At 45.5% G+C, this 1153433-nt stretch overlaps 1 protein-coding gene across 1 annotated transcript; it reads left to right on the forward strand.

Annotated features, from left to right (window-relative positions):
• Positions 1 to 66958: 66958 nt before the first annotated feature.
• PRKCH (protein kinase C eta) lies at positions 66959 to 962383 on the forward strand. The gene is made up of 14 exons (XM_069638927.1): positions 66959 to 67964; positions 276600 to 276663; positions 446837 to 446990; positions 473716 to 473750; positions 520995 to 521080; positions 545453 to 545582; positions 592502 to 592629; positions 644767 to 644889; positions 664892 to 665065; positions 704584 to 704738; positions 831475 to 831613; positions 839606 to 839794; positions 957745 to 957888; positions 960980 to 962383. Exons 1-14 carry the CDS (start codon positions 67590 to 67592, stop codon positions 961115 to 961117), a joined length of 2034 nt encoding a protein of 677 aa, XP_069495028.1. The 5' UTR covers positions 66959 to 67589; the 3' UTR covers positions 961118 to 962383.
• Positions 962384 to 1153433: the final 191050 nt, after the last annotated feature.

Below are 1153433 nucleotides of genomic sequence, written 5' to 3' on the forward strand. Positions count from 1 at the left end.
AAATGCGCCCAGATGCCTTTGGGCCAGGCGTGCTATACAAATAAACAAAATGCAAATACAAACGGGTGTGGCGGTGGAGGGGGCGCTGGCTTTTTCTGAGAATACTCTCATGGATGTATCCCCTTGGAAGGTGGCAATCCAAGTTGTGGCCTCAGGAGAGAAGTTAGCAGAGGTGGATAGGTGCGAGCCAAGATTGTGTGATCCATCAGGTCGAACACAGCTGATAGATAAAGGAGTAGCAGCAGGGGCAGTTTGCCTTCATCCCTGATTTCGTCAATCTGAATCTTTAAGTCAAGTAATACTGATGATTACTGTCATGTGGCCTAGGCAGAACCCTGACTGGTGTATGCACAAGATGTGGTTGGCTTGTAGGTGTCGCTGGATTTGCAGATAAACTGCTCTGTCTAGGATTTTTAGCAAGAAAGGGACAGTTGTGATTGGGCAGTAGTTGGTAGGGATTGTGGGATCTAAAGCATGTGTTTTAATAAGAGGGAGCACCCAGGCTTCCTTGAGGCTGGTGGGGACTTTGCTAGTGGAGGAGGAGGCATTGATGAAGGAGGCACTTGGCCCGGACGGCCTCGACAACAGTATGCTTAAGAAGCACCCTGACATATGGATCTTCACTCAGGTGATGGAGTCAGGTACAATACCATTGTCTTGGAAATGGTCACTCATAATACCACTGTTTAAAAAAGGTAACAGACTGGAGCCATGTTCTTACAGGCCGATAGCTCTTTTGGATTGTCCGGGTAAAATTTGTGCACGCTTGATCGTAAGAAATTTTAACCAATGGCGTCAAACAAGAAGCTAAGAGACCCCTATCAAACAGGTTTCCTAGCTGGGCTTGGCACCAGCATTAATTTACTTACCATAAACGCGATCATAGTGAAACATCAGCTGATTAAGCAACCATTACACATCGCCTTCATCGATTTTAGAACTACATTCGACTCGGTCCCAAGAGAGTTGCTCTTCCAAAAATGACTGAACCAGAATTGCCCATGGCACATATTAAAGTGGCTGATTGAACTTCATAAGGATACTGTAGTTCAAATAAGATTGGATCAAGAAGGTGCATTGTCAGATCCAATGCAACATCAAGAGGGCTGAAGCAAGGCTGTATACTTGGTTCAGCCCTCTTTAACCACTTTATACCAGACTTGGGTGTGGGTTTCACAAACAGTATAGCAGACTCTCCTAAGTTAGAAGGGCAGGCAGTAAAAATGGACACTCTATGCAGACAACCTTCTATTGATATCTAAATCCCCCATGGGGCTGATAAACAGCCTTAAAATATTGGAAAGGTATGCTAGTGATAACAAGATCTCAATAAACATAAGCTAAACACAGATAATGCAATTTGGCAATCTAAAGCAACTAAACTTTCCTAACATCTGGCAAATTGAAAATATGAGATTGCAAATAGTTACAGAATACATTTACTTAGGGATAAGTGTGAATAACCATCCGAAGGATCTGCCATATGACACAAGTCTAAAATTAAAACTATCTGCACTACTGGCGCAAGCGAAGATCATACTTGGCAAATATTGCACATTTTCAATTTACCCACTCCTGGTATACTATAGACAGAAAGTTTTACCAATTGTATTGTATGGCTCGTAATCTAAAAAGTGTAAAGATGCTCAATTCTGGAATTTGTTGGAAGCTACATTTTGAAGATCCATATTCAACCTGCCATAATCGGTTCCAATATCTATACTTATGCACGAATTGGGGCTAATCTCGATGAATGCAAACTATAAATGGAAAATATGTGCGTTGTTTTGCAAATGCATTCTAGATAATCATGAAAATGGTTTAGTTACAATTCTGTCAAGCTATGTAAAAAACTCTAATGATGAAATTGAAGGCACAGGAATTCTTGCACAATGCGGATATAACAGAGGAGCTACTTGTTCAAAATCCTGAGAAAGCTAAAAATAAAATGTGGGAAATTGATTAGATTCAAAATAGAGAACAATGTACCAAATACAAAGTTTTTGTCCAGGATCCATTTTCACCCAAACGCTGTGGAATAGTAGAACCCTACCTTCTGAAGGTGCCAAACCCTCAGCATCGTGCAGATCTCCTGCGTCTTAGATTCAACCTCTGGAAAACATGCAACATCATAGCAAAGTGGCATCCTCTTGGACAAGTAAACCCAGTGTGTCGTTTTTGTCAAAAAACAAAAGAAACTCTAAAGCACATTGTGGTTGAATGTGAAAAAATTCTAACTTTACGTCTCAAGTATTATTGCTTGACTATGTACCCAATGCAGATACGCAGAAACTATGGAAATATATCGTTCTTATCTATTGCAAATCTTTAGGCTATACCACTGTTAACCACTTGCAAACATTGAAATGAGAAAATACTGAATGTAATGAAATATGTATTGTACATGGTGCATTGAATAAATGAACTAAGAATACTTTTACTGTATTATGCTTTTAAATTCCCAGAATTTTGTGGGATATTTTATCCAGAGATGGTTTAATTTTGTTTTAGTTTATCGTTGATCTTTTGTAATGTTAAACATAATATGATTGAACTATGTACATATTCTTACATTTGTGTTATTTTGTATAAATGTGTTGAAAGGGTGAATGTTTCAGCCAAATCAATAATATATATATATATATATATATATATATATATATATATATATATATATATATATATATATATATATATAATAGATCTATAGGTTTCAGATACCTACTAGGAGGAAATGATAATCCTTTTTTCAAAATAGTTAGGTCTGTCTCATGTAGCACTTTCAAAGACAGATTGATAACTGCGTTATCTGTGGTTAGGCATTTCATGTCTGTTGCAATGTTGATGTTGTGATGACACTTTTTTCGTTTTCTTTGAATGTGTTCAAAGAAAACAAAACTTGAACTTTTGCCTTCAGTCCCTCCTTTTCTCTACTGGGCACAGTGGAGATTCTATTAAAGATACTTGCCCTGTGCTTCCTGTTGATGAAGACACTTTTACAGGAATTGGATGAATCTTTTTCATGACTATTTTTCAATCAGACACTTCCGTCACCTGGATTGGATTAATATTTGGTTGAACAAACAAAAATATTAACAAACAAAAGGGATATGGGGAAGCACCACTATAATGTTTTGAAGCATAATGAAGCATCTGATTGAAAAATAGTAATGAAAAAGATTGCTCCAGTTCCTGTGAGAGTATTCAGATGAAGAATATCTATATTTGTATGGGATCCATTGAATGACATTGAATGCTATGTTTGCTCCTGATGAAGGCCACTCTTAGAATGAATACATGGGACATATTTTGATTGTGTACCTGATCAAATTGTCCAAAACATTGAGTGTTGAAAGCATGTTTTCATGTCAAGTTGGCACAACTGCCAACGAAAAGAGAACTTTTACCCCCTCATGGTATACATGAGACTGTGAGCAAATACAGACTGATGTCATTGTAAAAATGTTTAACATAAGGAAGACAAAGCAGGTTCTGACATTGTTGCACATCAATGAAATAAAAGGGTAGGTTGTCTTGCTCAGATTTGTGGAACTATGAGGCAATATAAATGTGTTTACACATTTGTTACTAACCGCACAGCAATTTCTAATTTTCAGTGTTGTTAAACCATAGTATTGTAATAAAAGCAATGTTATTGTATTGATATGGCATGAGTGATACTGTTCAAGGATCCAGTATTTAATCAAAGTACCATGTACTTAAGATATACTACCCCCACTATTGATTGGTCCAACTGCCTTAATTTTGAATTGAGTGTATATTTTGTGTGGACGGTAAAATAGAACTTTAGATCACTCCCAAAGCAATGCGATGAGCTTTTGAAAGACTTGAAACCAGGATTTGATGTCACTGATTTCCCCACATTCCTGTTGATATTAGGATGGATACCATGCAGCAAGAAAGTACACTTCCCAAGATGCACTGCACTGAGCCACTGAAAAACCAGAACTGGAATCTGCACTTTTTAAGCCTCCTGATGCTGTCATGATGAATGCCATTAAGCCAGAAATTGCATCTCCCAAGCGGCACTGTCCTGAAGTAGTAGAAGAAACATAACAAGATCCTACACTATTAAACCTTCCTGATGTCATCATACAGGAAAGAATCCAGACAGACATTGTGTATCCAAAGATCCACTGTGCTGAACTACTGGAAGGCTTGGGACTGGCATAGCCACTTAATCACATTTCCAGAAACTACGTACCACAAGGTGAATTTGCTGAGCTTCTAGAAGGCAACAAGCTGAAAAGCATACTAACATTATTATACTTAATTTACTTACAATCTTTTTACTTCTTACAGTCATTTTCATTAAACAATCCTTATTTCATTTGTACCTTGGTTTTGCTGTTTTTTTATTGCAACAAAGGATATACATCTGTCTGCAACTAAAACAGCAACCCACTATGTGGCTGCATCTATGCTGCTTAGCAACATTAAACCTCAGCTACCTCTGGGCATGAAAACAACAGAGCCTGGGAGGGATCACCCTTGCTAAATGGCACACATAACAAAGTGTTGGAGATCAATCCGATACAAGTATCATAATTACAGAGAGTGCTTGTTGTACATACTGCAAAGATTGTCATCAGTTATTTTTGGTTGTGGTACATTTCTATACCCAAACCACCAAAACATGTCCAAAACCATTACCACAGAGAAGAATGAGGGGAAAGGGGTTTTAAGAAGTGGAATATCTGGTTAGCATAGTAAATGGCAATGCTTTGGCATTAATTCACGGAACCACTAAATGTTATTTCTTGTTTCATTCTGCTACCTAATCCAAGATGGGCTTATTTAACTCTGTTCTCCCAGTCATAAACTATGAAGTGTGAGGCTGCATGCCTGGGCTTTCTTGTGGGACGGGGCCATGTTAAGTATTCTTATTTTCTTTCTTTGTCTACCATTGCAGAGGTCCAGCTACAGCCCCTGGACAGGTACAGCCCCTCCACTATTTCCCATCCCCCCCAATTCCCTAAATCACTGTAAACAACAGCTCTGTGATGTGGTGCTAAGCAGCAACCTCAACAAGACACAGGCTGCTGTTTTGTTCTTTTTTAAACCCACTACCCTACCACCAGAAGCACTGTGGTGGGAATCTGGGCCCCATACATGTTCTGTCTCTCCTTGTCTGACAACACTTCACGCTCCTGTCACCACTCGCTCACATGTCCTGTTCTGCTTGTTTTTTGGGTGTCTCACCATGCCCTCCCGTGCCCCACCTTGCCCTCAAGCACGCTACCTCACCCAACTATACCATATCCCCCACTCTACCCCTACCTCATTCTAACATCCCACTCTAACCCCACCCACCTCTACTCCTACCCTGATCATTCCCCCAAACTACACCCTCAACTATACTACCCCATCCCACTACTCAAAACCACCAATCTACGCAAAAAACACTACTCTACCATTAAACCCCGCCCACTCTGCCTCAATCTCAACCCATGTCAACAAACGAATGAGCAAGGTCAGGACGATCTCTGCTGAAGAGTAACCACTGCTACACCCTGAGTGGGTAACCGCTTGTGTGGGTGGTCACAGAATTCTCATGAAACTGCTCTTCTGCACAAAAGTGTTTTATTTTGAAGTGCAGTGGTGTAGTAATACACTGGTATTTTTCAAAAACATAGGACATTCACAATTGAGGACATCCAAAGTGTAGTACCTAAGTACGAATGATCAAGTAGTCAATATTTGAGACATCTACATGTACAGTTTGTTCATTCTCTATAGGTTCCTCGGGAAGGAAGCTTAGAGAATTCAGTGGAATCATAGACAGGAAGGGGGCCCTTAGAGTGTGGGCACAATCAAGAGTTGAACAACAACATATAATATATGTCAACACGACAGTGTTTCGGCCATTTTGCATGGAGCTAGGTGAGCTCCAATGGTGTAGGCCTTCATCAGGACAGGAGTGTCTTTACGAGTGGAGGGTCCTATGTGGTCTGTAGGAGTGAAACAGACAAAGAACATGTCAGGATGCACGTGGTCAGCAAAGGATCTAGCAGAGAGAAGTTATGAATACTATGTAAGGCGGATGCCAGTGTTTACCGAATCCTAGGAGCTTAGTGGCTCAGATTTAGAGGTGGAAGGATCCACTTCTTTAGGATGTAGTCAGCATTTTGTCAACAGGCACGGTCACGCCTGTCAGGGGATAAGGAGGTAGGATTACTAAATGGCGCCCCAAGGGTGCGGTTCCTCTCTAGCCCATAGTTAGTGTGTGACTAGGTGGTGGTGTAGGTCTTAACAGATTTGGTGAGAGTAGACCTAGTGGTGGTCACACTAACGTGGAGTGCGCTTAAATGGGATAAAAAGGGCTTCTGTGGAATCACAAATGCCATTTATCAAGTGCACAGAGAAATTAGTGCAAATCTGTATTTAATACAATGTGATTAGAAAAGAGTACCCCTTCTCAACGGTCCTGGGGGAAGGGTGGACCGTGATCTATGTGGGCTGTGCAAGTTCTGTATTACGGTGCCACAACACGTGTCATGCAGCCTATGGTGTAGGTGGCACGAAGGTCTATGGGCGTTTAAACGTGCAGAGTCATACTGTTTGGAGATTCCTTACAGTGAGGGTAATTGCAATCCATCTCTACCAGACCCCACTCTACCCCAATACATCCCACAGGATCCCACCACTTTACCCCACACAACTCTATGCCACCCGACTAACCTACACTACATCTCTTCTCTACCATCACACAAAACCATAACAATACCCCAATTTTCTAACACAATAAAATACTCTAGGCAAGCCTACCCCTCTACCCGCCCAACTACACTACTTATACCCTCACCCACTCTACCCAAATTCACTCCCTTCTATCCCCAGCCCACTCCACCCCTTGCCCCCACCTAATTCTACTGTACCCAAAGTCTATCCCAAAGTCTATCCCAACTACTATACCCAACCCTCTAGCCCCCACCATTCTACACAATACGCTACTCTACCACACTACATCATTTTACCTTAGCCACTCTACCCCAAACTCAAATCACCCCACCTCGCTTCCCTCTGCTCCACTGTATCCCCCTCTATTCCACATTTCCCAACCCACTCTACCCAAACCCCACTACTCTACCCCACCACTCTTTCATCCCCACTTCTCTTCCCTTCTCTATCAGTCTATCCCACAACTTTACACCTGACCGCTACTCTACCCTCTCTGCTCTCACCCTCTTTACTCCATGCCACTACTCCACCCACCAATATGCTACACCTCATTACTACTCTACACCTTCCTACCCTACCTGACTGAACTACTCTATTTCCACTCCACTACTCTACTCACTCTAATACATCCACTGTGCCCCACCACACTCTGTTGCACCCTTGCCCCACCCACCCAGTTTTCAACCCCACCTGTTACCCTACCACAGCCGTCTATCACTCTATCATGCCGCACATCCCTATTACATGCACATCACCCTACCCTATCTCACATTACTCTACCCCACCTTACACCTTTGACAGGGTCATCACCTTGACGGGGGTTGAAGGAGTTGGGGGGCCTGGTCTATTTCCTGCTTAGTGTACATTGCATGCGACTGATGGCACCGCTGTTCCTTCCACAATGCGTGCAGCCTCTCTTCTGCCCAGAGTTCTCTTTTGTCTTTTTCTGAAGCACAGCTCCCAGAATGTTCCTGGGTGCAACCAAGAAACCCCAGGCTGGAAGCAGAGAAAGGGGAATGGAGAACCAACATGGAATGAACTGTGCTGGTTCCTGCTGAACAGGAATGAGAAATCCAACACCCAATCTACCAACACCAGACAGAACCCAGGAGCATGGTGGAACAACGGAAAACAGTAAGAAGGGACTGCAGATCAGCAGGGGAGACAAGAAAATCCTCCCCAAACCCAAGTGGAAACAAAACTCACCAGCACTAGAACATAGTCGCCAAGAAACGAGCATCCTGAGCACATGGCTGCCACCCCAAAAAAATGGAGATTGAAAAGGGGAAGGCTAAATTCCTTCTTAAAGCCTTCTAGAGGAATTCACAAACCCCAGATGACTAGCTTAGCCAGAGATTGGCCAAGGGGAGCATGTTGCCAGGGAGGCGGGAAGCGTGTTAGAAGGAGGTAGTCTGGGGAGAAATCAGGTGGATAAGCAATGGGCAGAGAGACCAGGTGGAGGCATGATGGTGGAGCAGAGTGCTGAGGAAACTATGGTGGTGTTTCGTGAGAGTGCATGGAAGGTATTGTGTGTAAGAGAGGGTGGTACCAGTTGTGTGTAGTGTGGTAAGAGGTGTGTGAAAGATGAGATAAAGAAATAGGGACAGAGAGAAGTGTAGGTCGATATTAGAGATGGCGTGAGAGTGAGTGTAAGTGATAGAGAGTGTGTATGGTAGAACAGTGATAAGAGAGTGCAAGGCAGTAGTGGGAGTAGTGGTGAGGGCAGAAAGATTCAGGAAAGAAGGTAACAGGGGGAGATAGGCAAATAGGGTGTGACAAGATTAGGACACAGGCGTTGATAGGAGGATTTAGAGTAGAGCTAGCAAGAGGAGAGAAGAGCGGGGTAGTGGGGAGCATAGAGAGAAATAGAGGAGAAGAGATGGGGAGAAGAGCAAAGGCAGGAAAAGAGAGTGAAGGAGTGGAGCTATAGCTAGAGACAGAGGAAGGGGGTGAGAGTAGGAAGATTCTGGAGGTATGAGAGTGGAGATAGATACAGAAGGAGGAATAGAGGGTAGAGGTTGAGCGATAGAGAGAGAGAGAGAGAGAGAGAGACAGACTGACAGACAGAAAGACAGACAGAGAGAGACCATGGTGACATTGGACAATACAAACAGACCAAAAGTATTCTTTAGAAAGATCACAAAGGGAGATAAATAGAAAAGGCTGTGTGGCCTTTAGGTTTCTCTCCCAGAATAGATAAGACTTAAAGAGTAGTTCAGTCAGAACAGATGTTTTATTCACCCAATCGATCGGGCATGTATTTCCGAGAGTACATCTATCGTTCTGAAAAGAAATTCCATTGCAACTTACTTACTTACATTTACTTACTTTTTTTGCAAACGACATGTCAGGTACTGTCATCTTGTGCTAATCGTATCTGTTGATCCTTCGCCCTAAGTTCAAGTGCCCTTGCAGCAGTAATTCAGATCACCCGCCCATAAAGCTGACATCACTGGACGCTCACGATGAGCTCCACCTATTTTAATGATGTTAGTGGGCAGCATAGCCAAACTCACCCTGTCATCACCTACGACATAACGTCAGAACCAGGAACATAAATACACACATCAACAACAATAAAAAACTTCTTTTTCTTCACAAAAATGATAAAAACAGTTTATTTTGAAGAAAACATCAATAGTCGGGAGCATAGTAAGTACTTTTCATTTTGACATAACTCAGAAAAGTTAATTAAGTACACAAAAACATGGGTAGCTTTTTCCATTAGAGCTTATAGCTAGCGAACATTGCATGGTTCTCATTTTTTGTTTAACTGTGAACAGTGATTTTATAATGCCGATTCCGTTCATCGGTCGATTAATCCCAGTCCTGGCATTGGTCACAGAAATGCTGTTATCTTCAATCCTAGATTTTTGATCGATTCACGTGGCGTTGTAATAGTTTCACATCCGCACGTTTTCGGAACCTATAGGCTGCCATGTTGCTCCTTAATTGCTACAACCGGAAAAGGAAAGATTGGTATATGCCGATCGTCCCAGATAATGGTTATCACAGATGCGTTGTTGATGATTATTGTCCAATTACAGTTGAAGAAGTCGTCAACTGGTAGACTGTACCCATGACAGGAGCACATCTGTATAATATAACTTGTGAATGAAAAAAGATATTTCAGTACCCACTTTATAATTGAGTATACACAGTACATATTTATGTTAACTATCAATGTAAGTTACAATTAACATGTACAATGTCTATTCTTTGCATCAAATTGGACATTCATCTGTCACAACGTACAGTACACTTTCCATCCTCATTTGCATAAATATTATGTATAACTTTGCTTACATTGGTCCGCATCACTAGTTCGGCTGTAACCCTTAAAAGTGGCAGTAACGTAATTAGCACTGCCAATACCGCCCTGCCGGATCACGAGCAGGTGCAAATACTGCAGACTGTAAAAGCAGCCAGCGCTATTACAGCCAGCCACACAAGGCGCAAGCACAGCTGCATCACAAATCCATGTCTGATGCTAATAGCACTGAAAACACTGCACAGGAGGCAGAGATCAGGGTTTAGGTCTATTTGACAGAAAGAATTGACCTTTCCTGAATTTACCTAATTTAATTTGTTTCTTATTGTGTTTGAAAATGCGGGTGGAGACCCCCCACACTTTAACCTATTTCCTTACCCCAACCCACCCCACATCTATATTTAATTAAAACTGACCGAAAAATGAACAGAAAAATTCGATCAATTTGGAAAAGGTCAATTGGGCCGTGATCAAGTATGCTAATAACAGAAATCAAGGCACAGGTGCAACCGTACAGCTGTTCCCTCAATGCTGAAGCTAGTGTCAGTACTACAATTCCTAGGTACAGGCACATTCCAGCACTCTGTGGCCATGATGCACAGCATGGCACAGCCCACATTCTGTGCAGTGTTGGGCCATATGATGGATGCCCTCCTGCGTCATGTACAACACCACATCACACTGCCCACCACCCAGCCCAGCTGAATGCCATCAAGGCACGCTTCTATGCCATAGCACACATACCTAATGTGATAGCAGCCCTGGACTGCACCCATGTGGTGTTGGTGGCACCCCTGGCCCATGAAGCAGTGTACAGAAACTGCAAACACTACCACTACCTTAATGTGCAGGAGACCTGTGACCCTGGCCTCATTATCACCCACTGCTGTGCCCACTACCCAGGTTCCACCCATGATTCCATGGTGCTATGGAACAGCACACTCCCAGGATACAAAGAGAGGCACTGCGGAACACGGACATGGATTGTGAGTGAGTACGACTGGTCGCATGCATATGCTGCGGAGCACCTGACCAAATGGGGGTGGGGGTTGTGGACGTGAACACTGACACAAAGCATTGCATGACAAATGTCTGCAAGAGTTTGACTTGTCCACCTCCCATACCAGCCTCACAGTACAGCCCAGGGAGCATGCACATGTTGCGCCCAACATGAGGAATGAGCCCATGTCCACATGTAGTAGGAATTGTAAACACCAACATGCTTACAGATACCAGAATGCAACATGCAAAAACAGCAGACTACTACAAAAGTGCCACATTGAACCTTGCAACAGCAACCCTGCCAGTTGCACCCATGTACACATACCCCCCAATGACGACCCACTGCATGCAGAAGTGTACAGATTGCTGATAGTAAACCCAACATGCCCCATACACCAGACAAATACACCCACACAGGACTACCATCATGTTGACATCACATATCACCGGCTGACACAGCACGTAACACCAGCTTGTAAGGAACAGGGTGCATATGAATTGAAAACCATGCTTCACACGAGTGATACGGTATGCACAGACATAGGACAGACACATTCCATGGATTGATGCTGCATATACCGCAGGACGATGTCCATTTCCATGACACTGTAAAAGTCCACCCCCCCCCCCCCCCACGTTACACAGTGGCCATGTCTCTCCCCATACAGGTGACTCCAGATATCTGTGGCTGCCTTGGCTTAGACCCATATGCGTGATCCAGAAACACTGCAAGAGACAACGTATAATCACTCACAGCAGGACCTGCATATGCATTGAGCGCACCTTTGGCCTGCTGAAGGCACGTTTCTGCTGCCTTGATCACACTGGGGGGTGCACTGATGTACACCACCGAAAAAGTTGCCCGAATTGCGCTACTGTGTTGCATGTTGCAAATATCTGCATGTGGTGAAATTTACCACTACCCCTGAGGTAGACATGCCACCCCCAGAGGATGAGGATGCTGATCATGATGCAGGTCCTGCAGTACGCATCAACAGAGATGATGGCAGAGATGGCAGAGTTGCACGCCAGGACCTAATGGACAATTTTTTGTAACACATATACATGGCACAAGACATTTACCACTGAGCGAGACCCACTATTACAGGGGTGCACAACTGATTTTGACAGAGGGCCGAAAGTACCTTACATGAGGGCTACAATGGGCCGAAAATTAAATGTGGGCGGGGCGGTAGGCGGGGCGTGGCAGGAGGCTTTTTAAACCCCCAATTTGTACTAAACACATGGAAAAAGAATGTTTTTGAGGGGTAACGATTTTTATTTGCATTTCAAACTTACATTTTGTACTACACATTTTCCATTGTTATAATTTATTTCTATTTAGTTATTCTATCTCGCCTGTTTAATTAACTTATATATATTTTATTGACCCTAGATACACTATGCCCCATGGCACCCTCACCTCCAACCAAACACTATGCCCCATGGCCCCCTTACCCCCAACCAAACATTATGCCCCATGGCCCCCTCACCCCCAACCAAACACTATGCCCCATGGCCCCCTCACCCCCAACCAAACACTATGCCCCATATGTCCCTCACCCCCAACCAAACACTATGCCCCATGGCCTCCTCACCCCCAACCAAACACTATGCCCCATGGTCTCCTCACCCCCAACCAAACCCCCCAACCCATGGCCCCCTCACCCCCAACCAAACCCCCCAGCCCATGGCCCCCTCACCCCCAACCAAACCCCCCAACTCAGCACACACACAAAACATGCACCAATACAGACCCGAACCCCCACCCCCCAACTCAGCACACACACAAACATGCACCTATAAAGAACCGAACCCCCAACCCCCAACTCCAAACCCCCCACCCCCCAACTCAGCACACACACTCTCAAGCATGCACCCATACAGACCCGAACCCCCCACCCCCCAACTGAGCACACACACAAACATGCACCCATACAGACCCGAACCCCCCACCCCCCAACTCAGCACACAAACATGCACCCATACAGACCGGAACCCCCCACCCCCCAAACTCAGCACACAAACATGCACCCATACAGACCCAAACCCCCCACCCCACAACTCAGCACACACACAAACATGCACCCATACAGACCCAAACCCCCCACCCCCCAAATCAGCACACAAACAAACATGCACCCATAAAGACCCGAACCCCCCACTCCCTCCCAACTCCAAACCCCCCACCCCCAACTCAGCACACACTCAAGCATGCACCCATACAGACCCGAACCCCCACCCCCCAACTCAGCACACACACAAACATGCACCCATACAGACCCGAACCCCCCAAAATCAGCACACACACAAACATGCACCCATAAAGACCCGAACCCCCCACCCCCCAACTCCAAACCCCCCACCCCTAACTCATGCACCCATACAGACCCAAACCCCCCACCCCCCCAACTCAGCACACACACAAACATGCACCCATACAGACCCGAAACCCCCACCCCCCCAAATCAGCAAACTCTCAAACAAGCACCCATACAGACCCGAACCCCCACCCTCCAACTCAGCACACACACACAAACATGCACCCATACAGACCCGAACCCCCACCCCCCAACTCAGCACACACACACAAACATGCACCCATACAGACCTGCACCCCCACCCCCCAACTCAGCACACAAAAAACATTCAAATCAAAACATTCATACACATCCGACACCCCCCCACCCCCGCATCTCAACATACACACAAAATACATTCAAATACAAACATTCACACACCCCCCCGCATCTCAACATAGACACAAAATACATTCAAATACAAACATTCATACACATCCGACACCCCCCCACCCCCGCATCTCAACATACACACAAAATACATTCAAATACAAACATTCATACACATCCGACACCCCCCCACCCCCGCATCTCAACATACACACAAAATACATTCAAATACAAACATTCATACACATCCGACACCCCCCCACCCCCGCATCTCAACATACACACAAAATACATTCAAATACAAACATTCACACACCCCCCCGCATCTCAACATACACACAACATACATTCAAATACAAATATTCATACACATCCGACACACCCCCCCACCCCTGCATCTCAACATACACACAAAAAACATTAAAATCCAAACATTCATACACATCCGACACCCCCCCCCCCAACATACACACACAAACATAAAGCAAAACAAACCCGACACACAAACACAAACAGACCACTTACCGGAGACGTGCTGGAAGGCAGGCAGGTAAGCGGCAGGAAAAATGGAACGCTGGAATCGTACTACGGCTGGCGTGGTCCAAGGCTGAAATGCCTTCCGGCATCAAGCCTCATGGACCACGCCAGCCGTAGTGCTGGCCCTCCATTGGTGCAGCACACACGCATTACGTGGCTCATAGGAGCGACGTGATGCGTGTGTGTGCTGAGCCAATGAGGACCAGTGTTTTCACCGGCCCGGAATACAACAAAGACTTTCCTAATGGAGGGCGGCTGCGGGCCGCCCTCCATTAGGAAAGTCTTTGTGCCTCGCGGGCCGGTCAAAAGGGCATGGCGGGCCGCAACTGGCCCGCGGGCCGTATGTTGTGCACCCATGCACTATTGTGAATAAACAGAGCTTTGACACAATCAACAATGTCCTTGCATTGATGCAGTACAACCAATATACTGGTACCAACTTCCCAGCACACTATCCCCCCTCCCACCACCAACTCCCCAGCACACTATCCCCCTCCCACCACCAACTCCCCAGCATACTATACCCACTTCCCCCTCCCACCACCAACTCCCCAGAACACTATCTGCTCCCCCCTCCTACCAACAACACCCCAGCACACTACCCCCCTACCCCATCCCACCACCAACTCCCCAGCATGGCCACTCATGGCGGCCAGTGTCCCAGAGTCATTCACAGTCAGGGCCTCTTCTCCCCTGCCTGCCCCTGGTGACTGCGCAAAGAAGGCACTGGGACTGACTTTGTGGCATGCCCTGCTGTGAACCCTCTGTGGTATTGTGGAGGTGCATGGGACCGAGCCTGTCACCAGGTTCTGCTGCTGCTGAAACCCATTACCCTGCCGGATGGCTTCCACTAGGGCAGAGACACCCTCCGTCATCTCCCGGATATATTGTGCATAAAGTGTCAGGGAGGAGGTGTTGGCACTCATCTCAGCCCTGTTCGGTACCATTTGACGCACAACCCTGCGGTGGCTCCCTGGACACTCTCCCTGATGGACTGCAGGTGGCCGGAGTGAGTATACCCAATGGCCTCCATCTCACGCTTTCTGTGCTGCAGGTTTTTCAGCATTTGCAGCACCACGTTGTGTGACAACCTATGCGGTTGGGGAGGTGGGCTCTGCATTGGGCTAGGGCTGTACGTGGGTGAGCCATAGGATGGAGTGTCCTCATCCAGCTTTGGTGTTGCTTGGCGCTGATGGTGTGGAAGGTTTGCTGGGGAGTGTAGGCCTTGGTCAGGCATAGACTCTGGGCTGGTGTCCCCCTGTGGCTCCTCAGTTTACATTGGCAGCAGGTGTCGGCTCTGTGTCCATGCATTCGGCTGCCGGTATGGTTGCATCCTGGCCTGCACTGCTCCAGGTGGCCGCTGGTGTTGACACAGGGCCTGCGGTGCCACCGTCAGGCTTGGACTTGCTGGCTGCAGATGTTAGACAGTGGTCCAAGCACCGAGGCAAGGTTAGTGGGTCCCCTTTGTGGGGTGGTGGTGGCAGGCCTTGAGGGTCTTGTTGGAGCCACTCCTTGATGGGCCTGCGACATCTGAGGTCCGTGGCAATGTGTGAGTGCCTATAGGGGACATAGGAAGTGTCATCAGGTATGGTTTACCCAAATGTGTTGGCATGCAATACACAATTGCAATGGTACAGAGTGCGACCCCACACATATGGGCAGATGGGCATGGTTGGCCTTGGGAGTATGCATGTGAGACCACCTTCATGGGGTTGCTTGTGGCGAGGGCCCGTTGGTCATTGGCCTGTGTTTTTATAGGGCAGGGTGTCCATGCTGGGCTAGCTTATGTCCCATATGTATGCTTGTGAACCTTCATGGCCCCACATCCCCTCCATGGGTGGCACTGACATGGTGGGTTTGGGAGGTGGCTTATTCCATGGCAATGTCATGGCTCCATGGGGCAATGCTGTGCTGCCAGCAGGGCTGTACTGTGGTGCACGGTTATTGGCAGACTGTGCACACATGTCTCTGTGTGGGACATGCACTTCCCTGTGGCTTGTCCGGCATGCACTCATGGCTCAGGCCTACTGGGACAGCTTCTTGCTGTGCTGACTGCTGTATGGTGTCATGGTCATTCACGCACATCATTCACGCTGGCAGAGGGTATGCCAGTAGGGGTGTGGTGCGATTGACATTTGTTATGTTCACTTGCTTGCCCTTCCCGCTGCTGTGACACTCAGGGGTGCCCTTGGTGCCATGCCCCATGGCTGAGGTGGAGGGTGGCTGATGTGCCAACCCGTCACTCTGCCCTGTCAGTGTGCTCAGCTTTGGGGTATACTGGCTTGTGAACCTGTCCACTGGGGCTTCTTATTCTGGGTTGTCATTTATGCATGCATTTGCGGGGGGTCACTCACCTCCTGCCTCCTGGCTGCTGGCTCCCGCCTCCACACTGCTGACTACCTCTATCACTTCGAGGTCCAGCACTGTGCTGCATTTCTCCTCCCAGGCGTTGAGGGCCAGTGGCTCGATAGTACCTCCTCTTGTCGCCAGGGACTCAGGGCGGTGTTGCGACAGCAGTCCCCTTACCCTCAGGTCGTTCCACGTTTTGCAGCAGTCCTCACCATCACAGGGTACACTGGCAACTACTGACACTTTTAATGGTGTTCCAAGTTGCTGTACACTGCTGGCCACTGGTCTTCCTCTGCCGGCTTCCGTACAGTTCCTCACAGTGGGACACCACCTCATCTGTGAGGGCCACAAGCTCCCCCTCACTAAGTTTTTGCTTTCTCAGACGATGTTCAGCCCCCTTGCCTCGTAGCCTCTCCTGTGACATATCTGCAAGTTTGCAGGACCGGATGGCTGTAGGTTGTGGAGATATTCAATGTATTGTGTTTTTCAAAATGGCCACCGCGATGCTTCCACTTCCGGCGATGATGCAATTTCCGCCAGTGCTAATAGCACCGGGATTTCTGGCGGTAGCGCTATTAGTACTGGTTTTCTGGCGGTAGCCCTTATTTTGGTGCAATTACCCCCAGGCACTAATAGCGCTACCACCGGATTTAGGGGCAGGTGCATGCTAGGTTGTGATATGGTGCTAATTGCGCCACACGACCCTACGGTAGTGCTATTTGCGCCTGGCGGTAATAGTGCAGATTTACCGCTGACCTTGTGATGGGGCTCATTGTGTCTTGAGTTTCCATTCTGCATATATGATGAATGACCAAGCACTTTCGAAAGACATATCTCAGTAACATAAACTTAACTTTCCAAAGTAAGCTTTCAATGTAATGAATCTTATCAATTATTTGTGGATATTCCAAACATGTTGGCCTTCAAATTGTTAGCAAAACAAAAGAGTTGATGGCTGGAAGGTTTAGAATAAATCTTGACCTCTGGCATTGCTCTGGGCAACCCTCCAGACCATCGTTCTTCGCCTGCCAAGCCATTACAAAAGGGGAAAAACCATATGCAAATCAGGCTTGGTCCCACCCCCAAAGGGGTAGTCCAGCCCGAACTGCTAGGTCACATCCCTTTTGCACGAGACCACAAGCATCCCCAGACATGTTTCAGCCTTGTTGGGCATCATCAGTGAGGAGTAGCTTGGGTCTCTAGGCCCAGCAGGCAAGGGACCCACGTCTGGGCATACCCTTCCCACTCGGGGTGACAATAGCAAAACAAAAGAGTTGATGGCTGGAAGGTTTAGAATACATCTTGACCTCTGCCATTGCTCTGGGCAACCCTCCAGACCATCGTTCTTCGCCTGCCAAGCCATTACAAAAGGCGAAAAACCATATGCAAATCAGGCTTGGTCCCACCCCCAAAGGGGTAGTCCAGCCCGAACTGCTAGGTCACATCCCTTTTGCACGAGACCACAAGCATCCCCAGACATGTTTCAGCCTTGTTGGGCGTCATCAGTGAGGAGTAGCTTGGGTCTCTAGGCCCAGTAAGCAAGGGACCCTCGTGTGGGCATACCCTTCCCACTCGGGGTGACAATAGCAAAACAAAAGAGTTGATGGCTGGAAGGTTTAGAATAAATCTTGACCTCTGGCATTGCTCTGGGCAACCCTCCAGACCATCGTTCTTCGCCTGCCAAGCCATTACAAAAGGGGAAAAACCATATGCAAATCAGGCTTGGTCTCACCCCCAAAGGGGTAGTCCAGCCTTAACCAGTGGTTAAGATTCATTCTAATCCTTCCAGCCATCACCTCTTTGTTTTTTCTTTGTCACCCCGAGTGGGACGGGTATGCCCAGACGTGGGTCCCGTGCCTGCTGGGCCTAGAGACCCAAGCTACTCCTCACTGATGAGCCCCAACAAGGGCGAAACATGTTTGGGGATGCTTGTGGTCTCGTGCAGAAGGGATGTGGCCTAGCAGTTTGGGCTGTACTGCCCCCTTTGGGGTGGGGCTAAGCCTGATTTGCATATGGTCTTTCCCCTTCTGTAATGGCTTGGCAGGCGAAGAACGGTGGTTTGGAGGGTTGCCCAGAGCATTGCCAGTGGTTAAGATTCATTCTAAACCTTATTTATTTATTTATTTATTTATTCGCATTTGTTTAGCGCACAGGCAGCCCAGTGGGCATTGTGGCGCTTGTTACAGGAAAAGAAAATGACTTATTTTACATACATTACAGTCATTACTTGGTTGCACGAGCAGAAAACAGAGGATATTCAGATGACTAGTTGTACATACATTGAAATGAATTTCTTAGTTGCAAGAGAAGAGACATGTCTACAGGGGGGGAAGAGGAGGTAGGAGGGGAGGAGGAGATAGTAAACAACATGAGGAGAGGGAGTTAGTTAAACAAGATGGTTTTCAGCTTTTTTCGGAAGGCAGAGAGAGAGGTTTCTGCTCTCAGTGTGCTAGGTAGAGAGTTCCATAGCTTAGGGGCAATGTAGGGAAAACTAATTCCACCTGCTCTAGCTCGATTGATGCGTGGGACCTTAAGTTGGTTGGAGTGGCATTGCCTGGTTGGTCTGGAGGAGTGAGACTTAGTTAGTGTATCAGACAGGTATGATGGTGCGGAGAGGTTGATACATTTGTGTGCGGTGGTAAGTATTTTGAATGTAATGCGCTCTTTGACCGGAAGCCAGTGTGCTGCCTTTCTGGCTAGCGCGATGTGGTCCCTTTTAGGTATATTGAGGGCTGCTCTTAGAGCATTATTCTGTGTGGTTTGGAGTTTATTGAGATTGGAGTTAGAGGTGCCAGCCAGTAGCGCATTACAATAATCTAATTTGGCTCCGATGGTGGCTCTGGCGATAGAGAGGCAATTATCTCTGGTTAGGAAAGGTTTGATGGCATTGATGAGTTTGGTGCTCAGGGCGGAGGCTGAGACAATGGAGTTGACTTGTTTGTCCATAGTAAGAGAGGCGTCGATGTGGACTCCTAGTGTTTTTACAGAAGGTAGAACTGTGATGACACAATTGTCAATGCAGAAATTGGTGTAGAGTGGGTCGAGTTTAGAGAGAGTGGGTTTTTGCCCCAAGATGAGAATTTCAGTCTTGTCTCCGTTGAGACATAAGCCGTTAGTGGCCATCCATGCTTGGATGGTGGCGTATATGTTCTGGAGGGTGGCTGCGTCCTGATGGTATAGTCCTGTGAGCGGGAGGAGTACTTGGGTATCGTCCGCGTAGTTGGTGTATGCGATCCCAAGTGCGTCTAGTTTGTCAAAGAGTGGTTTGGTAAACAGATTATAGAGGGTAGGAGCCGTGCATGAGCCCTGGGGGACTCCATGCCTGATGGTCGTAGGCTCTGCGTTAGCTATATTGGAGAATACTTTCATTACTCTTCCTTCGAGGAAGGAAGTGATCCATTTTGTGGCTTGTTTGGAGAAATGTGCGGCCTGTGTGAGATGGTTGGTAAGGATGGCATGATCGACTAAATCAAAAGCTGCAGAGAGGTCTAGAAGGAGCAGTAGGGCCGGCTTGCCTTTGTCTAGAATTAGCGTAATTTGGTTCTTCAGATCTAGTAGAGCGGTTTCAGTGCCATGACCTTTGCGGAAACCAGACTGCCTTTTTCCTAGGATAGAATAGTTTTCAAGGTAGGACTGTATCTGCACGTGGGCTGCCTTATCTAGGATTTTCAAAAGAAATGGGACCGTAGTAATGGGCCGGTAGTTGTTCGGTTGGGTCGGATCAAGGGTAGGTTTCTTTAAGAGCGGACGCACCCATGCCTCTTTAAGGCTGTCGGGAACTAGGCCCGTCTTGAATGAGGCGTTAATGAATGCTGTGATGATCGGTGTGAGGGGTGCCGCACACTCTTTAATGATGTTGGGGGGGCATATATCGCCTTTGCATTGGGATGGTTTAAGCTGCTTGAGGATGTGGAGAGCATCTGCTTCTGTGATTGGAGAAAAATTGAATTGGGGGGTGTTCTTGCTTTTAGTGGTATTGGCGGGGTGGGTCTGTTGGGGGGGGAGAGCCTTAAAGTGTTCTGCTATTTTGTTTTGAAGAAGGTCTATTTTATTTAGCAACCTTCCAGCCATCACCTCTTTGTTTTTGCTTCAAATTGTTAGTGCAGTGAATTTAAGGACATAAAACAATGGGACCCTTCATCCAGCGTTCACAGTGTGCTAGAGTGAGTAGTGCAGTGCAAAACAACAAAATATTTCAAGTATCCCACATATAAAAATATTTACTTCCATTTTAACGGTATCAACGCACCTGGCCACATGACATTTACGTATTCTTTCAAAGATGGCCCTATGCAAGGTGCAGACAAATGTGCAAAGACCAAAGGGCTATGTTCATAGTGCACATTTGCAAGTCATATTCCTTCGTCAGTTATTTCAATGTTGGCTAACACTGTGGCACATAAACCTTTGGTCTACTGCAATCTGGAGACACCTATGATTCTTACGTTCCAGCGAGTTTAGACTTCATTAATTTTATTTATTTATTAGTGATTTATAAAGCGGCTATACATCAAATGGTGTTTCAAAGCGCCTTAAGACAAAAAAGTGGGGGGCAAGGAAGAAAAAGCAATGACGGTCCTACTAGGCCTTGTGCCATTCGGATCATGCAAGTGCATTAACAAGAAGTGCAGGTGAGAGGGAGTGGGAAGGGGGAGGTGTAGTTCGGGCAGAAGGGAAAATTCTATGGCGGGAGGGAGGTGGGGGCAAAAGGAGATATACAAGTGCAGGCGGTAGGAGGGGAAGAAGAGGGCCAAAGGAGCTAGGCAAGTGCTAAGGGGAGGCCAGGTGGGCAAGTGCCAGGGGAAGCAGGGAGTGAGGACCAATGCAAAGTGCAAGGACGGGCCAGACCAGGGTCAGTAGGGATGCACACCCCACCAGGCTTGTCAGGGGAAAGGGGCCGGGATGGGCAAGTTCAGGTTGTCGGCAGGGGACATGTAGACAGGGTGCTGGGTTATACGGTTCCACGTCTTAAAATCATGCCAAAAATGGCCGTGAATACAAAATATTGTGGCAAAAATGCTGTGGCTTTGCTGCCACAATCCTGTAAAGGATGCAGGGGACAACCCCGCAACCCCCAAACCCATTATACCATTTAAGGGGAGCGTGGGACACCCCTGCAACCCCCGCTCCCGTTAAATGGTATAATGGGGTACACCTTTGCCGGGTCAAACCACAGCATTTTTGCTGCAATTTATTTTACCAGCGACATTTTTGCTGCAATTTTATTGCCTGATACCGGTTATACTGCGCAAGGAAGGTCTGGTGCCCTGTGGAGCTCAGAAAGGACTGGGCAGCCAGTCAATATGACAGAGGGGGTCATTAGCAGGGGTGGGCGGGTGGAGATAGGAAAGGAGGAACTTGAGAAGCTTTCCGAACTTTAAGAGACCAGGCGAAGCCGGAGAGGGACAGGGAGGCCATTACAGAGGGAGGCCCCTGCAGAGGAAAGAGATCTACCCCACACTCTCTGCTTAGAATGGTGTCTGATCTGAATAGAATTGCAGCTAGATGACCAAAGGTCTCTAAGTGGGAGGAATTTATGTAAAGTGTCGGATATAGTGGGGTCTCTGGCCCCAGAAAGCCTTGTGCATGATGCAGAAGATTTTGAACTTGATCCTGGCAGCCACCGGGAGCCAGTGGGGGTATTTCTGGGCTGGAGAGATGCGGTCCCTGGGCTTCAGGCCAAGGATTATTCTTGCAGCCCTGTTCTGTATTAGTTGAAGGGGACGAAGGGAGGATAAGGCAGATTGAGGAAGAGGCTGTTGCAGTAGTCCAGCCTCGAGAGGACCAGAACTCTGGAGACATTGAGTTTCTGTATTCCTGCTGCTCCAGTTTTCGTCTTAGATTCTTCAAATATTGTTAGTTCATTACAAACAGGGCTCGAAATTAGGATTGGATAAACAGGAGTTACAAGCACCACCTGGGTATCCAGCAGTAACCAGTCACCAGGAGCTACCACTAGGGAACAAGGAGCTAGTTTATAGTTTTACATTAGTTGGGCGGGGGAGCCAAAAGTAGCTACTAGTAACTGTTGGCTTTGAGCTCACCAGGCCCTTTTACATCTGATTTGAGTCACATACTTGAAATAATCAGACTGACATGTATTGTTGTAATATAAATCAATTATTTTAATGGTAATAAATACAAAAAGCAACAAAAAATAGAAATGTTAAGGCCTATCTAGTGGCATTACTTCACAAACAGAAATTAATTAACAACAAATGATTTAACAATTACATCTCAAGTCACTTACTAATCATTTTTTGTACAATTAAAACTGTGTCTAAACACTGTGCAAAAGCTTGAAACTGACATTGTTGAACATTTGTTTTAATTTATATTCAGTTCCAGAAGAACGTTTACAAATCACAAAATCACCAAACTACCTTAAAATCAATCAAACCTATCGAACAAACAAATCGAACTATACAAAGGTTATCACACTTCATTACCTCTTATTTAGACACTCCTATTCAATTCATGGCATTACGTGTAAAATTCTCACAACTAGTGCAACTGCAAACCAACTAAAATCACTATCATTCTTACATATACATTGTATAATGTATATAGATTGTGACTGTAAAACATTACATAATCAAATAGTAATTAAAATTACATTAAAACAGACTAAATTACATTAAAATAGACAAAGTTAGCTCATCATGTACTGACCTCATAAAATCAATTAATATTAGGCAGGCGTTTATTGATGATACACCATAGCTGGTACAAGGCAATGTGCACCCGTTTGGTCTCAGTATTGAGACAGTAGTTACAACATTCTTCCTGCTTTATTGACTCATAATTGTGTACAAATCTGCCCAAGATGGTCATTTATGCGGTGCCCATAGTTGGACTTTCTGCGAAAAGGTGCTTTGCCATCTCCAATATGCCAGGCAATTTACATATATGACAACCCCTATCATGGACGGGTAACCCAAGTTGAGCACCACATAAAATAAACAATGGCAACTGGTTTATCCGAAGCATCACTAGGTGTAAAGACTGGAGGGGGTATCTGTACTCCTGCTCTCTATATCAGCCCTAGATTTATCCTCAAAGTCTAACTCCCTGGCTTCACAAGCACTGTGGAGAGCCTCTAAGCTCATCCTAGTCAATTTACCGTTTGCAATAGATTCCATTGCTTGTAATGTAGTTATCTAGTACACAACTAAACCTCAATTTAACAAAGTGTAGATATTTTGTAACTGGCAAGGTTACACACTGATTCTTAAAACCATAATCATCCCACCGCCGCAACCAGTGTAACAACTGGAGGGGAGTATCTGTGCTCCTGCTCTCTATATGGCAGCGTAGAAGCACAGAACAACCCAGCCAAGATTCTCTATGCGGTAGCGAAGGACGAGCAATCAAGGCTTAAGCTCTCAGGAGGTGATGCATGCTGGTTCTTAAGTACAGTGTAGTCCCCAAGCACCCACAAAGGAATGTCCACACAATACGTTAGTGAAAACACAGTTCTTTATATAAATAGGCTCAAGTTATGTTCACAAACACAAAAACACACTTTGTGCTCAAGTTAATCTAAAATGGTAAATATATACAGTTTCTATGTGGTACCACAAAAACATTTCGATTCCATTAAAATGCATTAACTCTACTCAGTTCAAATGTCATACAAACCAGTAAATAATGTGAACCAACAATAGACATAGGAGGAAAGCAGGTTGGTTAAAACAATAGGCAGAATACTTGCCCCTACCAATAGACACCGTTCTGTGTGAGGATCTCCCCACCTGGGCAACCTGTAAATAAAGATATAATACAAGCCCAGTCCATACATTGTTTATATGAGACTTATTTCCCTCTAAAAAGGTTCTACCGCCCCAGTGTACCTGGAATAGCAGAGTTCGATGTCGGGTACTTGACGGATCCTTCTTGAGCGGCTCCCTTTAAGGCAGGAGCCATGGATCGTCAACCACTCAAAGAAATGATGAACAAAGACGTCGAGGCAGCAGCTTCGGTCCTGGCGGTGCTTGTTGGTGATCAGTCGTTGATGTCTTGCGAAGATGAGGCGTGCGGTGCACCTCGTCGATGATAGTTCGTTGCCACAAAGAGTCACTGAAGAACTTTGGCCCAGCAAGGGCATCGAGTCGTCGGCATTTCTGCGGTCTTTGGGTAGCGGGAAACCCACCAGCGGATGCTCCTCGGTGCGTCAGCGGCCTTGACTTTCTCTGGCGGGATAAAGCGGTCGGCGGTGCTGGCGAGAGCGGCCTTGATTTCAAAGTGTCTTAATCAATGGAGCGTTGCGGCTCTGGTCGTCGGCAGCTCGGCGTCAAGCGGTTCCCACTTCTGGGTAACACAGTTTCAACGGGCCTCCAGCAGTTATAGCAAACCTGTGAACCCTGGTGATGACTTTGGACAGCTGTCCGGTGCTTCTCTTCGTTCTCCTCGGATTTCCCCGTCTTCGGTTGACAGTCTCTCGAAAGCTGACTTCTATGGCCCAGTGGCGAAGATTAGTGGTACACGATGGTCCCTCGTAGCTCGGGAAGAGGTTTCCTAGCCAGGTCCTCTCTTGGATCAGTTTCAATGGCACAACAGCTTTCGGATTACGGTGAAGGTAACAGTAATCAACATTCTTCTTCGGGCTCGGCTTCGAGATTAAGCATCAGTTTCGACTTCAGCTTCTGAACCATTCCCATCAGTGAGAGGTCCCCAGATATACTGTTTGGTGTCTCATTCACTCTGCTGGGTCACACTCAGGCAACCAATCACTCAGAAGGGCATTCATGCAGGCAGGCAGCCAATCAGGCTCACAGTACATTCAGGCCATTCTCCTCCCTCCAGACATTCCCAACAAGGAATGTGTATTGGGACAAGTACCGAGCCATTCAGCACTCCACACTGCATTCATACCAGTTTCGGGCAGGGCTGTCTCAGTCTTTGTGTCACATACCAGAAACCAGACACCCATAACAAGAAGTGCATATTGGTCACACACTCCATTCACCCAGGTCCCACCCCAAGGGTGTACCCACAACATACAGTCACTGGGAAGGCTCCAGCCAGTCTGGCCTGGACTTCCCCCACAATACCATATATGGAACTTCCACCCAACAGCCAGTCGGGGCTTCCCAGGACTTTGGGAAAGCAAGGTAACAGTCAATAGAAGGCAAGAGGCCACAGGGGCCATCTTGTCTCCTATCAGGAATCAACTGATACCAATGGCAGGGCCTGCGTATCCCAAAATGGAGGATACTCAGAGCACCTGTCAAATTCAGCATGGAGCTGCCACCAGCCCATACCCTGCTATGTGTGCCACACACAGGTGCCCAAAAACATACACTAGGGGCACAGGGTTGTGCCCCCACCCATGGGTGCCATAAGGGCATGCCAAGGGTCTGTACACCAAACCAAAAAGAGGAAGAGCTGCACTGCCAGGAGTCCCACATGGACTCCTGGGCAGAAAACAGTACAGAACATACATGAAAAAGGACTACAGAACAAGGACAGGGAGGCCCTGTCCCTCCAATGCATTTCCAGCATCACAGTCGCCCCCCCCCCCACAGACTGAAGTTAGGGTGGCCTAATCTCCCACGAGACTGACACCCACAACCAGACCGTCAACATACCTTCTGGAAAGGCCATCTGCATTATCATGACTCTTCCTTGGTCTATGCTCAATGGTGAAGTCTAGCCCTTGCAGGATAATGGACCACCTGAGCAGTTCCAGGTTTTCACCTTTCATCTGCATAAGCAATTTTAAGGGTGTATGGTCTGTTTGGACCTTCAAGGTAGACCCTGTAAGGTAGGGCCTAAAATGCCTAAAGCACCAAACTATACTGAAACATTCCTTTTAAACAGTAGCCCACCTAAGTTCTCTACCCTTGAGTTGTCTACTGATGAATATGATCGGATGTTCTCTCCCTTCTTTATCTAACTGGGACAAGACATCTCCAATTCCGGTGTTGCAGGCATCAGTCTGAACGATAAAGGGTTTGCTGTAGGCAGGCACACACAACACAGGTGCCCTATACAGACTCTCCTTTAAGCCATCAAAGGCCTTCTGGCAGTCTTCGGTCCAATTAACCTTCCTTGGTTGTTTGGGCAAGGTCAGAGCTGTCAAAGGGGCAGCTCTGGTTCCATAGTCCGCCATGAGGTTTCGATAATACCCAGTGAGGCCCAAAAAGGCTCTTACCTGGTTTTGAGTAGTGGGAGTCTCCCAGTCCTGTACATCCTGTACCTTACTGGGAAGAGGTTGAATTTGACCCCCTCCTACCTCATGACCAAGATATGTGACTTTCCCCTGAGCTATCTGGCACTTGGTGGCCTTGATAGTGAGGTTAGCCCTTTTCAAGGCCTGCAACACCTTACCCAGATGTGTCAAATGCTCTTCCCAAGTGGAACTGTAGACGGCAATGTCGTCTAAATAAGCCACACAAAAGGATTCCAGCCCACTGAGAGCATGATTGACCAATCTCTGGAAGGTGGCAGGGGCATTCTTCAACCCAAAAGGCATGACCCTAAACTGGTAGAGTCCCTCTGGTGTTGAGAATGCCGTCTTTTCCTTAGCATGGTCAGTCAGAGCTATTTTCCAATAGCCTGAGGTGAGGTCAAAAGTGCTCCCAAATTCGGCAGCTCCTATGGTGTCCACGAGTTCATCAGCCCTGGGCAATGGGTGCGTGTCAGTTTTGGTGACGGCAGTGACTCCTCGGTAGTCCACACAGAACCTCCAATCCTTGGTACCTGCCTGGGAACTTGCCTTGGGGACAAGGACCACAGGACTGGACCAGGGACTGGTTGAGGGTTCAATAACACCCAGATCCAACATCTTGGCGACCTCAGCCTGGATGTGGTTCTTAACAGTATCTGACATACGGTAGCTCCTGCTCTTGACAGGCACGCTGTCACCAGTCAATCTCGTGCTTACACCACGGTGTAAGGCCTGGCGTCAGCGAAAACAGAGAGGCATACTGCTGGAGCAAAGTCCTGCAGGCCCTCTGCTGTTCTGTTGCCAAATCTGGAGAGAGATGCACTCCCTTCACTGAGCCATCCTGAGGGTTGCTATACAGCAAATCAGGAAGGGGCTCACTCTCATCCTCTTCTTGCTCTGAAGCCAGCAAGAGACATGAGACTTCGGCTCGCCTGTGGAAAGGCTTGAGCGTATTAACATGGAATACCTGAGGGGCTACCCCTGGGATTCCCATGTCAACCAGATAACTGACCTCGGCCATCTTGGAGATTATCCTGAAGGGTCCAGTCCATTTATCTGCCAATGCCGGAGGCTTGGTAGGCTCCATTACAAGGACCTCCTGTCCCGGAGTCCAATCCACTTGCGATGCTTTAAGTTCATGCCAGTATTTGTTCAATTCCTGGCTGGCCTTGAGATTCGCTGTTGCCTGACCCATCATTTGTGTCATCCTCCGTCTGAGGCCTAACACATAGTCCCCCACTTGCTTGGCGGGACCTGGAGGGGTGGCTTCCAAACCTTCTCTGATCAAGGCAAGGGGCCCCCTCACGGGATGTCCAAAGAGTAACTCAAAGGGGCTGAAACCAACAACCTCTTGAGGTACCTCTCTGTAAGCAAACAGCAGGCATGGTAGGAGGAGATCCCATGTCCTCCTTAGGGGCTCTTCCAAAGCACCTATCATGCCCTTGAGAGTTTTATTAAATCTCTCAACCAGACCATTGGTCTGGGGATGGTAAGAGGTGGAGAACTTATAGGTTACTCCGCACTCTTTCCACATGGTCCACATGTAACTAGTCATGAAGTTGGATCCTCTGTCAGAGACAACCTCCTTGGGGAATCCAACACGGGTGAAAATGCCCAGGAGAGCCCTGGCAACCACCTTGGCAGTTACAGTCCGAAGGGGTATAGCCTCAGGGTACCTGGTGGCATGATCTACCAAAACCAGGATGAACCTATGTCCATCTGAAGGGGGAGGGTCCAGGGGACCGACAATGTCGATGCCCACCCTCTCAAATGGTGTGCCAACCACTGGCAATGGCTGCAGTGGGGCAATGACACTGCCTCCAGTCTTGCCAGACAACTGACAAGTTGGGCAGGTCCTGCAGTGGGACTCCACTTCTACTCCCATCCGAGGCCAGTAGAAATGGGCAGAGAGCCTCTGCTTAGTCTTCTTGGTACCAAGATGGCCAGCTAAGGGCACCTCATGCGCCAACTGCAGTAGGAAGGGCCTGTAAAGCTGGGGTACCACCAACCTCTTGAGGGCACCAGATTCAGGCTTAGTGGGCTCACTAACAAGGAGCTCACCCTCCCAATAAATCCGGAATGTCCTAGGCACTTCTCCTCGTGCCTGGGACAGGGCCTGTTTCCTCAGACCCTCGAGAGAGTGGCACTCTCTCTGTCCTTTACAGAAGTCTGCCCGGGAGGGTCCCCCTTCAGCTAACAAGCATTGAAGATCGGGATGATCCTCTGGGTTGAGAATCTCTCCCACAGGAGGGTCTTCTGGCTCTACTTCCACCATAGTTGAGACGGGGTTGACCACTGGACCCAACCCGTCCGGAGCATGGATCCCAATGGGTGCTGTAGGAACAGCAGGAAGAGAAGGAGCTCCCTCAACAGAGGTGGCCTTCTTGTTCTTCCTCTGTCTTGCCTTAGGCTGCGCCTTTGGCTTGGGTACCTGACTCACAGCCAGACCCGGGGTCACCTGTGACCTAGTGACCGCAGTAGCAGTCATGGGAAGACCATCCAAGATCAATCCCAACTCTACTAGATCATTACCTAACAGAATGTTAGCAGGGACATTGCCCTGAACCAGGACAGGAAGCTTTGCCGTCTTGTCTCCAATTACGAGTGTGACTAAGGCTACAGGCGATAATTTGGGAGGCCCACCAGCTAACCTGGTTGTTCTCAGAGGAGCACCTCCATAGTCCTCTGGCTTGAGCAGGGTCCTGTCCACCACTGTCATGCTTGCCCCAGTGTCTCTCAAACCAGTAGAAGGCTGGCCATTCAGGAGGACACTTCTCAAAAATCTACGGGTGTTCTGTGGGATAGTCGCCAGTACTTCCGCGCACTGGTCCCAGGCCCCAAGGGACACTAAGGAAATCTCTACAGGAGCACCAAATGTGATCCCTGTAGAGGAGGGGAGGACAGTGGCCTCAACCTCAGACATGGGGTAAGGGTAGGTCAGGCTGACAGCCTGTACTCCAAGTGCCTTACCTTTACACTTGGAGTCACCCCTCTTGTGATCCAGAGCCCCACAATCCCAACAAGTGCCAGGAGTGTGGGGTACGGTACTGGAACCACTGGGAGCCTGCTTTGCAGCAGGTGGACCACTACTCTTATTCCCACCCACAGATGACTTATCCCCACTAGATTTTTGGGTCTTCGGAGAGGAGGGTTTAGATTTACTCAACTGTGACTGCTTTTGGGACTCCTCAGCTTTCTGAGAGGCCCCCTTTTCTTTGTCCTTGTCCTTCCCACTGGAGTCCTTAGGGGACACCCGGTGGGAGACCCACTTGTCAGCCAGCCTAGCCAGCTTAAATGGATCCAAAATGTTCTGGTCAGCAACATACTGACGCAGCTCCGGTGAACAGGCTTCAGAAAAATGCTCAAAAAACAACAGGTGGGACAATTCAACAAAAGTTTTCACCTTGTAACCATCAATCCACCCCATCATGTTCATGTGCGCAGTACTCACCCAGTCAACCCAAGAAACATTGCCTCTTTTCTTAAAATCCCTGAACCTTTTAAGGTATTGGGTAGGTGTCTTGCCAAACTTGGCAATTAAAGCAGACTTTATCCACTCATACCGACCCCTGTCTTCCACACTCAGTTTCAGAATACAGTCATACTCAGTCTGAGGCACTCTGCTTAACAAACACTTAGCCCAATCTCTTTTGTCAACATCATGAATTGCACAAGCCATTTCAAACGCTTCAATCCACTGGAGGATATCAGAACCCTCCATAACAACACAAACCAAATCTTTCATAAATTTGGTGGCTGGGGACCTGCCACTCTCAACTGGTTTAGCTGAAGTCTCCACTCTAGCTTTCTCTAGCTGGATTCTTTGGTGCTCAGTGTCCCTATCTTTGAGTATCACTTGCTGTGCCAACTCCTCTTTCTTCAACTCAGCTTCGGTTGCCAACTTTTTTGTATTGAAAGGCTAACTGTTCCCGTTGTAGCTCCAATTTTAAAAGTTCAATCTTCAGGAATTCCCCCTGAAGAGCAGTGCTGGGGTTCGGAACAGAGGCAGCACGAATGGTGGCATTCCCAGAAACAGATTCAGTAGAACCCCCAGGGGCAGAGTCCTCATTGGTTGCATTCCCCCCCTCATCAAGAGTTTCACCATCAGTCTGGTAGTCCACCAGGGCAGCAATCAGCTCAGCCCTAGACTTATCCCCAAAGTCTAACTCCCTGGCTTCAGATGCACTCTGGAGATCCTCTAAGCTCATCCTAGTCAATTTACCATTGGCAATAGACTCCATCGCTTGTAATGCAGTTATTTTGTACACAGCCAAACCTTGATTTAATAAAGTGCAGATATTTTGTAAGTGGCACGGTTACACACTGATTCTTAAAACCATAAGCGTCCCACCGCTGCTACCAGTGTAAAGACTGGAGTGGGGTGTCTGTACTTCCGCTTTCTATATGGTAGAGGAGAGGCACAGAGGACCCCAGCCAAGATTCTCTATTATTGGTAACGTAGTCGAGCAATCAAGGCCTAGCTTCTCAGGAGGTGATGCAGGCTGGTTCCTAAGTACAGTGTAGTCCCTGAACCCCCACAAAGGAATGTCCACACACTGTATTACTGAAAACACAGTCTTTATATAATTAATATTCAAAGGTATGTACACAATCACAATAACGCACTTTGTACTCGGAAATCAACAATGATAAATATATACACTTCTAAAGTGGTACCACCAATGTTATCGAATCTCATTAAAGTGCATCAACAGTACGGTTAAAATGTCACACAGATCAATAACACGGAAACCAGCAATAGAGATAGGAAGGAAAGCAAGATGGTTGAAACGGTAGGCAGAATACTGGCCCCTACCACTAGGTACAGTTCTGTGTGGAGATCCCCCCACCTGGGCAACCTGTAAAATAAAGATATATAGCACAAGCCCAGTCCATATATTGTTCAATGGCCTTATTTCCTCCTATTAAGGTTTTACCCCCCCCAATGTACCTGGTGGAGTAGAGTTCTTCGAAAACGCGTCGAAGGATCCGTCTTGAGTGACTCCCTTTAAAGCAGGAGCCACGGATTGTCGAGAGGCGTCGAAGATGGTGAACTTGTCGTCGACGGCGGCGATGAGAAGTTCAAGGGTGCCGAGACCCCGATGTCGATCCAGGCGGTGCTCGTCAGCGACGTCCTGCAAGGATGAGGTGTGTGGGGCACCTCGGCGACGGATTGTTCAGGACCTCAAAGAGTTTCAGAAGAACTGTGCCCCAACAAGGGCGTCAAGTCATCGAAGTCTTTGTGGCCTTCAGGTGGCGGGAAACCCACCGGCGGATTCTCCTCGGCGCGTTGGTCGTCCTCGACTTTCTCCGGCGGGACAAAGCGGTCAACGTTGCAGGTAAGGGAGTCCTTGGATTCAAATGTTCTTAGGCAAAGGAGCGGGTGGCTCCGGTTGTCGGTGGCACGGCGTCAAGTGGTCCCACGGCTGGGCAACACAACTTCGACGGGCCTCCAGCGGTTACACAAACCTGCGAACCGTGGTCGACGGCAATAGACTTCGACAGCGGCGAAGTCCAGGTGCTTTGCTTCGTTCTCCTCAGCGGTCCCGTCTCGGGTCGGCAGCCTTTCGAGGGTCTGACTTCTAGGGAGCTTTGGCAAAGGTTAGCGGTACTCGATGGTCCCTCGGAGCACGGGAAGAGGGCGCCTTACCAGGTCCTCTCTCGGATCAGTCCTTGACGAGTTCGGCAGCTTTCAGATCAGGTCGAACCCTGTTGCAAATGCAACAGCAAATCTTCTTCTTCCAGCTGGGCGTCGAGGATCAGCAGTTCCAGTTACTCTTCAAGTGTAGACACAGCTTCTGAACAATTTCCAGTGGTGGGAGGTCCCCAGATATACTATCTTGTCTCTCATCCACACTGCTGGGTCACTCTCAGTAGCCAATCATACAGAAGGGCATTCATGCAGTCAGTCAGCCAATCAGGCACACAGTGCATTCAGGCCATCCTCCTCCCTCTCAGACACTCACAACAAGGAATGCAGATTGAGACAAGTACCCAGCCATTCAACACTACACACTGCATTCAGGCCAGTTTCGGGCAGGGCTGTCTCAGTCTTTGTCTCTCATACCAGAAACCAGACAGCCACAACAAGAGGTGTATATTGGTCACACACTCCATTCACCCAGGTCCGACCCACAGGGCGTACCGACAACATACAGTCACTGGGAAGGATCCAGTCAGTCTGGACTGGACTTCACAACAACACCATATATGGAACTTCCACCCAACAGCCAGTCAGGGGGAAGGGACAGAGTCAGGGCTTCCCAGGACTTTGGGAAAACAAGGTAACAGGTAATAGAAAGCAAGAGGCCACAGGGGCCATCTTGTTTTCCATCAGGAATCAATTGATTCCAATGGCAGGGCCTGGGGATCCCAAAATGGAGGATACTCAGTGCACCTGTCAAAGTCAGCATGGAGCTGCCACCAGCCCATACCCTGCTCTGCGGGCCACCCACAGGTGCCCAAAAACATACACTAGGGGCACAGGGTTGTACCCCCACCCAGGGGTGCCGTAAGGGTATCCCATGGGTCTGTTCACCAAACCAAAAGAGAGAGAGCTGCACCGCCAGGAGTCCCACATGAACTCCTGCGCAGAAAATATGGCAGAACACACGATAAAAAGGCAGTAAAGGACAAGGATACAGAGTCCCTGTCCCTCCGATGCATTTCCAGCATCACAGTTACCCAGCTTTAAAAGCCTCAGTTTGCTTTAGTCCAGGGCTGGTCATTGTTGCAGTGTTCCCGTTTGTGACCAATCCCTTGTTCCTGGTTGTTATGCATAGTGTCTAGTTCCTAGTTTCTTACTTCTTGTTTGTGGATTTCGAAATTAGTGTACTTATTAGTGTTCTGCTTCCTGAATTCCCTCTCTGTCGTCCTCTGTTTTGCAGTCAACACTTTCCAGTGCTTGTCTTTTCCTGTGCAGCCCAGTTTGTCTGTGTTCTTTATTACTTTGCCTTTGCCCTTTTCTGCAGTGTAACCTTGATCCTTTAGACACCCTTCATTTATTTTTTTATTTTTTATTTATTTATTTTTTTTTTTAAAATGTTTTGTTTGACTTATCAAACTTTTCATTTTTTTTTTTTTTCCCTTTTTCCTTATTCTTACCACTACATTTCATTCTACTTTTTGTTTTACAATTCTTTGTTGATTTCGTTCCAGAACTTGATTACTGTTATGATCAACCACTGGTTGTTTCCTTGGAGCAGCGTTGCCCATCGCTCTTCTGTTGTCATATGTTGGTTTGAGATTTTAAAGAAGTCTCTAAATAAGTCACGTTTACTTTTTAGCTCTGGGCACACCATGATTAGATGGAATAATGTTTCTTGCTCCATAGGATCTTTGCAGTATCGACAGATTGACGAAATACTATGTGTTCGATCTATTAATGACAAGTATTCACGCGTAGGTAGGATGTTCAAACGAAAGCGCAGAAACAAGTCACGAATTTTCTCGCTAGGGAATTGGATTAAATACGAATGCATCTCGTTAATAGCTCTTACTTCCATGTCGGCATATAGGTGTCTTTTACATTTTTTCTGATCTTCTATTGTTCTTATCCAGTCATTTTTCTGAATTTTTTGTTTAGCACATTGAGGTCTGTTTCTCAACATTTCCTCTGTGATTTCTTCTTGTTGCATTTTGTGTTTGATTTCGGTTGTCCACTTCGTTAAAGCTGTGACTTGGAATGCATGTTTTTTAGCTTTCAGGATTTCCAGTGTAGGGATTTTTTCCTCCGAGATAATTTTTCTATATAGGTCCGTTTGTTTCCACATTACAATGGATTGAATAGATTGGGAATATCGAATTCTAGAGATTGGGAAGGATTTTGGTAGAGCAAGAGTTTTTCTCCAGAATATAGCTTCATATCTTGGCCATTTCAATAGATGTTGATTTATCAAAGCTTCGCTCGCATAAGTCAGAATTGGAATGACTTTCTGTTTATAGAGTAGAGTTGTAGGTTTTACCGTACATGCACCATATTTGCAGTGAAAGAAACGACCTTGTCTTGACAACGATATTGCTTTTTCTTCGATATTTTCTTGCCATTCTTTTTCGTTCTTAGATGTGTTAATTATTACCCCTAAATATTTTATGGATTTGGTTGCCACGATGTTTTTTTGTTCCAGATAGAATTTTGGCGATCCTTGCTTCTTCGAGTTAACAGTTGTAAGTTTCATCATTCTGGTTTTGTCTGTGTTAATTTGTAAATCATTTTCCTTCATGAAAGTTTGCGTTTTGTTCAGTGTTCTTTGTAAACCTTTCACCGTTTTGTCCATGATAATAATGTCATCAGCGTAAATTAGGGTTTGAACAGATTCGCTATTTATCTTCGGTGGGTTCGCCATAGTATGTTTAATTTTTTGTTCAAACTCGTGGGTGAAAAGATTGTAAAGGCAAGCAGCTAAGGGACAGCCCTGTTTAAGCCCATTCCATGTAAGAATTGGTGCTGTTGCCTTTCCGTCATTTGAAAGTCGGACTCTGATTGACGTATTCGAATATAGCTGTTGGATTGGATTCAGAATAGTCGATGGGCAGCCCCAGGCGGCCAGTTTGGACCAGAGAAGTTGTCGGTTGACTGAGTCGAAGGCCATTTTTAAATCTATAAAGATTGCGTATACCTGCTGTACTTTTGTGAACGCTTCGTATTTTATCATATTCATCAACAGAAGATTAACGTTCGTACTTATTTTTGTCACAAAACCAGTCTGTCTTTTTGCTTGTTTACCATGGTGTATAGCCCATATAGTTAATTTTTTTTCAAGGTAGCCTGCAAAAAGTTTACCCAACGGATCCAATAAGGCTATTGGTCTGTAATTGGCTGGGTTTTTTCTGTCTCCTGCCTTATAGATTGGTATCAACACGGCTACTGACCATGTACGAGGAATCTCTTTCGACTTTTCTATCAGATGTAAGAGATGTGAGAAGAAATTGGCCCAGTGTTCTGGATTTGCTTTGAGGTTGCTGTTGGCCAGTCCATCTGGTCCAGGGGCCCTAGATTAATTCAGACTCCTCATAGTGTTGGTAATATCATCTATGTCCCATTTTAGGGTCCATGGGTCCGTATCTACTTGCAGCACTGATGTTGGTTCGAATATCGGTTTCTTATATAGGTTTTGGAAATGTTTAACCCATATATGTGATTCCACTTCTTGAATCAGAGTTTGGTTTTTCGATGTTTTATTCATTAGAGACCACAACTGCCGCGTGTTTTTTCCATTTAGCGCTTTCAAAAGTTCTTCAGCATCATGTTGTTTCATTGTCATTTTATATGATTTCATTATATTGGAGAATTTTTGTTTTTCCTTTTTTATATCAATTTGATGATCTCCTTTATTTTTCTTTATTTGTCGTAGTCGTTTGTAATGTTTCTTTTTTTCTAGAAAGATTTGTAGATTGAAATAATGAGTATGCGGCTGTTTGACTCTTTGTTGATTTCTAATTGTGGATTGTTGGTACTTCTCCAAGATCCAGCCATAATTTAATTTAACTTGGTCCTTCAGCGATGTGTCTTTAAATAGGGTAGTTAAATCTTGTATTTGGTGATCTTTGATTCGCAGCCGGTTCAACCCGTTGTTTATTTCAAGATCAGGAAGATTCAAACATTGTTCGCTTGAAGGTTCAGCTGGCCAGGAGATAAAAATTTGACGATGATCACTATCTGGATTAGGAGAGCTCGCAGTGGAAGTTGTGATTTTCCGAATACCTTCTGTTGCGAAGATATAATCAATTATGGTGTTGGAGTTCTCCCGTGACCAGGTCGGCAATGGGATGCCTTTATCGTTCGTGGGTTGGACGCTTAGGGAAATGTTTCGTAGCGTTGTTTCCTTAATCCATGTTCTCGCTCTAGATGACATTTCATTAAGTGCCAATTTGTTTCCTCCTTTGTCAAAAAGATGGAAGTTGAAATCTCCTGCCAAGAGGATTTCGTTTGTACTATTACTAATGTTCAATAGGTCGATTTCATGACATATAGAATCGATGAATTTATTATCGGACATAGCTGTAGGGTTCCAATATATGTTAAAGATTGATAAACATGTATATTTGGCAGGGTACGATGGGTTGGATTTCTGTATTGACGGAATGCTGATGGATAGGAGTTGTGCCCACGGGTGGATTATTTTACTTTCCATTATTCGCCAAGTAGGGTTAATTTTTATTAGTAAGAGCATTCCTGATACTGGTCTCCCTTGTTGTGAAAATATAGCTGGATTCGTGAATGAACTATAGCCATGACACACTACTTCCTCTTTCAACCAGGTTTCTTGGAGGCAGATGATATCGACTTGATCGAGTATAGATGTCTCATTTTCAAAAAGATGTCTATGTCCCCTTGTGTTCCAAGAGCATAAGGTTGTGTGAGGTTTCAATGAGTCTTTTCGTTGTTATAGATATGTTTTCTTTGTTTTCTGGTTCACGTCTATATTAGAGATGTTTCTTAATATTTCACGTGATATTTTATTTTGGTCGTGTGATCTTAGACTTAATTCATGGAATTTTTTTCCAGATTCTTGGATTTTATTTTGTCTGGTTCGATTCTTAGCTATATTTTTGCTAAAAATGTCTAATGTTCTTAATTTTTTTTCCGCCATCAAACGAGATACCATTATTTCTTCTGTTTGAAATCCCAGAGTCAATAGATGATGTTTGTTGTCAATGACACATTGCATTGTGTCATATTTGGAAAAATCAACATGGGCTTCTTCCATATATTTCTTGTTTGGAAATATAATTAACTCAATGTCTTCCGTTTTTATGTGAGACAATTGTGGGATTGCCTTGAACAGTCGTAGAGTGTTGGATCTGTTTAAGATGACGGGATCTTCAGTGCTCGAGTTCTTCGGATATATGGCTAGTCGGTATGCGCACGAGGCTTTTAGTGGATTTTTGAAAATTGGTCTAAGGAGTTTAGGGGTTACATGAATTGCAGTGTTATCATTGGTTTCAAAGGGTCTTTCTGATTCATCGGCTGGCCATATTTCTTCTATGGAGACTGCTGAATATGCCAAAGAGATGTTAATTTGGTGTGCATTTTCGATGGTCTCGGTTTGAGTGTAGTCAAAAAACGAGTCTTCATATTCATCTATTACAATGTGGGATTCATCTTGAGAGTTTATGGAAATGGAATTATAGGCGGTTACATCATCTTCTGTAGAGGTGTATGTCAGGGTAGTTGGATTTGCAGCTTTAATTCGCGTTTCCTGATTGGTTGCCTCTTTAGGTATACCTTGTAGATCGACTGTTATCTGGTTGTCTTGTACCGGAAGATTTGGAGCTCTATCTCTTTTTCCGGAGTTCGGAGTAGTTTGTTGATTGATAGCATCTATAAGTATATCTAGTGGTTCTGGCAATGACCGATTGCCTTGTGATGTAAGATTTGTAGCTCTATCTACTTTTCCAGTGTTCAAAATAGTTTGCGGTGAAATAGTCTGGTTATTAACGAGAGATTTTCTGTTAATCTTTGTCTTTTCGTTAATCGTTTTCTGAGCATTTAGTACCTTTCGCAGGAATGCACGTGACCCATTTTTTGTGATTTTTTTGTGCTTTGGTTTATGCGATGTATCCTGCCCCACTAATCCTCTTTTTGAAAGGTCAAAAATATCAAAAGGGGTGCACACGGGTGGTTCGGTGATGTCTTGCCACGCAGAAATCATGGTTTGTGGAACTGGAACTGGATATGGTTGATGGTCGCATTGGGTTGTTTGATCTGTTTTCCTCATATTCGGATTAGATTGATTTTCTGTCTGAGTTTGTTGAGTTATACAATGTAAGATCGTTGTTACTTGTGCAGATTTTTTTACTTTGTCATCCACCATTTTTTTGGTGATTGTTGAGAAAGTGTCCATTAAATTTAGTTTATCAGATCTATCAGCTCTCGCCACTTCCGCTAGTCTGTTTTGCCATGTTCTTGACGATTCAGCCTCGTATTTTAGTCTTTCTTGAATAGAGGTTATTAGAGATTCAAACTGTGTTTGCTTGGTCAGGAGCATTGCCAACAATGTCGCTTGGTCTTTGATGGAATCAACCATTGCTTCTTCGATTTTTAGAAACGGTATCATAGCTGTTGATAACACTGCTACCAAAGTATTTTGGAGATCTAGCATCGTCGTAGGTATCCTTTGTTGGTATTCTGGAGAATTACTTATATTCCCAGGGTTCACACAGATGGAGGAATTTGTGTCATCCGGATTGCTTTTCGACGGTACCTTCACAGGCGAGGTGGTTCTTAACAAGCCTATTGGGGTAGATGACTCAATTTTTCCGATTTGTTTTCGCGTAGACAGACCGCCAAAAACCTCATTTTTTTCCCTTGTGAATCCATAATTGTGTCAATTTCTGTAATGTCCAGTGATAGACGAGCAATTCGTGCCATGAGTGGGGTTGTGGGATCTTCATTTCTCATAGCAGTCGGCAGATGTGTTGCTTGCCATTGCTGTTTGGCTGCCCTCGCGCGCTCCTGAAGAGGCGTTTGGTAGGAATCTTCGAGTCTCAGATTATGTTCTAGCATAGCTGGAAGTGTAAAAGACTTGGTAGCATCGCGTATGAGACATACGTGATCAAGATGAGACATGGAAGCTGTGACAGGACATCTGGTTTCTCTGTCTAAGTTGTCATGATCAAGGGGATGTGTTACAAGGTCAGCATTGACCAAGCAAACCTGATCCTCAGTTTTCGCTTTGTTTATGTTATGTGTGCTTGGTGTTTTTAGATTAATCGGTATGGATCCATCGAGGTCTCGTTTGCTATTCGTATTTTGTGTAGGCGCTAACGAATCCTCTCGTTTGCCCTGGAGCCTTGTACGAGGTTTAGTGGGTTCCATATAGCCTTCCGACTCCTATAGCCGATCCAGCCGCAAACAGCACAAAACAGCCTTGCCCTTTTCTCCACCACGGGCTTCTCGCCACAAGGGTGATGGAGTGCTGGTAATGAAGGCACTTCCTGTGGGCGTGTCACACGGACGTCAGGTGACGCGTGTCACGTGATGCGGAAGCGATGGGGAAGCACACCGCTCGCTTCAACTGCTATCGGCTCCTGCCAATAGACTGACGCGAGTTGGAGCGGCGCTTCGCCTTTCCTTGTTTCCAAAGGTAAGATTGGGAATCAGATAGTCTCTCAGCCGCACAGCACAAAACAGCCTCGCCCTTTTCTCCACCACGGGCTTCTCGCCACAAGGGTGATGGAGTGCTGGTAATGAAGGCACTTCCTGTGGGCGTGTCACACGGACGTCAGGTGACGCGTGTCACGTGATGCGGAAGCGATGGGGAAGCACACCGCTCGCTTCAACTGCTATCGGCTCCTGCCAATAGACTGACGCGAGTTGGAGCGGCGCTTCGCCTTTCCTTGTTTCCAAAGGTAAGATTGGGAATCAGATAGTCTCTCAGCCGCACAGCACAAAACAGCCTCGCCCTTTTCTCCATCACGGGCTTCTCGCCACAAGGGTGATGGAGTGCTGGTAATGAAGGCACTTCCTGTGGGCGTGTCACACGGACGTCAGGTGACGCGTGTCACGTGATGCGGAAGCGATGGGGAAGCACACCGCTCGCTTCAACTGCTATCGGCTCCTGCCAATAGACTGACGCGAGTTGGAGCGGCGCTTCGCCTTTCCTTGTTTCCAAAGGTAAGATTGGGAATCAGATAATCTCTCAGCCGCACAGCACAAAACAGCCTCGCCCTTTTCTCCACCACGGGCTTCTCGCCACAAGGGTGATGGAGTGCTGGTAATAAAGGCACTTCCTGTGGGCGTGTCACACGGACGTCAGGTGACGCGTGTCACGTGATGCGGAAGCGATGGGGAAGCACACCGCTCGCTTCAACTGCTATCGGCTCCTGCCAATAGACTGACGCGAGTTGGAGCGGCGCTTCGCCTTTCCTTGTTTCCAAAGGTAAGATTGGGAATCAGATAGTCTCTCAGCCGCACAGCACAAAACAGCCTCGCCCTTTTCTCCACCACGGGCTTCTCGCCACAAGGGTGATGGAGTGCTGGTAATGAAGGCACTTCCTGTGGGCGTGTCACACGGACGTCAGGTGACGCGTGTCACGTGATGCGGAAGCGATGGGGAAGCACACCGCTCGCTTCAACTGCTATCGGCTCCTGCCAATAGACTGACGCGAGTCGGAACGGCGCTTCGCCTTTCCTTGTTTCCAAAGGTAAGATTGGGAATCAGATAGTCTCTCAGCCGCACAGCACAAAACAGCCTCGCCCTTTTCTCCACCACGGGCTTCTTATAGATTTACTATTTTGCACCATTTTCCTTTCCTTCCCTGGGTGGGGAGGGGAAGGTTTTGCACTTGTATTTTCATTTTTCTTGCTCATGTTCCTTTACTGTCTCTTGGAGTTTGTTCCTGGATTTCAATTGCACTTCTCTCTTTGTTCACTATTAATTGTTAGGTGTGGTGTTCTGTTGTAGCCAGCTTCTGTGTGAATGCCTATGTGTTCGTCATTGTGAGTATTGTCTTTAAGTTACCTTATACAGTACCATCAAGGGTGTTAGCTCACAGATCCTGTCCTTGCTTGTCCTGTATGTGGGTTTAGTGCTGACTGTGCCTGCAACAGCAATTGTGGGTGAGGAGCTTGCAGACTTTCTTTGTATTCATAAGGAGCTTCTAGGTGCTTACCCCACATCCCTTTTCATATCTTTGTATTCTTGTCATACTCTACTTGCACATCCTGGGTTTTAGTGTACATGTATCTTGGTTCCTGAGTGCTTGTTGTTTGACACATGGATATTCACTGTGTGTTTGTGGGCACATCCCCTGCCATATCCACTGCCTTTGTCCTCTCGTGACACCAAGGCAGCACAGGGGGAAGCGTGGAGGCAGTTTGGTGATGAATGCAGGATCGAAGGCCATAAGAGAGGATGAAACCAGGCACTGTGTGGAATTTTGCAAGAGCCGACCAGAACCTTAATATAAATTGGGATCCCCTATCAGAGATAACATCTAGTAATCATTTAATCTCTTTTCAGACCATAATAGGCATCATTACAAGTTTGGCAGTAAGAATCTGTAGTGTCTGTGTTGCCAGTCCCACTGCTTCCGGCAACGCCAGGTTCCGTAAACAACAGAACATTATGGGTTGTCGGGCGCGTGCATTCCGGCATGCTGTAAATGGTAGCCCTGGAATCACAGAAACACTATGTAAAGTGTTCAAAACTGGCAACACCGTTGCCCTTGGTGCCAGTGACCCCGGGTTCTGGCATCACGATGCCAGACACAGTGGCAACGGAAACCGCCAGAACAGGAAACAGGCTGGCGGCCATTATAAAAACACAATCCATTGCAATCTGCAACTCCCAGGTGACATCCACCCTTCCTGACACCAAAACACTTCAAGGACCATATCATCTTATGTCCGTGAGACCTGGCAGTGCAAGCCGCGCTTCTCTGAGGCAGAGCTGCACATGCTTGCGGACAACATTGTCCTGCTTGCAGGGGACTTGCTCTCCAAATGACCAGTGCGGCCAAACCCAGCTGCGCAAGAGAAAATATGGGAAGAAGTTGCACAGAAGGTGTCGGCAGTGGGGACAACACCACGGACGGTCCGAGATTGCCACAAGCTCTGGGACAACCTCTGCTTGAGGGTCCGGAACCTACTCTGAGCACACCGGAGACAGAGCATGGGCACAAGTGGCGGTCGCTCCTTGCCGACATGTCTAATGCCCTGGGAGGAGAAGTGCAGCAATGTGCTGCACATGGAGTCAATTGAAGGGTCTGGCACTGCGGAGGCCAGAGCCGGCACACCCGATGAGGCTGGTGAGTACATGTAACCCCAATTTAATGACCTTTAGCCATAGCCACCCTGCTCCCACCACTGCATCAGCACATCACAGAAATTGGAATTGCACCGTCCACATCCCCCAGAAAGCACACTCCAGGGACCCCCTCCCCCTCCACCTGATCCAACACCCAGAGCACAGTCATGGACACACAGCCTGGCCCCCTAACAATGACCCATGCATGTCGAACACTGCACCGCACCGTGTACTGCGAAGTGCACAAGCATCCGCCGCCACACAGACACACATCAGCCTGCCACTGTGAACTGCATGCGTGCCTGCCGTGCTGCCACTGACACCAGAACTCAGCAATGCTGACCCTCAGTGCCACCCACACATGACCACCCTCCCACACAATGGCAATGACATGTGTCCCCCATGTCCATGCCAGGCCTACCAAAGACCCCAAATGCACATACTGGACTTGAAACTGGGTCAGCCATCAAGCCCAGACTTGTCACATCCAAATCCCCCTACTCATCCCAACACCCCACAGTCTGACAGCCCCCACCTACCACCGTACCCAGCAAGTGCCAGGACACCACACCATGTCCCCACCACAGCACACCCACAACCAAATATTGCATGTATCGGTGGATCCTGAATGCACACTGGTCTCTAACATCATGCCTGTCTACCAGCATCAGGCACAGCATCTGACAGTGATGGAGGCCAACCAGGAACCTCAAGGGGCACCAGACGACGATGGTGCCATACTGCACAGACCACCACCACTCAGGACACAGCAGCGACCACTGACACAAGTGCCCCCCAACCCAGGCAGCACCACCTGCAGTGGTAACTATCACTGCCCCCAACCCAGGCTGCACCACCTGCAGTGGTAACTATTGCTGCACCCAACCCAGGCTGCACAAACTACAGTAGTAACTACTGCTGCCCCCCAACCCAGGCTGCACCACCTGCAGTGGTAACTACCACCGCCCACCAACCACGCTGCAGTGCCACAATTGCCTGCAAGGCATGCAGCAAGAAGGACACCATCCCCAACACAGCAGCCACATGCACATGGACATGAATCCAGTGCAGAGGAGGCTGCCGACAATGCTGGAGACTGCAAGGGGGACACAGACCACACCAGCTTTGAGCGGCCAGATTTCATCCTGATGAACCTCCCCAGCCCACAACGTCCGACCATCCCCACTTTCAAGGACATGGAAGGCCGTCTGTGCAGCATGGAGGAATGGCAGGAGGCCTTAACTTCCCAGGTGCAGCAGCACCTTGAAGAGGCACGCCTGATGCATGAGGAGGTAGGCCTCCTATGCACCGCGGCCCAGATGATGAGGGAAAGTGTGCAAGCCACTGGGCGTCGCACTGCATGTACCCTTGAACGTGCTACAACTGCCATTGTACTGATGGCCAGGAGGGTCTGCGAGAGGAACAGCATTATGTCATCCATGACAAAGTCCATGGCAATGGCCCTCCAGGCGGCCCTGGATAGACGGGCCAGTAGCCAACACACACAGCATCCATGAGCTCCACCCCCGCCACTTCCATCCTTAGCAGCCCAATGCGGAGGGTGATGCGCCTGTCAGCCACACAACACAGTGGTAGGCCAGGTAGGAAGCAGGCCAGTAAATAGGCCAATGACCAACATGTGCAATGGATGTATCGTGGGCTGAGACCACATGGACAGCGTGACACAAGTTGGGGAGGGTGGGTGAGGAGGGATAGTTGGGGATGGTGAGTGGGGATGGATAGAAATCATGACTGGACATTCATTTTTAGTGTGAGAGGGAGATTTATTCTGTGTACAATGCAGATTGTGGTTGATGGCCTACGCCATGTACATATGTTATGTGCTCAGAAGTAGTGGTTGATTAATGCATAGCATGCATCAAGCCCATCCAATGCATCCCGGCGATGTGGCAATGGAAGTTCATCCTCACTGTCACTCTCCGCCTTCACCTCTGCCGGGTGCATGGCCATGTGTGGGGGAAGTAGTATGTTGCACCTAATGCACATGCTGTGCACATGGCACAGCACAGGACTATCTTGCCCACCTTCGCGGGGCTGTACATGAGTGCACCACCCGCACTGCTGAAGCAGCAGAACCTTGCCTTCAACAACCCAAATGTCTGTTCTACAGTGCACCGTGTCCTGATGTGAGCACTGTTCTAGTTTTGCTTGTGCTTGTCCTGCGGTTGCCTGTCGGGGTTCATCAGCCATGGCATCAAGGGGTATACGGCATCACCTGCATGGGAGCGACAGAAGGGGGGCAAATTCATTGGGTTTGCACTGTCATGTTAGCAAAGACTGTGCCACATGGGATTGGCACAAGACGTAGCTAATGGCACAGATGGCCGTAGTACCTGGTGCATTGTCAATGGGAAATGCAGTTTCCGATTCGTACAGAGATTTACACATTTGGGCCTCATTCCAAGTTTGCCGGTGTGGAAACAAGGGTCCCGGTAAGGTTACTGACACCCTTGTTTCCGAACCAGCAAACTACTAGTCTGCCTGCCGCAGCCGCAGCACCCGGCAGGTCTGACCCTGTCGGGCACTGCGTCCCCGGTAGGCAGAGTTGCCATGGGAGCACCATCAGTGACGGTGCCGTTGCTTCCGAGTCCCCATTCCCAAAGAGTCCCATAGGACTCTATTGGAATGGGGACTTACACTTTCCGGGCGCCTGACTACCCAGGCCACCGGGACTTGTAATGTCCTGGTGGAACCGGGAAGCCAGGTGCCGGAGGCGTTATTACAGGGTTGGTGGCAACCCGCCGGTCGCACTTGTGGGTTACTGCCAAACCTCATAATGAGTCCCCATATTTGCATAGGAATGGCATTCAAGTACTTGTGATTGTTGACGTGTTTCTTAGGGCAGCAGCAGTCACGGGTTCCCTCATTTGTTGATATGCCCACATTTTAGCTAACATTTAATTATGAAATGGCTGCATGCATGCAGTGATACTTGCATTTTTGATTTTGGGAAATGTAGCATAAGAGTGGTTGCAAGACATCTTTGATTCAGTGAAACTGATTTATGTGGATGTATACACAGAAAAAGAACAATCTTGGATTTGGTTTAATTGTGAAGGAGATGGCAGGTAACTTAATGGCATGCACACAATAGCCTTGGTTGCTATGCAAGGTTGGTACGAGGTTTGCAAGCACTTTTCCATGTCATATTCACACCCACCTTGCCCCTTACCCCTAAAACTATGCCATCTTCTACTTTTCTCATTGCATAGGCCAATTCTGGTTCCATTTGCATGTCGTACAATTGTCATCTCACCCATTCATTCATGTGTGCTACATATTTGTTTGCATTCATGTCACATGCATATGGGTATGTGCACTTCTGACAAGCAGGTGAACTTGTTACATGCTGTGAGGTACACTGCTGGTGGGGAGGTGGGTTGCATTGGTCTGACTTGGCTGTGACACAGGCGATGGGGGTTGTGTTCAGTGTGTTATTGCAGGGGTATGTGGCATTGGTGAGATTCACTCTGGTAACTGCAGTGCATTTGATGTGTCTGTGCAGCTGTGCAATATTTGTGATGGGGTGTGCTCTGTCTTCCCATGTACCACATGTGAGCCATGCCCTTCCACTCAGCCATGAAGTTTGTGTGTATGACATTGCATTACGCACATGCACTGGTGACAGTGTATTAACCCCCCCCCACCCATTCAGCAGTGCAAATGCAATGGTGAATCAACTCACCCAACAGCCAGGTCTGCTCTCCGCTGTGACGTCCCATGTACCCTGGCAGCGTGGAGTTCCTCAGCACCATGGAATCATGTGTCCAGCAGTGGGTGATGAGGTGCTGTGCATCAAACACCATCTGCACATTGAGGGAGTTATACAGTTTCCTGTTCCTGTAGACTGCCTCATTGGTATGTCTGGCCACTAGCTCCACATGCGTGCAGTCCAAGGCACCAATCACATTGGGAATGCCTGCCAGGGAATGGAACGCAACTTTGGTCGCATTCACCTAGGCAAGTTTTCTGTGTAGGGCAATGTGGTCTGACATGTGCTGCAGGCGGGCATCCAGGACCTGAAATAGGACGTTGGAAAAACAGGGTTGGGATAACCCATGCAGCTCACCCACAGTGCATTGGTAGCTGCCGGTAGCCAAGAAATGCAGCACTGACACTACCTTGAGCAAGGGGGGTATGGCAGTCCAAATGTTAATGAGGCTGACAATGTTGTTGTGGATCAGGTTGTCTAGGGAGGTAACGGTCTCCCTGTCCAGACAGTAGATCTGTGTCTGGGTGAGGTTCCAGGGTGTGACCCTTAAGCAGAGTATGGGTGGCTACCTGCAGGATGCTGCCTGCTGGCCATTGTTGTTGTGCATGGCCAACATGTTCCTCCTTCTCCTGTTGCGCCTATGCTGCCTCCTCTGCCTCTCTCAGCTCATTCACATGTTGTATCCCTGCATGCAAGGCCTCCAGCTCCATGTGTGCTAATGCAGCTGCCAGCATGGTTGTGTTGGAAGGGGTGTGGGGTGTGCAAGTGGTCTTTTTGTACAGTCACAGTGCGCATGGTGTGCAGCTGGGCAGATTTTGGCCACCTGTGGCCTGTTGCTGCACTCCTGATACTGTTTAATGCCTGGTCCACGATGCCAGTGTTTCCAGCGCAGTCGTCATGGTGCCACAGCCAGTGTTTCCGTGAAGTTGGAACTCGGGTTGTGCCCATTCTACTGCCGTGACGGTGTTTCAGGCACGGCCTATGGGTCAATCCGCTGTTTACGTTCATGGTGCTGCCGGCTACGGTAGCAGCGTGGGTGTCACTTGCGGTGACTGTTTCCAGAACGGCTATCTTGTAATGAAGCCCAATGGCTTACGTTATAGCCATAGGTCCATTCTGCAAGGCAATGAAGTAGTTAGTATATCCGCCATCAGCATTACCATGAACCCTTCTGTCTGCATCTATATCTAAAGACATCTGTTGCCACATCCTATTTGAGGTGGTCAAAGTGAGTAACGATCCCTCTGGTCATGATTGAGATGTCTTTGCTTTGGATCACATTACACATGACTGCACATAAAGTGTTACCTATTTCTTCATAAGGGACCAACAGAATGATTGTGGCAATAGAACTATGGTGTGTTAGCAACCTACTAATGGGGCATTCTTTAATGAAAGAGGCTAGGCCTATGTCGCCTTGGCACCTGGAAGGTTTGAGGCTTCAGATAAATGTCCCCACTTCGGTTGGAAAGACTTGGGAAAAGTAAAAGTGTGTGTTGAGGTTCTGGACTGTGTATATGATAATCTGCAAGGAATGGCAAGGAGAAAGTTTCAGCTTTGTTAGTCTCATTTTTGATTGAAGTAGGGCATTTTTGTCAAGGAAAGCTTTTTGTATATCTGAGCATCAAGTGATGTTTTTAAGACATGATTCTTGGGGAGGCACTGGTGACTCAGGCTCTCGTAGGATAGTAAATCATTCTTTAGTGCCAGAGTTGGCTTTGGTGATTCTTTCATTGTATATGGTGCTTTTAGTCTGGAGGATGGCCTTTATGTAGTTTTTTGAGGCGCTAGTGAAGATGTCTTTGTTTGGTCAGGGATTTTTTCCAACTAGTTTCAGCAATTCTTTTCGTGTTACGTGGGGTTTTAAGATTAGGGTAGTACCATGAGTTTAGATGAGCAAGTGGTTTGGCTTTGCGCAAACTCAGTGGTGCTACTTGGTCAATGGCAGTTAGGAGGGTTTGATTGTATAGCTCCACCATCATGGATGGGCCGTTACTTGTAGTGTTTTGATGTTCTATGATGGGAAGCATCAAGGGAAGTAGTTTCTCTGGTGTTATATTGCAGGAGTTTCTGGATAGGGCAGCTGGTGCTTGAGAATTAGGTGTGTTTGTAGTGTTGTTTTTAGGTGTGGTGAATGAGATGAGGTGATGGTCAGACCAGGGACATGGTGTGTTAGAGAGGAACTTAATATTGCAGTTAAGATCTGCCAGCCAGTCGAGTGTTCGACCTTTATTAAGAGTAGGGTTAGTAATGCAGTGTGTGAAGCCCAGCTCTTTGATTGTGCAAGTGAGGGTAGAGGCATTGTCGTCATTAGGATCATTAAGACCCAGGTTTGGGTCGCTCATCAGGATGATTTGGGAGGCGGACTTGGTGTTGACTGCGAGAAGTTGGGCCACATCTTCTTTGAAGGAGAGAGCTGATCCGCGTGTTCTATATATGAGGTGGAGGGTCACGGCGCTCGAATGGGTTAAGGACATTTTGATGGAAAGTAATTTCCCTGAATAGAATTATTTGTTAGGGATTTCCCTGATGAGGAGTTGGTTTTTAGCGATGATTAATACTCCTTTAGCACCCTGTCTACCTGTTCTGAAAATTGTGTAGTTTTCAGGGATGGCAAGGGATAGTGAAGAACCGGCTGCGGCGTGAAGCCAAGTTTCGGTAATGGCTATGAAGTCTAAGTTATTTGTAATGATAAGGTCAGCAATATCTAAGGCATGTGCTGGGAGTGACCTTGCGTTGATGAGTGCGCCCTTGAGGTTGGCGATGTCTTGTGGGGCTGGATTGAGCTCCCTGCTTGAGGGCAGCATCGTCGTAGGTAGGAGTGGGTTACTTGCGGTGGTGGGGGATGCAAGAGTATTGGTAGTGTTGGTGGAGTTGAGTATGGAATCTTTCGGGTTCAATCTGATAGAGAATGAGTCCTGGGTGGAAATCGCCAGATTGCTGTGGGTAGCTGGGAGCCGTAGTTGGTGCAATCTCCTGGTGGTGGGGTTGAAGGTTTTTGAGTTGAGGTGTGCTTTTCTCTGTGTGAGTGATGGGATGGTAGTTTACTGTGGTAGTGGGGCTGTGACTGTTCGAGACATGCTACCTCACCTGACTCTACTGTCGCCCCCTTTGCTCAACCCTAACTCCATTCTAACACCACCCATCCCACTCTACCATGACCTCAATTTACCCACACTCAGTCTACACCAACCCACTCAGCCCCATCCTACCCAATTCTACCCCTACCCTACGCTCAATTTACCACTCTACGCCATCTACCCTATCCCATTCCACTCACTCAACACCATATCCACCCCACAAACTCTACCCCACCTCACCCTACCTCTACTACTCGATATCCCCACCATATCTACCCAATTACCCTACCCCACCCACTCTACCCCCAGCTCACCCCACTCTACTACCACCCATTCTGCCTCACCCCACTTTACACCACACACACACACACACAGACACACACACCATATGTCACCAGGTTTAACCCTCACCCCCACTTCACCCCACTCTTCCAGTTCCCACTCCATTCTAACAGAACCTACTCCACTCTATCACTGTCTCACTCTATCCCACCCATTCATACTCATTCACTTTACCTCATCCAAATCGAATCAACTTACCCTACCCACTCCTCCCCATTGAACCTAATTCTAACCCCATGCACTCTATCTGCACTATTCTACCCCACCCCAGTGAACCATTCCACTACTTCACCCAACCTGACTACTCTACCACAGCCAACCACTCTATACCACCCTACTCCACCCACGTATCTACCCACCCCATTATTCAAACTCAACATTATCCCATTTACCCACCCACTGTACCCCATCTCACCCCACTCTGCTCCATCTCCCTCTGTATTCAACCCCCACCCAACTCCTTTCTTACACCTCTATGCCCCACCACTGACCCTTCCTCACCGCACTCAACCACCTCCCAGCTACCTGTCCTCCCCACTCCCCCACACAGTCACTTTTCGTCACACCTTCTTACCTCCACCCAGTCTTCCTCAACCCTCTCTACTCGGACCTCATTTTAGTCCTAATCTACTTTAAACCTTCCACCCTTCCTCACCCTTCTCTACCCTCACAATTCTCCTCTAGCTTCACCCTCACCCACTTCACCAAATCTTGCCCCACTACACCACACATCATCTCAGCCCATTCTACCCCCAATATTCCCTACCTCACCCAACTCGGCCACCTTACCATACCAACACTAGGCCCACCAAACCTAACTTGCCTCAAGCTAGCCCCACTAACCCTCCCTCCTTAACTCGTATCTGCCTACCCACACTCACCCTAGATCAACCATTCTTGCAATGCTTACCGTTGCCTACTGCCTCCAAAATTGGCTTACCCCTTTTCCTTTCCACCTTACCTCACTCCTACCCCCGCCACCCAAGCTCATCCCTAAAAACACCATTCTTACCTTGAAGGTTCCAGATATGTTTGCAAGTTCGTGTTTGTTGACAGGTAACATTAGTATTACACAAAGATTTCGTACACTGCAGTGAAGAGAGGTTTTTCTACTGCTTTCTATTTTTGGTTGTTTATGTCCATTTGCAAATTGTATTAATATGCTTGATGAATTGACAACAGTGAATTATTTGCGAAGTGTTCTTTTTTTGCATTTCTAATAATCTTCTGTGTCCCTTGACGATTCGATGTGTGGGCGGGTGGCTGTTGAACTGTGGAATGGCGACCCATTATAGTGTATTCATTGCATTGTCGATATGTAAAGTTGCTTTTTTTACTAATCACATAAAAAAGGGTGTCCATGAGTACCTCGGCTTTCTATTCAATAGCCCCTAGCATTATACACGTTATCATTTTAGTGATTAATCTCCAAGTTGAAGCATAACGCATGCAGTGTGTGGTTGGTTAAATAGGCAATACATAACGTTGGCCAAGGGCCTTATTGGCAGGTAAGAAATAATGTTTAACCAGTGAATCTCCCTGCCTCTATGCGTCCCTGCTGGGACCTCAATTAAGGTTATCAGGTTTCTCCATGCCACTGGGTAAACCCTATTCCTTCCTTGGTTTTTACTTTAGAACATTTCTAGTTTGGTGCCACCTGTGAGTCAAAAATATTGGCGTGCAAATAAAGGAAGAGCGGGAGATGACATGCAAGAATGGACAGCCAGCCTCTGGATGTTGCTTGACTCCTCAGGCATCCTTGACAACTCATAGCCAGGCTCATTTCTATCACTGTATCTGCCCACCCCCTGCCAATCTCTGACTAAACCACGCGGATGTTTCAACAGCATGGTTTTGTTTTGTGACAATGTCCATGTTATTTAATCCTGCAAAAACGACACTGTGGGTTGCTGTCGTCATGTTCCTTCCCTGCCATGCTTTCGATTTCCTCCTCCCAAACAAATTCCACTCAGTTTGCAGCCGCGCTGCTCTCTCATTCTGTTATGTTGCCTTCCCATTCACCTAAAATGGTTGCCCCTCTGGCCTTATCGGGGCCTCTGCAATGGTGCTGTGGTCGACTTACGGTTGTGTGCCATCTTCTAGCATCCACCATGTGACCGCATCATTGCCACTTGGTTTTCCACCGGTATGCTGGGCCCTCCCCGTCTCCCCTTGTTTACACCCAGCAACTGTAGGCACCACCTACACCGAGGGCCATTCAGCGGACTCTACCATGCGAATATCTTGCTGCGCTAGTGATATGCGCCTGCTGCACCAAACAGTTACGACCTTGCACTCGCCCAATTACGGCATCTTGTGGTTGCACATGCCCAATGTCTCAGGCCTGCATCCCAAGATGGTACATGTTTGCCTATCTCACTAGGACCTGCATACACCCTTACCTCCCCCAGGCAGTGCGCTACAACCCTCTCTTTGGCTAAATGGCACCAGCCAGACCAATGTTTAACCATGTAAGGTGACACACACACACACACACACACACACACACACGCACGCACGCACGCACGCACACACCTCCCCCCCACTCCCTCCCCCCTGCCCTTCACGTATATTCTTACATCACTCACACTGCACCCACCCACCCAGAAAGCAAATTCACCCATAAAATCCACACACATCCCACACGGCATGCATGCCCAGGCACATATTGCCACTCTCTGTTCATGCATCCACGTCCTGTGCATACATCTCCACACTGTGCATATACACAGACAAAATATGCACACATACCTGTTCACTGCATGTACACATAAAAATGCACACAAATGGTCTTATTGATCATAAGCCCACATTCTGTTCATAATCCACATGTTGCATATCTTCCCAGTGTCCATAAACGTAAACACTGCACATTCACCCTCACAATGCACATATTCCTATCCAGTGCACATATGCTCACACTGCACCACTGCACATGCATACTAAAACTGCACATAGAAAGACATAATGCGCTTACCCCATACAATGCACACATAACTTCACGTTGCCCACATATGCCAATGCCCTACCCATACACACACATATTGTGCTTTCAGTGTTATTTGAATATGTGTATATGTATGTGAATGTGTGTGTGTGTGTGTGTGTGTGTGTGTGTGTGTGTGTATGCTTGTGCATGTGTATGCATTCATGTATGCACAAGTATGTATGTGAATGTGCCTAATGTATGCTTCTTATGGTAAGGGAAAGGCACAGTCATCAGAAAATGTGTTTTACAATGTACATAACAATGTGTTTACAGGGCAATCCATGCATATATGGGCACTAACTACATGGCAACACTTTTAAGGTTAGTTATACAAAAGGAATGTTGTAACGTATGTGTCACTGCTCTCAGTGACAGAAAGACATATACATCAATAAACTAATACCCCAAATTAATTATTAAAAAATAGTTCTGTTTTATTATACTTTTTAGACACAGGAAAAGAGTACTGTTTTAAAACATTAAAAATAATGTATAAAACCACAAATGAATACAAACATGTAAACACAATAGATACACTGTACAGCAAACAGTGTCTAAATCTACACTGGATTATAACCACTTCAGTGTGTTGCTCATACGTGTTTTCATTACATTCAAAGCCCAACGTGTACAAGTGTCTGTCCTAACACGGCAAGTAAATGCTGGACATGTATCATGGGCATCCTTTTCCACGTGTGTGCTGTATGTGGGTCCCAGGGATGCAGTTCGATTTCTAAGCCTCCAGGTCTCTCTGTCACGTGAATGTTACTTCCAATGACTCCATGGGCACAGTCAGAATTAAAGTGTATTTTCACAGTAAAATGCTAGCATATATTGGGCTCAGTCAGCATGACAACATTTTAAATGGGGAATGCTGTTATATATTTCAATAGAGATAGAAACTATATGTGCACTAACAGCAGCATGCTAGGCTGTATTGGGCTCAGTCAGCATGAAAATGTTTTACAGTGGCAATACTGGCATATATTGAGAACAATGTACAAGAAGGTTTGTTCTTAAAATAGCATACTTGCATATATTGGGCACAACCAGTGTAAAATTATGTTTTACAGTGACATGCTTGCATTTATTTGACATAATGAACATGAAAATATGTTTACGCTGGCAATACTGGCATATATAATTTGGGCCGTGCCTTCATTAACATATGCTTTACAGTTGCAGTGCCGGCATATGTTGTGGGCACCAGCATTATGAAAATGTGTGTTTACAGTGGCAGTTCTGGTAAATATTGTGGGCAGAGGCATCGTGAAATGTGTTTTGTGTTTGTTATTCAGTTCTTTCCCTTAATCAGCTGCAGCTCCCTGAAAATATGTAACAAATTTGTTTGTTTGTTTGTTTATTTATTTTTTAATGTGCACCTAATCCGAAGGTAACAGGACGCAGCAGTGAGGAAATGCAGAGCTTACATTGTTACAAATAGGTTACAAAAAGTCAAGTTATTACAGTCATCCATCAGGAGTACATTTGTATTTACAAGTATGAGTACAAACTGAACTATTAACGGATATAATTATATACAAGCAGGTCCTAGAGAGCAGTCTCCGTAGAGGAGAGCTAGGGCTAAATGGGGCAGAGAGCGGGTTAGTGGTCAGTGGTTTTGAGCAGGTTAATGTAGTTTTTTCTGAAGTGTAAGTAAGGTAGGTCAGCTCTAAGCTCGTGAGGCAGGGAGTTGAAATGAAATGATATGAAATGGTATTTTATTTATATCACGCACGTACACAAGTGTTTCAGAGCGCAACCAGGCAAAAAGGGAGGGGAACAAGGGAGAGAAAAAACAGAAAAAAACATGATCTTAATAGGCCCAGTGACATTTAAGAAAGCGCAAGTGCATGGGAAAGGAAAATGGGGGAAAAGTGCAAGGAAGGGGGGAGTGGAAAGTGTGAAGCAGAGGAGAGAAAACATAAATAAATATTAAATAAAATAAATAATAAATAAAGGCTTTAAACCATGGTAGTGCAGCCAGCAAGTGGCAGGTGAAAGTTAGTCAGAAAGGTATATCTGATAAGTGCAGAAGAAACGTGGGAGGAGGACTGTATGGGTACAGATACCGAACCCTAGTGCAGGTGGTGGCCTGGAGGCAGTGTAGGAGGGTGGCAGGGTGAGCAGATACCTGGGCCTGAAAAAACAGAGGGTGGCCAGGTGCACAATACCATGAGAAGAGACAGATCAACAGGGGAGAAGGGGCACAAAGGCAGAGGTAAAGAGGAAGGTCTTGAGAAGTTTCCCGAACCGGAGATGTTTTTCCTCAAGTTTCAAGGTGGCCGGGAGGCTGTTCCAAAGGGAGGCACCAGCCGAAGACAGGGATCTACCCCCAGCTCGTTTTTTTGCAAAACAACTAACCCTGAGGGAGTTAGAAGTAGAGGAGCGAAGGTCTTGAAAGGGGAGGTATTTACGGAGGGAAAGTTGAAGGTATTTTGGACACAGGTTCCAAAGTTTAGTGGCCTTCACAGGGAAGCTGTAGCCTCCAACCTTGGTAAGTCTGTATCACGGTACCAGCAGGGAGTTGGCATTACCAGCTCTAGTCGGCCTGAGGATCGTTCTACTCTTTAGTCTGTCTGAGAGGTAACTTGGTGGCAGCATTATTTAGCGCTTTGTGGGTCAGGGAGGCAATTTTTAGCAACATTTTGTTGTGGGTAGAGAGCCATTTATATTGCCTGCTGATGGCAGAAATGTGTTCTCTTCAGTGGTCGAAGTGTATGAAAAGAAGTAGTGAAACTATGTTCCCTGCTGGCCTGCACCCACTCCCCACAAACCCCATCATCACGTCCCCTCCCACACACAATACACACCACCAAACACTTGCACCTGCTGTTTAAGGGAACGTTCAGTGCAGTGCACTGAAGGGGCAAGTTTCAACTTCTTGCTATACTTTTATTTTAAAACGAAACCATTCCGGAACGGTTTCTTTTTAAAATAAAAGTATAGGAGCGGTAAAAGGTAATTAAAAAAAGTAAAGGAGCACCGCTCCCGCTCACTTGGACCACTGGTTCTCTTTTATTTATATCTAATGCCGATCTTAAAGCATTATTTTGACAGGGTATGTGTCAGGTAAATTGTGTCAGGGTATGTGGCAATGTGATCCAATTGAGTTGGAAATATGGTGACTTGTGCACTGCCAAAAGATATGTTGACAAAAGGATTGAAACTAATAGTTGAAAATTCATATAAGATTATATTTATTCTGATTCTGATCAGCCGACACGTGTTTCGACCACACAGGTCGTCCTCAAGGCTGTCCTTAATCCTTGTAAATTTGGTATGATGACTAAGGGTGACTGCCGTCACACGAATACTTGGCACAAGGTAATAATGTAGAAACAATCTCGTAGTTCTCGAAACATCATGTGACTAACACATCTATTTTCGTTGGGTTGAAAGAAGAGTTCTGAGTCAAAAATTAACAACGATTCCGTGGATAATTAATCTTGATGGTAAATCGTGAAAATAATCTGCGCCTCAAATGGCGTCTTCACCATTACTGCAACAGTCACAGGGTAGATCCCACCTCGTAAGCAATACTGACATATTTTGTGGGCACATGCACGTGGGTTATTACTGTCAGAAAACGCTCCAGGTCTTGTATCACCCCTGCGGTTCTCGTGTCTCATCCTCACCAAAAGCTTCTGTCCCGTTATACCACCATACAGAAGGCGGGCTTGCGGTATCCACGCTCTACGCACGGAACACATTTGCGTCGGGAACGCAGTTCCCGACGCCTCACGTGGAAGTTGCCATGGAGACTACGTCAGTGGACGCAGCATCTTCCACGTGATAGAAAACGTGTTGGGTCACGTGACCATCTTGGTGCCGGTACTTCAAGTACTTAATGATCTGGCGCCCACTTCTCGCTGCTTCTGATCCAATAGTGACAGTGGTTTTTCTTGCTCGGATTTTGTGGTTTTGTTTGATCTCGGATTACGTTTACTGGATTGCTCTTGGATTACCCTTACCTGTTCTTGTATCTTGACCTTGGATTGTTTATGGATTATTCTTGCCTAGTGATTTGGTTTTGTCGAATTCGGACCTCGAAGCTTGGGAGACCTCTTACCTTCTTTGTTTCCTTCCTTCCTTTTCCCCCTCCAATCCCTTCCCTGTCCTTCCCCAGGGTGCTGTAGGCGTCCTCGTGCCGGCGGGTATAGGCTTGGTGCTGGACTAGAGACTTCCTGAGCACCTTTTAGGCGTCCTCGTGCCGGCGGGAATAGCTGGTTGCTGGACTAGTGACTTTCTTACACCTTGGATTGTTTTGGTCCACCGAACAGAGGGCAGATACCATCACACTGTTCCTACAGGAAAGAAGAAGAACTTTGCCAGGGACGTTCACTTCCAGGGAAACCAGGGTAAGAAACCTACCTTTCCTTACCATTTTTCTTACACTCATTCTCTGGTACTGATTGTCTTTTTTCTTCTTCTGGTCTCCAGAGTACACCAGTATAGAGGACATTCTTGCATGAAACACTTCTGGTTAAACCGTTTTCTGCAGGTTAGTCTGTTGAGATTTTGTTACGTGTTCTCTTGAAAGGGGTGTATTTGATTGTAATCAGTATAATATTCTGCAGTCGTTGGACGGAACCTGGAACCATCATCTACCGGGAAGTTGCGGGCCGCTCAGCTCTACGATCCCAACGACTCTACACCATCTTCCGATCAATTGGATTCTCAGACTGTCCTTTCGTACTCCTGAGAATCACATTGGTAGGAAGAAATATATTCTTCACGACGGGTCAACGCGGAACCAGGCTCCCGGATTTCTGACAGAATCAGAAGCCATATTATGGATGCCGCGAATGACCCGTTGGCCGTTTTGGTTCAGTTAGTGGCCGACCTACGTGCCGATATGACGGCCACCCAGGCTGACACCCACCGGCGCATTGATGAAATGCAAGCTGGTATCAGGGAAGTGGTTACAGGAATACCATCTTTGGCCTCCGCTTCCGCTTCAGGTCAGGCAGGGCCTTCGGTCAGACCTGATTCTACGCATGTGTACATGGCCGCTCAGTTCCCGCTTGCTCCCCCAGAAAGGTTTACTGGGGATCCAAAATCCTTTCGGACATTCATTAACCAATGCAGACTGCATTTCTTGTGTCGGCCTACCTCGTTTCCTGATGCGACTACAAAAGCAGCCTTTGTCTTATCTAACCTTGGAGGTATGGCCGCGGTTTGGGCGAATCCTTTGTTGGAACAAGGCAGTCCGCTGTTGTTCGACTGCGATGCATTGATCAGTGCTATGACGAGGGTGTTTGATACTCGCTACAAGACTCAAGCCACGGATCTGGAATTGCTGAATCTCCGTCAGGGGGACACTCCTTTATTATCGTATTTGGCTAAGTTCAATCAGTTGGTGGCTGAAACTGGTTGGCCGGAAGATAAGAAAGCCGCTCTGTTCTATAAAGGACTGTCGGATACGTTAAAGGATACCATAGCTACGGTTCCGGTGGTTCCTACGTCCTTTCCTGATTTTTTGGATCTAGTACTCCAGATTGATGCCCGACGTACCGAAAGAAAGGGGGAGAAGAGAATGATTACGGTCAATACCACTATATCCCCAATCCCTGTTTCTGGCGGTGACGAGCCTATGCAAATTGGGGCAGTAAGGGGCCCGTTAACGACAGAAGAACGAGAACATCGTAGACGGAACAATCTGTGCTTTTATTGTGGTTCCTCTACTCATCTGCTTAGTGCATGTCCAAAGAGACCCCGCAAGTCGGGAAACGCCAAGGCCCGGTCGTAGAAGGAACCCCTACGCCGAGCTCTTCCCTGCAGGGTTCCTCGTTGTCCACGCCTTTTTATATTGACGTCATGTTGAGTTACGATCAGGTCACTCCTTGGAGTTCTGCAGCTGTTCTTGACTCAGGGGCAACCGGTAACTACATAGATGCCCAATACGTTCGGAAATGGGGTATTCCCTTGTTGTCAAAAAGTGTTCCGGAGGTAGTCAATGCGGTTGACGGTTCAACCCTACTTTCGGGGCTTGTTACTGAACATACCATTCCGTTGTTGTTAACTATTGGCGCCGAGCATTCGGAAACCATCACATTTGACGTCATTATGGCACCGCAATACAAACTCATCCTGGGTTTACCGTGGCTCAAGCTTCATAACCCGTTCGTTAACTGGGAGACCGGGGTTATCGCTTTCAGTGCTCAGCAACGTCCTCGATCCTGCAGTTCCCTAGAGTCCATGTATGAAGTACCTGAAGCTCCTAGTCGGGCGTTGTTGAACTCTGTGGTTACAATCGGAGCTGTTGTTAACACCGTATTACCTGTCGAATACACAAGTTATAAGGACGTCTTTGACAAGGGGAAAGCAGAGATCCTGCCGCCTCATCGGCCCTACGATTGCCCCATTGTTCTCAAACCGGATGCCAAGACACCTTCGGGACGTATCTATTCCCTTACACAAAAGGAAGAAGTCGTCCTTAAAGAATATTTGGATAAAGCCCTCGAGTTAGGTTTCATTCGACCTTCTCACTCTCCATTTGCTTCACCGCTATTTTTTGTACCCAAGAAGGAGGGGGACTTAAGGCCTTGTATTGATTATCGGGAACTCAATGCAGGTACTATCCGTAATCAATACCCGATTCCGTTGATTTCTGTCTTGCTGGATCAGTTAGGGTCTTCAGAATTCTTCACCAAATTAGATCTAAGGGGTGCGTACAATTTGGTCCGGATACGTCGAGGGGATGAGTGGAAAACAGCCTTTAAGACACGATATGGCCTATTCGAGTATTTGGTGATGCCATTCGGGCTTTGCAATGCCCCGGCCACATTCCAGAATTTCATCAACGACGTTCTACGCGACATGATCGACAGATTCGTTATTGTCTATTTAGATGATATACTCATCTATTCTCCATCCATGGAAGATCATGTACGTCATGTTTCACAAGTCTTACAACGCTTGCGGGAGCATCATCTTTTTGTCAAGCTGGAAAAATGTGTATTCCATGCGAGTGAGGTCGAGTTCCTTGGATATGACATCACCAATAAAGGAGTGCAGATGAGTAGCAATAAGGTGAAAGCTGTCTTAAACTGGCCTGTACCAACTTCAAGGAAAGAGTTACAATCATTTCTGGGGTTTTCGAACTTTTACAGGCGGTTCATTAGACAATTCTCTTCGATTGCTGCACCCCTCACCGAATTGACCAGTAACAAGAAACCTTATTTATGGAACGATAACGCCCAAATAGCGTTTGAGTCTTTAAAAGCCGCGTTCACTACAGCCCCAGTGTTGCTACACCCAAATGTCAAACGTCCTTTCGTTGTCGAAGCTGATGCTTCGGATGTTGCGGTAGGGGCTGTCTTGTCCCAAACCTGCGCTGATACCAAGGAGTTGCATCCAGTCGCCTACCATTCGCGCAAATTAACGCCCTATGAGCGTAATTACACCGTTACTGAACGGGAATTGTTGGCCGTAAGGGACGCATTTATGATCTGGCGTCATCATCTCCTTGGGACGGAATTACCGGTCCAGGTTTTTACTGACCACAGAAACCTGTTGGCGTTGCAGTCCCTGACGTGCACCACTGCGAGACATGCCCGTTGGCATGAATTCTTTTCCATGTACAACTTTAATTTGACTTACCGCCCAGGTGTCTTGAATTCCAAGGCGGACGCGCTATCCAGAAGCCTGGGTAATGATGGTTCACGTCCACAGGATGGGTCTTTGTTATTACCTACACAAGTGGTCTGTAGTTGTGTTCTACAACCCACTTTGAAGTCAACGCTCCAGAACTGGGTTGATAAAGAGCCCACAGAACTGGCAGACTATAACATGGATATTCTGCATGGTCTTCCTTATGTCCAGGGTCGTGTTTTTATGCCTGATCAGGATACCCGGTGTACAGCTATTTCTTTGTGTCATGACGCTGCTATCGCAGCGCATCCTGGTTCCCAGAAAACTCTTGAACTCCTCAAACGCTGGTGTTGGTGGCCTTCCATGCGAAGAGACGTCTCGCAATATATCTTGACCTGCGCCATCTGTGCCCAGTGTAAGTCCCATTCAGCGAAACCTATGGGGTTATTACAACCATTACCAGTGCCAGCCAGACCTTGGGCGATGATTACCATGGACTTTGTGGTGGAGTTGCCTTTGATTGATGGTTTTGATACCATATGGGTGGTGGTTGACAGCTTTTCTAAAATGTCTCTCTTTGTGCCTTGCCAAGGTCTGCCATCAGCTGCTAAGCTGGCAGAGTTGTTCTTGCGACATGTTTTCAGGTTTTTTGGGTTGCCTGAGATTGTGGTTTCTGACAGGGGGTCCCAGTTCACGTCGCGTTTTTGGAGGCATCTAATGTTCTCTTTGGGGGTAGATGAACGGTGTTCTACAGCGTTCCATCCCCAGACGGATGGTCAAACAGAGCGGGTTAACGCTACCATGGAGCAGTACCTCAGGTGTCTCATCCTTCAACATCAGGAATCCTGGCTAGCAGTTCTGCCTTTGGCGGAATTCGCGTACAATAATTCCAGCCATTCATCAACGGGAACATCGCCATTCTATGCCTTGTATGGGCAACACCCACGCACCCTTCCTCTTGATTGGAAGCTACCTGAGGATTGTCCGGCAGTTCAATCTTGTATCAAAGATCTGTCTCTGGTCCGTGATAGGGTGCTGGAACATCTGAATCAAGCACAAGAACAGGCGAAGAAGTACGCGGATCGGAATCGCCGTCCTGCACCCGTCTACATTCCAGGTACACGGGTATGGTTGTCCACTAAGAATCTACGCATTCCAGGTCGACGATGCTTGTTGCCACGTTTTGTAGGTCCTTATGTTATAAAGGACGTCTTGAGTCCATTGGTGGTCAAATTAGAACTTCCGCACTCTTGGAAGATACATCCGGTTTTCCATGTGTCCATGGTTAAGCCTTGTGTAGACAGTACCAGGATACCGGCTTCTCCGTCTCCGATATTGGTTCAAGGGGTGGAGGAGTATGAGGTCAATTCCATTCTTGATACCAAGGTTTCTCGTGGTACCAGGTATTTCTTAGTGGACTGGAAGGGTTACGGTCCGGAAGACCGGACATGGGAACCGGAGCAGAATGTGCATGCCCCGTTGTTGGTTTCCCAATTTTTGGCCTCTCGGGGGCATGGGGGTCCTTTGGGGGAGGATACTGTCAGAAAACGCTCCAGGTCTTGTATCACCCCTGCGGTTCTCGTGTCTCATCCTCACCAAAAGCTTCTGTCCCGTTATACCACCATACAGAAGGCGGGCTTGCGGTATCCACGCTCTACGCACGGAACACATTTGCGTCGGGAACGCAGTTCCCGACGCCTCACGTGGAAGTTGCCATGGAGACTACGTCAGTGGACGCAGCATCTTCCACGTGATAGAAAACGTGTTGGGTCACGTGACCATCTTGGTGCCGGTACTTCAAGTACTTAATGATCTGGCGCCCACTTCTCGCTGCTTCTGATCCAATAGTGACAGTGGTTTTTCTTGCTCGGATTTTGTGGTTTTGTTTGATCTCGGATTACGTTTACTGGATTGCTCTTGGATTACCCTTACCTGTTCTTGTATCTTGACCTTGGATTGTTTATGGATTATTCTTGCCTAGTGATTTGGTTTTGTCGAATTCGGACCTCGAAGCTTGGGAGACCTCTTACCTTCTTTCTTTCCTTCCTTCCTTTTCCCCCTCCAATCCCTTCCCTGTCCTTCCCCAGGGTGCTGTAGGCGTCCTCGTGCCGGCGGGTATAGGCTTGGTGCTGGACTAGAGACTTCCTGAGCACCTTTTAGGCGTCCTCGTGCCGGCGGGAATAGCTGGTTGCTGGACTAGTGACTTTCTTACACCTTGGATTGTTTTGGTCCACCGAACAGAGGGCAGATACCATCACACTGTTCCTACAGGAAAGAAGAAGAACTTTGCCAGGGACGTTCACTTCCAGGGAAACCAGGGTAAGAAACCTACCTTTCCTTACCATTTTTCTTACACTCATTCTCTGGTACTGATTGTCTTTTTTCTTCTTCTGGTCTCCAGAGTACACCAGTATAGAGGACATTCTTGCATGAAACACTTCTGGTTAAACCGTTTTCTGCAGGTTAGTCTGTTGAGATTTTGTTACGTGTTCTCTTGAAAGGGGTGTATTTGATTGTAATCAGTATAATATTCTGCAGTCGTTGGACGGAACCTGGAACCATCATCTACCGGGAAGTTGCGGGCCGCTCAGCTCTACGATCCCAACGACTCTACACCATCTTCCGATCAATTGGATTCTCAGACTGTCCTTTCGTACTCCTGAGAATCACATTGGTAGGAAGAAATATATTCTTCACGACGGGTCAACGCGGAACCAGGCTCCCGGATTTCTGACAATTACATTGGCAGTGCTTGTCAATATTGTGAGCACATGCTTCATGACTGTTTTACAGAGACAACGCTGGCTTGTATTGTGGGTATCAGGATCATGAAGCTTTATTTTTTATTGGCAGTGCTGTCAAACAATGGAGAACAGTTATCACAAAGTGTCTTTTATAGGTGCAATGCAGACATATTTTGTGGGCACAGGCATCAAGTATTTCAAGTATTGAAAATGCTAATTTTTACTGCTGGCGAACTGGAATCTTATGAAATTTTTCATGCGTTACACTGCAGGACAGATTCTAATCATATGGCTACTTAACGCTTTTTTTTAGAAAATGTTTTTAAAATGCACAATTTGATCTCATTTTAATTAAAATTGCTCTTGTGGAGAGAACTCCTCAAGCCCACTTTGGTTGGTTCAAACACCTGGGGGCGAAATTTGGAGGAAATATTTATGCCCCTAGAGCAGCATTGTCCAACTCCAGGCCTCTCACAGCTTTTCAGGATATCCCTCATTAATATTCATGAGGAAAAATGTGCCTACATTTAAAATCATTGGATGCAAATTTATCTCAGGAATATTATTGAGGGTAATTCTGAAAACCCGACATTGAGACCTGGCCCACAAGGCCTGAGTTGGAAAACCCTGCCCTACAGTAACAAAACATGGATCTTTGGGCCTCATTACACGGTAGGTGGTGGACCAAGGTGCTATTAGCACCTTTGTCCATGCCGGTAAAATACCGGCACCGCCTTGGAGGAAAGGGGAATTACCGCCCTATTCCAAGGTTGGCGGGCAGTAATTCCCCCTTCCCCCATTGCCCTTCCCCATTCCCATTTTTGCCTCATAGGGCATAATGGGAATGGGGAAGGTGCTAATTACGGTACCGCAAATTGCGGTACCGTAATTAGCACCCTGGTTCCTTTGCGGGTTGGTTTTTAAAGCCTGCTAAAAAGCAGGTGTTAAAGTACCAACCCGCAAAGGGACCTCGTAGTAAGGCGGTAAGGGTTAACGGTCACCGGTACCATTACCGGTGACCGTTAACCCTCAACGCCTTCCGTGTAATGAGGCCCTATGTTTCCCCACAGGCCATTTTTCACTGAAGCCCGGTTCCCCGGGCCTGGTTGTGGCACTACGGGGAAACATAATTTTCTTTGTGCACCCCCTTTCTACCCTTCTCTTATGTGGGGGACACCCCTGCAACCCCATTCCCTCCCCTCCCATCCTACCATAGCCCCTTATCCTGTTTTTTTTCAGGGGAGACATGCCCGCAATCCCCAGTCTGCTCACCCGCCCATCCCGTTCATCTCCTCACGTACCCTACTATGTCTATCACATACACAATTAACCCCGGTCACCCTCCTGACCTCGCACACTCGTCTCCCACCAATTCCTGTTCCCTGCCTATTGTAGGCACAAAATTCACCAGCCACAATTGTACAGAGGTGCTGCCCAAAACCCATTACTATCTTCAAGCTGTTGAATGTAATAAACACACTGAGCCTGTTATTCAGTATTTTCAGTTAATTATGACATGTCATCTGAGTAGTTAAAAAAGATGAAACCTAAATTCACAATAATTTTTCTACTCATTTCATTGGACTTAGAGTGGGCAAACATTTTGATACCACGTTATCTCAACATATAACTTGGCATAGTGGTGTGGTGTGTACATTTTCCCTTGTTGACTGCCTCTGTACATATACAAACTGAGGGTTTGGGCACTATATTGACTACGTTTTTTGTAAAGAAAGTTTATATTGTCAGGGTTGAGGAGAATGCAACTGTCTATTGGCATAGTTGAGAAACCAGCTGTTTAAAGGGGGCATACAGGACGATCTGACGGCAATCCTTTCGAACAGGGTGGGCATCTATATCCAGTAATTTGATTGGAATCCATGCCAATGGCATAAGCAAGTGGGAATTTGTTGGCAAAGCCGGCAGTGGTGTGTGCACCTAGACAGCTAACCACAATCCCTGGCAAGCATGCAAGCACTTACTTGGACATCTGTTGTCAAACATTTGGCCAAATGAGAGTAATATCCTCCAATGCAGTTTTTTTAGCCAACAGCTCTTAGCTTTTTCCTTGTAGTTCTGCTTTTACCTTATAAATATGGCCATCAAGTGCCAGGCTGGAGAGCTCGCTTGCTGAAAAAAGGCCAGGGCAGGCCCAAGAATCACACATTTGACAGGGGGACACTATTCGCTGACTTGGTTACACAGACTGATAAGTCAAGTCTTTCCAGGAGAGTTAAACTGTTGAGCCTCGCATTCTTGCCGTATCTAGGCGACGTCACATCACAGCTACACTGTGTGCAATTCCGGGGCTTCCCTTTTACAAACCAGAGCTGCTTTAGTTCTACTGGTTCACTGGGAGTGAACTATCGCATACTCCCGTAACGCATTAAAGACGTGTTATTTAACCTGTACCATAGCCGCAACAGCACTACCTGGGCCCCTCGTCTCCGTTTGTGTACCACTTCCCTCCTGTCTTTGCTGGTCCCCCACTTGGTTCCGTCCCCCCTCTGCCCATGCCCCGCCACCCCCCAGTAATATCAACAGGACTCATATTGTGCGTGGAAAAGGCGGCAGCTGCTTTATTAGACAGGAGGCACCACCACCCTCCACATTCCCCGTGGCACATCAGAGGTTATACCCCCGCCGCCGTCATATTCAGTGACTGCACAGTCCCTTGTGGTTTCTGACAGCCCTTCCAGCCTGGATGCACCATGTACCTCCACGGCAACAGTTGCCCTGTAAAGTAAACAGACAATTCAACATTGTACATTCAACCACTTCTGGTGTGGGCAGGCAAGCTAACGATCTCCTCCGCTGTAGTGGTCCTGGCAGAGTGGGTGCCTCGCTGTGTGTGCTGCCTTTTATATGGCCCTTATGGGGGTGGGGGGCAAGCCTTCCTTCTCCCCCCCCTTTCCTGTCCTCCCCACCTAAGGTGCCTTTTACTCCTCCACCTTCCTGCTGCCTGAAGCCCCTCTGTCTACCACTGCAGCCCTTGGCTGCTTGTGGGGGATCGTGGGGGTGGAGGGGGGGGCAGGGATCATTTGGGGCACGTAGACCACCGTGGCTAAGGTAGGGGACACCCGGCCACCCAGGCGTCCCTTCACTCGGCGCGTTCCCTATATGGTTGTCAACGTTAATGTGCAGAATAACCGTGCACCTGCAAAAGAATACAAGTGTAAGTGCACGTGATGGTGATCTGGTTTGACTAAATAGCTCGATAGCCTTCTTGCATAAGTGTGTGTTTAACCTGCGCGACACATCCGTCTTTTATCTTGTGAGGATAATACGAGGAGTACAATTGGGTTAGCTACATGGGCGTACATTATTGCGGCTCTGGGTCTCCCAAAGGGTTAAACTACTGGATTATTATCGTCTCTTGTGCATGTTGGGATCTTGTGCATCTTGAGATGTGCAGTGTAAAATGGGCGTGGCTAGCTCTACACATATAGTGCCAACGCGGAGGCGCTGACGCTCGGTCAAGGGTTCCATACTCCTCCGGCCGACTCATACCTTTATCCTTCCCAGGTCGTAAATGGAGTACCGCATATCTGGTAACACTGGTGCTAAACTAGCAGCACTTATCAACAAGCGCACTGAAGCTGGAAATGACTGTATGCGGCGGCAAATAAAAGCGACCAGTCAATAGTGTAAATAGTGTGTTCACGTTCCTGTTTTTAGAAGGCACGGTTCCACTTTCAGCAATACTTTACAATCTTAATTTTTGCTTCACACCTGTGGAGTGAAACACCTCCCCGCCACCCTGCTATGGTAACTAAATGGCCATCTCCTTGAGCAACCTCGCCTAATCAGCGTCAAGCACCCCCCCCAAAAAAAAGCCTCTTCCAGTATTTACTGCCATAATATTTATGGAAACACAGGCTGTGGGAGTTAACGTTCCAGGGCTGAAGGAGGTACAAACCCCTCCCCTTCTTGCAAAACCCTCGCTGCGTCGACACACCTATCTGCCTACCTGCTGTAAACTCCCCAGCCACCTTGCTTCCCTGTTTTGCTTTGACTGCTGCCGAGCAGGGCCGTGCCCCGCGCTTGGGACGCGGAAACCCCAGGGCCCCCAGCTCCTGACGCGGCTCCTAGCTTCCTTCCCGGCGGGCCTCGCACGCGGCGAGGGTTGCCTGTGGGCTGCGTGTGTGTGTGATATTTTCCTCGCGCGCCTCTCTCTTTCTGACAGGCGTCCGCCGCTTCCTGGATCACGGAGGGAGGGAGGCAGGCGCGCGCAGCTCCCTCAGCTGTGTCCGGAGCGCGCGGCGCAGCCCGGGGGTGTTTGGCGAGGCTCTGGTCAAGGATGTGTCAAGGCTCGGGCGCTCTCCGGGCGGAAGACCCTTTTACAACGAGCTGACGTACGTATACACCATGGTCTCCTTGCACTGCCCGTGAACCTACATGAGGCAAGTGTTGTTTGCTGTCACTCATTTTAAAGTTCTCAACTCCTGCTCGCGTTTCAGGGCGAACTTACAAGCCTGCCCGCACTCGGGGCAACTGAAGTGCCGCATTAATGGTGACGCAGCAAAAATGTAATTTAATTTCTTTGTGGGCACAGCTCTACGCAGGCGGGTGACCGGGCGAAAGGTGTTTTCCTCGCCTTCTATGCATTTCCCGTGCATGTACTCCTCGCAATGAGCAGCCCACCGATGGCGACCACCATGAGGTTCAACGGCTACCTGAAGCTGAAGATCCGCGAGGCCGTGGGTCTGCAGCCCACCCGCTGGTCTCAGAGGCACTCTGTGTTTAAGAAGTCCTCCAACCTGCTGGACCCCTACATCGCCGTGAACGTGGACGAGGTTCGCATCTGGCAGACCACCATCAAACACAGGACCAACAAGCCCACCTACAACGAGGAGTTCGACATCAACATCAACGATGGCAACAAGATGGAGCTGGCCGTCTTCCACGACACCCCCATTGGGTACGATGACTTTGTGGCGAACTGCAGCATCTGTTTTGCGGACTTGCTCAGGAGAATGGGAACGAAGGAGAAATTTGAAGACTGGGTAAGTCGAATTCATGTCCCCAAGGATGATGGGTCAAGCCCAGGCAACTTTGGTGCTTCCTGTGTGGAATTTAATTTGCAACTGCCAGATTGCTTCGCAACTCTTATAAGCAGACACGACAAAGCTAATCTACGGAAATGCGATAGGGCCAATCCTCTGCTTTATTGTTGCTCTGCATCGAACGTATGAATAATTGACTATTGGATGCTGGGCAAATGCGTGCAATCAAGAGTAGACCTGTCACCTGTGTTCCTTCTCACTCTCTAGAAACAGAAGTTGGACAGGGAATTTTGCTCTATTTGGTCTTTGAGCTGTTGGCTCCTCTTTGCAGCAGTGTTGGGCTGTGCGGATGTTAATGTAGGGTTTACCTCCCCCCTTTTTGTTGTGCCAGAGAAGCATCTAATTCTTACCTTGGCATGCCACGCAAGAACCAAGCAACTATAATCTTGGTAGACATGATAGGGGGTGGAAAAGTCAGAAAAAGTGATTCTGCGAATTTCTCTCCCCTGCATCCACACGGTGCAGCGTGTCCATGTGCTGTGTTCTTAATGCACAGCCAGTGGTAGAAGTGTATCAAAAAAAGTAGTGGAACTGTGGTCTCAGCAAGGGAGAGGGCAGGTGGAAGAATAGTGCAACATGTGATTAGGTGTTGTGGCCGGGGCATTCCAATAGTCTAAGTGACTAGTAACTAAGGCACCTATTACAACTTTACACTTGCACAGGGACGTAAATGGACAAATCCTCTCTATAGAATGGTGAATATGGTCGTAAAAAGTAGAGGAATGGTAAACAGAAAAAAATAAAAGTAGTGGAACACTGCTCCCGACCGTTCCCGCTCACTTCGATCACTGTGCCCAGCGACGAATGTTGCAGACAACTGGCCACCCCGCTGAGGTGAATCACCAGATATTTAAACTATGTCCTGGCATACTTTGTACCTCCCACAATCTTGTACAATTCACTGAAATGATCACACATGAGTCCACATTGAACCTCCTAAATAATAATTTCGGTCGAATGTGATGTGGGGTGGCGCACAGTGTGGCGTAGGGAATGCAGCAGAAGGTTTCTCAGCAATCGCCATTGCTTCTCCCAGACGAGAATATCCAAGGAATAGTCCCGACACTTGGATATGCAAGGCCATATTCCCAGTGGATTCTTATCTTTGTGGGAAATTACATTGTCTGAAACTACTGCATTTTGTGGTCATCAAACATCCATAATATCTACCAGCCGAAGTCTATCCTACATACGCAAGCATACACTATAATTAAAGTGACAGTACCAGTATGAAGTGGCAAACACTTGCAAGCTCATGTTCATTATAGTGCAACAAAAATCCATGCGTAGACATTTTGCACATGAATTTTACGCCACGCCATACATTCATTACTTTCTATGCATCGAGGGAGTATGCAACAGAATTTCCATTTCCGCCTCCCCTCATCCTCAAAGCCATTCCAATGAAAGACCATTTACACCAGCATGGCACTTTCATGCTGGCATAAATGCTGCAGACTCCTAGGGAATCCACATGCTTTTTGCACCAGCAAAAAGCAGGCAGATTCAGTAGGAAGCTGTTGTAAACGCTGCTTGACATGCATAAATGGCAGGCAGCATTTACTTAAATTGCACTGGCAAGTGCTAACGGATGGCGTAAAGGAATTTGTGCCTGCTGTTTACACCTCAGTTTTGCAGTTCGTAATCCAAATGACATAACGAAGCACGGCAGGTGTCTAAATGTAAGGCATCCCCTGTGTGCAACCTAGTAGTTCATATACATTTAAAAGAGGGCTGTTTACTATAAGCCACCACGTCAGATAAGGCAGTGACAATGCTAGCATCCTTTCTGAAGCATTGCTCTGCTCGTACCACTGATTGCCAGCATTTCTGTAGAGCTCTGAGGGTGGAAACAGCAACAGACTCCTAGACATATACATGACTTTCTGTTTTTTGTTGGGAGTCATTCCACACCCTATTTTTCTGTGGAAGACCTTTTTCTCATTTTTTGTAAGTGAATGAAGCTTATACACCACTTATCTGTATGCCTGGTTGCAAACAGGCAAGCATTTTGAGCCATTGTATTTCTCATTCAGAAAATGTTTGATTAAAAACAGGTACATGTCACAAGAATCATAAGAGTTCTGGGTTGTTAGCATCATGAGCCGTACAATCAAGGATTTGAAACAAGTAGGGGTGACACTTATAGGTGAATAACTCATTGATTGCCTGTTATCTGCTTTTCCTTGGCATAGTTGCATGTTTGTCCAGGGTCAACTTGAGCTCGTATTGGCATTCTCATAACTTCGTCTCAACATTACTCTTCAATCACCTATAATGGGCTTCATTACGAGCATGGCCGCCATATCCGAAGCTCCCGGGTCGGCAGAGGATTACTTGCAGGGAAAAAAAGCCACATCGGACAGCTTGCGGGGATCAGTGGCAACGGACAATTGAGCAACAAGACTGGAGCCCATGGAAGGGGTGTAGGCAGCACAGCGTTCAGTGGGGGCACAGGAATGGAGGGCGGGGAAGTGGCAGTGCAGGGAAAGTGGAAATGGAAAGTCTCGGGAGGATAGCTCAGGGGCAATGTGCTCGTCTTGAAAGCAAGACGACACATAGCACCACAGGTTCGATCCCCGGGTCCGTGCTTAGAAACCTCTGGTTATTAAGCATGTTATAAATAACCTATCATATAATATTACAGGTGGGGAAGCCAGGTGGGAGGATGCAAATTAATGAAAAGCATTTTTGTTATTTTTCTTGGATACACTGGAGTAGCGTGAAAAGAACGAGGAGGTAGAGAGCGCTGCTGCAGAGGTGTTCGAATGGGCATACTGAAGCCCAGAACAAGCGCTGCCAAATTCTGACACAGTAGGCAGGGGTCGGTCCTGCACAGCCCGGCAACCAGGGGGGGGGAAGGGGCAAGATTGAAAGTGCGAGACACTGGAGCTCCGTTGAGAGTCGAAATGAAGCAGTTGAAGCAGTTCACGGACTGCCAATAAAAGGAATTAATCAGCCGACAGGAAACATTGTGGGGAAGAGGTACGACCTGCCAAGCTCAGACATTTGTGTATGCCCAGAGGCCAGCTGAGAATTGTGCACATGATGCCATTGTGAAGTAACAACGGGCAGTACAACGTTGGCACTTTATGGGGTCCTGTGTTTGGAGGGTGATAATAAAGGGGGTCATAAACCACACTGCAGTTCCCTCTTCCTCCGTTGACTGCAGTTCCCTCTTCCTCTGTTGATACAACAAGCAGGTGACAAATGGTGGCAGCGGTGGGACTGGTGAAGAGAGAACGCCATGAAAGCCTTAATAAAAATACTTAGTGAAGGACAGGCGCAACTGCAACAGGCACTACAGTTTCACAGCCAACAGCCTTAGGGAGACCGGCAGACATTTCAACAGGTGTTACAGCTGCAACAGGCGCAACTATTGGATGCAGCAACCGGGAAAAGACTAGCCTAGGTGCCAGCCACAGTTCTACAAAAATATATACCCGGGGAACGCCCGGCAAATATTTTTTGTCAATTCTTTAGAGTGTTGCTAGAAATGCCCACTGGCCACAAGAGGGATGGAGTCATTATATTGCACCCTTGATGACTGGGCAGATGCAAAGTGCCTATCAGGCGACTAATCCCACGGGGGAAACGTCTTATGTGCAAATGAAGAAAGTAGTGCTAGAAAGACATGGCCTTGAAGAAGAAACATGCCGTGTGAAGTTCCGGGTAGGGGTGTACCGAAATTCAGCTTCGAGTAAGAATTCGGCTGAATTCCACTTGAAAATTAGGTATTCGGTTTCGGCCGAATACGTAATGGAATCCTTACTCGAAGCCGAAGTTACACCAGTACTTGTTGCAGATGGGCTGCAACGTTACTCTGGTGTGCAGCGTTCGCATCCGTACTTATTGCAGATGGGCTGCAGTGACTATGGTGTGCAGCATTCGTCTCGGATGTCTCTGGAAATCAGACTGTTTTTTGGAGTAGAATGAAGACACGAAACACGTAGTGAGTGATCAGAAGTACAAGAAAAAAGTACAAGACGAATTATAATTTGTTGTATTGCAAATCAATGTGTCGTGTCTCGTTGAGTTTGCGGTCTCGCAGGTCGTTCCGCAGCCGGTGCAAAACAAACATATGGTGGCACAGTCTAAGCCTCCTTCGCAGCAAAAGCATAATGCAAGTGTACATTAGTGCCACTGTTGCCGCACGCACAATGGGGGAGCAGGCCCTTCATTTCTGTTGTGTCAGGCACAGACGGTTATGCAATACCGCCACGAAACGGAGAGTCACCAAGCGATATTATTCAGCAGATCAATATCGTTAGATATTGGTCCGTATGTGGCTTTTGACACCAGCCTAGATAAGAAAGGCATTGCACATAAGGGACATTAGGTGACTCGTTGCCATCCAGCAGTGTGTGCGCCCATTGCTGACGCTTGTGCTCATTGCCATTTTGTCTACTCATCTTACACTGCTATGTGTTCTACAGCACACCTTCAGGTGGCACCTGGGGGCTTCAAGGAGGAGCCTGGGTGGGAAGTATATTGATTTCACTAGATCCACGCAGTACCAGTGCATCACAGCACAACTGTGCAACTAACTACACAACTAAAAAACGGCACACTCCATTTAATCACACACCCCAAGTTCACAGCCCCCTTGTCTCAGCACTTTCACCTAAGCCCGCTCTTGGCCACCTTTTTCTGTACCCCTGCTCCTCCAGCCCCCAGCAGCGCTACACTGCCACAAGGTCCCTTGCCAGAAGTTGCAGACCGAGGGGGGGGGGTGGGATTGGAGGGCAAGAGGATGTCATTGGAAGAGCCACACTGTTTGTCAGAGGCATGTTTCAGTCCTGTACGCGAGGGTCTCCTGTTCAGACCCCCTTTCACACGCACCAGCACACTGCCATTCGGCTGTGGGCTGGAGAACGGCTGCGAAAATAAGCATCACCTTTTGCGTCAATTAAATGCCAATGTCTTTATTTGTGCTTGCATTGGAGTTGCAAAGTACTTCTGCAGGGTGGATCTGAATATTTAATGTGTTGGTGAAAAGCGCTGCATTGATCCCTGCTTCGCATTTCAAAGTTGCCTCCTTGACGCTGCTCGGGATTTGCATGTAAATGGCCACTGCCCGTTGCCCATTGTTAGACAAGGCTGCCGGTGATGGGTGGTGGCATTGCTGGGCCATCCTCACTTATATTGTGCTCTTTTCTATGACATGATAAAATAAAGCCCCGCCTTGAGGCAAGTGCTTGTTAAAGACCAAAACTACACCATTCTCCAAAGGGAAAACCCAGATGCATTTGCTAGAAATTACTTTACATTGCAAATAAGTTCCTATATAATCAATTTCCCCACACTGCGACATGTGCATTTTCTGTGGAAAGGAGTGTCACCTCAGTACCGGATCTATGTGTACCACCCTGACAGGCTGTCATGCTGCATATGCTTCTCGGAGCACAAACATGCCAACTTGCCCTTTCTGTGGGAAACGTTAATAGTTCTTAACTTTAATTTGTCTTTCTCCAAATTTAAAATATCCAGCACTCCCTCCAAACGTCTTCCAGTTCCACTTTCACAATCTGCAATTGGTTGTTCCCTCCACACCTGACCATGTGTTACCAAAAAGTGGCCGTTGATTTATTTGGCAATTTTTGTTGTATATAATAAAGTATGCGGCTTTCGACTGAAAACTCCCACACAGCCCCAGTTCTCTACCAAATTTCTCATTGGGCAATGAAAGCAAGAAATAATAAAACTCTTAGTTACAGCTATGATCTATGTATATTCACTAGGCATGTCCTTCAGTGAAGCCCTGTTAAAACAAGCATTGGCAAAGCCAACAGTTTTGGCTTGTTATGCATCTATTGACACATTTCTAGTAGTAAACTACTATTCGGCTCACTATTCGGTTCCGACCGAATACTTTTGCCAACTATTCGGTAGTTCTGGGACACAAAATGATGACGAATGAAACACCCCGGCAGTTGTATTATCAAGAGAAAGAGTTGGCAGATAAATGGCTACAGATGGCAACTACCACCACCAACGAAATGGCTGAGAGGATTGTTTGGAACAGTTCAAATAGGCCCTACCGATTCCAGTGCAACGATGGGTGAATCAACACTTTTGATCTAGCTTGGCAGAAGCTGTCAATTTTGCCTCGGCCCACCAGAAGGCTGAACGAGCAAGAATGATGACCTATGGACAGCCAAGTAGGGTCCTGGGAATGTCCACAGCCACCCTGACTTCGACCCGGCAAGGGACCAACCCCATGAGCTGAAGACGCGAAGGAGACGGGGGAGTTGCAAGCAGAACCAACAAGTCTGTAATTTTATGAGTGTGGGGAATGGGGTCTTAGCGGGAGAATGTGTTCAAAGATGACGAAATCAGAGCCTATGCAGAAAGGACTTTTTGATGTTATGGGGGAAGGAAGCTATCCAGAGGATACTCAAATCACTCCAAGATTACTGTTTCCTTACACCTGTGAGGCAGAAGTAGATGAAATTCCCACAAGAGTGATTGTGGCGTTCCGGGAGTCTCCAGACGGCAGTCAGTGCCCAGCTGGTAGATGGAGCGGGAGTGTCACCGGGGGGAGGTCCGATTACGTGTGTGCATGGGGATGTAAGGACTTATCCTACCAAAAATATCATGGTGAAATTGGCAAGGGAACAACTAAAGATCAGAGCTGCCGCGCTACTTGTGCTCCCTGAACCCCTGGTGGTAGGGTTGATGTGCCAGCTCTATCTAGGATAATACACTGCATAGAAGATAACTGGTTGGAAGGTACCCCCTTTCATGGAGTGAACATCGGGGCACTGCCTTGTCGAACCTGCAAAAGTGCTGAGAAAAGGGGAATGCAGAAGCATTGAAATGAGACAGACAAGGGCTCAGTTACCGGCTGACACAAGAACTAGATCCAACCTTGCGGAATGCCTGGATGGCCATGCAAGAGGAAAGGAAAGGACAAGGACCTTATTTTATCAAGGACAAAGAGTTGTAATACTGGATGGTACCGCAACCCAACGAGGAACCCCTTTGGAAGTTACTGGTACCGGCCAAGTTCCAACCCTCCGTGCTAGAGGTGGCTCATGTACAAGTGGGGGAAGGATATCTGGGGTCTGAGAAGAACGGACAGAAAATCCTGGCCCGCTTCTTTTGAGCCAGGATATATGGACAGATCTCCCGCTTCATTCAACAGTGCATCGAATGTCAGAAGAAAAACAAACCTAATATACCAAAAGACCCTCTACAAACTATGCCATTGATATTGGAGCCCTTTCAATGGATTGGAATGGATTTTGTGGGGATTCTGGATCCCACCAGCCGAGCGTATAAATATCTGCTGGTGATCGTGGATTATGACACTAGGTACCCAGAGGCATTTCCCCTTCGGAGCATCACCACACAACAAATCTGTGATGTGCTAATGCCTTTTTATCGCTTGAGTGGGGATTCCCAGGAAAGTATAACTGATCGAGGTGCTAACTTTGTCAGCTGTCCTCAAGCAAGTGTGCCAAACGCTACACAATGACCACCTCAAAACCTCGGTATATCATCCTCAAACAGATGGTCTGGAAGAGAGATAAAACAGACCATCAAATGGATGCGAAAAACCTTGAATCCCGCAGACAAGGTTTGGGATCGATTAATCCTGTGGAATCTAATGACCCTGCGCAACACTCTGCAGTCCTCCACGGGGTTCGCACGCTTTGAGCTGTTGTACAGACAAGTTCAAACCCTTCTAGATATGCTGAAAGAGGAATGGGAAGAACAACCCCAGCAAGAGATCACCCTCATGGACTATGCCCACAAGTTGGCAGAAAGGGTGGAAAAACTTCAATCCATTGCTCACGCCCATCTTCTGCAAGCCCAATGGTTACAAGAAACCCAGTATAACAAATGGACACTGCTGCAGAGCTTCCAGGTGAGGGAAAGTTATTGGTCCTCATTCCTACGACTGAGAACAAGATGCAGGCAGCATCGCAAGGGCCATATAATATAGACCAGGTTCTAGGACTGGTCACATACAAAGTGAGGCAAGAGGACAGAAGGTTCCCTGTATAGACCTACCATGGTAATCTCCTCAAGAAGTGGGTGGAGCCTGCCCCTACCATAGCCCTGATCAGTATGGAGCAGAATAATCCACTGGAGATGCATTTTAGGTGGGACAACCTCTGGGTGGAGGCCTTGCGAATTAATCCCGATCTTCAAGAGGGGCAGAGGGACGAACTGAACCAACTCATCAAAGCGTTCCAGGAGATCTTTTCATTGTTGCCTGGCTGTACCACAAAAGCGCTCCCTGAGATAAACACCCCGTAGGCAGCCTCAGTGAGACTATGGCCCTATAGGATTCCAGAGTTCTCAGTGCAAGCGGTAAACCAGGAAATATAATCAATGCTAGAAATTGGGGTGTGAAACCCTCACAGTCAATGGTGCTCTCCCATTATGCTGGTGCCAAAACCAGATAGAAGCATCAGATTCTGCCTGGATTCCTGGAAACTGAATGAGGTTTCCAAATTTGACATATAGCCTATGTCCCATATTGAGGATCTATTGGACAAACTGGGGAAGGTTCTGTACCTCACGACCATTGACATCTCAAAGGGTTGTTGCCAGATTCCTTTGTGCCATAACGACAAGGAGAAGACAGCCTTTGCAGCACCCTCTGGATAAACCAGTACACAGTGTTCACTTTGGTTTACATGGGAACGCAGCAACATTCTAACGCTTAATGAATTCTATCTTGAGAGGGCATGAACAATATGCTGGGGCTTATCTGGATGACATTGTATATAGCGCCTCCTGGGAGTCACACCTCAAACATCTCCAACTTATGATATGATGTGGCATTTATAACGTGCCTGTACACAAGTGTTTCTAGGCGCGACCAGACAAGGAGGGGGAAACAAAGGCAGGACAAAATAACAATCCTACTAGGCTTTGTGTCATTCAGATCATGAAAGTGCAGGGAAGGGGGGAAGGGCCAGGGGGGCGGGGAAGGGGGAAGTGCAGTTAAGGCACACATGCAGCCAGCGTGTGGCTCATAAGTGCAGAGAGAAGGGACTGTAGGCATGCAGATACAGACCCTTAAGTGCTGGGGAGCCTGGAGGCAGTGCGAGGGCAACTGGACATGCAGGTGCCTGGGTCCAAGTGCTATGGGTGACCAGTGCGCGGAGCAGTCAGGTGCATCAGCAGGGGAGAGGAAGAGAGAAAGCAGAAGTGAAAAGGAAGGTTTTGAGTTCCAGAGGGAGGCTTTAGCCAAGGACATAGATCTGCCCCCAACTCTCTGCTTGGAGAAGCATCTGACCCTCAGAGAGTTGGAGGTGGATGAGCAGAGAGCTCGAGAAGGAAGATTATTTGGAAGAGAAATTTGGAGGTAGAGCGATCCCAGGCCCCAGAAAATGTGTGGATGATGCAGAGGGTCTTGAACTTGATCGTCACAACTATGGGGAGCCAGTGAAGAGATTTCAGAACTGGAAAGATACGATCCTTAGGCTCGAGGCCAAGGACAAGTCTTGCAGTCCTGTTCTGGATATGGATAAGTTGTAAAGGTCAAAGAGTAGAGGCAGGAAGGACTTTGAGACTCTTCTTTGAGACTCTACAACAGGCCGGACTCGAACCGGAAGGCAGATGAAGTGTTCCATGACCTGAAGAAAGCCCTAGGCGTGCATGCCTTTTTGCATTGTCCAGACTATTCTGCACCCTTTTATCTGGATACTGATGCATCTTGAGTAGGTGTGGGTGCAGTATTCTTCCAGAATAAGGAGACCTTAGAGCAGCCTAGTCTAGTCATCAGTTAGACATTGTTGCCACATGAACAGTCCTATGCCACCATTGAGAAGGAGTGTTTGGCTGTTAAGTGGGCTATTGAGTCCCTGCAATATTATCTCCTTGGCCACCAATTCACCTTAGTGACTGATCATTCACCTCTGGTCTGGATTGCGAGAAATAAGGATACCAATCCCAAGATTTTGCAGTGGTTTATGGCTTTGCAACCCTTCTCCTTTACAACAATACATTGGCCGGATAGATTGCTGACTCAAGCAGATTTCCTCTCACAGTCCAAGCCCTGCCCAAACATCAGGGTTTGATGAGGGGGTCTGCAAAGGTTTCGGTGTACGAAGCTCCCGGGTCGGCATAGGATCACTTGCAGGGAACAACGGCCACACCGGACAGCTTGCCAGGAACCGTGGCAATGGACAGTGGAGCACAAGGAAGGGGTGATGAGAGCACAGCGTTGGGTGAACTGGAGGCACAGGAAGGGAGGGCTGACCAGAGGTGGGGCAGCTGCAGTGGGGGTGGGGAAATGGGCTACAAGTGGGGAAGCCAGGTTGGAGGAGGCAAATTAATGAAAGATGTTTTTGTTCTTTTTCTTGAGGAGACACTAAAGGAGCACAAGAAGGATGAGGAGGGAGAGAGCGCAGCTGCACAGGCATTCATATGGGCATACTGAAGCCCCGGACAAGCGCTGCAGAGTACCGACGCAGTAAGCAAAAGCCAGTTTTGCACAGCCCGGCAACAAAGGGGGGAAGTGATTGAAAGTGCGAGACCCTGGAGCGCTGCTGAGAGTCGAAATGCAACGCAGCCGCACAGCCTCTTGGGCAGGTGTTGAAGCTGTTCACGGACCACTAATGTAAAGAACTGATCAGCCGACAGGAAACATTGTGGGGAGGAGGAGGTACGATCTGCCAAGCGCGGACATTTGTGTATCCCCAGGGGGAAGCTGAGGAGAATTGTGCACGTGATGCCATTGTGAAGCAACAACAGCCCGTGCAGCATTGAGACTTTTTGGGGTTCTGTGTTTGGAAGCTGATAATAAAGCGGGCCATAAACCATGCGGCAGTCTCCACTTTATCTGTTGATACAACAAGCAGGTGACACCTACCTACCTATCTAAATTTCTCTACTTCCCCTTTACAGTAGAAACCCCCCTTATTCAATGGACAAGCAGAGTTCTAAAAAACTTGATTGAAATGACAAGCTCCTTAACATTCCCACATGTAAATCTTGGACAAAATGAAAGCGTAGGTTTACTAAAGTCCCTTCAGTGCTGTGACTATTGCATTAATGTATAAAAGTGTACATTTCTCATTTTCAATGGGCAATTTACAGATGAGAAAATGAGTAATGGTTAATAACCCTCCCGCTTATTCCTGAGTGGATCAGCACCAGTAACAGAACTTGACTGTTTCCATGGAACGACTACAATTACATTTCTCTTCTAGGTGTGCACACAGAGAAATGTCATTTTGGCTCACCAGAATATTTCTTCTGTATTTGCACATTACACAGAAGAGTCGTCATGGATCTCTCTGTATACGGACCAGAAGACCTATTCTATCAGATATATTATTCCAGAGACCATACATTTCTGAAATATTCCCTAACGTCTCAGGATGTATAATCAATTTATATAGCCCCACCCCTCAGCATTTACAAATAACACTGGCAAACTTTTAATCTATTTCCCTTTAGCATATCGCTCCCCTCAGGATTATTGCCACTTAATATTATATTTGTATACGAATTTCATTTTGCTGGCATGCAGACAGGTGAGAAACCTCTTAAGAACTAGTTTAATTCTCCCCCTCAAGAACAGGTGGGCATCAGTCAGCAAGATGATGTTAGATTCCCTCCACAGCCCTATTTCTGTATTTGGGCTTGTTTTCTGTCTTTTCCACTGAAGAAGGCCTGGGACTTTAGAGTTGTGTATCATTTCTATAATCCAACTGTTCAATGTATGTGAATGGACAGTGGTCCAAAAGTGACTTCACACTAAACAAACCACCCTTAGTAAATGGGTATATTAATGAAGGGGCCAGTTTACCAGGGGTGACCTCTAAACCCAGTTTACCTACCATTTGATGTAATATCATCTTGGGGATTTTGACATTACACTATTGTAACTTTCTAAAACAGCATATTCCACACGTGATCATATTACAAACTGGTTCATCAGATTACTCACACATCAAATAATGTGATTTTCATCTCGGTATGACCTATTTTATATTTTATCAAAAAAATGTAAATAGCAAGAGCATCAGAGCGCTTCACAGTAACCCATAGGCAACATATTTACAATTAAAAGTCATGAACAATAACACAAAAAACAATAATGCATAAAATATATTGCCTATCCTAAAATTCCTCACACATGATACCTTGTCACTAAACCCTTATTAAAATGTGTACAAGACAATTAATAAAAACCCTAAAATATTTTCAAATTCAAGCAGATAAATAAGTCCCTAACAATATAAAATGCCTCAGCCCAAAACCAGACTTTTACTTTCTTTCAAAACTTTGTTTTTCATCACTTGGAAAATCTTTTGGGAGGGCATTCCAGAGTTTGACAGCCACCCCAGAAAACTACCTATTCAGTGTGAACAAATGTTTAAAACGTGGAATCTTGAGCTGTAAACACTCTTGTCCCCGTAACCCTAAGATGTATTGACTTTTGCTAAAAATGTTTTACTTGTTTGCGGTATTCATAGGAACTTTTCCAAATATATTTTCTGGCCTAGCCCCCCACCCCCAATGGGAAAATCTGGTGTAAATTCCTGCGCTGGTTTAAAAGTTAGAAAGCATTAAAGAAAGGTCTGTTTTTTTTATTTTTCACATTTATTTTCGCTAGAATAGGTGAAAATGATATTGGGCGGGGATGAAGAGGATCTTTGGCTTCATGGTGGATGTGGGGAGTTGGAAACCGTAGCAAATGGGAAGTTTGAGTGTTTGTGGTGATCTAGGGATAGTATTTCTTTTTATTTTTCACCTTTTCTCCAAAAATGGTAATGCCTTTGTGAGAATATGATTTGCTTTTTAGCTTGAATCACTGAAATAACAAATTCTTGTGCATAGGCAGTAGATTCTCATAGTAAACTCAAAGAGAACAAGGAGGCGGGGGTTACAAAAACTTTCAAAATGTATACCAAAACATCAACTATCGCTCACATTCTCGTCCCAGACTCTACTATCTCATAATGGGCACTGCACATGGACCCGTAGTGAGGAGAAATACCATGGTGCATAGTTCAGAGACATGCCTTTAATAATAAAAAATATATTTTTTTAATAACACGCTACATGCCCCAGCTTCTAAGCACTGCACTGGCTATTAAACCTGTGCTGTCTTGTTTCCAAGACAAGCGTGTTGGCCCTGAGCTATCCTCCCGGACCATCATAATGAATATGATATCTGCAATGATATGAAAAGAAATACCTTTTGTACTACAGGTGGTGTGAGATAAAGCATACCAAAACTCTTAAAATTCTGGAAAAACTTTAGTTGAAGTGACATTAAAGTGACGGTTTAATGCATCAAAAACCTTGAAATTTGGAAAGTGTTGGAAGGTTCTCCACCTTAGCTATGAGCCCCCATCGCACAGCCCGCTAGCACACTGATAACTTCATAGATGGCATAACCTATGACCTCCCTTATTACATCATCAATGACATCATTGGAAACTAAAGCTCACTTTACCCCAATAGCAGATCTGTATGTCACTGACTATGAATGTGGCCGATGGACCTTGGTCACTTTGCAATGATGAGGCACCGAAGTGAATGTGCACAATATTTGCTATGTCTTAGAAGACCTTTTGAAAGGCTTTTAATGTGACTACCCCCACTTTTGTTTGCTTGATATTGCAAGAATTTAATATATGTATTTTCCTGGTTGTCATGGGGATAGTTTTCGTGAGAAATAAAGACTGTTGAAAACACGCTTTTCTGCTCTCGCACAAGATTCTTGTGAATGCGTCATTTGATTTCGAAAGAAACCCCCCCGTCCCCCTCGAATCTCGAAATGGGCCCAATTGCTATTGTATTAGTTTCCCCACACCCACCCTGGAAGTAAACTGGCACAAGTCCCCATCGTACTATTATTATAACATTGTTGCTATTCACCACGCCGCAGGGGCGTAGAGCGACCAAGGCATCATTTGTGAAAAAATGTGGAGACTTAATACTTACCTTACACATCAACAAATCTAAGTCCATGGTGTTCAAGCCAAAATTTGCAAAACAGAGCCCTAACATCCAAGTAGAAGGCCATGGCTTAGAGCAAGTCACATTTTATGATTACTTGGGGATTAGGTTTCACGAGAATGGGCTCTGGACCTCGCAAATAGATAAAACACGTGTTAGCCTTGAAAAACATAGTGGCGTGCACCAGGTCTTGAAATATAATGTGAAACCTTGGTGCATTTGATCAGCTTGGATGGGGGTTTGGGTTTACCTTGGGTTAAGCATGCCAAGAAAGACCTGTTTGAATTGAACGAGAGAAATCTCTTGCAGAACCCTGTGACAATAAATAAGGCAGCTGCCAGCAAAGTAAAAAAAAGCTGCAATAGTTAACAATAGGAAAAATATGGTGGTTTGTTGTCAAAACCTGAAGCTAGGTCCAAGTTGTCTTGAAAACAAGCCAGAATTTGGGTTTGAGATATATCCTGATTTTCCCAACCCACTGTGTGTGTGTGCGCCCTGTATCTTGACTTCAGGATGGGCGCACTAAGATTGGCATCCTTCACCAAATCATGGAGTAGAGATGGAATGGATGTTTGCCCCTTATATAGCCCCATTCAGGAAACATTACGTAATTTGCAATTGTTTTGTATGAATCAGAGAGTATTAAGATCATTCTATCTGAAGCCAATTTTTTGAAAGTGGCTAGCACCCAGACTATTATAGGGGCAATGATCCTCCTTAGATGAACCCAGAACCCGGTAGTTGCCTGTATGGTGGCCACATTTAGACACCAGGCTTGGCTGTTGAGGCAACGGTGCATGTGTGGTCTGTGAGACAGGCATGGTATCAAGAGAGACACAGACTCAAAAGTAACAGTTTGAAAACCTTTATTATCAGACTTTGTGGGGTTGGTGTAATGCCTATCTGGCCCTAACTCTAAGGGGTTTGTTCCCTCAACTGATGCTTCTAAGGGTCATCAATGTCCGGAAGAACAAAACCAAAGTTTGTCTGTGTCCAAACCAGTGCTTGCCCTCACTCATAAACTAAATGTGATTGTGGATCTTCTTAAAGTAAAAATGGTGATTCAAAAGAAAACGTAAACCAAAGCTGGTTTAAAGTAGTCTTACCAATAGCTGTGATTCTGCCAGTTCAAAATAGCTCAACTCAAAAGGGTCGCCCTTGGAACCTTCCACCTAGGGCTCTTGCAACAAACCAATAAAGTTCACAGGGTCTCTGGGTCTCTTGAGGTTCCCTTCGCCAAGCTTCAGTCTTTCCAATAAAAAAAAAGAGAGAGTTCCTATCAGGCCTCCCAGGGTTCCTTTCCCCAAGTCTAGGCATCTCATCACAAAGCACTGAAATGTCTTTAGTGAGCCTCTTGGGGTTCCCTTCTCCAAGCCTAGGCTCCTCTGGTTTCAAACAAACAAAACGTTCCTCTCGTCGGGATGTACCATTCACTGTACAGTTCTTTCGTGGCGGTAGTATCAGAGACTTTTGAGAATTCCAGGTTCTTTGCTCCTCCCAGGTTCAACCTCTATGACCTCTTACCCCTCTCCATATTCTCTGGCACCTTTTCCTCTTCTGTGCCTCTTTCACTTTGTCCTTTTCTACTCTGTTGTGTGCCCTGCGCACCTTCATTCCTGTTGTGCACCCTTGCACCTGCTTTTCAGCTTTCAGTACCTCTTGCACACTTGTTTTTACTTTTCACCATGCTCTCCTGCACCTTCTTTTCCTTGCCATGCTCTCTGGCACCCTCTGTGTTTCCTTTGGGTTGCTTGCACCCCTCTCTCAATTTCGGGTTGCTCTCACCCTCTCATGATTGTCCATTTTCTTTCACTGTTGCTGTACTGTCTCTCTCTCTCTGTTTTGGGTCGCCTGTGTCCCTCTCCTTCTTTTTCCGGGTTACTTCGGGATACTCTCACCCCCTCTTAGCTGCTTTTGCACCAGCAGCACACTTGCTCTGTCTTTCTTTTCTTACATTCTGCTTTCTTTCTCTTGCTGCTTTCCAGCTTTTGCTTGCTTCGCTTTGCCGTTACCTTTTTCGCTTTGCTTTGCTGTTTTCCCGCTTTCGCTTCACCAGGCTCTTCGTTTCACAGTGCCCCTGCTCCTGCTCCGGCCAACTGCACACTACTGAGTTTCTTTCTCTGCTTTGCTAAACTCATCCACAGTAGCGCAGCGCCAGCGAACAGGCCAAGTAAGTTCACATGGGTTTGGGTCGAGGTCAGGGTCTCGCCACCTGCCCCTCAGACACCCCTGGAACTCGCACACATCCCAGGGGAACGAGCACTGGCCTAACCAAGGCAGATATCCCTGCTCTGGCTCCCTCGCCACACTGCAGCCCTTCGCACACACTGGGCTAGCGTCTCGGCGTCCCGCACTCCACCGGTTCGCCCGTGCTCCTCCCCTTGCTGCCTCCTGCTTCTTGGCCCCCCTGGTTCCAGTCAGCAACCCCACATCGCTCAATGATCCTGGCAGAATCACCCTTTAATTATTGTAGGTGAAAGTTAATGGGAGTCAGGTGTTACAGTTGGGGAAAAGTGCTTGACCTTACCTGACTCTATTTGTGGGACAATTCAAAGGTGTTAGATGGTAGGCCTCACTTTATTGCCCTATGTTGTTGCTATGGGTAATCTTCATTACTGCCTCTTGCCTGTCACTGTGTTTGTTGGAAATGGGGAGGGGGAGATGGGGTGTGATTGAAAATACCCCATTAGGGCTGTGGGAGAGTGGGTTGGTGTGTAATGGGGAGAGGTGGTGATACCATGTCTCGCTTTCGGGTACTCTCCTCCCAATACCCTGTGACCCTCCACTCAGGTGATCCTCCCTCGCTTGACCTCCCCCAGCGTCGGACTCCAAAAGCGATGGCCCTTCCCTGGCCGCCTGATTGGAGGATCCTGGGAAAGTAGATGGGAGTTAACCAAATGATACAAAGTGTTCTTACGTGTTTTTAATGTAATCTGCATCACTGCTTGAGCTTTGATTCTGTTTTACTAGCTTATCTTTGTGCAGGGCTGCGAGAATTCTCTCCTTGAGTCACGCTGGCGACATTTGTTATTTTAGCATGGTTTCCCGTAATGATCCTGTATTGGTTGATGCCATTTCATTAACCAAGTGTATTTGAAATAGTGATTCTCTTTAGTTGAATGTTTTTAGCCTATTCTATGAATTTTATAATAATGCCCTTGTTTATGTTGTTTTATCGTCTTTTAAATACGTTCTATTTTATATTGATAAATTGTATTGTATGATATTTCTTGTTAATGGCATTGTGTCAAATAAACAATAAACATAGTACAAATATTTTTTTTTACCACATTCTTATTCCCGTAAACACACAAAAGTAGACACCGACTTTCTTTCAAAAGACAAAAACCAATAGCAGGAAAAACTTTCGCTAGCCTAGCACACCCAAAATCTTAAACATCCAATTGCTGTTGGTTAAACACCCCACCCTACATCCACCCTGATGGCAACCATTGCTTTCATGGCCCCTCTTAATATAATTTTAAGCACAGTGATTTCTATTCTTGTGTGAATATTTGCAAAAACACCTTGTATCGGTTATAAAGAAATGTCGGATTTTCATTTCTGAAAAGACTCATTGGCTCCAATGCACCATTGGAGATATATAAAAGATTTTGATGCGGATGGACCCAACTCGCTACCAAATTTTGAATAAATTGCAGGGTGGGATTTCACCAAGCCAACAAAAGGCACATATGTACTGCTTTGTGCACTCCTGAGTCACATTTGAGGCTAATGTGTGCAGTGGTTTAGGCTGGGCACCTTTTCAATGACTGCACATTTTCCCTTTGGTTAAACCAATACAAATAAAGCACACCTTTTTTCACATTTTAGAAGTTTCAAACTGTTGGACACAATTTCAGCAAACTTTCCTTTTTTTTCTACCGTCAACCGAGTCAAAAGCAATAGAATTTTCAGAAAGTCAGTGGATCATAGGTATATATAATACACAAAGAAGACTGAAATCCAGTCTGGGGCGCAGCGGCACTCCAGCATTAATTGTATTGAAAAACTCCATCGCTACTAATGAAATCCACACACAGACTGTGTTGGCTGTGCAGCCAGGAAGTCCTTTATTTGTAAAAGTATATGGACAAAGAAGGCAGCAGCAGCATTGGACAAGAAAAGAACGACGCGTTTCACCCTACACGGGCTTCGTCTCGTATGTGTAATGGAGAGAGGACTGCATAATTATAGACATGTATATATATATATCCATCATGTCAATGTGCATATTGTGAGGAGCCAGGAATGAGACGCGGACACAGAGGACATATGAATTTTGGTTACAAACCTTTATTATATCAAAAGGGGGTTGGTCAATGCCTCACTAACCCTAATCTAGGAGGTATTTCCCTACCTCAACCAAAAACAAAGGTGTCTGTCCTTTGTCAAGATGTCCAAAGCAAAAATATGTACTGTGTCCGAAATCCTATCCTGTTCTTCACACTCTAAAACTAACTCTAAATCTAAAGGATATTGTCTCTGGTTTTCAAAGTGCATAAATGTTCAAATCCAACACAAGGTTATAAATCCAACCAAAACGTTCCAAGTGGACAATATTCACAGTTCCAGGGAATGACTCCCTTCCCCAGATTACTTATTACCAATACGAAAAGTTCAAACAAAGAATAACCAAGTTTCTTGTAACCCAAGAAGATAACGCCCTCCTCTTGGTGTGTTCACAGTTCTTGGAGAAATGGCTCTCTCCCCCAGGTTTCTGTTAACATTCAAGACACTACACAATCCTAAAGGCATGTGTCCTCCTTGGGATTCTCTTTTCACTGTGTTACAATTTGGGTGCGGGTCCCAGACTCTCAGGTCACACAGTACAACCAAAAATGTGATGCATGGAAGGTTTTGAATAAATCTGAACCACTGGCACTGCTCTTGGCAAAATTGCACACCACTGTTCTTTAGCACATCTGCTCCATTGCTGAAGGAGTCCTGTCATATGCATATCAGTCAGGTACTGCCACCAATGGGAGCAGCCCTACCTAAACTGCTCGGCCTGGTCCCCTCCTCACGGAAACGCAAGCAACCCCAGACATGTTTTGGCCTTGTTGGGCCTTGTCAGTGAGATGCAGCTTGGTTCCCTATGGCACAGCGAGCAAGGGACCCATGTTTGAGCATACCTTCTCACATAGGGAGACAAACTACTACCCTAAGAAAGTGATGGGTGGAGTATACCAGGTCAGCTGATACTCTTCTGGCAGGCTCTTTTCCACATTTAAAATTCAAACCCTCAAGAGCATAGATCTTCCTTGAGGTTCTCCTCTTACTGTAACTTCTTACATCTACTTGACTTTGCCTGATATAGTCTCCTCCAAGGACTTCTGTAGAGTCTTTCAAACACTTCTCTTGCAATGTCTTTCACACACTTGGCTTTGCTTGGTATACTCCCATGTAAGGACTTGTATGAAGTTACTTTTACTTTTATCCATGAAATGATATTTGCACAATGTTTGCTTATCGAACCTATTTTGTTAGTTCATTTCAATATTTGCTTCTTGTCTCACACATGGGGTCTCGGCCTCTTTTCCAAGACCATTCGCTTTACTTCGCTTTCTCTCCTACAATATGGGTTGAGCAACTCGTTCATAGCATGGTTAAAAAATGTTAATCTCTTCACAGTCTTCACTTTGTGTCTCTTGCATTACTTTCATGAAATGGCACACACTTTCAGGAATTCGTCCGTCTTCCCTGGGTTTACCAGTTACTTTAAGTGTCTCCCACGTTTCTCTGCTTCTATGCCTTTCAATTTGCTGTGTTCTACTCTACTGTGCCCGGTTCCCGCTTTCTCGCGTTCTCAGGGGGTGGGCTTTCTGCATTTTGGCTTCTCTTCCCGCTGCCTGGATTTGCCTCTACACCGTTTCCCACAGTGTGCTTTCTCTCAGCGTTCTGACCGGTGTCCGCACAGGTTGCAGTACAACTCATCCTCTGTAGCACTCCCTCCCGTCTGTCAGGTGCGGCAGAAGTTTCATGGCATGATTGAACAACTTCCGAAGACTAGACAGCTGTGTTGGTTTACCGGTCTTGGTCCTCTTCATTACTCCATCCTTCTTTCTCGTCTCAGTTGTTACCATGCTGTTCCTTTTGTATTGTTGGGGAATACTTGAAGTGGATCTAGCAAGTGGTTGAGGGAGAGTACATATGCCATCAGAGCATGAGGATCAGAGGGAGGGTCCATAAAAGGAAATGGGTGGTATGTGAATGTCTTCAATGATGCTGTGTCATCCCCTAAGGGTCGCCTCCCCCCATGTGGTCCTCCCTCATATAGCCGCCCCCAGGATTAGAATCAGGTAGCGGCTGCCATCCCCTGGCCACATGGTGAGAGGCTATCCCAGCTAAAGGATTGATGACCTCATCAGATTCATCACAATATATATAATCATCATGGCAATGTGCATGTATGTTGTCTGATTGCAAAAAGGAGACGAGCTATATGCAATTTCAATTCTAAATCTTTAACAGCTTTAGAAAATCAAACACTTCAGAAAACAATATGTTGGCCATCATTGAAACATGCGTGACGTATATTTAATGTTGCCTTATTACTTGTTTACATCGCTAATATGTATTCAACATTCCGTTCTGTTCAGTAGGTTTGCAATGGAGTGCCTCATCTTGTTTGCTCACAAGCGTTGTTTGTTCATCGCCGTTTAAATTAATTGTACTATACACCTCTTCATTGTGTCTTTGTTGCTGGATTTCAGCTACGATTTTTATTTCCCTTCAGGGCTTGCATAAGTCTGGGCAAAGTTTTCATTATGCTCTCTGTGGATTCTTTAACATAGACCAGCAATTGGCTTGTTTTGAAGATTCAGTCTTTAAGGTCACATACAGAAATGAGATATAACACAGAGAGATTAAAGTTAATCTAGCGTGGATCCAATTTATCAAGGGGGAGCTTTAATAATTCACAACCCTATCATGTGTTGGCTCTCTCTTTCCATCGGCTTCTTGCTGCTGGATTTCACGTTGATAGCTACACAATACAGTACAGCCCTGTTTCACATCTGCTAATGAGGGTTTCATTATACAAAATAAATTGGCTAACCTAAGTGCAGAAAACCGTGTGATTATTTATTCTTCTACTAATAAAAAAAACTAAGATAACACGTGAGGAGGTTTTTAATAAATGTTCTGTGGACTGGAAATGTTTTTGGTCAGTACTGTGACCAGGGTTCTATGTCATTTCATCGACAGTTTTGAGTTTTTTAATGAAGAATTTCAACGAAAAAACCTCATCGAAATATTTTATTTTTTATTTTGGGGGTTCCCCCTCAAAACCCTGCCCCCATTGTTTTTTCTCTATTCCTGACTCTCACCCCACCCCTTATATGTACTTTCCTACCCCCCTACATTTTTCAATGCGTTTTTTCATTGAAAATGTTTCCTAAAAAAGACTGTCTATGAAAGGACGTCATACGTTACTCCATATATTTTAAAGTTTGGAGTAAAATTATTTTTTCGGGACTAAAAATGTAAATCCAATTCCCAATGGGAGTATTTTATAAGCAAGTAAAAATATGTTGTAACTGGGAAACGGACATGTTTTTGTAATAATTATTTCTTTGCACCTAGTTATGCATACAGATTAAAAGCAGTAATAATAGCAGTTTCTTCCTGTGGTACTACGTGCACTGGTGGTCCAAACATCCATGGAGCTGATGGAGCTGTGTGAGTGAAAGCAGGGGCACATGGTCGTATGTGTCAATTTCCAATGTTTTGTTCAGAGTATTTTTACTCCCCATTTTTATTTTTGGGGAGTATTTGCCTATTACTAGGGAGTAAAAGTGGCCGATACACCCCTTATCTGTAGGGATGGACTTTGACAATGCATTTCAAAATAAGTAGGTGCTGTTTCTCTCAATAAATTGTTAGTTTTGGCTGATTGGTGTAATGCATTCTGCAAAATTGCATCGTATGTGTGCCATTCTGACTCCTCGCACACAGATAAAGCATATTGCTGTAAAATGCATGGTAAGTAGTTGAAGACATGTTCAAGAAGACAATTGCTGTCAGGAGTACACATGCACACCTAGGAAGGGTCGCTGTAGCACAGGCCACAAATGTTGAAAAGCGGAGAATGTGCTGCAGTATCTGGAGGTTTGCACTTACAAAGTTGCAGCCTGCAACACCCTCTCTGGAGTGCAGGCTATCAGCTAAACACAACATACGTTTAGAAATCCTACAGGCTCAGGAGACTCTGTTCCAGCTGATCAGTCTGGTGTCAACTCAAGCAATTGCAGCCCGCAGCAGAAGCGCATGGCCAAAGATGCCATGACCACACCTAGTGCATGCAGTTCCCTAAATAGACTTCTGCATGAGAAGAGCATGATAGCGGCTTGTAATGCTTCTCCACTACTTTTAATCTGTGTGTACTTTTCCAAAATCTTCCCAAATCGACTTGAAGCATTACACCCCACAAGTTTATCTTCTCTATATAAATACTTTATCACCTGACCAAGTCAGAACATTGTGTTCTGCATGAATAGATTTCTGAAATGTAAGTGCAATGAGGCAAGAAGAAAAAGAGCATAAAGGCATTGTATGCTGTGACAGCATAATGACTATGACCCTGTCAAGAGGGCCAAGGACCCATTCCAACCTGAGGTAGGCAGTCTATCAGGGGTGAGGTGGTGTGAGGCACTTGAGAGGGTTCCACGCCATTAGCTACTCGGTATGCATGGGGTGGGTTGCATTGGTGCCTCTTTCTCTGTCACAGTGCCTAGCCACCTCTGTCCTGGCAGGTTTTCTTTCTCTAAACTTTTAGATAATGCCAGAGAGTCGTAGGAATCAGGGTGGCCTGGCATCTTGACCGAAGACCCAGAATCCACCACTACCAGCATCCACCACGCTCCCAATATCACTACAATTGTTTTTGAACCCCACGGAGCAGTATCTTCTAGAGGCCACTGATAAGGACTAAGAGTACAGCAAAACACCTGGGTCCAACGGCCAAAACACATCCTAGACCATACGTTAAGAGGTGGGTGGCCTGATGAAAATGGACTCCTCCCTACCCATTCTGGAGTTTATGGGAGACCCACCAACTGCCCCAGAGTCTGCATAGGTGCTACAGTGGGGGCAGCAGAGGTGAAGCTGGAGCCATTGGGAAACTGCACATCCTTGAGGGAGACCAGGACACACTATGTATAATCTTTATGGACCGTGCCTTACTTGATACAGGAGAGGGACAGGGATTAAATGCCATCAGAAGCCACATGGCTGGCTGGAAGAAAATGGAGGCTAGAAAGGAAATTGAGATAGGAGTGAGAGTAGAGAAAGAGGTGGAGTCAGACCAGAAGGGAGGGGGGAAGGGGAGTAAGGCACGGAGTGGAGTGGAGTGGAGTGGAGTGGAGTGGAGTGGAGTGGAGGGGTGGGGTGGGGAAGGAGGAAGTGTGAGAGTAGGAACTGAAAGACCATGTACAGCGAGCAAGAGTCTGTCAACCAGACTACACCTGCTTAAATCACCTAGAAAACCCTGCGAGTGAGATCATGGGAGAGAGATATGGCGACAGCCTTCAGGCCTCCACAGAGTAGGGCAAGCATAGACAGTAAGGGAACCTATCTATATTAAACCAATCTTAAATTGAGTCTTTTGGGAAGCATAGGCTAGGGAAAAGGGCACCCACCCCGGGGTTGAGGTCAAGCGTACAGATACCACTCATAGACTCAAAACCCCAGTTGCCTTTAGTTGTAAGCTTTATCTTAATGACAACTTTAAAACTTACAGGGAGTGTCACACGAGTTGAAATACTTGTCGCTTTGCAGCATTATTTCTGGCAACACTACACAATTGGCTGGTTTTAAATTCAATCTGTTCCTTTACCCAAGCACCATCTGCCAGTCAATTTAGTCACTGCAAGAACTTTGACTTTAGAAATCCTCTGCTTAGGCTAGGCAAGTGATTACTACTAGGTAACCTTCAGCTCTAGTTAACGCAAGTAAGTAATCAAGCTATGTTTATTGCAGGCGTGCCTTATCTGTTTGGCTTTACAGCCCCCTCTGCCCATCATAGACCTCCCTCGTCTTACCATCTTCCCAGATATACTTGCCTTCCCTCATCCCGTTATTGTCATCTCAACACCCTGGAGGTAGGACTGGACTCTCTCTCGCTGCCACCAGTGGAGGACTCCCCTTTACCCGCATCGGCCATCGACAGGGCACCGAGACAGAGTGGCTCTTAAGTCTCAGCCCAATGCTCCAACACAGTGCAGAACGGCCCAGAGAACAGGGATGGAAGCGCAGACGTGCCAGCCTACAACATCATAGACAGATCGAAGATGAGTCTGCACAGTCCTGTATTGATGGAATAGCACACAAACTGATCCCAAACAATTCCATAAAGAGCGAGAAAACCATCCCGAAGGAACATTGTTTCAACTGATCTGCTACTGCCTAAGCCCCAATGGGGGTGTGTAGGAAAACGCTACAAGATCACTGCTGACTCCAAGTAACAGCTTGATTTCTTTTTTCTATGCTTCTGATCTATTTTAGGCACCCTATGTAGGCTTCAAGACTGTCTAGGAAGTGATGGTCAGACTGATTCATCCAGATCATTTTCTTTTCTGGACTAAGCAGTTCTATTGAAATGAGGAAGCGGTAACTCCCTGTATCTCCACCAGCACTGTAGCACAGGTTGGTTCTCCTTCTATATGGTTAATTTGGAGTAAGCCGCTGAGGAAGGGCTTGTTCCCTTACTTATGGTGGTGTTTACATCTACCCCCCCAGCTACTGCCATTGGACATACTTGGTCCCCACTATGCCACACTCGTGCCTCAGGCAGGAACGTCCCACTCATTATCCCTCTCAGAAGGGGCTGGGAAGATATATTGGGGGTGGGGGTTTGAGTGCCATTCCAGCCCTTTGGGGGAGAGGACCCTCAGGTTGCCTGGTGAAACGATTCTTAATAATATTCCTGGAAAGGCGAAGGAGTGAACTTTTCTTCTTTAGCAATGGCTTGATATGTAGTTGGAATTCATGCTCCACATATGCCTACAAAATGAATGTGCTGTCCAGCTAAAGTTATTTCTACATGTACGACAAGCAAGAGCATCTGGCACTATCAGCAATACCTCTTTTAGAGAATGTCACTAGGAAGTAGACCATATAATGTTGCCCTGTCAAATCTAGCTAGGAACAACTTGCTTGTACCGTAGTAGCCTGTTGAGCACCTACAGATAACGTAAACACTTCTCGCTCATTGTTTAATTGTTCAAGGGGGAGAGCACATATTTAAACCATCATACTTTACACGTTAGAGTCAAAGGCACTTAGTACAGGTACCAAAAATTCCTCCCAAACGTGTTCTTCTTTCACGTGGTACAAGAGCTAGGATCTCTCCCTATTATAGTCCTACTGTGAATGTTTTGGTTACAAGAGAGGCATTAGAGAAAGTCATTCAAGCTGTACCCATTTCTGAAAGTGTAAGGAAGGGTTTGCTGCACAGAGAATTCTACAAATTGTTTACAATGTCCCTTGCCCATATACTTATTTAGGGCGCAAAATGTGCACTTGCCACTAGGCATTGACCAGTGATATTTGACTCTTGGCAAGTAAGTAATGCTATGCTGTTTGTATGTATAGAACTGAGATGGCAAGTGGCTTTTTTTATGGCTGGCAAGTAGCTTGCAACGTCAATGTGTGCCCCCTGCGTTACTGATACATTGATGCTCAGATGCACACATCCATCTCAGTCTGAGTCTTGTAGCAAGAGAATGATTTCGTTTTTTTTCCTAAATAATATGAGCCCATCTAGGTCTGTTTGTGATACTGCCTCATTTCATGAATCAATGTTAATGCCAATTTGTTTGCCAAATGTTTAGCCAATTGGCAACAACAAGCAACTACCTATTAAGTCTCAGCAAGGTATTCTAGATTAATTCAATGTCAAACCATTACTGGACATGTGAATACAGGCATCTCTTTAATTGACATTGCAAAAACAAGTGGTCCACTGTTAATTGTGCTCTTGCTTGACTCAGAAAATGGCTTCACACAGTAGACTCTAATGGATGCCCAGGGTATTATCTTACACTGCACTCATTTTGTATGGTCATCTAGAGTCCCAGCTATGCGTCCTTTTAGCATCTGATATATAGTGGCACTGACCCCAATATTATACCGTATATTTTGGGGAAAAACAAGTTCAAGATTACTGTATTCAGATAATATTGCTATTTATAATCCTGATCCTACGTTAAATACAAGTGTTCATGAGCAGTTTGCTTTTGATTTTTGCTGTATACCTTCTTGATGTTGTGAGGGGTCAGCAGTGCGAGGGGGACAATTTTTGTAGTTTGTTCAACATTTGCCATATAATTAAATTATAAATAATCCATAAACGCCTCACTATCCCTACTCTATTGAGGATTTCCCTGCCTAACAAAACTAAGGGGAAACACTCTAACATGGGATGTCTGGCCCTCACACTTAAACATCAAACACAAAGAAAATATATGGCAATTCAAATAATATCAGCAGTTGGTTATGCAGTTCCTGGATAACCTCTTAGTAACCCTGGTGAACTCCCTTCCCCAGGGTTCAAAGAAACTTTAGCTCCAATGTTCAATAAAAAGAACCAAGGAAATCCCTTTTGATAGAACCGTTTCAATTCAGTTCTGGATGTTTCAATGTCAAAGTAAAGTTTAGTTAACCAACAACAACAAAGCTTCTCCTCTTGGTGATAAGAGTTTCCACTTCACCATAACAGCATCAATGTTATTCCTGGCCAAAATGCTTTTTCACAACTTTTTCAAGAAGTATTATCACAGTTCAAAGGAAATACAGATTCTGCAAATGTTAGTGGAATAAAGTTCTTTGTTAACAGTTTGTCTCCCTTTACAAGATTAGGATTCACAATATATATCTTTGTCAGGATGACTTCACAGTGCTGCTACTTCTGCTTCAACAACTACACTTCTACCACAGTTTACCATGAGCACATTCTCCTTTCTCTCATAGTACTCCACCCCACGTGTGCTCTGAAGTCTTGCATCTACTTACAACTAGATATATTACTACAGCTTCAGCACTTGTCACACAACCACAGCTTCAGTACTTTGTAACTCATAATATGTTGCGTTCGGACAAGATTTATTTCAAGTCACTTCAACACCTTCAGATAGGCAAAGCACTCTTCCTCTTCAAAAATGCAGCCTCTTTGCCTCTCTGGTCTGTCTGCCACCACAACAACCTAGGTTTGCCTCTAAGACCCACTTGATCCTTTCTCTGACAGTCTTTGACAATATAGGTTATGTCCACTTCAAATAACATTTATGAGCAGCAAGTTTCCCTTCCCCAACTGTGGCTTCATCTCTCTATCAACTGTTAGCCAAAATAATGCCCCAAAAGCCTTGGTGCCACTTTTCCTGACTTCAGGTAATGCTTGCACAGTTGTATTTTAGGCAAGGTTAAACATCTATTAGGCTCACAGTATTGTTTAACTGTTTTTCTGGCTTTAAGAAAGGCTGCTTTTAGTCTTCATAGGGGAATAATCTTGGCTTGGGCAGTGCTGGCTCTCTCTCCCCAACCACAGATACAACTTTTACACACTGGACCTCTTTTATGAGCAATTGTTGTTAGCGTGTATATAGATGCAAAGTTCCCTCTTTCTTTGAAAAGTGACATTAGGCACACACAACCACTTCTTCATAAGGTTTAAATTGTTTAAATGGTTTAACAATGGCTTTCTGCAGCGTTTGCTCTTCACGCTAGTGAAAGAGAAATCTCCTGATCATACGCAAGTGCTACTTTTACACTGTTCACTTCTACTGCTTCTGGCTTCCGTCTGTACCACCCCCCTTCCTCGATGAAGGAGTCTCCGGTCCAGCCACTCGATTAAAGAGGCACTCTCGCTCTTGAGACCCACAGCGATAAAACAGCTTCTCGCCTTGGTCTCCGGCACAGTTCTGGCACTGCAATCTCTGCAATTAGGCTCACATTGGGAAAGGCAGCCTTCCTCCATGCCTTCGGCTGCAATTGAAGAAGCGGGACCTTTACAGAGCAATTATGTGAAATCTGCTGCATCCGAGTTCCGGCATCCCTTCGGTTCTCCCACTTCTGCCTGGATTGCCAGCACCATGCCTTCTTCTTTCTGCCTCTACAACTGAACAAACTCCAGGCCCAGTTGCAGCTCCTGTCTCTTATTGCCTGCACCTGAGGGGGCCTTTTATGCCTCTCAGGCTCCTTCAGGTGTGGGCTGTTAGGCTTAATTGCCTGACTACTACCACAGCATACCTCTTCAGCCCTCTTACTCATCCAAGTATTCATGGGATTATGGAACTTGTAGTCCCCAACAACAAAGTTAGTTATTTTAAATAATTTCTGTGTTTTAAGGGTAAATTTGTTTACCTTTTACATTTATTTAAAGATGAACTGTTAGAATGTATTGTTACAGAGGAAGTGTTTAAGGCAACATTTCGGATTCCCTTTTCATTTGTACCTTTGGAAGAAGGGAGGATTTGTATCCTGAAATACCTTACATGGTCTTTCTGTTATTAAGGTCTGTTCAGATTTAAAGGTATTTGCGTTCAGAGCCACAGATTTTATATGTGGTTCAGATATATCATAATGACAATAGGCCATTACCTGTTCTGGTAACTTTAAAAGGTTCTCCCTTTTAAAAGACAAATACTGTGTCTCAGCCCACAGGATCTCCTCAGCACCCTGGGCCTCATCTCCTCCCTGGTGATCCTCTCGCAGTACACCACCCCCAAGGTCAGGATCAGGACACATCTGCCTTTCCATGGCCACCTGGGAGGAGACTTTAGGTAGGGTTTCAGTGAGGGATCCGTAGGATCCTTCACAAAGTGAACACAACAGAAATGATCCTTATTAGGTATACTTCATACCATTTGGCATAGCTTAGATAACAGACAGATCATCTAGGAATACTCCTCATGGGAACCTTAAAATGGTCCTTGTAACCATGAATCTCTTCTCAGGAAATCTGTCTGTTGCATGAAAAAGTGTGATTGTCTTCCAATCACATTGATGGGGATCAGCAATTTTTTTGATGTCTTCTTCATTCACTCTATGTTCTATTGCCCTCCTCTGAGAAGGTTCCGGTCCACCATCACTATTTTTTGTTTTTGACTACAAGCAACGCATTCGGGCACTCCCATCCTTAAAATTGCTTGTCAGGGTTAGCAGATGGACACTGTCCAATTTGCAAATGTATTTATGGGTCTTTCTGTGCAAAAGGTCAATTGTGCTAATGTGGGAATATCTGCCGCCCATAGCATACTCTTCTTTGAATATGGGAGATAGATCAACTCCCCTGCTTGCCAAAGTGCAACAATCCCAGGTTTATTGAAAAAGTCAAGTTTAAGAACATGTAGGGTCCATTTTAATTTGAAATCCTAAATTGGTCAGAACGGGACCACTTCCATTTGCACTTAAGTTCAAAAGGTCCCCTACCTGCAATTTTTTACTTTTCCACCACGTAATGAACGGTTATCAGTAAAACACAGGAAAAATATTTACCCTTCACTTTTGCTTGCCGGAATACAGTGTATCAAACTCCTCTTAGTTGTAAGGCGTTTAAAAAAAAAAGAATTCTGTCCCCCACAAGGTATTGTCTTATCCACCCTCTTTCCCCGTTAGAATCTTCTACCATCTAAGCAACACAGGTTTGAATACAGATCCCACGCTAATATAATATAATGCTCTCTCACTCTTCACAAGAGTTCAGTGAGTCAAGGTTCTTTATCTTCCCTTGCTGATGTTTAGGGATTTGCTGTGGTATCTCACAATGCAGCATCTGGTTCTTGTGCTCTCACCCACTAATTTTCGCCACCAGATTAGAGTGTATCAGAGTGATTTCTCTTCTTTTCACGATGTCTAGTGATTTTCCTCGCTATCCCAAAATGTAGCATTTTCCCTTGTAGTCACTACACTATACTCGTTCTTGCCGTCGGAGTATACCATATCAAAAAGTCTCTTTTGTTATTCATCTGCTCTGGGGTCTGATTCTGTAAACCAGAATGCAGCATTTCACTTTTTGTGCTTTCTTGCAAAGTTTCCTGTCCCCAATTTACACTTTATTAATTCAGTTCACTTTGCATAGCAGTTATGAGTCTACAGGAGCTGACGGGCTGAATAGGAATGCATGTTTTTTTAGTAATTGGTCCTATGGTAACTGAAACCGGAATATTAGATCTGCCTGCTGCATTGATGGTTGTCGAGGATAAAGGGATGTCCGGTGAACAGTCCGACGGGATTGCTGATCTACTAGCTCTGGTATCTACTAGACATGAAATGGTTTACCCTCTCACTTCACACTTCACATACGGGTCATCTTGATCTACTAGAATCGGGGGGGGAGGGTCATGTCTAGATTTACACTTAGGCTGTTTCAGTATAGACCTTCATCTGGCACGCTTGGTGCTGTGGCGTTTGGTTAAACTAGGGGACATTTAGAATAAAGAGTGAGCCAGTCTCTGGGAGTGGAGGTGGAACATGTAATTGGGATTGTGTCTTTCATTCTTTCTTCCAGCGAGTCTCCTGCTTACAGTAATTACAGCGGTAGGACTAGGCAACTATTCGTTATGGTAATCTTTTGGGTGGCACCTCAACCTCTTTCCATATCCCTCCCACGGCCCCACCTCGTAATCCCCCTGGCGTCTTGAGGAATTTGGCCCTGACATTGTTAAGAGAGAGGGGTTTAGTCTGACACCCAATGCAGATCATTTTGAGTTTCTGCAGGAGCTTAGGTTATAGTCCTCATACAAAGGGGTTATCTTCCTCCTCCTCCATAGTGTTCATAGGTTTAAGGATACCTGCACGTTGTGTGAACACTATCTTAAGTCTGTCTGAATAGTCTGCTGGCTATAACCATTTGTTTTGCTTACAGTTGTGAATCATTCCCCAATCTATCTTCCTGGGGCAGACCTCAGTGACTAGCTTGTTTCATGCTTGCACCATTTTTCGTACGAAACCCAGGTTGTCACTTGGCCAGAGTCATTGCTGCATAGTCTCTGCCTGACAACCTTTGGCATAATGACCTTTATGATCTGGTCCGTGATAACCCAAAATGGTTACAACCTTGGGCAACAGTCTCCGCAAAACGCTGGGGCTCCTTCCTAATGTTTGGAAATTCTTTGACCAGTTACCTAAGGTTTCAAGTGGACCATGTGCAAGGTAACCAAATTCCATTCTCCATTGACCTAAAACCTCCAGCAGTTGTCTAAATGTGGCCTGGATGATAGTTGAGTATCTATTATAATGGAGCTGCAAAACGTGATGAAGCGGGGTTGTGTGAGAACCTGTGGCAGGCCATCTCCCTAGGCAACTGTGTAAGACAGTATTCAGGTGGTACTGCAACAGATCCTGATGTCTGATAGCTAGAAAAGTCTGGAGGAAGCAACTGAACGGCAGTCAGTCGATAAGCTGACACAGGTTGGTAAACAACTGCGTTGTGGTCTTTGCAGCCCCTATGTCTGAGCTGCCGCAGTCAGTATAGTAATAGTCAGTGGTGGGGTAGCTGCACCGCCCATGTGTTCACTCTGTTGAGGAGCGGTCTGTGTTCCAGTAAATAATTCTGCGTCCTCAACCAGTTTATCTTTGACCAATTGAGTATATTGAAACACTTGTGTATAGGCGCGTTATAAATGTCATATCATATCACATTGCAGGGCTGGTGCTGTCTCCAGTCGTTCACCTTATTGATTTTACCCTTTTTTTAAATTTCTCTTTTTAAATTCTTTAGCCGCCTAATTTCCGATGCATTTTGTTCTCTCTGATGCCGCTTTGTACCATCACAATATGAATCCCAGATTTGTCCCATTTTAGACTGTAATGCACACTCAAAGCAGTCCACTTCCCTACATGAAAGGCACCTTCGAGTGAAAAATGCTTATGCTAATTTCGCCTTGTTAAATCATGCCCTTCCTGTAAATAGGTACACTTTCGACTAACATTTTGTGTACATAAAATTCTCCTGAGTGCCTTTACGTGATATTGGCACCTTTTTGGATTGTTCTGTACCCATGTTTATTAGGTCTCCCTGTTTCGTTCGCTAATATTAAATCTCGTTGCCCACCATTCGTAAAATCAATCATCCACATTCATTCATACACAAGGAAAACTCCAGGGCAATTCCGGTTCGAAAGCCCCTGCTAAGTGGTCCTTAGAAAGAAAAAACAACATGCACCCACAACCCCCAACAAAATAAGATCCTGGTTTTTTGTAAACATTTTTTGACTTACTGTTCAACCTGAGGGCGTGTTTTATAATTCCAGGAAATATAGAAGATATAATGTACGGCACTGATAAGCATACAGATAGAGATTTCATATTCCAGACCTGGGCTTATATATTTGCCTGAGCCTGACCCAATCCCACTACATTTTTAAAATTGGCTTGCCGAGTCTCTGAAGAAGAAGCACTTACGTTCACCCTCTTCCCAGCTACCTCGCTAGAGTTTTTCAGAAGGCTCCTTCTCTCTACATTCTGGGCCTGTGGGAGCTTGGACGTTTGGGAGTAAAGGGATCTACAAGCCAGTAGTAGTGATGATGATGATGATTGGTCATTTATAACGCGCTTAATACCCAGAGGTTTAGAAACGCGGACCGAACCTGTGTTGCTCTGTCATCTTGCTTCCAAGGTGAGCGTGTTGCCCCTGAGCTATTCTCCCGAGACTAGTGCTCCACCAGAGCATGAAAATTCCAAGTTGTGGCAACAAAGTGTCAGCAAAATGAAGCTCACACAATCACGTTGACAGTAGCAAGATAATAAAGTTGCCTCTGCAAGACTATCTATAGAACTACATGTTCACGCTACCAGGACGACCTCGCAAAAGCCTGCTCCGCCCACCAGACCTCCAGCTTTATAGGTCATGACCCCATGACCGAAACTGAAACCTACCACAGATATTTCAAGCATAGCAACTCAATGTCCAGCCCTTAATAGGGGCCTCCCTACTCTGTCCATTTAATTCAAGAAGGTGCACAGGTCCTACGTTTTTGGAGATGTCTCTGCTGCACTGATCACATGACTAGCGATTTTGAGGCCATACAAATAGGAAAAGGCGCTATATAAATGACTACTGCAATACAATGCACTATTCATACATCTATGTGATTGAGGGTTGTGGTAGAAGGAGCATGGCACCTAAAGGGACATAACACATCCTTCGGCAGAGTAAAATTGATGTCTTGCAAGAGTATGTGTTTGAAACTAGCCGTGAGAACATGGGGCAGGAAGTGTGCCCTTGGCTGCTGCTGCTCCTGTGGTAGCTGTAGTCACGGCATCAGACCTGCAAGTGGGCGTTCTCACTTTGACATCTTCGCATTTTTCCGTTCTGCAACAAACTTTTTCCATTCTCTTTACAGACCGGTTGAGGTCTAGTTTCTCATTGGGTTTTTTTCAGAGACGACTTGTGGCGGTTTTCCATTTCTGGTGCGTCATACACGTTTCCAGTGTTTTTTAATTCGTATATGAAAAACACTCATTTGTATGAGTTCACTGAGCGCCAAATTACTCATTGGACTCTGTTTTATTTTTCAAATGGATTTACATCCATTTTTAAAGGCAATATGCTGACCAGTTTCTTAGCTTTTGCGCTTCTTCAAGGCTCTCCAATATAAGGCATAATTATCTGTCTTGTGTTATCCATAATCCTGGCAGGCATTCTCCCCCACTTTCAGCTTTAGTGATGGTAAGCCTTCTATTGTGTTTATGGTCGCCATTAGATATTCCACTGTGTGTCTGTGGCAATAATCTGCTACCCTAGCGTCAGTGTAAACGGTGGCGTGCGGGAGTGCCACCCTCTCGCTCTTTCCATGTTTTGTAACTCCAGTTGCCAGTGACGTCAGACAATGATTGTGTGTAACAGAGAGTAGGCGATGGGAATGACTCCAGAACATTGTTGTATCCTGTGCAGCACGAGGCCCGCCTTTAGAAATGCGCATTTCAGTAATTGCACATTACGCAGCTTTGAACTCGGCGGGTGTTGACATTTTATTTACTGACTCGCGGAGCCCACGTGGTGTAACTTTCTACCGCGCTCAGTAGCGAGTGAGTGCAAGCTGGTGTAACTTTCCAGAAAATTCACAGTTCATACAGGAACATAAATGGTTGTTCCCCCTCCTACACCGGTCTTGCATATTTTCTCTTTATTTCAAGCAGTCCCATGACCTGTCAAACGCCTTTTTCCTGTTTCCTCTTTGCCATGACAAAAAACTCTAAAGGCGACCGTTCTCCTGCGTATTTATGAAATCATATTTCAGTCAGGATGAAGAGTTTTAAAACTATGGGACAAAGTCTCCAGAACGGAATTAATATTTTTCAGTCTGGCCAAATGATTATAATTTGAACATCAGTTCCATCTTTTCAGTTTCACAACGAACTGCCTCCTTAAGACGTGAGGTGCATCTTCCCAATTATGTTTCCACTCCATTTCTGCGATGGTCTTGTTAACCAAAATGTGTACTTACTGTGGGCATTAGCACTGATTTCTTTACTCAGCAATTGAAGTGAAGGACAAGACGGCGAAACCATGGATTTCATATACGAAAGGCATTGCCTTTTCAGTGCCAGAGCAACCAGTAGATGAAACCCATTTCTAACCTGATGATTTCGATGGGCACGCTCGGGCCTAGTTCCTCCGGGCCCAGGTACCTGCTCACCCTGCCACCCTCCCCAACTGCCTCCAGGCCACCCCTTGCACTGGGGTCTGTATCTGTACCCATGACTGTATAAGTCATTTCTTGCTTCTGTGCTTGTTTCTGTGTAACTATGAGACCTCTGGTCACTTGTTTGTAAATCATAAGTCCTTCATCTTCTGTAACAGCGCCTCGATGCCTTATGGGCTGCAAGCGCGCTTTACAAATGCAAATAAATAAATACATAAATACAGCCCCACCTCTTCTCTTCCTCCACTTATCAGACCTACCCTGTCTGCTGCTTTATACCCAGCACTTGCCACTTGCTGGCTGCACTTAAACTGTTTGTTGCCTTTATTATTTATTTATTCGTATTTTTCTTTTTCTCCTTTGCTCCGCACTTTCCATTTCTCCCCCCTTCCATGCACTTTCCCCCTCTCCCATGCGCTTTCTCAGTGTCACCGGTCCTAGTAAAATCGGTGTTTTGTTCTCCCCGGTTGCCCTCCCTTGCCTTGTCGCGCTCTGAAACACTTGTGTACGAGCGCAATAGAAATAAAATATCAATTCTATTCAAGAATTCTTCTCCACAATTTGCCCTCAATGATCTTTAATCAAGACAAATCCTCCAGCCCATACAGTATAGAAGCACATACGCTCTGCTTATACAGAGTTATCATACCTAATAAACTGTATCCCGATGTCTCTTTTATGCATCTAACAAGCATGTTTGTCAAGGTTATACCTTGCGTTTTTTCCCTTCTATAATTGCTGAGTAGTTGTAGCTAGGTGTGAATTCTATACCCAGGTAACAATGTCTTTCAATAGGCAAAGTGCATTAACTTGGTTTTGCCATAGTTTAATTTTAGGCCATGTGAGTCAGTGTAATTGTGCAATTGAGTTAAGGATCTTTTAAGGCCAGAAAAGGTGTGGTCACACTGCACCAAATCATCGGCATAGGACAAGCATGGCACTTTCTCCCGGGAAATATTTGTGGGACAAATGTCCACACCTTTTTAAATCTGGAAAATCGGCCAAGTAGATATAAAAAAACATGTGTGAGGACAGCTTTGCTTGACGCTTCTCTATGTTTCTATAGGCTGGGTCACCCCCTCTCTCCCCCCATTATCAAGCCTGGCCTGAACTGTGTTTTTTTTTCATGCAGTCCATGCACAACAGACAATGGATTTGTTGGCCACCCCTGCGCTTCCATCTTTTCCCATAATTTTCCCCTGTCCACTGTGTTGAACGCAGACTGGAAGTCGATCATGGCTATATGTAAGCCAGGATTTCCTTTAGTGCTAGCAGTAAATGACAGTGAGGGGTTCCCGAGCCCGCTCTAAAGCACATTTGGAATTTTCCCAACTGATTTTCAGAATCAACCAATCTCTTCAGGTTATCTAAGACCAAAGGTACAAAGATTTTTCCAGAAACATTGAGCATTGCCAAAAGCCTGAAATTCTCAGGCAAAGATCTCATACCTTTTTTGTGACTCGGGACCCGTATGGATCTTCTCCAGGAGGATGGGACATTCCCCTCATCGCAGACCTTCATATACAAAATGTATAGTAATTTAGCCCAGTTCTCTGGAGAGCTCTTGAATACCGAGTTTGAGAGACCATTTGGTCCCGGGGCTCTAGAATCCTTCAGTCTGCATATTTTTATTTCAATGTCCTCCTGGTAGAAGTCCATGCTAAATCTTAGGTTGGTAAAGTTTCTTCTGACGCTAATATGTCAGGATTGTTAAACATCTTTTCAACATAGTTTACCCATTCCAGCTCCCTGATGTCACATGTAACCTGTTTCGCTTTAGGAGAATTAAACTTCCCCAATAGTTTCCACATCTTACTTGCGTCCCTGGTTACAACGGCCTTAAGTAAATACTGCCACTGTGCATTTCTATGAGACAGTTTCCATACCATTAACCCAATTTCCATATCTATTTCTCACCTGCTTGGTGGTGTTAAGCACTGCTAGAGGGGCGTTAATCATTCTCTTAATATATTGTACCCCGCCCTCCTTAAACCTTTTTGCATCTCGTATTGTTTTGTCAAAAGGCACTCTCCCTTTGTGATTACTCTGAGTATAATAGCCTTTTTGCGCAGAAAACTTATTCAGGTTTTCCTTTAACCACAACTCTGTAGTCTGCCGTCATGTCAGTGAATTGCCCCTGCAATGTGAACACATTTATATGTATAAATCTCTTGGCGTTCTCCAGGTTTCTTTCCGTCCAATTAATTCTGTTGGCCCCCACGTTGACTTCAACATCCCCAATATGATTTTGTGGCTCACAGTGTATCTGGCCACTCATTGTAAGCGTAAGAATAACATGGTCGCTAAAGTCATTGCCTACCACTTCAAGTTTCCTAATGAAGGCGATTTTCTGTAATAAATCGGCAAAGTAATCCAGAGTGGGTACCTTTTCCCTACAGTCCCAAATGTGTTTACCCAGACGATCACCAGCCACTCGTCCATTTAACATGCAACATTCACACTCAAACAAGGTTTCAATCCAGGCATTGCCTCCCAATGTCTTGATATGCAATTCCATTTCAGATATGCAGTTCACATAATCGGTCTCAGTAATGTCATGCCTGCAAATGTACCTGGCATTGAGATCTCCCCCAATTACAATTAACTCCTCATCGCTAGGAGCCTTTATGCCAGAGATAGCTTCCACCGCCATTTCAATGGCGCGATCCATGACTTGGGAACCAGGAGGATTGTAGACGTTCACGATTGTTACATACGTATTACTGTGTGGTAATAGTACTCGCACAGCCAGCATGGATGGATCTTCACCATAGATTTTAATTCTGGTAGGTTTTATGTCGTTTTTTATGCCAATTATAAGGCCACCATAGGGGTGCCACCTGGAACCTTTATTTTTGCCAAAACTTGGAATATTTGAAATCGATCCAAGCTGAGATCTGTGAGCAACAAACATTCCTGGAACGTGAAAAACCTAATTTTCAACCAAGAGGCCCAATGAACCTTTGATATTTAATCAATGGAAAAAGTCCCCCATAGGATTTTGCTGGAATTAACGCAGGTGATAATTCTGCCAATTTTGCTGATTTGTAGAGATAAGGTGACAGAATTGCCGTCTGCATTTTGCTGGAGGATTTTCCTCTGTCTCACCACTCAAGTTGTAGTATGGTGGTGTGGAAATGCAGTGGTAAGAGGTACCACTGCATTACCACAGTTTTTCCCCGCACCACCGTACTTGTAATGAGGCCCATTGTTTCTCTGAGGTGTATCAGGCTGCCCATTAGGGGAAGAGAGCAACTTGGGCTTCCTGATCTCTCCAGGGAGGTAGACCCCAGGACGCTTGAAGAAATAAAGCTAGTCACTCTATCACAGCATACCAATATGGCTTCCGGCCTGGTTAGTCTCTCCTTGGATCTCTGCAAACACAACCTTGTTCTAGAAGCCTTACTTATATGTAACATAGTTAATGCTGTCATTTTGTCCAGAATTCCATCTCCACACAAATATTATATCCTTCTTTAAGAAGGGCAACGTAATGGATCGTGATTTTTTTTATCTTTCAGTTTTTCTTCTTGGCTGCTCATTCAAATTCTTTGGTCGACCACAGACAAAGGAGCAGAAGAGGAGTTTGATGTTTCTTCTACAGGCTGGACTTGGAAGGGGAGATTGGACAGTTGAACATTGTTTTCTGTTGCATCTTAAATTATCAAATATGTCACAGCCAAGAAAGGGTGTTTCACTTTAGCCTGTATAGATTTCAGACAGGTCTTTGGTACAGTGCATTGCACAGTCCTTTGGAAGGTTCTGAGGTACTCTAGTATGGCTCTTAAACCCAGTTTAGATACGAAATCTGTACAGCAACAATTGTGCAGAAGTAAGATTCAGGTGTGATGGATAAACCACAATTCTATATTAAGTGATAATGGGCTTGTGGGTGGCAAGGCTGTAATTTTCTCCCTGAAATTCAATATATATATATTTTCTAGCCAGCTACCCCTCAAGAGTTCTGTGTGAAGCTCTCAGTGATGGTGGTGGAGCAGGGTGGCAAAGCTAACTCAGTCATGTTTGCAGATGAAGCAGTCCTCCTGGCTCTGCCCGGGAAAGTGATAAAACATTGCTTGGAGGATTGGAACCTTTTATTGTGATCAGTGGAAACTAGTACCGAACAGGATTACATTCTGGATTATGCAGGTGTGGGCTGGAGGAAAAGTATGGCCGCGCTTTTAGTTTGGCTGTAGGTTATCTGTAAAACATTAAATCTTTTGATTTTATAGTCAAGTTTGCAAGTGTGTCTTTTGATAATCTAGGTTTGCTATTCAGCCTCTGGATCCTGCAGAAAAAAATAGGAATGAAAATCAGCTGAAGACTTACTGTTCACTGCAAATGGGGTGTTGAGGTTTGCCAGCAGACCCTAATCATTTACCATACTGGAGCCATTTTAGCTTGTGCCTACATGGCCAAAGTCTGGGATTTCCTCAGTGAGGCCTACTTAACATGAGCAAATAATGCCTTCTAGTGAGGCCCCCTCGAAGTATTTAGGGGGCTGTTAGTTTTCTGTATGTCGGGATTAGACCAGTGGGGAATCCAATCCATTTTAGACCTTTGTTTCTGCAGATTTGAATCTTGTTCAACATGCAGACATTTCTGTGTGGATGTGTGGGTTACTAAGCGGAACCAGAGTGATTTGGTGCTTCCTGAATACTGGTGCAACCCGCAGGATTTACAAATGAAGTTGCGACCATACCCTGAGAGGAAATGTTGGATGTTGAGGTAGCGTGGCAGGATAAGGCTGCTGGGAGCTAGGCTTGCATAGACTACTTCACCCTCAAATAGAGGTTGAGCCGACGACCATAGTCCTCATTGATTTAGGATACAAGGATTATGTCTCTCTTTACTAGAGTACTGCTAGGTCAGTTGATGGTGGTAGTTTGGACAAGCCACTGGAATAATCTTGAGTACCTGACTCTGTCACTGTGAGAGGGGACATGTAGAAACCATAGTGCATTTTGTATTCTTTTGCGGCTGTTGTCTACATGGCTGAAGCCGATCTTGCAAGAGGCAGTGTCAAGGAATTAAGGGTGCCCTGACACTCTTGTTTTTGGCCTCAAGCTTTGTTGTGCTATTTGCAGTATCACAATTTTTGAATGGGTCTTGGAGCCAGAAGAACTGTTCACTGGGTAGGATTGCGATGCCCGTTATGGAACCACAGTTGTAGAGTGTTTTTTAACATTTATTTTAGAGGAGGGCTTTATTTCAAACTCTGTGAGACGCATGCGTGCAAACAATTTTTATATTGCATTTAGTATTGATGCATCCACTGATTTATGATTATGCATTTGTGTAAGTTATTTATTGGGCTGACGGCACTTAATAATCAGACAATTAATATTGAACTTTAGTCATCCCGTATGGATGATGTGATGTTTTTGAAATGTTTTGATCCAGCAAGTCATGTGTATTTTAATCAGTAGTATTTTAGATATATCTTTTTATTTTGGGGTAATAACTATTTTGAAAATATACACATTTGTCCATTGTGAGAAGTAGGAGTTGTCCCATTGGTCAGTGTATAATTATGTGTGTTCCCAAAGTGCTTACAGATTATACAATTGCAGGCTTTTGTTTGTGCTCCTTGTGTTAAAGACCATGACCCATTCATTTAAACCTATGCCCGTTTTTCTCTTTTGGATGAACAGAATGTAATTGATGTGGAAGTGTTCCTCCTAAATAATCATATGTTTCAGATATTTCTCTGGAAAAATAAGGGTTGTAATGAAGGCATGGTCTCAAACAGTAAAACAGACTCAAGTGACCACAGTTCAAGGGTGTTTATTCAACTTCATTTGGGTTTGAAAAATGCCTATCTAAACCTAAATATAAAGATGGGAGCAAGCTACGACCATCAAATAATAATAGTCCTAGTGGTGTCTTGTCAAAATAAAGGGTCCTATACTTATAAACATGTTGCCAATCCTTACTTCTAAATGCAAATAGTGTGGCAAACAATGTTTATGCAAAAGAAAAGTGTTCAAGAAATGATATGTCAGGATATTTAAGCCGTTGGCTTCCCTTCCCTGCATTATCAGCACGGGACAAGGTGGCACACTCGAGCTTAGCACACATCCTGGCTTCTCTAGCACAATGCAATGCAGTTCAATGCTTCAACATCAGGGCTTTCTTGGCCAAAGTCTCTTTGCCATTCAATGGGCCTCATTACACGGATGGCGGAGAACCATGGCGCTATTAGCGCCATGGTTCATGCCGGTAAAATATCGGCACCGCCTTGGCGGAAAGGGGAATTACCGCCCCATTCCAAGGTTGGTGGGGCGGTAATTCCCCCTTCCACCATTGCCCTTCCCCATTCCCATTTTTGCCCCATAGGGCTCAATGGGAATGGGGAAGACGCTAATTACGGTACCGCAAATTGCAGTACCGTAATTAGCTCCCTGGGTCCCTTTGCGGGTTGGTTTTTAACGCCTGCAAAAAGCAGGCGTTAAATCCCCCAACCCGCAAAGGGACCTCGTAGTAAGGCGTTAAGGATTTACCGGTACCGGTATTTTACCGGTACCGGTAAATCCTTACCGCCATCCGTGTAATGAGGCCCAATGTCTCTTATTTCAGAGGACCTGATGCAACACGACAACCATCAAAGTTCCCTTTCCTCAGGATTTTACGTGTACAAATTATCAGGTGATTTTCTGTTCACCCCGGGTCCCCTTCTGCCAGACTCAGACCCACATTAACACAAAACCTTCAATTAGTCTCCCTCTGCCGGCCATGGACCAAATTCACATCGTTTTCGAAACTTTCTCTATTTCATCAGAATCAAAGACTTTTGACTGCGTGCTGGAGTTTGCTTGACCATGAGAGGACCACTTTGATTTACATTTATTCATTTTCTTTCAATTGGTCTCCATCCACCGGTCTTGGACCAAATGTATCTAACGTTTTTACTTCTCAGCTACATACCTTGGAGAGACCTTATATTGAGCACCTACACAGTGCCGGACCACTCCGTCAAAGATATTGTAGCTTGCTTTAAAGTTCAATCTCTCATCAGCAGTTTAACTTCACTTGCGTCTTTTATCATACGCATTTTAACAATTTTCGTTCCAGCGCTCGCCATACAATGTTGCTGCTTGCAACCTTGGCTTCAACATAGACCGGACTTGTATCGGCCTCTCCAACTCACCGGATGTGCTGCGTTGTTATTGGAGCCAAGGATGGTACCATGGCCGCTAATGATTCTCCCCGCCTTGATTACTGACGCAGGAGGGCCCCGGGTATCTCTGACACACAATGCATGTTTCTTCAGGCTAGTTTCCTGGTCTAACGGTTTCTATTCTCGAGGTCGCCGGACCGTAAAGTAATGGTTCCTTGTCGAAATGGTCAAGGGAATTTCACTCCTGGCAATCTCCTTTTGGTTTCACTGTCTTTCCCCTCTTGCTCAGCTGCCGTCTCAAAACTGCTGTTTCCTCGTGTGCTTTGCCATGCTCATTGTGCTCTCGTGCTCCACCTTTTATCCGTGTGGGAAGTGTAATGGAAGTCAGGTGTGAGTGATTGTCGATAATTGCCTGACCTTGCCTTATCATAGTATTGGGACATGTTAGGTACATGGCTCAGGTGTAAGTCTGTTGTTCCTTATAGCGGGCTGTACAATGCCACGTTTCAACATCCAGTGTCCCTCTCCCACTCCCCGAAGACCCCTCACCCAGGTGATCCTTCTGCACTGGTCGACCCCCAGGAACTGGATCCAAAAGCGATGGCTGTGTCCTGGCCACCTAGATGACGTATCCCCAGGGACTAGTAAGTGAGACACCTTCTGGTTTCTCACAGGGTTCAAAAGTAAATGCTGTCTTGGAAAGGGATCCTTTTTGTTTTGTGCCTCAACGTTCTCTTTTGATGGACTGGATTTTGTTATCAACTGTGTGATGGAGGTCCTTACTGACTACAACCCTGGTAAACTGTTTGTTATCCCTATTGATCAATTCAATTGGTCAGGATTTGGCACATAATTGTGGCATTCCTAACAGGTTTTGGTGTGACCACAACCAACGTTTGCTAACATATTGGTATGATATTTCCCTTTTCATCTCTCTTGCATACCCTCCCTTTTAAAAGAACAGTTGATGGTTCACATAGAATATGAAATGCTAATAATATGTTATCATGCTTTTGGCATGTCCCATGGGCATATCTTTTAAGGCCTGTCTTGCTTTCTTTCTCTGCGATATGGTGTCACAGTGGTTACCTATTTTCCCTTTACACACACGCACACCGACTCTCACACACGTTTCTATGTGGATTTCCATCTACATATATACATAAATATATACAGCAATATTTAAATCTCCAACTCAGTAGGGTAGTTGCAGAATTACCTCTAGTTTTGTATAGTGATGGTATCATTCTGCATGATCTAATTAGGGATAATGGATTATAAATTAATCATTCAGAGTTGTTGGCATTGTAAAAAAATGCCTTGCATTTGCACAACATGACACTATAACAGGCCCCACGAAGCAGTCAGTTTCTAATTCAGTTTTTTAAAAATTGCTGTGAAATTACTAAACCAGTTCCAGGGTGCAAAGTAAACCTTCACCACTAGCCAATGGCTAATGATGTTTGACTCTTGGCGAGTAAGAAATGTTGTGTTTGTATGTAAGGAATTGAGGTGGCGAGTGACTTTTCTATGGGAGGCTAGTAGCTTACAACTTTAATTTTTCTCGACCTCCAGTTCTATATCTGTGACATTTCCAAAAAACTAGACTACAAAGATCAAACAGCTTAATTAAAAGGGTAGATGGAAGGTAATAAAATAATGAGATGGTACACTTTAAAAAGAGCCACTGCCTGTCCAAAGAGGACAGACCTACAGCAATGATCTGCACACATTGGTTATTAAGGAACTTTAAGTAGTTTCCTTAATTTTAATAATAGCCGTGGCACCCATAGAAACACCGTTATTTTCTATATTAGTTTTTACTAATATATATATATATATATATATATATATATATATATATATATATATATATATATATATATATATATATATATATATATATATATATATATATATATATATTAGTATGATGGTTATCACCCTATAGATATGGGTAAACCTAAGATCCATTGACTTTGCAAAAATGTTATTGCTAATAACGTTGGACTCAATTGACGTATCTGTATGTAGTTTTCCAAAGAGTTTTTTAGGCCTAGTGACCAAAACTGAAAGTTTGGTGCAAAGTCATGCAACTGTTTAAAAATAAAGAATTGTGAATGAAAGGGGCATTTTTTATTTTCATTGTTTTCCCCCTATGGAAATTGTGCAGTCAATGAAAAGGTGTATAGTCTAAACTGGATGAATTTGCTTCAAATTTGTTTCAGGGTGGCACAAAGAGGCACAAATGTGCCATTTGTTGGTTTGTAGCGAACCTGTCCAGTCATTTTCTTTATTTGGCAGAGTGCCATGACGAGTGTATGTGCTTTCTAGGGAAATTACTGTAGTGTATTATTTTTGCTTTGATCAATTTCTGCATTTTACAGCATTAGTTGAAGTCTTGTGATCACTTCTAGAAAATATTCAGTTTTTGGTATTTTATCAGAGAATTTCAAAGTGGATTTGAATTTACCTCATGATCTTTATGGTTCTCCTAAGGGATCATTTGGTGACTGAGCCTCATCCGCTCTTATGGCTTTCGCTGTTATTCCTGCGCCGACGACACTCAAATTCTGGTCCGACTAGATCATGACCAAGTTATGCCATCATTGGAACTACTTGAGTGTCTGTCGGCATTGGGGAGCTGGTTGAGTGCAAACTGGTTTAAGCTGAACGGGGACAAGACGGAAGTCCTGGTGGTGGGTTCTTCTTCTACTGCCTCTATATGGACTTCTTCCTTCTCCCCCCCACTTAAGGTGATCTTCCTATCCCTGTGACGGTGGTCAGCAACTTAGGGATTCTCCTGGCATCTTCTTTATCGATGACACCGCAAGTGAGTGGTGTGTTGAAGACTAACCTCTATAAAAAATCAATGCTGTATGAAAAGAAAGAAAAAAATAATTGACGTAAAAGCAAAGTGAATCCTGATCAGGAAAACACACCAGATGTCAAAGAATAAAGGCTGATTTTATGAAAGGTGCGGGAGTTCTTGCAGGGCACTGCCCAATACTGAAATCTTGATGGTGTCATCAATAAATTTGATGCACTATGAGAGAAGAGGAGAGCTGCTAAAAATGTTGAAAGTCACAAGGAAACACCAAAAGGAGATTTTGCTTAAATGACATCTGGGCGGAGCTGTCTATTGCTGAGGAGGTGCTGACTGCGTCCTATGGTGAAGCACCGGGGACCATCCTTGAGAGTGGAGTGTACAGACCCCTTCCCTGTCCTCCCAGCGGGTTCTGAAATGCAGCTGGCTTTCCTGAACTTTAAACCAAGGTTTTCAATGTAAGAAGAATTGAGCCCTTTGAAACCAAAAGATGGGGGAATCTGCTTACTTTAAATCCTTTGCCTTTATAGATGGAGGGGGATGGGGGCAACACTGTGCATATCCTTAGCCTATTTAATACAAATATTAATTTAATGAATTCCCCTTGGCAGAACACCACATGGTGATTTTTGTTAAAACTCGAAATTAACGAAGCTCATTCCCTGTGTGCGCTAAAGACTATATACCGTGATGTAATTGGGTAATCTACCAGTAAACCCGGATTTCTTTTAGGAAGAGGGATGTCTTTTTCCCTAAACTAAAACAAACAAAAAATCCCCAAACAGCCAACTTCGCCAACACAGACCTTTAGTGGAGGCGGGGGTCTGAAATCCAAAATTCTAAATCCCAATTTTTTTCTTTCCAGCTTCCCCAACACAGGCCTTTAAGTGGAGGGGGGGGGTCTGAAATCCAAAATTCCTAAATCCTCCCAAATTGTCTGTATGATTTACCCAACTCAGACCAAAGCAGGGGGGTCTGAAAAACAAACTGCCAAATCACTCTGTGTGTATTTTGCAAAAATGTCTGTGAATTAATAATTGCCATATGCATTTAAACACATCTGTAAATCAAACTGCTAGGCTTTTAAGTGTGCAGGAAAATCGCAATTGCAAAGCATTGCATATGTAAATTGATTTTGTTAATTGGCCAGTGTTTATTATTTCCTGAAGTGAAATATATAGAAAGTAAAGTATTGTGCTTTGTGTTTTTCCCAACCAGCTTGTGTGATTTAGTTATGTAACAAGTTTAATTGTGATCCACAAAGAAGGTGGCATGTGTAGTTTTAGTTTTAGTGTTCTGTTCTGTTACGAGCACTCATAACGCGCATATACGCCCAAGGGCAGTTTGGTGCGGGCTACTCCATAGAAATGCCACAGAGAACATACAAAAGACAAGATCAGCAGAAAAGTGTAGTCTTAAGTAGACGGCGGAAGGCTAGATGATTCTCAGTGGACTTGAGCTTAAGGGGGGAGACTATTCCACAGCCTACCTGCCGCTACAGAAAAAGCTCTGCCACCCACTCTCTGAAGACGAAACTTAGGAACCACCACCAATCGCTCACTACTAGAATGAAGGGTCTGGTTGGGGACACAAGGCAGAAACTTATCCTAGAGAAATTTCAGCCCAACCTGACAGACTGCCTGGTGAACAACATAAGGATTTAGACATAATCCGCTGCTGCACTGGAAGCCAGTGCAGGTGACTCAGTACCGGACTGATATGGGCGCCATCAAGAGTACCAGTAGCAACTCGAGCAGCTAAATTCTGGAGAAGTTGCAGGCAGCGAATCAAACCAGCTGGCTGAGCCAAGAACAGAGCATTACAATAGTCTATCCTACTCGAGAGCAGGGAGAAAGGGCAGGACTTGGTGAAGAACTCGCAACAGGAAGTGACCAGACTGACACACTGCACTAACCTGTGCCGCCATAGAAAGTGATGAAGACCGGTAGACCCCCAGATTCTTCACCACTGTCACTGGAATGGAAAGAGCGCCCAAAGAGGCAGGCCAGAAAGAAGACGACCATGTTTCAGGAGTGGTCGAAGATCCCACCACCAGGACCTCCAGCTTGTCACAGTTCAGTTTGAGCCAACTTGCTTGTACCCATCCAGTCACCCACCGCCAATAGGTGCTCATACAAACGAGACAACAAACTGTCCCAGTCAAGATCTAAACGGACCAGGATTTGCATGTCGTGTGTGTAAGAAAAGCCCCTAAGGCCGTGGGAGCGGATGAGGACAATGAGTGAACAGATGTAGATGTTAAATTACATCGGAGACACTGCGGAGCCCTGGGTGACCCCACAGAATAGGCAGAGGACAGAAAAGGAGGGAGAGAAACAGACTGGCCTCGACCGGCCAGAAAGGAAGTAAACCAGATTAACACAGGGCCCGATAGTGTTATCACCATTACTCATAATCCTAATAAATACAACTATATTTTGTTTACACTGGCCTGGTTCTTGGCTCTTTGGTAGCTCAGGGGGAGGGATCCAGAATTGGAAATCGGGCTTTACAAAGAACTGACATCCAACAGTTTCTTGTGTAACACCTTGATTGGGGAGGAAAGGAAATCACTGGGTTGAGGGTGGCCTCACAATAAACCGTTACAAATTTTTTTCATTTTCTGACATTCTTCCGACAAACATGTTTTCCTGCTTAAACAGAACCTCTGAATTTTTTCATTAATGTCTTGTTTCCTTTCTGTTTTGTTATAAAATATTCACTGTCTTCTCTTTTCAGCGAGGAATGACATTTAATTAATTTCAGTTCAGCTTTATTTCTGTTAAAATACCATAAAAGCTCATCATCACATATCACAAACATGAAATAATGGATTACAAAATACCATAATGCAGGTAAAATGCAGTCCAGGTAATACAAATGTTCTCATAAGATCATCACTGTAATATTTACATAAAACATCAATGTTCCATCTAAAGAAACATCAAAATTATCACAAAAGGACAAGTCAATTCCAATTATCACAAATAGAGTGAGTATTCTCTCCAAGCTAATTTAACATGCTCTGAGAGAGTCTCAGAAGCCACAAAATTATCAAAGCTCAAGAGGAAGCTATCGAGAATATACAGAGAGTATGGTCTTTCTCCTCTTCCAGGCGTGCAAAAGGTAATCCGATGAGGAGTGTACTGCCAGACTATCGGTAGAGAGACTGCACAGCATCATGTCCTCTACCGTCAATCTCGTATGTCTTTCCCTGAAAAGTGGCTTTAAATATGTCCTTCTTAGGTCCAGGTACTATGGTCAAATTAACACAAAGTGTGTGAAACTTTTAACTTGTTCCACACATAATGGGTATGTTGCTGACACATTGCTGTTCCATTCGTAGCATAATTCTGCAACCAGAAGTATACCCAAGCGAACTTAATGCAAATTACCCTCCTTTGCTTGGGACTTACGCCATTCAGGTAGGCTTCATATCCAAGCATACATTTCAATCTCCAGTAACTAATCAGCTGGGCTGATTGAGTTAGCTTATGGAGAGCATCTACTTCCATCTTGACATCATAGGCCTACTTTAGTTCATATTTGCTATTGCTATTCATAGACTCAGGCCTGCGCCATAATTCGCTAAATCCAATAGCATGGAGCTTGTTCTTTATGTGTAGGAACCATGGCAGGGACCTTCCACCACCCTGCAACATTATGTCCTCCAGCATCTCCCGGGATTTCTCCAGTTGTTCAGTAGTCCATGCTCCAGGCCAATAGAACACTTGGGGCGTCATGACGGGTTGGGCTGTAGCCCTTAAATGCGGTAGTAACGGTATTACCGCCGCATTTAAGGGCTGGCCCTATAACGAGTTGGGTGCTAAATCGGCTGTTTTACCTCCAGCTTTTTTCTGGAGGTGAGAATCCCTGTTTTTGGCGGTATTACAGCCAGCTGTATTAGCCCGCAGTATTTGCACCGAAAAGTCACCATTGGATCCAATGGATCCAATCAGGAATGGGGATTTACCGTTAAGGCCCAACCCGTGATCTGTGGTAACACCACCGGGCCGGTCGGTGCTAGGGCTATTACAGTCAGCGGTATTACAGCCGGGAATACAGCCCAACTCGTGATGAGTCCCTTGGTCTAGCCCTGCAAATGGACTCAATTGCTGCATGTCGGTTTCCAGATACACCGGAAGGTTTGGTACGTTGAACGGCAGACCTAAGATGTTCTTCAGAAACATATTTTCAATTACTGAAAGTTGAACCTAAAAGTTCAGCACCGTAAAGAGCGGCTTGCCTAGCCTAAACCTTGTAGGGCTCCAAGGAGACCCTGACCACCTCATGACCATGCTCCCCCGTAAACCTTGCGAGGGCCCCACTGTATTGTGCCAATGTGACCCCCGCCGTAGCTATGTGTTCATTCCACCTATAGTCATGATTGACCCACAGACCCAGATAGTCGCACTGCTCGACCTGGTCGATTGGCCCTTTGCTCAGCTCGAGTCTTCTGGGCGTCTTGCCTTTCAGTCTGCTGTTACTGTTAACTAAAGATTGTGTTTTTGTGACATTAATGCTAAGCCCATCCACTTCACAAAATTCAAAAGCTTTAAATTGTAATTTGCAAATGGTATTAAATAAAATGTAATTCTATATATATATATATATATATATATATATAAAACTTAATGGAGTACCTTAGTAAAGTGTGTGTATATTTATATATATAAGTATTGCAACTATATATATATATATAATATATATATATATATATATATATATATATATACTTTACTGAGGTACTCCATTAAGTTTCGATAGTTTGGTGAACTTGTTCTTAATTTGAGGTGTGGGAGGGCGCTGTGATGAATATCGTATTGAACCCTACAATTAAAGTGCTGCTTTATGATTCTTTATAGCCGCTTAATCTTCTAAAGGTGGTCTGTTCAACGAAACGTGTCACGCAGGGAGAATAATCCATGAGTCTATGTGAAATATGGACTTGCTGTTTTATTTTGAGAACCATTAATGACGGATTACAGATTGATGATGAACGTGTATTGGAAATATTCTTTGTGAATGTGTTGTGATTAAAACTTATTTTGGCTACATAGGTGAAGGCCGAGTCCTTCAGCTTTCTAAAAGTGGGGCGCTTTCAAATCTTAAGGGCATGCATCGGTTGCGCCTTTATAGAATGTGAGGGCCTTTGTTGATTAGAGAGTGCGCATGTTCGCTCTTCTGCTTTGATTGTGGGTTGATTGATCAGTGGTGTAGGCTACTTTATGTGTTCTTCTCCAGTCTGTTTGTCTAATATTGATTGGATGGTATGCATGGAGTAAACACTCCATTGAGTTCCAGTCGGAATGCGCCCTTGGAGCTGCATCTTCTGCTGTTATGACTTGCATGTTTACCCAATAGGTTGACTCTTTATTTCTGAACGTTTATTATCCCCTCAGTGCTCGCCTGTTCCTTGCTAATTCGAGACAGGGTGTAGTTTGCTGGTCTCATTCTGGTAGCACTATGGCCTTGATCAATGCTTGATACTAGAACTTGACTGACAAATGTGTGCACTAGGTGCAAGTGGTTTACATACGTTTTTCCCAGTAAATATTTATTATTGCAGCTCAAAGTGGCACATATTCCAGTTCATCATTGCATTTTCCAACTTTACCTATCTGTATTGTTTCCTTGACACTGGTCATTTCTGCATGCAGTGTCACTAGCCAAGCCATTCTATTGCCTGATTCGAAATGGCCACCTTTGTTTGAGTATTGTATGCCTTCTATACAGGTGCCTTTCCTTTTCAAAGACCACCACCAGGAGAGCTCCATCCCAGAACGTCAATATAAACATTCCACCAAGTTTGCATCTTTTGTCTTGGGGAATGGTGTTGCAGTACATGGCTGCTTACCAGTGGTGGTGCATAGATGCTCCTTCTCATCTCTCACTCTGCTTCACCACTATTGTGGCACCTCCCAGCCTTTTGTCTCCACCCAGTGGTGACACTGCTAAGTTTAAAGTTGTACCCATGCTTGTGCCCATTTTTATAAAACACTCCCTTTCCTTGTTTTCAGCATTCATTTGAAACGCCCCCCATTTCCGAAATCAAGAAGTCGGTAAACAATGCCTGAACATTTTGTACCTGCACAAGACAACCAGACGTCTCTGTGTATTGCCCTACTTGTCTTCACAGAATTGTTTCACGCAAGCGCCTTTTGAATAAAATGTGCAAGTGTGCATACACTGTTTCAGTCTTATTGGATGCAGGCATGTACTGTGGACAGTGCACAGAATGAGGGGCTCTGGAGTACTAATGGCCCTTTCCCAGTAAGCTGTGACTTGTCAGGAAAAAGGGTCTTTAGCACTCTCCATTTCACACTTGTGCCTGCCCCAGCCACAGAATAAAAGATAAGACATCAAAGAAACAGACTTGGGGAATGACGGGGCGGGAGGGACGGTGGAGCTGTGAACCCCAGCTATGACTTTTACCATCACAAGTACTACAAACCCCTAGTTAGTGCCAACCGGCAGTATGCACACAAAAAACATATACTTTTGTTAGCTTTTCAAGGAGGCAGAGCTCCATTTTTGCACTTCAAAAAAGCACCCTTTTCTGCATTTTTGTGGACGAGGATGCGTACCACTGAGCAGTTTTAGTGCCACTACTCTGTGTGTCTCCACTAGATCTGAAGTTACCACACAAAACGTTCTCGTCACTTCCTGCCTTGTCTTGTCAATCACTTGTTGGTTTACACGTCCTTTGAAAGTGACTTTTGTCAGTTGTGAATCGTATCCATTTCTGTTTGACTCCATAACCGTCTACAGTAGTGTCTTGCTCTGTCTGTGAATGTGGTCAGTGTAGAATGTGGGGACCACAGTATTTGTCCTGTACTGCAATTATCTGTTTCAAACCGAGGAAAAGCAAAGTAGGCCTTAACTTGCTACTTGTTTAGGAGTCCTAGATTCATTCTAATTTTCAGTTGCTAAGGTCCGGTCAGAGGGTCTGAATGATCATTTTGTCGACTCAACTCAATGCCTGTTTTATTTTCCTATTTTTTTCTTTTTCTTATTGAGTTTCTCTGCTTAGTGCTGGAAGGCAATTATGCCAGGCTGTGACATGTGATTATCATTCCCCGATCATTTCCAAGAGTTATATGGATAGTATGATCACTAAGCTCAATATACGATACATATTCTTCTATGCAATTTCGTTTTGTAATATTTTAATTCCGTATTTTGGCAATTTATCATTTGCTCAATTGTAGATTGTGTTTTTAATGACACTGTGAACTGGAACGTACAGAACCAGAACAGATGAAGTGGAAGAGATGGCAGAGGTGGCCAGTCCCTGTGCTGTGTTTCTGCAGCAGGTGATAACCCAGGAATAGCTGTGCAGGAAGCGTGAAAGCTGGCAGGGAAGCCTCTGAAGCATAAGGAGACTACAGTGGTGGGCAGGCTGCCCGGGTAACACAGCCAATGGGAAACCGCTACAGCTGATGTAGTTTCCCAGTGAGGAATACCAAAGTTGGGCGAGAGGACAAGCCGCGTCGTGCACAGACGCCGGCAAGGAGACGGACGAAGAAGAAAGAACGCCCAGAGAGACCTGAACCATATGCAACCCCAGACGTTAGCATCTGAACAAGAAGGTAACCGTGAACCGGTGAGGGATGTGAACCGATGTGGGAATCCACATAAGAACGCTGAATCTCGTCCCAGTAGAAACTAGAAAAGAGAGTTTGAAACGCACGTCAAAGGAAGTGAGAAAGGCTGGGAGGACTTTCTGATTAACAACTTATATATTAATGGTATATAAGAACAATGGGCGATAAGGAGAAGAAGGCCCAAGTAGTCTTCACACATAACTTGCAATAGAATACAGGGGAGAGAAAGGGAAACATATTGACAAGAGAAATACGAATCCCATAGAGACTTATAATTTGCCTGACTATGCAAACCCTTTCAAGATTAACCTAATGAAGCAACCAGACTCAAGAAAAGTCATTGCATCAAAGAAAGGGAGCAGCAAGAGCCTGTTGAGAGAGTTGTATAAGCTATTACAAGGAGTCACAAAAGACTATTTCAAAATCACGTACTGAACTGGAGTTTAAAAGACTAAAAGGAACAGTAAAAGAAGCACCTGTCAGGAAAAGGGAGACATTCTACTGACCTTATTCTTTTTTTGGTTCAACTTAGTGGTAGGGTCAGCTAGCATTCGTTTTTGGACAGTGGACTCATTCTTTTTGGACATTTTAAGACGACTGATGAGCACAAGGGATAATCAGCTTTTCACCATATCATTTAATAAAGTCATTCTAAAGATGCCCTCTGAGAGTCTGCCTCCTTTTTCGGATCCACCACATCACCCTCTGTGGTTGGAGGTTGGAGGATATATGGCGGCAGAAGAAAGAGGTTCCACTAGGTGAAATGACCGTAAAGGCGGCATGACTATGACCAGCCCCCATTGATGATGACTCTGCAGTGGCAGGTATTGGACTACATGGACTGGGATTGATATCCTCATTTTACCACGCCTGAGCGCAGACTCCTTTCCAATTTCTGGTTGGTGTATGGCTGACCAGTGAACTCTTTGGGCAGCATGTGTCCTCCAGTTTCAATGCTCTTTTCCCACTCAGGGCTCCTCAAGAACTTCAGTTGGAGCTACCCTAGTGGAGGTCCCCGTTCTAGAGAGCATAACCCTAACTAAAGTTCATTTGTAAATGGGTACCAGTGTCTGTGTGAACTTCCCCATCTCCCAAAGATGTGTGCGTGTTCCCCAAAGCTGGCAGACCCTTTTTCTTCGGCAGGCCCCTCACTTGGTAGTTTGTTTTATCTATATGCAGAATTGTGTTTTTTAATGATCTTTTAAGGCCTTCATTTTTTGATTTTCTTACTGGCTTTTTAATCGTGACAATTGTTTGTCATTCTGGCACCAACATGCTTTTGGACAAACACTAAATAAAATATATCGGTTCATTCTTTCATCCATCTATATATAAGGATGATTTGAAAATAGGATATCAAACATATTTATAAAGTCCCTCTTTGGAAACGAGTTATAAATGCCATTTTCTATAGAGATAAAATGTATTGCTGTAGCATGTTGTTGTAAGTTTAAAAAGTCAAGTTACTACTCGGCTACAGTTTGTGCATAACTTTTGAAATCAGACTCTTATGATTTAAGGCCATTCTTTTGCCTTGAGCTATCTGACAAGGCAGTAGGCATAATTAAAGCAGTAATAACACTAAAGTAATAATTAATATCCAGTATAGTAGAAGGCGATGGATTATCGGAGATGTGCAGGTGATGGAGAAAATTAACATTGAACAGGTTGTTTAGGAAAACATTTTTTCAAAAGTGCTTAGAAAATTACTTTCTCGTTCGTATTCCTAATGGTAGTATTCACCACTTTGCCTTTGTTAGACCTTTTTGTAGCAATCCATCTTGCATCGTTAAAGTTGTGCCCCTTGACTTTGTTTTATGTAGCGCATAATATTTGGAGGATGTGGTAGAGCTTAGTGTTGGTGGAACTTAATGCGCTGACGTATTTACAAGTGCAAATGTTTAAAACCAGTTTGACCTTATGACCTTGGGCCCGTAATCACATTGCTATAATAGTCTGCTGTTACTGGCCCTTAGACAACCGGATTATCCCTCTGGCATCTGTTTTGTAAATATCTAACTCAATTTTCCAAGTGGAACTTCATAAATACTAAACATGTGATTATTTATGTTTAATCTGCACTGTGCCTTTAGAATAATTCCATGAATAGAAATGACTCAAGTGTGCAATACACACAATGCATCGTATCCCAGCTGAAAGGTTTACAAAAGCACACACCTGAACACTTCTATTTTCTATTTGATAACCTTTATAGGCTTTGTGGGAACGTGTGCACTTGTAGTAGCCACAGTGGGCGATTCTCTGTAAAATGCCCTTTATCGTCATTAGCATAGATGCAAAGTACCAGTCCCATGTAGACACTGCTGAACAGAGTAAGCTACAGGGCAGCGTCACTTCAAAAAGTTGGCATAGCTTGTTTTCCACAAAAAAAATGAAAATTATCTTTGAAACAACCACCAAAATGAGCTCCATTTGCAGTGTAGCAAATCAGCTGCTTGGCAGAGTTTATTCAGAGAGATTTGCACACTTAAATGAACAACAAAAAGGAAAACACAACTTGCCATAATGATCACGTAATCTGATGTGCATGCTTCTGTGTTAAACATGTGCATTATTTTTGTGTTGCAAATAGAAATGCCTATGCTTGCCATGAGCATTTCTCTTTTGATTTTCTGTTTTAAAAAAAATGTTTGGACTTCTGCAGAAGGTGGAATGTTATTGCACCTACTCCTATGTCCCGTCCCCTTTCCTCCATACTTATGGGACATCCCTCCGTCCTGTGGGACGGGAGGGGAGCACTTTGTAAAAAGCATCCACATTTTTTCCAGAAATGTGTCCCTCCTCTCTTTCCTGCGCGGGGCCCAGCACGCGGCCGTAACCCCGCCCACCTTGGCTCCGCCCCGCACATCACCCATCAGTCCTTTTCTCCGCACGATCGGGGCCGGACGCACTTGCATCCTCGGAAGACTTTCTTCCCTGTTTTCCTCTCTGGCTCTCGCCAGCGTTCGTTTACTAGTCTGTCTATGTCTTTTAAACTAGATTTTCCAGACTGTTCATCGTGTCACCGTCGCTTTGCGAGGGCGGATCCCCATCCTCTTTGTTTAAAGTGTTTGGGTCCGGAACACCGTTGGGACTCCTGTTTTTACTATGACTCCCTTTCGGTCCGGGCACTTCAACGTCGGTTGGAGCGGTGGGAAGAGGTGTTCGGACAAACTCCTCCTTTGCATTTTCAGGCGTTCATTGATGAGAAGAAAAAACACCCGGTAAGTTCTTTACTTTTCAGAGCACCCCGGCCGGGGGTTACCTTTCTGGGTTCCTCTCGGGCCGAGAGGGGCGTTGATCGCTCTGTTACCGGGGTTCGCCCCGAGGTGCCTGTCGGGCCTAATAATTCTACCAGAGTTTTCTCCGAGGGTCTCCGTAAGGGGCCTGTGTTCACCGGAGTACGCTCCGAGGCCCCTCCTGTGGGGGCTGTTTGTAGACCCAGTTCTACCGAGTCGTGGGGTACCGGAGCTTGCTCTGAGGCCGCTCTTTCGGATTCCCTCAAAGACTAAACCTGGGTGCTCCCCGAGGTCTTGGCCGGGCTTGTGGTTACCTAATGGATGTTCGAGGCCCGTGCCAATAAGGCTTCTACCGGACCTAGGTCCGAGGTCCCTCGTACAGAGGCTAAGGCTATCAACAGTTCTGAGGGGCCGGGCAAGTCCCTGTCGGTGAAAGCGGTTGCTCACCGTTCCCGCTCTTGTGGTGACACCAGATCTGTTGAGGGGGCAAAGAAGAAAGTTTCTTCTTTTACCTGCAGTGCCGAGGCCCTTCCTTCGAAGGCTCAGTTGGCGGTTGGTATGTCGCAGAAACATTCCAGGCCTCATAGTACCGGCTCTGCTGAGGTTCCTTACGTTAAGGCTAAAATTAAGACCCCTGACCCATCGATGGGGACCCCTGCCTCACTTCCTCACGTGCTGCAGTTCCCCTCAGATGAGGACAAAATGGCCGCCGTTCCCGCCACGACCACCACGGCCATTTTAGGTACTACCCCTACAACTACGCCATCGGCCCCTCGTGTAGGGTTCGGTCCTTCGGGTGAACCTAAGGTCCCTTGTGCGCATCCTTACCGGCCGGTTTATGATTGGAACGCCCAGATTCCTCTTCTGCACAATGTTTCGTTGCCCGCGGGGGCGGATCCCTTGATTTATGTGGATACGTCAGTGGAGGGGCCGGTGTGGTACCCTTCCCCGTTACATCCCTGGATGTGTCCACCTCATGAGAGGCCTCCTCAGGTTCCGAAACAATTTCCTGAGGACGCCTTTTTCGGTAAACTTCAAGCGCTTATGCGCACGGACCCCATGAGGGAATATTTCAAAGGGCTTTTCAAGGAGATATGTCCACCCGCGCCTCCGGCTCCACCCATTCTGCCGGTGGTCCCGCCGGTGCCTCCCTTGCCCGTGGTGCCTCCCCCTGCGCTTCTGCTTTTGCCACCATTGTCCCCAGTGGACAAGGCAGTGCCTGACACGGCTCAGCAGGATCCTGACCGGTCAGATGACCCTCAAGGCGGTCAGGACGACGAGGACCTTCCCCGCTCTATCCGAGCTCTATCCGAGCTTTCCATGACCGGGTGCTGGACATGATGAGTTTCTTAGATGTTCTGGTGCCCGAGGCACCTGCTCCGCAGGAGGGCGTGCTTTTTGGGGCGTTCACCCTGTCTCTTTTGGAGCGTACCGGCCTGTTCTTGCAGAAGGACGTTCTGGCCGAGGTCAGAAGAGTTTGGGAAAAGTCACACTCAGGACTTTTTGTCAATAAAAAGATGGACGCGAGGTACAGGCTGCATTCTTCGGAAGAAGTGGCCTTGTCGTCTTGTCCGCCTCCCTCCTCCACAGTGGTGGCTGCGGCTACGTTGCAATCCAGGACTGCAGCATCCTCCTCCGCGACGGCTACTCAGGTCTTGGGAAAGGGGGACAAGCTCCTGGATTCCCTAGGGAGGAAAATCTTTGCCAATTCGGCCTTACAGCTCAGGCAGACCAATGCAGAATTGATTTTGGCGGGAGCTAACATGTGGATGTGGAGAGGTCTGTCGGAGTTTGAGGAGCACATTCCGGTCGAGAAGCTGGAGGATTTCAGAGGGGGCCTTTCCGATGCCAGGGTCTTGGCCCAGGATCTCCTGGAGGCTGCGGCTCATCACGTAGACACCTCGGCTCGGGGTCTGATGCTTGGGGTTGATACCTTGCAGCAAGCGTGGCTGCATGCCACTAAGTTCTCGAAGGAGGTGCAAGACAAGGTTCTGGACCTTCCATTTGATGGTAAGGAGCTTTTTCACTCTTCTACTGATATAGAGCTCACAAAAACCAAAGATAGCACTCAGACGGCTAAATCATTGTCTGTTCTGGTTAAAGCTCCCTTCAAGTCTCAAAGACCGTTGTCGCAAAGTCGACCTTCCTCTGGTTTCAGGGGCTTCCTCGACCGCAAATCTCGCAGAGTGGATACTCCTGCGGGGAATAACCGCTGTAGACAACAGCGTATGCGGTTTTTCTCCCGCTCCTCAGCCTCCTCATCAGGTTCAGGTGGCACCGCCACCGATAAGCCTGCCAAATGAGGGTTTTCCGCGCTCGCACAAGACCCCGGTGGGAAGATGCATTGTGTCTCATTGGGAGGCGTGGCAGGCCATCACAGAAGACAGATGGGTCTTGTCAGTCGTTCGAGCGGGCTTCCGCTTACCTTTACCCCCTACCTAACCCCTCAACCCTCCTTTTCAGCTGTCGGGCTCACCCTCCCTCAAGGCCGAGGTTCAGAAACTTCTGCACCTCAGAGCTGTGGAACCCGTTTCCCTTGGGGGGCGATGGGAGGGCTTCTACTCCCGGCTGTTTACGGTGCCCAAACCCAACCAGGCTGCCCTGCGCACCATCCTAGACCTTTCCCAGTTCAATCTTTTCCTACCCAAAGAGAAATTCAAGATGATCACGCCCGGCCAGATTTGCTCCTCTTTGCAGATGGGCGATTGGATCAGCGTGGTGGATCTTCAGGATGTGTACATGCATATCCTGATTTGCAATCCACACAGGAGGTATCTCCGCTTCTCTTTGGGAGAGGAGCACTTCCAGTTTCGGGTGCTTCCTTTTGGCCTCAGTTTGGCGCCGCGTGTCTTCACGAAGATGATGTCGGTGATTGCGGCCTATCTTCGTCTCCAGGGTATCCATGTGTATCCCTATTTGGACAACTGGCTCCTACACAGCCCTTGTCAGTTGGCAGCAGCGGGCAACCTCCAGTCTCTCCTTCAGCTCCTGTTCCATCTTGGGCTGTCGGTGAACTGGCGGAAATCCTCCATGACGGTCTCACAGGACCTGACTTTCCTGGGTTTTCGTTGGAACACGATCGACTCCCGAGTGTATCTGACCAGGGACAGAATGGCGGATCTGTTGGCCACATGTCAGATGTTTGCGCAGTCAGAGAGCATGTCGGCCTGGTGGTTCCAGAGGCTTCTGGGCCTCATGGCCTTGTGTGTACTGGCTCTTCCTCTTGCTCGTCTCAAAATGAGACGGACCCAGATGGCTCTTTGGAGTTCCTGGTGTCAGGCTGTGGACCCGGATTCCAAGCGGATAATGATTCCGGATTCCATGAGAGTGGATCTGGACTGGTGGTCATCTCTCAGCAACCTGTCAGTGGGTGCGGGGTTCCAGGACCCAGCCCCCATGGTGACGATCACGACAGACTCCTCCCTTTTGGGGTGGGGTGCGACGTAAGATCTTCTTCAGGTCTCTGACCTGTGGTCGCCTCAGGACAAGCTCCTGCACATAAATCATTTGGAGCTTCTGTCAATTTTTCTGGCGCTCAAGGCGTTCAGACCGCTCATTGTCAACAAGGTGGTCTGAATAAGAACGGACAATGTGGTATCAATGTATTACATAAACAAGCAAGGGTGAATGAAGTCTCCCCCTCTCGTGGACCTGTCCATCCAGATTTGGGAGTGGGCCATGCTTCATGGGGTCTGGCTGCTTGCAGTGCACATCCCGGGCCAGCTGAATGTCACTGCGGATGCCCACAGCCGGCGGAAAGCGGTCAGCTACGAGTGGGAGTTGAAGGCGGAGATCCTCTCATGGATTTTCTCGCGTTGGGGCACACCGGAGGTGGACCTCTTTGCCACGGCACTTAACAAGAAGCTTCCTCAGTACGCCTCCAAAGGGGGGCTGGGAGCCTCCTCTCTGGGGGACGCACTCGAGATTCCATGGCACAACATGAGAGCTTATGCCTTCCCGCCTCTTCCCCTAGTTCATCGAGCAATTTGGATGTTGAAGAGCTCTGTCAACTGTTCTCTTCTACTGATAGCTCTGTGGTGGCCAGCCAGGTTTTGGTTTTCAGAACTTCAACACCTGCCGATCAGGTTACCAGTAACTCCCGATCTTCTTCACCAAGGGGATCAGCAGATGTGGCACCCCTCCCCACAATCGCTCAACTTGGCGGCATGGTTCCTGAGTTCGCGTCTCTAGAGCGTTTGGGTTTGTCTGCGGATAACATGCGCATTATCCAGGCAGCCAGGAAACCCTCGACCAGATCCCAATACAAGAGTAAATAGCTCAGGTTCTGTCATTGGTGTTTGGAGAAAGAAATGGACCCGAGGGTGGCAACGATTGGCACGGTGCTGTCCTTCGTATCCTCCCTAGCAGAGTCAGGGGTTCATGTTCTGTCTTGCAGGACTTATCTCTCAGCGGTTTCCACTTACCTCTCTACAGATCGGTGTTCTTATTCTTTAGCTAACCCGGTGTTGAAGAGACATTTTGCTGGCTTGACACGCATCTACCCTCCGGTTCGTAGTCCGCACCTGCCTTGGGACCTAAATGTAGTCCTGACGGCGCTGTGCCATAAACCCTTTGAGCCAATGGCTACGGTTGACCTCAAGTACGTGTCCTGGAAAGTGTCCTTTCTGGTCACCATTAGGTCAGCGAGGAGAGTGAGCGAGCTCCAGGCATTGTCGGTGGAGCATCCTTTCTTGGTCTTTCACAAGGACAAGGTAGTCCTTCGGACGAACCCAGCTTTCCTACCAAAGGTAGTGACCAAATTCCATCGGAATCAGTCGATTTCCCTTCCGGTCTTTTTTCCGAACCCTGCCTCGGAGGCGGAAAGGGTTCTACACTGCCTGCATGTGCGAAGAGCTCTTAAGTTCTACCTGGACAGGAATTCCGAACTTCGGAGTTCTTCCCAACTTTTTGTGACCTTCGGTAACCCTCAGGGCAGGCCGGCGTCTAAGGCATCTATTTCCAGATGGATTGCCGCCTGTATCACGGAATCTTTCACCGTACAAAAGCTGAAACCTCCTAAAGGTATCCATGCACACCAGGTGCGAGGCAAGGCAGCAGCGGTTGCATTTCAGAAGGATGTTCCCTGGGAGTCCATCGCTAAAGCGGCTACTTGGGCCTCCCCATCTGTTTTCTGTAAGCATTACTGCCTCGATATGAGCTCTAGGGCTGACGCTCAGTTCGGCCAGGCTGTGCTGAAGAACCTTTTTCAGTAAGGGGTATTTCCATCCACCCATAGTTCCAGTAAGGAGTGCTTGGGAATCTCCCATAAGTATGAAGGAAAGGGGACGGGACGTAGGAGTATTACCAGGTTACTCACCGTAGTGACCACCTTACTCCTAGTCCATAGTCCCCTTTCCTTCATACGCCCGCCCGCTAGTAACCTGGTAAATTTGCAGCGACATCGACCCACATCAGAAGACACCTAGTGTAGAGGGCTTACACCAGACCCCCCATCCATGGGGTGTCATGGAGCCAGTGCTTACAAGCTCCGGTACCCCACGACTCGGTAGAACTGGGTCTACAAACAGCCCCCACAGGAGGGGCCTCGGAGCGTACTCCGGTGAACACATGCCCCTTACGGAGACCCTCAGAGAAAACTCCGGTAGAATTATTAGGCCCGACAGGCACCTCAGGGCGAACCCCGGTAACGGAGCGATCAATGCCCCTCCCGGCCCGAGAGGAACCCAGAAAGGTATCCCCTGGCCAGGGTGCTCTGAAAAGTAAAGAACTTACCGGGCGTTTTTTCTTCTCGTCGATGAACGCCTGAAAATGCAAAGGAGGAGTTTGTCCGAACACCTCTTCGCACCTCTCCAACCGACGTTGAAGTGCCCGGACCGAAAGGGAGTCATAGTAAAAACAGGAGTCCCAACGGTGTTCCGGACCCAAACACTTTAAACAAAGAGGATGGGGATCCGCCCTCGCAAAGCGACGGTGACACGATGAACAGTCTGGAAAATCTAGTTTAAAAGACATAGACAGACTAGTAAACGAACGCTGGCGAGAGCCAGAGAGGAAAACAGGGAAGAAAGTCTTCCGAGGATGCAAGTGCGTCCGGCCCAGATCGTGCGGAGAAAAGGGCTGATGGGCGATGCAGGAAAGCGAGGAGGGACACATTTTGGGAAAATATTTGGATGCTTTTTACAAAGTGTTCTGGTCCCGTCCCACAGGACGGAGAGATGTCCAATAAGTATGGAGAAAAGGGGACTATGGACTAGGAGTAAGGGGGTCACTACGGTGAGTAACCTGGTAAATTTGCAGCAACATCGACCCACATGCACAGGCACCAAGTGTAGAGGGCTTACTCCAGACCCCCCATCCATGGGGTGTCATGGAGCCAGTGCTTACAAAATAAAACACTTGGGCATAAAGTTTTGAGGGGCAGATGCACCTCACATCATGAGCAGCAGTTACTTTGTGAATAGTGCACTTTGTCTCTATGGGCCTAATTCACAGAAGTGTTGTATAATTTTAAAAAAACATTGGAAAAACGTTTGTTCTTTTTTTTTATTTTGCATTTTTAAAGCACTCACACAGCCCGTGGGCATTGAGGCGCTGTTACAGGAATTGTTTGTTTTAGTGGCCTAGTTGTTTGTCTTAGTTGCGTATTTATAACGCGCTTAAATACCCAGAGGTTTCTAAGCGTGGACCCAGGGATCGAACTTGTGTTGCTTTGTGTCGTCTTGCTTCCAAGGCGAGCATGTTGCCGCTGAGCTATCCTCCCTCCTTAATGTTTAATTTTTCATATGTGCAATTTGCACTTGTTTTCATGCAGTGTTTTAAGTTGAGCCATGTGGAGATGCAAGGTAAGCTGCACTCTGTGCATACATTAACATGTAGGGACAATGGCGCCGGCTGCTTGTGAACTCATGCATTAAAACACAGCAGATTCTAATCAATCAATCAATCAATCTCCTTTTTTTAAAGAATGAACAACTATTGCCTTTACAGGCAGTAGTAGTCATTTATATAGCGCCTTTTCCTATTAGTGTGGTTGTGGTGGGAACACCCTAGGGGCCACAGTCCACAGTATGGGAACATTCTCAGAAAAGACTCAGACTTCTTGTGTGCATTTGGCTCAGAAAAGGAATTAGGTGGGCTGGCCGGGCTCCAGTACGCAACCTAAGATATCAGGCATGTGGCCGGGTGCTGAGGGAGGTAAGGAGAGTGCACAAGTACAAGACACTCTTTATGTGCCCAGCTAGACTGAATTTGTCGTAGGTCGTTGCTGCATTCTGATGTGTGCGTGGGGTAGCCGTGCCTGCGGCAGATGTCCACTGAAGTGACACGTTTATACTTACCTTGAGGCTCGGATGGAGCTTTACATTGAACAATGGAGCAAGCAGAATAATGATTATTACGACCTTTGTACTATTTATAAATCAATAATTTTTGGTTTGGGACATGCATCGGGGTACAGTGAACGGTTAGCTTGCTCTGGAGTGGGATTACTTAAAGGTTGTAATGGATCGGAGGATTTGGGAAAGAGCAAAGTTTTGTCAGCTTTCCTACATTTCATATGGTTTGAATATTTAGAGAGAAATGGGGATCATGCCCCAAGAACCTCTTTTTGATGCCACACTCTGTTACCCTAACATCCACCGTGCCATCTACTACCGATCTTGCCAGCATGCCGCGAACCTCTTGGAGTGAGGGGGTCAACTTACCACAGCACATCCAGTGCATTATCCGACTAGGCAATGGCGCCTGCATTGATGTTATCTGCACTGCCTACTGCAGGCCTTGCGTCCAGGGCGATGTCCCTCACTGACCCTGCACATCTCGCTTCACCCTCCGTTCTCCCCTATGGGGGGTTTTGGTGTTCCTGCTGTTTTCGTGGATCCCTAGGGTGTGCTCCTGCCCCGCAGACAGACCACTTTCATCACTTGAAGGTGGAAATAGTGTTGCTGCCTTTCCATCGGTATCAGGTAATATTATCCCCATATATATGGTCGCCGTATATAATCTCGCCGGGAAAAGGTTGTGGCGATATTATATTGGTGACCATATATATAGGGACAGGGGCAGCCAAAAAAACATGGGACATTATTAGATGTAACCTTTCCATCCGGGGTGGACTGGGAACCAAAAGAGGCCCTGGAAATAATTTTCAAATTGGCCCCATATTACACATTTTCAGCAAGCCCAACCCTTTTCCTATGAGAACATTTGGAAATACGACACAAAAGAGGCCCCAGGGTGCAGAGGGCCTACTGGGAAATCTCCAGAGTTCTCTATAGGCCAGTCCACCCCTGCTTTCCAGTACCCTCCTGCCCCTCTCTTTAGTTTGCCCCCAACTTATACTCTGGGTAAACCCTTCTGACTTCCATCCCATTTTTATTTGTAAACCCTCCTCACACTTTGACCATGCCACTCTCTTTAACACCCCTCTAACCCCTCCCTTGCACTGATTAGTTGTCCCCAGTAGCCTCAGTGCCCAGGTCAAGAAAATCTGTAATACTCTGCAGCAGTATCTTGACTCGGCATCCCTCTCTTGGTGTTCTTGCTGCCCTCACCAGCACTGGCGTAAAGGGAGCATGGTCTTGGTGTGGTTGTTCATGCAGAGGAGGAGGTGATGGCTAGTTAGCTGCCAAAAACACCTTACACCTATAGTCATAATTACATACCAGTGCATACACCATTGTTGTGCGGGTATTTGGGCCTTTTGCTTTCATTAAGAACCAGTGTGAAAGAGGGCGCTCTCTCCCTGCAGCACCTGGCGATATAGGGATGGTGAGCTAAAGACTCTGGTTGAGACTCTGACCTGGGATATAGGCCAGTAGAGAGACACTCCCAGGACCCCCCCTTGTTTGTGCATATTAAATAGCTTTGGGTTTTCACCCTAGGTTTCTAGGGTAATCCAGATGTGGAATCCTTGCTCACCGTTGTTAGAGAGGCACAGCTCCACCTCATTGATGAGGCCCAACCAGGACAAAACACGCGTCTGGGGTTGTTGTTGGTACTCTTGTTCAGAAGAGAATTGTCTGGCATTTCGGTGCTGCACTGCCCTTGTCAGGACATAGACGGATATGTAGTGGATATTTATTTTCTGTGCAAGGATGGTGAGCTAAAGACTCTGGTTGAGATCTAACACAGGATATAGGCCACTAGAGAGAGACTCCCGGGACCCCCCATTGTTTGTGCATAGGGCCCTCTAACATCCAGCACAGGATCGTGAGGGCCGCAGTGAAACGGCAAGCCATGTTGTGTCTGCAAAAAGCTTGAGTGCCCTTATGACGTACACATTTGTCCTAATTTAGATGGGGAAACCATAAAGTCCTTCACTCCAGTGCTTGATTAGACGCTGCTGCTGAGGCAGCGAAATGAGGACCCCACTGTGTTTTGTGGTGGTTATTAATACTGTTGGAAAGCTATGTAGCTAGGCATTCTTACTTCAAGAATGTCTCACCTCAGGTTGCGGGCCCTATGAGACGCACCACACTATGATTCCTGGAAAATGGGTAGCTAGAACCAACAATGCACCCTCCAGATCACAGGACAAGCCGAGGCCCACCATCACGGCACAGTGGGCCCCTAAACAATGCCTCACTCAGACAGTGACCGCTTATTTATTTTTAACATGCACCCATCTGGGGTACGATTTAAATGTCTCCCTTCTCTTCACACACACCAACGTAGGGCATTTCCACATTTGGGAAGACATGTAACACACAGCACATTGCTTCACACTTTCAGTGGACATCTGCCAGGGGGCTTGAACTAGGTGTTGCTGCACTACTTGCTCAGATGTATCCTATAAAACCTTGTGGGTACACATTCAGCTGTGTAGATGTCTTGTTTACAGGCTAGAACATGCATGTGGGGTGCGTATGATGTGTCTCGTGCTATGAGGTGTGCAAGTGGGTTGCTTTGCTTATATAATGGCATTCAAAAAAATGGCAGGCCACTGTCAAAAAACATGGCCATACTGGATACACCAATGTAAGTCACTGCCAGAAAACACATATATGCTGCCTGCACCAATGAACTCCTCGAAACCCACACCAATCGGAGGCCCGCTTCCAGCTTGCCCCATGCATGCACACGCATTCATAGCCACACCTATACCACATACACACCAACACATTCACATGTGCACCCAAACAGGATACACTGCATTCATCCATCCACTAACTTTAGCATGCATACATACACACATAAAAATAGACTTTTATTTTCGGTTCTTTGTCATTGTTTCGATTTTTATAGGCCATCTAATAAAAAAAGACAGATTTTATTTCAGCCGATTTTAGGCAGCCTTCAAAAATCAAAAATAGGACCTTCTTCAACCGCAACTGCCACCCCTATTCCCCCCCCCCTTCCAGGTTTTATCCGAAATCGGGGAGTTTTACACCCCTAGAAACGCCCCTCAACTCAAACGCACAACACGCAACTCATAACACACAAACACTTACCCGTTCTCCCCTACCGGCGCTTCCGGGTCCTGGTCTACCTGTCAGCCACTGCGCGCACTCATGTGCGGCTGGGGCGTGACAGTCTGATTTAGAAAGACAACTCTGTGCACTCACTGAGCGGTCTTTATAAATCTGTCTTTTTGTGAATCGTTTTATTAAAAAACGTTTATTTGACTTAAAACCTTATACCAGCAGCCAGCCCCAGTCAGGGCCCAGACATTGCCTCTGCATCACGCCACCTTCCACAATGGTCCTCCAGCTCCCTCACAGTAAAAAAAAAACAGTAAATAGGAAGCAGGGAGAGCTTTCTGGTTCCTGCACATGTGTGGTGGTGCTGGAGCGCATCCATCTTGCCGCTTCTATCCCATAATGTAAAGGGAGACATTTGGCTCTGCCGATCCCAATCCTGCATACCAAATGGCCATACACATGTGAGGAAGAGAAACGCCAAGTCCTTTCATGCCCCATTGTCCATGTGTGTTGGTGAACTGTATTTGTGGAAGGGAAACCACGTTTCCCAACACACAAACGGCCGCGCAACACCTATTTGGCTTTGCTCATCCATAATGGGTTGCAGGCCGGCGCCCCATCGCCCATCATTGATGAGTCGCCCCCAAATGCTATACATCTTTTTAATACCTGCAGGTTAGAAATTGAGATTTATTTATATATGCTAAGGGCTAGTATTTTCACGAATCGGTTCAGAGGAAAGCTATTTTACATATTTATAAAAATGTCGTCCTAACAAGTAAAGAACTACTTAATGGTAAAGCTTTGCCAGGAGGCTTTCCCTGAAATAAGCATTGCCCTGGTGCCCATAAAGGGAACAGTGATATGTCTGAAAATGTTTCGTGCGTCGGTAAATGCTGGTTGCATCACTACAAAGGTGTGTGTCACGTTGGGGTATGTAACCTTTTGGCTCTTTGAACGTTTTGAGCTGCAACTACAGGCAGCCATAGCCAGCATAGTAAAAGGTGAGGGATCATGGGGGTTGTAGTCCAAAACATATGGAGAGCCGCAGGTTTCAGACCCTCCGGCTCACCTTGATCAACGCGGCGTGTCTTGCGATGCTTCACTCAAGCAAGATATTCCTGTATTGTTTATGGGTGTATGATTTTTATATGGTTTCTTTGAGAAATTGCCATTTTGTATTTGTATTAATTAAATGTAGATGGATGTCCGTTTTGATCAGAAGTGACTTAAAATGCACATTTACAGACGTCCGATGCAGTCCCCGGAAGGGTGTCTGTACAGTAGCACAACAATGAGAAAGTGGTGAGCCTGTTTGAGGGTATGAACAAAGTAGTACATTAATGAGAGACTGAACAAAAAACAGGTGCCTTAAAAAGGTATTGTCAACCTGGGACACAAGTCCTGCACAATAGACGGGAGCACTGCACAAATATACAAAAAATACAAAATTGCAGTATTATGTAGAACGGCAGGGTGTTTGTGGTGTCCGTTATGGAGGATGGGGGGGGTGTAGTTTATGCCGAACCTTAAAGGGATCTAAGGTCGGGCTGGCTTTGGTTGTGATGGGCAGTGGGTTCCAATGGAGTGGGGTGGAAGGAAGAAGGGGCCGAGGCACAAGGAGTGGGCATGGGACCGTGAGGTTGGGTAGAGGGCAAGTGGAATTGCTGTTCCAGTGGACTTCACCGAGCTCCTGATTACGTTTGGTGGACCTAGGTACCGAGTAGGTTCCCATTGGAGATTACTTTTTAAAGCACCTTTGATTTCAAGAATGCAGCGACTCGTAAGAGCCCTATGCCCTCATAGCAGGGGCCTTCACTTCACTCGTGCCCACCATGGCTTCGGCTATTGGGCCGTTACCTGCCAACACCCCGGACCCCCACCCCTCTGCTTATCGACTTATCACATGACAGTAAATGGAACTACGTCATTTAAATAGCCACCTAGTTTAACAAGGGCCGGACAGCAATCCTATTCCTTATGTGTGTGTTAGTCACAATCCATCAATGTCTGTTACCGAGAGCAAAGACGCAGTTCCTCAGTTCTGAATGCCTTGCCCAATAATCTTAACCAACTCCATGTTGTAGGGAGGGTCTTGCTTACTCTGGGATATTCAAGGAGTTGGTAGCATCTGTGCATACTGTAGCAACTCGGCATAATATAGTGTAGCATGATTGAGCGTTGGTACCTCCTATGTAGGGCAATAGTCCAAGAACTCTACAGATCTGCATTAAGCTGGCAATTCCACAGCGTGGAAGCATTCATTCTGAAAGTATGTGTAGTTGTTGATACCTTTATTAAATTTACTGAGGCACAAACCCCAACTTAGCTACATCAGGATACGCACTATAGGACCCTGGGTGGCTTCTATGCCTTCCTTTGCATTTTAACTAAGATAGTTACCAAGGCAGAACATATTTATATATGCTGCTGCATTAACTCAAAATCCCTAAACAGATCATTAAAACGATCACCAATCCTCTAGTCGGGGTTCAAAATTGAGGGGAGCTGTTTAGCTTCTGCCGGTAGCCTAGAAGAGCCTGGTTAGCTTGACACTAACAGCTACCAGGAGCTACTTTTGTCCCCCTGGGCTAACTGGTTATGAACAAACACACCTATGCAAATTTAACTCTGTGCATTTGGGACAATCTATAAAAAACATTAGGACACATTTATTCCTCGCCCTTTAGGTCCCACGGCTGAAGGTAAGCGATTGCCCCCGGTGCTTAATGCACCTTTTTTCCACGCCTTCCTGCAACCCTGCTTCCCAGTGCATTGTCCTGCCTCCTGCACCTCCCCCCAGCCCTGATGGGCCCTTTTCACGTGCAAATTACGACGAACCAGGGAGCACCCTGCCAGTGCAGCCTACTGCCTATGCAGTCTCCTGTCTGCCTCCTCAGCGAAGGGCCTCAAGGCAAAGGGCTGCTCCAGATTGTCTCTGCAGGTGGCAGCAGGGGAAGCAGGCAGCCGTCGACCAGCAGCAACAGATTAAGAAAGTGTGGTGGGGACAGAGGGCACAGCAATCATTGTGCCCCACTAAACTGGCCCACCTCTCTCCGGAATTGTGCCATAATGTCCCCACCATTGTGGCGACATGACTACAATTGCGCCGGACAGAGGCGTTGCTAGGGGGGGGGCTAAGGGGCCTATAGACCCTGGTCTTTTGGTTGTAGCCCTGGATAGAATGTCAGGAGCTGCAGCCAAAAGGCTAGCTAGCCCCCAGTCACGACAGTTCCGAGATCAGCATAGCCTCAGGTCCTTTCCCGACCTAGCAACACTCCTGGCGCCGGAGCGCGGTATAAAAATCCTTACCCCGCATTACTGCGCCCAAGCAGAGCAGAGGTTGCGGGGGTGTCCCCTGCTCTCCTTGGGCTCAGTAACAGGGGTCGGGGTTGCAGGGGTGTCACCCACTTACCATTATTGTAAGCAGGGATAAGATTAAAAAAGAAAAAGGCACCTATGGCGTCAGCACCACTCGACGTAAGTGGGAGGAGCTCACACCACAGGGGTACAAGGATGCCAGCGGCGCACACAGGAGTGCGCCGCAGTAAAGGCAAGGGGTCCGGGATGGGACGGTTGTGGTTTTAGGGATTGCGGGCCGGGGCAGGTGGGCAGAAGTGATCTATCTGATCACTGTGCCGTGCCGTAATGCAGTCAACATTTTTGTCAGCGGAATGACGGGTGGCGCAGTGATCACATAGATCACCTCTCTCCTACCTATCTTCCCCAGCACCCATTAGCTTGAAGCCTGTACCAATCTCCCTTTGGCAACTGTTAAATATATCCAATAAGCGGTCAACTGTATTACATAGACTTCTCTCACATCTAGATGAGCTGTGCTAGCCACTCCAGAAGAACTGTAAACAGTAGCCTATGCCACATTTAGATAAAATTGTGAAAATTAGCTTGCGTCACATTTAGATAGAATTGTGACTATTAGCTTGTGTCACATCTAGACAGGATTCTGAATATTGGCTTCTGTCATATCTAGACAGAAATGTGGAGATAGTCACAAACCACATCTAGAAAGAATTTGGAAGTTAGCAGACGCCAGATCGTGAAAGAATTGTGAAAATTAGCATGCATCACATTTAGATAGCGATGCCATTAATCAACCCACTAAAAATCTCACCATTCTGCATACACCTCTCAAACCCTAACCAAACACAACCACACTGCTAAAGCACACTAAACTGAATATACTTCACCGCACCAACAAAATAAATCACACATGGCCTTGGACAATAGAACACACCGGCTACCAACCGAAAAGCACACCTAAGCTCAGCGAACGGTGTTAACCGGACTAAAGTTGCCAACAGTGCATCAGCTGCTCTCTTGCACTTTTCCCGCTCGGTAATACTAACTCACTCCACCCCCTTTCCTTTTCAGATCTGCCAGAGCGCCAGGGGACCACTACAAGGTGATAATGCGTGGTACAAATGTTGTTTAACATTAACATAAGTTGATTTCAATTAAATTGTATAACACCTATTTTTACAGTGCTTAGTAAGCAGGAAGAATCTGCTATATTGTTATTGCTCTCTTCTTTTTTGGGTAATGGGGAATCTAGTGATTTAGTCTACAGCAGGGATTTGCTACCTTTGGCTCTCCAGATGTCTTTGACTACTTCTCCCAGCATAGTCAATCGTGAGGAATCATGAGAGTTGTAGTCCAAAACATCTGGTCAGCCACATGTTGAACATATATTTATTTGTCACCGCCCCCAATGAACTGTCTGTTAATTGAGATCATTCTTTATGCGAGTCACTCTACTTTTATTTAAATTGTGTTGCTCTTTATAACCAAATACTGCCAGTCAACCTTACAGATGAGGTGTGTATCGGCCACATTTACTGCCGATAAATAGGCAAATACTCCCAAAAAAGAAAAATAGGGAGTACAAATACTCCCAACAAAACAATAGAAAAACGGTAAAAAGGACCTTATGCCCCTGCTTTTACGCACGCAGCTCCATGGATATGTGGGAACTAGTACTGCACGTAGTACCACAGGAGAAACTGCTAACTGCCTGCTCGGAAGAAGGAATTGTGTATCTTTTAATATGCATGAATAACTTAAGTGCAAAGGAATAATTATCACAAACATTTCTGTTTTCCTGTTAAAACATATTTTCACTCCCGTTGGGAATTGGGTTTACATTTTTATCCCCCACAAAATCATTTTACTCCCAAATTAAAAAAAATAGGGAGTAACATACTCTCACATCAAAATCTTACCTGGAGTTCTGCTGTCGGAGCCTCTTTCTGAAAGGGACCTATCTTAACCGAGCTGAAAGTTGCTACCTATGCTTTAGCACACTTGGTGTTTACAGCGTCTGTATGTGGGCTACCCAGAGGCCCACCCACTGAACGTGATGACCCTTAGCCCCAACCATGCCTCGTGGAGAGGAGTGAGTGATGATCATAGCAAAGGCACAGATGAATACTGATTAGCACTTCCTTTTACTTAAAGAATGATATGTTCCAAGTGACATTTAATTGACGTCGAGATTGAAACTTGAGCTGTCTATGATGGCGCTCAGAACCTAGAGGTGAAATGCACCCCATAGTGGAAAGCGCCCCATTTAAAATGTTATGTTTAAATGGCAGTTACCATGCTTTACGCTCAAGGATAACGTGCATGAAAATGCCTCTAGCACTTGCTGGAGGTTTATCCTCCTTTTATGGAAGTAAAGTGGATGTTAAATCCTCCAAATCCTCACTAGAGTTCTAGGGACTCCAGGAATGAGGATCGACTCTGCCATTGCATCCGCTGGTAATCTCGTGGGTTTCCTGTGTTTGTGCAACTGGTGGAAACGGTAAATGAGTTTGGGCCTCATTATGACCCTTGCGGAATGGGTTTACCGGCACCGGTAATGGTGCCAGTAAACCCATTCCTCCCGATTACGAGGTTCGCTCTCGAGACTTGCAACAGACGTCTGGTAAAACCAGACGTCCTTTCCGGGTCCCGCGAGGTGACCAAGGAGCTAATAACGGGCCCATTATTAACTGGCCCGTTATTAGCTCCATCCCCATTCCCATTGAGCCCTATTGGGGCTCAAATGGGAATGGGGAATGGTTTTGTGAATGAGGAATAACCGGGTCCTCCAAGGTTGGAATGACCCAGTAATTCCTCATTCACAGACCACGGTCCCGGACACGATTTTGGAGGCAGCCATGGCGCTAATAGCACCATGGCTACCTCCAAACTCGTTATGAGGGCCATTGGGCCTCATTACACGGTAGGCGGTGAGCCATGGCGCTATTAGCGCCATGGCTCATGCCGGTAAAATACCGGCACTGCCTTGGCGGAAAGGGGATTTACCGCCCCATTCCAAGGTTGGAGGGGCGGTAAATCCCCTTTCCGCCATTGCCCTTCCCCATTCCCATTTCTGCCCCATAGGGCTCTATGGAAATGGGGAAGGCGCTAATTACGGCACTGCAATTTTGCGGTGCCGTAATTAGCTCCGAGGTCCCTTAGCGGGTTGGATTGTAACGCCTGCAAGAAGCAGGCGTTAAATCCTCCAACCCGCAAAGGGACCTCGTAGTACGGCGGTAAGGGTTAACGGTCACCGTTGCCATTAACGGTGACCGTTAACCCTTACCGCCATCCGTGTAACGAGGCCCATTGTCATTTTCCTACAGGAAACACCACCAAACTTGGAATGAGGCTCTACGTTCCGTGCCCCCTCACTCCACAGAACCCTAAAAAGGGAGGAAAAAAATACTTGCTAGATAACATTCTGTCTTGCTCTGCTGTGACGTCATATCATAAGAGAGGATTATTAAAGCCATAATCAACTACTGTCATAGCGGGAGGATACAGCATTTGGAAATGGAAATAGTTGCTAAGGGATTTCTACAGAAGCCATATCCAGTAATGGGATAACTGTGCCCAACACCTCCTAGTGTTCTAGAAGTGCAAGACAAATAACGGCAACATTGTAGAGTGTAAACATCGGAGGCGAAACAGGGATTACTGTGAGGACCAAGACTTTTCATGCTCATAGAGGAGAATAAAATGGAGATAAAAAAGAAGAAGAAGCTTGAGGAGGAACATGCAGCCGTGGTGCAGGTAATATAAGGAAAAATCCACAACTTCTCACCTTCAGTGGAACAGCCGGTGCATTGCAGGATTCATTGAAAATAAACCTTCTGATGCAGTCTTGTAAAAACAAGATGCTACTGTGTAGTTTGTCTCCCTTGGGATTCATGTCCACTGCTGATTAGGGACCTCAGGAAGGACCTGAGCGGCCCAGTCCCTCTTGAGACTGCACCCATGATGATAGAAAATAATGAATATATGCAACTTAATTCTACCATCTTGCCTTCTCCTGCATCCCTTTCTTGAAAGGGTAGGTAATCTCGTGATTCAGATGCCACTGTAAGATAGCATCACTCAGGATGCCCTCAAGCCATTCAGCTATTTATCCACATTAACAGACAATTTCATTGGCCACGCCTTCCCATATTTCCAAATGATGATACAGATGGTTGATTGTAGGGCTGCAATGAATCGGGGAGACACAGATTCACCCGCTACAGTTAATAATCCATCCAAAATCCTTCTTAACTTATACAAAACTGTCCAAGATGTCCAGCTACCATTGCAGCGCATGGGAAAAGAAGGTTCTCATTCTTGGTTTCTTGCAGGTTAATAGTGCAGGGTTCACCTCTTTTGTTGCAATGGCGCTGCACCTGGCCTCCTCTTGTCATGCATGGCTGTGCCCTGCGGTTCAGGCATGCCTTGTGGCCCCGCTATACTGTTTTTGGAAGACGCTGGTAACTGGCTAGTTTTTCTCGGCCAGAGCGGATCAACCAGTATGTGATGACGTTTTTGTCCTGCTTCCTTGTTATCTGCAGCCAGAGCTATTGGTCCCTGCGTTGCAACTTTTTGATAAATTGCCCTGGCACTAGTACGTTGAATATTCGTCTTTCGTGCTGTTTACTTGCTCTGAGCTCTTTTTTGCCCTGCCTGCTGCGTGTGTTTCCTACTTGCTCCTTGGGTTTCCTCGATCTCTCAGTCCGTTTCAGCTTTAGTCCTTTTCGTACTTTGACCTTCTGCCTCTGCAGTCTTTTGTGTTAACCTTGCCCATTGGTATGGTAATGTTTATTTGTAAATCGCCTATACACAAGGCAGGTGTTTCAAGGCGCTCAAGGAGGGAGGGAGTAGGGGAGAAAAACAGTCATTCAGAGCCCTTGATTTTCTGAACGATAATCAGTCTGCCCAGGCATAGTAAGTGTATATAGTACAATTAACAGTGAAGATAGCAACAAATAGTTCGGATGACGATTCTGCAGTTTTTCAAAGAGCATAGAGCCGCCACCATGCAGGAGGGGAGATGGGAAGGAAAAGTGAGACGATCCTCAAGGCATGGTATGTTCAGATCTTGTAAGTGCAAAGACGGTACAGGAGCGAGGAGGAGGACAAGTGCACGGTAGGGGAATCCAGATGCCCCAGTTGGTCAGAAACTGGGTAAGTGCTGAGAGATGCCATTCTCAATGGGTAATTGACTGAGTGCAGAAGCAATGAGACAACTGCAGGCCCTGAGGCAAGTTCTGGAGGACTGGCGTGGGTGCCGGGGACCTGTGAGACTCTGAGGTACTCCCGGCAGCCAGTCGGCATTCAGTCGGCATTCGGTGTGGAAAAGGAGGGAGCGAGGGATACAGCAGAGAGAGAGTTTAGCAGGGTAGAGGGAAAGAGAAGGAAGAGGAGAAGGGGAATGTCTTGAGGTGTTTCCGGAACTTAAGGAGATCAGGCTCAAGGTGGAGGGCGGCAGGGAAGCCATTCCAGAGGGAGGCCCCTGCTGAGGATAAAGATCTCCCTCCAAATCTCTGCTTAGAGAACCGGCTCACTCTCAGAAGGTGGGGAGGTACCTGAGTGGAGGGCTCGGGAGGGACAGTATTTAGGAAGGCATCAGTGAAAATAGGTGGCTCCCAGGCCCCAGAAAGCCTTGTGGACAATGCAGAAGGTTTTGAACTTGATCCTTGCAGCTACGGGGAGCCAGTGGAGGGATTTCAGCGCCAGACAGATGCAGTCCCTGGGCTTGAGGCCAAAGATCAGTCTTGCGGTTATGTTCTGGATGAGTTGCAGAGGGCGCAGAACAGAGGCAGGGAGATTGAGAAAGAGGCTATTTATCATGAAACGTCCCTGGAGACTGTGGGACAGATGGTCAATATGGAAGAAGGACTAGTATGCCTTCCTCCCACCGAACAGGAACTCTCGAGTCTTTCATGTGGGAGACTATAATTAACCACCAGGTTTTGCAACCGGCGCGTTGCAACTTTCTTCGCACGTTAGTTTGGTTTCAGGCTACTCCTTTGTTCTTTACTCTTGTCCTTTTCCCCGTGTAATCCTCCTGCTGTATTTCACCATAGTTAATATACCGTGGCGCTTACACTTCCTGCCTTCTTGCTTTCCTGCTCTCTCGCAGTGCTTTCACCGCTGCATGTATGCGAACGCAGGTTTTCATTTCAACCGTGTTTGTTGTTACACGAGCAGATGTTGCCTGGCAGCGCTTGCACTGGAACTATCGGCTACTTTCAGTGCGTGATCGTATGTGGGCACTCTTACATCCTCTTGGACTCCTCCACTCCCTTGCACTGGAACCCGTTTGTGACAACTCAGTGCATTCTGGTATTTGGAGTCATCATCAGGATTCTGAATCCCAAGACGGAATTCCAACACCTACAACGAAAAGCCTACTCCTCAAGATCTACACAGGGTTTTTCTGCTGAGGCTTTTCCCTGGTTTGTGGTAGGCTCTCCGTGGTCCCCGCTGCCAGGCATATTGCCTAACTGGCAAAGTGGCCTCTGGCGGAGCTCGTCCCTATCTCTACAAACAAAAGAGCCAGACGGTAAAGAAGAAGACACCCAGTGCCTGGAGAGGAAAACCTGTGGAGACATTGTCCGACAAACCTTCAGAAGTAACTTCAGGTGAGGAGTGGGAAAGTGATACGGGAACCATTGTTGATTCAAGATTGACTGGACCTAAGACTATTGCAGTAGTCAAGCCTTGAGAGAACCAGGGCTCTGGAGATAGTGAGCCTCTGGGGGAAGGTGAGAAAAGGAAGAGTACCTCTTAAGAGGTGCAGCTGGTAGTTGGACTTTTTAGAGATGTCCGAAATGTGAGTGGAGAAGGAGAGAGTGGAGTCGAAGATGACCCCAAGGTTTTTTGCCTCACGTGTGGGTGCAGTGTAGGTCCAAGGGAGGCCAGCCAGAGTGGGAAAGAAGGTGTCCCAATGTGAATGATCTCAGTCTTACTGGTGTTGAGGAAGAGGTAGTTTGCAGCATACCATGACTGAATTGCAGACAGATATAAGCGAGGTAGAGGAGGTGGCTGAGGGTAGCCAGAAGGAGAGTTGAGGGTCATCCGCATAACACTGGACATTTGAGGTGAAACTGGCAATCTCACATGCCAGGGCAGCCACGTAGACATTGAAGAACCAGGGGGAAATTTTAGAGCCCTGGGGGACCCCACAGGTTGAAAGAGTGATAGTGGAGAGATAGTGGCCGAGCAAAGGTCCTGGGTGGGTGTGACAGAAGAGGAAGCTGCTGCAGGATTGGCTAGTTCCTTAGAGACTTTGAAAAGTTTGCCCTTGTTGTTTGATAGCACAGAGATGCAGGGTTGAAGAAAGACTCTTTTCTTGGTGTGGATGCAGAGTCGATATTGCCTTTTGAAGGAGGAGGCAGGTCAGTTTGTCAGTTTGCGTTTAAGGGCAGCCAGACCAGAGTCGTACCAAGAATTGCACTTTTTGGAAGGCTTCAGTCGGACCCTCATGACAGGGGCAAGAATGTCAAGGGTGTTGGAGATAGAGAGATTGAGGTTAGCGAAGGGCTGTGTCCGGGTGGGAGTCAGCCGCAGGAGTAGGAGGCAGAGAGTAGGTGGAGGCAAAGGCCGCTGCTGTCACTCTTTTCATGGGTCTGGTGACTTTGAATCTGAGTGGCCGCACCGGGTGTTCCATTGCAAGGGGGGAGGAAACCATTATGTGTGAAGAGAGTGGTCAGTCCAAGAGAGAGAGGTAGTGAGGGGGATAGAGAGAGGGATGTCGGTAGAGATGAAAACATCCAAAGTATGGCCCACGATGTGCGTGGAGCCAAAAGGTAACATCAAGAGGGAGAGGTAATCACATAGGTTGCGGAAAGGTCCTGACGACTCGGGAGAGTCCAGATGGATGTTGAGGTCACCCAACAGGGGGAGTTGAGAGGAGGAGGAGGAGAGTAGAGACGGGGCCAGGTCAGCCCATTCCGAGAGGAAGAGTGTGGATTGCCTTGGTGGCTGATAGAAGGTGGCCATACGGAGGGAGGATTTAAGAGAGAGAGAGAGAGCCTGCAGACTAGGCATTTGAAAGAGTAGTAGGTCTGAGTGGGGATGATGGACACAGGTATCCATTCTGGGAAGATCAATGCCACTCCCCCTCCTGACCCCTTGGCCCTGGGTATAGAGGATCTTGAATCCTTCAGGAAGGAGTGTGTCAAAGCTTGTCACAGAGCTGTCCTTGAACCATGTCTCCGTGGTGGTGGGCACATCAAGATCCATGCGTTCGGACGATTGTTTGACAGTGGAGCGAGAGTTTAGCGTGGCAATGTGGAGCAGCTTGCCATCTTTGGAGGACTTCCGCAGGGGGCCCAGAGTACGGTGGTCCTCCTGCGGGTGGCAAGAGAGCCAGAGGAATAGTGGAGGATGGTGGAGGAGCCAAGGCCGACAGGGGTGTCAGGACTGTAAAGCAAGTCAAGGGAGCCTGTGCAGATGAGGAGGTAAGCACAGTAGGCAAGGGAGACTGCAGAGGAGGAGGAAGATACAGTAGGAAAGGGAGACTGTGCAGAGTAGGAGGAAGGTGCTGCAGGCAAGGGAGCCTGTGCAGCAGAGGAGGAAGGCACAGTGGGCAAGGGAGCCTGTTCAGGGGGAGAGGTAAAGTTTAAGAGGCGAGGTAGGAGCCTATCAAATAGAAGAATGTTGGGTTGAGGACCCTGAATCATAGTTCCATTCAGATAGACATTGACCATGACCCTGGAAATAGCGAAGAGGCCGAGGAGGACCTCCCAGCAGGTGCCACCATTAGTGGGGGAAGAGGCGATCAGATAGAGAAAGCTGACCAGGTATCGGGTCCATAGGTCAGGTCAGGTAACGACAAAGAGGATGTCTGTGAGAGACTCTCTGGTGGAAGCCATGGCATAGGTGTCTTCAATAGGAAGACCTGGGTTGGACCCCAGTATGTCCTTCTTAAGTTTCTTCCGGCCAGATTTAGTGATAGGAGAGGGATAGGAAATAGAAAAGCAGTTGGAGAAGATAGCAAAGATAGATGGTGACATAGCTAGCTGCAATGGCAAGGAGGACACTTACCGGCTGATGCACTGAGACACCAGAAGGGTTGGATGGAAGCACAGTGGGTGGGGTAAACGCAGAGTGTAGGGGACAGAGGGTGCCAAGTGGTGGGGGGTTTCAGACGAATAAGCACATTGCTCTGCAGCAACCAGGCACAGCTAAAAACGAATTTCAGGCAAGCAGGAATTACTCTAAGCAACAAGGGGGACAACTAAATACGATTCCCAAACAAACAGCACGGTTTTCAGGCACACGCACACTTTCTAAGCAGGGACGTCATTTCACCAAAATGCCAGAGTTAACAGAAGTGACGTCACACAATCCTTGACCTCTGATGACATCACAGGCAGTTATGTCATTTAACCCCACCCATAAGTGACATCAAAGGATGCGATGGCACACGGCCTTTCACCCCTTGACAAAACAGGAACTAGCATCACATAGCATTGTTCCTAAGTACACTATGAAAAATGGTTATGATATCACTGTAATTTGATATACATTTCATACAAGAAAGGATCACTATATGTATCGTTAATATCAGTGTGTATAGGCCCATATTACCAAATTACTGTGAATGCAAGCAGACGTCCAAGGTCAAATGATAATGATGTTTTATTGTACAGCACTTAGAACAACTCTACATACAATATCACCCAACCTGTGTTGGTACTCATGTTTCGACCTCAGAAGGATGAAAGGGTGAGTTGGCCTTACTAGGATTTGAACCTGCAACTTGCAGATCACACAAACATTGCAGCATTTATCGCTCAACCCACTGAGCTATTTTACCGGCAATAGTAACATTAGCAATTACATGCCTGAATGTTCTGAAAGTCAGAAAGCAAATTACACTCTGTAGTGGATACCCTTAAACTGGTAACTGAGACAACAGCATGCCAGTTCATCTGCAGGTATGGTGCACATTTGGCCATATGTCAAGCCTGAGTGGATCTACTTTTCAGGCTTCAGAGATTGGCAAAATACATACCATTGGGAGAGTTCATAACTGTGTATTAAGGAATTCAGAGTAGTGCAGGGAAAGCAGCGGACTCACACGGCATCTCGTACTCTGGGCACTCGTTACCTCATACATGCAAACATCCTGAACAGCATGCCATGGAGATAGGAAAGATAGACACATTACGACAAAGCATTTATTGTTGCACAATGAGTTCAAGGGCCACTTTATGTGCTATGGTCAAACATTTCTACACTTTTAGGCATAAGGATTTTGTCCGGTGACCGAGGACACCGAGATGGAATGTCTTGTGATCGTAACGGAGACAACGGCAGAAAAAAAAGGCTATAACTGCAACCTGCGAAAAGTAAAATACAAAGGGCCTCATTATAAGGGTGGCGCCCCCGGAATGAAGGGGGCCGGTATGGAACTGGCCCCCTTCATTCCGGGAGTGCCGATTACGAGCTTCCCATCGCGGGACCCGCATCGCACTCCTGGTAAAACCAGGCGTGCTTTCCGGGTCCCGTGAGGGGAAGAGGGAGGCAATAACGGGCCAGATGTAATCTGCCCGTTATTACCTCCCTCCCCATTCCCATTGAGCCCCACGGGGGCTCAAATGGGAATGGGGATGGGTTCCTGCAAGGAGGAATTACCAGGTCCTCCTATGTCAGAGTAACCCGGTAAGTCCCCATTGCAGGAACCCGGTAACGGAGCCCAGAACGGAGGCAGCCATGGAGCTAATGGCTCCATGGCTACCTCCATTCTCGTAATGAGGCCCATAGTCCGAAATGGATTCTTATTCTACTCTAAATGCTTTTTGGAAGTTTTGTCTGCATTGTGAATTTGAGGTGTTTAAGAACAGACTATATCAGTGAAACAACTCCTGAAGTGTGCCTGAAATACACCTTTAATGAGTCTAGCAATTATTGTATAGAATTCCAGAAAGACAAGTTATTTACTATTCCTATTCGTTCTTATTTAGGCTCACTGTTACATTTGTGGAACCCCTAGTTTTTTTAAGAGGCCTGAACAAGAAAGCCAGACACTCCAGAAACAAAGAGCCACATGGTGCTGGCCACAGCCCACCAGGGTCTTCTGTTTGTAAGCAGGAGTAGCACATTTTATCGCCATCTATTAATATTTAATGCATATATGCAACAGATTGTATTGATCATTTGAAAGTGTGCAGGGGACGGGAGTTCCAGATGTGGGAACTCTATTTCTGTTCTAACTTAAGTAGGGGAGTCTGGAAGCAGATCAAAGGGAGGCTTTACTCTCATCACACTATTGAATACGGTTAGATTTTAGTCTACGATTATCTAAACAAAGGCATCATCTGGCCTCTACCAATCCAAGTGTATTAGCATATATGAGGGGTCTGTGTGATGTAAGGGGGTGCCACAAGACAACTCTGAATTAGGAAGCATGGTGTGTATTCTATTAACCCATCTCGGTTGGTAGAAAATACTTGCCACTGTTTGAATGGCAGTCTGGGTTGGTGGGTAGGTTAACACCTCAATTGATAAAGAAAAAAGGAGCTACATAAAAGTGATGTTTCAAAAATAGTCATTAAAGCCACTTATTAGGGCAGCGGATGTGGCAAACCATTTCCTGACTTTCCTCTGTGTCGCCTGCCAAACATGCTCCCTTCTATTGAGTAATCAATACTACAAATAATCCTTTCATAAGTGAGCACTTGTTCAAAACATTCTCATATTAGAACAACAACATTGCAATACATTGTTCTCAATGTTTAATAACCATGAACAATAGGTTTCTGTATATAAATATGTATTTTGAATTTGTATTCGCTCAATGATGTGCATCTTTTTTTAAAAACCTTTTTTATACAAAATTATTCTCGTGTATATATTCATATCCAAGTATCACCACATATATTATACATCTTATCATTTGATCTAAGTACACAATTCATCACCACACCAGTAACTTGTGTGCAAATCAACTCAAAAACATGAAAAACTGAAACTACGTTTAAAAACAATACTCTGGGACATTGTGCTTATATTGTTTTGCACCGTCCCAATGTCCCAACATGTTTCTGTTGTATAAAAATCAGAACATTCTTCAGGGTGCGGGGGTTATTGCTTAGATCATGCCTCCAGTAGGTATATTCCCGACAATACAGGAGAGATGTGCCTTTTATGGATCCCTGTGATTGAGTTATCCTGTGCTTGACATCTTAGGTGCAAGTGAACAAAATCAACCATCTATACAACGATGCTTAATTGGAGGTGGAGCTTGCTTGAAATGATGAATCCATTCTGGACCATGTGACTAGCAGGACTTCTGGTAGATGTCCAGATAGAGCCCTATATGCTTTCTACCTCTTGCATAAGACATTTGTAAGAGTGTGTGGTTTAATTTGAAATCTGTTCCATCTGAGGTCCGTATTCTATATTGAGTGCCATTAAGTTTGGCAATGACACCTATTATTACAGTGCCTAGAAGCGGGAGGCGTCCAGCAAGAAGCCCTATGCCAAAATAAGTTGCTAGTATTATGTTTGCAACATATGTGCATCCATTTATACTTTTAAAAACCTAATCTATAGTTGTCTTGATTAAAAAATGTCTACTGCACTTTTCTAAGTAAGCGCTGAGGGCTATTGTACCTTTTCTTGTTCATAGCATAGCTGTTTGACAGTAGCTGGTATATTGTACGAGGCATATTGATTGCTTGGTGCCGCTTATCAGTTCAATACTTTATACGAGACAAGTGTTGACATAACAAATGAAACCTGTCTGTTAAATGTATTGCAAATATTGCATTAGCATGTCTAGATCACCCAGATCGCCTAAACCTTCCATCTGCCGAGATACCATGTCAATGCTTTTTTGCTGACCCTATAGTGCATGTGTTGTAAATACGCTCGCAGAGTTCACTTGGCTGCATTCTACCGGATGATTTGAAGTAACTTATCTTTTGAGGAAGTGATAGTTTCTTTGTGCGCTCCTTGGATTGTGTTAGCAAACTGAACGCAAGACATTATAATCACAGCAGTTCACACCAGGCCACCGCATCTGCTGAGCGAGTCTGGCCAATGTTTACACTGAACTGTGCCAAGATGATGCCCTTGTGCAAGGTTGACAAGACCTATTATATGTATTTACTGCTGATCAATTGGTAAGCATAGTATGCTGAACATCTTAGCTCTGTTGAACTGTTATGAAAACAGACAGAACAGCGCACACACGCCTTTATAATTGATGGGTTTTTACATAGTAGGGTGGGAGGGGCGATAGAAGGCTCTGATGCTCTTTTTTCGGGAGAGATGCTGACACAAAAGGGTGATCTTGAAGCCAGTTACTGATGATATGTCCTTAACCCCAGGGGGTGTGAAGAGTTCAAGTGATGGAGAGGTAGGAGGGTGATGATGCCAAAGCGTTGGGCAGCACAGGGTTGACTGAGGGATGGCTAGGTTGAGAAAAGCTTGGAAGCAAGTGTATGATGGGTGAGCATCATGAACTAGATTCACCCAGGATTTTGTTTTGTGGGGGTGGAGGGGCTTGGCTGCTCCTGGATTGATTGAAGGACAGGAAGGGATTTGGAAAGGCAGTGATTTGTCATGAAATGAAACCACACGAGAAGGTAGTGCGCAAAGGTGGATGAGGATCATGGGTTGGGGGGGGCGTTGAAGAGGGTGCATGTAGCAAATTGAGTACCTTGTGGAGAGGAGCAAAGGAGTAGGTGGGGAAGCCCAATGTGGAGGCTGTGACAGTAATCCAGTTTTCCGCTGATAAGGGAGGGAAGAAGTTTATGGATATTCATGAGTTTCCCCCTGGCAGCCACTAGGCCGTGACTACTATTACTAGGCGGCAGTAGTGAACTGCTGGCATTTCAAGTCACCATCCCAGAGAACCTCAAGTTGCGATCATTGTGTTAGGAGGTTGGGAGGAACGGATGTAGGCCAGGGGAAGAAGAGGTGTGACATTGGCTTCTGGCAGCAAACCCTCTGTGATTTTCAAGGAGTTTAATGTCAGAATATGTACTGCCATCTAGTGATGCAGTTCATGGGCAAAGAAGGAGAAGGCCTCTACTTTTGTCAGTCATGATAGATTCCCAGAATATTTTGTGAAACCCTAGATTGGGTTCCTGGTTTACCCACTATTACGTAGACTCGTTTTTTACCAATATTCAATGGAATGCATTCATGGTATTATCTACTTTGATGCATAGATCTTGATTCATGAACTCTTGTTCTGTCCATGATAAGGTCAGTGACCAGTTTCTAGTCAGGGATCTAGGTCACCAATAACAAGCCATTTTAACCAGGTGATTGCTGTTTATTTTCCACTATTTTGTACTCTTGTGGCATGACGATATGAGAAACTCATGAATCTCTGATTTGTCCTTCTGGCTGATTTGTCCTGATTTGCTACTTTGGCCTAAGGCCTGCCCACCTGGTGCCTTCCTGGTTGCCGCTCTTTTTCCCTACCTAAGCAGCGGAGCAGGTGCAAGTGGATCTAGGTCACCTGGCCTAAGCCCTGTCCACCTTCTTAGCCCCGCCTCTTCCTTTTGCTCTTAACTCTTAGATCAAGAGCATCTCTCGCCCGGGCGTCCGAAGGGCAGATGCAAAAAAGGGCAATTCCTGTTTGGGCCTATTCGGACCTAGGTCCTGAACCCCTGCCCAAACAGCAGGTAGGCATGCACCAACATGTGTTTACTCCCTCTGTCCCCACAGGCCATTCCCACCTCTGGTCCCCTGTGATGTTCTGTTGTGCCCCCCCCCCCTTCTCGCATACAGGAGTTGCCTGTTTTTCTTGATTCTTCTACTCTGCTTCGTCCCCCCATCCCCATGCTCTTCCCCCTTACACCCTACCTCTGCAGGAGTCTGACCTGATACATTCTGGTTTCACCATCAACGCCTTTTGCCAATGCTTTGATTTGACTTTTATGGACTTCATTGATTCACAGTGCGTCACCCTTTCTCAACTCTAATGCTGGACTTCCTTTGCATCTTGTACTCATGGTGGCCCTGAATCATGCTGTCCCCATCTTCATCTTGTATTCTGTCTTGCAACATTATGGCCCTCATTCAGAGGTTGGTGCTAGTCATGGCGCTATTAGCGCCATGACTAGCACCAATACCGGTACCGCCACCGACGTGGTGGTATGGGGACTTACCGGTCCATTCCGCCCTTTTGCGGGACCGGTAAATGCCCATTTGAAATGCCATTCCCCATTCCCATTCGAGCCCCTATAGGGCTCAATGGGAAGGGGGAAGGCGGCAATAATGGTACCGTAAATTACGGTACCGTTATTGACCCCGGTATCCCTTTGCGGGTCCCATCCTTAACGCCTGTTAAACCAGGCGTTAAGGAAGGACCCGCAAAGGGACCTCAGAATAGGGCGCAAAGGGATTACCGGCACCGGTGTCATTACCGGTGCCCGGTATCCCTTTGCGCCCGGGTCGTAATGACCCCCTATGTGTTACTACTGACTTCTGCAATTGTATTCGCTCTCCTCTTCTGCTTCTCCACTTTTTCACTGCTCAGTCTCTGTTCTCTCCTCCTCTCCCTTTCTCCCTTTTCCCATCTCCTCCCCTTACTTTCTTCTATGCACTTACTCTATCAGAATTGTCATCGACCTAGTATGATGGCAACCTTGTTTTCTCCCCCCAAACCTCGCCCTCCAGCACTATCTAAAATGTCGTCAGGCCTAGTACGGTAGTCGCCTGTCTGTTTCCATTTCATTCACACACTCCCCCCTCCCTTCTTTATCTATGTCTTAGTTCTTGCACTATCTGAAATGTCGCCAGGCCGAGTGCAATAGTTAATTTCACATTCTTATTGTTCATGGCCTGTAAGAATGTCACTGTATTTTCCCTTGTTCCCCCTCCCTTGCCTTGAAGCGCTTTGAAACACATTGTGTATAGGCGCTATATAAATAAACTATCATATCATATACATGGCTGAGTGCCTCAGTACACAGCTTGCACTTTTTTTCAGGTGGATTACCACGGGATGGAAATACCATTACTTCTGGTAGTAATCTGAGGGTCTACCTCTCATATTATTACTGCAGTGAACTGGTCAAAGTAGTAATAACAGTGGGATTACTGAAATACCCCCAGCTGTATTTAAGTCAACCACATCTATTTAAAACAAGTTTTTCTTCCCATTTCCATCGTCTTTATGGGGGTGTAAATGCAATATGTACGACAGCAGATCACGCCTTGTAATATGGCAGTATTTACTGACAGCTGTATTATTGGAAATACCGCTGGGTCTCCATAGTCGGTCAGTGTGTTGAAACGGGCGGTATTTGTAAAATATGCCTATCATTACACCACTGAAACTGTAATCTGGCCATAGTTGTTGATTTAATTCACCTAAATTGTCTATTCAAAGTTTTTCAAATATGTTAAATTGCCTTGCACGGTAAGGTCTACTGAAACATGTACATGAATCGTATCTCCCTTACACTGGCTAATGCACTCACTTTTGTGTGTTCCACGATGACATGAATAGACGCATTCCCTTTTGATGCTCATAGCAATTGCTCTTGTGATGTGCAAACGTATAGGAAATAGCCATCAGTGGCTAGCCATCGGTGCAGCTTGCGATAAGACATGTTTTATCGGAAGCTGAAAGTACCCCTGTAAGTAGTGTCTGAATGGACAACGAACAAGTGAAGTCCTCGCCTCAAAAATGGGGCCACACTGCACTTTGCAAATTTGAATCCCGCGGCAGGGCAACTCTACCCTTCTTTGTTCCAAGGCTTATCAATTGAATGCCATAGAATACCATTGCAGCGCATAGAAGGGTGAGGAATCTGCCATGAAGCGCAATTTAAGAACACACATTATTATTTATATGCATCTTCAAGCACATTCTACATTTTCTTGGAGGCGAGTTTTTCAGCGCTCCTTGCTCTTGGAATTTCACCAGCAGACTATTGTAAGGATATTTGAGGACATACACTGAACAAAAGGGTTAGTCCAACAGTGTAAGCAAGGACATCACTCCTGCCAAGTTGTAAACATGCCGAAAGGGGTGCCTTGATTTCAGCAGTTCTAACAAAGAATGGCCTTTTGCTTGATTGATATTCATTGAAAACCACACTGCAAATAACACGAGAGCTACATTTTTGTTGGTATTTTTTACTTCTGGGTGAAAGAGCAATTTAATGACACAGAGCCCGAAACTGCCTACAAGCAGAGTGTGCTTTGAACAAAAATGATAACTACATAAATAAATCATTTTGGTGCTGGACTGCCCCTGTGCAGGACAAAGACTGATATGCAGGGATATTTCTCCTATGTGAAAGGGACAGGGAGCTAAAGACTTGGTTGAAACTCTCCCAGGGGCCATCCACCCAAGAACAGGTCAATGGGCTGTTTCCGTGCTGGTAGAGAGACTCCCAGACCCCACTTTGTTTTGCATATTAAGTAACTTTGGGTCTCAACCCAAGTTACCAGGGGAATCCAGACGTGGACCCCTTGCTCACTGTTCTTAGAGAGGCACAGCTCCACCTCACAGATGAGGCCCGACTAGGCCGAAACACATGTCTGGGGTTGCTGTTGGTACTCTTCTTCAGAGAGGAATTGCCTAGCATTTCGGTGCTGGACTGCCCCTGGGCAGGACAAAGACTGATATGCAGGGATATTTCTCCTCTGTGAAAGGGACAGTGAGCTAAAGACTTGGCTGAGACTACCCCAGGGACCATCCACCAAAGAACAGGTCAATGGGTTGTGTTCGTGCTGGTAGAGAGACTCCCAGACACCCCTTTGTTTTGTACATAAATAAATCGACTTTCTAAGATTAAAGAATGAGTTTCACCGCCCCCACTTTCCAAAAAAGATAGGAAATGGTGGACGGTGCATGGCCCCTGGCACCCAAATGTACCCGCTATCTATGGTGGCTGGTGAATTTGTTTCATTGAAGGGGTTGAAGAGGCATGGATGAGCCTACCACCTCCCACTCCCTCCTACCAAATGCATCACAAGGAAGAAGGCCAGGAAACACTGCAATTACCCATTCTATTTCTGAGCAATTCCCAGTGGTCCAATGATTGACAAGTATGTCGAGAGATACCCCCTCAGCCAACCATATCCCCTCAAACAGCCCTACAGATCTGGAGCGGTACGGATTTAACCCAGGGTGGATGAAGAGCCACAGGCCATGATCAAAGACACCTCTATTGACAGCCTTGACTAAGCACCAAGAAGCCACGTTGCTGACGTTGTTAGAGACACCATGACATATCAGCGTAAGACATGAAGCACACTTGCCGTCTGCACTTCGGGACACAAACACGCACTCCAATACATGAAGAACACAAGCGTACCGTTTTATAGTTAGTAGACAGATACACATACATACTGCCATTGCTTTTATTATTTTTGTCATTAGCCAAACGCAGCACCGCAGAAACCGTAAGAGACAAGAGATAATGAGCACAGCTTGCAGCTGCTTACATGCAATTACCCCTATGGAAATGCAGGAGCACCTATAGGACCTGACAGAACCAAGTTTGACTATCCTATGGAAATGTAGTATAGTATGGCCACTGTAGAAACCGCATTATAAGGTTTAGGAAAAGTACAGCAGGCCACAGGCCTCTCAGCAAGAGAAGATCTGAGCTGAAATTCCGGCTGCACAGAGAGCAAGACGTGTGGCACAGTACTCGCAGCCAAGAGATACAGATGACATTCCAATTCACAGATGATAAGGGGACCAGCTGCAGAAACGGCTATTAAATCCTCATAATTCTGAGCTGCACAGCTCAAATTCGTGGTCTCTGAACACGTGATGCAGCCGAAGCAGACAATGGGAAGCGATCAGCGGTAGGAAAGAAGCACTGGTCCCAGACTGTTAGACACAGCCAGCAACAAGCCTGCAACAAATGTTACAAGTGTTGAGCCGAGCAGGAGAGCACTCACATGAGCTAAGGTGGTGTACACAAGTTACAATGCAGAGACTTACTCACTCTTGTTACCTTGAAGAGGTACACGAAGAGCTGAGAAATCTTGCGGGTCCCAGGCCTGGGGATGTCGGCTCTGGCCATTCACAGTTTAGTACCCTAGGGGTGGGTAGCAACGGGCAAGAATCAGTGGTAAATCCACCACAATGCAACATTGTTATAGATATTAACTTGGGGATGGACAAGGCCAGCCACCTGACATGCGAGAGCCAGTAGAATAACATCTATATAGTACACTAAAGGTGGTAAAATACTCAATACCCAATCGTGTGGCCTGATAGGTTTTCTGGAGAAGGGCCCAGGTTGTGATGTCACTCTGACGTAATTGCATAGTTAAACCAGCCTGCGATTCGAGGATGAGCGAGATGTGCATGGATTTTCCCTGTCCCTGTGCTGATCCCTGTTGGTTTTGCCTGTAATAAACCACAGTTTGAACTTGCCGTTAACTGAGTCCTACGTGTATCTTGGGAAGGAGGGAGTTTGCCTTTCCAAGTCAGGAGACTTCCAGTGCCCCTTTGACATACCTGGGGGTCCTCTCCAACAGGGTGAAAATATTTGCCACATGTATGCAAGAGCGACCTAATGTAGCGATGGAACCCACACCAATGAAAGAGGTTCGGGGGGTGGAGGTTGACCCCCAAGAACTTTTTTTAAATGGTGCATTATATCCGACACTTTATGCGAAACATTGTGTAAAAATCCAGACCGTTTGCAATCGGTTTTGTTGGTTACCTCATGAAAAAATCCAATAGATGTAAGTCACCAAGAGTTCACAGGAACATTTCCCAGTACATGTTCATGCTTTTCCCCACAATATATGCCACTATAAAAAACATTTTCATGCTTGCTGTACTCATACATTTCTATGCAGACTGCATCAATATATGCCAATATTCCCATTTAAGAACACACCCCTTTTTGCTTTGCGTGTAATGCCAGTTATGATACTATAAGAAAACATGTCCAAGCTGGCTCGGCCAATATATGCCAGTGCCCGGACGTAAGAACATACTCCTATTGGCTTTGCAGTTAAAAAATGCCATGCCACTGCCATGCCACAATACAATAAATTTCCAAACTGACATAGACACACCATTCACATGCACGCACACGCATAAACATACATACACTATCACATCTGACGCACACACACATTTCTATTAAAAAAAGTTTACTTACCTCTTCAGAGCAGCTCTCTATCTTCTCGCCACGTTTCTGGCTCAGCACTGCATGCAGCAGGGTCCCTTCTTCCTGCTTTCTGTCTTGTGTGCACAGTGGAGCCGGAGGCAAAGCACCACCAGCTACACTTCGACGGCCAAGCCCCTGTTCTGACTTTGATGGCAAGGGCTGGGCCAGAGCCTCCCATGGACCTGCAGTGGCGGTGCCCCCCACATTGCAGGGGCTGTGGGCCTCCCCGCTATAACAGTGACAATCACCACTAAATAAGAGAAATACATACCCCTTTGGAGTCCATGGTGCAAGGCCTTAAAGCCAGGAGCGTCTAACTTAATCGGACGGTGGGTGGTTTGGGTTCAAATGCACCTTTTTGTGGACTCGTGCAGAAGTCATATTGACATGAGTGGGATAACAATAAAGAGTAAGCGGATGGTGGATATTTAAAGTGGTGTGCCATACACGTTTTTCACCATAATGTTATGCAAGCAATCAAATTGAGTGAGCTTCACACCACTACGGAGGACTGGCGGGATTCTCCCCCCCAAGGGATTGTTTTTAGATCAGATAGGTCAATATGGTGCATTTTACATCGCAAATTTCAGAAGAAATTGGATAAAAAGCCAAAGGATTTATAAAGAGTTCTGTAGCAGATGACATTAATAATTGAAACACTTCAGATCAGCGGTGGACTGGCCTATAGGGAACTCTGGAGATTTCCCGGTGGGCCTCTGTACACTGTGCCACTTTTGTGTGGTATTTTCAAATTTTCTCAAAGGAAAAGCATTGGGATTGCTGAAAATGTGTCATATGGGGCCACTTTGAACATTATTTCCAGGGCCTCTTTTGGTCCCCAGTAATTGTTTCCAGGGCCTCTTTTAGTTCCCAGTCCACCCCTGCTTCAGATGCCAGACCACCAGCAGTGCACAGGAGCAACCCATCATGGATGCTCCATCATAAACGTGTGCAGCCCGTTTCTAAAAATGGACGCACAATACAAAAAGATATACATGTTCCACACCACCAAAGCGCACCTCACATAGTTTCCACCACACCAAGGACAATTATCAGTTGTTGAATTCTATGTAAAATACACCAGTTTAAAATATCAAAAGGGTTGGAAGAGCTGTAACTTCAGCTTTCATTTAAATTCGGTTTTACTGTAAGTTTAGGATTTGAGTTTTTCATGCAAGATATTCCTCTGAAGCACTTTTTTGAAGCAGAGGTGACTATGTACTCTCCACAGCGACTACTGAAGAACTGTGAGTTGATATTTTAGTAATATTGTAGATTAGCCTTTGTTTTTAAATAATGATCAGGTTTTAGGAATGGATTCCTATTAATAGTTTGTCCCAGGCACCATTGATAATGTTATATTACATTTCTGTGCTTCTTGTTGAGCTAGGCATTATTTCATTCCTTGTTGCATTCAAATTAGGCTGAAAGGAAAACCACTGTTGGTTATGGTTATGTTTTTGCTCCTCATTGCTTTGTTTGCCTTGCTTTAATTTCACATTCTATTATATTTTGCTTTTGGTAAAGTGGTGCTTTTGCCGTTCTTCCAAATGTATGAGAGTGAAGCCTTCTGTTTTATCTCCTCTGTCATAACACGTTGCACTGTGATATGCAATCTGTGTGGTGGGCTGCTGGGGCCTGCTCCAGCCTGTTATCCTTTAGTTTGACACTGCTGCTTTAAGTTGTGAGTGGCAGTGAAGTAGGTTACTTAAGAAAGCTGCCTCGTTAAGAGAAGTTTCCAAGTGAAAAGTAACAAACCTGGTGGCACTGGCTATGAAATGTAACATACGGGTACTACCCTCCATTCCTTCCCTTCTCTTCCCTCAGTAATCGCTCAGTCAGCCCACGCACAATATACAGGGTGAGATAGAAGGGTTATGTATGCCTTTGAGGCTTGTACAGCCACAACAGTTTGCTCTTCAAATATTATTATTTTTTTATTTTTTTATTTGTATTTGGTTATAGAAAAATCCTTTTACAAAATACGTATTACTTCTATTACAAATCATTCAATAAAACCAACCAACATCGGGAGAAAGAAAAAGAAAATTAAAAAAGGAATTTCACTTTTGCCTTTTAAACTAAAAAAAAAACACCCTTCATTCAATAAAAATAAAAAAGGAACAAAGAGAAGCAAGGAAAAAAAATCTCCAAATATTCAACATCCTGGTCTCTGTGATCTCCAATAATACCCAATTACCTACATTATGACCGCTCTCCATTCTGTCCCATTCATTGTGCGTGTGAGCGATCTCTCTTAAGTGACTATAAGGTGACATGTCTAGAACTAGATAAAACCAAAGATATCAATAATTACCAGGCAAACACCTCTGCCTGCTGAATGGTGTCATTCATGTCCAATATGCCATGTAGCTAAAGGTAACAAGCATTGGCAATGCCAGTCCGTTTCGGTTGTGATATGTATAGTGTAGTCTAAATATCCCCAACGACCGGAATAAAGTTAGAACTATCACAAATGGATAAAGGATAGCAATCATTAAAGCAGGTAACACAACTATACACATCAAAGAAGAAAGTGGAGCAAAAGAAAACCTATTTATGTCAAGACTGGGAAATCTGGGACTCTGTCAATAAAATAGACAGCAGAGGAAACCAATTGTAGCTAAGGCACACACAGAACGTTCACCTTTCAGCCTCTCTCAGTGCCAGACATGTATCAAAGGAGGGAATGATCACAAACCCTGAAACCTCACGCATTTGCTATGTTGTGTTATGTTATGTTAAGAAAACTTGTAAAGCGCACGGTCACCCGAAAGTATCATGGCGCTGAGCGGGTGGGAGGAAGGACAGACTGGCCAGTCACGTTAGAACAGGTAGGTCTCCAGGGCCTTTCTGAACGCGAGATAGACAATTTATTAATGGGAGAGGCAAGTCATTCCACAATTGGGACACGGCCACAGAAAAGGCCCGGCCTCCAATGCGAGAGCGACAGAAAGACGGCACGCAAAGCAGGCCAGCAGAAGTAGATCGCAATGTCTGATTAGGAAGATAACCGGTGCATTTGGCCCGCAAATATTCAGCTCCTAGATCGTGCAGAGCACGATGGACCAAACCATCTACCTACCATGGCTATCTACCACTAGCCAGGGAACTAGTTTCTGGTTGCACGAGGTGTTGCTAAAGTGACACCTATGAGCCAAAAGCTAAAAGGTGTGTGCAAGGGAAGGAGATATTTATGTTTTTCAGACAAAGGCTGTATTTCCTGATTGAATCATTTCCTGCACACAATGGTTTGTTGCAATAATCATCAAAGGTACTGTAAGGTGTGGCAGCTGTTAATGGCTGCAATTAAGGTGTACAAAACAGACCCAAAGAGCTATTCCTGGCATGAGTGTGATCTGCAGTAGTTCTGGGCAATGACGCAGGGCCGCCCAAGTCGAGGCAGAGTAAATGATGTTACCATTCGGCAGGCCAGGAGAGGGGCAGCTCCCGCCCCCACTCCTGCTCCTCTCCCCCACAAGCGCAGAGACACGCAGTCTCTGTCACACAATGCTGAGGAAGGGTGAGGTGCGAACATGCGCCTCGCCCTTCCTCCAAACAACAAGGTGCTAAGCACCTACGGAAAACCAACAGGCACGCAGGGCCCAGGTTCAAAGACCTGCCCCCTCCTCAGGGGGCCAGACATGTCGGCTATCCGGCCGGGGGCTGGCGCACAGCCCCCACTACTATACACATAAAAGACTCAGGGTTTCCCTGGGTCTGATAAATAAGAGCAGAATGCTCTAAGAAAACACAATCTGTTTGTGGACCCTGAACAGGGACCCAAACTGACAGGAGGTTCGCTGTTCACTCAGGGAGAAGAACAAAGGAAAAGAAGTCCAGGGCACTCTACAGTGTCCACAACGAGTCGTGGGACATGAGAAGGCGGCACGGGCCAGAGGGGGTAACCTCGGGACCCAGTGCCCAAAAGTATGTTATTATTATGATATGTGATTATTTGTGTATCTGTATAACCATATCTGTATAATAAAATCCTACAGATTTTATTGCCAACACTTGACAAAATGTTGTGAGACAAATCATTTCGGGTGAGGGTCGGGGTTCGGCCTTCAGAATGCATGCATATGGGTTCATCAGTTACTCATGTGTATGACGGCTGTAACTCCTCCCAGCGTCACACGTGTAGAACAGCTGTGGATCGGTTTTGCTTTCACAAGGCTATCAAGTGATGTGAGGGGCCTGTGGGACCTGCCCTTTCGTGTTCAAAAATATGTTATCGAAAGGTTTTGTAACATGGTGCCCCTGTATATAGTGTCCTTCTAACAATTTCCAAAATGTCTGAGGATCAAAGCAGCATTGCAGAGTCCGGTGAGGCTGAAACTGAAAGAAGAAAATTCACGTTGCCTTCATTTTACTCCTACGTCCCGTCTCCTTTCCTCCATACTTATGGGACATCTCTCCGTCCTGTGGGACGGGACCGGAGCACTTTTGTAAAAAGCATCCACATTTTTCAAAAATGTGTCCCTCCTCTCTTTCCTGCGCGGGGCCCGGCACGGGGCCGTAACCCCGCCCACCTTGGCTCCGCCCCGCGCATCGCCCATCAGTCCTTTTCTCCGCACGATCGGGTCCGGACGCACTTGCATCCTCAGAAGATTGCCTTCCCGTTTTTCCCTCTCTGGCTCTTGCTAGCGTTCGTTACTAGTCTGTCTATGTCTTTTAAACTAGATTTTCCAGACTGTTCATCGTGTCACCGTCGCATCGCGAGGGCGGATCCCCATCCTCTTTGTTTAGAGTGTTTGGGTCCGGAACACCGTTGTGACTCCTGTTTTTACTGTGACTCCCTTTCGGTCCGGGCTCTTCAACGTTGGTTGGAGCGGTGGGAGGAGGTGTTTGGACGGACTCCTCCTTCGCATTTTCAGGTGTTCATCGACGAGAAGAAAAAAAGTTCTTTGATTTTCAGAGCACCCCGGCCGGGGGATACCTTCCTGGGTTCCTCTCGAGCCGGGAGGGGCGTTGATCGCTCTCTTACCGGGGTCCGCCCTTATGTGCCTGTCGGGCCTAATAATTCTACCGGAGTTTTCTCCGAGGGTCTCCGTAAGGGGCCTGTGATCACCGGAGTACACTCCGAGGCCCCTCCTGTGGGGGCTGTGTGGAGACCCAGTTCTACTGAGTCGTGGGGTACCGGAGCTTGCTCTGAGGCCATTCTTTTGGCTTCCCTCAAAAACAAAACCGGGGTACGCCCGAGGTCTTGGCTGGGCTTGAGGTTACCGAACGCATGTTCGAGGCCCGTGCCGATAAGGCTTCTACCGGGCCTAGGTCCGAGGTCCCTTGTACAGAGGCTAAGGCGACCAACAGTTCTGAGGGGCCGGGCAAGGCCCTGTCGGTGACAGCGCACCGGTGACAGCGCACCGTTCCCTCTCTTGTGGTGACACCAGATCTGTTGAGGGGGCAAAGAAGAAAGTTTCTTCTTTTACCAGCAGTGCCGAGGCTCTTCCTTCGAAGGCTCAGTTGGCGGTTGGTATGTCGCAGAAACATTCCAGGCCTCTGCCGAGGTTCCTTACGTTAAGGCTAAAATTAAGACCCCTGATACATCGACGGGGACCCTTGCCTCACTTCCTCATGTGCCGCAGTTCCCCTCAGATGAGGACAAAATGGCGCCCGTTCCCGCCATGACCACGGCGGCCATTTTAGGTACTACCCCTACAACTACGCCATCGGCCCCTGGTGTAGGGTTCGGTCCTTCGGGTGAACCGAAGGTCCCTTGTGCGCATCCTTACCGGCAGGTTTATGATTGGAACGCCCGGATGCCTCTTCCGCACAATGTTTCGTTGCCCGCGGGGGCGGCTCCCTTGATTTATGTGGATATGTCGGCGGAGGGGCCCCGTTGCGTCCCTGGATTTGTCCACCTCATGAGAGGCCTCCTCAGGTTCCGAAACAAGCTCCTGAGGACGCCTTTTTCGGTAAATTTCAAGCGCTTATGCGCACCGACCCCATGAGGGAATATTTCAAGGGGCTTTTCAAGGAGATATGTCCACCCACGCCTCCGGCTCCACCCGTTCCGTCGGTGGTTCCGCCGGCGCCTCCCTTGCCCGTGGTGCCTCCCCCTGCACTTCCACCTGTGCCACCACTGTCCCCAGTGGACAAGGCAGTGCCTGACTCGGCTCAGCAAGAGCCGGACCTGTCAGATGACCCTCAAGGCGATCAGGACAACAAGGACCTGCCCCGCTCTACCAGAGCTTTCCATGACAGGGTACTGGACATGATGAGCTTCTTAGATATTCCGGTGCCCAAGGCACCTGCCCCGCAGGAGGGTGTGCTTTCTGGGGCGTTCACCTTGTCTCCTTTTGGAACGTACCAGCCTGTTTTTGCAGAATGATGTTCTGGCCGAGGTCCGAAGAGTTTGGGAAAAGCCACACTCTGGACTTTTTGTAAATAAAAAGATTGATGCAAGGTACAGGCTACATTCCTTGGAAGAAGTGGCCTTGTCGTCTTGTCCACCTCCCTCCTCTACAGTGGTGGCTGCGGCCACGTTGCAATCCAGACCTGCAACTTCCTCCTCCGCAACGGCAACTCAGGTCTTGGGAAAGGAGGACAAGCTCCTGGACTCCCTAGAGAGGAAAATCTTTGCCAATTCGGCCTTGCAGCTCAGGCAGGCCAATGCAGAATTGATTTTGGCGGGAGCTAACATGCGGATGTGGAGAGGTCTGTCGGAGTTTGAGGAGCATATTCCGGTTGAGAAGCTGGAGGATTTCAGAGGAGGCCTTTCCGATGCCACGGTCTTGGCCCAGGATCTCCTGGAGGCTGCGGCTCATCACGTAGACACCTCGGCTCGGGAGCTGATGCTAGGGGTTGATACCACGCGGCAAGCATGGCCACTAAGTTCTTGAAGGAGGTGCAAGACAAGGTTCTGGACCTTCCATTTGATGGTAAGGAGCTTTTTCACTCTTCTGCCGATGTAGAGCTCACCAAAACCAAAGACAGCACTCAGACGGCCAAATCATCGTCTGTTCTGGTTAAGCCTCCCTTCAAGACTCAAAGGCCGTTGTTGCAAGGTTGACCTTCCTCTGGTTTTAGGGGCTTCCTCGACCGCAAAAATCGCAGAGTGGATACTCCTGCGGGGAATAACCGCCATAGACAACAGCGTACGCGGTATTTCTCCCGTTCCTCAGCCTCCTCATCAAGTTCAGGTGGCACCGCCACCGATAAACCTGCCAAATGAGGGTTTTCCGCACTCGCATGAGACCCCGGTGGGAGGATGCATTGCGTCTCATTGGGAGGCGTGGCAGACCATCACAGAAGACAGATGGGTCTTGTCAGTCACTCAAGCGGGCTTCCGCTTACCTTTACCCCCTACCCTACCCCTCAACCCTCCTTTTCAGCTGTCGGGCTCACCCTCCCTGAAGGCCGAGGTTCAGAAACTTCTGCTCCTCAGAGCTGTGGAACCCGTTCCCCTTGGGGAGCGAGGGGAGGGCTTCTACTCCCGGCTGTTTAACCCAACTAGGCTGGCCTGCGCACCATCCTAGACCTTTCCCAGTTCAATCTTTTCTTACCCCAAGAGAAATTCAAGATGATCACGCTCGGCCAGATTCGCTCCTCGTTGCAGGCGGGCGATTGGCTCAGCGTGGTGGATCTTCAGGATGCGTACATGCATATCCTGATTTGAAACCCTCATAGGTGATACCTCCATTTCTCTTTGGGAGAGGAGCACTTCCAGTTTCGGGTGCTTCCTTTTGGCCTCAGTTCAGTGCCGCGTGTCTTCACGAAGATGATGTCGGTGATCGCGGCCCATCTTCGTCTCCGGGGTATCCATGTGTATCTCTATTTGGACGACTGGCTCCTACGCAGCCCTTGCCCATTGGCAGCAGCGGGCAACCTCCAGTCTCTCCTTCAGCTCCTGTTCCATCTTGGGCTGTCGGTGAACTGGCGGAAATCCTCCATGACGGTCTCACAGGACCTGACTTTCCTGGGTTTTTGTTGGAACACGGTAGACTGCCAAGTGTATCTGACCGGGGACAGAATGGCGGATATGTTGGCCACGTGTCAGATGTTTACACAGTCGGAGAGCATGTCGGCCTTGTGGTTCCAGAGGCTTCTGGACCTCATGGCCTCGTGTGTACTGGCTCTTCCTCTTGCTCGTCTCAAAATGAGACGGACCCAGATGGCTCTTCGGAGTTCCTGGCGTCAGGCTGTAGACCCGGATTCCAAATGGATAATGATTCCGGATTCCATGAGAGTGGACCTGGACTGATGGTCATCTCTCAGCAATCTGTCAGTGGCCGTGGGGTTCCAGGACCCAGCCCCCATGGTGACGATCACGACAGACTCCTCCCTTTTCGGGTGGGGTGTGATGTTAGATCTTGGTCTCGGACCTCTGGTCACCTCAGGACAAGCTCCTGCACATAAATCAATTGGAGCTTCTGGCGATTTTTCTGGCGCTCAAGGCGTTCAGACCTCTCATTGTCAACAAGGTGGTCCGCATAAGAACGGACAATGCAGTGTCGATGTACTACATAAACAAACAAGGGGGAACGAAGTCTCCCCCTCTTGTGGATCTGTCCATTCAGATTTGGGAGTGGGCCGTGCTTCATGGGGTTTGGCTGCTTGCAGATCACATCCCAGGCCGGCTGAATGTCACTGCGGATGCGCTCAGCCGGCGGACAGTGGTCAGCTACGAGTGGGAGTTGAAGGCGGAGATGCTCTCATGGATTTTCTCGCGTTGGGGCACACCAGAGGTGGACCTCTTCACCATGGCGGTAAACAAGAAGCTTCCTCAGTACGCCTCCAGAGGGGGGCTGGGAGCCTCCTCTGGGGGACGCACTCGAGATCGCATGGCACAACATGAGAGCTTACGCCTTCCCGCCTCTTCCTCTGGTTCATCGAGCATTTTGGAAGTTGAAGAGTTCTGTCAACTGTTCTCTTCTACTGATAGCTCCGTGGTGGTCGGCCAGGTTTTGGTTCTCAGAACTTCAACACCTGTCGGTGTGTCCGCCGATCAGGTTACCAGTAACTCCCGATTTTCTTCACCAAGGGGAACAGCAGATGTGGCACCCGTTCCCACAATCCCTCAACTTGGCGGCATGGTGCCTGAGTTCACGGCTCTAGAGCCTTTGGGTTTGTCTGCGGATAACATGCACATTATCCAGGCACCCAGGAAACCCTCGACCAGATCCCAATACAAGAGTAAATGGCTCAGGTTCTGTCATTGCTGTTTGGAGAAAGAAATGGACCCGAGGGTGGCAACGATTGACACGGTGCTGTCCTTCGTATCCTCCCTAGCAGAGTCAGGGGTTCATGTTCTGTCTTGCAGGACTTATCTCTCAGCGGTTTCCACTTACCTCTCTACAGACCGGTGTTCTTATTCTTTAACTAACCAGGTGGTGAAGAGACATTTTGCTGGCTTGACACGCATCTACCCTCCGGTTCGTAGTCCGCACCCACCTTGGTACCTAAATGTAGTCCTGACGGTGCTGTGCCATAAACCCTTTGGGCCAATGGCTACGGTTGACCTCAAGTACGTGTCCTGGAAAGCGAGGAGAGTGAGTGAGCTCCAGGCATTGTCGGTGGAGCATCCTTTCTTGGTCTTTCACAAGGACAAGGTAGTCCTTCGGACGAACCCAGCTTTCCTACCAAAGGTAGTGACCGAATTCCATCTGAATCAGTCGATTTCCCTTCCGGTCTTTTTTCCGAACCCTGCCTCGGAGGCGGAAAGGGTTCTACACTGCCTGGATGTCCGAAGAGCTCTTAGGTTCTACCTGGACAGGACTGCCGAGCTTCGGAGCTCCTCCCAACTGTTTGTGACCTTCGGTAAACCCGAGGGCAGGCCGGCCAAGGCATCCATTTCAAGATGGATTGCTGCCTGTATCACGGAATCTTTCACCGTCCAAAAGCTGAAAACTCCTAAGGGTATCCATGCACATCAGGTGCGAGGCAAGGCAGCTGCGGTTTCTTTTCAGAAGTATGTTCCCTGGGAGTCCATCGCTAGAGCGGCTACTTGGGCCTCCCCATCAGCTTTCTGTAAGCATTACTGCCTCGATATGAGCTCTAGGGCTGACGCTCAGTTCGGCCAGGCTGTGCTGAAGAACCTGTTTCAATAAGCGGTATTTCCATCCACCCATAGTTCCTGTAAGGAGTGCTTGGGAATCTCCCATAAGTATGGAGGAAAGGGGACGGGACGTAGGAGTATTACCAGGTCACTCACCGTAGTGACCACCTTACTCCTAGTCCATAGTCCCCTTTCCTCCATACGCCCGCCCGCCGTCCCCTCTAATAAGGTCCCTCTGTTATTGCTAATGGGTCTTGGACCCTGCGATAGAAAAGGACTGATGGGCGATGCGCGGGGCGGAGCCAAGGTGGGCGGGGTTACGGCCACGTGCTGGGCCCAGCGCAGGAAAGAGAGGAGGGACACATTTTTTAAAAAAATGTTGGATGCTTTTTAAAAAAGTGCTCCTGTCCCGTCCCACAGGATGGAGAGATGTCCCATAAGTATGGAGAAAGGGGACTATGGACTAGGAGTAAGGTGGTCACTACGGTGAGTAACCTGGTAAAACTCCACCCTCCCCCCCCTGGGCAAATGCTATGACTATATAGAGAATTGCATAAACTGAGCACTGCATCTTCAAATCATTGCAAAGGAAGTTACCACACAATAAGTTACTTATATCAAAATAAGTCTGCCGGGGTCTTAAATCGACATTCTAACCCACATCTTAATTGCTCTTGCGACCACCATTATATGGGTCAGGTTTTGAGAAGCAGAGAACAGTTGCACCAGCTTGTAGATGCCTTTTTTAATTTCTTAATTAAATCATTAATACGCAGTGTGAACTGACCCATCTCCATAGGTTTCCAGGTGGTGCTCAGACCCAGCGAAGCCCTTAGCACAACGTGCACTAAAGGCCAGTTCAGCTGCTTGAAGTGCCAATGCTAATTACTTTGCATTTTAGTCCATTCAGGAGCTTCATAGCATTTACTGGGATACCTAATAAAACTGTACCTGAATTTCAGCTTATCTTCACTCCCACATATTTCCTGTAGCAACCACTTTCCAACAGTTTCATTTACATCAATCTCCAGGAGGATAGCTCGGGGGCAATGCGATGGGCGGAGCAACACAGGTTGGATCCCCGGTTCCGCACTTAGAAACCTTTGCTTATTAAGTGCGTTATAAATAAACAATTACATCAAATGTGTAGATGCATAGCATACCCACCAAAGTCCCTCCAACACTTGGTGGTGACTGAAGCAGTACGCTACATGCAAATATAAAGGGGCACCAATGAGTGATGGAGAAATGTGTACACTTCTTTCTTGTGTTGGACACATATGGCAGAGTTTTTCACTCTTTTCCTTACTTTCTCCCTATCTATGAGATCTAATTTTCTAACTATGACCGTCATACAACTTCCCATAGCAGGTAACAAGTTTTTCAGAGCCTTATGTACCTTCTAAATAGCCACAATGACGCCATAGTCGAGTTATTGCAGTCTAGATATTTGCGTTAATCGAAATCAATTTTCATTCTCTAAAAATGACTTAATCTTCACATGCAGCAATGAATAAGAAACCAATAGGCAGTGTTCTTCTATCGATCCCCGAAAAGAGAAATAGACTTTAATGCAGGACTAAAATCTGCATTGGCATCAATCCACAGTTTTTGGTGATAGGGAAAGTAATCAAGTAGCGAAATTTGAGTTCAAAACCTCCATGAGCCACTTGGCATAGGGACTAACATAAGCTGACTGAGCATTAAAAACTGTCAGCCATAAAAATGTCCAATCTCACTATAAATCACCATCACTAAATCTGCCACCACTGGCTATCTGATTCTCACATGCATCATTTTCACAACATCCTTAATTGTGATTTATAATAGTACTTGACAAGTCTTGAGATCTAAGGCCCCTCCATACTTTGTTTTGATAAGTATTTAACTAGCAATCCTAGGCTTTCCCTCTGCATGTAAAAGGATCTTACACATTAAACGTTTCTTAGCTGAGGCCTTTTACCCTCATGGATAAGGAATATTTAAAATGTATTCCACACAAAAGCAAATGGTTACTTCAATTGATTCTGCAAAGCCAAATCAGAGTTATTTTTTTAGTTATTTTTTAAAAACCTAATATAACCACATTTCAAGGATTCAGTTGATTAAGGAAAGTTGACGTGATGTACACCATTGGCATCTTACATAATTTAATTCTCAGGAAACAACTAGATTATTGCCTACGTTGGCACATGTTCTCTTTCTGGTAGGTCAAGCGATACTTTCCCATTTCAGATTTGGTAAAATGTTAATGCTAAAGGACATTTGTACTGCGCACTATCACCACCGGTGGCACAGGCTAATATTCAGAAATTCTGTCTATACGTGACGCAAGCTAATATTCACAGTTGTATCTTAAAGTGGCTTGGGCTAATATTCACCGACCTTAAATCCAACAGGAATGTCTTGTAGCTGAACACTTGCAGTTTCTTTCCAAGGTTCCAAACACAAAGTTCTAACGTGAAGAAAAAAACATCCATAATGTTCAAACATGGAAGGGGCCTTACCTTCCCCTAGACTCTTTCTGGTTCTTAAAATGTCACCTTTGTATATTCCACAATTCCCAAGGGGGATGGCTCTTCCCTTGAGTTTTCCCTGTTTACATAACACTTTCAAATATACACTTCTCTCTCTGCACCTCTGGTGCCTTTTGCAAAAAGGGGTATGGTTCTTCCCTTTAATTCCACAATTCAAGAAGGGGGATCTCTTCCCCTGAGCCATCTCAGCTTTTCACAATTTGTTTCACAATTCACATCTGGGGATCTCTGCCCCTTTCCACTGATCCCTGGCTTACCCTCCTGCCAGGGTTTCGATTATCTTGCTACTTGGGTGCGGCTCCCAGACACGCTGCGAGTCTGGTTTACTCTCCTGACAGGGCCTTTTGCCTTATCCCTTGCATGCAAGTTCCACACTCCCCGAGTGCCTTGTTTACTCTCCTGCCCCGGCTTCTGCCCCGGCTTTTGAGTCAGCTCAATATTTGAGTGCAAATCCTATGTTTACACTCCTCCTTAGCATTCACTCTCTTCTGTATCCAGGTAATTATATTCTTCATATGTCGGGTCACTGACCTTTTACCAACTTTGTTAAATGTCCCAGTTCCCTTATTAGGGCTTATACTCTTTACTAACGGTACGCGGCATCCCCCCTGAATCACCCCGTTATCCCACTCTCCTTTTTTGAGCTTACCGGTCTTCTTTGGCATCTCTCGCATGTCCCTGTTTCCTGACTGGGAGTGCGTCTCGTCAGCTTCTCCGGTCCTGTATTGCCTTCTCCTTTGCTCGGCAGCTCCTGTTGTTCCTACTGACAGCGCAGTGAACATTCTTCTGCCCGACTTGCCTGGACGTCAGTCTCACCAGTCCCAACCAGTGTTGGGAGGACTGCGTCTCCTGTTCTGTTCAGGTCTGCCATATTTGAAGGTCCCGCCACCTGTTAACATCTTCATCAATCCATCCCTCTTCCTCGTCTGTGTTATTAAATGGGGGGACCACTTTGTCTCCCAAGGTTTGTCCTCTGACCATGTGGTCCTCCCACAGATAGCCACCCCCAGAGTCGGGTAGCTTCTGCCTTTCACTGGCCACATGAGATTTCCCCCTAGAGTAGTACGGACGACCACGCTAGATTCGTCACAGTTTCAAGTTTCTTTCTACAAGAAACTGGAAGCCCATTTTGAGCTTGACACCAATTGATGCCTAACTAAAAACAAGAGTAGAATAAGTAAATGTTTAACCTCATCTGTACTTGTACTCTGCTTTCTCAGCTTCTTTATAGAAAGATGTTATTTTGAACCATAACTTAACATTTAGTATTTCCCCTTCTTTGATCTTTTTTCTATCCTCCCCAATCTGCAACTTCCCATCACTGGGTACCCACTGCTCTTCTCTCTTTCCATTTCCACTAGACACGAACCAGTAGAACCGGATTCTCTGATTACAGGAGGGCTGTTGACTTCACAGCAAAGATATTGTATTTGTCCCACCAGATTTCTGTCAGTTAAAGCAGCCCGGAATCTACTTTTGATCGTGTTTATTCTTTCCCTTTTCTTCTGGCTACAGGAACTAGATCAGAGAATGTTGGGATCTTGTAGCCTTCACATTAAATGTCATTTTTGATCACTTCAGGCATCGTCTCGTTGTCTCTGATGAACACTACTCGGATATTTAGGCTGGGGCCACTTTCCATTCTAGCACCCTTCCCCCTCCACCTCCACATCTGTCATATTTATAGAGCTTATTTTATGTCGAATCCTGGGATCCCATCCAGGCCTGGGCAGATATGTATTCTGTTTCTATCAGAGTGTGGGATGTCCAGGTTCTAAAATCCTGCTACAGTTTTGTGGGAGGTGATAAATATTTGTTGGTCAATTTTACAGAAAGTGACCCATGATTATTCGTGGTTCACTCTTTAAGTTCTTCCCCAGGATTAGCAGCCACGTATTAAGTTTAATGCAGATTGCCCTATGGTCATCCAGTAGTGGAATGTTAAACGGGAGCATGTTCCACAGGCGTGAAAAAAAAAATGACACGATACAAAATTGAAGTCTGTCTAACATCCAATTTTGTCCTGGATACTTACAGGTGTATACTCTAAACTGTTCTTAAAGCACATGGTGTAATTTAATGTAATGCAATGTAAAGCCGCCTTGTATAGGGCACCTCTGCCATTTTGGTTGCCCCATTGCACGTGACCATGCTAGAAAAGAGAGAGGCGTTGTCGGAGGTGGTGTTGATGCACGCAGGCCAGAATTACCCAAGTCTTGTTCCCAGTGTGATTCTAAGTGGTTTGTGGGTGGTGACACTTGAGTGAGTGTTTCATCCAGAGGGAAGCACCCATAGTCCATCACATGGAAGCTGATGCTGTGAGACCAGGGTAGCCAATGTCATTGAGTATGTGCGATAAATCTAGAGATTTGAGCAGTGGCATTGCTCTGTTAGTTTGTAGGCAGATAGCTGCCATGTGTGATGTTTGTCTGTGTGAGTAGTATGAAGTAGCATGAGAAAAATAAGCAAGCCTCTTGGTGGAGTAGGCGATGGGGCTAGATTTGTGAAGACTCCCGTCCATGGGGTTTAGAGGCTGGAATTCAGCTGTTTAGTTCCAGTTTGCTGTTCGCAAGCATGGCAATTTTATTTAACTGTTTTCCTTCAGGATGAAGACTTCTTACTGTTCGCCAATATCCCAAATTGCATAAGGTGTGTGCAGGGGAGAGCGGGTGGCATGATGTTGAGAGTAAGCAGAGAAGGCACTGTCTGATTTGTCTTGCTTTATGAGTTTGTTCTTCTAGGTTTTTGCAATGGGTCATCTTTGGATCCATGTACATGGTGCTTATTTATGATATGTTCAGAAAAACTAGGCCCTACTCTCTACCCCCAAGGAAACGCAAAAACACTGGCGATTATTTTCGTCTATACCCATTCAAAAATTAAGTGAGCACAATTACCAGACATGCACACTCGCAGCTCTATAGCCTCAAGACAGTCCTTCCTCTATTAACCACTAACCACAATATTGAACTAGTGCAAGCCTTAACCCTGAGTAAACTACGCAATAAATGTCCTTTGCTTGGGCCTCCTGAAACAGCTCAACAAACAGCAAATGCTGCAGAGTAAAGCAGCCACTCTCACCTTTCGGTTCAACAAGCACAATCGCATCCCACTTGCCCTAAAAACATGATTGCGGATGCCTAATGTGAAATCTTTCAAGCGAAAAAAATAATCGCACTACCACAAAAGAATATGCTGCAAAAAGTGGCCCTATACCTCTCTCAGACTCGAGCATTAAAGACCATTAGGAGCCCCGAGATCCTCAAAATTCATCATGTGCCATGAAAATAAGTTACACTGTATGTTTGATTATTTATTTATTATTGGCCTAGTCTGTTTCTTCTTGTTTGTATGTATTCGCAGCCCGGAAACTAGCTTGTCTGGTATTGTGTTGCACTTAATAAATGAATTCTACTACTGTTGATAATATCCCTCGTGGCATTGGGACAAAGCTTCTGAAACAACCTAACAGCATATCAAACACCAAAATGAAATTCTACCAGATTCAATGGATATAAAAAAGATTGTATTCTTGTAAATTAAATCGTGGCTTCCCCACCCTTGTATTTTAACTCCCCACGGGTTATTCACAGGTTGTTCACCATAGCCTGCACTTCCATGCACTTAGGACAGCTACCCTGTTATACTCCATGGCCTTGATTGTGCCTTCTTTGTGTTTTTCCACGTGTCCTTCCCGTTATTTCTCACGTCCGATGTTACTTTGCTCCTTTACCTATCATGTTACTTATCCTATGTTGTTTCTATGTCTGCGCTCCGAAGCGAGTCACATTGCATGTAGCGCCAATATAAATAGTAATAAATAAATACATGTGAAAAAGTCTGAGGTGTATGGCTTAGCTGTTGCTTGTCCACATGTCAACCTGCGTCACATCTAGATAGGATTGTGAATGTTAGCATGCCCGCACCTAGATAGAATTGTGAACATTAGACTGCGTCGCATCTAGATTGGATTTTGAATGTCAGCATGCCCGCACTTAGGTGAAACTTGAATGTTAGCATGTGCCACACTTAAAATTGTGAACATTAGCCTGCGTTGCAACTAGATAGGATTGTGAAGGTCAGCAAGTGCTACACTTAGACAAAATTGTGAATGTTGGTATGCTAAATGTCAGGTAACCCACTAACCAATATAAGCTCAAACTCTCTGCATACTTATCTCACTCAAAAAACTCACACAATCATCTCTTGCACAACAAGCCGCACACACTTCACAACACTGCAACAACACATAAGCCGCAACAACAGCACATGCGGACTGACACCAATCCAATACCTGCACCAAAGCTCAGCACCCGGTGTATACCGAGTTGAAGCTGCCAACAGAACACCACTCCTCTAACTATCCTACTCCCTCTTCACCTTACTAACCCATCCCACCTTATCATTTACAGATCCGCCAGAGCGCCTGGGGACCAACTCCGTTGGTGACGGTGCGCGGTACAAATACCTTTAACATTTAACATTTTAGACGGTCGATGTTTTTTGGTTTGAGATTGGCCTGGGCGTGCAGGGTCTTAGGTTTGGTCCAGTCATGGTCCAGTCATTTTCCATTCTCTACTAGTGCATGATTTGGATAGAAAGGCTCACAGAGATTTTCTGAAGGCCAGGTGATTTTCCTCTGTGTACAGACGTCTGGGATTGTGTGCCAGAGCTGGTTGAGACATGAAAGGAAGTGGTGCTTTCCCTCAAAACTTGCCGCTGCTACTGAGGCCATGTTGCTGAATCCTAGCGCTCCGGTTGGTGTTTTATATATTAAAGTGCAATGACTGCTCTGGATTCTGTGTGGGAAGGTCGAGTATTGCATGGAGTGCTGCATCATTCAAAGTTAATGCAAGTAGCATCTTACAATGTCTTTTACCTGCAGATTGAGCGTGAGAACAAGCACAAACTTAAATTCATCTTTGCCCTCAATAATATATGTACACCATTATTCATCTCAAACATAATTGCATCAATCACTACAGGATAAAATGCTGAGTCAATCCGGCCATAATTCAAATCTGTACCCTGCCGGTTACTTGCAGACCTGCGCAATAGTCGCGTTATGATTCAGACCTGTGACCTGCATCCGATGGCTTAACCGTCTCAGCTGTTGTATCACAATGTACACATATGACTTCAAGTTTGCAGACAAAGAATGGCATCACATAAATACCCTAGGCTATTACACAAAGGTTGTGTTACACCTGCCCCCACATTTCCTGCACTCTGCAGTTGTAACTTGTAAATATGTAAATGGTGGCTTTCGGCTCTCAATGTTAAACTTATTTTAATTAGTGGTCGAAGTGAGCGGGAACGGTCGGGAGCCGTGTTCCACTACTTTTATTTTTTACTGTTAACAGCTCCACTACTTTTTGAAACCATTTTCACCATTCCAGAACTGTTCTTTATGAAGTTAAAGACACTTCTCCACTTTACCACCGGATATCAGTTGCAGCTAAACTGAAATCTGTTTCAATTCAACTGTCTGTCAAACAGCATGACTGCAACCCTTGTAAAATGTGTTTCACGTTACTCCCTTCCTTCCTACTCTGTGTCCCGCCATATTCACAGTTCCTCTACTTTTTTGGAACATTTCTATAGCTGCTTTTAATGCCTTCCAGTCCTTGATTTATGTTCCTATTCTTACTCCTTCCCCACTTTCTATTCGCCAGTTCAATCCAACAAATAAAACCCTGCTGAAGGCGTCTGCTTTAGTTTATTTCCGGCCTTATTCACAGAGCGGCACACAGTGGAGGAGATGAGGTACTATCCACCGTCTTTGCACCTCCCCTACGATCAGGCTGATCTGGTCAACCTAATAAATCCATCTAAATCGTCACGAGCTCTGGGCCCAGATAGCCTTTCAAGCAAGAGAGCAAAGAAAACCCGGAACAATGGGCCTATGCCTTGGACCGAATCTTGAAAAATGTTTTGGAAATGAGACTCTTGCCAAATTCATGGAAGGAGGCCAATGTGGTCCCAATCTTTAAGAGTGCCGATAGGGGCGACCCGAATAACTACTGTCCAATCTCTTTTGTTGGATGTTAAGGGGAAACTCTATGCCACATTGCTCTACAAAGATTGGGAAAATGGTTACTGAACGAGGGACGTCCAGATCTGTTCCAGTCAGGTTTTGTGAAAGGCCTGGGGACGTCTCCACCTATTTTCCTCCTCTCACTACTGATGAACCAAGTCCAAAAAACTAACTAGAAGATCTACACAGCGTTTGTCGACTAATCTAAAGCTTTCGATGGAATCAGCAGGAAACGACTCTAGAACAAGCTGCTGTCATGGAACTGCCCTGTAGACTTGGTTGACCAGCTAAAGCCTTTGCATGCGCACATTGGTCGAGGTGTCAAACAAGGTTGCCCATTAGCACCAACCCTTTTTAATCTTTACATCTCAGATTTGGCAGCATCCATGGACGGCGTGAGGTGTTTTCCACCATAAATCGGTGGAGCAAAAGTCAGTTGACTCCTGTACAAGAATGACTTGGCCCTTCTCGATACTACCCTTTAGGCCTGCAGAGACAACTAAATCGACTGGAGGAATATACTTTCCTAAACGACCGACCGTTGAACACAGGAAATACAAAGATCCTTGTCCTGCAAAAGAGCTGAGGGAAACGGAACAAGCTATTCACTTGGCAATTGGGGTCTAAGAAAATCGAGGTGGTTGACTCCTTCAAATACCTGGGAGTCCAGAGCTGCAAAAATTTGACGCAAATAAAAACTGTTCAAACGTTGAAACAAAAGATTAGTGCCTTGTCGAAATCAAGCTGAAATCTTGAAACACATATTGTGGCTTTTCGCTGCAACGGCATACGGTGCTGACTCCCTGATAGCTATCTCAAAAAAGCAATGGGCGTTATTATAAGGCCGCTTCTGAAATAGAGTGCTTGACCTTCCCAAATCAATCCCAATTCAGATCATCAGAAGGGAGCTGGGGCTAACCTCTCTGGAGGGAGCAGTGGAGTGGAAAGCCTTTACACATTTTGGAAAATACTCGGCCGTCTGCCCTCCTATGATGTTTGCATTAATAAAAACTGAGGTAGAGTCCAGGTCAGGTCCAACACGTTGGGCACCTTGTGGGACCATACTTTTATATATCTCCTGGAGGAACTGGGGACAACCCTCGAAGAACTGTTGACCACCCATGCAAAGTTAAGAAAAAGCTATGGAAAAAGAGACTGGATAGTGACCTGTGAGGAAGCAAGCAAGTTCAAACTGTTTCACCACTTAGCAAACAAAGTAAGACCACTATGAGATACTCCGGGTTACATAAAAACATTTCCAGACCGCTACTTCAGGTCTTTGTTAATGAGGATCAGATTCAACCTATACCCCACAAGGGAGATTTTTATGGCAAGAGAGGGCAGGAGTTCAGAAACTGCACTCTGCAGGTTTTGCAGGAGACTGGGAGTTTAAGAAAATCTCTTCCACCTTTACAAACGATGCCCAGCTCTAACTGAATTGGGAACATACCATTTTGCAAAAATAGTGGAAAGCGCATATTCCCTCTCGGCAGAAGATTGGTGGGAAACATTGTTGTAAGGAGAAAAGATCACACTGACCATTGCAGAAGTAACATTTTTGTAAAAATTTCTTGGGACACCGGAGTGCCTCAGTTAGCAGATTGCAGTTAGCAATATGAACTAGATGATAATACGTGACACTTTGACGAGATGTTTGTTTATTATTGTTATAGTTGTGCATAGTTCAAAGAACTTTTACAACTGTAGTTATTTTTACATAAAATAACCAAAGTGGTTAAATACATATACTTTAACATCATCATTTACCATATCATATACATTCATTATTTCCATTTCATGTGTTCAGACATTAAACACTAATGATAATGATTTGCTATTTTTATAGCGCCTTAAGCCAAAGTGCTTTACATAGAACATATTTACATACATTTATCATCCCAACCAAAGTTCGTACTCATTTATCGACCTCGGAAGGATGAAAGGCTGAGTTGGCCTTGCCGGGATTCGTACCTGCGACCTGCAGATCACACATAGATCGCAGCAGCGAGTGCTCAACCTGCTGAGCTACCTTACCGGCAGTACACTACAATCTCAAGTGGTCAAATATTCGTACGAATACTAAAATCATCAATCTCAAATTCATAGCTGTGTTGCTAACAGACTAACATATACTTATTATGAGCAAGATTCAATATGAACCAATCACTTTTCTCCAACGGAGCCCAATATTCTGCAACTCTCTGTTCTATGGCAGAGAGTAACTAAGGGCACAGTCGAATAAAGTGCAAAAAGTGTCCTAATTATGCTTCCAGTCTAATTCACATATGAGACAGCCAAATAGATTCTTCTATAGTCCAAACACCATATAGGGCAATATGCATTGACTCAGAAGGTGAATCTAGACAATAATGCCAAACATGTATTGTGGTTATGAAAGTACATCGATATACATATTTACCATACATGTACCCATAAAGCAAATCAAGCTTTGAGCCTTCAGTTACAATATGACGGACTGTCTCCAAATTCTCCTCAATTTTGCACATCCGACAATACCGTTTATTTACATCCAGTTGCCACTGAGTGCCATGTCTAGCTCTTACTAGCAATTGATTTGTCCTCATCAGCAGTCGAAATCTGTGTACTGCGGGGCTTGGACAATGTATTAGATACTTTTGAGGCGTCAAGTAGGTGTAAAGAATGCCTTCAAGCTGGTGGTAGTTACGCAATCTGCACATGTAGTTAAAATTATTATACCAGTCTTTTCTCTGGAGCTTTTTTCTTAAAGGCTATCTTGACAGTTTTAAATCGCCCCCAACACGAACGATAAACAGACCAGTTTAGATTGAAATATAGATCAGCACACATAGCTTCATATGTATTAGTACCCGGCGAGAGACAATCTGAATGCAACAAGCATTCTGATTGGCTCTCGCCAGGTCCCTACCCGGCCAGGAATCCCTCCATCGGGATTCCACGGCCTTTGTCCCCGGCGGGGCGCGTGGCAACCCCTCAGCCAATGAGGAGGTTCGAAGCGGGGCCATCCCCACTCCGAGCCTCCCCGCGGCTGAGAGGCTGCCTTTGCCCCCCGCCGGGGACTTTTTTAAAAAAAATTCCCTTCCCTCCCTCCCACCCGCCCCCCCAACTTACCTTCTTGGTCCTGCGTCCCCGACAGGGGACGAGGGAAGTCTCCAGCCGTGTGGAGACTTGGAGCGGGGCCATCCCCGCTCTGCGCCGCCACACGGCTGGGGGTTTCCCTCGTCAAGTACGTTTTTTTTTTTTCCCCCTCTTCCCCCGTTCCACTTCCGCCCTCCCAACCCCAGGTACCTTCTTTTTGATCCTTTTTCGGGAGCAGTTGTGTTCCCAGCGCGTCCGCTCCCGATGACCGCCATGGAAAGGGAAAACAGTCTCCGTTTTCCCTTTCCATGGCGGCGGCCATTTTCTTTTTTTTTTCTTTTTTTTTCTCCTGAATCGCTGCAGCTTTTCGGGACCAAAAAAAAGCTTTTAGGGCCCCGGTCATGCAATTTTTGCAGGCAGGGGTACTAATAGCAATAGAACCCTCGCGTCAGGGGCATTACCGACTCTGGTAATGCCCCCGACGCTCGGGTTCTATTGCTTAATTAGACGTTTTGGCATTATGTAGCTGGATAATATTGCCCCTATATTGCACATCTGACTCACAGGATGGCACAGTGCTTTCTGCTGAAAAAGGCCTCTTTGTTGTAAAATAGTGGCCTTAAGGGACACCAAACCAAGTTCTACGCGAATATATTGTATAGGGCAAGTTGGAGGTAAGCCCAAAGCAGTTCGCCAAAAATGACCATCTAAACTAATGTAAGCAATAAAAACATTTTGTTCAAAACCCTGCTCTTAAATAAATATAAAAATACAAATACTCCACTGAATGCATGTGCTCAGCAATTATAGATGGTGAGATTGCTCAGTGTGTCAAAGCTGCTAATGAAGAAACCTGCTAGAAAATGTGATGGTCAAATGCTGTAAATGTGGTAGGGCTGACTCCTTCAGAGGTTTTCATTTTCTTTTTTTTTTTTTTAAAGCTAAATTGAATTGTGTATCAGTAGCACCTGTTTGCAACAGTGCTACCAAGCTACAACACATTTGGCCCTAGTAGATGTAGCTCAAATTTTGACACCATAAACCATGACATTCTCCTGACCAGTCTGATAGAGTTTAGCCCCTCAAGTACTGATTTTACTTCTTCTCGATATATACATTCCAGGTTGTGAATTTGTTCTCCACGCCCCCCCCCCCCCCCCGAACCCATGCACCTTTCTTGTGAAGTGCTGCAGGGTTCCTTGCTGTCCCATTTCTATGTATATCCATTCCCTTGTCAGCCAGCCAGCCTTCCTTCCTTCCTTCCTTCCTTCCTTCCTTCCTTCCTTCCTTCCTTCCTTCCTTCCTTCCTTCCTTCCTTCCTTCCTTCCTTCCTTCCTTCCTTCCTTCCTTCCTTCCTTCCTTCCTTCCTTCCTTCCTTCCTTCCTTCCTTCCTTCCTTCCTTCCTTCCTTCCTTCCTTCCTTCCTTCCTTCCTTCCTTCCTTCCTTCCTTCCTTCCTTCCTTCCTTCCTTCCTTCCTTCCTTCCTCCTCACATTTTACTCCTGTACCATTGACACCCAAAACATCCTCCATTTGGCGATCGATAAAGTAGCATTATTGGGCAACTTTGGGGATACTTGTTGTCCGTGAACGAATGGATGGGGAGCCACTGGCTCAATCGCACCTCGGTGAAAATGGGGGTGGTGCTTATCAGTAGCCGCATCTAGACAATAATAAAGATTGTGGAACAGAAGGTGGATCTGTTCGTTTACATCTGTACAAACTGATGTCAGTCAGGTAGGATGGGAATAAGCAAAGGAGAGTTTTACCAAAGCCTGTGTCTGAGGCCAGAACGTTGGCAAGTGCTGTGCAGTCAACTGTATCGAAGGCATTGGAAAGGTCCAGCAGCACCAAAAGGTAGGCATCTCCATTTTCAAGAATCTGAATATTGTCATCGATCAACTGGACAGTGGCAATCTTTGTGCTGTATCTGGGTCAGAAGCCAGATGTGCATTCTGAGAAGAGGTTGGGTTCTGCAATCTTTTCATGGAGCTGGATGGCTACAATATTCTCTCTGCATGGGCCAGTGAATGGTTGATGTGTGATGGGACAAAAGTAAGCCAGACCTTCTCGGTACGGTGTTGTATTCTTCAGTAGTGTGGAATCTGACCAGTCTTCAGGGGATCCGTTCCGATTTCCTGCAAGACGGAGAGATTGATGATGTCCGAGAGAAGTGAGAGTATTTCCCAAGTAAACGCCTTCATGGAGGAAGAGTGCAGGATATTGTCTTTGAAAGAAGTTGCTTTGACAACGGTGGTGTCTTGGCTAGGTCTTAAAAGGTGATGTTTCTGCAATAGTGGCTGTGTGTGGTGGTCTCAGAAGAAGTTGATTCAGTCAATGGGCCTAATTACAAGTATGCTGGTAAGAATTCCCAGTTTCTGGCATGCAGGTGGCACCATTTCCGGCAACCGTGATGCCAGCGGTCCTGCAAATACCGTGACCGGAAATAAAATGATTGCCGGAACAGGAAATTGGCGGCGCCCCTCATAAAAACACGATCCTTTGCAATCCTGAAAGCACGGGCGACATCCACCCTTTCTGACCACACAAACTCCACTGCGACCATAACATTAACATTTTGTAAGACCCAAATGCGGAAGCCACGTTTCTGTGAGGCCCAATAAAACATGCTAGCGGACACCATTGTCCAGCGCGCTGCAGAGCTCTTCTCCAATGACCAGCACAGACAGGCCCAGCTGTGCAAGAAGAGCACCTGGGAGGAGGTGGCCCAGAAGGTCTCTGCCATCCGCACAACCCCCCACACAGTGCAAGACTGCCACAAGTGGTGGGACGACCTGCGATTGAGGGAATGCAACCTCCTCTCGGCCCAGCGCAGACAGGGCATGACCACAGGTGGCGGGAGCGCACCCCCAGTACGCCTGCTGCCCTGGGAGGAGACGTGCAGTAGTGTGCTGCACCTCAAGACTATTGAAGGAGTTGGTGCTGTGGAGGCCAGAGCCAGGACACCTGAAGAGGTTAATGAGTACACGTAACCCCAATGTAATGTCAACCTCCCTGCCCACCCTGCACCCTCTACTATACCAACATATGAGATGAAGGTCAATTGCACTGTCCACAAGACCAGAAAACACCTGCACCCTCCTCCCAAGAGTGCAGCAAACTGGGTTGATGAACCGACATACACCCTGGCCCACAAAACATGATACATACCACTAATACACCTAGAACACAGCACAGGCACCCTGTACTGCCAACAGAACATGCTTCTGCTTCCACACACACCCACATCACCCTGCCACAGTTTAATGCATGTGTGCCCGCCATGCTTCCCTTGGCACAAAGTCACAACCGTGCTAAGCCCCATCTCCACTCACAAATGACCACCGTCATACACAAAGGCAACATGTGACCCCCTTGTCCCAGCCAGCCCGACCCATGAGCATAAATGCTCAATTTACCCTGTAACTGCGACAAGCAGCAGGTGCACGCTGACCCCATCCATACCACACCCCCCCCACATCCCACTGCGTGAAGGTCCCCCCTTTAACACCGTACCCAGCAATTGGCAGTACACTACAACAGTACCCCCAGCGCACTACTCTACCATGTACGAACATAACACATCATCCGCACAGTATGCATGACACAAGCATGTCTGCACCATGCCATGTACCCCACTGTGTCCCCGACACAGCACAGCCACAACCCACATAATGCATGTATCGCTGCCTCATCAATCCACACTGTTCACTGACAATCTGCCTTTCTGACTCCCTCAGGCACATCATCTGACAATGAAGAGGCCCAGCCAAGCACCTCAAGGGGCATGAGCCGTCGATGCCGCAGGACACCACGGACCACCACCGCCACCCAGGACACCACAGCCTCAACAGGTACAACTGCCAGCCCAGCTGCACCCGTTGAGGCAGCACCAGCCACTCCAGCTGCACCCATCCAGGCAGCACCTGCTGCTGCAGTACCACCACTACCAGCGCAGCCACATGCACATCTGTCCAGTGCAGAGGACATAGCAGACAATGGCGGATTGGACACAGTGGAGACCACCAACCACAGCACCTATGAGCCATTGGCATTCAGCCCCATGGAGCCAATGAGCCCACAATGCCCACCCTTCCCCAGTGTGCGTGAAATGGATGGTAGTCTCCGGAGCATGGAGGAACGCCAGGGTGCCTTGACTGCCCTAGTGCAGCAGGACCTCCCGGAGGCGCAGTTGATGTGTGAAAGTGTCCAGTCTAGTGGGCGTCAAAATGCTTGTGCCCTTGGTCATTGTACGAAGGCCATTGTACAGATGTCGGGAGGGGATGGGAGGGCAACAGTGTGATGTCCTCAATATCCGAGACAATGCCTATGTTTCTTCAGGCATTCCTAGACATACGGGCCATGGAACAGGCCCACACACGTGTACCAGTTCAACGCCTCAAGTTCTGATCCCAGCAGCCCAAGGCAACGTTCAATGCGGCTGTCCAGCTCTGAGCACAGTCGGAAGCCAGACTCAAAAAGTGCCCTGTATGTGACTTGTGCAAGTACTACTTGCCCAACATGACAGGAGTTGTGGAGACACAGTTGGGGTTGGGGGATGGGGAGGGATAGTTGGGGAGGGGGAGGGATAGGTGGGGAGGGAGAGGGATAGTTGGAGAGTGGGGAGGGTTAGTTTTGGCAGTTGTTGTTTGTGTTCAACATCTGTTAATTATTCCATTATACAAATTACACTTGGTGTTGCATTGAAATCATGTCTGGACATTGCCTTTTTAGTGTAAGCGAGTGTTTTATTTACTGTGCTGCTCAGTCTGTTAGTTGGCCTGTGCCAGGTACGTGTGTCAAGTGATCAAAAATAGTTGTTAATCAGTGCATCGCATGTATCATGGCCATCCATGGCATCCCTGCAATGTGCCAATGGCAGTTCATCATCACTGTCATCCTCCTCCGCCTCTGGTGGGTGCATGTCCATATATGGGGGGTACTGGGGTGTTGCGCCTGATACACATGTTGTGCAACATGGCACAGGCCAGGACTATCTTGCCCACCTTCACAGGGCTGTACATATGTGCCCCCCCGATCTGCTGAGGCAGCGGAACCTTGCCTTTAACAGGCCAAATGTCTGCTCAATCGTACAACGAGTCCTGATGTGAGCATGGTTGTATCCCTGCTCATGCTAGTTCTGTGGTTGCCTCACGGGGGTCATCAGCCATGGCATCAGTGGGTATCCAGCATCACCTGCATGTAAGCGGCAGAAAGGGGAAAAGGTAATTGTTGGGCTTGTATCATGTTGGAATAGTCTGCATAGTGTTCACTGACCAATGCAAAATTTCACATCCAAATTGCTGAAAATGTAGCATATGTCATAGTTGAGCATGTTAACATGCGCATTGTCAGTGGGAAAGGATGTCCATGCATTGTATGGACATTTGTGTGTGGTATCAGGATGATCTTGGGGATTTATGTCTGCAGTCATCAATGTCAATGTAATGACACGTTCAAAAAGCAAATGTGGCTTGTCCCCGTGTATGTGTGCTGGTGCCATTACCAGATGGCATGTTTCTGGGCCTGCAAGATAGTATTCGGCCTGACGCAGCCAGTGTGGCCGACATGGCAGACCATGCCGGGGGCCGCAGACCTGGTAGGCAGAGCTGACACAGGTAAGAATGTTCATCTGCGTTATAATAAGATTTATGATTACATTGGGATTCATTACATTCATGAAGCGGTACTTGCGTTTTGATGCACATGTTGTGCTTCATGGGAGTGGTTGCACAGCATCAATGAATCTTGCAAAATTATGCATGTGGATATATTCACAGAGGTGTACCATACGAGGAATTGAATGGATGGGGAAGGTGATGACAGCAGTCGCTTTTCCGTGGCCTGTTCACACCCACCTTGACCTCTGACCCTTTCACTACGACACACACGAAAGAGACGGGTGTGTGTTCCTGTTCAGTTCAAATTCAATAGTCCTATGATGGGCATATCACACATCAATAGATATGGCTGGCTAATTTCGGCGGGTCAGGTCACATGCATATGTGTATGTGCACTTGAAACAGGCATGGCCTGGCAGATGGAACATCAGGATTTGAAAACGGCGTGGGCACAGGGAAAATTTGTCTTGCAAACACTTTTTATCTTAGTATTTGCAGACGATTATCTAAAAAATTAAATTCTCTGTTAATGTTTTGTGTTTCTCTAGCTGGTGATACCTTTTTGTTTTAATGGACTTTGTAGATCACATAAACTACAGAGTGGTGTGATGTTGATATCTGAGAATATGCACAGGCATTTAGCATCAATTAGAAATAGTCAATTTCTCTAATTCATGGACCACTTTGGAGGTTATGGTTTGGCAGGCAAAGAACAATGGTTTGGAAAATACACAGCATTCAGAACTTTCCACCCACAGAAACCCACTCAAGTGCGCTTAGTGCAAATGACAACATTGTAGGTATTCTATAGGGTACGCTAAGCATGGGATTGCCGTAGGTGGCGCTCGGTGCCCTGGTCCACAATGTGCTAGAATACCACTCTAGAAGTCTACATGGGATGTGATGGTAACGATGCAGTGTTCTTTTCTGAGTTGCTACTGTGAAGGTCAAATAATGGGTTATCGAGCTATGCAATAAACAGGTAGGCCTTTTGCCCAACCTTGCAGAAAACCTATTGCTGTGTTCTTTTCAAATCTAAGAAATGTAAGGGTGCAGAAGAAGGCGGCTGACACAAAGGTGGCATGTTTGGGGCTAAAGACTTTTATTAAACAATAAAGCAAGATAAAACCTATCCTTCCCTATTCGTAGGAGGGGTTTTCCCTGCCTGAACAAAGATCTATGGTAACTGTCATGATGTCAGTCAACGTAAAAGTGTCCACTGTCCTGTGTCAAGAAAACCTTACTTCTGTCCCTTTCACTAGAAACTAAAGAATAAGGCAATACTGTTCTGGACCGAAGAGAATGTCTCCCTTCTCCCGGGTTATGGTGGTTAATTGTCCACACAATGCTTCCTTGGGGGGTGAGGAGAATGCCTCCCTTCTCCTAACACCCAGTCTCAGATAGCCTTGGGGAATGGCTCCCTTCCCCATGCCTGTTGGACCTTACTGCCAGTCTGAGTCACCAGGAGAATGCCTCCCTTCTCCTTGTAGTCTTAGAACAGTCTCTTAAAACCAGGGGGAATGACTCCCTTACCCTGGTCTTCACTTCATTAGGCTTAACACCTACAACACCCAACTCTGAGTGTTAGGAGGGTCTGCAACCCCTGCTCCACTTCTTCTTTGAACTGAACAACTTGGTGCACTTCTCTGGCAAGTACTGCCACAAGGAAGATGACTTGTTTCTCTTTCAGGGCCACTAACCTGTCTCTGGCTCTCAGTGGGTTTATCCTTGCCACTGTTGTATGGGACTCTGTCTCAAGTTTTCTTTATGGTACCTAGGGTCCTCGACCTGTCCATGGTGATCAACAGACTTTGTTTCACCACTGCAATGAGGAGGAGAAGATATGTATGCTTTTCGCCCCTGCCATGCCACCCACAGGTCACAGTTGCAAAGGGGCTTGGGGACAACTGAATGTGCCCTCTTGGAAAGCCACCTGAGTCCCTTCTGGGTCTCCTGTGCCACCCGCAGCCTTGTTGAGGGCTTCAACACGTTGCTGGGGCTTCCTGGGATGGCAGGCATTCTGTTTGGCTTCTCTGGTGCCTTACCTTCCTTCCGGTTGTGCAACAGCATTCCGGGATGCTTTTGGCTTTCTTTCCTCCCTTCCCGACACTCTTGGGTACCAGTCTGCTGCTGCAGACCTCCCGATCAACAGACCCGGCGGACTTCTTGTGTCCTTGGAGCTCTCTCCTTCCAAATCACTAACACATGTTTGTATCTTCCGTGTTCGGTGCGCAGCGCACCTGTCGTCTTCCGCGGCTGCCCAATACACAGTGTTTAGTGGGCAATAGACTTATTTATACACAATGTGATCCGCAATGTCTGCGCCCATTGCATAAGTCCTCTGTCTCTTTCACATGTTTCATCTTTATTGCTCTGTGAGGCCAACTCTTTCAGGTACTTGGATTACCTGTGTTCCTGTTCTTATTCATTTAAGTACTTTCTAGAACCTTAAAATAATCTGCCTTAAAACAGTACATAGGTCTATTGTCTAGAAAGAGATTAGTAGGAGAGGCTAGATTATTTTGGGTTGTGATGTTCTCATTAGGGCTGTACCCCAGATGGGTGTCCTTCTCCCTAAGGGGAGAGTCCCTCCACATGAGATCCTCCTGCATTGTACCACCCCCACAGGGACTATTGGGTAGTGGCCTCACAGCCTTGGCCTCATGGGAAAGGTCTCCTCCTCAGGGGGAAGTGACGATATCCAGCGATTCGTCACATACCCTTCCCCTAATGCTGCTGGCTTCCCCATCTCCTTTCATAGGAAAATGGGACAGGAAATCTATGTTCCACTGCTTTTTTCCCCTAGTATGTTCTGCATAAAAACAGAAGGGCTGCAGGTCCAAGAACAGCGCATGATCCTAGGATTGGTATCCTTTTGGGGACTAAGCCAAGTGAGGGGTGAATGGTCAGTTATAAGCGTACATTTTCTCCCTATTAAATAGTAAGTTTCTTATGACCCACTTTATTGCCAGTGCCTCTAATTAGATGGTGGCATAATGTATTTCTCTAGGAAATAGATTCCGGCTGATGTAAAGGACGGGATGTTCCACACCATTGTATTCCTGAGGTAACACTATCCTCACGTTAGAGGCGTCAGTATGAAGGATGATTCCTTAAATTAAAGTTGGGGACTTTTAAGACTGGTTCACTAAATGGGATTGATTTCAAAGTGTTGAAAATGGGTTGATCCTCCTTCTGTCACAAGCTTCTCTCTTTCTCACCTGTTTTTCCTTGCTTGTGGTTTTCTTGGATGTGACTTTCTTCTTCCTCACTGTCTGAGACTTCTACAGGTTGGAGCGCGAGTCTTCGGGTTCCAGCGTGGGTAGCCGGCTGCCTGAGCCGGATAGCATTCAGTATCCAGGAATGTTAGCCACGAATCCAGGAAGGAGGAGGAGCAAGTGTCCTATGCTCAGAGGATGTTCGAGACACCTCGGCACGAGCGCAATACGGGGTCTGGGATGTGGAATACGTTTAGCGGGTAAGGTAAGAATATTGAGTGGGCTTCCAGGAATGGAAAAATAAGGATAAGAACTGGAGATAGCACGGGTAACGGACTCAAAACATACATCTAGCAACTCCAAGCAGTTGCGTTGAGACGCGCAAAGCTGCGGGGGCGTGCCTGTTTTCTAGGAAGCAGAGTGTTGCGCGCAAAGGCTAGAGCGCAGCGTTTCTGGGACGTCGGCCATCTTGGAGGAGTCACTGAGCTCATGCCGCGGTGCATCATGGACCACGATGCTGGGGCGAGGGGCAATGCTGAAAATGGTGGTCCTAGCGAGACTCCTGCATTATTTTGGAAATATTCTTATAACAAGGCGGACCTTTGCTAAGATAGAAAGCATGTGGAGGGATTTCCTCTGGCATGGGACGAGGAATAGAGTAGCCCTTTGGAAACTACAAAACTCATAAGAAAAAGGGGGCATAAAACTGCCGAACTACGAAATTTATTACATAGCAAGCCAGCTGCAGTATGTAGCTAAATGGCTCTCTGAAGAGTCAACCTCGGAGTCCAGGCTGTTCCGACAGAACTGTGCCCCATACTTCCTAAAGGAAATGATGTGGCTGCCTAAGACAGACATGGAAGGGCGCCCAAGGATGATACTACGGTGGAAGATATGGCGCAGGGCCTGCCAGCTGATGGTGAATTCATTCCTGTGCTCCCCGCAGGTACCACTAGTGGCGTTGGCCGGCAAAGACAAGCAATTAAGAATGATTATTAGGAAACACTGGGAACCGGTGGGGATAGCAACCATGGGCAATATATGGCAGGAGGGGGACATAAGGGACTTTGCGGTATTAGAGGAAGAAACTGGGATACATAGGGGCCAGTATATTACATTCCACAGGGTGGTGCGGAAAATCAAGAAGACATGGTCCGAACTAGCACTAGCAGAAGAACCGGACACTACCATAGACACAATATACGACATCGCAGAGGGGGACACCAGATATCCAGAATATATGAGTTGATGATGTCCACGGTGGGGAAGGAAATGGCACAACTGAGACGGGACTGGGAAGAGGAAGTGGGAGCCCCAATGAGTGATGGGATGTGGGAACGAGCCCAAGGGTACCACATAAAAGTGTTGAGGAATGCAAGACTGCAACAGATACAACTGTACGTAACCCATAGGGCGTATGAGATGCCTCAGAGAATAGCCAAATTCAAAAATGTAGGATGACAAGTATGCCCCAAAAGTGATGAGGAAAATGCCGGAATGGTGCATATGTTTTGGTCATGCCCAGTCATTGAGCGTTTTTGGGGTGAGGTAGCGCACAGGTTGGCTGAAAAGGGAATCAAAATTGTGGTAGATACGGTGTGGGCCTGTTTGATGGGAGGGTTTCCGAGACCGCGTAAACTCAAGCATGTGAGTAAACTAAAGGATTTAGCGTATGCACTTGCAAAGAGGAGAATTGCTATGGGGTGGAAGGCATGCCAGAGATAGAGGTATGGTGGAAAGATCTACAGAAATGGGCCGAAGCGGAAACTGCGGTATGGCATGACGAAAGTAATGTCGGGAGGGGAGGAGGGGGAGAGGCTGAGACCCTGATAGCCTGGAAACAATTAATAGCAGAGTTATTTGGTTTACGACGAGACCCAATGGAAAACATGGAGGATGAATCCTTATCACAAGACGCAGAAACAGAACATGGAAAGTAAGGGGGGGAGGGAAGCAGTGGACATGTTGGAGTGATCTATGTTTATAATGTTATTGTATGCACTGCAAGTTTGGTTTGTATTGTTTGTTGAAATAAAATTTATAAAATTATTTAAAAATGAAAAAGAGACCGTTTCCCATGCTCCCTTCTACAGAAGAATCCTCTGCCTACGAACCTATACAGATAGGTGCAGCCTGAGGACCTCTTTCCACCAAAGAAAGACAACACGGAAGAAACAAGGGCCCCTGTATGTACTGTGCATCTTCCACACATCTGGTACATTGCTGTCCCTTGGCACCACCTCGAAAAGGGGGAAACGCCAATTCCCAAACATCGACAGGACTGATGTTTGGGAAAATAGCTCTTGCCCCTCAATACATGGATCCTTACCCACTACTGATGAATCTGTGTCTTTACTGTTGTTACGAATCCAAATAAACCTCACAGACGGTTCTTAAATTAACACCACAGCTATGGTAAACTGTGGAGCCGCAGTGCATTCAGGGATAAGACATGGGCAAAACAATGGGTATATCCAGTGAAGTCAAGGACAAAGCCCTCCTGGTAGAGGGTGTGGATGGAAGGCCATTGAGTTGTGGTCCCATAGTTGAACAAACGGTAAAGTAGAAGATGAGAATCCAGCAACATCAGGAAGAAATTTCCTTTGATCTAATACCTGCTGCACATTATCCATTGATTTTGGGTATGCCATGGTCCCAGTGGCACAACCACTTTATCAATTAGAAGGCCAGATCACACTTCCTGGGGTCGGAGATGTGTGTATCCACCTGTCTGGTGGAAGCCAACACCAAGGACTCGCTACCCAAGATGGAGACTTCCACAACTTTATCGATCTCTAGCATCATACCTTTGAAATATTAATCTTACGCCGAAGTCTTTGTGCAAGAACAGGAAAAGTAATTACCTCCCCACCGTTCTGATGATTGCGCTATTGACTTTGTGCCAGGCACAACTGTCCCATTCAGTCGAATGTTTATTCTTTCACAGGAAGCGAAGGCAGTCCTTCGTACTTACCTGGACGAAAACCTAAAAAACTGCCTTATAATGGATTCAAAATCCTCAGGCGGGGCTTCCATTTTCTTCATCTCCAAGAAGGATTCAGCTGATCGTAGGCCCTGCATTCACTACCGAGGATTAAACGGAATAACAATTTGTGATAAATATCCTCTTCCTGTTATCCAAGATATCTTGCAGGCTGTCCGTTCCACAAAGATCTTCACTAAGCTCAAACTCAGGGGAGGGGCCTATCATTTGGTTGGGATGCGGTCCGGAGATGAATGGAAGACCGCATTTCGGACCCCTTTCGGCCATTTCCAATATCGAGTAATGCCATTTTGCTTGGCAAACGCACCCATTGTGTTTCAGGGGTTCATGGACCTGTTGTTACACAGCATGGTGGTTTACCTCCAGGACATACTTGTATTTTCAAATACCCCTGAAGAGCATGAACAGCACATGGGACAAGTATTAGCACGACTACAACAACATCATTTGAAGGCAAAACCAGAAAAATTTGTTTTTGACATCAAGTCGGTTCCCTATCTAGGATACGTCATTCCAGATCAGGGAATCACCATGGACCCCAGAAAGATATCTGATATTCTTAACCTGGAACCACCTCGCAATCTCCAGGAGCGACAGCGAATTCTGGCCAAGGAAAATGTTTCTCCCAAATGTATACAAAACGTTTCCCGGTTGGTTTTACCATTGACCAGCTTATTGAAGAACATCATCTTTAAATGGAATGCAGAGGCTCAACAAGCTTTTTCCAGACTCCAGACAGCCTTCATCGTTGCTCCCTTACTGCGACAACCTATTTACAGGCGTTCAAACTACAGACTGACGCTTCCAACTCTGCAATAGGAGCAGTTCTAAAGCAGGTACATGATGAACAGGAGCATCCTCTGACTTATTTTTCTAAAACTCCACAGCGGAACAAAACTATTCCCTCATTGACAAAGAACTATATGCCATCAAAAATAGCTTGTCAAGAGTGGAGACATCTCCTTTTAGGTGCACGGGAACCAGTCGAGATATAAACCGATCACAAGAACCTGCAACTCCTTCAAAATTACATTTGCCGTAACAGTGGACAGGCCAGATGAGCCCACTTTTTCTCTCATTATCGGTTTTGTATCACATATCTCCCAGGAACCAAACACCTAACAGCTGATCTTTTGTCACGGAGTGGACCCATGCCGGAACCCAAATTCCAAGTGTTGGGTAAAATGTTGCCTCACGCAGCATTTCTCGGCACGGTGGACATTTATTTACAAAGACTCAATGATCATTCAGCCAGAATTCCTCCAGAAGCACCTCTTGGTACTAATTTGGAGCCTATGGGAAGCTTGTACTATCACAAAGGAGCCATATAAGTACCCACTGAAGACATGCGCATATCTGCACTGGCTTTGGTTCATGATTCCTTCAGAGGGGATCATCGAGGAGTACACAACACCATGGATTTGATACAATGCATGTTTTTGGTGGCCAAGTCCTGAAAAGGACGTATGAACGTACATCTCCAGATCCAGATGTGTTGTGTGTGCCCAAAACACCGCACAAATTGCCGGTTAGGTAACTCAAGCAAATAGCCATTCCAATAAGGCCTTGGCAAGTACTTTTGACTGAATTTATCACTGATTTACCAATCTCTTCTGGCAATACGGTAATAATGGTAAGAGTGGATTCATTTTGCAAGATGGCCCATTTTTCACCTCTCCCAAGATACACACTGCAGAAGAAATGAGCAATAGCTTCGACAGAGATGTGTTTAGACTGCACGATTTGCCAGATATCATTATCTACGATCGGGGATCGTAGTATACGTCCTGATTCTGGGAAGCCCTCTGCAAGCATTTAGGAATAAAGTGGGCACTGTCCTCTGGTTACCAACTTGAGACAAACGGTTGGACAAAAAGACTAAACAAGACCTTGGAGCAATGCCTAAGATCCAATCCAACCAAGGACAACTGGTCAACGCTGTTGCCCATAGCAGAGTTCTCATATAATAATTCAAAACACTCTACGGCTATCATCCTCAGTGGATTCAGGTCCTGCCTACTCGTCTTGCCATGGTTCCCTTCACTGAACAACTGATTCAGAACCTTTGTCAGACACCTCTTCAGGCCACTCTGGTTCTGGCGCAAGCTCTTCACAGATTTAAGCGGTTTGTGGATAAGAAAAGATCTACTGCCCCCATGTTTGAGGTAGGTGAAAAGGTATGGCTCTCTACCAAGTATCTTGCACGCAGACTGACTCCCAGAAAATTTGCTCCCAAGTACCCATGTCCTTTTTCTATTCTGAAGATCGTAAATAAAGCGGCCAATCTACTATGTTTACGAAGGAGCTGGAGTCGCATAAAGCCTGTCTTTCATGTTTCCCTGCTCAAGGCATGCGTACATGATCTTCAGCAGGTCCCTACACTACCCAAGTTTCATGAACAAGAGTACGAGGTCGAACGGATTTGTGATTCCAAATTTTTCCGAGGAGGACTTCAATATTGGAAAGGATATCCTAAGGCTGAAAGGTCTTGCGCACCCATACATAATCTTCATGCACCATTATTGCTAAGATGCTTTCATCAGTAGCATCCATGAAAACCCAGGAACGACGCTATCGTGATTGGCAAATGTAAGCACGGACGTCTCTATGGCAATGTTTGACCGGCCATCGGCCCCATTCAAGATGGCGCCTCTGCACCCCTTTTGTACGTCATGACGTATGGCATGCGCTACATGACAACGTGCTTCCCAAGATGGCGTGGGTTACTGAACATAGTTAGACCATAAGATCGGTGAGCGGGTTGCTTTGCAATCAGTCTCTTTCTGCTTGCTCCATGCAGTTTTTCTCCTGTCCTCCTTCCTAGTACTTAGGCACACTTCTTCTTGCTTCCCTCCTTCTCAGTCTCCTTGATTTCTACTTGTTGCTCGCCACCCTGCCTGGCTCCCCCCTTTGCAACTTGATACCTCCTTGATGCAATATTTCTATGAGGGACGTGCCTGCCGGATCCGCCTGCAAAATCCTTTCCGGATTCCACCTCCATCAGAGGTTTTTCCCCTACAGGTTTTTTTTTCCTCCAACTCGTCTGCCACCTCTTAATAGTCCCCACTGCTGCTCTGTTTACATTATTTTCAGGCAGTGCTGTGGCTGCCAGGGGTGACAGGCCTGAACTCTTTGATCGGTAGCCCAGCAGAATAAGTGAGGTAAGGCCTGACCATGACACAGTGGTTGTTGCTCTGACTATTGCCAATTAACTTTGCTGTGGCAGCCACACCATGTGGCCTTGGAAAGGGAAGGGATGCCTTCTTACGGCTAATGAGGGACTCATGAGAAGCTAGAAACTTAGAAAAGGTATCTGGGGGTCCTTGGAGTAATCTTTACATTCCAAGAAGAATAGGTCCTCTGATCAATGCTAAGAAGACCTTCAATCAGAAACCATGATGGACAAAACACGTGTAGAGAGGCAAAACTTAGAATGACGAATCCAATGGATACATTTGTTTTTAAGCAAATCCATGTCCTCAGTGGAATGGGAAGTGAGCTTAGGCAGATTAACCCTAACGACTGAGGGCCTAGAGTCGCTCACAATGATATTAGAAGTGGTCCTGAGCGCAGTTGGGACTAGGGAACTTTGCAAGGGTAGTGCATTAGCACCTGTCAATGGGGGAATATAATCGCCAGAGGGGCAAGTACTCCAAGCGTAAAAGAAACCCAGGGGACACATGGGAGCAAGGGGCCGGTCACCATTAGATTTTATAATGCTCCCTCCTATAATTGGCACAGGACTCTTGGACAGTCTATGTGAGATCATCTTGGGAACTTGGGAGTCAGTATCCAAACAGGACTCCGCATCACCAAGGCTTAGGTCACAAGACATTGGAGGCCGAACACCTAAAAGATCCACCTTTTCCATAATCCTCTTGATTTCACTCAATGCCCTTGACCATTTGTCCATACTGTGACCAATGGACTCCTTGAAGTCAGTAAAAGTGTCCTAAACTTTCAAATTCAATTTACTACAATCAGTCTTAACGTTTATACCAATATCATTAAAACAGGTCTGAGAACCCACATCTTGACACTTCCAAACTGCTCTTTCCCCTATTTCCTCCTCCTCAATGGCTGCACTCCAGCCAGTGTGCCTCTTTTTCTTGTGGGTCACCAATTTCCAAAGAGACTCCGCCAAGGGTTCTAGCAAACAACTCTCGGACTGGGCCTCAACCGAGAGGGGCTCAAAATGATTGAGCGCTACCTGAGAAATAGCAGCATTTGCTTGTATTGACCCCTCTCTGATTCCAGCAGGGGCATGGGGGGGACTAAGGGAGGCAAGCTGCAGGAGAGAGGACGCAATGGTGACAGCCCCATAAACCAAGGAGACAGTAACATTCTGACCCATGTCCTGCAAGTGAAATTCAATGATATTGGTACCAAAAGAACCCCTTTCCAAACTTGGACTAGAAGCTGGAAAAAAAAATGTCTTTCTCTTATTTGACCAGGTTTTTGGGCAGTTCCAAACTTGGCCAAATTCTACTCCTTTGAGATATGCATTACAGTATCTTTACACAATTTAGTTATTACAGATCAGTATAACAAAAGGATATAAAGCCCACATCATCTAAAAACACAGTTTTATTTGGAGGTTGTTGGCAGCTCACTGGAGTCTTGTTGATTACTATCTTTGGATTCTGTCTGACAGTTCAGATTGCCCCGTATCTCAATTCCATCAATATCTGACAACAAAACCTTTATCTCCGAGATCAGCGAGTTAACGTCTTTGATGGGCCTGTGCATCCTTGACATTTTACATTGACTGGCCCCGGGAGGAGCAGCTCCCACTGCTTTCCTTTTCACCATTGTAATCACCAAAGGTAAATTGCCACTGCCTCTAAACAGAAGAGAGTGCAAAAAAACACAGTTCAAATAGATTGCCAAGGGCGCCGAAAAGGAGCAACAACCATGCCCTTATACCCTATGGACTTCAGACCTTGTGGGCTGAGCTCCAGACCTTGTAGGAGGTGGGGGCGTGGCTGTGTACGGAGGCCCTCCTGGGCCAAAATCACAGAGGCAGTGCAACACCTGCACCCTTGGACCCCACAGGCTTCGGCCCTGGCAGGCTGAGCTGCAGACCTTGTAGGAGGTTGGGGGCGAGGCGGAGTACAAATGCCCTCCTGGGCCAAAATCACAGAGGCAGCGCAACACCCGCCCCCTTAAACCCCTGCAGGCTTACTCATAAATGTGGTGGTCTCCTGGTCTGTCCATTTCTTTTGGGAAGCCCACCCGTGATAGAAAAGGGATAAAGTGTTTTAAGATCTGTTGCAATCTATTGTTATTCAAAGGGAAGGCCTAAGAGTAACGTGTTGCATAGTCGATAATGACTCAAAAGTATCTATTGCCAAGTTTAGATGGTTCCAATGGGCCCATAATATCCAACCCTATCTGGTAAAAAGAGTCCTCAATTAAAGGCAATGATTGCAAATGGAGGAGGGTTATGAGGAGCGGTCTTTTGACAGAGAGAACATGCAGCGACAAAATTCTTAAAGCCTGCATACATGCCTAGCCAGTAAATCCTGCTCACGTGTCCCTGTTTTTTTGCCGTCCCCAAACGTCCTGAAGTTAGGTGAGCACTTGCAATTTCCAAGATTACCCATCAATGGCTTCTCAGGACCACTATTGAGTGCGAGGGGTTCCCTCATTGGTGGTATCTCTCTGATCAAACAACCCTTGTTTTATAAAGAAGAATGGACCATCTTTACTTCTGCATTCATCCTCTGGAACTAATTTGATGAAGGCTTTGCCCAGAATAGGGTCATTGCATTGTGAAAACGCTATATTGGGAATTATCTCAGGCTCACTTTCTTCTGTGAGGGGCTTTGACATTCCATCTTGATCAGCTCCCCCAAAGCCTTTGATTCCTCTTTCTGTCAGGTCTCGCTCTTGGATTTCTACAGGTTTGGGAAATAGGGCATTTTCTAAAATCCACAGAGCAATTTTCTCCCCTGCCTTACATGGTAAGAGTATTTACTGTTGTTCTGGAGTAGAACGTTGACAAACCCCCGGCAGTATGGGTCCACCAGATCGTGTTTCCAAGCGATACCTGACTTGGAGACCAATTGGATGTTTGTACTCTTGGGGGGCTCGGAGACTAAGTCTGTTGGTATGAGTTGCCTTTCTCCAGGCTCTATTGTAACATTGCGGCTGCTGTAGAGATCAAACCCTATGGACTTACTGGTGGCCACAGAGTGGTTGGAGGCTTGTTTACTGAGCTTGGAAAATTTGAGTGTTCCCCAGTTTGTATCATGTAGGTCAGATCCCAGACCTAACACCATATGCAAGGGTGCAGAAAAAGGAGGCTGTCACAAATGTGGCATGTTTGGGCTAAAGATTCTTTTTAAACAATAAAGCAAGAGAAAACCTATACTTCCCTATTCCTGAGAGGGGGTTTCCCTGCCTTAACCAGAGATCTATGGGAATGTTCAGGCTGTCTGTCAATGTAAAATTGTCCACCGTCCTTTGTCAATAAAACCTTACTTCTGTCCTTTACACTACACACTAAAGAATATGACATTACTGTTCTGGTCACAGGAGAATGTTTCCCTTCTCCTGAGTTATGGTTAAATTTGCACACAATGCTTCCTTGGTGGGTCAGGAGAATGCTTTCCTTATCCTGGTGTTCAGTCTCTGTCTCAGATAGCCTTGGAGTATGACTCCCTTGCTCAGGCCTGTTGGACCTTACTCCCGTTCTGAGTCACCAGGAGAATGACTCCCTTCTCCTGGTAGTCTTAGAATAGTCTCTTACAACTAGGGGAATGACTCCCTTCCCCTGGTCCTCTCTTCATTATGCTTCACACCTACAACATCCAACTCTGAGTGTTAGGCGGGTCCGCGACCCTTGCTTCTCTTCTTCTTTTATCAGGCCCACTTCACTTCTCTGCCAAGTACTGCCATGAAGGAAGATGACTTGTTTCTCTTTCAGGGTCCCTGACCCTTCTCTGGCTTTCAGTGGGTTTATCCCCGCTACTGTTAAAGAGGGAGTAGGGATCCTGCCGCCACTCCCCCCACCTGTCAAATTCATGACAAGACAGAAGGCCAGAAAACACTGCAATCACACATTCTATTTTGGACGAATCCCAAGTGCACCAATGATTGATAAATAAGTTGACTGTTATCCCCTAATCCAGCCATACACAGATCTATCCACGTGTGGATGAAGAGCTGCAGGCCATGGTCAGAGACGCCTATATGGACAGCCTGGACTAAAAGCACAAAGAAGCCTTGTTGCTGACGTTGTTAGAGACACCATGACATAGCAGTAAGACATCAAGCATACGTGCCATCCGAACATCGGGACACAGCACACACTCGAATACTTCAAGAACACGTGCATACAGTTCTATAGTACATGGACAGATTCATATACATAGTGTCATTGCTTTAATTATTTTTGCCATTAGTCAAATGCAGTAACACAGAAACCGCAAAGCACATGAGCTCCTGAGCAAAGCTTGCAGATGCTTAACGTGAACTTAACAGTTCCCTATGGAACTGCAGGGGCACCTATGAGACCTGGAAGAGCCAAGTGTGACTAATCTAAGGAGAATATAGCATAGCGTGGACAATGTAGAAACTGCCTTATAAGATTTAGGAAAATTACAGCAGGCCTTTCGCCTCTGAGCAAGGGACGAGCTGAGCTGATTCAGGCTGGACAGAGAGCAAGACGTATGAGACAAGACCCGCAACCAAGGTCAAGAGATACGGAAGACATTCCAATCCCCAGACAACAAAGGGACCAGCTGCGGAAAAGGGAATAAATCCTTGTAATTCAGAGCTGCAGAGCTCAATTTTGTTGTCTCCAAACACATGATACAGCTGAAGCAGACAATGGACAGGGATCGGTGGTGAGCAAGGAGAGCCGATCCCAGGCAGCCAGACACGGACTGCAACAAGTGTTGTGCCGAGCAGGAGAGTATTCTCATAAGGCAAAGGTGGTGCACACAAGTTAAAATACAGGCACATAATCGTTCTCATCACCTTGAAATTTCTCAGAGTTCTTGTATCGATCCGTCCTGGTTTTGACTGTAATAAACTTTGTTTGAACTTGCTGTTGACTGAGTCCTCTGTGTATTCTGGGGTAGGGAGTTGGGCCCTCCAAGTCTGCAGACTTCCAGTATCGCTCTGGCATATCTGGGAGTTCTCCTCAACACTGTTGAGGGGAACACTCCCTCTCAAGTTCTCTTTATGGTACTTCAAACCTTCCCTGGTGATCCAACACGCTTTGTTTCACCACTGCAATGAGGAGGAAAAGGTATGTCGCCTTTTTGCCCCTGTTGTGCCACCCAAGCATCACAGTTGCAAGGGGGCTTCGGGACAACTATATGCACCCTCTTGGAAAGCCACCCACACCTCCCCTCCGGGTCACCCCTGCAGCTGTTAACTTGCAGAGGGCTTCGAGATGTCGCTGGGGCTTCCTGGGATGGCAGACGTTCCGTTCTGCTTCTCTTGCGTCTTGCCTTCCCTCCGGACGTGCGACCGCGTTCCCGGCTGCCTCCTCCTTTCCTTCCTCCTCTTCTCAACGCTGCTGGGCACAGGTCTGCTCCTGCAGACCTCCCGATCATCAGTGACGTGCTGGCGTCCTGGGAGCTCTCTCCCTCTGGATCAGTGACGCAGGTTTGTATCTCCCAAGTTTGCCATACAGCACACCTGCCGTCTTCCGCCGCTGCCTGAGACACGGTGTCCATTTTTATACAATGTGGCCCACAATGCCTGGGCCCATTTTATAAGTCCTTCATCTCTTTCATATGTTTCATCTTTATTGCTCTCCGGGGCCAACTCGTCCCAGTACTTGGACTACCTATGTTCCTGTTCTTCTTCATCTCTGTACTTTCCAGAACCTTAAGATAATCTGCCTTAGAACAGTACAGAGCTCTACTATCTACAAACAGGTTAGTAGAAGGAGGAGAGGCTAGAGTATGTGAGGTCCTTCCGCATTATACCAACCCCAGGGGGACTATTGGGTAGCGGACTGATCTGGAGGCTTCCAGCCCTTTAAGATGAGTAACAGTACACTTGAGATGGATGGGGATGCAAATTTTATTCATACATCCATAATCAAGACAACACAAATAATTAGGCAAAGTTTGTCTGTTTTAATGTCAAATATCTTAAAACAGGGAGTACAACGAACATCGGCAATCGCTCGATACTCTGACTGTAACTACTCCATAAAAAAGCTGGGCTTTTGTACCCAAAAGTGGGAATCAGTGACGGGCTGACCTGCATCATTACTAACGTCATCCTACATGGCAAACTACTAAAACCTATCAGGAAGTGGGATTGGTCCTATGTGAATAACTAGGCATAGGTTCTAAACCTGTATAGAGTAACAGAAAGAGGTAATTGGCTAGTCGACATCAGGTGGGGCAACTAAGCCCTCCCTTCAAAATGGCCACTATGAACGTCACTAAATGTACAACGTCTCATTGGCTACACATACTATAGGACTCCCAACTACGTGGTCCCCTACAATTGGTTGGCTCTAACCCCTGTCAGTAGTTTTCCTACCTATGTTAGCAGCATGCAGACTGAACAACCGGGTGTGGATAAGCTTGTCTTGATACCAGCTTCCCACCAATTTAAATATCATCCATCATCACCTCAATAGTCCAGTGTCAGTTAGTACTTTGAATTTGGCCTTGAATTTGTACTGTTTTTTTTTTTTAAACGTGTTTATTTTTTGTTCGATACACGAGAGAGCATAAATCATAACAAACAACATTTTTGCAAATTATTAAGCCCAATCAGTCCCTTTTCTTTCCGCTAGCCCTCCCCCTCCTCCTGCCAACCCTCAGTCCTCACCCAATTCTTTGTCGTCTGCCCGCCATTCCATGTCTGTGTCCTCCGCCGATAAGGCGTTTGTCACCGCACGTGGCTTGAATGTTAGAGCCGGATAGCTCTCGTCATAGTCTATTAACGGCGACCAGATGTTTGTGAAGCGATGAAGTAGACCCCTACTTGCAGCTGTGATTTTCTCCGCTATGAAAATGTCCCATAGTTTTAGCCACCACAGGATCATTAGGGGGCCCTACGGAGATTTCCATGTTCGTGCTACCGTGATCTTGGCTGCCAAGAGTAGCTGGGTTAGGAGGGCTGCTCTTCTGCCAGATCTTGGGTATATGCCTGGGATCGGGGCACCTAGTAGGATTGATTCCGGCTCCAGGGGCAACGTGATCTTCGTTATGTCCGCTATCGCCAGCGTGCATTGGGACCAGAACTTTGCGACCACTGGACACGACCACCACATATGTATGAATGATCCTGGGAGGCCACATTGGCGCCAACAGCAGGGGTCCAAGGACTGGTTGATGTGGTGTAGTCGGAGTGGAGGATAGTACCATCGTAAGAGTAGTTTATGGGCACATTCTCGATTAGTGATGCAATAGGAAGAGGAATGGGCACGAGCCCAAATGTCTATCCACGTCTGGTCCTCTATCGGATGATTCAGGTCCGCTTCCCATTGAGACATGTAGGTCGCTCTGGCGGTGAGAGAGTTTGTCTGCAATAGCTTGTATATCGTCGAGATCCGACCTTGGTATTGGGGGTCTGCTAGAGTCAGCTCTATGGGGTCCAATTCTCGAGTAGCTGCCACGCGAATTGATGGATGGGAACACCAATGTCGTAGCTGTGCGTAAGAGAATCTGTCTGTTTCCCTTAGGTTGACGGTGCTCTTACATTGGTCAAAGGTGAGAGGGCAGCTCCCTTCAAAGAGCTGGCCCAGGGAATCGAGACCTCCTGCGATCCAGTTATTAAAATTCGCGGGGTGGGCTCCTGGTGAAAATGTCGGGTTATGGAAGACTGGGGCTGATGGGCTCAGGTCCCTTGGGATGCCCCTATATTTGCGTGTCCATTCCCAGGCTTTCAGGGTATGCTTGGTGGAGGATAGCATGGTGGGCCATGTTCTTCTTGAGGTGGGAGATCGATGCAAAAGGAAGCGGAGGGGGAGGGGCAAGCGGGATTGTTCCAACTCGGTCCATCTTGGTCGATTTGAGCTAATGATCCAGGCTTGTGTGCGGGCTAATTGCGCTGCAATCTGATATTTCTGGAGATCAGGGACTCCCAGGCCTCCTAGGTGTGGACTGGTCAACATCGTTTTCATTGGGATTCTTGATTCTTTACCCTTCCAGATAAAATGTAACACCTTCCTCTGGAGACGTTTAGCAGTGGCCTGGGGATCATGACAGGGAGAGCAGAGCAAGTATAAAGGAGTTGTGGGAGGAGGTTCATCTTGCACGCCTCTATCCGGCCCAGCAATGAGATCTCCTGGGAGCACCAACGATCGAGGTCCTCTTCTAGGGATTTAAATAATGGTTGAAAATTTGCCCGATAGATGTCCTCTGAGCGGGCTGTGATCTGGACTCCCAGATAAGGAATCACCTTTTCCGATAGTCGGATCGGGCAGAGGGCTTCGAACGACGCTTTATCCTCAGAGTTCAGTCCCACCCGTAGGGCGGATGATTTCATGAAGTTTATAGCGAATCCCGATGCTTTACCGAAGGAGTGAAGTTCCGCCAGGGAGGATCTTAGCGATTGGGTGGCGTCTGTTATGGTTAACATCACATCATCCGTGTATAACGCTATTTTATGCTGGGTAGGACCTACTTGGAGGCCTTTAATTCTGAGGTTAAGACGGATTCGCTGGGCCAAGGGTTCCATAATTAGGGCGAAAAGCAAGGGGGACAGGGGGCATCCCTGTCTGGTCCCACAAGATAGGGGGATTGGATCAGATAGAAAGCCGTTGACTCGGAGCATGGTTTTCGGGGATTGATAATTCGCCAGGATGAATTTCCGAAATGAGGGACCAAAGTGAAAGGATTCTAGAGTGAGTCGGAGGAAGGACCAGTCCACTTTGTCGAAAGCCTTAGCCGCATCCAGAGCCAGCACTGCCAGTTTTCGTGAGTCTCGTTGTGCGATCTCAACCAAGTTCAGGACTCTGCGAATGTTGTCTGGGGCCGATCTGTTCATTATAAAGCCCGTTTGGTCCGGGTAGATAATGTCCGGGAGTACTTTCGCCAATCGGTTGGTCAGAACTTTTGAATATATATTGGCGTCCAGATTCAATAGGGAGATCGGCCTGTATGCCGTGATGTTATTCGGGTCCTTCCCTGGTTTCAGCGCCAAGACTGTGATCGACTCTTGCATCGATGGGGTAGTTGTTCCAGAGCCAGCGAAGGAGTTGAAAAGAGTCGTCAGGGGGTCACCAACTGGGGGCGAAAGATTTTATAGAAGCAGGTCGAGAACCCGTCGGGGCCTAGGGCTCTTGGTTTAAGACTCTTGATGGCTTTGTCTACTTCTTCACTCGAGATCGGGGACTCCAGTTCGTCTCTGGTCGTCTGGGAGATCTGTGGAAGAGCTGCCTCTCGGAGGTAGGAATGTTGGTCTCTGAGCGATCTAGGAGATGCCGTCATCGTGTCTGTAAGATGGGTCACAGCAATATGCTGTATGTCTCTTTCTGTAAATTGGACTCTCCCTTGCGAGTCCAGGAGGCCTAGGATTGCGTTGATCTTTGCCAGCTTCTCCACCAGGAATTTGTTGGCTTTGTTTCCTTTAGCATAGTAACTTTGTTTAGTTTTGGCCAGCATCTGGGCTGTGCCTTCTGCATAGTGAGCTTCCAGTTTGTTTCAGGCTATCTGTAGAGCTCGGTGGGTTCTAGGCGTCCAGTTCTTTGCTTTGCATATTGCTTCCGCTTTCTCCACTTCGTCCTGTAGGGTCTGGCGGATTTGTTGTTTCTTTTTGTGATAAGCCGCTCCTTGGGAGATCAAGACCCCTCTCACCACCGCCTTCATAGCGTCCCATGTGGTGGCCGGTGAGGTGTCCTCATTCTTATTTTCCTTGAAGAAGTCTTTGATAGCTTTCGCCGTCACGTCTCTCAGGGCCATGTCATTCAAAATTGGGTCGAAAAGCGACCATTTGCGTTTCGGAGGTGGATCTGGGCCATGGGCTCTCATCGTCAATATAATTGGGGAATGACCCGATAGGATTCTGGGGCCGATGATAACGTCGTCTGTGAACGCCAACGCCTGGGGAGAAGCCAACAGGAGATCAATGCGGGAGTAGGTTCTGTGGACACAGGAGTAGAATGAATAGTCACAGGAGTCTGGGTGTAGAACTCTCCAAGTATCCACCACATCTAGAGTTCGGAAACACTTGAGTAGAGCCGTCGCAATGCTATAATCTTTGTGAGCCCGGGGGGTGAGATTTATCCCTAATTGGGTCTGGGACCCCGTTGAAGTCCCCGCCTATTATTGTCTGGCCCTCTATAAATTGTGATAGGGCTTCCTCCAGGGTAGAGTAAAATTCTTCCTGCTTTTCATTTGGCGCATAGACCGAGATCAGCGAGTATAATTGGCCATATATCTGGCATTTGATCGCTACAAATCGGCCTTCCGGGCAGAGTAAGGAATCTAGAATTTGTGGACGGAGATCCTTGGCGAAGAGTATTGCTGCTCCCCCTTTCTTGGTGCCATTCGATGCTATAAACTGCAGCGGGAATTGTCGGTTTCGAAGGCTAGTGAAATCCGCTGGGATCATGTGGGTTTCTTGGAGAAATACCACTGAGGCCTCTTCGTCCTGCATACGTTGTAGAATAGATTTCCTCTTCTATGGCGAGTTCAAACCTCTGACGTTGAGTGTCAGGAATCGCACTTTCTGTTGTGGCTGTAGGGTTTCATGCTTTGTTTCAAGTGACTGAGAGATCATTAGAGGGGAGGGACGGTGGGGGTCAGGCATCATCCGTGGGCTTAATTTCGTTGTTGCTCTCCAGTGATCGTGTTTTCTGTACCCTCCAACGGGAGGATAAACTTATCATTTTAGGGGAGGCCGGTGTTTCGTTTCCGGACAGTCCCCCAGCCAACAGGGCTTTCAGTGATCCAATAGCCAACAGGGCTAGGGCCATCAGTCTTAACTGGGTTTGTCTCCAAGGGTGAGAAGGTGGCCTACACCTTGGAGTGGGAGGTATGGACCGCGAAGGTCCCGCGGCAAACTTATCAGCTTACATATTTCAGCGGGCAGGAGTCTCTGAGCCGAGGTTCTCGTAGAATTGTCTTATTTTCGGCGTCTCTGCGTTTTTGACCAGGGCTGATAGGCCTGCTTTCGAGGAGGCTGGCCTAGGTCATCAGGAGTCGAAGTTGGACTGCGAGAAGGCGAAGATCTTGGAGAAGCTGAGTGTAGGATCGATTCAGCATCCTCCAGGTGACTTATCGAGCGCTGGGTCCCTTGGTAGGTGAATGAGAGGGCCGTCGGGAATAGCCACCGGTATCTGATCTTGTGGCTCTGTAGGAATTGGGTCAGGGGCTTGAGAGCTCTCCTTTTTTGGAGGGTCATCAGAGAGAGGTCTTGGTAGATCTGTAGGTGGGAGCTCATGAAGGATAGTTCATCTTTAGTACGACTAATCACTGCAAGAGCTTCTTTAGTGGAGTAGAAATGGACTCGAGTGATCACGTCTGGAGGGGGATCTGTGGTCACCCCTCGTCTCGGGCATAGCCTGTGGGTTCAGTCAATGATCAGTTGGGTCTGGTCCAAATGTGGGAGAAGGGTTTGAAAGAAGTTTCCAATGTATTCTGGGAGGTCTTTATCTGGGATGGATGAGGGCACTGCGCGAATGCGCAGATTATTTCTTCGTGCCTTGTTTTCCAGGTCTTCCTGCTTAAATTCCAGGAGCTCGCTTTTATTCTGGAGGGTCCGGATCGATCGTTGCATCTCTTTTATAGCTGCATCGTGGCTCTGAGTCAGGTCCTCGACTTCACTCAGTCTCTGTTCAGCTTCTGTAACCCCTTGGTCTGTGCATTCTAGTTTCGTGGTGAATTCGGAGATGCATGATCTAAATTCTTCCTTAATCTCCAGCATAAAGGCCTGGATATCCCCTTTCGTTGCCAACTTTCCCTGCTCTTCTGAGGGCTTTTGTGGGGTGAGTTTCCGAGGGTCTGTTTTCTTGGCTTTATCTGCTGTTAACAACATCGTGGAGATATCGGAGTTTTTGGTTCCCTTTATGGCCTTCGTCATTGCGGTGATTTCAACGCTCTATCTTGGGAGTCCAGATAGGATGTTGCAGTAGGTTGATCCGTAGGTCCTCAGCTCAGGTGGGGGTCTGAAGCTTTGTATAAGACGTTAAAGAGCAGGGCCCCTCTGGGAGAGGTCCTTAGTGTTATGTAGGTTTGGCGTCAGCAGGGAATTTCGGGGAAGCCAAGGGGGTCCGCCCCCAAGAGCAAGCAGACCAGTGGTAGGGACGGTGGGCCCGGGCGCCCCATGAAGAGGTTGGGTCGGAAGGGAAGATTGGGCCCTGTGTGGTGGGCCTGGGCACACCGATGGGGGGGGTAGCTCAGGATCAGCCCTCCGTGGCTGACAGGCCGGGCCTGTCCTCACTTGTCCCCCAGACAGGGTTCGGGGAGCCGCTACCTCCCGGGGCTTGTATGGTAGGGAAGGCTCTTCCTCCCCGTGTCACTGGTCTCGGGTCTCGAGGGGGAATGCTCTGCGCCACCTCCAGGGAGAGACAGACCGAGGCCTCCCCCGGATCGATCCTGCTTGTATGCTTTTATTTTGTTCTGGCTGCCCAGTACAGCGGGGGCCCTACCGGGGCTTGGGACAAGGCCTGCCGAGATCGCACCACTCGCAGATCAGGAGCGGGGGGACAGTAACAGGTGCAGGCTGTATAACGCCGCAGGGGCACCTACCTGGATTCCGGAGCTTCCCGTCGCTTCCCCACCACGGCTGTACTGCCGCTCGCTTTCAGCCAGGTTCCTCGGGCAGGTGCAGAGACCAGGCCACCACTCCGCGTAATCCAGCGCTTTCAGGCTCTGGCAGCTCCGCTATTGATGTAGGTCGAGTCCCACCTCGGGGAGGATCGCAAGGCTCCGGGGCCTTTTGCAGATGGTGCGACGGCCCCGCGTAAGGGGCTGAGCTGAGGCCGATTGCCTGGAATCCGTGGGTCTGCCCTACTCCCTCCGCCGGCTCATCAGCAGCGGGGGCTCGCCCTCCTCCGGGATGCCGCAGTTATATTGACTGTTGCTCGGGGCTGGAGGGGGGAGCCCCGCTCTTCGCCGATCCCTCATCTCCGCTCCGCTTTCACCTGGGTCGATTATTCGGCTCTTGCTTTGTTTATGCCTCGATTAGGCAGCCTCACAGTCGCTCCGCCCGACACTCACTTCCCCGGACTGGGGTTGTCGCACTCTGCGGCCATCTTGGAGGCAAAATCTAGGGCCCAGGGGGGATCTTTTGAGGAGCTATTCTAGAAGCTCTGTGTCAGCCAGCCGTCGCCTAAGATTCCAAGGGGTGCCTCAGTCTCTCATGCTTCCCCGGAATAGCAGTTTATTGTTGGATGCCCGCTGCAAGGGCTGCATTTCGCTGGATGCCGCGGGACTCAAGCGGAGGCCATTAAAGGAGCGTCCACATCGCTGGCGCTCCAGGCCATGCCCCCAAATTTGGACTGTTTTTAAGGAGTATGGGCACTTTCCGGCTTCCGTGCATAGATGTGATCATCTCACTCGTCCAACTTCCCTCTATCACATGACTGTACACCATGAATTTTAACCTTTTCGTGTATTTGATTTAATTCTCAGTAGTCCTCTGACGTCTTTTGTTTTTGCTTGACCTTCTTGAACGTTAATTGTAGGCAATGTCAGCCAATTCCAGTTTGATAAGACCTCGGTTTTCTTGGCTCAGTCAACTCAGCTGAGCTTTTATTCTGTTTAATTCAATCGCTTTTCTCAACTGCGACACTGGATGAGGCCATCTTGTTTGTTCAATACTGCTTATATACGTAGCGGAAACATTCATCCTTTATTTGTCCATATGTATCTATTGAGGTATACATGTATATGTTGGCGCTTGCCACGATCTAACTATTTTAAAAGCATGTTGCTAGCTTCATGATTACTTTGCTGCTTGCGTTTCATTGCATCTGTACACGTTTAAACTAACTACGTTTCTTCATCCGGTTTGTGGCATAAGGTTGGTCATCTTGATCGCAAGATGTCACTTATCCTTAGTACTTCTTTGTTCTTTATAAATCGTCTGCCGGTTGTCTTTTATATAGTTGTCGATTCAACTTTATATGACGTCACCATTCATCTTTGTCATTTAGTTTCTTTGTTTCTTCAGGAATCTCGTTCAAATGGCCATCATAGTGTCTTGGATGTAGGTATGATTTCCTCAATGGGTACTTCACCTCCCATATTCTCTTAGGTGTAGGTATTCTTATGGGTACTGCATAGAGCTCACGCTCTTCTCTTTGCTGGTTTAACTGATCAGTATATGTCACATACTTTGGTTCATACATTTCAGGTAATGTAGGCGGGGCAGATGGAGTGGGGGTACTTGGCTCCTCCTCTACAGGCCTCACCTCCTTGGCCTCATGGGAACGGTCTCCCCCGTGGGAGAAGTGACAACATCCAGTGAGTTGTCGCACAAAGCTTCACTTTAAATCGACTGAGGCAACACGCCAGTTAGATTGTGACTATCACATCTCAACACAGCGCTACCGTGTTAATTGTATATGTGCACACACATTGTACAGTGTTTATGGTTGACCCTCAACTCGCTTACCGGTTAGTGTTATCATGATCCTGCTGCACAGCGCTTGGCAGCTTCCCAGCTACGCTACATAAATATAGTAACGCTATACGTTTAACACCAGGCATACGAATTGCTAAACAAAATACTTTAAAAAAATGTTATGCCTCTTCTACAATTCTGGGCTCTATTACAGTTGTACTGAAACAACTATTGGCTATGTGCTTCTGATGCGTCTACCCATACCCTTTCTCTTAAATATCCAGTTTTTAACATAACACACCAATAAAATGATTTAAAATAAAAAGCATGATTTTTGCCCATTACAATTTGCATTGTCAGAACATGTGATCAGATGACGTAGTCGCCCTGGATTCCTTGGGCTTCCGTGTTGAAGAATTTCACCCTGTTGATGACTTGGATTCTCTCATTGGGGCAGAATGAAGTTAGGGATGGTTCATGAACCAGCCTAGAAAGGGGAGAGGCGAGACCCGCGGTGCAGTAACGCCCATCTGAACCGACCTTGAACTTGAAAAGCAGGTCCTGCAGGTGCTGCAGCTTGCCAGAAGATTGGCATTCCATGCAAGAATTGACTGGAGGCTGCAGAAGTGGGACAAGGTTACAATACTGCTAAAGATGGCCTACCGTCGCGTCGTTTGCATACTTCTGTGGAATAGTTTACATTAATGGCGGTCACCCAGAATGCAGTATGCTTATATATGATGAGCCGCAGATCCTCAATCCGTCAACAGGTTTTGAGCAAATACAACCTTGTTAGTGCGAAATTAGTTACTTTAGCACAGGGGCATATCCCATCCTGAATATGGAAAAAATGTATCCCAGATGCTGCAAAACCAAACAAAGGCGAAGTCCATAGCCGAGCTGCCGTAAAACGCGCAACCTGCAGTGATTATTTGTTCCAAGTGTTTTGAGACATTTTGAGCTCCGAAGAGCTCTGCTACGGCTTGTTTTGTTTTGCATTGTTGGGCACGTCAAGGTACAATTAACGCTAGAGGCCTGCAGACACGGCAGCATGTATATTTGGGAGTGGCTAGTGTTCCTTACAGGGATGGTGCAGGTGCTTGGAGATTAGAAATAGAAAGGTTGTTTTAAAGCTGCTTGCTGCCTTAAACAATGATTAAATACAGGTGATCGTATTGTGCATTTTCTTTCATGGTGCTTCTTCCCAGAAGAGCTTTATTTTTTCAAGCCCACGTCATTTTTCATACTGGTAATTGCAGGCTTCAATTTAGGATGAGTAAAATGTATACATGCACAATCCATGGGCGTTTCTCCCTGTTGCATGTGCTGAGATTAATTTTTTAAACCAAGGTAGTGCCATGTCTAAATTACGCAGCTGAGCTGCTGGACCATATATCTGTAATATTGTGGCGAGACTTGAAGGATTATTTTGGAGATATGTTTTGAACCTACCAAAGATGCTACCATATTGTATAATCTATTACGTGTTGGGTCTTTCTTCTTTGGATGTCACTGTGTGATGGAAAATTCTTCACCTTTTCAGAAAACGTATTTGTGCTTCACCTCATTCATTGTTCAGTGAATGTGTACCTCTAGGGGAGAAAAATCCAAGTCCACAATTAAGGATTATGTTTACATTTTCGTATAAACTTCGATTTGATCTACTGACCAGCTCAATTATTCTACAGGTACAACCATTAGAGGTCAAAATGAAACTTCTTCTGTACAGCAGGTGTAATGCAAGACAAAAAGTCCAGAACTCTTTTTAGATACTCTAGCCTTACAGAGAAGCATTCAATTCACTGTCCGCCTACTTCAAAAAATGTCTGTCCGTCTTGGCACCACCAGTTCTTGAGACTTTGACTTAACTTGCTTCCCACTCTTGAACTAATTGGTGTGAGATTCCAAATTCCTTGGGAGGAAAGGTGCTGCAGATTTTGGAAAGACAAGTCAATCTAGAGACAATAGATCATTTACTAGTTGACTCTGAAAAAGTTGAACATGTTGAGATCATTGCGTTGTAAGAATGTTGTACAAAGCAATTGTGTTTTAACCTGAAGAGAATATTGGAATAGAATCGTAAATGGTAATCAAATATCTTTTGATTTGAGCTACAATTAGATATATAAGGATGCGTTTTCCATCGTCACTGCGATATTTTTTTTTTATTGGTTTTATTATTATGATGTCTGTAAAACATGATTGTTTTATGTTGGTATCTGTACTAGGTTTGTTGTAAACCTTAGCATAATAAATAAAAATAAAGCTACATTCATGCACTTTTGCTCAACATGTTATTATAAATATGTGTATATTATCAGGTTGTTTTATTGTATGATACTTTTTACAACAGCATCTCTTGCCTTCCATGATGACACCCCTAGCACTGCCCCCATCACTCCAGCCATTTCCCTCTCCCAACACGGTAGGTTCCCAAAGAAACTATCATCCATTTCCAGCACTAATGTTTTCCCCCATATGCACAACGATTTTATTCTGCCATTCTCCCCTTAGCACCAGCAAAATATTTACTACCTGTTGGAGCAATGTGGTCCCCATTGCTAGCGGCACCATCAGCAGTTGCCAGCTGTTGCCTAGTTACCAGTTCACTCTACATCACAGGGGATACCATGCCCCAGTCTTGGTCTCTCATTTCTCCATCAGTTGCATTCTGGGAGTTGTAGCTTAGGGTAACTTCAATTTACTAAAATTGACACAAGTAAAGTACTGTAAAGGCAAATCCCAAGACGTGAATATCATGTCTCCAGCACATTGAATCACCTGTTCATTTAATTCCTCACCCTAGAACGTCCCTTTCAGGCTTGACAAGTGTGTGGGTGTGTAATATGTGTGTGTCAGTCCTGTTAGGTCGATCATGGTTCTATTAGTCAGAAGGCGGTCATGCCCAGAAGGGCTGATGCTTGGCTTGCATTTCCAAGGCAGATTTATATAATTGTAATATTGTACACAGGGTCTTTAGAGTGTGCTCGGGAAATCCTGGAAGCATGGTGGCTTATTTGCTGGGGTGTCTCTGTATTTTGTAACCCTGGACAAATACGCAAGATTGCCAAGCCTGAGCCAAGAGTGGTATAGTCGAGGACAGACTGTGTACAAAGGTGAATGGTGATGTTAACAGAAGCTAAGGCCATGGAGTGGTCCAATTAAACATGCTTGGCACCTTGATGTAAACATTTTATTATAAAGAGGTTTCTCATTGTCATGCTAAACTTTATTTTTTTTATCAGGCAGAGACAGGGTGCTGCCTTGCTTGGACGCAACCTTTCAAAATATAGTAATACTTAGCCTTAAAATATAACCTGAGCTCCATGTGCAGGGTGGGCACATTAGATTATGTGAAAGGGGAAGATGGTTGTGTGATCAAACAGGATAGAGAGAGAAGGGCCAGGTGTCTGTAAGGCCCCCTAATAGGACTGAGGAGCAAGGAAAAAAGCTTTCAGGTCACAGGTCAACAAACGTTAAACGCAGCGTACCCAAACATCAGCGCTGAAGGGCCAGCGCTTCAGTAAGCCAGCCAAAGTGGAGAGATTGGCATTAAAAAGAAGTGAATGTGCCCCCACAAGGGACTCACAGGCAAGAGAAATGGGGATCTGGGTAGCTTGGACATCTGGAAAGCCTTTTCATAACAAGATTCCAGATGTGCTGTTAGTCCAAAAATGCTAATTTGCCATTTTTGCACGTTTCTGAAAAATAAGCGAAACTTCCTTTTTTTTAATGTATTTGTCCCCTTCGTTATTCTAACAAATATCCAACAAGCCCCCACCACAGTAGTCTCATAGCAGGCTAGGCTTCTGCTTTTGTGCAAAGTGTGTAAGGGCATAAACACTGTCTTATGTTAAGCACTGTATCCAGTACATACAAACTCCACGTGTGTGAGCACATACTCTTACTGTGCAAATGTAGTATGGCTGTGCCAGACTGAGCCACTTACATTAGATGGGTTTCTGCAACTTATCAATGAGCGTTGTTTGACATTCCATCTTCTACACTGAGAAGTGGCAATATGTCTAGTGCATCATCTTCATCTTCTCCTGGAGTCTTTGCTGCTATTGCTTGGAACGCAGGTCCTTTTGGGCCCATGCTTATAACGAAGAGCAACAAAGCTACATGTTCAAGAATGCAAACTTGCACTTGTCACAATGTCTGAACTAGCTGAAGGTGCCACACAGACACGGGGCCACTTGAACATTTTGTGTTTTGCATGCTACATCGATATACAGACTTTTTTATGGTTATTGTATCGTTTTGAGTTAATATTCTAGATTTTATATTCCATTCTCAAAACTCGGTATTTACTTTTTGCATTGTGTAAATCTTCTGATCTTTTAGGTCTGTGGAAGTTGAAATATGTGCATTTGTGACTTTCTCTGCAGATTATCATGAAGGTCTATGAATCTACAAAAGAGCAACCCAATGAATGTGATGTGAGGATCCATTTTGTAGCGAGGCTTTGTTGGCAATCAATGCTTCTGTTTAATGATTTGCTTTTTATGGCTTTCGGTGTCTCTTGTAAGAACCAGAGTTAGGAGTGTTAAGGCATAAAGACCCAATAGTATCAGCGCTCTGCCAAGCCATTAAGAGAGATGTTCGGAGACTGCTGCATGGCAACAAGTTCAGTGGCTGTGCCTCCTTCCACTGCAGTGTATACAGTGTCAAAATGAAGATCTGTGTTGGGCTCGCGTAAGCTCTCTACGTATACCTATGCTCCTTATTCCGATTTACGCTTAACTAGTTCCGATTATAAAATGCAGATGACATTGATGCTTATGAAGTATTTTAATCTTGAGTTGTTGTTGCCGAGATTTCTTTCGACCAAAGAATGTCTTTTTCAAGGCTGCATTTCTTAAAGGAGAGTTCCGGGACTTTTTTTTTATTGTCCCTACGGTTCGGCCATGTGTTTTTAAGCATAACTCGGTAGATCGTGGAAAACTTTCCTATGGACCTTACCCGACTTTTCGTCCATTAACGCACTCGAAATCAGCCGCCATTTTCTGATAATCCTATCACTTGCCGCATCGCCCTGGCTCACCTGCTTTTGCGGCACTAAATCAAATCCCCCGCCCCTGAAACAGACTTGATCAAAACATTCATATTCCCCGCCTCTATCCGTGACGTGACTGAGCTGCGTAGGCAAACGCGCCCAGGCGTCTTCTACGCGACTCCACACAGAACCAGGAAATCAACACAGATGAGCTCAAACAACACAGCGCGCCACAATTGGGAATATGAAACTGTACTTTTAAATTAAACCGCAAGATTGTAAATTTGGTAAAGTAAATTTATTTGACATCAAATGTTTTGAGAATATTCAGCGATTAGCATTTTTATTTGCACATGTTCCAAAAAGTTCCGTTTCGAGGCACACGATGTTCCTTTGCTGTACACAGGGTCTTAGATCATCTCACAATACAGCGCCAAAATTCGGAATATGAAACAGTGGTTTAAAAGCAAACGGCAAGATTGTACATTTGGCAAAGTACATTTATTTGACATCAAATGTTTTGAGAATATTCAGCGATTTGCATTTTTATTTGTTCACGTTCCGAAAAGTTCGTTTCGAGGCACACGATGTTCCTTTGCTGTACACAGGGTCTTAGATAAATGAATTTTTATTTGCTCTCGATCCAAAATATTTCGTCTTGAGGCAAGCGATGTTCGTGTGCAGTAGACATGGTGTTGGTTTACGATAAAATAAGCTCTTCGGTCGCACTGATAATCGCCTGGCTGTTCCAACAACGAGGCACTAGGCCACCACAACGGTCTGTATGTTGCATCTAGCCGTTAGTACCGCGTAAGGGCATACTTGTACTTGGCGATCGTCCCATAAAATGGTCAGGGTGGTAACGTTGTTCACGCGGAGAAGCAACTGGCGGTTAAAGAAGCCGTCCGCCGGTGTCTGGTACTCGTGACACATGCAGTAATGCATGATGTACCTGTTTGAAAAACATAAACAATGAAATTAGTCTCACCATCAGATCTTTATTAAAATTATTCATTTTATATATTCGGTCGGTAAATTATTTCATAGCTAGGACAGTGCAACTGGGTTTTAAACGTCAAGGGGGGGCTGTAGGATACTGAGACAGTCCCTCAGTGCAGGGGTTGACAGGGAGTGCAGGTGGAGAGTGGAAGGGCCCAGGACCGAGATCGCAGACAGTGGACCAGTTGTTGCAGGGGAGAGGGAGAGAGAAAGCAGAAGCAAAGGTTTTGAGGTGCTTCCGTAAAAATAGACGGTTCTCCCCAAGATAGTGTGCGGTACAAAACAACATGCCACATAGAACGAACAAGTACAACTTAACCCGTCTTTAAAGCAACTGTATAGTAATTAAATTGCGGTATAAACTCATCTAAAGAGTTACTTACATTATATTTGCATTTTCCATTGCGTCTGTGCGTAGGGCAGCCCCGAAATACCACTCCTTCTATGCCGACGTTATTTCTTCTAATGAACGAACATGAAATGGCTTTCGTTTCTGAAATTATATTCATTATCGTTTCTTACGTGGTCCAGGCCTGTCAAGGTCAAAATACAATAGAACCTTATTCTGAGTCGTGGGCCATTCTGGCACCCGAGAAAAAATCAAAGCAGCTGACCTTCACTTCGAACGAGCACACATTCCAAGTTAGCTACATTCAGTGTAAGGCATTCTCACAGGACTTGAAATTTACACTCCATCTTTGCATTTTGTCTGCGTGCTTTGCAGCCACACAGAACCATAAATACGGAGAGATTCTATATTTATTGAAAAATGATTTATATTACTGTTTGGTTTAATTTAATGCGCAAATGAACAAGGGTGGAGAGACACATTGCATGTACACTGAGCAATCACTTTTATTTACACAATACATAGATACACATATTCAATGGGCCTGCGACATGAGGAGACTTGAGAGAACAGACAATCAAATTACAATCATTTAAACCGTGATGTGTATTTCTCAATGAGTTCTTCTTTAGGTGGACATGGAACAGATGCAATGTTGGGTGGCAATGCAGTTGTCCCCTGCACAGGTTCGTTCACAACTCCATTTATGTGCCTATCTAGGACGTCAACAATAAGTTTCTCAATAAACTCATATTGCATATCCTCAAACACTGGTTTGATCACCCATTGTTTACTTCTTTTAGTGAAGGCCTTATTGTAGCGAAGCGTCCCTAAAGTTCCGGTCGTCCTACTTTGTTGACGGCCAACATTATGGTTATGTGCCAAGACCGCTAAAAGAGTCCGATTTATCATGCCCTCCATGCCAAAATGCAATCGTTTTGGCCTGTACTTTAGGCACATATTGTGGAACACCTCCAAATCTCCTGTGTGGCAGAATTCCGTGAGTCCCCTCAAAGCTTTTGTTATAGTTTTATCAAATAAAATCTTTTCAATGGCTTTGTGAGTGGGTGATGAAGGAATCAACCACTTCTTCTTCCGTGCCTCCTCTGTGGACAAATGGCCATGTTCACAATTGTGGAAATGTTGGTTCGTGTTCCATCGGTGAACATTTGTACAGTGTGGCATTACTGACCGCCATTTTTCCAGTAGAATTTCCAACGACCCTCCACATGTTTTTGAGCTCCACCAAAGATGGTTGCTGATTGACTTGGACCACTGTGAAATACCTTGCAATTCTTTTTTTTTACCTGCAGCCGACAATTTTTTATTGATTGATTTTGCAAGATGCCAAACGTCAAATTGGTGATTTATATTTTTGTACTGTTCTCTCATTGTCTTGGCAATTGAAACGTGTCTGTCCGTGGCTATCAGGTCGATCACCATTCCCCGCGATTGTAGTTCTTGCAATGATGCTACAAAGCCAACTTTCTCCATGGCCACTGAGGATGTACTTTGTGACACCTGCACGACCACCGAACTCACAATTTTCTTACTTTCCATGTCCTGAAAGTGGTAGGTGCAGTACTTGGCTGAAAATCCTGGGCTGTCGCACTGTCCATCACCGGCTAGCCTGAACCGTTTGCCCGCGAATGTACTATCAATAGACATTTTTTCCATTCTCCAAGCTTCGCTAATGGCTGGAAATAGATAATCGGTTTGGTATTTGTAGAACTGAGTTTTCGCAATGAAATGGATTCCCACAAACTGAAAGAAAGACTCTAATTTTTTAAAACTTGAACCACTAAAAAGTGCAGCCGCTGCACAAAGTAGATTGCCTGCTGGCAGTTGTCCCAGCATAGGTTGTGCAGACCATGTGAAAGGATGATATTTTGTACAGGTGGCATGTATTTTAAGGTTAGTGCCTCGAATTGCACGAGTCACATTAATCAATGGCTCCCCACATACTTCCCCACCTACCAAATGCCCACATTTAATCCGAATAATAATATCAATCAAACAACTATCGAATACAATGAATTTGGCCTCTTTCCTTATACTGTCACTCTGCATCCCAGCTGGTTCGGCCTGTAACGTTGAGGACATGTCACTCACATGAAAGGTAGAATCTCTGATATCGTCTTCTGCTATGTTCAGTGATATTGATGGTGTTTCATTGTCGTCTACTTCATTCTCTTCCATTGCAACATCTGTTCCTTCTCCGGCGATGGGTGAATAAAACAATTTCTTCAACTTTCTCGCCGTCTTAGTTTTTGCGGGTGTGGATTCTGTGAATTGATCTCCGACTGCATCCGAACTACCAGGAGGACATTCACTATCAATGGCTGGTGGTGGTATAGCTCCGTTGTCAATCACTTCATATTCTTCCCATTGGCACGATGCTTCTCCAGTCTCAAGTCCCTGCCAAAAGGTTTGACAAGCAACATCTCTCGTTCGCTTCACTGTCTGTGTAGATCTAGTTCGTACACCCACTCGCAACTAGAGGACAGATTGGAAAAGGGATGTTCAGTTTAAACACAACTTACAGTATTGAACTATTAACAGTGAAAAACAACATAATATAGTGACCAGGACACTAACCTTCTTTTGCTTTCTTTTCTTTGAAACTTTCTTGCCTCGAACTTCAACATCAGGACGCTGTTGCTCCGACTCGTGTGTGCATGTCTCCACTTCCTCTTGCGCTGCAACGACTATGTTTTCCTGATAAGCACATCCATCACGCACTGACGCTCCATGGACTCCCTGAAACATAGAACTTTCATTAGTATGTATAATAATATCGAAAACACAAAATGTACTTGGGAACCAATACCCACGTACATCTCAATAGCAAAACACGAATGAACGCTTTGTGTAGAACATTCAAACGACAATTATTCACGCATTGTTGATCTAGTTAGATGGAACTGTCAAGATCCATACCTCGGGCTCCTCATAGACTTCCATTGATGATATTATTGAAGATGATGCTTCAGTAACTCCCTGAAACACAGTAATTGCATTAGTATGGTTTTCTATTTTGTTAAAAAGAACATACACTTTGTGCAGGCGTCAACGGCTCATCTAAATAGACCTGCACAAATGATCAGTTGTCTAAAATAAATAATGGATATCTAAATATGATTCGATTTGCTCGATCGTTGGAAGTGTCACCACCCAGAGATCTGCATCAACTACTAGGGGTGATGTTCTTGTAGAAGAAGCTCCGTCATCTCCCTGAAACATAGTACTTGCGTTAATAAAGAAGGAAGTATAGCGGATGTAATCACGTCATATGATCTCGCTTGATCGAGCTGTCAGTATCCATACCTCGAAATGCATAAGAACATCAAGGGACGATGTAACTGCGGTGCACACTTCTGCAAGCTGTTGCGCCGACCCGTAACTGCACGCTCCCCCTTCTTCTTGGACTAATGCTCCATCGACTCCCTGAAACATAGGACTTTCATTAGTAATGAACACAATATTGAAAAAAGAAGACACATAGGAGGGCGACGACAGAAGGACATATCAATGGCTAAAAACGAAAGAAACATTGTGTGTAACAATCACGCTACAAGAATGCAAGATCTGATGATCTCCATCGATGGAACTGTCCTGAAACGTACCTCGAGCATCTGAGTGACATCAACGGTAGTCGTCAATACTGAAAGACAGTACTTGAATTATTTTGGATAACAATAATTATAACTGAAAACAAAGACTAGAGGACGAGTACAAGGGTGTACCATTAGGTAAAATAATTACACGATAAATTAAAACTATTGATTTACATGCCTAAAACAAGTCAGTGGCAGAATAGCCTAGTAATATTACCCGATAGGCGCTTGAAGTGGCTGATGACTGCAATAACGACACGGATGGAGAATCTTCCGCCTTCATATTGAGTGGATACATAAATGGGGAAATTATTGTTAGCTAATGCTAACACTACCGCAAGGCCGAGAGATAAATACGTAAACTTGACTCACCAGTGGAGGGATGTGGACGAATAGAGTGGGAATAGCGGTTGAGAGCAATTTTCGCCTCGCTCGCGGTGTGTTCTTCTTTATTAGCAATGATGTGGAGTACATGTCAGAGGTAAAGTGCCTGCTGCAGATGCGGTATCGATCACCCCTCTTGTCCGCAAAGACTTCTAGGACTCTACTTTCAAGCTCAGAGGGTGGATATCCGCAATATCGGACCCATTCTCTTATCTGATCTATTGTCTTAGGGAAAACATGCATTATAGTACCTTCAGATTTATTATGGGTCTTCGAAGGACAACCGCCAATGGAACAGGCAGGCATTGTGGAAAGTTCTGAAAAGTAAAGATCAACAATTCTCTATGAATACCAATGTGTTAAAAAATTAAATACATAAAAGGTTCAATGCAAGGTATGTTTTGGTTTTTGGAACTATACACGGTATTCACATGCGGATAAGTATTTGAATAACTTTAAAAAAATACAAAAATAATTTGACTAAACTCAGAACATGTGACTAGTTCCTTGCATGTACTGTCTTGAACGAAAAGAAATTGGACGCAAAATGAGTATGGTACATGGCCTTACCTTGACGAGCAAACAGTTAGATGCAGGGATCAGAGTAGTTTCTTGTCGTAGAACAGGGAGCAGTTCACAGGTTGCAAACTGATGAGTTTGCTCAAAGTGGTCACGGAAGTTCACAGAGACGAAGAGCAGACAACCAGCACCTTCACGGGTTGACTAGCAAAGCGCAAAGAAGTTCTCATTAGAAATATGAAGTGGGTTATAAAGAATTCGAAACAGGGGTGTGTTTGTGAATGAATGACGTGTGGGGAGATGCTTGGCAGGAGACACGGGGTCTGGCGGTAGACATGGGAACAACAACCCATGCTCTATAGACCACTTTGAAGTGTACATGGTCTTTGGCACCTCTTGGCCTTTATCGCTCCCTGACAGCTCCACTTGCCAGCGCAAGTACCCCGGTGCGAACTGCCTTTGATATGGCGGGGGGTGGATTGGGGCGGTGGTCGTGCAGACAAGACACAGGAAGACTCGTGAATGGAGACACACTTATGTGGATTGCAGGGGGCCGTCCAGCGTGTGGGGAGATGCTTGGCAGGAGACACGGGGTCTGGCGGTAGACATGGGAACAACAACCCATGCTCTATAGACCACTTTGAAGTGTACATGGTCTTTGGCACCTCTTGGCCTTTATCGCTCCCTGACAGCTCCACTTGCCAGCGCAAGTACCCCGGTGCGAACTGCCTTTGATAGGGCGGGGGGTGGATTGGGGCGGTGGTCGTGCAGACAAGACACAGGAAGACTCGTGAATGGAGACACACTTATGTGGATTGCAGGGGGCCGTCCAGCGTGAGGGGAGATGCTTGGCAGGAGACACAGGGTCTGGCGGTAGACATGGGAACAACAACCCATGCTCTATAGACCACTTTGAAGTGTACATGGTCTTTGGCACCTCTTGGCCTTTATCGCTCCCTGACAGCTCCACTTGCCAGCGCAAGTACCCCGGTGCGAACTGCCTTTGATAGGGCGGGGGGTGGATTTGGGCGGTGGTCGTGCAGACAAGACACAGGAAGACTCGTGAATGGAGACACACTTATGTGGATTGCAGGGGGCCGTCCAGCGTGAGGGGAGATGCTTGGCAGGAGACACGGGGTCTGGCGGTAGACATGGGAACAACAACCCATGCTCTATAGACCACTTTGAAGTGTACATGGTCTTTGGCACCTCTTGGCCTTTATCGCTCCCTGACAGCTCCACTTGCCAGCGCAAGTACCCCGGTGCGGGCGGTGGTCGTGCAGACAAGACTCGTTTGCCGTAGGGCCTCACCAAGGAGAGGCCATCTAACTGCATGTAAGAGGCAGGCTGCAGGATCTAGTACATGGAAGGCAGGGGGGTGAGTTTATAAATACCTCAGCCTCCCAGGAGAATATATGGGTGAAGTTCACCCTGGAGACCCTGAACAAAGTGGTGTGGTAAGTATTTTTGGGGGAGGAGGCAAGGCCGGGAGGCTTGATGCCAACCCGCAAAATAACATATGTATGTCTGCTGCATATGGGTTCAACGGTTATGTGGATTGAAGGTGGGCGGCCAGCGTGAGGGGGGATGCTGGCCGGAGACATGTGGTGTGACAAGACAAGGCACAGGAAGACTATTCAATGGAGACACACTAGATTCATTTAAAAAATCAAAACAACCATTGTTAAAATATATGTTGGGTTTTATTTTAGATCTTAATTTCAATTGAACATAAATAATAAACATTACACATTGTAAAGTTGCGGTTGCAGCACATCCCGGGAAAAGCCGCGGTATTGTCCACTGTCGCTGGGGAAATGTTGTCTAATGGCAAGTACCGCACAGGCAGGTATTACTCTCCGAACGCGGTGTCCGAGCCTCCCGTGAAGCCACCAAGTGAAGCAACGATAGGCCACCAGCCTGTACCACCTGTGAAAATGAAAGATGCAAACTGTATTAAAATGACAACTTTCTTATCACTGTCGATTCAGGTACAAAAATGTCATTCTGCTTTGAAAAAAATTCTATCTAGAAAATGCACAACATGGAACCAATTTACATGCATTCGAATGATATGTAGATGTAGTTTTATATGTGGGAGACGACCATGAAATAGTAGTGGCATCACTGACATCACAACCAGAGTATACTTACTCGTTACTCGGATTACGCGGACGAACAGTGCCGCAAAGTTCGTGCATAAGCACCATCATCATCCTCAACACTGTCCGTGAGAGGCAGGCTTCCCTGAACTCTGGCAGCTCGGTGATGCATTGCGGACTTGGCTCGCCTTCCGAAATGTAGGCCAAGCACCCGGAATTTTCACGGCAGCAGCAGTTCTCCTCCTCAGTTGGCATTAGCTCGCAACGATTGCACGTGCACCAGGTGGAGACGCCGTCCATGCGACATGGTCCAGGCTCTTCATCCGTTGACTGGTCCTCCCAACTGCCGTCCGAATCCCCATCGTTTTCGCGTGCTTGCCTTTCCAGTAGTTCTTCCTCGGTGTACTCGGGCTCGTACATATACGGCATTATTGTAGCCATTGTGTGGTAAAGAAAGTAAAATAATTTATAGCGGTGGTACTGGTATCTGTTCACACGGGCTACAATCAACGAAGGTAGCTGACCAGAGCACAGAAACGAGTCACAGAATACTCAAAGTAACACAGCGAGAGTAATGGAATCGAAAATCTGCTGCTGTGTGTTGTGAAACGGTGTGTTTATACTTATTGAGGAAAGAGGCGTCCTGCCGTTTCCATGGCGACACTTCATTAGCTGAGGCGCAGCGATTGTTGACACGAAACGTGCTTTGGCGTTGGGAAATGGGCGGTACGCGTCTGCTGATGTCAGCCTCGGGGGCGGGGGATTTGATTTAGTGCCGCAAAAGCAGGTGAGCCAGGGCGATGCGGCAAGTGATAGGATTATCAGAAAATGGCGGCTGATTTCGAGTGCGTTAATGGACGAAAAGTCGGGTAAGGTCCATAGGAAAGTTTTCCACGATCTACCGAGTTATGCTTAAAAACACATGGCCGAACCGTAGGGACAATAAAAAAAAAGTCCCGGAACTCTCCTTTAAAGGTTCCTACGTAAATGTGTTCATATCTTGAGTAAGATCGTAGTCAGTTTCTGGTAATGAGGAGCAGTCAATCTCCTGGCGCAGTATTGCATGCTGCTACTAATATCGATCCAATGACTCGTTAGTCCAGAACAATTTTAAAAATATTAAAATGGGCCTGAGTCAGTCATTCCACACTCCATGTAGGCATGTATCTGGCACCTTGAAGCATATCTTTTGGGATTGTCAGAAGGTGAGCAACTTGTGGGTGACATTGCAGTTGTTTTGTGTAAGGTTTTAGGTGTGGATTTGGAAAATGACTTTGCCACATTGATTTTGGGAGAAGGGACCTTGCTGGAGAACTGTTCCTGTCCACAAAAGTGCCTGGATTTTAGGGTATCACTGACTGCAAAGACACTCATCATATGGGAATGGAAATCCACCAACTCTCCAGATAAGTCAGCTTGGCTACAGGAGATGTACACTTTATCGTTAAGACCGTTCTACTGTATCAGAAAAGGAAAAGTATGGTTTCTGACGAGATCTGTGGGAGATCACTAGATTTGGATTCGGGCCGAGTGATGTGAAGGTTTTGGCTCTAATTTGTGTTTCAGTTTCGAGGTCTGCTGCAAGGTGAGGAGAGGGTTGCTAAACCTGGGGGGTGTTCCTTCTCTTTCTTCCTTTATCAAGCGTATCCTGTACTGTATTCTATGTTGGATCAATGATTGTTATTTTCATGTACAATTCTAGAAAATGCTAGTAAAAAAAAAAGAAAGAAATGCAATTCTTAAAATGGTCTAGAACGCAGTGTTCAGCTGTTTACTGTGTTCAGCTGCCAACCAGTCCACATAAGTATAAGAACCAGCAATCCTTATTTGGGCTGGATGTGGGCAAGAAGTAGGGGGGGGAGGCTAGAGAAGTCCACCTCCCGAAATATGCAGCATAGCTGACTCTGTGATGTTTAGGAGTGCAGAAAAAAGATCTCTTTAGCTAATTTCATATTCCAAGTGTGCCTAGAGACAATTAAGGCCCTCCTTGTGAGTTCTGCAGATTGTTCTTTACAAACAATTACCCGATGCAGTAACTACAGTTACCACGTGCAGTAATTTTTGAAATGTGTCTAATTACAGGAAGTCCGCCAGATTGAAGACAATGAATGTGGATTTCCAGAAATATCCCATGCAGTATTTCTGAAAATGTTCATACATTATTTTGAACCCCCCCCCCCCACGCCCTTTTTCACTCTCATTTTGCAGATCGAAATTGCTTATAATGCAGAGAAGTGTCATTATTCACTTCTCTCAGAATTACACTGCAAAGGGGGGGGGGGGGTCAGAACGTGGCTATCGGAGATGAAAATTGGAGTAAAATGAACCGGGTATTTTGACTCATAGTTAGGAAGTATTTACTGAATGTGGCAATTACCCTGTTGGCCGTAATGTGGCAAGTGGTAAAAACAGGCACTATTCCACAATTTCCTTTAATGATCTGTCTATGACTAGTGCCATTTGAATATTTGACACTGTCCAGCGCTAGAGATTATAGTTGTTGGATGGTTGATAGTTTTGTGTGATGTGCGCAGGAGTGTGTACAAATGCTAAAACGCAATCTTGCTTCAGAGTTGGTTTTATGGTTTCCACGTAAGCTACTATCAGCAGCAATTCAAGGATATTTAATTCAGAACTATTTTCCAGCCCTGCCTATTTTCCTAGGAGAATGAAGATGTGTTTTCACAAGTTTATCTGGGAGATTTTACCTTTATCTCTTCGACTTGCCTAAATTTGTTTGCATTTTACCAGGGTTACCAAGGATGAATCCAAGGAAAGCGAGCATTGCCAAAGCCAATGCAATAGTTAGTTTTTTAGCTGTCCAGTGCATTTTTACATTTATAGGCATTATTTTGTATTGGTCCAGCTCAAAGAACCTGCAAGCTGAAGGGCCAGTCATCAGGTGACTATTATTATGTGAGCTATGCTAACACATAATTTTAAATTGGCAGCTGGGGCATGAACCCCGCGGCTTGCAGATCCTGATAAAGAACACTTAAAATGCTTTTGATATCGGCACCATCCAGCATAGCATCATCAATAATTTTAAAACACATCTTCGAACCCCATTACTTATGGCTGTAAAAGTGATCAATAACTGGCCATGTTTGAGTTGTATATATTGCCAGATTTTCAGTTGGTTCACACATTCTCGGTTGTATGTTAACGCATTCTCAATTGGCTCCCACATTCACAATGGCTTTGATGACCACAGACTTCAACATGTATGTTTGTGGCAGTTCTCCTGCTAGTGCTGGTGGTTTGGGTCTCTTTTGTGGTGTTTGTAGTTGTTTCCAGCTTCTCTTTTACTACTTTCTGAGTTATGGGCTTGAGGGGGTGTTTTGCAGTTGTTTTTTGCTTCTTATGTTCCCCTGCTGTAGGTTGTATCTGTTTGTGGGAACTCTGATGACTTTTAAGATGTTAAATCCCATGAGGAGATGTCATTGGTGAGAATATTTTATCTGCGACATGTATTCTTTTCAATTTTCGTTTATTTTGCCACTCATGTAAAGTTGTTATGCTAATCACTGTAGTTCCTGTTACTTTTCTTCTTTATGCATAGTTGATTTTACTAACATTCTTTAATTGCATTGTAGTTATTTAAGTTAGGTGTTACTGTATTGTTACAAATGGGGTTTCTGTAAATACATGCTTGTTAGATAATTATTCAGTTTGTGTCTTCTGACACTTTTTTTTTCTTTGTACATTGCTAGTGGTTAGATCTAGGATTTAACAAGTCTGTAATGTCTTCAGTAGTTTTGGGGCAGTTTCGAAGCTATGAAATGTAAGGGTGACTTGCGTCTTGTTGCAATGATGTTTGTGTCCTTGTGTTGTAATCACCAACATCTCGAATGAAACATCCATACGTGGGCCGTTTTGTTCGGGGTGGGGGGCTGCATCAGTGATGTTGGATGCATGGCATTGTGCATGAGTTGTGTAATATTTGGTATGATTGTCTGGTGCAGTATGGATCTTATTCCTGAGCTATGAGCATGAGTGTATTTGGTTGTGGGTCTCTATTGTTGTGTTTTGCTATACGTAAAGATTCAACTTTGATGCATCAGGTTATTTTGGGTTAGGCTATTTTGACAAACCTAACAATGGTGTCGCTGCTTCCCTTGAGGGAAGCTTCTCTTATGTGGCCATGGAAAGGTAGAAGCTACCTGACTATGACCCTGGGGGTGACTGTCTGAAGGAGGGAGGCAGAGTGAGAACATTGGTTCAGAATAATTATTTGCCTGAATTCCTTAATGACACCTATTTGCCTCAATCTCATTCCTGCATAGCATATTGTGGTGCAGAGAAGGAAACCCCATTACCTATTTGTCACCAACCTTTTGTGAATGCCTCCCCCTTTTTCCCCTAGGACAAGAAAGAAGGATAGAGGAGTTAATATCATTGGGAGCAATACACCAACTTCACCTTCTAGTCAGAGGAGAGTGTTCACAAGTCTTGGGGCTTATGACCAACCCCCGCCCCCTTGAATATAATGCTAAAATTCAAAGTACCGGGACCTATGGACATTTCCTTCCCATTGGCAACCTTGGAACAATAAATACCAAAATGCATATGCATTCCTCTCCGTTTAACAACACCAGAACAACAAACAGACATGTGTACTCCCCTCACCTTTATACAATACTGAGACGAGGAAGAGTAGTGGAACAATGAAGATTACCAAGAGCGGCAAACCAACCCTGCGGTCTAATACTTGGAAGTTACTAACAGGTGCTCGGACATTCAAACGCAGAACACCTGAACAACATAGGAGCTCGGAGTCTCCCAATGCTGGTGAGACACGGGAGGAAGCGGGGAAGACAGCGTCCAGAGAGGTCGGATCGAGAAGTGTTCACTGCATTGCCAGGAGGAGCAACAGAGCAAAGGAAAAGGTGAGGAGAACACAGAGAGGCCAACGAGACATGCTCCCAGACAGCAGACGGATCACCAAGAAATTGGTGAGATGCGAAGGACGCCCAAGCTGCCAACAACAACTGGTAAGCCCAGAGAACGAGAATGGGTTACAGGGGCACTTCAGGCTGAATGCGACTCACCATTAGCGGCAGAGAGAAGCCCGTACAGAGGAACTGGGACATTAACTGAAGGAGGGTCAATGACCCAAGGTATAAGAATTTCTTGGATACAAGAACAAGCAAATGCTAGGAGAGAGAGGACATCTAGCACTTGCATGCAAATATTGAACAGACTAAAAAGGAGCCTTGCAGGAGAGTAAACCAGGCACTGGAACTGTCTGGAACACTCATCCAATTCAAACCGTGAAAAGCCCTGGCAAGAGAGAAAAACAATGAACTGGAGAATCTGGACAGAGACCCGACCCTTTTTTTGTTATTTTGATATCGTGGAAAGCTGAAAGAGCCAGGGAAGAGATACCCCCAACTTGGATTTTTGTCATACCTGCTTTTTCTGTAGCAAGATAAAAGAAAACCAAAGAAGGAGCTATGAAATATACATATAAGTGACATTGTGAATATTTGTGTAAAAAGAGAAAATCAAAAAGAAAAGATCTTGAATTTGGAAAACCCAAGTAAAAAATCTTGTGAATACTTAAAAGACCACGGCCAGAATATTATGTTATCAAAGACAAACCCAAAGGAAAAGCAATCCTTGTTGGGATTCTGACATTGTGAATATTAAAGTAGTGTGTGAACTAAGATAAACCCAAGGGGAAAAGCCATTCATCTTGGGATTGTGGAACAATCGAGATCAGCGTCTTTTTGAATCAACAAGAGAAATCCTAGGGAAAGGGGCTTTTTCCAATGGAATTGTATACCTTTTTCTTTTCTTCACTGTGAAAGACTTTGGCTCTCATTAGAAGTTTGCCGGTCTGGAAAAAAGGGACAGTTAGAATTGCCCCAACACCTTCTTTAGTTTTGGCAATAAAGGCCTTCTTTGAACCTAAAACCTGATACTTTGTCCGAGTCCTACTCTTGATCCCTCACACCATGTATTCACAAGTTGTGTAGCGTTATTAGCCCATTGCACCCCGGGAGCGTTTAACTCGCGAGTGATACAAACCTGCTATTTCAAGGTGACCCAATACTTCTTTCATACTTGGATCCTTCAGAATCACTTTTAAAGGGTTTACCAGCTTCATTCTCAAACGCTGAACAGTCGGAGGAGCTGTGCACCTCTCTTTTATCAGGCATATTTGTCCTATAGTTAAGGTGAAACCTATGAAGCCTTGGAAATGTGAACATTTTATGTTGTGGGAATCGAGGGAATTTGTCCCTTTTCCCCAAGGGGGAGACCCCCCATGAGGCTAGTGAGATGAGCCCGCTGCGCAAAACTCTGCCCACAGGTTGAGGCCAGTGGGACCTCACCGGGAGAGACTCCGCCTCTCTGGACAAGGACTCCCGTTCCTGTGAGGAACTCCCTAATCCATTCCCCTTAATGGCATATATGGGACTATCAGAAATAAAGAACAGTATGAAATCCATAGATTTGCCCAAAGACAAAGCCACAATATGTCATCACAAACAAGAAAGAGACTGCCATTTAAGGAAAAACCTCAATTTAACTGAGACGAGTAGACTAGAAAAGGAGGACATGCTGAGGATAGGTGAAGCAGAGAGAGAGAGAGAGAGAGAGCACGTAAGCAGGGGAAGTCCCCTGACAGCGTGACAGATGAAAGACAAGTAGAGCCTCAAAGCTCATTACTTTCAGAAGTGGTGTGAACGCGAGAGTGGAACATAGAGGTCCAGTATTCCCATGCACTGAAGAGCCGAGGAGACTGGAATACAAGACCTGGTGGTGGCATGACAACGACCGCTTAATGGTGGCCAGTGCTCGTGTCCAATGACTCTGAAACCTTCACGCTGAGGGAATAGCAAGGCGTCCAGTTTCCCGCAGCCATACCTGGTCACCGAGAAGTAGAAGACCAAGAGTGGAATGCCAGCAGAGTTCAAGAGAACGAACCAGAGCCAAAGAGGAAAACCCTAGCAAATGTCGGTCCCGGGGACATTTCCCTGCCAACCCACAGATAACGAGGAGAACGGGAGAGCCAGCAGGCCACCACAGAATCATTATCCATCCAGAAAAACTTGCCCCTTTGAAATTGACGAGATATGTAATTGAAAGACGATAAACTGATTAAGCCTACAGGAGAGACCATTAAGCACTGGATATAAATACCCTGGGAAAATGGAAAAATATCCCATAGAACAAGAAGTGCAGAGTGGAAAATATCAGAAAGAGAATCCTAAAAGCTTGAAGAGAAGGCCAGTAGAAAATTAGAGGATTCCAAAAGGCGTAGCTGGCTGGAGCAAAGGATAAAAGAGGGCAAAATGGGATCGATTGGACAGTATCCAGATAAGAGATAAGCCCAACAACATACTGAAGGAGTTACACAAACTAGTACACAAGGTGACGAGAGACTATTTAAAAATAGCCTACTAAAATAACTTTGGAGTGAAGAAGAACGCTTTGAGAAGAGACAGTCTGGAGAAGGGAGTCATTCTCTTAGTTGGTTAGGATCAGGGAGAACTAGTTTTTGGACAGCAGACTATTTTTGTTTGGAGACTTTCTGATGACGGACGAGCAACTTAGTTATTTTTATAGGTATAGAATACCTACATGGCAATGGGGAAATATAGGCATTGTTTTTATCATTTAATAAACCATCAGTGGAAATGTCAACAGTGTCTGCATCCTTCTTCTGACCCACCATCATTTCGAATGACTTTTGATCCATAGGACAGATCAGTATGACATTTTTTGAAAATACTGTTTTGCCCAGTCCTCACAAATGGACGATTTGGTCCAAATCTTTTATGCTTCAAAAGACATCAAGGATGCAAAATGTTACATTTAATATATAGAGAGATTAAGCCAGTTGAGCAAAATCACACTCGGCACAGTACTACCACTGGGATTTCAACTCCAGTTCAGAGGGGCAATGCACGGCGAGTATGCAAATTAGCTCAAACTTCCAGTGATGGCTACCTGGTGGTGTTGTGCTGTAGGCAGTTTCAATCTGCTTAGATCGCATGCTGTGCATAGGCCGATATCTAGTGGAAGCTGCAGAGTATTACAGTTCATTTTTCGAAACTCGAAAATGGACGTCGACACAGGGCGTGCCAGTAATACTATCCCTAGTGTAATGTCCACTGTACCCATGATCCCTCACGCGTGTAGGACCCTCAGATTGTTTTTTTCCGCCATACTTATCGGAAGCATTGCGCGGAGTTCCCTGGCTTTCAACCATATTCTGCTAAATATCATATAATTTCCCCACTCTCCACTCCCAGGTCGAGACATCGAAGTTCAAAGATCGATGCCGGTCCGGAGAACAAACAACCGTCGAGAGCTGCACGACGGACTTTGGGCCTTGGAAGGCCTCTAGCCTCGGCCCTGCAAGTAGGGAGAGTGGAGGGTGGAAACATACTCTACACTCTTATTTTTCCTACACACACTAGCCCGCTGCCACAGGGTGCGTATGGAGGGTAGCCCATTTAAATTTTGCCCCAAGTGCAACCGCAAGTACCCTTGGGTTGACAAACACGCCACCTGAAACCTCTGCTTGCCTAGGGATCACCCGAGGCGAACTGCAGAGCGTGAAGCCGGTTGAAGGCTAAAACACTAAAGGACCGCTCGACCAAACGTTGGGGCCACCATGCCAGGCAACTCGAGGCCATGGAAGTGGAGGGCGCCTCCAGTGATGGCAGCGACGCCATACTTTTGGACGGCGAGGGCAAAGAGGTGTCGAAAGACGCCCAAGCGCAAGTCCCCGACCTCGGAAGATTGTCCGGCAGGGCAGTTATGGGGAACACACCCATTGACACGAGCCCTACCCACACCACTTCTACACCTAAACACTCGGAAGTCCAACCGAGACTCGACACGTGTGTCGAGTTCTCGGAAAGAGGCATGAAGAGAGCAGTCCACCGAATCAGTGTCCTCTAAGCGTTCCCAGTCAAGATCGCTGCACGACACGAGGCAACCGTCCACAGTTGCCAAAGGTGCCTCACTCACCAAAGTCACGGAGGTACGCTCGTCAGAAGACGAATCCGACCTCCAGCCCCAGGCCGCACACCAGAAGTCGGCTCCGGCAGACTGTTCGGCGGCTGCTTCCGAGTCCCGACGTGCTCACTCGAAGGAAAGAGACTCTACCCCCGAATCTCGACGACAGGCGTCGGAAAGCTCAGAGAAGGTGAAAACATCAGGGAAACACTCTTCTACTCATGGGGAAGGGGGTAAACAGCAGAAGAAACCAGCTCACCCTTCTTCTGCACCACAGACACATAAGGACAGTTCAAAGTCTTCAGAGAAGCATAAATCAAAGACCCCTGTCCAGGCCCTTAGGTCCAAACAAGGAATAGAAGGGGAATCCTCTCAGGAAATGGTCATTCCCAGGTCCAAAAAATGGACCAGTGAAGATATAGACAGGGTAATGACTAGAATGTCCTCCCCAGCTGACTTCTACTCCAAGAACCCAGAGCACTTCCTCACTTATACCCCGGACAGTGCTACTCCTTCAGGATCCGGGGACCCTCAGCCCCCTACTAAGAAACCTCGGGTTGAGACTCAACTCTTGGACTGATTTCAGACCCTTTTTACATACAGCCTTACACTCAATATGGTGAGGATCCACAACAGTACGATGAGGATCCAGACTTTGTAATGTTGGATGACCAAACTGGGGTGGACTATTATGGGGATGACGAGGGCCAAGAGGGGGAGGAAGATGACGTCACAGAAGTCTACAGGATAGACTCTCCTGTTCACAAAGAACCTCAGGTTACCGACTCTCCAGTAGACAACCAGCCTCTCCTAAATGAGGTCTTGTTAGAGTGGCGGTGCACTTCTGCATAGACACTCGGGGGGGCACAGGAGGAGAGGGACTTTGCAGAAGAACTAGTGGGAGAGAAGAGACCCATTGCCCAAGCCATTCCAATTCTCAAGTCCTTCCAACGGAGAATTGATCCTTCCCTTCTTACTCCTAACCTCACAAGGGCCGTAAACCCCAGAATCGAGAAACTCTTCAGGGCCGCCCAGTCAGACCCACTTTACATAAGGGGTCAACTGAAGCCCAACTCCTTGGTAGTTACTAACACCAGAAAGAGGACGGGGACACCTCTATCATCATCTGAGGCCCCCCCAGACAAGGAGAGCATGAGAATTTACGGGTTGGGAAGGAAGGTAGCCTCCACTTCCGCTTACCAGACAAGGATTGCCAACACCACCACTCTGTTGGCAAGTTACAATTGCCACCAGTGGGAGCAGGTAGCTTCCCTCATTGACGCCGCACTGGAACCACTAAAGGGACAGTTGGCCCAGGTCGCGTCGGAGGGGAGAGCCGTGTCCGGTTGCATCCTTAAAGCAACCTTTGATGCCGCACATAATGCGGGCAGGATCATAGCAGAGAGCACGGTCATTAAGAGGCATGCTTGGTTAAGACAGTCAGGGTTTAAACCCGAGACACAAGCATCCCTAATTGACATGCCGATGGAACCGAATCTCCTATTTGGCAAGGCTGTTGAGGACGCATTAAAAACTGCCAAAGACGACTGATACTCTGAAATCCCTGGGACAGTTGACCAAGAAGCCCCCTAATCAAAGAGGCAATGGTAATTTTTGTCGCCCACGCGGCCAAAATTCACAAAGGGACTCCAATTATACACAGGGGCAGGGTACATCATGGGACAACAACCAGCAGACTACCCAGAGTTACGGCAGAGGAAACAAAAGGGGCCGTAGTAGAGGTAGAGGCAGCCCCAGCAGAGGCGGCACGCCTCCCGCAAAACAGTGAACTGCGCTCAGGGCCCTTCTCACGCATCTCCAGTAGGAGGATGCATTTCCAACTTCACCCAAGCTTGGGAAGGGAGCACATCAGACAGATGGGTGCTGTTCAAAATGTCAGCAGGATACTGCATAGAACTGCTCGAGCGTCACCGAAACCACCCTCCACATGAAAAGATACATTCCTTGGACCACCAAAAGATCCTCCTCGAGAAGATCGTCAATCTTCTAGCAAAGGACGCGATAGAACTCGTCCCAGGCAACCAGGTAAACAAGGGTATTTATTCAACTTACTTCCTTGTGCCAAAGAAAGATTTGACAATGCGCCCAGTATTAGACTTACGCCCTGCAAACAAGTATGCCAAGCCCCAAAAGCTTTGCATGACTACTCTCCAAGAGGTAATCCCCTGCCTAAAAAAGGGGGATTACATGGCAACATTGGATATGAAAGATGCCTATTTTCATATTTCCATGTTCCCAGCACACAGAAGATTCTTGCGCTTCAAGGTGGACAGTCAGCACTACCAGTTCAAGGTGCTGCCCTTCGGTATAGCCTCGGCTCCAGGGGTATTCACCAAGGTACTGGCGGTGGTGGCGGCACACCTGCGCAAGGAGGCAATCCCAGTGTACCTTTACCTGGATGACTGGCTCATCACGGGGTAGACCCCAGTAATTTGCAGATCAAACATTCAAAGAACGATCGACCTCCTCTTCGAATTGGGTTTCTCCATCAACGAGAAAAAATCAAGTCTGGTGCCAAGCACCTCCAAACAGTTCCTAGGAGCTGTCTTAAACACTCAAGAGGGGTTGGCCTTTCCATCGGAGGAAAGAATTCGGAATCTATTACTGCAAATTCCTCTATACCAGCCCGGTCACCAGAAAAGGGTGCGCAAAGTGCTTTTGCTAGGCATGATGGCGTCATGTATTTACCTTGTCCCCCACGTGCGCCTGCGCATGCGACCCATGCAAGAATGGCTGGCGAAACAGTGGTCTCAGGCAAATGGTCAGTGGAACGATCTAGTGGTCGTTTCGCCAACACTTGTACAAAGTCTTCACTGGTGGACAAGAGAGAACCTGTCAAAGGGGAAACCCTTTTACAATCCAGAAGTACAGGCTGTAGTCGCAACAGACGCATCCCTGTCAGGGTGGGGAGCACACCTCCTTCACCACACAGCTCAGGGTCTCTGGTCTCACACAGTAGCCAAGAATCATATCAATCTGCTAGAGCTTCTGGCAGTATTTAGAGCACTTCAAGCATTCGAGCCCCACCTGTTGAACCTGTCAGTGCAGATCCTGATGGACAGCACAACAGCAATGTTTTACCTAAACAAACAGGGAGGGACTTGTTCGCCAAATCTGTCCAAGCTTGCCCAGAAAATGTGGATATGGGCACTCAGACGGAACATTTACCTGTCATCTCAACATGTTCCAGGGGATGTCAATTCACTAGCGGACACTTTGAGCAGAGATCCCCTCCCAGAAGAACACGAATGGTGTCTACTCAGAGAAGTCGTAGAAGACATCTTCTCACAGTGGGGTTTCCCCACTACAGACCTATTCGCCACAAGCGAAAACAGGCAATGCCCAGGATTCACATCCAGGTTCCCTCAGCCAGACTCCAAGGGGAACGCCCTGTGGATGAACTGGTCAGGAATGTTTGCCTACGCTTTTCCACCAACCCCTCTCATGAGGAAGGTGGTCAACAAGATGCACAGGGAATCGATGATGCTCATCCTAGTTGCTCCCATGTGGGCGAGGCAACTGTGGTTCCCACACCTACGCAGACTAGCGGTGTGCGAACCCATCAGACTCCCCTGCTGGTACAACCTACTGTCCCAGCACCAAGGTCAAACAGTGCATCCTCAGCCCAGCTCAATGAACCTGGCAGCATGGCTCCTGAAGTCCTAGAGTTTGGACATCTCAACTTACCACAGAGATGTATGGACATCCTAAAAGAATCTAGGAAACCTAACACGAGGCACTGTTACTTTGAAAAATGGAAAAGATTTGTTATCTGGTGCCAGAATAAGCAAATCAACCCGGTTGATTGCACTCCTTCCAATATTGTCACATACATGCTCCACCTGCTGGATGCAGGGTTGGTATTTAACTCACTCAAGGTTCACCTGGCAGCGCTGTCAGCCAACACCACCTCCCTCAACAAGGTTTCGTGGTGGAAGGTACCAGTGGTTAAAGCCTTCATGGAAGGCGTAAAGTGACTCCACCCTCCAATTTCAAACCCACCACCTGGATGGGACCTTAATGTGGTGCTTGCTAAACTCATGGGCCCACCCTTTGAACCTGTGCATAAAGCCAGTCTCAAACACCTGACCTATAAAACTGCCTTCTTAGTAGCCATTACATCCATAAGAAGGGTCAGTGAAATTCAGGCTCTGTCAGTGCAGGATCCTTTCTTTACTGTTCATAAGGATAAACTGGTTCTACGAACACACCCTAGGTTCTCACCTGAATTCATTTCTAAATTCCACGTTAACCAGTCCATTGAGCTTCCGGCCTTCTTCCAAGAACCCAAAAGCTCCGCTGAGGTGAAACTACACACTCTAGATGTGCGTAGAGCGGTCCTATACTATGGAGACAAGACCAGTCCGCTAAGAGAAACAGACCAACTGTTTGTCTCCGTAGCTACAGGCAGAGAAGGAGATCGCGTCTCTAAAGGTGCCATCTCCAAGTGGATAGTCAATTATATCCAGCTATGTTACTCCCTTTCTGAAAAGACTCTGCCTTTTACGCCAAGAGCCCACTCTACAAGAGGCATTGGGGCCAATATGGCTTTCATAGCAAATGTACCCCTTGACACCATTTGCAAAGCAGCTACATGGAGCTCTATTCACACTTTTACTCAGCACTACTGTATTGACACTCATTCCAAGACAGATACTCGAGTGGGACAAGTGGTTCTAAGACATTTATTTGCTCATGACCCTTCTCACATCCCACCTCCTTCTTCTAACACTACTCGCTAATCTATGCACAGCATGTGATCTAAGCAGATTCCACAAGCCTCAGAAGGGATACATTACTCACCGTAATCGTATTTCTGATGCTTGTTTCTGCTTAGATTCACATGCGCCCGCCCTACCTCCCCTCTGAGAGAAGGCGCATGGATGCTTGTAGTCTTATCTTTCTATCTATCTGCTTGGATAATCTGTACTCGCGCTACTCCTCATGCTACCTCATGTCAGAAAAAATACAATTTTAGGGTCCTACACGCGTGAGGGATCATGGGTACAGTGGATGTCACACTAGGGATAGTATTACTGGCATGCCCTGTGTCGACGCCCATTTTCGAGTTTCGAAAAACAAACTGTAATACTCTGCAGCTTCCACTAGATGTCGGCCTCCTATGCACAGCATGTGAATCTAAGCAGATACAAGCTTCAGAAATACGATTACGGTGAGTAATGTATCCCATATACACAGTACAGGGCCTACAGTAGCAGCCCTGTAGTTATGGTTAAGTTGTTGTTCAACCCATAGGAAGAGCACTTTTTGGGCGGTTTATAACTTCGCCCCCCCTGGACGAATCCTCACGAAACTTTGCAAAAGTATATGGTCCCGTAAAATTGATACTGCGAGAAATGTTGCTCATGCCTACAGCCTAAACCGATGGATGGATTTTCACCAAATTCGCTTCACTCGATCCGAGAACATTAGCTGCTGGGCCATTATTACCCGTTCCAGCCCCCGGAAGGGGGGATGAACGGCACATTATTCCCATTAGCATAAGACAAAATGCTAATGGAAATGTTGGAGAATCTTATTGACTCTATCTACTTTACTGAGAAATGTAAAGTAGATGGAAGATAATTGTTTTAGTTGTATTTTTTTTAACTGTGAAAGGTGGTTCCTAAAGGAACCTTTTTTTGGTGGTGTTTTTATTTTTTTTGCAGGAGAGGTCAGAAAGTAAGGTAAGGAGGGAAATCAGGGAACAGGCACCAACCACAAATATGGAGGGGCAGGTGGACAGGGGAAGATGCGTGTGTTACATCTAAGGTAGGGGGCACTGTTTCTCATGCTCCTTGATCACAGCTTCAATAGCACTTCAAAATTGCTCCCCCCTACAGAGTGGTGTGTTGCAGTATATAGAGAGTACTGTTGTCTTTGAAAGATATAAATCAACAGCCTCTTTTATCACTTGGAAGGTAGTTGGTGGGATTTTGTGTCCCACAGAAGTAGGCTGTGTGGTTACAGTATTGGTTGAGGAAGGATGAGGTGGAGGAAGACGGCCTACTACTTGCTAAGAAAGGAACAACCTTTCTGAGAGCATTGCAGTGATTGGATTTGGTGTGGCAGCGCATGGAGGTGGTCCCTTAGGAGTACTGTCCAGGTAGTCCGTGACTGTGTACGTTGCACCTCGGGGCATTTCACTTTGGTAGCTTTAGCCTTTGTACATTCCCAACAGTGGTAAAGAACTGCCACACCCATGATTCTCTCTGGGTGCTAGATGTAGGCACTTCCTCTACCTTTTCTTCTTGGTCCTCTTCAGTGTCTTTGGAAGTACTGCACTTTTTTGTTGTGTAGGTCATCCAGCTTGTGGTGGTAGGTCTTGGGGAGGAGGGACGGCAATAGCTGATGTCATTATTAAGATGAATAGCAGTTTTGCTAATATTCTTCCAAGTATGTGCTCTGTGCTAGATTGTTGATAGATAATGAGTAGAAAATAGGCATAGGAGCTGTGCAAGGGTACATTTTGAAATTGAGTTCCTCGATAAGAAGAAAATGCAGTTCCAAACTGTTCACAAAGCACAGACCCATTTGCGAAGTGCAGATGTGTTCGCCGACACGTCATCATGCCGCCCGCAGTCACATGATACTGTCCAAAAATGTCAGCGATTACGTCAGACGTTCGAGAACGTCGACAAACACAAAAACAGTGGAAAAAGTTGCAGAAAGTTTATAGAAGTGTTAGAAATTATACTAGACGGTGGGGAATGGCAGAGTTTGAAGGTGAAACTGTAAATTGTACATACATGTTGCTATATTGGGGCTATGAAAGATTCTTCAACACAGGTAATTCCAACGGAAGATTCTTTATTGTATATCTTCAAGATACAATGTGTGACAACAACCTCCTTCCAACTGACAGGAATATCCCCATAGTGTTACACTTCACCTTCTACCTTCTAGCTTTCACATTCACATTCCACATTCTATATCCCACATGCAGCAACCCTCAGATGGAGGATGCTGCAGACCTCCCTTTTTATACACATTAAACACAAATCATGTACTACTAAGTTACAGTCTATGAACAGTGAACATACAAATAATAGTTTGATAATTAACACACTATGAACAGTAAAACTTGCAACCAAGAGTTAAGAGAAGGAAAATAGAGTAAAGAATACTTGTAAAACCAACACTATAGCACACCTAGAAGACATAAATAAATAATGACCTAAATACAATTATATTGATGAAATGCAAACAGCTATCGGAGATATTATACATAAAATGATTAAATAGCTTAACATAAGCATGATTTAACATCATTATACGCATCGTTGCTATTCTACATGGTCTCTAAGAAACAAAGGCTTCCCACATTTCCTAATAGGAAGCTCCCTTTTACACACTGCCTTGCAACCTTCCTTATGCACAGTTTGATCATTTTGTTTACAATTTACCTTATGTATCAATGTACCACCATCCTTCTTTTTCCGATCACTCCCTTCCTTCCACTCCTGCATATCCTTAACCATTCTGGTACACTTACAAACTTGATTAATATTCCACACCTTTCCATCTGTCACCATCAAGGCACCATGCAATTTCTTAGCCACCCTCATGGGTTTAGACCATCTTGAACCTCTTTCCACTTTATTGATGGGAAACCTTATCTGTACCCAATCTTCTTCTTCAACCAGGCATTAATGTGCTGCTTTTCCTATGTCAAAACGACCTTTGTTTAAAATGTGTTTACCTTGAATTCTTTCCTTCACAGAACCCAGATCAATATAACTTTTACAAGCTCTACCCAACCATCCTGGACAAACCCTAGTGTTCCTTCCCCTAAACATCTGAAATGGATAAATGCTTGTGGTGACATGAGGGGTAAATCTATATGCAAATACTGTATCCTCAGCAGCTCTTTCCCAATCAGACTCTCCTGAAATGGCAACTATTATGCTCTCTTCGATAACTCTGTTAAACCTTTCAACTATCCCATTTGTATCTGGATGACAGACTGAATTGGTCTTGTGCTCAATACCATTCACCCTTAAAAATTCCTTCATCTCTTCAGCCACAAATTGCACACCATTGCCCATCAAAATGGAGGTAGGATTACCTTCCCTCCTAAAAATGTCATCCAGAAATTTTATCACATCCTTTGCACATACATTTTTAACCCATAACCGTTCCACCCAAGGAGAGAGCATATCTACTGAAACTATACTATACCGACAAACTCCTTGGAAAGTACCTGGGCCCACAATATCAAGTCCAACCCTTTCCCATTTCTTGGACGGAATGGACATGAGTCATTAGCTCTATTCCCATGACACAGCCTTTAGCCGCGTTCTCACAAAAAACACATTCCCGGATAACTTTTTCTACCTGTAGATCCATTGCTGACCACCAGTAATCTTGCCAAATCAACTATTTGGTATTTGGTCTTGGTCATTCATGTGCTACGAGCTATGAATCTTTACTCTCCTGTCTGTACCCTCACATCAAGAAATTGATGGAATTGAATATCAATCTTGGTAGGATCCATGAGATGAGGATCCAGTAAAGACAATGAACATCTCGATACATGAGTCATTGGAGAATTACATGTGAAGACAGGTGAGAGAACTATATCACACTGTGTCCCTCCAAACTTTCCCTGAAATTGATAAATAGAGATAGCGTGACCCATAGACTGATGATGCCGTTTTTCCGTTTTTAACCCCTTAGGGCCTGGGAAACAGAACCCACTACGCCCATTGGAAACCTGGAGAGATCCTCCAAGAACCCACTTTGTGGAGATTTGAAAAGAAATTGTGTTTTTAATATATATAATGTAGTGATGTCATTATTTGTCCTGAAGAAGGCGGCTAGTTAGCAGAACCGCTGAAACCGGTCGACAATCATAAGAAGTTTGGGGGTGATGACCCAAACCCCGATACCCACTATACATTGAAAAGAGGGCTCGACAAAGATATTTCATCCCTTTTTTTACTTTAAACAGTAGTAAATACTTCTGTTATGATTATTCTTTTTAACCATTATTCGACCAGATGCATCGAATAATTATTAACTATAAGACACACAAGTTAGAGGCGGTAAGAATAAAGTTTAGAATCGACCTCCAATAAGTGTGCACCTGCTTTTTAGACACAGGAAAGTAGTGAGTGAGGGTAGGGTGAGGACCTCAACATTCCCGTTATAGGCAGTACACCAGCGCATGCAAGGGCTGGACTGACCTAACGGTGCGAGAACGAGGTACAAACACAGTGTGAATTAGCCACAGGGATTTAGCCATAGGAATAACTTGACAATAAAAAGTCTTCTGTCTATATTGTGTTACACATTCATGTGCCACTTCACAAATATTCTGCCTTACCTCTGCTGGAGGGAACATTTTGTCTCCTCTTAGGACCATGCCATCTTTAATAAGAAGCTCATCAAACAGATTTTGAATAGAATAAGATATGGTTGCTCTCCTAATTTCGGTATTTTTCATCCCTGACTACAACCTTTCTTTAAGATCAATCATGACCTGATCAACCAACATTGCTTCACGCCACTCATTTTCAGTTACAACCTCCTGACTGACATTGATAACCTGCTCTTATTTATCCTCATCCTCCACCACATTGGTCAACCTGAATCAGCAATCTGACGCTTTTACTCAAATTCCCAGTCGTAATTTTGCAAACTAGAAAACCATTTCCTTATCCTTGATGATACTTTTCTAAAACCTTTGTGGTTAGAATCTCTTTCAAAGGTTTCTGGTCAGACCTGATGGTAAACTTAACACCCCATAGAAAAGGGTGACATATCTCTATTGCCCACTTGATTGCCAACCATTATTTTTCTATTGTGGAATAATTCTGTTCTGCAGTTCTCAAAACTTTGGATGCAAATGCAGTAGTAAACTCCTTACCCTCACCTTTTTGTGAAAGAACAGCTCCCAAGCCATGGTTACTGGCATCATTTATCACCACACTGTTCCTACTGGGATCAAAATTACTTAATGTGAGAGCTTTGGTCAAAGCAAATTTAATCCCTGGGAATTCTTTCTCGCATGATTCACTCCAATTAAATCTCACTCCCCTCTTCACCAGATTCCTCATGTGGAAGGATTTGTTTGCTAAACCAAGCACACATTTGGAATATTATTCTGCCATTCCCAAGAAAGCTATTACTTTCTCTTTGTCAAATGAGCTCGGGAAACTAACAATATTGTTCACCACATTAGTTTTAGGTTGAATGCCTACCTCTGATATGGTATGTCCTAAATATTGAATGCTTGTTCTATTGAACTTGTATTTATCTTTACTCGGCGTTGGACCTGCTGTCATAAAAATGTCCAATACTCTCCTCAACCTTTCATCATGTTCTTCACCATCACTCCCATATACCAACAGATTGGGCCTCATTACGACCCAGGCGCTAATGGGTTAACGGCGCCGTAAAAGGCTGCGGCGCCATTAACCTATTAGCGCCTAATTACGAGGGCCCTTTGCAGGACCCGACCTTAACGGCTGGTGTAGACCAGCCGTTAAAGTAGGGACCCGCAAAGGGACCTTGGTGCTAATTACGGTGCCGCAATTTGCAGCACCGTACTTAGCTCCTTGCCCATTCCCAATGAGCCCTATGGGGCAAAAATGGGAATGGGGAAGGGCCATGGAGGAAAGTGGAATTACCGCCCCGCCAACCTTGTAATGGGGTGGTAATTCCCCCTTTCTCCATGGCGGAGTCAGTAACTTACCGGCATGGACCATGGTGCTAATAGCACCATGGTCTTCTGCCAGGGTCGTAATGAGGCCCATTATCTTGAAAACACAAGACTCCATACATATCTTGAAATAGTTGATACATGATACTTTGGAGCACTGCAGCTGCCAATATGAAACCAAATGGCATTCATTTATATTGCAACAGACCCTCTTGGGTAATAAACGCAATTACATTCTTAGAAGAAGGATGAAGTAGAACCTGATGGCAAACAGATTTTAGGTCTAAAGAACTCATCACTCTAGCATTCCTTATAATACCTAACATCTCAGTAATTTTGGGTAATAGATGTCTATCTGGTGTCACACACCTGTTAACAGATCTCAGATCACTACATAATCTAAGTTTACCATTGGGTTTGTGTACTACTACCAAAGGAGGAACCCGCTCAGAAGCCTCTATTCTTTTAATAACTCCCTGCCTTTCCATATACAACAATTCTTCTTTCACAGCGGATCTAATGGCTAATGAAACACTCCACAATTTCTGTACTAACGGAGTTGACCCTGCCTTTATCCGAATATTATGCATGATACCTTTTGAGACTTCCTAATTCCTCACAGAAGACATCATGTTGTGACAAATCATTGATGTTTTCTATTGCATAAACACTCTTTGGCATTGGGATCCAGTTTTATCTGAAGCCTCCTTTGGTGTGACCAACGTAAAAGAGGATAACTACCCTTCTTAGAAACATAGACCTTCCCTTAAGCCAATATACCCTTAAATCTTAGATTGGCCCAGAACCAACCTTTGATGTCACTTTTCCTAGCCCCATATGCCACAGGTCTTATGTCAACTGGATTAAGAGTAACATTCTTTTGCATTTTGTTCTCAAAAATATGCTTGGGTAGTAAAGTGTATTTGGCTCCAGAATCTATGACCATGCCAAATTCTATCCCTTTAATTTCAATAGCAGATGTTGGTTTTTCCGTATCTGCGTCCTCATCTTGAACAGCAAACATGTTGTCCGATTTGATCTTAATCGGACGCGTGCAATGATCCATTTCTTCACATAGTTCATCAAAACACAGAATGTTTTCACTTTTCGTCTTACAACATGAGGTAAAATGTCCCCTTCTATTGCATCTTTTGCATACTGCCTTGATGGCAGGACATCCGTCACTGCTCACAAAATGAGTAAGACTATCACAGCCAAAGCATCTTTTTTTTTCGCCTTCTTCCTTTTAGTCCTTGTACTTTACACATTTCTTTGCTCCTATGTGGGCAAGACAACCCTGGTATCCACATCTGCGCAAGCTGGCGATGTGTGATCCCAAGTAACTCCCGTGCCCGTACAATCTGCTCACTCAGCACGGGGGACTAACAGTGCACCCTCAACCTCACTCAATGAACTTGGCAGCATGGCTCCTGCGGTCATAGAGTTTGGACATCTTAATCTGCCACAGAAATGTATGGATATCTTAAAGGAATCAAGAAAGCCTAACACTATGCACTGTTATTTTGACAAGTGGATGAGATTTGTAATCTGGTGCCAGTCTAAACAAATTAACCCCATAGAATGTACCCCTTCACACATTCTAACCTACATGCTCCACCTGCTAGATGCAGGGTTCAACTCCTTAAAAGTCCGCCTGGCGACTTTGTCAGCCTATACCACCTCCCACAATAAGGTCTCATGGTGGAAGGTACCCGTCATGAAAGCATTCATGGAAGGAGTAAAGAGACTCCACCCTCCCATTTCAAACACGCCGCCACGATGGGATATTAATGTTGTACTTGCTAATCTCATGGGACCCCCATTCGAGTCGATGCATATGTCTAGTCTCAAACACCTGACTTACAAGACTGCCTTCTTAGAGGCTATCACTTCCATAAGAAGAGTTAGTGAAATACAAGCATTGTCAGTGCAGGACCCTTTCTTTGTTGTACACAAGGACAAGCTGGTATTACGTACTCACCCTAGGTTTTCTCCTAAATTCATCTCAAAATTTCACGTAAACCAGTCTATTGAGCTATCGGCTTTCTTTCAGGAACCCACCAGCTCAGGTGAGGTAAAACTCCACACACTAGATGTGAGGAGGGCGGTCCTCTACTATGTAGAAAAGACCAGACTGCTAAAAAAGACAGATCAACTGTTTGTCTCCATAGCGCCAGGCAGAGAAGGTGACTGCATTTCAAAGAATGCTATTTCTAAGTGGATAGTCAGATGTATACAATTGTGCTATTCCCTAACAAACAAGACACTGCCTTTTACGCCCAGCACTAACTCCACAAGGAGCACAAGGTCCACTCTGGCTTTCATTGCAAATGTCCCTCTATACAGCATTTGCAAAGCAGCTACATGGCGTTCAATACACACTTTCACTCAGCACTACTGCATTGACACTTATTCCAAGACAGATACACAGGTGGGACAAGCGGTTCTAAGACATCTATTAACCCATGAACCTTCTCACATCCCACCACCTTCTTCTAACACTGCTCGCTAATCTATGCATAGCATGTGATCTAAGCAGATTCCACAAGCCTCAGAAGGGATACATTACTCACCGTAATCCTATTTCTGATGCTTGTATCTGCTTAGATTCACATGCAACCCACCCTTTCTCCCCTCGGAGAGAAGGTGCATGGATGCTTATGAGCTTGTCTAATACGTATCTGCTTGGATACAACTGTACTGACGCTACACCTCATGCTACCTCATGTCAGAAAAATAACAATCTGAGGGACCTCGACGCGTGAGGGATGATGGGTACAGTGGACATCACACTAGGGATATTATAACTGGCATGCCCTGTCAACATCCCTTTTCGAGTTTCGAAAACAACAACTGTAATACTCTGCAGCTTCCACTAGATGTGGGCCTATGCACGGCATGTGAATCTAAGCCGATACAAGCATCAGAAGTACAATTACAATGAGTAATGTATCATATATATATCACTCAAAAAAGAATTTGTTAAGGGGACGTTATGGTTAAGTTGCACTACTAAAAACCTATGCAATTCACTAAAAACACTTTACAAACGTGCCATTATGGTTCAAAGTAAAACCGAAAAACCCCTGAAATTCGCCAGTTGTGGTAGGCTAAGCAACCATACCTACCCTCACCACTGTGCATTGCTAACACTAACACCCAGGACCTGAAAGATGGAATCACAAATGTCATTGATGACTTCACTGATGATATCACATGTGTAGCCCCTTTGTTTTTGTTCACTGCCATATATATATATATATATTTCAGTAAAAAACGTTGTAAAAGGGACGTTATGGTTCAAAGTAAAGCCAAAAAACCCTTGGCATTTGCTAGTTATGGTAAGCTAAGCAACCATAACTCACACCACCTATGTGCATTGCTAAGACTAACACCCAGGACATCAAAGATGACATCACACATGTCATTGATGACATCACTGATGAAATCACATGTGCATATACTTTTTCATAAAAAGTCTGCACAAGGGAGTTTTATTATAATGTTGATAAAAACAACTGTGAAGGCTCATTGGAATAGATGACATGAGCTATGTGGTGCATTAAGCAATGCATTGACATAAATAGCATTCTATTACAAATTTCTTTACAGTACAATAATGTACTCATGTACAGAAATAAGCATTGTTTGCAGTATACATGATGTAGGTGCACTATTCATAATCTTCTCATGTTAAATAGTGAAATGGTGAATGCTTTCATATTACACTTTTGTGTACTGTGCAACATGTTATAAGTAGCTAATAAAACTCACTTCCTATATAATTTCATTATTACGTACAAAACACAAAGACACAGCAATAAATACAAAAATTAGTATATATAGTTAAAGTCGAGCCAGAAATTGTTCATAACTTACCTGATTATTTTCATGCAACAAAATTATTGTTCTGCTTCAAACCTACTACTTCCCTATGAATAACTATCACTTGTGCTGACTGCACCCTAAAGAGAGTAATGTGAATACAAATATGAACATATCCACAGAAAGTACAACAATAAAAAAAAACAGCAGACCACTAAGAAAGTGTTGATAACCTTACTGATTGTCTTCATACACAGAAAGCATTGGTATCTTTCAAGTGTGTATTCTCTCTATGTATATGTTTAATATGCTGAGAGTGAACCCCAAATGAATTACTGTAAGAACATATATAAAGTGTACGTCTACAAATGTAGTACTTTACGATTTTTTTGTTCCTAATTATTACTGGCCAAGATAAATCACTAAAGGAAAAAAGAGGGAGCCAGACATGTGATGTCATCAATGACATTTGGGATGCCATCTTTCAGGTCCTGGGTGTTAGTGTTAGCAGTGCACAGTGGTGAGGGCAGGTATGGTTGCTTAGCCTACCATAACTGGCGAATTTCAGTGGTTTTTCGGTTTTACTTTGAACCATAATGGCACGTTTTTAAAGTGTTTTTAGTGAATTTGCTTAGGTTTTTAGTAGTGCAACTTAACCATAACGTCCCCATAACAAAGGTTTTTTTGAGTGAATTTTACAGGTTTCTAGTAGGTCAATTTAAGTATAACGTTGTGTTAATAAAAAAATATTGTACTGAATATCACAGATTTTCAGTAGGGCAACATAACCATAACATCCCTTTAGCAAGGGTCTTTTCCTAAACAGTATACACCTTGCGAAGAATGCCACATGACAATATGCGGGTGTACAGCATGGTGACATGACCCAGAATCAGTACACACTTCACAGTACAATCTATGCCTCGTGGACAGTGTGGAAATAGATTTTATATTGATGTAGGAACGTCCACCTTCAACATTTCCCTTACATAACGCCAACACGTATTGGTATGCAGCGATTACCAATGCACTGCACATTATATATCTCTAGCAAAAGTTGTACTTATCTGAAAATCACATTAGCTAAAGGCATCCTTCCTCCCTAAGAAACAGCAGCATTGCTGTGATGAAGAAGCATGAGAAACAGTGCCGCTACCTTGCAAATAAAAAACGCACAAAAGTTGTCGCCGTACATCTACCGACCCATATTATCATTTGTTACCTCTTTGCTCATTGCCGTTTGCAAATTGCCTTATAACCTGCCATACCAAAATATAAAGCCACCCATAAAAAAGTTAATAATGCATAATGCATTAATAATAACCTTTCACAGTGTAAATAACATTAAAAAAAAATTGCATACACTCCAATTATTGCATATTTCTCAATAAAATACATAGACACAATAATCTTTGTGAGTAATAGTCTAAATTTGCAAAGCACTAACGTGTGCTACTAAAAAGGAGGATTACTTGTTATAATCCGGGGCGGCTTTGGCGGGTCTGATTACAAAAGAAAATCATTTTTCAAGATGGCCACCATAGAAAGGGAAGGCGGTTATTTCATATATAGTCCCTCTTCCCTTTCCATGGTAGGCTGCAAAAAGCACAAGTACATGACGTGACGCAGAACCTGTAAATAAACATACAGCGACCTACAACCTAATAACTTACATTTCAAAATAATAGACGGGACTGTAAAAGAAAACGTGAACATTTTAGAGTTCGTAAAGTAGGTTTATTTAACAAACTGTCAGAGACCATCGGAGTAATTCCATTTTCAATGCAATGATAACAATGTTTTTAAGAGCGACACTGCAAATGTTAAAGATGAGGAACACGTTGGTTTATTCCCATACAAAAATGTTGGCTTCTTGGTTAAAGCAGCCGCTTTGTTTACACAGAGATTTCCAAGAAGGCGCCATGAGCTTGAGCCTACAGCACCATAAATGATGTGATGTTGCTCCGAATAGCGAGTTCAGCGTACGGACAAAGCGGGCTTAGAGTGTCATCCCACATAATTGTTATAGACAGGCAACCGCACACAAGCAGTTGTATTTGCCGGCCGAAAAAGCCCTCATTCGGCACCTGAAAACCATGGCACGGACAGTATGGCAATATGTACCAGGGCGAGAAACGTTTGTTCTGCTTAATTCATGCTTGGTTCAAAATGTCGCGGGCGCGCGATGCATTCTAGGAGCACTCGGAGCCATGTTGGATATTTACTTCACTCCGCAGTGAAAGGCTGCACACATTTTGCTGAAGTGTTAGATTCACAGTGCTGAGACAAACATGCTTTTTCAAACTTGGTATGCAGTCAAGGCCATTTCTGCTGGGAAAAGCTAACGTTGTTATGACTTGCTACTGTTCTCCGTGGAGCATGTTTTTAGGGCAGGGAGGCCCTGCGTTCCTTGGGGGGAGCTCTCGATTGACACAGCTGGCAACCGTCGGCTGTTCCTCAACTGCGCAGGTGCAATTCCAGAAGGTTCGAGAATGAACTCCCCTTTTGTGGAGTTCCTATATATGCGGAAACCCAGAGGGGTCAGGTGAGACTTCAGCCAGAGAAGGACACTCTCTCTGGCCTTCCTGTGAGCTGTAGCACTCTCTTCTTGGCTGCCCCCAGGAGTCTTCCAGCCGCTTCTGGACGAGATGAGGACAAGAATAATGCTCACGGTGATGTATTTCTTTTGACTTCTTTAACTCTTCTGCGATATATGTCCACGTTAGTTTCATGAGTTATTTTTATGTACTTGTATCCTTTGAATAAATAGCCATAAAGAGCTGATTATCTTCTAAAGAGTGCATGGCTGTGAGTTATTGTGTCTGTCTGTTTATGGGTTGAAGTATTTGCTCTATAATTGCATTGGTGATTTATGGTTGTTCCGTGCACTTTTCAGAGGAGAGCAATACAACGTTACAGAAAATACATGTCAATAACCAACCTCTACCAAAAAATTTCAAAAAGGACACAAAAAATGTTCAAAGTAATACACAAATGTAACTGGTCAAAAATGACATTTTACTGAAATGTTACTAATGACCATGTGTACCTATAGTAAAAGGCTACAAACGCCGAGATTCTGAATGCACCGTAAGAGAAAAAAAATGCCAACTACACAGGAAGACGATAATGCAGTTATGAAAGCAAAATGAATGGACAATTAAAAAAAAATATTACGTCTCGTGATTGCAAACAAGACAAAAAGAACGTGCAAACTGATACACAAAAGTGGAACCTGTGCACTCTGTAATATTACAGGAAAAATGTAACCGCGCAGAAAGTTAATACGTCAGTTATTTCGGCACAATTAGATTTTCGGTAATGTAAAAATAAAGCGCGGTTCGCTGTACAGTGGGCAAAAGTATACTTACATAATATTTACTGCCTCCATTCTTTTTCTGCAAGTCAGACACCAATGTATTTGCATCAAAGAATCTTCGTGGACTGATATTGCATGTCCCTTACAAACCTTTTAAAACATAACCTTATCAATTGCAATTTTTTTCGACCCTTTCATTCCGGGTAATTTCTTCAAAGCTTTCCCTTTCGCTCAAGGTAAAAAAACAATTGCCCCTTATACATCCACTCGGATGCGCGGGCGTATTGAGCGTCCAACCAAAAAAGCAACTCATGCGACCTTCACTCAGAAGCCAAATACATTCTTACTTTGCATCAACATATTGAAACCCAATTATGAGAACTGCTACTCCCATACACCTCCAGAATCGCTGTTTCCAACTAAGAGTGTAGATGGTGGCCTTAGTTTTCAAAACTTAGGACCCCAGTCTCACGGCATTATAATTCCAAAAACATTTTAACCCGCACGCACTAATTGGTAGTGGTACAGTGAGCACTAACTTCCATTTAAACGTATGAATTTGGTGACAAGAAAACTCCACTTTTTCAGTTTGTTCTCCCACATCCCATCCTACCCCCCTCAAAGGTCACCTTCTAAAATAGTATTACAGAAGTGTGACATGTGCAATGCTGTCTTGTTTTGTATGTGTTTCTGGCGATGTCCGCGTACACCAAAACATGGATAAAAGATAGCGGGGGCACCGAAGAAAGCTAACGTACTTTACGCTGTTCCACAACCAATCAGGGAAAGCGCAACATGTCCACGGGCACAAACTTTTTCCCCCATTCAGTCTGAAGGGAAAAGAGACATTTTGAGAACCCCCCCTTATAATTACCCCCCCTGCACCAAACTTTCCAAAGAAATTCAGAGTGTCCGATATATTTTATTTTGCAAACTTTGGTGAGGATTTGTCCAAGGGGAGCGCAGTTATAAGGCACCCAAAAAGTGCTCTTCCTATGGAAACAGCAACTTCACCATAACACAGCCACTAACGTGCCTTTCTAATATGCTGCAATGGGTGTAGCAGGGCCTAGAGTTTTAAGAGTATGGCGTACGGCCTATGGCCTGCAGCCATGCACCCAAAACTCTACATCCTTCCCACAACCACCTGAGTGATGTGTGGAAGTACAGTTGTATCGATTGGTGTGGTATGCTTCTCTTGTTCTGGCCAGAGGCTAGACTCCTAGCTGTATGTCCATAGATATTACAATGTGTGGGTGTGCAGTGGCTTATATCTCCAGTGCTTTTAACTTTTTTCTTGGGTGCGTGTCCTTCGGCCATGCACCCAAGACTATACACACTCCCCACAACCATCTAATCGATAATCAATACTACAGGTGTATCCATTGCTGTGAAATGCTGCGGTGGTTGTGGCCAGGGCCTACAGTCTTGGAAGTATGTCCTTCAGCCTACGGCCTATGGCCATCCATCCAAGACTCTAGGCCCTGGCCACAACCACCGCAGCATGTCACACCCATGGCAGTGTACTAATCAATAGCACACCCAAAGGAAAAAAGAATGTAATAACGACATGTACTCAATTTTAATGGTCGCTAACACCACGCATGTCCTTATAACAGTTTCAAGGTGCCTGTTCACAGCACAGACTGAAATACTACCCTTATTAAACCCCTCATTTCCTGCACGTACAAACAACCCAAACAAGGTGGGCATAGAGAATACATCATTAACACCTGCCCAAACAAGTACATTATTTAACCCATCTCTTACTCTGTGAACCTTCCCAACGCACTGTAGGAGAGCAAAACAGTTTCCGAATCAACATTTCACCTCTGGTGGCGACCGAGCTGTCTTCGGATCCTGGATGTCGGGCGCATCCACACATTCTGGTGCTCATCACGGCTCGCTGCAGCCAATCGGCAGAGACGTCGCGTGTCCGCGGTCATGACGCCAGCCCCTTAGCCAATCGGTATCTTGTCCGCGGAGCGAACAGGGAAGTGTGACCGCGGAACGGACATAGATATCACTAATTTTTTAGACCTACTTTTTGGTCGTTTTAAAGAAAACTACTAGACGGATTGGCACCAAATTTACAAAAGCACGCTTATCGGGACCAAGCTCCTGCTCCTGACGCAAATTTGGTGAAAATCCGTCCAGCGGTTTGGGCTGTAGGCGTGCGCAAAGTTTTTCCCCCATCAGTCTATGGGAAAAAAAGACGTTTTGGTGCCCCCCTATAACTTTTCCCCCCCTAGACGAATCCTCACTTAACTTTGCAAAATAATTCAGAGTGGCCGATATACATTTTTTGCAAAGTTTGGTGAGGATTCGTCCAGGGGGAGCGAAGTTATAAGCCACCCAAAAAGTGCTCTTCCTATGGAAACAGCAACTTAACCATAACTACACGGCCACTACTGTGGCTGTGTAATAATAAAATGTTATTGATTTATTCTGACAAAAAGAGGGGTGGGCAGGAATGCACTCTGGATCCGAGCAGCAGGCGACTGCACGGTTCAACAATGGTCTCTTCCAAACATGCTTTTTTTCGAAAACATCTGAATGGAGACTGGGGCTCCAGCGGCGCTCCATGCTTTTATGCCTAAGCGATCAGTTCTGGTTCAGGTGTGCAAGGTAAAATCCTTGTGAGTATCGGGATGTTAAAGCAAGGAATTCTGATTGCTTTAGTTTGAACCCAGCCAGGATCCAACTCTTGCCCCATTACACAATTTCACCCTTGGTGGGTAGGGGGAGGGAATTACAGTGTGCCACTCCTCACTCGGGCATGGATAACCCGGGTGCACCCTTTCTGGAGCCCCAATCTCCATTCACATGTTTTTTCCAATATTACGGGTGGAGAGGGGTGCACTCTAGATCGCATCTGCAGTCAGCACCACAGTCCAACAATGTTTTCCTCCAAGTATGCTTTTTGGAAAAACATATTAATTGTAATTGGTTATTTATAACAGGCTTAATACCCAGAGGTTTCTAAGCACGCACTCGGGATCGAACCTGTGTTGCTCCGTGTCATCTTGCTTCAAAGGCGAGCACGTTGCTCCTGAGCTATCCTCCCGAGACAAGGAGGATGGCTCAGGGGAGGGAGAGGAGTGGTTTCATATCATGATAGAGGTGACCAGGGGGAAAGATGAGCACATATGTAGTGGGTGAGTTAAGGTGGGCTGGGGAGCCCCTTTGTGCCAGACCCTTTTCTTCTTACCGGTGGAATGCTGTGGGATTACTGAGGGATTTTCACACAATGTCGCAAGATGCGCTTGAAAAAAATGCTTCACAAGAACTGGTGAGTGAAAGAGGGAATAGGAGAGGGTCAGGAACGATTTACAGAATGGAGAGACGTACTAAGGAGGAGGGGGGCTCGTGGAGAGTTGCTATGGGGATGGGTACAACTTTAAAACTGTTGAGCATCTTCGCATTCCCGCGTTTATCGGAAAGCTATGCATTATATTGGTAATGCTTACCAGTAATAGTTACTGCAGGAATAGGAAGCACCATAGCGACGACCATGTGAACATTTCAGGGGAAGGCTCAACAGAAATGAAAGGGGGGAAAAAAAGGGAATGGGCCACTGGCTGTGGCTGGTTACTATGTTGGGAGGATCGTCCAAAGGCCATGGTCCTCACGCTTTTTTGATAATTGGGTCAATTTGGCCAGTGAGCGTGCCTCTTTTTTTTAATGTTTGACACAACATGGACAGTGGCCATTGGCCGTGCCTGGTTAGTTACTAGATGGGAGGATTGGCCTGAGCCGTAGGCTGGGCCATGGCGGAAGGCCATATCCAATGGGCCTCTGTCGTTTTTAATAACTGGAACAACACGGACAGTGACCACAGCCCAAGCCCAAGGCCAAGGCCATGGCCTGTGGGCCGTGGAGAAGATAAGAAGGTATAGCAGAATAAAACCGTTGAAAATCATCCCAAAAACATTTGATAATGCAAAGTTAAGATAATCAGATTTATGGCGACAAAATCCATGAAATTCAGCAGGTGTGGGAAGTGATGACCATGTTAACTCTGAGTCCCCAGCTTTACTCGGCCCATGAGCACATATTTGCAGGGATAAATAATGAGATCAAAATGACAACACGGTGACAGATATGAGGGGACGCTGCGTCCCTTCCCACACCCACTGAATTTAATGGTTTTCGTTTAGATAAATGTGATCATCTTAACTCTGCAGTAACAAAAGTGATATAGTGCAGGCAAGCTAGACAATATGAATTAATAAAAACATGCAGAATGCCCCCACCTCCCCATTAAGGGCTAGCAGCCTCAGTGGCACAGAAACAGCTGCAGACGGTGTGCAAAGCCTGGCAATGTTACAACACGTTCTGTTTTGGGGGTTTCCCTATGACCCTTTACTTCTGCATGGATATGTCTATTAAAATATAAAGAGAAATTCATGCACTCCTGAACCCAGACCGAAAAGTTGAATTTTGGTGGTTGTGTGTGCACCATGTAGGTATCTGGTAGTACTCTGAGTCACCGAAGAAAGTACTCCAGGCACTAGCCTTCATGGCTAGTAGGGCTGTACTTAGTTCATGGAATAAGGACTTCATACACCGATCGCTGAAAGTGGATTGCGCAACCTGAGATGCTCACTTACAGACCCGCCTGTGCAGGGAGTACTATAGTAGAATTTGTGGACCTTACAAATATCCTGACATAGAATATCCCAGTATCTGAAACTAGACCAAACTAGCAGGTGGAGCCTGATTCTTTGATATGTTGTGCTCTTGTATAGCACTTCACGAAGGCACCTTCAGCTGCTAAGCGCTATCATAATAACAGGTGGTATTTGTATCAACTTTTATTGTTACTTGATGTAGCCACCTCAGAATAGTGAAAGACTATGCAGGCAATGCTGCAGGTTTCGACCTTGCTTCAGGCTGCTTTTATAGCAGAGTGTATCTATCCATTGTTAGATAACTCGTGTTTTTATTTATTTATATAGCGCACCCAACCACTAGGTATCTGGGTGCTTTTGTGAAAGGTTACATTTGTTACAGAATAAATACAATGGAGACAATATAGAGATTAGATATGGGGCAGCATTAGTATATGGTACATATTTACATACAGTAGGCACAGTGCAAGAAATAAATATGATACATCAGGACATGTATACGACAGCAGGCAGTTGACGTAATAGAAGGAGCCCTGTCTTACTGTTCCTGAGAAGTGAGCCAGATTTTTACATTTTTTCTGAAGTTGAGGTAGGATGGTTCTGCTCTTAAGGTAATGGGCAGTAAGTTCATTTTTTTGGCTGCTAGAACCGGGAAAATGCTGCCCCCTGCTTTCTGAAGCTTAAATATCGGTATTCTAAGGCAATGTTATTGCGAGGATCTAGTTGGGTGTTCTGAGAGGTTCTGTACAAATTTGTCACTCAGGTATTTAGGTGCTTGGTTGGAGAGACATTTATGTGTAAGTGAGACTGTTTTGAAAGTAGTAGTCATTCTAGTAACTAAGAGGTCTACATTGTTTTTGAGGTGAAGATGTTTTCTCTAGCTAGCCCAGGATATGACATACTGCGGGAAATCGTGCCTCATAACCTGTTCAGTCTTTATGGTGATTCAATTTCACGAATGCTTTAGTTTTGAAGGTTTGATACATGAAGCCATTTTAATACAAAAAAGGTTCCCTGCATATTTTTTTATTTTATTTTTTTATTGTTTATAATCAAAAGCATTTGATTTTTACAAGATGTTGATACGCAAAACAGAGAAAAACACATTTTGTAAGATACATTTTGTAGATGCAGATAGAAAAAGAGGGAAATAGAAATCAAAGAGGATAACAGGAAGCAGAAAAATAATTGAAACCAAGAAACTAGGCACTTCACTACTGAAACTTTGTGTCTCAACATGAAAGAAAGTCAATGTTCTTTGGAGTACACTTGACTAGTTTGTAAGTTCCTTTTTAGACTCAATGCTGCTTCTAAAATCTTTACTGTTGCTGTCGACCACTTAGTTCTGTCTCCAGCAATCAGACGACACCACCATGTGTTTTCCTCTCAGAGTGGTACGTCGTAGATCAAAGGGAGCAAATAGGCTTCCCGCAAAAATGCGGTTCTAGTGCAAGTCATAAATAAATGTCTCAGAGTTTCCACTTTTTCCAGGTCCAGACAGAATCTGCAAATACGAGCGTCCGTTTTCGTACGGATTGCTATGATTTCCTGCGTTGGTAATTGATTGAATCTTATTTTCATAAAGGTTTTCTGCATTTTTTTGTTGGGGAATTTTATGCAGTAGGTCATAGGTTGGTTAAGTTTATTTGTTGTTGCTGGTAAATGAGCCAGGAGTTTGTTTCCTATTATTTTTTCACCAGTTTGGATCCAATCTGCTTGCACTATTTTTGCCTTGATTCTGTTGGGGTTCGCGATCAGGTCGTCTGCCGAACAAGCCAACTCTGCTAGTTGTTTTGTGAGTTTTTGAACCCAATTATTTAGTGCTCTGCAATGTCCTTGGTTGAGCTCTATCTGGACCAACTTATAAATTGGAATGGTATCTGGAAGAATAATTTTCAGAAAGAGACGCATCTTGCTTTGGTCTGCTGATGCTTGTAATGATAGTAAGCCCAATTCACGTTGAACAGCAGGAATTGCAGAGGATTTAGGCAACCCTAACACGGCTTTCCATAGGTAGCATTCCAGTTTAGTCCATATGGTGTTGTCAATGTTCAACGCAGCGTCCATGCCGTAGATTATAGACGGAACTACCTTTTGTTTGTAGTATTGGATCGCTGGAAGAAGCGAGGATTTCCCAAATTTCCGATCTACTAATTTAATTTGGGTTGTCAAGAGTTTTGGTCTTTGTCCATAGCGCTGAGTTGGTCGCACTTTCTGACCTTTTTGAATCTATCATAATTCCCAAGTATTTTATAGTAGACACGGATTCAAGTTTTGTGTTGTTTGAATACCAGTGGTCTTGATGTATCGTTGTTGGACGACTTTTCCCCATCGTCAACATTTTTGACTTATGGATGTTTATCTCCAAGTCATTATCGCTGATGTAAGATGCCAGGTTCGTAAATTGGCGTTGGAGACCTATTTGGGTTTGATCCGTCAGGATCAAGTCGTCAGCATATAACAATCTTGAGATTTCAGTATTGCCCAATTTAGGTGGAAAGGCTTCGACCACTGGTTGTGTGTGCTGGAAGTCTCCCATGAAGGCGATGAATAGGGCCGGAGCGAGCGGGCAACCCTGTTTTACACCACGCTCTGATGAAAATTGGTCCGATAACATCCCTTGCCGATTTAAACGTACTCTTAGTTTGGTGTCCGTGTGCAATGCGATCACTGGGCATAAGATCTTTTCAGGGCAATTCCACGTTCTTAATTTCGCCCATAGCCTTTGATGGCTGATCTTGTCAAAGGCTTGTGTTAAATCGATGAACGCAATGTAGACTGGAGGCGCACCGTTCTTAACATTGTCCTTTACGATGTTCAAAATCAAGATGTTTATGCTGGTACTTGCGTTTTTAACAAAGCCTGTTTGAAATATATCTAGACAGGGTGCCGATCTTGCCCAGTTGTGAAATCTAGTTAATAGAAGGGTGGCAAAGATCTTCCCCATGATGTCAATAAGGGCAATGGGGCGGTAGTTTGCTGGAATTTCTCTATTTCCCTTTTTAAAAATGGGAACTATTACCGCCTCAGTCTAAGTTTTAGGTATTAGACTAGTGATCGTACATTGCTTAAAAATGTTTGTGATTAGGACGGCCCATTCCTCTGGATGCTGCTTTAGATCGATATTGGTTAAGCCATCAGGGGCAGGCGCCCTAGAAGTTTTTAATTTCAGAAGTCACCAGAATTTCGTCGCGATCTGCCAGGTCTTCCCAAGACGATGTTATGCAGCATAGAGATTTGTTTAGGGTTTGCGGGATAGAAGCAAACTGAGCTGAAGAAAAGGTTATCCACGCCTGTTCTGAGACGGCGTTCGAGAGTTTGTTGTTTGTCTCGTCATTTTTATCTTTAATCAGGGACCAGAATTCTCTTGGATTTTTTGTTGTTAGGGTTTTTAGCATTTGCTCGGAGTCATTCTGGTACATTGCTGCTTTATGGTGTCTCACCCAAGATTTGTAAGATCTTGTGGCAGCTTTGGCGTAGTCCTTTTGTTCCTGATTGTTGGAGACTTTAGCCAGATGGTTTAATTTACGCATCTGCTTTTTTTTCAAGGCTAATTCTTTATCATACTCGTGGACCCCTTTTCCATTGGGTCGATGACATAGACCCTTTTTCCCTGCGTATTGTCCGAGTGTGCCAGGGTGGTGCTCAATGTATGGTATTGGTGTATTCCTTCGCAATGTCTCTATTGTGATCTTGGGGTCTTATAACTTAGATGGAAAGTGAGGTGGCGTTGAACAGTAGGTGTTTTTGCAGATGGGGTGAAGGGGAAAGCAGACAGTCAAAGGATAGATAAAAGCATTAAGGCAATGACCGCTCCATTTTTGAACATTCAATGGTGATACAACGTGTTGCACTTGCAATATGTTTTTAGAAGATCTTTGTGTTCCATGCTTCATTTATGCATCATTTTTCAGGTGTCCTTTGTGGTGATGTCTGCTATGTGTTTGATGCTACATGTGTTGATGAGCATGAACCTGAGAATTTGAAGAACTTGTAATCTGGGTTTTGGGTGCAATGCCCAGTGGTCGAAGTGAGCGGGAGCGGTGCTCCTCTACATTTTTAAATGACCTTTTACAGCTCCTATACTTTTATTTTAAAAAGAAACCATTCCGGAATGGTTTTGTTTTAAAATAGAAGTGTAGGAGGAAGTGGAAACCTTCACTTTCAGTGCACTGCACTGAACGTTCCCTTAAACAGCAGGTGCAAGTGTTTGGGGTGTGTATCGTGGTGGGAGGGCGTGTGGTGATGGGGTTTGTGCGGAGTGGGTGCAGACCGGCAGGGAACATAGTTCCACTACTTCTTTTCGTACACTTCGACCACTGGCAATGCCAAGATAGGAGTATGCTGTTTGAGATGGTGCAGTGTTGAAAGGGATGACCTGTAGAGGGTGGGTCTCTGTGCGACCAAGCCTATTTACTGGCTTTTGGTTTTTTTGACAGCAGTGCCTTTCTGGTTCTGACCGGCCCGAAGACGGTGTCCCCACAGGATTTACCCTTCGCTGCATTGAACCTTAGCTACTTAGATGCTCTTGGAGGCTTCTAAGGATCAGTCCTGGCGCTTTCCCTGGTCAGAATGGCTACACACTTGAGATTCGGCAGATTGTTATCAGGGAAGGAGGTATTTTGCAGGGCATGCTGTGAAGTTGATGCTGTGCTGGGAGTGATCATTTCCGCCATGCTTCCACCACTTGGGATCAGGCTTTGCGGCCTGTGCAGTACTTCACTTTGCGACCTATCACTGTAGTCATCTGTAGGCTTGTGATCATTAGTTGGCTTTAAAAGTCTCAATTTAGTCTAACGCTGGTCATTTTTTCAGTGTGCATATTTGTGGCCGGTGCTCGGTTCTGGAATTCTAGGCCCTAGTTCCTTCTTCCAAATACTCTATTTTGGCATGCTTGTCAGTGTTCTTGTGAACCTTGGAGTTCCTTTTCTAGCAGTCCTTTTGTTTGTCAGCCAGTATTTTCCAGTGTTTTATATATACTCTACAATAAACTTTGTTCTATTGTTTTTGCCCTGGCTTTCAATTTAGACCTCTTCCCTCGTGCACCCCTAATTGGGGAATCTTTCTGTTTCCTGCTCCAAGTTGACTTATCCTTCCATTTACTCGGTCTTAGGGTAGGCATTGGGGTTGGCTCTTGGTTTGCTTGCTTCTTTTCAACCCAGGGAAGCAGGGAAGTTTCGTCTTGTTCTTAAGTTTTCCCTGCACTGGTTTCTTGGCTCCCTCTTGGGTATTGCTCCTATTTTTATGCCTTGCTCTTTACACTTGTTTCTCTATTCATTAAATTACTCCACACCTAATAACTTTATTTGCTAACCTGCTGCTAGATTAATGTATATTCCTTCGTACTATCCTTTAAACACAATCCTATAGTCCTTGCCAACTGTCCTGGGTATGAAGTTAAACCCCCTTGCTTTATGGCCTTGTAGTGATATGTGCTTGACCAGCATGCTTTCTTGGCACCGCTGGCCTCCAGATGGTGCTTCTTGTCACTTTGAGTATTGTATTCAACTTTCCTTAAATAATACCATCAAAGATCTCCACTCACAGACCCTGTTATTGCGTGTCCTATATGATGAACTTCTGTGTAAACAGAAGGAGCTTTGCACATAACGTTATGTTATTAGAATGTGTGCTTTGGCACCACTGCCATTTGCATGGTCTCCAAACATTCTGGTACAAAGTGGGTGGGTTTTGATAGCTGTGAGGAGGGGGAAAGGCGAGAGTGCTTTCTGTTGAGTTTGCTGATCTTAAGTACAGTGAGCGCTGCATGCTTGTAAGCTTTCAAGGTGTGCAGCATAGCAGGCATTGAAAGCTTTGGGTGTGTTAGGAAGGGGTGAGTATTTTGGTTTCAGTTAGAGGTGTATGTTTATAGTGTTAAATGTTTGGGAAGAAGTTTTTTTTCCCCTCAAAGCTGTGGCAGTGGCTGGTGTGTATATCGTGAGTAAGGTGGATAGAAATTGATTGAGGTTGTCAAAAGTTGGTTAGTGTTCTTAGGGTGTGTGCAGTGCTTTCAAATTATTGGTCTTGCTTTCTGTTATATTATGGTGAGAGGTGCAAAGAAGAGAGGTGTCAGTTGTATTTTTAGCCTTCTAAGGTTTGAAGAGGATGCAAGAGCTTAAAGTAGGAATTTTGCAGTTTTGTGGAAGGTTAGTGGGTATCCAACGTTTTTTCATTTGGAGGTGAAGGAAATAGTAAAGTGAAGGCCATAACTAAGACAAGGAATGCAAGGTTTGGAGCACAGAATTTTTAGGGCAATGGTGATCGGTCAAACGCGTTCCTGCTGTCATTTGTAAATCACAAAACCAAAAACATAGCATTCTATCTCAAGCTACACATACATCTGGCCGTCATTAAATACTGCTACTTCCGATTATTAGCGATTTGTTGAATGCTCGTGCTTCCTTAAACGGATTAAAAGGTATCTGAGTTCTTGTCTGTAGATGATCTTTGAATAGGTAAAGGCAAGGGGAACCATTAGAGACATGTCCGCTGTTTCAAACAGTTGACTACAAGATGTTTTTTTCCAAAGTCTTATTCTATTTGTAAACGTTCATTCCTGAGAAAGGTTAATCTGAACGTTTATGGTGCTACCAATAAACCATAGGACCAGGACCGGTGTGATGCACTGTAAGCCTTCTAGTCAAGCAGGTGTTGAGAGTGTTCCTTAAAGATTCGGCTTTTAAGTCTTGATTTTCTTTTTTTGGTGTAAGTGTTCAGAAGCAATTAGCCTATAGGGGTACATGTTCAGCTCGGCTGTCTTTCACTAGATAATGCAAACAAATGAAAAGGTCCTATTTTTGTAGTCATGCAAATCTTTCTATGTGAGGGGCGTGGCATTGGGATTGCTCAACCCCTGACACTGTTTTTCTATTTTTACCCCTTCACATCTATCTGCAGCAGCGGAAATGTGCCTTATGCTCTGTAATGTGGGTGAGACTTTCCACTAGCAATGCCCACTACAGAACATGATTTCATGTGGTCTATTCTGAAATCCTGTCTACATTTGATGGTGTGTCTGTAGACTGTCACTGTGTAGGCATAATGTGCCCACAAGACATCAAGATATGTCACGCCACTGGAGTTTGTGATGTACCAGGTGATCATGGATTTTTTAAAATGTTAATCTGACTAAACCACCACCCTCCATTTTAATGTTGTTGCTGGTATTCCTATTAGCCCATTGTTGTATAATGCTCTTCTGCTTCTCAAAGTTAGCTCTGTGCTGAAAAAAGATCCACAATTCATAAAATAAAGATAAACCAATCGCACCTTCCAATGTCTATGCACTTTACTTTTGTCACTTTCCTGTAAATGCTTTTGTTTTCACTATGCAATTTCTAGGTTGCATTTTTGTTTTCTGCAACCAACAATGAAAATAAGCTTAAACAAAACGTTCTTTATTGATTGGCCTGTTCATATAGTGTCAAGCCCCTAAATTGATAACCAGTCATGGGTTGGTTGGATTGTTTACAGATTTTTCTACAGATTCTTTCTGGACCAGATGTTAATACGTGTTGCGCTTTGCAGGATTAGGCCTGGCTAAATAGATTTAGGGCCTCATTACACGGACGGCGGTAAGGGTTAACGGTCACCGTTAATGGCAACGGTGACCGTTAACCCTTACCGCCGTACTACGAGGTCCCTTTGCGGGTTGGAGGATTTAACGCCTGCTTCTTGCAGGCGTTAAAATCCAACCCGCTAATGGACCTCGGAGCTAATTACGGCACCGCAAAACTGCGGTGCCGTAATTAGCGCCTTCCCCATTTCCATAGAGCCCTATGGGGCAGAAATGGGAATGGGGAAGGGCAATGACGGAAAGGGGATTTACTGCCCCTCCAACCTTGGAATGGGGCGGTAAATCCCCTTTCCGCCAAGGCGGTGCCGGTATTTTACCGGCATGAGCCATGGCGCTAATAGCGCCATGGCTCACCGCCTACCGTGTAATGAGGCCCTTAGCCAAACCCAGAATAACAAAATGTTCATGGTATTCGTGATTCACAAAAAATTGTAAAACTTTCTAGAATTTATACGGGGGTCTGATTTGTCAGGGTGTGCAAGGTCCGTTCTTCTGAACTTTCCATCAGAAGTTTGTAGAGAGGCAGAATACTGGTGACTGTTAATGTTTTACAGCTTCTTTTGAGGTGATAAAGTAGGGTGATTTATCAAGAGAATTTTAGACAGAAGAAATGTTGCATTTATTTTTCAGAAAGAGTGAGGGAAAGAGAATGAACTATTATTTGAAAAGTATATTTTACCTTGGTGTCACAGAAGGTCCGGCTTTTGCCTCTGGAGTGTTGTCTTTCAACGCAATGCCAGAAGATACTGTACCATCTTTATTTCTTTTGTGCTTCATCGATTACACATCACAGCGAGAACTGCATTTAGTTTGCACTTGATTTTGCCACTACTTTGGTGGATGTACAATTGTTTAGAGGGGTTGCTGTTAGCAAGCAGGCAATAGAACTGGTAGGAGGCATTTTGCACTAGATCGGGGTCTGCAACCTTTGGCTCACCAGATGTTTTGGACTGCAACTATATCAGCCCTAGCCAGTATAGTCAATGGTGAGGCATCAAGGGAGTTGTAGTGCGCACTGAGGCCTCTGGGCGTGTTGTGTATTAAAAGCAATAAATAATAATAGTCCAAAACATCTGGTTTGCCACTAGTTGCAGACCCCTGCATCAGATGCTTTATGGACTACACAATATGTTATGTTGTTTGATTTATACTACGCACTGCTGCCATTTGCTTGGTCTCCAAAGGCTCACGTGACTCTGTCAGAAAAGTGGGTAGGGTTGGTTAGTGAGGGAGAGTGGGATATTATAGAGGTTGAGCTCATCTATTGATGCGTTCAGAACCAGGAGAAACTGGCGTCTGTGCGTGTGAGCTTTCTAGGGGTGCTTTATGTACACTGGGCTTGTTGTTTCTGGAAAGGGGGCATCCAGTGTCTGTGTTTGTTATCTGCAGATATTTGGATTGTAGTATGATTAGAGAGGGATGTGTGATTGGGGTGTTTTTGGTGGGTTGCTTCACTAGCACTCTGGGCATTTGTAGTACGTGAGAGTTGTGGGGATGTGGAAAAGAGAGAAAGGGGGTGGTTAGTTTGCTTCATGTGATCTCTGGGTGTTAAGTAGTTTTATTGTCGGTACTTCATTCTGTATTGTCCCATGTTGCTTTGGTCCAGGTGTATGGTTTGTAGAGGCGGGCATCTGTTTTATCTCAGTCAGTTGAATAGCTAGGTGGAATTCTATTGTTCTTATTTCTTTTGGTATCGAGTTCCATAGTTGGACTATCAGATAGGAAAAGGCAGTTCGTCCGAATGTTCTTTTCTTGTAGTCAATACCATAATAGAGAGCCGTCCAGGGTTTGTTTACTCATGTTTTTCCACTACTTTAGGTGAAATGTTAAATTGATTTCAGTAGGATGGTGGTGGTGTGCCTTGCAACTGGCAGTCTGTTCTGGTGTGAGATGCCCCACACCACCTGCTTTTCTACTTGGAGCGTATTCAAGCCTCTAAGTTAACTCTAGATTATGCTCCCACTTGATTGTGCCACTATTTTTTAGGAAGATTATGCTTTTTTGAGGGTGGGTATGAGCCATGACACATATAGGTTGTCTCGGTGCTTGACACAATAAACCACTTGTGTGAGGAACATGTTCCAGGTGCTTCTTTCAATAAATATCAAATGAAATCCCTTCAGACCTGAACAAAATTTTCAAATGTTGACCATAGCATAGGCCTTTTATTTCCCCGTCTATAGATCTGTCAGGTTGATGCCTGCTGAACTTGCTCGTATAGGTCAGTAGGCCACAAATGTTATCCTTCCATGTCGTTTCAGGTTTAAAAAAGGGCAGAATTACAGCCTTAAATGTCTTGTCCCTGCATTGGAGAAAGGATGTGTACAGAAGATGTATTCTGAATGCCCACACAAGGGGCCTCATCACGAGTTGAGCGGTATCCCAACTGGAATACTGGCCAACTTTGTGTTACTGTCCACCCATCCGGTGGTATTACTGCCGGATCACGGGTTGGATGGTAAACATTATTCCCCATTGGGGAATGTTCGGCGCAATTACTGCTGGCGGTATTACTGTGCGGTAATTGCACCAAAAATGAGCAATTTTCCGGTGTGCTTACCCCCAGCTCTGAGCTGTGGGTAAATACGCCATACTCCTGATTGGGTAGACCCTTAAATGCAGTGCTAACCCCGTTACCACTTGTAAAATATCAATAAATAATCATTATAACTCTTTTGTTGAGTCTAACAAATAATGAAGCACCCGAGTATTTATGCGCAGCGAGCAAGAGTTTATTTTGTAACAGCTGCAACTATTTTGTCAATTTGGTGTAAAGACACCCTTTGAGCTGAACTCTTGTTGCGTCTGTCCATTCACAAAGCATTTAAATACAAGTTGGAACACAGATTACATTTCAACAGCTATTCACTTTGCTATAATTAAACTTCGACCAGGGTCTCACAGTCCCTGCTACAGCTGCTTCTAGCTATTTCAACATTATCCTGTATTTTCTCTAAGACCCCCAAGCCCAACAGCTGCGACTTGGCAAGGACATTCTGTGTGTTTGCAGGGTGAAGCTATTTAAAACATGTTCGTAGTTAACGGTTTCACAAGAGAATTTATATTAAACGCTGGCAAAAACTTCAAATATAATGCTTATTGCTAAAAATCTATCCTTTTTTTTAACAATTCTCTATGTACTAATTTTAATCACTTAACTTAATTTTCCACATCTATAGCTAACATCTCCTGAAACACATCATTTGAGCTGGGCTTTTGAGTTATTTGTGATTTGAGACATGAGGCTAATGCACGGCGCAAGGCAGGCATACAATTAATACATAAACATCTAAAAAGAAACATAGCTAATAGAATACAAATAACAGAAAATAGTTTCCACCCAAATGTAGTTATTAAGGACCATAAAGATCCACTCATATCTAGTGTACCAGTGGGGAAATGTGCCTGACCTGCAATACTCTGCAGATTATTAATGGCATGCCACACTGAGGCAGAAAGGTCATGTATAAATGAATAACATTGTTCTTAAAGCTACAAGGCATACAGCTTTTAACTCAATAGTGATATTAATAAGGGCATCTGATGTTTCATTTAAAGTGGCTTTGAGCAGTCGTGACAATCTGCGTACATCTCTGGAATGAACAGATGGGCCATACCATGGAACAATTGCTTTAAGGATATCTGTCATTACATGTGGTCCATTATCATCCTGTACTACATAACGCTTTGGCCGTGGGGGAGAAGACCAATGGCTATCTTTCACTGTCACAGCAGGCAGCACAAACCCCATATAACATCGGCCTGCCCAGTTAGCAGGTAACCAAGAATACGCATTCGTAGCGCAAATAAAATACACTGATTCCCCTATACAGAAAGGGTCTTGGAACACTTAATCTGCCAGGTGCAATGTATAGTTACAATTCTAGGTAAACCCCATATCCCTTGTACCACTGCTGGAGATGCACATACTGCCGAAGACAGTATTGTTTTTTATATGGAGAGTAGGTGCATGGGAAGGCAGTTGAGAGGCTTGATGCTATATGATGACACATTCATAAGAAAAGACCATTGCTGCCATTCCCTTGATAGGTTAATCATGGGGAAACTCTGTTGGGCATAGTGACACCCTCACAACCCCCATTATTAAGAAGGTTCTAATTAAGATACCGATATGGAATTTCTGGCATGTAATGCTTGCTGCCACCTATTTTTGCATATCTGCTAGCAAAAGGGGGTCCTCTCCTGGCAACAGCTATATGCGGCGCATAACATGAGGTGGAGAATGGTAGTCAGAGCTGCTGCAATGGCAGACCTTCACCAGCATAGGCTGGGTAATTTAGACAGATATAACAATCAATTATGTTGATGATTTCATGTGTGTTATGTAGCAGTGAAACACAAGTATTTTTCTCCATACATTTCTCCCTGTGATATTTTTGCACAGTGTATAAAGTAGACACTGCAATAGGGGTATTGGAGATAGCTGGATACACAATACACTCTACCAATAACCACCCCCAATAACACATAGTGTGATAAAAATCAACATCACATAAATACAAGTTTTGGTTGTGTACCATGTTTTTGTTTCCTCTTTGGATGAACTGTCATGGAGTGATATAATGTCATTCTCTTGCCATTGCATATTGTCAACCACATGATTGGTAAGGCAAAGGAACAGGCTGCAATTAAACTGCAATTTTGTGGAGTGCCTTTTTTTCGTTCCTATCTCACCCCTTAGATAGTCCAAAAGACGGTGGGCTTGCCACCTGGCTGCTATTCTGCAGAACAATTCATTTTTTCACAGTTTGTAGTTCCGTTTAGAGCTTACTGGGTCTCTAGTTGTATCTTCTTTCTTCTGTTGGTCCACTAATGTCCTCGGGCACACCTTTTTAATAATAATCGTCACTAGTATCACCACAAGAGGGGGCTTTTGGGTTTCCTTACTGGGCAATGTAATATCCACAAGGGCAGGTATCAATGTGCAGGGTGCACGCTTCACGTGACTGGTGTGGATCCAGCTTTTATGGCCACTGCACTTCACAGCAGTCTGAGTGGTCAGTAGCACCTGCGCCGGGCCTTTCCATCTGGATTGCAGCGAAGATGTTCAGTGAAATTCTTCCCAAAAAAACAGCCACCTGGTTGAATACTGTGGGCTGGCCCCTACAGTGGTTTTGCCAATGTATCAGTGACCTGTTTGCGAAGAACAGATAATGTTTTAGTCAATTCCTCACAGTTATCTATCAACAGAGAGTAAGGTACAGTACTTAAACGCTTTGGATTTGGCACACCCCACACATTAGCGGACCGGCCCTGAATGCACAATATTTCTCATTGAGAGCAATGCTAGCGAAAGTGCATCTACCCATCCTAGGGTGCTGGCGCAGACTGTTGCCAGATGCCTAATGCCTTACATCCCAAATCCATAGTGGTATTCAACAACGTGAACACTGTTATCACTTCAAACTGTTTGTGGCAACCCAAATTGGGGTAAATATTCCTTAACCAACACTTTGCAGTGCTCAAAGCAGTATTATCTTTTAATGGGACTGCTTCTACCCATTTTCTGAACGTACATACTACTACTAATGCACATATCTTTTCTTAACATGGAGGCAATTCAATAAAGTCCATGTGCAGGGCTTCAAATGGGAACTCTGGAGGTCTACAAGGTCCCTTTTGTGCACCTTCTCCCTTACTAATATTGCGAACAGCACAAATATGAAAGTTTCTACAATACACAATGCTGATTGCCTTCATTTAGTGTTACTCCATACTGTGGTTTGCAGACTAAACATACCATCTGCCCCTACATGAGATGGACCATGGGCATGAGACAACATTAGGGGTATATATTTATTCGGTAACTTCCATCTATGTTCATTCTGTGAATCCACCCAACACCCATCAATACATGTCCCATGCAGTTTCCAATCCTATAACTCTTGCTCAGTGGCCTCAGCCTGAATGTTTCGCTCTGTCTCAATTCTTTGGATCCCTTTGGTATAACGGTTATTGGTGCTCTGCCGAACAAGGGGCGGTGCCTTCCCCAAGGTCAGGATGCTGTTTGACAATTTAGCCATGTGCTGGGCTAAGCCTCCCGCAAATGCCTTGTAGAACCCTGCTGTTTAACCATCGTTGCCAGCGGCCTTCCCCACCTTAAAACCGCTAATGGCTCTCAGTACTTCTTCCTGTGTGATCGGTTTCTCCAGGTCCGTGACCTCACTTTCTTGTACGGTTGGGAGAGAGACCGCCCTCAAATATCTGTCAAGCTTCCCCCTCCTCCAACTCCCTCTCTTTTCTATACATTTGCTCATAGTGTCAAATTCCTGGATAACTTCACCCGTAGTAGAGTGCGATTGTCCCCCCGAGTCCACAACTTCTGAGATCCACCTGTTCGCTCTCTGACCTCTAAGTCTCGATGCCAACAGGGCGGATGCCTTGTCCCCCTTCTCATAGTATCTTTGTTTAAGGAACTCTAGGCCTGAGCCCACATTCCCCACTTCAAGTTCCCTTAACTCACTTTGTTTCTCCCTTGCCATTCTCAGGTTGTTATTGTCCTTCTTCCCTCCCTCGTGTACCTCGGCTTCCAGCCTGCAGATCTCCCCCCCTCAATGTCCCTGTTCGGTGGATTCTAACCCTCTCATTTGAGGCACCCTCCCTTATCAAAAGGCCTCTCCAGGTGGCTATAGCTGCCTTCCTGACCGTGCATAGCTCTACCTCTCCGGTGTCATTTAGTCTTAAGTATTCCTCTATGGCTTCTCTCATTTCCTTGGCAAAGGCCAGGTCCTTTTAATAGGATATCATTACAGCACGACTAGCTAATGGGACTGATTTCACTGGTTGTTACTCTATGGGCATGTTGATAGTGAACAAACCAGTAGTATATCCTCGTTCGGGACCCATGGACCGGGGAAAAGAAAGTAAAGCCTCTTGTAGCTGGGTGGCATTCCCTTCAAATATCAATTTAACCCTCATCTTTTATGTATCCGAGGAGGCACCCTTCCCCTTATGCACCACCACCTACGGGGGTACCCTGACCCCCACTGTGATCCATGAACTGATCTGGCCACATGTTAAAGTCTCCTCCCAACAAGAGGAGTCCCACCGTACGGGTGAGCATCTCTAGCATGACTCCATGTAGGAACTGAGACTAGCCCATGTTGGGGCAGTACATTGTGGCGATGGTCACCAGAACTCCCTCAATAGTCCCAGACACCACCAGGGTCCTCCCGTCTTCCCTCCTCCAAACCTGTGGGCCAGCTATACAAATCCTCCATTTAATGAGGATACCCTCTCCTCCCTTCTTGGTAGGCCCTGATGCCCAGAAAGTCTGCCCAACTGGGATGCGCCTTTCCTCCCCTCAAATCAACCTCATCTATTGGACCAGCAGCACGTCTAGACACCAGCTTTGAAACTCCCTGCCCAGCAGTGAGCGCTTAGTGGGGAAATTCAGGCTCTTGACATTTAAAGTCCCCAGCTTCAGGACATCCGCTCGGGCCCCCTACATCAAGTTGTGCCATTCTGAAAATGACTCCAGTATCCTGACCACACTATTATCCTCGGGCCCCTGGTATTCATTTGTTTCTGGACTGTCCCCCTCACCTGCTCTCCTCTCCAGCTGTTCCCAGGATATTCAGCCACAGTGCTGGCACGTTTCTGTGGTGTGACGCTGTGGGCCTTGTGGGCATGGGGGGAGGAATTCGCTTTACAGCTGGTGGCGTTCCTGTTGTACTCCACGGGCCACTCCCTGCCCCATGTCCTCACCCAGGTAGGTCTGGGTGGTGCAAGGTTCGCCTCCCCTCCTCAATTCACCTCCTGGGCCCAGGGGAGCTCCTCACCTCAGGCACTGTTCAGGTCTGGAGTTTATGGCTAGCTGCATGGTTCGGGTCCCTCCATGATGAAATCTCGACTTGCTGCTGTGCATTCTCGGCTCACCCGAGGCTCCTGACTCAGTGTTACTAGGGCCTGTCCTTGCCTGACTGTCCCGACCGTGGGCGGGGCAATCCAACCTCCGCCCTGCAACAATTGTGCACTGCTGGCTTGCGCTGCTCCAGTTTCATGGGGGATCGGGTCTCTCTACATCCCGCTGTAACTGGGCAGCGTCGGCGCTTTGCCAATTCCTGGGCAGGATTCTGGCTGGACTTGTGGATGCTGAAGGCTCCTGTACTGGTGCTGCCGAGGCCCAGCCCGGCCTCCCTGTGCTAGTCTCTGGCGGGAGGTGCGTGAATCTCCTCAGCTCTGCACACTGGGTGTGTCAGTCTCTGCTGATCTTACCTCGTGGAGTGGCATGGCTCATAATATCGGGGGGGGGGGGGCCGTTATCCTCGCAAAACGAGGGTGTGTGCTGGAGCTCTGTCTTTACGCGGCCATCATGGTCCACGCCCCTTGGTGGTCTCCATGCATTACTTTCGATTCATCCGATGGGAGGAGTAGCAATGGGGCCGGATTTAAAGTGTTGCATCATTGTATGGCAATATTTGGGGCCAATAAGGTCACCTTATATCTTGTCAACCTGGCATTTGTCAGGGGCTGTGTTTTAGTTCTATTCAATATATAGCAATTGCATGTGGCACAGACAATGTAACTTGGTGTCCCAATATTATGGCATTGGCTTGTTTCATAGAAATGGCTGCAACCGCCACACCCCTTAAACACTTTAGAAGTGCTTTTGCCACTGGGTCCAATGTGGAAGAAAAATATGCACATGGTCTATTTTTTCCCCTTGTTGTTGAGTTAGTACAGATAATGCACAGCTTTGCTTTTCATGCACAAACAATGTAAAGGTTTTAGTATAATCGGGGTGCCCAATGCAGGTGAGTTACACAATTCCGATTTTAGAACATCAAAACTCTCTTGCTGAGAAGCAGTCCATGGCAAGGGAACCGGGGTGCTGCTCAGAGGTAGACCTAACTGGTTTTTCTAAAAGCGAGAAATTGAGAATCCATTGCTTACACAATGAGATCATCCCCAAACAGCCTCTGACATCTTTCTGTGTGATAGGAACAGGTATTTTCATAATGGCCTCTATGCGCTGTGGGTGTGATCTACACTCTTCTTTTGACAACAAATGTTCTAAATAGGTGACCTGAGTTTTGCAAAGCTGCAATTTCTTTAAAGACACTTTATGTCCTAGTAGCGCTAAAAACTGTAACAACCGTACAGTGCAATCGATGCATTGATCTAGGGTATCTGCAGCTATCAACAAATCATCAACATATTGAAGCAGTGTAGTATTTGTAGTTGGTGTGAACATGTCTAGCTGTGTTTCATTGCTTACCTGTAAATACTTGGGCTTTCAGTGTAACCCAGTGGGGCCCTATGGAAGGTGTAGGACCACTCCTTCACATTCAAGACAAATAAATACTTACTTCAACTATCGGAATGCTAAAGAAAATATTTTTCATGTCTATTACCATGAAAATACTGAGCTGAAAGTGATATCATGGTAAACAAGGAAGTAATGTCTGGTACCACTGGATACTGTGGTTGTACAATATTATTAATTGCTCGGAGATCAATTATTAGTCTCCATTGTGCTTGAACACAGGACTTCCCATCAATTTGTTTTTGTACAGGAAGAATTGGGCTGTTACATGGACTACCACAATTTCTTTTAAAATCCCTTAAACTAGAAAATCCTGTATTACAGACTTAATTCCTTTCAGTCTCTCCTTGGGCATTTTATACTGCAGAATCCACTGTAATATTGCAGAATCCACTATCTACTCATAGTCCAAATCTGGGCAGCGGTTTGAGTTGGCCATGTAGACTCATAGGTTTGTATATCATGTTTTAAGGCAAAAATCCTTCTACAAAATAGTGACAAAAGGCTTTCTCTCCCTCTGGCATAGCCATGTACATTCTGCTAAATGAAGTAAAATCTTCTTTTCGTGCAACATATTTTTCAACTGACTCAAGCGAGTCAGTTTATCCCAATTAATTTGTTTGCGGGGAACCACTTGCTGGATACATGTTTCAATGGTGCTGGGAGAGCTATTATTTATTTTGCCAATTCCCCAGTCTTCCCCCTTTCCTCTAATGCCTCCATCACCTCTTCCCACTTTATTACAGGATCTAAACCGTCCTGGATTCTGAATCGGCACCATATATCTGCTGGTAGAATGCATGAACACAACTGATCTATATCTCCCAATGTGAGCGGACCTGTTTTAAGCACCCGGTCTGTCTGGGTGTACCACTGTTCTGGATTTTGTCTAATATCTGGATAATCTTTAGTAAAGGGCAGTAATTCATATGGTTCCAAGGGACATGAACCTGGTGTGTCGGATTATCAGCCTGAAACCCAGGCACTTCTGTCATTGGGAACACTTGAGTTAATATAGACTTTGATGGGGAATGTATGATCCACAATTAAAATGTTGACGTTATTGCAGGACCGAATTTTGCATCAAGTTTATACTCCTTGACTGCTTGGTCTATTTCCTCATAATCATCTGGCAGGGGTTATACTTCATCCCTAGCGTTTATCTTTTTATGAAATTCCCATATTTGTTTGCACAGCCTCTGTTCAATTGTAAATGCAAGCATATCTCGTTCCTGGAGCACATATACTTTAGGATGCTCCACTCCTTCTACCCCATTTTTAACCCATGCTCCTCCTACCTTTTCCGCAGTTTCCATGTCATGGGTTGGAATTCTGTGAGCACAAGGTGGCGAAGAGACCACCTTGTCACTAGGTACTTGATAGGGGGTGGGGGAGGCATTTTAACCATTAAACATTTTAACAATGGGTCTGTCTCATCTTCTAAAGTCATTTTGTTTTGGGTGTCAGGGCTAAGAGGTAAGCCTTGGCTACATACGTACCTTTTATCCTCATTGTATCTTCACAATCATCATCGTCCCAATATTTTTTCATCTCTTTCTGTTCATAAGTGGATGAAACGGATGAGGAGATGGAAATGGTCGAGGGGATGGAACGGACAAAGTGGATGGAACGGACAAATCAAACGGATCGGAGTGGATGAAAAGGATATAGTGGATGAAGGATAGTGTGGATGGAGTGGATGGAAAAAGAATGGAACGGATATATCTCTGTACCTCCTATCTATGCTATGTATATGCTATGTTCCTGTATCCCCATGTTATCTGTATCACATGTTTTCCCTATCCATCCTGTCGCTTTATATACGTATGCCGCTATGTACGCCCCTGTCCTGCTCTCGTGCTTGGTCGCAGGCGCTTTACTGATGACCACCATATCACACTACTACACTTACTCTCTCCTATACACCATCATTCAACTAGAACACAGCTATACTATGACACATTTGGCCTAGCTGTTCTCATACTAACATGACCCCACGAAGAACTTATCATCCTAATAACACACAGCTAGCTGAGCACATACCGGCTAGCCTAGGCGTCCCCTCAGGCCCAACATAGCCAAAACTCAGTCTAGGTATCCACCCTCCAGACTGAACACATCCAACTGATTTCCTCAGCACCACACACTACAGAAGCAGCTATCATGCAACAACCACACCAGCTGCACACACATCCGGTGTGCCCACGCACCATACAACACTTACTCTCTCTACTGACTTTAACTGCGGTTCCCGAGGGCGTTCAACCTACCAGCGCTTTGAGGTCATACCAATGATACATAAGGCGCTATATAAATGCCAAGGAACATAACATAACATATGCATGTGCTTTCCCTTTTTCAGTTTGTGGCTTCTGTTTCTTAATCTGTGCTTCTCTCATGGTTTTTACTTTCTAGAAAAATCTTCCCATTGCTTGTATATTTCCATTTGCAGGGGTCTGATGACCTGCTCCCCCCCTCCTCGAGTCTAGTACTTGCCTTACATATCCTATCTTTTCCTGATCATAACAACCATGTACTGGGAATTACAGGTCAGGGTTGTTGGCAGTGTATTAATGCCATTTTTTCAGAAATATCACTACTGCCTAGCCTTTTTTAATCATTAATTTTCAGCCTGGTGTTCTTTCCAGTGTGGTAGACACATGTTTTTCTAACTCCGGTTGCCTCTTACAACATTTTAATCCCATTTTTTTCTACTTACTTTGTCTAGTTACTTTGTCTACTTACTTTGTGATCACAAAGTTGCGTTGATAATGTCTCACTTAAATGGAGTGTGTCCACAATCAATGCAATCTACAAGCTTATTTCATGATTCATTCATGCCATGTTTTCTAATTTTATATACACCAAGTGTATATTCATTACTAATATGCTTCCTATAGAAACATTACATTACATATTCAACTGTGTTTCCGTATGGCTTATTAACAATATGCTCTCACACGGAACACAGCACTACATATCCAAGTGTGCTTCCTTATCGTTCATTAGGAGTATGCTTTCATAGGGAACCCATCACTACATATCCACGTGTGCTTCCCTATGGTTCATTAACAGTATGTTTTCACAGGCAAGACATCACTACACATCTAAGTGTATTTCTCTATAGGTCATTTAACAGTATGCCTTGTATAGGAAATACATTTCATTCTTAAAATATCAGATCATACAATATTATTGTGGAACGGTCTTGCCCCTTTTTCTGCAGTCTTCTGTTCCAATGCTTCACCAGGAATGTAAATAATCTTTTAACAGAGAGAGGGGATCCACAGTTGCAGAGATCGGGTGTCAAACAGGTTGGCTGGTAAAACAAAGTGTGGCTGCTAGGCAGGCTTCTTGTCCTGATAACAGCAGTGCACTCCACCCCTGACTACTGGCCTTGCCTGCCATCTGATCATGGCAGCTTAGTCCAACTGGATATTTCTGCAATGAGGTCCCATCTGGGGTGTCAATTGTAAAATATCATGTAATAATAATCATTTATAATTCTATTGTGTTGAGTCTAACAAATAATGAAGCACCCGAACTTAGTATTTATGCTCAGCGAGCAAGAGTTTATGTTGTAACAGCTGCAGCTATTTAGTCAGTTTGGTGTAAAGACACCCTCTGAGCTGAACTCTTGTTGAGTCTGTCCATTCACAAAGTATTTAAATACAAGTTGGAACACAGATTACAGCATTCACTTTGCTATAACTAAACTGCAGCCATGGTTTTGCATTCCCTGCTACAGCTGTGACTCGCCATTTTAACATCCTGTACGTGCTCTAAGATCCCCATGCCCAACAGCTGTGACTTGGCAAGGACATTCTGTGTGTTTGCAAGCTGAAGCTATTTGAAATATGTTCACAGTTAACTGTTTCACAAGAAAATGTATGTTAAACACTGGCAAAAACTGCAGATATGCGTATTGCTAACACACCGCATTTAAGAGCTACCGCCCAACTTGTGATGATGCCCAATGCAACCTGGCTTACAAAGGGTTTGTAGCCCATGGACATAAAAACATATTTGCAAATGTTAGTTGACTTGGGGTACCTTCAACACAGTTAGCATGTCGTAGTTTAACCTTAGTCTCTAATACATTTTGCCCCCGGTGATCTGTGTATATGCAGTGAGAAGGTAAGTGGGGGCTAGGAGCACAGCCAATCAGGCTCCTTTATTCGTGGGATGATGCTTCCAAGCCCAAGCTCAGCGTGTGTTCTTTGGATCTTGATGGCTGTCTCCCCACCCTGCTATCTTCTAGACACCCACACTTTCCCTTTTTTTAATAATCCCAAGCCCCCTCCCCAACCGCACTTACCTGATTGTGGCGGTGTCACTGCCTGCTGCCGCTGCAGCTTCACTGCATTTCGCTTATCAGGCCGCCATGGTAATGGAAGAGGGGCTCCGCATGGAGCCCCGCCTTGTACAACCATGGTGGCCATCTTGGAAAAGTATTTTCATTTATTGAACGGGACGCGCCCTGTGTTACGGCTTTGGTAACTGCTAATCACGTTATTAACCCAGTCCATAGGCTACACTGCGGGGTAACCTCTCGGAGCCCTCCTTAACTGCCCTCGCTTCACCTGGGCCATTAATTCTGGCTGCCAAGCTGTTATCCCCTGTTGTAGACAGTTGAATGGGTTAATAACGCAGTATAGGTTTCCATGGAACTGTAGCTCACTAGCGCACCTTTTCTCTTCATATTGCAATATATACTATGGCCTCTCACTACCTGCGACATTTGGGCAATCATCAAGAACTGAAACTGGACATTATACAGAAAATATCTGTATACTGAGTGCTTTGGGATCGAACACAACACAAAATGGTTTCTTCTATCCACAATAATAAATTGGACCTAAAAAATCAATACATTTTATCGTATAATGCTGGTAGATATGTTGCCACTTTGGAATATCATTCTATAATGGCATAAAATATATGTGCTGTACTGTTGATTTACTTTTTGGCTTGATACATCTTTATTTTTTTTTAATTGCTTCTGTTGCATGCTTAAACTACTGATAGGTTGTTGGCTTGGTTCAGCTGCTGCTCTGCCCCTGTATGATCTGCCTTACATACTCTCCATGTTAAAGGCTGTTGCTGGCTGGACGGCATCTCAGAACTCACTAAAGCCTTTTGAAAGCTCATGTGGACAAGCAGCAATGTGCCCTATAAGTCCATGCGGTGAGAGACCAGAGTGCAGGTTCTGCAGGGATGTGTTGAGGGGCCAGTGGAGGATTCAACTACTGTACGTGTGGCAGAAGGGGGTTTACTTGAAGGCGTGGGGTTCCAAATCTTTAATTGTATGCTAAGGGGAGTGGCTTTGGTGAGTCGCCCATTTCAGAATAGGTCTTTGTCCCACTGCCTTTGAGTTCTGTGGCATTGATTTCATGATGACAATAGTAAGGATATGAACAAACCAGTATGTTCACCCCTTCACCAAAAGAGAACATTGGAGGGGTCTTTGACACCGCCACTAATACCACGTTCAACTCTGGCATTGAATGTTATACTTCAGGCAGGGAGGGGCTACATGAAGCCCATAGCCCATTGTAATATAGCAACAAGGATCAACTTTTACGAGTGCTTGCTTGCTGACTAGCGGCAGGAATCCCCACAAATATCTGTGTCCCCTTCACCCTAAAAGAAGTCTTCTCACCTGATGGCTCTCTTCCGAACTCCTACTGTGCTGGGTTCCAACGGGGGCATGTCATGAGGAACTGTCTGAGTTGCTCCCCTGTGAAATGCATACAAAAGTGTCTGAGTTGTCAGGATATGCTTTGAGGCTGCTGAAACGGCCTCTGATTTGGGGGACTAGGGGAGTGGGTGCATTTCTTTGGACTCATTCAGTCATACACATTTACTTACATACACATACAACATACCTCTCTCATTCATGTGCATGCTCAAACATACACTCATTCCTCCCACATTCAGCCAGGCACACATTCACATTTTTTTTTCTTACCTGCAGCCCCAGTCCAAAATCTGCTCCTACAGTTCCTGCAGCGCCTCTGTGCAAAATGAACAAGAGGCAGGGAGGGCTTCCCAGTTCCTACACTTGCGTGCAGGAGCTGTGGTGCTCCCTGGAGTACGCCCGGGAAGCTCTTAATGTACAGGGAATCACAGGAGCACACTCTCCCATTCAGAGCTCCATCCCCAATGGGCCATGCAAGGCTGGGGAAGCAAAACACCTCTGGCCTTGCCTGGCTCATTGGACATTCACTCTGGGGTGCGAATTGTCAAAGGGAAACCGAGTTTCCCTTTGGCAGTTCACGCCCGCCCAGGAGCTCTCCCTCAGCTTCGTGTTGCAGCTGAGGGAGTGCTCGGTGTTTTTACTGGGTTGACTTGGCGACTCCTCCAAAATGGGTGGGTCGAATCCCTGTTGCCCGTTCTAGACATGCCACCCCTGATTGACAGCATAGGGAGCCAAGCAGAAAGACCTGTTTCCCCTTTTTTTCTCCAATTTTTATAATTAAATACAGACGTAAAACAGATTGATTTCACTCTGTATTTATGTGTGAAGATCAGTAAAAACAGAAAACGGACAGCCTTGTATTTGGAAGAAACAAACCGTGCCCCTCCCACATCTAAACTGGAACTTAGGAATAGAGTGGACTAGTGATACTTTCTTGAATTTCGGCGATCCTGACGAGAGGTCCCAGGAAATTGAGTTGAGTTTTAGTGTTTAAATAGGCAATATAACCAGGTGCGGCACGATCCAAGCAAGCACCTACTCTTTCAAAATTCCTTTTTTTTTCTCAGAGAAACCGCAGACGTCGTCTGGCCAGACGTGGCCGGTTGCCAGGTTCTACCCACCACTGCATGTTGCCACATGCTCCCTGCACAGCTGACTGGCCCTCTACAGTCTTGACTATATACATCTGCATGCATGAAACGCTCAGATAAATGCTACTACGAGACTGCGATCAAGTCCACAGCTGAATGTGACTTATTAATGTTCATGCGCAAATAACCAGCAAGGCTGGAGCCAAGGCATAACTGCAAGGGGTGTGAGATCTGAAATCGCGTGGCCGCAGCATGGAAGGACATGTAAAAAAAAAAAAAAAACAATGTCTTTAGGCGCTGGCACCTCTCATCTTTGTGCTTTTTTGTTGTTTCAGCTGGACCTGGAGCCGGAGGGCAAAGTGTTTATTGTGGTTTCGCTAGCGGGGAGCTTCACCGAAGGTAAGACAAAGCTGCTCTTAAAAATGCACCATGTTATAAAGTAACTTTTTGACAAAACATTTCATCATGCATTAGATACATTGCTTCCGAGTGTATTAGGTCTTAGCTGTCACCTTTTTATTTAGTGAAATCGATATGAAAAAAAGTGTATGCTGAATTATTGTTGCCCACTTATATAAAACACGCATGGCATCCCTACTAGTTATGGCTGTCTGATCCCACAGTAGCAAAACCAATGTCATTATAATAGCACATTCTTTTACATAGCGCTTCAGGATGGCTTTCTCTGGCTTCCAACCACTGCGATCAAACATAGTATTAATTATCTACTTGATTTTCGCAGAAAATGCACAAAACCGTGTTTGACATATAAACTGGGATTCAATATAGATGTGAGGAACTTTGTTCTGTTTCGCTGAAAGGCCGAACATTTGTTGCCAAGTTGTACCCCCTGAAGCCAAGTAGTGCATACAAAGGAGACCGCCTCAGCTCTGAGTACATGTGATGCGTGTTCTTTGGCTTTTTAGTTGGCGTTGATATTATGCACCTTAAGTGCTTGCATCCTTTGCTTAGTTCATTTTTTATTTTATTTATCTAAACATTTATAAGGCGCACCTAACCCTCCGGCATCTGGGCGCAACAGACTTAAGAGAATGGTTACAGGTTCAACAAGCTTAAGAGATTGGTTACAATTGTGGCAGACTTAGGAACATGGTTACAGGTAATGCAGATCATATGGAGCAGACTTACGAGATTGGTTACAAAGGTTGCAGCTTCAAGAAAATGGTTACAAGTGATGCAGATCAAATGTGCGGCACCCTTAAGTATATGGTTACAGAATAACACAGCAGTTCTCGGGTAGCCGGGCTAATAATAATGCTATAGGAAACACTCTCAGTGGTATAGGATTCCATATCAATCTTTATGTTTCATAAAGTGTATTACTCTGCATATTACCTGACGCAATGGCATTCAATAAATTGCTCTCTGTCATATAAATGTATGGGACTGACCTGCTGGACTTACTATCTTTCCCACACAACTCTTCTATGAATGATCGCCCCAGTATTTTAAGAGCATATGGCATTTCTTACTTTCATCGGGCACTAAAGTTACTCTTGAAGGCAAACTAAACTTTAGTTTAGAGTGCAAAGAGGTAATTTTGGAGGCAACCCCGCCAATGTTGGCAAAACTAGATGCATTTGGACAGGGCTTAATTTAAAAGGGCAGGGCGCTGGTGCTGTTTATTAATTTTCCGAGTGATAGTGTAGTAATTAAATGGTTTAACACATCATGCAGGGGGAAGAGCCAACCATGTTAGAAATCTCCACTGTGCTTGGACACTCGGCTGCTCAACAAATACTCAAGCTAAGGGTCTGCAGTTTGCCCCCTGCAGATATTTTGTACTACAACACCTCATCATTGAAAATGCTGGCTAAGGCTCATGGGAGTTGTGGTGGGAGGATGCAGACCCCGTAAGAAAGCATACATATCCATCCCCATGCAATAACCCTGGCTTTGATGGTCTCTGGGCAGGAGACCGACCAGCACGTGTTCTTTTCATTTGACGGTTGTGGAGCCCCGTGGATGAGAGCAGATCTGTTTTAAGTGGGAAGACATTAAGAATTATATATTGGTTTTAGAAAGCGCTTTGAACCTTCTCACATGTCTATAAGCATCCAGAAACCCTTATGTGTGTCTGCTTTGTAGACTTTAGTTCAGCAGTTGACTCAGTTATCCGGTTCTAAATTTTGGGATAAGCTGAAGGGGTCAGGCATCAACGCTTCGCTACTTTACTTTATCAGACAACTTTATAATAACACAACGGTACAAGTTTGTTTGTTTCGAGAAAGGGTTCTGTCACCGCCGATTGAGACAAATGTGGGCCTGAAGCAAGGCAGCGCCTTGGCGCCATTACTTTATAATCTGTACATGTCTGATTTAGATAGGGCCTTATCAACTGCGCACAACATTCCCCCTCATTATGGAGGTGAATCAGTAAACGCTCTTAGTTCGCTGATGACATTGTCATCTTGGATAGGACTCCAATAGGCTTACACCGATCGCTGAACAAGCTAATAAGTTATGCTGAAGAGAATGGCTCAAGGATAAACATGCAGAAAACAAAAATAATGGTTTTTGGTAAAAGATCAAAGAAGGGTGTCAAATATAACTGGATACTGGGGATCAAAAAAAGGGGATCAAACGGATTCCTACAGGTACCTGGGGATCGAGGTAAAGACTTCACCCACCTCCACCCACCTTTATGACTCAATAAAGCCCAAGATCTGGTCTAGGTGGTTCGTCTTAAAAAATGTGATTGATAAGTGTTGTGGATGCACTCTGGAGGCAAAATTGATTGCTTATAAGACCCCAATTATTCCTGGGATCACTTATGCTTTGGAGATTTTTCCCAGGCAGGCTATTGGCTAGCTGCCTAATTTAGAGCGTAAAATCTTGAGGTCATTGTTGGGCTAACCCAGCTCAGTTCCAGTGGAGGTGGTAAGACTGGAACTGGGATTGCAATCTCTGATGTCCCATTGGTTGGTTGGCGCCTGTAAATTGTGGGTCGCTATAAAATTTGGTGGGGATCGCAAGACCTCATCAATACATGCAAATGTGCTACACGCAGAACGATACTCTTGTAGTGTCTGGTTTAGAGATCTGGAGAGCGTGGTTCTTGCACACTGTTCAGATATAGCATTATTGTGCTCTTGTGAACAAGATGTACCTGTCTTTTTGCAAAGAAGTGATGCTGGGAGCTGGAATTATGGCAGATTTCTGACCCTTGCTAAGCTAGAAGGAAGGCGCAAATATGTACAGTATACCTATCAGGGGGGCTTTGCTAATGGCCCGAGGCATTACCTGATTAATTGGCGTTTTCTTGCCTTGATCTGGTTTGGCTTATCAATGCGTTTGGACACTTTGCCATTCTTTGGTGTACGGGGAGCCTGTCTGGGCAGACCTTTTAACAGCATTCGTGTCGGCTGTGCAGTACACACATTGAAACTGCACGTCAAATTCTAACTTCATGTCCGAAGTTGTCTCTGTATTATACCAAGGCGTATGCAAACTTTAACCCAAATGAAAGTGATCAATTTTGGTGCCTTTCATTTGCGGCTGACACGTATGTGGTGGTCTCTGCCACTTACCATCTTTGGTTAAGGGTAAAACCCAAGTTGGAGGGAAAATAAGGTGCCTACTGATGTTGACCTGTTGCAACAAGGGCACTAGCAGAAGATCTTTTGAGCCTGTGTCGATGCAATGAAATAAGGGCACTATTGGAGGGTAATTGAGCCTGTGAGGCGGAAAGGGAATGAATGGCTGGTAAATAACTCTTCCTTTTTAACTGCAAGGTTTAGTATGTTTCTTTTATGTGTCTCTTGTTATAAAATGGCTTTGTAAATTAGCTTTTGCTGTTTTATTTCCCTGTATGTATGGGATTTTATCATTTCAACTATGTACAGTAAAACATATTTCATTGTAATTTTGGTAGTGTAAAAAGTTGTTAACAAGAGTAGGCCCTTAATTAAAAAAAAATGATATTGTAAACTGACTTGATCAGCAGGATTAGCTGGGCGCGGTATTATGATAACATAGAGCCAAATTGCCAATTGCTGCTAAGGTACAGAAATGTCAGCAAATTGCAGTCAGACCAGCATTGTGGTGTTTTGTTTTGGTTGGTTGATTTCAAGTGAGAAGTCACAGCATCCCTTTGATCTACCTCTCCTCTCATGAGCTGCCTTGTGTGTTGTGTAATCCTTTGTTTCTGTTGTGGTATAACATTGTCATGCACAGTTCTTTCTTCTTGTTCCAGGAGAAACGGATTGTGTGAGCAGAATTTCTTGGCTACATTTTGCTAAAGGACATTCCTGATTCAAGAAAATGTAGCTGGATGTGTATGTGGGCAAGACAGGCAAATTCTGATATATGCAGGAGAATGATGGAGGTAGTGTGAAAAGAAAGAGGTTCACAGCAGCACTAGATGCCATTGCACCTGTGGGTGACACGTCTTCTTCTTTACCCCCTTTGGGATGACTTGTCACACACAAGATGGTGCTACATCACTATTCATATGACTGGGTGTGATTTGATCGGTGCTTTCTTTACTGTTGGACAGTTTGTATTCATTGGGCCGCATTACAAGTTGGGTGGTATTCCGGCAGTAAATCGAACAGAAAAGCAGATCCTTAACCCCATTAGAGAAGCCACTTGGTTGTGTTTTGTTGGCGAAAAGATTAATTCAAAAGCATTGTCTCTGCCCCTTAGTGATTCTGGGGATGGGGGAAGTATGGCCATTAGATACCTCCATACAGGTCATGCGGGGAGCCATCAAAAACGTAAAGTCTTTTAGGGCACCTGGTTCCAATGGCTTGGCCAACGCGGTCCTCAGGAAGGATGACTACCTTACTTGAAGGCTCCGTTTGACATGGTCTGAAAGGAGCACCCCATCCCGTCCACACGGAGGTAGTCTTTGCTGGTCCTTGTCTTTAAGAGGGGAGACAGAGCTTTGCCAGCAAATTACAGTCTGCTCTCCATGTTGGACGTGACTGGGAAGATGTTTGAGGGACTTGTTTTGAAAGAAATGCCATCTTGGGTCCATGATAAGAGAATTATGTACGATTTCCAGACTGATTTTCGGCCTGGCCTGCTTGATCTTCTCATTTTGGAGGTGTCAAAAAAAGATGCCCCAGTCCTGTACATAGCATTTGTTGATTTTAAAATCGGCATTTGACCTTGTTAACAGGGTCAGGCTCTGGGACAAAATGAAGTTTTTGGGCTGTCCTGTGTGGCTCTTAGACATCACACAGAGGCTCCATGAAGGGACTGGGGCACGAATCAGGCTGGATAATAATGGAGCACTATCTGCTTTCATATCCATTTGACGGGGGGGTCAAGCAGCGCTGTATGCTGGCCTCCTTGTTATTCAATATGGATATCTCTGACCTCCCAGAGAGAGTGCTGACTGGCCGCTGCTGGATGCCCTCCTAAGATTGGTCAAACGCGAATTGCATGCATGTTATATGCAGATGACTTGTTATCCTTGATGACACACTGAGTCGCTGTAGAGCAAAGCTAAATGAATTGGCCTAATACGTGGAGGAAAATGACCTTGAGGTCATCCTACAAAAAACGAAGATCCTCCTAATATCTGAGAAAAGGGTGAAAAGGGTGAAGCTGGATACCCTCTTTGGTAGTGTTGAGTATGTGGATCATTATCCCCATCTCGGTCTAAAGTTGAGTGCAGAGACCACCTACTCGCACATTATTGCAAACAAAAAGAGGAGAGCAGTACAGCTCACTCATCTGTTCTATAGCTTTGCGCGACAGTCTGCAGGATACTCCCTCCAAGGCATATTAATCCTTTATAGGCAGTGCTTCTGTCCTGCGATCTTATCTGGCCTTGAGGCACTGACTATGAAGGATTTGAGATGGCTAAATTGCGTGGAGGGAGTGTTCTGGAGAAAGCAATTAGGGCTACGACCTTCTGTTCCGATGGCGGTGTTACGCCTGGAGTAGGGCTTGATTTCACTGGGGGGGACAGATAGAAAGAAAACGGGTTGAGTTATACCTGAATGCAAAAATTAGGCCCTTATGCCCTATTCTGAAAATCTTGGGGTCAAGCTGTGGGAGAAGCGGTCAGTATAGAGATGCCTCGTTTGATGATCTGGCATTAAGCACCTTCTGGGCGATACACTGATATCCAAACCTGTCCATCAGTGGGGGATACCAGCGGTTAAAAGCCTCTTTTAAATCTACAGTCAATTTGCACGATTGGAATAAGAACTATGACCACGTTGCCACCTTAAAAGCCTAATAACTGTTGCTAATGTGGTCCATAGATATAAGAGTCCCCAACGGTACATGGTATTGTGTCCTAGCCAGAGGTTTGTTGCCTTATTCTGGTTTAAACAACTTTCAATACTAACCGTATTGGGGTCACAATTGAGAATTATGGTGGAAAATAGAAATTGTCGAGTTTGCAAATGTAAGGCCACTCCGGAAACGGTGAGGCACCTATTTACTGGATGCCCTTATTTGAGCACTATTTACATGTGCACCTATGGGAGCTTTGTGCACAGATACGACAGATACGACCGTATTAAATTAGTTGATTTTTGGGCTTACTGTTTGAACTCTCCTACGGTTGCAGTACATATCGCACTATATAGGGTATAGCGTAATGTGGTAAAGTTACTGCCCGCTCGAACCGTAGTATTGCAAATCTGCCATGAATTATGAGTAACCGTTGGTAAGATACCAAAGTCAGTGCTCGGACTACATAACTGCCTGAACAAGCTGATTACATGTGTAAATGAATATAGCATTGCCTAAGTGCACAACTGTATATTTTGTATAGCTAAAAGCCAATTTAAGGAATCAGTGCTTGAAATAAAAAGAACATTATTATGTTCAAGATCTACCATTTTAGTATAATGTTGCTGATGTCAAAGGGAATTTTAGTATATGAATGAATTTTTACTTGAAGGATAAGAATTTTGTATATGTCATTCATTGTCTGTATGATTGTGTTTTTGCTGTGATTTAAGTATTTATTTGTTAAGTCAATTGACTAATAACAATAACATTTAAAAAACAATGGAATTACTGTTACCGCCACTTGGTCTGGGGAATTTACCACTAGATTACAAGTGGCGGTGGCGATGTTGGTCCCCATTAATTTGGAGTTCATAGTACTCCATTGGGGATTTCGGTGTTAGTAATTCTGCCGATTTTTCCACAGAAAGTGGGAGAATTTACCTCCAGCACAATGCTAGAGGTAAATTCTCCACTCCAGGGCCAAACTCGTAGTGTTGCGGAGCGGAACACGAGGCGGTAGTTCCATTACTGCCACTTTAATACCGCACCGCCATACTCGTAATAAGGCCCATCGTGGTTAGAAAATTGAAGAATATCAAATGTGTATGATAAGCAAGTCATAATACTGCAGTTAAAAAATACTTGAACTGATTTAATGATAGAAGCTCTAAAGGCAAAACCGAGGTACATGAAACTATACAAACTGTATAATGGGAAAGTCATATCGCTGTAGTCATCAGCTACTTGATCTAATTATAAACGTTCTAAAGTCAACACTCTGCATGGTGCAAATATAGAAACTGCATAATATCCATGTCACTACACTGCGCAGTAATCGCCTCCTAAATATAACTGTAGAAGTGCTAAAGTGAAAACCTTTCATGGTGGTAATGTGCAAACTGCGTAATATGAAAGTCACAACACTGTGCAGCCATCAGCTACTTGGTCAAATTGTATAAGCTCTCAAGAGAAGTGTGTGCAATGTGTGAATGTGGCACCTGTATAATTCGCAAGTCACAACACTCTGCACTCGTTCATGATCCAATCATAGAATATCTAAAGAGAAAACTAATATTAACAAAAACAGAAGTAGTGCAGAGACAGTCTCAATCTAAACTATCTGATTTAATGTAGTGTCTGAACTAATAACATTAGACTTATCGGTAATAAGGAAGTGGGAAAAGTGAACACAGAAAGAGAGAAAATAGGCGGTAAAATAGTTCAGGGAGTGATTCTGAGACCTGCGTGTTACTTGTAGTCACAGCCTCGAACCCCAGCAGGGCAGACTCAGACGTTTGCCTTAGATGGATCAATACATAGAGTACACTTAAATTGGGAATTAATGAAATTGATTCCTTCTGCTTCTTACTGCTTTAGGAATAGGACATGCAATATGGACACCTGCAATATCTGTGTTAAAACATGTACATCATTTTCTAACCAGAGTCTTGTCACGGTTTATTACACGGCACACGCAAGCCAGGGAACTCCTTCCCCTGCAATGAATGTGGCACACAATAAAACGCTTTTTATTTCTTTAGCATACTACAGATTCCTTTTGACTAGGCCTCCAACCCGTCTCGCACCCAACTGCCACAACCACCCCGTGTCACAATGGACTAGGAACCATTCCGGTGTGTATCAATAAGATAGTTATTAATTTATTGTCAAAAGGAAATCAACCAATTACAACAGCCACCAATGGTGTGGCAACACAAAATGCAATAATCTCTACAAAACAACCAGGTTAAGATATACTGTCACAGTTACTTCCTTTTTTTAATGGCAGAACAGAAAAAGAACAATTGAACACAATGATAGCACTTAGGGTTAAGCATTCCCCCCTGCGACACTCAACCCTCAAACATGAATGGGACTTCATTCCTTTGAATGGAAGGCAGTGGCAGGGAGTAAGATGGGGAGCCAGCAAAGCAGGGGAAAGCCGTTTTTGGAGCACCAATGGAAGAATGGGTTTTTATTATTTATTACAAATGTTAAGGGAAAAAGATAGAAAATAGGGAATTTACTTGCTTATGTTTAGAAAGACAGGCAGAGCTTTTAGGGAATACTGTTCAGCACACAAGGAGAACATCGATTTTTTTAGAATATACAACACATGGGCAATGGAAAGGGAATGCAAATGAAAACTCGTTTTTGACCACACAATAGGGAAAGAGGAACAGAAACAATGGAATTCGTTTTTTACTGAGGATACATATGACAGGTAGGCTCTGGGAAAGGGGTTAGCTCACAACAGGGAAATCGGTTTTGGGTTAGGATAGCAAATGCAAAGGGAAAATACAGTGGCAAATGGAAATTCTTTTGTCAGGGCTCAACTTAAACACAGGGACAAATTTGTTTTCCAGATCACAATGGGATGAATTCTTTTGGGCAACACTTTATAACTATAACCATTAACAAAAACACTGGGAAAAAGATTTCTGGTTTTGAATTCCACCAATCCTGATCCTGTGAAATTCAATGGGGAATTAATTGATTTACTTACAAAAATATTAAGGATGTAGAGAGACAAATGAGGGATTTTTCACTGGGGATTTGCTAACATACACAGGCAAACATGAGAGTCTTCAATGGGGAGATGACTTAAATACATGGGCAAACAAAGGATTCTTCAAAGGGGAGAGGACAAAAATGCATTGGCAATTGGGCTTTCAATGGGGCAATATTGGATGCACTGCTGCAAGAATGAAGGGGCGTATGCAATTTAAGGCTGGGGTTATTGCTTCTTACATAGCAAGCCTTTGTTTAAGGTTCAGGAAAGCCAGATGCATATCAGGACACTCTGGAAGCCAGATGCATATCAGGACACTCTGGAAAGATAGGGCAGGGGTCTGGTCACTCCACTCTCAAAGATGGTAAGTTTCAGCAGCCTTCTCTATGTCCTCCTGTCCTTCTTCTTTTTCTGTCTCCCTGTTTTTTTGTCTCTCCCTGTCCTAGTGCAGTCCCCCTTATATAGCAGAAATTACATCTCCAATTTTACAATCATGGGGAAGTACCCTGCAATAATCCCTGCCACTAGGTAGGATTGGACAGTTACCATCTTTCTCTCTGCCTCCAGTCAGGATTGGTTATGGGTTTGGAGCAACATCTGTCTTTTCCCATTTGTCATCATCGTTTGCTCTCCTTTTAACTTTTTGGCAAAAACTAGTTATGTATCACAACTTCATAATTGTACTAGCAACTGCCATAATAAACATATTTTCTGTTTTAGCTGATCATGAGGAATTAGATAAGCCGACCGCCAAATATGTACGATTTAGCATGGCTTTGTTTCCATAATATGCTCAACAGTTATGAAGATGTAAGTTATTAAGTATATCCCTAATTTCTCTTTTCACCTTTTCACCAAATCTCACATTTGCAACATTTTCAGATCAGCCAGAAACCTAGTCTAACTGGCCATTACAGTTCCCAGAGTCACAGGTAGATGCATTTTATATCCCCAAAACTGCCTGGAAATTACATGAAAAATTGTATCAAAATGAAATCGATCCACAGTATGGTTGCTGTGCAAAATGCCTAAAATGAAAATAGTATTTTAAATTAATTGTGAGTGTTCCTGTTCAGCAAATGGGAGGGCTGCTTCATCCAGCACTGCCATCTGTCCCCCTAGGCCAACCTGTGACCAGGGGTTTTTATGAGTCTCTTTGAAGTTAGTGTGTGCTCTTTGAAGTGGGTGCAACAATGATTCATACCTTTTAGTCATGCGCCAGCCAAGGAAGGCTTTCTCTTGAGGTCCCTGCTTTCCTTGTCAGCAGGTCTGGAGAATACTTATGCCCTGATTCATGGATTCTTTGTGGTGCTGCTAAAGATGTCAAAATGAAGGGGGTAATTCATGGATTATTTGCGCCGAAAAAAACAGGATTTGTGCGCCATTCTGCCCGCAAATCCCTGTTTAACAAATGGGGATTTGCGGGCAGAATGGCGCACAAATCCTGTTTTTTTTTGCGCAAATAATCCATGAATTACCTACCCCCTTCATTTTGACATCTTTAGCAGCACTACATTTTATTGCAGGGTTATTAGTTGTGAGATGTGACATCCAGGCCGAATTGGGGCTTTCTTTTGTGAAGTTTTGTCCTCAGCCAGAACAGGTTTTCTCTGAAGACTAAGGGGGTTATTCCGAGTTTGGAGGTAAGTAACGGTCCTTACCAGTATGGCGTAAATACTGTGTCCGTGCTGTCAGTAGTCCGCTAATAGAGGACTATTACGACTTTGCGGGCACAAGCTTTGCGCCATGCCAGTAAGGTCATGATCGCCATGCCGTTAGAGGCACGAAAAATGCCCTTTGTGGCAGATAGCACTACTGGCATGGCCCAATGCGGCATTAGCGGTGGCCGTTATTACCGGTGACTGCTAATAACGGTCACCGCTAATAAGCAGAACAGGAAGTAGCATCATCGCACAGGAACGGGAAGGAGCACGGCGGCCATCTTTTAAAAACACAATCCATTGCCATCCTCACCACACAGGACCCTTTGGACTCTGCTGTTGTTGTGAAAACATCCACCTATCACACCACTATGCCCAAGGCCCTTAAGAAGGGAGCTGCCCACCAGCAGAAGGAGAGATTTAATGAGGATGAGCTGGAGATGCTGGTTGGGACACTGCAGGAGCATGCAGGGATAGTTTTTTCAAGCAACATGAAGAGGGAGGCAATACTGAAAAAAAAGGAGATCTGGGCACTTGTTGCTCAGAAGGTCAGTGCTTTTGGGAACACCCCACACACCATCAAAGACTGTCGTAAGCGCTGGGACGACCTGCGACTCAGAGTTATAAATATACTCTCAGTGAACAGGAGCCAGGCAATGGGAACAGGAGGAGGTCCCAGCTCACCAATCAAGCTCACCCCATGGGAGGACATCTGCGCCAGCATGATGGGAATGGAGGGGATAGAAGGTGTTGGCGAGATGGAGTGTGGCGCCACAACATCGGGCGATGGAGGGGAGTGTCCTAAGAAAACATTGTAATGCCAAGTCTGATGAAAGTCAACCAATATGTCAGTCCAAAGAGTCAAGCCATGGTCCAACACACACACACTCCCAGCAAAATAGGTGGACGCATCACAGACACATGCAGATGCCTGCTGCAAGGCAATGCCGTACCTGACACATACCACACAAAGATGTAAATTCCATGAGTCACACAGCGTGCAGGCCCAAAATAATATTCATGTCAGATAGCATTGCTCTCGGCCAACATGAGAGACGTCGACGTATGCCTGCATAAGCCACCCATGTATCAAACAACGTGCTCATCCAAACACAAATGCCTATTACCCCCAATTGTGTGGATGATCAATTGTCCAAATGTATGTATGATGCCTATCAAAACATCACTCATGCCGTCCCTCTCTTCGACCCCCACAGGCTCTGACCATGACAGCGATGGGCAGGACGCAACCCCCGCAAAGACCACACCCCGGAAGAGGTCCCGGGATGACACAAACCACCCTTCGACCTCGAGGGGACAACCCAGGGGCCACTGTGCACCAACAAGCAAGACACCCCAGGTAGCCATTACACTGGTGCCGCCAAGGCCCGTAGAGGGTGAAGCACCACCACCACCCATTGGCCATCCTGAGGAATCGGGCGAGGCACCACATTCAGAGGAGTCCAGCACCCCTGGCTGTGGAGGACCCCCAACAATGACATATGGGTGCCTGTTGAGGACGATGCTTCAGAAGCGGTCCGTATGCCCAGTCCACCGGCATTCCCCCAAATACCGTCCCTCGAAAGTGACCACACCACCACCCCGGAGCAGTCTGGTCAGGAGCAGACGGAAGGGCACTTCAGTCCCATTTTGACAAGTGTGGAGGCTGAGCAGGCTGAGCAGGACAGCCAGGGACCATCACCCTCCACAGGTCCACCCGCAGGGCTGCAGCGGTCAGAACAGCTGACTGACCTTGTGCGGCAGTTTGTCGAGGACAACAGACTGGCCAGACAGGTGTGGCGTGAGAACTTCGCCTCTCTAGGCAGGTCCATCACGAAGAGCACCGCCTCCATGGCCAAATCCATTGCAGATAACACCAGCCCCCTCTGCGAGGAGGTCTCGGCCTTCCGCCAGGTTTTAGGCTGCAAAGCGGATGCCATGGAGGCAGGGCATCCGGCTAACCAATACGAGCAGCCGGCCACACCGTCATCATCCAGTTCGACCCAGACGAGCCCTCTCCGCTGGTCGGCACGTAACCTGCTCCGGCAAGACATGCCGCCACCTGGACCAGGGAGTGCCAATTGATAGTCGGGGCATCCTCATGTAGGCATTGGTGACTCGATGGGACATGTGTGGGGGAGTTGTGGGGGGAGGGGGGAGGGTGTGTGGGGAGTTGTGGGGGGAGGGGGAGGGAGGTTAGGGTGTGTGGGGAGTTGTGTGGGGAGTTGTGGGGGGAGTTGGAGGGGGGTGAGGGTGGTGGAGGGTTTTTTCACTTTCGTTAACATTGCTATATTTAATACACCCGTTGTGTGAAAAGCAAGACCTGAGTGGACATTCATCATTGCGCATGTGTAATTTATTCATATACAGTGCATAGTGTACATGTACCCCCACACCCAGTGCCCTCTGTCCAACTATCATGTCACCCTCTGCTGCCATGTGTGTCAGAAATATTGTGCTATCACTGACTGGGGCACAGCACGTCCCTCCTGTGCATCGGCACCGCGATGATGTCTGGCCACATCTTCATCCCCTTCATCATCACCAGGTGGTAGCAGTTCAATGGGCTTCATTCCGAGGTTGGAGGTAAGGGAAAAACGATGCCAGTAAAGGATTACCGGCATCGCTTACCGCTACGGGCTATTCTGACCAACCAGACCGCTATTTACAGCACCGTAAAGTACGATGCCGTAAATAGTGGTCTAGGGCCACACGCGCGACACACCATGCCGATACTAGAGGCATGCCGTAAACCGGAGCTGATTCCAAGCAATGCGGAAATGCAAATAACGGCCTCCTGAAGCCCGAAAAGTACCTTACCGGCATGGAGTAAATACCGGCATCACCGAGAAGGTGTTAAGAACCCTGAGCAGTGTTTCCAAGAGCCACATGTGGACGCAATCAGCACAGGTGGAGGCAATGGAGTTCGGCGAAGCACAAAAGGAGCACACCCACACACCACACCTCCTCCCACACCAAGATGATACCAATAGTAGTAGCATTAGTGGACATGGAGGCCCTGCTTGCAAGGCAGCAACAACAGCAACAACAACGACAGCCCGCACCACAGAGGATACACAGGAGGAGAAGGAGGGTAAGACAGGGCCAACATTCCCCACCAGTGCAACCACCGTTACCACGCCGGCAGCCCCCAATCCCTCGCATCAGAGCCACCCCCTTCAACCTAACACTAGAGCAGATCCACACCCTGTACCGGCTTGACCGTGACACCATCACCACCATAGTGGACCTGATGCATGACGACATAGTGAGCCTCATATAAATACACCCCGCCATCCCCCCTCTACTGAAGGTAGTGTCTGTGCTCCACTTCCTTGCCACAGGCACCTACCAGCACACAGTGGGGCACATGCATGGCATATCACAACCCTTATTTTCCCGGATACTGAACCAAGTGCTGGATGCCCTCCTCAAGCACACAAGGGACTACATATCCCTACCAAGGACTCCCCAGGGGATATGCGATACAAAAGTTGCCTTCCATGCACTGGCAGGCATGCCAAATTGTATAGGTGCCCTTGACTGCACCCACGTGGAGTTGGTGGTCCTGCATGCCATGGAGGTGGCGTATCGCAACCGCAAGCAATAACACTCCATCAACGTGCAGATGGTATGCAACGCCAGCAAGATCATCACACATTGCTATGCCTGATATCCAGGATCAACTCATGACTCTTTGGTCCTGCAGAACTCCACGCTATATGGAGCGACATGCTGGATGACGTGCCTGGCTGCTTGGTGAGTTGCCTGACTGGGCCATGGCAGTGTATTGGGGTTGTGAGGTGGGTACCTTCATACTCCACCTGGGTGGGAAGGGGGGGTGAGATGCATACTCCACCTGGGTGGAAATGTTGACGCCAGTGCACGATGTGCACCTCACGGAACACTGTGCCCCAGAGCTAGTGAAACGGCACATGACTACCAAATCCCACAGTGATGAAGTAAGGCTGACACCTAACACTACATGACTAACAGGTAACCAGGCCACATCCCACAACACATGCACCACTCATGGGCGGCCCTCACACACCGTAAGGGCATCTTTCACTATGCACTGCATATGCACTATGTCACTGCCTCCAGCATATCACCACACAGGACAGTCATCCCTGGGAGTGCATTGAACTCAGCCTAACAGGGATACCACAGCATGTCACTGGTACGGCACACCCATAGGAGTGCAGCAAGTCACCATGGTAGTGATCAGTGCAGAATTATGAATATGCTACTGACAACAGCCAACACTCCCTGCTACTAAATCTCACATAACACAACAATGATTTCACTCCAACACTGCTGCATGCCTATACGATGCACGTGCAACAAGATGTGAGTGCACACCATAACCCATCCTGAAGATGCTACCCCCTCATGACCCCTGCCCGGAACCCACAGAACAGGCACAAGGAGGACTACAATCATTCCCATACCCGTACCCGTGTGGTCATCGAGCAGACCTTTGGCCTGTTGAAGGCACGATTCTGTTGCCTCAGCCGGTCGGGTGGGGCACTTCTCCACAGCCATGAGAAGGTGCCCAAGATCCCCATGGCATGTGTAATTCTGCACAATATGTGCATCCGTCGGAACAGTCCCCTGCCCCCTGACATGGGACTGCTACCACCTGATGATGATGAAGGGGAGGAGGAGGAAGAAGTGGCAGGACAGCATCACGGTGCTGATGCACAGGAGGGACGTGCCGTGCGGCAATCATTGATTGGAAAATATTTCTGACACACAAGTCAGCAGAGGTTGTGAGGATGTCAGGACATCGGGCACTGGGTGTGGGGATACATGTACACTATGCACTGTGCAACATTAAATGACACATGCGCAATGATGAATGTCCACTCTGGTTTCTTTGATGAACAACCGGTGTATTGAATTAGAAGGTACAAACGTGAAAAACAAAACCTCCACCACCCTCCCCCTTCCCCCTTCCCCCACAACTCCCAAACACACCCCCACCCCCTCCCCCTCCCCCCACAACTCCCAAACACCCCCTCCCCCTCCCACCACAACAACCCCACACTAGTCCCATAAGGACTTCATAGGCCACATGTGTATGTCAGCATTGTCACTGTGCGCTCCCAGAGCCAGGGGGATCCATGTCCTGGCGTCGCAATGTACGTTGTGAGCGACGGAGCGGGCTGGTTTGGGTGGAGGGGCATTGAGAAGGTGTGTCCTCCTGCTGGGGCTGTCGTGCAGGAGGTGCAGCCTCCAGGGCATTTGCTATCCGGCCAAGGACCTCGCAGAGCCGGTTTGTGCTGGGTGTAATGACCTCCCCCAGTGCCCGCAGTTCATTTCGCCACTCCTCCCTGGCCTGCCGATTTGTCTTGCATGAACTCATTTATGAGCCCTGTGAGCTGCTGAGCACACTCTGCATCTAGGTACATTACCGGCATGGCGCAAAGCTCGTGCCCGCAAACTCGCAATAGGCCGCTTTTAGCGGTCTATTGCCAGCACGGACACACTATTTACGCCATGCCGGTAATTAACGGTACTTACCTCCAAACTCGGAATTACCCCCAATGTCAGGGGGCAGGGGCACGTTCCGGCGGATACACATATTGTGCAGCATGACACATGCCATGATGATCTTGGCCACCTTCTCATGCCTGGAGAGGAGTGCCCCACCCGACCGGCCGAGGCAGCAAAATCGTGCCTTCAACAGGCCAAAGGTCTGCTCGATGACCACACAGGTACGGGTATGGGAATGATTGTAGTCCTCCTTGTGCCTGTTCTGTGGGTTTCGGACAGGGGTGAGGAGCAACGGCTTCAAGGGATAGCCACCATCACCTGCATGAGAGGCAATAAAAGGTAAATGTTAGTCGATTCATGATGGACAGATGCATTAGTAACACATGCCTGCAGATTATCGTTACCCACATGCACATGTCCCTGGATGTATTTATCCCATTTTCAGTCCCTCAATGTGTCCTGTGCCATGGACTAATGGTGTGGGTTGCATCTTCAAGATGATACATGGTGTGAATTGACGTCTCGTTGCACATGCATCGTGTACGCATACAAATTTGTGATGTGTTGTGTTCTGTGAGATTTACTTAGAGGGAGCGTTGGCAGTAGTCTGTGCAATATTGGGCAATTAGCGCTGATCATTCCCATGGTGACATGCAGCACTCTTGTGGGTGTGGCGGCCCTGTGACATACTGTGGATTCCCTAGTTGGTTCAGTTTAATGCACTCCCAGGGATGCTTGTCCTGTGTGGTGATATGCTGGAAACAGCAACATAGTGCATATGCACTGCATGGTGCAGGATGGCGTTACGGAGGGTGAGGGCCGCTGATGAGTGGTGCACGTGTTGTGGGATGTGGGGTGGTTTCCTGTTAGTCAAGTAGTGATAGGTGTCACCCTTACTTCATTCCTATGGGATTTGGGTGTCATGTACCGTTTTGACATGCTTTGGGGCACAGTGTTCGGTGATGTGCACATCATGCTGTCACATCAACATTGGCAGCATGGTGGTGTGTGCATCTCTCCCCCCATTTCAATGCCATGTGCCAGTCAAGCAACTTACCCAGCAACCAGACACGTCGTCCAGCATGTCGCTCCATGAAGCGTGGTAGCATGGAGTTCTGCAGTACCATAGAGTCATGAGTTGATCTGGGATATCGGGCACAACAATGTGTGATGATCTTGCTGGCTTCGCATACCATCTGCACATTGATGGAGTGGTATTGCTTGCGGTTGTGGTACACCACCTCCATGGCATGCGGGACCACCAACTCCACGTGGGTGCAGTCGAGGGCACCTACACAATTTGGCATGCCTGCCAGTGCATGGAAGCCAACTTTTGTATCAAATATTTCCTGGGGAGTCCGTGGTAGCGATATGTAGTCCCTTGTGTGCTTGAGGAGGGCATCCAGCTCTTGGTTCAGAATCCGGGAAAATAAGGTTTGTGATATGTCATGCATGTGCCCCACTCTGTGCTGGTAGGAGCCTTTGGCAAGGAAGTAGAGCACAGCAACTACCTTCAGTAGAGGGGGGATGGTGGTGTGTATTTCAATGAGGCTGACAATGTCGTTGTGTATCAGGTACACAATGGTGGTGATGGTTTCCCTGTCCAGACGGTACAGGGTGTGGATCTGCTCAGGGGTTAGGTTGAAGGGAGTGGCTCTGATGCGAGGGATTGGGGGCTGCCTGCGTGGTAACAGTGTCTGCACTGGTGGGGCATGCTGGGCCTGTCTCACCCTCCTTCTCCTCCTGCCTCTCCTCTGTGGTGCCGGCTGCTGTTGTTGTTGCTGCTGTTGTGGCAATGAAGGCATGTCCTCCAGCTCCAGTAATGCTACTACTATTAGGATCATCTTGGTGTGGGAGGGGGTGTGGTGTGTTGGTGTGCTCCGTTTGTAGTGGGCCAGACTCCATTGCCTACACCTGTGCTGATTGTGTGCACCTGTGGCAGTTGGGATAACTGCACATGGCGTTTTACAGTTGGTCTGCGATGCCGGTATTTACGGCATGCCGGTAACCACTTTTAACGCCTTCATGAAGCCGTTATTTGCATGTCCGCGTCACTTGTGGTCTCCTCCAGTTTACGGCATGCCGCTAGTGCCGGCATGGTGGGCCACGTGCCCGCGCACATGCCGATATTAGAGACACCGTAAATTACGATGCCGCTAATAGCGGTCAGGCTGGTCAGAATAGCCCGTAGCGGTAAGCGATGCCAGTAATCCTTTACCAGCATCGTTTTTCCCTTAGCACCAACCTCGGAATGACCCCCTAAGTGTCTCTTCAAATGTCACTGGAGTTTTGAAACATAATCTACATTGCTCTAGTCAACCCACAAATCATGTTTTCCTTTCCTGACATTTTTCTGTGAGCAGTGATATTCTTTCCCATTTTGGCTTTTTAAAGCCGTTTTTATTTGTAAACACATGTGCAGGCCGTTTTTTATTTCAATGTTTAAAAATCCTGTTTTCCATGTCACAGGATTCTTTGATTCCTCCTTCTTTTGTAAATTAAACTGCTGCTTGTCCATTGATAATGACAGGTAGGCCCCGTTCCACATGGCTCTTTAACTTTACATGAACAACAAAAGCAAAAGCCAGGTCATTTTTGTTGCAAGGTTTAAATGCATGCCATTCATGTTGTAAATAAAGCAAACGCCAGGCCGTTTTTGTTGCAGGGTTTGAATGCCTGCCATTCAGGTGAAAGGGACTTATGTTTGGGGCCTTTAAATGCACCCCGCAGTCTAGTTGGGACATCACCAATCTCACCTGTAATTTAAAAACGACAACACTACTTAAATTCAATAACCTATTACATTTGAAATGAAATGTTACAATACCTGCTGATAGAAACCAGTGCAGAAATGTAAAGGCAGCTCCATGAAAAGAAAATCAACTGCCATTTGAAAACCGAACACACGGCATTGCTGAATTTTTAGATTCGTATGTTTATTCTGAACTTGCTTACTCCTACAATTCAATAGTTGATGAGGAGACCTTTATAGTTGAATCATTATGGATGTCTCTGCTGGAGTTTAGCATTGGGAGCTGAGTAGGGAACTCTCTGCTTGTTTTTTAAACCACAAAAAACGCTTTTAAAGTTACCTTTCGAAGTGGCAAAAATAATGACTTGCACACAATTTGGGTAAATGGTACGTTGCAGAGTCTATAAAATATACATAGATGGAAAATGTTTTCCATCAAAGCATCCATGAGAGTGAGTTGTCAAAAATCATTCAATGTCATTATACCAGATCATTCATTGGCCACAGTATCTTCAGTGATGAAGGACACATTTAAAGACTCATTTCCAGAATAGGATTAATAAAACCACACGTGAACTATAAAAGATAAATATGTCCAACACATTGTTCCTGTGTTCAATTTGAAGGTTATTCTCAGGGAAATTCCCAAACATAGAAATAAAAGGGCTCATGATTCTCATGGCAACATAAAGCCCTGCACTATTGCTTCATATATGATCTAGGACTGTGTAGCAGTGGACTAATCACCACCATATGCTACGTATATACAACGCTTTCAATATTACCAACCTGTAACATATATTGCTTGTCTACAATGTATAATGTATGTAGATAATCTGTATTGACTCCAAAGGCGTCTCGGATGCCTCATGTAACTAAGCGCATCACATGTAACAGCGCCTCGATGCCCAAGGGCTGTTTGTGCGCTATATAAATTTAAATAAATAAACTGCTTCAGAAGACAAGTTCAGGTATTACTAGGTGATGGTGCAATATTCCTGAGGAGAGACTGACCATGCCAGAATTTTGGATAATTCATTGATTAATGTATTACTTAATTTGTTGTATGATGTTTTCACTGAATTAATATTTGGATTATTTGGTGTAATGTTTATCATAGCGTTTTTTCATACTGAAATATTTTCTATGTTTAATATTTGAAAGATAAATATGTTGGTTAAATATTCATATTGTGTCTTTTTGATTAATTATATATTGTAATATGGTTCATAAATTGTAATATATTTAAATAAAATCGTGTTGTATTGTACTTGTCATTTGTATAGCACAATGTTACTATTATTATAGTCTCTATGCCCTGTTAGTGGGAACGCCCTCGAAGGACCAAAGTCCAGAGTGTTGTGGAGCACAATTAGGATGCGTGTGTGCATTTGGCCAAAAAAGGCCAGCAGGGCTGGCCAGGCTCTTATGGAGAAGCTACCCATGCGGTCAGGCATGTAGATGGGTGCTGAGAGGAGTTGGGGCGGTGTCAGTGCTAGCGACTCGCTATGTGTTCAGCGTGCCCGAATTTGTCATAGGTCTGCGCTGCATTCTGCGGCCGGAGGTGTTGAGGCATAGTCTGGTGTAAGTAGGCAGAGAATTATGTAAACGGCATGACCACATTTTGTAGTAGTCCTTGCTGTATACTGATGTGTGTGGAGAGCCGTGCCTGCAGCCAGTGGAGTGCTGTATTATACGTACCTTGTCACCATATGGCGCTTTGCTGTTAGGGCGCCCGCTTAGGTACTTTGCTTCTTCTTTTGGTTCTTGCGGCTGTGATGAAAAACGGTTAGCAGCAGCGACAGTCTATGCTCCAGCTATTTGCCACAGGAGACTCAGGGGTTGTGCTTCCAGATTCTTCTAGGTGGGTTGGGTGGCGAGTCTACCCAGATATCGAACGCATACTGATCATTTTAGGAGGCACCTTTACCAAGGGCTGCCCATCCTATGGTTCATATTTGCGCAATACCTGCCCATCCCCTCCATCCCCCATTCCTTCATGATCAGTGCAGAGCTGGTTTGTGATTGCCCCCCTGTGATTTTGCCCAGGGGACCCCCACCTGGCTGTTGGTTCGCAGTTTGGCCATGGCGGTCCGACTTCCCATGGATTACCTGCAATGCATCCCAGTATGTTTGATAGCGATGATCAAGAATCCTTTAGTTGTAGATAGTATTAAGTTGAAATGTATTCTTAGTCTAACAATGATGAGTCAGTAAGATAGACTTTTATATTCAATATGTGATGATCATTTAAATGCTTACAATTTGTATATATGGTTAAGCTTAGGGTAGAACTTTATTTTTGCATATTACGGTGTATTATTGTCCCAGTTCCACCTGTATGAAAAATGACCCTTTATGTGTATGTAGGTATTTGTAATTTAAGACGAGAGGAAAATATGTGACCCAGACTGCCTGACACCAATTCCAATATAGTTTATAATCTTTCAGTTATTTGGAGAAATCCCTTTTCATGTAAATAAAACTAGTTTCTTTTAAAAGTGCATATACTCAATCTGTGGAGTATTTTTGAAAGTTCGAATACATTTAAATGCTCAGCTGTTAGTGAGAGGACCGTAAGGACCTTGTGCAGGGCCATGGCCACGACACAAATTAGAATCAGGATAATTTGCCTCTTTCTGTAGGCAAGATGCCTGTAGTTGTAGGTAATATTGTGGGTGATGTCCACAGCATGAATTTATGGGACTTCCTTTGGTTTTGAATTATTTTAAACAAGACAGAATATAAAAATCAAAAACAGCCTGTTTTGTGTGCCAGAATCTTGACCCATTGGGGTGGGATTGTTGTCGTAGGGTGGTTAGATAAGGGGACGCCATTTCCGAAAAACAAGCCTTCTAAAACTAAGATATGATCAATACATCAAATCGCCTTAAACAACCTAATTCTTGGCCTTCAAATCTTAGAATGTTATATTGCAGGCGTAGTGCAGGGCTTCCCAACTCTCGACTTTTTATTAGTGTGTGTGAATAGGTGTAGATGCTTTATTTTTATGCATCTCTGACATCCATCAACTCATGTGCTCTCTGTCCCTCATCAAAGCCTGGATGGCAAGCACTGCCCTGAAGATCAATCCTACAAAGACCAAATTCATTCTCCTAGTAAAAACCCACAAAGCAGGGCCACGTCCAGAAGAAGGTGAGTAACATGAAGACTAAGTGAAGTGATTCATCCCTAACATTTCTCAGTTTTACTACTAACTCTGGCTTCGCATTTAAAACACTCAGCGCAAAGAAGGCCCAAGCAGCATGGCACCAGCTGGCACTCATCTGCAAACAAGTCAAAAAAAGGAAGACTGGCTACCCCTCCCTTACTTAATGCAGGACACAAACTGCTTTCCCTTCCCAGATTGGCTAACCATCAGCTGTTTTTTGTGCTTCAGGTTTATGAGAGAGTATCACTTTACTCGGTTGTTTTTGTAGTCCAAAAACTATTTTATTTTTACAAAACATAAAAAAGCCTGGGCAATAGCTTCATCACTCAGTCAAAAACAAAACTACATAAATATTCAGATCGTGTGCATGTAAACATGATTGGTGAATACAAAACTAAATGGGTGCGGTAATGCTTACACACAATAAAAAAAACGTGCTGAATGGGGAGGGAGCTAACAACGGGCCCGTTGTTGGCTCCCTGGACTGCTAGCAGGACCCGCTAAGGGGTCCCGCAAACAGACTTGTAATGGGGCGGTAAGGAGTTGACGGCTCTGGCACCATTACCGACGCCGTTAATCCCTTACCGTCCACCTCGTAATGAGCCCCAAGGTGTCTTTTCTATTCTGAAGAGCACAGAATAAGTTAGATTTTCATATTCTAATTGTCGACACGAGTTTTCGGCTGTCAATATGTGTTACACTCTACCCACGTGTATACAGTTGGTTTGTTAGGAGCCATCTTCAGGACATACAGTTCCTTATAAGTGCATATTTTCTTCAGTAACACATGTTGCAATTTGGGCCCCATTCACCTGCCATTTTGAACCAGCCACAGTCACTCTTGCCACCCCAGAATGGAGTTTCTGAAACTGTTTCTTTAAATAAAATTACCTAGTGGGGCAGGGATTGTGCAGCTGTCTGCAAAGTCCCACTTACAGCGCCATATTTAAACTAATCCTAGAAGATGGTTGGGAGCAGTAGACGATCATGAATAAATGAGCCTACCATAACAGAGCGGAAAGGTCGACCCTGTGAAAAAAAGGTGCAAGCTGGAAGAGCGAGAACACAATAGCAGAGAATGGGAGAAAGGGCACGGGCTGGCAGAGGGAGCATTGAGGTGACCAGGGCACAGGCTGGCATAAGGGATTAGAGGTGTTCGTTAACGTGAAGAGTAGGAAAGAAGTAACAAAGAGATGGCACAGGCTGAAGAGGGAACAATAGGATGGGAGAGTGATTGCAAGAGGGCACATATTGACAGGATCTAGACTGTGAGTGTGGGCACAAAAGCGTGCAGAATAGACATGATACTGACTGAGAGCTGAAGAGATCACAGACTTGGATAGAGGGCACTGCAAAGACCGCAGATTGGAGGGATGTCAAACTGAGAGTGTGCAGTGAGCGAGAGCAGATACATAACTGGACAGAGACTGTGGTATAGAGGGCACAGAGTTGTTAAGAGAGATGGTTTAGATTATGGGTGTTGGCAAAGTGTGCAAAAGCAGACCCAGAATGTGAGACGGGGCACACAAAGTGAGGGTACATACAGGGACTGGCAACAAACCGCAGAGAGTGTGAGAAAGGGCACAGGATTGAAGAGAGGGCATGGAGGTGGACTGGGCACATGCTGGCGAAGTAGATGAGCGGAATGAGCTACAGCAGAGACGGAGAAAGAGGCGACAGAGGCGGAAGTGTGAACAATAGGGTGTGAGAACAAACACAATAGGACACAGATTCAGAGGGAGGCTCGAGACTGTGAGAGTGGGCATAAAAGGGTACAGATTAGAGAAAGGATGTAGATTGAGAGAGCTCAAGGGATCACCGACTTGGGGAGAGGGCCTCGCAAAGAGCTCAGATTGGAGAGATGCCAGAAACTGTGGGAGAGAACAGTGAAAGTACCCACTGTGAGTGAGAGCACATACCTAACTAGACAAAGGCACTGGTATAGAGAACCCAAAGTTGTAAAGAAGGATTGTGTAGTTTGTAAATGTGGGCAGTGGGTACACAAGCAGCCCCACATGGCGTGAGATGGCACATGCTGGTGATGGAGGGCACAAGAGGAAACAGAGTGGGGTTATGGTGTGACGTGGGAAAGGTAACACAGTAGGGTGGAGAGGACGAATAATAGGATAGAGGGCACAAGGTGGTATGCAAGTCCCAGAGCGGCAGAGAAGACCAAGAGTAAACGTTGTGAGCTAAGTTTCCTTCATCTCAGTGTTTACTCACAATGGAGAACACGCTTACTCCGTTTTAAGCAGACTGCACAGAGCCTTCATAACAATGTTGGATTTAATTCTTTACGCTATCTTGGCGCATCTTGGTATGAATTCACCCGTGCACAGAGGGAGAGCGAAGTGATGAACGTTGGAACGGGGTGATGATGACTTTTTTGGAGTGCGTATGAATTTCAATAAACCAAGGAGCGGAAGACAGAAAGGTGGTAGAACAAAGACCAAAAGAAAATGAAAATATTGAAAAAGTCTATTTTAGGAGGAACTAAACATATATTGTAATTTCATCTCATACATTTTATTGCGAAATATTATTACGCCCCATTTAATTTTGTATGTTTTGAATGTAATGGGGCAGAAGTGTTGTAGAATGATTCTCCATTTTGCAAAAAGTAATTGAAGGAGAAAATCCCTTTCCTGATCACCAAGAAAAACATGCGTGAACCTGAATTTCTTTCCACCAAGTAGTAGCTGTATTATTCTGTTAGATTGACATGGTCTATTTTATTCTACTTTTTGGCACTGAGGTGTTATTCTGCCAGATTGGCGGTACTATGTAAATGTGCTAGATGGCTGCGCTTTCTATTCTACTACATTAACTATTTTATTCTGCTATATTGGCATTACTCTGTTACTCCAAGACTGAATTCCTACTGCTGACCAACAACATTGAACACCTGGATGCTTCCCCTTCAAATGGCACATAGCAAGGAAGACACAAATGGCTTGGTACCAACTTTCTCTCCTTCAGAAAACCAAGCGCTTCATCCTTGAATCCAACTTCAGTTCTGGTCTCCAAGCCTTGGTCCTCTCCCCCAACTGGAGGCCTTCCAGCAGCTGCCTTGGCTCCCCTGAGATGCGTCCTGCCTGCTGCAGCATGGCTCATCGAAAAGGAATCCGCAAATTCGCCCATATCAGCCTGAACCTTCTCAAACTGCACTGGCTCCAGCTGCAAGCCCGCATTATCTTTAAAGCCGGCTGCATAATCTACAAGGCAGTCACCCTGAAGTGCCTAAGCTACCTCACTGAGAAATTCAGTATCTCCGGAAGCCTACGATCCACCAAGTCTGCACATGTTTTTACTTCAGAGCTCTGTCGGTGAAAACAGAAGACGGGCCTTCTCGGTCTATGTCACAAGACTCTGGAACCTCCTCCTCATCAACACCTGACTGGCCCCTTCGATTCTACAGTTCAGGAATGAGCTCAAGACCCTCCTCTTCAATTAATGGCTCCTCCCTAACACCTAGGTCCAAATACCATCCACTCCCCACCATACCCGAGACTGGGCGATCTGATTCCCCACTGTTTCCTCCCGTGGTTACTTGTAGACTCATTGCTGACAATTGCCCGCCCTCCCTTGTTGTTTCTCTGCTCCCTAACCTTGTACTTCACTGCTTGATTGTAAAGCGCTCTGTTGTTTCCTGAGGCTAGGTCTGCGCTCAATAAATATCCTAATAATAATATATATAATTGTGCTAGATTGGCTAAATTGTGCTAAATTGAAATTATTTTATTCTGCTATATTGGCACTGCTGAGTTATTTTGCCCGATTGGCAGCACTATGTTATTCTGATGAATTTCCAGTGTTGTCCAATTCTGCTAGATTTTTCGTGGCTGTGTTCTTCTACTGGATTATTAGTGTTATGCAATTCAGCTAGGTTTTATTTGTAACCAAATGCATATTAAATAAAGAAAAAAGAAAACAAAGTTATGCAATTCAGCTACTCTGGAAGTGCTATGCATTTCCGTTAGATTGGCAGCGTTAAATTATTTGATATATTGGCAATGCTGTGTTATTCAGTCAGAATGGTTGTGTTATATCTTCCTGCTAGATTCACAGTGCTATGTTATTGTGCGGCATTGGCAGTAGTGCATTATTCTGCTAGATTGGCACTGTGTCTGCATGGCACACCGACCTTGGTATAACGCGCTGATGTTGGTAACTCTAAAGAAAGGCAGCACGCATTTTGTTATGCAGGGAAGCAGTTTCAAGAGAGGTGTTTTTGTATTTATTTTTCTTATATTGCTAACACCAACTCTGCGTCCTTATTAGTCTTCGTTGAAAACTCCCAATTTCCTCGAGAGCATTATTAAATTATCAGATTTGAGAAGATGGTCCTACAAGAGACACCTCTAGGATGATGTGATTAGCAGCCCTTTGCGTGAGAATCTGTTGACAACATGTTTTATTGCTATGCTCCATAGGATGAAAGGTTTGGGATTGGTGCTCGCATCAGATAATGGGTGGTTTGCCTGCACTCTACAAATGTGACTCCTGTGCCACCTGTTATTAAGATGCTTGTAGATTAATTTAATTGTTTTTTTATAGCGAACCTAATACCCTACCCGAGTTTGGTTTCCAAGCGCGGATCCGGGATTCAAACCTCTGTTGCTCTGCGTGGTCTTGCTTCAAAGACCAGCGCGTTGCCCCTGTGCTATCATCTGCTCACAACGGAAGGGATAGATTGAAGGGATCCAGCATAAAGCGCAATCGTTGGGTGTCTCCAAAGGTCCAGGACTTCCACAGTAAAGACATAGTGTGCTCGCTTCTGGGGACCTTTTGATCAACTTCCCTTTGCAATGTGTCCAGAGTTCTGTGGCTCATTTGACCTCCCTCCAGTCTTAGGACACAAGCATCACGCTACTACAATGGAGATAATGTGCTTGCTGCCTCGTGAATACATCTCCCTTTGAGGAAAACTGCAGACATAATTTCACCCTTCAAAAAGGGAAACTGAAAGGTATCACCTGCCCGCCGTTATCAATACATGGAAAAACATCTTGATAAAATGTGCATTATCGAGGATTACACTACGGGCCAAGAAATCCATATTGTTCGCAGAAATATTAGCCGGCTTCCACAAAGAAGAGAATCTACCCAGGCTTGTCCTCATTCCCGATGCAGCCTCTAAGCCATGTCTTTCCTGCCAATTGTGACTGAAGATGATGATGATGGGTTAAAGAAGTCTCCCTCTTGGCCCTCATTAGGCTGAATGACCGTACAGTTAATATATATGGGGATGGGATGCTGTGTTCATAATGACAACATGCGACCAAATTGCATTCTCAGAGCTCTTGTCCCTGAAAAGGCAATTTGTTAATAATGTTGCGGAAATGAGGACGGTAGAGAAAAAAACGGTGTTATTGGCAGGAAATAAAGGGAGGCTGAATCTTGCTGGGGGAAACTGGAGGTCAGGAACCACAAGGTCAGCAGAGTTTCATAGGTCCATGGAGATATCCTGGTCATAGCCAAAAACAGAGTTGAATCTCTTTGTTTTGCTAATGATGCTATTCATGTTGGAGATGGAAAACTGCTCAACAGAGATCTTCCTACAATTATGGATAATGCCATATAATGCGTCTAGGAAAGAAAACGTTTTTATGAATACAATTAAAACAGAAGGAATACTGTATGGGGAAATGAGCATTTTCTAATCTCTAGGCCTGAGGACTATCAATGCAATGATTGTGAAAGAATATCTGCAGCAGGGCTCGAAATAACGATATGATGAGCTTCAGCATATGTTGGTTTTACAGAAGACTTATGTGCTAGTGCACTTATGGGCCGAGTGACGCACCAACAATGTGAGCCGCCATCTTCACCTCACCCACCCTCTCTTCCCTTCCAATTTCCTGTACCTCCCACTCCCTGCCCCACTTACCCAATTACTTCAGCTGCCGCGGTCACACCTGCTGCCGCTGCTCTGTGTGCTTGCCGGTATGGAAATTGAAGAGGGACTCCGTATAGAGCCAAGCCTTCCGTGACGGCCATCTTAAGTAAGTATTTAGTTTCAATGAACAGAACGCTGCACGGCATCCCGTTCATTGAAACAAAATACATTGCTCTTAGCCCCCCTGGTTTCCAGATTGTGAACCCAGGGTGCTATTAGCAATAATACCCGTTCCGGCGGGCCAGATCAGGTAGTAACGGCACCGGGGCTCATTGGTAAGACTCTTGCTGCACTCCAGGTTGTACCTTTGGCCCCGGGCCGTTACCGGATTGGGTATTATTGCTAAAAAAAATCACCCTTAGAAGTAAAACATATTGCTGCATCATTATTATCATGAATTGCAAGTCTCAACCATCCGTATTCATTGTTGCTTGTATGAAGCATTCATGAAGATGTTATGCTAAAGGTGTCTTCACCTTCAATGCTCAGTATCAGACCTGTTAAAAACAAGCTGTTCCCACCCATTACCAGCGTGCCAGCACACACAGCATGAAGGAAAGGACTGTAGATACTAGGGCCCAGTCAGGCTTCATTTCCTCAGGAGGAGAGAAATCAATACTGGAAGATATGCATGAGGACCTCCTTTCCATGCAAGACGGGGACCATGCAGCAGCTCTAATCCTCCTTGATCTAGCTACCACCTCTGGGAGCATGCGACTGCCAGAGCCTGCTCAACCGACTGCAAGTATGAAGGGAAGGGCTTCTAGCCTGCTACTGGAAAGGACATTTTTTAATTCAAGCCAGAGCAAATACATTTGTACTGGCATGTTCTGGGCCAGCAGCAATAGAGCCACATGTTGGGGGGGGGGGTTCAAGGGGTTATTCAGCATATGTATATGCCAGTCACCCATCCCCAACACCCTCCATTCCAGATGTGTCCAATTCTACCTCTGGCTGATGGGGGGAATCCTATAAATTAACCGGACACCAATGAGTGCCTGGGAGAATAGATACTATTGGATGAATGTGAAAAAACTTCCAGTATCTAAATGGAATGACAACAGATGTTCTTCCACTGTGCCCCAAAACCACCAACACACTTACTTTTATACGGGCCCTCTCTATGGGTTCCCAGAGACTCCCTATATACATAGCAAAAACCCTGGTTGTCCTGTTTGATGCCCAGCTGTACTTTAGTCTTGACATGCATGTCATCGTTATTTGCAACTGACTGCTCTAGAACTGACCAGATCATTGGTACTAAAACATCTTGACTAATTTAACACTGTATACTTATGTTTATCCAATATACACATGTTCAAAATATAATGAATTCAGAAAGGGCATCTGAGATGTGCCTACATTTAAAGAAATCAGCATATATAACTAGACTTAAAGTCCTTCCACTGCCAAGCAGTGGATCCCATGGTTAGTTTCAAGGTTCAGAAGCCCCAACTACCTTCCGCAAATGGCTTTCTTATGGATGTCTAGAAGAAACCTGAGATCAAGACCCACTTCTATGCTTTGGCAAGACTGTATAGATGGAAAGGGATTATTTAATTTATTGTATTTGGTTAAATCAAAATAAATTCAACCTTTAGAATATGTGAAAACTGAACAAAACCAAAGAAAAACAATAACGCAAAAGTGCAAAGATACATAGTACATAAAATCATATTATTACACAAATCCATTTACATAGATGGTTTCTTAACATACAAAACAATTTCTCCAAAACCATCATTCCTCATAACGAGGTTCTATGAACCATATTCATGAAATAAAACACATTAATTTCCATTCATTAAAACATTTCATCCATCAATCACATTTATAAAACATAGTCTCACTTCCTAAAACACTAAATTAAGTTACCCCTCGAACACATTTTATAAAGACTCAAAACCATTTAAAAAAAATAAAAAACCCACACATTTTATGTACACATCATTTTCGCTTCCTTAAAACTAGATTAGTTCACCCATCATTCAAATTTTGTAGGCACTTTAAGACAATTAATAAAACCTCACACTGCCAATGCCATCTTTGTATTGCGAAGTCTTACTAACATTTGCCGAAAAGACCTCATTATCAATCATGCTTGTGCAATACACAAACTCTCCCAAGTATAATATCCTAAAAATCAACAGTGCAAAAACAAATTCCATGTCTCAATTTCTGTTTGAACACCGCAGTGCCTACGGTCGGAGGCCTACGTTAATATAATCCCTCTGCAGGCCAGAATTTCCTGGATCGATAAAATGTTAAACCTATAACGCATTAGTGTGTTTCTCACTTAACTGTTCGGACAGCGCAGAAGGTACTATGCTGTGATGCACAATTTGTTGTGCTCCTTTTATAAGTGGGTAAGCGTGGCATACTTGCGCATGTCATACCTTGCGCATGTTCTCAATAGTAGCACTCCAGTCAGCCTGATCTACAGCCTGCTTTACAAAGCCTGGCCTAGCATACAAATCTTCCTCATTCAAACCTAGGCCAGTTAATGGCAGTTGACAATGGTTGGCCAGTAGCCCTATCATGGCATTCTGTGCTTGCATTAGTAGAATTTTCATATCCCCATAAAGGTACCCGGCTAATAGGTTGCAGAATTTAGCAACAGTCATTTCCAATTCACCCTGGCTTGCAGACTAGATAACAAACCCAATTAGTATCCAATAAGAACAATTGGAATGCAATTAGTTAGTTTCAATGTTCGCCTCCACATTAAACCTTCCAACAGTTGGAGTTTCTCCCAGATCCATGGCTCTGAAGTTTAAATTTTATACAGTAGTTTAGGGACTAGTATGGGAGAGAGAGCATTTCCTTTATTTTTGTAGTAGTCCCACAGGCAATAGTCCCACAAGCAATAGTTTGTGGACTTGCTGAGTACTGAGAGCCCTAAATACATCATATTATCCACTTGAACTAGCTTTTCATCAATAACAAACCAGATCCCTTTAATTGCTCTGCCTCTAGCAGTAATTATTATTATTATTATTATTATTATTATTTGGGTATTTATTGAGCGTAGGCCAAGGTTTGGGAAGTAACAGAGTCCCTTACAAGTCCTAGGGAGAAGTACATGGTGCGGAAAGCAGATCACAAGGGATCCATACAAGGCAGCAGGTGACAAAAAGTGGGGGAGGTGCAATTTGGCAGCGTGGGATCTGCAAGCACCAGGGTATGCAGATCACCCAGTGTCAGGTTAGGTGTAGTGGAGGTTGTGTGGACTTAGGTGTTGATGAGGAGTTATTCATTCAGTATTGGTTTGAGCTCCTTCCGGAAATATATAGAAGTGAGGGGGCGGGTCTGATGTTGACGGGTAGGAGGTTCCAGAGTCTGGGGGCATAGAGACAGAAGTCCTGTCTTCTGGTTCTTTCCTTCCAGCACCAGCAGAGTTCAAATCTGCACAGGTCCTTGCTTCTGGTGGATGGGTTCAACTGTTGGAGACCAGTTCTCACTCGACTATCCACCAGAGGGCGGAGCACATGACTGGCAGCTGGGCAGTAATAGCCCTCCTCTATGTAATATAGCAGTACTTCCACAATCATTGCATCCCCACTGCTGGTTGCTGGAGACCTTTGCTCACCCCACAATCCCCCGGGAAGCTAAGAATGTGACCGCAGCTGGGCAGAAACAGCCCTCATCTGCAGAGTGCAGATGTGCTTTTCCCACAATCCACCAAGTGGCTGAGCACAGGACACAGACTGACCCCACAACTTTCTAATAGCAGGGTGGCCAGGTGAAGGGTATTTTCTAAAGGAACTGCTTATTAGCCAACTCACCTAGCTCGGCCTCCACGCCCCTGGAATCAAAGCGGCTACCTTCTTCAGTTATGGAGGTATATCTAGCCTTTATCTCAGAATCCCACTTATTCCTGCATACTGACCACTGTAAGGAACTCATGGTGGAAACAGTAAAGACAGACACAAGTGATCACAGTTCAATGGTGTTTATTAAACAGTAAATGCAGGGTGGAAAAATGCCTAACCTAAATCTAAGATGGGAGCAAGCTTCGATCATCAAATCAAAAATAAGGCAGTCCTTGCAGAGTCTAGTCAAAGTAAAAAGGCCTATACAAAAAAAACTATTGCCAAATCCTTGCAACTAATTACAGAAAGAGTGTGTGATAAGGTTTTCTATAATGAAAGAAGTGTTCACAAATAATAAGTCAGGATGTGATTGCCAGGGGTCGGTCTTCCTCAAGTTTTGAGCACGGGACAAGATGGATCTCCCGAACACAGCACACACTCAAGCTTATCCAACACGAACCGACAATTCTGTACCAGCTATCGGGTTCTTCGATGGTTAAGTCTCTTTTTCAATAAAAGTCGCTTGCCTTTGAGGGCCTAATTTATTCAACAAAACAAACAAATGTTCCTTTCCAAATGAACGTTGGGGTGATGGCTTTCCGCCTCCTGGATCTCCCTCTCTTGGGCTCGGACCCCTAGGTTTCCCTCGATCGGGCTAAGGCCCTTTAATTAGGGATCTCCCTCTGCCGGGCTCGGATCCCAGTGCCAAGGGGAACAATCCACTTCCCCTGGTCTTACAATACTTCTTGCATTCACAAATCTTAATGTATTTTTAAACAGTTCTTCAGGCTTCACCCCTTTTTGTTGGCCTCACTCTGCCGGGTTCACTCTTGCCAACTTTTGAAAAACAGTTCACTGTGGACATCCCTCAGTCGGGTTCACTCTTGTCAACATACTGTAGTTTGGGACTTTTGACTTGCCCCCTTTTATCAGCATCCCTCCTTCGGGTTCACTCTTGGCAATTTTGTCATTCGTATCTTTGTCATTCACCTCTTGTCATGCAGGACTCACTTTCCTTAACTTCATAATCATCTGTCGGCCAAAGACTTTTGACTGTACAGAGGTTTTTGCAAGACCCTTGAATGACCACTTTGACCCCTTTCACCTTTTCCCAAGGGCTTCTGGTTATAGTAGTTTCTACCATTGAGTAATCGCCCAGAGTTTCCAGCTATCAGGTTCTTTGGTGGTTAAGTCTTTTTCCAATAAAATGTCTCTTGCCATCGAGGACCTGATGTATTCAACAAAACAGACAAACAAAAAAGTTCCTTTCTAAATGGTCTTTGGATGATGAATTGTCACCCCTCAGTTGGGCTTGGATTCAAATGCTGAGTCGGACAATCCACTTCCTCATGTTTTACAATACTTTTTGCACTCACAAATCTTAATGTCTTTTTAAACAGTTCCTCAGGCTTTGCCCCGGTTTGTGGGCTTCACTCTGCCGGGTTCAATGATTTTAAATCCACCACCATTTCAGTGTCAATTCCCTGGCTTCTTTCACACTAGGCAAAAAGCTCTCCTCTGCACCCAGTGAAACAACCTCTATTTTTGCCAACTTAGCAGAGCACACACTTTTTACAAACAGCCTTGAGATGTAATTGTTGCTTTGGAGATGCAGTAAAACTCCCCTTTTTCTACAAGTAGCTATCTTCGTAAAGAAAAACACATTTGTTCTCCAATGAATGGAGAAGAGATTTTCCTCTTTCGTGCCTAATTAGACTTTTCGTTCATTAGTGTAAGATTATCTAAAACATGTAAGAATCTCTCTTTGTTTGGTTCATAATGCTTACCAACTGATCAATGTCACTTTGTCAGCACGGCAGAGCACAAGTCATCTCTCCCTCACTGTTGTCAGGACTCAGCCAAGAATCGCCCAACACCCTCGTCTGGCGCTGAGGGACTGAGGTCTTTATGCACACACGCAGCTACCCAGCAAGGCATCGGATCGCAGACTTTTTCTTCTCTTTTCTCTCTCCTGATCCTCTTGATTCTTCCCTCTCTCGTCAGAAAAACCAAAAAGCCAAACGACCCTCTAACTGTCTCTCTCTTTCTTGCTCTTTTCAAGCCTTGCCTTTGCCATCCCCTCTTCTCATGGCTCCATGCAGAAAACATACCATATTCCAGCCCTGGCTGCAATGTCATCCATCAATCAGACATCTCCTCTAGCACGGCCAGGTCTTCTTTGTAGGTTTCCAGAATATTCTCTGTTCCTCTTCCAGTCATCCTTGTACAGAGTTCAGCTCTTTGTTGCTTCCCCAACCCGGATGGATATTTGAAACATATCCCTTCTAATTTCCTGCGCTGTAAACAATGGGCTTCTTTAAGAATATTGAATCTGCTCATTCTCACCCTGCGCCTCACTTCCACACTGTAAAACAGCTTTACATTGTGAATTTTGTTTTCTAAACCAGCATTTCAGTGTAACATACCAGCAGCCCCATTTTGCACCCATGATTTGCACCATTCTAAACACTGATCATTTTAGTATGTTAGGGTTAATTATTAGTATGTTAGGAGATTAGTAGTGTTATGTCCAGTCCTGGTGCGCCTCCAGTGATCTCTGCCTCAACGCCTGTAGAACTGAGATCCTTCCCATTGGGACCCCTGCTCCCTCCTTCTTTCCTTCACTATGGACTTCCTCCTTGGGCTCCCCCTGCAACTTCAAATGAAGCCAGGATCCCCGGAGTCATCTTCAACTCCTCTCTTTCCTTCCTCTCTCACACTCAGGACTTTGCCAATAAATCCAACTATTAACTCTTACTTCTCAAAGGAATTCTACCTTTTCTCACTTTCCCTCAGAGGCTCAATGTGACTCAAGCCCTGGTTCTCTCTAGACTTGAATACTGTAAGAGCCTTCACCTGAATCTTCCTTCTTCCACTCTGCGACCCCTGCAGCTTATCCCGAATAGAGCAGGGAGACTTATCCTTGGCCTTCGGCCCAGGCACTGCACCTCTCCTGCACTAAAGTCTTCACTGGCTCCCGGTTGCTGCACTGATTAAATTCAAATCCCTCTGCATTATCCACAAGGCTGTCTGTGGCCAGGGACCACACTATCTTCAACTGTATCTCACTAATTACTCTCCCTCTAGACCACGTCACTCCTCTGGCACCAACTCTTTGTGTGTAAAGCATTTTGCTAAACAGAGGGCAGGGGGTCGCTCACTTTCCACTACGGGCTCTCTCCTTTGAAATAGCCTCCCCATTCCCCTGTGCCTTGAGCAGGATCTTCTCAAATTCTGGGAGCTCTTTTCCTTCTCCTTCCCGCCATCTCTCCTCTGCTAATCCGACAGTTGCTGAATCTGTGTCCTTGGCCCTTATGTGTCTTCATGACCTTGTCCTCCCACACCAGCTCCTGTCTTTCCACAGCACTTTGCATCTGCACACCCTCCGCTCTGGAGACTCACACTTACACCTCCCGTGGCCCAGGCTGTGTAGCACTCTTCACTTCTAGCACTTTGTCCTTGGTTGTATTTTATTTTGCATTTGATTTCAGCACACATAACCCGTAGGTATCTAGGAGCTTGGTCCATTGTGGAAGGGTAGGTTATTTATAACGCATGTGTGTGTGTATTTTTTTTTCTTTCCGAGCACAGGTCCGGGATTCGAACCTGTGTTTGCTCAGCGTGGTCTTGCTTCCAAGATTGCGCGTTGCCACAGAGCTATCATCCCGTCCATCCCGCCCGGGGTTCAACCATGGGCTCGGACGCCCCAGCACTTACCCCCTCTTTGTTTCTGCACTTGCATGTTATGAATACTCACAAGGCGTAGTAGGTGTGTCCCTCTTCCCCCCTCTACTATTAAATATTGTATTGTTGTAATTTATTTCCCACTCTCCCTCGCTTCCTGCCCAGGGCACTTTGAAACAGTATGTTCCTATTGTATAAGCGCCTAACAAGCAAACAAATAAATAAATGTTTGTTAGTCCCTATGCTACAACTACACTATGCCATTGCTATGCCATGCAATGTTAACCCCAAGTCACCCCTTCTTTAGTTCACTGCAGTGCCTCACATCAGTGCTAAGCTACACACCGACGCTGGCTGCAATACCGTCATCTTTTATAAATCGGCACACACCTTCTACAGAAGTCTGAGTTGCTGATGAAATTCTTGGCCCAGTTGAAATTTGCACCACTTGTTCTTACAAGACCCAGACATGAAGTTAATGCAAAAAAGAGCAGATTCCTGAAGTTGAGTGTACTAGACACTTGTGGATTCGGCCTGGAAATCTTCCAGCATATCGTGGGTGTCCTGTGACCATCACCCATGTGTAGAACAGGTGTCCAAGTTCATCAGGTTTCATGCACTGTGACCACCCTAGTACTGGGAAACCCAGTTCTGGGCCATCCTATTGGATCAGTCCCTGGGCCTATCACAGATAGACTATTACAATAGTAAATCCATTGTCTTCCCAAAAGACACAGACTGCAGATTTTTTAAAGCAGCGCAGCTTGTCTAATCATGTGTGTAGGCAAATTCAACCACATGCCAGGCCCTTATACTGGCTCCGGGTTCATCAACAAATTAAAGTTTAGAGTGCTGGGTTGCAGATTTTTCTGCAATTTAGTTCTGAAGAAACTGCATCAGTCCTGGCTAGCCACTGAGGAATCTACGTTCCTCGTCTGGAAAGAGACTGACGGCCATTTTACGAATGAAACAAGGCTGTAGGAAAAATACTTCACGTCAAAGACTGTGGAATAATCTCCCCCAAAATCTAAGGCCTGCACGGACCATCTAGGATTTAGAAAATCTCTGAAGTACTTGATGTACCGTAAAGTCTTTCAACAATGAATAAAGAAATGGTAATCTTATTACATTATTATCTGGACCATCAGAACATTCACGTGCAATAAATTGTTTATTTTGCATACCTGGAATTCATTGATACAAAATACTTGTAAACGGAACCCTAACCCTGCATTAGCTTTTGGTGCTCATAAGCAACTCTGTTTGAATGTATTGTGTTATAAAATACCCATATAAATAAATACATAAATCACCTATTATTTTCATGGTGGGGTGTAGGTGCAGGTGCAGGATAGAAAAACATATTGCCTGGTTGGAGGGGCATGCAGATGAGAATGTTGTGAAAACAGGTTAATTTATTGTCCAGCAAAATGCGGACTCTTAAGGGCCCAGCCTGAACATGATTTTAAACAGGACCTATAATATTTGGGAGCGGTACTTTACATTATTTTCAAGGGCAAATGTCCAGTGTTTTGATGGCTCTACTATTCGGTCAGAAATGCAGCATTGGTTGGGGCAGGCATACACAAATTGTGTATCCAGATTGTTATTTTGGGCGACGAGATAAACCATGGGTCTGCGACCTTTGGCTCTCCCGTTTATTTGGACTACAACTACCATCATCCATAACTGGTATTTTAAATAGCCAGATATCCTGGGAATTGTAGTCCAAAATATCTGGCGATCCAAAGGTTGCAGAACCCTGAGATAAAGAATGCGTTTTGGCCAGAATGCAGAAAATAGAAACCTTACAGCTCTTGATGGCCAATGGTCAAGTGTTGTAGAGGTTTTTTGTTTCCTCTCTGTAAGAATTATGGAGCCCAATGTATGGTACTTTTGTTTTAACATTTAAAACTCTTCATACCTACGCATACAGACGTTTATAGGCAAAATTAACAGAACTTTAGACATTGGTTCAGGGCCACATTGATGGGTTTAACTCTAGACTGCCTGCACTTTTTTGTTAAGTTTTACAGTATGTTTGGGGGCCAGGTATATTTTATTCAGGATTTGTTTGAAAGTATTTTACGGCCATTGGGTTTGCATTTCCTTTTGGTTATGAATTAAGGGACATTATTGCGTCAGTTGAGCAACTTCAAAGAGGGCTGTGAATCAGCAATATCACTATGCACCTAAATGTATCTCCTTTTGGTGTTGCCATGTTCAGGGTGAAAGAGATCTGTGAAATTCACGGGTGGGGCAGAGGAGTGAACGCATGTTTTTAAATGTCTATAACATGCACTTGCATTAGTGCACTATAGCAAGAGAGTAGATTCATTTACTTAGAATATTAGAGCCCTCTGTGACAGCAATCACTCCTGGCGACACCAATCCGGAATCTCAAAGACGCTCAATTATGAATCGGAGCAGGTTGCAGTTAGAGAGATAGAAAAGCCCTTTAGGCACCCCACCACTCTACCAGCACTACTCACTAAAATCATGTCCATGTCATTGTAGCGTTTGGAAAAATATTGTTGGGTCCAATGATATTATTTTATCCTAATAAACCACAATCTCAATATCCTAGGACTGGGATGAGTATATACGCAATCGCCAGTCCTAGAATATGTGAAGAGAGTGCTGGAAAGTTAGAGAAAAAAGAATTGTTATCCTGTCGATATTTTTTCAGGACGATATTATGACTGGCTACCCTTAACATTGTTGTGAAAACAGCAGAAGTCTGCAACCTTATGGAACTCCCCCATCCCCTGCAAACACAATTAGTATTGTATACACAATCAAATATTAGGTTTTTCAATAATATTTATAAACAAAATTCTCACAAAATCTTTGATAAAAAGAGATCAAATATTTTACTTCATAATGTAATTTTAACTCTACGCAATTTGTAATTACATTGAGTTGATTATCTCATTTACACTCAAAAAAGTGTCTTCTTATTTCCTTTTCTCAGGTAGACAATATATCACAATGGATTTCAGACAATCACCACATATAACTGGATTGAAAAAAATCTATATTATGTAATGTATTCAATTGTTGTGTGTTTCTCGTTTCGGGGTCTGTATTACCCCTGTTCCAGGAGCTGTCTACCCAGTTGTCTGGTTCTCCTTCATATCTACAATGGATGATATATAACCAAAATTCAGTAACTCTTGATTTTACAGTTTCAAATATGGTCTGTCATGATTCTATATTTTATAATCACCTGAATATATATTTCTTCCAAGTATTGATTCCAAGACTTCTTCCTCCTATCTTATTCAAGTGAACACTGTTCTCGGCACTGCATGGTCAAGCAAATGGCAAAGGTATATTTCTGAAATAATTTCATATAGCTGTCAAAGGGCAGAGGTGCACTTCAAATATTCCATATAGCATAGGGTAACATACATTCCTTTCTGATCACATGCAGAAATCAAATGTTAAATTTGTCAGTGTACTTATGCTTCATTTTATTAATTCAGGAAATGTATGGAGCACAAATATACAGCACCAAGGTGGTTTCTGGGAATGGGATTACAGATGGATCATATGAGGTGTTGAAGGCGAGGATAGAGGAGAACACCGTTCCGTGCCCGCACTGCACCTGCCACAACATGGAAAATCCCTGAGCATATGAAAATGGGGTCTACGACTGGTGTTAACCATGCACGCCTGTCTTTAGCACCTTTTTTACTACATTTGGGATTTTAAAGGGGTTTGGATACTTATGAAGGGTGGAAAAGGAAGGCATAAGGCCTTCTATTTGTTTCAATGCGACATGTGTGGCTCCCTGTAACTAAAATTGACTGTAAGCTGTTTTTGAAAATGTGTATGTAGTGACTAAAATTGTTCTGAATGAAGATAAGTGAGACTGAATTAGGGAACCAATGTGAAGGACGGGAATGTGGTTTATAATAACCCTACAAAATAATTGGATGTATTGTTGAATTATTCCAGTTATAAATATTTTTTCGGTTATGTAGTTATATGCTAGTATAGTGGGTATGATATAACGTCATCCTCAGGCTACAGGTAAGGGATGTATCAGACACTTTTACTTCCCTAAAAATAGACAAATATTCCCAAAATATAAAAATAGGTTGTACAAATACTCCCAACAAAAAATAGGAAACGGACACATAGGACCTTGTTTCCCTGCTTCGACCCAAACAGCTCCATGGATATGTTTGCACCAGTAGTGCATGTAGTACAAGAGGTAGAAAGTACTATTATTACTGTCTGATCGGAAGAAGTAGTATCTTTTAGTATACATGAATAACTAGGTGCAAAGAAATAATTATTACACAACCTTTTCCGTTTTCCTGTTAAAACATTTTTAATCCCTTAAAAAATGCTCCCATTGCGAAATGATTTACATTTTTACTCCCCAAAAAATCATTTTACTCCCAACTTTTAAAAAAATAGGGAGTAAAATACTCCCACTTCACAATCTTATCTGGACCACTGACCATCCTGTATACTGTTTCTTAGGTATTCTGGTAAGAACTCTGTGATAAAGTCAACTTTAGTGTCAGCAGCGTGGAATCGAGATTCACTGAATTATCATTTTTGCTAGGGTGGTAGATAGATAGTAATGCAGAACTCTGTAGGAAGTGAGGTGCCTGACTCTTCCAATTGCATGTAAGGTCTTTATAATCTGGATTAACTGAATTTAGAAGGATGATTGAGGTCCTAGGTGTAGTGATTCCATTTATACCCTTGAGTTATGGAGGGAAACGGACATTCACTGTATAGTAAAGAAACCATTGCAAGATACCATTTTAATTAGCAGCAAATGGCAGTGAAAGTCAAAGGTATCCACAGCGCTTGTACAGACACTAATGATTAGCAAAGAGGCAGCGGGTGTCAAGGAGGTGTGGGTGTACTGCCAGTACACTGCCACGTTACTTGAGAACAGACAAGGGAGTTCCAAGACACACTGCACCAAAGAATGCAAAACTTTAAATACAAAATGTATTTATTTATGTTGATTGGTTAGCCCAACACGTGTTTCGAGCCAAACCCGGCTCTTCATCTGAGGCTTGTTGTAAAAGGAGAGGATTGCAAAACGTAGGGGCATGAATTGCCTGTACACTCTTATGCTTCGCAATTGCGGCAGAGACTGGACGCTAGAAGAAAGGCAAGTAGAATGGGCTCAGGCCTGAAGAAGGGCAAGATGCGCCCAAAACGCATAGTTAGAGATAGGACTTACCATGCTGTAGCAGTCACAGGAGTTTAGTGGCTGACCCCTATCAAATTATTGGGATAATGTAAAATGTCAAATAGAATTGTGAATAAACTTTTTCATGAAACAAATATGTCCACATGAAGAGTGATTTTGTTAATGAAAACCTTTGTGAGATATATATATTTTTTCATTGTACTAATATGATTTGCAAAGAAGATAGTATGCTTTTTTTTAATAACATGTGTATGACGATGTAAAATACACCTGTGTGCAAAAAGTAACCAAGTGTTATACAATACTATATTAATATTTTAACTTTTTGGTGTTAAATGAGTTTGAATTATTTAATTTGCCGAGCAAGGTTACAAAAATATCGCAAACATTTATTTTTGCTGAGTGCTGTGCCCCAGTTTGTTCTCCGTGTTTGTATGCGGTGAACCCTCCAGTTTGCAGATAAAGGTAAAGACTGAAAACTCCAAGCCATAGTGAAGCTCTATCCAAAGGGCACATTTAAGGTTGAACTACTGTGTGGACAAGGACTACTTCAGCTGAGGCTCTGCTATCCAGGACCCTGCCACTGAAGGTGACAAACCCCTGCAAGTGCCTTCTACAAACATTCCTGGTTGGGACCGGCAGAAGAAAGGACTCAACTTGCCTCTGGGGACCCTGGGCATGGTCTTGCAGCAACTCAGAAGTCAAGGAATAGCCTTGGGCCCTGGTTTCTGCCATGATCCGCTTGTGAGCTTCACCAACCCAGACATTGCCTGTCTGCCTCAAGCTTCTTCATACCACGTGCCATTGCTGCTTTGACCACACTGCATGTTGGACCCAGTTCACTAACCAGACACTGATTCACTGCCTGAGAAATCACCTGAAAGCCTGGCTCTACATGGTTGAGCTCCAAAGACAAGAAACCAAAGTTATTTGAGAAGGGTCTGTCCCCCTGGTCCATCTTCAAGGACCTTAGTGACTTTAAAGCCCTGTTCCTTCCCTTTTAACTACGGAAGCGTTAAAAGCGGGGATGTTCATCCTGAATTCCCATAAGGCATTATCGTATAATCCTCCCACTTCTGCAGTTAGGTTAAAATACCTTTGTTTGAACATTGACCTTTGCTGCTGACATCATTTGCAAGCACTCCTCTCTTCACCCGAGTGCCCCTTTATTCTCAAAGTCTGCATTCTCTGTGCTTCCTCTACACGGGTTGAGTCTTTGGTGTTTATAATTAGTTGTGTGCATTGATTGTTTTTGCGACAGTCCCTATTTGTATAGAACATTGAATGGACATTCTTTTATTTTGGTAACCCCATACTATTGTTGTTTGTGTTACAACTGTATCACTCCCACCCTTCCTGAAGAGTACAGCGTGCCCTCAGCCCACATTGCCAAAAGAGGTGATGGTGGTATACCTGTCAGGCGTTGCATGTTAAACCGTTATGGGATCACTGCTGATTTAGTAGTAGTGTGGCGCTGAGTAGACGGTTTTGCCACTTCTAATCCCTGTCCTCCTACAGAGCAGAAGCCATTTTGTCACAATACACTATTATCTATTTTTATTATAAACAAGGTATGTAGACCCATTACATGAAAATACACTACAAAAGTACTATCATGAATCAGTAATTATTCCTCCCAGAAACCTGGTGTGGGACCCTTCTCCTGTGGCAAGGAAAGGTAGACGCTTCCTGATCCTGACCATGGTGGGGGTGGTATACTGTGGGAGGCTCACATGGGGGTTTGGGGGAACAGACCAGGAAGACTGGGAAACCCACCTGTTTAACTTTCCCTGTAATCCCACACTTTTGATGGCTGTTTGCGAACCAGCAGAAGTTAAAATACGTACTTTGTTGTTGGGGACTACAAGTTCCATAATCCCATGAGTACTTGGACGAGGAAGAGGACTGAAGAGGCATGATGTAGCAGTAGTCAGGCAATTAAGCCTAAAGGCCAACACCTGAAGGAACCTGGGAGGCATGAAAGGCAATGGGTGCATGTAATAGAAAGGAGCTGAAACTGTGATTGGAGTCTGTGCAGTAGTAGCAGAGGCAGAAATAAGAAGGCACAGTGTTGGCAATCCAAGAAGAAGTAGGAGAACCAGAGGGATGCCAGGACTTTAATGCATCAGATTTCACCTGCTTGTTCTGTGAGGGTCCTGTTCCTCTAAACTCTGAAGTGCAGAGGCTGCGCAGCGGAAGACGTGCAGGGAAGCTGTCTTTCTCCATGTGAGCGTGATTGCAGTGGTTGCCATGCAAGAAACTTGTTAGAGACTGAGGCGAGGAGCTGTTGTCAAGCGGTGGGTCTCGGGACCGAGAGTGGCTCCATAATCAGGTGGCCGGTCCAGAGACACCTTCAGCAAGGAAGGGTGTGGGAGCCAAGTGAGCCAGAAGCAGTAGAAGTTGTGAAATACGCGGGAAGTGGATCACAGAAGCCGGTGAGTCAAATCTGGCTTTCTGATTCCTTGCATAAGAACTGCCAGCAACATTATCCAGCTTAATAGTCATTCGCGTAGAAGCAGAAGCGAGTTGAAGTTGTTTGTTGAGTTCCTAATAAATGGGACAATGGAAAGTAGCACTCGTGTGTGTTCAGAAATATCTTTCACTTGCGTGAAAGCAAACGCTGCTCAAAGCCATTGTTAAAACCTTAAACTGCATGAAGAAGTGGTTGCGTGTCTCTCATTAAGCAGAACAAACATTGCAGAAAACCATTGTTGAAGAATTAAACCTTGTAAAACTTGTGAAGAGATGGTTGTGTGTGCCTAATTTTGTTTTCCAAGTGAATAGTGAACCATACCTCATTATTCACATGAACAACCCTTGTTCATAAAAGAAGTTGAATGTTTAAACATTGTATCTGCGATGGGAGGGAACGCAAGCATTGCCCAAGCGAAGAGTATGCCCTTATTGAGATTGAAAGCAGCCTTTCTCAAAGTCAGAAAACGGTCTTACAATTTCTGTGAGCCCAATAGATGTTCAACCTTGCCTAAGATAAGAGTGTGCATGCATTACCTGAAGCCAAGAGAGTGGCAGGAAGGCTTCTGGGTAATTATTTGGCTAACAGTTGGCAGAGAGGAGAAGGCAAAGTTGGGGAAGGGAAACCTTGCTGCTTGTACAGATTACTTGAAGTTGACATAACCTATATCCAAGATTTTAAGAGAAAGAGAGAAGTGGGTCACAAAGGCAAACTTTGGTTGCTGGTGTGGCAAACAAACAAGAGACGCAAAGAGGCTACCTCTTTTGAAGACAGATATTCAGAGTAACAGTGCCTTGCATATTTGAAGGTGTTGCAATGCCTTAAAGGGAATCTTGTCGGAGCCTGTCGTGAAGCATAAAGTACTGAAGCTGTGGTAGTATATCCGGTTGTCAGTAGATGCAAGACTTCAGTAGACCAAATGCAGTTGAACACCATGAGGCAAAGGAGATTGTCTTCATGGTAAACCCTAGTAGAAGTGAAGTTGTTGAAGTAGAAGCAGCAGCACTGTGAAATTATCCTGAAAAATATACCTATTGTGAATTTTAACTTGTTGAAGAGAGATAATAACTGTTAACCAAGACTGCTGTTTCACAAACATGTACTGTATTTCTTTTGAACTGTGTCTCTGGTCTTCTTGAACAACTGGAGGTGGTTGCAAAGTATTGCAGCTGGAAATAACATTGAGGCTATTCGGAGGAAATGGAAAGTATTTATTTCACCAAGAAAAATAACTTGTTGTTTTTGGAACTTTGGTTAACAAAACTTTACCTTAACATTGAGACTTCAAGAAATGAATTGAGACTTTGCTACCTATGTGATTTCCTTATGTCTTTTGATGAACATTGTAGCTGAATATACCTTCAATCCTGGGGAAGGGAAATCACCCAGGTTACTAAAAGGATATCAAGAAACTGTGAATATCATTGTTGATGTTAATTGAATTGCCATATATTTTCTTTTGTATTTTCATCTTTAGTGTGAGGGCGAGACATCCTGTTATAGAGTGTTTCCCTTTAGTTTTGTTAGGCCAGGAAATCCTCATCAGCGAATAAGGTTTACTTTAATAAAATGGCATATTTTTAACAATCATCAAATAGTTGTTTGCCTCGCATTGCTGACCCCTCACAGTACTCACTTTCATTTTGAATTAAATATCCCTAGTCCAGTTGTCAGATCTTCATAAGTGAATAGAAGGGTGAATTCCTCTATGCAGGTCTTATCAACTTATCAAAAGACTTTAGAAGTCAATATAACATTTTCATGTTTCTCAGCCCATAACTTCTAAATTCTTCATACCAGTTTCCAGCAATTATTACTATGATAAATCATTTTTTATAATTCCTAGCGCCCTTTACAAGGATGCTTTACATGAAAAACATACAGCATGTTCACTTCGAATAACACAATTCCATTTGGATTAGAACTCATTACTAGCTATTATCAAGAGTACAGATATTGCAACTAGCTAAATGATATGCCAGATGTAGGTAGTATTCAGTATGCTATTAAACTTAGGGCAGAAATATGTTCAGCCCATTATTGTCTCGAGCTCATGCTCACAAAATGGGCGTGTGAATTATAAGCATTGAGTTTTCTCCCAAGTATTACTAATTTTACTTTTGCTTTTCTGATTGAAGAGGAAAAGCATCATGCATCTATGAATGACAGATTATTAATTGTTATCTGAGTAAACCTGCTTCGTCAGTACTTATTAATGCGGCCAGTTGCCTTCCAGAGACATTCTTAAAATGATGCCTTCCCCAAATGTAGGACGATTTGTACCTACTAACGGGATTATAAAGGACCACCCCTACATGTCGTCCTCATGAATTCTTTCACCTCAAAAACGAAGCGAATGCACTCAGGCATTGAGAGGTGGGTGTGATCTAAGAATTGTGATGAGATGGATGCACTATGAGTATTTCTTTTTTTTTTTTTAAAGTGCAGCAGCGGAGCACTGTACAGAGTTTGGGTAATCAGCGTTTAGGCTGGTGTCTTAACAGTATTACAGTACTGCGAGTTGTGGTCTGTGTGCCAGTCTGTGCATCCATTTGAATCAATCCTTAGTCAGGCGTTGTTAAAAGCCACGTTTTGAGAGATTTGCAAATTGTAGAATTGTGGAAGCGTTCTCAGCCGATACTGGGATAGAGTTCCAGAGGGTGGGTGCGTGATAAGAGAAGGATGGTTTGCGGGCCCTCTCTTTGCAGATGAATTGTGCTTCAAGCCATTTGGCCATGCTGGTGTGCTACTCGTGACGTTCTTATTCATAATCTGCCATTAACCTCTATCTACCGTAGCTTCATCACAATCTTCACTAATAGAAATATAGCATGCAGTGATCCTAAACCATCTGCCAATAAGTGAATCAATGTATCAAGCAAATGCACAGAAACACTACGCAAATATGATATTTTATTGACTGCTCTTCATGTCTGATAGGCATATGCACGTATGCATCCTCTAGATCAATGGAAGTCAACCAATCTGCCAACAGGTTAGATAATGTGACCTGTGGTTGTGTCACCATGTTAAAGTGACAGTGTTTTTACAAATATGACAAATCCGTTAAAGGTTTCTTCCCAAGAAAAAGAATGGGGAAATCATTGCCCTTGGAGTCCATTGAAAGTAAGTTCACAGTGACTTTTTTGGTGCTTCCTCTGTATACTGAGAAGAAAGGCCTTCTTCTGCACTGATTTGGAGAAAGTGGTTTCCACCATCCTTGATTTCAAAGGGACAGTTTTGAAGTTGATGGAGAATCCTTTGAGTATGACTTCCTATATCCAAGTATCTCAGAGCTCTTGCCATACGCCCACAAAGTGAAATTGGCAGCCAACCAATTGGAATCTCCTGAGGTCGACATTGTCATGCTTTTGGGGGGTGAGGTACAGGTGGCCGTGAGACTTGATAACCTAACACATTTGGGACCACTGTTTCCTATTCCATGAAAGAAAAACCTGTAGTCTTGTGCAATTTCAGTAAATGATGTGCCTAGAGATTGATGCCACTTCGTTGCTAGATATTGATCGTCCCCTTCCTCGGTACGATTAATAACAATCTCTCACCCGAGGCGTGGAGTTGGGCATGATGCACACATTAACAAAAATACACAGAGGGCTGTGAAAAGAATGAGACAAAGTATTTTGGCAGGTCCGAAGAAGGAGACGGACACTTGAAGGACATTTTGAGTGTGGGTTATTCAAACAATAAGAATAAGGCACGCTTTCCCTATTGCTATAGGGATTTCCCTGCCTAGATAAATAACTCAAGGTGCTCATCAGTCGTCAGGAATTCTGAAATAAAATTGTCCTCCATCCAAAACTAATTGTAACTGACCATTCCACTATTTGACTAACGTAAAATATACTATGAAATTGTCTCTTCCTTCTGGTTGTTATATTATGGCAATGTTTCGGTGTTCCATAGTTCTCGTTAGTAAGATATCTTTAGATAGTCTCTTGTCACCTTCTTGACAAGGTCCTGTAGTTCCTTTATAATGTACTTATGTTTGCTCTCCCCTCTTGGCATAGTTATTCCACAATGCTTTGTAATTCTCTTTCTTATACTCTCTCCCCAGTGTATATACCTTTCTGATATCTGTAACTCTGGCCTTTTAAGTTGGATAACCTTTGAGGCAATGTGGGCCTTCCCATTTCCTTGCGTGGCTCAGTTTGATCACTTCTTCTCTGTTCTTCTCACTTGACTTCAGCTCTCATTTAGATTCCCACAATTCTCCCCAGGGTCTTTGTCTCCAGTTCTTAACACTTTCTCTTTTAGGTTTATTCACTTTTCTCTGGATCAGCTTGATACAGTTCAACTTATATTTATGGACTCGCCACTTTCAATGGGACGAGTTTCTCTTGGTATGATAGGATATGATTTGATATGATATTTTATTTGTATTGCACCCATACACAAGTGTTTCAGAGCACGACGAGGAAAGGGAGGGGAACAAGGGAGGACAAAACAATGAAATTACTAGGCCCAGTGACATTGAGAATGTGCAAGTGCCCGGGAGCGGGAGAGGGGACAGTGCAAGGGGTAGGGGAGGAGTGGAAAGTTCTGATCACATGATAGAGCAATGAACAGGTAGTGCGGCCAGCAGGTGGTAAGTGCCAGAATAAGTTGCAGACAACGGGTGTAGGGTAACAGATACAGACCTAAGCGCAAGGGTTGCCAGGAAGAACTGCAGGTGTGTGGCTGGGTGGGCAGAGATCTGGGTCCAAAATCAGAGGGTAACCAGGTGCCCTCTTGAGGAGCTCCCGGAACCAAAGATGTTTCTACTCACGTTTCAGAGAGGCAGGGAGCTATACCAGAGGGAAGCCCTAGCTGAGGAAAGAGATCTACCCCAACTTGTTGCTTGGAGAAACGACTGACCCTGAGGGAGTTGGAGGTAGAGGAGCAAAGAGCTTGAGTAGGAAGGTATTTACAGAGGGAGAGTTGAAGGTATTGGTCACCCAGGCCCCAGAAAGCCTTGTGGACAATGCAAAGGGTCTTGAATGTAATCCTTGCAGCCACTGGGAGCCAATGAAGTGACTTCAGGGCTGGAGAGATACGATCCCAGGGCTTGAGGCCCAAGAAAAGTCTTGCAGTCCTGTTCTGGATGAGCTGCAGAGGGCAGAGAGTGGTTGTAGGCAGATTTAGAAAGAGGCTGTTGCAATAGTCCAGCTTAGAGAGAACCAGAGCTCGCTCTAGAGACAGTGAGCTTCTGGGGGAAGGAGAGGAAAGGTAGTATACCTCTGAGGAGGTGCAGTTGGTAATTTGACTTTTCTGAGACGTCAGAGATGTGTGGAGAAAAGGAAAGCGTGGAGATGAAGATGACCCTGAGGTTCTTATCCTCGCAAGTGGGAGCGGGGGGAGGGACAAGGGAGGCTGGCCAGAGAGTGACAGGAAAGGAAGGTGCAGGTGTGCCGCTGAGGAGGATCTCTATTTTACTGGCATTAAGGCAGAGGTCGTTGGAAGCACACCACTGCTGGATTGCAGACAGTCGGAGATGAGAGAGGAAGAAGAGGTGGCAGAGGGGAGCCTGAAGACAAGTTGGGTGTCATCTGCGTAGCACTGAAAATTTTAGCAGAGAGCAGCAATGCAGTGGGCGAGCGGTGCCAGGTATTGATTGAAAAGCCAGGGAGAGAGATTAGATCCCTGGCGAACACCACAGGTAGAAAGTGAGATAGAGGAGAGGGTCGGTCAGAGAGGAAGGAGGTCAGCCAGGCCAGAGCCTGATCAGTGATACCGAGGTTATCACAGAGGCGATTTTGCAGGATAATATGATTGTCCATGTCAAAGTTGGAAGAAAGATAAAGTAGGATGAGGACAGATGGGATGTTAGAATCTAGGTTGGAGAGCAGGTCTTCACGGATGTTCAGGAGAGCAGTTTCCGTGCTTCTGGCAGCTCTGAAACCAGACTGATGGTCATGGAGACAACCAACAGAATCAGTGTGAAGATTAAGTCTGGGAGATGACCAGCTTTTCCAGGAGTTTGCCCAGGAAAGGAGTGATATAGTTTGGGCGATAGTTAGCCGGGCAGGAGGTGTCGGCAGTGGGTTTCTTGAGTAGAAGGTGCACAAGAGAGTGCTTCAGAGCGGAGGGGGAAGGCTCCAGAGAAGAAGGAATGGTTGCAGAAGTTGGCCAGGGTGTCAGTGTGGTCCTTGATGGTTTTGTAAGAACAAGGAAAAAACCTTTCTGATGAGACTTTCATAGACCAAACTTGTCTGGAAATCTCATCGGGGAGAACAGAGGAAAAGATGAGAACGAGGGAGGAGAGGAGGCTGCAGGGCGGCTGGAGGTGGCAGAGAGAGGAGGGGGACGAGGATGAGAGGGTGGACAGGATGTCCTGAGTTTTAGAGATGAAATGAAAGGGCCATGCAGAGGTCATGAATGGTGACAGGAGAGGTAGAGACTGCAGCAGGGTTGGCCAGTTCTTTGCAGATTTTAAAGAGTTCGGCTGAATTGTTAGATGCTGTAGAGATGCTGGCTTGGATATGGGCTCTCTTCTTAGTGCGGACAGAGAGCCGGTATTGCCTCTGGAGTAGGCAACAGGCCAGTTTGTGCGAGGATGCACAGGAATCCCGCCATTTCCTCTCAGCCACCCTACACTCCTGTTTAAGGGTAACTAAGTCAGAGTCGTACCAAGAGTTGCACTTGGCTTTAGGCTTCAGGTGGATCCTCATGACAGGGGCAAGAACATCAAGAGTATCAGAGAGAAGAGTAGAGCATGGAAAGGGCTGTGTCAGGATGTGAGTCAGCTAGAGGAACAGGAGGAGGGGGAGAGAAGGTGGCGGCAAAAGCCTCATCTGACACACGCTTCATGGGTAAGATGACCGAGAAGGTAGGTGGCAGTGTTGGAGTTGGCTTGGCCTGGAGGATAGAGAGGGAGAGATGGGAGGAAAGGAGAGGGTGATCACTCCAGGAGAGAGGAGAGGTGAGAGGGGGAGGTCTGAGGAGATCAGAGCATCCAGAGTGTGCCCTGCAGAGTGAGTCGGGCCAGAGGAGAGAATAAAAAGAGAGAGAGGTTTGCAGAGGTCACGAAAGAGTCCCGAGGCAGGACAGGAAGCATCCAGATGGATGTGGAAGTCTCCAAAAAGGAGGAGTTGACAGGTTGAGGCCAGGAAGGAAGAGGTGAGGTCTGCCCACTTAAGAGAGGAAGGTAGAGATCTGACCAGGTGGCCGATAGATAGTAGCCACGGTAAGAGAGTGGCCAAGAGAGAGAGAAAGCCTGCAGACAAGGCATTCGAAAGAGGAATGGGTCTGCCATGGAATGACAGAGGCAGCAATCCACTCTGGGATGATCAAGGCCACCCCCTCCAGAACGGTTGGATCTGGCAGCAGAGTGGATCTTGAAGCCATCGGGGAGGAGAGTGTCAAATCTTGTGAAAGAGCTGGCCGTGAACCATGTCTCGGTGAGACCGAACACATCGAGGTCAACTTCTTCCAGGAGGCGGTAGATGTCAGAGTAGTTTTTGACAGCTCACCAAGAGTTGATAGTGGTATGCTAATCACTCAATAGTGAGGATTAAGCTACATTTTGATGGCAGGAGAGGAGGAAATTGTAGGTGGAGACTTAAGACCTTTATTTTAAAAGAGGAGAATTCTTCCAAAGCATTGGGTGATTCCATAAAAAAAATGTTCAAAGCTAATAAAGGTTCATCGGATGGTCTGGTGGTTTGGGACTCCTTTAAAGCTTTCATTAGGGGGGAGTTGATATGCTGAACTGCTAGGGCGAGCAAAAAAGGGGAAACGAAATTGTTAGAACTTGAGACTACCTTGGGAAATCTGCAACAAAGGTATGCTTTGTAATAATAATAATAAGGATAGAATGGAATGAACGCGGTAAAGGATGCCCTGAAACTGGAGATTGAATCTCAAATGGAGAAAGTTATGTTTTATATGAGACAAAGGTATTGGGAAGGAGGAGATCAAGGAGGAAAACTGTTGGCAAACAAACTGAAGGTTTTTTTGGAAAGATCCCATGTGCGTAAAATAGATAAGGGCACTGATGGTGTGGCGGTAACGAGGAAAGAGATAGGTGAATGCTTTTGTTTGTTTTAAACAGAATTGTACACTGATGAGTTTACCCCACAATTGCAAGATCTAGATGAATTTTTTGGGAAAATTGTTGTTCCGTCTTTGCCTGAGGAAGGTAGAAGTTTGCTTGACGCACCAATTTCTGTATCGGAAGTGTTATTAGCAATTGGTGAATTAAAAGATGGAAAATCTCCAGTTATGGTTTATCTGCTGAATTTTATAAGTGTTTTGATGAGCAACTAGCGCCGGAATTGTGTGAGTTGTATAATCGATTCCTATTGGAAGGTGTTTTGTGTCCGTCAATGAAGGAGGCTGTTGTAACAGTTGTTCCAAAACCAGGGAAAGATGCAGCTTATTGCTGCAATTATCATCCTATCCCATTGCTAAAAGTGGATATGACATTTTTTTCTAAGATATTGGTGAATAGGTTGGATAGATATATGGAAGGGCTGACTGATGGGGCACAGGTGGGTTTTATGAGACAAAGACATGGGTATGACAATATAAGGACTCTTTTAATATTATGCATTTACCAGAATCTACAGTTAGTGAGACTTTATTAATTTTTTTGGATGCCGAAAAGGCTTTTCATAGAGTTAATTGAACATTTCTAAATTATACTCTTATGAAGATGGGATTTGGGCCACTATTTATCAAGGCTATTGGGGCTCTGCAATCCGCTATATCGGCCAAGGTCTGGGTGAATGGGGGATTTTCTGGTCCCTTTCGATTAGTTAGAGGTACAAGACAAGGCTGTCCCCTGTCTCCTTTCCTTTTTAATTTGGTTCTGGAGCCCTTGTTGGCCTATATCAGACAGAATATTGAAGTGAAAGGGTTATGTATAGGAGGTGGGGAAATTAAAGTCTTGGCATATGCGGATGATGTGGTGGTAATCTCGAAAAATCTGAGAGAAAGTGGACCTATTTTGAAAATTATGAATGGGGAAGTTGTCAGGCTATAAAATCAATTGGGGGAAATCAGTAGTTTTTCTGCTGAGTGTTAATCTTAATTGTGATCGATTGTTGGGTTGGGATTGCAAATGGGAAAGAGATTGTGTCAATTATTTAGGTATTCATCTGGTTCGGGATGTTAGCAAGCTGGTTGAGTATAATGTGAATAAAATAATAGAGATTCTCCAAAAAGACATTAGGAAGTGGCATTGTTCCATCTTAAGTATCTGGCCAAAAGTTAATGCAATTAAAATGATGCTGCTTCCTAAGGTTTTGTATCTCCTACAATCCATTCCTCTACAGTTCACGAAGAAAGTACAAGGGCGTATTGATAAAGTTTTTCAAGAATTTTTGTGGGGTGTTGGAAAAAGAGTTAGGATCCCACGTTATATTATGGCTCGAAAGGTTTGTGATTGTAGGTTTGGTTATCCTGTTTTGAGGAACTATTGTAAAGGCTTCTTACTTAAAAAATTGTTTATTTTCTTGACTGGTGATTTAGACTTGGCGCTTTGGTGGGTGAGAATTGAGAGAGAAATGTTAAAAGCGTACAATGCGAGGAGTCTATATTCTCTTGGGAACTTACCTTGAAAGGCTATGAATCTGAAATCAATTGCTGTTACTAAGGATACATTGGTCTCTTTGATAAAAGATAATGGTCTGGGGTTGCATATGTATAAAGAAGCTTCTTTATGGTGTAATCCTGGATTACAGGTTAATAATAAAATGTTGCATTGGAAGAGTTAGAGTAATAGAGGTGTTCTGGAAATTGGAGATGTTTGGAATGAAGATGATGGAATGGTTTCCTTTGATGAAATGAGTATTAAGTCTGGACTAAGTAGGCGGGAGCTAGGAAGGTATATAATACTGAAGGATTTGCTTTCTGAACAGCGACAGATGTTGGACTCTTGGTTTAGGGAGAAGCCAGAGCTATGTGGGTTGTTTACTGTGATGCAGCAGAAAGTGTCGGATATCATGACCTTTATACCTTTAGAAAGTGCTTGGTTGGCCTCGTGGGAGAAGCTAAGAATAAAATGGTCTGAAGAGTTGGGCAATGATATTTCGGTAGAGGAGTGGGAGCAAATCTGGAAGGTCCTGGTTAAAGCGAAAATTGACTTAAACTTGCATTATATTCGTCAAAGAGTGTTGGGTAACATTTATTGGACTCCGCTTCGTATGTATGAACTTGGATTTATGGATAATGATGTTTGCTGGGGGTGTCGGAAGGAGAAAGGTTCTCTGTTGCACATGTTGTGGTACTGTGATAGAGTGATGGACTATTGGAAAGATGTGTTGGAAAGGATTGATGCAATTTGGACCATTAATTTCCCGCTGAGCCCCTTATCTGTACTTCTGCTATCTCCAAGATGCGGGCGGAATATTGCTTATATGACTAGGAATTGGATTAATAAATGCTTACTAGTAGCTATTAAACAGGTGTTAAAGGTGTGGAAAATGAGGAAGAATCCTCTTATGGAGGGATGGATATGCGATATGAAGATTCTTTCAAGGTTTGAGAAATGCTCATTAAGTAGACAACACAAAGAAACAGTATATGAGGAACTTTGGGGACCTTTCAATGAATTTTATGGAAGTGAATGATTGTATATGTTTAAAGATGTGAAGGCAGGCGCTTTGTTACCAGTCTTTAGCTTCTCCTCCTAACGCACGTTTTCATGACTTCATCAATCTTCAGGGAGGCTGAGTTTCTGTGTTTTTTCAGGCGGGTCTGCATTTCTGTTTCAGGTGTAACAAATTAATTAGCTCTGAGGATTCTGGTACTTGTATTTTTCACACTTGATTTTGCTGGCAGGTGACTGGAAACAACTCCCTCCATAGCACAAATCTTCCCCTTGATGGGGGGAGGGGGAAAGCCATGGTTGTGGCTCTCCAATGTAAGTCATGATGGCCCTGCTGCACTGCCTTGTGAGCCCGGGAATCCTGGAACAATGTTTAAAGATGTGAAGGCAGGCGCTCTGTTACCAGTCTTTAGCTTCTCCTCCTAACGCACATTTTCATGAGTTCATCAATCTTCAGGGAGGCTGAGTTTCTGTGTTTTTTCAGGCGGGTCTGCATTTCTGTTTCAGGTGTAACAAATTAATTAGCTCTGAGGATTCTGGTACTTGTATTTTTCACACTTGATTTTGCTGGACTCCTGGAACAATGTTTAAAAATGTTTACAGATATGAAGGCAGGCGCTCTGTTACCAGTCTTTAGCTTCTCCTCCTAGGGAGTTGTTTCCAGTCACCTGCCAGCAATATCAAGTGCGAAAAATACAAGTACCAGAATCCTCAGAGCTAATTAACTTGTCACACCTGAAACAGAAATGCAGACCCGCCTGAAGATACAAAGAAACTCAGCCTCCCTGAAGATTGATGAAGTCATGAAAACGTGCGTTATATAAAAAAACAACTGATAGAAACACTTTTCTGCACTTTAAAAGCTTTCACCCAAGATCCCTAAAAGAGAACTTGCCTTTTAGTCAATTTCTTAGACTAAGAAGGAATTGTACAGAGATTTCGGACTACTATATACACGCCAATAAATTAGCCAGCGATTTGAAAGAACGAGGCTATCCAAAAAAGTTGGTATCCCACACCCTTAAAAGAGCCAGATTTACCCCCAGGGAAAATCTGTTGGAACCCAGACCTAGAAGGCAAAACCAGAATCGCATAACGTGTGTTACAACCTACAGTACACAATCATTTGCGATCAAGAAGACATTATTGAAATATTGGCTGATGGTGAGCAATTGCCTCCAAGATAAAAGCAAACCTTTGTTTGCCTTTAAAAGATCCAGGAACCTGAGAGACAACTTGGTGCACTCCACAAGTCGTAGTATTCCCAATACTAGCCACAGAATTATTAGACCACTGACAGGCCATTTCCCTTGTGGTAACTGTCGCGCCTGCACATTTACTAAGAAAATGTCCAACTTCAAAATTGAGAACAGAACATGGGATATACTTTTTTTATCCAATTGCAAAACAGCAAATGTAATATACTGTATCCAATGTCCATGTGGATTGAGATACATAGGACAGACCACTCGACCAGTCCATACGAGAATTAATGAACATCAATCTAGAATCAGATGCAAGAACCATCAAGCACCTATGGTGTCCCACTATGTTGCCTTTTCTCACTCTTCCGAGGATATCCAATGGTGGGTAATTGATGTTGTTAAAAATAGCTCTAACCCTCAGAGAGAATTGAATAACAAGGAATCCCGATGGATTCACCGTTTGCGAACTCTTGACAAACAAAGAGGCCTCAATGAAGAAGCTCCGATTTACCAAGTACAGTCGTAAACTTAAGGGCTTATACCCTCCTCCTTTTAGCCTCTGATGGATATATACTGCTTAGCCCACAGGGGCCTTTTCTGGTGAGATAGGCTGGTCTGGGCCAAATGACATCACATAGTATCTATTTTAGATACAATTTTTACTTTCACCATTCTTGTCCCTTAGCCAGGCTATGAGCCCGCACCACCGCTAACATGGCATTTACAGCATCTCTACCTCTTTAGGGGTTACGGTGGTCTTGTCCCTGGCCGCGTTTGTGTGCCCGTAAATTTAATATCTTGTTGGATGCCAGCATGCTGACTTGATTACTGATTGCATCATTGAGCGGTATAGAACTACAGGCTACAGAGCAATCATAATTGTTTACATTAAGTTTGCACTATAAGTATACTTGCAACATACAGACTCGAGTGATATAGTCACACCCCCCTTTTCCAGTATACCACTGCATTTTATTATAACTCACAGCGTGGTGACTTAACTGCCGAAGTAGGATAGAATACATAAAATTGGAGAAAACATCTATATTATGGAACATAGAAGAGATGTGTTCCACGGGTGACCAGCGTATTCTACTTGAGGGAGATGGTTACACGCAGACTGTCGTTCCCTTCCTTGATCACTATCTAAACTATGGTGCACTTGCCTTATCAGAGGCCATGCAGCTAGCTTTGAGTTCCTATCGAGACGTGGACACTCTGCTAGACGGTCCATCAACTCGCTGTGTTTGAGTTCACAACACGGTTAGTTTGCATTCTGCGTTCTGTCCATATCAGGCAAGAATCACAGAGACGGAGGAGCGAGTATAATGGCTTTGTTTTTATTGGAAGCACACGAATTAGAGCAGCCATTATCAAAAGATCGAACCGCGCATTGTGAAAGCGCATTCAGGTTTTTTTTTTAAATACTGTGCTGACGTTTTCTTTGCAGACGCTTGCATTGAAACACATGCACAGCGGCGACGGGGAAGGGAAGGCAATTCGAGGACGTGCAGCCACAGATGCCACTTCCCCAGACTACAGCATCAGGTATTACCGGTACCCATTGTCATTATAATATTCGGTTTGGACAGCAGGGTTATCTTTGGCTTCTAAGGGCATCATAGTACACATAAAATCATACCTCCGTTTTGTCTCCCTCAGATACTTGATTTGGCTACATTCTGCATTTGATGTACTACACTTTGGAAACATACAGCCAGTCGGCACTACAGTGCTACCTCGTTTGGCTTTGGGTTGAGCCACCAACATTTGGCCCTATTCACAATCCTATTGCAGGTAAAAGACATTTTCTGCATTTTGGGGTGAGGCTGCCTAAATACTGGTATGACCCTCTATATGCAATATGTGCAGCTAGGTAGGCATATGGTGCCTCTAGCCTATTCACTCATTTTTTTTAAATCTAATAGACATTACCATCATGTCTGTAACGACAATAGTGCTAAAAGTATTTGCACTATGATATATATCCCATTCTCTGTCTCCTGGTAGCCCGAACTTTTCAATGGGTGTTGAATGACTACACACTTTAACTTGGTACTAAATACATTTTTATTTCCCTTTGTCTATTTCTTTTTCTTTTTATAATTTTGAGTCACTCTACTGACTAGCCATGCTTATTCATTCCTTCTAGTCCCCTATATAAAAGTGGTTCTGGAACATGATTGAACCTTGTACAAACATAGAAGTCATCTTTGGGTTGTGTTTTATCTTTGTTTTTTTCACTCCCTAGGGGCTTATTTCTTGCATATCTGACCTTCGGTCCTGAGAAAGGCGTTTTCTGTTTTAGTTCCATATGCCGAAACGTATCTGACCACGCCTGGTTGACGTTTTCAGCACCAAGGGGTGGCCCTTGTGCCTATATCTGGAAGGCCAGGACGCATGCGTAGACCCCAGCAGAATTGTAAGAAACATTGGGCTAGTGCTTATACATGGATTAATTTACACTAGCAATCTACCTCCAATCTCCACAAAGAATAACAATTGAACACCTATCTGGCACAGTTGGAGATTATATATGGTTTGGACTTTCATAATTTGAAGTTGAGTGTAAACTGAGCCATTTAACAACACCCCCCAATGGAGGAGAGTAATTGAACTCTTGTGATACTTAGTGAAATTGTTATGTATTGGGAAGTCTTTTTCTCTTCCCTTATTTATTCATTATTACTTTTGCTGTTTCTGATTTCACAGATTTTTCTGTTTTGTTTGTTGACATCCAATCGTTATATTGATTTATGATCTATGATTTATTTATTCAAATGTTGGTAGTTTTTTGTGATATGCAATATACTTGAAATTGAGCCTACTTTAAAAGAATATTGTTAATTGCCCTGTAAGGTGCCGTTGAGGCTCATGTACAAAAGACTATTTTATGTTTTATATTAAATGAAGAAAAGTATTTTTGAAGAATCTAGTTAGAATTTATGTTCAGCTGAGTGAAAAAACTGAATGATATGTTCTTGTTAATGGCATCGAGTGTGCCACCATTTACATACAAAATGTTATTTTGAACACATTAAAAAAATTCTGGACACCACCTGGAATTACGAATTAGCCCACCCAGAAAGTAGTGGTCCTTTACTTTGGCATGCTCCTTGGTTTAGTATCATTTGGTTGTTCATTTATTTGCTTTTTTGTGCAGTGAAAATGAGGTGTGTATAGGTAATTTAGATACCGTATCATCTATAGACTGTAACCTGTGGGGACATTTTTTGTTGGCTTTCATACACGGTCTCCTGTCACATGGTCTAGATGAAAATAGACTTTGGGCAAGCTACATCTTGACTTGAAGATAAGAGCATGCTCACACTCCCTTCTATTCTCGGGCACAGTGATACTTTACAAGGCCGAGTACAAAGACAATTTAAATTGCAGATTGCAGGAGTGATGCTGGATGACGGGCTGATTGGGTAGGGAGGCATGGTCAAATGCAACCCACCCGCACCTGGGGTACCAGCTTTCGTGCTGCTAGCGAGTGAAATATTCCAGAAGGGTACAAGCATACCAACCAATCATAGAGGGCCACATAGCAAAGAGCCCTATAGTTTGAGACCCAATGAAACTTCATGTATTTCATGATAGCGAAGAGGACTTGCATAAACTGTTCACCTAACTTTAGAGATCCAATCACAATCCTATCCCCCATAGAAAGTATACCTAGATGCTCCCCTTAGATCAATCACAATCCAACTTAGGTTTTCTTATTTTGCCAGGTAGGATGACGTCAATGATGACAAGTTTTTGCTATATAACTGTATTTTTTCATGTAATATGTTGAGAAACTTTAGCGAACGTCCGTTGATGTCCGTTGTACTCCCTGTTTTAGATTTTTGTTCATATACCCGCTAAAGTTTGCCAACTTCCTGAGTCGGTCTTATTATTGGTGTGAGAGTAAATTCTGCACCAACATCCATCCCATATAGCGCTACCAGTGGTCGAAGTGTAAGAAAAGAAGTAGTGGAACTATGTTCCCTGCTAGCCTGCCCCGCTCCTCACAAACCCCATTGTCCTGCCCCCTCCCACACACAATACAAACCCCCCAAACACATTAGGGAATGTTCAGTGCACGTTTCTACTGCTTCCTATACTGTTATTTTAAAACAAAACCGTTCCAGAACGGTTTCTTTTTAAAATAAAAGTATAGGAGCTGTAAACCTTAATTTAAAAAAGTAGAGCAGCACCGCTCCCTACCGCTCCCGCTCACTTCGACCACTGAGCGCTACCTACGGGTTCAAAAGGAAGTATCTATTCTTTGATGCCTTCTCTCAGGTGCATTTGTTATTCTTGTGGTTGCATTCATACAGCTCCACTTCACTGGCGTTGTTTTCAGTATCTCACCAAATTCACTAAGACCTGTTTCTCCTCTTACATAGCGATGCCCCGGCGGCCTCCCGGTACTGCTGTTCTCCCCGTAACCTCTTTGCTGGCAGGGGAACACTTTCAGGCTCACCGCTCACTCTGGTTCTCTTGCTCTACCCCCTGTTTGTATTCCTCCTAGTCGGTATCTCACTCGGTTCTCCTCCTCTATGCGACTGCGTCGGACTACGGGTCGCAGGGTCTCTCATGGACTCCCTTGCTTTCTGGTTTCAACGCTGTTCGATGGTCGGACTGCTCACCACACAGTCCTTGTGGTCAAACCACCACAGGGATAAGGCTTTCCTTCTTTGTTGCTCTCCCACGAGAAACGCTGAGCTTCTCACATTTCCCCTGATGCCTAGGACTCCTAGGAAAGTTGCAGGCTCCACTGCTCTCCTTGGCACCTCCTCCCTGCGTCACCTCGTCAGGGGACTTCTCCTGCTTACGCTCTTCTCTCTCTGGTCATCCTTCGCCTGTACTCTGCATACTCTCCTCCACCAGCCTACTCCTCCCAGGCAAATGTACGTCTCCCCCTAAAGCGACAGATCATCCTTTTTGTTCACACTGGATATTTTAATTTTGTCTTCAGCAAAGTCCCTGGAGCTGACAATGTTCTTTACATCTGGCAATCCCTTATATGCCATTATGGTCTAGGGAGTTCCTCACGGGGACGGGAGTCACTATCCCCTAAAGGGAACTCTCTCCCAATGAGGTCCCACTTGCCAAGACCCCTAGGGAGGGTCTTGCAGAGCGAGCTCACCTCCCTAGCCTAAAAGGGGGAGAAGGGACAACTACCTTCGATTCGTCACAGTGTGCAAGCCGGGAAGTCATCACATAGTTGGAAAAACAAAAAATAAATATTTCTGAAATCGGCCTCATCTCTGAAGTTGGCCTAAAGGGAATCTTGTTCTTTCTCAAACCAAAATATGATGATGGGTGCTTTACTTGAGAAAATAAATCTTTTGCTTACACTTTAATGTTGTTCTTTGTTTAAACATTTATACTAATGTGGGAGCACGCCCGACTCGCTGGTAAGTGGTCTAATTTCTCCTCAGACGTGTGGTCGAGCTCACTGTTCCGCTTACATTTCCTGTGACACGGCCGAGGCGAAAGCACCAACATGTCAACGGTGACCAACGACCGCATGTTTGCAGCCGAGACACTGAAAGGTGCTTCTGCTGTTGCAAACGGTTCTGCAGAGGCCCGTGGGAGGTTGACAGTCACCTGGGGTGCCACATTTGCATGAAACAGAAACGAACTTTAACGACTGTATTATTCTGCATGCATGCAAAAAGAGACAGTTCCTATTTTTCTTTGCTTAAGGAGATACACTTCATTGCTACCCGCTAATTGCTATTCATAAAAAGCAAGAAATGGTGCAGTCAAAAGAACATTGTTTTCTTCTTTTTTCGTTCCTGGGGTTTTGTTCAAGTTCCAGTAATTATTTTCTTTGCTTCCGCTTTGAAATCACCAATTTTTATAGTAAAATAGTGAGTGCACCTTTTAGCCCTTGCATCATTCTATCAGGTCTGCCACTATAAGTACTGAAAGGTTGATAACAAGTATTTCCATTAGGTTGTTGAACTAACAGGAGCATATTTCCAACAAGAGACCCATAGGCAATAATGACAGAAAGAGACGTCATTGGATGGGTATAAAGTGGAGTTGTAATGGGGGCTGCGGTGGGATGAGTGTGCGGTTCCTTGGACATTGCAAAGTGCTTTTTCCAGGTAAATAAATCTGATCTACGAATTTGTCTTGAGTCCTGATTCTTTGGCTAGAAACCACGTTGACGTTTTATTAAGTCTTAATGAAATGGTTTCCTATTTGTTTCATTTGTTTTGATCATATCGACATTACATCATATATACAAATAAATAACAGTGCATAAATCTAACATCATGCATATTTCCTATTTAGTTGACACCATTTGGTCAGCAAGCCCGAAAATAATTTTGGCAAGAGATGTTCCAACGTTCGTGATTAAAGTTATTCAAAATAAAGCATTGGTCAACGAGCCACGTCTTTCCAAATGCCAAAACCATAACTGAGGAGCATTAACTAGAACGAACGAGCAGGTATTCTGACCCCTGCACTGACCATGCTAGAACGAGCAGGGATACTGACACCTGCTCCAACAACCTGACGTCCCCCCAGCCTGATAAATGCCTTCTTGCCCTGCCCAAGGCAGGTCTTGCCCTTGAAGAGAAGACTCCCTAGCAAGCCACTGAGAATGGCACCAGAGCAGGCTAAAGTGAAGCGTGAGGTGTCTCTCAGCCAGCCACCCAGTATACTAAGGAAGGAGACATAGGTGACTGCAGCCCTCAAACTTCAACCTTTCTCTGAACCAATGGCTCTTGCCTCCCATAACTCTTAGCAAGTTGCCCATGATAATTGAATGTGGTGTTAACACTTGATCCGGCAGGCTGGATGGGGTGTTATCGGGCCGGAGCCCGAGTTAAAGGCCTGAGTGAAGCGAGAGCCTTTAACTCCTTAAATTGCAGAGGACGAGCTACGTCGTCCTCCGCACTACATTCACAGCATCCAAGTTCCATGGAATGTGGGCTGAGGTTGACGGTTGCAGCCATCAATCCAAGGAACCTGATTGGCGTTTTCCCAAACCCGGGTACTAATGGGGTTTCCTGTCTTTTCCCCCACATCTGCCAGCTCACTGATGGTTGTTTATTTGTGCATCTGATGCAACATATCTATTTGAGAGAGAAAGAGAGGGAATTACAGAGACAATGGGCCTCATTACACGGATGGCGGCAAGGATTTACCGGTACTGGTAAAATACCGGTAAATCCTTACCGCCTTACTACGAGGTCCCTTTGCGGGTTGGGGGATTTAACACCTGCTTTTTAGCAGGTGTTAAAAACCAACCCGCAAAGGGAGCCAGGGAGCTAATTACGGTACCGCAATTTGCGGTACCGTTATTAGCGCCTTCCCCATTCCCATTGAGCCCTATGGGCCAAAAATGGAAATGGGGAAGGGCAATGGTGGAAGGGGGAATTACTGCCCCGCCAACCTTGGAATGGAGCGGTAATTCCCCTTTCCGCCAAGGCGGTGCCAGTATTTTACCGGCATGAACCATGGCGCTAATAGCGCCATGGTTCTTCGCCATCCGTGTAATGAGGCCCAATGTGAGCTAGTAAAAAACCTTCTCCGCCCCTTTCCCTGACTAACCGACTCCCCTCTAAGATATCCTACCACTTCACAATATGCACACATTCCACCACTTGCCCCCACAGATGCCTGCCATAGGCCAAGTCATTAGCACATCTACACCAACCCAACCATGACTAAGCTCTCCTTTATAGCCCTCTCGCACCCTCCCACATCAGCAGCTAACCGGACCCAATGTTCTGTAGTCCATCAGATCTTGGGCTCTTCCCTATGGATGCCATACTCCTGCGTGTCTCTGACAAATGCATAGAGAGCAGTCTAGTAGATAATAATCTGGTACCTCTGGCCTGTGCCAATCAACACCAGAGGTTTTGTATCTGCCTCTCCCACTGTCCCACTAATTACACCCCTCTCTTATCTTACAGAACCAAGCGCAGCGAGGCCAACAATAGTGGCAGAAGAGTGCTATACAGGACCACTTACTGCACATTGCATAGATGAGTGATTCATATACAACTGACTGGATTGGTGTCTCTTAAAATTAAAACATAGCTCAGAGCTGAAAGGGTATCTTCAGATTTCACAGACAAGATGACCATATGTACACATTTTGATTTGGAGGGACAAGTGTAGAATTACACTGATAGGAACGTTCACACTGCTGGTTTAGTTTTATGCACAGGCATGATGGGGAATAAAAGTTTGAAAAAACCAAACTTAAAAGTAAGCTGTGTATCAAATAAATGTGTCATTGAATTTGCATCGGTAAGAACGTACAAAGGAAAGCAATTCGTTTGTGGCCTAATATTTGGCTGGGCACAAACATAATGAGTGGGGCACAGATACCACAGAACCATTGCTCAAAAGTGAAGCTGCAGTTATTGAGCTAAAACGCATGCTTGTGCATACACCATAAACATGGAGCACCAGCAACATCGGTGACACTGTTTGAATGAGACTTTTCCTACAGCCCATGAGCAAATGAACCGGTTTTGGGTGAACGAAATGTCAAAATTGAAAGGTAGGTGCAGTGCTTTGACGAAAGGTGATGCGATCACATAATGTCATCAAGTGGGGAAGCAGAGCCCACCTCGGCACATGCCATCTATGGTTTCACACCAATGTAGACTATTTTCTGAACTGTTGTCCTTCAAGTTTCTGTGTTTGATGCAGCTGACTTACATTTGGCAATATTTTAACACCTGCATAGAAACATAGAAGACAAAGTATGATTCTTTCTCACATCAAAATGTGCAGGAGAGACTTCATGTCTGCAAGATGGTTAATAGGTCTGCATCCAGGAGAATGTGCAAATGAGAAACTGCACATCTGCAGGATGGTTAATAGGTCAGCATCGAGCAAAATATGCAGATGAGAGACTGCACATCTTCAAGATGGTCAGCCTGCAGAAGAACACGCAGAAGAGGCTGCATGTCTCAAGAAGGTTAGTATTTCAGCCTCCAGCAAAATATGCAGAAGAGATTGCCTGTCTGCAAGATGGTTATTGAGTCAGCCTCCAGCAAAATATGCAGAAGAGAGACTGCACGTCTGCAAGATGGCTAATATGTCAGCCTCCAGCAAGATATGCACAAGAGAAAAGGCACTTCTGCAATATGGTTATTAGGTCAGCATCCAGCAACATGTGCAGAAGAGAAACTGCATATCTGCAGGATGGTTAATAGGTCAGCATCCAGAAAAATATACACAAGAGACTGCATGTTTGCGAGACGGTTAATAAGTCAGCCTCCAGCAAAATATGCAGAAGAGACTGCACTTCTGCAAGATGGTCAATAATTCACTCTATGGCAAAATATGCACGGGATAAACTGCACGTCTGCAAGATGTTTGATAGATCAGCCGCCAGCAAAAACATGTCTGCAAGATCGTTAATAGGTCAGCATCCAGAAAAATATTTAGAAGAGAGACTGCACGCAAGATGGTTAATAGGTCAGCATCTAGCAAAATATGCAGAAGAGAGACTGCACATCTTCAAGATTAATAGGTCAGCATCCAACAAAATTTGTGAATGAAAGTAGCTTTGTGTTAGGGTGACCAGACATCCTGTTTTTGGTGGGCCTTTCCCAGAATTGGTTCTTTTGACCCCTGTCCCAAGAGTTTTTGTTTTTTAATTTAAAGATCCCGTCCCGGTGGTTTTGGCTAACGGGAGGGTGACAGTTCTGTTTTTAGTTTTGGCTACTAGGTGGCGCTACCTTTAACTATTGTCATTAAAAGAGCTTTAACACAAGAGCTTCAAATAGGCGCTTTGAATGAGGGTCTGTAATGCCTTTCAATGGAGGTAAGACATGAGGTTGGATATATATGCTTTTCGTGTTGTTTGGCTATGTGTCCACCCATTTAACGCCCACCTCGAAGTCAAATCTATAGGATTTTTCACCCATTCCCATCCAAAACCACACCCCTTTTGCACTCTTTTCCTCCATTTGTATTGTGTGCTGAATTTGGCAGCCATTTTTACTTCAAAAATGGTGGCCGCCATATGTTCAGGTTTCAAAAAAGCTATTTGTGTCATAATCCGGGATCTGGTAATTAATTTTAAATTAAAGATGGCAATTGACGACTGCCTTTTTCTAGTCGTCAAAGGTTAAGTCTCATTTGAATAAATACATCCAGAAATATACATTTTTGAGTAGGAGTTGTGACTCTTTCTAGGGAGTCAGTTCACTTGTTTAGGTCCAGGGCTGGTAAGGTACATATGGAAGAGATCACCTTTGGATGTCATGTTCTTGTTATTCATCCCGCTTTTCCCAGACACCAGATATGATTATGTCCTCATGCTCTCTGGATGCCACTCTCCCCTTTCTTCAAAGGGACCTCACACTGCTCTCTCTTGTTTCCTTCTTCTTCTCCTCCTCCAACTACAGTTCTTTCCTCCTTCCAAATGTGCCACCTTCCTCTCTCCAAATGGTTTACATCTCTCTCGATCACCCCACTTCTTCACCTGCTTCAACCTCTCCTGATATCTTTCCTCCTCTTCCTTGGTGTTCACTTCCTCCAACCTCTCCTGCTTTTTCCCCTACTCCTTCTAGTTCACCTGCTCGTGCACCTACAACAACTTCTTTGCACTGCTTGCTCCTCTGCTGCTCCAAACGTCTACACTCATGACTTCTCTCCCCTGGATTATTTATGCTCGTCTATCCTCTCCTTCTGTGTTAGGTTTAACTCAAAGCATGGCACCAGGGAAGCACAATTGGCTCTCTTCAGGAATTGACAAAAGGGAAAATAGGTAACTAGTTCACACGTGTGAATTTCCGTCTCCTTGCTCTGCCAGGCAGAACAGGCCTAGCCTATATCTGGCTGATCCACCATTTTAGCATCCAGACTATCATGAAGGTGCACTGCCGCGTGCACATCAGAAACTGTGCACGGAACTGCTGGGGTATTTCTCCTCTCTGCTTTCACTCAACATCCTTGGATGTGTACTGAGTATCTGTGGCCATTATTCATGTGCTGGCGGTTTACAGAATTTGCATAATAATTTCAGAAACATAGGTCCACATAGGGAGGGCCAGTGAAACGTGTATGCATAGTTCTCAAGTCCCCTCTTAAAGGGACTGGCATTACATGGAATTATTACCTAGGGGACCACTGCTGTGCTTTGGTGAAGACCAGAAGACCTTTCCCATGCTGTCCCATGGTCCTACATCATGTAATGGGAGGTAGGGCCTGGCCGCCCCCAAGTAGACCCCACGCATGCCCCCCAGGGTTATATGGGCTATGTGGTCACATACTTTCTCCTCTTCCATTGGGCACGCCCGTGGGGCATATATGATGTAGTCCATGTTGGCTTGCAGAAGCACTTCCCTATGGTCAATGGTGAAAGAGTAGGTTTAGAGGGTTAGGTGCGAGTGCATGTTTCATGTGTTGGTTTCCTTATACTTTAAGCCTGACCTGAGGGGCGTGGTCTATTCCTAATACACATTGTCTACTGCTCAGAAAGTACTTGAGGCAAACTATGCCCCATTCTATGGTCAGCCATTCTAATTCTATTGTGGTGTAGTTAGGTTCCCTGGGGTACAACCTACAGCTGATAAAAATTACAGGTTGCTCTACCCAATTCTGAAGCTGAGAGTGGACTGCTCCCAAGCGTTGCATGAGGTGTCAGTTTCAAGAATAAAGATTGTATTGAAATCTTCAATTTCATAGCGGGCTCAGGGGGAAGACCCCTGGCTAGAATTGGGAACTTCAATGCCGATTTAAAGGGACAGGCAATACATATACAGGAGGAGAGAGAACAAGAAGGAAGAACGGGCAAGACAAACAGGAATAAGGAAATGAAAGGAATAGGGAAACCAAGATGGTGAACAAGAAGGGATGGGAACCATGCAGTAGTACACAAAGAATCCACAGGGGTTTACACAGGTTGCATTTGACACATGGAGCAAGAGACCTTCAAAGCCTCTGTGCATGTTACTCTTAGGTACTCGCAGTGCAAGCCCATGGAAGAGGGGCGGCAAATGGGACTTCTGTTTATGGCCCTAAGGCACAAACCGGGAGTATATTGTCACAGATGAAACGAGAATCAATCCAAGTCTGAAATGGCTCAAGAGTTTTTGTCTTTGTGTGCCCTAAGGCGAGAGCTTTTTGTATATCACATTTCTTTTGATTTATATCTTCCGTCTAGCGCAGATTCTACCTGCATTATACATAACACGTCAGAGTGTGTTATTGTACATTGGCCCTCATTAGGAGTCTGCCAGTAACTCGCCTACCGGCAGACTCACCTTACCGTTTCCGCTGCTCAATATCACCAGGATATTACAGGCAGTGGCGGAACAGTAAGTTCCCATTCCTGTGGGGTCAGGACTCAATGGGAACACTGAAGCACCGGCACCGTTAGTAATGGTGCGGTGCACCAGTGAAAAATCTGCCGATAGGGGCCAGAATTACCGGCCGGTCAGGCCTGCTGGCAGAGGTGTTGCTAGGGGGGGGCTAAGGGGGCTATAGCCCCTGGTCTTTTGGTTGTAGCCCCGGGTAGAATCTCAGGAGCTTCAACCAAAAGCCTAGCTAGCCCCCAGTCCCGACAGTTCCAACATTAGTGTAGCCCCGGGTCTTTTCCAGACCTAGCAACACCCCTGCCTGCTGGTAGTTCACAGCCCCCACTGGCAGACTTGTAGTTTGCCGGTCCGGAAAAGGTGCCAGTAACTGTTGGTACCAGCACGATGTTCCGGACCAACACACTTGTAATGAGGGCCATATCTGTGTTTAAAGTATATTTCCTTTGAGTTTTAAGGTGTTGTATGTTTTTCTAGATTTGAGGAACCACTACTGTCCTCTCCACACTCATTCCACGGACCCATGCATTGCATACAGTTTCTTATCACATCTGCTTGATGTTTTCATGAATTTACATTTGGTATTGCTGCTGTGAATTAGAATTTGTCTAGTTTTATCCCTTTCTTTGCTTACTGGTTGTTGAGGTGTCTTCCGTGTTGCCTTTTATTATCTCTATTTTTATTACTTGTTTTACTACCCTCCTACATGAAACTTTTTCCACCTTTACACTTGATGTTTCACTAACGTCTACTTTTCATATTTTACACTTTACCTGTCACCATTAGAGTTTATGTTGGTCTCTCTTACCAGGACAACGGCTCATTGCTCCACAGCCCGTTCTCTATTTCATTGCCTTTCTACTTTGCATACTACGTTATGACGTGCTACAAACTTTCCTACTCGTAGATTTCGGTAGCGGTCGCCTGGGCTACCGCTTCATATTTCCTTTTACTGTGCACCAGTCTGGTAAGCTTTACTCCTCACATCCTGCTATATTTTCCGCCTATGACAATTAGACCGTGGTCTTGCGGCCATTTTTGTCCTTTACCTGATTCTCTTTTTCAGTTCTTTGGATGCCCTGTGTACATGATCACAGGTACAAACTCACATGGACTACTATAAATACACTAGCGTTCTTTCTATTTCTAGTCCACAATCATGGTTTCGTGACATGCTTTTCTACTTTTTCTTCTCCACACAGAGGCAGTTGTGTACGGGTATTCCTCCTGATTTGTAGAACTATATTTAAACCTTGTATTATTTACATCTTTTGTGTTCTTTAATGAACTGTGTGGATCATTTTCATATCTCCTGATTATTTGCAGATGTGGATGTCCTAGACAGGTATCTTGTTCTAGCACACACATCTACTTTTTTGGTAGTATCTAGTTGTGATTTTGGTGCTGTTGCAGGTTTTGTTTATATTTTGGCTGTTTTTGTCTCCCTCTGTTTTGTTTACCATATTGTGTTTTATTTGTTCTAGATGTGCCCTGATGAAGGATATTCTTACATCTGAAATGCATTGGCCAGGACATCTGTTCTACTGTTTTTATTGTTGATTTTTGCCACTATGAAATGTGGTTGTTAAGCCTATACATAAGCCTCTGTACTCTATTTGACCATACTCAAGTATTTAATGAACAGCACCATGGCGCATTCTTCTGTGAGCGCTCAACATTTTAGCTCGTTAGCTATAATCCCTCTGTTGTATTCGTTTACCTGGCAGTGCGCACAGGCTTTCTGTAGTGCTCTTTATATATTTACTCGATTTCTAAGTACTTCTGTCCATATATACTACAAAAACAGTGGTGGTGCCCACTCCGAAAACATATCACCCGCTACTCATATGTGTGGCTTCATGCATTTTGTGGCTGGTATTTTTGAGGAGTGGTAACATAGTTCAAAAACCATAATGTCCCTAAAATGTAAGCTACAAAAAATCAGTCCATGGTACTCCTAACAAGTTGTCATGGAGGGTAAGAAACCACGATTTATGGGCGACTTTTTGGGATTCCCGAAACCATTTAGTGTCCCACTCTGGCCCTCTTGCTGAGACAGTCATGCTTATCCAGAAAGGAAACCCCCATGAAAATAGCGTGGTCTACTTGATGCAGCAGATGTTAATGTGCTGGTTCAATGCGATGGTTCAATGCTCGGCCTGCAGTTGACTACACCACTAGTGAGTCTGGAAGATACTCTAGTGGCATCTTGGGTCTGGTTGCCTTGTGCGCAGGTACCTTTATGCCCTCCACCCTGTTGTAGCCTGCATAGGTACTCGAGTCTCTCTCTGTGGGTAACCATGGGATATTGATTTCTTCACTAAATCCTGAGTCTGCGTGGCAAGGTCAGGAGCCGGAGTCATTATCACAGGCAGTTACCTCTTCTGGTCACCAGCTCTAATGCTAGCACTTTAACTATTTGTACGGGGTCATTGGGCGTGCCATTGTAGAAGTCAAGATTCAGGGGAACAGTAATGAACAACCTTATGGTGCCTTCTGTGCAAAGACCATCAACTTGGTATTTGGGGTAGCATGACTTTGCAGGGTGCTGTTACTCAAAGCTGATTCTGACTTTATACGTTTTTAACATGCATTACTAAGTATTTAGGGTGCCTCAGACTCCGATATATGAAGTCGTTCCTTTAAAGGAACATCTTGACTCTGTGTTTGTTTGCTGCTAGATTTGGTTGTTGTGACAATAACAGCACTGGGCATATTCTCAGCTGGATTCAGATCTTGCCAGCTACATCTAGGATTTCCCAAAACACCCCTGTTCTAAAGGCTGAGTGTAGGCATGCCACACGAGCATTCCTTCTCTTCTACCAGTTATGCCAATAGGGATCCAGACATGTGTTTGCATAATATTTGCACAGGCTTCCACTCTCCTATTAAACCATGTGGCAAAGGGATTGCAAAATGTATACCAGGAGTATGGTGCTCTGTGGACGCAGTGAAAGCTCTCTTGATGCCTCAGTACTGGACTACAATGGCATGACTGGAGGTTAGAAAAGACACACATTGGCGGAACTCTGAATATATTAGTACTGCTCTACTAGTACTCGATGTACATCTGAATGGAGGTGCATTGTGAGAAATCTTTAATCGTCTCTACAGTGGATTAGCAGTACATCAGGGTACTGAAACCTTTGGCTCTCCAGATGTTGTGGACTACAACTCCCATCAGGCCCTGCCAGCATAGGTAATAGTATGGGAAAATGAAATCCTAGTGCAATAAATCTGGAGAGCAACGTGCTGCAAACCCCTGCAGTAGATGGTGCAGTTTAAGATAGAGATACAACTTATAAACTCTGTGCTTGGGATATCTGTGCATGGTGTAGGTCAGGAAAGGGAGGCTGTGACTTGAGACCTATTGATGCCTCAGAAGTGGGACTGCCGCGGATGGTATAGGATAGGAAGTCTCATTACTGAAGTAATGGTGCATGGTTCAATTCGAAATAGAGGGATATTGTGAGAGTTATTAATGCAAGAGATTAATATAGTAGTTTCCATATTTTAGAAAAGATATAGGTTATATTTGGGAACCATTGTTTATATTTTCATCAATCACATATACAGTGTTAAGTCCTTTAGAAACAATAAGAAGTAATTGGTGCTGCAAATGATTCCTTTTCCCTGCACCAAATCCATACACTGCGGGGCCTGAATGCAAAACAATGCCTTATTGGGCCATTTGTCCAAAGGTGCACTCAGCCCTACAGATAAGGGGTGTATCGGCCACTTTTACTCCCTATAAATAGGCAAATACTCCCAAAAAATAAAAATGGGAGTAGAAATACTCCCACCAAAAGAAAAGGAAACCGCACATAAATCATTGTGCCCCTACTTTTACCCACAAAGCTCCATAGATATGTTTGGACTAGTTGTGCACGTAGAACCATAGGAAGAAACTACTATTACTGCCTGACCTCAAGAAGTAAACCTGTATCTTTTTTTTATCAAACATGTTTATTTTAAACTAGCAACCAGATGACAATAAAATCAGCAGATAACAAAGCATTACCTCCAGGTCAAACTACGAGCGTTGACCACGCCTCTACCCACCTCCCCCACTGGATTAGGTTACATCACGATCCGGTGGAGAGTGGGCTGGCGCCAGCCATTAGGAATCCAGCTGAAGAGCCCTTGCAATCAGCCGCAAACCTGTATCTTAACTAGGTGCAAAAAATAATTATTACAAATATTTGTACTTGCTTATGAAATACTCCCATTAGGAATTGGACATTTCATTTTACTCCCAACTTTAAAAAATCAGGGGTGAAATTCTCCCACTTCCAAATCTTATCTGGAGCACTGGGTGCACTGGTACATTACAAGTGTACTTTGTGACAACACACAAGTCAAGGTAAAGAATGGCTACAGAACTCACCAGGATCGGACTGAGACAACAAATAATCCAGGCACCAAAAGAAAAGTAGAATTGTGATTTGTGATTTTCATGGCCAACAGATTGAGTAGCATTTGGTGGGCATTCCCAAAGACAATTGTTCTTTTTAAACCACATTGAGACTGTAAAAGTGGCCAAAACTACTATCTACACAGTGCACCAAAACTGACCCTCACCATTCTGGTGGTCTGGCCCTTCAGCATTGGTTTACTGTAAGAGTCTGCAACCTGTGAGACTCCAGAAATGTTTGCCTGCATTTCCTAAGAGCCCTCACCTGTGTCAGTGTCAGCTGGGGCTGATGGGAGCTGTAGTCCAAAACCTCTGCAGAGCCATAGGTTTCAAGCCCCTGCTCTATTGCCCTGTAGGCCATCCAACCCTAGAACCCTGCATTAAAGAGATTGTTCATCTGCAGTCACCGAACCTCTATGATTCGGACATATTCACACCGCAAAATGCTCTTGGAACCTGTTTCACTCAAAGCTTAGATCGGTCGATAGGATCTTGTCTGCTTAGCCTGTTTCTCTCGAAAAATCAACCTAAATGAAAGTCGTTGAACATATGCACAAATGTGAAGGTCTTTTTTGCCAATTGACTGGATTGAAGTCCACAACTAAATCCAAATATAAATGCTTTGGATTTTGGGGAAATAGTATGATAGTAATATGTCAGGGAACTGTCCAATAATAGATGCCTACAATGGTCTAGTCTCAAATGATTATTGGAATTGTAAAAGGGCAAAAAGGGCATGCCGCTGCATAACTTTTCATTGCACATAGAGGGAAGAGTTCTGTATTGAGATGCTATACAACATGAATCTAAAGGTTCTGTGACAATCTGTGGATGTCGTTCCTTCTCCCCTAGGTTGAGGCCTTTCCCATGGGGCCAGGGTGGTGCGTCCACAGTACAATATTCCCCACTGGGGGTGGTGCACCAGGGGGAAGATCACATGGGAGAGGATGCCCCTAATGGGATTAGGGATGACCATCCCTTAAGAATGTGGTATACCTCTGCTATGTTATACCCTCACTTTTTCTCTGAACCAAACTCTCCTTCCCTCTTTCCAGCCAGTACCAATATCTGTTAATGCAAGATTAACCAACCTAGTATGTTAAACCTGACTAGTGGCACTGAAAATACAGGTTGCTTTCCATAGTGCTCCCATACAAGTACTGTGAAGAAGATGATCACCAGGAGTATGAAGATCACTCCAGAGAAACGGAGTGAACAGTCTAGTCTAGCACGGCATTTGATTGGTCAAAGGAAATACAAATTAGCAGAGGGAAGCCAACATGGGGAGAGACATCCTCTTATGAGGAAACCCGAGAGACGCCAACCCGGTGAACGGGGGACCGCAACAGGAGAGACTGTGCACAGAGGCCAATAGGAACTCAAATGTAGTCAGGGAGAAGAATCTACTTTGTACGCTGCCCAAGCAACCCTCCGGGTGTCCCGAAGCCTGGCAAGCCACCATAAAGCAGGATCGCAGCTCGAGAAGGAAGCCGCGACTGGCGGAGCAGCCGCTGATTAGAAGAACCAACCCAAATGCGGATGGAGATGGCAGGTCCAGCCCGAGGCAGAAGAATTGACCGGCACAGGCACTGCTGATGTGAGAGAACACATGAACACTGCTGGACTCTCACGGCAGAGTACCGGTGCTCGGAAGACACAAACCACACAAACAGGTACACAGGCCGACCGAGAGGTGCTAGAAGTCCGGGAGGAGTCGGGGGAGAACTGCAGAACACAGGATAAGAGGGTCTGGACTGTGACCCCAGGAACATGGGAGAAAGGCAGCAACCCTTGTATGCTTGGCAGGAGAGTAAACCAAGAAAGCAAGCACATTATTGAGAGTCTGGGACCCACACTCATATGAGAGCCAAAGAATAAGAGTGTCTGGGATCCTGAGAGAAACAGAAACAGGGACAATACAGAAGGCAGCAAATGCTTAGCAGGAGAGTAAACCAAGCTATTGCGACAGCACGTTCGGAGTCTGGGACCCACACCCATATGAGAGCCAAGCAATAAGAGGGTCTGGTACACTGAGAGAAACCGAGCCAATCCAAGAGAAAGCAGATGATTGGCAGGAGAGTAAACCAAGCTATTGTGACAGTGCATTGCAAGTCTGGGACCCGCCCCGCCATTAGAACCAGAGAACTAGAGGGTCTAATACCCTAAAAGCAAAAGAGGCAGATCATAAGGAAATGTACGCTTGCCAGGAGAGTATACCATGCTAGTATAAACCAAAGGAAAGCACATAAAGAGGAAACGTGCTCCTAAAGTAGAACCAGAAGGAATTCCGGGAAAAAGAGCCTAAACTCAAGCATTCGAAGATGTATTGTGGAAAAGGAACATTTCTTTTATTGGTTTGACCACTTGAGACATTGGGAATTTTTCAGTTGACAAGAACTGTCATTACCACTTTAGGTTTTGTAAAACAACATCCTTGCACATTAGATCTAAGTTACAAGTGTTGGGGTCAGAAGCAGGGTTTTTGGACACGACAGTGACTGACTATTTATTTGACATCCTGACCTGACGTTTTTATTAGATTTCTTTGAGGCAGGGAAACCCCTCTTAGCCTTAGGGACATAGAGGCATGTTTCCCAAACCTTTTACTGATTAATACATGTTTATCACTAAAACTCTGCTCCCTTTGTGTGCGACCTTTACTTCTGCACCCTTACATTTGGGATAGAACCGGTGGTATCAAACACAGTCCAGTTTTTGTTTTCTCCACACACAGAGCAAGTTTATGTTCATTGCAATGCAAGGAAACAATCTGACAGAGTATCCCTGTCAGAAAGCATAATACCCACAGTGAGCAAAATGGATCCATTTGATAGGTTTGCTTACTAGTCTAAGGAGCAAGGAGTTTCTCATTACTGCAGACAAATGGTGATTTATCATTCACCTTATATTAGCAACTATTTCTAAATGATGTTCAGTCACTTGCCTGCACATCTCAGGTTTCCAAGAGACTACATGTTCCTCCCTCTCTTACATGCTTGCTACACTTTCATGTGACATATTCCCTCAACTCTCATCGAAGCAATGCCTGATGGATTCTGCCGGTTACTATAACCAAAGCCTTAGCGTGTTACCTCTTCTGAGAGCAAAGGCTTGCTCAGACACTTTCCCAGTGCCAATAAACATGGCTACCAAATGCCTAATTACACAGTGGTTCATGATTCCCTTTCTAATTACTTTCGTTATGGCGATTCATCGTGACTGTTCATTTGTGCATCCTTTTCTACAACAATCTGAAATGTAGTTGCCCTTCTATTGTGGTGTACTTCCTTCTTATATGGTCATGGATATATAATGTATTTGTCGTGTTTGTCGTGCATGTGGATTGTCGGAAACCCTTGAGCCTTGAGACAGCAAGGTATGTATTAACGGATTTGGGTTGTTTGCCCGTAACGGAAAAGTTGGCAGCTGAAAAGACTGTAGCTAACTTGACCGTTATGATCAAACAACCCAAAGTAAATGGCTCCCCAAGCATACCCTACAACTACACTCACCCACCCGCCCTTACTTACCTTTTGGTGGCACACCTCGTTGTGTGCCGCCGATTCCCTGCAACACCGGTTCCCTTCACTTACGTGCTTGGGAACCGGCGCCACAGGGTCTTTTCCTTTTTCCCCCTAACTTTATTCTCCTATGCAGGGGACACCCCCGCAACCCTTGTTCCGATTATATTGAGAAAGGGGATGGGGAAACCACTGCAACGGCCGTTCCCCTTGTTCAGTATAATGTTCATGTATGGCATGTTTGACCGAATTTTTAGTTGTACAGGATTTTACACAAATTGGACTGTGTTCATTGATCTATTTGTTGTCTACAGTTTCAATATATGTTTGAATAAGGAAATATGTCTTTTTTTAAATAATCAAAATACACAGATTAAACAGTTGCAATTACTACTTAGGATTCCCTATCTCAGGGAATCGCCTATCAAAGTTCTGTAATTAGAATTTTTAAATGTTGACTGGTAACCAGTTATTGTAGGTGTGCGTGGGTCGCGAGTGTCCCACTGATTGTGGGCACTTTTTGTTTGTTCATATGTTGATGCAACCTTGTGCCAGGGTTGCTTGTCTCCCTTGCGTCCTTTACGATTAAGACACAAAAAAAAAAAATCTATACTCAAGGTGTGCTTTCTACCATCTTGTTTTTTGGTACCCTGCATCAACGCCTTAACTGCTTTACCTGTGTTTTGCTTACACAAGATTTCATCACACTATGGGGATTCTTTTCTCCCAGACGCTCGGTCTACTCTCCCTGCTTGAATTGGGCTCAGTACCTCCCTCTGCATCCCTAACCTCTGATGCAATATCTTGTTGTTCAGCAAAGTCCATCAAATCTGATGTTCTTACGTTTGGATTCTAGATCATATTACACCAGCCTTTAGTGGTCCAGAGATCATAGGTCATGGTGTGTGAATGTTTACCCAGATGGCCTCACTCTCTTCGTCCCCAAATGTTGATTCTAAATATAAAAAGAGCAGCATGTTCTCACCTATAGACCCACCATCATGATGCCAAGCCACGTTTATTCATTTAAGTGCTGATAATTTGGAGCAAGGGAACAAAAGATCAGCGCCCTGCTTCAGTGTAGGACGATAACCCAGGACTGCTACACTGCAGCCTGCCAGGACTACCTACACTTTGGCCTGTGCTTTGCATGAGCGTTGGGCTCTTAACATCATCCAGCTTCCAGGCATTCAGCTAGGAATACTGCACACTTGATGTCAAGTATGCTAGCTCAGCTTCCGACACTGCTTGGACTGCCCATACATTGACCCGCACTTCTTGTGTAAAAAAAAAATTATGCTCCCTTTCTAAGATTTGCTGAGTGGGCCATTTTCTCGTTTTCTATATGACTTCTCTGATGTTGGCAAAGGATGTGCGTTTAGTTCTTCTGTATCTTTCTCTTCTACATATCGTACCCTCCCACATTAACACAATATTACTAATGAGGACATGCGCGGACTGAGCCGTAAGTCTTATCGATTATACACATTTATCCAGAAATCTCTAGCTCCTGACCTAAGCCCACATTAAGAGTACATTGAGGTCTGCGATGTTTGGTAAGGAGAGGAACAGTAGACACAAAGGCAGAATGAACACAATAAATAACAAATAGAAAACATTAACTACATTTGTTTTAAAATTTATTTATTGAGCATTTTTTATGACGCCTATACAGCAGAAAGTGTTTCCAGGCACCACAAGACTAAGTACAGAGGAGGATAAAAAAAAAAGATATATGGTCCCACTAGGCCTTGTGACATTCAGATCGTGCAAGTGCAGCAAACAGGAGGTGCAGGGGGGGATGGGCAGGTCAGGGTGAAGTGAAGGTAAGGAGAAGGTATGGGGGTGCACAGGGGGACACAGGGGCTGGGTTAGTGCTAAGGGTGTCCCAGAGGGCAAGTATGCTGGAGTACGGGATAGGGGTCAGCTAGTGCGAGGAGGGGGGTGGACCAGACTCGGAGGTCTAGTCAGGGAAGGGTGCCTGAAGGCAAGCGCTAGTAAGGGGAGGCAGGCTGGTCGAGGAAGGGCATGGCCCCTGTAATACTCAGAAGAGACCAGACAGCCAGTCGCAGCAGTAAGGGGGCATTGGCAAGGAAGGGGAGAGGGAAGGAGGAGGAGAAAAGGAAGGTCTTGAGAAGCTTTTGGAACTTAAGGAGATCCAGAATTTAAGGTGATCCAGCTCAACTCTGAGAGGGGCGTAGAGGCCATTCCAGAAGGAGGCTCCTTCCATGGAAAGAGATCTACCCAACACTCTCTGCTTGGAGAAACCTACATCAAACCTAGAAATTAAGAAGTAATACCATCAGCACATGTTTAATTAGTCAATTTTTTATGACCCATGTAAAGTACCGAATATGACACTTATACTATTGTCATGTTGTTAAACAGTCAATATTTCCCCTCAGGTAATGACATGTATTAGAAATGTCCATCGATTAAGAGACCGTCTCACTGTTCGAGGCAAACATTGTGCATCATTTATTTGATCACTGCAGGAAAGAATTAGATGCGTCTCAGTTTATCAAAGTCTGTAGTATCTTGTCACGGTTTGAATGAGTATTGCTCCTCCCTCTCTTTTTGCCTAACCCATATTATCTCTCCCACTCTCCTCCATACATGCCTGGTCATTCTGTCGTTCTCAACCGGAGAGGTGTAATGACTCAGCAACTGACCCCACAGGGTCCTCTGTGAAGCCGATATTACACGATGGAGGAAATAGATTAGACTTTCTTACCTAACTTAATAAACCTAATTTCTGGTCGTTTATAGGTTCAATAGTAAATGCCTTGGCCTGTGCAGTATGACATCAAGCTCACGCCGTGGAGTTGATTTTCAGGGACTGCACATTATTGATTGCTTCGGCTAGTGTGTGGTTCTGCTAAGCTGCCATCTGTTTGGTTATATATTTTTGCTACTTCAGACCTAGACCAAGCACAAAGGATTTCTGAAGCAAAAGCAGGCATTCCCTTTGGCATTTGTACATCTATTGTCCTTGCCCAAAATGTGTTTTATTATCCAGAACAAATGCAGGCAAAGGCTGTAGGGCTATTGTGTGAAGTAGCAATAATCTCCTGCCATGCTATAATGGTACTGTTGTATATATAAAATAATAGCAAAATAAAATAAGATGGCATATATTTCAGTATACTTCCTCGGTCAGTATGAAGAGCCTACAGTAATTTAGAGATGCAGTTGCCAACCCATTTTTCTAATGCATCGGCAAGAGCTTCTCCCAATACTTTGGAAGTATTTTCCACCAAATTTCGAAGTGGTAACGTCTCCTTGGGTGATGGCTCAACCTCTTCAACTGTGCTAGCAATATCCTCTTGTTTTGCCAATACATTCTTCCAACGTGTTGCTAATAACGCCACTGTTGTTTTGGAAATGTCCCAATGTGGTGGAAATCCCTTCTCTCTCTGGTTGCATTAACCTCTCAAAGTGTAGGCACAAAACTTTCCCAACAAGTTGTCAATAACGTTTGGGATGGAATGGATTGCCAACTATTTCTCTATGTGCTGGCAATAACTTTACCAAAATGGGCCCAACAAATAACTAAGTTGCTGCCAGCAACTGTCTCAGGAGAATAGCGTAGGGGCAACGCACTCGCCTTGAAAGCAAGACGATGCGGAGCAACACAGGATGGATCCCCAGGTCTGTGCTTAGAAACCTCTGGGTATTAAGCGCATAATAAATAACGAATTACAATTACAGCATCACCCATAATAGATGCTGGCTGTTCTGCAGCAGTGATTAAATTGTCTTAACTGAGCAGTGTAGAAATCTGTCATATGGGAAGTAATTGCATATTTTGCCCAGGTTATGTTCTCTAGAAAGTCATGTGTAAAAAAACGGATTCAGATGTTTCACAGAATGTGCATTGACTAAAAATCAGAAGCACTGTTTTGGGGTTTCTTTGAATTAAATATGTACTGCTTTAACTTGCATTCTTATGGAACTTCCTTCTTACTGTTCAAAGATAATGTTTGATGTGCCCTACTTAATGTGAATTTCTAGGTGGCTTATCTATTTCAATTCTGAAATATTGCCTTGCAGAATCAATGAATCCTGTGTTCATTTAGTGCAGGCTGTAACTGGTAAAATTCTTGAATTTGAATTTGCCAGAGTTATCTGTTTATATGATTTTGCATCTTAATGCACACTTACATCCATATCTGCAGCAATTCCCCTTCTCAAAAACTCACTTTTCTGGCCACGGTATGAGTTCAGTGCCACTTCTCAAAGATCTTAATCCATCCAACATTCAGGAAAAAGCAACCCCTTCTTTTCTGCCCATACATTTGCAGAGATCATATTGAAATTAATGAACAACCATCATTAACACCTCACTCACAAGCAGCATCATTAAACATCCTTAAAATTGCTATTCCCACTGTTCTGAAAAAGCTGCAGCAAGAGTCTAAATTCTAAGGAAAGTACAGCAAAGCTGCCTAACAGCTTTCCAAACACGGCCACATCCCGGCTTCAACCCTATATTGATCGACATTATATCTTCCTCTCTGTCTGGCTTTTGGCTAGACACAGAATGGATACTCGTACAGTCATCACACCCTAGCTCTTGTAAACCACGGATCCTTTACAATTTGCAGTTCCTAGCTCTCTCACTAGGTGCCACTCTACACAGCCCAACACCCTCTTCCGCAACCTTTGGTCTTCCATGGAGACCTGATGCACTCTTCTTGATTTTTTTATGAATATGTTTGTTTATTTATGTCTGGTGTTTTACTGAGTTGCCAAGAGTAGACGTTTCTGCTGCAATTCTTATTGTACTACATTGCGAGGTCCACTAGGACAGACATCCACCACCGTATCAATCCTTAGGGAATGTTGAGGATGCAGACATCCATCTCTTTAGCAAATAAATATTTAAATGGTGCCACCTTGTCTCACTGTGGTCAATGAAGAGCGCTCCTAAAAATATACAGAAACACCATAGACTTCTTTTTAAGGATTCCTAGTTGCCCACCTTTTAGAGCAAGTATACACTTTGAAACATTCTGTGTTTGAGGCAAAATATCTCTGCACTTAGACGCTCTCAGAAGTGTGGCTAAACTTAGGACATTTAGTGGGATTTGATTTAAATAACGGAGGAAGGTCCTGTGGTTAGACTGGGTGGATATGGTAACTGGAGATGATGAAAATATTATCACTGTGAGGAGAAACAAAGAAGAATGCTGAACTCTGGTGGATGAAGAGCCCTGATCAGTGCCAGGGAGACCCTGTGCTTTGTCTGTGAATATGGGTTGAGTAGGAATGCACACAGAGGAACATGATGGACAGAAGATGCAAAAAGAGAACTACATAGGGTCAATCATATGCACAGGACTCTGTTCACTATCTTTATATCGTTAAACAGACCAAGGCCGAGCAAGTGAGTGAAGAGAAGACGATTCAAAAGTAGAATCCTCCCGTCCCCTGCACACTTTCAGATACTGTACGAAACAGTCAAAATTACTTCCAAAGAGCTTTCCATATTATTAGTGGAACAACTAATCAACAAAAATATGTCTAGCCAATTTTGCTAAAACAAATATATAAAAAGTTTTAATCTCAAACAATGTTGAACAAAACAAAGCAAAAATGCAGGTCCGCTTTCTGTGACTGGCACATTTCGAGGATTGGCTCTCTTCTTCTAGAGCCTTATGTACTGTAAAGAAAATATCGTACAAAAAACCATGTCTTGTTTATTCAAACTTAGAGTACAATAAGAACCAAAATACATTACACGACAATGCATTTGGAGAAACATGATAAATGCATTAGCCCGTAAATAGGATCTAAATCATTCAATCCTGGAGCTATCCAATCGGTGCCCCAACCTTAAGATTAATTCAGTGTGCATAGTGTACGAAGAGTCACTCTTTGTGTTAAAATCATAATATGGATATGAACAAGTCAATCATGAAATCACATGGTGATCACCCCACATGTAGGTGAAACAAGGAACATTATATTCAATGGGTTGTTATTAATCCATTAAACCACACAGTTTTTATAAATCAATCACACATGAAGCTATGTGGGTGAAAATGCGTAATCAATGTCTTAGCAACTTTCCCATATGATGAGAGTAAATACCTTTTGTTTTTTTTAGAGTCGTCAAGGCACTCTCGTATTTTAAGTCAGGAGTCAAATATTCATCCAGACTTCCAACATCTATATGTTCAACTGTGTTGTGCCAAAAGAATCTAACCTCGAAGTAGAGGGTCCCTCATAAGTGTTTGCACAGAGTGTGACATAAAAAAACAATACAACGAAAGATACACTCTCATTGGTGTAGGAAGGGCCCTTACGCTCATGAATAATGCTGTAATCAATTAAACTATTAAACAACCAACCCAGCATACCAAGGCAGTAGCAGATACTTGGTTTAATGTCCCAAAGACTGCAATATACCCAGGTGGTAAGACTGGTTAAACATTAGCATGGTGCCTTAAAGTTGAAGCAGAGAATAACTGTATATTATTTCCGAACAAATTGAGGAAAGGATGACATTAAAGAGATGAGTAATGGTGATTGATTCCCTGTGCCCCAATAAAGATATGGGCCTGCCAGGATGGCAACCGGGAATAACAGAACAATCCTGGATTTCATGGGGATTCTACTTACATTTTTACTTTGAAATGGATACTGTGAGAAACCTGAAGGTGTTCTACCCACTAGTGTCCGGAAATCTGTCATCCAGGTGCCCAGGGACACAGCCATCGCTGGTTTATACAGTTCCTGGGGGTGGACCAGTGGGGGAGGATTACCTGGTTGCGGTGTCTTTTGGGAGTGAAAGTGGGACACCGACGGGCGAGATGTGGTACCCCCTTCCTTATAACACCTTTTCTCCATCCTAGCCCATAGGATACTTAGAGGTTCTACACCCCCTTTTCCAACATGAACACTTTTGCACGCAGTGAAAGACAACGGACTAACACTAGAGCCATTTACCTGAAATGTCCCAACACAAGGGTCAGACAGAGTCAGGCAATTGACAATAACTACACACACCTGACGGCCCTTTCCCTTCCCCACAGGGATAAAAGGCAGAGCAGGAGAGCACACTTTGAGCAAAGACAAACGCACAAGGAGGCGGCTATTCCAGGACGGCAGTTCAAACGGAGAATAAAGGTGACAGGACCGGAGAGGACAACAAGGAGGGAAGTGCCCTTGCCCTTCTGAACCCAGACCCGCAATGCCTCTGTGACAGGAATCATAAGGCTGGGAACTACAGCTGATAACCGATGAGGGGAGATGTGCTTGCTACCGTGGTACCGTCCTTGACTCCAGAGACAAAAACAACAAGGAGTTCAGCACAGCCAGTGAATCAGAGGGAGAACAGATAGTAAACCCGATGTTGTTGAGCGAAGTTGCAAATGAAAACATGATATGAACAAAGAAATGTGCTACTGAACTTTTAAAAACCCAGGGAAAGACCAGCCGCAGGGTGGTCCAGCGCCATGTGGGCGCTCATTCGAAAGACTCCGGCTGGGCCCCTTTTCTTGTGAACATCATAATACCCAGAGGCCAAAGGAAAAGGCCGACATAGAGAGTTAAGATAGTTCTACAAGGGTCGAGCCAAAATCCCTTGTACAATCGAAAGTCCTTAACCCTTTACCAAAGTGTTGACATTGTGAAACAGGCGTGTGCGCCCATCTGAGGGGAATGCTCTACGAACAGTAAATGTGTGAAGCCTGACTGGGGGCTGGAAAAAGCTAAGGGAAGTGAATCCTGCAAGGTGTTACAACTAAGTGAACTGTGTTAAACTGGCAAATGTGAACCTGCCTGTAGGATGTCCACAGTGAACAGTTGTCTAGAAAGACATTGAGACTCTTGAATAGTACAGGTGATAATATTGGGAGTGAAAGGCTGTAGTGAAACCGGTGGAGGGAGGCCAACATTGCAAAAGGATCGGAGCCCGGTTGAGGGGAATCCACGGTTAGAGGGGAATCGCCCAAAACTGAAAGGAACTTTTGTTTTGTTGTTTATAACACATCAGGTCCTCTGAGCCAAGAGACTTTCTGTAAAAGAGACTTGGCCGCAGTAGGCCCTGATATTTTGGAAACAAACTGGAAGCTTGTGCTGGAGAAGCCCAGGAGTTTGCTGTGCTCCAGAGTCCCACCTTGTCCCATGCTAAAAACATATGGAAGGGAGACCCCAGTTATACCATCCTGATTTATCATTTTGTGAACACTATTTTGGTAACTTAGCGGTAAGGTTTGGCAATAGGTTTTTAATATAGGCCCTTTTTATTTGACAAGACGCCACTAGGACTGCCTTATTATTATTTGATGGTCATGGCCTGCTCCCATCTTAGATTTAGGTTTGGATTAGGTGTTTTTCTCACCCATTTATACAGTCTAATAAACACCCTTGAACTGTGATCACTTGTGTCTGTCTTTATTGTTGCCACCATGAGTTCCTTATAATACACACAAAATGGTTTTCTCTGAGCTCCTAGTGAGGCCCCCATCTACTCCAGGGTGGGAGAAGGTTTGTGGTAGTCTTTGCTACTCAGTCTCTTAGTGCGAGTTACTAGCGAGGTCCTGAAATCTCATTTTGTTCTAGTGTATTACAGTCTGTAAAACTACCAAGTTACTGGCCAGGACCCTCTAATTGAAAAGGTGCATCATTTGTATGGCTGGGTTCTTCCTGTGTAGCTGGCAACATGTTCGGTCTATGCTTCAAAAACAAGGCAGCTGGTATAGCAGAGGTGGATTGTGGTGGGAGGATCTAGACCCGGGTTTCCTGCCAACTTCCCTTTTTTGTCTCTTGGCCAGTTGTGCCCTCTCCTCTATGCCACACCATGCTCTTTTATCTCCTGCCATGTTGGGCTTATCCTCCTTCCAATGCCCATATACCCGGCCCTCTTCCCACTCTGGATGATCCCACAATTCTGGGTATCCCTCCTGTCCCTTCTATCAGGGCGAGTTTCACGTCTTCTACAACTGACTATCTTGCACTCAGAATGTTCCCACCTCCTCTAGTCAATGTTCTCCCTCATCCTTCATTAACACTTTCCATACTTCTCCTTATTTCTCCAAAACACTCTGCAGTAAATTCTTCAACCTAGCCCAATAAATCTCTTTTCTGCACTTTTTAAATACCCTTGCTCAGTTTGTTCTCTCAATCTACTCTACTGTCTCCACCTTCCTCCCACTGTTTTTCAATCTCCTGCAAGGTCAGAGGCGCTTCTCCCCAATCTGCTCCTATGAATCTCCACCCTTCTCCTATTTGTTTTCTCGCCTCCCCCAATATCTCTCTGTTACTGTTCTCACAACCTCCTCCAGTATCTCTCCACCTTTCTCCTATTGATGTTCTCTAACCTCCTCCGATGACTCTCTTCTGTTGCTCTCCCATTCTCCAATAACTCCCCACTTCCCTCCTATTAGTCTTCCTTGGTATCCCTAGCCACTTCTCCAATTCTAGTTCCTTACCATCCATTCTCCACCACATTTGGCTTCTCCAGTCTGTGTGCTTTTTGCTCCCTTTGCTCACCAACTTGCTTCAAACGCTGCCCTTCCTCTGCTTCAACAATCTACACCTTCCACTGAGTTCTCTGCCATTCATAGTGTCTTGACCCCTCCTTGGAGCTGACTCTTTGTTCATGGGCTTTTCTTGCACACAGCATAATGGCCAACTTGTGATTGGTTATCCCCATCACACTTGAGCCTTTCCAGCACCAATTCAGGAGAAGAAGCATATGCCAGCACCTCTGTTTTGAACAACGTAGGACAATCAAGAAACGGGAAGGAGAGAAGAGAAACGCTGGTCCACTTCCAAGATAACTCACATCAAAGATTCCAGGGCAGAGTTAACTGTACTTTTTTAGACCAGCGAGGCAGAGGATGGGGCCGCAGCAGAAGACAAGATCACAACTCTCTGAGAATAACCAGGAGCCGAGGGAAAGGGAGATTCCCCCCCACAGAAATACTAGTAATAAACCTATCCGACTATGTCCTGACACAGCACAAAACTGTGGTACTACAGAAAATCCCCAGCTTCCTACCAACAGTTAGGTATGTTTCCTTCAACACCAGGATCGATGTTGCCCAACTTTTATGCAAGATCAGACTAAAGCAATATTTTGGAGACTCTGATCCCCTGGACAATATGACACCCATAGGTGACAATACAGGACTGCATGCAAAATCCAAATTCTACCCCACTAACATCAAACCTGAGTCAGTCATCTTTGAGAAAGCACTAATTAAGTAATGGGAAGAAATCAAACAGGAAAATCGCTCTAATTTCCAGAATTTGTCCTGATTAGGAAGAACTGCACTAGACAATTTGTGTTACAACTCCAACATTGTCATCAAACCAGCAGGCAAGGGGGGTGCCATTCTGCTCATGAATAGCACAGCATATGAACAAATGGTTATCATCCTCCTCAGCAACAATGTAAATTATCAGCGTCTACCATGAGATCCAACTGAGCGTTTGAGAATCAACATTTCGACACTGGTAGATGAAGCAGTGACTGAGGGCCACGTTAGCAAAAAAGAGGCAGAATTTCTATGCCCCCCTTTTCCATGCATTCCAGCATTTTATACCCTGTCGAAGGTAAACAAAGGCCTCTCAACCCCATCTGGGTGACCAAGTGTTGCAGGTATCCATTCCATCCTCGAAACACTATGCCAATTTGTTGACTTTTTGTAGACAACCAGAAATACCCCGGATGGGGTCCTACATAAAAGACACCACTGCAGTGCTAAATTTGATAAGAAATGCAGTTTGATCATCAGATGCAGATAATGGTGACTCTAGATATAAAGTCCCTATACACCTCCCTCTCAGATGGAGACGTTAATGGTAATCAACAACATTTTGGAAGGGCAAATACCTGTCCAGAGATCCCACGTCTGTTCCTACTACAACTCACTGAAATTGCCTTAACAAGAAATGTATTTATGTATAAAGAAGAATTTATAAACAGATATAGGGTACTGCAATGGGGGCAACCTTTGCACCAACACTGGCCAATCTATACGTGGCAGATTCTGAGAAAACAAACATTTACACTGACAACCGATTCCAAGGCCAGATTGCACTCTGATGCACATATATAGATGACGTATTACTGCAGTATATGGGTGACCAGGAACAAATTGTCGCAGTTGTCAAGACAGCTATTTTCCATGCCCCTCCTTCTAACCCCTCGAACATGGACAGTCTAAAGATCAGTGACTTTCAATGTGCGGTTTCTTCCATTCCCTTTCCATCTATTACAGCTTACTGTTCTTATATTCTTTTCTGGAGTCCAGGAACATCCATTTTGATCTGGGTTTTACCATGGTGAATCATGGTATAAACCTATTTGTAGGATAAAATATCTTATTTGTAGATGTAGTACTTGTCTGAAAGTAAGGGGACAGAGAGATGAGGCAAGATGAATCTCTGAGATTCTCAGGTTAGTGAGTTTACACAATCACTCTAGATTAGTAAGTATCACATTAGTAACATAATGAACCATGTAGTGATATATATATATATATATATTTATTTCACAGAACTGATGAATTATTATACCTGATGAAGGGCAGCCAAGCCCGAAACACGTTGTATTGAGAGAAAAAGGATACACTTAGAAATCATCTTTGTACCTAAGTGTATATCTTTATTTCTGGCACTAAGAATGTAACCATGAGATCCTTATCTACTGACAATGTTTCAAAAATTGTAAAAAATGTTATTATTTGTACTATGTGAAATATCATTATTTCTTACCACATTATTTTGTGTGTTACTGATTACATTGAGAAGTGTGATTCATACTTGATCATTATTTTTAACTAATTACCTTGTTTTTTAAAAATGAATTACTTTGTATTACTCATTAAATATCGTATACTTTATCCTGAATTTAGTTTGGGAAAAATTCTTCTTGTTACAAAGTTGTGCACAGATTGCAGTCTCATTGTACTAGGTGTGACAAATGTTTCCTCTTGGACAAAGAGATGGGGACCATGATCCTGACTCCTCAGCTTGTTGCATTTTCACATTATTAATTTCATGGTATAGACTATTGAAGCCCTTTTTCAAACTTCTGTTATTGGGGGCCTTGTTGTTCAAATGCGTTTGTTGTTTTGGATCTGCGCAGGGTCAAGGACCTGACCCTGTCAAGAGGAGATGGTGACCCCTCTGAGACGTACCAGAGGGTTTCCCAGAGCCAGTCCTTCGTCAGAGGCGAGGGTCCCAGTCTCTGTGCATTCTACATGTTCCTAAATATGTCAAATACCACTGCATCTTGCTTCATACCTGTTGTGCCCAATGCTTGCCAGTCTTTCTCTTTTCTTCTAAGAACCTGCATACCAATATGTTTAGCAAGGAAAACCGAAAGGACAGTACAGGCTTAGATAGAGGTGGAATGACTGAGGAATACACTGCAAATTACAGAGTGGTAGAATAGATGGTGCACGTAATCAGCATACAAACTCTAAAAAGGACTTTGTCTGCAGTGGACTATCATGTCCAAACACTGCTGGAAAAGTGTACGAAAAGGGGTGGGGCTTAAGACCCCTTATGTCTTCTGAATATTGCAACCCTGCACCTGAGGAGAAGGAAGCCTGTGGTTGTCCCGGGGAACCAGGTGACTGGGGGAGCCAATGGATGGCCAGAGGGAGAATAGAAGGATGCAGAGAGATCAGGTCAGTTTGGGTTGTTTGGGTGAGAGCAAGGGAGGAGGAGGACCACGAGTCCTAGCGGACGGAGGATGGTGCAGCAGCGTGCAAGGTGCCGGATCGATTACTGCGGCAAAACGGTACTTGAATATCAGAGTGCACACAAGGTGAGTGAGAGAGACTAAATGGGGGTATAGGATGTGTAAATGAGTGATTGAGCCCAGTGACCGAGAGATGGAAAAGTAGGTGACTTTGGGAGAAGGTGTGGGAGTAGTGGGAGAAGTGGAGAGTTGTGGGAGTAGTGTAGCGTAGTATAGGCTAGTGGTAAGAATGGAGAGTAGTGGTAAGGGAGAGAGATAGAGAAAGATAGAGAGAGAAAGGAACATCAGAGAGACAGAAGAGGAAATGCGAGAGAGAGGAGAGACAGTGGGAGGAATAGCAGAGAGGGAGTAGGAAGAAGGGAGAGAAGACAAGGGGAGGTTCTGGGGGAGGAGTACAAGGACATTAGAGAAAAGGGCAGGTGGGTCCTGGGTAATTGGAAGGCACTTAACCCAGACTGAAACATCATTGTAATTTTTGTGAGAACCCTGAATATTATTCACCTAGGAATTTCCAGAGGGAGACGGAGAGATAAGGTGTTTGCCTTTAGGCCACAACAACCAAGTCAGATTTTAGATAGTAGTGCAAGTCAGATTTTAGATAGTAGTGGTTACAGATCTCTAGTGACAACCTTGGATCTTAGTTGTGTATGGGCTAAGGAAGGAAAAGCCCACGGGACACAAGAGGAAGGGCCAGCTCTTAGTGAACCCCTTTGCAGAAAATCAAATAAAAACCCTTGAACCTTCTTTGAGAGTTAGTGTGTTCTTCAGGCCATCTGTGACATGGTCTAATGTGCCTTCGGGGACCCATGTCCAAGTGGTGTTTGGCTGTCCTAACAGGCTCTTGTCTGTAACAATTGAGTGCAGTGTTATTATACATGAGCATGATTGCTTTTGGGTTCTTTATTTCCATTAGATGTTGGCACTACCATCTATACTTTACTGACATTGCGGTCATTGTGATTTTTCATTCTAACCTGTGCACAAATAGTCAGCTCTCAAACTTCTGTAACAGGGATGGCAGATTCGCTTGATGGCAGCAGAGTCTATGAGATGCCTACCCGCTCTTCCTCAACTGTTGTGGCCTTCAGTGACACTTCCCGAAAGTTAATGCCTTGATGGATGGAGGCCATATGAATCCTCCGGTCTTCATGTGCTTCCTAGTCAAACGTTTGGAAGCCTGTGTGCATGAGAAGCAATAGCTATTGGGCCTTCTCCTTCATCTGATTTCTTGCTTTGATATGTTTCCACTTCTTGGTGGATCTCATCCGGACTCTGCGGGTTTTGCAAGCAACACTGCTGGAGCTGTCTTACCCATCTCGTTAATGGATGCCTATTGATGCCCATTGTTGTGCACCCCTTTAAAACATGTGGTCTTTTTTGGTGATACTGCCTTCTGCCACATACATAGAAGGTGGTGGTATAGTTTCCTGATTAAGTACAACACCCTCTGCCAAAACTTGTCCCACTCTTCTGGCTTTCAGCACACACTCACCTGGTGGTCCATTGGTGAAACAAAGCCATTTGCAGCCTATGCTGTACCCTGCAGACCTCAGCTGACCGCTCACTGTTCCTTTTGCAGAAGGGGGAGGGCTGTTGTTGGCATATTATCTGAGGTTGCTTCGCAGAGGGTTCAGAAGGCCCTTTTTGGCTCTGGCATAGTTTGTAGGTAAGGCGGGTATATTTCACTGCTCAAGTTACGTGGTACTTGATGGCACTATGGTGAGGGATTAATGACCATGGTCAGGAGCCTCAAATTCAGTAAACGTACTCTGCCGACTACTTAGTCATGCTCCCACAATCAGCGATTTCTATAATCGGAGAAGTCGAGGGACACTTGTTCATCCCTACAAATGTGTAGCCTATATCTTGTATGTTTCCAAATCTACTGCTAATTATTTTGGAAGGCATAGGCATGCGATATTACAGTAAGCAATTGCTACAAAGATTATAGCTTTAATGATGATGACAATGACTTTGCCACTGGGAGCAAGTTCATCAAAAAGCTAACAAGTTATTCATGTTGATATATTTTATAATTTGCAGTTTATGCACGTATTCTTTTTTTTTTTTTGTTTTTTTTTTTTTGGTCATACTCTCTGGATTTCGACATTATAAGCCGGATAGTCTGACCAATGCCGGACAACTGCCGTGCTTGAGTTAGGTCACCCTTCTGTCCGGCAGTTTGACCTCAGTGAGGTCAAGAGAGAGGAGTCTGACATTAAGCACTCCTCCAATAGCAACCAAAAATTGGCAAAATTGTAGTTTCATTTTTGTATGTGATTATTTGTGGTGCATTATATATGGTACCTAGATGTGTGATATTTAAACATGCATGGTAACCTTCTTGTACATGTTTTTGCACTTTTTGTTGTATTGTATGATTAATGAAATTAAGTGATATTTTATTTATATCACGCTCGTTTTTCAGAGCGCGAAATGAATAATGACAAAAGAAAAGTCTACCAGAAAAACATGAAATAATTTGTTAAAAAATAAGTTCACCAGCTAATCAATAAATGTCTTGTGACCTTCACTTGATTCAGTACAATGTTATTATATCTGCATGAGGATACCAGTAGACATGGAGTCATGCATGTCATGGTCGCTAAATGGGATAAATAATAAAAGCCCCCACTAAAGAAGAGAAACCTTATAATGTACATGAATGTTTGCGAATATCTAAATATAGGTGGCAGGACGCCCCCCTTGTTTCATAATTTACCAAGCCCATAGTCCTTCCACTATCAGGGCTGTCCCTCCAGTTACCCCGTTCTGACCCAAGAGGCTACTGTGCAAGGTAGAGTAAGATACTGGGCGGATAACCTGTGCAAAAGTCACTCTCCATGGGAAGGAAACAATGCCTTGCGACTTGCCTTCCATATCCCTTCATGTTCCAGACGTGAATCCATTGATTATGAGTGGGTAATAATAGTGACACCAATTATTACAGCGCCTGAGCTTGAGGAATCTGGCATACAATGTTATTTAAAGGACCAAATTGTTAACAGACTGCTCTGATGTCCCCTGCAAGCTAAGAGAGTACTAATAGTGACCTGTATTTTCATATCCATTAGAGCTCTTCCTCTTTACCTAAAAGTTGATGCCTTCCACAACCATTAGCAAGTAGGGTCGGACTGGGACATAAAATCTGCACAGGCACCAATGAAAAAGTGGCCAACAATCACACATTGCAATTCATTAGTATCCAAGCCTGACTATTTCACTACTATCCAAGTGGGTCTTTTTGGTCAAATATGTTGCAAAAATGCACTTAAAGACGTATTAGCTTAGTTACATTGGTTAACACTAGTGTAGTAACTTATGGAACTGGCCTACTCTGGCCCCGAATGTGGGCCATTCTGTCCAAAAAATTGGCCCATCTATGAATGACGTGCTGGCACCTCGAGCATTGCTCTACTGCCCTGTAGGCCAATCTGAGCCTGCTAGCAAGGCTTTGGGGGAATGTCAGGGAATTACCAGGTTGCCACCTCCTCCTCCTGCCAGAACATGATTCTGACAGAGAAGACAAATATATGCACATAAACCTTTACACCATCCCTTCATCATCCCACATACAATGTTTTTCTTCCCTCTGGCATGCTGTGCTCTATTATGCCATGGGTTATTTTAAAGTGTATACAATGTTTGAAAGTTTTTATGACGCTTGTAGGGTCCAGTTATGTCTGCAACATTTTGTTTGCAATTTCATTCTGAGAATGATAATTCACATTCCTGTACCCTGGAACCCACTTGCTTTTACACTTGTCTGGCAATCAATTTTGGAGCAAATTAATGTGTGTTTTAAAGCAGTTTCAACTCTATAAAAACATAACTGTGGCCGTGGGTATAACTTTGTTGGTGTCCTGGAGTAGACTCTACCTACTTGGTATTAAGATATGTAAGGGTCAGGTGGCTGTTAAGAACTGCACTTTAAAGTCCCTGGGGACTGTTCCATGAATCCCGCTACGGGTAAATCTTGTCCCTCGCCGTTGAGCAATTCCCAATTTTAAGACGTCTGGCGGGTCAGAAGAAGGATGCACTATGATCTTTTTCCCCTGCTTATTTATTGAGTTTTTTGTCTTGCCATTGGAATTAATTTTTCATTGTGGTTCCTACTGTAATTTGCTCCACTCCCCGTTGTTTGTCATGTGCTTAAAGTATGGAGTAATAGTATCGTCAGGAGGAGGCGTGCCGACCTGCGTCTTGTAACTGACTTAAATTGCATCCTTGTTTCTGTTTGACAGTGTTCATTTTAAAAATGCTTTTGCATACTTCTCCCACAACCAAAGATGAAGGCTGCAGTAACTTGTCTGTCCAGCTTCAGGAACCTAAAATACATTGAGTATAGTGAGCATGCAAAATTTCACCTGTTCTTAAATTCTTTTTATATTTTCATGCGGTCATATCTCTTCATCTTCTGCCTAGGTATGGCAGAAAACATGTAAAATGTGAGCTCTGGGTAGTATGACGTTACTCAAGAATGCAGCACCACCTGTTTTTCTTGCTGACATCTTGTTGACAGCCGGAATGTTGTACAGATGTGAACCGGTGTGAAGATTTTAGAGATGCTTATGGCGTTTTACATATATATGTTGCTCTTCTGGCAATTCTGTAGCAGTGCGCCTTTCAGGGTCAACACAGTGTTTTTCTGAAGCTAAGAGACCACGGATTCAGGGAGAACTACAATAAGAACATTAGCATAAACGTGTGCCACTTGGGCAAAGGCTGTTACTGCTGGACCATATAAAGGGAAAACTAAAGGAGAACAAGCGTGCTCGTGGACTTTAAATGAAAAACAAGGTATGTTGACAATTTTGTGGCTAACAAAAGGTCACCGTCCGAGTAGGCTTTGGGACATTTCACTATATTAAGAGTATTATAGAGGAGAAACTAATTTGCCAAAACTGGTTGCGGTTCACCTGCTGCTCAGTCTGTCCAGTCTTCTCCGATTCTTGTTCCATTCTTGTTCCGTAGTCTAGACTTTGGAGCCCACCAGAATGCAGTAGACGTCCATCTATATCGAATGATGTCATCTCTGTAGAAAGTCAAGCAGTTGGTGGTCCCCCTAAAAGCCTGTCTACCACCATTAACTCAACTGCCAAAACACGAGTTGTTGCTTTCCTTTCCAGTTACAAGTGCATGCAGATACGGCTAAAGGAATTGCCTGTCAATGGAAGCGTTCCAGTGTTGGCGCCCCAGGGCAAGGTGTTGGCTTTGCTTTAGATTCTGCCTTTTATATGCCGCCACATGTGAAATATCGGTCTAGTTTCTGTAACTTTCAGCTTCTTCGGTTGTGTAGACTTGAAATGTCTCTCACAGCAGAGGATTTGGGAACAGTAGTCCAGGCACTAGCCATCTCACACCTGGACACTGCAAACTTGCTTCTAGTTGCGGTTGGACACCCCAAAACCTCTGTGGCCCCACCAAATGCCACCCTGCTGTCAGCAGCTCGCCTATTGATGGGAATCTGCATTTTGTGATCACATTAAACCATTGTGAAGTCTCTCCTTAAGTTTCTCTGAGAGGCAAGAACTTTATTCAAACCTTTGTGTCTTTTCTTCAGAACCATTCCTTTTACCCAACCTTTTAATCGCATTGAAACATTGTTGTTTGCTGGTGGCACAGGGTCTTCTGGGTCTTTGTGGAGCTTCCACATTTTATCATTGGAGATTTCTCACCTCTGGAGGCAAACAACGGTGGCCCAGTCCTTTTGAGAAAATGGCACCCAAATTCTTGAATTTAATCCCAGTATACATTCTAACAGTTTTGCACCTTCTGGGCAGACTCATGCGGGCGTGGGATTGTTTGGATTTCCATAAGCACGCATTGTTGTTTATGTTTATTACACTATAAATAGTTTACTGTTTTATTTTTAGGTCCTACCTTTTTTTTGTTATTCAATGCTCAGATGACTTGCTCTTCATAAATAAATTAATAAAATAAAATGAATGTGGCTTGTTAAGCTCCACAGGACATGGGCCGAGAACCTGATTGGGCCTCGTGATCCAACAGGGTCGTGTAGATCTGGAATGACATTTCAACACGTATTATTCAGGGAAGAAAAATGAAAGTTTGATCCGTACCTTGTATCATACTAGTAGAAAATAAAATTGCATGAAAGAGCATGCATGGGTGTGATTACCTCAGGAAAATGCAAACTCTGGCACTCTAAACTGCAGCATTGTTTCTTTGTTGAGTTTCTAAACCGTAATCCACGTGTATCAAAATGTATCCTAAACTTAAATAGTCTAAAATATACTTGGGTGGATGCCTCACTGTTTCTGAAGCTCAGAGTAAAATCATTTGTGTGGAGTAAAAAAAGAAATTCGCATTCTAACTGGGGGTATTTCTTTAGCCAGTAAATATATATTATAATTGCTTTTTTTTTAATCCATATTACTTTGCACCTAGTAATGAATGCAGATGAAAAGAGGCAATTTTGCTTGAAGTTCCTTTTCAGATAAGGCAGTAATAATATGACATCTTCTTCCTGTGGCACTGACCAGCTGGTACCACTGAATGTCTTTCCATGGAACTGTGTGGATGGAATAAGCAGGCTTGGCTACTATGTAGCCATTGTTCCATTATTTTGTTGGGAGTATTTTAATCACTTTTTTTGTTAGGTGTCATTGGCTGCTTAAATTGTATGAGTGGCTCATTTGACTTATCTGTGGAGCTGGGTGCCATTAAGACCTATAAGAGAAGAACATTTTATGAGCAACTGCCACTCTAATTGCCTATCCCATGCCTGAACAAAAGCCATAACAATTGGCTCTGCCAATGCTTGTTTAAACTTTGGCTGCCTGCCAGGCTATAATACGATTTGTTCGGGCTCATCTTGATTATGCCAACAGCACCTTTGTGGGGCCTGTATACTCTGATGAATCGAGTCATCACGGATTGCCCGGCGGCGGCCTCCTCCCATGTGGCCTGGGGAGGGCAGCCGCTTCCTGATCCTGGCCAGGGGTGCGGCTTTATGAGGAATGATCACATGGGAGGAGACAACTACCGTGGAGATTTAATGACTTCATTGGACAAGACTCGGTATCTCCCACTTTCCCATGAGGAAGACCCTTTAATACCCAAAGCCTTTTTCCTTGAAAGAAACCCACAATACCCAAGACCAAAATGGCGTATTGTCAGCTACTTATAGTAAAGAAACCTCTTCTTTGGGTTCTGCCACCTATGACATAAACATACAAAGCCTGGGTATGGGGTCCGAGAGAGAGTTCCCTGGCGCCAGTGCTCCAGATAGGGTTTTGGAGTGAGAGTATTTTACTGCCAATATTTAGAACTGGAGAGTAAATCCAATTTCAAGTGAGTAAAAATTAGTTTTCTCCTTCATAAGGGAGTAAAACGTTTCTGACAACTATCCAATTTGTGCGCAAAATTAAAACTTTGTTCGAATACATTAGTGTCAAAACAGCTGTATTTCAAAGTGGTTATAAATAATACATTGCAACTGTGGAAAATATCTCACACAAGAACCTTGTAGATGCATACTACCCAGCTTCATCTTCATGATACCTGGGTACAAACTCTGTTAAGAGCTTGTACAGATGCCAGCTAGTTACATCAGGTGATTCATAAATAAAGTCCCTCACTCTGCCAGCATCACTTCTATGCCTCTGGGGCCTACTGTTGCTGCCTGGCACTACCTGCTTGACAGCCACTCCATGTTTTTGCTCCATCTCTCCTTCCCTTTTCTACTCTGTTTCCCCTTTTCTCTCACTTTCCGGCACTCTGCCTCTCACTCTTAAGTGTTGCGATGCCACGTTTTGCAGTCTGTTTCCCTGTCACTCTGCCTGTCCCATTGCTGAATTCTATTGTTGTGTTCCCCTCCTATATCTCGATGTTTCGGTTGATATAACTCTTCTTCCTCTCCCATGTCATTACTCTGGCTATATCTGTTTGCTACTCCTTTTGATTATCTTTCTTGCGCTGTCTCTTATGTTATTGGCCTGCCCTTCTCTAGTCTTGCTTTTCTATTTCCATCTCTCCCCACCTACTGTTGATCAGTGTTTTATTGTACTGTCTCTAAATGTCTTTGCTCTGCTTCTATCCCTCACTCCAATTGTGTGTTTGGCCTATTATTAACTTTGTTTCCCAACTTTCTTTGTTGCCCTATGTTGCTCATTGCTCACTCTTCTTGTTGCTCGAATTCCTGTGTTGGATGGTCTAGTATGTTCCCTTCTCCCCTCCCCCTCCGCCACGCCTTTGATCTCCTGCATTGCTAAGGTTCAGAGTTGCTCTTCTTCACCTGTTTTTCTGTTTGTTTTTTAACATAGCACCAATAAATATCCAAAAAGCTGAAAATGCCTTTTCTATTTAAAAATCTAGAAATCTAGTGCAGCTTTACCGTTGGGTGCAAGGCATAAATTATTTTTCAAAAATTGATTAGCAGAGTTTGCTAATTAAGTTATTTTTGATTAGCAAACAGGCTGATTTGATTAGCAATTTTATACTAATAATGTTAATGTCACCAGAGGTTATTTGTAACCAAGACATGAAATGAGCAACAACACAACAGTTTTGCATACCGCTGAAATAAAACATTAGTGAGAGGAGTCCGGCCTTTAAACTACAACTAGACCTGCAGGACAGGTAGCCTATTCAACCTATTCAACCTAAGAGAAATACACTTGACCCGTAGCAACGGAAGACAACGCATTTAAAATGTGATTTCTTTAAAATGGTGCAAGTCCCTACAAACCCACTTTATGTTTGGCACACTGCTGCCACCCAGAGGCCAGCCATGCAGAGTGAAACTTTTAGCTGGCATTTTTCTGCAAAGTAAATGTTAAAAGTCTCAAACATCTCTTGCAAATGCTACTCGCCCTTTATAAAAATCTACTTGACTATGCGAGTGGGCGAAAAGACTTTGCGAGCCATGGATGAGTGTCTGTAAAATGTAATGGGATAGCTGCATGAATGGACACAAATAAATATATATGAAAAAAAGGCCATGAAAACAGTTTGGCCAGCTGTGTCCTGCAGGTAGTAATATATAATACAATCATAAAGCAAAGAGTCCTCTGCAGGCCAACAACAGTGCTTGGTATTGCAGTAGATATGAGGTACAGACTGGGCGGAACTATTGATCACTATTTTGTGGTAAGAAAGAGACTAAGCAGAGTGGATTGCATAGCAGGCAGAGAACTGGGCAAACTAGGTGGAATATTGTAGTTTGTGGTCATCTCACTTTCAGGGTACATGGTATAAACCACAGAGTGAAAATGCAGAATTTCAAGGAATAGGGGTTTGCTCATGGGTTGAACACCAGTTTCAAGATGTATGCAACCTGAAGGTTACAGAACTAGGTTTGCCATTAAAAGAATTTGATCATGCACATTTTCAAAAGTGTTCACTTGTCAATATGATGCATCTTTCCCAACAAAATGAAATACAGTGGACACTATGAAATTTAGATACATTAACCTAAACTTTACTGTAACACATGGAGATGATGCAGGGTGCAACAATATGAATACTGTAATTATTCATTATGTAATAACTTACATTTTAGGAATGGAATTGCTTGAATCATTTTATATAAATATAAATAATAAAAGTGTCTTCCTGATTAGTTCTAATTTGCAATTATTTGAAAAAGAAATTATTGCCTAGCACTCCCACACATGCCTTTGGCACTTAAGAGTGGAGGAGATAACTGCTGCACTTTCTCTCCATTAGCACTTGAAGTTAACAGAGAAAAGAGGGCGAAGAGAAAATCATGGGCAAGAGAGGAATGCAGGGCGAGCTGTGTGTTCATTGAAGAGGACAACCTAAATAGCTAACTTTGCTACCCGAGTGTCCATTTGATTAGCAAACCTACAGAATTGCATGGCAAATTGCTATGCGGCACTGCTTATTTTATGCCTTGGGTGCTCCTTTTTAGATGTGAGCAAACCTTCTTTTGGCCATTAGGTTGGGAATATAGAGTTAGAGGCTTGTCTGACCAGATGCAGCACTTGCTTGAATGCAGATGCTTTACCAACACTGTATGCCATTACAGGTATAAGAGCTCATATGAGCTGTGTGATCTGAGCCATTACAAATATACAAGCCCAGATGAGATGTCTGTTCTGAGCCATTACAATTATAGCAATCCTCATGGAACGTTCTTCTTCTGAGCCATTACAAGTATAGTGGTCCTCATGGGATTTGTCCCGGGAGGATAGCTCAGCGGCAACGTGAGCGCCTTGGAAGCAAGACAACACGAAGCAACACAGGTTCGATACCCGGGTCCGCGCTTAGAAACCTCTGGGTGTTTAAGCACGTTATAAATACGCAACTAAGACAAAAACAATTGCGCAACTAAAAAAACAAACAATTTCTGTAACAGTGCCTCAATGCCCGCGGGTTGTGTGAGCGCTTTAAAAATGTAAAAAAATAAAAATAAATGTGCGTGTTATACTTCTAACTCATTACATGTATAGTAGCCCCAATGAGGTGTGTATTCTGAGCCATTACCAGTATAGCAGCCCTGAAAAGTTGTGCGTTCTGAGCCATCACAGGTATAGCAGCCCTGATGACGTGTGTGTTCTGAGCTATTACAAGTATAGCAGTCCAGATGTTCTGAGCCGTTATAGGTATAGCAATCCTCATGGGATGTGCTTCTTCTGAGCCATTACAACTATAGCAGCCCAAATTAGATTGGTCTGTTCTGAGCCCTTACAGGTACAGCAGCCCAGATCAGTTGTGTGTTCTGAGCCATTACAAGTATAGCAGCCCTGAAAAGTTGTGTGCTCTGAGCCATCACATGTATAGCAGCCCTGATGAAGTGTGTGTTCTGAGCCATTACACAAATAGCAGTCCTCATGGGAGGTGCTTCTTCTGAGCCATTACAAGTTTGGCAGCCCAAATGAGATGTCTGTTCTGAGCCATCCAAGGTATAGCAGCCCCGATGTGGTGTGTTCTGAGCCATTACAAGCAGAGTGGCCCTGAAGAGTTGTGTTCTGAGCAATCACATATATAGCAGCCCTGATGAGTTGTGTGTTCTGAGCCATTACAAGTAGAGCATCCAGATGTAATTTCTGTTCTGAATCACTGAACATTTTGTAGTCCTTTTGATAAGTCGAAAATTAACCCAATTCTGTTACAATTGAATTTTACCTGCATCTTAAATGCATATCTTTGATGCAGACTCATTAACTCACCTATCAACTGGATTTGAACTAACAGGTTACACAATAATATCTGAAGCAGGGTTATTGACCCACTGAGCTGTCTTTCACAACAGACTGTTGACACTGAAAGGCACATAGGGTTAGGGCACTGGCAGTTCCATGTGAGGCTTGCCTGACATAAATGGCTTGTCAAAAGCTCTAAGCCTGTTTGGACTATCCTACATTACTCAGGAGATTCATAATGAGGCTTTGAAATGTGCTAGATTTTTGGAAGTGGGACTCAGTAATAGGACATGGGAGAAGCAGATGTTTTGAAAAGCGCAACACCGAGTAGAAGGGATTGATGTATATGACAGCAATGTCATCTTCTACAACTGTCAGAGGTTGGTCGGAAGCTCTGACACTGTTCTTGCTCTGTACTTTAGCTCACTGCAGAAAATGCCAACACACGTTTGTGCTTTCTTAACAGTAGCTCTGTTAAGAAATTCAGGTGCTATCCCAAAACATAGCAGTCCTGCTAAGAAATAAGACATGATGCAATCAGTTCCGCTGTGAATATTTGGCATTGTGCCCTGACAGGTTTTGGCCAAAAAGACAGAGTTGAAAAGACATACCCAATCAAAAGTCCTAAAGAAGGTACTACCAAATGTTCTACCTTCTAAAAGGTCAAGTTTTGGTTGGGTAGGTTTTTTCAATTCGGTCTAGGGCTGCGGGGGCTGTGGGGGTGAACCCTGTTCACTATACTGTGAGCAGGGGTTGCAGGGTTGTCCCTGCAGCTGTCACGCAGTCCCAACAAAAAAAAGAGCTGCCGAGGTGTCCCCTGCTACAGTCCTGCAGTCCCCCCCCCCCCCCAGAAAAGGCTGCGGGATAGCCCCTGCAACCCCCTGGTCACTACACTATATAGTATAGTGAGCAGGGGTTGTGGGGGACACCCTCGCAGCTGACCTGACAAAGAAAAAAAAGAGGAAAGGACCCTGCGGCGCCGGGTTCCTGATCACGGAAGAGAAAGGGAACTGGCGTTGCAGGGACAGAGCGAGATGGAATGCAAAATAAGTAGGGGTGTGAGGGTGTGGGTAGGGGTGTGTTGGGGGGTCGGTAGGGATGTGGGTAGGGGGTTTGGGTAAGTTGGTAATGTTCAGGGGAGAAAAGACCGAAGATTATTTCGAATAAATTATCTTTGGCCTTTTCTCCCCCGAACATTTCTGCTTCGGTCATTCAACCCCAAATCGCCATGACATATGTATAGCAGCTCCGTCGATAAATTAGGCTGCTTTGACTGAATATAAAGCAGTCCTGTTGAGAGGTACTGGTACAATCTGTGCCACTGAAAATATATACAGCACTGCTTCTACATGTATCCATTACACCCGCTTGCGGTGGGTGGTTAGAAATGTAGTTAAAATTCAGATCACATGCCTAGTTATTTGTTGCTCTCTAAGAAAACCAACTATGCATAGTGCCCTTTCATGCACAGGAACAAATGCAATCTTAAGACTAAAAGACATCTTCATATAGAACACCAAAAACATTTTTCCTTCACACAAAAGCCAAACATCTGCTTGCTGGGAGGCCCTCATAAAAACTTCAAGAGATCAAGAACCCCAAGCCAATGAATCATTTTGATGTGCTTCTGTGTTGAAAAGAAAACAAAGTATGCAATGCCCAAGCTGCTGCAACTGATCTGCCTCTATTAAAATGGATTAATACTGAGGAAAATGAAGCAGAAATGCAGCCCTTATTTAAGACAATTTTCATTTTACACAATACTACCTGTGTCCTAAAGTAAAGTGAAACGCATGTTCATGATTTAAGATGCTTTAATAACACTGTAACCTACACAATGCAGGCAGTTCAACAAAGTGAACAAAACACAAATTCTCATTTGCATTACTCCGAAAGTATTATCTTGATATAATCGTTAACAGAGGAGTGTTAAAAAATGAAAAAGAGCAGGACTCATCCCAGTTGCTTCTTTCAAGCAACTGTGTGGATTGCTAAAGTTAAGACTGGATTTGCATGTTTCTGCTGGCCAGGCTGTCACCAGTCAGCCCCATTATTTATGGGGGTACTGCCATACATAGCCTGTGTAAGTGATATGCAAGTAAGAATTAAAAGTGCTGTATTGACAAGATTTCTGTGAGTAAAAAGGTCTAATACGCAGCTTATCTGGAGGGCTGTGGTTATATCATGCAAAATCGTCATCAGTGACGTGCTGACCTGTGTCACTTCCTACGTGGCAAACTACAAAACCTTTAGGAGGGAGTGATTGGCTCTAAGTGAATATTTAAGAATAAGTTCCAAATCAGTATAGAACAGTGAAGGAGAGTGATAGGGTACTTAACATCAGGTGGGGCAACTAAGCCCTCCCCTGAAAGTGGCCACTGTGAACGTCACTAAATAAACGACGTTCCATTAGCTACACAAACTATAGGACCCTTAATTACGCGATCCTCTATAATTGGCTGGCTTCTAACCCCGGTCAGTACTTTTCCACCTACGTCTAGCAGCATACAGACTGAACATCCAAGTGCTGGTGAGCTCGTCTTAACACTAGGTTGCCACCAATTAATATATCAATCCATCATCACCTCAATGGTCCAGTGTCAATTAGTGCTTTGAAGTTTGGCCTTGAGTTTGTACTATGCTCTGAGAATTTTAAGGAGTGTGGGTACATCCTGCCTTCGTGCGTAGTTGTGACCACTTCGATCGGCCAACTTCCTTCTTCCACGTGACTGGACACCATGAAATCGAGCCTTTTCGTGTATTTAATATTATATTCTACTACACCTCTGACGTCTTTTGTTTTGCTCAGGCCTTCTGAACAGGAGTCTCTGTTCTTTCACACGATTTGTATCCAATGTCAGCCAATTCCAGTTCTCATAAGATTGGCTTCTTGGCTCATCCAACTCCTTCTGCTGAGATTCAATTGTAATTCAATTTGCTTTTTAACTGCGACACACTGAAATTAGGCCTTCTTGTTAATGTTCAGCACTGCTTATAATGCGTAGTGGAAACATCCATCTTTTACTCGTTCATATGCATCTATATATATATATATATATATATATATATATATATATATATATATATATATATATATATATATATATATATATATATATATATATATATATATATATTGGCGCTTACCGCAATCAATTTACTATAAAGCTTGAGGATAGCTTTTAAGATTACTTTGCTGCTTGCATTTCTATTGCATCTGTACCTGTATAAACGAGCTTAATATCTTCATCTGTTTCTGTGGCATAAACTTCTTCACCTTGATCCCAAGATGTCACTTAATCTTGGTACTTTCTTGATGCCTTATAGAATATCTGCCTCCTCTGGTCTCTGCATCTCTTCTATGTGCGTCAGTTCAGCTCAGTTGTGACGTCACCAATCATCTTTGCCCTTCATTTGCTCTGCTTCTTCAGGAATCTCATTTAAATGGCCATCATATTGTCTCATATGCAGGTACGGTTTTCTCAATGGGTACCTTGTCTCCCATATGTTCTTAGGTATTGGTACTCTTATTGCCACTGCACAGAGTCCACGCTCTGCTCTTTGTCTGTTTAACTGTTCCGCATATGTCATATTTGGTTCCCACTCTATAGGTAATAGAGGCGGGGCAGTTGGAGTAGGGGTACTCGGCTCCTCCTCTACACTCCCCCCTCTGGGCGATTCATCAACCACTTTCTCATCATCCTTCACGTCTAGACATCCGCTTCTGAAAAAGAGCTTTTTAGGGACCCATATCTTTATGACTCCCTTCAAGCATCCCGCTGATTTCATATGCTCATCCTTGTTCCATGTCATGAGCATGCACTGTCCACTTGGACTGCAATAGATCCATCCTGCCACATATTTCTTATGCTTCTTTGGGCACAGGAACTTTGTTCCCTCAGGTGCATGGATACTGGACTTTACAAAGTCTCTGATCTCTTAATCTTTCAGATCTCTGGACTTCCATCCTGGTTCAACATCAATCATAATCTTCATCCCTATGGCTTTCTTTGCTTTCTTCTTGCACTGCAGGATTATTATCTTGATCACACAAAATCCAAGTAATACCAACACGATCAGTGCACCAAGGAACTGTTACAAGAGGGATTAGAAACCCATGGAGAAGATGGAAGCTACATCAACCACGATATACTCAATGGAATCCTAGATGGCGGCTCCTAGATACTGTTTCTATCAACTAACAAGGCAGGTCTAGTCTTTTTCTTCCACCTTAGTCCTTCCTCTCTTTCCACCATTATTCGTACTTGTTCACCGCGAACTTTCAGGTAACTGCGTTGCTACTCTGCTCTTCAGCTTTCCCTTGTAGCTGCTCGCTCGTAAAAACTTGCCTTGCCAGTTTTTTCTCCTCCTGGAGCACTCCCTCGCTCCTTCCTTCCTTTGCCGCTCCGCGGATTATCTAATTTTCTGCTTGTGTTTCCTCCGGCTACGGTCTCCCATGGCCGGCAGCTTCGTTTACTAACAGCCGCCAGCGGCTTTTCTACGTCTTCCTTTCCACTCGTTCTCGCCTTTACTTACCCGTCCTCTTTACCCGATTCTTGCGGTCCTCTGCTCTTTCTCTCCTTTTTCTCCTTCGTCTCCCTTTCTCCTTTTTCTTGGTACTCACCTTTGCCTCCGATTGCTGTTCAGTACCATTCAGTCGGGAATTCTTCTTCATTTCACCTGCCACGACGACTGGGAGTTCCATCCAACACAAGACCTGCAGGATCTGGGTTTTCTTCCCCAAGAGGGTTTCCCAGGGGGCGGCCCCCTGGGAGCACAGAGCACAGATTATCTGATCTCTGGACCTCTGGGGGGACGCCTCTTACCTCCTCTCATCTATAAAAAACCGAAGAGCCGTGAGTACCCCCTCTGATCACAGAGATTATAAGAGATAGCAACGCCTAAAGATATTTGGAATAGAAAGGAAGCATGGAACAACAAGTCCAGCAGCTGATGGATGCCGTGCAAGCCTTGAATACTGAAGTACAGGGATTACGAAACGAAAACACCCTGCTTCGCCAAATGGTACACTCCAGGACTGAATTACCGCCCGGACCACTTCCTATGGGGAAGTACGAAGGTAACCCTAGGAAGCTTAAAGAATTCATAGATTCATGTATTGTACAGTTTACGCTCAAACCAATGTTCTTCCCTACTGATCGGTCCAAAGTTAGTTTCATCATAACTAACCTCTCGGGCAGTGCTTTGGCCTGGGCTACTCCTTTAGTGACCACTAATAACCAACTCTTAGACAACTTGGCTGGGTTCCTTAATAGTCTACAGGCCATGTTTGGTCGCAGAGAGTTAGTGGTTACAGCCCAGGAAAACCTTCTTGATTTAAAGCAAGGAACCATGGAATTAATGACTTTTATAACCCAATTTAAACACTTGGCCACTGAGACTGCATGGTCCGATGATGCCCTTTTGACCATATTCAGAAGGAATGTCAATGAAGAATTAAAGGACGAATTATCTCGTGTTCCCCGCCCACATAATCTTGCAGAGATGATCACCCTTGTCCTCCAAATGGATTATCGCATCCAAGAACGAAATTGGGAAAGAAGGAAAGGAAAGGCAAAAGGGATACCAACTTCGTTTAAAAGTGAAACAGTTAAGACATCCCGAGTAGCCGAAGATGAACCTATGCAAGTAGGCACCACCCGAGGCCCTCTCACCATTGAGGAAAGGAACAGGAGACGTACTCAGGGATTGTGCATGTACTGCGGTTCCAACAAACATGTACTTAAGGACTGTAACCTGATACCTCCACGGCGATCGGGAAACGCCGACACCCGTTCATAAAGGGAACTGTGAATGGGTCCATTTTGAAAAGTTCCCTCAACTGCGTCACAAACGCCCTTCAAATGGTAGTGGTACCATTAACCATTCAATTTCAAGACTCTGTGATCGAAAGGGTACCGGCTCTGGTGGACTGTGGAGCAGCGGGTCTTTTTATGGACATTGATTGGGCATACAAACATAAGATTCCCCATCTAACTAAGACCACCGCTATACCTGTCGAAGGAGTTGATGGAGAACCATTATCCTCTGGCTTCATAAAAGAAAACACATCTGTCCTTACCATGAAAATAAATACACATAAAGAAGAGGTGATCTTTGACCTTATCAAAGCTGCTCATTATCCTATTATCCTAGGAATGCCTTGGTTGTCTAAACATAACCCCTACATAAACTGGAAGGCCGGAACTATGTTTTTAGGATCTGAATACTGCACTGCTACGTGCTTACCTAACTCTGACAATGGTGTACACATCTCCCAAACTCAATTGCCGCTGCAGAATTCCTCGTCTGTAGTATTGAATCTAAACCTGCTACCGGAGATCTATCATAAATACCATAAAGTGTTTTCCAATGAGGAATTCAAGGAGTTGCCTCCCCACAGAAGAGACGACTGCGCAATTGATCTATTGCCAGATGCACAGATCCCTTTTGGAAGAATGTATACCCTTTCTAACCCAGAGAAGGAAGCCTTACGAGAATATCTACAAACCAATGTACGTAACGGCTTGATTACCGAATCCAAGAGCCCAGCTGGAGCTTCATTATTCTTTATTCCTAAGAAGGATTGTAAAGAACTCCGACCCTGTATTGACTACAGGGGATTAAACAAAGTTACCTATAGAGACAGATACCCCCTGCCTCTTATTCAAGACATTCTAGAAGCAGTCAGAGGTGCCTCAATCTTTTCAAAATTAGACTTACGTGGTGCATATCATTTGATTCGGATAAAGAGCGGAGACGAGTGGAAAACCGCTTTCCGCACACCATTCGGTCACTACGAGTATCGGGTGATGCCATTTGGATTGGCTAACGCTCCTTCTGTATTTCAGAGGTTCGTTGATCATTTGTTCTCAGATCTACTCCTCCATTCATTAATCGTCTATTTGGACGACATATTGATATTCTCAAAAAATCTACAAGAACACATGATTCATGTTTCCGAAGTCCTCCACCGTCTCCAAGACAACCACGTGTTTGCAAAATTGGAGAAATGCTCATTTCACCAGACGAATATCCCATATTTGGGCTTTATCCTTTCTGCCGAAGGGGCTTCCATGGATCCTCGAAAAGTAGCAGCCATACAGCAATGGAAGGCTCCCCAAGGGGTAAAGGAGGTCCAAAGGTTTTTGGGATTCTCAAACTTTTACCGAAGATTTATCCCTAACTTCTCAAAAACCATCAAACCTTTGACATCTCTTCTCCAAAAAGGTAAAAGGTATGCATGGACTACCGAAGCACAACAAGCCTTTGATAACCTCAAGACGGCCTTTTCCACTGCACCTATCCTTAGATTACCAGATCAAACAAGACCTTTCATTCTCGAAACTGACGCCTCGCATTCTGCCATTGGAGGTGTGTTAAAACAAGCATCCCTGTCTGGCGTTGAACACCCCATAGCCTACATGTCCAAGACTTTACTTCCTTCGGAACAAAACTATACTGTCCTTGAAAAAGAACTACTCGCCATAAAGAAAGCATGCCAAGAATGGAGACATTTGCTGATAGGAACAAGACATCCCATCACCATCAGAACTGACCATAGCAACCTGAAAGTACTACAAAACTATGAATGTCAAAACAGTCGTCAAGCCCGCTGGGCCTATTTCTTTTCTTCCTTTGACTTCAGAATCACTCACATATCTGGAACTAACAATCGATTGGCGGACGCCTTATCACGAAGTCTACAGACAGAAGAACCTTGCATTCAGCAGAAGATATTGCCTCAAGCTACATTCATCTTTTTGATATCCTCTTTTCTTCAGGACATTCGCAAACAGCTCTCTGAAGTCAATGATATAGACACAAAAGAATACCAACTCCAGGAAGAACAAGGCTTGTTCTACCACAATACACAGATATATGTGCCTACCGAAAATCTCAGGAAACAAGTATTGTACATGTGTCATGACCATAAGACTGCAGGACATAGGGGAATTGCCAACACCCTCGAATTGGTCAACCGCCACTTCTGGTGGCCATCTGTTGCCGTAGACGTCAGAGACTATGTCATTGCATGTTCCATTTGTCTTCAAGAAAAGGTACCAAGAAGACTTCCAATTGGAAAGTTAGTGCAACCTCCCCTTCCTAGTCAACCTTGGGAAAGGATTTCGACCGACTTTATAGTGGAGTTGCCTCCTTCCAATCGCAACACCACGATTATGGTGACTATTGATTCTTTTTCTAAGATGGCACATTTCATACCCATGGTGAAGCTTCCTACGGCATCTCAAATGGCATCCTGTTTCCTGCATACAATTTTCCGCTTACATGGTTTACCTAAGAACATTGTCTCTGACAGAGGGCCACAATATATTTCAACCTTTTGGAAGAATCTATGCCAAGCCTTAGGCATACACCGGAATCTTACCTCAGGATACCATCCGCAGGCCAATGGCCAAACCGAAAGATTAAATCAAACATTAGAACAATACCTCAGATGTTTTGTTTCCGCTACACAGGATAACTGGACTGAGATGTTACCATATGCCGAAATAGCTTACAACAATGCGCAACATTCCGCCATCAAGATGTCACCTTTCTACTGTAACTATGGTTTTCATCCTGAAATATTACCCATCACAGCCACTCGAATAACTAACTCCCCTTCAGTAGAGGAGTGGCTGGCACACGTTCAATCAGGACATAACATTGCCCGTGCCATCCTGAAAGACACTCAACAAAGAACCAAATTCCAAGCTGATAAAAGAAGATCTCAAGAACCCACATATAAACCTGGGAATTTAGTTTGGCTTTCATCCCGCTATCTCCCCAAAAGATTGATACCTTCCAAACTCTCTCCTAAATTCTTTGGTCCTTTTCAGGTGCTCAAGGAGATAGGAAAAGTATCCTATCAGATACAACTACCGCCTTCTTGGTCACGGATACACAATGTGTTCCATGTCTCCCAGTTAAAGTCACATGTATCTGACAGGTTCTGCAGACAAGGAGAGATATCACCTCCCCCTATTGACACATCAGAAGGTCCGGAATATGAGGTTTCCGCCATAGCTGACTCCAGGTATCACCGAGGAACCCTACAATACTTGGTAGATTGGAAGGGGTACAGCCCATCAGACAGAACTTGGGAACCAGCATCTGCAGTGCATGCACCTACATTGGTGAAGAGATACCATCGATGCCATCCCTGGAAACCCGGACCTTCCCCCCCACGGGGAGGGCATACTGTTACAAGAGGGATTAGAAACCCATGGAGAAGATGGAAGCTACATCAACCACGATATACTCAATGGAATCCTAGATGGCGGCTCCTAGATACTGTTTCTATCAACTAACAAGGCAGGTCTAGTCTTTTTCTTCCACCTTAGTCCTTCCTCTCTTTCCACCATTATTCGTACTTGTTCACCGCGAACTTTCAGGTAGCTGCGTTGCTACTCTGCTCTTCAGCTTTCCCTTGTAGCTGCTCGCTCGTAAAAACTTGCCTTGCCAGTTTTTTCTCCTCCTGGAGCACTCCCTCGCTCCTTCCTTCCTTTGCCGCTCCGCGGATTATCTAATTTTCTGCTTGTGTTTCCTCCGGCTACGGTCTCCCATGGCCGGCAGCTTCGTTTACTAACAGCCGCCAGCGGCTTTTCTACGTCTTCCTTTCCACTCGTTCTCGCCTTTACTTACCCGTCCTCTTTACCCGATTCTTGCGGTCCTCTGCTCTTTCTCTCCTTTTTCTCCTTCGTCTCCCTTTCTCCTTTTTCCTGGTACTCACCTTTGCCTCTGATTGCTATTCAGTACCATTCAGTCGGGAATTCTTCTTCATTTCACCTGCCACGACGACTGGGAGTTCCATCCAACACAAGACCTGCAGGATCTGGGTTTTCTTCCCCAAGAGGGTTTCCCAGGGGGCGGCCCCCTGGGAGCACAGAGCACAGATTATCTGATCTCTGGACCTCTGGGGGGACGCCTCTTACCTCCTCTCATCTATAAAAAACCGAAGAGCCGTGAGTACCCCCTCTGATCACAGAGATTATAAGAGGAACTTGAACATATCTGCCATCCATTGTGGAACCCAAGAGAAGAGTGATCCAAACCAGCTGTCATCAAGAATGCTCTGGAGAGTCATCAGTCTTTTGGCTCTCATCTCTTCTCTGATTGTATTGAATCCCTTTACAGTAATGTTAATTGTCTGCAGCAATTGCCATCTGGTTATCTGAAGCCACCTGGTATTTGCTCCTACCTGGATTCTTGGCATGAAGATCAACGTGAACACTGAAGAAGTCTGGCTGAACAGTCTGTGTTCATATGAGATAGAGTCAAAAGCTTCTATTGACTTGGCTGAAAAGTAGTTCTCTCTCTGTATCCTCTTTATCAGCTCCACTGATCTCTTCTTCCTCAGGTGAGCATCTGCTTTTGGAAAACTGTCAAGATTCAGATCACTCTTTGGAATCACTAATGCTGGAACATGGGACATTCACCAATGTGCATATTCCTCCCCAGTCTTTAGGTAGCCTTACGTATGCCTTGGATCCACAAGCCCAATAATGATCCATGATTACTCCTGTTCCATGCACCATTCCTGGCACATCAAATATTCGACCACAATATTGATTCTCTCCCATTTTTCTTGTGCCATTATGCCTGAAACACAGCTTTGAACTTTCCTATGGCACTATCTGTAAGGGTCCTCCTCTGTCTTTGATCCATGTCGGTAGTTTACAAAGTCTTGGCCATAATTGTTTGCACTGCTCCTGTGCATTCAAAATAGTCGATTCAGGACGATTAGTTATCATCCAGGGTCTGCAGATCACCACTCTTTTTCCCCAGCCATCTGGTGATAACATTGATCCCCAGATCTGAATTTGACCTCTGTTTTTCCAAATTCGAATATCGTCTGCAGATTTTCCTGCGGTTTCCAGTTTTTTATTCACTTCCTGTCTGATTTCAGCTCCTTTTACTCCAGTTTTTTGTATCTGATCACATGATTCCTCGCCTTGGCATTGTTTCTTGTCTTTATATCTTGAATATAATCGTCTTCATCTGGATCTGTCCATTCAGTTGCCCATTTGAGATGAGCATCACGACCCATGAACTGGCCTCTGGTTTTGCAAAGTGCTTCATGTGAAAGACAATGTGCTGTTTGGACATATTTTTTAACAGCTATGCAGATTGTAGACTTCCCCATGCTGTATGGCAGGAGTGCTCATACGAAGCATTCCTCCTTTGAATTTCTTCTCCCATCTTCCTTCATGTGTTGGTACCATATGTTATTTCCCAAGTGTGCCGTACTGTCCAGGTAATCATTTAATTCATAATTATCTTCCTATGTGCTTCTTTTAGGTTTCATTCTTTTCATGTGAGCTTCCATAATCATATCATGAAGTGTACCAACATAGCTTTTTGTGGCTGGATTAATCATAGGAACATCCATCAGTGGACGGGGTACACCTACATTTGTTCCTTGAGTCGAAGAAAGTTCAGAAGGTCTCATCTGCTCAGCAGCTCATTTAGGCATGACAATATCTTGCATAATCTCAATCTGGGATCTTCTTTTCAAAACTGCTTTTAGGTCAATTGTCGCTGGACCCGGTGTATTTGCATGTGTTACTTGTGTAGGCTCACACTCTAACAACCCCTTGTCAAGCCTGTTTGGCCAAGACTGTCTCTGGTGTCCAAAAATAAATTCTAAACCACTCTTTGTTTGTGAACGATTATTAGTGACATCCATCTCAAGCTCAGGCAATTTGCCATCTTTCTTTGGAACAGGAATGATTGCATAGGGTCTAGGCTGCCTAGTAGTTGCCACACATACATTTTCCTTCTGTTCAGGACCATGCACAGGAGTCTTAGCTCCATTTGCACTAATGTAGAATGCCGTTCGTACAGTTAATGAAAGCAGTATGAGTATAAACACAATGCAAGTATAGATGACACAAAGATATGTCACCCTACAACATTTACTTCTTGGACAAGGTGAGCATCTCCCTTCATGCGGTAATATTATGTTGCTACTTAGATTCCCCATCTTGAAGGAAGGAAAAACTCAAGCTTTAATACATCAGCATTGTGAATTGCTTCTGGAAGCTGCTGTCTTAACTCATCAATTTGTTCTCGATCAGTTGTCTGCTTACTGGATGACAAAAACAACTTTCTCTGTATCTCTGGAATCGGTCTTTCACCATCTGAACTGTAGATGCTTCTTTAGTATGAAGAAAAACAACCTCAGTAAGTCTAAACAAGCTCAATGACATAGATTATCTCCCAATCTATGCCTGGAATCTGCTTCAGCCAAGACGACATGTCGAATTTCTTTCAGCATGAATCAAGAGTTATTTTTTCATCAGCAAACTTTCGATCGGTCCCTCGAAGGAAAGTTTCTACACAGACCTGTGATTTCGCTCAGAATAGATGCTAACTTGGATGATAATGCCTTACAAGATCACATTCAAATTTGCAGTGTTTCTCAGATCTCTTAGAAAGGTGAGCACATGAGCGTGTCTTCCAACAAGATGCAGGTACTTAATCCGACGGAAGAACACCACACTGACTAGTCTATGAGCTGCATCAGTTGATAGGGGCATTTGTACTCTCCTCGCTGTACTCGGGTAGCTGCAAGAATTGTTAAATGATGACTATGAGCAATCTTCTTATAATTAGGCCATTCTTAGGATCTCACAAGAAAGCTGGTATGCAAGTAGTTCTCCCCACCAACGAAGGGAAAGTGCGCAACACCAACTCGAAATAAGTAAGAACGTGCCTCGAAAGGTCTTCACTGGGTAACACCATAGGTAAATCCAAACAGGAACTCAGTGTTAAACAAATTTGGTTACTGTACCATTTTCCAAGTGCTGTATCCACGATCAGAATCTGGCATAATGCTCTTCTTATCAAGGCTAAAGCATGCCTCAGTCCAAAGTCAATACGCTACTGTGGCTTCACCAATACATATCTTCCCTTGACCCTGCAACTGATATGCACAGAGCGTTCGAATTTGCTTTCCTTCACCCTTTTATAAATGGCTTAAAAGGAGTGTCCCGAACAAAGCCACAGTCCAATGAAATTTGTCTTTCTACTTGTCAGCTTCTGTGTTCTTCTTCCTCGTCATAGATCTCGTCTGCCCGTGCTGTGGTTCTTCCCCGATGGTTGTACTTGCTTCGTGTAGGGATGCGGGAAGAGGAGTTTTCCAGAAAAGATTTTAACATCCCCAAGGAAAATCCAAGTACACCTGCCCTGCACTTTGACAGCAGACAGCGTGACATCTTCCACAATAAACAGACCGTTAAATCGGGGTTCATCCCACTTTTTCCGTACGTGGTTGCGGATTAGAACCGCATCTCCGGGGAATACTTGGGGAACACAACGTTTCTGAGATTGGTCTGTCGAAGCATCTCCTTCTGTGTTCTTTACTGCCCTACACCCATGTCTCTGCAACTGTCCTGAAATGGCAGAAATACTGGAAGTCATACAGTTCAAATAATGATCCAATTCCATTCCGAACAGTTCTGCAGTAGGCTGAGCATCACCTCTAACTCTGAAAGAAGGCATTAGGGGTGTCCTCATTCGTCTCCCTGTCACTATTTCGTGGGGTGTGAGATGGTGGTCAGAACCCGGTTGGTTCCTTAAAGCATATAATGCCAGTGGTAGGCAATGCAACCACCCTTTCTTCAAGGTAAGCTTCAACTTGGCTATTCTTTCTTTAAGCAAGCCATTGAGCCTCTCACAGATCTCATTTCCTTGCGGATGATTAGCCGAAGAAAACTTGTGCTTTATACCAAGCAACAAGCTGATCTGTTCAAATACCTGATTCACAAAATGAGGACCATTATCTAACCTGATAACTTCACATACTCCCCATCTAGGAAATACTTCCCGCACTAAGAATGTTGCTGCACAGGTGGAATCTGGGTGTGTACATGGACCTGCTTCTAGCCCTCTTGAGAAAGGACACACCACTACGATCAGGTACCTATATCCATGACATACTTGTATCATGTCAACATAGTCAATATGCAAGTGCTGAAAAGGGCCATTAGGTTTCGGAATGACTCCCCTAACTGTGCGCAGTCTATGCCCAGCGGTGAATTGTTGACACACAATACAGTTCACTATAAAAAATGCAACATGTGCCATTAAATTTGGCACAAACTATTCCTCAGCAATAGTTGCAGGGAGATTCTCTGTAGTTGTATGCTCGGGGTTCTGTAGCTGTTCCAGCGCCACCCTTAATAAGGCTGTAGGTATCACCGGTTTGAGAGTGCTGTCCTGTCACCTCAATGCTTCAGAGGGGTTTAAAGAACACCCTCTTCGTGTCCTCAAATTCTTTTCCTCTTGAGGTGCTTCCCCCTGGACCTCTACTAACAGTCATCATAACAATAATGTTTTCCTTCACATCAAAAGTCTCAACATTCATCATCTCTTTATCTGTAATTGCTACGCGCTTGGCCTCAGCGTCTGCTGCTTGATTTCCACGTGAGATAAAATCTGCCCCTTTAGTATGGGCAGTGCATTTAATGACTGCAATGCCTACTGGGAGTTGCAGTGCCTTAATAACCCTATCCAATAAGGTGGCGTGCTGCACTGGCGTGCTGTCCGCTTGGAGTAGCCCCTCCTTTTCCAATGTGCTAACCCTGCGTGCTCTGTTTACGTCACATAGGCGGAGTCGCTGTACACTGTTATTTCCTGGTCTGCGTGATTCTTGATCACAAGTATCAAAGCCAATAATTCTGCAGCCTATGCTGAATAATTAGATGGCAATCGACTACTAAAAGGCACCCGAAATTCCCCATTTGCCGTGTGCTTTACCACAGCAGCGCCTGTATACCTCTGTCCATCATTTTAATCGATCCTTGAAGAACCATCATTAAAAACAATCTCTCCTCCTGCTAATGCATTCTTTTTTATTCTAGGAAGTTCATCATAGAACTTTTCATAGTTTGCGCAATCGTGTACAGGTTCTCATTTTGTCACTGCCTCAGCTACAAACATGGCAGGATTAACTATTTTACATTGAACTATTTTGATCGCTGGGTTTGATATGACTACCTCATAGGCAGAAACCCTTTGAGAAGTCAACGTGCCTTTTGGTTTTTCTAAAATGGCAAATAATGCATGCTGAAAAAATAACATCATTGAGCATCCCATCACTATGCTTGCAGCCTTCTCTATGGCGAACGCGGTGGCTGCTAAACTTTGTTTGCACGGAAAATGACCTCTCATTACTGGGTCTAAGATTCCACTGTAATATGTAAGGGGCTTGTAACCCAACATGGTTCTCTGCATGAGCACTGCTGTCATATCAGTGGCATCTGTATGTGAAAACAAAAAGAATTCCTCAGCATAATAAGGAATCCCTAGAACTGGAGCCGTGCAAATTGCTTTTTTCAATTCATCAAACCCTTCTTCCATTTCCTCAGTCCGCACGATTTTTCGCTGCATTGCCTGTGCTTTCTGCAGAGCCTCCAATAAAGGCCTTATATATGAGCTGTAGTCAAAGACCCATGCTCTGACTTAATAACATAATCCCAAAAATCTATGCATGTGTTTTATCGTGTGTGGCTTTGCTGTTTTTAAAATAGCCTCAGCTCTTTCAGGGGTAACCTTTTTTCCCCTCATGTGAAATCAATTAGCCCATATACGACACATCTTGTTGACAATATTGTAACTTTTCTTTGTCAACTTTATATCCTTTGTCAGCAAGTATAATCATCAGCTGGACAGAATCACGTCTGCACTCTTCCTCTGAGGTGCTGCAAACTAAAATGTTGTCTACATATTGCAACACAACACTTTCTAAAGCAATATTGCTTAAGTCCATCTGAAGAACACTATTAAAAATAGATGGAGACTCACAATACCCTTGTGGTAAACGATTGCTTTTCAGGCGAGTTTGTCTGAAAGTAAATGATGTCAGATCTTGCAAGTCTTTGTGCAATGGGATTGAGAAAAATTAATTTTTCAAGTCAATCACTGCGAAATATCGTGCTTCAACAGGTATATTACATAGGATAGTAGACGCGTTAGGAACTAGAGGGAACTCGGCCTCTACAATCTGGTTTATTGGGCAAAGGTCTTGCACTAAATGCCACGACCCCACCTTACTTTTTTTCACAGGGTACACTGACGTATTACTTGGTGATTCTGACGTCACTAAGATGCCCTGATCCATCATGGCGGAAATCGTCTTAAATATACTTCCATCCACCTCTCGGGACATCAGATATTGTTGTGCTGGAGGTAAATGGTTCCTGGTTTCAATTTAATCTTCACTTCTCCAACCCCCTTTAGTAGGCCTACGTCATAGGGATCAGTGGTCCATAATGAAACTGGCACTTTCGTCATGTCATCATCAAAATACTCAGGATGTTTTTGTGCTATCATCCTTTTCTGAGGAACTTCTCTCTTAATTACTCTTACCCAATAAGTAATGCACATCTCAAATATTATTTCTTCATCAGATGGATGATCTCCAAACAGATCTTCATCAGTGACGTCGGTCAATCTGTAACCCTCCCTGATGGCCTGGTAGCCATGACAACAGAATGCATACTCCATACTGGAAAACCTCTGGCTCTAATGAAATTGCTCTCATAGCTAGTTGTCCTGCATATGCCATAATCATTTCGCACACGTTTAAATAATGTATTACTGGAGTTGAACACACTATACCTTCATCAGTGAACGAGATTGCCATATTCAACTTAGTCATTCAATCTCGTGCCAATATATATTGACAGGTGTTTGCCTCGAATATAGCAGTGGCACTTTCATGTCACATTCTCCTATAGAAACTAGTAATTCTTCAGTGAAAGGAACTCTGCTTGTAGTGCCTGTGAACCCCTGAGTATTCATGGCATTGCCAGACATTGAAAACTTTCGCTCTCATATGCATGAGCGTGTTGCAACCGTGTCTTCTAAAAATGAAGAAATGTTGCCCCCTATACTGACGTCCACCCTTGGTTCCTCATGAGTGTATGTCGTTATGGATAGTTTGGAACACACCAGGTCTCCCAGTGAGCTGTCCTATTGCGAGTACAGCCTCATCCCATTACTTGTGAAAGGATTCCCTCCATTGGCAATGACATCCCCTATCCCAGAAGTCATTAACTGACCTGTGTTTTGCTGAAGCTGCATAGATGACTGCTGCGACTGTCCTTGTGGCAGATTAACTGCCACCTGCTGTGGTTGCAGGCCTTGCTGCACTCTCGACGCTTGCTGCTGCATTGTTTAATTCTGCGCAAATCCATCTCCATTCTGCTGCAAATATGCAGGTGGATTTGACATCCCCCCTCTTGAAAACTGGCCATTTTGCACCATCCTTTGACTTCTACACGTGCAAGAAAAATGTCTTGTCATTCCACACGTCCAACATATAGGCAGTGGTCTCCCGACCTGCCCATTTTGAATACTCTGATTACCATTCTGCATATTTTGAAACCCACCTTGGTTATTCTGAAAGTTTCCCTGATTATTCTGCCAATTCCCTTGATTACCCTGTCAACCCCTTCCTCGAAATCCTCTTCCTCGTGGAGTATATCCACCATTGTTTTGATCTAACTGCCTTTGATTATTCACCTACGGCATGTTCACTATCTGTTGTGAATTCGATCCGTCTACATTGGTCAACATCGCCCCTTCAATGGTGTATTTGGACAGTTTTTTCTGCACCAACTTTGCGGGCATCGTCCTTTTTTGCAATTCATTTCCTGCAAGAGTCTGCAGTAATGCACAATGGTCAGCTGAATTTCCAATCACGGTTTAGCTTCTATACACACTAACTTCTTGAGCTGCTTCTGTACTGGTTCTGGCAGCCCTTGGTATAATATATGATAGAATACCAGCATAGATTTTCCCCAAGATTCGCGTGTTTCCAGGGCCCAAGCCTCCTGGAAATGTTTAATGTAAACCAATGGATCATCTCCTTCCTGCATCTTTTTAGTCAAAATAGCTCCCATATCGGAAGTGTCCAGATATATTACTCTAAGCCCTTTCCAGACTGCTGTCCTACAGTTGTTGAATGGTGCTCCATCATGAGTAGTGTTGACTGTAGTCACACCAGGGTACCCTGCCCTTGTCCACACATCATCAACTCTCTCACCAAGTATGGCGATTAAAAGACCCTTAGTGTCCCCTATAGCCAATGTATTTCCTCCCGTCATTTTCTCTAATTCATGTATCCATTTCCCAGTGCCAGAAGTTAAAATTGGGAGTTTACACCTTAGATTATCTCTATCCGTTTTAGGCCATGGTATATACTGTGGTCTCGTTTCTCCTTTCTCTAGCAAGGGAAACTGTGAAGATCCAAACTCATTCTCATCTCTCATCATTTGTCTGTCCACCACCAGGACGATATTCCCACATCGCCTTCTACCTGGCAATGATCTTAACCTGCTACATAAGGAGGTGATTCCCCCCTCTCACTATGGGGTCACCCCCTATGTCGGTCTGACTTTGTCAATAGCTCTGATGCCTTAGATACTGCCATGTTTAAATCCGTCCATCATACTTCCTTATCCATAGGAAAGCATTCCTCAGAACCACATGCATCATCTCTCTCTTCCCCATGGAAGGTTTCCCTTTCCTCGTCTGACATTTCTTGTGCCCAACTTGTGTAACTTCTCTCTTCATCATCTCTATTTAGAGTCAGACTGTCTAAAGACAGCTCCTTATGTCTCGCACTACATGAGGCTTCCTACGTGTCATACAACTGAGTGCTCTCGAGACGGTCATTTTTTCCATTCCCCTTTGACTCCTTCTGAGCTCTCATTTTATGTTATACTTTTATCGATCGCTTCCCCAATGCTCCTTGAGTCAAACTCATCTTCTAGATTTGCTCTAAACAGGCCTGGTAATAACTCGTATTCTGGAAAGAATTCCTCTATATCCTGCCATGCTACTTTTGGATCAGGATTTCTTCCTTTTCCAAGTAATCGAGATTGCATGCTCTCTGCCTTCTTTTACGTTCCATGTCATCGTCAAATTCCCTTCGCTTTCTAGCTTCCTCTCTCACTCTGTCTTCCTCTTTCTTTTTCATATCCCTTCATTCATTTGCCCTTCGTATCTCCTCATCCCTTCGTCTCTCCTCATCCCTTCATCTTTGCCTTCTTTTTTCTCTTTACTTCTGCTCTTCCTCTCCTATTCTTTTTCTTTCTAGCCTTTCTTGTTCATCAGCTGTTCTTTGTCTATTGTCACGTTTTCTTTGCTCTTCTGCTCTCTTATTTTTTTTGCTTGCTCGTCTTGATATAACTGCTCTCGTCTGTCTATCTTTTCTTTTCGCTCCTTTGTCTTTCAATCGTTCTTCTCTTTCCTTATCTTTTTATCTTGCTCGTCTTGATCTTCCCTTCGTCTTACATCCTCAATGCTTTTACCATCAAGTTTAAGCAAATTCTGACCTCCCATCCATTCGCGCTGTGAGAGCACTATCTCATCAGTTTTATCTCTCTCTCCCTTCCATCCCTTTATTTCTCTTCCTATATGAAGAGATGTACTTTCTCAATCACTCCTCTCCTTATCACGTCTCTCCTTGTCCCTCTGGACTTTAGGGATTAAATCTTTCTCAGTATTTTTCTCTGGATCCTTGTCACCACTTTGCGTAGGTGACTCATATGCTGGATTGATATACCCTGTCGCTGCTTTAAATTCCCTTAATGGGTATAACCCATCGTCCTTCCTACTCTTGTCTTCTATTTCAGACGTGGTGGGTGGAGCATAGGGCTCTTCACCACCCTCTTTGCATACATTAAGTATCCAATCTAAAGGAGGCTCCTCATCTTTCTATTGTTGGTAAATTTTCCAAAGCTCTAAACACGCTAGGCGCTTGTCTAGCTTCTTCCCAGTATATGCTGCATGCAAATATGTCATCATATGCTGCAAGACTTCCTTCAATAGTGATCCGCCTTGCGGCCACGGCATATACAATTTATCAGCGGTTCCTTTTACCCATTCTGCACTTTGTCTAAATTTGGGTGCATGTTTCTGCAATTGCTTGCAGAGATGCACTAATGGAGTAACATCCTCCATTCTCGATTCGTCTACTCTTCGCTTGGTAACGCTCGCTTGCTTTAGTCACAGGTTTAAAAAACTAGTTCCAAGAAAACAACACAATATGAGCAAGCACCAATTGTTGCAAGCTCCAATCCCGTTAATCACAGTTTTACTTCAATCTTGCTAAAAAAACAACCATCAACTTCATGCTTCTCTATTTATCATCAATTTTCTTTTTTCTTAACTATGACATCATCATGTTTTCAAAACCACATAATATAATACAAACAGAGAAACTTGACCGGTCACACAAATCTCCTACGATCTTCTCTTTAAGACTCGTCTTGCCCTCTAAAAATACTTCATACGAAGTGTAAATTAGCCCTTTCAGATTTGCCTATAATCAGATCTGTTTTCTACGTTGTTCCACTATGGGTAAAATTTCTTCTTAAGTTCTTTAAAACTTAGGTATGGGCGTATCTTCTTTATCGTGGCCTCTCACACGATATTACTTATTTATATTGCTCGGCCACACTCAAGGCAATATCTCATTCCCCATATATATATATATATATATATATTACACTCTTACTCTTACGTTATGTTTATCCCACCTCCCTCCGTTACTCTCCTTTTATTTTACTACCCATGCATCAATTTGCAACACTCCTCAGTTTTTACTCACCATTCGAATATTTTCTTCTTCGGACCCTGTGCTATGTACGCCTCTGTTACTGCCTCTTCAAACTGTTTTCTGATTCCGCTTCTCGTAGACGTGGGAGGGGATTCTTATGGAAACTAAGGGGACCTGTCACACACTCCTTGCAAGGATTTTTTTCAATTACACTAACCACTAAGGGGCGCTTCACATCCTGTCAGCCGAATGGTAAAGGTTGTGCGATATTTCTGAGACTCTAAAGTTTACTTATGTCGACGTTCGATGGACTTTTTAATAAACCATCCTCTCTGCTACCAAGTGAACTGGGTTGCCCAGCCCTTTTAGATGAGTAGCAATACCCTGGAGACGCATGGGATGCAGATTGTAGTCATACATCAATAATCAAGACGACTCGGGTAGTTTGGCAAAAGGAAGTCCGTTTTAATATCAAGTATCTAAAACAGGGAGTACAACGAAAATCAGCATTCGCTCGATCCTCTTACTCAACTTATCTTTAGTAAAAACCGAGGTTATATCATGCAAAATCATCATCGGTGACGTGCTGACCTGCGTCACTTCCAACGTCATCCTACGTAGCAAACTACAAAACCTATCGAAGGGAGTGATTGGCTCTAAGTGAATATCTAAGTATAAGTTCCATATCAGTATAGGACAGTGAAGGAGAGTGATAGGGTACTTAACATCGGGTGGGGCAACTAAGCCCTCCCCTTAAAATGGCCACTATGAACATCACAAAATACACGACATTCCATTGGCTACACAAACTATAGGACCCTTAATTACGCTGTCCTCTATAATTGGTTGGCTTCTAACCCCCGTCAGAACTTTTCCACCTATGTCTAGCAGCATGCAAACTGAACATCCAGGTGCTGGTGAGCTCGGCTTAACACTAGTTTCCCACCAATTAATGCATCAATCTATCATCACCTCAATGGTCCAGTGTCAATTAGTACTTTGAAGTTTGGCCTTGAGTTTGTACTGTGCTCTGAGAATTTTAAGGAGCGTGGGCACATCCTGCCCTCGTGTGTAGGTGTGACCCCTTCGATCGGCCAACTTCCTTCTTCCACGTGACTGGACACCATGAAATCGAGCCTTTGTGTATTTAATATTATTTTCTACTAGTCTTCTGACGTCTTTTGTTTTGCTCAGGCCTTCTGAACAGGAGTCTCTGTTCTTTCACATGATTTGTATCCAATGTCAGCCAATTCCAGTTCTGATAAGACCTTGGCTTCTTGGCTCATCCAACTCCTTCTGCTGAGATTCATTTGTAATTCAATTTGCTTTTTAACTGCGACACACTGAAATGAGGCCTTCTTTTTAATGTTCAGCACTGCTTATAATGCGTAGTGGAAACAACCATCTTTTACTTGTTCATATTCATCTATATATATATTGGCGCTTACCGCAATCAATTTACTATAAAGCTTGAGGCTAGCTTTTAAGATTACTTTGCTGCTTGCCAATCTGTTGCATCTGTACATGTATAAACTAGCTTAATATCTTCATCTGTTTCTGTGGCATAAGCTTCTTCACCTTGATCCCAAGATGTCACTTATCATTGGTACTTTCTTGATGCCTTATAGAATATCTGCATTCTCTGGTCGCTGTAGATCTTCTATGTGCGTCAGTTCAGCTCAGTTGTGACGTCACCATTCATCTTTGCCCTTCATTTGCTCAGCTTCTTCAGGAATCTTATTTAAATGGCCATCATATTGTCTTTTATGCAGGTACGGTTTTCTCAATGGGTACCTTGTCTCCCAGATTTTATTAGGTATTGGTACTCTTATTGGCACTGCACAGAGTCCACGCTCTGCTCTTTGTCTGTTCAACTGTTCTGCATACGTCACATATTTTGCTTCCTACTCTATAGGTAATAGAGGCAGGGCAGTTGGAGTAGGGGTTTTTGTCTCCTGCTCTACAGCTGCTTGGCACTCGGCAGCTCGCAGAGGCGGCATTCTCCATTCTGGGACCCGAGACGCTAGGGAGGACCAGTGAGTCAACCAGAAGCCAATGGGGACGCTGGGGTGTGCCGGCAACCGTGCCAAAGATATGATACTGTTGTTCAGACTGTAAGAAAAGTATTTGAATACAATCCCCCATGAGCTATGGATGGATGAAATGCAAGTGTGGGGCAAAACTTGAAGAAACCTTAACACAAACATATATACCAAGAAGAGCAAGATATACGATATTGGTGAGACAGAGAAGTTGTGAGATACATAAAGTCCTGGTGAGGCAAACCACCAGGCAATTGAAATGTATGAGAAATCCATGGAAGGGAAGATTCAGACAATTGAAAGCATAAGAAGTCCTTTCAGGAGAGTACAGCAGGCAGTTGGAACTGCATAAAGAGTCCTGGGAGGGAGTACACCAGGCAATTTGTAAAATCATACCGAGATATTAAAGAAAGACAGTGGTCTATAAACCAAGGAGAAATTGATATGAAAGAAAGACAGTGGGTCTCATTACGAGTGTGGCGGTCTGGAAACAAGGGTGCCGGTAATCTTACCGGCACCCTTGTTTCTGGACCGCCATACTACAAGTCTGTCTGTTGGGCCGTGTCAGGCCGCCCCGTCCATCAGGTCTAACCCTGCTGGGCGCAACGGCCCCGGTAGGCAAAGTTGTCATGGAAGCACCTGCACCGTTAGCAACAGTGCTGGTGCTAACGAGTCCACATTCCTATGGGAATCCACAGGAATGGGGTCCTACCGAATTCCCCGCTTGACTTCCCACTCTGCCGGGATTTGTAATGTCCCGGTCGCACTGGGAAGTCAGGCGGCGGATTCAGAATTTCGAGGTCGGTGGCAACACGCCGACCTCGTAATGTGTCCCATTGTCTTCTAAACCGGACGAAAACTGAAGTGAAAGAAAGACTGTGTTTTCTAAACCAAGGAGACATTTGTGTTAAAGACATTCACAGAAATTGTTGTTTAAACAAGAACCTTGTGAATCAAGGAGAGCCACAAAGGAACTGTTAGTGAAAGAGACATTTGCCATTTTCTTTAAGAATCCTGGGGAAGGGGTTCACCCTCTGGATCCAAGGACTTACACCTTGGAGAACATTGTGTTGGAGTAATTCTATTTTTGTTTAAGAACACGTTTTATAGATAGCAGGCTATAAACATTGCCCTTATCACTTTATTATTTTGCTTTAGTGTAATGGTCAGGATAGATTGTTTACACACAAGGACAACATTTAATTTACGACACCCTGACAAAGACAGATCCTTTTTTTAGGTAGGGAAACTCCTCTTTAGAATAGGGTCCAAGAGGTATTTTCCGAACCCATTTAAGTTGAATACAAGTTAATTACCAAAACATGACCCCTTTGTGTTCGGCTTTCATTCCTGACCCCTCACACTACCTCTCCAAATAACTCTGTGTCTTTTTCTTAATATAGAAAATCTTGAAATGTAAAGTACATTTTTTATTTCATTTCAGATAGTCATTGCAAAAGTAGCATTTTGATTCTGATGAAGTGCTATCAAATTAAACACCAAAACGTGCAAGTTAAACTCTCAACCTTTCTGAAGACCCTTTTGCATAACACCTGTTTTTACAAAGTTTGCAGTCCGATTAATAGCAGATGGTGCCAATTGAATTACAATGATTGTAAAGCTGCCCTCTTTTTTTCATCTTTGTATATGGTGTTATAATCTTTCCACAACAAAATCGGGTGATTTGCCTCTGTTGATATTGCTGTAATAACTGTGCAGTGTGTTTCCTTTTGTCACATGTTTGTTGATTTTTAACCCTTCCTTTTTTTCTCAATTTAGTATATTCATTTTTCTTTTTTAGAATTCTTATTTTGAATTAGACATTATGCTGAAAAGAACTTCTGAAGTTAGTACATTTTTGTAAAATAAAATACATTTGTTTCATTTTAATATTATAAACTTGAAGTTTAATTGGTTGACTCTTAAACCCACCTCTGTATATGACTTCAGATGAGACCAATTAATGAGGTCATATATAGCATTATATATTCATTATTTTTAAATGATGTAACATAGCAGGAATACTTTGTTTCTATTGTTTTATATGCCCAAGTCGCTGGGGGAAGAAGGCCTCCAGCTCCCCATTGTGTATGTCGCTATGGACAGCTGGCTAGTTTTGAAGGCGTTCTAAGCAGATAGTAAGTTATTGCGTGCCATCCCTTTTTTCTAAAATGGCATAGTCTCCCCCGCATTTATATTTGAAGAAAGGTGTTAAAAATCGAAAGAAAAGAATTCAATGTTATTGACTGCGCAGTGATTTTATTCTATGTATTCACGTAGATCCACCTCATATACTTACCAACAGTATTAAATCCAATGAATTAAATGAGGACATTTGAGATTTCAAACAAGAATTCGTCCTCACCTGCCTCTCAAAGATTATTCGACATCTAATAAATAGGAAAACTACATCAGAGGGTGGAATTAGTTCAGAAGTCACCCACAGAAAAAATATGTGATTCTCTGAATCCACTAATGACGACACACCAGTGAATAGGAAGGAGCAAATATCTAACATCTTTTTTTAGGAAGAGGCTTCCCAAGAGGCAAGCAGAGACCCCACATACATTGGCTATACCAAGCAATGCTTGCCCAAAATATTTCAAACGAGGCATAAAAGCACCAATGTTGCACATAAAACGATCATTTTCAGATCATGATGAACCAGTCCCTATCTTTAATTTATCTAGACACAATCTTACGGACGATGAAATTCTACTATTATCTATAGCTCTATCCATTTTTTCCAGCCATAGTTACTAATTGGTTCACTGCAGAACTGAAGGTTGGACAAGTTGCCAGGAAGATCAGACATGGAGAGCTCCTGCCTAATCATGATTCCGAGCCTGAAGATTCTTTTTCTGGGTTAAGAAACAAATTCCTATTTGTACCCAATGAAAATGCAGCATTGGGTGAAATACTGACTTACGAAAAGACTGTCTAGAAGTAATTATGAGATACCACACAAGCCAACATAACTATGGAATAATTGATATCTTTGAGAATCTACTGCATTGCAATTTTTGAAAAAAGGCCTGGATTTCCTAATTAAGCCAGCTGGTAAGGGAAGGCAGAACTATCCTCATGAATTGTCAATCATACGAAAAAAAGTACTCCATTTGATCAATGACCGAAATCATTAAAGATTGTGAAAAAATACCATGCTCAAGACATTCAAAAATATATTTTACAAGTGACTGTGAAGTACTAACGTAGCGTTTTATCACAAACATAAATTTGATTTTCTGAATAAAAAATTGCCAAATATACCATCATGTATGCCCTACCTCAGACACACAAAGAGCAACTCAATCCCCCTCGAAGATCAATTTTGTCAGGATATGGTTTGTTATTGGAGTCTCTGAGCCAATTTGTGCATACTGTTTTATGACCATTATGCTTACATCCCACAACCTGCATTAGGGACACTATTTGGCCATTTCGATATGTGAGAATCATCTCTTTCATAAACATCAACAGCTTCTTGTAACATTAGATGTTGCAGGACTATACAACAACCTCCCTCAGGCAGAAGCTATTGATTGCGTTAATGGCTTTAAATTATTATTATTTATTAATGTGATTTAGTTTAAACATTCAACTTCACACATAGTTACATAAAATCTGAATCTTTACACCACGAGAAGTCCGACTGCTTACTGCACTCTATAATGTCTGACTGAAGATTGAAACCCTACTGGGCATTTCAATATAAGGAATTGGACATCTTGTTTGAAACCAGCCACTAGCGTAGCACTATTGAGCGCATACCGGAAAACAAGTGCCACGATGCTGAAACGTCAGGGGATGAAATCTGTAGTACTAATATAGGAATTCATGGGACCTAGTTCTTTTCCCTCTTTCCCTAACGCAGAACCACAGTACTTGTCTACCATACAGCCCTTAACCTTGATGTATTTAAGAAATGTTGAAGTTTTATAAGGGCACTTCCAATGTAAAGTCAAGAAAAAAATGAATGGAGCAATTTGTGAATGAATTACTATAATATTTTGTAATGTACATTCCAATATTATTTGTGATTAGAAATAATTCATTTTTATTTCATGTTTCTCATTGATCCACAAGAAAAATCGTATTTTGTATATTTTTATATTCAGATTTTATGTAATTATGTGTAAAGTTTAATGTTTAAACTAAATCACATTAATAAATAATAAATTAATAGCTTTCTGGAACATACTAAATTCGTACTGAGCTTACGATAACATTTGTTTTAGATCTTAAGAGTATTGCAATAAAGAGCAATTATTCCAAACTTGATGGCTGATTCCTATTTAGCCACATTGTAAATGGCCCAATATGAAAACGTGTTGCCCTCTGAAAATCTTTGTGTTTAAATTGTAAGAAGATGTATGCGTTACATTGACTATATCGATATGGTATGGTCAGGAGATAAGGATACACTCATTGAGGTTTTTTTAATACATGTTTAAACAGCAGAATCCCTCATATTCAATTCACCATGCCAGCAACAATCGTATTAATTAGATTTTATGGGCTTACATATATCGGTTTGCAAAAACAGACTCAGTTGTTCTATAAGGAAACTGACAATATTACTCTCCTACATTGCAGGAGTTTTCATCAAAGGGCTTTGAAAGATGCCTTCCAAAGGACAATTCCTTATGTTCTGTAGGAACTGTGGGTAAGTGGAGGACTGCTATGTCCTTGCTACAGATTTGAGTGGTTGACTAAAGGAGAGGCATCATGCTAAAAGACCAATCAGATATTCTCAAACAAGAGATATTTTGTGGTTGAGAACATCTTCTCTCAATGTTTACATCACAGAAGAGAAGAAAGAATCATCTCTGTCGGTACCCATCATTGCAATTGTCAATCAAATGCATCATTAGAAAGGCCATTCATTTAACTCAAGTTATCAAATTTGTAGAAACCATTATGTGCCTTAAAACATACAAGGAATCTTCATGGTGAATTGGTATGTTCCAGCAGAGCAGTAAAATAGACCCGTCAGCCAACTTTGAGGACATTATTTTGAAGTGGGACATTACCCACGTTATATGTGTTCAAAATTCAGACTTTCAAAGAAAATCATGGCATTTTAATTGCAACATAAGCAATGTCAATTGAGAGGTTTCTCTAATTGCAAAACCTAAAATGCCATTGACTTCATTGAATATCCATCTAGAGTGTAATACATATGTAAAATTTATAGATCAACTCACGTAAGGATTACAGAGACATGAATCACACATCAAAGGCTAGTATTTAGCTGCACTAATTGGTCAACGTTATATTGAACATAACTACACCAAATAAGGTATGTTGTGATGATGTTGCCACTGATAATCAAATATAGAGGACATGCTGGCATATAAAGAGATGTGCATACATTGTATGCAATCCCGTGCACATGGCCTCAATGATCCATCTAAATGGTCGCCGTTACTATGAGAGAAGAACCATAAAGTATCTGGAGACTGGCCAAAATTCATGATTAACTGTGCAGGGACCGTGATCAATTCAGGATAAAAAGGACTTAATGATAGCATAGGTCTCTTTTTGCGTTCTTTCTTATTAACATCAAATATATATGAATGGAGTCAATGCATGATCCCTGTTTTTCTGCAAGTAGAATGAACTACAAGGATGGTGTAGGGTGTCTGATATTCTCAGGCATCTTTTTGTTTAAGTACAGATTTGTGTTATTGGGGTAATGAGCATCAACTGGATAATTGTTCAATGTTTTGAAATAAACCAACATACCAATTTGGACACAGCAGCGTATCATATCCTTTCATCTTGGTGTGAACTAAAAATACAGCACTGTGCACCTAATGTTTCTAGAATGCAACAACTGACTAAGTGCATTTGACGGTAAGCCAGTTCACATAAATCAGTCTTTTTAAAATGGCGTAGTTCGTTCCACGATATGAACCTCCAATTACGTGCACGTCAACTCGGATAGCCGCATCAATGAGTTTAGTTCATTTCTTTGAAATTGGTATTGCCCATCATCTCTATGAATGGAAAATTGGTGGCTAAACCTAGTATTTTATTTCTCTGTTCTCGGTTTCAGTAAATTAGTTTGAGATGGGCTCCTTCGTAATTAATTAAAAAGAGTGAGCATGCAGATGTTTGGATAATTTACACCGTGATCACAGGGCTTCTTGGAATCTAACTGTACGATCTTTTCTCTTTAAATGCTTTGAAATAATCATTCTTTAATACTCCGTCTCTGGATGGGATTTTAGGTAAGGGTAATTTTATTTTTTCATCTTAGATTTGAATATTATTTATCAAGAAAAGATATGTGCTCTGCTTTGCTTTTATGAGTTGGCTTCTGGTGTGGCTCAGCTTGTGTACTGGTCTTGTTAATCCTAGAGTCTATATCATACGAGTTCATGTGACAAAGTGGGGTTACCAAATAACTCTTTTGGGGGAGGGTGTGTTAACATAAAATAAGTGACATTGTTCAACCATTATGTGGCCATTGCAAAATGAGTATTCTGTCGTGATGAAGGTACATCCAGAAGTGCTCCGGAAATGCTGTTTGGCTGGACGTTCTGCCAGTCGTGTTGCAGCAGAATACAAGCAGAATACAAGCTTGGGTTGCCCCCCTCCCCATCTCAGAAAAGGCAACTACAAAAGGAGCAGCCGTGCACATCTGCGCGCGCGCATCCAGAAGTGCTCTGGAAGTGCTGTTTGGCTGGACATTCTGCCGGTCGTGGTGCAGCTGAGTACAAGCTTGGGTGAATCTCTTTTATTACATCGTGTCTTCTGATTTTCTGCTTGTCAGTCCGCAGAAAACTGAATTCTATCGAATTCTATTGCCTTTAAAGACTTTAAAAGGATCATATATATATATTATTTTACTTATTCTGAGGTTGGCCCCTCCCACCCCAAGAAAGAGAGCTACAAAAGGAGCAGCTGTGCACATCTGCGCGCGCGCATCCAGAAGTGCTCTGGAAGTGCTGTTTGGCTGGACATTCTGCCGGTCGTGGTGCAGCTGAGTACACGCTTGGGTGAATCTCTTTTATTACATCGTGTCTTCTGATTTTCTGCTTGTCAGTCCGCAGAAAACTGAATTCTATCGAATTCTATTGACTTTAAAGACTTTAAAAGGATCATATATATATTATTTGACTTATTCTAAGGTTGGCCCCTCCCACCCCAGGAAAGACGGCTACAAATGGACTGCCGCATACATCTGCATGTGCGCATCCAGAAGTGCTCCGAAGTGCTGTTTGGCGGTTTGCTGGTTGTGGGGGTGAGGAGGTGAGCCTGAGCCTTTACAAGTATTGGAAGCCTACGTGTGCTGAGTGCATTTGGGAGTACTTTTATCTTTGGCCAACACCAGCCAGAAACAGAAGTGTCTTAGAGGCAGTGGTAGAATCTTGTTGTTGCTAGTCATTGGCTGTGCAGCCATTGGTGGAAATGGATATGACCACGCTAGATGTAAGCACAAATTATGCCTCCAACACCATTACCAGCGTATTACATGAAGTGGTGCCCCCTCAGTTGGCAAATAATGACAATGAGTTTCACCTTGTATTAGCGCCTAAGCTGGAATCCCCCTCCGCACGTGCATATCCCCATAGAGGAAACCACACCTGTATTCCTAAAACGATAACAAAATGTAGCCTGGGGAGTGGAAAAAAAGTCGAGGTAATGACCAACTATTATACCAAAAAAGAAATTATAGAGGTGTTAAACTATAAAGATGCTATTGATGCTGTTGATGAAGATATTGCGGCACAAGAGATTGCAAGTGATCTAAAGGCACTCTTGCAGTGCCTTGGAACAAAACTGATTGAAAGGGTAATTTGCTCTAGCATCACTGGTGGTACATTGGACCAGCTAATGGGAAATTGTCATGATGGTGATGAAATCATGAAGACAGGCCCCTACCATATTGCAGGTCCTAATGCTATTTGCATTAACCTAGTCAGTGAGGCAGTGAATAAAAACAACTGCCTTCCTAGTGCATGTATGAACGACAAATGCCAGGATGACTAGTTGCTAGACCATAAATCAGTTGTGTTTCCTCTGGGGCTGCCGATTGTGTTGCCTACTGTGGATGAGATTGTGGTCGAGACTGGAGTGCCCTCAGGATGCAGTACAGAAATGGGAGTTGACACTTTGAGCACGCCAATATCTGTAATATACGATTTGATATTAGTACACCATTAGCAGGTTTAATTGGGGAGAAGATTGGTGACCAGCTGCATATTAGTGCAAGTGCAGACAACCAGTTTCCTGCGCTATCTGATGAGGCATTCAAATCTTGTGGAATGGTACGAACATATGAGGCAAACCCAGACAATATAGATGAAATAAATGCCAGTATGGACGAGTATCTCATCCACTGATGTGTTTGAGATATTTGAAAATCTGCTGACTAACCTGGTTACAAAATGCGAGCGAATAGAAAAAAACTTGATGTCCTGTCAGTATTACTGCATAAGGGATGTACGTTAAAAGAACGTAGACGAAAAGCTCGAATTGCAAAGTACCGAGGCCCACTCTGGCGCATTTTGCCCCCTGAATTGTTTTTTATGCAGGGGGATACCCTTGCAGCCCGTCAACCCAGAAATATTAAAGTAGCAGTGCAGGGGGACACCCCTGCAAACCCCTGCTCACCTACCTAAGTATTTTCGGATGCAGTATTGTATACCTCTGCCGAATGCGGCAAAACCGTATCTACGATCCTCTAGATATGATCTTTTGGGTCGACACCCTGCATAAGAGTATACATCAAACGAGAAGAGTGTATAAATATTGTGGCATGAATACTGAAAAGGTGATAGTTGATAAACAAATAAATGCAAATACTGAAGTTTACCAGAGTTAAAAGCATGACTAGAAGTGTGAGGTGACTAGGAAAATGCTGTACAGGTACTATGGTCTGCAACAACAGTTATACCTAGCACCATAGCCGAAACAATATGTGATGATTATAATATAGCAGAAACCAACAAAGATAAAACACAATATATAACTCGGAAAACTAAGCAGAAAAAAAAGATAACATCACAAGCTGCAATGTACAGTCACAAACAAAAAACAAGAATGATTAATGGGTGCGTTACGCACAATGATGCGAATTAACTCAATATCAAAACCAGTTTCAGGGTGTGATAGGTCTGAAAAATGAATGGTAATCTCGGATCACGGTCCCTATAGCATTAAGCAATCCCAAGCTGTAGCTACTGCTCACCCAGCGATTGATATACATCATGATGGATGTCCCGCCGGCAATAACTACACCAAATGATCATCTCAGCCCAATAATATTCACACATATCTATGTGACCTCACAGGCGAGTCGACAGCCGAAGAGTAAGAAATCTACCAGTAGTCCAGCTGACCGGACAAAATTGTGCAAAAAGAAAAAACACAACCAGACTATAGGTGTAAGAGACTGGGCCTCATTACAAGTTTGGCGGTAGCCTTGCAGGTAAAACTGACAGGCTGCACCCAAACTTGAAATTTTTTCTGGCACCTGCAAATGGGCAATTAGCGGGTCATTGTGGCCCTGCCGGACCCTGTAATTGCCCATTTGCGGGTGCCGGAATAAAGATGCTCCCCATTCGGCCCCATAGGGCTGAATGGGAATGGGGGGGTCGGATGCATCCGACATACTGTGCTCGTGGGTGCCTTTCTGCCCGCCAGGTAAGATCTGGCGGGCAGAAAGGCACCCTCGAGCACAACTCGTAGTTTGCCGGTCCGGGAACTACAGTACCAGCATGCTTACCAGTACTGTAGTTCCCGGACCGGCAAACTTATAATGAGGCCCAGTGTGTTTTAAAAGCTGTGTAGTCTGTTTGTAGAGGCAGACGACCAAGGGAAAAGTGGTATAAATGCACTTAACAGGGACCCACATATTGTTACTACATTGATTGAAAATGCCACGCAAACTAAGGAGAAACACAGCACAAGGACACCCACCCAGTTACGCTCTAGTGACATGAGCAGAAACACAGTGGCAGACAACTTAGCTACGGAAAAGGAAAGTTCACAAGATCAAAATTGGGTAGTTAAATATGATACAACAAGGGTGCTGCAGATGAGGTCTGTGTCCGGAATTGACCTACATCTGCCATTGAATAGGGCTACAGTGCTGCATATTCTGCATGAAATTGTTCCACTTCGAGTGATAACGACTGAAGACATTATTATAGTGGATCAGCTGGAGGACAAGGTAAATGTGACATCCAATATATGGCCTAAATCCAATTCCATCATGGAATATATCTTACAATATGAAGATGAGCTATTTAAACTAGGCTACTGTTGTAAAGAGATAAATATGAGAAAAACAAAATATTCAACATGTTCTTAGAAGACAAATATCAGAGCTTCCAATGTTGAAGTAACCACAAGAACCAGGAATAGCCACCGGACTATGAGTGCCTTAATGACCAAGAGAGTTTCGACCGCGCCTCCCAGTAGAGCTGAACATGTGTCACAACATGAAGAAGAGAGTGACAATGCTGGGTATTGGCAATGGCTCCCAAAGGTCTTTAAGGCTCACTTCTCAGAAATAACTCAATAACACTAGTGTAGTGTGTTCCTGGAATACCAGGGTTTTTGTCCATCTATCTTCAGCAGGTGGACTATTGGCAAACATTGATTTGTTTCGTATTGTAGCGTTGCATGAGACCTTGATGACTGAGCCCTGCGAGATAGATGGTCGAAGTACACTTGAGGCTTTAGCAATCAAAGGGACCCGTTGGTAGACTGTGAGGGGGCCTGCTAGTCACCGTTCGACATCCATGGAGCCTAGTAGATTCCCAATGGTCTACTTCCATGATACAAGCCGTAATCATTATCTGTAATTTGCAAGGACATGAAACACTTCTCTTGTTTAATATGTATTACATCCCAACGCAGTGGCTACCAAATCCAATATTGTGGCAGTAAGAACCATTCTGCAAATGTCCAACTTCGAGAGTCCTATCTTAGTCTTGGTCAATTGTATTGCAAAAATTAGCATACATACTGATTGCCCGCTAGTTCAGAGCGAGTCCGGTCCATATAATACTGCTTATCCAAACAAGCAGGGTAGAGGTTGGATGGAGCTGTTCAATCTTTTTAACATCACTATGTTAAACAGGCACTGTGAGGGAGATGCAGCGAAGGCACACACTTATGTTAGTGGAAAGAGTGCCTCTACTCTTGATTATGCATTTGCAAATGAGTTGGCACATAGTATTGTTCGAGACTTGGCCATATTACCACGAGAAGAAAGTGACCACTTTCCTGTCTGTGTTGCTGAATGCATGTGTGACATTCGACTGCTTTGAATTGCACGGAGACATCTTTATAAATGCAGGTGTGAATCGAATATTTTGGAATCCTGTTAATCTCGAGAAGGCTAGAGCTGAAGCTGAAAAAGTCCTCCCTTGCTTCCCAAAAGATGGCACAATAAGAGCGAAACTAATGGTATAGCAGTGTTGGCGGATTTTACTAAAGTGATTGCGTCAATCAAAGCGCACACAGAAAAAAGGTAGCTATATGTCCCCTAGTGAGTGTTGGAATAGGAACACCAATTGTAGTCAACAGTTCAACCACACAATACAAGCTGCAAAAAAACAATTGCGGCAGGACATCGCCCAGGCAATGTATAGAGGAGTCGGAGAGATGCTGACTGTCGACATCCCTAAATATATTAAAGCACTTAAAACAAAGTATCGTGGATGGTTGAGAAGACACTGTGCAAGGAGCAAGTGTGAGTTGTGGATGCACCTAGCTCATCATGCCAGGACTTATTATAACACAGGTATCTGGCCCACGATGAGGGGGGCCGCTAAGAAAAATCTACCCATTAATAGTGTGCCTGAAGAGAGCTGGTGTTCTCATATTAAGAACACATTGGGGGCTATGATACCCAGCGATGAGGTACATCCACAGATCAATCAGAGCTGGGTCTGTAGTTCGACGATTACCGACATCACTCAGATGATTGCTAAATTACAGACATCTCAGACATTGGCCCTAATGGAACGTCTAATGCTCTGCTGAAGTTATCCCCAAGTATTTGGGTCTATGCATTACATCCCTTATTTGTATCGATTGGAACCCATGGTGAGTTACCTGCTTCCTGGAAAGAGTACTGTTCTCCCAGTTTATAAAAAAAGTTGTTGGAAAATCCCATCTAACTACTACATGTTGGCCCTGCTGGATATAGCAGCAACACTTTTTGCAAGAGTATTGTTGAATGAATTGAATCAATGGGTCACTGAAAACAAGATCCTACCCCCTAATCAGACTTGACTTCCGAGCCAAATCCAGCACTACACACAATCTTCTGTCCTTGACTGTCAGGATCCGCTTCCTTCGCTCCCGTTCCCACCACTTGGGGGCATGATTTGGGGTTTATTCCCTACTGGACTTTCCTTCCGAACCTTAAGATACAGTGCTGTGATTAATTGGGAGCGCTAATTCCTTATTTTCCAAACTACTTCCCTTCTGGATCCATTCCAGGTTTTTGGCAGCCAGTATGCTGCTTTAATCAAATGACTATGCTTCCCAGAATGCCTGGCCCACAGCTTCTTCTCCACCCTTGCAGGACAAGGCTGGGTGGAGGATAGGCAACACCTGTGGCTGCAGGTGCAGCAAGCAGCACACCTGCGGAGTGTGCTCGTTAAGCAGGTTTAAAAGCCTCAGTTTGCTTCCGTCCAGCGCTGGTCATTGATGCAATGTTCCTGTTTGTGACTGGTCCATTGTTCCTGGTTCTTAGCCGTGTGCCTAGTTCCAATTTTCTATTCCTTGTTCCTTATCCTTGGATTTCGAATTTATGTGCTTAATTGATTTCTGCTTCCTAGATTCCCTTTCTGTCTTCCTCTGTTAGCAGGCAGCATTTCTCAGTGCTTTCCCTTTTGCTGCAGCCCAGTTCGCTTGTGTTCTATATTTCTTTGACTTCCTCCTTTGCTGTTGTAAACCTTGATGCTTTAGTCTTTCCTCTTTATAGATTAGCTTCCTGTCTTTTTCCTTGGATGGGTGGGGGAAGTTTGCCCTTGTAATTTCGTTTTCCCTGTTCCTGTTCCTTTACTTTCTCTTGGAATCATTCCATGTGTTCCCTTGCACTTCTGCATATATTTCCCATTGATTATTAGGTGTGGTGTGCGGTTGTAGCTAGCTCCTGTGTAAAAGCCTATGTTTTCCTCACTATTCTGTAATCACTATTTGTTGTGTCACTCTGTTTGCACTTCTGGGTTTAGTATACATGAGCCTTGGTTCCTGTGTGCATGTTGTTTGACTCAAAGCTATTCACTGTATGATTTTGTGCACATTTCCCTTGCCATATTCACTGCCTTTGTCCTTACCTGACCGAATAACCAGGCCACTATTCCCATTGAATATGGCAAATTTAAGAAAGAAATGTTCCCCCTAGATCTACCTGTGACAATCAAATCACTAGTCCTGACATAAATGAGTAGTTATCCTTCCATTGCTGGTACAGCCTTTCTGGGTCCCTGTTTGATCAAGAGGGTTCGTGGGCTTGCTGACATTCAAGTGGTATTTCTCATCCTCGTGAGTACTGTTTTTAAGTTTCCTTATTCAATACCATCAAGAATGTTAGATCACAGATCCTGTCGTTGCTTGCCCTCTACGTGGGCTTAGCACTGTCAGTACCTGTAATAGCAATTGTGGGTAAGGAGCTTGCCGACTTTCCTTGCAGTCATAAGGAGCATCTAAGTGCTTACCCCACATCCCTTTTCATATATTTGTATACCCAGTTAAATGTATAGCTTATTGATCTAGCTGAGGCTTTAAATCTGGTGAAAGTATGCCCAGTGAAAATTGGTGCACTTAAAATTGGATGGCTTGGCTATGTGGACGATCTTCGGATCCTTGATTACACCCCAAAAGGGCTCCAACTTTTGTTGGATGCCCTAGGCAAGTATGCCAGTGATAATGGCCTCTGCATCAACATCGAAAAAACAAAGATTGTGGCATTTTGGGGAAAAACTAAATATGCAAGCTTGATGAGAAGGCAATGAATATGCCTTATTTGGGATTACAAGTATTTGGGCGTATTAATTGATAATAAGTTGAGTTGGTAATTTCAATGTACAGAGAATAAAGCTAACTGCATGAGAATCGTACACGCCCTGAGCCATCTCATTGGCAAACAGGGGATGTTCTATTAAAACCATACTACTGCTGTAAACATCTAAAATAGTCCCTTGCAGGATATATGGTGTGGAAGTATGGGGAACCAAATTTAGATCCGAGTTAAATAAGGTTGAGGACAAAATCTTGCTAATGTTATTCAGAATGCCTAAATCAGTCAATTGAATATATTCTGCTAGAATTCGATATCATGAAAATAACTGGAGTAATTGACTACAAACTTGTCCTGGGTTATGAGAAATTGCAACACCTCCATAATGGAACAATCATGGGTGATGTAATGGTGGCATTCTCGGCTATACATGAGTATGAGAACTTTGGCACTCTTGGTAGCCTATGGTCAAAACATGACACCTGGACAAAAGCATTTGCACACAATAACATAGATAGCACAAAGGCCAAGATGAAAGGATGAATCAAGAACAAAATATACAATTTGAATCAGGAAAATGATCTCATTAGCTTGACATCTAATGTTAAAAGTGGCCCCTTTATCGAATACTGGATGGAGTGGAAAGAAAGTGGTCCGAAATATATTGAAGCCTTTCCTAAAAGTGCCATTATAATAAACTACCTTCTGTTGAAATGTAATCGCACACAGGGATTTGAAATAGAGGTAACAAAAGTGGGCATACCGCGAATAGAACGATTATGTCGCCTGTGCAGCGAAAGTACAATAGAAACATCAGAACATATCGTGTGCTACTGCAGCAGTTTGAACACTATAAGAGTAACACATGAAATATTATAGCAATATACTAAACTGTGATAACGTGTCCTCTCTATGGGTCCTGTTACTGGAAGGAAATTATGTTAATCTTATCTTTCATATGATGACAGTTTATGGAATATGTATGATGATTCTGCAAGAATCAACAGCAGGCATATGGTGATTTATGTTAAGATTATGTTTGAAAAATGGAAACTGTATTATAAAGATGTATTCATTTTGAATTTTGTATACGTATTTTAGGATTTATGTTTTTAGTAATTGATGGTTGTCGTAAATGTGCTATAAACAAAGTCAATGATGGCTGTATGTATATTAAATAAAAATAAATAAACATTATTTAAACATCTAAAGGTGCACTTTTTTTTAACAAGATCTGTTTGAACAAAGTTGACCATCAGATTAATAAGACTGTGGCAATTAAATTACTATAATTGTAAAGATGCATTCTGCTTTTCATCTTTCTATATGGTGTTATAATCACAGCACAACTAAATTGGGTGATCTGTCTCCTATTTTGCATGCTGATGATTATAGTGATGTCATAAAAAGTTTTTGTTTCCTTTGGTGGTGGTGTTTGACAGATTGTTTTAATCACCTATATTTTTTCTTGCTTTTGTATATTTTTGTAATTAAGTGAAATTCTTTTTGACTGTTATGTTATTTGGTATTTATATAGCGCTCTATATATCATTGGTATGACCTCAAAGTGCTGGTGGGTTGAATGCCCTCGGGGACCATAGTCCAGGTCAGTCAAGAGAGTAAGTTGTCATAGGGTGCTTGGGTGCACCGATTATGTGCGCAGTTGATGCGATTGCCTGATAGGAGCTGCATCCTAGCATTATTATTATTAGTATCTTATTGCACAGTGTCAGAAGGATTTCAATAGCAAACTGCAAAATTCCCAACGTTAGCCCGGTGCTAATCTGTGTATGAACACCCATTATCGTCGCATGATTTTCCAGCAAAAATCTCTGGTGAGGCCGTCAAGCTGTTATTTAAAGGTTGACTTACAATCGGGGGCACAACAACGAGCACTTCGGTTTGAAGTCTGCCCTCTTCGACACATTCCATTCTCATGATGTTCACAATTTCAGATTGCAGAGATTAATACAGGTTAAGCAAATCATTATTCTCTATACCAATAGACTTGGAGTCTCCTCAAATTGCGCTGCATCAGAGACTTGCTTATTTATTTCCTTGCAAACAAGTTTGCAATTTTCCCTTAAGGGTCCATAGTCACAGGAGGCAACTACTCATTTTCCCTTTCTCTAGCCGTACCCAAGTCAATGAAAGGGTTTTAGAGGCCCTAGAGGTTGGAATTGGGGTTATTGAGTTTTTGGAGTGGAGGTTATAAGTAGCCTTCTTGTTATTCTGTTTTCCAGGCATTCTCTAAGTGTTACCACCTCTTAGTACCATTGCATCAAAAGGGTAAATCCAGGTCTACTGGTCCACATGGAAGCGATTTCCGAGGTACCTGTTTTACCTCCCATGGTTGCTCCGCTTCCTCCACGAAACTGCATAATTCCTGACAGCAAAGACACTTGTGTTCTACTTGCTGACGCGCGCATGCTATGCTGCAGATGATATTATCGGGCAGGCATGTTGCAGAGGCCCGATCGTCCAGCCAGAAACAATCCACCAAGATCCACGAGCTCCAGATCAACACGTCAGTCTGCCTGGCTGCAAAGACACTAGTCTTCTGAATCTTCTGTAATCCTATCCTTGTCGCTAGTTGTCATCAAAACTCTAAGAGGGATTACAGTTACTCTAAATACTTTCTCAGGGTAAATTCATTCCCTCTACACTTGTTCTCTATTTCTGCAAGTTTGTCTCCTACCTTACTGTTCTTATGATGCCCTGTCCTAGAGTATGCCCTTTTCTCCCTTTTGTCCGCTACCTGTCCATCCTCTGGGACCAAAATTGTATACACTGTACAAGCTAGAGAAAGGAGGTGATTTTGAGCTCCAGGGAACTACCCTGGCTCTGCACCTTTCAACCAATCATGATACAGCAACAAATCCAATAACCCTACCAGCCATCCCCCATCCACACCCATGGCAATTAGAAATAAGCCATTATAGCCATATGCATTCTATACTATCAAATACACAGGCCTGCAGACATTGTTCTATACAACTGGGCTATACAGGTCATGTTTTCTGAAAGAGTGCTGCTTTTTCAGAGTAGGAATAAACTGTGTTTTTAGGTAATTTGCACCTCATCAAATGTAGACCCAACTAAGCAGAAAGCATAGCGTGCCTCTTGCACTGCAAGGGGCTCACATTGGAATTTAAAAAAATGACGTGCAATGGCATTTCTGTAACCCTAAATATGCATATGCCACTAGGCCCTGAGGCAAAGTCTGCTCTGCTGTTGGGAGCTGGTGTTCCTTTTGCCTTGCAGTGCTTGTCCCGCCTCTTGAGTGGAAGAGGAAAAGGATGGCTATAAAACCCGCTGTGCAGACCCTTGCAGCAAAGCCCTGACGCAAAGTCCCCTCTGCTGTTGCGAGTCTGTGGCATGGAAGGTGGGGGCGTTTCAGCATTTGGGTGCTTAAGTGCTGGTGACAGAAATGAAGCAGTCCAGCAGGAGGCAAGCAGGCCGGATGAGTGGCTCCTTTCTAAAGCCTGTTTCAGTTCAAAAATGAACATGCCCTGAGAAGACAACTCCCCGTGAAAATGGAAACTCAGAGGGAGACCAAAGCATGACTTCACTAACGGGCCTAGAGCCATGCTGCACCGGCCCTTATCAGTGCAGGCTACTGTAGTCTCGATTCCTCAAGCAGGTGCAGAGGAAGAGCCAAGTACGTCTACCGGAAGTTTCGCCCCTATTCTGCCTATATGTTGGCAACCGGAAATTGCAAAGCCAATAATGGTGCCTATATCACGAAAAGTCATTGTAACAAGGTATCCATTGAGAAAACCCTATATGTATCCACAGAGAAATTACAGTCTGCTGAAGGAAATTCCAGAAGATGTAGTGAATAAAGCAACATTTTGGGAGCAAAATGAAGATTGCACGTGCAGAGAAGCACTGAAGAAAATGCAAAACCATTTTAGAAATGTACAGACGCAGTAACGCAAGTAGACAAAGTAATCATAAGGCTGGCTACTTAGTGAATAGATTGCAGGCGATGCACCAATGTGAATATATAGGAATGTATAGAATCTGGATGTTCCATGATGCATTTTAGCAAACGTAGACCCCGTAAAGGAAAGGGCTGGAATTGTGGCGCAGCAGAATAAGAATAGCTGACGTTGAAGAAAGATTCAAGAAAGCTTGTCTGGCTCAGTGTCAAGAGTTGGGGCCACCGAGAGCCTAGTTGTCTACTCGAGAAGATAGATGACCGTGAGAAGCAAGCTGAGATCCTGTTTGAGGTGTAATGGAAAACCACTGGAAGTGGCAAGATTTCTTCATTTAATAGTATTAAATACATTGAAAGAGCACAAAAACGTGGTCTCCAGTCACATGGTCAGTTGAAAATAGACTTTGTGGCGAGCTACACAGAGACCAGAAGATAAGACCATGCCTTCACTCCCTTTTATTCTCAAGCACAGTGATCCTCTGCAAGCCCGAGTTCAAAGAACCTAATTGAATCGCAGACCGCAATTAGCAATGATGGCTGTTGGGCTAATTGGGTGGGGAGGCCTGACCAGGCCGAACCCCCCAGCACCTGGGGTACCAGCTTGTGTGCTGCTAGCAAGTGGAATATTCCAGAGGGGTACAAGCGTGCCAACCAATTATAGAGGGCCATGTAGCAAAGAGCCCTATAGTTTGAGAAGCCAATAGTATGTTGTGTATTAGTCTGACACGGAAGATGACTTGTACATGGGGTGGGCTTAACTGTCTACCTGATCTTAGAGACCCAATCATGATCCTGTATCCCATAGAAAGTATATGTAGATGTTCCCCGTAGACCAACCACAACCCCTAGTAGGTTTTCTCAATTCGCCACATAGCATGACATCACTTATGACGAATTTGTAGTATAAAACAATGCTTTTTATGATATGTTTTCGAGAACTCGTTGAGCGAGCTGTGCGGCGTCCGGTGATCTTCCTGTTTTAAAGACGTGTTATTAAAACAGCCTTGATTTTGCCAACTTTCTGAGTCAGTCTGATTATTGATGTATGAATAAGATCTGCATCCCTATTAATTTCAGATACTGTTACCTCGTCTTAAAGGACCCGTACGCAGGTTCACAGGAAAGACAGGTCCATTTGTTTCAGACATGCAAGTCTGCTTAACGCCTATTCTAGTGGATAAACCACAATCAGTTAAAAGCACGGTTTGCAAAATGAGGGCCTATTTCTCTAAAACTGTTGAGGAAGCTCAAGTACATGATGATAGTGAGGCTGTTCCAGATGAAGCAGCCTCTGGCTTCACAGATTGACCCAGTAGGAATAGCACCACAGTTTATTTCGGTTTCTACTGTACATGACACGGCTTCAACAACTTTGCAGGCGGCTCTCGAAAGAAGCGAGGAGACAGATTTTGAAGGATTGAAGGACGGGGGGGTCAGAGAATTCTTCCACATCATGTGGCTTTGAAAGATAGGGAAGAACAGATGTGCACTAACCCTGTTATGAGGGTAGATGCAGATCGGCGATCCAATATACATTGGGCCTCATTTAGACCCAGGCACTAAGTGGTTAACGGCGCCGTAAAAGGCTGCAGCGACTTTAAACACCTAGCGCCTAATTACGAGGTCCATTTGCGGGACCCGACCCTAACGGCTGGTTTTACCAGCCGTTAAAGTAGGGACCCGCAAAGGGACCTTGGTGCTAATTACGGTACCGTAATTTGCGGTACCGTAATTGGCGCCTTCCCCATTCCCATTGAGCCCTATGGGGCAAAAATGGGAATGGGGAAGGGCCATGGCGGCATGGGGAATTACCGCCCCACCAACCTCTGAATGGGGTGGTAATTCCCCATTGCGCCATGGCAGACTCCGGCATTGACCATGGTGCTAATAGCACCATGGTTTAGCGCCGGAGTCCTAATGAGGCCCATTGGAGGTCATTACAACCCCGGCGTTAAGGGTTAACGATGGCGTTAACCCTTAACACCGGATTCCCACTTTAACGCCTGCTTTTGGCAGGCATTAAAGTCCATGGCGCTAACCCGCCATGGTGCTAATTACGCCGCCGTAATTTACGGCGGCGTAATTAGCGCCTTCCCCACTCCCATTATGCCCTATGGGGCAAAAATGGGAATGGGGAATGGAAAATGGGAAATGGGGATTTACCGCCCCACTCACCTTGGAATAAAGGTGAAGTTGGGGCACTTAGCACCAAGGTTGTAATGACCTCCATTGTGTGGCTAGTGAAAAAAGAGTTTCACTTTCAGCTTCTCCGGTTTTATATCTAGAATCTGTAATGAAAACATTAATGGGGAGGCCTGACCAGGCCGACCCCCCCCCCCCCAGCACCTGAGTTCATTAATTAACCTGAGTTAATGAGTTCATTAACAACTGAGTCGTCTTTCCCCTCCAGAGGTATTCGACCCAGGTGAACTCCCCTCAAGTAAATCCGACATCTTCTCCAACTTTAAACCTGGCACTAACCCCGCTAATCAAACCGTAGGATTCCTTAAGCGGGAAAATAAATGATCAAGTGGCCTTGTTGACAGTTTTAAATACAAAGGTTTCCTATATTGAAGGGTTCATTTCTGGTATGAGAGTACATACCGCTCTGTGCATGGGTTGCCTGTTAAGAGTGAATCCTGCTCCAAAGTCAGTATTTGGTGGTCATACTAAGGACTCAACAGAGAGAAGGAATGTCGTTCCAGAGTTTAATGAAATAGTGCAAAACCTGTTGCAGGGTCAGCGTTCCATCCTAAATTCCCTGCCTGAAGTCGAAGATGAAGTGACTGGAGGAATTGTGGCACTGCAAACATGTATACAGGAGCAACCTCATATTGGCGAGATTGATGTTGTTCAAGATCCTGGTACCCAATTCTTTATATTAAGCCCTGCAAAAGAGGGAATGGAGGAGCTAACGACTTATCCTAAGTTTCAAAATCAGAAAAACCATAAGACAATAGGGAAAAGGAAATAAATATGACTAGGGGAAAAAATCAAAAAATCAGAAAGCACCCTGCAAAGTTTTAAATAAAGGATTGCAGATGTTTCGACATGCTTTAGCTACTCCAGACCCTCCCCCCCCCTCCAATCTTCACACTATCTCTAAGGGATGGTTAGGGTATAAGGAGGCAGGTGTTGAAGGGACTCAAGGTTGAACCCTTGCATCCTTCGTTAAACGTCCAGCTTGACTCCATCAGAGATGATTTGCTGGAAACGGAATGAATTAACCTGTCGACGTTCTTGTAAGGAGACCCGCCGGGCCAGTTAAATACACAGGCTTTGCACACAAGGAAAAACATTGGTCTGATTCCGGCTATTGGAGTCCAGAGCTATTCACAGGTTACTAGGAAGGTTTGAGCACTGTCTCGCCACACTTGAAAATAAAACAGCAAGTACGGCTCTGTCATTTATATGTTGGAATAAAGAACATTTAAACCAGTCTAAAGAAAATGAAATTCTGTATCATCGCCTTAAGGAGGGGATATGGTCAAATCATCAACCTCAAGAAAAACGTTTAATGCTGGAGCGTTTGCCAATCTCTAAGAGTGCTCTGATTTTAAACAGAGCAAATGTTTTGAAACTATTTGATTCTATTCCAGCAATTCTATTCCAGAGCTATTCACAGGTTACTAGGGAGGTTTGAGCACTGTCTCGCCACACTTGAAAATAAGACAGCAAGTATGGCTCTGCCATTTATATGTTGGAATAAAGAACATTTAAACCAGTCTAAAGAAAATGAAATTCTGTATCATCGCCTTAAGGAGGGGATATGGTCAAATCATCAACCTCAAGAAAAACTTTTAATGCTGGAGCGTTTGCCAATCTCTAAGAGTGCTCTGATTTTAAACAGAGCAAATGTTTTGAAACTATTTGATTCTATTCCAGCTTAACGATTGATACAATCAAGAAACATTGAATTCCATATGGATAGGTACTTCGATAAAGTATTTCTGCATATTCCTTAGAATATGATTGTCTATCATTTTAGAAAATGCATCCTCGCTCGTCCGGATGGGATTTGATATAGCTGCAGTGTATAAGAAGTCTTTTGTGAACAAGTTGAACCCGGATGGGAGGGAATCGTACAATGTCAAAATGTTTACTGTTTTTCATTCTTTATACATTACATGCTCAGTTACGAACACTTATGTAGGAAAGCACAGGAACAGCTGTTTGTCAACCAGCCGAAAAAGAAGAAAACTGGGCTTGGCTGACAGGTGCTCTGGCAGAGGGGAGAACTAACAAGTAACTAGATCATGGAAAGGCACTGGTAGCCATACAGCTGGAGTCTTTGAATACTAGGGGCTTTTGCCATTTATTTAGCCCCTGGCATGAGGTGTTGTCCGCTTGTGATTTAATATTCTTGGAAGAAATCTGGCTCACGCAATTGCCAGTCATTGATGGACACTGTACTTTTCTCAATCCTTCTTTAAAGGCCCGAAAGGTAGACCCATGTCGGGCCTCCTGATCGCTGCTCGTACTGCTAGGGGCTTTAAAGTACAGTAGTATAAATTGCCCAACTTACTTATGCAAGTTGTTAAAATACAATGGAATTCAAAATCATACCCTGGCATGGGGCACTTTGCCCTGTTTTATTTATGCTGGAACCCAGCCAGTATTGCTACCAATGCTTTCATAGATGGTATTGCAGAGATAATTGGTGAATGTGTTTTCGGATCCCGCCGTGATAGCTATCATTATTTGTGGAGACTTGAACATTACATGTGATCCTTTGGACTCTGTTTAGTATGCAGTTAGCAAGTCAGGGTAACCCGAGGAAGCGTGGCCAGGTGTGGAGTGATTTGATGGAGTCCAGAGGGTTATGTATGCTCAATGGTGCTACTGCTCGGGATATTCAGGCAAAACCGACATGGCCCAGGCAAAAGCAACAAGCAACCTTGGATAGTCTCATTGCAAGTATACCATTCTGGAAACAACGCTGCCAGTGAGTTTACCGGCACTGTGGTTTCCGGACTGGCATACTAGCCACCATGCCCTACAGGTCTGACCCTGCCGGGCACAGCGGCCATGGTAGGCAGACCATAACTGAAGCACCGGCACTGTTAGCAAGGGTGCTGGTGTTTCCGTGGTCCCCACTCCCATGGGACTTACAATTTACCGGCACCTGACTTTCTGGACCGCCGGGGTTGCAATCTCCCGGTGGTACCGGGAAGTCAAGCACCGGTTATTATATACAGGTCCGGCGGGAACGCCGTGTTGCCGCCGGTAGCACGGGCACGGTTACCAATGGACCTGTAATGAGCACCAATGTGTTTGTTTCCGCCAATACATTTATGTAGGTGGTAGAATATGGCAAATTGGACGCCTGGAAAAATGTTATACTCCAAAGTTAGAAGTTAATGGAGGTAGAAATAGAATCTTCTGGAATTAAGCATTAGTAGCAAAATGTAGGTATTTCTTGAGAAAATGGCCTAAGGATCTGTCAAGAGATTGGGTGGTTCCATCTGAGGGTTACATAACAGTGTTAAACACCATTGTGAATAGGGGGAATGCCCTGTGCATACCATTCTACTAGCATAAGCACACTTTTGACCCACAGGTACACCAAACAAAAATAGACAATATAGTCTTTATTGACTTTAAGAAAAAAAAAAAACTCAGCAGGATCTCAATTCTCCTTATTCAGTCAAGAGCAACCTAAGAGTGCTTTCTTAAAGAATATGGCAAGGAGCGTAGTCTAGTCTTCATATGCCCAGCAAAACCAAGCTGCTTCTTCCTCGCCTCCAACCCGCCTCTGAAACAAACAGGAGAAGTATCCGTCAGTCCCTTCTCTCTTTCTGGCTTAAATAAGGGTTGGGGCCTAATAGAACAATCAGGGCCCTTCCCCTTTGTTCGAGGATGCCGGCCGCCATAATGGAACCAGCATTTGTGCCTCGTGGAGGGCGCTGGTTTTTTCTCCTTCTGGCCACTGAGTTTTTGGGACGTTCGGGAAGTTTTTACATGAACCTTGCCCGCTGATGCATTTTTCTGTTTTGATTTGTTTTGACACATGTCTTTTGGGAAGTCGCTCGTAAGGTGTCCTTTCTTTGCTTTTGATGTCTCTCATAATTCAGCGTTCTGGTCAATTACACCCCGCAAGTGCATGAGTCTCTGCCCCACCACGTTTCTTTTGGTCCTCCTTCGACCCGTTCTCCCTCAACCAGGTTGTTACAAGTATATACATGAATCTGGAATGTAGGAAAGAAGTTATAGTGGCTCCTTGTGAAGAGGACTGACCTCTCGTCTTTGACAATGAAGACATTTGTAAACTGATTCACAATTGTAGTGGATTGTGAGCCCCGGGGCTAGATGGAATTTCGAAAAGCTATATTAAACATTTTCCTGAGATATGGGTGGAAATTTTATTCAAGGCTTTTAATACTACCATGAAGACAAGACAAATACCATCTTTATGAGGACCTTCCCTCCAACTACCGACCGACTACGCTATTAGATGCGCCAGGTAAGCTGTTTGCTTCCTTGTTGCTGTGAAATTTGAGAGAGAGTGCATTAGGATCCATGAGATTTGACAGAAATCAATCAGGGTTTGTAAAAGGAGTAGGAATGGTGCTTAATGGGTTTATATTAAACTATTTGAAAAAGCGAGCGTGGATGGAATATACTTCGATTTACCTGGTGTTCATCGTCTTTGCTTTTCTGTCGCATTTGATAGTGTAGATAGATCTCTTCTGTGGATGAAATTGAGGTCATGGGGATGCCCGCCAGGTATGGTAGAAATTATTATGCAACTTCATAGTGACACGTCTCTTTACGTAAGAATTTATCAACAAGGTATACTGTCAGAGAGAATATCTACATACAGAGAGCTAAACCAGGGGTGTATTCTTGCCCCTGCTAGGTTCAACCTGTTTGTCTCAGATTTAAAAGAATCCGAGTGCCACTCGGGCCTACCCACCTAGAAACAAGGGACAATCGATTAATTGGATGTTTTATGCAAATGATCTAGTGTTACTAGATCAGACCTTCATTGGTATTACAGAGGTCGGTAACACCCCTGATGCCTCCCATAACAACTTGATGATCAACATTTCTATATCGAACATCATGATTTTAAATTCTACGAGAAATAGAAAGGAGGCAATATTTAACTGGTGTCTTTCTAATATCCCATTGATAAAAGTAAATCTCTATAGTTACTTGGGATTTCATTTTAATAATGACACCAGAGATCTGTAGAATATCAACCTATTGAGATTAAAGTTGAAGGCTTTAGCATCCATGGGTCTATTAATATTATATACATTTGGCAAGTTCACTTTGTTGCAGGTGCTCCAATGTTATAAAATTAAACCTGATTGTGATCTATGCAGCTGATACTTATGTGTACTTCGTTAATGAAATGGAATGTTTTAGAAGGTTTATTTTGGAAGAATGTTCTAGGTCTTCCTAAAAGTACACCAAGACGAATGATTCGGTATGAATTGGGGCTCTTGTTGTTGCAGGTTATGGTGTACTGGAAAAGGCTGGGTTTCTATTGGAAATGTTTGATAGCTGATGAGACCACCCTCTTCCCATTTTTGGCAAGGGCGGTACTGAAAACATATTTTGTCGAAACGGAAGAAATATTGTCCAGATGTATTGGTTGAAGCAGATTGTGATGAAGATGGCTTGATTGCTAATCCTCAGTTAAGAAAAAGTGTGTATGCAAGACTGGATCCTCACAATGGAACAATGTAATTCTTATGCATTATTTGATCATTTTAAAAATGAGGTGAACCCTCTAAATCAACTGCTGAAATATTTATTGAAATTTCCAGATGGCCATTTTAGAAGTTTACTCATGAGAATGCATTTTAACAATTGCCCACGAGAGAGGCTTTAGGCACAAGAGCCAGTTGGCAAAAGCACTTGTGTATCTTTAGATTTTGTAGGGAAATCTTTAGAGCCAGAGGTATAATGCATTTTTTGATTGATTGTGTAGGTCTGGCTGAGAGGAGAAGCCCGCTGTTTGATATATTTTTAAAACTTACATTAATGATGCCAGATGCATGGTGGGCGATTATATTTAGTGAACAATATCTTCAGCGGTTATAACATTTTAAAAACAATTGTTAGTATAAACCTTGTAGGTTGTTTGATTCTAAATGGAATTTTTTGATATGGAGGATTTTTATGATGTTGTGTGACATATGTATTTATGTATTTTATGATATAAAATTGAAATAGTTGCTGAAATTGGCTATAGATTTGCATTGTGCAAGCTAACAGCTGTATTAAATATATATATATTTCTGAGCCCCTGTGGATCTGCTTGGATCACATGCTATGCGTAGGCCAACATCTAGTGGTAGCCACAGAGTATTACATTTTTTTTAAAACTCAAAAAGGGACGTCGTCGGTGTGTGCCAGTAATACTATCCCTAGTGTGCCGTCCACTGTAGCCATGGTCCTTCACGCGTCGTGTTCCCTCAGATTGTTTTTTTCCGCCATCATAGTCAGCCGGAAGTTGCTGAGTTCCTTCTTCTGGCTATCGCCATTACTTATTCAAAGTTTAAAGTTAAACTTTCTTTCTGTTCTTTAGATGACCATACACCGCAAGATCTCCGGCGACGGCTTTCATGGACAAGACTATTCGGTGACAACGACTGGTCTTGACAAACTTTGTCAACGACCTACCTAGCTCCGACAGGCCTCAACCATGTACAGTAGGGAGAGTGGGGGAGGTCATAATCCATTTAATTTAGAGAATGCCTATTCCTGTATACCTTTATTCCACCAGACTGCCATCTTTCCATACTATGGAAAATGCACCATTGAAATATTCTGTCCTTCCTATAACAGGAAGTTTCCCTGGAAGGATTCGCACAGAGTGTGTAACCTTTGCCTCCCTAGTGAACATTCCGAAAAACAGTGCAAGTCCTGCAGACTGTTTCGGCAAAAAACGTTAAAGGACTGGAAAACTAAACGCTGGGCCCACCACGCCATGCAGGCCGAGGCCACCATGGACGTCGAGGGAGCCTCCAGCGATGGCAGAATCAGCGTCCTAAGTGTTGCTGATGGCGATCAAGCCCTGATGGATGCCTGCCTGCAAGCTCCCTACTCCAACAGGCAGGCCAGTGATTCTGCTACAGAGACGATACCCGGAGACTCAGGCACTTTCTCTGCACGCCACACTAAACAGACACCCCATGGGCGACAGTCAACCGTGTCGTCAACCAATAAGCCACACACGGTGTCGAAGGGACGGTCCATAAAATTCCTGTCCTCTAGGTAATCGCGTTTGCGATCACCACATGATAGGCCCACAAAACAGACGCCAAAGTCAGTTTCTGACACTGCGAGCAAATCAGGAAAGTCCTCGGGTTCTGGCAAACATGCATCAAAAGACATGTGGACGGCCCCTGATAAAAATTCAAAGATGAGTGAACTCATTTAAAAACATGTCGCTGATACCCTCCTCAAAGCAAAGACATCAACAAACTCCAAATCTTCAATTCCCCTACCATCAAAATCACAGGGTTCAAAGGATAAGGAATACTCTGCCCCTAGGGACACCCTTCCTGGGGCAATGCACCACAAACAACCCCCTGCTCCAGAGCCTTTGCCTACACCTGTTCACACAGTGTTACCAAGTTCCTTCCAGTGGACCCCAGAACAGTTTGATAGGGTTATGTGTAGGATGTCTAGTTGTGTCAATTCTTTTAGATCAACACCCAGATCAATTTACCAACGTCCAGGGGCCCCCTCAAGGCGAAGCAGCTAACAAGCAGCCCGACGGCAAAAGAGCATGCATGGACCTAACAGAAACTAGTACATCTACCTATCAGGACGTGTCTGATGACCTATACTATTATTACACTCAAGGTTTCCTAGACCCTGGCTCATTAGCAGACCATGGGGACATGAAAGATAAAGATCAATATTATGAAGACGATGATGTATGCATCATCCAATCCCCTGACCATACTAAACAACCAGTGAATGATTCCCCTGTGGACAACCAGCTGCAATATAATGATTTTCTTTTAAAAGCTGCAGAACACTTTAAAATCGATACCCAGGAGGCACAAGTCGATAAAGACTTCGTAGAGGACAACCTCTGGGATAAGAGATCTTCAGCAAGATCATTACACTGCTCCAAATGTCCAAATGCGCATTCTGCCTTCTCTACTTACCCTCAATCTGACAAGGACAGTCAACCCTCGCAATGAGAAAATGTTTAGACATGCCCCATCCGACCTATTGTATATTAGTGGGCAGCTAAAGCCCAACTCTCGTAGTGACCACCACGAAGAAAAGAACAGTCACACCTTTAGCCTCTGCCAAAGCCCCTCCTGACAAGGAGAGAAAAAAGATGTACACCCTACGCAGGAAAGTAAATTACTCTGCTGCCTACCAAATGAGGATAGCCAACAACACAAAACTACTGTCGAGTTATAATTGTCACAAGTGGGACGAGATATCAGAAAGAATAGACTCGGCCCCAGAGCCCCTGGAACACAGCTCTTACAATTGGAAGCTGAAGGTGGACAGGTAGCAAGCAGCATCTTAAAAAATAATCTAGATGCAGCAGATCATGCAGGGTGGATTGTTGCTGAGGGTACACTCGTCAAACGCCATGCATGGCTACATCAATCAGGTTTCAAGCTGGAGACCCAAGCCACCTTTTGAATATGCCTATTGAGCCCAACTCACTATTTGGTAAAGCGGTCGAGGACACACTGAAGAGTGCTAAAGAGGAATATAACACCCTCAAATCCTTGGAACAACGCACAAACTCACCCTTTGTGCAGAGAGGAGGCGTTAATGCATGCCGTTTTAGAGGACAGAACTCCAAGCGACCCTCCAATTACAGTTTCCTCGCGGGGCAGTCCTCGCAACAAAACGTTCAAAGGGACCACAGAAGGTCCAGAAGTAGAGGTAGATCCTCCTCCTCAAGAGGAGGCTCCACCCCACCAAAGCAATGACCACCCGCTACAGGTCCTCTCCCATGCATCTCCAGTAGAAGGTTGCATGACTCATTTTACCCACACATGGGAGTGGATCACGTCAGACAAGTGGGTACTTTCCACGGTGGCGGCAGGCTATTTCAAAGAACTCATACAAACCCCACCCGCCAAGACAAAGACAAACTATGCAGGAGGAACAGTGCATCCTGCTAGAAGAGGTCAAAGCACTGTTGCTAAAGGACGCCATATAAATCGTCCCAGCAAACCAGGTAAACAAGGATATCTATTCAATGTACTTCCTTGTGCCGAAGAAAGACCTGACCATGTGCCCTGTCCTAGACCTGTGCCCTGCAAACACTTATGTCAGGCCTCATGAATTCTGCATGACGACACTACAAGAGGTAATCCCACTGCTGAAACAGGGGGTCTACATGGCAACCTTGGACATGAAAAATGCATACTTTCATATTTCAATGTTCCCAGCACACAGAAAACATCTGTGCTTCAAAATAGCAAATCAACACTACCAGGTAAAGGTGCTACCCTTTGGCATAAGGTATTCACCAAGGTACTAGCAGTAGTGGCGGCGCACCTACGCAGAGAATCAATCCCAGTGTACCCTTATCTAGATGACTGGCTGATAACAGAGGAATCCCCTCAAATTTGCAAGCAAAATACCCAAAGAACAATCAGTCTTGTGTTCCAAAGGGGATTCTCAATCAACAAGAAAAAATTGTAACGCTTACCTGGACTCCTTGGGAGCGTAATACCTTCCCAGCCTGTTGACCTGATACCTTGGAGCCCTTAGGATTCTTTTTCTATTTGAACAAACAAATGACAACAATGGAAATGCTATAACATCTATTAACTGAGTTAATACTACATGAGATGTGTATTCCCTAAAGCCACTCCCTTCTAACTCTATGGCTGAATACCCTTCTCACCTGTGTTTTATTATTATGGAGCTCTCCATCCTGTTTTCCTACAGGGGTGCGTTGAGATGGAGAAACAGTGGTAGCTAGGGTTGCTGATGAACTCTAAAGCTTCTTTCCCTTGAAAAGTCTATTCTTTGGAGACTTGAGTCTTTTGGTAAGTAAACCGGTAAAAAAACTGTAATCCTTAAGGGCTTGAATTGATTCCTACGTTGGAGAGATCTCTCTTACTAATTACTGTTGTCGTCTTTCTCTTTTTCGCAGGTTCTAGGAATTCGGGAAAGAATTAGAGCTGCGGATGGCTCCGGAGTTACTCAGGATGAGAAAACATCTTTAAAAAAATGTACGTTTGCCAATACGGAGTAACTGCAGCCTTCAAGGTGAAGTGCTGTACAACTGTGAGGTGAAAACTTGAAGAACCTTCAGGTACGTAAACGCTTATAAAACGTCTTCTCTGTTAAACTGTTAAGTTAACTTAAATACCTGTTGTGTTGTCTGGAGGTTTTCGGAAAGCTGAGGAAAAAACCTCCTCCAGAAAATGCAGTGGCTGCGGAAGAAACTTCTGACTGAAGATGCTGTGGCTACGAGCGAAAAACTGCTGACTGAAGATGCTACGGCTGTGAGTGAAACTTCTGACGGAAGATACTGCGACTACGAGCAAATAAATGTTCTTACTGAAGAACACTGCGTCAGAGAATAACTTCTGTCATTTAAGTCTATTCTATGGAACTATGGTACTCTGTAACTATTCGTAAACTAATGTCTCTAATTTCTCCTTTCTTTGACAGGTTCTTTGAGGAGAAACGGCGGCAGCATTGCCTGCTGTAAGCAGAGCAGACACGAAGCGCGCGTTCCAGTGGAGGCGGGGCTTAAGTAGCTCCCTCTGCAAATAGGAATAGAACAGTGCTGCTACTTGTAAATGGGTTTTGTGGCGGCCATGTTAAGTGTATGAAATTACTGTTGAACATCATGGGAGTCTATGGAAATGAATGCTATGAATGGTGTAAATGACATATGGCCAGGCTAACACCCACCTTTGACCTGCTGATTGTATTGTATTTGTATTGTATTTATTATTTTTATATAGCGCTTTCATCCAAAGCACTTTACATTATAACAGAATACATAGAACATTATAACCAAGAAGCAATTTACAATGAATCAAACCAATAAAAACAGTAAGCAGAGCAATTCATCAGTGAGGGGGAAGGGGAAAGGAGGGGAGGGAAGGAGCGGGGGAGAACGTATATAAGGGTGAAGTGAGGGAGGATAAGGGGAAGGGGGGAGGGAGGGTGGATTCGAGGGAAGGGGAGAGGATGAGAGGAGGGAAGGTTTCAAGGCGGGGAATGGAGTAGAAGAGATTTCAGGGAAGTGTGAAAGGAGGAAAAGGTAGGTATGGAGTGGATCGAGAGAGGTAAGGAGTTCCAGTGGAGGGGGGGCTAGGAGCTGAAAGGAGCGGAAACGGGAGGAGGCACATGTTGAAGGGGGAACAGTGAGAAGGAAGTGGTCGGCTGAACGGAGGGGTCGGGAGGGATTATAGAAAGAGAGGAGAGATAAGCGGGAGCCAGGTCATGGGGAGATTTAAACACTAGACAGGGGAAATCAAATTTAAGTTGGGAGTGAAAGGGAAGCCAGCCAAGAGAGGAGAGCAAAGAGGAAATGGAGTCATGCGGGGCAAGGAGACAGAGGGTACGGATAGCTGAGTGGTATATAGATTTGAGGGGAGCAAGATGAGAAGCTGGTAGTCCAAAGAGTAGGGAGGAGCAGTAGAAGAGGTGAGAGAAGATAAGGGAGGAGATTAGAATTTTTGTTGAATGGAAGCTGAGAGAGGAGCGGACCTTGAGAATATTGAAGAGGTGGTAGTGACAGGCGCGAAAGGTAAGAGAAATATGGTGGGCAAAGGAGAGGGAAGAGTCAAAGTGAATGCCTAGATTGCGAGCGTGGGCAGAGATAGGAAGATTGGAGGGGGGGAAAGTGAATGAAAGGTGGAGGAGAAGGAACAGGACTTCAGTTTTATCAGTATTGAGAGAAAGAAAAACAGGATGAATCCAGTTTTTAATGGCAGTAAGACAGGAAGAGAGTTTAAGGTGGAGATCAGAGGAGAAGGAAGAGAAAGAGAGGAAGAGTTGGGTGTCATCAGCATAGAAATGGTGGGAGATACTGAATGAAGAGATAACAGGGGCAAGGAGAGAGGTGTAGAGAGAGAATAGGAAAGGGCCAAGAACTGAACCTTGGGGTACACCGTATTCCAAGGGGAGGGTAGGCGAGGAACGGCTGCCCAAGGAGACAGCGAATGAGCGGGAGGAGAGGTAAGAGGAGAGCCAGTTAAGAACAGAGCCTTTGAAACCAAAGGAAGAAAGAGTATTGAGAAGTAGGGGGCGATCAACAGTATCAAAAGCAGCAGATAGGTCAGGGAGGATAAGGACAGAGGATTGCTTAGAGTATCGAGCAGAAAGAAGGGAGTTAAGGATATAAGTAAGAGCAGTTTTGGGAGAGTGTTTAGGTCTGAAGCCAGATTGAGAGGGGGGTAGGAGAGAAAGATTAGTGACAAAGGCTGAGAGCTGGGAATAAGCAAGGCATTCAATTAGTTCAGAAAGAAATTTGAAAAGAGAGATTGGATGGAAGTAAGAGGTAAGAAGGGGATCTGCAGAAGGTTTCTTCAGGATAGGGATGATGGTGGCATGCTTAAATGCAGAGGGGAAGGTGGCTGAGGAAAGGCAGGAGATGAAGAAGGAAGTTAAGTAAGGAATAAGAAGAGGGTAGATCTTGGGGATAACAAGGGTGGGGAGAGGATCAGAAGGGGCAGACGTAGGATGGGCTCTGTACATGAGGAGGGAGACGTCAGAATGGGAGACAGGCGAGAAGTCAGACATGCATGTTGAGGGGGAAAAGTAGGAAGAGCAGTTAATTTTTTGATGAAGAGAAAGAATCTTGGAGGAGAAATAGTTTTCAAAGTCAGAAGGAGAAAGGGTAGAAGATGCTGAAGGGTCAGGAGTAGGTGGGGAGAGAAGGCGAGAGAGGGTTTGGAAAATACAGCGAGGGTGAGGGGCTTGAGTGTGGAGAAGGTTAGAGTAGTATGAACGTTTAGCACATGCAAGGCATGAGTCATAAAGAGAATTGTAGGAGAAGTAAGAGGTTTTGTTGGATGGTGAGGGAAATTTGAGCCAGAGTCGCTCAAGACATCGAAGGAGACGAGTAATGGAGAGAAATTGAGGAGAGAGCCAAGGTTAAGAGGGTTTACGGGTAGGACGGAAAGAGGAGAGGAGGTAGAGTAAGTCGAGAGTGGAGGAGATGGAGGAGGAGAGAGTGGATCGTGCTTCACTGGGCGGAAGGGAAGCGAAGTCAGGGAGTGGGGGAAGAGAGGAAGAACGAGTGTCGAAAAAGAGAGAGGGATTAAAGTCGCGAAGGTCCCCTTGAGAAAAGATAGTAGGGGAGGGTAAAGGAGAAGGTGAAAGGGGACAGGAAGTAAGGGAGAAGGAGTGTAAAGCATGGTCAGAGAGATAGATAGGTAGTGTAGAGACGGTAGAAGAGGGGAAGGTTGAGTTGAAGATAAGGTCAAGAGTGGAGCCAGAAGAGTGGGTGGAGAGGGGAGAGGAGATAGGAGTCAAGGATACAGAAGAGGGGGGAGGAGTGTGAGGGGATAGGGAGGTGCAGATTAAAGTCGCCTAGTACAGTTAGCAGAGAGGGGGAGGGGGAAATAAGAGAGAGGAGGTGATCAAGGTCGTTGAAGAATGAGGAAAGGGGGCCTGGAGGCCGATAGATGATTAGAAAGGAGATAGGGTGAGGGGAAGAAAAGGATTTGTAAAGATATTCAAAGGAAGGGAAAGTAGGAAAGGGGGGTGAGGAGGCAGAGGAAACATATTTATGGTGGAAGAGAAGGCCAATGCCACCGCCACAACCAGAAGGGCGAGCAATGTGAGTGAAGGATGAAGAGGAGGTGGTTAGGGAAGCAGGGACAGTAGAGTTGTGAAGGGGGATCCAAGTTTCAGTTAGACATAGGAAATGAAGGTTGAGACGAAAAGAACATGTCCAGGAGGGCAGCGGTCTTGTTGCAGAGGGATCTGGCATTCCAGAGAGCAATATTGATGAGGCTGGAGGGATGGACAATAGGGGGGTAGATAAGGTTAGGACGCTGAGGGGGGTAGGTGTGGAGTGGGAGGATTGGGGAAGGGGATGGAGGATGGAAATGGACATGAGGAAGAGGGAGATGGAGAGTAGGAGAGGAAGGGGGTAGGGGAGAGAGGGGTGGAAGGGGGGTGGGGGAGTGATGAGTACGGGGAGGGAGGAGTTTGGTAATACACATTACAGAGGGGAGGAGAGTGGATTGAGGAAGAATTGAATAAAAAAGGGGGAAGGGTGAGAGCAGGAGCTTGGGAAGGCACAGCAGAGATCTTAGAGGGAGAAAGGGGGCTAGGCAAATGAGGATTCAGGGGGAAGTGTAGCTGTCTTTGGTTGTGGCTTAGGGTGTTAGGTAAGCAGGGGCACTGGCAAGTTCCAGGGGCCCTGCCAAGTTCCAGAGGCGTGGAGTCTTGGGTTGTGGCTTAGAGCGTTAGGTGTGCGGGGGCACTGGCAAGTTCCAGAGGCACTGCCAAGTTCCAGAGGTACTGCCAAGTTCCCGAGGCGTGGAGGAGGAAACAGGAGGAGAGGTCCTCAATGCCAGCAGAAGGATCCAATGAGGAATGTCCTGCAGAGCTGCAGCAGCCACTCGACTATGGTGGAGTCAGGCAAGAGGAGGAGAAGGCGGGAGGAAGTCCTCAATGTTGTCGGGAGAGCTCGATGGAGACAAGAGAATGGGGAGGATGATGTGGTCGAAGAGGTCTGCTGGAGTGGGCAGCCAGGAAGGCAGCAGAGAGCGTCAAGCAGGGGCAGCATGGGATGACTCACGGTGAACGTGGAAGGGGCGTCTGGGAGATGCAGGCAGAGGCTCTGTTTACAGGGTCAGCTGGGTGCTGCAGTCGCTAGCAGGTGGAAGACCAGAGAGTGGACCAGACTAGGAGACAGAGGCCCCGCTCACCAACAGTTGAAGGGTCCTTAAGGCCAGAGCCTGAGTTTGAGAGCCGCCGGCAGAGGCACCATGTCACACAGACGAGGGAAGACGGCAACGACTGCAGAGGCCCGCTCCCCGTGAGCAGCTAGGGAGAGCTGCAGTCAGGGGCCCAGCGCCTCACCTGAAGGATGCAGGAACAGTGGGCAGAGGCTCTGCACCCTGCGAGCAGCAATGGGGGATGGGGAGTGCTGCAGTCAGGGGCCCTACGCCTCACCTGAAGGATGCAGGAGCAGTGGGGAGAGGCTCCTCACCCCGTGAGCAATAATGGCGGGCTGGGGAGAGTTGCTGCCAGAGGCCCCATGCCTCATCCGATGGACACAGATGCTGAATGCTGAGGCCCTGCTCCCCGTGATGGTGGGCTGGAGAGGGCCACTGTCTGAGGCCCTGCGCATCGTCTGATGGACACTGGGATAGTTTGTAGAGACCCCGCTCACCGTAATCAGTGTTGTCGGGTTGGAGAGAGAGCTGCAGTCAGAGGCCCTGCGCCTCACCTGAAGGGGGCAGGAGCAGTGGGCAGAGGCTCCCGTGAGCAGCAGTGGCAGGCTGGGGAGAGTTTCTGCCAGCGGCCCTGCTCCTTATCTGATGGATACTGGTGCTGAATGTTGAGGCCCGCTCCTCGTGATGTCGGGCTGGGGAGGACCACTATCAGAGGCCCTGCGCTCCACCTGGTGGGGGCCGGAGCAGTAGGCAGGGGCTCAGCACCCGAGAGCAGCAATGGTGGGCTGGCGGGAGTTGCTGCTGGGGGCCCCGCGCAACATCCAATGGACGCAGGGGCAGAATGCAGAGGCTGGGCTCCCTGTGAGCAGCGATGGCGGGCTGGGGGAGTTGCTGCTGGAGGCCCCGTGCTACATCCAATGAATGCAGGGACAGAATGTAGAGGCCCGGCACCCCGTGAGAAGCAATGGCGGGCTGGCGGGAGTTGCTGCTGGGGGCCCCGCGCAACATCCAATGGACGCAGGGGCAGAATGCAGAGGCCGGGCTCCCTGTGAGCAGCGATGGCGGGCTGGGGGAGTTGCTGCTGGAGGCCCCGCGCTACATCCAATGGACGCGGGGGCAGAATGCAGAGGCCCGGCTCCTTGTGAGCAGCGATGGCGGGCTGGAGAGAGCCGCTGCTTGAGGCCCCGCGACTCGCACCGGAGAGAGCAGGGAGAGGAGTCCAGAGTCCAGAGAAGTCCAGAGAAGAGGAGTCCAGCTTCAGATGAAGATCGCACGGCCTGCAGAAGTCCTGCAAGTCCACGTAAGAGGAAGGCGGGAAGAGGTCGGGTGCAGGAGGAGTCGTCAGCATCGCAATGTCCCAGAGCCGGCAAAAAGGTCAGAATCTTGAGAAACCCGGACCAGGGGTTCCCCAGTGATAGAGGAGCAGGAACACCAGGCAAGGTAAAACAAATTGCTGTAAAACGTCTTCATTTTAGTTTGAAGCAGCCTGAAGTGAGGAGCGCCGGTTCAGGCAACCAGCTTCTGCGCCCCCTAGTGGTCTGATTGATTTTATGTTCCCTGCCTAGCCTGAATGCCTGAATGTGGACTATGCTCACTGACTGGGATCATGACAGTTTCCTCCCCCACCCCCCAAGACCCATCCCAGGATGGACCCTCCGGCCCTGGCTTAGTGGGGTGATTCTGATGGAACTTCAGCAATTTGGGGGCATGAATATTGGAACAAGGTTCCCAAGTTCTGTGGACCAAACTCTTTCCAATCCACTAAGTAGAACAATTTCCTTTTGACAATCTTGGAATCTAAGATTTCTTTCACTAAGAATTCTGGTTCACCTTATATAATAAAGGGTTTGGGGGATGGTTGTAGTCTGGTCCCCGGGTTCATTGGTTTTAACAAGGAAACATGGAATACAGGATGAATTTGCATGTGAGATGGTAGGTTTAACCTTACTGCTACAAGGTTGACAAATAGCCTCGACAGAGAATGGGCCCCGAAACATAGGCTGGAATTTACATGGGCCCTTAAGTGCAATGTGTTTAAAAGACAACCATACCTTGTCTCTGTCTTTATAATCTGGAGATTTTCTATGAAGTTTATCTGCAAATTTCTATTGACTTTCCTTTGCTATAGTTAAATGTCTCAGGACCTCTTTCTGTACCTCGTTAATGTTCTCATGAAGATTCTGTTCTACTGGCATCTCTAAAGATTCTGTTGGATCGAAAGTAGAGGTCCGGGGATGTGAACCGTTAAGGATGTGAAAAGGGGTATAACCTGTGGAGGTGTGATCAGAGTTATTGTAAGCATACTCTGCTACCCAGAGGACATCCACCCAAGAACAATATATTTGGTGGAGAAGACATCGAAGGTATTGTTCTAGGGTTTGATTGGTTCTCTCAGTTTGACCGTCTGTTTGTGGGTGGTGGCTAGTAGATAAGCGTGCTTCAACTTTAGCCAACTCACAACTTTTCCTCCAGAATTGGGAGACAAATTGACTCCCTCGATCAGAGATCACTGCTGAAGGAAATCCATGAAGATGTACAATTTGTTCTAGGAACACCTTTGCCCAAACTGATGACGTGGGAAGACCTTTGAGGACAATGAAATGAGCCATTTTGTAAAACAAGTCCACTACTACAAGTATTGTATTATAACCCGAACAAGGGGGTAACTCAGTAATAAAGTCCATAGAAATGGTATGCAATGGTGTTGGTGGAACAGATAACATTGAAGAAGTCCTGCTGGTCTCTGCTTTGAGCTTTTGTTTTGAGCACAAATACCACATGTTTGGATGAAATCTATGATGTCCTGACACCATGTTGGCCACCAAAAATGTCTTTTGATCTTGGCTGTTGTCTTAGCGATTCCAGGGTGGCCTTCTAGTGTTGCTCCATGGTAATCTGCAATGACCTTCCGTAGTAGCTCCTGATTTGGTAGGTAAAGATGACCCTGGAAATAAGGCAAACCTTCTTGAATGTAACATTTTGGTCCTTTTGACTTTCAGGCCTCTAACTCTGAAGTGGTCATGCTCAATAGAATCTGTGACTTTAGGTCTTCTGAAGATCCAGTGACTCCCAGCACCTTCTCTTCTGGAATTATGCTTACTGGATCCAAAGTACTTTGGACCTCTTCTCTCTCTCCAATATGTGGCAAGGCGTCCACTTTACCATTACATACTCCTGGGCGGTAAGTTATAATAAAATCGTATTCCACAAAAAACAATGCCCAGCGGAGTTGTCGGGATGATTGAGCCTTTGCATTGGGTAAATATTGCAGGTTTTAGTGGTCTGTGAGAAATGTGACGGTATGCAGGGCCCCCAATAAATGGTATCTCCATTCCTTGAAAGCGTGTTTTATTGCTAGTAATTCCTTATATGTGATACTGTAATTTAATTCTGCGCATTAAAACTTCTTTGACCAGTAGGCCACTGGATGCAGTTGTCTGGTTTCTGTATCTTTTGGAGCGAATACAGTTCCCATTACAGCACTGGACGCGTCAGTTTCTGCTACAAACAGTAGCTCTGGTTGTGGGTGTCTCAAAATGGGAGCAGTGGTAAAATGTTTTTTTAAAGGTGTGGAGAGCCTCTTCCGCTTCCTTGGTCCAGGAGAATGCCTTGTTATTTCTCATTAATGAAGTTATTGGATGGACTAGTTGGGGAAATCCTGCAACAAAGCGTCTATAAAAACTGTGAATCGTAGAAAACATTGGACTCCTTTCACTGACGTAGGAGAAGGCCAATTCAAAACTGCTTCAACTTTTGGATTGTCCATTTGAATTCCCATTGGTGACAGGATGAATCCCAAAAATTCCACTGAGCTCACATGAAATGAGCATTCCTCCAGCTTGACAAATAGCTTGTGTTGTCGTAGTTTCATAAGTACTGCCCTTAAATGAGTTATGTGCTCTTGGGCCGAGCTTGAATAAATTAGAATGTCATTGAGGTACACTACGGCACAGACATCTAGCAATTTGCGTAAAACATAATTCATAAAGTTCTGAAAAGCTGCTGGAGCGCATTGCATAAGCTGAAAGGCATAACTTGATAATCGTATAAGTCGGATTTTGTGCAGAAGCCAGTTTTCCATTCATCCCCTCCTTTGATTCTCACTAAGTGGCAAGCTCCTCGAAGGTCCCGTTTGGTAAAAACGTTGGCATCCTTAACTTGGTCCCTTAACACTGGAATGAGTGGAAGGGGGTACATGTTCTTAACTGTGATCTGGTTTAAAGCACAATAGTCTATGCAAGTACAAAGATCCCCTTCCTTCTTGGGCACGAAGAACAGAGGAGATGCCATAGGGGACTTAGAAGGCCGAATAAAACCGTTGGTTAGGTAATTATCCAAATATGTCTTCAAATTAATATTTTCTTGTTCGTTTAAAGCATAATTCTACTACATGGGATTTTGGAACCAGGGATTAAATCAATTTGCCAATGATATGGTCGGTGTGGAGGCAATACGTTGGCCTGTTCTTCTTCAAAAACGTCCTGAAAATCTTGATACTCTGGTGGGAGGTTTCCTATTACTCCTAAGGTGGGTTCTTCTCTTGAAATCGCTGGAATTTCTTTTCCCAAGGTTCTGCCTTGAACATGGCGGAGTGTTTGCATTCCTTGGTAAATACTAAGTTTCTGGCTCGCCAATCAATCTATGGATTATATTTCTCTAACCATCAACCAAACAATCTGTGGATTAAGTTTCTCGAAACCTTCGGAAGATGCGGTGGCTGCAGAAGAAACTTCTGACTGAAGATGCTGCGGCTGTGAGTGAAACTTCTGACGGAAGATGCTGTGACTAAGAGCAAATAAATGTGCTTATTAAAGAAAACCGCATCGGAGAATATCTTCTGTCAGGTAAGTCTATTCTATGGTACTATGGTACTCTGTAACTATTCGTAAACTAATGTCTCTAAAATCTCCTTTCTTGACAGGTTCTGTGAGGAGAAACACCAGTAGCGTTACCGCTGTCAGCGGAGCAGACCCGAATCGCGCGTTCCAGCGGAGGCGGGGCTTAAGTAGCTCCCTCTGCAAATAGGAATAGAACAGTGCTGCTACTTGTAAATGGGTTTTTGCGGCGGCCATGTTAAGTGTAAGAAATGACTGTTGAACATCATGGGAGTCTATGGAAGTGATTGCTGTGAATGGTGTAAATGCCATATGTGCCAGGCTAACCCCCACCTTTGACCTGCTGGTTGATTTAATGTTCCCTGCCTCGCCTGAATGCCTGAATGAGGACTATGCTCACTGACTGGGATCATGCCAAAAATCAAGTCTTGTTACAAACAAAGCCAAGCAATTCTTAGGAGCTATCATAAAGACGGGAGAGGGGCTAGTTTTCCCATCAAACAAAATAGTACAAATCATACTGCTGCATATAGCTCAGTATCTAGCTGGTTACCAAATACCGTACGCAAGGCAATGCGCTTGCTCAGGATGATGGCTTCATGCATTTACCTGGTTCCACACGCACGGTTGTGCATGCGCCCAATGCAAGAGTGGTTAGTGAAACAGTGGTCTCAGTCAAGAGGTCAGTGGGACGATCTAGTGGTTGTTTTGCTAACGCTTGTTAAAGCGCTATTCTGGTGGGCAAAGGAAAATTCACAACCCTACAGCACAAGCGACTGCTACAACAGATGCACCACTCTCAGGGGGAGCCCATTACCTTCACCACACACTGCATGGCCTGTGGACACTGATCACAGCCTTGAATCACATAAACCTTTTTGAACTGCTATCTGTGCTCAAAGCCCTACAAACCTGAAGCGGAACATGTTCCTAGTGTCTCAAAAGGTTGCAGGAGAACTCAAAACTCAATTCTCTAGCAGACTCGCCAAGCAGAGATCCCCTACCCAAAGAACACGAGTGGCAGCCCAGCAGAGACATTTTAGACAATATATTTTCCCTCTGGGGCTTTCCTCCTTTAGACTTGTTTGCCACAAACCAAAATGCACAATGCCCAGACTTCACATTCAGGTTTCCTCAACCCAGATCTAGGGGAATGCCCTGTGGATGAGCTTGTCTGGGAAATTTGCATACGCTTTTCCCCCCAACACTGCTCCTGAGCAGGATAGTGCGCAAAATGCACCAGGAAGAAGTAGCTCTAATCCTGGTTGCTCCTTTGTGGGCGAGACAACCTTGGTTTTCGCATCTGCGCAAACTGGCGATGTGCGATCAAATCAAGCTCCTGCGCCCTTTCAACATGCTAACCCAACACAAGGGGGACAACATTACACCCAAATCCTCAATCTATGATCTTGGCAACTTGGCTCCTGAAGTCATGGAGTTTTCTCATTTAAAACAACCTCATAGGTGTATGGAAATCCTCAAAGGGGCACGTGAACCAAACACCACACACTGTTACTTTAACAAATGGATAAGATTTGTAATATGGTGCCAGTCAAAAAATGTAAACCCTATCGAATGTACCCCATCACACATTATTCATTACATGCTCCACTTACTAGAATCTGGCAACTCCCTCAAAGTTCACCTAGCGGCTCTATCCGCGTACACCACTTCTCATAACAAGAAGTCCTGGTGGAAAGTAGTGTTGTTAAGGCGTTCATGGAAGGAGTAAAAAGGCTTTACTCCACCATTTCAAACTCACCCCCAGGGCGGCATCTCAATTTGATACTCGCAAAGCTCATAGGTCCTCCCTTTGAGCCTATGCACAAGTCCAGCCTTAAACACCTAACATGCAAAACTGCATTTCTTATCCACAAAGATAAGTTGGTACTAAGAACACACCCTAGGTTTTAACCTAAGTTCATATCCAAGTTCCATGTTAACCAGTCCACTGTACTACCTGCTTTTTTTCTAAACCCTTCAAACTCGGCTGACAAAAACCTCCATACACTTGATGTAAGGATGGTGGTTCTTTACTATGTAATAAGACAAAACTGCTAAGAATAACAGATCAACTGTCTCCATAGCACCTGACATAGAAGGTGATCACCTTTTAAAAAAAACACCATCTCCAGATGGATAGTGAAATTCATACAGCTCTGCTGCTCCCTATCAAACAAAACTCTGCCTTTCACACCAAGAGCTCACTCTGCCAGGGGTACAGGAGCTATTTTGGCCTTTATTGCAAACATCCCTCTGGACGCCATTTACAAAGCAGCTACATGGAGCTCCTTACATACTTTTACTCAACATTACTGCATTGACACACAGTGTGAAGCAAATTCACAGGTGGGACAAGTGGTGCCAAAACATCTATTTGCCGCTGTACCTTTTCACAACCCACTACCTTCTCCAGGCACTGCTCGCTAATCTATGCATAGCATGTGATCTAAGCAGATCCACAAGCCTCAGAAGGGATACATTACTTACATTAATCATATTTCTGATGCTTGTATCTGCTTAGATTCACTTGCGCCCACCCTTCCATCCCTGTGGAGCACAAGGTGCATAGATGTTTTCTGGCTTCATCTACTCTTATCTGCTTTATTACATCTGTACTCAAGCTACACTTCATGCTACCTCATGTCAGAAACAAAACAATTTGAGGGACTTTGACGCGTGAAGGACCATGGGTACAGTGGACGTCACATTACGGATAGTATTACTGGCACACCCTGTCGATGTCCCGTTTCGAGATTCGAAAACAAAAAATATAATACTCTGCAGCTACCACTAGATGTCGGCCTATGCATAACATGAGTCTAAGCAGATACAAGCATCAAAAATACGATTACGGTGAGTAATGCATCATATATATATGCATATACATTTGCTACTTATGTGGACTCCCATTTTTAAAATGGCACTCTTTCATTTGTATTGGGCCATGCCCCATAAAAATTATGGCATCCCTATTGCAAATGTAGCAGGCACTCCTCTGTTACTACAGATGAGGAACTCGGGCTACTTCTGTGATACCATTGGGTGAGTGTGCAGGACAATATACATATTTTCGGGGAGTGCACATTTAGTAATCTATAGTTTTTGAAATCATGCTTAGTTTCGTTCATTGTGTGTAACCTGTTAAGGCAATACAAGTTAGCGGCATGGGCCAGCGCCAAGACAATCGGAGATCTCACAACAGTTTTTATTAGCTGGTAAAAGCCATTGTTTCAAGCTAGCTGATGGGTACATTCCCGCGCTCTGTACCCTAAACACCTTTTCCCATTTTTATAATTAAAATGAGTGATGTAAAGCTATATTTTTGCCTGCCCTTTTTCTCTTTCCTTGCTAGTTCATTTTTCAGTCTTCATTATGACCTCAAAATAAGAGAATAAGTTAGGACTAAGGCTCGGGTACATTGAGGAAGGTGAATTATTTCTGGAATGCTCTGCGAGGTCCTGGAGATAGCAATCAAGGTGGCCAGCGCCAACCAGAAAAGGCTCCAGTCTGCCGTAACTCAGACCTGCGGGTTGCTGCATCCGGAATTCCCCTCCCTTGCGAGTACCATTGCCTAATTATGTAATGCACAGAAGTATAATGTGTCTGCCACTCAAAAAAAAAGTCTTCAATATAATACTGCGCTCAGTGTATGGTAAATCTTTCATTGTAGCAATGAACTAGCTATAGAGTCAAATATGTCTTCGCTATCAAATATGACTGCACTGTCTTAGGGCGGCATTAAAGAAAAAAGCACAAAAAGTGCTGAAGTGAAAAACATTTTTTATTTCATTGGCTTTTTGCATCAGGGCAACGTGTGCCATAATAGTCGTCGTCCTCTGCCCATGGTACACACATGCATTAAAACAATGTTTTTTACACTTGGGCAATTTTGCTCAAGTTACATTTGCAGCAGCGCAAAGTTTCTCTAATACGGTCGGTCCACCGTTGCTCCACTTTCTTTGCGCAGCTGTCTCTATGGTGTGAATATTGCTTTCTCGAGCAGCACCAGTTTTATACAATGCCGGCCCATCTTCTCGTGGGTCCTGGGTGTGTGTTGACCGGAGTCAGATATGACATTTGTCCGTGAATTGCAAGCTTGTCGTCTGGAATCTGCGATTTGAAAATTAACTAACGTTTTGAACATAACCATTCTTTCAAAACAGCATTTCCATGCTCAGGGGAAACTGAAATGTTAAACTTGGGTCGGAGGAAAGGAGGTTCGCGTTGATCACATATTTTTGATGCAGGATTTCCTGTTCTGGAAGTGGAAGTCAAAGAATTTCCATTTTCATAAAAACTTTGGCCAGGGACAGTGGATACGATGACGCAAGCATTGGGCCTCGTTTATTAGTAAGGTGCTAACAGTAAAAACATGCCTTTTTAAATGGTACTTGCTTTGCTATTTTAAATACCACCTAGCTTGAGTGGGGATCGCAATGGTGTATGGGTAACTTAGTGCATGCAATTTCAGCTTATAATTAAGTGGTATTTCAAAAACAAGTTGTATTTAAAATCCCACATGTCTGCAACCTTAACATACTGGCAATGAAACTGCTTATTTTATGGGGTTCTGGATCCAGATCCTTACTGATAAGCTGTGTGACCCTCAATTTACGTAAATTTTCGAACTGAACACAGTGTGAGCCAGTGTTTGGCTATTGAATGTCTCCTGAGTGTAGCACCAAGGCCCAATTTTATTATTGTGTTCTTATTAGTCAAAAAATATTAATGTTCATCTTCAGGAACCGTATTCAAATATGTTAGAAATTAATTTGCTGCACTTGTAAAAAGAAAAGTAGGCGCTGTGATTTTTCTGTTGAACTGGAGTTAGCCCTTCAATCTTCATCTATGTGAAGTGTACACTTTGGTAACTTTCGACTGCAAATCCCATCAACCTTAACTATTTTAGGCAGTGATGAGGGATAATGGGAGTCGTAGTCCAAAACATCTGGAGCGCTGCAGCTTGCAGATCCCAGTGCATGCAATCTTCACTATTGATCCAAAATGGCAAGCTGAGGAATCCATGTGCACAATGATGGATAATATGAGGTGAGCGACCACTGGATGTTGGGAACAGGTTTTCCAGCAGAGGTCAGAGTCGTGGTGACATGAACGTTGCGACAGGTGAAGTGAGTGTACAGACAGAAGCCACAATCTGAGAAGAGCCTAATTCGTAAGGCATGAAACTTACAACATGGGGTGTGGTGTCATGCTGCTTTACGTCTTCACTTGAAAAGATTGAGTTGAGCTCCCTCCAGGGGGAAGACTCAAACACATAGCCTTTTGGTGATTTGGAACTGGGATCTGTCTGTCCCCTTAGCCGAGGCAGCATCCTTGCTCTAGCTTCAAAGTTCTAAGAAGCACCCCTCTCATTTCTTTGATTTAATTTCACTCCTTACTTCTCCCTGGCAAGTTCTAAACCACGGGATGCTCTTAGGTTTCTGAGTTTCAGCAAAGTTCAGCAAACAGAGAGGGCCTTATGTTGGGAAGGTGTCCATAGCACCCGTGCGTTGAGGGTGTTTGTCATTATAAACTGTTATCTGTGTAAAACAAAGGGTGATATATGGGATAAAGTACCACCTACGGAAAGTTTTAAGGATATTGAAAGTCAAAGAGGAGTTCTGTGCCCAGAGGAATGAGGCTGAAGGCCTAGTTCCTTTTATAAGGTCATTGAACTCTGAGATGACTTGAAATATCCCTTTAACATACAGAAGGGGATACATCTTTACATATAATGTAAGCCATAGACTGTCATCCCATTTAATACCTAGCCTCTTGCTTAGTGCAATATAGGGAGGGTTCCAGTTGCTAATGCATATCTGATTGAATTTTAAAAAAAGACTAATATATAGCTTCTAATGTATTGCAGAAAATCGTTTTTACCCCAGCTCTTCCAAATCTTCCTACACTTGTTCAAACTTAGAACTTTGAAAGTTAATTTTCTTTACTGCCCACCACTTTCTCACAACAGCAACCTCATACAGAGCAGGAAAACCATGCCTCAGCAGAACGAACACCCGGAACTTGCATGGATAGATTAGGGCTGCATGGCAGGTCCATCGTACTGCACACAAGGCTTTCACGTCTGTGTCTGGCCTTCGCAGGGCACTTTTCCTCTCACAATCCTCCAACAAGTCCACTTTGCAACTCATCTTCTGCATGGTTGGGGGAGGGGGGAGAGTGGTTCAAGAGCCTGTTTTATAGGGATGTCTGGAGGCATCAAATTACTGTCACAATAAATTAGAGACATTGGCGTACGCCATAACTTGGGCACAACCAGTATCTAATTTGAAGCATTCCCAGTACTTTGGGCGGGATAGGAAAGCACATTTTGGAATTGGGAATATCCAACTTTTGTCTGAATCCCCTAAAGGAAAACAAAAGGCAAGCAAGGTCATTGAAAAACCTACCATAGATTAAGAAAGTTAATCAATTCACAGAAATTACTGACAGCAACTCTGATTTAATCTTAACGCCCTGGAAGGAGATTATTCGCTTCACAAAGAAGTTACCAGAAGAAGTACCAATTTACTCCAGACTTACTCCTGGAAACAGAAGAGCGGAGTTACTCCTGTTAACGTCTCTATAAACCAGATAGTCTCTCTCCAGGAGTAACTCAAGAGTTACCACTGCTATATGCATTATGAATTTGTCCTTTATGGTATTACAATGACAAAGTCTCTAATAATGATCAATTGTAAATTAGTTTCTCTTAAAATCAGTCTTGTATATATGTACATATACTGATAAAGATATTCTTATAATGATAATGGTAATAACATGTTCAGTTTGTAGGGCATTGATTGTTATTGTTGAGTGAAAGAAATCAAGGACCTGATTCAAATAAAACTGTACAAGGCATCCCAAATGACTGGGGATTTGGGCACATTGAACAGCTGGTAAATATGACTATGGCATACTTGCCCTATGTGAGACGCTTAATGGATATTAAAAGAAACTGATGGATGGTGTAGTTAATTGTTCATTTTGGCGCTTAGCTGGTAGTTGGCCACCTAAGTGGCAAAAATAGTGCTGCATGTTGGCTCACAGGAATTTGTGTGGCTCTAGAGTACTTTGGCTCAATGTCTTGTCTCTCATTGATGAAATCGCAGTGAGGAAAACTCTCTATATCAGACTTTGTCAACAAAAGTCTGCTGACAAGAGGAGAGCAGCACCAGCTCCCCCTCACCCGCACAGTGTCCCTAAATTCCGGAACTGATGGTGAAGGGAGACATGCAGGGCACGGGAGAGAATCACACTCTCCTCCCAGTTCTCGCTGAGAGAAACATGGCTTCCTATGCACTTGGTCCCTACCTGTGCATTTGATGGCAAAACCGCGTAAATAATGGGAGAATCTTGGCCTCTGGTTACAATATCTAGCAAGTTGCATGATTAATTAGGTATTTGATACTATAAAAAAATGGCTTGAACACGTGGGCATGTGATGGCAATAAGAAAAACAACCAGAACCGAGTGTGAAAAAATATTCCCCACATATGTGAAATTTCAAATTTACCAGCTATTTGTGCGTCAAGGGTCTACGGCTTCAGCCAGTTGGCCCTTAACTCAAATTAAATATCCTAAATCTTCAACAATTTGAAAAAATAGATCCAATCAGCCCCTAGACACATGCGAAAATGATTCGTCTTGTGACATCATTTAAAGTATACAGATCAATACAAACATTGATTGTTTATCGTGTTTTAGAAATGCTACTTACAAAGCATGCCCCATTATTTGTGCAGTACGGAAACAGTTAGTTAACACAGTTAAAACAACCAGGAAGCGTAGCCTATCACAGTTAAACAAACCAGCAGACATCCTACACGTGTTTCATGCCCCTCGGAACATATTCAAGGCAGACAAAAATTAACAAGAAAGTCCCAATAACCATAAGATAAGTAAGATTGAAATTATTCTTCTAGAAATTATAATACAAGGGTAAAAAATAATACTGAATATACCAAACACAAAACAAGTACTTATGCTCAGAAGACAGATGCTATGCAACGTGAGAGCAGCTGTGTATGTGTGCAGATCTTTTTATGTAAAATAAATGCTTAGGTATTTAGCATATAGATGAACTGCACTGTTCTTAGCAGCTCTAATTCACCTATGCCTATACCCTGCCACAACCATGAAGCCATGACATTCCCATTGGATGCTCTTCCCCTTGCAACCATTCTGCCAGTGCACATGGCTGAAATCTATTTCTCCACCTCTAAGACTTGTTTGAGTATGAAGACGCCAATGAGTTCACTAAATGCCCCACTCCATTACCATTACTCTTTTTCGTACCCTCTTTTAACTCCCTCATCACCTCAGGTTCTGCTGCTTCTCAAGTCATAGATTCTAAATTATTGATGTTAATTTGAGAGAAAACAGAATGTGAGAAATATTTGTTTGTCCCTTCCCGAGGCAGTATTTTGGTTGTGCAAAAGATAATGCCAAAACTAAAAGTTGACGACAGGAAGGTTTTGAATTGATCAGAACCACTTCCATTGCTCTCGGCAATCCTCCAGACCATAATATTTACCTCTGACACACGTTTACAGATGATGAAATTCCATATACAAATAAGACTTGATCCAACCCCAAAAGGGGCAGTGTAGCCCCAACTGCTAGTTCACATCCATTCTGTACGAGACCAGAAGTAACCCAGACATGTTCAGTCGTATTGGGCATTGTTGGTGAGGTGTAGCTTGGGTCTCTAGGATCAGCACGCTTGGGGTCCAGATGTGGACATACCTGCGGAACTCACAGTGACGTTAGCAAAAGTGCTGGGGGGTGGCTAAAAGGTTTTGAATCCACCACAGCCACTGGCATTGTTGGACCTCCACTTTTAGTGTTGCCCTGAGCAGTTGCTATTGGTTAAGATTCATTCATACCCTTTCAGCTATCCACCTTCAAGATAATCCAAATGGAATCAAAGCTCACAGGAGAGATATCGGCAACAAACAAGACTCGACACTGCATGGTTAAAAACTATTGAACTGTGTGCAATTAAATATAAATGGCCTCATGGAGAGGTAACACATTGAAGTTGCTTTTACTATGTGAATACAAATGTGTTTGGTGTATTGACTAATTAGAGCAATTTGGCCTTACTATGGAATGTTTCTTATGCTTACAGTAGCAACACTTCGCGATGGACGACTGTTCAAACATTTCACAAGGAAGCGCCAAGGAGCTGTACGACGGCGTGTTCACCAAGTCAATGGGCACAAGTTCATGGCGACATACTTGCGGCAACCCACATACTGCTCCCACTGCCGGGAATTCATCTGGTAAGAGCAACAATTTCACTTTTCTGTTAACTTTGTTGCATTGAAGCCGCGATCTGTGTTACAGTAGCTTATATAGACCCTCACCAACATAAATATCTGTAACATTTTGATTTAATTATTCAAATAGCAAACATTTCCAAGGTACAATTGCCAGCTAATGTATTTGTACTTGTTTTTTGCAATTGTATTTATTTCAAGAACATGAATGTCAATTTTGATCAGAAATAACTTGCAATAACCCATTTACTGATGGTGGAGGCATTCCCACAAAAGGTGCCTGTACAACTGCATAACGATGAGAAGTGGTGAGCCAGTTTATGAGGGTGTAAAATAAGCAGGACATATACCAAGGACAAAACAAATAGGAAAATATAGAAAACCCAGTGATTTACAGGGTAGCATTAACCTAACTATGCAAGTGCTTCAAACTACAGAGGAGTACTATTCAAATATACAAAATGACATTAACCAGCACAGGAGATAGTGGTGGGGTCAGGTAGGATGGTGAAGGAGAGGTAACTTGAAAAAAGAGCAGTTGTGCATGGAGAGCCAACCAAAATGTTGTAAATAGGTAGACGTGGAAGAGGATCTGGGTAGGTTGAAGAGAGTGCAAGTAGCAAAGTTGAGGACTTTGTCTAGAGGGAGGAAGGGGTAGAGAGGAAGACCAGAGAGTAGGCTTGATTAGTAGTTCAGTTTGCTGAGCGCGGAGTGGAGATTAGAATATTTATAGAGGGGTTCACCCAGAAGAATGAACAATGGGGCCAGTGCCCACACACATCAGGGGACAGGCCCCAGCCATCTTTGCCATCAGGCCTCAGCCAGTACTAGCCAGTCTGAAACCAGCCTTACACTCCAGCCCTGCACAAACCAGCATGAAACCATCCCCACAATGCAGCACTACAACAGCAAGCTTATCCATCATTTTGTAGCCAGACAGAAGTGTGCAAGGGCCACCAAGGACAGACCCATGGAAGGGGCTATAAAGGAGGGTGCATGTCTGCAGCAGTCGCCCCATTGTGACAGATGTTTGTGTAGTCTATATGTTGTATGTTAGTGTATATATGTATGTGTATTTAGAAGTATATATGCAATTACTGTTAACTAGACTGTTAAGTAGGGGGAAGTGTAAAGATAGGGTTAAGAGTTAAGGAAAATGCTAAGTAGGGTTCACTGTTATGTACGGGTAGGATATTAAGTATAAATGTAAGGGTTAAGTAGAGAAAGGGGTTTGAGGGGAGATACCCTAGCGTGAGTTAGAGGGATAGTGTCGTGGACTGCCTGAGGCCGGCTAGCATGATGGGACCATACACAGTGGCCATCCTCTGGCCTCACACTCCATGTGGGTGGTACCTGAGTTTAGGCAAGGGGTCTGTTGCGACAGACTTACTGTAAGGGTCCCAGAGACCCCTCCAAGGAAGGTTGAGGTGATATAGCAGGTCCCCCTTTAGATGGAGGTCACGCCACAGGAATCCTAGGGATAAGTAAAGGGAAAGTTATCAACGGTTAAGTGGTTTCATAAATAAAAAGGGGTCCCTGTTGGGATCGCTATAAAATTGACAGTGGTGGATGTGTCCATGAGTGATCTTAGAATTCAGGGTGTAGGCTATCTCTGGTTACCAGGGATTTTATTTTGGCAGGTGCAGTGCCCGCCTCTACCCAATGGGCCTAGGGCTGAGGCTGGTGGAATCCATGAGAACTCTCCCTGACCTAGGCCAGGAAGGGGTGCTTTCTGGCTTGTGTTAGGACCCGGAAATGGATGCTACACTAAGTTCACCTGAGTGTTGACGGGACAGGGAAGGTTTGAGAACTCCCCGCCCCAGTGTTCCAAGTGCTCCTCTAGCCTCATCAGAGAGGAGAAACCTAAGTACCCTGCAGCACCACTCCCTACACAGAAACAGATTCCAAGATGCCCCTGCACCCTTTGTATGCCATTAACACCTTGCTAATCCACATTAGTTGTAATCCGGTAAGAACCCAATATGGAAGTTCCAATAATAATACCATACTGGGAGTGATTAAAGATTTCCTCAGCAATAACCAATCGGACAATTGAAACTAATAATTATAAATAATAGGAATAACATAGCAGTGAGATTAGAACCCAAAGCCCTAGGCATAAAATAAAACAATGGCTGGGATAAATCGGAATGGGAGAGACTCCTAGAGGAGGCAGACATGAAGGAATTTAGGAGCGCTGAAGCCTTCAGAAGAAGAGCATACACTCAAAACACGTGTCAGGCTGACTCGGAACTCAATAAATATGTTTGCGACCTTGCGCTGAAAAATCGTTGACATTTGCTCAGTGTGAATGTATTTGCGTTTGTATATACTTTTAGGAGTCCTTGTCCCTCCAAGAATTCCTTCATCTGCAGCACAATGTCCAAATGATTTGGACATGGTTTTGCAGTTGCTTTGTATTGCAAATTTGTATAGCTCTGATGTGCTCATAAATTCTTTGTTTGAATGTTTCAATTCTTGTGGTAGAGTGGCCGCTACAAAGAACACATAGAAAATATAGAGTTCCAAATCAAATCATATATTGGGGTGTTTCACCAGGAAAGGGACAAAGGGACAGCCCAAGTACTGTGTCAGGATGACAATCTCTCTGGTTGCTCCAAGTTCTTTAGCTAAAGTGTAAATGTTTCCCAGACGTCTCTGGGTCTCTCCCCTGTATCACTAATTGAAAACAATGAATATTTACAGATAATTTAAGACAAGGTGCCTAAAATTTAAAATGCCTGTTACCTACTTGTAGTAGTGATTGTACTTTAATTAGCACAATTTGGGTGGTAATATTGGGACATGGAAAACGCACTGTTAATGTATATACTACCAACTGAATTGAGAGGACAACATGGTGAATTGTTTTCTTTTCAGCCTTTAGAAAAGTGGACATCCCATAAAAACACATGTTGACTGTAAATTGGAAATCCAGCTCAATAAATACTACTACAGTTCTTGGGTAAGCCAGAGTCGGTGTATGAATAAACATTTGACCAATACAAATTGAATGAATTAACGTGATATCGAATGGTAGTAGTAAATAAAAGGTGTTTCTTGAGAATTGTATTTTCCATAGAATAATAGTTCAAATTAGGAGGCATGAGTGTGTGTAGCTATAAATCCCCATTTTCAATTGTTTTCAAAAAAAGCAGTCAGAAAAGGAGATGTTTAAACTGATAAAATCAAGTTTTGTAGATTTGTTTTAAAAAAAGCATTAGACATATAGGGCCTGATTCATGGAAGTGTTTTATAAGGGTGCAATCCCATAGGAATACATTCCATGAATCAGGCCCATAGTTTATTACAAACCTTTAAATCAAAATGACAGTAAAATACATACATCTCATACAAATTTTTTTTTAAATACTTTCAGGACTCCATTCCCTACATTACTAAAAAACCTCACATCATCTAAAAACAGGAAAACACTTTCCCAAGAAACTTAAACAATGTAGAAATCATTGAAAAATGTTCTCCCAGCATCAACATAGCCCACCAATCCACCATGCTATAAGTTCTGGCCCTTTCTATAAATCTTCCCAGATAGCGGGTCCTCAGTTCGGTAAGACTTGTGCACAAAAGAGTGATATGTCAGAGACTCTTCCTGTGCACCACAAAATCTACTGCTGTCATTGTTATCTAATTAATCGTAAAGCGATGTAATTTTCCTTGTTTGGGTACATATTTAACCTAAATCTCAAAAAAGCATATCTATATCAAAGTCAATGAAATTTAGTCAGATATATTGGAAGGCAAATATAGGCCTTTATTTCCTGCTTCAAACTGTCAAATAACCGGTAATTATGTCTAGCTTCCAGTGTCCGAATCCAATCCTGCTGCCACAGCCTTCTTTTGACTTGTTCTGGATGAATCACCAGGGAGTCTTGGTCAATCCCCAGCTGTGCCAAAATGGACAGACACTCTGATTTCCAATATAGAAGCAAACTCTTGTTGCCCCTTCGTAATTAATCTCTTTGAATATAAGGGGCAGAAGTGATCGGCATGATACACTTCCGAAAGAGACAGAGAGTTTTTCACATCACTCTCGCAGCTAGTGAGATTAGACCTAGATCATACCTAATAATCACAGTTGGAATTCTGCAAGGTAATCGTACTGCTCTCCAAAAGGATCCTTCCAGTGATGACCATAAGTTCTCTGTAGTACAGAAAAAGGCCTCTGCACCATAAATTAGCGTTGGAACTGCCTTTTGATTATAAAAAAAGCAACACCAGATTGTTCAAAGATTTCCCAGATATTACCCGCCTCAAGCCTGTGAGATTTCTGCGTCTTGTTTTGAGGTCCAACAGGCGGGGAGCATGGCAAATACTAGCACTTATACACAAACCCAAGTAGGTGGTGTGCAGGATTTCCATTAACAGCTCACAACTCGGGTGTCACCTAAAAAGGTTTTTTTCGAGTGCCTCTACTAGACCTCAAAACCAAGATGTTAGTTTTGGCAATATTACTCACCAATTGATTAGCCATCATGTATCCCTGCAGTGTCGACAACCTACGTTGAAGGCCTGTCAGAGTTTGGTCAATCAGGACCAGGTCGCCAGCATAGAGCATCCAACGCAAATCCTCATCGCCCATCTTTGTAGGAAACAATCTGGACAATTTTAATGCATCTGCCCGCTCACATAGGAACAGATTGAAAAGACTCTTAGCAAATGGGCACCCCTGCTTCAACCCTTTATACGTTAAAATCTCCTTAGTGCACCCTGAGCATTCAACCTAACACAAACCTTAGTGGAAGTATATAGTGCCTTGATCGCTGAAAGAAGGTCCGCCTGGCAATTCTAGGCTTTCATTTTAGACCATAGGATTGCCCTGTTGACACTATTGAACGCTTTCCTTAAATCGATGAAGGCAGGATAAGTTTTGACCGCTGGTTAATCACATTCCACTTCAAAAGATTCAAAAGGAATAGGTTGAGATCAGTCCCTGCCCCTTTCACGAACCCTGTTTGATGCGGATCACTTTTATTTGATGGTTCTACTCATTTTTGGAGGTGAGAAAGGATTAGCGACTCATAAAGTTTGCCTAAAACGTCCAAAATGGCAATAGGGCGCTACAAGGGTCAGCCCTAATGCCTCTTTTGAATACTGGCACTAATATGGCTGCCTTCCATGTATCCGGTATCACCCCCAATCTATTTACACAATCAAATAGGCAACCGACAAAAGGCAACCATACTTCCAGATTCCGCTTGATGATATCATAAGTAATGCCATCAGGGAAGGGCGCACTTGCTGAATTCACCTTAGCGATCAAGTACTCTAGGTCTTCTCGATCAAAGGGGATCAACCAAGGCCCTCTCTTCTCTCCAGTCACTGAAGGAATGATAGGATTAGGTGGGCCATAGAGAGTACCACACAATTCTACCCAATCTTGCTCTGAAACCCCGTTTGGCAAGACAGCTCCCTGGGGTGATGTTCGAGCACCAATCAGACGGCAGATTTGTCCAGAATCTCTGCATCTTATTGCTTTAAGCATTACCGCTGAATCATTATGGAAAAGTTGGGCCTTATGTAAAAAAAAAACAGTTCTTGTATTTCTGTTTCCTTGTTTCCCTTTTTTTAAGTAAGAGAGTTTGTTTTGTCCCTGTTTGATTATAGCTCGAAGATCCCTCCTCAGCTTTTATTTTTTCAGAACTACTTTCTGATCATATCCTTTGGAGTAAAATAAAATTTTGTCTTTTTTCCCTCTTTTGCACTGAATTCCAGCTGTAGAGGTGCGTCGTTGGTGTCAAAACAACTGTTTAACATGTTTTCACTAAAACCCAGACTGAAATGCACCACCTCCGATGAACTCATTCGCAAGCGATTCCTACCCTGAGTAATGTCCAGTATTTAACCTCTTTAACACGTTGACATTTTTAACTTGGTCTAGGAGCTTATATGAAACATATAAATAGTCCAAAACTCTAGACTGTACTCTATTTGACCAATTTGGAGCACTTGGGATATCACCCGCCATTTGCCCGTTTTACATATGCAAATCTCTTGCCCCATCACATTTACCCACTTTCTAATTTTCAAATCATCCCCAGATAAAACCCCCTTCACATTGTTTGATCCCCCTGCTAACGTGTCCAGCCGAGAGATAGTCAGATCACCGCTTAAAACTATTGCACGGTAATCAAATTGGGCGTAGCCTTGATCAATGATTTCAGAGACTAAATCAATGAAACAATCAATGTTAATAGCAGCCGGCTTCTAAGAAGCATTCACAACAAGAATTGTCAACTTTATGTTAGAGGCTGACAGATCACTTTGTAGTATCAAAAAATGTACAAAAGGATTCGCTGCTCCTTCGGCCACCAGTAATAACCCCAACCCACTTTTCACTAATGTCAGAAGGCCTGAAGCCGGCCTACCACTAACACCCTGATAGGCCGGATTTAAAAAGGTGGTATAACCCTCAGCAAACACAGGTCGTTGTAGCCATGTTTCCAGTACATTAAAGGTTTTCCGCGAAGTTGGTGGTTGCCAAACAGGTGCTTAACGCCTGAGTGTTCCAGGAGCCAAAAATCCAGTCGTCTTCTTTAGAGGGGGTTACCTGTTACTTGTTTTTATTTTGATTCCCTTCAGCTAGCATTGAACAGGGCCTTTGCGCCAGAGTTCTATGTTTCAATGCATTGGCCAAGACTTCAATGTGCCTCTGCGATGAATCATGTTGACAATTAAAAGTCACTTTTATCCAGCGATTTGAATGATTAACCGCCTCCTCCCCATTCTTTATAGTGTGGTTTCTCCTCTGCTTCATGTTTGCCGGGCCTTTTAATGTCGACCTCAAACAATGGCTTGTCACAGTTGTTCTCATTGTTTAGCACATTTTCAGTCTGACAAGAATTCCAGTTTGAGGATTGTGCTAAGCCATGATTATGCTGAGTGTATAAACTTCCTGATAGAATGGGAATTCAACAGAAAAGGTTTTGCTACAGATGGTGATCAAGGCAGTGTACACTACTAATGTTACAAATAGGTTATATTCAAGGTTTCCTGTTTTAGGGGTTTATTCTGTTTTTCTTCCGGGGGGTGATTTTCCAGTTTTTTCCATTTTTTTTCAGAAATGTTCTGAATCTGTATTTATCGGTGTTATCCCGTTTGCAGATAAGTTTCTTTCTAGTGTAATAACACAAATATTATTTTATGGTTTCATTGCTTGCATAAGTAGGGTAATATCTCTCAGAGCAAGATGTCATGAACACTTTCCGTAGAATAAAGATGAATGTGCTAAACCAGTAATATCTAACTCACTTTGGTGGAGATAAGGATTATTTTGACTGTCAAAAGAAATAAATGCCAAGCAAATAATAACTGTTTATAAAGTGCTGCTCACTAAAACACGATAAGGGAGTCTCATTAATGTACCCCCTGAGGCATGACTGGAGGGGTTGAACAGGTCAAAACTGTTTGTCGGGTGTGGGAATATCAGAGGATCGTATAGCAGAATATTGTAAAGGCAATTCAGCAGGTTAGGTGATTGTTGTTGAGAGGTTTTATGTTTATACTTTCCGGTAAATCATATGGCTTTTTTCCTATTCTTGCTGCAACATGTGCTGTAAAATGTGTTATTTAGAGTGGGGATGATGATGGCTCTCTTGGTTCACTCTGTGTGGGAATCTTTGTCTCCAATACGAAAATCCAAAACTGGCACCCCTGAAATGAATATACTCAAAGTAAGTGAACATATCTTAAAGTGAAATATACAACTGTAGTTCCCATTAGAAGAAAGTGTGCAAGAGAAAAGAGCATTGGACTTAAAAGTAATTAACACCAGAAAAATAACCTCAGAGAGGAAATGTTCCAATAAATGAAAAGTACTCATACTATACTAAGGTATTCACACAAATATATAAATCCTTATAGAACAATGGTAGGGAAAATGTTTACAATTGTGACATTATTCCCCCATTTTGACTGGCAGACTATATATACCAGAATGCAATTCAGCAAAAGGCAAATAAAATGGCCTTTGGGTTTTGAAAGGCTTATAGCCAAATGTAATGTGTGAAAGGGATACCGGTTTGTGTTTGACAAATGCAGGTTTCATCTAAGATGTGATGGAAGAATTACCTTCTACGAGAAATAAACACTTTTTGCTGTTACATATGAACATCTGAAAATAATGTGGTTCATTAGTTTTGAACTGTTCTGTGTTACATTTACCTGGAGGACGGCGTAGATTTAGGCAACTAAGTTGTGCTTTCTGTGTGCTTTCAGAATTAAATGCCCATTTGCGTTTCTTTACACGGAAAGGTCACGAGTGTCATATCCAAAACAATGGTCCCTTAAACGAATCGTCATTTATTAATCGCTCCTAATTTTTAAAACTCTCCTTGGAGAAAAAGTGCTACGTAGCAATTTAGGGGCCTGCAGTGTCTGATTGGCTGCTCGGTGCTCTAGAGAGACACAGTAGGTTGGGAGGTGAGCGTGACACTGTGGGCTCATGCGAGCCTCGCACATGGAAGACTCACAAAGCTTTCCTTTTAAAGCTGACAGGCAACTGACACTTTTCAGCGCTCCTCCAGACAGAACCACCTACACAGAGGATCTGGGGCGACAAACAGAGACACTGAAAAATCCATGTTAAACCATTAAAAAAAAAAAATACAAATATTTGCCAGTAGTCAAGGGCTACTCAGAGGAATGTTAGCTAATTTTAAGATGTGAATCGTCAACCACAAAAATGGCTCACATTTCTCTACAACTCCTCAAAATAGCTCTGCCTAAATATGAATACAAATATTATTTCTTTACAAAGAAAACGATGTAACATTGAATGTGCAGTGTTTTTTAATAAGGTCAGGGGACAGGTGGGGAAGCAATGGGAGAAAGCAAACAAGCATACATGGAGGGGAGTAGGGCCCTTTTCCCATTGACTGCCAAGCCCCTCTTCAGCCACCCCTTCACCCCCAAACTTCCTCCCATCCCTGCTCACACTAAAGCACCACTGGGATAGAGGAAACAGTGTTTTTCAGTTTAAACCTAAGAGGCACCTTTTCCTCCGGGGGGGGTGGGTTCCGGTGTTTATCGGATTTCGCAGGAAAACCTAGTTATATTTGATATGTAGGAAATTTTTACAATGTATTGCAAGACTGCTAAAAGAACTTGTAAACTACAAAACAATGTGTGGGTTATCACAAAACATCTCCGGCAGTTTCCCTCTCACACGCTGCACAATGTCAGTTTCCCTAATGTTTGTATGTTCTGATTCTTTTTGTACAGGTTTAAATCCTGCATGCATATCCATGACAGTGCCACAGATATGACTCACAAACTGTGTTGCATCCTCAAATTACCAAAGCACATAACGGATATGGATGGTACATTGGCTATTAATGAATTGATGTGCGGAAGCCTCTTCCAAAGGCATGCCTGAATGTGTTTTGGTCACCTAAGCACATTCTTTGCACATATGTGTTTGAGCATGTGCAGTGTTTAATTGCATCGGGTCACCATTGACGTTTTTAACGAGTGGCATTCAAGAAACATGGCACATGAGATATCACTGGATTGTGTGAGGACACCCCATCCAATACCAGTTGTAACTATGGTTGAATTCAAATATGCAATTGTTTTGCTCACATAGGTGTTTGAGCATATGTCATGTTCAATTCCAGCAAGCCAGCACTGACATTTTCAGCTGGGGGTGGGGCAGTTTGTGGTGGACCTGAAATCCACACAAAGAATTTCTGGCCCTGATTGATTGACTGAAATGTGAGTAGATCGTGTGGGCTAAAGCAAGGATGCCATGGGCAGGGAAGCGATCAATGAACAAACGTGCCACTGCAAAGTGAAACACATTTGCACAGGATATGGATTGTTTCCCAGTGACAGAGCAGCAATAGCATTGATGCCGTTGTCCTCCATGATACAACTCATAGCTAGCTGTCTAGCTGTCAGGAACTTTCCACTGCCTTCTGCACTTTTTCCCATGTGGCTGCTGCTTTGTGGTGATAGCCATGAAAGCCTTGCATAGACAAAGTAGCATGTTGGTGCATGAGATTCACTTAATGTGATACATTCTTATTGCTTGCTACTGAAAGAGAAGATGGCACAGAAAACTAGGAAATGTAGCCTGTCTTTTGCCTTCTTTTTTTACATGTACATGTTAGAGTGGATATTCCTATCCTCTAATGTGGCCAATCCTTCTCTTGGCACAATAGGTACAGCACGGTACAATTCAGGTGTAGCCTTGCATGAAAAGTAATCCCAGCTGGCAATTTACCATCAGTTTTGTAAAAACGTTTATTTTACACAAAGGTGTTTGTAGAAGGACAAAAGCTATTGTTATTGCCAGGTTGGCATTCCACAGAGGTACTCCTCGATGGTCCCCATGATATGTCTGACTGCGCGCAAATTGTTTACTGATAGTATGCTGATCCATAGCCCTCACACTCCAGAATATACTGTCTTGTGTACACCTGGGAAAATTCCCCAAGTGCCCATGAATATTTGTATTTGTTTATTATTTATATTGTGCACCATACCCTGAGGTAGCTGGGCACTTGAAAACTTAGAGGTTACATACATAGTAAGGCAGGCAAATTACAATCAAGTGTGGAGACAACAATGGGATCCTGGTTACAGGTGGGTCAGATAGTGGGTCAGATCACAGGAGGTAATGTACAGTATTATAGCTTAACAAAAGGTAATGAACAGTAACATAAATAGACAGTGATCAGATAACATGGTGATGAGGTCTTAGTGATGAGGCTCGTTACTCAGCCACTTTTTTATTCTGGCTTTAAAAGTGAGGAAGGAGGGTTCCTGTCTAAGAGGGATGGGAATAGAGTTCCATCGTTTGGCAGATTGGACAGGGAAGCTGGCTCCTCCTTCTGTTTTTAAATTGAACCTTGGTACCACCAGGTTATGGGAGTGAGAAGATCTGGTAGAACATGTGGGTTGGTGTGAACAAGTTTTGTCCGCCAGGTATTTCGGGGCTGAGTTTGTGAGGCATTTGTGCGTGATGGCCAGGGTGCGTAGTGTGATTCTGTCACGGATGGGCAGCCAGTTGGAGTTGTGTCTATGATTGGATATACGGCAGGATCTAGGGAGACTAAGTGCTGCTCTCAGTGAGTTATTTTGGAGTACCTAGAGTCTATTTAGATTGTGTTCAGAAGAACCAAGGAATAATGTGTTGCAGTAGTCAAGTTTAGATAAAGCAAGTGCTCTAGCTAGCGTTAGACAGCTGCTTGTAGATAAGTAAGATTTACAGCTGTAGATCAGTTTATTAGGGTAGGCCGTGGAAGACACCACACTGCTGACCTGTTTTTTAAGGGAAAGAGTTGAATCGAGGCAGACCCCCAGAGTTTTATCTCTTTAGAGACGTTGATTATATTACCGTCAATGACGAAAGATGAGTATCTGGTATTGAGTTTATTCAAGCATGCCCGAGTATCCACGATCATTAACTCGGTCTTGTTGTCAATGAGGCAAAGACTGTTGGTGGCCATCCAGGCTTGGATTTGAATGTAAATGTTGTTTAGCAGTTTGGAATCATGGTCGTAACAGCCAGTGAGGGGGTGAGGACTTGAGTGTCATCTGCATAATTAGTGTAGATGACACCCAAGTTGTCCAGGAGGTCGAAGAGTAGCTTTGTAGGTATATTGTATAATGTGGGTGACACATAAGATCCCTGAGGGACACCACAAAGTATTGGTGTGGGATCTGCTGAGGCCGAAGGGGAGAAGACTCTGGTGGTCCGATATGATAAGAAGGATTTAACCTAGTCGGATGCATTAGTGGAGAATGCTGCCACTGTGCTAAGGTGCTTGGTGAGAATTTGGTGGTTGACGAGGTCAAAGGCCGCAGATAAGTCGAGGAGTAGGACTGCTAGCTTACCTTTGTCCTTTGCCTCATCCATTTGGATCTTTAGATCTAGTAGGGCTGTCTCAGTTCCATGTCTGGGTCTGAAGCCTGATTGTCTAAGTCCTTAGGAGTTTGTTTTCCTATAGGTGCTTCTGGATTTGCAGATAGGCCACACGATCCAGGATTTTTAGAAGGAATGGGACAGTGGTGATGGGCCTATAGTTTGTGGGGACATTTGGATCTAGGTTGTTTTTTTTTAAATAAAGGCATAACCCAAGCTTCCTTGAGGTTGTTAGGTACCTGATTGGAGGAGAATGAAGAATTGATCAGGGTGGTGATGAAGGGGGCTAGGTTTTTAGCTCTCTCTTTAATGATGGTGGCTGGGCAGATATCCCCTTGGCAGTGGGATAGTTTTAGGCTTTTTATGATATCTTCAACTTCCTTTGAAGGTATTTGAGAAAAGGTAAAGGGAGTGCAGGGATGAGGGGTTTTCGCTGGGTCAGGGGCAGACTGGGAGCCTTTTTAGCTTCACTCTTATTTTGTAGTAGAGTGTTTTTGTCTGCATGTGCTTGCTGGATTTTTGTACACCATTATGTGTCTTTGATGCAGTCTTGTATAGGCGGTGCAGGGGATTCAAGCTCTTTTAAGATGCTGAAGAGTTCCTTAGTACTGGATTAGATTTGGCATTGTGGATTCTGGAATTGCACATTTCTTTTTTTGCAGAGAGGATAGTCGCTTTGTAAATAGCGGAGGCTGACTTAAATGCAGTTTTGTTGGTGTTGGAAGGTGATTTACACCAAGTGGATTCAGCTGATCTTTTAGTGTTTCTGAGGCTCTTTAGTTCAGGGGTGAACCACTTATTGAGGTGAGCCAAGGGTTTGGCTTTCCTAAGTTTCAGAGGGGCTGCGATGTCTAATGCCGATTTGAGAGTAAAATTAACGTTCTGCCTTTGGAATGGGTAGGTGTTGTGATTCTGTTTGTAAATTCCAGGTTAGAGATCGTGTTATCCACGGCTAAGGCAAGATGGTCGTTCGGGTCCTGGAGGCCAAGGTTCAGATCTTCAGGGAGGATAGTTTGGGATCCAAGTTTAGTGTGAGTGTAAAGGAGGTTTAAGATGTTCTCCTCGAAGGAGGGAGAAGGGCCAGGGGGCCGGTAGACAAGGTGCAAAAGTATTGTTTGGGTGGGTGAAAGATTTAGTTTCACCGATAGGAGCTCTCCAGAGGGGAAGCTGGAGGGCGGAATAGCTCTGAGGGCTAGGTGGGTTTTGGCAATGAAGGCCACTCCTCCGCCTTTGCCCGAAGTTCTATCAGCCCTGATAATGGTATAGCCTTCTACTAGGGCTAAGAAGAGTGCTGGGCCTACTGCCTGGTGTAGCCAGGTTTCTGTAACTGTCAGGAAATCTAGGCTGTTTGAGATAATAAGATCAGCAATCTCTGAGGCATGGGCGACAAGGGAGCGAGCATTGATAAGGGCTACTTTTAATATTGGGAGATGGTGAAGTGGGTTGTGAGGTGTAGGAGTACAGTTCCGGGAGAGAGGACGAGCCGAGTCACTACTGGTGTCGTGTTGGGTTGGTGGATTTTAGACTTAGAAGTGACTTTGTGGTTTGGGAAATGAGAACCTAGTCTGTGGTTCCTGGTGTGGACTGAGAGTGGGATAAGTGGCGTTGGCAGTGTAGCAAAGCGCTGTAACCATTTGAGAGGGCTGAGTGGGTCACTGGTTGCTGTGTTTGAGGGTGCTATGCTAGATGGCCTAAGATTGAGTGTGGGTAGAAGAGGTGGTAGAGAGTAAGTTGGGGTGACTGACTGAACTAGAGGGAGGAATGAGGCCAAGGCCAATGTAGCTCTGTGGAATGAGGACATGGTGGTTTGTCAATGGGCAGGCTTAGGCTGATTCGAGAGTTGACACAGTGGGCAGAGTATCAGCAGTAGGCTGATTCAAAGTCAGTACAATGGGCAAAATATCATATTCACTGGGCGACCAAGGGTTTTGTGATCTGTAAATACTTGTGGGTCAAATTTAGGGGTGCAAACCATTCCTCATTACTCCCTGAAGCCCCCAGATGTCCTCTAGGTGTCACTACTTTCTGGAGTGGTTTAGTTGGTACTGCTGTTGGCTAACATACTTCACTCTTTCAGGAGTTGCACAGGGTATCCATGTAGTTTTGGGGTGGCTGTGCTGATGTAAGGGGGCAGCGGTCAAGCAAACATACAACAGGTGGGTAAACAAGAGGGAAGAACAGACAAGGTAATTCTGAATAACGGAACAGGAAGAAAGGGCGTCTCTTATTGGTGAACAAGAAGGGGTGGAACCATACACTGGACAAACTATGAGGCTCCCCACTAGGGGTGTATACAGATATAAGGGAAGCTCAATGCCTCTATGAAAGTTACTTTTACAGGCACCACACACTGCAAGCCCATGGAAAAGGGGCAGCAAGAGTGGCTTCTGTGACTGGACCCTAGGGCACAAACAAGGAGTGTACTTACACGAAACAAGCTGGTATGGTTCCATTCGGGAACCTACAGTGGATGCCCTCTGAGGGAACAGAACACAACACACTGTTACATTAAATTCACTATAGACTACAAGTAAAACAAGACAAAGGAAGGGGCAGAGATTGCTTTCTGGGAAACCCAGCAGCCAAACTCTGAACAAATGAATAACAGAAGCACGAGTGAAGACAAGAATGGTAACAGAAATGTCTAGGAAAGAATAGGCAGTCAAAGTAAACAAGGTTCAGGACAGAGACCAGGAATGAAAGAGGAAAAGCAAGTAGAAAGGAATCTAAGTGAAATGGTACAGGTGACTGAAACTGAAGACTAGAAACTATGGACCGAAATTAAGGAACAGCAGACTGAACTATAGAAGAGAAACAAGGAAAACACAGGACTGAAACTCTGGAATAGGATAACCAGGACTGGACTTTAGCATGTAAAAGGAGTACATGGGACTGTACCTCTTGGATAGAATAAAAAGGGCGAAACTGTAGTCAGAGAACACGGAAACTCAGAACTGGAATCTAGGAAGCTAAAGCCAGTAAACACGGACTATGGGCAAAGAGCAAGGAACTGCAGGCATGGAACAACATAATTGGTGGTAGGGAGCAAGGGTCTGCAGACAGGGAGCAGGAGAGCAGGGCTGCAGTGCAGGAAGCACAGAGGTGCAGGGGAGAGTAGGCAGAGTAGCTGTGCTGCCAGGCAGGGAGCACAGGGCACTGGCACTGGAACAGGAGCAGGCGTAGGCGCTGGCGTAGATTCTGGCAGCAACAGGAAAGGGCACAATTCTGAGGATCAAAGCACAAATGGCTGGGAGCGAACTCAACGCGTTCTGTGCACCTGCAGGTATCTGCTTCAATACTGACCTGCCCTGTGTTGAATCAGACTAATTAGCAGTACTTGGAGCAGCACGCCTGAAGGTAATCTGCCTCCTCCCTCTCTGGTCCTTCGGAAAGTGAAAGCAGCACTGATCTCTAAGGCTTATGGGGATTGTAGTTCTAAGACTGCTGTATAGGAATAGCCGGGGAATGAGAACTGCCACACGGTGCGTTATGGGAATTGGAGTCATGTTTTCGGATTTCCAGATTTGTGAAAAGAAATGTTAAATAATGATTTAGGGTCTTCAGAGAAGATGGTAGAAAACACCCTGGAGGTCTGCAGACAGCGCCACCTAGAGGCAGACATATGACACACTGACACTTTGAGGTATATTAGGGGTGTCAAAGATGGTTTATTCACAGTGTATGCTTTTTGTATTTCTGCACACAGAACCCATGTGTGGTTGTCGTGCTAGTTGTTCTTTCAGAGTGAACTTGTTCCTCCATCCTGTCCATCTGGGTCACTGTCAGTGCTGGGGTTTAACTCTGGTTCAGTGGTGGTGATGTTAAAATGCTGTCCCAATGTTCTGTTACAATGAGCAGAGGGAACGTTCTCAAAATCTTCATCACCACCACCACCAACATCAGTGCCATTCCTGAAACAAAACTTTGCAGGAGTGGAACGGATGGGAAATTCAATGAGTATGCCAGACTAAGGAACATGCTGCTCCTTTATAAGAGGTGGTTTGCAAAGGCCTTAGCCCTACTTTACCTTTGAGAGCTGACACTCCAAATGTCCCTTTGGTAGGTCAGAATCAGGAGACTTGTTTTTCAAAAGGTTTATTTACTTTTTTGATTCAAAAAACTTATTCTTTCCCTAATTCTGTGATACTAAGCTGTACAAATGATGTGTGAGGGTGTAGAAGAAGGAAACTGACAAGGAGGGGTCATGGTGTGTGCTATGAACCTTTTTTACATAAATAACAAAAACGACCTTCCCCTGTTTCTAAGGGGCTTGCCCCGCCTCAACCAGAGCAAACCTAGCGATATGTCAGAATGTCCGTCAAAAGAAATATTCTTCCTGTCCTCCGTCAGAAACCATCTAATCTAGCCCTAGCACTAGAAACATAAGCTTTTAACTAAAAGTAAAGTTTGTATTTCCTTCACCAGGAGAATGTAGATTACCCCTGCTATCTGCGCAGGGAGTATTAATTCTATTAAAGACTAGGAGGCGAGCATTATGCTTCATCTTCTTTTATTTCTACCCTTCAGCAGTTCAACCAACATATATAACAAATCATGAAAAAATGTCTTAAAGTAGCAACTTTTCTTTTTTCCAAAAACTACACAATCCATGAACCTCTGTAGTCCATGCTCCCTCCACCAGTCACAATCCACTTCCTGTGCCTGGGCTCCTCCTCTGCTTTTACTCGCTCTGAAAGTCTCTAACTGATCCTCGACAACTGTGCGAAGACTCTCCGGACTTTAACTTAATTGCTGCGAGGGCTCTGTGCTCCTGACCCTCTCTGCTCCGTCTTCCCCATCAGTTATTCTTCTGATCCTCTCCTATGAAAAGATCAACACAAGATTATGTTAGGGTGGTGCCAACGTCTCGTACTGATACATAATAAAGCATTGTCATCGTATACACAGTACCAGACTCGGGTGGGAATTTAATGCTCGCCTCCTAGTCTTTAATAGAATTAATACTCCCTGCGCAGATAGCAGGGGTAATCTACATTCTATGACAAGACTGGAGGCGAGCATTATGCTTGTTCAAAGCTTACCCAACACCTTACTTGCTAAACTCTCCGCTGGCTTAAAGTAAAACTCTTTGAAAGTCCTATCGCTTGACCAGTCTGCCGCCAGCATTATCTCATTCAAAGGCACACCTGCTCTCACGGCTGCCGAGGCCATTGCCCCCCTCACCGAATGAGCTCCATACGTGCTCACATTCAGACCTGCTGCCTGCATAACTTCCTTGACCCATCTTGCGATGGTAGCTGATGCCACTGCGTGATAGGGCTTCCTGCGCGCAATTAATAACTGAGTAGTACTTGCTGCTCTATACTCTGCCGTTCTACTCTCGTACTCCTTGATGCATCGTGCTACGCACCATTTCGAATTACTCGGGAAATACGGATAATGTACCGTAGACGTCCCTGTCTTGGTCCTTCTGACTATGGAGAATGTAACTCCCTCCGGCCCGAAGGATCGTCTGTTAACATCTAGTGCTCTTACGTCCGATACTCTCTTGCAGGAGATCAAGCATAGCAACATCGCTAACTTTCCCGATAACTGCTTAAGCGAGAGATATTCATTAGTCGGCCAACTCGCTAGTAGGCGCAGCACTGTCGTCACTTCCCATGTCGTGGTATACTTGGGATCCGGCGGCGCTTTAAATCTAGCTCCTCTGATGAGCCTAACCACCGCCGGATGTTCTCCTGCCGGGACGCCTTCTAATGGCGTGTGACCCGCAGAAATCGCCGATCTGTACACTCCTATAGTACGGAAAGCTCTACCGCTCTGTAATAAGTTCGCTAGAAAGTTCAGAATCTCCACTACAGGTGCCGAAACGGGATGAACACCTCTGTCCTTGCACCAGCTTGTCCATTTTGTCCAAGCTGAGTCATAGCTCCTCCTAGTGGATGGAGCCCAGGATTCAGCGATAAGCTGAGCAGCTTGCGCCGAAATTCCTGGCAAGGCCCAACGTTTCCGGATATCCTGCACGCGACTAGCGGGAGTGTCCCTCTCACTCTCAGAGGATGACACGACCCAGCTGGGTCCGTGAGTAGTCGCTCCTCGTCGGGGAGGACTCTGGGAATGTCTGATACTAGTTCCATTAGGGTGGGGAACCACACTTGAGACTTCCATAATGGTGCTACTAGAACTAGTTCTGCTTTCTCCCTCCGGCATTTCGCCAATACTCTGCTCAACATCACAAAGGGAGGGAAAGCGTAATGTGGACCTCCTATCCACTCTTGCAGAAACGCGTCTGTTCCTAGCGCTCCCGGATCCAGCCTCCAGCTGAAATAGCTGGTCTTCTGCGTATTGAGCCGGGAGGCAAACAGGTCTACTTGCAATGGTCCCCATCTCGTGTCTAGTCTCTGAAACACTGCTGGATCCAGCCTCCAATCGCTGGAATCCGTCAGGTACCGCGAGTTCCAATCTGCTACTACGTTCAGTGTCCCTGGCAGGTACTCTGCTGTCACCGACGTCCCTGATCGAAGGCAGAAATGCCACAGATCCTTCGCTAACTCTGCGAGCATCTTGGATCTCGTACCACCCAAATGGTTGATGTAGCGCACTGCTGATATGTTGTCCATCTTCAGCAGAACACAAGATTTCACTCTCTCTTTCGTAAAGGCCTTGATCGCGAATGATCCTGCTAGGAGCTCTAGGCAGTTTATGTGTAGACGAAGCTCTTCTTCGCTCCACTTGCCTCCGGTCTGTAAAGACCCACATCTGGCTCCCCAGCCTTTCCGACTGGCATCCGACTCTATTATCAAGTCCGGTTTGTCTCCGAATATGGCTCGCCCATTCCAGGCGTCCATATTCTTTAACCACCATTCTAGCTCTGTCATCGAGTCCTGATCCAGCGGCACTTGTTGATGGTACTTCAGACCTAGCTGCAGATGCTTTATCTTCAATCTCTGCAGTGCACGGTAGTGCAGTGGCCCCGGAAAAATGGCCTGGATAGATGCTGCTAGCAGCCCAACTATTCTCGCTAATGTCCTGAGAGATACTTGTTGCTTCTCTAAGCATACTCTGATCTCTCTCTTGATGTCTCTCATCTTCCGAGCTGGAAGTTCTAAGGTCGCTTTCTTGGTGTCTAGAATGAATCCCAGGAAATCTAACCTCTGCGCTGGTATGGTATCTGATTTCTCTGTGTTCACTAGGAACCCTAGCGAGGCCAGAAGGTCCTGTACCCATCTCGTTTGGTACACTAATACCTCCCGATCTTCTGCAAGAAGCAGGAGATCGTCCAGGTAGATAATGAGCCTCACTCCTTTCTCCCTGATTGCTGCTGCTACCGGCTTCCTTAGCTTTGTGAAAGCCCATGGTGCCGAAGCAAGGCCGAATGGCATCGATCTGAATTGCCAGAATCGACTTCGCCAGCGAAAAGCTAGAAATGGTCTGTACTCCTCGAGAACAGGTACTGTGAGGTAAGCGTCTTTTAGGTCTAGACGCGTCAACCAATCTCCTTCTCTTAGGGAGTCTCTGAGCTGATGGACTCCCTCCATCTTGAAGTGCCGATATATGATCCAGCCATTCAGCTCTTTGAGATTTATCACCGGGCGTACCTTCTCCTTCCTGTGTACTAGGAACATATTGCTCACAAATTTCGGGGCTGTCTCGCATTTCTCTATCGCCTGCTTGGTGACTAGCTGCTCTATCTCGCTGTCTAGCCATGCTAGTTCTGCTTGCGCTAATCTCTGACCCCGCGGCTCGTATCGCTGCACTGGGGTTTCTATGAAATCTAGATGTAGACCGCTGACGGTCTGCAGTATCCAGGAATCGCTTGAAAGCTTGCGCCAATTCTCTAAATATCTGCGCGTCCTCCCCCCTACTGGGGGATACATAATCGCTCTCACCTGGTGTAAATCCTTGGCCTCTTCCCGATCCTCTGGGCCTTCGGCCTCTTGGGAATCTCCCCCTGGACGGGAAAAAGGTGTCTTGGCTCTTGTTTTCCCAGTATTGTGCCCTGGTGTTCTGAGGTCTTCTCCCTCCTTGGTAGCGACCGGCAGCGCGACCTCTGTAGCGGCCGGTCCCTCCAAAAACTCTGCTGGGGAATATCTTGCGAATAGATGCTTGGGCCTTCTCTAGCGACGCGAATGTTCCTACGAACCGTCCCATCTCCTTCCCAAAGGTCTCTCCGAACAGGAGGCCTTGTGCACCTTCCCCTGCTTCATATGATGACAGATCACTCAATTTCGAGTCTATCTTGAGCAATAGGCCCTTTCTCCTCTCTGACGCGATGGCACAATTCGCGTTTCCAAGCAGGCAGACGGCTCTCTGAGCCCACCCTGCGAGGGCTTCCGGATCCACTTCTTCACCCGTGTCCTTCGCCCTCTCTGCGAGGTCCATAATTTTTGCGAGCGGACCTGCTAAGTCTAATAGCTTCTCCTGGCAGGATTTCCAGGATCTGTCAATCCCCTTACGGGGGTCCTTGCTCGTCTTGGCTACGAAGGTCAGCATTTTTGGGTCAAGCTCCGGTGCTTCCGCTACCTTTCCTGGCAAATCTGGGCGCGGGCACTCTGCCCGCAGGCGCTGTCTAACCTCCTTGTCTAGTGGCTTGCGTAATCTTGCTGCCATATACTGAGTCACTCGGGGGGATGGTTGCCACTCGGTGGACCTTGGATTACGTATGCTGTCTGGGTCGAACATATCCTCCTCGTTCTCTACGAGGTGTTTCTCCTTCCTCGCTTTCTTGCCACCACTGGGTCTAGTCCAGTCCTCTTCCTCGACTTCTTCATCTCCTAAAGAGCCTTGCTCATCTATTAGCTCTTCCTCCGAGCCGAGGTCTTCTCCAATATTATCCTCCCCTGGAGTGGGGGTCGTGAGGTTCGGCACTGCCTGCTTTAGTAGATACGCTTCTTTGAGCTTAGCAAAAGCGTCAGGCACCTCCGAGGCCTTTTCTATCGCCTCCTCATATGAGCCCCGGGGGTCGTCAGAGGATTTCCTCTTTAGGGCTAGTTTTCTCCCCTTATGCCCCTCATTCAAGGGTTCTGTGGGCGTGCGCTTATCCCCTTTGGTGCTGGACTTTGGCTGCGAGAGTATAGTCTCTAAGGTCTCCAGCCTTTCTTGTAGGGGTCTCACCCCTTCTGCCACTGCATCCATGAGAGAGCTACCCAGCACTTGCTTGAAGCTGGCAGCGAGGTCCAGGGATTGCTCCTCCTCACTCCACTCAAAGTCTGACATATTCCTCTGTGCTGTGTGCCTAAAATACCTGGAACAGGTGTCTTAGCACGCCCACCACTCTCTTATGATGTTTTTTTTTTTTTTTTGTATGTGGCTGCACCTTTGTCCTTTTTTAGCCTTCCGGCCTCCAATCAATCGTCTACTGCTTCACGGCAGTGTAGGGCTCCTGGCCTCGAATCGCCCAGCTCCTGTGGCTAGAGGGCTAGGAGCAGTGCTGAGGTTAGTGTCTCAGCTGATCGTGCTGTGCGTGATCGAACGATCGCTAAATTCGCTCCCAACTAGTTGGGGTCGAGAAACTCTGCGTCTACGAACGCTGGCGAAAGATAATTTTTTCCTTCGCCGCTTCGCTGTGACGCTACGCGACTTCGCGCGTGTAGGCTCCGCCCACCCGCGGGTGGGGGCTATGTTGTTGGAGCGAGATGCTCCGCGCTTCGCGCGCTAGCTCCGCCCACCCGCGGGTGGGGGCTATGTCGAAGAGGCGATCCGCCCCGCGCTTCGAGCGCAAGCTCCGGCCTCCAGTGGGAGGCTATGCGCGACCTGTCTCCGGTCGCTCGTGAGGCTGACTGAACCCCTGGAGTGCCGGGTATACGGCACGGGGCCGTCAGCCTCACGGCCGTCCCTATCGGTCAAGGGAATTTCCCTGGGGCTCCGCCGAGGCCCCCGTGCGAGCGTTCCTGTGGTAGGGGAAAATTACTACGCTTAGCGCGCGCGCGCGTAGCATGACATATCACTCATTATTATTATTATTTTTTTTTTTTTTTTTTTTTCGGTAAAGACTTCCGCCAAACCAATTCTCTCACGTTCCCCTTGCCAGACACACTCTTTAAACATATGTTCTATCATTAATCCCCATTTCCCCTCTTCAGTCAGCCAATTTCTACTACAGGCATTGGGAGAGGAAAGAAATAGTACTTATCTGCTTGAAGAGCAGTAAAAGAAGAGGAGGAGCCCAGGCACAGGAAGTGGATTGTGACTGGTGGAGGGAGCATGGACTACAGAGGTTCATGGATTGTGTAGTTTTTGGAAAAAAGAAAAGTTGCTACTTTAAGACATTTTTTCATGATTTGTTATATATGTTGGTTGAACTGCTGAAGGGTAGAAATAAAAGAAGATGAAGCATAATGCTCGCCTCCAGTCTTGTCATAGAATGACTCCCTTCTCCTGGTTAACACTTCAGTCTTATAGCAATGTAGTAGTCATTCCTTCAATGCTCAACTACAGTGGACCAGGGTAATGGCTCCCTTCTTCTGGTCCTTCTGTAAAGGCTTTACAGAGTGTTCTTTAAGCACTCGAGTCGAAAACCTGAATTAGTCTCTTTAACTCCTTCCCACAAGTAGAACAAGTCATAGCCTTTTTTTGGCTTTCATTTAACACTATGATGGCAGTTGTCTTTTCCAGAATTCTGTATATCTTTCTTGTAGTCTCTCTACTGGTTTCTCCATCGTATTGAGGGGATCATTTCTCAAATCTCTTGGGCTTTCCAATGACATTTGTTTGACCACAGCGACAAGGTTGTTGTCCTCTGTTTAGCATTAGATTAATCACGCTAATGAGGGAGATGGTTCCTGTTCCACTCTGCTTCATCAGTGGTATTGGATGAACCACTATAACGATGGAGAGGACGCCAGATGCACTCTGCTTGGGGAGTGGGATTGGAATGACCACTGCGATGAGGGAGATGACTTGTGATGCACTCTGCTTGAGCAGTATTGGCCACTGCGGCGAAGGAGATGACTCGTGATGCACTCTGCTTGAGCGGTGTTATTGGGATGATCACTAAGATGAGGGAGATGAGTCTTGTTGCACTGTGATTGCTTTGGGCATCGTCCCGAACCCCACCCGTTTTTCCTGCCATTCCGGTTACCTGCAGTACCTTGGGGACATGGCTCTGGTTCTTCACGGGGTTGCAGAGGCTTATCCTCCTCCTCCTCCTTCCTTCCTGCTCGGCTTTGCAGCATGCTGGTGGTCTCTGCATCATTTCTGAAGCAGACGTTCCATCTTTCTGTGGTCAAACCACCACCAAGTGAGTCAGTTCCCTGCCAGCTCCCATGATGCTCCAGCAACATCATGTTCTTCTTGTCCCCCTCTTGGAGGGACAGCACCGCTTTAGATGCAACGTTCCAAGTTCGAACTTGCTGGGCTTTGTTTGCGTACTCTTGTCTTCCGTGGTGAGAGCTCCTTAGTCAGTTCTTGATTTCTACTTTATACTGTTGACTCCACCCTGGCAAAACGTCAACACCATCTTGGAAAGTCTCTTTGGCACTCTTCATGCCTCCAGTGAGCCACATCGTTACTGTACTTGGCTGGCTTTGCATATGGTCATTCCATATGCTTCTCACGTTCTTCTTCATACTAGTGTATCTTACATTTGTCACAGTAATGACTTTACAATAACACATGGTTCCACTATCAATGATGGGAGAAAAGGGGGACCTTGAGCGTAGGGGTTATGTGACAGGATTTTATGGATGCTTTTCCCCAGGTCGATGTCCTAATCCCCAGGACAGGAGTCCCTCCCTATGAGGTCCTTCCACATATTAGCACCCCTACAGGGACTATTGGGTAGCAGCCTCACCTCCCTAGCCTCATAGTAAATGACTCCCCCTGGGGAGAAGTCACGAAAACAGGTGAAACGTCAACAAACATAATTGTGTGCTTGTCAGTCTGTCAAGATCATCAAACATACATGAAGTCCTTTGTCCAGAAATCCTTTCCTAACCTACTTTCTCTCCCTACTGCTCAAAACAAAATACATAACAGCCAAGACATACGTTTGGGCTTTGCCCAAGGGAAAGGGGGTCACTGCTGGCTTCTTACTCCCCAGTTCGTGCCTTTCAGTTTCTCTCCCCACACTGGGGCTTCTTTTGGTTTTTCTCCCCACTCTGGAATTCTGCTTCTCATTTAAGTCAGTGATGTGAAGGCTAGAGCTCCCAACTATTCAACTAGTGTTTGAATGATTGCTGTGCCTTTAGCTTTGCTCAGTGTACTTCTTGTGGTCGGGGGCCAGTGGATTGTGGTACCTGTATGATTTGTGTATCTCAAACAGTTGCAGCTGACCCTTCAGTAACCAGCATATCATTTCCATGCTTTACTCTCCCCTTCCCATGTGTGGCAGCTGTAGGCATGATCATGTGTAACTTTCTGCCTCCCACACCCCAGTCAGTCCTTGTGGAGTGGTTTTGCAAAGGTATCTATCTATTTGTGAAAGTGCATGTTGAATGAAGGTCGCTAAAACGAGTTTCTTCTCAAGAAAGTGGTGGGTTGTTGTCGCATCTATTCAAAGGGCCTCTTTCAATGCCACTACCTGACCACTGTCCACCACCCATCCAACAATATTTCCTTTTCCCGCAAAGTAACCGCAATTGATATGATATGATTGTTTATTCATATAGTGCCTATACACAATGTGTTTCAAAGCGCTTCAAGGCAAGGGAGGGAACAAGGGAAAATACAACCACATTCTTACAGGCCATGAACAGTAAGGATGTGAAATTAACTATTGTACTCGGCCTGACGACATTTCAGATAGTGCAAGAGCTAAGACATTGATAAGGAAGGGCGGGAGGGGGAGAGTGGGAAGGAAATGGAAACAGACAGGCAACTACCGTACTAGGCCTGACGACATTTGTGGTAGAGCCGGAGAAAAAGAAAAGGTGAGGGAGAGGGGTGCTTAAAGGGAGGGGAGGAACAAAACAAGCGACTATCATACTAGGCCTGACGATATTTCAGATAGTGCTGGAGAGGTGGTGGGGAGGAAAAAAACAGTAATGGGAGGGTGGAGGAAACAGACGAGGTTGCTATCATATTAGGTCCAGGGACAATTCTGATAGAGTAAGTGCATAGAAGAAAGTAAGGGGAGGAGATAGGAAAAGGGAGAAGGGAAAGGAGGAGAGAACAAAGAGTAAGCAGTCAAAAAGAGTGGAGAAGCAAGAGTGGAGAGCGAATACAATTGCAGATGTCAGTAGTAACACATAATGTTGCAAGCTAGGATACAAGATGAAGATGGGAACAGCATGATTCAGGACCATGAGTACAAGAATTAAAGGAAGTCCAGCATGCGAGTTGAGAAAGAGTGACGCACCGTGAATGAATGAAGTCCATAAAAGTCAAATCCAACTTTGGCCACAAGACGGTAATGGTGAAGGAAGGCACCAGGTGGGTGGGGCTTGTTAAGTGGTGAAAAAGAGCAGCACGCAGGAAGGCACCAGGTGGGAGGGGCTTAGGCCAGGCGCCCTAGATCAACTTGCACATGCTCCCCATCTGCAAAGGAAAAGAAGCTGGAGGGCTCCTTAAGTAGGGAAACAGAGCGGCAAGCAGGAAGGCACCAGGTGGGCGTGGCTTGCTTAGTGGTGAAAAAGAGTGGCAAGCAGGAAGGCACCAGGTGAGCGGGGCTTGCTAAGTGGTGAAAAAGAGCGGCAAGCAGGAAGGCACCGGTTGGGTGGGGTTTGCTAAGTGGTGAAAAAGAGCAGCAGCAGAAAGGCACCAGGTGGGCGGGGATTAGGCCAGGTGACCTAGATCCACTTGCACCTGCTCCCCATCTGCAAAGGAAAAGAAGCTGGAGGGCTCCTTAAGTAGGGAAACAGAGCAGCAAGCAGGAAGGCACCAGGTGGGCGGGGCTTAGGCCAGGTGACCTAGATCCTCTTGCACCTGCTCCCCATCTGCAAAGGAAAAGAGGCTGGAGGGCTCGTTAGGTAGGGAAACAGAGCGGCAAGCAGGAAGGCACCAGGTGGGCGTGGCTTGCTAAATGGTGAAAAAGAGTGGGAAGCAGGAAAGCACTAGGTGGGCGGGGCTTGCTAAGTGCTGAAAAAGAGCGTCAAGCAGGAAGGCACCAGTTGGGCAGGGCTTGCTAAGTGGTGAAAAAGAGCGGCAGGCAGGAAAGCACCAGGTGGGCGGGGCTTAGGTCTGGTGACCTAGATCCACTTGCACCTGCTGCCCATTCATAAAATTGAATTAATTTGCTTGCATCAGCTAGTATGCAGGATGGGATAAGTTGAATTAAGCTGAATGAACATTTATTCACTCAAGGCACCTGGAACAAAACAGTAAATTGATGCAACATTTCCTTCCAAAAGAATGTAAATCTGTCTCCAATAAAATGAAAATAAATGTTGTAATGGTCTTTCTCCCCATTTCTCTCTCTCTCTCTCTCTCTCTCTCTCTCTCTCTCTCTCTCTCTCTCTCTCTCTCTCTCTCTCTCTCTCTCTCTCTCTCTCTCTCTCTCTCTCTCTCTCTCTCTCTCTTTCTCTCTCTCTGTAAAACTATCATAACAGTTAAGTTTTTGATTTAAAAAAAAGCCTCCTCAAGTAACCTGTTCGTTGCATAAGATTGCGCTACATCTTTTCTGGCATGACAGCCAGCCACCACTGCCCTCTAAATCTGGAAATTTCCCATTGACTGCACAAATGTCTAGAGGCAGGGCCCTTATATTATCATATAACCTGCCAAATCTGGCTGCCCAAATTCAATCCGACAAATCTTCTAAATGTTTGCAAGCTAGGGTGAATCCCGAACAAATGGAGGATTGGGAAGTCGGCCAGACATATTCGCTCTGGTCTCGGGCCATGATGGAGATGAATGTGCAGTGTAGGGCGCATGTAACGTTGCATCCAATATATGTCTGTACTTCTCTAAATCTGTTTTCCTTTTTTTATTTCTTCAAAACAGGGGAGTATTTGGGAAGCAAGGTTACCAATGTCAAGGTAAGAGCACAGAGCATGCATCTTCCTGCTTTTATTTTTAAATGGCATTCTTAGTCGCATGTAAGATGGACTCATATAGTGAATCTTTTATTCGTGTGCATCTTTATTCTATGGATGCATGAGGGCGTTTCAGATGTTTTGCGCAAACGCATTTCCGCACCAGTCTCTTAGATTCAGAGTGGACGGAGTCTGAGCCAAGGACTTTGTAATTGGTTTTGTCATTCCCCAGTGCCCTGCTGTTTGCCGCTTCCTGGCTTCCTTTCAGCATCCGAGTGTATGATGACAGCACATGCATTGCCAAGGCACCAAACCTAGCAACTAGCACAGCCCTGCTGGAGAGTGCATTCCTGGGGCGAACACAATGACAGGGGGAGGGAGGCCCACGGAGGTTGAGACCCCTCCCGAAAGAAGCATTCTGAGGCCAGAGACGATGCCAGTGCATGGGCAGAAACAGTGCACTCTGCCGAACCCGCACAATCATGAATAGGTGTATTTGAGCACACATCTTCGCCAAGCCACCGTGTGTGCTGCAAATAACACGGTAACATAACATGAAGCATCTGAAAATAAAATGCCCATGGATTCAGTGACCAACGCTAGCACGGAGCCATAGGTTAGATACAAGAGGAAGTCAACATCAGCCCGCCCAAAACTCTTAAACCATCTCATTTAAACATCATTTCTTTTTTCTTCCAAAAAATTGGGTGGCTGCATAATTCCCTCGAGTAGTTCCAGAATAAATGATGGCTGCCCTGTCAATAGATGCTCCCTGGGATAGACTGGAGCTAAACATTAATATCTGGGGTGATCTTCGTGCCTGTGAAAAGTGCCAAGAGACCATGATCATGGCAGCAGTTGTGCTATACAATACTCAGTATGTAAGCTAAGGTGCACATCCATTGGTGGCAGGCGAATTTACCATAGTGCTAGTGGAATGGGGCCTTATATCTCAGTCCCAGAATTAGAATTGGCAGAGAAGAGGGAACACTAAATCCGCAAATCCATTATATATATGGAAAGAGATTTCATCTTTCAAATGCAATGGTCTCTTCTCCGATGTTTTTTCTCACCTCCCACCGCCTTCCTATGCCTTGACATGCCATGTCCTCCTTCCTCCTCCTCTCTCCTAGGTGGGGCTTTGAAGTGCGTGACGCTGCGCGCAGCGCGCTACAAAACACCAACACATAAATACACTTTAGTGAAAACAAATAGTCATTACTTAACTTTCCTTAGAGGGTGTCTGACAGGATGAAGAGGAAGCTGCGAGGACAATATGTCCCACCCACTGCCGCCTGTTCCTGGCAGGGGCATCGAGTGAGCAGTAGTTCAACTCCAGTGTGTGACAACGGGAAAGATGAGGTTACGTGGACACAATCGAAGGAGAAGCATGCAGCCTTATCTGCAAAGGTCAAGTCCTAAAAATCAAAGTGGGGAGACTCAACAAACGCAATGGGATGTGACGTCACCAGAAATTAGCATATCACGGTCAAATATGCACATTTCATTACATTGCCTTTGCATAACCACCCAAATTGCACAGGACGAATGGCATTTGCCTTTCATGAAATCAACACACACACAAAACCAAGAGAGGATATTTTCTTCTAATAGTGTTTTTGAAAAAGTTAAAAGGTGTGCATGTTTACATCTCCAAGAACCAATACAAATGGTTTCCCGGGAACGTGCAGTAACGAAATGAGACATTTCACCTTTAGTTGTTCGTTATTTTTCATTCAGTTATATAGCAGGGGTGAAGTCTCCTGCCTACAAACCTGACGACTACAATTTGATCCCTGAGGTCAGCTTTAATTAATACATTGAAAGAGGACATTCAATGTTTATCATTTTAGCTGGGGGGGACTGAGTCCACCCTCTGAAAAAAGTGGGTGGGTACCCTCGACTTGAGCCCTGCATCTGTGTAAGAGATGCCATGCTATTTTTTTCATAGAAATCCAGAGGTGTGCAGTTTAAAGTTCATTTTTTCAGTGGAACATGTCCGGATAAGGCACTCGGGTTGCAAAAGCCCGGGCTCATGTCGCTCACACTTCGATAATCATAACTGATTGTTATACATTATGATTCATGTCACAATCAGTCTTTGTAGTTCATATGCATTCTTTGCTGGATGACTTTTACACTCCAATCTCATAATGGAAGAAAGCAAAACATAAGCATAGGATCATGACATGCACTCCCGACTCACAAGACCGCTGTCCATTGCCATCCCTCCCTTAACCCTGCCATCCCTCTTGCCATCTCCACAGATGCCATATCTCACAATCCTCTACTACATTTCTCTATGCCAGTGGTTTGCAAACGTTGGGTCTCCAGATATTTTGTACTGCAATTTCCATTATCCCTTTCTTTTGATTACTAGCTGCGGTAGTGGTGTCTCACGTCCCCTGGAGGATTGTGCTCTTGTCCTCATGTCAGCAAGTCTTGCTTCAGTTTGCTCTGGCATCTCGTTTGCCCTGGAGAAAGTTGCCCTTGTCCTCGGATAGGCAAGTCGTGCTGCTGTTTGTTGTTGTGTTTCAGAAGCTCTTGATATTGATTTCCGCTTTGCATCAGATGGAGCTTTTCCAAGTGATGTTCGTTTTTTGTGCGGCATGTTTCAGTCACTCAGTGGCTTCAGCACATTTGAGCAAATGTCCAAGAAAGCCAAGAAAGATTGAATGATTGTACTCTCTTCTCATGAGTGAACTTAAGTAAACTATAATGTTGCCATTTCCCATATTTGAAGTGGCGTGATAACAGTTGGTTTTTAAAATTCCCTTTAAAAATGCTTTAAAAAACACCTTCGAACTGTATACAGTAGTAATACATTTTAAAGCAATAACCAACACATCGAACATTTTGCTTCAGACACTTTTCCATATTTTGCCTCCTTCTAGTACCTACTGTAGTGAATTGGGGTGAGCATCAGAAAATGAAGGTGTCTACAGAGGGATTTTTTTGCATCCAAATATAGACTACAATCTTGCCCCAGAGAAAAGAGCAATCCATGCAAAATTAGGTGTATGTGGGTTCAATGGTGTGAATTTGTATAGCCGGACAAGCATACATCTATTCAGCTTTATATAAAGATGCTGGCTAGGGGCAATAAGAGTTGTAGTCCAAAACATCTGAGAAGACAAAGATTGCAGACCCCTTCTCCAGACATGCCAAGTTTCTCGACCATGTGAGAGGGAGATTTTGCTCCAGAAAGCGGGTTAAAGGAATGTCCCCATAGGATAGTATTGGAATTTTAATTATTTTAGGTGGGAGCGAGTGCTGGAGTTTCTCATTCTGCTAAAGACTCCCGCAAGTTGCGGGAGACTTGCCTTGTCTGCTACTCATCCCCTGCTAGGTATTCTCATTGCACAATGTCTCCCTAATCACTGCCATGTTTTGACATCCATTACTCTGTCTCCCAATGCACTGCTGTTGCTCCTTGTCCTCTTATGTCGTCACATCCTGTTGCATGTCTCCTCACCCCCTACCATGAATCCAAACCCACAGCAGTATTTCCTTGTCAGCAGAAGTTTTACACCATCCACTGCCATGGTTCTCTATGCACTGCCATGTACATATCCCCATTAACTACTGAGTTGTTTCATTCGCTGCAGTACCACCTCATGTATTTGAAGCTTTCCCCATCTTTGGCTATGTCTCATTGTATGCTGCTTCTTCCCATCCACTGTTGTTTCCCCATTCCCTCCCCTTTTATCTCATGCATTGTCATTCCTCTCAATCATCTGCCAAGCATCCCTGTCACTTCATGTTTTCCAAACTCTGCAGTCTCTTACTGATGCCTGTCTGTATCTTCAATCCACTGCCATGTCTCATTGTTGTCTGCTGGATCTTCTTGTTCACAATGAGTGTCTTGCGTCGTTCAGGTCTTCACCTGAAATGGTGACTTGTGGGTTTCCGCAGGGCCCAGCCCTCTCCCCCCTGCTTTTCAATGTATACATCCAGCCACTGACAGCCCTGATTCACTCATCTGGGATTAGGTTTTTTTATTTTTGTTTGCAGATGATATCCAGATCCTGTTTAGGCTGGATCTGGGCTAGGCGGGCACTCTGGCTCAGCTTGGATCCTGCTTGGTAGCAATTGGGGCATTGGATGCGAACTGGCTCAAACCTAATAGCAAGAAGACTGAGGTCCTTATTATTGGCCATACAGGTGTGTCCGAGAACTGGACCACAGAGTTCTGGCCATTAACATTGGGGGTTCTCCCTGTTCCAGCAACCTGGTGTGAAAATGTCATCCTCCCTGAAAATGGACACCCAGATTAATACTGTATGTGGATCGGGCTTTCTCAAGTTAAAGCAATTTGGGAAAATCCTTCCTTTTATTCCAGAGGATATTCACGCACAGGTAGTTGCAGTGTATCTTAACGGTAGCCTAGACTACTGTAATGCAATTTTTCTCTCTATCCGCTTACCTACTGCATCGGCTGCAGGTTCTGCAGAACACAGCGGTTCGCCTGGTGAAAGGTATCCCTTTTGGGCAGCACGTCTCTAATGCTCAACAGGAACTTCACTGGTTGCCCAGGCAGGCCCGAATTAATTTCACAATTCTATGTATTATCCATCGGGCTCTGAACGAACAGAGCTCTTTAGCCCTGCAGGAATACATTCAACGGTAGTGGCCAGGCTGTGTACTTCATTCGACATGGGCAGCACTGTTGAAAATACCCGCCTAACGTCAGGAAAGGATAGGCAGCCAGGCTTTCTCCATTGCAGGCCCTAAATTGTGGAATACGCTTCCAGTAGGGATCTGCTCTCTCTAGAACTTTGGTCTCTTTAAACGTTGTCTGAAGACTTATTTATTTACCTACTATGTGTGCTTTTCCTGCCCACACTTCTAGAGAGTGCCATGATGCATTTGTTGAAAGAGTGCTCTACAAATGTGGTGATTGATTGATTGATCTTCAATTCACTGCTATGTTTCTCTGTCCACTGCCATGTCTCACTGTTGTCTGCTGTATTTTCAATCCACAGCCATGTTCCTCCAGCCACTGTCATGTCTTCCATCAACTACTGAGGTTCCCCAATCTCTGAATTTCCCCTTGCACCGAAATCACTCCCCATTATAGCATGTCTCCCCATCCACTGCCATGTTTTTCCATCTGCTACTTTGGTTAGACATCCTCTCCAAACTTTCCCCAACATCTGGAGTGTCTCCCAATCACCTGATCTGCCACACGTCCACAGACATGTTTCTCCATCCACTGTCATGTCCCCCCCATCACCTGACGAGCCTCCCCAATCACTCTTGCCTCCATTTGAACTGCAATCTCTCCCCATTATGTCCATGTTGCCCTGCCATCTGCTGGCTCTCCCATCGTTGTCTTTCCTTATCACCAACAGCCACACCCCATTCACTGCTGCCCTCCCCATTCACTGCCATCCTCCCCATTCACTATCATGCCTGACTTCACAACCCACTGCTTTCACTACCCCTCTAGTACCATCACTCTGCACAAATTAAACTCAAACGATGTAACGTTTAACAACATATGAAGTACTACATATATAATAAACCTAAAAACAATCATCGAAATGTATAAAATCAATGATTTTTCATCCACATCTTAAAAGGTTCCTACGCATACTGCAAACATTTTTGTTGAAGAGACACTGCACCAAAATAATTGTTGAAAACAACGTTTTATTATATTTCAAAATCATTTTGTATTTGTTCTTTTTATCACTCCAAAAATCACATGCCTGGCTTGAAGATGTAAAAAATGACAATCAACAGAATTTAAGATATCAGAATACCAATCAAAGTATATTATCCTCCTGATGAGGCAAAACACATGTTGAGGATCATGTCCGTATTTGAGGATTAAGTAACTGTTGGAGGATTTAAGGACTAGGGATTTACTAGAGGAATAGGGATTTGTCAGAGAACTTTGAAAGTGTTGAAGCTAATTGAGAAAATTACAAGGATATTCTACAAAGAGACAAGGCTTCTCAAAAATCAATAGGCAACTCAATCAAAAGAAATATACGATAAGAACAATGGAGGAAAAGAACAATTAATAAAAATAACAAAATTTAATAAGATAAAGTGTCTCAACTATTATTGTTCCAGTGTCTCTTATATACATATACTGGACGGATGCAGTATTTGTTTGAAGTACACCAGTTGCAACGGTAAACATTAACAATATAAAAAACATTGGCGAAGAGTGCCAGAAGGGCAAAGTGCATCTGTAATCTAACCAAACGGGTTCCTACACACATCCTGCCTCAATAATTCATGGTATGGTTCTTAAATTCTTAAATTCCGTTCCAGCGTGGAATGGCGAAGCAATGCAATTTCTCATTAACGGTATGCCTGTTATCTGTAGAGATTATCCGTTTCCTTTGTTTCTTGAGGATTTTTAACATCAGTCGTTCACACCATGGACCAATGCCATAGTACTCTGCCACGCATATAGAGAACATTCTAATGGTGCATGTGGGAGTGTTTCCCATATCCACATTTACAGACGCAAACTGCTTTCCTCAGCTTTGTCATCTCTATCATCATCCATGCCACTAATGCATTTAGCCAATCTGCTATCCTAGTGCGCTAATTGATCCATCCAAACCGTATCAGCATTCTTAACTGTAAGGATGCATGACACAGCTCAAGGGTGTTTATTAAACTGTAAAATGGGTGAGATAGACGCCTAATCCAAACCTAAATCTAAGATGGGAGCAAGCTACAACCATCACACAATAATAATACAGTCCTAGTGGAGTCTAGTCAAATAAAAAGGGCCTATACTAAATAAAAACTACTGCCAATCCTTAACGCTATGCTACAAAAGAGTGTGGGATTATGTTCACAAGAAAAGAAAGAAATGTTCACAAAATGATAAATCAGAATGCTATGGCCGGGGTCTCCCCTCCCCACATGTTTAGCACGGGACAAGGCGGGACGCTTGAGCACAGCACACTCCTGGGCTTCTCTGGCACGAGCGTATAGTTCCTTTTCTCAGTATTGGGGCCTTCTGTGCCCAAGTCTCTTCTCATGCAAAGTCTATTGGTTCAGGGGGCCTGATACGCCAAAACAACAAAACAAAGGTTCCTTCTGTTAACCTTTACGTCGGCTGATTACACTTCACCCTTGGATCCCTCGCAGCCAGGCTCCGATCCTTCTCTGTCGTCAGCCTCCCTCAGTCTGGCTCAGACCAACCAGAGCACTTGCCAGTTTACACAGAGACTTCCGAAGGGCGATCTTGTCTCGCTGGGTCACTCTGTTAGCCTACAGCAAGCGCAGGCTTCATACCATCACAGTTCGCACAGCATTCCCCTTGGCGGGACGCAAATGCCTGTTTCACAATAACAGAACTTCTGCAATATGTCAAGGACTTTCGATTGTACAAGGGATTTGTCTTGACCCTTGTATGACCACATTATACCGGCCTTCCCAATGGCCTCTTGGTACTTGTAGATTCTTTACTCACAATGTTCATCCCAGTCTCTTTATTCAGGATAGAGTTACCAGTCAGAGACCTTTGACTGAGCGCCCACGTGGCGCTGGACCACTCTATCTCTGGTACCAAGTTTGTTCACAAAAGACTTCTTCTGTATCTTCTTCTTATTTATCTTCTTAATGTTGCCACTGCAACTTTGAGCCTAACACAGTCCGGTCGACTATCAGGTTCTTCCGACTCACCGGCTGTGCTGAACTCGATGGCGGTTCCTTTGCCACTGGAGTCAAGGACGCTATCACAATGGCAACCACGTCGCCCCACCCTGGCTATCAGTGCAGGAGGGTGCCTTGTACCGCTGACATCCATCACACCATGTGCCAGCCGCGATTACCGGTCTTATGTTCCTTTTATCGAAGGCTTTGCGGGTCTGCGTTGAAAAGGGCAAGGGCAACTCCCTCCTTGACGTCCTTTCAGGTCTCGCCGCCTTTCTCCTCAGTTTGTACTGCCATCCTGGAATGGCTGCTTCAAACAGATCAGGTATTAGTCCATTGTCGTTCACGCTGTGAAAAAGTGTTTGTGTTGGAAAAGGGGGATTGGGTAGAGATTCTAAATATCCTATTGGGAAGGATGGGGAAAAGGTGTCATAAGGAAGGGGATACCGCGTCTCACCGTTCGGTGTCCCACTTCCACTGCCTGAAGACCCCGCTCCCCACCCAGGTGATCTTCCAACAATGGTCCACCGCCAGGAACTGGATCCAATAACTGATGCCTTCCATGGCCTCATACATAAATATAATAAAGTTATATTCCCACTGTCTAAAACCACAGCATAAAAGTGTCTCCAACACTTTTTAATTTCCCAAGTGTTAAGGTCTTTAAGCCCAACATGCATGTGGAAAATACATTTTGAATGATCTCCCCAGTTTTTAAAGGAAATATTTAGAGTACTGAATATGATATATTAAATCCTAGACAGATAAAATCTATTTTACTACAATCAATTTACAGATTGTAAACAAGGGGTTTCCCATATTTTAATGCTAGGAACTTTTTTACTCTTAAATTCTTCTTTCATTGCTTCGTGGTTCAATATGTTTCCCTAAATACTGGCTTTGTTCAGTTTATATACTCTGTGCAAAAGAAATCCTTGACCATTTTGATCCACATGGTCTCCAAACATCCACTTCATACAGTGCTGTTGACACAATCCTAATATCGAATATACACTTTACCAAGACAGGAGTCCCAACTTCATATGTTCCAATAGAATATTCTAAAAGCCCAGTTCAACTCTTGGTTTTTGCTTCCTGTGCATCTAAACAAAATCTCCCAAATCTACTGTCAGCAATGTATGCCAGTCCACTTAGGCCCTTCACAATCCATGTTAATCTCTCACAGTTTGTTGCTGTCTCGCCTCATCTGTTGCTGACCATTCAAATCTCATTTCATCCGCTGATGTAACTCCTCATCCCCTCCTGATCAGTCCATATACTGTGGTTTTGGCTCACCTAATACTGTATCCCTCCTTCCAGTGTACTTTGTACATCTACTGCTGTGCCCCTTATCTATTCCCTTCCTATCTCCACCCTACCCCATCTCCAGGTGTCCTCTGCATCTCCTGCTGTCCACCTGTCTCCTCCTGTCCCCCATGTCCTGCTGTCCACCTGCCTCCTGCTGTCCCTCATGTCCTGCTCACCTGCTCCATCTACTGCAGTCTTTTCAAGGCTTTCCTGTTCCGCTGCTTTCTTAACATCACTGCTTTCCTCCCAATCTCCTGTTAGTCCCTACATCTCCTGCCAGGCTCTCCATCTCCTGCTGACCTCCTCATCTCCTGCTAGCTTTTCAACTCTCTCCTATGTGCTCAGCTTAGAGGCTGCGATACAGAGGCAACTTCAGATTCCCATAATGAATTCTGCAATTTAGAAATGTGTCAGCAAGGTGGCAGGAATCAATGCAATAAGAGACAAAGAGAAAACAAGGTAGAGGTCATGCACAACCTTGAAATAAATATGACTGCCATATGTACAGGGGAAAAGTATTCGTATAGTTTGTTCGTACACAAATAACAGTTTTCGGTGATGTTTCATTAGCACCCTGGGTGGGGGGGCCAGCCAATCAGGTGGCTAGTAACGTGGGCTGACACTACCAGTGAAAATCTGCGTTCTATGCCGCCTGATGGCCGGCTCCCCAGCCCGCCATCTTCCCCTCACCCCACCCTGCTTTTTTTTTAATCCCCACCTCAATCCCACTTACCTTTTTGCTGCAGCTGCGAGTCCTGTCGAGTCCTGTCGCAGCTGCTGGTGCTCCCGTCCCCATTCTGGGCGCCATGGAAATGGCTGAGTTCCTAATCCATGGCGGTCATGTTGGTAGAGTATTTTCTCTCTGTGCACGGCACGCCATGAGGCATCCTGTGCACGGAATGAAATACTTTCCTTTAAAAATAAAAACACATTAGCACCCGCGTAGCATGTTACACGGGTGCTAATGGCGATATGCCCCTCGGTGGCTGGGCCCACCCTGTGGGTAACAGCCTGCCACCCTCGTTAAGGGACCCTCACTTTGCTCGGGCCCTTAACTTGGGCGGCGGGCCATTACCCACAGGGTGGCCCTGCCAATTCTGGGCATACCGCCTCAGTATTCCCCAGACATATACCAGGTATTGCCATCCATTGAAAGCTCAGGTACATATGCCATTGTCTAGTATTTCCATTAAAACCCAAAGAACTCACACCATTGTCCAGGATATGCCCAGTTGGCATAACAGTGGCAGATCCCATTATGCCAATTTCCAAAAAGTGCCCCCACCCAATATGGCCAATGAATCTTTGAGGCCAGGTATTTTTATGCCCAGTTAGCAGTACCAGATTATATTGTTTCTGATCGTGCAGATTTGTTTGAACTCGGTTTAGGCAGCACTGTTTATTTATTTTTGTTATGCACTATTCTGTGGTATTATCAGCAGAATAAATAACCGTCAATAAAACAATCAACATTTCCTGATTGCAAAAAGAATTTACTGCAAAGTCTATACCTGGATTAATGTTCTACTCTAACTCAAGTCCTAGAGTAGTTGCAGAAAGTGCATTCAGGCTGTTTTAAATGATATTGTGGTGGCAAAGCCAGTATTCGAACCATGGGCGATAGGATCAGTGGCAAGACACTTAACCACAAGACCACTTTGCCATCTGATTGGGATCCCTGTGAAAGCTCTTGTTAAGATTGTACTATGCACGAAATATTTAAGTACATCTTTTTTTAAAGTTTAAAAGGTGTGTGTGCACCCACTGCTTTACTTAAAATTTAAATTTAAAAATGCACAATCTTTCCTAAAATAACTTTGGCAGGAGAACAATTCCGTATGTGTGTTTCTCTTGGTGTGGTCCAAGCTACATTAGCTTTAGGCCCCACTTGTTAAAGGATAGTTCCGGGACTTTTTTTTATTGTCCCTACGGTTCGGCCATGTGTTTTTAAGCATAACTCGGTAGATCGTAGAAAACTTTCCTATGGACCTTACCCGACTTTTCGTCCATTAACGCACTCGAAATCAGCCGCCATTTTCTGATAATCCTATCATTTCGCCCCATCGCCCTGGCTCACCTGCTTTTGCGGCACTAAATCAAATCCCCCGCCCCTGAAACAGACTTTATCAAAACATTCATATTCCCCGCCTCTATCCGTGACGTGACTGAGCTGCGTAGGCAAACGCGCCCAGGCGTCTTCTACGCGACTCCACACAGAACCCGGAAATCAACACAGATGAGCTCACACAACACAGCGCGCCACAATTGGGAATATGAAACTGTACTTTTAAATTAAACCGCAAGATTGTAAATTTGGTAAAGTACATTTATTTGACATCAAATGTTTTGAGAATATTCAGCGATTTGCATTTTTATTTGCTCACGTTCCAAAAAGTTCGTTTTGAGGCACGCGATGTTCCTTTGCTGTACACAGGGTCTTAGATCATCTCACAATACAGCGCCACAATTCGGAATATGAAACTGTGGTTTAAAAGCAAACGGCAAGATTGCACATTTGGCAAAGTACATTTATTTGACATCAAATGTTTTGAGAATATTCAGCGATTTGCATTTTTATTTGCTCACTTTCCAAAAAGTTCGTTTTGAGGCACGCGATGTTCCTTTGCTGTACACAGGGTCTTAGATCATCTCACAATACAGCGCCACAATTCGGAATATGAAACTGTGGTTTAAGAGCAAACAGCAAGATTGTACATTTGGCAAAGTACATTTATTTGACATCAAATGTTTTGAGAATATTCAGCGATTTGCATTTTTCTTTGCTCTCGATCCAAAATAGTTCGTCTTGAGGCACGCGATGTTCGTGTGCAGTATACAGGGTGTTGGTTTACGATAAAATAAGCTCTTCGGTCGCACTGATAATCGCATGGCTGTTCCAACAACGAGGCACTAGGCCACCACAACGGTCTGTATGTTGCATCTAGCCGTTAGTACCGCGTAAGGGCATACTTGTACTTGGCGATCGTCCCATAAAATGGTCAGGGTGGTAACGTTGTTCAGGCGGAGAAGCAACTGGCGGTTGAAAAACCCATCCGGTACTCGTGACACATACAATAATGGATGATGTACCTGTTTGAAAAACATAAAAAATGAAATTAGTCTCACCATCAGATCTTTATTAAAATTATTCATTTTATATATTAGGTCGGGAAATTATTTCATAGCTAGGACAGTGCAACTGGGTATTATACGTCAATGGGGGGGCTGTAGGATACTGAGACAGTCCCCCAGTGCAGGGGTTGACAGGGAGGCAGTGCAGGTGGAGAGTGGAAGGGCCCAGGACCGAGGTCGCAGACAGTGGACCAGTTGTAGCAGGGGAGAGGGAGAGAGAAAGCAGAAGCAAAGAGGAAGGTTTTGAGGTGCTTCCGTAAAAGGAGATGGTTCTCCTCAAGATAGTGCGCGGTACAAAACAATATGCCACATAGAAAGAACAAGTACAATTTAACCCGTCTTTAAAGCTACTGTATAGTAATTAAATTGCGGTATAAACTCATCTAAAGAGTTACTTACATTATATTTGCATTTTCCATTGTGTCTGTGCGTAGGGCAGCCCCGAAATACCACTCCTTCTATGCCGACGTTATTTCTTCTAATGAACGAACATTAAATGGCTTTCGTTTCTGAAATGATATTCATTATCGTTTACGTTATTGCACCACACCCCCAAAAAGAAGTCTTTCGGGATGGTCCCGGCCTGTCAAGGTCAAATAACAATAGAACCTTATACTGAGTCGTAGGCCATTCCGGCACCCGAGCAAAAAATCAAAGCAGCTGACCTTCACTTTGAACGAGCACACATTCCTAGTTAGCTACATTCAGTGTAAGGCCATCTCACAGGACTTGAAGTTTACACTCCATCTTTGCATTTTGTGTGCGTGTATTTGCAGCCCCAGAGAACCATAAATACGGAGACATTCTATATATTTTGAAAAATGATTTATATTACTGTTTGGTTTAATTCAACGCGCAAATGAACAAGGTTGGAGAGACACATTGCATGTACACTGAGCAATCACTTTTATTTACACAATACATAGCTACACATATTCAATGGGCCTGCGACATGAGGAGACTCGAGAGCAAAGTCACAGGTGACACCCGGGTGGTTCGCACTACTGCACGGTGAAGGGAGGGGCAACGGTGGAGAGACACATTGCATGTACACTGAGCAATCACTTTTATTTACACATTAAATAGATACACATATTCAATGGGCCTGCGACATGAGGAGACTCGAGAGAACAGACAATCAAATTACAATCATTTAAACCGTGATGTGTATTTCTCAATGAGCTCTTCTTTAGGTGGACATGGAACAGAGGCAATGTTGGGTGGCAATGCAGTTGTCCCCTGCACAGGTTCGTTCACAACTCCATGTATGTGCCTATCTAGGACATCAACAATAAGTCTCTCAATAAAGTCATATTGCATATCCTCAAACACTGGTTTGATAATCCATTGTTTACTTCTTTTAGTGAAGGCCTTATTGTAGCGAAGCGTCCCTAAAGTTCCGGTCGTCCTACTTTGTTGATGGCCAACATTATGGTTATGTGCCAAGACCGCTAGAAGAGTCCGATTTATCATGCCCTCCATGCCAAAATGCAATCGTTTTGGCCTGTACTTTAGGCACATATTGTGGAACACCTCCAAATCTCCTGTGTGGCAGAATTCCGTGAATCCCCTCAAATCTCTTGTTATAGTTTTATCAAATACAATCTTTTCAATGGCTTTGTGAGTGGGTGATGAAGGAATCAACCACTTCTTCTTCCGTGCCTCCTCTGTGGACAAATGGCCATGTTCACAATTGTGGAAATGTTGGTTTGTGTTCCAACGGTGAACGTTGGTACAGTGTAGCATTACTGACCGCCATTTTTCCATTAGAATTTCCAACGACCCTCCACATGTTTTTGAGCTCCACCAAAGATGGTTGCTGATTGACTTGGACCACTGTGAAATACCTTGCATATCTTTTTTTTTACCTGCAGCCGACATTTTTTTATTGATTGTTTTTGCAAGATGCCAAACGTCAAATTGGTGATTTATATTTTTGTACTCTTCTCTCATTGTCTTGCCAATTGAAACGTGTCTGTCCGTGGCTATCAGGTCGATCACCATGCCCCGCGATTGTAGTTCTTGCAATGATGCTACAAAGCCAACTTTCTCCATGGCCACTGAGGATGTACTTTGTGACACCTGCACGACCACGAACTCACAATTTTCTTACTTTCCATGTCCTGAAAGTGGTAGGTGCAGTACTTGGCTGAAAATCCTGGGCTGTCGCACTGTCCATCACCGGCTAGCCTGAACCGTTTGCCCGCGAATGTACTATCAATAGACATTTTTTCCATTCTCCAAGCTTCGCTAATGGCTGGAAATAGATAATCGGTTTGGTATTTGTAGAACTGAGTTTTCGCAATGAAATGGATTCCCACAAACTGAAAGAAAGACTCTAACTTTTTAAAACTTGAACCACTAAAAAGTGCAGCCGCTGCACAAAGTAGATTGCCTGCTGGCAGTTGCCCCAGCATGGGTTGTGCAGACCATGAGAAAGGATGATATTTTGTACAGGTGGCATGTATTTTAAGGTTAGTGCCTCGAATTGCACGAGTCACATTAATCAATGGCTCCCCACATACTTCCCCACCAACCGAATGCCCACATTTCATCCGAATAATAATATCAATCAAACAACTATCGAATACAATGAATTTGGCCTCTTTCCTTATACTGTCACTCTGCATCCCAGCTGGTTCGGCCTGTAACGTTGAGGACATGTCACTCACATGAAAGGTAGAATCTCTGATATCGTCTTCCGCTATGTTCAGTGATATTGATGGTGTTTCATTGTCGTCCACTTCATTCTCTTCCATTGCAACATCTGTTCCTTCTCCGGCGATGGGTGAATAAAACAATTTCTTCAACTTTCTTGCGGTCTTAGTTTTTGCGGGTGTGGATTATGTGAATTGATCTCCGACTGCATCCGAACTACCAGGAGGACATTCACTATCAATGGCTGGTGGTGGTATAGCTCCGTTGTCAATCACTTCATATTCTTCCCATTGGCACGATGCATCTCCAGTCTCAAGTCCCTGCCAAAAGGTTTGACAAGCAACATCTCTTGTTCGCTTCACTGTCTGTGTAGATCTAGTTCGTACACCCACTCGCAACTAGAGGACAGATTGGAAAAAGGATGTTCAGTTTAAACACAACTTACAGTATTGAACTATTATCAGTGAAAAACAACATAATATAGTGACCAGGACACTAACCTTCTTTTGCTTTCTTTTCTTTGAAACTTTCTTGCCTCGAACTTCAACATCAGGACGCTGTTGCTCCGACTCGTGTGTGCATGTCTCCACTTCCTCTTGCGCTGCAACGACTATATTTTCATGATAAGCACATCCATCACGCACTGACGCTCCATCGACTCCCTGAAACATAGAACTTTCATTAGTATGTATAATAATATCGAAAACACAAAATGTACTTGGGGACCAATACACACGTACATCTCAATAGCAAAACACGAATGAACGCTTTGTGTAGAACATTCAAACGACAATTATTAACGCATTGTTGATCTAGTTAGATGGAACTGTCAAGATCCATACCTCGGGCTCCTCATAGACTTCCATTGATGATATTATTGAAGATGATGCTTCAGTAACTCCCTGAAACAAAGTAATTGCATTAGTATGGTTTTCTATTTTGTTAAAAAGAACATAAACTTTGTGCAGGCGTCAACGGCTCATCTAAATAGACCTGCACAAATGATCAGTTGTCTAAAATAAATAATGGATATGTAAATATGATTCGATTTGCTCGATCGTTGGAAGTGTCACCACCCAGAGATCTGCATCAACTACTAGGGGTGATGTTCTTGTAGAAGAAGCTCCGTCATCTCCCTGAAACATAGTACTTGCGTTAATAAAGAAGGAAGTATAGCGGATGTAATCACGTCATATGATTTCGCTTGATCGAACTGTCAGTATCCATACCTCGAAATGCATAAGAACATCAAGGGACGATGTAACTGCGGTTCACACTTCTGCAAGCTGTTGCGCCGACCCGTAACTGCATGCTCCCCCTTCTTCTTGGACTAATGCTCCATCGACTCCCTGAAACATAGGACTTTCATTAGTAATGAACACAATATTGAAAAAAGAAGACACATAGGAGGGCGACGACAGAAGGACATATCAATGGCTAAAAACGAAAGAAACATTGTGTGTAACAATCACGCTACAAGAATGCAAGATCTGATGATCTCCATCGATGGAACTGTCCGGAAACGTACCTCGAGCATCTGAGTGACATCAACGGTAGTCGTCAATACGTTGGACTCCTCAGCATCTCCCTGAAAGACAGTACTTGCATTATTTTGGATAACAATAATTATAACTGAAAACAAAGACTAGAGGACGAGTACAAGGGTGTACCATTAGGTAAAATAATTACACGATAAATTAAAACTATTGATTTACATGCCTAAAACAAGTCAGTGGCAGAATAGCCAAGTAAGATTACCCGATAGGCACTTGAAGTGGCTGATGACTGCAATAACGACACCGATGGAGAATCTTCCGCCTTCATATTGAGTGGATACATAAATGGGGAAATTATTGTTAGCTAATGCTACACACTACCGCAAGGCCGAGAGATAAATACGTAAACTTGACTCACCAGTGGAGGGATATGGACGAATAGAGTGGGAATAGCGGTTGAGAGCAATTTTCACCTCGCTCGCGGTGTGTTCTTATTTATTAGCAATGATGTGGAGTACATGTCAGAGGTAAAGTGCCTGCTGCAGATGCGGTATCGATCACCCCTCTTGTCCGCAAAGACTTCTAGGACTCTACTTTCAAGCTCAGACGGTGGATATCCGCAATATCGGACCCATTCTCTTATCTGATCTATTGTCTTAGGGAAAACATGCATTATAGTACCTTCAGATTTATTATGGGTCTTCGAAGGGCAACCGCCAATGGAACAGGCAGGCATTGTGGAAAGTTCTGAAAAGTAAAGATCAACAATTCTCTATGAATACCAATGTAAACTCAGAACATGTGACTAGTTCCTTGCATGTACTGTCTTGAACGAAAAGAAATTGGACGCAAAATGATTATGGTACATGGCCTTACCTTGACGAACAAACAGTTAGATGCAGGGATCAGAGTAGTTTCTTGTCGTAGAACAGGGAGCAGTTCACAGGTTGCAAACTGACGAGTTTCCTCGAAGTGGTCACGGAAGTTCACAGAGACGAAGAGCAGATAACCAGCACCTTCACGGGTTGACTAGCAAAGCGCAAAGAAGTGCTACTTAGAAATATGAAGTGGGTTATAAAGAATTCGAAACAGGGGTGTGTTTGTGAATGAATGACGTGTATATGTCGTGGCATTATGCGGTTTGCAGGGGGCCGTCCAGCGTGAGGGGGGATGCTTGGCAGGAGACACGGGGTCTGGAGGTAGACATGGGAACAACAACCCATGCTCTATAGACCACTTTGAAGTGTACATGCTATTTGGCACCTCTTGGCCTTTATCGCTCCCTGACAGCTCCACTTGCCAGCACAAGTACCCCGGTGCGAACTGCCTTTGATAGGGCGGGGGGTGGATTGGGGCGGTGGTCGTGCAGACAAGACACAGGAAGACTCGTGAATGGAGACACACTTATGTGGATTGCAGGGGGCCGTCCAGCGTGAGGGGGGATGCTTGGCAGGAGACACGGGGTCTGGAGGTAGACATGGGAACAACCCATGCTCTATAGACCACTTTGAAGTGTACATGCTATTTGGCACCTCTTGGCCTTTATCGCTCCCCGACAGCTCCACTTGCCAGCACAAGTACCCCGGTGCGAACTGCCTTTGATAGGGCGGGGGGTGGATTGGGGCGGTGGTCGTGCAGACAAGACTCGTTTGCCGCAGGGCCTCACCAAGGAGAGGCCATCTAACTGCATGTAAGAGGCAGGCTGCAGGATCTAGTACATGGAAGGCAGGGCGGTGAGTTTATAAATACCTCACCCTCCCAGGAGAATATATGGGTGCAGTTCATCCTGGAGACCCTGGATGCCTAGGCAGTTAGTCAGCAGCAGGCTGGCCTGTGGTGGCAAGGCGGCACGGGCCAGAGGGGGTCATCTCTGTACCCGGTGCCCAAAAGGATGATTTATTATGATCAACCATATTGATTATTTACCTATAACCATGTTTTGTATCAATAAAATCCAACAGCCTTCCTTTTATTGCCAACGCTTGAACAAAGTGGAGACGCACTAGATTCATTTAAAAAATCAAAACAACCATTGTTAAAATATATGTTGGGTTTTATTTTAGATCTTAATTTCAATTGAACATAAATAATAAACATTACACATTGTAAAGTTCCGGTTGCAGCACATCCAGGGAAAATCCGCGGTATTGTCCACTGTCGCTGGGGAAATGTTGTCTAATGGCAAGTACCGCACAGGCAGGTATTACTCTCCGAACGCGGTGTCCGAGCCTCCCGTGAAGCCACCAAGTGAAGCAACGATAGGCCACCAGCCTGTACCACCTGTGAAAACGAAAGATGCAAACTGTATTAAAATGACAACTTTCTTATCACTGTCGATTCAGGTAAAAAATGTCATTCTGCTTTGAAAAAAATTCTATCTAGAAAATGCACAATATGGAACCAATTTACATGCTTTCGAATGATATGTAGATGTCATTTTATATGTGGGAGACGACCATGACATAGTAGTGGCATCACTGACATCAAAACCAGAGTATACTTACTCGTTACTCGGATTACGCGGACGAACAGTGCCGCGAAGTTCGTGCATAAGCACCATCATCATCCTCAACACGGTCCGTGAGAGGCAGGCTTCCCTGAACTCTGGCAGCTTGGTGATGCATTGCGGACTTGGCTCGCCTTCCGAAATGTAGGCCAAGCACCCGGAATTTTCACGGCAGCAGCAGTTCTCCTCCTCAGTTGGCATTAGCTCGCACCGATTGCACGTGCACCAGGTGGAGACGCCGTCCATGCGACATGGTCCAGGCTCTTCATCCGTTGACTGGTCCTCCCAACTGCCATCCGAATCCCCATCGTTTTCGCGTGCTTGCCTTTCCAGTAGTTCCTCCTCGGTGTACTCGGGCTCGTACATATACGGCATTATTGTAGCCATTGTGTGGTAAAGAAAGTAAAATAATTTACAGAGATGGTAAAGGTGTTCACAAGGCCTAGAAGCGGCGAAGGTAGCTGACCAGAGCACAGAAACGAGTCACAGAATACTCAAAGTAACACAGACAGAGGAATGGAATCGAAAATCTGCTGCTGTGTGTTGTGAAACGGTCTGTTTATACTTATTGAGGAAAGAGGCGTCCTGCCATTTCCATGGCGACACTTCATTAGCTGAGGCGCAGTGATTGTTGACACGAAACGTGCTTTGGCGTTGGGAAATGGGCGGTACGCGTCTGCTGATGTCAGGCTCAGGGGCGGGGGATTTGATTTAGTGCCGCAAAAGCAGGTGAGCCAGGGCGATGGGGGGAAATGATAGCATTATCAGAAAATGGCGGCTGATTTCGAGTGCGTTAATGGACGAAAAGTCGGGTAAGGTCCATAGGAAAGTTTTCTATGATCTACCGAGTTATGCTTAAAAACACATGGCCGAACCGTAGGGACAATAAAAAAAAAAGTCCCGGAACTATCCTTTAAGCAATCCTACTTACGTCTCTGGATATATGCAGCTTACATACACACCCACCTGATGCAAAATGGGGTAAGCATTTCGAGAGGCAGTATCTTGGCCAGGTCAGGCTCTGTCTGCAGAAGCACTGTTCATCTGTCTGTATGCAGCACACTGATGTAAGCATAATTGACTGGGAGGCAGCGTGTCATCATGTCACAATATATTATGCAGCCCCAGCAAGTCAGGGATCTCTGTCCCTTGCAGTGAATGTGGTGCACAATAAAACCGCTTTTTTATTTTTACACTCCCACTTCGTTTTAAGGAGGCCTCCAACCCGTCTTGCACCCACCCTCCACCAGCACCCCTTGTCACAATAGACCAGGAACCAGGCCGGTGTGTTGTGAATGAATATTATTAATTTATGATTTATTGGAAGATTTAATAAACTGTTACAATGGACACCAAAATGGGGCAACACAAGCTTCAGCGTACTCTTAGTCAAGTGGCACACTTGGACAACTCAAACACGGATGGCACATGGATTTACTTTACTGATTTCACCACTACTATCAACAGTTTAAAACACCATGAAATTAATGCAACCCACAGGAAAGTGCATGAGCACACAAAAGATTTTTGAGTCCCATCCACCTTCAACCCCCCCCCGGACTCACTAGCACACAATAGAAAACTTGATTGTAGTACACACATACAAAAAAAATAAAAAGGGAATGCAACTGGAAATCCTTATCAAAATAGAGTAGGGGAAGAGGGATATACTAACTACTAAATGGTTTTTAAAAGGTTAAGTGACATTTCCAGGAAAATGAAAATGCGAATGATGCTCGCTTTAAGCGATGGGGAACTCGCATAGGAAAATCGGTTTTCAGTTCAAATGACAGAGGCACATAACGGTTAGGCTCTGGGGAAAGGGATTATTAGCAAAAGAAAAAACGGTTTGGGTTTAAATTGACAGGTGAAAATCGAAATTTGTTTGGTAAAACACCATTTAAGCACACAGACAAATTTGTTTTCAGCTCGCAATGAATTTGATTCTTTGGGGAACCACTTTATACTTATAATGGCTCAGAAGACACTGGGAAGGAATAGTTAGTTTTGAATGCCAACTATTCCAATCCTGTGAAATAAATGTGGGAATTAATTGATTTGCTGCAACAAAATATACTAGGTATCTACACAAGCAACTGGAGATTCTTCAATGGGAAATGACAGAAATGCATGGGAAAACAGCAGATTTTCAATGGAAACATTACATTGCACAGACAAGTGAAATATTTTTCAATGGGAAAATTACTGAATTACACACAAACAAAGAAGATTGGGTTTTTCCCATGGGGGAATCAATGGCAATGCTGAAGAAGATAAGGCGTATATAATCTATTGTTTGGGATGTATATACTTACATGGGAGGGCTTGATGGGCATCAAGGGGACACCAGGGCCTCACTACAGGGACAAACAAGGGGTAAGTCAAGGCCTCTCTCTGTCCTCCAAAAAGGACCTGCTCCAGCTACTACAGCTCCTGGCTTCTCTCCAAGATTAGGCCCAACTAAAGATTTGGTAGGGAGAGTTGGTCCTAATTTGAGGCAGAGTGACCTATTTATAAGGCAAGTGACATCACTGATTTGTCATAGTTCTCTCAGAATTGACAGGGAAGTGTTCAAGCGTTCCCTTCCATCTGTGGGCCGATAGGTGAAAAGAATGTGGGTTTGTTTTGGGAAGCCAAGGTAGGATACCCCATCCATCATCTAATTTAGACAAGGGTCTGGGTCTGGTTTTTGCATATGGAAATATCACCCTATGATATGACAAATGCCCTTTCTCATCATATTATGACACATATGTTAGCATTTTTGAATACTCAATTTTTCAGGGAATTGCATACACCTTGTTTGATGTCTGTGCGACCTGTTGGTGCGAAGTTACAGTATTTTCTCATTTTCTCCCAAACTATATTAATGCGCCACACGGTGGGCAGAATATTGATAACATTTTACATATTTCCTCTAATTTACATGGTTCTCACATTTATACAGAGATCACAATAAAGTTTTTCCTCGTAACTTTTGGTATGTTGTCACCAAAATCGTTTTCAACTCACTAGAAGCAGGTTGCTGACAGCTTTTCAGAAATCTGAACATGAACTGTGAACGATTAATATTTCCAGAGTTATCCCCTAAACACCATATCCACATTTTCTGTGTGATGGTTGTAAACCTACTCTGGACTCTGACCCCCACCCTTGGAAGGGATCTGGTTTTGGCTGTGATATCAGGAGGGAGGCTTTTGTTTAGATTATCCCAGAGCTTGAAGGGCTGTTGGCCAGTTTTTGTGATGCCTAAGTGGTTTTAGTCATAAAACTTGAGGAGCAGGAAAATTCCTCAACTCGTCTCCCTGGCAAGGGAGCTTGGAAACTAGTTTCACACTTGGGGAACCCACAGCAAAGACATTAAACTAGGATTCTGGCCTTCCTCAGCTGCAAGCATTTTACATTTCAATCAACTCTTAGAATTGCACCATTTCACATGTAAAACCCTTGCACAGTGGTTTAAAGGCAAACAGTGATTAAAGATATATCATGTTGCCCTTCTGTAAAGACTTTAGCTGTACATGTGAAGTTCAAAGTATCCCTTTAAGGCATAATTGAAATGGCCTTTGTCAATTCCAGCAGTGAATGGCTTTCACCCTGCTGAAATTCAAAATCTCCAGGTAGATTCTGCAAATTATTGTGTCTTCTCGTGATGGGCTCATCATGGGCAAAACATACAGTTCCTTTATTACAGTTTTGCACACGTTTTCATGAGCATATCTTTAACTGAAAGGGAAAACACTGATTTTGCATGCAGTGATTTCTGTAATAGTAAAAAGCTCCATTGTGCTGTGCAGGCTTGCCCACAATCTGGGCATTTTTATTTACATGCTAGATGCTACCGTTTCTGACAATATGGCCTCAGCCATTTCAGACTTTTTGCAAATGTTTCCTCGTGTCTTTCCCTCAGGTCAGGCAATGAACATTTTAGGCATCTCCAAATTCTGATGCCTAAATTCGCTCATTTTTGCTTTGAAATTGCAAGGCCTTATTTCCATGTTAATTCATAATAGCCCTTACAATCTCAGGAGCCCTCATACTGATTCTGGCCTTTGCTTATGGCGTTCAGAGCAATTTCAACCCCCACAGTCATCTCCTCCATGCTGTTCATGGCACCTCACCTACATGCATCATAAATCCAGCTGCATTTTAGAGTGGCAGCTTGCAGGTGTCATGGCAGCAGTGATGCTATGAGGCTCCTGCAAGATGCAAACAAAGCACTGTTTGTTTCTGTGGAATGCCACTGCATGAGTGTTGTACTCAAATGTGAATATCAACGCTGAATGCATTGCAAAGGACACCACCAAATAACCCTGAAAATAAGTCCCAGTGTTGAGCCCCGGAAAACACATGCACAAATTTAGTACTGACAAAAATAATTACTTGAACATTGCTAGATTTCCTGGTGGACTGTGTGCTGTGATGAAAGCAGTGTGATGGGCATGTTTGGGAGATGTGTTTAAGAACATCAGAGAATGGTGCAGTATTTAAGATCATCAGCGACTGGTGCAGTGTTTACGGACATCAGTTGTAGAAAACCTTGGTGAATGCACCCACGTAACTCCCAATATTTGAAGTTGGAGGTAATTGTAGTTGTGGCTTTCAAACATAAAAACATGAAATGTCTTTCACCAGCTTGGTTTATTCATCCCGTTTGCGTTTTGACCAGCAACAATGGTGCACACAGGCACTTCACGAAACCACCCAAGCAGGGCCAGCCCAAGGCATTTGCAATGTGTGCCGTCACCCCGGGTTGCACGTTCTTGGGGGCCCTGCAGCTACCAGCTGCAGGGAGTATATGAAATAATGCCAATTGGTTTAAGCGGGGACTGCACGTCTGCTTCCAGGCACAAGGCTCCCATATTAGCAAGGCTGTGTTTTCAATTCCCACACCCCTGCGACTCTCTTCTAGAGACAAATACTCTGCCCACCTCCCCAGCAGAGGATGAGTCCCTGTGGGGCCTCACAAGGATTTATCATGCTCTTTGTTTTAGCAGAGCTTTTAAAGTGGAAGCTTTTTATAAGTAATGTTCGATTTAAGAACCATTGTTTTGGACAAGGCGTTCATAGGGGTATTTTATTTTGAAAGAACACACAAAAAAATGTTGCTGCCCAAATCTATCTCCTTTACAGAAAATTCAAATATGTTAACAAACAAGTTGTAAGTTTGGATGTGTATGCTTTTTGGTGTGCCAAAAAGGTTTACTTTTTGTAGAATATCACATTTCACTTGCAACATATGAAGCATGCCGTTGTCAAACCATGTAATACACAGAGGTTACAAAACAGGGAACAGGCTGTGTGAGTGCGAAGGTAGCAGTTTGGCTTGATGCTCGCAGTAACCTGTAGTAGTTCTTTCCTCTAATCAGCTAATCCCGCTAGTCTGCTGGCGGTCCTGGGACAGCTCAGAGCTTTTCCGAGGTACTGCAGCTCTCAGCTCTCGGCCAAAGCGAGAAGGCTGAATTCAGAGCCGGAATTGGAGCGTAGCGATCTGAGCAGCTTCAGCCAGTCCTGGGCTTGAGAGCGGGCCTTTCTTCTGGAGAGTTTTAATGGGGCAGTTGGACAGTACCTGTTCTACGTTGACATTCTCCAGTATTGCTGTCAAAAGCTGCTCCAACTTGTTGCAAGTACAGAACCTGCTCATCCAGAAAAGAACTGCGGTAGTCCTGGCTGATGTCACCACTCACACCTGTAATCTCTCATCCTATTCAGTGAGAGCACTGTAGCCGGAGTGCTGGGACGTTGCTTACGGAGATGGTTAGAGAGCGAGTGCTGGAGCTGGAGCAAGGGGTGTGACCATCCGAGCCAACCTGAGCCGGTCGAGTGAACTAAGCTACTGCAGGGGGGCCTGGGAGCCCTGGAGCCGGGGATTGTCGGTCCGCTGCACAGTGAGTGAGCATAGTGAGTTGCAGATGGTGAAGTTGGGGGTACAGTGGTCTCTGGGGTCTGGCGGAGGTCTGAAGCACTGAACCCTCCGACCAGCAGTAACCTTGGCAACTGGCCTGCTCTGTCTGGGTAAGCTAATTTCGATCTACCTTTGAAATATTACTTCAGACAAAAGTGTAAACCTGGAAGTAACGGGAACGACTGCGACCTCTGGTTGTGACATCCACATGTATTGACTTAAGCATTGTATGCATGAACCCTGACCCTTTATTGGTGCCATTCCCCACCCTCCTAGACCACAGCAACTGCATAAATAAATTGCCAGACACTTTCGAGTTTTGAAGCAAAATTCATTCATTTTGTAACTGTTTGAGAAGAGTTGAACAAGCATTGACTTACGCAGACCCACGAGTAGGGCTATAGGCAGGCTCGGATCATTTTCCAAATGTCTGTGCCATTGTTATGACAGAAAGTAAGAAACAATACCAGCTGCGAAGTGGAGAGTGGGCCATCATTATGACGCAAGAGGCAATGAGAAAGCCAGTAAAAAAAACAGCCAAAAGCTCTGTGGGAAACTGGTAGTGGCTGTGCTGACAGACATGATTAATAAATCTCTACCCACTAACAAAGTCACTCCCAAAAATACACAGAAATCAATCACAAAATATTTTGAAGCTCCATCCCTCTGGGCTATGGTACTGAGCCTATGCACTTTGCCTCGGAGGAACCCGTAACAGAGGACATGGCAAATTAATCTGGTTTACCTCCGATTGACAACAATTCACCACTCAAGCTTCTTTTTAGCCTCCAGAGAGAGGCGGCTAACCAACCTGAAATGGTGTCGGGCAGTGATCCAAAAGATCCTTTGCTTGCAGCAGATATTGGCCTGTTTCCCTGAACCAACCATGTGTGCAAAATTGGCTAGAGTACCGCTAATTATAAAGGAGGGTTTGGTGATCTTGGTGGATGCAGTATTGGCCTGTGCCACTGATACAGAGAAGATTGGAGCTAAGGATTTATCCATTGTGGAAATGTCTAGCTCCCATCTTGAAATAAGAAAAGGCGGCGGCCATTCTCCACAGAACAGAAGCATACTAAACCAAGCAGCTGCAGTGAGGCAAGGAGACATACCAGGGGGAAACTCACTGGGAAATAAAAGGAAAGCAGCACGGATTAAGCCCCAGGCCCAAGTTAAAAAAAAAAGTGGCGAAGAAGAGAAGTACGAAGGAAAAAGCAACAACAGCTGCACAAGCACTGGCACACACACCCACTGAATATCTGTGTGAGAATGAGATGGAAAATGACATAGAACTTCTCTCTGAACACTCACAAAGAGTGGGCTGGAAGGTACTCGAAATGTGTAACCTCAAAGGCCCATTAAATAACTCGTTTTAGAACCATCCCACTACAGGAGACCATAGCGAAGACACTGTTCCAATGGACCATATAAGGAATAGCCCCAGGAGAGCCTTTACTAGTCAAGTCTCCAATAAACTGATAACTAAGTCGATAATAAGAAACAGTGCTTATGAAGCAACATAATCCTGTAAAAGCACGAATGATTTATTGGAGTGCATTACTATTAAGAAATGCAAGACTAGGAAGATTAAAGTTGTAAAGTTGTAGACGTATATGCAACTAGTAAAAAGCCCCTTACTGTATTGGGCTAACATGCTGGAATTATTGCACCAGCTGCTGTAACTTAGAGCTGTTTGCTCTAGCGATTTGGAACTGGTGGAAATACCACAGATTGCTACCAAAGCTAATTGGGCTTGGATTCATATTGCCTCGCCAATTGTTTATGAACTGATTATGTTTTATGCCACACAGTTTTTGGAGCTTGGTTATGAGATTTTAAGAAATTTGAGGTACCCCTGGCTCCAGGAAAGAAACTACCATTGAGGAAACCGTAGTCCCTGGCCCTAGTGGCAGCATTTCATTGAATACTACCAATTTTGATGATATTGACAACAATTTTCTCTTAGATCTGTGCTTAAATATTCAGAGAGGGATGTCGTCACAAACTCCACTGAAGATAGCTAGTGGCTCATTACCCCACAGCATTAGCAACATGAGCACTCCTCCTGGCCTACGTAACTCCATTGGAAGCAGTGGACGATTGTCTGCTTCCCCTAATTTAGCAATGGCATCTATGGAGGATGCACCAGACAAACAGGACGATGATTTGGATTGTGAACACCCCGGTTCAACCGAGGTTGCCGAGCTCCAATCATCAGTTGCTGCCCTTCAATTTGCGCTTAAGATCTTACTGCAAATATCAGGCTGCATTCTGACCAACACTAGCATCCTTACCATGATGTTAGAACAGAAGGACCATCTCCGTGAAGAGGCAGAAGCTAACCTATCTGACGCCTTGCACATTGTGGAAGAAAGCGATGACCAGGACAATATGGAAGAAGCTGTAGCTGAGCCATCAGAACCCGTCATCAGCGCTGAAATCCAGAAAGTAACCCAGGAGAATGTTGGTGACCTTGAGATGGTACAAAGCCCCTACGTTTTTTTCTCACTGAAGCAACGTAGACTGGCGAGGGAGGAAGGCGCTTAAAAATAAAAAATCTAAATCAAGTGCCTTACCGTCTATTGTTGTGCCACAGACAGTGCTGGATACACGTTCGAAAAAAGCCAAAAAGAGAAGAGACTAGCTAGATCAGCCGCACGGGTGCCAACGAAATTTTCACTCTCTAGCTGGCTCGTGCCGGAAGAAAAAGCCATTAGTCCGGTCTCTGATGTGGATCTTTTGAAAGACTCGGACCCGGATCTAGAACTTAGCTTACCAGTATGCACTGAGCAACCAGCAGCATCTGCACATGAGGGAAACTTACCGATACCTGTGCTTCCTGAACTGGGGAATGGATCTAAAGACATCAACGAGAATTGTATCTGCTTTATTAAGAACCTATATCAGAGTGGTAAAAATACTTGGCTTGCGTGATCAGACTTTACTGTATTCCCCAACTTTGAGTATTTGAATCTGACGATTTTCTGTTCGTAGAGCCTCTGATAGGCCCTAACCCCAACTTCTCTGCCTTACATTGTACCTTTCTGTCGACAGCGTGGCTGCTCAGGAAATACAAAGAGGAACTTAGGACTGTTGACGTCGACATCGATGTGGACCTGAATGAAACTGATCCTAACATTGGCCCTGATGTCATTGCAGCTCCAGTCCCCGTGTCTATTTGTCCTAAGCCAGCTGAAGTGAAAAATCTTGAACTCGCTGAAGTACAACAAGTTCTAAAATGGCTGATGGAATCCCTTCCGGGGGTTTTACACAATCATTGAGCCTTCTCCCTTCTTACGTGGAACTGCAGAGGCTTCGCCCATTTACTGAGAACGGAGGGTTCCGTTGACCTTTTGTCCAAACATAGCTGTATTTGTCTTCAAGAGACCTGGGCAATGGATCCTCTGCTATGGGATGGATTTGTTGTGTATCAATCTTTTGCAAAACGGGGTATAAGGGGCCGCCCCTTTGGTGGTCTACTCATTGGGGTGGTAAATATGGTGGTCTCTAGTAGGGTTCATTGTGATGTCGAGGACTACCTCATGGAAGTGGAGGTTGAATATGAAGAGGAAAGCTGATCTTTTAGGTTTCTCCTTGTTAACCTTTACAATCCACCAGGAGCAGTCATTGGAGAACCTTTACAAGAAGCACTTCAGGACCTAATGTCATCTTGGACAATGAAACCTGGTAACATGGCAGTGGCGGTCATGGGGGACTTCAACTGCCACATGACAGGCGAGGGTTATACATCGTCTAACCTAAATCTTAGCACAGCATGCCTTATAATCCATGAGAAAAGAGAGGCTGAGGGGCTGGGCTGGTTACAATTGTTCGCTTATTGGGATTTTGAGATGATTAATGGCCGCACGCCTGGTGATAGGCCGGGGAAACATACCTGGACAAATGGGTCAGCTTCCAGCACTCTGGATTACATATAAATGTGCCCCAAAATGCAATCGAAAGTTACTGATATGAAAGTGATCAATAACAACCGGAGTGACCATGCAATGCTCCAATGTTTTCTTCGATTACCTACCCCTACCACTCCCATATTGAATATTGGTACTATTAACATCAGTAGTTCAGGGTCTAGAATTATATGGTCGGAAAAAAATATTCGGTCAGCTACGGAAGCCCTCAAATACACCTCCTCTGTTGGCTCTCTGGACTTTAACACCATGACCATTAATGCCATTGAAGAATGGATTCTGGCATTCTCGGGAAAACATGCTGTGGCCAAAATGGGCTACATGATAAAAACAGAGGGAGTCAGTCGCCCCTACAATAAAGGAATTAGAGATGCCAAGAGAGGGTTGAGAGCTGAAATTCGTAGCATTAAGACCTTGAACTTACCAGCAGCCCTTTACTGCGAGAGAATCAGAAAAGCCAAAAATTGTTACAGAACCTGCATTAAGCATATAAAAAAGACTGAGAGAAATTACGCCTATCAAAGGCTAGTGCAGACTATCTGCTCTAGGAACTCTCGGAGTATCTGGTCTCTATTGAATGAGACTAGGGAGAATGGTAAAGCCCAATTAGCCAATCCTATTAGTGAGGAGGTCTGGATAAAAATTTTAGAAGGACGTAATGTAGGGGAGACCAAGTTCCTTAATACATCCCTGAATAAGGCCCCTATTTTCCCGCCTTTTGAAGTATCCCCTGGGATTATTCTGAGCAAAATAAAAGCTCTTAAGTCCTCAAGAGCCCCTGGACCTAATGGGCTGGCTAATGTGGTAATTATGAATTACCCTGAATTTTGGGCGGAGTTATTCTCCGTACTCTTTGAAAAGATCTTAGCGCAGGGGAGAATACCTCAATCTTGGCAAACAGCCATTCTATTCCCCTTTTCATAAAGGGAAACCCTGCCGATCCCAATAACTATAGGCTTCTCTCTATGCTGGATATTACAGGTAAACTTTTTGCTTCATTATTGTTAAGCGAAGTGCAGAAATGGGTAGACGAGGCCAACATACTCAGCAAATTTCAGTGTGGATTTTGGCGGGATTTCTCTACATCACATCTCATGGTGATGGACATATTTCGCACACGGTCACTCACCAAGGGGCAGCCTCCTCTGTATGCCCTATATATTGACTTCAAGTCTGCTTTTGATTCCACCCCTAGAGGTAGACTGTGGCTGAAACTTGAATCAATGGGATGTTCGGGAGGCCTCGTGTACTATCTGAGACTCCTGCACCAAAACACCACGGCCCGTCTTAGGCTAAATCAAGAAGGCAACATGACCAAAAAGGTGTCCCAAAATAGAGGGGTAAAACAGGGATGTGTTACCGCACCCTTGATATACAACCTCTATGTATATGATATTCCCGCAGTACTAGCTGAAATCGATAATTGTCATCCGAAAATTGGTGAGGCACCTTGCACTGTACTAGCATACGCCGATGACTTGGTAGTATTTGACAACACCATTAGTGGGCTTCGGCGCTCCGCTACCACTTTATGGGAATATGCTAGTCTTAATGGTCTGACTATCAACTTAGACAAGACCAAAGTGCTCAGATTCACTGGGAAAAGAGCATCCAGAGTTAACTTGATGGTGGGTAAAATTAATATACCTTATGCACCCTCCTATCGTTACCTCGGAATTAAAATCGGGCACACTGGCGATTACTGCTACTGCAGACCAGGACGCAAAATCAGGGCAGCGCAAGTCACTGCACTGATTGCTGCATTCTCAAACAAGCAGGGCGGCTATACGCTCTTAGGGACACGGCACCCCTACATCCAAGTGTTTGTACCCATGATCACGTATGGTCTTGAGGCCCTTCTCTCTTTTGATTTAGCTTGGCTCCAAGTGATGGAAGGTAAAATCTGCCGTCGGATATTAGGATTGTCCCCAGGAGTGCCAATGACTTTGATAAGACTAGAAATGGGTCTCCCATCACTAAAAGCAATTGTACTCAAAAAGAGAGCCGGATTCTATCTCAAGCTGACTAGTGGTTGCTCAAATCCCCTACTGTCTGTGATACACCAGGAAGTGGTCAAACAATATACCACTTCACCCCTATTCAAATTAATGTCAACATTTCTTGCTGACATAGGTTGGACACACAGAGGGGCAGCTTATACTAAGAAAGTTCAAAATGCACTTGGGAAAAGGGTGGAACTTTGGGATTGGCTTGAGAACTTTGCACATCTGAGTACTCTAAAGAGCTATCAATTCATCAAATACAGATTGTACACCTATATGAAGCCCCAAGCATATTTGAACCTCTGTCCTATGAAAAGGCTCAGACGTTTTATCATTCTGTTTAGATTGGAACAACTACCTACTCTGAGGAATTTGGGAGCAGGGAAACTATTCCTGTCCCTGAGCGAATTTGTCACCTTTGTAAGTTACCTGAATGCTTGGAGACAGCCAAACATCTCCTTACGGTATGCCAGACAATAACTAGCACAATAGCACTATACCTTGCCGAGTTTGTTCACATCCCTCAAACCATTTGTGAAATGTCATTTTGGCTATATTGCACAAACACCTGCAACATGCATTTGTTTATAGCCATCTATGACATATGGCTAAAAATGGAATTAAAGCTGGGCCTTTTGATTTGAATAATTTGAGCACCGTAATGCGAAGAAAATTCATGTCATATTGGGACTTGTTATTGGCATACTATAAATCTTTGTTCAATACATGATTTTGATGTGAGTAGTCCTGTAAATATGTTTATTATCGTTCAATATGTATACGTTTGCCCAGCACTTGGGGTAAAGATGATAATAATACTGTTTATTCTTAATTTGATATTTGATACATTATTATCTGTTTATTTAAATTTTAAATTTATTCTGTTAAATATCATTTGTTTACTGCTTTTATTGTTATTAACGAATAATTGTTTATCATGTGTTAAGTTGGAATTTTCTTTCATTCTATATCACATTAAAGTTTAAATAAATAAAGAAATTGTAAAGTAAGAAGGAAAAGATTGAAAAGGGAAATCAACTGACGGAATTAGGTATAGATGAAATTGCAAGAAGGTTGGTTGGGGTCATTAATAGGGGCACTTCTTACCCCAATGGCGAGGCTTTTGATAACCAATGGGAGAGGTTTATATAACTCTAACCCAGTTGGCTCCATGTTCACAAGGAGCATTTATGTAAACTGACCCATCATTCATCTCTATGTTCATCAGATTTTATTTACTGTCAAATGCATCAGTCAAGACGATTCTATACACAGTTGGCTACATGAATATGTGACTGAACTTGTCCTTTTGCATGATATTTTCTCTGCAGTCCGTAAGGCTCATGAAGAAGAGGCTCTGCCCTCGAAACGCGTCAGCCAATGTTACCGGACATTCAGATTGTTTTGCCCGAAACTTTCTACAATTAAAATAATATATTTTTTATGTATCATACAATTCTGTTTGAGTGACCTTTCATTAAGGAAATACCTTTGAATGTATTTCTAAACTGTCATTCACAGTTCCAAAAAGTGTGCAGGGGACGGGAGGATTCTACATACGAATCCTCTTCCCCTTTCGTGTATTAAGTGGTGGTTCTGTGCCAGGACCAAATTTCCTCCATTGCACCTGAACATTTGTTTACTTAGTATTATTAAGTTACTTCGAATATCTACTCTGAACCTTGGTGTGCGCCAATAACCCTTGGATAGCTACAATACAGAAAACCTTTTGTCATTTCACAGTTTATACTAAAATTCTTTTCATTCTAGTCCAGTTTCGATATTTATTAAAATAGTCCCCACTACTTTGTTTCATCATTTAACGCTGTGATTCTTGGATAATGACAAGGGCTAAGGAGGCTTAGAGTCCGAGGCCATCTTAAGACTGTACAGAAGCTATGACATCAAGTGATGCCACAGTGGCAATTAGTGACCGTGCGTAGGGAGAGCCCCATTAACTTTTCCCCCAATGGCACTGCATTCTCTCCTGTCAAAATAGACCGCTGTGGTGTTTTCCCCCCATAGCCAGTGCTCAATATGATAGTATTGTTTGCCGGGGGTTACACAACCTGGCACTAATCAGTATGTCCATAGCCACTTTGGGAATCACTGAACTTTAGTTCACTAGAATCGAACATGTCCTCCCCCAAATTTGGATATCCTAGTGCAATCCACTATATGCTCCCTTGTTACAAAAGGTCACCCCCTCGCATAACGTAGCCAATGTAAACACTTGTTCCGTAAGGCTTCCCTTGGTTCAAGCCGCTTGAAAAACACCTTTGGGACTTAGTGGCGGGATATTCACCATTTAGTGGGGGCCCATTTAGTTTATAGAGTGTGTTTGGCCCTACCTTTGGCTACCCTTTCGACAGTAACACCTGCCTGCAGTCCTAAGGTCATCTGTGCCCTATTTGAGGGACTTGGTATAATTGTTTTTGCTCTGTGTCCTTCGACAAGTCCTCCGCCACCTTTGCTTTGCACGGGGGATTGAGGGGTTAGTGCAAGAGTTTTTCACAGAGGGGCCAGCTGTTCTTTAGGTAATGGGTTTCATCATGGCCCCACTCTCATCCTCCGGGTTTGTCAATGTCCCTGCTGCTTTCATCCCTGCTACTTCCATTAAAGATATGAGAAGCTTTTTTATTGCCGAGAGTTTGGATAATACTAGACTACAGCTACAGCAGCATTCTTTACTCCCTGGGCTCCCCGCCCCATTTTCCATGTGGGTGGCATGAGTGGCACTAGTGGCATCCTTCACATCAGGTAATGGCCTGCAGGATGTTCCCTGCAGAGCCCATCAATTATCTCTAATGCACATAGTGAGCTCTTCACTATCTCGCTACCCACACCTGTGGAAGAGATGCTTGGTGGTTGGGTGGGTGTGTCTTCAATAGGCCCTGTAGGTGATGACATGGCCTCCCGCCCGCGTGGTGGTAAAACTGTATCCTGGGCCTGGATGGAGTTTCCCCCCCACAGCCCTGTCATACAATGGGGGACGTTGATGGTTTCTTTTTGCACAGGGCCTTGATCAGCAGTTGTCGGGCAAAGTGGGATATCATATGCGTTTGGGACCAAAATTGTTACTGGCGAAGTCAGTAGTTGCCCCCTCCTGTTAGTCAGGGCAGTGGAGACCGCTTGTGGGCCCAGGAACTGCTGGATTTTGTTTATCGGTAGATGGGCCTGCCCGAAGGATCCAGCAGTGGGAATTGTTTGCAGAGCTGCTGGGACTACATCAGCAAGGGGGGTCAGTGTAGATGTGCTGGGTTTCATAATTTGTTTGTTCCTCTTTAGGGATAGAATTCTTCGTTTGGGCTGCAAACCAAGGCCAAAGCCCAAGCCGAGACTGGGTCCAAACACAGGGGGCGAATGGGTCGCTCCACGGGCTCCCCAGCTGCCTGTGTGGTTTCCTTTGCAAATAGATCTGGCATGGTAGATGCAGATAGGGCACAGCACAGAGTCAGAGCCCACGGGTAAAGGATGAAATAGTGTTCTGCACAATAATGCACAGTAACAAAGTCACGGAGGCGGTACAATCGATATCTCAGTCTCTCACTATCTCTGTTCCACTTCATTAATCAGTACTCCAATAAAGGTGGCAATTAAAGTGGCAATACAGCCGTTGTCATATATTACCTTCCCTGTTGATCTGGCCTGTCTAGCTATGTTCTACTGTAAGGTAATGGAGAGTGGCAGGGCTTTCTGGAATAGAGTGATTGCTCTACTCCCCACCCATGCCAAACTTACTTTGGAAGTTGATGCTGGTTGACTGCTGGCTACACTGGCTTCCCCTGCTGACACCTGCAGACACAATCTGGGGCCGCCTCTGTGGGAGCCGCCCTTTGCCTTGGGGTCCTCAGCCACAGGGGCTGCACGGACAGAGAGTTGCCCTGAGAAGGTCAGTTATGACCAGGTGGCCGTACCAATCAGGGGAGGCGGGCAGGCTGGGAGACGGGAGGGCGGGACTGAGAAAAGGCAGACACAAACAAAGGACTGCCCCCCAGGCACTGCACACTCTACATGCAGGCCAGCACAGAAAAACAGGGTCAGAAGCTACAAAAAAAGAGAAACCCATCACATTAGCACAAATTGGACACAAAAAAAGATTGAAAAAACACTCAAACCCCTCCACTACAGTACATGAAACAGGACAAAAACGGATTGCGATCAGTGTACAACTACTCACTGAGCATCAACTAGCCCCTAAAGCCGATAACCAAGTGATTTCCCTACCAGATCCTTCAAGATTGTATTCATATTTATTGTGTTTATATAGTGCTTTACTCCAAAGTGCTTCACATTGTAACAACAAGATACATGGAAGGGTAGCAAATCCTGCGCTGCAAGTTTGGAGTGGAAAGCCAGCGTCCATCAGGAAAAGCTCAACTTGCGTCCGTTATCAGTCCGAGGCATCCAGCACTGGTGTGAAAAATGGCTAGCTCTGCACACACCGTCCGCTGCGAGCCTGCTAACACCCTTGCGGGACACCAACAACCCGTGCCCTTGACTCCCTGCGCGCTTCACCCTCTCGGGGAGAGCTGGGAGTTCTTTTAGGCAGCAGGAGCTCGGAGGGGCCAAACAACGAGGCAGCCAGGATCCTGGATAAGTGACCCTTGCGGGACGCCAACACCCTGCAACCTTGACTGCCCGTGGGCTTCACCCTCGCAGGGAGAGCCAGGAGTTCTTCTAGGCAGCAGGAAGTGGGAGGCGCCAAACAACGAGGCAGCTCGGATCCAGGAGAAGTGACCCTTACAGGACACCATCAACCTGTGCCCTTGACTCCTCGCAGGCTACCTTGTCAAGATTGCGAGCCTGGAAAAAATTACCCTATATAGAACGCCAATGTAGACTCTACCAATTGGAGATTGAGAAGACACCAAGGCATTAATTGACTAAATGTCCCATGACCAAACCAGTCTTCGACAAAGGCTACACTAATATCAAATTCCCTTTGGAAGTTATATATTCGGATCAGACGTGGGCATTCCTTTACTCAGGAAACAGTTTGGTCCTCAATTGCACGATGTACTATATTTGGAATGAGGTGGGAAAATTACTGAAACCTTTTTTAATGTGATGTTGATTACTGAAAGTGTGGCTTTTATGAATTGAATAGGATATTAATGATGCATTGTTCTTAATGGATGTATTGTTCTGTTTATTAAGTTTTTATAGTGTTAAAGGTTTTTTTCTAACTATACAACACTAATAAAAAAAATTAAAAACACCCAGGTTACCTTTTCACATTATCTTGTGTTATGAGTCTTTTAGTCTTGAAAGCCTACAATGATATGATATTTTATTTCTATCGTGCTCGTACACAAGTGTTTCGGAGCGTGAAACAAGCCATTTGGTATTCTTTTGATGAATTGCATTCTCATTTTGGTATTTGTAGTCTTCGGGATGGGGGAAATAATGCAACAGTTGTATTATTCGTGTTTACCATTTCTCTAAGGATTCCTATGTTTCTGGAGTACTCGCCACTAAACTTTTAATCTCCTCCCTCATCTTCTCTTGCCTCTTCTATTGTTCTTCTATCCTCTTTGGACTCCCTGCCTCTCATCTCGCCCCCCTCAAATCCCTCTACCACTCTGCTATCCGTACCCTCTGTCTCCTTGCTCCTCATGACTCCATTTCTTCCTTGCTTTCTTACCTTGGCTGGCTTCCCTTTCATTCCCAACTTAAATTTCATTTCCTCTGTCTTGTCTTTAAATCTCTTCACAACCTTGCTCCCCCTTATCTCTCCTCTCTCCTATCATTCTACACCCCTTCCCGCTCCCTCCGTTCTGCCGACCTCTTCCTACTCTGTTCCACCATCCCCATGTGCCTCTTCTCGCTTTCGCTCCTTTCAGCTCCTAGCTCCCCTACACTGCAACTGCCTACCTCTCTCTATCCACTCCATCCCCATCTTGTCCTCCTTCCGTGCTTCCTTGAAATGTCTTCTACTCCATTCCCCACCCTGAAACCTCCCTTTCTCTCTCCCCCATGTCTTCCTCTACTTTCCTCTCCCTACCTCCTTTTCCTCTTACGCTTACCTGTCGTTTATCTTTACAGGCTAATTGCTCTACACACTGTTTTGTTGGTTTGACTCCTGTTTTATAAATTGCTCCTACTGTTATAATCTTCCATGTATCTTGTTGTTACAATGTGAAGCACTTTGGAGTAAAGCGCTATATAAACACAATAAATATGAATACAATCTTGAAGGATCTGGTAGGGAAATCACTTGGTTATCGGCTTTAGGGGCTAGTTGATGCTCAGTGAGTAGTTGTACACTGATCGCAATCCGTTTTTGTCCTGTTTCATGTACTGTAGTGGAGGGGTTTCAGTGTTTTTTCAATCTTTTTTTGTGTCCAATTTGTTCTATTGTGATGGGTTTCTCTTTTTTTGTAGCTTCTGACCCTGTTTTTCTGTGCTGGCCTGCATGTAGAGTGTGCAGTGCCTGGGGGGCAGTCCTTTGTTTGTGTCTGGCTTTTCTCAGTCCCGCCCTCCCGTCTCCCAGCCTGCCCGCCTCCCCTGATTGGTACGGCCACCTGGTCATAACTGACCTTCTCAGGGCAACTCTCTCTGTCCGTGCAGCCCCTGTGGCTGAGGGCCCCAAGGCAAAGGGCGGCTCCCACAGAGGCGGCCCCAGATTGTGTCTGCAGGTGTCTGCAGGTGTCAGCAGGGGAAGCCAGTGTAGCCAGCAGTCAACCAGCATCAACTTCCAAAGTAAGTTTGGCATGGGTGGGGAGTAGAGCAATCACTCTATTCCAGAAAGCCCTGCCACTCTCCATTACCTTACCATAGAACATAGCTTGACAGGCCAGTATTCACCTGTATCACTCTCTTAGTGAACATCCAACACTAGCAATCACCCATTATAAATCTACTCACAAGTGTAGGTATATCAAATCTGCCGTGTCTGCATAATAGTAAACCTACTGTATTGTATTCCATAACCTGCTGCACTAGAAAACTTAGGCCTCCTCCCACTATGTAGGACTCTCAAATCTGGGCGCAGTGACCACCTCTATACACGGGTAACACACCATTAACCATTAGCTTGCGTTGCATCTAGATAGATTTGTGATTGTTAGCAAGAACAAGTACCACATTAGATTTATGAATATTAGCAAGTATCTCATTTAGATAGATTTGTGAATGTTAGCAAGTACCACATGTAGATAGAATTGTGATCATTAGCTTGCGTTGCATCTAGACATGATTGTGAATGTTGGCTTGCGTTGCATCTAGATTGATTTGTGAATGTTAGCAAGTTCCACATTTAGAAAGATTTGTGAATGTTTGCAAGTTCCACATTTAGATAGTGTCATGAAAACTAGCCTGCGTCAAACAAGATAGAACAGTGAACAATAGCAATGGCCACATCGAGATAGAATTGTGAACATTGGCCAGCACCGCAACCAGACAGGATTATGAATGTTAGTAAGTGCTACACTTAGATAGAACTATGAATGTTCACATAATAGGAGCATTATAGGAACATCTCCTGTATCTGGTTATTTATTGTTTGTTTATGGTTCATTTTATTTTTAAATGACAATGCACATTTGTTGTATTGTGAATTATTTTCTTTTAGGAAAGGCCAGTTGAATTAAATTTGCGTATTTCATTTTTAGATTCGTTCAGCCCCCGTGTGTATGCTAATGAGCCCCGCCCCTCTTTTCTTTGAACTAGAGCCCTATTGATAATATCTGAAGACCTGCAGAATTGCTTACTCTGACTGCTTTAATACGTAACTTCCCAGTAAATATGTTTTGTTTCAATAAATTATATTAACAGTTAAAATTCATACACTAATCAGTTTATTTGATTCCCACCGATATTAAATACTAATTATGTGACACTTTCTGCAAATCAAATACCATATATATTTTGCAGCTCAGTTCCGCGCAAATCCTAGTGCTGTAATTGAAACCTCTTTTAGTACATTTTTCTTCCCTGGGCTCAACTTGAAAATGCATTGTGGCATTGCATTCACTTTAGGCAAGGGGATTATTTCCTTTCAGTTTATTTGCAAAACATTCAGTACCTTGGCTGTGTTTTGGGCCCTGAGCCACACCGAAGGGACCCATGGGGAATTGTCAGCATGATTGTGTGCCGAATGCCTCGCAGCAGCAGAGGGACTGAAGGGCAATGTTTGTATTTGCTTTACTGTAGGGATACTAATAACCAACCCGCTTCTCCCTCAGCCCCAGGCCATAGACCCATTTGATCAGTGTTTTAATATTGACAAGATGAAGCCTCTGTGTATCTTCCTTAATTTCCCCAACTTCAATCGCTCCGACCTGCAGGGCTTTCGAGCCTGTGTGATTAGTAACTTGAGAATTGACTTCTTTCCAGAGCACACTAGGGAGGGCATGGGTGATAGGAAGCCAAAATAACCACATGGTGAACTAATGGAAGAAAAGAGAAAACATTACCACCTGAAATGAAGAGAACAAAGGTGATTACCAGAAATAGACTAGCAACAAAGCAGGCAGAAAGAGAGAGAGAGAGCAAGACGAAATATGCAGAAAGAGATGCAGAAGGAAAGAGAGGGAGAAAGACAATAGGAATGTGAGTGGTGTAAGGGTGCAGAAGTAGACGCGGGACACTTAGGTGGCATGCTTGTTGACATAAACATTTATTGAACTGAAAATAAGGAAAAGTACCCTACCTGTCCCTATAACTAAAAGGGGTTTCCCTGGATCAAACAAAACTAAGGGTAACGTCAGAATGCCTGTCAAAAGTAAATATTCCCCTGTCCTATGTCCCAAACCTATTTCTATCCCTTAAACCTCAACAGAAACCAACCTATAATTATGGTTTAGTCTGCTTATAGCAGGATGACTCCCCCTTCTGGATTTTTCAGGCAGTTCATAAATGATGGGGGAATAGCCTTCTTCCCCTAGCCGTCACTAGAAGTTTAATGTGTTGTTCCCCGTGATTGGGGAGGAGGTCATTTTCGCTCCTGACTTTCACAGCAAAGTTCCAAAACAATACTAGGAAGGCGTTTTCCTTCCACAAGCCTTTCTCAGGCTCTCTTTTCCTCAGACTCTCTTTTACAATAGCTTTATTTATCAAGTTCTATTTATGCCAAAAGGATCTCTTTTCCCCTTGGGCTTTTCATAACTTGTGCCAAAAGATCTCTCCTCCTTGGCTTCTCGTGACTTGTGCCAAAGGATCTCTTCCCCTAGACTTCTCATGTCACAGTGTGGGTCCCAGAACTCTTTCTCTGCTCTGTAAGATGGATTTCTTAAGCCTGGTTCACTAACCTGCCAGGCATTATCTCATATGCATAACTCTCTTGGTTTCTCAAAGTTCGGGTACCCAACCCCTCTCTCAGCTTTGTAATGTTTCCTAACTTGGCCCAGTTCACTATCCTGCCAGGCCTCTCCTTTAGTCTCTTTGGGGTACCCTTTCAACCCCTGCAATCTCAGCCGGTCTCTCCTCTTCAGTCCCACTGGAACGAGTAAGATGGTTCTGCACTTCCTCCGAACCACAGCCTCGGGGGTCTCCCTGTGCCATCTCGGTCCCCCTGCGCCTATCTTTGCAGTTGGTCCATGAGGGTTTCCAGTCCTCAGCAGCACTGGTAAGTTTCTGCGCCTTCCCTAGGCTCTCACAGTTTTCTTTTGGCTTTCTCACTGTGCTTCGGGTCTCGCCTGGACCACTCGGCTGTCTTGGTTTCTGCCAACGGACGCAGAGTTCCCCAACAACCAGGTAGGTTGTGACTCTTCTCTGCCTTCTCAATCCTCGCCTTCCTGCTCCAGGTGTTTAGGCCTGCAGCTATTCCTCTCCGTGTTGCTCCTCTCCCCTGCGTGAAGCTACTACAGGCTGGACTGATCTCGAGGAGGGTTCTTATCAGTTTTTATGTCTGATTGTCTTTCTAGCTTTCAATAGCTAGTATGTTTATATCGGTTCTGCGTAGGGCTCTTCATGTCCCTGCCCTTCCTCATGGCAGTACTTTTGGAGTCCTCCATATTCACTCTTCCCTTCCTCGCATTATCTGCCTGATATACATAAATGCTATGTTTAAGGAAATTATTAGAAGAAAAAGGAGACGGAGAGGATGGAAGTTTCCGAGCCCCAGTTGTATGATTGGGTGAAATATGTATGACATCATTAGGGTGTGGATACGGCATTCTCCCTTGACAGTCCTCACCTGTCAAACTCACACTCAGACCCGGCTCACGTCTGAATCCTCACCTGAGGTGGCGGAGAGCTGTACTTGAGTTTTTCTTCCTTTGCCCTTTGAGTCACTTTTCTTTTTGTAGAGATAAGGTCTGCCACGGGACGACGCCACAGTGGTCCGTAGTTAGCCAGACGACCGATGGCCCCGGGTCCCGCAATAGCAAAGAAGGGGAAAAAAGCCGTTGAGGCACAAAAAAAACCCTTCAAAAATGGTCCGGGCAGTAAACAGCCAAATGATGAATCCGGAGTCGGATAGGAGCCAAGCAAGTCCACTGGAAGATGTAACAACTCTGGCTGGTATGGTAGGTGTAGAAATCCATGTGTAAGAGGAGAGACGCAGCACTCCAGTAGATTGCGGCAGGAAGTAGCGGTATCCAAGGGTAGAAGAGACTGCCCTCCATGATGCGTGCGGAGGGCAGAGGATACCAAAGGTAAGTGGGGGAAGGAAAACTGAAGAAAAGTTGAGCAAGCTCAACCAGCAAAAGGGTAAGTTGGGGATAGAAACTGGAGGTATGGAGGCACAGAGACAGGAGCCAGAGCAGACACGGAAGAAAAGCAGAAAGAGAGAGAGACCGAAGAGAGGAGAGAGAGGCATAGCGAGGGACGCGAGAGGCAGTTCCGTCTAGAGTGCCAAGGAGGGCAGAAAGCAAGGATAGGCAGCGAAATGCCAGAAAGGGAAATAACACGAGCGTTCAGCAACGAAGGGAAAACAAACACAGTTGCAACGCGCTGGCCACCGAGAGTGGGAGGGCTAAATGCTCCCGGCGGCAGCCATGTTGCTAAAGACTAGACCGTCAAAGGAGGAAAAGCTGACAGAAGAACGGAACATTCTAATGGCATTGTATACTCCATCGGTCCCAGGTTCTCCAAAGTGGTAAGCGCATGACATCACCTCTCACATAGAGGGGGTGCCTACCCATGGGATCCTCCCACTGAGTACCACTCCCAGGGGGACTATCAGGTAGCAGCCTCTATTCCCTGGCCCCATGGGAAGTGTCCCCCTCCCGGGGAGAAGTGATGATGTTGAGGGATTCGTCACAGTGGCAACTAGAGGCAAAGAAGGAATGAGATATTGAGAAAGATAGGAGGAGACTGGCAGAGAGAGAGCAGACAGCAATTAGAAAGAGAGGGAGAGACCGGTAGAAATAGTGAAGGATGTACAAAGAGGCACAATCAAAAATAGAAAAGGGAAGAAAGAACGGAAGATAATGAAGAATGGAGGGAAAGAAAGAAGATTTATCAAGAAGGGCACCTGGTTGATGCCTTACTCTGCCCAGGTGGGTAACATGGTAAAAATGTAGGGTGTTTCATCAGGTGGTGAACCGACACGTATACGAACGGTGAACTGACATGGTGCACCATCCACGGGTCTCGTGTTCGTCTACAGACACTCCGCTGCAGACATCCAGTCTCCGACCTCGAGTCATCCCTTGGCGGATTGACACAGCGTCACCAGATGCCAACCTGATGAAACACTCTACATTTGGGTACCTATAGGATCAAAAGACCTTGTAAATTCTAAACAGTGTATTTGGACACTGTTTTCTTCCAAGCCACTGCACTCCCCAGACCTGACCTCTTAAGATACCTCCGCCTTTGGAATCATCTTGTCCTGATGAAGGCCGTCCCACCAGAGCTCACTTAAGCTCACTTCCTGGCCGAAACACTGTTGTGTTGACCTTCTGTATTGTTATGTGTTGTTGTTGTTCAACCTTACATTGTTCTGATTACTTATATTACTCATATGCTATCACATCACTAAGTCTGCTGGTTTCATTCCCAAGGACACCCTAGTAGATGTAGAAGCAACTGATTGAGACCACAAATATCCAGCATTTGTACCCGACTAACTGGTTAATTAACCTCAAAAATGTACACCGGCTGATGTATCTTTTGCTTATGATTACTTGTATTGAAAACACCTGCTGCAATCTAATTAAAACCCCGTTGCAGCTCACTGAATCGTCTCATCAAAATATTCATCTTAGTACAAACTCCACCACCTACAGGTGGCTATCTCTGAGGATTGTGTTCATCTAAGCACTCAGCAGTGAGACACTTATGTCCTTGCTCAATTTTGTTCTTTTTACCGGGAAAGAAAGAAGGACATTGTAAAAAGGTGCATCATTTGGCCATATTAGGGCCCACCTAGTTAGGGTTATATTGCTTACCTCCGTGGCACATGAAATAAAGACACGGGCACTAGGGTGGGTATACAATATTTTATTTTAAAGTATGCAAATGTTTTTTTTTTATCCAAGGACCCCCGACTGCACCAACCTGGATGGAACCTTGAGGAAGATACACAATGAAGCAATAATGTTGCAATCTGCGGGCTTCACCAGCTGGTAACAGCCCCGGGGCCCAGGTTACAGGCCCGAGTGACGCAATTTTATTGCTATTAGCAGCCCGAGGCAAACCCTTGAGGAGCTAATAGCAATTAAACACCTGCACTGCTTCGTTCACAGCAGCGTCCGGGGAGAGTCTGGATTGCCATGGAAATGGAAGGAGGGCCTCCGCTCAGAGCCCTTCGTCTATTTCCATGACAATGACCAGGAAGTTAGGCGGATGGTGCGGCCCGGGCGGAGGAGCCTGTTTCAGGTAAGGAGCTGCTGGGGTGAGGTTTTGAGTTGCTGAATTTGGGGGCCGGATTCAGGGGAGGAGGGAAAACAGCAGCGGTAACCACTCTGGTTGCTCTGAACCCAGGCTTGCATCAGTAGATTCAGCCCAGGTTTGAAGCAACCTGATTGGCTGTCGCACCTGCATAGGGTGGTAATAGACATACATGCCCTGTCCTAGGAATGGACTAGGCAGGTGAAAAAACAGGAAAAAAACGTTACTAGTTACCAGAATTAAAGGAGATATCAAGCAGAGGACAGGAAGCGGCAAGCAGCCGCCTTGAGGCTATGGTGACACTACAAGCTGGGCTGCTTTTTCCCGGAGAGATCCAGCCTTCACCATGAGCCCCCGAGCTGTGTGCCCTGTGCAGCCTGGAAACCCACAGTGTCTGCAGACATGACGCCCCGCCCAGTGGCCTGACCTGGTGGGCGTAAGAAAAACCAAGCCCGGGTCTGTATGTAGGGTGGGCCCGAGTGGAAGTGGGGCAACCCAGCTAGACTGCGTTTGCGGAGCAGCCGTGACCAGGGAACACTGCCTTGACCAGTTGAGATTGGTCTAGAAGATCCATGCACCCACCTTGCATTTCCCAGGAGCAGTCCGGCAGCCACAAGAATGCAGCTAGTGATGAAGGCCTGTCTGAGGTCGAGTGGGCAGGCAGGCGGAGAAAAGAAGTCCCAGGCCACCACCTAGACGCAGCCCCGTTGAAGGATTTGAGTGCTGCCGATGCTGCCGACCAGCCCAAGGTAGCCCATCTTCTGTTCAGGTAGTCTAGGTCATTAACACCTTTTAGCTGCAGGTTTCCTAGCAACCCTTTCTTTGCAGTTGGTCTGTGGGCAGGGGGTGTGTGAAGTGGTCCCACCCTGGCCTAGTGGCGATGACTACGCCAGTGGGCCAGGGCCGAAATAAAACTAGGGCTACAAGTGTATATTAAGGTAAGCGGTAGACAGAGATGTGAAATGGGGACTTCAGTGGTGGTGATAAAGAAGCTTTAAGAAAAGAGTGGAGAGATGACAGGGAGGCAATGAGGTATGTAGAGCTGTCATCTCAGAAATGGTACTGGTGGGCCAAATAGGGGAGGATGCAAAGAGAATCAAAATCTAAAGAGATAGGGGAAAATATTTCTTGAAAACTAATATGAATGACAACATTGTTTAGCCTTTTCCCTGGGAGCTGGTATATCTTAAAATGTCAGTGAACACCGGGTAGGAGGTGGGCCCCCGAATGATGCCCGGCGTTATAAGGCAGCCTGTCAAGCCACATAGCAGTGAAGGGAGCCCCTGATGAGAGCAAGAACAGGACAAGGAGTTCTCAGAGTTAATCACCTTCTCTAATCATTTTCTACCTAAGTCTGCCTGAATAAAGAAGAAAGTCAAGCCTCATTGCAGGGCATAGGCACAGGAGAGGTGGCATGCTGAGTGTGACATTCAGAAGCTGTGCCCTAATCTCCCGTCAACCAACCTAGGGAGCAAAATGAGCGGCAGCTAGTAACAAATGCCCAGTTACGCCTCCATCACTCACTCTACCTCTTCTCCCTGTTAGCTGCTTCAGGCATGGCACTCTGGAATCAAAGCTTATGTCTATCATTCATTTGTTACCATACCAAGACTCTGGTCACTTTTTACCCTTAATCTCACTGACCCCTCGAGTATGCAAGGCTAGTCGATTGGCACCCGGGAAGCCCTTCACCTGCAATTCCTAAGACTAGAGCCGGCACCAAAGGAATCAGCCAGAATGGTGACATTGTTCAGAGAAGAGTGTATCCAGGGTAGGTATTGCTTGAAATGAGCCTTAATGAGATTGGCAATTTAGCAAACAACCACAGATCTGTATCGAACAGTTCCTACAGTAAGGCAAAGAGTACTCCAATTCATCCTGGCAAGAGCTCTGAACTATCTAATTTAGTTTGTATTAACATTATCAACTTGCCACTCAGGTATAGATATTGCAACGAAGGGCAAGATATCTAATAATGACAAGATTTACATTCATCAGATTGTGGGTCAAGAGGTGTTTGTCCCACCCAACAAATTCTCCTCTGGACCAAGATACCCAGATACCCAGTGACTATTCCAAAAGTAAACTGACTCATTTAGGAAAGATGCTCTGGGGGTGGGGGAGGCTCCACTTGTGAAAAGTTACTTTCTACAACCCTGCTTAGCAACAACTATATTCCCGGGATGAGGACCCTGATGAACCAAAAGGAAATGTTTCATCCAATCCAGTGTCACCAGACCACTTTGCTGGGATCATCTGCTAGTGACGAGGAAGACATTTTGTCGACTGAAGATTAATTTTCACGTGTAAGGGTTTGTTCCACAAAATTGTTTGCAAATGACAAAATTGTTTGCAAATACATTAAGGTAACCCCTTAAAGGGGTTACCTTAATGTATTAACAGCACTTTGTATTTTATCTTTACTGTACGTGACTGTGGTGTACTTTACAGGCCCTAACATTAGATCCAGTCTCTGGGGAAGGAGAGACATAAGCAGATGAAGGAGTCGAGGTATACCTGGGTAGAGTGGTTAAACATTGTCATCTGCTTGATATTTGGTAAATACCTGAGATGAAAGAAGGAAAAACGGCAATGCTGATTGGCTAAGTGTGTAGCAGTAAGGAAGCAGCAAATTAAAGCAATGTATTCATGCACGAATACACAAAGTACAGTATTATTTTGGCCACTTAAGTGCTCTTCGCATCATCTCTCATTCAGAACTTAGAAGAAAGACTGGAGGGTCATTAAAAGGACCAGTATCGGAAATCCCTGTTATCTGGGGGTGCATTGGTGTAAATTTGAGTATAGGCATAAGCCATCTATCTAGGTTCTATCTACAGTACTGTCTCTCCCTTCTGTTTGACATTGTGCGCTTCCTTTTTGACTAACAGACCCAAGAGCTTGCTCTCTAACACTAAACCATTTACCTGGGTGCACAGACTTATGCCCCCCAGCTCAACCCTTAGCTACAGTGCCAAACATGATTGTGTAAAACAGTAGAAACAGTGGGACATTGAGGTATATGGTATTTGTTGAGCTCTGTGGTGGTTTCTGATACTCCCGGGAAGCTTACCAATTGCTATAGTCAAGCCTCTACCCGCCCTGTGGCTTTGGCTCTACCTAAAAATTGGCATTTCCATTTCCTAGATGGAAATAACAAAAAATAGGCATTGCGTGTGTATTCAGACTGCCAGATATATCCCATTAGACCATTGCCTTAACGAAGCCACTGCTTGCCATTACCCTTTATTCTTGCTATCCTAGCAGCATTGTTCACCTGTATTATGTTTCATATTTTATTTCACGATACAGAAATAACTGCTATGCTTCGTTCGCTAAATAACATGCCACATTAATAATTGTACACAACGAGGAATAGACAAAACAAAGAGGAATCTGTTATCTAACACGTTATTTATTACTATCTACACCACTTTGGTTGTTCTATGTATTTATTCCCCGTTCACCTTAAAACACAGGTCTCCTGGCACTCTAGACTGCAGCCCCCACCCCCTCCCTTCATCAGACTGAGACTTTGTGAGGAGATTTCTTCCATTGGAAAATGTGTGCCTTTTGTCCTATGTCTATTTCCACCAAAAATGTAAATGCAAGGGTCATATTCTCCTGCTGTCCCCTTGGGCCCATTGCGACACATTTGTCATACGGAACTTCTGGTAGGTTGCGTGACCAGATGACTCTCGGTCACAGGGACTCCACTTTTCCATTGCTGGCCGTTCTGTCGTCGAATCATTGTTGTCGGTCGCTTCTCACATTTGTTGAATCGAAGTTAACCCGAGTGCTGTCCCTGTGACTTGGGGTCATGTGCTCGGCCTATTCACTGATCTTGCGATTTAAGTCCTCTTTCTATATTTAACCACTGCTCTTTCTTTCCCCATAGTATGCACCTGTGTTGTGCACAAGCGCTGCCATCAGTTCATTGTTACAGCCTGCACCTGCAGTACACTGAAGGAGAAAAGCACAAAGGTACATCAGCGGCACTACTCTTTCACTTGGGCTTTCTTCATGCTATAATTGTATGTGTAATCGGAATTGTGTATTTTCCACTCATATTATCGATGCTGAGCTCCTTCTCTTATGTGGAAATGGTGTATATGCGTTGTTCCCATACCTGAAATGCCAGGATACAGAGCACTGCATAATTGAGTTCGGAATTAAGAACAGTGATCAGAGTGGATGGAGTAAGAATGGGGCGCAGTTGCCACATCCTAAAGCAAGGGGTCTTGGTAACCTCAGAAATGTGTCCAAGATTCATATCTGCCACTCAACAAAGCCCAAATTGTTCACAGGTTTAGCAAGGAGCGTAACTACACATGATAGGAGAAGGGAGGGGGGTGTCTGGCTACATCAGTGAGAAGGTTTTTAGGCTGAGTAAGATTAATTCTCTTCTAAGGGGGCTGAACGGCAGATTCTTGCTCAGCATTCGACGTTGAATGCGAAGAACACCACCTTTGAGGGGAGATGGTACTTCCGAGGGGGTGCGCATGTTTGTATGCATCCGGGTGTCATTGGTGTAAGTGTGAAACTGAAGATCCCAGTTTTTTTAGGATTGCAAAGCAAGGTGTAACATTGCTAAAAATAAGCAGGGAAAGAAAAGAGAACTACTGGAACCCACAGGGAACAGAACATACATCATAAAAGATATGCCTGTTAGTGAGACTTTGAGTTCTGTTAGATAAAAAAAGATAATTTAATGGTATGCAAAGTATGATTAAACTGGTTCAGTTCCAAATTTTAGTTTTTTTGCGCTTAAATTGCCTGTCTTGATTTTTATGTTTACTGTTTAACAGAGCATTAATTAACTGGAACATTTAGCCGTATGATAGTGAGAGCCGACGCATTTTGGAGTATGCATTAGAAGCAAGAAAAAGAGGGATCTAACCCAAGATACATATCGCTGAATTTTGACTATGCCCGGTTTTGAGAAAGGTTGGAAGCAGCCGAAACACGTGTCAGCTTAAGGGCATTATAGAATATAAAATAAAATACAAAGTGAAACTAATGCTAACAAATTAAGCCATTGTGCTCATTTTCATTTGGCACAGTCTTAAAAAGTCATAATTCTACATTAACGATTCATTAATTCATCGTTTGACAGTTGTTTATTTCAGGTTGAAACAGAGAGAAAGTATATTTTATGTTTATATGCGGCATAACATATGGTCTAGACGGGGGTCCTGATTTTTAAAAAAATCTTGCTGTAACTACTCCTTTAACAACTGTATCATTAATAGATGGCAGCCTACAAAATCTATATAAAATCCTAGAAAAACATTCTTATTACATGCTAGTTGTGACATCACAACTGACCTGTAATAAGAAAATTACATCATAAATGAAGTGTAATCAGTTACTACGATTCCATTATGACATCATAATCCTCCTGCTGGAGCCAGCAGAGAGCATCTCAGCTGTCACTGCAGCCCTTCATTAAAGCCATTAAAAGGTTTTCAAATACCTTGCTTATATAGTAGTTTTCAGTGACACATTGCAGCAGGTAAAAGACAAGGAACTGTTTATGCTAGAATTTTTAATTTGTGCACTGCTTGAGTTTAACGAATGTGAGCAAGAATCTGCATGTTATCTATTTTAAACACAAAAAAGGTTTTTTTCAATACATTTTATTAAAATGCTTGACATATTTTTCTGCAACACATAAGGAGCTACATGTTTACTTTTTTAAATCCAAACAGATTCTACATTGATTAAATAAATCAGCAAATGGAAGATCTCACATTTTATTAAGCAAGAGACGAGGTATTAAAGGGAATTACAGTGTGGTGCCATGTATTATAAGGAATACAATACCCTCTACCATATGTAAAGGGGATATTGGTAGTCACCTTAGAGTTCTGTGACCTTATAAAGGAACTCGGCCTTCAGCCTCGTTCCTCTAGTTGGTCATGAAACTCCTTGGCAACTTGCAATATCCTTATAATGTATAGGGAGGGTACTTGATCCCATGTATATTAGCATTTTCAGGGTTCTTCATTGACGTCAGTGATTGGGTAAGCTCTGGGAGTAGGTTACACGTGACTCAAATGCACACATTCCTCGGTTGATTCTAGAAGTGTTTGCCAAACTGTAATAGATTGTTTCAAGAAGAGTTGAAGCTCTTGAGTTCTCCAGTTCAGGACTGATGCACGGTAAGCACCGTGGTCTACTGACGCTCATGCACGCTGTAATAGGGATAGCTCCAGAGCGAGCATTCAAACACTCTAGCTCCCGCTCTTGATCAAGGAGATGAACACAAGAAGCAACTAAGCTTGCAGGTTTGTTATTGACACTTTTCCTAAAGTGCTTTTTAACATTGGGTATCCAGCCACTGCACTTCCAGGTAACCCATTCTCCAGTAGACCTCCACCCCAGTACATCTACATCCCATGAACACAGTGAGTGAGGAGGGCTCGCGTGCACCTGAAAGAAAATGACCATTGACTGGCCTCTCTACATGCCAAAATGCTCTAGTATTCACTGCAGTGCAGGAGTGTCTGGAGAATGCATTGCATTTGCCAGGTGGTACCAGTTGAGCTCTTCTTTTGTTTAGGAGGCTAGAAATCTATATCCTGGCCTTCAAAGAGATTGGTGCCCTGGAAAAGAGGACGTTACTTCTCAACTATTGCAGTGTGTGGACCCGCAAGGGATTTAAGACTCTGGTTTTCACTGATCAGTAACAGCGCAGTGGCACAGCCCAGAGTGCTTATCTTAGGCCAGGTGTCTGCACCCTTAGCCTCTTCAGGTGTTTTGGACTACAACTCCCATCAGCCCTAGCCAGTATAGTGAATAGTGAGAGATCATGGGAAGTTGTAGGGATTTGGTATTATCCTGCATCCTAATGGAACCTTTGGTCAGTGTATTGATTGACAATGGAGTGTTAAGGGTTAGAATGTTTATGTGTGACTGGGGTTCTATGTGGTCAGTTGGGAGATGTAAGCCTACCTGGGAGGATGCAGGTGTATGTTGCCCTGAACCCAGATGTACCTGACATTACATGACTATCATAATGTACTGGAACTAATAAAGAAGTTACTGGAACTTCACCTGAGGTCATGGTCATCTGTGGGGAACAAGGAGTTCTACATTGGCGACGAGGATGCTGGCTGTGCTGGGGGGACAGCATTGAAGATGGCACATACACCTCCCCCCAACCCAAGAAGAAGACCTCCCAGGTAGGGCGACCGCTTAAAACTGTAGGCGCAGAAGGGCCCAGCGCATGGAGCCCAGGGGCAGAAAGTAAGGGGCTGCGCCAGAGCCAGGGGCCAGCTGGCCTGTCACTAGAAGGACAGGTCAGGGAAAGAGGAAAGCAAGAGACTGAGGAGGGGCTGAGGGCCCAGAGACTGATTGCTTAAGGGGTCTAGGACCACTAGCTGCAGCATGGAGGGCTTGGTGCCCATGGCAGTAGCAATTTGAAGAGGCCTGGGGCCTAGTTACGCCTGGAAATTATGAGGAAGCCATGCTGGGCAGCTGAGGGATAAAGCCAAGGCAGTAGCAACAGGAGAGGCTTGGAGCCTAAGCTGCGCCTGGAAATTAAGCAATGAGGAGGCATGCTGTGCAACTGAGGACTATAGGCCCAAGGCAGTAGCAACAGGAGAGGCTTGGAGCCTAAGCTGCGCCGGGAAAAGAAACAATGAGGAGTGATGTTGTACAGCTTGAGGCCTGGAGTTGGGGCAGCAGCAATAGAAGAGGTTGGGAACCTAAGCTGCGCCTATATGTTAAATAGAAGATTGGTGGCGAAGGTGAAAAGCGCCTGGAGCAGAGGAGGGTCCTGGGGGGCCATTTCAGCGTTTGAGGGGGCTTGGAGCCCATACCTGCACCTAAGAGACTTGTAGCCCGTGGCTGCACCTTAGGGGCTTAGAGCCCATGTGCAGAGATGAAAGAATATTGCCCAAGACAACGTGTAGTGCCTGGAGGGGCAAGGGCCCATTTGCAGCAGCGCTAAGGAGGTGCATGTAGGAGCTATCACTTATATGAGGTGATGAGGATATTTGAGGGCATGTTGTCAGTAGTTCCTGAGTGGCTTGGAGCCTACTTAAGAACTGAGAGATGCGGTAGGAGGCAAAGGGAGTACAATTTTTATAGCAGGCGGCTGGCAGCAATGAAAAGCAGCATTATGAACATACTAGGAAAGGAACGCTTCGGGAGGTGATATTTACAAAAGGAAGTGTGGCAGATGGATTGGTAAATCCATTTCTGTTGCGGGCGGCTGCATTTCCGCCCGTTGGAATTTCTTTTCAAATAGCTTAAGTTGTGAATGATCTTAATTCCCGGAATGAATAACAGAGGTACTTTTAAGTTAAGAGATGATGCTTTCACGAGCATAAGTAAAGGAAGCAATTTGGTCGTGCCTTCATTGAATTGGTTAAGTAGTTATAATTAGTTATTGATTCAGAATCTGTTTTCATGTGAGGCCTGAATGGCATTTGGACAGCGTGAGTGCATGAGAGCGTGAACCTGTATGTTGTCAGGTGTAGTTTCTTGTGGGATAGGTTGTCCTGTAATAGGGGTACTTCATGGAAGTTGTTGAAGCTTAAGAGCAGAGAACAAAGTGTATAGTTTTTAGATTGGATTTAGGTCTCAAGGGTGTTTGTAATTAGTCAACCAAGGGATTAAGTGATCCAAATGTGAGGTTTTATTAAGTAGGTTAAAATTGCATATAAGTAGAAAGAGATTGAGATATGCGTAGTAATAGTGTTTTCTGAAATGCTATTTGGTATTTATGTTGTAGGTACATTGGTATGAGAGGTATCTTGCAAGTGGTAGTAAGCATGTTTGATAGGTGTGCATGGATGGTGTGTAAAAGTCGTGGCCTCTGTTACCTCTCTCAACAAATACTTGGTAATGTTATGATGCAAAGGCAAAAAATTGTGGTACGGTCATGTTTAACTAACACGCTTTTCCTTCCACAGATGGACATTTAATGAAATATAGGTTGCATTGACAACATTGCTAGAGTTTGGTATGTGCAATCTGAAGTATAGTTATGTGCACTAATGTTTTATTTCCAGGTGGGACTTTTGTAATGCAGATGTATTAAGACCTTATTTAATGCTAAAGTTTAGAGTGCTAAGTGTCAAACAAAGTTTTTTGTTTGGTTGTTTGGTTTAGAAACCATTCAGAGTTTCATGATGATACAGCAAAGGCTATAGTAGAGTCATTGATGTTGGTATGATGCTGGTGTGAATGAAGTGTGGTTTTCCCTAATAGGAGCTGTATTGTATTTAGGAATACTTTCAACATGGGCAATTTAGGGGTATTGGTGTCACAAGAAGTGAAGTATTTACCCGGGTATCTGTGATACTCAGTCTAGTTGCAGGTGGTGTGTATTTAGGTACATACCGGTTTGCATTGTTGGGTGTGAGGGAGATGTGTGTGTGTTCGTTTGTGGGATGATGAAGTCAAGTTTAGGAAGAGAGGTATGGGTGCCTCTATTTGTAAAAGGTTTAGTAAGGATGTTTGAGCAGTTGGGTGCCTTTTCCTCACTTGGTAGAAAGAGGAAGGGGCATTGATTGTAATTGTGTCCCACGGCTGTGTGGACTATTTTGGAATATGTAATGAGCCTAGCAGAATGTTCTCAGTTAGGAGTGATGAGGCAAGTGCATTGAAAGTGGGGTTGTTTGTGTGCATGTTGTTATTAGCCATTATGGTTAAGTTATCTACTTGTGTTTTTATGTCCCTAAGGAAGGGAGATATGTAGGGATTTGGTATTATCCTGCATCCTAATGGAACCTTTGGTCAGTGTATTGATTGACAATGGAGTGTTAAGGGTTAGAATGTTTGTGTGACTGGGGTTCTATGTGGTCAGTTGGGAGATGTAAGCCTACCTGGGAGGATGCAGGTGTATGTTGCCCTGAACCCAGATGTACCTGACATTACATGACTATCATAATGTACTGGAACTAATAAAGAAGTTACTGGAACTTCACCTGAGGTCATGGTCATCTGTGGGGAACAAGGAGTTCTACAGAAGTATAGTACAAAACATCAGTAGAGCCGCAGGTTGCAGATCACCCTTCTGAGGCGGACAGCGGGAGCTCAGACAAATCACTCAATGCATTCCCTGCCTGCTTAACTCACCTTGCACGCACCAAGGCACTACTCAATGAAAATAAGGAATCCAGGACCAAATGAGTCCGGATTGTTATTCATGCCATCTGTGTTTTCAGATATTTGGAGAACCTGTACTTACTCTCCTGAACATATTGGAATTGGGCACACCCATGAGCTACTGAATGTCCACTGTGCTCCAGTGGAGGCTGCCCTAAGCAACCTGGAGGTTACAGAAGGTAAAGGTGGGCGTGGTCGGTAGTTGCTGAGTGCTATCACCTACCAAAAAGTAATGCCTGACCAATGCACTCACTGGAGGGGCAGTGAAAAATGGAGCAAGATCAACCAGTGTTCATATTGTCATCTGAACCTGTCTAGAGGCATGAAGTGCTTGCACGTGGGAACGTTAACCATTTTACCCTGCGCCTAAAGCCCCAATTGCCCTCAGTAGACTATCTTTCCTACGCCTGCCCTTCAGCTAGACAGATTTACCAAGGCATTGCAGCCTCTGCAAAACTGCATCAGCCCTGAATGATTCCAAAGAAGATCAAGGCATCTTTCTTATATCAACTGTTCATGGAGGGCTGCCTAATTAACGATGATGGCCCACATGCAGAAGTCACGTCCACTTAGCGTGGTCAGCCTACTTGACATGGGTGCTTCAGTGAATTGCATGGCAATTACCAGCTGCTGCAGCTGCAACCCAGCCCATGTTGACAGAGGCCTACATTAGGATGTCCACGTTCATTGGTGCTGTTCCCCTGCCACTAGGCAGGACTTTAGGTATGGATGTAGAGCACAAGTGATGGAGTACACCAGCCAAGTTGTATGTCGTCCTAATGAGAACAGAGACATACCCGTATGCGCCACTCCCGGGGCCATATGCTACTTCTTTGCTCATCTGGATAGACAAGATGCATAGCTGCAGCAAGCAGTGCAAAGCAACAGGCCCACCTGGGAAGCTTGTTCCATTACTGTGAACTGAGAAAGGGTCTCGCTCATGGTGACAGCAAAGTGTCAATTTGTGTAGTCCACCTTTTGACAAATGCATGTTGGTAGTAACTGATGATACCCAAGATAGAGATAGTTCCAATTATGGCTAAGCAATATTCCCTAAAGTGCCAAAAGCAAATGACTCACAGGGCCTCATTACGAGTCCAGCGGTAACCTGCCGGTTTTTTCGGCTTGGTTACTGCCGGACTCGTATTACCATTCCGCCTCTGTGATTCCCGGAATTACCGGGTCATTACAACCCCGGTGACCCGGGAATTCCGAAGGCGGAATTCGGTAAATCCCCATTCCCATTGAATCCCAAAGGACTCAATGGGAATGGAGACCATGGAAACACCAGCACCATCTCGTGATGGTGCCGGTGTTTCCACGTCCGCCTGCATGTGGGTGGTGTTAAACCCGCCAGGTCAGACCTGGCGGGAATGACACCTCCGCCTGCAGGACTCGAGATCACCCAGTATGGAAACAACGGTGGTGGCGGGTTTACCGCCACCGTTATTTCCATACCGGGTGACTCGTAATGAGGCCCATGGTCCTTCAGAAATATGCATAACCATTCTAAGGGCACATATTCAGAAACATTCTGCAGGGGTTTGGGATCAAACATAGCCACAACAATCCTGATTGGCTTCAGCATAACCGGGATGGAGGGTTAGTCATGCTAATACCGAAAAGAGTACTACAGAAGGCTCATGAGCAGGGGAAAGCCAAGCCTTGAAATCTTTCCAATTTTTGAGAATATAGCGATCTAAAGGACATGTCCGCAGGGCATTCCCCGAAACTGATGAATTCATTATGAAGTCCTCTATAAAAGAATTTGGGGGGTTTGGAGATTAAACATATAGCAGTGTTAATGAGAAGTAGGACACCAAGTGTGAAGCTAAAGTGTCCCAGACCCTGGATGTTTGCCAGGTACTTATGAAGAACAGAACACCAAGTGGTAAGGTCAACTTTATATTTAAACCCTCTGCAACCTGCTTGAATCAAGGCCACTCGAGTCAAGCAAAGTATCACCTCCAGCAATTAATTCAGACATCCACTCCCTGGAAAAAAGAATCAAAATGGAATCAAGTGAATTATGCAGATGACGCCAAAACAATTTATATTTCGAGGGCAATTTGGAAGCCATCCATCTACAGCTGATACACCTATGCAGTAGTATTGAGACCTGGAAGGAAGCTGGTTAGCTCAATCAATTAATCAAACACTGTTTTACTTGTTTCCTACCAATATATGGCACACGAAAAATCATGATTTATATGCCACATTTCCAAACAATGAATATCCCATTCAGACAAAAACAAAGTAAAGACCCTGGGCGTATATCTGGATGCTCACCTATCCATTGATGCAGAAATTAATTCTGTCACTAGCTCCACAAATTACCTTATGCTGCTTAGATTCCTGAGACCTGTGGTAAGGCCAAGCAATGACGCAAATGGCACAAAATGAGTGTGGTTGAAAAGACTGATTTTATTAACGCTGTTCATTGCTGGGGTTGGACCCAACACGTTTAGGATGTAGGCAAATGTCTATAAACAATAAGGAAGTTCCTCATGGAAACAGAAGTCAGGGATGAGTCTTCAGAAAGTGGGGCTTTCTTCCAATGTCCATCACCGACTAGTGTCCAAATCATAGAGTTATTAAACTGTTCTTAATAGTCCTCTTCCCTCCTGATACATCCTATTCTACAAACCAATGTCCAGGGGATGTGACCAACAGAAATTTGAAACACCTATACTTGCCTTAACCCCCAGGCTAACCTACATTTATAACACAAATGTTCCAAGGTTTATCCATAAGGAGTTCACAAACCTAATCTCAAATATGCAATTCTAGTCTAGGAAAACACATACTTTATTTAGTCTGGATCCCTCTTTGATCTTCCTCCTTTCATTGTGTCTCGCAAGACCTTTGCTAGGTGTCAGGCGTCTTTAATGTCCTTCCTCAGGTGCTCTACCAGACTCTTGTTTGCACTTGCTTTCTCGTAACCCTCCTTGAGGAATTGGGTTTCTCAACATTCACTCTCTCTTCCCAGACCTTGCGTTTCACCAGCATTCACTCCTCCCCTTGTTAGAAAACACTTCACTTTCAGGCCTCCTGCTACTTGTGCAAGGGCCATTTGATTGGTTTGCCTTTCGCCCAGCAGCATGCCCTCCTGGGGTCCAATCTCTGGGTTAGCCCCCTGTAGATTAACTACTGTAGTTTCTCTTCCTTATGCCTGTTTCTTTCCGTGTCTTTTATAGCTCCTCCAGGATTTTGTTTGTCTCAGCCCTTGGGATTGGCTGGGCCCATTATGTGTTTAGAAACCAATTGAAATGCCTTACCTAGTTTGTATTGCCAGGGATCATACAATTAACTCTGACCACAATTACTGGGACCCCCAAAATGTGGACCTTTTTTTAAAATGGTGAGCCCCTTTACACCCCGTATATATGTGGGGGGTCTTGTATAGTATTTAATACATGTAGGGGAGCTTTGTGTGGGGTCTCCTCCTGCATATATATATGGGGTGAAAAGGGGGTCAAAATAAAAAAGTCAACATTTTAGGGGATTGCAGTTATTAGGGCGCAGTAATCACATAGATCCTATTGCCCTTAACCAGCATTTTCTTTTTACCTGGTTTGCCTAACATTGGTTAATTAGGTGATTTATCTCACCTCTTCTTACCACGTCTTTAAAAGCAGGTCATAGCGTCGCCACCATGTTGGAATCCTTATGGTGCATGTGTGGCCGTCTGTTGCATTCCATGTCTACAGGATGGTGCTCCGCTGTGTTTCACTGCCTCGCAACCCATCCATTTGGATGGGGTGTTCCGAACCATTTGTTCGCTGAGGTTGGGAACTGCTTTGTTTACATTGGGCGCACTAGGGCAAATGGCAGCTTTGTCTTTGTACTTTTGACCACCTGTTAAATCTCCTTGCCTGAAGAGATCTGACATATTTAGGACTTGACCAGGTTCATGAAAAAACTAAAGACTCTCCTTTTCTGATAGTTTTTATTCTTCCCATCCCTCCTATCCATTGCGCTTTTGTACATTTTAGGTTGATTGTGAATATTAAAGGACACAGATCAAGTGAAGTGGCACGAAAAATTTAAGGTTGGTTAAGGAAGTAGAAGTGTTATTGTTTTTAGAGTGGTGCTGTATCCTACAGTTCAGGGCCATGTGACAGTCACATTGGAAAGCACTCTTATGGAGTATTAGAGTGACCTGGGGACCAGGGATGCCCTCCCACTATATGTTATGCCCCTCAAGGAGGTAGCGTTAAACAAGGAATTATCCACAGCCCCTCCTCCTTTCTAAGTCTGGAATGCATAATGTACCCAAGAGCAGATATTGTCAGCAGAAGCTAGGGGTGGACTGGGAACAAAAAGAGGCCCTGGAAATGATTTTCAAAGAGGCCCCATATCACACCTTTTAAGCAAGCCCAACCCTTTTCCTATGAGAACATGTGGAAATAAAACAGTCTACCACACACAAGAGGCAAAGGGGTCATAGGCCTACTGGGAAATCTTCAGAGTTCCCTTTAGGACAGTCCACCCCTGGCAGACACCAACATAGATGGTTAGCACTTAGCAAAAAGTGAGCCCTGTTGCCAAACTGTAGTACATACTCCCACCTGAGATGTACACGACTCCCCTGGAAACTGTTCAAGGATTTTGGTTGCTTCTGCCAACTCCAGCATTCCAGAATGTGATCACAGGACCTCTTTCAGTGCTGACTTGCTGTTCAGACATAAAAGTGGTTGTGGTGTTCCCGAACAGTTGCGCTTCATCATGGACCAGTGGCGAGACAATGTCCTGTGTAGCGGAACCTCGAGGCAGCTGCTTGACTGCCACCCAACGCCAAAATGATAAACCTGCCTATTAAACCCTCAGCCACTGCTGCACCTGCCCCAATTAACTCCAAATAACAAAAGGGGCTGAATGAACAGCTACAGCTGATGGGCAATAGAGGAAGAGAGAAACACATGAAAGGAAATGGGTGAACAAGAATAACCATTCCTTTTGTAAGAATAAAGAGAGAGGACAAGAAATAACCAATTACATTTTGTTTTAGATAACCTAGTCAAGAATACTATGAAAGCCTCCAGTGATCTGGAATAGGGACCACACCCTGGAGCAGGAACCAACCAGGAGCCATACCAGAAGGAGGAGAAGGGTGTGGTGTAGTGCAGGAGCAAAAATAGAATTCACCACTCAGAGCTACTGCTGGGGGAACTTAGACCAGACCCTTATGCCACTTCTGCCAGTGCATGCAAGAAAGGCTGAGCAAGGTCTCAAGCCAAAGAATTTTTACAATGGCGTGCAGGGAGACTCATGGCTGGAGTGTGATGATATTACAGCCTGACAAAAACCCAAAGCAAGGGTGATGAAATACTTGCTGATAGGACTGTGATGACGGGTTTTGTTGACACAGGACAGTGAGCCGCGGTGAGGCCGCATTGGAATATCCCAACCTGACAATTACCCAAAGCAAAGGAGAAGTAGTACTTTCTGGTAAGGGAGTGGCAAGAAGCGAGCAAGGCACTATATCCCAAGGAGTGAGACTGTCAAGAAGCGAGCTGGGTGCTTTATCCATGGGATTGTGAGGTTGAACCAAGAGTATGCCATACAAAGTGGATTGGTATAAGCTCACCTCCCTACACATTGTGAACCAGGAATGCACACCCATTAACTTTGAAGCAGTAGAAGGATTAATCGCTACTGCAACAGTTGCAACCCGGTCTGAAACCATAATATTGTTCATCCATTTCTATCCCTGCTTTTTATTAATGCTTCTATTTTTAGCTCTACCAGAGTAGTCTTCACTTGCTAATTGAACTTTATTTAGTCTTAGGAATTTAAGTGCCTGTATTTTATCCCTGTTACTCTTAATTTTCTCCAGCGTGTATGAGGTAGGATTTGTGAATCTGACCTCACAGGACTTGTGGTTGCAACTTTTCAAAATGTTGGAAACCTGTCTCAGAACAGGTTCCAGTTTTTCTATGTTTCTGCAGGTGTGTCCTCCAGAATTGGACATACAACACCACATAAGACTTTACTAGTGATGTATACAGTGGTTACACCACGACTCATCTGGCTAGACCCATCCCTATGAACCCGAACATTCCTTCTGCTTTTTATAAAGCAAAGTATTTGGCTATCGTGTGCTCATCGGGAAGGATAACCACAAGATCTCACTACTCTTTTGTTTAAGGTCTCACCTACAAATATGTATTGCTTCTTGGGGTACTGTACCTTAGGTAGGTGGAATTTCACATGGCTGCATTGAATCTAAGCAGTGTCGCATATGAATGCACGGAAGAACATAGTGTTCCAAAAATAAATGCCCAGGGCTAATGTATTATCTTTACTTAAGAATGGACTAGTTTACTACCAATAAGATCAACACTTTGGGGACACGGTTTAAAGACAGGGGGTAACCCAGATGGATAAATCAGAGAAGAGAAAGCTGCCCCATTAGTATATATGTCTCTCCTAATAAACATTAATCCAACAACATCATGCATGAAATTGTTGGGCATGTTTGTCATGTCCATTTAAATTCATTAACTCATTCATTCTTCACCCGATCTTGTGTCTAAGGCCATATTGATGTATTTGACAATTTTGTATCTATAACCTTATGAAAATGGGACAACATAAATATAGTGATGTACATCGTGTGACTCATCCCCCAAGAGGCATGTTTTACCTTCTGTTGGAGGCTTCCCAACATGTTCCAGTCCATGGAAAATGTTGACCTTCAGGGAACTTATGATTACTGGGGGTAGCCTGTAAATGACGTATATGAGAGAGATCACAGTATCAATAATAATATCTAATTTGTGGATACATTATTTAGAAAACAACTATACTGGGAAAATGGGGTACCGGCAACTTCTGGTGTACAATCAGTCATCTCCCTTGTTACCCCCCATGTCTGCTAATGAGAGTCGACCTACATGAGAAATATAACAAAGCTGTATTTCTACCACTTCTGTTGCAGCTTGCTACATAAGGTGAATGTCCCACTTATGCCACAACACTTACCCCAACTAGATCAACACCTGTTATCACTCTGGGCTGGATTGTTCCCATTCTGGGATATGAGCTTCATATCCTATTGGCCCCTGTCAGGCAAAAAGAAGAAATTAGCTGATGCCCCTTGTCCCACCTTAGCTCCTGCCAGTCATAGGTAACAAACTCCTACCTGGGCAAGTGTGTGTGTGGAGGGGGGACCAGCTGCTTAGGGTACCGGGCAGAAAACATTAAAAGAACATAGCATCTACTGCTATCAATTGCATTCAGTATTCATTCAGCATCTACATTCATTGCCTGTGTGTCGTCCTAGTCTTTGTTTCCATTTTGATGAATGATAGCACCATAGCAGGCACCCTGGAAGAGAGTGAAAACATGTGGGTCACTTAAGGTGTAGGTGGCCAAAATGACCATATCAGTAACTGAATGAACTGCAGGTGACACACTTCTTTCTATAAGTTCAGGCTTATCCTGTGTATGGATGAAAGCCAAATCTGTATGTTAATGGGGTCCAATTCCCTTAACCGATCTATATGCTGTATGCAATCTGTCCCATTTGTGGACAGTCTTGGACACACAGGTTAGTTTAGGCACACTCCAGTGAGTATTCGACATATATTATCCAGAGTCACCATCCAAGCAGGAGATGAATCAATATTTATTTTATTTATTTATATAGAGGGAGGAACAATGCCCCTTTTATCACAGTGTTGATAAGAGTGAGCCACCACTCAACTTCATTCAACCCCATGATGTGTTTCCCAGTTCTAAAAATGAGTCTGTTTCAATTGATAGAGCCTACTTGTGACAAATTGACTTCTGCCCTGTAGGATTACAAGGATGAGTACAGGCTAAAACACCCACTCAGCCCTCACACTTCTAACACTTCTACAAACCAAGAGCCGACACAATCATAAAGGTGAAACAGGTGCAATCAAGAGATGTACCTCTTTCACCTTCTCTATATACCTACATCGCCTTCCGCTCCACGGCTATATTCTCAAGGGCAGTGTAAATGTGGTCCAATAGCAACACAAACAGCGAAGTGTAACAGTCCAAGTAAAGCTTGTCCAATCAAGGTTCTATAAACAATATATACTTTAATCAAACACATATTGTACAATAACTAGAAACATTGTGGAAAGAACACTGAATATGCAAAGATAGAAAAGATTCAGCACTATCAGTAATGAGACAGGTGGAGAAAAGGCAAAAAAAGACCCCAATGAAATGATATGTTCTCGAGGTTACAAAGGATTCAAATGACCGAGCCAGTCTCTACGGTGCAAATATGGACCTGGGGGGGCAGATACTAGTCAATAATTCCTTTGCAAAGGTCTTGGTGGTCAGGCATCTTGAGCCATCGACAAGCTGGGGTTGAGTCGGTGTCCAACGGAAGATGGCTGTGGTGTCGACTCATCTACTTGAGCTGTGTGGCTCAGGTGGTCACCAGGTTCAGTCAGTAGTGAAAGTTCAACAGCGGTAAGCAGGTATCAGGATGTGCGGGCGAGTAGATTCTATACAGAGGGCTGGAGGTCACTGTTTGGCTATGGTTGGGCCAATCAGCTTACAGGCACAGCAATGATGATGATGGTGCTTGGGATAGAGGCTCGAGTAATGCAAGGCAGCAGTACTTTGTTGGTTCAAGCCGAGGCAACAATACCCTTCGGCTGGCGTGGTGCAACGGTGAAAGTAGTTTAACAGGCAAATCGGTGGTTCGAAGAACAATGAATGCCGAAGTTGAAGGGTCTTGATAGTTCACTCAGTGTCGAACACGCTCGAGTCACGGCTGGAAGTTGGTTGACTTTGAAAATGGGAATCTTGGTTGTTCTGGCTTCCAAGTGCTGTGAGTGCCATTCTAGGGTCTGTCTCAAGGGCCTTGGAACAGCTGCCATCACCTCACAATTGGTGGACTCAGTAAAGCACTGCTCTCCCAGCACAGTCCAATGAAATCTTCTTTTAGGTCTGGAGTCCAAAGGATGATTCAAAGAAGTGGTGTGGGACCCCTTCCTTTAAGGACAAAAGCCCACATGTGATTGGACTAAAGCTAGCCTGCTTTAGGGGTCCAATCCCTGCTCTTGAAGGGAGTGGACCTTGCTCCTCTGACATCGCATCCAAAGTGCTTTGTGCTAAAGGAAGCGGAGGGGACAGGAAAGCGAGGCAGAGGGAAACAAGTTGGGAGAAGTTTTGCAACCTTGGACCGATCTCCCTCTAGCTACACTAACCCCACCCCTTCCCTTCTCAATAGAATCAAAGGCCTTTAGAAATGCAGCCCCCTGTTGTGAGGGATACCCCACTGTGAATGGGTGTGCCCTTTGATTCATGCTCCCAGGCGTTGCTTCCTCTTTAATGTCCGTCTCTGGGGAAGGGTGTGCTACCTGTCCTTACGAAGGAACAGAGCAAGGCAATCACCCAAGGCTAAAGTCTTGCTGATGGGCAGGGGAAGTCTTGTCTGGAGTGAATACATATAACCCTTCCACAGCTGAACTGGTCCCACAGGACTGACTCTTGTGTGATATCAGTGAATGTGGCTGGGATAACTCTGAGAGATGCTGGCCACCATACCCTAACTCGGGTATTACTTATATTTACAGTTTACCGTGCCACCATGGCAGGGTCCCCAGAGTTATGCAGTTTTTGGAACCGGGGTACACATTTTAAAGGCAGCTTCTGCACAGCAGAGACTTGGCTGTCACTGCAGCTCTTAAGAGGGCATCAGTGCCCTCTGAACCTGCTCTGTGACACTGGTGGAGCAGGTGCTGCAAATCAGGATACTGATGCAGCAGGGCACAAGTACACACTATGCTTTAGGCATGGAGCTTATGAAAAGCGAATCTGATCAGCAGATTTCCCTTTTAGAGATGAAATTACATGCATCATTTGATTATTTAATGCAAATAAAAAATGCCAGGGCTCCTACACCCTTGCGGATGGCAATTCCAAACACTGCTGTTGGGCCGCCTGCTTCTTTTTATACCCATCAGGGCTGTCAGAGTTAGGCACTTCTCATCAGGATGTTCTTTCAGAAAGTGAAATGCCAGTGGTACCAGCATGATTTTGTCCCCTTTTTATTTTATTTTTTTTAACATATTTTTATTGCGATTTTAATCCAGTCACAATCGTATCAAATAAGAAAATATACCTCCCCATCCCCTCCCCCGTGCCCCACAGAAGGAACACCATAGTTATCTCCACTGTGGGACTGGCATTCGTCCTTTTTTCTCTTACTTAAATAGTTCAAGTATTTCATTCTATGGGGTACCATTGTGCCATGTAGTCACCTTGTAAGTAATTCAGGACCATGCCCCAGTCAATGCGGAATCTATCGTGATTGCCCTGGATGTTGTACGTGATCCTCTCCATTGTGATATATGTCCAAACTCCTTACAACCATTTGTGTATTGTCGGGGGGGAGCTCTGCTTCCATTTTTGGTCTATGGCCAACTACGCCACTATTGAGAGCCCCATAAAGTTCCTCTTCTGTGCCCTGGTCAGAGTTTTTTCCTGAGGGTCCCATAGCCCTCACATCCATACCTCTTCTCCCAGTCCAGCCGCTTCCGTGAACATCTTTTGCATTTGTACCTTTATTTCCCCCCAGAATTGTTGGATGACAGGACAGTCCCATCAGATGTGCCTCTGCATCCCCTCCAGCATACATTTTGTGATTGTTCTGTACATCTTGTTCAGCCTTTCCGGGGTGTAATGCCATTGTATCATGATCTTAATCCACATTTCCCTTGTCTGAATTGCTCTTGTGAGTTTGGGAATCACTCTCCATAGGCGTTCCCAATGTTCCCTCGAGTACGTACCCCTGAGAGTTTTTCCCACCTCTTTATGTAGTGCCGTGTGATCACTTCTGGTTGGGTGTTGAGGAATTTTTATGTGGATGATAAGATTTTATTTGTGCCCGAGTATAATGTTAGATAGACCTTGAATGGTGTAAGCTCACTTGTCGCTGCCTGATTTACCTTTGGCGTCTGTAGCCAGTGGTGCAGCTGCTCGTATCTGTATCTGTGTTCGGAGATTAGGCCCATAAAAGAACCACTCATTCCTCATATGTCCTAATATCTTGGGTTTGGAGCATGTCTCCTATTTTGTGGCATCCCACCTCTTCCCATTTTTTAAATTACCCCTTTTCCATGCCCTGTGGGAACTCTGGGTTATTGAACAATGGCATAAAGGGGCCCGGGTGTTTTGTTAGCGTCTCGGCCTGCGCTGATTTATCCCACACTTGTATGGTCGATTTAATTACCTTGCTTATACTGAGGTTCGGGTGTCCGTGTTGCTTCCTTCTCCAGAGTATATCGCTGAGTCGTGTGGTTGCTACTGCCTTATCTTGGGAAGCCCATATTTTCTGTGAGGTTCCCGGTATCCATTCTAGTCCCCTTTTTATTAAACTATATTTACAGAATTGTCAGCTTTATCAATGTTGATTTAGACAGAAGGGTGGATAAGAAAGTAGAGTTTATAAGTTAATAAATGTAAACTATCATGACACAAACTGTGCCAATCAATGTCATGCCTAATATTCTTGCACACTTGTTTATATGGGGTGGCATCTAGACTAAGGGGGCAGCTTTCTCTGCACTTCATTTATAAGCACATTGGGATACCTATATGTGTTACATACAATCCCTTTGCATGCCATGCTGTGCCATCCCATTTTCTCACGGGTAGGGGACAAAAAGACAAATCCATGAAATTCATGACAACACATTTAAATCATACACAGCCAGGTGTGGCATGTCAGAATACTTTACCATACACTTTCATAACCATAGATGCACCTATCTTCAAAACGTACAAGATTCCACATAAATTATGCTTCACTTGTAACCATCTTATATACTTTAAAACTAGGAGAACATCCATAACCCCAACCCAAGCGCAGAACCTATCAGCCATATGTGCAAAGCAGGAGTACATACATATTGCAGATGTGTGGTTTGGGTGTACTTCTGATGCATCAAAGACCTGCCCGTCAGCATTTGTCCAGGCGGTAGCTGCACACAGCAGCTTACTGGGCCATAGACAATCCCTGTAGGCCGGGAAGGCCCCCACCTTCTTTCCCCCCTCCACAAACTATGTTAATGTTAATGTTAAAGGACATTTGTACCGCGCACTGTCGCCACCGAAGTGGTCCCCTGGTGCTCTGGCGGCTCTGAAAAAGGGGAGGAGAGGGGTTGGGTTAATGGGAGTAAGCTGGAAAAGTGCAAGAGAGCAGTGATGTGCTGTTGGCAGCCTCAGCCCGGTGGGTCCGTAGGCTGGGCTTGGGGTGTTTTACGGTCCGTAGTCGTCGTGTTCTGTTGTGCAAGTCTATGTGCGGTTTGTTTTGTTGTTGCGAAGTTTGTGCGGATTGCTGCGTTTTAGGCTTGTGGTTGTGTTTGGTTAGAGTTTGAGAGGTGTATGCAGAGGGATGGAATTGTTAGTTGGTTGGTTAGTTGTCATTGCTGTCCATTGCAATTATGGGATTCCATCTAGGTGCAGTACATGCTGACATTCACACTTCTATCTAGATGCGACGCAAGCTAAAGTTAAGAATTCTGAGTGAGGCACATGCTAACAGTCACACCTCCATCTAGATGCGACACACGCTAAAGTTCAGAATTCTAAGTGCGGGGCATGTTAAGAATCACATTTCTATCTAGATGCGACGCAAGCTAAAGTTCACAATCCTGAGCGTGGCACATGCCAACTATCACATTTCTATCTAGATGCGACGCAAGTTAAAGTTCAGAATTCTAAGTGTGGCACATGCTAACAATCACATTTCTATCTAGATGCGACGCAAGCTAAAGTTCAGCATCCTGAGTGTGGCACATGCTAACAATCAAATTTCTATCTAGATGCGACGCAAGCTAAAGTTCAGAATTCCATACGAGTGTGGCACATGCTAGCAGTCACATTTCTATCTAGATGCGACGCAAGCTAAAGTTCAGAATCCTGAATGTGGCACATGCTAACAATCACATTTCTATCTAGATGCGACGCAAGCTAAAGTTCAGCATCCTGAGTGTAGCACATGCTAACAATCAAATTTCTATCTAGATGCGACGCAAGCTAAAGTTCAGAATTCCATACGAGTGTGGCACATGCTAGCAGTCACATTTCTATCTAGATGTGACGCAAGCTAAAGTTCAGAATCCTGAGTGTGGCACATGCTAACAATCACATTTCTATCTAGATGCGACGCAAGCTAAAGTTCAGAATTCCATACGAGTGTGGCACATGCTAACAGTCACATTTCTATCTAGATGCGACGCGAGCTGCAGCTTGCTGTGACATCCTGTTCTCCCATGAACTTGGGCCTCAGCACCCCTACAAACTGATCCCCCAGTGAGTGGTGGCTGAACCATTAAATTTTGCCTCTTTCACTAGCATCCTGATCTATATCTGTGCCCATCTCACTCCTCCTATCCTCATCACCTTCACTTCTCCTTCTGCTTGCCTATTGCACAAAACCGAATTTAGCTGTGCAAATTTTACATCCTGCACCCTAATTTCACTGCATTTGTGCCTTTTCCTTGGAAACCGAATTTAGCTGTGTGTATTTTTGCACCCTAATCTCACTACATGTGTTCCTTTTTCTTGAAAACCGAATTTAGCTGTGTATTTTACATCCTGCACCCTAATTTCACTGCATTTTGTGTTCCTTTTTCCATCCTACGCTCAAAGTTGCATTGCTTTCGGTTCTCCCTTGGTCACTACTAGACCACCTGTGAGATTAGGTTAGAACCGCCCTTTAACACTTCTCCTTTCAAATTTCTCTCCGCCACTTTGCATCTTGTACTCATGGTGGCCCTGAATCTTGCTGTTCCCATCTCCATCTTGTATCCTGGCTTGTAACATTATGTGTTACTACTGACTTCTGCAATTGTATTCACTCTCCACTCTTGCTTCTCCACTCTTTTTGACTGCTTACTCTCTTTTCTCTCCTCCTTTCCCTTCTCACTTTTCCTATCTCCTCCCCTTACTTTCTTCTATGCACTTACTCTATCAGAATTGTCCCTGGACCTAATATGATAGCAACCTCGTCTGTTTCCTCCACCCTCCCATTACTGTTTTTTCCTCCCCACCATCCCTCCAGCACTATCTGAAATGTCGTCAGGCCTAGTATGATAGTCACTTGTTTTGTTCCTCCCCTCTTTTTCTACACCCCTCTCCCTCACCTTTTGTTTTTCTTCGGCTCTACCAGAAATGTAGTCAGGCCTAGTACGGTAGTCGCCTGTCTGTTTCCATTTCCTTCCCACTCTCCCCCTCCCGCCCTTCCTTATCAATGTCTTAGCTCTTGCACTGTCTGAAATGTCATCAGGCCGAGTACGAATATTAATTTCACATCCTTACTGTTCATGGCCTGTAAGAATGTGGTTGTATTTTCCCTTGTTCCCTCCCTTGCCTTGAAGCGCTTTGAAACACATTGTGTATAGGCGCTATATAAATAAACCATCATATCATATCATGCCAAGGAAAAATAATGCACAAATTGTTCCAGAAAAGTTGTTGGCTATTACTATCATGGTATGGGAAGAACAGGGCACATTACACCCAAAAATGTCGCTCAAAAAGTCTATTTCTTAACACAGGATGGCTAAGATGAACACAAATGCGAGACATGTCACTCAGTGCTCAGATGCTTATATTTCCTTAGCAAACTTTCTAGGCTTTCAAGAGATGCAGCGCTCTGCTGGCTATCTCAATCACTGCGCAAGGGTGTGTATAACTAACTTCCCATCATGCATGCTTGGCTTTTTAGGTACATAGCCCCCTACTGGCCATCTGCGGGTCACTCAGTCACATGGTGTTTATAGTTCTCGAGCATGGTGTCTTGGCTTTGGCCCCCTGCTAGCTATGTCAAGGTCATTCAAAGTCACATGGTGTTTATACTTCCCCAACACACTTTCTTGGTGATTCGCAGGATGCCCGTCAGCTGAAGGGTCATAGGTGGTGCTCCTGAATTGGAGACTCAGCACAATACTACCAGGCAAGAACATGTTATTTTCCCCCTCGCCATAAGTGATAACAGCATTTACCAGTGGGAATTTCTCTTCCCCTGCTTGTGTGCTTTTCAGACTGAAATTATTCTCACCAACCAGATATGGTTCTCCCATATGGCCTAAGCCTGTGAAAGGTACTGTGAGGGCTCCTTTTTCTTTCTCGTTCTCTTGGTTCAAGGCTGTAGGTCATAGCCTCCAGTAGACTTCCAAGCAAATCTTGCTTTCAGGCTTCTCTGGTCCTTGCCAGGATCTCTGGATTCTCTGGTACTTGCCAGGACCGGAGCAACACCCGTTGCACGCCATCCAAATACTCTCTTAAGTTGCTTTCCTTCCTTCCTGCCTAAGCCTAGGCAGGGATTGGGTTGACACACTCGGCAAACTACTCCCCTCCTCTCCTTGTTTTTACTCCTACCTCACCACCTCTCCGAATCACTTTCCTATCTCCCACATTGTCTGTCTCCTCCTGCATTATTTTAGTAGCCGTCTTAAGTGTTCCAGTAGTTCATAGGATTGGTTGGATTGTTTACTGCTCAGCCCTGGGTCACATGATTGGCCAGGGCCTTTGGGTTCCTCCTCCTCCCCATGCGTTTACTCCTTTTTCCTAATTGCTCATGCGGTGTGGCTTTCCTTCAATGTTGTATTTACTAATTGAATGATTAGAAGAGAGTCTTAGGCCAAGGGTCTGAATACAGTGACTGTCCTTTTGAGGGCAGTCATCGGTCTGCTGTCTGGTTTCCTATACTTTTAGTTGTGTGATGAATCGCAGGATGCAGTCACTTCTCCCCAGGGGGAAGCTGTGAGGCTAGGGAGTTGAGCTCACTACCCGATACACCCTCTAGGGATAGAAGAAAGCGGGATCTCACTGGGAGAGATTCCGCCCTTGGGGACAAGGACTCCCGTTTCGCAGAGGAACTCCCTAAATTACTCACCCACAACCCACCACAAACAACTTCACTTCAAAGAGAACATGAAGAACAAGTTAATGTTTGTTACTGTGGTGCAGAAACTTTAAAACAACCTGAGCAGGAATATGAATGCAATACTGAGAAGACGATTAAGTAATGCACAGTGCTCAGACAACAGAGAAAAAGGACTTTGATTCTCTGCTAGCGAGAATGGGGTGAGCGCTAGGCAAGTTGTGATACGTGTAGCACTATTTAAACTAAGACGCATACATCAGACAAGCTACAGGGCAAAGTGCAAGATTAATCCCCAAGGTTCCATATAATTATGTCCCTGCAAAAATGTCGCCTGGCAAAAAAAGTCGCCAAAAAATTGCCCTTTTTTGCGGGGACATTATTACATGTGACATGCGGGGGACACCCCTGCAACCCTTGTGGAGCTTTGTACGTGTGTCGAGTGTGGTTACTGTCCCTCATCCATTTGTAACCAGGATGGAGAAAAGCTAAAAGGCCCAGGGCGACCAATAACTTCCAGATGAAAGAGAAAATCTCGAAGTGGCAACACTCCTTCTGATATCCTTAATGTAGGACATCGAACAGCATGGACACTTTGTTCTCATGCATGTTTCTGTTACTCAAATGAAATATTAATCCTCATCCAAACAGCTGAGCTTGCATTTCAGAGTATACATTTCAGAGCCTATGGATTGTGGATTGCGATATCTGCTGTATGGTTGCTATTCTCACAAAACCTTAGCAGTGCTTTTATGATAGCTTTAATAGGATGGAGCTCAATATTTCAAGTGTTCAGGATTTCCTCTGATTGATAGGAGGAATGAGCTGAGTTCAGTGAGTCTGCAGTGAGTGGAAAATGAGGAACGAATGAACAATGTGTCACCCATCCGGGGATTGGAAGCTGTGATGGCGTCATCCACTGAATGGTGCAATTCCTCCAAGTGATTTAGGTTGGATTCCTGAGGGCTACTTACCTATCTCCTGCCTTATGTGTAAAAGGGCCATAGCTTGGGTGTCATATGAGAGGTTCAGATAAAGTGAGGGTGCTCAGGAAGATGGCCGGTTGTTTGAGCCGTGGCAAGAAAGCACTTGTCCATGACCTTATAGCAAGAAGCAAGGCTAGCGAGCCGGCTTACACAAAGAGTAGCAGTTTGTGATACCACTTGCACTTCACTTCATGCACAGTCTGCTCTTCTGTCTCCAGCTGCCAATCAGGCGACTCACAAGTATAGTTACACTGAAGAACTATTGCCCACTGTGGCGGCTCAGAAGAAGGACAGAGACTTATATATTCTATTTAAGAGCTTTTATTGAACAAAATGAAATTATGTAAACTCCCAACTATCCCTAAACTACGGGGTTTCCCTACCTAACACAAACTAGCTAGGGTGCTCGTCAGTCACTGGTGAGCCCAACAGGAAGATCTGTCCTCTGTCCAAAGCTGTCCCTACTACTAACAAAATAAACAAAGACACAGGAGAAGGCTCATTTTAGCATGATCTATCCCATACCAAAAGGTGGCAGATGCAGCCAGGCTAACTGTGCCGACACAATTACATTTGGTATGCTCTGTTATAATTTAGAGACCAAACGTGTGTTGTATTTAAATCAAAATGGCATGACCAAGAGCCGTCATTGGTTATATTTAGCATCTGTAAATGTCAAGGAGAATGATCTCAAATTCGCTACAGCAAGTTCTTGATAGCTTTTGATATATCAAGTGATGCTACCCAATCATTTTAGATGCACTGAGTTCGAATCGCCTCATCCCCTCTGGCTCGTTGGCGATCACTCTAAAAACGAATGCCACGGCAGCAAATTCTGCCAATGAAGGGCATCCTTATGAGTTGTTGTGTACCGGCAAGACAGGCAGGTTTTAATAATACCACATGTTTTACCAACCCACAGTATTATTAGTTTTGCAAACCATATGTGCTATAATCACCCTGGCAGGAAGTGGCGTTATCTCCACCACTTTCACAGGTGGTATTACTGCATACAGTACCACTGTATGTGCCCAATGGAGTCCATGTGTTGGGGAAATATGTCGAAATTCCAAAGGACTCTAAATTAACTGGCATATTTGCATTACTCCATCCAGCGATAGTAGCTGAGTTTGGCGGTATTATCAAAGGTGCCGCAGCCAAATTCATAACGTGGCTGTAAGTGAAGGGTCCACCACCCCGACTCTCCCCAATCTCCCCATTTGCGCAACTGGAACTGCGGTAACCTGTATACGCTGCATGATTTGAAAAAGTCAACCCTCTATGTATTGGCCATTTTTGTAACACATGTTTTTAAGGTTGTATGCATTGCTCTCTAAATGTCGCTGTATTGTTTTCACGCAGGTCTGCGATCAAAGATTTGGTATCAACCTTCCGCACAAGTTCAGGGTCCACAATTACAAAGTGCCGACGTTCTGTGATCACTGTGGCTCTCTGCTCTGGGGTCTCGTGAAGCAAGGACAGCAGTGTAAAAGTAAGTCTCCGGCCATTGCCACTTTGTTGTTCCTTTATGGCAGCCCTGTTCTGAATCCCTGAGCAATAACTATGTTCTTTGCCAATATGTTGAATATGTGCAGAGGAGCTTGACATGTGTCAATCTATCTACAAATTAGATTTCATATCCATTGCAAAGTGCCCCCGCTGCAAACCTTGATGGTCTTCAACAACACACTCATGTGGGCCACAGTGCCACGTCCCATACATTATGTGGAATAGTGCAGGTCAGAGCAGTGGTCAGTGTCAGTGTAGAGTGGAGAAGACAAAGGTCAAGGGCTTTTTATCACAAGGCTCTGTAACCTGTGGCTCTCCAGATGTTTTGATCTAGGACTCCCATAATTCATCCTGGAGAGCCAGAGGTTTCGCAGCACTTCTCTATAAGGCCACAGGATGTCGAGGGGACGTACAGTATACTTTAGAGGTATAATTGCGCTTTTTTAAATCTCTTGCCTGTTGTGAGATGTTCTATAATTTGACAAAAACGTTCACTTACCTCTTATTTTGGGGATATATACGTTTAAGCGAAACAGCTGTGTCTCCTAAACAAATATCAAAAATATTGAAAGTCAGAGAAATCAGCTTAATAAATGAGTAAACGAATGAGCACAGGAAAGTGCCTGCAGGTGTTGAGCTTAAGTGAGAAACAGGTATTCCTTTAATACTCTTTGAGGGGTCTCTCTGCATCAACGCAACTCACACCTGTAAGAGCAAGCGTGGAAAAGGCTCACCTGCCGCAGTAGTTTTTCTGACTACATCTATGCTGTAATTTGCGCCATCTAAACGGGTCATCATGGGATTTGGAGGATCAGTAAAAGTAGGCAGTATTTCAATGAACACCTGTTTTACCGTTGTGACATGGCCAGTAATCTGGAGACATCCAGGGCCAGTCCTAGCCCTGTAGAGGATGGAAGCAGTTAGGCGGATCCCACTTCTGCCACCACCTTGTGCCAGCATGTTTGTGTGAAGACCATTGTTCTTGTCAGCCTTGCCGCTGAAGATACTTGCCAGTGTATTTCTCTTAATTTCAGGGCTCCAACACCACAATCAGAAGTTCAGAGAAACTATCCTACAAAAGAGAAAGCAGAATCATCGCCTGACTGCTGCAATGATCGGCCACAGAGAGAGAAAGCAAGCCGTTGGTGGGAAGGGAAGCAGATGTGCTGCTGCATACTTACACCAGAGGCAGCGGTGCCTCGCAGAGAAGAGAGAGAGAAGCTACTTCCATACACGATAGCACTACAGATCTTGCAGATCAAGAAGGCAAGCCCACAAGACCACACAGAGGCCCCCTAGACCACCTGAGACCAATTGGGAGAAGATCCACCAGCCCCTAATAGACTTACAGAGAGACCACACAGAACAGTTTTGCAGAGCACAAACAAGAACATTGGCCTTCCGGGGCCACCATATTTTGTAAGCGGCGAGCCCGTGCAGGGAGAGTGGGTGCGTCCTTAGCCCACTACTTCTGACTTTCCACAATATATGCATGCCCCGGTTGGGGAAGTCGGGGCCAGACTGGACAGGGAAAGAGATCCAATCCTAGCCAAGAAAGAGGAATATATGCTGGAGCAGGAAGAATTGTGGATTATTCAGGGGAGTTTAAGAGGTGAAAGCGATTTCTAGAGATGGTGGGGCATTGGCTAAAGAGTGGAAGTAGTACTACAATGTGAGAGTGTGTGATAGTGTGGTGAGTGTGGTTAGGTGAGTCAGTGTAGGGAGTTGGTGTTAAGGTTATGAAACTGAATGAGTAGTAGTTGAAGAGTAAAGAGAGAAGTGTTGTGGAGATGTGAGTAGTAATGTGGACGAGGGAGTGATGTAGTTGGAGGGAGGGAGGTATCCATGTGGAGAAGGAAGTAGTGTGGAGAAGCAAGTAGCAGTAGTTGGAGGTAATAGTGTGGAAAATAGGTAGTAGTGCGGAGGAGGGTGGAGTAACATCAAAGCATAGAGGCAAGGATGGAGGCAAGATTAGAAGGTGAGAGACAACCAAAGGAGAGTAGAGGGACGCCTGATAAGAGCTGGGTAGCGTTGGTGGAGGAGTGTCGTATGTAGTACAGCGAGGGGAAGGAAGAGGAGAGCAGCGTGAGCTTGATCGATTTAAGGGCAAATCGAGCAGGGTATCTCTAAGGCCAGTTCACAATCTCTGTAGAACACTAATCACTGGATAGAGCAGGGACAGTCTCAGGAAGTCCCTGAGGGTGCCTTGTCACATAAGGCATCTTGGCTTACGGTCCTCCCACCTAGTATAGGCAGTAACAGTCAACATTTGCCATCTCACCTAGGGCCAGGGATGCGTAGGGTAGGGAGGAGGTGCTTTTCAAGATGACAGAGAGAAGGACAGTCATAAGACCCATTGAAAATCAATTCTAACCCTTGAACCGTCTCTTGAAGTGATTCTGTGCCATCTGTGACACCATCTACCACATTATGGGCTAGATATGGCATGCAGTAGATACTGCATGATTATGGGTTCCAATGCTGCCCATAAATTCCCTTTAATTTTGCCTCCACCCTCAAGCCCTTTTTTCCCTCCACCATTGTGACAAGAAAGACACAGGGGAGTCACAAATTGTACGATAATGCAGACATTTCTAATGCGGACACGGTCTACTGTGAGAAACATGAAGGTGTCTCACTCACTAGTCCCATGTGATCTGTTATCCAGGCGGCCAGAACATGGCCATCCCTATTGGATCCAGTTCCTGGGGGTGAACCAACGAGGGAGGATCACCTGGATAAGGGGTCCTTGGGGAGTGGAAGTGGGACAACTAAGGGTGAGACAAGGTATCCCCTTCCTTATGACACCTTTTCCCCATCCTGCCAAGTAGGATATTTAGAAACTCTACCCCCACCCTCCCCTTTTCCAACACAAACACTTTCACACAATGTGAGCTACAACGGACTAAGACCTGAGACATTTACCTGACATGTCCCAACACAAGGGTCAGGCAGAGTCAGGCAATTGAGAACTGCACACAAATCTGACCGCCCTTTCCCATCAGGATAAAAGGTGGAGCACAAGAGCACACTCTGAGCAAGGCCGAAAGCACAAGGATGCAGCTATTCCAGGACGCCAGTTCAAACGGAGGAGAAAGGCAGCAAGACCTGAAAGGACATCAAGAAGGGAGTTGCCCTTGCCCTTTTCAACCCACACCCGCAAAGCCTCCGATAAAGAAAACATAAGACCGGGAATCGCAGCTGGCGAATGGTGTGACGGATATCAGCGGTACGTGGAACCCTCCCGCAATGATAGCTAGGGCAGGGAGACGTGGTTGCCAGCATGGTAACGTTCTTGACTTCAGCGGCAAGAGAAACGCAAACGACTTCAGCACAGCTGGTGAGTCAGAAGAACCTGCTAGCAGACCGGACTGTGTTACACTGAAGGTTGCAGTGGCAACACTAAGAAGATTAATAGACAGAGATATTTTGTTGTGAATTAACCTGTAACCAGTGATCGAGTGGTACGGCGCCACGTGGGCGCTCATTCGTAGGTCTGTAGCTGGTACCCCTCTCCTGAACAAAGAGAATGTGGAAATGAAAACAGTATTAACACTTCAAATACCACAAGGCCATAGGGAAGGCCGGTATGAGGGTCAAGCCAAATCTCTCGTACAATCGAAAGTCATTGATGCGTGGAGAAGCTTTTGACAATTGTGAAATTGTGAACTCGACTGGGGGACTTGTGAAACATGCGTTTGGGCCCGGCTGAGGGGAATGCTGTGCAAACTGTAATTTTGCAAAGCCGCATTTGCTGCAGGCTTAACCAAGTGAGACGTGATCGCCCTTCGCAAGTCTCTGTTTAAAATTGGCAAATGCTGGGAGGTCTGAGCCCGGATGAAGATATGATTAAAATGGTGGTAGTGAACCCTGCTTAAAAAGTCATTAAGAATTTTGAATATTACAAATGAAGAGATGATTAAAATGGTGCGAGTGAACCCGACGGAGGGACATCAAGAGAAAAGCATAGGGAAGTGAATCCCGCTCTATGAAGAAGCTAAAGTGAACTGCATTGGGTGAAGGGTAATCACCCGACGTGAAGATTAACAGAAGGAACATTTTGTTTTGTTGTTTTGGCATATCGGTCCATTTGAAGCAAGAGACTTTGCATGAGAAAAGACTTGGGCACAGAAGGCCCTGATATAGGGAAAAGGAAATGTAAGCTTGTCCCAGAGAAGCCTAGGAGTGTGCTGCACTCAAGAGTCCCGCCTTGTCCTGTGCTAAAAAACATGGGGAAGGGGAAACCCCGGCCATAACATGCTGACTTATCATTTTGTGAACACTTCTTTCTTTTCTTGGGAATAGTATCCTACACTATTTTGTAGCATGGCAGTAAGGGTTGGCAATACGTTTTCTTAATATAGGCCCGTTTTATTTTGACTAGATTCCACCAGGATGGTAATATTATTATTTGATGGTCGTAGCTTGCTCCCATCTTAGATTTAGGTTTAGATGAGGCGTTTATCTCACCCATTATACAGTTTAATAAACACCCTTGAACTGTGATCACTTGTGTCTGTCTTAATTTGCTTGAAGGCCTTCCTTACACTACCCATTTGTCCCTGGGGATGCACAAGGTGTAAAAGGGGCATTACCAGCTTTTATTTGCATTCTTCAAATTCGTTATAATCATCCTCTAGATAGCACGGACATAAGGCAGAGATTGAGAAATGGTAGGGAGTACTGTGCTGTGCTGACCAGATTCGTTTGGGAAACTTTGGGCTGGTGGATAGTTGGCAGATACTGTTGAAAAGGGAACGGAATATACATTTTAGACTATGTACCATGTGGATTGCTCGTGAATTGACCTATTGGGCACTGTGTGTTATTTATTGCCCATGTTTTCATATAGTACTTTTCACTTGATTTCGAATGGTGCTGCCCTATTAGGAGCCCCAGACGGTGGACTTCATTTCAGGCACATTTAAACAATGAAGAATTTTTGTAATATTATTTCTGCACCTATTACACAATGTGTATGTCCGAAGTAATGGCTCTTATACCAAGATTGTTTAGGACACTCCTAAAGTCATCTGGTAGGGGCATATTCTCTCCTATCATATGAAAAGAGAGTGTCATACCAGGGGTGGCAAAGGAAAATCCTAGGTGGGTACTTCTCTATCTGGAGATACGTCACACATGAGGTACGCCATTGACATGCATTTCAAAATGATTAGAGGATCCATGAGATTCCACAGAAACCGTTGTGGCATGAACCACTGCATTCCGGCATGCATTCCCAACCCTTTCTTCAAGCAGGATATTTGGCTGCTCACATCATTAGTCCTAGTTCCTTTCACCAATTCTTGGCTCATCTTATGCCTGACCTCATATATATCTGTTCCCTATGTTGATAGTCACCTTCAATAATAGGTGTAATTAAATCTGCCTTAATCTCTGCCTGGGGAATCCTCCAATCATTTGCTGACACCCCACATGGCAAGTCTTCTCCGGGACGTAATTTGGGGGTTGCAGCTGCGGCCCATGGGGTCTCCCTTGCTACCCCTGCAGTCTTCTTTGCTGCTGCTGTATTAAAAAAAAAGAATGTATTGGTTTTTTTTAAACAGAAACTCCACAGAAACTCCTGGCCATTGGAGTAGCGTGGGCCCCTGCAGCCCCAGCAGTGTGGGGGGGGGGAGGCAGTCACACCAGGTGTGGAGGGCCCCAGCCCACTCCTCACTCATCAGGGTGAAGGCTTGAAGCGCGAGAAGGAAGCGATCAGTAGGGGTTGGAGCTGACACTGACATGTGGCACCTGTCACATGGCACGTTCAGCTCCAACCCCTTCTCCTCTGGCTTTCTTGAGGCTCACTTACAGGAACCAGGAAGCTCTCCGAGCTTCTTGAGTATTGTTTTTGAGCAGCACAGAGGAGCACAGGGTGGCCTGGAGTGAAGGACCGAAGTGTGATGTGTATTTTGCTTGTGTGAAGTGCCTGTTAGATGTATGTATGTGCTATGTGTCAGTGAAGGGTGGGTGAATGAGAAGAAATGTGATAGTGTGTGTGTTTCAATTTTCTGGGTGTGTGGGTGGGTGCCTGTGTGGAGAATGTAGTGAGAGTGGATGTAAGAGAAGGTGTAAGAGTGAGTGTCTGGTGGTTGAATGAGTATGAATGTGATAGTGAGTTTCAATGTTCTCGATGGGTACGTTTCTGTGTGGCGAATACAGTGTGAGTAGACGCAAGAGAATGTGTGAGGGTCAGTGAGTGGTGGTGGGTGAATGAGTTGGAATGTGAAAGTGTGTGTTTGAATGTTCTGGGTGTGTTCCTGTGTAAAGAAGCAGCGCAAGTGGATGTGAGAGTTTTATGGGTGAGTGAATGGTGGGTGAGTAGTAGGAATGTGAGTGTTTCTGTGTGTAAATGTTCTGGGGGGGAGGCTTGATAAGTAGTATTACTTTGTTAGACTGTCATTTTAGTGTAGCAGCCTGTATGCTTCTTATTGTAGGATGACTTTTTATTAACTGAGAATCTATGATAAAGCAAGGATGATAAGTGTTCTCATTGATCTAGACTGGCTTACATTGGAACAAGTTTGGACATGTTTTCTTATTGTGACATGTCACTTTTAACGGGCAAACCAACAGGAGTAGTGTCTTACATAGGTGTACTGGCGGTATACAGTCTTTATATCAAAAGAATTATATACCGAATCACTTATATATCTAGATATTTACCTTGAAAACCCTTATATCGAATATATTTATGGTGGGGTAAAGGGTTAATTTTTCTTGGAACGATTGGGGTGGGTTTTTAGGGGTCAGAAATGGATGTTTAGGCTGTGACCCCCCCAAATTAAAAATAAATGAAAACAAAAAAAAATTCAATATTCAGGTTTTCAAGGTATATGTTTCGATATATAAGTGATTTCTATATAATACCTTGGTATAAAGACATATAACCGAGTACTGGCATATATTGGCAGAGCCAGCTTTGTGCCTAGTGCCAGTAATAATACCAAAACAAACCCATCTCAAAGGTGAATACTAGCATATGTTGGTGGACCCAGCAGTGGAAAAGTATGGGCACAACCAGCATTGTACTGTTTTCATGAGTTACCCTACACTGTACAAAACCGATTGCAAACTGTCTGCCATTTTACCCAGATTTTCACAGAAAGTGTGCTGTGTAATGCACCATTTTAACCCATTATTCAAAGCATTTTCTCATGGGTGGGGGAAGAACAGCCGCAAACCTCCTAAACCCATTTTCGTTAGTTCTGGCCCCCTCACTATCTCCGTCGCAATCACATACTTGTAACAAATATTTACTTTTCAATAAAACAACTCACCAACCACCACTGGTGGCTGGTATGTTTGGGACCAGGCACCACCCCTTCTATTTACACTAGGTAAAACATTGAAGCTTTGATTAAAAAACATTTACTTCTTACACTTGGAGTAGTGCATGCCCCTGCAGTGGCATAATGTTCATGGACATTGCACACACATGGTGGTCTGGGCCGGCCTGGGGTGTGGCGTGCCCTGTGCTTAGAGGAGCGTGGGAGCTACGATACGCACATTTTGTGCTATGCCGCTGATTGGGCTCTGCTCACCTTGAACGCATTCAAGTGGGATGTGAATGGTTGAGAGGGGCCGCAAACTCGACCAGGACCCTGCTCTCATGCAACACTGTTTAAGAAAATAAGTGCGGGACACAGATCTCAGAAGTGAGAGAGCCATGGAGTGACCCACTCCTCCCCATTCAAACTCCTTCTTGGAAAGGGCTTTGTGGAAGCTTCATTCACAGGCCGTTCCTGGGGGGTCATTAATAACGTACTTCGCACATAGAGCACTGAAAATCGTAGATGCATTGAGCACCACACTTGATGGAAGTGCAGCACACCCTCCCCACACTTCACCCCGTTTAAAAAGATTGAAGAAGAGTCATGTATCAAAGCCTATGTCATTAAGGTATTATGTTCGGCTCTGGGTTGTGGGGGACAACATGTGGTTGCTTGTCACATAACTTAAAGATAAATGCACCAGTAGAAAGATGGCCTGAGCTTACACACTCACAATAGGTTTGTTGTATCGTACTGGTAGCTGATTCATAGATGCAATTATAACCAGGGAATTTTATTGATACTAAATCCTGGTCAATGATTTAATTTTCAAGTCTTGCTCGTGCAGCATTTTGCTTCTGAGTAAACAGACAGCGCACACCTACCCAGGTCAGTGCTTTTTTGGCTTGTTTAACACATCAATGCCACAGATAACGAGTACTCTTGTGTCCATTGATCTATGGATGTTTCATACAGTAGCTGTTGCCTGCATTAGAGATTTCGGCTACCCAATTACAAGCACTGCATTATGTATGTTTTACATATAGCCTCCACATTGAATCTGGAAAATTACATTCCCCAAATGTCTGATCGTGGACAAATCTCGCCTCCCTCTGTGCCTTGGTTCTTATATCTGGCTGAAATGAGACGCAACTGAAGGGTGGGGGTCAAATAACATCTCTTCCTGTGATTTCATCCGAGGTCAAAGGTCATCCGATGTCACTTCTGCTAACCTTGGCATTTTGGTGAAATTACGTCCCTGATTCTTCTGCGAGTGTTAGGCATGGGCTGGAGTGGGGAAACTCATTCAGTGCTGTCCCTGAAGCTGCAGCCCTGTACAACAGAACGGCAGAAAAGGGTGGCCCCTGTGAAGCACCACCCAGGCGCATAAGAAAATGTCTGAAAATGCTGAGCTGGGCCTTCATTATCATTGGAGAAGGGGGTGGCTCTTCTGGTTCAGCTCCCTTGATAGTTCAGAAGTGCTGGATTCTTTGGAAATATACATGCAGGCAGAGGCCAGTGGTCCTACTTTGGCCTACGGCTGATTGACTGATGGAAAAGAGCTCTAATTTGATTCTCTGTTCTAGGGGAAACCAATGGTGACTTTTCAGAAGAAATATTTTGGCTCCTTTTTAGGCTGAGAGTCATTTTCACTGCACTGTTAGACAAGTGGAAGGTTAACGAGAGTGGATTTGGGCTCCCACACATATAGCCCATTGAGGTAGTCCAGTCTGGTCAGGACCACTGCCTGGACTTCTCCCACATTATGTAGGAACTCTGAAAACAGAGGATTTCCATAATCTATGATGGTCATGTAGGAGTGTGTGAGTCTTGATCGAAGTCTGGATTCAAATGTTAGGTTGGCAAGTGGGTGGGTCTTTTCTAATATTGTCAAAACTACCCAAATCCTTCCTCCCTTCCTCCTCACCTTTGCCTTCGTGGGCGTCTTCCTGTAGAGTAGCCCTTCTTCTCCTGCGTGTTTCCTTAGGCTCTTTAGTTTTCTTTTTCTCGTGTAAATAAGGTCGGTCTCCACTGGAAGCCACGCTGTTGGGGAGAGAATCCCCCAGAGAGCGAGGCTCCGCAGGGAGACCGTCCTCCAACAGGGAAAAAAGCCTCCCGGCAAAAACCCTGTGCTGAATTGCTGGATTTCTGGATTGCCGGCTTGCTGGTTTGCGGGATTGCTGGATTGCGGGATTTGGAAGGAGACCTACTTCCCTCTTTGTGTAGTGCCTGGGTTCCGGACGAGAAGCCTCGAGGAATCAGACGCACTCCTTTGCCGACAACGAGGTAGCAGCCGGGGGATATAACCAACGGAATAGTCAGGGGAGGCAAGAAGGTAAGAAGCGAGGAAGCTGGAGCTGAAGAGGAAGTTCCGATACACGGGGTGTACGGACGAAGGAGAGCGGAACAGGAGAAAAACAGGTAAGAACAAGGTAGTTGAAAGTAATAAAGACAGAGCAGCAACCGAAGGGACGGTCGCGGGAGAGAAAGTCAGAAGCAAATAACGCGGAGCGTTAGCTCACAGAATGAAAATACACTAGCGTTGGCAGCACGGAGAAAGAACCGAAGGTGCAACGCGAAGAACGCCAGCACCGTCTCCAGTATAAGAAGTGGGCGGCCATCTTGAAAAAGCACTAGACCGCGCACTGCGGAACGTTGCAAGAACGTAACGACCCATTCAATGGCGTCTCCATGAGTGCCACAATTTCCATTGGGGAAGCATGACAGTATGCCTCCTTCTCACCGGGGGGCCTCCCGGTTTCCCTGGGTGGAGACGATGAAACTTCCGAACTAGCATGGGAGCATGTATATGATGGTGGGGTTCCCAAGTGCGTTCTTCAATAGAGTAACCCTTCCAATGGACCAAGTATTGGAGCTCTCCCTTGAAGTAACGGGAATCCACTAGATAAGAGACCTCATACTCCTCAGGTTCACTGGGCTTGTTATATGTGAGTCGGGTGGTTCTTCTTCGGTAAGGATCTGGACGGTATTCCTTCAGCAATGAGGAATGGAACACCGGATGAACTCGACGTAGTTGAGTGGGAAGTTCTAACTGGAAAGCCACTGGGTTGATCCTTTTCTTGATCTTGTAGGGTCCGATATATTTTGGCGCGAATTTCCCAGAGTGAACCCACCGGGGTAGAAACTTTGTAGCCAACCATACCTTGGACCCTTCTCTCCAGGGTGGATTAGGAAGTCTTTTCGTGTCAGCCCATCTCTTGTACTCCTTGCGGCTAGCCGATAATGTATTACCGGCGAGCTGATGGGTTTCCTTAAGTGATTGAACTAAAAATTCAATAGAGGGCAATCTTGAAGGTTCAGGTAGTCCTACCGACATATGGCGAGGGTGATATCCATATGTACAAAAAAACGGACTCATTCTGATGGCCGTGTGGCGGGTATTATTGTATGCAAATTCTGCAGATGGGAGATAGAGATTCCAATCTTCCTGTCGCTGGCTACAGAAACAACGTAGGTACTGTTCCATAGTTTGATTCAATCGCTCAGTCTGTCCATTGCTCTGGGGGTGAAAGCCGGATGAAAGGGCCCTCTGAATACCCAACTGTTTACATAACGAGGTCCAGAAAAGCGAGGTAAACTGGGAGCCCCTGTCGGACACCACTGTCTGAGGAAGGCCATGAAGTTTTACAATGTCTCTAAAAAAGACTCTGGCTGTTTCCGGAGCCGAAGGTATTCCTTTTAAGGATGTGAAATGAGCCAATTTGCTGAGAGAATCCACCGTAACCATGATGGCAGTCTTCCCTTGGGAGGACGGAAGATCGACCACAAAATCGATCGAAATATGAGTCCACGGTTGAGATGGTATTGGTTCTTGTTGAAGTAGACCAAGCGGGCGAGACGTTTGGTGTTTACTGATGGCGCAAATAGGGCAAGTAGCGACATACGTCTTGACATCGCTATTGCAATTGGGCCACCAGAAATATCGCGAAACCAGATCCTGGGTAGCTTTCTGGCCCTTGTGCCCTGCCAATGGAGTGTCATGACACCAGGACAAAACAAGAGTCTGCAGTTCCTTGTCGGGAAGATATAAAGCTTGTTTTCTGAAGTATAATCCAGATCTTTCTTGTAACTGCGCTCCTAATGCCTGGGAAGGTTTATTGTGGGTGAGACTGTCTCTGGTAGCATTGAGAAAGGTATTGGCAATGATCCGAAAAGATTTGTTCGACAGTATTCTTTCAGATCTCCTCGTTGATTCAACCTCCATACCTTGGCTTCGGGATAAAGCATCAGCCAGAATGTTTTCTTTTCCCGGGATGTAAGAAATAGTGAAATCGAATTGGGAGAAAAAATATGCCCATCTGGCATGCCTAGCATTTCTGCATTCCATTTGTTGGAGTATCTTCAGGTTTCTGTGGTCTGTACGAACAGTAAATTGATGAACAGCTCCTTGTAACAGGTGCCGCCACTCTTCACAGGCTAATTTGATAGCCAACAGTTCCCGTTCTATCACTGAGTAGTTCCGTTCACTGGGGGTAAGAGTGCGTGATAGATAAGCCACTGGATGTTCTTTGTCGTCTGTATGCCTTTGTAGCAGTACTGCACCTATCGCTCCGTCAGAAGCGTCAGCCTCTATTATGAAAGGATGTGCTTGGTTCGGTTGTATTAATATGGGAGCAGACGTAAAGGCTTGTTTCAATGACAAGAATGCCTGATCAGCTCCGGGAGACCAGTTGAATGCCACTCCCTTCTTCAGTAGGGCTGTGATAGGAAGTACCATGTTGGAAAATCTCGAAATGAATTGCCTGTAAAAGTTGGCTAACCCCAAGAACCGCTGAATGTCCTTGACGTTCTTGGGTGTAGGCCATTGTAAGATGGCTTTTATCTTCCCGGGATCCATACGTATTCCTTCCTTAGTCAAGATAAAGCCAAGATAGGACACTGAAGAGGAGTCAAAAATACACTTCTCTGGTTTCACAAATAATTGGTTCTGCAGGAGTCTTTGAAGCACCTCCCTTACATGATGGTGATGTTCTTTGGGCGAGTTCGAATACACCAATATGTCATCCAAGTATACCACTACAGTGGAGAAGAGAAGATCCGAAAATAACTTGTCAATAAAACGCTGAAAAATGGCAGGAGCGTTTACTAACCCAAAAGGCATTACCTTATACTCAAAATGACCTAAGGGTGTCCGAAAAGCGGTCTTCCACTCGTCACCAGCCCGGATCCTGAGTAAATGGTACGCTCCCCTCAGGTCCAGCTTTGTAAAAATGGTGGCTCCTTGTACTGCCTGTAAGACCTCCTTAATAAGAGGCATCGGATACCGGTCTTTGATTGTTACGTGGTTAAGACCACGATAGTCAATGCACGGTCTAAGTTCGGAGGTTCCTTTTTTGGAGATGAAAAACAATGAAGCTCCAGCTGGGGATTTCGATTCCTGAATGAGTCCATTATGAAGGTTACTGTCTAAGTATTCTTTGAGAGCCTGACGTTCCGGCAAAGATAGAGGAAACATCCGCCCAAAAGGGATTTGTGCTCCTGGTACAGTCTCAATGGCACAATCTCCATTTCTGTGAGGAGGAAGGAGATGTGGCTGATGATCTAGAAACACTTCCCTGAACTCCAAGTAATGAGACGGAATCGGGTGAATAGAGGCTGCTGACAAGGACTGTGCAGAATCTAATCGAGGCGGAGAAATAAGTCCTTGAAAACAGCTCTCGGCACAGAAAGAGGACTTGAAATGAATGGTATTGGCTGTCCAGTTGATGGTAGGATTATGGCGGCGTAACCAAGGGATCCCCAGAATGACGGGGAAATGAGCTGCACGAATGAGGTCAAACACCATCATCTCCTGGTGTTGAAATATCTTGATGCTGACTGGCTCTGTTTCAAACTGGATGGGTCCGGAGGATAAGGGAAGGCCATCTACACCTTCCACGGGTACTGGCTGTAATTTTTTGCGAAGGGGTAGCCCGTTCTTCTCTGCCCATTGTATATCAACAAAATTTCCAGCGGCACCGCAATCCAACATTGCAATTACTTCCCATGGTTCTGAATGTCTGCTTGTGAGTTGAACGGGAAAAACCATCAGACGAGTATCGTCATTGGAAGGCGCCGGTAAGTGATTTACGCAGGGAGTCGATCTTCTTTCCCCGGACCTTCCCCTGTTCAGGTTCGTGGGGGAGCGTTTCCCTGTCGTCGAGGAGGTACTTCTGGACAGTTGCGTAAGAGATGTCTTTGAGAACCGCAATACATACAGAGACCTAGGTCTCTTCTCCTCCTTCTTTCATCCGAGGTTAACGGACCTCGTGTGGTCCCTATTTGCATAGGTTCCTCTCCCTGAGGGGAACCTGCATGTCTATCCTGGGAAGGTGGATGGAATATAGGCATCCGTGTTGCTGGATTTCTTCTGCGTTCTTGCCTCCTTTCGCCTATCCGGAATTCGATTTGGAGAGCCAGAGTCACTAGATCCTGAAAAGAAGGTGGTCTTCCGGTCCTGGCTATTTCGTCCTTGATCTCGTCATTTAAACCTCGGCGAAACAAGGTTTGTTTGGCAGAATCAGGCCAATCAGAGTTTACGGCGAGTCTCGTAAAGGACGAGACGTATGTTTGCACATCCAGACTACCCTGTTTGAGATCTATTATTTGTTCATAGGATGAGAACTGAACCTCAGGTCGTTCAAATCGTGTCTTGAACAATTGTGTAAATGCTGCATAGTCATTAATAGCAGGGTCAGACTGGGTTATAAGAGGGGTTGCCCAAGCTAAGGCATTCCCAGCTAGATTTGAAACGAGAAATCCCACTTTTGCTCTGTCGGAGTCAAAGGCTCTTGGGCGGAAGACAAAATAGATCATGCAAGAGTCTAGAAATTCCCTTAGGGATCCTGGATTTCCATCGTAATTACCAAAAGGTAGAGGGAGAGGAGGCAGATCTCTCCTATGATCATCACGAGTATTAACTTGCTGACGTAAGATCTGGTTTTCGTTCTTAAGTGTCTGTACTTCTGCAGTCAAACTTTGTATAGCCCCTACTAGCTCTTGATATTGTTCAAGCGAAGCCATTGATACTTCCTGGCGTTGCACGCTGTCAAAACTACCCAAATCCTTCCTCCCTTCCTCCTCACCTTTGCCTTCGTGGGCGTCTTCCTGTAGAGTAGCCCTTCTTCTCCTGCGTGTTTCCTTAGGCTCTTTAGTTTTCTTTTTCTCGTGTAAATAAGGTCGGTCTCCACTGGAAGCCACGCTGTTGGGGAGAGAATCCCCCAGAGAGCGAGGCTCCGCAGGGAGACCGTCCTCCAACAGGGAAAAAAGCCTCCCGGCAAAAACCCTGTGCTGAATTGCTGGATTTCTGGATTGCCGGCTTGCTGGTTTGCGGGATTGCTGGATTGCGGGATTTGGAAGGAGACCTACTTCCCTCTTTGTGTAGTGCCTGGGTTCCGGACGAGAAGCCTCGAGGAATCAGACGCACTCCTTTGCCGACAACGAGGTAGCAGCCGGGGGATATAACCAACGGAATAGTCAGGGGAGGCAAGAAGGTAAGAAGCGAGGAAGCTGGAGCTGAAGAGGAAGTTCCGATACACGGGGTGTACGGACGAAGGAGAGCGGAACAGGAGAAAAACAGGTAAGAACAAGGTAGTTGAAAGTAATAAAGACAGAGCAGCAACCGAAGGAACGGTCGCGGGAGAGAAAGTCAGAAGCAAATAACGCGGAGCGTTAGCTCACAGAATGAAAATACACTAGCGTTGGCAGCACGGAGAAAGAACCGAAGGTGCAACGCGAAGAACGCCAGCACCGTCTCCAGTATAAGGAGTGGGCGGCCATCTTGAAAAAGCACTAGACCGCGCACTGCGGAACGTTGCAAGAACGTAACGACCCATTCAATGGCGTCTCCATGAGTGCCACAATTTCCATTGGGGAAGCATGACAAATATCTTGGAGTCTGTATTTGGTTTCCTGAGGCAGGACATTACCAGGGCTATCTTAAGGGCATATGATCCCTCTTCTGTACTTAGAGAGGCATTTTAGAAGGAGGAGATAGTGTCTGTCAGTGAATCTTGGGGTGTTTTGAAGAAAGAGGAGTTTCATGGTTGGGCCGCGAGAGAGAATTCTTTGAGTCTGTTTTTTTCTTAAACAGTGTTTTTCTGATACGGGAAGATAGGAGTTGAACACTGTTGCGGAGTAAGATTTGTTCAGATGGAGAATGTTAATCTTATTTCTGTTATCTCTTTAAATGTTGTGTGCAAAAGGTGGTGATGTCTTCTACAGCCTTTAGGGTGTCTGGGGAGTGTTGCTCATTCCTTGATGGGTTGTAGAGTTTGTTTAGGATTTTAAACTCTTGTGCAGACTTGGCTTCTGAGATACTTTCCTGCAGGTGTTATGTTGATTTATAGTGTGCACTGCTACCACCCATAACTTCAGATTTTTAAGGGTAGATTTAGTCCCCTTAAAGTTATTTAAAGAGAAATCATTAGAATGTGTAATTGCAGGGGAAGACAGTCTATTTAGGGCAATACTTCTAGATTCCTTTCCATTATCTTTGGGAGTAAGGAGGATGTTTATCCTGAAATACTTTTAAGGATGTTTGTGTGGGTAAGTCTTGTTCAGGTTTTATAGTACTTGTGCCCAGAGGTACGGATCTTATATGTGATTCAATGATTATAATGACAGTAAGCCATTACCTGTTTTAGAATTTTGGAAAGATGTTCCCTTTCAAAGGACACATACTGTGTCTCATTCCACAGGATCCCCTCACCAGCCTGGGCCTTGTCTCGTCCCAGGTAATCCTCCCTCAGTAGACCAGCCCCCAGCTCAGGATGAGGAAGCATCTGCCTTTACCTGGCCACCTGGGAGGAGACTTTAGGCAGTGAGGGATCACTGAGGGTTCAGTGAGGGATTTGTAGGATTCTACACAGAGTGCAAAGGAGAATCTGGTCAGGGAAGGTGGGGCTATGACGGTTTACATATGCACAATGGGGATACCAAGTGAGTGGGGAGGGATTATGTTACAAGGCCATTACCATGGCCATGTCAAAGTGAGAAGGGGAGACGGAGAGGGTCGCAAATCCTGTTCCCAAAACCTTGGTGCCAGAATGCATCTATGCAGACCCTTAAATCCTGCATGCAACTTGATAAAGGTACTCGCAAGTCTATTTCTGTCTTATGTACAGTATGTGAAGCAGACGAGCTGCAGAGTGTCAACCACCAACTAATGCCTGTAAGGGAGGCATTGTATCACACGTATGACACTGACACAAGAGCTACACGTTTCAAAACCTTTATTACATTTTTGAGGTTTGGAAAAACTCCCACTTTGCCCTATAGCTATGATGGGAGTAGTCTCCACCATCAAATAATAAAGAAAACATAATTCTAGTCAGGCTATGTCAAATCAAAAATGGCCTTTGCTTAAAAAAATGAATGCCTGCCCTATCTCATATACAAAAAGTGTGTAAAGGGGAATGTGTATGCAAAGGAAAGTCAGTGTTATAAAGCATCAAGATGGCCGACTCAGCTCTCTTCCCCACATTGGACAGCACGGAGTAAAGGCAGCCCCCGTAGACAGGATGACACACTCTGGCTCAGGTTATCAAAAAAAGTCAAGTCAAAACATGGGTCAAAGGCCCGCTTGGCCCTCCAGGTTAAAGTCACTTATTTTTAGGTTCTTTCACAGTTCAACAAAAGTTAACCTAGGTCTCCCTCTGTCGGGATCGGACAGCCCAACAAAAACTACCTGATTCAACATAGATCTCCCTCAGCACCTCACAATCACAGTACTTGCAGGGTTCCCCTTTCCCAAGCTTAATTCACCTTTGTTAGATGCTACCTTCCCCTAACTTATTTCATATTCAAGGTCTCAGTCAGTCGGGCTCGGACATTTCACTGATGTCGAAGACTTTCGAGTGTGCGAGGCTTTTCCCATAGACCTCTGCAGGACCACTTTGACTTTCCTTTCAGCTCTCCCTTATGGTATTTGCCCCAGTGTGTCTTGGTCTTGGTAGTTCCACAACACAATCAGAAAAGTTCAAAGAAATCTTTCTCTTAAAGCAATCACCTTTTAACTTCCCCTTTTCGCCTGGGTTAATCTTGACCATTGCGCATTTCAGAGTGCGTCCACTTTTCATTATATAACAAACATCAAACATTTCACAGAGACTTTCAAGTGGGCTATTTCCATTCGCCGGATCACTCAGCTGCTCTGTAGCACTGGCTTCACAGTTATCAGTGACTTTAAAGTTCACTACAGGTTTGCTTTCTTTTGCGTCTCATCAGCACACACGTAACCTTGGGAGATACACTGTTGTGGCTTCTATCTTTCCTTGACACAAACCGGCCTTTCATTTCTTTCGCTAACTCACTGGTTGTGTGCATTCCTTTCTTTTCTCTGCGGCTTTGATTCATAAGTCAAGCTTAATACCACAGGTTTGGCCTCGCCTCCCCAACTCTGCCGTTCACCCGGGAGGGTCGCTGGCATCCTTGAAACACAATGCAGGCTCCTTTTTATCTGGGATTTGGCTTTCTCTGAATATCCTACATGTATTCCCAGAGGCAACGACCTCCTGCAGGGATCTTCAAGGTTTCCCTACCCCTAGCTCTGGTCCCTCGATCGGTCGTCCTGCTCCAGTGCGTTCGCCTTCACCCCGGAAGTTTAGCTCCTTCTCGTGTCTCGCCTTGCTGAGAGTGTGTCTCCATTTTCTGCCTTTTATCCGTGTGGGGGTAGCTAAATTGTATCAGATGTATGTGATTAAGGTGAAGTGCCTGACTTTGCCTGATCATATTAACAGGACATGTCCAGTGGGATATGAAAGTGTTAGTCTCTTTACTCTCAATCCTCCTCTTTCTCGGCCCAGTGTTTTTGTATAAAGGGGGCGGGGGGAGTTGGAACGGTGGAGAATCCTATAAAATAAGATGGGGTATGGGCACAGGATAGGGGGGGAATACCCAGTGGTCGAAGTGTAAGAAAAGAAGTAGTGGAACTATGTTCCCTGCTAGCCTGTCCGGCTTCTCACAAACCCCATCTCCCTGCCCCCTCCCACACACAATACAAAGCCCCAAACACATTTGCCTGCTGTTTAAGGGAATGTTCTGTGCAGTGCACTGAAAGTGCAAGTTTGAACCTCTTTCTACACTGTTATTTTAAGACGAAACCGTTCCGGAACGGTTTCTTTTTAAAATAGAAGTATAGGAGCTGTAAAACTTAATTTAAAAAAAGTAGAGGAGCATCGCTCCCGCTGACTTCGACCACTGGGAATACCGCGTCTTACCATCGGCTGTCTCACCCCCCATTCCCTGAAGATCTCTCACCTAGGTGATCCTCCCGTACTGGTCCACCTCCAGGGTCTGGATCCCAAGGTGATGACTGTGCCCTGCCCACCTGAGAGAGAGATCCCCGGGGACTAGTAAATGAGACACCCTTTGGTTTCACACATGCCCTATGCTCACATCAAAACCTCAGCGATCAAGACACTGATGAACGGAAGCAACCCTGCCAGATGCCATCGATCCCGGGTCTTGCGACAGCAGCAAGGAGACCCTGAAAAATAGAAGGCGGCAATGCCATACCCACGCAAGTACACAGCAAGTAGTGGTTTGCTTCAACACCCGCCTGTTTGCACCACCAGAGACTAGTGCTCAATCCTCGACTCCCAGGGACATGAGAGAGTGGCCAGACCCCTGTTCTAGAGACTTTACTTACCGGGAAAAAGACCACCATGGGAACCACTGCATGGGCTGAGGCACCGAATTGGCAGACCCACTGTGGTTGAACTGTTGTGTTTGATCTGTGGTAGCTCTTCACTGAGAAAGGGGGTGGGACTTTGTCCTATTTTCAAGCTTTTTTCTGCACATAGAGGCCGTGAGCAGGAAAGAGGGGGGCAGATTGGCTAGGGAAATCTGACCAATGGCAGGAAGATTGGAACAGGAAACAGGAAGCTGTGGGTTTTCGGGGCTCGGTCAGCAGTGGTGGAGGACCAAGAGACCAGTAGGAAGAGGGAAGGAGCAGCAGAGCGTGGAGATGTCTATTGGAGAAGGTGAGTTGTTGGATCATTGAGTGCATGGATACTGTGCATGATTGTGTGGCGAGAATAGTTCGGAGGGGTAGTTAATGAGTGCTTGTGAAGTGTTTGTTACTGGGTAAAAGAAGAGTGTTTGAGTAAGAATTGTGGTTAGAGGGCGGAGTAGTGGTTGGAGGAGGGAATAGTGGTTGTAGGAGGGAGTAGCGGTGTGGAGGAGGGAGTGGTGGAGGGGGCAAGAGGCAATATCAAGGGGTGGAGATGAGAACAAGGAGGAGTGAAACGTCGGAAGGACAGAGAGTTGGTGGGAGGAGTAAGAAGAGGAAAGGTAAGCATAGGCGTGAGTGAACAATCCTGATTTCAACTAAGTGCAAGCCATTTCCCTATATCCCTTAAGACACTAACACCTTAATAGGAAGTCCCTGAGGGAGTTAGAGAGCCAGTGTCTTAGAGAGTCATCCGTAGCCCAAGACAGAAACAGACACTATGGGTTACCAGTCCATAGGCCTAACCTGGGGTTCTTGAAGCTTTGGTTAGGGAGGACATCCCACAGGCGACAAGAGTGTGGACTGGCCTTAAAACACACAAATATTTTAATAAAAACCCTTAGATTTTCCTAGAGTCTCAAGAGTGATTTGTGGGTACCACCTATGACAATCCTCTACTAAACTTGAGCAGAGGCGGAAAGGTGGGAGTAAAGGTGGGGGGCACAGAGAAAGACAGGATAGAAAGGGACAATATAAGAGGTGTGAGCAGGAAAGTTTGGAGAGGTGTGCCACATGGCCAAGTAGTAGAGGGCCCACAGTGTAGTGATATGAGAGTGTATTGTATGGTGTTTTTTGTCTGTTTTCTTCCCACACCTGCCTCCAGCCCTTTTGGTGACACTGTCCTCTTCCCTCAAACCTTATCTGGGCCTCCTCTGCTACCTGGTCTCATTTGCAGCAGGACTTGTGACCTTTGCTACTAGCCCACTTCTCTCTGGCTTTTATCTGTTTTAATTTCTCCCATCCACCTCCCGCCCGGAGTGCACCTCCTTCCTCCCAACTCTGGATTTTTTAGAGCATGTTTTACTTGGCTTTCTTCATTTTCCTACTTCCAGGACTCCTTGGCAGCTCCTTCCCTCTCTCGTGTATTCTTAACCAATCCTCCTTTAGATATCTTTCCCCTTAGCACCCGATGTGAATTGCAGACAAAGAAAAGTGGGCCTCCTGTTTGGCCCTGTTTAGATCTGGAAGACCCCTGACTCTTACATCAGACTCCTCAGGCAATCAATAAAGCGTTTGTCTAATGCCCTTTTCTTCACAGCCCATCCCTACTCCCATCAGGCAATACTAACAACACAACTCTATCACCATCATGGACTCCACATCACAGCGACCTCATCCACATTCCCCTCAAGTCAATACACAGAGCGCCCCTACCAACGCAAAGAAGCTGAGGCGGATGCTCATTACTGCCTGCTCAGCAGTTTCACATGCATTTGACATTTCAGAGAACCACTACCACCACAACCTAAAACAAGGGCCACTGGAATGAAACTAGCAATGACAAGGGGGCAGGATACTTCGAGGGTCCCAGGTTGCTGGCAAAGCCTGTGCATCATTTTGCATCCTGGGGTAGGGCCAATGTTAATGGAGATTGCAGCGATCACCCCTGCATCGGGGGGGGGGCATACATGGGCGGTAACGGCCCACCAGCCCAAGCCTTGGTAAGGGTTCAGAAATAATATTCATGTCTTCACCTTTATTTACTTCTGAATCATGCTACTTATGTCATATAAAGATAGTACGGAGCATATTTCATTTTAGCTAGACCACGTTCTTAGCATATTCTTATACTTCTAGTTGGCACAACATGGACCAGCATGATCAAAAAGTGTTCCCATTGGTGGCCAACACCAAACATTGCAACATTGGGCCTCATGACGGGTCCGGCGGTAACCCTGCCAGAGCACTATTGGACTCTATGGGAGTGGGGCCACGGAAGCACCAGCACATTGCTAAAAGTGCCGGTGCTTCCGTGATGGCTTTGCTTACCATGACGGCTGCGCCCAGCAAGATCAGACCTGTCGGGTACAGCGGCTCCGGCAAGCAAACATGTAGTTTGCCGGTCCAGAAACAAGGGTGCCGGTGAGCTTACCGACACCCTTGTTTCCGCACCGGCAAACTTGTCATGAGGCCCATTGTCTTTCAAATCAAGTGGTAGATCGGCCTTAGGCTGCAATCAAACAATGGCTTGCAAATGATACCCTGACTCACTGACACAGGTAAGTTAACACCTTTTAAATAATGTATCGTTTTAAAAGTGCTAACGCATAGGTGATTTTCACCAATACTATTGTGCAGTTTCAAATCAAATTCTTAGTAGCTTTAACTGTAACCTCCCTTACTATTGTTAGAATGTGTTCAACACATTGATGAAAAATCATCATGCGTTATGGCTTAAGTGTCAAAAATAGCATTAAAAGAGGAAGCTGACATTTCAGTGTTACTTGGAACATATTTTTCATCAGTGAGTTGTAGCGGGGGAGGAAAAGGAAACCACATGAAAGAGATGAAGGTTCAGAGCATCAGACGGGGACTGCACTGCTTTAAAGTACACAGTGACAGGCACATAAAACTAAGACTAAAGCACAATTATTATTCCATTTCCTAACCCCATACATGTGACTTCCTGTCTCCAAAACACTGGCTGTACGTTGATACAGAGATTGTCAATTAAAATTAGAAAAAACTAGCACCTCCCGTCTTTTAATAAACTTGCCACGTCCTGTTTACTCAGCTGCACACCGTCTATTTCCATGATTACATGTCGTTTTTTAATATGCTTTCCAAATGTCTGCACTTAATTAAAACTCAAATAAATACACAAATATTTATCTTTTGACTCCCTATTCTCAGTTGCACGTTTCCAAAGCCATGCCCTTGAGCACATGCCACTGCATAACCCAGGTGCCTGGAATTGTGAGCCATATAATGAACTCTTAGTGTTGAACAGTTGCAAACATGTGTAAACTGTGGCATTCTATGCCAAAGGAAAGAACAGAGAAGATGCATCAGGCAAAGGGTAATGCCCAGAATATTTCCATACGTCGTTGGGTGCTTCTAATGGCGGATTGCTTTCACCAGCACTGTATTATCACGGCTGTTGATAAGAAACCATCTCTGTGTTTTATAGTTGGGGTCAATTTGAAATGTTTTGACAACATGTTCTACATAACTTTCCCAAAGTGAATAAGCCTGGAAATTAGGCGGCAGTTCATGGGTCAGACCTGTCAGTAAGCAGTGTTCTTAAGAACGGGGTGATGATTGTGTGTTTTAATCTTGATTGGAATCTTAAAAGGTCCCACATCTCCCTCCATAGTTTCAGGTTTATCGTCCACGTAAAGCTTTAGGATTTCTACTCATATTCACAGAATGCATACTTATCTTATGGTCTACAATGTCTTTCTCATTCACAGAAATATATCCTACTTGTGGTTTGATTGTCTGCACTCCTTGCTAGCCTGCTCACTATTCTACTGCCTACTGCAAGGGGGCAGAAGTAGACACGGCTCAGTGAGGTGATGTGTTTGTGGGCATAAACTTTTAGGGAAAGCAAATAAAGTGGAAATCCTATATGTCCCTATAAGTAAGAGGGGTTGCTCTGCTTTAAAAAAACACTAAGCATATTATCAGAATGTCTGTCAAAAGAAAAATAGCCCCCTGTCATATGTCCCAAACCTACTTCTGTCTATAATACTAGCTTTACCCTGATGCCAGAAAGCTGGTCCTTCCTTCTGGAAGGGTTTTGATAGTTTGTGACTCACAGGAATTTGCTCTTCTCCTGGCCATCACTAGGCCTTTTCATACATTCAGACAGTTTGTTATATATTCAGAAAGTTTGTTAGTTAGGTAGTTCCTTTAGTTAGGTAGGTCCTTTAGTTAGGTTGTTCCTTACTGTTGGGGAGTCTGCTTCTTCCCCTAGTTGTCGCAAGACATTTCTGGGCAGTTTTGCACAGACCGAGTAGTAGGTTTCGCTTTCTCCAATCTTCTTATCCAACTTTTTACAGTTTCACAAGAAGGGGGAAATAGATCTCCCTTTCTCCAATGATGTCCTAGGCTCTCCTTTCCTACTCCAAATGGTGTTTGTGGTTCGGCCAGAGAATATCTTTCTCTTCCCATGGGTCTTCTCTTGTAAAAAGGTATCTCTTTTTCTCTCTTCTCGGTACAATTCCTCCACTTGTTGAGGGGGTCCGGGGGTGTTCCAAACCCCTTTCTCAGATTGATTGTCTTTCACTCAGGCCCAGTTCACTGTTTGGCCAATGCAATTCCTTTTTCCTATTACCATTCAGATCCCAGACACCTTTCTCAGGTTTATAATTCCTCTCAATCAGGCCTGGTTCACTAACCTGCCAGCCACTGTTTTGAACATACAATCTTCCAATCTTCTCAGCATTCGTGTCCCAGAGCCCTCTCTCCGGTTTATATTGCATCTCAATCAGTCTTGGTTCCGAATATACAAGTCTTTCCAGCCCATCTCTCAGGTTTATAGCATCTCTTAGTCTGGCTCGGTTCACTAGCCTGCCAGGCACTTTTGAACATATAAAGTTCTCTGGGTTTCTTCCAAGTACTGGTACAAGGAAGATGATGACTCTTGTAACTAGTTTGATTATTTGCATGAATTGGTTTTAGCCCGGGATCTTGCTTTTGCCCCGACTTGGTTTTATTCCACACATAAGGGTCACACTAGGGATTTCACACTGTTCCCTGCTTCGTAGGGCACCTTCCCATTTATTATCATAGTTTGCTTCATCGTTTCTTCCAACCCCAGGGGCTTGCTCCTTACCGCTGCTCCATGGGCTACTTCTGTCTCTGGTTCACCAGGCTTCTCTCGTTGGCTCTCGGTCTCTCTGAGTTTCTCTCAGTGGCTTTCGGCTTCTCTGGGCTTTTCTCACCGTTCCTGGTCTCCCCGGGTTTCTCGCATCAGCTCTCAACCCCTCCAGGCGTCACTTGTTCGCTTTTGGCCCCTGTGGGCTTCTTTTGTTGTTGTTGGCTCTTGGCCCCTCTGGGCTTCTCTCACCGTCTCTCTGCTTCTCCAGGCTTCTCTCATCCCTCGAAGTCCTTGCGTGGCCTCACAGCCCTGGGTCGCTTGCAGGTACAGCAGTACATTCTCCCACTCACCAGCTCACTGACAGCTACCTGCTTCTGCCACTGTGGCTCACGGGTGACTGTGTCATGCTCTGCTGGGATGCGTAGATTGGCTGTTCGGCGTCCCAGTGTCCTTCTGTCCCTGTTCTCCGCCCGGCAGCTCCCTGCAGCTCGCAGTTCCTCCAGGGAGGATCAGACAGACAGAGAAGTCCTTCTTCTCTTTTGATACTTTTCAGCTCATGTGAGCGCTAGTATACTTCGGGGGGGACAATCGGGTAGTGGTCTTACCTCGCCGGGCCCATGTGAAGACTCCCCCTATGGGAGAGAAGTGATGAGCCTGAGGGCACTACCTTATAATATACTTCTATGCGCCACACTGATTTTCTTTCATGTGGCCCACTGAAATGTTGCCCCTCTTAGGTTTTGCTCCCTGGTGCACCACTGTGATTTTGCCACCTGGTACACAATGCAATTAGTGCTCTACCGTGTTTTTGCTGCCCAATGTAATCTAATTTGTCATTTGTATAGCACCTTTTCCCATTGGTATGGTCTGAAAGCACTGTAGGTGAACGCCCTCGCGGGGACCTCAGAGTTTAGAATGCATGTTTGCATTTTAGCCAATGCAAAGGAGGGTAGGGGTGGCCAAGTCTTTACTAGCTACCCATATGGAGCTGGCACGTGGATGGGTGCTTTGAAGTCACCTGGAGAGCATGCAAGAGTAGAAGACTTACTATGTGTCCCTCTAGACCGAATTTTCATAGTGGGGGATAGCTGCATACTCATAGCAGAGGTCTTGAAAAATGGTGTATGATTACAGATGCATTTCGGTGGGTGGCCCTGCTCTCTGCTGTCTTCCAGAAACATGGAGTGTGATACGTACCTGTGTTTTCTGACTAGGTTCTTGGTTTCATAGATGTTGCCTGGATTCTGTCCTGTGGTCTCCTGGAGATTATTCTCACCGTTATTCAGTAATTGCATGAAAGTTCATTGTTGCCCCCGGCCTACCTCAAAAGTGGTTAACTAACATGAAGGGGGTAGGGTTCATCCGGAGGCTGGGGGGAATAGCCAGGTCTTGAGGGCCCTCAGAAGGCCATGTGAGAAGGCAGGAATGAAACTCGCACACAAGTTAGCCATGATTTTGGTTAAATACTTTTATTGAAAATAAAAGGGGTTGGGAAAAAAATTTCTCTGGCCCTGCTCTAAGAGGAATTTCCCTACCTAAATGAAAAACTAAGGGTTTGTCTGTGTCATGTCCAAAACAAACCCTGTCCCATGTTCAAAGTTCCATTCTGACCCTCACACTACAAACTAAATTCTAAGGTGAAGATTGTAATGTCTTTAACCTTGGGGTGTTTAGAAATGTATTCACAAAGGAAGAATAAATGGCTCCAACACAAAGGTTCTTCAGGGATAAAGTTACTTGCTTCAGAGGGTGATTCCCTTCGACTGGATTTCTCTTTACTCTCTGATGTTTCAGCAACAACAGTTCCTTTTGCCTTTCCCGGCCAGCAACAACAGATACACAAAACTATCCAGCTTTGTACTTTTGCCTCTTTCAGGATACTTGGTATACTTTTCAGCCAGGGTTTTTGCTCTTTCTCTCCTGGTTAACACAGTTGTTTTCCTCGTCCTGATATTCCTTCTCAGTACTTCTTTCCTCTTGATTAACACAATCCTTTTACTTGACTGGTACACTCCCCTATCAGGGCTTCTTGTATTCACACACTTGTAATTGCCTGGTATACTCTCCTGCCAGGGCTTCTTGCTTTCACACACTTGTAATTGCCTGGTATACTCTCCTGCCAGGGCTTCTTGTATTTACACACTTGTAATTGCCTGGTATAATCTCCTGCCAGGTCTCTGCCCTCTCCCAGGTTAGTATATAGACTTGGCCTCATAATGTAGTCTCTTGATATATTGTCCTGTCCGGGTTTCTCATATATTTGCACTGTTTACATTTAAATGCGAGTAAGGGTTTTGCACCTAGTCTAATTCCCCCTTTAAACTCAAGTTATCTCTCTCTTTCACTCGGATGCTTTATTTACAATTATTTGTATTTAGCGTGGCCGCCGACACGCCCCGGTGTCCCCGCTGTCTCTGGGTGGACTCACCAGCTCTTGTTGGCGTTCCTGTATTCTTAGCGGTCAGCCGATGAAAGATTTCCATCCGTTTCCTTCTCGTAACCACTTCCTCTTAGTTTTCCTGTCTCTCGTGGCTTCCACTAGTCTCGTCTGCTTCATTCCAGGCTCTGGTTAATGAAGTGCTGCTTTCTGTCACCTGCAAACACCCAGAAGTTTCTCGCTGGTTCCTGGCTTTCCTGCAGCATGTCCATCTCATGCAGCTCCTTCTTTCTCTGTGGTCGGTGAGCCACCTGGTTCCACCACCCCCTCTCTCCCGCCAGCAGCAGACCTTGCCTCTCTACTTCTGCTCTTTAAATTTCCTGGGCACAGGTGTATGTGAACAACAACTATCTCGCTGGGTTTGTGGCCTCCTTCACTCTGCATTACTCCATCCCTCTTCCTCGTCCCAGTATTTTGGTAATTCTGGGAAATGATGGCCATTTTTGACAATTGGCCCAAAACACTTGGATAAATGTTCTTAATGGTTTTCATTGGCAAGTTCATCCTGGATGATTGATGGGTGGAACTGGAGAAGGTGGTTTCATAAGTGTGACAAGGCAGACCAGAGTTGGAAGGTTGATCTATAGGTCTTGGAGGTAGGTTTTCCCTATCCTTTATAGGAGGATGAGTACATGTTTGATAATATGTCATGAGGGTATTGGATATTGGAGGTCTATCTTCCAAGTGAAAATGGGGGGTACCATGTCGAACCCGATTAAGCCATGACGTCTCCCCAGAGGTTGTCTACCCCAATGTCATCCTCACTCAAATTGGCGCCCCCAGGGTCAGGATCAGGTAGCGGCTGCCGTCCCCTGGCCACATGGGAGGAGGTCACCACTGGGAAATCAGTGAGGACTCCACCGGATTCATCACAGCCAGGCGATCCTCTGCGTCAGATGCTAAGGGGAATTGACTTCCAGATAGAGAGGGCTTGGACAGAGAAGGAGGCTCCCACTATTCTAGTTGATTTGATGGAAGGGATCACAAGAATGAGTGCAGTACCTGAACACAGGTTTATGTTGGGTTGATAACAGATGAGTTATTGTTGAAGGTATTCTGGGCCAGTCTTGTGAAGGGCACAGTGTGTGATGCACATGGCTTTGAAAGTGGCTCGCTGTCGGACAGGAAGCCAATGGAGGACACAGAGAGTGGGTGTGATGTGCTCTCTGGGGCCAAGGGCAATCAGGAAGCTAGCTGCAGACTTCTGTACTCATTGGAGCTTTCTGAATTGATATGCAGGTCGCCGAGGTAAAGGGAATTGCCGTAGTCTAGGCCGGAGAGGACGATGGCCAAGATTACAGTGATCATGTGATGGTACGAGTGGTAGGGGAAGATGCGTCAGAGAATGCAGAGATGTAGGTAGCAGGATTTAGACACAGTGTTAATGTGGTGTGAGAGAGTCAGGTCAGTGTCCATGGTGCATCCCAGGTTCTTTACTGCGATGGATGCAGCAGGTAGGGGCCTAGGGAAGATGGCCAAAGGGTGGGTTGGGAGAAGAGAGCCGTCTTCCCGCAGATAATGATTTTGGTTTTCCCGGGATTGAGGAAGAGATGGTTAGTCGTCATCCAATGATTAATGTCTGTGAGGCAGGATGTGAAGTCAGGGTGGGGGGTGGAGACGGACTAGAGGATCTTAAAGATGATTTGGGAGTTGTCTGCGTAGTTGTAGCAGGTTAGGTTATGTGAGTGAATAAGAGCAGGTAGAGGTTGGAGAGTAGGGGTGATAGGCAAGCTCCTTCTGGGACTCCGTTGATGACAGGGTGGGGGACTGAGGTGAAGGTTGATGATGTGGTATCTGTTGGCAAGGAATGAGGAAATCCACCTTAATACTGTCAGTGAGGATGCTGTGGTTGATGGTGTTGAAGGCCGCCTAGAGGTCAAGGAGTATAAGTGTGGCACAGCCTTCTGCATCTGTGGTGCTTTTTGGATTATCCTAGAAGGAAACTAGGGATGATTCAGTTCCACTGAGGGGTCTGAAGCCAGACAGGGCGGGGTCGAGAAGGTGAGTGAATTTAGTGAAAAGGCAGAGCTGGGAGTAGGCCATCTGGTCAGTAAGTGTAGCTAAGAAGTGGGTGTTAGAAATGGGTCGGTAGTTACCTGGAAAGAGGTGGTCAAGGGAGGGTTTTTTGAGGAGGTGTTTGATGTATGATGTCTTCAACGCTGCTGGGAATATGCCTGAGGTGAGGGAGGAGTTGTGCCATGGGGTTGAGCGGGGCATCAAATCACATGTTGAAATCTCCTAGCATGGTGAGGGAGGGGTGTGCTGCCAGGATGGCCGCTAGAAAGTTGCTTAGAGCATTAGCAAAGTGTCTGTTGTAGCCAGTAGGTTTGTAGATGAGTAAGAAGCTGAGGGTAAGAGATGGGTTGATGAGAATTTTGGGAGTCACAGTCTGTATTGCAGGCTTGTACCTTGGAGTGTGAGATGGAAAGGTGTGATTTATGGAGGATGGTTATCCCGCCTGCTCTGCTAGTTCTGTTGTGAGTGATCAGTGTGTAGCCAGCGGGGAATGCTGCATGTGCAATGGGTTGGAAGTCATCAGAGTACCAGGTTTCTGTGATGAAAAGCATTTCTGGACTTTCTGAGGAAATAAGGTTCTCTACGTTGTCAGTTTTTGGTGACATATCCGGCATTAATGAGGATGCAAGAGAGTAAAATGGAAGGACGGGTGGTGTTAGTCCCTTGAGAGGTGAGGGGAGGAGGACCGGTAAGGGTAGTTAAATATGGTAGAGGGTCCCCTAGTGAAATCCCTGCGGGGCGATGTGGTGTGAATAGGGGGAAGGGTAGGGATGGCGGATGGGGGGTAGTGTGAAGAAGGGGGAAGGTGTGGAAGGAGACATGAGGGCGGAGGCAGAATGGGAGTATTTGTTCGGGGAAGGCAGATTGTATCTGTTTTTGTGATGGGAGGGGGAGGCTCTGAGCATTTTTTTGAGCGTATGAATAGAGTGCTTGTGATGTGCGGGTCATCAGGGGGGGGAGTGGGATCTGGAATGGTGGAAGGAAGAGGAGGGAGAGTGTGCGAGGGAACTGAAGGTGAGAGTTTAGAGAATGGTAGGGGGGTGGTGAAGGTGCAAGAGGGTGGCGGGACGCCGAGAGGCAGTGTTGAACAATGGAGGTGGAGCTTTATGGAAGGGTGTGAGGTTGGCGGTGACCCTGGGTTGCTGATTTCCAGGGGAGTGTTGAGGATTCTGAGGGAGGTTAGTGCCAGGGGTGTTGAAGGAATTGTTGAAGAGAGATTTCACTGGGTTGGGAGAGATGCAGGGGATGTCGTGATGGTGTAAGTGAGGGGTGTAGGCATGGATCTAAGGGGAGGTTTGCAGAGATGGGATGGTCTGGGTGTTGTGGACTCTGTATTTGGGGGTATTCTTCAGTGCCTGTGGCAAGTATGTGATGGTCGACTGGTCTGCCGAGGAGGGGGTGCTTTGGCGATGGATGCCCAAGAAGTGTTAGGGATGCAAAGGCTAAGGCAGAAGGTGGTCATGTGGGCACGAGGGTGGGAGTGGATAGAGTGGAAAGGACGAGGGGGGCAGAGGGAGGGGTATGATGTAGTGGTGAGTGTTCCCCTTGAGGGCTGGATGGAAGGCAAGTGCAGGGGTAGGGGGTAAGCAGAGGGGTTGTCGAATTGTCCGTTGCACCAATGTTCCCCTCTGATCTGTGAGTTGGTTGGCATGATGCATATAGACTGTTGCGTCTGCTCTGGTGACTAGAAAGGGTAAGTGGGGGCCTATCAGACTATCGGTGCACTCAAAGAAAGCTAGGTTGGAGAAACACAGCTAGAATGAAATGGGGGTTACATGTGGCTGTAGCTAGGTTCAGGGTAGCATAGAAGCAACTAGCGTTCAGCTACTTCAAAACAGTGGCTATACTTGGATATCCAGCTAAATTCAAAACATATGCAATACTGAAATATACATCTAAATTCAAAGCATATGCTATACTGAAATATATAGCATTATCTCAAAACAGTGTCCAACCCAACTACATTCAAAACAGTGGCTATACTCTAATATTTAGCTACATTTAAAAACACTGACAATACTCTGATTTGTAGCTAAATTCAGAACAGTGGCTATACTCTAATATGCAGCTACATTTCAATCAGTGACTAACGCAGATATCCAGCTAAATTCAAGCAGTGGCTACAGAAACTGGTTGCGCTTAGAAACTGGTCCCCGGTATTAAGCATGTCATAAAAGAACAATTATTACTCTGATATGCAGTTAAATTTAAAGCAGTGGCTAACTCAAATATCCAGCTAAATTCAAAACATCTGCTATACTGACATATTCTGCTAAATTCCAAAACAATGGCTGACTCAAACATCCAGCTAAATTCAAAACATAGGCTATACTTTATTATGCAGCTAAAATTAAAACTGTGGCCAACTCAAGTATCCAGCTAAATCCAAAATAGTGGCTGTACTCTAATAGGCAGCTAAATTCAAAGAATATGCTATACTGAAATATTCAGCTCAATTCAAAACAGTGGCTATACTCGGATATGTAGCTAAATTCAAAACATATTTCATAACACATAACCTATACTCTAGATGGAGCTGGATTGCGTGTCAAATTTCAAAGCGTTTCTAAAATCAACACAGTACCTGTACTCAAAGAAAAGTTGAATTCAATTTGGGAGCAAGGTTTAAAGTGAAGTTAAATTCAGCACAGGGCTTATACTAAAAATGGTACAGTGTCTGTATTTGAAGAGCAACTGAATTCAGCCAAGTGGTGTGAAGGCATCATGAAGTATGAAACAGACAACAGATTCAAAGTTAAGAATCAAATGGTTTATTAAATCAAATGTTAGGATAGTTGAAGCCCTAACTTGCCGTATGCTAAGGTGGGATTTCCCTACCTGAATGAAACTAAGGAAAGTCTGAGTCAGAAAGTTCAACTTAAGTCTATGTCTAAAACATATCCTTGCCCTCACAATTAAATCTAAACAATGTATAGGGATGCCAACAATAAAAGAAATGGTGATGAAAACAAAGTTCAGAGCTTCTTAATACCTGATAATACCATCAAGTCGCCAGTCCTGAAGAAGATGGTTTAAAACTGTTGACACCATCAAAACCGTTCGACCTCTTTTTCTATGTTATGTTCTACATAACCCTATGAGATACGCCGGTGAGTTAGAGGGGACACTCCTTGTGTTTAGTACATTCTCCTCACGCAGAGTGAGCATTTTAAGGGTATCCTATGTAGAGTTGGGATCAGTTCTTTTACTTTGTTGTTTCACCGAGTTTTTTTGTTCCACACACAAACCATCAACATTTGGTTAAGTGGTAGCCTTAGGGTGAATACATTTAGTATAGAAATTCCATATGGTGGTTTCACGCCAGATATTGTTGCTCCCTCTGTTGTAACTACAATATTTGTTGTGAGTCCTGCCCACACAATTGATAAGACCTAGGGACACTTTCTCCTTTATCTATCCTCTTTTAAATAGGCGGTGCATCATTCACCATCTAGGGATAGGCACCCCCGCTAGGGCTAGGGTGTTCTTCTTGGGGTTTAGACAAGCCATCGTGTTCCCCCATGTGGCATGCTAACTTGTCTTTTTTTGTCATTTATGTGACCTCTTTTTTGCACTTGTTACTCCCAAAGAACTGTGCACGTTGTGTTACGATAACTGTCACGTTACGGTTAGGGAGGGTAGTCATCTTTCGTTTTTTCCTACTGAAACAAGCCCTTTTGTTATTTTGTGACACACATCCTATGTCAGACTTTGCCCTTGCCGCACTGTATTCATTCATAAAGTTCACTTTGTGGTGGTGTTATTTATTCCCCACCTTTCTGTCATGCTCTTTCACAATTGCGCTCTTATTTCGTATGTTCACTTTTAACTTTCATCAGCTCATAGCTTTGTCCACCAATATTTGCTAAACATCTCATTCTCAAGTAGTCATTACTTGCTTGTCTTTAAATTGTATTTCCAAAATGTGCCCATTGGGACTTCCAATTCATTCAGTATTCAAAAGTGTTCAATATATTATTCAGGACAATGTCCAATTACTTTCAGATTACTCAGCATTCACAGATTATTTGTTTCATTTCCTTTGGCATTCTCACATATGGGTCACTATTAACGGAGTCCCCGGACAGAGTGTTGCCTGGATTACACTCACCGGTTGTGCGCAACCTCTCTCTACTGCTTCTCTGGTTCTCTGTTCGATACTCGTGGCTTGAGCTTCGCCTCTCTTTTGGCTGCCACCAAGAGCTTCCCTCCCTCTTCCCCTTGCTACAGCAGCTGTCGGTTTCGGCCAGAGCACAGCTTCCTACTGTGGTTGTGGCGACCGGAGCTGGACAATTACACCCTCTCAAAGCCTGCACTCGGCCTAGGTGTCTCTCTCTCCCCTTCTCCGGACTCACGCGGCTCCCACTTCTGGTTTCTCCGACATGCTTCTCTCCAGCCCGTTCCATTCTTTGCTGTCCCCCATGGAGTGCAGACCCCACCTTTTATACTCCCTAGGAGAGTTAAAGGTCCACACATGTGGGTCAGCAGGTTTAATTGCCTGACTGTAATTTAAATGAGTAACTGGTGTTCACTACTCCTAGTCACCGCTTCCTTGTCCCAGTACTGCCATAGGGAAAATGAGGGGAGATGTTTTACAGTAGCCTATAAAGGCTGGGGGAGGGTTAGGTTGGTTTTCAATAGGGAAAGAGGAATACCATGTCTCACCTGTGGGTACCCCAATCCCAATCCCCAAGGACCCTCCACCCAGGGGATCCTCCCTCGCTTCTCCACCCCAGGGTCAGAATCCAAAAGCGATGGCCTTTCCCTGGCCACCTTAGAAGAGGATCCAGGAGGAGTAGGAGTGAGGATACCCTCAGGTTTCTCACAGTCTCTAAAGTCAATAATGCGGCTGAGTTGAAAGACAGTGGCTATACTCAAGATATGCAGCTAACTTCACTACAATGGCTATACTCAAAATGCACCTAAATTCAATACAGTGATTATACTCACAATGCACTTAACTTCAGAACAGTGGATATATTCAGATATGCAAGTTTAAGCACAGTGGCTACTCAAAATGCAAACGAGAACAATTCAAGAGCTACAAATACAACACTGGCTATACAATCAAATGGTCATCTCTTACCTGTAAGTTGCTGCAGACAGCTTTTAGGGGCCTGGCTGGGGTGCCCATGGTGAACAAGCAAACAGGCAATGGAAGTTCCCTTTGCCTTGGCCCTCAGAGGGCTACTAACATGAAGCTGTTATGGTCATGTGCAAGGAGCATGGAACAATCAGTAGTAAGTCTGAGTGGGCAGGGAGGAGCAGGGGCAGGTGGAGTCTAAGAGGGGGCTGGATGCAGATGAGAGGATAAATGGAGTCCCAAAGCATGGGGAGGACACGGATGGATTTCTAACATACTGGTGATTAGATCAAGGCCCTGCCGTGGCAGGTGCAGACTATACATGAAATGTGCAGAAAAAGGTAATTAAACTTGACGGGGACAGGAATATGTAAATGCCACAGATACCAGTTGGGGGAAAGGAGTTCTGCTCGATGCTGAAGCAGGTGCATGTGGGTGGGATAGTCGCCGAACAGGGTATCAAGCAGTGGGGACAGCTATATGAAGAGAATAGATATGTGGGCTTATGTACGGGTCAGACTCTTGTTTGCCATGGGGCGGGCTGTTTTTTGTTACATATGCCAAATCGGCGGCATTCAGTAGGGCAGTGTGGGCAGGGATTCTGAAAGTTCCCCAAATATACGTGGTCAATCAAGCCATGTGGTGTGTGAGTGTCCCCAAGTAAGGAGCCAGTGGCAGGGAGTTGTGGACGTTTTGTCCGGCTTCACAGGGTGGGCATTAGTGGCAACAATTAAAACATGCCTCTTGGGTATTGTGCCTGGTAAAGAGAGGTAAATTGCTGATGAAGTTTGTAATGCTGGGGATAACATGGGCTAAGAGACAGATTGTGATGAAGTGGAAGCAATCTACCGCGCTATCATTGAGAAGTTGGGCCAGAGATCTGATTAAGTGGGCAACGTGCAGAGAGGGACATCAGACTCAAGCAAGCCGAGTTCATGGAAAAAGAGGGGATGTGTTCTGTGTGGGATGAATACCTGGATGCTATGCTGGGCTCACCAGACTCGTAGCCTCCATGAGGCTCAGAGAGGCGCTGCTAGACAGACCGGTGAGGGTATACGATTTCTACCGTGTGTTGAGTGTTCGGCATTGTTGCGTACATGGTTGTGGCAGAGGTATTCTCTATTCAAGGGGGGGTGGGAGGCTCGCTGCTATCGGGGACATGGGTGCATTTTAGCCAGTTTAGTCTCAGGAATTAGAGTATAGTTAGGGGGCCCAACGAGTACATCCAGAATAACAAAATTCAGCCTAGACAGCCAGTTATAAAAATACAGTTGTTTATTTACGCCTTTAAGAACACACCAAGAAATAAAACTAGCAGATCGCAAAATCACAAAACCATATAACAAATCTATACATTCACCAGTAGGTTCACTTGCAGTACTTCGCTAAATAACAAACCAGTAGAAACTGGTAAGTACTCAGATGTTGGAAAAATTATTAGAACCAGTCACAAGTACAATTCCCTTTTCCAGGGTCTGGGGAGTTTTGAGGTGAAAAAGCACAACTGAGATTTTCAGAGGTTCCCAGGGGTTGCAGGTTTGAGTGCAACTACAGAATGCAAGCCCAGTTGCAGACATGCAGACTTTCCCAGTCAAAAATGCATTCCAGGACAGGTTCCCTTGATGTAGGAAACAGAAAATTCGGGAGGCAGAGACTTATGGCATAAGCTGGCGACCCCCAAAGTTGCAGTGTTGAACGTGGAACAGCAACTATTCTGGCGAAATAGACCATGAAGGAGCTGGTCAGTCCACCGGGCAGTAAAGAGACACTTCCAAAGTGTCTTGGGTCATGCAACCTTGAGTCTAGTTGGTTCCACTAGTCCAAGGGTCGAAACACAGAGTAGGGTCTTCTGAGATCAGGCAGAAGAGTAGGACTTTGCTTTGCCAATCACTGGAGGGGGGTTACCTTGTCCACTGCAGAAGTAGTCCTTGTGTTGTCAACTGTCTGCTCTTCAAAGGATTATTGGCTTCAACGTAGATCAAGAATGGCTTAGTAGTCTTCCTCTTATCCAAAACTGGAGCTGAAAGCAAGTCCAAGTCCACCAATGGAAAGGTTCTCCACCATTCAAACAACCAGTAGTTGTCCAATCAGGGACAAATACTGGTTTCATATCCACCCCGCAGCAGGCTTTCTGGCACAAGGTATGTGGACTGGGACTAGACAGTCCAAGCCCCGTTCCAGTACAACAAATGAGCACACACACACGCACATGCACGCACACACGTGCACACACACTCGCACACTAGACATTGAAAGCAGCAGTTTTCGCTGTCCAGTGCATAACTTTATATTAGATTTCCAGACCTAAGAAGGCCAAACTCCAAAATGGCCAGAAGGCAAGTGAAAATCTTGTGGCATGGCCATTTTAGGGCACTAGCAACGTTTAGTAGCCATACAGGGTAAACGTGAATGTGCACATAAAAAATAAAGCAACACTGGTAAAAATGTAACTGCTGCCAAGAGCTTGTCTTGATGCGCATAAAAGTAACCAGAAATCCCAACTGTAAAAGGTTAAGGAGATACAAACGTATCCTCATTGCACTGCCAACTGCTGTGTGCAATATAAAAATACAAGAATTGTAAAAAGGGAAACAAAGGTTCCCAATACTGTTAGTCTGAAGGACTGATTAGTTTACCCACAACAAATGAGCAAATGGGAAGTGAAGCTTAAAGCTTTTGTATTTGTGCATTTTTGCGGGCTCTAGATCGCCAGGGTCTAATTGACTGGCTCTTAGATATCGTACCCTGCCCTTGTAGCATGGACAGCTTTTCCTATGGATCCCACTGGGTTTCTGCCTTCTGGCATCCCTCCACCGGAACTGTTCTCACCCACTTTCTACTTGATGCCCACTGTTGCATGCTCCCTATGTCTTCCATATCTCCTTGTGTTCTCCACTCTCATTCAGGACTAATCACTGCCAAAGGTACCAGCCCACTCCAAGGTGCCTCAGAACATCTCCTTAAAGGGCACCACTAGCGAGATATAGGCTTTAAATATGGATATGAAAAAGCATGCTTCTTTCATAATCCTCTTAACACATGGGTTTCTAATGTCTTTGATATTTATTTTAGCAGGAAGAAAATACAAGTATTGTGAAAGAATTAAATGTCCCATAAACCCTGAATCAAATGCCCCTCTTTTACTTTTGTCCTCCACCAATGAGCCAATGTCCTTCAGTGTAAAATCCTGGAAATTAGCAAGTCATCCTTTTCTGCAGCTCCCACCCCAACCAAAATATAAGTATTAACCTTGACTTTGTTGTGGTGTACAAAAACACTCTTTATAAGCATGTTACACTGATTTATGCACAGAAATATTGTATTGTACCAGGAGTGTGCACGTTAATCTTGCTGGGAAGCTCCCTAAAATGCTGCGGGCAAGTGCGCTGATCACTGAAACAGGAGTGTGGGAATGAGGACAGCAGGGAGAGTGGGTGCTGGATGAGAGTATGGCTAGTGGAGAGGGCTGTGAGGAGAAGGCTGCAGTAGAGAAGTGAGGGGGCAGGAGGGTGATCAGAGCACCATATTCCTGAGTAAGGAAGGGATTGCAAACAGAGGATAGGATAGAAGTGAAAGTAGCAGAGTGGGATAGTGAGACTAGAACAGGGGGTGAGAGTATTAGAGGGACAGAGAATGAGGAGGGGGGAGTAGAGAGGGGATATTGGAACCAGGAGAGGGAGAAGAGGGGACTAATAAAATCAGGGATAAGAGAGAAAGGGAGAATGTGAGTGAGAGAATGGACCATGGTGTCAGTTACCGGCCCAAGCATAATTTCATTTGGCATCCATGGGAGTTTAGGGAACCTTTAGGAAGTACCGGCAGGAGTAATACAGATAGAATTTAGGCCGTATAACCCTTACAGACAGCAAGACTAGCTTTTATATATTATGGGTTACTGGGGTTAGGGAAGCCTTGGCTAGGGTGGAGGGGAACCCATGGGAGGACGAGACAGAGACGGCCCTTAGACTGACTCCTCTACCGAGTTTCACGCCCAAATCAATGCTGGTCAGCCGTCGAACTTTCAGTGGGCCTCTGAATTATTGAGACCATCTGTAACAACTCTTTGGACACAGCAATACTGGTAACAGCAATAGGCTACTCAATCATTTTGCCATTGTTTCCAGAGTTGTTGGCTGGCCCCAACAGTGACTCACAACCATTGATTTTTTTCCAGCAAATTGATTGATGGGCTGCAATATATCTGAAATCTATGGAATTCCTTATGCATTTTGCAATCGGCTTCTTTGTTTATAGCGGGTATTATCCAGTCTTATAGCTCTGCCTGAAAGACCTAGTCCAGGTGGTATGTGCAGGGTGGTCGACATCCCGCTAAGGCCGATATAGTGCAGGAAGTGAATTTACTGGTACAGTTTGCAGGGAGGTCATTTTATCGTGCTCTTAAGTCAGCCATGTTCACTTATGAGTTGATTGACTTGCCTTCCTGCATGTATGTTTTCTGTTCAAATGGATCAGGTTTAATTCTCCCCTTTACTAAAGTATTTTGCATAATGGATGCCGATCTGGCACTCTCACATTTTTGTGACGTCCTAACAATAATCAATTAACCTCAAAAACTCTGTCATCTCAGCTGGTGACATGAACGTGTCTAGTGCCATTCTACAGAGTGTCAGACATTTCGGTCTTCAATCTTAAAGGTGGATAGTTTACCCAATCTGCTGTTTACTTCATTTTTTCTCAAACAAGGGCTACTTCTAAAATGATTCAGTTCCTGGCATTTCCTCAATATTCTAAACGTTGTATGGTTGATGGTGGTTGGTCTGGAAATTTGACCTCAGGCCTGAGAGATTTTGGTTCATATTTATTTCCTTCCTTCCATAGGGCTTATATTTTGGTTTATTGCTCCATTTGAATCTGTAGTGTTAAATCTCTGCAGATTGTGTTTTGGGCGTTTGCTGCAAATGCCGAAAACACCTGTTAATCTAGACACAGTGATCAGCTATGAGGAAGATATGTAAATTTAAAACAAGAAGACTCTGAACCTTAGAGTGACAGCTCTATGTGTACTGTAGTATTAAGAAAAGTAACAAGTGAGAATACTGAAAGGTTGAAGTAACACTGGATTCTAATTTTGAGAAAATATACATAGAGATTTAACACTACAGATTGAATTGTTAAGGAAGAGTGAAACTTAAGTAAGCTTTCAAGAAGCTCACAAGGGACCATATGGATTGTCGATACCTTAGCAAAACACATGTTGGCAGGGACTTAGGCATGATATATGGCAGGTATTTATGCTAAATAATGCGACAAATCCTTAGATGTTGTCACGTCTCCCCGAGGGGGAGCCCCTTCCCATGAGGTCAGGGTGTTCAGACTGCTACCCAATAGCCCCCCCTGGGGGGGTGGTCCACAGTGGGAGGATCGCATGGGGATAGACTCCCCCTCTGAGGAGGACGACAACCATCTAGGAAGAAAGTGATATGACACTTCTCACCTGACACCCGATACATCCTCCGACCCTATGAACCACAATTCTATATCAACCACCTCTCTGTAAGTCTGTAAGACTCAATTTCCAACCTTCACTGAGATGAGGAAGAGTAGGGATGATCTAACAAGGACTTCCGTTAGATGTACTGGGATGAGGAGGTGGTGGGAGCACTGAAGAGCACTTAATGGAATGTGAATGAGCGTTCTAGTTGTTAGCGGCCCTTCCATAAAAAGACAAAGGAAGGACTTTCCCAATTGTCAATCCCTCCCTGAAGGAACTGAGAATGAGACAGTGGTTCAGTGCGGGAAATGGAGGCTAATGACCAGGACGTGGAGAGAGAGACATCCACACATGGCCCTACAGTGATGGACCGGGCGAGAAGCTGGCAGAGCAGAGGTCCAGTCCGGTGCAGACATCTGACAGCACGGTCAAAGGAAGACTCGCCGCCTGCACGGGACCAACAATGGTGGAGACGCCACTACACACCGAAGAGCCAGGGAAGCTGTGCAACACCTGAACACAGAGCGAGATGATCCCCAGACAGACCAGGAGATGACTGGTGCAAACTTGAGGGTACAGGGGTTACCGGAATGGTTGGTGGGAGCGCAAAAGGGTCACAGAGGCAACAGGAGGGGAACCAAAGAAATGTTTCCCAATACAGGGGAAAGAGGGCAAGTCCCCTCAGTATATCAAAGGACACTTATAATCACACAGAAGGAAGCATAGAGAACAGTGTCTGGGACCCTCAACCAAAAACAAAGATCATCGCCATTCATCTTCCTCGTGGCAGTACTTGGCAAAGGAGTCAGCCAAGTCTGCCAGAAGAAAAACAAAGAGAAACAAAGGTCTGGGATCCACACCCACATGAACAAAAAGGGAAGATTATTGCCAGTCATCTTCCACGTGGCAGTACTTGGCAAAAGAGTGAGCCAAGTCTGTCAGAAAAAAATCAAAGAGAAAAATGGGGCTGGAACCTGCATCCACAAAATAAGATCAACATAGTTCACCTTCTTTGTGGCAGCACACGACAGAGGAGAGTGAACCATGTCTGCCAAACAGAAACCAGAGGAATGCTCGGGTCTGGGACCTGCAACTCCAAAGGGAGAATAGCATAAGGCATCTTCTTCGTGGCAGTACCTAGCAGGAGAGTAAACCAGCTGTGCCAAACTGAATATATGAAGAAAAGCCAGGTGAAGGGAGTCACTGCCCCTGGTTCTGTGAACTTTGAAACCTAGTGTATTACAGCCAGGGGAAGGGAGTCACTCCCCCTGGTGCTGTGAACTTTGAAACATAGTGTATTACAGCCAGAGGAAGGGAGGCACTCCCCCTGGTGCTGTGAACTTTGAAACATAGTGTATTACAGCCAGGGGAAGGGACTCACTCCCCCTGGTGCTGTGAACTGTGAAACAAAGTGTGAGAAAAGCCAGGGGAAGGGAAACATTCCCCCTGGTTTTGTGAACTGCAAAGTAAGCTTGAGAAAAATCTAGGGGGAAGGGAGTCATTCCCCTGGCATTGAGAAAATACTGAAAGCCAGACACCTCTCCAGGATCCCAAAAGTGAAAACACAACTATAGGCAATAAGGAATGTTAATGTGTGAACTGGAACTTTACTGCGTTTTACCATTTCAACCTGAAACTTTGTTTTCTGCCTTTGAAAGGGATTGAGACCTAGGGAAGGGAGTCATTCCCTCAGGTAAAGATCCCACTAAAGACATGGAACTGGGATTCGTTGTCCAGAAGATGTGAGCCATTCTTCTGGACCAAGAAGATCCTCTACTTCATTAGTTTAGTTATAAGTGTAAAGGACAGAAGGCGGGTGGACTCTTGATTTGCATGGCCATCTTGACTGAATCATCAGTATTTTAGTTGAGGTAGGAAAATCCCTCTTAGAGTTAGAGAGAGGTGCGTTTTCTCTTTTATTTCTGGTATAATAAAAGTTTATGCCAACAACCATGCCACGTTTGAGTCAATCTCCTCCTGCACCGTTACAATATATATCAACTAAACAAATGCATTTTACATAAATGCGTCAACTAAGTATGTATTGTTAGGCAGGAACTGAGGTACAACATGCATTTGCTAAATAGGTGGATAGAATGGAATTTGTGTAGATGTGCTATAAATTGGGTAGAAAATTCCCTAGGAAATTGGGAGAATTTGAAAAGTATATAATAAGAAACTAATTGAGTGCATTTAGGGGATGATCTGAAGTTGAATTGAAGTTGACAATTTGGAAACTTTCAGGTGGGTGATCAGACAATCCGCTGCTGCCGTGTGTATATTTGATAATTGATAAGGGTGAAGAATTAGAACTTTGCTATAAGAGTGCAGGGAGGATCAATTGTAGTACCTGATATTGGAGAAGTGGTTATATAGTGACATATGTTAATTAAAAAAACAAATCTGAAGAAAAAGTTATAGGATTCTTAGTTTAACAATACAAAAAACTTAAAACCCACTAAAATGTGCCAGTTATGGCTACCAACACAACTGTAAGTCACAATACACCATTCACAAGTCCTAATATAACGCATTACTTCACAGATGAGATCACTAATTACATAATCACAGCAAAATATGTCAATTATAATTGTTCTGCTGGAAATAAAGTCCACAAGTATTACCTATGTCAGCCAGGAAGGTGCAGATACCAGTGATGATACTAGACTCTATGTGGAAAGTCAAATCACCTAGCAAAAAGCAGAAGGAAGGCACAGTGCATGCAGAAGAATTCAAGCCTGACATGACGCAAGCATAGCAACAAAATGGCTCCCATGCTGTGTGAATCAGGGAGGATTTTGTAAACCAAATGATGATTCAAAGGGCCTCATTACAAGAATGCTAGTGCGGTAATAAAGTGCTGGTATTAACACATACTGGCATGTAACTGCACTGGCACACTCCAGGTTTACCGGTAGGTTGGTGGATTTACCTCGAGCTGGAGGTATATCCACCTCGCTTCTGGCAAAAATCTGCTGGTATTACTGGTCCTGTAATACCAGCAAATCCCCCCCATGGAGTCCTAATGGACTCCATGGAATGGGGATTTACTGGCGTTTCCGCCAATTGGAATCTGCCAGTAATTCTGGCATACCAAGTGGTGGAAACTGTGTTAGTTTGCCGGGATCCCGCCGGTAATACTGGCGGGATACCAGAAAAATTGTAATGAGACCCAGTGTCTTTTTGTTTTCCAAAGATACCATAAAAACTGTGAACAATATTGATATGGGAATAAGCTTACTATCAGATCATGGTCCTATACTGATCAAGTTTCTGCAAGCTGAATTACAGAACCTGTATATGGAGCTTTGTGGACTTCTTAGCCTGAGATTCGATAAATGGAGGAATGAGAGGAAACTGGCTGGAATTTTTTTAAACATCAGAACATGGTATTATCGTTGACTGCATATTGCCCGGGATCAAAAGATCGTACGGACAGAAGACTGTGAATGGAAGGCCAGGGAGCTCTAAGGTTGAGCCCTTCCCCGTACCGCACAAGAGTGCGCTTAGGGACTGACGGGCCTGACATTGGAGCGACCCGGAAGACGTCAGCGCAGAGAGGACAGTAAGTGTTTGTGTGTAGGCATGTATATATGTGTGATGCAAGGGGTGAGGCGGCAAAGGGAGGTTTGGGGAGTTAAACCCCACCAATTAAAAATAAATCCTGGCAGGGTTTTGGGAGTGGGGAGCTTCAGGTGGTGGGGTATAAATCCCATTGGCATTTCCACTCCCCCACCTGTTGAAAGCCAGCCTAATAAATCCAGGCTTTTTGGTATGCAGCCTTCAACAGGCGGTATTTTGACATAGAACTGATATTATGGTCTAAGTGGCACACTATGAAAGCTGTGATGAGGGGTAAATGTCGTGAGCTTTCAGCTATGTCACGTAAGTTAAGAGCTTTTATGGAGAGTGAGTTACAGGTACAGGGCCGATCGTATAGCGTTACATCAAGAATTTTGATCTATTATAGGCAAGAACTGTTTAGCTGCTAGGGTGTACCTTAATGCAGTGTTGATGAATAAGAAAGAAGCCCTCTTTCTCAAGTCACCACAATGCTTCTTTTTACACTGCAATACATTTTGCTCAGCCCTAATATGACAATTGCATGCACAAAGGGTGAAAAGCTTTATACCACCTATTAGAAAAAGTGCAGGTCTGTGATATGCTCTGTGGAAATTTGAAAACTACTATGCTTCCGTCTCTTCTAAAGATATCTATTCCCTAAGAGGTAAAAGACCAATATCTACAGGAAGCACCATTGCAAAAGTTGACACAAGCACAGAGTAAAGTGATGGAGGTACTGATCATGAGGAGGACATGCTGGACTCACTATCGGGGATGAAAATCAATAAAATGCTGGTGGCATCACAACACTCTTATGTTCCACAATTGGCGGGGCCGTATAACCAATTCAGAGATGGTCGACGTCAATCTGCTTCCATAGAAGAATCCCAGATAATTTTTATCCCAAAAAAGGGGGAGTAAGATCTTCACAAAAATTGCAGCTTCCTGGATAGGGATTCATAAATTGCCCTGTTTGACCCAGATCATGCAGACTTTGTTTCAAATAGAAGTATATTTGATATCCTCTGTCTTGAAGTGTCTCCAGAACTTGGCCCGAGCCTACCTTATTTCTAAGATCAGTCCTCGTCTCCCAGCCTGACTGTTAAGATTGTCCACGCAAAACCTGTCGTTGGTACCCACATCTCGCTTTATTTATTGTGGGGGTAGGTGCTACTCTGTATGAGGCACTCATACTTTGAACTCTATCTTCTGACCTTCATGCAATTGATTTGTTCTCAATTTTCCAGAAGAAGCTTAAGACACATATTTTTCTCTATCCATCTAATAAACATGCTAATGGTTTTCTCCTCAACTAGATCATCTCCGCGTAGAAACAGTCTCTGTTCGGTTTTCTTCCATGGAGGATTTAAGCATGATATAAGTAACTGACATGCAATGAAATTATCAGGAGGGTGCTTAATTTAATCCATAATTCCCACTGGCCAAAAATTAAATCGATCCTTCTCACACTTGTCACTGAGAAGGATTTTGATTGGCTAAATTGGGTGTTTAAAATGATTGAAGCTAAATACTGCGAGCAGAGGGCAAGGCTAGGTGTTTACAGTAGCCTTCCAAACTGCTTTTCCTTGAGTTCGGAGATAAAAACACTTTATATAGAACTGTTTGCAGCATGTACTAGGAACAAAACAGGACCTATAGGTCATTATAGGGGCTGGGGTATCTCATAAAATGTCTGTTCATAAATAACGTTATTTTGATGGTGCATAATCCTAAGGGCCTCATTACACGGTAGGAGGTAACCATGCCGCTATTAGCAGCATGGCTACTCCCTTACCGCATATCGGGTCCAGGTAGGCGGTATGGGGACTTACTGGGTCATTCCGACCCTGGAGGACCTGGTAAATCCACATTCCAAATACCATTCCCCATTCGAGCCCCCATAGGGCTCAATGGGAATGGGGAAGGAGCTAATAACGGTACCGCAATTTGCTGTACCATTATTAACTCTGATGTCCCTCAGCGGGTCCCGTCCTTAACGCCTGGTCAGACCAGGTGTTAAAGTCGGGACCCCTGAGGGAACTCGTAGTAGGGCGCTAAGGGATTACCGGCACCAGTGACCTTACCGGTAATCCCTTAGCACCTACTGTGTAATGAGGCCCTAAAGCTTCCCTGGGACCCATTATGCATGAAATCAAAACATTCTCGGCTGTTTCAGGTTTAAAAGTGAACTTGGTGAAATTGGAGTTGTTAAATTTGACTGACGAATGAGGAGGTCGCCGACCTGAAATCTACAATCTCTTGTCACGGTCTAATTAAAATGTAAACTATTTCTGGATCTATCTAGTGCCTAGATTATCCCAAATTATTTTTGGTGAACTGCCTACATCTATTTGGGGCTATCCGGCAGGATCGCCAAAGATGGAGGAAGCTGCATAATACATGGATGGGGAGAATACCATACTCGTTCCCAAATCCCAAGGATCTTTTTGCTAACCCGCTCTCATGGGGGTTTGGCGTGTCCCAACTTAGACTTGTATGACAAGGCTGCAAAGCTGAGGTTAATGTGTGAATGGACACAGCAGGAATCCGAAAGGCGTTGGTTATACATGGAGCAGGCAATCATTGAGTCTCATATGTGAAACCAACCATGCCTTCCCCTCTCACTGAGCCAGATACATGTTGGTCAACTCTATCACAAACCTAGGTAGGAAGGTTTGTGATAGAGTTGACCAACATGTACATTCCTACATGGATGGAGGAAACCAGGATCTCTGGGGAGAAGTCGTTCCTTCACCCCATTCCCCTCTTTTTGGAAACTCCGGTATTTCTCTGGGCATGCATTAAAGAAGCTTTCTGATTTGGAAACAAAGGAATTGTAATGAAATGGAAACTCCTATTATATAGGATGATGTAAGAGCTTCAAACAATGTAAAGGGATTTTCTTGGATCCTGGAGGGGGACCACTTGGGTTATCTCCTTGTTTGACATTGTTTCCTGCATCCAGGAAATAAGGGGGCAGGGATTTCGTCAGTAGAGTGCGGACATGGATGGAAACAATATTACAGGGTGCAAGAACTTATTTCAGCCATTTACAAGGAGTTCCAATAATTGTGCTTGGTCAAGGAAGCGAAGTATTTGCTGGCTTGGGAGGGACGCATCCCTTGATACCTCCCACTCCCCTGGCAGACTTCTCCAGATATTATGCTGAGGCATTTTGATCTGCCCTTAGTCCTAGACATTAAAGACCTATCGTAAGTGGCGGAACTGAAATGGATTCTGCTTGACCAAGAGTGTGGGTGGCAACTGAACCGTCCCACCCCCAACAGACACCACCTGTCAAATGGACCCGGCCTGTCTCTCAATTGTGCACAGGGTTTTACTGTATGGCTGGGCAGAGGATTAGGTTTAACAGGCGGGGAGGGTTATTTAGGCAGGGCCGAGACCGAGCCAAGCCTTCTTTAGAGCCTGAATGGAAAAGTATCAAAATCCCACTGAGGGGGTGTCTGGATGTCTAAGTGTTAGTGGATGTTGTCTTCTCCTTGGAATTAGCACTGCATTTAGAATGAGCAGCTCAATCTTAAATGTGAACCCCATGGTCCCACAGAACAGGCCTGTATATGTCCATAGTCCCAGTCGTCCGGCATTGCTTTGTTGTCGTGTAGGCAAGTATGACCCTACAGATTCTTTTAAAAAAAGCCCTCTTTTCAACTTGATGGTAAAATGTGGCTGTAATGGATTGAACAACACTTTATCGGCACGACAAATTAATTGTAACAAAACTGTCACTCGGCAAAACTGCCTAGTTTTATATGGAGTACATTTCCTCCACATAAAACTAATACTGCATTTGATATTACAGCATATGGTAATATGACATTTCCAATGTAGTCCTATGGAGTTCCAAAATAGGGAACAAGTGAAGGGTCCTCATGACTCTAAATAATGCAGTCTCTTCCCACTAACCCTTGCTTACCACATGCAATAACAGAATTTCTGTTTACCGCCTAACTCCAATTGAGGCCCATAGTAAGAACTCACTTTGAAGTGAGCGCCAAATAGATGCAAATTGTTGATAGGGTTTTAACATCTCAACCTTAAGTTGTGAATTATTGTTAAGGCAGCTTAAGTAATGTATAGGTCCACACAAAGATAGCAGCATTATTGTCAGTAGAAAGTTCAGTAAGGCTCCCATTGGACCCGGAAACAGATGACTGCTACTGTGCCACGTTTGCCTAGTATATATCCTAATTGCAAATGCCTGTTTCTAAACTCCTACCGGATAGTTCTGCACAAGTTTTGTTTGTCTATTGATTTACATTTTTTCCTCTCATCAGTGTGCAAAATGAACATCCATAAAAGATGTGAACGCAACGTGGCACCTCATTGTGGAGTGAATTCAGTAGAGCTCGCAAATACCCTGGCAGAAATGGGAATCCAACCAGAAAAAATACCCAAGATATCGGTGAGACTGTATATTTTGTATTCTTATGTAAAATGACAATAAAGCATTGAAAGACAGTCACTTAAAGGGGATTCTGCTGTTAGGAAAGCAGTGCTGGGCTGCAGCGGGTGTGCCTGGGCATTGCAGCGGCACTATGATAGTGTTAATTCCTCTGGATTCTCTGCAGAGGACAGGGGTGTAGGAATGCTAAAGATAAAGAACAGCCATCAGATGTGTCCCCATGGTATACTTTATCTCCAGTAATGACTATGTGGTATTACTACAAAGTAATTTCTTCGGAATTACATAGATAAATATGGGTATTTATGGGTTAAGCTGTAAAAAGGGGATCGGGGGGGGGGTTGGGTAGGGGTAGTAATGAAGGAGAAGGGAGTGGATGGGCGGAGCCAAAAATAAAAAAAAAACATTAGTAGTAAATTACCACAAAGTAATTTCTGTCGATGAAATGACATCCCATAATTTTATGTACATATTGATTACAAGAAAAACCTATTTCCCATTTTTAGTTGTAGCAACGCATTCAGTTGGAGTTCCTAATTTACGAACCACCTAATTATTTACACTGTTATTCAAAGAATGTTCCATCATATGCCACAGGGGGGGGTTGGGGGTGTGTGTGTGTGTGTTCGTGTGTGTTCGTGTGTGTTCGTGTGTGTTCGTTCCCGTGTTCCCTTCATGTCCCCTGCATGTTGTGTTCTCCTTGACCCCCTCCCACATCACCGCAAAGTTCATTTTCCTTTATACAGGTTTTATTGTAGGGCCCCAATTAAGAGCTTGCCCTGTCTATTGTATATCCCTTCATGCATACATGCTGCTTGCAGAAAACACGCCAGCCTCAATCAATGCAAATAAATGTCAATACAAATACAAAAAGGAAGTAGACATAGGGTTTGTCATTCTTACTTCAAAAGAGTAAGGGTGAAACAGTCTGTGTGTTATACAGGATGCTGGATGGCGTACCACGCTTTGCCTCAGAATAATTGAATTTCATGTTCTGTTTTGAGACCTTGTAGTACAGGTCTGGGAGTCAGAATCCATTTAGCCTTAACACAGTTACACTATGCTACTGCCTGGGGGAAATATACTCTACCCACCAAAACAATTATACCAGAATATGTTTGCTTGTGTTTATGCTTTCCAACGTATAGCAACTAAATATATTTCATCCCCAATTTTGGTTGCTTGATTTCTTCAGATGAACAGTATTTTAAATGTTGAGTCGGTGCTGCCCTCATAGATCAGAGCATGCCTGCAGTCCTATACATTAAGGTTTGTTTGTAGTTTGGCAGCTAATAAAGTATTGTGTTAGCATTGGTCGATGATATCTATTGCATCACTATACCTTTCACACCTGGTGCCCTTAATAGCACTATTGTAAAGGCAAAGCAACCTAGTAACGGGTGTAGGTGTAACTGGATCACAAACATTGTATGGATTTATTTATTTGTAAAGCGCCATCAAAGCCCTACACATCAGGACGCATAGCATTGAAGATCGGGAAGAGATCGGCCAACAAGAAAAACTGGGCAAGACACACATAGAACATTAAAGGAAGCATCAGAAGTATCAAGTCAGAGATCAACAGTAAAATCTAGGAAACAAAATATCGGTCACTTAAAAGAGTTTTCAGGGAACGTTTGAAAGGCAAGAAAACAGGTGGAAGTGAATTCCATAGCATTAGTGCTATGAAGTCCAAGGCAAGTTTACCAACTCGCTCTTTCATTGCTGGAGCTCTCTGTATGCAAGAGGTTTCTCAGGCATGTATTATCCTAAATTCTCCACCAGTTTCATAGGTCAGTTTTGTAAGTCAAATATGATGCGATTTTGTCAAGTAATGACTAATAAGTCGAACCTTACTGTCATTAGGTGATATGCTGTGTTTTGGTTGCTAGTGAGTGACTCTTGCTGCATTTGACTCTGAAGAGAACCTTGAGTAGTGGAGTGTCTGGATAATCCTTCTCTAATTATACCAAACAGGCGGTGACTTATGCATCCTGATCATTAACACAGTAACTGTGGATTTAAAAATAATGCATTCATACATGCAGCACCTCCTGGATTGATGGAGAAAGTTCAGTGTAGCAGAAACAAATGCTCCATTTGAAACGCATTTCAATTGTTTGTAAAAGGAGAGTGAACTGCAAAGTGGCTTTAAGAAGAATTAATGAATGGTATCTTCTGGCAAATTACTATCACTTCGTTTTAATCTTTCAGCTCTTTGCTTTTGAAGCAAAATGGGGGCCTTTGGGAGCTTGATTCTAGGGCACTCTTGCAAGGCCCGGAGAAGTGTGTAATAAAGAGGCCGTTTCAATGGGTTCTTAATGTATCCTGTCTGCTACAATCACTGACAAAGGCAGCCATCTGTCTTTATATTGAACATCTTTTCTAAATATGAAAATGTACTCTCTATAGTTTTAAAATGTTACTTGCCTGAAAGGGTAAATGCATTGTTTCCGAGTCTCAGCTGAGAGGGCAAGGACTGACTGAGCATGCAATCCATACTGCCATTTTATCATGGCAGGGCGAGTCTACTACTTTGAAAGGAAACTATGCATTTTATGTGATAACTCCTGCAATTTATAACAAGGTTCCTAAAATGTGTGTGGCGTAATAACCACATGTTCAATAAGCCGGCTATAATTAATAGGGCCATTCTCTCTGCAAGCAGTTAAACACTAAATAAGATGAGCAGTGGCAGAGCTTTTCACAACATCTGCATTTGTTTCTGTGTCGACATTTCTCAGCAATTCGTAGCTGGATTGATGCACCTCTTAATGTAACACGACATGCACCTAACAGAGCTGCCTTAATGGCAGACTGCCACCACTTGGAGGCAGTCTCGGCAGTGAGTCCAAGCAATGAATGAGCAGTGTTTGATTTCTCTTCGTACACGCTTGGAGAAGTATGACACACATTGTAATAGATGGCAGCAAGCTGTTACTGCTCTGAGGGACTTCAGGTTGTAGGGCTTTCAAGCAGGCACTTACCCTGGCCCTTTTCACCATCCTATTGCTGTTTGAGCCTTATTGGACTTTCATATGCATAGGCCTGTTTCGAATTATGCTACTTCCATTTTGGACAAAGCCAGCCCTATGTCAGGTGCACCCTATACGTCATTGACACTACCCCAAACCAATAATCATCGCAGCAACATCAGCCACTTCGGAAATATAGCCTAGTTGGTTAATGCGCCTGTTATGGTCATCACTATAGCCTGGTGGAGCTTTGTGTACGCTGCAAACAGTGATTTAACATTGAGCTCACTGGTGAATCCCAGCTGAGCTAAGATAGCCTTTTTCTCATACAAGTGGCACTACGTTCAGGGGGTACAGCAAAATTGCTCAGCAGATGTACTCACATTTGAAGTCTAGTATTAGTTTGTTTGGTTTTAAATGTACTCACTATTGTCTAACTAGCACTGTAATGCCCTTTTCAAAAGAGTGCGTCACAATATAAATGAAGCATATCCAAGGAGGAATGGGACAAGGGTGGCAGGCATCATCCAACTCAGGAAACATGGCCCAAGAATCTCTATTGTTGTATACCTCTGTAAAGCGTTTCATTGCTTCTCGAAGCTAGGTCCATGCTCAATAACTACAATAATAATAATAATAGGAGAGACCAGAATTGAATGCTGTGAAACCCAAAATCTGTAGGAGAGCATCTCCAGGTCTGGAAGACACCTGAAGGGAATGCCACGAGGCCGAGGTAAAGCCTGAAAAGAGCAAAGTAGAAACCTGGGAGAGATCGTGTGAGTCATCGTGAGGATAGGTAGACTGAAGTGTCCAGATTATGAGTAACTTTTGGAAGAGCTTGCCCAGGAGAACTTTTCTGTTTTGTTGTGTGAGATTAGGGTAGACATTTGAGAAAAGGATTTGCCATAAAACGACCCAAAATCGGAATGATTCAACAAAAAGTGTGCCCAAATTACGAGGCCTCCACAGATTAGGTTTAGAACCAGTTGAGACCAGTGATGCTTTAATCCTAAATCGTCACAATGTGCTACTATTGTTTCATCTTGTGCAGAGTCTAAGACTAATTGAATCCAATGATATTCAAACAGTGGAGTTCCCTGATGAGACCAGAAATGACAGAGTGATACGACAGTTAAGGTCTAAAACAATATATGACATATTGCTGGATGCTACTGCGGTACTGATGTCTTTGGGATTCGATATCTCAAAAATCTGTGAACCATCCGTGACCTTTAAAATTGACACTGAAGTCAACGACGGCCAAGCATCGCGTCTCAATTCAACTGTCAAATTCTCGGAATCTGAACTCCCCTGCACTACTGGAACTGAAGCACCATCGAGAGAATCGACAACGGATTGTGTGACGAACACTGAACCTCAAACAATCAATCCGGGAGATTAAATAAAAATCACAATTGAAGGCCTAGGTGGCACCAGAACATCTATGTCTACCACCAGAAAAGACTTAAAAAATCTGGAAGTTCAGAACGATTGTTCTTGGATTGCAACAGCTTTAAGCTCTAAACATGACATGTAACGCCAGTGTTCAGACTTGATGGTCGTGCATATTATGGAACCTCCGTCCCCAAGTACCACACGGGAAGGTAACAAACACCTGCCTGTGCAGTCTTTGGGGCCACAGGTGTAGAGTGCTGTCAGACTAGAACCAGGAACGCCGGAAGGACCCCCTGCGACCGCTGCAAGGCAAATAATGAGGTTAGACAATGGCAAGGCAGTTCAATCAGGGCAATAGAGAAGACCCAAAAAGCGGCTTACCCAATCGGGGTGGTCGGGACACCCTAGATGAAATACTGAGGGCAGGGATCAGCAGGTAACCGGCGGCAGCAGAAGAAAGGCGCAATATTAGGAGCACTCTGGATGAAAAGCACACACTTGAATCAGCAGAGAACAAAGTCACAAGCAGGAGAATCCGTAGGCAATCCAAATACAGTCTGGGGTCAACAATCAGAGGAGAGCGTCAGTTCCAGGGAAATCCGAATCACTAATTCGTTGACAAAGCCAGGGGTCGAGTATCCAAGAAGAGTCAAGCGACAATACAGGAGGAAGCAAAGAAATCTGTGAAACAGTCCGAAGTCAGTTAGTACAGGAGTCAAGGTACCGAAACGCCAAACAGGAAATGCAGAAAGCAGCTGTGAAGCGTTGTTTGCGTGTCTGTTTGGTCCTTTTGAATGTACAGACTGAGCGCATGACTCCAGTCACACGACGTGTACTCTGTGTCACGTAATTCCTGGTCACATGACGCGGAAGCCTTCGCGCAGCCACACAATGCCGGTGTTCATGATACAGCGTCGGGGACCGCCACAGCAACTGCCAGTGGAGGAAGGGACGCAACGATCCCGGACGATCACCCAAGCCCCTCCTCCGGGTGTGTCGGGTCCGGACATTCGACTGCTGCCGTCGGGTAAGCAAGGATGTTAGGTGTTTGAGTGGGAGGTGACAGGCACCTGAGGGGAAACCGGGTTTCTGGGAACGAGGAAATGTAGCAGGAAGCGTGACAGCCAGGCTCCATCAGCTGCCTCTCTTTGCTCCTTGGGATGCTGGAACACTAGAGGATTTATGCATCTTTTTAAGACTCAGTGGCTAGATGATCTAGACATAGTCTGTTTACAAGAAACCTGGTTAACTAACTGCCCAACCCTAGAAGGTTTTGAGATTGCAGTCAATTCCGCCATAAAACAAGCAAAGGGAAGACCAATGGCAGGTCTTTTGACTGTGGTCAAACAAGTGTCAGGGCTCCGACTCATGAAATCATTCAACATTTCGCCCTTCATTCAGGTTTGCACTGTAAAGACTGCAACAAACTTTAAGGGCGATGCAGAACTCCTGAACATCATTAACTTATATTGGAACCATTTGATGGCAGGAACGTCTTCATTTATAGACCAGGTAACAACGACCATTGATGCTCTACTAGAAGAATCCAGCACGCTAGACTTAATTATTTGCGGTGACTTAAACATCGACTGTGTGAATACACAGAAAAAACAACAAAAGAAGAGCGGCCCTTATGTTAAAAACTCAGTTGTAAACCAGTGGCACTTTGAAATGGATCTAAGAAAGGTATCCATGTTAAATGGCAACATAACTGGCGACATTCTGCCGAGTTCGACGTGGAGACGGCTGGACCAAAGTTCCATTCTTGACTACATTCTCGTCTTTGAGACGGTCCTTCTAAAAGCCAAACACTTAGAGGTCAAACCAGTGCTTCATAGGGACCATGATATGATTAAACTGAGGATTCATAACACACGCGAAGAGAAGCCTTTACTATGGTCACATGTTGTAAGAGTAGACTCTAGTAGAATAAGGCCAAACCTCCAGGAAACAGGTACAAACAATTGCCCATGGGTTGTCCACTGAGAAAAATCAGATTGAATATCAATACTTAGAAAGAAAACAGGGGCTGAAATAACGGAAATTTGTCGCTAAACATAAATTTGACCTCGAGATTCAACAGTGTAAAAGACTGATGCGCACAGAATTATGAAACACCCTAGGAATTGACACTAGAGATTTCCTCAACACAAAGAGACTAATTAAACAAAAATATAAAAATTGGATTCTATCACATAAAGCAATTATGTTGCAACATGACTCTGAACTTATGATGAAAAAAATTGAGAAAAAAAAACTCAGCAGAGTATTGGAGACTCGTTAATAACAACTCTGCACCTCAGGCCGCTTTACAAACTAACATGGTCTCAGAAGCATCATGGGTGTCCTTCTACACTGAGCAGTTTAAAAAGAACTCTGACACTGTTGAATGGAAATCATCACTACTTAACAAATGGGATCTCGGGTTTGAAAGAGATGACATCCTAACAATAATCACCAAAGCTCACGCCTAAAGAGCACCAGGCCCTGATGGGCTGACAACCTACACACTGTAGCAAAACCCAGAAACTTGGGCTGACATTTGTGTAACCTTGTTTCAGAGAATTGTCATCAGACGTGCAACTCCAAAGTCATGGAAGAGCGCGGTAATTGTACCAATTTTTTAAAAGGGAGATCGAGCCAACCCTAAAGACTATAGATCAATAGCCCTTCTCGGCATCCTGGGAAAAGTGTATGCAACAATCTTACAACAAAAACTACTGAAATGAGATTCAGAGTATAACCATGTGGACTTAAGACAGGCAGGCTTCGTGAAGGGGGTGGGTTGTGCTCTAAATCTCCTATTGCTAAATCTTTTTAAAATGGAAGCTCTCCGAACAAAAACAAAAGTGTACAATGCGCTCATAGATCTCTCCCATGCCTTTGACAGCATTGACCATGACAAGATGTGGGAAAAACTATCAAATTGAAACTGTCCACCAAGTCTTCTGGATGCCATTAGGGAGCTACATACTGATATTTCCATCTCAATCAGGCTTGACTTAAATGGAACCTTGTCAATGCCGATCAATACATATAAAGGCGTGAAACAAGGTTGCCCTTCGGCAGCTATAATCCTCAGCCTTTTTTTATCTGACATTGGTGACATGTTGAAAGAAGGTCACTCTTTTCCACCGAAAATACGTGAGACTCATGTTAGGTGGCTCATTTACGCTGACTATCTAATTATGTTAGATCTGACCCCAACTGGATTGCAGCACAAATTAAACATCTTGGAAACATACGTAGCAAAAAATGGTCTACACATTAATAAACAGAAATGCAAGATAATGACACTATTAAATCTCAGATCAGAGAACACGAACAAACATCAGAAGTTTGTGTGGTACCTTGAGAAAGAAAGTATAAGGACTATCACCAACACAATATACTTGGGTATGAGATTAAACTCGAACCTAAATGATGGTCCCTGGGTCCCTTCAGCAAAAAGCAAATGTCGGCAGCTGGCTTGTCAAGCCGCAATTATAAATAGGCAATTTGGGAAATTTTGCCTAAGACCCGTCATTGCTTTCTACAAACAGAAAGCTGTATCATCATTAATCTAAGGCACATAAAATGCTTTTGGGTGCCCAGGGGACCTGTGGGCAACTCTTGAAAACATCTTTTGGACAAGAGTACTCCAATTACCGAACTCCAACTGTAGGCATATGATACAAACTTGTCCTCATATCGATTGAAGCACAGGTAAAGTGGAGCCTGTTCAGCCTCTATAGAAAAACCACAACACCTGCTTCTCAATTAAAAATGTTACACAATCCTGGGAACAGCAACCCGACGTCTATACTGTCAATGTGGAATAAGTGTTGTCTGGAAGTCTTGAAAGAACATGACATCGACCAAGCCACATTACAAGAAAATCCAAACCTTGCAAAAAAGGAAACTATGGCAATTGGACTGGATAAAGACCTGTGACCTAAGACGCAAACTAAGACTAATGAAAGACGTCCTGAGTGAAGCAGGAGCTTTTGAGCAGCCGCACGAATATGTTCTGCGATTTCCAGATCCGCGGACAAGATCCTTGTACATGTACTTTAGACTTAACGTTTTAAGAACCAAAGAGTGTCAGTTCATTGGGACTGATAAAAAACTTATATTTGCTACACCAATGCTCCTGAAAAAATTGAAAAGCAGTTTGGAAGTTAAAGATGTCGGACTGAACAACACACATTCGAACACTGGAAGGCCCACTTGCATAATTGAATGAGATCAGAGCAAGCATAACAAAGTTGGACACATGGTCATAAACTTTTTGTTAAAACTAACAATAATCTATGTAGGTAACCTGGAAATGACAAGTATCGAAATGTATGCTGAATAAGGATACGGAGTGGAGTATATGTAAAAACTGTTTTGTATTGTTTTGTGTTTTTTGTTATTTTTAAAGGTTTATATAAACCAAAAAAAAAGGAAAGGATTTGTCAACTCTTTTGGTGGGCATTTCTTGGAACTGCTGGGAGGCTAATGTCACAACCTAGGTATGGTATCCCAGTTGCCGCAGATACTACTCTCCCAGTTCCGGAAAAGTAACCTTCTGTCTTCGAACATGAAGTCTGCAACGTGATATGCCAAAGACTTCCCTCCCAAGAGCTCAGCCTACAATGAATCTATTCCACCTGTCAGGCTGAGGGCTTGAGTGAAAAGGCAGGAGCAGACTCAGCAGAGCTGTTCCGTAGCAAAATGTACCAGTAACCTACTAGTAATGGACACAAAGGGGGATTCTTATATCAACGGTGAAGGAGGAGTACACCAGTGTCTCAGGACTTCAGTGCTGCAAAGCGTCCCAAGAAGATAGCCACAGGGTTCCAAAGTAGAGTCAGCAAAGCGTTCCAAATCATAATCCACAGTGTTCCGAAATAGACTCAGCAAAGCGTCCCAAAGAATATCCTAAAGTGATCCAAATCAAATTCAGCAAAGCGTCCCAAAATGTCCAAAGCAATCCAATTGTAGATTCAGCAAAGCGTCCAACATAAACAGTGACAAAAAAGAATGAATTGAAGTAAACAAAATGAAGGGCAAAGAAAATAAGCGTTACTTCACGCTAGTTCCTTTATTTTCGTGTTCGAGTATAATAAGCGTCACAGCCAAAGGACTTTAGCAAGTGGAGGTCGAGATGCAAGCCGAGTTCAAGGATTCCGGGGAAATCAGTCGAAGAGGGGCGGGCGTTGGAAAACGGAAGAGAAGGCAGGGGCGAAGGTTTGGAGTTAGCACAGGATTCAGGATTAAACAGGAGTCAGGAAACAACGCTCGAAACTAACACAGTTTAGGAGCGCTGGGCACTCGAACAGACAGTACTAAATACGGTCTTCAGAAGACACGGCAACGTGGTGCGTGCGTGTCAGGTGACCAACGTAGCAGGAAGATGGGAATTGTAGTTTTTTAACAGGTTCTGTGTGTTGAAGAGCGCTCATATAAATGCCATGGCAATTTCCAACAAGAACGGGATGTGACAGTACCCCTCCACAAAGGGCGATTACTCCTGTGCCCACGCAACGATGTAACCAGAAAGCACGCAACAAACGGGGTGCACTCAGATTAGAGGCCGGCTCCCAGGACCTGTCCTCTGGGCCATACCCCACCCAGTCAACCAAATAGGACCGAACCCCACGACAGAGGCGGGTGTCCAGAATGGCACGCACCTCGTATTCCTCCTCACCACGGACGGTAAGTGGGGCCGGGATGGGAGGCAATCGGGTGCCAGGTACAAATGGCCGAAGCAAGGAAACATGAAAGATCGGGTGCACTCTCCAATGTGCTGGGATGTCCAGACGAACAGCAACGGGGTTGAGACACCGCAGGATCGTGTAAGGACCCACAAAACATGGTAAAAGCTTCCGTTTACCCCGAATGGCCAGGTGCTTTGTTGAGAGCCATACACGGTCCCCACAGGAATAAGGAGGAGCCGGAGCACGCCGCTTGTCCGCCTGTATCTTGGTGCGATGTTGTGCAGCTTGTAGATGTGCCAATACAGATTTACGGATGGCAACCAATGAATCCCTAACTGCATTGACTGCAGGAACTTGCCGTAGGGAAGGCAAAACAGGTGGAAGGGTCCTTGGATGCAACCCATATAATGCATAGAACGGAGAACAGCCAACCGATGAGTGCAGGGAGTTGTTATAGGCAAATTCCGCGGCACCTAAAACCGACAGCCAATTTGATTGATGCTGTAGACACAGACATCGAAGAAACTGTTCCATGGTGCCATTGGTACGTTCAGTCTGGCCGTCCGTTTGGGGGTGGTAGGCCGAGGACAAGCGGGCATCAACACCCAATGAGGAAGTGAGAACGCGCCAAAAGCGCGAGGTAAACTGAGACCCCCGGTCGGAAATTAGAATCGTAGGTAGACCAAAAAAGCGTACCACATGGTCAAAGAATAAGTTAGCTAATGTGGGAGCAGTTGGTATTCCCGAACATGGTATGAACCGAGCCATCTTGGTAAAGACGTCCACTACCACAAGAATTGTGGACATACCCCCGATACAGGGGAGTTCTACCACAAAATCCAGGGTCACCGTGTGCCATGGGTGCGGTGGTAAAGGCATACACATTAGAAGACCAACAGGTTTACCAGGTGGTCTTTTGCATTGTGTACAAACGGCACACCTACGGACGTATTGTTCGGTATCTTTCTTCATTCCAGGCCACCAGCACCAACGGTGCAAAAGATCGTAGGTTTTTGCCTGGCCAGGATGGGCTGCTAACGGGAGGTCATGGGACCATTCAAGGGCCTTCCGTCTGGTTTGGTTGTCAGGTAGGTATAGCAGACCTTTAACGTAAGGAAGTCCGGAGATCAGTTCAGCGTCCATTTCCTTCAGGACAGAAACATGATCCTTGGCCCATCTCCGTAAACTGACTACAATTGTGGGAGAGACCGAACAAACACATATAACAGCCCCTGATGGTAATACCGGGGTGGAATGTTTGACAGTTTCCGTGTCAGTACCAATGCGGGATAGGGCATCTGCCTTTCCATGTAATGGACCAGGGCGATATGTCACCGTGAAATCAAACATGGTAAAAAACAAATGCCAACGTATCTGTCTGGCGTTGGTGCATTTCACGTGCGACAAGGCCTGAAGGTTTCGATGATCTGTATACACAGTTGTCGGGTGTCTTGCGCCTAAGAGATGATGCCTCCACTCCTTGAACGCCACCTTGATTGCAAGGAGTTCTCTTTCCATAATCGTATAATTACATTCAGCTGGGGTAAGTTTTCGAGAGTGGAAGGCTACTGGGTGTAGGCGTTGAGTAGCGAGGCAAACCTGCGAAAGGATGGCCCCTACTGCAATGGCTGAAGCATCCGCTTCCACGATGAATGGGAGAGCTGGATTGGGGTGCTGTAATACAGGAGCGGTGGTAAATGCGTCCTTCAGGTTCCGGAATGCCGTTTGCGCTTCTTCATCCCACAAAAAAGGAACATTAGGACTAGTCAATCGAGTTAATGGGGCTACTATTTCAGAAAATGAGGCAATGAAACGCCTATAAAAATTGGCAAAACCCAAGAAGGATTGAAGAGCTTTTACTGAGCTCGGAACGGGCCAATCCAAAACTGCCCGAACCTTGGAGGTACACATGAGTACTCCTTTTTGGGAAATCTGAAACCCCAAAAACTCTACAGATGATGCATGGAACACACACTTCTCCAGTTTTGCAAAGAGAGAGTATTCCCTTAGACGAAGTAAAACAGAGCGCACATGCTGTATATGTTGGGGCAAAGTGTCTGAAAAGATTAGAATGTCATCCAAATAGACAACAACATAGCAATCCAGCATATCCCTGAGGATGTCATTTACAAAATGCTGGAATGTCGCCGGGGCATTACAAAGCCCAAAGGGCATCACACAATATTCATAAAGCCCATATTTTGACTTAAAGGCAGTCTTCCACTCATCTCCCTTTCGCATCCTCACCAAATTGTATGCTCCCCGCAAGTCCAACTTGGTGAAGATAGTGGAGGAGGTCATTTTATCGAGGAGCTCAGTAATAAGTGGCAACGGATACTGGTTCTTCACCGTGACTTTATTAAGGGCGCGGTAGTCAACACAGGGGCGCAGATCCCCTTCTTTCTTTGGCACAAAAAATATTGGGGAGGCCGCTGGTGAACGGGACGGACGTATGTGTCCAAAACGTAAGGCGTTGTCAATATAGCTCCGTAGATGTTCTTCCTCCTTCTGAGTAAGGGAGTAGATTCGACCATGAGGAATTGCTGCTCCAGGTATCAGGTCGATGGGGCAGTCATAGCATCTGTGTGGGGGCAGTTTTTCCGAAAGACCTTTGTTAAACACATCAGAAAATTCCTGGTATTCCAAAGGGAGGACCGAAACGGGGTTAGATGACGTGGCATTGATAGAAGGGAGGCAATCTACCATCGCCAAACAAGGGGACAATACCGCTACATTACGGGACGTAAAGCACCTCTGTATACAAAAAGAGGAAGAGAACCGTACGGTTTGTTCAACCCAGTCAATTACAGGATTGTGACTTTGCAACCAAGAAAGCCCCAGAATGATGCCGAATTGAGGGGCCGTGATAAGGTCGAAAGTGATGGATTCCGAATGTCCTTGTAATGTAGACATTTGTAGTGGTCCTGTTTGATCCGTCACATGTCCGGATATTAAACGTGAACCATCTACCGCATGTATTTCCTCAGGTCTTTCTTTAGGTAATATAGGTAGCCCGTAACGTTTGGCCAACTTAAGATCCATATAATTCCCGCTAGCCCCTGAGTCTATCATTACCGGATTGGAAAAGGTAATGACGCCGGGAGCCGCAAAGGACATGGCAAGGTAAACATGCGAAGACGGAAAACACTCACCCGGGCCTGGGATCATTTGACTCGTCCGGAAGGCCCGGTTCAAGGGCGAGTCCTGGCGTTTCCCGACAACTTAGCGGGTCTTTTAGGACACAGACGGATGTAATGGCCTGACTGTCCACAATAGAAACATAGATTATTCACCACCCGCCTTTCCCGTTCAGTTTTGGACAATGGACCCCTAATCGCCCCGATTTGCATAGGTTCAACTTCCCCCTGGGAAACAGGGGTACTTCCATCTGATCGAGGGGTGTTGCGAATATCGGGATAGCGACGTTCGCCTCGTCTTTGCCGGAGTCGAGCATCGACTTGTAAGACTAAGTCTAGCAATTCAGGGAAGCCAGAAGGAAGAGCAGGTACCACTGATAGGGCATCTTTCAGGTCATCTGACAGACCTTTATAAAACACAGCCGATTTCTTCTGTTCTGGCCATGTGGTTTCAGCCGCCAATTGATTAAAACGGGCAAGATAAGTCAAGAGATCCGATTTGCCTTGACTGATAGCCAAGAATTCCAGATCCGAGGACTGTGCTTTATATCTCGTATCAAACACACTGTTCATGGCTTGGATCAATCTATCGAAATCATACAGAGCCGGGTCATCTGCTTCTAGCAATGGATTAGCCCATGCTGCAGCAGTGCCACCCAGATGGGAAAGAACAAATGCCGCCTTTGTAGTAGCATCTGGAAATGCCAAGGGACGACAAAGAAAATGAAGGCGACATTGGTTCACAAAGGTCCGGTACGTTTTGGGATCACCCAAAAAGCGTTCTGGCGGGGCCAAAGGGAATGGCCCAGGGAGGACTACAGGAACTGGAGCCGGAAGTGGTACAGGAGGAGGCGCCGCAGCCGCGGCGTCACCGAATTCCTCGTCATGGGGTAAGGGCTGCACAAAGCTCTGTAAAACATCCATGCGTTGATGTAATGTCGCATGTGCTGATGCCATATCGGTACGAAGAGCAGAAAAAGCCTGCATGAGGGCTGCCAATGGGTCTGAGGCAGCCTCCATAACCGAGAGACGGTTTACAATTGAGGCTCCTAAATCTGTCACAACCTAGGTATGGTATCCCAGTTGCCGCAGATACTACTCTCCCAGTTCCGGAAAAGTAACCTTCTGTCTTCGAACACGAAGTCTGCAACGTGATATGCCAAAGACTTCCCTCCCACGAGCTCAGCCTACAATGAATCTATTCCACCTGTCAGGCTGAGGGCTTGAGTGAAAAGGCAGGAGCAGACTCAGCAGAGCTGTTCCGTAGCAAAATGTACCAGTAACCTACTAGTAATGGACACAAAGGGGGATTCTTATATCAACGGTGAAGGAGGAGTACACCAGTGTCTCAGGACTTCAGTGCTGCAAAGCGTCCCAAGAAGATAGCCACAGGGTTCCAAAGTAGAGTCAGCAAAGCGTTCCAAATCATAATCCACAGTGTTCCGAAATAGACTCAGCAAAGCGTCCCAAAGAATATCCTAAAGTGATCCAAATCAAATTCAGCAAAGCGTCCCAAAATGTCCAAAGCAATCCAATTGTAGATTCAGCAAAGCGTCCAACATAAACAGTGACAAAAAAGAATGAATTGAAGTAAACAAAATGAAGGGCAAAGAAAATAAGCGTTACTTCACGCTAGTTCCTTTATTTTCGTGTTCGAGTATAATAAGCGTCACAGCCAAAGGACTTTAGCAAGTGGAGGTCGAGATGCAAGCCGAGTTCAAGGATTCCGGGGAAATCAGTCGAAGAGGGGCGGGCGTTGGAAAACGGAAGAGAAGGCAGGGGCGAAGGTTTGGAGTTAGCACAGGATTCAGGATTAAACAGGAGTCAGGAAACAACGCTCGAAACTAACACAGTTTAGGAGCGCTGGGCACTCGAACAGACAGTACCAAATACGGTCTTCAGAAGACACGGCAACGTGGTGCGTGCGTGTCAGGTGACCAACGTAGCAGGAAGATGGGAATTGTAGTTTTTTAACGGGTTCTGTGTGTTGAAGAGCGCTCATATAAATGCCATGGCAATTTCCAACAAGAACGGGATGTGACAGCTAAGGACTTGTTAAAATTAGGATTTTGAATGTACTGTTCATTAACTTTTTGGACATTACTTTGTTGTCTAGGGTCTCTACTTTGGAATAAGGACTCTTAAGGTTAGGTTTAGAACTTGGTTTCTTGGTCATTAATCTTTGGAGGTGTAGAACACCTGGAGAAACGCCCCAGTTAGTGTTGTCTCATCCCTGACATTGTTTTTCTAGGAACATCCTTATTTGTTAGAGGTGGTGCACTAGTTCCTGTAGGTGTTTGGTTCAAACCTCTATCCTTCCAGAACAGTGAATAGAACCATCCTCAGTTCAGATGTGTTGTGTGTCAATGATCAGCCTTACCACAGTACCTTATGGAGGAGGAGGATTCATATGTGGAAATGTATGTACTTATGTGTGTCTGTGTGCGTGTCTTCCTTTTCATTCCTTCTTTTGTAGATCAGTTTAAAATTCCACCCTCAATGACTTAGGCTTCCACTTCTGATCTCAACATGGTACATTTGTTAATGTGATCACACTTTTCAGAAGGGCTGCAATCTTTTATATGTGAATGAACTTTTAGTTTATTGATTACATATCCATCAACATTGTCAAAGTAGAGTGCTGAAATGGCAATGCTTTTTTTACACCTGCACTCTAGGGCTGGGAGGATAGCTCAGGGGTAACGCGTTTGTCTTGGAAGCAAGACAACGTAGTGCAAATAAGGTTTGAGTCCCGGTCTAGGGCTTTGAGCGTGTTATAAAAGATGACTTAATTAATTAGCAGAATATTATATTGTATTACAGTGCATTCACTTCTCAGTGGGATTAATATAGATGAAATAACTCTTCTCAACAAGGACTCTGTTTTAGTAGGACTGTATTGACTGTTCTTTGCACAGTTCCTACTACTGTGCTTCACATGAGGCCCTAAAACATATGAACATTGTTGCCATTGTTGCCAGCCATATGATGGAGTGTACTGGCAGTTGCAGTATAGCAGTTGTACTTGACATTTGAATGTACCAGGAAGTATCAATAGGGTTGTGGTACATTCAGTAGCAGCACAGTGTTAATGATTTTTTATTATTCTCAGAAGAGAGACCAAATATTGAATCTGCATGGAAGTTAAACTGCCTTAAACTCATAAAATGGTATCATGCACACAGGTATGTGGCACATACATCACATTTAACAATTGTGTGTCTTCCTTTTTGATATTTAACTGACATTGCCCCTTCATCACCAGTATTTCTTAAAAAATTGTATATGACATCGCAAGGCAGATGTTTTCTTTATGATATCATGTATCTGTGCACAGAAGGAGAGCTATTTGGTTCCCCAGCTATTTGGATACACTCCACAATCTGATGCTCCTTTTGTATGCCATATCAATACTCTTAGAGTACAGAGAACAGAGTGATGTATGTTTCCATCTGCCAGGAATCTGCCTCCCACAGACATTCCATACAACTGATCAGCACTAATTAACTGAAGGGCACAGATTAAATTCCAATGACATTTGCTGCTAACAGTATCAGTGGTGTTATTCCTTTCATAGACAGAAATTTGCATATATTAATCTGTGCTAACTCTATAGGTTCTTCCTCGTGCAGATAAAGCATGGTTCAGCCATACCTGCAAACTATGCTATCTTGTTAAGTTATCAACAGCATAGGTGTAAGTGCACTTGGGTATAATTAGGACCAGAGCTTTGAATGCGTCTATTAATAAGATTAGAACACTGCATAAATCTGAGCATTAACATGAACAGGAACCAGAGTTTACTAATCCGGGTGCCATCATGAGCAGAGCTCTCTGTGTTTTGTGTGTTGGTAGGTCTACACTGAAGGAGCCTGTGTCTACACTACTATAAATCCTTTCAGCTCAAAGGATGACTTGCTGTTATTTATATGGTCATGTCTATGATAAAAACTTCTTTACTTCATCAGATACTTTACTTATTTTATTTGAAGTTTTGTTCAGCATTGGTTCTACCAAGAGTGGTCCCAGAGCGCCTAAGAAGGTTCTAAGGTTGAAAAAATTAGAGGTGCATTGGAAGCTATAAAATATTTTCAGGATAGGATAGGAAGATTACTATAGACAAGTGGTAGGTGGGGAGGTGGAGTCTTAGGTTAAGATGGGCAAAAAGGTATGTTTTGAGACTCTTTCTGAAAGTGATTATGGAGAATGCAGTGCAAATGTGAAGCTGTAGTGTGTTCCATGCTCTCATTGCCCACTGGATGAATGTTAGTTTTTGTGTGCATGTTAGTTTGCAGAGTCAGATGTGTAGAAGACATTGGCTTGCTTGTCTTGTGTTTGTGTGGGTGATGGGTTTGAAAATATTGTGAAAGTAAGGCAGGGTTTTGAGATTGATGTCTTTGAATACAATATAGAGTCATTTGAAGGCAATTCTCTGCAGCACAGGAAGCCATTAGAGCTGGGCAAAAGCTTGTGTTATGTGTGAATGTTTGGGTAGGTGGAGGATCAGTCTGGCTGCTGCGTTTTGTATGGCTTGCAGGACAGACGTGTGCTGTTTGGGAGTCCAGTGAGAACATTGCCGTAGTCCTGCTTGGACTGAATCAAGACTTGGACTACGGTGCTGAAGTTGTCAGAGCAAAGCATGTGTGTTATTTTTCATAGGAGGTGTAGTTGTAGATTGCATGTGTTGATGATAGCAGCTATGTGGTGTGTGAAAGAAAGATGGGGGTCGATGGTGAAGCCCAGGGATTTGGCATCTTGAGAGGTATATGTGTTGGTTATCTGTGGTAACATCTTTGATCCAAGTGGGGAGGCTAGCTGTGTGCCAGGGGGTGGGGGGGGGCAAAGGGGCAGATGAGGAGGTATTCTTCTTTGGAAGGGTTAAGCTTGAGGTAGTGGGTGGCCTTCCAAATGGTAATGGTGGAGAGACAGCTTTTGAGGGTGTGGAGTTGTAAAGGGGATGAAATATTGGAGTATATTTGTGTGTCATCTGCATTTTGGTGGAAATGGACAATGTGTTTGCTATGGGTCTTTCCAAGGAATTCTACATATAGGTTGAAGAAAAGTGGGGACAAGGAGGAGCCTTGTGGGACACCAATCATGACTGGAATGGGGTATGATTGATAAGGGGGCATAGACACAAAGGGTGTCCTGTCAGTAAAGAAGGCAATGAACCAGTCTAGAATGGTCACTGAAAGTTTGATCCCGTGGGATAGGATGTTTAGTAGAATGGTGTGGTCGAGGAGTATGAGAAGTGATGTTGTGGAGGTCATCGAGGATGTGAAGTGTAGCGGTCTCAGGTTAAAAGCCAGATTGGAAGGGGTTGATGAGGTTTTTTGTGGTGCTATGTTGTTGCACTTGGTTAGGAACAAAGCATTCCATAGTTCTGGCGAGATATGGGAGGATATTAATGGGGCAGTCGTTTTTGTGGAGTCTGGGTCAATAGTGGTTACAATGTGGTTCTCCAACAGTAACTTTTTATGTTGACTCTTCAACTGTTTCTCTTGATCCTCCCAGCACTATAAGGCAGCTATAGTTGGTATAGGAAAGAACTCTCTCAAAAATAGCCTATCCTATCAAACTTCATTCATACATGTGGAAATAATTGTTTTGAGATTTTTCACCCGATGCCATGTTTTAGAAATGACTTAAGTTGAACCCACTCCCAATCATGTTTCCTCTGAAGGAGTTAACTTCACTTGATATCCTTGCTAGTTGAATAGCACCAGGATAGTTTACAACCCCTATGATTTTGGTAAGGTGACAGCAGCCAGCACCCCCACTCTCAAAATTGTTCCAGCACCACTGACATCATCTGAATAGTGTGTGCGTGCCATGACCTGGTGAGATGCTACAGATTTGGGGATGGAGCAGGGATAACCCTGGGGCATGAGAGCAGCCACACACTCCCTCATACAGGTGTCCGAGGGGGGTATGCATGGGGTTGGCGCAGGCTCCTCAGTCCATTGCTATTCTCATGTAGGTGATCACCCATGCTGCCTCCCCCGACACCGTGGCAAGAACAAGGATCCAACACAACGCAGACAATTGAACAGAACAGTAGGCAGAGTGGAGACAGTTCATCGAGCTATTACGATGGCGATCCGCAGTACATATGAAGCTTAAGAAGATTATTGATTTGTTCAAAAACCTAAGCTCAAGAGTGGTGCTTGTATGGTGCTTCGCAAACACCCCTCACTGAGCTTCGCAAGGGCCCATAGGTGCTATAAAACTTTAGTCAAACCCAATTCTGGAATAGGAGAAAAGCTGGTGATGTCAGGCAGAAGTGAACACCACCGTCACAGTCTAAAAATAAGATGGCAGATGGTGTTGAAGTACCTTTGGCTCATAGAGCTGCAAACGGTCCACAAGGTCATTACTTTCAGGTGTTGAGTTGTATTAGCAGCGTGCAGTGCCCAATCCTGTCAATCCATTTCGGGATTCCAGAGAGACATGAGAGAAAGAGACATGAGAGAGAGGCATGACCAGCTAGTTGAAGTGAGAATAACTATGGAGGAGAATATAAGAAGTAGAAGGAAAGAGGAGAACAGAGGAGAGAAGGAGCAAAGAGAAGTATATTGAGAGTGGAGATGAAGGTAAGAGCGGAGGAAAGAAGGGAGAGAAATAAAAATAAGAGGAAATGGAAAATGAGGTATGGGTGAAGATAAGAATGGTAGAGGGAAGATGAGAAGGTGGAATGAGGAGCAGAAAGGGGACAGAAGGTGTGAATGTAAAAGGAGTGGAGGAGAGAGAAAGAAACGGTTGTATGAAGGAGATGAGGAGGAAGAGTGCAGGTGATGGGTGGAGTACCTAGAGAAGAGGAGAGAGAGAGAAGATGGCAAAAAGAGTAAGTAAAAAGAAATGGTTGAGGCAAAGTGGGCGACTAAGTTGAATGGTGGGGCAGCAAGGTCCTAGAGAAGGAGGAGGAGCAAGGCATAGGCTAGAGAGAGAGAGAGTAGATGAAATGAAGAACTGTGAGGTGGAGTAGAAATGAAATGAAGCAGACCAAGAAAAGGAACGGTCTAAAAAGTCGTCGACCTACGCCAGATCAGTCATTGAGGGAGAACGCTCAGCTATCTGTTGAAGACTTGGAAGGATGGACTGAAACAGACCCACACCACAAGCAGGGAAAAAGCAAAGCCTATAAATATGGGGGTCTAACGATTGCACAACAGTCTGACACCCAACCCCCACCAAGACAAACCAAGAGACAAGGGGTGGTTGAACGTTCTTCCCCAGTCCAGGAGGGCCAAGGCGACATCCTGCCGAGTACAGAATAATACAAGAAAGACTTCAGACAACTGCCCAGAAAGCAATGCAGGGACACTGATAACCGGAAAGGCTGTTAGTGGCAGTTTTCCCATCGAGACGGTGGAGTTCCATAAGGGAGAGAAGGAAGGACTGAGGACAACGGACCTAAAACAACTTGATTCCTTGGCACCCATTCATGGGAACTACACCCCTTAACCCCAGTTATGCCTAATCCCATAACACGTGTGGATTTGAGTTGTCTGTTCCGCATCCATGGCTGTACCATGTCGAGATACATATAGACATGTTCAATGCAATAAAGGATAGTGCCAGCAGGATGCAGCTGTAACAGTGTGGGTCAAGGTCCTTGTTATGAGAACATACCTCTGGTCCACAAATGTGTGACGTAGAGTTCATGCACGCAGATTTTATGTGGGCAAACTGTGCTGCAAAGTGTGTATTGCAAAAAAGAAGCACAGCACTTATCAAATATATATAAACCTCAATGCACACAAAAAAGCAATACTAATATTACTGCACAGTAATTCTGCAGCATAAAAACATGCAAAGAGTAACAAAAAAAGGCGTGCAGCTGGTGGGGAAACTACGTCTTATGACCTATTCCCCCCCGCGCCCCCCCCCCCAGAAATTGCAGACACTAGGTCAGCTGTGGAACTCATGTGGAGCAAAGCAAGGGACACTGAACAGTGTACCACAGAAGAGCATGTGCAAACATTAACAACACTGGAAAGCATACCATTTGCACAAAGCGGCGCACATTGCTATGGGGCGCAGCAGGGGGCATACACGTTCGCCATTTGCGCAAAACCACATATCTCGCACGTGCATAGAGTGAGCCTACCTGCAAACATACACATACGTACTGAAAGCAGGTTCTACGTAACTCACTGTAGCGGAGAGCTGCACTTCAACCGTGTGCACAGAACCGAGACGGCCTCCCTGGCAGGATGCAGCCTGGCCACAAGAGCATCCAGTGCCTAGGTCAGTGTGCAACAAGCAAACATCAGCATGCATAAATAAAGACACATCACTGCATGTGCCAGGGACGTGGCACCAACTCCAGGCAAGGCGATATGAACTGAACTCACATTATGCACCAGCCTAGATTATAAATGCCAGGCAAACAACCAGGCAGCCTACAGTGTTCAGCACTCCCATAGAACAGCCCACCAGCACCCCTGCAAGGAGCTGCCAGATTATATGAATTATTTATTACTTTCTAAAGTGTCACAATTTTGGTAACCAAAAAATTGCCCAATATTGAATATAGCTTTTATTTAAAAAAAATTGTGAACATTAAATTGGTTTTCATAGAATTATGGAACCAAGACACAGCTTGTGCCAAAAACGTCACTGTCCTTTGTAACAATGAAAGACTTTTAGAATGTCCATCCTTATTTTAAAAAAGAAAAAAATTTCCTTTAGTGTGGAAACCACCCCTCCCCCCCTGTTCCTCCATTTTTAATCCTTCCACGTCATTCTACCCCACCTCTGCTCTCCAGTGGTACTTCTATTTTTGTGCGAGTCCCCTACGTAACATATTTCCTTTTTCACCCACCCAACCCTTAAACTCCTCCTTTCCTCTTTGTTTTTCACACCTTATGTTTTTTGACCTGTGCCACTTCGCTTCCTGCAAATTCCCTTCCTCGCCATTCATTTCTGTAGCGCGCTCTGTTAATTTTGTTATTCAAATAAAAACTGATCGACCTTTTTTGCTTTACCCAATAGAAAAACACATTTTTCCTATTAATTAGTTGTACTGATTTTTTTGTTGTTAACTTGTTCAACGAGATTTTCAAACTGCTTTCATTTAAAAGTAACATGCTACATTTGGTGATTCATTTATATATTTTCATTATAAATCATTTACTATGTAACATCTCACCACCCTGCCCTCACTACAACCAAGAGGTGTGCATGCGCACCACGCAATGAATGGAACATCACAAGTTGTCTACAATCCCTGAATGCCCTAGTGCACCACCCTGCCCATGTCTGAGTAACAACAATTGGTTGCGGAGATAGGCGGAGTAACTATGATTAGTACCCGGCGAGAGACAATCAGATTGTTACAAACTCACCTGAAGCGCTCCATTCGGAGCGCTGAGTCCTGCAGAGTTCCTTACCTTTCTCCCCAGCTGCCGTGGAAAGGGAGAAGGGACTACGTGTAATCCATTCATCCAAATCCCCAGCGAGCATTTTCTTTTTTTCTCGAGTTGAGAAACGGTTTCAACGCTGTTTCTCAACTCAAGAAAAAATGCTATTAGTACCCGGTATGACTTGCCCGGGTACTGATATCAATAGAATCCCTGGAGGGGGGCATTACCAGTCTGGTAAGGTCCCGGGGCTACGTTAAAGCCCCCACTTAGCTCTGGCTTGTAACTATCACCCCAGGGGCATTACTAGGCCAGTAATGCCCCCCTCCTCGGGTTCTATTGCTTTATTAGATCTCCTCACTAACCATGTAGGGCACCAGAATACCTCAAAGGGTTCAGAGACAGCAACAAAGCAAAGCAAAAATGGGAGCCACATAGAGCCTTTTCAAAAGAGCAATAATTACTTAGTGAAGGACAGCAGTGTGTGCACTTAAGTGTGTTTCAGTCCCCTCCGTCCAATTTTTGTCTTTTGCTCTAGGAATTTCAATAAATACATGCAAATCTAGGAGTACCCGAGTTTAAAGCATTCTGCTCACTTCATGATTCAAACAAGTGTAAATGCCATAGGCGTTTAACATGGATTCCTTTGTAACCTGCCATCTTTTGGCAGGTGCTTAAAGCTGTTGGATTCCATAGGAATCCAATGCGTCCACACCAGAATCAAAATCAGATGCTGATGTTAATGCATTACTTCTCAGCAGGTGGCGCAATTGGCACAGGCGGAAACATAACTTTTGTTCTGTGCCCAGTGCCACCTGATGTCGGGACTGTCGGGAATTGGGGCTAGCTAGCCTTTTGGTTATAGCCCCTGAGCTTCTAGTCGTGGCTGCAACCAAAATACCCGGGCCCCCTCCAGCCTCACCCTAGCAACGCCTCTGGACACATGTCACTATTGAAGCAGAGCCACGCTTTCTGGACATCAACTGCATTTTTCAATCTATTGTAGTTATACTTCAAATCTCTGATAAGTGCTGAAGACGATGTTTACTGTTGATTCGTGACTGGAGCTGCTGAGCTATACCTGCCAGTTTCTGGACCACTTGAGAGAGCAAATCCAAAATCTATGCTAAGAGTTTGCTGATGGGTTTAGAAAGTTGGGTAAAATTACAATATATTCTACCCCCTTTCAATTGTGTTAGAAAAGGCAAGTGCCATGGCTACTAATATAACAGCTCTCTAGCAAAGTCCACCCCACCACTTTATTGTGGCCTTTGGGACCAATCTGTAATATTTGGATGAGGTACATTGACAGGAGCTATGGCAGGGGCCCCCTAGCCTGGTGCTCTACAGCCAAATAAACCCCATGCTTTCGGAATCATCTACCAGAATACATTTGAATGTGTTTAATCAAATTTTTTTTTGTTGCATAATCAATGTTATTTTGTATACTTGGTGTGGTTGGGGCTCCTAGTTCCTAACTTGGAGACCCTGGATCTGTAAAAAAAAAAAAAAAAAATAAAGAAACGGGTGAAATTGTGCATCAAATCTATTGTCTGCAATTCCTTACTGGTTGTGACGCTGTTCTGCGCGGACCCTCTTTTTGAACCTGGTGCCAGACAGAAAGAATGCTGGTAGTGGGTAGTCGCCAGAACACACTCCCCCAGCGGCAAGAAACGGTAATGTGAGGAACAATATGGGCGAGGCATCAGGCAACAAATGGAAGACACAATGAATAAAAGCTTCTTCAGGAATGTAATCTTCTAATGGGTGCCCTACCTACCTGAAAGAAGGAGACGGCTGAAGTCGTAGCCCAGTAGAAGCAAGCGGAGGAGGAGTGCTTGCTATGGACTTGATGGAGGGGGTCGGGGGGGTGTGAATTTGAAGGATCCTACCCGACAGTACACAGGCAGGAATTCTGTAAAAGTCCAACACAGAAGGGGGACAAACTGAGGAAGTCTACTACTAGTCCGAAGGAAGGGTAGGCAGGCAGAGTGCTGACTAGGTGGAGGGAGGTTATCCTCCTGAATTCCAAATTCAGTGACGTGCAGGGAAACATGTTGGCCAGAAGGATGAGACAAGATCAGTACAGTCAGAGGTTATCGTTGGAACCTTGCAGGCAAAAAGAGAGCCATTGGTCAGACATCCACTCACAAGCGAGACAATAGCAGTGCAGGCAAGATGAGCCGGGGTGGACTGGCCTTTGGGGAACTCTGGAGATTTCCCAGTAGGCATCTGCACCCTGGGCTTCTTTTGTATGGTAACCTATCTTATTTCCACATTTTCCCATAGGAAAATGGCTGGGCTTGCTGGAAATGTCTACTATGGGGCCACTTTGAAAATGGTTTCTGGGGCCTCATTTGGTTCCCAGTCCACCCCTGGACATGAGCATTCAAAGGGTCGGAGGCAACCAGAGCTAAGCTTGGACAATTGAAAAGCTGTACAGGATCCAAACACTGAACCAAGATACAGTGGCAGACAAAAGCAACTACCGCCACAAATGCCATGAGAAACAACCTGCGAGTAGGCTTCCAGGTTCTTACACCATTGAGTTGCTGAAGCGCAGACAGAAGACCTTATTCTGGGAAAAAATAATTTGGCAGCTCGAATGGTAAATGCAAACCCATAGTAAGCCTGCAGGCTTCCATAAGCGCCTAGAGACATTGCCTACTTCTAGAGCAGTTAAACCATGGGAAATAGTGATAGGGCAGCTCAGTCACGTGAGTTCTAGTTTGTTTATTTCCATTGCGTGAAACCCTAAAGGCATGGAAGCATATAATAAACCAAGAAAGGGGGCTAAATGATGATTATTACCCGTGTCTTGATGGAGAACTATTCTGGAAAATGGAAAGACTTTTCCTGAACCTAAAAAACAGTTGATAGATTTGGCAGAGTTGTGAAGCGAGTTCCACACTTGCACTTCTGGGACCTAAATGCCAACACCAACAGAATTAAGCCCAAGTCTGTGCCATACCTCCTATGTGCAATTCAACTAAACGACTCAGAAACACGGGTCCAGAATGAATTGGCAAAAAAGGTCAACTATCTTTAATGATGCTAATTGCAGATTGCTTGAAGCAAGGCTGCATACGAATGGCAGCTCCTGTTAACTCATATGCATTGAATTTATATCTACACAACTGATGGGGACAGAGGACCAAACCCCCACGTTTGGATACAAAAAGTTGCATTAAGGGCTTCTGTGGAATGAGCCATTCCCTAGCAAGGGTTGCAATCAGCCACGGCTGCTCAAGAGAAATCTGTGTATGAGAAGTACTTCCAGATGATTAAAACCAAGTCCGCGGGTGTGATCTATGTAGAAGGTCTACTTGCTTTATCTGGAAGAGTCATGGTATTGTTTATCCCTAACTGTGGGGACGTAAATAGCAAGATGGACCCCATTTTTAATAGTACAGTGATCTGTTATTGAGGCTCCTGGTATTAGGTCACCGAATACTCCAGGCATAAATAAAGAAGATTCCTGCTCACACTCGAAATCTCTCAACAATCTCCAGAAAGACAGGAGGTGGGTCCTCTGGCATTATCTCCCAGCAATCTCCAGCAGGCAGGAGGTGGTTCCTCCGGCATTATCGCTCAGCAATCTCCAGCTTGCAGGAGGTGCTTTCTCCGGCATTATCGCTCAGCAATCTCCAGCAGGCAAGAAGTGGGTCCTCCGGCATTATCTCTCCGCAATCTCCGGTCAGGCCGGAGGTGGGTCCTCAGGCATTATCACTCCGCAATCTCCAGTGAGGCAGGAGGTGGGTCCTCTGGCATTATCTTTCAGCAATCTCCAGTGAGGCAGGAGGTGGGTCCTCTGGCATTATCTCTCAGCAATCTCCAGCAGGCAGGAAGTGGGTCCTCCGGCATGATCTTGGATGGTTTTGTATTTCTGGTCTACTCCCTCGTCCTGCTTTCCTATTGATAGGCTATGGCATGAATCCTTGTTGGCTTAGCTGTTAAAGTGCCCTCAATGCCTTCCTCTTCCTACCTTCTATTTTTTCCCACCCACGCCATTTAGTTGGGTCCTAGGAGGCAGATTCATTGTTTTGCTGTGAAGGTGCAGCAACTTACCCCACTTCGCCCCTAGCCACTTGTTTAGTGGTGGGCACTTGCAGCCCTCCAGATGTTTTGTAATGCATCTCCAATCAGCCCCGCTCAGCATAATTAGTGGTGATGTATCAATGGAGTCAGAGGCTGAAACATCTGGAAGGCCGCAGTTTGTGGCCTACTTCCAAGGGTTCTTTAACCCAAACCCCCAGCCCCTCACTTTGAAACGATTTGAGCAATTACAGCCTATTTTGTTGTAAAACACAAAATAAACAAGTCAATAAATATAATCATTCTACTAATCTCAAACAATTGAATCTCTATATTGGTTTCCAATGAAGGGGGCACTCCCTGGTTCATTCAAAAGTATCACATTTGCAGAAATGGTCAAGTATCATGATATGAAATAACCTACACTATACCTAGACAATCTTCTTGTGCATAAAACTTTAGGGTGACATCAATGGACCATCAAAAGGTTAAAATCAAAGTTATAAAACAGTTGTCCTGGTTACCTCCTACAAGATACCCTCCCCCCCCTATTAGCAATCCATTCGAATTCTGAAAAAATCCATTACAATAATTAGTAATTTATCTGTGCCTGGAAACTATAGGCTGGATCTGATTAATTATTAGTATGAGTAACTTTATGAAATTTTGTTTTGGCCAGTTCAAGTTCGACGTGGCAAAATTCAACTTGGTAATAAAAGAAGAATCGAGCGCCAAGGCTGGGGACATTTAATGCTGAGCCCACGGAGCAAGTACTTCTGATGCATCTGGTGTTTTTACTGGCCTGTAGAGCAGTAGATTTAAGGTTGATGCATAAATGAGTGTCCCAACTGTACCCTTGACTTAAACCAGATGGGGCTTTTTCGATTCACAGTGAAATTACTCTTGAGTAACTCGGACTTACTCCTGATTCAGAGTTACTCAGAGTACCGTCTTTGTGAATTACACCTATACTCTTAAACCGTGAAACTCGAACCTGTGAGCGTGCCGTTAATGTGTGTTATGACCGCTCCCCAAAACGTCTTGGGCGCTATACTCTCAGTACAGAGCAAAGCCAAAAGGTCACCTGTGACCTCTTATGAACCACTCTAATGAAGTTGGAATAAACTACAGGAAAATGTACTGTGGATGCAGGGCCTGCTTTCATTTCCATGCCCTCCTGTTTTGGGGAATTTGGAAAGCAGAAGCCGGATTACACTGCAAATGCTCGTTTACACACTTTACATGATTATCTTTTAATAGTTTTACAGTTTAAATAATCCTCTATAAAACTAGAAATTGTATCTAATCGTATGCTAACAAAGCCATATGTTATATAATGTTTTATTAGTTTTACAGTTTAAATAGACCTGCATAAAAAAGTAGAAAAATGTATTGTGTGTGTATATATGTATATCGCGTCTGATGGCATAATTACAATGCCAAAACTCGCATCATTTTCACTATTAAAGTGGGTACAGGGTATATTGTGCCCAGTTGCGCTGAGACAGAAGTAGTAAACCAAACCGACCAGCTGCGTGGCTAGTAGTCTGTGGCTAACCCTTAAACCATAGAATTTTATGCAAGTGTATAGGAACCACTTGCACTTTGCGCTTAGCCTCTATTTAGAAGGTCGACATTATGCCTTCAAGAATTGCTTGCTGTATACAAGAATGCAGTTGCAGGAGAAGTCCTTGAAAGAAATACTCCTGATTCTTGAAGATATTAGTTTGTGAGTTTAATCACTCGTCGTATATCTTTCATCAGAAAAGCCAACACGTGTTTCGGCTATCGTTCTTTTTCAAGGCTGATGTGTTCAATTGTTGCAACCTTAATAGGTGGGCTTGAATTAACTCTTTTTAATTCTCCAAAGTATGGTTCTGCGTTGTCGTGTTCTAAAGTTTTCACCCTCGTTGGTTTCACATCAATTTAAAGGCGGGGTCCTGTCTGGAATCACCTTGGTTGTGGTGCATGCGGACCACAACCGAGCCGATTCCAGAAAGCACACCGTCTCCAGACAGGACACCTTCTTTAAATTGATCTGAAACCAACGAGGGAAAACACTTTAGAACACAACAACAAATTGTACTGAATTCGGTTATAAGGGCCAGTCAACTGTGTATGTTTCTTGCAGAAATTATTTTGTGAAAGGGATCCTTGTATTTTATTTGTTACAATGTTGTCTTTTTTACATGTATATGGTGGCTTGTGTTTTGTTCCTTTTTTTATTACTATGCAAGTATTATGGCTCGTGGTAATCAAATTATACTTGTATAATTAAAAGCAAACATGAAATGGAATACTTCAATATATTTCCAACGGCCCCTTCAATAGGCTTTGTATATCCGCTTGTGTGGCATGTCTGGGAAAAGTCTGAAGTACAGTCTCTTATGTGCCTTCTCCTTTCTCCTGAACATGTCTTCACTTGTAAGGTTCTCTGTTCTGATATCTTGACAACCTATAGTTAAATTCTAAAATGCATTCTTATTTCTTAAATTATTCACTTGTAATTTAAAATCTTGCAAATAATATCACTGATAATAATATTGCGTTTTTACTTGCTGCTTTGTCCTATACCCACCCCTCTGCTTCTAATCTTTGCATCCTAAAATCAGACATTATTATTCCCCAATGTATTAATACACAATTAATCAATATCAGAAATCCTGAGTGGCCGCTGTGTCCTACTAACTCAGGGATCAGAACCTGCGACTCTGACTCAAATGGTCCTTCACTGCTGACTAGGGCTGATGGGAGTTGTAGTTCAAATCTGGAGAGCCAAAGGTTGCAGACCCCTGCACTAACTGAACACAGATGTCTGGGGAAGCGCTTAACTCTCACACATAGCAAACCAACTAAGTGACCAGCCCCGACAGTCGGGTCAGTGGCAGAGAGATGTGCCCCTCGCCTGATTAGTGGGAGAATTTATAATCCGCTTTCAGAGTCCTGAACACATTTATGCTTGAATCCTTTTACGTATTCAATGGAAAATATTGACTTGCGTACAAAACAGTTTCAGGTTTTCCATTCTGTTTCTGACTAGTTGAAGTTTCAAAGGATGTTTGAAATATTTTGTTAGGAAGAGGGAAAGTACATGGTTAATGAAATAGAAGAACGCCAGGACATCAATGGCACCTGGATTAGTCTAACTCCAATATCCTTTGCCCTTGCAAGACCACATTGGCCCCTTCACCAAGCACTTCATGTCACAGAAGAGGATCTCACTGACATAAGTTAGTAGTCAAAATATGTGTTGGCCAAACAAAGGTGTCATAGTCATAGTTGCACGGTCTGTGTTGTTTTTTCTTGGCTTTTTTTTTTTTTACTCAAAGAAGCTCAGGCACCTATCTAGCACGATTGGAAGGCATGGTAATTCGCTGTGATGTATGAATCCATGAAAAGACTGCCCCCTGGTGGCAAAGTGATGGTGAACCATGACAAATGTAATACTAACATCTACGAAGCCTATTGAAAATAGCACTAAAACGGAGGTATGCGGTTTCCCTCTCACAAAAACACGATTGCGATTGCTCGCCATGGGAAAAGACTGCTATTAAATTCGTCGTGATTGGATGGTGTGATGAAAGAGAAGAGATGAGAGGTTTGGAGTTGGCATTAGCAGACCCTTGGGTAAGGCCGCAGGTAGTCTACCAGTCTGGACCAACCAACCCCAAATGCATTTGAAGAGAGTGACCCGAAATGGGAGTTGTTTACGGTGCGATTCCATAGCCACGCCACAGCCTGCAAGAGGTGGTGTTTGACAGCCTGTTACTTCAGTTTCTCGTGAATAATCTGCACAAACGTTTCCTGAAATATTGCTTGTGCCACTGTGGACGTTTCTGCCAAGATCATGAAGGTAGCCAAGCAGGGGAAGGGACAGGAGGGGTTGGGGGGGTGGTAGTAAAATTGTGCTTCCAAATCGGATTCCTGCTGGAGACTAAAGCGTTGAACAGAAATGCACTGCCTGTAGCAGACAGACAAAACTCCGAGCTGTTTAATTTTTTTTTTTTAGATATTTTGTAGCACAGGCATTCAGTGCAAAATGTGACATTGGCATTATACAGATTGTGTCTAAATGAACAAATTCAAAAAGGGAAAGAGCAGATGACGACCGTTGGCCATTAAGAGCAGTAGTTTTTGAAAGCAAACCCTAACCTCCACTAAAGGCATGCAGCAACATTCCAACAGTGTACTCCTGATACCCCTAGATCTCCACTGCTCTTGTCCTTCGACCTGCGTACCCATTTCTAAGTCGTCCCTTTTGTGGCCTCCATTAAGCTTGAACACCACATAAGCAAGATAGCTGCACCCTCCTCTTTAAATTCGGAATCAAACGGCATGAACCATACTAATGCCAACAAAATTAAATCCTAACTAGCAAGGTAAAAAAAAAGACAAAATCGAAAAGAAAAGATGGAAAACTTCAAAAGTTCGAATATATTCAGCAGGTTTTTTCAAACTACACTGCCATATGGCTTTTTCGATTTCATGTTTCATTGATATAATAATACAGTGTTAAGTATTTGATAGATACATGAATGTTTTCAAGTGTCTTTATGCTCTTTTGGTATCAAACAAAGGATTGTCTTTATGAGCAGCTCCCAGCCGGCGAAATCGTACTGGGAAGACAAAGACAGCAAAAGAAGACCGACCCAAGGTACAGCCTGGAGCCACTCCTGATCACTGAGGTGAAAGGACCGATGGTCACCGCGACAGGAGACGGAGGAGTGATAACCCGAAACACCTCTTTCTTGTGCAAACTATACGTGGAAGAGCCGAAACTGATAGAGGAAACAGCAACAGAAGAAGAACCGAGAACAGAAGAAGCCAGGGATGTATTTAATGTATAGATAGATGTATTTCTGAACTCCGACCTGGTGGGCAGAGGTTCAGGAGGCCAGCCTAGTTTCTTGGAACAGGGTAACCTCTGGACAAGCCAGACCAATCAAGGTAGCTTGGCGGCGGTCAAGACTAGGTCTCAGGCGGGGTGAGGTTGACTGAAAGACCTCAATGAGCACACAGAGTAAAGGACACTTACAAATCACTCCCAGCCAGGTGTAGATATATTAAAAATACGTATACATTTATTTCAAGGCCTTTGAGTTTCAAAACACAAATCAAATCACAGTAATACTATTAAGCCAACACAATCCTATCAAAATACATATATGTTATGTTATATTATTTTGCACTTATATAGCGCCTTATATACCATTGGTATGGTCTGAAGGCGCTGGTAGGTTGAATGCCCTTGGGAACCGAAGTTCTGGTCAGTAGAGGGAGAAGAGAGAGTCCAAAGGTGCGTGTGCGCATCTGGTATGTGTGCAGCTGGTGCAAAATTCCTGTGGTAGCTGCTTCCTAGCAGTAGCGGTCAGGAGTATGTGTTCGATCTGGCCGTAATTATCCAGACTGAGAGTGGCAGCGTTAGGCCTGAGGAGAACGCCTGGCTGGGGGTGCGAGACCAGCAATGATTACTTAGAGTGATGGGGAGTGAGCGGCAGATGTTGATATGAGAACAGTTATACCGAATGGTGTCATAGTATCTCTGTGTTCTAGTTGAGTGGTGGTGTAAAGAGAGAGTAAGCGTGGGGGGTGAAATGAGGTATGCTCTTTTAAAGGATCCATGCATTCCAAGGCATAATACGGACGTCTTGCAATTCTGCAACTCATCCGCTCTCCACACTCATCCGCTCTCCACACTCATCTGCTCTCCACACTCATCTGCTCTCCACACTCATCCGCTCTTCACACTCATCCGCTCTTCACACTCATCTGCATTTCGCACTCATCGGTATTTCGCACTCATACACTTCTAATGCAAATGGTCACTGCTTGTAAATGCAGTTGGGTACACTTCTAAATTCAACTTTCTCAGAGAGGCTATTGGGCGCAACTTCTAAATGCAATTGGGTACACTTCTAAATTCCACTTTCTCAGAGAGGCTATTGGGTGCAATTTCTAAATGCAATTGGGTACACTTCTAATGCAAATGGTCGCAGCTTCTAAATGCAATTGGGTACACTTCTAAATTCTACTTTCTCAGAGAGGCTATTGGGCGCAATTTCTAAATGCAATTGGGTACACTTCTAATGCAAATGGTCAGAGCTTCTAAATGCAATTGGGTACACTTCTAACGCAGATGGTCACAGCTTCTAAATGCAATTGGGTATACTTCTAATGCAAATGGTCACAGCTTCTAAATGCAGTTGGGTACACTTCTAATGTAAATGGTCACACCTAAATGCAATTGGGTATACTTCTAATGCAAATGGTCACAGCTTCTAAATGCAATTGGGTACACTTCTAGTGCAAATGGCCACAGCTTCTAAATGCAATTGGGTACACTTCTAGTGCAAATGGTCACAGCTTCTAAATGCAATTGGGTACGCTTCTAAATTCCACTTTTTGAGAGAGGCTATTGGGTGCAGCTTCTAAATGCAATTGGGTACACTTCTAAATTCCACTTTCTCAGAGAGGCACTTGGGTACACTTCTAAATTCCACTTTCTCAGAGAGGCAATTGGGTACATTTCTAAATTCCACTTTCTCAGAGAGGCTATTGGGCGCAGCTTCTAAATGCAATTGGGTACACTTCTAAATTCCACTTACTCAGAGAGGCTATTGGGTGCAATTTCTAAATGCAATTGGGTACACTTCTAATGCTAATGGTCACCGCTTCTAAATGCAATTGGGTACACTTCTAGATTCCATTTTCTCAGCGAGGCTATTGGGCGCAATTTCTAAATGCAATTGGGTACACTTCTAATGCAAATGGTCACAGCTTCTAAATGCAATTGGGTATACTTCTAATGCAAATGGTCACAGCTTTTAAATGCAATTGGGTACAGTTCTAAATTCCACTTTCTCATAGAGGCTATTGGGTGCAATTTCTAAATGCAATTGGGTATACTTCTAATGCAAATGGTCACAGCTTCTAAATGCAATTGGGTACACTTCTAAATTCCACTTTCTCAGCAAGGCTATTGGGTGCAATTTCTAAATGCAATTGGGTACACTTCTAATGTAAATGGTCACAGCTTCTAAATGCAATTGGGTACCCACTTTTAAATGCAATTGGGTACACTTCTAAATTCCACTTTCTCAGAGAGGCTATTGGGCGCAATTTCTAAATGCAAATGGTCACAGCTTCTAAAGGCAATTGGGTACACTTCTAATGCAAATGGTCACAGCTTCTAAATGTAATTGGGTACACTTCTAAATTCCACTTTCTCAGAGAGGCTATTGGGCGCAATTTCTAAATGCAAATGGTCACAGCTTCTAAATGCAATTGGGTACACTTCTAATGCAAATGGTCACAGCTTCTAAATGTAATTGGGTACACTTCTAAATTCCACTTTCTCAGAGAGGCTATTAGGCGCAATTTCTAAATGCAATTGGGTACATTTCTAAATTCCACTTACTCAGAGAGGCTATTGGGCGCAATTTCTAAATGCAATTGGGTACACTTCTAAATTCCACTTACTCAGAGAGGCTATTGGGTGCAATTTCTAAATGCAATTGGGTACATTTCTAAATTCCACTTACTCAGAGAGGCTATTGGGTGCAATTTCTAAATGCAATTGGGTATACTTCTAATGCAAATGGTCACAGCTTCTAAATGCAATTGGGTACACTTCGAAATTCCACTTTCTCAGCGAGGCTATTGGGCGCAATTTCTAAATGCAATTGGGTACACTTCTAATGTAAATGGTCACAGCTTCTAAATGCAATTGGGTACCCACTTTTAAATGCAATTGGGTACACTTCTAAATTCCACTTTCTCAGAGAGGCTATTGGGCGCAATTTCTAAATGCAAATGGTCACAGCTTCTAAATGCAGTTGGGTACACTTCTAATGCAAATGGTCACAGCTTCTAAATGCAATTGGGTACACTTCTATAGCAAATGGTGCAGTTTCAATGGTGGCTATTGAGCACACTTCTAAATGTGGCTTTCCACAGTCAGGTTATTGTGCGCACTTCAAAATGTAATTTTTAAGGGAGGCTATTGGGCGCACATTTAAATCTACTCATACATGTATAGATTCGAGTTTCCAAGTGTAAGTATGCTACAGCAATGATTGTAAAACAGAGTTAATGCTTTGTTAGAGGCATGGTTGGGTAGTATGGCGTGAAGTGATTGCCTCAGGCCCTGCCCTTCCCACACTTACTTATTGTTGGCTTCTTGCTTCTCCTGCGGTTACCTGCAGATACGGTTGGGAGCTGTCTCTGTATGAGCTGTCCTTTGTCCCAGGGTCCTTAGTCGCAGGGGGCTGCCGGGCAGAGGGCTGCCCTGGGAGGGTCTGTAATGACTGGTGACTCAGGGCCTGCTAGCCAATCAGGGCACGGCCTGGAGAGCGCTGGCGACTCAACCAATCAGGGGAGGTTGGCGGGCTGGGAGGCGGGAGGGAAGGAACAAGGAAGTGGGGAGAGGGATCGAGCACGAAGGGACTGGGCTCCAACACACGGCCAAAAACAAAATTAAAGCCTTGGCACGGACCAAGAGGGGCTAGATTTCAGGTCCACTCACCTTGCACTGACACAAATAAGGATGCGTGCACAGAAAGACCACGGCTGTTAGGCCCAAAGCACACGGAGCAGGCTACCAATCATGGGAGGTGGGCGGGCTGGGAGGCGGGAGGGAGGGAACAAGGAAGTGGGGAGAGGGATCGAGCACGAAGGGACTGGGCTCCAACACACGGCCAAGACCATCTGGTCTAAAGGGTTAATGCACAAAATGGGTTCACATCCTAAAGGGGAAGGAAACAGGTAGTGCAAATAGTCTTTAGTCCCTTCTGCACCCAACACACTCCTAAGTGGCAGTCCAATCCCTAAGAAGAGTGGAGCAAAATGCTCAAATGTACATGCAATTCCAGTGCATGCGGTAGTTCAAATGGGCAAAAAGGGGTCTCTTCAAGGGTCTGTAGCAACTCAGGAAGGTGGGTGAGGCAATGAAGAATAGGTTCCCACTTTTCAAGGAGGGTCTCCACTTGAGGGCAGAGTCGATTCCAAGAGTTGGGAATAGTTTGCACTAGCAGTGGAAAGGAGAGGGCCCCCCAGGGGCCACTCATGTGTAAAAATGGATAGAGGCGATAGGGGCCACCGCTTAGGGTTGCGATTTATCACCGACCCCCGGCACACTCCGGACCCAACTTCAGCAGTCGAGTCCACTTCAGTTGCAGGTTCAAGTGTGGTAATTTGGCAGCTCTGCGGCTTTCAGCGAAGAAGATACAGCGATGATTCCCAAACGGGACAGTGGTGATTCCTCTGCTCCTGGTGGATGGATCAGGCCAGTTTCACTGCAGCAGGCTTTAGGGGCAAGAGGGGCACAAATGCAGCGCACCTGCAAAGTTCGTCACCACGGCTGGCCGACACAGTAACCGCGTATACTCCGGTTCTGGCGCACTCATCTCACTTCAGACCTGGGAACGCCAATTGTACGAAATTCGGTGTGAGGGTGCCGTGAACACAGAGCTAGCAGTATACCAAGTTTCGAGGGCCTCCTCGAAATAGCAGTGGGATCAGGGCAAAGAGTCTGCGTAACCTGGTCAACCCACTGGTTGGCCGAGGGACACTTCCGAGAAGGCTTACTTGCAGGGTTTGATGAAGGTGCCGAGAATAGTTGATCCCACTATTCTAATGGGTCGAAGCATTTTCGGTGACCTTCTAGGACGACCAGATGCAGAGGGGTCCCACGTGACGACAGCGGACTCAAGGTGCCAAACCTTCCAGCGGGTCACCAGCGGTTCCTCGACTCGGCTTCTTAGTTTCAGGATACTTGGATCCTATCCTTCGTTCAGTGAGAACTCCAGAGATCGTCATGGTATGGGTGTTTGGGGCCTTCTCTTATCCAGAATCTCCTTTGTGCCAAAACAAAGAGGACCCAATGGGAGATCTCCTCACATAGAGGCATACCATACACAGACCAATCACGGACCACTGTGGTCCCAGACATTCACAGCACTCCAGAGTCTCTGGTATCCAGGATGTGTATTGGGACCAGACGTTCCAGCCCACATCCTGGAGGCGCACACACAAGGCAGGCAAAAGCCTGCAAAAGCTTGCCGTTTCGTGGGAGAATGCATGCCCAAATTAGGACTGACCCGGGTCGGCTCGACCTGGGGAAGGTGAAGGGGCAAGATGGCCAAAGGATAGGACAAAGAACCTTGTGGCATGGCCATTTTGGAGCCAGGCCACCTAAACGTGCCAAACGCGGTAACCACGGTTTACCTGGCAGAAAAGGGTTAAAAATATATGAAATGATAAGATGCCACCAGCCCTTGTCCGAGACACATCTGTACTTCTCCTAAAAAAATCCTTCAAGAGTATCTGGGGCCTTTGGAAATGACTAATAGACCCAAGTGTACTGTACTGGAAGGTACATTGTACACTTGTTACATGTTGCAGAAAAGTTGCAACATGTAAAGGACTATGGGAAACAAAGTCTCTGAGTACTTACTGTCTTAAGGGCATGTCAGTTTCTCCATGAAAAGTGAGCGAAAAGCCCAGAGGAGTGCAGCAGAAGGCTGGGCTCCTCTGGTAAAGTCAGACTATGGTGTTTAACATCAGCAAAAAGTTGGGGGGTACACAACTGGAGGGAAAATGACACATAAATGGGAATCTTTCCTAACACTCGCCCCTCCCAGACCAAGGACAGGGGGGAATTAATCCACCCCTGGATGAGTCTCATGTTCAGGTTGGTTAAACATTCTGGACAACCCATCAGCATTACTACGTTGGACACCTGGCCTATGCTGAATGGTGAAGTCAAAGCCTTGCAGACTTATGGACAACCTGAGCAACTTTGGATTCTCTCCTTTCATGTTCATTAGCCACTTTAAGGGCTTACAGTCAGTTTGCACAGTGAAGTGGGTCCCATAGAGGTAGGGCCTCAGCTTCCTTAGGGCCCACACAACAGAGAAACATTATTTCTCTACTGTGGACCATCTGAGCTCTCTGTCCTTAAGCTGGAGACTAATGAAGCCAATAGGGTGTTCCTTACCCTTCTCATCTACTTTTGATAGTACAGCTCCTATCCCAGTGTCAGAGACATCTGTCTGCACAATATAAGGTCTTTGGTAATCAGGGGCCCTGAGAACAGGGGCCTGGCACAAGAAGTCTAGTTGAAGGCCTTCCCACACTCTTCAGACCAATTTACCTTCTTGGGTTTCTTAAGAGTGATGAGAGCAGTCAGAGGGGCAGATATGGTGCCATAGTCTGCCATGAAATTCCTGTAGTACCCGGTCAGTCCTAAAAAGGTTCTCACTTGGGTCTGAGTAGTGGGTGTAGGCCAGTCTTGTACTGCTTGTACTTTACTGGGTAGAGGCTGTATCCTCCCTCCACCTACTTCATGTCCAAGGTAGACCACTGTGCCTTGTCCAATCTGGCACTTACTGGCCTTGATGGTCAAGTGGGCCTTCTAAAGAGCCTGCAGCACAATCCTAAGGCGTTTCACATGGTCTTCCCAGGTGGCACTAAAAACTGCTATATCATCCAGATATGCAAGACGGAATTCTTCCAACCCATTCAGCACATGATTCACAAGCCTCTGGAAAGTGGTAGGGGCATTCTTCAACCCAAAAGGCATTACCCTGAACTGGTAAAGACCCTATGATGTTGAGAAAAATGTCTTCTCCTTGGCATGTTCTGCAAGAGCTATTTTCCAATAGCCTTCAGTGAGGTCAAATGTGCTGAGGTATTTGGAGGCAACCAACGTATCCACCAGCTCATCTGTTCTAGGCAAGGGGTGTGCATCTGTCTTGGTGATAGGATTCAGAGCCCTGTAATCCACGCAGAACCTCAACTCCGAGGTACCTGCCTTTGGAACCAAAACCACAGGGCTGACCAAGGACTACTAGAGGGTTCAAACACCCCAAGATCCAACATTTTGTTGACCTCTGTCTTAATGTAAGACCTTACTTTATCTGACATCCTGTATCCCCTACTTTTGGTTGGTACACCGTCTCCTGTGTCAATGTCATGTTTGCATCAAGGTGTCAAACCAGGAGACTGTGAGAACAAGGTAGAAAATTGCCTCAGCAAACTTTTCACCTCTGCTTGTTGATCAGCAGACAGGTGAGAGGCCACTTGGACACCCTCAATGGAGCTGTCTGAAGGACTGCCCTGGAACAGGTCAGGAGAGGTTCTGACTCCTCTTCCTCAACATCTGAAGCCAGCAGCAGTGCAGCGATTTCAACTCTTGGGATGAAAGCCTTCAGCCTATTTACATGGAACACTTTTGGAGCCTGACCAGCCCTTCCAAGGTCCACTAAATATTTGACCTCACCCAGTGACTCCACCACTGTGTAAGGGCCTGACCATTTGTCCTCTAAAGCTCTAGGCCTTATAGGATTCATGACCAGGACTTGCTGACCGGGTGTGAAATTAATGAGGGAAGCCTTTTGGTCATACCAATGTTTCACCAGTGCTTGCCCTGCCTTCAGTTTCTCACTAGCCAGACCCATCAGGAGTACCATCCTTTTTCTGAGCCCTAGCACATAGTCTACTACGTTGGTAGTAATGGGGGGAGTGGGCAGCTCCCATCCCTCCATGACTATAGCCAAGGGTCTCCTTACAGGGTGACCAAGCAAAAGCTCAAAGGGGCTGAAGCCAACACCATCCTGTGGTACCTCTCTGTAGGCAAACGGTAAGCATAGTAACAGAATATCCCATTTTCTTCTTTGGGGTTCTTCCAGAGCCCCATTCATGCTTTTTAAGGTTCTGTTAAACCTTTCAACTAGACCATTGGTTTGTGGGTGATATGAAGATGAAAACCTATAGGTGACACACATTCCTTCCACATGGCCTGCATATACTTTGACATAAAGTTGCTGCCCCTATCAGACACAACTTCTTTAGGGAAGCCAACCCTAGTAAATATGCCAAGTAAAGCTTTTGCAACTGACTTGGCAGTCAGTCTTCAATGGGATGGCCTCATGATATCTGGTAGCATGGTCGACCCGTACCAGGATAAACCTATTGCCTGAGGATGTTTGGGGGCCAAGGGGACCAACAATGCCAATCCCTACCCTCTCAAATTGTACCCCCAAAACTGGAAGTAGTACAAGTGGAGCTTGGATTGTTGAGCCACTCTTACCAGATACCTGGCAGGTGGCACAACTCCTGCAGTGACTTTCTACTTGCACCCCCCATCTTGGGCCAGTAGCAATGCATGGATAACCTTTGCTTGGTTCTCTTGATATCAAGGTGACCAGCAAGGGGCACTTCATGTGCCAGCTGCAGGAAGAAGGGTCTTAAAGCAAGGGGAACCACCAGCTTCCTATGGTCTGCTTCTGTAAGCTCCCTGTAGAGGAGCCCACCTTCCCAATAAAACCTATGCTTCCCAGGAGGTTCACCCTCAAGCTGGGCTGTCTCCTTAGGCCTTCCATACATGGGCACTCACATTGTCCCTTAGAATTAATTCCTGTCAGGACCACCTTCTACTAACAAGTCTTTTAGTTCAGGATGGTTATTTGGATCAAATACTTCAGGTAACACCTATACCTCGTGAGGTCCAGGTGTTTGACAAACTACCTCCACCTCATTGGTAGCTGAGTTAGGGGGAATGTTTTCATTCCCTATTTTGTCTTTCTTGACTCTTTTAGCCTTGGGTTTCCACTTTGGCTTGGGCACTGCAGTGGTCTTGGCCAGTGCTGCCCTCGTGTGAGACCTTGTGCAGGGTCTTTCTGCTGTACCTCCCACAATCCCTAAGGCTCTGAGATCATCTCCCCGCAAGACCTTTCTTGGGACATCTCTCTGAATGCTCACTGGAATCCTGACTACTGTACCATTTAAAGTAAGATTTACATGTATAACTGGGAACTGGAGAGGTGGGTCATGAGCCAACTTAGTGGGCATCAGAGGAGCTCTGACAACTTCCTCTGGGTCTACCACAGTAGAATCCACTACAGTACAACTGCACCTACTATCCCTACCAGCAGGAGTATCTACTCCATTAATCAGCATACTGTCCTTAAAGTAGTGCTTGGTATTATCAGGAATCCTGGCGTAAGCCTCTGAGACTTTAGGCTCCCAGGAACCCAGAGAAACTAAAACTACCTCAGAATCTATACCACTGGAGAAGGAATCTGAGGATAAGGATCCCCCTGTAATCTCTTCTTCCTCATAGGAGGAGAAGGCCATATTAGCAGAGTGGACCCCCAAGGTTTTGACCTTACATCTGGGGTCCCCCTTCACATGGTCACTTGCTCCACAAGCCACACAAGATCCACTGGGTCTGTGGACATAGGGAGGCATATTGTAACCAGAGTTCTGATATGATATGATATGGCATTTATAACACGCCTATACACAAGTGTTTCAAGGCGCGACGAGGCAAGGGGGGGACAGATAACGATCTTACTAGGCCAGGTGTCATTCAGATCGCGCAAGTGCATGGGAAGGGGGAAAGGAAGAGTGCAAGGGGGAAAGGGAGAGGGGAAAATGCAGTACATGGGAAGTGGAATAAATAAGATAAATAAAAACACATAAAAACAGGCAAGTGCGGACAAAGTGCTGGAAAGGGGACTGAAGGGATACAGAAAACGGTCCCCAAGTGCAGAGGTTGCCAGGGAGGCAGTGCAGGTGGGCAGTTGACACGGCCTGGGCCAGAAATCAGAAAGGTTGGCCAGGTAACCAGTGCAATTTCAGTCAGGAGTTCAGCAGGGGAGGGGAGGAGAGAAAGCAGAAGCCAAGAGGAAGGTTTTGAGGTGTTTCCGGAACCAGAGGTGCTTCTCGAGTTTCAGGGAGGCAGGAAGGCTGTTCCAGACAGAGGCCCCTGCTGAAGAGAGTGATCTGCCACCTACTCGTTGCTTGGAGAAGCGACTGACCCTCTGGGAGTTGGAAGCAGATGAGTGAAGAGCTCAAGAAGGAAGGTATTTAGGAAGAGAGAATTGAAGGTATTTCGGCCCCAGACCCCGGAAGGCCTTGTGTACAATGCAGAGGGTTTTGAATTTAATCCTCACAGCCACTGGGAGCCAGTGCAGAGATTTCAGTCCTGGAGAGATACGATCCCTGGGCTTGAGGCCAAGGACAAGTCTCGCAGTCCTGTTCTGGATAAGTTGCAGAGGGTGGAGAGTGGAGGCAGGAAGGTTTAGATAGAGGCTGTTACAGTAGTCCAGCTTGGAGAGGACCAGGGCTCTGGAGACAGTGAGCTTCTGGGGGAAGGATAGGAAAGGAAGAATACCTCTAAGGAGGTGCAGCTGGTAGTGTGACCTCTTAGAGACGTCAGAGATGTGAGGGGAGAGGGAGAGTGCAGAGTCGAAGATGACCCCCAAGGTTTTTTGCCTTCCAGGTGGGAGTGGGAGGAGGGCCAAGAGAGGCCAGCCAGAGAGCTGCAGGTAAGGAGGGAGTGGGTGTGCCAATTAGAAGAATCTCAGTCTTACTGGCATTAAGGCAGAGGTTGTTGGCGGCACACCAATCCTGGATGGCAGGCAGACAGTCAGAGATGAGGGAAGGAGAGGAGGAGGAGGAGGCTGAGGGTATCCTGAAAGTGAGCTGGGTATCATCCGCATAGCACTGAAAGTTGGGACAGAGAGCGGCGATGCGGTGGCCAAGGAGTGCCAGGTATTGGTTGAACAGCCAGGGAGAGAGGTTAGATCCCTGGGGGACACCACAGGTAGAGAAAAAGATGTTGGAGAGGAAGGACCCAAGTTCGACCTGGGAGGGTCGGTCGGAGAGGAAAGAAGTCAGCCACGCCAGAGCCTGACCAGTGATACCCAGGTTGTCACGGAGACGGTTGAGCAGGATGGCATGGTTGACAGTGTCAAAGGCAGAAGAGAGTTCAAGCAGAATAAGAACGCAAGGGGTGTTAGAGTCGAGGGTAGAGAGCAGGTCTTCACGGATGTTCAGGAGAGCATTTTCCGTGCTTCTGGCAGCTCTGAAGCCAGACTGATGGTCATGAAGACAACCAACAGATTCAGTGTGGAGATTGAGTTGGGAGATGGCCAGTTACTCCAGGAGCTTTCCCAGGAAGGGAGTTATGGAGATTGGGCGATAGTTAGCCGGGCAGGAGGGGTCGGCAGAGGGTTTCTTAAGAAGAGAGTGCACAAGGGAGTGCTTCAGGGGGGAAGGGAAGACTCCGGTGGCGAAGGAGTGATTGCAGATATCCACCAGGGCAGGAGCTAGGAAGTCGATGTGATCATTGATAGTTTTGGAGGAACAGGTGGGAACCTGTTTCAATAAGACTTTCATAGATCAGACTTGTCTAGAAACTTCTTCTGGAGAGAAAAGGGGAAAGGTAGAGAAGGAGGGAGGAGGGGTGGCAGCAGAAGGGCCAGAGGAAGAGCAGGGAATAGCGGGAGGGGGTGAGAGGGTGAGAGGATGAGAGTGAGGACAGGATGTCCTGAGTTTTCGAAATGAAGTGAGAGGCCAATGCCATGCAAAGGGCCTGGGAAGGGACAGGAGAGGTAGAGAGTGCGGCAGGATTGGCCAGTTCCTTGCAGATTTTAAAGAGTTCAGCTGAGTTGTTAGATGCCGCAGAGACGCTGGCTTGGATATGAGCTCTCTTCTTGGTGAGGACGAAGAGCCGGTATTGCCTTTGCGGCAGGCCAGTTTGTCAGAGGATGAACTTGAAGCACACCATTTCCTCTCGGCAACCCTGCACTTGTGTTTTAGGCTGACGAGGTCTGAGTCAAACCAGGAGTTGCACTTGGCTTTGGGCTTCAGGCGGATTCTCATGACAGGGGCAAGGATGTCAAGAGTATCCGATATAGCAGAGTGGAGAGTGGAGAGGGCTGTGTCAGGGTGAGAGTTAGCCAGGGAGGGAGGAGGAGGAGGTGAGAAGGTGGCAGCGAAAGCCTCAACTGACATGCGCTTCATGGATCGGGTGACCAAGAAGGTGGGTGGCAGTGGTAGAGGTGGCTTGGCCTGCGGGGTAGGGAGGGTGAGGTGGTAGGAAAGAAGAAAGTGGTCACTCCAGGAGATAGGAGTGTAGAGAGGGATAGAGAGGGGAAGGACTGAAGAGAGCAGAACATCGAGAGTGTGCCCTGCAGAGTGAGTCAGGCCAGAGGGGAGAATAGTGAGAGAGAGGGAGTCACAGAGGTCATGAAAGAGTTCAGAGGTGGGACAGGAGGCATCCAGGTGGATGTTGAAGTCTCAGAGGAGGAGGAGGAGTTGAGAGGTTGAGGCCAGGAGTGAGGAGGAGAGGTCCGCCCACTCAGAGAGGAAGGAAGAAACCTGACCAGGTGGCCGATAGATAGTAACCACACTAAGGGAATGGCAAGGCGAGAGAGAGAGCCTGCAGACGAGGCATTCAAAAGAGCAGTAGGCCTGCGTAGGAATGATAGAGGCAGGAATCCAGGAATGTTTTAGAGGATAACCTCCACTACCCTGTGTGTTCTCTTATGACTTACCCTTATTTTTCTTTTTGTGGCCCTTCTGGGAGGAAGTTTTAACAGATCCCCCACACTCCTTATCTTTGGGCTTTTCCCCCTCCTCCTGCTTAACAGGACGAGTCTTGTCTTTATGGGACACTCTATGTGACACCCACAAATCTGCTGCAATGGCCAGCTTCTTAGGATCTTAGGATCGAACTCCTTTGAATCTGCCAGGTGCTGCTTAAGCTCCGGGGAACAAGATGCAAAAATATGTTCAAGCATGACAAGACATATCATACCCTCAAAGGTGGAGACTGTATAGCCTTCAACCCAGCCAGTCAAGTTTTTTAAAGAATAAGTCACATATGGCAAGTCCTTCCTTCCTTCTTTGTTTCTTTCAGTACTGTCTAAAACTTTTCAAGTATTGGGCTGGAGTCTTCCCAAACTTTAAAATGCAAGTTTGCTTCAACGTTGCAAAATCTAGTCTTTCAGCTTTTGACATTTCCATAATAGCACTGCAGCCAGAATGGGTTAGTCTGTTGAGCAACCATGCAATCTTATAAGCATTTACAACCTATTGAACCTCACATGCATACTCAAATGTATTCAACCAGTTCATAATGTCATTCTTCTCATCATACACACTGAGCAGATCTTTAGGAAATCTAGAATGAGAGGAGGACCCAGACCCATGTCCAGATCCCCTGGATCCTGGTGAAACTTGGCCAGTTCCAACTGGTGATCCCTGTCTTTCTGTTTTTCTGCCTGTTCTACTTTCAGCTTAGCCATTTGAAATTCAAGCTCCTTCTGCTTAAACAGCAGCTCTTGCTTCTTGAATTCCAGCATGGCCTCAGCATCAGAGCTTGCAGAGGAAACACTAGACATAGCATCTACCCTGTCATCATGGGCACCATGGATGAGGGCAGTGACAGAACCGTCAGTTCTGCCAGTGGGAGCAGCCCCACCTCCTTCTGCACCTTCATCAGAAGCTATGGCATCGAGTTGTAACTCTTGCCATTCCATGACTCTCTGGATCATTTCCAATTTCCAATTGTTTACCTTTTGCAGGTAAACCCCTCCCAGTAAACATCTTTCTCAATGTTTCTGATCTAGAAGCATTTAAGGCTATGAAGGTACTTGTTTCCATTATAATAGATAGGTCTATGGCCTTTACAGTTATCCCTACAAAGTCACTATGTGTCCTGGATAGGAATAACTTCAAATGCCTTCACTAGTGCGCAACACTGGATACCTTCAGTCCTATCCCACCGGCGTACACCGGTGTACACCAATTTGTTAAGATGGATTTCTGAACTCTGACCTGGGGGGCAGAGGTTCACAAGGCCAGTCCAGTTTCTTGGAACAGGGTAACCTTCTGGACAAGCCAGACCAATCAAAGTAGCTTGATGGCAGTAAAGACTAGGTCTCAGGCAGGGTGAGGGTGACTGAAAGGCCTCAATGAGCACACAGAGTAAAGGACACTTACATTTATTTCAAGGCCTTTGAGTTTCAACACACAAATCAAATCACAGTAATACTATTAAGCCAACACAATCCTATCAAAATACATATATACAAGACCATTCAGATCTAAAGGGTTAATGCACAAAATGGGTCCACATCCTAAAAGGGGAAGGAAACAGGCAGTGCAAATAGTCTTTAGTCCCTTTTGCATCCAACACACTCCTAACGAAACGGCAGTCGAATCCCTTAGAAGAGTGGAGCCTAATGCTCAAATGTACATGCAATGCCAGCGCACGCGGTAGTTCAAATGGGCAAAACGGGGCCTCTTCAAGAGTCTGTAGCAACTCAGGAAGGTGGGCGAGGAGATGAAGAATAGGTTCCCACTATTCGAGGAGGGTCTCCGCTTGAGGGCAGAGTCGATTCCAAGAGTTGGGAACAGTTCGCTAGTTCGCACTAGCAGTGGAAAGGCCAGGGGCCACTAATGCGTAAAAATGGATGGAGGCTCTAGGGGCCACTGGTTAGGGTTGCGATTACTCACCGACCCACGGCACACTCCGGACCAAACTTCGGCAGTCGAGTCCACTTCGGTTGCAGGTTCAAGTGCAGCAATTTGTTGGCTTTGCGGCTTTCAGCTCCAAAGATTCAGCGATGATTCCCAAACCGTACAATGGCGATTTCTCTGCTACTGGTGGATGGATCAGGCCAGTTTCACTGCAGCAGGCTTCAGGGGCAAGAGGGGAACAAATGCAGCGCACCTGCAAAGTTAGTCACCATGGCTGGGCGACACGGTAACTGCGTATACTCCGGTTCTCGCGCACTCGTCTCACTTCAGACCTGGGAATGCCAAGTGTATGAAATTCGGTGTGAGGGTGCCGTGAACACAGAGCTAGCAATATACCAAGTTTCGAGGGCCTCCTTGAAAAGGCAGCGGGATCAGGGCAAAGAGTCTCTCTAAGCTGGTCAGCCCACTGGTTGGCCCAGGCACACTTCAGAGAAGGCTTACTTGCAGGGTTTGATGAAGATGCCGAGAATAGTTGGTCCCACTATTCCAATGGGTCGAAGCGGCTTCTCAGACCTTCTAGGACGACCAGATGCAAAGGGGTCCCACGGGACAACGGGCTCAGGGTGCCAAACCTTCCAGCGGGTCACCAGCGGTTCGTCGACTCGGCTTCTTAGTTTCAGGATACTTGGATCCTATCCTTCGTTCAGTGAGAACTCCAGAGATCGACATGGTATGGGTGTTTGGGGCCTTCTCTTATCCAGAATCTCCTTCGCGCCAAAACAAAGAGGACCCAATGGGAGATCTACTCACATACAGGCATACCATACTTGGAACAATCACAGACCACGGTGGTCCCAGGCATTCACAGCACTCCAGACTCTCTGGCACCCAGGATGTTTATTGGAACCAGACGTTCCAGCCCACATCCTGAAGCACACACACAAGGCATGTAGAAGCCAGCGAAAGCTTGGCGTTTTGCGGGAGAATGCATGCTCAAATAAGGACTGACCCGGGTCGGCTCGACCTGGGGAAGGTGAAGGGCAAGATGGCCAAAGGACACGACAAAGAACCTTGTGTCATGGCAATTTTGGAGCCAGGCCACCTATTCGTGCCAAACACAGTAATCACGGTTTACCTGGCAGAAAACGGATAAAAATATATGAAATGATAAGCTGCCACCAGCCCTGACTGAGGCACATCTGCGCTTCTCCTAAAAAATCCTTCCAGAGTATCTGGGGCCTTTGGAAATGACTAATAGACCAAAGTGTACTTTACTGGAAGGTACATTGTAGACTTGTTACATGTTGCACAAAAGTTGCAACATTGAAAAGGACTAAGGGAAACACAGTCTCCCAGTACTTAATGTCTTAACGGCATGTCAGTTTCCCCATGAAAAGTGAGCAAAAAGCCCAGAGGAGTGCAGCAGAAGGCTAGGCTCCTCTGATAAAGTCAGACTATGGTGTTTAACATCAGCAAAAAGTTGGGGGGTACACAACTGGAGGGAAAATTACACATAAATGGGAATCTTTCCTAACACCCACCAGACATGGAAGTGTCTGGGGAGACCCGCGAGTCACCAAGCCAACCACAACGAATCACATGGAAACCTTTACGCCTCTTTGAACAAATATAGACTGCAAACCATCCTGATAAGCGAGGCGGGGTGTGGCAGAGAAATAGGCACAAACCCTTTAAGAGGGACGGACCATATGACCTGGGAGGAAGGCGGGAGGAGGGCAGAAAAGGAGGGGTCTGTGAAGCGGGAGTCAGTTTGTAACAGGAAATAAAGGAGATATGATATCCAGACTTATGGCTCCCGTGTTGTATGTGAGAAGGCTGAGCAGCGCCTAACAATGCCCTAAACTATGGTCTGCATTTGAATACTCTGGGCTGCGTTTGTTGTATAAAGGTGGTGCTTGCAGTACACAACCATATGCCAAGAACTGTGTGTTCCAGCTACGTAAACAAAAATGCTCCCGATTGAAAATCATTTTGTGTTTCCTGGAAATGCACAACTATGATTTGTCTAGATGTAACATCACAAATCCCCACCTAAAATCACAGATAAGCAGGAGTTAAGTGGGATCTAAGGTGGGCTGTCTACAGGGGTGAACTGGGAACCAAAAGAGGCCCTGAAAATAATGTTCAAAGTGGCCCCACATTACACATTTTTAGCAAGTCCAACCCTTTTCCTATGGAAACATTTGGAAGTAACACACAAAAGAGGCGCAGAGTGCTGAGGCCTACCGGGAAATCTCCAGAGTTCTGTATAGGCAAGGTCACCCCTGGTTGTCAGAAAAAGAACTGTGAGCTATTGGTTAGTTATTCAATTTAAAAGGTTTTGTTAAAGTTACAATGTAAAACCACACAACCTCTCAAATTCACTATACAAGATATTCACAAACCATATTTCACCCCACGTGTGGTGCCAGACCTCACACATGAAGTTGCAGATGGTGTCAATATGGACATTACATAGGAAATCATTGTATGGATAAAGCACAACTTTCTTTTCTTATTATTTTATAATAAGACCAAAACTTTTTTTATTATTTATAACATAAAAATGTGTGCTAAGCCTTTTATTTGTTTATTCGTGATATGCTAAGCACCTGCTGCAACCAGTCCTTTCGTGGCGCTCTTTGCGCATAGGCGACCTGGGGTAATAGGATGGGGAAACTGATCATTCAGAAGCTTGAGAGAACTTCCGAAGGGGCAACTGCAGAAAACATAAACAAGAAGTGCAAAAATCACAGAGAATGTACTACAGAAGCTAAACAACAAGAGGGCGACGGTACAAGGAACACAATGGAGGAAAGAGGGGTAAGTGGCAGGTAGATTCTCACTGGCATAGAGGGTGCTGTTAGTGCAAAGGTCGCATGGGAGTGGGGATTGGGTGTGATGGAAGGCGGGCATGGAAGGATCGGTAGAAAGCAGAGTCTGGTAACCAGGATGAATGTTTTTTTTTTTAAAAGAGAAAAGTGTTCATTTTGTTTGTAAAGAGGAGATGGTTTTCCTCAGCTCTTTGGTCCTGTGGGGTTGGCATGCAGACAGAGGCCCCTGCTGAGTCAAATGTTTTTCAGTTTTTTTTTGTTTAAAGGGGTCTTCAAGAGTTTCCATGTTGTGGAGGATCTGTGACTTCTGGAAAGACAATACTTCTTGGTTGTAACGTTATGTCCAAGATTCAGTTGGCTCTTTGCAGGATGCAGAGGGTTTTTAATTCACCGTGGGCCGCTAGAGGGAGTCAATGCAATGCAATGAGGACTTGTGTGGTGTGGTCACAGGGTTTCAGGCCCAGCAGCATTGTGGCAGACTTGTTTGGGATCACCTGAAGTTAGTGGTGAAGGAGTTTATGGGGACCCAGATATAGGCTGCCACAGGATCTATATGTGAGAAGATCATTGTTTCATAACTTGCACTTTTAGGAAATGTTCGGTAAGGGTAAAATGTGCCTAAGAACATTCACTTGGAAAGGGGATTTCTGCGTAACCTTGAAAACCTGTTCGGAGATGGATAGGAGTCCATCAAATATAACACCCCGTTTTTTGCTGAGGTAGAGAGGGTGGGAGCGAGTGGAGGCCGGCCAAGCAAAAGGAACCAAGGGCAGGATGATGGAGCTGAAATAGAGGCTTTCAGTTTTTGATGCATTTAGGCCAAATCTGTTATCACAAATCCATTCATGGACTTTTAATAGAGAGTTCGAAATGGTCCTGAAGTCAAGAAACAAGCTGGTATTTTGACTGTGATCTGAGTATCCTCGCTGAAATCTAAAAGTTTACAAGGAAGGGGGAGAAGATGTGCGCTAAAGGTTTTAGGTAGATGTGAAAAGCCACAGGGACGAGATGGAAGCTTACAGTTCCCCACAGTTGAGAATGCTAGGTTTGGCCATAAGGCTGGGAAGGATTGACACAATCCACCGGAATACTGTACCATCTATGCTAAAGGAGCCCTGTAGTAATTTGAGAAGAACATTTTAGGACAAAGTGCTTTAAAATGTTGAATTCTGCTACCTTCAACAGGATGAGGATGTCAGGAATGCTGCTCTCCACTGCATGAAGGACTTTGTGCCTTATTACAGGTTTGGCAGTATTCCAGCGGCAAATCCACTTAGACTCCATGGGGATTTTGGTGGACTTAGCGCTGAATTTTGTCGATTTGCGGCACTAAAGTAGCATATTTACCACCGGCTTTTTGATAAATGTGAATCCTCCACTTCACCTCCTAACTTGTAGTATGGCGGTGCGGAAATGCGGCAACAACAGAGTTACCACTCAGTTATTTACCACTGATTTTTACTGCACCGCCGTACTCCTAATGAGCCCCTGTATCCCTTATGTTTAAAAGTGCAGATTCAGTGCCTCTGTAGAGTATATGACACCGGCAGGAACTAATCATAGTTTGGAAGATCTGAGCGAGACACACAGTGCCCATGGCAATAAATATGTAATCACTGATGTCTTGAGAGATGTGATTTCTAATTACTGCTTCAGTCGCCTTATAGAACAGCCCCTCCGTTGCTTTGCTCCCCTTAACAAGGTATTGAATTTTGCTACCCGTATATTCTCTACAACCTACCATGAACCTGACCCACATTGATACATTGACTATGTGCAGGCTGGCTTTCCATGCAAAATGTCGGCATATTCAAAACCTGTCTTCATGAGTTTAAATTCAGCCATGGGGAATCCCCACACCCCTTCCAGCTGACTCTACTTCCCGATGCTCCTCTTCTTGCGCTCTATGCGACCGAGCTCCCCTGAACCTAACCCTTTCTTATCTTCTGTTTTGTCACCCGCTTTCACAATTTCACCCTCCTGGCTCCCAACAGTGGAACACACTGCCCCCTGAAATGAAGAGTGTTCTAATAGCAGCAGGCATCAAAACTACCCTTAAAAATCATCATCTCTCCTAGGAGAGATCCGCAGAGTCACAGAGTGCTACCACTGCCCTCTTCCCCCGATGACCCACTGCTGCGGTCTCTTCTGGATTGCGTAATGATCTACATCTAAACATACGTTGAATCCTGAAGACGTATTATGTCTAATTGTGCTGTGCCCAGTTTGTCTTTCCTGCCCATTCCCCACCACCAGCCAGTGTATTGAATTAACTGCTGAATCATGACTTACTAGATGTTTGTGAGGCACCCAGCAATGTCCCCTGTGCAGGGCTTCCTGGCGAAGACCTTTTCACTTCCAACAAATGAATTCAAATACATAAATAAAGAAGGCCCTGCTTTGGGGAAGTCATGTGTTGCATTGCCATCTTTCTGAGCAAATAATAATAATAATTGGTTATTTATAGTGCGCTTAATACCCAGAGCTTTCTAAGCGTGGGCCCGGGGATTGAACCTGTGTTGCTCAGTGTTGTCTTTCTTCTAAGGCTGTGTTGCCCCTGAGCTATCCCCCCGATTGGCCTTCTGAGGCTTTGTGGCCTCACTGTGCTTCTTCCAGCTGAGGTTTTTCCAAAGGAATTTATAAGATTCAGGGACTGAAATCACCTATTGTTCTTTTAATGCAATCTTAATTGAAACTCGAGTTTGCAGCTCCTTAATGAAAAGTGGCGGATAACGGGGAGAAAGAAACCACTACTAGAACTAGTAAAAGCTGAACACAGAAATTTTTATGAGTTATTATGATCATCAAGTTGTAAAACGATGCACAGGGTTACTGCTTGTGTGTTCATTTTAAGTCCCAAACGAAAGGAATGGCATTGCAACTCCAAGTGGAAAAGGAAATGAAATTGGAAACTTGGACTCTTGCGTATAGGGCAAATTGTAAACAAATGTAAGTACTTAAAAAACGTGTGTGGAATGACTCCAAATACATTCTTCAGGGTATTTATCGTGAAATGGCAAAAGAGAAAAGGGTGTATTCTACTGTAGTGGCAAGCATCCATATTTTGGTGGTTTGCATTGACCATTTTAAGAAGCTAATTTCTACAATAGCCTATCCAGGAAGTGACCTATCCATGGACCTGCCAGATATGCCTCCAGTCAGCGCAACATAGCGTCTGACATTAATTTCAAGTTTAGAGCCATTTCCAGACCTCAGCCATCAAATTTCAATATAGAAAAATGTGGATTACCTACACGTTTCCTTTGGCACGGTCAGGACATCTCTATGTTTGAATGTTTACTCTTTTTTTTGTTTTGTTTAACTCCTCATGAAATGTCTTTCCATTTTTGCCAAATGCATTGATTGCATTTTAACGAGCACGTTTCCTCCTCTTTCCCCTCCTTTCTCCCCGCCCCCCCAATAATGGCCCGACACAGAATTGGAAGGAGCATCACAGTCATAGTCAACAGAATGGATCTAGACCAACAGGCTCGCACTCGCGGATTGGAATTGAAGACTTGCACTTCATTCGAGTTTTGGGAAAAGGCAGCTTTGGAAAGGTGAGTTGGGTACCATCTTATTGAGTGCAGTCAATTCGGTAGCTGGAAGATTCTCTCTTCCATTCATCTTCCAGGAAAAGCCAAAGAGACTTTGGGTAACATCACGAGTTTGTTGGTATTTCAGTAGGAAATACTGCCAAACCTATTTACTGTTACCCCCACTTGGTCTTACAGATTTACCACAGTTACAGTTGATTTTAACGAATGAAATTACAGAGAATGAATTTACAGCGAAACATTAATAACGAAAATATATCGATTTTAGTATTTATTTTTTTATTTTATTTGGGGGTCCTACCAAGCCCTCCATTTCCCCATGCTTTTGAACCTACACCAACCCCCCCCTCCCCACCCATTTTAACCCCTTACCCCACAACCTGCATATATATATATATATGTGTGTGTGTGTATTTATTTATTTATTTTGCGTTGTAAATCCATTCTCTGTTTTTTATTCTCTATTATCACTGGATACCATTAACCACCACGTTATGGGTGGGTTAAAGGCAGTGTTAATTAGTATACTTGGAGTCCCTAGGGCTCGATGTGGAATTTTGAGCATTGCCTAGCCGATACTTTCTCTGGTTTTGGCCAGTAAAAGGGAGAAGATACCGCCACCTTTCCATGAAACACTGAAATTGGCAATGCAGTAAAATGACAGTAACAGAATTACCATTACTTTAACACAATTACTTAAGTGATTCAAAGTTGGTGGGACTTTTTTGTTTGACGGAATATTTTCCAGGTTTGCTTGATCCTAGTCCTGTTGAATGTTTTGCGCATTGTCATGTTCCTTCTGTGCCCTCATCTTGGCAGACGTTCAGGTTGGGGGATAGATATCTAATCCTCTTCTTCACTGAATTTGCTGGTTAATGAGAGTTGTGGTATCGGGAATGACATTCTGGTGGCAACCCTTCTGAAAGTGTACAATGATTACTCATCGATTTATATAGTAAGCAGAGTCAATTGTTGTCTGATGAAGTAATTAGCACCTTATGCAATCTCGTGGGATTAGCACAATAACAGTACCCTCGCTTATGTATGGAGATTTAAAATACAAATAACTTCTAATATACACTTTGTCCCCCATGGAAGTGGAAGCGATTGCGGTGAGGTTTTAGGAATACTTTTTTAAAAGTGTTTTAAGTGTTTATTTATTTTTCACTAGAAAATGTAGAATAAGTCAGAGTTTGTAAACAATATAAGACTGGGGATATGTTTCTCAGTGATAATTTGTCTTGGCTTCTTAAATTTTTAGCAGGATCGCATCCTCTCATGGTCTACCGAGAAGCAGGGGTTTTCTAAAGAGTGGAATCAATAAATTATAATCTGGCATGGTACGAGAAACTGTTCCTGGTGGGGTCCAGCTTGTCCTCATAACATCTTTCGTGGTGTGTGGCCTTGTCGTTAAAGAGCACAAAACTTACTTGAAATGCTCTAGAATCTTTGGAGGCTCATTGTGGTTCAGAAATATGTGTGATCAAGCACGAGGAACATAATTCACTGAGCGCTTTGTGGTTTGCATGAAACTCGCCAGAAAAGATCAAAATAGGCTTTCTGTTCTACTGCAGTCAGTTGCTTCCAGCTGCATTGTTTGACTAGATGACTGTTAATCCAAGTCCTGGGTACACTTTCAGCCTCATGGTTGGTTTACTGCAGGACTATGTTTGGGACTTTTTCTCTGAAGAGAAGCATGAAGGTCTGATCAATGTCAGTTTTGCAAACTGATACTGCAATGTAATAATTTCCATAATCAAATAGCCATTCTCCTGACATACCAGTGGAGTGATCAAATAGACAGATCGACCAATTGGTACAGGTAGCAGATGCAGGGGTGCAGTGGGGATGACAGAAGGGGAAATCCAGAAGGCAGGTGTGGTCAGGTGTCCAGGATAAAAGAAAACAAAAAGAAACACAAAACACAAATCCCAGGGCAAATCCAGCTAACCAATACAGGACGCCGTCCAAAAGCCAATCCACCAAGAAGAAGCCAGGTGGATGCCAGGAATTCAGTCCAACCAACATGGGAGCTACAAAAGCGAAACATCCAGCTACAAAAAATGGTCAAAAATAGATATCCAGATAATCCATGGAAGAACACATGGGTTCCACAAAGCAGCTCAAAGAAAAATGTTGAGAAGCAGGGACCATTTGGCCTTCTGCTTCTTCTAGCCACCCGGCTCCCGGGTGCAGCAAATCATGGCCAGCAACTGGAGTTCCACTTTCCCCTAACTGCATTTTTTCTTGCGTGTTAATTTTGCCATAAAAACTCTTTTCCATTTCGATTTCCATCCTATTTTTCTGTATTAAATGTGTAATCGCTAAGGACTTAATAGATGAAATAAGTTTTTCAAACTCCAAACTCCTCCCAATCAGACGCATGTATTCTCACTCTCCCCACACAACCAGCACAGACACATTCGTACAGACCACCCACTTCACCAGAGGGATTTGCCTGCTGTCAATCCACGCAATTCCCAAACAGGCACAGCACCACTCTTTAACTACGGCATCTCAGGCACATCACGGCACAAATGGATTACCACACTTCCTCTAGCCACCAATCGGCTCAGATGGAGCACTGCCTTCCGTCCGTGCTTCAGTAGGCATGTGCCAGGATACATTCATCCTGCCTCACTAGCCACTGACACCGGGGAGAAGAGAAAATAGAGGAGATGAGACAGTGGGAAAGGATTGAGAGACAATGAGTAGGTCTAGTGGCTACATTGCCAAAAAATACTGAACCGCAGACTTTGGAAAATAGAAGATATGCATTCAAATCCTGGCTTCCTCACTTGACCAAAGTTATCTGATCCTGACCACTTCACCTCCGCTCCTGCTGCTCCTGTCTCCCTATTTACCAAATGCATGAGTGCTTAGAAGTAAACTGAACAGCAGTTTAATGTGCTAGATGAAATCAAAAAGATTTTAAAAGAGAAGAAAGTGGGCTGATAAGGGCCACATGGAGTGCTGTGAGGGACACAGTAGGAAGTGCGAGAGCTACAGGGAACCGTAGGAGGGGTCAAGGCCACACTAATATGGAACATTGAAAGTTGTGCAAGGAGAGTTGTGCTGTCATAAGGAATATTATGAAAGTGAATGAAATCACTGGATGCATAAGTGAGTGCTGGGAGTTGTGGATCTGTAAACTCAATGCTCTCCTTTTCTGTCTCTTCTTGACATTGATAGTTTTGAAGGAGACGAGAGATTGTTTCACCAGGGTTGGGTGGCACTCAGTTTTCCCAGGATGGGGAACATTGGTGCTACATCCCCAACATCTTAGAGTATTATTTGAGTATGTCTTTGGCACAGGGTTGGTCGACTGTTTGATGCCTACCACGGTGTCTGGGAGACATTGGTAATATGTGTTTCAACAAATATGGGTTTTGGCAGTGTATTTTCATGGCTTAGTGACCTGGCTTTGTGTGGTCTGCAGTACGTGGCTGGGTTTCAAATGTTTTTTTTTACCATGTTTATTTTTGATTCGAAGGCATATAAGTGATTACAACATAGCATTTGACAACATTAATTTCTTACTTATGTTCATGTCTTACAGTTCGTTAGAGTTCGCATTACCTCCAAAGATTTTCGGTTTTCAATTCCCTCCCTCATCCCCCCTCCCCTACTCACCCTTTCCTTTTTTTTTTTTATCCCCACGCCCCCTATGCATAATCCCTCTCCCCCCAACTTTAAGCACTATTTTACACTTTAGAGTCCAGACTATTTAGAATTGTCTTCCCCACCTTAACATTAGGGTCTCATTGCCTTTGTGTTTGGGAGAGTTCAGGTTACATGTGTGTTCCGGAGCAAGCGGGGTTTGAAGAATAAGGCTTCTCTGTCCCGTACATGTTCATGGAATGGATTCCAGGTAGTTAAGAATCATAGGTATTTACCAGTACTGATGGCGCATATCTTCTCCATAGCCATCACACCGCAGATATTAACCCACCAGCATGCTGAGATTGGGCCTTCTTCGTTTTTCCAATTTTGTGCACGAGTCATTCTGGCTGCTGATAGTAGATGGGTGATAAGCTTAGCTGTCGCTCCTGACATTGCATATTTCCCTTCTATAGGTACTTCTAAGAGAATTGTCTTCGGGGATCTCGGCAGTTCAACCCCTCAAATGTCTTTTATGTAGCCTAGTATTTCCTTCCAGTAGGCAACTGCTTTAGGACACATCCACCACACATTAAACAGGTCTCCCTTCTCACCACAGTTCCTCCAGCAGTTTGGTGAGTATGACTTTGTAATTTTGTGAATGCGGTTCGGGGACATATACCATCTGAGGCACAGTTTGTACGCGGATTCCTTTATTGTGGTGCATCTGGAAGTGCTGTGTGCACGTGCCCATATTTGGTACCATTCCTCCTCTGTTAGTGACTCTTGCATGTCTCTTTCCCAGTTCGTTTTTGATTGCGAGATGGTCGGTTGGTTGGTCGTTGGAGAGGAGTTTGTAGAGTCTGGAGACCCCCTTTGCCATGTTGCCTTCCTGAAGCGACAGTTCTAGGCCTGATGGCGTTCTCATGCCCGCCTTCTTCACCGTTGGGTGGGTAATCCAGTGTCTAATTTGCGCATATCTATAGCGTTCATTTTCCCCTATATTGAATTTCAACTGGCAATCTGTGAAGAGCAATGGAGAACCGTCTTTGTACATGTCTTTCAGATGCATAGTTTCTGCCCCTGACCAACCCGCCCAATATCCTCGCCGAAGCGGTGTGAAACCTGGGTTGCCCATCAGTGGCGTATATGGTCCCAATCCACTCAGAATGCGTTTCTTTTTCCGAGCTTTATCCCAATTTAGCAGAGACCATTTTGTCATTTCCAGTAAGGCTTCTCTATTGTTACGGTTTTCTTTTCTCAGACTCAGAAGGGCTATTAGGGGAGACGATGAAGCTGTTTGTTCATTTCTAGACCATCCTTTATGATCCTCTGGTTTTACCCACCTCAACATTGGTGCTAATTGTGCAGCCAAAATGTAGCTGTCCATTTCTGGAACTCCCACACCGCCCAGGAGAGGGGAGCGCATTAGGATTCATTTCTGGATTCTGTTTTTTTTATTATGCCATATAAATTTGAATACCACGTTTTGCAGCTCTCGGATCTTGGCAGGCGGTATTGGCACTGGCAGTGAGCTCACTACATAGAGGAGACTGGGAGAATGGCCATTTTGACCGCTGCGATGCGGGCAAACCAGGACAGCTCCTGGGAGTCCCATCTGTGCATGTCTTCCTGTAGTTGTTTCCACAGCGGGGTTATGTTAGCCTGATATAGCTTGTTTGGTTCTCTGGCAAGGTGAATTCCTAAGTATTCCAGTTTTCATTCCACCCAGCGCATCGGAAAGGCCCTCTCCAATGTCTCGATATCTTCTCTCCTTGCTGTTATGTTCATAGCTTTTGATTTGGAGAAATTTACGGAGAACCCCGAGACCTGTCTGAATTCCTCCAGCTGGGCCATAGCTCTGGGCATTGGATTTTTTGGGTCTCCCATGAAGAGCATGATGTCATCCGCATACAGGGCTATTTTGTGGGTTTCCTGACCTATTGTAACTCCCTGGATACTGGCATCCTGGCAGATCTGCATTGCACATGGCTCCATTGCCATCGCGAAAATCAGAGGGGAGAGAGGGCAGCCCTGTCGTGTGCCTCTTCCAATCTCCACAAACTCTGTACCCTGACCATTGATCCTGAAGCTTATCGATGGATGTTGGTAATTGGCAAGCATCATTTTGGTAAATTCTGGACCACAACCAAAGTGCTCTAAAATCTGTCTCAGATAGCCCCAGTCCATGCTGTCGAAGGCCCGGGTGGCGTCCAGAGCTGCTACAACAAATGACTGTTGTGTACATCGCCCAGCATCTATGACATCTACTGCCCTTCTGACGTTGTCTTGTGTGTGCCGATCAGTGATGAACCCTGCCTGGTCCTCATGTATTATGCTTTGTAGAATTTCCATTAGGCGAGTTGCTAAAATTTTCGTATAGATTTTTGCACCTGTGTTCAACAATGCCATAGGCCAACAGCTCGCACAGTTTTTGGGGTCTTTGTCTGGCTTTAGGGGTTTCAAAGGTTTTTATGCTGGAAGTTGTTTTGGCTGGGTTTCTGTCAGTATGGATTATTAGGCTGCAACTTGATTTGTGATAGTGTTGAGGTTAGTGAGTGGTTGTATTTGTTGATAAGTGGTTGTCCTGGTAGATTTTCTTTTGTACAGGTTTTGTATGATAGTTGATGTGTGGTTTAGTTTGTGGTACTGCATGTGATGTGTGGCAGTACTGGTTGTTGATTGGCTGTGCTAGCTTGATGAATGTCTATTCTGGGTGACAGCAAGCAATATGCTACATGTCGCTTTACAGCCATTTTGAATTGCCCACCTTGTTGACCGGATCAGGTTTGGCGTCATTTTGACTGGCCACCCTGATGGTCTTATCCACCCAATGGGTTGTTTCATCTGAAGTTGGAAAGGGAGTGAACTAGTGAATTGTTCTCCTATTGGTACGACGCAACCCCTGGGCCAAGGTCTAGTTGAAAGATCTGCTTTGGTTCTCCTGCCTGCACAATTAGGAGGATTTATATACTGTACAGTCGATGACCAAGCTGAACGGGAAAATGTGGGCCCTCTCTGAGCCACACTGAAGTATTCTCCTGGTCTCAAAGTATGTAATGATGATGCAGAATCCAGGTCAGGATAATATAAAAGGAATGCTCCTTTATTAAGTCTTGGTTACAGATGTAGATCAGATGTAGGAGAGTGGTAACAAGCATCCTTCTAGTTCCACTGTCCCTCTACTAGTGCACAAACAGTAACTTCAGGAACCCTCTGCATACTACATTCCACTTGCATGATACCATTCCAACACATTCCATGCAGCCTCGCAGTACATTGAACATAAACGTACATATGCAGATCACTACACGCGCCATGTGTTGCCATGAGCATCACAGCAGCTGGGAGCTGATGTGCTGGGCTCTAGCAATGCTTAGGAGAAAGGAAAGAAAATAACTTCCTCGTAACTCCCTATGCCACGAATGACCAGGTTCTGAAGGCAAGGAAGCATGGTGGAACTATAGATACTGGCAATTGAGGGTGGGCGTTGACCCCTTTTCCTTCTGTGAGCAATGCCCCGAACCAGGCTCTCCAGAAATAATTGAGTTGTGCTAGGAGCTTTATGTGGGTTGCTATGCCGGTCTGGGAGGCTGGGTCCCTCTTGGGCTACATTCTCATGTTAAGAGAGCTGCAGGTGTTGTCTTGGGTATTCTAGGGGTGCACCGTTGGTTTACTAGATTGGACCAAAGGAGTGGGGCTAGCTCTATTCTGATAAACCTCTGGAACTCGGCTGGATGAGCACTTTCAGATGCATGATCTGTTGTAGTTTAGGGAGTTTTGGCACAGAGCAGGACATACTAACGGGTGTAGAAACCATTGGAAATATGCAGCGTAGGAGTGCAGAAATTAGACATCTTTGGGGTAAGGCCCGAGTCGTCGTGTTTGGGAAAGCACAGATTGACAGTTGTGTTGAAATGCAGACGAGCATTCATTAGGCCCTCCCAAATAGAATTAGAGAATGAGCAGATCCCAGTGCATATAGAAACTGAAAATGACTTGCTAAGTGTCAAGATCATATGGAATTTGCTGTATTTTTTCCAGATTGATGTGGGAGGGTGGCAGGGCAGTGGTTTAGTCAACATAAGTGTTCACTTTTCAACAACTGTGTGCAACATTACCTGTACTATTGGTTCCGATAGAGATGTTGTGGAGTGCTACTCGTAATTTTCAGGTTGATCCAAATCACTTGTTGGCCCTGTGAAAATTGTCAAGGTAGTGAGTTTGGGCATATATTAGAAGTTACTTTAGATAGCCATGTCGGCTGATGGGCTAATTGCTCTGGGGGAGACAAGGAATGTAAATGAAGCGTTGCCCAATTGACGGGACGCAGTCCCTGGCAAAGGGGATGAGAGGTTGCTCCATGTGCGATCTACCATCTGGCAAAAGCTGTGGATGGTTACTTGCCCGGAAAAAATGTGGATGACAATGACATAGCAACTTTAATGTGTAAGTGGGTGCATTTCAGAGTTTTGTAGCTGTGGGACTGCTATGTTCCTTCTAAGCAGCTCAAGTCCCAAGCATTGTGTATTCTTTACCTGTAAATGGAGCTATGATGCTTTAGTAGCCTCTGAAAGAGACAGGGACTGTGAAACTACATATTTATAGGTGGGCGCTCGCTCTTCCTTACATAAAGAGCACATGGTTGGAAGAAGGTTTCTGCTGAATCCATCCCTTCCTTTTCTACATAATTTCAGGACTGCTGGAGATTACCAGATAAAACCACTGCTGATGCACCGTCTTTGCCATTCCCAAGATGGCAGCACCCATATCATTTTAGACTTTGTAAAAGCTGTGACAACCACATGATGGCAGACATTACTTCCCTGGCAATTTACACTCGATCCTGGATGCTACTTGATAAAGGGAACAGTGAAGGTGAACCGTGTGTCTCCATACTTCCGTCAATGATCTCGGTTCATGTGTTGATGCCTTTTACACCCTTAAGCTTCATACTGGCCTGCTGCTCTTTCCCCCTCTCTCCGCATTCTCTATCCTCACCTCATCGTCGTTGTTAATGTACTTCACACAGAATTCCTATAGTATTGGTTGCACCTTCCCATCTTCAGGTGACGTCAACAGGTAAGGGGATCTTGCTTTACAACCATGCTGCCTTGGGGTGGTGACAAGACTTGCAGAGCTAGGGGATGAACTCCAGCCAACAGTAAAGAGGCAGACAGAAAAATCTTTGAGAAATACATGAAACCTTTGAGGAGGAAACAGAAAAGAAAAGCAAGAGTGAAAGGAACCATTAGGGCTCTACAGGAGGAGGCCGCTGTTGCAACAGAGTGGAACGAAAGATAAGGAAAGCATGGTGGCTAGAAAGAGCAGACACAGAGCATTGGGACGCACCATGCCTGGGACCATGGGGGGGGATCTCATGTCGTCTCCCCACAAAACGCTAATAGTGTGCACCGAAAAACGTCCAGAAGTGAGGTTGCAGAGGTCACAAACTTCCCTGTTGGCCATTTTGAAATGGATTATTCCACTCAGAAACAGTTCTAGTGCTCGCCACCGACCTAAACACTATGCATGGAGTTGTGCTGTCACACAAGTACCAAAGAGTTGTGATACCAAGCGCAAAAGGTTGTGACACAAGTCCCAAGAAATGGATGCAGAGTTCCTACAGATGTACCAGCAAGGACGCAGGTAGACGCAGTAGGAAATGGCAGAGTGGTGCAGTGGACATCCTGAGTCTGGGGCACCAGGGGTTCCTCCTAAATGGGTGAAGGAGGACAAGGGCCAGATACCTATGTTATCTAGGGTAACAACAACCAGACTTAAACACTTTCGCGTTTGTGGGCCACTCACCACAGCCACTTTGCCCACCCAAATTTGTATAGAAATGTTAGGAAACCACTGCCTTAGGCCATGCCTCAGGCTCCTCCAAGCCATACATAGTGGCCTCTCTACTGGTCTGCAGCCAGGCCCACTTGCAACTGTGAGACAGGCATGGTATCAAGAGAGAACACCCAGACAACTAAATAAATTTTAAACAAAGCTTTATTAATGATCAGGATGGTGTAACGCCTTACTAACCCAATGCTATGGCAGGAATTCCCTGGCTAAAGAAATCAAAGGAAAGTCTAGGTCAATGTGTCCAAAGCAAAAGGTCTCTGTGTCAAAAGCTATGCTTGTCCTCAACTATAACACAACTAGTGGGGAAGAGTCTCTCAACCAAAATGTCAGTGTTCCAAAGTAAATGTTCAAAGAGTGGCAATTCAGTTTCCTCTAAAGTTCTCTGTTTCAAGTTCAACACTGTTCCAATGTAACCTTTTTGCAATAAGGACTGATCAAGTTCAGAAGTTACCTTCTGTAGATTCTAATCTATCACAGTTTGCATCAGATGAAGGTCTTGAGGTTCCCTTCCCCAAGTTAAAATTTAACTAAATGTTCAGACAACACTGTGGTCTTGGGACTCCCTTCCCTGAGACAAATATTCTCCAGCTTTTTCCCTCCGGGTTCCCTTCCCCAAGAGTCAATTTCAGCAGTTGACTTGTTCCTTCAATTCATAAGTTCACAAGTTTGTAGGAGAATATGGGGTCTGCTTGATCTTTCCTTTGGTTCACTTCACCCATAGGTCATGCCTCTTTGCTGCTGATCAAACCTTTAGTGATTTCTGGTCTAGGCAGCAGTTGTCAGTTGTCAGACCGCACGGTCCACCCATCTCAGGTCAAGCAACCACATATCTTGCTTGTGATTTAAGTATTGATGTTAGCAAGATTGACATTATGAAACTTACTGGTCTAGGCGTAGTTGTCATACCACACAGTGTACCCATTACAGGTTGTGCAACCATAGGTTTCCCATAGCTTATATTCAAATGTGCAAGTGTTCACTGTGTGGGTTAAACAACCCCTCTCATTACATTCATCTTTCAATTGTTTATAACCCTTTAGTGGTTCGCGCTCAACAACCCCTTTCGATACGTTCATCACTCAACATATGCAAGTGGAACGTGATTCGGGCTCAGCAGCCCCTTTCGTTATATTCGGCATTCAATGTATGCAAGTCGAAAGTAATTCAGGCTCAACAGCCCCTTTCTTTATGTTCAGCAGTCAATATGTGCAAGTTGAAAGTGATTGGGCCTCAGCAACACCTTGCGTTACGTTCGACATTCAATATATACTAGTTGAAAGTGATACGGGCTTAGCAGCCCCTTTCATTATGTTCGGCATTCAATATATGCAAGTTAAAAGTGATTCAGGCTCAGTAGCCCCTTTTCAGAGTGCCCCGGAGTTCTGAGTGCCCACAGACACTTACCGGGCTGCAGCTCCTTGCTGGGTGTTTCAGTCTATGCACACAGGTCTTTGTGCTGGGCTACGCCTCTGCCCCTTCGCAGCGGTCACTCTCTGCCTTGCCTCTAAAGGGCTCCCAGTTCTGCACTGCACTCTCAGCGGGATTCCCGGGATGTTTGTTAGCATTTCAGCATCTCTGCTTCTCGCACCTCGTCACGACCCTGGATTCTCTTCTCCAGGCATCACGGTCACAAGTTCTGCACCTCCTGCACCTTTCTTGCATCTCTCTCTGCAGTTCTGAATGCCACTTTTTATATGTTCCCTGATTAGTAATGGGTTGCAGGTGTAACAAGGTATTCCTGATTGCCTGACCTTGTGTCAACCCATTAGTGTGACATGCTTAATGCCCACTTCTGCTGCTTCTTCCTCCACTCTCTCTGCCCCCCCCTCTGACTGGTGTACCCCGCCCCTGTACCCTCCTCAGAAAACCTTCAAAGATGGAGACCTCTTGCATCTAGCCACGCTTAATGCTCCTTCTGCCATCAAACACTTGCCGACATCTGCCTCCTTATTGAAGGCCTTGACTTCAATATCCTTGCTCTTACAGAGAGTTGGTTCAATGCCAGCTCAGTCACTGCTTTTGACTCCCTTCTCCCTGATGGGTATAAGATCATCTGCAAGCCTCGCCCTAACCGTGCAGGCGGTGAGGTTGCTCTCATATTCTCTGGGTGGGTCCCTTATTCCCTCATACCCACACAGCCTTACTCTTCCCTCGAGAGCCTGGTTTGCAAGCTGGTCATCTCTCCCACCTCCTCTATGACCATTTCCACCATCTCAGGCCACCTGGCTCTACCACCCTGTTCCTCTCTGAATGGGCTGATTTCTCCTCCTCTCTCCTCCCAACCACCTCTAAACTCCTTCTTGTGGGCGATTTCAACATCCACATTGACTCCTCAATCACGGCATCCACTCTCTTCCGTGACCTCTGCACCTCGCTTTCCCTCTCCATTCTCCCTTCTGGTCCTACCCACTCGGCTGGACACACTCTTGATGTCTTCATCCACACTGATCTTTCACTCTCCTCCCCACTGATCACCTCACTCTCCTGGTCAGACCACTCTCCTCTCCTGTCACCTGGGCCCTCTCAGCACTCTGACTCCACCTTACCCAGCCCTGCCAACCCTGTTCACGAACATCCGTCTGATGAAAAGAGTGTCAGCTGCCGCCTTTGCATCTACCTTCATCCCCCTTCTCTGCCCACTACAGACTCTACCTCCAACTCTGCTCTCAGCATCCTCCATCTTGCCATCACTAATACCCTTGAAATTCATGAGGATACGCCTGAAACATGCCTCCAAGCCTAAAACCTGGTACGACTCCGAACTTGCAGCCCTAAAAAGCAAGTACAGAGCTGCAGAATGGAAGTGGCAGACCTCAGGCTCACCCTCTGACAAACTGGCCTGTTTCCTGCTCCAAAGGCAATACAGACTCTCCATCCACACCAAGAAAAGGGCCCACATCCAGGCGTGCATCCAACAACACGGCTGAAATCTGCAGGGAACTAGCCAACCCTTGGCAGTCTCCTCCTTACCTCTTCCCTCCATAGCCCTCTGCAATGCACTGGCCACACACTTCACAGCAAAAACTCAGGAAATCCTGAACACCCTTGCGTCCCTCTCCCCCCGTCCCCCTCTTACAACCTCTTACAACTTCGGTACTCAGACGGGGTACTCACGGCTCTTCGGACTCTGGTCAGACGTGAAGAGGTAAGAGGCGTCCCCCTGGAGGTTCAGAGGCCAGATAATCTGTGCTCTGTGCTCCCCAGGGGGCCGCCCCCTGGGAAACCCTCTTGGGGAAGAAAACCCAGACTCTGCAGGTGTAGAGGAGGATAGATGCACAATGTCCGTAGTGTCAGGTAGAAGGACGAAGAATTTCCCAATCTGATTGGTGCAAAAATGGCTGAAGATTCTTGAATGCAGTAGAATACGTGGACGGCTGTAGCAAGAAGGTAAGGAAAGGGGCAGCAGAATAAAGGGACAGAGGAGAGACAGAAGAATGAAAGGAGAGAGAGAAGGACAGCTAGAACCGTGAAGAAGAAGAGTTAGGTAAGTCAAAGCTGAGACGGGTGAAAGGTAAGCGCAGTAAGAAGCCGCGAGCGGCTGCAACAACAGAAACTGCAAACGGAGGCCCACCGAAGCCGGAGGAAAATAAATGCTGAGGGCGGCAGAAAAGGTAAGCACTGGAAGTAGCTGCGAACAGTTGAAAGAATAGGGGCCGCAAACGGCGGCGAATAGGAGACGGAGGGATAGGATGCCAAGGGCGGCAGAAAAGACAGAGAGCAGAAAACAGTGCCGAGAACGGCTAATAGGCGACAGGCTCCGAACGGAGGAGTCGGAAGTGGGAAGAAAGGAATAGGAAGAAACCGAAGTGACAGTGACTTGCAAAGGAAGGGAAAAGGAGGAGGGAAAGAGGGAGGACTCAGAAGGAGGTCTGAGTGAGAGCAGGTACCAAAAGATACGAGCGAACAACAAGGGAGCAATGCTATAGAACAGAGTAGCAACGCAGTTACCAGTTTGTTCGCGGGGAATAAGTACGAACAATTGGTAGAAAGAGAAGAAGGACAAAGTGGAAGAAAAAGACTAGACCTGCATTGTTAGTGGATAGAGATGTTATCAAGGAGCCGCCATCTTGGATTCCACTGAGTATATCGTGGTTGATGTAACTTCCAGTGTCTCCATAGGCTTCTAGGAGTTATTTGAACACGCCCTGCCTCCCTGCCTCCTATAGCCTTCCATCCTCCCTCTGCCTTTCGCTCCTCCTTCTCTCCTATCACACCTGATGAGGTCCTCCAAACAGGTTTCCCCCTGCTCCTGTAGAACCATGAAGGACAATATTGTCTCTCTTACCTCTGCACTCGCTGATTTCTGCAACCTCTCTTTTGCTAGTGGATCTTCCCCTCCTCCATTGTGCGCTCCCTCCTGAAAAAACCTTCTGCAGACCCATCTTGTCCAGCCAACTACCGCCCCATATCGATCACCCCCTTCCTTGGGAAACTCTTGGGGAAGCTGGTCTTCCCCCAACTGACCCAGCACAGTGAACGTGTTGCCTCCACGACCATCAATCTGGATTCCGAGCATCCAGAGGCACGGAAACTGCTCTTCTGAACACATGTGAGGAACTGCTTGCATCTCTTGATTCCAACTCTCTAGCTGTTCTCATTCTACTTGATCTCTCCTCTGCATTTGATACGGTCAACCACTGCATCCTCATAAAACGGCTCCCCAATACCCTAGGTATCTCGGAGCGGGCACTACACTGACTGACCTCCTTCCTCAGTGACCATCCATCTCAGGGTATTCTGGGCTTGTTCTCCTCCCCCACCTGTCTCCACCTGCGGTGTCCCCCAGGGCTCCAACCTTTCTCCCAGGCTCTTTAACACCTATCTTGCTCCACTTGCACACCTCATTTCCACATTCTCCCCAAACTTCCAGTGTTATGCAGTTGACACACAACCCTTCTTCAAACTTCCCTCTGATCCTCTCCTTACTTCCGCCATCATTCCTGACTGCCTATTTGCCATTCAGTCCTGGTGTACTTCCAATGACCCCTGCCTCAACGCCAGCAAGAATGAGAACCTTCCAATTGGGACTCCTGCTCCCTCTTTCTGCCCCTCACTCTGTCCATCTTCTATGGGCTCTCCCACTTCTCCTTCATCTGAAGCCAGAAACCTTGTAGTCATCTTCCACTGCTCTCTTTCCTTCCTCCATCACATCCAGGACCTTGCCAAGAAGGCCCACTATCAACTCCACCTCCTCAAAGGAATTCTTCCTTTCCTCACTTTCATCCAGATGTTCAATGTCTCTAGAGCTCTGGTTCTCTCTAGGCTAGACTACTGCAATAGCCATCTCACAGGATTCGAAGTGTACGAAAAGAAATAGTGGAACTATGTTCCCTGCTGGCCTGCAACCACTCCCCACAAACCCCATCACCACGCCCCCTCCCACACACAATACAAACCCCCAAACACATTCACCTGCTTTTTAAGGGAAGGTTCAGTGCAGTGCACAGAAAGTACATGTTTCAACTTCTTCCTACACTTTTATTTTAAAACGAAACCATTCCGGAACAGTTTCTTTTTAAAATAAAAGTATAGGAACAGTAAAACTTAATTAAAAAAGGAGAGGAGCACTGCTCCTGCTCACTTCGACCACTGCCTTTTCCTTAATCTGCCCTCTTCTTCTCTACAACCTCTCCAGCTAATTGAGAATAGGGCTGCAATACTTATCCTCTGCCTCACACCCAAGGACTGCATCTCGCCAGCCCTAAAAACTCTCCACTGGCTCCCAGTTGCTGCAAGGATGAAATTAAAATCCATCTGCATCATCCATAAGGCTGTCTGGGGCCGGGGACCACACTATCTACAACTTGCTCTCACTAAATACTCTCCCTCCAGATCTTAATGTTCCTCCGGCACCAACCCCCAGTGTGTCGAGTGCTTCGCTAAACAGCAACCTGGTGGCCAATCTCTTTCCTCAGCAGGCTCCCTCCTATGGAACAGCCTTCCCCTTCCTCTTTGTCTTGAGCCGGATCTCCTCAAATTCCGGAAGCTTCCCAAGACTTTCCTTTTCACCTCCTCCTTCCCTTCCTCCCTCCTCTGATAAACCCCACAGTTGCTGAGTTTGGTGACCAGGGCCCTTATGTGTCCTCTTGGGTCCTAGCCTCCCACAACAAATCGCCTTCAGCTTCCGCCCACTCACAGCACTTGCCTTGGCACCCACTGGCCTATGCCACCACATGCCTGCACTTACATATTTATTGGCAGCTGACCACTGTCACCTAGGCACTTACAGCAGCTCGCTATCTTAGCACTTTCTTCTTCATACACCTGGCAATTACCCCCCACCCCCACTCCCACATCCCTTCTTTCTCACTGCACTTTTACTTTCGGAATGCTCACAAGGCCTAGTAGGTCCGCCTCTATCTTTCATTGTTATATTTGATTTTAATTCCTTTGTTCCCTCCCTGTTGCCCTGTGGGTGCTTTGAAACACAATTTACTTGATGTATAAGCGCCTTACAAATGCACAATAAATAAATAAATAAAATGCCTTATCTTCATGGCTATATGCCTCTAAATCTCTCTTCTTCGTCACAGTACCAGAGTGGTTTTTACTTTATCTTCACTCCTACTAGTTGCCTCTTCTTCTTCCAAGCTCAAGGGAAATGAATAGGGGATGATGTACTGTGATTGGCAATAGCCCATAAAGGCTAAGGGGAGGGTAGATTAATATCAGGAAAGGGGGGATGCCATGTCTCGCTATCAGGTACCCTCTCTCCAATCCACGAGACCCCTCCACTTGGGTGATCTTCCATCGCTTGTACACCGCCAGGGTCGGGATCCAAAAGCGATGGCCCATCCCAGGTCACTTAACCAGAAGATCCCAAGAGAGTAGAGGCGAGAGCACCTTCAGGTTTCTCTCACAACCTTCTTGTGAACTGTGGGTTACTGGCCATAGCTTGCAACCGGTATATAGTCATTGCATCGAATGCCAAAGCATTGAATGCATTTTTTTAAAAAATGTAATGGGGGTTTCCCCCTATTCCCCCTTTTTTAACCTTTAAAAACCCAATACAATTAAAATAAACCCTTTACCTTAAAAAAAAAACTGCATTAGATGCTTTTTTTTATGCTTTGTTTTGGATGGTAAGGCATTTGATGCGTTGGCATTCGATGCTATGACTAGATAACCCTTGCAACCACAGACAGTGGTCAGTTTGTCAGGACTTGGCCTTCAGCCATGCACCAGATCCTGACAAGCCAACCAAAAAGACGTTGGTACTGGTCTGAGGCCAGGTTAAGTGCCTACTTTACCCCCAGGTAGGTTGATGGGCCACTGGCCCCAGCTTGCGGCTATGGCCTTCAGACACTTTGCCCAAAGCATTTATTTGGGCATGTCCCCAGACCCTGTCAAGCCACCTCCAAGTATCCAATTGGCCTGACGTACAGTTTCAGTTGCCAGTTTTGTACAATGTATGGGTCAATGGGCAACTGCCCATGGTCCATGTGGGTGCACATACTACTGCTCTCTTTCAGACCTGTTCTGGGGGTCCATGCCAGGTGCACGTTGGGTCTGTGATCTGGGACGGTTTTTTCTGAAACCTGGATCCTTTTGCACAGGACACTGGTCGACCCACAGAGTGGAATTGACAGAAACCCACTGAAGCAATGGCATTTCTACAGTTTGTGGGCCCTAGTGCACCCCACTGTGCACCCCACAACCTTTCATGGGTCGTGGGGTGTTGCAGGTGGCTACAATATGCCCCTTTTCAAATGTTTTGAATTGTGTGGTGTGCAGGACCACAGAAAAAATCCACAATGGTGGTCTTTTGAAAATTCTTCTTACAACTAGTCAATCTGAGTCCCCCTTACTAGGTCCACAAACAACTAGTCAATCTGAGTCCCCCTTACTAGGTCCACAAACAACTAGTCAATCTGGGTCCCCCTTACTATGTCCACAAACAACCAGTCAATCTGAGTCCCCCTTGCTAGGTCCACAAACCGGTTCATGAACCACCCAGAGTTGTATTTGCAGCCATGACCCGATTATAGGCAATCAGGTGAACGCTATGCTATATATATATATATATATATATATATATATATATATATTGGTCTGCAGAATGTTCAGGTATCACTGATTCATTGTTGTCTACCTTGGGGCACTATAACCGAAACCAAACCACTGGACAGATGTGCACCAGATTTGTGAAATCATGCTTCTGAGACCAGAAGCCATGCAAAGTTTTAACATAAAACTGTCCAATTGTTCGGGCTGTAGGAGAAGGGAGAATGAAAGGGAAAAAATGCTTTTCATTATACCCCCTATAACTTTCCCAGTGCCGCCAAATATATCCCGCCCTGCACAAACTATCTCCCTTACAATTTCATTTCAGAATGAATTCTCCACCGCAGACTTTATTCTGAAATAGAATCTCCGGGGGGAAGACTGCTTTTGCGCCCTCTGAGAAAAGTATTAATAAATTCTCCCGGGGAGACTTTATTTAAAAATAAAGTCTCCCGTCAGAGACCTTGTTATGGGGGAGGGTTTATTTCATGACACTGCCCCCACCCCGACACACCCATCTGAGTCGGGTCTATATTTATTTTGGAAAGTTTCGTGCAGCGCTAAAGTTCTAAGCCATCCCAAAAAGTCTTCGTTCTGTACGATTTCGAACTTGAACATGACTACAGGGACTCTGAAATATGTGTGCGGTAACTATACAACACCGGCAATGGTCTGCGTGATTTAGTCTTGCTGACTCGCTCTTTTTTCTCTCCACTTCTTCCATGTAGTTATTACTTCAAGACTATCCCATAAGCCACCCACATTTGGAACGCTCCCTTCCTTACTGTCCTTTCCAGTCCAGGAGATAACCCGCCCCGCCCAGAGAAGAGTTCATTTTTTGTTTTTGTGCAGTTTCTTTTAATACACCTTCTATGTAGACTTTATAGCTGGCTTGAAGGGCTGATGAATGTTAAACATGACAAAAAAAACTCTGAGACTTTCTCCACAAATGTTTTATTTTGCCTGGCAATGTAAACGATTGATTAATTGTTGGTATTACTGAAGTCCTATAAAATTCCTTTCTTTTGTGTTTGAGATACTTTTCTCTTTTTAATAACTTTTGATCATTATAATTTTGGTTGTCGTGCGCAGTGTATTCTCGATCTGTCTCTCTCTCCCTCACATACCCACTCTATCCCATTCTCACGCTCTTACTCTTTCTCTGTCGCTCTCTCTACCCCACCCCTACTTCCACAGCAGGGTAGCACGCAGGACCCCACTACTTATCTTTTGTCTTTTCAATGACTTGTAGATTTAAACGGTCCCCTTGTGGCTGTCCCCTTTGAAATATTGTTTCACTTTCTTGAAGCTGGCTCCCTTTTATCACTTCATGTGGAGGTTTTTCCTCTGTGTCCACTGTTTAAATTATTTTGACAATGTCCTCATTTTAGTATTGTTTAGGTTTGTGATGACATATCTACATATATTCACTTGGTATGGGTTTATTTACCTTTTCGTGGCCCTTGCCAGTATGGAGCTTTAGCCTAAATTTGTTTTATTTTAATTTACTTCATTTTTTGTCGAGTCTGCCATTCTATCACTTATATTGTGTTATTTGTATTTTTTCCTCTGACTTTTTCATAGCAAAACCTTCTTTCACCGGGATTTATGTGTGAGACACACATAATGGCGGGTTGCAAGTGGTGTTCTACGGCTCCTTGTATGTGTTTAACCATATTGACTTGTATTGTACCCTTAACTGTGACCGCTGGTGGTTGCTTCACTGCTAGGTTCATGCCATATAGACCCCATCACATACGTACATTGACGCTATTTGATTTCTATTTTGTTGGCTTCTAAGTTCCTTGGAGTTGGATATGGATAATCAATGTACTGTAATGTAGTTGTCATTTGTATAGCACTTACTGCCCTTGGTATGGTCTCAAAGCACTATAAATTGAACATCTTCTGGGAACCGGAGTCCAAAGTATGAGAAATTCATCAGACGAGTATAAAAGCGTGTGTGCATTTTGACCAGTACAAAAGTGGATAGGGCAGGCCAAGTCCCTATTAGATACCCATATCGAAGAGGCACGCAGAAATAGCTGCATTCTCGTCACAGAGGTTTTGTGCGATGTGCCTTAAGCGTAGTGTATGATACTGAATGCGTGCCAGTGGGTGGCCTTGCCATCGGGTTTCTTCCATAAGCATGGAGTGTGCTACATACCCATGGATTCTAGATGGTTTCTTTGTTTCATGGATTAGATTCTCTCTTGTGGACTGCTGGAGTTTTTCTCCCTGTCACGCAGCAGTTTTTAAGTTGGGTTCATTACTGACCAGGGTCAACCTGGTGCGTTGTTTAGATTATTAAACTATGTTTCTGACACTTTACAGAAGTGTCCCTTTCCCAAAAAGTAAAGTGTTTATGGTGAGCAAGAATGGGTGATGGGCGTGGGCAAGGAGCAACCCCTTTATGAAAACAGCAAAACAATCATTTGAAAAAATGTCTAATTACAAAGTGCACATTTCTTCAAACCTTTGAGTGTTGTGCTCCTTTCTCGGCGGCTGGTGTTTACAGGGACTTCTTCTCTCTCTACTTTAGGTGATGCTCGCAAAATTAAAGAAGTCGGGGGATTTATACGCGGTGAAAGTGTTAAAGAAAGACGTCATCCTGCAGGACGATGACGTGGAATGCACCATGACCGAGAAACAGATCCTGGCGCTTGCAAGGAACCACCCGTTCCTCACGCAGCTCTGCTGCTGCTTCCACACGCCAGTAAGTCTTTTACACCTCGTCGATTTCAATAGTACAGGATACAATTTACGATGTTATCTGTAACTCAAAAACAAGATAGCTTTGCTTCACACAATTTGTTTGTGGTGTGTGCGTATTTGAACTAATAATGTGCATCTTATCCACGTGCTAACTGTGCATCATTCACAATGCCAAAAAACGGTCAATCTCCTTGCATAATTCTTTGGTGTGTATTCGTATTTAAGGAGCCAGAAAGGAAAAGAAGGGTCGCAACTGGCCATAGGCCTACTTGCATATGCAACATTGTAGCGCTTATGGGAGCTGCCAATGGCCTCTGAAACTATGGCCACATAATGCCCACACTCATTAGACTTGATTGGCTAAACTTCAAAATGCATCACTTTCAAAGCCAGTAGCATCATGAACAAAACTGTCCCGTGCCCACTCCCTCCTACTTGGCAGACAGTGCCACCACCGCTGGTGGGCAGCACATAGAAACCTGGACCTGGCAAGATTAGAGCAACAGAAATGCAAAAAAGATAGAACCTGAAAACAAGCTTTCTCACTCTACGAAGCCGCAAACGTCATTCTCGCCCCACCCTCATGCATTTCAGAATACACATTAAGAGCCGCATCTTCAAGGAGAAGCTTCCTATCCTGTAACATACAGCTCCCAAGAAGCCACGCCACGCAGGAACTCTCCTGCATACCACTCTCTACGGGCCACTAGCCTGTTACATCCCCAAACTCCCCTTCAGCGCTATTTCATGTTCCCCGCTATCTGTAAATGTTACCTATTCTCTGATGCTCTATATGGTATGCTGATACAAATGCTACCCCCATAACTTAATGCATGTCTGTTATCTAATGTATACCTACACTGCGACCCATTGCTCTCAGATGCAGCAGTGGAGTAGTGATGATCACAGAGAATGTACATTTTTACCAAAGGGCATCATTTAATGGCAACCATCGCTACCCTTGCGTTGCTGCTTGAACCCATGTGCATGCCCTGTGGGTTTCAACCAGTCAGAACTATGCTTTACCCAAAGTAGGACTGCTGGTGGCTTTTTCTAGTTTAGTGGCTGGTTCCTTGCGCCTCTTATCCATCACTGTTTATTAATATGCTGCAGCCTAAAGTTTTCAATAAAGATGGGTTACGAAAATACTGCGGCCCATAATCTGGGGCAAAGGTTATGCCGTATCACTTCCAGTTAGTTTATCTGAATGGCTAAAGGCATGGGGTATAACAGCTGCTAACATTACATCAGTGAAATCAGTGTAATGCATACTATTTCTCCTGCATACATGACATTGAATGCCTGTCCATCTTGCGAAAGACCTGTTGGACCACTGAGTTACCTTCAAGACGACTCTGTGGCAAGTTGGTAGCCATCAAAGAGGCAGTAGGGAAGGTCTCTGGCACCTCCATTGTAAACCCCCTCGAGCCTATAGATGCAAGGCCCTAGAAAACTCTAATTGAGAGTAACACAGTATAATAGTGTTATGACATGATATCCGAAATGATATCCAGGGTGGGCTTAAGCTGGAACGGCCATCTCGCTCAAGCCTAGGTAGACCTGGATTGTTGGACCTAGTGCTAAAAGCATTTGTTGGGGAAGAATAAAAAGAGTGTTGTTCCTTTTGATGAATGGATACGTGTGGGGCCAGCAGGTAACTGAAGTGAGAAGGGATTGGGGGCGCTAAGGTGGGGTCCGGCGGGTAAGCAGAAGAAGGCGGAGTGGCTGTGCAGCACAACAGAGCCCATCATGGGCCAGAAGCAATCAGCTGTTCTAGAACGCAGGCTTATACCATCAGTTCCAGCTTGGCATTCCAAGATGCTGATTGGCTGACATACTCATGCTGGGTGCACATATGGATTATGCATTATTTTCACAATAATCTCATTTTGAGATACCCAATTTGAAGTCATTTGTACTGTATCATGTATACTTCTGTCTCAAGCACATACCGGGTGAATATGGAGTTTGTAGGTTCTCCCCATTTCACACATCAATATGGCACTGCTGGAAGCAAGATCTGCCAGCGAGGGAATGGAGCTGGATTTATAGTGATGCTGGCTCTCTACAATGCACCCCTGCAGGATCTGCACTTCACAACAGCTCCAACAAGATGTTAGTCTTTGTTTATCCCACTGCTTAAGTGAGAGCCAATCTGCATCTGTTTAATGAGGACTTTAGCTAAGCCCAGGCAGAGTCAAGTGCTTTTACAATTTCAGTTTTATTCTTTGCCCATAAGAAGTAGAGTATCTTTTTATATGGTGTGAAGTGATAAATGTGCATTGATTTGTCACAGAGTTGACTTTTTATTTAAATAGAGTGCTTAGTTAAATATGATTCCTATGATTGTGTTGTGGTTGATGGTTATCGATTGGCTCCCAGTGCGCTTATTCAATTACATGGGATATCTGCAGTGGGGTTGTTGCTTAAATGCACAGAGATGATTTTTGGTCTAGCTTTAAAACATAGTTTATTTGTAGACATCCATTCATGGAATGACCCCAGACAGTTCCAAAGTTATTTATCTTTTAACATCTATTTCAATGTTGTCTGCATGACACAGGAACAATGTAGTGAAGGTATTGCTTTTAGGCACAGCTGTAAAAGGCTGGGATGGTAACCAGGGACATCACCACTCATCTTGCATTGAAGCAGGGATGCACATTGGTGCCAACCCTTTTCAACCTGTGCATTGCTGAGCTTTCAAAATACCTTGCCCTCGTGAGATGCTTTCCACCTAAATTGCTTGGTTGGCGTATGCCGACAACATAATAATCATGGATACAGCTTTGATTTGATTACAAAGACTTCTAAATTCCCTAGAAAAAAAAAGAAAACACACACACGCACTTCGCACAGTTTAAAAAAAAGAAAAGGGTCTCGCCTACCAGTGGTTCTTAAAAGGTTAAATACATAAATAGAAGTGGTGTATGAATTTGCTTACCAAGGGTTTATTTTGTCTGAAAACTTGAAATGGGATTCTCATCAGACCCAAACTAAATTAAATTATCCACTTTCCATTATTAAACTCTTCTGTTATTTGATCAAAAGTAAGGAGGGTATACAATTATTGCCTAAAATTCTATATGGAGCAGAGGTCTGGGTGCACAGTAATCTCGAATGGCTGACAAAATTAGAAGCTAAATTGTACGGAGCGTAAAGTGGAGAGAAAGTGATCTGTGGTGACTGTGGCAGAGCCCTGAAATTTTTCTTCACTGTCTACCCAAGAGGCGTGGCTACAGACTGAGTCCTCTGCGGCAAAGGATTTATAATCTCCATTCCGCCGCGGAACGCGGAGCGGAAAGAAAGTGATCTGCGGTGACTGTGGCAGAGCCCTGCAGTTTTTCTTCACTGTCTACCCAAGAGGCGTGGCTACAGACGGAATCCTTCTGCAAAGGATTTATAATCTCCATTCCGCCACGGAACGCAGAGCGGAAAGTGGAGAGAAAGTGATCTGCAGTGATCTCGGGACTCGAGGAAGCCGAGAGCTGCAGGTCACCTTTTTTGTTATACTCGCCTCACTTGTGAAAACTATCAATCACTTAGAGCGTGAAAAGAGTGCTTTTCTCCCCCCTTCGGCCAGTAAATGGATTTGGCCGCCTCCCCCAGAAGTACCGACAGACATATGGACGAGGCCGAAGGGCGTAGGTTGAGAAGCCACCGCGTGATCCAACATGGCCCCTCATCAGGAAATTTCCCTCTACCTTCTCCTCTCCCTCCCATCCCCTTCCAGCCCGCACCATAGCGGATTGCCGGATTTAGAACCCGACAAGACAGCTGTGGCCCTGGAGGAGGACCCTCGGGGGAGTCGTGCGCAACGCCCACCCCATCAATTCTAAAAAATAGAACCAAAGGTCCCAACGACAGACAAATTCCCTGCGACTCACCTGGTGGTCCCATGCGTGTCACTCGGCCCCTTCAGCCCCGCTATGGGAGCCCCATCGATCAGGAAGCAGATGGGGCGTTCAGCACGAGCGCTGAGAAATCTGCAGACATGCCCCCCTCACCTGGCGCATCTGATGTCCCTGGGGTCAGAGCGGAGCCCTGCCTGGAGGGAACCTTGGCTCTGCACGAAAAGACTGAAAGAGCTCAAAACGCACAGCTACCTCTGGACTGCAACGTAAACGCCCCGTTCAAAGTGGATGCCATAGTCCATTAAGGTGTAGCAAACGCCACGACTGCAGTCCCATACTTTTTAATCAGCCCTCCAATGGCAAACAACACTACAGACTTTACCAACGGCGTTTCTAGTGACATTTTCCCAGAACTTCAAGATAAAGACACATCGGTGGAAACAAGCTCGAGCCTGAATCAGAGTCAAGTGTCGTTTCAGGAATGCAGTACAAGTGACGCCAGCAAAGATTTTGATAATGAAGGTCCTCCAACACATGTAACAAGGCCTGTGGAGCGAAAGTCACAAAAAAAATTCAATCAACAAAAAAGTGTAAAGGAGAAACCCCGTGTTCGACGAGCACTTAACAAAGCGGTAAACCGCCTTTCTATAGAAGGACCCAAAAAAGGTACAAGTTACTTAGAACTCAGAAAATAGGAGCACCTAGGTTGAAGACACTGCCAACACCGCTGCTATCCAACGCACTGAAAAACATCTTTGAGAAGCAATACAAAAGAAAATTAGATGTCTCAACCGAGTTGTCTGATACCGAAATCCTTGAAGCAACTCTAGATTTTCCAATGACAAAAGCCCAGAGAGTTGGACCTGAATTTCCAGAAGGCGTCAAAACCCCAGGAAGCTGCCCTATATCTTCTTTGGCAGCGAGTACATCTGGCCAACGAGAATCGACCATACTTTCCCCAAAACAAGCCGCAACTACTTCGGGCGAACCAGAGCCAGAACGGTAAAAAAGTAGACCAATAGAAGTAAAAACAGCGACACGGGCACATAACGTGGAACAGAAATCGTTTCCTCTCATACCACAAATGCTGCTCTCACAATGAACTACCATGAAACCGTCGACAACAGTACAGAGCCGCAGCCGTCACTATCCAAAACCAAAGCCATTACTTTCCTACAGCCGATTCCCAATGATCAACAAGGACTTCCAGCTAACAGGGCCAAAATATTCCAGGGAGACGCTGTATTCGAACCAATCGCCCCCCTTCCAACGCCTGCTGAGGACCAAACGATCAATCCCAAGCGTACCTCAAGGGGGAGAACATCAGTGGGTAGAGACCCCCCACCCGCTCTCCCCATCACTCTTGAGAGGAACTCTTTGGGGCTTAGCCCCAAAACACAGGGACGACAAAGTATCTCTCACGATACACCATCAAGAGAAGCTCCAAAGAAGCCGGACCTGATGATGATAATGTCAACGGTAACAATCGCCTTAGACCCTTTCAGCAAGTTGTACAAGTCTCTAAACGACTCGCTGAAAGATCAAACAACAATAATTGGGATGATGCTTTCCAAACTCATCTTCTTGGAAGGTTACGTTACCGCCATGGACCTAAAATCAACAGAGCATCAAAATGCTCTGAAACAAACAATCCAAGAACTTAAAAGCGCAGCAAACCTACGCCTGTCAGTCCAGCAAGAAAAGGCTGCTACGTCAGAAAACATTCCCAAATCCTTGCAGGAATTCTTCGAACCAACTTTAAGGATGTCTGAACCAAAGCAAATCTCAAGAGCTACCCAATGCAACCTGATTTCGCAGCCCAAACAACCAAGTGGGAAATCATTTGCCACAAAAGCACCAGAGCTATATCACCAGCAGCCATCACCAACTTCGGGCTGTCCATCAGATGCCAAATCACACCCATTCAAAGTGCACCAAAACCAAACCCACAAACGCCAACACTGGCGCAAAAGAATCCATTGACTTAACCGCAGACTACTCGATCTTCGAAAATCTGCAAAAAACTTCAAAAACAAATGGCAACAAAAAGAAATCAGTTGTACTACAGATTCTGACAAAAAAGAACTGCGGAATAGAAAGGAGTATACCAGAACAGCCAAATAATGTCATTTGTTCTGGCGAGAGCGCCACAGACCTGCTACAAAGATACAACAACCCTTGTCCTGGACCAGAAAAGGTCGACCTGGTTAGGTCACCAATCGGAACCAAAGATTTTTTAAAAGACTCTGTCCTGGACTTAAGTGAGTATTCGGTGTCTGACGATGACTTGCCGGAAGCTAACTCCATTCCTTCAAAGTCCAAAGAAGCGACCGATCAAGACCACATTTCAAAAGAACTTCAGTCCCAACCAGGGGCTAAATCAAAGGGCAATCCAGCACGTACAAAAGAGTCCCCAGAACTAGTAAAAAGAACTCTAGACATTCGCCCAGTTCGTACTCCACCTCGAGACCACTTACCTAGGTGCCGAGCGAATCGAACCCTGTTTACCGGGCAGAGGGATTCCTTGCGCCAAAAAGTTCAGCGGAAGAACAAAGACAAGCTAGGTGAAAGATCTGTAACTGCAAGTGGCTTACGAGCAGAGATCTACCAAGACAGACCTAGAGATGAAGACAATCACCAATCGATTGAACACTGTCTAGGCTCAAATTCCCCCAAAGAGACAAGATTGTTCGAACTAGAACAAACAACACAAAAGGAGGATATGATCCTAAGTAGAAGAACTATACTTCACCTGCTCTCGAAAATAAGCCATTTGAGATCCCTAAAAACAGAGGGTTTTGTGCTAATTGAACCCTACCATCGACAGAGGAAATGAAAGCCTATTTACATATCAAAGTCGTAGCACTGGAATCTCTTCATCTGGCGACATACAGTGAACTAGAAAAAAGAGGGTCCCGAATCACAGAATTGGAAACCAAAAAGAGCACAAAGCCTTTGGGACTGGAGGAAAACAAGAACGGAAAAAGAAACCGTTTTATCTCAAAAACAGAAGAACTCTACAAAAGCTCAAGATGGGGTCATTACATGCGTCGTTCACCGGAAAAAACCCATCAGCCCTCCTACTACGAACTCAAGAGAATGGACCAAAGAACTCAATCCAGTTCACAAACAGAACCAACTACACCGGGCCCTAGGCGCACTCGACCTACAATTAGAGCACAAGGACACCAGGAACAACCTCTGGACGGTGCTTCGCGTCGAAGATCCTCTCAGTCCCCAGCGAGACAGACCAGAAAAAGGGAGCTCGATTACAAACTTGGTGCCCAAAAGAAAACCTGACTAACCCCTCCAAAGGTCTATGGGGATGGCTGCCAAAAGCCTTTGTTTCTAAAATTAGGAGATAGCAATCATCTCACCCGATGTCCAGCACCGGGAGAGAGTCAACAGATACAATCGACCAACCAATGGATTCATTGTTGAAAATGGATTCATGGAACACCCGAGGCCAACAACACCTAACTCTGCCAGGAGGCGTCGACTTAGGCGCCTTTGACATTGTATGTCTCCAAGAGACCTGGCTGACAGAAAAACCAACCCTCGCCAGCTACACGCTTTGCTGCCACTGCGATAAGAGGCCTCTTCTGTCTACCCTCATCGGGCCTTCTACTTGCAACACGAATGGGATCCGAAGTAGATCTTATTAAAAAAAAATCTGAATCCTACGGCCACCTTGCGGCACTCCTGACCTGGGACAGCAACAATCAAAACACTGGCAAATCAAAGAAAATCCAGCTGGGTATAATCACATTATACTGGAACCCACAGAGGACCACAATTGAAAGGTTCTGCAAAAAATCGCAACTGCAATTGATGACCTAATGGTCGACTATTTGGTGTCAAACATCATTATATGCGGCGACTTGAATGCAAAATGCCCAACTACCAACAAAATCGTCAACACAAAGACATCGAGATCGTCCACAGACGAGAGGGGAGATGCATGGTCCGCCCTTATGTCGTCTCGAAACCTTCACAATGTGGCATCTATCTGCCAAGCAGATTCTCTAATTCCAACATGGGAAAGAGACTCCTCCTCTGCGACCCTAGACTATATTTTCATCTCCACCTCATTGCTACCAATAGTTAGTATTTTTGAGGTGCAAAGAACGAGCGATAGCGATCACAACCTCCTAACCATGTCTTGGAGCACTTTTCGAACTGCCAATGCCAGGTGGAATCAGACTGTTGATTTGAATTTGCAGCAAACTCGACTCCGCCCAACGACATCAAATATTGCCGACATAACAAACACCTATAGCCAACAAAACTCGACCAAGGACCCTACAGGAAAAATGGCTGCAGTGAACTATCAACCACTACTTATGAAATACAGGGTCACCCGTGTGGAAAGGCCAGCAAAAAGCAAACATACATACAATCAGGTTCTGGCGGACCGAAAGAAAGAGTTAAGAAAGCTCAAAAGAGGCATACTGAAGCAAAATTTGCCAGATGCACGTGAAATCCTCCTGAAGGAAACAAAGAAATATCGCGCTTGGTTAAAGTTCTATCGCATGACGCTCTACCAGCAAGATGCAGAAGAAATTCTCCAGATCGTGGGCTCCAAAAAAACTAAAGATTTCTGGGCGCTCATTAGATCCAGTGGTACAGAAACAAACAAAGCTCTAACTAACGGTGTTAGTGAATCAAAATGTTCGAACCATTTCGAAAAGCTCTTTGCCAAGGCAAAAGACAACACCCAATCAGACAAACAGCTGGCCCTAGCATCTTGGGAAGATCTCACTGATAAAGAAGACGTATCCAGAATGATAAAGAACCTGAAACCATCCAGAGCAACGGGCCCGATGGTCTGACCAACTTTGACCTTAAATCACATTCGGAAGATTGGACGCCTTTGATCGGCCAAATTTTCGCCCGATGTAAAGCCACAAACTCAATACCCACATCATGGACATCAGCGGTAGTCGTTCCCGTTTTTAAGAAAGGACTGAGAGAAGACACGTGCAACTACCGCCCTACTGGATACGATAGGTAAGGTTTTTGCTTCCCTATTCCTAACGAAATTTCAAAAAAGGGCAAAGACCTTGCGATGCGCGGTCCCTTTTCAAACGGGTTTCTTAAACACAAACACCTCCGTGAACATCATGTTCCTTAACATCATCAAGAGCAAAGTTAGAGCTGGAGCCCCAAGTTTATATGTGGCTTTTGTGGATCTCACCCAAACTTTCGACCGGGTAGACCGGGAAATGCTCTGGGAGAAACTTGCAACCTGGGAGTGCCCCAAACCCATCTTGGCCCCCATAATAGCATTACACACGGACACAAGAATGCGAGTTCGCTTGAGCTGCCTACTCTCGGCCGAAATTGCAACATTCAGGGGCATCAAACAGGGCTGCCCTTTGGCCCCCGCCCTGTTTATTGCCTTTTTAGGTGATTACAAGGAGGCCCCAGAGATAGTCTGCGCTTTTCCACCAAAAATCGGGAGAACAGCGATGTCTCAGCTACTGTACGTCAAAGATATGATACTTTTTTATCAAACGCTGATCGGGCTCCAAAGTCAGCTGGACAACCTGATGGCATACATAACTCACAATAATCTCGAAATCAACGTAAGCAAGACCAAAATCTTGACCCTCGAAAAAGCACCAAGGAGAACCGCAAAGCCAAGTTGGTTTTTGGGAGAAACGAAGCTCGAGTCAGTAACCCACTTCAAATACCTGGGCATAACGATCGACTCCTCCAAATTCAACACACGGATGGAGCAAGTACTCGGGTCTAAAATGAGAAATCTCATACCTCAAACTAGAGCGATCGACAGGCAGTACGGAAAGTTCTCATTTATGCTGGTTGTCCATTTCTATAAATCTAAGGTAATCACTTCAGTTGTTTATGGGATGGATGCTTGCTTCGGGGTACCCTTGACGACATGGCCAATACTGGAAGGCTTCTTTTGGCACTCTGTATTGAACGTTCCAAAGTCGACACAAATTGCAACCATACAGTGAGAACTTGGGTTACTCTCACTGTCAGTAATGGTTGAGAACAGCAGTATGCAACTTTACAGAAAGATCCTGATAGCTGACAGCCCACGAGTTTACCAAGTGATCGCCGAAGAGGCCTCCAAAGGCACATGCAGCTCGCTAAACTCTTGGCTGGAAAAGAAAAAAACCCTGCTAGCTACCATTGCCTGCACTGAAGAGGACTTGATCACAAATGCCCAAAGAGTAAAAATCAAAATGGAGGAACTTGACTGGATTACCACGTTAGAACAAGTATCCAAGAACAAACTCCTGACCCATCTCCCACTGGTACCACTAAAAAGAAAAGAAACCATGACTTATGTCAAGAGTTTCCCCAACAAAGCACTCAGAGGAACCTTTATGAGAGACAGGTTAAACCTCCGAACTCAAACGAATGTAGACTTTGCTCTGGAAGCACCCAAGTGGAAACTGTAAAACATCTGATGATGTCCTGTCCAGCTGCCAGAGAGGCCCGAAAGCTCTATCTACTCCCACTCTTTTCGGACATCGATCTCTGTGAAAAAGAGCCTTGGTGGTCCCGACTTATCTCTGGGGAGAAAAACAGATGGTCCATTGCAGCGACAAAGATCCTGGAATATGCTATGGGAAAATTGAATTCAACCAACAAGGACCCAATCAGGAATGAAAACACAAGTAAAATGCAAGGAAAACCACAATCGGCTCTCGCTGTATTCATCCTTTTTCTATGACCCTCGTCTTCATCTTTTGTAAAAGCCTAAATTGGCTAAACACAAATTAAAAAAATAAAACCATTTTAAAATAAGAAGCTAAATTGTACCAAGATTAATTGGCTTTCCACAGTCTGGTCTGGTACAGACACTCACTACAGAGTTAGATTTGACAACTTCGAAAAGGTTATCTCGGCTGAGGGCTTGCCTCTTTCCTTGTAAAATTTCTCAGACAGTGGACTAGAATTTCTCTCTCCTATTCTGGGGAGAACTGACAAACAGGAGGATCACCAAAGGGGATAGACATTGGCTGGTAGCCAAGGCCACACTCCCTCAAAATGTTTTCTTCTGGCCCTCAGTTACTGATTAAAACCAAAATAGCTCCAATAAAAAAGGACTAGGACCCTGTCCGATGAAAGTTGAAGGAATACGTCAAAGTGCTCCAAATAAAGTAAACCAGCCACATACTTCTATTGTTGTGCCTATTTTTCTAGAATTAGGATTATATTCTATCGAGATTAAACCAATTAGCAACATAGCAAAAAATCAAAGCTGGAGAAAATACACCATTGGGTCAGCGGATAATCAGATGAAAGCTTTAAATCCTGTTTATATCGAATATCCCAGATTAGATGTGTTGAGAAATCAAACATTTACAATACGTGGTCAAAACGTAGGGGCATTGGATCTGAACAATTTTGGCAAGCATTAATGAGTGGTCAGAGAAATCGTGTTATTACAGTGGTACTGAGATTAAAGAATTCCATAGGTATTGAAGTGTTCTTGTAAACTATAGGACACTTAAATAAAAATTAAATCAATTAATGCATTTAGGTTAGCCAATAGGTCCAGATATAGATTGGGCAACAAAGGAGATATGGGAGAGCTGTGTGAGGGTCAACAAAGGAGAGGTTTTGTTTATGCTGTGAATTATCCTCTTTATACCTGGTTGGTCTGTCCTTAAGTAAGGGTTCAATCTAACACGGTGCCACCTGTGTTCTGAGCGGCACTGAGTCAATCGGTCTTTTGTAATCTACTGTACTATACTGATTAGAACAGCCTTTATGTTTGTTGTCCCTGCTAGCATGGATTGATTGTTTTAGTTAGCTCTAAATCTAGATTGTCATGTATAGAATAGGCTGACTGTGTTTCTCACTGTGGTTTTGGAGTTGAGCCTTGGCTACTCATTCAAGAAGCTTGGCTATGAATGGAAGGTTTATGATCAGCCTGTAGTTTGACAATATCTGTGGATCATCCTTACTCCTTTTTAGCAAGGTTCTGAGAGTAGCATACTTAAGGTAAGGGAAAAAGTTTGGTAAAACAGGGCCTCAATATTTGGATTTGGTTTTAGGGGAGTGCTGCTCTGGTTTGGTGTTCTGAGAAGCCAAGTTAACATTGGAACTAGTTTACACTTCAGTCTTTAAACAAACTCTCAATGGTAATGTTTAATAGTGTGTTCAACTTGATGCTTTCTTGCATTTAATATATAGTACATTCATGTACTTTCCTGTATGGGCCTCTATTCATTAAACTTTGCTCTTGTTAACTTTAACTGTATCTCACACGAAGCCTTCCTTCATCTGAGTCAAAACCTATCGAATCGCGGTCACCGTTATTTACGGTCACCATTAAAATGCGGAACCGGAAATAGCGTCATCACACAGGAACTGGAAGAAGCATGACGGCCATCTTTAAAAACACAATCCATTGCCATCCTCACCAGACAGGAGCCCTGGCACACTTTCGACATACGGGAAAGATACCAATACCAAGGAGGAATGCCCAAAGCGCCAAAAAAGGGATTTGCCCACCTCCGAAAGGAGAGGTTCAGCCCTGACGAACTGAAAATGCTAGTGGATACCCTCCACGAGCATTCTGAAACTGTTTTCAGCAACGACATGCAGACGGTGGCGGTGATAAAGAAAAGACATCTGGGCTCTAGTGGCGCAGAAGGTGAGCGCTGTCGGCAACAGCCCCCGCACCACAAAGGACTGCCGCAAAAAGTGGGACGACCTGCGGCTGAGGGTGCGGAGTATCCTCTCTGCTAATAGAAGCCAGGCCTTGGAGACTGGAGGAGACCCAGGTTCGCCCATGAAACTAATTCTGTGGGAGGAGACATGTGCGGCCATGATACGCCCCGAATCCATCGAAGGGGTTGTAGAAATGGAGTGTGGGGCAACGTCATCCGCTGATGGAGGTGAGTGTCCAAAGTTAATACTGCCAACGCCAATGTTATGAAAGTCACGGCTTCAAGGGATAGCCACCATCACCTGCATGAGAGGGGAATGAAGGTAAGTGTTCGTACATTCATGGCGGACAACTGTACTAGTCTTACATGGCAGCAGGTGATTTCTGCCCATACGTACATGACCCTGGATGCATTGACCCCATTTCTGGCCCCGCTATGTGTCTAGTGCAATGGAATGATGGAGGGGATAGCATCTTCAAGATGGGTTATGGTGTGCACTCACATCTTGTTGCATGTGCATCATATATGCATGCAGCAGTGTTGTAGTAAAATCATTGATGTGTTGTGTTCTGTGAGATTTGGTAGTAGGGAGTGTTGGCTGTTGTCAGTAGCATATTCGTCATTCTGCACTGATCAGTACCATGGTGACTTGCAGCACTCCTATGGGTGTGCGGAACCAGTGACACGCTGTGGTATTCCTGTTAGGCTTACTTCAATGCACTCCCAGGGATGACTGTCCTGTGTGGTGTAATGCTGGAGGCAGCGGCATAGTGGATATGCAGTGCATAGTGCAGGATGCCCTTATGGTGTGTGAAGGCTGCCGATGAGTGGTGCATGTGTTGTGGGATGTGGCCTGGTTACCGGTTAGTCATGTAGTGTTAGGTGTCGGCCTTACTTCATCACTGTGGGATTTGGTAGTCATGTGCCGTTTCACTTGCTTTAGGGCACAGTGTTCGGTGAGGTGCACATCGTGCACTGGCATCATAATTTCCACCCAGGTGGAGTATGCATCTCCCCCCCCTTCCCACCCAGGTGGAGTATGCATCCCCCCCTTCCCACCCAGGTGGAGTATGCATCTCTCCCCCCTTCCCACCCAGATGAGTATGCAGCCACCCACCTCACAACCCCGATGCACTGCCATGGCCCAGTCAGGCAACTCACCAAGCAGCCAGGAACGTCGTCCAGCATGTTGCTCCATATAGCGTGGTAGCGTGGAGTTCTGCAGGACCAAAGAGTCATGAGTTGATCCTGGAAATCGGGCACAGCAATCTGTGATTATCTTGCTGGCATTGCATACCATCTGCACGTTGATGGAGTATTATTGCTTGCAGTTGCGATATGCCACCTCCATGGCATGCGGGACCACCAACTCCACGTAGGTGCAGTCGAGGGCACCTATACAATTTGGCATGCCTGCCAGTGCATGGATGCAACTTTTGTATTGAATATATCCTGGGGAGTCCGTGGTAGGGATATGTAGTCCCTTGTGTGCTTGAGGAGGGCATCCAGCACTTGGTTCAGTATCCGGGAAAATAAGGGTTGTGATATGCCATGCATGTGCCCCACTGTGTGCTGGTAGGTGCCTGTGGCAAGGAAGTGGAGCACAGACACTACCTTCAGCAAAGGGGGATGGCGGTGCGTATTTCTATGAGGCTCACTATGTCGTCATGTATCAGGTCCACTATGGTGGTGATGGTGTCACGGTGAAGCCGGTACAGGGAGTGGATCTGCTCTGGTGTTAGGTTGAAGGGGGTGGCTCTGATGCGAGGGATTGGGGGCTGCCGACGTGGTAACGGTGGCTGCATTGGTGGGGCATGCTGGGCCTGTCTCACCCTCCTTCTCCTCCTGTGTCTCCTCTGTGGTGGGGGCTGTGGTTGTTGTTGTTGCTGCCTTGCAAGCAGGGCCTCCAGCTCCAGTAATGCTACTACTATTTGTATCATCTTGGTGTGGGAGGGGGTGTGGTGTGTGGGTGTGCTCCTTTTGTGCTGTGCCAGACTCCATTGCCTCCACCTGTGCTGATTGTGTGCACCTGTGGCTCTTGGTAACACTGCTCAGGGTTCTTAACACCTTCTCAGAGATGCTGGTATTTACTTCATGCCGGTAAGGTACTTTTCGGGCTTCAGTAGGGCGTTATTTGCATGTCTGCAGGGCTTGTGATCAGCTCCGGTTATGGCATGCTGGTAATGCTGTCATGTTGTGTCGCGCACGTGCTCCTGTACTGCTATTTACGGCATCGTGCTGTAAATAGCGGTCTGGTTGGTCAGAATAGCCCATAGCGGTAAGCTATGCCGGTAATCCTTTACTGGCATCGTTTCTACCTTACCTCCAACCTCGGAATGACCCCCAGTTTGTTTTCCCAACAGTGTATTCTGAGACAATCATTTTGAAGTTATCAATCTCAGGGCCCCCCATGGGCTTCTGGGGTGTGTTGGCTACTTTATCATTATGGGAATGTGGAACCCGTTGTTGTCCTGTGATTAGATAATGGTCGATCCAGAATTAGTTTTAAATTATGGTTGGTTGGAGTACACTGCAGTTCCAATGTAAATATGCCATCTAGGGTGTGGCCTCTTTCATAAGTGGGGTAGATACTAGCTGGACAAAAGAAAATAATGGTTTCCATATTGTTCAGATTATTCAGTGCGTTTTTATTGGCTCTATTTCCTAGGAAGAATTTGAAGTCGCCTAGTATTAGTTTTGCACGCTACTGAGCAGTTACATCCAGTTATTTTGGAAGAAGCCCTTGGATCCGAGTGCCCTGTAGGCCACCAAGAACACACTTTTCTGTGGCGTTAGGACTGCATTCAGTAGGCAAAGTTACAAAATGGGAAAATTGTTGGGGATTAGAGTGTGCTGCCACTTGTCTGGAGTGCTGTTCCCACCCACCTTGTTTTCTCAGTTGTTTGCAAAGGTGTATGTCAAAGGAGCGAAGCCTCAATTATTGACATATAGTTATTAGTGAACCATGATTCTGCGACCCCCCCCGTCCCCAGAACATCTAGCGTGACCTCAAGAATTAAAACATGGATGCAGTTTGAATTATTTGCTTATCTGACATTAATAGCTCCAATTGGGGGCTTAGTTGGGATGGTTTTGTCTTTGCCAGTGTGCGTCTGCTTCTCCTATTTGGGGTTGGCTTTTGCAATTCTATCTGTGGCAGGGAGAGCGCTGATGGCCGTGGTCTGGGTTTGACACTCTATATTGCTGTCTGAAGGTCCCACCCTGATTTGGGCCATGGCTAGTTGAGCTAGTTGTACTGTAAATCGTACATGGACTGCTCTGTACACAGAGGGCCGATTCTCAAGTTGGTGTTAATTTCCGAAAATGTCCTAAAAAGTGCTAACGACATTTTCAGTAATTACGACCTATTCTGAAGGTGGCGCATTCTTCCGAAGTCAGACTGATTGCGCCACTTTTGGAAAGTGGGTGACGGTTGCTAGGAAGGGCTGAAAGCCGACCTAGCAACCGGCACTTTCGTTATCTCTCCGTTTGCATGGGTATTCTTGTGGCACTCCTCCATTTTCGGAACTGCCTGCAATTGGCGCCAAAGTACGTTACCAAATTGGTGTCGTACAGGAGGAGTGCCACAAGAAGCGCATGGAGTAGTGCAGTGCCACAAGAAGCACAGAACTGTTTGGGTGTGCAGATGGTGACAGGTGGGCCCTGCACTGCATCTTAGTTTGCAGAAGAGTGCATACTGCCATCCATGGTGTTTTGTTTGAACCCTCACTGCGCCATGATAGGAATTGGGCCCAGAGTCTCTTACTGGGTTTGATTCTAAGGGTCGGGGGCATTTGTCCGTTTCTGTGGGACCCATAGCAACGCTTGTGGGGGTTGCTGTATCTTTCTGTGGGATGTTTAGCTACTTGTTTGGCGACTGTATCCATTTTCTTTAACATTTTGGGTCTTGCTTGCATTAGAATGGTTTCTGTGCTGTAAATGTTAAATGGTTGTATCGATATATGACAGGTAATCGGATAGAGAAACACTTTTGCCACCTTGAATGCTTGATGATAGACTTTTCTGAAAGAATGTTTTGGGGACCGCGGACCAATTCATAGGTCTGCTGTTGTCAGACCTGTTTTGGGGAAATGCTGAGTGCCAGCTGTAGGTATTGCATGGTAAAGCTGAAGGGACTGTCATCTAAGGTTTTGTCTCCATGTTTTGGTGTTCCTGTAGGGTAGTATACCATTTCTGGGCATTTTAGGTTTGGATTGCATAGAGTCAATTGGAACTCCCTTTATCTAATTGAACTTGAGGGTATTGGTATTGTTGGCCTTTATTTCAATGGCCAATGTAATGCTGATGTGCTTTTGTTTGTTCCATGGGGTATATTTTAAATACTATATTAATTCTGTTAGCACTGTCAATGCTAAATAGTATGCCTGTCCTTCTAATATTAACCCTTTATCTGGGGGGAGGGGGGATATAATATTAACCCTTTGCTCTCCTTTCCCCAGATGCTCACTGTCTCCCAAGCTCTGGTTCTCTCTAGGTTGGACTACTGTAACAACCTCTTTCTAAATCTACCTGCCTCTTCTCTCCGCCCTCTGCAACTAATCCAGAACAGGACTGCAAAACTTGTCCTTAGCTTTAAGCCCTGGGATCGTATCTCTCCAGCTCTGAAATCTCTCCATTGGCTCCCAGTGGATGCAAGGATTAAATTCAAAACCCTCTGCATTGTCCACAAGGCTTTCTGGGGCCTGCGTCCAAAACTTCAGCTACCCCTCCGCAAATACCTCCCCTCCCGAGCTCTTCATTCCTCTACCTCCATCTCCTTCAGGGTCAGTCGTTTTTCAAAGAAACGAGCTGGGGGTAGGGCTGTCTTCGGCAGGGGCCTCCCTCTGGAACAGCCCCCATGCCACTCTAAAACTTGAGGAGAACCATCTGCGGTTCCGGAAGCACCTCAAGACCATTGTCTTTGCTTCTGCCTTCGCCACCCCTCTCCCCTGCTGGTATGGTCTCTCTCTGCACCTTGCTCCTGGCCACCCCCTTTCCTCTGGGTCCAGGTACCTGCTCACCCTGCCACCCTCCCGCACTGCCTCCGGGCCACCCCTTGCACTGGGATCTGTAGCTGTACCCATACAGAACCCCCTTCTTTTTCTTCCTGCACTTATCAGACCTACCCTTTCTGCTGTTTTAAACCCAGCACTTGCCACCTGTTGGCTGCACTACCATTGACTTGGTTGAGACTCTCCCAGGGGCCACCCACCCAAGAACAAGTGAATGGGCTGTGTTTGTGCTGCTAGAGAGTGTCCCAGACCCCCCTCTCTTTTGCGTACCAAGTAACTTTGGGTCTCACCCTAAGTTACCAGGGGAATCCAGACATGGACCCCTTGCTCACTGCTCTTAGAGAGGCACAGCTTCACCTCACTGATGATGCCCAACTAGGCTGAAACACGTGTATGGGGTTGCTGTGGTACTCTTGTTCAGAGGGGAATTGCCTAAAATTTCGGTGCTGGACTGCCCCAGGGCAGGACAAAGACTGATATGCGGGGAAATGTCTTCTCTGTGAAAGGAACAGTGAACTAAAGACTTGGTTGAGACTCTCCCAGGGGCCACCCACCCAAGAACAACTCAATGGGCTGTGTTTGTGTTGGTAGAGAGTTTCCCAGAACCCCCTCTCTTTTGCCTACCATTGTTTGTTGCCTTTATTATTTATTAATTTATTTATTATTATTTATCTGTTTCTACTCTGCTCCGCACTCCTTTCTCCCCCTTCCATGCACTTTTCCCCCCTCCCCCTCTCACATGCACTTGCGCGTTCTCAATGTCACTGGGCCTAGTAAGATCTTTGTTTTGTTCTCACCTGTTCCCCTTCCCTTGCCTTGTTGCGCTCTGAAACACCTGTGCATGAGCGCGATGGAAATAAAATATCAATTCAATTCAAAGTGTAAGTGTTCCTGATTTGTAAGTATTACATCATAAGACCATCATCATTTCTGAGGTGTTTAGTAAATGTTCGATGACGCCCTCAGGCCCAGGAATGCACAAGTACCCTCCCTCGTTGATAAGGGTTTACTTCTTAAAAGTGTAAACTCACTTTTAGAAAGTTTTTCCCCATTTGTATAATTGTTTTATATTTGATGCTATTTAAATCAAATGTGTCCTTAAAATAGTAAATTCTCGCAAATGCTTCACTCTGCAAATCCAGCGTCTTGCATAAACCTGAGAAATTGTGGATAATGTGCAAATCAACTGAAAGTATTACCAACATAAACTTTTTTTACCAGATTTGTGATCTACGTTTTCTTATAATAACTCTATACGGTGCATGTAACTGGTTTAAATCACTTTTTATTATTATGGTTGCTATTATTATTATTAGGGTATTTATTGAGCGCAGACCTTTCATTGAGAAGCAACAGAGTGCTTTACAATCATAGGGGAAAGAACATGGTGAGGGCAGCAGAGAAACAAGGGAGTGGGGAACTAACAGGCAGGGGCAGGGTGGGCAATTTGTCAACAAGGGATCTACAAGCAACCGGGGGGCTCGGGCCGTTATCCCCTGAGAATTACAAACAATAATGGGCTAAAACAGTGCATTTTACACAACACTTTTTAAAAATTTGGTAAAAAGCCAAACAGTGCACAGAAGCTCTAACACATGTTCATGATGCCCTTGCCCACAGTATGTGCCAGTATAAAAACAGTTCCATGCTGGCTGCACCAATATATGCCAGAATTCCCATATAAGAACATACTGATGTTTGCTTTGCGCATAATGCCAGTAATGATGCTATAAGAAATCATGTCCACACTTGTTCTGCCAATATATGGTAGTATCCCCACATAAGGACATACTCCAGTTGGCTTTACCAGTTGGCTTTACAATTTTTACCATTAAAAAGGCAAGCCTCAGTATGAAACCAAAATGCCAGTCTAACTACATAATAACTTATCATACTTGCTTTTTCAAAGGATGCCCAATACAAAGTGTCATGCCACAGTAGGAAAGGGTTAGACTAGCTGCACCAAAATGCTGGTCTAGCCACGCAATAACACTTATAATGCTTGCTTACTCCTACGTCACGTCCCCTTTCCTCCATCCTGTATAGGGATGAGAACTGAACCTTTTTCACCAAAAAAATAACACTTTCCCTTTAGATTATATACAAGCGCTGGGGCTTGGCCCTGGGAGCACAAGCTCCTCTAACTCTGCCCACTGGCGCCACATCTCAGTCCTCTTTCTTTCACCAGCACTCCTGGGTGAGGCCTAAAGCCCCGTAATTCCATGCACTTTCCCTAATATTTTGCTTTTTCAAATTTTCAGCTTTTGAGAACACTGTCCCCCAGTGACCTAGTCTGCCCCTGGCGCATGTCAACCGCGGCTGGCTTCAGCACGTGCCGTTGTGCTGTGGTTCCTTTCCCACCTTGAATCTGCATGCGCTCTGCCTCCGGTGCCTTGGGGAAGACCACGGATGGGTAGGATGCTCAGCATACGACACTCTCACGCCCCGGTCATTCAGAAAACGGCTTGCGCGGTGGCGAGAGTTGTTCTCCAGGACACCACTGGAGAGCATCAAAGAATATGTATGCAGGAAGACCAAAAGGTAAGCATACTCTTCTCAAAAGCACCCTACAGGGGCCACTCCTTCCTGGGGAAGCCTGTTGATAGGGGGGGGTTGGTCAGTTGGACCCTCGCGCCGGCAGCAAGGACACTGTAGCTCTTGTAGCTACCGGCTTAATGGCTGAGGGGGTCTAAGGGCACAACTGGTCCTGCCGCCGTGGAGCCTATTTGCTCTGGTACCGGGACACATCTCAAGGGACTACCAGGCACACGCCTGAGGGAGCGGCTACATGCAGCGCAGACAGCACTATCGGACCCATGACCAAGAGCCAATTGCCTACCAGGCCCATGCCTGAGGTGCAGGGTGGGGCAGAGCCAATGCATTCAAGCATGCAGACCAAGGCCAGGCCCACGCCGTCCACAGTCCCACGTGCAGAAGGCACGGACAAAATGGTGGCACGCACAGACAAGATGGTGCCCAGGACAGAGGTTTGCCAACTGGATGAACCGTAAAGCCGTGTGCCTATGGTCCGGGGGCGGATTGGGGTCCTATGACTCCGGTCAGGTGGACCACTTCACACCCGAAATTCACGGGGAAAGCACCGTACCATGAGGGCATGTACTCACAAGGTGGGATCAGACAACAGGCCTTTACTCCACCGCAGCCGGCGCAGGTGCAGGATCGCACCCAGCCTACTTGCGAGGATTGTTTTTTTGGCAAATGTTTTACCCTGATGCAATATCCACAGATGGGGAACATCCTTAAAGGCATAATTCAGGAGATGCTGCTGCCCACACCGCCGCTTCAGCCGGTGCATGCGCAGCCTGTACCTCCACCACCACCATTGGCCCACACCTCCAATTCCAGCGCCTGGGCCTTCTCCAGTGGCAGAACTTACGCCTGCAGCCCCAGGGGCCCCTTCTAATACAGGTGACCAACAAGACATTGTTGAGGAGGAGCAGGATACGCCTTCTTTGACAAAGGCATTCCATGATAAGATAGTTGGCCTAGCTGATTAGCTGGGCATACCTCAGCCCCAGATGGAGCTGCCGGAGTCAGGGGTACTGGCAGAAGTACTCACCATCCAAGGGAAATCCAGATCTGGCATCCCTTTGCAGAAGGATGTGGAGGCTCTGGAGAAGAAGGAATGGCTCAAGCCCCACTCCCCTCAGCCAGCAAATAAGCAGATGGATGCAAAATTCAGGCAGGTAGAGGGCGACACTCGGCTCTTGTCAGTTCACCCCAGCCACTGTTGTCAGTCATTGCGGTGGCATCTAGGAACACCAACCCTCAGACCTCTACCACGAGTACCTCAACTTCAGCACTGCTGGGCAAAAAAGAAAAAATGCTCGAGGCCTTTGGGAAGAAGGTGTACTCAAATGCAGGACTTCACCTCAGGCAGACTGATGCCATCCTGGCAGCGGCTAGCCAACAGCTGTGGAGGGACATTGCAGACTTCCTCCCGGATGTTCCAGTCGACAAACAAGCCTCTTTCAAGACAGGACTTGCAGAAGCGGAACTGTGGCACAGGACATCATGGAGCCACGCTGGCGCACATAGATACCGCTAGCAGTGCAATCTGTTTGGCGCAAGGCAGCTGATGCTGGAAATGCATCGGAGGGACAGGGCATTCGTATCCTTGTCCTTTACTGCCTTTTTATCATGTGTTCTGTCGTGTTTTCCATGCAGGAGGTCATGTGGGACTCCTGGCGCTGCAGCTCTCTCTTTTGGTTTGGTGAACAGACCCATGGGTTATCCTTGCGGCACCCATGGGTGGGGGTACAACCCTGTGCCCCTAGTGTATGTTTTTGGGCACCTGTGGGTGGCCCGCAGAGCAGGGTATGGGCTGGTGGCATCTCCATGCTGAATTTGACAGGTGCTCTGAGTATCCTCCATTTTGGGATACCCAGGCCCTGCCACTGGAATCAGTTGATTCCTAATAGAAAACAAGATGGCCCCTGTGGCCTCTTGCTTTCTATTGCCGGTTACCTTGTTTTCCAAAAGTCCTGGGATGCCCAGACTCTGTCCCTTCCCCCTGACTGGCTGTTGGGTGGAAGTTCCATATATGGTGTTGTTGTGAAGTCCAGTCCAGACTAACTGGAGCCTTCCCAGAGACTGTATGTTGTGGGTACGCCCTGTGGGTGGGACCTGGGTGAATGGAGTGTGTGACCAATATGCACTTCTTGTTGTGGCTGTCTGGTTTCTGGTATGAGAGACAAAGACTGAGACAGCCCTGCCCGAAACTGGCCTGAATGCAGTGTGTAGTGTTGAATGGCTGGGTACTTGTCCCAATCCATATTCCTTGTTGTGAGTGTCTGAGAGGGAGGAGGATGGCCTGAATGCACTGTGTGCCTGATTGGCTGACTGACTGCATGAATGCCCTTCTGTATGATTGGCTACTGAGAGTGACCCAGCAGTGTGGATGAGAGACAAGATAGTACATCTGGGGACCTCTCACCACTGGAAATTGTTCAGAAGCTGTGTCTACACTTGAAGAGTAACTGGAACTGCTGATCCTCGACGCCCAGCTGGAAGAAGAAGACTTGCTGTTGCATTTGCTTTGACCTGATGTGAAAGCTGCCGAATTCGTCGAAGACTGATCCGAGAGAGGACCTGGTAAGGCGCCCTCTTCCCATGCTCCGAGGGACCATCGAGCACCGTTAACCTTCGCCGAAGCTCCCTGGAAGTCAGACCCTCGAAAGGCTGCTGACCCGAGACGGGACCGCTGGGGAGAACGAAGCAAAACACCCAGACTTCGCTGCTGTCGAAATCTATTGCCGTCGACCAGGATTTGCAGGTTTGTGTAACCGCTGGAGGCCCGTCGAAGTTGTGTTGCCCAGCCGTGGGGACCACTTGACGCTGTGCCGCCGACGACCGGAGCCGCCCGCTCCTTTGCCTAAGAACATTTGAATTGAAGGACTCCCTTGTCCGCAACGTCGACCGCTTTGTCCCGCCGGAGAAAGTCGAGGATGACCAACGCGCCAAGGAGAAGTGGGTTTCCCGCCACCTGAAGGCCACAGAGACTTTGACGACTCGACGCCCCTGCTGGGTCACAGTTCTTCTGAAACTCTTTGCGGTTCTGAACAATCCATCGCCGAGGTGCCCCGCACACCTCATCCTCGCAGGACGTCGCTGACGAGCACCCCCTGGATCGACATCGAGGTCTCGGCACCCTTGAACTTCTCATCGCCGCCGTCGACGACAAGTTCACCATCTTCGACGCCTCTCGACGATCCGTGGCTCCTGCTTGAAAGGGAGTCACTCAAGAAGAATCCGTCGACGCGTCTTTGAAGAACTCTAGTCCACCAGGTACATTGGGGGGGTAAAACATTCTAGGAGGAAAAAAGGCTATTGAACAATATATGGACTGGGCTTGTGCTATATATCTTTATTTTACAGGTTGCCCAGGTGGGGGGATCTCCACACAGAACTGTGCTTAAGGGAAGAGGCCAGTACTCTGCCTATGGTTTCAACCATCTTGCTTTCCTTCCTATCTCTATTGCTGGTTTCCTCGTTATTGATCTGTGGGACATTTTAACCGTACAGTTGATGCACTTTAATGAGTTTCGATAACATTGGTGGTACCACTTTAGAATTGTATATATTTATCATTGTTGATTTCCGAGTACAAAGTGCGTTATTGTGATCGTGTACATACCTTTGAATATTAATTATATAAAGACTGTGTTTTCAGTAATACAGTGTGTGGACATTCCTTTGTGGGGTTTCGGGGACTACACTGTACTTAAGAACCAGCCTGCATCACCTCCTGAGAAGCTAGGCCTTGATTGCTCGTCCATTGCTACCGAATAGAGAATCTTGGCTGGGGTCCTCTGTGCCTCTCCTCTACCATATAGAGAGCAGAAGTACAGACACCCCCCTCCAGTCTTTACAGCGACCATATTCAACCCCGATGTTCAGGGCAGAATCCCAGACCTACCTTTCGGGGGCAGCGACTTGTTCCACTCCAGCACTGGCAACGCCAAATCCCTGACCATTCTCACCAAGCCAGCAGCCAAACCCTTCACACAGGGGCACTCTTGATCAGACAGAGGGCGATCCTTTGGTGGTTTCCAGGACCACCACGCCAGGCAACGCCCAGCTGACATAGGCGAAAAAAACAGACCCCACAAACTGGGGTTCTCTATCAACTTCCAGAAGTCTCAGCTCTACCCTACACAAACACTGGTGTTCTCAGGGCTGCTGTGGGATATTCAGTAGCAGAACGTGTTTCCCACGAATGAGAAAGTGGCAGTGATCAAGTCCTCCGTGGCTCACTTCCTTAGCAGAATAGTCACTATGGCCTGGTGGTACCAGCACCTGCTGTGAGTACTGGCGGCATGCCTCCTGGCCACCCTGTACACGAGGTTGCGAATGAGGAGGCTGCAGCTTCCTTTTGCAGCATCCTGGGACCAGGAGTCGGGTTATCTAGGAGCCCCAGTCACTATACCTACTCACCTACAGTAGGATCTCACTTGGTGGGGGCAGGATGCGAACATCATGGTGCACAGACCATTCAGGCTGCCTCCGGTGGATCATACCATAACTATAGATTCCTCACTCAATGGGTGGGACGCTACCCTGGGGACACATTCTGTGCATGATCTGTGGTCTCAGACTGACCAACAAAATCACATTAACTGGCTGGAAATAATGGCCATTTGGTTCGCACTCAAGGCATTCATCCCAGTCATCAGGAGCAGTGCAGTTTGCATTCGGATGGACAACTCTACCTGCATGTACTACCTCAACAAGCAGGGGCACACCAGATCCCCACTCCTATGTAGGCTGGCCCTCAGCATTTGGGAGTGGGCGGTTGTGCAGGACATCTGGATCTCAGTGGTGCACCTGTCGGGGGAATCAAACCAGGAGGCGGACAGACTCAGTCGGTTGGCCACCAACGACTACGAGTGGCAACTGAATGGGAGAGTCCTTTGAGACATTTTCAGCAGGTGGCGTCACCGGTCACAGACCTGTTTGCGACAGAGCGCAACCAGACTTGTCGCAGTTTGCGTCCTGGGGGGAAGAGGGTGCAGCTCCCTCAGGGATGTGCTTCAGATCCCCTGGGACGGGATGTGGGCATAGGCATTTCCTCCTGCGCAGGTCATCCACAAGGTTATTTGCAAGATCAGGCAGTCTCAGCGACTGCGTCTCATCCTCTATCGCCTCAGTGGCCGGCCAGGCCATGGTTCTCAGGCCTTCAGCACCTGTCAGTCCAGCCAGAAGTCCCTCTCCCATTCGGGAAGGGCCTGCTCCTGGTGCCGCAGGGGGTGGGGGTTCTTCACCTTTGCCTGGAGAGGCAAGCCCTAGCAGCCTGGTACCTGAGCAGGTGACTCTCCACCATCTCTGGCTGTCTCGGACAACCTGAAAATAATCCAGGGAGCCAGGAGTCAAGCTACCCGAAAGCAGTGCAAAAGCAAATTGACCCGGTTCTGCTTCTGGTCCAAGGAAAACTGAGCGGACCCGCTATCCTGCACTCTGGACCAGGTGTTGTCTTTCTCTGCGTATTTAGCAAGATCAGGGGTCCAGGTCAACACCTGCAGGACATACCTATTGGTCATGGCATATACAGGAACTTGAACAGGTTTACCTTCTCCTCTGCCAATCCAGTAGTGAAGAGGCATCTAGCGGGTTGACCCAGCTGTACCCAGCTGTCAGACGCCTGCACCCAGTCTGGGATCTCAACGTTGTTCTGAGCACTCTCCCGCACAAACCATTCGAGCCCATGGACACCAAACTGGTCACGCTCAAGACAGCGCTACTAGTGGAGCTTCAGCTCGCAGAGTTAGCGAGATTCAGGCTCTGGTGGCTTCCGAGCCCTGCACTATGTTTCATCGGGACACGGTTGTGCTCTGCACTCACCCCAGGTTCCTACGAAAGGTGGTCTCCTCGTTCCACATTAACAAAGAAATTGTGCTCCCCACTTTCTTTCCAAACCAGAAGAAGCCTCTCCACTGTTTAGGTGCCAGAAGAACATTAAAATTCTATCTTGACAGAACCAAGGACATTCGCAAGACGGACGCCTTATTTCTCACATTTGGAGGCTCAAGGACTGGACAGCAAGCATCCAAAGGTTCAATAGCCAGATGGATTACTGCAGCCATCCAGGAGGCATACAAGGCTCAGCACAAAGAATCACCAAGGGAAATGCAGGCTCATGCCATCAGGGCCAAGGCAGCGGCTGTTGTCTTCCAACGTCACATACCGTGGCAAGTGATTAGCAGGGCAGCGACATGGGCCACTCCATCGGTCTTCTACAAGCACTACTGTCTGGGTACCGGTACCAGGGCCCACGCACGCAGCATTTGGTCAGGCTGTCCTCCATAATCTGTTTGCCTAGAATGTCAGGCTCTCCTCCAAAGGGTGGTTGTATCAGTTATAATCGCCCTTACAGCATGGAGGAAAGGGGGCGGGACGTAGGAGTAATTAAGTGTACTCCTAGTCCATAGTCCCCTTTCCGCCATATGTCCCACCATCCTTCCCCCTAAAAAAAGAACAGCGAGGTTGACAGTTCACTACAGCCGACACGTCAAAGGGTACTGAGGTGTGGCGCCAGTGGGTGGGGTTAGGGGAGCGCATGCTCCAAGGGCCGCGCCTGCATGCCCGTATACATTTAAAGGGAAAGTGTTATTTTTCTGGTTAAAAAGGTTTTGTTCCCGTCCCTAGCGATGAACGCCCGTACAGGATGGAGGAAAGGGGACGATGGACTAGGAGTACGTTAGTCACTCCGGTGAGTAACACTTTATTTATCAAAGATGCCCAGTAAACAAATGACATGCCATCCCTCTGGGCCCCCAGCATCTCACACGCGCACACAATGTGATTGTGTGTATGCAAGGTGCTGGTGGGCCCAGTGGGCCGGCATGGTATTTTTTTACTATGCGTAAAGATGCATTTCCCTTGCACATACAAACCTGCAGTTCTCCAACGTGCATTCCCAATGGGCTATGCAAGGCTGGGAAGCAAAACGCCTCACCTTACATATCTCATTGAGCATGTGCAGCTGGGGAACAGAACTGTCAAAGAGAAACTGTGTTTCCATTTGACAGCTCAAGACAGCCCACGAGCGCTCCTTCAGCTGCAAAAAGCAGCTGAGAGAGTACTCCATGTTTATACTGAGCTGGCTCCTGGTTCCTCCATAATGGTCAGGGTGCGTGCACCCCCTAGCCCATTATGGAGGAGCCACCAATACCCCCACCAAGGTCAAGCCTACACATTTGTATACACAAGCAGTCACGCACTGATACGGCCTCTTTCAATCATTCACACGACACCCATCAGAACACTTCAGTCACACAGATGTATGATATTGTGTATTAGTGTGAGTGAAATGTTCGAGTGGGTGTCGTGTGAATGATTAAGACAGATGTATGGGTGCGGAACTGCTTATGTGCATGTGTATATGAACTTTGTGTGTGGGGGTTCGGAGTGGTCAATGGCGGAGGGCAATACCAAGGTAAGAAAACATGCTCTTGCCGGCTACGTGCAGTGCACACAGTCAGTCAGAACATGTTTCCTCACCTTGGTATTGCCCTTCTCCAATGCCCCCTTCAAACCCAAGCCCACACACACATTCATATACACATGCACCTGCACACAAGCAGTCATGCACCCCGACATCCGCTCTCAATCATGTAGATGACACCCATCAGAACACTTCACTTGCACAGATATGCACGTTCATATATACATGCACAGTCACGCCCTTGCAGCTTCTGTCAATCACTGAATGGCTGGGAGAAGCTGCATGGGTGTGTCCCTGCTTCTGTGCATGTATATATGAACATGTGCATCTACCTGTGCGGGTGTTTGCTTGGCGCCATGTGAATGATTCATTCGATGGAGCCCAGCAGAACACTTCACTCATTCATGCACACACATTTCTATAGACACATGCACACAAGTAGTCACACAGATATACAGCTTCTTTCAATCATGCACTCTCCACGCATCAGAACACTTACTCTCACATTTATAAACCCATTCCCACAAGCAGCCACGCACCCATAAAGCCTCTCTCTCAATCATACATCATAGCCACCAGAACACTTACACAGACACATACATTCAGGGCCTGATTGTAAACCCTGTGTAAAATAATAGTGTCCATCACGGAAGGACACTGTTCTTATTCTACACAAGGACACTTATCTTATTTTACACAGAGATCTCAGTCAGGCCCTCATACACACGTACACAGCATCCACACATGCAGTTATGCACCCATACAGCCTCCTATTATCAATCATACACACTTACATAGACACACACATTCAAGGCCTGATTGCAAGCCCTGTGTAAAAGAATAAGTGTCTTTCCATCACGGAATGTCACTTTTCTTATTTTACACAGAGCTGTAGTGCCCCTCACTGGACGAGCCCCCGCTGATTTAAAGTCTTGGGGCGTAGACATAGAAGGCCTGTCCTCTGGTTCTTTCCCTCCTGCAGCACCACAGTTCAAGTCTGCACATGTCTTTACTTCTGGTGGATCTTAATAAAAAGAAAGACAATATGAGCCTACCCTCACGATTTACAACTGTGACCTGAGGGGCAAATAGGTGCCGTGAAAACATCACCATCGGCTCTTGATGTGAAGACGTGTTCTTGTTTGTCTACTCTCGCAGGAGTGAAGGGTTCCTGGCAACCGTTTTGGATTATGGGGTGGATTGTGTGAACCTTCTGATTTTTCATATTTTCGGATGATAGAAATACTATCCATCTGTGCTCCCTTTAGGCAGCCATATTGCATGGTTTATATTGAGTTGTGACCTCTGGATTGTTATTCCTGAATGCAGGATGATCTATACAGCAGTAGGGAATGTACAGAAGAGATAAGTATTTTCTTCTGAGGTTCATTATGAGCTGTGCCTCCAGGAGTGCAAGAGCTCAGACGATGGCTAATACTATGGAATACGGTTTATAGTCATAATGTCGACAGTCAAAATGTCGACAGTCAAAATGTCGAAAAATAAAATGTCGACTTTTTTTTTCAATGCATTTTTTTTTATATGGGGGGGTTCCCCCCCCCCCAAGCCCCCTTTTTTAATTTTTTTTTTAATTTTTCCCTTTTTTTAAGCTCCCAAACCCCTAAAATAAATATATAATTAAAAAAAGAGAAAGTCGACATTTTTTTTTCGACATTTTTTTGTCGACATTTTTGTCTGTCGACATTTTTTTTTCGACATTATGACTGCACACCATGGAAATACATCAATAAATGAAGCGTGGAATATGGCTTTACATGTCAAGTGTGTAGTCTACTCCCAGACCCACCACAGATCATCTGGAACTTGCAAAACAAAGATGAGTTCAGAAATGTGCTTCAAATATACTGTTGAGTCTGCCTTAGGGTCATGCAACTTTAGGTTAATTTTGATATCGGAGATGTTTTGATTGTTGTGTCATATCAGCGACTTCAAGCGTGCCTGTGGTGAGCTGGCCTTTTTGCTGTGGAAGGGAAGCAGTCCTTATTCTTTCTCTACAAACTGTTGTGAACATTTCAGTCGCTGAAACTTAATCTTTTGTTGACCTAAATTGATTCCTTGAGGTCTGTCGTGCTAATTTACAAAATGACGGTTTTCTCTCAAAATCACTTGCGCCCAGCCTAGATATGTAATTTACAAACCAGTAAAATGCATCGAATCACAAAGGAAATTAGGTGCAAATTACTCCCATTTCCTGGAACATTTGCTAATGAGCCCTACGATGTTGCAGGGGGCAAATTACTGTCAACATGGTGCAAGTGCTGTCCAGAAAATGTATTAGACAAAAACATGTTTTAGCTGCTTCTCATTCTTCTCCACAGCTTAATTTAGTATGTGCAGGCACGTTGCTATTATATGAATATTTATCCTGTTTTACTATGCACTGCACAATAATGCACACATTTTCCTGATATTTCTCTTGGTCCATAACCAAAATTATCAAGCAGGCCCTGTTTTTGGCCTAGGATCCTAAGTAGTCTTTTAATGCATTTTAAGACAATAATACATTGTTCATTTACCACCTGTTCATGGAACAGTAGTGTGCTATTGAAGAATGCCTATAGGCAAAATGATGTGGAATTGTGGCTGTTTTAGACATGACATATTCTAGTGATTCGTTTTCATTTGGAGCAACTTTTCCAGCATATTCAATGGACCCCCCACACATTTTGCTTTTATTTTTACACCTTGTCCTGACTTTTTGCCGTGAAGTGAAGCTGGCCTTTTGCTCACATATTATATCTTCAGACTGTCAGTACTGGGAAACTATGTTTCTATTTTCTTTTTACATGTTTTCTATTTTGGATAACTTTTTCATGCTGCACAGTGCATCTTCCAATACAGTGCAGTGGGGACACTTTTGTGTCACCCTAGACTACACTCATAGAATTTGTGGTTACGTTTAAATGTGCCTAAAGACAGACAAACTGGTGGCAGCTGTTAACTTTTTACCATTTTAAAATTATTTTTAGTTGGCTCTCGCATTTATCGTGTTTGGCTACTAACTGCAGCTAACGTCCTAACATAGCTGTGCCACAAGGTTTTTCCGTTGTTTTGCCATTTTTTCCTTTAGCCTTCTTACTGCCTTGCCAGGTTAGGACTTTCATTTTATGGTCATGCATTTGCCCGGGAAAGCAGTGCCTTTTGCGGGTTTGTGCAGGCCATGTGTGTTGCAAGCTAGGAAGTGGGTTGGGACTGGCTGGTCCCAATCACAAAACTGGTTTCTGTATGTCTGGAGTGTATGCATGAGTTTCACCAATAGTGGGTCCTGATTGGACCACTGCTGGGGTGTGTGTGAGGGGCAGATATTCCATTGGTTGGCTGAGTTTCTGTGATCACCTGCATTTTAAGATAAGAAGAGGAGTCCTGCAGCTATTCCCGAGAGATCTGAAGAGTAGCCAAGTATCCTGCATCGGAAGACCCGTGTACCGATGCTGAAAAGGTCTGGCAACCAGTTTTTGCTGCAGTCACATTGGAGCACTGTCTGTCAGTGCCTCAGCCCTTTGGAGTAGTGGGAACAACCATTTTCGATGTCTTCTCTGTTCCCTGCAAGCGTTCCTGGGCTATCCAGTGGACTGACAAACTCCAATTTGAGCTACCCCGGTGGAAGCATCAGCATTCCACATTTTGACTCAGAAATTCTGGGGTATTCAGTTTATCCTGTAAGTCGCCTTCCTGCACGATTTCAGCATCCCAGTATTGATGGATCCCAGGATAGAAGGCTGTTGTCAACTGTGACATTTGTGACGCCAGCTGTTGCCATGCACCAGTGGCAATTGCTGAAACCGTCTTTCCTGCATCTAATTGAGGATCCTGAAGAGTCCTGTAATGGTGCCTGTGGCATTGTTCCACAAGAAGAGGTTGCTCACAGCTCATGTACCTGACCGGAACTCTTCTTGCACCTGCAGCTCCTGGGCTTCTTCGACTGGAACCAGTGGTGGGAAAACCTACCTCAAGCGACCCTAACAACCTGCCAAGTCTGAGGAAAAATCAGAGTACAAGTGATACGTTATAACAATACTTACCGGTACCCCTATCTCCACCCTTTAAAGTTTGTGAAGAACTTAGATTTTTTTTTTAATAACCTACAGACTTTGGTACACTTGCTCTGAAAGCTCTCTAAAAGCTAGTACAGCATTTTACTTGGTTGTAAACTCCTTGGACATCCTTTTGGACCCATCTTCACATCCCCAGGAACCATCCCCTCTTTGTCCCAATTCTTAAAACTCTTTGAGAACTTTGGGAACTTTTGGGCACAAATCCCCAATCAAGTTAGGGTTGGACTTTATAAGATAGGGTTGTATTTCCTGTTGGCTTTCAATGCCATCTTGAATTACTTACCTTCCCTTTCAGGTATTGTGGGGGCACATTGATAATTCTGCACTGACTCACTGTGTCTGTATATCTGTTTTATATTATTAGTATTGTGTGATTTCATTACCTGTTCTAAGTCATTTTCATAGTGTGTTCTTTGGTCAATAATAAATATAAGTAATGTTGTACTTACCTGTCTAAGTGTAATTCTTGATTGCTCATTGTGCGGACTCATTGTGGATGTCTGACCCCACTCACCTTTCCTGAAACTAAGCCTTGACCACTCTCATGCTTCCTTGATTGGTTTGGCTTAGCTCCCAGAGGTTCCCCTGTTCACTATAACTAGGGTGGCCTCTTAAACTCTGTCCACCAGGCCAGAGTTTAGAAATCCATCTTAACACTATGGTCTTGTAAAGTACTCTTGGCCAAATATTTCAAATGGTTTATTCACAAACCCAAATTCCATAACCTAGCAAGAGATGTTTTGACATTTCATTCAGTTATCCGGGCACCCAGTGCCATTTTCTTAACACTCCATTGAACGTCTTTGAGTACCAACTTAAGATGGCACAGCTAGCTATAGCTTGCTCTTTGTGGGCTCCTCCTGAAGGCTTTGCACATCTTGCCATCGTGATGTGCCCGGCATTTGTTGCAGCCTGGGTCAATTGCTTGCGCAGCGAAGACATTTTGGAATGAGAGCTGTTTTACGGATGCGGTTCTGGAATCCATGGGCATAGCTCCCATCAGCCATTGCTTGCAGGTTTCCAGCCGGGAAGGCCAGGACCCTGTATGAGGGAGTGGCATCCTGTCATTCCCTGTGCCAGCAGGACTAGAGGTGATCTGATTTCACAGTTTATCTGGGACCCTCGAATGGGGGTTCCAGACATGGTAATCCAGGACCATGTGAGGAGGCTACTAGGAGCTGTAGTTTTTTTACACAGGCAGCCTGCAGAATTCTGTGCCTGAGAAGACACGACGCTTCTTTGAAACATAGTGGCCATATTGAAAGGCCTCTACTACCATGGACAGGAAGTGGAGGGATGGCAGAGAGGAACCTATTCAGCCTAGAGGACACCTTCTAGGAAGAGACAAGTAGGGTTACTAACAGAGGGCCCTTCTGAAGTAGCAGCATATAGGAGTGGTGAAAGGCACGGCTTCAATCAATGAGCACCTTTGGTGCAGAGCAGTGCAGGCTACTGAAAGTAACAGCAGGGAGAGTCCTTGGAGTGGGAAATACCCAGCCTGTAATGTTCCAGGCATCTATCTGGATTTAACTGACCTGTTGTCCACCAACTTTTATTTAGAGAGTGAAGAGTCTTTGCCCCTTATTCACACAGCGTTTTCCAATGGGGTTTTTCCATTATAAAACACTTCAGTGAATTAGGCCCCTTTAAGTTCAGCAATAACTACAACTCAGAAAGCCTTTCATCACATTAATCTTGTGCAGGGATTGAAATTTGTCATGCCTCGTTTAAAACTTTGTTAGTAATTGCGCAAAGATTTAGGAAACAACATAGTTGTCATGGTGAGTGTAAACATGCATGAAAAGTCCCTTCAACCTGAAATCTGATTGTAGATTGTGCGATTTCAGCTAACAAGCTGCACACGTCTCAGCGCCACCCAGTAGCCATCTCTAGGTGTCCCCGCCAGTTCAGAGCCACTGATCAATGCATTGCAGATATTCAAATTAGCCCATATGAATGCATTTTACTCCAGAAAATGGCCTTTGTCTTCAGTGGCGTCACCAGGGTGGGGCTAGGGGGCGGCCATGCCCCTCTGAAATCCTGCCCTCCTACAGTGGCGTACCGAGCAGGGAGCAGGTAGGGCATGCTTTTGAGAGCTGGACCAGGATATTAATCAGTGGGACACCTCTCACGTTAGGCACCTCAATGAGGGTGCCCAACGGGAAAGATGTCCCGCTGGCAGGACACCTTACCCTTTCTGAACTGGAGAGGCGTCCCACTGCCAGGCCAATGTCCCAAGGAGCTTCGGGCAGCAGGGGGGCTCTTCCGTTCTCTATGTCAACAGAGCATTTCAGTGTGAGCTATTAGGCGCTGGTGAGACGGTGGTGAGGGGGGACTATTAGCAGGGCCTTTTGTCCCTTTAGAAATGGGAATGGGAGGGAGTGATCAGAAGTGAGAAGGGTGAATACTGTTGCATGCTTTATGAAAGTACTATGGCTTTAAAAACCCAAGGGGAATTTGTGAGGCTCACATTAATCTACATGATGCTATTGTGACTTTGCATGCAGGATGGGGAGAATACAAGTAAAGCCATACTCGTATTGCTAAACAAATTTCTATGACAATGTATATAGTGTATAGTAAGTTTACTATAAAAGGATAGTTTATAATGTAATGTGGTTTGCTTCCAAGGCATTGCTATGAATAAAGTATTATTTAAGCACATGAAATGCAAAGCAAAATCTTAATAAATATCTATATCAACTAAACCTGGGAAAATGTGCTCAGTTGCTTAAATTGTCCACATCCCGGTTTCACCATTTCACCATTTAACCAAATTGTGTGATCCTGGGCAAATCATTTAATCGTACTGTCATTATCTGCAGCTCTGTCAGTGAACCACTTCATAGCTTATGTTAATATATCATGCTGTTATTTTTTTTCAAAAAGCCTAATGACTATACAGTTGCTCCATATATTATAATAGTGTACTTTAGGTTTTTTGCAAAAGATTATTTGCAACTTGGCTTACTTATGGCAACTTATTCTAAAGTCACTTCCATGGTGCCTTCAAGTATAAAAGACTGATGATGCTCCATGCGATGTGCTTTTCTGTGAAGTAATTTCTGTTTGTGCATTCCATATGCAAATTAGGAGGTGTGCATGTATTTTGACCCAGAGTGCCTGGACAGAGCTCTAATTGGTGAGTTTCCTGCATCTGTAATGATTCTAGAGTTTCATTTTTTTTGTTGTGTTAAAATGCCATCTGCCACTAATGTTACCAAAAAGGTAGATTGCGGCAGGGGGAGATGGTTTGGGGGTGCGAATGAGACCGTATGGAATTGTGTGCACTGCATTTTGATGGGGGGGTATCAGGACTTTTTTGTGGCTTGCCCCCCACCCCTCTTGCAATGCTGGATACTCCCCTGCCCCCCCCACCTGGGCTACTCTCTCTGCAGTGCTGCCTGGCGTCCGCCCAGATGGCGCACACAGTACCACAATACACAAGGCCACAATGCTCCCGCTGGGGCCGTCTACGGGCACAGCAAATGCAGTTAAGAACGCATCATAAAGGTTCACACGGGACAGCAGCATAGGGGTGAGGGTCAGCAGTCAGGGTCCAGGGCTTGTCATTGCTACTGCATGCATGCACACACATGCCCAGCTAGGCGAAAGGGCAAGCCCTGCCCTGCCTGCGGGAATTAGGGCACAGTGAAAAAGGACCCCAATTAGAATTTCAACAATTGGGCCGGCTGAAATTCAAATTGGGGTCTTGGCGGGTAGCTCATCCCTGACAACGGTTTCCCGGCCGAGCCACCAGCTTCGCTGAGGGAAGCAGGGGGCTCAGTGATCTAATCTTGCTGTCCTGCTTTCCCCCCGCAGTCACTCGCATGTTTGCAGGTCTTTTGCTCAGCCTATTTCTTTCTTCTGGCCTGAAAGGGACACACTGCCCTCGAGACATCAGAGTTGCTCCATCTCTGCAGAAGGCTCTGCTTTAAAGGATCATATCTTGTCACAGGTTGACTGCCGTTATAGCGTGCACACTGACGCACACTCTGCTCTTCGAGTTCACATGCCCGGATATTCGCAATGCTCTTGCTGCATCTGCACTATAAAATGTCTACAGAGACACTGCTGAGAAAGGAACCCACAGCTCCAATTGCGATCTGCACAGACCTTCCAGTAAAAAGCCAGCAGCCAGATGAGAGATGCACAAAAAAGCATTGCGAACCGCGCGTATTAATGGCACACTTGTGAAAGAACACTTACAGCAGATGCGATCTGGCACAATATGGACACTGTATCATTGCATAAAATGGCAGGTGTCTATTACCAGCCAATGACAACAGGCAACATCTGAGCAAATTGCCCATGGAGGCCCGAAACCAGGAGTGAACTTAACTGGTGTTGTGTGTACTTTTAGAATAAAAATGTCCCTTTGCATTTCTTAACACAGAAACATTAAGAACGTATTGTCCAAATGAATGGTCTCTTAAATGGCCCATCAGTGGTAAATCGCTTCCACTTTAAATGCTCTACAAGAAGAAAGTGATAAGCGGTCATTAAGGTCTCCCTCCCATTCCCCGAGCAACATCTGCCCCTGGCACGGGGTATTTGTCTTTAGACTGTCAGGGATAGTGTTTGGCGATGAGGTCACTGTTTTTCTCAAGGATGCAGACCGGCAAACACATACCCCTTATCACACTCATCTGGGTTCATCAATGTGATACGACTTCTTTGTGACACTTTTCTGGAGAAAGATGCACGCTTTTGAGCTAATTTGCATATCCAGAATGCAATTGCTCAGTGACTCTGACCTGGAGGTAAAGTATTGGTTTGTGCTGTGGCATGTGCCGCGTGTTAGCGGAAATGGCCTAAACCTACTCTCGCGAAGATTTAGCACAGTCAGACCCTGGACTGGTGTTATAAAAACGAGACAAAATGCTTTTGTTAAATGCTCCTTTCGATCATGATTGGAAAGTAATCCGTGTACGGTAATGTTACAGTTGTATTAAACTATATCTTGTATTTACATTCTAATACTAACTAAAGGCATTCAAATGTAATTCGTGATGGTTCCATAAGGAACTTTAGCGTTTTAAATTGTTTTTAAAAAGTTTAACAAAGCCCCTTAGGAGAAATGCCCAAATGAGCACGCAAGTCTTCTAAAAAGTTCCCATTTGTTCTTTATGAGAAGTGCATGAACATTGGCAGCGCTTTGGGTTTGGTGTGTGTTTAGAGCGTGGTGACCACTAGATGGCAGCACTCGATCATTTTCAAACCGGCTAAGAGGTAGCCCGTAGCATGTTAGATGGTGCTAAAACGAGAGTTCGTGTTAGCCAACCAAAATACCTAACGGCCGCGACTGCTTGTTAATCATTATATTCACAAATGACTGTTCAGCGAACACCACTGAAGCTCTAGATACTTACCCGTGGAGAAGAACGAGCTGCTTCTGTTGTTAAGTAGAGGAGGAGTTATTTATGTATAGTTACTTTTTAAAGCGCCATCTATGAAACGCAGTCACTTCGTGGCAACCCAAGTTGTATATATCATTTCAAATATAGCGCAGCTGTGTGTGAGGCGTGACCATCTTCTTGTCTGCGCAGTCTTATTAGCTGTCGCATAGTTTCATATACCCACGCATGCCTGGCTTCTCTGGTCATCATCCTTGTTTTCAAAGTAGTAGTTTGATATCCGCCCGAGCAAGGATGTGATTTCAATCGACATCAGACTTAGATTTGTGTTGACAGTTGTGTATATTGCTTAAAGATGGATACATCAAGTCTGTGAATCCTGACTGAGCCCATGGTGAGTTCACCAACAGCCTACCCAAAAGAGAAAGCAAGCCCCTTCCGGGTCCCGGTGAGCCATCCCCTTCCGGGTCCCGGTGAGCCAGCCCTATAGCGAGAGAGTTCAGGCCTGTGGGCCCCATAGAGGCACAGGAGGAGCGGCATGAGGGCCCCACCTAACCCATTGCAGGGATGTTGTATTGTATTGGCAGCATAGAAGGCATCTTAGAGGAGTGCGAGGGGAAGGCAGAGTGCTCACACCTCCGGCTTTCAACCCATTGGCACCATCTCGTCTCCGACTCGCAAATGCGTACCCCAAGAGGCTAAGGACATGCCAACCATGACTGCATATCATCCTTGAGGACCAGTCAGATCCTTTCCCAGGAGGGAGCCCCAAAGCCGAACAGTCTTAACAGCCCCCGTTCATCGCTGCACTTGCATGGAGATATGGGGAGTTTGGTGAGGAATGTGTGTGACTGGGGGTGGTGCGAGTGGCAAAGCTCTGCAGTTTAATAGGAGTGGCACAGACACATAAAGGGAGAGTCCTGCGAGGAGGCTGGGGCAGTAATGCAATGAGCTGAGGCCTTGTAGGAAGATTAGTGGCTCAGTAGAGAGATCAGGGACTAGGGGCAATTTTTGCAAATTTTTAAGAGGTTGAATCTAAAAGTGTTAGCACTTTAAGTGATCGATTGCTGAAGTTTAACAATTCTGTGAAAAATGATCCCTATGTTGCAATGGAGCCTTGCGAGATGCGTTGAAGACATCAGGTGACTGGAACTATGTTAGAGTATGGAAAGTGTAGGGGATGGGCGGGGGCAGGGAAGACACTTCACTTATAGAGAAGTTGAGCATTAGGCAACACACAATCTATTGACCATTCATTGCCCAGTTTCCCTCCTTCCCTGTTATTCAAAAGTCCTTGAGCAAGTGATCTTCGACTGGATCACTAAGTACCTTGAGGATAATGGCCTTGGAGATCCACTTCAATCTGGCTTCCAGAGTAATCCTACATCAAAAGATCATGTCCATTTCTACTCATTTAGTAGGAGCCACATCCTGCAATTAGGACATGATGAAAAACCTGGTGGTGTGATGCACACTTTCAATGCACCCCCAACCAAGGTCAGAGGTGCTGGGGAAGGGGCCTGATGGTGGTGGGAGGGTGTGTGGGGCGGGGTCAGTAAGTATGAAATGTGACACGATGTTCATGCCCTCTCGTTACTGCCAGAACTACCATGGAACAGTTGCCTGAGAGGGTCATATTTCATCAATGAAATCCCTTTAGACTATGCTGGTCTTGACTCTGGGTACAGAGGGGGATGCAAGATACTAATATGACTGCGCTGCCGGACGCAGCGTCTTCCTCATAGTCCATCATCACTTTTAGTATAAAGTGCCATGCATGCTTGTGTGCAACAAGGTTATAATTACATTAGAATGGTTTGCCAATGGGAACAGTTTTTGCAGTCGGCAAAGGTGGTAAAGCCTCACAATTATATCTCACTATCATGCATAGAGACAATCAATGAAGTATTGTAAAATGTTTCATTTATATTGATTGAGAAGTCAGCTAAGTAAATGTGAATTCCTGTTGAGATGCAAATGTGCACCTTTCTGTGTTATGTATGTGTGAATACAATGGGCCTCATTATAACTCGCCCGGTATGGAAACAACGGTGGCTGTAAACCCGCCGCCACCGTTGTTTCCATGCCAGGCGATCACAACTCCTGCAGGCGGAGGCGTCAAACCCGCCAGGTCTGACCTGGCGGGTTTAACACCGCCCGCCTGCAGGCGGACGAGGAAACACTGGCACCATCACGAGATGGTGCAGGTGTTTCCATGATCCCCATACCCATTGAGTCCTGTTTGACTCAATGGGAATGGGGATTTACACCATTCCGCCTCCCAAATTCCCGGGACACCGGGGTTGTAATGCCCCAGTAATTCCGGGAGTCACGGAGGCGGAATGGTAATACGAGTCCGGCGGTAACCAGGTGGTTTTACTGCCTCGGTTACCGCCGGACTCGTAATGAGGCCCAATGTCTTTGTTGTTTGCATGTCCTGGGCTCAGAGGTCACCTTTCACTCTGCAGTCGGGTCCAAAGGGTTGAATTTGGTCACATTGAGTGCTCTCTTACCATTCCTTTCCTCCTTAAAGCCAGTGTTCGGCACGGTCTTGTTTTTTCCCGAAGACTCAGCCATGTGTATTTCCTTATCTTTGAAGGACCGCCTCTTCTTCGTCATGGAGTTTGTGAACGGTGGGGACCTCATGTTCCACATTCAGAAGTCCCGCCGCTTCGATGAGGCTCGAGCTCGGTTTTATGCGGCGGAAATCACCTTGGCCCTCATGTTCCTTCACGAAAAAGGCATCATATACAGGTGAGATGCCTCCATGGATGACATTTCCCTGTGATGTACACGAATGCTGTGGATGGGTTGCCAGGGGTGTCTCTAGGTTAGAAATAAACCAGCAATAAGGAACTGTTGAACCCATATGCAGCAGCCATACATATGTTGTTGTGTGTTATGTGCGTCATGCCTTACGGCCCTTTCTCCTCTGCCCCCATGAAAGATTACACCACAACAATTTGGTCAAGTGTTGGCAATAAAAGGCCGTAGGTTTTTATTGATACAAATATGGTTATGGGAACATAAAAAATATATGTAATCATAATAATATCCTTTTGGGCACCGGGTCCAGAGGTAACCCCCTCTGGCCAGTGCCGCCTTTCTTGTCCCACGACTTGTTGTGGCCACCCTATGGTGTCCTGAGTTTCTTTCCGTTGTTCTTCTCCCCTTTTTCTGTGGTGGGAGGGTTTTTGTGGGAAAGAAAAAGAGCGGGAAGACGCTGAGTCAACAGCGAACTTCCCTGTACTGTCTGTGTCCCCGTGCAGGGTCGACAAAACAGTTTGTGTTTTAGGAGCTGCTAGCAGCTCATTATATAAGCCCCAGAGAGGCCCCGAGTCTTTGTAGTGTGTGGGGGCTGTGCACCAACCCCCCCAGGCCAGCATGCAGCTGTCTAAGTGGGCCCCATCTGACCCCCCCAGGTAGGGGGCCCCCTTGTACCACTCTGCCTAAGTATCTAGGGTCTCCAGGGTGCATCGCACCCATTTATTCTCCTGGAAGGGTGATGTATTTATTACCTCCCCCTTCCTGCGCTTTGATGCGCCAGACCCTGCTGATTGTCTCCCTTATCTGAGAGGCAGAGAGGGGCACTGACCCTGGAGGGGGGCTGCTGCCCCTCTCTCAGGCCTGCTGCCATGTAACATCAGTTACCTGGCCTCGCCTTGTGCGGCCCGGCGGCATTACCCAGAACTGTGGGTTATTCTGCTAGAAATCTATGCTACCATTGTATTCACACATTGACAGCTGAAGGCATCCGTCTTTTAATTTGGAAACGATCTCACGACTTGTTCTTACTAAAGGGATGTACAGCGCCCCCTTGGCGCGTGCCCTGATTGGGACATGAAAGCGAGGCATGTGCGCAAATCGATGCAGACATGGGCACCAAATGGGGCCTGGTGTAGTTGCTGCGAACCGATCCTCTATTGAGTGGACACAAATAGCTCTCCCCGCAAAGGACACGTCCAAGGTCAGAGCAGCAGCATTCCATGAGGTGAGCGGCTGCCGGCCCTGCCAGGGCGGACGGCAGGATGGAGGGCTCTGTGCGTCTCTGCATCTTTAGAGAAGGAATAGGAAGGGGTGCGAGTAGACAAAGTACATATAGTCTCACCTAAGCAGAACGCTGACGTTGCCTAGTACATATACGCTACAAAGTGTAATGTTGTGGCAGGAGCACAACCAACTGAAAAGCGGATTCCTTGTGAATAGACTGAACAGACAACCAATCCAGGCAGGCGAACCCGACCAAAATCAAGCTGCTTTCTGCATTCAAAGTGTGCATCTTACATACATAATTGAAATTGAATGACAAAACATAGACTATTGCTTCAGTGTATACAAGTGATTAATAAATGCAGCCACTGAGGCCATCATGAGGAGTCCTGTAGTAAAGGTAAAAACCTCGGAAATACTAAATAATGCCTGTTTTTAATGATCAGTTCCAGTTGAGTGGGGCACTACATGCAGTTCCCCACATGTGCAATCCAAAACCATCCAAGTGCACTATTTGGTAGACAGTGCATGGACAAACTACTGCATGCCGTGTTTTCTGAAAAAACCGCATTGAGTATTTACCGCCTTATGTGAGTTGGAGCACTCTCTGAAAACTGCCAAAAAATACCTCCAAAGCTTTACTGCAGCCCTGCTGGTAATGACTGGGTGCAGGCCGACCCTTGGCAAGGGTTGGAAAAGGCCTGGACTGCATCCGCAGAGCCCACCCCGCAGAGCCCACCGTGGGGCAGCCTATACGGGACCCAGGTGCTGAACAGGCAGGTCCATGAGCTCCTGCGGGTGTTAGAGAAAATAATGAAATGTACTTCCCCAAAACCCTAGTCGCAGAAACCAATGTTTTCCTTACACTTGTCTGAATCATGACACCCGGGAGGAACACAACTAGGCAAGGTAATCATGTCAAGATACGCCACCATCAAGATTGCCATTATTGATCGAAGTATTGTATCAATCCCGATGATCAGTATAAGACATTGCAAGTGTCTCTATTGCAATATTGCATGGATATGTAAAACCATACTAGGCTTAGAATATAAATGGGCAGCTATGTCTTGAAGGCATGAACTGTATAAGTAAAACATTTTATTAGAACTTTCTTCATATTGAGCTGTTGATAAATATGTTTCAGAATACACACTATGGATTAGATTCTAGTATGATAGTCGCTTGTTTTGTTCCTCCCCTACCTTTCTGCACCCCTCTCCCTCACCTCTTGTTTTTTTTTTCCGGCTCTACCAGAAATGTCGTCAGTATGGTAGTCACCTGTCTGTTTCCATTTCCTTCCCACTCTCCCCCTCCCTTCCTTATCTATATCTTAGCTCTTGCACTATCTGAAATGTCGCCAGGCCGAGTGTGATAGTTAATTTCACATCCTTACTGTTCATGGCCTGTAAGAATGTCATTGTATTTTCACTTGTTCCCTCCCTTGCCTTGAAGCACTTTGAAACACATTGTGTATAGGCGCTATATATAAAAAAACTATCATATCATTCATTTTTCAGACAAGGCAAGGCTAAGTTAATGGAAATTGCACACCCAGGACAACATTGTTTTGTGGTAATCGAGATATTAAGAAAGTCTGGCCGATTGCTTGGGTTCTCTATTAACTATTGGAGACAGGTGCCGGGCTTGCCTTTTGTAGGACTTGCCCAAAACCCAAGCTATACATCTCTCTCCCAAAATCCCAACACATAACTTCCCCCTCATCAAGCCCAAGGTATACCCACCTGCTCGTCACTATACCACCCTCTCGCATAGGTTTAACAACCCATGCAACCTTTGACCCTCATCTAACGGCTCCATAACCACCTCTCCCTTCAAGCGGAGTTGCAGGAAGAGGCAAGAAGTCCTTGATGACCTACGATGGGGGATGATGGTAACAGAGTTCTCTGTGCTTGAGAATAAGATGGGGATTGTTGGCCTGTCCTTGTCAGCCTCCTGTTTGAGTGAGTGGATGCAAGAAGGGATGGCAAAACAATTGATAAAGACTGTTGGGGGCCCCCTCTCAGACTTTGGCACCGAGTGAAATTGCCACTGTCCTGCACCCAGCGCTGTTTTGACAGGTACTCCCACTCCTTATTCTCCAGCTTCCCTAATGCTTGCCAAAGTTACCCATTGCCCCCACTGATGTTTGCCAGCTGTTTGTGTTTTCAGCCTCTGTTTCTTCACCCCAGCCTCTTCAAACCTGTTTAGGGTGGACGATGTAGTTGAAGGTCCTCATCGGTCTTTGTACCTATTACTCCAGCTTCTGGTGGTGGGGAGGGGCTGGAGGAGGGCGGGGGGGGGGGGGGTTGAGCTATGAAGGTTTCCAGCGACGGCCACAGCTCAAAAATAAATCCCTTCCTGGGAATTCAGAGAGCATAGAGTTGAATGGCTGGAGGCATGGTTCTGAATGTGCCCGACAATCATGGCATTTGCAGGCCAGAGTCTGTCCTACCACTAGTTTCTTTGACGGAGCATGCCTTGCTCTCATACTGTGACTGACCTATTTTGTGAGGGATAGCGCATTGTGCTCAACATTACAGTTCATTACTGAGGGTGCACGTTTTGTAGATCTGTCTCAATGAAGCAATGTCATTATTGTGTCTACACATATCAGTTGATGGCATGCAACTTTTCCAGGGCTCCTCAAGATGGTGGCCTAAGTTGGTTAACCTTTGGAAACTGCATTTTATAGCTGCTGTAAGGGTTTAGGTCAGTGGTAAATTGCTGGTGTAGATTTCTTTTCAGTGGGAGGATATTTGGCCTCAAATGGCTTACAGTTTATGGAGACATGTTGATGATGTTTTCAACGACTAACCTGGCCATGCCTGCATATCTGATAACATAATTTCCAGGAGCATCCCAGCACTCACACTTTCTTGCTTTTAATGATAAATTATGGCGCTACATGTCCCCTGATGAAATTCGCTCAACCTGTGTCACACGTTTTTTAGGCATGTGTTTGAAGTTTAGGGCTGTGTTTGCCACAACTGCAATGTGGTTACCACATGGCTTCTAATCAGATGCACGCGGGTGCGTTATCTGAGCAAGCTTGGGAACAACATACTGGCATCTTAAACGAACTCCCCATCGGCTGAGGGTGTTCTAGCACCCACCTCCTGGGTGCTAATCTCCTTATTGCATCCCCAGGGACTTGGGACATGCAGTGGAATTGAGTCCACTTAAGTGTCCATTATACCCGGAGATGTTGGGCCCAATAGCCCAGACACAGCACTGGAGCGAAATCCCTCCACTTCCTCAGCGTCCCAATGGTTGGGGGGGTTAGTAGAGGTGGTCATGGATGCTCAGAGGTTGGGTTCTGTGCCAGGATTTGGCTTACTGTGTGCATTGTGGCCAAAAGGTTGGAGCGCCTCCTTTGCCAATTTATGCGCCAAACACAGAACTTTGTGCTGGCGGCCAACATCACCAGCAGATAAGCTCATCCAATACGGTATCACCATGGCTGCCATGTTCCCGTGGATGGCTGCTGCAAGGGCAGGAATTCAAATGGATTCTGTTTTCCAAAATGGATGCTGTGCCAAAGCGGAAACGGTATTACCTCATGTGTTAAGTCTTTTCCCTTTATCGTATGGACATTATTTAACATGGTCTGTATGCAGAAATTCCTGTTGCTGTTCCTTCCTTATTTTTTTCATCCACTCTCTATTTCTCCATGTCCCTCTCATTCATCGCACCCACTGGCTGCAGAGTCATTTGTAGCATTCCACCTGCCTATCTGTTTTCCTTGGATTTGGGAATTCAGACACACCCTCCTCCAAGCTCTACTGCTCCAGGCCTTTATCTAGTGTGGCCTGGTTCGAGAGCCAGCACTGCTGGGGTCAGCATGAAACGCAGGCGGGAGCTGCTGATGCCCCGGTGTAGCAGGCAAAGCTTCCGTTCGGGGACTTGGAGGGTTTTGTGGATTCCTGGGCAGGGCTTCTGCAACCTGCCTTGAGGTCAGGCATCTTTTTTCTGTACTTCGGCAGGTAGCTGGGGCAGGCCCTGAATATATATATATATATATGGGGAGTTGAGGTAAGAGAAGGTCCCAAAGCCCAGAGACAGAGTTGCATCTCATCAGTGGTGATGGGCACATTATTCATCTTTGAAACACATCTTCCACAGCAAACTAGTAATCCATGATGTGGCTAGTAATCCATGATGTGGCTAGTAATCCATGATGTGGCTAGTAATCCATGATGTGGCTTGACCCAAGTTTCCAGGCAGCGCGTCCACGCTGGCCAGAACTGTTCCTGGCTAACCCTGCCTCTGGAGATCACAGGCAGTGCAGCATGGCCACATATATGCCACACCCATGCCGCCCACACAAACTCATAGGAGTAATGCCTGCCTGTAGGACATGCCTTGTGGATTTCAGAAATGGCGCCCTGCAGCCAGACTCCCAGGGCGCAGCCGTAATGTCAATTCTAAAAGTGAAAATACCGTGCCCAACTGGGGTGGGTCCTGACTTCGAGGCTACTCGCCTGGGGACGTCACATACGGGATGTATTGCATAACCGCGGGGGTTTGCACATCAGGAATTGTCCTTTTCGAGCCTCTAGAGAGAATGTGAACCGGGAAGGAACATTCAAAATGATTGAATACTTGCTCAGCCCTGCTCCCTAGGATTTTTAGGTTTACTGGCTCTGCGATGACGAGTGGGTGCGAGTGTGTGGATCTGTGATCCTGTCAGTATGAGAGTGTGTCTGCATGCTCTGATTACTTACCAGTAATCTTCATTACTCCCAGTCATACTCTTCCTCGTCACTCACAGTACTTAACTCATGAGGCCCCTGCCTCCGACACAGGACCTTCTTCTATTTCTTTAAATCCCTATAACTCCTCCCCCACATCCATGTCACTCCGTTTCATATTACCAAGCCGGACCATGGGACCTTCCCCGCAAGGAGGGTAAGGAGGGGCGTCAGTACTGTGACGAGGAAGAGTAGGACTAGGAGTAAGGAAGATTACCGGTAAGTAATCAGAGCATTACCTCCACGTCCACTCTTCCTCGTCCCAGTACTTAACTCATGAGATATACCAAAGCAGCAACGGGGAAAAGGTCCCAATGAGAGACGGAGCCAAAAACAGTGCAGCAAAACACACACCCACAATAACTCTTAATTCACATCCCCACAGACAAAACTCCAACCCCGAAGGAACCAACCCCCCGAGTGGGAGAAACTCAACCGATAGCGGTTGATGAAAATACTAAGACCAGCCCAGGCAGCAGCCATAAAAATCTCTTGCAGAGAAAACCTTCTTTGCATCGGCCCAGGAAGCCGCCAAACCCCTGGTGGACCGCCCCTGATCGTGCGCAGGCACAGGCAGGCCAGAAGCCACATAGGCCATGGAGATCACAACACAGAACCACCGGAAAATGAAAACCACAGATGCCTTACGCCCAGCCCCAGCCGGTCCCCAAGCAATCAGAAGACTATCAGATTGGCGGAAAAGAGCAAACCTAGCCAAATACTCCAACACGGCGTGCCGGACATCAATGTTATGCCAAGCCACCTCCTCAGGTGTTTTCGGATCATGAAAGTCAGGGAGAACCAGATCCTGAGAGGTGTGAAAACCGAGAGACAACTTTAGGGAGAAACTTCGGACCACACCTCAGCACCACCGAGTCCGGCAGCACCCTCAGGAAAGGATGGTGACATATGAGAGCCCTAATCTCCCCAAGCCTACGGGCACAAGTGATGGCAATAAGAAAAGCAGATGTCAGTGTAAGATGTTTGATATCAATCTCAGAAATGGGCTCAAAAGGAGGCCCTTGAAGGAACCGAAAGACAAGAGGGAGATCCCAAGGGGGAAGCCCTTTATCAGTACAAGGACGGGAAGAAGAAACCCCCGGAGCAACTTCCCCACCAACACCTACCCATCCAAGTGACCATCAGAGTCCCCCAAAAGGAATCTAATGGAGGCCTACTGAGAGCGATGCCTGGAAAAACCGCCAGGCCCTTGTCAAAACCCCTCCTGGAGGAATTGAAGGATAGCGGGGAGGCCAGAACGCAGGGGAGGGATCGCAGACCGCCCATACCAGGCTCGAAAATGGCCCCGATGCCTGCCGAACACCTTCAGAGTGGAGGGTCTAAGAGCATCCATTATGGACTCAACTATAGGACCTGAGAACCCCTGAGATATCAGCCTAGACTGAGCAATAGCCGCAATGCCCATTGCATCCGGCGGACTTCCAACCGCAGATCCCCTTGAAGGGGGCACGGCCACCTCAGAACCAGCCATGGTTCCTCGGACCGAAGCTCCAACAGAGAGGGGAACCAACTCCGGCGGGACCCGAATGGAGCTAACAACAACAGGTTCACCATGGACACTCTGATGCGCCAAACCACCCGGGGCAGAAGGGGAATAGGCAGAAAGGCATAAAGGAAACCCCAAGGCCACTGTACAGAGAGGGCATCCACCCCCAATCTCCTCGGCCTGAAAACCGAGAGCAGAATAGGGGAACTTCTGCTGAGGCCGGGGATGCAAACAGGTCTAGAACAGGGTCCCTAATCTGACACAGGTCACCGCAAAGATCTGGGCCGACAGGACCAGTTCCACAGAGGAGTGAAACCAGCATCTGAGAAGATCCGCTTAAACATTGTCCACCCCCCTGATATGTGAGGCCACCAGAGACATCAGATGTGATTTCCCCCCAGGTGCCTATCAGCGCTGCCAGAGCATTCAAGGAGCGGCCAGAACCCCTTTTGCGGTTGACATATGCCAAGGCCATTGTATTGTCCATTTGGACCAAAACCGCCCGACCGTCCAGCAACTCCTCGAAGTACACCAGAGCTCGGAGAAGAGGCACACAACTCTCGCCAATTGGATGATCAACGGCTCTCCCCAGCTTTCACAACCCTTGAGCTGAGAGGACCCTCCCCCACCCATTCTGCTGGCGTCGGTAGTAAGAGAGGCCACAGGAGGAAAGACCATGGACACCTCAGCCTGTAGATTTGGAACCCCCCCCGCCACCATAGCAGGGAGACTCGCAGAGCTGGGGACACTGAAATCAAAGCTTCGAAAGCTGAGACGTCGGGAGCCAGTGGGAGAGAGTATAAGACACCAGGGGACGTAACTGAAGATGGGCCCAAGGAACTAGAAAACACGCAAGACGCCACGTGCCCCGTAACTTCAGCAACAGGCGAGCCCAGACATACTGCCGTCTGAGAACCCTGCCCAAAACAGCCAGCAAGCGACGGACCCTCCCTAGGGACAGGAACACCCGCTTCATCCCAGTGCAAACCAGTGACCCAATGAAAACTAGATCCTCAGAAGGCTCCAGCTGAGACTTCCGCCAGTTCACTAGCAAACCCCAGTCCTGCAATGCCTGGCAGACTAAAGGGAGACGAGGCAGGATAGCCTGCCATCAGGACTCTTCGACCAACCAATCGTCCAGGTAGGGGAAAAAAATCTGCAGATGCAAATGCACCACCAGGGGAGTCACCAGCATGGAGAACACTCCGGGAGCCGATCACACCCCGGACGGGAGCACTCGGAACCAAAAACGCTGTGATCTCATCCAATCCCCCTTGCACAACATCCACAGTACGTTCCGCAAAGCCTCCACGTTGAAGCGTTCCGTCAGGACAAGCAGTGCAGGACCTCGAGACCCATAAGCAGGTGATGCATCCTAGAAGGCATAGGGACCAGGAACACCCACGAGTAGAAAAACTTGACCACGAACAGGGAGAGGAACGGGCAAGACGGTAACCCACAACAACAATTCGGAGAGAACGGATCCCATGGCCAACTACTTGGTCCGTGATCTGGGTACCAAAGTCCCAACCATGCAAACCTGGACAGGAGGAGACAGGAATGGCAACTGATGGCCCCCTCCGGAAGGAGCCCATTACCCAGGAAACCGAACCCCCCCGGTCCCATACACACCCGAGAAGATAGAGACGAGGAGTCAGGGAAAAACCGCCAGTCACTGCACTTGCACCAGAGGACAATCACAGGACGTTGAAGCAGGCCTGCGCCGCAATATAACAGCATGCTTGTCAGCCCACAAAAAAATCCGACCTATCAAAGGGAAGATACAGGACAGCCCAGTAGTCCGGCAGACCATGGCCCCCTCAGCCGACAGAGGAGCCACCAGGCTGGCGTCAATGGGCAGAGTACTGTCACAAAGCGGGGCAATGCAATCCATCCCGGATAGCAGACACCAAAGGCAACCCCATACCCGGGGTATGCCTATACAGGAAAACTCACTGAAGGGACAGCCCCCTCCACCGGCACCAGAGGCTCTGAGAACCCCTTTAAGCACAGACATGTGCCACCATCTGCCATATTACTTCTACGCGTCTGAGAGGAGGCGTGTAAACAACACGTTGGCACCGGAGGACCTAGGCCCTAAAAGAAGAGACACTGGGAACCCCCTGCATGGCCGTTACTTCCATGATGCATTAGCAGTTTCTATAATTCCATGCCGGACAAAGGAAAAGAAATTCATATCCTTCGTCCATCCCCCGCGCAGTTCTGAGGAAGAGGACAGGACAAGGAGCCAGCGTCCATGGCTAGCACAGACCGAAACACACCACTAACTTGCCACCTGTATACACAGCACATGACTGAGAGGTGGCTTGAGCTGGTAGCTCCATGCTCTAAATGGTTCTCAATGTGTCGGCCTTGGAAGAATCAAGGGCTGAGTTAGCCCCGCTGGGACTCGAACCCCTGAAGTGTAGACTATGCCAGGCTGCTACCCTTCCGGCCGTAAGATAGTGCTTGCAGACGTGTCGAAATCTGTGCCGTTTTCACAGGCTGCACGCAGAGAATGCTCCGGTGCATCCTGGGCTGTGTGTCTGAGGAGCAGGTGGCATGTGACATGTCTGTGACAGAACAGAGCCCCTGCACTTTCAAAGACTCTCTGCCGCTGTCACCCCACGATAAAGAAGCAGAGAGGCCTCACAACAAAGGGAAGGCTAGCCCATACTGCCAAGTGCTTGCCATCATTTCTTAACATCCCGACTTCTCAGTCAGAGCGTCTTCAAAGATGCAGCCAATAAAGATGTGTACACAGCATCAAACAGGAGGCATGTCATTGCACGGCCCCAACGGCAGGAGAATCGGGGCACAAACATTCACAAAGCCCCCAACTACTTACTGCATACCAGGCCCTGCAGGGACCTGGCCGTGATGTCCTCGCGCCAGCCTACAACCTTGCAAAACACAACCGGGCGAGGCACCAGCCTCCCTAAGGCACACCAAGGAGCCGGAATGAATGGGACGCCAATGTGGCCATACCAGCAGGAGAGGGGAAAAACAGCAAGCACAGAGCCCCCTCCCCTCTCCTTACCTTCCCCCGGGCCTAGCAGGACCCGGGACACACTGCCCACGCTGTGGTCCGGAGCCCAGCAAAGAACCGTGCGAGGCAATCCCGCTCAACTGGGACCCCAAGCCCCCAGGGGACCCAGAAGCAGCGCCACACCCGAGGGAGCCGAAGGCTCTGCCACACAGCCACCCCCAGGGGGCCAGCAATTGGTGCTCCCCAGAGCCCCGCACCGGGAAGAAAAAGTCCAACTTGCCGCAGGCAGGAAAAATTCAACTGAGTGTTGTGGATGTGGGGTAGGAGTTATAGGGATTTAAAGAAATAGAAGAAGGTCCTCTGTCGGAGGCAGGGGCCTCATGAGTTAAGTACTGGGACGAGGAAGAGTGGACGTGGGGGTAATGTATTTTGATGTGAGTGCATGTCCACTGTGTACTACAATAGACTCAACTAAACAATACCAATGTACTTAATTAAAAAGGCAAGAGCTGTTGTGAGTTGCTCAATGCTTGTTTACATGAAAAAAAAACTGAAATGTAGAAAATGTAGAAATCATCCTTTGAAATGGTCATTGATCTAAAGCCACTTCTAGGTCAATATTCAGGAGACGGCAACTTTGCGGTTCGTTTAAAAAATACCTAATGACGTGCCACACTGCATTTAATAATGAACGCACCAGCTCTAGTTTACTCCGGAGAAGTGGATACATCTAGTCCCCTCGAATTTTCGCAGATAGCAAGACTTTGAATTGCATTGCCTGGGGGCGGCAACCATTGAGTACAGCTGCACTCTATAAGGCCCATTCTGACGTTTCGGTGGTTTCTTGTGCGTGGCTGAGGAAGACAGGCGGGGCGAGGGGAAGGAGGTATAATGCGAAGATAGGGAGAGGCACGTGCGAAACCGGAAGTGCTGATGCCCCCATTTTCCGAGTACTGCGGTGTGTTATTGTGGTTGCTGCCGAGATATGCACCAGTCTCGAGCACATTTTCACCGCTCGGCCTGACCTTTATAGCGGTTCCAAGAAAGCGTCGGCTATTTCCGTCTCACTTACATAACAGCCTAATGCTTTGTAATCTCCCGCATTCCTGCCGCTGCTCTCTGCTCTCAAGGGGGCCTCGCGTTTCTATAAAAAACAACAACGCCTGCCTACAGACCCACTTGACAAATTAAGATTCACTTACCAGAAAATAAAGTCACTATTGTAGAATCCGGACATTTAGACGGAACTCTTACAAGAATCCAGGCAGGCATAACTTGAGTCTTGTACGGCATGAATAGGTAGCGCACGAATGCCAGCATTATCCATTCCATTCCATTCTAGAGACACTGATTTAGTTCTGGTGTTTAGCTTTGCACTCTGGGACTTGTAGTCCTCGGTCTCTGAGGGAGACATCCTGGACTACAAGTCCAGGAATGCAAAGTTAAAACCATTAATGGACTAATGCCTGCCGAATGGAATAGCTAATGTTGGCATTTGTCCATGGAACAGCTATCCTTGGTGCAGGGGCGTCTTCTGAATTGGGGCACATGACTGTCGGGCCCTTGCTTTTCTAGCTCGTGCTTGCCTCATGCACGCTGGTAATCATAGGGGCCTCGATAGTTACTCCGACCCCAACTGCATATTTTAGGCTATCCCTGCACAGTTAGATTGGAAGGTCATGTCCTATGGAAGTCCATGCAGTATCTTGCAGTACAGGAGACAACCCTCGACAATGTGTCAAATGCAAACAGTTCTGAAAGTACCAGCAAGGCAGGGCTCTAAGTGGGCCAGGGCTAGCCAGGGCTCAGCCCTGGCAGTCTCCAAATATTGCTGTTAGACAGGGCTCTGCCAGGGTTCTCCAAACTGACCTCTCACCACATTTCTTTAAAAATATGAGTGGCAATACTGCCCTTTGCCAGTAGATGTCACCTTCAGTAATGTTAAGAATCACATCATCAGTTAAAGAAATTTGAAATTGGGTACTTTTCAAACCGGAAAGGGAAATTATAAGAGAATACACTTTGATTTTTGCCACACATTGTATTAAAGTATTAACATTCAAGTGGCTTTCTTTCAGAAGAACTGTGGGATTGCATGGTGTTCTGAGAAACCCTCTGGATATGATGCTCTGCTTCATATTTGAATATATTTATTGTGGTCAACATTTTTATACACATTAACTATATTCAAATACATCTTTGAAACCAGAATGTCTGCCCTTTCATTGCACAGATGTAAACTTGATTGGCTCGTTTAGGTCACTCCTGTAATTACACAGGCCACTCCTCTAAGACATCTTTATTAGCTACTTGGGATTTGAGGCCACGCAAGACCCTTTTTAGACCCCACCCCAAATATTGCATCGCAATGCATTAGAGCCCCCCACCCCTCCCGCCGCCCCCTGATTTCTTATCCCACGTCAAGCACTGCAAAAGGGTCTTGCTGCAGGGCATGGTGCCTCGCACAACTCCAGTCATGCTATTTTTGAAACACCAGGCATGGAGTTAAAAAGCCACCTCTGCCTGTTGGAACTTTGAGCTCAGCAGCTGTGTTCAGAAATGTACACGTGACCGGTCAACATGGCCTGTTCCCACTGCAGGGCATGTGCTGGGCACGTCAGTAGACTGTCAAAACAAGGTACATGATTGCATTATGCTTTTGACTGGGAGAAATTTGTAAGTGGAATCTGATTATCACATCCTGCTTTGAGAAACAGAATAACCTGCATCATTTTATTCTTAACATCAAATGAAGCTCAGGCTGTCCCACCCTCACAGATGACATTCCTTTGATATAGCACTGGCCTGACCCCCGGGTGGGGTCGGCGGCAGTAGAGTGCTCTATGTAGCTCAGGTGCAGAGTAAGAGCTGTGCTGGTTAAAGAGATTACAGAGAACATTGGGGTGTAGTGGTTTGAACAATGGGCTTACATGCATAAGGTAAAGGAATGATGGGGGTTGGCAAAGCAGTGGCTCTGAGTTAGAGGGTGGATTATATTAGGAGTGCTCGAGCAGTAACAGACAGATTCCTTTCTTTGCATGTCTTCAGGATTTCTAGGAGAGCACAGGGGTTTTGGTTTTCTGCATGTGTGCATGGCAAGGTGCATATTCTCTTTGAGGCATTTTGTTTAGCCTGTATCGTGGGCCTAGAAAATCAAGCATTGACGCAGCTGTGGCATGGACGACATCCTTGAGGGAGGACTGGGTATCAGTTGAGGAGCCCAAAGAAGGGTTCAAACTTGTCGACTATCTGCAATTGTAGGGTAAAAAAGGTTTGATTTTCCAAATACAAATAGACCTGTTCACACTCGCGTCACTCCCCTTCCCACTGCTTATGGTGTCCGCAACGCTCCACCCTGTCACCAGTGATATTCAACATTTACATGGAAGCCCTGGGATTAGCGCTGTTCAGGCAAAACATTGTGGTACACCAAACTCATAGTATTGCTGGTAACGACATGGAGCGCCTTGGAACATGACTGGGCAGCATTCAGACCTTGGTGTCCACAGCACACCTCACACAGATTCCAACAAAAAGAGAATTCATTCAGATCAATGGGGGCAAGGCAGACTGTTAGGGATTTAACCCCACAACTTCCAGGTCTTCCATGTAGACCTCGAATGTCCTTCAAAAAAGCACACCAAGAAAAAAATAATGACTGCTTGGTTTCTCGATCTCTCTTCCCTTCTTCGGCTTTGCAAACTTTATGGCAATTGTTTTCCTTCAACCTTGCAATCGAGTGTGGGGGATGGGTTCTCTCTGGTTCTGCAGAACGGTGGTTGTATTTCATCACCTCTCCTCTGGGCAACCTCATCCCTCTGTCTTTGGTGTGTATTAGTACTTGGCTTTCCAGTTTGTTCTGCTGGTGTGTGGCATTCATGTTCTGTTGGCACAGGTGTTCAGGTGACGGCATGTATGTTGATTGGTTCGCCACTGGTCCTCTCTAGAAGGCAGAGTTTCCCTGTCCAATATGGGGACTCTGGCATCAGAATTGATCATGGCCCAGCGAAAAAAGACTTAATCATTGGTTGCTGCATTCACTTTTTGTCAGTGTTTATTTTTTAAAAAACTTTTTCTTTTTACAGTTTTAGATTTTTTGATAGTCTAGAAAAGTTGGAGGTGGACTGTTTGACAGCAGAGTTTGACTGTTTTAAAAAGTGGTGAGCTTATTTAATTGACTCCAGCAATTGTTTTGGTGTTGTTGCTTTAAGCACAGCAAGAATGGCTGATGTGTGGTTAATTTAATAGCCCCCAGGTTTTCAAGGGTCTTGTTGGACATTAGGGATTGTCTAGTTTTCTGCCATTTCATTTGTTCATGTTGGGACCAGGGGTAGCCCATGATGTATGTGTATGTATTGTTTTATTATGGTTCTTTTAGATTTGGGGTGCTTGTGGGTATCTGCAATTTTGTGAAGTGTACTATGGGTATCTGCAATTTTGTGAAGTGTACTATGTGGAAGTAGTCTGTTGTATTAGTAATGAGTGCCTCTTGCTGTGCAGCAACAGGAATGTTTTGGAAGGATCTAGTAATGGTGTTGGATAGTTTGGGCTCTAGTTGGTGGAGTCGGTCGTCTAGCATGCTGTGGTATGAGAGTGAATGATGGTTAGTCCAGTCAAGGAGGGGGGGGTAGAAGGCATGATAGGCTGGGTGTCAAGATCACGTCTTACCTTTGTACTGCAGGACGTGGTCTGGTGAAGTATAGTGCATACTTCCTCCTGGGCAGCCACTACGACCCAGAGGTTGAAAACAGGTGACTAGCCTTGCCCAGGGGGCACAGAGCCAGTATGCAGGGAAAAAAAACCTTTTTAGGGAAGAAAAACCTGCTTGCATCGTAGTGTAGAGCAGTCCTATGCTCAAGGTAGCAAGGCTTGATGAAGTAAGCAGCTGCAGAAGTGAGCAGGCAGGAACATTGGAGGAGTCAGGACTTAGAGGACCGAACACAGGAAAAAAGAGGAAAATTGCAGCGAGGGGAGCAGAAGCAGGAGCGAGGAAGGAAAAGGAAGGACAGCATCAGTGCAATGTGGGAACTATTGCGATGCAAATCTTCCCGGGAGCGTTGTGTAGAAATACTGTAGCAATTCGTTCCTGTTTGCCGGAATGGATAACGTTATCAGGCTGCGCGACGTGATGCTGCGACCCTCCATAGCTGCCTGGTCGCTAAACTTAAGCAAGTAGGCAGAAGACGAGAGGGCAGCCACACTTTGTCTCCTATTATTTAGTCTGCTAAGCCAGAGCGCTTTTTGTCAGCAGACCTTTTTGTAGAAGTTCCTCCTTCCTATAAATTGGTCAGTACATCTGTCTGGGCCTGTCGAAGGGACTGGATGGTTTCTTCCGCTGTAGGTACATTGGTACTGTGTTTATCGGGTAAAGATAACCAATGGGGATGGTAACCATAAGTACAAAAGAATTAGCTCATGCCCAAAGAAGGGTGAAGGTATTGTTGTAAGAAAACTCAGCAACAGGAAGCAACATAACCCAGTTGTTGAATGCTGCAGAGGCAAAGCATCAGAGATATTGTTCGATGGCTTGATTTGCTCTTTCTGTGAAGCCATTCTGGGTGATACCAAGAGGAAAGGGAGACTGGAAAACCTAAGGATTTACAAAAAGCTTACCAGAACGTGGACGTATACTGCAGACCATGGTCCGAGATGATCTCATGTGGTATCCCATGCAGACGTAAGATATCTGACAGAAATACATTGCTTATTTCAAGGGAAGTAGGCACCTTCTTAAAGGAGGTAAAATAAGCTTGTTTGGAGAAGAGATCAATTGTGATCATCATAAATGTTAATCCATTGGAAGGAGGCAGATCCACTATCAAGTCCGTGTAAATGGTGTGCCTTTGGGATGTGGGAAGGTTGGGCTGAGTGATTTATTTCTATGGGTTTGCCATGATGATACTTTGATTGTGTAATCATTTGAATGGAAGTTTGCAAAGGTCAGCCAATAGTATGTCCGATTCAGAATTCGCAAAAAGCCTGTGAGACGATTAATTTTATTGAATTTTTGTTTGGATCCGCCCCAATGTCCAGTTCCTCAAAGTGGTCAAACCACAATCATGTCTTTGACGAGAAAACCTGGCAGAGAAAAAGAGAACTGAGAAAAGCTGTCCGGACCTTAAAATAAGAGTTAACTAATGCAGTGGATTATGAATGCAAAGTGGGGATTTTGCAGAGTAATTACAGAAACTGATCTCGATCGCACAGATATCTCTGACATCAAAAAGATAGTGAATTGATGTTGGGAGCTTTGCGTGACAACAATTAGCAGAATTTATGGTTACTCATCTGTCGGAAAGTTACCCAACCCTCTCTGCAAGGTAACGTTGTGCCAGAATCTACCTGGTGTGATCACTTCATTGCATTATACAGAAAATCGTTCAATGGGCACAGTAATTTGGACCTGAATACAACTTGGAAGCTAAATCTCTTGCTAGAAATTATACTACATCTAATTCAGGGGTGTTCCCCTTCAAGGGCGGCGGGTCCCAACAGTCTTATTAACCAAATATTGAATGGGGATATTGACCTGTGGCTGAAATTTAGTTAACACTATTTAGGGAGATGTTGTGTACTAGGCGTATCCCGGCTTCCTGGAAGTTAGTCATAATTATTCCAATCTTCAAGAAGGGTGATCGGGCGATCACCATCTTGGTTGTTGATAGTAAAATGTTTGCGGGAGTGGTCTTAAGGAACTTAGAATCTTGGGCCTTGGACAATAATATTCTGTCGAAACACCAAATGAGCTTCAGGAGGGTCCTATCAACCTCTCTGTATGGATTGATTGAGTTTAGCCTGTGAAACATCTTGGTCAAAGAGGGGACCAGTATTACACAGTACATGGATAGACTTGTCCAAGGCCTTCGATCTGATCAACGGGGGCGGCTTTGGGCTAAGTTGGCTGCCTGGGGTCTCCCATCATCTCTGCTGGCAATAATAGCTCACCTGTATGAGGATACCAGCATGATTGAATGCGGAGGGACATCTGTCCGCACCGAATCCAGTGGGTAGGGGGTGAGACAAGGTTGTATAATAGCCCTTCTCTTTAATTTATACCCGTCAGACTTGGAGGAAACACTGGCCCAGCATTGTCTGGGAAATCCAAGGACTGGCTCTCGGCCAATGATGTGGCTCGCATACACCGATGATATTGTCCTCTACAGGCTAATAGTGGTTCCTCAGGTAAATTCTTTATATAAGGACAAAGGCTCCATGCTAGATAGGGAGATTAGCCCATTCTTGTCGAAGCTAAAGACATTTTGTGGTTAAAGTCCTGACAGATTGTGTAAATCCACGGGGGACTTCATTGCAAACCCAATGGGGTGTTAAAAAAGGCCATTGGCCAAATGGACTGGATCCACACTATTGAAGGTATGCAGGGGTTAGTGTTGGGAAAATCTCTCTCGTCTTATGATTAACCAAGAGGCTTTCTCCCTATGTACCTGAAGCAGTTTCCAAATTCAAAATATAGGCTGGAAATTTTAAGATTTCGGCTAAACTTAATCCACACGGGAAGATCCAGTCCTGCCGGTACAAGAACGCACAAGGGGCCCATATTTGCTCGCTCTCTGAGGACGTCGGAAAGCACTTGTTAAGGAACATAATGATCAGTTGTAGAGGCACATGGGAGATGTGACTCATGCATGTCGGGCAATTTGTGGAAAGAATGGATAGGCTATCTTGTGAAATGTTTTGGAATAGGTTTTGGTATAGGTTAATAGCAGGCCAAGAAACGTGTCTCACTCTGCAGGTCTAAAAAGTGTTACAAGTACTTGGTTTTATAAAAACATAACAGTCCCATCTTCTTTCTTTCCTGTCTGTTTAAATGTCAATGCAAATGAGATGTATACTTCTTATTCTCATGATATGAATGGATGGTTGTGTTGTCTGATTTTATTGTTGTGGATATTATCATAATTGTCCTGTTTTATATTGAGATTTTATTTTCTTTCTTTTTTATCGTACTATGAAAAGTCGATTAATCGGCTAGAACATAACAATAGAAAAGAAAAAAAAAGATGCTTTGATTGTGCACAGATGGAGCAAGAAGTAACAAACCGTTCCACATCCTTCTCCAAACTTGCCCACCAAAAATACCTCTTCATTAGTTCTTTGGTGGACTGTATTCCTCAGTGTCCGGCAATCTTTGCCATAAATGAAGGCCTTCTTGCTGTAATCCAGTGGTGGCGGGATACAAACGGTTTACATATAGCAAAAATCTTGTTTTTATTGAGATTCCGTTTATGGGTGACAGAATTGTTAGGTATTTGCTAAATGGCTTCCTCGGGACGCTGAAGAAAGATGTCGACTACAGCAATCAAGGTGTCCTGAGAAAACATTATGGGTCTTAATTCAGCATTTTTAGAAGTAGACCACACACTTCTGGAAAAGGCATCAGCTACTATGTCCTAGGAGCTTGGAATGTGTGAAAAAATTAGGTCGTAATGATGAAAGAAATGTGCTCATCTTGATTGACAGCTATTTTATTTTATGTTTATTGGTTCAACTGGTTTACATAGACATATAAACCAGCTTTTAGCCATTTACACTTGCACTTACCATGTCCTCTCCTGGGAAGGGAGCGTGAGATTAAATCAAGTCATCCCGGCATTGCACAGGTACCTATTTAAAACATTACTTTAGTTTCCTATGTTCCTTTAGAGATGTTTAAAATGGGTCTATTAATTGCAAGACTTCAAAGCAGATGCTCACTCGCTCGCCCACCAAAATCCACTTCCACCATTGAAAATTCAGTTCAATGTATTGGTTGTTTTGCTGTTTTTTCAAATATTTGGAACGTAGATTCGTGACACCTGGGCAATTCGTTACCGAATGATACAGTGATTCTACAACTCCAGTCTCATTACAGTATCGGCATCCTGAATCTTCCTGTCAAATAATTTTCTTTCTAGTCTCACTTCTCTGGTGTCAAGAATGTTTAGTCTTGCCCTTAATAGGAGATCACAAATGTGGGCAGACGGAAATGTCTTTAGATATGATGGTAGGTGATTTAGCCCTCTTTTTTCCATTTCCCAGCAAGGTCTTAGGGGATCTGAATTTCTTAAGCATATTGTTTCAATCCTGTCTTGCTCCTCTAGCTGCTTTTTTATCTTCATGGGATTTGTGAGAAGATCCTTTACTTCAAGATCTCGACCTGCTATAATTTCCTCAATTTTGCCTTGCCATTTTGTCAATGATGTGTCAATGATCTTTTCTGTCGCAGAGAACATTTCAGATGGTGAACCTCTTTTCGCCAGTAGACATTTTCAGTATACGGTTAGGGTTTTCCATACTGTGATCCCTTCTAATGATTGAAGTCTTAATTCTTTTCTTATCACAGCCATGGATAGGGAATTGGGCAGTCTTAGACACCTCCTCCAAAAGAGGCCTTGTAGCAAAATTCAGTTTTTCCAAAGCATACTCAACATACCCTCCGAGCCATAGGTTAAGATGGGAATTACCTCTTGGCAATAGAAGGTTATTAGAGGTGTAAGGGAGAACTTATTGTACCTATGTAGGATTCTCATGCCGTGGGCTGCCAGGCGTATGGTTTTTAATCTGAGGAATTTTATAGTAGCCACTGTCGTCAAGAGTTTTTATTGATGACGACTCCCAAATATATCATGGTACCTACCACTTCCACCTTTTCTTCACCTATCCACCACGCTTGATCTTTCGGTTCACTTCTGTGGGCAGACTGCATTTTTAGAATTTTTGACTTGCGTACATTAATTTCCATGTTGTTGTCATTCAAATATTAATGGAAACACTTGATTCTCATCTGAAGGCCTACTGGTGTCAAGTCCCTGAATACTATGTTGTCCGCAAATAAGACCCACACTATGGGGGGTCTGTTTATTTTTGGTGGAAACAGCCTCACCTTCTCATGGCATTCTCCCAGATCAGAGATATACAGACTAAATAAGAGTGAGGCAAGGGTGCAACCTTTTTTTACTCCCCTGTATGCATGATCTTCTTGGAAAGAACACCTGTGGTTGCCAATCTGATTTGCACCAAGGTGTTATTGTAGAGGGCGCAAATCACTGCCAGAAGATTGGCTGGGCACTTCCATTTTTGTAGCTTGGCCCAAAGCTTGCCCCTGTTGACAGTCAAAGGCCTGTTTTAGATATAGGATGGCCATGTAAATACAGGCCCCTGATGCTCTTGTTTTGAGAAGACCAAGTATGAAGAGATTTAAGGCGGTTCCTACCTCTTTTATGAACCCCGTTTGATGATGGTCCAACCTTCCTGAGCTACTGGCCCATTTTGTTGGATCCCGCAGAAGCACAGAAGCAAACAATTTCCCCATTGAGTCGAGGAGGGCGATCGGCCGATAATTGCACAGATCTGATCTTTCGCCCTTCTTATCGCCTAACACCAAGAGGAGGGAATTTGCCCTCTGCAAAGAACTTGCTCAAAGATCTGCATCAGAAGGAGGCTCCATTCTCCCGGATTTTCCTTTAATAGATGGTGGAGACCCCATCGGGGCCAGCTGCTCTGGAAGAGCTAAGACCTTTGATCCTTGATATCAAGTCATCTCGTTCTATCTCTGTCCCACCTGGAGTGTCTATTAGAGAGACATGTGGGAGGGCAGTCCCCCAAGTCAGAGAAGAGCTCAGAGTAGTATGCTACCCAACTTGCCTCGCTTACGTGTCCCAGCATGAGATTGGCTCTGAATGACCCCCCTTTATTTAATAGTTCCCAGTGGTCTTTTGTGTTTTTTCAACCTAAGGCTTTGAGCATCAGTTCAGCTTCATGTTGTGAGCATTGGCATGTATAGGTGGTGAGCCAGTTCTTAGATTTTTGTTTCCGTTGCTGTCTCAATTCTAGCCACTCCGACAAGTTTTTAGTCGGAATAACTCTCAGGTCGCTTCGCAGGTCTTTTTTGGCTTTGCTGACTATGGGATCATTGGCATGTTTGGGTAATGTGCCAGCTTTTATGCCCTTTATTCCTGTTTGAGTAAAGGTTTTGAGGATCCAGTTGTATTCTACCTTGGTGTTATCGGCCTCTATGGCTTTCTTGAATTGTTGGTTGCTTATTAGGATATCTCTCTTTCCCATTTTCAACCTGTTCTTGGCCCATGATACTTCCACCGGTCCCATGATCTCTCTTGCCACATAGGGCTCTGGGTCTCTAGGGCAATCAGATCGTGATCGCTCACAGGTTGCTCTTTTATTTCGAATCCCCTAATTCTGTCTTTTAGGTTGGCAGAGATGAAATAGTAGTCCAAACAAGATCTTGACAGGCCACTTCTCCATTTGCACCTCCATGGGATGTCTCCCTCTGTTTGTCCATTTACCATGTGGACATTTCTTGCACTTGTTTCCTCAACCCATTTTCAGGCTCTTTCTTCCAGCTCTTTCTTTTTTAGGGTGGCCCTTTTTATTCAACAGATGAATGTTGAGATCTATGCAGATGATCATTGAAGCTTCATCCCAGTTTGTCAGCATTTGATCTATCTCATTGCATACTGATTGTACAAAATCAATTTCTTTCTCTGAGTTTACTCTCCAATAAACATTAAGTATAACCAGGTGTTCTTGTGTTTTGGCAACTTTCCTCACCAACTTTAGGACTTGAACGTATGGGTTTGGTGATAAGTGGGCGATCACTTCCAGCTCTGAGTCCACCTTTACCAGATTTAATAGTCTTGGGAATGGTCGCCCTTGGATCCCCTTCCCTACAGGGTTTAGGAATGCCTCCTATTCATCACAGGATGCTGCATTCCTGAGCCACGTTTCGTGTAGACAGATGACATTGTACTTGTTTAGCATCAGCATTTCCTCTGTGAATAGTGATTTAAAGCCTTGTGTTCCAGGAAGCAAACCAAATTTCCCGGGGGGACTTCTTGTATGGAGTCTATTTTTTTAACTTCTGGGCAAGGGAGTCAGCTAGCCACTTCCAATTTTTACTCACTCCTAAATGATCTGTTCTGTGATTTTTCTGGGAGTTGTTCACTGTGAATTTGACTTTGCTTAGGTATCTTTTGTCCATGGCTAGGATTGTTTACTTTTTTTCCATTGATAAGCAGTAGATTCAAGATTTCTCTTTGATAGTTGTAGACAGCCTTGCTTGATCAACTCCTAGGTTTGGATTTGGTCTTTGCTCCGATGAGAGCCTCCTTGTTGTGGCTTTTATGATTCCCCCAGTTCTGGATAAAGGTTCTCGCTCTCTTTCTGTTATGAGAGCAGATTCATTAGTGGATTTTTCGCTCATGCGATTTGGTGGCTGGTTCCCCTTTGTCGCCACCTCGGTGCGGGGTTCTGTGGTTTGATATTTTCTTATATCATACCCAAGGGGTAGGATTTTGTCGCTTTGTTCAAGAATTGCAGCATTTATTTCCCATGAGGCTAAGTGGAGAATTACCCAATCCATTGTTTTTTCTGAGGCAAATTTGACAATCTTGATGTAGTCTGACGATACACATCTTAAACCTGGAATATGTTGGAACAGTTTTAAAACATAGTTTCTGTTCCATATGGGAGACTCCCCCCACCCCCTGATTACTCTTTCCAGATGTATTTTTAGGTTATTAATTTTTGGATTTTCTAGATTTTTATGTTGTCTTTCTGGTGTGAACTGGCTTCTACATGGTATGAAGGATATCGTTTGGGTCAGCTTTCATAATTTTTCCTCCATCGTGAGAAACTCTTCTTCCACTAGATATGTTGCCAGCTTTGGACTTGTTAGTAGTGTGGGTTTGTTTGCCTCGTGGCTACACTCTGTTGTGACTTGAGCAGCCAGTCATTCAATTTCGTTCCGTTCTGAGGTGGAGAGTTTGTTCCAGTTAGCATCTTCCCTGTCTGGTTCTTTAATTTCTACTAGATCACTGAGGCATGTGTCTTCTTCTGGCTCTATGAAGTTGTCTCTAGATGGATAATTTGTTTCTTTAAACATACTAAGTTTCTTGTCCGTATTAGAGTCTTGGCTTGGAATGGTCAGTTTTTTTCTGGCTCTTTTAGGTGACTGACTCTGTAGTAGTGGTGGAGGGGTCCTCAGATTGCGAAGAAATGCTCGGGAACCTTTGGATCTGTTTTTCTTCAGAGGTGGTTGATTTTTAGATTTTCTCTTTTCCTTTGTTAATGACCCTGCTTTCCAACCACATCTTTGTCCGCAACTATCGAAAACCTGTTTTTGTCTTCTTTTTCTTTTGCTTTGCTTTCTGGAATTAGGATTGGTGCTGTGGTGCTCTCTGCGACTTTTGTGTGAAAGGCGAGATCAACTTTGGTGGAGGTGTGGGATGTAGTTTTTCATTAGATTTCCACAGTGGCCGCATCCATCGACTATCTTCTAAGAGAGCTTCCATAAGAGTGGTTTTGTCGGATGATTCTCTGCGGACTAGATCACATAGTCGATTTTTTTGCCATAGAATGGAGGTTTCAGCCTCTTTCTCTAAATGGGACTCCATTTTATTGTCTAGAGTTTCTAATATCCTAAGTTTAACTGTCAGCATAGCAACCAGTATTCCCTGATCTCGCATAGTTTCATTGATGGTCTCATATAGTTTTACGAATGGATTTACGGAAATTGAAAGGGACGCCATAATGGTCCTTTTAATTTCCGATATATCAACAGATGTAGATAGAGGGGCTGTTTGATGGGCCCATTCACAGTCATCCAAACTGGAATCTGTGGGATTGTTTGAGTTGTTCCCAGTCAGGTTAGTTGAAGATGTATTGACTGGGGATGTTAGACTTTCATGAGCCGGTGTGATTGAAGGGAAGACCAGGTTGTGGTTTTTGTATTGTTCCTGATTCTCGTTCACCTCAAAACTGGATCTTTGGTGTTCCCTTGTTTCTGAGTGTGTTAATTTTCTGGGGGTCGATTCTTCCGTTGACATATTGGCTTACATTTCGGAGAGTCGAGTCTGAATCGAGGCAAGGCTTCTTCTCTTTTGTGAGGACATTTTTTCTGTTAAAGCTTAACCTGGGCCACCAGGATCCTAACGACCCTACAGTGATAGACCTTGCCAATACTTTAACCGATTTAGGCTTTACCCTGCACATCAAAGATTCTACCCACATCAAAGGGAGGACACTTGACTGGCTAGCTGATGCCAAATGCAACATTAGTCTACAATCTAATTCATCCTGCGCATGGTCAGATCACCACATTATCACTTTCAACATTGATGCGGTCCACCTGCCCTCACCCACTATCGCACCCGCTATGCCCACCAGAAACAAGAGGGACATAACAAAAGGCACATTACTCCCTCTCATTCTTGCCACCCTTAATGAAGCTACAGATTCTTTCTCCGATCAATCTATCCTAGCGGATACTTATAATCACGCCATGCTCACGGCTCTAAATTCAATAGCTCCCAGCAAACTCAGGAAACCGAAACCACACGCACATCTTAACTCATGGTTCACACCACAGCTAAGAGTACTACGCAAAACCAAACGTAGTGCTGAATCCAGGTGGAAAAGCCACCCTTCTGATGCCCACAAGGACGGTCTCATTTAGCCTCTCTCAACTACAAAGAAGCTATCTTCCAGGCTAAAAAAGCGATTTTTAACAATCGTATCGCGCAAGCAGATTCCAACACTAAAGAATTATTTAAGATCCTAAAGGAACTTGAATCACCTGCCCCGCCTCCTGATACTTGTATTAAAGATAGTAAATGGTACGCAAACATTCAGACCGCACTCCTGGATAAAATTGCGTCCCTCCAAATAAAAATCAAAAATAAGCAAAATTGCCTTCAGACAGATAAGCCCAGATCCTCTCCTCCGAGTGCTATCTTCTCGGCCATTCCTAACATTAAACCATTTACCTTCTCGCCCCTCTCTATTGCCGAAGTTGAAGGTATTATTGATAAAATCAAACCTTCTAATTGTCAAGGCGATGTGTTCCCTGCTCCTATTATCAAGGAAGCCTCTCACGATCTAGCTCCTTTTATCACAGCCTTCATAAATTCATCATTCAAAACAGGTATTGTCCCGGACAATCTTAAGGACGCCTGGGTCATTCCCCTCTCAAAAAACCATCCCTAGACCACAGTATACCAACGAATTACAAACCTATCACTACTGTCCCATTTTTGCTTAAAATATTAGATCGAGCAGCCTCCCTTCAGATCCAGGACTACCTCGAAGTCAACAATCTTCTTGGTCTGAGACAATCTGGCTTCTGCCCTAGGCATGGGACTGAAACAGCTTTGATTGACCTCAAAACACAAATTGAGGTTTTAAAAGACAACAGAAAATTAGCCTTGCTTTATCACTTGATCTCCCAGCAGCCTTTGATTTGGTCAATCACCAAATCCTGTGCCAGCACATCACATCAGCCGCCCACTTCTCTGACTCTGCCACTGCTTGGATCAGATCCTTCTTAAACAATAGATCCATGTGGGTTTTCTCCCCTTCAGCCTCCACTTACCCTGCTCCTATTCACTGTGGCGTCCCTCAGGGTTCGTGTGTATCCCCTACACTTTATAATGTGTTTACCAAACCACTTTTTGATGCTCTTGACTACCTGGGTGTCTCATACACTAATTATGCCAATGACACCCAGATACTCATCCCCATCACGGGTGATTATAGAGTGGACACTAAATCCTTGAACGTGTCACAGATTTCCCCCTTTCTCACCTGAGTTCGATCCTTGCAGGAATTCTTGGAAGGAGCCTTCTTGCGTATGGATCAGGTTTTGTACAAGCCTGCGCAAGCCTCTTCTGGTTCCAGCGTGCGTTCAGCGTCCAGGGGTACTTGGAGTCTCTGAGAAGTGCAGGAAACGAGGCATGTGTACTCGGAGGCAATATACGAGATCCGGGAATCAAGGCAGAGTAAGGAGGGAGGAAGGGAAGAGGGGGAAATCGAGGGTCCAGGAACCAGGAAACAAGAGATTAGCTACAGCGAACTATGGAGCACACGTCTAGCCACTGCAAGCGGTAGCGTTGAGACGCGCGGGGCCGCGGTGGCGTGGTCTCTTTGTAGAATGAGCTACGTCTGACGTGGAGGCTGGTGGAGAGCGTACCACGTTAGACGGCCATGTTGGAAGTACCAAGGAGTGCAAGCCCCGTTGTGGCAGAGACCAGGAAGTCCAAAAGGGACGTGTTCTATGGATCATGACAGAACGATGTCTACATGGTCATTCAGGCTTGGATGGCCCAACATGAACTTTGCCTCAATGATGACAAGACGGAACTCCTCGTTCTGGGTTCCATTCAACTTCTTAATAAACTTGACCACTCCTTCAAGTCTTTCATCATTGACGGCAACGTCATCAAAGTCTCCAAGGATACAAAAACATTAGGAATCCATCTGGACTCCACACTATCATTGAATAGACAAACAAATGCAGTTAGATCAGCATCGGCTTACACATGTAAATTGATCACAGCCTGCAGACCATTTCTGACCACCTATAACTGCATCATACTGGCCAGAACACGTATCATGTCTAAGATAGACTATTGCAACACCCTCTATCTAGGGACTAGCCTGTCCAACATTAACAAACTACAAGTCACCCAGAACAATGCCATTAGAGCGTCATTAAACATTCCAAGAAACCAACACATCTCTGACTACAGAAGTAATCTTCATTGGTTGCCTATCAAGCAGAGAATCTCTCTAAAATCCCTTGCCTTGACGCACAAGTGCTTGGCCAATAAGGCCCCCCCCTACCTGTCCAATCGCCTTACACTCCACACCTCTCCACAACCTTTGAGAGCGGCCCAAACCCACAGTCTCTCCCTTCCCAGATTCAAATTACAAAAAAGCAGGGGGTGCGAGCTTCCCCGTCCTTGCCACCAAGCTTTGGAACTCCCTCCCCAACGACATCAGAACTGAGCCTTCATTCCACGTGTTCAAGAACAAAACCAAATCATGGCTCTTCACACAAATCTGATATCATCGTGATGCAAATTCTGACACAACTTGTGGTCTTGAGCCTTGAGCACATGACCTTACTGCCCCCTTGTCTTACTGTATATATTGCCTATACCTAACTTATGCTCCAGCTGGTTCTTACAGTCTGTGTCTGTAACTCGGTAAGCTTGCAGCACTGAGCGCGTGACCTTACTCCTTCTTGTTTACTGTACATTGCCTTGTTCTTAATTTATACCATAATGCCATTAGGTTCTTACCAATATGTGTCTGTAAACTGGTTGAGCTTTGCTTCTTTTGCTACTGTATGTAGCTGTAACTATGCTTCTCAAGATTATGCGCCCAGTTGCCCTTGGGCCCGGTGCGCTTTATAAATAAATGAAATACAAATACAAAAGTCTTTAGCCAATTGAGCAGATATGACAGAGTTTTTGAACAGATTTTGTTGATCTGATTTGTCGCTGGCTCTGTTTCAGACTTCGCCATCTGGCTCCTCCAATCGTTTATCTGGGGTGGTTGGTGTTCTCAAGTCTTCCTGGGGCATCGCCAAGGCAGACAGAGAAGTTGCTTTGCTCTTTGAATTTATGATGATCTTACATTTCTCTCCCAGCTGAGTTGGATTCTGTGCGTCACACTCCTACTCGTCGAGGTAAAATGGATTCGTTTCCATAGTTGTTTTTCTTATGCTACTGTGATTATGCAGCTTTTCTGTTTTTCCATTTTCAGTGTTAATTCACATGGGAATTCGCCAACTGAGCGCTTTTGCTCACACAGAGAATTTTCTTGTTTCTTGTTGGAGACTTCTTTGAGTTTGGGCAGACTTCTGTAACATCTTTTTGCTCAGAGTTGGATTTTGCCATTGAAGTTTCACTCGGAGATTGCGCATGAGCATTTGGTAAATTGTTTCTAAAAGGGAGCATGTTTGAACTATTTGGTGTGGTTGCCCTTTCCGCTGATACGCCAAGTGTTTTGGTCAAGTGACGAGTTTGCATGGTATTTGTGGTTCCTAAATGTATTGTGTATCGAGGGCTGGCAATGAGATAGCTGCTTTATGCGGGTTATAGCAATTATACTGTAGTGACGTGTATTTGTTTGTTTAAACAAGTTCTGCTTGTTCGCGTAAAGGAGGTTGTTTGATCCACCCACAATTCCTGCTCAAATTCATTTGTGCGTGTTGCCACGGGAAACAAAGGATCTCACCTTGCAAACTCCTTGCGGCACACTCTGTTATATGTTAATGTGAGTATTTTAGGTCGGAATGGGTACAGACAATTAATATGTTTAGATGACTTGAGGGGCTCACTTCATACCATGTAGCCTCACGGTACTTACCGATTGGTAGCTGGAGATGTGATCGATGATTGTATTCTCGGATTATGAATGGAGAAGCGAGGCGTAATTAGTCAGAGGGGGGGCCGCTCCCCGCAACTGGCAACTTGTCACCAGTTTGCGCTGCTTCGCGGGTGGTTGTGGGATTTAGGCAGTCCAAGAGCGGGGGGTGGAGCACAGCGTGTCCAGCAGGATTAAAGGTGCAGGAGCCTTTTTTCCTTCTCGCTCGTTCTGCTCCTGAAATCAGCTCAGCCAAATTAAGTCCAAAAGAAAGTAGAAACGAGCAGCAGGATGTCAGCACTTGTTCCTGCCACTGCCCAATTGTCACCAATTCTGATATTCAAAGTCCTGAAAATATTGTAGGTCCTGATGATCGGTACAGACCACAGTTGGATACTGAGCCCCCAAACGGAGAGGGTGACATTCCTGGCAACCCAACTTGATTGGCAATAGTTCCTTTTCGAGGACAGAGTAGTTACATTCTGCTGGAGACAGAGTTTAGAAGTAATGGAGTAATAGACCAAAGGATGTTCTATGCTGTCTGTATGTATTTGCTTTAAGACGGCTCCAATAGCATGGTCAGAAGCATCAGTTTCCAAAATAAAACCTTTTCTAGGATCCAGTTGACGAAGAACAGGAGCAGTAGTGAACCGTTGTTTGAGGAGTTGAAAAGCTTCATCCGCTTCTTTGGACCACTGAACATTCTTCTTTAATAAGGCTGTTATGGGCAATACGATCTTGGGAAAAGAAGGCACAGCCTTGGGGAAAAATGTGCTAGCCCCAAAATGCGTTGAACATCCTTTACTGATCGAGGTGCTCCCAAGCCAGAACAGCCTTGGTCTTGCGAGGGTCCATGGATATGTCTTTGTCCGACAGGATGTAACCTAAATAGGTTACTTCAGTCGCCCCAAAAATGCATTTTTTCAGTTTAGCGTTTAACTGGTTGGTCTGCAGTCCTCAGAGTACCTCTCGGATGTGGTTACGATGTTCATCTTTTCCCTGAGAGAAGATCAGTATTTCGGCTAGATAGATTACTATGGAGTGTAACAATACGTCGAAATGGTAGACGAACCTCTGGCACACAGCAGGAGCGTTAGCCAAACCGAAATGCATAATGCAATTAGTGACCAAAGATGGTACGGAGGGGCGGTCTTCCATTTGTCGCCTTCCTTTATTCTAATGAGGTGATCGGCCCCTCTAAGATCTAGTTTGGTAAATATCTTCGCCAACCTCATCACCGCTAAGATATCGGGGGGAAGAGGATATTTATCCTTTTTGGTGCTCTAATGCAATCCCCTGTCATCAATACAAGGCTGAAGCCCACTGGTGTCTTTGATTGCCACAAAAAAAAGATAAGCCCCTGCTGAAGACCTAGACTCAGCAATTAGACCGTTAGCTAGATTTTCCTGTAGGTAAATCCGTAGCACTTCTTTTTCTTTGGGTGACAATATGAACATCCGATTAAATGGAATCTCAGTATTCGATAACAATTCAATGGCGCAGTCCTCGGGTCTGTGTGGTGGTCGTTTCTTGGCAGAATCATTAATAAACACAGATTCAGAGTCCTGATATTCCTTGGGCACCAAGCAATGAACTGAAGTCAAAGAGTGATTTTCTGAGGCAGGTACAGAGAAATGGACTGCAGCCATTTTAGTAGAAAGACAAGCGGAAACACAGTGTTCTGAACCCAAAAAGAGGCTGCCTGCCTTCCAATTTATGTATGGACTGTGCACCTCTAGCCAGGGCATACCCAGTATAACACGGTTACTAGTCGTTTGAATAAGATCGAAGGACAGGACTTTGTGATAATGTTGTATACTCATTTTTATGGGGGCTGTGTGATTGGACCTCCTTCTAGAGGATGACCATCAAACCCTTGCACAGGTAGCGTGAAACCTTTCTGTATGACAGGCACATGATGAATACCAACCCAAGTGGTATCCATGAAGATTAGAGCCACCCCTGAATCCACCAAGGTGGTAGACTCGATGTCGCCTTCTTTAAGATTATTCAACACCACTTGGAGAATGAGAAAGGTATATTCCGGTTTGTGGGTAGGTCTGGTAGTATACAAGGGACATTGGTTATTCTTCCTATCCTGTATCCCTTCTAAGTACAGGAGAATGGCCCTCATTACGACCCTGTCGGAAATCGAAAAACGATGGCGGAAATGCAACACCACCATCGAATACCGCTCGGTGCGATTATGACCCGTCACCGTAAAGTACGATGCCATCAGCGACACCGTAGTGAACGCCAACGCAAACTGCACCAAGTACGCGCACACGCGCCATGCAAAACCGTAATTACCACCATGGCGCAACGGTACGCGAATGCTGACCCTAGCGGACATTCACTTAACGCCATCAAGCATGGCGGAAAGTACCATTCCGCCATGGTGAGAATTACGGCATCGCGAACCAACCGTAAATGGCCCTACTGAGTGCCTGTACACCACTCCCTGCCCACATTGCACAACACCTCGTAGGTGCAATGAAGTTACACAATGCAACCAGTGAAATGCACAAGTCACCCATGCATGCCAACGAACAAATGAATGTAGGGGCTCCAAGTGCCTTGTGAGTGGCCATCCATATTTGGCATGGCACCATTGCCGTACTGATGCAGCACAGGCACGTGAAGGAGTCAAGTACAGCAATATGAACTGAAACATGAGACAAAACAACAACAGGCCCCCATCGCTTGACACCAGTGTAAGGCAACATTCAAAGCAGTATCCTGAGGGAGACTGCACCAGCCCTGTACTCTTGCCAGTAAACAAACCAACCATCAGCATAAGCATGTACCACACAAGTTGGCAGAGTGACTGAGCAGCCAGGCTCATCTCAAGAGGGGCCAATGGGAGCTGCAGGGCACAGATGGCACGAATACAGAAGCTATTCCAATGGACATGACCTCAGTCTCCCTCCAAGAAACGCACGCAAACACAGGCACCTGTGACCAGCCATTTTCTGATAATCACATCATTCCACCAATCCACCTGGCTGACCGGCATCTGTTACACAAAAGCTAACCCCCCGCCCCTGAGCATGACATCATTAAAACAGTCATAATGGCAGGCCCCATCCCTGACCTTACTGGGCTTCGTAGGCAAACGCGGCCAGTACAGTACCACGCAACTATACTCAGAAGCCGGAACCCAATGCAGATCTCCTCAAAATACACCGCTCCACAAATAGGAATATGCTACATTACTTGCAAAGAATAACGCTACACGGTTGAAATCAGAATCAAATTTTAATGCACATCAAATTCATCAAGCCCATACAGCTATTAGGTCATAAACTCCAATATATTTTTCATTACTGTGGGCTGCATCCGCAATAAATGACCAGCTTCTCCTTGTGTGACGCCCTGTTCCTTCATGGTACACAGGGGCTCCATTCACGTTCAAAAAGGCAACATGGAAGCGCCGAGAACCGCAGGGCCGTCCCATTAGGTAGGCACTAGTCCAGCTGAAAGGCTGATATGTAGCTCCTAGCCACTAGTACTGCGTAAGGGCATGTGGCCCATTGGCGATCGTCCCATAAGATCGTAATGGTGCTCCACTGATTAACTCGAAGCAGCAGGTGTCGGGAGTAAAAGCCATCTGCAGGAGTGGCATACAGATGGCAGCGGCAAAAGGGGAGGAGATACCTGTCACCCAAATGAAATGAAAAAGAATAGCATGGGCATCAGAACTTCATATGTATTACTCACTTCAATGATCACACTAAATCCACAGCCATATGCATGCTAGCCCACTCAAAAGGATTATTTCCACCCAAAAATCACTTGCGAATCATAACTATATAAATCGAGGTGAAAACACTATTACAAACGAGTATTTGTGTGCATGCGTCTGTTAAGACAGAATCCATTAGATGGGATTCGTAACGTGCATAGACACAAGTGTTTGAAGGCGCGTCGAGACAGGGAGGGTTCAACAAGGGCAGGTAGACGATGGTCCCACTATGGCAGCTCTGCATCACATAGCGCAGGGGAAGGGGATAGATCCCGAAAAGCCATGTACATGGCAAACTCTCAATTAAATCATCTGTCCATGCATCCATACATCATTCCCTCATCCCGGTATGAAAACGCCTGATTATTTACTCACATCACATTTGAAACTTCCATTGAGTCTGTGCGTAATGCAGTCTGCAAAATCCACTGTGCTCCAGCCCGGAATTCTAGTGTTGTGAAGTAACATGTATTTGGGAACGTCCTGCCTTATCGTCCACTACGCTATTGCGCATCCCATACTATTCATATCAATCATTGCATTCTCGCCATGGCCCCTGTCCCAAGGACATTAAACAATAGAACGTTATATTTGCAGTCAGACCTGTGGGCGTCTCCTCGCCGCTAGCTGAAAACCGAAAGTGCTGTCCTTCGAATTCCTCATTTGCAACATCACGTCGATAAGGCATCTGTGACCGCTTGAAATCACAAATTCATCCATGTAGTGCGGCAGTGTGTGAAAATGGCAACTGGCTTCACTCACAAATGGGACGCCCCGCCCGTCGGTGAACCTCGGTACAGTGCTCGCCCAAAGGGGATTGCAGCTGGCACAGGTGGAATGAATCACCACAGGTGGAGGCTATACAGCCTGAAAACACATAAATTGCACACCCAACCCCCTCCCACAACCACACCCACTCCAAAATGCTACCGGCAGGACTAGCGATGTTGGCCCTGGGGGACCTGATAGCACTGCAAGTACTACAACTTCAAGAAGAAGACGAACACCAACTACTACAACAACCGGCCGCACAGAGGAGACGCAGGAGGAGGAGGAGGGCAAGGCAGGGCCAGCAAGGGCCACCAGCACAGCCACTACCACCACGCAGGCAGCCCGCAATCCCACGTCTCCGAGCTCATCCGTTCAACCTCACTGCTGAGCAGATCCACACCCTCTACCGTTTGGACGGGGACACCATAACCGCCATTGTGAACATGACACACGCTGACCTTGTCAGCATGATAGATAGCCCAACCGCCATCCCACCCCTACTGAAGGTGGTGTCTGTACTCCACTTCCTGGCCACAGGCACCTACCAGCACACAGTCGGACAGTTGCATGGCATTTCACAGCCACTGTTCTCACGGACACTATCGCAAGTGCTCGATGCCCTCCTGAAGCACGCAGACGACTACATCTCTGTACCACGCTCGGAGCATGACATTACTAACACAAAAGTTGGATTCCATGCACTGGCCGGCATACCGGGTTGCATTGGTGCCATCGACTGCACCCGTGTGGAATTGGTTGTCCCACATGCCATGGAGGCCCAGTACCGCAACCGGAAACAATATCATTCTCTTAATGTACAGATGGTGTGTGACTCCAACAGGATCTTTACACATTGTTGTGCCCGATTTCCTGGATCAACCCATGATTCTATGGTCTTGAGGAACTCTACAATACCACGCTACATGGAGCGACACGCAGGGAACAGATCCTGGCTACTCGGTGAGTCTCATTTCATGCATGATAATGTGGGGTATGTGATGCGGCAATGACCTGGCAGGTAGGGGGGGGGATGCGTACGTAGCAATGTCATTCCACAAACATCCTTTATTGTCCACATACAGGTGATGCCGGGTATCCACTGAAGAGATGGCTCCTTACACCACTCCGGAACCCACAGAACCAGCATGAGGAGGACTACAACCATGCCCACTCACGTACCCGTGTAGTCATTGAACAGGCATTCGGCCTACTGAAGGCTCGTTTCCGCTGCCTCAGCAGGTCTGGCGGGGCACTCCTGTACCGCCATGAGAAGGTTGCAAAGATGGTCATGGCATGTGTCATGCTACACAACATGTGCGTACGTAGAAATGTGCCCATGCCCCCTGACGCAGAACTGCAAGCACCTGAAGATGGTCATGATGAGGGTGGGGATGTGGCAGCACCTCAAGGAGTCCGCGAGGCACAGGAGGCCCGTGAAATTCGACAGAATATCATAGATTCATGCTTCTAGCACTCACGCCTGGTGGCTGATACATGGACACGGGACTTGTGGCACTGTGTGTGTCTGGAACATGCACAATGTGGAATGTACGCCTATAAAGGCCTCGTACACAAAGATCAATGTCCACACATCTCATTGGGTGATTATGTAATGTTTATAGCATATGTGAAATTATATTACACACCCCATCGACCCGCCACCCAAGAAAGCCCAACACCCCCCTCCACCCTCCTACCTCCCCCCCCGAACACCAGTGTCCAAAGATGCTCATTGTCAGTGGGCAGACGCTATTGCAAGCCCCCTCTGCGGGTATCAGGGGCACCCCTGCCTGTGGAGCGCAGGTTCCTCCCAGATCTACGTTGGGGGCTGCCCTGGACGGAACTTGCAACGGATGATGTCTCTGCCTGCTCACGTCCATGCATGTCCCTAAGGGTTTGTGAGAGCTCAGTGAGCACACGGCGCACAGCGGCAAGTTCACCACATACGTCTTTGGACGTCGCATGCAGTTCCCCCCTCAGGCTCTCGGTGCTTCTCTCCATTTGTACCCTCAGGCTCTCGGTGCTTCTCTCCATTTGTACCCTTAGTGTCTCTGTACTTCTCTCCATTTGTGCCCTAAGTGTCTCAGTAGATGTTTCTATGACTGCCTTAGAACCCCCACATTCATCAGCATGCTCCTTGAGGAGCGTGGCCAGTTGCTGCTGTTGCACGATCACCTGGTCGAGGGACTGTTGCCTCTGCTGGGCCATGGCCATTTGCGGTGGTGTCACAGAGAGGCTGATGACCTCATGTTGCTTTGCCACAGGGCTTGTGGGGGATGGCCAGTCGTCGTCTTGTGGGTGCCCCTGCGTGGTATCCTCATGGTGTACGGGATGAAACAAACAGGGGTATTGAGACAGGTCATGGATGGGTCCTACATCGACAGCACCGTTTTCTGTGTCGGAGCATGCTGCCATTAATGCAGTGTCACCTATGGTGCTGCTGCCACCAGAAGCAGTGCCTTCTGTGGCATCCATTGGGGGGACCTGTGGTGCTGCTGTTGTGGGCATGCTGGCTGCTGGGGTGCCTGTTGAAGTCCCCTCCTGTGTGCTGCCACTTGATTTGTGCTGCTGCCGTGTCTTGATCCGTGCAGCTGAGGTGGAGGGTCTTTGGCCGTTGGTCTTGGCCCTCTTTGCAGGTGTGCTGGTAGGGGTGTCCTGGAGCTCGTCGTTTGAATCGGACCCTGTGGTGGAGTAAAGGAGGGTGAGCGTTATTTATGGGTCTGTGGAAATTGGAATGGCAATGTATCACATGCATTGGGGTGGTACCTGAGGGTGATTTGGGTCAGGGCCTTGGAGGTGGTTTCATTTTTGTGTGGATTGAGGATGCAGTTGTTTTGCAGCCTGCAGTTAGGGTGTGCATGCTGCACGTGTAGAGGGTGTTTTTAGGATTTTTAATTATTTATGTATTTAATGTGAGTTTTAAAGTGCGCTATCAGGCCAATGTATGTGGACGTTCTCCTGGACATGTGTTTCTGTTGCACTATGTGGACACATGGTACTTCACATGATTGGACATTGTGGATTTGGCATTGTTTTATTTGGCCCACCTACCTGATTCTTCGGATGTCTGCACTCCTTTCTCCATCCCTCCGACTCCCTCTATACTCTCCATTCCAATGGTGGAGGCACAGATTTCTTCCCAGGGGGTCAACTTGATGGGTGATTCCGATCCTCCCCCGGTAGCTGTGGCAATGTTACGGTTGGCTGATAGTATGCTCCGTACGCGTATCCGCAAGTCGTCCCATCGCTTTCTGCATTGCTGTGGGTTGCGGGGTGCGGTCCCCACCGCACTTACCCGCTGTGCCACCAGGGCCCATATGGCCTTCTTGTTCGCAAGTGCCGTCCTGGTCATTTGCGTCGAGAAGACGACGGCAGCATTCTCCTGGAGGGTCTCTGTGAGCACGGTGAGTTCCTCATGGGAGAAGTGGACCTGCCGCTTGCGGTCGCACGCTTTTTTGGCAACTTTTCCCATTTCGATTGTTTTGACTAGGGTGGCTAACGGGTTGGGATGTGTCTCAGGGTCGGATTTTTAATGGTTGTGTTGGGATTCTGATTTTATAGGTGTACGGCGTGCTGTTTCCCGTTCCGGCCCCATGGTTTTACTTCCGTTTCCGTATATTTACGGTCACCGTATTTTGCGATTACCGCTCATTACGGTGACCGCTATGATGGGTGGCGGAATTGCACCTAGGGCGCCGTACGACGGCGGTGAGGGGCGTTTTGGGGACATTTCCGCCATCGCGGACTTTGCACTTCCGCCATGGTGTAATGCTCGTGCCCGATGGGTCGGAATTAGCCGCACTTTCCTCCATCGTACAATGGCGGAAACGCTATTTACGCTATGGCGGTCAGGTCAGTTACTTTCCGCCAGGGTCGTAATGAGGGCCAATGTGTTTTCCTGTCATCGAGGAGGGGCGAGGGGACAAGAGCATAACAGATGCTCTGAAGAGCCACAGCACATACAAAGACCCTTGGTTCTACGACAAGTCCTTACTTCTGCTGTTGGACCTCAGACAGTACCTATTTGTATTGGCTCAGAAGTCCCAGTTTCTTTCTTTGCTGGGGTAGGGCAGCTACGGGCCGCAGGTCATCCACGCCTTTTTTCGGCCTTCCTCTCTTGTATCCTAACGTCGATCTTCAGGGTCAATTTGATCAGATCCTCAAAAGAACAAGGACAAGGTACACAAGCTATCTTGTCTTTGTGGTTGTCAATTCAGCCTCTATGAAAAAGCGCAAAACAAACTTCTTTGGGCCAACCTGTGGACTGAGCAATCTGCTGAAACTTGGTGGTGCATGTCAATGTATCTAGAGATCCCTGGATGAAATCCAATAATGTTTTTCGCATAGTGTAGCTCAATCAAACATTCCTCTGAAGACTGTTTTAAAAGCTGCATAATTATTCAATATGGGATCTCCAGCTACCACCAAAGAATTTCCCCATGTGAGGGCACTGAAGTCAAATGAGTGATGATAAAGTCCACCTTAGCCTGGTCATTAGGGAATGCCTGCTGACCAAATGTAAATGTGACTAAACAGGCGTCCCGCAACTCTTTCAGTTTTTTGGGATCCTCATAGAATTTCTCTATGGATGGCTGCATGGGTATGGCATGTCCTGGAGCCAGATCCTGACCATTAAGGCTTGACAGAGATATGCATTCTCAGGAAGATTGGAGGAGTCAGGACTCAGATGATCAAACATGGAAAAAAAGAGGAACATTGCAGCAGGGAGCAAGGGGCGCAGAAGCAGGAGTGAGGAAGGACAAGGACCAGGAAGGAAAAGGAAGGATAGCCTGCATGATGTATTGACACGACGCGACCTCCATAATGGAGTGGGATGCGTTGCCATAGCGGCCATGCATCTAACTCGGGGCCTGCAGCGGTACGACATGACAGTGGGTGTGGTTGAGATAGTGTGGTTGGGGTGTGCTTTTTCTGGTGAGAGACAGAGGTACCTAGAAGTGTGTGGTTAAATGAGTTATTAATGGTGAGGCGCAGTCTTCCATGTTTTTGGTTTGTTTGGGAGATTGACGTCTCCAAGCCAGGTGAAGTCTGCATTGGTAATGGGAGGCATAGGATCGGAAGTAGATACACTCATCAATGAAGTTTTATCATGGCCTGGGGGGGGGCTAAAAGGGTAGATTTATTGTATTTCAACACTTTATTAGAAATGAAAGGTTGTGCTTCTGTTATAAACTCTGTACAAAAGCAAGGCAACAGCAAAAGGAGCAATCACTAAACAGAGTGCTTTACCATGGCTGAACATAGTGGGGTTGATATTATCCAGGCGGTGGAGGAGAGGAATAAGTAGAAACAAGGACTGAGGAAACTGCGTACTTATAAGAGTGCATACACTAAATACAATAATATGCACTACTGTGCCTGGACAGTGAGTTTGAGGATCAAGGGTAGGCATGATGTCTCTTAGGTAGGTACACCTGTGCCTCTTCCTTACATGAGAGCTGTTTTTTAGAGCAGTCCTGTAGTTCTAAACAGAGTCTATGTTCTTCATTGCAACGAGGAAGACGAGGGAATTAGAGGACATTTAGGCTATCTCTTATTTTGGAGACTCGAGGTGAAGTAAGAGTCATAGCGAGGCTAAACCCTACTTGGCCCCCTCCCCAAAGTAAAAAGAACAGGCATCTTCCCCATAGCCCATTATTGCACAGGCTCTTATTTTGTATTGGAAAACATAGATCACTTCATCAGAGTCCATTCATGAGCGGTCCTAACTCTGCCGCAGTCCCGAAAAGATCTGATGGAAAACACCTATCCGGGTGGCCCTTCGCCTACCCCGGGCTTCCCAGAAACCGGTGACCCATCACTTTGGTTTCACTCTCCTTCCAGGTGACCCCGTTAGTTCTTAGCGAGTAGTCCAGCCCGCCTCTGGTTTTATTTTTGTGCCAGGACAGTCACTCTCACGCACCTGTATGGAGCACCAGGGCCACTGTAGTTGCAAGGAGTCCCAACTGACTGTAAGGGTGTCGGAGCCCATAGAACCGCAACCTGCCACCTGCAGCCACAGTGTGACTCCTCACCAGCTAGGACCACCCGTAACTCTGCCACGATTTGGGGGTGGTCAGGCCCAGTACCCCCACTTACAGCGAACATACTCACTACAAACATACTCCTCTCTGCCTCTTACGCATCCTGCCCTATTGAGTGCTACAAAGACATCTAGGAGGCAAACATTGTGACCCACACTCAAAAAGTGCACCCCATCCCTGTCAAAATGGGTGGGGTCCCTATAACAAAGCATTCTGTGCCTTATGAATCCCAAGACTCGAACTGCATGAATTTCTCCATGCTCTTGTTAAACGTCCTTCTAGATTTTTCCATGGCCGCATTGGACCTGGCGCCCGCCAAACACTTGGTGGGATAATCTCAGACCAAACTATTTCGGAGCTCTCCAAAATTTGCCCCGAGATCGTGATACCCTTTTGCATTAGTCCTAGTAGCTGCACCCTACCCAGGGCGATGATGTTGTTGCCCACACAGTGCACTACCAAGATCCTGGGTGCAGGCAACCTGGTGAGTTGCTTTTGGACTGCAGGTAGCAAAGCATGCCATGCCATCCCATGCTCGGCGTACCAAGCCAGGCCATCTTTGTGCTTCTTATCCCCATATTTCCTGCTTCCCTCTGCCATGCTCTTTGCTCTGCTCTTGTCACGAACGAGTGTCCGATGAAACAAACGGTTCTGCATGCTGCTGCAGCAAAAATGAAAATTCTGTTAAACACCACATCAAAACATGTTTATCTCTTCTTTCACTATTCCATGCCACTACCATGGAACTGCTGTGCCCCTTTCGTCTGGCCTGGTATATATCCTAAATCTGTCTGATTTCCATCTGCCTAATTTCAGTATGGCTGCCCCAGGTATCCCCTGCTGAAATGTGGCCGTGGCTGCCCCAATCTTGAAGCAATGAGAAAACCAGCCAACCCCCTTGTAGCCTGCCATACTCTATGCAGCCACCAAAACCTTGAGAAATTGGAACATTGTCAGGGGAGTCATCCTTATGTATCAGTAGGTATGACCCCACCATTGGCCTCCCCGCCATGTAATGCAAGAGCAGCCGGGTCAGGCAATTACTGTCCTCGAGTGAACCATAGAGGGCTATCCATCTACCCATACCTTCCTGGTCTGTTTTAGACTTCCGAACCCTTATTCTCACCCCGTCGCCCATGAACAGAACATCCCTCTTTTGCAAAGCTCTCCCCGACCCATCGTCCTTTCTCTTTGCCACTAGTTCAATTACCCTAAATGCACCAAAGAAAGCCAATGAAAAAGCAGCCCTGAAGAGTGTAACTTTGTATGGGCTGTAACACACCCTGAGCAACACAACCAAGATTTTTACCAGCACCCCAAAATCAATGGGCTTGTGCCTGTCCCTCCTTGGATATTCTAATCTCCCCCACCCTTCAGAGTAGCACGTACCTCGAAATGCTTGGTCGGATCTCCTTTTCCACCCAGCTTGCTATAAAATGCTATCACTACAGGTGGCCAGCTGCCCAACTCCTTGTTTTCCCTTTGTTCTGTGCCCACACCAGAAAGGCTTGCACTTGCTCATCCCCCTCCAGCTCCGTGCCCCCTTGCTCTGACAGAAACCTGAAGAATGTAGCCTTGCTGGTACCTGGGCCTTTCTTCTGGCATGAGCGAATGCTCCCCAAGGTCCCAGAGCGTTTGGTTCATAACACCAGCTGCCACCCCATGGTCTGGAAGTGCTCTCCTCTCTCCCAGGCCAGCAGCCCTCCAAACTTGTCCCACTGAAAACAAGAATGAGCATCAGCCACAATGTTTGCAATACCTTGCACATGTCGTTCCCTAAACTTGATATTCTGGTATAAACACATTTCATCTAGGTTTCTTAGAATCCCCAGGACCACTGTACATGGAGCTGATTGCAAATTGATAGCCTGCACGACTGCCCTGTTGTCAGGACAAAAAAACGCACTCTCCTGTTACTCAAATCCTTAGGCCAGAGCAGAAGTGCTACCATTATAGGGAAGAGCCCTAGTGCCAAAATGTTCTTGGTCCTGCCCTTCTTGTGCCACTGCGTAGGCCACTTAAGCATTGCATGCACCTCTCCTGTCCTGGGAGGACCCCACACCCTTCCCTGCCAAAGGTATCAGATTAAAGCTGCAGCTCCTTACTGGTCACCCATGGGGCCCTCCACAGCATTATACCATTGAAACCTTTATCAAATGTGTGCCGCATGCCCAGGTCCTCCTTAAGTCCCGCGCTAATTTTGATATGGTACAACATCTGGGCGAACCATACCGTGGCCCTTGCCAACCTTCACGCAAACACCCTACCGGCTGGTATCACCTTTGCCACAAAATTCATTTAGCCGAGCAGTCGTTGAATCTTTTCCAGGGTGGGTCCTATCTTGCACCAAGCTATGCCAACAGACCTACCTCTTTGTCCTGAGGCAACCTGCAGGTGCCCCTGATGGTGTCCATCTCAATACCCAGGAATATGAGCACCGCTCCAGGCCCCTGAGTCTTCTCAGGTTCCAATGGGATATTAAGCTGTTCCATCAAGTCCTGGAAGGAGGCAAGTGCCTGCACATTCCTCCAAACCTTCCCTACCCATGAAAAGAAAATCATCCAGTTAATGAACAAGACCCTGTCTCTGTTCCTTTCGGCGTGCTGCCCGTTCGAGAAAGAAACTAAATGCCTCAAAGAAAGCACAGGACAGTGGGCAACCTATGGGCATGCACCTGTCAAAGTAAAATTGTCCCCCCACTGAAATCCCAACAGGTGGAAACTATCAGGTGTACTAGCAGGCGCCGTAAAGCCGATTCAGTGTCCACTTTTGCCAAAAGTGTCCCCCTTCCTGTATCAGAGACCATCTCCATCGCCTGGTAAAATGTGGCATAATTAAAGTTGCCATATTCCGGGTCAAGCAATTATTCACCAAATTACCCATGGGGTAAGAAAGATGGCGAATGAGCCTATACTTTCCCTGCTCCTTCTTGAGCACAACACCTAGCGGGAGACACAATTACAGTTTTACTAGCGAGGGGAAAGGGGCCCATCATCCTTCCCAACACCCTCTATTTGGATATCTTGTCAAATACTATTCCCAAATGCTTCTCCTCTGATAAGTCTTTGGCTGACTGCACAGTCGTGGAGCACTTGTACGGAATGCGCTCCTTATCTCTGGTATAGTCGTTCCCATATGCGTGAAGCCGAGATCTGTTTATCAAGGATGGCCCTCTTTCCCAGAGTTCCTTAGCGTACCCCTCTGTGCTGGCCCCTGCTCCTAGCACCACCTTGGGCACAACGTAGCTGAGTGGTCTGTCTGCATTAGGCACACTTATGTGTAAAGCAGCATTTCTTGCCAAAGTGGAAGGCCCTCCCTCCCCCTGTTGAATAGCCGGCATGAGGTATCCCTCAAACCCTCTGAGGCTGCAATGCTCCCACCTGAACCCTGCAAGCTCTCTTTGTGTGGCCACTCCCTACCTCTTGGGGCCTGAACAGCCTGCTGAAAGGGGCAGTAAATATCCCTTTTAATTTCCTGATTCCTGCCATACCATGACTTCTGAGAGGCTTACCTGCATTGCCGTTCACCTGGCTGGACCTGTCCTTGCCACCCATGTAAGCTACCCAGCCATCCATATCCTTCTGGTCCCATGCTGTCATACCGTACCTTCTCCATGTCCCTATACTTCCAGAGCGCAGCTCCCTGTTCGGGAAAGCTTTCCATTATCACTGCTGCTAACAGAGAGACCTTGTTCCAATTGCTATCGTCTCCTCGGGCCTGTACCTCGTTTGCCCCTTCTTGTCTTCCTCCTTGCTATCAGTAATGTCTGGACCGGCCGGATCTAGTGATGGCAATGAAAAAAGGTAAAAGTATTCCCTGGCTCTTTTACTTGTAGTGGAATGTGCCATGCCAAAGTTGACCTGCCTGACAATAAGAGGGCAATAGTCAATAACTTGTAGTTCTCTTTCACGCCTTCCTGGGTATTAGGTGGGTCGTCCCTCTCCGGGCCACTCACAATCGCCATCTGGGGCACCCCAGACCCTGACACTGTAACCTCCATTAGAGCAGGGTTAGGGTGAACCACTTACCACTGGTGCAGTGACACCTGCTGCCCCCCTACTTCACCCACTCCCGGAGTTAGTGGTTGTGAGTCAGCTGACCTCGCAGGCATGCGCCAACTCTTGCATCACCTTTATCATCTCTGCAAGAACTTTGACCATGTCACTGCTAGACATAGCCTGACCAGCGCCAGAGATGGACCAACTACCACCAGGCGGTTGCTCGGGTGCTCCGGCACCTGCCCCGGGAGCTTCAACGTGGCCCCACTCCGACTAGGCAGTACCTCGTGTGCCCCTGCACTGGGAGCAGGAACCCCTAGTGGAGGTAGTAAGGGACACCCTTCCTTACCCACTGTAACCCCCTTGCACTTGGGCTGACGCCCGCCTCTCGTCTTCCTGGCTGGTTCTGCCAGGAACCCCACAAAAGGTAGTACTGCCTGCCCTTTCATCCCAGCTGAGACACCCTCACCCTTGGGCTGACGCACAGCTCTCTTCCACTTGGCCATTTCTGGATCTCTTGTTTCCACAATTGGGGATGTCTCAATGTAAGCATGGGGTGTCTTGGATGCGCTCCTCACCAGGCATTTCCAGTACCTTCTTTGCCCAAAACTGTTCCACTGCTGCAGACCTTTTCCTGGAAGATCGCCCAGGGCTGCATTATCTGGTCCATCAGCCGGTGAAAGGTTGATGTGCCCCCATGAAGTCTGAAGGGAAGGACTTTGAAATGAAACAGTCCTCTAGGGGTGGAGAAAGCCATCTTTTCTTTGTCCTTTGGGTTCAATGGCAGCTGCCAATCAATAGCCCTTGGTTAGATCAATCATGGAGATATAGGCAGCCAATCCCAGTCTATCAATGAGGTTGTCGATCAGAGGCATCGGATAGTTGTCAAACTGGGACACAGCGTTCAACTTCCGAAAGTCTATGCAAAACCTCCACAACTGTTCTGGTTTGACCACAAGGAGTATTGGAGATGACCACAGACTGGCTGATGGCTCAATTATGTCTGCGGCTAGCATTTTCTCCACCTCCCAGAGGACTCTCTCTTTTCTTGCCTCCGGAATCTGATAAGGCCTCAGATGAATTACTTTGCCTGGGGTTGTATGAATGTAGTGTTTAACACCTTTTATTTGCGATTTACTATTAAAAAACATCTGGGAATTGATCTAGTAAGTCCTGGATGTCTTGTTGTTGCTCTGGTAAATCAGAGGGCACTACATTCAGATGTTTCTTCAGATAATAGAGTAGACATTACGATAGAAAAAGATTCCACTGGGTCCTCTTTCCACACCTTTAGGAGATTGACATAGTAGATCTATGTTTTAAGCCTTGTGTCTGTCTGAGCAACCTTATAGTTATAGGGACCTGTCCTCTTATCTCAGAAGGTCCATAGCATCATGAAAGCATTTTGTTCTCTGAGGTGGGTAAGAGGACTACCACGTTTTGTCCGATGGAAAAGGACTGTGGCACTGCCTTCTTATCATAATGGATCTTTTGGCTTTCCTGGGCCTTCCCTAGATGTTTTAGGACTAGGTCCCACACGTCAGTCATGTGCTCTTTAAGCCTTTGGGCTGTCTGAGACATAGGTAACCCTGCCACTTCCCTTTCCTCTCAGGTCTCCCGAAGCATGTCTAGTACATCTTGAAGGTCACATCCGTAATGGAGCTCAAAAGGAGAAAACCTTGGGGAACTTTTGTGATGGCAAAAAGGGCCCAAGGATCATGTGTCCCAGTTGCGTAGATCTGCTTCCACACCTTTTTTCAGAACATTTAAGGTTTTATTAAAATGTTCTACTAAACTGTCTGTTTTAGGAAGGTAAACAGAGCTACGTAGGGCTTTTATCTGGAAGATATCCTTCACTTCCGCCATGAACTTTGACATAAAGGTACTCCCTTGATCGATCAATATTTATCTCAGAAAGCCTTCCTATGACAGAAAAGGGATTAGATGTTTAAGAATAGTTTGTGAGGGGTTATTTTTCAATGGGAGGCCTCTGGATACGGGATTACATAAACTAGAATTACTAAAATATACATATTCCCTAGTTTGGACGGTTTCAATGGTCCCACTATATCCTTGCCAATTCTAGAGAAAGGTGCCTCTATTTTAGGGAGATGTTCTGGTGGTGCGTGTGGAGCGAAGTGTGCAGCTGTTTTCTGGCAAAGAGGATACGTGGCTTTATAGTTCTTAACGTCAGCGTAGACCCCGACCCAATAAAACCAATTGATAATCAGCCCCTCTGTCAAATGGGCATGAGCTATTTCCAGGGTAATCCTCCTATGACTTCTTGGAATGCCAATATTAGTCCTGGTTACCCCTTATGCTGTATGCTGTGAGATCTCCCCTGTAAAGTAGGCCTTGTTTTTAGAAAAAAATGACACTTCCTTAGAGCACTCTTCTTTTTTCAGGGGCACTCATTTTAGGAAAGCTTCTGACAGAATGGGATCACTTTGCTGAGCGAAATCTAGATCGGGATTTATCTCTGTCTCTTCCCCAGTGGTTCTCAGGGTTACTGTGGTTACAATAGAAGGTTTTTTTTCATCAGCCTCTCCAAAGCCCCTAGTGCCTCTTTCTGCGAGTTCTTGTTCCTGAACCTCTATCGGTTTACGAAAGAGGGTTGCTTCTAAAATTCCCTGGGCAATTTTCTCCCCAGTTTTCATATGGTGGGTCTGCTTCCCATTATTCTGCATTAATGTCTTTGTCACCTCTATAGTCTGGGTCTATAATTCCAACCATTACGTACAAGCCATATTTCTGGACTAGACCGGATTTGGACAAAAGGTGGATGTAAGTACCCTTGGGAGGTGACAGAATTAGTTCTGTGGGGATCAACTGGCGTTCTCGTACTTCTATAGCGATATCTTGACTACTCTGCAAGTCAAACCCTATAGATGTGTTAGTAGCTACTGTGGGACCGGTAGCCTTACTGCTCAGTTTGGAGTATTTCAGGGTTCCCCAATTTATTTCAATTTAGTCAGATCCCACTTCTGAAACCATATCTAAGGGTGTCAAAGAAGGAAGCTGACACAAAGGTTGCATGGTGGAGAGTATAGACTCTTATCTTCAGAATCAAAAACCTATCTATTCCTATGAGGGGTTTAACTGCCTCAAAATTAATACTAAAGGGTTAGTCATAATGTCAGTCGAAATACAATCCACTGTCCTGCGCCACAACCTACTTCTATCCCTCACACTACATACAACTAAAGGATAAACTACCAGAAAGTTCCTCTTCAGGAGAATGGCTCCCTTTTCCTGTTGCCTTGCTAGCATCCAAAAGAATGTTCTCCCAAAATAAAATGCCAGAGGGAATGCCTCCTTTCCACTGGTTTGTGGGTTTAACACAGCCCTTATACAAGGTTTGCATCCAGGAGAATGACTCCCTTATTCTGGTGTAGCTCTATGCAATTTCCAATAAAGCCAGGGGGAATTACTTCCTTCCCCTGGGATCTCCAGCACAGCTCCCAGTTTGGGACAAGGAGAATGTCTCCCTTCTCCTGGTATTGATTGAATTGCTTGGCACAGTTCACAACAAAGCCAGGGGGGATGACTCCCTTCTCCTGGGATTGTTTGGCACCGTTCGTTCTCACTGCTTTCAGCTTGATGTACACTTTGCTACTCTGATTTGTTAGTAAAGTCCCAAATCTTGTTGAGATCTGTGAGAAACCAGACGGTGTCTCACCCACTAGTCCCCGGGGATCTGTCATCTAAGTGGCCAGGACACGGCCATCATTTTTGGATCCAGTTCCTGCGGGAGGATCACCTGGGTGAGAGATCTTCAGGGACTGGGAGTGGGATACCGGATGGTGAGTCATGGTATCCCCTTCCCTATAACACCTTTACCCCATCCTATGAGGTAGGATATTTAGGAACTCCCTCCGCCCCTTTCACAACACAAACACTTTCTCACAGACCGCCCGCTATGAGAGAAAACAAACTAACACCCAAGCAGTATACCTGACGTGTCCCAATACAATGGTCAGGTGAAGTCAGGCAATTACTGACCATCACACACACCTGACTTCCATTACACTTCCCCACATGGATAAAAGGCAGAGCACAAGAGCACACTCTGGGCGAGGCAAAGCACACAAAGAAACAGCAGTTTCGAGACGGCAGCTGAGCAAGAGAGGAAAGATGGCAAAACTGAAGGGGATCGCAAGGAGGGAAATTCCCTTGACCTTTTCGACAAGGGACCGTTACTTTTCCGAGACCTCGAGAATAGAAAGCGCAAGACCAGGAAACCAGGCTGAAGAATCCTGAATTGTGTGTCCGAGATACCCAGGGCCCTCCCCCATCAATAATCAAGGTGGGGAGAAACACCAGGTGCCGTGGTACCGGCCTTGGCTCCCAGAACAAAGCTGCTTCAGTGAAAGCAACACAGCTGGTGTGTTGAGGAGGCCAAAATAAGACCGATCTGTGTTGAAGCCAAGGTTGCAAGCAACAACATTGTATGGCGAGCACTAGAACGAACATTGTTAAACCGCATGTGATAAGAGACGCAAGTGAAGTTGAACTACTGATGAGCGATTGAACTATAAAGCAAGCTACAATACCTTTGACAGAGTGGTCCGGCACCTCATGGGTGCTCAATCGAAGGGCTCTGTAAATTATCCAGCTGAGAAGGGCCGAAAGTAGATATATTTGACCCGAGCCCCGAGGAGGGAGATCAATTGAAAGAGAAACAAATAGATGTGTATTGAAGTAGTCCTGCGACGTTTCAAGCAAAATCCTGCACACAGTTGAAAGGGTTGTAGGTGATTTGTTCGAAATACAAAGGATCAAATGCCTTTTTTTTTTACACCAAAAGTGCTGGGAAAAAAAAGTTTCGAATGGTTTTTTTTTGGTTTTTTTATGGGGGGGTTTCCACGCCAATCCCTTGTTTTCTTTTTTTAAAAACTTTTTTATGCATACTAAACTAAAATATATATAAATAAATAAATAAAGAAAAAAGCATTAGAATTTGTTTTTATGGTCCTTTTGGTTTAGAAAAAAAGGGCATTCAATCCTTTTTTTTCCGAAACTATGACTGGACACTGTTGAAAGTCTTCTATATTGATAAAATAGAGAACGTTTGGAAAAGTACATGAATCTGGTCCGAGCCCGGAAGAGGGCGACCAGTTGAAGGTTTTGTGTTAAAGTGGGTCTGAGCCTGGCGTAGGGGGACCCAGATAAACAGTAAATTACCCGAAAAGTTGTAAAAGTGAAAATCCTGAGAAGAAAGGAACTTTAATGTTTTGTCGTGTTGCATCAGGCCCTCTGAAATAGACTTTGAATGGCAAAGAGACTTTGGCACAGAAGGCCCTGATGTTGAATTCTTGAACTGCATCCTCGTGCTAGAGAAACCAAAGAATCTGCTTAGCTCGAGTATGCCGCCTTGCCCCGTGCTGAAAACGTGGGGAAGGGAAGTCAACGGCTTGAATATCCTGACATATAATTTCTTGAACTCTTTCCTTTTGCATAACATTGTTTCCCACACTATTTGTATTTAGAAGTAAGGATTGGCAATAGGTTTGCTACCATCTTTAGATGTAGGATTAGATGTCCATTTTCAAACCCAATTGAAGTTCAGTAAACACCCTTGAATTGTGGTCACGTGTGTCTGTCTTAGTGTTTGATAGCATGCCTTCCTTACAGGTCCCAGACCCTTCTCTGGTGGTCAGTGATTCTCTATTTTCCACTGTGATGAGCAAGATTTCCTCTAATACTCCCAATGTTGGTTTTTGGGTCCCAGACCCTTCTCTAGCGGTCAGTGGTTTTCTCATTCCCACTGTGACAAAGAAGATGTCCTCTAATGCTCTCAGAATCTGTTTTCAGGTCCCAGGCTCTTCTTTGGTTATACCAAGTAGTGGGCTTCCCACTACTGAGGTGAGTGAGAGCTTTGTGAACCAGCCTCCCTTCTACCCGTGCATTTCCTCCGGGTCTACCGTACCTCCTGTTACCTTGTGTGGGATTGTGGTACATCACCGGGACTTCCTGTGGGTCTGCTAGTCAACTGCTATGGCTCAGTTGGCTGTGCAGTACTTCTTTGATCTGTTCTTTGGCTCTGCTCTCTTTCTTGGTCTGCTGCCCGGGTTCGCTCCTGCAGAACCCGTGGAGAACTACCACAGCACTTGACTGGTGTCCTCTTCCCTCCGGTCCTTCGGCAGCACCTTGATCTCTCAAGCTGGTTTCCATCCTCACCTGCTCCCCGACCCCACAGAGTTTGATACATCCTCACTTGACACGACTGGGCGTGACACACTTGGTATTCCTTTGTTCCTTTTTATACATTGTATCGAGTTCCTCCAATGTGGATTGTAAAAGTCCTGTATATCTGTTAACAACTGATTCCTTATGCCTCATTGGGGCCCCTCGTACCAGTACAAGCACAATCAATGACCTTCATGCCTCCTCTGTACTTCTTCATCCTAGTACTCTTGGCTTTAGGTTTATCTCCGGTAAGGCAACAGTGGGGCTGACTTTCAATAAAGTGGTTCTAAACAAGGGGAAGGGCTAGGTAATGTTGGGGAGTAACAACATTCAATGGGCTGTACACCAGGTCATCGTCCTTGTCCCCATGAGGTCCTCCTGCGTCTAATCCCTAGGGGGACAATTGGGTAGCTGCCACACCTCCCTAGTCTCATGGCAAAGGATTCCCCCTTGGGGAGAAGTGAAGACACCTTGTAAATGGCAGAGTGTTGGCTGAGTGTGTGCTGAGGCTAGCGGACACACAGGCTATTTGCTGCTGGAGCTGCTAGACTCAAGTCTTTCCTCCTTGACAATTTCTGAGGGGTCGAAGCTTAATCCACTTACTTGCCTCTCCCGACACGAAGCATCGCAGAGGGTTTGCTGTGTGCAGAGGACACACAGGCTATTTGCTGCTGGAACTGCTTGACTCAAGTCTTTCCTCCTTCACAATTTCTGAAGGGGCAGAGCATGGGCGTAATTTTAGAGGGGGACGGGGGTGTTTGTCCCCCCCCAACTTTCATGGCACACCATTTTGTCCCAATTCATTTGGCTGGGGCACCTTTTCTTCAGATGTCATGTCCCCCCCAACATTTTCAGCAATGTTACTCCACTGGGGCAGAGCTTAATCCACTTACTCGCCTCTCCCGACGCAGAGCATCATGGAGTGTTGGCTGAGTGATAGCTGGATGGAGCAAGCCCCAGAGGTTGCCGGCAAGCAGAGACCGAGGCTTCAAGCCCAACTTCAACTTATGGCAGAACACAGGGAATCCTCGTTCTCCTCCTCGACGGAACTGGTAACGCAGGATTTTTCCATCAGATTTGACTTCCACCACATGTACCGTTCCTCCGACATATGATCCCCACATTCCATCCCCCCATGTCATAATCCCCTTACCCCAAAATTCATCTCCAAATTCCACTACCAGCAGTAACAACACTATAATACCTGAGACATCTGAGGCTACCCAATTTGGCATGTTGGGTGATTGGGTGAAGTGGGGGGCACATCACCAGCAACATCTGGGTCAGCTAAAGGTGGTGGGATTCAGAAACAAACCCCCCACACAGTTGTCCATGAACCCCCTGCAAATGCTGCCACTTCAATAATTGATTTTCTGGCACAAGTACATCAACGTGAGACTACCAAAGTACTAATCCCAAAAAAGAAAAGAAGCAAATCAGTGGTGAATGCTGCAAATGTGAAATGGCACTTTAAGAGACTGGAGTCACTGGTGTCCTCATCAACATGCAAAGACTTTTGGAGCGCCAGACTTGACGTTTGATTTTATTATATTCAAAAGCAAGATGTTTACCGCTGTACTTGTGTTTTTTTGAAAACCCATTTGGAAGTGGTCTACACTAGGCGAGTTTCTAGCCCATTTCCAGAATAACGCAAGTAGCAGAGTTGCATAGATCTTCCCAATGATGTCTAAAAGCGCAATTGGTCGATAGTTGCCCGGATCCTCTCTGTAACCCTTTTTGTAAATTGGAACGACCACTTCTTGTAGCCAAGAATCGGGAATCATTTTAGCGTTTCCACTGTGAGCAAAGATTTTACTGATCAAGATGGCCCATTCGTCTGGGTGTTGTTTTAAATCTAGGTTCGTCAGACCGTCAGGACCAGGCGCTCTGGAAGGTTTGAGTTTGAGTATGGCTCTTCTGATCTTCTCTACATCTGTAAGATCTGCCCATGTTGCTTCACAGTCACAATCAGGGATTTGGCTACTGGCTGAAGGTGTCATCCGCCGTTATGGCAGAGGATGTGATTGGCGGATTCTTGCTCATTGGAATTGGCGAAACCGACATAGAGGGTTTTAGTCCCTCTTTTGTTTCCTTACGCACAGCTCCGTGCAGCATTTAATCTCCGCCCACAGGTGATGCGTTGCGTTGCAATCCTCGATTCAGGACGCTTCCAGTTTCCGGGTCTTTCTCGCTTCATGTTTCTGGCTTCCTTCGGTTCTGCCAGTGACTTAGCTGTTTCGCTTCGGCGATACTTTGCACTTGTGTGCTTTCCTCCCTCCTCTGCTCCTTCTCTCTCTACGGCTCTCTGCCGTGCCTTGCTTACATATTTTTTCACTCGTGTTCGGTTCCGGCTCCACAGAGCCTCTCCCCTCTCTCTCTCTCTCTCTCTCTCTCTCGCTATCTCTCTCTCGCTCGCTCTCTCGTTTCTCTCACCCTCAGGGTCTTTCCCTTTTACCTGGGTCTCCGAAGTGCCCTTACCTGCTCCCGGCGCTCCTGGACCTGGTGCATCCACCGCCTCCTTCTCCTTCCTGCATAGTAAGGACGGCTGCTTCTTTCGGCAGAGTCTTCTACTCCTTTTCACTCGTCCAGAATCTCCATCTACTGGACTGCAATTTACCTTCTGTGACATCGCTCCTTACTTCATCCGGTTGGAACTTTCTCCACCTCCTCCAGTCAGCACCATTGGGGATTTTGACTTCTAAAGAAGAGCCTGTCTTTCATCAAGGGTTTTTCCCTCCGGGGTTTTTTCCCTTTCCGGCTTGATTCCGGAAGGGGAGCCACAGGACAGCTGTTCCTTAGCTGTCACTGTGGCTTCTCTCTGTAACAAGCAAGTGTATCCCAAAAAGAAAAGAGACTACCTCACCCGGCGACGCCTCCAGGAAACCAGTGAATCCAACAGCTCAGGTGAGGAGAACGTGGGCATATACGGTAGGAGGGCAGCAGGAAGGAAACCTCGGCACAGAAGGGAAGGCACACAGCGATGAGAAATAGCTAATCCAGTTTGCTTCAGAGACTGAATTCGAAAGCTCATTCACTTTTTGTCTGTCAGTTCTTTTAATTAATGCCCAGAAGTCACACAATTTCTTAGTGCTCAGAGTCCTTCGCATTTCCTCGGAGTCATTTCGATACAGAGTGATTCTCTGGTGTTTTAGCCATGCAGTGTATTTCTTCGACTCACTTCGAAACCAACTTAAAGAGGTCAGGACAGAGATCAATTTAAGTTAAAATTTAACTCCCAATACTATTCGCATTCTTCACTATACGTCAGTCCTAAATGCTCCCCTTCCCACTGATGTCCTCCCTACTTTATCCTCAAGCATTCTGCCATCTTCTCCCATAAAGCAAGGAAGATACTTTAGACTGCTTGTGGATAACTTCCTCCACTCCCTCCTAAAGCCCACCCATTTTCATTTTGCATTGCCCTTTTTGGCATACCCATCTTCCAACCATCTGCATCCCTCTGCATGCTCAACATTGATTTTCTAGAGAATCCTCCACTCCCCAGTGTTTGTGATCAGAACTCGTCTATATACCTAATAGTCCTCTTAGCAAACAGAAGGCACAAATAATAAAGACTCTCTCGTTTAATTCTACACCTGACAAATTGACGGTTATGTGTGATTTTACAGACCACAATTACACAGTGGTACATTTAATCTCAGACAGAACACAAATAAATAACGATTTTTTAAATTTTATTTGCCCCCCCTCAGATTCCCTGATTTTTCACCCTTATTACACCACCCCAAACCCATCCCGACCCATTTTAACCCCCTTACCCCACTACCCTTTATATTGTAAGCGATATTCAATCAACACTACAGCCAAGTCAATGCCTAGTCTGGGATGCTGAGGAAAACCCTTATTAATGTATTTTTATGTCTAGTTCAGTACTCTGGATGACCACCCTTGTATAACACCCCCCTCTTAGAATCCCCCTGACCCCACTGAGCCAAGAAGTAGGTTTGTTTTGCAAAGTAAAAGGTTTATTTGAGAATTTAAACAATATATATATATATCACACTTTATAATAAATTAATATCTGCTAGTACACTTAGACATATGATGTTGATCAACAATGGGTAATCTGGCACTAGCACACTTCTTTACAATCAATGAGGAGTTAGTATAGGATGGATAAAGTAGCAAAAATACTTTTATGATTTCAAGGGAAAAGCAATGGGGAATACAATGCAGTACAGAAATACTTGATATGATTTTAGCAAAAGATAAGATAATCACTTTTCCTCTGGCAATTCACCCCCCTCCCCTATGCAATGTAAGAAATGGAAGGAGATGGAAAGAGGAGCACACAGTTCTCAGGAATGCAATCAAATACAATACGAAATTCAGTTCCCCCCCAGCAAGCTTAGAGGAAACAGGTAGGAGTTTGAAACACAGGCCCAAAATGCTTTTAAATGTGATGGCAATGGATGGGAAAATGTGCCAACTGATTTTAATTCCCTCTAGAGATTCAGGGTGAGTGGGAGATGCGTGTTGGTATTAGTTCAGGCTCACTTTAGCAATGCTCTATGAGTTATTACCAAGTTGCAAACAGATTTTAACAAAAGAAAGAATGGAGCTGCTATTTTGACAAGTGAAGTAATTGAGCCAAAATCGCAAATCGCGGTAAATTTCGCGAGTGCGTGAATCGTGATTGCGGAAAAGGTATAAGGAGTAGGTTCTATGGTTGTTTGAAAGCTTAGATTCTAAGCTTTCAGAGGAAAGTTAAATCTCGTTCCTAGCCCAAACGGTTCCAGAGATACGGACGATTAAATAAAGGTAGTTTTTCGGATTTAAAGTAAAACTCAAAATGACAGGTGACAGCTTGCAGCTTCAGAATTGACAGGTGACAGTTGTGCAGCTTTACAAATGACAGATGACACGATTTCTAGGAGGCTGTTCTACTTAGGTTAAAATAGTTTGGATTAGATTATTTTAACTAAGAGATTGGTTCTGCACAGTTCTGCTAGGTACTCACAATATAAATTTGAACTAGGCCTCGTCACGGATATGGTCAACACGTCCGGCTGCGGTTCTGTCTGGTCGGCGGGTCAATCAGGCACCGGTTCTGCTCACAGCGATCTGGGTCAGCTCTGCTCTGCTGGTCTAGCCTCTCTGGATTCAGCGGTCTCTGGTTCTGGATACTGCCGTGCTTTCCGGTCCGGATCAAGCGGATTCTGGATGTAACACTGCTTTCTGGGTACTGGCAAGAGTTCTTGGCAAAAGAATTCAGACAGCTCGACTGTGGAATAGTTTGCAAATGATTTTGAGGCCTGCTGACAAATACTTTTGCTTGCAGTGGGCCTTCTTGGTTCAAAGTTCTGTAGTCTCTGTTTAGCTTGGAAGTCTAAGTGTTGGATCTCTGGATGTGAAGTCGTCGGTCAGCATGCTCCGCAGCAAATGGAATTGAATGTCTCTACCTGTCCCAGCAGTCTCTTTTTATGTGTTTTGAAAATGGGTGTGTGCCTGGGCCTAGCTAAGCCTGCCCCTCTCTACTTGTCATTGGCCCAATTCTCCCCTCTCCCATGATTGGGGGAAGGAAATGTATTGTCATCATGATGAGGTCTGTTTATGGGTCAGAGGATCCTCCCCTGGTCAGTTTGCCCACAAATCTATATTTGATTCAAATACATCTTTCCCAGATATACAATTTGCTGAAATTACATGTGCACATTATATATTCCTTATGGTCCATGCTTGTCCGCCTCTGATCTTCCTGGGGGTTGCATTAAAAAATGACAACATTTTGCGCTTTTTAACTGGTTTTGCAATATCGGACATTTACCCAAAATTACACACATGTGCGCAAGGAGTATGGACATTAATTGATGAAGTGTCCGATTTGTAACATGCAGACATTTGGAGTGAGTCCCTATTTTCCGCTAGCAACCCCCAGAATATACCACAGGGTCCTAACGCCTCTCAAAATGTTCACAGAAAAATCACAAAAATAATGATATTACTTATATAATTCTGACAAGTCCTCACTATGAGTTATCTATCTTTTTAAAATTATGCCCTGGTCAAAAAGGGGTGTGGCTTCCCACATCACAGGGTGGAATAACTGGTTTATCCACTTCCCCCAAGCTCAGCTGCTAGCAGAGGCATTGCCCCTCCCAGTTTCCCCTAAGAGGAAGCCACTTTACGACCCCCCCAATATAACATTTGCCTGAGTCAAGGGAGTTGCATTGTTCTGTTCCTTCCAGTTCCCAGGTGCTCCACCCCTAATCTAATCAGAGAGGTGACAACTCCTTTTGGCATGGGGCAGCAGGATGCAGCTAGGCCTGGGAAGAGTGGCTGAACAGGTTTCTCCTGTCGGGGGTTGTTATCATGCAGAATCCAGTTTCACTAAGCCAGGTTTCAGCTAAATGTCACTTTTTGTTCCCAGTTTTCTACATTCAAATCAAACTGACAATTTGTACCTATACATTAAATAATTACTTCCTTCAAGTCATTTCAGAATATGGTTTTACATTCTTCCACCTCTTAGCAAGTCTTTCCTTGGTCTGGTTTTGTTTCATTTGTGCAGTTTTACACAAAAGTCTGGTGGTTTTAAAACGCCGGCTTTCTGATAGTGGTGAGTACTGGTAATGCAACCATTTTTGGGATTAAGAAAATGAATTCCCCACAGTTCTGAGTTGCTTTTTGGCAATCAGCATTGCCATTCCCAATGGTTTCAGGCTACTGTGTGTGTAGCCCAGTGGTGGTTTTAGGCAGTGCCCTCCTGTGCTCACAACATAGGCAAAAATGGGTGGCAGCCTATTCTTCATGTTTTCCCTGTGCACTCTCTGGGGAGTTCTGGCCATCATGATGTTTTCCATGCCAGTACTGCACAGTTTTATGGTAGGGCTTGTATGCATGGGTAAAAACATCCCACAATATATTTATTTAATGTTTGCAGTATTCTTCTGTGTAATTGTCCGTGGTGAAATGTAACACTCTGTAATGTTTTAGATGAATTAACTGGGTACCAAAATGTCTATGTATAAGCTCTGTACATTTCTCTTTGTGTATTTTATGAACATGTGCGCGACAGCACTTTTGCTTATAGTGTGTTGCCTAATCATACTGATGCATTTGATCAATAATCAATATTTGCTTCTACTGTACTTGAGAAGAACATTTGGGCATATTCCATTTTTTTTCTTCCTGCAAATTTCCAACTCAACAAGCAATTCGAGTGGGAAAACCCCCTTTGAAAAATGGAGAACTGCAGACTCATGCGGAGCGCCACTCCAAGATGGGAATAGTCTAAATGCCTAGCATAGAGAAATCAGAAAAGTAAACATTGTTTGTTTTCCTTATTGAATCACAACCCAGCATTCCTGTGATCATTCCGAAAAATAAAGAAGCGTGATGCGAATGAGAATAGAGGCCAGTCAAATATTAACTAGCAATATATGTAGCGTGGTGCTTCCTAACGTATTTTTTAAAGAATTAAGATGCCTGAAAAAATGGGAGATGCTTTTTAAACAAAAAGTATGATCAGTAAAAAACGATCTAAAAATAATTATGAATTGCTTAATTGCTTGCTGTTTCAGGATATTTGCAAATGGTTATAGTAAATCTATTGGCATAAACTGTACAAAACATTGGCTGAAATCACCATTCCAAGATGACCTCCATTTACTGCCAAGTTGTTTTTCTTTATGTTTTTGGCAGAGTTGGATGGGAGGCAACAAACAAAGTGAGTGTGCTGCGAGAAATGTACTGCTGATCATAGAGTTGGAAGAGGGCACATCATGTCTCGGCCAAGCGTACAAATGTTGATTAAAAAGTTCAGTGTTTTACCTTGTTCTCATGCCATGATGCCCCAACCCCTGTTTATGCTCGATAAAATTCTATCAAATCTGACTTCCTTTGTTGAAAGCCTTCTATAGGTTACCACTCTCCATTTATGTGGCTCTGAGCTTTAAAAGAACCTTTAAATTATGATATTTAAAAATAAACAGTGGTTAAAAAGAGTATTACCTATCAAGAATTATATACCCTACGTATTCACTAAACAGGATGCAAATAAATACATATTCAGTGTGAAAAATGCTCTAACTTTTGTCACACTGGCAAGATAATTAAAATCTTAACTGTCCATTAAGCACACTTTATACTGTAGTTCCCATGAGGATGTACCCTGTCTTGCTATGAATACCGCACAGGGGTGATGCAGAGGGTTAGACCCCCAGCAGCCGCTATGTGATGTATGTGCAGTGTGGGGAGGATTTTCCCCCCTCACGCCCAACGAAAAGTTTTGTTGGATCATCACATTGTTACGACAGCATACAGTGATCAGTTGCAATGACTTTTCACGTATATGCACATGGGTGCACGGCCCCTTTAAGGCTGTAGCTGCACCATCGGACCCAAATTGAAACAACAAACACGGGCAGGTTACACAAAGTGAGCGGTTGATACTATTTCCCTGGGAGAAAGGATTAATACAGACGACACACATAGTGTTTATTGCTGTTAGAGCTGCTAAAGCGAATGAACCAAAGAAATGCTGGCACTACCTGCAGGACCCAGTGACTATGCTTCAAAATGCTTGCATGATAATTGCAGAACACAGATAGTGGATTGGCCTTTTAAAGGTTCGTTCTGCACTGGGGGAGGCCAGTCACACAGGATTCAATCAAATAGATCTTCTCAGAGAAGTCCATTACACGTCTGGCAATCACTGAGAGGCACTAATCCTGAATACTAACTGCAGACTCTTGGAGAAGGCCAGAGGGTGGGAGGAAGGAAAATGTGAAGGAAAGCAGTGCAGAGGGAGTGGAATTTCCAGGGGGTTGTGCATAAGGAGCTGGAGATGCAGGAAAAGGCAGTGTTGCAAAACAAGCTGGTGGTGCAGAAATATCTGGCAGGGGGAAGTAGAGCAAAAGCTGGTACTCCAAGAACAGGGGAACAAGAAATGTTAGATGTGGCGAACATTGAGTAAGAGAAGGGGAGAGAAGAGAAGATCTTGGAGGTAGTGAAGAGGGAAAGAGACAAAGGGAACAGGAGAATGGGAATGAGCTCAGACGAGGTGCAGGAGAAAGAAAGGGAGACCAAGAGATATTTATTTTGGAGAAAGGAAGAAAAAGGGGTAGGTTCCCTGGAGATTCAGGGACATTGATTTGATCGTCATAAGAAAGACAAAACCCACCTATCATTTGTATGGAGAGCAATGAGCATGTGATGGTACATCAAGGAGGATCGTTGACATACAGCACAAGTGACCGATCATCAGGCTCCGAGGCATGAGTGTGTGGCCAATCGGGCAAGGAGCAAGGTGAGACATAGTTTGATAGCATCACGGTCAGGACACTGTGATAGGGAACTCAGCCAACACCCAACCAGACAACTAAAGACCCTCCTGTACTGCTCGGCTTCCGGGGGACACCACGGACACCATGGTTCATACAACAGACACTGGAACTTCAACACAGAATCCTACCACTCCTGAGTGGTGGTGGCCTTTCATGACCTTCCCAAGAAAGGTCCCACCAGCCCCCACACATCACCAGAGACAGAGCAATCTTATGTCTAAAGACTGTGAGTGACACCATAGAGATACTGGGGAGAGGCATGCAGAGACTATTTGAGGATTATTTTAGTGCAAGTAGAGTTTTTACGTTGTGTTTGCCATTTTTACCACCCTTGAATTACTCACTTGTGTACATGAATCGGAATTAATCTGTTTGAACATAACATAACCTAGGAGTTGTGTCCACTGCGTGATTCTCTGGCTTCTTGGCCGCCACCACTCTTTTTGATAAGCTAACCTTTTTGAGTTAAAGGGTGAGAAAACAGTCACTGTTCATCAAGTATTAATTCTTGCACCCATTGCCTTAATATGAATGGTTTAAAAAACAAAATCTTTCTATAGACCACATGCCAACGTCAGACATTTGCCCCGTTTTTAAGCAGACATATCACTCTTGGAAGTGCAAGCTTCAAGAGCCTTGCAAATAATTGATAGTTACTTTGCATCAATGCTTTCTACAACATTGGCATTTGTTACAAGGCCAATACCACAGCTTTGTCAAGAAGGGATGGGAACCCGTCTCAGCCAGGGGTGGCAGGATTACAAGGGAGATATTCCAAGCCAGTCCTTCCCCTGAGGAGTACGCAGGCAGTTAAGAGGTCCCAGTTCCACTCCTCCGCGTGTGGTAGTATGTTCTTGGGCAGAACAAGCTTTTCTCACGCCATGCCTTGCAAATAAATTGCTTGCCAAAATCCTTATATCTCTCTTAAGAAAAACATACCAGACTGAGGAAATGGCAAGAAACAGGTGAGAGTGTGTGTAAGAGACAGTGTGAGCAAAATCACAAAGCGCCACAACCTGTCAACTAGCAGCCGATTTGGCGAGTAAGAGAAAGGAGTGAGAGGCCACAGAAGAAGAGCTGTACATCTGTGGTGGCAGAACAGCCAGCCCTGCACTTCATGGCAGCAACTGCAAACAGCCCTGGCCTGCAGAAAACACCCTATACCACCAGGAGCTGAATAAGGGACCACAGACCCCCACATAGGTTTGCAGGCCATGCATGGAAAGGGGGCGGGGCTAAGACAATTATTTAAGAACTTGGTTGTATCGACCCCTCCCAGGTGCGAACGTTAGGGCCAGACTGGCCACAGAAATCTGGGCCAATGGAAAGAAGAGGGGGAGCATAAAAAGGACCAGAAGCAGGAAATTGTTTGTGTTGTTTGGGTGAGGACAGAGGAGCAGGGGATGGCGGACCCAGAGACCAGCAGAGGAGGGAAGGAACAGTGGAGTGTGAAGATAATTTCTTGAGGATTCTGATATTGGTTGGTGAATGCAAGTGGTACTGCACCGTGAGTGTGTGTGACCGTGTAAAGGTTGTGGTTAGGTGAAGCAGTGTGAGGAGTGAATGTGAAGTGTTTGGGACTGAGTGAAAGGAGGGTGTCTGAGTACAATTAGGTGGAATTGTAATAGTGTGGATGAGGGAATAGTGGAGTAGAGCAGGGAGTAGTCGTGTGGATGCAGGTGTAATGGAGTAGAGGATAGAGTAGTTGAGTGGAGGAGGGAGTAGTAGCGTAGCTGAGTGAAGAGTAGAATCAAAGAGTGGAGATGAGGCCTAAAAAGGAAGAGACATCAGTGGGACAGAAGGGAAGAGTGGAGAGGGTGGAGTTAGGTGGAGTTGGAAGAGGAGAATAGTGTGAAGGAAGGACGTGAGAACTTGAGCATGGTGGAAGGAAGACCGGGTCCAGCAGGGTGTTTTTGCAAGAAACGGCCTCTTCTCTTTAGTTCCTCATATCCAGTACAAGATTTATCTTCGACAGAAGAGGTCAATATTTACTATCTGCTAACCTGAGGTTAAAGACACCTGGGTTAGATAAGAGGTACGGCCATTGAAAAGCCAATAAAAGCCCTTGGACCTTCTCTGAGCCTGAGAATGTATTTTCTGTGCCATCTGTGGCACAATAAATGGTATACAATCCTGCACAGTCATAGAGGGGTAGGGCATAGTTTGGTGGCCTTGTTTGCCAGGCAAGACACTATGGTCACTCTGGGTTCTGCGTTGCAGACATATTGTCCTCGTCACACTGGTGGGTAAAGCTGGAGTCTGCCCAATGGAGCCATACTGAGATTTGATTCTACTTTTGGAGGGAATCCAATTCAGCCATGTATGAAAACACATAAAAAGCTAATTAAGGACAGCTGGCCTGTTTCCTTCTGGCATCTTGGGGTCCAACGACTGTGACCATTTTGTAGTATGTAGAGAACAAACTGTCAAAGTGCTTTTACTGGCACTTGGACTGCCTATAAATCAAGCTAGGTAGCAGGACTAGGCTAATTGTCACGTCTCCCGTTTCTCAACCCATCAAGAACCGCACAACCACACGCCCCACACCACACCTAACAACAAGAGCAGTCCTTGCACATAGAAAGAACCAGCAGTTTGCCTGGCGTAGGAGGACACCAGCCTGTAGCCCCGGCGTCTACCGTCCTTTGTTTCACTGGCAGTTACCATGGAGGCGTGCTCACGGCTGGTCACGCCCACGGAGACTCCCACGGCAACGAACATCCAGCGTTCCGTGATCACGTCACGTCTCACACGTCCATGAGATTCATCACGTGGTTACTTAATCAGTTTAAAAGCATCTCGGCAACGTGGGTACAGCGCTTCACAACTGATCTCTTGAGGATTGTGTAGCGCTTTGGTTTACCTGTTTCTGATCACGGATTTTGCGACCTCGGACTGTTCTTCAGATTTGTCTTGCCTGCCCCTCGGATTTCTGTTTCTTGGATTCCGCCTTGTTACCCCGACTCCTTGACTTTGGAACTCTCTTGCACTTCTTTTGGATTATCCTCTCTGAACTTAGAATCTTGGAACTTGGTTTTGACCTTCTTGCCTTGCTGGTCCATCTACATCAGACCCAGGTGTGTCTCACCTTCGAGCCGTGCAGAACGCCTATTCACCACCATCAACAATCTGTGGCTCTTACCACACTTAGGACCCTACTTGCAATACTCCTGGGTAAGCCTTGTTAATACTGATTGGTACCTGTATCAATTGCACTACTCCTGTTTAACCATTAACCATTGCCTTGCAGCGGTCAGGGGTCCTTCCGGGCTTCCTGCTACCTGATTGACGGCTCAACACACCTGTGGCCTCAAAGATTGCACAGACAGTGTATCCTTTCTGTCTGTGCGGTACTTGGGGACGGAGGTTCAATAATCTGCACGACCATCAAGATCAGAACAGACTGTGAAGCCCTCCTGGTCGTCCAGATTATGGATACCTCCTCCGGGGACCCTGTGGCCGCTCTAATGCAAGCGGTTGCGGCCCTTAGGACCGACATGGCCACAGCCACAACGGCTATCCACCATAGACTCGATGCCCTACAAAGCACACGTGCCCCTTTACCCGCAGATGCCGAGTTCGGCGACCCCACCCCCCCAGATCTGCCTGCACATCCGTCCACAGCACCCACAACCCCCACTCCAGTGGTCCTTCCAACCTCCTTTCCTCTTGCTGCTCCCGAACGTTACCAGGGGGATTCCAGGAAATATCGTACCTTTCTCAACCAGTGCAAACTTCACTTCTTGTGTAGACCCCAGCTTTTTCCTGACTCCGTTACCAAGGCAGCTTTCCTTCTTTCTCACTTGTCAGGTGTAGCGGCCATTTGGGCGAACCATTACTAGAGAGCAATCACCCTGCTCTGTACAATTTTGATCTACTGGTGACAGAAATGGCAAAGGTTTTTGACACTAGGTATAAGGCACAATCCCGAGACCTGGAATTGCTTGACCTTACACAGGGAAAACAAACTCCGGCAGAGGGCGACCAATTGAAGGTTTTGTGTTAAAGTGGGTCTGAGCCTGGCGGAGGGGGACCCAGGGTAAACAGTAGATTACCCGAGAAGTTGTAAAAGTGAAAATCCTGAGAAGAAAGGAACTTTAATGTTTTGTCGTGTTGCATCAGGCCCTCTGAAATAGACTTTGAATGGCAAAGAGACTTTGGCACAGAAGGCCCTGATGTTGAATTCTTGAACTGCATCCTCGTGCTAGAGAAACCAAAGAATCTGCAAGGGAAGTCAACGGCTTGAATATCCTGACATATAATTTCTTGAACTCTTTCCTTTTGCATAACATTGTTTCCCACACTATTTGTATTTAGAAGTAAGGATTGGCAATAGGTTTATTAGTATAGGCCCTTTTATTTTGACACACTCGACTAGGACTGCGTTATTATTATTTGATGGTTGTAGTTTGCTCCCATCTTTAGATGTAGGATTAGATGTCCATTTTCAAACCCAATTGAAGTTCAGTAAACACCCTTGAATTGTGATCACGTGTGTCTGTCTTACTGTTTGATAGCATGCCTTCCTTACAGGTCCCAGACCCTTCTCTGGTGGTCAGTGATTCTCTATTTTCCACTGTGATGAGCAAGATTTCCTCTAATACTGTCACTGGAATCAGCGATATCCTCGTCTGAAAGGGTAGATTCGGAATCACGCCCCTCCCCTTGCTCCTCACCTTCGTCCTTTTTCCTGGAACCCTTCTTTTCTTCTGGGTCTCTCTTTTTTTTTTTAAAGAGATAAGGACGACCACGGAAGGATGCCACTGTGCCACCTTCAGGGGTGACAAAGGTCAAACCCCCGGGAGCGTCAAGAAGGGGAAAAAGCCCGAAGGCACAAAAAAACCCTGAGAGAACTTGGTGTCCAACTGGAGAGGTTCAGTAGACGGATCAGTTCTGGAGGCAAGTGCTGGTCAAGGCAGAACTGAATCCAAGTAGAGATGGCAGAATGTCCCTGGAGAGAGAGGTGCACCACGTGAGGCCAAAGCAATTTGGAAGACGGGTGGCACAGGCAAACAGTGGTGGTAGATGGTAAGAGAAATCAATCCATAAGACAGGCTGATAACTGGTACACGTGGAGGCAGTAAGAAACAGGGCGAGGCAGAGTCTGATGTAACGACTTGTCGCAAGTAGGTACTCGAGAGGGCAGGACAAGGGGAAGAGGGAGACAAAAGAAGAGAAAGTTAGGAAAGAAGGACAAGGAAGTAACCACAGAAGGGAAATGGAACAGGGAAGGGCAGAAAAGTACGGACTGGGGAACAAGAGTGTAAGGCTGAGAAAAACACAGCGTAGCAAACAGCAACAATACGGATAGGAAACCGGAAGCGTTGCGACGCGTCCGCAACCCGGAAGTGGTGGAATAAGTACCCCCGGCTGCGTCTGCGTGCAACAACTAGACCGGCAAAAGGAAACGTGACAGAAAAAGCTATGACGGGCCATAGCGCCAGCGGTTCCATAGCCGCCACCTGTGTCGTGGCATGACAGTATGCCCCCTCCTAAAATTTCCTACCCCAGGTTTACCCAGATGCAAGTAATGAAACTTGCGGAGCAGGAAAGGGGCTGTAATATGTGAGATGGGTTCCCAGGAGTTCTCGGACGATGGAAAGCCTTTCCACCGTACCAAATACTCCAACCTCCCTCTGCGATATCTAGAGTCGCAGATTTGGGCTACTTCAAATTCATCCAGGGTAGAGTCCTGTGGTAATGTGGCTCTCTTGGGATGACGAGACCAAGAATCTTCGTGGAAAGGTTTCAATTGTGAAGCATGGAAGACAGGATGTACCCTGAGAGGGCTTTGAGGAAGCCGTAAACAAAAGGTCACCGGGTTGATGTTCTGGATGATCTTATAAGGCCCTAGAAATTTAGGGGACAGCTTGGAGGGGTGAGTCCATCGAGGTAAGTATCTTGTGGACAGCATCACTCTAGAACCCACTTCCCACCCAGGGACTGGTTAGCGGTGTTTATCGGCTTGGGTCTTATAACGCTTTTGTGCTGTCCTAAGGCTTTCCCTAGTTTTCTTGTGGATTTCTCTGAGGAGGGACAGTGAGGAATCAATAGAGGGCAAGTTAGTGGTAAGCTCAGAGACAGGTAAGACAGAACAGGGATGGTAGCCATAAGTGCAGAAAAACGGACTTATCCCAAGAGCAGAGTGCACCGAGTTATTATAAGAGAATTTAGCCAAAGGCAATAGTGAGTACCAATTGTCCTGTTGGGAGTTAGTGAAACATCTCAGGTATTGTTCGAGGGTACCGTTAAGGCGTTCGGTCTTCCCGTTTGTTTGCGGGTGGAATCCAGAAGTCAGGGCTCTTTCTATTCCCAACCTGTCAGAGAGGGTTTTCCAAAATCGGGAAGTGTATTGGCTGCCCCTGTCTGATATTATTTTAGTTTGCATCCCATGTATCCTGAAGACATCTTTAAGGAAAACCTCAGCCATTTCTGCTGCGGATGGAACACCAGGCAAAGGGGAGAAGTGAGCCAGTTTGGTAAATTAATCTACCACCACCATTATACACGTACATCCATGAGATAGGGGCAACTCAACTATGAAGTCAGTGGAAATGGTGCTCCAAGGACCATCTGGGTTGGCACAGGATTCCAGCAATCCTACCGGTCTTTGATGTGAAGCCTTGTTACGAAGATAGACTATGCAAGACCGGACATAGCGGTTTACATCTTCTCTCATCCCAGGCCAGTAAAAATGTCTTTGTAGGTACTCTAGAGTGCCTGTTCCGCCTCTATGGCGTGCTATTTTGGACTCATGGCACCAGGTCAATGCCATCTTCCGAAAGGCTGGAGTGGGTAGATACAGCCTACCTTTTACAAAATAAAGACAGTCTCGGATCTCATATGTCACTTTCTTAGGATGCTTGTCTACTTCGAATTGTCCTCCAGAAGCCTCTTTTATTAGCCTCAAAAAATGTAGAAACCACTCCGATATGCTTGGTTAGGGGAAACATCCGTTCTGGAGGGGTTTCTGATTCTGTCAGGTAGTTGCATCGACGGGAAAGACAGTCTGCCACCACATTCAAATTTCCTGGTATGTATGTTATGTTGAAATCGAAATTGGGTGAAAAAGTGAGCCCATCGGGCCTGACGTGTATGGTAGCACTCAAATTGCCTCAATACCTGCAGATTCTTGTGATCGGTCCGGATGATAAATGGATGTTTACCTCCCTGTAGGAGATGGTGCCATTCCAAACAAGCCGATTTCATGGCTAGTAATTCACGTTCTATGACCGAGTAGTTTCTTTGGCTAGCATTGATGGTTTTCGAAAAATAGGAGACAGGGTGTTCCACCCCTTGATGTTCCTGTAAAAGGACAGCTCCATCTGTCTCCAGGATAAAGGGCATGCTTTGATCCGGTTGTTGAAGAATGGGAGCCGTACAAAAGGCTTCTTTGAGACTACCGAAACTGTGTTCGGCTTCAGCCGTCCATTGGAATGGGTCTGATGACTTCTTGAGAAGAGTCGTAATGGGAACGATCTTCTGGGAAAAATTTGGTATAAATCTCCAATAAAAGTTCGCCAAGCCCAGGAATTTTTGGATTTCCTTGACCGAGGTAGGTGATGGCCAATCAAGAATAGAAGTCACCTTGCGGGGGTCCATGGCGATACCTTGACTAGAGAGGATAAACCCTAAATAAGGAATGGACGTGGCTGAGAACACACATTTAGTGAGTTTGACTGAGAGATGGTTGTCTCCAAGTCTTCGGAAGACTTCCTTGACGTGTCCTTCGTGTTCTTCTAGATTATGGGAGAACACCAGGATATCGTCGAGATAAACTAAAGTGGTTTGACACAGTAGGTCGGAGAATAGACGATCCATGAATCGTTGGAGAATGGATGGGGCGTTGACTAACCCAAAAGGCATTACCTGATACTCAAAGAGCCCAAACGGAGTCCTGAAAGCGGTCTTCCATTCGTCTCCTGTCTGTACGCGGAGCAGATGGTACGCATTCCTTAAGTCAAGTTTGGTAAATACCGTAGCTCCTTGGACCGCTTGTAAGATCTCCGTTATCAACGGCATAGTATATCGATCCTTAACGGTCACTTTGTTTAAGCCCCGATAGTCGATACATGGCCTCAATTCTTTTGTTTCCTTTTTTGGAATGAAAAACAAGGAGGCCCCCGTTGGGGACTTCGAAGGTCTTATAAGACCATTTGCCAAGTTGTTGTCCAGATATTCTCTGAGAAAATGTCTTTCCTCCAAAGAAAGTGGAAACATCCTACAGAAGGGCACCAAGGCTCCTAGAGTTAGATCTATACAACAGTCCTCCAGTCGGTGTGGGGGTAATTCGATGGGTAACTTTTCAGTCACTACCTCAGTAAACTCCTTGAGGTAATGTGGCAAGCAATGAATGGCCTTGGTCTCGCAACTGTTCTCAGTCTTGACTGTTTCAAATTTGGGTTCTGGCAGACATTCTGACTTACAGAAGGTGGACTGGAAACTCAGTAAGTTCTTCGACCAATCAATGCTAGGGTTGTGTTTGCGTAGCCAGCATATCCCCAAGATAAGAGAGAAGTGGGCCGCCCTGATGATATCAAAGACGATCCTTTCTGAGTGTTGCTGGATCGAGAAGGGGAGTTCTTCAGTGGTGTGGGTGATCATGCCAGAACTCAACGGTTCACCATCTACTCCTTCCACCTTCTGGTCTTCTTGTTTGGCTATTCGTTTGACACCCTTCTGTTCGGCCTAATGAGTATCTATGAAGTTGCCGGCTGCACCACAATCAAGAAAAGCCAGAGTTGTTACTTCGGTCTTCTCTAATTTGTGGGTTACTGTAAGCACCATCAGACGTGAATCTTCAGATGTCCCTGATGAGGATACCGATAGAGTTGCATAAGGACTTGGATTGGCCCCTCGGAAGTGAGTCCCAACACTTACCGAGGGCGATCGTTTCCCGATCGTCTGGGCGGTACTTCTGGACAGTCTCTTGACAAATGTGTGGATGCCCCGCAACACATGCACAGGCAGCCATCTCTACGTCTCTTACGTTCCTCCGGGGTGAGCAGAGCTCGAGTTGGGCCTATCTGCATAGGTTCTTCTTTGCTCTGACGTGAGGAAGGCACTGATGTGGACGGGTGAGCTTCCAAGGGAGGGGGCCCATAGAGCTTGGTCTTCTTCTTTTCCATGCGTCGTTCTGTTATTCTGAAGTCTATTCGGAGAGTGGCTGTGAGGAGATCAGCAAAAGATGTAGTTCTTTCAATCCGGGCCAGTTCATCTTTAAGGTCTTCTCTCAATCCACGTCGAAAGATGGCATACTGAGCCTGTTCCTGACAACCTGCTTCAGCTGCTACTTGTTTAAAGGTTGTTATGTACGTCAGCAGATCTGAATTCCTTTGTCGAATATCAAGAAGGTCTTCTGATGCCATAAAGGTACTTTTGGTACGCAAAAAGGTCTGCTGCATCAGGGCTTAAATGCGCTATAGTCCTGCAGTACTGGGTCCGGCTGGTTAACTAGAGGGGTGGCCCATGCCAGGGCATTACCCGTCATATGGGTAATCATAAACCCCACCTTGGCGTGATCGGAGGCAAAGGTTTGGGGACGGAAAGAGAAGTGTAAATTGCAGGCATCCAGGAATTCTTTGACTCTCTTCGGAGAGCCATCAAACTTGCCTGACACCAAGGGAAGCGGAGGTAGATCTGCAGAGGGTCGTTCCCTCTCTGCCATGCGTTGTTGCAAGGTGGTATTCGCTGTTTTAAGGTTTTGCACTTTCAAATTCTGTACTGCAGCAACAAGTTCCTGTACTTGTTGCGGTGTAGCCATCTCGATTTCTGTTTGGCGTCGCAAACTGTCACTGGAATCAGTGATATCCTCGTCTGAAAGGGTAGACACCGAATCACGCCCCTCCCCTTGCTCCTCACCTTCATCCTTTTTCCTGGAACCCTTCTTTTCTTTTCTTCTGGGTCTCTCTTTTTTTTGAGGAGATAAGGACGACCACGGAAGGATGCCACTGTGCCATCTGCAGGGGTGACAAAGGGCAAACCCCCAGGAGCATCGAGAAGGGGAAAAAGCCTGAAGGCACAAAAACCCCCTGAAATACCCCGGTGTCCAACTGGAGAGGTTCAGTAGACGGAACAGTTCTGGAGGCAAGTGCGGGTCAAGGTGGAACTCAATCCAAGGAGGGACGGCAGAATGTCCCTGGAGAGAGAGGTGCACCACGTGAGGCCGAAGCAATTTGGAAGATGGTGGCACAGGCAAACAGTGGTGGTAGATAGTAAGAGAAATCAATCCATAAAACAGGCCGATAACTGGTACACGTGGAGGCAGTAAGAAACAGGGCGAGGCAGAGTCTGATGTAAAGACTCGTCGCGAGTAGGTACTCGAGAGGGCAGGACAAGGGGAAGAGGGAGGCAAAAGAAGAGAACATTAGGAAAGAAGGACAAGGAAGTAACCACAGAAGGGAAATGGAACAGGGAAGGGCAGAAAAGTACAGACTGGTGAACAAGAGTGTAAGGCTGAGAAAAACACAGCGTAGCGAACAGCAACAATACGGATAGGAAACCAGAAGCGTTGCGACGCGTACGCAACCCGGAAGTGGTGGAATAAGTACCCCCGGCTGCGTCTGCGTGCAACGACTATACCGGCAAAAGGAAACGTGACGGAAAAAGCTATGACGGGCCATAGCGCCAGCAGTTCCATAGCCGCCACCTGTGTCGTGGCATGACAAATACTCCCAATGTTGGTTTTTGGGTCCCAGACCCTTCTCTGGCGGTCAGTGGTTTTCTCATTCCCACTGTGACAAAAAAGATGTCCTCTAATGCTCTCAGAATCTGTTTTCAGGTCCCAGACCCTTCTTTGGTTATACCAAGTAGTGGGCTTCCCACTACTGAGGTGAGTGAGAGCTTTGTGAACCAGCCTCCCTTCTACCCGTGCATTTCCTCTGGGTCTACCGTACCTCCTGTTACCTTGTGTGGGATTGTGGTATGTCACCGGGACTTCCTGTGGGTCTGCTAGTCCACTGCCATGGCTCAGTTGGCTGTGCGGTACTTCTTTTATCTGTTCTTTGGCTCCGCTCTCTTTCTTGGTCTGCTGCCCGGGTTTGCTCCTGCAGAACCCGTGGAGAACTACAACAGCACTTGACTGGTGTCCTCTTCCCTCTGGTCCTTCGGCAGCACCTTGATCTCTCAAGCTGGTTTCCATCCACACCTGCTCCCCGACCCCGCAGGGTTTGATACATCCTCACTTGACACGACTGGGCTTGACACACTTGGTATTCCTTTGTTCCTTTTTATACATTGTATCGAGTTCCTCTAAAGCGGATTGTGAAAGTCCTTTATCTCTGTTAACAACTGATTCCTTATGCCTCTTTGGGGCCCCTCGTACCAGTACAAGCACAATCAATGACCTTCATGCCTCCTCTGTACTTCTTCATCCTAGTACTCTTGGCTTTAGGTTTATCTCCGGTAAGGCAACAGTACAAGGGCTGACTTTCAATAAAGTGGTTCTAAACAAGGGGAAGGGCTAGGTAATGTTGGGGAGTAACAACAATCAATGGGCTGTACCCCAGGTGATCGTCCTTGTCCCCATGAGGTCCTCCTGCGTTCAATCCCTAGGGGGACAATTGGGTAGCTGCCACGCCTCCCTAGTCTCATGGGAAAGGATTCCCCCTTGGGGAGAAGTGAAGACACCTTGTAAATGGCAGAGTGTTGGCTGAGTGTGTGCTGAGGCTAGAGGACACACAGGCTATTTGCTGCTGGAGCTGCTAGACTCAAGTCTTTCCTCCTTGATGATTTCTGAAGGGGTGGAGGTTAATCCACTTACTTGCCTCTCCCGACGCAGAGCATCATGGAGTGTTGTTTGAGTGTAGGCTTTGTGCTGAGGACAGAGGACACACATGCTATTTGCTGCTGGAACTGCTAGACTCAAGTATTTCCTCCTTGACAATTTCTGAGGGGTCGAAGCTTAATCCACTTACTTGCCTCTCCTGACACGAAGCATCGCAGAGGGTTTGCTGTGTGCAGAGGACACACAGGCTATTTGCTGCTGGAACTGCTCGACTCAAGTCTTTCCTCCTTCACGATTTCTGAAGGGGCAGAGCATGGGCGTAATTTTAGAGGGGGACGGGGGTGTTTGTCCCCCCCAACTTTCATGGCACACCATTTTGTCCCCATTCATTTGGCTGGGGCACCTTTTCTTCAGATGTCATGTCCCCCCAACATTTTCAGCAAAGTTACTCCACTGGGGCAGAGCTTAATCCACTTACTCATCTCTCCCGACGCAGAGCATCATGGAGTGTTGGCTGAGTGATAGCTGGATGGAACAAGCCCCAGAGGTTGCCAATAAGCAGAGACCGAGGCTTCAAGCCCGCCTTCAACTTATGGCAGAACACAGGGAATCCTCGTTCTCCTCCTTGACGGAACTGGTAACGCAGGATTTTTCCATCAGATTTGACTTCCACCACATGTACCGTTCCTCCGACATGTGATCCCCACATTCTATCCCCCCATGTCATAATCCCCTTACCCCAAAATTCATCTCCAAATTCCACTACCGGCAATAATGACACTATAATACCTGAGACATCTGAGGCTAACCAATTTGGCATGTTGGGTGATTAGGGAAAGGGGGGGCACATCACCAGCAACATCTGGGTCAGCTAAAGGTGGTGGGATTCGGAAACAAACCCCTACCCCCCACACAGTTGTCCATGAACCCCCTGCAAATGCTGCTACTTCAATAATTGATTTTCTGGCACAAGTACATCAACGTGAGACTACCAAAGTACTAATCCCAAAAAAGAAAAGAAGCAAATCAGTGGTGAATGCTGCAAATGTGAAATGGCACTTTAAGAGACTGGAGTCACTGGTGTCCTCATCAACATGCAAAGACTTTTGGAGCGCCAGACTTGAGGTTTGATTTTATTATATTCAAAAGCAAGATGTTTACCGCTGTACTTGTGTTTTTTTGAAAACCCATTTGGAAGTGGTCTACACTAGGCGAGTTTCTAGCTCATTTCTTGAATAACGCAAATAGCAGAGTTGCGTAGATCTTCCCAATGATGCCTAAAAGCGCAATTGGTCGATAGTTGCCCGGATCCTCTCTGCAACCCTTTTTGTAAATTGGAACGACCACTTCTTGTAGCCAAGAATCGGGAATCATGTTAGCGTTTCCACTGTGAGCGAAGATTTTACTGATCAAGATGGCCCATTCGTCTGGGTGTTGTTTTAAATCGAGGTTCGTCAGACCGTCAGGACCAGGAGCTCTGAAAGGTTTCAGTTTGAGTATGACTCTTCTGATCTACTCTACATCTGTAAGATCTGCCCATGTTGCTTTACAGTCACAATCAGGGATTTGGCTACTGGCTGAAGGGAAGGCAAACAGCAATGAGAAATAGCTACTCCAGTTTGCTTCAGAGACTGAATTAGAAAGCTCGTTCACGTTTTGGCTGTCCGTTCTTTTAATTAATGCCCAGAAGTCACACAGTTTCTTAGTGCTCAGAGTCCTTAGCATTTCCTCTGAGTCATTTTGATACAGAGTGATTCTCTGGTGTTTTAGCCATGCAGTGTATTTCTTCGACTCACTTCGAAACCTACTTAAAGAGGTCAGGACAGAGATCAATTTAAGCAAAACAGGCATGTAATCAGTCCAAAATTGAACTCCCAATACTATTCACATTCTTCACTATACGTCAGTCCTAAATGCTCCCCTTCCCACTGATGTCTTCCTTCCCTACTTTATCCTCAAGCATTCTGCCATCTTCTCCCTTAAAGCAAGGAAGATACTTTAGACTGCTTGTGGATAACTTCCTCCACTCCCTCCTAAAGCCCACCCATTTTCATTTTGCATTGCCCTTTTTGGCATACCCATCTTCCAACCATCTGTATCCCTCTGCATGCTCAACATTGATTTTCTAGAGAATCCTCCATTCCCCAGTGTTTGTGATCAGAACTCGTCTATATACCCAATAGTCCTCTTAGCAAACAGAAGGCACAAATAATAAAGACTCTCTCGTTTAATTCTACACCTGACAAATTGACGGTTTTATGTGATTTTACAGACCACAATTACACAGTGGTACATTTAATCTCAGACAGAACACAAATAAATAACGATTTTTTAAATTTTATTTGCCCCCCTCTCAGATTCCCTGATTTTTCACCCTTATTACACTACCCCAAACCCATCCCGAGCCATTTTAACCCCCTTACCCCACTACCCTTTATATATTTATTTAATGTTTGCAGTATTCTTCTGTGTAATTGTCCGTGGTGAAATGTAACACTCTGTAATGTTTTAGATGAATTAATTGGGTACCAAAATGTCTATGTATTAGCTCTGTACATCTCTCTTGGTGTATTTTATGAGCATGTGTGCGACAGCACTTTTGCTTATAGTGTGTTGCCTCATCATACTGATGCATTTGATCAATAATCAATATTTGCTTCTACTGTACTTGAGAAGAACATTTGGGCATATTCCATTTTTTTCTTCCTGCAAATTTCCAACTCAACAAGCAATTCGAGTGGGAAAACCCCCTTTGAAAAATGGAGAACTGCAGACTCACACGGAGCGCCACTTCAAGATGGGAATAGTCTAAATGCCTAGCATATAAAAATCAGAAAAGTAAACATTGTTTGTTTTCCTTATTGAATCACAACCCAGCATTCCTGTCATCATTCCGAAAAATAAAGAAGCGTGATGTGAATGAGAATAGAGGCTAGTCAAATATTAACTAGCAATAGTTGTGTCAGACATTTGTCCTGCTTACCCAGCCCGCCTGTTCCCTTACATGATTTCCGGGCTGCTACCCTCCCAACTACCTCAGGGATACTTCCTCTGCTGAGCCTAGGGATTCTGTACCCTGTGTAATATTTGTAATTATTAAGTTTGTTTTTTGCTGTTTTGACACACTTTTATTGTAATTTATATCCCTGTATGTTCCTTTCTTGCAACCTTGTACAAATTGCGCCCCGATGCCCCTGGGCCTGTGGGTTTGCGCGTTATAAATAAACAAATACAAATAATGTAGCGTGGAGCTTCCTAACGTATTTTTTAAAGAATTAAGATGCCTGAAAAAATGGGAGCTGCTTTTTAAACAAAAAGTAGGATCAGTAAAAAACGATCTAAAAATAATTATCAATTGCTTAATTGCTTGCTGTTTCAGGATATTTGCAAATGGTTATAGTAAATCTATTGGCATAAGCTGTACAAAACATTGGCTGAAATCACCATTCCAAGATGACCGCCATTGACTGCCAAGTTGTTTTTCTTTCTGTTTTTGGCAGAGCTGGATGGGAGGCAACAAACAAAGTGAGTGTGCTGCGAGAAATGTACTGCTGATCATAGAGTTGGAAGAGGGCATATCATGTCTCGGCCAAGCGTACAAATGTTGATTAAAAAGTTCAGTGTTTTACCTTGTTCTCATGCCATGATGCCCCAACCCCTGTTTATGCTCGATAAAATTCTATCAAATCTGACTTCCTTTGTTGAAGGCCTTCTATAGGTTACCGCTCTCCATTTATGTAGCTCTGAGCTTTAAAAGAACCTTTAAATTATGATATTTAAAAATAAACAGTGGTTAAAAAGAGTATTACCTATCAAGAATTATATACCTTACGCATTCACTAAACAGGATGCAAATAAATACATATTCAGTGTGAAAAATGCTCCAACTTTTGTCACACTGGCAAGATAATTAAAATCTTAACTGTCCATTAAGCACACTTTATACTGTAGTTCCCATGAGGATGTACCCTGTCTTGCTATGAATACCGCACAGGGGTGATGCAGAGGGTTAGACCCCCAGCACCCGCTATGTGATGTATGTGCAGTGTGGGGAGGATTTTTCCCCCTCACGCCCAACGAAAAGTTTTGTTGGATCATCACATTGTTACGACAGCATACAGTGATCGGTTGCAATGACTTTTCACGTATATGCACATGGGTGCACGGCCCCTTTAAGGCTGTAGCTGCACCATCGGACCCAAATTGAAACAACAAACACGGGCAGGTTACACAAAGTGAGCGGTTGATACTATTTCCCTGGGAGAAAGGACTAATACAGACGACGCACATAGAGTGTTTATTGCTGTTAGAGCTGCTAACGCGAATGAACCAAAGAAATGCTGGCACTACCTGCAGGACCCAGTGACTATGCTTCAAAATGCGTGCATGATAATTGCAGAACACAGATAGTGGATTGGCCTTTTAAAGGTTCGTTCTGCACTGGGGGAGGCCAGTCACACAGGATTCAATCAAATAGATCTTCTCAGAGAAGTCCATTACACGTCTGGCAATCACTGAGAGGCACTAATCCTGAATACTAACTGCAGACTCTTGGAGAAGGCCAGAGGGTGGGAGGAAGGAAAATGTTAAGGAGAGCAGTGCAGAGGGAGTGGAATTTGCAGGGGGGTGTGCATAAGGAGCTGGAGATGCAGGATAAGGCAGTGGTGCAAAACAAGCTGGTGGTGCAGAAATATCTGGCAGGGGGAAGTAGAGCGAAAGCTGGTACTCCAAGAACAGGGGAACAAGAAATGTTAGTTGTGGCGAACATTGAGTAAGAGAAGGGGAGAGAAGAGAAGATCTTGGAGGTGGTGAAGGGGGAAAGAGACAAAGGGAACAGGAGAATAGGAATGAGCTCAGACGAGGTGCAGGAGAAAGAAAGGGAGACCAAGAGATATTTAATTTGGAGAAAGGAAGAAAAAGGGGTAGGTTCCCTGGAGATTCAGGGACATTGATCGTCATAAGAAAGACAAAACCCACCTATCATTTGTATGGAGAGCAATGAGCATGTGATGGTACATCAAGGAGGATCGTTGACATACAGCACAAGTGACCGATCATCAGGCTCCGAGGCATGAGTGTCTGGCCAATCGGGCAAGGAGCAAGGTGAGACATAGTTTGATAGCATCACGGTCAGGACACTGTAATGGGGAACTGAGCCAACACCCAACCAGACAACTAAAGACCCTCCTGTACTGCTCGGCTTCCGGGGGACACCATGGTTCATACAACAGACACTGGAACTTCAACACAGAATCCTACAACTCATGAGTGGTGGTGATCTTTCATGACCTTCCCAAGAAAGGTCCCACCAGACCCACACATCACCAGAGACAGAGCAATCTTATGTCTAAAGACTGTGAGTGACACCATAGAGATACTGGGGAGAGGCATGCAGAGACTATTTGAGGATTATTTTAGTGCAAGAAGAGTTTTTACGTTGTGTTTGCCATTTTGACCACCCTTGAATTACTCACTTGTGTACATGAATCGGAATTAATCTGTTTGAACATAACATAACCTAGGAGTTGTGTCCACTGCGGGATCCTCTGACTTCTTGGCCGCCACCACTCTTTTTGATAAGCTAACTTATTTGAGTTAAAGGGTGCGAAAACAGTCACTGTTCATCACGGATTAATTCTTGCACCCATTGCCTTAGTATGAATATGAATGGTTTTAAAAAAATAATCTTTCTATAGACCACATGCCAACGTCAGACATATCACTCTTGGAAGTGCAAGCTTCAAGAGCCTTGCAAACAATTGATAGTTACTTTGCATCAATGCTTTCTACAACATTGGCATTTGTTACAAGGCCAATACCACAGCTTTGTCAAGAAGGGATGGGAACCCGTCTCAGCCAGGGGTGGCAGGATTACAAGGGAGATATTCCAAGCCAGTCCTTCCCCTGAGGAGTACGAAGGCAGTTGAGAGGTCCCAGTTCCTCTCCTCCGCGTGTGGTAGTATGTCCTTGGGCAGAACAAGCTTTTCTCACGCCATGCCTTGCAAACAAATTGCTTGCCAAAATCCTTATATCTCTCTTAAGAAAAACATACCAGACTGAGGAAATGGCAAGAACCAGGTGAGAGTGTGAGCAAAATCACAAAGCGCCACACGCTATCTGCGCTTTGCAGCCAGAGAGCGAAGCCCAGTCTAGTATGAACAACCCGTAAACTAGCAGCCGATTTGGCGAGTAAGAGAAAGGAGTGAGAGGCCAGAGAAGAAGAGCTGTACATCTGTGGTGGCAGAACAGCCATCCCTGCACTTCATGGCAGCAACTGCAAACAGCCCTGGCCTGCAGAAAACATCCTATACCACCAGGAGCTGAATAAGGGACCACAGACCCCCACATAGGTTTGCATGCCATGCATGGAAAGGGGGCGGTGCTAAGCCAATTATTTAAGAACTTGGTTGTATCAACCCCTCCCAGGTGCGAACGTTAGGGCCAGACTGGCCACAGAAATCTGGGCCAATGGAAAGAAGAGGGGGAGCATAAAAAGGACCAGAAGCAGGAAATTGTTTGGGTGAGGACAGAGGAGCAGGGGATGGCGGACCCAGAGACCAGCAGAGGAGGGAAGGAACAGTGGAGTGTGGAGATAATTTCTTGAGGATTCTGATATTGGTTGGTGAATGCAAGTGGTACTGCACCGTGAGTGTGCGTGACCGTGTGAAGGTTGTGGTTAGGTGAAGTAGTGTGAGGAGTGAATGTGAAGTGTTTGGGACTGAGTGAAAGGAGGGTGTCTGAGTACAATTAGGTGGAATTGTAATAGTGTGGATGAGGGAATAGTGGAGTAGAGCAGGGAGTAGTAGTGTGGATGCAGGTGTAATGGAGTAGAGGATAGAGTAGTTGAGTGGAGGAGGGAGTAGTAGCGTACCTTAGTGAAGAGTAGTATCAAAGAGTGGAGATGAGGCCTAAAAAGGAAGAGACATCAGTGGGACAGAAGGGAAGAGTGGAGAGGGTGGAGTTGGAAGAGGAGAATAGTGTGAAGGAAGGACGTGAGAACTTGAGCCTGGTGGAAGGAAGACCGGGTCCAGCAGGGTGTTTTTCCAAGAAAGGGCATCTTGTCTTTAGTTCCTCATATCCAGTACAAGATTTATCTTCGACAGAAGAGGTCAATGTTTACTATCTACTAACCTGAGGTTAAAGACACCTGGGTTAGATAAGAGGTACGGCCATTGAAAAGCCAATAAAAGCCCTTGGACCTTCTCTGAGCCTGGGAGTGTATTTTCTGTGCCATCTGTGGCACAATAAATGGTATACAACCCTGCACAGTCATAGAGGGGTAGGGCATAGTTCGGTGGCCTTGTTTGCCAGGCAAGACACTATGATCACTCTGGGTTCTGCGTTGCAGACATATTGTCCTCGTCACACTGGTGGGTAAAGCTGGAGTCTGCCCAATGGAGCCATACTGAGATTTGATTCTACTTTTGGAGGGAATCCAATTCAGCCATGTATGAAAACAGATAAAAAGCTAATTAAGGACAGCTGGCCTGTTTCCTTCTGGCATCTGGGGGTCCAACGACTGTGACCATTTTGTAGTATGTAGAGAACGAACTGTCAAAGTGATTTTACTGGCACTTGGACTGCCTATGATTCAAGCTAGGTAGCAGGACTAGGCTAATGCATAGGACTGAGCACTAAAAGGAAGAGCAGCCTACATGCATTCATCGCAACTTGACTTTTCTTAACCCGCCTTGTTTCTACCATGTGCGTCTCTTAGAGATGATTTGAAACACTTAAGTCATGACCTCCCTCCTTCCTCCAGTTACCTCGACATGATGGCCCTTCCAGTGTATCCTCCAGTGACCCCTGGAGCAACCCTAGGTCTTCCTGGGTGAATGGTGCTCGCCCAGGACATCCACCTTCCCTACTGCCCCCACCCCTAGGCATTTGGAGTCCAGTGTCCTCCTGAGTCATGGCCCCGTTTTGGCACAAAATGATGTCTAGTAACTGCGATCATCAGTATGTGGCTTGGCTTGGCACATGTAGATGCTGAGGCAGGTCTTTTGGCTTTACCTCTTTTGCTAGCTACCTTTATATCACCAATGCCTTTTCTCTTCTCTGTTTACTGCTCTAGCCCTCTTTTTTAGCTTGGTCTGTTCTTTATGAAACTATAAACAAAAAAGTGGCTATTCTTAGAACTATTTTAGAAAATAGTCCTGTTTTTAACAACTTTATTTATTTCAGTTACAGCATAACATGTACTTATCAACATTGGAGCCCCCTCCCACACATTTGGCATATGGCGAACAGGTTTAATCCCGCCCCCTGGCCGTCCCCATTGTTGCCTCTCCAAGTTCGCAAGCTCTGGCAGTCCTGTTTAAAGTACACTGGGCCAATAAGAATGGTCAAAACTACTAGCTGCACATTGCCCTAAGTTTCCAGACCGCCATTAATGGCCCACACTGACCCCTGAGGCCATCTCTAAGGGCACTGAGGCATGGGGGCACACATGCTGAATCAGGGTACCATTAAGCCACCTCCTCATCTGTTGTAATTAGTGCTATGGTCGTACCAAACACATCCTTAAACCAGCTGCTCTTCACAGATGTCCTGTAATAATCTAAACTGAATAGCTCACTGGCCAAGATTGCAAGATCCGCCTGGTTTGCAGCCCCAGCATTATGCCATAGGACGCAACTTAAAATGACCAATACTTGATTAGCAAGCATTCGGAAAATGAATCCTTGTTTACTGGCACCCAGGTGCCACACTGGCATCCCCTGCCGTCTCATGCCACGCCATGCCTCAATGTGGAAACCCACATCCCACAACCTTGTCTTCTCAGTGACCTTGCATGCACACTGACCAACACTTTAAAGTCTACGCAGACCAGGAGGAGGTGTGAAGCCATTGGCCAGCATCGAGCAGCCTGACCATCTAGGAATCTCCCCCTTCAGCAAACACATCACTGCACGGTCTGACCACATGATATGATATGGCATTATTAACGCGCCTATAAACAAGTGTTTCAAGGTGCGACTAGGCAAGAGGGGGAACAAAGGGAAGACCGACAACAATCCTACTAGGCCAGGTGGCATTCATATCGCGCAAGTGCATGGGAAGGGGGCAAAAAGGGGAAGGGAGAGGGGAAAGTGCAGTACATGGAAAAGTGGAATAAATAAGATAAATAAAACCACCAGCTGGTGGCAAGTGCAAGGTAAGTGCAGACATAAGTGGTGCTGGGGGGACTGTAAGGATACAGAAAAACGGTCCCCAGCTGCATGGGTTGCCAGGGAGGCAGTGCAGGTGGGTAATTGATGGGGCCTGGGCCAGAGATCAGAAAGGGTGGCCAGGTAACCAGTGCAGTTTCAGTCAGGAAATCAGCAGGGGAAAGGGGGAGAGAAAGCAGAAGCAAAGAGGAATGTTTTGAGGTACTTCCGGAACTGGAGATGGTTCTCCTCGAGTTTCAGGGAGGCAGGAAGGCTGTTCCAGAGAGAGGCCCCTGCCGAAGAGAGAGATCTGCCACCAACTCGTTGCTTGGAGAAGCAACTGACCCTGAGGGAGTCGGAGGCGGATGCAGGGTCGGACTGGGACAAGAAATAGGCCCGGACACCCAAATAAAAGTGGCCCACCCCTCGCTTCAAAAAAGTGGCCCACCCTGCGCCTCAAAAAAAGTGGCCCACCCAGCGCCTCAAAAAAAGTGACCCACCCCGCACCTCCAAAAAAGTGGCCCTCTAACCATCATCCGTGAATCGCCTACCACGCTTCTCACTGCGCAAACACTGATGTTTCTACATTATCAGTGCCATTAATGAAACACAACCTTTCACCCCTTGACAAAACAGGAAGTGGCATCAAAAGTAGACTAATATGGTTATGATTTCACTAATGTGATTTGCATTTCATACAAGAATGGATCACCATATGTATCATTAATATCTGTGTGTTTAGATCCATATTGTCAAATTACTGTGAATGCAAGCAGATGTCCAAGGCCAAATAATATGATATTGGATAGCACTTACGCTTAAGCTCTTTTTTATAGAACAAATATGCATACAATATCACCCAACCCCTGTTGGTACTCATTTATCGACCTCAGAAGAATGAAAGGCTGAGATGTCCTTGCTGGGATTCAAACCTGCAGATCACACACACACATCGCAGCAGCAAGCGCTCAGCCCACTGAGCTATCATATCAACTATAGTAAAATGAGCAATTATTCTGTAGTGGATACCATTAAACTGGTAACTGAGATTTAACAGCAGACCAGTTAAGTTCATCTGCAGGTCTGGTGCAAATGTGGCCGCATGTCAAGCCTACGTTCATCTTTTCAAGCTTCAGAGTTTGGCAAAATAGGAAAAGCAGGCAGCGCACTCACAGGACATCCCATACTCTTAGCACTAGTTACCTCATACATGCAATGAAAGTCTCTTGAAGTCCAGGTTTGACGATCTTTCTGGCCCTTCCCTGGCAGGGCCTAGGCTGTAAACAGGTACCTGAGAAAAAGAAGCCATGGGGTGCTTGTTAAATTGAACCTTATTAAAGTATGGCAGGTGTGTACCCTGCCTGAAATGTCTGCCTTCTTCTGTGCCCTGTTCGTGAAAAGGTGCCAGGGGATGTCTCCCCATTTAGGTTACATATTCTTTTAAGCAGCAGATTAGTACCGCTGCAAAGAAGCCCCTAGGAGCTGCTGCTTTGCAGCCAAACACCGCGCTAAGCTCTTAGCGGAGCCCTGTCACAAGTCCTTAGTTCCACAGTAGGCTGCTGCTCCTGTAAGTCTGATAGGGCTGGGGCAGAGTCATTCATTGACACCTCAACGCGGGCCGAAACTTTAAGAAGTCAACTGGGCTAAGTCGTCAAATGCCCACCATAGTTGCATTTTAAACCAACATCCCAGTGAATGCTGGGACTTGTAGTTTAATTGTGCCCATAGTAAGTGCAGAACTGCAAGTTTCATACAAATGTACATTGGATTAGCCGCAATTTAGTCGTATCTAAAGGGTTAGTCGGTGATATACAGGGCATGTTGCCACCCTGACATAAGGAAGAGCTAGCCACTGGGATAACATGGCGGGCTGGTAGCTCTGAAAGGCCGGCAGGGGGTGGGGTGGAGTCAACGATGTGTTGGGTGCAGCGTGTGCAGATTTCCCCTTCAGGTTAAGCAGCATTTACAAGTGTTCCACCAAGAGCTGAAGTACTGCTAAAATGGTTCTGATGGTTAAAGCTCTCACTGGAGTGCGGTAGTGTTTAAAATGAGTTTCGTTGCTCTGGAAAATTGCAACATCTGCTCTGCCATTGTGTCATTTGGATGCCATGGGGGTTGACAGGGATGTGAACAACACGTTTATATGTTTTAAAGAATCTTGAATGTTCCAGAAGATCCAGGTCCAAAACCAAAGGAATTTGGCATGTCCCACTTGCCCCCCCCCCCCAACCCCTACCCCTCTCCTTCAGATCCGCCAGAATCCCTGGAGACAATGCAAATTGAAACATGAAGGGTATACATTTGAAAAAAAATACCTAACATCACATACAAGTTGGATTCACCCATAGGCATATGTATATAAGATAGATAGACAGATAGAGCTAGAGGCTCAAAGACAGATGGATGGTTAGATAGATAGAAAAAGACACCCAAAGACAGACAGATAAATAGATAGAGGGTGAGGGAAAGAAATGCATGCTTTTTCACTAGATTAATAAATGAAGGCCAACCTCCTTCAAAGCTCCTGCCCCCCCCACCTCCGAACCCCGACTTCCCATCTTTCAGCCCGGGACAGCCAGGAAGTGGAGATTTTGGAGCACTGTGTGAAAACTTGTACATAGTTGTGACAAGCCTCTTTTCGGGCCACCTTTCCCTTCTCTGTCTAATTCCACCAAGCGATATCCTCTGACTAGCGTCTTTAAGGTATTTTATGGCGGTGCCCGGCCGCTCTCACCTGTTGCCTTCCTGGGCTGGGTGAACTTGCTTTTTAACAGTGAATTGTGGGCTCCTGAAAAGTGCTGGGCGGAATCTCAAGCGTGTGCAATAAAAATCATTTGCACAGTACACGCTTGAAAATGAATTGTTTCTTGAAGAGTAAATAATCCTTCTCACACCACTATGCACTTTTCTCCACCTCGGCGGGTGAAAGACGGAGTTCGATCAAGAAGCCTACAAATTGAACGCAACATACATGCCAAAATTTCCCATGCACTGATGCCAGTCGGTAGAAGCTAGTCCAGTCCCAGGTTTAACTTTGCATTCTGGGATTTATAGTCCCGGATTTCCACATTGTAGTACAAGTCCCAGAATGCAAAATTAAAACCGGGACTGACATCTAACTAGAATGGGGCATTTTGGCATGTATAAGAGATAAGCATGGCACAAACTCAATCCAGTGAGTTATCTTACATCGTCCATGTGTACATATTGCATGGTAGCTTAGAATCTTACCTCAGCTCAGGGCCATCTCTCTCCATCTCCGCTGCTAGGTAGCTGTGGTGTGTGCCTGTGGCTGTGTGGGAGGGTACTACTAGGTGGCTGTGGCCTGGGCTGTGGGGGGCTGCCCCGGCCAGCTGACTAGGCCGGCTGCCTGTGTGCCCTGGGCCCCTGGCCTCAGCTTGCTGCTACTGCTGGAGTGGCTGATACTGTGGTCCTTCTCCTCCTGACTCCTGGAGACTACAGTACGGCCTCCGACTCCCCCATGGCCCTCGTCCTCCTGGTGTCACTGTTAGTCTGTGCGCTGCTCTCTTTGCAGCCCCAGTTCAGTCCGACTTGTCTGTCTGAGTAGTGAGTAGACCGGGTCCGAGGCCCAGGGAAAATATAGTCAGTCACGTGACATGACTGAGGCTGGTGGCTGCACAGAGTCTCGTTGGCCACTGCATGCAGCCGCATTTGCATTGGCCCAATGGTCCACTTGTTGTTCCGGCGGCCCCCAGGCAGGCACAAGTTGCTTTTCAACTTTGCAAAGTTCAACAAATTTGTTGCTTTCTGCAAAGTTGAAAGCAACTTAATGTGTGTGCCGCTGGGCCCAGCCAGGCCCCGCCCAGCCCTGCCCTGCAGTCAGCCTACAGGCTCCAGCAGCCTGCCCAGTGCTGGCCCGGCTGTTAGTTCATTTTGCAAATTGCACTCTGTCTCTCTGAGACTCTGACTCACTTGAGTGAGCCAGCACGAGCACCGCACAGCGGCCCCAGCCCCCTGGAGTAGTGACACTGTTGTCCCCCGCCCCTGTAATTTCCATGCATGCTGCCTGATGCATGCATTATAATTTATGATGCACACATGACATGCATGCAAAATTTCAATCATCAAAGCAAGGTAACAGTTACCTTGCTTTGATGATTTATATGCTGCCCCTTTGCCCCAGCCCAGCCGCCCCTTCCCCAGCCAGAGTGCGCCAGTTTATCCGCCGATGCCGTCCTGCTGGCTTGGCCCACCCCGGGCAAGGGGAATGGGATGGGATCAATTTAATGCTGCGCTATCCCGGCCGCAGCCAGGAACACACTGACGTGTGACTCTGACTGCGCACTGTGGCCCGAGAGGCTGCGGGTGGCTGCACTGCAGGCAGTTGTGTGACACGCACTCTCTATAAATAAAAAAATTTAATAAAAAAAAGATTCAAAAGAAAAACAGCCCCAGGCATGGCCAGAAACCGGCCCCAAGCCTCCACACATGATTTCCTATCGGCCACGGGCCGATTTGCTGATGGGGCCAGTCCGACCCTGGGCGGATGAGCGAAGAGCTCGAGAAGGAAGATATTTAGGAAGAGAGAGTTGAAGGTATTGCGGCCTCAGACCCCAGAAAGACTTGTGTACAATGCAGAGGGTTTTAAACTTAATCCTCGCAGCCACTGGGAGCCAGTGCAGAGATTTCAGTCCTGGAGGAATACGATCCCTGGGCTTGAGGCCAAGGACAAGTCTTGCAGTCCTGTTCTGGATAAGTTGCAGAGGGCCGAGAGTAGAGGCAGGCAGATTTAGATAGAGGCTGTTACAATAGTCCAGCCTAGAGAGGACCAGGGCTCTGGCATAAGTTAGCTTCTGGGGGAAGGAGAGGAAAGGAAGAATACCTCTAAGGAGGTGCAGCTGGTAGTGTGACTTCTTAGAGATGTCAGAGATGTGAGGGGAGAAGGAGAGTGCAGAGTCGAAGATGACCCCGAGGTTTTTAGCCTTGCAGGTGGGAGTAGGAAGAGGGCCAAGAGAGGCCGGCCAGAGAGCTGCAGGGAAGGAGGGAGTGGGTGTGCCGATGAGTACAATCTCAGTCTTACTGGCACTTACTCAGCAGTGCACAGACTCTCTAATCTGCTGCACAGCACCAGAAAACCTGTTCTCCACTGGTATGGTGAGGGTGTGCTGGTGAGAATAGTTGGTAGGGTTACACGCTTGGCGAATGCTTGATTGTATGTCAATAGTTGTCTGGCAACAGGCAGTCTGGTGCAGGTGCTACTATAGTTTGGTGTGTGTCTGTGAGGTAGGGATGTTAAGAATCTGCTTGTTGTAATAGAATTGCAAATCTACAACAATAATGCAAAAGTTGTGTACATCACGCCAGTCTCCAGTTTGTGCTATGTGCTTTCGGTTATACAGCAAATGTCTCTGAGCCCTGGAAACATTTATCACAGCTGGTTGGAGAATCGGGTGCAAAGTAATGGGGCAGATTACTTTGGCAGCCAAACCCATCAGGGATTAAATGGTGCTTCCTGTTCACTTTAAATGTTGTTTTGTAAGATCTTGGTCGGACCACTTCCTACCTACTAGCATAGTTGGACTTGCCTGCCTGGCATAACTGTACACCTACCACTATCCTGTGATTCCTGTTTACACGGACTGCCTGTTCTATTACTGTATGCATTGTAAAATCAGCATTGAATGCTTTCTGCACTGGGTGATGTATCTTAGAAGCAGCAGTGCGTTTACTGTGTACTTGTTTAGTTGTTTCAATACTTTCTGGTTAAGGTCGAGGTCCAAGGATTACATATCTCCCACCGAGCAATAACACGTGTGATATGGTGAGACACACATGTCCATCATTGTCTTTATTAACAGGTTTGGACTGGCCTATAGGCCAGTGCCCGAAACCAACACGCAAAATGCTAGCGTGGGCCCGTTTTCTGGTAAGTTACTTCAACACGTGGCTAGTCCTTTTGACCAGTGTTTCTTTAAAATTCACAATCTGCATCACATTTTTATCAAAAACCTCCCCCTTGGGTACTAGTCAAACAGTCTGTCACAAAAGTAATGAAATTCGCTACTGTGGGACATTTTTTTTATTGGTGCCCGAGACAATTTTATGCCCCAGTCCGACCCTGTTTATTAGGCATGATTTATGCAACTAGGCGGCAAATTGGCATCATTTGTAAAAGCCCCATTTGCAAGTGTGGTAATATTGGCTCTTTGCTCTGGGGCACTTTGTCGTGGAACATAGGGGCCGATTCATGGAACAAACGTGCGCCGAAAATCTTTGCGCAAGCAGGCGCAAGCGCAAAAAAACAGGCGCACGCGTGCGATTCATGGAAGTCCCTGCGCGTGTTTTCCTTGGGATGTGCGCCAAACCCGTGCATGGCGCACACGTCACTGCAACATCCCGAAAGGCGTGCGTGACGTGCACAGTTAAAGTGCACAACCTCGGCGCATACACCAGAAAGTGGGCCGAACACGGGGCGTAACACGCGGAATGGGGAACAACTCGCGAAAATAAGGGCGTAACTGGGGATGTACTGCAGGGAAGCAGACGGAACGCCCACACGCACTCGAACCACACGTATTCATGGAATGGAATAGGGCAAAGCCACGCACAGCCAAAGACACGCACAAGCCGAAACACGTCCGCCACACGAAGGCAGGCGGTAGCATCCCTGCGCATTACAAAAGTGGCAACATACAGCAATTGGGCCTGTGCGAGCGGGGCACGTGTATTTCGGGGGTGCGCGGGAAGTTACACACGCGATTGAGCGGGGTACGTGTATTTCGGGGGTGCGCGGGAAGTTACACACGCGATTGAGCGGGGTAGGTGTATTTCGGGGTTGCGCGGGAAGTTACACACACGATTGAGCGGGGTACATGCATATCAGGGGTGCGCGGAAAGTATCACACGCGATTCCATCAGGGTACGTGTATTACAGGGGTGTGCGGGAAGTTTCACACGCGAATGTCCAGGCTACGTGTATTTCGGGGTGCGCGGGAAGTTACACACGCGATTGAGCGGGGTACGTGTATTTCGGGGTTACGCGGGAAGTTACACACGCGATTGAGCGGGGTACGTGTATTTCGGGGGTGCGCGGGAAGTCACACACGCGATTGAGCGGGGTACGTGTATTTCGGGGGTGCGCAGGAAGTTACACACACGATTGAGCGGGGTACGTGTATTTCAGGGTTGCGCGGGAAGTTACACACGCGATTGAGCGGGGTACGTGCATATCAGGGGTGCGCGGAAAGTATCACACGCGATTCCATCAGGGTACGTGTATTACAGGGGTGCGCGGGAAGTTTCACACGCGATTCCATCAGGGTACGTGTATTACAGGGGTGCGCGGGGAGCACCACACGTGAATTGCACGTGTGGGTCCTCCCAGGTGTTCCCTCTACACCCTCCACGGCCCCTGCAGGTGGCTTACACCACAGGGGCCTACCCTGCACATGTCCTGCAGGCACCCCATCCACCATGGCCATGCCCCGCAGCCAACCCACATGTCAACTTGCACTACTGCCCACCAACGCATGTCCCCCTGCACCCCCAGCCACCAGGGGCACCCTCCACCAGGCCCCCACCCATGTCTCCCACCACCCCCCACCCCCCAGCACTGTGGGGCACCCTCCACCAGGCCCCCACCCATGTCCAACTCATGTCCCCACCACCCCCATCCCCCAGCACTGTGGGGCACCTGCCAGCAGGCCCCCACCCATGTCCAACTCCCCCACCACCCCACCCCCCAGCACTGTGGGGCACCTGCCAGCAGGCCCCCACCCATGTCCAACTCATGTTCCCCACCACCCCCACCCCCCAGCACTGTGGGGGACCTGCCAGCAGGCCCCCACCCATGTCTCCCACCACCCCCACCCCTCAGCACTGTGGGGCACCTGCCAGCAGGCCCCCACCCATGTCCAACTCATGTTCCCCACCACCCCCACCCCCCAGCACTGTGGGGCACCTGCCAGCAGGCCCCCACCCATGTCCAACTCATGTTCCCCACCACCCCCACCCCCCAGCACTGTGGGGCACCTGCCAGCAGGCCCCCACCCATGTCTCCCACCACCCCCACCCACCAGCACTGTGGGGCACCTGCCAGCAGGCCCCCACCCATGTCCAACTCATGTCCCCACCACCCCCACCCCCCAGCACTGTGGGGGACCTGCCAGCAGGCCCCCACCCATGTCTCCCACCACCCCCACCCCCCAGCACTGTGGGGCACCTGCCAGCAGGCCCCCACCCATGTCCAACTCATGTTCCCCACCACCCCCACCCCCCTGCACTGTGGGGCACCTGCCAGCAGGCCCCCACCCATGTCCAACTCATGTTCCCCACCACCCCCACCCCCCAGCACTGTGGGGCACCTGCCAGCAGGCCCCCACCCATGTCTCCCACCACCCCCACCCACCAGCAGTGCAGGGGCACCCTCCACCAGGCCCCCACCCATGTCCAACTCATGTCCCCACCACCCCCACCCCCCCAGCACTGTGGGGCACCTGCCAGCAGGCCCCCACCCATGTCCAACTCATGTCCCCACCACCCCCACCGCCCAGCACTGTGGGGCACCTGCCAGCAGGCCCCCACCCATGTCCAACTCATGTTCCCCACCCCCCAGCACTGTGGGGCACCAGCCAGCAGGCCCCCACCCATGTCCAACTCATGTTCCCCACCACCCCCACCCCCCAGCACTGTGGGGCACCTGCCAGCCAGCAGGCCCCCACCCATGTCCAACTCATGTTCCCCACCACCCCCACCCCCCAGCACTGTGGGGCACCTGCCAGCCAGCAGGCCCCCACCCATGTCCAACTCATGTTCCCCACCACCCCCACCCCCCAGCACTGTGGGGCACCTGCCAGCAGGCCCCCACCCATGTCTCCCACCACCCCCACCCCCCAGCACTGTGGGGCACCTGCCAGCAGGCCCCCACCCATGTCCAACTCATGTTCCCCACCACCCCCACCCCCCAGCACTGTGGGGCACCTGCCAGCAGGCCCCCACCCATGTCTCCCACCACCCCCACCCCCAGCACTGTGGGGCACCTGCCAGCAGGCCCCCACCCATGTCTCCCACCACCCCCACCCCCCAGCAGTGCAGGGGCACCCTACACCAGGCCCCCACCCATGTCTCCCACCACCCCCACCCCCCAGCAGTACAGGGGCACCCTCCACCAGGCCCCCACCCATGTCTCCCACCACCCCCACCCCCCAGCAGTGCAGGGGCACCCTCAACCAGGCCCCCACCCATATCTCCCACCACCGCCACCCCCCAGCAGTGCAGGGGCACCCTCCACCAGGCCCCCAGCACTGTGGGGCACCTGCCAGCAGGCCCCCACCCATGTCTCCCACCACCCCAACCCCCCAGCAGTGCAGGGGCACCCTCCACCAGGCCCCCACCCATGTCTTCCACCACCCCCACCCCCCAGCACTGTGGAGCACCCTCCACCAGGCCCCCACCCATGTCTCCCACCACCCCCACCCCCCAGCAGTGCAGGGGCACCCTCCACCAGGCCCCCACCCATGTCCAACTCATGTCCCCACCACCCCCACCCCCCAGCACTGTGGGGCACCTGCTAGCAGGCCCCCACCCACGTCTCCCACCACCCCCACCGCCCAGCACTGTGGGGCACCTGCCAGCAGGCCCCCACCCATGTCTCCCACCACCCCCACCCCCCAGCAGTGCAGTGGCACCCTCCACCAGGCCCCCACCCATGTCTCCCACCACCCCCACCTCCCAGCAGTGCAGGGGCACCCTCCACCAGGCCCCCACCCATGTCTCCCACCACCCCACCCCCCAGCAGTGCAGGGGCACCCTCCACCAGGCCCCCACCCATGTCTCCCACCACCCCCACCCCCCAGCAGTGCAGGGGCACCCTCTACCAGGCCCCCACCCATGTCTCCCACCACCCCCACCCCCCAGCACTGTGGGGCACCTGCCAGCAGGCCCCAACTCATGTTCCCCAGCCAACATGTCATCACAATCTAGATCCCTGGTCCCTATGGTCAGCCTCCAAATGCAAAACAGCCACCTGAGTATTGCATCCACCCACTCTGAAATGGCAATTACATGACAGAACACCAATTGCAAGTTTCGAAACAAACACATGTCCCTCACATACACCCAATGGGTGTCAGTGAATCTCAAAACCCATATCATGATATGCATGAAACCAATGAGATGATACTACACATTGAAGTTCGATAAAAAAATATGTATTAAAGGAAACATAAATAGATTCAAAAATAAAGAAACAGAAATGGGAATGTACAGAAATGAAAAGAAGCATGTCCGTGAAAAAAAGCAAAAGCAAAAATCATAATCCAAAGTAATGGTGTCCAAAGTCACTGTCCACAAAAGAAAATCCAATGGGAAATAATAATTGAAAGCCATTGCTCCATGGGTAAATTGTGAAAGTGAAATAAAATCCAACAGTGAACTATGTACAGACGAACAAGCCAGGGTCCATTGTCCCAACCAAAGAAATTAAACCTATCTAACAACACTAACTAATAAAATAAACTATATACAAAAATGTGGCCAATGTCCAAAATAAATCCAAAAAAAAAGGAAACCTAACACTAACTACATAACTATTTACATGGGCAGCGGGCTAGTCCAACGGCTCACTGGATGTTGTCATGGGCCAGGGCATCATCGATCTCCTGTTCAATGGCTTGGAGACGGGCATGTTTTCTGGCCCCGAGGTCTCGCAGGGATAAAGCAGTGTCCAGCTCCAACTCCCTGCGAAGACCCTCGAGGCACTCAGCCCGCCTCAGCGCCCTCCGCATGGAGTTCTCCGCCCTGACCATTGTGAGCCGTTCCTCCTCTGCCCGCTGCCGCTCCGCACCTATCTGCTGGCCCAACCGCTCCCACACGGAAGCCACTCCCATTCCAGGGTTCTCCTGCCCTCCAGCCGATGCCTGCACCCCTGATGTTGATGGCCCCGAGCCATGATGCCTCCCATGTCGAGCCTGCCGCTGCCTCTGACGCAACTGCCTGTGCCAGTACGACGGCATCCAGGCTGATGGAATCCACCGACGCCGTCGTGCACGTACCCTGCCCGATGATGCCATCACATCCTCCATCTGCTGGGGTCCAGTTGCTGGTGTGTCCACCCCTGCTGGACCTCCGACTCCCGACTGTGGCAGGGATGGGATCCCCACCGAGCCGGCTGCATTGTTCCGGGCAGGTCCACAGGGGGCCCTGGTGGCATCTGGGCCGGAAGACGGCATGGAGAACGACTGGTGCATAGTCTCCACAGAGGAGGAGAGGGTCGCCAGATTGGCCGACACATGTAGGAAACGCCCGACCATGGCCGTTCCCAACTGGGCCACGTCGGCACGGTGCTCTCCGTGATGACGTGCATGCTCCTCCCGGGAAGCACGCACCTCATCACGAATTGCACCTGTGCGCAACGCGACACCAATCAGGACCTTCTCCATACGGCCAGGGGTCCCCTCGTCCGCAGGTGGAGGGGAGTCAGATAACATGGACATCCCCCTACCTGCGGACGGACCTGGGATGGGGCATCCCTGCTGGTGCCTGGTGGTGCAGTCACAGTGTCGGGGACAGTGACATGCACAGGCCCCTCCACGGCGACCTGTGCTGCCTCCTGCCCCTGGACTGCAACACTTGCACCAGCAGGGATGCCCCCACCAGGCCCCATGTGCGCCTCAGTAGCGGCCTCCTCCTCCTCTGTGGAAACCACCAACCTGGATGGCTCCACCCCGTCTTCCGCCGTTGCAAGCCCCCGTGGGGGCTCACCCACCCCTTCCGCTGCAGCCGTGGGGGCATCCCCGCCGCTTTGCTCCACAGAGCCGTCTCCGCCCTCTTCTTCACGTGGCGCTGTGTAGAGGGAGACATAGAACACAAGCATCAGGGTACTGTACAATGGTCCCCTAGACAGGAAGCAATAGCAGATGAGTGGCACTGTCAAAGATCACTTCCATCATGTCCCTCCACAACACATGGCTCAGTGCAGGTAAAACACATGCGGTAACAGGCATGGCGCATGCTATGGACATTAGCATACATGTCCAAGGGATTCTTGGAACATACAATGTTGTTTTGGAACTCACATGCATCATGGGCCATGCCTATCACATGCACACACTTCACCCTAGTTTCATCCATCTGGCCTCGTACACCACAGACACAGTGGATACAAGGATGACTAGGCTGCATCAGTGAACCTGAACATTGCGACATACATGTGTCATGCATCCCTGGCATTCACAAGTCACAGACACACAGGTCAGACACACAGACATGGACAGCATACATGTACATGGCATCAGCACCCATCCCTCACCCCCACCCATGTCCAGGAACAGAGACTGGCATGCTTTCATGTGGCCATTCCGCATAGGGCAACCCATGTTGCATTTGAACACATGCACCAACCGTGTGGTTCACACATTACTGGTCTCACATGCATGACGTCCCTGCACACACACATGCATACATGGCCTATGTCACACATACAGGCAAGTATCAGACAACCAGCACACTGCGACATGCCCTGTCTCACACAGCAATGCTTGGCCACTTACTGCTCAACTCCAGACAGGTCTGCCTCTCAAGGATCTGGGCGTGGAGCGCTGGGCCTACGCGTTCCAGGGCCCCCATCTGGATGGGACTCATGCGGCCCCGGCCCCCCTCCACAAGGCGCCGGGCCTTCAAGAGGGTCCTGGACCTGCAGTCATCCCAGCGCTTCTTGACATGTTGGTAGTCGCGGACTGCCACCCCCTCCGCGTTGTTGGCAGTCACGATGTCCGTCCAGATCCGAGTCTGTCCTTCCTTGTTGGCGCGCTTACTTCCGAAGAGGGCATCATACTGCCCCAGGACTTGCTCCACCAGGACACCAACTTCGGTGGCAGTGAAGCTGGTGCCCCTCTGCCTCTCTGGCCGGGGGTTGCCAGTGGTGCCAGATGTTTCAGTGCCCGACATGGCAACCCCAGAGGCAGGAGTGGGTGGGCAACAGGGTCCTGGGGCTGGGCTGTGGAGCGATGGTATCCCATTCAGGAGTCTTCTGTTCCAGCAGGGGTGGACACAGCAAATGGACCCCTGCAGATGGCTGATGTGCAGGCACCAAATGGCAGGGCACGGTGGCAGCAGGCAGGCAGGCAGCAGCAGATGGCTCGTGGGAGGCTGCTTGGGGCTCTGGGGGGCAGTAATTCGGCCTTTTGGGCAGGAGCGTGGTCTTCTGTGTGCTTACGCGTGGCCAGCTTGATACGGAGTGAATTGGCACGTGAAAATCCTGCACGTCTGCGTGTAATTCGAGGAAAGGCTCTTAGTGCGTATACACGTCGGCACGCATATGCGATTTCATTGGACCAAAGGCCCTTAGCGCGTCTGTGACGTGACGCGCGCGGGTGTTTCCCTCATTGCACGTGATGACAGAACACACGTGGATTTCCACCAATCGCGTGTGAAAGTTACCGCGCACCCCAGAACACACGTACCCAGGCCAATCGCGTGTACGCTCACTTCCCTCCGATCACACGCGATGACGCTCGGACGTGCAGTTTTACCACGTGTGCTCTGTCATCACATGTAATGAGGGAAACACCCACACGCGCCACGTCACAGACGCGCTCACGCGCTAAGGGCCTTTGGTCCAATGAAATCGCATATGCGTGCTGACGTGCATACGCGCTAAGGGCCTTTCCACGAATTACACGCAGACGTGCAGGATTTTCACGTGCCAATTCACTCCGTATCAAGCTGGCCACGCGTAAGCACACGGAAGACCACGCTCCTGCCCAGAAGGCCGAACTACTGCCCCCCAGAGCCCCGAGCATGCTTCCACCTGCCATCTGCTGCTGCCTGACTGCCTGCTGCCCACGTGCCCTGCCATTTGCTGCCTGCACATCAGCCAGGGGTGCTGTTGCTGTGACCACCCCTGCTGGAACCGAAGACTCCCGACTGGGATTCCATCGCTCCACAGCCCAGCCCCAGGACCCAGTTGCCCACCCACTCCTGCCTCTGGGGTTGTCATGTCGGGGCAAACACCATCTGAGACCACTGACAACCCCCGGCCAGAGAGGCAGAGGGGCACCAGCTTCAGTGCCACCGAAGTTGGTGTCCTGGTGGAGCAAGTCCTGGGGCAGTATGATGCCCTCTTCGGAAGTTCCCGCGCCGACAAGGAAGGACGGACTCAGATCTGGACTGACATCGTGACTGCCATCAACGCGGAGGGGGTGGCAGTCCGCGACTTCCAACATGTCAAGAAGCGCTGGGAGGACTTCAGGTCCAGGACCCTGAACAAGGCCCGGCGCCTCTTGAAGGCAGCAGATGCCATGGGGCGCCGGGGCCACTTGTCGGAAGAACAGATGAGGGTCCTGGAACGCATATCCCCAGCGCTCCACGTCCAGGTCCTTGAGAGGCAGACCCGTCTGGAGTCGAGCGGTAAGTGTACATGCATCCTGATTGTGAGCTGTGCGTGTGGTGATTTTTCAGTAGTGTGCAAGTTGCACATCTGTTTGTATGGGGTCGAGTATGGGTGGGGGTGTACAGGGCCGTGGGGCTAACACATGCAAGGGCTGGAATGTGTGAGACATGGATGGTGCTTGTGTGTGTAGGCTTGCATGCCAAATGCAGTTGTGTGGGCACACATGTTTGGATGAATGTGTATGTAAGTAGACATGTCCGTGATGTCACGCAAGTATGTTGTTTTCAGCTGCATGTATCAGCACTGTGTACATGTGCATCTGTGTGTATTTGACAAGGGTGCAACAGTGATGCAACATGGATGCATGTGACAGCGGTATGTGGAAGCTTGATCGGCAGATGTGACATGGATGCCCATCTGAACACTGCGACACTTGGCAGAGGTGTACACATGCATGCAAGTGTGGTGGTGTGTGTACATGTGTGGTGCACTTCCTGTGTTGCATGTGATGTCTGGCTCACCTTTGCCTGCTCATGCTGTTGTATGTGTATGGATGGTGCTGGCAGTTGCGATATGGCTGTGGTATGGCTCATGTGTGCGAGTTGAAATGACATGTGTGTTGGGGATTGTGATGACATGTCTGAGGTTTGCCAATGCCACTCATGTACAACTGTCATGTGTGTATGTGTCCATTGTACAGTGCCCTGATGCCTGTGTTTTATTTCTCCCTGTCTGCAGCATCAACTGATGAAGAGGGCGGAGAAGGTGCTGTGGAGCACAGCAGCGGGGATCCCACCGCCAGCCGGAGACGCAAGGCCCGGCTCCACTCCCATGTTGTCATCTTGTCGGGGAGTGAGGAGTCCGGTGCCGCGTCCCAGGCCGCAGCTGCCGGGGGGAGGTCCAAGAGGCAGAGGTTGGAGTTGGACTCCTCGGCAGCAGAAGGGGCAGCTGGGACCCCACAGGGCCCAACGTGGGAAGATGGCACAGAGTCATCCAGGTTGGTGGGGGGTTTGGTGGAGGAGGAGGCCGTGCAAGCAACAGAGACGGGGTCTGGAGGTGGGGATCCCACTGGTGCTAGTGGTGCAGTGCAGGGACAGGAGGCAGCACAGGCCGCCGCGGAGGTGCCTGTGTGCAATCCGGTCCCTGATCCTGTCCCTGCATCATCTTGCACCAGCAGGGATGCCTACGTCCAGACCCGTTTTCAGGCAGGGGATGAGCTCACGACAACTGGCCTTCCTCTGCCTGCGGACGTGGCTATCCGGGTCCGGGTTGAGCCTGTTCTGACTGGTGTGGCGTTGCGTCAACGGGCCATGCGAGGTGACCTGCAGTCTTTTCATGAGGAGACTGCACGTCATCTCGAATGGCTCGTTGACCATGTCAGCCTGCTGGGACAGGTCACCCAGGCCGGATTCCTCCGTATGATGGGGCTTGCTACGACCCCCTCCTCAACTGAACCCCCTACGCGCCAGTCGTCCTCCGTGCCATCTTCCCACCCATCAGTCACCTGGGTGCCCTGTGGAGCTGCCTCTGACGGTGCGGCCTGGCTGGTGGAGGAGGCATCCCTGCCACAGTCGGGAGTCGGACGTCCAGCAGGGGTGGCCACATCAAAGACTGCACCCCAGCCGGCGGAGGATGTGCAGGCAGCAGGAGGCAGTGCACGGGCAGAGGCACAGCAGCAGCAGCAACGTGGTGGGAGCCATGAAGGCTCGGGGCCTTCAACATCGGAGGGGCAGGCATCGGCCAGAGGGCAGGAGGACCCAGGACAGAGAGTGTCTTCCGTGTGACAGCGGTTGGGCCACGCCATAGATGCGGAGCGGCAGCGGGCGGAAGAGGCACTGCTCACAATGGTCAGGGCGGAGAACTCCATGCGGAGGGCCCTGAGGCGGGCCGAGTGCCTCGAGGCAATCCGCAGGGGTTTGGTGCAGACCCTCGGGGCCATGGAGGAGGACCGCCTCCGGGACATTGAGCAAGAGTTCGATGATGCCCTGGCCCGGGACATCCAAAAGTGAGCCGTCAAACTAGCCCGCTGCCCTTGTACATAGTTATGTAGGTAGTGTTAGGTTTCCTTTTTTTTTGGATTTATTTTGGACCTTTTGGACATTGGCCACATTTTTGTATATAGTTTATTTTATTAGTTAGTGTAGTTAGATAGGTTTCATTTCTTTTGTTGGGATAATGGACCCTGGCTTGTTCGTATGTACATAGTTCACTGTTGGATTGTATTTTTCATTCACATTTTAACCATGGAGCAATGGCTTTCAATTTTATTTCCCATTGGATTTTGTTTTGTGGACAGTGACTTTGGACACCATTACTTTGGATTATGATTTTTGCTTTTGCTTTTTTTCACGGACATACTTCTTTTCATTTTTGTACATTCCCATTTCTGTTTCTTTATTTTTGATTCTGTTTGTTTCCTTTAATACATATTTTTTTAGTGAACTTCAATGTGTAGTATCTCATTGGTTTCATGCATATCATGATATGGGTTTTGAGATTCACTGACACCCATTGGGTGTATGTGAGGGAAATGTGTTTGTTTCGGAACTTGCAATTGGTGTTCTGTCATGTAATTGCCAATTATGAGTGGGTGGATGCAATACTCAGGTGGGTGTTTTGCATTTGGAGGCTGATCATAGGGACCAGGGATCTAGATTGTGATGACATGTTGGCTGGGGAACATGAGTTGGACATGGGTGGGGGCCTGCTGGCAGGTGCCCCACAGTGCTGGGGGGTGGGGGGGGTGGGAGACATGGGTGGGGGCCTGGTGGAGGGTGACCCTGCTCTGCTGGGGGGTGGGGGTGGTGGGAGACATGGGTGGGGGCCTGGTGGAGGGTGACCCTGCACTGCTGGTGGGTGGGGTAGTGGGAGACATGGGTGGGGGCCTGCTGGCAGGTGCCCCACAGTGCTGGGGGGTGGGGGGGGTGGGAGACATGGGTGGGGGCCTGGTGGAGGGTGACCCTGCACTGCTGGGGGGTGGGGGTGGTGGGAGACATGGGTGGGGGCCTGCTGGCAGGTGCCTCACAGTGCTGGGGGGTGGGGGGTGAGAGACATGGGTGGGGGCCTGGTGGAGGGTGACCCTGCACTGCTGGGGGGTGGGGGTGGTGGGGAACATGAGTTGGACATGGGTGGGGGCCTGGTGGAGGGTGACCCTGCACTGCTGGGGGGTGGGGGTGGTGGGAGACATGAGTGGGGGCCTGCTGGCAGGTGCCCCACAGTGCTGGGGGGTGGGGGGGGGGTGGGAGACATGGGTGGGGGCCTGGTGGAGGGTGACCCTGCACTGCTGGGGGGTGGGGGTGGTGGGAGACATGGGTTGGGGCCTGCTGGCAGGTGCCCCACAGTGCTGGGGGGTGGGGGTGGTGGGAGACATGGGTGGGGGCCTGGTGGAGGGTGCCCCTGGGGCTGGGGGTGCAGGGGGACATGCGTTGGTGGGCAGTAGTGCAAGTTGACATGTGGGTTGGCTGGGGGGCATGGCCATGGTGGATGGGGTGCCTGCAGGACATGTGCAGGGTAGGCCCCTGTGGTGTGAGCCACCTGCAGGGGCCGTGGAGGGTGTAGAGGGAACACCTGGGAGGACCCACACGTGCAATTCACGTGTGGTGCTCCCCGCGCACCCCTGTAATACACGTACCCTGATGGAATCGCGTGTGGAACTTCCCGCGCACCCCTGGAATACACGTACCCTGCTGATGTTGCGTGTGATACTTCCCCGGCACCCCGAAATACACGTACCCTGATGAGATCGTGTGTGGAACTTCCCGCGCACCCCTGTAATACACGTACCCTGATGGAATCGCGTGTGGAACTTCCCGCACACCCCTGGAATACACGTACCCTGCTGATGTCGCGTGTGACACTTACCCCCGCACCCTGAAATACACGTACCCTGATGAAATCGCGTGTGGTACTTCCCGCGCACCCCTGAAATACACGTACCCTGGTGGAATCACGTGTGGAACTTCACGCACACCCCTGGAATACACGTACCCTGCTGAAATCGCATGTGGAACTTCCAGCGCACCCCTGAAATACACGTACCCTGCGGAAATCGCGTGTGGAACTTCCCGCGCACCCCTGAAATACGCGTACCCTGCTCGCACGGGGCCAATCGCGTGAGCTACTTCCCGCGCACCCCAGTGATACACGTAGCCCGCTTGCCGTGCTGGTACAGGGTTAGCGCAGCCCTTTGCGCTGGATTGGGGATTTTGATGGCTTTTCCCTGCGTGAGAGGCGTTCTTGGGGCCGTAACTGGCGCTGCTGCAGGGTCGCTGCGCCACTGTGCGCCACGGCTGGTTTTGGTGGCTGGTATTTCCATGAATACGCTGTGCGCGGAAATGGATTTTAGCGCACGCGGCTGGCGCAGGGATTCGCACGCGCACACTGTGCGCCAGCCGCGTGCGCCACTTGTGCGCTGTATTCTATGAATTACCCCCTTAATATCAGGATGAAACGTGCGCTATTTCTGATGTCACGTCTCTTGTCGTGAGACAATCTCGTCCTCTCACCATTTTAATGGCATGATGTGTTTGTAGGCAAAGTGTGCGCCTAGTATTCCCCTCCCTCACCAGCTTTTAGATTACTTTGTGCAGGATTCATGCATTTTTGCTCAGACCTGGTTGGCAAGGTCTGCTAGAGTATATTATTATATACTTTTTCTCTTCGGAATTGCATGTGTGGCTGGATGCATTTTGCAGATGCTTTTATTCAGGGGTGTACTAGGATTAAAAATAGCCCAAGTACCAATCATTAAGGGGCGCATTATCGCAAATTAATTTAAGATGCTTTTTGACAAAGACTGAGTAGTGTTTGGTAACATTTATGGCAAATATTGCATTTTAATGCACATTGGGTCAATAACATTGGTCAAACCAACAAGCTGCACTGTGCATTAACTGCGCAAACTGGCCCACTATTTACTAAAGTGGCCCACGCTAGCCACCTGGGCCGGCCTTTTGAGCTTTGCCCTGTTGGTCAGTACAAGCATGCTTTTGTGGAGCATTTTGTCTGCCGTGATATAGCTTTGGTTGACTTGTGATAAACATACCCAAATCAAATATACATTTACTTTAAAAAAAATATGCTTCTTTAAAACCTTTTATGCCATGAATCCGGTATTTTACATCAAGTTTAGTCTCTGTTCCACTAATATTAGATGACATTTCAAAATTAACAAATATTTCTCGAAATGTCAAGTCAGCATGGTGGAATGGAAAAGTTATTTGTAACCAGCCATATTCATTTAGAAGTCATTTTTAAACTACCCAGGAATTATTTTTAAGAAAAATGAGTCGTACTTTGCTTAAAATGTTCTTTCTGTTCTTTCCATATTTTAATATGAATATTAAATATTTATGTGATAATGTGATGCTTTATATTGTATATACAAAGCCATGCAACTGTAAGTATAATATATAAATATGAATATATTGGTAATACATCAATATATTGCACATCAAAAACACGCAGAATATTGAAAAGTAAAATGTAACATGGCGCTTATGAATAATTGACGTTCTGCTGCACTCTCTCTGCACTGGGTCAGAGTCTATGCATGTGCTGCTCGGCTCGGCCGTCACTGGTCTAATACTGAGTCCATCCTGGAATGAGGACCAGCTCGTGTTCCCGGAATCCAATGGAGCAGAAATCCCTTTGGCTGCTCGCCCTTGGCTTGAGTTCAGGCTCGGCACAAAGAAACCCTTTTCCTATTCCAAAACTGCATCCAAGGAATACCTATTTAAACCTCCCAGCCCCAAACACAATTATTAATCATGTTCTCACCTGAAAACTGGAGGACGCTTTTGCATGATTTCTGTAATATTTGGACATAATCCACAGGTCGATGTGCTTGTGATTAACAGCATTAATCTGTTGGAGAAAGACCTGCCTGGATTTTTCAGTGACTTTTCTGCTCAGAATCAGCACCCAAATGTCTGTACTACCCCTCCCATATACCGCCAAGCTTCCCAAGTGCACAGATCTCTCTTTTGCCCCAATTTGTCGTGCAGGATCCACATTCCTTGCTAACTCAGTATTAATGACTGGCAAACTCAAAAGTATCTTTTTAAGCTCTAAATTAAGAGAAATTGTAATACATACTGTTCCTCTGAAGGCTTTGCTGTGTCCAGAGAAGTAACCACACACCAAAGAGATTTACCGTCAGATTGACAAATGTTTCTACAGGCCCTTACCCACATAATGGAAAGAGTGAAAGCAGGCTCTGCTACTAGCATCACAAAGCTACCAATGAAACAAAGTATGGCTCCATGCTTCTGGGTGTTGCTCACTATACCAGAGAGGTGATCATCATATCAAAGGACAGGTCAATGTGCCAGGGATTGCCTTACTGTACATCCTGCAACAGCAGCAGCAACCAGCTTTATTTGGATTCAGCTATAAAGGAACAGTGCATAAGATATTTTCACCATCATTGTTATATCTGAACCTCAAGTGCTCCCATGAAGACACAAAGCATTCTACACAAAAGAAAAGTACAGATGAAACTGAAAAACACTGGGAGGGTAGAATCTAATGGCTAAAGTGTCTTAGCAGTCCCTTAACTAATGAATAATATGATCTTAGACGCAATAATGCTAACAGTCTTGACAAATGTGTGTCTTAACCTTCGAAGCCCTTCGGATTAAACTTGCAACTGCATAGGTCACTTCTGGGCATTTAGTACTGGATGCCTATAACAAGGCCTGTCCTGAACACGTCTTAGAAAAAGCTAAGTACTGTGATGAATCTTGCAGAGTTATCGCCAAACCCGGCCTAATGTTTTCTCCCATGTGGGTAGGGAAAGGCAGCCGCTACCTGATCCTAACGCTGAGGGTGGTATCAGGGAAGGATCACATGGGAGGAGATGGCTATCTGGGGGAAGGGGTGACCCCGCTAGGAGAGACACAGTATTCATCTTCTTCTGAGGATGAAAGTGAAATCCTTCCCAGATACCTAATGGCAAGCTATGAATGCACCAAACCCTCCAATGTCAATGCCCAAAGAACCTGTTATCAAATGTCATTTAAAAAGAACAAAGTTGGTGCCTCAAAAGGTCAGGTATTAAACGTGAGAACCTTGAGTTATCATAATTCTGTTTTAAGGAGAAATCCTTACTCTAGTGTGGAATTACAAACTCTTTCCACAACCTCCCATATTCTAACAGCTCTCAGTTCACAGAGCAGCATGGATTAACTGAAAGTAACAGGGAACAACCTAATGTAATATCTTCTATGGACTTCAGTTCCCATGATTCTAACAGTACTGGGACGAGCAAGAAAAACTCGTAGGCAATCAGGATTCAGAATAGTGAATATTCAACAGGGCAGTCTAATTGTTGCCACTCAAAAGCACCTGAGCGGGATATTTAAAAGTCAAGATGAGGCACAGCTGGGGAAGGAAGGTGAAGCAAAGGAGAAAGTGCAAGGAGTACTGGAAGGCCATGTGGGAGGCATAGCTGAGGACCCTGAAGCCATCCAAGGTGCAGGAGTCACCACGGAAAGAAGCCTGCTAGCCGAAGTCACCACGAATGGTTGAAATTGAGCAGAAGAGGAATTGCAAAGTACGTGCAGCAGAAAGCTGCGTACTAAGATGAAACCCAGCTGAGGGGTAGAAGTGTTTCCATTGCAGCGTGTGGCATGCCGGTGAAGTGGCAAAAGATCAAGGGAGCTGCCACTGCTCCCGAAAACCGATACACAGCTTACCGGAGGCTCACGGAAGTGGGAAAGTAAGCAGATTGAATGCTGAAGGTCTGCCGCAAAGCCAGACAGCAAGAGGGAGCCACCACAGAGAACCAGTGAGTTGGCTGAGTGTGAATGCTGACCCTGGGGCTCTCCAAAAAAGAAAGCGGTCACAATGAAACAATTTTAAATCCCAAACAATTGATAAATGAAAGCATAGACTCTTTTCTTAATATTGTATAATTAAAGAAAACTGTCAAGCCCTGGGGATACCTCCCGTAACTCCTCCTCACCCGTGTCTTCAATTGAGCTCTCTTGGCTTCGGAGTATTTCTTTCGTCATGTTTTTCTGGGTTCCTTGGGTTTCTTTTCCTTCTCCTGCTGAAGATAAGGGCAAGCTCCCTCAGAAGCCACCTTAACTGGACCAAGATCCCGAGCCCAGGGGATCTCCGAGGAGCAAGCTCCCAAAAATCAGGGGAAAAGCTTCCTTGGCGTAGAAAACCCTGAATTGAGAGCGACACTGCAATAGTCTGTCTTCTTTGGTTGAGTAGGTAACAGTCCAGGACAAAGATGTGAGGTCTTAGCACATGATCCAGACTGGATCAAAGAGTAAAGAGTCTGTTCGTCGCAAAAGCGTGTAGGAAGTCTCTGAGTAGTATTCAGTAAACAATCAATAAGGAAGTGCAGCCTGAATTCAGGAAACTGGTCTCCTAAAAGCTGCGTAAATATAGCCAGGAAAGCAAGAGGACCTAGCAGAAGAAAAGGATATGACAGAACAAGAGCAGGATGAACCTGAAAGGCTAGTAAGAAAAAGATACCACATTAAAGAGGTAAGCGGTATCAGGGAAGAAGAAGCAGAGCACTAACTGTGTACAGTAGAAGAGTCTAGCAGTCAGGGTGAGAACCAACAGAAAAGTAAACCACTAGCACCCGATCGCGGATACAGGTCCGTGACAGGAGTGTACAAGAAACAGAAAGTATAGTGAAAGAGAGTCACAGCTGATAAGGAGAAAACGGCAGGTAAGATTACCGATAGCACCTAACAGAGGCACGGCACAGACCGTAAGTGAAAGACAGCTGAGCCGCAAGGAGCAGTAAGATATTGCTGCATGGTAGCACAAATTAAAGCTACAATGAAATAGAGTGCTGAAATACAGAACATGGAACAGAACTGCTGAGAGAAAGAACAGAAAGTGTTTAAAGGAAAGTAAACAAACCACAGAATTTTACCTGAAGACGGAGGCCGTACCCAGACGTGAGTAGAAACAACAGAGGATGAGAGAAGGCAAGCACAAGATAACTAAGACAATGGAAGAAAGCTAGAACACTGCAAAACAGGAACTGGAAGAGTAATCCAGGAGACAAATACAATGCACTCCTCCTAGCATTATAGTGTTGGTGGCCATATTGCAGGAAGACTACACCATCGCAATGGAACCATGGAGCACCATCCTAGGAGTACTTCCATTGCTGCCAACACTTCCAGGTGCGATGCATGACAAAAACGAAGTAAAGCAGAAAAGGCGAAAGCTCCATAGTAATTAACTAAAAGAGGAGAAAGCTTATGACCAGCATTATATATACGGCCAAGAGGAGGTTGGCAAAAGACTTTGGGCAAGTTACCAGGGGAGAAAGCCTCTAATCAGTACTACCCGCAGCCAAGAGGCTATGGGAAATCCATACTAAGACAACCGCTTGGAAAAGATCATAAACCGCATTACCATCAGCCAGGAAGTTGGGAGAAAACCTCAATAAAGCAACCCAGTCATAAATCCCCTTATAAAAGATTCACTTTTGAGAAAGCTCATGTCTCTTATTGCCAAGAGACTGTGAAACCATACCAAGGCGACGGGGGCGCAGCTCTTCCTTTTTGGGATTTCAACTGGAGGAAGCTTATAACCCAAACTTTTATCAGTCTAGAAAATATTGAGAGGTCCTGTGAAGAAGGTTCTTCTATAATTTGTTCTCAGTTTAAGGAACACTGGAACACAAGAAGTTGTCAAGAGACTATAAAAAGCTGTTCTTTTTCAACCCTCCTTCCAAGAGAGATTGCCGGGGAGAAATCTGGGAGTCAATATTGCCATCAAGTTTGAAAAGTAGTTGTAGGAGTTGTCTTCCTGGCAGGCGAGTACACCAGGAAAGGGCTTATAGTGGTTAGTCCTGGCAGGTGAGTGGACCAGGAATGAAGACGGGGTATGATAAAATCTCTTTGTGGTAGAAGATGTATTCAAAGAACCTTTGTAGAATCAAACAAAATTAATTTACTGTATACATTGTTTGACAAGCAGTGGCATCATTAAAACAAGTTGAGTTTTGCTATCCTGAAAAAAGTTAAATTTCAAGAAGAAGTATTGAGAAAGATTGAACTGCTATCTTGACAAGAAATAGTTGTTTGAAGAAGGTGTTACCTGGTAAAAGAACAATTGCATTGGTTTTGAAATTGTGTTTTTTTAAAGAAAGTTAATCATCCTTTCAAGAGGCATATTGTGGAAAACATGGAGTTATTTTGCATTCTCAACCAAACATTGTGGAAGAGACATTTGTTGTGTCCCAGAGAAAGACACTGACGTACGTGTCTGTGTCACACATCGGGGTCTGAATGACCCACGCGTCTCCTCATCACGCCAGGTGAAACAGACTACTTTCAAGGTACCTACCAGAGTTGTGACGCTTCGCCACAGTATCCGACGTGTCTCAGCCCCTTACTTGTCTCGGTGGCGGTTACCCTGGAGATTGGCCTCAACAACATCAAGGGTATCGACAATCCAGCCTTTGCCTACAACTCCCAGGAAACCTACCTTTTGCGTGTAGTTCCGACTATTCGGGCTTACGGCGCTCCACCTCCTGGTTATATTAGGCACTGCAGCGGGAAGGACACGGCTTCTGATAACATTGCAACCGGCATCCTTCGTTTCGTCTTCTGTGCCTTCTTAATCATTGCCTTCCTGTGTACCAATTCCTGTTTTCCAATTACGGACTGTCTTGAGATTTCTCAGTTCTTCTGCCTACCTGTGTACCGGACATTTGCCTGTCCTACGGTTTGCTGGCTTCCTGATTCTGTATTGCCTTCTGCCTACCTGTGTACCAGTTCTCTGCCTGTCCACTGGATTGCCTACCGCTATTTCTTCCCATACAGAAACTTCTGTCCTGAATTACCTACCACCGCCTTCACCTGGTTTTCCTCACCTTCCCAGCTGACTCCAAGTACTGGGAACTGGATCCTTCTTCAATTCTTTTGTGGATTCCAACTCCATTCCGTTGTGTTGGATTTATTCCCTCCAGTGTATGCAAGGACGCTTTGCTGATTGTACACAAAGACTCATTTCTGAAAGTGCACACAGGGACGCCTTGCTGAGAAGTGCACCTACCCGTATCTAGTGCGCTCCTCGTGCCCCCCGGGTATAGCATACCTACTAACCTTCCTGTTTATTGTTTTGTACCTCTGTTGTTTCTAGCCTGGATTGATTAGGTTATTTCAATTCTTGTTCTGGTAAGACTTCCTTAACTTTTCCTTATTAATTCCTATCTGAACCATCAAAATAGAAGCTAAATATCTTTTCTATACTTACAGGAGAAATTCCATTTCTGTTCCTTTTCAATTACAAAGGGAGTGGGTGACCCAGGTACTTTCTGCTTTTGTGAGGCTTTTCTTGTGGTGATCTTTGCTCTCCCCAAGTATTTACCAATTGTCTTTTTCTTTTTAGCTGGGTCCGTGGCGGTGTGTTCTCCCCGCTCTTTTGGGTGATCGGTCTCTCAGTCTGTGATTTAGTACAGCTAAGAGTCATATCATCAAAAAGAGCTTATTTCCCTCAACAGAGAGGAGGCTCAGGTGGAGGCTCCATCTCGAGCTCTTCAAGCAACACCCAGTACAACCATCCTGGTCGCTTGCCTGGATCACTCGCCGGCCGGTGAGTAACAGTCTGAAATGGTTAGACTGGGGTTTGCTGGATTCATACCTGGACCTGCATGACTCTGAGAACTCTTCTTGGATTGTGTCCTGAATCATTTTGTATTACCCTAGTTGCACCCTTGCCTGGCCAGGGCAGATCCCTTCCTTCCTTCCTTTTGTAGTCACGCCCTCGTGCCGTTCGGGTCAGAACACCCCATTCCCCTGTACTGTGCTCCCTTGTTGCGCTCCTTCCCTTGTGTCTTCCACTCCTTATCAGGAAACTCCTAGTGCATACTTCTCTCGTTCAGGTAGGGTGTTACTTCTACATACACAGCCCTTTCTGGTGACATCTTACTAAATTGTGCCTTTTCCTTTGCTGCCTGGGAGTGAGCCTTGCGCCACTCCTTTTGACCTTTCGGCTGAGCCCTCGTTACCTGTATTTATTGCTTCCAGGTACGGTGCTCTGAGGAGGACGGTCTAACATTGACACAACCCTAATTCATCTCAAAGGCTGTACATCTGACAGAAGCATGGCAAAGCTGGTCCTGACATCATGGAAGTGAAATACCTCCACAATGGGCACTTTCTCAGGCACTCAAGACTAACTGATCCTGGCAGACCAGACCACTATTTTGACAGAGGAAGTGTGCAAAATCCTAGAGGTATCAATTTCCGAAGAACGCCCATAGATTACAATTCAACAGCCCCAATATTGAGGAAAAGCCTCTATTCACAATTGGAGTGAATTAAAAGTGCTCAGGTGCATCTGCCATTTTAGGTGTGTCAGACCTCACCTGTTTTCTAAGATGGTTGTGCAAATATTTTACCAAACTGGTACTTTAGAAAAGTAATTTACTTTAATCTTCTTGTTACAGTCCTGGGATAAGCATGCTGCAGGGAAATCTTATGCAGGCAGATGGCGATCGACAGCCAGCACATCTCTCTCCAGCTTTAACTCCCCGAACACTAAGACATCTCCTCCCTCACATAGGAGTCCCCTCATCAATGAGTCATAACATCCTACCCACAAGCAAGCACATAGCAAAGCATGCTGGAGCGATAGGAAAGAAATAATGATGAGCATTTTATCTTACATATGGCATAACTACTTCCCTGCAATTCAGAATTCCTGAATCTTTCATAAATACAGCATTCTTTATTTTTTCACACAGATCTCAGAGTGTTTCCCAAATGCAACCCATTTAAATGATGTGTGAGAGAGAGGGAGCTCCCATCATTTGTCTAGATTCTTACTTCAAAATATTTGTTATTTAAATAGGCGTTTTTCTAAAAACGTGCTACCATTGTTTGTATTTATATTTTAATGGTGGCTTTACTTCAATTGAATATAACTGGACATTAAGAAAGACAAACTGGAAACACATTTGTTGTTATTCGGATAGGAAATTATCAACATTGGCTTATATTTTCAGTCTGCTGACAGCTTTCTCCTGGGAGAGCCTTAAGACAAGGGAAACTTCACAACATCACACATTTGTGGATAGTGACTTGTGTATGTCATTCAACATTTCTTTATCCATAATATGCATGCAAATGCTCCCAATAAACAATTTCTGGTAGACGACTTTTTAGAACCTGCACACAGCAATCGGTAACGCATATGAAATCTTTGTGCGTATCCACCAATTACATGTCTATAGGGTTCCTCCATAAGAATTCTCCTATGTTAATGTGCAGATACGCCTCTCTAGTCTCAGAGACACATACAATATGGTCCATGTAAGATCAGCAGATATTTTATGCAGATCCAATGCCACACTCCAGGGTGGACCAAAGAATTAAAAATACATATCTGGGTATGCGACTGGATCTGCATGAGAGATATGCAGGAGTTTCAAAGACCTCTAAATAGTGTAATGACTGCCGTTGCTCCGGAGTACATCTCAGTGAACAAAAACACTTGAGTAGGCTCTAGAAGGGATTGAGTTTCACTACTTTTAGGTTGCTAATGTACTGGGCCACAGGAGCTTGTGGATTAGTCACCCTGGCTAGGGTGCCTGCAGCCGCTGCTTTGCTTTCCCAAAATTCCAATGCTGGCTGTTACATCTTTTGTTGCACAGAACTCTCATTGTAGCAGAGGAAAATATTTTTCTGGTAATGAAAAGCTGGTAGTTGGCTACTTGGCACAGGAAATTGACTTTTGAATGCTAAGGAAAATATATTTGCAAAAATGCTGAACTGTGAGGGGTGTGATGGCATCTGACTGCCTTTCCTAGAGATAAGTGGCTGATTTGGCATTGGTTGTATTCTCTTTTTTTGCCTCCCGATTTTGTGTCTTCCCTTTTGAGTTCTTCATATTGGAGTGTGCATACATGCCAACATTAGCCATTCCGTTCGGGAGACACTAGTCCATCCCTGGTTTTAAACTTGCATTCTGATACATGCAGTCCTGGATTTATCATTTGGAAATCCAGGACTAATGTTGAAATCCAGGGCTACAAGTCCCAATATTCTAAGTTAAAAACAGGATTGGACTAACTTCTTTCAAATGGAATGAGTAATGATGGCTTGTATGAATGTGAGCGTTCGTTTCACTTAATTCTCCTCTGGAAAGTGGGGTTGTTGACACTTGTATGGTGCATAGACCATGACAAAAAGTAAAAAGATTGTAGAGGAGCAGCCTCTCTCTCTCTGGTGGCAGACAGGTAAATATGTTATTCAGGGCCTATAACCCTCCCTCCTGTTCAACAATATAGAAATCAGGAGTATTGTCCATTGAGGCAGCTAGGATGCCCGACTTATAGGCAGGTACATTAGGGAATAGGTGATACTGGACAAATCTATTTAGGGACAACATAAAGCATAAAAGTATGCTTACATTGCGCACAACATAATTAACAGAGAATATAGATTTCTGATATAAAATATAGGCCAGTAAAAGGTAGCTTTGCGTTAAAGATGGCTACAGGCTCCAGAATCCCATGAAGGTTTAAAAGTGCTGGAAGCACAGAAAAACTGCTGTGTGCAACTCAAGAAAGGGGGTGTCTGGGTAGAAGCCAGGTACAGTGATATAGCAGAACTAATTACAGAATATGTGGTTTTCAATGGTGTGACTCATAAAGTGAAACTGGCATACAGTCAGAAGCAGATAAGAAAGGCCAGATGACCTTGGACAGAATGTAAAGTAAATGTGTCATTTGTTAAACTTGTTTTGTCCAGTTTTAAGGTTGCCCCATATGTCAGATAATTCAGAAAATGTAGAAGAAAAACAAGTCATGATGATTAGTATAAATGTCATGCGCTCAGGAAGTGTTTATGTCCAATAGAAATCAAGTGATGTTTTGACCTTTAAGTAAAATGGCTAATGAAAGCCTATTGAAATATAAGGTTCAATTTAGCATAAAATGATTGCGTAATCTGTTGCCATTGTATAAAATCATGATGTATGCAATACAAAGTTGAGAGATTTTCTTTTTTGTCAGCCTGTAGGATGTCTGTGTCTGTCTTTTGCACATCATGCGTGCCACCCTCAGGAGGCTGGTAGCAGGAGATTATCCTAAGAAATAGACCTCCTATTCAAGATAATTACCTCAGATCTGGACCATCTCGTCACAAGGGTCTTTTTGCCAAATTTGTAGAAGTATTTTCTTATGGGGTTCAAACCCAGCCTACACACCTCCTTTGACCCCCAGCATCCCCCACACCCTTAACATTCATATATATTTACATGCCCCTCAAAAGAAACTGCAGCAAAAAGGCAATTTTATCAAACGTAATGAAATGTCTGCGACCCGGTGGGCGAGTACTGTTTACCACAGCCTACATTAGGACCTAAGTTCAGGAATAAAAGACATGGAGGTTGTTTCTTCTCTCTTCTTGCACTAACACTATGGAACTGCCGTCCAGAGAAATTTAGACATGTAACAGTTTATGGGGTCTTCCAGGTAAGACTAAAAACCTTCCTCTTCACCTAATTCCTCCCTTGTATGGATCTTTCAAGAGGGATTTGCTGTTCTATTGTCTTCTTAGTGGTGAATGTATGCACTCTATAAGATTCGATAGCAGAAACTAACATAAACCTCTCCTCTCCCAAAAAATAAGGAATTGGTACACACTTCTGAATTCTCTCCATTTAATTTGCTCAAATTAGAATAGTTCTTGTACCCCCTTGATTTCTACAACTTCCTAAACATGTCTTGCTAAATCTTGTGCCTCAGCTGTCAACATACCCTATGTGCTACATCTTCCCTCTTAACGCTCAACATATATTTTATTTTAAAAAACTAAGTATTTTGAAAAATAGAACTGTTCTCATCATTCATCTACATTTAAAGTGTAGAGGGAAAAATCTCAGGACCAGAATATCCAGATATTCATTTTCTTAGATTTGTTCTGGTTTACCAAGTCTTAAACTAAAAGCCAACATTGCTCAGTCTATTTAAAGTTTTCTTCTGACTATTATTTCAGGGAGGGTCACAAAGGGCTATTTAACGAAATTGCTGTTAGAAGGCTACCATTGTGTGGCAAGCAACATAAAGCATTTTCTAACTTCTCGACTTTGATAAAGAAATCACTTATTTTATTGACAGCTGTTGACAGCCCTGGTACAGTTCACCTATCAGATCACTTTCTGTAGCCGCAAAAGGCTATGACCGTATTGGTTGCTAATCCACACTTTGCATTTTGCATGCGTCTACTATTTTTGTCAGGTTTTTGTTCCAAAAAAGGTACTCCCCCCAAAAATCAAGCTTGGATTAGACCAAATTGGTATATACTATATACTAATGTAGAAATGAACATTATCCTAATTTTGTTTGCATAACAATGTCTGAAGACTCTTTCTGTGCTGGATGTTTATAGACAATGCTTGTAATGACACAATTTACTGGGGGAACTATTCCCCCCCCCCTACACCACCATCACACGCTGGGAGGGTGGATTGTCAGTGGTGTGGGTGGGAATGGAGCTGGATTATCAGTGGTGTGCACAGGACTGAAGGGCAAAGCTAAGTGTTGAATGATGTGCCTGCCTGAATGTAGGATGCTGGCTGCTTTGCATAAAAACAAAGTGCATTTTGGGAACATAAGAATAACCACCAATGTATCAAACACGCATGTGCTAGTAATATAAAGGTGCATTCCTTCTGAGTATGTGGTGCACATTTGGTATGGTGTACATGGAATGCTGCTCCGGCAAACAGTTTGTGCCAAAGTGCTGATGAGTCTTGCTCCTGCCCACTTCCTCACCTGTTAATAGATATTTGTAAATGACACTTCGCCTGCTGGTATCGTAGGCCCGCATTCTGTAGGCTGCCATGTGCATATGGATGCACAGGTGTATATACCTTGTGATCGTCCAATGTGTATCATGTCGGGTATGGTTCCTCAGGACCAGAGAGGTTTTGCTGAACTTTTTTTTTTATCCCTGTATGCTTTGTGTAAAATGTTAGTAACATGATGAAAATGTGCCCTGTGACTGGAGCAGGGTGAATCCTATGGGGGGTGTAGTGAGCAGAAGAGCTTGCTGATTACATCAAATAAACTGCGCGGTTTCTCATCAAGGGACATTTCTGAATAACAAATGTCATGTATACCACAAGTAAAAAATGTGTTCTCCATTAATAATCAATTTAATTGAACTGCATTGAGTTGTGTTCGGATTCGGCAAAAGTACAAAACTATAACAGCCCTGGTAGAAACGAATCAACACCATTACCTTTCTCACTGCACTATGATAGGTTATTTATAACACGCTTAATACGCGGACCCGGGGATCGAACCTGTGGTGCTCGGCGTCGTCTTGCTCCCAAGGCGAGCACGTTGCCCCTGAGCTATCATGCCGCGTATTAGCGAGTGATCCGTCTTCAAAACACTCTGCCCTGCATATACATTGATGCAAGGGCAAGCTGAATATTACACTCTTCCTGCATTAAGGGCAGGCAAGAGGTGCCTAAAGGTGATGACTAAAAGCACCTTGGGGTCCCTACAAAAAGAAATGTGAGGTCAAATTGCAAGAGAAGAAGTGTTACTCACACCCCTCTCGCCCCCATCACGTTCTGCATCCTGCGTTTCCCTATATACAGGTCCTAGTTCACAACCGGGGCATGCCTGCAGGAGATGGGACTGGCAGTGGGCGCAAGGGGCCAGCAGCAAGGGCCTCAATGCAAAGTGTTTGACTTCTTTGCACTTAGATATGCATTTGGCAAAATGCATACCCTACCAACACCCTATCCATATGGCTTCAGGGAGCACATTTGCTAGGACAGACCTTTACTGCAAATGCAATTTTTACATTTTCACCGCTAATTCAGAGGTGGAAACACAAAATACATTGAAATGCTCCATCATGATATTCCCTCCATATATGTCTGCTATTGTGCCACCAGATCTTAGGGGGAGTCTATATTGCATAAAGCAATTATTTATGATAATTACTAAACACAAATGAGTTGTTAAAACAAAAACACTTGTTTTTAAAAGTAACTTCAATTTGTATTTGCTAACCCCTCTAAACAAGGATAGCTATTTTTTGACTTCCTAAAAAATTGTACTCCCATCTTTGAAAAATAGGGAGTAAAATATGTATTTTTTAATTCATTGTTTTCTGCATTTATAGAATGATGAACACCAGAGGGTTTCTTGGCGCTAAAGAACTTATCAAGGTACTGTAGAATGTTAAATGTGGTCCAGAACAGCCACCTTTTCAGAGCAGTGAAATGAGAGAAGGTCAAAGGTGATGCTAATCTTATAGGTTCATGAATTCCGAAGAAGAGGCGCCAGGACAGAAAAAGAAGTGCGGCCTTCATGTTTCTTTTAGAACAATAATGAGATCCAAGGGTAGAGGGATGGAGTGAACGAGAAGGAATGAATCCCCGGATTTTACCCTGCATAAACTGTGGGGGTGCCCTATGAAGTAATTTGTGAACGACGAAGAGGCGTTTTGAGTTGAATGCAACGGTTAATGGGGAGGGGAGCCAGTGGAGACTGCGTAGAACAGCGGAGGCATGCTCAAGTTTTCTGAGACAAACAATGCGTCTAACTCCAGAATTTTGGATGATCTGTAATTATTTAAATAACATTAGGTGGGAGAGACAAAATAGTGGGAGTTACAGTAATCCAGCCAATACTCCCTCTGAAAATCCTATCTATAGTCCCGTGAATGGTTATTTCTTTTAGGAACTAAGAAATGCTGCAGGGGGTTTTAACTATGCTTCCGCCAGGAGAAGCCAGGTGCAGAGGAAACTGCCAAAGAGACCGCAGCATTCCTATGTGCATTCCTTTGTGAATGACGATTGCCCAGGCTTATAACACAGGGTAGTCATTCTATGTCAAGACCAGAGACCAGCATTATGCTTGTTCAAAGCTATGCACTACAGTGACAGCAATTTGAGACACTGGCTTAAAGTAAAATGTCTTAAAGGTAGCCTCTGAAGACCAATTTGCCGACTTCATAATGTCTTGTAAAGACACTCACGCTGCAAACGCTTTGGATGCCATAGCGCCTGTAGCTGAATGTGCGCAGAAACTTGCTCAAATCTACACTAGCCCAATGGATTACTTCTCTGACCCACCTGGCTATTGTGGCCGCAGCCACCGCATGATAGGGTTTCCTATGCGCTATAAGCAATTGGGACACTCCTTGCGGCCTAATCTCTGCTGTAGCCGATTTGTAATTCTTGATACTGAGCCACGCATAACTTAGGATTGTCGGGGAAGTAAGGGTAAGCGATCACTCTAGAATCACTCTTAATACGTTTGGTGGTGCAGAACGCTAAAATATTTTTCTGTCAATTTCTAGCACTTTCACATCGGAAACTCTCCTACACTCTAGTAGGCAGAGTAGCATGGCCAGCTTCCTGGATAATCGAGTTATGCTCAGCAAACCATTGTTGGGCCAGCTCAAAAATAAGCAAAAAACTTCTCTTACGTCCCATAATACTCTGTACTTCGGTGCGGGAGACTTACATAATCTTGCCCCCCTCAGGTGTCTTACAACTGTAGGGTGCTCCTCAATAGGCTTACCGTACACTCTGTCATGCCCGGCTTAAATAGCTGGCATTTAAACCCCAAGAGTCCTAAACGCACATCCGTCGCAAAAGCGATCAGCCAGAAAATTCAAAACGTGCACTACTGGTGACGAAACGGGATGAACACCTTGTTCTACGCACCAGCTTTCTCATATGTTCCATGTGGCGCCATAGCTCCCAAGGGTTGAAGACGCCCAAGTGTCCCTGATGAAGTCAGCAGTGAGCTGCGAAATCCCTGGTAGCTCACCTCTTTTCCCGAAACTCTGCAAGCTATTAACTGCAGGCACCCCTTGTCGATCAGCGGGTGGGCTTGGCCAGTCAGACTGCGCAGTAGGTCCTGCCTGCATGGAATCATCCTTGCTCAGATAATCCGTGAATAGTTCCATCACTTCTGGAAATGAGACTTGGGACTTCCACAACGGGGCCACTATCACTAATGCCGCTCTGTCCCTCCAGACTTTTTCTGGTACTCTCGTCGTCATGATAAATGGGGGATGAAGCGTAATGGACTGCTCCGGCCCAGCTGTAAAGGAAGGCATCCATCCCCTTGCTCCCAGATCCATCCTCCAGCTGAAGTAGTTGAGCGTCTGTGCATTTAATCTGGATGCAAAGAAATAGGTGTTAAGAGGACCCCAGATCTCTTGTATTTGAGCGAATACTGCTGGATGCAGTTTCCAGTCACTGGAGTCCATGAGGTAGTGCGTATTCCAATCCGCCATGACGTTCTCCTCCCCTGGCAGATACTCCACTGTCACTACTAAGTTCCGTTCTAAGCAGTGATGCCAAAGTCCTTCGCCAGCTCAGCTAGCATCTTCAACTTTGTTCCTCCCATCCGGTTTATGTACTGGATTGCTGAGTTGTTGTCCATCTTCAGCAGGATACAACAATTGGCTCTGTCCTTGGAAAAAGCTTGTACTGCAAATGAGCCCGCTAGTAATTCTAGACAATTGATGTGTAATTGAAATTCTCCCTCAGATCACTTGCCGCATCTTGCTCCCCAGCTGTCTCTGCTCGCGTCCGACACTATGATTAGATCTGGGACATCGCCGAAAATAGCACGACTGTTACATGCTTCCATATACTGCAGCCACCATTCTAGCTCAGCTATCGCATCTTTGTCTAGAGTAACTATCTGCTGGTATCCCACACCTCCTTGAAGGTGTCTGTTCTTGAGTCTCTGTAGGGCCTTATAATGCAATGGCCCGAGAAATATCAGCTGTATCGATGCTGCTAGCAGATTGCGAGCAACTACCCTGGCTAGATTGCGAAGTGAAATATTCTTCTACCTGATCACTGACCGTAGTTCCTGCTTGATGGCTTTGAGCTTGTGAGTGGGCATATTGAGCGTGGCCTTTTTGGTGTCTATTACGAACTCCAAGAATTCCATCCTCTTCTTGGGCTGTAGTTTCGACTTTGCTATGTTTATCAGGAAGCCGAGTGAGGTAATCGGCGCATAGACCCAGTGCGCCTGTCCCTGTAGCACGGCACTCTCCTGCACTAGGATGAGGATATCGTCTATGTAGATGATGATCCTGATGGCTGCTGCTACTGGCCTCATAATCTTGGTAAAGGCCCGGGGGGCCAACGCTAGTCCGACCGGGAGACACTTGAATTTAAACACTTCTGTTTTCCAACGGAAACAGAGACATTTCTGATCTTCCGGTGCTTTTGGCACAGTTGGATAGCTGTCTCTGAGATCTAGTCTTGCTAGCCAGTCTCCTCCTCGGAGTAGGTCTCGGAGGAGATGAATCCCCTCCATCTTGAAATGCCTGTAAGTCAGCCATTCATTCAGACCTTTCGGATTGATCACTGGTCTCACTTTCGATTTCCTGTGAACCAGGAACATATTGCTGAAGAAGCTTGGGCCTCCCTGCATGTTGAGCTCTAGCGCCCCTTTGTCAGCTAGGCTGCGCAGCTCTACCTGTAACAGTTCCCAATCCCCTTTCGCCATGTATATTGACTGGGGTTACGACTGTTGGACGGGCGTGTCTGGAAACTCTAGACATAGTCCTGCTATCGCTTGAAACACCCAGGCATTGCTTGACAGGTCTCGCCAATTGTCCAAAAACAATAGAGTCCTGCCCCTGATCATTGGCATCTTTGTACACTGTGCACTTACCGCTGTCTGTAGGTGCCTCTTCCTCTGCGTCCTCTGGGATGCTGGGTTCTTGTCAGGAAGAAGTTGTCTTGCTGCCTGTTTTCCCAGTATGGGGCTCACGACCCCCAAGACCTCCTCTGCATATTGAAGCAATCTGGTTATCGGGCTCGTGTCGCCCTGCCCCATCAAAAACTCACCCTGGAAATATTTTCCTTTTGGAGCTTTGCACTTTCTCCCAACATGGTGTACGTCTCGACGAGCGGGGACATTTCTTTAGCGAAGACGTCTCCAAACAACATGCTCTTCGCAGTATCCCCTGCTTCATAAGTGGTTTGGTTACTGAGTTTGCTATCTATTTTCAGCAAGAGTACTCTTTGCCTCTCAGATGAAAAGGCACAGTTGCCGTTGCCCAGAAGGCAGACTGTGCGTTGAGCCCAGCTTCCTAGAGCTTATGGGTACACTGACTCCCTTGTATCCCTGGCCCTCTCGGTCAGGTCCATTATTTTCGTTAAAGGGCCCACCAGATCCAACACCTTGTCCTGGCAGGCCTTCCAAGCACAATCTACCCCTTTCTGAACGTCTCTGGAGGTCTTGGTGGCAAAGGTCACCATTTTGGGGTCCAGATCTGGGATGTCTGTGACCTTGCCGGGTAGTTCTGGTCCGGGGCACTCCGCTCTCATGCAGAGGCGCACCTCTCTATCTAGAGATTTCCTGATGTGTTCCGCTATATACAGCACCACTCTGAGTGATGGTACCCACTCTGTAGACTTGGGGTATCTAATAGCATCTGGGTCGAACATGTCACCCGTATTGTCATCCTCAAGTATGGGGTGGGTCTTATTAGCGTGTTTCCTAGGGGTCTCTAGGAGTACCTCCTCGTCTTCACCTTCCTCTTCTTCGTCAGGCGAATATCCGCTGTATCTTCCACTATGGTAGTCACCCCTTCCCCTATGGTAGGTGGCGTGGCACTGTCGACTTCTGCATAAATGCGTTCTTCAGCTTATCAAAGGGGTCGACCACCTCACAGTGCACATTGTTATCCCCTTCTATTTGGCTCAAGGGGGTAGAAGAATGCGGGCTCTTCTGGGCCTTTTTACTCCACATATGTTTAACCCTGGTGTAGTGGTGTCTAGCTGATGTACCTTCGCCTGGGCTATCTGCCCTTCTTTTCCTGTGCACTCACTCTTTTGCACCCTTATCGGCTAGCATGACTACCAGAACTTCTAGGCGTTCTGTAAGGGGCTGGACTCCCTGGGATACTGCTACTGCTAGGGAGTCCCCCAGGAACTTTTTGAGACTAAGGGAGAGGTCCTTGTCTTCTTCTACTGACATGTCTTCGGCCCATTCCTCCTCACTCCATTCAGGGGAAGTGCTTTTAGATGCCATGATGGTGACACAAAACCAGGGAGGCCAGGTACTGTGTCCTGCCACCGTTGTGAATTGGTAGTGTCAATCTCTGTGCTGAACTAGGCAAGCTGCTGTAAGGTCATCAGCTCTGGTCTTATTTTATTTTTGATATACTGTAATCTCTGAATGTGGGCGCTTCGTCAGTAATGTTGTCCTTCTCTGCTGCAAGTGAAAAACGTCTTCTTAGGATGAGGTTTCTGAAATGCAGAAGCTGCGCGCTGTCTCACGATCCATTTCACAATATGCTGCAGAGTCGGAAGTGATGCTTCACGCAGCCCTGGGCTAGCCCACTCTCTCCCACGGATGCGTAATGGCAGCAGCAGCTCTACGGTCCTAGCGCCTGCCGGCCCAACGCTCTATTCTAAGAGTGGTGAGAGCAGGACCTGCTGCAGAGGGTGGACGAATTCGCTCACGGCTCGGGTTCCGACTCCGCCTTAGACGGCTGTTTAAGGGTAACAGAACTAGCGTTGATTTGCGCTCTTGTAAATACTTCACGTGCACCTTCTAAGTGACTACCCACGAGGACAAAACATTGCTGGTTTAAGGCAAGTTACTCAATATATGCATACAATCGCGCTCATATTCGGGCAACAAGGTAAAATAAGACAATGTATACAGAGGTTCCGCCCTCAATTTATTGCTGCGAGAGCAGCAAAAAGAAAGAGGAAAGGACCCGGTGAGATGTAAAGGGACTCTTACTTCAGATAGGGGGATATGAGGGGCCTCAGGACTAAATGATGCAAGATGCAGGGGACTTGTGAGGATTTGTAGCCTCTGGTCTTGACATAGAATTAGAGATGTGCCTGGGAATCGGACAGCCCACACAAATCTGGGGACGGCACAGATCTGCCATTTCCAAATTCCAGTGGCAGATTCACTTTTAGGACCTATGTCACCGACAGAATTGGGGCCTTTTCCTGACTTATGTGCCCTTGGTGCATGTAAATTGGGATTTCTTTTTAATCTGCACCATTGCCTCTTTCGATCTCTGCTTGGAATCAGAATTCCTGAGGTACTAAACCGTTATGAACAATTCCTCTTCCACTCTTCTGTGGCTTGAAACCTCCCATTTTTGTCCTTCAGTTTCCTCTGTAAATTTTCAGCGCTATACAGCAGCTTTGTCTCGATGAGCATGATATCAATACAGTGCCTTTACAACAGGAATGAATATCCAATTACAGATAAGGCCCATGGCAACATGCAGGGGTGTTGCTAGGTCTGGAAAAGATCTGGGGCTATGCTCATTTTGGCACTGTCAGGTCTGGGCTGTTGCTAGCCTTTTTGGTTGTAACCCCTGAGCTTCTATCCGGGGCTACAACCAAAAGACCCGGGACTTTAGCCCCTTCAGCCCCACCCCCTAGCAACACCTCTGGCAACATGGGAATTTGGGCACAGCAATAAGAGCACAACTTCAATGACTGACACATTTTATTGTAAGCAGGTGTCCACTATTGTAAATAATCACCCACGAAGTGCATTTTAGCCAATCAGGTTACTCTGAATTCCTCAATACCTGCCAATGTGTTTGGCATTTTCGAGCAACTCAAGGACCGTGTTGCATCTTCTGACCGTATAAACGTGCCTTTTATCATGGATCCTCCTTGTTTCAACTCACTTCATTAATGGGAGATCCATTTTAGTTTGGGTTTCAGTTAAGCGCCACCTATAAGCCGAAACTATTGCATTAGTGTACAGATAGGGAGAAATGCATATGAGGAGAGACACAACGTTTTTTGTGTTGTATGGTAATTTGCCCACCCATTGACTGTCCATGGTCATGCTAATCCCTATGGTCATTCCCACCCATTTCCTGCCCCGCCCAAAACACCACCTCATGGGAACTCTTTCGACGGGGCTTTATTCAGGCCTTACTGTCAAACTTTGCACTCAAAGTGCATGTCAGCGTTTTTTTCAAATCGGTCTTCTGAGAGTAAATGACTTAATTGGAGTTGTAAACATGCTACTGTTGTAACAAAAATGTCTTAAGCAGGTCTGCCTCCAGTCACTCGATTTATATGCATTATGCGTGTCCTTCACTAAAGTCCTTTTAATAACAAGCCTTGGCAAAGCCAATAGTTTTGGCTTGTGTATTAGGCATTTCCCAGGCACTGCTATTAGATGCCAATGTACTTGCTCCATTTTGCACCTACTACCATCAATGGGCAGTTAATACCACTACAGGTGTGCCTGCGCAAAACCCCAAACTGTTGGCATTGCCAATGCTTGTTATGTCTGGGGTGGCCGTGACAGATTGCTTTCTTTGAGGAATATGTTTTATGCTTCGATTGTGTTGCTTTCAAGATGCAACCGTGATTCCCACACACACAAACTGGCACTTGGGTTTTGGCGTGGGTGCATTTATCCCATTAACCCAACATAGCTGTTAATACCAGCAAAGACCTGGAAACCTTGTTAAGAACCCAACCTGGCTCAGACCTTTAGTCTTTCTCTGCTCCTCAGCCATAGCCGTTACAGCACTTCTGCCACGTAGATAGAAAGAGGTGGCACTTAAGTATGAAGAATTCCCTTCCTTAGTTCCATGGCTGCCGTGGTTGTCTAGTGTTGGAAACATCTTTGCCCTTTGAGTGCAAGAGTCTTTGCTATAGTAAAAAAATAAACCCGCCCAATCAACCCTGATATTAATCGCTGTATTGGTCACATCTATATTTATTTATTTTATTTATCTGCGCTCCTCGGCTCTGCACTTTCCACTCTCCCCCTTCCGTGCACTTTTTCCCTTTTCCCTTCCCCATGCACTTGCACGTTCTGAATGTCAATGGGCCTTGTAAAATCGTTTTTATGTTGTGCTGTGTTCTCCCTTGTTCCCCTCCCTTTCCTAGTCGCGCTCTGAAACACTTGTGTACGAGCGTGATACAAATACAATATCATATCATATATACCGGCAAGTGAAACGCCATCATCCCTCCATAGCTCCACTCACTTCTCTTGAGCTGTATACAATGGCGTGTAAGGCTTAACACCTGCTGGAGCTGTGTGCTCCAAATCTGAAGGAAAAGAACACGAACACCCTTTGTAAATATTTCACTGTTACCACAGCAGCTTGGTCTGGGTCAAAATGAGGAAGCCATAAACTGGGCAGACATAAATGGCAGTGAATTTGTAATCCAGCCCCACCCTCGTGACCCAGGACCTTGAAGTCCCATCCCATATGACCCATGACCCGGAAGTCACATCCCCACCTTCAATGTACCCTAACCCGGACGTCCCACCTCATTCTCTATGACCCATGATTCGGGTATCCCGTCCAGACGTGACGGTAGCTTGGACACTAGCAGACAGAGTTTTGTGACATGCCCTTTCGGGCACGCCCCGCATCACTGTGAAAACCATACTGGCTATGGTATATTTTATTGACCATAGAGTCTCAAGTAAGCTTTAAATGCCTGGGCATGTAAAGCATGTGCTCAACTCCTCGTGGCAATTATTTATACAATACCCAGCTTTAAAATGAACGGAGATTGAGACTGTGAAAAGTACAAGAAAATCGTTTTTATTTCTCTGTGTATTATGCTTTGCAGAAATCAAAAAGCATTTTTTTTTATTTACAAAACTCATCGTGGCATACAAAAAAGTCCCTAAAATAAATAAAACTTACATTCTGTATCCTCCTAAAGTGTATAGTGTATTTTAAAGAGGTAGTCACGATGTCATTTCATAATGTCCTTTTTTATGAGGTGCCAGCATTAGGGTGTCATTACCTTAATGCAGCCATTTGTGGAAACAGAGGAGATGTCCATGTCTTTGAATGTGGATGAAACAGCATAGATGATATAAGCTCCTGACGTAAAGAAGGGCTTTGATCCACAATATTTCAAGCAGTCTAATAATTCTCTGTGGCCATACCCAAACAAGTTGAAGGAACGTTTATCCCTGCCACGAACTGCATGTAAAGTTCATAACCTCATGCATTTTGTTGGCACACATTTGCATGTGAGTGTGTGTTATGCGGTGGATTAGAGGATACACATTTTATCCTTTACTAGCTGGGGTACTCAACGTTGCCCGTCTCCTGATCGAGTGGTGTCTCATGTGCCCTGGAGGATGTTGCTCTTGTCCTCATGTCAGCAAGTTGTGCTTCAGTTTGCTCTGGCATCTCGTTTGCCCTGGAGAAAGTTGCTCTTGTCCTCTGGTCGGCAGGTCGTGCTGCTGTTTGCTGTTGTGTTTCAAAAGCTCTTGATATTGTTTTTCGCTTTTCATCAGATTGCGCTTTTCCAAGTCATGTTTGTTTTTTGTGCGGCATGTTTCTGTCACTCAATGGCTTCAGCACACTTGAGAAAATCTCCCAAGAAAGATTGACTGATTGTGCTGTAAACTGTAACCTTGCCATTTCCCATATTTGGAGTGGTGTGATAAAAAAAAGTTAAATATATATTTTTTAATTCCCTTTAAAATTTCTTTAATAAACACTTCAGAACTGCATACAGTAGTAATACATTTTAAAGGAATAACCAACATAAAGACCATTTTGCTTCAGACACCTTTCCTTATTGTGCCTCCTTCTAGTACCTACTGTAATGAATCAGAGTGAGCATCAGTAAATGAGGGTGTCTACTGAGTACATTTTTTGCATCCAAACATAACTACAATCTTGCCCACGGCAAATGAGGAATCCATGCGACATTTTGTAACAGTGGGTTCAACGGTGTGGATTTGTTCAGCCAGACAAACATACACACACACATACACATTTTTTTTTTGCATATCATATTTTTGCATCCAAACATAGACTACGATCTTGCCTCATACAAAAGAGGAATCCATGCAACATTTGGTAGATGTGTGTTCAACAGTGTGGATTTGTATAGCCGGACAAACATACACACATACATACATTCAGCTTTATATATAAAGAAGAAAGTGTGTCCCTTGTAGAGAAACTGTTGCTTTCCAATTAGCTATAACTTCATCAATGGCAATGCCCATTTTACTGAGTAAGAGCCCTTCAGTGATGATCTTCTGTGACATTGATTCATAGACCCCAAAACCTCTTCAGCAATGGGATCTCTACTTGGTAATGTTTCTGCAGAGAACTGTGTTTTTTTCAGTTCTGAAACTGGTGTGTATATAGAGGGTTCGTTTTTATTTTTTCTTGCCAAAAGTAAGTTTGTTATTTTGAAACAACTGATCATTACAATTGTCTGTTTTGAAGTTCTTTCCTTTTGGAGTCTATCTTTCTAATATCACAGTTTTGGGGTTTTAGGCCCCCTATTGCACCAGATCTTGGCAGGGCATGTGAAACATTTTTGGGAAAACGCCATTAGTTGGCACCTAAAGGTCTTCCGATTAAAGGGATAGCCAGGCTAAGAAGTGAACCCATAAAGCCACCTAATTAGTTTACAGTCTTTCTTTTAGATGTTAGAGAGGTTCTTTTATTACTGAGTTTCTTGTTTTAATAAGACCACACCTATTTTTGTAATTGACAGGGAACAGTGGCTTGTAAGGTGTTTATGGCAATCTCTGAAATGCCCACCACAAAATCATCAGACGCTGCATATAGCATGGACTTTTATTGTTGCGGGGAGACGTTGACTAGCATTTTTAAGAGCCCCATTCCTTCGCTCACATGATGGCCTTTTGGTAAAAGTTTCTGCGCTTTAAATGAAATTAAAAATAAAGTAATTTCTATGTCTTCCTATAGGGCTATGTGTATGGTGTACAAAGACCACTGGAACAGCTGGTGTAGAACTGTAGGGATGCTGCCTGTAATCCTGCGGGGTAATTCTTATTACATCTACCAGCAAGTAGCTATAGGTATTTCGGGAACCATCTTCAGAACCTTCCAGAATGAATGGTGGTGCTTGCGCGAGGCTTCTCTGAATTGGCTCCAGCTTTACCCAATAGGCTCAACCCATACAACAAAAGCATAAATCCTCAGGAGTCACGCTGGGCGTGTTATGCGGTTATTGTATGGGATGAGAGAGAACCTGTGTCACCATGGATGTTGTTGTTGTAGGGGGTGAAGTATATCTGGTTTGTGGAAAAAAAAGGCCACCATAATTCTTGTGGGTATGCCTCATGGTGCGGATTCACAAAATCAAGGAATTACATGAGTTGTTTGCACCAGATGTTCATTATGCAGACATGTGGTCATAAGCGAAGACAGGACCTGCTTATTCATAAAAAATATCATTAGTTACACGTGCACCCATGGGATTTCCAGTCTGTAATCCGTGAATAATTGACACATGTATGTGATGATATTTTTAAGGCCTACTTAGACTGCACAACAGCCACAAAGAAACAGGTTCTGTTTCATGCTGTGATGCGACATGTTTATAAGTCATAAGTTAAGTTATTTAAGCAATAAGCCCCGATCGGGGTGGGGCGGCATTACTGCTTCAGGTAATGCCTGCTCTGGAATTAACGCTGCCCCGGGGCATTAACCTGAAGAGGTAATGTCTCCCCAACGCCCAGCGCGGGGCATACAGCTATTAGTACTCTAGCATGCGAAAGACCAGAGTACTAATAATCTTTTATTCAGTTTCAAGACGCTGTCTGCTTTTTGCAACTGAAAAAAAGAAATAAATGTCTGCAAGGAACATGGAGAAGGGACTACGTGTAGTCCCTTCTCCCTTTCCATGTCGGCAATAGGGAGAAAAAAATCTAAACAAAATAATAATAATAATAATATTCAAAATAAATAATCACGTCAATTGTGTGTGTGTGTTTGGTGCTGTTGGGCCCAGTCAACAGGGGTGGCATTTTTTACTGGACATCTATCATATATGTGTAGTCAAAACTACCATGCCTGCCCACTTGGCACCCCAGCACCTCGCATACACAAATAATCATGTTGATCGTGTGTGTGTGTGTGTGTTTGCTGCTGTGGGGCTCAGGGGACAGGCATGGTATTTTTTTTTACTGGACATCTATGATAGATGTCCAGTATAAAATACCGTCCCCTGCCCCCTGGACGCCCATTGCCTGGCATACACACATAGCCATGTTGATTGTGTGCATGTGTGAGGTGCTCGGAACCCAGGGGATAAGCGTGTCATTTGCTTTTCTGGGCATCTATGTTAGATGTCCAGTAAAAAACATGCCTGACCCCAGTGCCCCCCAGCACCTTGCATACACACAACCACATTCATTGTGTGAGGCATTGGGGCTCAGGGCACAGGCATGGCATTTTTTACTGGGTAGTCCCATTAAAAAAAATGCCAGCCCAGTCCGCTCTGATTTCTAGTGCATCACATGCAATGTCAAGCCTGACCCCTAAGCCTCCCAGCACCTCACATGTACACACAATTGATGTGCATGTGAGGCGCTGGACGGCAATGAGGGAAGGAGTGCCATTTATTAATGGGCATCTAATAAAAAATACCATGACTAAGCCCACCTCGCACGCACATAATTAATGTGTGCCTGTGAGGTGCTAGGGGCATCGGGCAGTTTTTCCTTGGCATCTACGTCCAATATAAAATGCCATGGCTGTACCCTGGGACTCCAGCTCCTGACACGTCTGCCCCCTGGGCCCCTCAGTGCCTGGCAGTCACACATAATCACATTCATCATTATTTGTTGATTGTCTGAGTTCAAGGCACTAGCGCACCATGGAGCCGGCATGGCATTTTGTACTGGCCATGGTTGATAAAGCAAGCATGATGAGCATTATTATGTAGCTAGACTGCATTTTAATGCAGCCAGTCTAGCCATTTCTTATTGCGGTATGACGTTTTGTGTTGCATGATCAGTGTTATTATGTAGCTCAACTGGCATTTTAGTACAGCCAGTTTGGACATGTTTTCATACTTTGGCATGCAATTTTAATGGTAAAACCAACTGGAGAATGTTCTTAAGTGGGGTTACTGCCATATATTGGACATGTTTTTTTATAGTATCATTACTGGCATGCGTACAGCAAACATGAGTGTGCTCTTATATGGGTATAATGGTGCAGTCAGCGTGGAAATGAATGGGCACAACCAAATTTTTATACTGGCACATATTGTGCAAAAACGCATCATGTAAATTGGTTGGAGAAATGCTCCTGTGCACTGTTGGTAACTTGCATCTATTGGATTTTTTCATACCTTACCCTACAAATCCAATTGCAGACTGTTTGTCTTTTTACCCAATCTTTCTAAAAAGTCAGCTCTTAAATGTACCATTTTAACCCATTATGTAAACAAAAATCCAAGGGGGGAGACCCCCAAACCCTTCATTATTGGTGCAGGCTCTCTCGCTACGCTCGGTCGCTGTGGCATATCTGTGACATATATAAAATATATTTTAAAATAAATTTATATATAAAATGTGCTAGTTCGTGGATCAAGAAGAACCCAACAGTACCAATTTAATTTTAAGTTAAAAAAAATGAAGGAAATGTGATTGACTTTCTAATATACAGGTAATAAGAGGGATGTGGCGCTTTGTATGGTCTTGTAGCATGAAGTTCCATGTCTTGGGAAACTAGGCCACCGTAGATTGGGGTAGCCAAATTGAGATATAACTGCAGAAGAACATTTTTCCCCGTCTGATTTGGTTTGACCTGAGTGTCCTTATATTTCTTGAGGGACTTGGGCTGGCCATCCTGCCTGCCAGAGTGGTCCATCTGGGGTGTGCGCACATGCCTTAAGATCAATGGAGTGATTGACTTTCCTTGTACACCTAGGCTTCTTTTATTCTAGATAATCCCCAGGGTTATCTGCTGAAATGTTGCCCCAGAAATTGTGTGGTCGATGTCACTGAATATTAGACATGTCCAGAATCAATGTTGGTTTAGCAGAATTCAAGACTAATCTTTTCCCCATGAATTTTCCTTGATATGATGATATCCATTTACCCTACAAACAAAGATGGAGAGTAAACCGGGAGAGAATTACCAAACCCAAGCTCAGTGTTCTGGATAAAATGTCATTGGTACCACATTTCCTGTACATCTGGGTATTTTGTTGAGCTTCAGTTTCATGTGTGCGTTTAGAGTTTACTATTCGTTTACGCCCCAAAATGTCCTCATAATTGCGACGGCCGAAATGTCAGACTATTTTTTTTAACACCATATGTGGAGGGTATGTGATATTTTAGTAATATCGGGGGCTGCGGGGGTGTCCCCCCGCATATGTATGTGGTGTAAAGGGGGTTATATAATAAATAATATAATCAGCATTTTCTGCCGTCGTAATTACGAAGGTCGCAGTGATCACATAGATCCGTTTCTAACTAACCCTAATCATGAGAAATGTAAGGAAAAGACCTAGAGGTACTACTGTCTCACTCAGGCCATCCAAAGTAGTCCATACATCAAGATTTATGCAGCAGTCCAAGGATATTCCTGAGCAAAATAAAATCTATTCGCAGAAAACCTTTGAGGGTATTAACATTGGGGACAAAGACTGAAGGAGCAAGATGATGGCTTGGCCAGAAAAGTGTTGGCCATTAAAGTGAGGGCAGAAACACGAAGCAGGATAACACGTCTTTATGATATGCAAATGGCTATTTCCCATCTGTGAAGGTACAGTGAGCAAAAAGCAATGGCTGCGAACTCTCAATGTGGTTAATAACCACTGAACAGGTTATCATGCCTTGTTCTTTCGAGAGAGGGGCGCCTGCTACCTTTTTTGTATAACATGTCTTTATGCTTCGATCATTCGGAAATGTCAGGCACTCGCACTTCACCTATGCGTTCCCCAATTTAGCACAAATGTTTTTTTTTTTTGAGATTGTTGATGCAGTGTGCCTCAGGTTAAAAACCTTGAAGTGAGCTAAGAATATTTCTATTTTCTTTTTCAGGGATCTTAAACTGGACAATGTGTTGCTCGATAGCGATGGACATTGCAAGCTGGCGGATTTTGGAATGTGTAAAGAAGGAATCCATGACGGAAAGACCACCACAACGTTTTGTGGCACGCCTGATTACATCGCGCCAGAGGTACAGGATACATTAGCCACTTAAAATTAAGAATTTGACTCCTGGTTATAAGTGAAAGCAGTAAAAAAATATAGCATAAACATAGCATGCCAATACGACTAAATATTGATGTGTTATTAAACTTATAAGTAGCACAAGCTATTTATCAAAGATATGACGGCAACTGGCAGTACTATCATTAAGGTCAAAAGAAAATCTACCCAAAAACTAATATGACAAGACCATTTAATACAGAATAACCGTTTGAGAGAGCGAGAGAGAGAGTATATATATATATATATATATATATATATACACAACAAATTCTCATAAGTTACTTAATTCACAACAAAATGTCAAGTAAAACATTATTTGCTGTATTCATCCACCCCCACGCAGGCCACGGATTCTGAATTTCTTTGTTTTCTCAAAGGTTTGTGGAATCACATTGTCAACGCAAAGCAATTGTTCTTTGATTAAAATCTCCTTTGGGAGGTGTCGACCTTCTAGAGCAGTAACAGAAATCAAACGTCTCTGTTAATCCACCTCGTGTTTACTGGTGTGATGTGGTTCATCATCAGGCCTTTGAGTTTTTGAAGTAGACGTGGTGTTATGAAATATAGCACGGATACATGGAGAAGAATTGGCCACGGGCATTCCCGGCCACAGTTCCTTGTGTTGCACATGCTTGTTACACCAGGACTCCAGCTTGCTCTCATTTATGATTATGATTTGAATTTGAAATTGATGGGTGCACATGTTCATGAATACTGTCACTTTCTCCTCCAGGGCTTCTTGTTAGAAAGGTTATTATCCTGAAGCAGTTCAGAGATTATATTTTTTAAGCTGGAACAGCAAGCCAGGGTGTGTGCCTGAGGCAAACTATTGACATGTTAAGCTTTCTCCTGGAGTCACTGTAAGGGTTGGTTAAGCCTGGATGATTCTCTCATTATCAATGATGGTCATGTGCCTAACCAGTGAACTAAGGGCACTGAACTGTTCTGCTGAATCCTGTACCTCTGCCCACTGGGGTCTTGAAGAGCCTTCAAAATGTGTAATAGATGCAACCAGACACAGCCTTGCTTTATTGGGGGTAATGTCATTCATATTCTTTAATATGTGCTGCCACCTCAAGTGCCACACGTATAACCACCATAGCAATATTGTTAACAATGATGATAATGCCATCTTTGTGTATAGTGCTTCTAGATTCCTCTCAATTCTAGGCACTGTATTACACTGTTTTAATACTAAAGGTCATGGTACTAAATGATGGGAGGCTGAAATATAATTGTATTGTAGTAAACACGATTGACATGACAGTGACACTGTGGAAGCAATGTCACTATAACAAGCGGGATTGTGATTGCCATATCATTCTGCACCGTACCATGTCATGTTGCTGCCACCAACTAAGACCATGGTGCGGATGATTTTTATTCAGTGCAGCAAGCATGGCCTCACTTGGAACAATTGAGGGCTCTTGGCCAATCTGGGGCATATGTTGCGATATGACTTGGTTGGATGTGGCAGAAAGCCTAACCCAGACTGGAAAGTTTAGGGGTTCACATTTGTATGACGCGTTGAGATTGTAACACTTTTCCTACTCAGCATGTGGGCCTTGGGAGTTGCAATTCAGTCTTGTGTGTTCCACCTGAATGTGCCTCCTGTTTGAATTGTGCAACTTTCTTGCCATACTACCTACACAGCCCATGAAAAGAGGCTGCCAAAATCTGTACTGACCTTCATGGGATGGCTGCCAAACCTGAGCTTTCACAAATGACACACATCCCAGAATGCTGGAATCTGGCTCATTGGTGGTCTTAGAAACGTGGCATGTCTGGGAGCTGAGCCTCTCTGCACTCTCAGTACTAGCTCCCTTCCCCTTCTGCAGCTAGGGTTAAACGTCTTGCCATTCAAATGCCACATTTTGGCCAGCTCTCCCTCACATACAAGTGGGAACCTCATATATTATCCTTTGCGCCTGGGTGTCTGGCAAGAGATGACAACCTGATGGCCTCTGCTAAAAAGGGAACCCTTTGATGCGTGCATATCATCAAAGCTATGCATGGAGACAGGGCTTTACATGGGTCGGTGCTAGTCGGGGCAGAGCCCTGGCAGTCTCCAAAAAGGGCTCCCAAGCCAGAGCCCTGCTGAGGCTCAACCCAGAGTAGCCCCAGCCACGCCGACCCCTCAGGCAGCCTGTTAGCTGCAGTGCTGCACAGTTAAAGGACTGCCTGTAGGTGTCAGCACTTCAGGTTAGAAAAAAGAAAAGCCATTACCGCTTCCGAAGTGCTGATATCTGCAGTCAGCCCTTTAGCGTGCATCGCTTGGGCTGAATGGGCTGCCTGCTGCGTGATAGCTTTATACTAAGAAACAGGAGCCTGCCTCCTGTTTCTGAATAAAAAGGCAACACAGAGCAGGCAGACCTTTCACTCAAGGAGCTGTGTGGTTAAAGACTTGCCTGCAGGGGGGCCACCGACCGCCACAGGCAACCCTTTAACCATGCAGCTCCTTGAATGTAAGGGCTGCGAGGGTGGGCTCTCGCAAGGGGGCATGGCCTAATTGCACCCATACTTGGGCCCTGCTCCCTAAGGAGAGCTCCCCGCTAAATTTAGCACTTCACATAAAGCACTGCCTGGAGACCTCCCAATGTGTAAACGGTAATTTACGTTCGTTCTTTCTTTCATGTTAGAGAGATATAAAAAAAATCTAGCAACAAGAAAATAGTCAAATTATAAACTATAAAACTCAGTGGTGATGTATTGCCACTTGAAGTATGGTGTGCACTGCTGAAAAGCATTACCTTTGCAGATACATTTTGTCTTAATGGCACCAGGGTGTCCAGTAAAAGATTCGAATACATTGTTTCGAAATGCAATAGTTTAGAAACAAAAGGACCGAAAACAAAAAATTTGAATGCCTTTTTTAAATGTTTTTTTTTGTGGCTTTCGTATAGGAAAAATAGTTTTTTCCCCAAAAAAAGAGGTTTGGGCCCCACCCCCCAAAAAACAGCATTCGAATTTTATTTCTTGTCCTTTACCTTCGAAACTATTGCATTTCGAAACAATGCATTCGACCCTTTCACTATAAACCGGCACCAGTGTCTGAAATATGAACATTTGGAGGGGATGGGGCACAGTGTGGTGTACGTTTTTAAGAAGTGTGCCTCGTTGTACGTACTCGGCCCTTCAACCTTTCTATAGCCTTTCTTTCCAAGCCTCGAAAACAAAACAGTTTGGCATTTCGAAATGGCCAGCTCCCAATGTAGCCCTTCAACCTTTCTATAGCCTTTCTTTCCAAGCCTCGAAAAGAGTTTGGCATTTCGAAATGGCCAGCTCCCAATGTAGCATGGTATAAAACCCCAAAAAATGATGTAAATATAAAACTGTCTTGTATAGCGCTTAATGCTGGATTCATCACGCTTCTGAGCACTGTCAGGATTATTATTACTGCAAATAATGGTATTCAAAATGTCGGCCTTGGTAGGATGAAAGGCTTAGTCGGCCCTGCCATGTGATTCAATCTTGTGAACCGAAGGCTGATCCAATGTGAGCCGCGAGTGCCTAAATAAAATGTGTATATTTAGGGATTGTGTAGAGTAACAGAAGCAACCTGCCTGAGGGCCATAACTGGGGCATAACCGGATAAGAAATGTAGGTAGAATTTCCCTTAATACTTCCAAATATACTTTTATGGGAAACAGTCATTTTACTTCTGGTCTATACATTGTTGACGCTAATGCGAGTACCAAATCAGATTGACTAAACAACTGGACCTTGAGCTCATGTGTGTCAAACAGTGTTCATGATACAAGACCGTGGCGCTGTTCCAGTTAAGAAGGCAACATCACTTTCTTATTTTCAATTATCATAAAAGAATATACATTTTATTAGCAGCATCAATAATACATATACAATCTTGTTCAAGGCAACCGAAAGAATCAACCTTTCATGTAGAAAGAAGTGGCTTGTGCATCACAGTGCTAATTTTGATCCCTCCGAAAAAAGGATCAAGAATTGGTTGACTAGACAACAAAGAAAGAAGGATTACAAACACACACCCAGCAATATAAGCATTCTAAACACAGAGTAGTGCTCAACAGTAGTAATTAATTCTGCATGATCTCTAACATACATAAAAACCCTATTGTCACATTCAGTTGTTAAAAACAAGATAAGGGACAACCCAACACGTTTCTTTCCTTTCAAACAGTAAAAGTCTCTGGAAATTTTTCAGGCGTGAACAACCTCCTCTGTTGTCTGTAGCAATGCCCTTCCCAACAACCACAGATACTTTAATCTGCATTACGAAGGCCATCAGTCCTGTATCATGAAAACACACAACAAAACAGTTTTTAATCATGCCATTCTTTTTACAAAAAAACACCAAAATGTATATTTATATTTGTTTGTGTTTTATTTATTTATAAAGCGCACCGGGCCCAAGGGCAACTGGGTGCATAATCTTGGAAAACATAGTTACAGTTACATACAGTAGCGAAAGGGGCAGAGCTCAACCAATTTACAGACACATATTGGTATGAACCTATTAGCATTATGTACAGTAAACACAAAGGCATAAGGTCTCAAGCTCAGAGCTACGAACTTACCAAGTTACAGACACAGACGGTAAAAACCATCTGGTAACATAAGTTAGTTACAGGCAATATATACAGTAAAACAAGATAGGCAGAAAGGTCATATACTCAAGGCTCAGGACCGCAGGTCGTGTGAGAATTAGCACAGCGAGTATATCAGATTTGTGTGAAGAGCCATGATTTGGTTTTGTTCTTGAAAGAGTGGAATGAGGGCTCAGTTCTGATGTCGTTAGGGAGGGAGTTCCATAACTTAGTGGCCGGGACGGGGAAGCTAGCACCCCCTGCTTTTTGTAGTTTGAATCTGGGAAGGGAGAGACTGTGAGTTTGGGCCGCTCTCAAAGTTCGTGAAGAGGTGTGGAGTGTAAGTCGTTTGGAAAGGTAGGAGGGGGCCTTATTGGCCAGGCACTTGTGCGTCAAGGCAAGAGATTTCAGAGAGATTCTGTGCTTGACAGGCAACCAATGAAGATGACTTCTGTGGTCGGAGATGTGTTGGTTTCTTGGAATGTTTAATGCTGCTCTAATAGCATTGTTCTGGGTAATTTGTAGTTTGTAGTTTGTAATTTGTAGTTTGTTAATGTTGGACCCTAGCTAGAGGGCACTGCAATAGTCTATCTTAGACATGATAAGTGTTCTGGCCAATATGATGCAGTTGGGGGTGGACAGAAATGGTCTGCAGGCCATGATCAGTTTATTTGCATTAGTTTGTCTGGTTAATGATAGTGTGGAGTCAAGAGAAATTCCTAATGTTTTTATGTCCTTGGAGACTTTGATGACGTTGCCGTCAATGATGAAAGACTTGAAGGAGTGGTCAAGTTTATTAAGACATTGAATGGAACCCAGAACGAGGAGTTCCGTCTTATCATCATTGAGGCAAAGGTCATGTTGGGCCATCCAAGCCTGAATGACCATGTAGACATTGTTCAAGGATTTAGTGTCCACTGTATAATCACTCGTGATGGGGATGGGTATCTGGGTGTCATCAGCATAATTAGTGTATGAGACACCCAGATAGTCAAGAACATCAAAAAGTGGTTTGGTAAAAACATTATAAAGTGTAGGGGACACACAAGAGCCCTGAGGGACGCCACAGTGAATGGGAGTCGGGTCAGCAGAAGCTGAAGGGGAGAATACCCGCATGGATCTATTCTTTAAGAAGGAACTGATCCAAGCACAGTCAGAGAAGTGTGCGGCTGATGTGAGGTGCTGGCACAAGATTTGGTGATTGACCAAATTGAATGCCGCTGAGAGATCAAGTAATAAAAGCAAGGCTAATTTCCTGTTGTCTTTTAAAATCTCAATTTGAGTTTTGAGGTCAATCAGAGCTGTTTCAGTCCTGTGCCTTGGGGGGAAGCCAGATTGTCTCAGACCAAGAAGATTGTTGACTTCGAGGTACTCCTGGAACTGAAGGTAGGCTGCTTGATCTAATATTTTGAGCAAAAACGGGAGATTACTGATAGGTCTGTAATTCGTTGGTATACTGGGGTCTAGGGGCGGTTTTTTGAGAAGGGGGATGACCCAGGCATCCTTAAGATTGTCCGGGACAACACCTGTTTTGAATGATGAGTTTATGAAGGCCGTGATGAATGGAGCTAGATCGTGAGAGGCTTCCTTGATAATGGGAGCAGGGCACAATCACCTCGACAATTGGATGGTTTGATTTTATTGATGATACCTTCGACTTCGAAAATAAAGAGGGGCAAGAAGGTAAAAGGTTTAACGTTAGGAATGGCCGAGAGGGTAATATTCTGATCTAAATACATGGCTTACCTCAGGCCAATTAATAGGTTGCAAGGCAGTGTAATTTGGAAGAAATCAATGCTTCCTCATAATCTCCTAAAAAGACACACCCCAAAGTAGCACTTAGTTGATTCTAAAAAGGGTCCATTATGGATGTTTGCACATTACGCCTATTAGCTTGAGACAAACCCATCCAATCGGCATACCAAATCAGATGCCATATAGTCCTTGCGATGTTAAGTCATTAGGTCATTTTGGGCAGTGGTTTCAGCAATATCAAAAAGATCATGGCTTGTAATAGTTTGATCTAGGCCAAGCTAGATGACCTGTTGGAGCATCCTGGTAACACCAGTATCAAAGTGATCCAGCCCTTATATCATTGACAATAGCACAACATTTCTGTAATGCCATTTGGATTGTGTCCTAATCACCTGCTGTCACATCCACAATTGCACAACTGTTTGAAGGCAAACCAGGCAGAACTATTTCTTGTATGTGGCAGGTGTGTTAACGCTGCCAGTAATATTTAACTGGCTGGTATATCCTTATATTTTTATTTTTTACAGCGTGAACCACCACGCACCATGTAATCCATACATAATCTAAACTGCGGCTCCCGTTCCCCCTGCAAGCCCCTTAAAGTGTTTCAACTGATGGCAATCAGACAACTGCATAGTGATGCAATACGTAACTATAGTGAGGGACCTACCAGAGATGCTCCACGATGAAATACGCACACATTTTTCCACTTCCTCAAATTACTGTATAACATGTTAATGTAATAGCATTTTTGGGATGTGTGCTACCGTTAATATTGCTTCAAGGCACTGTGGACCAGATGAGCAGAGACACATTACATAGTCCATTAATTCGAAATTATGGTTTTTCATTTATCGGCGTTGGGTTGAGCCACCGATCTTAATAAATACATTTTGGTCTGGAAATCAAAAGCAGTTGGACATAGAAAACCTTATTGAAAAGGTATATTTAATAGAATGCAAAATTGCTCCAAATTGTGACTAGCTATCTCAGAACGAAAGGAATGATATAGTTTAATCAACTAAAGCCAAACTAGTGACACCCCATGCAGGCTCACAAATATGGCTAGGCAAATTATTATTATTTCTGCTTTGTCAATACAAATCAACTGATTTGCCACAGTGAGAATGGGGGAGATTTATTAGGAGATTGTGAATCACAAATTGATTTTGTATTTTTTCAGTCAAATTATGATAACTTTAAATCAAAATAAGAAAGACAGAAAGAAGTGGCTTTAATCATGGCACAGGTGCATTTTATTTAATCCATAATCCGTTCATAATCACAATAAATTAATTTGTTTACATCATTCTTGCGGCAAGACTAGTTTAAAAGACTTGTTTCCTTTTTTTGGAAGAAGCATAACATTTTATCAAAATCTAACGATCTTGTTTTTGGGTGAAAACCTTTTGCTCACCCCATATAACCACAGCTAATTTTGCTAAAATGTATTTTCTATTCATAATATTCAGTGAAATGCAACATTTGGTTTTATTGTAATTTGCAGATTGTTTACATCTTATTTGGGTGATACTGTAGTTTGCATTCACTATGAAAGTCTAGGGTTGAATGCATGAATTGGTGAACGCTTGCGACATTGGTGTAAGAAATGATGAAATTTGACCTCCCCCACCCAGATCCTGAAGGAGATGCAGTACGGAGCCACAGTGGACTGGTGGGCCATGGGGGTGCTGCTCTTTGAAATGCTTTGTGGCCACGCCCCCTTTGAAGCAGAGAATGAGGATGATCTCTTCGAGGCCATACTGAATGATGACGTCGCCTATCCTGCTTGGCTCCCCCAAGATGCAACAGGGATCTTAAAAGCTGTAAGTCTGTATTGTCTTGTCTTCTTTTGATAGAAATATCATACTATATAATAAAAAGCCTGATGTATGTTTGCCCGAAGCTGTCATGCCCACTTACCCTATTATCACCACTAGAGGGAGCTGTTTCCTTACGCATGGAACAATAAGACTTCAAGTTCATCTTTAGTCAAACAAAATGTGTATTTCAACAATGATAACATACAATTAGCTGCAGAAAAGGCCCAAAACAGGGAAACCACTTTAACAGCCTACGTCAAGTTGCATACACTAAGAAAATATAAAACATATAAACAGAAATTCACTGATGTGGCACTGAATGAGGAAGGGATCACAGTAGTTCCATCACATCTTTTTTTTATCTACAGAGCTCATGTCTAGCTTATTTCCAACATTGCGCCTGCTGGTCAGGATTTGTTGCAGAGTGTCATTTCTCGGCGCATTGCGCTGCAACCCTCTGTTTTTCTCCTATCGGGTAAGATGCTAGTTTTCCTCTATTTGCCTCCTTTTCTACAGACCCTTCTTTTTCTGCCGCTCTCTGCCTGCCTTGCCTATTCCCTTCTCCCAGCTTGCCCAGCCCTCTTGACTCCTTTCTTGCTCTTGCCGCTGCCTCATACAATCTTGTTTGGAGCTGCTCCTGGTGCTGCTGCGACAGCTTGTGATATATCTGGAATTGCTTGGAATACCCATGTTTTTTTCTGCCTTTTGGGCTTGTTCCCCATTAATTGAGGTGCTGTTCCACTTGTCCGCCTCTGTGTTTCCCCTGTACATTTAGGGATACACCGTGGCGGCAGGTCAGGACCGACCTTACCTCTACCAAGAGTGTCTGAGAGATAAAAAGAAAGACAAGACTGACCTAACATCTCAGCAGACACCACCTAAAGGAAACGCTACCAAACAGAAAGGTGAGAGTTTGCACTGCCAAATATTACCACTGGAGATTGTGAATGCCCTTCAGGCATTATCAACTGAAGTACAGAACTTGAAGGCTGAGAATACTACACTACATCACATGATAGCTGCACAGGATGCATTGTCTACAGACGCCCCTCTGGGAGGTTCAACCTGTGGCAATTTTGATGGCATTTCCTCTTTCGCAAATCCACTTTTGGTCCTGATAAGGCAAAGATTGGATTCATGGTGTCCAACATGACTGGAAGAGCTTTATCTTGGGCCACACTTTTAGTTACCTCAGCCAGTCCCCTCGTAGCTTCTTATGCCATGTTTGTCCAAGCATTGAAGAGAGATGTTTGAACAACAAGAACTTACATATAATGCTTATGAGTTCTTATTGGATTTGCGACAAGGGAATCGCGATGTGTGGTCCTATGTAACTAAATTCAAGAAGCTAGCTGCAGAAGCTTGATGGCCTGAAACTGTCCAATTTACTATTTTTAGGAGAGAATTATCGCAAGAGATAAAGGACGAATTAGCTCATATAGATTGTCCCACTTCCCTGGTCAATTTGGTGTCTTTGGTACTACAGATAGAGCATAGAGAATGAACGAAGAGATGAAAGAAGGAAGACCATAGGAATCACCTCTGGCAGTCGACAAGTACCCACATCCAATGCTAAGGAAGTGCGTGCGACTGAGGATCCCATGCAAATAAGAGCAGCCTGCGTTCCTCTAACACCGACGGAAAGGCAAAGAAGAAGAGACCAAGGATTCTGCTTGTATTGTGGAGCCTGTGGACATCTTCTGTGGGATCCCCCTGAAGTTCCTCCTAGGAAACAAGGAAACTTCAGGCCCCGGTCCTAAAAGTGATGGTGAATAGTGGAATTGGATCTTGTCCCTACATCTATCTATCCACATGTAACTGAACGTAAGGCCCTTTGGGTAGCGTGCATGTAGTGGATGGGAATCAGTGTAACTCTTACACCAAATAATCAAACCAACTCAGGAAGATGGCAAAGGTTTCTGTTTTATTATCAATTGTCTAAAACAGGGAGTTACAACAGACATCAATGGACATCGCACAAGCTCCCAGCGTATTTAAAAAAAAATCAGTTATGTAGTAAACATTCATCATACGTGACGTCCTACTACGTGGCAAATAAGAAAAACCTTTGAGGGATTGTGATACGTTCAAGGTGAACATCTAAGTATACTTTCTATAAGGGGTTGGATTGCGATTGGATATATACTGTCAGGTGGTCAACGTATGCCCACCTCTAGTGCAAGTCATCTTCATCAGTATTAGGTACACAGTATATCATTGGCTCTCAAACTATAAGACCATTCGTTATACGGCCCTCTATAATTGGTTGGCATGCTCGTGCCATATCTGGACTATTCGGCTCACTAGCAGCATGTAAGCTCAAACCCCAGGTGCCAAAAGGTGGACTTGACTGTACCTCCACACCCAATTAGCCCATCATCTCTCATCACCCATGCCTTCTGCCATGAAGATTGTCTTTGAACTTGGCCTTGCAGTGTATTCTTTTCGAGGGGATTGGGTCCTCCGACGTATTCCATATCTATGACAGGTAATCACCACAGCTGTGCTGCGGTGATTACCTGTCATAGATATGGAATACGTCGTCGGACCATCCCATCGAAAGAACGTTACCAGTTAAGAAAGTAACTTGTTCGTCTCTGGGAATATATGGGAGTGCGGGCACTCACTATCGTTGTTCTAGAACTCCTCGCCCAACTCTATTTCCATCCTTGGCTCACGTGACAAGAGACCACGATTTGGTCCATTTTGCAGCATTTAATTGTCTTAAATGAATAAAACTTGGCACTCATGGTGATCTTTATTTGCACCTTAACAAGAGATGATTAAGCATCTCACGTTCACCACCTTAAAGAATAAATAACCAGTCTTGGCTGCTTCAGCCTTGACACCAGGCCAGACAGACCTTCCAGACTCTTCCAAGATTCCAGCTAATTCGTACTGTGACACAGCTCTCTGCTCTTCTCTCCATGAGTATGAGCTTACTAAATTAATGACACCAATGTCCAGCTTCTATACAATGGCGGCTCCGCCTGCAGTCTATTCACTACTTATAGCCAGCACCTAAGATTACTTGATCTACTTGCGTTACAGCATCTGTACAGTTATTGAACGGCTTGCATTTTCTGCAGTGCTTCTCACACATGCAATCTTCTTTTTCGCATATGAAAGTTTACTCAATTCTCAACTTTATCAGTTTCTATACGGTCATTACATTTCTTCTTCAGCCAGTCTTCTGGGTGCATCGCGCTCGTCTTTCCCTCTTTTCATATTTCATATTCGGGGTGCTCCTCCATTAAATTGTCATCTCTTCGAGAACACATTTGATAGGGTTTTCTCAGTGGATACCTTTTCTCGAATATTCGTTGTGGAATGGTCACAACTGCTGGTGTCAAGCATGGCACAATTTCAGGCTTCCAGAATAGGTGCGCGGACTTCCTGCAGAGGCATCTGGCTGCTCCTCTACATAACAAACCCATGGACGACCATCTTATGGTTCTCAGAGTTTCCTTATCTATCACCCCAGAATTCTCCATAGAAGCACTCGCACTCCTGGACAGTGGAGCTGCAGGACTTTTTATGGACATCAAATGGGCTGAACGAAACCACATAGCCTTGGACGGCAGGATAGCAAACCAACCAGTCGAAGTAGTGGATGGAAGACTTTTAAGTTCAGGTCACATTAACAAAAGATCCAGAGGAATCTTGTTGTCAGTGAACTACCATCATGAGGCGGTATCCTTCGATATCATCCGGGTGGCGCATTTCCCACTTATTTTGGGGATTCCATGGCTACACAAGCACAACCCTACCATTAATTGGACCCCAAACCAGATATGTTTCACCTCAGAGCATTGCATCAAACACTGCAATCAAGATGCTTTGACTACATCAGCAGATACGGCATCTGTTCTGGGTCCCATCTTACAGATACCTGCTATTCAAGAAATCAATATCATACCTGAGGCTTATCACGCCTACTTGGATATTTTTGTAGATAAACTGCCTTCAGAATTATCACCACACTGACCAGAAGACTGCTTAATTGACCTTATGCCTGGTATGGTGGCACCCTTTGGTTGCATGTATTCTCTCTCGCATTCAGAAAAAAAAGCATTGACGAAGTAGCCGAATGATAATCCTATTAATGGACTGATTTGCGAATCAAAATCACCCGCAGGAGCATCCTTATTTTTTATCCCTAAAAAAGACAACCACTTAACTCAGACCCTGTATCGACAGTAGAGGTCTGAATCAGATTGCCATCAAGAATCGTTATCCCATGCCCTTGATCAACGTCATCTTAGAGGCCGTGCTGGGTTCCACTGTGTTCACCAAGCTGAATTTACGAGTAGCGTATCATTTTCTTCGTATCAAGGAGAGAGATCAATGGAAGACTGCATTCTGAACTCCCTTCGAGCATTATGAATACCAAGTGATGCCATTCGGTTTGGTGAATGCACCTGCTGTTTTCCAAAGATGTATGGACCGCCTCTTTGCAGATATACTGTTTCATTACATAATCATCTATCTTGATGACTTACTTGCTTTTTCTTTTTCTCTCGAGTTACATCACCAACATCTTTCTGAAGTACTACAAAGATTACAAGACAACCAACCCATGGTTAAACCTGAAAAGTGTCTATTTGAAGTACACTCAGTTCCTCATCTTCGATTTATTCTATCGGATCAAGGAATAGAGATGGATCCATAGAAGAGGTCAGTTATAGCGAAGTGGCCTACCCCTAAATCTGTGAATGTTATAAAACGATTCTTTGGAATGGCGAACTTTTACCATAGATTCATACAGCATTTTTCTGACACAACTCTATCAATCATCCACCTCTGTTCCTTTTGTCTGAGGTCAAGAAACGGAAGAGGCTTTTTAGACTTTAAAGTTAGCATTTTGTACCTCTCCTGTTCTTATCCAACCAGACCAATCTATGCCGTTTATTGTGGAAACGGATGCATCGTATGGAGCTATAGGAGCAGTACTTAAACAAGAAGGAAGAGACCAACAAGAACATCCTGTGGCATACTACTTGAGGACTCTCAATTGTAGTGAAATAAATTATTCAGTCATTGAAAAAGTACTGTTAGCGATTGGCCCGGCTTTTACTGATTGGAGACGTCTGCTACTGGGAGCAATTCATCGTTTTGAAGTCCGAACAGATCACAAGAATCTCAAGATTTTACACCAGACAGAATGTCACACTAGCCAGGAAGCAAGAAGGGCATATTTCTTTCGCAGTATGATTTTGTCATTATCTACCTTCCTGGGAGCCAGAATATAATAGCAGACTCTCTATTCAGAGGGTTTGCAGAAGATGACTGATTATCTTCCTCCTCCGAGAATATTATAGGAAACAAACAAGTGATTTATACATTGAATTCTTTGCTAGATATGCTCAGAATGGCTTTGCTGGACCTGCTTCCTCCAATGTCTCCTAAAGATCAGAAAATACCAAGAAAGATCATCTATATTTTGATGGGAACCTTTTGGTAATACCTTCGACTCAGTTGCAACAAAAGATAATGGGCCTCATTACAAGTCAGCCGGTCCGGAAACAATGGTGGCGGTAAATCCGCCGCCACCGTTGCTTCTGGATGGGCTGATTCAGAGTCCTGCAGGCGGGAGGTGTCACTCCCGCCAGGTCTGACATGGCGGGCTTAACAGCACCCGCCTGCAGGCGGACATGGAAACACCGGCTTTGTCATAGACGGAACCGGTGTTCCCATGGTCCCCATCCCCATGGAGTCCTATCGGACTCCATGGGAATGGGGCTTAACAGAATTACGCCGCCAGAATTACCGGGTCACCAGGGTTGTAATGCCCCGGTGACTCCGGCAATCACAGAGGCGGAATGGAATTACCGGTCCGGTGGCAGCCTGCTGGTTTTTCCTGCGTATCTGATGCGATAGATCTGATCTCGCGCACATTCTGGTGGTCAACTATAAAAAAAATGCCAAAGACTATGTGACTTCCTGCCCGATTTTTTTTTTTCTCCTGAAGCAAGTATTCTAACCACAAACACATAGGGAAACTGTTCTAATCACTCATACCCCAAGGCCCGTGGACCCATATATCAACTGATTTTGTAGTGGCCTTAACTCCATTCAAAGGAAACACTGTAATCACAGTGACTGTTGATTCTTTTAGTAAGATGGCTCACTTCTCAGCACTACTCGGTCTACTCTCATCTCCAGTGATGGCGTCAGTGTTTCTCAAGGCAATTTTTAGACTTCACAGACTCCCACTTTCCATCACTACAGATCGAGATTCACAAAACAGCTTGCATTTTTGGTCGATATTGTGCGGGTTGTTGGGTGTTGATAGAGCTTTGTCTTCAGGATATCATCCCCAGACCAACGGTCAGACTGAGCATCTCAACCACACCATGGTGTTATACTGCTGGAAGTCAAGACAATTGGTCTGATATGTTGGCCCTTGCAGAATTTGCATATAACAACACCTTGCACTCTGCCACCAAGATGAGTCCCTTCTGCTGCTTATCTGGTATCCATCCTAGAACCCTTCCATCCTCCTTGGCACCTCCGACAAACCTTCCTATCCTGGATGCAAAATTACAACAGATTTCTAAGAACCATAGGAAGACTGAAGAGCGTCTTCAGGTGTCTAAAGAAAGGAACAAGGCAAACAAAGATAAACATTGAGGAGATAATCCCACCCGGGAGATCGGAGACAAGGTATGGTTGTCCACCAGATACTTACCACGCTGGGTTCATCCATCTAAGCTCTCTCCCGGGTATCTGGGGCCGTTTCCAATTGCAGCCAAGATCAATCCATTTACTTTTAGACTCACATTGCAGAAGACCTGGGGGATGCATTCATCCGGTGTTCCATTCATCCTTATTGAAGACCTATGTCCCAGATAACCACAGACCTCTGCTCCGCACCAAATCACTTGCCACCACATCGGATCTTGAGGAATATGAGGTCTCGTGCATTTGTGATTCCTGTTTTTACCAAGGTGCACTGCAATATCTAGTCCATTGGAAGGGATATTCTCTGCAGGAAATAATGTGGGAACGGACCCCCTGTCCTTCTCAGACATTTTCATCTCCATCATCCATGGAAACCCGGTGCGGATCTGAGGAGGAGGGGTCATACTATCACAGTGGCACTATGGTCACTGTGGCACCGATGGAAGAAAGGACCACGGTAGTTCCATCACGTCTTTTTTGGATCCACTGAGCACCGGTCTAGCTAATTTCCAACATGGCACCATCTGATCGGGATTTATTGCAGTGCGATCACTCGGCGTGTAGCGTTGCAACCCACCGGTTTTCTCGTGTCAGGTAAGGCACTAGTTTTCCTGTTTTTTCCTCCTGGCTTCCTTGTCTATGGACCCTTGTTTTTCTGCCACTCTCTGCCCACCTCGCCTATTCCCTTCTCCCAGCTTGCCCTGCCCTCTTGACTGCTTTCTCGCTCTTGCTTCTGCCCCTCCAATCTTCTTTGGAGCTGCCCCTGGTGCCGCTGTGACAGCCTCTGATATATCTGGACATTGGTTGGAATACCTGGGTTTTTTTCTGCCATTTTCACTTTTTCCCCATTCATTAAGCGCTGTCCCACTTGTCCGCCTCTTTGTTTCCCCTGTACACTTGGGTTTACACACCCTGGCGGCAGGTCAGGACCAAGCTTACCTCTACCAAGAGAGTTTGAGAGATAAAAGGAAAGACAAGAGTGACCGAACATCTAGGAGGACACCACCTAAAGGAAGCGCTACCAAACAAAAAAGGTGAGAATTGGCCTCATGACCCACAATGCTAATCATCAGTGGACAGAGCATAAGTCTAATACCAGGGCATGCAATATACAATCACCATTGGTAGGGAATTCTATGAAACACCAACACACTATTGCACAGTTACAATTGGTAATTTTGGAATCAGGAAAAATACAGATAAAAGGAGGCAATGTTTTGAAACTGCTTTCCCAATTAAAAGGATTTGGGTTGCCAAACTATTGGCTTCGGCACAAAAAGGAGTTAATAAATTAATTTGATCTTGCCTGTTTCTTATGTAGTGTTGATTACATTCCATGATTGTGCTTCTCATTCTTACAGAAGTTGCAATATCAATCATTTAAATTTCGTTTATACACTTTTTCCTAGAAATGTATATTTATAATTGTGTGAATATAAGAAGCAAAAACAGTTGAGCTGTAGGCTACAACACAAATTCCAAATAAGAAAATTATAATCCGTGTGTGACTTTTTTGTTTTCAATCACAATATAAAGAAAATGGTGCGTTCGGGCAAATGTATGTGAAGCGACTAGATGTCATTCTAAATGTTACTACTTATATACATTTTATAAAGAGGGATAGCCCTCATATTCATATCTTAATCAATATTGTTAGATGGCGAATACATATATGGATATATCACTCTGATGGTAGACCAGTTAGCAGTAACAAAGTGCTATATAATTAGATAGTTACGTGAAGAGATATTTGTCACCATGAATGCTAAAGTCGTACCTGACTTGTATTATTTCGTATTCGAAGGAGTTCAGGTTTAGCTATGGTGGTTTTCTTAACGCGGTGACTGACACAATCTAGAGGGGGGATGAGAACTATAATGGTTGGAGCGAGATTGATTCATCTGAAACTATATTTCTTCTGAAATGCGAATACATTATTTTAATATAATTGAAATGCTAGCCATATGGGCGCGCTAATTACATAGGGAAAAGTGGTTACCTTTATGACTTGCACGTATTACATTTTGGCCCAGTGAATATAGAGAATATCGCATTGTGCATGTCAGAACTCACATTGGAAAGAGAACCGCAAATTCCTTTAGCGGTATCTTTATTATTATTTTTAGTACATTAAATCGTAAAATCATGTAAACACACCATCTTGTGTTTTAGCTCAGGACATTTATTAAAAGGATCATTAAAGTGTGTTTCTCTCTGCTGCCCTCCACACATCTCTGTAGCCCTCTGTAGTTGACTATACTGTAGTTTTACAGTTCGCACTATAGCAGCAGACTTCCCCGTTAACCACCTGTTTCTTGCTGGTACATGCTGCTTCTTCTGAAACTAAGTGTCTTTCTGGCCTTTAAAAAAAAAAACTTTACTAAAAATATGAAAACATGCAGGTTTCCCATTTCCCTCCTGGGAAATGATGGACCTCTTCCTGCTGAAATGTACGATGTCAAACTTTTTTTCCAGCTTTTTAAAATTTGTTCGAAACCTTTTATTTTCAGATTTGTTTTTTACAACCTTTATTTTCAAACTTTTGTCATGCAGTTTTAGCACCACATGCTCTCTATCAGCAGGCACTCCGTGTTTACAGACACACAAATATATGAAAAAGAGATGCCTGTGCCCTAGGGAGCACTAAGGGTCCGATTCATGGAAAAGTTTGCATTCTACCCGCAAAGGGCGCGCGCCGAGAACGACACAGCCCGAGCCTGCGCACAGAATAAAAAATGCACGCATCACGTATTCATGGAATTCACTGCGCAAAGTAACTCTATACGCAAGTCGCGTCTGCAAGGCCCCCCGACACGCCCCCACGCAAAGCAAAAACAGCCAGAACATCCACCGGTCGCAAATAGATGCACCCTTCAAACAGTGCGTGTCGTACCCCGCGAGCGGGCCTGCATCTCGGAGACCCTGCACGAGGGTCCCCCATAAGTGTTAGCAGCACCCCGATAGCATGCGTACGATATATCATAACTGGTAACACTCGGATAATCTGCATGTGAACCCTGCTAAACCATTCCTGCTCCACAGTACACTACACTGTGTACACACACCCCTAAGTCCAATCGAATACCCGGTTGCGTACACGCACCCATAAATCCAACATGCAAACCCACCTCTGTGCTGCGATTAGTATGCGGAGGTGTACTTTCGACTGCCTTTGGGTGACAGAGATGTAGGGATTTGCGTGGTCGTTTCACACGTGAGAGGTTATACAGTCACATCCATGAATACGCTTTGTTGTGTGCATTTTTGGGCGTGCTATGGACTGCCTGTGTCCTGTCCCTCGTAACGCCCACTTTTTCCATTTTTCTTCCCCATTTTAGGAGTTTCGTCCCCTACTCTGCCCTCTGCGTAGGCCTCGCCACGCTCTGCGGGGTGTCTCGCACAAGGCACTCGACCGCTCTCAGAAATATGCCGAGCCTTGCGCGAACTCCATGCAAGTCCCAGAAACTTCCCGTGCTGTCGATTCCATGAATCAACAAATGGGGATTTGCGCGCAGAATGGCACACAAATCCCCGATTTTCCACTCAAATAATTCCATGAATCGGGCCCCAAGTATGTAATTCTCTACATATTCCTGCAGCAGCTTGTAGGAAATTGTCCATGAAGCATCAAGAAGGTTCTGAATTCTGGTCCCACTCTCAAATAGACTCCAAAGCAGGTTACCATATCTACCCAGCAAAAATCTCAAAAGGCAGCAGGGGGCGATCGTTGGTCCACCAGGGGTGTAAGGTCAATGTTCCAGCTTACCTTTGAACTCTACTTTGGGCATTGAAGTTCTTTTGAGGGGCTTAGTGTTTCATTATATATATTAGCACCCTGCAGCGGGAGGTGAAGCCAATCAGTTTCTGGGGATCACGAGTTGAAACCTTTAATCTCAGCCTGCGTTCCACAGAACCTGCAGGCTGCCTCTGCCGCCTCGCAGCGCCATCTTCCCCCCTACCCTCCTGTTTCTTTTTTTTAAAAAAATCTATGTCCATTGCCCCCTGCCCTGACCCACCTGATTGTTGCTGCGGCAGCACCCGCGGCCACCACAGCAGCTTCAGTTCATCTCGATTGTCTGGCCACCATGGTAATGGAAGAGGGGCTCCGTACAGAGCCCTGTCTTCTACAACCATGACAGCCATCTTGGAAAAGTATTTTCATTCATTGAATGTGGTGTCCTGTGAATGAAAATATGAAAATACTTTTTTTTTAACACCCCGGGTTACAGCTTTGGTAACCCCCGGGGTGCATATAGCATTAGCACCCCGTGCCAAGGGTTGGAACGCGGCGGAAATGTCCCGGTTCCCACGTTACAGCTATAACTTGCGCTGTTGGGCCGTTGCCCACCTCCCCTTGTTCCAGCACTTGGAACGGGGTCCTAACACATAACACTTGGAATGTTCAAAGAGCATTCTCATTGATAGTCTGCAGGATAGCACAGAGATTGGTTCCTGTAGCTCACAGATTGTTCAGAATGCTACATTACACGACAACCAATAGTGTGGCGGTACCTATAGCTAGTTTCCTGCAAACACAGAGGCAACTCCAGTACATTTATATGTACACTATGTACTATTAAGAGCGACACAGATAATAACATTATAGACCCCACCCTCTGGCCCTATCGGGCATTATGGCCTGGGCTGGGGGTGGAGTCTATAATGCTATTATTATCTACAACGTGGTTGATAGTACATAGTGTACATATAAATGTACATAGGTTGTTAGTACATACATTTGCCTCTGTGGTCACAGGGAACAAGCTACAGGTACCATAACCCCTTGCATGGCCCTCCGATTGAGTATATAAAGCTTAATTATTTGTGGAGTGCTACATGTCCCCTTCAACTGCTTCTAAGCACTTGTCAGCCTTGGAAATGGTGTCAAGATCTAACATTCGGGCTACATATTTTTAAATAACCTGCATTATTTTATTGTCTGATCGGTTGATTCGGCTGGGGTAGAGGAGGGCCGACCTGTGGGATGTTCCCAGATTGGTGGGGCCCAATGCCTCCGAAGGTGGGTGGGCCCTGTCGAGTCTGCTCTGGAGTATATGATTTGGTCCCCTTGATTCCAGAAACTAGGAGGACGTGGACATACCAAAATGAGATTCTGTGAAGCAGCGTGCCATACCCGCATAACATGACATATAAAGATCATATGCAAATCTTTACTATGGACAAAAAACAAAGGAAAACAACATGCAGTAATAATTATAAGGGGTTCAGGTGCCCAAGTCCTAATGCAGGTCCAAGGATCCGCCAATGTTCCATCACTTAGTCATTCATACTTAAGAAGTGGCTAGTGGCCAGCAGATCTTGGGAGTTTTCCCAAGAGGTGCACTCCTTTCACTGAAAGGTGGTGGTTCTTCATTTTTCTGTGAAATATACAGGCTTAGCTGTAATCATTGAATGGGCCAATACCGGCTCTGATTGGCGATTTGGTACTGTCTGGCTGATACCAACTCCACTAGGCAACAATTTAGATCACCTGCTTGATGCAAACAGCTTTCCCTGCAGCTACTGAAAGGTTTCAAAATAAATGTCTATTAGCACCTGGGGCAGGCGCCGCAGTCAATCAGCTCGCTGAGAACACCGGCTGAATATCATGGTATCCTGTGTTCCAAGAGAGTGGACAGGTTGACAGCTGCTCATGCCACCCCCCCCCCCCCGCCATTTTCCCCTCTCCCCTGCCGTCCCCACTACTTTCTCCCCACCTCCCACCCCTCTGCACTTCTTTCTCCCCAACTCCCACCCCTAACCCATCTCCCACCCCTCCCTGCCTCCCACTTACCTCGAGCGGTTGCCGCACCAGAACACTGGAGCGCCGCTCCCCTCATGTCCACCTGCCTGCTATTGAAATGGAAGAGGGGCTCTGATCAGACCCTCACTTCCTTTTCCATGGCAGCCATGTTTTGTTAGTATTTTTTTTGATATAACGGGTTGCGCACTTGCCGAGACCCATTGTTTCAAAGAAATAAATTGCTATTAGCACCCTAGGGTGTAAACCTGGAGTACTGATAGCCATAATGACGAGTTCCTTCGCCCGTACTAGGTGACAATGTCTCAGGGCCCTTGTTAAAAGCCCTTGCTTCACTTGGGCCCATTAACCCAGGACGAGGGTCGTTACCATCCAGTATGGCACGAAGAAGTCATCATCATGGCTAAATTGTGTTCTTCTCAAAGGCAGGGCAGGATGCCCGTTTTGAGGGCAGGGCCGGCTAGAATTTCTAGACTTGTCTAAATATCAAAATCTGCTTCACAGGAAAATTCACATTATAAAAGGTACTCTAGCTTTACCATACAAGTTGAATAATTTAGCCTTAGCAGTCTGTGTGGATAACTGGCAGGTTAACCATTCATCTCTGACATGGGGCAAGCCTGCACTTCACAAGTTCAAATGTGGTCTGGACCGACTCAGCCCTCCTCCTTCTGAAATTGAATCCCTTTAAACTGAGGAACAACAGGTAAGTGTTTAGAAGCAAGAGTAATCCGTCATAAAGAAGTACCGAAAACCTGATATTATCATGGATGATGTTCTGTTTGTGCAATTTGTTATAACCAACTTCTAGTCCTGTTAAGTAAGATATCAGCAAGCAGTTGTGTGCTTTCGCAGAGAGCACAAAATAGCAACCAGCCTCTATCTTATTGCCTACTGTTACATACACTTAAGACAGTACAAAAGCAGAATCTAATTAGGCGGTAAAGGAAGAGGCCATTGGGAAACTGGTGAATTAGGCAGATCGTGTTAAGGAGTCCATATATATTTCCTATCACAGAGCTGACCGATACAACATGCGTTCAACTGTACAGGGTCACACTTATTGAAGGACTTGGGCCTTCAATGGGGGAATAGTCTTAAACACAGGATGCACTTATAAGTATCCTATACAATCTTATTTAGAATTACTACCAATATGTTAGTGTGCAATAAGGAAGTTCAAAGCAGGATTATAAACTTGTATACCCTGTGCTAAGACTAGATATGTAGTCTCATATGTCTCCATAGAGGGCTTGCAAAAGGATCACCGTAGACTCTGTGTAGAAGCTGGCACATATACACACATATGGAAGTCCTTACAGACCAATAATGTGGGAAAAGGTCCAGATGCAGTCTGCATGCAATTATCATCCCCTACCTGTACCCCCGCCTGCCCCTCTCTCCATATCGTCCTCGCCATATTGTAATATTCTATCTTTCTAACTATATCCGCATTATTTTACTCTAATACTGTATTGTGCATACAGTGCTCAGTTGCGAACCAGCCAGGTTCGCAGGGACCCTAAAAAAAGCTGGAGCAAGATATCTAAGGTCTCGGTTCACAGTGACACATCATCAATTTATGGTTCAGTTACCTACTTCAGGTTCAGTCCCGCAGCGATGTGGTGGTGGTCTCTTTGGTGAATGCCCTGATGCATTTGATTTTGCATCCAAGACTTGCCTTTGCCAGGGGGGCCATGGAGGAAACACCACAATCTTCTTCTAGGTTGGTGCTTGTTGTGCTTAAGAGGTTGTAGAACTTGTTAGGCACCCCCATTCAGCATTCTTAGAGTTTCAGTTGCTTCTGAAAGACCCCAGATGTATTCTCTTTACTTCATGGCACTGATCGTCTTTGCCTGAAAAAGATGTTCCAAGTACATTGTCGCACAGACACTTGTATTATTGATAATCCCAGAATCCCTTGTGATTTTAATTCGGCCTTCAGCACAAACATTTCTCCATGTTGCTTTAAAATTGAAGATGATGCAATTGCTATGCCAAGGCAGCAAAACATGTTTGCTTCATCGAGAGGTGGATTCTCCAGTGAGAAAATGCAGTGCACTGCAGAAACTAATGCACATTTGTGACTCCTCCAAAAATGACATTTGAAATAAACAGTGCTTTGGGAATGGGGGGGTTAAAAATATATATATATATGGATTTACACTTGAAGGTCTGCCATTATTCTCCCAAAACCTCTTTCTCTTAGATCAACTCATGTTTGGCGCCAGTGATAACAAATTAAAAAGGGGGGTCCTGGGAGTCCCTCTGCCAGACATTAGTCCTGGTTACGAGAGACTTACCCAGAGTCTTTAGCTCACTATCTTTCACAGACAAGAAATATCCCAAACATATCAGTCTTTGTCCTGCCCTGGGGCAGTCCAGCACCGAAATGCTAGGCAATTCTCCTCTGAACAAGAGTACCAACAGAAACCCCAGACACGTGTTTCGGTCTGGTTGGACCTCATCAGTAGGGTGGATCTGTGCCTCTCTAAGAATAGTGAGCAAGGGGTCCACGTCTGGATTCCCCTAGTAATTTAGGGTGAGACCCAAAGTTACTTAAATATGCAAATTAACAAGGGGGTCCTGGGAGTCCCTCTGCCAGACATTAGTCCTGGTTACGAGAGACTTACCCAGAGTCTTTAGCTCACTATCTTTCACAGAGAAGAAATTTCCCAAACATATCAGTCTTTGTCCTGCCCTGGGGCAGTCCAGCACCAGCACCGAAATGCTAGGCAATTCTCCTCTGAACAAGAGTACCAACAGAAACCCCAGACATGTGTTCTGGTCTGGTTGGACCTCATCAGTAGGGTGGATCTGTGCCTCTCTAAGAATAGTGAGCAAGGGGTCCACATCTGGATTCCCCTAGTAACTTAGGGTGAGACCCAAAGTTACTTAAATATGCAAATTAACAAGGGGGGTCCTGGGAGTCCCTCTGCCAGACATTAGTCCTGGTTATGAGAGACTTACCCAGAGTCTTTAGCTCACTATCTTTCACAGAGAAGAAATATCCCAAACATATCAGTCTTTGTCCTGCCCTGGGGCAGCCAGCACCGAAATGCTAGGCAATTCTCCTCTGAACAAGAGTACCAACAGAAACCCCAGACACGTGTTTCGGTCTGGTTGGACCTCATCAGTAGGGTGGATCTGTGCCTCTCTAAGAATAGTGAGCAAGGGGTCCACGTCTGGATTCCCCTAGTAACTTAGGGTGAGACCCAAAGTTACTTAAATATGCAAATTAACAAGGGGGGTCCTGGGAGTCCCTCTGCCAGACATTAGTCCTGGTTACAAGAGACTGGACTGCCCCAGGGCAGGACAAAGACTGATATGTTTGGGATATTTCTTCTCTGTGAAAGATAGTGAGCTAAAGACTCTGGGTAAGTCTCTCATAACCAGGACTAATGTCTGGCAGAGGGACTCCCAGGACCCCCCTTGTTAAATCTGCATATTTAAGTAACTTTGGGTCTCGCCCTAAGTTACTAGGGGAATCCAGACGTGGACCCCTTGCTCACTATTCTTAGAGAGGTACAGATCCACCCTACTGATGAGGTCCAACCAGACCGAAACACGTGTCTGGGGTTTCTGTTGGTACTCTTGTTCAGAGGAGAATTGCCTCGCATTTCGGTGCTGGACTGCCCCAGGGCAGGACAAAGACTGATATGTTTGGGATATTTCTTCTCTGTGAAAGATAGTAAGTCTCTCGTAACCAGGACTAATGTCTGGCAGAGGGACTCCCAGGACCCCCCTTGTTAAATCTGCCAGTGGTAACATACAAGAAAACAGGTCATTTCTGACCACTGTCTGCAGTTCAGGCCACTTGTCCAGTGGCTTCAGAGAATTGGGCTCAAGTCTGCACTGCCAGTCTATCCACTCACTTTCAAAAGATGCCATTTGCCGCATTTTTTGTTGGAGTCCCGTCCCTTTAAAATGATAGTAGATGCATTAGCTATCCTTCGATTTAGGTGTATATCTGTAGCAGCCTAATGTACATCATGCTACAGCTCCAATTAAGATGATCGGGCTGTGTAATAAGAAATTGGATTTGGTTGGATTATTGTACACCCTAAGAGTTACAGCATGGGTCCCACGTTGCTCTTTATTTGAAAAAGATGTTGTCCTGAAGATGGCATGATGGATGGGCAACTATCTACTCGCTGAAACGTGCATGTCGTCCTGTCATAAGCATTTATTTGATCTATTATTAATCTTCTTTATGCAGCAGTGACCAGACTCGGGGTGCTGTCTTTGTAGTGTCTATGTTTTTCCCTTTTTTGGCTTCTGTAGTTTATAATTCACTGTGTCATACAGAATGTGTACCGTATTGCTAAATATGACAGTTTCAAAATTAACTGTGGTCTCTTATTGTTTTATTTATTTTGCATTTTTTAAAGCGCTCACACAGCCCGCGGGCATCGAGGCGCTCTTACAGGAATTGTTTGTTTTTCAGTTGCGTAATTGTTTTTCTTGTCTTAGTTGCGTATTTATAACGTGTTTAAATACTCCGAGGTCTCTAAGCGTGGACCCCGGGATCAAACCCATGTTGCTCCATGTCGTCTAGCTTCCAAGGCGAGCATGTTGCCGCTGAGCTATCCTCCTCTCTAAAAATATTTCTCTCATAAATTATAAACTTTTACATAAAAAATAAATAAATAATGTATTTAGATGCTTTGTGTTTTGAGTAGACCCGGGTGATTAAGGGTAGATTGTCTTTCTTAGACTTTAATTGGAAAAAGAAGCATGCGAAAAAGATTGCTTCAGATCCCAGTTTGCTTATTTTGTTCAGCACTAACACAAGCGCACCCTTACCTTACCCACTGCAAAGTTATATTAGTAATTATTCCTCTGAAATCCATACCACTTCCTTGGGGATTTTCTGACTCCTGGAGCAGGGGTGATGATTTACCATCACCACTAGGTCCCCGGTCAATATTTTAGGGTCCATCGAGAAAGCAGGTGCTGGAAGTGCGCCTTTCTGTAGCCAGGGCCCTACAAAGCGACTGCATTCCTAATTGCTTCTTATAAAAGATCTATAAATAAATACATCATTTTTGAGTCAACCACGTAAATATGGTCAGCCTTGCCAGGCCTCTCGCCCCTCGAACAATGCCCAAACGCCCCCTACGAATACGAGATTTGCGCACCCATGGCTTTCTAGAGCAAGGACCTTAACATTGCCTTATTGGCGCCCCCTAATTTGGCATGTCGTGAGTATATCTCCACAATTACAGTTCAGTGTGGTGCGGGCGGGTGGGCCACTCACGGGGACTTTCATTTTACTGAAGTAAAACCTCAGCATTTGCAAGCCATTTGCAGCTATTTTTTATTCTGTGCTGATTCCAGAAAATAGCCTATTTTTAATATTTCAGTTTTTCCATCGCCATGGTTGGAAAACTATTTCGCTTCGATTCCTCTGCTTGTTGACCATGGCCTTAGCTCCAGAGTAATGCGAGGATGAGGTGCTAATTTTGGTACTCGGTCTTGGAAGTGTCACAGAGGGTTTGTTGTTTGTCTACCATTCCATATGTGCTGTGCTCTGAGATTGGTTTAGAGCAGTGTGGGCTGATGGCCTGGCAATGTGCCGGAGAAGCAGGAAAAGGAGGAATACAGAGTCGGCAAAATTGGGCAAACAAACATCCTCGCCCTTTCAAAAAGGACTTGTGCCTCAGAGCCCAGGCGCAGTCATGAGATGTAGGTGAAATAAAGTATTTGTTGGAAAAACACTGGCAACATTGCACATGAGTGGTCTCTGGGATATGCCATCCAACAGCCCGCATCAAATGCTGCCACAGTGTTGCTGTGCCTTTCTCCTCGGGGTAGAGTGGAGTCTCTCTAACTGCACATACATGGGTCAAGTCCTAAACATTAAAATGGGGGGACTCATCAACAAACGCAATGGAATGCGACGTCGCCAGAAATTAGCATAACACAGTGAAATGTGCACATTTCATTAAATTGGCTTTGCATAACCACCCAAATTGCACAGGACGAATGGCATTTACCTTTCATAAAATCAGCACACACACAAAACCAAGACAGGATATTTTCTTTTAATAGTGTTTTTGAAAACGTGAAAAGGTGTGTATGTTTTAAACTCCAAGAACCAATACAAATGTTTTCCCTGGGACTTGCAGTACCGAAATGGGATATTTCACCTTTAGTTGTTAATTTTTCATCAGGTTATGTGGTGCAGTGGTGAAGTGTCCGACCTGCAAAACTTACGACTGCTGTTCGATCCCTGAGGTCGGTTTCAAAGAAGACATTCAATGTTTCTCATTTTAGGTGGGAGGGGGCACTGAGTCCACCCTCTGCAATAAAGGGGTGAACACTGCCCCCCGTGTACCCTGGTCTTATGCCCTGTGCACATATGACTGGCAACAAGTAGGCAACATAAGACCAGTGTTATGTGCAATTCAGCACTGTACTGATAATGACAGTTGCAGAAATAATCCTAAACACTGGCTCCTAAATTATGAGTGCAATCAACAAGTGGTAGGTTCGAATTCATGGAGGAACCTTTGGTCTACAGGTGCCACACACAGCCCTTCAGCAAACCAACCACCAAACTGTTTTACGGGTTAGACTCTGAAGCCTGCTCTACTTCGCATGGCTGCGCATGACCTGTAGAGATAACACTCTCCTTGTGAAAGGAGAATCTATAGCACGTGCACAGGCATGCGCTGTTGAGGGGGAAGCTTCGCCGGGTCATGTAGTCTAGACTGGGCTACTTGAGCCACTTGGCTGCCAGTTCTCAGCATTTGCCCTGTGGCTGACTGTGTGGGCCACTGTCCCCTCGCTGCCAGTGCTGACTGCTTCTAGTGATTTGTGGGCCCAGCATTTTCCAGCACTTCCATCCCTGAAAGCTGCCCACCAAGACTACTTTGGAGAGTGGGGTTGCCTCCTGGTAGCCTGCCTGGCCAGTCCAATACTATGGCGGAGAAGCTTTATTGATCAAATTCGAAGTATATTATTTGCTTCCTATGGATTTTACATTAAAACAAAACCTGGGCAAATCCGCCAGAGCTCAGTTAGTCAGATTGCATTTTTATGAATATTAATCACAGAATGATAAAAAGATAAACTAGATGCCTGTGGGCTATACAAATGTCAAAATAAATAAATGCTGCCTCAAACCCATAGAAACTCACTGAAAGTGATGGTAGCAGAATTACTACCACTTTTACCGTACTGCAATAGTCCAAGTTTGTAGAGAAAATGAAGGGAAAACCTCCAGCACTTGTCTAGAGGTCCCCCCCCACTTTCCCTCCCAAAATTTGATTGAGGAATTACCACTGTTAGATTTGCGATCTGCAATAATACCTCCAAACCCTTAGTGGATTCCTATGGGACTACATAAAAGGGGACTAACACTGCCCTTCCACTACTCAAAATTTTGAGTATTTACTGCTAAGGCCCGGGAGTTCATGAAAGAGACATTTCAGTGGGGACAGGGTGATGGCGTAATCAAGGAGATCAGACATAACGGAGCAGATCTTCTCCCAGAATTGAGCCAGGCGTGGGCAGGACCAAATCATATGTATGTATGTTGCATCACTGGAACCACATCTAGGACACCTGGGGGGGTGATCCTGAAACATACTGTGCAGTCTAATTGGGTTGTAGTGATATCTATGTAAAACTTTAAATTGGATTAGTTTAAACCTGGTGTTAAGTGAGACATTGCGGGTATGAGCACATAAGTGATTCCAACACTGTTCCGTCATCTCAATTTCTAAATCCTCCGGCCATGAGCATTTGAGTTTATGGAACAAGGGTATAGCCCTAGCCTGGAGCAAGGTGTACAATCTGGAAACTTTCCCTCCGGAAGCACCAGCATTTAAAATTTTAGCCAGTATAGGATAAGTCCCGATTATTGGAGCCAAACAGAAGGCTTCCGCCGTAGCGCTACAGGTAGGTCTGGCCATTCTAAGAAATTACCTTGGTTGAAGATATCTTTCATAGTTTCAAAGCCTGCCAGCCCAATTGCCTACCACAGTCGGAGGAACACAGGGGGCCTCCGGAAGGAAATTACAGAGAGGCAGGCCGCCAAGGAAGGGACGAGAAGCACTGGGTAATTGCCATATTTTAGATAGAGCCAGGGACGTTGTGCCTACAGCGTCAAGTGGGTCAGTTCTTTGACGAAGGGGAGTGAGGACCAGGGAGCGAATATCCCGCCCCTCAACCGCCAGACGCTCAAGCCTAGTATGACTGGGAGGATTCATAGTGTTAAACCAGAGCGACGCAAATTGCGCCTGGGCGACCAACCAATATCTTCCAAAATTGGGAGCACACAGGCCACCATTATCCATAGGGGCAGTTAATTTGTCAAGTTTGAGGCGGACCGCCCCAAAATGCCATGGGAATGTGTTGATTGAGCGGTTCAGTCTTTGAAAGAAGTCATTTCCCGGCCACAACGGTATGTTGAGGAATTGATATAGGAGTTGGGGGAGTAAGATCATTTTTAAAATACTGATTTTACCGGCTAGGGAGATTGGGAGCCTCGACCAACCAGAGCATTTCCTAGTGAGTGTAGCTAGATACTTATGATAGTTAGCCTCAAATACTACAGTGGGCTGGCGGGCAACCACTACCCCAAGGTAACTAATTTCCGTTTGTGACCAGGCGAATCCGAGGGAGTCGTGAGGGGGAACCGTAGCCTCAGTAAGTGGGAATAGAGATGATTTAGAACAGTTCACCCGGAGTCTTGATATTTGTCCAAAGCGTATGACATCTTCCAGTATAGGAGCAAGGTTGTCCGCTGGTGAGCGAATAAAGAGTAGGGCGTCATCAGCATATAGGGAAACAATGTCCGGTGGCCCAGCTAGTCTCAGACCCCTGTGAGCGTGAATCTGACGCAGTCTATCAGCTAGAGGTCCCATAGCTATGGCAAAGATTAAGGGAGAGAAGGGGCAGCCCAGGTTATAAACCTCTTAAGGAAACTGTGAACTCCAAAGGCCTTGGCAAAGTATCTTTACGAATTAGGAAGTGGGTGTCCATTGTACAGGAATATATCTGAGACTTTGGGTATGCCCCTGGCTGCAAGAACACACCGGCTGATTGTCTGTCGAGATTAACACAGGATACAACAAAGGAGGATTTGCAGGATGTTGAGGAGAATGAAGAAAAGTTGTGGGGTGAACAAAAAGCAGTATCTCAAGAGGAATGGGAAAAATCTATCGAGAAGGATAAGTCTCTTAGTAGAGTGAAAAAGGATTTGGAGGAGAATAACATGAACAAGCAATTGTTGGTAGATCTTAAATGTGAAGCATTATGGATTGAGAGAAATGAGTTGAATGGGTCAAAAGGCTTAGTGCTGAGGGGTGATGAAATAATTCCTCCCGTTGCTGTAGGGTCTAGGATAATGGAACTTGCACATGAGGGTCACCAAGGTATGTCAAAAACGAAGGAAAGAATTTGCCATGAGTTTTGGTGGCACACACGTGATTTACAGCTTGAAAGGGCAATATGACAGTGTACGTCTTGTGAAAATAGTGGAAAAGTGTGTTGACTGAGAAACAGGCCTATGACCATGATGCATATTCCCAACCTTCTATGAAAGCGAGTATGTTTTGCCATTGTGGGGCTAGTAAAGAATGTGAGAGGTCAAACGTATTGGTATGGTTTTTTTCTCAAGGTGGTTTGGGATCAAACATGTACAGAATGTATGTACCAATGATGTGATTGAAAGACTAGATGATACATTCAAGAGGGAAGGATACCCAGATCTGTAGGTTATGGATAACTGTGTACAGTTGGTTTCTAAATAGATGGAACCATTTATGAAAAGTGTATGAACAGAACACAGCACTAGTTCAATTTACCATCCATAAACAAATGGCATGGTAGAGAGATTCAATCAAGTGATTAAGACATCATTCAAAGCACTATAGTGATAGGTGCATATTGGAAAGATGCAGGTACAAATAGCATAATAACTGATAAATGAATTGCACAACAGATGCGCCTCCCTTCTGTGGAGGGTCAGAACAAACCTAACTTTCCCTATCGCTATGGGGTGTTCTCTACCTGAGTAACTAACTAAAATTCTTGTCAGTCATCAGCAAATGTCCCAAAGGAAGAGGATTGCTTTCCAAAACTAAACCTAACTGAAACTACCACTATTCTAACATAACAACTAAGGTCAGGAGAATGACTCCCTTCTCCAGTTAGATGCTCTTCGCATCTTGTCTTCTGTATCTTTAAATGTATTGTCAATAGGCATGTTTTAAATAGTCTATTGTGATGCTCTGCACGAGTTCCTGTAGTTCTCTCACGAGGCTTTTGGCTTTCTTCCCTTCTTTATAAGTTATTCTCCTTGACCTTGATCGAACCTTTTGATCCGGGCTAAGGATCTATTTGTCAAAAGGGTATTTTTATATTTGTTGTCTGCTTTCTGTGACATTATACTTCACCCTTCCTGAGTGCAGTTTGCCTTGTGTGTTATATATCTCTGGAGTTTCTCTCACTCCCACTTTACAATATTATTTCTCTGTTAAGCTTGTCTCAATGTTCTGTGATGAATAACAGGGGATTGTCACTGCTGCCGTGGGGAAGGCCCCCTTCCATGAGGCCAGGGAGGTGAGTCTGCTATCAGATAGTCCCCCTGGGGGTAGTACACAGCTGGTGGATCTCATAGGAAGGGAGATCCTTCATAACACCAGTGATGATAGCCCTGGGAGAACACAATATTCACTTGACCCTTTTGTGCCTCCATTCTTCTTATCCCCCACTCAGGTCCCTCTGGTCCCCCACACCTCTATATGTCGAGTAGTAAGCCTTGTTGACAATACTGGGACAAGGAAGAGGGAGACTTACACAAACTTGATACCAAATACCACTGAGATGAAGAAGATGGCATAAGGAGGAAAAAGCCCACTGCGGAAACCAATACATGAGTAATATTTCCTTCAACTCTCAGGTGGTCCTCAATTTGGTTATGGGAGAAAAGGAGGCCCTTAGTGAATTGGGTTTTGAACTGGAGGTTGGGAAGGTGGAACAGAAGCCCATTGAAGGGTATAAGGGCCCAAATTACAACAAGAACCTAAAGGTAGTTTTCCACCCAAAAAGAAATAGCTGGCATAAGGGAGGCAGGTCCCAAGAGAGAGATCCAAGATTGGGCACAAATTACATCAGCGCTCTGGAAATGATGACACTATAGGAAGTGTATACTTAACTTCTTTGCCAGTGGAAACAGTGAATCTAAAGTTGATCTCCTGGAATACGAGAGGAAACACACATTTGCTGACAAACCCGAACACTGTCTCGATGCTGAAAGAAAACAACTGTATTTTCCTGCAAGAGACATGGCTTCTGTCGAATTCATTAGTCGATGGTATTGAGATGCTCTCACAATTGGCAAAGCAGAATAAGGGAGGTAGACCGTCTGCTGGCTAATTTATTGCACTCAGGACTGCTCTGGGACTTACCACTGTGGTAGTCTCGGGTCTCCCGTTGGGGATACCTGCGGTTAAAGTTTCCTCCACGGGGTGGGGGGGGGCTAGTGAATATTCTTTTGATTACTATTTTTTGGCACATGCAGTTGGCACCACTTAACCTTTTTCCGCATGCAATAGTTTTGTTAGTTCAGGACTAGCAATGCTCTCTTCTGTATGGGAAAGTGATTGTGGCTGGCGACATTAACTCAGAATGCTGTATCCCCTTAGATGAGGACTTCTTAGATCTGGGTGATGGAATGCCGGCCGGATTTGAGAGGGGGCAGAAATCTGAATGGGGTAAATTGTGGAATCGCTCCCTTGAATCTGTGGAATTGGTGTGCCTAAATGGAGTGTTGGACACAATAATCCCGGCTCCACCTACGTGGCATAAGGGAGTGAGTTCCTCTACCATTGATTATATATTCGTAGATGAAGGACTTGCAAAACGAACATCTGGGGTCACTATTACCCCCAACACGTGGAGGGGCCACAGCACTCTCAAAGTAGAATTCTCCCTTCCTGTTAATAAGACTTATTAAAGGGGGTGGGACCAATCTTAAGACTCTGGGACAAGGGAGGTGAATTAGATGGACACTTAGTAATATTGAAGCTTTAAATGGTGAATTAATGGAAACCATAAATACTAGCACTTATGTATGGAAACTCAAGGTCTTTAACGCCCAAGAATTTTACTCTTTTTTGAGAGATCTGTTTAATAGGGCTTCGCACAAATTGAGAACTGGTGGGCCCCTGAAAAAACATATACATGCCTGTGGCCCTGTGTTGCTAGGAAAAGTCTTTAATGCTTCAAACTCCAAGATTAATACGCAACTCTAATTGCGACCAATCAGAGAAAAGTACCAGAACGAAAAGCATCAAGCAGAAATATAAGAAGTATTGCCGTTCTAGGAAAGACATAATGATGAAAAAAAGACGCGCAAACTATGTTGAATATACTAATTAAGAGACCTGAGGGCTTTTTGGGAATTAATTAATCAACAAGAAATCCCGCTCATGGTGGGTCAGTTGAATGGGGTTTAGGAAGTACAATGGGTCTCCTTTTCTCAGAGTTATATGGGGATCATGTGGACAGCTGCCAGGAAATTTATAGTGCGGTAAGCAGGGAGATGGAACAATGGGACCCTGATATTGAGTATGCTGAAATATTAAAATTAATAAAAACAGCCAAGACTTCATGCGCGGCAGCCCCCAATGGATTAACTAATAACACACTTAAAGCCAGTCCTGCCGCTTGGGCCCAGATCCTCACTATGTTGTTTGGAAACATTCTAAAGAGTGGAAGCATACCCACTAGCTGGCAAACAGCCCATGTAGTCCCTATCTTTAAGCAGGGGGACCGTAACCAAGTGAGGAATTACAGACCGATATCGCTAATAGACACGGATTGTAAACTGTTTGCGTCGCTTTTGCTATCGCATGTCAATGAATGGGTGGCTAGCTCCCATTTACTAAACAAATGCCAGACTGGCTTCAGAGCAGGGCACTCGGCAAATCTAAATGGGCTGGTGATGAGAGCCCTCCCAGATTCAGCCTGGGGGAAATTTGGAGGCAAACTATATGTGGCCTCCATTGATCGATCAACAGCTTTTGATAGTGTCATTTGATCGCATCTCTGGGTGAACATGTCCTGCTTACATGCCCGGAGATAAAGGCAAAAAGAATGAGATATCTGGAGGAATTTGGAAAATTGGATGTTAGGGGTGATAATGACTATATTTGGGCTTGATGAATATCAATTGAGAATAACATGGAGGGCCTGGCAGTTGCCTGCTTTATTAAATCTCTGGATTGATATACTGATCTCGCTTTGGCTGTGAGGAATCCCCAAAGGACTGCTGCATCTAATAATGGCCATGTACGAGAGCTCAGGAATCTGAGTGTGTCTAAACTTAGAGGGAAACCTCTTCCGACAAATTGAGACTCATGTTGGATTGAGACAGGGATCCTTGTTGGCTCCCTGTCTGTTCAATTTGTATGTCTCGTATGTCAGCGAGTTTCTGGAGGAGGTGGGTCTCGTGACTCCAAAGTTGGGGGACTTGAGGATATCATGGTTGGCCTATGCCGATGATTTACTGCTCCTGATTCTACTAGGGTGGGTCTTCAGCGGTTAATTAACAAATTCACTGAATTTGCAATAATAAATGGACGGACGAATAACCCCAGGAAGACCCGTATTTTGGTTGTCTCGAAAGGGAAGAGGAAAAAAAAGTTGGATTGGACTCTGGGGGGGCCAATCTATTGAGATTACACAGAAGATTCTATATCTAGGTTTCCCGATAACGACATAACCGTCAAGATCAGGGCTCCTTATCTTTCTGAAACAGAAGGCTCTACCGCTGATAACCCAACTACTGAATTTAGATCGTAAATATGGCTGGTTTTCAATGAAACCTGCAGTGTCTTTCTATGAGGGGAAAATAGTCCCAAAGCTAATATATGGAATGGAATTGCACTTCCTCCAACTGCAGAATTAATGAGAAATCCTTGAGGGATTGATTTGGTGGAAAACATAAAAAAATTGACAAATAATATTCCTATGACCGCTGTCCGTTACAAACTCCAACTACTAACTCTGAAAGTGAGGTCTCAATGGCGAATGTTGGTTCTATTCTGTTGCTTATTAGATCCCATCCATGAAACCCTTTATGAAGAATTAGGCAAATTGGTCCCTATGTTGTGACGATCTATGCAGAATAAATATCTGTCTTCGTTTCGAGCTTCTGGTCAAACTCTGGGTGAATAAGATACAGATAGGGAGACGCTGGTATCTAGCCCGAAGAGAGTGAAAAAACTATTGTATGAAAGGGATTGGATTAATATGATAGATAAATTCCATAGCTATCCCTCTTTCTCTGACTTAAATTGTGAACATAAAAAATAGGGGATAACATCTTTTATTACGACATAGTACCCTAACCGCTACTACCGCTCTCTCCTACTCAGACTTAGATGGAATATCCTCCCCACCAGAGAGGTATTGAGGAGAAGGAAGGTGGTGGATGATATGAATTTCTTCTGCAGATTCTGTCTTAAAACAGGGGAAATAGAAACCAGTAAACATCTCCTGCTTTCATGCCCGGAGTGAAAGGCAAAAAGAATGAGATATCTGGAGAAATGTGGGTATTAGGGGTAATGATGACTATATTTGGGCTTGATGAATATCAATTGAGAATAACATGGAGGGCCTGGCAGTGGCCTGCTTTATTAAATCTCTGGATTTATATACTGATCTCGCTTTGGCTGTGGGGACCTCTAATCTTTTGGGGTGTGCAGGCCTTTAATGGATGGCTTATTATTGGTGGTACTGGAGGGATGAAGTTAGTCCCCCATTCCCTGACACGGAACTATTTCTTCCTGGTGTGACTGCACCCTTAGTAGAAAGCTGAACATTGCTGCTATTGGAGAGATTATATTAGGTGCCCTAATTTTCGACACATGTTTTTCCCAATTAGGTACATGTGATTTTAGAAGAATAATCCAAACTTTATCTATTAAAGTAATGTTTTTATATTGTCTTATTTGTATGTAAAGTATTTGGTCGATTTTAAACCTTTCCCATTTATTCTCTGTCTTCTTTTATTTTCTTGTATTTTCTCTTTTTTTCTTCCTTTCCTGTTGCCAACTATTTTAGTATTATGTGGAGTTTATGTATATAAAGTCACCTTATTTCCGAAAATACGTAATGATGAATGTATTTTAGGTATTTGTAAAATCTGTAATGATGATTGTATTTAAATGTTCCCATGTATTCAGCTGTAGTTGATTGTAAAGGTTTCTTATGTAAACCATATACAAATAAAAAAATAAAAAATAAAAATCAATACACGTGGTACAGTTGTCAAGAGAGGCCACCCCAATCATAAAAAAGAGAGGAGGACTCAATGGTCCGTCGAGCCAGCCCTGGTGGAGCAGGGAACGAGACAATCATTCCGTAGTAGATGACCCGAAGGTCGGAAACTGAGGCACAGAGTGTTGTGACTGTACGAGAGGTCGCAGCGAGGCAGACCTGGCTGGTGGCAGTGAAAAAGAAAGCCACATTAGCAGAATCCAATCGAGAATGAAGATGCAAGCAACAGTCTGGAGCTGCAGAGCCATGAGGGAGGGAACTGGGTGCAGCAGACAAGCTCCGCTCCACCTCCTGAAGAGATTGGAGACCGCCCGCGACTTCCCAATGGTAGGGAAAGGGTTGGACCGGTTGTTGGGGCATTGAGGGAGCTGAAAACCCTGAGAAGCCTCGTAAGCATATCCCGAAAGTCCCAAGGGGATAAAATTGTACAACTTGATACAAACTTTGTAAAACAAGAAAATGTATCCTGCAAAGCCCAAAGGGATAGAAGAAGTGGTATGTAACCTAATACAAACTTTATAAACCAGATAAACACATCCCAAAGGTAGCAAGGAGAAAGCAGGAGAACCATATACACTGACACAAACATTAAGATTAACCCTATGTGGGTCAGTACCTTGCAGGAGAGTATACCAGGTCTGTCCAAGTGGACACTAGGTAAACAGGGAGAGGGATCCCACTGAAGCATACAAGCAGGGTCTAGAACCCATATGAAAACAAGCAAAGACCATAAACAATTTTTCAAAAGGTTAAATGTCCACCTCAATGCAAAGACATGTTTAACCAGCTGTCTGGAGCCCAGATACAGTCAGGGAGACCCCGAGAAGGTAGAAAGGGATACAATAAGGGAAACCAGTGGAAGAGCAAACATCTTTGGAACTGAAACATTCTAAAACCAGGTCAGGCAGGTTAGTGAACCTGACTTGAGACACCATTGGGAAAGTCTACGGGCAGGTCTGGCAGGTTAGTGAACTAGGCCTGATAAAAGACTGAGAAGGTTCCATTTTGATTCAAAAAGGAAGAGGTTCTCTCCAGAAGACTGGGGAATTGTGTACTGGTTTCAACCAGTGTTTTGTTCTAGTGAGGTTCCCTCCAGGAGAAGGGAGAGCTGTGTATTGTTTTCAACCAGGGGTTTGTTCAAGAGATGTTCCCTCCAGAAGACTGAGGAAATGTGCACTGTTTTCAGACAGTGTTTTTTTGTTCAAGAGATGCTCCCTCCAGGAGAGGGGAGAACTATATTTTGTTTATAAGCGGAAGCAAGAATTGAGGAAGATGTTTTCCCAGGAAAGTGAGGAACTGCGTTTCCATGGGCAGATCATTCAAACAGTGAACAGTTAACTTCATATTCTTTTCACAAAGAACTGTGCCTTGATGTCTACATCCAGAACGAGAGGGGCCTCCATCTGGATTAACAAGGCATCCAGTTTTCATTTGTTAGTTTGTAAGCCAGGGACGTCATTTCACCAAAATGCCAGGGGTAGCGGAAGTGACATCACATGACCCTTGACCTCTGATGACATCACAGGAAGTGATGTCATTTGACCCCGCCCCCAAGTTACATCACGGGAAGTGATGGCACACAACCTTTCGCCCCTTGACAAAACAGAAGTGGCATCACATAGCACAGTTCCTCAGTACACTAACAGATGGTTATGTCACTGTAATATGATATACATTTCATACAAGAACGGATCACCATATGTAGCGTTAATATCAGTGTGTATATGACCATATTACCAAATTACTGTGAATGTAAGCATTTACACTTACCTCGGCTTGCCTGCAGTTACGGTCATCTCGAGGTTCCGGACAAGGCAATAGAAGTTGCTCCCGCTTGGTGTTGGTGTGCTGCGGCCATCCTGCTCCCAGTCCTGTGCCACAGGATGCAGAAACCTGGCATAGAAGAAAATGGCAACACATGGTCATGGTGCACAATTACACTTAAACTAATGCAACATGCACCTAACGAAAACCAAAGAGGCAACCAGCATGCAGAAAAGTACCCCAGCAGTGAGCACTTAACTGGCTGAGCTGTTTTACCAGCTATCTATCCTTAAATGTGCATACCACATCATTTGGTAATGTGTTGGTTATGGGGCTAACATTTCGTATTAACATAACACTTATTATTAGAGTGCTCAGAAGTAGCAGGGATATGTCATGCTGCAGTAATAAACCTGATAATCGTAGTGATAGATAGTTTGTAAAGAACTTGTGAGGTTTGTGTTTAGATATCCTCATAAATGTTTATATCTAACTGCACAATTGATTCTACAGAATATTGTGTCACAATTGGATAGCTCAGAGAGTTTAAATCATATGGCCCTTTTCTATTCCCGCTGCAAAATGTGCTGTAAAATGTGCTGTTTCAACCTGGAGATGGTTAAAGCTCCCTTGCATCACTCAGTGGGGGAATCTCTTCCCCTGTAGCAAAAATCAAAAGCTGCCACCCATTAATATATGCAGAGTAAGTGAACTTATCTTGAAATTAAATATACAAATTTCGTTCAATTGAGCTAAGGGTGGCGCTGTGGGACACTTATGACTCCCCTTGCTCAGTGCAAAAAGAGTAGTAGGGTTGGGGAAGGGTGGCACTCTGGGACACTTATGACTCCCCTTGCTCAGTGCAAAAAGAGTAGTGAACCCCCTCCATGCTTGAAAGTTCACAACTGCCACTGCAGTTTGAGATTCCCATGCTTGACAATTCATTTGAATTCTGTGTTTACACAACATGAAGAGGAGAGCAATGAGAACAGACAAAATGGATTTACTGCTTGATGGAGGTCATTTCAACAAGAGACGCAGAATTGTTGACAGTTCTACACAGGCTCACATTGGCAACTGCTGGTGAGCAAAGTGATAGTGAACTGAAAACTATGAGAAAGCGAAGTCCAAACCTGCTATGAGTGATGGTGACAAGTCACACAAGGCGTTGGTACCCCATTTTCCTACTTTGTTTGCACCCTAATTCTGGGGAAAGCAAGCTATAACACATGCAATGAACTGAAAAACATTTGGAATGTTTTGAGAGAGGGCAATCAAGCAATCCCAAAAGACTTTCCGGATAATGGATGGGCATGAGGCACCAACAACCACAACCTTGTCGTGATCTACGCATTACTCATTTTCTTACCAAGACCCCAAAGGATTACATTGGTCGTCTATTTTTCTTTTCATCAAGTCTGTTGCATTATTTAAAGACCCACTTTCCTTTCTAGATGCAAAAATGTCACTTTCCAGCTTCTGAAAACTGAACTTCTATTTAAACACAACAAATGGAAAAACGGACGTAGTACCTGGGCTAAGTGCAAGCTTTACAACATCTTCACTGAGTGCGACTGTGCCTCCTCACACACCGGTGTCCCAAGGCTGCTGGTACTCGCACTCATCGCTGAATATCGCTGTTGCCAGGTGGTGACAGGGAGCGCCGCGGTCCCGGGTCAGCTGGCTGCCCCTGCCTCTAACGGGAAGACGCACCAGGTCCTGAGGCGGTTCGGCCCGCCAGCAGTGCCTGGGAATAGCCTCCTCTGGCGGTGGAGGAGGCCGCGCATGGCCAAGCCCCTTTCTGCCCCGCGCGGCTCTTCTCGGCTGCATCCTCCGCTCCTCCCACCTCCAGAGGTGCTTCTTCAGCCATGCAACATGGCGGAGTCGAGGCGAGGCAAGGTCGGACAAAGTTCATGGTTGCCAGGCAACCATGAACTTGCGCGCTCCAGCCAGCCTCCAGACCTAGTGGAGCCACACCCGCCCCCCAGGCAGGCATCATGGAGCTTGCCTTGCCGCGCAAAGCAGTACTGGTTGAAAACTATATTTTAAATGCAGCGCCTTGCTTGCTGCATTTAAAATACAGTTTTCAACCAGTTTTCAACCCAGAGGTCGCAAAATGTTTACAGAGGTCGCAAGGGAATCGGCAGAGGTCGCTGTTGCGACCTCTGGCGACCCCCAAATGACGTCCCTGTTGTAAGCATAAGGGACAGAAATAGGTTTAGACACAGGACAGTGGACATTTACTTTACTACTTTACAGACATCCTGACTAGGTCCTTAGTGTTTTTGGTTGAGGTAGGGCAACTCCTCATAGAAAGTTTCATTTTCCTTTATTGTTTTAAAATATAAGTCTATACCAACCAATATGCCACCTCTGTGTCAGACTTGTACTTCTGCACCCTTACAGTTCCTTGAGTTAGGAGAAGCTTTCCCCTTTTTGTAGGATAGTGTTACCCACGTTCTGTCAATCCCTTTGCTCAGGATTATTTATGACTCTCTTTCTCTCATTAGTACTGTGTAATGTTCTTTCTCTGTTAAGCTCCGCTCAGTGTTTCTTGAATTATGAGAGGCTTTCCCCTCTTCGTAAAATGGTGTTAACCACATTCCTTCGATCCCTCTCTCAGGACTGCTTATGATTCCCTTCTTTCATTACTATTGGTTCAGTTAATCAAGTTTGCGTTTTAGATTTCATCATATATACTGAGATAAGTTTCTGCTGTTGGCTTCATGTGTCTCTATCGGCCTCCCACTTCTCCCATTCTCCCAGTTACCTTTACTTTGCCTGGGTAACGTCGCTGGGGCCTGTCAGTTGAGGACCTTCTCCTTAGCTCGGTTTCCTTGTCGGCTCTCTTCTGCTGGTGTCCTCTTCTTCTGTGTCTCTCGTTATCGCATGGCATCACGGTTTCTCAAAGAGAAACCGGACTGGTTGCCCGTCCCTTAGCAGTACGGTTTTGGTGCTGTTATATGGGCCGCCTGCCCACCACAAAGCTCTCATGGTCACACCACTGTCATGTTCTGGGCTCTATTTGTCTCTGCTTCTCGTCTCCTTCTCACGCTTATCCTCCAGCATCTGCTTCCTGTGCCCAGAGCACTTCTGAACCTCGTGGGCTCTCTCGCTCTGCCTCCTTCAGCTCTAACACTACCAGGGGGCTTCCCTGTTCGTGCTTAAGTCTTCTTCTCTCACTGCTTCATCTGTCCTGCACTCTTTCTTTAATGTCCTCGTCCCGGTTGATTGGAGACTTTTATTTTAAGAGATATTTCCTCTTTTTTCCTGGTAATGGCATAAGATAGCTATCTCTTCAGCCCAGGTCTCCCCTGTCAGTTGCACCCTGGCACTGCCTCCCTGGCATCCCCCACACTTGGGGACTGTTTTCTGTATCCCTACAGCCCCCAACCAGCACTTGACACCTGATGTCTGCACTTACCCTTGCGCTTGCCACCAGCTCGCTGCCTTTTTCTCACTGCTTTTATTTATTCTATTTATTTTTACTGTTGTTCCCATGTGCTGCACTGCTCCTCCCTCTTCCTCCCCCGCACTTTTCCCTTTCCGCCTTCCAATGCACTTGCGCGATCTCAATGTCACCTGGCCTAATAAGATCGCTGTCTCGGTCTTCCCTCTGTTCCCCCTCCCTTGCCTCGTCGTGCTTTGAAACACTTGTGTATAGGCGCGTTATAAATGCCATAGCATATCATATCATAGCCATGCCCGGGGACTTAATATGCTACTTTGGATATTTGATAGTCCCATATATGACATCATGTAAAATGGGTTAGAGAGTTCCTCACAGGAATGGGAGTCCTTGTCCCCAAAGGGGGAGGCTCTTCCCCAGTGAGTTCCCACTTGCCCTGACCCCCAGGGAGGGTGTTTTAGAGCGGACCCATCTCCCTATCTTCACAGGGGGGCACCCCCTAGGGGAGAAGGGACGCATTCCCTCAATTTGTCACACTTTGAAGTCTTGACAGGGAGGAAACCCAACACCAAGGTCTGTCCCTCATTAGTTGGGAGGGCTAGAAAATCTCTTCAGATTTGAAAAGTAATAAAATAACACATTGAAAAGAGACAAATATTAAAATGGCATTTGAAAAGCATAAAGGAGTCAGTAAGAATTTTAAAGTGTGGTGAGTGGATGGGTATCGGAATACCTACAACTACGCACAAGACGGGACAAAGAAAGTCAAATCCATAGAAAGTGACAAAAGTCCTGCATGGTGCGGTTGGAACCAGAGATGGAATGATGTGGAATACCAATAAAGTAGGCAACTATCGCGACCCGATGCAGGCGCAGGAATCTGAACAGCAAAATTAATAGAAAGGGGCAGAAAGGTAGGCATAGGAAAAAGGGTCAAAGTGTCCGGAGTAAGTGTAGGGTTGGGAAGTGGTGAGAAGATGGTTAGCAAGATGAAGTACTTGTTAGATTATATACTGGAGAGAAGGCATGCCTGTTAAGGTACATGTAAATTGTATGCATAACATTAGATAATAATGTCAACCTGTGTACATGTGTTTCATAGTGCAACTGCCTTCATATTTGAATGTCTATGAAATGTCAAGTCAACATATTTTCAAGTTTACTTTTGTCATGGCATTGTTTTGTTAGACTGCAACCTAAGTCGTAGGAAGTTGTGGTGTTTTTGCATTCGGAGGATGGAGGTGTGTAATATTGTCATTGAAGTCTGACTAGTGTTGTGAAATGGAGAAACCGCAAGGAGAATTGTTTGGTGAGAGGAGGCTGGTGTGGCAAATGGATAAGACTGTTTCAACATGAAATAAAGATATATAACTTACCCATCGTGGTCCTGCGACATTATTTCAGTGAATCTAGGTACTGTGAGAGTTTGTGAATAACGTATTAGTCCTACACACTCCGTGTGCGTCTACTATGCTAGTGACTTGATGGCGAACATATTGGGGCTCATTCTCACAACATTGGGCATCTAAAATGGTGCAGAGGATGTGCTATTTTTAAAAATTGTTAGAAACCTGAGAGTACTCTCACATCTACTCACCCAGGATCCTCTGTCCAGGTGGCCAGGGAAGGGCAATCACTTTTGGATGCCAACCCTGGGAGCGGACAAGTGAGGGAGGATCACCTAATTGGATGGTGCTTGGGGATTGGAAAGAGGGTACCTGAGGGTGAGACATGGTATTCCCCCTTTCCTAATAGGGACCTACCTTGCCCCTCCCTAAGCCTTTATGGTCTATTGTCAGTACTATTCCCTTAACAGCTGTAACTACCCTGGGAGTATGGTGAAGAAGAAGAGGTAACTTGGAGCAATGCAGATTACACAATGCAAAGAGGGTTAGAGGTTTGTAGCCATCAAGATCAGGCAGGTCACTCTAATAGGTGTATGCAAGGTCAGGCAGTTAGGAGTAACTCGAAACACCTGCAGCCCCTTGACATTCAAAAAGCGTATAAAAAGTGGAGGGGGAGACAGGTGTGAGCAACAGGGAGATCTGAGAGCCGAGGAGCAGCAGCAGACCCTTGTATGAATGCAGCAGTGGTGGTCTAGGTGGAGAAGCCAAGACGCTAGCAAGAGACCTGGGGAACTTGTGCAACACTAAGTAAAGGGGCAGAGTTATTCCCTCTAGCCCAGGAGCCTTCAAAGTATTGATCCAGCAGCAAGAGCCGCTGGGAGACGCGGACCCTGAAGTCGGGGTCCGCATATGAGCACTGGATGTGCAGGCCTGAGAAGGAGAGGCTGTGCGGAGAGAGAGAAAAGGTGTGCGGCGAGCAAGCAGAGCGCACATCAGTGGGTGTCCCAGCTTCCAGAGAGATGGGAAGCCGCGGGAACCACTGGAGCAACCGATGCAAGGTTATGTTATGTTATTTTGCACTAATATAGCGCCTTATATACCATTGGTATGGTCTGAAGGCACTGGTAGGTTGAACGCCCTTGGGAACCGAAGTCCTGGTCAGTAGAGGGAGTAGAGAGAGTCCAAAGGTGCGTGTGCGCACCAGGTATGTGTGCAGCTGGTGCGGAATTCCTGTGGCAGCTGCTTCCTAGCGGTAGGTGTGGTGGCTGATAGATCAGGAGTATGTGTTCGATCTGGCCGGAATTATCCAGACCGAGAGTGGCAGCGTTAGGCCTGAGGAGAACGCTTGGCCGGGGGTGTGAGACCAGCAATGTTTACTTAGAGTGATGGGGAGTGAGAGGCAGATGTAGATATGAGAACAGTTATACCGAATGGTGTCATAGTATCTCTGTGTTCTAGTTGAATGGTGGTGTAAGGAGAGAGTAAGCGTGGGGTGTGATAAAAGGTATGCATCCACACTCAGCCTCTCTCCACACTCAGTGCCTCTCCACACTCAGCGCCTCTCCACGCTCAGCGCCTCTCCACGCTCAGCGCCTCTCCACACTCAGCGCCTCTCCATACTCAGCACCTCTCCACACTCAGAGCCTCTCCACACTCAGCCTCTCTCCACACTCAGCCGCTCTGCTCGTTCTTCCCCTCTGCACTCTCTTCCGCTCTGCAGGCTCCTCCGTTCTCCACTCTCTTACTCTCTTCCGTTCTCTTCACTCATCATTTCCCCACACCCCTCTGGTCTCCATACTCAGCTGCTCTCCACATTCAACCATTCTCTATACTCGTCCGCCCTCCCCACTCATTTGCTCTCCGTACTCGTCGGTTCTCTACACTCATCCGCCCTTCATACTCATCGGCTCTCCATATTAACCGCCAACCGCATTAATCCTCTACACTCGTCCACACTCATCAGCTCTCCACACTCATCCGTTTTCCTGACTCATCTGTTCTTTGCACTCATCCGTTCTTCGTACTCATCCATTCTCCACACTCATCTGCCCTCTACACTCATCCGTTCTTCACACTCATCTGCCCTCTACACTCATCCGTTCTCCACACTCATCTGCCCTCTACACTCATCCGTTCTCCACACTCATCTGCCCTCTACACTCATCGGTCCTCCGCCTTAATCCTCTACATTCGTCCACATTCGTCCGCTATACAGCCTCTTCCGCTATACAGCCTCTTCCGCTCTCCACGCTCTTCCGCTCTCCACGCTCTTCTGCTCTCCACGCTCTTCCGCTCTCCACGCTCTCCACGCTCTTCCGCACTCCACGCTCTTCCGCTCTCCACGCTCTTCCGCACTCCACGCTCTTCCGCTCTCCACGCTCTTCCGCTCTCCACGCTCTTCCGCTCTCCACGCTCTTCCGCTCTCCACGCTCTTCCGCTCTTCCGCTCTCCACACTCTATCGCTCTCCACACTCTATCGCTCTCCACACTCTATCGCTCTCCACACTCTATCGCTCTCCACACTCTATCGCTCTCCACACTCTATCGCTCTCCACACTCTATCGCTCTCCACACTCTTCCGCTCTCCACACTCTTCCGCTCTCCACACTCTTCCGCTCTCCACACTCTTCCGCTCTCCACACTCTTCCGCTCTCCACACTCATCGGCCAACCGCATCAGTCCTCTACATTCGTCCACACTCATCCGTTCTCCACACTCATCCGCTCTCCACACTTATCTGCTCTCAGCACTCATCCCCCCTCCATACTCATTGGCCCTCCACACTCATTGGCCAACTGCAGTAATCCTCAATACTTGTCCACATTCATCCGCTCTACACAGTCTTCCGCTCTCATCTCTGCTCCATACACTCATCCGTTTTCCAGACTCATCCGCTCTCCATACTCATATGCTCTCCACACTCATCGGCCCTCCACACTCATCGGCCCTACACATTCATCTGTCCTACACACTCATGGGTCCTACACACTCATCCGCCAACTGCATTAATCCTCTACATTCGTTCCTACTCATCTGCTCTACGCACTCATCCGCTCTACGCACTCATCCGCTCTACGCACTCATCCGCTCTCAGCGCTCATCCGCTCTCAGCGCTCATCATTACATTGCTCGTTTAGTACTGTTTGTCTTTATAGTTTACATTCGAGATTGTTTAGCTGTAAATTTCTTGCATCAGGTCGATTGCTGGGTCGGTGTTATTGTGATGAAGCTAGTTTGGAACCGATTAGTCTTAGGGGAAGACCCAGGTTTTCAGTAGTTTGCGGAAGGCCGTTAAGTCTTCAGTTAGGCGGATGTGGGATGGGAGCGAGTTCCACAGGGTTGGGGCCAGGGCTGAGAATGATGATCCGCCTAACCTGATTGAGTTTGTCTTAGGAATTACTAGGAGGCCGGCTGAGCTTGATTTTAGGGTGCGAGTGGGGTGGTAAGGCATTAGCTTGTCTTGAAGATATTGAGGTCCAGTTTTATGCAGTGCTCGATGGGAGAGGCGTAAGGTTTTGAAAGCCACCCTACGGGCTACTGGAAGCCAGTGCAGTGTCTTAAGGGCTGGGGATACGTGGTCTCTTGGTTGATGAGGGTCGGGGGAAACTTCAATGACGGTAAGCTGCAGACAAGCTCCTTGTGAGTAATAACGCACAATTGAACATGTATTAAATACTGAACTGAGGAGAATCATTGTATTGAATGAAACAAAGAGAGACTTGCATATTGAATGTAACAAAGAACCTGGAGCTTATAAACGGGGCTGTTGAGCCCGGAATGTGAAACCAATACATCCTTTATTGACTTTGGGCAAGAGGGGCTGCCTGGGCCCAAACCAACAGAAATTGTATATATTTAATTTTCCCCAATGCGGCATCTTGAGAGTGCTTTGAACTGTTGAACCATTGAACATGAGGTGGGGGAAACTCATGGTTGCTTGACCTGTAATGGGTGGACCGAATGGTCTGACAACTGTGCCTAGACGAGTGGGTTTCCTTGTGTCAACTTTGTTAATACCAAGGCTCAAGTTACACGCACAACAGTTGGCCTCTGGTTGAGTGACCTGTAATGGGTGGACTGTGTGGTCCGACAACTGCGTCTAGCCCAGAAGCTACTAAAATGGTGTGGCAAGTGGCTAGAAGTGAAAACTAAAGGAACTATTGGTGAAACTAACCAAATGAATGGTCAGGTGGACCCTATGTTCTTTCAGGAACTTGTGAATCAATGAGCCTGTGAAGTTGGGAGTTTTCGACTGCTGTAATGGTGACCCTTAGAAGAAGAGGTCCCTAACAGTTAAAGTTGGAGAACCTTCATCTTGCGGAAGGGAGTCACAAGAATACAGTATTGTGTGAACTTTTTGTTGCAATTTTGTTTGGGGAAGGAAGACTCCTAAATCTTCATTTTGATGTGAACTGGGATATATGTCAGTCCACATAAGGTAACTTCTGAACTTGTGCAATCCTTGCTGTGAAGAGATTATATTGGAATTCTGGTGAACTTGAACCAGATAACTTTATGAAAACTTAAAATAATTGCTATTGTTTATTTGTAAAGCGCTTGTACACAAGTCAGGTGCTTCAAAGCGAGGAGGGAACAAGGGAATACAGTCGTCATTCTTGGGCCTTGAAGATTCCGAATGATCAAACAACAAAAACTAGCATACTAGGCCAGAGGCATTTCTAGTAGTGCAAGAGCATGACAAAGAGTGAGGGGAGGAAGTTGGTGTGAGAGGGAAAGGAACATACAGGCCTGTCGACATTTCAGATTGTTTGGTGGTGGGTCATCCCATGTGCCTACACATGAGTATTTGTGGCACGACCAAACAAGGGAGGGGAGACAGAGGGAGGACCGGACAGACTTGCTGGGCATAGTACATTCAAGGTCGTGCAAGTGCGCAGAACAGGAAGTGCGTTGCAAGGGGACAAAGTATGCCCAGTCCAGCCAGGGCCTGAGTTAAGTGTTGAGTGTTTGCCCCTCACATGGAGCATATTGCAGGAGTGCCAAGCAAAGTGCAGCGGCCTGGAGGCAAGTGCAGCACTGGCGGCGGAGTCTGGGACCTGTGATGCTCTGGAGGTGCACCAGGCGACCAGTCCGCAAACTGAGCAGGTAGGGGAAGGAAAAGGAGGAGGGAAAGAACTGAAGAGAAAGGAGTTTAGCAGGGCACAGATAGCGAGAAAGGGGCAGAGAAGAGTAAGGTCTTGAGGAGTTTCCGGAACGTAAGGAGGTCCGGCTCAAGACGGAGGGAGACAGGGAGGCTGTTCCAGGGGTGGTGCAACTGCAGAGCATAAGGATCTACCCCCAAATCTCTGTTTGGAAAAAAGACACACCAGCAGAGAGTGGGGGGGGGGGCGAGCGGAGGGCTCTAGAAGGAGAGTATCTGGGAAGAGACTGTTGTAGCTAGTAGGGCCCCTGGCCCCAGAAAGCCTTGTGGACTATGCAGAGGGACTTGAACTTGATCCTTGCAGCCACAGGGAGCCAGTGGAGTGATTTCAGGGCCAGAGAGATGTGTCCCTGGGCTTGAGGCCAAGGATAAGTAACATTTATTGAACATTTGCTTTGGAGCACTGACTTTGGTTGAGAGCATTCCCCCACCAGTTTTGTTAAGTTGCGAGGACAGCATAGGTTTTAGACACAGACCGATTTTTGCTTTTGGACTTCCTGACATAGACTTCCTTTAGATGTGTTTAGGCAGGGAAATCCTGCCATAGCATAGGGTCTGTTAGGTGTTAGACCATCCTAATCATTTACACAGTTATTGAAAGTACATTTTCATTGTCTGTGTCATCTCTCTTGATACCATATCTGTCTCACAATAGTGACCTGCACATTTCCACAGTTCTCTACTATAGCAGAAATGATGGTGTGGCCAATCACCTAGCATACAGTAGTGTTGGGAGTGTGCTCCCAACACTAATGATTTACAGGCTTCCAGCAGCCATGTGGGTGCTGGGATCCCATTTCACTGTGGTGTGCCCTGACAGTACCTTTCATTGTGAAATGGCAACAAAAAGACAAAATCATTTGTATCCTTCTTTGGGGGATAGAAATGCAAGTGGGACAGCAGAGATGCATAGCATTGTTGTGCTACATAAATAATATGTGCTACTAAAGACCCTTATGCATCCCCCTGCACCTTTTGTTAAACAGATGCAGAATGTGCTTGATTTCTGCACATTTCAAAGTGCATCCCATTTCTGAATTCGGTATGTGCATTGAATATATAAAAATGGCAATTTCTTTGTGCAAATGTGCAAAGAAGATGGGAAAAGGCACGTCATTTGTGGCACAAAGAGCCATGCCAGAGGCTCCAAAAAACCGGTCAATTTACTAATCCATATTCCCCTCTCTGTTCCTCCAACATAACTGACGTCCCTTCTACACCAGACCTTAAACTAGCCACCTTACACATAAACAAACATATTCAATACTATGTTTACAACAGCATCTCTCGGTGCACAGGTAGGTTGTGACCCACCCACATAGTCCATAAAACTATCAACAACGCAACTTCACCCAAGTTACCAGATTATTTTACAGCTAAGATCACCCATGACTGTGGATCCCTTTTGGACACTATCTAACCATTGCGCACGACCAAACCCACCTTAACCCACACAACACACTAACACCAACATAAACACCACCAGACACCCGAGTCACTAAATCTTGCCCATACGGTTACAATGCACGAGGCCTCTCGCACAAACTACCACTTGCAAAACAACACTCCCAGATATCAGTTCCTCCTGGTTCTGAACCTATCCTCTCACCCTTTCCCCACTAACCTCCCTACCCTCCTCTCTTGCAGAGCCACATGGGTGCCTGGAGACTGCCCCTGGGTGGTAGCGGTGCATGGTATAAATCATCATAACATACCTAATGATGAGATGCTGCATCACCTGCATAAAAAGAAAACGTTTTGAGAATTGACCACATTATCTTCAAATTAAACTCTCTTACTATCCTGTAACCAACTAAAGCACCTCAATGTTATAGTCAAATATTGTATATTTGATATCTTTGGTTGGGTATTGTTCAAGTCAAGTCCTCATGTGCTGTGGTAGGTCAGAACCAGTAGACCGACAAGGAGGCATGATTTTGGCAAGTTTTATTCTCTTTGAAGAAGGAAGACCTCGTCTTTCCTTAAAGCTGTCTTACTAATCCCTACTATATACAAAAGAAAGTCAAAGAGCTTCTTGTCAGGATGTCGAGATGGCTAAATAGGAATGCAGCCCTCTGTCCTGAATCCTATTCTAACCTAGTTTCTTTCCCTGCTTCTCAAACGGAAAACCTAAAACAACCAAGACATGCTTTAGGCTATTGCCCGAATAAAGGGTGGTTGCTGGCTTGTTAGCCCCCCCCCCCACATCCTTCTGTCTCATTAGCATAGGCCCTTGCATATGTAAACAGCCCCAATCGTGCAGTTTTTGTACTGCTGAAGTGTCGTCCCGGGATTCCAGAGAGCTATGCCTGTCTCTCAAATCAGTCTTTCTCCCCACTCCATGGTCCTCCCTTTTCACTCTCCACCCTGGGGTTTCTTTCTTCTTCTCCACGCTGGGGCTCCACTCTGTGGTTTCCTGGTTCTCTACTCACACTGAGGCTTGTTTCAGGCCCTCTCCCCACTCTGGTGTTCCTCTATACTTCCCCACTCTGGGGGCCTTCCTCTTTCTCTTTCCTCAATCTGGGGCTTCGTGGTATTCTCCCCACTCTGGGGCATGTCTGAATGTTAGAATCAATTTCTAAACTGTGCTCTGATGAATAGCCATTTAGGACTACCATTAGACAGAAGTATACGAAAGTATAAAATGTATTAGGCCCAAGAATAAACACATGTGAATAATTTAAAGCAATAGTAAAAATACCACACACGCAACACACTATGTAAAATGTATACAGTCACTAGAGTCAATGCGATAAAGTTGGAAATGCCACCAATGCCTATAATGGAAAAAAGCAGACAATCTTTAGAAATGTAAAAACCCTAACTTTGAGTCCAACCCTATGATGAATGGAGCCTTGTGCTCAATGTTTGATGCACGCATAAAAGCACTCAGCGGTGCATAAAAGTCAAAAAGTACCTTTCTACGGTGCTGGCCAAGTTAGAGACAGGATTCTGAAGGGTAAAAACAGATTCAGGGACGGATCTGCTGCGATGAACCAGGCTAGTCTCAACTTTTAGGACTTTAGGAAGCAGAGGCTACCCAACCCAAAGAGAAACCACAAGCGATCCTCAGTGCTTGAAATGAAATGGATGAACACAGGGCCACCGATAAGTGGTTTCAGTACTCACCGCCATTAGCGCGGTGTTGGTCCAAACTTGGCAGGTCTGGAGGGCTTCATCAGAGGTCGGATTTTCCGCCCTCGTTTTGGCTTCAAAGTGCACAGGTGCTGCAGGTGCAGATGTGGGTCCGGTTTGTAACAGGAGTTGCATCTCTCGATTTGGTTGAAGAACAAAGAAACACAGATGCAACTGGTCTCAGGGTGGTTCTATGTGATATTTCCGCATTTTAAAGGCCGAACACAAAAAAGACTGATTTTAATTTTGAGCCGTTTTTCTGTGGCCTTTAAAATGCCAAAATATCACATATCCCCCCACTCCATCCCTTGGAATGCAATCCTGTCCCCACCCTGTCCTGTTGGTTTTCCTGTTAATCAGGGGAGGTGTTAACCCCCCTCGAACTCCTCATTTCCTCACCCACCACCTCCATCCAAACACATTTATTCTCCCCAAACATACACACACACTTACTTACCTCACGCGATGCTCCTTTCCTCTCCTGCCCATGCTTTTCATCCCCTGTGCGCACTCCTGTGCAGCAGGGGCATGAAAGTTTCATTCAGAAAGAACACACTGTGCGGTCATAGAGGGGTCTTTCTAAATCGATCTTTTTCAGATTATATTGAAACTTTTTCACTTGATATACTCGGGGCACAAGAAGGAATGCAGGAAACCCACCTTCAGCAACCGTGACTGTCGCACTGTGACGCAGGGCACCCAACTCTCGCGATCTTAAGCAACCTTCTATCTTGCGGCCCAAAGCGGCTGGGACAACGAAATTTGATGAAATGGTGGTTTGCAGTACAAGCTGGGATTCTCAAAGGTTTCGAGGCAAAAGGTTTGAGCTAGACAGTCCACTGGATGGCCCATCGCCACTTCCCGAACAAGCTCTTTTGCAGGGCAACCAACAGGTGTTGACAGTGATTATTTCCACCACTCCAAAGGTTTGAAGCACCTTCGCAGGTCTTCTGAGATCGAGCAGAAAGCAGTGCTCTACCAGTACAACAGCAGGCTCAGGATGCCGACCTTCTTTAAGGCGTCTCTGGATAGTCCTTCGTTCTGCTCGGCTCCCTTGGATACTTGGCTCTGTCCACATGTTGATTCAGACTTGTTGCTGATCTGCTAGTCTGCATTCAAGACCCCTCCTCCTATCCATGTGTTCGGTGAGTGCTTGCAGCCGGCTGGCCAATGAAAAGATCTTCCCCACAAATGCACGCCAACAGTGCTCCAATCAGGGACCACTACAGCTCTCATGTTCTTGTGTACATCAGACATCCTGCCACCATTAGTATGGATTAGGAACAGACAGTCCCAACCCGCTTCCTGGGTACCCACACACGTGACCTGTAGTAGCCTGCGAAAGAAGCAGCTTTCTTTGGCAACTGCATGCCCAAATAAGGAAGTCCCAGGTCACGACGACCGGGGGAAGGCCAAAGGACAAAATGGCCATAGGAATAGATAAAAGACCTTGTGGCAAGGCCAGTACGAACATTAGACACAGACATAAGTCAAACGCAGTAAGCACGGAATGGCTTGGTAAAAAGTTATAAAAATACAAGAAAAAGCTTCTGCTGCCACCGGTCTATTCCTAGGCACATTGTCCAATCACAACAAAATCTGAAGTGGATGACTAGGGCCAGAAAACACAAGCAGCCTATTGCGCGGTACACTAATGCACTTTGCGCAATGATACAATGTCACCAAAAGTGACAAAGTCAAAAGACTAAGAGAATCAAAGTTTCTCAGTACTAATAGCTTGAAGGAGCTGTCAGTTTTCGTGTAACAATGAGCGAAAGCTTAGGGGAGGGCAGCTGAGGGCTGTGCAAACGTTAAGTCAGGATGTTGTAACAAAACCAAACAGTTGGGGCGTCCACAAATAAAGAGGGAAAGTTATCTTTAGAGAAATGTTCCCTAACATTCACTCTCTCCACTCTGGAGCATCTCAGATGTTTTCCCACTCTGGGACTTTTCTCACTCTCTCCACTCTGGGGTTATCTCGAGGTCCCTCCATGCTCCGGGACTTTTCTCACTTTCTCTGCCCATTCTGGGGTGTCTGGGTGTTCTCCCTCTATGGGTCTTTCCTCAGTCTTTCTCCCCACTCTGAGGCTTCTTTGTCTTATCGCTACTCTGGGGTTTGTCTCACTGTCTCCCAACTGTGGGGAGGCTTGTATCTCTCAGCTCTCCCCCCACCCTCCCCGAAATTTTCTCACTCTCTCTCTGCACTCTGGGGCATCTCTGGTCTCTCCACGCTCCAGGGATTTTCTCTGTCTCTCTTGCCTTACCACCCACCTCCTGCTCCGTTGGAGCCTCTGCGTACCTGTTTGTGATGGGCGGTGCTTGTCAGGAGGCTTGTGCAGTGTGTGCGGTGCCCCTATCTCTGCAGCACCATTTATGTGACTTGTCTGTTTGGGTCTGCATCGACCGCTCACTCCTCTTCTTTACCAGTCTCTTTGAGTTGGGACCAGTGGCTGATTTCTCTGCAGGTACTTTCCTCAGCCCTCCAATACACTATACTCTTGCTCGTTTTGTGATGCGGGTGGTCTCCAGTCATCTGTCTGCGAGGCCCTGCTGCACTCGTCAGGCATGCTCTACGGCCTCTGAGGCCTCGTCTGCCATTCTCTTTTTCCTGCTGGCCACACCCATTGTGTGCTCTGTGACCACTTTGAACTCTGTGGGTTTCGCAGATCCTAGAATTTCATTGGTCCCTTCACTGGCATGCCTGTCGGAGGCTGTTATTTCAGCTTTTCTGTGCTTTTCCATAAGGATTGAGTATACTGTGAGTCAGCAGCCATGCCAGCCATTATCAGGGTAATAGGGTTACCATACACAGTTCCTATATACCCCATAAAGGTGTTAGTGTCTGAGGGGAAGGGAGGGGGGGGTCTTAAGTCCCTTTCTTGGGTTTCCTGTCCCCTAAAGGGCAGTCACCACCAGAGGGATCCTGCTTACCCTGTACCCTAGGGAGTGTCAAGCTTAGGGGCTCACCTCCCTAGTCCCAAAGGGGACAGAAGCCCCCTGGGGCGAGGTGACTAAATCCTGGAATTGTTCAAATCTCCTAATCCATTCCATCTTTTAAGGCTGTCCATACAAGAAACGTCTGAATGGGACTTATTAACATATTTCAGCGCCTATCCTGGAAATATGTAGTTTGGGTTCTTAAGAACTGGCCCTGGAGACATCAGCACAATTGTTTTCATCCTATTTGGAAGAAATATAATAAGGGTCATTAAAATTGTCTTCCCCGCATTTGGAAAGAGGCTCTATTAAAAAAAAGCATTCATTGTTTTTTACAGGAAAAATCCAATGAGCATGTTCAAAGTCATCAAATTATCCTTCCTGACAGTCTTCACAATAGTAGCATTTTTATGTCCAATGGTGGGTTTGTTCATTAAACATGCATGGTATATGAACAGTGCCCCAGATAGGATTTTGAGGTGGGAGTATGTTACTCTCAATTTTTAAACTTTGAGAGTAAATGTGATTTTAAGAGCTTAAAAATGACTTTTCTCCTTCGCAAGAGAGTAAAAGTTATGCGACATCCAGCCGACGTGTGAAAAAACTGTATGGAAATGATTATTATGCAGTAGCTTTCAGCATTGTCACAGAATACACCTTTCATTATTTCTGGCCATTTGATCTCTCCTGTATATATTTAAATGGTGAAATCACAAAAACCTAGCCAATTATATAGTAAAGCATACATGAATTTGTATTGGGTGTTTTGAGATTCGATAGCAGAATTGTCTTTTGATGTTTAATGAAAGTCCTAATATCCTGAAGCTATTACTACCTAATGGTATGCCAATGCTATGATACAACAGTGCAGAGAGGCAAGGACTCCATGCTAAATTCTATATCTAATCTAGTGCTCAAATGGTTATTTATATAGCTCTTTTGGCAAAGCGCTGTACATAGAACATATTTATCACAATTACCATCAAACCAAAGTCGGTACTCCTTTATCGACCTCGAAAGGATGAAAGGCTGAGTTGGACTTGGCGGGATTCGAAACCCGCAACCCACAGATCACGCAGAGATTGCAGCAACAAGTGCTCAACCGGCTGAGTTTTTTTATTGGGTAACATCCTTCAGAGGTTGGTTAACTGAGTATCGACTGAGGTATAATAATCACAGTACCTAGATGTATGACGAACCATTTATGAGGTGCTACAAACATTTAAATACCTATCTGGATTATCACAGGGACAGGTTTTCCTTAGTTTCTATTTCAATTACCAATGTAACTTTCATTTGTTTGTTTTTGAGCAACGCTTGCACTTTCTTGAGTGTCAGGTTATGGACGTTTTATTTGTAGCCTTGAAGATGTGAGAGGCTAGAACACCTCTGATCAGTGTAATGACAATCACTCACCCTTGAGCAAAGACTCTGCTGCCACTGACCATTTATAGTAATGTACCCCATTGACTGCAAGGTTGAATGGATGTAAAGTAGATTGTGTATAGTCATCATTTTACACACTGTTTTTATAATTAGACTGTAAATTAAATTAGAAGTGTAAAAATTATCTGCCTCTGCATGATTATGCACACAGCACCAGAACTCTGAAAAATACAATTGTGCAATACTGGTTTGCTTTCACTGGGAATAAAAGCATAACTTGTTAAAAACAATAATACATTCTCAATTGCAACTTTGTTTTCCATCTTATTAATTATACAATTCTAAAATTCTAGGAAAACATGCACAGTGTTTCTGAAGCTGAATGGAAAGAAACCATTCCTTTTATCAGTGTGCAGTTTATCTTTTTTGAAAGGCTTCAGAGAAATACATTCTGTTTCGGAGGTGGCTTGCAATTACATCCATGTAAATAAAAATCACAAGAAGCCTTCTGGTTTCTGTCAAGTAACCTGACCTTTGCACTGCCTTCTGCTCTAAACCTGTGTGTAAATGTACCCAGGAAAATAATAAAGCTGGCGTATTTACAAGATTTTCATGCATAAAAAGGCCTAGTACTTGCCTTATCTGGAGCCCTGTATACGAATGTCATTTAAACTGCTGATGAGGGGAAATCTATGCTATTGGCAGACCTTCACAGGTGACATAGACCCTCTTGCCTTCCGCTTAGTTACACCGTCTAAAGTCCACACAGTGCTTTATAATATTTCCTAAAACAGCCTATGATGCCCCTGCACTCAGGGCTGGTGCACGCACTACGCGAGGTGAGCATACATATCTGACAACTTTTCAAGCAAGGACAGAACTGCCTCTGGGGTACATATTCTAGAATTGATTAGTTGCACCTTTCACTCATAACTTCTGTTATATTATAAAGTTCTTGTACCTCACACTTTTGCCAATTGCGTGGTCTTTTAGCGCTCTGGTGGATCTGCAATCGGGAAGGGTTGGAGGTTTGTTAGTGTTATTGAGATGGAGATGAGCAAGATAGCTTTGATGTGCAGTTGGCAGCTTCAGTTCGGAGTAACCAGTCACTGAGCGTTGGTACATTTTTGGGCGGTAGCCATCATGTGGCCTTGAGGTCTGGTAGTTTGGTTTCATGTTGGGTGTTGTGAAGTACAGGCAGGTTTTGGAGCGGTAGATGTATGGATCTGTTTGCTTCAGAGTTTGAGGGTGAGTATGTAGTAAGGTGATTTTTTAGTATGGTTAGTTAGTGGCAATAACATTTCCTACCCCCAACCTTCTGTCTAAGTGTGACATATTAGTGTTCTCAGCAGTCCATCTAAGTGTGGTACTTTTCCTACCACAACAATCCATGTAAGTGTGACGCGTGGCTAGTCTTTGCAATATGGCTAAATGTGGAATGTGGCTATCTCACACAATATGGATAAATGCGAGATATGGCCGACCAACGCAAATTGCCCAAAATTCGAATCAAGGCCTACCAACACAAAGGGGCCAAATGCGAAATATGGTCGACTAACGCAAATGGGCTGAATGCGAAATATGGCTGACTAACACAAATGATCTATGTGACCGACCTTCCCAGGTTCAACTTGGTCCTTTTCTCTCCTCCATCTCACTCTCCGCCTGCAGTGCCCATCAGGCTTATATCCACTTGCCTTGGCTTTTCAACATCTACCTGGCCCCTGTAGCGCATTTGATCTCCACTTTTTCTCCTAACTTCCTGTGTTATGTGGATGACACGCAGCTCTCCTTCAAGCTTCCCTCCTCTGCCTTCTCCTCTCCCATTTCTAACTGCCTGTCTGCTATTCAGGCATGGTGCACCTCTAACGATCTCTGCTTTAATGCCAGTAAATCAGAGATCCTTCTCATTGGGACCCATGCTCCCTCCTTTCCTCCCACACTCTGGTGGCCCTCCATGCCCCTGCTCCTCTCACCCTCCTGTGAGGCAAAAAACCTTGGTATCATCTTCGACTCCTTTCTCTCCTTCTCTCCTCACATAATAGACCTTGCCACGAAGGCCCACTTTCAGCTGCACCTCCTCAGAGGCATTCTCTCTTTCCTCACCTTTCATCAGAAACTCAATGTCCCCAGAGCGCTGGTCTTCTCCAGGTTAGACTACTGCAACAACCTCTTATTCAATCTACCTATCTCCTCCATTTGCCCCCTTCAACTAATCCAGAATAGGACTGCAAAACATATCCTTGGCCTCAAGCCCAGGGACCGTCTCTCTCCAGCACTACAATCTCTCCACCAGCTCCTGGTTGCTGCGAGGATCAAGTTCAAGACCCTCTTTATCATCCATAAGGCTTTCAGGGGCCTGCGACCCGCTACATTCAACTCTTGCTCCCTAAATACCATCCGGCTAGAGTCCTTCGGTATTCTATCTCCAACTCTTTGCAGATCAGACGCTTTTCCAACCAGAGAGTGGGGGGTAGATCTCTCTCCTCCTCAGGTACCTCCCTCTGGAATGACCTCCATGCCCCTCTAAGACTTGAGCCGGATCTCCTTAAGTTCTGGAAGCTTCTCAAAACTTTCTGTGTCTTCCTCCTTCCCTCTCCCCCGCTAAAGTCCCTGTCTGTCGCTTGACTGGCTACCTAGTCCCTCTTGACTCTTAAGGGGCTCCTGGCCCTCCTTCTCCAGTCTTCCCCTGCACTTGATCTCACCTGACCACCCCCTCTACCTGCACTTGCCCTTCTGCGCCCCCTTCGCCTGCACTAGCCTGCACTCCTGAGCCCTTCCAGCCCCTCCCTCGCACTTAGTTTATCAGCCTTCCTTCCCCTGTACTTTCTGCATTCCCCTGGCTCTATCCATCTGGCTTCTCCTTGCACTCGCTTTCTCACAGGCCCCTCTGCCCTTACCGGCACTTGCCACCCCAACCCCCTGTCCCTCGCACTTCTTGTTTACTGCACTTGCACAATCCGAATGTCACAAGAACTAGGAGGACCGTTTTTGTCTCATCTTCTCTACTTCCCCACCCTTGTCTTGTTGCGCTTTGAAACACTTGTGTATAGGTGCATTATAAATACCCAATGAATAAATAAATAGGTAATAAGAGTGGTGGGGTTTTACTGGAGTACAGTAATGGCTGTACTCCCCGCCCAGACCACACTTAACTTATAAGTTGCTGCTGGTTGACTCGACAGACGCCCCAGGCGAACACTGGCAAACACAGAAGTGGACCCGCTTCTTCAGGAGCCGTCCCTAGCCGAGGGCTGCCCGGGCAGAAGATTGTCCTGGGAGATTGTCTTAAAGGGACTTCACGGGCCAATCACTGGTCACTGGGTGGGCTGGGAGACAGGGCAGGGGGCAATGCAGGACCAGGAAGGAGGAAGGGAGGGATGCTGAGGAGCAGGCAAATGCGCCTGAAATTAACAAAATAAATAATTAAAGGTGTGCTCTATCGCAGGCAGCCGAGGAGGGGATTTTGCAGTTTGCAAGCTGTTATAGTCACTGCTGGGGCCACAGGTTAAAAGTGTGCATGATTAAGTAGAATTGATTTGATGCACACATGATTCTTGCATGTTCTAATATTCTAAAATAACTATCTGGGTAAATGTGAAGGTTCAAGCATTGGAATCATTTTTTGGGAAAGTTGACAAGAAAAGCGACCCTCCCTACCTCCAACACCCAAGACAGCCTGCAATTGGCTAGCGGACAGAGAGGGGAATGCTTGCTGTAGAGACTTTTTGCATTGAGGACAGAGCTCCTGTCAGCGAGTAAGAATGTTAGCAAAACCCACTGTGCGTGCAAGGCTACGAAAGGTTGTGTTGACTGCCATACCCCCAACTAGCTCACCCTGACCCTACTCTCGCCTAACAAACCCAATGTACATATGAACCCCGCGTGTTGCAATAGTGTTTTCTTTAGTGCAACAATTCCCCCGCTTCATGCTGCACGGGAAAGCTTGCCTTTTCCTTGCAACATCTTGAAGAGCATTGCAGCAGTTTACTGTAAACACTGTCATCTTTTTTTAAAACATTCGCTGGTATTTTATTGCGCTATAGCTCATTTGACACCGCAGCCCTGCAACCTTTTTCATTTCATCAGTAGTGTATATTCCGAGACAGTGGGAAGTGAGGCAAGAGCCTTGCTTTGACAATCCCGTTTAAAGTGTGCTTACACTTATGACTGGGTCCAAGAAAATTACTATCAGGTTTTCATGTAGAGCCTCATGATGGAATCCTCCAGCTTCTAAGCGCTATACTAATATCTGTTATTAATAGTCCAGGACTTCGAAAGGCTGAAGATCTGAGTGGGTAATACTTGCGCTAAGACTTCTTAACCAGTGGAACTGCCTTGGAGCCGCAGTTTCCAAAATGTGTTGTGCTTGTCATTCCCTTTGTGGAGGAGAAAACACTCAATGCAAATCAGTCTAACCAGACGGCCAAAAGGCAGGATGCTCAAACTATGAGATCACTTTTCAGGGAGCGGGCACACAGTGGGGTTGGGGAACATGGGGCGGGTGCTATGATACGGATGGAAGTTATCTGGGGTGTATCCCCATTCAGGGGACAGACAGAGCAGGTGTGTATGATGTATGGAGGAGGGTGGTGAGTATGGGAGGCGAAGACCCCCATTAAAGGACAGAGGGGACAACTGAGTTGGCAAGTTTAGGGGAAAAATGTCGATGGAAGAGGCCGAGAAAGCCTAGGTATCTCGGAGCGGGCACTCTACTGGCTGACCTCATTCCTCTGTGACTATCCTTCCCAATTCATTCTGGGCTCTTTCTCCTCCCCCAGCTCTATGTCCACCTGCAGCATCCCCAAGGGCTCCAACCTTTCACCTTGGCTCTTTATCAACTATTGTGCCCCGCTTTGCACACATCATATCCACCTTCTCCCCAAACTTCCTGTGTTATGCAGATGACACACAACTCTTCTTCAAACTTCCCTCTTATCCTCTCCTTACCTCCTCCATCATTCCTGACTGCCTATCTGCAATCCAGTCCTGGTGTACTTCCAATGGTCTCTGCTTCAATGCTAGCAAGACCGAGATCCTTCCTAATGGGACTCCTGCTCCCTCTTTCTGGCCATCATCTATAGGGCTCTCCTCCCTCTCCTTCATCTGAAATCAGAAACCTTGGAGTAATCTTCGACTCCTCTCTCTTCTTCATCCTTCACATTCAGGACCTTGCCAAGGGTATGCAGAGATTATAACAAAAAAAAACGAATGCAATAATAAAAAAAAAAAATACTGAAAAATAATTATATGGGGGTGGAGGTAAGGGGTTCCAAAGTGTGGGGGGGTGGTTCGGTGGTATTAAAACCGTGGGGAAACAGGGGGTTCAAACTAAAAAAATTGAATATTTTTTTTATTCGTTATTACTTCATACTTTTTTCTTTATTCATTAAAATCACATCTAACCCTTGCCAAGAAGTCCCACTTCAACTACACCTCCTCAAAAGAATCCTTCCTTTCCTCACTTTCCCCCAGAAGCTTGATGTCTCCAGAGCTCTGGTTCTCTCTAGGCTAGACTACTGCAGTTGCCTCTTTCTTAATCTACCCTCCTTCTCTTTACGACCCCTCCAGCTAATCCAGAATAAGGCTGCAAGATTTATTCTTGGACTCAAGCCCATGGACTGCATCTCTCTCGCGCTAAAAATACTCCACTGCCTCCCTGTTGCTGCAAGAATCAAATTCAAATCCCTCTGCATCATCCACAAGGCTGCCTGCAGCCGGGGACCACGTTATCTACAACTTGCTCTCACTAAATACTCTCCCTCTAGATCTTTACGCTCCTCCAGCACCAACTCTCTATGTGTTAAACGCTTTGCTAAACAGCGAGTGGGTGGCCGATCTCTCTCCTCAACAGGCTCACTCCAATGGAACAGCTTCCCCGTTCCTCTTCATCTTGAGCCGGATCTCCTCAAATTCTGGAAGCTCCTCCAAACTTTCCTTTTCACCTCCTCCTTCTCTTGCTCCCTCCTCTGCTAAACCCCAGAGCTCCTGAGATTGGTGACCAGGGCCCTTATGTGGCCTCCTGGGTCCTGGCCTCCCACACCCAATCGACTACATCCTCCGCTGCTCCCAGCACTTTACTGTGGCACCCACTGGCCTGGCCCACCACAGGCTTCCCCTTACCTATATATTGGTGGTTGACCACTCCCCTAGGCACTTACAGCTGCTTACTCCCCAACACTTCCCATCTGATACACCTCGCACTTCCCCCTCCTCTTCTCTCTCTATGCACTTGCACGTTCTGAATGCTCACAAGGCCTACTAGGTTTGCCTCTATCTTACAATTTTACTCCCATGTCCCCTCCCTGTTGCCCTGTGGGCGCTTTGAAACACAATTTACTTGTTGTATGAGCGCCTTACAAATGCACAATAAAATTAAATTAAAATAAGGAGGATGGGTGAGTGCGGATCAGTGGGCGGCATAATCAGTGGGCGGTTTTTGTGTCCCTCTCCTGGTCACTTCTCAGGTGGCATCCTCCAAGTGCTTTCTCGTTGTCTGGAGGTGTTGCAATACAATTTATTTATTTTTTTTATTTTATAACTCTGTTTATTGAGTTTAAACAACACAACGTAAAAACAAACATGAATCATAGGCATACATCAGATGAAGGCAGCATGGCAGTATCAAAAGTGAGAGGGGCCCCGCGGGGCCTAGGACCGTAAGACAGTTATGAGACAAGGCAGGTAACTAATGCTAACAGTGGTACTGATCTGCTTCCACCAGCAGATTTCAGTGAGCGTCAAGCCATTTGCCCCATATTTTTTCGAATTTGCGGGGGCAGCCCCGTGCGTTATAGATCCGGCGTTCTGAAGTTGCGCATCTGTCCAGCTCGTTAAGTTGACACAGGTCAGTTTCATTGTGCCTTATCAGAGAGGTTTATCTCGAGTCCTTTTGCCCAACAAACAAGCCCACCATGTCTGGACACTACATTTACTTATTTCTAAATTCGTACAAAGCCCACACCTTGTCCAGGAGGCAGTGGGGCACTGTACAACAAACTACACTTTCACCTTAAAACAGTATCTAGTTGCCAAATCTTAAACCAGTAACAAATTTAAAATAGCACTAAAAAAGGATAAAAATGTAATAGAGGAAAATCAGAAAAATTACAGATGGACAAGGGACACATTAGACCTGAATACGTTCCAAAACTCCAGTGCATTGGGCATTAGTCAAGTGGAGGGTGGCCTTTTCTAGGCACGTGGAGATTACACAGAAAATACCTAAACTGGGGAATTGGTCATCATAATATATCAGTGCTCCGGGGGTGCTGTTGAGCCATCTCCCAAGATGGGGGCGCTATAGGAAGAACGGTATGGACTGTGGCTTTCAATCATCCTATCTTCTCACCTATGTAGCTGACTGTCCATATTTTAAACAATGGAACTTTAAGAAGTGCTAGTTACTCGGCAGGAGACCTTAGCTGCACCCTGTAACTGTCTGGGCTGCAATTCTGGATGGTGACTGGAGGCCAGCTGCCATCTTGTGAGGATGTTGAGCATGGGGTATTGTGGAGTGCTGGATTCAACACAGTGCTGGGGTAGGGCGCTATATAAAACCCAAATAAAAATGCATGGTGAAAACCGACTGCTGCCAAGTCCTCCTATACTGGAGCAATATGACTGGTGCTGTCTACATCAGCAACTCTGATTTTGCTGAGTTGATACACACAACCCACAAAGTCTTCAGCTAGTGGATTGTGTCAGATTATTCTATGAGGCGTGGCTTGACATAGCAGTTACGCTTGTGAGCGTGCAGAGGTTCTTTCCTCTGATCTTTATTCCGGGAGCGGCGAGCATAGCGGAGTGGTGCAAAGTGTTTGGCTGAGTTTGGCAGGGATTCGCCGGGGCTCTCGTGGGCCGCTGCAGAGTTTGGTTTTTGGGACCTGATACCTCGCAGCGCCATGACTCGCCCTGCCTATACGATGCCTCCTTTCTTTGCGGAAAGCGTGATGCAGTAAGATGTCATACTTTGTAAGTAACCCGCAATGCTACGCTAGCTGCCCTCTATTCTTTTGGTGTGCACCTGGCTTACATTAATATCAAAGTGGATACGTACATTGTTCACTGTACATAAACAAGCAGTTTGTGTTGTGTGTGGACGCACTTGTGCAGTTTGGCAGGAGGGGAGGAGGAAGTCGAGAGCCCCTTGTGAAGAACAATACTGGGAAAGGGTGAGTGACTGACCCTCCTTTAAAAACTGCTTTTGTGATGGTGGCTGGCTGCATATATCGTATTTGTTGGAATTTTCATGACGGAACTTACACAAATGTAGGCTGATCATTGGAGTGTGGAGCGACTGAATTACTTATAGCCCATGTTACAGTCTTCAGCTGCAGTCAACCTTTCGGCATCCTTCACTTTTTGCACATTTGTGTTTTCAATGAATGACTTAAGGAGCGGCAAAGCACAACTGAATACGTCTGCAATCTCTTCATATATCACTGAAACTGAAATGCTGTGAACAGTGAGTCTCCCCTTGCAACCCTCTCTCTGCCTGGCAATGTGTCATGGGCGGAGGCCTCAAGACATGAGATGCCCACTATTGTTAGGATGGGGTGGTGTGGGGAAATAATTTTAACCGGGAACGCTAGGAGTGGCCCCTTCTTTAAGGGAAACCAGGAATACCTTTTAGGAGAATAACATCTTTCTTTTCTCCTAGAGGGTTAACAAATATGGGTTTGGCCATCCCTGTTATTTCGCCTTATAAAGATGCTCCTGAAACAACAGATGCTTCTTTGGACTACAGCGGTACTTCTTCTTTTATAAACAGGGATGATCAGATTTCACTGTGTGACTCTAATAACCTGATGAGTGTGACTCTTCATGATGAATTATATGATAGCATTGAAAGAAGGGGGCAAGAAACAGTTTGTACGTTTTTCTGCTCCTCTCCTCTGCCCTTGGACTCTGCGTCGTCCTTCTTTGTCGGCTTCAGGCAATCATTTTCGATGGAATATACCGACTAATAAGACTCTGTTTGGAAATAATCAGGTTCAGTCTCCGGGGATCACGTACTCAGGTGGCCAGGGAAAGGCCATCGTTTTTGGATCCTGACACTGGGGGTGGACAAGCGAGGGAGGATCACCTGGGTAGGGGGGCCTCGGGGAATGGGGGAGAAGCACCTGATGGTGAAACATGGTATCCCCCCTTTTCCACAACCCATCTAACCCATACCCCTGCTCATTTCATGGAAAGCTACAGCTCCCATAATTCCTGCCCACTTCACATTGACAACTCTACTGGGCAGAGGAAGAGAAGGATTGTAGCCAGGAAGATTGCCTCTACTGACCTGCAATGGCTCTGTCCCTTTAAAGACCAGGCAGAGTCAGTCACGTAATCCTAACTATAGACACTCGCCACTTTTTAAAACAGTCCCTGTCAGGATAAAAGGTGGCATGCACAGGCACACTCTGAGCAAGGCTGGGTACGAACAGCAGCAGCTCTTTCGGGCTGATGCAAACCAGACTATGGAAGTTGGAAGGCCAAGGGGCTGATCAGCAGTTGCGAAAAACGAGTGTGTGCCAGGCGAGAATTCCACACTTTAGGGAAGCCATAAGCATTCCAAGACTGAAACCGAGTGAGCGTAAAGGAGAAACCTTCAAGATGCTGCAAAGTGGCCCGCTACCCTCCCAGATGAACAACGGAGTGGGGGTGGAGCAGAGGAGGCGTTGGTAATGGGCTTGACTACTGCATGAAAGGCGTTGAAGAAAGAAGCCCAATTAACACGACCAGTGAGTTATCAAAGGCAACAAAAATCCAGTTTGTGTTAAAAGCAACAGTAACAGACCCCGAATGTTGACGGTTGTGCATGTGCCGATAAAATACGTAAAGAAAAGGACAATTGCTGAATGTTGAAGAAAGTATACAAAGTAACAGAGTGGTCCTGCGAGGCGTAATTGCACATTCGAAAGTCTTTGTGAAATGTTCTGAGTTGAAGTGTATTTAAACGTGAACCAAAAGCAAGAAAGTAACTGTGATCCCGAACGAAAGTTGAATAAGTGAAAAGCAAAGTATGTGAACTCTGAGTATGCCAAGAGGGCAAAGTATATGAACTTTGAAAGAGGCCAAGAGGGCAAAGTAAAGAGAATAAGAAACTACAAGTACAAGAAGCATTGCGAGATGAGGAAGATTGTTGATTGTTGATTGTTGAATTGTTTAAAGAGAGGTTGAAGTGGTCATGCAGAGGTCTACGTAAAATCCTTGCAGTTTTGAAAGTCTTCAACAGTAAAAGATATAAAGACAAAACGTGGGGTAGGAAATCCTCACAAAGATAAAGACAGGCTCGAGCCTGGAGGAGGGGAGCCTGTGGTGAACTATGGCAGAATGAAAGTTAAGTGTGAAGGAAAGTGGGGAAGGGAACCCCCACAAAGAGAAAGACTGGCTCCAGCTCAGCTTAGGGAGGTCTGTGTTGAACTGTGCTACAGTGAAAAGGTGAATGTGAAAAGAGAGGCATGCTTGCGCCCGGCGGAAGGAAGCCTGTGTTGAACTGTGGCAAAGTAAACATCAAGAGTAAGAACTGTGTATTTATGAGAAGGTGGAGGAAGCCTAAGAAACTGATTGAACTTCCAAGAGCTTGAACCCCAAGTCTAAACTGTTGGATTGTACCAGTAAGCCAAAGTGTGCAAGACTGATAGAACTGTGTCATCCACCTGTCCTTTTTAAGTAACTCTCGAGATCCCGTGCTGCTAAACGTGGGGAAGGGGGTTTTTACCTTAGCCATTCTGTCCTTTCTTTTAAGACACTATTTTTCTGTTTGTATTCCCTTAACATATTTGTCTATTGAAAAGGAGGGCATGGTTAGGTTTTGTTAGTATAGGCCTTTTTATTTTGACTAGACTGACTTGGACTTGTTTGTTTAATGGTCGAGACTACTCCGATTCTAGAGTTGGGGCCAGTTAGGAATTCTACCAACCAAACCAAAACATTAAAATAAAGGTTTTTGAAACTTGCATCTATTATGTATGTGTCTACTATTGATATGATGCCTTCCTTACATTACCTATAACTGGACAAGACTTGGAACCTGTTTTTTAACAGGGGGGTACATAGGTCTCAAAAAAGTTAAATGGGAAAAAACCTGCAATTGAGAGGACGGTGGAAACAGTCCCGGATGATGATATTTTTGTTAAAGCTTGGTCACCTCCTCTAACTATCCTTTCAAGGCCGAAGGTAATGATCAGTGGATGTGATGATGATAATATATTGGGTCTTCCTACGGTTGTTACCCATATGACAAAAAAAAACAGATTAAAAGGGAAGGATCATCTTTATTACAAGTACAATGGCCAAAAAAGGTCTGTGCTGGAAAGAGAAAATTATCACAGCACTCTAAACAATTCATACGCCTATTATTTAGACAGCCACTCATGAAAGATGTGCGGACTAAAAATTCTGCAATGAGTCTATCAAAGAAATGGCGAGGCTGTTTGCATGAATCGCAACATTTGATAAAAGCTGGGGGGGAAAGGAAGGATTCAAGGGTTGTGGCAATGGTTCCGGAGGTTTACGAAATGATAATTAATCACAGATGCTCAAAGAAAAGATATGTCCCTCACCCACCCCCAACCCCGAGCAATATAGCTTGCGGAGGGGCTTTGACATAGGGACTGGCTCTGGAGAGAGCATTGAACAGTCCCCCCGGGGTAGTGAGGGCTTGTGTGCAGGAAGCCGGTATGAAGAGCCGAAGGGTGGTTGGAATGGAAGGGGGGAATGGAAAGTGGCTAAAAATTCTAGATGCAGATTTAAAGGATAGGGGTAATTCCATCCAGGCTCAAGAAATCTGTCTAAATCTGGCTTCCTCCCCTCTCCATTTGGGGGAAAGAAAAGGGAGTGATCAATTGACAAAGGATAATAAGGGATTAGGTTCCAAGAAGTTATTTTTGGGGGGATATGCTGTCCAAAGAGGCAACCCGAGTTGATAAGGGGATCTGAGCTTATGTGGACCCACAAAAACGGACTTAACAGATTTGTCTTTTAGGGACTGAATTTAAAGATTTCCGAAGGGCCCTTTCACCCTACAAGATAATATTGAGCAGAAACATACAGGTCACAGCACTCACAAATAATTGGATAGGCAATCTTGAATGTATCTGATCATCCTCATACCATTGTACTTGAGAATGTGCTACCAGAAAATAAATTGGTGACAATGAGACGATCCACTATCTTGCAGTTGTTTTCTGAGATACCCAACCTCTCTGGGATTGCCTCTGCAGATGTGAAAAGGGTCAACATCATTGACCATCGGAAAACTGAACGGGCTCTGGTAGTGCTAAACTCTCGATTTGTCTTTGATTTGATTCTTGGTGTGAGGGATAACATGCAAGTTCTTGGATTTGATGTTTGTGCTTATAAGGGTGGAAGGGAGGTACAGAAATACCACAGGCTGACATTGCATATTTAACACATAAAATAGAGCGCTCAGAAGTCGCAAATAACTGGGTGTGGCTGCTGAATGCGTCACATCAGAAATAACAACAAATTGCCCTCACCCAATTTCACAGGCACCCAATTAAATAAAATTTCATGGAATACGAAGGGCCATAGGCACTTGTTCTCGTCACTGGACATAGGGCGGAAGCTGCAGAGCTCCCACATTATAGCACTGGAAGAAACGTGGAGAACGCCCCCCCCACCCCCGCGTCTTTAGACAGGTTTGATGTAAGGTTTCAACCAGCCAAGCAAGGACCTACGGGCACCCGTCAGGAGGTCTAGTTACTTTAACCAGATCTTTCAGTGAAATGGAAGTGGTTAATTCTTTTGATATAAGCAGGGGGGTGCTGACCACACACGTTCTATTAGCCCCGGGTAAAGCACATGTACTATTATTGCTTAATGTTTATTGGCATGGAGGTATGGGAGGTTTGGATGATTTATTGGCTAGCATTTCTGATTGCCTTTTGGAATGGTATGCTGGTGACCCAGGCAGACATATTATGCCAGTCAGTGATTTGAATTCCAAATGCATAAATACGAAAACCTGGGAAGAGATTGGGACAAAGGGGGCTTGGAGTAATAATAAAAGGGGAAATGGAAGAAGGTGGGTGTGGTCCTTTGGAGATCTTGGTTTATGGTCACTGAATGAGGCTTACTGCCAGGACACATCGCCGCCCCCCCCCCCAACGTGGACAAACTGGTTTATGAGATCCTCTTTGGACTATGTATTTCCCAATGATAAGCTGGGCATCTTTTTCTCAAAGTTTGAAGTTAATTTTACACCCGACAGTGAACACGCCATGATAGAGGCAGGATTTGCCATCTTATTGAATAATAAAAAAGTGCCTTTAGTGAACTCTGAAAAATCAAAAGGTTCCTCGAATCTTGCGACTCATAGTGCAGGCAATTAAGTGTATTGAAAGCACACAAAAATCTCAAAGGTGAATTATGTATTAGAGGCATACCTTAAATTGACGGATCAGTCTTGGAGATTTAAAACTCTAACAACTTCAGAAGTGGCCCTACGTAAAAGGGAGATGCAGCTAAATATTTTACAATTGAAAAAACGTCAATACCCTGTGACTGATGACATAAGGGAGTGAATAAGAAAAATTCGGCAAGCTTAAAGAAATTGGGTAAGACAATTGAAAACAAATAGACTTCAGTTGGATGGGGAAGCGATGTTAATGTGCATCAAAGATAAGAACTCAAAAGTTTTCTGGCAAATTATAAATAACATTGAATCACCTCAGCCGCTTGTTGCTCTAATCAATAAAGTTTCAGAGGCAGATTGGGTGGCATATTTTGGCCAAGTCTTTGCAGAAAGGACCCAATCATCTGGGGGGGCAGACGTAATGTCTTTTAACACTCAAGAACTGACACCCATACATTTTGGGGAAGAGGCAGTGTTTGGGGTGTTCAACTCCATTAGTTCTTCTCGTGCCCCGGGTCCAAATGTATTAGCCAACCATGTATTTAAATCCGATAGGAGAGCTTGGGCTAAGGCACTATCTATTCTCTTTGCTAATATACCTGCTACCGACCTCTTTCCTCCCTCGTGCTCTAGGGAATATATAGCCCCATTTTTAAAAGAGGCAACAGATCGAGTCCCTCTAGTTATCGCCCCATAGCACTACTGGATGCAGATAGTAAAGTGTGATTGTCTAAGTCATCTTGAGGCCTGGGTTGCAGAGACAGGAAGAATATCAATATGGCAAACCGGCTTTAGACGTCAGATGGGGACATCAGTCAATGGGCTTGTAATCAATTGTGTTCAGCAATTAGCCTGGGGTAAGAAATATGAAGCAATATATGGCACCTCTCTTGATTTGACGGCGGCTTTTGACGCCCTTGATCGGGGGCTTTTATGGAAGAAATGACAAGCATGGGGCTTCCCAGCAGGTTTGCTCAAGTTAATTGTTGGCTCGTATTCAAGAACCGATATTCATGTCAGACTAAATAACTTGGGTGATTTATCACAAAGAATACCTACTGCCAAGGAGTAAGACAGGGATGCGTTCTTGCTCCCTGTCTTTTCAATCTATATCTCACTGAGATCGAATGTGCTTTGTTTCCAGCATAATTTATTTCCCCTAAATTGCAGAATCTGTGTTATCTATGGCTTGCTTATGCGGATGAATTCTTTCTGTTGATGCTACTAGAATTGGGTTACAATGACTAATTAATAGATTTGTATTGTATCTGAAAGACCACGCGCTGAATGTCAATGCTGCTGCTTAAAAATAATATGATTTACAAACTCTAGGAAGAAGTGTACATTTCAATGGCATATTGGGAATGTAGCGGTCTCAAGTGTCGGTTCACTTATTTACTTGGGTTTTTTAGTGAACGCGAGACCGTCTGTGGATATTGTTTGTGCCTGGTTTAATGAGCGTACCTCTAAATTGGATGCACAACTTAAAATATTGATATTAAATTTGGAAAGTTTTCGTTAAAACCAGTGATCAGGTATTGTGAGCCCAACATTATTCCCAAGTTGCTGTATGGAATTTAAACGTATCCTTTGTCTATATTGGACCAATGACCGATTTTGGAGGGACGAATTTGTAAAAGAATACTGATGGTGCCAAAAGGCTTTCCAGTGGCAGCAATAATATATGACCTTGGTCTGGTCTCCCTTAAAGCCCCTTGTGCCCCCTCCCGTTTCCACTCGTTCCAGCTCCTAGCTCCCCTGCACTGGTACTCCTTACCTCTCTCAATCCGTTCTATTCCTACCTTCTCCTCATTCCGCTCCTCCCTTAAATCTCTCCTTCTCCACCCCCGCCTTGAATCCTCTCCCCCTTCTTACTCCCCCTCCTCCTTTTATCTCCCCCTCGATCATCTCCCTTCACCCCCGCCCACCTCACTCTCATACTTCCCCTTCTCTCGTTCTTCTCCTCCCCACCTCTCCCTCCCAGTCCCACTGCGCTACTCTCCCTATTCCCTTCAGATTAATTGCTCTTCTTACTGTTTTGTTGACTGATTCATTACTGTAATTTGCTTCTACCGTTACATTGTTTTATGTTTTTTATGTATCAAGTTGTTCATTTGTGCAGCACTTTGGTGTAAAGCGCTATATAAACCAATAAATGCAAATACAAATACAAAGCAAGAGCCTACTGGAAAATTGTATCGCTGCTCCGAAAGATCTTATGCCCTGTACAGGCATCCCTAGTTGTGGATTTTAAGTGTTTATATGAGAAACAATGTTGTAATATGATTAAAGGTTTACAGGAAATATGTCATATTATTCTGGATTATACAAGCTGCTCTATACAAGACTCGGTGGACCAACCAGCTCAAATGAAGTCATTGCTCTATCAACATGATTGGATATCTACCATGCAGATATTCCATTTATGTCCATCTTTAGCACATTTGAGGGGATGATCACAAAAGGAGGGGTGTATTGGCACCATTTTTTAGCATATAGACTGATAAACGAACTCGTGCACTTTTTCTTCGCTTCCATTGGAATTTAGTTTATTCAAAGCAAATTATGATTAGATATGGTCCAATTTTGCCCGGCAATGGTTCTTGCTGTTTCTGTAAACTATTGGGAAAAGTGGAAACTACTAAACACTGGGTGACGGAATGTGTAGCATTAGTCAATTTGCAAACAATGTATTTGGGAAAAGTTTACCATCAGACTTTAAGATGGGATGAGAATGCGATTTGGCAACCGTGCTTGGCTGGCCGTGCTACCTCTATAGTGACAGGGATCACATGTTTTATGAATGCACTGAAAGTAGAAGAGTTTTAATAATAGTTATGGAAAACCAATTAATTTTACGTACAGTTCTTATTATAATGTGTACGTATGTGAAGTGATTTGTTTTTTTTAAAGCTTGTGCTATTGTAATAAACACTATTTTATTTGATTTTGTATTTTTTATTCTATTTGACTTTGTTATTAAAGGTTGAAATTCTTTCAACCAATAATAAAAACATGGATGCTGCATGGTTGGAGAAGTGTGTGCATCCCCTGCAACCGGCATGATGCATCCTCTGAAGACCCTCTTCCCTTGCTTCACAGCTGTGACTGGGGTCTGTCACAGCCTGGACTGCAGCTCTTGTGGCAGGTAGCACCTTATTGTGGGGAAGCAGTGGTGGTGCGCCGAACGGACGCCTCCATTATTAAATCTGCGTGCATTGCACCCTGTTCCCCACTAGTTTGGAGTGCAGTGAACTGCCTGTGGGTCTGTGACAATTGCATTGCATTCTAAATACAACGCTGCAGGCCAGCCTCTGACGTGACATCCCCTACATCATTTTTGTGATATGACTACAAAACATTGTTTGACTATCATCGCTTTAAGTGGCAACTTAAATCAAGCCGGGGCTTTTGGGGAGCATGGCCTGCAAGGGGTTGCAGCCTTAGCCTAATGGGCAACAAGCGACCCCTGCCAGGTAGCCCTTTGCAGAGATCATCACCCTCTCCCATGGGAGAGGGGGGAGAGGATGCTGATCCCTGTATGTCTTAGCTAAAGGGATACCTTGTGGGGGTCAACACACCCCCTTTCTTCCTCAATGGTGGCACCGACTGCTGGCTTCAGAAAAAAAGCCTGGTCCTCTAGCAGCCTCGCCACACTAATGGAAGCAATGGCATTTTTTTCGAAAGCATGAAGCCCTCACACGTGAGCGAGAGTTTTGGGATTTAGAAAAAAAAGCCTTGGTCCTCAGCGACCTCATAGGCTGGGGCTACTGAAGACTTTAGGGAGCCCTGACAGCCCCCCACCTCAAAGACATTGTTCCAGAGACTGCTGGAGCTGTGCCCTGGCCCACTTAAAGCCTTGCTGATTATATATGGTCTGGGATCTCAATGGTGGGAATCCGCTTTGAGGAGGTGTGAGGGCAAATTGGAAGAACTCATTTTTTATGGTGGAAGGCCTGATACACACCTCAGTATTGAGAGGGAACATAGTGATTGCTGTATGTGCCTGCCCATACACCTGAATGAAGACTCTTCTCTCATATCACTCTGCTCCTGATTAGAGGGATTTAGCTAGACTACCCTTGAAGCTATGGCCAAGGCGACAAGCGTCAATTCCATTTGGCTATTCCTAAAACATCCACTGGGAGCAAGAGTTTGAGGGAAGAGTGAGATGTGGTCTCATCTGGGGAAAGCGCTGCTGTTAGCGCCTAGACCCACTGGTCAACAGTCACTGTTCAACTCAAGGCTGACTTCAGTGCAAAGAGCCAAACAAAAGAGGTGATGTCTGGAAGGTTTAGAATAAGGCTTAACCTCTGGCATTGCTTTGGGCAACTCTCCAGACCATCGTTCTTCGCCTGCCAAGCCATTACAAAAGGGGAAAGACCGTAGGCAAATCAGGCTTGGTCCCACCCCAAAGGGGTAGTCCAGCCCGAACTGCTAGGCAGGCGAAGAATGATGGTCTGGACGGTTGCCCAGAGCAATGCCAGAGGTTAAGATTTATTAGGTCAGGTGTCTGTCAATGATCAGGTCCGTGTACTCCAGGAAATGTCCGCTCTCCAATCATCTGTAAGCTTAGGGAAATTGCCTTGCATTGGTGTATGGGCACATTCTCTATTTCTATTGTATGACCTTGGACTCCTACTCCTGGATCGTCTCCTTTTGCACCAACTTGAAACTTTCTTCTGAACGAAGGCTGCCGTGGGCTTCACCCCTTTGGCCTTCTGGCTATTCTTGCTCCTTTTCCTTTCTTTGGAAGAGCTTCCATTCACTTCTCCTGCCTTTCGTTCGTATCTGTGATCCTCCCAGACCCCCCACCGTGCCCCACCCCACGGCTTGCTTCTCCACTAGGTTGCACTGTTTCTCCACCTCCTCGCTTCATTTATGTCTTCAAACTCGTCCTTCTGTTTCACTTTATTCTGACATGTTTTCCTTTGCCTTTCCCTCCTCACCCCCCACCTCATTCTCTTCTCCGCCTCGGCTTCTCTATTGCTCTCTCTCCGCCACCTCTCTCTCTTCTCTCCATGGCCTTGCTGCATTGCCATGCTCTGCACTCCTAACCGCTACACCTCCCTGCTTTTGTGCTTTGTTTATATAATTTAGTATGCTCACTGGGTAAAGCTTGGGTGAACTATATTTCCCTGTGGGGTTCTAACCTGATTAGCTGGCAGCAGTGGTGTCTTCAGGAATCAGGTTTAGGCGGGTGGGGGCATACAGAGGAGGCCACAGACCAAAGTAGGTGGAGGGGTGGCGCCTGTAAAAGGACAATGTGTATGCTTTTCTCAAATTGATGCAGGCAAAGTAGTCCGAAGTGGCCCCAGGGGAGGTAAAAATCGTGCATTTATACAGCAAGCAATTCTGTTGTATATATCTTGATGTTAATGATATTGTCTCAAGCTATATCGATATTGAAAACATATATCGACATATATCCAAAACTTGATATATATCGCCAAGCCCTACCCCTGACTCTCTTAAGACAAATACCCCCTGCCAGTGGCAGATGCTGTTGGGGCAATGGGAGTCAGCCCTTAATGACTGCTTATCACTTTCTTTCTTCTGGCAGAGCATTTAAAATGGGAGTGAATTACCAGTGATGGCCCATTTAAGAGACCACTCTTTTGGACAATACGTTCTTAATGTTTCTGTGTTAAGAAGTGTGAAGGGACATTTTTATTCTAAAAGCACCAGTTAAATCCACTCCTGATTTCGGCCTTAATGGGCAATTTGTTCAGATGTGGCCTGTTGTCATTGGCTGGTAATGGACACCTGCCATTTTATGCACTTTGAAATGTGGTGTCCATATTGTGTCACGATCGCATCTGCTGTAGGTGGCCTTTCACAAGTGTGCCAATTATACCCACGGTTCTTGATACCTTTTTGTGCATCTCGCATCTGGCTGCGGTGCTTTTCTGGAAGGTCTGTGCAGATTGCAATTGGGGCTGTGAGTTCCTTTCTCAGCAGTGTCTTTGTGTGGACCTTTTATAGTGCAAATGTAGCAAGAGCATTGAGAATATCCAGAGACGGCATGTGAACTAAAAGAGCACATTGTGTGTCAGTGTGCACGCTATAACAGCGGTCAACCAGCGTCAAGATATAATCCTTTAAAGCAGTGTCTTCTGCATTGATGGAGCCACTCTGATGTCTTGAGGGCAGTGTGTCCCTTTCAGGCAAGAAAAAAACAAGCTGAGTAAAAAGCGTGCAGACGCGCGATTTACAGCTGGAAAAGGAGGACAGCAGATTAGATCACCGAGCCCCCTGCTTCCCTCAGCGAAGCTGGGGGCTCCGCCGGGAAACCCTTGACCGGGGCGAGCTACCTGCCAAGAGCCCAATTTGAATTTCAACAATCAGTTTTCACTTAGATTAACAGCGTTTCTAACATTACATATAATTGCATAACAAGGCATAAAAGCTGGAGAAAGGCAGTTTTGCAGTGATGTAAGCAAATACCAACTGGGATTTCCAGATGAAAAAAGGTTGTCCTCAGTTATTAGGTGGCTGGTTGAGCAAGATCTGGTAATGCCGCCTGAAATCATTCTACATGTCAACCTTAAATAACCACACTTGTCTACAAACACAGCCCCTCCAACCTGGTTACACAATGAAATGTACACCACACATGCCCAGACCAAATTTCCCTAAATAGCCCAGTAGCCCATAGCAGATACATCAACATAACTTTCCACAGTCCTTAAACACCACTCTGGAACCCACCAAAATCACAGAAACAATTTACCTAGAGCACACACACTGCTCCAGACTTCAATAAGGTCTTGTAGAAAAGCGCTCTAAAGTTTCCCACGGCCATGCATGAGAAAACTACCCAGTCCTGTTTTTACTTGGAATTCTTATACTTGCAGTCTTTTCTTACCCATTTGAAATGTAGGAAAACTACAAGTTCCAGAATACAAATGGAAAAAACAGGACTGGGTGATCTCACGCATGACCACATGAAACAAACTTGACAGCTTTGATAGTTTACTTGCAAAATACAGATCTTATAGCAAAGCAAACTTACAATGTTTACATTCTTAGAGCAACATGTTCAGCCAAAACAATGTAATTTTAGGTTTAGTAATCACATGCTGACTGGCAAGCTAGGAGTCCCAAAATGCAAAATAGTACAAGTCGGAATAATCGTTTTTTAACACCCCAGCTATTCTTTAAATATTTGGAGAATCCCAAAAAAGAGTGGTAATGTTATTTGGATACAGATCACCTTTGTGACAAACTCCCAGCTTGCGGTTAGTGGTAGGAACATTTGCAATATGTTCAAGGGAACCCCTTTTTGCACGTCAATCACTGACATAACAACTTTAAAAGGGGGATTTCTTTTCTTTTGCTTATGATATGATATTTTATTTATATCGCGTCCATACACAAGTATTTCAGGGCGCAACGAGGGAGGGGAATAACAAAACACCGATCTTACTAGGCTCAGTGACATTGAGAACGCGCAAGTGCAGGGGATTTGTTTTGGCATTTGACACTGACTGGACCCCTTTTGGACGAGTACAAATCTGTGAGGGGGATTTCATATGTAAACGTCCCATCAGTGCTAAATGCCTAGACATATGCAAAAAGAAGAGAGCACTCAGAGTGGGACTAGGAACAAAGGAGTAATTGTGCTGCAGTCAGCTCTTTACGACTTGCAATAATTGCAGGTCGTTAAGGGCTGCCAGCAGCCCTTTCCAGGAGCTGTGTGAGAGTGAGTATCTACTACAGAGAGAGTAGCTCAGGTAGGGGGGCCACAGGAGGGGCACAGGATTTCAGAGGAGCACCCCCCCTACCCTAGCGACTATCGACACCACTGGCTGACAGCCATGCAGCTGCAGGGCCCTAGCAAGCAGGGTGAGCACCGCTCATGACCGTGTATCCCTCTCGAAACCAGGATTTTGGGGCAGAAGGGCACCCCCTAAACATAAGGGTAGGGATGGGATGGGGAACATGGGGTGGAATTCTCTGTATACCACCTCTGAGGCCTGCATCATGGTGCAGTTGGTGGTCCCCATCCCGCAGTATTTCCCACTCCCACCCGTGAACTTCATGCATGTGGCTTTGTGACACACAATATGGAATAGTGGCAAATTGTCTCAAAGAAGTCATTGGACAACGGGAGTATACTACCAACGCACCATTATGATTTATCATGCCCCGGGATGTCTGTAAAGTGAGTATCTTGCTTTCCAGCATAGTTTGGAGTTTTCTCTCTCCCTCTCTGGATTCTGCTCATTTCGGGACTTCACCCCACATGCCCATGTGCATTCCTTTACCTCACTTCGTCTTTTCTCTTGATTTAATCAAACTCCCAGAATGCAGCACATCTCTTAATTCACACAGTCTCTTGCTTGGTAATGCCCTGAGGATTTTGCTCGAACCTCCAGTATGCTGTATTTTTCTTTGTTGACCTGATCATTTTCTTTTGGTCTTACATGCTACGCCATCAAATCTTCACCTCCCAGCACGCAGCATTTTCTCCCTTCACGATGTTATGTTATGTTATTTTGCACTTATATAGCGCCTTATATACCATTGGTATGGTCTGAAGGCGCTGGTAGGTTGAACGCCCTTGGGAACCGAAGATGTGGGAAGTTTACTCCAGCATCCTTGATGCATCATTTCTCTTCCTTTAAACACTTTCTCTGCATTGGTGTAGCCTCGGTGGCTAGCATTTCTCTTGAGAGGCAGAGAGCGTATCCAAGGTCTTCTGTGGAAAATTGTTCATCGTCTTTCTTTTCTAGATCTCGTTGTCCTTCTCTGACGATTGCCCGTATTGCAGCTCAGTAGATTAGGATGTTTTAGTCCGGTCCTGAACATCCCACATCTGACCACATGTGTTGTGAATCACTGAAAAGTCTAGATAAGACAGCATTATATTTCGAAAGGTTTCATTACAAAAGTGATCCTTTGTCACACGATGTATGTGCTGTTCCCAGCAAAGTCTGGTGTTTCCAGTCTCCTGCTCCAGAGTCTGCACTCTGGGATTTTTACCCACCTGCCAGAATGCAGCTCCTGTTTTACCTCACAGTTGCTTTCTCTTGACTGCAAACACTATTGGGTTTTTACTTCCACTCCCAACATGAAGCAAATGCATTAGTTGACACAATTGTTTTCTCCTGATCAGAATACTATGGGATTATTACTCTAACTTCCAGAATTCAGAGTTTCTCTTGCTTCAAGCGGATTTTTCTTGGCTATACAAGCTCTGGGATATTTACTCGAACACCCCGATGGTGATATCAGTGGCGTGCCCATGCTCTTTTGACTGGGGTGGTCCATGTGGAACACTGACTTAGGCAGGGGTGGCATGACGTATGAACGTGCACACCCAAACACTAGTTTAGGATAATGGGGTGGCCAATCAGATTCCAGGGGTAGCACTTGCCACTCTGTACACGCCTATGGACGACGTCCCTCCTCCATTCAATCTCATTCTCTTTGTTGGAAATCCCTCGGCGGGTAGCACTTCCCTTGGTAGACTGTACAGGGCCGTACTGATTTTGCTGATGCGGGATGCCTCTCCATGGCTTCCTCCAACTTCGTACTTCTACCAATTTACAGCAGGTTGCATGTTACTATGTCCTTATCCAGTTTTGTTAGTGGGTTCTTCCTCAACTACCACCGAAGCTGCTTGGGACCTGCTTCCCTCCTTTGACTCTAGGGCACAGTTTGGCGATGTCATTCCAGAGCCCTGATTCTCAGTGCTCGCCTCCACTGTACTGCAGCTCCTCACTCTCTCTGAATCCTGGCATCCCCTGAGCAGTTTGCATGGCTCACTATATTCTTTTTCCAGGATTCTGCTGCCTCACCTTCTCTTTCAGGAAGTGGGTTAGTGCCTTGATGCCTTTCCTCAAAGACCTACAACTCTACCTCTTTGGGTGCAAAATATGTGCTCATACTCCATAGAGAAATAAAAACAAGTACTGGCTGAACCAACAGCTTGGGCTTTTGTGCAGGTATGGGATAGGCATTTGCTAGACTGTGATATAAAGGTACTACCTGGCCATGAGATGGCAACCGTTGAAAAACTGAGTGGTTGTCCAGGCATATGATGGCAGTACCTAGCAAACGTCTATCTAATGCCTCAAGCCGAAACGGTTGGCTTTGTTGATGCTTGCTTGTAAAAGGACTTCGACGCGTGGAAGAGAGATATAAATCAAGTGGCTGAAGGCATACTTGGTTAAGGCATTTTTATTACACCAGTAGCCAGTTACAGCTGCGGTTAAGGCATTTGCTCTCAGTAGACTGCTTAGAAATAACCCTGGCAGGCTAAAGGTTGATGTTAATGCTTGATAGAGCAAGCACAACGAGATCCCAGGTGGCGACGTGCAAGCAATGGCTTGGGTATTGCCATAGGGGATTAGTATGTCCGTGGGTACATGACAAAACACAGGTATGCTCTGTGTTCCTCCTCACAGGCAAGCTTTGTGTTCCTCCTCTCATGCCATCTCCCTTCTACCTATACTTCAGTGCATTAGTTTTGTTTTATAGGTGGTGCTTAAGCGCCACCAAATAGCCCGAACTCAAAAGTGGAAACGTAATTGCGTCACAACCCGCTCTAGCTGCAAACAAAAATAACAGCGAATTGGTCTGTGTTGACATGAAAGTATTGTACCTTACACGGGGTGCATATCTGAAGGTCGACCGGTATGATGCAAGTTGTGGAGGAATAGACTGAAAGAAGCAACATTCCTAAAGGGGCGTGGACATTGCCGAGATGTGCACAGCCGCCCAATGGCAAGCCATTCAGGAAAACAACAATTTCAGAGTCAGAAGTTCTTCTCAAGTTCAACAACGAACCATATGAGAGCAGGTAGGGTCCAAGAACAACATTCCAAAAACATATTTACCAAATCACAAAGCCACTGGTCAGTTAAAGGGGAAAAAAGTAGTTCCGTATTCTGAGAAGAAAGTCGACTGTTGTGACTAACACTCCTCCTGGGCCCGTGCAGAAGTCGCGTGTAATGGGACCCGGGGGAAACGTGTCATCATGTCAATAAAGGACAGCGGCTTCCCGCTCTGCAGTCTTTTACTACCATAACTCCTGCTGTCTTCGTTTTATTTCAGCACGTGCCACCACTCCACAGTATGCATTGGGCTTGCCCATCAACGCCCTCCACCATCAGGGCCGGGACCACCGGCCCCTTAACAACTGGCGACAAGGATGGGATCCAGCACCCCGCCTATCCAAAAGAAGGGGCAAAGCCTGTCCCTGCCACGCGACTAGCGTGGCAAAGCTTGCCAATGGCGTTGGTGAAGCTGTGGCGTGCAGGGCACTGAAGGCCAAGATGGTGGCCACAATGAGGGACTCGACCGGCCACTCCATGCTACCGGCATGGCAGAGCTCGCTCCCTGCTAGATGAGTTCATGCGTGGTCAAAGGGGACAAAGTCTGCCCCCTGCCATGAGGCTGCCCTCCCCGGCCCTGGCAAAGCTTGCCCTGGAGGGGCTGGTGCGGCAATGGGGGTACTGAGCGCTCCTGGAGGTCGGCCTCCCGGACCGCTACCGGCAATGGCTCCTGCCTGGGGGGAGCCTGGACAGGACTGGGTGGCCAGTGTGCTGTCCTGTCCTTGCGGCTTGGGTTTGCCTTCATCAATAAACTTTTCTTCGACTACCTACAGCCTGTCCTGAACCCAAATAATGAACTCCCGACTGGGGGAGAGAAGGTGTGGCACCTGCAACGGCAAAGGAAGGAGACTCCCGCCCCCGCAGGTTGAATTTGCTCCCACCTGTGGCGAGAGAGGTTGCGGGCTCTGCCATACACTGCATCCATCAAAGGATGTCCCCAACCCGCAACGGTCGCTCCCGCGAGAGAAACGAAAAAAGAAGGAAGAAGAGCGGCGTCTGCTGCAGGAGTGACAGGACACTGCGTGCAGCATCGCTCAGACAACGGGCGTGCTGCCGCGGAAAAGGGAAATATCCCCCAGCAACCATGCCCTGGCCGCGACCCTCGTTCCAGAGGGTGCCTGGGTGGCCAGGCAGCTGCAGTACAGCCCTGCGGTTGAAGCAAAGTGTCACCTCAGTGACTACAGTTCCCGCCTGAGCGCAGAGGCCACTATCAGCTGGCCAGTCTGTCCCAGACCGGCCTCCGTAGACCAAAACAGCTATCTTCCTGCTCCCACACCAATGAACTGTGGCCCTTGCCGGCTGGTGTGATGTTGCCCCCGCCCCCCACACCCTTTCCTGAGTGAACAAAGTTTAAATGTATATCTCCGTTGTGGTGTCCTACTGCTGCACAATGGGGTTGGCGGTCTGTGTGTGTAGCCTGGGCTAGTCCAGGGCTCTCAAGTATATCAATGGGTGCTGAATGTTGCGTTCCCCAGTGCCCCCCCCCTATGGACAATAATGGATTTTGGTGCTGTGCTTGTGCCTGTTAGAGGTGACTGGCGCCCCCCGCGCGCATCGCCGCAAGCCCCGGCACCAAGGACTGAGGCACACACGTCCGTCTTGGTTCGGGCTTCCCGGTCGCTCTAACGCGGCCGGGAAACGCCCCGTTTATTTGTACTGCACGCGACGGCGTGCAACGTCACGCCGCCGCGTGCGCGCCCGTCATCGGGCAGCGCCACACTCTTCCTTTTTCGGGGAGAACCAACAATCACAATTCAACTATGCACTGCAAGCCAAACAACACTGCAACTAGAACAAGTCACAAACCCCGATGCCATGAACACCCCTTTATTAGCATCCACCCGGGTCCCCTTAGCTAACAGTTCTCACCCTTTGGATCATCAGCCAACTGTCCCAGCACGTAATCGGTGAGGCGAGCAGGTTTCCCTCGCCCAGCCCTCTGGGGGTACCTCCGGCTCGCCTCCGGCACGGGTGATCTGTCCACCGACGGGCCCCGGGCTGGGGACTCCGGCATGCAGGGTGGGTCTCCCTCATCCTCCGGGACTCCTCCCAGGTCCGGATCAGGAGGTGGGTCAGTTCTGGGATCTCTAAGCTTTTTGAAGAAGCTTACATTGCGAGTTACTTCCGACCGGCCATCTGACGCAGTTACCATGGAGCCCCGGACCGCCACAACGTCCAGTGGCTCAGGCTCGTATGGCAGGGAGAGCTTCCCATGCGGATGTCAATTGCGAATGAGGACCTCATCGCCCGGCTCCAGCTGTTGTGGGCGAAGCCCCCTCCGCACGTTCTCTTGCTCAATTCTCACTCGCCGGTCCATTTCGACTTGTTGGTCATCGATCACCGCAGGTTCTCGTTCTCCGACCTCTGGCAACAATCCTCGAGGACACCTCCTGAACATCGCCTACGCCGGGGCCACCCCCGTGGACGCATGGGGCGTGGTGCGGTATACCCTCAAGAATTGGTAAAGGGCTCTCTGTACGGACTGCCCCTGTCCTTGGGCGATTCTAAAGGTCTTATTGAAAGTCCTCATCAAACGCTCTGCTTCCCCATTTGCTTGAGGCCAGAGAGGCGTGATCTTCCGGTGCACCACCCCACAGCTCACCATTAGTTCTGCAAACCGTTCACCCTGGAATGGCGCACCATTGTCCGAGGACAGCGTGTGTGGAAACCCGTGAGCCGCAAACAACTTTTCCACAGCCACCACCACGTGCTCAAACGCCACGGACTCCACGAACTCCACCTCGGGGTACCTGGAGTACTCGTCAACCAGGACCAGGAAGTGGGTGCCCATGGTGGTGGACCCGAAATCGGCATGGACCACCTCCCACGGATGGGTCCCCCTCGGCATTACCTCGATGACTGGCTCCCGCTGTACAGGCGACGCTGCCTGGCACCAGACACAAGCCGCCACAAAGTCATCCACCTTGCGTTCCAGCTCGGGGAACCACACCTTCATCCGGAGACGGGCCTTGGTCTTGGCGGCCCCTTGATGACCCCGGTGCGCCAGTGCGATCACTTCGCCCACCTTTGACTGGGGAACTACAATCGGATCACCCCGAAGTAACAGGCCCGATGTTGAGAAAGACAGTTCTTCGCGGACCTTCCATAGTTGCTCCAACCCAGTCCGGGCCTCCTGAGTGCGCCCCGCCAGGGCCTTGAGCGCTGACTTCCAGGAGCCTTGCTGCATGGACTGCCTCAGCACCTTGAAACACATTCGACGTGGCTGCTTCCACCACGACTCGGACATGCTCCTCAGCTTCTTCTTCACAGGCGTCTCGGTCCCCTCCTCCAGGCACCCCAGGGTGTCTGGAGAGGTAGTCAGCTGCGTTATTTGCCCCCAGTCGGTATACCAGAGTCACCCCATACTCCAACAGAGCCAGCATCCACCTCTCAATGCGTGCTGGCGGCTTGGATGACGACCGTGCTAGGATGGGCAGCAGTGGTTTGTGGTCAGTTACCATCGTCACCGGGCGTCCGAGTACATAGAGCCGAAAGTGGCGGCATCCCCACAGCACTGCCAGCGCCTCGCGCTCAATCTGCGAGTATCGTTGTTCAGCGTCCGACAGTGCTTTGCTGGCATACGCAACTGGCCGGACGCCGCCGTCACGGTCAATCTGTCAATACAGCACCCAGGCCAAATGGGCTGGCGTCGACGATGATCTCCGACGGTAATGCAGGATCAAAGAACGACATAGTGTCCTCGGCCATGAGGGCACTTCTAATGTCATCAAAAGCCGCCTGCTCCAGTGGGCCCCAATTCCAGATGGTGTCTTTTCTTGTCAGGGCCCTGAGAGGCTCAGACCTGGATGCCAAGTTCTTGATGAACCGCCCACAGTAAGTGACCATGCCCAAGAAGCTTCGCACCTCCGATACAGACTCCGGTGGTTGTGCCTTCTGTATGTCCAGTACCTTCTTGGGGTCAGGAGACACCCCCCCCTTGAACACAAACCCAAAGAACTCCAGGGAGGGGCGTAGAAACTCGCACTTCTCCTTATGGAGGGTGAGTCCCAACGACGCAGCCTCTCGAATGTCCTCGCCAGACGCCTCAGATGGTCCACCACCGTCCTTGCAAACACCAGAATGTCATCGCTTATGTTCAGGATGCCCTCGAGGTCAGCTAGGGCAACCCGAATGATGTTCTGAAATACTTCAGCCGCCAAGGACACCCCAAAGCTCAGCCTCTTGTAGCGGTATAATACCCGGTGTGTGGTGAAGGTGGTAATATACCTTGACTCGGGGTGGAGGACAACCTGGTGATAGCCGGCCCGGAGGTCGAGTTTTGAGAAGAACCGAGCGCCCTGCACCTCCGCAATGATGTCATCCAGCGTCGTGGTGAGGTGCCTCTCCCTCTTGATGGCCTTGTTGGGGATCTTCATGTCCACACAGATCCTGACTGCGCCCGGTTGTTTAAGTTTCCTTGCCACCACTATGGGGGACACCCAGGGAGTCAGGCCCTCCACCTTTTCTATGATGTCTAGATCGACGAGGCTGTCCAGTTCTTTGTCGACCTGCTCACGGAGGTGGAATGGTACCCTCCGTTGTTTCAGGGCAATCGGCTGTACCGACTCATCGATGTGCAGCCGCACCGGCTCCCCGGCCATCCGCCCGATCCCCTTGAACAGATCATCATGCTTCTCCAGTAAGTCACTAATGTCTTCCAGGTAGACGGAGTACACGAAGCTGACGATGGCGAGAGCTTCTGCCGCTGCACAACTTAACAAAGTATTCGTACTCACTGGGGTCATGAAGAAGCGTGCTGTGATGTGAGAGCCATCGTGTTCTACTTTTGGTACGAATGCCCCGTCCAGAGGGATGGGCTCCACACCACCGAATGCAAAGATGCGGGCTTTGGGTGTGACCAGCCTGGGCGGCTGATCCATGGCGTTGTAATGTTCTCAGGCCATGACGTTTACCGACGCCCCTGTGTCCACGAGGGCAGGGACTGGAGACTGGTTCACTTCAACCACGCACCTTGGTTGTCGTCAGTTCCTGCTTCTTAGGACCCCCACACTTGAGACAAAGAATATGTTCTCTTCGTCTTCTTCCTCCGCTTCTTCCACCTGGGCCTCCTCCTCACTCTGGTCCACTTGAGCGACGTTGGACGGCCGACCTTGGCGAGTGGAACTAGTTCGGCCTTGGCCCCTTGGCACCAATATGGGCATAGTCGCCCTACACACCCTTGAGAAGTGGTCCGGCAACCCGCACCGTCCACAGGTCTTTCCAGCTGCAGGGCATTCTGATGGGTGGGGCAGGTCATACCCGCATTTTTGGCAAATTTCGCCTGCCCTCCCGGCTCTGTCTCGGGTGCTGCCACCAAACCTCCTGACACCCCTTCCCCCTCGCCACATCACGCAGACCTCTTCAGTTTTGATAGGGCGCGACCCGGCCTCCATTCTTGCGGGTCTCGCCTCCGACACCTCGTGGCACCTTCCTAGCACAAGGATGCGCTGGAGCGTTATCCCGGGCTCCCTCAGCACTTGGCGCCTGAGCTTGCCTGATGAGCACGCCTGGATAAGCATGGTCCTGATCATATCCTCTGCATCACCCCAGGCACAGGCGAGCGACAGACGTCTCAGGCGCCCATAAAAAGTGTCCAAGGTCTCGTCATCTTTTTGTTTGGCAGAGAGCATCACGAACCGCTCATAGTCTGCGTTGGCAAGGGGCAGAAAGTATGCTTGTAGGGCAGCCTTTGCTTGATCATAAGTTCCATTCCCTTGTGGCAGAGATTCAAAAGTCTCCTGGACAGAGGGCCCTGCCGAGTATAACATCGTAACCAGCCTGGTGTCGTCATCAACCACCTGTGCAGCCCTGAAGTACATGTCCAGGCGGTCCACCCACCTTCTCCATCTGGGCCCCAAGCTGGAGGGCGGGCCCGACACATCGAATTCGGGGATGGGCTGCAGAGCAGCATGTGCACGCACCTGGGCCATGACAGGTGCGGCTTGTTGAACACCAGGTGCTGCAGCTGGTTGTATTGGGGGTTGAAGAGCCGGAACCGCTGCCTGACCACCTGCTGGTGCTGCTGGTTGCTGCATTGGAGGCTGTCGACCCGGCAGGGCCACTGGCGCATGAGGATGTAGCTGCGCCGCCGCACTGTGTGCTCCGTCCTGATCCTCGGTGTCACTCATGAGTTTGAGCGCACAGGCACCCCCAGAATGTTGACCAGGAGCCGCAACTCAAACACCCAGTCCAAAATGACCCCCAGCATGGACCACCTCTGGATACAGTCACCCGCAACACACCTCTGTGATGATGAAGAGGATGAAGGTTGGTGAGGCCACCAGGATGATGATGAAGGGGATGGAAAAGGCACTCTGCCTTTAGCTGTTCCAAAAATTGTGGCAAAGGACAAATGGGTTATGCAGGCCCAGCCAAGATGGGCCTTCTCCTGGCTTCCACTCGACGTAGAAAACCCAAAATTGAGTCGATGCACTATTCGGGCATAACCTCGTGTAGATGTAGCTGTCAGCTACCAGGATTTCCCAAAATTAGGCCTGGGGTCGCTTCAGGGCTCAAACCGGAGCCTCCCGAAGTCCCACAGCCTGTTGCACAAAATGGCCGCCAGCCGCGTGGGCAACCCACTACCCGCGGCGTGAAACGAAGTCTTTACTCCGACCTCGTTTCGGTGAAAAATTGTTCCGATGATCACCGCCGGGCCCGGACATCATTTCCCCCACTCGTCGCCACTGTTGGAGGTGACTGGCGCCCCCCGCGCGCATCGCCACAAGCCCCGGCACCAAGGACTGAGGCACACACGTCCGTCTTGGTTCGGGCTTCCCGGTCGCTCTAACGCGGCCGGGAAACGCCCCGTTTATTTGTACTGCACGCGACGGCGTGCAACATCACGCCGCCGCGTGCGCGCCCGTCATCGGGCAGCGCCACAGTGCCCATATTCTGGGCTTAATTTGGTCTCTGTCCACGTGAATGTTGTTGTCCACATCCATGTGATATTGTGGGCTGTTGTGGGTGATGTGGTTCGCCTTTGTCATTGTTTCAGTTTATACCCTTGGCTTGGGATGTTGTGACTAACGCCCCTCCTGGACCAGTGCAGAAGTGATGTGTAATGGGACACGTGGGAGACGTCATCATGTTAATAAAATGCCGAGAGCCTTCCCTCTCGGCGGTCTTTTACCACCCTGACTCCAGCTGTCCGTGTGCCATTCCAGCGCACGCATCTGCTCCACAGTATGCAGTGGGCCTGCATATCCAGGCTCTCCACAACTAGGGCCCAGGACATCGATGAATGAGGGAAGAGGGACAAGGAACAGAGCCGGTAGAATAGTGCATTAACTATCATTGTTGAGATATGCAAGATTCTCCAGATCTGCAGTCCATATACAAAATCTTATTTAAAGCTCGTACATAGTCAGGCACCATATTGTACAGGTATTGGAGGCCAATTTGGTTGAGGTTGCACTTTACAAGTCTGCTTGCTACAGGAAGGAATAAACAAAGTATTTCGGAAGTGGTTAATTGCGTGTGAGTGTAGTGAAATGTTAAAAAGGACTATCTTGGGAAATGGACACTGCTTAGAACTAGGTTGGGTTGCAATTCTTTCATATAGTTTCCAATTGGAATTTGCTAAAATTCTTGCACGCGTGCTGCCTCCACCAGCTTGGAGAACGACCCCAAGTAGCTGCCCACTTGTGTTCTGAAGGTCCTTCACATTAGTCCCCATGTGTTTCTCTCTGTGGCAGGGAACAGTAAGAGTTACTGAGCAAGAAGAACACGTTGTGCGACAAGTCCAAGGCAAGCAGTACACCCACAACTCAATTCCAGCACTGCTCTGTGGTTAGAAAACTCACATTTGGGGAAACAAGTCCTTCTCCTGGCTCCTTGAACTGAAGAGACCCTGCTTTGACTCTTTTACTAGGCAAAGATATAACCATCCTTATCTTTTCCAACATTTTCCCTAATTGGGCCATTTCAATTGTTTCCATCCGCCTTTAGTATTGCTCGACTCCCCCACCCACCACATAACCCCAAATCACATAGTTTCTGAGATGCGATTGTCTGAGCTTTCTGTCAAAGCCTTTTCCTCTCTGGCCCACCCCCTCCTCACCTTGCTTACCTCTTGGCAACCTGGCCATGTTGTGGGTTCGGTCACAAAGTGCTCAGATAAGTGCAACCTGACACGTGGACATCAGTTCTCAAGGTGATTTTATTATATGTGCCTACAGTGTGGTAAAAAAGTGGTGGGAGCCAATAGCCAAAGGCTAGTTCAACTGAAAATAGGATACATTATCCTGAGAACTGGTTTTGGACCCTTCCACCTCCCTCCCACTTGTTTCTCGGTTTTATTTATTGCATTATTGGCGATTGGGCCTCCAAGACCAATGCAGATTTTGGGTCAAAGTCTCTTGTGGTCAGGATAAGGGTTTTTCTCTCCCAAATGAATCGAACTTCAAGATGACTGACTCTGGAGATTATGTAGTTGCAACTGAACCAATGCTCCACAATTGACTCCTCAGTTAAGCTAGCATAAAAATGTGTTACGCAAACAGTAAAAATCCCTCGGGCATCTCAGGACAGCTCTCATATATCGGATGAACAACACCCAAACCAATCTTTGAAATTTCTCTAGGTACGCTTGTAGCACTTACCAAGCCACTCCGTCTCTTAGGCCTGGATCTCGAGTAGAACTCTGGGGGTCTTTCGTTATTCAAGTACAAAACGGGTGATCTGCTCCTCTACAATCACTGGGTTCTCAAGGATAACAATGCAACACTCTCTCATAGATTCCTGGCAGCAGGTCCCAGTGTTTACCACCTCTGTCTAATGCTCCTTGCTCTACTGCCCTTCAGCCCCATCTCTCGCTCCTCTTTGGTAAGTCGTAATGTGCGCATGCCTATTGGCCTCTGCTCGTTCCCTCTCCTCTCCCCTTCAACTCGTGATCATTCCTTTGCCACTTTCTGGACACAGAGTTGGGCCCAGTGGACCATCTCCAAGTCCTGAGGTTCTGGCTTAACCCCTTTGCTAGCCTCCTGTACTCTCTGCCCCTTGTTTAGCATGTCTTCTCCTGCTTTGTTTTGCTGATGTTCCACCTTTCATGCTTTTATAGTTTGTTTGTTTGTTTGTTTGTTTATTGTATTTCTATAGCGCTCCGGACCCGGGAGTAAAAGGACGCTTAGTACAAGTTACAAGGCACAGTACATGGTAAAAAACATTAATAGTTGAACAACAGTTATACACAGAATATACAGACAGTGGAGGTGATAGCAACCAATAATGATAAAATGAGACATGTGCAATATGTACAGTTTATAGCTAAGTCTAACTTAAAGGTTGACTTTTTGTCAAAAGCCACCCAATGGCAAGTTTCCTGAAGGACTGGAAGGATTTGGATGACTTAATATTCAGTGGCAGGGCATTCCAAAGTTGGGAGGCGAGGACAGTGAAGCTCGAGCCTCCGGCTCTTTTAGAGGTGAATCTAGGTACTGTGAGACATAAGGTATTGGAAGATCTCGTGGTTCTGATGGAAGATTTCATGGTAAATTTGTTAGTAAGGTAGGGGGAGGCTGGATGGTTGAGAGCTTTGTAAGAGAGGCAGAGGGTTTTTAGATCGATTTTATGTTGGATGGTGAGCCATTTGCATGTAGTTCTAGTGGCAGAGATGTGCTCACGCCTGGGAATGTTTAGCGCTGCCCGTAGCGCATTGTTTTGAAGGACTTGGAGTTTACTAATTATCGCTTGGTTAGCCCCTAAGTAGAGGCTGTTACAGTAGTCTAACTTAGATTGTATAAGAGCTCTGGCTAGCGTGAGGCAGCTGTTAGAGGAAAGAAATGGTCTACAGGCTCTAATTAATTTTCCTGTATAGGCAGTGGCTGAAGCGGTCGAGTTGACTTGCTTAGTGAGGTTAATATTGCCATCGAGATAGAAGCCAAGTATTTTCACGTTTTTGGCAACCGGGATAGTATTGCCATCAATTATGATGTTGGAGTAGTTGGGACTTAGTTTTTGTAAGTTGTTCGGTGAACCAACAATGAGCAGTTCAGTCTTCTCGTCATTCAGGCAGAGGCCATGTGTGGCCATCCATGCCTGAATAACAGAGAAGATTTCATTGATCCTGGCTACATCAGTATTGTAATTGCCCCAGATGGTGAGGAGAATCTGGGTGTCATCCGCGTAGTTTGTGTAGGTGACACCCAGACGGTCCAGTTTATCAAAGAGGGGCTTCGTAAAGATATTATATAGGGTGGGTGAAACACATGAGCCTTGTGGGACACCGCAAGTGATGGGGATAGGGTCTGCTGCTGCCACCGGAGAGAAGACTCTCATGGTTCTATTGGCCAGGAAGGAATGTATCCACGTGACAGCAGAGGGGGAAAAGTGGGCGGCAGAGGAGAGGTGGTTGCAGAGTATTTTATGGTCGACCAAGTCGAAGGCTGCTGAGAGATCTAAGAGGAGTAGGATGGCAGCCTTACCCTTATCTTTAATTTCGTCGATCTGACTTTTAAGATCAACAAGGGCAGTTTCTGTTCCATGTTGAGGCCGGAAGCCAGACTGACGCAATCCGAGTAATTGGTTGGACTCTAGGTAATGCTGAATTTGCAAGTAAACAACTCTGTCAAGGATTTTTAACAGGAAGGGAACGGTTGTGATAGGCATGTAATGTGTGGGGATGGCTGGGTCCAAGGTCTGTTTTTTTAGTAGCGGGAGGACCCATGACTGTTTCAAATTGGTGGGTACTGAGTTGGTGGAGAATGACACGTTTATGAGCTTAGAAATGAAGGTCGCGAGGTCTCTTGCTTCATCTTTTATAATCTGTGCGGGGCAACTGTCCCCTTTGCAGTTTGACGGTTTGAGGGAGGTTATGATTTTTTGCACTTCTAGTACGGTTACTTTTTTGAAGGTGAAGCCATGGTTGGTGTTAGGGGTGGTGGGTGGGCTAGGGATAGGGGGGCTAGGGGTGGGGCTACTATTAGAAAGTTGTAGTCTTTTATTTTCAATTTTTGTTTGGATGCCAGTGATTGTGTTCGCAAGGGCACCTTGGATACTAGTGCAACAGAGTTGGTCCTTCACGGACGTGTCCGTAGGTGGATTGGGGTTTTCTAACTCCTTCAGTATGGTGAATAATTCTTTGGTACTGGAACTTGCATTACTTATTCTTGTATTGTAGGTTTCCTTTTTAGTGCAAATTATTTCTTTTTTATAAAGGGAGGATGCATTTGTGAGATTGATTTTGTGTTCCTCTGAAGGGTTCATTTTCCAAAGGGTTCCCATTTTGGACTTTATATTTCTTAGTATTTTAAGTTCTGGTGTGAACCAGGAGTTAAGATGTGCTTTGAGTTTACCTTTGCGTAGTTTTAGAGGGGCAACAATTTTGCTAGCTTTGGTCATGGCGTTATTGTAGGTGTCTACTAGTAAGTTGCGCTGCTCTGTCACACGGGCGAGATAGTTAGCTGCCGCCTGCCTGCTGCATGATCCAGACACCATTCCATCCCACCATCATCCGTTCCAGTTCCACACAGGTGCGTGCATGTGTGCCTGTGCTGCCTTCATTTAATAATGACATATTGTCACATCCATCCGTCACTTTAGCTCCCTACGGAGCGCTGCCGCCAGCCCAGTGTTTCATTTCTTCATGCCGGATGCTGTGACACCGGCAGGGGCATGGTTTAAGGCTTGGAGAGATGGGTGGGTGGCTGGGTGGCAGGGCCAATGGGAGGCAACGTACATTTCTTTTAGTAAATGCGCCGACTGCTGGAGCAGATAGGTTGAATGCCAGTTTGCGCTTTGTTGGAAGTTCAATCAACGCCAGGGGCGTTGCTAGGGGGGGGCTACGGGGGCTATAGCCCCTGATCTTTTGGTTGTAGCCCCGGATAGAATCTCAGGAGCTACAGCCAAAAGACTAGCTAGCCCCCAGTCCCAACAGTTTTGACATCAGCTTAGCCCCGGGTCTTTTCCAGACCTAGCAACTCCCCTGATCAACGCAACTAGGTTACACTGGCAACAGTCCTTCTTTGCATCCTTCCTTCCTTTACATGCTTTCTGTATTCCTTCCTCACTCCCTTCTCTCCCTTCTTATCTCTCGTGTCCCTCTTTCCTCCTGGCGTTCTTCTGCTCTCACGTTGTTCAAGCTCTCTCTTTTTGGAATTCCATCTCCTTTCTTGTTGGTCACAGCAAAGGGCCGATCTAGTGCGACTGCTCCTCAATTTTGGCTCTTGGGTGCCAGCAGCTCCTCACAGCCTCTGTGATCTTCGGCCCTGGTGCCCTTCTCGTATTATGAAATAATGTGCTAATAAAGTGGCTACATGTGTGCTATTTTTCATGGTAGGTCCAACATGTGACTGACTTTGTTCCAGCCCTCTCACCTGTTCACAGACATGTCAGTACATTTTCAGATGCTGCTATTGGCATCAATGGCTCAAGTTAAAAATGTCTGAAGACTGAGTCCGGGACTCAGTGCAACAAATGGCGTGGAAATACGTTTGCCGTTACCTTCTACACACTTTGCCTGCAGCTCACCCACTGGCAAATGCACAGACCCGAAGGAAACTCTATGCCCTTCTACAACTTCAACAGTCAAGACAACACTGTATCTTTGGATGCAACTGTTTGCCTTAAAAAGTCTTTTCATTGCATTCAAACAGCGCTGTGCACCTCTGTTCTTTGCCTTTAAGGAAGGTGTGGTGGGCCACCCCTTTTAAGACAAGTCCCTCCCAGGGCTCGTGCCAAAGTCCCATGCCGTGACTATGCGACTCACTCATTAAAATGGATGAGCGGTTTCCTGCTCATCAGTCGATACCAACGGACTCCCTGCCTGCCGTGTCCTTCTTTTGCAGTGTGATGCTGGTGCTCCGTAGCAGGCAGAGGGCCTGCCCAGCAGTGCCCTCTACCAGAAAAGTGCCAACTGCAAGGCAACACTGTCCCTGATGCCCCCATGTCAGCAGATGCCCTGCCAGGCAACTCTGCAACTGTATGCCGGTGCCCCTGCTGGGCAACTCCGGCGCTGTGTGTCATGATGTCCTCTGTGCCCCCAGGTCATGGTCTGACCTGGTGCCCACGGTCTAGTAGGGTGTACCCTGCACCCAAGTGTCTTGGCTGGGTGACCCCCAGCCACTGCATGCCTGGACCCTGGTGCTTCCGGGATCCAGGCACAACAGAAGGTACTAATGTCCGGAAGTGTCGTGCTGGCCCAAATAGTAAAAACATGCGTCAGGGTGACCACCCTGTCCCATTAAACTTATCACTTGGCTGCTGAGAATTGCCGGCTTTAACCTTTGAAACCCTGCAGCCCTACCGTGATGCAGCGTCCGAGCCAAGTGGGGAGATGTGGGGGCTGTCAGTTGTCCGTTTTAGATATTGATTAGTTTCCCCTAGTGCCCACCACATATTAAAATGGCATGGACATGTCATCCACCATGGTGACCGCTTCGCGTCATCTGGCACCAAAAAATAACAAGTAGCATAATTTCTTAGAGGAGTGAGAAGCTGTTTTGAAATTCATTGCCGTGTTGGTGCTTCGTTTTGTGAATAGACTGGAGTCTTTTCACTGCCTTCATCAATATAAAAGTGCCTCTGCAGGCGCAGCCTCGGCAAAGTGAGGCCGAGTGTTCCTGTGTTTGTGTGGCGGGTGAAGGAGGGAAGCAGTGGCTGTCTTGGAAGTACACTGCCTACACAGTCCCTAATGCATGAGTTTTGTGCCTGGAAATTCCAGTAATTTTACTGTTCGTTTGTATACGCCCGATCACTGTGACAGCTGTGGCCAATATTGACTCTTGAGCCTGTTGCGGCTAACTCCGTGGGTCTAGCCTGGAGCACAGTGGCCGGATTGTTTGGACAAGTTCATCTGTGATTAAGAATTTCATTAATAGGGCGCTGCTCTGCTTACAGATTTCGCACATATTATCGCCGGCACAGTTCATGACTGTTTAAACTCACAAACGCAGCACTCATCGTACTTTGCGCGATTGAAACAGCGCGTGTGGAACTTAACTGTGTTGGTCTGATCGCCTCACCTGGGAGACTGTGGGCACTGCCTTTGATCCCGGTGAAAGGCGTAACTTGCAACAGTGATAAGTGTTAGATTTTCTTTCCAATCAATAATCTGGCAGAATCAATCAATATTACGGCAAAACCCACCAGGAACAAACGAACATCGATCAACTATTATTTTTTTTGGACTTTACCTTGGCCCTTGGATATATATTCTTTCACTGCTTGGTGAGGCCAACTAGCAAATTAGCGCCACTAATAGCTGTCACGACAAATTGGACTCAGAGGGATTATCGCATTGAGTTGTGTTGTTGTTAGAAGACCTATAATGCTCACAGTCAAGAAGTGCTCTGCAACAAGATATAATCTTCGAAATCAGAGGGGCACGGCCCCTATGGCTAGCACTTCTAGGGGAAAGGAAACTAAAACGCCACCTGTAGAAAAAGGTGCAATTGCAGACTTCTTTCCATTACCTCGTACCCCCAGCAGACCAATCATACTACCGCCGGAGGAGACAGAGATTGCCACTCATAGTATGAATAATACCAACAATGGTTTAGGGGAAAGTGCAATTGATAACAACTCCTTACTGGAGCTCTGCTTATCTATGCAGAGATCCATGACCCCCTTCCCTGGAAGTGGGGCTGGAAACCAGATTGGAGTCCATCAACAGCCCACTTTAGACTCACAACGAGAAACATATAACAGACTATCTGCCTCTCCTAATCTGGATGTACATTTGGAGTCATCTGAACCGGACAGTAGTGGAGACCAGAGGAAAACCGCACGACTCTGGTGGAACTGCAATCCTCTGTGGCATTGTTACGGTTTGCTCTAAATATTCTGCTAAAGATGTGTGGGTGAATATTGGAAGTCACTCTTGCCTTACCGGCAGGTAATACAGCAATCAACGCCAATAACAGCAATTTGGTGACAGTGCAGAATGAAGGGAATGACATACCACTCGAATGTCCAGAGACAGCGGATTTGGAAACAAAAACAACAAATAATTTGGACGTTTATTTTTCACGTAAGCAACTGCGAATGGCCAGAAGAACGGCCACAAGGAAAAAGCCACATAGAGCAACCATAGCGTTATCTGATACAGCAGTACCTGAGGAGGAAATTTCTAGACCCACTGAAGGGAGCACACCAAAGAAGGGCCTGAGAAAAATGAAACGGAAAGCTGCGCGTGCTCGCAAACGTACTTCAGGTAAAGAGGGCAAACTGACCAGTTGGCTCATTTTTGATAAGGGTAATACCTCATTTCCAGATGAAGAGGTGGAACTGGAGCCATCGCTTTGCCCAAGTGAGCAGGAAGCTAATTTAGCTCCGACTATTACAAATACCAAACCAACTTCACTCCCTCAGTTAGATGCTGCACCAATACCATCCACTGAGGACAAAGTTTACATCAATCGGTCCCAATGTGGACGGACATGTATTATTAAGAACTTGTATCAAAACAGCAATCGCGACTGGATCACTAGATCTGTTTTGATGACTAGACTTCATTCAATTCCACAGCTGAGAGTATTGAGATCGGAAGATTTTGAATTTGTTGAACCATTGAAAGTGACGAACTCTAACACATCGGCAATACATTGTAAATTCTTGGCAACGGCAAACATGATACGTAACTTTAAAATCAACTTGCTGGAAGCTGATATTGAAGTGGATGCCGACCCAAATATGACTGACCCTAAATGGCCACTGTTACCGTTAAGTACTCACACTGACGAAATTTCGGTGCCACAGCTACCTAAAGGGAACTCTGTGCAAATGGCTGATATACAGAATGTCCTTAAGTGGCTCGCAGATTCTCTCCCCGCTGTGTCACTAAGTCAATGAGATAATTCTTTGGTCTCATGGAATTGTCGGGGATTTAGCCATTTATTAGCTGCGGATGGCTCTATCCCCTCGTTGGCAGGGCATATCTGTATTTGTCTCCAGGAGACTTGGCTAACCTCTCGGGCCCTATTAAATGGATATACTATCCATCAGGTATTAGCTAAAAAGGGTCAGAGGGGAAGACCATACGGGAGACTGCTAATTGGGATATTACATCCACTAAAGTCTACTCGTATCCATTCTAATATGGATGAGTTTGTGATAGCGGTTGAATTAGAACTCCCCGGTAAAGATACAGTACATAAAATGCTATTGATTAGCCTTTATAATCCCCCTGGATCCTCCCATAGAGATCTTATTCAGGAAGCTTGTCACAATTTGTTGATTGATTGGATGATAGCACCAGAGAATTAACTTGTAATAATTGTGGGTGACTTTAATTGTCATTTAATGGGCAGCACGGGTAAGAGTAATAATCCTTTGCTGAAGAGCAAAGGCAAATTATGGCATTTTGGAGAGAACCTAGAGGGGTTACTATGGTTCAACTTTCTTAAATCATGGGACTTTGAAATGTTAACTGGTAGAACCACTAGTGACTATCCGGGGCAGCCTACAAGGTGTAATGAAAATTCTAGAAGCACACTTGATTATATCTTTGTTAGTCCTTCAATGGCCTCTCGGGTTATAGACATGATGGTCAATAAGAACAACTGGAGTGATCATGCTATGCTTGCATAGAAGTTTAACTTCTTGATACAGTATGCCCGGGCCAGATGTACTGGAGTATTGAGGACGAATCATGCCTCATCGAATGTCTGTTGGTCTGACCATAATATCAAGAAAGCAATGGAAGCTACTGTAGGAATGACAAGCATGAGTTGCTGTGAGTTTCTTGCAATGTCCAGTAGTCAGATCGAAGAATGGATATCATCCTTTTCATATAGGTACGCCACTATTAAAACAAGTATGCGAGCTCCAGAAGCCAAGCCATCTAACACCTTTGATGTAGAGATTAGAGATGCCAAAAGAGTACTAAGAACAGAGTTTAAGAAGCTTCGCAAAGATTGCACCTCATGGAATAATTACCATAATCTAACCAGAAAGTGCACGAATGCCTTTAGATCATGGCTTAGGCGGAAGCGTTATGCATCCAAGTTGCTTAAATGGCAAAAGACGGTGCAAGTATTATGCACAGGGAATTCCCGGTCTATATGGGGTTTGCTGGGTAAGGCAAGGGGTGACACTAGCAGTTCCATCACTAATCCCATTGGTGCAGGACAGTGGGAGGAATTTCTGAGAAGTCGTAATAGTCACGCCTCAGTACAACATCAGGAGATTGGAAACTGGAATCGGCCCTTACCTCCATTTGAGGGGACAATAGAGTCGCTAACTGCCAGGATAAAAAAGCTCAAATCATCGACGCACCGGGGCCTAATGGCCTCGCAAATGTTATATTAAGAAGCAACCCGGAGTATTGGGCGGAAGTTTTGAAAATACTGTTCGATAAGATCCTTGCAGACGGATGTATTCTGGAATCGTGGCAGACGGCGATACTGGTCCCGATCTACAAAAAGGGGGATCGGGCAGACCCATGTAATTACCGTTTATTGTCTATGTTGGACTGCACGGGCAAATTATTTGCCACGTATCTACTGCATGAATTGCAGGCATAGGTGGACAGAGAGAAGATATTGGACCGGTTTCAATGTGGCTTCAGGGGCGGATATTCCACAGTGCATAACTTGGTGGTAATGGATATTCTTCGAAATAGGGCCAGATTAGCTGGCAACCCACCATTATATGCACTATTTATTGACTTCAAGGTGGCCTTCGACTTAGTGCCGAGAGAACTTTCATGGTGTAAACTCGAGAACTTGGGCTGCCCCAATGGGATACTTTATTATTTCAGATTATTACATCACAACACCTCGGTATCTTTGAAGCTAGACGCCAATTGGAATATGACCAGTGGGATCTGGCAAACTCGTGGTGTAAAACAAGGCTGTGTTACTGCACCACTACTATATAACCTGTTTGTCCGCGACATACCGAAAGATTATAACAGCAGAACATAATTGTCCCCCTAACATAGGCACAGTCCACTGTCCGGTCCTAGTTTATGCTGATGACTTAGTCATCATGGACCACACAATCAGTGTACTACGTAGCTCAGCAGAGGCTCTATGGGCCTACACTCAAAGAAATGGCCTCTCGATCAACCTGGGAAAGACCCAGATAGTGGTTTTTGCCAGTAAGAAGATAGCACGAGTGGGTATTAAAATTCACGAGTCAGCGATTCAATATATCCCCTTTTATAGATATCTGGGTATAAAGATAGAGCCCAAGGGTCAGTACAATATGTGCAAACAAACTCGGATCACCCGAGCAGCTCAAATTACTGCTTTGATATATCGTTTTCTACCTCCCATTGTGGGTATACTATCTGGGCTGCACGCCAACTATATCTGCAGGTGTTAGCACCCATGATCACATACGGATTAGAATCCTTACAGCTAATGGATCTTGGGTGGCTGCAGATACTTGAGGGAAAATATTGGAAGAAGATACTTGGTATCGCGACATGTATACCAATGTCCATCCTTAGGTTGGAATTGGGCCTTATTTCGTTGAAATCTCAGGTACTTAGAAAGAGGGCGGAACTGTATTTAAAAATGACGTTGAATGCAGACAATCTCTTGCTTTCTGCTATGCATAGTGAAATTAATAAATCCTCCACATTTTCACTTATGAAAAAACATATGGACAGCTATCTGGATAATATTGGTTGGACTAATAGGATGTATGGGGACAAGGCTAGTTCTTTGCGTGCTCTAGCAAAGAAGGCCGAATTATGGGATTGGATTGAAAACTTTGCTCATTTGGAAGACTTGAAACGTTATAAATTTGTCCCATACATGCGTTATACCTTTAAGCAACCATTGCAATACTTGCCACTCTGCCCTTCGCCTCGTCTGAGGTGATTTATCCTTTTAAGAGGATTGATCAGCTTCCGGTATTGGCTATTGCTGGGATTATGAACAATCTCCCTATATCAGAATGTTTTTGCCGGCTCTGCACAAATAAATCTGAGATTGAATCGGGTAAGCATGTCCTAACCAGCTGCCCTGCCATGTTAAAAACCTACTCAACTTGCTATGGGGGGTTTGTCCATAGTGAGGACCATATAAGTAGTAACGATTTTTGGTTCAGGGCTGTTAATACAATTGGCATGAGACTTCATGATTGTTGAGAATCTGCTAGGTATAACTATTTAAGTGCTTCAGTACTCCGTTGAATAAAATATCATGTGTGAGAATGAGCGACTGAATGATAAAGTATCTTTTTTTTAGAAGTCTTAGAAAGTGAAATTTCCACGGAATGAAATTGATCATAGGTGAATTAAAGTAATCTCTGTCTGTTGTTTAAATATTTGTGTAGATTTGCTTTTTCCTTTTTGGTATAAGTTTTTTTTTTTTTTTCTTCTTCCTTATAATTCTTATTTTATTGTTTTATATGTTTAATTATGTTGTAACAATATTCTCTTTTTTGTAACATATATTGATTTAAGAAATGTGAAAAGCTTATGTTAAGCTGTAACACATTAATAAATACATTTCTTAGAAGAGGTGCAATACATGTAATTAGACATCAGACGACGTTAGCATTTTTCTTGAATGCTGCAACCATTCTTTTTGGAATTATGCACGTTTCAGCCCTATCTATGCAAGACTCCACTATTCCATCGCAAGTATGACAGCCCTGCTGGGAAATACTGTTACTGTACCATTAAAGGTATTGCAGCAATGCTGAGGAATGCCAAACTGCCCAATTAAATGTGCTGCAGCTCTGATGAGAAATGCTGGTGCTGCCCCTTTAGATACATTGCCGATCAACCCAGACGTGCCAGCGGTATCTAATCACATGTATGGGAGCTCTGCTGAGAAGTGCCCACACTCTCCCATTAAAAGTATTGCAGCTCTGGTCTGCTATGCTATGCTGAGAAGTGCCCATTCTACCCCATGTAATGCACTGCAGCTCTGCTGAGAAATGCTGGTGCAGCCCCATTATAAATCCTGCAGCCCCACCCAGTCAAGATTGCACTGTACAATCACAAGTATGACAGCTCTGTTGAGGAAATCTATTTCTGTACCATTAAATGTATTGCAGCAGTGGTCAAATGCAGCCTCTACCCGTTAACCACACTGAAGCCCTTCTGAGACATTGCGGTGCAGCTCTGGTATTGCAGCTCTACCCAGACTTTAAAGTACGTTCACATCACATCCCAAGTATGACAGCCCTGCTCGAAGTGCTAGTCCTCTCCCATTAAATTAGTGCAGCTATGCTGTGAAGTTCAATGCACTACAGCACCGCATGTTGCTGCTGCCTTATTGTATTTATTTTCTGCATCCCTATTCCAAGGTGATGGTACTGTGCAAGTGAATGAATTGCAGCCCTTTTGAGAAGTGCAGTTACTGTCACATTAGAGCACTGTAACCTAGCACAGGGGTGCTGCTGCTGTCCCATTGAAAGTATTGCTACAAACGCCTGGCAAGCTCAGTAGTACATTCTTCCGTAAACTCCTTTGTGCAGCCAAGTTTGCCATCAGCTCTCATCTCACCAAGGTGAGGTGGTTATTATTTAATCGTTGCATTTTGCCTAAAATATATTTGTCCATGTTTTTACTAATCTAGGCCTGCGTTGATTGTTTTCACAACTACCTAATAAGTGCTTACAGTAATTTTTGTTTAAAAGGCCATTTGCGTGCTGAGTATTCTGAAACCTTGGCCTTGGTTCGCCATGAGTAGGTAGGGGTCTTTTCAAAGTGCCAGTGTGATCTACCTCTCTACTCATGAAAAGCCACGTTTTAACATTTGCCTTGGAGTTCCAGTGGTTATTTTGCATGTTTATATCCACATTCACTGTGTAGGTTTTCCCATGTAAAATGTTTCACGGCTGCCAACTGAGAGCTAGATTTGCAGTTCACATGAGAGTTCTGAGCCGATTACTGCATTCACCTCAATCTATGTAGGGGGTACTAGCTCTCAACGCCATCTTTCAGCACTGCTGCAGGGTCTGAAAGCGCACAGCTACTCCTGCACTGAGTGATGCTAGATGGATAATGATATACATTATTCGGTTTATGGAGCCTCCCCTTCTTTTCTACCCTTATTTGCCCTCCTCGTGGTCCTATATCTACTGACTGTCTTTTAATATCACTGTATCTTTTAAAAAAGGAAATAGTGACTACTTCCTCCTTGGCTGTTCTGCTCCATTCCCCATACACACAACAGAGCCTTAATTGGAACTGTAAAAGCTCTACTGGTGAAATAAAAATGTCAACCACGCCAGCCTTCAGCCACTCGATTTAGAACTACTGTGCCTGTCCTTCACTGAAGTCCTGTTAAAAACAAGCATTGGCAAAGCCAACAGTTTAAGCTTGTGTATCAATATTAAGCATTCACCAGGCAATGCTATTATATGCCCAGGTACTCTCACCACTTTGCAGCTGCTACCATCAATGGGCAGTTAATACCTCTACGGCAGTGCCTGGCAAATGCCTTTTCCCATGCCTACACAAAAGTCAAAACTCTTGGCATTGCCAATGCTCGTTTGAGAATGCCTTTTATCTGTGTGCCCTTCGCAGCACGGGAATAGGGTGAAATGGGTTAGGGATGCATGTCGTCTGGGCACCTTTAATACAGGATGAATTTGTTTTTCTCATCTTTAAAATGTGTAACATTCTGTACAGCCCCACCTGTCCCTGTATATATATAGCCCCATCATGAACTTATTTAAAACATAACTTTTTAATCGTATATGTTTAAAACATGCTTTAAATGCACTCATTTTGACTAATTGTTTTCAACATTTTCTTGGGGATACTCCCGATCCCTGCATAGAAGAGTTGCGCTAACGCGCTGTGTTGCTCGTTTGGCAAAATATGGGGCCACTTTGAAAACATCTTCCAGGGCCACTTTTGGTTCCCAGTCCGGCCCTGGGAACATGATGAATACTAGCCAGGCTGGCATAGTTCAGATATGGATTCGGGGCAGGATGATGAAGGCACTAGAGGGATGGTGGATGTAGTTGGCTGGGCTGGTGCTTCTAAGCCCTGGGGCAGACAGGCTAGTTAAAGGTAGCGCTGGATTCGAAATTGAAGCACACTTGCAGAATGGCGCGACTAACAGGCAAGTTTAAGGTAGCAGCTAGCTAGCGACCATAAGGCACAACACAATCAAATGTAGTCTATTAGCGACCATAATGCACAACACAATCAGATGTGGTCTGTTAGCGACCATAGGCACAACACAATCAAATGTGGTCTGTTAGCGACCATAAGGCACAACACAATCAAATGTGGTCTGTTAGCGACCATAAGGTACAATACAATCAAATGTGGTCTGTAAGCGACCATAAGGCACAGCACAGGTCAAATGTGGTCTGTTGGCGACCATAAGGCACAACACAATCAGATGTGGTCTGTAAGCGACCATAAGGCACAACACAATCAGATGTGGTCTGTTAGCGACCATAAGGCACAACACAGGTCAAATGTGGTCTATTAGCGACCATAAGGCACAACACAATCAGATATGGTCTGTAAGCGACCATAAGGCACAACACAATCAGAAGTGGTCTGTTAGCGACCATAAGGTTGTCTAGGCTATTAAACTATGGAGGGTTAGGAAGCTGTCGGCTAGGTGCAGGCAAGTAGGCACAATAAGCCTCATAGGAAGAAGCAGATGGATGGCACAATGTGAAAGTGGGTCCTTGCAGTCTCCTCCTGTGGTCTACTGTTGCATCCCCACTGAGATGTAATTCTCCACTCCAAGTCCTCCCTCCTTACTGAGATATTTATTCAATAACCTATTTGTACCAAACAATTCCTTCTCGCCTCTGATGTCCCTCCACTGCACCTCTCTCCACAACCTCTGCCTTCTCTCCTTAGATGTTCGTTCAGCACACCTTCCTCACACACCTTTGCTTTCTCTCCTCTGATGTTCCCCAATACTCCTCTCTCAAACACATCTCCTTTTCCCTGCTTATATTGTGTTCCTCCCCTCCCCACTACACCTCTTTCCACTGCCTCTTCCTTTATCCCTTTCCATGTTTGTTCCTTCACCTGCAGTACTAAGATCCTCTCCACCATCTCCTCCTTCTCGCTCCATCCTCGTCCTTCAACACTGCAATCTGCTGTCTAATTCGCACAAGCAGCCCCTTTAAGGATCTGGTGGGAGAATTCAATGCAGCTACCAAGTATTTTCACTTTAATCCTGCTCTCGAAGTCAAAGAATGTTCCCGAAGGGACTAAACGTTGTCCCCATTGACCGCTCTGAGGGACTTGTGTGGGGCACTACCTTTGAAATCCACGGGTAGCAATGCAATGCTAGTGTTCACGCTGTCTTTGGCACATAAAAAGAGCTGCCGTGGAGGACTCTCCACTGGCTTCGAGGCCCCATGCAGGCAGCTCCATATGATCATAGTGCCTCCATGGTCTCAACCCTGCAGATCTTGCCTGCATTACAACCCTCGGATCCGCTGAATAGATCCCACGGGTCATAAGGTCCCTTGAACTGTCATACAGACTGAAATGGTATAATTTAGCCTGCATTTCATAACATGACAAATTATTAGGAGGCTGAAAACAAGAACATATGTGTTATTCTGTATTGGAACCTGTAGTGGTATGTTGCATGTCCAGGATCCGGATTGTCTCCTCGCACCCAGTGTCTCCTTATGGTGCCTTTCTACCCAGAAGGTGGCGATATCCAAAGGGTTTCTTCCCAACATTTAATCCAATCTAAAATGACACCGGCCCGCTCCACTAGTGTAGTTTATGGGTGAAGGCAATTTGTGCTTTTATGGACCCTTGGCTTTCCTTATGCAGTCTTCAATATGGCTCAGGCTGATAGCTCGTCCATCAAAGGCCCATACACCCTTCTGTTAGCCAGAGCTATATCACTTAAGTGTAATACAATATAATAAAAGTGTTCCTTATCATGCATAATACAGGGGGCAATGCGGAAGAAATCTGGTAAACATTGTTTACAGGAACGTTGCATGTGTCTTACTGCCTCTGATTAGGTCATGTATTTGTACAGGTTTCCTGGTTCGTGTAGGGACCTCAGTATGGCATCGCAATCTGCAAGCAATCTCAAAAGCACACATCAACTAGTAAAACAAGTAGACTCAGAACTGAATCATGCATCCCAACGCAGCAAATTCCTCCTCCAGAACTGCTTTGCTATCTATTTCACTGTTAACATTTTAAACTACCCTAGTGAAGTCTAGAGAAACCAACACCACAATATGCTATTGCAGGCTGGACAACTGCGATGTGAAAGACTCTTAGCCTCTCTCAGTGCAAATTGCAGTCTATATTTCAACAACTGAAGAGCAATTATGGGCCACTTACTGCTTTTGCATTGGTATGGAAGGAAGAAGATGGGTGCGAGGAGGGACACAGAGCTTGTGGGTATTTTTTTATGCACCCATTGACAACATTATGACCACGATAATCCTTATGTCCGTTCCCATCATGTACCTGCCCAAAGTACACCTTCCTGTGATCTCTTTAAGTTAACTCTTGGCATGCCGTAACATTAAGCTTTGTGCCTCAAAGCGATGTCACTGTTATTTCTAAGCAGTCATCCAAGAGTTAATGGATTCATTGACACTATAAATGAGCTCCTCCTGTAATACGAATATTTAACCAAGTCTGCCTTCAGCCTTTGATTTACAGTAATGTGTGTCCTCATCTCTGTTCCTTGCACTGAAGTCCTGTTAAAACATGGATTGACAAAGCCATCAGTATTGGGTTGTGAATGGGTTTTAGATAAGCTTTTGCCAGGCATTGACATCATATTCCTGGATGCTCAGATGCTCCAGCCCTGAGCATCTTATGGCCAGGTAGTACAATTTTCGCAGTGCCTGGCAAATGCCTCTCCCAACTGTTGGCTTTGCGTAGAATGCACTTTGCCATGTGGTTGTTTTGAGTAGAATGCACTGTGCCGTGGCCGGGGCCTTATTCTCATATTCTTTAGAATTAGATATATGATTTGGTATTTGAAAGGCGCCTGTACACCAGTGTTTCTATGCGCCAACTGAGTCTATTGGGTCTGTGGTGCTGCTGAGTGTAACATAAACTGGAATATTATGTATTTTCCACCATAGCTGCCAATGGTCACAGCTGTTCAGCTATCATTAACATATGGAAGGCATTTTCGAATGAAAAAAGTGTGGTACTAAGCAGGCATTTAGGGAGAGACACAAGGGGGCTCATTTTGACGGCAGGCGCTGTTACGTTAGCACTGCAAAGTAAATGACTCCCTGCTACCAAATTTTCATAATTTGCATGGCAACGGGACTCAGAATTAAAATGAAATGCTGTCTGTCATGCTCGCAGCGTGTACAATGGATCCCTATGGGGTCCGCCTACTTTATGTCAGTGCCTAAAGCAGGCGTACTCCATAGGAATCGCCAGCATTTGCACCAGCATGAAGTGCTCCAGCCTTTGTATGACTGAGAGGAAGGGAGACCGCGGAAGCGCAAGTTGCGTTCTGCCCCTCCTCTCCACCATACAAATGATTGACATTAAGCCGGGGGTGAACGGAAGGTGTTAAAGCCTTACTTAAGGCTTTTAAACCTTCCATTTATGTTATGAGTACGAGCTCCAAGGTGTCATTCGTACAAAGTGTTAATTGCATGGACAGGACCAACATTAGCAGTTACATGCATTGGAGTCCTATCCAATCAATTTTTCCAAATTAGCAAGACGTGTAAAAAAAAAGTATTTAACACGGGCGAAATTGCGTTGACTCCGTTTTGCAGTTTACATAAGGCAGACAGCATTTACAATGGATCACTGTGGGAATTGGCAGCTCTTATCAGGGGCACCAAATAGGCCGATTCCATAAGAAAATATCATGCTGGCATAACACTGGTGGTAGTAATCACTCTGAAGAGGACAGCATCCTCTTTCACTGCCATGGGTAGATGAAGGGTGTCCTTATTCAATTGCACTAGAAGACACGTGGCGAAAGGATCAGAGGAAGAGAGGTACTCATACGCATGGTATTATGGAGAGTGGTGTTGACATTGCTCACTGCTGCTCCTAACTCTTTCACTGAGGCGAGGAAGTACTTCAATCATTGAGGTAGAAGAGGAACATTATCACGTTGTTTCACCCGGAAAGACCCCCACCTGTGTATCCTAACTGCTGCAGGACTATTACACACTCCCAAAAAGGTAGACCAGTTCTGCACAGTTTCACTGTAATGTCTGGAGACTTAAGGGAAATTGCATATTGTCCTTTTGCTCCTAAAGATGTCCAAAAAGTGTAAATGTGGCAACCACCAATGATTGGGTGGCCACTAAAATGTTTGTGTGGGTCCCACCTCATGGTTGTAGATGGGTCCTTTGCCCAAAAACCAACTCTCCATACATGCAGAGGGCCTTTTCTAGTTGTTTGTAGTCATGGATAAGGAAGGCCTAGCCTGTGATCATGGCACAGTATCCTGCTGAAGAACCTGCAAAAATGTGTTAAGGCACTCCGACAGTGAAGCAGTTGTTGGTGCCTAGATAACCAGTCTTTAAATGTTCCAGAGGGAGACCAAGGCTGGTGCTCACTTCCACCGACTCCTTGTCACAAGCTCAGACAAAGACTCAACTGTTGCTTTCTCCCTTTCTCAACTGCCCCGGCATGTGTGACCCAGCTGCTGAAGTAAGATTGTGCAAGAAACAACTTGTCCTGAGCCATTGACCTGCACCTGTAAAGCAGAGCCAGGGTCAAGCTTGCAAGGACACCAGAGTAGGTGTCCTTAACTATGGTTGGTTCAGGCCAAGACCATCATTGTCAACTGGTGCCCTTACTTTCCGGGCAGGCATCCATAATTCCTACCCAACACAATGTTGCCAATCGGACAGACTACCACTCAACAAAGTCTGCAAGGGACCTATCCTGGGGGACACAAGGATGCTTGAAGGGAAAACAGAAATCGCGAATCAGCAGTCTACAATGGAAGGCAATACATATCCCAAGAGATCCCCAGAAGGAAACCAAGGTGGAGCCAACACTTATTAGTGGGAAATAGCTTTGCAGTATCAAGATTAAATGTATTCCAGGAGCTGTAGAGCCCATTTTACATGGAAACACGGAGACCCTGGAGCCACAGCAGAAGCACAGTTAGATTCAGAGACTCTGGACCAGAGGAAAATCCAAATACAGTCCAGAAACAGTCCAAGTACAGATTTCAAAATCCATCAAAGTACGGACTAGAAATGATCCTGATTCAATCCAATCAAGAAGGCAGAGTCAAAAAATAGATCAAGCAAAACACGTTTAGTGGAATCCAGAGTTCTGAGTCTGAGAACAAACTGAGATTGACCAGTTCCAAGAAGGCAAACAGAAAAATAAACCAGATGCTCCACATAACCGATAGCCATAGCCATACAATTTGAGAGGCACTGCAGGTCCCTCTGCTAGCACTCTTAATGCTGAATGCATGGGATTCTGGGTTCCACCATACCTGATTGGCAGTACGCAATTTGATTTCGTGACAAAATCCCACCCATACGTGAGACCGCTGCCTTGAGCTGAAGACCTTAAAAACTGTTTTGTCTACCATGTTGCTTTCACTAATACCATAACCACTAATTGTTGTATTGAAAAAGCCACTGTTTGTGACACGGCCAATGCCTGAAATTTCCCTTTTGATATCGGAACATCAGTACGGCAACCTAAGGGTCCAACTTGTGATGAAGCCTGATGCCCATGTACCCTAAGTGAGTCACAGAATAAGATTCACAGTACATGCCCCAAAAGAGACAAAGGCTTGACATACCAAGCTTGCCCACAATCAAAGAGATGTGACCATAAAATACCAACCCAAAGTTATGATAACTGGGATGCAACCCAAAAGTGAGCTACCATCTGCATTATTGCTGCCTGTGACCATTACTTGCCTTCATTTTCTCTGTGTGTAAGTTTGAGAGGCAGTTTTTCATTATCGGACCATAGGCAAATAAGCTGCACGAGACAGTGCATGTCCTAATCACAAGGTAGCAGAAAAGCATGACTGCGTACCTTGTCACTGATGCTCATGCTAAGTTGGATCAGCATCTCCCACACAGCCAATGAGAGCATTGGATTTGTGTCTGCCTTCCAAGCTAGCTCTCCATCACAGTAAGACTAAGAACTGTGGACATTTTAGAGTCTTTGTGAGCCTCTTCAATATTGTGCTGCTAAATCCCTCAGTGGATGTTTTTCGACCCCTTAACTAAAGAGAATAAGGGTTTTCACTAATGGACATTAGGCCTCACTAAGGTTGGTGGTAAATCTGCGACTGTTATTTTCCCCACATTGCGAATTACAAGTTTGGCAGAATTACCACAAGCGGAAACCACCCAAAATCCCCAATTGAGCCCAGAGAGGGCCAACACCACTTTACCACCACTTGTAATCCTGTGGTAAACCCAGAGAACCAAGTGACAGAAACAGTAATTCTGTTTGTTGTTATTCCAGCAGATTTGCCACTGGAATATTTTATTTTATTTATTTATTGAGCATTTGTTAGGCGCCTGTACAACAGAATTGTGTTTTCCAGTGGGGAGGGAACAAGGGGAACGAATAACATTGGCAAAACAATAAATATACAATTGTGGTCCTACTAGGCCTTGTGGCATTTGGACATGCAAGTACAGTGAAGAGAAGTGCATGGTATCGGGATGGGTTGGGGGGGGCAAGGAATGGACAAATTCTGGTGTGGGCCCAGGGAGGTTAGTGCCAAGGAGGTGGCCTCAAGATAAGTGCTAGGGCAGGCGAATCACAAGAGTGGGGGATGCACAGCCGCCAAGCAGGGGCCCACAGGGTCAGGCTATTTGTGTGGGTCTGGGGGGCTGCTGGTGTTGTCTGGGTAGAGAGCCAAATATCCTTTGAGATTCATGAGGACCAGGCCACCTGTCACCGCAGCAGTGGGATGATTAGCAAGGAATGGAAAGAGTAGAGAAAAGCAGACTTTTGATATGGTAGCAGAATTTAAGGAGGTCCGGCTCAAGTCTGAGAGGGGCAGGGATGCTGTTCCAAAGGGAGGCACCAGCCAAAGAGGCCTGCCACCCGCTCTCTGCTTGGAGAAGCATTTGACAAGCGTAGAGTTGGAATTAGAGGAGTGGGGGGCTCTAGCAGCGGAGTATTTAGCGAGGGAAAGTTGAAGATAGCGTGGTCCCTGGCCCCAGAAAGCCTTGTAGATGATGCAGAGGGTTTGAATTTAATCCTCACGGCCAAAGGGAACCTGTGGAGAGATTTTAGGGCTGGAGAGATATGGTCCCTGGGCTTGAGGCCAAGGATAAGACTTGCCGCCCTATTCAGGAACAGCCTAAGGGGCCGTAGGGAGGAGAAGGGGAGATTGAGAAAGAGGCTTTGGCAGTAGTCAATCCTAGAGAGGACCAGAGTTCTGGAGACATTGGGCTTCTGAGCGAAGGTGAGGAAATGGAGAAAGCCTCGGAGGAGGTGAAGCTGGAAGTGGGCTTTCTTGACAAAGTCCAAGATGTGAGGGGTGAAGTAGAGAGCGGAGCTGAAGATGACCCAGAGGTTTTTGGCCTCACAGGATGGTGAGGGTAGAGGGCACAAGGAGGGCGGCCAGAGGGTAGGAGGAAAACAGGGCGCAGGTTTCCAATGAGAAGGATCTCCGTCTTACTGGCATTAAGACAGAGATCGTTAGCTGCTCCCCATGCCTGTATGGCGGTCAGATATAAAGGAATGAGAGAGTAGGAAGAGGAGGTAGTAGAGGGAAGTTTGAAGGAAAGCTGTGTGTCATCAGAATAGCACTGGAAATGAGAGAAGGAGGAGATCAGGTGAGCAAGAGGGGCGAGATAGATATTGAAGAACCACGGCTCTAGGATAGAGCCCTGGAGGACGCCACAGGTAGAGTCTGTGGTGGTGGAGAAGAAAGGGCCCAGTTGCAACTGGGAAGGTGTAACGGTTTATTGAGAGGCCACGCACAACACAAGGAGTTTCTTCCCTCCCCAAGCTAAGTGTTGCACAATAAACGGTTAATGTTGGTTCTTTTTATTCAGCCCTATCTCCAATTCATCTAATACCCCTTGGATCCCTCGCCCTGAGCTACCAATGAGCCAAGAAACAGGCTGGTGTACAGGAAATATATTTGTATTTAATTAAATTAGAAATAATAGAAATCACAATAAATTACACACGCCACCTTTTTTGTGGCTCACAATTAACTTCTTGTTACACAAATCACAATACTTTTCTTTTTTTACAGATTACACTTCAAGAAATAATCAAATTGGTCAATGAGCAAAAATAATTTACATGTGTAATGCTGTGTAATTTGGATTTTTCCTGCACGCTTAAAAAGGGAGCAGTTGGGTTTATAGATTGGTACAAATGTATATGGCAATTATGATTTCACCCACACTTTTGGTTCAAAATAAACACAGGGTGATTTAGCGGTTTGTTTTCAGAGCCCCCCTCACTGAAAGGCCTGTGTAGGGGAAGCTGGATAGCAAGAATTGGGTTGATTTGAGAATTTTGGACTTCAGCCCCCTCCTCCACTAAAAGGGCTGTGTGATGGGGAAGCGGATGGTAAGAATTGGGATAATTTGGGAAATTTTGGATTTCAGACCCCCCCCGCCCCCTCTACTTAAAGGCTTGTGTTGGGGAAGCTGAACACACTGGATTAACCAATTACATTACAGTCTATAGTTTTCAGCATACACCGTGAATGAGCTTTGTTAAATTAATATTTTAATAACAATCACCCTGTGGTGTTCTTACAAGGGAAATTAATTAAATTAATAATTTTTAGGTAAATAGGCTAAGGATCTGAACAGTTTTGCGCCCCAGATTTAAGGCCAGCAGATTCCCCTGCCTTTTTGGTTGCAAAGGGTTCAATTCTACCTACATAGAAAACCTCTGTTGACTCCACTGTCAAGGATGTTCCCCAGCTCTTCACCATAGAGTGCAGTCAGCTTTTTTAGGCCTTCCCAGAAATAGACAGCTCCCCCCAGATGCAATCTCCTTTGGGGATTCCTTGCAGCTGTCAGATGTTAAGTTTCAGCAGCTCTCTCCCTTCCTCATAGTGCATCCACTTAATATAGCAGCGATGACACCATCATGTTTACAATCTTGAGGAGTACCCTGCAAGAGTTCCCGCAAATAGGATTGGACAGTCACCCTTCTCTCTGCCCCCAAATCCACTCCCTTCTCTAAGGATTTGCTTAGGAGTCTGGAGCAGACATATGGCAGCTTCCATTTGCAATCCACATTTGTTCTCATGTCAAATTGTTGGCAAAAACTAGTTATGTGGCAAATCATATCATTTTACTAGCAACCAGCCTAATATATATTTCCCAGTTACAGAGGCACAAAACCTTTGTTTTTTGTAGAGCTGCACTCCCATCACAGAGACTTGGTTTCCCCAGAACGCGGCAAAAATTACCGAAAAAAACAGGTGAAAGGCACTCAAAACAAAACTGCTGAACAAAGCTTTTAAAGGTAGAAAAAGCTTTATTTTTACAATGCAGTTTAAAAAACAGCTTTCCAAAATGTTTTCATGCCAGAGAGGCTGACTGACGCGTTTCGCCACACTCCTGTGGCTTGCTCACAGTAACTCCTCCCTGTGTTGGGAGTCTATTTACACACCTGCACACAATTAGCAAAAAGTGAAAAGTGAAGAGGTGACTTAGGCTTGATGGCTTAAAATTCTGTCGGCCATTTTTAAGAGGACTAAATGGGTCTTGTAAAGTATATGCACATTATATTAAATGCTTGCCCCAAACTTGATTAATAAGTATCAATATCATTACATTGCTCGAAGATGTTTTAAGAGCAACGTTTCATAAGGCTACATCATTTATTTTCAAAACGTCTTTGTATTTCATTTACACCCCTGAACAACATCCATATGCTCGGTGCTTTGCAAGTTGACATTTTAACATCGACAGCAAGTCAAAATGATACTAAGTAATCCCCAAGTGGGAATGACATATAAAAATATATAAAATCCATTATATATACATAACCTACTAAAGTGCTAATACATAGTGCATATTTAGGCTGCATTCTCATACATGATGTTAATATGCTTTTCTTTTCGTTCAGAGATGTAAAAGACATTGGCCCTCATTACGACCCTGGCGGAAATCGAAAAACGATGGCGGAAATGCAATACCGCCATCGAATAGCGCTCGGTGCGACTATGACCCATCACCGCAAAGTACGAAGCCATTAGCGACACCGTAGTGAACGCCAACGCTAACTGCACCAAGCACGCGCGCGCGCGCCATGCCAAACCGCAAACACCACCATGGTGCAACGGTACGCCAATTCCGACCCTAGCGGACATGTACCTAACGCCATCAGGCATGGCGGAATGTACCATTCCGCCATGGCGAGAAGTACGGCATCGCGAATCAACCGTAAACGGCCCCACTGAGTGCCTGTACACCGCTCCCTGCCCACAAAGTACAACTCCCGGTAGGTGCAATGAAGTCACAATGCAACCATTGAAATGTACAAAGCACCCATGCATGCCAACGAACAAAAGCAACACAAGAGGGGCCAATGGGAGCTGCAGGTCACAGATGGCACGAATACAGAAGCCATCCCAATGGACATGACCACAGTCCCCCACCAAGAAACGCACGCAAACACAGGCACCTGTGCCCACCAATATTCCGAAAATCACATCATTCCACCAGTCCACCTGGCTGACCGGCATCTGTTACACAAAACCCAATCCCCCGCCCCTGAGCATGACAACATTCAAACTGTCATATAGGCAGCCCCCATCCCTGACCTCACGGGCTTAGTAGGCAAACGCGCCCAGTACAGTACCACGCAACTAAACCCCGAAGCTGGAACCCAATGCAGATCTCCTCACAATACATCGCCCCCCAAATAGGCATATGCCACATCACTTGCAAAGAAAAACGCTACACGGGCCAAATCAGAATAGCAATTTATGCACATCAAAGACACCAAGCCCATACAGCCATCAGGCCATGAACTCCAAAACACTAATCACCATTGTGGGCTGCATCCGCAAGAAATGACCAGCCACTACTTGTGTGTCGCCCTGTACCCCCATGGTACACAGAGCCACATTCACGTACGAAAAGGCAACATGGAAGCGCACAGAACCGCAGGGCTGTCCCAATGGGGAGGCACTAGTCCAGCTGAAAGGCCGAAATGTTGCTCCGAGACACCAGTACTGCGTAAGGGCATGTGGGCCATTGGCGATCGTCCCATAAGATCGTAATGCTGCTCCACCGATTAACACGAAGCAGCAGGTGTCGGGAGTAAAATCCATCTGCAGGAGTGGCATACAGATGGCAGTGGCAAAAGGGGAGGAGATACCTGTCAACCAAAAGAAAAGAAAAAGAACAGAATGGCCATCAGAACTACATTCGAACAACTCACTTCAATGACCACACGAAATCCACAGCCATATGCATGCTAGCCCACTCAAAAGGATCATCACCACCCCAAAACCACTTGCGACTCATAACCATCTATATCGAGGTGCAAACACCATCACAAACGAGTGTACCTGTGCATGCGTCTGTCAAAACAGAATCCATCAGATGGGAATGTCAACGTGCATGGACACAAGTGTCTGAGGGCGCCTCGAGACAGGGAGGGCTCAACAAGGCCAGATAGACGATGGTCCCACTATGGCAGCCCTGCATCACATAGCGTAGGGGAGGCGGATAGATCCCAAGAAGCCCTGTACATGGCAAACTCTGTATCAAATCACCTGCCCATGCATCCATTCATCATTCCCTCATCCCGGGATCAAAACGCCTGAATAATTACTCACATGACATTAGAAACATCCATTGAGTCTGTGCGTTATGCAGCCTGCAAAATCCACAGTGCCCCAGCCCGTAATTCCAGTGTTGTGAAGTAACATGTATTTGGGAACGGCCGGCCTCATCGCCCACGTAGCTAATGCGCATCCCAAACTATTCATATCAATCATTGCTCCCTCGCCATGGGCCCTGTCTCAAGGACATTGAACAATAGAACGTTATATTTGCAGTCAGACCTGTGGGCATCTCCTCGCCGCCAGCTGAAGACCGAAAGCGCCGCCCTTCGAATTCCTCATTTGCAACACCACGTCGGAAAGGCATCTGTGGCCGTTTGAAATCACTAATTATTCCATCGAGTGCGGCTGTGTGTGAAAATGGCAACTGCCTTCACCCACGAATGGGACGCCCCGCCCGTCGTTGCAACTCGGTACAGTGATGCATGAGGGCCCACCGTTACTCGAGTACTACGTTCCACTGACCCTTCACAAGTCTGTTCGCGACTGCACAGATAGAATGGGAAACAATGGGACCATAGCCGAATGAACATAACAACCAATCCAACACGGCCATCGGGTACAAATACATGATAGCAATAGCAAGATACCATTCCCCGAATTGCAGCGTTGTGCGCGTGACGTGCTCGGCCAAAGGGGAGGGCAGTTTGCACAGGTGGAATGAATCACCACAGGTGGAGGCCATACAGCCTGAAAACACATGAATTGCACAGCCAGTCTCCTCCCACAACCACACCGAAATGCTACCGGCAGGACTCGCGATGTTGGCCCTGGGGGACCTGATAGCACTGCAAGTGCTCCAACTCCAAGAGGAAGACGAACACCAACTACAACCGGCCGCACGGAGGAGACGCAGGAGGAGGAGGAGGGCAAGGCAGGGCCAGCAAGGCCCACCAGCACAGCCACTACCACCACGCAGGCAGCCCGCAATCCCACGCCTCCGAGCACATCCGTTCAACCTCACTGATGAGCAGATCCACACCCTCTACCGTTTGGACCGGGACACCATAGCCGCCATTGTGGACATGACACAGGCTGACCTTGTCAGCATGATAGATAGCCCAACCGCCATCCCACCCCTACTGAAGGTGGTGTCTGTACTCCACTTCCTGGCCACAGGCACCTACCAGCACACAGTCGGACAGTTGCATGGCATTTCTCAGCCACTGTTCTCACGGACACTATTGCAAGTGCTCGATGCCCTCCTGCAGCACGCAGACGACTACATCTCCCTACCACGCTCGGAGCAGGAAATTACAAACACGAAAGTGGGATTCCATGCACTTGCCGGCATACCGGGTTGCATTGGTGCCATCGACTGCACCCATGTGGAATTGGTCGTCCCACATGCCATGGAGGCCCAGTACCGCAACCGAAAACAATTCCATTCCCTGAATGTACAAATGGTGTGTGACTCCAACAGGATCATTACACATTGTTGCGCCCGATTCCCTGGATCAACCCATGATTCTATGGTCTTGAGGAACTCTACAATACCACGCTACATGGAGCGACACGCAGGGAACAGATCCTGGCTACTCGGTGAGTCTCATTACATGCATGATGATGTGGGGTATGTGAATTGGCAATGACCTGGCAGGAAGGGGGGGGGGGTGTGCGTACGTATCAATGGCATTCCACATCATACGTTTCTCGTCCACATACAGGTGATGCTGGATATCCACTGAAGAGATGGCTCCTCACACCAGTCCGGAACCCACGGGACCAGCATGAGGAGGACTACAACCATGCCCACTCACGTACCCGTGTAGTCATAGAACAGGCATTCGGCCTACTGAAGGGCCGTTTCCGCTGCCTCAGCAGGTCTGGCGGGGCACTCCTGTACCGCCATGAGAAGGTTGCAAAGATGGTGATGGCATGTGTCATGCTCCACAACATGTGCGTACGTAGAAATGTGCCCATGCCCCCTGACGCAGAACTGCAAGCACCTGATGATGGTCATGATGAGGGTGGGGATGTGGCAGCACCTCATGGAGTCTGCGAGGCACCGGAGGCCCGTGACATTCGTCAGCATCTCATTGATGTATGCTTCTAGCACTCACGCCTGGTGGCTGATACATGGACACGGGACTCGTGGCACTGCGTGTGTCTGGGACATGCACAATATGGACTGTACGCCTATGATGGCCTAGTACACAAAGATCAATGTCCACACATCTCATTGGTTGATCGTGCACTTTTTATGGCATATGTGATGTCATGTTGAACACCCTATCGACCCGCCACCCAAGTGAGCCCAACACACCCCCTCCACCCCCCTACCTCCCCCCCGAACACCAGTGTCCAAAGATGCTCATTGTCAGTGGGCTGTCGCTATTGCAAGCCCCCTCTGCGGGTATCAGGGGCACCCCTGCCTGTGGAGCGCAGGTTCCTTCCAGATCTACGTTGGGGGCTGCCCTGGACGGAGCTTGCAACGGATGATGTGTCTGCCTGCTCACGTCCATGCATGTCCCTAAGGGTTTGCGAGAGCTCAGTGAGCACACGGCGCACTGCGGCAAGTTCGGCACATACGTCCTTGGCCGTCGCATGCAGTTCCCCCCTGAGGCTCTCGGTGCTTCTCTCCATTTGGACTCTCAGGCTCTCGGTGCTTCTCTCCATTTGGACTCTCAGGCTCTCGGTGCTACTCTCGATTTGTGCCCTAAGTGTCTCAGTTGATGTTTCTATGTCTGCCTTAGTGCCCCCACATTCATCAGCATGGTCCTTGAGGAGCGTGGCCAGTTGCTGCTGTTGTTCGATCAACTGGTCGAGGGACTGTTGCCTCTGCTGGGCCAAGGCCATTTGCGGGGGTGTCACAGAGGGGCTGTTGTCCTCATGTTGCATTGCCACAGGGCTTGTGGGGGATGGCCAGTCGTCTTGTGGGTGCCCCTGCGTGGTATCCTCATGTTGTACGGGATGGGACAGACAGGGGGATTGGGACAGGTCATGGATGGATCTGACTTCGGCATCCCCGTTTTCTGTGTCGGAGCATGCTGCCATCAATGGGGTGTCACCTATGGTGCTGCTGCCACCGGAGGCAGTGCCTTCTGTGGCATCCATTGGGGGGACCTGTGGTGGTGGTGTTGTGGGCATGCTGGCTGCTGGGGTGCCTGTTGATGTTCCCTCCTCTGTGCTGCCACCTGATTTGTGCTGCTGCCGTGTCTTGATGCGTGCAGCTGAGGTGGAGGGTCTCTGGCCGTTGGTCTTGGCCCTCTTTGCAGGTGTGCTGGTAGGGGTGTCCTGTAGCTCGTCGTTTGGATCGGACCCTGTGGTGGAGTAGAGGAGGGCGAGGGTTATTGGTGGGTCTGTGGGAATTGGAATGGCATTGTGTCACATGCATTGGGGTGGTACCTGAGGGTGATTTGGGCCGGGCCCTTGGAGGTGCTTTGATTTGTGTGTGGAGTGAGGGTGCAGTTGTTTGGCAGCCTGCAGTTAGGGTGTGCCTGCTGCACGTGTAGTGCGTGTATTAGGGGTTTTTAATTATTTGTGTATTTATTGTGGGTTTTAACGTGCGCTATCAGGCCGATGTGTGTGGACGTTCTCCTGGACATGTGTTTCTGTTGCACTATGTGGACGCATGGTACTTCACATGGATGGACTGTGTGGATTTGGCATTGTTTTTTCTGGCCCACCTACCTGTATCTTCGGATGTCTGCACTCCTTTCTCCATCCCTCCGACTCCCTCTATGCTCTCCATTCCGATGGTGGAGGCACAGATTTCTTCCCAGGGGGTCAACTTGATGGGTGATTCAGGACCTCCCCCGGTGGCTGTGGCAATGTTGCGGTTGGCAGAGAGTATGCTGCGGACGCGTATCCGCAGGTCGTCCCATCGCTTGCGGCATTGCTGTGGGGTGCGGGGTGCGGTCCCCACCGCACTTACCCGCTGTGCCACCAGAGCCCATATGGCCTTCTTGTTTGCAAGTGCCGTCCTGGTCATTTGCGTGCAGAAGACGACGGCAGCATTCTCCTGGAGGGTCTCTGTTAGCACGGTGAGTTCCTCACGGGAGAAGTGGACCTGCCGCTTGCGGTCGCACGCTTTCTTCGCTGCTTTTCCCATTATTCTTGGTTTCGCTAAGGTTGTTGACGGGTTGGGGTGTGTTTCAGGGTAGTGATTTTAGTGGTTGTGTGGTTTTAGTGTATTTATAGGTGTACGCCGGGATGTTTCCCGTTCCGGGCCCATGTTTTAACTTCCGTTTCCGTATATTTCCGGGCACCGTACTTTCCGGTAGGCGCACACTGCGGTGACCGCTAAGAGGGGTGGCGGTATTGCACCTGGGGCGCCGTACGGCGGCGGTGTGGGCCGTTTTGGGGTCATTTCCGCCATCGCGGACTTTGCACTTCCGCCATGCCGTGGTGCTCGTGCCCGATGGGTCGGAATGGGCCGCACTTTGCTCCTTCGTGCAATGGCGGAAACGCTATTTACGCTGTGGCGCTCCGGTCAGTCGCTTTCCGCCAGGGTCGTAATGAGGGCCGTTACATTAAAACTTTCGTTGTTTTTACCTTATGTCAAGGTATTAGCTACATACAATTGAATGCTGGTACCAGTGTATCATGTAAGAGTAAGCGATTTTTTTTCTCTCTCTCTCATCTGTTTATGTATATACCTGGATATACTCATGTAATAAAGTGCAAGTGCATCATATAGCCATGATAAAAACACACATTCTACAATCTATACATATTCAATAGTAAAGTGCTAGTATAGTCTAAAAACCATTTCATTACCATGATGGTACCCACTCTTCATGTGTGGTCCAGATTTTCACATAAATGAGAAAGTGACATAGTGCTCATTTCTTATGTAAAATTATGAAGTCCTATGAAATACCTTGATACTTTTATATACAGCATTTGCAGTTATTCTACTATCTCTTCATTTATAGACCACATTATATTAAATTACATATTTCGCCATAAGTCGCTAAGAGTTCTCCATCTCAATGTGTGTTATCAAAATAAGAAAGAATAAATATAAAAAAATAGCCAAGGAATACCAGCAGTACTTATCAAACAAAGAATGAGTAGGAAAAAAGGGGGGGTGGGGTCAAGAGAAAATAATAAATAAAAAAATAAAATAAACTTGAGGAAGGAAACGTAGAACGCAAAGACAAGCAACGAAAAGGAAAGAAGAAAGAGAAGAGGGAAGGGACATTATCAAGACCATTTAGACCCCCAGAAATGTGTACAATTCTTCGTCAATATTGTGACCCATTGGGTATTTACTTTCAAAGTCAATTATATATTTTGTTTCTTCTTGTCGCAGAATCTTTTCACTGTCGCCTCCTCTTGGACCAGTTATAACTTTGTAAACAACAAAGAATGTAAGGCTCTTAGGGTCGCCATTATGGAACTCTGAGAAGTGTTTGGCAACGGGGTATGAGTAGTCCTTATTAACAATTGCCCTTATGTGTTGCAGAATACGCAATTTTAGTTTACATTTTGTGCTGCCCACATACCATTTGAGGCATGGGCACATCAGGACGTAAACAACCAGCTCAGACTCACATGAGATTTTGCTCTTCATTTGTATCGATGCCTTGAGGATGGGATGGATATAACTGCTACAATCAAAAGAATATTTACAAATTTTGCATTTGCTGCATTTAAAAAAAACCATCCAATCCCCCAGAGAGCCAATTTCTGCCTTTGTGTGTATTATCTGAAGCCATATAACTTTGCACTACTAAGTCTTTAATGGACACGCTCTTACGAAAGGTTATATCTGGGCGTTCTGGCAATAAATTGCCTAAATCTTTGTCCACTTTTAAAACTTTCCAATATTTGTTGATAATGTTCTTTATATTGGGCCTCATTACGACCCAGGCAGTAAGTTACCGCCTGGGCCGTGACTTTACCACCATGGCGTAAACTACGTTTACGCCATGGTGGTTGGCGGACTTACCGCCCCATTCCGACCTTGGCGGGGCGGTAAGTCCCCAATCCCCATTTACCCTTCCCCATTCCCATTTTTGCCCCATAGGGCATAATGGGAGTGGGGAAGGCGTTAATTACGCCACCGTAAATTACGGTGGCGTAATTAACTCCATGGTCCCTTAGCGCCATGGATTTTAACACCTGCTAAAAGCAGGTGTTAAATCCGCCATGGTGCTAAGGGACCTCGTACTCAGGCGGTAAGGGTCGGCGCTGTTTACGCTGCCGTAAACCCCTTACCGCCTGGGTCGTAATGAGGCCCATTGTGTGCATGGCTTACAAAGGTTAAAATCAGTCTGGTGGTATGTTCTTCTGTTGTGTTGTTCGCATCTGATTTTGACATTGTCAGCAGGTCTTGTCTGTTCATATCGCAAACTTTAAGATAGGATCTCTCGATGACTTTCTTTGGGTACCGTTGTTGTAAGAAATGTTGGGCTGTAGTTTGGCATGCTAGGTCGAAATGATTAATGTCACTACAATTTTGCCTAATGCGAATAAACTCGCCAAATGGGATACTCCAGAGGAGACTTTTTGGGTGGGCACTGTTTGCATGTAGAGGGATATTAGCACCCATAGTTTTCCTGTGAAGCTCACATCCAATCTTCTGTCCCACAATTTTGACGTTTACATCTAGAAATACAATCGAGTTTGTGCTATGTTGTTCTGTGAATCGTAGATTTAAGTTAATAATGTTCAGAAGTTTCACAAATTCGCACCAGGATTGTGCTGTACCATTCCAGATGATAAATAGGTTGTCTATGTAGTGTAGCCATAATACTATTTTTTCTGTAAGAGTGTCATTTTTCTCTGCCCATACCACTGTCTTTTCCCAGCTGCCCATCATAAGATTAGCATTTGATGGCGCAAATGTGGTACCCATTGCGGTGCCTTGGGTTTGACGAAAGACCTCATTATTAAAGAGAAAAACATTATTTTCTAAACAGAGTCTCACCATCTCAAGAATCATGGTTGAATGTTCAAGGTAATTCAAGGATCGAGTTTTTAGGAAGGTTTCACAAGCCTTTATCCCATCATCCTGTTGAATTGACGTGTAGAGTGACACTACGTCCATGGTAGCCAATAAATGTCAGTTCCCATGGCAGGTCATCAATTTTACATAAAAAGTCTGTAGTGTCTCTTATATGGGATGTTAGTGTGGAGACGAAAGTGCAAAGTATTTCATCCACAAATCTGGACATATTTTCAAGTAATGAACCGCATAATATAACAATGGGTCTCCCTGGTGGTTTAGTGGGATTCTTGTGGTCTTTTGGAAGGAAATATATTGTGGGAATAACTGAGTTTTTGGTGAATAGGTATTTCACCATTTCTTCCTCCAAGATGCCTGCGCTTTGCCACTTGGTTAGGAAATCACAAATTTTACTCTCGGTTTGTTTAATGGGATTTTTTGTGAGTTTTTCATAGCACCTCACATCGTTCAGCTGACGATATGCTTCTTTTACATAGTCGGATTTATTCATTAGGACTATGTTACAACCTTTGTCCGCAGGTTTTATTATGTATTTGTCCATTTTACATATATTTGAAAGTGCCTGCTGTTGTTTCCAAGATAGGTTATCTTTAGTATGTTTCTGCTTTCTCCTTCTTTCTTGTTTCAGATCATCAGTGACCACACTGGAGAATGCTTCAATAAGGGTATTTTGGGCACTTAGTGGGTTGAACTTCGATTTGCATTTCAATTTGCTTTTTGATGGCCAATCAGTACAAATGCCTAGTGTCTCCAAGTTAGATATTTCTGAATTTACACACTCTGCTTCCAAGGTCGAAACACCGTCTAGTTGTAAGGCGGCCAATGTGGTCAAGGTATCCATATCTGCAATAATGATATCGGTTTGTCCCTCCAATGCTGGTTTAGGTTTTTTCTGATATGTGTTAGTTGCAAAAAAGTTTTTTAAACGCAACTTGCGTACAAAACTATCCAAGTCTAGTCTTGTCTGCACATAGTCATATCCTGCCAGAGGACCAAAGTTTAAACCTAACTTGAAAACTTTAATTTCTTCAGGTGTTAAGACGTGGTCTGATAGGTTGATAATATGTTGTCCATTTAGACTCTGTGAGATGCTGTCATTAATTTCCAGAGCGCAGTGATCTTGGCGGAGGGTTGCTGCCTGAACTTGTTGCCCCTCTTCCCCCTCCTCGTGGTTTTTTCCCACCTTTTCCTTGTCCCTTGGTTACAGCGGTAGTTCCTCGTGTTTTTTTGCTGTTTGCACGGCCGTCTTGACACAACAGCCTCATTTCTTCTAAAAAATTGAGGCCTAATGGTAGTTCTTCGTCTTCATTCTCTGTGATGTCGGATTCAGAGGTAGAGGCTACCGTCTCATGATTTGTTTCATTTTCAGACCCTGATGGTACCACTGATTCTTTTACCTTTTGTCTCATATGGTCAAACCGGTGTGTAAAGGTATATACTTGTCCTTGTTCGTAATCACCTTTGTCCCGTAAAAATGTATGCTGTTTTCTCAATTTGATATCTTCTTCGTAGGTTTTTAGCCCATTTTCAATATTTGTTTGTAGTTTTTTTCCCTCTTCAGTCTCCTTAATATTCTTTACCTTCTCTTCTAGCTCCCTGATTTGTGTAAGGATTTTTGTGCGGTCACTTCCAGCATATTTTACTAAGATGCGTAAAAACGTATTTGAGCACTGATCAGAGGCCTCTCCCCATTCCCTTAGCATAACGGGATCTTGTTCCTCAAAGGAAGGTATTGTTAGGATACTCAATCCTCGTGGAATTCGCCCCACATCTAAGTAGTTCTGCCGGGAATGTTCTTCCCACCACTTGCTTGTTTCCCTTTTCCGTAATTTTTCTAATTCTTTTAATAGGGAAATTTCAGTATTCTCCTTTGTTTTTTCTGTTCTTGCTGTGTCTTTTTCCTTGGCTGACGGAAGAGTTTCATTGAACAGGCATGCTGCCTGCTCTTTTCTTGCAGCCTCTATACTGGCTTGGGAAGCCATCAATTGTAAATAATTTAGTTTTCAGTGCAGTTCCCAAAAGCACTAAAAGTGCAAAGATTTACGGTGAAACCAAACAAAGTACACAAGAAAATGCTTGTTGAGGTCACTTGATTGCCCAGAGTAATGTCAGTGCGGTGAGGCGAAAAGAAGGAATTACACAGATATGCACCCAAAAGTATTCTTATCACAGTAACGGTGAGCGGGTTGCAACACTTACCCCCATGGTGGTTTCCGGCCACGTCCTCCGACGCTGTCAGTCTCCACCAGACTGGGCGGCAGGCTCCTTCCCGCACTCCGTACGTCGTGGGTGGATCAAAGGAAAAATCCTCGAAGTGTGTTTCTTCAGCTGCTTCCAGGGAGCAAAAAAATGCTGCAAGGCGTGTTGGACATCCGAAATGCTCCCGAGCGCTTTTGACCAAATATTCGCCGGTGCTGCTCCACGCTGCAACGTCCTCAGCGTGTCAATATTTCCCAGTTACAGAGGCACAAAACCTTTGTTTTCTGTAGAGCTGCACTCCCATCATGGAGATTTGGTTTCGCCAGAACGTGGCAAAAATTGCCGAAAAAACGGGTGAAAAGCACTCAAAACAAAACTGCTGAACAAAGCTTTTAAAGGTAGAAAAAGCTTTATTTTTACAATGCAGTTTAAAAAACAGCTTCCCAAAATGTTTTCATGCCAGAGAGGCTGACTGACGCGTTTCGCCACACTCCTGTGGCTTGCTCACAGTAACTCCTCCCTGTGTTGGGAGACTATTTACACACCTGCATACAATTAGCAAAAAGTGAAGAGGCGAATTAGGCTTGATGGTTTAAAATTCTGTCAGCCATTTTTAAGAGGACTAAATGGGTCTTGTAAAGTATATGCACATTATATTAAATGCTTGCCCCAAACTTGATTAATGTGTATCAATATTATTGCGTTGCTCTAAGATGTTTTAAGAGCAACGTTTCATAAGGCTACATCATTTATTTTCAAAACGTCTTTGTATTATTCATTTACACCCCTGAACAACATCCATATGCTCGGTGCTTTGCAATTGGACATTTTAACATCGACGGCAAGTCAAAATGATACTAAGTAATCCCCAAGTGGGAGTGGCATATAAAAATATATAACATCCATTATATATACATAACCTGATACATAGTGCAAATCTAGGCCGCATTCTCATACAGTGATGTTAATATGCTTTTCTTTTCGTTTAGAGATGTAAAAGACATTACATTAAAACTTTCGTCGTTTTTATCTTATGTCAAGGTATTAGGTACATACAATAGAATTCTGGTACCAGTGTATCATGTAAGAGTAAGCGATTTTCTTTCTCTCTCTCTCATCTGTTTATGTATATACCTGTATATCCTCATCATGTAATAAATATACATGTATATATATATTCTGATTCAGCTAATCAGGGGCAATTTAATAAAACAGCCATGTTGCACACTGTTTGGCAATTTTCCGCCATTTTTTCAAAAAGCATAACAGTTGGGATGTGTCATTTATTACCCATATTGCTAATTTTACCTTCCACCAGTACGCCAACTCTCGCATTCGGGACATGTTAAAAGCAGCCAAGAACACGTTAGCTTGCCCTTACAATTCCCTAAGTCGCAGATGGAGGAATTTTATATCACCAAAATCGCCTTGAAATTATCTACAAAATAAAACATACAGCGTCATTTGTAGTTTCGGAGGAAAAACCACAATTGTGACAGTCCATTTAAACAAAGGGAATCTTCATATGTGGAAATAGGAGGTTCCCTTCCTCCAGGTCATTTGATCCTCTGGGCCAGCCTGTTTGATTAGTCTCTTTGTTGTTTGAGGTGTAGGGTGCAGATCATAAATGTGGGATGCATTTGCTACACAGAGATCCTCCACTGCAGACATCTGGCATCATATCCTCTTATCTGAAAAGCTTCTATTTTCCTCTATTTTTTTCTCCAGAGTTCAGCCTTAATTATAGCCCCTGTTTTTCACACCTTCTCCCTACTTTGGTCATGCAGCAGCCCGAGCATTTGGCCGGCTCAGAACTCCCTTCAGAAACAGTAGGTCTAGGGAAAGCTTTTTTCAACACCTCTTAGCAGAACACATTTTATTGCAGTTGTAAACAGTTGGGATGCAAGACAGGCTTTGAGTCGGGGGAGTTCTTAGTGAATTTTGCCCAGAGACCCACCATTTGTCCTGGGCTGAAATGACCTCACATGCATTTTCTAACATGAGCCTTGATTCCTTGACCTATGGTGTGTTTTCAGGGCCCACTTTGCTTTTTCGCTGAAAGTACACGGCTGTTTCTTCCACTTATTAATAAAATTAACTTTTAATTAAGTGCTGTTTGTTTTCCTGCTAAAATGCGAGTCTGAATTGTCACAGTGCACAACATTTTGATGGGTGGCAGTTTCAGTGAAAATGCTACATTTTATTTCTCAGCCAGTAATGTGATGTGCTTTCCCAATCTGCACTTGGAGTATATTTTTGTTTTAGCCTCTCTGGATTTCCCTTGCAGAAAGAAACCCACATAGTCTGCCAAAATAGGACTACAGGAACGTTGCTGGTATTTTGCATGTGAAGCATAATCTACCTTACTTTTTGTCAACACACAAATCATGTCTTCTCCCTGACATCTTTATGTTGACAAGAGGACATTTTTCTTATGTCTTGCTTTAACTTGCAAACACACATACAAATCAGTTTTTGTGTTAGTGTTTAGAAATCCTGTTTTCATGTGAAAGAGACCTTTGAATTTCTTCTTCCTTTGTGAATTAAAATGCAGATTTCCCTTTGGTAAAGACAGGTAGGCCTTTTTCACATGGCCCTTCAGGTACGTTGCTTCAAGGCCTTTGATTACACCCTCAATGGGCGATTAGTGAGGAAAGAGGTCAGCCATTCCCGTGCCCAGTCCGTGATGACAAGGGTATGAAGGAATCATTTTATGAGGATAGAATGGTTGACTGTGTCAAAGGCAGAGGAGAGATTGAGGAGAATGAGAACAGCAGGTTAGAGTCAAGATTTACGATCATGTCTTCAGAAGAGCAGTTTCCATGCCTCTGGAAGCCCGGAGTCCAGATTGATGATCATGGAGGCAACCAACAAGTTCAGTGTAGAGGGTCAGTTGGGGAGAACCATCTTCTCCAAGAGTTTACCCGGGAAGGTGGTAGTGGAGTTTGGACGATAGTTAGCCAGGCAGGAGGGGTCAGCAGACATCTTTTTTAGGAGAGGGTTCACAAGGGAGTGCTTGATGGATAGAGGAAAAGAGCCAGTGGCGAGGGAGTGGTTACAGAAGTCGGCAAGAGCCGGGGCGAGAGAGGAGATGTTGTCCTTAATAGTCCTGGAAGAGCAGGGGAGCACCTGTTTGGAGGAGACCTTCATAGAGCAGACAACTAGAGGCCTCATCTGGTGCTATGGGCAGGAGTGAGGAGAGTGTGTGGGGTTGAAGGAGGTGAGTAAAGGGAGGCAATGGAGTATTCTTGTTCAGAGGAGAATTGCATAGCATTTCGGTGCTGGACTGCCAATGGATGGGACAAGGACTCATATGCAAATGGATATTTCCCCTCTGTGAAAGGTACAGTGAGCTAAAACATGGTTGTAGACCCTCCCAAGTTGGGCACCTTCCGAAAGAACAGGTTATTTGAGTGAGTTTGTTTTCGGTAGAGGGGCTCCCAAACCCTTTTCTGCATTTTTAGCCAGAGCCCGTTCACATCTAAAACCTTGCTAGGTTGATAGGTAATTATTTGCTCTGATTGCTTGGCTAAGCTTCTTGAATTTACTTATGTGATTGTTTAGCAAATTAGATCCAGTGGAGCTATGATCTAGTCTCACCTCTGATTTACATTTTTTATTCTTTATAACACATAAACCACACCCCAATCCCTGGAAAAACACACATTTATTTGCTACTTCATTGTCCATTGGCCTCTATTACAAGAAGAAGTTACAATAAGTGTTATTAACTGTTAAAGCCAGCTGTCATGTCTAAAAAGGTGCACTGGTCCAAAAAAGATGACTGAAAATGTGCATGGTATCACATCCAATAGCAAACATTGTTGGGCTTCCTTCCTCCACTGTACTCAAGTATTATCACACAAATGCTACCTTGCCTATTTTTCTGTCTTCTGTCTTGCATTCTCTATTTACTTCCTATTTTTGTTCATTGCCAGGATACTCCTGGGTCACAGTTTGCACTATACAAGTCCGTATACCACACCAAATGATCACTGTATTCTGATTTTGTTATGCAAGTCCCAGAATGTGATGCAATGCCTGAATAAATAGCTGTACCACAGATACATTAATTAATACTCTTGTCTCTGTTTTTTTTAGTTCATGAATAAGAACCCCAGTAAGCGCCTGGGAAGCCCAGCACTCGGAGGAGAGATCGCAATCCAGCAGCATCCATTCTTTGACGAAATTGACTGGGATCTGCTCAGCCAGAGAAAACTTGAGCCTCCTTTTAAGCCTCGAATCGTATGTTCTTCATTTTCTTAAGTATATTTCTTCTTCTTTTGCACATGTGTGGCTCCTCAGTCTCATTTCCTGTTTTCTTTTAACACAGACCCATGCATTTGGATTTATAGAGCAGAGAGATGTTCTTCGGTTAATGTCCTGCCACTGTGATATGATCTCTGTCACATCTTACTTTAGCCTTTTCTCCCTTTCCCTCCCCCTCCCTCAGTCTTCCCACCCTTCCTATCTTAACCCGGGCTCCATGTAGTCTCTAGCGGTATCGGGTAATAATATCCCTATATATATGGTCGCTGTATATAATGTCACCGGGAAAAGGTAGTAGTGACATTATATAGGTCACCATATATATAGGGACAGGGGCAGCGAGGGTGTCCCCCGCATTTGCCATCTAATAATGTCCCAGCAGAAAAAGGACAATTGTTCGGCAATATTTTCTTTTCTTTTTTTTTGCATGCGTTATTTTTGAGGGGACATTATTACATGGAACCTCTCTAGCTTGGATATGAAATCCTGAGTGGCCATATTAGACAGGCCTCTTGCAAAATACCAGAGGTAGGACGGGTCTATTTTTTTGGCCAGAGCCCCGTTTCATAATATGCACTCAATGAATATGTGCCTAACCTGTCCAGTAGCAGGAGAGCACTGACAGAGTACCAAACCATCCCCTGTCCCATCGTCTGTTACCCTGGATCCAAGCCATGAAGGCCTTTAAAACTGTGCACTTTATAGCATTCCTTGACAGTGTCAACCTCCCTGAGGCTCTCACGGTGCCTCAAGGACAGTTGGAGGGTCTGTTGGAACTGGTAACCCCCTGCCTCTTCTTTAGCAGGGTTGTAAATGTAGTCTGTGGCTGCATCCACATTTAGAGGCTTCTGGGGGTCTGTTCATCTTCATGCTCTCACTTGGAAGTAATGGGACAACATCGAAGACTAAAAATCTCTGCTCCCCTCGATTGCATACAATCTAATGTCCTCCATGGAGAAGCATTTCTGCACATGTTGCATAATGGAATATAGGCAGAGGTTGAGGCAAACTCTTATTTACATGGTTGATGTCTCCATTTAACCAAATTAATGCAGGATAGGTTCTGCAAATTTGAGGTACCAATTGTGAGGGTGGTGCAAAATAACCTGAGCAGGAAAAGGTTGGTTATGTTTTATTCACCAAATTCCCACTATTTAATAGAGGACAATTCTTTTTACTTAATTCCTTTTTCCCTAAAATTCTAATATGGTGAAGAACAGATCTTTCTCTTGGCTCCCCGTTGTCTGTTGCATGTAATGCGCAGGGCCCCTCTGGCATCTTTTTGGTACTGCATAAAACAATAAAATCGATAAATAAAATAAACAAACATGGAGCGAAAGGCTCTCAGGGTTACTTTGCTTCCTAAACTGGAAACTGTTTCAGTTCTTGTCAGATCACTCTCAGCAAATACTAATTCTGACCAAAGCCAGAGGGAGTTTAGATAAGAGTTATAGTAACATGAATTTCTTTTTTAAAAAGGGCCAGTATTAAGAAGAAGAGGTTGAGATGCAGATGGAGGGAGGGGGGGGGCGAGATATTCCCAGGTTAGTCACAATAAAAGATAAAACCATATGTTACATACAGCACAAATCTCTGTTAAAATCACATTTAAACACAATCTGTAGTAAAATTAGCACATACAATGGTATGTACACATTGTCTTCTATCCAATAATTAGGTTCCCCTACTAAATAAATTGATTTGTTGGGTGCAATATACTCCTTTGAACTCCAAGTTGCGCTCAAATACTGCAAGGTAACAAAGACCACTTCAAGGTCTGCCATGGAAGATGGCAGGGCTACTACTTCTGCTTTTATGCAAGTATCAGCTTCATGCAAAATATGTCTCAGCCAGCTGCATCTCAGCCAACCAAAACAAAAAGATGTGGGTGTTTCCACTTCACGAGTTTCGTATTGGCAGAGACAGTCCAGTTCTACTGTCTGCCTGTAGTCAGATCGCACTCTCCTTTCAGGAATCCAGGAAACCTATGGACCAAGTCCCCACACTGGTTTTTGTTGCTAATGTATGATATATAAGCGAGGGCTGTTTAAGGAGCCTGTGCAAGGACTCCTTTATCTTGAAGATGTCATCTTTAATAATGGTCCCTGGGTGAATCTGGTAGATTGAGGTGCAGACCCACTAGGGCTCCCCTTACATAAACAACCCCCATGATCACTCCAGCTCGGCCCATCAGTTTTGCATCCATTATTATGGTTCTGTGTTTGCATATTGTAGTCCCAATACCATTTCACTATTGTATTCTGTGGTGTCCTATTTGCCTGTCCTGCTGGCCACTATGAGTGGGAATTTGAATGTTGGTGTGTTCTACGGATTGCTAGCACAGAGAATGTGGATGAGAATTTAGAATTATGTTTCTATGTGTGTGGCAGACGGGGCTGAGCAAGGTTATGAGAGGTGGCCGGTGGGAGTACCTTGTCTTCATATGTAATTTAAGGCTTAAGAAGTAATCTAAGATGTTGTCATGTGAAATAAGCCTTGGTGAACTGTATCCTGAAACCTCCTACATCATCTTTCTAGAGCCCTCCAGGGTAGTCATATAATAATCCTTTCATGGAGTATCAAAGCATTTTTCACACAAGTCACTGTACATAATTTTCTGATCACCAAGGGTATATTGTCTTTCTCTCTGCTTGTGAAGCTAAAATAATTGAGCTAGCCGCCCTCCACTTCTCCCGCTCATTCCCCACCCGCTAAAAACTGAATTTCTAACTTCTGCATAGCATAGAGATTTTCAACAATCTTTCAACCATTTGAATCAACATTCTGATATTTTGAAGCTGCATTCAAGAAGATGAAAATAACACTTTAAAGAAAGCATAGCACTTATTCCATCACCTGCCTTGGGTTATTAATTAATGCCTGAATCATAGCAAGTTATCAACTCAGTATTCCTAGGCGAAGATAATGGGGATTACCAATCAAATGGAAACTGTTCGCCCAACTGATGTACTAATCCAAATAAATGCCTATTTTAGAGACAATTCAATGTGTGGTGTGTGCTTTTTAAGTAGTCATGATGTGTAATTCTTTTTTTTCCTATATCCAGAAATCAAAAGAAGATGTAAACAATTTTGATCCCGATTTTATCAAGGAAGATCCTGTTTTAACTCCAATCGATGAAGCTTTAATTCCAATGATTAACCAGAGTGAATTTGAAGATTTTTCATATACTGCTGTGGAATAAAAGCCATACTTTTGAATTGATGATTACAAACCGGAATAGAAGCACGGGGACCAAGGCACTTATGCATTTCCTTCTCAAGGAGGACAGTTTAACAAGCTGATATCTTACAAGAGAGAATGTGACTGGACTGTGACAATAGCATTTTGGGCAGACTTTGTGCAGCCTGCAATCGAGGACATCAAATATTTATGTAATTAAAATTGCAGTTGTAATGGGACTAGTATGCACATTAAGGGAACATCTTAATATGACTTAAAAGCCACCACAGACAGCAAAATGATTTCTGGAAAAGGACGTATGCTAATTGGTGGAGAGCGTTTTATAAGAAAATCTAAAGAGTGAGCTGAGTAGCGAACCATGTATTTTTATTAAACCTGGGCACCATTCTGGCTTCATTGCTTGCCACACAAAGGATTTTGTCATCGCCCTAAAAGGACACCATTTGCAAAAATGATTTATGAAAACAGCCACTCCAGGACTTTGGATGGAAACAAATCTGTCCTAGTCCAACCATAGGAATCTTTAAGATTTTAAAGGCTTTCTTCGTGCATTGCTCTTCAAACAATATCATGTCTAGTTAGGTGAGCATTTGTCGAATTAGTGTTTGCTCTCAAACCCCAGGAAAGGCGGTAAACACATCTATATGGTCTTTCACTAACTTATCACCTTGTTTTGAAATGGTTATATTTTGTTTTCAGACTCCTTGTCACATAGGATTCCATTGGGACCCTAAAGAGCATGGAATTCCATGCCGTGAAAATGCAGTATTCTACCATTCATTAGATTTGAGTTTGAAGAACAAGCCTATATTTGCATTCTATGAAATGCTGTCATGTGGTTTGTTATCAGCCTAACTCTTTTTGCATACCAAGTGACCTATTTGGCAAGGTCTTGCCATCACATGGAGGAATCAAAGTTACATTGCGCAATTGTTTGTATTTCTTTTAGTGAAGTAGAAAATTACTTAACTGATATGCCTATACAGTGTTGTGATTCAAAACAAAATTGCCAAAAAGAGAGCTACCTGAATTTGAAATGCACATAATGTTTATTTACCAAACACATCATGAGCATACATTAAAAAATCAAAACATTTGAATGTGGTGTATCCAATATCCTAAGTTAAAAAATGTTTATTTTTTATTTATCCTCCTCTTCTTAATAATTCTATTGTTCTTGAACAGGTTTTCCATGTTGTTTTATCTCAAACTTGAGTTCCTGTGTGTATTTGCGACATTTTAATTCATATAAAGTTATCAGTTTTTACATGCTCTTGTTTTGCAGTCATTGTTTTGATTAAGCTATGAATATTCACAAAAATGTGTTTCGCAGGAGCGCTTGTGTGGATTTTTAGAATGAACAATGGCTTTGTTGGCTGAATGAACTAATATGAACATTAAATGGCTGTGTTCTGTGAAAATGGCAGTGTGAATCATTGCAGTAATTTAGGGAAATATAAGTGCTTATTTGCCGAACATTTTCTATCAAATGTGAGAATTTACAAATATTTGGTGGCCTTAATGTGGAAATTGAACTTGTCCATTAAAAACACTACAGTCCCGAGTCCTTCAGTTCATCTGGGACTGCAAAAGAACAAGAGTCAAATTTTCTACCCTAACTCTTCCCAAGTCTCATGGTGGCTTCGGCCTCCCAGACTTTAGACTTTACTACAAAGCAGCTCAACTCCGGGTGATGTTAGAGCACATGAGGGACGACCTGGGGACATATTGGACTTTCATTGAGGATGTCCACACCCACCCGAAAAAAGTCAGGGACCTGCTATGGGCTCCCCCTAAGCCCCCCCCCCCCCACCTCAGAACGCACCCACCCTAAGCGGCCCTCTGGGCAGTCTGGAAGCCGAACAAGGACAACAAGCTGCTGTCATCCTGGCCGTCCCCTTTAACATCGCTGTGGGGTCCCCCCATTGACCTCGACACCAGGGGCTTTAGAGACACACAGGCATGGTCGGACTTGGGCCTGGAGAGAGTTTCTCAACTCTCCCGGGAGGAGGGTTTCATAGAATATGATCAGCTGACTGAGGCATTGGGCGACAACCCGCCCTCAGTCTTTGAATATTTGCGCCTGAAAGGGAGACTGACCCACCCTCGGTGGGCCGATAACCTCAAGCGCCCCCTCACTCCTTGCGAAACTGCCCTAGCTAAGAGCGCCTCCCGGAAAGGCTCTCTGTCCAAGTTCTATGGCACATTGATAACGGCTAATCTGGAGGGTAGGCAGCCCTTCAAACGAATATGGGAAGAAAGGTTGGGCATGATGCTGGACGATCACACATGGACGGCAATCTTTAAATCTATATTCACGGGTTCACTGTACACCGCTGCCATGGAACATAGCTTTAAGATACTCCATTCATGGCATCGCCATCCAGACACCCTGTCCAAAATGTTTAAAGAGGTGTCCCCTTTTTGCCCCAGGACATGTCAACTACGGGGCACTTGGTTTCACATGTGGTGGGGATGCCCAGTCATTCAGGTGTACTGGTCAGAACTGCTCAGCTGGATCAAGGACATAGAAGGGTACTCCCCCACCTTACATCCACTGGAAATCCTCCTGGGTACTCCTATGCCGGAGACAGAACAGCCTGCATTCCCGAAGGTCATTGGGGCCATGTTGAGGGCGGAGAGGCTAGCGCTAGCTCAAAAATGGAAAAATGTCCTGGCTCCATCCAAGGAGGAATGGCTTTGTAAACTTAGGTCAATCTTCACCTATGAAAAACTCACTGGGATAACAAATGACACCATGTCGGATTTTGTTCAGGAATGGACCGCTGTGCTTCTTAATGACGATTGCATCTCTATGCATCTGTAAAGTACGTCCCTTAACGCCCCCATTCCACACACCTCTCCACTAACCCCAGGGACCTAGCTTGGGCCCCCTACTCGCTGAGAACTGATCTGACCCCATTATGTCAAAATGTATGTCTAATAACATATTGATATCTGAATGTTCTCTCTGCAGCTTCTATAACCCGCAATACCTCTAGACCTGGTATGTTCAAAAAGTTGGGGGATGGGGTGGGAGGGAGTTGGCAGGTAAGGGATAAAAAAAATTAAAAATGTAAACTGCCACCTATGTTTGCTCAATGTATTACTGGCAGGGATTGCCCCGGCACCCTACCTTATATGTATGATGTCAATAAAAACAAAGTTAAAAAAAAACAAAAAACATTAGTGCAGTGAAGTGCGTTCCCTATGCACTGTTAACACATGTGACAAAGCAAGAATAAGTTCCCAATGATAGGGTAATCCCTTCCCCTGCACACAATCCTGTGCCACACATAGTCAAATATTGAATGAATGGATATCTTGTACAAATGTACACCTTTTTACAATAGTCATAGAGGAATATTATATAAACCAGTTTATGCTATGGATTAAGCCCATAGAGAATTAAAAGATAATTATTAATATCGATTCTAACTATTCAATTTAACACATGTGCACAGCAGGCATTCAGAAAGGGTATTGGGTTGGTGGTTTATCCCCCACCCACATGTAAATCCACAGATAAATGCAACAAAGCACTAAAGAGCTAAGAATACAAGCCTAGCAATAATTGCTCAAGCCTTGCTTTAAAATATAAAATTGAATCAGTAATGTAGAGGTCACCCATAACAATATGTCCCCTTTTACAGAAATGTGCAGGTAGTGTGCAATTTGTGGGACAGTGCATAAAGTGCACCAATGCAAAAATGCATGTAAACAATGCTAGTTTTCAATTGCACAAAAATTGCACTGCATCAGAGCAACATCATTGAAATTCAGACCAGATCAGCCAACCAATAAAACGTGAAACTACCACCACCTCAACATAGCTTGGACAACCACCACCACCCCCTTGTCTATCCCTTACAATAGAGCATCTTGGATTTTGACCCTCATCCACTATATACTGGACATCAACTCTATACATTGGCTTTGTGCAAGCCATTATAGTGCAACACCGGACTATACAGACTACGAGTCTGGACTAATGTACATCGTCAGCCTCATGGTCACACCTCTCAAACCTTGATACAGCTACATCAGCTCCAGTGCCTTTTCACACGAAATATAAGTCAGCCTCACGTTTGGCCTCCTATGTCTACAGAAATATATATATATATCTTTATAATACATAGGAAAGTCCATTTCAGCCAAATCACACATTCCACAACACCACCAACTAGCCATCGCTGGAAGTTCACCTCCAGTTCTGAGCCACAACAGTAAGGAATTGTGGGAATGCAAATTAGCTCAAATGTAAATCTTTTTCTCTAGGAAATTGTCTTTTCTAAAAGGGCAGTGCTACTTTATACATAGCTGAATCAACTCAAAACAGACATTTGCAAGGCTGCAAGGACAACCACATACCTGGTTTCACCCTTAACAGGGACCATCAGTGTAGTATAGTCCTGACAGCCTTGTGCTTAGAGCATTTGGCCATGTTTTCACAACACAAAGAAAGTTATGGTGGGTTTAAAAAGGTTTGAAAAAACCCTTTCACCTGAAATGTGAAAATGGGAAAGTCCATTTCCGCCAAGTCACACATTCCACAACGCCACCTACTAGCCATTGCTGGAAGTTCACCTCCAATTCTGGGCCACAACAGCAAGGCATTGTGGGTATGCAAATTAGCTCAATTGTAAATCTTTTTCTCTAGGAAATTGTCTTTGTCTAAGAGGGCAGTGCAACTTTATACATAGCTTAATCAACCCAAAACAGACATGTGCAAGGCTGCCAGGACAACAACATACCTGGTTTCACCTTTATTAGGTATCATCTGTGCAGTATAGTCCTGACAGCCTTTCTTCGTCTTGTTGGGGTCGCTCCCAGAGAACAGGAGCCAGTGATTTCCATCTAAATAGATGATGCGCACCAAACTTCCCACAAATGCAGATACAGACCAACCACCCAAACAACAACAAACCTCCACTACCAGAACACCCACACCATAATACAGTCACCACACTTCACACAATCCCCCTACACAACACCTCATTCAAATACCCCTTTGTAGAGCCAACAATGCCCAAAAACCTCTCAGCCACCTTAACTATGATCATATTTTTTTCAGTCTTGCTCTGTGTTTGAAAAGCACAATTAATAACCTCAATCATAAACAACAAAAACGCCTCCTTCGTTATCACCAAAAAATCACCCACCACCAGTGGCTGCCCAACACCAGCCACAGGACCAACTGAAGGGGGCAAGAGCCCACCCCCGCCCCTAGACAAACGTTCCCAACCTGATCCACACCAGCAGCTGGAAACCGCACAACTGCTTCCGCATAAGACAAATTGTGAGACACTGTCTCGGACTGCACCTGAACCTCACACACATACACAGGACACCCGTTAAAAATAACACAGTGATCCCCACCACAGTTCCTACAAACAGGTACCGTCTCACTTACACACCTTGACATTGTGGCCACCGCCACACTTCGCACAACACTGCTCACCTCTACAGACGCCGGCCAAAAACATGACCAAACCTCTGACACTGAAAACATAGCAAAGGAGGGGGCACTTACTTTGCCACCCGAAACCTCTCATAACAATCCACAAAAAACGGGGCACTTCCACAGACTGAAATGACACCAAGACAGTAGCCAAAACCACTACCCCATCCCTATTCCTAGGACCCAACCTACGCATCCCCACCACACCAACGCCCCTAAGCTCAGACACCAAAAAGCCCAAATCGGTACTAGCCGGAACACCATAGACCACCCCCTTACCACCAGCCACACAAACAGGCGGTACAGAACACACCACCGGAAACCCCACCACCTTGCGTAAACGCAACGCGATCTCCTGCTGCTCAGAAGATTCACCGCAAACCAAAAGCTTACCCCACCCACCTTACAGATAGACCGAGGTGAACGTGCCCTCTCCTCCATTGAAAGTGCAATCTCAATCTGGCACACCAGCCCAAAATCCCGACCGTCCATAGCACTGGCCACAGGAACCACAAAAGCTTTCGCCTCCGAAGCACCATCACCCTTACTCGGCACACAAGACCCAACGCCAGACACCACACCTACAACACCCACCACCTCAGAACAAAGAGGCTCTGCCTCGACCTGCTCTAAGACAGAGTACCACCACACACATACATACACATACTAGTGTACGGGCCAAAATGCAGGTCTTTATTGACACAGTAGGACCACTATATATCCTAAGCCAACAGCTCCCTTTACTGGTGAAAACAGGCAAAGTTGTGCAAATTGACATTGGCCCTCATTACGAGTTCGGCGGTAACCATGCTGCTATTGGCGGCATGGCTGCCGCCGAAATCGCATCGGAGTCCGGGTCCTCGGAATGAGGACTTACCGGGCCATTCCGAGTTTGGAAGGCCCGGTAATTCCTCCCTCCGAGAACCCGGACACGGTCCTTCCCCATGCCCATTTCAGCCCCCATAGGGCTGAATGGGAATGGAAGAGGGAGCAAACAACGGGCCATTACGAGATGGCCCGTTGTTTGCTCCCTCTTCCCCGCGAGGGGAACTCGTAATGCGGCGGTACAGAGTTAGCGGCGCCGGCACTTTTTACGCCGTCGTTCACTCCGTACCGCCAGGGTCGTAATGAGGCCCATTGTCTCTATATATCCTAAGGCAACAGCTCCCTCTAGCGGTGACAGTAGGTGGAGCTACTGCATCGGACAAATCTAAAGGGACAAGCATACATCTTCCATTTTATTTAGTTACATATAATATGCCCCAATATGGTTAAAAAATCTTATATGTTCTCAGTGCTCTCTGAGAGAACATTTTGTTGCCTTTTGCTGAATTGCATTATGGTATTTGTAGTTTCCTAGTCAGGTTCGAGGGAATAATGCTGCAATTGTGCACTTTTTTGCCTAACATAGTTTTATAAGGATTTATATATTTGAGTGACACTCCGGTATGTTTATTTTTCATGTTATCTTTATAAAGCAGAGGATTGTTGAAAAGCCAGACATGGGGTTGAGGAAGGGAAATTATGAGTGGGCAAGTAAGTCATGATTATTTGCCCAGGATCTGGCAAGAGAGGTTGCAATCCTGACACTGATGTAGTTATTTTCCCCTGATTGTGGTTGCTTTTCAGGGCACAAGTTAAGGATACATGTGGGTGGACAGTGTAATGTTTTTTCAGAGGGCAGATGTAACCCCTTGTTTTTTTTGAGGTTGGCAGTGGAGACGCTTACCCGCAAGAACACAAGCACGTGTCTCGTATTGGGATTTTGTTTTCCAGGGAATATTTCACTGTAGATTTCTGGGTGTAAAATGTGTGCAACTTTAATACTTTGCTATCATATTTATTGAAACATTTCCTCTCTCAGGTTATTTTTTTGTTCTTACAGCGAGTCATTTGTTTTCGATTTTGTGTGCTGTTTAAATGTGTGGTTAGTTGGGGTTGTGCGATGTATCACAACAGTCATCAAGAGACCGGCCATAAAACAAGGGGCTTGTCGCACGCTGCTTAACCAAAGTGCGTAATCCTTGCCAGATAATTGAATCTCATTGCGCATTGCCTAAACAAATTGTGTGTTCTCAAAGCCTGCCATGTTTTATTCTAATCATAACAATACCACTGTGAAAACAGGTAAACATCAGTTTGTGATTGATGAACGTCTTTGAGCGATGGGTTGCAAGTGTTTTAAAATATAGAGTGGGCACAGGCAGTGCCCACTGGCCATGGACTAAGGCCATGACTAGTGGTCTGGTTGTGTTCCCAAATATACAGTGGGGACAAACGAAGGCCATGCCTACTGGTGTGGTCTGGTGGTGTTCTAAAATAAACAGTGGACACGGGCAAAGGCCCCGGCTAGTGGTCTGGTAGTGTTCTAAAATATACAGTAGGCACGGCCATGACAAAATGCCATGGTTAGCTCTCTGGTAGTGTTTTAAAATGAACAGTGGGCAAAGGCCATGACTAGTGGTCTGGTAGTGTTCTAAAATATACAGTAGGCACACCCGAAGGCCGTGACTACTGGCGTGGTCTGGTGGTGTTCTAAAATGGACTGTGGGCATGGCCAAAAGCCATGGCTAGGGGGTTGGTAGTATTCTAAAGGCCTGCTAGTATTTTAAAATGGACATTTCTCAAAGCCTGCCATTTTGTCACCAGTGATGTCATCAGGGATGTCTTCATTGTGGTCATAGGTTGCACAACAGGAGGTGCAAAGTTAAGATGGCTTTAGCTGAATTTCAGGGGTTTTGTTGTGTTAAGTTCTCACCTTAACTTCCCTGCAACTAAAGTCTTTCCTTGGAAAAAAGATATATATATATATATATATATATCCAATAAGGAGCCTCATATCCCCAGACCCGATTCTCCTCAAAGTGGCCACATTTAATTTCATTTTGAAGGCAGTTTTCCACTCGCCCTCTGTCTGAATGTATTCCAATGTGCAACTGCCACTAAGTCCGATTTTGTAAACCAACAGAAATCACAAACTCAGTTTATCAATACCTTTGACACTGAGGCATCAACAGAAATCAATCAGAACATTTTTTTACCACAGGAATTGGGGTTCACTCGATCAGCAGAAATTGGGTCACAAATTGGACCAAAGACGTGTTGATATCTTTAGAACTGTTGCCCTCAGTCCTTCCCCCTTCGTTCAAGGTCACCTTCTTAGGCTAATTAGTCACTGAGTCTCTGAGCCGGCACTTCTTTCTAGGCCCTCTGCCTTTCTTAGCTGGTGCACAGGTTGTCCATGCCCCAGGTTAGTCCTCTTGGACTCTGCTACCACATACCGCCACCCCACCACTTTTGGTTGTGCTGTTAGGCATCAGACAAATCACAAACTGGTGGACCTCAGAGAACTTCCAGCTTTCTCCTTTAGTGGGAAGGCAAGTCCCTGAATGCTCCCGCCAGAGAGAATACAACCCACTAGGGAAGAAAGGCCCAAGTCAATCTTGTAAGGATAACAAGTTTAATCTCACACACAGATGAGAGCAACAGCAAATTACTCTGCTGCTAAGAATGTTCTGCCAAAGAGAGGTACAAGCAGAAACTTTTAAAGATACACAGCATCATAATGATGCAACAACATACATTAAAAAGCCACGCGGCTGATTGAATGGACCCTATACATGTTCCACCTCCACCCATAAGGCGAGCCAGTCTATTGGTCCCAGCCCAGTCCATCTTCTTCTCACTTGGAAGGTAGGAAAAAAATTAATTATACTACTACTATACTCACTCATACTGTGCACTTGGCAGGCCATAAAACGGACTCAAAGGAGGTTCTGGTGCACTCTAACCTTCACACACACATTTCAGTTTCTCCCTCTGTGCCATCCAGCTCCAAGGTCTCCACCCTCGTTTTGAACTATAATGTATCTCTCCCAGTACCTTGCAATACAAATCACAAGAATGTCGCTTCAGCGGTATGCTCTGTCCATCCTCTTTGAACATTTCCAGACTTGTTACTTTGGGGTTGGTGGTCAAAGGGCACCTGGTGCCTTGGAATTCAGGGATCTTTAGGTTTAGTCAGTTATATTGGCTATAACTCGTGGTCACCCGGGAATTGGCCAGGTCATGCTTTGGCCAGTGTGAGATAACATGCACACCAGGCACCAGTCTCTGTTCACGGTCTTGTAGGGCACATTCCTCTTGGGTAAAAAACACATCTTTGCAACACTGTTAGAACAATAAATAGGCATTGTGGCGGTTGGCGGTATGGGCTGTCCTCTGGGTAGGTCGGGCATGGCTGGGGATTTCTGTGGACCGGGAATTTGGGCCTAGTGCCTGCAATGTTGCATTTACAGCGCAGGCCTTCCCTTCTCCGTTTGGTTACTAATATCTATACAAAATATCAATGTTCCTCACGTCTTGGGCAATATTAGGTAATTAGACTATATTTGGTTATATTAAAATGAGGTCCTGTTAGACAGGAATGCGTCCTTCTCACTATCCCCCTCACCCATGGCCCATCATAGTGCCTCGAATTTATCTCACCTCACTTTAAAGCACCTAGGGGGTGGGACAGGGCTGCCCCCTTCCCAACAAGTGTGGTCTTCGAAATTGTATTCTCTCAACTGTGGGCTGGACTAGGGATCACGTCCTTTAGTCTTTGTTCTCTGTATTCACTTTGGACCTTACTCCAGCCCTTTCCAACAGCGTAGGAGCAGGTTTCTCAACAGGTCTTAAAGAGCTGAACTTCCTTTTACCTCCTGCATGGAATTGCCCTCCTTCTTTTACGTTCTGCTCTTTTTTCTCTGCCAGCTGTCTGTTCACCTTTCATTTCCTAAATCCCATTACCCCGTTTGGTGGGTCAGAAGAAGAAGTGGACTCTGATGTGTCATCTCACTGAAAGTTTTATTAAAACTAAATAATAAAGAGCTATCTTTCCCTATACTAAGGGGTTTCCCTACCTAACAAAACTAGCTATGGTTCTTGTCAGTCGTTAGTGAGAGTCTAAACAGAATCTGTCCACCGTCCCAACTAACCTGTTCTAACCCTACCACTATTATAACAACAGAAACTAGGAGAATGACTCCCTTCTCCAGCAGACTTGTTTTTTACAAAGTTCAGTTCAGTAAACTATTCTCAAGTAGTTCCCGGTGACTATTTTAATCAATTCATACAGTTAGTGGGTTGTTCAACTTCTCATGCTTTCTTTTGTATGACTATTCTCGATTTCCTTCTTGTTCTTTTCTTGACTTTTCTTACTTTTACTTATCATTCTCTTTTCCCAAGGTAATTATAGTAATAATAGACATAGCACACGGTGAAGAAGGGAAATAACAGGGGTTTATTCCATAAATATAAGACCCCAAGGCACGTCCGGCCACAAACGTCAACAACTGTCCTTTTTGACCGGTTGCACGCCACGATATTCCAAAATAGAATTTTGGGCTGTCATTGCGTGCACCGGACCCAATTAAACATATGTTCCTTCTTACACATAGCAGGTTGAAAATTGGCATACAGGTAACGCAATTATAACCAGTCACTGTGGTAGTGAGACTGACAGTGTGATCGTATGGATAACTGAAAACTACACAATGAAATATTGTCCAATTACCTACTCATATACTACATAATCATCCAACCTAGAACGTCTCTTTCTCACGCAGCCTGTCTTCCCATGTTTTCTATTTCATTCCCTACATCTTCCCATGAGTCTTCGACCTCTACTTATGAACCCATCAGAAGATGTAACCACATCACCAAACCTACCAAACCACCGCGATCACGCCATTGTAGAGGAGCAACTGCATGCCTCTGCAGGAAATCCTGCCCCCTTACCGCCTATATTTTGGAAGCCTAAAATTGCGCCATACTTGACACCAGCAGTTGTGACCATATCACAGTGAATATTCGAAAGAAGATACCAACTGAGAAAACCCTATCAGATGTATTCCGGAAGAGATGACAATCTGAGGGAGGAACTCCCTGAAGAAATATGAAAAAGAGTGAAAAAGAAGCAGTGACGTCACAAGAGACGAATGTGACAACCTGAGAATACTGGCTGAAGAGAATGCATGGATCTTACAGAAACTGATGATGAAGTTAAGAATCGAGTAAAACTTAATATGCAAGAAGAAAATTGCATGTGTGCGAAGCACGGCAAAAAATGCAAGCCATTAAATAACTGTGCAGATGCTGTAACGCAAGTAGACTAAGTGGTCATAGAAGCTGGCTATATGTAGCAAATAGACTGCAGCCAGAGCCGCCATTGTATAGAAATCTGGACATCAGTGTCATGAATTTAGTAAGCCCAGACCAATGTAGAGGAAAGGCCAAGAACCGTGTCGCAGCAAGAATTAGTTAAGATAGTGGAACTGAATATCGAGGCTGTCTGGCCTGGTATCAAAGCTTAAGCAGCCAAGTTCTGTTATTTATTCTTGAAGGCAGTTATCGTGAGAAGCTGAATCATCCCTTGTTAAGGTGCAAAGAAAGAACACCAGGCGTGGCAAGTTTTATTGATTTAAGACTTTTAAATGCTGCAAAAAGGACCAAATCGTGGTCTCCTGTCACGTGAGCCAAGGATGGAAATAGAGTTGAGCTTGGCGTCCTAGAATAACGATAGTGCGTGCTCACACTACCATATATTCTGAGAGACAGGAATACTTTGCATGGCCTAGTTCAAACACAATCTTCATGGCAGAAGGCATGGGTGATGAGAGATGTTGCGCTAATTGGGTGGGGAGGTAAAGTCAAGTCCACCTCCTGGCACCTGGGTTTGAGCTTACGTGCTGCTAAGTGAACCCAATGTTCCAGACATGGCATGAGCGTGCCAACCAATTGTAGAGGGCTGTATAACGAAGGGCCTTATAGTTTGAAGACCAATGATATACCGTGTACTTAATAGTGTTAAAGATTACATGTTTTAGAGGTAGGCATAAGCTGTCCACCTAACAGTAGATATCAAATCACAATCCCACCCCTTATAGAAAGTATACTTAGATGTTACCCTTGAGCCTATCGCAAACCCTATTAGGTTTTTCTCATTTGCCACGTAGTATGACATCACCTATGATGAATATTTTGTACATAAATGTGTTTTTATGTGAAATATATTGAGAGCTCCAGCGAACATCCGTTGATGTCTGTTGTAACTCCCTGTTTTAGAAAATTGATATTAAAACAGCAATCTTTGCCATCTTCCTGAGTTGGTTTGATTATTTGGTGTCAGAGTTATTCTGCATCCCCATCCATTGCATGCACGATAGCCAAAGGACCCTACACTCATGTGGTAGTGGTGCGGATGGTTAAAAGATCCAAACTAGTTTGCCCCCAGTCTTTAGTACGATTGAGTATCCTCTGCCATTAGCCGGAAGGTTGCGAGATTTCCTGTGGAGAGCGTCAGATAGAAATAAACTTGCAAGAAGAAACGCGACGGTGGGCAGGACCCCCTTTGACGAAATCCCTGCCTGGTTTCCAGGGGCACTCTGTGGATGAAGGCGAAGTGGTTAGATTGGGGGAGGAGTCGATACCGAAGGCTTCGAGTTGATTATCGAACAAATGGTGAGTAGGCTAAGGGGAATGTCAAATGAAGGGATAGAGTTGAGATCATTTTTAAGTAACTGGAAATATTGTGTGAAGAAAAGATAGCGCCTAGAGTCCTGGCACAAGCAAGCACAGACGGAGACATTTCGAATCCCAACGGGGGTAGAACAGAAATATATAACGTGTGAACAGGTTCATGTAAGGTGACATCTCAAACCGTGCACAGGGCATAAGTAAAGGCGAGAGAGAAAAGGTGATCACAGTGTTCATTATTGTGCAAAGTCGACTAGTCTGTATGTTTGTTGAGTAAAAATATCGAAGAGCGATAGAAGTAGTGAAGTAATTGAAAAAAGTTGAGGAGCAATAGTGACTATCATAGCAAAGAGGTTGGTACCAATCCAAAGGCAGAGATAGTTAATGAAGGAATTAGAGACTTGAGCTGCGATTGATGGTGCACTTTCGTATTTGTTGTTTTTAGGGCATAGAAAAAATGGTGACTTACGTAAAAGTATACAGGTCATTAAGTCTGGTAAGTATTGACAGTCAATTGAAACTTTCTCACATTATGGGAGATACTCCTCTGATGCAACTATGCAAAATACTCCCAAAGCACGTGCCCAAGCTCAAACAGTAGTATAGTGCAGAATGGTTGAAAGGCACGGCAGATAAAAGGTTCATGCCATAGCCACAAGGGGGATCACTGTCAAAAGCGGTATTGCAACACATGACCACATACGTGTGCGCTGCGTACACGGGGAACAAATTAGAGAAAAGATTTGCGATTCTAGAGCTCTAGAAAATGTATCAGGAAGAGAGAGAAGATCCACCACCTGAGGAGTGGATGCTTAGAGAAAGGAGGAAGGTGTTGAGCCCTCTGCTCCCCTTACCTCGCCTGAAGTAAAAGGCACTAGTACGGAAGAAATAGGGTTGTACCCTTTAAAGGAGTTGAAAGCGGCAACATGGTATAGTAATCTGATATACGAACCCCCGGCTTACAATAGCGATGATAGTCCAGAGGAGAGTAAGAAAAAATAATCTATCTATAAGATCATACAAGAGAAAGAAGAAAAGAGGGAGTGGTCGAATCTGTCGACAGAGATTGCCAGGGAAATTAAGAGATGGAAACGAGAGAAAGATAAAGCTGACGAGGTAACGCTCGTACAGAACAAATGGATAGGAGGACAGATATTACTTAAAATACATGGGAAAAGTATTGAGGAAGTTAGGCAAAGTGAAGATAAGGACGAACAAGAAAGAAAGGATAAAGAATGAGAGAAGAGATTGAAAGAAGGTGAGCAGAAAATGAATATCGGGCAACGACGAGAACAGCTATATCATGAGGCGCAAGAGAAAAAAGAACAGGCAGAAGAACAAAGAAAGTATGACACTAGACAGAGAGCAATAGAAGATAGCGATAGAAGAGAAAGGAAGAGAAGAGGAGGAAGCGCAAAGACGAAGGTACAAAAGAATACAGCGATGAAAGAAAGAAGAGAAGGGAAGAAGTAAGGAGAGGAGAACGAAGGCAAGAGGTAGACAGAATTAGAAGGGAGGAGAGAAAGCAAAGAGAATTAGATGAGGAAATAGAACGAAGAAGAAAACAGCAGGGTCTTGATACCAGTTTTGATAATTAGGAACCAGTATACGATGGGACAGAATAGAAGGGATTCCTCAGATGAAGGAAGCAATGCCAATGGCATCTCGAGTATTTTTGGAAGAAGAAAACTTTGATGCAGTGAGCATCGTAGAAAAGATTGATAAGGTCTATCAAGAATTAAAGGAAGGTAGCAAGTATGGAAGTCGAGGGAAGGGGAATCAATCCATGGAATTTCTAGCATGAAGCAAAGAAGAAATTCCGTTCAGTCATGAACGTAGACCATTGTCCTTAAGCAGACTGAACCTGGACAAAGGTGAGGAAGATAATAGTCACACTAGTTGGGTACAAGAGATATCAGACGAGGAAAGAGAATCCAGTTTTGAGGTAGAAGGGGGAGCGCGTGCTGGACAAAGACGTAAGATGGTCGGATCTGTAACAACCTAAGGATAGTAGGCCAGATCCCATCCCATACCATATCCAGAGTGTCCCCTAGTTTGATCATATAGTGAAAAGGGAGAGTCGCCGCCATATGTGAGCAGGTTATGGTCATTGCCGACAAGGAGACAGACCGGGACAATTGTCCCTGCCATGGATAGACTAATGTTGGGAGCCGACCCTGAGTTGGGGTTCACACAGTTTCCCTTATTGGAAAAAGGGGGAGAAAGGCCTCAGTATATTTCATGGCTGCAGATGGACAAGGATAATTTAAGGTGTAAGCTCCCGAGTTTGACTTTGGGCGCTGAGAAATGGATATACGAATTCGATAAAATGACAGGAGGAAACACGCTGGCCTTAGGGGACATCAAAGGTCTCCCAAAAAGGCACCTGAACGCTGACCGAGATTCACAGCGTTGCACCGCCACCCGGAAGACGCAAACCACGCAAACAGGTACACGGGCAGACCAAGAGGTGCTAGAAGTTCGGAAGGAATCAGGGATCAACTACAGAGCACAAGATTAGAGGGTCTGGGACCCCCAAAATAACAGAAATCAAAAGGTGTATGCTTGGCAGGAGAGTAAACCAAGCAGGTAAGAGACATTATGTAACGCTCACCTGATTCCCGTAGAGGCGCCGGTCTTGACTGGGCGTATACCGTATCTTCAAAGGTGATGTGTAACACACGGCTGGCTCTTTGGGCTGGACCTCTGTGCACTGTATGTCTGACTCGAAGGGTAAGATGTCTGCAGATAGAAAATATGGGATTAAGGAACTGGGTTATTGAATGTCTCTCTCTTCTTCCCTTTCTCTTCTCCTGTAGAACCCCAAAGGTTAACGCTCTCACCTTAGGTAAGTGAACGCCGTGCTCTCCATCTGCCTCGGGGCAGGGTGCTGTAACCAGTTTCTTCACTGGATAAGGGGAGCAGGCCTCTTGACTTCAGAGGACTGCTGTCCGTCGTTTACTGCACGAACGGTAAGTTTCGAGTAATTCTAATGTCTTTAAGTCTTTAGTAATGATGTCTCTTGTTTTGCAGGGTTCCGGCGATGGCGGATGACGGGCTGAAGTGAGTTGAAGATGGAGCCCGTGTGATGAATAGAAGCGCCTGGAAGCACGTAAGTAAGCGCTTGTTGCCTGCCTCACGATGCGCTCTAACTGTCTTTTTATTTTGCAGGTACAAGTTCAGAGCGGCTGCAGGGTGCCGGAATACCCCCTGGGTTAGATGTGGAAAGGAGTAATGGCACGTGAGTATTAAAGTTCCCCAATGTCTTTAAACGCACCTTGTTTTGTCTTTCAGATGCGGGATGCAGCGCCGAAGGCCTCCGGAGCGTGCGAAGAGTTGGTAAGCTTTTGTCTTTCAGATGCAGGAATGCAGTGTGAAGACCTCCGGAGCGCACGAAGAGTAGATAAGCCTTTGTCTTTCAGATGCCGGAATGCAGCGCGAGGCGTTGGTGACAGCCGATGGACCAGGTAAGTGAAGAGCTGTCACTGAAGACCATAATGCTAACCTGTTCTTTCTTGTCTTTATAGGTGTTGCTGAAGACTGGATTCAGGATGGTAAGCCTTTTTCCTTAGGCCCAGGATCAGATGCAGAAGACACGATGAGCGTTCTGCTGCAGAGGATGCAGAATAACGCAAAGCAAGATTCATCCATCGGGTGTGGTTTAAATAGCCTCCTGTAGTGCTTAGGTGTCTCCTTCCACAGCCACACCTAGGTAAGAAAAGAGTTCCTGCTTTCCAGAAGAGTTCCAGTGTTCTGAATCTAGGGAGTGGCTCCTGCCCCACCCAACAGGAAAAGTAGTTCCAAACAGAAGAGGATCAGAGGCTCAACTGGCAGGCAAGTAAGCAGCATGGTCTGCTGCAGGTAAGTCCACCCAAGCATTATGAGCCCGGCGCTTCCAGTGCTGGGACTGGGCATATTTATGAGCCTGGTGCCACTGGCGCCAGGACTGGGTCCAAAAGGTCCCAATTGGGACTGGTTGGCACTCGGAACCTGGGTTATGGATCTGCTTCCAAGGGAGTTGGGAAAACCCTGACCTTTTGGAAGCAGAGATCATGACACATTATTGCAAGTCTAGGACTGGCACCCATGTAAGAACCAGAAAATCAGAGAGTCTGGGACCCTGAGAGAAACAGAGACAGACAATAAAAACACCTATGCTTGGCAGGAGAGTACACCAGGCTGGTATAATATCTCGGTGCGCGTCTGGGACCCGCACCCATCGCTAAGAATAAGGTGAAGTTCAGTCAAAGCACAGAAAAGCTGAGAACTTTTGTACACCTATGGGAAAGCTCAGAAAGCCCACGGAAGAGAGGCAAGTCCCCTGGCTGAGTGAACACTGTGTTTACTTTTGGAGTTATTTTTCCATGTACAAGAAACCGCATAAGGAGGAGACGAGATCATACCTTGTGAACTGAAACAAGAAGGAATCCACCAGAAAGGAGCTAATCCTTGGTTATTCAAATACTACTGTTGGAAAAGGAACACTTGCTTTATTTATTTGACAACCCGAGACATTGGGAACTTTCTGTTGAGAAGAACTGTTATTATCACTTTAGTTGTGAATATAGTGTCCTTAATCTTTGTTTGATTAGAAGCACAACTGGTTCTTTATTATAATTACTTTGATTTAAGAGGTGTAGTAGGGTTCAAGGGAGAATAACAACCCTGACACTGGGTTGTATGATAGACTAGAAGAACAGCAGGTGTCCCCACGCTTGTGGGACACTCCTGTCCCATGCACACCTATTTATGTTGTAAACCAACCAATTTGTGTTTTATCTCTAACTTGTATTCAAAAAGAAATAATGACAAAGATTCAATTTTTCTTAAAACAATATATATAATAATAATGGTTTCTATGTATTGGTATATACAGGCATACAAATTTCACCAGAATTGATACATTTGTCTATAATTTCTCCAATATCCAGAATAGCACTGATCAATTTCTTTTTTGAACAGATATATTCCTAATGCATATGGAAATAATTGTCTTCATGTGTCAGAGTTTGCTGTATGAGTTTTGGGAAAGAGTTTCCTTCCTCAGGAGCTGTTTATTCAAATTCCTTCCTTTCTATTCCATTTTTTGTCAATTTCATCTATAAAAAGAAATATATATTTCTATCAGTTTCACTTTTTTATATACACTATAATCCTGTCATGATTTTTATATATTGATGATAACCTGGACGTGCTCTATCCCAACGTCTAGTATTTATGAAGTGTTATCTTGTATGGCAGGTCATTCCCTACAAACAAAAATAGCTTAATTCATACTGACCCTCTAACTGTATCATAACCTAAGAGGATATATTTCCACTGATGGTATTAATAAATAGAAGTCTCTACTGGTACCTGTCTTACTGTCAGTGTTTTTCCGCTCACACTGCTGCTAGATGTCACTTTTACTTTCCTGTGTAACAGGGGATGCTATCTGGTGCACTTTTAATGGATCCAATGTCCAAGTAAGTCTCCTATGGGTTAAATCAAGGGTAAAGTTTAATTGAGGCCTTTGGATTAACTCCTATTGAGTGCATTACAAAACTAGGTCACCTTTGTGTCCAAGCCCTACTTCTGCACCCTTACAATATATAAGACTATGTAAGGATGCAGAAGTAAGACTCTGACACAGATTGGTCATGGTGATTATCAGAAACCTTTATTCAAATGAAAAAATGAAAAGAAAACCCTATCTTGCTCTAACTCTGAGGGGTTACCCTGCCTCAACTGAAATAACTAGTGCCAGAATATACAAAGAAAAAGTCCCAATATCAGAATACTAACTCTGTCCCATACACTCAACTAAATGAAAAAAGGGTGTTTCTAGCCTAAAGGAAGTCACTCTCTTCCCCTGGACGAAAGGCTTTTCTCAAATCTTCAGATCTTGAAGTGTTGGGGAATATCTCCCTTGCCTGGCCTTGTTCAGGCTTGAAATATAGTTGAGCCATTGTTGGGGAAAACTGTTTCCTAGTTGGCACTTCTCAGGTTTTGTTTCTGTCTCTGCGTCCTCGAACCTGATGGGCAGATCTGGTTTCTTTTCACATGCACAGTTTCAAGGGAAAGGAGCTTGGATACGTTTCCAAACTGGGGTGAGTCCCTGACCCTGGTTATCAGACCTGGTTTCTCCTTTGCAGGTACTTTGCCATAGGCCATAGATGAATAGCTTGGATGCACTGCCAAGCTGTGGTGGGTCCTTGACCGTGACTGGCAGCCCTGGTTTCCTCCTTCCAGGTACTGCGCCGAAGAAGAATAGCCTGGATGCACTCCCAAGCTGTGGTGGGTCTCTGAACCTGGCTGGCAGCCCTGGTTGCCTCCTTCCAGGTACTGCGCCGAAGAAGAATAGCCTGGATGCACTCCCAAGCTGTGGTGAGTCCCTGAACCTGGTTGGCAGACCTGGTTTCCTCCTTCCAGGTACTACGCCGAAGTAGAATAGCTTGGATGCACTCCCAAGCTGTGGCGTCACATACATACTTGGTTTATTCATCTGACAAGTATTGCATTTATTGTATGTCACACTCAGTTATCTTTTAATGTGTGGGTCCCAGATTCGCATTGCGGGCTTCCGCCAGTATCCTGCTAAACTTGCTTCATTGTTCTGCCAACTATTATTCTTGTGATTAGGCTTTCTGAATGTCTTTTGATTTTCTTTTTTTTTTAAATCAATTTATTTATAATTTTAGAATAAGCCGTACAAAGAAAGGTGACATCAACATATCCATAACTTCAGGGATTTGCACTCAGATTACAAAATGCATAAATGAATCAAACAATCAAATATAACCATATTGAGATACATAAAAGCAAGTCTTTAGAGGGCGCTAGAGAGCCGTCCAAGATGGCAGCTCACTAGAGAGCTCCACACTGATCCCGAGAAAGATCCTGATAAAATAGCTTCATTCTCCCCCGAATCCCCTCCATCGGTCTCGATATCATACCCCAAGTCTCTAACGTCTGGCGGATACCAATTTCAACGCCGTCCGCCATTATCCTGGTCAACGCAGCGGCAGCTGGGTGAGGCCGCGGTGGTGCGGCACTTCGGCAGCAAGGTGTTCAACCCTCCAGCGACATCCTCGCCTCAATCAAGGAGCGGGCTGCCGGGCGGGGTGAGCAGTGCCCGGGCCCCCTGGAGGTGATGCCCGCGGCGGGCCGGAAATCCACGGCCCGAGAACAGCAGGGGCAGCTGAGAACCCGCCTGGCCTACCTGCGCCATCGGCCCTCCGGTCAGTCGGGGCGCTGCCGCTCGCCTCCAGCCTACAGGGCCCTCCAGACCCAGCCGGAGAGAGAGGGAACGTATTTGAACACACCACCGGCACCAGGTAGGAGAGATGCCGCCCCAGCCTCAGCCGCCCCGCTCCAGGTCTCATCCCGGGCCTGCATATCCCCGCACGGCTGCCCGACTCCACGGGAGAGGCGTTCCACAAGCCTCTGACTCCTCGAAATCCTAACGGCCACAGCCCCATCTCCAGCAAACGACCCTCAACATCGAAGACCGCTGTCGGACACCCCGCGCGACGAACAGGCGAGAGGCCCACGCAGCTACCCCATCCAGGCCTTTCGGGCCCGGTTGTGGAAGTACTTTAAAATTCATTAACTCTCCAGCTTCCTAAATCCACACGGCCCGGGCCCCACCATCTCCAAAACAACCTGCCGGCGGGGGCCCCGAGCGCGGTCAAGGGAACAAAGAACATAGCGGAAACACTCGCTGCTGGGGCCCACACCGCACTGCGACAACTCCTCGACAGCGGCGACCTCGTGGAAGGCCCCTGCTGTTATTCTGAAACACGACGACCACAGCTCCACAGAACTATCACTCAAGCCAGTCGAGCGGGCCCTTTGCCTCTACACCGAGCAAAGTCGGGAATCCATACCAGCATGGGCAAAACGGACAAATCGCAGCGAAAATTGATGTTTGAGACTGGGGCCATAGCCAAAATTCCCAAGCAGTCAAATCGAGAGATAGCACCATCACCAAGCATGGAACAGGAAACCGAGTCGACACCCCCCCAATCTCTCGACATACGAGAAATACTGCTCGAACTCAAAACAGGCATAGGCAACCTCGATGCCAAAATTGACACCCTCTCATCCAAAGTCGACCAAATACAACACCGTTGAACAGAGGGTCTCCGATCTGGAAGACAACACCACATCCCTGTCCTCCAAAGTGTCATCATTAGAGCGCCAAGTAAAAGAAATTGTCGCCAAAAATGAAGACTTAGAAGGGCGCAGCCGCCGCAACAACATTCGACTGGTGGGGATCAGAGAGCAACAAAATCCTGCAAAAATGGAAGACTTTGTGGAACGACTATGCAAAGAAATCTTTGGGACAACCACCTTTTCGCCACTATTTGTGGTTGAAAGAGCTCACAGGATCCCAACCAACCGCCCAATTCCAGGAATGGCACCTCGCCCCATTATCGCCAAACTGCTGAATTTCAGAGACCGCAATCTAATACTCAGGTTGGCCAGGGACAAAGGCGACATTCAATTCGATGGTGACAAAATCCAAATCTTCCCTGATTTTTCACCAGCGGTGCAAGCGTCCCGAAGAGCCTTTGGTGGAGTTAAACGTCGCCTCCGAGAGGAGCGAATTCAATATTCAATGCTTTTTCCAGCCAAATTACGCATCCTCCATGCTGAAAAAATGAAATTCTTTACGTCACCAGAAGAAGCCAACATCTTTCTTGATAATATTGGATGTCGCCCATTACGTGAAATGCCTAGACCATGAGGGAGAGTGAGGAATGGGAGCGATCCGCCCTGAAAAGCACCCCACATTCAGCTCGACTTAGGAGATCGGGAAATGAGCAAAAGTCAGTTATATACACCTCGGGATGGGTGTTCTTGGAGGGCACCAGCGCCCCGTGCACAGCACTGTTCACAATGTTACTTGGGGTGGGGTCAAATTCGGGCGGGTTGGGGGTTGCCCGACAGGGACGGAAAAAGGGGAGATGGGACACAAGTTGGGGAAAGTGTTCCCAGAAGAAACAAGCCAACAGTTTTAGACGTGCACCGACTGGGGCCAAAACCAGCCCCACCCGAACCCAACCGAGACCAATGTTTCCACGTCGGATATATGAATATCCTTGTCGAAGCAACATGCACTCCAAAAAATCACTCTAAACCACCAAACAGTAATAGAGCAGCAGAAACAACGCAACAACTCTAAGCAAATTCAAACTAGCTACATGGAACATTAAAGGAGGCAACCAGCCCTCCAAAACCAGGAAGTTGCTACACTACCTCCGACGTCACAACGTTGATGTGGCTCTCATACAAGAGACACACCAACGACTTAACTCAGAAAACCACTGGGCGAAAACGGGGGGATGCCACAGATACTTTGCCTCGTTTTCATCATACGCAAGAGGAGTCGCCATACTTATCAGCAAATCAACAAACTTCAGACTAATTCGGACCCAGAGCGACTCCGAAGGGAGAACACTGCTCGTCCACGGAACCATAGACGGGGAAAAAATAATCATGATCAACTCCTACGGCCCCAACATCGATGGTTCCAAAAATTTCGACTGGGTCCAGACCCACATTGCATCAAACAGGGAAGCCACAATAATATGGGGTGGCGATCTGAACACCCCGCTCGATCCTCGTACAGACAAAACACACAAAACAACCGCCCCTCGCTCCAAGGCGAGTATGCAAATATCCGAAATATGCAAAGCACACAATCTCATTGACATATGGAGAAGCAAACACCGTGACTCTCAAGAGTTTACCTTTTACTCCTGGGTACACAAATCCAGCTCGAGACTCGATTACATCTTAGTGTCGGCACATAGCAGACTCCAATGGGGCGAATGCCAAATCCTACCCAGGTCCATCTCAGATCACTCAGCGGTCACCTTAGTGTGCACGACATCTCAGAGCGACTTCACCAGGTCCCAATGGAGATTCAAGCCCGAAGCTCTCCAAGATCAACTCTTTGCCGAGGAACTACGTTCCCAACTGAGCGCATTTCTTCAGACAAACCAAGGCACGGTTGCTTCGCCGGGAACACTCTGGGAGACACTGAAATGTTTTATCAGAGGATTGTGCCTAGCAAAAGAAAATGGAATCCTAAAGAGGTTAAGGGAAGAACTAAACACATGCGAAAATCGCCTCAAAACACTTGAACAATCAGCTACAACCACAAATACACCCGTCTCGCTAGCTGCTCTCAAGGCAGAATCGGAAACCTTCAGATCACTAGCAGATAGAGAAGCCAAATTCCTAGCAAGCCACCACAAAATCCGCCAGTATGGCGAGGGGCAATGACCCGGTGCGTCACTAGCAAGACTAATCACCGCAGAACGACAACCCACGACAGTCGAGGCGGTGCGGGACACATCGGGAACCCTTGTGTACTCTGAAGACGACATATTGGAAACATTCCGCAAATTTTACCAAAATTTATATAACTCCAATTATTCCAGGGAGTCCGCCGAAATAACAGAATACCTAAATACAACCGAACTATATTGGACGAGTGCCGAGTTACGCGAGCCGTTGAACGCACCCATCACCTCGGCAGAGATCCTAGAAGTCATTAAAGAATTACCGAGCACCAAAGCCCCAGGACCGGATGGCCTAACAGGTGAATTTTACAAATTTTTCGCAGATATTCTAGCCCCGCTCCTGCTCCAAGTCTTCGAAGAAGCCATAGCCAAAGACCAACTTCCACCAACTCTTTACACGGCGAATATCATTCTCCTACACAAAACAGGTAAACCCAAGGATGATTGCGCCTCATACAGGCCCATATCGTTAATTAATTTGGATAACAAAATCTTTGCAAAGATCCTGGATCTAGGAGTTTGATGCCACTCATGCCTGCAATGGTTCTGGCGGATCAAGCAGGATTCGTTCCAGGTAGAAATACATCATTCAGCCTCAGAAGAATGTTTGGAGCGATGGAGGCCCTCAACCCAGAAAACCAAGCAGTAGCAGTACTTCTCGACGCCGAGAAGGCGCTTGACTCTGTGGAATGGCCCTTTCTATTTGCAATATTAGAACGAATGGGCCCCGGCAAACGATTCATCCAAATGATAGGCCTTCTCTACAAATACCCGACATCTAAAATCAAACTCGGAAACAAAAGCTCCTCCTAAATCCTCTTACGCAGAGGGACCAGACAGAGCTGCCCACTATCAGCATTGCTCTTCGCCCTGGTCATGGAACCCCTAGCGTCCGACCTAAAGCTTTATCATCTGCACAGAGGTCTCGCCTTCGGCCCGCACAAAATGGTGGTTTCACTTTACGCCGACCGCATAGCACTCTTCCTTCGCGACCCATATGACAACCTGAATCCGGTGATGTGAGCAGTCCTCAAATTCGGCAACTTTTCAGGACTAAAAATCAATAATGCAAAATCGATAATTTTCCCTCTCACAGAATAAACCAAAGAATTTCAGGACGACTTCGGCTTCCACTGGCAATACTCGAAGGTCCGATATCTAGGGATCCTCATGTCCTGAACCAGCACTGACATCATGCAAGACAACTACGAGAAGACACTTGACACTATCCAAACAAAAGTGAACAGATGGATAACGCTTCCCCTCACACTTTGGGGCAGAGTGTCCCTAGCGAAAATGGTGATCCTCCCTAAATTACTCTATCTCTATACAAACATCCCCCTACTACACACGCAAAAATTATTGCGGCAAATCAAGTCCATCCTTCTCGACCTTGTCTGGGCTGGCAAGGTTGCCCGATTAGCACACGCCACTATGATCCTGCCCATAACGCAAGACGGACTGGCTTTTCCCGATATAGAAAGTTACTACTGGGCAGCACAAGCACAGTTCCTGAGCCATTGGTATGCAACACATTTCATCCGGCCACATGTGCAAATCGAAAGAGCTCTGGCAACAACCTATCTTCTCCGCGCAGTCATACTTAACGAACCACCGACACCCTCAACGCCAGTGAACACAATGGTCACGACGCACTCGATTTGTAAAAAAATCGCCAAAAGAAATGGAATCCAAACCAGATATTCTCCCCTCCTTCCGTTGAGAAGTATTCCAGGGATACCCATAACATCTGAAAAGGTTTTCCAGCTCTGGACCAAGAAACTGCAAATCCACTCATTTGTCGACCTGTTTCCGAACGGCTCGTTCCTCTCAATTCAGGAAGCTCGAGACAAAGCTGGAAACAACGCCCTCAACGTTTTCATGTACTACCGAACTCGACACGCCATGCAGTCCAACTTTGCCACGTTCCCGCTCCAACCGACGACCTGGCCACTGCTTCACGGAGTGATTCAAGCCCAAGGTGATGGCCGCCTGGTGTCAAACATTTACAAAGCCTTGCTAACAGAAAAACTCACTCGCTGCTCAAAAGCTCAAACAAGGTGGGAAAAAGCTCTGAACACTACGATACTTGATGAAGACTGGTCATACATACTACGACTCACAAAGAAAGTGGCAATAAACACAAGGTACAAACAAATTCACTTCAACTTTGTCCATCAGGTCTACCACACTCCAGAAAGACTTCATGCCTAGAGGACGACAATATCCGCCTCCTGCTCTCGCTGTGGGCACTCGGAAGCCGACTTTGTCCACCTGGCATGGTCGTGCCCCGAAATAGGAGCGTTCTGGACAGCAGTCCTAGAGAAAATCTCGGCTATAATCGGAGTGCAACTAGAACCTGACCCAACACTGACCATGCTGGGTCTAACCAACCAACTACCAGAACATACCAGAAAACTGGCAAACCTACTTTTAGTCCTGGCACGCAGACGAATAGCTTGCAACTGGGGCAGAGGACCGCCACCAAAACTAAAGCAATGGCTCCACGATGTCACCTACTGTCAAGATACCGAAATGAACTACTTACGAACTCTGCCCCTCCACGCACGCCCCCCTGATATCTGGGGCCTCTACATTGCATACCTGTTAAATGCAGACGATGACTCGATTTCACAGTCTCCACCTCCAATACAAAACTCTCACGAGCAACCGGACACTTCAATAGTAGCCACAAGTGCCGAACAACAACACTAGAACTGATATGAAACTGAACCCGATATCAAGCGGTGATCATTCCGAGGGAGGGGGGATAAGGGGTCTTGTGACCGGTGCACGGTCTTGTAATGTCTTACTATTTCATTGTTGTAAAATTAATAAAGAAAGTTACAAAAAAATAAAATAAAAGCAAGTCCTTAATAAACTACTACAAATCTCTATCCCGCCGTAAAATTCTAAAAACCGACTACAACAGACAATACAACATCAACAAACGCAACACAAAACACTATATAGAAAACACAACAATCCCCCAATTACGTCATATAGAGAATAAATAACGTGGCTAATGAATATCAACTATATAATTCATTAAAATAACCCCATGTTCGAAGATAATGCTCCTCTCGCTTCTGTTTCATTAACATCACTTTCTCATAGCAAGACAAAGTACGGACATCTAACAGCCAATCTTCCACATTTGGCTTTTTCCTTGATTTCCAAACTTTTAATATTTGTTTAGTCACTATTACTAATACCCTGTTGATCCATTCTGTCCTTGCTTTAGCCTTATCTCCCCTCTCCTTGCTTGATAACAAAATCTTTGGATAATGTGTACGGACGTGGTAGCGAGTCCTCCTGTATAATATCCAATCTATTCAGGACTTCACTCCAAAAGGCGGATACCCTTGAGCATGTCTATAGCATATGAATCAAGGTATCCTCATGAACACCACACCCCCAACAGATATCATTATCTAATAGTCCCAGCTTGGCCATTCGAGCAGGGGTCCAATACAATCTACATAGAATCCTTTGCCTAAAATACCTTTGTCCCAAATCCATTTTCGATTGCACACCTACACGATGCAGACTCTCCCATTCTTCACTCGGAATGTCCGTACCCAGTTCCTCCACCCAAGCCTGGCAAAGTTTTCCCCACACCTCCCTATGTGACTCTTCCTTTGGCATTAGTCTCATGTACGTTGAGACTGCACATGGAAGAGAACAGACAACTTCACAGACCGCGGGTCTCTTTCATGGGATCCCCTAGCATTCCCTGCCGTTCCAGCAAAAGAACCTTTAGATCCCCATAACGTGCCCGTTCCCTACCCCTATCCCAAATGATTCTCTAAGTCGTTCAAAGGAAATCATATGACCACCTTCCCTGACATCACTTATCCTCAGTATACCTTTTTTGATCCAGCTTTGCCAACTCAAAGTTTTATTAGCTATCTGTAGACCTGCATTATACCATACGGATGCATCGTAGTGTATCCAGATGTTTCCCTTTGACTGCCATAACATTTTGAAAGGCCCCTCTAGTAGTACTCATGGTGGGTAATCTCACTGTGGAGTTTGGCATCTTAGACATAGAGTATGTATCCCATAGGGCATAAGGTGACAATTGCTTACTCTCAATAATCTGCCAGTATGAGACATACTCGCTAGCCTCAGAGAAATAAACCGTTGATTTTTTAAGAACAAACCCAGTGCAATAATTCACTAAATTAGGGTATCCAAATCCCCCTTCCTTCACCTTCACAGAGCGTGTTAAAATGTGTTCAGAAATCTTAGGCTTGTTACCTTCCCCAGAAAGGAACTCTTGAAAGATCTTATCAACTCTACCGATGACCTTCTTGGTGAATTTCAAGGGGATGGATTGAATAATGTAGAGTACTTTCAGTAAAAGAACCATTTTAATGGCATTCATTTTTGCCCAAAGTCCCATCATTAAGCAACCCCATTTGGATATATCTCTCCGGATCTTTTCCAAGATTTGTGAAATATTATATTCTGCCATCTTTTTCAGGTCACAGTCTAAGTAAATCCCCAAATATTTCATTGCCCCTGTCGCCCACTGACAATTCCAAGAACCCATATCACTCTTTGGATGGACGACATCTAGTGGAAAGACCACTGTCTTCCCCCAGTTTATCTTATGGCCAGACTTTGATCCCACTTCTTGAAACATGCTTTTCAACTTTTCACTCCCTTCCAACGGGTTTGTCAAAATGATAGTCATATCATCCACATAGCACAAGATTTTAATTTCACTACCCCCAAATGTAAGTCCATGTAGACTCTGCTCCTGTTTTATATATACAATCAATGGTTCTATTGCTATGTTAAATAGGTATGGCGACAACGGACAGCCCTGTCTAGTGCCTCTGGACAAGAAGAATGGAGAAGACATAACACAATTGACCCAGACTCTAGCACGAATAGATGAGTTCAGCATTTTAATTATTCTTATAAAGGTATCCCCAAAACCCATTTCCCTAAGTGTACGATCCAAGAAGTTCCAATTAAGCTGATCAAGAGCCTTTTCCGCATCCATAAAAATGAGAATCGCATTTCGAACCTTTTCTTTCGGGAGTCCGATCTACTAATCAGGTCTCCAATACACTTATCCAGGCGATTAGTCATTATTTGTGTAAATATTTTGAGATCAACGTTTAACAACGATACAGGGTCTATAATTTTCACATCTTTTATGATTTTTGCCTGGTTTCGGGTTCACCACAATGCAAGCTTCTTTCATCGTAGGGCATACAATCCCATTGGACATAAAACCATTATATAGGGTGCATAAAAACTGTGACAACATGTGACCTAGTGCCCAATAAAACTCAACCGTAAGACCTTCCAGGCCTGCAAATTTACCTATATTAAGCTGTTTGATGGCCATCATTATTTCTTCCCCTGTAATAAGTCCATCAACAGCTACAGCTTGGTCTTCAGAGAGCCTTGGTAAAGTAATTTTTTAGAAAAACTTATCCATATCTGCAGATGCCGGGAATTTTCAACGGGGTCCCAGACCCAATCATGTGACTTTTTAGGCTAACATGCCTCCTTGGATTATCTCTGCCAATCTACAGGGCCCCAGGCGCCTCCCCGTTCATCAGCGTACCTTATTTTGTGGTCCGCGATGTTCTCAAGACGCCCAGTGCGTCTGGGGGGGGGGGGCTTCCCCTGTTTCCTTCTCTCACCTCAGAGCTCTGGCAGCACCTGCTTCTACCTTGTCGGCATCAGCCCATTCCTCCACGGGTGCTGACTTCGGGATGCCCCAGCGTCTTCCTTGCTGCTCACTGTGCTGTGCCTGCACACCAGACCAGCTTGGCAGCGACCTCCTTCTTGCTTGGCTCCCCGGTCTGCCTCTCTTCTTCCCAGAGCGTACTCCGTCTTGCGGTTCCTCCAGGGCAGGCTTGACACTTTGTCAAGTCCTTCTTGGCTTTTAACTCGGCTTCTTCCAAATTGACTGTCGAGAACCACTAAAATGGTCACAGTGGTTCTGGTAAGTACTCTGTGCTGCTGTGCACCACCTCCTCATCCCAGTTCTCAGTGAGTTATGATGTTGTAACTCACTAGAGATCTTCCTCATCTCAGTACTCTCTACTTTTGTTTTACTACAGAAATACATGGCATAGGAGGGTAATGGTGGAGAGGGAGGAGGTGAAGGAGAGGTGGCTGTGTAGTAGGCATACCGCATTCTCCCAATATGGTCAGCACCGGTCCCAAACGGGGTTTCCTCTCCAATGAGATCCACCCTCTGATTACCACCATGAGGGGAATGATCAGGGAGCGGCCTCACCTCCCTGGCCTCAGGGGAAGGGTCTCACCCTTCAGAAGCAGTGACGACATCCTGGGATTCGTCACAATAAGTTTAATGTTGTATTTTGCGAGGCTCTGAGACATTGGGTGTCCCTTATCCTCTCCACAAGTTCAGACATTTGGGTGTCCTTAAACATCAGATGAAAAAACACCTTTTTCTTGCCCTTTACTACATGTTTCAACTCATTCTTGCCACCCCTCACCTTCCCAGAGGTTGTTTCGTATGTAAGACAAGTGTAATGCTGTGTTTTTGAATATTATCTTACCACGCTGTTCACGGACTACAGGTACGAGTCATGAATGCAACATTGCTTCAGTTTCAAAATATTGGTGTTCATCGCATTTTATCCTTCTCAATCGTGTGTTTGCATTAGGAGATGCTGGTGTACAATGCTGGTAAGTCTGTTCTTATTAGTATTTGCTTGGTGGTGTCAGAGGTTAATGTGGTGAGATTTGGAGTGGCTGTGGTGTCTTTGATATAAGATGTATGTGGCATCTAATGTTCCCCACGACAAATCTCTGAACTGGGAAAGGAATTCCAGAAGGGAACATGTGCCAGGCACTATAGATCTACAAGGTAGAGGTGTACTGAATAGTATACTGAATCGTTGGCTACAGTATTTGTCCGAAGTCGAATACGGAGCAAAATAGTTGCCTTTTCAATAAATACAGTTGTACACACAACACATTTTGCAAGTTAAAAACACATTTTGAAATATGTTTGTCCAGTCTTTGTTTTATTTCACATCTACAGAACATATTTGTTTAAAGCATGAAAATAATACAAACGTTCAATAGCATTGCATGTTATATTTTTGTGCGATCATAGCTGTCACTTGTAAGGGTGTCGAAGAAGGAAGCTGACACAAAGGTGGCATGGGGGTTGGTAAAGACGTTTATTTTTATCAAAAGAAACCCTCACTATCCCTATCTTCTAAGAGGGGTTTCCCTGCCTCAAACTAATATTACAAATGGGCTGTCAGAATGTTAGTCGATATCAAACTCCACCATCATGTGTCATAACCTACTTCTATCCCTTACACTACAACTAAAGAATAAGTCAACAGAAAGGTTCCTCCCCCAGGAAAATTACTCCCTTCTCCTGATAGTTGAGTAAATGGTCTCTGGTAAAAAGGATGCCAGGGGGGATGACTCCCTTCCCATGATTTGTGGTTCCAGCAAACCTTTATATCTGTCAACTTTCGGGATGAGGAGAAAACCTCCCTTCTCCTGATATTGGTTCACAGCCTCCAATATAGTTCACACAAAAGTCAAGGGGAATGACTCCCTTCCCCTGGTGTCTCTTAATCAAAAGAACTTTCAGTTTCTCCAATGTTCAGAGCCAGGAGAATGACTTCCTTCTCCTTGTAGTGGTTCACTCACTCCAATATAGTTCATACCAAAGCCAGGGGGAATGACTCCCTTCCCCTGACATCTCTTGACCGAAAGGTCTTTCAGTTTCCTTCAACTTTCAAAACCAGGAGAATGACTCCCATCTCCTGGTATTGACAAAGTCCCAAGTCCTTCTTGGGGCCTCAGTGGATTCATCCCTGCCAGTGCAATGAGTATGCTTTCCTCGGATGTTCTATATACTTGGCTTAGGGACTAGACCCTTTGCTGGTGGTCAGTGGGCTCTCTGCTACCACTGCAAAAGGAGGTTCTCTGTTGCTCAATATACTTGTGCTCAGGTCCCCGACCCTTCTCTGGTCAGTGGGCTTGCTGCTACCGCTGCGATGAACGATACTGTTTATGTAAACATCAGTTATCATTTCTGTCTTCTTGTCTGTATGCCAGCGCCTGGATGCCTTAGGCGGTATACAAATTACATAACATAACCTATACAAATGTTATAACATAACATGAAGAAGTTCCCATATGTTGCTTGATGCACCCTTCCCAGTAGTCTGACTGTTACTACTGGGTCGACGGAGAGCCTCTGTGAGCGTGCCTCTCTTCGTTTCCTGTGTCTCCTCCTGGCCTTTCGTACCTCCCGCAGCCTTTGTTGGGATATCAGTACACCACTGAGGCTTCCTGGGACTGGGCCGCATCTCTCTGGCTCTTTGGGTTGCTTTCCGCCACCTCCGCTGCAGTGCGGCAGCTCTGCACTCTCCTGGACTAATCAAATTCTTCTGGCATTGTGTTCGGGTCTGCTCCCATTGGGCCTACAGAGAACTCCCTCAGCGCCTCTCCGGCGTCCTCCCATCTGCTGCTTCACTGGTCAGCCAACAGGGTTCGAAACTCCCGCTCACACCTGCTGCCTATCCCGGTTGGGCTTGACGAAATCTTCAGTCCTTCTTCTCTTCTTATACAATATTGCCATCCACGCCCTGGCATATTGTCAAAGTCCTTTGTTGTTCTTGATTAATTGATCCTCATGCATTCACCTCGTACCAGTACTAGCACAGTGAGTAATCTTCATGTCTTCTGTGCTTTTCTTCGTCCTGGTACTTTCTGTTTGTATTTGTTTTTATTTGTGACTTATATAGCGCTTTATACCAAAGCACTGAACAGAGAACCCACTTAACAGTGCAAAAAAAAAAGAAAAAAAGTAGGGTTAAAACTACAATAAAAGTATTCATGATTGTCGTTCTAAGTGAAAAAATGTAGCTCTTAAGAGTAATATGGAATTGAGAATAAGAGGTAATAGAGCGAAGAGATAGGGGAAAAGCATTCCAGTGAAATAGAGCTAGCATATTAAAAGGGCGAAATTGTGATTGGGCAGAGGGGGGACGAGGAACTGATAATAGAAATTGAGACTCTGAACAAAGAGCGCGTGCTGGAGAATAATAGAGACAAGAGAGCAAAGATAAGAGGGTGCAACGCCATAGAGAGATTTAAAGACAAGAGAGAGAAAGTTAAACTTGAGACAAGAGTGAAATGAAAGCCAGCCAAGAGAAGACAATGGCAGAGAAATTGAGCCCTGAAGTTTAAGAAGGTGTAGCAGACTAATAGAAGCATCAAAAACAGACTTTAAAGGGTCCCAGTGAGAGATAGGGAATACAAAGAGTGTGGCAGAGCAATACAATAAACATGAAAAGATAAGTGAAGAAATCAAAAGCGTAGTGGCATCAAATGTAAGAAAAGGATGAGATTTGTGAATATTCAACGGATGATAGTGACAAGCAGGTGAAGTAATCGAGATGTGTTGAGAAAAGGATAAATCGGTATCAAGATAAAGACCTAGATTACGAGCAGAAGGCTAGGTAGTTGTGAAGGAGGAAATGAGACAAAAGAGGGACGAGAAGCAATGGTATTAGCGGAAAAAAAGAGAATTTACGGTTTTAGTAGTATTTAAGGTGAGAAAATTATACTACATCCAGCATGTAATTGCTAGAAGACAAGAGGTAAGATTATTATGAATAGAAGATGAAAGGAAGAAAAGGACTGAGAAAGCTGTGTGTCATCCATGTAGAATTGATGGGATATTCCAAAAGACAAGATGACAGCAGCAGGAGGAGATGTGTGTAGAGAAAAAGGACAAGGTCCTAAAAGAGAACAGAGTACATTTGTTTAGATAAATATCAACAAAACCAAGATAAACACAGAACCAGAGAACCCAAAATAAGAAAGAGAAGATAGAGGTTTGTCCTGCACTACAGAAATACATGAACCTACTTTCAAGAATGTTTTTTGGCATGGGGCGTAGGTGAGGTTTGGGTGTGACGTTGGCCAACGGGCTATAATACCTAAGGTGATCATCCTTATCCCCAGAGGGGGAAACCCTCCACAAGAGATCCTCCCGCATTAACCCACCCCTAGAGGGACTTTTGGGTAGTGGCCGCACAACCTTAGCCTCATGGCAAGGGCTCCCCCTTGAGGAGAAGTGACAATACCTTCTGAATCATCACAGTATGCAACATGCACGCGCTGTGAGGAACATGACTGTGATGTGGCTACTTATACTTTAAAATGTTCCTTTTGGTGCTGCCCGTCTTTTGCCTTCTGGCTCCAGCAAGGCACTGAAACACAAAAGGAGGGATTTGGTGAGTTAGCACCCTGCTGACTGTTGAGGTGCTTCTAAATGCAAAACTTGTGGATGGTCAATCTAGGTTTTCCACTTGTGGCAATGAGAAAAGAGGGATGTAAATACTTTCATCTCAATAAAAGCTGGTATTGTACTGTGTTTGGGTGGGGTAGCTCTTGAGGTCTTTGCATGCGTTGAAAAAAGCACCTGGAAAAAACATGTTGGGAATACAGAGCACTCAATTGTTCCCAGAGGAGCCAGCCTCTGTGAGAGGGATAGTGCTAATTTTCAGATCTACAATTGCCATGGTAATGTATATTTTACATATTTGTTTTTCTTGTACATCAGATTGGTCCAATGTTTTCAAAAATCTAAATGCGTACTTCCATGTCTTTGTTATGCAAATATCCCTCTTTATTAACTGTCTCATGCTGGGGTTTCTTTTTCTTATGTTACAGACTGTGACATTTCAGTTTAAATATGATTATATAATTTGTTGTAAACCTCTCAAACTAGTGGATAGCCAAGTCCTTTGGTAACATCTGCGACTGGTACCCACTTCAAAGGCACACATTTTGGCAACATAAGAAGGGTGAAAGTTGGCCCTGCAGGTATTGTAATCTTTATTTTGAGGTTACAAACAGATCTCTACCGCAGGCACACTTTCTGCCTTGCCATCTCACTGGCTTTACAACCTTTGACCTGCAGGTTGAATACATCTCTTCTTTTTAGGCACACTATTCAACAAGCTATTTTCCTGCCATTGGAACTTGCAGAGTTGTGTGCAGCAATTACATAACTCCCTTAATTATATCACTTGAACTGGGACCTGGTGGGTTGAAACCTGTAACTTGCAGATTAATCACACAGTTCTTCAGCAACTTAATAAGACTCTGAGGAGAACAGCATTATTCTTTTTCTAGCGACTTTCTAAATATTGATTCAGCTAAAGGATTTTGAATTGCAAAATACATGTTACTCCAGAGACCACTCTATGGACATACAAAACATTGAGCATTATGTCTCATCTCCATATTCTACCAGATGAAAGGCTTTGTTGCACCGAAACATTAAAAACAGAGACTTTGCTTGCATTTTCATGACTTCTGTGCTGCCTGTATTCAGTCAAAAATGTGATAGCAGGCATTGTTTAGTTAACCTTTTCAAGGCTGAAAATGTCATGTCTGAAGGTTCCCAGGAAAACTTAATGGGGCTCATTATGAGTTTCCCGGTCTTGAAAAAATGCCAGAATCACTGGTGCCGGTAATTCCAGCAATCCCATCCCATGGGGATTCCATGGAATGGGAATTTACTGGTGTCTCCGATGTAACTGGAATATTCGGCGGTGGAACGGGTAAGGCAGTTTTGCCAGTATGCTGCCGGAATTACTGGCGGGAAACCAGCAAAACTGTAATGAGGGCCAATGTCTCTAGAACAGGAAACTATTCGGCATTGAGTGAAAAGTAATTAAGTATTCATCTGAAGATGAATAATTTTGTTTGGGCTGGAATTCTGATGAATACTTCCTCAAAGCCAAACTTTTGATAAACCCTACTACCAGCCAGAGGTGTAATGCCCTAAAAGGTTTTAGTAAGAGCATAGAAAATAGGCATGGTGGCCATTTGGGTTGTACAAATGTGGCCTCCTTGTTGAAATGTAACCCTCAGTTACACCATTCTCTCTTGAGAGGGGTCATTTTCTAGAAGCTGGTGACTTCTTCTTTCATCAGGAGTTTTTACCATTTTTCCATAGTCTATTCCATCCATGATGGTGATCTTCCGCTCTTCATCTGCTGGTTTAATTACAGTGGTGCTCGTTTTCAAGGCACTTGATGGCATATAGTTAGACACTGGAAATTTGATGGTCCACTTTGGAGTCCTGATTCTGAGTGGTCTTGAGGTTCTTCATTACTTCCTTTTCAAAGGTGATTGAATCAGGAAATTTAGAATTAGGAATGGGGTGATCATTGGAGTGGCAGTGGAGCGAATCTTTCCAAATTATTGTTTCAATCTAAATTTCTATTATCAATTGTGTGAGTTATCTTCTTGACAGAACATAGCCATGGGTTTTTGTGAGTACAAAGGCAAGTCTTTTCAGAAGTGACCTGATTTCTGTTGTAGTAATTACCGGGTGGGTGATTGAAGTTTAGTAGGTCTGTTGGGAATTCCTGCCCCTGCTGTGTGTAATTCTGTGAGAGCTTGTTCGCCAATTTGGTAATCCTGACCTGCTCCTGTGTAAAAAAGGGCTAAGCTCTTATTGATTGATTGATTGTTTATTTGTACAGCGCCTACACGATGTGTTTCAAAGTGCTTCAAGGAGGGAGGGAACATGGGATAAATACAGTTACATTCTTACAAGTCCTTGAAGCAATTCAGACTGTGAAAAGAAAGTATCTTAATCAGCCTGGCGACATTTCTGATAGTGCAAGTGCAAGGAACAAATAAGTGGGGCGGGAATGAGACAAAACAAGCGGTTACATTACTATGCCTAACGACAATTGATGTAGTGCCGGAAAATGAACAAGAGGAGGGGGAGAAAGGGAGGGGTATGGAGCGAGGGAGAAGGAGAAGAACAACACAAGCAACTAACATACTAGGTGTGCGGATGATTCAGAGTAGTGCTGAAGGGCGAAGTGGAAGGAGAAACAAGGAGGGGGGACAAACAAGCTGCTATCACAAGGTCACGCGACAAATGATAGAGTAAGTGCAAAACTGTGGTTTTGTTGACTGATTATTGCTTATTGAAGTGCAAAGTAGGGAGGCCGATGCTTTCAGATGTTCCCCGCTCATTTGGTAGGAGGCACACCACTGTAACTAGGGGAAATCAATCTCCTCATCCACAGACAGACTTTGTTCTTCATCTTTCCCAAGCCTGAATGAATTCAATGATGCCTTATTCTAATTTGTTAAATCAATACCCGTCATCATGAATAGCAGTAGGTACATTTTGCACGTTATGTTTTTGGCCCCCAAACCTGCTTTTAATTTGATTTGATGGTTGAAGCAGAGGTACTGCACGGTGGCCTTGTCCCTTTGCAGGGGCCATTTACATGGAGATTAGATCTACCATAATACCCAGGGACCTGAATAAGAGATTACAGCTCCTGACCACCCTAACCATGCTCACTACCTGGACAGATGCCCTGGAAGATGGTCATAGGAAAAATAGAGTACTTGTTGGTCAGTATCCACCCCGGGGTCAAAATGTGCACAGGTCCCTTTAAGAAATTACCAGAATATACTCGTGACTTCTTTAAAGACCCCTCAGAACCAATGGGACCGACAAGGAGGCCACTTTGTGGAAACAAAGGAACAGTGGTCCCAAAGAGACAGCAGCGCCAGTGCTCTCTGCTTCCCTCACAGGGGTTCTGGACCTGCTCCTAAATCTGCAAGCATCGGGACTGACCAACACATACCTATACCAGGATATTCCAGAAGAAGGAATAGGAAACTCCAGATGGTGGACATAGTTCCTATGGCTGTGGTACAGGAGTCACTGAAGACCGACCCAAGCCCAGTAAACTACAACTCCCTAGCCTCCTGCCTCAAGTCAGCGTGCCGGAGTTCCCGTGCCCAACAAGAGGCTGCAAGGAGGGGCTAAGGCACTGTTTAATCCCTGGCTCCCCCTCAGTCAGTGTTAGAGTTAGGAGAACAGTGGCTGAAGCAGGAAAATTGAAGAGAGTTGAAGGAAGGAGCTGGAAGATTACTGGAGAAGGAGAGGGGGGAGAAACTGTAAGGCAAGAAGGCGAGACAGCCCTGGAGGAGATTGGCGAGAGCAAGGAGGTGAAAGATCGTTATTTTGAGGGAGAACCAAGAGCAAGGTGGGATGTTAACAGAACCTAGGGGTCAAGCAGAATTGTGTCTGGAGGTGGGATGGAAAGATATAAAGGAGGAGACTGAAGGATTATTGTTTTTGGAGGAGTTTTGCAAATTTAAGGTGGAGTTGAGAACATTTAAGTAGTGGGATGGTCAACTCTATGAGCTTGCCTGGAGATTAGGGTTTGCAGAAAAGCAGAGGTAGGATATTGGAGTCTTGCTGGAGGGGTATGAGATTTGTTAGAGGAGGGATACAGGGAACAGTACCATTACATTAGATGTAATATAGGCAGGAGGGGTGAGACTCAGAGGAGACAGAGACTGAGGATGAGGAGGTAGGAATAGACAAACAGTGGTTAAGGAAGAAGATGGAAGACAAAAACAAGAAAGAGGAGGTTGTTTGGGAGTTTGGGGATGTGAGGGCTGTGTCTGCTGTAGCCCACTTCAATGGTATACTATCCAAACTGCAATTCCTTTGTTTATTTTTTTTAATCAACCTTCTTTATTTTCTCCTCTAACCAATTGCCTCTTGCTCCTCCTCTTCCTGCCTTTTCCCTCCAGTCTTGCCACAGCAACTTTTATTAAGGAAGTCCTTTGCTTGAGGTTGCCCCACTTATCACCAAATGGTTCTCGCGGAATATTCTCACTTCTTCCGTTTTCATGGCATCTTATTTGTAGTGCCACCTGTCTTCGTCCCCTCTTCCTCCTGGCCACTGGTTGTACTCCCGGTAGTATCTATCCGGTTGTTCATATTCCCATTCAGCCTCACCTAGGTGTGCTTCTTCCATGGCTTGAATCATTCCTCGTTGTCGGGGTGGGGTGGTGGTTGGCGGATGAGGTCCTCCTTCCCTGCACACCACTTGGAGGTGTATCGTGCACATCGTCGTCCAATAGCCAGACACTGTCCTCTATGTGGGAACGACAATCCTCACCTGTAACACATGTGTTGGCCTAAATCTTGTTGGGGTGCAAATTGCTGTTGTGTTTTGTCCTTGCTGTATTGTACTCCTGTCACTTCATATTTGGCAATTCCAGAGGCGTTTGAAGTCCATTCACTGATGAAGTTGTGTATAGGTGAGGCGTTTGAAGTCCATTCCCTGGAGTTCATTCACTAAAGAAGTTGTGTATAAGTGACGATTTTGTGTAACATTTCATGTGAGTCTGGTGTCATTCCGTCCCACATGCACCCAACTTTGGTGCTGTCTGTTCCAAATTTACAGTTCCTAAGGCTTTTAAAGTGTCTTAACTGATATTGACTGATTAAGTTGTGTAATGAACTTGTGCAAGTGACGGTGCCGTGACGCTTTGACTTGGGGTCATTGTATGCTCTAAAGATATGGGTCTGCTGTCATTCCGTCCCACATTCCTCCAACTTTGCTGGTATACTGTCCAACATTTGGATTCCCTAAATGAGGGGTGTGGGGGTGCGATCGAAGTGAGCCCTTGGTGGGGTATCCCTGCAAGCACCCAAGCCGCTGAGTCCAATGTGCAGCAATCACCGGGGGAACGGGGAGCGAGCAACACGAGCCCTTCGGGGGGTTGGGTGCGGAAGGCACCAGGAGGGCAGAGCCCCCCTAGTGCATGTGTAAATGCATTGTTTAAAGTATGTGTTTAGTTATCAGCATCATGATTAATCTTGCCATTTAAAATGAATATAAGCACTTCAAGTGTTGGCATTTAAGGGAACTGTGGCACAGGAATATGAATTAAGATGCCCAGGATCACACACTGATGCAGGTAAGCCAGGATTAGAACTTGTGATTGGAAAGTTTACCGGTTATTAGTCGCTAGTCCATATCCATCTCAATGATTCCATTTTTAGGATACACTTTAAACTAGGAGACATCTTTACGAATATTTTTTCTTTTTTATACAGTTTATTACAAACATTTAAAATACAAATGATGTATTTGAAAAGTTTGTAACAAACTGTATAAAAGAAAAAAAGAAAAGAAATGTATTATTAGCATACACACTGGGGGCTCAGGCAATCGTGTTGCTCAGAATGTAGCCTTTACAGAAGAGTACAAGTCTGTGTTACAATCTTACAAGCAGCCTGTTTCTTTCACTTGCCATGTCTTCCTTCTAGCAAAAACAACAATCATTGGCAATGCCAACAGTTTAGGTTTTGTGTAGGGATGGGAAAGGCACTTGCCAGGCAATGCCGTAGTGGAATGAATTGGCTATTGATGTTAGCAGGAACAAAATGGTGCGAGTACCTGGGCATGTAATAGCAGTGCCTGGCAAATGCCTAATACTTATTCGCAAGCCAAAACAGTTGGCTTTGCCAATTCTTGTTAACAGGATTTCAGAAAATGACACACATAGTGCCTATGAATCGAGTGGCTAAAGGCAGACCTGGTTAAGGCATTTCTATTACACCCGTAGCTCGTGATGACGGGGTGTCCGCCACAAATAACCATGCTCACACTGTCTGATAGTCCAAGGGTGTTAACTGAACTTGATACAGCAGATGGAATGGCTCTGGGTTCCTAAAAAGGGATCTTTAGGGTTTACCATGTTCTTAGGGAGGTTGGGGCTTGGCACTAGGGCTGTGCCACTCTCAGCTTCCATGGTCTTTCCCACCTCCTTCATCCAGGCCTCCGTAATGGGAGGTTAGTAGCTAGCGCCAGGTGACCCCTACTGTCTCTTGTTCTTTTTTAGACTAAGCATGGCTTCCCTAAGGCGTTGACTACTCGACTCCCTAGATACTCTCACTCTCCTAGCCCTGCTTAGTGTTCTTAGGGAATTAGGTATGGTGCCGCCTTCTGCTCGACATCACTCTTTCTCTCTCTCAAACACAATCTCTCCCTCTTCTACACTCAAGCCCAAGCTATTTTTCTCCTACCACTCTGTGTTCCCTTGTGTCACACACTCTGCCTTCCTACCTCCACCCGTTGATGTTACCTCTCCACCTGCAATTCAATCAATTCCTTCACTGTTGCTACTTCTTACTACCTTCGTTATTATGCTCCTGCCCCTCTCCTTCCTACTACTCCTCTGCTACTACCACTTCTCTACCACATCACTACCTTCTTTTACTACTGTTTCTCCCCCTTCTCCTCTCTACTACTATGACCACTACCACCTCTCACTCCCACTACTACTCTGCTACTCTACTCCACTCACTCCTCACTGCCATGCACAAATACTCCACAGACCCCTCTATCTGGTAATTCCACATGCCTGTCACACTCTCCTCCTCTGAACTCTCAAATGCCTGTGTCCTGTCCTCACCTGAGTAACCAACACTAAACCTTTCACACACACTTACTTAAAAATCCCACCCCCTCCCAGGATTGGATACTTACCCTGTCCAATCACCTGCCTGTTGTCATAAACCTGAAGGTGTCTCACCCGCTAGTCCCCCGGGGATCTGTCATCCAGGTGGCCAGGACACGGCCATCGCTATTGGATCCAGTTGCTGCGGGTGGACCAGTGGGGCAGGGTCACCTGGGAGAGGGGTCTTTGGGGACTGGAAGTGGGACACCAAGGGTTGAGATGCGGTATCCCCTTCAACACTTTTTTCCCATCCTACGCTGTAGGATATTTAGAAGCTCTACATCCGCCCCCTTTCCCGCACAAACGCTTTCTTACATTGTAACAGACAATGGACTAACACCAGAGCCGTTTGCCTGACATGTCCCAACACACGTGTCAGGCAGAGTCAGGCAATTGACAACAATCACACACACCTGACGGCCCTTTACCTTCCCCACAGGGATAAAAGGCACAGCACGAAAGCACACTTCGAGCAAGGCTGAATGCACGAGCAGTTCAAATGGAGAAGAAAGGCGGTGAGACCTGGAAGGACGACGAAGGGGGAATTGCCCTTGCCCTTTTAACTCAGACCTGTGAACCCTCCGAAAGGGAAATCATAAGACCAGGAGTTACAGCTGGCAGCAGAGCAGCAGATGTCAATGGTACACGGGGGCCTCCTGCATATATAACGCAGATGGAGAGGCAAGCTTGCTACCGTGGTACTATCCTTGACTCCAGAGAACAAAGAAGCCAATGGGTTCTGCACAGTCGGTGAGTTGAAGGAAGCTGGTAGCGAACCGAACTGTATCGAGCCCCAGGTTGCACCTAGCAACATTTTGAAACCAAGCAATTTGCAAGAGGAAGAACTTGAATGTCTGTTTGAACTTTAAAGAAAGCCCAGTTGAGGTCCAGGTGCAAAGGGGTCCGGCGCCACGTGGGCGCTCATTGAAAAGGCTCTGACCGGGACGTGTTTTTGAAATTACAAGAACCAGAAGACCCTAGGAAATGGTAGCGTAAGGTGTCAGAGTGGTCCTGCAAGGGTTATGTCAAATCCCTTGTACAATCAAAATTCTCTGATCTGTTGCCAGAGGAAAGCTAGGGGAAGGGAACCCTGCTTTCCGATAAGATTGTGAACTGTGAATACAGGCAAGTGTGAACCCGACAGAGGGATGCCGAAAGAAAGCAAAGAGAAAGAAAACCCTGTTTTCTGATGAGAATGAGCAATACATGAATTGTATTAGAAATACATGAACTATGTTAAAGAGAGGCTGTAGTGAACCCGACAGAGGGAGGCCCAAGTTGTGAGGAAGATCCGAGAACAGCAGAGGCAGATCCTGGGGGCGAAGAACAATCGCTGAGGTGCAAGATCACAGAGAGAAATTGTATATGTTTGTCTTTTGTGAAACACCACAGGCCTTCTAAGGCAAGAGACTTTTGGCAAGAAGGAGACTTAACCTTTGAAGGTTTTTGATATCGTTGAACTGAACTGTGAACCTCGTGCTGACAAAGCCAAGGAGTATGCTGTGCGCGAGAGTCCTGCGTTGTCCCATGCTTCAAACGTAGGGAAGGGAGACCCAGCTTCACCATCCTGACTTATCATTTTGCGAACACTTCATTCTTTTCTGGCGAATATTATCCCACACTCTTTTTTGGAATTTAGTAGTAAGGATTGGCAATAGTTTCTTTCAGTACAGGCCCTTTTTATTTGACAAGACACCACTAGGACTGCCTTATTATTATTTGATGGTCGTAGCTTGCTCCCTTATTAGATTTAGGTTTAGATTAGGTGTTTATCTCACCCATTATAAAGTAAAATGAACACCCTTGAACTGTGATCACTTGTGTCTGTCGTTACTGTTACCACCATAAGTTCCTTACACTGGCCCTCATTACGACCCTGGCGGAAATCGAAAAACGATGGCGGAAATGCAATACCGCCATCGAATAGCGCTCGGTGCGACTATGACCCGTCACCGTAAAGTACGATGCCATTAGCGACACCGTAGTGGACGCCAACGCTAACTGCACCAAGTACGCGCGCGCGCGCCATGCCAAACCGTAATCGGCACCATGGCGCAAGGGTACGCGAATTCCGACCCTAGCGGACATGTACTTAACGCCATCAAGCACGGCGGAAAGTACCATTCCGCCATGGTGAGAAGTACGGCATCGCGAATCAACCGTAAACGGCCCCACTGAGTGCCTGTACACCGCTCCCTGGCCACATAGTACAACTCCCCGTAGGTGCAACAAAGTCACAATGCAACCAGTGAAATGTACAAGTCACCCATGCATGCCAACGAACAAAAGAATCACAAGAGGGGCCAATGGGAGCTGCAGGGCACAGATGGCACGAATACAGAAGCTATACCAATGGACATGACCCCAGTCTCCCACCAAGAAACGCACGCAAACACAGGCACCTGTGACCAGCAATATTCCGATAATCACATCATTCCACCAATCCACCTGGCTGACCGGCATCTGTTACACAAAACCTAATCCCCCGCCCCTGAGCATGACATCATCCAAACAGTCATATTGGCAGCCCTCACCCCTGACCTCAGTGGGCTTCGTAGGCAAACGCGCCCAGCACAGTACCACGCAACTATACTCCGAAGCTGGAACCCAATGCAGATCTCCTCACAATACATCGCTCCCCAAATAGGAATATGCCACATCACTTGCAAAGAAGAACGCTACACGGCCCATATCAGAATAGAAATTTAATGCACAACAAATTCACCAAGCCCATACAGCCATTAGGCCATGAACTCCAAAACACATTTCACCATTGTGGGCTGCATCCGCAAGAAATGACCAGCTACTTCTTGTGTGACGCCCTGTTCCTTCATGGTACACAGGGGCTACATTCCGTACGAAAAGGCAACATGGAAGCGCCTAGAACCGCAGGGCCGTCCCAATAGGGAGGCACTAGTCCAGCTGAAAGGCCGAAATGTTGCTCCGAGCCACTAGTACTGCGTAAGGGCATGTGGCCCATTGGCGATCGTCCCATAAGATCGTAATGCTGCTCCACTGATTAACACGAAGCAGCAGGTGTCGGGAGTAAAACCCATCTGCAGGAGTGGCATACAGATGGCAGTGGCAAAAGGGGAGGAGATACCTGTCAACCAAAAGAAAAAGAAAAGAATGGCCATCAGAACTACATCCGAACAACTCACCTCAATGATCACACTAAATCCACAGCCATATGCATGCTAGCCCACTCCAAAGGATCATCACCACCCCAAAACCACTTGCGACTCATAACTATCCATATCGAGGTGAAAACACCATCATAAACGAGTGTACCTGTGCATGCGTCTGTGAAAACAGAATCCATCAGATGGGATTGGTAACGTGCATGGACACAAGTGTCTGAAGGCGCGTCGAGACAGGGAGGGCTCAACAAGGCCAGATAGACGATGGTCCCACTATGGCAGCCCTGCATCACATAGCGCAGGGGAGGCGGACAGATTCCAAGAAGCCCTGTACATGGCAAACACCGTATCAAATCATCTGCCCATGCATCCATTCATCATTCCCTCATCCCGTAATGATAACGCCTGTTACCATACTCACATAACATGTGAGAATTCCATTGAGTCTGTGCGTTATGCAGCCTGCAAAATCCACTGTGCCCCAGCCCGTAATTCCAGTGTTGTGAAGTAACATGTATTTGGGAACGTCCGGCCTCATCATCCACTTCGCTATTGCGCATCCCAAACTATTCATATCAATCATTGCATCCTCGCCATGGCCCCTGTCCCAAGGACACTGAACAATAGAACGTTATATTTGCAGTCAGACCTGTGGGCATCTCCTCGCCGCTAGCTGAAGACCGAAAGCGCCGCCCTTCGAATTCCTCATTTGCAACATCACGTCGAAAAGGCATCTGTGGCCGCTTGAAATCACAAATTAATCCATCTAGTGCGGCTGTGTGTGAAAATGGCAACTGCCTTCACTCACAAATGGGAGGCCCCGCCCGTCGGTGAACCTCGGTACAGTGATGCATGAGGGTCCACCGTTACTCGAGTACTACGTTCCACTGACCCTTCACAAGTCTGTTTGCGACTGCAAAGAATGCATGTGAAACAATGGGACCATAGCCGAATGAACATATCAACCAATGTTACACGGCCATCGGGTACTAATACATGATTGCAATAGCAAGATGCCATTCCTCGAATTGCAGCGTTGTGTGCGGGACGTGCTCGCCCAAAGGGGAGAGCAGCTTGCACAGTTGGAATGAATCACCACAGGTGGAGGCCATACAGCCTGAAAACACATAAAATGCACGCCCAGTCTCCTCCCACAACCACTCCGAAATGCTACCGGCAGGACTCGCGATGTTGGCCCTGGGGGACCTGATAGCACTGCAAGTACTCCAACTCCAAGAAGAAGACGAACACCAACTACAACCGGCCGCACGGAGGAGACGCAGGAGGAGGAGGAGGGCAAGGCAGGGCCAGCAAGGGCTGCCAGCACAGCCACTACCACCACGCAGGCAGCCCGCAATCCCACGCCTCCGAGCACATCCGTTCAACCTCACTGATGAGCAGATCCACACCCTCTACCGTTTGGACCGGGACACCATAGCCGCCATTGTGGACATGACACAGGCTGACCTTGTCAGCATGATAGATAGCCCAACCGCCATCCCACCCCTACTGAAGGTGGTGTCTGTACTCCACTTCCTGGCCACAGGCACCTACCAGCACACAGTCGGACAGTTGCATGGCATTTCTCAGCCACTGTTCTCACGGACACTATTGCAAGTGCTCGATGCCCTCCTGCAGCACGCAGACGACTACATCTCTCTACCACGCTCGGAGCAGGAAATTACCAACACAAAAGTGGGATTCCATGCACTTGGCGGCATACCGGGTTGCATTGGTGCCATCGACTGCACCCATGTGGAATTGGTCGTCCCACATGCCATGGAGGCCCAGTACCGCAACCGAAAACAATTTCATTCACTGAATGTACAAATGGTGTGTGACTCCAACAGGATCATTACACATTGTTGTGCCCGATTCCCTGGATCAACCCATGATTCTATGGTCTTGAGGAACTCTACAATACCACGCTACATGGAGCGACACGCAGGGAACAGATCCTGGCTACTCGGTGAGTCTCATTTCATGCATGATGATGTGGGGTATGTGATGCGGCAATGACCTGGCAGGAAGGGGGGGGGGGTGCGTACGTAGCAATGGCATTCCACATAATTCATTTATCGTCCACATACAGGTGATGCCGGATATCCACTGAAGAGATGGCTCCTCACACCAGTCCGGAACCCACGGGACCAGCATGAGGAGGACTACAACCATGCCCACTCACGTACCCGTGTAGTCATTGAACAGGCATTCGGCCTACTGAAGACTCGTTTCCGGTGCCTCAGCAGGTCTGGCGGGGCACTCCTGTACTGCCATGAGAAGGTTGCAAAGATGGTGATGGCATGTGTCATGCTCCACAACATGTGCGTACGTAGAAATGTGCCCATGCCCCCTGACGCAGAACTGCAAGCACCTGAAGATGGTCATGATGAGGGTGGGGATGTGGCAGCACCTCAAGGAGTCTGCGAGGCACAGGAGGGCCGTGAAATTCGTCAGCATCTCATAGATGCATGCTTCTAGCACTCACGCCTGGTGGCTGATACATGGACACGGGACTCGTGGCACTGTGGGTGTCTGGTACATGCACAATATGGACTGTACGCCTATGATGGCCTAGTACACAAAGATCATTGTCCACACATCTCATTGTTTGATCGTGCATTGTTTATGGCATATGTGATATCATGTTGAACACCCTATCGACCCGCCACCCAAGTGAGCCCAACACACCCCCTCCACCCTCCTACCTCCCCCCCGAACACCAGTGTCCAAAGATGCTCATTGTCAGTGGGCAGTCGCTATTGCAAGCCCCCTCTGCGGGTATCAGGGGCACCCCTGCCTGTGGAGCGCAGGTTCCTCCCAGATCTACGTTGGGGGCTGCCCTGGACGGAACTTGCAACGGATGATGTCTCTGCCTGCTCACGTCCATGCATGTCCCTAAGGGTTTGTGAGAGCTCAGTGAGCACACGGCGCACTGCGGCAAGTTCGGCACATACGTCTTTGGACGTCGCATGCAGTTCCCCCCTCAGGCTCTCGGTGCTTCTCTCCATTTGGACTCTCAGGCTCTCGGTGCTACTCTCCATTTGGACTCTCAGGCTCTCGGTGCTACTCTCCATTTGGACTCTCAGGCTCTCGGTGCTACTCTCCATTTGGACTCTCATGCTCTCGGTGCTACTCTCCATTTGTGCCCTAAGTGTCTCAGTTGATGTTTCTATGTCTGCCTTAGTGCCCCCACATCCATCGGCATGGTCCTTGAGGAGCGTGGCCAGTTGCTGCTGTTGCACGATTAACTGGTCGAGGGAGTGTTGCCTGTGCTGGGCCATGGCCATTTGCGGTGGTGTCACAGAGGGGCTGTTCGCCTCATGTTGCCCTGCCACAGGGCTTGTGGGGGATGGCCAGTCGTCGTCTTGTGGGTGCCCCTGCGTGGTATCCTCATGGTGTACGGGATGGAACAGACAGGGGGATTGGGACAGGTCATGGATGGATCTGACTTCGACATCCCCGTCTTCTGTGTCGGAGCATGCTGCCATTAATGGGGTGTCACCTATGGTGCTGCTGCCACCAGAGGCAGTACCTTCTGTGGCATCCATTGGGGGGACCTGTGGTGGTGCTGTTGTGGGCATGCTGGCTGCTGGGGTGCCTGTTGATGTTCCCTCCTGTGTGCTGCCACTTGATATGTGCTGCTGCCGTGTCTTGATGCGTGCAGCTGAGGTGGAGGGTCTTTGGCCGTCGGTCTTGGCCCTCTTTACAGGTGTGCTGGTAGGGGTGTCCTGGAGCTCGTCGTTTGGATCGGACCCTGTGGTGGAGTAAAGGAGGGCGAGCGTTATTAATGGGTCTGTGGGAATTGGAATGGCAATGTATCACATGCATTGGGGTGGTACCTGAGGGTGATTTGGGTCGGGGCCTTGGAGGTGCTTTCATTTGTGTGTGGAGTGAGGGTGCAGTTGTTTGGCAGCCTGCAGTTAGGGTGTGCCTGCTGCACGTGTAGTGGGTGTTTTTGGGGTTTTTACTTATTTATGTATTTATTGTGAGTTTTAAAGTGCGCTATCAGGCCAATGTGTGTGGACGTTCTCCTGGCCATGTGTTGCTGTTGCGCTATGTGGACACATGTGAGTCACATGATTGGACATTGTGGATTTGGCATGGTTTTATTTGGGCCACCTACCTGATTCTCCGGATGTCTGCACTCCTTTCTCCATCCCTCCGACTCCCTCTATGCTCTCCATTCCAATGGTGGAGGCACAGATTTCTTCCCAGGGGGTCAACTTGATGGGTGATTCCGACCCTCCCCCGGTGGCTGTGGCAATGTTGCGGTTGGCAGAAAGTATGCTACGGACGCGTATCCGCAGGTCGTCCCACCGCTTCCTGCATTGCTGTGGGTTGCGGGGTGCGGTCCCCACCGCACTTACCCGCTGTGCCACCAGGGCCCATATGGCCTTCTTGTTCGCAAGTGCCGTCCTGGTCATTTGCGTGGAGAAGACGGCGGCGGCATTCTCCTGGAGGGTCTCTGTGAGTACGGTGAGTTCCTCATGGGAGAAGTGGACCGCTTTCTTCGCTACTTTTGCCATTTTTCTTGGTTTCACTAGGGTGGATGACAGGTTGGGATGTGTCTCAGGGTGGTGTTTTTAGTGGTTGTGTGTATTTTGTGGTTTTATAGGTGTACGGGGTGTTGTTTCCCGTTCCGGTCCCATGTTTTTACTTCCGTTTCCGTATATTTACGGTCGCCGTACTTTCCGGTTGGCGCTCACTGCGGTGTCCGCTATGATGGGTGGCGGTATTGCACCTAGGGCGCCGTACGGCGGCGGTGTGGGCCGTTTTGGGGTCATTTCCGCCATCGCGGACTTTGCACTTCCGCCATGGCGTGGTGCTCGTGCCCGATGGGTCGGAATGGGCCGCACTTTGCTCCATCGTGCAATGGCGGAAACGCTATTTACGCTGTGGCGGTCCGGTCAGTCGCTTTCCGCAAGGGTCGTAATGAGGGCCACTGTCTTCTAAGGGGGGTGTCATGGGAAGGACTGGGGAGGTTTCTTAATGGCTTGTAAGCCCTGTCCCCTTCCTCGGGAAGTCTAACTGCATTTCCGGTCTGGAACCTGCAATGGCTCACAGGGATCCATTGCTCTTTCAAACCTCTCTGAAGGCTTTTGTCGATTTCAAACCCTGGTGGTTCAGTGGATTGGTTTAATACGCCCAATACTTGGTAGTTTAGTGGGTTGTCCACCTCATGTGCCGGCTCCATTCCTGGATGCCGTAGTGAGTTGAAGAGTCTATGCGGTGTCCCCTCTAGCGGCTAGTGTTGTGCTGCTCGTTGTACCCCCCAGTGCTGCACAATCTGCTGCGGTGAGGTCCCTGCCTCCGGCTTTCTTCTCTCCTTTGGCATTCGCTGTTCCTGTGACAAGCCCACTGTGGACTTTTCAGGTAAGTAGGAGGGGGCCTGCCCACACTGGTTCTAGCAACCAGGTGGCTGTTAGGGTTTGGACTCCCTCCTACTCCTGACAGGGCCGTTCCCGTGGCCCTGTCACAATGTTTACAACTCCAATTAAATCATTAACTCTCAGAAGACTGCTTTGAGAAAACACTGACAGGCACTTTGACTGCAAAGTCTGATGTCAGGGCTTGACTAAAGCAAGCTCAAAGAGTTCCCATGAGGAGATATTTTTGGGCGGGGAGGGGCACAAACTGGGTGGGAATGGCCATAGGCATTAGCATGGCCACGGGTGGGCAAATAACCAAACAACACCTACAAGCTTTGTGTTCCTCCTCATTTGCCATTTCTCCCTATCTGTACTCTAATGTAATAGTTTCGGGTTATAGGTGGTGCTAAAGCACCACCTAATAGCCCTAACTAAAAACGGTCAATTCTCCCACTCCCCAGTCACCATATGCTTCGCCCCTGTCTGCCAAGGTTGCTTATGGAAATGAAAAAAGGGGTTCTCCCAAGAGCAGCAGTCTGAAATGTAATGTCAGGCATCATATTTGTAAGTTGTGGAGGAAAAAGCGATTTATGCATTTTTCCCATAACAAAAAGTCCCATTAAGTCCCTGGACGTTATCCCAAGCTGCTAATGACAATGATGCCTTCAGTGGCGGATTGTACCAAGATGGTAAAGACCTTCTCCCCTGAATGAAGGATATTAACACAAGCAGTGGAGACAGGGAAGTCATTACTACCTACCTATAGGTTTTGTGACAAATCTGTGGATGCTGTCACTTCTCCCCAAGGGGGGGAACCTTTCCCATGGGGCCAGGGTGGTGTGTCCACAGTACAATAGTCCCCCTGGGGGTGGTGCACCGGGGGAGGATCACAAGGGAGACGAAGCCCCTTATGGGATTAGGGACGACCCTACCCGCTTTGCAAGCCGCCAGAAAGCAAAAGCATAGCCCGAGACGGGAGCAGAAACTGGTGGGGCAACCGCCGACAAGAAGAGGAACCCGAAGGCGGTTGGAGATAGTTCTAGCACGCGGATGAAGAATTGACAGGCAGAGACGCTGCAGACCGCAGGGAATGCCTGAACGCTACTGAGCCTCAGAGCGAAGCACTAGTGCTCGTAAAACGCAAATCACACAAACAGGTACGCAGGCAAACCGAGAGGAGCTAGAGATCTGGGGTGAATGAGGGAACAACTGCAGAACACGAGATAAGAGGGTACAGAAGGAAGCATATGTTGGCAGGAGAGTAAACCAAGTTCTTGCAGCAACGCATTGCGAGTATGAGTACTGCACCTATATGAGAGCCAGAGAGGGTATGGGACCCTCAGAGAAACAAAGACAATACAGAAGGAAGCATATGCTTGGCAGGAGAGTAAACCTAGCTATTGCAACAGAGCATTGCAAGTCTGGGACCGGCACCATTATGAGAGCCATTATCGGAGCCAGAGAATAAGAGGGCCTGGGACCCAGAAAACAAAAGAGACGGATCAGAAGAAAACAAATGCTTGGCAGGGGAGCACACCAAGCTGGTATAATACAGTATCGTGAGTCTGGGACTCGCAACCATATGAAAATGTAATAATACAGTGAAGTTCATTCAAAAGATATGGAGTCTGGGATACAAGGAGATGAAAAAAAAGAAAAGAAACCACATAAGGAGGATACAAGCCCCTAAAGTAAAATCTGAAGGAATCCAGAGGAAAGGAGCTAAGCCCTAATCCTTGGAATAATACATTTTGGAAAATGTCTTTTCCCGTTTTGATCAGACAAGACATTGGGAACGTTTCTGTTGGCAAGAACTGCCATTATCACTTTAGTTTGGAAAAGAACTCCCTTGCACATTAGATTTATATTATTAGTGTTAGGGTCAGAAGTAGGGTTTTTGGGACATGACAGTGACTATTTGTTTTACATCCTGACACTTGTCTGTAGGATGTATAATGACCCCAAGTGAAAGCGTTACAAAATAATTTTACTCGAAATTGCCACTCATACACAACTTCAGCAGTGAATGCACACTCCAAAGGCCTTAGGAATTGCAGATGTGGACAGTAAACCATTGACGTGGGCTAAATGTGGAATGGAATACGTTGACCCCAATTTCAAGCGTTACAAAAAACGTTAGAAAAAACGTTACCGAAGGAAAACGTTACACGAAACCGTCACTTATGATTTTATATTATACGGTAGATATAGATATATCATATCACTGTTTTCCACCTTCACTTTTCAGTAAGAGATTGAACCAGTCCCACCTAGTCTCCAACATCAGTATCTGTTGTTCGGTGTGAGAAAACAGCCACTAAACTCACACTCTAGCCCAAGACGAGAGAGAGAGGGAGAGACTTCCTCCCTTTCTTCATAATTTCCTGCGCATTGGAATTGCTTCACCGGCGGTGGCGGCATTGTTTACCCGAAGTGCAACGTACTGAGTTAGAACAGGAAAGGGCTGCCTGAATGTGTTGAGTCAGCAGCCCACACCCCTATCCACACTTGGCCGGCTTCACCTGAACTATGAAAAAATATGACTGTAGGACAATTTAGATGTATTTACCAAGGCTCCTTTTGATCGCCTGCCTCCTGATGTTTCCTCCTCTGAAAATTCAGTACGGCTGGCTAAGGCAAATAAAAGGTAGACATGCCAAACAATAAAACAGGATGCAACTTCCAGGGCCGTTTTAAGACTTTGACACCCCAGGCGAGGTGCCATTTTATTTGGCAACACCCTCATTTACAGTTAAATTGTATGGCATGCCCAGTGTCCCATCTGCTTGAATTGTCCTAGACAGCTACGCATAATTGCCTTACTTTAGCACTGGCCCTGGCTGCTGCCATCAGCCATGCCATGAAGAGGTTATATAATTCACGGCCAATCTTTGATCTGTGCTCCACATTCAACAAACCTCTGCAATGAACAGTATGCCTGGGATATGGACAGAGACTTTGATTCACCAAAATGCCAGGGCTAGTGGCAGTGACATCATAAGCTGCATGACACACAGGAAGGGACATCACATGACCTTTGATCCAGTGACATCTAGTACTTTCAAACCTGCATTAATAGTACATTGATACAAAAGCACGCAGAATCCTGCTTTAAGTAGCAACATATTAACAAGGATCCTGCCTTGATATGCCACTGGTGCAGGCATAATATGCCAGGGGCACACCCAGCAGAGCATCCATAGGCCACAGGCATATTCTTCTCATCGAGTACAGCCTCTAATGGGCAATTTCTGCAAATGGATGGTTCTCATACACGTCAGTCCTTGTGCTCAGCTACTTAATACAGTCTAACATGCACGGGTATGTGCAGTGCCATGTGGCCAGGTGTTTCCATGAAATGCTATGTTTAGCGGCATAACACTAAGACCAGGTACTTTCAGCTGTTGCCAGGCATAGCCTCATATTTCACATACAGCCATCATACGCTAGATCCAACCTTACATTACAGTGTCCTGTCCTCATATGTCCATATACTGTCAGGATATTCCATATGCAGCCCCATATGGATATGTACTACCCTCTTATGCCACAAATAAGCTTATTTCAGCCACCATGTGCTAGATTCAGCCTTAATTTCCAATATACTGCCATCATACGCAAAGTGCAGCCTACTCTCTCCATGTATGGCCGTGATATGCAATATGCAGCCTTGTATGGCCAGCTTCTGTCCCCGTATGCCGGGTATAGACTGATATGTCAGGTGCAGTCATCAAATTCTTGATGCAGGCTCATATGCAGACACAGTGCTAGGGGTGCTCACGCTTCCTAAAAATATGCCCCACTGGAAAGTCACGCTTTTCTGGGTGGGTTTGACCAACCCTGCCATAGTCCTGTTGGATTCCTCAAGGATAGAACTCTGCTTGGGGTTCTATGGCAGGATGCGATCCCACGGTCCAATTCCAATGCCCCAGACTAGAGATGGGAGTTAAACAGCCAACCAGAAACCCTGAGCCATTTTAAACCGGTTCAATTGCCTTGAAAAGACTTAGCTTGCTTCCAGATTCCTGTGGGGGTTTCGTTTGGTTGCAGAGTTAGGAGTGGATAGTACAGAATCACAATTTGGGTGTTTTGGGTGGTGTTTTGGAGCGCATCTCATGTGTTTAGGGGTGTTTTGGATGACTGTGATAGTTTTAGTGGTGTTTTTTTGGCTATTTCCTGATCACTGTTTTAATCCCTTTTTGTCGGTTTCCGTGTGTTCTTTATGCTCCATCTCTAACCTTTCTTGCTATTTCTGTGTTTTTGATAAACGTTTCCCATTGTGTGAGTCTTGCAAGAACCCTTTTGCTATGAGCCTCATTACGCATGTTATGTTATGTTATAACAACTTGTTAAAGCGCACGTACACCCAAAGGCATCTTGGCGCTGGCTACTGAAGAGGAGTCAAAGTCCAGAGCGGCCGACCACACCATAAGAATGAGATGGCCTAAAACAGTGGTTTTCAACAACCGGTGGAAAGTGAGGTGGTCTTCAGTTGCACGGAGAGCAGTAGGCAACTTGTTCCAAGCTATAGCAGCCGCCACTGAAAAGGCACAGCCTCCCATGCGTGACAGATGATAGCGGGGGGCAGTGAGAAGACACGCAGACTGAGAGCGCAGTAGACGGGAAGGAGTGTAATGAACAAACTTTGCCTGGAGATACTCAGCATCCAGGCCATAAAAGGCACGATGCACCAGACACAATGATTTAAACAGGATCTGTCTGGCCACAGGAAGCCAGTGTAATTTCTTGAGCAGAGGGGAAATATGAGATCCAAAGGGAGGGCGGAGTATAGAGCGAACGGCAGCATTTTGCAGCAGCTGAAGCCTTTGGATCAGGTAGCGGGGCTGGGCCAAATAGAGAGAATTGCAGTAGTCGAGAGTGCTGAGAACCAAGGCTGCCACTACCGGGGCCTGGCATTCAGCAGGAATAAAGGGCAAGACTTTCCGCAGAATGCAGAGTTTAAAGTGCCCAGTACTACATACACTAGCCACCTGATTGTCAAGGGACAGAGAGGCAGAGATTTTGACACCGAGATTATGAACCGATTGAACCGGAAGAGGAAGAGGGCCAAGGCTCGAAGGCCAGAATTGCGAGGTGCAAAAGAGAAGGGGGGACAAAGTACCCACAACCAGGACCTCGGTCTTACTGCCGTTTAATTGCCGCCGGACCCGGAAAAAATCACTGGTGCCTGACTTCCCGGTAACACTCGGGGATTACAATCCTGGCGGTCCGGGAAGTCAGGCGCCGGTAATTTGTAAATCCCCATTCTCATAGAGTCCAATGGGAATGGGGACCACGGAAGCACCAGCACCGTTGTTAACGGTGCCGTTGCTACAGTGATGGCTTGCCTACCATGGCCGCTGTGCCTGGCAGCGTCAGCCCTTTCAGGCACATCGGTTACGGCTGGCAAACCCGTAGTGTTCCGGTCCGGAAACAACAGTGCCGGTAGGCTTACCGGCACCATTGTTTCCGGACCGACACACTTGTAATGAGGCGCTTATTTTGCATTGCATGCATCGACCACCTTATGCAAATTAGACACCTTAAATACATGTGTGCTTTGTACATTGGGACCTTAAGGAAGATGTTCTTAAGGTCAAGGGGGAGAAAATACATTTGGGTTTTGTACATTGGGACCTTAAGCAAGATGTCCTTAAGGGCTTGGGAGAGAACATGAGGAGATGGACTCCTCGTTATACTGCGTGCCGAGGTTCTACGGGCTCAGCTAGTAAGGAGAGATATCCTGAGGGGCAGGGGCAGACAGAGGTCGAGGCAAAACAGCAGATGGGACAAACTTAGGTTGACTGGTAGTAGAAGATGGGGAGACTGGTTGAGGAGGGGAGGCAGAGCATGAGCATGAGGGTGGGGGATGGAGCATGAGGAGGAAGAGATGTGGCTGCCGTTCTAGAGAAGGGTGTGATAGATATGGAGTTACTCGAGGGGTACTTGAAGATGGTGGGCAAGTACCTTGACCTTGCAGTTGGCGGGGAGCAGGAGGTGCACCAGGAGCACCAAGGAAAGGTAGGAGCAGAGGTACATGGGGAAAAGTGGCATCAGTGAGTGGAGGTGGTAGCACTGCAGGGGACCAAAGAGAACCAGGCAGAGGAGCCAGAGAAGGCACCCAGCGGATGACCCGGGAAGAGGAGTCTGGGGCCACTGCAGCGTTGCCTGCCCATGTGATGGCGGCATGGCAGGCTCAGGCTATCCTCAGGTGGGTAAAGTCAGGCCAGATAACATCACCGCCCATCTGGGCATAGGTGTGGGATTACATCAGCTTGCTGGAAGGTGTGACTGTCGGGGTGAGGCAGGCAGTGTAATATGCAACCTCTGAGAGAAGAGAGATCATGGGAAAACCCGAGAAATAGAACCGTGGGCACCTGCTCGATGCACAAGCACTTCAGGCTGTGTTAAAATAATGGGTACACAGGCCAGGCATCATGTGCCACAGGCTCAGCCAGTTCATTACCTTCCCCTCCTGCAGCAGTGACAGTAGATGCAAGGGTGTGTCAGGATACACTCCAGCTCATTGCTGGTCACACTCTAGCAAGCAACCTCCATCCTGCTGACTTTGTGCCAGCCCAACCAACTCACTCACCATCATGACTGACCAGGCGCAGTCTGACCCAATGACAACATCAACTAGAAGGCCCACTTCACCACTACTCGCAGCACAGCCTCCTGTTGGTGCTGCTAGAATTCAGGGTGTGCTGCCATTTGGGAAGGACATGTGAGCCAGGACAACATGGAATGCAGGGAAATACTTTGTGCATTGCATGACCACTGAATGAAGCGCTAGTGGTGGATGCCCAGGGGAACGACATGCTCCTGCACCACCCTACTCCATTCTAAAGGCGGACATGACACACTGGTTAAATGCAGAACAAAAGGCATTAGTGGCTTTGTTAGTTGGCAGACGCAAATACATTGAGTCGGAATCTCCAGTTTATGTGCACTGTGCTGTACTCCAAAAGAGTGGTTTTGCTGGTTGGTAGAGCCAAATAAAATAAGGCAGAACCACCACTGACTCCTATATTGTTGTTAACTGGACTGAATAAGACAAGAATAACATTATGTAGAGGATGTTGTGTGGCTCAGCTGGTTTGAAGAGCCAAATACATTGAGGCAGAATCTCTAGTATGTGCATGTTGGCACTAGGACTGAAAAGGGGGCTGTGCTGGTTGATAAAGTGAAATGCATTGAGGATGAAGGTGAACTAAACATGTACTTTTGCAGTCCACTCAACGTCTAGTGCCAGAGAGAGGCTCCACCACTTCCACTCCGTGCTGCTGCATCAATGTGATTTAATCTGGCTTTCACACGCATCTTCATCTGAGGAATCTGATGTGTGGTCTTTCAATCGATGGGCTTGCTGTTTCCGCTGCCACACCCTTCGGCGATATGATGCTCATTCATTTTTATAAAAGGGAGCTTGCTCACATGTGTTTCATTGAGGCATCGCCTGTGGTCTGTGACAATAGCCCCAGTAAAGTTAAAATCATCTTCATACTGAACTCTAGCCAGGGTGCAGCTTATTGAACAAGTAAAGATGGCCACACTGAATGTCTACCAAACCAGAACTGCAGTGGATTGTCATCATGACTCACTTGGAATGTGTCGAGAACATAGGCATCAACCATCTGGTCTGCAGTGGACCTATTGAGTTCTTAGGGGGACCTTGACGCATACACCAAGCCAGTCTGGCGGAGGAGTCTGCCCAACAGTCTCTTATGTTTTTCCACTCTACAAAAGAATAGGAGTTGTGAAGAATGAATGTGCAGTGTCCAATAAGCGTCTTTGCAGTTTTGCTGTTCTTTACTAGGCTATTGATTTCTGATTGTTGGTACTGTCTTCTTGTTCCAGCCAGACTTTAAAATGTCTCTTTAGTGTATCCTTACGCATGGCTAGCAGATCATCTTGTGAATGACGACTGCCTATATTTTCCTCATCCTCACGCACATGGTGTTTAAGAACTGCCCCCTTGACTGTAAATCATTGGACAAGAAAAAATGCCAGGAGTTGGCGCTCCCTCCCCTTCATCCCAACAATGCATGGGTTCTGCCCAAAGGTTGATGAGGTCGTAAACAGTGTCCCCACATCTGTGTCACCAGACAGTTCATATATTATGTTGGTAAGCTCTGATTCCAACAGTTACACCGGTGGTGGCCGCTCGCTGAGTGACGTAGTGCTCACGCTAACCCTGTGGATTGCCTCTTCAAAGAGCTCCAGTAAAGAACATTCATTGTCTGGCTCTGGCTATTGCAGTACTTCTTCACTGCATTGCACTGCTCTCACTGGCACTTCAGCACAGGGAGGTTTGAATTCCACTAAGTCGGCATTGCAGTTTTCAGCTGATTGCAAGGGGAATGGTGGCACATTTGCAGCTTTCTTACATTTTCAAGCACTGAAAGAGAAGCTAAAGTGTGTGTCAATAACCTGAGCCACCCTCACCATCTTATCTAGTCTCATGTACTGGCTTATGAGTGGGTTACCACAAGATCGAGGACATGGGAAAAGCAGGGCCTGTGCTTGGTTTCACCTATCCTAAGAGCAGCACAACATTAAATCCATTGTCAACTGCAAAAAGCTCACTTGTAAACCACAAAGAGGGAGCCAGTGTGCCTCACATGGGCCTGAGGTATATGGATGATCGCACAGCGTCTCTCCCCATTCCCAACCTAGTTTCCTGGGCCACCCGTATCCCACAGAAATTATTAACTCGAGGAATTCAAATACTAGCGATTACTCCTACAATTGCGATCCTCGAGTCCCAATGGCTAATGTCGTGGAGATGATTGGAGAGATGAAATGTGTGATGCCATCAATGGTTTAAACTGCTGATGCAATCAAGCTCTTACTAGACACTTGTAATAGGAGACGCAGGGGGACCATGAAACAGCATGGGCGCATCCACATGCCACTAGACCCTGCCTTCCATCGTATGTCATGTCACATGTGTTTAGTTCTTAAGTGCCATTATCAGGTTATGTTATGGAATAGTTATACCACGCCCATCACTACCCGGAGTAGTCTTCTGGTGCTAAAAGTTATCTGAAGGTTTGGTGCACTGTTACCATACCAGGAGGGAGCCATGGCCATGTTGTATTGTATTTATTATGTTTATATAGCGCTTTACTCCAAAACACTGTACATTTTAACAACTGGATACATATAACAATATAACAGATGAAGCAATTTACAATTATGAATCAGACCAACAAAACAGTAAGTAGAGCAATTAAACTGAAAGGGAAGAGGGAGAGTAGTGCAGTAGAACTGAGAGGGAAGACATAGGGGTGAGGAGGAGACGGAGGAGGGAAACAGAAGGGGGGTATAAGGGCGAGAGTGGGGTGGGAGGGGCGAGAGTGGGGTGGGAGGGGCGAGGGGAGGGAGATGATCATGGGGATAAGACAAAGGGAGGAGGGGGAGCAAGAAGGGGCGAGGGTTTCATGGCGGGGGATGGAGAAGGAGAGATTTAAGGGAGGTGCGGAAGGAGATGAAGGTAAGTATAGAGCGGATTGAGAGAGGTAAGGCGTTCCAGCGCAGGGGGGCTAGGAGCTGGAAGGAGCGGAAACGGGAGGGGGCACAAGGGATGGAGGAACAGTGAGAAGGAAGTGGTCAGCTGAACGAAGGGAGCGGGAGGGAGTGTAGAAAGAGAGGAGGGAGGAGAGATAAGGGGGAGCAAGACCATGGAGAGATTTAAAGACTAAGCAGAGGAAATGTAATTTAAGTTGAGAGTGAAAGGGAAGCCAGCCAAGGGAGGAAAGGGAAGCAGAGATGGAGTCACGGGAGGTAAGGAGACCGAGGGTATGGACGGCAGAATGGTAGATAGATTTGAAGGGGGCGAGATGAGAAGAAGGTAGTCCAAAGAGTAAGGAGGAGCAGTAGAAGAGGCGAGAGAAGATAAGGGAGGAGGTCAAAAGTTTAGTAGCATGGAAAGTGAGAGAGGGGCAGACTTTGCAAATATTAAAGAGGTGGTAGCGACTGGCACGAGAGGTGAGAGAAATATGATGGGAAAAGGAGAGGCAGGAGTCAAAGTGAATGCCTAAATTGCGAGCGTGGGCAGAGATAGGAAGATTGGAGGGGGAAAGTGAATGAAAGGTGGAGGAGAGGGAGGGGGAAGAGAGTTGGAGGGGAAGAATAAGACTTCAGTCTTATCAGTATTGAGGGTAAGAAAGCGGGATGACATCCAGTTTTTAATGGCAGTAAAACAGGAACAGAGTTTAAGGTTCTGCGGAGGGAGGGAGTAGTGGGTAAAGAGAAGGAGAGGCGGAGGAGGAAAATACACACTTGAAACAATGTGAACAATAGTTAACCAGACCTCTGTGCTGGTCCCTATACTTCCAGAAATTACATTTTTGACTCGATTTAGATTTTCAAAAATATTGTATTGATATTATTTTGGTCAATCTAATAATATAGATGAATCCAGAAAATATCTCCTTGCAATTGTCAACACGTGATTCGATATATGATCTTTCACAAGGCCTATATGTCACATCAAGCATTACATTGTTGCAAAAACCAATAAACAATTTTCTCCAAAGCTAACAGTCTTTGTAACACAATGGGCCTCATTCCAAGTCTGGCGGTCTGGAAGGGTGCCGGTAGCAGCGTACTGGCACCCTTTCCAGACCGTCAGACTACAAGTATGCCTGCAGGGGCGGTTGCTGCAGGCAGGTGTAAAAAAAGGCGTGGTATCAAGAATAGACAGACACAAGTGATCACAGTTTAAGGGTATTTGTTAAACTGAATATGCAGGTTGGAAAAATGCCTAATTTAAACCCAAATCTAAGATGGGAGCAAGTTTCGGCCATCAAATTAAAAATAAAGAAGTCCTTATGGCATCTCGTCAAATCAAAATGGCTTATACTAAAAATCCTATTGTCAAACCTTACAACTAAATACGCAAATAGTGTGGGATAGGATTCATAAGAAAGAAAGAACTGTTCACAAATAATATGTACGGATGGAGTAGCCGAGGTCTCCCTTCCCCACTTTTTGAGCACGGGACAAGCTATGACATCTGAGCACAGCACACTCTCGAGCTTTCTCAGCACAAGATGACAATTCCGGTCTTAGCTATCAGAAACCTCGATGGCCAAGTCTCTTTTCTCTTAACAAATGTCAGAATGGCGGTCAATGGTGTGTGACTTCCTTCCCCGTGCTTTAAAGCACGTGAAAGGTGATACGGAATAGTATTTCCGCAAGTGCCGGGGGGACAATCTTCTTCCCCTGGTCTTTCTTGATCGTCTGGTCTGCTGAGTGTGAGTGCCAAGGGGGACAATCCACTTCCCCTGGTCTTTCTCTCTACAAGACTCAGATTTCCCTTTCCAAAAATATGTTGGGTGATGACTTCACACCCTTGGATCCACCTCTTCCTGGCCTAGATCCACAAACAGTTCCTATCACTATCAGGACCTTCAGTGGTGGACTCTCTTGCTTCGTAGGGCCTTATAGATTCAACCTAACAAACAAAAGTTCCTCTCGGATTGCACTTGGGCGGATGATTCTTCACCTCTGGGTCCTTCATTCCAGGCGCAGACCCCTCTCGGATTTCAGCCTCCCTTTATCAGGTTTACAACAGCTTCTAATTCAAAATGACTTCTTGGTTGCATTCACGTGTCGTTGGGGTGATTCTTCATCCCTGGGACCCCTCTTCCTGGTGCAGACCCCTCTCTAATATCAGCCTCCCTCCCGTCGGGTTCACTCTGGCTTATATTCTTCCTGGACATTCACAAATGTTAATGTCCTTTTAAACAGTTCTCCGTGGAAACCCCTCTGCCGGGTTCACTTTTGTTAACACACTGTTTTTTGGGACTTTAGACTTCACCCCTCTTTAGTGGCATCCCTCCATCAGGCTCTCTCTTGCCACTTGACATTTACTTCTGCTTTCTATTGATGTGGGATTCACTTCCCTTGCATTCTCAAATGTTTGTCGGTCAAACAATTTCGACTGTACAGGGATTTTGCTAGACCTCTGTATGACCATTTTGACCTTTCTTGGTGGCTGACCTATGGCCTTTACGTATCAGTAGTTTCAATCAACACAGGATCAACCAGAGTCACTCGAGTTTGCACCCATGTGGTGCCGCTCCCCTATGCAGCTGGTCTTCCCTTAACAATGTACAGTTCTTTGAACTTTCCTCAATGTGGGCTTTGCGACTTTCATTCAACACAGTTCAGTTTCTTATCGGTTCTCCCCTCGATTCACCGGCTGTGATAAACCGCTTAGCTTTCCTTATATCTGGATTCAACGCTGGTACCATGGTAGCAGGCATCTCCCTCAGTCCTGCCTATCAGCGTAGGCATGCTCCATGTACCGTTGACATCTGCTGCAACACACTTGAGCTATTGTTTGCGATTCCTTCCACGGCGGTCTCAATTGCCTGGTTCGGAAAGGGCAACGTTGCTTCTCTCCTTGTCACCCTCTCGTTTCATGCCGTCTTTCACCTCTTCTTGAACTTCCAGGCTGAGTTAGCTTTCTTGTCATGCGGTCTGCCTTGCTCGTCTTGTGCTCCTGTGCTCCACCTTTTATCCCTGTGGGGCAGAGAAAAGGCTGTCAGGTGTAGGTGATTCCTATCAATTGCCTGACTCTGCCTGACCCTTGTGTTAGGTCAGATAAACGGCTTGGTGGTTAGTATGTTGTCTTTCACAGTATGGAAAAGTGTTCGGGTTGGAAGAGGGAGGGGTTTTGTGGGGTTTGTGAAATGAGCAGAGGGGATTGTGGGAACCGTAATGTTTTGTCAAGGTGGACTGGGTGTTCGGGGATGAATTATCAAAGCAACGTGGAGAAGAATGGTTGAGAGTGTTCGAGTAAGAAACAGGACAACAGAGTTTCTGGGAGATATGGTTTTCATGTATAACTGGGTTTATAATACATTTACCAAATGCAGAGGGGTTGTTGGAGTTTTGCAAAGGAGGTTTATTGGGTGAAAGCGAGGTTGCATTGGTACAGCCTATAAAAGCGTCAAAGACCTAGTCCCTTTCTTCGGTATGATACCGCGTCTCACCTGGGGTATTTTCCCGAGGACACCCCGGGGCTCCCCTACCCAGGTGATGCTCCTCACTAGTCCACCCCCACAGTTGGGATCTGAGAGCTCCAGCCCTTCCTTGGCCACCTGAATAAAGGATTCCTGAGGTCTACTTGGGAGAATACCCTGACATTTCTCACACAGGTCTGACCTGCCGGGGGCACCAGCCCCTGGAGGCATGCTTTTCACGGAAGCACCGTCACTGTTAGCAATGGTGTCAGTGCGTCTGTGTCCCCTTTCCCATAGAGTCCTATGGGACTCCACTGGAATGGGCACTTACACTTTCAGATGCCTGACATCCTTGCCCGCCAGGACTTGTAATGTCCCGGTGGCACCCGGGATCTCAGGTGGCAAAACGGTGTTACGAGCCAATGAGGCTCAATGTGTACTTTTATCTTCCATCTGGTGTTTCTCCTGCCACTAAATATCAACCTCACTAAGTGGCAAGTGATATAACACAGGGGTATCAGCATTAGTAATAATAGAGCACTGTGAAGAGTGTCTACATTTAACTATACTAACCACACAAATCTAGACAATTTAGATTGTTTGCACAGTAATGAACATTAATGAAGGAATCACTCTGCTTGTAATTGGGCATGCATGGTTGAGACATTCAAGACCACCCAATGGTAACTAAGACATGTCAAAAGATTTTTTGTGACTTTAGGTTGTGGAATATGGTTTCTTCACTATACTTGCGAACTAGGTTGATCTCTGCTGTAAGTAATCACAAGAGATGTTTGTGATTACTGTTTATAGAAATGATATTCTACAATTATTTGTTTAAACTAATAGTTTTTATTTTTTCTCTTATGTTTGTCTGTGTCTTTTCTCCTTCCTTCTTTCATATGTTCTTAAGATAAAAGTACACATTGTGTTACAAAGACTGTTCGCTTTGGAGAAAATTGTTTATCGGTTTTTGCAACAGTGTGTGCTTGATGTGACAAATCAGCCTTGAGAAAGATCACAGATCAAAACATGTGTTGACTGTTTCAAGGAGATATTTTCTGGATTGATCTGTATTATATGATTGAACATAATATTGAATGCACATCAATACAGTATTTTTAAACTATAAATTGAGTTACAAATTTCATTTTTGGAAGTACAAGGACGAGCGCAGAGGTCTGGTTAACTATTGTTCACATTGTTTCATAATAATAGGTCTAGGGTAATGCCTAAGCTAACCAGCACTGCGGCTTTCCTACAACCCGGTTAGTGCAGTACATTTAGAGTCCAAGCGCATATACGGCTGGATTTACCCTAACTTTACAATGGGAAAAACACTGATGGCGAGGGAACAATGGGAGAGAGGGAATGTGGGTGTGGAAGTAGGATTGCAGGATTAGTCAAGTAAAAGTAACAAATGAAGGGCTGATCAGAAAGTAGCAATTAGGCCAAACTCGCAGAGCTGGGCATTATGAATGATGGCATATAAAAATTGAAGCGTGGTGCCATAAAAGGCAATGCATGGCTGTGCGATGAACTCAAGATGTGCTTGAGTGACGTTTCAAGTATATAGGCTTTGCCCGGTGGCATTTATGAAACTCCCACCTGTTAAAGGAAGGAGAATCCGTAGATGCAGAGCCAAACTCAAAGGAGTGCCAGGACTAAGGGATGGTCATGAACAGGGCAATGCGGGAGGACGCAAACAAGGATAGAGGTAATAGGGAACTAAGGATATGGACCGTCCCCTTGCACGGCTCAATCTGATTGGCTACTTCTGAGGGAGGTGTGTTAGAAGAAAATGCCCTTACATTTAGTGGATAATCTTGCTTTTGGGACTTAACCCTTCTATATACTTCACAGCGTCCTGAAGGGCTCATCGCCAACATTTCGACGCTTTTAAATATACAATGATGTCATTATTCATTGTTTTAATCTATTGTCCACTTCATAGAAAGCCTAGAGGACTGCAGCTTAAGTTTGTATTGAGATCTCTTAATGTGATTAACATTAGAGATGCCTTCTGTTTGTAAATCATTGAATACAAAGCTTCTGCTACGCGCAGTGTCTACGTATCTCTCCAGTACATGAAAGATCAGGCATGGTTGTATGTCACTAGCTTTATAACCATATAGTGTGTGCTGGCCTCAATCAATTTCTTTTAGGTATTTGTATTACTCTATAGTTTGTTATTTACAAACACAAATGTTTTAATGAAATGTGTATGTATGTTGTGAACGTATTGTGTTGTTGCACTTTTAAATGTGTCCTTTTATGGCTTATGTGATTCGGATAATGATAAAGAAAGAAGATGAAATGTACCAGGAAGATTCGGAGTCCCCAAAGAAACCCTCTCATCTTGTGGTTCTCTTTGATCTGGCCTGTGATTTGTATTGTTTAAGTCTGTTTAAGATGTTGTCTCCCCCACCCCCCAGCCTCCTCTGGGAGGAAAACAAGTAAAAAGGTAACAAAGTCATGTAACATGCTGTAAAGTTGTTTGATAGGCAAAGCAACGCCACAATACCATTGTTTTGGGCCTACTCTTGTGTCCACCTGACCATGCCATGGCCTCGAACTCCTTTAGGTGGTCTGGGAGTTCAGAAGATCGTAGTCTAAATATTATATGGTAAAACAGTACATTTCATTGCAAGAGAATGGGATAACATAATAGACCCGTACATTACATTTGCAGGACAAAAATTCTATTTGGCAGAGATGAATACTACTCCAACATTATATGTAGTGTTTTTATGAGTTGGGATGGGTTTCTGTGTGTTTTGCTATGTCAGTGAATTGCTGGCATGAGAAGCAAATTTATCTGTGGGACTTGGCCAACTAAAATGGGCATGCTGTACAAGGAGGCAGCACAAGCAGCATGTATAGATGCAACTATCTATAGCTGGAGCAACTGATTGTAGTTGTGGGCATTGCAAGTACATGTAAACTGGTTACATGTGATTTCCTTGAATCCCAAAACAACTAATGAAATTTCATCGAATACAAAACAACTAATACCAAAATAACACATTTCTTTTTTGTTTTTGTGGGGGGTTTGCTCCAGAGCCGCCCCTTTTTTAAAATAATACTTTTCCCCCAACCCCAAAACCGCTATTCCCACTCCAAACCCCATTTCTAGTTTTTCTCCAAATTAGTTATTTTCGTTGTTTTTTTATTCATTGTAATTTCATTAGTTATTTTATATTCGATATAATCACTGCATACCATTAAACTGTGTGTTACATTGCATGCATATCTGGTATACTGAGGTTTGCACATGAAAAAATGTTTTTTGAGCTAAAACGACATGTTAAACTGTGCATTACATTGCATGCATATTCAGTAGAGAATGTTCTGGTCATTACAGTTTCAGGAAAAATGGCAATTGCTTTTTAAGAAATGAGTACTATGCAAAAGATGGATTTGCCTGTTGTTCTAGTCATCTAGACTATCGATCAGTAGTATGCACACAGCTAAAAAATACTGATAACCACAGATTGAAATCAGATATTACTAAAGACATTAAAAAATCATTAAAGCAGTGATGCAAACACGGCTTGATTTAGGACACGTTATTCAAAAAACACCCACGTTTCTGCCAAAACAACCACCAAAAGCCATTTTATGTTTGATAAGAATCCCCAGAGGCTGACTAGCAGAACAATGGTGTCACAAAACAATTCCATTCTTGAGCACCCGTCAATACAAAATCTTCAAAATCCATCAGACCTGGCAAAAAGGACTATTGGTAAGGGCCAGTGATGCTGGGAAGTTTCGATAACTTCAAACTTCAATATTATTTGGACACCAGACAAGACCGCATAGTGTCTAGCTTCTGGCAGGCACTATAGCCACTTCTGGACAGACTTGCCATGAAGCTGCTTTTCTCAGTTTCTATGGCCTAGTCAAAAGGAGATACAAGTGACAAGTCTGGGATTAGAAGAAGGGGGATCTGCCTTTGAGCTTTTATCTAGATGAGACCAACCAAAGCCTTGTTCTACCTGTCCGGCAATTCCGTGACTACTAACAATATTGGCTTAAAGGAATTCTCACATATCACCTTAGCTATAGGTTCCCCTTGCAGCACGACACATATATTTGCCATGGTTAAACAGTACAACTTTACAATTCCCTGATAATCTTCATCCATTACTCCATCCCCAACATCTTGGCCATACCTTACGGTCCAGACTTAGCTGCTATCCAGCCATACGTATTTCAGGGTAATTGGAGCCTCAAACTTATTCCGGTCCATCTCTTGAGTCGTTACAAGATGGCAAAACACAAAAGGGGCATGCTAGGGTAAATTTTGCTAAAGTATTTCAGTTCATTTAGAATTATTATAACCTAACAAAAAGGACACAGTGCTTACTATTAATACTGCTTTGCTAAATTGACATTCAAATGAAATAAACAATGTTATATCAGAGATTAAATTGGATTTATTGTTATTTACTGAAACATAGTTTACTGGATCTTCAGCAATCTGCTTTGATTTTATTTTACCTAAAGGTTACAATATTACCACCTGTGTAGGCTTAATTCTAGAGGAGGTGGTGTTTCTTTTCTTTGTTTTCAAAGTTTCCATATCCTGTAAAGCCCTCCCCACTAACATGTTATCCTCTTTTGAATGTCTTTGCTTATCTTGCTCATTAAAGAACAAATTCAATTATTTTTTTCACCTGAACAATAGACTCAACAATAGACTTAACATCTATTTGGGGGATTTCAATTGACCATCTATAAGTTCTAATTCATTATCGCCAAACCATTTTATGAAATTTTAGAGTTTTTATAGCTGATATATATGATTCTTCCTCTACTTAAATTGTTAGAAATCTCTTGGATTTAATCATTTTGGATTTAATCATTTTTAACATTTCTTAATTACTCTGCCAGACTCCTTTTCAAATAGATTGATCAGGCCATTATTTCATTCCTTTTACTTTTTTTGATGTATCTCCAAGGTCCAGCTGGGACAAAGAAATGAGAAAAAATATGTTCGCAAAATGTTCCACCTTTCTCCTGTAATGTTATCAGACATATTGAGATCTTTAGTATCTAGAGTGTATGTCTCCTTACAAGTAGATGTTCTTCCCCTGCAAGTCCAGTCCAACAGAAGCTGACATCTTGGAAGCCTTTGATTCCCTATATGAGAAGTTTAATAATGTATTTATTGATAAAAAATAAATGCCATTTATGATGGATGTGAGAGTCAAACTATCACAGGTTGTTTTTAATGCTATACATAATCCTGAAAATAGAAATTGGATTACTTTTACATTGCCAACTATTGAGGAATTCTCAAGATAGTTGTACATTTAAAGCATACATTTTACCCTAATGATCTGATCCCAGGAAAATTGTTAAACAATTGTCAACATCGTCCCTGGAGTTCTATATCAAATTATGGTTTCTTCACTGGAAACTTTTGCATTCCATAATTGCCTGAGACAGGGATTATTACTCCACTATTAAAACATGACAACTTGGACACTACTGAACTCAATAATTTCGGACCTGTGTCCATGTTGCCCTTTCTAGGGAAAACTTGGAAAAGGCAATCTCATTACAACGTATTGATTTTATTTTGAAAGCAAATCTTTTGGAACCATATGAATCGGATTTTTTAGCAAATCACAGTATAGAGACTGACGCCACCCTGCAAGTGTTGAATGACATTGTTTACTTTAATGACTGTGGGGATGCTTGCCTCCTGTGCTGCTTGGCCTTTTGGTAGCATTTGATACAGTGGATCATCAAGTGTTTTTTCGGCACCATGTCACATCATATGGTGTGAGGAATCTGAGGGCGTCCTCACTTCTTCCCCAATATATCCTCCTCCCAGGTGGCCAGCTTAAGGCCATCACTTTTGGATCCTGACCCTGGGGGTGAATATGCAAGGGAGGGTCACCTGGGTGGAGTATACTTGGGGAGTGGGCATGAGGCACTGCTGGGTGAGACACATTCCTCATTTCCATTTTACAAGGAGTCACATGTACCCCAGGCTTTTAAAGTATATGACCAATCTCTTCCCTATTATTCCAGAAAACACTCTGCCAAAACACACCAGTCAGGTACTGAGACCAGTAAAAGACCACCCAGAGTCATACATCCGTGCTTTATTAACTCAGACATACACAAACACCACTCTGGTACTGGGATGAGGAAGAGGGGTGCTGAGTATCCAGACCATTATGCAATAAGGGAACATTGCCTGCAATTGGGGGCCTGAAGACGGTATAACTGTCCTGCTCTGATGAGGCTAATGAGATCGCCTGTGGAATGCTTGCAGGAGAGGCCGTTGGTGAAAGTAGTAAGACGTGTGCCCAAAGCGCCAAGGAGCTGCAGAGTCGTTGCAGCGGAAGCAGATTGTGGCAGGAGCGTTCAGAACGTCTCCGGTGGCAGGGCTGGTCTGTCGACCTCCTGGAGTCAGGGAGACTCCCTCTGCATGAACCCAAGGCGACACAGACCCTGGAAGAGAGGCGTGCTGAGCCGGGAGCAGCGACAGCCACAGAGAGCATGCCCATGCTGAGAACAGCACCCAGAGACAGTGTACCCAGTGAGTCAAAGCAGTCTGAATGACTCTGGGATGCTGTGGTGCGAACTGCATGGTGTATGCAGGCAGATTGCTCGTGAGTGTGCGAGGGACCGTGTAGGCAATCAAAATGCCAGACCAGCTTAAAATACAGATGATTGATAACTGTGATAACCTGAAGGCTGAAAGAAATTAATTAAATAATTTTGTGAATCCCAAACTGTTAATTAAATCAAATTGACAAGGCCAAGGAAGGGCCAGGAAAGCAGTGTACTCTGAAAGTCTGAATAAACCAGTGAACAGGGTTCAAGTTCCCAGCAGGAGAGTACATTGGAAATTTGAGGTTGCTCTGTTCAATGTGACTAATTGGAGTGAAATTAAATTATTTTTGAATACCGAACTGAAAGAAAACAATTTTGACTGAATACCAATTGGACAAAAAAGCAGTTGGTGAAGTTCCCTGATATAAAGGAACAGTGAACTGTTAAAACTGAAGAGACCAAGCATTGGCAAGTGCCAATAGGAGGAACTGTGTAATATGAATGAATTAGCAGTGGCAAAAGCTTTGAGAAAATTTGAAAATCTAATAAGTGAATGGTGGCAAAGCAAGTATTGAGAAAGCTGCAAGAGGATATGTCCAATACCACTGTAAAGCTGAAAGAGTGGCAGTGTAACTGCGAAGAAGAAGCAAGTGAGGTGTGTTGGTTGCGTGACCTGTAATGGGTGGACTGCATGGTCAGACAACTGAGCCTAGACCAAGTACACCCATCTAAAGGAAAAGCCACTTAACTCATTGATACATTCTGATTGAAGGTAAACTTGTGTATTTTGGACTTAATGAACTGAACATTATGATATTGGTGGAATTGGTAAAAGGCACTGAAGCCTGAAAAGCTGGGAACTATCCCAAGGAATTGTGTTGGTTTTGAACGTTGAGAGACCTGAAACCTAGCGGAAAGGAACCCCTCTTTTTGGCAATGTGAAAGATCCCGAATGCTGGGGAAGGGAGAACCCCTTTCCAACCAAGAGCTGGAAGAAGTTCTGAACTGTTTGTTTGAACAATTCTCATTTTGACGCTGACATCCCTACATATTATGTACAAGTAGATGTGAGAGCAAGTATAGGTTTTGGACACAGTCATTTACTTTGGACATCCTGACACAGCCTATCATTTCAGTTAAATAGGGAAATCCCACCTTAGAATAGGGCAAGTTATGCCTTTTTCCAACCCTCTTTTGATTTGAATAAAAGTTTGTAGCCCAAGCTTGTATGTGTCTACTTTCTGATGCCTTCACAGTGGGTATTGAGGTAGTTGTCTTAAAATAGTTCCACTTGTTAATTTCTAGTAGACACCAGATTGTTCAAATTGGATCTGCTAAATCCTCTCCCCTCCCACTACTATGGCAGCCCTCAGGGTTCCATTTTATCTCCATTACTTTTCAACTAATATATGCAATTTCCGGGGGATCTGGTTTCAAGTTGTGTAGTAAATATACATTAGTATGCCGATAATATACAATTGTATCTAGCCTTGAGATCTGAAGATGTTGTCCTTCGTTTAGGTCAATGGTTATTTACTATTGGATGAGATAAGATAATTTAAAATTCAACAATTCGAAAACCAAACCTTTGCTATTTTATACTGAAAAAAGACCTGTACAGGTAAGTCTTGGCGTGCTTCACTCACTCTTAGGAATACTGCTTCATGTCTGTCTCCTTCAGCCAAATCTCAGGGCTTTCATACATACTCTGAAATGTTGATGTGTCAAAAAATGTTCAGTTGGTCCATTATCCACTCTCTCTTTTGGACAGGATCAAAGATTACATTCTGTATACCTCATTTCGAAGTTTAGTTCTATCTCTGGTCCAGTCTCATATTGATGGGGAGAATACTCCACTTATGGGTATTCCAAGTTGCACCTTGAGGCATTTAAAACTAGGTTTCCATGCTGCTGCTAAACTTGTTGTTGGAGCCAAAAATAATGTACTCTGTGTCACTAATCTTTAAATCTCTACAATGGCTTCAGTTTCAAGAACACATCCATTTCAAGCTAAGCTGCATAATTTGTAAAGCTCTAAGATAAGGCCACCCCACATAACTTGCTTACAAATAACACCTTGGTCGGAGTCCGATTTCATGTAATTGGCAGAAACTTGTTCTGCAAATTTCAAAAGTGAAAAAAACTCAGAAACAAGAATTTTCCTGTGCAGCCCCCATTTTGTGGAACAGTGTAACAGTATCAATCTGGATGGCCCCTCTTAGATCAATTTTAGGAAAAAACTGAAAGCATGATTCTCCATATGATGAGTTAGAGGTTTAAAGTTTCGGCTGGACCCAATTTTGACCATTTTAAGAAGTGGATGGTTGAAATTTGAAGAATTTTTATTAAATAGTGTACTTTTGACTAATGTTATGTTATCCTATATTTATACTGCGCCCTTCACCACTGTAGTGGTCTTACAGCGGCTAAACCTTGTCCAAGGTTTGACGTGTTGTGACCCTGCCCAGGTGTTTCAAGAGCATAGTCTGTTGATAATGAGGAAGAAGGTTGGGGGGGATAAGAAAGGGGACATGCAAGTAGACAAACCACTACAGTATGGTAAAAAAAATGTGGGACGGGGGGAGAAGAAATATGGTTGTGGTAGTATGAATGCATGTTTTTAAATGAGATTAGTTCTCGGTGCGCATGAGAAAATGTCAAAAATGTGCAGCTCATTGAAAGCAAAGGTTGTATTGTGATGGCAGCATCTAGACCCCCTGATGCCTGGTAAAATATGGTGTTGTTCTGTGGTTGATATTTATCTGTATTTTGTACTTTTTACAATGGTTTACCCTGCATTCTGGGTGTTTTGTTAATTCTGTTTATTTGTTTACATCCCTCTGATAATCAATTCCTGATAAGGATAAGGTCAGCGCTCTATAAATGCCCTAAATAAAATACAAAACTGTTGAAAACATCTCCCGGACGCATGCCAGAATGTCCATATTCTCTATATATTGTATTGTATAGTAGTCATTTATATAGTGCCTTTTACAACTTGAATGGCCTCAATGCGCTTTGTGGTAGGAAAGCCCTCTGGGACCGAAGTCCAGGTATGGGAAACGTTCTAAGAGGAGACTTAAGATGTGTGAAGGCATCATGAAGCAAGACACAGACAACAGACTTAAAGTTCAAAATAAAATACTTAATTAAATCAAATGTTAGGATGGTAGAAGGTCTAACTTGCCCTATGCTAGGGTGTGATTTCCCTACCTGAATGAAACTAAGGAAAGTATGAGTCAAAGAGATCAACCTAAAAGTCTGTCTGTGTCCAAAGCCTAAACTTGCCCTAACAAGTACTAAAGCTACCCAATATGTAGGGATGTCAAAACTAAAAGAAATAGTGTTCAGCTCAAAGACCTGAGCTTCTTTTAGCTTTTCAGCTTTCCCTCAGCTCCCCTTCTCCAAATATAAGAAAGTTCCATGAAGAGGTCTGAAGGTTACCTTTCCAGTTCAAGGTGACACAGTTCAAAACCAATCCTTGGCGTTCCTTTCTCCAAGTTCCAAGCACCACAGTTTAAACGGTTCAAAGAAAATGAAAAGGTCTTGATGCTTCGTTCTCAAGACCACACATGTAGATCCTTGAGTCTCAGGGTTCTCTTCCCCAAGACTTTTAACTTCATCACAATGGGCTTCATTACGAGTCCGGCGGTAGCCATGCCGGTAAAACCGGCAGGCTGCCGCTGGACTTGTGGGGATTTATCAGCTCCAGACTTTGCAGAATTACCGGGGCATTACAGCCCCGGTGATCCGGTAAATCCGGAGCCGGCATTCTGTAAATCCCCATTCCCGTGGAGTCTGACAGAACTCCACGGGAATAGGGAAGTGGAAACACTGGCACCATGTTATAATGGTGCCGGTGTTTCCGTGGCCGTGTGGCGTTACACCCGCCAGGTCAGACCTGCGGGTGTACCACCACACGACCACAAAACGTGTAGTTAGCCGGTCCGAAAAACGGTGCTGGTACGGTTTTACCAGTCCCGTTATATCCGGACCGGCTAACTTGTAATGAGGGTGATGCTGTGGTGCGCTGAGACACAGTCTTCAGAAAAGATACTATGAATATTAAATTATCTCAGAATTAAATGTCAAGGTATAACAAATACTATGACAACTTAACTAAGAAAGAACGGGAAGTATTGAAGCTTTTGAAACTTGACAACTCCATTGTAATTTGTGAAGATGATAAGGGAGGTAATATTGCGTTACTGAATAGTAGAGATTCTGTTGAAATGGGAAATAGACATCTGAAAACACCAGGCTGTTACCATACACTAACCTGAATCCCAACCAAACTGATTACTAAAGAAATGCATGAGTTAGTGGACGTTGGCACAAAAAGGGAGCCCTGACGGATGATGAAAGATCATTTCTTAAGACTGCCCATCCCTTAATGCCTATAATATATGTTTTGCCAAAAATACATAAGAACTTTAAAGGCTTACCAGAAGTTAGACCAATAGTAAGTGGAATTGGTTGGGCTACGGAGGGGCTTTCACAATACATTGACAATATTCTTAAAGCTCAGGTACTATTGATGCCCTCCTTTATGAGGGACAGTACTCATGTTTTACAAATGCTTCAAGATATAGGACCTCATTACAACACCGGCGCTAAACCATGGCGCGATTAGCACCATGGTTGGTGCCGGTGTTGTAACGAGTCCGCCATGGTGAACTGGGGAAATACCGCCCATTCCAAAGTTGGCAGGGCGGTATTTCCCCATTTCACCGTGGCCCTTCCCCATTCCCATTTTTGCCCCATAGGGCTCAATGGGAATGGGGAAGGCGGCAATTACGGTACTGCAAATTGCGGTACCGTAATTGCCTGCGAGGTCCCTTTGCGGGTCCCTACTTTAAAGGCTGGTCCAGACCAGCCATTCAGGTCGGGTCCCGCAAAGGGACCTCGTAGTAAGGCGCTAAGTGGTTAACGGCACTGCAGCCTTTTACGGCGCCGTTAACCACTTAGCGCCTGGGTCGTAATGAGGCCCATAGTGTGGAATGATGACTTTCTCTTGGTCACTATGGATGTAACTGCTCTGTATACCTCCATCAGTCATGATTTAGCACTTGAAACTATTGATTTTGTTTTTCAAAACATGTCTGCATCCTGTACACTTCAGATAGACATGCTAAAAGAATTTTTGAGATTTGTATTAAACAATAATGTCTTCTTGTTTAACGATACCTATTTCTCTCAGGTGAAGGGGGTCGCAATGGGGGCCAAGTTTGCACCTTCATTGGCAAATTTGTTCATGTGTGATTTTGAAATGAAGTATGTACTGATGGAAGATTTGTATTTCGCAAATGTGGTATTATGGAAAAGATATATAGATGATATCTTGATGATCTGGAGAGGGACTGAAGATGAATTGCTTGTCTTTACGGAATATTTGAATAATAATGACTTTGGGATCAAGATTACAGCAGAACCTCAATTAATTTTCTCGACCTGACCATTTATATAGAAGACGGCAAAATAGAAACTAGAACATTCAGTAAGCCAACAGAGGTGAATTCTACATTACATGAAGATAGTTGCCACAAGAAATCTGTTATCAGTAATATACCAGTTGGAGAGTATTTTAGGGCACGTCGTAATTGCTCAAATGACGTGATATTCAAGAAGGAATGTGATCTTCTATCTAAAAGATTTGCTGATAGAGGATATAGTGTTCCAATAATCAATCAAGCATATCAAGTGGCTAAGACCAAATCCAGGTCAGAGATGTTAAAGAAGCAGACTAAGAATGAGACCACTAGACCACCAAGAAACCTTGGTATCATTACCAGATACACTAAGGAGGCTAGTCTGTTATACAATTTGGTATACAGACATTGGGACATTTTGCATTTAGATAAAGATATTTCGCCATTCTTGAATAAAAAACCTTCTTTCACGTATACTAAAGCTCCAAACTTAAAGAATGCACTTTGTCCGTCTCTAGTACGAGATGCTATTCCAAGAGGTGATAAATGGCTGAAACCTTTAAAGGGCTTTTCCAAATGTGGCACATGTAGCATGTGCCCCTATGCTTATGCAGATAGCTGTGAATTTTCCAAAGAACAGGGTATCCTAGTCCACATAGACGAGTTCATAAATTGTCGCAGAAAATTTGTGATTTATGCAATCATGGGTGTGTGCCGGAATAGGTACGTTGGCAGTACAATCAGAGAATTGCGCATTAGAATAAGGGAACATATTTCGTTACTAAACAAAGCAGATCATAAGTTGCCCTTATCTAATCAATGGCAAACCTGCCACCAACTGGACAATGTTAAGGATATTAGATTCATTGTACTCAAGAAAGTGCAACTTGGCAAACGTGGAGGTGACCATCAACTAAAGCTGAGACAATTAGAGGCTAAATATATCTGCAATTTGCGATGTGTCCTTACAGGTCTTAATTCAGTTCTGATCATGAAATGGGGAATCTGTTATAAATAATCTTGCTACAGGTTACTTTGTGCATTGCCAATTCCAAAGAGACCCTACAATTCATGAAATCTTTTTAAGAATCACTCAAAATCTTGTAGAGCTCATAATTAGCATGATTAGCTGAGTATTAGGATTATTTAACACGACTGAATGGATGCTTGCATTGTCACATTCAGGTACACCCAAGATATTCGCTTTTGCATTTTTCCACCACACTTTACTGCCATTACTATTGTGACCCTTTTTTATGGTCCCTTGACTTCACTCATCGTCAACATATTATGTTTCATGCTGAGATGTAATGTTTGCGGTGTCCGACTATTCAGGGACTACATTTCCCTTGTACCTTAGCGCATCAGCCGCGCATCATTTTGGATCCCAACGAGTAGCCGCACGCATTTCCCAATCACACACGGATCATGTGGAGCAATTATTTTATCCGTGCAACACAAGATGGCGCCCGCACGCACGCCACTGAGGAAGTTCAGGAGATTTGTCCCGTCTATTTACTAAAAAGGGTATGTTTTGGCACGCACGGTTTTACGATCGCATAATTGGATGGATGGGGTTCATATCCGTTTACTTAAAGGACCATCTTATTGATTATGATGCATTTTTGGCAATTTTCGGATCGTGAGTGATTGTCCAACATGCAAAGACATCATCTCCTTTTTAATAGTTAGTTTACTAACTAATTTGCTAGTTTCCAAATAGCATTAGCGGCATATATGCACCAGACGTCCTCGTCTTATGTTCACATTATCATTTTCTAGGTATTTGTACCCATCGAATGTCGCTTTTGGATTGCCAGCAGCAACACTTTGATGCACAATTTTACATTGTTTAAGTGAGTATAATAATTGGCTCACACACAGATTTTGGGGGTATATAAACCCCAACATATTTGTTCATTACCGCAATAAGTAACATGGCCAAGCACGCAAACTTTTTCTGGCCCATTGAGATTACATTCTATTTCTTTCTACTTTACCACATAGGTCTTGGTACAGACAAGTTTTGGTGAGTGCGCGTCTCATCTGTTGTCAATCTCTCACCACTCAAATTTCACTTTATTGGTATTACCATATGTAGTTACTAGGATCACGCAATTCGACTGGAGGGTTTTCACTATATTGGCACAATTCACCACAGCATGTGGGAGTAGGATATGAAGATTTGAGAATCCAATTCACTACTATTCAACCACATAGTTTCTGGTCACAATTTGTGGTGTCACACTTGGAGTTGGTAATACACTCTTTATGTTATGTGCTTTTAGAGTCATTGTGAATCATGTCATACCTTCATGCAACTTCGCTATTCATTTATGTTTGTTAATTTGTCTTTGTTATTTTAATTTGAATCCCTCTGTTTTCCATCACCATCATTGCCATGGACTTATTATAATGGGTATGTAAAAACATTTTTTGCTATATATGTTGATCTGATAATTGGTAATTCCTATTTCTATTTGTTATTACATGTTTGTTAACTAATTCACAGCCTTGAGGACGACCCACTTTTAAATGGAATTTGCCAATGGACTTGAATATTACTTGTGGACATTTAATTCTGGGATAATTTAATATTCATAGTATCTTTTCTCAAGACTGGGTCTCGGCGTGACACAGCATCACGCTTGTATCTAGTTTTCATGGATGTGTGTTTAGGGGGACCACACATACTGGGAGTTGCAGCACGTAGACCACGTAGCTACTAATAATAGGACCAGCGCACACCACAGTGTTATTCCCTTTCCAGAGTTCATTTAACTTGCAATGAGGCCCAATGTCTATGGGTTTTCAACTTTCAGGGCTCACTGGTCTAGACGCAGTTGTCAGACCAAACAGTCCACCCATCACAGGTCATGCAACCAGGATCCCTGACTCTTGGGCTCTTGGCTTTGAAGTGTATATTTACAACCTTCTGGCTTTTCCTTGTCAGCCTCTTGGCTTTGCCACACTTGTCACACATCCTTTTCAGTCTTTGGCCTTGTCACATGCATTCACTTCTAAAAGTACAGCTTAAGGGTGTTTTACTCACAACGACCTTCTTAGGACTCTCAGTCACCCTTGTGCCCTTTTCTGTAATTCGTTTTCACCTGGGAATTCGGGTTGTTCACTTTATTTGCTTAGCCCATAAAGGTTTTATTCCATTCACCACATAGAATGCTTCAGTTTAAGGTTTCATTCAATTCAGTGTATGATAAGCATTCATGCCGCTTAATTGTAAAGTTCCATTCAGTGTGGTATTCAATATGCATTGATTTTGCTGAGTTTTAAAGTTCCATTTGGTTCGGTACTCAAGACGTGGTAGCTTCGCTTAATTTTAAAGTTCCACTTGGTTCAGTATTCAATAAGTATTGGTTTCACTTGATTTTCAAAGTTCCATTGAATTTGGTATTAAAGAAGTATTGTTTTTCGCTTAATTTTAAAGTTCCATTCACCTCAGTATTTACTACACATTCACAGGAGCGCCCCGGTGTGCGTGCGTCCTCTTTGACACTTACCGGTTTGTGGTGTCTCCTGCGTGTGGTTCCCTCTACTACTCCTTCATTGATGAAGCTGGGAAAACTCACCCCCTGGTGCTCTGCTCATCTGCCACGTGCCTCTCTCTGCCCGCCAGCAATGCTTCATTTCGGACACGGGTGGCGTCCTTGTTCCTTGGTGCTCTCTCGCAGCTCCTGCTGCCAATCATCTATAATGGAGGCTCCCAGACCTGCAATACTCACACAGCCCACTGGCTAAGGGCTGTGCAAGTTCTCTTGGCAGTTTGCCAGCGTTCTGACACCTCATCCGATTCCACCACAGCTGCCTCCTCTGAAGAACATTCCCCTGTTGGTCTCTCCTACACAGGCCTCCCTCTTGCTCCCTGTTCTGCTTCAGTGGTCTCTTTTTATACACATTTAGCCCCTTGACAGGCTTCAGGTGTGGATCTCCAATGAGACTTGCCAGACCACAATTAAAGGTACATGCCTGACCCTCATGGCTCCTTGTAGGCATCTTCCTCGTACCAACGTGGTTAAAGAGTGTGCTGTTCATTACTCTTAGTTGTCTCTTCTTCGTCCAAATACTGTCAAGTGTCATATGTAGGGAAATGAGGGGGATTGCTTTATAATAACTATAAAGGTCGGGGAAAGGTTTGGTTGATTCTCACCAGGATAAGGGGGATACCATGTCTCTCCTAAGGGTTCCCCTCTCCCAGGTCCCAAAGACCCTCCACCCAGGTGATATTCCCTCACTTCTCCACCCCCAGAGTCGGGATCCAAGAGCAATGGCCTTTCCCTGTGTGCATTTGGCCAAAATTAGCACTTAGGAGGGCTGGCTAGGCTCCTGTAAGCAGCCCAAGAGGTCAGGTACGTGGGCGGGTGCTGAGGGTGGTCATGACAGAGCGCTAGCGCAGGAGACTCGATGTGCATTCAACTAGACCAAATTTGTCGTAGGTTGACGCTGTATTCTAATGGCAGAGGTGTTGAGGCAAGCCTGGTGTTTCAGTGCAAAATGTTATGTGACCAGCTAGACCGAATTTGTCATAGCTGTAGCTGTATTCTAGAGGGTGTGGATGGAAAGCTGTGCCTGCGGCAGAAGTCCACAGAAGTGGTGCGTTTATACATACTTTAAAGTCTGGAGGAGTTTATCTTCGATGGGGACTGCTACCCCTAAGTCTGCCAGAGCGATAGGCTGCTTGTCCTAGAGCATCTTTTAGTAGGGCCAGACATGCTACCATGGAAAGAACCAGACTAATGGGATTATCGGACTAGTCATAAATCTATACATCAAGCTTTGAAACCTACGGTTGCTTTTAATAGAAGATGTGTCCCACAACCGTAAACAATGGGGTTGATGCTGCTTGGGTCTGAACATTCTGGTCAGACACCATTGTTCCCACTTCTGACACCATTTGCCCCAAAGATGAGTATGATTAATGAGTGGCAGACACAAACTTTAAAATGTTTTAATCTACCTCCTCAATGAGTCACAATGGTATCTTGCCTATGGGGCCTCTCCTGCTCCTCTTTTCTCCACTGTGCTTCTCCTTCACCTCTTCATGTACCTCCTCAGTGCTGTGTCACATGCTCGTACCTTCACCCGTCCTCAACACACATCTGTCATGCTTGTAGCGTGCTTGCTCCATCTCAACTGCTTCACCCTACTCTCTACTATTCTTCCTCTCTGCCTTTTTCTTCTCCAACTTCCTTAACAAATATTCCTCTCCCCCTTTCTCCTGCTTCATTTAACGACCTCTTCCATTCACCCTACCTCCTTACTTCGATGTTGCTTCCACCACCTCATCAATACTTTCCAACGTCTTAACCTGATATCTCTTGTAACCACCTCCTTCTTCCTGATGTCTCTATAAACCTCCTCCTAATAGCTCTCCACCTCCGCTCTTCCTCGCACTCTAGCAACCTTTCTGCAGCCTGCTCCATCCTGCACCACCTCAATCTCCTTCTGCCATTGACTCCAACACTCTCCAAAGCCTTGTCACCACCACGAATCACCCATACACTGCTTAGAATGTCTTCCATTGTGGCCAGGCTCTTCCCCCTGGCTCATCCCCTTCTCTAGTGGGAATCAGTGTCTATAATGTTTATTAGGCCCCCAAAGGAATTCAATTAGCTGGTTGGGTGGAACAAGATTTCCTCACCTTATTAATCGCATGTCGCAGTGAGGCCTATATCAGGCTGGGCCACCAGTGTAGATTTTGGAGCCACGGCTTGCGTACAGTGGAGCACTTGTGCTCTCTCTCTCTGCTGATGCCTGCACTACAGTTCCTCCATTCACGGTGGGCATGGTGTATTCCCACCCCGCAGGATCCGTGAACTTGGACTCAGAATTATTGTTTGGGGTGCTTGCATCTCTTAGACCTAGAGAGTATGCACTGCTAGGGAGCTTGAGCGCTGGACGCCAGGTAGACATGGTAGGAGCCCCTGACAGCACTGCAGCAGATACAGTGGCCTGTTAAAGGGCTGGTTTATGGTGGGGTGGCCCAAGAGATCCTCTGTATAATCTCTCCTCTTGGCCCAGCATCACGCCACGGAGTGGTGGCACCCCGCACCCATGGCCACCCAACCCATCACCGCAAGCCACAGGTAGGGGACTTCGTCATGGCGGCACTGCATGAATATGCACATTGACAAGGGGGGTCCTGGGAGTCTCTCTGCCAGACATTAGTCCTGGTTATGAGAGACTTACCCAGAGTCTTTAGCTCACCATCTTTCACAGAGAAGAAATATCCAGCGAAATGCTAGGCAATTCTCCTCTGAACAAGAGTACCAACAGCATCCCCAGACACGTGTTTCGGTCTGGTTGGACCTCATCAGTAGGGAGCAGCTGTGCCTCTCTAAGAATAGTGAGCAAGGGGTCCACGTCTGGATTCCCCTAGTAACTTAGGGTGAGACCCAAAGTTACTTAAATATGCAAATTGACAAGGGGGGTCCTGGGAGTCTCTCTGCCAGACATTAGTCCTGGTTACACTGCATGAATGACAGCTAAAGGAGGAGTGAAGAAGCCCATTTTATCATTCATGGTAGGAAAATACTAAAATGGAATAAAAAGTGAACCAGCATTTTGCTCATAAAGTTTTAGATTTTCTTTTCCTTTAACAGTGTGGTGGCGGTATTTTGTGCATTTTTCATTGTCGCATTCTCTAAGCAGAGACACGTTCCTGGAAACAATTCCAGTTGTTCAACTTTCTCGACAATATTGCTTCTCTCTTGCCAAGTTCCAAGCAGGCACGCACCTTTGTGCCATGCGTGTACGGGCAGGACTGCTAAAGGCCCCACGCTCTGTCTACAACATAAGCACAAAGGAAATGAATAACTTGCTCTCACTGGTGAGCTCATGAAACATGGGTGAATCATCATGTCTATTGCACACAGGAAACTGCATGCGATTGTTTGCAAAAACCAACCCCACTCGCAAACTCGGGAGGACGCTCAGATGTCATCAAAAGCCTGGAGGCGAATATTGCACATAAACTTTGTTTTACTGTAATCTAGCAGAAGACAAGAATGTTTAATAATTCATTTTATGTAAAAGGGTAATGCGATGGCACATAGTAATAAATAAATATCGAAAGCGCGAACAAGACATTGAAATGTGTCAGAGCCCCGTACAGTACATAACACACATACTGCGTAGAAAGTATCAGAACCAATTATTCACGGCTATGCCACTACTTCCCTCCTTGATTTGATTGCAAGACTACGCTGGATCCCACGTGAACGCGGCTTTGTGTACATTTCCACAGCCACGCCCCGCCATTTCCATGCCATTCACAGACACCTCAGCCTTCTACTAAATGTGCCTGCTTTTCTTCACAAAATGGAGTCAAGTTCCGTGAGACTGCTTCATAGATGAACATTATTTGGGGCCGGGCCATGCCCTATGGGCATGAAATAAAGACGCCAATTTCATTGTTTCAGATAGATGCTAACAAACAGTGGGCAGGATGACCAGGGGTGGACTGGGAACCAAAAGTGGACATGGAAATAATGTTCAAAGTGGCACAGTATTGCAACTTTTCAGCATGGCCAACCCTTTCCTATGGGGAAATTTAGAAATATCATACAAGAGGCCCAGGGTGCAGAGGCCTACTGGGGAAATCTCCAGAGTTGCCTATATGCCAGTCCACCCCTGAGGCTGAGCAAGGGTGAACATATTCATCCAAATTCCAAATCACTGGACTATTAGACAGCTCAGTAATAAGCAAGAAAACATGTTCCATAAAATGCATTGTCACATGACACATTACAATGAGTCTAGTCAAATCAAAATATTCATCTGTGGGCGATACTGAAATTGCCGACACGTGTTTCGATCAATTTGGTCCTGTTCAAGGCACAGTATCAAATCTCACTAGATTTTGGTACCTTAGCCCGTTTGGTTAAGGTGTGATAAGTAGAGGTTGGCTTTGTTATGCCTACAACGTATAAGTCGTGGCAGTCGCTACACGTGTGACCCCGCCTTCATACGGCCCCTCCAAGTGTAAGGTACAAATTACAGACTTCTTGGATTCAGAGTAACTTGATAGCCGTTACGAGTTCACCATGTATGCGTCCTGCCAATCCACCGTACATTATTCAGGCCAGTAATACTTTGAGATTCAGCCAAAGTTTCAGCAAAGGAGTTTGGGATGACATAGCTTAAATAGAGCATGCACTGTTCAAATTCATAACCAGTCCTGCAGGCAGAGGCAATAGGTTGCTGGAGGTGTTGATGGACAGACAGAAAATGATAATAGGTTTGAGTGGAGGAAGAGGTTGTAAATTATTACAGGTTTTAGTTGAAGTAGAGGTAGAACATTTAGAAAGGCTTTAGTTGGGGGGGAGGCAGAACATGAAAAGTGTTTTTGTTGAAGCTTAAAATAGGCTTTAGCTGAGGGAAAGGTAGACATTTAAATAGGTTAGGGCAACTTTGTGTGAGTATTAGGGGGCAGTGGGGAAAATACCAGTGATTTCCTTGTGTGATATACACACCCTTGGTATGCCTCACCATTGAGTTGGGAGTGAGGAGAATATCACAGAATTGTTGGTAGGCAGAAAGAAGATAACATTCAGTGCAGTAACTGAGTGTGCCATCTGTGTGTGATGAGGTACAATACAAGTTGCTAAGAAGAATTCATAGAATTATTTGGTGCAATGAGATTATTTTCAGTGGTTGTTTTCGAGTATGGCAACATTTTGGATTGGATGAGAAAAAACACTAGTTTTATCTCTCTCTTCCCCCTCCTCCCGTCCCCCACCCCTCTGTGACAAATGAACTGAGTTCTTCTCTTCTCCCCAAAGCCAAAAGGGAACCACCCCTTTGGAACTAGGGAGGGGAGCCTACCACTCAAAACACTCCCTGGGGGACAGGATAAGTGGAATCTCACTGGGGGTGGCCCCCCTTGGAGGACAAAGAATCCCTAGTCGACAATTTGGATACATCTACCTTAATCATGTCCCAATATTTTGTTGGATATATGGGATGACCACAATAAAAATGGACACAGGCCTTTAAATGTGCTTGGTTTGGTTGCTCACCCTTCTGTGCTGACTGAAACGCAGAACCAATGGGGTTGTGTCTGTTGTTACAGAGAGAGGCGTAAAAGGGCCAAGACCCTTACCTGGAAAGGAGGAGCTGCTGCAGAGCAAACGAGGCAAATCAGGGATGGGGCAAGCAACACTGCACAAAGGGGAAGCTTATGCTGTAGCGTGGGGCCAACACACCCTGGTGGCAGGACCACGTCAAATACATGGCGGCAGGAGAGCCTGAGGAATGTTGACAAGCCCAGGAGCGCAGAGCGCCCCAGTCTCCAAAGTCTCTGAGAGACCGAGCCGCTGCCGAAGCAGCAGGACCGAACCACGGCGCCCTGACTGAGTAGCAGAGGAAGGGAACCGACGGCCTAAGGAACGCAGTTCCATCACGGCAGGAGCAGGCGCAGAAGAAAAGTTACATGGTTTACGCCAGATGGGTGTAGTGTGGAAAAGCTCTGAGGTACGCCGTAAAGGAGTGAGAATGATAAAAGGCCATGTAAAGTATCCAAGGAGCCTATGTGGGACTATCCGAGTTCAGAGAGCAAGCTAAACACCCAGATGGGGTGGAACTGAAACCTATAACCCGCGTGGGGATTCTAGGAAACAGAGACTGAGAGAAACACCCAGAGAAGACGCACTTGAATTGAAATTGTACACTTGAGGAACAACTTCTTAACGTGAACAAGACATTGCAGAGGGGGCTATAAATCCTCTTTCGTGTACAAAACCAAGGAACTTTGTTGTGAACTTTATGAACAGGCATAGGCCTGAAAATAAGGTGAGAATTCAAGAGAGACATTTGGGGAGGGGGTCACGCACGAACCAGCGAAACACAAGAAAGGGGAGTAAGAACACTCCTCTTGGCTAACTTTGGGTTTCCTTTATTAGTGGTTGGGACAGCCAGCAGGGAGGCATAGATTTGGACAGATGAGAAGGTTGATTTATAGAAGACGTCCTCACACTTACCCTTACTGTCATTTTCTAGATAAGGGAACCTCTACACTTAAGAAGCAGGGCTAGGTGAGGTATTTTCTTCATTTTAATAACACTGAGACCCTTTAAAAAATGTCTGATTGTCCGCCTCCTGTGTTTAACCTACCACACCTGTCATTGTTGACACCAGTGCGAACAAAATGCAGGTATCTTGAATGGGGCGCTGTGTTTTGTATTATTAAAAGTAGAATGAGAGCTCTGGCAACAAGGGCATCCCCACGGTGGGGAATAGACTAGTATTTGGACACCAACATTGCCACTGTGTACCTCCAGCAGGAACGTCGCCATCACACTAAGGGCAAATTGCCCATACAGGGAGAAGTGGGTGGGAAACCTACATGCTCAGCAAGGGTGCTAGGGTGGAAAAAGGACATGTTTCAAATGTTCTGTAGTTGTAAAGGGGTTCCTTTTCAAAATATGCAGTGATAGGGTCTACTGATCACTTCCAGTACATATTGTAGCCATAATAAGAATTTTACAATTGAGTTACTGAGCAAAGCACTTTATCAAAATCTAGAGTAACTATTTAAATATTTTCGAATAGAATGCTATCATTCCAGGATGGACCTTTTGCTGCACTCTGATTATAATCTTTCAAAATGCCCCTATGAGGAAAGGGAAGGGTGCAAATAACACCAATCAGGGATTATTCTGCTTTGCATAAAATCAAAGAGCATTTTGGGAACATAAGAAAGACCAGAGATCTTTATAGTTAAGACATACGCCTGTGATAAAAGGGTTACATGCGTGAATCACCAAAGTACATACTCTATACTCAGCTTGGTGCTCATTTCATTTTTCATAGCACCCACCCTAGCGTTAAAGTGTTTGTAAGCGTGAACATTAGGTACCTATTCGGTAGGCCTCAGAATTTGGACGGGAGCATACCATGGATGTGACATCTGTAATTCAATTGGGGTCTGAGAGCATAACGGAGCCAGAAGTTGGGTAATGGAGAGGGGGTGACGGGGAAGGCCTTGCACGGAACTCCTTAGAGAATAACATCTATGGGATTGTTATTTGCCGAAGAATGCATTTAGGGAATGTTACTGGGTGTGCCATTTGTGTGAGAAGCCAAAATGCTAGCTCCCCCCAAAAAACGATCTTAGAATTGTTTGGAAACAGGAGAGTGCACTGAGTAGATGTATCTGAGACTACCATACATTTGTCCCAAGACAAAATACTCGTTTTTGTTTACAAAAAAAGAAATGTACTTTATGTGTAACAGGATACAGATAGGATGGATAGACAGTAGAGCAGGGAGTATGGATCCATCTAATATTAGCTCCAATCCTGGGGTCCTTAACTGTCACTCTTGGAATCTAGAGACTCCTGCCATCCACATTCCAAACACATTCAACCGATAAGTTGCAACTCATGCACTCAGAAGACACAGCCCAGGCAGACAATTCACTACACATCTCCCTTCCTAAAAATATCAAAAAGGGAAAGTACAACACTCACTCAGAGTGAGCGTAATTAATCCATACAAATGGACGACAGGATAATTAACCATCCAAATTAGAACAACACCGCCTTTCCTGCCCTGTTCTGCCACAGCAGGGCCTCAAGCGTGCCACGCCTGAGGTCCTGCCACAGCATGTCCTCAGGCTCCCCACGCCCGAGTAATAAACTTGCCCAATATAAGAGCAAACCACTAACAACAATAGCAACCCGCATAAAAATGCAGGATAGTTTTGACAGGATTGAAGTTGGTGTTGTGCTTGGACGTGGCAGGCCTGAGGTTTGGGTGTGGCAGGCCCAAATCAAAAGAGTTTCAAATACTAGTTGTAAAGAACATTTCTCAGCACTGTTTGGAGCAAGGGTATTATATTCACTGTACTGGATTGGCAACGTTTTCTGATGGATGAGACAAAATGTGAGTTTCAGGGATTAGTTGCAAGACAAACTACTAGTTGGATAGTACCATTCGTGGGATTATTTAGAGCAAGGAGTAGGGAGAAACAATAAACAAACACACAATGTAAAGGAGAATGATGAGCAAGGAGAAACAACAGATTGGAGGAGGTTATATGGATGGTATTGATTGCCACCACCACTCACCTTCCATGAATCTGAAGACAAGGATGACGAGCTGTATAAGGATTATGAGCTGCATGAGTCCAGGCTGAAACACATTTTGAGAACCCCTGATGATTAAAACAATTATTATAATAATTGGTTATTCATAACGCGCTTAATACTGAAGAGGTTTCTAAGCGCGGACCCGGGAATCGAACCTGTGTTGCTCTGCATCTGCTAACACGGAAGAGGATAATTCCACACTTGCAGAGATGGAAGAGAAAATAAAGCCATCCTTTGACCTGTGAATAATGATTTTCAAACACAACCTGTGAGATCCGAAAGTACAAAATATCAGCGTGTGGCAGCCAGACCACCATTGCAACCACTACCTCCCTAGTCAGGTGGGCAAAGTTGGCCACACCTTAGCCCACCATGGAAATGCAAAGTATGGGATTTTTTCAATCCGGTCCAAAATCAATAACGTTTCTCCACCTGCACTCTATGCAGGAAAACTGTCTTCCAAGGTGGCCCATGACCAACTTGGGTGCCACATCTATGCTCCCCACATATTTTCACCATTCACAAGATTGGAATGAACCTCAACCTAAACCTCAACTGCGGCCCCCACCAGCTGCACCATACCTCCCCAAACCATTCTGTCGCTCTAGAACATATTGCTGATCTGTCAACATTTTTCCAGGAATCCAGCTCCAGCTCTGTGTCCTGCAATGATATCCCATTAGTGCCAGGTCAATGAAATGGGGGCATATGAGTGTGAGCAAATACAGCACAGGTTGTGTGACAAAGAGCTTTCGCTGGGTTGTGTTCATGAGTAAAGTCCAGTACGGCCAGGGAATTCCTGTCGACCTTGCTTTTCACGCAAGGCTGTAGCAGAGTTTTACAACAAGGTGCTTTTTGCAGTGAGGCTGGCACAAGATAATGTCTATACATTCCATTTCAACGAGGACATGTGGAGCAGCTGACAGAGCATTGACTACATAGTGCTGTCTGCAGTCTGGGAGACATTCCTTTCCCTGCCAGCCAAGAGGGGGTCTCAATCCAGAGGAAATCTTTGGGGGCTGCGAGTACACACAGTTCTGCATCAGGGCCACTTTGTATATGCAAGTGTTTGAAGGCAGAGGCCACAGGGGAGTTGGTGCTGGAGCCATGGTGGGGTAGTGGCTAAGCATGCATCACTTACAGCTAGGCGTTGTTTCTGCGGACAATCGGTCTAATGCCCTTTCTGCCCTGTGAATTGATAAGACCATGCAAGTGCTATGAGCTTGTTCTTCACCTTGAAGTGATCCTTTTCATCAGCCGATTCCAGCCTGTGAAAGAAATGAGTACTGTGGCCCTGAAGATCAGCTCACATCTCAGCCGAGACAACAGTGCAATGAATGTGCTGCACCAGTTGCTGATGCATCACAAGTTGCCAGAGCCCAATATGAAATCCCCAATGGCCTCCTGAAAGAATACTAATCTGTACATGTTTGAGCGGCTAAGTGAACCATGTAAGGCCAACACCAACTATTGCTACCATCAGAGGCCATCATCAAATAGGGCATTCTTTTTGCCAAGACAGTGGCAGCTGTTGTCTGATATCTGTTCTGTGCTGCAGCCTTTTGAGGAGGAGGCCATCAAGCAGGTTAGCTGGGCACAGGGCATCAGTCAGTGAGGTACTGCCATATGTGTACCCACTAGAACTCACTCTGACTAACATGATAAGGACTCATGATTTTGATGGTATGGTGTATACAGTGCAGCAGGTGAGGGACGTACTCTCAACCCTGCATGGGGATCCATGCAAAGCCTCCGTAATAGATAACGCTGACTACCACCTGTGTCATTTATTGACCAATGTTTCAAGATCAAAGTGTGCAAAGATGCACTTATGCAGTAGGGAGAAATGAAATAGCAGGAAGAAGAAAAGCAGGAAGAAAATGCAGTAATCCCTGTGCCCAAAATGCCTCCAGCGTTCTCAAGAACGTTTTCGTCTTCATCATCAGAAATCATAGTACTCTTTTCGCCTACACCACCAGGCCCATCCCCCGTGATCATTAATGATAAGGATAGGCTGCACACTGACAGCATGTGTTATACAATCTTCAATCAATTGGGAAGGATGGGTCCACAAGAACATACAGCCGACCTTCAGCAGCTCAGATAATGGGTGTTTATCTACTTTACTCATCTCACATGGATATGGATGATTATCCAGTCTAGTACTGGTTCAGTAAGCAGCCCAGCAGGTCCACAGCGCTGGCCAAAGTTGCCATAACATCACTAATTTGCACCCTTGCACTGTACAGTCTGAGCTAATGGTCTTCTAGTTAGTTCCTGATGTGTTGGCTCTGACAACAGGAGAAGGCTCCCGGTGCACCATGTTGAACAATTACCATCAGTTTCCAGCATGCCATGTACAGGTCAAAAAGGAATGGTGGTGTTGGAATCAGTACTACATTGATGAATAGCACAGCAAGAGAAATGACAAAAGCAAAACACACCAACACTGATGTTGAAGACTTGTTGTCCACTTCAAATCAAACAATGAGAAGTTGCGTGGGGTTGTTTCATGGGGTTTGTACTTGTCAACTGACTGCTGGCGACTGTCGTCTCATGATGAGATGCCATTTGCATTTGTGCTTCTACTGTTCTGTGTGTGTGCCCTGCTATTTTAGAAGCATGGTAGTGCTTAGGGGTGAGGAGTCAACTTTTAAAGAGGCACAGAGCATCCTTGTTTTTTTTCAAGTTCTCCCTGCAACATATGAGTAGACATTCGAATTGACGAGGTTCTCCCCACTACATGAGAGGTGAGAATTCAATGAGTTTGTATAACGCAGACAGTGAGCACATTAGAAACTAATTGAAGAGATGTAAATGCGGGTCTACTGCTGTCCATCAGCTCCACCTGACCAGCATGCCGCAATTCAGGCAATGTGTCGCCGCAGGCCTGTACAGGCGATCATGTTGGCTGTTTCCTAGGGTGCCACACGCAACCTTTTAAACACAGCCAGGAGGGAAACTAACACAGGCCTGATAGCAGGGACTGGTGCCCTTTGCTCTGGTTGGGTCTCTTTCTCAGGTTGCTGCACTCTATGTTGCGGGTTAGTTGATGCTTCTTCTGCACCACAGGAGGAGTGTGTCATTGTAGCAGGGGGGTGGTGGATGACAGTAGGATTCATTACGAGTCCCGCGGTAGCCGTGTCAGTAAAACCGGCAGGCTGCCGCCGGACTCGTGAATTTTTCCGGCGCCTGGCTTGCCAGTAACAGCCGAGGATTCTAGCCCCGCAGGTCAGAGAAGTCAGGTGCCGGATAAATGGTATTCCCCACTCCCATTTGAGTCCCTAAGGACTCAATGGGATTGGGGAACACGGAGGCACTGGCACAGTAAATAACAGTGCAGGTACCTCTGTGATAGTCTGCGAGCGGCTGCCGTTCCACCCGCCAGGTCAGACCTGGCGGGCAGGACAGCAGCCGCATGCAGACTGGAGTGTGCCGGTCCGGTAACAACAGTGCCGGTAGTCTTACCGGCACCGTTGTTACCGGACTGGCATTCTGAGGGCCAGTATCTTTTTGTTTGTTCTTTACTGTGGCCTCCCTTACCTTGTCCACAGGATGGGAGCCACCAGCATCAGCTTGGTCAGCCTCTTCCTCCTCCTCTTCAATCTCCCCCTCCACTGGCCGTCCCTTTACCTCTTTTCCCATGGCCCTCTATCTCACCGCCCTCCTGATGACCTACCACATTATTATGTTCTACCTCCTTCTGCCCCTCCTCCTGCATCCGTCTCCCAGGTTTTGTCAGGGTTAACTGTCACGGAAGTGAAATACTGACACTGTTGAGTGTGAAGTTGTGGAACTGCCTAGATTCCGATTTCGATTCTCAGCCTTTAAAGAACATTTTGCTGCTTGTGTTTGCACCCTGTACGTTGGGAAATTCGAGCAGAGAGAAAAAGCACTCCCACTCACCTCCATTTGTAACTTTAGTAACTTTTATTTTCATCTTGTTGTAACTGCATTACCCAGATCACCTTGGGTTGTACTTACTGGTTGTCCTAGCGCATCTGCGCCGGCGCTTCTGGGACAAGCCGGTCTACGCCGGTGCTCACCTGGCCATGACGGTAAGAGGTTGGCCACTCTAGTCTGCTACCGTGCCCCTGACAAGATTCCAGTAAGAACCCTGTTTGTTAGGAGATTTTCCCCCTGACTCATTTAGACCATTCCTCTATGCAGTATGGGCTGTCATGATACCATTAATCTCTTAATTGCTGCCCAGAAAGCTAGACGAGTAAACAGGGGAGTTGCTAGGTCTGGAAAAGACCCAGGGCTAAGCTGATGTCGGAACTGTTGGGACTGGGGGCTAGCTAGTCTTTTGGTTGTAGCTCCTGAGATTCTATCCGGGGCTACAACCAAAAGATCAGGGGCTACAGCCCCCTTAGCCCCCCCCTAGCAACGCCCCTGCGAGTAAACATTATGGACAAATCCCTCTGTATGAAACTTGACACGCTGTCTAGAGCCCCGTTAGATCAACTATTGCCTTCTCCTCGCGAATACCCCTTACGAGAAATAAATCCAGACTTCTGCACTTCACAGAACCTATCTGACGTGGTTAAACACTCGCCCCATATTGAGCAAGTACACAATCTTGTCTCTCCTGTACGGCTGCCTCACTTAAGCACCTTCCCTTCAGTCAGGACCGTTCCTTAAAAGTCAAGGGAATAAGCAAAATGTTTCAACAATCACCTGCCTGCCCTCCCTACCCTTACGTTGCATTACATTGTGAAAAGCGTGCCGACCCCTTCTGGGGTGCCAGAGCCTATCATAAATGTTACGCTCACAAAACCACCGCGCAATAGTTTTTCACAAGTCACATTGTTGCAGTGTGCCCTGCTTAATATGTGTTCTCTTATCAAGCATGGAATAAACATACACAATTATATTTTAGAACTGGACCTGGACCTAATCTGCCTCACAGAGACTTGGACTACAGATGCAAGTGTCCCAATGATTGCTTTGGCCACCCCTGAAGGCTATGCCACTACCTGCCAAAACTGGGACTCTGGCCACGGTGGTGGAGTGGCCATTATTGCCCAAAAACATCTGAACCTTTTCCAAGTACCTTGTGAAATCTTAAATTGTGAAATTCTCCATGTTAAAATGGCCCCTACAGTTCATACTTGTATAAACTTTGATCTGGTCTATCGGCCACTTATAGACATGCCAACATTCAATGAAGAACTTATTCATATTTTAAATGGACTACATGGACTAAACTGTTTCACGCTGCTGGCAGCATACTTTAACTTGAGCTTAGTACCCTTGGTGGGTAGCGCGTCATGCAGTAGATGCGATGCAGAGTAACTCTTTATGTCATGAACCATCGGACACGCCCCTTCTGGGCCTCCTGGTCCCTGACACATCGGGGCTTATGCTCTGTTATACTACCAACATGGCCGCAAGCACAGAACGCTGCCTACCAGCCTTCACGTCCAATGCAGCACGTTCTATAAAGTATCCACACCCCTGCGGCCCCGTGCGTCTCAATGCTACTGTTAGCTGTGGCTAGACGTGCACTCCGTAGTTCGCCTTCGCGGAACTCTGTTGTTTCCTGTTTACTATTGGGCGGCATTGTAGACAAATACGATGGGTCAGCAAAAAACCTTCGTGGATTCCTTGATTCCTGTTTGATCCACTTTACTTTTAAGTCCTATTATTTCTCTACTCCCAGGGCTAAGGAAGGCTTTATTATTTCGCATCTTTCCGGGAATGCATTAACCTGGGCCACCCCATTAGTTAATGCCGGAGATGCCCTCCTGGATGATTATGACGGATTCATTCAAGCTCTCAAGACCATGTTTGACTGCCCAGAACAGGTCTATATTGCTCAGGAACGTCTACTTGATTTCCAGCAGGGCTCCCAGGACATGTTCACGTATGTAACATGATTCAAGCAATTGGCTAAAGAAGCGGACTGGTCCTCTGAAGCTTGCTTCACTCTCTTTCGAAGAGGGCTCAACAAAGACATCAAGGATGAATTAGCCAGGGTGGCACGTCCAAGTTCATACCATGCCCTTATGGATCTCGCTCTACAGATTGATTTTCGCATCCAGGAAAGAAAGGCAAAGAAAAAGAAGACCAGGTTACCCTTCCAGAAGAACCCCATAGAGACTTCCTCGAAATCCGAAGGTGGTTCTGTCCCTACTAACGAATCTGAACCCATGCAAATAGGGGCTTTCCGTGGACCCATATCCCCCCAAGAAAGGTTACGAAGGATCCATACCGGCTTATGCATGTATTGTGCATCGGACAAACATTTAGTGAGAGAGTGTCCTATAGCCCCTCCACGGCATTCGGGAAATGCCAACTCTCGATCCTAGATGGAGTACAGTTTCGGGAGAGAGATGTTGGCTCAACATCTATACCATCCTTGAACTCTCCTGAACAAAACAATTTGGTAATTTTACAGGCCTTTCTATCACCATCCAAGAAGGAAACCTACCCCATTCTGGCATTAGTGGACTGTGGGGCCATGGGAATATTCATAGATCAAGAATGGGTCCTTACACACCATTTTCCTTACGAATCCCGGAATATCATGCAACCTGTAGAAGCAATTGATGGGAGACCTCTTTCTTCAGGACCTATAACCCTTCAGACCAAGGAAATTGAGCTTGCAATAAACCACCATCGAGAGAAGATAAAGTTTGATATCATAAAGTCCGCCCATTACCCAATGGTTTTGGGAATGGCATGGCTATAAAAACACAATCCGTACATCAATTGGGCAGCAGGTTCCTTGTTCCTGGGTTCCGAGCATTGCATGTCTCATTGCCTACTCCTGGATCCTGCTCCAACACCATCGGAAGGGCATTCAGCAGACCTTCAAGCTCCACTCACAGTCTCAAACATCATCTGGGTTCCTAAAATCTATCAGGAATACTCTGATGTGTTCTCTTCTGCTATTGTTCAAGCACTACCTCCTCATAGACCTGAAGATTGTGCTATTGAAACCGAACCTTCAGCTGTGATTCCCTTTGGAAGGATGTTCATTTTATCCGAACCTAAGAAAAAGGCCCTCTGTGAGTACCTAGATACAACCTTGAAAATGGCACCATACGACCATCTAAATCTCCAGCTGGGGCTTCTCTGTTTTTTGTTCCAAAGAAAGACACCAATGAGCTCAGACCTTGTCTTGATTATCGAGGTCTAAATCAGTGCTCCCTTAAGGATCGCTATCTGTTGCCCTTGATCTCAGATATCCTGGAGGAAGTAAGAGGAGCCGTAATATTCACCAAGTTGGAACTCAGAGGTGCATACCATCTGATCCGTATTAGAGAAGGTGACAAATGGAAGACAGCCTTTAGAACACCCTTTGGTCATTATGAATACTTGGTCATGCCCTTTGGACTCGCTAATGCCCTGTTAGGAGGAAACCTGTGCAGTTCCCTCTGGGACCACTGCAAAAGATTTAGGACTACAGGTGTTTGGCAGTAAACCCACTTGGTAGCAGTCTGTACCACACAGATTCACTTGGTAGCTGTGGCTGAGCAGTCAGACTTCCCTCAAGAAGAGTTAGGCAGTATGTGGAGTATACAAAATAGGGCAATTTACACAGTAGAACAAGCAAACACGGAACAGAGCTTGGGTGTAAAGATATATAGGTATTTATTTATAACAACACATCTATAGAAAACACTCTGGCACTAATACGGCAAACAACTTCAATTACAATTACTATAAGTAAATCAATCCCCCTAACAATAGTTCGACAAGTCTAGGTTCATCGGCACCACTTATTTGCAGACAGAGGTGAATGCTTTAACCCAGATGGCACTCTAGTATTCGTTAGGATGGGAGAGAAAAGGCAGGGTATGAAATCAACTCAGTACCAACACTTTTACGAACAAATGCAAAACAAGTGAGGCAGGGTCTACTGTAGATCGCAAAGTTCAGAGGCCAGGCCCACTCGGAGAGAGGCGAGGCGATATGTCCCAAAAAGAATCACAGTGGAAATGCACTTTGAGTCTTTGGCGCAAATTGTCACAGAAAGATTGGACCAGTTCAGAACAGAAAGTTAAGAAGGCTTGGAGGCGACCCAATGGAGAGGCAAGGATTAAGACACCTCACGCTACCCGTCACGAGGGAAGCCAGGCGGACACGGTACCTTGTATGTGGAGAGACAGCTCCGGCGGGGGCAGTTGTTCCTGGTGGTGGATGCAAGTCGGGGCTTTGCCAAGAGAAGAGATGCTCTCGTCGTCGAAGGAAAGTTGAAGATCGTTGCACCACCAGGGAAGAGACCAGCCGCGGAGTGCTCCGTCACAAAGCACCACCTTTTGGTCGCGGTACGGGTTAGTGGCTATCCGGTTGCCGGGGTGCTCAGCACGGGCAATTCGACCACTACGCCCTGGAAGTGAAGAAAAAGCAAAGGGGACTGGTTGTTCCCACAAGTCAGGGGAAGAAGACTCTCCAGCCAGGAGATCTCCTCTGTCGTTGGGAAGTGGTGAGTCGGTTCAGCAGGGCTCCACCAGAGGTGTCGTCGTTGCAGGTCGGTTCAGCTTTACCCTCGTCGGATTCTTAGGTCCTGTGGCGACTTCTCAAGATCCAGTCCCAAAAGCCCTGCTTTTATGCAGAAAACCCCCATTCATTCAGCCTAGCTGTCAATCAAAACACGTTAAGTGGTGAGCGGGGTGGCTCACCACTTCGGCCAATCACACCAGAGTGCGACTTGAGTTGGCAAGGCAACTCAGTCCAGGGTGCCTAAACCCCCGCCCACACCCCCTGTGGTACCCAGACAGAATGGCACCACTTTGGAGGGCCTCTGTGCAGAAGCCCGCCAAAAGTGGAACAAAGGGCTCAACCTTTGGTTTAGGAGTCACAGAGACGAACACAGACGCCATTTTAAAAACCGAGTTCTGGCAGAAAATACCAACCGATAGATTTATTTAAGATAAATAAACCGGTGGTATGTTAGAGATTAACGAGAAAAAGTATTAACCTCCAACAATGGGAAGAATCCCATAGGGTTATATTCGGGGTCGAATATAACAAGTAGTTTCCACTGCCACCAGCCGAAACTCGACGAGGGAGGACGGGACAGTGCCCCCTTGAATAACAGACCCAGGGGTAATCGAATTACCCCTACCAGTACGTCCACAATAGGATGGTTTGTACTAGTTCTGTTAGTAAATTTAGGTCTAGTAAAGCCAATGGTGACTTTACATGCCCGGGGAGACAGTAGTCAGTCTCCGGGTATGGAGTCTATGCTGGGGGTCCTCTAGGACGCCTCGGTGTTATGGCACGGAGGGTGCATTGTAACACACATAGCAAAACATATGAGACCCTATGGAGTAAAAGACCCCATAGCCCATCGAACACATTGACATTCCAAGGAATGAACCACATTCATGTCCAAGAGTGGGAGAAAAGAGTCTCACTCTTGGCAGGAGGGAAAAAAACAAACTCCAGAAATCCAGCAAAGCTGCTGGGGGACTCACTAGGTTAGGAAATTCAGCCTAAACAGAGAATTCTCCCTAACATGCCCCGGCGGTCTTCCAACACTTCATGGATCTGGGGTTTTCGGATATGCTATTTCTCTTCATCATCGTGTATCTGGACGACATCTTAATATTCTCTAAGGGCCCTCTCAAGCATGAAGAACATGTTAAGACAATGTTACAACGGCTACGTGAACACAAGCTCCTAGCAAAACCCGAGAAGTGCCTTTTTCATGTCTCTACTGTTCACTATCTAGGATTTGTCCTTAGCCCAGAAGGTATTGGAATGGATCAATCCAAAGTAAAAGCCATTCTATCCTGGCCAAGTCCGACCCCTGTGAAACAGATCCAGTCTTTCCTGGGCTTAGCTAATTTCTATAGGAAATTCATACCTTCCTTTTCTGAAATAGTCCGACTGATTATTGCCTTGTTGAAGAAAAACACTCCCTATCATTGGACAACAGCTCACAACAGCTCAGGAGGAAGCCTTCCAATGGTTGAAAACAGAGTTTACACAAGCCCCCATCCTGGCTCAACCTGATATCAACCGGCCCTTCCTAGTGGAAACAGACGCCTCTAACTACGCCATTGGAGCAGTTCTGAAACAGGAATTCGACTACAGACTGGAAAATCCTATTACCTATCTTTCACGGACGTTAACTCCCAGTGAAACCCATTACTCTGTATTAGAAAAGAAACTGCTAGCCATCTGTTAAGCCTTCACCGAGTGGCGTCATTTACTTCTGGGAGCAAAACATCCTGTCCAGATTCGCACGGACCATCGAAATCTTCAAGTATTACATGCCCTGGAATGTAGGAATAGCCATCAAGCCCGTTGGGCCTTCTCCTTTGCCCAATACCAGTTCCAGATTCATCATGTTCCTGGAACACAGAATATAATTGCTGACGCCCTATCCTGACGTCCTATGAACCCCATGAAGACCGGACATTTCCTAAGATGTTTCACCATACGATATTTGTAGCTCAAGCAATTAGCCTCCCGGAAGAAGTTTGCATGCAAACCCAGTCCTCTGAGCTATGGAGACATATTTCAAGGAAGAATCAATGGAATCTGAGAACCAATGATGGATATTTGTTCAAGGATAATGCTCTAGTCATTCCCACACAAAAACTACAACAAAGGATAATAAACCTCTGTCACAATACCCTTGCAGACATCGTGGCATTACCAATACCCTCTGTCTAGTACAAAGGCAATTTTGGTGGCCCAGAATGAAAACCGATGTACAACTGTACGTACAAGCCTGTTCTGTCTGTAGTCAAAACAAACATGATAACAAGAGACCGGCGGGTCTCCTACTGCAGCCTACACTGCCAACAAGGCCGTGGGAATTCATCGCTACAGACTTCATTGTGGAATTGCCACCTTCCAGGGGATACACGACTATCATGGTCACTATTGACTTGTTCACCCATATGGCTCATTTCAACCTCCTGTATAAACTGCCATCTTCATCAGAACTTGCTGGAATCTTCCTGGTACACATTTTCCGACTTCATGGACTCCCTTCCAAGATCATATCAGACAGAGGACCTCAATACATTTCTCAGTTTTGGAAACACCTTTGACGGATACTAGGGATTCAACGTGCCCTCTCCTCAGGCTATCAACCCCAAACCAACAGAGCTACTGAACGTGTGAATCAGACCTTAGAACAGTATTTTCGTTGTTTCACTACCAAGGTCCAGAACGATTGGTCCCTTTTAATACCTGTGGCTGAATTCGCCTACAATAATTCGGATCACTCGGCTATTAAGACCAGGCCTTTTTTCTGTAGCCAGTGATTCCACCCTTCGGTTCTACCTTCTGTCCTTCCACATCCTACACCAGTTCCTACAGTCGATTCCTGGATTGAAACACTCATCAATGTACAAAGAGAAGCCAAAGAACAGTTAGAAAGGGCCAGGACTCAGACCAAGCATTATGCGGATTCAAAGAGAAGACCAGGGCCCTCCTACGCACTAGGAGAAAAAAGTATGGCTATCCTCGAAACTGCTGCCCCGGCATCTACGGCCAAATAAACTGGCTCCCCGGTATTATGGGCCTTTTCCTATAAAAGAAATCATCAACCCAGTGGCCTTTCGACTCAAATTACCAGACTCCTGGAAGAAAATCCACCCAGTTTTTCATACATCTCTAATGAAACCATACATCCAGACCTCTCGGTCTAACCTCAGGCCTACTCCCGTACTTGTCAATGACCAACTGGAATATGAAGTCTCTAGAATATGTGACTCCAGATATAAACGTGGTCAGCTCCAGTACCTGGTGGAATGGAAAGGGTATCCTCCCAGTGAACGCACTTGGGAACCCATCTCAAACTTAAATACCCCCAGGTTACTCAGAAGCTTCCATCTCATACACCTGGGCAAACCCGGCGGGACGGGTTTTCGGAGGAGGCATGCTGTCATGAACCATCGGACACGCCCCTTCTGGGCCTCCTGGTCCCTGACACGTCGGGGCTTATGCTCTGTTATACTACCAACATGGCTGCAAGCACAGAACGCTGCCTACCAGCCTTCACGTCCAATGCAGCACATTCTATAAAGTAGCCACACTCCTGCGGCCCGCGCATCTCAACGCTACTGTTAGCTGTGGCTAGACGTGCGCTCCGTAGTTCGCCTTCGCGGAACTCTGTTGTTTCCTGGTTCCCGGACCTTCTGCTTTCCTACTATTCTCACTCCTTCTTATTCAGCCTTCTCCTGGATTTTGTCCACCCGCCTCTGAGTGCTCCTTTCCCCTTTCCTGGACTTCCTGGAGTTTCCTAGCGATCTCGGACTTGAAGCTGAACGAACACTGGAAGCCAAAGACGGATGAGCGGGCTTGTACAAGACCCGAACCATACGAAAGAAAACTCCTCCTAAGGATTCCATCAAGCAGCAAAAACAGGTGAGAAAAGGGGAAACCTGTGAGAGATTGAGATGCCACCTGACCGAAGTCCATACAGACATGGAGGCGGCCATTCAAGATCTTATGCGCGGCATGCAAGAACTAACGACCGAGGTACAAAATCTAAAGGCAGAGAATGCCGTGTTACAACAATTAGTCTTATCCTGCGACTCTGCCACGAAGGAGAGCGTACTATTGGGCGACATTGTAGACAAATACGATGGGTCAGCAAAAAACCTTAGTGGATTCCTTGATTCCTGTTTAGTCCACTTTACTTTTAAGCCCTATTATTTCTCTACTCCCAGGGCAAAGGTGGGCTTTATTATTTCGCACCTTTCCGGGAATGCATTAACCTGGGCCACCCCATTAGTTAATGCCGGAGATGCGCTCCTGGATGATTATGACGGATTCATTCAAGCTCTCAAGACCATGTTTGACCACCCAGAACAGGTCTATAGTGCTCAGGAACGTCTACTTGATTTCCAGCAGGGCTCCCAGGACATGTTCACGTATGTAACACGATTCAAGCAATTGGCTAAAGAAGCGGACTGGTCCTCTGATGCTTGCTTCACTCTCTTTCGAAGAGGGCTAAACAAAGACATCAAGGATGAATTAGCCAGGGTGGCACGTCCAAGTTCATACCATGCCCTTATGGATTTCGCTCTACAGATTGATTTTCGCATCCAGGAAAGGAAGGCAGAGAAAAAGAAGACCAAGTTACCCTTCCAGAAGAACCCCATAGAGACTTCCTCGAAATCCGAAGGTGGTTCTGTCCCTACTAACGAATCTGAACCCATGCAAATAGGGGCTTTCCATGGACCCATATCCCCCCAAGAAAGGTTACGAAGGATCTATACCGGCTTATGCATGTATTGCACCTCGGACAAACATTTAGTGAGAGAGTGTCCTATAGCCCCTCCACAGCATTCGGGAAACACCAACTCCCGATCCTAGATGGAGTACAGTTTCGGGAGCGAGATGTTGGCTCCACATCTATACCATCCTTGAACTCTCCTGAACAAAACAATTTGGTAATTTTACAGAAATTTCTATCGCCATCCAAGAAGGAAACCTACCCCATTCTGGCATTAGTGGACTGTGGGGCCATGGGAATATTCATAGATCAAGAATGGGTCCTTAAACACCATATTCCTTACGAAATCCTGGAATATCATGCAACCTGTAGAAGCAATTGATGTGAGACCTCTTTCTTCAGGACCTATAACCCTTCAGACCAAGGAAATTGAGCTTGCAATAAACCACCATTGAGAGAAGATAAAGTTTGATATCATAAAGTCTGCCCTTTACCCAATGGTTTTGGGAATGCCATGGCTATAAAAACACAATCCATACATCAATTGGGCAGCAGGTTCCTTGTTCCTGGGTTCCGAGCATTGCATGTCTCATTGCCTACTCCTGGATCCTGCTCCGACACCATCGGAAGGGCATTCAGCAGACCTTCAAGCTCCACTCACAGTCTAAAACATCATCCGGGTTCCTAAAATCTGTCAGGAATACTCTGATGTGTTCTCTTCTGCTATTGTTCAAGCATTACCTCCTCATAGACCTGAAGATTGTGCTATTGAAACCGAACCTTCAGCTGTGATTCCCTTTGGAAGGATGTTCATTTTATCCGAACCTGAGAAAAAGGCCCTCCGTGAGTACCTAGATACTAACCTTGAAAATGGCACCATACAACCATCTAAATCTCCAGCCGGTGCTTCTCTGTTTTTTGTTCCAAAGAAAGACACCAATGAGCTCAGACCTTGTCTTGATTATCGAGGTCTAAATCAGTGCACCCTTAAGGTTCGCTATCTGTTGCCCTTGATCTCAGATATCCTGGAGGAAGTAGGAGGAGCCGTAATATTCACCAAGTTGGATCTCAGAGGTGCCTCCCATCTGATCCATATTAGAGAAGGTGACGAATGGAAGACAGCCTTTAGAACACCCTTTGGTCATTATGAATACTTGGTCATGCCCTTTGGACTCGCTAATGCCCCGGCAGTCTTCCAACACTTCATGGATCGGGTGTTTTCAGATATGCTATTTCTCTTCATCATCGTGTATCTGGACGACATCTTAATATTCTCTAAGGACCCTCTCAAGCATGAAGAACATGTTAAGACAGTGTTACAACGGCTACGTGAACACAAGCTCCTGGCAAAACCCGAGAAGTGCCTTTTTCATGTCTCTACTGTTCACTATCTAGGATTTGTCCTTAGCCCAGAAGGTATTTGAATGGATCAATCCAAAGTAAAAGCATTCTATCCTGGCCAAGTCCAACCACCGTGAAACAGATCCAGTCTTTCCTGGGCCTAGCTAATTTCTATAAGAAATTCATACCTTCCTTTTCTGAAATAGTCCTACCGATTATTGCCTTGTTGAAGAAAAACACTCCCTATCATTGGACAACAGCTCACAACAGCTCAGGAGGAAGCCTTCCAATGGTTAAAAACAGAGTTTACACAAGCCCCCATCCTGGCTCAACCTGATATCAACCGGCCCTTCCTAGTGGAATCAGACGCCTCTAACTACACCATTGGAGCAGTTCTGAAACAGGAATTCGACAACAGACTGGAAAATCCTATTGCCTATCTTTCACGGACGTTAACTCCCAGTGAAACCCATTACTCTGTATTAGAAAAGAAACTGCTAGCCATCCGTCAAGCCTTCACCGAGTGGCGTCATTTACTTCTGAGAGCAAAACATCCTGTCCAGGTTCGCACGGACCATCGAAATATTCAAGTATTACATGCCCTGGATTGTAGGAATAGCCATCAAGCCTGTTGGGCCTTCTTCTTTGCCCAATACCAGTTCCAGATTCATCATGTTCCTGGAACACAGAATATAATTGCTGACGCCCTATCCCGACGTCCTGACTACGAACCCCCTGAAGACCGGACATTTCCTAAGATGTTTCCCCATACGATATTTGTAGCTCAAGCAATTAGCTTCCTGGAAAAAGTTTGCATGCAAACCCAGTCCTCTGAGCTCTGGAGAGATATTTCAAGGAAGAATCAATGGAATCCGAGAACCAAGGATGGATATTTGTTCAAGGATAATGCTCTAGTCATTCCCACACAAAAACTACAACAAAGGATAATAAACCTCTGTCACAATACCCTTCACTCCGGACATCGTGGCATTACCAATACCCTCTGTCTAGTACAAAGGCAATTTTGGTGGCCCAGAATGAAAACCGACGTACAACTGTACGTACAAGCCTGTTCTGTCTGTAGTCAAAACAAACATGATAACAAGAGACCGGCGGGTCTCCTACTGCAGCCTACACTGCCAACAAGGCCGTGGGAATTCATTGCTACAGACTTCATTGTGGAATTGCCACCTTCTAGGGGATACACGACTATCATGGTCACTATTAACTTGTTCACCCATATGGCTCATTTCACCCCCCTGTATAAACTGCCATCTTCATCAGAACTTGCTGGAATCTTCCTAGAACACATTTTCCGACTTCATGGACTCCCTTCCAAGATCATATCAGACAGAGGGCCTCAATACATTTCTCAGTTTTGGAAATAGCTTTGCCGGATACTAGGGATTGAAAGTGCCCTCTCCTCAGTCTATCAACCCCAAACCAACAGAGCTACTGAACGTGTGAATCAGACCTTAGAACAGTATCTTCGTTGTTTCACTACCAAGGTCCAGGAGGATTGGTCCCTTTTAATACCTGTGGCTGAATTTGCCTACAATAATTTGGATCACTCGACTATTAAGACCAGCCCTTTTTTCTGTAGCCATGAATTCCACCCTTCGGTTCTACCTTCTGTCCTCCCACATCCTACACCAGTTCCTACAGTCGATTCCTGGATTGAAACACTCATCAATGTACAAAGAGAAGCCAAAGAACAGTTAGAAAGGGCCAGGACTCAGACCAAGCATTATGCAGATTCAAAGAGAAGACCAGGGCCCTCCTACGCACTAGTAGATAAAGTATGGCTATCCTCGAAACTGCTGCCCCGGCATCTACGGCCAAATAAACTGGCTCCCCGGTATTATGGGCCTTTTCCTATAAAAGAAATCATCAACCCAGTGGCCTTTCGACTCAAATTACCAGACTCCTGGAAGAAAATCCACCCAGTTTTTCATACATCTCTAATGAAACCATACATCCAGACCTCTTGGTCTAACCTCAGGCCTACTACCGTACTTGTGAATGACCAACTGGAATATGAAGTCTCCAGAATATGTGACTCCAGATATAAACGTGGTCAGCTCCAGTACCTGGTGGAATGGAAAGGGTATCCTCCCAGTGAACGCACTTGGGAACCCATCTCAAACTTAAATACCCCCAGGTTACTCAGAAGGTTCCATCTCATACACCCGGCAAACCCGGCGGGACGGGTTTTCGGAGGAGGCATGCTGTCAGGAACCATTGGACATGCCCCTTCTGGGCCTCTTGGTCCCTGACACGTCGGGGTTTATGCTCTGTTATACTACCAACATGGCCGCAAGCACAGAACGCTGCCTACCAGCCTTCATGTCCAATGCAGCACTTTCTATAAAGTAGCCACACCCCCGCAGTCCCGCGCATCTCAACGCTACTGTTAGCTGTGGCTAGATGTGCGCTCCGTAGTTCGCCTTCACGGAACTCTGTTGTTTCCTGGTTCCTGGACCTTCTGGTTTCCTACTATTCTCACTCCTTCTTATTCAGCCTTCTCCCAGATTCCGTGCACCCGCCTCTGAGTGCTCCTTTCCCCTTTCCTGGACTTCCTGGAGTTTCCTAGCGATCTCGGACTTGAAGCTGAATGAACACTGGAAGACGAAGACGGCCGAGCGGGCTTGTACAAGACCCGAACCATATGAAATAAAACTCCTCCTAAGGATTCCATCAAGCAGCGAAAACAGGTGAGAAAAGGGGAAACCTGTGACACTTAACACCAAATAATCAATCCAATTCATGAAGATAGCAAAGTTTGTTTACTGTTTTATTATCAATTGTCTAAAACAGGGAGTTACAACGGACATCAACGGACGTCACACAGCGTTCTCTTGAAGCATTTCATAAAAACTCATCATACGTGATGTCATACTACTTGGCAAATAAGAAAAACCTACGGGGGTTGTGGTTGGCTCAAGGGGAACATCTAAGTATACTTTCTATAAGGGTTTGGGTTGTGAATGGGTCTCTACAGTCAGGCGGACAACTCATGCCCACCACTAGTGCAAGTAATCTTCAACAGTTAACAGACACACAGCACATCATTGGCTCTCAAACTATAAGTCCCTTTGTTATATGGTCCTCTACAATTGTTTGGCATGCTCACGCCCTTCTGGAACATTCAGCTTGCTAGTAGCACGTAAGGCCATGCCCCAGATGTCAGGGGGTGGACTGGACTGTACCTCCCCCCCCCAATTAGCCTAACATCTCTCATCACCCATGCCTTCTGCCATGAAGATTGTCTTTGAACCTGGCATTGCAATGTATTCTCATCTCTGGGAATATAAGGGAGTGTGAGCACATGTTGATCATAGTTCTGGAACTGCGTGCCCACCTCTATTTTCATCCTGGGCTCACGTGACATGAGACTGGAATTTGGCCCATTTTACAGTATTTAATTGTCTTGAATTAATAAATCTTGACACTCATGGTGTTCTTTCTTTGCACCTTAACAAGGGATGACTCAGCTTCTCATGTTCTCTGCCTTCAAGAATAGATAACCAGTCTTGGCTGCCTTCAGTCTTGATATCAGGCCAGACAGCCCTTCTCGATTGTTTCATGCTCCCAGCTAATTATTTGCTGTGACATAGCTTTCAGCCCTTCTTTTCATGGGTTTGAACTTACTAACATTGTGACACTGATGTCCAGCTTCTATATAATGGTGGCTCCGCCTGCAGTCTATTAACTACATATAGCCAGCTTCTATGATTACTCAGTCTACTTGCGTTACTGCATCTGTACAGTTATCGAACAATTTGTATTTTCTGCTGCTCTTCACACATGCAATCTTCATCTAGCACATGAAAGTTTACTCGATTCTTTACTTCATTATCAGTCTCTATAAGATCCATACATTATCTTCTTCAGCCAGTCTTCTCAGTGCGTCACGCTCGTTTCTAGTGACGTCACCAACTTCTCTTTCTCTCTTTCTCATATTCCTTTGGGGATCTCCTCCAAGAGATTGTCATCTCTCCGGGAATACATCTGATAGGGTTTTCTTAGTGGATACATTTTCTCGAAGATTCGACACGGAATAGTCCCAACTGCTGGTGTCAAGCATGGCACAATTTCAGGCTGCCAGCACACAGGTAATAGTGGGGTGGGACTTCCTGCAGAGGCCGTTGGCTACTCCTCTATACTCCCCCCTCTGGTTGATCCATCAACCACATCTTGATACCTCCTCTTGAAGAAGTGCTTCTTCAGAGTCCAGATTTTCATCACTGCCTTCAGGGATCCTGCTGATTTTACATGTTCATCCACACTCCAGGTCATGTAGCTGCACTGTCCATTCGGATTACAATAGATCCATTGTCCCGCATACTTCTTGTGTTTCTTTGGGTACAGGAACTTGGTTCCATAGTGGTGCTACAATGCTGGCCTTTATGTATTTTCTGAAATCTTCATCAGTCAAATCCTTGGGTCTCATCCCTGATTCAACATCAATCATGATCGTCATTCCTACTGCCTTCTTTGCTGTTTTCTTGCACTGTGTAATTATTATCCTGATCACAAAGAATCCAAACATCACCATCATTAGTATTGCTCCAAGAAACTTGAAGATGTTTGCCATCCACTGTAGAACCCATGAGAAAATAGACGCAAACCATCCATCATCTGTGATGTCTTCTTTCTCGTCTTCCATCTTATTGTGCAGGTTTGCCAACAACGTTATGGCCTCTGTCAAGGTCCCATTCCCGTCATCATTAGAAGGTATGAACGTGCAACATGATGGTCCAATGTTAGAGCAAACTCCTCCATCCATTGCTGTGATTATGTAAAGAACATATCTGTTCTGCGGGGTCATTAATCATATGGCCCTCAATTCTTCCCTGATAGCATTGAATACCTTTATGGTGGTGTTGATGGGCTGCAGAAGTACCATCTGGTAATCTGTAACCATTTAGCACTGGCCATCATCTGTATCACAGGCATAAAGATAACTGTGAATAATGAGGCAGTCCTGTTGAACAACCTGTGCTCATATAGGATACCATCAAAGGCTTCTATTGATTTTGCTGCAAAATAATTCTCCCTCTTTGTTCGGTTGAGAAATTCAAGTGATCTTCTTAAATGAGCATCTGCTTTCGGAAATTTTCCAATGTTCAGATCACTCTGAGGAATCACTAATGCTGGAACATGGATGAGCACAAAGGAACACGTTCCTCCCCAGTCCTTGGGCAGCTTCATGTAGGCTCTTGACCCACAAGCCCAATAATGATTGGTCAGGACGGCTGTCCCATCTTTCATCCCTTGTACATAAAGAATTCAGCCACACTGGTGATTCTCTTCAACTTTCCTTGTACCATTATTTCTGAAACATAAGGACGCATTCTTGAGGTGTATTTTCTGCACTGGTCCTCCTTTATTGTCGACCCATGTCAGCAATCCTGCAATCTTCAGCCATTGATCTTTGCATTCTTTTTCTGCATTTGCCACAACTGCTTCCCAATGTCCGGTTAATGCTGTTGCTTTGCACACAACCAGCCCATCAGTCCATCCTTCATGAGTGAGCACTGTTACTTTGATTTGTAGTTGAGCTCTTTCCCAACATTCTCGTATTTCCTTCCCATTCTTATCTTTGCATTGCAGAATCTTCTTTTCGTCAATCTTGATTCCGTCTCCATTTATTCCAGGCTGTTCATACTTTATTATTTGATGCTATGTTTCTGGCTTCTCTCTTCTCTTCAAATCTTGCACGTAATTGTCTTCTCTTTGAGATGTTGCTTTATTCATCCACACTATGGATGCTGGTCTGCCTTGGAACTGTCCTCTTGTCAGGCAAGGTGCGAGATGTTTCAGGCAATGTGCTTTTTCCACTGATACTTCTGTGGCTAGGAAAGTTTTAGAGGTTCCCAAAGCATAAGGTATTAGGGAACACACATAACAACCCTCCTTAGATGTTCTATCTCCCACCTTTTTCATTTGCTGGTAGCACATGTTATTACCTAAGTGTGCTGTATTATCTAGATGAGTGTTTATCCCTTCATTATCGTCCTCTGCATTTCTCCTAGCTCTCCCATATGCAAGGTTTGTGTACTGACCACAAAGGGAATCAAAAGTAGTTCTCATAGTGGGAAGAACCAATGGGACTTCTGCCTTATTAGGACTAATGTGATAAAGAGTGTGACACAGGAGAAACAAAAAGATAAAAAGAGAAATTGTACATGCATACACTATGCATAAGACCATTGACATCCACTGCGCTCACTATCCTAGTGCTGGTCATGCTCGTTCATTTCCTAAAATCGTATTTGCCTCATCATTCCTGACTTCTAATATAAACATAAGAAAGGGCTTTTACTCCTGGTATTGCAGTATATGCTCAATGATTACAATTAACGTTCTAATCACAGGGCCATTTTTAGGATCCTGTAAAAAAGTGTGAATATCAACGTTTCTTCTGACAAGAGCAGGATAAGCTTGAAGAACAAATACAAAAATAGCAAACACAATCCTATGCACATCTCTATCAGTTAGGACCATAAGGCTAATCAAATAGATACTCAGTGAGAAAGGAATCTCGGTATTTCTCTTGTTTCCAATTCTTAATTAGGAACTGTTGTTTAGGCATCACTTTGACACATTCATGTGATTTCTAAAGTACATTTTTTCAAGATTTCTGTGACTCTCAGCAAAGCTTTGCACTCCCACTATAATATCTATAAGGAGGGTCCGAATGAGTAACAGTTCAAATGCAAAATCTGCATTTAACAGCTAGTTGGTTTGTCATCCTTCTTCTTCGTCATTGGTCGAGTATGCACACGCTGAAATTCTTCTTCTATTCTTGCTTCTGTATCAGCAGTCTCACTGTTGTACAATTGCATGTTGTTCAAGTGAAGCCAAGCTTTCCCGCCTTGGACTTTTACTTTTGAGGGTGTTATATTTTTAATGACAAAGGTGCCATTTAAATGTGGCACGTGCCACTTTCGGGTGAATATTTTAATAAGAGCGGTGTCACCACAAACAATTTTGGTGCTGATAAAAGTTCAGGAGATTCAATTGCTGGATTGTCTTCATCTGTGCTCTTAGATGGACCCCTGTGACATGTGAGTTGGTCAGAAATGAGAGAGATGTTAGAGGTCATACATGTCAAATAATTGTGCAGTACATCACCTAACAGTTTTGCTGTACTCTGGGCATCACTTCTACTTCTCGATGGAGGTTTAAGAGGCGTTCTCATTCACCTCCCTGTCACTAGTTCATGTGGAGTGAGGTGGTGGTCTGAAAAAGGCTGATTCCTTAGGGCATATAAAGCTATGGGTAGGCAATATAGCCATCCTTTCTTCAAAGTTAGCTTGATTTTGGCAATCCTTTCTTTAAGGAGGCCATTGAGTCCCTCACATAACCCGTTTGCTTGCGGATGATAAGCAGAAGAAAACTTGTGTTTGATACTCAATAATAGTCATATCTGTTTGAATACTTAATTAAAAAAATGTGGCCCATTATCGGATCTCAGCACTTCACACACACCACATCTCAGAAAGACTTCACATACTAAAAACTTTGCTGCGCAAGTGACATCAGGGTGTGTACATGGACCTGCCTCAATCCACCTAGAGGAGGAATACACCACCACTATCAGATACCTGTATCCATTACATACTTGCAGCATATCAACATAATCAATATGTAAATGCTGAAAAGGACCATGCGGTCGAGGTATTACTTCTCTAATCGTTCTCAGTGTATGCCCAGCCGTAAACCTTTGGCACACGATGCAATTCACTACAAAGAATGTAACATGTTCTAACAAATTTAGAATAAACCAGTCTTCTGCAATCATTGCAGCAAGACTTTCCCTAGTTACATGCATGGGGTAATGCAGCTGTTCAAGTGCTACTTTTAACAATGCTACTGGCATCATCGGCTTTCCAGTGCTATCCTGTCGCCATAATGATTATGTGGGGGTTAAAGAACATACCCTTCATTTTCATTATTCCTGCTCTTCCTCCAGTGCACTCCCTTGAATCTCCATCAATTGGGTCTTTGGCAAATAATTAAACCCTTCTTGCATTACCATAATCGTGACTACATTCTCGTTGACATTTGGAGTGTCAAAACTTGAGATATCTGGGGAATACGCAACCCTTTTGGCTAATGCATCTGCAGCTTAATTCCCGCAAGAAATAATATCTGTTCGCTTCATGTGAGAGGCGCATTTAATGACTGCTATGGCTACAGGGAGTTGTAGTGCTTTAATAAGCCTGTCCAATATGGATTGTGCTTCAATAGAGTGCCGTCCGCTCAGAGGTAGCCCCACCTTTTTGAACGTGCTAGCCCTGCATGTACAGTTGATATCTCATAGGCGGAGTCACTGTACGCTGTCACTTCCTGCCCTTTGTGTTTCTCGAGCACAACAATGAGTGCTACCAATTCTGCCACTCGCGCTTAAAAGTGAGATGGTAATCTGGCACTTGCTACAACTTCAAATTCTTCATTCATTCTATGCCTCACTACAGTTGCACCAGAATTCCTTTCTCCACTAATCTGATCACTTTTTGAAGAACCATCAATAAAAAGAATTTCCCACTCCAAATTTTCATTCACGCAAGGTATATCATCATAACATTCAACATAATTTGCACAGTCATTCACATGATCACCTTCTGTTATTGGCTCAGCTATGAATGTGAAAGGATTCACTATTTTACATTTGACAATATTGATCATTGGCTTCAAAATCATTACTTCATAGGCTGAGGCTCTCTGAGATGTCAATGTACCTTTGGGTTCCTCTAAAATGGAAAACAGAGCATGCTCCACGAAGAGAGTCATAGAGCAGCCCATAACAATACTTGTAGACTTCTCAATTGTGAATGCTGCGGCAGTCAATGACTGTTCACAAGGAAAGTGTCATTTCATAAATGGGTCTAGAATCCCACTGTAATACACTAGAGGCTTGTACCCCACTGTAGTGCTCTGTGTAGGCACTGCTGTCACGAATGTCCCATTTGTGTGCAAAAACAAATAAAATTCCTCAGCATAATTGGGAATTCCTAAAACAGGGGCTGTACAAATCGCTTTCTTCAATTCCTCAAACCCTTCCTCCATTTCCTCAGTCCATTCTATTTAAACTTTGTTCACCTGTGCTTTCTTTAAAGCCTGCAAAAGGGGTATTGTGTATGAACTGTTGTTAAACACCCAGGCTCTAACATAATTGCATAGTCCCAAAAACTGTTGCATCTGTTTTACTGTGTGTGGTTTTGCAGTTTTCATAATCAGCCTCAGCTCTTTTAGGTGTCACCTGTTTTCCTTCATGTGAAATCAGCTGTCCTATGTATAGCACCTCTTCTTGAAAATATTGTATCTTCTCCTTGTATCCTTGGTCTGCTAAGATATTCATCAACGGAATCGAGTCATGCCTGCACTCATCTTCTGTAGTGCTACAAATTAAAATGTCATCTACGTATTGTATCACTGCACTTTTCAAGTAAACATTGCCTAGGTCCATTTGGAGGACCCTGTTAAAGATTGATGGAGATTCACAGTACCCTTGAGGCAGCCTAGTGGGTTTCAGTCGGGTTTGGCAAAACGTAAATGAAGTCAAGTGTTGAGTCCTTGTGCAACAGGATTGTGAAAAACACATTTTTCAAATCAATCACTGTGAAATATCAAGCTTCTACTGGGATACTAAATAATATAGATGCCAGGTTTGGCACCAGAGGAAACTCTGCATCTCCAATCTGGTTAATTGGTCTCATGTCTTGTATGAATCTCAAGAACCCTCCCTTTGATTTTTTGATATGATACACAGCAGTGTTGCACGATGATTCCGATGGCACCAGAATACCTTGTTTCAGCAGTGCTGAAATGGTCTTGAATATACCCTCATCAGCCTCTTGAGACTTGGGGTACTGTCTTGCTTGAGGTAAAATTGCCCCTGGCTTCAGCTTTATTTTAAATTCCCCTATTCCCTTTAATACTCCTACGTCATAAGGGCCTGTAGTCCATAGTACGCTGGGCACATTCTCCAAGTCCTCTTCAAGAAACGCTGGACTCTGCCACATTATTAGAAAACCACAAGAGAGAAGCAGCACACCCTTTCTTTTTCCAATCAACTAATGGCTCTTCAGACCTTATCACTTTTTTACGGGTGCCGGGGAGAAAGAAGATGACTCTGGTATCAATAAGTCATACATATAATGAAAAAAATGGTGTTCCTATTGATAATAGGAACTCTGGTCCCCTGCACACCTTTAGGTATTGGAAAATATCCAAACAATTTTCTATCAATTAATTGATTTTTCTGACAAAGTTCTAAGTTTTAGTGTCTATGCACTCTACCTTTTCAAGATCCCAACTAAGAATGGAGGAAATTATGATTTTAATTATAGAAAAACAATTCAGTCAAAAAGGATTTTTTATTTTTTCGAAATTTTATGTGTAATTAGAATTTGGAAACAAAAGAAGAGTTTTTTTTTAACACATAGGAGTTTTATTCACTCCTTATTCAACAAACACTTAATAGTAATGTTTCACCAAAAATCAAACAAATTAATATCCAAGAGCTCTACGCGTTTCGAGAGTTTAACTCTCTTCTTCAGGAGCAGTAATTTGCCGCATTATTGCCATTCGCTGTGGGATTTTCATTTTCTCTATCCTTATCCTTATAAGTATGTAATGCTCATAGAGAACACTACTTCATTGTTTGTTGAGTCTTCTCTAAACATATCATCATCAGTAGTGTCAGTCAACCTGTATGCTTCTTCGACAGCTATTACTGTCCTCCATGGTCTATCCTCATTATCCGTTCCTTCGAGCATTGCCATTTCCTTTTGTATTATGGCTGCTTCTAACTCTAGAGCATGGGTGCACAACATACGGCCCGCGGGCCAGTTGCGGCCCGCCATGCTCTTTTGTCCGGCCCGGAAGACAACAAAGACTTTCCTAATGGAGGGCGGCCCACGGCCGCCCTCCATTAGGAAAGTCTTTGTTGTCTTCCGGGCCGGACAAAACACTGGCCCTCCTTGGCTCAGCACACACACGCACCATGTCGCTCCTACGAGCCACGTAATGCGTGTGTGCTGCACAAATGGAGGGCCAGCACTACGGCTGGCGTGGCCAGTAAGGCTTGATGCCGGAAGGCATTTCAGCCTTGCTGGCCACGCCAGCCGTAGTACGATTCCAGCGTTCCAGCTTACCTGCCTTCCAGCATTCCAGCACGTCTCCGGTAAGTGCACTGTTTGTGTTTGTGTGTGTATGTTGAGATGCGGGGGTGGGGGGGTGTGTCGGATGTGTATGAATGTTTGTATTTGAATGTATTTTGTGTGTATGTTGAGATGCGGGGGTGGGGGAGTGTGTCGGATGTGTATGAATATTTGTATTTGAATGTATTTTGTGTGTATGTTGAGATGTGGGGGTGGGGGGGTGTGTCGGATGTGTATGAATGTTTGTATTTGAATGTATTTTGTGTATATGTTGAGATGGGGGTGGGGGTGTGTGTCGGATGTGTATGAATGTTTGTATTTGAATGTATTTTGTGTGTATGTTGAGATGCGGGGGTGGGGGGGTGTGTCGGATGTGTATGAATGTTTGTATTTGAATGTATTTTGTGTGTGTGTTGAGATGCGGGGGTGGGGTGTGTCGGATGTGTATGAATGTTTGTATTTGAATGTATTTTGTGTGTATGTTGAGATGCGGGGGTGGGGGGGTGTGTCGGATGTGTATGAATGTTTGTATTTGAATGTATTTTGTGTGTGTGTTGAGATGCGGGGGTGGGGGGGGTGTCGGATGTGTATGAATGTTTGTATTTGAATGCATTTTGTGTGTATGTTGAGATGCGGGGGTGGGGGGGGTGTCGGATGTGTATGAATGTTTGTATTTGAATGTATTTTGTGTGTATGTTGAGATGCGGGGGTGGGGGGAGTGTGTCGGATGTGTATGAATGTTTGTATTTGAATGTATTTTGTGTGTATGTTGAGATGCAGGGGTGTGTCGGATGTGTATGAATGTTTGTATTTTAATGCATTTTGTGTGCATGTTAAGATGCGGGGGTGGGGGGGTGTGTCGGATGTGTATGAATGTTTGTATTTGAATGTATTTTGTGTGTATGTTGAGATGCGGGGGTGGGGGGGTTGTCGGATGTGTATGAATGTTTTGATTTGAATGCTTTTTGTGTGCTGAGTTGGGGGGTGGGGGTTTGGGTGTGTATGGGTGCATGTTTGTGTGTGTGCTGAGTTGGGGGGTGGGGGTTCGGGTCTGTATGGGTGCTTGTTTGAGAGTGCTGATTTGGGGGTTGGGAGGTTCGGGTCTTTATGGGTGCATGTTTGTGTGTGTGCTGAGTTGGGGGGTGGGGGTTTGGGTCTGCATGGGTGCATGTTTGTGTGTGTGCTGAGTTGGGGGTTGGGGGGTTCGGGTCTGTATGGGTGCATGCTTGAGAGTGTGTGCTGGGGTGGGGGGTTTGGAGTTGGGGGTGTGGGGGGTTCGGGTCTTTATGGGTGCATGTTTGTGTGTGTGCTGAGTTGGGGGGTGGGGGTTTGGAGTTGGGGGGTGGGGGTTCGGGTCTTTATGGGTGCATGTTTGTGTGTGTGCTGAGTTGAGGGGTGGGGGTTTGGGTCTGTATGGGTGCATGTTTGTGTGTGTGCTGAGTTGGGGGGTGGGGGGTTCGGGTCTGTATGGGTGCATGCTTGAGAGTGTGTGTGCTGAGTTGGGGGGTGGGGAGTTTGGAGTTGGGGGGTGGGGGGTTTGGGTCTTTATGGATGCATGTTTGTTTGTGTGCTGGGGTGGGGGGTTTGGAGTTGGGGGGTGGGGGTTCGGGTCTTTATGGGTGCATGTTTGTGTGTGTGCTGAGTTGAGGGGTGGGGGTTTGGGTCTGTATGAGTGCATGTTTGTGTGTGTGCTGAGTTGAGGGGTGGGGGGTTTGGAGTTGGGGGGTGGGGGTTCGGATCTTTATGGGTGCATGTTTGTGTGTGTGCTGAGTTGGGGGGTGGGGGTTTGGCTCTGTATGAGTGCATGTTTGTGTGTGCTGAGTTGGAGGGTGGGAGTTCGGGTCTGTATGGGTGCATGCTTGAGAGTGTGTGTGCTGAGTTGGGGGGTGGGGAGTTTGGAGTTGGGGGGTGGGGGGTTTGGGTCTGTATGGGTGCATGCTTGAGAGTGTGTGTGCTGAGTTGGGGGGTGGGGGTTTGGAGTTGGGGGGTGGGGGTTCGGGTCTGTATTGGTGCTGGTTTGTGTGTGCTGATTTGGGGGGTGGGGGTTTGATTGGGGGTGAGGGGGCCATGGGGTGGGGGTTTGGTTGGGGGTGAGGAGGCCATGGGGCATAGTGTTTGGTTGGGGGTGAGGGGGCCATGGGGCATAGTGTTTGGTTGGGGGTGAGGGACATGGGGCATAGTGTTTGGTTGGGGGTGAGGGGGGCATGGGGCATAGTGTTTTGTTGGGGGTGAGTGCCATGGGGCATAGTGTTTGGTTGGGGGTGAGTGCCATGGGGCATAGTGTTTGGTTCGGGGTGAGGGGGACATGGGGCATAGTGTTTGGTGGGGGTGAGTGCCATGGGGCATAGTGTTTGGTTGGGGGTGAGGGGGATATGGGGCATAGTGTTTTGTTGGGGGTGAGTGCCATGGGGCATAGTGTTTGGTTGGGGGTGAGTGCCATGGGGCATAGTGTTTGGTTGGGGGTGAGGGACATGGGGCATAGTGTTTGGTTGGGGGTGAGGGCCATGGGGCATAGTGTTTGGTTAGGGGTGAGGGACATGGGGCATAGTGTTTGGTTGTGGGTGAGGGGGCCATGGGGCATAGTGTTTGGTTGGGGGTGAGGGACATGGGGCATAGTGTTTGGTTGGGGGTGAGGGGGACATGGGGCATAGTGTTTGGTTGGGGGTGAGTGCCATGGGGCATAGTGTTTGGTTGGGGTGAGGGGGACATGGGGCATAGTGTTTGGTGGGGGTGAGTGCCATGGGGCATAGTGTTTGGTTGGGGGTGAGGGGGACATGGGGCATAGTGTTTGGTTGGGGTGAGTGCCATGGGGCATAGTGTTTGGTTGGGGGTGAGGGCCATGGGGCATAGTGTTTGGTTGGGGGTGAGGGACATGGGGCATAGTGTTTGGTTGGGGGTGAGGGGGGCATGGGGCATAGTGTTTGGTTGGGGGTGAGGGGGGCATGGGGCATAGTGTTTGAGGGACATGGGGCATAGTGTTTGGTTGTGGGTGAGGGGGCCATGGGGCATAGTGTTTGGTTGGGGGTGAGGGACATGGGGCATAGTGTTTGGTTGTGGGTGAGGGGCCATGGGGCATAGTGTTTGGTTGGGGGTGAGGGACATGGGGCATAGTGTTTGGTTGGGGGTGAGGGGGACATGGGGCATAGTGTTTGGTTGGGGGTGAGTGCCATGGGGCATAGTGTTTGGTTGGGGTGAGGGGGACATGGGGCATAGTGTTTGGTGGGGGTGAGTGCCATGGGGCATAGTGTTTGGTTGGGGGTGAGCGGGACATGGGGCATAGTGTTTGGTTGGGGTGAGTGCCATGGGGCATAGTGTTTGGTTGGGGGTGAGGGCCATGGGGCATAGTGTTTGGTTGGGGGTAAGGGACATGGGGCATAGTGTTTGGTTGGGGTTGAGGGACATGGGGCATTGTGTTTGGTTGGGTGTAAGGGGGCCATGGGGCATAGTGTTTGGTTGGGGGTGAGGGGGGCATGGGGCATAGTGTTTGGTTGGGGGGAGGGGGACATGGGGCATAGTGTTTGGTTGGGGGTGAGGGACATGGGGCATAGTGTTTGGTTGGGGGTGAGTGACATGGGGCATAGTGTTTGGTTGGGGGTGAGGGGGCCATGGGGCATAGTGTTTGGTTGGGGGTGAGGGACATGGGGCATAGTGTTTGGTTGGGGTGAGGGGGACATGGGGCATAGTGTTTTGTTGGGGGTGAGTGCCATGGGGCATAGTGTTTGGTTGGGGGTGAGTGCCATGGGGCATAGTGTTTGGTTGGGGGTGAGGGGGACATGGGGCATAGTGTTTGGTGGGGGTGAGTGCCATGGGGCATAGTGTTTGGTTGGGGGTGAGGGGGACATGGGGCATAGTGTTTTGTTGGGGGTGAGTGCCATGGGGCATAGTGTTTGGTTGGGGGTGAGTGCCATGGGGCATAGTGTTTGGTTGGGGGTGAGGGACATGGGGCATAGTGTTTGGTTGGGGGTGAGGGACATGGGGCATAGTGTTTGTTTGGGGGTGAGGGGGCCATGGGGCATAGTGTTTGGTTGGGGGTGAGGGACATGGGGCATAGTGTTTGGTTGGGGGTGAGGGGGACATGGGGCATAGTGTTTGGTTGGGGGTGAGTGCCTTGGGGCATAGTGTTTGGTTGGGGGTGAGGGGGACATGGGGCATAGTGTTTGGTGGGGGTGAGTGCCATGGGGCATAGTGTTTGGTTGGGGGTGAGGGGGACATGGGGCATAGTGTTTGGTTGGGGGTGAGTGCCATGGGGCATAGTGTTTGGTTGGGGGTGAGGGCCATGGGGCATAGTGTTTGGTTGGGGGTGAGGGACATGGGGCATAGTGTTTGGTTGGGGGTGAGGGGGGCATGGGGCATAGTGTTTGGTTGGGGGTGAGGGGGGCATGGGGCATAGTGTTTGAGGGACATGGGGCATTGTGTTTGGTTGGGGTTGAGGGACATGGGGCATTGTGTTTGGTTGGGTGTAAGGGGGCCATGGGGCATAGTGTTTGGTTGGGGGTGAGGGGGACATGGGGCATAGTGTTTGGTTGGGGGGAGGGGGACATGGGGCATAGTGTTTGGTTGGGGGTGAGTGACATGGGGCATAGTGTTTGGTTAGGGGTGAGTGACATGGGGCATAGTGTTTGGTTGGGGGTGAGTGCCATGGGGCATAGTGTTTGGTTGGGGTTGAGGGGGACATGGGGCATAGTGTTTGGTTGGGGGTGAGGGGGACATGGGGCATAGTGTTTGGTTGGGGGTAAGGGGGCCCTGGGGCATAGTGTTTTGTTGGGGGTGAGGGGGACATGGGGCATAGTGTTTGGTTGGGGGTGAGGGGGACATGGGGCATAGTGTTTGGTTGGGGGTAAGGGGGGCCTGGGGCATAGTGTTGCACTCCAAGAGTGAACCCAATGATAAAGCTAAAACAGGCACAGTTAGGAGATGTTCATCTTTGGCTTTTTGAGGAAACCTGACTCAACGAAGGCCATACTCCTCTTGGGCAACCCAAATAGCAAACTGTAGCAGTCCAAAATGACGGCATGTCCAATCTAGGGTCAATAAAATATATATAAGTTAATTAAACAGGCGAGATACAATAACTAAATAGAAATAAATTATAACAATGGAAAATGTGTAGTACAAAATGTAAGTTTGAAATGCAAATAAAAATCATTACCCCTCAAAAACATTCTTATTCCATGTGTTTAGTATAACTTGGGGGTTTAAAAAGCCTCCTGTCACGCCCCGCCTACCGCACCGCCCACATTTACTTTTCGGCCCACTATAGCCCTCATGTAAGGTACTTTCGGCCCTCTGTCAAAATCAGTTGTGCACCCCTGCTCTAGAGGGATAGTCTGTCCCTCCTCTCGGTTCATAGGTATCTGTGGTCTGAACAAGAATTCGTCAGGTATCCTCACAGTCTCCCCCACTAAACCAGATAGCCATGTTAGTAGAATGCTCACCCCATAAAGAAAAACCTCTGGCTCTTCTCTAAAGCCTCACGGAACCATGTGCCCTGTGAACGCCAATATAAATTCACCCACATTTACGTAGTGTATTTCGGGAGTGGAAGACACTATTCCCTCAACAGTAAATGAAGTCATCATGTTTAGTTTTGTCATGAAATCTCTTCCTAAAATGTTAACTGGTGTTTGTCGTGAATTAAAAATGGAACAGACATGTCACACTCTCCTATAGAGACTGGCAATTCATTAGTAAAAGGAACTCGGCTCATAGCTCCAGAGAACCCTTGAGCATTCATGGTAATTCCCAACATTGTATATTTTCCCTCTCGTATACATGAAAGCGTAGCCACAGTGTCTACTAGAAAAGAAGAAAATGTGCCTGCCATCGTCACATCAACCCTTGGTTCCTCTTGGGGGTCTAGTGTCACTGATAGTACTGAACATATCAAGTCGCCCTGTGAGCTGTCCTATTGTGGGCACATGTATAATATTCAAAAATAATCAGGATGTGAGATCCTACAAATCAGCAGGCTATGGTTCTGAACAGAAGAGTTTAATTCAGAAAACCACAAGTGTTATTGTTCAATTAGTTTATATAGCTTTCGATAAGCACGAAAGGCTCAAAAAGAACGGACAAGAGTGATTGAGTTTGGTGGAAATACAGAGATACAGGTAGCTGTCAGCTACCATTACAGCAATAGATCCCCCGACGACGCACGTTGCTCTCACGGCTCGCGACGAGGGACCTTTTTAGGCCCTCCTCTAGCCGATAGGATCCTGACCAAATTGATACCTCAGGAACCCACGCCTCCCCTAGTGCAGTCTCGCACCTACCATCCAGCACTAATCCTTGGATGGTTCTGTACAGCATCACCGCTGCTACCACAGCAGCAGACAAAACGGACTACACCACATTTGGTGCTCATCCTGAAGAAGGCCAACACCATCCAGGCAACAATTCTGCCTTCCTGGCCGAAAAACACCTGTGTCGATCCCCAGTGACACAACTGCAAATACCCTTTTTCGTGTATGTCTTGTAGATTATGTTGTGTACACCCCGTGTTTACGATACCCTGGACCACCCTATGTCCCAGGTGCACTACTGTATAAATACATGTTCTTCTAACTGTTGTATACCACTGTGCCCTTAGGTGGAGCTCTGTACCTCAACACAAAAGAGGTTAATACTCAATCTGTATTTTCACCAAACTCAATCACTCTTGTCTGTTCTTTTTGAGCCTTTTGTGCTTATCGAAAGCTATGTAAACTAATTGAACAATAACACTTGTGGTTTTCTGAAATACACTCTTCTGTTCAGAACCATAGCCTGCTGATTTGTAGGATCTCAAATCCTGATTATTTTTGATTATTATACACGTACCCTCCTGGGTAGATCAGGACTCCGCCAGGTGCCCTTATTTTTACTCTATTGTGGGTACATGCATACCCTTGTACCTGTGAAAGGATTTCCTCCTACGACAGTGGCACCTCCTAATCTAGATGTCAGTAATTGTCCCATGTTTGCACACTGTTGTGTCTGCATGGGGGTGTGTTGCGACTGCCCTTGCGGTGGATTCATTTGCACTTGCTCTGGTTGCTGTCTTTGTTGCATTCACGGTGCTTGTGTCCGATACACTGTCTGATCTTGGGCAAACCCTTCCTAGTTTGTGTGCTATATGGTTGAGGATAATCTGCCTACCCTCTTGAGAATTGGCCATTCTGTACATTCCCTTGGCTCCCACATATGCGTGCAATGTGCCCTGTCATCCCACAAGTTCAAAATACAGGGGGAGGCCGCCTGACAAGTCCTCCTTGGTTGAATCTTCCTTGAACATTCTGATTCTCATTCTGCACATTTTGAAACCCACCTTCATTGTTTTGAAATCCATCCCTTCCTCCATAGCCCATACCTCTGCCTCCTGGTATGAACCCATTCCCTCCTTGGTTCATAGGGCGCTGATTATTCGCCTGCTGTGCACCCACTGCTTGCCGCATTCCCAATCCTTCTCCACTTGTTAATACCGCCCCTTTCATGGCAAATTCTGACAATTTTTTCTGAACCAATTTGGCTTCCTCAATTTTCCTAGCCTCATGTTTCTTCTTGTGTTTCTCCGGCAATAGCCAATAGTGATGCACTATCGTCAACTGTATTTCAGCCCACGGCTCCACTTTCATTCCCACTTGTTTCTTCATCTGCCCCTGTGTTACTCACTGCACCTTCACTGCCAGGGGTGCTGTCATCCCGAGATAAGCGTGAAGCACCAAGGAGCAGAAAAGCGGGGGCTTGACAGCGAGCCTGCTTCACTACATCCTCCAAGAATAAAGGCCTCCTCAATTTAAGGGAACTCTTTTTTACAATACACCCCTTTGCTGTTATAATAAGACAGACGGAGGAGTTGATCCCACAAAAGAGCAGGGAACACATGCACCACTTACACCAATGCTGTAAAGAAAGGACAAGGGTTAGAGACACCAGATAAAAAACTACTAAACAATATTGCAACAACCTGGATTATGGGGTACCTGTAAGTTGTCTTGCTGATGACAGAGAGTTTTCTGAACCTAAAGTAAGAACCAAAACAAGCTATTACTATTACTATAGATAGGTTTCAGGACCCTAACACAATTCCCTCCTAGTCAATGCTCAAATGGTCTTACCATCAGGAGAGGCTGAAGCCTGAATAAAGTACCACAAAAACAGCAGGAGAAAATAACAAAAAGGTAAGTTAGTAAAGGATGACTACCCTGGGCGGCACGAGGGACGCACTGGGTATGGGATGGTGCACTGGCAGCAGAGGGTTCGAGGTGCACTTTCAGAAGGCTTAATTGTTGTGGTCATTAAAAGTACTGTGAAGGAGGACTGATGATTCAGTAGCAAAGGTCGTTAATGAATGCAGTAGGTTCAAGGGAAGTTGGGAACAGGTAGATTAAAGCGGAGTAATGGAAATCCCAAAGGAAACAGACCTCTTACTGTACTGCAGGAGTAAGGCGGAATCTTAAAATGTCCATTGTTGCAAGGAAAAGCCGATGCCAACACAGGAGATGCTTCAGAGCAGGCAAACCGTCCGCCTATCGCCAGGAAGCAGTGTTGTAGGGACAGTGGCGGCAAAGAAATCAGGATCGAATACCAATGAAGATAACATCATAAAAAAATCAGCAGGCAAAGCAGAGTCAAGGCACAGTCCGTGTTCAGAGTTCCAGAGAGAGCAAAGCCGTAACAGAATCGACAGGCAAATCAGGGTCAGGGCACGGACCGTAGTGAAGTTGATGCGGGACGTTGAAAAGGATGAGCTTCCGGATAGAAGACGAAAGGTAGTCCGTCTGGAATAACATAAGCAGTAAGAAATACTGTAATGCTAAATAGAAGCACCGATATGAGGGAAAGAACTGGTTTTATGCTTCAGACAGGGGCGGAACTGGCATGGGAACATGCTTCTGCAAAGGACGTCAGCGTCTCAAGTGACACGGGAGGTATGCCTTTGTTGACAGTTTCCAAGGCAACCTCCATTTCCTCCAAATGGATGTGCTTATGCACCGATTGTAACCACGGGATGACTGTAAACCCTGGTGCGCGCACGCGCTGCGAAGCAGGCGCAGGTCCACGTGTGACACCCTGACATAAAATGTGATAAAATAATGCCAATGTTTTTGAATGTCCTGAATGTAAGCAATAGGGTCTTCATCTTCCTTCATCTTACGTGTCATGCTTGCACCCATATCTGATGTGTCAGGGCATTGCACCGTATGAGCCCTTCAAACATCTGCTCTACAATTATTAAATGGGAATGTATACAGACCAATAAGGGATAAAGACAAGCATAAAACTCAAGAGAACATAGAAAGGTCTCTTTCAAGGGGAACTTAAGATACAGTAGATGATTTTATGACAGACGAGTATCGAGTTCTGTCTTTTAATAAATTTGATCTTGATGATGCAGAGAAGGACAATAGCCACACGAGATGGGGCATAATGATGTCAGATGAAGAAAGGGAGGAGAATGAGAGGGCGCGAAGAGAGGGCACACGTGGATTTTTAAAAGAATCAAGTGTAGAAAAAGGGGTCCAATGGTCAGACTTAGAGGACCGTAAAGAAAGCGCACGAGAACCAATACATATACTGAGCGACCACAAGCAAGATCGTGCAGTACAGGGGATATATCCCTGCCATTTGTAAGCAGTTTAAGGGCATTACCAGGAAGGAGACAAATGGGCGAGGCTAGCTCTGGTTTAAGTTGAGGAGAACAGGCAAGTATGATTATAGACCGGGATTTTTACATTTCCCATTATTAGAGAAGGGGGGGCGACCACAACATATACCATGGTCACAGATGGATAAAGACAATTTAATACATAAATTGCTGAGTTTGACGTCTGGTGTAGGAAAATGGATTAATGAGTTAGAAAGAATGACATCAGGAATGACGCTAGCTATAGGTGACATGAAAGGTTTACTAACAGCTATCCTAGGGGCGAGAGCTGATGACATTTGGAAGTGAGCAGGATACGTTGGTTTGACTATGCAAAACACGACACACTATGGCGAGCCATTTAATAATTGGACAGCAGGCGTTTGGCAGGCTTTCAGAGTGCAATATCCCAATACATCAGACATGGGTGTGATTATGACTAGGAAAATGGGAGAGCATGAAGATCCTGTTGTTTACATTGAAGATATTTAAGATAGATGGCGGCAGGAGATTAGCGAACTGTGGGATAAAACAGTAGCATTATTTTACCGCATTTTGTGTCAGGGACTGCCCGAGCCAGTGCAACAGCAATTGAAAAAAACAGGTGAGAATGGAAGCAAAGCCATGGCCAGAAATACAATTGACAAACGTTACTGTTGATTAATGCAGGAGAAGAACAAAAAGAAGGATGTCAATAGAAAGCAAGAGGAAGCAAAGTTAGTCCAGAAGAAGTTGTCGAAAATAGCCATAGAGGGAGCGGTATTGATGATTAATGAAAGAGGGGTGACACAGGAGATGCAGTCAGGGCAGCAAAATAATGCAGAGTATACCACAGACCAGAGTGGGTACAACCTTTGGGCAAAAGGAAGAGGGAATGGATGAGGTGGATTTCAAAACCCTCAGGGAAGAGGAGGATTTAATGGTGGACAGCCACAACAATGTTGGAATTACAGAAGATTAGGACATATAGCTAGGACATGCAGAAGCAGAGGCATGCAAGAGAATTGGCAAGCTCCAAGAGAGGGATGGGTTATGCTCCACAATATAACAAAGAATCACAGGGATATTATGCCCAATATCACACGCAGGCTCAGACATATTTGCTGCCTCCCCAACAAATCCAGCCAGCAGTGCTGTAAATGCAATTACCACAAGGGCAATCACAGCAGGTACCTATGCAAGCACAACAGGTACAACTGCAGCAAGTACAAACACAGCAGGCTATGGTACCACAATGGAATCTCATGGCCGGAGCCCAACGAACGGCCGCACCCGAATTGAGAAGTGTGATTTTGAAAGGAGGAAATCTTTCACAGGTTCAGGGATCAATTTATATCCACAATAGGATAGCCCACATAGTGACCTGATGTGTTCAGTGACACCAGACCCCCAAGAGTAACCAATGGTCGGGTTAACAACAGGAGGCAAGACATTTTCATTTTTAGTAGACACTGAAGCCACTTGTTCCTGTGTCCCTGAGCGAAAATAGCCAATGGAGGGTACTGGTACGAATGCTCAGGCATTCTCTGAGGCAATGAGTTTAGTTCCTTTTACAGACGAATTGCCAATCTCTATAGGAGAACACGCTATATCAATGCCATTACTAATTTCTAGGCAGACGGCAGTTAACATATTTGATGACAAAGCTTAACAAGACTGATGAAGGAATAGTGTGCTCTACTCCAAGGATACACTATATGAATGTGGGATAGTTTATATTAGCCTTTACAGTCTAGAAGGCATTGCAAGGAGTTCCTTTGGATACAGTTATTTTTGTATGGTGTGACTATCTTATTATCATGGTTACCCAGATTGGTAGGTAAAATATTGAGAATACCTGATGAATTTTCTGTTGAGACCAGAGATTCCCATGGATGATGAGGAAGGGCAGATTATCCCCTTAGAATTAGAAGCAGAAATGGCAAGAGAAGAAAGGGCGATGCTTCATGTGACAGATGATGAAGGAAGAGGATGGGGGACAGTGATAGCCCTCAGTGAAGGATACAGGTTGACAGATTTGACAGACGAAGAACTGTTTAGCGATGACTATTCTGACAATGAACTAGTGTTTTTTATAAGTCTCACTTATTGGATCAAAGTAAATAATATAGAAATGCCGCAGAGAATGAAGTTGGTAAAAAGAAGACCATCATTCTTTCAGGAAAACTTAGAGAAAGGGCCAGAGATTTCAAGGACCACAAGCCCGTATGATGTGGGTTTATTAAAAGAGATAGGTGCAGTTAACTCCAGGAGCCTTTTTACCACGAGTGAAGCAATATCCCATGTCAAGAGAGGTGGATGAAGGTATATTTAATACCATTTCTGCTTTAATGAAGCAGGGCATATTAGTGCCATCAGGTTCATCATGTTACTCAGCTGTGTACCCCATAAGGAAATCAAAGAGGGGGGTCATGGAGATATATATAGGACCTTCGTCCCCTAAACAATATAGTCAAAGCTGAGTTTCCTTTAGTTCCAAATCCTGCAACAATACTGTGTAACATTCTATCTAAGGCCAAACACTTGCAGCTATCGATTTTAAGAATGCATTCTTTTTCATTCCCATTCATAAAGACTCACAAGATTGGACTTCCTTTCTTTATAGAAATACTTGTTTGCCCCAAGGTTACTGTGAGTCCCCTTCAATCTTTAACAGAGTACTCCAGATGGACCTGAGTAATGTCCAACTCGAAAGTGTAATAATTCAATATGTGGATGACATTTTGGTGTGTAGTGAGACAGAAGAAAGATTCAGTGAAGATTCAATTAAACTCATGACTATACTCTCAGAGTAAGGATATAAGGTAGATAAAGATAAGTTACAATATTGTCAGGAAGAAGTCTTGTACATAGGAGATTTGATCTCTCACAAAGTGAGAAAAGTGACACCTGAAAGAACAGAAGCAATCATGAAAAATGTAGCACCTAAAACAGTGAGGGAAATGCAACAGTTTCTAGCCTTATGTAACCATCGCAGGGCCTGGGTTTTCAATTACAGTACACATATTCGATAACTTTTAAAATGACTTAAAGAAGCAGAGGTGGACAAGAGCATAATAACATGGACAGATTAGATTACTGAGGGATTTGAGGAATTAGAAAGGCAATCAGTACAGACCCTGTGCTGGGGATCCCAAATTATAATGAAAAATTGTATTTATTCTTCAATTCAAATGGAGAGGTCATGACAATAGTCCTTACACAGAAGACATTAGGACATGGACACCCACCATTGGCCTATTACAGTGGAAATTTAGACCCAGTTATGAATGGACACTATCCCTGTGAGCAATATTTAGTTGCTGCTGCATTCGCACTTGAAAAGGCTTCAAGCATAACAATGGGGTGCCAAATAACCTTATTTGTAGAACATGCATTATTTGCGAAATTAGAGAAGCCCACAAGCATATTGACCACACAAAGAGCATGGGGATGTGATGGGATTATTTCCAACCCAGCAATTAAAATTGTTAGATGTAAAACAGTACATCCAGAAACGTTTATAGCAGAACTAGTAGGAGAGGGTGATTATGTACATGTCTGTACGACGTATGCAGAGGATTATAATGACATTCCCTTGGCTAGAGAAAATGCGCTCGGAGGGGTAAGTTGTTTTTATTGATGGTTTTTCAAAAATTAACCAGACAACTGGGGAAAGGCATACTGGAGCAGCGGTAGTAAAACTGAATGTTACGCTCGCCTGGCTCCCACAGAGGCGTCGATCTGAACTGGACAGCTGCGGTCTCCACCAATGTTATGCGTAGGGCCGAGATGACAGACTGGACTGGCCCACCTAGCTTCGTTTGCTTGGCCCTTAGGAATATTCTTCTGTAAATGGAGAAAGGGCATTAACCACCCGTGGAGTTGAGCGTAAATCCCCCCACGCCCCCTGTTCTCCCCACAGATCACATTTGATGTCCCCTCTTACAGTCTCACCTGATGGTTTGAAAAGATGAGCTCTCCATCCTGCATTGAGCGCAGGGGCGCGTTGATAACCAGTTGCTTCACGGCTCGAAGGAATTGGTGCGTTCCAGAACAATATTGACTCCGAAAAGTATGTAGTTCGTAAGAGTTCACATGTCTGACTTCCACTCTTGTCCGATTCCTTGCAGTTTGCAGATTGACCCCAGCAAAGAGTTCCTCGTGATAGCTGACGAAGTTCAGGTAAGGATTTGGCTTATCCTACACAGTTCAATAAAATAAGGCCAGAATGTAACCTGTTGCTTGCTCCCTTATTCAGGTGTGGAGAGAAAATATGAAGTTCGGGGAATAATGCCTCCGGCGGTAAAATTAGGTAAGTCTATTGTGGTGAGAAGAGTTCCCCTTGTTTGTCCCTTTGTCTCACCTTGTTGTCCTTTTGTTCCACTTAGGGGCCAGGGTACGGCGAGGATACAATGGAGGCTGCGCCGACCTGTGAAGAGGAATAGTACCCCCGGCGGTAATCAGGTAAGTCTATGGGGGTAGTTACTATTGCCTCTGTTTATTCCCTTGGCTCACCTTTGCTGTTCTTGTGTTCCCCTTAGGTGCCAGAGTGCGGCGGGAACGTGCAGAAGGATGTGGTGGATCGTGAGGATGCTGCGAAGGCCGGTGAGTTCAGCGCAGCCCTGCAGCAGGCGAGGCAGCGCGCATAAAATACTTATTTCTTCCAGCTCAAAGGTGCGGTGGATCCAGAATTCAGGTAAGGATCGAAGGTTTTGCTCTTATTCTAACCTTTTCTCCTTCTGTTCCTTCCTTTTTCTAGGAGCTGCAGACTCGAGGTGGGCGTGGCAGAAGACTGGATGCAGGCTTGCAGACACGGTGAGCGTTACGCTGCTGGATGCAGAATAACGCAAAGCGTGTGCTGCTCTTCGGGCGTGGTTTAAATAGCCTCCAAAGTAGTCCCAGGTAAATATTCCTCCCCAGCCCCACCAGCGTAAAAAATAGTCCCTAGGTAAAATAGTCCCTTCCAAGCCTCATTTGGCTTGGAGCTCTGCAGCATGGTTCTGCATCAGGTAAGCTTGCAGCATGGTCTGCATCAGGTAAGTTCCACTCTATGAGCCTGGCGCCTATGGCGCCAGGACTGACCCTCCATATGAGCCTGGCGCCATAGGCGCTAGGACCGCACCCAAACAGCCCCTAGCAGGGGTTTTTGGGCTTGCTCAACATAACGTGATGCCTGCTTCCGGGGTTGCTGGACCTGGTCTGGTTCCCCGGGGGTAGGCATCATGACAGCACTCCCCCCCAAGGCCCCTCCTAAAGTCATTCTTCCCTGTGGTTTTGGTTTGTCTGGGAAATTTCGGTGGAATCTTTTCACCAATCGAGGTGCATGCACGTGGTCACTAGGTTCCCAAGACCTTTCCTGTGGTCCGTAACCTTTCCAGTCGATTAAATAAAAAAGTTTTGACTTCACCATCTTCGAGTCCAGGATGTTCTTAACTTCAAATTCGGGTTCCCCGTCTATGAGGGGTCTGGTGGCTTGGTTAGTCTTGTCCCTGGTTGCACTGGCTTCAAAAGTGACACATGAAAGGCGGGATGAATTCGCATATTAGCAGGTAAGTCCAACTTGACGGCCACCGGGTTTATAATGGCCTTAACAGAGTAAGGTCCCAAATATCTAGGGTTAAAGGTCTGCGTTCCCTTGAGAGGTATGTGTTTTGTGGCCAACCATACTTGGTCCCCTATCTGGTACTGTGGAGTATCACTTCTATGCCAATCAGCATCTTTCTTATATTTCTCCTTCGCCTGTTTTAAATGTGCAGTTGCCTCCTTAAAGGCTTGTGTAATCGTAGCGTGTAGATGGTCCACTGCGGGCATTTCTAAGTGTTGGTGTGAGTCCAGGTCTGAGGTTTGAGGGTGGTGCCCATATAGGGTATAAAAGGGACTTTGTCCAGTTCCAGAATGTACTGAATTATTGTATGCATATTCGGCGATCCAAAGAATGTCCTTCCAATTACTCTCAGTTTGATGTAACATACAACGCAGGTATTGTTCAAGAGTCTGGTTGGTCCTCTCCGTTTGACCATCAGTCTGGGGGTGGTGACTGGTCGATAATCTCACGTCGATTTGCGCCAATTGACAACATTTCTTCCAAAAATGTGAAATGAATTGACTGCCCTGGTCAGAGACCAACACGGACGGAAATCCATGTATGCGAACTATGTTTTTGAGGAATTCTTTGGCCAGGATTGAAGCTGAAGGTAGTCCTTTTAAAGGAATAAAGTGGGCCATCTTGGAAAAAATATCCACAATAACTAGAATGATGTTAAACCCATTACAAGGAGGTAGATCAGTAATAAAGTCTAACGATAAGGTGTGCCATGGTGTAGGCGGAATGTCTAAAGGTTGTAAGAGTCCAGCTGTTTTTTTCTTTTGACTTTTCTTTTGAGCTCAAATACCACAGGAAATCACAAATGATTTAATATCCTTTCGCCAGGTGGGCCACCAGAATTGTCTTTTAATTTTAGCTTCAGTTTTTTCAATACCTGGGTGCCCCTCCATAAGGGTATCATGATAACGGGAAACGACTAGCTCTTGTAGTTCCTTGTGTGGCAGAAATAGTCGTCCTTGGTAATAAGATCATTGGCGACAGAGTAGTCCGGGCCTTTCTTTACCCAGTCCTGCAGGGCTGTAGGATCAAAGAGTTGCTGGATCTTTACCTGAATGTCCTCTAGTGTCTGTAGAGTAGTCATGCCAAGAATCCTTTGTTCGGAAATTATAGGTACTGGTTCTGGGTTCACTTCTGCCTCACCCATCCCTATTCGGGATAAGGCGTCTGCTTTACCATTCTTACAACCTGGTCAATAGGTTATCACGAAATCGAACTCGGCAAAGAACAATGCCCATCGGAGTTGACGTGACAATTGGGCCTTGGCTGTTTTTAAATACTGTAAGTTCAGGTGATCGGTGATCACAGTAATGGTATGCCTGGCACCGAGAAGATAGTGCCGCCAAGCCTTGAAGGCAGATTGAATGGCTAATAACTCCTTGTCGGTAACCGCATAGTTTAACTCGGGTGCCGAGAACTTTCTGGACCAAAATGCTACTGGATGAAGCTGGCCAGTTTCAGGGTCCTTTTGAGACAGGACTGCTCCCATGGCTAGACTGGATGCATCAGTTTCAACTATGTATGGAAGTTCAGGGCGCGGGTGCTTTAACACAGGTGCAGACGTGAATTTTGCTTTCAGCTCTTGGAAGGCTTTTTCAGCTTCTTCAGTCAACATAAAGCATTTATTTTTTCGCAAGAGTGCTATGATGGGATGTACGACATGTTAAAAATCTGGGATGAATCTGCGGTAGAAATTGGCAAAGCCGAGCATGCTTTGTACTCCTTTAACTGAACTTGGTGATGGCCACTTAAGGATTGCGTCCACCTTTCGTGAGTCCATTCGGACTCCCTTTGGGGTCAGGATAAACCCAAGGAATTCAACTTCTGTGGCATGAAAGACACATTTTTCTAGTTTTGCATATAGTTCGTGCTGGCGCAATTTCTCAAGGACTGCTCGGAAGTGCTTCACATGGTCAGATTCTGAAGAGGAGTATACTAGAATATCATCGATATACACGACAACACAAACGTGAATGAGTTCACGAAGGACATCGTTCATGAAGTATTGGAAGGCTGCTGGTGCATTGCACAACCCGAAAGGCATCACCTGGTATTCAAATAACCCATACTTAGTGCGGAAAGCAGTCTTCCATTCGTCGCCCTCTCTTAAACGTACCAGATGGTATGCCCACCGGAGATCTAATTTAGTGTATATACAAGCATCCTTCACTTGGTCTAGTAGTTTAGGGATCAGAGGCAATGGGTATCGGTTCTTAACAGTTATCTGGTTCAATGCGTGGTAGTCTATGCAGGTTCTGAGGTCACCTTCCTTTTTGGGCACGACAAACAAAGCTGAAGATGCAGGGGTCTTGGATGGGCGAATAAAGCCATTGGCAAGGTACTGGTCTAAGTATTGTCGTAGGTGAAGGTTCTCAGGTTCCGTAAGGACATAGATCCTGCTACAAGGGGGTTGTGCACCGGGTATGAGATCGATTTGACAATCGTACGATCTGTGAGGAGGTAACGTGTTTGTCTGTTCCTTTTGGAAGACATCCTGGAATTCTTGGTATTCTGGAGGTAGTTGCATGACTGCTGTGGTTACTGTGGCCAGGCCTGCGTTCGGATTTTTCTTTGGGTAACAGGTTTGTGCACAATCCGGGAAGGTTATTCTCTTCTCTCGCCAATCAAAACAAGGATTATGTGTTTCCAACCAAGGTATCCCCAGTATTATTTGGAACTGTGGGGCTTTGATTAGATCAAACACAATAGTCTCTTGATGCCCATCCTGACCCAATAGTGTCATCTCTGCAGTGGAATGAGTTACAGGCCCAGAGGCAATTTCAGTTCCATCGACTGTGGTGATGACATCTGAGGTGGTTTTGCGGCAGAGAGGTAGATTCATCCTGGAAGCCAATTCATAGTCCACATAGTTTCCTATGGCCCCGCTATCAATGTATGCCCTTACTGCGTGCATACGCAATGGCTGCCCTGGATCTACGAGGACCATTGGCATGATGAAATGCGAGGTCTGAGTATCCTTCTTCAAGCTTGGCAAGCGGACCTCTACGCGTGTCGGGCATGGTCGTTTCCCGAGTCTGACTCCATATGGCTTTTATCTGCAGCTCCTACCACCTTCTTGGGTGGCTTTACAGGGCAATCCCGTAGAAAATGCCCAGAAGTTCCACAATATAGACACAATTGCATTTGCCGTCTCCTTTCTCTTTCCTTCTGGGTTAAGGGTCCTTTAACCCCTCCAATTTGCATGGGTTCTGAAGCATCTGCTCCTTTGGGGTTAGCGTGGGTTTTGACTAACACCCGATTCTCAAGCTTGGCTCGATCAGCCTTTCTGTTCTGAAGTCTGTGATCTAACTGGACCACTAAGTCTATATATTCAGCGCAGTCTTGAGGTGGGTTCACAACTTGAGCCAAGACATCCTTGAGTTCTCCTCGAAGCCCTCGATGAAATAACGTGATTTGTTTTACCTCAGGCCATCCAGTTTCCACTATCAACCTATTAAAGGTTGCGATGTAGGATAGAAGGTCTTGGTTACCCTGTCGTAGGGACAAAAGTTCGTTATCCAGGGCCTGTCCTTGGGAGTGCTGGGCAAATAGTCTTTCCATGCTAGTTTGAAAGCCCTGAAAATCCCGAAGAATTGGGTCATCCTGAGTAACTAGTGGAATTGACCAATCAGCTGCACTTCCGCTGAGATATGACAATACAAAGGCTACCTTGGCTTGATCATTTGGGAAGGCTCCAGGTCTGCATAAAAAGTGCAAGCGGCATTGGTTCATAAACACGGCAAACCTTTTGGGATCTCCGGCAAAGCGTTCGGGTGGAGCTAATGGAATATTTCCTGGTAGGTTTATTTGCACAGGGTTACTCGATAACACAGGAGCTGGATTTCCCCCGGAACCAGGTAGGGGTGCTTGTCCAGCCTGGCTTTGCAATAGTTGCCTAGCAAGGTCATCAGTTCGCTCCTTTGACAAAATCAGTTCTCTCCTAAGAGCATTGGTTTCTTGATGGGCGGAATACACTTCAGCCCTCACTTCCCCTAGTAATTGGGCCAATTGGTCAGTCTCTGAGGTATCCATAACGCCCGGGTGGGAATTTGTGGGTAGGCTTTGCATTCTGTTACGCTCACCTGGCTCCCACAGAGGCGTCGATCTGAACTGGACAGCTGCGGTCTCCACCAATGTGAGGCATAGGGCCGAGATGATGGACTGGACTGGCCCACCTAGCTTCATTTGCTTGGCCCTTAGGAATATTCTTCTGTAAATGGAGAAAGGGAATTAACCACCCGTGGAGTTGAGCGTAAATCCCCTCACCCCCGCTGTTTCCCCACAAATCACCTTTGATGTCCCCTCTTATAGTCTCACCTGATGGTTTGAAAAGATGAGCTCTCCATCCTGCATTGAGCGCAGGGGCGCGTTGATAACCATTTGCTTCACAGCTCGAAGGTATTGGTGCGTTCCAGAACAATATTGACTCCGAAAAGTATGTAGTTCGTAAGAGCTCACATGTCTGACTTTCACTCTTGTCCGATTCCTTGCAGTTTGCAGCTTGACCCCAGCGAAGAGTTCCTTGTGGTAGCTGACGAAGTTCAGGTAAGGATTTGGCTTATCCTACACAGTTCAATAAAATAAGGCCAGAATGTAACCTGTTGCTTGCTCCCTTATTCAGGTGTGGAGAGAAAATATGAAGTTCGGGGAATAATGCCTCCGGCGGTAAAATTAGGTAAGTCTATTGCGGTGAGAAGCGTTCCCCTTGTTTGTCCCTTTGTCTCACCTTGTTGTCCTTTTGTTCCACTTAGGGGCTGGGGTACGGCGAGGATGCAATGGGGACTGCGCTGACCCGTGAAGAGGAATAGTACCCCCGGCAGTAATCAGGTAAATCTATGGGGGTAGTTCCTATTGCCTCTGTTTATTCCCTTGGCTCACCTTTGCTGTTCTTGTGTTCCCCTTAGGTGCCAGAGTGCGGCGGGAACGTGCAGAAGGATGCGGTGGATCGTGAGGATGCTGCGAAGGCCGGTGAGTTCAGCGCGGCACTGCAGCAGGTGAGGCGGCGCGCGTACAATGCTTCTTTCTTCCAGCTCAAAGGCACGATGGATCCGGAATTCAGGTAATGATCGAAGGTTTTGCTCTTATTCTAACCTTTTCTCCTTCTGTTCCTTCCTTTTTCTAGGAGCTGCAGACTCGAGGCGGGCGTGGCAGAAGACTGGATGCAGGCTTGCAGACACGGTGAGCGTTATGCTGCTAGATGCAGAATAACGCAAAGCGTGTGCTGCTCTTCGGGCGTGGTTTAAATAGCCTCCAAAGTAGTCCCAGGTAAGTATTCATCCCCAGCCCCACCCGAGTAAAAAATAGTCCCTAGGTAAAATAGTCCCTTCCAAGCCTCATTTGGCTTGGAGCTCTGCAGCATGGTCTGCATCAGGTAAGCTTGCAGCATGGTCTGCATCAGGTAAGTTCCACTCTATGAGCCTGGCGCCTACGGTGCCAGGACTGGCTCTCCATCTGAGCCTGCCACCATAGGTGCTAGGACCGTACCCAAACAGCCCCTAGCAGGGGTTTTTGGGCTTGCTCAAAATAACGTGATGCCTTCTTCCGGGGTTGCTGGACCTGGTCTGGTTCCCCGGGGGTAGGCATCATGACACTGAATCGAGAGGGTGAATTTGAGGTAGTGATAAGTAAGAGAGTGTCTTCAAATTATTCAGCGCAGGCTGCTGAATTAGTGGTGCTCATTGAAGCACAACAGAGATTTGAGGATGAAGAAGTGACAGTGTACTCTGACTCTGCCTATGTGACCTCAACTTTACATGCAGGTTTGTCATGCTGGAAAAGGAAGGGCTTCCTTTACACAGACGGCACTCCAGTGCAACATGCAGCCCTATTTTATGGACTTATAGAAGAATTGAGTCTCCCATTGACCATAGCAGTCATAAAGTGCTCAGCGCATTCTAAAAGAACAGATTTAATTTCCTCTGGAAATGAAGCTGCAGATTTAGAGGCTAAAAAGCAGCCTATTATCCACTCACATCTAGTTTGGAAGTAGAAGATGTTAAACAAATGACAGGCTGATGTATGTTGGCAAAGGAGGGCTTTAACATGCTGTCAGTTGTCCAGTTAATTGAGATACAAGGTGGAACTCCACAAGAAGAACAGGATTTATGGAAAAAACAGGGGTGTTCTTGATCCCCCACTGTGGAAAGTTGGAGACAGGATAGCACTGGAAAGCCAGTTATGCCTTTAGCATTACTGAGAGTAGCGCTGGAGCAGCTTCAATACCAAGAACACACATCCCTAGAGAGTCTTACTGCTACAATTGTAGAAGAATGGTTCTCACCCAATCTCTTACAGCATGTGGCACAGTTTATTGCAAATTGCATTGTGTGACAGAAATGTACTGCAGGGCACAATTTGCGAATGGTAAGAGGAGCAATCCCTAGACCCAAAGGCCCATTTCAGCATCTACATATAGATTATGTAGATATGCTGCAGATGTGCAACAGTTACAAATATATGCTGGTCGTAGTATGTCCTTTTTCTAGATGGATCGAGGCAGGTCCATGCACACACCCTAATGCCTTGTGTGCCGCCAGGTTCCTTGTAGACGAGGTGTTCCCCACGTGGGGGCGTGCAAGGTGTTGCAGTCTGACAATGGACCGTATTTTGTAAATGAGCTGTTCGAACAGATAGTTCTTCTATTAGGTATCAAACATAGGTTTTCTTCCGCTTATCACCCACAGTTGAATGGTGTCTGTGAGAGATTAAACAGACAATTAAAGGAGAGAATAACCAACTTGAAAATAACTCTGAAAAAGGGATGGCTACATTGCCGACTGCTTGCTTTGTATGCTCTAAGAAATCAGCCTGGCTCAGATCACCATCTGACTCCTCATGAGTTGGTTACTTGGTGCAGTATGATAACCCCACTTGCTCCTCCAACTAGGGTAAAAACTGAAGCCCACACTGTAGCAAAAGCATTAGGTGACGAGATGCACGATTACCTAACTGCAATGATTGGAAGCATTTCTTTTATGTCTCAACAGATCAAGAACAGAAGGGAGGGGTCGAAAAGAAGGGATAAAGAGAATCAACTTCTTGAAACTGAAGATTTGTAAAAAACCGCCAAGTCTGTATCAGGCAACCAGGTGCTAGTGCGCAAACTCATACGCACTTGGAGTATGCACTGCTTTGAGGGGCCACATTAAGTGGAAGAAGTTAGCCCCACAGCTGTGAAATTGAGAGGACGAAGATCGTGGCTGCATTTGCATGACATCAAACCCTGTAAAGGCGAAGCATTGACCCCTCCTGCAGCTGTCCACAGTGAAGCAAGAGAAGTAGTTCTGCGTGTGCTGAACCTTCCAACTGAAGCAAGAGAAGTGTTTCGGCACATGCTCAATGACCGGAAGCAGGGATAAAAACTCCTTGTCGGTAACCGCATAGTTTAACTCGGGTGCTGAGAACTTTCTGGACCAAAATGCTACTGGATGAAGCTGGCCAGTTTCAGGGTCCTTTTGAGACAGGACTGCTCCCATGGCTAGACTGGATGCATCAGTTTCAACTATGTATGGAAGTTCAGGGCGCGGGTGCTTTAACACAGGTGCAGACGTGAATTTTGCTTTCAGCTCTTGGAAGGCTTTTTCAGCTTCTTCAGTCCACATAAAGCATTTATTTTTTCGCAAGAGTGCTATGATGGGATGTACGACATGTTAAAAATCTGGGATGAATCTGCGGTAGAAATTGGCAAAGCCGAGCATGCTTTGTACTCCTTTAACTGAACTTGGTGATGGCCACTTAAGGATTGCGTCCACCTTTCGTGAGTCCATTCGGACTCCCTTTGGGGTCAGGATAAACCCAAGGAATTCAACTTCTGTGGCATGAAAGACAGATTTTTCTAGTTTTGCATATAGTTTGTGCTGGCGCAATTTCTCAAGGACTGCTCGGAAGTGCTTCACATGGTCAGATTCTGAAGAGGAGTATACTAGAATATCATCGATATACACGACAACACAAACGTGAATGAGTTCACGAAGGACATCGTTCATGAAGTATTGGAAGGCTGCTGGTGCATTGCACAACCCGAAAGGCATCACCTGGTATTCGAATAACCCATACTTAGTGCGGAAAGCAGTCTTCCATTCGTCGCCCTCTCTTAAACGTACCAGATGGTATGCCCACCGGAGATCTAATTTAGTGTATATACAAGCATCCTTCACTTGGTCTAGTAGTTTAGGGATCAGAGGCAATGGGTATCGGTTCTTAACAGTTATCTGGTTCAATGCGTGGTAGTCTATGCAGGTTCTGAGGTCACCTTCCTTTTTGGGCACGACAAACAAAGCTGAAGATGCAGGGGACTTGGATGGGCGAATAAAGCCATTGGCAAGGTACTGGTCTAAGTATTGTCGTAGGTGAAGGTTCTCAGGTTCCGTAAGGACATAGATCCTGCTACAAGGGGGTTGTGCACCGGGTATGAGATCGATTTGACAATCGTACGATCTGTGAGGAGGTAACGTGTTTGCCTGTTCCTTTTGGAAGACATCCTGGAATTCTTGGTATTCTGGAGGTAGTTGCATGACTGCTGTGGTTACTGTGGCCAGGCCTGCGTTCGGATTTTTCTTTGGGTAACAGGTTTGTGCACAATCCGGGAAGGTTATTCTCTTCTCTCGCCAATCAAAACAAGGATTATGTGTTTCCAACCAAGGTATCCCCAGTATTATTTGGAACTGTGGGGCTTTGATTAGATCAAACACAATAGTCTCTTGATGCCCATCCTGACCCAATAGTGTCATCTCTGCAGTGGAATGAGTTACAGGCCCAGAGGCAATTTCAGTTCCATCGACTGTGTTGATGACATCTGAGGTGGTTTTGTGGCAGAGAGGTAGATTCATCCTGGAAGCCAATTCATAGTCCACATAGTTTCCTATGGCCCCGCTATCAATGTATGCCCTTACTGCGTGCATACGCAATGGCTGCCCTGGATCTACTAGATGAAATGCGAGGTCTGAGTATCCTTCTTCAAGCTTGGCAAGCGGACCTCTACGCTTGTCGGGCATGGTCGTTTCCCGAGTCTGACTCCATATGGCTTTTATCTGCAGCTCCTACCACCTTCTTGGGTGGCTTTACAGGGCAATCCCGTAGAAAATGCCCAGAAGTTCCACAATATAGGCACAATTGCATTTGCCGTCTCCTTTCTCTTTCCTTCTGGGTTAAGGGTCCTTTAACCCCTCCAATTTGCATTGGTTCTGAAGCATCTGCTCCTTTGGGGTTAGCGTGGGTTTTGACTAACACCCGATTCTCAAACTTGGCTCGATCAGCCTTTCTGTTCTGAAGTCTGTGATCTAACTGGACCACTAAGTCTATATATTCAGCGCAGTCTTGAGGTGGGTTCACAACTTGAGCCAAGACATCCTTGAGTTCTCCTCGAAGCCCTCGATGAAATAACTTGATTTGTTTTACCTCAGGCAATCCAGTTTCCACTATCAACCTATTAAAGGTTGCGATGTAGGGTAGAAGGTCCTGGTTACCCTGTCGTAGGGACAAAAGTTCGTTATCCAGGGCCTGTCCTTGGGAGTGCCGGGCAAATAGTCTTTCCATGCTAGTTTGAAAGCCCTGAAAATCCCGAAGAATTGGGTCATCCTGAGTAACTAGTGGAATTGACCAATCAGCTGCACTTCCGCTGAGATATGACAATACAAAGGCTACCTTGGCTTGATCATTTGGGAAGGCTCCAGGTCTGCATAAAAAGTGCAAGCGGCATTGGTTCATAAACACGGCAAACCTTTTGGGATCTCCGGCAAAGCGTTCGGGTGGAGCTAATGGAATATTTCCTGGTAGGTTTATTTGCACAGGGTTACTCGATAACACAGGAGCTGGATTTCCCCCGGAACCAGGTAGGGGTGCTTGTCCAGCCTGGCTTTGCAATAGTTGCCTAGCAAGGTCATCAGTTTGCTCCTTTGACAAAATCAGTTCTCTCCTAAGAGCATTGGTTTCTTGATGGGCGGAATACACTTCAGCCCTCAGTTCCCCTAGTAATTGGGCCAATTGGTCAGTCTCTGAGGTATCCATAACGCCCGGGTGGGAATTTGTGGGTAGGCTTTGCATTCTGTTACGCTCACCTGGCTCCCACAGAGGCGTCGATCTGAACTGGACAGCTGCGGTCTCCACCAATGTGACGCATAGGGCCGAGATGATGGACTGGACTGGCCCACCTAGCTTCATTTGCTTGGCCCTTAGGAATATTCTTCTGTAAATGGAGAAAGGGAATTAACCACCCGTGGAGTTGAGCGTAAATCCCCCCACCCCTGCTGTTTCCCCACAAATCACCTTTGATGTCCCCTCTTATAGTCTCACCTGATGGTTTGAAAAGATGAGCTCTCCATCCTGCATTGAGCGCATGGGCGCGTTGATAACCATTTGCTTCACGGCTCGAAGGAATTGGTGCGTTCCAGAACAATATTGCCTCCGAAAAGTATGTAGTTCGTAAGAGTTCACATGTCTGACTTTCACTCTTGTCCGATTCCTTGCAGTTTGCAGCTTGACCCCAGCGAAGAGTTCCTTGTGGTAGCTGACGAAGTTCAGGTAAGGATTTGGCTTATCCTACACAGTTCAATAAAATAAGGCCAGAATGTAACCTGTTGCTTGCTCCCTTATTCAGGTGTGGAGAGAAAATATGAAGTTCGGGGAATAATGCCTCCGGCGGTAAAATTAGGTAAGCCTATTGCGGTGAGAAGCGTTCCCCTTGTTTGTCCCTTTGTCTCACCTTGTTGTCCTTTTGTTCCACTTAGGGGCCGGGGTACGGCGAGGATGCAATGGGGACTGCGCCGACTCGTGAAGAGGAATAGTACCCCCGGCAGTAATCAGGTAAGTCTGTGGGGGTAGTTACTATTGCCTCTGTTTATTCCCTTGGCTCACCTTTGCTGTTCTTGTGTTCCCCTTAGGTGCCAGAGTGCGGCGGGAACGTGCAGAAGGATGCGGTGGATCGTGAGGATGCTGCGAAGGCCGGTGAGTTCAGCGCGGCACTGCAGCAGGTAAGGCGGCGCGCGTACAATGCTTCTTTCTTCCAGCTCAAAGGCACGATGGATCCGGAATTCAGGTAATGATCGAAGGTTTTGCTCTTATTCTAACCTTTTCTCCTTCTGTTCCTTCCTTTTTCTAGGAGCTGCAGACTCGAGGCGGCCATGGCAGAAGACTGGATGCAGGCTTGCAGACACGGTGAGCGTTATGCTGCTAGATGCAGAATAACGCAAAGCGTGTGCTGCTCTTCGGGCGTGGTTTAAATAGCCTCCAAAGTAGTCCCAAGTAAGTATTCATCCCCAGCCCCACCCGAGTAAAAAATAGTCCCTAGGTAAAATAGTCCCTTCCAAGCCTCATTTGGCTTGGAGCTCTGCAGCATGGTCTGCATCAGGTAAGCTTGCAGCATGGTCTGCATCAGGTAAGTTCCACTCTATGAGCCTGGCGCCTATGGTGCCAGGACTGACTCTCCATCTGAGCCTGCCACCATAGGTGCCAGGACCGTACCCAAACAGCCCCTAGCAGGGGTTTTTGGGCTTGCTCAAAATAACGTGATGCCTTCTTCCGGGATTGCTGGAACTGGTCTGGTTCCCCGGAGGTAGGCATCATGACACTGAATCGAGAGGGTGAATTTGAGGTAGTGATAAGTAAGAGAGTGTCTTCAAATTATTCAGCGCAGGCTGCTGAATTAGTGGTGCTCATTGAAGCACAACAGAGATTTGAGGATGAAGAAGTGACAGTGTACTCTGACTCTGCCTATGTGATCTCAACTTTACATGCAGGTTTGTCATGCTGGAAAAGGAAGGGCTTCCTTTACACAGACGGCACTCCAGTGCAACATGCAGCCCTATTTTATGGACTTATAGAAGAATTGAGTCTCCCATTCACCATAGCAGTCATAAAGTGCTCAGCGCATTCTAAAAGAACAGATTTAATTTCCTCTGGAAATGAAGCTGCAGATTTAGAGGCTAAAAAGCAGCCTATTATCCACTCACATCTAGTTTGGAAGTAGAAGATGTTAAACAAATGACAGGCTGATGTATGTTGGCAAAGGAGGGCTTTAACATGCTGTCAGTTGTCCAGTTAATTGAGATACAAGGTGGAACTCCACAAGAAGAATAGGATTTATGGAAAAAACAGGGGTGTTCTTGATCCCCCACTGTGGAAAGTTGGAGACAGGATCGCACTGGAAAGCCAGTTATGCCTTTAGCATTACTGAGAGTAGCGCTGGAGCAGCTTCAATAGCAAGAACACACATCCCAAGAGAGTCTTACTGCTACAATTGTAGAAGAATGGTTCTCACCCAATCTCTTACAGCATGTGGCACAGTTTATTGTAAATTGCATCGTGTGACAGAAATGTACTGCAGGGCACAATTTGCGAATGGTAAGAGGAGCAATCCCTAGACCCAAAGGCCCATTTCAGCATCTACATATAGATTATGTAGATATGCTGCAGATGTGCAACAGTTACAAATATATGCTGGTCGTAGTATGTCCTTTTTCTAGATGGATCGAAGCAGGTCCATGCACACACCCTAATGCCTTGTGTGCCGCCAGGTTCCTTGTAGACGAGTTGTTCCCCACGTGGGGGCGTGCAAGGTGTTGCAGTCTGACAATGGACCGTATTTTGTAAATGAGCTGTTCGAACAGATAGTTCTTCTATTAGGTATCAAACATAGGTTTTCTTCCGCTTATCACCCACAGTTGAATGGTGTCTGTGAGAGATTAAACAGATTCTTAAAGGAGAGAATAACCAACTTGAAAATAACTCTGAAAAAGGGATGGCTACATTGCCGACTGCTTGCTTTGTATGCCCTAAGAAATCAGCCTGGCTCAGATCACCATCTGACTCCTCATGAGTTGGTTACTTGGTGCAGTATGATAACCCCACTTGCTCCTCCAAATAGGGTAAGAACTGAAGCCCACACTGTAGCAAAGGCATTAGGTGATGAGATGCACGATTACCTAACTGCAATGATTGGAAGCATTTCTTTTATGTCTCAACAGATCAAGAACAGAAGGGAGGGGTCGAAAATAAGGGATAAAGAGAATCAACTTCTTGAAACTGAAGATTTGTAAAAAACCGCCAAGTCTGTATCAGGCAACCAGGTGCTAGTGCGCAAACTCATACGCACTTGGAGTATGCACTGCTTTGAGGGACCACATTAAGTGGAAGAAGTTAGCCCCACAGCTGTGAAATTGAGAGGACGAAGATCGTGGCTGCATTTGCATGACATCAAACCCTGTAAAGGCGAAGCATTGACCCCTCCTGCAGCTGTCCACAGTGAAGCAAGAGAAGTAGTTCTGCGTGTGCTGAACCTTCCAACTGAAGCAAGAGAAGTGGTTCAGCACATGCTCAATGACCGGAAGCAAGGATAAAGAGGATGATGAGCATATCAGTTCTTTGGATTAGGGATTGGCATTGTCCAATTTTGATAAGGAGAAAATAGAATTGCAGCTGTCCTGGAACTCTTTTTAGATAGGGCCAAAGAGACAATGAGGGAAGAATCTGGAGTTTGAAGAAAGAAAAGTATCATTCCTCGTTTATGATACCTATTATAGCAATAGTACACACAGGGCCTCATTACAAGTTTGCCGGTAAAAACTGGAATTACCATCATGCCAGTGCTACCGTGTCTGTGTGGCACTTCTGCCGGAATCAACGGTTGATTCTGAGTCAGCGTGCACACGCATTCTGGCATGCCGGAAATGGTAGCACCGGTATGCCGGTAACATCATCAAATGGTCCCAAAAACCCCCATACAGGCATCCTTGCTGGCACCGACTCCGAATCCGGCTCCGCGCACACGGACCCACTGACACCGCTATTACTGGTACCGGTATTACCATGACCGGAAATAACGACATCGCCGGAAAGTAAATGTACCGGCGGCCTTTAAAAAAAACACAATCCATTGCCATCCTTAGTGCACTGGAGACAGAGGCATATTCTCAGCATTGAAAAACATACACAGGCATGTCCTCAAGGCAACCTGCCGCACGGAGGCGCAAGCCAAGATTCAGTGAGCCAAACTGAACATGTTGGCAGACACACTGGTCGAGAACTCTGCTGAAGTCTTCTGCAATGACCTACAGCGCCAAACCAAATTGAGGAAGAAGGCCATCTGGGTGGAGGTCCTCCGGAAGGTGTCAGCGGTGGAGATAACCCCCAGAACAGTTAGGGACTGTCGCAAGATGTGAGACGATCTATGTCTCCAGGTGCGGAACCTCCTTGCCGCACAGCGCGACAAGGCATGTCCACAGGAGCGGGACTACCATCTCCAATAAAACTCCAGGCCTGGGAGAAAACCTGCAGCAGCATAATGCACGGTTTATGGTCATAAAACCGAAATTAGAAATCTCGAAAAAAAAAATCACGAAAAAAAAGGCCGAAAAAAAAATATCGAATTTCTTTTTATGACGTTTTTTTTTGGAAATGGGGGGGTTCCCCCCCAACCCTCCTTTTTTTCTATTTTTTTTTTTATTTTAACCCTTTTTTTTACTTACCTGACCCAAAAAATACATATATATAAAGAAATAATAAATTCGATATTTTTTTTTCTGCCTTTTTTTTCGCGATTTTTGTTATTCGGGATTTTTTTTTCGGCCTTTTCACCGACCACCATAATGCACATGGAGTCAATCAAGAGAGTTGGAGATGCAGAGGCTGGAGATGTCACATCCAATGTGGCTGGTGAGTCCACATAAGCCCAATGTCATATCACAACTTGTAGCCCCAATGCTAATGGGTAGGCCAACATGTCAAGTATGTTGTACCCGAGGCCAGTATAGCCCTGCTGGCTGTCCACCCACCTTCAACCCCGCTGCACAAATCCACATCGAACCTGCCTGCAAACCAGACCCATACACCACTCACACATCACACGGGTCCCCTGTATTTCCCCCACAAGTTGCACCTGCAGGCACTCAGACACACATCCCCCTGACACGGCACAACTGCTGTCGTCACTGCCGTGCTACCACATGCCCAAAGTCACGTCAGTGTCACGTACCCCCACCACCAGCAGATGACAAGATGCACACATCAATGATACATGTGGCACACTTGTCCCACCAACCATGTCCCCTCCCGCTAAATCACCATCAACGCAGCAGATGCCATAACCAGCAGACAAATGTGTAACACATCCTTGTGACAATCAGACAACCCCATGTCATACAGCTTGTGTGGTACACCCAAAACGGAAAACACCAGTACCTCAGGAAACAGGCACTGCACACACCATATACACACACTGCACTTGCGCCCACACAGCATTCCCCGACACATGCCTGTGTGCACCATGAGATGGCCATCAGCATGTCCATGCCAATGCACATACATCTGAAATCACTAGTACTTATGTCTGTCTGATGAATCCACAACTATCACTGATGTCCTGCCTTTCTGACCCACACAGGCACATCATCTGGCAATGAGGTCGAACAGCCGACCACATCGCGGAACACCAGGGTACGCCACCACAGTCCAACCACCACCTCCACCCAGGAATCCAGTACATCGGCAGCAGACAGGGGCGGGCTACTACTGCAGCTGCCCAGCCACCACCTGAACAGGAGCCACCTGTTGTACAGCCATCCCCACCCCTGACAGGAGCCACCTGTTGTCCAGCCACCCCCACAACAGGAGCCACCTGTTGTACAGCCACCCCCCCCCGACAGGAGGAACCTGCACCCCTCATGCAAGGGAGTCTACCCGACGACATTGGAGAAGGCGGTGGGCCTGATAATGTATCCAGAGACCACAGCTACGCCGATGCTGAGGGATTCAGTCCTATGCGCCCAATGAGCTCCCAACCCATACAACCACCACCCATACGCAATGTTTGTGACATCGAGGGCTGCCTGTCCAGGATGGAGGCACGACAAACATCTATGCACACAATGGTGCAACAATACCTGGAGGAGGCCAGGCTCATGTGGGAGACACTACAGGACACCTCCAGGACGACCACACGTGCTGGGCTGAACCACACAAGGCATATACCACCTGGAAAGGTGTGTGAGGGAGGGTAATGGGTCAATCTCAACCCTAGTTGAGTCCATCGCTGTGTTGGTGCAGACACTTGCTGAACAACGGCACATGCCCTTGCCACTGGCACCATCCTCAAGCAACACTCCCACAAGTTCACAACAAAGCAGCCCAAGGAGTAGATCGCTGTGACTGACTCGCCCTGCAGAAGTGCGCACCCCTCCACATAAACATGGACAAAAATAGGACACAGAATCAGTGTGTGTGGGGATGGATAGTTGGGGAGGCGGTATGGGAAGGGATAGTTGGGGAAGGGCTGTGGGGAGGGGTAGTTGGGGAGGGGTAATGGGGAGGGATAGTTGCGAAGGGGGTGTGGGGAGGGATAGTTGGGGGGTTGTGGGGAGGGATGGTTGTGGAGGGGGTGTGGGGAAGGGTAGTTGGTTGGGATTGTAGAGGTAGTTAAGGACTATCACAAATGTAAATAGTAATTTTTCTCACAATGGCCCTCATTACGACCCTGGCGGAAAGTGACTGACCGGACCGCCACAGCGTAAATAGCGTTTCCGCCATTGCAAGAAGGAGCAAAGTGCGGCCCATTCCGACCCATCGGGCACGAGCACCACGGCATGGCGGAAGTGCAAAGTCCGCGATGGCGGAAATGAACCCAAAACGGCCCACACCGCCGCCGTACGGCGCCCTAGGTGCAATACCGCCACCCATCACAGCGGACACCGCAGTGTGCGCCTACCGTAAAGTACGGTGACCGGAAATATACGGAAACGGAAGTTAAAACACGGGCCCGGAACGGGAAACAACCCGCCGTACACCTATAAAACCACTAAAACCACACAACCACTAAAATCACTACCCTGAGACACAACCCAACCCGTCATCCACCCTAGCGAAACCAAGAAAAATGGGAAAAGTAGCGAAGAAAGCGTGCGACCGCAAGCGGCAGGTCCACTTCTCCCGTGAGGAACTCACCGTGCTAACAGAGACCCTCCAGGAGAATGCTGCCGTCGTCTTCTCCACGCAAATGACCAGGACGGCACTCGCAAACAAGAAGGCCATATGGGCTCTGGTGGCACAGCGGGTAAGTGCGGTGGGGACCGCACCCCGCACCCCACAGCAATGCCGTAAGCGATGGGACGACCTGCGGATACGCGTCCGCAGCATACTCTCTGCCAACCGCAACATTGCCACAGCCACCGGGGGAGGGTCGGAATCACCCATCAAGCTGACCCCCTGGGAAGAAATCTGTGCCTCCACCATCGGAATGGAGAGCATAGAGGGAGTCGGAGGGATGGAGAAAGGAGTGCAGACATCCGAAGAATCAGGTAGGTGGGCCTAATGAAACAATGCCAAAACCACAAAGTCCATCCATGTGAAGCACCATGTGTCCCCATAGTGCAACAGAAACACATGTCCAGGAGAACGTCCACACACATCGTCCTGATAGCGCACGTTAAAACCCACAATAAATACATAAATAATTAAAAACCCCTAAAACACGCACTACACGTGCAGCAGGCACACCCTAACTGCAGGCTGCCAAACAACTGCACCCTCACTCCACACACAAATGGAAGCACCTCCAAGGCCCCGACCCAAATCACCCTCAGGTACCACCCCAATGCATGTGATACAATGCCATTCCAATTCCCACAGACCCACCAATAACCCTCGCCCTCCTTTACTCCACCACAGGGTCCGATCCAAACGACGAGCTGCAGGACACCCCTACCAGCACACCTGCAAAGAGGGCCAAGACCAACGGCCAAAGACCCTCCACCTCAGCTGCACGCATCAAGACACGGCAGCAGCACAAATCAGGTGGCAGCACACAGGAGGGAACATCAACAGGCACCCCAGCAGCCAGCATGCCCACAACACCACCACCACAGGTCCCCCCAACGGATGCCACAGAAGGCACTGCCTCCGGTGGCAGCAGCACCATAGGTGACACCCCATTGATGGCAGCATGCTCCTACACAGAAGACGGGGATGTCGAAGTCAGATCCATCCATGACCTGTCCCAATCCCCCTGTCTGTTCCATCCCGTACTACATGAGGATACCACGCAGGGGCACCCACAAGACGACGACTGGCCATCCCCCACAAGCCCTGTGGCAGGGCAACATGAGGACAACAGCCCCTCTGTGACACCCCCGCAAATGGCCATGGCCCAGCAGAGGCAACAGTCCCTCGACCAGTTAATAGTGCAACAGCAGCAACTGGCCACGCTCCTCAAGGACCATGCCGATGAATGTGGGGGCACTAAGGCAGACATAGAAACATCAACTGAGACACTTAGGGCAGAAATGGAGAGAGGTACAGAGACACTAAGGGCACAAATGGAGAGTAGCACCGAGAGCCTGAGAGTCCAAATGGAGAGAAGCACCGAGAGCCTGAGGGGGGAACTGCATGCGACGTCCAAAGACGTATGTGCTGAACTTGCCGCAGTGCGCCGTGTGCTCACTGAGCTCTCGCAAACCCTTAGGGACATGCATGGACGTGAGCAGGCAGAGACATCATCCGTTGCAAGTTCCGTCCAGGGCAGCCCCCAACGTAGATCTGGGAGGAACCTGCGCTCCACAGGCAGGGGTGCCCCTGATACCCGCAGAGGGGGCTTGCAATAGCGACTGCCCACTGACGATGAGCATCTTTGGACACTGGTGTTCGGGGGGGAGGTGGGAGGGTGGAGGGGGTGTGTTGGGCTCACTTGGGTGGCGGGTCGATAGGGTGTACAACATGATATCACATATGCCATAAAAAGTGCACGATCAACCAATGAGATGTGTGGACATTGATCTTTGTGTACTAGGCCATCATAGGCGTACAGTCCATATTGTGCATGTCCCAGACACACACAGTGCCACGAGTCCCGTGTCCATGTATCAGCCACCAGGCGTGAGTGCTAGAAGCATACATCAATGAGATGCTGACGAATGTCACGGGCCTCCGGTGCCTCGCAGACTCCTTGAGGTGCTGCCACATCCCCACCCTCATCATGACCATCTTCAGGTGCTTGCAGTTCTGCGTCAGGGGGCATGGGCACATTTCTACGTACGCACATGTTGTGGAGCATGACACATGCCATCACCATCTTTGCAACCTTCTCATGGCGGTACAGGAGTGCCCCGCCAGACCTGCTGAGGCAGCGGAAACGACCCTTCAGTAGGCCGAATGCCTGTTCAATGACTACACGGGTACATGAGTGGGCATGGTTGTAGTCCTCCTCATGCTGGTCCCGTGGGTTCCGGACTGGTGTGAGGAGCCATCTCTTCAGTGGATATCCAGCATCACCTGTATGTGGACGATAAACGTATGATGTGGAATGCCATTGCTACGTACGCACACCCCCCCCCCGCCCCCTTCCTGCCAGGTCATTGCCGAATCACATACCCCACATCATCATGCATGAAATGAGACTCACCGAGTAGCCAGGATCTGTTCCCTGCGTGTCGCTCCATGTAGCGTGGTATTGTAGAGTTCCTCAAGACCATAGAATCATGGGTTGATCCAGGGAATCGGGCACAACAATGTGTAATGATCCTGTTGGAGTCACACACCATTTGTACATTCAGAGAATGAAATTGTTTACGGTTGCGGTACTGGGCCTCCATGGCATGTGGGACGACCAATTCCACATGGGTGCAGTCGATGGCACCAATGCAACCCGGTATGCCGGCAAGTGCATGGAATCCCACTTTTGTGTTGGTAATTTCCAGCTCCGAGCGTGGTAGGGAGATGTAGTCGTCTGCGTGCTTCAGGAGGGCATCGAGCACTTGCAATAGTGTCCGTGAGAACAGTGGCTGAGAAATGCCATGCAACTGTCCGACTGTGTGCTGGTAGGTGCCTGTGGCCAGGAAGTGGAGTACAGACACCACCTTCAGTAGGGGTGGGATGGCGGTTGGGCTATCTATCATGCTGACAAGGTCAGCCTGTGTCATGTCCACAATGGCAGTTATGGTGTCCCGGTCCAGACGGTAGAGGGTGTGGATCTGCTCATCAGTGAGGTTGAACGGATGTGCTCGGAGGCGTGGGATTGCGGGCTTCCTGCGTGGTGGTAGTGGCTGTGCTGGCGGCCCTTGCTGGCCCTGCCTTGGCCTCCTCCTCCTCCTGTGTCTCCTCCGTGCGGCCGGTTGTAGTTGGTGTTCGTCTTCTTCTTGGAGTTGGAGTACTTGAGGTGCTATCAGGTCCCCCAGGGCCAACATCGCGAGTCCTGCCGGTAGCATTTCGGTGTGGTTGTGGGAGGAGACTGGCTGTGCAATTTATGTGTTTCCAGGCTGAATGGCCTCCACCTGTGGTGATTCATTCCACCTGTGCAAACTGCTCTCCCCTTTGGCCGAGCACGTCCCGCGCACGACGCTGCAATTCGTGGAATGGCATCTTGCTATTGCAATCTTGTATTTGTACCCGATGGCCGTGTAACATTGGTTGATATGTTCATTCTGTTGTGGTCCCATTGTTTCACATACTATCTGTGCAGTCGCGAACAGAGTTGTGAAGGGTCAGTGGAACGTAGTACTCGAGTGACGGTGGGCCCTCATTCATCACTGTACCGAGTTGCAACGACGGGCGGGGCGTCCCATTCGTGGGTGAAGGCAGTTGCCATTTTCACACACAGCCGCACTCGATGGATTAATTAGTGTTTTCAAACGGCCACAGATGCCTCTTCGACGTGATGTTGCAAATGAGGAATTCGAAGGGCGGCGCTTTTGGTTTTCAGCTAGCGGCGAGGAGATGCCCACAGGTCTGACTGCAAATATAACGTTCTATTGTTCAATGTCCTTGGGACTGGGGCCATGGCGAGAATGCTATGATTGATATGAATAGTATGGGATGCGCAATTGCGTAGTGGACGATAAGGCAGGACGTTCCCAAATACATGTTACTTCACTAGACTGGAATTACGTGCTGGGGCACTGTGGATTTTGCAGGCTGCATAACGCACAGACTCAATGGATATTTCTAATGTTATGTGAGTAAATATTCAGGCGTTTTCATTACGGGATGAGGGAATGATGAATGGATGCATGGGCAGGTGATTTGATACAGAGTTTGCCATGTACAGGGCTTCTTGGGATCTGTCCGCCCCCCCTGCGTTATGTGATGCAGGGCTGCCATGGTGGGACCATCGTCTATCTGGCCTTGTTGAGCCCTCCCTGTCTCGACGCGCCTTCAGACACTTGTGTCCATGCACGTTACCAATCCCATCTGAAGGATTCTGTTTTCACAGACGCATGCACAGGTACACTCGTTTGTGATGGTGTTTTCACCTCGATATAGATAGTTATGATTCGCAAGTGGTTTTGGGGTGGTGATGATCCTTTGGAGTGGGCTTGCATGCATATGGCTGTGGATCTAGTGTGATCATTGAAGTGAGTTGTTCGAATGTAGTTCTGATGGCCATTCTATTCTGTTTCTTTTCTTTTGGTTGACAGGTATCTCCTCCCCTTTTGCCACTGCCATCTGTATGCCACTCCTGCAGATGGGTTTTACTCCCGACACCTGCTGCTTCGTGTTAATCAGTGGAGCAGCATTACGATCTTATGGGACGATCGCCAATGGGCCACATGCCCTTACGCAGTACTGGTGGCTCGGAGCAACATTTCGGCCTTTCAGCTGGACTAGTGCCTCCCCATTGGGACGGCCCTGCGGTTCTGTGCGCTTCCATGTTGCCTTTTCGTACGTGAATGTGGCTCTGTGTACCATGAGGGAACAGGGCGTCACACAAGTAGTGGCTGGTCATTTCTTGCGGATGCAGCCCACAATGGTGAAATGTGTTTTGGAGTTCATGGCCTGATGGCTGTATGGGCTTGGTGATATTGATGTGCATTAAAATTCTATTCTGATATGGGCCGTGTAGCGTTCTTCTTTGCAAGTGATGTGGCATATTCCTATTTGGGGAGCGATGTATTGTGAGGGGATCTGCATTGGGTTCCAGCTTCGGAGTTTTGTTGCGTGGTCCTGTACTGGGCGCGTTTGCCTACGGAGCCCGTGAGGTCAGGGATGGGGGCTGCCAATATGACAGTTTGAATGTTGTCATGCTCAGGGGCGGGGGATTGGGTTTTGTGTGACAGATGCCGGTCAGCCAGGTGGACTGGTGGAATGTTGTGATTTTCTGAATATTGCTGGTCACAGGTGCCTGTGTTTGCGTGCGTTTCTTGGTGGGGGACTGTGGTCATGTCCATTGGGATGGCTTCTGTATTCGTGCCATCTGTGCCCTGCAGCTCCCATTGGCCCCTCTTGAGGTTCATTTGTTCGTTGGCATGCATGGGTGACTTGTGCATTTCACTGGTTGCATTGTGGCTTCGTTGCACCTACGGGGAGTTGTACTTTGTGGGCAGGGAGCGGTGTACGGGCAGTCAGTGGGGCCGTTTATGGTTGATTCGCGATGCCGTACTTCTCACCATGGCGGAATGGTGCATTCCGCCATGCTTGATGGCGTTAGGTACATGTCCGCTGGGGTCGGAATTGGCGTACCGTTGCGCCATGGTGGTGTTTACGGTTTGGCATGGCGCGCGCGCGCGTGCTTGGTGCAGTTAGCGTTGGCGTTCACTACGGTGTCGCTAATGGCATCGTACTTTGCGGTGACGGGTCATAGTCGCACCGAGCGCTATTCGATGGCGGTATTGCATTTCCGCCATCGTTTTCCGAATTCCGCCAGGGTCGTAATGAGGGCCAATATGTATGGTGTTCAAAACAAAATCATGACTGGACATTGCTCTTTTAGTGTGAGTGCATTTATTTATGTACAGTGTCCAGTGCCCAGTGTGCTCAATGTCCAGTGCCGTGTGTGTAGCAGGTGCTCAAAAATAGTGGTGTATAAGGTCTGCACATGTGGCACGTCCATCATTGCCATCACGGCGCTGGGAATTATCCTCCTCATCAGTCTCGTCCTCAGCCTCTGGTGGCAGTATGTCCATGTTGGGGGGCATAGGGATATTGTGCCTGATGCACATAGCACATGCCAGCCCAATTTTCTCAGGGCTGTACATGAGGGCTCCCCCCGATCTGCTGTGGCACCGGAACCTGGCATTGAACAGGCCAAATGTCTGCTCAATGGTGCAGCGAGTGCGTACATGGGAATGGTTGTACGCCTGTTCGTGCCTGTTGTGGGGTTGCCTGACGGGGGTCATTAGCTATGGCATCAGGGGATACCCAGCATCACCTGCACGCGATCAACAGAAAGAGTACATGTCAATTTCCAGGTCATTTAATGTTGGCACAGGCTGTATAGTGTTACATTGAGAAGACTAACATGCACAGGCAGAATTGAGTTTAGATAACATACGTTCTTTTTCGTGTACCGGAAGGGAACTTTGTCAGGATGCGTGTGGGGTGTGTGTTGTGCTGTTGCATTCACATGGACCATTCACAGACAAGATTACCTCTAACAATTTCCCAGCAACTGACAAAAAATGGATGTAAATGTCATTAATGTGTCACATATGAAAATCAACTATATGTCCGGGTACAACAGTGCTTTTAGCATTTGCATGGTATGCATTTGTGATTTAGTGGTAGTACTGGTATGCAGTCTTTATTACGAATCCCTTATATAGACATGCTTTGATATCGTAACCCATATGACAAAGGACATATTGATGGAATATGTGTGTGTGGGGTAAAGAGTTAAATATTTGCTACAGGGGGGTATTTTGGGGTGTGGAACGGTGGATTGGGTGACGCCCCCACCTTGAAATGTCTTCAAAAGCATTCCATTTAAAAGTGTTACTTTTGAAGACATGACACAGGTACTAACAGGCAGTGTACCTATCAAATGTGTGTACATCCACACGTTTTTCTGGGGTGGCAGCTTCTGGATTGCCTGGCTGAGCATCATGTGTTGTGTTTTTCCTTGTCTGTGTATTTGCCTATCATTGTCACTATGGTGTGGTGCATTCTGGTACATGTGGTTTTGGTTCATTGCTAGACCAAATAGATGGAGTTATGTGTGCACTGTATATTTTACATACATGGAGACACAGCTGTGAAAGCCTTGTGCTCTGGCATGCTACTACTGTGTTGCACCTTCAGTTGCACCTACACACTTGCACATTGCATGCCCTCACAACGCTGAGTAGGGTCATGTCCCCTTCAATGTGTAAGGTTTATTATTGTTACAATTGTGGGTAATGATGTTCCTTGCTCTTAGTCCTCCTCTACCTTTGCCTTTTAATGGCCTATCCGCCTCTCTGCACTTTCACAGGGATTTGGTAATTGTATCAGGAATGTTCAGTAGGTGTTATGATGGATTAATGCATGCAGTTTGCACATCCACTGGTCATGGGTGCCATACTGGGCAATTTCTCCTACACTCCACATAGCCTTGTAGTTAGACTCACCCAGCAGCCAGGTATGCTATGCTGTTCACTGCCTCTCCCCCAATTCAACACTCCACATGGTATTGTTGTTAGACACACCCAGCAGCCAGGTATGCTGTGGTGTTCACTGCCCCCACCCTAATTCAACACTTCACATGGCCTTGTAGTTAGACTCACCCAGCAGCCAGGTATGCTATGCTGTTCGCTGTTCACTGCCGTCCCCCCTCCCACAATTCAATACTCCACATGGCCTTGTAGTTAGTCTCACCCAGCAGCCAGGTATGCTATGCTGTTCACTACCCCCCCTCTCCCAATTCAACACTCCTCATGGCCTTGTAGTTAGACTCACCTAGCAGCCATGTATGCTATGCTGTCACTGCACCCCCAATTCAACATTCCACATGGCCTTGTAGTTAGACTCACCCAGCAGCCAGGTATGATGCCCAGCATGTCGTGCCATGTACCGGGACAGCGTGGAGTTTCACAGCACTATGGAGTCATGTGTAGAGCCAGGGAATCTTGCCCAGCAATTTGTGATGAGTTGGCAGGCATCACACACCATCTGTCTGCTGAGGGAATGGTACAGCTTCCTGTTGCAGTACATTACCCCCACAGCATGCCTGACCACCAGCTCCACATATGTGCAGTCCACTGCACCGATTACATTAGGCATTCCTGCAAGTGCATGGAATGCTATTTTTGAGGCATTCACCTCCTCAGCAGTCCGTGGTAAGCTGATGTGGTCCCGTACGTGGGACAGGAGTGCAATGAGCACCTGGAAGAGCACACGGGAGAAAGAGGGTTGGGAGATACCATGCAGCTGCCCCACTGGGTGCTGGTATGTGCCTGTGGCAATGAAGTGTAGCACAGACACTACCTTCAGCAAGGCGGGAGGGAGGGTGGCTGTCCGGATATTAATGAGGCTGACCATGTTATCATGTATGAGGTCCAGTATGGTGGTGATGGTGTCCCTGTCTAGCCAGTACAGGGTGTGGATCTGAGCAGGGGTCAGGTTGAATGGGGTGGCCCGTAGGCGAGGGATTGTGGTTGCCTGCGGAGTACAACCTGCTGCACATTGGGTATTCACTGGGCCATGATGGCCCTCCTTTTCCTCATCCGCCTCTGCTGCATCCTCCGACTCACTGCCTCTTCAATCAGTAGCTCTGCAGGCATGCACTCCAGCTCCAGTACTGCTACAGCTAATGCTAGCATTGTGGTTCTGGAAGGGGTGTGGGAGTGGTCCTTTTGTGCTGTGGAATAGTCCATTGGGTCCAACTGTGCTGATGATTTTCAACACCTGTGGCATGTTTCTACAAACCAGTATCCACTTAACGCCTGGTCTGCGATGCCAGTATTTCCAGCATCATTTTCACGTTGTTACCGGCATGTCCATGCCGGTGGTTACCTGTCTGTGCACCTCGGAATGTGCGCTTACTTACGCCATGCTGGTATCACAGGCACTGCTGCCGCGTGCCTCTGGAGATACCGGCAACAGTGTTGCCAGATGCAGTGGGTCCCTTGCGATGCCGGTGTTTACAGCGTCGCAACTCAGACTACGCAGGTCTGGAAAAAGGTGCCGTATAGATATACAGCCAACGCTATTTCCGGACCGGCAAGCTTGTAATGTGGCCCAAGGTCTTCGGAGATATAAAGAATAACTGTATTGTTTGGAGAGTCATAATTACAATTATATTACAGTTTCTGTTATAAAAGTGATTCAAAAGGAGATAACAAATGTCTATTTTAAAGAAACACAAAATGGAGAGGCTTCACTATTTCAGAGATTCAGTACCATACAGAAAGTCAATGGGCCTCATTACAACTCCAGCGGTAGCCGTGCCGGTAAAACCAGGAGGCTGCCGCCAGAGTTGTGATGTTTTCCGGCGCCTAGCTCCACGGAAACACTGTGGGATCACGACCCCGGTGTTCCTGGGAGTCAGGTGCTGGAAAAATGTAAATCCCCATTCCCATTTGAGTCCCGTATGACGTAATGGGAATGGGGATGAGGGAAGCACCAACACCGTTAATAACGGTGCTGGTGCTTCCCGGAAAACCTGCGTGTGGGTGCCATCCTGCCTGCCAGGTCAAACCTGGCTGCAGGACATCTGCCGCACGCAGACTCGGAGTGTGCCGGTCCGGTAACAACGGTGCCGGTAAGCTTACCAGCACCGTTGTTACCGGACCGGCACACTCATAATGAGGCCCAATATGTTTTCATGGAATATTGATGGTGGTATCATTTGGTATTATGACACCACAGAGAGAGTGGGGTCTAAACCAGGTGATTGGCGCACTTGGGTTATTGATCAATGTTACACAACAGTAAGAGATGTTAACATCTGCAGAACCTGGCACCAATTAAGCTACCCTTGCCTAAGACCTAAACAAGTTTACAAGACACGTGCCATGGTCAAGGCGCTTACTCCAATTTAATAAGTATAGTGTATATTGACACATTATACAAGAAACCCAGAATGTTGATTGTGTTTACATGTTTTATTAAACAAGTTGACGGTTACTACAATTGCCTCAACATATTTGTGATTCCTACAATTTGCCTTAACGGGTTTGTGATTTCTAGTTTGCCAACACGTGTTTCGACCAGCTCAGTCTTTTTCAAAACAAAATTCTTACAATAACCAATCTCATCAAAATTAATCTAAAATATATACATGCCAGAAAATAACTATTCAACATTGTCAAAATACAACAAACATTGTCAAAATACAACAAACATGTGAAGTGGTCAGTTTGCAACCAAAGAAGGGGAGACAGAAAATGGGGGTACAGAAAATAAGGACAAGGCAATAGACCGAAAAGAGGAAAAGAAAGAAAAACAATTACAATTCATGTTCATAAACACATCCTAATATTAGACCACTTAGTCTTACCAATTGATAACAATTTTACATGACAGAGAGCCTCTTATCTTGATATTCTTACAGTGTATTGAGACAATTCTTAGCAAACTAGTAGATACATCAATGCTCTAAGAATTATCATTCATTACCTAATCACAAACTATTCATATGTTACGTTTCCCACGACACGCCCTGCCCCTGCCAAACAACCCACAGGTACACGTATTAACCCCTCTACACTTCAAAACAAGGGTATCACACGCACACATTCCGGCATACGGAGGCTGCGTCCTCTCACCCGTTATGCCAGAACATTGTTTTTTGGATCAGGTGTTTACCGGCCTTCGCATCGCTGGCGTCTACAATGGAAACATCCGCTGGCCCGCAACGTTCCATATTGTCCACGAAGATCTACACGTCACGTGATCGGGCTAGCACGATCAAACGTCACATGACGACAACACCTCACGTGACTACATCACCTGACGCACGTCACGTGACCATTCCAGCGCATCATGTGACCTTCCCCATTGGCTCAAAAGGCGCCCTGAAATCGATAGCGTTGCTTCACAGCTGATTACCTTCAGGACTTTACGGCTCTTGTTCGCATGCTTGAATCTTGTTACTACGACCTCGGATATTGTCTACTGGATTGCCTTGTCTACTGGATTGCTTTGTCTACTTCTTGCTTCTTGAATCTCGGATCTACACGTTACTAGACCTCAGACTTTGTTTACTGGATTGTTCTGTCAACCCCTGGCATTTGTTACCCAACCTTGGTTTTTGGAATTGGACTATCTTACGGATTTCGTTTTTGGATTCAGTGACTTTGGCCATTGGCCGTCTGCTAGGCGTTTGCCTGACTTACACTATCACAAGCCTCTTGTGTGCCGCTATACAGGTTTTTGGATACCAGACACCCACCTTCCACATCGAGAAGCTCACCAAGCCCTCAACCCCGGGTTTCACTGCCTTTTCCATCAGGGTGTCACTTCCCGTATTTCTAGGTAAGAGGTGCTTTGTTTCCTTGCTGGGTATACCTTGTATAGATCGCACATTGTCTGATAACCACTCATTGCCTTACAGCGCTCAAGGGGTCCTTCTGGCAGTTCCCGGTTCCAGACTGGACGGCTCACAAAAAACCTGTGGCCTCAAAGACCGCACAGGCATTATATACCAATTGTCTGTGTGGTACTTGGGGACGGAGGCATTATATAATCTGTACGACCATCAAGATCTTAACATCATAAAACAGTTTCAGTCATCATAAGAGAGAACTTTCATTCCCTTGACAATGGTTCATCTAAAAGTTCTGAACAGCTTTTGCAACGTTAGCATGTCAGTTTCCAAAAAGTATAAAAAGTAAGTTACTTTTAGCATCTCAATAGAGCCGACATATCCGAAAGTAGGATGTCCAATTAATGTAGAAGAAATACAAACTAATACTTAAAATGACTAAATAGCCACTTATCCTAGTTTTGTAATAGTAGTTCTTACTTCATAGCTTTTGTATATTAAGCTGTTATTAGCAGAGGCCAAATACTCTAAAAATGAATAAACAAAAGTTATATGTCAATGGGGACCACAAATATTTGTAGTTTCCAAGTGAATTTGTGTGACGAAATGTATACGGTGGCATGCAAATAACTACACTACTACTCAACCTATATTGAGCTGCAGTATCTCGCCTTCTTTGGATGCAAACTGACCACTTCACATGTTTGTTGTATTTTGACAACGTTGAATGGTTATTTTCTTAAATTTATATATTTTAGATTGATTTTGATGAGATTGTTTATTGTAAAAATGTTGCCTTCAAAAAGACCAAGCTGGTCGAAATACGTGTTGGCAAACTATAGAAATCACAAACCTGTTCAGGCAAATTTGGTGGAATCATACATTTGTTGAGGCAATTGTAGTAACCGTCATATTGTTTAATAAAATAGGTCAACACAATCAACATTCTGAAGTTTCTTGTATAATGTGGCAATAGCACTATACTTATTAAATTGGAGTAAGCGCCTTGAGCCCGGCACGTCTGTCTTGTAAACTCATTTGGTATTATGATTTGTGTTTTTCTCCTTATTATTATGGCATTTCGATATGTTGCAAAAAGTGGTACAGATGTGGAGGGTGTCAACGAGATATCTATTACTATCCCCACTAAAGGTACAGAGAGCCTGTTTTACAATATGACTAAGGATTTATTTTGATTTAAAGGGGATGTTGAGGAGAACCATGAAGGTATAAATAGGTAGCTTGTCAATTCGGTTAATTTAAAATATATTCTATGGTACCAGCTCGTGAAAGACAAAACATTTTATATTTGTTCCTTAACTCTGTATGCCATGAATGCGGCAAAGAACATTTTTTGCGACACATTTCTACACATGATGCAAAGTACCTCAGTCATGTAGCAGCATGCACAGAAAGAGGTCAATTTGAAGGAAAATGGGCTCTATCACGATGTCAATCAAAAGTGGCATTCCCATGTGAAGACACCTATGTGAAAACAAGAAGGATGGAAATTTGGCTTGGATGAACAAGTAAGAAATGTATGTATCCATCCCAGATTGGAGAATGAATAAACGTGGTCCAGATGAAGAAGCTGAATTGCTCAGAAATTACTGAAAAACCAGGAGAGCCAAGATGCGGAGAGAGACCTCAGTGATATACGGACGTGTTTTCACCAGCACCAGATGGGAAGAAGGATTATTGGCCTGCCCTGCACATCTATTGAAGAGAGAATCAGCAAGCAGAGTGCAGAAAGTGAGTGACACATGCCTAGTATCATGGGCCAAGTACTTGAAGTTACTCACATCGGTTGACAATGAAGCAGGACCTGCATCTATATTACCACTAAGGAATGCAACAATAATCTTCAGGAATGATGGCCTAATCCTGGTTGTAGATAACAAAGAATGTGGACAAATAATTGAAGCCCCAGGAATGAATGGAGGAACTGCAGTGTTGATGGATCAATATCAGGCCTGTGGATCCAGAGCTTACATGCAGTTGCCTAAGAACTGTGGAGGGATATGTTGCATTGTAATGATACATGTTCCAGCATTGGTGATCCCCCAAAGCAACCTCTATGTTGATGAATTTCCAAAAATGGATGAGTACCATAGGAAGAAAAGGTTACTTAATTTTCATTGGCAGAAGAGAGAGAATTATTTCTCAGCAAAATCAGTTGAGGCCTATGACAATATTCCAGATGAGCATAAACTGTTCAGCAAGACGGCAATGATAATGACATCTATATTCTTGCGAGGACTTCAAGCTGCACTGAATGTCAAGTGGCTGCTGATTACAAGATGGGAGCTGCTGCAAATGATCAATGCAACAATACAAGGATTTAATGCAATCAGAGAAGAATTGAGAGCCATCAGGTTGATGACTCTCCAGAACAGATATGTCTTAGACCTGATTACAGGAATGGAAGGAGGTGTGCGCGCCAGGATAGGGCCTTCTTGCTGTATGCTCAGACCATCTCATGATGGAGGAAATGGAACCCTGGCAGAGGCAATAACTTTGCTGATGACACTGCAAATGAAAATAAAGGATGAAGCTGAGGAGACAGCAGGAGATGATTGGTTTTCATCTGTGTTATTGTGGATTCCAAACTGGCTACCAAATGCTTTTAAAATGCTTGGAGCAATACTAGTTTTCTGTCTCATAAGGGTCTCTTTGGGACAATGTAATAAGACAGTGAAGAAAAGCTATTAGGATGAAGATCCTGATTGATATAGACTCTGGAATGGGCGAGCAGATGCAAAATGAAGCCAGTTCCCATGAGAATATAAACAAAGTACTCTTGCACCTCGAGGAACCAACTTCTACTACCCCAACAATCATAACAAATATGTAGGATGTTGGCTGGTCTGTTCATCGTCTGGAGAGTGTTGTTGTATGACCTGGAGTGTGGATGAACATATAAAGAATGCATGTCACCCGAGAGGGTGACAAAGATTCGGATTCTGAAGAAAAAGCAGAATGAAAAGAAGATGCAGATAAATGATGAAGAAGAGATGAGGACAATGGAAGATGTCATGAACCATCGATCACGCCCCTTCTGGTCTTCCTGGTCCCTGGCACGTCGGGGGTTACTCGCTGTAGTACACCCAACATGGCCGTATACACGGAACGCGGTCTATCGACCTTTACGTCCTATGCAGCACGTTCTATAAATTAGCCACTCCCCTGCGGTTCCGCGCGTCTCAACGCTACCGATAGCTGTGGCCTGACGTGCTCCGTAGTTCGTTCTGTGAACTGTGTTGCTTCCTGTTTCCCGGACTTTCCTCCTTCTCCTTTCCTACTACCTTCCTTGATCCTGTCTCTTCCGCATTCCGCGCAGACCGCCTCCGTGTGCTGCCTCCATTCCAAGCTTCCTGGAGTTTCCTAGATCCTGGACGAAGAAGCAGAACGAATCCTGGAATCCGAAGACAGCCGAGCAGGCTTGTACAAGACCCAAACTGCTCGAAAGAAAACCCCAACAAAGGACTCCGCAAAACAGAAAAAACAGGTGAGAAAAGGAGAAACCTGTGATAGATTGAGACGCCACCTGACCGATCTCGATACAGACATGGAAGCGGCTGTCCAGGATCTTATGCGTGGCATGCAAGAGCTTAAGACCGAAGTGCAAAACTTAAAGGTGGAAAACGCTGCGTTAAAACAATTGGTGTTATCTCATGATTCCGCCACGAAGGAGAGTGTAATTCTAGGCGGCGTTGTTGATAAGTTCGACATTTCAGCAAAGAGCCTTCGTGGATTCCTAGATTCTTGTTTGGTCCACTTTACATTTAAGCCTTATTATTTTTCTACGCCCAGGGCTAAAGTGGGCTTTATAATCTTGCATCTTTCCGAGAATGCCTTGACCTGGGCCACCCCATTTGTTAACTCTGGTGATGCTCTCCTGGATGACTACGACGGCTTTATAGAGGCCTTCAAGACCATGTTCGAATGCCCAGAATAAGTTTACAGTGCCCAGAAACATCTACTCAACTTTTATCAGGGTACCCAGGACTTGCTCACGTATGTCACACGCTTAAAACAGCTGGCTAAGGAAGCGGATTGATCCTCTGAAGCTTGTTTTACTTTATTTCGAAGAGGGCTAAACTAAGAGATCAAGGACGAACTAGCCAGAGTGGCACGCCCGGGTTCCTTTCAAGCCCTAAAGGATCTCGCTCTACAGATTGACTTTCGCATTCAGGAGAGAAAGGCAGAAAAGAAGAAAACCAAGTTACCACTCCAGAAAAACCCCATTGGAACCCCTTCGAGCTCAGAAGGCATTTCTACTCCAAGCAATGAGCCTGAACCTATGCAATTAGGGGCCTTCTGTGGACCCATTACACCACAAGAGAGGATGCAAAGGATTCATACTGGATTATGTATGTATTGTGCATCCGACAAACATTTAGTAAGAGAATGTCCGATTGCCCCACCACGGCGCTCGGGAAACGCCAGCTCTCGATCCTAAACGGAGCGCAGGTTCGGGAGAGAGATGTATGCTCCACCTCTAGTCCATCCTTGAACTCTCCTGGACAAAATTCCTTGGTAGTTTTACAGGCCTTCTTGACAACATCCAAGAAAGAAATATACCCCATCGTGGCACTGGGCGACTGTGGAGCTATTGGGGTATTCATAGATCATGAATGGGTCTTAAAACACCATATTCCTTACGAATCGCGGACTATCATGCAACCTGTGGAAGCAATTGATGGAAGACCCCTTTCTTCCGGACCTATAACCCTGCAGACCAAGGAGATCGAGCTTGCTATAAATCAACATCGAGAAAGAATAAGATTTGACATCATCAAGTCCGCCCATTACCCCATGGTTTTGGGAATGCCCTGGCTTCAAAGACACAACCCCTATATCAATTGGGCAGCGGGATCCTTGTTCCTGGGTTCTGAGTTTTGTATGTCCCACTGCTTACATCCAGACCTTGATCCTACACCATCTAAGGAGTTTCCTACAACTCATCAGAACACAATCTCAGTTTCAAACATCATCCGGGTCCCGGAGGCTTACCAGGAATATTCCGATGTTTTCTCCTCCGCCATTGTTCAGGCCTTACCGCCCCACAGACCTGAAGATTGTGCTATTGAGACGGAACCTTCCGCGGTGATTCCATTTGGAAGGATATTCATCCTATCAGAACCTGAAAAGAAAGCCCTTCGTGAATACCTGGATACTAATCTCGCAAATGGCACCATACGACCATCTAAATCTCCATCAGGGGCCTCCCTGTTCTTCGTTCCTAAAAAAGACACTAAAGAACTCAGACCGTGTCTGGATTATGGAGGTCTAAATCAATGTACTCTCAAGGACCGCTATCCGTTGCCCTTGATCTCAGACATCCTGGAGGCAGTAAGAGGCGCAGTTGTGCTCACCAAGCTGGATCTCAGGGGCGCCTATCATTTGATTCGTATCAGGGCAGGTGACGAGTGGAAGACAGCCTTTAGAACACCCTTTGGGCATTTTGAATACTTAGTCATGCCCTTTGGACTTGCTAATGCCCCAGCGGTGTTCCAACGTTTCATGGATCGAGTGTTCTCGGACATGCTGTTCCTTTTTGTGATTGTCTATCTGGATGATATTCTAATATTTTCGAAGGACCCTCTCAAGCACGAAGAACATGTGAAAGCAGTTTTACAACGCTTACGTGAAAATAAACTCCTAGCAAAGCCCGAGAAATGCATCTTCCATACTTCTACTGTTCACTACCTAGGGTTTGTCCTTACTCCCGATGGTATCGGTATGGATCAGTCCACGGTCAAGGCTATTTTATCCTGGCCTAGCCCCGCCTCAGTGAAACACATACAATCCTTCCTGGGCTTGGCTGATTTTTATAGGAAATTCATACCTTCCTTTTCCGAGATTGTCCAACCAATAATTGCCTTACTGAAAAAAGATGTTCCCTTTCATTGGACCATGGCCCAAGAAAAAGCCTTCCAACAGTAAAAGTCTGAACTTACACAAGCTCCCATTCTTGCTCAGCCTAATGTTAATCGACCATTCATAGTGGAGACAGATGCCTCCAATTACGCCATTGGAGCCGTTCTAAAACAGCAATTCGAGGAACAGCTTGGAACATCCCACCGCCTACCTTTCTCGGACATTAACTCCTAGTGAAACCCATTACTCCGTCCTAGAGAAAGAGCTTCTAGCCATCTGTCAAGCCTTCACAGAGTGGCGTCATTTACTTCTGGGAGCCAAATTTCCGGTCCATGTCCACACGGATCATCGAAACCTACAAGTATTGCAAGCCCTGGAATGTAGGAATAGTCGCCAGTCTCGGTGGGCCTTCTTTTTTGCCCAATATCACTTTCAGATTCACCATGTCCCTGGAACCCAGAATGTAATAGCTGATGCACTTTCTCGCTGTCCAGACTATGAACCTCCAGAGGATCGGAAGTATCCCAAGATGTTTCCTCATACCATATTTGTAGCTCAAGCAAACAACCTCCTGGAAGAGATTTGCGTGCAAACTCAGACTTCGGAACTTTGGAAAGGACTTTCAGAGAATCAATGGGATTTAAGAATCAAAGATGGATACTTGTTCAAGGATACTAACCTGGTCATCCCCACACAGAAACTACAACAAAGGATAATACATTTCTGCCATGATACTCTTCACTCCGGTCATCGTGGTATTTCCAACACCCTCCGTCTAATACAAAGACAATTTTGGTGGCCCAAGATGAAGACAGACGTACAACTGTATATTCAATCTTGTTCCGTCTGTAATCAGAACAAACACGATACCCAGAAGCCAGCAGGTCTTTTATTACAGCCAACTCCACCAACAAGACCTTGGGAAATCATAGCTACAGACTTCATTGTGGAATTGCTGCCTTCCAGAGGTTATACCACTATCATGGTCACCATTGACCTATTCACTCACATGGCTCACTTTACTCCTCTGTATAAATTACCATCCTCATCAGAACTTGCTGGTATTTTCCTGGAACACATCTGCCGACTGCATGGACTTCCTTCCAAGATCATATCGGACAGAGGACCACAGTATATCTCTCAGTTTTGGAAACTCCTCTGCAGGATATTAGGGATCCAACAAGCTCTTTCCGCGGGATATCATCCCCAAACCAATGGTATCACAGAACGAGTGAATCAAACCCTTGAACAATATCTTCGTTGCTTCTCTACCAAAGTCCAGGATGATTGGTCACTTTTAATACCAGTGGCCGAATTCGCCTATAATAATTCGGATCATTCGGCTGTTAAGACCAGCCCTTTTTTTCTGCAGCCAAGGATTCCACCCTTTGGTCTTACCTTCTGTTCTTCCACACCCAACACCTGTTCCAACTGTCGATTCCTGGATCGAAACACTCATCAATGTACAGAAAGACGCCAAGGAACATCTTGAAAGTGCGCGAATCCAAACCAAGCACTATGCAGATTCAAGGAGAAGACCAGGACCTTCTTACTCTATTGGGGATAAAGTATGGCTATCCTCGAAACTTCTGCCCGACATCTCAGACCGAATAAGTTGGCTCCCCGGTATTATGGGCCCTTCTCTATAAAAGAATTCATGAATCCTGTGGCCTTTCGACTCCAACTTCCGGACTCCTGGAAGAAGATACATCCAGTTTTTCACAAATCTCTGTTGAAGCCATTCATCCAAACCACCCGGACTACTCTTAGACCTAGTCCTGTGATTGTCGATCACCAGCTGGAATATGAAGTTTCTCATATTTGTGACTCCCGATATAGATGAGGCTGACTTCAATACCTGGTGGAATGGAAGGGCTATCAACCCTGTGAACGTACCTGGGAACCAGTCTCGAATTTAAACTCCCTCAGATTGCTCAGAAGGTTCCACCGAATACATCCAGGTAAACTCAGTGGAACGGGTTTTACAAGGGGGCATGCTGTCATGATCCATCGATCACGCCCCTTCTGGTCTTCCTGGTCCCTGGCACGTCGGGGGTTAATTGTTGTAGTACACCCAACATGGCCGTATACACAGAACGCGGTCTATCGACCTTTACGTCCTATGCAGCACGTTCTATAAATTAGCCACTCCCCTGCGGTTCCGCGTGTCTCAACGCTACCGATAGCTGTGGCCTGACGTGCTCCGTAGTTCATTCTTCTGAACTGTGCTGCTTCCTGGTTCCCGGACCTTCCTCCTTCTCCTTTCCTACTACCTTCCCTGATCCTGTCTCTTCCGCGTTCCGCGCAGACCGCCTCTGTGTGCTGCCTCCATTCCAAGCTTCCTGGAGTTTCCTAGATCCCGGACGAAGAAGCTGAACGAATCCTGGAATCCGAAGACGGCTGACCGGGCTTGTACAAGACCCGAACTGCTCGAAAGAAAACCCCGACAAAGGACTCCGCAAAACAGAGAAAACAGGTGAGAAAAGGGGAAACCTGTCACAGAAGAAGAGAATTTGGTCAAAAATTCGACCAGAGGGGGGAGTGTGGAGGAGCAGGTAGATGCTTTCTCACTAGTTCCCATCCCCTCACCACCATTGTACTGGAAAAGTCAGAGAAGAGCAGTAAATGGGACCCCCTGTATTGTTCCTATATCGCATTGAGTGTATGGGAGAAATTATGCACTCAGGCAGCCATACAGAATGTACCCTCGCAATAAAAGCGTGGAAGGATGCAGTGTGGTAGGATGCCACATGGAAGGATGTCAGAATGCACCCATGAACATCATGGACGTACGTCAAGTGACATTTGATGATGGCAGAGTGATGTCATAAAGAAGATATATGAACCTATGCTGAAATGATATGCAAATAACAATGTAATTATAGCACCAAGAGAAACATGTACCTAAAGCTAAAGTATTCATGGAAACAAAGAAGATGACGTAACTTACTGGCCAATAACTGTAAATACGCAATGACGCAAGGTAGAAAGAAAACATATAGAAGCTTGCTATATAGGAATATATAATGTGGCATGGGTGGCCATGATAGGAAAATGGATAGGAAAATGGACGCTGGCTCACATTGAACTTAACTAAGCTACCTCAGAGACAGACCGAGGCTGTAGAATCAGGCGAGGTGGGAGAACAGCTATGTGTGCAGAGTTGACGATGAGTCAAGATTGGCCCAGAATTAAGGATGCTATTTTAAGGAATAAGCACAGAGCACAAAGGGAGTTACATGCATAAGCTATGAATGTGGGACATTCCTCATAGATTGAAGAATAAGAAAACATCTGTAAGAGTCAAAGTATTCGACAATTAAAAGTGTATGAAGTCTATGCAAGGTAGAGTGAGCAAGTCTCTAGAGGTCAAGAGGAACAACAGCACCATTCATAATTGAATCAAATAGCAGTAAATAGAAGGATGAAATTGACAAATGTGTGGTCTCTTCACACGTGACTTATAAGTCAACAACAAGGGCTATTCATTAGAACCTAAGTTAGTGGTTTGCTCACACTCCCTTCAATGTTCCAGGACAGTGAGCAGGCAACAAGGTCAACTACAAACTGAAGACTTTGGCTCATGGCCGTCCGATGAGAGATAATGGGCTGATTGGGAAAACAGGGTAGTCTGATGGGATTCAAGTACCTAAGTTTCGTTTCACGTAAGTGTTGCTAACGGCCGAAAGTCCATGGGTGGGATAGTATGCCAACCAATCAGTTGGTTGAAGGACAACCTAACATACAATTTTGCATAGACCAATCCACTGCTGTTTAGTCCGCTATAATAAGTACTATACATATGTAGAGGTAGTTCAAGGCATGCCCTACAGATAAGGGCTAGCCAATGATGCACTAATCCTTATATGTTCTATAAATAGATATTTTCCCTTAACCAATCCCTTCCCTCGTTAGGTTCTGTATTTTGTCACGCAGAATAACATCGATTATGCATATTGTGGTATAAGACATCCATGTAATCAAGGTTAGTTGTGAGCGTGATGCATCAGATTGATGCCTGTGAGTTCACCCTGCTTCATTAAATGTGAATAAAGTAGTATTTTGCCATATTCCTTGAGTATGTAGTGGAGGAGCTAAGTACCCCCACCTCAACCACTTTGCCCAGAATGCCTACATGTTGGAAACCAGAGTATGTGACCTATGAAGAACAATTCAAACGACATATGCCAAAGGAAATCCTGGAGGCAAGGGTCCCATTGAGAAAACCATACTTGCATCCAAGACAGTATGATGGCTGCCTCAACAAAATCCCAGCGGAAGCAGTACGCCTGACTGACAAAGCAGATTGGTGACATCATGCAAGAGACGAGCTGACGTACATAGAAGAGATGCAGAGACGAGAGAATGTGGATATTCTATAAGGCATCAAGAAAGTATCAAAGATAAGCAATATTTTGGGCTCAAGATGAAGAGGCTTATGCTGAAGAGACGATGAAATTATTGAAGTAAATTCACTCGTGTACAGATGCAAAGTAACGCAAGCAGACAAAGTTTTCATGATGCTAGCTTTATGGTAAAATAGATTGTGCAGGCGCCAATATATGGATACATAGGAATGAGTAAAGAATGGATTGTCCCATTATGAACTATAAGCAGAGCTGAGCTAAAGGACAAAGGCCATCTTTTCCACGTATGGCGCAGTTAGAAAACAAATGAATTACAGGCGAATTTCAGAAAGGCGAAGGTTGAACGAGCCAAGAAGTCAAGGTCGTATTTGGCTGAGAAGAACAGAAATTAGTTACAATCTTCTGAAGGAATTAACCTCCTGTTCAGAAGCTTGGAGAGAACCAAGAAGACATCAGAGGCTCATTAGAAAATAGTACTTTTTAATACACCGAAAGCTCCATTTCGTGGTCTCCAGTCACATGGGGAGAAGGAGTTGGATGAGCATGATGGTCACACCTAGGCATGAGGGCAGAGCGTGCCTCTACTCCCCGGTATCTTCCAGAGCAAAGGAAGACTTCCAAGGACAAGTTCAAAGGCTCTAATTGACAACCAACAACTTAGGTGATGATGGATGATGTTCTAATTGGTTGGAGGTGGATGTTTAAGACTAACTCACCAGCACGGGGCAGCCTGGCCTGCATGTGGCTAGCATGGGTTGAAGGATGCTGACAGAGGCTAGAAGCTAACCAATGATAGAGGATGGCATGATTGGGGGTCCTATAGTTAAGTAGCCAATAGGACATTGTGTATTTAGTGACATTCATAGTGACCTGTTTTTAGGGAAGGGCTTTGTTGCCCCACCTGATGTTAAGAAACCTATCACCTTTCTCATGCCCATTACTTAGATGTTCCCTTAGACCCTATCACTCTCTTCAGTAGGTTTTTGTAGTTTGCCATGTAGGATGACGTTAGTAATATGCAGGATATATGTCACCTATGGTGAGATTTTAGTATAAATGTGTGCTTTTTATGAAGTTCGTTGAGACACCTTACTATGATACGTCCGATGACATTTGTTGTACTTCCTGTTTTAGCTAATTGATATTAAAACAGTTATCTTTTTGCCAACTTTCTGAGTCATTTAATTTATTGATGTTTGAGTAACCTCTGCATCCCTAGCCCTCTTAAATGTATTGCTGACTGTCTTAAAGGGCTGGAAGTTCTGCAGTTCAAGTCTGTTCGATTGTTTGGTCTGAGATCATTATTTGTAATTCCATCTAGCACAAAAGACCCTTCAAGGTGCTAGAGCACATTACATTAGCAATGGGCAGAATATTAAAATGTGTACACAGATTTTGCCATCTGCTTACGGGATCCCTCGTCCTTGGCCCTATCCATGGTCCATGTCCACGGTTATATCCTTCGCCAATCATACCCTCCACCCCTCATCATCCTCCCATGAACTTTTACCATTTTGGATATCTACTGTACTGACCAGTCTTCCATGGCCTCCTGGATTACATCTGTTTCCATTTCCTTTTGAGGGCACCTGAACCCTGACTTTGTTTTACTACTTCTTTAGATCGCCACGAACCAGAATTGTTTCTGAAGAATATTCTCCATATTGGGAGCAGTGACTTAACCACCTGGGGACTTTACGCATCCCAGTGCCGTCAGGCCCAGAAAAGTGTTTTTTTCATCCTTGTGCCGGTGACGTATGTTACCCACCGGTTTTGGAACAATAACACTTGTGAACTCAACGCGGTGAGAGTCAAAGGGGGTTGACTGAGCTTCCCCACAGTCACGGCTATCCAGCGGAACTCCCTCCCCACAGAAATGAGAGCACTAGAATAATACTGGCCTTCCGAAAAGCCCTGAAAACCTGGCTTTTCATCTAAACCCGGTCACTAGTTCATCATTAACTTCTGCTGTCGTTTGTTTGAAATGTCTAGTCTTTGCATGAATGTAACTGGTCTGCAACAGCACCCTGATGCCTGAGTGCTTAGGTGCTTTACAAACGAAAAAATAAATGTAATTAATTAATTAATTAATTAATTAATTAAACTCTACCATCGCGTACTGTGCCCTTGTCTTGTAGACTTTGCCAGGCCTGCTTCTTAGTAGCATGTCTTTCTCAGAAGAATCATACAAGATTTCCTTTCTGCAAACCTGTAAATTCACTCTGCCCAGTGCTCTTCGGTGAAGCGATTATGTAGAACCCTGGCCCTGTGGACCATCTCCAGGTCCTGACTACTATACCACAATGGCCAGCCAGAGACACTGGACAGTGTTCTGCCATCACATGGCCCACACTTCACATACAGTATCCTTCTCGGCCACACATATAGAGATGGCGCTCCCACCAACAGAATGGCTAAAATGCAATCTGGACCAATCTCCTGATCATCTTCACTTGACTGAGACCCACATCATATCTCCGTCTGCACCTCACGCCAGATGCCTGTGCGGCTCCTTCTCCTGGTTGGAGTGTCCTTGTGAGACATACCAGAGTCTCCTTGTTGCCAATCACATTATCATGTGCAGGTATGGCACAGGTGAATGCAATAGATGGACATAGAAGTAAGAACAATATCCCTTATTGATTGGTCAGATATTGCAGGACACCCCATCATGCTGCTAAGGGTGAGGAATAGCACCAACTGATAGTACACATTTCTCCAATATTTTACACTACATTCCATTCTAAGAGATAAGGAGGAACCCAGAGGAAACACTAGTAAAATATTGTGTAGGTACCTGACCCAAAACCCGGCCTCTAGAGATGCTATAATTACAAAATATAGTGAGGTATATAGGAGGTTATGGTAGTGTCAGAGGTAGTTATGCATTCATAAAAACACAAAATGTTGACATATATTTCTAAAAAAAATTATTACATTGAAACAGGGAGAATTTGCACAGAAAGTCAATGAAGTACATATGGGAATTGTATTTGTGAATCAATATATTACTCCTGTAATTGTTGCACAGAAGAAATATCTCCTAAATCCATCTAGAGACCTTATAGATCACTTAGGTCCAATAATACATCTTTTATCGCTTCCGCTTCTGGGAGGTGATAGCAATAGATGTTAAATTCAATGTCTTTAAGAACATTCTAAAACCATATTCTCTACATGTTTCTGTTCTTATGCTTTGTTTGCTGAACATTCCTCAGGAGCTAATTTCTTAATTAGGACGAATAAGTCAATGAGCAGCTCCAGATCCTGTTTCCCAACTTAGCTATGTTTTTGAGCCAGCTCGAACAAATTTGAGATGCTTTTTGAGCTGCCATGAGCAACAGGAGTTACCTTTGTCACTCGCTGCTTTCTGATCTGCTGTCGAGCCACTGACTGCTGTTGATCTATCTCCTGCCTGCTCTCCAGCACCTTTGAGCTGATCACTGCCAAAGCATCACAACTCTCCTTGGACATGTTCAAGCCAACTCATTAGATTCAAGTTACCAACCTGACCTATTATTTATCTACACTTTGCCAGATCAAGCCAATCATTGAGTTCTATCCTCTCCCTAGTGATCTTCAATCTATACATGTAGCTGCTGGGCGCTGTGAGAAACCTATAAGTGTCTCACTTACTATTCCCTGAGGAGCTGTCATCCAGGTGGCCAGTACACGGCCATCTCTATTGGATACAGTTGTTGGAATGTGGACTAGTGCGGGAGGATCACCAGGGTGAGATGTAGTAGCCCCTTCTTTATAATACCTTTTCCCCATCCTACGCTGTAGGATATTTAAAAACTCAACCCCACCCCTTTCTTAACACAAACACTTTCTCACAGACTGATTACCCTGAAAGACAACTGACTAAAACCAGAGCTGTATACCTGGCATGTCCCAACTCAAGGGTCAGGCAGATTCAGGCAATTGCCACTAATTTCACACACCTGACTGCCCTTCCCATTACCCATTGTAAAAATATATTTTGCATGAATACTGTCTGATAGTAAACATTGGTCTAAGCACATTCGCATCGCACTGTAAATCGCATTTGAATGAACCTGAAATAAGCTGACTACGCCGCCATTTTAAGTTATCCACCATTTTGATTAACTCCTGCTTTCTATCCCATGTTAGAATTTGTGTTTTCGGCTCCAGCAGATCTAAATGAACTTTGTACTGTGTCAACGTAGATAAACATGCTGAAGCTGCTGAAGTGGATTGTTTGTCCTGCACTAATGAAACCTTGGAGCTAAACAACAGCCATGCTAATCAGTAATTTAGATGCCATCTGTACCAACAGTGTCTTCCCCGTTCAAATAGCGAAACAGAATGATGAATAGCTGAACATGTGCTTTTGCAGAAATCTTTGTTTTCGCTTCTTGAAACTAAGCTGACTTTAAACTTAAGAACAAATGGTAGACAAATATAAGTAAATGAAACAAGGACTGTTACCTTTGTGTCGAATGTTTGAACAGAAAACAGCAAGCTATTCAAGAATGTTTTAACATGTGTTAGTTATGTGGAAAGGCTATGTACCCTAGGTAAATGTGTTACACGAACGAAGGGGGGCTGGACGATGTTCCCGGGATTGTGAGACAAATGTATAATTACTAATGTTTTTGAAATGTCCAGCACTCTCTCATCTCACGGTGTCTGCTTACACACATTGCGGGGTGTTGAGAGCCAGACAGCTGTTCTGCTAAAATAAAGTGTACTTGTACCTTAGTACTCGTGACTGGTGTATTTCTATTATGTGGTATTAAGCCTCGATATTGTTTTAATCTTTCACCATAATATATAAAAGTCAGAGCACAAGAACACACTTTGAGCAAGGCCGAATGCATGAGCAAGCAGTTATTCCAGGACGGCAGTTCAAATGGAGGAGAAAGGCGGCGAGACCTGAAGGGCATCAAGCTGGGAATTGCCCTTGCCCTTTTCAACCCAGACCCACAAAGCCTCTGACAAAAGGAACGTAAAACCAAGAATCGCAGCTGACAGGTGGTATGATGGATGTCAGCCGTACATGGAACCCTCCCGCACTGATACCCAGGGCAGAGAGACAAGGTTGCCATCGTGGAACCATCCTTGACTCCAGTGGCAAAAGAAGCACCAATGGGTTCAGCACAACCGGTGAGTCGGGAGAAACCTGATAGGAGCCGGACTGTGTTAAGCTCAAGGTTGCAGTGGCAACATCTAAGAAAATTAATGATATAACTACAACTAGTAAGAAGCCATAGGGAAGGACGACGGGAGATGTCAAGGTGGTCATACAAGGGCCAGCCACACATTACACATCTTGTACAATGAAAGTCCTTGACTAGTTGTTAAAGTATTAAGGATTGTGAAACAGGTGTTTGGACCTGGCTTAGCGGAATGCCATAGAAACTGTGATTTTGGGGAAACACACACTGACCCAGCTAACAGAGTGACCCAGCAAGACGTGATGGCCCTTCGGAAGTCTCTGTGATTAAAATCGGCAAGTGCTGTGGGGGAGGTCTGAGCCTGTATGAGGGGGACCTGAACAAGCTGAATGTTTAAAAAGACATTAAGACTTTCTGAAATTACAAGTAAGGAGATTGTGATTGAACATGGCAAGATGAAGCCAACTAAGGGATATCAAGAGCGAAGCTAAGGGAAGTGAATTCCATATTGTGATGCAGCAAAATGCAATGCATTGTGATGACAAATGTGAACCTGACTGTGATTGGTTGGTCTGAGCCCGACTGAGGGAGCCTAACGTTGAGAGACAGATCGTAGCCCGGCTAATGGGGATCAAATGGTGAAAAGTAATCGCCCGACTGAAGAGAAATAAAAGGAACTTTGGATTTTCAGTTTACGATACATCAGGCCCTCTGAAGTAAGAAACTGTGCTTGAAACAGTCTTGGACATAGAAGGTCCTGATATTGTTGAAAGGAGCTGTAAACTCGTACTGGAGAAACCCAGGAGTGTACTGTGCTTAAGAGTCCCGTCTTTGACCCATGCTAGAAAATGTGGGGAAGGGAGACCGCGGCCATGACTGTTAGGGAGAATTCTCTGTTTAGGCTGAATTTCCTAACCTAATGAGTCCCCCAGCAGCTTTGCTGGATTTTTTGGGGTTTATTTTTTTCTCCTGCCAAGAGTGAGACTCTTTTACCCTCACTCTTAGACATGACTTGAGAGTGTTTCTGTGACTTGCTATGTGCTTATGGGCTATGGGGTATTTTTTCCCCATAGGCTATCATTGGTTTTTGAATGTGTGTTACAAAGCACCCTCAGTGCAGTAACACAGGGGTGTCATAGTGACCCCCAAACATAGACTCCACACCCGGGGACTGACTACTGTCTCCCTGGGTCTGTAAAGTCACCATTGACTTTACTAGTCTTAACTTAGGAGCTTAACCAGTACAAACCATCATACTGTGGAAGTACTGGTAGGGCCCTGGGTCTGTTGTCGAGGGGGTACTGTCCCGTCCCCCCTCGCCGAGTTTCTGGCTGGTGGCAGTGGATACCACGGAAATATTCCACCGGAATATTTCCCAATGGGATTTCCCATTGATTTTAATGCACCACTTTTTGGTGCAATGTTAAAGATACCGCCGGTTTATTTATTTAATATAAATTCACCGGTTGGGATTTTTTGCCAGAACTCACCGCCAAAATGGCGTCTAGATTCACTTCAGTAACCCTGAACCCGAGTCGAGCCTTTGTTCCACTTTTGGCGGGCTTCTGCACAGAAGCCCTCCAAAGTGGTGCCATTCTGTCTGGGTACCACAGGGGGTGTGGGAGGGGGTTTAGGCACCCTGGACTGAGTTGCCTTGCCAACTCATGTCGCACTCTGGTGTGATTGGCCCAAGTGGTGAGCCGCCCCGCTCACCACTTAGCATGTTTGAGTGACAGCTAGGCTGTATGAATGGGGGTTTGCTGCATAAAAGCAGGGTTTTTGGGACTGGTTCTTCAGAAGTCGCCACAGGACCTAAGAAGCCAAAGAGGGAGAAGCCGAGCTGACCTGCCAAGACGACACCACCGGTGGAGCCCTGCGGAACCGTCTCACCACTTTTCCCAACGACAGAGGAGATCTCCAGCCGGGAGAGTCTTCTTCCCTTGACTGGTGGGGACAACCAGTTTCTGCCTTCTTTTCGCCTCCCTGAAGCATCTCGTGGCCGCCTTGCCTGTGCCAAGCACCCGGCAACCGGGATACCACTTTTTACCTCAACCGCGAAAGAGGGGTAACATCCTTTTAACCGGGAAAATCCACTGCTGGTTTCTTCCCTGGTAGTGCAACGACCTTCAGCTTTCCTCCACGTCGAGATCTTCTCTTCCTCTGGACGACGCCGCGACTTGCGCCCACTACAAGGAACAACTGCCACCGCTGGAGGATCCTTTCTATTTTAAAGGTACCGTGTTCCGCCCGGCTTCCCTTGCCACCGATTGTACGGGGTAGATTTAGCCCTCGGCTCTCGAACCTGGGTAAGCCTGGGCCACCCTAACTAAACTTTTCTAAACTTAGTAAAACCTTTCCTACTCACCTGTAAAGACTTGTGACATTGTGTGATCTTGGACATCTTTTCGCCTGGCTTTCCCTAGAGTGGGCCTGGCAACCAAACTTCCTTGCTCCGCAATAGACTGCCTTTCTAAACTTACTGTGAATCTCTGAAAAGTGTTTTACCTTGCTGTTTTCATTACTTCTGCCTTTTCCCTCCCTTTTTAACTAACTTGTTGGAGTGCCATCTAACGTGAAGCGCTCACCTCTGTTTGGAAATAAGTGGTGTTAACTTAGACTTGTCCAACAAATAACTAGGGATGTACATATAAGTAATAGTGACTGTGTTTTGACTTACTTACCTTTTCTGTGCTAGTGTAATTTATGAGTGTGTCTTTTAAATAAATAATTATATACTTTTACACCTAGCTCTGGTCAGTGTTTGCTTGTACTACTGTGCCTCTGTACCTATTATGTATGCTCTATATACTGCCTAACTCTTCTTGAGGGAAGTCTGACTGCTCAGCCACAGCTACCAGGTAAATCTGGATGGTACAGACTGCTACCAAGTGGGTTTACTGCCAAACACCTGTAGTCTTAAATCTTTTGCAGTGGTCCCAGAGGGAACTGCACAGGTTTCTGCCTAACAATGACATCCTGATTTATCAGTATGTGAGCACTTCTTTCTTTTCTTGTGAACACTATCCCACACTGTTTTATAACTTAGCGGTAAAGATTGGCAATAGGTTTTTTGTATAGGCTCTTTTATTTGATAACACAACAGTAGGACTGTCTTATTATTATTTGATGGTCGTAGCTTACTCTCATCTTAGATTTAGGTTTAGGTATGGCATTTTTCTCACCCATTTATACACTTTAATAAACACCCTTGAACTGTGATCACTTTTGTCTGTCTCTACTGTTGCCACCATGAGTTCCTTACAGCGCCCTCCTAGCCACATACAACATCCACATCCACCAATACACTGATGACACAAAGCTATACTTCAAGATGGACTCCATCAAGGACATCCACAGGCCCAAAACCTGCCTCTCGCTGATCCAGTCTTGGATGTCCAGTATGTACTTGGAGTTCAACTCTCCAAGACCAAATTCTTACTCCTCACCAACAGCACTGACCACCCAGACATACAGACCTGGCTATCAACCATGAGGGCTTCACACCTGACGTCACCTCCTGATGCTAAGTCCCTTGGGTTCCACATCGACAAACACCTCTCCTTCAAGACACACATAGCTATGAAATCTCAGATAGCTTGGTATCAGCTCTTGCTCCTACGGAAAGTCAAGTCCCTCCACCCTTCAGACAGCTTTAGATCCACTGTTCAAGCACTGGTCCTATCCCACCTTGATGGGGGCAGTGTCTTCCTTGAAGGCCTGCCGTTATCCTCCACCGTGCCCCTCAGAAGTGTCCTGCACACTGCTGCACACCACATTAAGGGTCTGTGCAGATATGACCATAACACCCCTGCCATCATCGCCCTTCACTGGATCCCATTGCACGCACTAATCACCTTCAACTCTTGCTGCATCATCTGTAAGGAAGTCACCCTCAAGTCACCCAGCTACCTCATGTTACAACTCAGCATCTCCGGCAGACAGCCCACCACCAGGACATGTGCAGACTTGAAATACGCTACTGCAAAAAGGAAAGGAATAGAAAACATGCCTTCACTGCCAATACCCTTAGACTATGAAACCTCTTCCCTGTCAGCATTAGACTCACCCCCACACTCCTACAATTCAGAAAATAACTCAAGACCCACCTCTTGAAGGAGTCCCTCCTCCTCAACATGTAGGCCATCACGTTGCCCCGTGTGACACCTGTCTTGCTAGATGCTATCCGCCGCTCTCCTCCCTGCCATTCTGTACAGCTGTACCCCTCCTCGGTGCCCCTCTGTATCCTACCCCCACTGTATATCTGTTCTGTTACCTATCAAAAATGCTCTGTTATGCATCTGTATTATTGTTTACCTCTGTAAGGTGCTCCATTGCTTCTTGAAGCTAGGTCCGCGCTACATAAATACCATCATAATAATAATCATTAATGCAGAGACTGCACCAGTGGACCACTTTGAGTTCACTCAACCTATCTTGATAGCCGCAATCTGCTGGGACCACTGATTCAAGATGTCTAGATGCAAACCCAGTAAAAGTGACAACAAGCCCGGCTCAATGAGCCCGAAAGATAAGAGACAAAGGTATTTTAAGAGGCCCTGTCATCCAGGCCCACCTTAAAGAACATTTGTGAGTTCCAACCCCCCCCCCGTTCTTTGCGTTTAAAAGACATTAATGGGCCTCATTACAAGTGGGGCTGTGCGGGTTGCCTGCAGTGGTATTACAGCTATCAGTTGGGCATAAAGTTGGAGGATTCACCTCCAGCTGTAAGATGGAGGTAAATGCACCGACTTTCTGCCCATTTTCGGTGGAATTACCATGGTGGAATTACTGCTGCAGTAATTCTACCAAAAAGGCCCCATTCAGTCCTATGGACTGAAAAAAATGGGAATTTACACAGCCACCTCAACTTGCTATCCAGCGGTAATACCGCCGGACCAAGTGGCGGTAACAGTAATACTGTTTGGTGGTATCTGGTCAGATTTACAGCCCAGATACCACCAAACTCGTAATGAGGCCAACATTATAACCCTACCAGTCTGGTAATAAAGTCCTGGTTTTAACATATATCAGCACTTTACGGGAATAGCAGAGTACAAGTATGCTGGTGGGGGAACCAGATTTACCTCCAGGCAAGAGCTGGAGGTAATTTAGGCCCCCAGCAGCATAAAACAGCTGGCATTTTCAGAAGCAGTATTGCTGATGCCGAAAGTACCGCCAAATCCCCCCATCGAGTCCTATGGAATAGGGATTTAATGCCCTTTCTGCTACCTGTAATATCCCGGTAAAACCAGAATATCAGGCTTCAGAAATGGTAGGTGTGTTTGCGAGGATACCAGCAGACCTATAATGAGGCCCATAGCCTTGAACTTTGACATTTGCTGTTCAAATTATTTGCCTTCCCCCCTGTACTTACGCAGAGCGCCCTTTATTCACAAAGTCTGCATTCTCTTTGTTTCCATTTCAGGCTTGGGTCTTTAGTGTTTTTAATTAGTTATGTGCATTAATAATTGTATTTAAGTTCCTACTAGCTGATTATTCTTTATTTTGGAACCACCATAGTATTGTTGTTTGTGTTGCAAAGAAAGAGTACAGTTGAACCAACCAAGTCCTGCATTATCCAGCTGGCAAAATAACTTAATATGAAGAACCTTTAATGTATTGCTAATAATTTATAATTGTGTATTATGTTGCTTCAAGGTTTGATTGCAACAACTGGAGGCAATGTGCTGTATGTTCACTGTAGGTTTTCCCTTGTTTTACCACATGGAAGGAAAGCTTGCAAAATGAGGACAGTTCGCACACCAGTCTGTTAAAATGCAAATTTCCAGTTGGGGATATTTAAACGAAGCAGTAAACTGAAGTTAGCGAGCAACCTGTAGAGGTCAGGGCAAAGGTGTCTAAAGGTCAGAGAGAGAGGAAGAGAACAGAGAGCTCAAGGCAATACTGTGTTGTTAAACCTGTTTTGAATTTGAGGCGGCCATGACAAGGAAAGTGAGTGTTCTGGGAGACCTATCTGCGGCGTTCGATACGATTGACCATAAGATCATTCTTCAACGCATTGGAAAAATTGAGAGAGCTTCGGAAGTAGTGGTGGATTGGTTTGGCTCGTTTCTGCAGGATAGAACCCAGCAGGTGACACTAGGAGTCTTCCTCTCAGTGCTACTATGGTTTAGATGCAGAGTCCCCCAGGGCTCAGCGCTCTCACCATTGATTTTTAATCTTTATATACGTCCACTATTTGACATATTAAGAAAACACAGACTAAAATTCCACTCCTACGCCGACGATACGCAGATCTACATGGAGACGGAAAACTTGTCTGAGGCATTTGAAAGGATTGACCTGTGCATACAAGACATAAAAAAGTTGATAGCATGTAACCAGCTGCAGCTCAATGCGGCTAAAACAGAGGTAATACTATTCGGACCAGAGAAAAAAAGGAGAGGTGAAGAACAAAATATAACACTGCAGATTCTGGGGGAAGAAATTCCATTCTCAAAGAAAGTGAGAAACCTTGGGTGCATATGGCAGGAAAATCTGGGAAGTAAAGCCCAGGTCGGGGCCAAAGTAAAGGCTGTGTACTACTCCTATGCTTAGGAACGTACTGCCCTTCATAGCAACTGAAAATCACTCTGTGGTCGTAGGGGCATTGACAAATTCTCATCTTGACTACTGCAACAGTCTGATGACAGGGATCCCAGTGAAACAGATGATGGGACTCCAGAGGGCCCAGAATGCGGCAGTTAGGTTAATTGCCCATCTTGGGAAAAGGGACCATGTCTCGGAGTCACAGAGAGATCTCCATTGGTTTATGGTGGAGGACCGAGTTAAGTTCAAGGTGGCATGCCTTATGTATAAATGTTTCTATGATCTCGCAGCAAAATACCTGAGCGCTAGAATCCACCACTATCAGCCAACCAGAGATCTCCGGTCTGGAGACAAATCTCTGATGGGTATACCCCGGGGTAAACTGACCTCGAAGGGGGACAGGAGGTTCTCTGTGTTTGGTCATGCCCATCGTTAGAAGACTTTAGAAAGGCACTCAAAACCTTTTTATTTAAGTGAACAAAAGAGGTAGGGGCGATAACTTCGCCCCGCAGTTAAAGGTTGAATCATAGATAACATCTGCGCCCGAATGCAGTTCAGTCTGCCTGGAGCACACAAGAAATAACCAAAATCAAAATCAAAATCAGAGACTCTGTGGAGAGAAAAACACGAGCCAATCCAGACGGAAGTCTTTTTGCTTTTCTCTTTATCACGCAACACGGCGCGAGTCACACATTAAAATAATTCCAAGTACATAATATCATTGGAGTGCAAATGAAATGCTGGGAGTTCAACCAAAGGTGATTTTAAACCCGTCTTGTGCTTCGCTATCCCTTGCTCAACCTCCCAAATTTTAATTAACCCCCATTATTCTGGGGGGGGTGGAATTACAACTGGAGTCATTGGGGGTCATTACAAGTGAGCCGGTCCGGAAACAATTCCGGTAAAATGGCAGCAATACAGGCTCTGGCATTGTTCCCAGACCGGCTCACTTCGAGTCTGCTGGTGGGGGTAGTGAACTACCAGGCCTGACCTGCCAGCAGTTCAAGCCCCTACCGGCAGATAAATCACTGCTGGTGCTTCTGTGGTTCCCATCCTATGGAGAGCTTACTGTTCCCCCACCGGCCATAATATCCCGATAATACCGGGATATTGAGTGGCGGAAAAGGTAGCCGAGGTGGCTGGTAAGCCGCTCGTGCTACCGCAGGCTTACTGGCAACCTCATAATGAGGGCCATTATATCTGGCCTCATCTGGTAACACTGCCATCCTGATTAAGTCAGGGACCTGTTCTGAGGTAGAAATTGCGCCACATCCCAAATCGATAACATGCACCAGCATGACGCTTATGTTCCTACAATATATAGCAGCCTGGAAATAATGTTAGCACACAAGGTGAAGAAGGTATACCTTTTGGGCCTTGCCTGTCCCACCTTTTGCCTTTGGGATCATGGGCATTTCTCTAGTAGTGTTGGGCTGAGTACGTGGTTGAGCCACTACTCCTCACTGTACTCCTGAAGAACAGTAGTCATTTCATCCCATGCCCACAATATATGTCAACACTACTACTGTAAAGCATATGTTCATGATGTCTGTGTCTACAAAATATGCCAGCATTGCCCTTTAAAACATGTGTCCATGCTACTGTATTGCAACTGGAAAACAGTGTCATGATAATATATGCTAGCGCTGCCACTGTCAAGAATATGTTCATGATGTCTCTCTGTACACAGTACATGCATGCCTAGGTAATTTGTTCATGCTGGTTGCATCCATGTTTAGTGCAGTATTGCCACTGTGATAAACCTCAGGAAGGTACCCATAATAAAGGCCAGAATGCCACTGCAAAACATATCATGCCAGTGCGAGTGTGCAGCCTACCTCTCTTGCAAAACAAGGGCATACGTATGCACACATCACACGCGCACATACACACACACACACACACACACACCCCCCATTCAAACTCTCTTGCAGACTCAAATGCACCCACTGCATTGTATTTGAAACACACACAAACGCACCCACTGGATAGTATTTGAAGCACAAGGCATGAATGCATACAAACACTTTAAAAAAATACAATGGGCCTCATTACGAGTTGGGCGCAAAGGGATTACTTACTGGTGCCGGTAATCCCTTTGCGCCCTATTCCGAGTTCCCTTAGCGGGTCCCTTCCTTAATGCCTGGTCTGACCAGGTGTTAAGGACGGGACCGTTAAGGGACTTTAGAGCTAATAACGGTACCGCAATTTGCGGTACCGTTATTAGCTACTTCCCCATTCCCATTGAGCCCTATGGGGGCTCAAATGGGAATGGGGAATGTGTTGGTGAATGGGGACTTACCGGTCCCGCCAAGGTCGGACTGGACCGGTAAGTCCCCCTTTCACCAAACCGGAGTCGGTACCGGCATGGGAGGCAGTCATGGCACAAATAGCGCCATGACTACCTCCATACTCGGAATGAGGGCCAATGACTTTTTCGCACAGTGATCTTGCCTTTACTCTCCCCTTGGTATGGATTTCTAGAGGCCTCCGGAAGGCACTGGTTCAGCAGGCAGAAAGTGCCTCAGGAAACATCAGTGGGAACCAGAGCTTGACTTTGAAGCCACCTCGGCGCTGTGTGATGCTACTCAGTTTACCTCCTCCACGAACATGGAGCACAGAGCATATCATTGATTCTACCAGGGAGCTAATTGGGTGGCAGAGGGAGCATGCTGGGAATTGGATGAGTGGCCCACAGAGGTCGACCATAACTGCTGGCTCTGTCACTGACTGAGATACACCTTATTTCTTGGGGGAACTGCAAACACTTCATAGGATTGCCTTTTGGACAAATAGACCCTGTTTCACCTGTATATGCAGGAGTTATAGCCTTGGGTTTGTCTGTGGAACTATGGCCTCAGTTAGGAAACAACCCATAACATACCCTTCTGATGATGACAGGTGAGATTTTAGCAAGGAGAGGGTTTACTAGCTCAGGGTTTCCTCGTAACTGGGTCATGTGGGCAGAGGAGGGGAGGGGAGCCTAATGGGCAAAGGGGTTGGGTCTTACACATTTATTCACTCAACATCTGCATTTTGTGTATGTGTTGTCAGGTGCTCGAATGTGCATATTTGGACTGCATTTTGGGGGCATGGGGGTTATGGGTGATTTGGTTACATATAATAACTTGTGGGATGATGTGTTAAGTAGAATGTCCTCCGGCAACGGGGAAAATATTTAGGCACAGTTGCACATGAGTAGTTCTACTGGTGGGGGCTCAACCTGATTTTGTCATTGAATAAAGCCGTTGTGTGTATGTGGGTTTTCTTCCTGGATACTTTTTATGGGCCACTTACTTTAAGATACATTCCATTAGTGAAATTGGCTAAGGGTCCCAGACATAACAAATATGTCTTGCTTTATTCAGTGACAAAATCAGGTTGAGCCCCCACCAGTAGCAGTACTACTTTTTCTGTACTAGTTTATTTCCTGCTCGAGTCTGCTACTTTTCACCATGGGCATACCGAGTATTCAGGTACAGTTGCACATGAGAACAAAGCAAGAATATACATCAAATACTAACTTTGTCTTGGTACAAAAGGCCTAAGTCACTCAATTGTGTTGTGTCGCAAGTAAAGGTGATGCGAAAACACATCTCTTTCAGTTGTGTTGGGGTGTATGCGTACACTACGTGGAAAGGACTTATGAATGTGTGTTCATAGATGTGGGATTTCAGATGCCCTTGAACTGGGGTTCCGCCCAGCCCTTTAAGACGAGGTAGCAATACTCTGGAGATGAATGGGGATGCAGAAGTTACTCAAACATCAATCATCTAAACGACTCAGGTTGTTGGCAAAAAGGTTAACTGTTTCAGAAAAAACATCTTCTTTATAGAAAAAAACTAATTCATGACGTCAGCCTACGTACTTACTAACGTCATCCTACGTGGCAAACTACAAAAACCTATTGCAGAAAGTGATAGGTCTGGAGAGAACATCTATGTATACGTTCCATACTAGTCTAAGAAAGTAATACACTCCTTAACATCAGATGGGGCAACTAAGCCCTCCCTTAAAACATGTCACTACAAACGTCACTAAATACACGACATCCCATTGGTAACACAAATTCTAGAACCCTTAATCAAGCGGCCCCCTACAATTGGTTGGCACTCTTACATCCATCAGTACCTTTCCACCTACGTTAGCAGCACGCAGGCTAGTCTTCCGGGTACTGGTGAGCTGGTCATAACCATAGCTTCCCACCAATTAGCATATCATCTATAATCACCTCAATGGTCTGCTGTCAATTAAGGCTTTGAACTTGCCCTTGGGAGTGTTCTTTGCCCTGGAGAATTCAGGGGAGTGAAGGCACGCTCTGCCTCCATGCGTAGGTGTGGTTGTCATGTTTCTCCAATTTCATCCTTCCACGTGACTGAAGACCACAAAATTGAGCTCTGGTGCATTTAAAATGCCATTTTCTAATAGACCTCTGACGTCTTGTCCATGCCGTTTGAACAAGAGTTTTGTTCTTTCACACGATTTGTATCCAATGTCTGTTCATCCCCATCTGAGAAGACCTTGGCTTTTTGGGGCTCATCCAGCCTCGCCTTTCTGAGTTTCACTCCTGTTAATTCAATTTATTTTATAACTGCGACATACCGGAAAGGCCTTCCTTTCTTGTCCGGCACTGCTATAATACATAGTGGAAACATTCATTCTTTACTCATTCCTATATATGTATATGTTGGCACATGCCGCAATCTCTTCACTATGAAGCTAGCTTCAAGAATATTTAGTCTGCATGCGTTTCTTTGCATATTTATGCGTATAAAATGTCTTGATATCTTCATCATTTCTGTAGCATAACTTTCTTCATCTTGAGCCCAAGATGTCACTTATCTTTGATACGTTCTTGATGCCTTATAGAATATCTGCATTCTCTTGTCTCTGCATCTCTTCTATAATGACAGAGATACTTAAAGTCATGCAAGTTAAGTAATCATGTAACTCCTTTCCAAACAATTCTGCTGTCATCTGGGCATCACTTCTGGTTCTAGACAGAGGTTTGAGGGGTGTCCTCATTCACCTCCCTGTCACTATTTCATGGAGGATAAGATGGTGGTCAGAACCTGGCTGATTTCTCAACTCATAAAATGCCAGCGCTAGACAATTCAACCATCCTTTCTTCAAGGTAAGCTTCAATTTGGCTATTCTTTCTTTCAGCAGGCCGTTGAGTCTCCCACACAATCCAGTCACTTGCGGGTGATAAGCCAATGAAAACTTGTGCTTTATACTAAGCAACAAGCTTACCTGTTCAAAGACTTCATTAACAAAATGAGGGCCATTATCTGATCTTAACATTTCACATATTCCCCATCTAGGAAACACTTGTCGCACTAAAAATGTTGCTGCACAGGTGGAATCTGGGCGTGTACCTGGACCAGCCTCAATCCACTGTCAATAATCAAAGGAATGAAAGGGTGTCGACCCCCTCTCCCGAACCACAGAAGCCGAACAGTTCAACCCTCCCACTGTGGTTGGCACGGGCACCTGGATATTAATAACACAGGAAACCACATGACAGCCAATGGGGGGAAGAAGGAGTTTGGGGAAAGGTTGTGGACCGATGAGGGAAAGGTAGGGAAGAGAAATCATACATATATACGAACTAGCGAACTAGCATACTACAAAACCTGTACTCCTAAGCCTAACCTCCAAGGCCTATTAATTACTACTCCAGTCTTACTCCTGCCGCCTTACATAACCTATAAGCCTATCAGATGCTTAGTCACCCTAGTTCAGTGGTCTTCAAACTTTTTTGGCTCGGGCCCCCCCTGTGCCAGGTTTGGGCAGGCCAGGCCCCCCTAAAAGTGCCAGATGGACAGTATGTAGAAATCGCTATGAACTTTTGCGTGCCGTCAGCGCACCCTACTCCCAATACAGACCCTGGGCTCTCCCCCACCATACTCCCACCACTTTCCCAGTGCTGCCGCCCATCCTGCTCCAACCAGAGTCCCATAAAACAAGCATACACACATCCATACACATTTAAATAAAAAATAAATCGCCATGAACTTATCTTTTGCAGGGGCCTGCGCATGGTTGCTAAAATGCCCCGCTCCAGGTTGCTCTGCCCGTATGTGCGAGGAGGCGCAGGAGCACCCCCTCACACATACATACATGCAGTGCCCCAGCCAGCTATGCAAGGCTGGCGAAGCAAAACACCCACAACGTTGCATGGCTCAGTGATCATGTGTGGCTGGGGAAATTAACTGTCAAAGGCAAACAGTGTTTCCCTTTGACAGTTCAGCCAGCCAGGGAGCACTCCCTCAGCTCAAAAAACACCTGAGGGAGTGCTCAGTCTTTCACTGGGCTGGCTCCTCGGCTCCTCCATAATGGGTGAGGTGGCCAGGGGGTGGACGCCCCCTCACCCATTATGGATGAGTCGACAGGCTTGGGCTGGCCCATAGGGCAATAGGACGATGACTGTACCAAAAATGCAAAATGCTAGTGTAGGCCTATCAAAATGGGCCACTTTTTTGGCCAATGTGGACCAGTTTGAGGAGTTGCTTCACTATGCAGCTAGTGGTTTTGACCATTGTTGTTGAATAAATATTCTTTAAATATCACAATTTGTTTACATTTGAATAAAAAACAACCCCTTGGGTACTATTAAACAGTCTGTGACTAAAGGACTGAATATCCATTTGCCACTGCTGCCCATGTTTTCATTGGTGCCTAAGGCCGTTTTATGGTCCATTCTGACCATGTAAGCTGCCCCCTCCCATTTCCTCCAATCTAAAAAAAAAATAATGTTTTTTTTTTTACATTTCATGCTGGGCTCTGGCGCCCCCCCTAGGAGGTGGCTGCCCCCCCCTAGGAGGTGGCCGCGCACCCCTTGGGGGGGCGCGCCCCACAGTTTGAAGACCTCTGCCCTAGTTGAACATAAATGTACATGTAACAAAGTCTTGACTCACAAACAACATAAAGTTCACATGTCACATTCCAAATGTGAAGCATACAAAACATCAAGCTGTATGGCACAAACAAGGGGAGCTCCCTGTGGTGAAAAAAACAAAACACATGGCCCATTGGGCTAGCAACATAAAACAATACATTTAGCAGCGCTCTTCTGTTTTGTCATAAAAGAGCCACCCTGCTCAGCATGTGAAAATTACTGAAGCTGCACTGCCCACGTGCTGCTAATCTCAAGCAACACGTGCCATAACTGTTCCTTAATTAACATGTAACAGTCTGTAAAGGCACATGTCTTAGTGTAAATAGCGTACATGACACTCACAAGGAATGATACTACTCATAGCTCAGGGAAATTACTCAGTACTTATCTGAGTGTCCGGGTGCCTCGCGAGGACTCCCGGACGCCGTAGAATGAAGCAGAACCATTGTCAGTGCCTTCGCTGTTCACCGCCACAGGCCGGCCCTTGCATTAGCATACCTCCGCTGTGAATAATAAAGCAAGGTGATTGCTAGAGCCGACACTTCTCACCACCGCGGCCCGGGTAACTGTGTCAGTCTTCTTGCCACATCACGTATCTCCCAGATCTCCATACAAACAACACGGCCGGCGGTTTTATTAGGCCTTCAATCATACCCAGCTGACTTGCCACGCGAAGCCCAAAGAACTACACGTGAGCCATAGGATGCTGGGAATTGAAGTTCAACAGCTATTTCTTAGTTCAACAGCTATTTCTTACCCTGAACTCGCCTTTTTCTGCCCCAAACCCAATTCCTGACAGTACCCCCTCTCTCAGGGCTCTTCCCAGGACCTGCTTTGTCAGGATGACATAAATGTAATTGCCTTACCAAGCGAGGTGCATGAACAGAACTAACCGGTTCCCAAGAACAATCCTCAGGTCCATAACCATACCATTGAATGAGATATCACAACCTTTGCTTTCTCCGTCTCGAGTCCAGTATCTTTTTCACCTCATATTCCATCTTACCTTCTTTGGTGATTGCGGGTGGTCTCTACACATGCATCCCAGGAGCTGCGGGTTCAAGCAAAGACAAATGGAATACTGGATGTATCCTTAAAGTTGGAGGCAATCGCAATTTGACAGCCACTGTATACACATACTTTACAACCTCATATGGTCCAATAAACCTGGGTGCAAATTTTCGGGATCCTACCAAGGGCAAATTTTGTGTAAACAACCATACTTTATCTCCTACCCTGTACTTAGGAGCTTCACGTCTTTTCTTATCTGCATATTTCTTGTCACTTTCCTTAGCCTGTTCTAAATGGGCGCGTGCCTTGTATCTGATGGTCAGAAGCAACTGCTTTCCCTCTTGAAGAAAAGGAATGTTTTCAACCTCTGATAAATGTTCAGGCAACATATTTTGCACCTGTCCGGTTAAACATTCGTTTGGTGCCATCCCTATTGAGGCGTGCTCTTTATTGTTATACGTGAACTCTGCTAGCCACAACGCTTGAACCCATGAGTCCATGCCATCATGCAAGTAACAACGCAAATACTGTTCCAGAGTCTGATTGACACGCTCAGTTTGTCCATCAGTCTGGGGATGATAGCTAGTAGATAGAGCACAGTTGATTCCTAACATCTGACACAAGGCGCACCAAAATGTAGAAGTAAATTGTGGTCCTCTATCTGATACAATACTTTGAGGCAACCCATGTAATCTGACAACATGTTGCAAAAATAATTCCTACCAACTTCCCTGCTCCTGGAATTTCTTTACAGGGCACAAAATGAGCTTGTTTGGACAAATAGTCTACTAGTACCCAAATAGTGTCATACTGCTCATCCGGAGGCAAATCAGTAATGAAGTCCATGGAAATATGAGTCTATACCTTCTCTGGGGTGGTGTCAATTACACACTAGGTAGGGAAAGAGAGACTGACAGTCTCCCCCGAACCACAGAAGCTGAATTAATTCGACCCTCCCACTGTGGTTGGCACAGGCACCTGATAGGTATTAAACAGGTCACCACGTGGCAGCCAGTGGGGGGAAGAGGAGTTAGGGAGAGGTTGTGGATAGGGTAGTGGAATTTAGGAACACCGGATTGAGGTTAAGGGAACACCTAGGTTGGATAGGGAAGGGGAAACACCAGGGAAAAACCCTAACCTGTCTAAACATATACTTAACTTGTTTTGTTCCTACAACCAATTGCCCAAGTCACTGATTGACATAACCAACCATAACACATATACAAGATACTGCATAAACCTGTTTGGAGCACACCTTAATACGTGCGCTTGAGGCCACCAGAAATATTTTTCCAACATTGTTTGCATCTTCCTTTGACCTGCATTTCCTGCTAAATGAGACTTATGGCACCAGTATAAAGCCTTATCCTGTAACTCTTTGGTTGGTAAATACAAACGGCCCTGATGATAAGGCAGCCCCTCCCGCACTGCTCATGCTGGATGACTGTCCTGCCATTTCTGAAGTTGCCTGGGTGGTAAAGCTTTCTTTACTTGCTCAATTCATTGTTTTGTTACAGACCCAATTACCTTTTCTGGGGGAATGATTGCTTTTACTTCACTCACTATGTTGTCTAAATTTTGCTGCCTTGATAAAGCATTCACTTTCCCATTCTTACTCCCAGGCCTGAATGTCACCACAAAATCAAATTCATTAAAATACTGAGACCAGCAGAGTTGCCTAGGACTAAGGGTCTGGGCGGTCTTGAAATACTGCAGATTCTTGTGACCAGTTACCACCACCACCTGATGCCCTGCTCTTAATAAGTAATGCCTCCACTCAAGGAAGGCTGATCGAATAGCCAATAATTCCTTATCTGTGATAGAATAGTTTTGTTCACACCCGACCATTTTCTAGAGTAAAATGCCGCTGGATGCCACACTCCTTTGTCATCTTTCTGCTATAATATGGCTCCTACCGCAACATTAATAGCATCAGTCTCCACTTGAAATGATCTATCCATGTTGGGATATTTTAACACTGGTGCGGTAGTAAAGGCTACTTTCAAATCCTGAAACGCTTTCTCTGCTTCAGGAATCCAACTTAACCGCACCGCCTTTCTAAGTAGTTGCGTAATTGGAGTGACCATTTTCGAGAAATTGCTGATGAAACGCAGACAGAAATTGGCGAACCCCAGAAAGGATTGAATGTCTTTTATGCATTGTGGAGAAGGCTAGTCCATTACTGCCTGCACTTTCTTTGGGTCCATAACAATCCCTGTTGGTGTCAGTATGAATCCCAAAAACTCAACATGCGTCACATGGAAAGCACACTTCTCCAATTTTACACATAATTGGTATTCCTGTAGATGTTGCAACACTGCCCTCACATGTTATATATGTTGCTCTGGGGAACCTGAATAAATCAAAATGTCGTCAATGTAGACAATTACAAAAACATCAATGCACTCCCTCAATGCCACCTGCATGAAAAACTGAAATTCTGCTGGAGCATTTCATAAACCAAATAGCATAACAAGATATTCCAACAAACCAAACTTTGTGCGGAATGCAGTCTTCCACTCATCACCCTCTTATCAGGTGGTATATGCCTCTTAAATCCAACTGAGTATAGATCTTTGCTGACCTCACTTGATCTAATAGAACTGAAATCAAATGCAAAGGAAATCTATTTTTTACAGTTACCTTATTTAGTGCACGGTAATCAATACATGTTCGTAATGTCCCTTCTTTCTGTGGAACAAAAAATAAAGGTGAGGAGACCAGGGAAGTAGAGTGCCTAATAAACCCCTTAGCCAGCATCTATCTAGATATTCTCTTAAGTACTTATTTTCTGTTTCAGTAAGAGCGTAAATTCTGCTACAAGGCAACTTTTCCCCCTCTTCCAATTCAATGACACAATCATATGGTCGATGGGGAGGTCATTATTCCGCTCCCCTCTTTCAAATACTTTAGCAAAATCCATGTACTGAGAGGGAACTCCTGATCCCACTGCTCCCACCACCCGATCTACTTGGCCCGTTTCAGCCAACAAAGCTACTGGTCCCAGCTCGGGCAGTATGTGATCCTGACACCTCTGTTCCTCAAACCAAACCGTTTGCCTTTCTCAATCAATCCTGGGGTTATGTTGTACCAACGAAGGCATCCTGAATATCAGACCAAACTGCAGTGCTGCTATCAAGTCAAAAGCAATCTCTTCCTTATGACCTACTGCACATATCATTTCCAATGTTTCATTTTGTTTCCTTATAGGTCCTGACACTAAAGGTGACTCATCTAATGACTGCACTCCTTCCACCCTCTGCTTATCCTGCAATGGTAATCCTAACTGTTCTGCCAACGCAATGTCCACAATATTTCCAGTAGCCCCTGAGTCAACCATTGCCAATACCACCTGTTTAGTCATAGCAAAACATAATGTCACCAAGATATATAAATGAGAAGTCTTACTCCTGACAGTATTTGCTACCCATCTAGGGAAACTTGATTCATTCGGTCCTGTCACCTGTGTTCCCCTAAGGCCGGCCCATCTCTTTTCCCACTTCCTTCTTACCCCTCTCACCTCCCACACTTCTCTGTGGAGTATTAGGGCATTTACATATAAAGTGTCCTGCATGCCCACAAAAAGGCACAAATTGTTAACCTTCCGCTGTTCTTTCTCTGCCACTGATAATGGCCCTCTGACACTCCCAATCTGCCTCGGTTCCACCTGACTAGTCCTTCCTCCCCTACTCCTGTCTAATCGCACAAAAGGTGCTGCTTCTGGCCTCTTCTTATCTCCTTTCCTCTCATTCATTCGGTGATCCAATCTTAAGGCTAGGTCTATCATGGCAGTACAAGTCCCTGGTTGCGGCTCTACTTGAGCAATTGCATCCTTCAGTTCCTCGCGTAACCCTTGATAACATAACACTGTTTGCTTCCACGGGCCATTCTGTCTCAATCACCAGTCTGTTGAACTGTCACATATGTTACTAGATCCCGTGATCCCTGCTTCAAACCCAACAACTCTTTATCCTATGCTAAGGACACTTCTCGCCTGTCAAATAACCTGCCAAACTCTGCCAGAAACCCATCCCAAATATATAGCAAAGGATCATCTTTTTGAACCAACAGCATTGCCCATGCCACAGCATCTTCTGTTAAATATGATATCACAAATTCCGTCCTGGCCTGAATTGTCTCAAACGCTGTGGGTTTGCACAAAAAATAACGTCTACATTGGGTAAGAAACATCATATTTTCGAGGGTCTCCTGAAAAGCGTTCCGGAGCTGCTAAAGGTACACTACTGGGAGTTTGAACAATTACTGTGGGATTCTGACTTGTAGAAACTCCCAGGGCGGTAGACGCACTGGCCCCCTCCAAGGGGGTTCGCTGGGCTACCAAACTCTGTACTTGTGCTTTCAAATTAGCGGATTCCTGTGGAGCATGAGCTAATTCCACCTGAATATCTTGAAGGGCCTTTAGCACATTGGCTAAAGGCGGAGGAGTCCATTCCATTTGGCTTGGGTGGTCATGAGTATCCCAATCTGGGGGTGGCTTATTATGTCAATTACACACTATGTAGGGAAAGAGAGACCGACACTCTCCCCCAAACCACAGAAGCCGAATGAATTCGACCCTCCCACCGTGGTTGGCACAGGCACCTGATAGGTATTAAAGAGGTCACCACGTGGCAGCCAGTGGGGGGAAGAGGAGTTAGGGAGAGGTTGTGGATAGGGTAGGAGAATTTATGAACGCCGGATTGAGGTTAAGGGAACACCTAGGTTGGATAGGGAAGGGGAGACACCAGGGAAAAACCCTAACCTGTCTAAACATATACTTAACTTGTTTTGTTCCTACAACCAATTGCCCAAGACACTGATTGACATAACCAACCATAACACATATACAAGATACTACATAAACCTGTTTGGATCACACCTTAATAGTTGCGCTCGACCATTACCACAAATAGGGCCTCATCACGAGTTTGGCGGTAACCCTTAAATCCGGCGGTAGAGCTATTACTGCCGAATTTAAGGGTCCGCCAAATCATGGGTTCAGCTGATTTTCCCCCAGCTCTTGGCTGAGGGGAAATCCGCCGAAATTTCGCACTCATACCACCGGCGGGAAATCCGCCGGCGGTAAGAGCACGAAATTTCCCCATTGAGCCCAATGGGGAATGGGGCATTCCCGAATGGTCTCAATGGGGAATGGGGATTTCCAAATCCGCCAAACCCGTGATCCGGCGCTAATAGCACTGGTGGGTTTGGTGGTAGGGCAGATAACGCTGGTGCTAATAGCACCGGCGTTGCCGCCCAACTCGTGATGAGGGCCATAGAATAAAAACATTTTGCAGTAAGCGTGATGAAACAAACAAATGGGTGTTTTTCCCGTAATGATAGAAAAGCACATGGCCCAGTGGCCAAGCTCAAGCAACATGTACAGGAAAAACAGAACAACCATAATAGTTTGCACTCCCACTTGGTCTAACTTAATTCACGCACAACAAAAGAGGTGATGGCTGGAAGGTTTAGAATAAATCTTAACCTCTGGCATTGCTCTGGGCAACCCTCCAGACCATTGTTCTTCACCTGCCAAGCGATTGCAAAAGGGGAAAGACCATATGCAAATCAGGCTTGGTCCCACCACCAAAGGGGTAGTCCAGCCAAACTGCTAGGTCACATCCCTTCTGCACAAGACCAGAAGCATCCCCAGACATGTTTCAGCCTTGTTGGGCATCATCAGTGAGGAGTAGCTTGGGTCTCTAGGCCCAGCAGGCACGGGACCCATGTCTGGGCATACCCGTGCCACTCGGGGTGACACTCATCACTTTTGTGCTTACAGTTTGTCTCACTATGTGAGAGAGGGTATGCCCAGACGTGGGTCCCTTGCTCGCTGCACCATAGGGAACCAAGCTGCACCTCACTGAGGTAGCCCAACAAGGCCGGAACATGTCTGGGGTTGCTTGTGTTTCCGTGCAGAGGGGACCTGGCCTAGCAGTTCGGGCTGGGCTGCTACCATTGGTGGCAGTACCTGACTGATTTGCATATGGCTGGACCCCTTTTGCAATGGCGCAGATGGGCTAAAGAACGGTGGTGTGCAAGGTTGCCCAGAGCAATGGCGGTGGTTCAGATTCATCCAAAACCTTCCACCCATCACGTTTGTGCTTACACTAACTTGATTCACATTAGTCTTTATGTTCCCATACTCTCAAGGGACGTGGAATGCCACTCTGCGTGTGCGCACTGAATGCATTACGGTAGCAATTATAGCAAAGTGTTGTATTCTTTAACACAGGCAATGGAGTGGGCTCGGGTCTTTGGACCGTGTAACATAGCCAGTCAGAGTACAGAAACATTCCCCTGAAACCCTCCGTTACTTATCTGAAGTCCGGGAAGCCCTGCGGGACTTTGTACGGCGGTAAGTAGCCCGGCAGCGTCCTCACCCCTCCAAGCATTATCAATCAAGGAAGTTTGCACCCTCAGCTCCTCAGCACGTAGACCTCTCCTCCCTGTTCCAACACCAACCACACCATAGCTTCAATAAGCCACACCTGCCTCGCGCTGTTGCCTGCTAATAAGCTGTCCTAATCAGAGTCAGCTGGCAATGCTCGCGTGGCTAGGAACTACACGATTCCCTAGTGCTGGGAAATGAAGTCTTTAGGCTTTCCCCAGCTACTAGTCCTTAGGAAGCAAATTTGAGCACTCCACGCCTGCTCCAGCCCTTATTCCTGACAGGTGGGCAGTGGCTGAAGCAATCACACTTTTCAGGCATGGTCTGCCTTACTGCGTATACAAGTTTCACATCTCTGAATGTATTTGATAGTATCCTGCCTCAAACTTGGCCACCAAAAGTACCTTTCCAACATGTCTTGTGTCTTCTTACTACCAGAATGACCAGCCAATGACGAATCATGACACCAATACATTGCTTTTCCTTGTAAATCCTGAGTAGGTAAGTATAACTTCCCTGCATAGTAAGGGAGACCCCCCACAAAAGGTTTCTAAAGGGTCCTCCACCCCCAATTCAGCCTTTCCTGTTTTTCATCTCCTGCTTCAGTTGTCTCAATAATCTTGTTGTAACAGCTCCGACTACCTTTTCTGCGGGAATGATTGTTTTTATTTATTCACTATATTCTCAAAATGTTGTTGGCTTGACAAAGCATCAGCTTTCCCATTTCGCTTCCTGGTCTAAAGGTCACCATGAAATCAAATTCATTAAAGTATTGAGACCAGTGTAATTGCCTTGGGCTTACATG

This window comes from Ambystoma mexicanum, chromosome 14 (assembly GCF_040938575.1).
Source record: "Ambystoma mexicanum isolate Mex_15411 chromosome 14, UKY_AmexF1_1, whole genome shotgun sequence".
Classification (NCBI taxonomy): Eukaryota; Metazoa; Chordata; class Amphibia; order Caudata; family Ambystomatidae; genus Ambystoma; species Ambystoma mexicanum.

Coding starts and splice junctions, on each gene's coding strand:
- PRKCH (XM_069638927.1), top strand. CDS start 67,590: ATGAGCAGCCCACCGATGGCGACCACCATGAGGTTCAACGGCTACCTG. Junction 521,081..545,452: donor TGAAGGAGAAAAGCACAAAG/GTACATCAGCGG, acceptor GTTTTCACGCAG/GTCTGCGATCAAAGATTTGG. Junction 839,795..957,744: donor CAACAGGGATCTTAAAAGCT/GTAAGTCTGTAT, acceptor TGTTTTTTTTAG/TTCATGAATAAGAACCCCAG.